Genomic DNA, 1,102,577 nt, shown 5'->3' with positions numbered 1-1,102,577 from the left:
CAAGGGGACCATCTCTCTCTCTCTCTCTCTCTCTCTCTCTCTCTCTCTCTCTCTCTCTCTCTCTCACACACACACACACACACACACACACACACACACACACACACTTCTGTTTATCATTCAGAGCCCTTTATAACCTGGCCCTACCTTTCCATTCTTCTTATATCTTACCCTTAGCCCACATATACTTTGATCCAGTAACACTGGCCTCGCTGGCCTCCTTGCTGCTCCTGGCACAGGACTCTTCCTCTCCCAAACCTGTATGTTTTCATTGGTTGTCCTCCATGCCTAGAATTCTCTGTCCTCACCTCTGCCTCCCCTGGCTTCCTTGGCATTCAGATGCTGAGAACCTCTCATGCCCAAAAAGCTGAGCCTTTTGCTTGTCCTTAGGGCGTCACCTGGCCTATGTGATTTATCACTAATAAACTTTTCCTCTGGCTGGAAGATTTGAGTTGAATTCTTTCAGACAGGGCCTGGTGTCACAATCTTGGGGTTCCCAGCACCCCAAAACCTCTAGACTTCTTCGGTGTAAGTAGAGCCTATATCAGATTGCCCGCCATCTTAGAGGGGAGGGAGGGAGAGAAAATTTGAACATCAAAATCTTATGGAAGTGAATGCTGAAAACTAAAAATTAATAAATAAATTGTTTAATAAAAAAAAAAGCTTTTTCCAGCACTCCCCTCAACGCTAGAGCCTTCTTCTCTCAATGGATCATCTCCAATTTGTGAGAGATGATCTCTCAGAAGTGAAACCTCCTCAGGGGATCAACGGTTCTTGTTAATAGTTCTTGATTGTTGCTTTCAAAACCCTCCCCCATCAGACCCTGTTTTTAAATACTTAGCAGAAAGAATAGCCCTGCCCCCGACCTGAACTGCTTGCCCTTTGAAAAGCTTCCCAGAGGCAGAGCCAAGATGGCGGCATAAAAGCAGTGACTTGCTTGAACTCTCCCCAAAACCCCTCCAAATACCCATAAAAAAAGGCTCTAAACAAATTCTAAAGCAGCAGAACCCACAAAAAGACAGAGCAAAACAAATTTCCAGCCCAAGACAGCCTGGATGGTTGATCAGAAAGGCATATCGAGCAGGGTGGGGAGAGAAACGCAGTTCAATGTGGGCGCGCAGGCCACAGTGAACCTGGAGCAGATCTCAGAGGACTGAATCTCGGGCAGCTGTGGCAACTTCCAGAGTCCTAAATCCATGAATGCCAAAGACAACTTAGAAGGTCATTGGGAAAAGTCTGTTTTTTCGGTGAGAAAAGAGCTAGGTCAGAGCCAGTTCCAGAGCGCAGAGTGCGGGTGCCGGGGCCGTGGCTGTGTCCTGAGCTTCCGGCCCACAGACTGAGGAGGAATCAAGTGGCTGATCACAGGGGGACAGCAGGGATCTCTTTGCTGGTGCTGAGGCAGGAATCTCTTGCTTTGCCTGTGTTTGGATCTGGGTCACAGTTCTGGGTGGCGGTCCTGGGGTAAGGAGGAGTACTGGTGCTGTGGAGCTTGTAGTGGCGGAGAAGAGGAAACCCTCCTCATAGTTCCAAGAGAGAAAAGACTGCTTGTGGCAGTCAAAGACCAGAGCACAGGCCAGGAAAGGAGTAAACACCTTGCCCCTTATCATACCACCTTGGAAGAACTAAAAATTTACAGGTCTCTAGAAGTATCTCAGAAAACAGCTGTACAAACCCCCCAAAGCTTGGAACAGTACATTCTCCACATTGGAAGCAGACTTTTACCTGAACAAAGAGTTAAAACTCAAGTAGTTGGCTGGGATCATGAGCAAACCTTGCAAAAAGAGTCAGACTATATTATCTTACTTTGGTGAAAAAGAAGATCAAAACATACAACCAGAAGAAGACAACAAAGTCAAAGCTCCCACATCCAAAGCCTCCAAGAAAAATATGAATCTGTTCCAGGCCTTGGAAGAGCTCAAAAGGGATTTTGAGAAGCAAGTAAGAGAAGTAGAGGAAAAACTGGGAAGAGAAATGAGAGTGATGCAAGAAAATCATGAAAAACAAGTCAACAGCTTGCTAAAGGAGACCCAAAAAAATACTGAAGAAAATAACACCTTAAAAAATAGCCTAACCCAAATGGCAAAAGAGGTCCAAAAAGCCAATGAGGAGAAGAATGCCCTAAAAAGCAAAATTGGCCAAATGGAAAAGGAAGTCCAAAAGATACTGAAGAAAATACTTCCTTAAAAATTAGAATAGAGCAATTGGAAGATAGTGACTTTATGAGAAATCAAGACACAGTAGAACAAATCCAAAAGAATGAAAAATTAGAAAACAATGTGAAATATCTCATTGGAAAAACAACTGACCTGGAAAATAGATCCAGGAGAGAGAATTTAAAAATTATTGGACTATCTGAAAGCCATGATCAAAAAAAGAGCCTAGACATCATCTTTCAAGAAATTATCAAGGAAAACTGCCCTGATATTTTAGAACCAGAGGGCAAAATAGAAATTGAAAGAATCCACTGATCTCCCCTTGAAAGAGATCCCCAAAGGAAAACTCCTAGGAATATTGTAGCCAAATTCCAGAGTTCCCAGGTCAAGGAGAAAATATTACAAGCAGCCAGAAAGAAACAATTCAAGTATGTGGAAACACAATCAGGATAACACAAGATTTAGCAGCTTCTACATTAAGGGACCAGAGGGCATGGAATATAATATTCCGGAGGGCAAAGGAGATAGGATTACAACCAAGAATCACCTACCCAGCAAAACTGAGTATAATCCTTCAGGGGAAAAAATGGTCATTCAGTGAAATAGAGGACTTTCAAGCATTCTTGATGAAAAGACCAGAGCTGAATAGAAAATTTGACTTTCAAATACAAGACTCAAGTGGAACATGAAGAGGTAAACAGGAAAGAGAAATCATAAGAGACTTATTAAGGCTGAACTGTTTACATTCCTGCATGGAAAGATGATATTTATAACTCATGAGACCTTTGTCAGTATTAGGGTAGTGGGAGGGGAAAAATTATATGTATGTATGGATAGATAGATAGATAGATAGATAGATAGATAGATAGATAGATAGATAGATAGATAGATAGATAGAGGGCACAGGGTGAGTTGAAGATGAAGGGGTGATATCTGGAGAATAAAATTAAGGGGTGAGAGAGGATTAATAGGAGAAGGAGAAAGAAAGAGTAGAATGGGGTACATTATCTGCACAAAACAGACAAGAAAAGGTTCTTACAGTGGAGGAGAAACAGTGGAAGGTGAGAGGAAATAAGGGAATCTTATTCTCATAGGATTTGGCTTAAGGAGGGAATAACATACACATTCAATTGGGTATGGAAATCTGTCTTACCCTACAGGAAAATAGGGGAGGAAGGGACAAGAGAGCAGGGGATGATAGAGAGAAGGGCAGATTGGGAAAGGGGTAATCAGAAGGAAGTACTTCTGAGGAGGGACAGGGTCAAAAGAAAGAATAGAATAAATGGGGGGGGCAGGATAGGATTAAGGGAAATAGAGTTAGTTTTCCACAACAGGTCTACTATGGAAGTGTTTTGCATACCTGCACATATTTGGCCTGTGTTGACTTGCTTGCCTTTTCAATGAGGGTGGTTGGGGTGGAGGAAGGGAGAAAATTTGGAACCCAAAGTTTTAAAAACACATGTTTAAAAAAAAATGTTTCCACATGCAACTGGGAAATAAGAAATACAGGAAATGGGGTACAGTAATCTATCCTTCCCTACAGGAAAATAGAAGGGGGGGAGAGATAGAAGGGAGGGCAGACTAGGGGAAGGGGTATTCAGAATGCATGCCATCTTGGGGTGGGGGAGGGGCAAGATGGGGTGAAAATTTGGAATTCAAAATCTTGTGGAAGTAAATGTTGAAAAACTAAAAATAAATAAATTTATATATATATATATGTGTGTGTATATATGTGTGTGTGTGTGTGTGTGTGTGTGTGTATATACAAAAAGAAAAGAAAAGCTTCCCACCTTTTCTTGTCTCTGGGATAAGGAGAAGGGGGTTAGGGAGGGGAAATTGCAGCAAGTTTCCATTTGCTAGAAATTACCTAAACCTATAGGAATTCAGCCCTAAACCCCCTCCTGATTACCACACCACTGTCACATCAGCATTAGGTTTACTAAATAAGGACATGTATGTTTGGATTGGTTATGCCCTGTTTCCTTGTTCTTTGTCTTGCTCGCCTCCCAACCAATGGGAGTAAGGGATAATGGTGGGTGGAGGTTTGTTTGCGTTAGGGTGTGTAATCTCATTTTGCTTTCTGCGCCTGGCCTCTCTCCTCCTGGAAGTGTACCAGGGGAGCAGATGCCCCTTCTCGAGAGATTGTAATAAAAAGTAACTTTTGCTTCTACCTTGAGAAGTCTCTGAGTTTAATTGATTCAGAACCGCTGTCCCACACAGCTTCATCCTGTCTATAGCGTGTCTGTACTTGCTTGTTTGCTTTTTGTCTTCCCCATTATATCGTGACCTCCTTGAGTACAGGGACTTGTTTGTCCCTTTCTTTGTATCCCTAGTACTTAGCTTCCTTCTTGGAATGTAGTAAACACTTATTCTGTATTTACTGACTTGCTTAATGACTGACTAAGAAAGTCAAGGACAGAAACAAAGGTCCAAAACACACAAAAATATTCATCACAGCATCTTTGAGGTAGAAAATAACTAGAAACAAAGGAGGTGTCCATCAACTAAGGAATGGCTGAGAAACTGGTATATGAATGCAATGGAATATTATTGGGCAGCAGAAAATGACTATGATAGATTCAGAGAAACGTGAAAAGATTTGCATGCACTGACCCACTAAAAAACAGGCAGAGCCAAGAGAACAATATAAACAATAACTACAATAACATAAAGTGAAAAGTTAGATGAAAGGAAGCTGAACAATGAATAATGGAAAAACTAAATAAAGTCCTGAATAAAAGAAATGAACAGTGAAACATAAGGACACATGAATTTTCTTATCATTTTTACTAAAGCCAATAAGCCAGAATGAATCAGCAGAGAGGTTTTCTTATACTCACAGTGTGGCATTCTCCATCAGCAGTTAATGGGAGATTATGAGTCATCCACAGTGCAGCAAGCAATATTTGCACATTATATGAAACAAAGAAGGAAGAAAGATAGCTGCTCATTAAAATACAGATGCCCATACAAAGAAAAATAACATACTTATTAAAGGAAAAAGTATATAATTTGCTACTGGAGACAGATAAAGGAGTTATTCTCTTAATATGGTTTCAATAAATCAAAGAGAACTGCTCGCCGGGCCAGAGGAGGGAGGAGTATATTTCAAGGACTCTGGAATCCTCTATCTTCCACAACTAAGTCTTTTTGTACCAATAAAAGGAAGAATCAATCAATCAAGAAACATTAAGTGCCAACGACGTGTCAGGCATAAAGAAGACACTGAAGGACACCAGCTGCTGCAGGTAGTTTTGCAGCTCATGTAGGTTCATATACAGCCAAATGGCTGATGCAGAACAAGATTTCTCCCCCCAAAATTCACTTTCAATAATACTTCGTCACTCACATTAGAGAGGTGGGGGGGTCTACTAGGACAGAATGTTGTATGCATTGTCATACAAGGTTTTCTGTACTGGATATTTTTGCTTAGTTGGGTGTTTGTTACAAAGAAAGATTCCATCTGGGGGAGGTGGGGTAGTGACTAAAATTTAAAGACATTTTGTAAAATGTATTTATTTTAAAACTGCTTTTGAAGCACTTCTCCCCTCTTCCCTTCCCCCAGGAACTGTTTCTTCTGGTAATATTGGTTAGAATAGCTATTCCTTCTGCTATATCTGCATGAGCCACCAGGTGGTAGGCTACACTTGACTACAAGTTCACACCCATTATCCCACCTCCAAACTGAGGAAGGGAACCCGCATTTATTAAACACCTACTGTGTGCTAAGCACTTTACAAATATCTATTGGATCCTCACAACAACTCTCTGAGGTAGATGTTATTATTATCTTCATTTTACAGTTGAGGAAACTGAGGCAGAAAGAGGGCAAGTGACTTGTCTAGGGTTAGACATGTGTGAAGCTAGAATTAAACTCAAGTCTTCCTGACTACAGGCTTAGGTCTCTAGGTCACTGTACCACCTAGCTGTCCAGCTTTGGGCCTAGGGGTAAGACTATTCCAATAACATCACTTGCTTAATTATTTTGTCCAAATTTTCACTAAATTCTCAATCTTGCTTTCCCTCCTTAGCATGACTCCCAAATGATTGGCTAAAATCATTTACTAAAGCAAAAGCAAAACAATAAATAGAGTGTAGTTTTAAAACTCCAGCATAGCTGGGCCATTCCTGCTCTGTAAAAATAAAAAAAAAATTGTTCCTAGAAAGAGCATGTTATAGTAGCTCTTTTTGTGGTGGCAAAGAATTGGAAATTGGGAGGATGCCCATCAATTGGGGAATGGCTGAGCAAGTTGTGGTATATGAATGTAATGGAATACTGTTGTGCTATAAGAAATGATGAACAGGCTAACTTCAGAAAAACCTGGGAAGACTTTTATGGTCTGATGCTGAGTGAACATTGTACACAATAACAGCCACGTTGTGCGATGACCAATATTGATAAACTTAACCCTTCCCAGCAATACAAGGATCTAAGACATCTCCAAAGGCCTCATGATGGAAAATGCTGTCCACATCCAAAGAAAGAACTATGAAATTTGAATGCAGATGGAAGCATACTATTTGCTGTTTTTTTCCCCTCTTCTGTTGAGTTTTGTTTCCTCTTTCTGGTGGTTCCTCCTATTGGTTCTAATTCTTACTTACAACATCACTAATGTGAAAATATGCTTAACAGGAATGTATATGTATAGCCTATATCAGGTTGTGCACCATCTTGGGGAGGGTGGTGGGGAAGAAGGGAGAGAAAAACTTTAAACTCAAAAGCCTATGGAAGTGATTGTTGATAAATCAAAATAAATTAATAATAAAAAAAGAGCATGTTAACTGATTGCCCTAAAGATCAACTCACCATCCCAGTCATTTCTCTGACTTTCCATTCCCTAGCCACAGCTTGTGTGTGTGTGTGTGTGTGTGTGTGTGTGTGTGTGTGTGTGTGTCCTCCCTTTTAGAATGTAACCTCCTTGAAGGCAGGGACTGTGTCCTCTTTGTATTTGTGTCCCCATGGCTTAGCATAGGATATGCCCTTAATAAATGCTTTTTCATATATTCCTGGTAAGCTTGGAATTTTCACTTCCACCCATCCTATCTTCTGTATCTTTAAAAACAACAAATAGATGCACCCAAAGGTCCCAAAGTCACAAGCGGACAGGGAACACACCATAGTCTTCTTAAACAAGGAAAGGACAATGACTAACACTTTGTATTAGAAATGTTAGCCACAGCAATAAGACAAGAAACAGAAATTAAAGGAATTTGAACAGGCAACAGGGAAACAGAACTATCACTCTTTGCAGACAATATGATGGCATACTTAGAGAATCCTAGAAAATCAACTAAAAAACTAGTTGAAATAATTAACAACTTCAGCAAAGTTGCAGGATATAAAATAAACTCACATAAATCATCAGCATTTCTATATATTAACAAGCCAAAGTCCAGCACTGAGACATAGAAAGAAATCCCATTTAAAATAACTGTAGACAATATAAAATACCTGGGAGTCTACCTGCCAAGACAAACCTAGGAACTATATGAACACAATTACAAAACACTTTTCACATAGAGTCAGATTTAAACAATGGAGAAATATTAATTGATCATGGGTAGGCTGAGCCAATATAACAAAAATGACAATCCTACCTAAATCAATTTACTTATTCAGTGCCATACTAATAAAATTACCAAATCATTATTTTATAGAGCAAAAAAAAAATCATAGCAAAATTCACCTGGAAGAACAAAAGGTCAAAAGTATCGAGGGAATCAATGGAAAAAAAACTGTGAAGGTGGCTTAGCTGTACCAGATCTCAAATTGTATTAAAGCAGTACTCATCAAAACAATCAAGTACTGTCTAAGAAATAGAGGGTGGGTCAATGGAATAGATTAGTTACAAAATACACAGTATTAAATGACCATAGTGATCTAGTGTTTGATAAATGTGAAGATCCAATCTTTTGGGAGAAGAACTCACTATTTGACAAAAATTTCTGGGAAAACTGAAAAACTAGGCATAGACCAACACCTTATACCATATACCAAGATAAGGTCAAAATGGGTACATGATTTAGACATAAAGGGTGATATCATAAACAAATTAGGGGAGCATGGAAAATTTTACCAGTCAGATTTGTGGATTAAGGGAAGAATTTATGACCAAACAAGAGAGAGGACATTACAAAATATAAAATGGATAATTTTTATTACATCAAATTAATAAGTTTTATACAAACAAAAGAAATGCAGCCAATATTAGAAAAAATGTTTATAGGAAGTTTCTCTGATAAAGGTCTCATTTCTCAAATATATAGACAGCTGAGTCAAACTTGTAAGAATATGAGTCATTCCCCCAACTGATAAATGGTCAAAAGATATGAACAGGCAGTTTTCAGAAGAAGAAATCAAAGCTATCTATAGTCATTTGGAAAAATGTTCTACATTACTATTGATTAGAGAATGCAAATTAAAATGATTAGCTAACATGACAAAAAGGAAAATGATAAATGTTGGGGTTATGGAAAAATAGGGACACTAATGCATTGTTAATGGAGTTGTGAACTAATCTAGCCATTATGGAGAGCAATTTGGAACTATGCCCAAAGGGCTATAAAACTGTGCATACCCTTTGATCCAGCAATACTACGACTAAGTCTACATCCCAAAGAGATTTTAAAAAAAAAGGAAAAGGAAAAGGACTTATATATACAAAAATATTTATAGCAACTCTTTTTATGGTGGCAAAGTATTGGAAATTGAGGAGATGCCCATCAATTGAGGAATGGCTGAATAAGTTGTGGTATATGATTGTTCTGGAATACTACTGTGCTATGAGAAATAACAAGTAGGATGCTTTCAGAAAAACCTAGAAATACTTACATGAACTGCTGCAAAGTGAAATGAGCAGAACCAGGAGAACATTGTAAACGATAATAGCAATATTATATGGTGATCAACTGTAACTTATTTAGCTGTCCTCAGCAATACAACACTCTAAGACAATTCTGAAGGCAATATGATGAAAAATGCTCTCCAGCTCTAAAGAAAGAACTGATGAAGTCTGAATGCAGATTGAAGCATAAATTTCCCTTATTATTCTTATTTTTTTAGTCTTCATTTTCTTTTGCAACATGGCTAATATGGAAATGTTTTGCATGACTGCATATGTATAATCTATATCAAATTGCATGCCTTTTCAAGAAGAGGAGAGGGTGGGAGAGAATTTGGAATTCAAAGTTAAAAAAAAAGTTAAAAATATTTGTTCACATGCAATTGCAAAATAAAATCAAACAAAAATTGCATGTTCAAAAAAAAAACAAGGAAAGAACAAGATTAGAGCTGAGTTTTAAGAATATCAGTTAAATAGCTACGTGGAAAATAGATGAGAGAGGGAAAACGTGGGAAGAAAGGAGACCAGTTGGAGACTATTTCAATGGTCCAGGCAGGAGGTAGAAAGAGTCTGAACTAGTATAGAGACTATGAGAGTACAGAGAAGAGAAGAGTTAAGGTAAAAGAACAATCAATTTATTATTTACATTAATAGTAAGCAACAAATTGAGAAAATGGCCTCTCTTGGTGACCAAAAACCCTGAGTGAGGGCTGACAGGGTCTTTGAAAATAATTAGCCAGACAGAACAAAATCTTGAGCAACACAGATTTGTCTTCTTCTAATTGGCCATCAGTAACATAATCAGAATTAAGATTACATCGTTTGGACCTCCCTTTCTGAAACCCCCTTACACACAGCCAAGACACGTGACTCAAGTCACAAGACAAAGGGTCCCAGGCAATGGGAGCAGTCTTCATGTGATGGGAGTTGCTACAATAGTTTAAATTGATGAGATTCGACCTTTAGGTTAACTAAGTTTCTCTGGAAAGTGGGTGATGGCTAGGGGTACAAAGGTGGAGGTAACTACAAGACAGAAGCTTGACCTTTAGGCAAGTTTCTCCATGGAGAGTGAAGTTTACGAGAGGAAGGAACTGTGGAAGGCAATTGTCAAAATATTTTGGAGACCCTGTTTCCCAGAACTAAGACCCAGCAAGCAGGCTGTGCCCTCAGCACAACAATCCTTTGTGCTCTGGATGATCTCACCCCCTGGCAAAATGGATTGCTTTAACCAGCATCAGGTGTTCACTGAAGGATTTATGATTTTCATTCCCCTTATTTCCCAGGCACCTGAGAGCCAACATTCATCATGTCTCTGACAATGCTCACAATTCCTGTTCCTTGTACTCCTGTTCCTATCACAGAAATCTGGTTCTGTACCCAAGATAAGCCCTCCTTCTGGGCAGGGGAGAGGGGGGAGCCTTCCACCTGCCAGGGTTCTTTTCCTCACTTTGACATTATCTTGGGGTCTGTTTGATCCCTGGCTCTCCTGTCCCGAGCCTGTTCTGCTCAGTGCTGGCTACTCACAGATTATTTAGACCATTAGAGGCTGGTTCCAGGCCAGCTGACATTAATTGGTGTCAGATGTGGGATCTGACATGGAACAGAACCAAGTGGACCTTCTGGCACCAATGGGGGTGGACTAGGCACCACAGGAGATTTCTTCGGCGTCCAATCCTCCCTTGTCTGGTGAGTCCACCACCCTTTCCTGCTCAAATCCTCCAGGCTCACCCATGATTGACCTCACCTTTCTTTGTGAGGAAAATTCTAGGACTCGTCCCTTGGCCCGGTTCGAAGGTTAGAGGCTGGTTCCAGTCAGGTTGATAGAATATTAAGTCTAGCTTGATGAAGTCTTAGCAAAGATAGAATTAAAATCAATTTTCATTTTTACAATTCCTCCTTTTTATTCTTGTAAGGCCATACCTCCCTTGAATCACTTAGCCCCATTAAAGTTACAAATCAAGGTATAATAAAAATCATGTATGTCTATTAGTCCATAACATTTAGTAAAGCTAAAGCAATGATTCCAGAAAAAATGCTGTGAAAAAGTATTTCTGCTTATAGCAGTGCTGCAACCCTAATATATGAGAATAGGGACTAAAGAAATTTTATCCCAGAGAATCTACTTTAGTAAGACAAATTTTAGAGAAGATGGCTCCAAAACCATCAGGCTTAATCTTACAACAATTCATCCCTTGGTCTTTGAGACCACCAGTGACTGATACATTGACAAACTCTGTCAGGGGCAGTTCTCTTAGGTAAGAAGGCCTTATAGAGATAGCAGTGCATGGGGAAGGAAAGAAACAGAAGGGCGAACATTCAGTCTCTTTCTTAGTAAGCCATTCCCAACGTCCATTTCATCAACACATCATATCTTAGAGCTCAGAATTTCTCATGCAGTCATCTGGTTTCTGAAAACTCCTCTTGGGTATTCTGGAATGGGCCTACTCTCAGAGCATCTTTGAAGGGAGGGTTTTCTCCTAAAAAACATGCTTCTCTGTTTCAGGTGGCTTGTAGAGATTCTTTTATGTTTCTGCTAAGATCTACCAATAAACAGACTCAATGCAATTTAGTACAACCTCTAAAATTTTGCTTTTTCAGTAACTAGTTCATGTGGTGAAAAACAACTCAAACCTGATGGTTCTGAAACTATCAACAACAACGCTAGAAGAACATCAAATTAGGAACCCATAGTTCAATGGAAACTTCAGAGAATTTAAGTTTTTATATTCCTTTTGCTGTTTTTATCTTTATCTAAACCCTGTACCTTATATAGACACTGCCAACAAAAGGTTGAAAGAGAAATATTAAAAAAGAACCCATGAGGAGCTGACTTGTATAATAAGATTTAATATTTACCAAAGTAAACATGTAAGCTAGGGCAAATTATCATGTTGATGTGTTTAAGAAATTCAGATAGCAAAGAATTAAATATAAACGAATATACAAGAGTAGGTTGTCTGATTTCTAATTGGAGAAAAGGTTAAGGGCTTTCTGATTAGGGAGGGGGAGAGCAAATAGGTGTAATTCCTTAAAATCAGAAAGTGTCCCACTCCGCCCCCCCCCCAACAAGTGTCTGTATTCAATCAAAGGATTGTGAAAACAATAACTAATTGGCTACTATGGGGCCAATTTTCAGATAAGACGTGTGAGTTGCTTGAGATGTATAATTGTGAGAAAACTCCATACATCAATCTTTGGATATGAGTGAATTTCTGGTCAGCAAAACCTAGGTCCTTAGTTAAGCGTCTCTAACCAGCGGGTAGAGGTGGTCAGCTTCCCAGCCAGGGCAGAGCTAGGTTCAAACAATGCAATAAAATTTTCTCACAAGACAGAGGTTAGACTAGACTCATAATTGAAAAGAAAGGGAACTTAGATGCAAAATTGAATCACAAGATGGAGTCAGTGTGGTTCACTCAATTCCCTCAATTCCCTTAATTCCTCCTTTTGATTCTTGGGGGAGGGGCAGTTGTTCATATATTCATAACTAGAATTATGTAAGTCAGGCTGCATATTAAATTACTTAACTCACAATGGATTAATTTGAGAGGGGAGATTTACATGTCACCAAGGTAACCAAGAAAATTTAAACATAAATATTATGGAACAGAAAGTCTAAGTAATAAAAAAAATGATCATCAATATTAACTAACATCAAGTCTCCTTGTATCCTAGTAAACCACTCCCAATGTCTATTTAATCATTTCATCTTGTCTTGAGTCCTAGATGTCATATTTCTGGAAATATCTTCTCTTGGACAGTCTGGAATAGGTCTCATCCTCAGGGCAGCTTGAAGAGGGCTCTGCTTCTTTGGTTCCAAATCACTTGTAGAGATTCCTAGATAATTCCGCTAAAAATCTGCCAGCAACAAGACTCAATATAATTTAGTCCAATCTTTTTCATTTGGTTTTCCAATAACGAATTCATGTGGTGAAAACCAGTGCAAATCTGATGGTTGTGAAACTGTTAACGACAAAGCTAAAAGAACATCAAATTAGGAAGCCATAATTCACCTGAGACTTCAGAAAATTCCCATTTGTATATACCACTTAATGTTTTTAACTTGACCTAAACCTTGTACCTGATATGAGAATCTAAAAAAAAAATTCATCAGCGTCTAACTAAAATGAACCCTTTTATCTTTTAAAATTGTTAAAATTATGGGGCAGCTAGGTGGCACAGTGGATACAGCACCAGCCCTAGAGTCAGGAGGACCTGAGTTCAAATCCAGCCTTGGACACATGATACTCACTAGCTGTGTGACTCTGGGCAAATCACTTAACCCCATTACCTAGCCCCCCCAAAAAAATTGTGACAGATACTTTAAAGTGTGAAAAAAAATTTCACTTTCTTTGTAATTATCAATGCAATTTATTTTTATTTATTTAATTTATTTTTATTTTAGTCTACTGCCTATTCTTAAACTCAACGTTCCACCTCCTGCACTCACTCTTTTTCTCTCTCTCTCTCCCTTCTTCCCTCCATCTCATCTCATCTCATCTCTCTCTCTCTCTCTCCCCCTCTCCCTTTCAATGTCATTGTATAACCTTCTTTATATACTTTTTGGTTTATATACGATATTTTTGAGGGTAATGCCTGTTCCCTTTATAAAAGGGATGTATATCCCCAGTGCCTGATGCACGGTAGGAATTTATTAAATTGAATCATCTTCAAATGCCATCTCCTCCATTAAGACTTCCTGATTTCCCACAGGCTTATTAACAACTTTTCCCCAGACCTAGCATTGCACCTAGACTCTGCTTGTACCTCTCCAAAACACTTAATAGTACAAATCTCTGTGTTTGTGTCTTTTGCTGCTTCTAGATTCTAAGTTCCATGAGGCAGGGGCTGTGTATTTCTTTCAGCACACAGTAGGCATAAATGAAAATATGGTATCATGAGACAGACTTCAGAAAAGAGAGAGACGAATGTTTTTGTGAACTAGTAGATCAGAGAGGGAAGGCTTTCTCTAAGAGTGGAGACTTGAAAGAGAAGATGTAGAGAGGTGGGAGGAAGGGCATGGGGAGGGGGTGTTTGGGAGGGGCACTCCAGGTGGGAGGAGCAAAGACATGGAGACAGGAGCCCACAAGGCATATTCAGTGAAAAGACAAGAGAACAGCCTAGACAGGTAGTTTGAGATCAAGTCATGGAGAGCCCTGAATACAGGGCTGAGGTGCATGAATTTTCTCCAGAGGAAATGTGGTATATGTAATAGGAGAAATTTACGTGAGGAAGAAACTATGAAAGGGAATATTAAATCTAGCTTGATTAAGTCTTAGCAAAATAGAATAAAAATACATTTTCGACTTTATAGTTGCAAGATGTGCTATGGAGGTATCACTGATATAAGACTTGGCAAATGACTAGATATAGAAGGTGGAAGTGAGGGGAGGAGTTAAAGGAAAGGGGAGAAATAAGAATTTTTAAAAATTTCTTATTTTCAAATTCAGTCTAGCACCTGTTTTCAATTTTTTTTCATTTTCCATAGTAGATCAATCCATGATAACCTTCTTCTTCTCCTTCTTCTCCTTCTCCTCCTCCTCCTCTTCCTCCTCTTCCTCCTCCTCCTCCTCCTTCTTCTTCTTTTTGACCTGATTTTATTGACGGACTTCTGCAATGACTCATCTCTCCCCATTCCATTCCATTCTCCATTCAGCCACTAAAATGATTTTATTAAAGCACAGATCTGATCATCTCACGCCCATACCAGATAAACTCCAGTGGCTTGCTATCACCTCCAAGAGCAAATACAAAATGCTCTACTTGTCATTCGAAGTCCTTCATAACTTAAGCCCTTCCTACCTCACCTGTCCTCTTACACCTTACTCCCTGCCATGCACTCGTCAATTCAGTGAAGCTGGCCTCTTGGCTGTTCCACAAACAAGATATTCTATTTCTTGGTTCCAGGCATTTTCTCTGGCTATCCCCAATGCCTGGAATGTTCTCCCTCCTCCACTCTGCCTACTGACTTCTCTGGCTTTTACGGGAAGTCTTTCCCAACCCCTCTTAATTCTAGTACCTTTTCTCTGTTAATTATTTCCCATTTATCCTGTATATAGCTTGCCTTGTATATATTTATTTGTGTGTTGTCTCCTGCAAACTCCCCAAGGGTCAGAACTGTCTCTGACCTCTTTTTCTATCCCCAGCACTCCCCACAGTGACTGGCTTATAAGGCAGGTAGTAGTAGGTGCTTAATAAATGTTTACTGATTGATTGATCCTTCTCTTTTTTATATCACTCTATTTTGAGTGTGAATGCCTTATTTGTCTCATAAAAGGGGTTTGGGTAGAGTGCCTTCTCTATTTTTCTTTTTTTTTAGCATTCATAAAATACTTACTATGTACTAGCTACTCTGCAAAGCTCTGGGGATACAAAAACAAGATAAAAAAAATACAATTGGGGCAGTTAGGTGGAGCAGTTAGGTGGCACAGTGGATAGAGCTCCAGCCTCGGAGTCATGAGGACCTGAGTTCAAATGTGGCCTCAAACACTTGACACTTACTAGCTATGTGACCCTGGGCAAGTCACTTAACCCCTATTGCCTCACCAAAAAGCAAAATAAAAATAAAAATACAGTCTTTGATCTCAGGGCACTCACAGTCCAATGGGGGAGACAACGTGCAAACAATTGTGTACAAACATGATGAATTGAGGGTAGTTTTTTTTTGGAAAGTAAAAAAAGTATGCTTCAGTCTGTATTCAGACATCATCAGTTCATTCTCTGGGGATGGATAGCATTTTTCTTCATAAGTCATTCAGAGTCATCTTGGATACTTGTACTGCTGAGGATAGCAAAGTCATTCACAGCTGATCATCTTACAATATTGCTGTTACTTTGTAAACAGTACATTTCATCAGTTCATGCAAGTCTTTCCAGGTTTTTCTAAGAGGATCCTGCTCATCTTTTCTTATAGTACAATAGTATTCCATCGTAATCACATACCACAACTTGTTCAACCATTCCTCAATTGATGGGCATCCTCTCAATTTTCAATTTTTTGCACCCAGAAAAGAACTGCTACAAATATTTTGTACATATAGGTCCTTTTCCTTTTTGTTGTTTTCTCTCTTTTGGGATACAGACCTAGTAGTGGTATTGCTAGCTAAAAGGGTAAACATTGGCAAAGATACTGGCATCTTTAGTTTGCCATTTCTTTCTGAAGGCCTTTCCTCTGATTGGATGGCTCCTCCCAAAACCCCAGACATCTCTTCATTTCCCACCAAGCTGAGCTTCTCCGTCATGCCTCACTCCCTCCTCTCTTCCTTCTTAGCTTCCTCTTATGCATTGTCTTCCTCCTCCCTTAGAATATTGGCTCCTTCAGGTCAGGGACAGTCTTTTTGCTCGTATTTGTATTCCCAGGGTTTAATATGGTGCCTGGCACATAGTAAACACTTAATAAATGCTTGTCAACTTAGTGTCACCTGAGAAGGGGACATGGACAAGCAGTACAATTTTGGGACTGCCACTATTAAATTGAAATGTACAAAAACCCAAAATGCAGGTGTTGGAGGTCATGGCTTCATTGGCAACCTTCCTTTCCTATTCTTTGTCTAGGGAAATGTTCGTATCTGTTGATGCCAGTCAAGTATGTATTTAAATAGAAAAAAAAAAGCCAGAGGCAAGAGGGACTGATAAAATGTCACCAGCATGACATGGAGCATTTTCTACAGACAAGGAGCTAGAAGCCTCTCCTCACAGAGCTGCCACCTACACTGGCTGTCCCCTAAAGGACTGAGTGACTGTACATATACTCTTCCATAAATAAACTTTTCTAGGGTACATAAACTGTATTTGAGTTGTCTTTTCATTTCCCTAGAAAAGCCAGGGACTTATTGCATGACTGCTCACTACTAAATGATGGAGAATGGACAGGGGACACAAATAACCTGCCCAGCTCTGAAAATTATCACTTCTAACCCAGAACTCATAGTCTGGTGGGAAATAGAATGTTAAGACTTCTTCTTAATGAGTATTGTTCTCCGAGTTCAACTGTCATGGGAAATGGAGTTCTGGGACCTTTTCCCCCTCAACACTCCCTACTGTCAAAGGTATCAGTGTACCATGGGCAGTTAAGTGGCACAGTGGATAAAGCACTGGACTTGGAATCAGGAAGACTCATCTTCATGCATTCAAATCCAGCTTCAGACACTGTGTGACCCTGGGCAAGTCACTTAACCCTGTTTGCCTCAGTTTCCTCACCTATGAAATGAACTGCAGAAGGAAATGGCAAACTGCTTTGCCAAGAAAACCTCAAAATGTGGTCATGCAGAGTTGGACACAACTGAACAACGTCAGTGTACCTGTCCGCTCATCTTCATTAGAGGTTTAGGTCTTTAAGGTCTTTTATCATTGACTATATGGTTTTTCATCTTTATATTTCTTATAATGTAACACAAGAACCTGCATATGAGAGTCACATAATAAACATTTCTTAACTTGAATAAATGTCCTGAAGAATAGTTTTGCTATTGTTTCAGATTTCAGGAAAATTGGGTCAAAACTGCACTTACTCTGCCACTTCCTCTTTATCTAGGCATCCAAGGACCTCTGAAGTCTCCAACCTGCTTTTTCAGCCTCAATTTACTTTATTTCCCTTTAATATTCTTGCCAAACTAGATTTTTAGTCACTCTCCAAACTCTATAATCCATTTTTTTTTGCCTACTCGCCTTCATATCTAGTACTTTATTGGCTACAATCATAGGGAAGTCATTTCACTTCTCTGTTTCTTAATAATTGGGGATGATAGGAGTAGTCCCTACTTCTCAGGGTTGTAAGGCTCCAATGAGATAATGCAAAACACCAGGCAAACTTGAAAGTATTACACTAGGTGTCCCGATAGTCTTAAACTATTAAAGCTGCAAACAGCAGTCAGACTTTTGGGACAACCTGTACCAATGTCACTTATTATTTCTTGCATCTACCTCTAAGAATCTTTATCTTTATGACAGTTTTGGTTCAGGTGTTCTTTCAGTCATTAATGCTATATTCCTCCTCAAATTACCTTAGATGGCTGGAGAAAAATTTGGGATTTGGCAGTTATTCCCAGTCAGGGAACCATATGATGAGGTCTAGAGGTTTAGGGGTGAGGGGACCCCAAGATCACGACACATGGGCCCTGTCTGAATGAATTCAACCCAAATCTTCTTTCAGTCAGAGAAAAAGTTTATTAGAGACAAACCACATAGGCTAGACTCTTAAGGAATCTGAACATTAGTAACGCCCATAGGGACAAGGTGTCATGAGTTTTTTAATGAGTGTTTAAATGGGGGCCTGGGTGGATCTTATATACACCCAAATATTTTGGGTGACCAGAGGAGGGGCTGGGAAAAGGGTCTAGGTGAGAATTCTGATTTGGAATGTCTGGAGAGATTGAATAGACAATGGGAATAGATAATGAAGGGAACTGGAAGGAAGAAGTTTGAAAGGCATCTGAATAAGATCAGAAGGTGGGGTTAGGGTTTTCAAAGGGAGATAAGGGAGTCCATAAAGAACCATTTGAGACAGTTAAGAGTAAGAAAAGTATAAGGGTTTTCTGGAGCCTGTAGACAAATGGGAGCCAAATTCTTTGTGGGGCAAGGGGCAAAGGTCTCGGCTTGGGCCCACACCCCATCACTCCCACTCTGTGCGGTCATTGGGCATCTGTCCACCACTCCATCCTGCTCCCCCTTCCTCACTGGGCTCCCTCCATCCTTTCATTCTCTCCCTCCTCCTTCCCATTGAAGGGCAGGAGACCAAAGCAGCCCAAAAAAGGAAAAAACAGGTTTATAAGGGTTACATGAAGTGGAGGCAGGGGCCCCCTCTGGAACTCTCCCTGTTCCCCTGTGTCTAGCACAAAGGGTGTAGCAGGAATTCCCAGAGGCCTGAGGGACTGAGGACCAGGGACAAAAAGCTGATGTGTGGGATCTTGAGGTCACTGGAGGTTAGAAAGCAGTGAGGGGCAGGGAACAGTGAACCCCTCCTCACCCATCAGGGGGAAGGTATGTATGCATTTTAGGATATGTCAAAATAATTTTGTAGAAATTTTCTCTGAGGCGCTAATGAATGGATCCTGAAAGATCTGGAGAGTGATGGGGGTGAAGAGGGAACCTGGGGGCACCTCAACTCAGGAATCATCAAAGAGCATCCCAGAAAAGTGTCTAGTGCATTGTACAAGGTGACAGAAGGGGTCAGAGGTCAGAGGCCAGAGGGCCACGCTGGGTCCAGTTCAGAGTTAGAGAGTAGTAGAGGGCAGAGGGTGGGCAGTGAAGGGTCAGGTGTCAGGAAGGCTGCCAATCAGAAGGTGATGTTCTCCTCATACAAGGATAGTACCAGCAGGATGGCCCAGCCACTCAGGAGCCCCAGATTGTGCAGGAAGAAGAGCAGCCAGGGCCTCTTGTCCCTCACACTCATCATTGACGGCAGCTAACAGAGAGAAAAGAGGCAGGGTCAACGCATGGCGTGTCTCCGCTCTCCCCAGCACCAGCCACCCATTTCTCTGCCCCAGCACTGACCATGTCACAGAGTGCCACGTAGAGGAAGAGCCCAATGGCAACTGCGAGGATCCATATCTCACTTTGCTCACTGGACCCAATCCCCAGAGCCACGTAGAGCCCAGCAAAGGCCGTCAAGCTCGACAGCAAGTTCAGCAGTAGGGCACGACTCACGGACAGCCCTGCATGGAGTAGGGCACCAAAGTCCCCTGGGGAGAGGAAGGAGATCAGTACAGGGCATCCGATGCTTCTCTTCCCCTGGCGTCACCCACCTCCTGGGACTCTGGGCCAGCCCCCATGAGTCTGGGCCCGCTTGTTCCCTCAGATCAAGAAGTTTGGGGATAGGAGCCTCACCAAGTTCATGGGGCACCTCATGGCACAGAACAGCCAGGGACGTAGCCAGACCTGTCTTCCATGAAGCAGTAAAGGCAGCACCCACAGTCAACCCATCTGCAAAATTGTGAAGGGCATCTCCAAGAGTAATCATGTAGGGGAGAAGCTGCAGCTCTGGAGGCAGGGGAGAGAGAGGCCAGGGGTCACAAGGCGGTCTGGGGAGGGGAGTCTCAGGGAATCTTCAAGGGGTTCATATAGAGGGAGAAGGGCAGCTCTTCCAGGCACTTTCCAAGTATTCTATTTTGGAGAGACTTCATTCAGGATACCCCTTTCCCTTCCCCCAGGAAGGTCACTTTCTCTTCTGCAAAATGGAGGTTTTGGATTAAATGATATCTAAGGTCCCTACAGGAGCAGCCAAGTAGCTAAGTAGGGCCTGGACCTAAAGTCAGGAAGACCTGAGTTCAAATCCAGCCTCAGACACTTGCTCGCTGTGTGACTCTGGGCAAGTCACTTAACTCCAATTGCTTCCCCTCCCCCAAAAAAGTGATCTAGACCAAACCCCTCCATTTATAGAGGAAGAAACTGAGGCCCAGAGAGGGACAGTAATTTGCTCAATGTCCTACAAGTAACAGAGCTGGGATCTAAGTCCTCTAATTCCACATTCAGTTCTCTTTCCACTACACCAAGCCCTCTGTGGTAGGGCTCCCACCGACCTCTTCATTATTATTTCATAGTATTCCTTTTCACTTACTCTCTGTTCAGTCAAACTAACTGACTACTACCGCTGAATATGTAGACAGTCTCAGGAAACCGTCTGAAAGAGGCTAAATGATTTGCCCAGGAACATATAGTTAACAAGTGGGATTTGAACTCAAATCTTCCTGGCTTGAAGTCAAATACTTTATTCCAGGCAAGTCTAGTCTACTGCCTATTCCTAAACTCAACATTCCACCTCCTGCATCAGCTATTAGTACTCACTTTCTCTTTCTCTCTCTCCCCTTCCCTCCATCTCCTCTTCTCTCCTCTTCTCTTCTCTCTCTCTCTCTCCCCTTCTGTCCCTCCCTCCATCTCTCTCACCCTCCCTCCCTTGGTCTGTCTACCTCTCTCTCCTTCTGGCTCCCTTCTCTCTCTCTCCCTCCATTCTTCTCTCTCTCTCTCTGTCATTGTATAACTTTATATATACTTTTTGGTTTATATATGATATCTTTGAGGGTAATGCCTGTTTCCTTTATAAAAGGGATGTATATCTGCAACGCCTGACACACAGTAGGAATCTATTAAATTGAATCATCTTCAAATGCCATCTCCTCCATTAAGTCTTCCTGATTCCCCACAGGCTTATTAACAACTTTTCTCCCAGACCTAGCATTGCACTTATACTCTGCAGGTACCTCTGGAAAGCACTTAATTAACATTACAAATCTCTGTGTTTGTGTCTTTTGCTGCTTCTAGATTCTAAGTTCCATGAGGCAGGGGCTGTGTATTTCTTTCAGCACACAGTAGGCAAAAATGAAAAGATGGTACCATGGGACAGACTTCAGAAAAGAGAGAGACCAACTAGTGGATCAGACAGGGAAGGCTTTCTCTGAGCATGGAGACTTGAAAGAGAGGAAAGATGTAGAGAGGTGGGAGGAAGGGCATGGGGAGGGGGTGTTTGGGAGGGGCACTCCAGGTGGGGGGAGCAAAGACATGGATACAGGAGCCCACAAGGCACATTCAGTGAAAAGACAATAGACCAGCATAGACCAGTAGCTTGAGATCAGGTCATGGTGAGCCCTGAATACAGGGCTGAGGTGTATGAATTTTCTCCAGAGGAAATGTGGTATGTGGAAAAAGAGTGCCCTGATTTGGTGTCAGATTATTAGGGTTCAAACTCCGGCTATGTGACCTCAGGTAAATCCCTTCCTCTCTCAGAGCCTGACCCATCCTTAGAAATGTGATGTAGTGAAAAGGACGCAGTAGGTTTTAGCCATAGGAGACCTGAGTTAGAATCCTGGCTTTGTCATTTACTAGTCATTTGACCTTGGCCAAGTCACTTTCTATCTGGGCCTCTCTTTTCCCATCTGTAAGATGGGGGTGATGTTCACATTGTCTGCCTTACTGGAGTGTGGAGGAAGAAATATTTCATAAACATTAAGGGGCTACAAGGGTCCTTCCAGCTTTAAAGCTCACGATCCCACTGGTAAAGGAGAACTGAGGGAGAAACCCAGCTTTAGGATGTGGAGGAGGTAGCAGTGGTAAAGGAAGGGAGATTATTGCAATGACCCTGGAAGGGATGAGATGGAGAATGAGGACAGTGCTTGGAAATGAAGAGGAAAAGACAGAGGAAGGGACACTCAAGGCTGGGGGACAGCAGAACCCAGGCAGAGAGGACTGCTCAGTGCCTGGCTTACCTCGGTTCACTTTTTCGTGATCCTCACCAGAAAGCTCTGGATTCCCATCTGACACCTGGGGAGAAAGAGGGGGGAGACAGAGGCTCAGGGAGGTTGTTCTGAGGTCAGGCCTCACAGGGGCTCCTGCCATGACCCAACCAATCCAGGTTCATAGAGGTGGTTTGGTGGAGCCTGGTGACCCTTCTTCCTGGAGGTCCTCCTGCCTGTAGGCAGGGAAGCTCAAGCAACCTCTTTGGGCTCCCTGGAGCCTAGAACATTCCCTGCTATTGTCCTCCTCCCCACTGTACAGGAAAGGGGCTCAGAAAGTAAGGGGGAGTGGGGAGGAGAGAATGGTGGGCTTGGGAAACTAGAATTTGTGCAGGAGAGGGGCTGGGGCTGGGACTGGAAGCAGGGACAGAGGCTCAGGCTGGGCTGCTGCTACACATGCATGCTGTAGCATCCTCCAGGGAATGCTTCCTTTATTTCCTTTAACCCCAGCCTCTAGCACTGTCTTGACCAGAATTTTGACCAGTCTTAACAAATGCTGGCTGAGTGGTCTGGAGGCCCTACTCATAGCCATTACCAGGTCCGTCCTCGAGCCTTCCTGCTGCTGTTGCTGCATCTGGTGTGACAGTTCATCTGTCACCAGCTGCAGGGACATTCCGTGGCTGTGGTTGCAGGTGCTGTTGTCCTCTCTATCCTGCAGGGACAGTGGATGTCCATCCCCAAAGTCCAAGGGACACTCTGCCTCCTCTCTGTCCCCCAGACACTGACTCTCGGTCAGCCCTCCCCACCCCCAGCCCTAAACACTCTCCCTCCCCTTTTCCCACCACCTCTTCAACTGCTGGGGTGTTCTCACCTCTGAATTCCGGGACATCAGGATGTTGAAGAGGTTCTCAAAGAGGAAGAAGGCATAGAAGCCACCCAATGCACCCAAGAGCCGCCACACAAGCTCAGGACTTTCTTGCTCACTTTCCTCCCCATGGGAATGTTGGCCTAGCACCTGGAGGGAGAGAGCCAGGGAGACATAAGGGTGCATGTTTTTCGCCTTTCTTTTTCTTTTTCCTTTTTTTTTTAAGTGACTTGCCCAGGGTCAAACAGCTAGTAAGTGTCCAGTGTTTGGTCTGAGGTCAAATTTGAACTCGGGTCCTCCTGACTTCAGGGCTGCGCCACCTAGCTGCCCCCTTGCCTTTCTTTCTGTCTCCAGTACTTAGCGCAATGCCTGGAATGCAGCAGGCACTTAATAAGGGTTCACTGATTGGTTGACTGATTCTAGGGCATAGCAGCTGGAACATGATAGTCATCAGAGAGTGGAGAGGGAGAGGTACATTTTACTCATCCCTGGGGGGATTGCAAACTAAGGTGTTGGGGCAGCTAGATGGTACAGTGGGTAGAGCACTGGCCCTGGAGTCAGGAGGACCTGAGTTCAAATACGTCCTCAGATGCATGATACTCACTAGCCGTGTGACCCTGGGCAAGTCACTTAACCCCATTGCCTAGCCCTGACCACCCCCCCAAAAAAAAGAAAAGAAAAGAAAACTAAGGTGTTGAGCCAGACCCTAGATCAAGGTAAGCACTGGCAAAGGGGAGACCTCACCTGGGTCCCTACCTTTTAAACTGTCCTAAGACTCAGGGGGCAGTTGTGGGGGGAGGGGTTGTAGGAGGGGTCATGGCCTGAATTGGGGACAGTTCAAGGGGCACTTTGGGAGGACCTACCTTAGGGATGAGATGAAGCACGGCATCCCCAGTGAGGGAACCCACGGCCATGCCCAGGAAGGTTTGGATGACATAGTGGGAGACATTTTTGCAGGAGGCACAGAACACAAGCACCAGGCCAAAGACAGAGGCGAGGCAGATGACCAGTGTGGCTAGGGAGCTATATAGGTATTCTGTGGGTACAGGTAGGGGAGAAGTTAGGGCTGAGGACAGGTCACCTGTGGTCCCTTCCTCTTCTAGGGCAGAGGCACATGAGAATTGTGGCTAGAGAGCTATCCTGTGGGCACAGGTAGATGAGAAGAAGGTAGGAGTGGGCACAGACAAGTCACTCACTGCCCTCTTTTCCCTATGCATGGGGAACCTTGGGCTCTTTTCCCTCTATGCTGGAAATGATGGAGATAGGAGAGAGGTAGAGAGAGGAAGGGTTAGGACAAAACAAGGATGCTTGATTTGGGAATCCCACTGTGATGCAAACACCCTGTGCCCTCCCCCCAAAAAATGATCTTTAAAAAGGGAGGAAATGAGGAAGGTGTTGAAACAGGAAGAACAGGGAGAGCCAAGCTCAGGGAGAAAGGATGGGAAGGAATGGTCCAGATTTTAAGGTGGAAACTTTTTTTAAGATATATTTTAATTTTCAGTTTCAAATTATCTCCTTCCCTCTACTTCTCCCCCACCTATTAAAAACCCAATACAATACCTATTCTATATAGGAAGTCATGCAAAATCTATTTAAAGTGGAAAGGGATTGAGTGCCTGTGCGCCACAGAACACTCTTTCCTGGTAAGTCATGCATTCCAGAACTGGAAGGACCCTCAAAAGGCATCTAGTCCAACCTTAACCTGAGGTGAAATGTCCTCTGCAACATTCCACACAAGTGGCCACTCAGTCCTTCTCTGTGAAGACTTCCAGGGACAGGGAGCTGACTACTTTTCAAGGCAACCCATTCCGTTTTGGCTAGGCTCTAATTATTGGGAAGCTTTTTCTTGGAGGAGAGAGGAGATGTAGCATTAGTGCAGGGGTGCCCGTGGCCTTTTTTGACTGGCCGCACTTGGGGATCTAAAAGGCCACATGTGGCCTCAAGGCTGCAGGTTCCCCACCCCTTGCATAGTGCATGGTGTGCCGAATTTGGAGGTCAGGAGAACCTGGGATCAGTCCTGCCTCTTGAACGGTCACTCACGGAGCCGTTCTCTCCCAGGGGATAGATTCTCTGTGGCTGCCTGTTCCCACAACCTTTGTTGCTATGGCCAGGTGATATTCTAGTAGGACTGGACGGTGGTTGAGGCTGGGCAGTGAATGGACTAAGAGACTACCTGCCCTCTCACCCAGCTCCCCTCAGGTGGCAAGAGAAGGACAAAAGGAAGGCCAAGCCGGGTGAATGTGGACTGAGAGGGATGAGGTCTCTGTGGTCTCAGCACCGGAGGCCAGCCTCTAGTGGGTGACACTCACTTTTGGAGACACTGAGGTCCCCTTCGGTGGAGGAGTGGACAGATACGCAGGCCCCACTGAGCTGCTGCTGGAGTAGGGCTGGGCTGAGCTGGGCCCAGGCATCTGGGGACACGCCTTCCTTTTCTGATATCCCATACACCTCCAGGACATCAGAGGCACTCAGGCATACCTAGGGGCAGAGACGGGAATGGAGTTAGGAAGTAGGGGAAAAGTACTTCTCCACTGCTTTCCTCTCTTCTCCTACTCCTCTTCTTCCTGACTTACCGTGTCCCATACGCTGTCAGAGTCCCCCACTTCGGCCTTTTGAGAAGCCCTTGGCTGGTAGCTGGCCCTCCCTTCCAGGCTGTGCTCTCTGTGACTGCGCTGGTGCTCTTCATCACTGTCATGGGGATGGACCTCAGCCTCCTTCCCCACATGCAGCTGGCTCATCAGAGCCTGCAGCTCTGGGTAGGGAAAGGAGGGTGCTGCTGTTAGCCTCAGCTCCTTCTCTTCTTCTATACCCCCAACATCCCCCTCAACTGCCTCTGCCTTCAGGAAGCTTTCCAGGACTGCCCCACTTCTCCAGGAATATCTGGACTGAGCGCAGTGATCTTTTCATGCTGTGGGTGCTTAATAAATGCTGGGCTAAGTTGAATCAAGGATTGGGAAGGAGGGAAAGAGAGAGGTGGAGAGATGTGTGGATAACAGGCACTGAAAGGTACATTACCCTCTCTTCATGCTGACTGGGATGGGTTGGATACTTTAGCCCCCAAGGGCCTATTCCTAAACCTGTTATTCCATTCCTACCCCTCTAGGGCCTTTCTCCCATAAGTCTTCTTTCTTCCTGAATCCAAACCCTTCTACACCCAGAGGTCAAACAAAGCTTTCCCTAAGGATCCCATCTGGAGACCCCCCCTACCCTGAGGTCCATATTTGTTTTCAATCCCTCCCTTTCATCTCATACTCCTTACCAGATAGAGTGAGGTTCTGTGACTCATTGCCATGATGCCGGAAGACGAAATCAATGAAGTACTGGGGACTGGGCAGGACCTGGAAGCTGGACCCAGCTAGGGCATGGTCCAGGAGGACAGCCAGAGCCAGGCTTGGATCTTGGCTTTCAGTCCCCTGGGCTCCTGCTGCTTCCTCCAAAATCTGGTGTATGTCCACACAACTCTGTGGATTAGAGACCAGAGCTCAGGCCCCTCCCCACCCTAGCCCACTTACTTCTTCTCCCCACCGTGCTGGGGGGGGGGGCGGCCGGGGAACAGGGTTGTTTGCTTATGGAGAAGTAGAGGGTGAGAATTAGGGAATGCAGATAGCCCCAAAGTATGCATTTCAAGCCCTGATCTCTTTCTCAAACTCCAGCCCCACATGTCTAGTGACCTAAGATTATCTCCACCAGCATATCCAACTTCATATGTATGTCCCTAACTCAACTTGTTTCTTACCTTTCCCCCTGAAACTGTTCCTCTGGTACCATGTGCCTAGTCACCCAGGTTTGAAACTCAGCCACCTTCTCTCTGAGCTTCAGTTCTGAAGACCTTTTGATACTGTCTCTACACTTTTCAAATCCATCTTCTTGATTCACACTGCTACTGGCTTACTTCAGGCCCTCGACCTCTGGCCTCGACTGTTGTTGTAGCCTCTCTGCCAGCCTCCAGGGCCTCCCCTCTCTAAATCAACTTTTGAAAAGTTTGAAGAACAATCTTCCCACTCCACACGGTATTAGGATTTAGAGCTGCTAGCACCTTAGAGATCATGTTGTCCCACGTCACTTCCTCCTATAAAACTTTCAGTGGTTCCCCACTGCCTACAAGATAGTCCAAGCACCTTAGCTCAGAGTCCAAACCCTGCCCCCCCCATTTTAAAGATGGTTGAAACAGGTCCAGAAAGAAGGACAGAGATACTCCCAAGGTCACACACAGCTGGGGCTCAAGCGCAGGGCTCTTCCCTTTCACATGCCTTGTGCTTTTCTCCTGATACGACCACGTCCTCACCTTGCCTGGCTCTCCATGGTAGCGCCCTTGGATCTGCTGAAGAAGTCGGTTCAGGATGTTGGGGTAATTGGCCCCGGCAGAAGCCAACGAAGCCAGGAGGCTCTCTGCGTGGGAGCCCCAGCTGCCAACCTGAATAGCAGCACAAGTGCCCTCTGGATCCCTCAGGTAGAGAGCGATCCCGGCACAGAACTGGGTCACATTCTGGGAACTCAGAATCCAACCCTGCCCCGCCAGGGCCAGGGCATTCTCCACAGTCATGCACTGCAGGTGGGAAAAGACAGTCCTAGAAGTCAGGGTAGTAATCAAGGTAGTTTGGGGAAGAAGCATTTAAAAAGCAATTTTTGCAAATATTATCTCATTTGATCTTTACAGCAACCCTGTGAGGTAAGTACTATTATTATCCCCATTATACAGTTGAGAAAACTGAGGCAGACAGAGGTTCAGTGACCTGCCCAGGGTCAGGCAGCTAGCAATTGTCTGAGGTGGAATTTGAACTCCTGACTCTTGGCCCAGCTCTCTATCCACTGCCCCACCTCAGGAGAAGAAAAGGCTAGGATTCCTCGTCTTCGGTCCTCCCCTTGGCTGGCCCCATCTTTCCTCTGAGTCCCTGTCTTCCCCCCACCCCATATCCTGCCTCTACCATTCCCTGACTCTAAGCTACACATAGGTCTCCCAGGATGAGGCCATGGCATGTGCCAGACACACCTCCAGGCATCGAGTCAGGCAGCTGGGGAACGTGGGCTCCTGTGCTCTCCAACTAAGAGCAGTAGAAAGGAAGGGAGGACCTCACAGGTGGGAAGGCCTACTGTAGACCTAGATACACGTGACTCTGTGAGCCGCTGTCCCCTCTGCCTCCATCTTTCTCCTTCACACAGACATAAAGTACTCTCTCACACAAAGGGCTTGGAGCTTTGTCGCCCTCCCCCGTATGAAGGTGCCATGTCTTCCTCTTACACACGTAAAGCTTCCGTCACAGAAAAAGATGTCAGGGTGTCTCTCTCACCCCCCCATTCACACACATACACAGAGAACTCACGTGGGAAGCCTCTCTCACACCCAAGGAAGCCACATCCCATAGTTGTCTAACACACATATAAGACTGCTGTTGATAATTTTTCTTCAATCCAAGCTCCATCTTTCTCATACATGGAAGAACTTCTCTCTCCTTCTCCCACCCATATATACAAGTTCTTTCTCACTCACACACACACATACATATACACACACACACATACGGGATTCCTTTCATTCACATATACATGGACTTCCTTTCATTCACACACACATACACACACACACACACACACACACACACACACACACACACACACACACAGGGCCAGCTGTCCCATTTGCTCATGAATGCAGATGGGAGACTCACTGCAGCCTCTTGCTCAGAGGAGAGGGCAAGAGAATATACAAATCAGTGGCCCCTAGGCACCATCCACACCTCTGCCAACAGGGTGACTTTGAGGCTCTCAGCTAAGAATCTGAGGGAGAGGATTGGGCCCTGTGGGTAAGTCTGAAGTTTCAACGCAAAAAGGGAAACGAGGGGGAAGGAAAAAAAGGGGGAATCAAGGACACTAGTCTGTTTTAGAGCCCCAGGCTTCCCTTCCTTAGTATGGCACAAGCTCCTCTCTTCTTCCCATGGAAATTTCTTCTCCCATAAAGAAAGTCAACCCAACTCTGCCCACCCGTCCCCAGGACAGGCTGCTAGTCTCTCTTCCCACCCCCATTTCCTAAGGTAGCACTGGATGGCAAGGGTCTGGCTCGGGCCCTCTCCCCCCTTTCTGGTTCCCATCCCAGGCTAAGGCCCCTCTCAGTCCCTTCTGTCTCCTGGAGCATTCTTCCTTAACTGTCTCCTGACTGCCGAGACACCCATGTCTCATCCTCTCCTATCTTCTCCCCTTCCTTCCTCTCTGCCTCCTTTCCTCCCTCCCTTCCTCTTGGAATTTGTCCCCTTTGCTCCCGGCCCTAGTTAGGGGTGGGGTAAGGCAGAGGGAGGTTAAGGCCTTATCCTTGCTGTCTCTTACCTTTCCACACGGCTCATCTAGGCAGTGCACACGGGCCGCCAGTCTATTTAACAAGGAGCCCAGGGCATTCTGGTCCATAGAACTTTGGTTGGAGGTGAGGATGGTCAGTAAGCTGGTAGGTGTTGGGGTTGTCCCCAGGGCTATCCCCAGCCATGCCCCCAGCCAGAGACAGACCACACTCCGCATAGCTCAGGTTTCCAGAAGACTCTTGACAAAGATCAGGGTAGGTTTCAGGGAAGAGGGGTGCTAAAGATTTCCTGGAGGTGAAGGTGGGGTTTTGGGGGGCTAGACTATGGATCTTTGGGGGCCTGGTTGAAGAGGGGAATGGGGGCCTCCCGGTGCAGATCTTGGTCTCAGGAAGAGGAGAAAGAAGACGACTGTACTGCAGCTGGCCACAAGAAGTCTTGGGCCAGGGCAGGGCTGGGTTGTAGGATTCTTGGGGAATCTCCCAAGCAGGTATTTCCTGCCAGGCACTGTGATTGGCTGCTGCTCAGATGGCCCCAGGTTAACCATTCCAGCAGTTGACCCTCCCTAGATAGAACAGTCAGAACTATCCAGCCCCTCATCTCCTCATTCCCTCTCCCAGCACCCGGCTTTCACTCCCCTCTTTTTTGGGGAGCCTCAACTTTCAATGTGTTTGTCCCTACCCTTTCCCCTCTGTTTCACGGACCTGAAGGATTATTTCCCAAGACCATGACCTCATGCAAAATCTCTCCCTTTCCTTCCTTCCTTCCTTCCTTCCTTCCTTCCTTCCTTCCTTCCTTCCTTCCTTCCTTCCTTCCTTCCTTCCTTCCTTCCTTCCTTCCTTCCTTCCTTCCTTCCTTCCTTCCTTCCTTCCTTCCTTCCTTCCTTCCCCTCTGGCTTCTTCTTGTTATGCAGCCCTTTGTCCTGTGAGATCTGTTCCTCTCATCTATGTTAACTGAGAACCATGAAAGCCTGAATTTCCCCACCAAGCTGGGGACAGCTCAGGGTCTCCTCCCAGGACTACCCAGGAGCTCATTCAACTCTGAGAAGGGAGAGGGGCTAGAGGAAAGGAGGTTTTGCTGCCCAGGAACCAGAGCACACAATTCCCTGGGGTCTCCCAGCACTGGGCAGGGAGCATCCATTCTCTCCTTTCCCCACTTCCCCCCTCCCCAAACCCTTTCTAGGACATGAGTAGAAGCAGTCTAGGAGAGGCAACTAGAATTCCTGAATTTTGCCATTTCATTTCCATTCTTTCACAATTCTATTTGTTGTTGTTGTTGTTGTTTGGCTAGGCAATGGGGTTAAGTGACTTGCCCAGGGTCACACAGCTAGTAAGTGTTATATGTCTGAGTCCGGATTTGAACTCGGGTCCTCCTGAATCCAGGGCCGGTGCTCTATCCATTGTGCCACCTAGCTGCCCCTCTTTCACAATTCTAAATACCACAGCCTAGGGGGCAGGGAAGGGTGGACAGGAATGTGGGTTGGGGTGCAGGAAGTTGACCTGGTTGTTAGGAACTGAGTACAATTGGGGAAGGGTCAGAAGTGGGAGGGACCTCACAGACCTTGTAACCCAATGAATACCTGAAAAGAATTCCCTCTATTGCACACCCAAGTGGACATTCAATCTTCTCTTAAAGACTTACTGGTAGGAGAAAATGCATTATCTCCTTTCCAGATTTAGAGGAAGTTTATCCTGCTATCAAGCTTTGCGACTCTTTACAAGGCCCACCTTTTGTCTTTTGTTTTGCTGTCTTGGGTCTAACAGAAAAGTCTTATCCTTCTTTCCAAGATTACCATCTTGTCTTGTAATATTTGTCCTTCTCCAGTATATTTGAGGAGAGGAGGTGGGTAGGAATCTTGGGCTGGTTAATAGTGAAGGGACTCTCAGGGTCTCTGGCTAGTTGATGGGGTAGAAGTTTTGGGTCAAGGGCCTTAGAATGGTCAGTTAGGGGGAGATCACCAGAATCCTGAGCAAGGTGTTGCTCAGACATCCTGAGAGCCAGCTCCACAAAGAAGAGTCAAGGACCTTGAGCTAATCTGAGGGGGAATTCAGGGACATTGGTTAGGGGTTCCAAGTGTATTGCTCTCACTCAGGGAAGGCAGAAACTGCTTCTGCTGCTGCTGTTCCCAGAGTGCTGTTCTCAGAGCCAGAGATAGAGATCTGGGGCATGATTAGGGAAGACAAGAAATTCATTGCTGGCTGTTAGTTACTGTCCACATGCTCTAATTGGGAGCCTGTGTCCCATGGATGAGGTCTCAGTACAGCCATACTTTTTATGGGCGTGTATATGGGAACACTGGGAAATCAAGGATATGAGGGATAAGGTATCCTAGGGGAGGGGGGTTTGGGGAGGGGTGCTAAGAAACCACTGCTTCCAGCTCCCACATACATGGACATGAGCATGGTGGTAGATCTCAGGGGAGGGGGGAACAGAAGACAGCCTTTATTTTACCAGAATAATGACAATTCCTTCTCTAGAGTGTCTGAGGCTGCAGTGGTAATCATTGTCTGTGGCTGCCTCGAAGCTGGGCTTACTGAGGACAAAGGTCCAAGGAAATGTCCAAAGGCGGGGGAAGGTGGGCTAGGAAGCGAAGGGTCGAATCTAGGGTATTTCTTGCCAAGCCCTCTTGCTGTATCGGCCTCTCCCTGCCACTTGCTTTTGTGGCCTTTGCCCGCCTGGTTTTATCGGGCACTATTTAGCCAGCTCAGCATGTCGGGGCACCAGAGGAAGGGGCAAGTCATCAGTCATCAGATGGGGTCAGTCTCTCCTTAGGAGTGTCTGGCTCCAAGAATTCAAATAAGCCAGCCAACTAGACACCCAAAACTTCCAGATGGAGGGGCATACCTTGTTGCAATGATATCATTATTCACCCCATTCCCTCTCCAAACACATCCTGACCAGGTCCTGGGATATCGTCTTGTTCTAAGTCAAGTAGAACAGCCTACAAGAAGCTTCTTGCCATCGTTTTTGGGGTCATGGTAGAATAATGGTACTGAGTAGTTGCATGCAGATGATTTATTTAGCAATGAATGCAACTGCAGAAACACAATCCAGTCCAAGACTCTTGGTCTGCATAAGGACAAGGACCATTGGTTTCTACAGTCATTACATCTGGGCAGCAGGATAAACCTAGGCAAACTTCCCCTCACTCTTTAGCGTTATGCCTAACTCTTCTTGTAGGAAATGGGTAGAGTGACCTATGTACCACAAGACCTTCAGAAAGAAGCATCCCCCTGATAATCAAAGTCACAGGGGGAAAGGGAAGCACTCTCATCATACATCAGCTTCCCCCATCTTGTGTGGGACAGCATAATCACATCTTTCTGGCCCATAGCTTGGTGAACATTAATTCTAGAAAAGGGCACTCACCTCCTAGCCATTCAATACTTTAGTTTGGGTTCCCAAAATTCCAGTCATTAAGAGCAAACTCCCAAAGAAGCCCAAGGGTGCTAGAAAGTGTTAGAAGTGGCAGATGCCTTTTATGGTAACCCTGAGTCTTTTCCATCTTTCTTTGGTGCCTAAAGATACAAAAAATTGCTGAGGAAAACTGCAGGTATTACATTCAAAAGCTTAACCTCTATTTGGAAACAGATATCTATGAGAGTAATAAATAACCTGCTCAAATTCCTTAACAATTAGAGAAATGCCAACCAAGACAACTTAAACCTAAACCTTACCTGCACAAGAAGGGTAACACAATGCATACCCTTTGATCCAGCAATACCACTACTAGCTCTGTATTTCAAAGAGATCATAAAAAAGGAAAAAGGATCCACATGTACAAAAATATTTATAGCAGCTCCTTTTGTGGTGGCAAAGAATTAGAAATTGAGAGGATGTGCATCAATTGGGGAATGGCTGAACAAGTTGTGTATACAAATGTAATGGAATACTATTGTATAAGAAATGAGCACCAGGCAGATTTTAGAAAAACCTGAAAAGAATTACATGAACTGATGCTGAGTGAAGTGAGCAGAATCAGGAGAACATTGTACACAATAACAGCAATGATCAACTTTGATAGATTTAGCTCTTCTTAGCAATACAATGATCTAAGACAATTCTGAAAGATTCGTGATGGAAAATGCCATCCCCACCCAGAGAAAGAACTACGGAGTCTGAATGCAGATCGAAGAATACTATTTTATTTTTTTTCTTTCTCATGGTTTTTCCCTTTTGTTCTTATTCTTCCTTCACAATATGAATAATGTGGAAATATGTTTAATATGATTATGCATGTATAGTTTATATCAGACTGCTTGCTGTCTTGGAGGGGGAGAAAAAAATTTGGAATTCAAAATTTGAAAACTATCTTTATATGTAACTGGAAAAAATAAAATACTATTAAGTTAAAAAAAAAGAATAAAATTTGGAATGGCAAAAAAAAATAAAGGTAACAAAAGCAAAACACAAGATTCAACATTGGTGGGTCTAGGGAGAAAGAAAGAGTTCCATTAGGTTGTCAGTGGGAATGCAGAGTCCTACTCTTTTTTTAAAAATTTTTTTATTAATTTATTTTATCAACAATCACTTCCATATGCTTTTGAGTTTAAAGTTTTTCTCCCCCTCCCTCCTCACCTCCTTCCCCAAGATAGTGCACAATCTGATATAGGCCATACATACACATTCCCTATTAAACATATTTTCACATTAGTGATGTTGTAAGTAAGAATTCAAACCCAATAGAAGGAACCACCAGAAAGAGAAAACAAAACTCAACAGAAGAGGGAAAAAAAATATAATATTCCGGAGGGCAAAGGAGATAGGATTACAACCAAGAATCACCTACCCAGCAAAACTGAGTATAATCCAGGCGAAAAAATGGTCATTCAGTGAAATAGAGGACTTTCAAGAATTCCTGATGAAAAGACCAGAGCTGAATAGAAAATTTGACTTTCAAATACAGGACTCAAGTGGAACATGAAGAGGTAAACAGGAAAGAGAAATCATAAGAGACTTATTAAGATTGAACTGTTTACATTCCTGCATGGAAAGATGATATTTATAACTCATGAGGCCTTTGTCAGTATTAGGGTAGTTGGAGGAAAAAATTATATGATTATATAGATAGATAGATAGATAGATAGATAGATAGATAGATAGATAGAGGGCACAGGGTGAGTTGAAGATTAAGGGGTCATATCTGGAGAATAAAATTAAGGGATGAGGGAGGATTATACTCAGAGAAGAAGAAAGGGAGAGGTAGAATGGGGTAAATTATCTCACAAAAAAAAACAGAAAAAAAGTCTCTTACAGTGGAGGGGAAGCAGGGGAAGGTGAGAGGGAGTGAGTAAATCTTATTCTCATAGGATTTGGCTTAAGGAGGGAATAACATACACGTTCAATTGGGTATGGAATTGTCTTACCCTACAAGAAAATAGGGGAGAAGGGGACAAGAGAGCAGGGGATGATAGAGAGGAGGGCAGATTGGAAAAGGGTGTAATCAGAAGTAAATACTTCTGAGGAGGAACAGGGTCAAAAGAAAGAATAGAATAAATGGGAGGGCAGGATAGGATTAAGGGAAATAGAGTTAGTTTTTCACAACATGTCTACTATGGAAGTGTTTTGCATAACTGCACATGTACAACCTATATTGAGTTGCTTGCCTTTTCAATGAGGGTGGGTGGGGAGGGAGGAAGAGAGAAAATTTGAAACCTAAAGTTTTAAAAACATATGTTTAAAAAAAAGTTTTCACATGCTATCAGGAAATAAGAAATACAGGAAATGGGGTACAGAAGTCTATCCTGCCCTACAGGAAAATAGAAGGGGAAGGGGATAAGAGAAGGGGGAGAGAAAGAAAAGAGGACAGACTAGGGGAAGGGATATTCAGAATGCATGCCATCTTGGGGTGGGGGAGGGTGAGACAGGGTGAGAATTTGAAACTCAAAAACTTGCGGAAATGAATGTTGAAAACTACAAATAAATTTATATTAAAAAAATAGCTAGAAAAAATAGCAAATAGTACGCTTCGATCTGCATTCAAATTCCATAGTTCTTTCTTTGGATGCGGATAGCATTTTCCATTACAAAGCCTTTGGAGATGTCTCAGATCCTTGTATTGCAGAGTCCCACTCTTTAGAGGGTAAAGTGGCAATATAAAATAGATATACTTTGATTCAATTATTTCATTGCCAGAACTTTTTCCTTAATATATCACAAAAAAGTACCCACATACAAATACTAATTGCTCTTTATTTGTAACACTGAGAAACTGGAAACAACCTCTGTTCAATGGCTGAATTCTGGTATACAGTGGCACTACAAAACATAAATATGAAGGATAAAAGGAAACATGGAAAGACCTGAATGAAATGATGCAAAGTAAGATTAACAGGAGCAGAACAATATATACATTAACTACAATAGGAAAACAAAGCCAAGTGTTAGACATGAGGAGAACAAATTTGTCAATTTGTTAAAGTATCTAATATACTATGCTAAGGATTTTATGGAACATTCCATTTTTTATTTTACATGTTTCATTAGTCCTACTGATGACTGTTTATAATAACTTGGCAAAAAGTATCAGTGAATATATAGGTGAAGAAAAGAGAAAGAAGTAACTTATAAACTCTAAGGATAACTTAAACATCAGTACAGGTCTGACCAAATAATTTCCTTGCTCAAAAACCCTAGGAAGCTTCCTGTTGCCTTTGGGGCAAATATAAATTCCTCTGTCTGGCATTTAAAGCCTTTTACAAACTGACTCCAACTTATTTAGAATGGTTCCACATAGCTTCCTTTCCTATTCCCAGGACTGTTTCTCATAAAGAACATTCATTTCCTGCCTCCACACCTTTATCAGGGCTACCCTCAAAACCTGGAATGCTTAGCCTTCGGGAAACACCTGGATTTACTTCAGGTACCAACCCCCACTTGCTGTGTGTGTGTGTGTGTGTGTGTGTGTGTGTGCCTGTCTTTACACACACACAGGTTTCACTTTACCTACATGAGACATTCTGCAGACCTCTTAGTAAAATGATTTTTACTTAATGCAAATTTGCCCATGGACTTTGGGAAGGTAGAGAGGCAAGTAGGAACAGGCAGAGGTTATGGCACATAGTTGGAAGCCAGACACACAGGCAGGTGGGCTTACTTGATGTTTTAATCTTTCCTTGCAAAGTGCCCTGCACACATAACTAAACAATCATTTACTAAGTGCCTCAAATATGTAAAAACTCCAAAGCAAAACAGTTTCTGCCCTCAAAGAGCTTACAGTCTTCCAGGGGACATATAAATGTATACGGATACATAAACACAAAATAATTTCAGGAGGGAGTGGGCATTAACAAATATGGGAGGCTTCCTGAAGGTGGCACTTTTCCTGAGCGCACAGGAAGCATTTAAAAAGTGTTAAAATGAATGACACTAGGAGACCAGACAAAGTGACGGAGAAGCAGGAAGAAATATAGCTCAGCTACTCCAAGACAACTCCACCAAGATCTAAGAAATGCATCAGCCTGAATCTTGATTGGGAAAGCCAAGGAAAAAAAGTCACTTTTCCAGTCCAAGTTAACACAGGGAGGCAGAGAGGTCTGCGGACATTAGAAATGTGGTCTGGCCAGCAGCATGTCGAGGAGCATTCTAGCTGCATTCTGACCACTTTGAGAACACCGAAAGCTTGCAGATCATCAGTCTGTTCCCGAGATCCTAGAATGAACCAACACTCCATTAAAGCAGCAACAAACCCAGCTAGACCCTTCCTCCATTAGTGCTGTAAAGCCCAGACCTAACCTAAAATCCAAAGTCAGGAAGGCATCTAGAAGAATGGGCCAACAAAAAAGTAACCCCACCATAATGGGCTATTATGTAGGCAGGGCTGCTTTGTGACACAAAGGCAGAAAAAGAGAATGACTCTGACAGATCAGAAGCAAGGCCCCCAAGAAAAACACAGATTGAGCCCAAACCCAACTAGAATTCTTGGAAGAGATGAGGCAAGAGTTAAAAGTTTTAATAAATGGAATGAAATGATGATAAAAAGCTATCCACCTCCAGAGAGAGGAGAAAACTACCAAAGGATTACTTTATAGAGCTAGAAAAAAATAACAAAATTCATCTTGAAGAAGAAAAGATCAGGGGCAGCTAGGTGGCACAGTGGATACAGCACTGGCCCTGAAGTCAGGAGGACCTGAGTTCCAATCCCATCTCAGACCAAACACTTGACACTTACTAGCTGTGTGACCCTGGGCAAGTCACTTAACCCCAATTGCCTAAAATAAAAAAAAAAAGAGAAGAAAAGATCAAGAATGTCAAGTGAATTAATGAAAAAAAGGGGGAAGGAAAGAGGCCTAGGCAGGCCTTAAATTACACTTCAAAGCAGTAATCACCCAAATAACTGGGTGCTGGCTAAGAAACAGAGGCTGAATAGTGGAAAGGATTAGGCACACAACACACAGAAGCAAATGAGTACAGTAACTTGGTGTGCGACAAATCCAAATATCCTAGCTACTGCAGCGAGAAGTACTGGGAAAAAAGAAAGCAGTATGGCAGAAACTAGGTATAAACCAAAAGCTCATATTCAATACCAAAAGCATCCAGATTGGAATATGACTTAGACAGGAAGCTGGGCATCAACAAAATCAGAGGAGCAAAGAAGGTAAAATGGAGAATTTTGATTACATAAGACTATGAAATTTTTGTACAAAATTTTTGCTAAAATCAGAATGGTGAGTAAATGGGGGGAAAAATCCCTGCAGCAAATTTCTTTGATAAAGGTCTCATTTAGTAATCATAATGATGATGATGATGATAGCTAGCATTTATACAGTGCTTTAAGGCTTGCAAAGTCTGTTTTGATCTTCATGACAACCCTGGGAGGTAGGTGCTATTATTATCCTCATTTTATAGATGAGGAAATTGAGGCTCACAGAGGTCAAATGACTTGTCCAGGATCACACAGCTAGTGACTGAGGACTGGATTTGATCTCAAATCCAAACTGAGCTCCTGACTCTAGTCCCAGCACTCTGTCCACTGCACCACCTGGCTGAGATAATACAAGGCAAAGGCGTCAAACTCCTGCACCCTCAAAATTGCCCTTTGTAGCCTGAACCAGATTAAAATCGAATTGGAAAATGTTTAACAAAATACAAAATAAAAATACAACATAGATAATAATGTTAATCTGTGGTTTCCTAAATCATTACACAGCTGGCAAGGATCCATTTCTATAGAAAACTGATTCAAATTTATAAGAATAAAAGCCACTCCCCATCTGATAAGTACTCAAATGATAGGACTATGAAATGAATTTTCAAAGGAAGAAACCCAAGCTAACGATAACCACATGAAAATATACTGTAGTTTGCTAATAATTAAAGAAATGCACATTTAAACCATTTATGTTGTAAAGCTGACAAAAAATGGAAAATGACAAATGCTGAAAGGGCTTTGGGAAAACAAGTACATCAATGCACCACTGGTGGTCCAGCTATTCCAAAAAGCAATTTGGAATCATGCCCCAAAAGTGATTCAAAAGTGATACGCTTTTTGACCCAGCTATACCTACATCTACACCCCAGAGAGATCAAAGAAAGAGGAAAAAGACCCATATGTACAAAAATAACTACAACAGCTCTTTTTTGGTGGCAAAGAATTGGAAATCGAGGGTATGCCCATCAACTGGGGAATGGCTGAACAAGTTATAGTATAGGAAATATAATGTAATAGTACTGTGCTGTAAGAAATGATGCAGGGGATGATTTCAGAGAAATCTGGAAAGACTTGTGGGACCCGAAACAGAGGCAAGTGAGCAATCAGGTGAATAATTTATGTAACAGCAATATCATAAAGACCATTTTCGAAGACTTTGGAACTCTGATAAGCATAATGACCATCCACAATACAGAGAACACAAGATGGGACACGTTATCAACCTCCTGAGAGAGAGAGGTGATAAACTCAGACTAGAGAGCGAGACTCTTTTTTTTTTTATGGCCACTGGGGGAGGAGGGGGTAGAGAAGAGGGGGAATTTGTTTTGCTCGACTATGTATGTTTGTAACAGAGGTTTTGTTCGGCTTACCATCTCAACTGAGGAGTGGGAGAGAATGCTCATCAGAAAATAATAAATTTTTTAAAATGTGACCAAAAGCTCCTTGAAGAATAGACCATGTATTTATATTTCTACTTTCAGTTCCTCTTAATACCTAGGCTGGGGGGAATAAATGCTTGTTGACCCCTGAGAGGTCTGAGAGAAGAGGAAAAATGCAATGAGAAAAAGAAAGAGGGGTAAAGATAGATTGGAAAGATTTTCTAAACTCTTATCTGTTGATGGACGTGTGGTGAACAAGAGATAAAAAGTGATATGGAGGTCACAGAAAGGTCAACCAACTTTTGCAGACAAATCTAGTCCCTCATCCCTCCACGTGGGGAATCTGCCCATAGTGAGGCTGGGATTGGCCACTCTGAAAATATTTAACATTCAAAAAATTAGTCTCATTTAGGTCTGGCCTTAGTTTTTTCACCCCCTACTTAGGACTAGAAGGACCAGAATTTAAGAGTATCTCAAAAGACTAAAGCTGCATGGATTGACACAGAGCATTTTTTTTAAATCCATAAGGCAGAAGAAATAAGATAGAATAAACATTTTTATTTCAAAATAAAATTGTAATAACAAATTTTGTCAACTGATGAACCTGGTCCTTCTAATGTTAATAACCTAGTGATCTCTACCGTGTCTAGCTGTTCAGTCATCATCAAGGTTTCTTGTGTGAAGGGGCTCATGTTCACCTCAAATTCAAGAACACAAGCATTGCAGGCCACAGTCTAACATTCACAGATCAGAGCTGGAAAGAGATCTTAGAGGGGTCACCCAATCTGATCACCCATCCAGTGCAGAACTCCCTACTAAAGTGGTCTAACCAATCTACCCTCTCTGCTAGAGAAAACACCAGCACCAAGAATGATCCTGTTTCCCTCTCTGGGGGTTGGGATACATAGCAGCTTAGGATCAAGGCCAACTGCCCAAGGAGAACAGGAGTCGGAGCTCCTAGATAGAGCCTTTTCTGCTCACAAAGGGAGGACTATGCATTGCCCTAAATACTGACAGAGGTCAGAACCACAGGCAGATAGTAGAAACTTAGGTTGAATGGGAACCACATCAGAGTCAGATTTCCCTTGGAATGGAAGATCTTGGAGGTTATCAGACTGGGTACAGTGATGTAGACTCTTAATTCACATCAGCTAATATTTTTATGCCTAGACTCTGCTCTTATGGATGGGGCAGGGGCAGCCTTGGAGTACCAAGTGAACTTCCTCTAGGCTCCAGACTGTACCGAGTCCAGGAGGATCAAGACAAAAAGACAAGCATCTGACTTTGTGAATGCTTTAGGGAAGTGGAGTTGACTTGGTTCAGCAGACCCTTCCCTGTCAGTGTACAGAAAAGGGTAGAGAATTTTAAAAGTCTCAAGAAGTCTAATGTGTATGAATTAAGTTCTAGCACTTCATTCCAGTGCATTAGGAGATTTAAAGGGGAGGGGAATAAGTATTTATATGGTACTTACTATATGCCAAGTATTGTGCTAAGCTCTTTACAATCATCATCTCAGTCGATCTGTATAAGAACCCTGTGAGGTGGATGCTATTATCCCTATTTTACAGCTGAGGAAACTGAGACTGAGAGGTTAAGTGACTTATTCAGGGATCACGCACTCGTGTCTGAGGCTGCATTTGAACCCAGGTCATCTTGACTCCAGATAGAGGGTACAGTCTTTATTCTGGGAGACCAGTGGGACAAGATAGGATACTACTTACTTAGCCCCACACACATTTCCCCCCCACCCCCACCCCCTTCCAAGGAAGAGAGATTAGATGTGGGTTATGTGGACTTGGAAAGAAGAGGAAGAGAAAGCACTTTCCAAGGAACCTAAGAGCCCTTGCTGACTTGGCTCATACACTATCTGTGAGCTAGAGTGACTGTGTTAATGCACCCTGGGTTATAAGGGCTGGGGCCAGTTCAAGCAGAATGCTCTGGTGTGAATGAACCCTAGGTCACCACTTACAATTATTTCTCAAGGAAGTGGTGAAGGAAAAGCATTCTCATGTAACCCTGAGACAGGTCCCCTCCCAATCCCTACCCCACCAAGCTGGAAGAAAGGGGGGGGAAATGAGCAGTTTATTCTAGGGTCCTACCCCACAATTCAGGGATCCTAGCCCTGTAAACCATGGTCCCAGCCCTGGGTCTCAAACTATAGCGGAGTGGGACGGACCAAGAGTTCTGGGTTTAGGCGTGCAGAAAGCGGTTGAAGGCATTGTAGGCAGACTCCAGATCAAACAGCATCTGTCGGACCTGAGAATCGTCCAGCTCATCTGCAGCTGACATGCCACTCAAGGTCTGTAGCCTGTGGGAAGAGAGAAGGGTCACTGGGAGGAGCTATTCCCACAAGGGCTCAGAAACTAGACTTTCCCCTCTGAAGCTCTTAACGGCACGGAGGTGTTAAAAACTGGCCAGTTGTTCTGCTCTTCAGGATGCTGCCACTTGGGAGATTCTCAGGTGACTCTCCCACAGACAGTTCAGCCCGCTTTCCCAGTAACCCACCACTTCCAGGCCATCTCTCAGGGGACACTCACCACTGGCTGACTTTCTGTCGACCCTCAAAGTCAGGAGGCAAGTGGCTCATGCGGTTCATGGTCTCCATTAATTCTCGAAGATCAGGCTGGATCTGCAGTCCGTATTTCAGATTCAGGGAGGATTACCCGTCCTTTCCATTCCCACCCAACCGCTGAAGCTTCTTCTAACATGTACAGCACTCAGCTCACAGCCTGTCTTGCAGAAGACAGAGCGCCCTACAGAGCCAGGCCCTCCCTAAATAAGAGCATTCCCTTCTACCACTTTCACTCTCAATGTCCCCTTATAGACATCTCACCTCATCCATGGCACGGATTTCCAAACGCAGTTTATCCATCACAGTGATAAAGAGCTGGGGAGAGAACACAAACTTCAGGCACAGGCCTTCCAGCCCTAACTCTTGACACAGACTTCAGGGTATTTGAGGGAGGGCAGAGCAGTCTTCCCTCATATTAAAAACAAAGGGGTGAGACAATGCCCCAAAACATCTTGCTTCCTTCAAAAGCTCATTTTGACTTTGCCATCTGTTAACTTACTTTTTCCCAACTTGTTAACATTTTCAGCCAATATTTCTTTTTGTTGGCATCTAAATTTGTTTCTTTCAAGTTTCAAGGGATGCCTCCTTGTTATATATTTAGCATGGTGCCTCTGCACAACTTTCATAAGCAGAGCTTGATTTGCTCCCCTTTGTATTCCCAGATCGAGCCCTTGTCTTTTTAGTCTGTCCTTCTGGAGCGCCCTCTCACGCTGGTCCCCAGTGCCCTTCTCGGGGCACTGGCCAGTTCTGATACTAGGTCTTGTGAAGTAGAAGGACGGTAAGACTTTGAACTTGGAAGAAACCTTAGAGATGATCTAGTTCAACCTTTCTTATTTTAATTCACACTGGGAAACTGTGGCCCCAAAATGCTAGAAGACTTGACCAAGTCTCTAATACAGGGAGTTACGTGGCAAAGCAAAGACTGGAACTGGAAGTCTCCTTTCAATTTACGGCTATTTCTTGCCGGCAGGGACATGCCAAGCTTCCCACATCTACCACTTTTCTGCTCAATGGTTTTCATGAGGCAAAGAAATTTTGTTTTATTTCCACATCCCTATTGATGTTCAGCTCCCTGCAGAGCTATCTGGCCATACCTACACATTCAGTTGTTGTCTGGGAGCTCTCTAGTGACACCTGGGCCCCTTTTCTTGCTATGTAACCAATGGTTGCAACCATCACCTTATAAATATTGGATGTCCCCAAAACACATTAGGTTCACTTCCTTTCCAAACTAGCCATTTGGAAACTAAACAGAGGTCTCCTATAGAAATTATGTCAGGGACTACATTGTGGCTGAATTTCCAGTAGTTGTGATGTCTTTCTTTTTCCTTTTCAGTCATGTCTGGCCCTTTGTGACCCCATTTAGGGTTTTCTTGACAAAGATACTAGAGTAGTTTGCCATTTTCTTCTTCAGCTCATTTTACAGATGAGACAACTGAGGCAAACAGGGTTAAGTGACCTGCCCAGGTGTTACCCAGATAGTAAATGTCCGAGGCCAGATTTGAACTCAGAAAGATGCATCTTCCTGACTCCAGGCCCCGAATTCTATCCACTGTGCCACCTAGCTGCCCCACAGAAGCCTGGTTATACACAAAAGGAAGCTACTCCTCAAATTTATCCACTTAAGCTTTAGGCCTCTGCCCCTGGGAGTGAGCTAATCTGAATGGTGACAAAGGGCCTGAAAATTCACCTCATCCCAAGCCATCCAGCACGTGCCAGGTGATGCTTCTTCATGTGCTGCCCAGCTGGGCTGGATTTCAGGACCTGCCCAGATTGTGCTTCTTCCTAATATGTCCTGCAGCATGTGTACCTTTTCCCCACTTCCAATTCCCCATTCTACTCCCACAATATTGCTTACGCGTCCCCTTCACGGTATGTACATCATCACTGCCCTGACAGGTCTTTCTGCCTCTATAATTCCTGCTTCAACCTGTCTTTCATATGCGGCTAGGCTCATCGTCTTTATGAAGAGATCTGGTCATGTCAGCCTTTTGATCAAACATCTCTAGGGCTTTCTGACCACCTCTAGAGTGTAGTTCTAACTCTTGACTTTTCATGATCTCTTGGTCATCTAGCTCAATCTCCTTTTATAGATGATGAAATTGAAGCCTGGCGAGATCAAATAACCTGCCCAAGATAACTTGCCAGCGCTGGCATTTGAACCCAATCCTCAGATTCTAGAGGCAGTCCTCTTGCCACTGCCAGACACAACTATCCTTACAGAAGTAAAGGATTTCACCCCAAAAGGGCTTCACTATCCAGTGACATTGTAGTTTTCCTCACCCGGGTTCAGGAGCATGAGCATCGTCTAGCTTACAGAATTACTGAATTGGAAGGTACCTGAGAGGCCATCCAGTCCAGCCATTCATGACCTTACAATTCTGGAGTGAGGGAGAATTCGTTACCTTCTGAAGCCGCCCATCTAATTTCATATAGCTCTAATTGTTATTTTTTCTTAATCCAGCCTAACTTCAACTCTTTGTTACTTCTATATACTGTTCAGAGCATAGCCCTCTGAAACCAAATAGTACAAGTCTAATTCTGCTTCCTTCAACAGTGGGAAGACAGCTACCATGCCCTTACTAAGTCTTCTCTACAGGTCAAACATTCCCAGGGCTTTCAATCAAAGGCCTCTCCTTACTTATTCTGAAGGCCCTCCTTTGGAAGAAGGGCCGATCAACACCCTTTCTAAAAAGCAGCACCTAGCACTGAACGAAGTGCTGACCATGTCTCCTGACCTGAGCAGAATAGGAGAGGGACTCTGCCCGCCACATCTTGGGGCTTAGTCTCTGCACTGTTTTGGCTGCCAGATCAATCACTGATGCTTACTGTGCTTGCACAAAAAACAGGCATCGAGGGGATACACTGGGCCTGGAGTCAGAAAGACCTAAGATCAACTTTGGTCTCAGACTCCAACTAGCAAACTAGCTGTGTGACTTTGGGCAAATTATCTAACCTCTGCCTGCCAGAGTGGCTTCAGCTTCAGTGACTGGGGTCCCTACAACAACATCACAGTGAGAACTATCTATCTATTATATTAAAAACAACCTGAACCTATTGGACTAAGCCAAAATCAGGCCTAGCTCACAATACAACACATTAGACTCTTGCTTTCCTCTTTTTGTTTTCAAATGCCCATTCTAAGGTGAAGTAGCCACCTCTTTCCAGGGACTGTTTTTCCACCTTTTGAAGGATGAAATCATCATTAAAGAAAATTGAGAAATCAGCTACTCTGCTTTGGGAAGAAAGAGAATTCCAACAGATATCTGGACAAATAAAGAACCTCAACATGACTGAACCTCAAGCCTCCACGTCATGCTGTTTCCTACACTCCTCCTCTATTTCTTCTTTCTGTACGGATGGTCCATATTATCCTTGACTGACAGTACTGCTTCTGTTTGTACCTCCATTAATCTTCACTTAAATGCTCCACTAAACTTTCTTCTTGGATTTCTGCATTTCCTCCCAAGAACTTTTCATTGCTTACAACACAGTTCAGCAGTTAGTACCATTCCCCTTTTACCTATACTTCAATTCATACCAAATAAAGTGGTACTCTTCCACAGCATTATTTTAGTCTTGAGTCTCACTCAATCATGTCGCAGTGAGCCCTGGGTGGTCAAATTAATTTCCTTAGATTCCTATCTCTAGGCCTTCTTCCTTTGTGAATTCACCCTTAATGCCTCTGTAAACAGATATGAGGCCACAGGCCTTATTACTGGCTCCTTTCCTGGAATGTCTCCCTTGGATCTGAAGGAGGTACTGCTATTTGTTATTCTTCTTTCTACATTGTAGTCATTCCCTCTGGGCTCTAGTTGGTGGATACATGTAGCAAGTTTTCCACCTCCCCCTTTCTTCTACAAGATACCAAGCAAATAATATTATTCTCAGCCCTAGTAAGGTCCACTCCATTCCTGGGCAGGAGCCTGTTATTCCTTATATTTGTCCAGAAATCTAAATCCCTCTTTCAGACACCATCATCTTAAACAAATGTCTACTTCCTAAATCTCCTTTTTCTCCTTTCCATTTATTGGTGACTACTATGGAAAACAAAATGTCTTCAGTTTCTTGCACATGACTTTAGTTATAGCTTGACATGTCTTAAAAGGTTCGTCATGTCTTGGACATACGAGACCTTTTGAGTTTTGTTATCAAGTCAACAAATAGTTATTTCAATCCCTCTCACTAGGAAATCAGCAACGGCCACTATTTATCTTTTCCTTCTTGGATCCTTACTGGAATATCTCTTACCTGGCAGCCTGCTTGGATCCAGTCCTCACTCCTCAAAAGGACAAACAGCTGCTTCCTCCTTTGAGGAACCAGTGTTCTCCTCTTTCGGAAAAGTTCTGTATCTATTACTTAGATACAAATGATTCGTCTTCCCTTTTTCTTCTGTCATCGTCTTCTACCCTCCAATTTCCCTCTTCAGATCCCCTTTAGTTTTCCTATTGAAGTCCTTCTATTTTTTAAGAACACTTCCTTCTCCATGACAGCCTGAAGAATGGAGAAGAGCTCTTCCAGTTTCTTCACTTCCCCTTTTAGAAGAAAGATCAACCTGCACTTTGAATAGAGGTCACTTGGCCATGGTTTACAAATACAGCTACTGCATAGGCTAAGTGGGGCACTGAAAAATTCTTCCTGCTCTCTATGGTAACTGGAAGTTAGAACCTCAATCTTTTGTTGGTCTTGCTAATGTTTCTCCCACCAGTGCTAAAGTACAATTCCTCTTGCCTCATTTTGATGCAGGGACATAAATGGGACAGAGGAGCTAGATCCAGACCGACCTTTCTGAGGGGGTCAGACTTACCGAGACAATGTCAGCAATACATCGGTTGAGGTTGCCCTTGTCATCCTTGATAGTGATTGGTCGGTCCTCCTTGATCCTCTCCATTGCTAGCGGGCAATCAAGCTGCCAGGGGAGTAAGGAGAGGTGCAGTTACATAACATATCTGAAGATAGCCCTAATACCTAGGGGGGAAAGTCCATCCACTTGGAAAGAAAGATCAGAGTAGGGGAAAGGGTCAAAGCACCCCGGGTACTCTCATCAGGTTGGCTGACTCACACGGAACTTTCGGCAGAACTCATCAATGGAACTGATTTCTGAGCCTTGCACCTGCTTGAAGGCGGCCTTGTACTGGACCAGGAGTCGGGAACAGGCTGCTGTGTACCTGTGGAGAAGTAAGCCTCAGCACTGGCCATGACCTAAACCTTCAGTTAAGACAAAGACATACGCCTGGCTCTCTAGGATCAGAGTCCAACCCAGAGTAGGGAGGGGCTTGGCTCTTAAAGGTCAAGTAGGAACCTGGAACTCTAGGAGATTAAGGGAAAAAGAACTTATGCCAAGGGAAGATCCACATGAGAGAAATGCCTGGTTCACAGATGAAATGAACCTTAGCATCCATCTAGTCTAACTCTCTCATGTCACAAAGGAAAAAGCTAAGCTTCAGATAAGTGATTTGCCCAAGGTTATACAACCAGGACCACCCAGTAGGTAGCAGAGCCAGGATTTAAACCCAGATTTCACATCTTTAAGTCTCCAGTGCCTATACTCCCTTATTAAGCCCACAAGCACTTTCATATTTCACATTCACATTATCACATACTGCTTTGTAATGTCATTACTTATATGGCAGGAAGAACATCAGATCTGGAGTCATAATATGTGTTCAAATTCTGACTTTGCTACTTAACTGTATGATACTGAACAAGTTGTTTAGCTCTGGGCCTCGCTCTCCTTGTTTATAAGAGGGGGATCAAAAGAACTGTCTATTTCACAGACTATCTATTTCATGGAATTGTTGTGAAGATCAAATGAAACAAAGCACGTAAAACACTACATAAATGCCAGCCATCATTACTGCTACCCCCTACTAGACTATAATCCCCACTGAAGAAAGGGATCAAGTCATTCACCCATTCAATCAGCAATAAGTACAGATGATGCAAAGAAATAAGACACGATCCCTCCCCTTATGAAGCTTTTGGTCTAACAGTGCTAACTGTAACAGATAAACCTACATGGTAACATAATTAGCGTGCTACAAAAAGAAGTGCTGTGTGAGATCTGAAGGGAAAGTTCATTACTGACCGGGAGAATCAAAGATGATTTCAAGAAAGAGGTAGTACTTGAATTGAGCTTTAAAGGATCAGTATTCTTCACAGGCTCATAGATTTAGAACTGAAAAGCACTTTACAAGCCATCTAGTCTAACCCTCAAATTTTATTTTATTTTATTTTTTGTTTTTTTGGCTAAGCAATGGGATTAAGTGACTTGCCCAGGGTCACACAGCTAGTGAGTGTTTTGTGTCTGAGGTCGGATTTGAACTCAGGTCCTCCTGAGTCCAGTGCCGATGCTCTATCCACTGCGCCACCTAGCTTCCCCTAACCCTCAAATTTTATAGAGAAAACTAAGGCTCAAAGGACTTACATAACTATGGTTATACAGGTATTAAATGACAACGTTGGAATTTGAACCTAGAACCTCCAATAATGTTTCCACGGTAGCACATTGCCTGAAACTTGTATTCTTTGTATTCTCTTCAACATAGGCTAGCAATAGGTCCAGCCTCATGATAGAAGCTCAAAAATCATGTAACTTGGAAACTTAAAGAGTTGGAAAGAAACTTAAAGGTCCAACCTTTCAGCACGTGCAGCAAACATCAATGTTTGTTGACAAACAGATGAAAGCATATACCTTGCACATAGCAGAATCTTAACAACTGTTTATAAAATTAGAATGTAACTAAAAGAACACTGAACCAAGAGTTAGGAGCTCTGAGCTCTACTCCCTGCTTTGCCACTGACTTGGTGTCTGACTTTGGCCAGGCCCTCTCGGGGTCTTAGTTTCCCCCACCTATGGCAATGAGGAAGATGGGACTAAGTGACCATTAAGGTCCCTTCCTTCCTAAATGTTTTAGAATTATATGAATCTAATGGAAACAAATTAATAAAAATTAAAAGTGGACAAGTTTTGGAATTTATTTGGAAAATCAGACTCTAACCCTGGGATAGTTTGGAGTTAGCAACATTTCCACAGCTTAAGGTTTCTTTCTAGTCACTGCTTTCTAGCTCTACCTTATGTCTGTGTATATATATGGATATGGATATGTATGTATATGTATATGTGGAGAGAGAGAGAGAGATCGTGTGTGTGTGTGTGTGTGTGTGTGTGTGTGTGTGTGTGTGTGTGTGTGTGTGTACTGGAAAGCAGAAGTCAGGTGTTGTATCACAGAACTTCTGAGCATCCAGAAAATTGGAAAGAATATCTAGAAACCAACTGAGATGTCGAAGGGCCTTTCTTCCTTCCCTTCTCTTCCTTTCCTCCCCTCAATGGTATCCCTTCCTTAAGGACACTCACTCATTAGGGGTGACACAGTCCTTGATGTATGCCTTCTCCAGGGCTTGCATTGTCTTCACCACAGCAAACAGTTCTGCCATGTTGTCATACCTGAAGGCATGGGCCTGGTTAGTCAAGCTGGAAGTTCCCTGGTATAGCAGAAAGGACCCCACCCTTCCCCCAGGGGCAGCCATGGCTCTGGCTCCAGCCACCCTCTACTCACTGTCCTCTATGAGTTACCCTTGACAGCAGTGCTGAATATGTCAGAAATGCTCATAGATCTGGCAGCAATGGCAAGCACAGAGAATCAAGTGAACAAGGGTACCGTCAGGGGATGGGTGATTTTCTGGACATTTCAATACTACCCAACTCAAGGAACAGAGCTCAGCCAATTACAGGCAGATCCACCCAGAGCCTAGCTAGCCCTAGGCTACAATGGCCTCAAGGCTGTAACTATGCATGCCAAGACTCCCAGCAATTATGTTGGAGGTGACCAGTAGAAGGGAAGGCTGTAGTGTAGAGGCCTACCAGATGGCCTGGGACCCTCTCCAACCCCACCCTCATTCACAGAGGGAAAAAGGCCCTCCTCTTTCTCCCCATCCTCTTTGGGACTCACTTCTCTCTTTCCCGGGCATTCTTGTACAGCTTTACTTCCTGCAAGAGAAAAAAGAGAACCTTCCTAATGTCAGGTATGTACAAAGAGGCAAACCCTGGGCCCCATATCATCTTGGCCTTCTAGGAAACTTGTAAACTGCAGGCAATAAGAATCACTGCCAGGCTTTTTCATGTCTTCCTCCCCAAAAATGGGGATGATGGAACTGAGGAGAAGGGAGCCGAGAAAGAATCCCACCAACACGAAGGTAGACCTCACCTCATACAGCTCTGGTTTATTCCCAGGGGCTGAAAACAAAGAAAAAGATTCTGGATCAAGACTTTAGTGGGGGGCAGGTACCTGGTCTTCCCTAAACTTACAGTCTCTGCCCGCCCCCTGACCATTCTCTTTAAGTAGGTGCCCCTTAGATAAATTAATAGGAGACTCTGGCTGGTCATCTCTCATAACAGCTCTCTCGATCTAGGGGCTCTCCTGGGACCCCTGGACAGCAGAGGAGGCTCGGGGACAGACCCTCCCTCATCCCCGGCCCGCCCCCTCCTTCGGCCTGGGCTCCCGGCGCCCCCTGCCGGCGGTGGCCGTGTTTCCTTCCAACTCCCTCGGCCTCTCTCCGAGGGCTCCCCGGCCTGCCCTCCGCGTTAGAACGGCAAAGCGGGGCGGGGACACTCACCTCCCATCCCGGGGGTGGCTGGGATCCCATGAAACATGCTCGACGGCGGCGCCCGGATTCTCTTCTGTGGTCGCAAAGCTGAAACCGGGCGGGGCGAAGGAGAGGGGGAGAGCCGCGGCTGCCGCCAGACCTTCTCTTGGGAGAGGTCTCAGGGGAGGCCGAGACCCTAGATCCTGGGGCTCGCCTTGGGGACTGGGGAGGAGGGGTCGGTCTCCCGCTGGGATCTACTCTCGGTACCTGGGGATCGTTCTTTTCCGGGTGGCCCGATCCAAGATGGCGCCAGCCAAGGCTCTCTCGGACGATCGATGTCTCGGCGTTCGTCCGCATACGCCGGGCATCTTGCGCTTGCGCAGATCCTCAAGGTGCTCGGGGCAAGACTAGCCCCCCCCAAGCCCCGCCCCTCAGACCTGTCTAAGCTTTCTTAGGCTCACCAGATTAAGTCCTAGATCCCTGGCGAAACTGAAAGGGGCCAAGGGTGGCGACCAGTTGCATTAACGGCTGTCTGGGGTCCACCATTTTTGTTTCCAAGCACAGATCTGAGTCAGCCCCGGTCCTGTAACTGGGTTTCTCTCCCGCATTTAACTCTGGGCTAATTCTACGGGGCAGGGCGTTAGTTTCCTGCAAAAAAAAACTCCACCTCTGGCCTCGACCGTCATGCCCACAGCAAATGAAAAAGGAAATCAGGCCTTTTGATTCAGTGTAAAACGGGGCTTTGGGCAAATTCCTTCTAACACTACATCTAGTCTCCTCAAAACCATTTCGAAAGCTTTACAGGGTCTCGAGCAACTCAAGAACAGGAGCCGAGTAACAACTGTCTTTCTGTGTAGTAGGGGAGTGTGAATTTTACTTTGGTCTGGTCTAGGAAGTAAACGATGGAGAAGCCATGATAAAGGGGAAGATAACGGTTTTGTTGTTATAGCTGTCTTAATGGTTATTTTGTGATGAAACATGGAGTCGCCTATGAAGAGCTTATTTTTCCTGAAGGCAGGGGAATACGGTGAGAAAAAGAAGAGAACACCTTTTTATTCAACTATTGTAATCCTTCTTGCCCAAAGAAGATTCTTGCCTGAAGCCTGACATCCTGAACAGACTAAAGCCGGCAACCGTGTTCTCATGTTGTCATGCACGGTTACGATGAGGGCTGAGGGAATATATAAATAATTACACCTATTATTGATTTCATTGTTAGCAAACTATATATTGTAACTTTAATATTTACTAAAACCCAGGAGATCAAGGGATTTGATATATAAAGAAATGAGTACCTACTAGTAGGAAAGGTTTCTCAGGTGTATTAAATAATATTTGGTGAACTGGGATGGGGAACTCTGAGCTTAAATGGATTTAGAGATGTTGAAATTTTATTAATGAGGAAATATATAAACAAACCTAGAATTACCCTACAAGCCCAGGATGAGATTAAATATGGAAACAAGTCAAGTAGCAGGCTGAAGGGTCATTTCCCTAATCCTATTACAATCCTATAAACTACTTGGGCAAGCAAAGCTTTTCTATCCCTCTCCTAAGTAATCAGACAGATTTGGGTCCTAGAAATACACCAATTTCCCAGTAGGCCTTCACTATGATTCCCTCAAACAGGGCAGTGAGATGGGGAAAGGCAATGAACAGCTCAGACAGAGAACATCATTGAGGGGGTGATGTAGATAAATAAAACAAGAAGCAGTGATTTATTGAGGATTTTATAAGTCTAAATCCATGGAGTTTGTAAGGTACCTAAATGGAAGTAGAGGAAAGAAAAAGAAGGGTTGCTGCTGCTCAGTGACATCCAAAGAAAAGTTTGTGGTGGTGGCTCAGTATGAAGGAGGCAGGACCCTTCTTGCAGGCCAGCTGCTGGCCTAAGGCTTGATGGTCAGTAGGTCTCAGTTTGCTGCTGCACAGCTGTAACTCTTGAAGCTGTGAGGTGATTTTCTCCCATGTGCACCTGTCCAAGGGCCCTTCAATGGAGCATCCTATAAAGAGGCAAAGATATAGTAAAAGCTTTGTGGAGAATATCTCTAAGACACTAACAACTATGGGTCTATAGAATAGGAAGCCCGGGTACCATATGATTAAATAAAAATACAAATTCATAATATTTTTTCCCATGGCCTCCGTGTTCCCTGTAGCTATAAAATGACAGCACAGCTGGAGAGCTGAAAGGGAACTTGGAAGCCATTTAGTCTAACCTCCTCATTTCATAGATGAGAAAACAGGTCCAGATGTCCTAAGGTCTCTTCTAGCTTTAAATCCTATGACATTCTGTGACCTACGGCATTTAACCTGTTTCCTCAACTGTGAAGTGAGGGTACCATCACCAGCTGCCCTGTCCCCCAAAGGATAGCTGGGAGGATGAGGTGGCTATATAAATCACTATAGAAATGTAAATGACTGCTATTAGCTCTGGTTATGGACTCAGGTGGTTAAAGCACAATGTTAATGAGGCTAATGAAGGATTTCCCCAGAGAGCAATTAGCTTTGGGGAAAAGCAGCATGGTATGGTAAAAAAAGCACTGTACTTGAATCAGGAGAATCTTGGGTTTGAATTCCAGCCTCTAGCATGTCATGTGCCTGCTTAATCTCCCTAAGCCTGTTATCTCATCAGAAACATAGGGATACTGCCTACCTCATAGCCCTTTGGTAGGGAAAACTCTTTCTAACTTTAAAATGTTATACTGAGCAGTAGAATACTTTTTTTTGGGGGGGGGGTAGGCAGTGGGGTTAAATGACTTGCCCAGGGTCACACAGCTAATAAATGTTATGTGTCTGAGACTGGATTTGAACTCAGGTCCTCCTGAATCCAGGGCCGGTGCTCTATCCACTGGGCCACCTAGCTGCCCTTAGCAGTAGAATACTAAGAATACTTTTGGCCCAAGTCCTGGGCCCTAGACCTTTGCCAATGGTCTAACAAAAAGATGCCCTTGTTCATGGGGTGGAGAAAGAGAATGCATATAGATGGCTCAAAGGAAGACCATCTCTGGAAAGAAAAGTAGATATGTTACTAGGAGTGGCTCAAACTGGAACAGATTAGTTCTGGTATGGAGAGGGCAGCTTCTGAATGCCACTGCTAGTCAGTTTCCTACAAAAGCCCAGAGTAGAGAGGCTAGTAAATGTTAGTTAAAAAATAAACAAATGGGGCAGCTAGGTGGCGCAGTGGATAGAGCACCGGCCCTGAAGTCAGGAGGACCTGAGTTCAAAGACGGCATCAGACCAAACATCTGACACTTACTAGCTGTGTGACTCTGGGCAAGTCACTTAAGCCCAACTGCCTTAAAAAAAAGGGCAAAAAACAAAACAAAACAACAATAAACAACCAATCAGTGCTGGCCTTCAGAGCATGGAGTTCAGAGGATCAAATTAGAGATGGAAGGGCCTTTAGAGGATATCTAGTCCAACCTTCTCATTTTACAGATGAGTAAATTGAGGTCGGTAGAGGTTAAGTGATACCCAAGGGTCAAACAGTCTGTAAATTTATCCAAAACAATATCCAGTCCCCATTGCAATGTGAGGGAGTGCCTAGAAGGTCCACTGATCTAAAAATCAATGCCTTCAGATTAATAGAGAGGACTTGAAAGTTTAGAAGTGCTCTTCTTTCAATATTCCTGAAAGGTAGTTAGTGCAAGGATTTCGTCCCTGCTTCACAAATGAGGACATTGAATAGGAAAGGGACTTTACCTAGTTTAATAATGACTAATAAGTGGTAGATCCAGAATTCCAACCCAGTTTTTCTTATTTCAATTTCAGTGTTCTTTCCACTACATCACACTGTCTAAGGCACTGGATGTGTCTGGCTACAATGTAAATAGTAGCCATTAAACTTAGTCATTAAAAACAAATACACATGAACCTCCTTGATAGGGCCACTTTGATACAGATTGCTTGTTGTGAGCCAACTGTTGGAGAGGGAGAATCCAAGCCCGGAGGATTACCCAGAATGGGTAGGCTAGGGTCAAGGACTGAGAAAAGAAGTCCGAGTAGCCAAGGGAACACAGGAGCACCCCAAGGGGGTGGTGGTACAAAAAGGGAGGGAAACAATCTTAGGATGACTTTACAGTTTTGCCAAGAACTGAAGCTCAGCAGGCAAGCCCTGCTTAAGACAGAACATATGGGGTGGCAAGGACTAAGCCTGCTTAATTTGGCTTTTCACAGCAATTGTTATTTCTGTTACTTCAACGGTAACTTCAATTTCCTACTCTATTTGGATTCATAGTTTAGCAGTAGACTAGAATGGGCAAACTCAGAAAACCACGATGCAAATAGCTTCTCAGAAGCTATGTCAATTGTCCATTCAATGAAGTTCTCTACATACACTTGAAAATCATCTGCTGGCTGGATGAGAACTTTAGAGAAACACACAGGTAAGGTGTGTTTTCAAATGCAGCTGAAAAGGACTACCACAGGAAGGCAACAGGGAAACAAAAGAAACAGGATCAAAGCAAGAAAGCTTTGGGCCGGCCAACAAGTACAAATTCTGACAAAAAACCTTCAGTGATTTTGTGGAAGTCCTGATGGTTCCATATGCAAAGACCAGATGAAAAGGATGCAATGGAGACATGGGAAAGATTGTATAAAGAGAGTCACACCGGAAGGACAAAGGAAAATTAAACATTATTTAGCACTTATTATGTGCAAGGCCCAGCTTTTCTCTCTGTTCAGAGGACAAGAGGTAGAGAGCAGGAAACAAGACCATTAATTAATCCATTGCAAATTAATTATAAATTAATCCATTACAAAAAATCCATTACACCTAGTTAAGCTGTCTGGAGCCAAGAACAAGTCATCATTCATTGGCTTCAATGTGAAAGTCCCGATATTACCTGAAGACATATACACTGTTCCCTCACTATCTTCTCTCCAAGCTAAACATTCCTACTTACTTCAAATGATCCTCAAAAGAATGATCTTGAGGCCCTTCACTATCCTGGTTTTCCTACTTTCCAATGTGGTACTCAGAACTTAACATTAATATTCCAGATATGGTCTGATCAAAGCAGAGTACAGTGGGACTGTTGCCCGCCTGGTTTTGCACACTTTTTTTTTCTTAAGGCAATTGGGGTTATGTGACTTGCCCCGGGTCACACAGCTAGTAAATTTTCAAGTGTTTGGTCTGAGGTCAGATTTGAACTCAGGTCCTCCTGACTTCAGGGCCAGTGCTCTATTCACTGCACCACCTAGCTGCCCCAAAATACTGTTGTTAGTATTTTTCCATGAACATGTTCTATGAGCTTATAGCCTCTTTTTTTTTCGTGAGGCAATCGAGGTTAAGTGACTTGCCTAGGGTCACACAGCTAATAAGTGTCATGTGTCTGAGGTCACATTTGAACTCAGGTCTTCCTGACTCCAAGGCTGGAGCTCTATCTACTGCTCTGCCTAGCTACCCCTGGACACCTTTCTTAATGCATTAAGATTGTCTTGTCTTATCTTTTCTGGCTGCCATTTAACATATTATTGACTCATACTAGATTTGCAGTGAGATCTTTTATTTCAGAACTTCTTCATAGCCATGCCTTCCTCATTTTTTGTGAGGATGATTTTTTAACCCACTTGGGATACACTTGTAAGATTTTACATTTATCCCAATTAAATTCCATCTTATTATATTCAGTCCAGCGTTCTAGCCTATCACTATCTTTTTGGATCCTGATTCTGTCAACCAACCTGTTAGTCATTTCTCCCAGATTTGAAAAGGAAAGAATAAGATGGATCCTGAACACAGTTGTGCAAATTGCAGGGGCTTATCTTCTTAGTCACCTCATTTTTTGTTTTGTTTTGTTTTTGCTTAGTCAGGTGGGGTTAAGTGACTTCCCAGGGTCACAAAGCTAGTAAGTGTAAAGTCTGAGGCCAGTTCCCCCCCCCCCCTTAAGTGAGGTCCTGTGGCTGGGATGAGATCACAGATCTCCAATTAACCCTGGGCTAATTGCCTTAGTTCACATATAATTTTAATACTTCTTAAAACAAAAGCTGCTAATGGATCAATTATAAGTATCACAAGTGGCTAAGGAATCCAAACTTGGTGAGGCAATGATTAGTAGGTATCTCAGGAATTAATGGCAGAGATTCCTAACCAGGAACATTTCCCTCCCTAACTAGGCTTCACAGGAAGAGTACAATGCCAGGGCTTTTTAATGCTATCTATAGTTGATATGATAATTTCTAAGGACAATGGAACCACTCAGTAGGAAGCTGGCAGATTAAAAGAGGGCCATGAATGGTTACCAGGTGACCTACTTGGACAGTCAATAACTGGCTGAATGAGCCTAAGGAGGCAATTTCCCAAAGTTTGGTTCCCTATCCTAAGTCCCTTCTCCCAGGACAGGAAGACGATAAGGAAGAATTTGCTAAAGCAAGGAGCTTAGAAACTTTGAAGATCAGTGCTCTCAGAATCAAAGTCAGGGTATGAATCATTCCAGATGGGCCTAGTCAAATAGAAGTGCTGCTTCTTCCCCACAAAGGTCATAAGAAGGGATGCTAGATCCTACATTTCAGATTCAACAAGAGGCCAAGTTCCAAAAGCTAAAAAATAGGGATTATACCCCCATCCACCCACCCACCCAGATACCAAGTATTTCCTTCCTCTGAATCTTTCCACAACTCTCAGAACAGGTTTTCCACACATTAAGTACTTAATATATGACATTTTCCTCACTTTTCTGATAGGCTGCATCTTATTTCATCATAAAATGGCATTATGTCCACATTTCTGTCCAGCTGAGAGTTGAGACATAAAATAGTTCAATAGAATTGACTTGAGTTTAGGGGTGAAAAGTCAGGATGACCAAAATTCTCACCTGAAAGACCAAGGAAGTCAAGGCCAGAATTTCTTTCCTGAAGAGCTGACAAGATCTCTTCCAGGCTGGCACAGCTAACGTTAGGGTTGGCAGTCAAATCCAGTGAGATTAATGAGGGACAGATAGGAAGACATCTAGAAGGATAAGACAAAAGGAAACTGGGGGATAGGTCCAGAAGGAAAGGGATAAGGAAGAAATCGGTACCCAACAAACATGTGCCCCTCATGGTCACCCCCACTACTAGGGATAGTCTTTTCCCATTCAATTCAACAAACATTAAGTATACTGTGGCACAACGACCTTAAGATAAAATGATAAAAATAATACCCAGGCAAAAAAATTAGTTTTAGGTCACTTCTTGGAAAGCCCCATCACACCAAATACATTTGAAATTCAAGATGATAAAGGAAGTTTCACTTTGTCCCCTTCAAATGACCTCAAAGAGAGGTGGGGTGGGAGTCTGCCCAATACACCCTAAAGAGAAAAGCTACTGGCTCCTAAAAGTAACTGTTGAGTCACATAGCTGTTCAAGTGACCATAAAGAGGAAAGCTTTCCCTAGTCCTAGTCTCTATGCCTCTTTGAACCTCTGTGCTGTAACTAAAGTGTTCTGTTATGTGACCTGTGTAAATAGAAGTGTTTACAGGTGTTAATGTGTGATGACTAACAGGAGAGTGGACCAAAAATAGAGTGGCAAGACTGCAAGGCACTAGGCCTCAGGTAAACAGATGAAAGAAATGAAGGTGGGGCTTAGGAGTCTAATCAAAGAGGAGAGAAAAGAACGAAACAGGGTTTGGACTGAGGATGAAAAGCAAGGTAAAACAAAGAAGAGAACCTGGGATAGTCAAGTAAAATAGGGGACAGTATGGGCTAGGAATAGGTTAGACTTGGGTGACAAGACCAAGGCATCTAGAACCATGAAATCATTAACCATCCTAAACCAGACAAGGCTGGACTGACCCTGTGACTGCCGCCCTGGATTACCTCTTATCTTCATGTTTGTGGTAAAGGACTTTTTGTGTAGTCAAGATGCCTGGTGTGAGAAACGGTTTGCTGTTAATGTTTGAATGCTGAGAGGGACACTGTAGAGAGCAAATAAGTTGAACTATGTTTTCTGAACTATCCCCTTGCCTTGTGTGGTGTGATACTGAAAACAGGCAGCTGAATGTTTGTCCCGGGCATGGCAGAGGTCTTGGATCCCATGTTACCTGCTCAGATTTCTTACAGCTTCATCACTCAGGTAGTTGCCAGACAGGGTCAGATGTGTCAGAGCACAGCCTTCCTAGATACAAACAGCAGGGACTCAAGAGAGCACAAAGGAAGGGAGAGGAACACCAAAAGGTTTGTAACACACGCCCTAGAGTCAAAGTCAGATGAGGACTGATTAAATTAGCACGCCTGGACAAGAGAGGTTAAGTCCATGAAGTTTAAAAACTTATGGCCTAGGGAGCTTGAATGAGCCCTTTTCCCTAACCACCACTTAGCACTGCACTACCACCTCAGGAGCGGACAGGATATGGAACTCTAGGCCCCTCAGACAAAGCCACCTCTGGGGGTGGATTTGCCATGTAGAATTCTGAAAGACCACTGAACTCAGGAGTCATAGAAGAACATTAGGAAAAAGGAATCAGCACAGTTTGATACAGTTGTGTCAGCAAGAGTCTCAGCCTTGGAAACCTGGAAGAACAAGGAGAAGAAAACGTGGGAGGGTTTTCAGATTCATGTACATGTTTATGGAGCCCCTTTGAGCTTAAGCCTTTCGTTATACCGTCAAATGAGGTAATATTTGTAAAGTGTTTAGCACAGTGTCTGGCACATCATAGGTGCTTAATAAATACTTATCTTCCCCCCATCCCTTTTTACTTAGCTGTCCCTCCTCTCAGGAGGGCCTAAACCCCTTGGAAGAAGATGGAGAACATGACTACTCATTTTTGTACTGAGATTTGACAAATTGTTTGGTGAAGTTTGGATTCAGTCAAAGAGCCGCCCTCGAGGACCTAGAGGGCCACACGTGGCCTTGGGGTCAGATTCCCCGCCCCTGTTCAAAGCCTACAAAAATATGACAAATGTAAGCTGCAGTAATACTGTTCTTTCCTTTTCAAACTCAGATAGAGGAAGCCTTAGTACTGTGAACCCTCTTTTTTCTCTTCTGTCCTAGTAAATCAACGAGTCAAAAAGTATTAAGTAACTGGAGATAACAAAAAAAGGTACTCATCAAAAAAAACAAAACCAAAAATTATCCAGTACTTCGCTAGTCCCTATCCTGCCTGTTTTCTCCTTCCCCCACCCCACGGGGCTTTACTGCATACCTGTGTCAGATATCTGATCATAGGCTCCATGAATCCTGAGCTGTTCCTGTTGGCCACCACTGAGCCAAGCTCCAGCTGAGCTAGGATACGGTAAGGCACACACTGAAGAATCCGAGCAAGGGCTGGGACACCCAGTGTGTTATAGGACAGAGATAATATCTTCAGGTGCCGGGCACCTGTACTTCAAGGAAGACATATTCAAAGAGTGGTGTTAGAAACTATACTCAGAGCAAGAGATTTAAAGTTTTGTACAAGGTGGTACTCCTTGGGATACCAAGGGGTAACTAAACTGATTCTACTATCTTCCCAATCTTAAAAGCCACACTATCTGCTACTCTTGAAATGGCTCCCCAACCTGTTCCAACCTGTGTATCTCCCACTCCAAAATTCCATGGGGAATTCTCAAGTTAGTTCCTCCAGTTCTGCCTTACCTCCTCTAGGAAGCTTTTCTGTTTTATCTTTTTTTTTTCCTAGGAAGCTTTTCTGAAGAAATTGTATACCACAACCAAAGTACTGGTTCCTTCTCAAAATTTATAATCATATGCAAGTGTGCTCTGCTTTTAAGCAAACCTGATATATGAAAATGGTAATTTAGTCCAACCTCATGTGCAGGGTTCTCAACATACCTTATCTAGATTATGTTATGGGAGAGGGAAAGACACACACGGTACAGTCAGCTAAACCACTGGTGTCAAATAAAACATATTAACATTATCTATGTTCTATTGTATTTTTATTTATTTTGTCAACTATTTTCCAATCATATATTAATGTAGCACTGGGTAATGTTGCCTGCCATGTATTTGGCACCTCTGAGCTAAACAATGGATTTGAAATCAAAGGACCTGGGTCTGAATCCCAGTTTTGCTACTATCTGTGTGACCTTGAGCAACTGATCTAAAACTGCTTCTTTCTCTGGGTGTGCACTAGAAGGCCAATAATGTTCCTCACAGATCGATATGCAATAATACTATGTCGTCAAACAATCTCTGAGTGAACTACTCTACAGAGAACCTCTCAAGGTAGCCCTCTCTACTTCTGGAAAGCAATAATTATCTAAAAATTGTTAGATAGCCTATGCCCTGGGTGCCTCCCTCAACTAGAATCCATTCATTCTTTAGCTCTGCTGCATAAAATCCCTCCCCTCAAGCACCACCTTCTACGTGAACTCTTGATACTTCCAACTGCTCATGTCCTCCCTCTCCTACTTTCCATTTCTTCTACTTTTCTTCTGTACCTATTTATATATGTACTTGTTCTCTCCCTGTTCATACGTAAGTTCCTTGAGAGTGGGGATTGTTCATTTATTTGTATTGATATACGCAGTGCCTCACACAATGCCTGGCACACAGTAGGAGTTTAGTAAATGCTTGCTGATGGAAAGATTCACATGGGTCTTGGAGCTGCCAGCTCACCCTGCATGGCGCTGTCCATGGTGTGCTGATGGTTCCGCAGGAAGTTCGAGCTGAAACCACAAGACTGCAGGCGCAGAGTGCTGAGAGCAGGGCAGGCCCGCAGGAGGGAAGCCAGAGCCTGAGCACACCCATCTCCCAAAGGATTCATGCTCAAATTTAGTTCTTCTAGATTCTACAAGACAAGTGGATAGGAAAGAGGAGAGATAGGAGCTAAGAGAAGAGCTTTCTTAGAATGAGGTCCCTTGTAAGCCATAGGCTTGCTTTTTCTGGTCTGGTGCAAAGGGCAGGACAGGTGGGGTATGGGAGCCAAAATGGCTTCTTCTCCTACAAGACCTAGGACTTCTAAGGGTCAGGGTCCTGTTTACTACATTAGATAAGGGGTTCTTTTAGGAAGGAGGCTCTTAAACTGAATGCCATATGAAAGCAGTAAAACCCATTAGACTCCCCCAGCCTTCTGGAGTTGGGCCCATGTCTTTCCTAACAAACTGAAGGTTGCCAGGAAACAGGGATTATGTCTCTTCTCCTCTTGGGGTCTGACCAGGGTATAACCTGGTATTCTCTTTCCTCCAATTTCCAGTAAGTGTTCAAAAGGAGGCTAAGTACCCAACAGTCACTGTATGATCACGACTTCCATTGGCAAAAGAGGCAACATGATGCAGTAGCATGATGGCTGGGTTTGGAGTCAGGAGATCTGGGTTCAAATCTCAGCTTTAACACTTACTAGCTGTGCAACACTGGGCATGTTTCACTTTCCTTCTCTATGCCTCAGTTTCCACATCTGTAAAACAGGACAATAAAATATGCACTACACCTACGTCATACAGTTGTCATGTGAAGAGTGTGCTGTAGAAATATGACCTATGCTTGTTACTTATCCCCACTGACTAAACACTATTGCGGATGCTGATGGATACCATAACTGGCTTTCAAAGGCTTTCATTTCAAGATGACCGGGGCAGACCATTAGAATACCAACTTTAGCTCCCTTCCTCAATAGGAAAGCCTTACCTGGAAGGTGTTGTGGTTTGGGAGGCCAGTAGCAAGATGGTGTAGGCCATCAGTACCCAGGTGGTTAGATGAGAGATCAAGGAGGGTCAAGCCAGGCATGGTGCTAATAGTAGCTAGTAACTCCACAGCTGTATTGTCCTCAAGCCGATTCCCTACCAGGTGTAGCTCCCGGAGTGATGTGTGCAGCTTTAGGGTACGAAGCAATGGCTTAAGCTGGGCTGGACGCAGGGCAAGGGAGCAGGCACTAAATGAGGAGCCTGAGCCCTGCTGTTCCAGAGCCTGGAGAACTAGCTGGTTCTCAGCTAAGGGAGAAGGGGAGGAGATTCACATCACCACATCTGGGGTGGAGTAGGGGAGAAGAGAACAGACTCCTACTGCTGCGTGGTTGGCACTTACCATCTCAGTTTATAATAGCCATAGTTTATATCCATTTTTTATAAAATCCCAGGACTTCTCTGGAGTCTTTAAGAAACAGAAGAACCAGAGTAAACCAGATAAGGCCAAGTCCAAGCTGAGTTGTGTGTTTCCTATCCTTCTCACTCTCACTCTCAAGCACCAACTTTCTCTGCTACGTCTCTAGCTAAGAATCTGAGAGTCAATATGATATAATGGGAAGAATTTCATAGATATCAGTTCCCTCATTTGTAAAATGAGATGATTAGAATACATGACCTCTAAGAGCCCTTCTAGCTTTAAATCTGATTCTATAATCCCTTCCAGATATATTTCCCCCTTTAGGTTCATACCTATGAGACTATAAATTCATAAACAACATTCTCAACTTCCATATCCTGTACCCAAGGCAGGTAGTGAGACTCTATCAGAGAATCAAAATGGAAATATCTTGCAGTTTGAAATAACTTCAGAAGTAATCTAGTATAATTTAGTCCTTAAGAGAAAGCCCCTCTAAAACATACCAAAAGCAAGAATCTAGCTAATACTTGAAGAATTACAGATATCAGAGTTGGGACTTCAGAGGCCATGTCATCCAACCAATATCTGAAGGAGAAATCCCTCTACAATAAACACCTGTTAGTAAGCACAAAAAATACAAAATAATTACTATAGAATGATAAGGGCAGCAATTTTACATATTTGCCTCAGGAACAAAATTAGCTAGTTCAGCCTCTGTACCCCTCCAAAGAGGGCATTCAATCTTTGCTCTAAGACCTGCTATGATGGAGAAGCCATTACCTCCCAATGCAATACATTCCACTTTGGGATAACTCTAATATGTTAGGAAATTTTTACTCACATTAGTTCTAAATTTGTCTCTTCGTCACTTTTACTTATCATTCTAGCTCTGCCCTCTGGGAACAAGACCATTTCTTTTTCCATTCTCCAAAAGCCAAGACAAGATTTCCCCTCTTCAAAATCTCCAAATCCTTTTGGTTTGTTACATTAACTATGTAAAGAGACAACAGGTTCTCTCTTCTGTTTGTTCAGCTACCTATCCATCCTCATCCTCACTGACTACTAACGCTACTGCCTCTCACATATTCCTGGGAGGCAGCTTTGTAGAGTAGAAAAGACTCTAAGTCATTAACACTTAGCTTCTTGGTTCACAGTGCAGTTGGCTTATTTGAGATGAAAACCAATTTAATTTCTTATGCCAACCTATAATATATTGAAACCATGATGGGGAAAATCATGATGTGGAAGGGATAACTGCAGTCAGTTTGGGCCAACTTAGAATATAAGTCCCTTTTTGGTAGTTTTGGGAAAGGGAGCTCAGACTGACATTCCAGGAATAACGGCCAACACAGACATGAGGCTAGTCCAGGAGAACTGCCCAAAGGGGTTTGGATGGCCTCACAGTAAATCTAAAGTAAAGGTGTCTCTGCCCATTTGGTTAAAAGGCATATTTTGCTCTCTCTCCTTTCCTACACATTCCTATAGGGAATACTCAAAATCTACAAAAAGGGTCCTTAACTCCCTATTCTATAAAGTTAAATTCCTTGGCCTGGCATTTAAGGTCTCCTGTATTCTGGCCTTAACCTACTGTTCTAGCCTTATCTGCTATTATCCCTCAATATGCCTCTCTTGCCCCCAGTTCAATCAGGCTGGTTTCTAATACACGATATTTACTCTTCCCAGCCTAGCAGCTTTACTTCCCTTACTTCTGCTTTTCAGTTCTTTTTTATGGGTTGTCTTCCCCATGTTAGAATGTAAACTGCTTCAGAGCAGGGACTGTCATTCTGCCTGTAACTGGGATTGGTACAAACATTTGGTGACTTGATTTGTTGACTGGTTGCTCACCACCCTCCACCCTCCAACCTGTCCAAATCCTATGGACCCTTCAAGGTCTGCCCCCTAATGGAAGCCTCCCCACCCTGCCCGTACCTTGAGCATGCGTGCACCCCCCCTACACCCCCTCCCCTGAACATTTGTTACACTTAAGAGTTGGCACTGTACCACTGAACATCTGGTCAGATCTTGTGTTGTTCTCTTTTTCATCTGTGGCTCTTTTCTTCCCAAGCTGAGTTTCCTGAGAAGCTATGGAGGGGTGGGGAACTTGCATTCTTGAGGCCACATATAGCCCTCTAGGACCTCAAGTGCGGCCCTTTGACCGAATCCAAACTTCACAGAACAAATCTCTTTAATAAAAGGATTTGTTCTGTAAAACTTAGATTCTATCAAAAGACCAAACCCAAGGACCTATAAGGCCACAGGTTCCCCACCCCTATGCTATAGCTTTCCCTTTTCTATCCCCTCCACCCCCTTGCTAAGTTCAGACCAACTACTACAACAGGTGCAGTAGAAGTGGGCTGGGTCTCTAGAAATAGGACCCTTATGGGGATCCCCATTCCCACTGGACTACCTGAGTGGTATTGACAAATCATTTCTCTTCTCTGATTTTTCTCATGTGTATTATGAGGGGGCTGAAATAGATAAGTCTTTAAAGTTCTTTCCAGTTCTAAATTGGAACTATATAATTTGTTGCCTGAGGGATCCCCATACCTCCTCTCCACACCCCCTTCACCTCCCAACACTTGTATAAAGGGTTTCTAGGGAGCAAACAGCCAAGGAATTGAATCTGCCTGCTCTCAGTAATAAGTCAGAAAAGGTACCCCCTTCACACCCTAGGGCTGACTTGCCTCCTCTGAACAGAAGCCAGGGATCTCCACGAGGAATGGGTGGAGAAATGAGGTGAGGTATAAATGATATTGATAAAGTGATAATAGGAAACTACAGCTTAAGCAATAGTCAAATGCTTGAGCCTCCACAGCAGTGGCCAGAGCCTCTGCTCCTGCCCTGTCTTCCACAAATCAGGGAGGCCTCACTAAATAGCTCCCACTGGCTAACTTTCCACCACCTTCCTCACTCCCTGCCCCTAGCAGTAAACGGAGCTGAGGAGACTCCACCATCTCTGCCATTAAACAGGAGTCCTAGGTACTCCTGGTTGGCCTCCTGCTGACTCCTTACCTTCCCTCAGGCTTTGACAAACCTTTTGGTACCGGTCAGTCAAGGATGTTAGGTCACAGGAGATCACTTCAGCCAGCACCTGGAACAGAGGTGATTTGTTAGTTCGTGGGCCCTATTCTGCTAGGGGAACTCCTTCTAGGTATCTGTGCAGAGAGAAAAGAATGGTCCAAGTCATTTGAAGAATAAGCAGACTTTTCCAACCTCTCTTACCTCCTCATTGCTCTGCAGGACATCAGTGATGAGGTCTTCAGGGGCTAGCAGGGCTCCCTCCTTTTTCAAGGTAAGCCAGGTTAGCAGCCCACATGTCTGGTAGTATCTCTGAGATGCCTGTTCTGCCAGCCATGACACAGGGCGCCTTTCACTGCCACCAGGGAAGAATAGATAAGGCGTCTATGGAATCACTGTCCCTCCCCTCCCCGTGATCCATACTTCCCTCTGAGGTGGGAAGAATATAAATTCTTCAATAGGGGATCTTCAGAAACTGCAGTTTTCAACAAATCTACTGAATTATGTGCTCAAAACAAGGGAATGAGGACCCTTTAGTCTATGCTCCTTCAACACTTACAAATCCTACTTCTCTATTCTGCCAAAATTCACATACAGAAACTAGAAGTGATTCCCCCCATACTAGCCTGCTTCCCCCCAAAATGGAAAGGACAGTGCTGACAGTTTGTAGAATGAAGTTCAACTGGGAGCCAGAAGACTTGGGTTCTCTTCTTTATTTTCAGCTACATATGATGTTAGGCAAGACACCTCATCTTTATCACCTTAGGCCTATCTCCTTCTCCATTAAAGGAGGAGACAGATCCTGCATCTGGCCCCTGAAGACATTTTCTGTCATAGTTTCTCTTTATCTTCTCAGGACTCCTAGACATTCTTCCTCTTTTCAGGGATTCCCAAGTGCCAAATACCTCAGCATGGCACCTGATCCCTTCATAGGCTTCTCTACCTAGTCAACCATACTTCCTATCATCCCAGCAAAAACCTATCTGCTCCAGCCAGGCTGGCTTCTTCATTGTCCCACCCCAGGTTCACTCCAGCCCAATCTCCTCATTTCCAATTCTAAATGCCAGCCCACATCCCGCCTCCTCCAAAACTGCTTCCTAATGAGAGAGGAAGCTCCCCAAAGACAAGGACCATTTCTGTTATTCCTTTGGTACCTCCAAGAAAGACCTGAGCACAGAGTGGGTGGCCAGTAAATAGCTGACCTGAAATGAATGACAAGAAGCTTAGGGGAAAAGCAGACGGGGGGCTGACTCCTTACCTCTGGGGAACTGGAATAAGGAAAACATTATCTTGTACCCGAACCCGGACCCGGATGGGTGGGGGTGCAGCTGAACACTGTAGGAAGGAGGGAAAGGAAAATAAGGGTAAATGAGGTTTTGGGTTAACACCTCCCAAGTCTGTCCGGGAGAAAGGATCCTAATGCTCCCAGAATATAGACTCAGAACATGCAGTTACCTTGAGGGTGGCGTCTTGTTTGGCCTATACCTGAACAATAATCCCTTTTATAAAACTGCTAGTGAGCAATCATCTAGCTTCCGCTGGAGGACCATCAGTGACAAGAAACTAACTCCCAAGGTGACTCATTTTACTTTTGGATAGCCCTAATTGTTAGGAAGTTTTTATTTAGCATCCCTCGGTATAGTGTTTGTCTTGCCTCCTCCCAAGGTCAGGGGATGTTCCCAAGGTCAGAGATTATCTACCCCAATCTCTCCCCAAGAGTTCCTGGCTCACTCACTGGCAGGTATCCTGCTGAGGGGCTCTCTTCACTGGCACCTGAAACCCTGGAGACAGAGGGGTTTTCTTCTGTTAAGTTACTGCTCCCACTGGTTCTGCCCAGCACTGTCCTGTCCACAACGTGAGTGAGTCGGCTCTGTCGGGAACGGGGTTTAGAATTTGGGCAGATAGTTTCACCATCACTATCTGGGCCAGATGGGCAATCTGATTCATGGTCTGGGACACAGTGGCTCCTCTTGCGACGGACACAGCGGGACTCTATATCATCCTCCAGCCAGTCTCCATCCAAATATTCTTCCTCAGGAATGAGGGCTGCCTGGACCACAGGTGTCTCACTTGGCCCTTTGGCTGTGGTCTTGAACGGACACCGGACCTGGGCACTGCCTACGCCACGGACAGCTGCCTGATACACAGCCCGGCTGGCAGATGCCACAGCTGCATCTGTCCTCTCAGGGGAGCACAGTGTTGCTCCTCCTCCCCGCTGCCCCAAGTTGAGGAGTCTTGGCCTCTTCTTAGCTGGCTGGAATGGGACCAAATCATCGTCCCCTTCAGAGATATTGGCCTTATCTCCAACCTGATAATTCTGTGGCCTGGTGATATCCAGTCCTTGTTCTGGGGAGGTTAAGGGCTTGTAAAGAGACCTGTTCTGGAGAAGGGGATGCTGGGCCTCTGATATGGTCAGGAAATGGGAAGACCGGGGGGGGCTGGAAGAGGGGGAAGTCTCAGGGTCAAACAGAGGATTGGTCTGGATGGTTTGGGGAGTAGGAGAGCCTTGGGATGCTGCAGGAGGAAAGGAAAATAGTTGTGAGAAGTCAAAGCTGGCCTCCCACACAACCTATCCCATGGGCCTATAAAAGGTATAGGAATAGATTTGTATTTATGTATTTATGATTTCACTGATAAAGAGAACTCTCAGATAAAGAAACCTTTTCTACCAATGCAAGTTGGCATCTTCTCTGCAATTTATACTCTTAAAGAACTGTTTAGAACACTGAGAAATTAAGCAACTTGCTCAGGATCACACACATAGTGGGTATCAGAGCGAAAGCTTGAAACAGTTTCACCTTTCTGGCGCTGGGAACTGCTCTCTATTCATTATACCCTAAATATCAAGCAGAACCTACGCAGGGACCCAGTTGTATTCAGGATCTATCTATGACGGAGGTGATGAAGTTCCCTGAGCTAAGAGTCCCTAGCTCCATGGGAGTGAGTTGTCATGCTGAAATAAGGGACAGAGAGAACCTCCAGGAAATCCCCTGGGGGAGGGCTACTCTGCTCACTTTGGCCTACTGAAGCTTTCCGATGCAGTTTTTCCATAGCCGTTTGCTGCAGCAACTTTTCCGTAGATTGGGCTTTCTGACGTGTTTCCTGATCCAGGTCCCTGCCATAGAGTTTCAACCACTGCCGGAGGGTCTCTCGGGGGCTGTGACCCTACAGAGGTGATAAAAGCAAATATCAGTCCTTTGTCTTGAATATCATAGTTGCTCGAACCCTGGAGTCCCAGAGAAGAACCCTCAGTTCTTACTCTTCCACCACCTTGCTCACAGATACCCTCATTTCCAAATCATGAGTGACCTCCCTATTTGTAAAGGAGAGCTGCACTCTGGATTCCTCTCCCCATAACACTATATCCCACAATAGAAACAAAGGAGCCTACCCTCCCCACCCCAACCCCCCTTACCTTGCTGTTTTTTGCAGTGACTGATGCTCCCCTCTCTATTAGCAGCTCAGCCACCTCAAAATGGCCACAGTTGAGGGCATCATGAAGAGGAGTGATGCCCTCACAGCCTGGGCCCCCAGGATCATCCACTGCAGCACCATGGTCCAGCAGGAATCGAACAATCTCTAAGGGCCCCAAAGCACCCAGACAACTATAGTCACTAGCTGATCAGAAGCTTCACTAAGTCCCCAGTTCAGATCCTCATTTTGAGTTCCAGGTTCCCCTCCTCTCAGCTCACTCCCTCCCATCCATCTTGATTCTTTATTCACAGTTTCCTGCACTTCCCCTAGCCCAGCCCTGTTTCCTCTCACTCCATCTTGTGCTCACCCAAACCCTTCCCCCCTCACCTAAATGGCCATGGTTGCAGGCTTCATGTAATGGGGTCCAGCCACAGTAGTCTCGGGGATTCAGAGGATGACCCTATGATGAAAGAAACAGAAGACCCAGAGTACGACTCTGGAATCAGAACCCAGACCACACCCCAAGAGCCAAAAGCAAGCACCCTAGCTCTTTAGCTCTTTAACAAGTTACCTACTCAACACACAAAGGAGCTTCCTGACCCTTGAAAGTATTCTAAATTCTACAATAATTTCAGACAGATAGAGTAGGAAACTTTAGGAATCAAGGGCCAGGGGGCCTAATGTTAGTCACTTCACTGCTGACCCACAGGCCTTTGTTGTCTGTCTAAACAGTGAAAATTACCAAAAGGAAAACAATTACTGCAGGCATGGGAGCATCACCTATCAGCAACATACCTGGATCCTGTCCCTTTAAGCACCCAGGCTAACACCACCTGCCTGAGAAAAACTACTTAGGGTATCAATAATAGGGAGCTAAACTTCTCCTCAGCTCATTGGAGTTCAATGATGTGAATGTAGTTCTATTAGCTTTAAGAGAAGAACCTTAATTCCATTTACACATGTGGTCATTTTGATCACGTACAGAACATAACTCCAGTCAAAACTCTCCCCCTGTCCCAGCCACTGATCCTACCGAAGCCCTAGCCATAGACTTATCTCTGACTGACTCCCCAAACCTGGCCTAACCACTGTGCACACTGCTAGTTTAAAAAGGCAATCGGGGTGTGTGTGGGTAGATGGTTCTATACAGATCACGCTGCCCTTAGATTCCATGTCCTACTAACAGGGTACTGGATCACAGCACAGCTTTCACCAACAAAAGGGTCGTGTCTCATACCTCCATTACAGAGCCCTACCCCCCTGCGGGACCCAGGAATTATGGTATACATGAACTGGACCAAATCTATGGCTCCCAAGATGGACAACGGGACAAGGATGGTAAGGAAAGTTCTATCTAAATCTCCGTGGGAATACTGCTGTATCTGATTCTACCCCTGGTTCTTCCTTCTAAAGGGCCTGAGTCATACCTGCTCCACAAGGTCACGGACTCGGCGCTGCTGCCCATCAATACAAGCTCGATGCAGCATTGTCTCCCCCATATCGTTTCGTCGATTCCACTGTGGAGAATCCACCAAATGGGGGGAGCAATGGAGAGAGAATGTACACATGTCAGAGGTGGAGAGGGGAGAAAAGGAGGAAGGAAACTTGGGCTACAATACAATGAGGGCACAGGGAATGTGATGTCTGAAAGTTGGCGGCTACCCCTATCCTTTCACTAGACCTACCTTATTTACTTTTCGGCGACCAGGGCCAGTCTGTCCGTAGCTCTCCATTTCTTCCTCTCCCAACTGTCGACTGCCACCATCTTCATTCTCTGGAACAATCAAAATGGGTAACTCATCCACCTTGGGCTGGCAGCTACCTGGACACATGGTCCTAGATTATAAGCCTAGATTGTGCCCAATAGCCTCTCCCACATTCCCAAAATGCCTTTTCCACTTGTTTGACACTGTGTGCAGATGCTACAAGCTCATGACTAGCTAGACAACTTCTGAGGATCTTTCTAACTCTAATCTTGTGATCCTATGGCTAAACAAGTCTCTCGTGTTTTCTCAGATCTAGTTACTGTGTCCTGTCTCATGCATCAAATCAACAAACATTTATTGAGCCTCTACTAGGTTCTTTACAAGGTGCTAAGTGAAATACAAGATGAATGAGATACAGGTCCTGCCACTATGGAGTCTTGTAAAGGAAAGAGAAAGGTACACAAAAAAGAGGAAAAAACAAAAAGAAAAACATAAATCTTCGGAAGGCAAGATATACAAAGGGCCATAAAAGAGGTACAGATAAAAGTGCTATAGAAATGAAGAGAAGAGATCCCTTACAGCTGGGGGAAGATGAAGGAAAGCTTCATGGATAAGTTGGTATTGGAGCTAAGTCTTTAAGGATAGGGAATGATTTCTGACCAGCAGAAAAGGATGGAAGGGCAGGCTAGGCACAGGTATAGTGCATAAGAGCAGATTCAGAGACTAGCACATAGTCTAACTTGGCAAGAGCACAGGGAGTATATGAGGGAGCAATGGAATCTAAGGCTGGAAAGACAAAATGAGACCAAATAATTCAAAGAAAATGGGAAGTCACCGAAGATTTATGAGAAAATGGGGTAGTTAGATTAGATGGCCTCAGAGGTCTCTCCCAACTTCAGATCTACAATTTTCTGAGTCTATGACTGTAAGAAGGGTGATATGAAGCTGTACTTTCAGAAGATTAATCTGGCAGAGTGGAAAAATTGAAAAGGAAAATAATGGAGACAAAGAGACTGGTTAAGAGGGCTTAGCAATTCCTAACAAGGGCTAAAGAAAGTGGACTTCTGACTTCTTCCCCTTTAATGTCCTCTCTCTGAGATTACTTCCAATTTATCCTGTATTTATCTTGTTTGTAGGTAGCTGTTTACAGCTTTTCTCCCCCATTAGAATGTGAGCTCCATGAGAGCAGGGACTGTTTTTTCTTTTCTTTGTATCCCTAGGGCTTAGTGTAGCACCTGGCAACAGTAAGTGCTTAGTAAATGCTTGACTGCCTAAATAAACTAGGTGAGAGGGGTGGGAATGAAAAGGAAGAGAAGGAAGCCAAAGACATTTCAAAGGTAAAGATTTGGTAATTAGTTGGATGGAGGCGGCAAAAGAGATGAAGTGAGAGAAAACTGGAAGCCTGAATACAAAGATATTAATATCATTCATCAAATGGAGAAGTCAAGCAACAGAGTAAGTTCTGGATGAAGAGTTACATTTTGTACATGTTGAAATAGAAATTCAGGTCTCAAGCTAGAGAAAGAGATCAAAGCTGGAGCTTAAGTATGGCAGCTGAAAACCTAGACAGTGGATAAGATCACCAAGAAAGAGCAGAGAGAAGAGGGCCAGAGGAAGAGGAAGCCTAAAGGAAATAAGCCACACGCTCGCTAATCCTTACAAGAAGAACAAAGCCATCTACATCCCTTGTTCCAAAAACGGCCCAGAAAGGAAGCCTATACCAGTGGGCACTTAATCAAGAACGTGATAAGAACTCACCAACCGATGCACTATGCATTTTTAAGCACTTTCTTTGTGCCTCGCCTTGTACTAGGCAGGCCTGAGTACAAAGGAAGGCAACAGTACCTGTCACTAGTTTTAAGCTGAGCTGTGTTGACAGTAAGAAGGCTGACCAGAGCAACAGAAAGAGCTGGAATTCTACAGCAGCCTGTGGCCAAGGTTTCCTAAGGCTTTCTGACTGAATTCCTGATAACCTTGGGCATTCACTCACCACTTTCTGAGAGTTCCACCTCACTGTCCTCCAAGGCCTCACTGTTTTCTAGCTCCTCTTCCTCCTCTTCTTCAGTGATATCATTGGATGGGCTCCAGCCTTCTGTACGGCTCAGCTCCTGCAGCTTGGAACTGGTGTTGGGGGCTTCCAGGGGTTGGTGTTTCAGCTGTACAGTGTGGAGGTGCTGCAAGACCTGCCGCTGGAGAATGTAATTGGGATCAGAGACCATGACTCACACACTCTGAGAAAAATCCATGACAATTAGGGAGGTGAGGATTGGGAGGGTCAGGACTTCCTAACAAAATCTGTCTGGAAAAGCATGACGGGTAAGAATCTTAAGGAAGGACCCCAAAAGTAAAATTGGAAAGTATTGTCAAGTGAAAAAGGAACTCCACAGAGTCCAGGGAGGTGGGGCTGTATGCAGATCTCACCTGTAGCCAAGGCTTCTTGGCCTCCTGCGAACAGCAGAGGGCACTCTGGAAACATGGTTCCAGCTTCTCATAGGGCTCACCAGCCTCTTCCTTGGATAGGGCAATGTTCAACCAGGTCTTTGCCTCCTAGGAACATGGAAGAGAGAAAAAGAGATGGGTCCCAGCAAACTCACCACCAGCTATGCCCACACAACTCCCAAGACAAGAACTGGCTTATGACCCCAAGTAACTTTTTATATCTTCCTTTCTGTTACCTACATTGAGGAAAGGCATCCCTAAGATAGTCATCATTTATACCAGTGGCTGTATGCTACCCATGTTATAATTTCTCCCCTCTCTATCCATCTAAATGATATTCCTAAAGCACAGATCTGACAATGTCACTCACCTATAGCTTCCTTTAGGATAATTAGTTAATAAACATATATTAAGTGCCTGCTCTGTGCCAACCACTGTGCTAAGTGCTGGGGATACAAAGAAAGGCAAAAGATAGTCCCTACTCTCAAGGAACTCACAGTCTCATGGAAGAAACAGCATGAAAACTACGTACAAACAAGATATACATAGGATAAAATGGAAATAATCAACAGAGAAGGTACTAGAATTAAGGGGGATTAGGAAAGGCTTCTTGTAGAAGATGGGATTTTAGCTGCGACTACAAGGAAACCAAGGAGGCAAGAAGGCAGAGGTGAAGAGAGATAGAATTCCAATCATGGGAGAAAGTCAGAGAAAATGCCTGGAGTTGGGAGATGGGAATATTTTGTTAAGGAATAGCAAGGAGGCCAGTATTACTGGATCAAAGAGTACATTGGGGGCCAGGGGTGGATATGAAACTGAAAAGGTAGTGGGAAGACCAGGTTATGAAGAGTTCTGAATACCAAACAGAAAATTTTATTTTTGATCCTGGAGGTAATAGGGAGCCACTGGAGTTTACTGAACAGGGGGAGGGGATGACATGGTCACCTGCACTTTAAGAAGAGAGCACTTTGATGGCTAAGTGCATCTGGAGTGAGGAGAAACTTGTGGCAAGCTGACCAACCAACAGACTACTACAATAATCCAAGTGTAAGATGAAATCAAAAGGTCTTGACAACAACTTGGATGTAGGGGATGAGAGAGAGAGGTGTCGTGGATGATGCCTAGGTTTCAAGCCTGGGTGACTAGGACAAGGTAGTACCCTCAATAGTACTAAAGAAGTTAGAAAGAAAAGAGGGTTTTTTGGGGGAAAAGTGAGTTTAGTTTTGGACGTGTTGAGTTTAAGATATCTACAGGACATCCAGTTCAAGATGTCTATTTAGGCAGTTAAAGATGTGAGACTGGAGGTCAGCAAAGAGGTTAGGGTTAGACAAATAGATTTGAAAACTATCAGCATAGGAGAGGATGTGGAAAAACTGGGACACTGATGAACGATTGGTGTAGTTGTGAACTGGTTCGATCATTCTGGAGAACAATTTGGAACTATGCCTAAAGGGTTAGAAACCTATGTATACCCTTTGACCCAGCAACAACACTACTAGGTCTGTCTCCCAAAGAGATCAAAGAAAAGAGAAAAGGACTTATCTATAAAAAAAATATTTACAGCAGCCGTTTTTGTGGTGACAAAAAATTGGAAACTGAGGGGATGCCCATCAATTGGTGAATGGCTGGACAAATTGTGCTGTAAGAAATGATGAATAGGATGGTTTCAGAAAAACCTGGGAAGACTTAAATGAACTGATAAAGAGTAAAGTGAACAGAACCAGGAGAACATTATACACAGTACAATCAATATTGTAAGAATGATCCAATTGTGAAAGACTTAGCTACTCTGATCAAGATAATGATCCAAAAAAAAAAATCCAAAGAAAAAATGCCATCCACCTCAAGAAAGAGAACTGATGAACTCTGAGGGCACACTGAAGCATAGTATTTTTTTACTTTATTATTCTTGGGGATTTTTTTGTGCTTTTTTTTTGCAACACAGCTAATATGGAAATATGTCTTATATGACTTTACATGTATAATTGACATCATATTGCTTGCCTTCTCAATAGGTGAGAGAGGGGAAGCAGGAAGAGAATTTGGAATTCAAAATTTTAAAAAATGAATGTTAGAAAATTATTAGCATAGAGATGATAAGTGAATTCATGGGACCAGATGACATCAATCAAAATAGAATAGAGGGAGAAGGAATAGGACAGAACCCCATGGGACACCCACAGTTAGTGGATGTAACCTGCTTGAATCAGATCCAGCAAAGGAGACTGAGAAGGAGCTGTGGAGAAGGTGATCAGCAGTTTCAAAGGTGGAAAAGAGGTCAAGAAAGATGAACACTAAGAAAAGGTCATTAAATTTGGCAATTAAGTGATCATTAGTAACTTTAGAGAGAATAACTCTGGTTGAATGATACAAGTTTGAAGCCAGACAGTAGAAAGTTACAGAAAGCTAGAGGATAGGAAGTGGAAGTGTCTTCTGTTTTCTCAAGGAGTTTAGCCACAAAAAGGAGGATAGATATGGGAGAATAACTACCAGAGATAGATGATCAAGTGGGGGATTTTTGAGGATGCGGAAGACATGGGCATGTTTGTAGGCAACAGGGAAAAACAGCTGGTAAACTGGAAGAGATTAAAGATAAGAGTGAAGATGATAGAAGGGGCAATTTGCTGAAGAAAGAGGGATGGAATGGGATCACTTGTATACATAGAAGAATTTATTTATATATAAGCTCACATATATGTATTCATACACACACACACACACACACACACATATACACATCTTATATGCACACATGTGTGTTCTCCCATTAGAATACAAACTCACTGAGGGCAGGGAAGTTTTTGTTTTCCTCTTTATACCCCTAGAACCTGTATAAAAATTATTGATACAAGAAAACAAAAGACTCTGCCTCTACCCTGAAATACCTTCTGGTGTAATGAGAGAGACAAACTTATCATAGTATTAGGTATATTATAAATATGGAACATAGTGTTAACAAATGTTTTTTGACTTGTTTTGGAGGGCTCCTCGGTCTCAAGAGAGTTATGGCCTTGTTTAGGAAAAAAATATACAAAAGAACATGTAGCCAAGTGTAAGACCAACTACAAGTGGACCAAGTGTTGGAGAGATGGGGCTCAATGGAATCAGTCAGGGTCAATAAAACAAGGAGGTTCCTTGGAGAAGTGGGGGAAGAGACTCAAGTCTGAAGAAGAGAGAGGGGTAGTTTACCTCTAGAGGGTTGCCTTTCCGTAACCTCAACTCCTCCTCATAGTGCTCCACGGCCTGACTGTAGTTCTTCAGGTCACCAAAGGTGGCAGCCAGTGAGACATGAATGACAGCCAACTCCTGCTTTGGTATCTTCAAAGATTTGGCAAACTGCAACTGGAAGGGAGCAGCCCCAGTAAGGAGAAGTCTTCTCTGATCCCTCATCCATAGTTTTCCAACTCCCTCCTGATTTTTCTTAGCCTTGGACCATTCTTCAACTCAACTGGGTTCACCCTCCCACATGGTACATCCTGGAAGGCTTCTTGAAGAAAGCCCATCCCTAAAAAGGAATGTGCCCTGATACAATGGAAAGGTGAACTCCACCCCCTCAACTCCAGCTTGCAGGGGGCACTCCCTTACCTGTTTCTGGTAGGCCTCAGCAGCCTTCGGGAAGTCTCCAGATTTAGAGAACAGGTCCCCAAGCTGTTCACAGATGCCCAAGGCTTCATGCAGGTCACTGTGCTCAGCCTCCTCCAGCTTTTGCTGCAGACTCACCACTTTTAGCACTGCTTGGATATGTGGTAGATGGAGAACCCAGAAAGTGAGATGTTATAATAAAGGCTCATATTTTTCAAAATTTTCTTACATGATACTTCAATAACCCTATGAAGTTGCTTGTGCAGGTATTATTGCTCCTATTTTACAGATGGAAAAAAAGTTAGCACTGATGTAGTTCATTAAGCATTTCTGTCACAAGAGCCCTGTGAAGTAGGCAGTGGAGGTATTATTGCCCCCATTTTGTAGACGTTAACAGACTCAGAAAGAAAATGACACAGCCAAGTCCACATAGACGGTGGCAGAGTCAAGACTCAAAGTCAAATTAAATCAGGAGCTCATTCCACTGCACAATACTGCCCCCTTAAGAAAGGGCAACACATCATCATCATCATCATCATCTATCCACTAATCATTTGCCTGTCTTGGAAGTAGCCAAAGCATCTATTACCACACTGATTTTACCTGCCCAAGGCCACATATGTATTAAATGTCAGAGACAGACTCAGAACCATGGCCTTTTGATTCCTCATACAGTGCACTTTCCACTACACTATGAGGCTTCTCTAGCAAGTGAGAACTAGGACTAGGATCTAGGTTTCTTGTTTTCCAAAGTACTCTAATATATTGTGTTACCAGGTCAGAAATCTGAAGGGGAAGGAAGGAGCCCCGCCCAGTACCCCTGGAAGCAATCCAATTCAAGCCTCACCATACTTGAGGCTTCTGCAGATTGTATGCCGCTGCCGGGCTGCTGGGACCCTAGCCTATAGGCCTTCTTTAGGGCCCTCTTGGCGGCCACAAAATCCCCCAAGTCCTGGAGGATCTGAAGAATAAAGGAAGAAAATGTTCAAATCCTTATCCCGGTTAGTACCTCACCCTTCCCTAAGGTATCCCTAAGAAAGACCATGGGGACAGAGCAACTAAACTGTCCTATGGTCTCCGAAAGACATGACGCCCACAGGCATCAGACCATGGACTAGGGCAGAAATGGGACCTAACACAGTGTTGATTACCTGGGCGACAACAACACAACACTCGCTTTCCATGAACTTCCTCTTCATGACTCGGGCACATTCCCGTGCTCCCTCCAAGCAACGCATGGCCTTTGAGTGCTGCCCACCCCGCCAGTGAATAGTGCCCAGGTTGTACCGAGCACGAAAAAGGTCCTCATGTAGGTGATTTTGCCTGTAATCAGGAAGAAAGGAAGATTCAGAGGCATTAAAAAAATCTTCCTACTCTGCTCAACCCTCCACAGCTCAAACCACACAAGATAGCTGCTGTTTGGCCATACTCTATACTCCATACAACCTGGACTACTCTGTCCCGATGCACCTTGTGCTTTCCTGCCTCTAGGACTCTGCTCATGCTATTTCCTCTCCCATATAAAAATTTCCTTTTTAAATTATGGACTTGCCAAACACTGAACAAACCTCTCAGGATACAAAGAACAGAAAATGAGGACTGTATATGAAACTATGAACTTCTATTATGTACAGATTTTTTTTTAAGATTATGAGCTCCTCAAAAGCAGGAGCTTTCATTTGCTTTTCTATCTAGAGCTCATAGCACAGTGAGAAGCACATAGTTGGCACTTAATAAATGCTTGTTGAGGGGCAGCTAGGTGGCACAGTGGACAGAACACTGGCCCTGGATTCAGGAGAACCTGAGTTCAAATCCAACCTTGGACATATAACACTTACTAGCTGTGTGACCCTGCCTAAGTCACTTAACCCCATTGCCTAGACCAAAAAAAAAATAAATGCTTATTGAATGACAAATGTATATTAAATTTAACATGGCTGATAGTAACAAAATTGTTCTGTTTGCCTGTGTCCCTTTCCAAACATCCTCCTTCTGTTCTTTTTTGTGTATTTTTTGTTTTTCATTGCTGTTTTTTTCATCTCTCTCTCTCTCTCTCTTTTGGCCACTCTTCACCTCCCTAAATAGAAGCCATCCCTTGTAATAAATAAGTATAGTCAAACAAAACTAATTCAGGTATTGGCCATATCTGAAAACTTACATCTTGTTCTATACCTCTAGTCCTCCACTTCTTCACTCACTGAATTACTATCTTTCCTTTAAAGCCCAGCCAAATGCTACCTCTTCTAGTAAGCTGACACCTGGACATCAATAACAATCTTCCCCATTAGACCTCACATCATACTTTGCTCTATACCTTCCTAATACACTTATCGTGTAATATAGTGTAATACACTTCTCGGTGTTTGTACTTTATTCCCCTAATTTAAAAATCTTACCTAAACCCTGTCATCCTAATGCCTAGCACAATGCTCTGAAGGCAATAATGTTTATTGAAATAAACTGCTTCACAAAAGGTGTTTTTTTGGTATGTGTGTATATATCCTTATTCCTTCTTTAAGGCAGAGCCCCCATGAGCCAGGTTTATCTTCACCAAACTGGAGTTTCTTTAGGGCAAGGGCTATGTCAAGAGAATGCTCAGTCAGAGCTGTTTCACTGACCAGTCTCAAATCCTGAGGCAGGGAGTGCAACCCTTTGTTAAGACTCAACAAGTCCACTTCTGAGGTGGGACAGGGTCAAAAGAGGGAATAGAATAAACAGAGGGCAGGACAGCACGAAGGGAAATACAGTTAGTTTTTTACAACATGACTACTGTGGAAATTTTTGCATGACGACACATGCATAACCTGTATGGAGTTGCTTGCCATATCAAGAAGGGTAGGTGAGAAGGGAGGAAGTGAGAGAATTTGGAACCCAAAGTTTTAAAAACAAATGTTACAAATTATTTTTTACATGCAACTGGGAAATAAGATATACAGGTAATGGGATATAGAAATCTATCCTGCCCTACAGGAAAATAGAAGAAGGGGATAAGAGAAGGGAGGGGTGATAGAAGGGAGGATAGATTAGGGGAAGGGGTATTCAGAATGCACCTCATCTTGGGGTGGGGGGAGGGGAGAAAATTTGGAACTCAAAATGTTGTGGAAGTGAATGTAGAAAACTAAAAATAAATAAATTAATAAAATTTTTTAAAAAATAGATGACCTTTTAAAGAAATTTAGAAGAAACAAGAATCAACAAGTCCCCTCTTAAAGGAATGATTCCCCAACTGTCCCAATCTCTGGAGAGTCTACTTTTAAGTACCCAATTCACAGGATTGGGCTGGCAGAAGGGACCCTAGGAATAAGAGACTTACTCAGAAAGAAAGATGCTCTTCTTGATATAGTCACTACACAGGGCTGGCTGCTTCAGACTATCAAAGGTAAGGCCCAAGTTGAGGTAGAGACGAGTCCTCATCTCACTCAATTCCTGCTGGGTCAGGACTCCTAAAAGAAATCCCCCAACCCAGGCCTTCAGTGGCTCTGTCCATTCTCCTCCCAAGGTCTCCAATTTACTCTGCCCATTTTTCAAACACCCAGTATGATCTCTACTTCCTTTCCTCAACACACTTTTACCACTGATCTCTTTGGGATCACCCCTGCAAGAAAAAAAAATGAGGCACTGGAAAACTTTAAATTTCATTTGCATTTGGTGATGGAAAGTAGGGCTATGTTTCCCTTCTTAGAAGAGAGGCTCAAAAAACTTTAAAAAAGAAAAAAGAAGAAGAGAGGCTCCACAAGTCTCCCCCATCAGACCAGGGACTCTTCAAGAGCAGGGGCTAGATCTTTTCTCTAAGGTCAGGAGTTTTAACAAGCATGGAGACTATTTCTCCACCTCAAATGAAGGGTTCACTGAGGGCAGAGGCAATATATATATACTTCATTATAATTTTCAAGGGCTTTGTACAAGGCTCTCAATTCCCACTTGGGAAATAGAAATTTCTTTCTGCCTGACTCAAGGGACAATGAAACCAGTGAGTCTCTTCTAATAGCTACCTTTCCAAGGTCAAGTATCTAGAGGCTGAGGTAGGTCATTCTTACAGACCCAGGAAGCTGAAGAATGTTACCAAACTAGGGAGACTGATGTCACCCTGGTTCATAGCTAGAGAACAGGTCAGGATCCTAAAGCATTTCCTCTGCCCTACATCTTACAAAGCTGGATGATGGATAAACAGGTGCTCTTTCTGTCTCGATCTCTACCTTGGAACAGAAGGTAGCCCTCCCCTCTCTTTGCTATTCTCAGGGGAACTCACTCTCTAACTTCTCATCCACTATTGCCAAGCTCTTCTCAAAGGCAGTCTGGGCCTGCAGGAGCGCATCAACTGATTGGCTGTGGTCATAGCTGGCCAGATAAGTTCTGCCAATGGTTGCCCAGGCCCTCTGCTGCTCAATGTAGCTGGACAAGGACTCTGCTAGCTCCAGATGACGATGCTGGTGCTAAGGATAAATTGAGACAATCAATTGTAAGTTGTCACATACATATACACACAGAGCCATCACTCAAATGTTCACCTCCCCAAACAAAAAATGTATAGCAATAAAAGGCCAGAAATTCTTCAGTTCCCACAACTTCCTCCTCCCTTCTAGAAACCTTATTCAAGTCAACAAGTATTTGAGTACCTGCTATGTGCAAGGACCTATGCTAGGATAAGTTCAGCTTATCCTGATAGCCTTGATCACTCTAGCAACTGAATGGGGATAAAAAAAGGGCCCTATGTTAATATCTCATCAACTATATAACATATGTGAAAAAGAAAAAAAGGGCCAAGGTTAGAAAGGTTTCTTCATTGCCTAGTATAGGCGAAGATGTGTTGGACCAAGGAGTTCCAATTCTAATAACTTACTTTGTAAACTTGAGCAAGTCCCTTCCTTTCTCTAGATCTCAAATTGGACTGAATGACTGAGGGCCCTTCTGGTTTTGAATATATAACTTTAATATCATAGTCAGTTCCAATGCTTAGTACATATTACATGCCAATCAGCAACTGGTGATTACGCCCCAACTCAACAGGTTATAGACTAGCTAATCATTTCCTCATTGTAGGGGAAGGCATAGTCACTTCCCAAAAGAAAAGTGATGTCTCTTTGTCTCATCCCAAGCACTCTCCAAGGTGAGGAGTGGCTACTGGTATGACACTTCAAGCATAGGTTAAGTACTTGCTGAGAGCTCTATGTTGAAGTGGTGGGGGGAGCAGAAGTAGGGACAGGGGATCACTTTATGCTTTCCACCTATCGGCCTCTCAAAGAGGGGCTCCCACCATACCTTCAGGGCAGCTGTGTAATCCTCCAGCTCTGCCAGCCGCTCACCAATTTTTCGATGGGCCACAGCACATCCCAGCACATCCCCAGTGATTTCCAGAAGATGAAGCTCCTGTTGGTGTTCAGCCAATGCTTCCCTGTAGCTGCCTGGATCAGCCCAGGGAAAAGGAGAGCCACTGTCAAGCTGGGGTGAGGGAAAGGAAGCAGGATCCACAAAAGGACAGATGATGCTTATAGTCAAGGGTGCAGCCCCATCCATCTGACACCACAATACTCAGGAAGCAAGACAAGATCTCATATGGGTTCACTTCACCTTAGATCTGGCCCATCACCTTCTCTAGTTCTCCCCAGCTTCCAAAAGGCTCAATAGAGAACAGGGAGAATCATTGCCTACTTACAGCACTCTTCATAGTCATGATGGCCCTTTCAGGCTTTGGGCCAAATACAAACTGACAAAAACCCCTGGCTGGTCTGTTCTGCTGAGTTCCTCCCTCAAACTATCTAGGGGCTCCCCCTTATTCTCTTACTTCAAGCCTCTGCTCATTGGCCAAGATGCCTACAGATGCCCACTTCCTCTTGTTCCTTATTCCCAGTCCTTCCTTTCTTCTACATCACTGCCACGTCCTCCAGGAAGCACTCACCAAGCCATCAGCCTAATACCTGGTCTTTTCCTTGTTCAGTACTCCATTATGATTACTGTATGAAATAGTTACTGATTCTGTTTATTATATACTGATTCTATTTACTTAGACCATGGAACCTCTAAAGGTGGGGCTGTCTTCTTCAAGGAACACCCCAAATTCATGGGATAACTTCCCCATTAGACCCATAGCTCTATAAGGGTATGGCTATGTTTTTCCACCATTCATGGAATCAATCTTCCTTCCTTCCTTAATAATTAAACCTGTCCAAAAGTGGCACACGCTGCTTCAGGATGTAGTGGGTTTCTCATCACTGAAGGTATTTAAGCAGAGGCTGAATGTCTACTTGTCTAGGATGTTGTAGAGCAAATTCCTGTCTCGGTAAGGGTTGCCCTGAATCACCTCCAAGTCACCTTCTAACATTGTGATTCTATCCATCATTGTATCCCAAGACTCCAAATCAAACTTGGTTCTGAGTCCACTAGGAAAGTCATCCCTGACTCCCTGACTCTCGACTTGCACCAAAACTGTCAGCCTGAAACTCCAAGGAAAGGCCAGAAAGAAAGATGTGTCTATTTTCCCTCATATACCCAGGATTGTCTGTAGGAGGAACTTAGCTGTGAAAAGAGGTTATCTATTTCTGCCTCTCCATTTGGCAGGAAGGGATAGTCTGAGAACCCAAACTATCATGTTCCACCCCCTCCCTTAAGGGTGGTGACTTGACTGTCTAAAGCAATACTTACCATGGCTAGCCAAAATCTCCCCCAGCTGATTGCAGAGCACAGCCTCCTCCTTCAGCTGTCCACTCTTCTGGGCCTTGGCCTTGGCCTTCTTTAATTCTAGGGGAGATGACTGAAAGCCTCAAAGATGGCCCCCACCACCCATCCCTAAGGGAGCTAGGTGGCTCAGTGGACTGAGGACTGGACTGAGTCAGGAAGATCTAAGTTCAAATTCAGTCTCAGACTTCTCAGACCATCTCCCTAGTGAGCACTGAGAAGACACTGTACCTCTCTGAGCCTCAACTTCTCCATTTGTTAAATGGGTATAACAATACTTGTTTTTACCTAATAAAAAGGATTGTTACGAGTACAAAATGAGAAAATATACATGTGACACTTTGTAAACTTTAAAGTACATAAATGGTAGTCATTACTATTATTTTCAATATCCATTGTATTTTGTTTTTATGCCCCTACATTTCTCAATATATCCCTTCACCAGTCCTCTATTATAGAGGCATCTCTTATAGCAAAGACATTGAATAGCTATGTGAGTCTGGGGAAGTCACTTAACCTATGTTTGCCTCAGTTTGATCACCTGTAAAATAGAGAAAATAATAGCACCTACATCCTAGGTTTATTGTGAGGATAAAACGAGAGAGTATTTGTAAAGCATTTTGTAAACTTTAAAGCACTGTGTAAATACTAGCTATTATTACTATGAAGTGTTGGAGGAGTTAAACCCAGGTTTCTGGAAGGACTATTTACATTATATAACATTGTCTCATGCAATGCTTCCTACTTCTATTGCACTTCTTATGCAATATCATGTATTGTATTGACCTGGGTTGGTCCGAAGGAACCCTGACACAGGGGATCTGTCCTACTGGAAGGGTGGACAGGACAAAAAGGAGATGATTTGGAGAATCACTAGGGAAGTGGTCTGAGAAGACTTGGGCTGGTCAGGAATGCTCCAGGCAGACATAAGAAGGACGATGACCTGAGGGAGAGGATGGTGCTGGTCTGTGAGGAGCATGAGGAGCCATAAGAGGTTATGTTTGATATTCTAAGGAAACATGAAGGATGAGGTTCTGAAGGTCATGAACAGGGAGAGGAGGGGAAAGTGTCAGGGAAATGCCGACCCGCCACCCATGGCATGACAGAGAGGACAAGAGGGGAAAGATCTAAGTGGATATAGGGGTATGGCTAGAAGGGAAATGGGGAAGACAGGTCAGAGGGAACTAAGTCGGAGAGGACATAGAGAAAGTGAATGAGAAAGTAGAGAAGGTTAGTAGGGAGGACAAGTTAAAAGGAAGAAAGTGGGTGTAGGGGACAGAGAAGTGAGGGGCAGGAGACAGTGAATAGGTTGGAACAATGGGGAAATGAGTAGGGGGAGGGGCAAGAGGGTGGAAGTGAGGGGGGCGCAGGGGGAAGTGAATGGGGGGGGACATGGAGAAGGTGAGTGAGGGGGCTCGGGGGAAGTGGGGGGGGACACAGGAGAAGCGAGTGGCCGGGACATGGAGAAGGTGAGTGGGGGTGTTCGGGGGGAGTGAAGGGGGGGGACTCGAGGGAAGTGAGTGGGGGGCCTCGGGAAGTGAGGGCACAGTGAAGAAGTGATATTGAGACAGAAGGAGGGTCTGAGGTGGTATGGGTGGGGGGCAGGTGGGAAAGAGAGTGAGGTGACAGAGGAGGAAGGTACGAGGGCCAGGAAACGACCTGGACGGGAAGATGATGTCTCGCAGGCCTACGACCCCGCCCTTGCCCACTCCCCTTCACTCACGGCGAACCTCCCGTTCCTCGCTCATGTCCCAGCCACCCCGTCAGCGAGTCAAGGTTGCTGCCTCACCGGCGGCGGCGGCGGCGGCGGCGGCGGCAGCAGCAGCAGCAGCAGCAGCAATATACTAGACCGGCTTCCGCCGCTGCCTTGGCTTCCCGCGCTCTGGCGGCGGCCCCGCCTCCGTGCGCGCGCAGCTCCGCCATTGGTTCGCAGGCTCCCTCCCCCCGCCCCCCAACGGAACTTCACGGAGCCTGGAGGGCGTGGTCACTCCCCAACAGCCCGGGCCTGTCCGCTTTGAGCTCTGCCTCCTGCGACCCAAAGTTCTAGCGAATAAGGCCCCTAGGCATTCTGGGAATGACAACGGGCCCCAGGAGAACCGCAAGGTGTGCCGGGAATCGTCCGAACCCGTGGACGAGTCACAATGCATTCTGGAGATTGTAGTCCGAAATGAGAGAATCGAAAGCCAAGGTGGAAATTGTATTTTGAACAGGGAGAAATGAAGAAAGCACGCTGGGGATTGTAGGTATCAGTTTTCTAGGAAAATAATTCTGAGCTTCGCCTCAAACGGGCCAACCCTCAGTCTCCTAGGGAAGTTCATAGTGACAGGGAGGTATACTCCTCATTAGAATAAAAGGGGATAGGGGCATCTAGATGGCGCAGTAGATAGAACACCGGCCCTGGAGTCAAGGGGACCTGAGTTCAAATTGTCCTCAGATTTGATACTCACTATCTATGTGACCTGGGCAAGTCACTTAACACCGATTGCATCGCAAAAAAAAAAAAAGAGACAGCTCAGAGAGGGTAATTAACCTTCCTAAGGTCACAGAGCAAAACTGAAAGATTCAGCAGGAAGCTGGTTCCCCAAGCTTGGACCCAAGGAGGAATTAATTAGAAGAATGGCCATTCTCCTTATTTGCAAAGGTGGAGGACCAGGACCGTAGGTGTGTAAAGTCGCATATCGTGCCAGACTTGGTTACTATGTTTTCACTTTGATTGATTTTTCTTACATTCTTTGTTATAAGTTAGGGCTGTCAGGTGGTGGTGGGGGGAATGTATTGAGAAATAAAGATGATATAAAACCAAAAGAAATGAATAACGATTTTTATTAAAAGAACCTGGGTCTCCTGACCCCCTCAAAGCAGCTAGAAGCATAGCGGATAGAGCAGGCCTGGAGTCAGTAAGACACGTGTTCAAATCCAGTCTCAGACACTAGCTGTGATCCTGATAAAGTCACTTAAATGCTCTGCCTCAGTTTCCTCACCTCTAAAATGAGGATAATAATATCCCCTACCTCTCAGAGTTTTCATGAGGCTCAAATGAGTTAATAATTGTACAGCACTTAGCACAGTGCCTGGCACATAGGGTTGTTCAGTTGTGTCTGACTTTGGGGTTTTCTTGGCAAAAGATACTGGAGTGGTTCGCTATTTCCTTCTCCAGCTCATTTTACAGATGAGGAAACAAGAAAACAGGGTGAAGTGACTTGCCCACGGTTACACAGCTTGTTAAGTGTCTGAGGCCACATTTGAAGGCAGGGTGATGAGCCTTCCTGATTCCAGGCCTGGCACTCTATGCACTGCAGCGCCACCTAGCTGCCCTCTGGCACACAGCAGGTGCATAATAAATGTTAGCTATTCTTATTAAGATGGCCCATGGTCTAAGCGAATCCTAGACTTAGAATCAGAGGGATCTAAGTTCAAATCCTATCTCAGACACTAGCTGTACGACCCTAGGCGAATCACTGAACCTCCTTCAGCTTGGGTTTCCCCAGTTATAAAATGGAGATAACAGCACCTATCTCAACAGCATGGTTGTGAATAACAGCCATAAAGCACTTTGAAAGCCTCAAAACACTATATAAATGCTAGCTGGCTACTGAGGCTCCCCTAACCCAACTGAAAAAAGAGCTAAGCTCCCTATTCCTCTTCTGTTTTTTGTTGAAAGGGGAGATGAAGAGATACTCCACTGGGAGAGCAGGGATGGAGGCAACTTACTCCAGGGATCTTCCTTTGAGTCACTACCTCACTCTTAGGCTCTTAAAACTCTGCCCGGAAGAATCCTTTCCATAAGACTCTGAGCCTCCTTTAGGGCCACAAATGGGAATTTACTCAGCAAATACTCAGGTCTCCCTTGGACATGGTATGTAATGGAGCTCCCTAAAAGTAGAAAGTAGCCATATATACCATCCCATTGATTAATTCCCTCTTTAGATGCCCTCGCAGCTAATGGATATACATACTCATTGGACTACCTTGGGTAAGCCTCTGGGTCTCCCTCAGCTATCCTGTAAAATGGAAATTTAAGGGGCAAGTAGGTGGCATAGTGGATAGAACACCGGCTGCGGATTCAGGAGGCCCTGAGTTCAAATTCGACCTCAGACACATAACACAGCTAATGTGACCCTGGGCAAGTCACTTAACCCCACTGCCTAGACCAAAAAAATAAAAAGGAAATTTAAAAAGGCTTTGTTGACATAAAGGTCCAAAATGAGATGGAAGTAGAGTCAGAGTATAGGTAGCTGACCCTCTTTCTTTACTTTCCAGAGCAGGGCAGTAGCTTCGAAGAGGTAAGGGACCCTGGGAAGGTTTACTCTTAAAATTCTCTTTGCCTTCTCTTTCAGCCCCCAACTTTTCACCAATTAGAAACTGACTTGGGTGAACCAGCTCTTCTTTCAAAATACAAATGAAAGAGAGGAATGAATCCATTAGTTATTTTGCTTATTATTCAACTGCTGCCAATATTGAGACTTCAAAGTTTACCACTGAACTCACTAAAATTCAAGTCCCTTCATCAAAGACTGCTTAACACCCTCTCTACATGCAACTCTAACTGGTTTGGTATTTTAGAAGTGAAGTCAAGTACTGCTAACAGCCAAGATGCTCTTCACAGCACATGGAAGAGTAGGTGGACAGCAAAGAGAAAAAAAAAATCTTACAAAGCCCAAACTTTCAGGGCCAATTAGTGTCCAAGCTCCATAGATGTCAATCTTTGCCAAGTATGACCTGATAATACCCAGCCCAGAAAAAAAATACTCAATGATGACCTTTGATCAAATGAGGGTTAATATTATATTGGTGTGTTCTGAGGCAGGAAGGGGAGGAGCCTTGAAAGGGAGGGATGAAGAAGAGTGGGAGAAGTGGGGTGGTAATAGAACTGAGTTCAAATTCCACCTTAGACACTAACTGTAGATGCCAACATGGTATAAAGAGAATTTTGGATTTGGAGTAAGAAGTCTGAGTTCAAATCACAGCTCTTATGTATATTGCCTATGTGACCTCAGGCAAGTCATTTCCTCTGTCTAGAGAGGCCTCAGTTTTCTCATCTGCAACACAGAGTAGGAGAACAGCTGACCTCCAAGTCTCCTCTAGCTATAAATCTGTGACCATAGCCAAAATTATTTAATCTTCTATTAATCAGTGTTTAACAGCCTACTATATGCTAAGCACTGGATATACAGAGCCAAAAATTAAAGTAGCTGCCCTCAAACAGCTTACATTCTACCAGTCAATCAACTAACATTTATAATCCCTTACCAAGCGCCAAGCATGGTGTTAACTGCTGGGGATACAAAAAAAGGGGGGGAAATAGACCATCCCTTCAATGAGCATACATTCCATTGAGGAAGACAACATATTTTTATTTATATGTGTGTCCAGTCAGAAAGTAAGCTCCGGGAGCAGGGAGGTACTTAAATAAATGCTCGATTGCTCTACACATACCAGTATGTGTGCTTATGTGTGTGTATGTACATATATATATACAAGCACGTAAAACAAAGCCAAGGGAATTTCTTGGAAGAAGCATTAGCAGCTGTGGAATTAGGAAAACTCTCATGCAGGAAGGGGCTTATTATTCTGGATTGATGGAAACTCACAGCCTGAACTTCTTAGCCAATGTAATACTGAACATAACCTTTTCTTTAATGATCCTCACTGTTTCAAACAGGGAGTGCTGCTATGACACAGTGAGGTCCAGTTTGCCTCAACACTGAATTGGCTAGGCTTTGTGAATTCCTGATCTGACTTCTTCTCTCTCATCTTACTACTAGTATGGTCCTCTTTCCTTGGAGGTAGGAACCCACCAAATAAGCTGATTAACACAGTCTGAGATAAAATGTTAAAATTCTCAAACATTCTTAAAGGGACAATTTATGATCATTTAGAGAGGGAGGACATGGTCACTAGGAGCCAGCATAGGCTCAATATAGTATTACAGACCTAGAAATGAAGAGAACCTTAGAGGTCTCATCTAAGTCAACTTGGTGATTAATCAAGAAAAGGTTAGTACACTTGAAAGAGCAGTGGCTCTGGAACTGGAGGCCCTGAATTCCAATATTATTCCTGAAGCTTATTACCTATTGGGCGAATCACCTATCCTTGAGTTTTCTCATCTGTAAAATAAAGAGGCTGGGCTAGATAGCTTCTAAAAGGATTTAAGATCCTATGTCTAGGTCAGGCTAGCTAGAGTAACTTGATTTTTTAAAAATGGGCTTATTATTAGATCAGAAGGATGTTCTATTCCTGGATGTTAGAAAGCCATTTGACTCCCAATACGCTTTTGGACAAGATAAGAGAGGTGGGCTAGACACAGGATGATAATGGCAGGTTGGCTGCATTTAATTAACATGCTAAAGTCTCTAAGAAAAAGTTTTCCTTACAACTAGACCATGAGGTAAGTGGTGAGAAAGTATTGTGTTACAGTTAGGTGGGTATAGAACTGGTTAGCCAACATGATCCAAAGAATGTTTGTTGATGGGTTGATGTTGGTATGAATGAGTGTAATAAGCTACTGCTTAATGGTACTTTAATACATTTATCTCAGGGGCAGCTAGGCGGTGCAGTGGATAGAGCACCGGCCCTGGATTCAGGAGGACCTGAGTTCAAATCTGGCCTCAGACACATAACACTTACTAGCTGTGTGACTCTGGGCAAAGTCACTTAACCCATTGCCTAACAAAAAAAAAAAACCAACAACAAAAAAATACATTTATCTCATCTAATCCTTTCTCTGTTGGAGAGTTTCAGGATTCCATTCTTGGTTCTGTTCCTCTCTGTAAATTTAAGGAGACAAGCTGGAAGGAGGGTTTTGACATGGAGGAAAGTGCATAGGCTCCATTTCATAACTGTTGCTACAAGTATCAAGACTCCAATTTACAGTTCACAGCTATTCTCTGAGGGAACCTGAAATTGCCAGAAGTCAGGTATCTGTATAAGGGTGTCACTAAGTCATAAGTATAAGGGGTTAGAACAGCAGGAGTGGGTATAGTGACAAATTGAACAGAGCACAAGCTCCTAGAGAGCAAACTGACTTTTGGTCTCCAAGAGCTTGACATGAATTACTATTTCCTTTGGATCTGGGAAAAAGGGATGTCTCTCAAAACCCAACAACTTTCCATCCTTCATGATTTCTCAGCCGGCTGACTATGGTCATGTTTAGGGATAGCTGTTCTGGATTATACACTCTAGACTTCTTAGTTAGGTTTCAATCATAGCAAGGTATAGTTGTTTATAGCTAGACTGTTTAAAGTGAATACCACTATTTGCTTTTATATGCCTATAGCTTCAGACCCACTGAGCCCCATGTCTACACTGTTCACTGAGAGCTGCAATACTTCTGTCCCTTAGCAAAAATTGTACTGGAGTGATAGGCCAATGTGTAGAAGAATGGATAAAGCCTTTTATCTGAGTTAGGTCTCTAGTGGAAGGTCCAGGGTTCAGTTCTCATTCTTTCTCGTTTAGTATTTTTTATCACTGACTTAAGTGAAGTCACTGAAATGCTTTCATCACAATTATGGATGACCTGAAGCTGAGAAGTGTGATGGTCTGGATCTGGCATAGGTTTTCATGCTTATTTCAAATTCACGCGCATTTCTAAATGGGCCTACTTCCCTGTGCTTTCGCATATATATAGGCTGTCCCACAGGCTTAGAATATACCTCTCAATATACCTTTTAGCTCAGGTACCAGCTTCTACACAGTCCTCTTTGATCCCCCCTATTTCTTAAGTGTTCTCTTTCCTCTTAAAATTATATTTTACTTATCTGTTTGGAGAGCCAGCCTGGTGTACTGTATAGAGGTCTCTAAGTCACACTGACCTTGGTACAAAAACCCCGGGTCATATAACCAAGGCAAGTTGCAGAAGAGATGCATATTTGTATTAATGGGGCTTTCTTTGGCAAGGAATTCCTACATTAATAAAATCACAGGTCCTGCCCAATTCCCTCTTCCCCCCCAAAACCCCCAGCACTTTACAATGTAGGCTTGATGACAGGGACTTCTTTTTTCTTTATATCCCCAGTCCTTTATAGTAGGCACATAATGTTACTGACTATAATTGAATAATAATATATTTGACAGCAAAACTAGAACCTGAAAAAGGTCTTTAACTGCCACAACAGAAAGTCTGAGGATTTCACTTTGGTTAAGAACTAAAATGTTCAACACAAGACTGGGAAGGTTTGAATGCACTGGAAGTTCAATATGAACAAATTGTGTAACGTGGCTGCTGATATGATATGAAGCTGAATTGCCAGCACTACCGTGTACGGACGGGAAGGAGGGAAGTTAATATATTATGCTTTGCCCTTTTCAAACCAATCACCTCTAAGGATTTTAGTGTTTCAATTCTAGGATCCAGATTTTAGAAAGATCATTGAGTAAGCTGGAGCACATGCATGCAGGCATCTATAATGGAAAGGAGACTCATTGTTATTTAGGAAACATTTAAGGAAAGTGGAGCTTTTTAATCTGGAGGGGAAAGAAAAAAGATTTAGAGAAGCAAACAGATAACCTCTTTTCCACATATAAGAGTGACTTAAGTTTGACCTAAGTTATTCCAGAAGACAAAATGGGTAGAAAATAAAGAGGCAGAGTTCAGTTCAATAAAAGAATTTCCTAATGAATGTTGCCGTCCAAAAAATAGAATCAGGTAGTTTAAGAAGTAAAGTGAGATCCCATTATTCAAGGCATTCAAATGGTATAGAAGACTACTGTCAGGGACATTGTAGATGGGGTTCCTTTATGGGATGGGAGATTAAAAGGTCCTTTCCAACTGAGATTCTATCATTTTGATTTGGGTTCTAGTCCTAACTCCACTAACCAGCTGACCACAGTCAATCTACTTAATCTTTGTAGGTTTGTTTTCTTATCTGCAAAATAGATATTATATCTGTCCTATCTCAAAAAAATTAAAAGAGATAAAAGGTATTTTAATGTGAGAAATGTCTGTGTTACTATGAAGATTAGGAGAAACCAGACCAAAATTAGTATATTCTCAGTTTTTGTGGGGTCCCAGCCAAATGAGGGTATCAAATTGATACTCAACCCAGGCAAGGCTGGATCATTTCCTGGGTGAAGTGAAGATGTTGGTAAGAACAAGCAGAGACCCAATCCTAGGAGGGCAATCCCTCCCTCCCCCCCTTCCCCACTTCTGCCCCCTTTAAGGAAACACAGACAAAGCATAGTTTGGCAATTTTTTTTTAAACTACAGTTACATACAGAAAATATCCAAACAGAACGCAGACCACAAAAGTAACATAATGAATCATTCCCAACAGCGTTAAAAACACTTTTCTCTTGCTTTTGTTTAAAAATTATTATTTTTGTAAATTTCTTATTTTAAGTGAATCAAAGGATGTAGTGCTTGTGGAAGGGGAAGAAGGGAGAAGGGAAGAAGAAAGGAGAGAGAGGAGGGGAAGGGAGAGGGAAGAGATGGATGGCTGAGCCCCTAGTAAAACCCCAGCCCCAAGCCTCCTCCCTCACCTCTGGAGTCACTGGAGTACAGTACTAAGTACTTGTCTCCTAAAGATTCACCCTGCCCTTCCATCTGGACTTAAGGCCTCCAGAGTTTTCTCAGTCAGTTCTTGTCCCCCTGTATTCACTCTGCCAACACTATCCCTGATCCCCTCCCCCATACCAATGGCTCTCTACTGGGCCCTCAGAAGAGAGCCTCAAAAGAACAAGACGACAAATTAAAAATCAGGTTAGGATACAAGAAGGACATATGATCCCGCAGACAAAGCATTAGTTTCTCTTCGTTTTAATTACTTTAATCTACATTCACTAGTTAAATAAATTACCCACAGTGAATACTGCAAGGAGGTTTGTGATCTGCCCGTCTCCCAGTGGGGCACGAGACACTTGCTACAATCTTTCAAGATGCCCAGCTCAGAACCAGGCAGTAAGGCTCAGCTGCTGTGTATGAACATTATAGGGGCCATGGGGGCCTAGGGAAACCAGAAGAGAAGACTGGGGAGTGGAAGAGGGAAGGGGTGGGAGCAGGGACTGTTTGGTGACTATGGGAAAAAGGCTATGTAAAAACATCATGATTTATTTACAATTCTCTTTTGGACCATCACTGACAGACAGGTGTGCACACTCACACTCATACACATACCTTCCAATAGAAGGGGCCTTAGCTGTCTGGAGACTAGAAAAATACTTTCTGTCAGCAGTACCAGTTTGGCAAAGCATTAGAAAACAAAACTAACCAGATAAGTCTCCTGGAAATCACCAACTTTCCTCCTGAGATGACATTTTCCTGATTTTCTCACCCTGAGCTCACTTCCCAGTCTCAGTTCTCTATCCTTTGCCCTTCTCCAGCTCAAACAAATCTAGGATCCTGCCCTCATCCTCAACAGGAGGTACTAGGCAACATACTCAAGAGTTTTCTGTGGGAAGGAAGGTTGTGTTGCGCAAGAGCTGGGGTGGGGATTAGAGGGGGAGAGGCAGCGAAGAACAGGGAACACTGGTGGTCCCCCCCTTTATCACATACAGCGGGGCCTTCTGGAAGCTAAAACGCATAGACACACACACACACACACACACTCACACACACACACACACACACACACAGAGATACAAACAGAGCTGTCGCTGTTCCCATGACAGGATATTATGAGACACCACAAAGCCCACCTTGTTGAAGGTGGGAGGAGATAGTGATGCCTTCATCATGCTATTGGGGATGCCACCCTGTCCAGTCTAACTGGCCATCTTCCTTGCCCACTTGCTAGAATTCTGGTGGACTGTCAAGGCACATGGTAAGAAATACCTACAATGTGGAAGGTCAGGGATGGGGGCACCATTTATCACCTAGGTTCATGTGATAAGACTCAGCATTTCTTGGTTCAATGAAGGGACCAGGTGAAGGTAACTAACTAGCTTTCCTCTGGATTATCAACTTCACTGTCCCTACACAAGAGCCACCCATTTGACCACTCTGACCATCCTCCCTTGATCCATACTGTATTTTATCAGCTCCTGGTGATGACAATGACAATATTGGGGTCACAGGTTGGTTTCACCATTATTCTCTCACCTGCCACTCTCATGCACACATACATTAACAGTAATAACAACAGCACTGAAGATATGTCTCGTTATCACATGAAAATGTTATGTGTCCCCAGTTTTTCCAAGACAGAGCTTCTTAATCCTCAAAAAACAGAGGACATAACAGCTCTCAAGAGAATCTGCCAAAATACCAAGAGGACAAATCTTTCTCCCATCAGGTATTTTGAAATACATATAAAAGTTACTCAAGAAACAAGAGAAACAGTGCCATCATGAAAGAAGCCAGTGCTTCATTCCTAGAGAGATACTACAGTGAGGCTACACCTTTCCCTACTCTTCCAATTCCTAGTTCCATCCATTACTAGTTCCCTACCCACCCACTATTCTCTTTTTGCCCCTCACAAGATTTAAACTATAAAGATGACCTGGTACAAAGTCTGACAAGTGGCAACCCTGAAAAATCAACAAGAATTCACTAACTCACCCAGTGATGTCCACCTGTACTACACAGGAACTGAGTCAGTCATACCTGAAGAGGTCAGGGTGGAGGGAAGGGTAGAGACAACAAAAAAGAACAGTGAAAGGACTGCTCCTCAACAAAGGATGACTGCTCCCCGTATGGAAACCCAAACCAAGAATTCTGTCCTCTCCCTACTCCCTTTTAAGGTGAAACAGGTGGCTAATAGTCAACAGATAGCACTTTTCAGGATGTCAGCTTGTGAGAATGGCCTCCCCATCATTGACAACACACACACCCTCCTATATCCACACCCACACACCCACCTTTATGCCACCTGAAATTAGCCCATTTGAATTAGCAGCTGGGTTAACACTGGATTTTACCTGAGTATCTGATGGTATAGGAGGACAATGCTGAAGGTGTGGGGAATTCCTTCTTTGAAGAAGGAAGAAGGGAAGCAGAGAAGGGTGGGGGAGAGAGGTTGAGGGGTGTTACTGGCAAAATGAGAAACTTGCCTAAACAGAATTTTTTCCTTTAAAAGCTAATAGCCTGGGCTTGCAACTCTCTTCCCCTACAGTATCTCAACCTCACTTCCTCTGGTATTTCCTAAGGGTGAACGAGGTTGAGGTAGGGAGCACAGCCCCAGAAAAATTGTCTTCTCTCTGCCCTTCCTCAGCCCCATAGGATAAGCTATGTCTATCTGACCTCTTCTGAATTTTGTCTTGTGTTTTACACAGCAGAAGGCCTGTCACTTACATGTCAATCACATTCCTTCATACCTAGTGGAAGCTCCTCTGACCTATGCTTCCTCCTGGAGATGCTTAGAACTAAATAAAACCTTAATATTCATTACTAAGAAGTCCCACTGGGGCCTGAGGATGCAGATACAAGAGATTAGATTTCTTTCCTAACAGCACAGGGGAGATGGAGGGAAGAGCAGGAGGAAATGAGCAGTTCAGGACCCTGGGGTGCTGAGGGTAGAGGAATTTCCTCAGCTGGGGCCCTAGAAAAGCCCTGACCCAGATGGCAGAAAATACTGATCAATTTCATCACAGATGACCCAGGCAAATTGCAGAAATGAAGGATGAATCTTAGGTAAAAAATAATTGAGCCTGACAGTATACAGAGTGTTTAACATCAGATTCCCACTGCCAAGAAGGGGGCAGGAAATTATATCCATGTTTGGGGGAGAGGCAGAAGGACCTTGGCACTTGGTATAGCCTGACCATCATTCTTTGAGAAGGTCTAGGCTCTTGCCATGTAGCCTCCTAACCTCATCATCTTCAAATCTAAGAAAGACCTGCTGCTTTTCGTCCACACTCTCTGAACAGAATAAATGATCCTTGAGATCAGCAGTTCTCAAATGGCACCCTATAAGCTGGCGAGGTCCTGAGAGGTCCCACACATATCTAACTCCCTGTCTAGCCTTTGAAAGGACTTAAACCAAAAGCAAGCAGAGTGCAGGAAGTTGACCTCAAGATCCCAATCTAAGAGGATAGCTGCCATATCACTCCAAAGGACCCATGCTCTAGTTAATTTGGTACCACCTTGGTCACTCCTTACCAAGTGGGTAAGTGGGGTAGAATCTGGTTTAATTCTACAAAGTACATGATGATGAAAGAGTTGGCCTAATATGAAGAAGAATTTGAGAAGAGAAGAAAGAAGACTGAAGGAAATGTGTTTCTTTGGTATTCGATCAACACAAAAGCTATAATGGGTAACATTCTTTCAGAGCAAGGGGTAGGGGGCAGGAGGAAGGAGAAAAAGTTATTGGTATGCAGTCTCCAGGCAGCTTTCATGGGGTACTGAGAGCAAGGACTGGGATCAAGAGAGTAGAAAGCAAAGAGAGGCTCTCCCCATACTTGCCCTTTCAACCTTCACTTTACCACAGACAACAAAAAAGCTTTGTCAGGAAAACATTGTACCTCTCTCCTCTTACACCCCTCCCCCCATACCCATATATTCATTCACACACACACACACACACACACACACACACACACACCACACACACTCTCTCTCTCTCTCTCTCTCTCTCTCTCTCTCTCTCTCTCCTCTCTCTCTCTCTCTCTCTCTCACACCCATCTCTAGGAAAAGCTAAAACCCACCTATGGGTCAACAAGACAATTTTTGGAAACCACTTATAAATCACCCTAGGGCTCACTCTAAAAGACTATATTGCCTTTCCCTCCTGAGGGTCACTGAGTTACTGACACACGCACTTCACCGGTTTACCACTGCTCACAACAGGAGAAAATGTAATCACGCCAGGCTAGGAAGTTAACCTAAATCCAGGAAAAACCCAAAGCAGAGAAGCCACAAGCATCGAAGTCTTGTAGTGGATTTTACATGATGTACAATTGGATTGATCCAGTTATTCCACAGACACAGTACAAAACTATGCCCCAAAGTGGCCAATATGATGGGAGTAAGCTGACCTTAGACACCATCTACTAGCCACAATTCCATAGGACAGGTTCCCTCCACAACTAAGTCACATACTTCACTTTGCTAAATAGCGTTAAGCAAATATCCCTGTAGAACTCTTCACAGTTTGGTGAATGGCTCTCCTGTCCACAAACATGCCAGAGACTTAATCTATAAAATATATATTCTTTCTCACACTGGAAAATTGCCTAATTGCTAGAAGAGCCTGTAAAGAAGTTAATGTCTTTTTTTCTGGGAAGAGACAGAATTTCACCCTGCATTCCGAAAATGTCTGCTGAGCCCCAAAGGCATCATCCTGTCTCGGTGAGAACTGCAGCCTGGGCTATATTTGGCAAGTGGGTAGGGACCAGAGTGGGGGGCAGGGTAAGGAACATGAAAATACATTGTGGCCCATGGTATTCCTTTTTTTCATGATTCAATGTAATATAAAAACAAATGAGAACTCCATTATTTTGAGTGCAGGTTTCTGGGGACCCTGAAGGAGTTAGAGTGGGGCTGGGAGAGAAGCGAAAGAGAGAAGCAAACAGCTTATTCCCATGTGCCATAAATATTAACCTGAAGATAATGCCCTGGGAACCCAGTCAAAAGCGTGAGGATTCCGTGCTAGGAATTAACAAAAACTCACCCCAGGGATCTAGGCCTAGAAGTCACATCATACTCTCAACAATCCTTAGTCTGAAGTTAGCTCCCTTGACCCTTAAGCTAGTCTCTCCCAAAGGCCTCAGGCCATCTTGGAGAGGGGAGAAAAGGGGGGGATGCACACATGGGGAGAGGAAGAGGAGAAGATAAGGAGGGCCCAGCTTCACACATCAGACAGCTTAAAGCAGCCCTTCTATCTCTGTCTACTTCCCAGATACCTGAGAGGTGGATGGCATGGGATGGTGCATTCCTTGTATGAGGATTTCCCTCATTCCCCATCATCCAGCCCCTATTCCCAGAAACTTGGGCTTCACCTTGTTAGGTTTCTCAAAGATACCATAACATTCCCATTGGTCTTTCCTGTGGATAAGTAGATTTTAAAAAGGGGAAAGGAAATTAGAGAGCTTTCTTCCCTTTCCAGTTTCCCATCTGACTGCATAAAATCAAAGAAAATAGTATTCTCAAATGTTAAACCAGAGCTAGACTTCTCCACCCAAACAAAAGGAAAAAGATAGGAAATAATGTCGCCTTTTTAATTTCAATCACATATGCTGTCTAAAGCCAGCCAGGATCCCGAGCCCCCATGCATCTGTAAATTGTGCACTTAACCAACGAACAAGCCACCGGTGCTCTGCCACAATGTAACAGAGTAACAGGGTACGACTCCCCGTTTTCTCACACGCTCCCTGGCAGATGAGGGTGACACTGCAGAGGTCTCCACCGCCGTCTAGCTCCCCACTGACCTGGCCTGCGGGGGCAGCTGGGCAGGCTGTTGGTTGGGGAAGGCCCTGGCCCAGGGTATCTAGGAGAGGGGAAGAGAGAAGGCAGGCTGTGGCTGCTTACACTGTTGCATACGCATGCAGACTTTGTTCCAATTGGTTTGGGTTTTTTGTTTTTGTTTCCTCCCTCCTTTTTCTAAAATGATCTGATTATATTGTGAAATCACAACAGGTGCAGGCTGCCCGGACGAGGTAAGTACGGTTCAGTGGTGCTTTCTTTCTCCTTGAGCTCGCCAGCATGACCCCGGCCCGGCCTATTTCTGTATCTGGAATATAAAGAGCCGCAGATTGATGTTCTTGGCGGCCAGCAGTTTGTTGCACTCCACGGAGTCTATGATGGGGAGCGGCACGTAGTCGGTCTCGTTGTTCTCATTGGTAAAGACAAAGTGGTAGATCACAGGGTTGATTTTCACATCGTCGTAGGGCCCCTTGAGCAGGAGGAAGGAGCACTCCATGGGGGAGCTGATCTTGCTCTTCAGGATGAGCTGAAAGGAAAGGGTGCGCTTACAGGACAGATTGGGGTTCCTCTCAGAGTCGTTCACCCGCGCCTTCAGGACCCACGTCTGGCTCAGCACGGTGAACCTCGGCGTCTCGTAGTAGAGGCGTGTGATGAAGTCATCGGTACGGTACGGGCGGAACTGAACTTCTGCAATGGCACAGAGAGGGACAGGGAAGAAAGACCAGGAAGTTATTGAGGGCCATCGGCAGGGTGGACAACTAGCTCATATTACCTGGGGCTCCCGTGTGGAGCCTTCCTCAGAACGGATGAAGACCGAAGGGGTCCAACCGCTCGAAGCTGGGTTAGTCTCAGGAAGAATGTGACTTACCGAGAAGAAACTCAATGCACTTTAATTTTTAAATGACAAGTTAACTACAGGAAGATTTTCAGATGCATAAGCTTTGGGGGGGAAATAAGATAAAATACAAACATGGTTAATTAAAATCAGCTGAAGAGAGACAATAGGTTGCAAGAGGTAAACAGCAAACCACTTTGTGCTATATACCAGGAGCTAGATAATGACATAACACATACCCCAAATAGTCACTCCTTAGCAGGTCCAACCTGTCCTATTATTATACTTGAATTGGGCTGCCATCTAGAAGCATCTTGCAATTCTAAAGTTTTGAGCAAAAATTCTTCTGATCTACAGGGCACTGCCAGGCACTGGGTGGGTGGAGGGGAGCTCCTAGAGTTGGCAACTGGCACCAATTATGGCTTTGGGAGACTAGCTCATGGTGTGTGTGCCCACAATGGAGTAGGGGCGGAGAACAAGCAGAACACACAGACAGGATACGGTTCTGAGAACAATGTGCATTTTATTTGGATTTGGATACACAGCCGTCAACAAGGTAAGGCACAGACTTGGCATCGCCGCAGAGCAAACCAGAGGGCAGGGCAAGGGAAATACAGACTGTCCATTTTCAGCAGGGTACAGAGAATGCCAGATGAGATACATGTATAGATTATGTATAAAGAAAACAATACATTGGGTTGAGCTGCTCTGGGCTCAGATTTGCAAATAGGCTAGTAAATCAAATACAACTAACCAAACCTTTCCAGACATAGTCCTCTTGGCTCAGTCCAGGAAACCCTTAGCCAGCCAGGTCCACCAGAGGGCATAGCCAATGTTCTCAAGCTATCACCCTGGATCAAGCAGGTAGTTTCCATGTGTTAAGTCTTTACTTTACAAACCAAGAAATCTCAAAGCACAGCTACATATACAGCCTTATTGTGCAATTCATACAGAGGTACACATTTTCCAACATTTTCTATGAGAGAATTAAGCGAGCACAACATATCTGTGTAGTAAGGTTGACCAGTTATTTCAAGCTACACACAATTTATGGTATTAGCCTAGGACCAACATCATCATTTTCCTGGAATCAATCATAACCCAAATGCTTCTCTGGCATCTGTCTCATCACAAAGTGTATACGTCCACTGGGGGCAGGAGAACGTTCCTAATCTGGCCTCCAGCCCCACCGACTGCATAGGACATGGTTAACAGCCCTGGCTCATTCCCACCCCACAACTCCCCAAAGATGGCTAGTGATGGAGAACATGGTCCTTAACTGGAGATTCCACCACAGAGCACAGCCCAAGCCAGCCCCCAACACCTTGGCAAACAAGTCTTCTCTCAAGTGCATCCCTGCACTTGGTGCCAAGACAGGGACTCTTGTGTGAGGCCAGAGTTTGGGATTCCCACAATGGCACCAGCTGCCCCAGCACGTTCAGACCCCATGTAGTATGGCACTGCTGCATGTTAAAGTCCCACTCTTAGGCCAAAGATCCAAGGAGATCCAGCCAGCTAGTATTTAACAGGTCTGTCTGTTATGGTTCTGTCTCAGCAGCGCCTAGGACAGATGAACTGTTTTCACAGCTCAATCTGTTGTCTGAATCTTCTAAAAGAGAGACATTCTTTGACAGCTTTTTACAATGCATTGCTGATTGACTGCCCGAGAACAAGGATGCCCTGCTGTTCTTCTCCAGAGGGCAAGAGACTTCAGGACCCCCAAGGAACTTCTCATCTCAGCCCCAAGCGTCAGTCATTTCTGAGCAACAAAAAATTAGGTGCCCTATCCCATCTCAACTCAGACCCACACCCATACATTTTTTAGTTCAGATCCACATTATCTAACCTAATACACTGACCAGAGATCTACAAAAGTTGTGAAAGATTATCAGTGAGACGGGCAACAGCCAACTTACCTGGGTCAACAACACATCCTTGTCTGTCCAGGATAAGGCATGTGGAGTAATGCTGTTTGCCAATTTCTTTTAATCACTCTTCCCCAATCCTCCCATCACTCCATACCCCAAGGCTTTTGCCCCTTAATTCTCTGCCCTTGAGGTTAATCAAAACCTAAGCCAGAGTTCCTAGGTACCTAAGGAAGGAGAGAACAGGCTCAAGGTTGGGCTAACCTGAAGATGAACCTTACTAATGGTTCGTCCCTAACCTTTCAACACCAGGGAGAAAACTCACATGAGATGAATTTAGAAGAGACCTATCACATGCTTTCCCCTCCCAGGGCCAAGCCACGGCAATGAGAGGACTTGTAACACCCACTTGGGTCAGGGAATTCTCCTGAAGCACAGAATCCTAGCCAGGAAGGCAGACAAGGAGTGTCTGTCAGTAAGCACACTGTCAGATGTCAGATGACTTTCAAGAAGACAGAAAGGGTCACAGCAATAGTTTCCTGGATTTCAGATCCTGCGTTCTCCCTGGTCTTATGTACTTTGCAAGTGGTTATAACTACCGTCTTACCTCCATCCAACAAGGGAATAACCACACCACATCACAGCTTAGCTCAGCCCAGCCCAGCCCAGCCCAGCCCAGCACACCACACATAAATCCTGTTCTCCAAGGAGCCTGAGCAGCTTCAGCATCCCCAGCAACCCTGGCCATATGTCCCTATTCACCCCTCCTCCCCTTACATGCCATTCTATCCAATGCTTCTAGACTACCCCTCTATATACATCTAAATCCCCATTCTTCATTAAGAAGAGATGGGATACACACACAGCTGAACTACATTCCTATGTCAAAATGGACTAAAAGCACACACACAGTACAATGACTGGAGACAGTCACTGTGCAGCTTTTTTATGAAAAGAGGGGCCATGGGTTAAATATATGACAAACACACTTAAGGAAACGTTCAGAGGAAGAGGAGTTCCCAGGGCCCCTCACAGCCTCTCAGATGATTACCTGTGTAGCCGATCTTCTCAAAGCTGAGCAGGCTGAAGATGCTGTTATATAGCTGCATCTCTTTCTTGTGGGTTTGGTCCATCTCATCCAAAATCTCCATTAGCTCATTGCCAGTCTTGGTGGGATGTGTGCACTCTGCTTCATGCACAGTCAGCTCATGGAAGGGGCCCTGCCACGGGCAACCGATACGTTTGTATTTGCACTGCGTGACCCTGCCAGAAAGATGACACACATGCACATGTGCATCACTGGAGACTCTGGACATAAAGCATGCACATAGAGGGCACAGCCAAAGATGCTGCAAGGCCCTAGGGCAGAGCGCAGGACTGTGCCCTACCCCAGCAGTGTCATCTGGGACCCATGGACATGTACCATGAAGGACCCTGAACTTGTGCTGTCCTACAAGTCAGCACCAGCCTCAAATCTTGACCCTACATTTTAGTGCACGTAGAGCCCTAGATTCATAGCACACACAAATGATCCCGTTTTTTCCTACATCCTTCCACCTTCATGCACTACTACAACATTACACAAGCATATTATGCTAGTATTATTTCACTTCTGCACTCCAGAACATTAATAAACGCTTTTTTGGTTAAGAAAAACTACCTAGCACTACTTGAAATCTCAAGTTCAATTCAATTCAACAAGTGATTTAAGTCCTACTATGTACACACAGCCCTATGCCTCCCAATCAGTGTTCTCAGTTTCACAGTCCTTGAAGGCAATGAGGAGTTTGCTGATGATGAACTAGGCAAAGAGGTGCCAGAAGTCTTGTAATTGGGCTGTCAACGTCCCATCTAGGAAACTTCTGGTATTGCACAAGCCCAAGCCCTAAATGATCTCTAACCATGGCTAGGGCTGGGGCCACAGTCCTGTTTTCTACAAGAAAATTTGACAGACTACCCTCTACTAACAGCTTTAAACTAAGGTCCTGAAACTGTTAAATTAGATCAGGGAAGGGGGAAGGAAGAAAGCATGGAGTGAAGCCAAACCAGATCATCAGGACCATTAACCCTACACAATGAAATTGGGCCTCTCTCCAAGGTGCTTCAGGCTGGGAAGGACCCTGACCTGGATCGGTCAAGACTATTCCAGGAAAAGGCCCACGTCCCTAAGGCTGAACGGGAATCAAACTGGTTAGAGGAAGGAATAAGAATGGGTAGGGTAGCAAAAGAGAAGCATTTTCATTCAGCCAGTAGGGCACGCATGATTTCCTAAATCCTATTTGTCAGCTATACTGTTGAAAAGAGAACCAGAAAGGACATCAAACAGGGCATATGGGCTGGCCTTGAAAATAGGCTTTTTTCTATGTGTGTCTTGTAAGGACACTTCAGCCAAAGCCCACAAAAGTGTCTTCTTGACTTCTGATGTAGGAAAGGTAATAACAGAGTTTGTGACAAGGTAGCTAGCTTCTATCCCAGACCCAGCATACAGTTGGTCATGACCTGACTATAGGCTTACTGCTTTGCAGCAGGGGATCAGCAATAGCCACCCCAGAATCAGAATCCCATCTAATCAAAAGCCTAGATTTCTTGCCGGCTCCAGGTCCCCCTAGGTCTCGTGAAATCCTCTTTTCCCAGCCCAAATGCTTAGGTTTGGTTCAGAAGTAGAGCCTTTGGGCCACTTCCCTATTGGAAGTCTTCTTCCTCCAAGGGAAAGATAGGCTGGAGACCCAGGCAGGATGTATCAAGAATACAGAAGGACACCCAGAGGATAATTCAATAACTGAAAACTAAAGCTTACTGTAATGATCAAGGGCTTGCTTAGCAGAGGCCGGACACATTAGGATGAAGGAAACGGGTAGATGAAAAGATTTATTTCAGCTATGACACAAGAAAGGGCTGGGACAAGTATAGCTATAAGATTGTTCTACCAATTTCTGAATTAGAACATTTCACAATCTTCACTCTGAAGGCAGGATTCAGGATTTCTAGCTAGCTACTCTCAGAAGATTCACTAAGTCACCAAGTTTCTTCTGGAGTTTCTAAATTCCTTTGGGAGGTCCCAGCTGCAACAATTTTTGTTCTGCTTTTGGGTCTTAAACTCTGATTAAAGAATTAGAGATGTGGCTACAGGCCCCAGGCCTATCTTATCCCCAGAGCAGGATCGAAGGATGTTGGCTTCTGTCTGCTTCCTCAGAAATATTACTTTGCTCCTTTCAGAAATGTCATTCTGGAACCATTAAGCCAGAAGGCCATGGGGAGAGCAAGGAATTAAAATCATTCACATTTTTCACCAACTTAGAAATAACAAAGCTCTCCCTACCCTTCTCTTTTTACCTAATGCTAAGCATGGTACAATGGCTCCAGGGAAGCCAGGCTGATTTCCATCACAAAAGACCTATGTTGATACCAAAATCTTGACAAGAGGACACTGCTTCAGTCCATCCAAGAAACTCTCTCAGAAGATCTCAAAACTTCTCCCTCACCTGGGAGGGGAAAAAAAACAACACAAAAAACGCCAAAGTACTCTAGTAACCAGGGGAACCGAGGCCAAATACCTCAAAACAGCCAGAATTCAAGAAGGATGAATGTCAGTAGGAATCCAGCAAGATTTGTGTCATGCCACTTGGGTGAAATGCAGTAGCCTCCTCTTCTCCATCCTTACTCTGAGACTGGGTTGGCTAATAATGGACGAGCGGCACATGGTCTTAAGTCTCTCTTTCTACTCAGTCTCTAGCATCATATCCTGAGGAACACTACAGGAACTTAAGCCAACCTTTGGGTACTAAGCCAATGGCATTTAATCCAGGATACATGGATTCCATTTTTTCTGACAAGAATTTGATGCCATTACACAGAGGTTCCCCAACTAGTATCCACTCAGAAAAAAGTGCCCTCATGAGTGCAAGAATGAACGTAGGAAGATCAGGGTTCAAGTTTCCCAAAGGACTACATCAATCATTGGGAAGAATTTTGGGCAGATCTGGACCCTTTTGGAAATGCTTTACTTGGTTAAATCAGGCCTGGTCTAGTACTCCAGGGAAGACAATGCTAATGAGGAGTCTTGTGTGAAGAAGTCTCTCTCCAATTCCAGGTAGAAAAGGCAATTCTCAGTATCTCAAACTCACTGTCAACTCTCTCATCTGGGAAGGCAAGCTGACCAATGGCTGGATTCCAGAAGTGACTCAATTAACAGCCTCTTGGCTGCCAGGGCCCAGGACTCTAGTCCCCTCACTACTGCTATAAGGCCAACTACCAGACTTCAGAGCCAAACTTGTCCAAATAGCATCACCCATCCTAAATAAAAAACAAAAAAAACATAGCAACACTGAGCAGAGATCAAGTTAGACTCTCCAGGAGAGCAATAGGGCCTAAGCCCAAGGGTGAAAAGCCTGCCCTATGGGGCTCCTTCCTGGAGATATGAGGGAAAAGAAACAAAGGCCTGCATCCTAACTTTCACAGGGTGCCCAGTCAACGTTGCCAGAGTTCACCACTGCAGAGGAACGACAAAAATAATTCTAACACCTTAAGGTTACAAAGTCTTTCCTTACAACAGCTCTGGGAAGTGGAATGTGTAAGTTCATCTCCATTTTATAGGTGAAAAGACTGAGAATCTGAAGTAGAGTGACTTTCCCAAGGTCAGACAGCTAATAAGTGGCAAAGCCAGGGAACGAGAGAGCCCATCTCCAATAGGGCTATGACTTCCTGCGAAGGGGAAGGAAGGTAGGAAGGGAGGGGCAGAGAGCAGCCACAGGGGGCGCTTTACCTGTCCTGGCACTCCTCTTTCTGATGCCTCTCCAGGAGGGAGCGGGGGAACTGGCGCATGCAGAAGCCGCACTCTGACGGCAGCTCACTCACTGCTTTTTCCACAGCCAGGTTTCGGCAGCAGAGGCTCTTACTGATCTCACAACGACAATTGGGGCATGTGGCCTGTTCCTCCTTCAGCCGGGCATCTGCTAGTAGGTGGATAAAACAGCCAGCGCACATCAAGTGACCATTAGTACACTGTGAAGAAGGAAAGGGAAATGGAGCTTCATAGACCTGGTGGGTACCCATACACAAATGCATGCGCGCAGGCGCTTCCTCCAACTCCTCCCACGAAGCCCCCGTGTGCGCACAGGAACCAACACAGTACAAAACCAGCATCATGGCCTGATTCAGGCTGGCGTGGGCTCAGAGGGCACTACTGTGGATAGGGCAGTCTCCAAAGACAGGTACAAAATGACTGTCTTCACTCAGTAAAGTGACTCCAGAGGAAGTTTACTTCCTCTTACACTATCTGCCAGCAATTAAGGAAGCAGCCATCAGCAGGGTCCATGGTCCCCAGGTATGAATGGGCAGGCTTTAGGAAATTGGCATGGCTTCTTTATGCATTTTCTCCAAAACAAAAATAGTACTATTCTTTAGTAAAGTAAGCAAAAAGATTCCATTAACCATTAGACCTTCTCAACTTGATTCCCTTGTTAGAATGTAAACTCCTTGGGAGGGACTGTTTCAGTCTTTCTGTTTGTATTTGTATATGCTATATGTTGGGCATCTAGCACAGTTCCTGACATACAGCAGACACTTAAATTAATACTTGTTGATTCCTTATGAAGAGAGAATTTTCCACCCAAAATTATGCTGACTGCCTGGGAAATAGAACAGAGGTTGAAATAAAACTTCACCCAAACTGCTATGCTTCTGGCAGTCCAGTTTCTTCCAAGGCATATGTACTGGCTAAGCTTTACACAAAAGGTAGACCATCTCCCCACAAGGACCCCCTTCTTTTAGCCATTTGGTACCTCAAAAGAGAGGTAACCATACCATTTCTCAAGGAAGATCCCCTCAACAACGCCAATAAACTCTGCTGAGCCATGTGGGGTCAAACGACAGAATTTGGGAGGCAGAAGGGACTTAGGAGGCAAAGTAGTCTAACTTGTAACTGGAAAATTATCCCCTTTACAACATAACCAACAAACAGTTATCCAGTCTTTGCCTGAAGAGCTTTAGGGTAAGGAGGAACCTACCACCCCTGAAGTAGCCTCTTCTACTTTGAGAAAGTTCTAAAAGTTAAGAAGTTTTTCCTTATGTCAAAAGCCAAAGTCTGCTTCTTTGTAACTTCTATCCATTGCTACTACTTTTGTCCTCTGGAGTCCTGTAATAGAAATATACAACTCTTTTTCTCCACAAGAGGCCTTTGAAGACCTAAAGACAATTACCATGTCACCTGGGTCTATTCTTCTTCAAATTAAGCATCTCCAGTTTCTTCAATTGATCCTTATATAATACTCACTAGCTGTTAGACCACGGGCAAGTAACTTAGTCTCTCAGTGTCTCAATTTCCTTACCAATTTCCTTAAATGGGGATAATGCCCACCACCCAGCTCAGAGAATTGTTGTGAGGAAAATTCTCTGGAAACTTAAGAATTACTAAATACATGTAACTATTATTAAACAACAGAGTACAATATCCCGAACACAAAGTAAAGAAGACAGCTTCAGAAAAAAACTGTGGTCGGCACTGTTAGGTACTTCAGTGGTAAAGGACTCTTTAAAAAAAAAAAAAGTCTTATATTTGGTGGTCGTGTCATTGATGACTTCTAAGAAAGCAATTCCAAAAGAGTAACTGGAACAGAAATATGTTGCCAAGTTACAGTATATGGTATTCTATTCCTGAACTAGATTTTTCTATAGGTACTATACAGGATTTGAATTGGGCCTTTTACTATTGAAAGGACATTTTGTGATAGTTTTGTAAAAAGACAACTTATAATACATGAAAGGCATTTCATTTCATTAGATTTCAACCTAACATACATATGAGCTAAACAATGAAGACTAAAACAAAGGCAACCCAAGTTGGCTATCAAGTCTGCATTCCACCTTTCTCCAACAATGTTTCCACTTCCATTCCTCCTTCCCTTTTGTCTCCCCAACAACAGGTATCATAGGGAAGGAAGGATCTCCAACATCCCTTCAACTCAAAAGGAATAGACAGGAATAGCCCGGTTCACTGGTATCCATGGCTAATCCAAAGGCTCCAGTTTCTTCAGCAGGAAAAGCTGATTAGCCTGATAACTTCTTTCCTGTGCAACTTTCCATTGCCTCATTATTGGCCAGAAAACTTGTTAGGCAGCTGAGGAAACCTAAAATTGTTCAGTGACAGCCAACAGATGGGAAAAAGCAAGAGCCAGCTAAGGGGCAGCTACAGTTCAAATTAATCTGACTTTTAAAGCCCAAATGACTACAGAGGTTTTATTTTGTTTTTATTTATATATTAAATGCTCCTTTTAATTGTAGTAAGTTCACTCACATCCCTACCCCCCCCAACTCCTCACCCCTGTAAAAAAACAAAACAAAACAAAACAAAACCAGTCTTTCCTTTCTAACAAAATCCCTTCTAACATCTGGTTCCTCCTAGAGCAGGGCCGCATAGAGAAGTATCATGAGGACAGAGGATGTCAGCAAAAGAACTCCCCATCAAGAATTACACAGTCCTAATGAAATAAACAGAACTAAACACCTCTGAAATTGAGAAGCCCCTGGCTGGAGAAGGGAGAGGTACCTAAGATCTGGCCTAGGTCAGCAGGCTATCAATACTGCCACCTTTCTTTTGCTTCTGGCACTTTGACAGATCCATCTAACTATGCAGGTTTCCACTTTTCTTACAGAAAACTTCCCCTGAGTTCTGGGGCATTCTCTTTGCCACCACCTTGAATTATGTATCTGCAAATATGCCATCCCCTCCCCATACTTATTTCTTAAAAGAGCCTTTTGCTACCTCACAATACACAATACTAGGAACACATGTGTCAGTGAAAAATGCTTCAAAGCTACCTTATGTTACTTATCTGTGTAACAGATATACAGTGTCAGGAGAGGATAAGAAGAAATGCAGAGGTGGTGGGGACCCCCATACGAGGTTCAGAGACCACTTAATTAAGGTCAAAAAGGGCTGAGAGGCACCTAAAAATTACCATGGGTCAAGACAGATGGAATAGTGTGCCCTCTGGTATAAATCTCCACTCATTAAATTAGAGGGCAATGGTATTATTCCCTTATGCACTACTGCACTACTAACTGTAAGAGTGATAGAACAGGAAACCCATTACAGGGAAGGAGATGTTGTAAAAGCATTAGTACACAGGTAAAGGACTCCCATTCCAAGATTTTTAATTAACTTGAAAATCTTTCTCATCATCAACCTGATCTGATTTGAGAATACTATCACAAAATGCCTCCAAAGTATTTTTGAATTCCAGGGAGAATTATTACCTTTGGACCTTCCAGTGAGATAGTAGTATATATTTGCTTTCCGCCCAGAATTGCTACTAATATTAACCACACAACAAAAAATACTGGCTGCTGGTTTTTATGTGGAAGGGTATGAAAACAAATGAAATTACAGAGCACACAAGGAGTGGTAAAGCTCATGCACATGTGTAACCATTCTTCACACCTGCCAAACTCTCATATTCCTAAAGCAGTTTGTAACAAACCACTCCTGCTCAAGAAGCTGCAGTGCCTCCCAAGCATTTTTAGAATAAAATACAAACCAACCCCTATGTCTGAAAGTTAAAGCCCTTCACTGTCTGGTTCCAGTCTATCTTTCTAGGCTGATTATTATGTTAATACCTTTTACTCATGCTAAGCTCTAGAAAAATGGGCCTATTTACTCCCCATAACTAATCTCCCATGTGCGATACTCTCCCTTCTCACCTCTGCCTACTAGAACTCTTGAAGCGCCACTTCCTTCAAAAGACTTTTCCTGATTCCTCCATTTGTTGAGTTTCCCTCTCCACTACACCCAGTCACAGTAGAAAACCTACATTTACTATATATGTTTCAACAGCCTATAGAAAGCAAGCTCCTTGAAGGCAAGATCTGTATTTGTAACCATAGTACCCAGCACAGTGCTCTGCACATAGCAGACAATGAATGCTTGTTATTATAGATGTCACCAGAGAATCTTGCTTTTCATAAAGGAAGGATGTTGAATTACTAGACCTGGTCTCCTTGAATGTTTGAGGTTCATTTCTATAAGTACTTTAAAGGATATGTGCCTTCTGGAATCTGAATTCCACTCCCAACTTTGGTAATAGTGTCTGCCTTTCCTCAGACTAGCTTATCTTTGATCTGTAAAGAAGGTTGGTGCAGAAGTGAATTGCTCTGGCCCCTTTGCTAACTGTTCTTGATTCTCATCTGTGTAGCTCCCAGATCTGTCCAAAGCTTGGCCTTCTTGGACCTGTTGTCTTCTAGGGCTCTGGCCAGCCATGGGCCAAGAACCACCTAGGATCTTAGCTGGAAAAGAACGTACAATTCATCTAGATTCTTATTCCACAACTGGAAATCCTGGCTTCAATTCAATTACTACCTAACAGGTACCTCGCTGGCCAGCAGGGATACAAAACCAAAAACGAAACCACTCCTGCTCACAAGAAGGTTTGTATAGGAGCTGCTTGGGCTCTCAGTGAGGGCTCAAGATAGCTGCAGATCTGTATTGGCAGATGTAGTCTCTCACCAGCAGCTCTCAAGATTACATCACAGTCAGCTTTCCCAATCCCTGCTCCAATCCCCATGTATAAATCCTTATGCTGAACAAGCTTACTTTTCACTGGAGAAGCGATCGAATGTGGTGGGGAGGGGTGCTAGAAAGAAGAGCTGATAATGACTCTGGTTCTGAATCTGAGGGATTGGAAAAATGGTGGTGCCCTCAACAGAATTAGGGAATCTGGGAGAAGGTAAGAAGTTGTTTTGGACATTTTGAATTTGAGATGCCTGTGGAACAATCCAAGTAGAGATCAATCAATCAACAGACATTTATTAAGCAAGATAGCTATCCAGGAAGCCACTGGAGATACAGTACTGGAGGTCAGGATAAAGTTAAGGGCTGGGATTTGGGAGTCTTCAGTATAGAGATTGTAGCTGAATCCATAAGAGATGATGACTAAGAATGATAGCTGAATCTAAGGAGCTGATGAGATCACCTAGAGGGTTTCAAATAGAGCAGGGGAGTACACCGACACATGGGAGCAGGACAAGGTTGATGACTCTAAAAAGGAGATCATGAAGAACTGGTCCTGACAAGTAGGAAGAGAAAGAAGGAAGAAAACAAGCATTTATTAGGCACCTACTATGTGACAGGCATTGGGCTAAAGCTTTGTAGATATTATCTCATTTGACCCTCACAACCACCCTGGGAGGCAGGTGCTGATATTATCCCCATTTTACAGTTGACTTGCCCAAGGTTACATGGCTAGTGTCTATTGTCATACTGAAACTCAGGTTTTCCTGACTCTAGCCCCTAGCTGCCTAGGTGAGAACCACAGCAAAGCAGTGCGGAAAACAAACAAACAAACAAACAAACAAACAAAAAAAACCCCAAACCCAGGGAAGAGAGAGTCTCCAGGAAGAGGATATGGTCAACAATGCCAAAAGCTTGAGAGAAATCAAGATGTATGAGAGCTGAGAAAATGGTGGATTTAACAATAATAAAAAGCTCATCAGTAACCTTGGAGAGAGTGGTTAAGTGGCAGGGATCATAAGTCAAATTATAAGTAGGTAAGAAACTGAAGGCAAATGAATACTGATAGCTTTTTCTAGAATCTTAGCTGCGAAAGGAGGAGTGATACAGGAGGACAGCTTGAAGGGACAGTAAGGTCAAGTGAAGATTGTTTTATTTAAGGATGGGGAAGATCCAAAAAGATCTATAGGTAGCAAGGAGCAATGCAGTGCAAAAGGAGAGTGAAAATTGGGGAGAAAAAGCAAGCTCCTGTAGGGGATACCAAAAAAATGGCAAGTACAGGGCATTTCCAGGGAATTGGGACACCTTATCTTCTGAGTTTGGAGCAAAGGAAAATATTGGAGATGCTGCTGAGATTGTTTTAAGTATGGAATTGCAAAAGAAAAGAAGCTCTTGGCAGAAGGCCTTGATTTTTTCTTGTAAAGTGTAAGATGAGCTCTTCTGCTTGGGATGGGGGACAAGGGAAGAATGGAGGCTTAAGAGAAAGTTTGGAACAGCCCAGAAATACAGTGCATTAGGGTGTAACTATACAGATGAAGACTAAATAACAACTTTGTAGCAAATCCAGTCAACACAGTTGTGTGATTTCTCCCCTAAGCAGACAAGTAGGAGTAAGCAGAAAATGCAATAAGATGGTAGCAGTAATCTAAGGTTAGACTCTGGAAAGAGATGGGATAGCCATGGGTCCATGGAGTAAGAGATTCAAGGATTAGGCAGTGTAAAATTGAACTGGTTAAGTAAAGGGTTGAGATTTTAAAGGGAAGTGAGGCCAGAGCAAGGGTGGTAGCCTGGGAATGTAGGGAAGAGTGGAGTGACAGGAAGTTGCCAGAGAAAGGGCACAACAAGCTTGAAGAACAAGGGGTTTGGGTCAGATAAAAGGGATTTCAGAGTTATGAATTGTGGAGGTTGAATGCTTGTGAGTGATAAGATCAAGCACATGACCACCCCCTTGGGGTGGCTAGGGTAAAGTAAAGATACAGATCATCAGAAGCTGAGGAGAGATGAACAGGGAAGCAAGAGCATTTGAGGGGACAACAACATGGAAGTTAAAGTCACCAACCATAAAGGCTGCATTTGAGGTACAGGGGAAAATCCTGAGATAAGAAGGGGAAGGGAGAAGAAATAAAGAATTGAGTGCCTATTATGTGCCAGGCACTATGCTAACCACTTTACAAATAACTCATTTGGCAAAGATGAGAGAATGACGTGTGGAACTCAACAGATAAGATGCACTAGGATCTGGAGAAGATGACATTTAAATCAAATGGACCTTAAAGGAGGAGAGGTAAATGAATAAAAGTGGTAGAGAGAGATCTGAAGGACTTGGAAGTGTATAAGAAGTAAACAACATGCCTAATCTCCCTCCTGTTCATTCACGTCAGAAAGAGGAATGAGAACATACTATCTCCAGGTGGAAAACTAGACTTCTGTGACTACAAGGAGAAAGAAGGGAGAAGAGAATGAGTTCTAATATGAGGGGTGTTTTAGTAATATGAAAAGAAAATTAGCAATTTATGTATGCCCTGCAGTCATTTCCACTACAACTAAAGTTTTTTTAAAAGAAATTTATGACTACCTTTATTGAAAGTAATGATTAAATCGATACAGTATCTTGTTTATTCAAGTACTGAATTATGCTTTTGCTTAAAAATTTGTTCCCAAGGTGTATAAGAGAGGGTAAAAATACCCCCTCCCTGGATTTCCATGACACAAGCAAGCAAAGTGCAAGGCTCATCTACTGGGCTTAGATGGCATTCTCCATAAAAATCCTCTCCAATGACTGAATAATACATGAAAACAAAGCTTCAGGTGAAGAAGAAAAATATCAAAGACAAACTAATATGTTAATGTCTAGAAACCATGGCACAGTTGATCAACCTGCAAGTAATATAGCTTATACAGACAGAGAATCAGCTCAATACTACTAGCTCCTCCCAAGATGCCTTGTACAAATCTACACAGGTACCTGGAATCTAAGTAAACACATGCCTCATGTAGGTTTGCCTTTCCTGACCTAGATTTTAAATTATCTTCCCTTGGTTAACCCAGCATCCTGGCTGCACCTGTTCCAAAGAACTGAAGGTGTGTATAAATACCAAGCCCATTATACAAGATGAGCTCAGTGGAGTCTGACTGTCTCCTGGCCGTTCAAACACCATGCCCTAGATCCGAGCACCCCAACCTGTTTATTCTGTGATTCCCATTAGTCTCCAATTAGCTTCACACTTCATAATTCCTTCCTTTCCCACTAAAACAAATGAACAATTCAGCATTTTTCCCCATCTTCAGATCTGATGCAACGAAGTCTGGAAGGGGCTTGAGGAAAAACACATGGAGAAGCCTAGTTTCCCTCAATTCTATGGAGCTCAACGCTACTCATTCTATAATAGGCCTATTCAGGGTTCTGGAGATCTGATTTATAAGAACCTCATTAGAAGAAAGAATGCTCAAAACCAAAGTAAACACAAACTACTCACAGATGTATAGATATGAAATACTTAAGGTCACAATTGGAAAGGATCCAAGAAAACGTGCCATGCATTTTGGCAGTCATACCAGACCAATGTACACTTAAACCACATAAATGTGAAGATGCCCTGCCAAGGAGACTTCCTCACCTTCTTATGGAGTTCATGGCAGAAATGGAAAGAAGACTGAACAGCTTGGGTCTCTTCTGCATTAGTCAGTTTCCCCAGCAGAAAGCAGAAAGATTTGGGGGATAACTTATTATTTGGCAACCGTTGCCAAAGTTTTCATTTTCCTTGTGTCTCAGTTCATAGGATATATGGTAAAAATGTCTTAGACCAAACTTTCTGGGAGCCAAATACCCTTTCAATTCATCAAACATGCTAAAAGTACCTGTCACTGTGCTTTCTTCTCCCTTCCCCTTCTTATCTCAGGATTTTCCTCTAAGTTTTGTGGACAGGACTCCAACTTCATACGCATGCAACCAACCTCAACGGCACGCCTACTATGTGCCCAGTGTGTGCCAAGGGAAACATGAAAGGTCTCCTGCCCTCAAGGAGCTGAGTGTCTATGATGAGTCCAGACAAATATATAGAACCCAGAGGTCCTCTAACAGGTCTTTCCATACTTCTTCAGTTGGTAATGCTGAAAGCACTTTGGATTTATTTTGTGTGCTTTTTGTAGTTCCTAATCTATGTATCTGCTGTCATCCACTACCAGCTATCCTCCTACCCCAAGCAGAATGTAAACTCTTTGAGGGCAGGAGCTGCTTTCATTTTTGTCTTTTATGTCTCCAGCATAGTAACCAGGGTATGGCAGGCACTTAACACTTATTGAGTTGAATGTCTACTCTATTCAGAATGGTAGCCTCACAACAGAGAAAAATGACAATCTGGCAGTCCGCTGTGATAGTTTGCAAACTTAAGGTTTGCAAAGAGCTTTACAAATAGCATCTCATTTTATTCTCATAATAACCTCTTGGAGATAGATTCCATTTCTCCTTATGAGGAAACTGAGGCAGGTATATTCGAATACATTCCCCCTTCTCTCCTCTGATACTGCTACCACTATGGTGGCAGGCTCTCATCAACTCATGCCTAGACTATTACAATAGTCTACTGGTGGGTCTGCCTGCCTCAAGTCTCTACCCAATACAATCCCATCCTCCATTTATCTACCAAAGTGATTTTCCTAAAGAGCAGGAGAGACTAAGTGTCCTCAAAAAACTCTAGTGGCTCCCTATTACCTCCTGGATCAAACGCAAAATCCTGTTTGGTATTCAAAGCCCTTCATAACCTAGCACCCTTCTACTTTTCCAGTCTCCTTACACCCTACTCCGAAACATGTGATCCAGTGACGTTGGCTTCCTTGTTGTTCCACAAACAAAACATTCCATCTCTTGGCTATGGGCATTTTCTCTGGCTGTCTCTCATTCCTGGAATGCTCTCCCTTCCTGATTTCCTTTAAGTCCCAACTAAAATCTTGTACTTTACAAGAAGCTTTTGCCAACCCCTCTTAATTCTAGTGCCTTCCCTCTGCTAATTACTTCCTATTTATATAATGCATGTACTTTTCAAATATTTGTTTGCATGCTGAATCCCCCATTAGATCATGAGCCCCTTAAAGACTGTCGTTCTCCTTTTTGGATCCCTGGCTCTTAGTACAGTGCCTGACACACAGCAAATTTTTTTTTAATGTTTACTGATTGAGGTAGAAATTAAGTGAGCTGCCCAAGATCACACTGTCACTGTAAGTATGGATTTGGATATGTGATATGTCCATTCTCCTAATATGGATTTTAAATCAGGTCTGATTCTAGGTACTGAGCTCTAACCATTGTACCACCAATCTCTACTGGGAATTCAGCTATGAAACAGCTTCCCTTATCCAGGATGCAGCAGGACATGAGAAACTAAAAGGAAAAGAATGCTGAATAGCTCCCCTCCCCAAATGGAAATAAATATTCCAAGTTCTTAAAGTCCAGCTGGAGAACATGAACTGTCCTAAGAGTCAGCAGACTCTATAGTTTTGGCCTGGGCACTATCAGTATGACCTTGAGCAAATTACAGAAGTGAAAGAAAACTGGATGTCATCTAGTTTGACTCCCATCTGAAGAATTCTGTATACTAATATCTCCAACAAGTAGCTACCTAACCTCTACATAAAAAAACTGAATATGAGCCCTCTATACCCAAAGGCAGCCATAATTCTTGGGAGCTTTTTTCTTTATAAGGAGCCTAAAATCTACCAATCTTTGCAACTTCTACCTAACATCCCTAATCGTGCCCTTGCTGGGGCCAAGGAGAACAAAGAAACCCTATAGGAAACACACAGGTTAAGTGCAGAGCAGGTGGTTCTAAATTCCAGATGTTCCACTGAGTAGGTTGAGGTCACTCCCAAAATATAGGCATCATTACATTAGCTCGTGTTTAAATTCTTGAGAGTCCTGAGGTCACTTCACTTCTGAGCTTCAGTTTCCCCATGTGTAAAATAAAGAGGTTGAACTATACCATCTCTTAAGGCAGATGCCCAGGCCCTCACTCAGGAGTCAAGTTTTACATACAATCCTAACAAGCTTGTTTAGGCAGATTAAAAGCAACTAATCAAGAAAGGAAAGAGGCAGGTATACTAACAGGAAGAAGCCAGAAGAAGCTGATGACTAAAAAAAGAAAATTCTAATAAGGCAGGGAAGTATGTAATGTGTTTGAGAAAAGCCCAACCACAATAATAGTAGCTAGAATAATGAAACTAAAATGAGTAAACTCTCTGATGTCTAGAAAATTGAGCCGTAAAAGGCTCAATTCTCCCTAGATGCTGAAAGTATTTGTGGTGCTGTTGGATATGAGAGTTCAGACTGTGGTACTCTGAGAAAAGGCTCACAAACTAGGCAGGACTCTGAAATGCCAGAAAAGCCTCTGAACAAAACCACTTCATGTCACCTGGCTTCTCTACAGTTCCTGAAAAAAATTCTTTTTTGGTGCTGCTCACAACTACAACCAAAAACCTAAAGCATATTTGCCAAGACATCAGTAGCTCCAAAAACATGCAAGACTGCATCTCAGGCAGAATGAACGCTGCCTCTGGGTACTTTAAAACACTCATACCTACGTTCTTTCCTTCCCTCCCCCCAAACAACCAATCTGCTTTAAGCTCACCCTAGCCAATCACGACAGAGCTTGTGGCTCACATGATTTCTGTCGCTATGAATGGAATTGTGTAAGCAAGTGACCTCACTACTCTAATACTCTGGGAATCTTACTAGGCAGCCTACAGAACAGCAACAGAAAACAGCAGAGCCCTCTCTCCCAGCTCACCTTACATAAGCTTCCCACAGTAGCGTTAAAGTTCATTGTCTAGACTTGCGCTCAGCACTTAAAGGACTTCCACCTCCAAGAAATTTCACAGGGCTTTTCTGCACACGTTAGCCATCATTACCACAACCATCTTTCTGTCATGCACTATACACCATGGATATGGCCCGTGCCCTGGAGGAGCTGAGCCACTTGATTTGGGAACTCTTGAGCCGTTGGCTCATCTGTCCAATTTCTACCTCCAGTTTGGGGAGCAATAATCAAATCCATTCCACCACCACTTTAGGAAAATGCTGGTCAATGACCTCATGATTTCACACACCACTCCAGTGCTTCCAGGGACCAAAACAGCCTTCCTAACTCACCACTCCCCAATATAAAACTAATCTCCTAGAGGACAGGGAATGTCTTCCTTTGTATTTGCATTCCCAGTGCTCAGCAAAATGCACTTAACAAATGCTTTTCAGAAGCACTGAACACAAAAGCACTTAAATGCTTTTCACTCAACCTCCCAAGAAGTGACATCTTTTTCATCAGAACCTGAAGGTGCCTTCCTCAAAATTACTTCCACAGTGTCTAAAGTATCCTTATCCCCTCTAGGGGACACAAATTAAATTCACTTTGCTCCTTTTCCCAGGTCCTAAACAATTCCTAAATCCTAAGGACCTAAAGGAGCCCACTGGGGGGTGGGGGTGGGGCAGGGAGAGATGAGAACAGGGAGGAAAGGGCCAGGCAAGGCAACCTGCATCACTGTGGTGTATGTATTCTTCCTTCAGCCTACCATGAGTGCCTACCATGTAGAAGGTGGCCCTGTACTTTGAGGCTCATTGTTACATGAGCCTTGTGCTGCGGACATCTACTAAATATGAGGGAAACCTTGTTCTGGAAACATCTATGTATACGGCTCTGTGCTCAGAGTACTTATGCATAACAGAGGCTTTGTGTGCTAAGCATCTACCAAATGTGGAGAGACCCTATGTTCCAAGCATTCATTAAGTACAGCTCCTAGTATCCCAGATAGAACTCCAGCAGGCCAATGAAAAGTACTCTGAAATTATTTCTGCTATTCCACTCACCCAGAGGATCCTATAAGACACTGGCAATACCTTTTCAAGACAGAAATAATTCATTTAATAATAACTGATATTAAATAATAACTAACATTTCTATAATACTTTACAAAGTCCTTACATGCTATCTTAATCCTCATAATTAATTACCCTATGAAAGAAAAGAGTATCAAAGAGAGGTAGATGAATTATCTTCATGTATCAGAACTGCTATCTAACATAAGACTCAGATTTATCTGCTTAGCCCCAGAGAAAAGAACTAGCAGTTCTGGATACAAGTTATAGGGAGGCAGATTTAGGCTCAATATCATTATTGTTATTATTATTAAGAGCCAGCCTCTGGCAAGAAAGGTGTTCAAGTCCCAGCTCTGACATATACTGGCTGTCTGATCCTGAGCACGTCACTTAGTGTCTCAGTATCCATATTTTGTTTTTATAAAGCCTAAACTTGTCCCTGTATCCCTCCTTACACCTGTCCCAGAAAAGTCCATATAAAAAGATCTCATCTAAAAAAAATTTTTTTTTAAAGAAGGGGGGGGGGAATCAGCAAAACCTAGGTAATTTTCTAAGACTACTTTGCAGAACAGTTGCTGATCTAGATTGAGAGTTTCCCTCCTGGAAAGTTGCCTACCCAATACAATCATGGACACAGACATACATACACATTCAAATAAATGATATTTATGTTGGGGCATAAGGATTGCAAAGTGTCTTATGTATAGGATTTTCTCCTCAACAGTTCTCATAAATAGATCTTACTCCCATTTAAAAGGTGCGGAAACAGATTAAGGGCTATTAAGTCACTTGCCCCTAGTCACATCTAGTAATTGTGGAAGGTGGTACTTGAACCCAGATCTCTCCTGACTCCAAATTCTGTGTTCTTTCCAATATACTATGTTCTCTAAAGCCATATTTACCTATTAGAGCTGTCCAGAAATTACACAATCTGCTTCAAAAGGTAATTTCTGGCTTAGTCAGTTTTAGGTTAGGCTAGAGATAAACCATCTCTTAAGATCCTTTTCAGCTATGAAATTCTGGGATTTTAATAGAGATCAATACTGTCCAACTAGGGAGGATAAGGAAAGGCTTCACACAGAAGTTGGTGCTTGAACTGTATCTTAAATGAAGAGAGAGATTCTGAGACAAAGGTGAAATAATGTATTCAAGGTATAAGGGCCAGCCAGTGCAAAAACATGCAGATAGGAATGCCATCAAAGAGGAAGAGAAGGCCAGTTTGGCTTGAGGCTGGGAGGGAAAGTAATCTCTAAGGAGTTTGGAAAGATAAATTGGACCTGGTAATATAGGCCTTTTAAAGCCAAACAGGAGTTTATATGTAGTCCTGGAGGTGATAAGACATTTCAATTGATTGTGGTCAGATCCACACTTAAAAATCACTTTGGCAGTTATATGAAGGATGGATTTGAAGCAGAAAGATCATTTAGGAGGCTGCTACAATAATCTAGGTGACAGCTAAATTGGTACCTATATGACTGCAGAGAAGAGATTTGATGCAAGTAATGTGAGGGTGGAAATAGCAATATTTGGCAATTGACTGGATATGCCAGGAGAAAGAAGAATGAGAAGTCCAGTATAATAACCAGGTTATGGTCTTGGGAGACTAAAAAGATGGTGGTGACTTTGAAAGAATTAGGAAAGTCTGGAAGGGGAGAGGTTTGTGGAGGGAGAAGATAATGAAGATAACAAAGTTTTAGACATATGGAGTTAGAGATATCTCCAGGATATCCAGCATGAAATGAACAATAGGTAACTGGCGATATGAGATGGAAGCTCAGCAAATAGACAGGGACTGCACATACAGATCCTCAAGTCACCCATACAGATAAATTTATCTGCCATGCACTATTCTAAACACTAGAGATATAAAGAGGGAAAAAAATGGTCTCTGTCTACAAACAGCTCACAATAAAGGAGACAATATGTAAATAACTATGTACATACTAGATAGATCAATCAATATTTATTAAGTGCCAGGCACTGTGCTAAGTGCTGCCAAAAACAGTCCCTGCCTTCAGACATTACAATCTAATGGTGGAGACAACAAGCAAACACACACACATACACAGAGCAAGATATATAATGGATAGATAACAAATAATTAACAGAGGGAAGGCGCTGTAATCAAGGGGGGTTAGGGAAAGCTTCCTGTTGAAGAAGGTATTTTTGCTGGGACTTAAAAAGAGAAAAAGCCCAGAGTCAAGAGATGGAATATCTTATTCCTACAATCGTCAGGAGGCCAGTGTTATTGGTTCAAAGAAGTATTTTGCAAGCAAGGAAGGTGCAAGATTAGAAAGGTAAGAGGCTTTAAATACCACAGTATTTTGTATTTGATCCTGCAGGCAACAGGAAACCACTAGTGTTTACTGGGGGTGAGCATATCCATGACATGATTGGATTTGAGATTTAGGAAAATCACCTTAATGGACAGAAGATGGACTGGAGTGGGGAGAGACTTGAAACAGGCAGACCCACCAGCAGGCTATCGTAAAAATCAAGGTGTGAGGGTGTAGGATTATCTCATGCTTCTCCCAGTGGTATGGTGTCTGTTGGGCCAGGAAACCAGAGGAACTGAATGTTCCTCTCCTCTTCTTCCTTCACTTTTTCCTCCTCTTCCTCTCCCTCTCTACCTCCTCCTCACTGATAACAGCCTACCCCCTCAAGATTTGCAGACAGCCACCTTCTCACTGTAACTTCACCCCCCCAGGAAATAGGTGCTCTTATCATCTCCATTTCGCAGGAGATGAAGTAAGACTCCTCTTGAAATGCTGCCTACAACATGGATTGTGGGGACTATGTTCACGCAGTGGAATTTAGTCCCTTTAAGAACGGTAATACAGCAACCTAAACCGCATATGGTGGCAATAATTATGTAGTTGTTGGACTTATACATTTCAGGAAGAGGCAGAAGTGGATGGGACTCAGTATAGAACACTGAGAATGTTTCACCATGGATTCAGAGTAGATGCCATCACTTGGAGCCCAGGGACCATGCTTTGCCTCCAGAGGTCAGTTTTTGTACTGCAGTTGCTGATTGGAAGTTGAGACTATTCACTTCAGATCTTAAGGATAAAAAGGAATACAAGGTTTTAGCAACTCATTTAAATTACACAAATGATTTGGTGTTTACCCCCAAATAAGTCCAAGAAATTCCAAGTGTGAAAGATGATCATACATGCAGAGTTCTGGGACTTAAAAGGGAATCAGAAAGCTCATTTTGTTCTCCATTCTCCTGGAAGGAGTGTCTGCTGGCATCCTGAGGAAGCTTGTAAATTGATGGTTTCAGAGAAGAACAGAATAATCAGGTTCTATGATCTCACTACTCAGAAGGCTATCCTGTCTCTTGATCTGAACAGATGCCCTTAAGGTCAGCACACTGATGTTTAAGAAACACCTTCAAAGTTGGAGCTGTTTCAGGAAATAACTGATTAATCTGGGATATTACTCGGTCCAGCAGGATAAGAGACTTGTCTATGTGGATTGAGCCCACTTATTTAGGTGGTCAACAGTTAATGAAAACCTATTTGTAACCACTGGATACCCTGGCAAAATGACCACTCAACTTCTAATTCATCATTTGGGGCACCCTCAGCCCATCCTCATTGGTTCTGCAGCTATGTTATCTGGCCTGTCCTGGCACAGGACTCTCCCTCTTCGTGTAACGGGAGGTGACCATGAGTTATTGTCCTTGTACACTAATTCTCAAACTATATTTTTAATCAATACTTGTCAGATTCTTATTTTTTTATATTTCAAAAATACCTTAGTCAAATGTTTTTAATATGAATGTCTAAGTGTTTAATCTTATTATTTAATTATTTTTTTCTTTAAAAAAATAATCAATGTGTGAGATGATGAGGGCCCACACTACAGTCGGGGCAGTGTCAGAGGAGAGAAGAGGGGCGTATTCGAGAGATGTGGACTCCTAAGTTCCAAGCCTGAGGAAACAGGAAGATGCCTGGTATAGAAGGCAACAAAAGGGAAGGCAGGAAGGGGGCACGGTTTAAGGAGAAAGATAAGTTTTGAACACAATGAATTTAAGATGTCTGCTAGATATCCAGTTCCAACAATTGTTTTCGGTTTTTTGTTTTGGCTAGACAATGGGGTTAAGTGACTTGCCCAGGGTCACACAGCTAGTAAGTGTTATGTGTCTGAGGCCAGATTTGAACTCAGGTCCTCCTGAATCCAGGGCCGGTGCTCTATCCACTGCGCCACCTAGCTGCCCCAGTTCAAGCAACTGGAGATGTGAGAGAGGAGATCAGAAGAGAGACTGGGGAAGGAGAGATAGATTTGAGAATCATTAACACAGGTATAAACTAAGAAGTTCCTCAGAAGGAAGGGAAGAGGGTGGGGATGGGATCTGAAGCCCTAAAAGGAAGAGACCATGCCTTTGGGATCTGGACCCCAAAAAGGAAAAACTCTGGACTTTCCCACCTGGTCAAATCTCTGGTGTATCACCTGAGGCTATAATTCTATCAAATAGCCTTTCATTGCGGCTATGCCCCATCTCCCAATTCTGTTCTGTTACCTCCCAACTGCCCCTGGCCACTTCCCATCCTTAATCCAATCCAGACTCTATCGTCCCTTGGCCCAGCGGTCCAAGGTCCCTGGCATTCTGTTCACCCCAGCTTTTCCCATCGAGATCCTCCTTAGGCTCCTCCTCCAGTCACCCCACACTACTTGGCCACTTCTGGATCCCACCCAAAGTCTTTTTGTATATAAGGTCCATCTTGTCTCCATTAAGGTGCTCAGATTCTTTAAGAGTCTAGCCAAGGCTCAGATTCTTAAAATCTAGCCATGAGCTCAGAATCTTTGAGAGTATGCCCAATATGACAGATGTTCTAATAAACCTTGTCTTTGGCTGAAAGAAGGCTTGGGTCGAATTCTTTCAGACAGGACTCATGTGTCATGATTTTGGGGTCTAAACTCCTAAATCTCAACAATACCACTACTAGGTCTATATCCCAAAGAAATCATTAAAAAAAGGGGAAAAGCCTGATGGGGTTGGGATCTGGACCTCAGAAAAGAAAAACCCTAGACTTTCCTACATGGCCAAATCTCTGGTGTTCCCCTGAGGCTATAGTTCTATCAACTGGCCTTTCCTACTGGCTATACCCAATCTCCTAATTCGGTTACCCTTAACCTAACCTAGCCCTCCATTGTCTTACCTCCCTATAGCCCCCACGCCATTTCCCACCCTTAATCCTAGCTAGGCTCCATTCTCCCTTGGCCATGTGGTCCATGTTCCAGGAGTTCTGTTCACGCCAGTTTACTGGCCACTCCCATTCAGATCTTCCTTAGACCTCTCCTCCAGTCACCCCAAACTACCTGGCCACTCCTAGATCCCTCCCATAGTCTTTATTCTTATAATCTAGCCAAAGGCTAGATTCTTATACTGTAGCTCAGATTTTTACAATCTAGCCAATAGCTCACAGATGCTCACATTCCTTAAGAGTCTGGCTAACATAATGGATCTTTAATAAACCTTTTTTTGGCTGAAAGAAGGCTTGGGTCAAATTCTTTTGGGCAGGACCCACATGTGGTGATGTTGGGGTCCCAGCACCCCTAAACCTCAACAGACCAGCACATACAAAAATATTTATAGCAGCTCATTCTGTGGTGGCAAAGAATTGGAAATTGAGGGGATGCCATTCAATTGGGTAATGGCTAAACAAGTTGTAGTATATGAATGTAAAGGAATACTATTGTTCTATAAGAAATGATGAGGAAGCAGATTTCTATAAAACCTAGGAAAACTTACATGAACTGATGCTGAGTGAAGTGAGCAGAACCAGGAGAACATTGTACACAGCAACAGCAACATTGTGCGATGATTAACCATGATACACTTAGCTCTTCTCAGCAATACAACAATCCAAGACAATTCCAAAAAGACCTGTCTTTCAGAGAAAGAACTATGGAGTCTGAATAAACAGTTCAGATAAATCAAATAACTTGTTTTTTGTTTTTTCTTTCTTGTGGTTTTTCCCTTTTGTTCTGATTCTTCTTTCACAACATGACTAATGTGGAAATGTTAAACATGATTGGACATGCATGGCTTACATCAGATTGCTTGCTATCTTGGGAAAGGGGGAGGGAAGGGAAGGAGAGAGAAAATTTTGGAACTCTAAATTTTACAAAAATGAATGTTGAAAACTATCTTTACGTGTAATTGAAAAAAATATATATCATTAAGGGGGAAAAAAAGTAAGGTAAGATTTGAGCTGTTTTGAGAGAAGCCAAGGAAGCTAAGAGTTAGACATAAAGAGAAGAAGCATTCCAAGCATGGGAGCAGCCAGTGCTGAGACACAAAATTAGTAGATGGAATGCTGTGTCCCAAGAATAGCAAATAAGCCAGTACAGCTGGATTTTACAGTGTATTTGGAGGGAAGTAAAGTGTTAAAAAACTGGAGAGGTAGAAAGGGTGTTGCCCAAGGTCATATATAAGAAGTAAAACTGATGGAGACAGGACCAGAATTCAGGTCTTTTCAACTGAACCTAAGTATTCCTTCCATTATACCACCTTCAATACTTTTAAAAATTAATAATTCCATTAGTGTATATACAGGTTCTAGTTCCTCAACAGACAGCTCCAATTCCCCTCCCTCCTTCCCCACACAAAAGAAATGTATTAGCTCAAATTACAAGCAACAATGTCCAGCATGTTTGTTATGTCTAAGTCTCCTACCTCTACAAAGGGCACCCCCTCCTCACACAGGAGCTGCTTAGGATAAGGACTTCTGTATTCACTCACTCATGGTATATACATAATGGCCTAGGTGCCCTTGGAAAGCCCCAAACTCAGGATGCTCTAGAACAGCCCAGACAGTCAAGTACACTTACCTGGGCACTGCCCACCTTCCCATTTCCCCTCTCTTAGGCAAAATAAACAAAGGGTCCTATAGAAGTTTTAGAAGTGTTAAACTGGAAGAAAGGGTGCCACACCTACTTTAAGAATCCACTAAAGGCAAAAAAGCCTAAGAACTGGTGAAACTCAGGCCACTAGGGAGATTAAGTAGGCCTCAGGAGTAGACCAGACAGGGCTAGGCTTATAGAACTCCTCACTCTGATTCAGAGAGAGTGCTAATGAGTGTAGTATACTCCTATTTGTATTCAAGACCCCATAACACAGAAAAGGGGCAACACATCTCAGATAAATCAAATAAATGTGTTCTTTGGACCAAAGATCCAAGTGCAACCCAGTCTGTCTCAGAAGCTACATAAAGACTATAGAAACCATTTGGCCAACCCAAGAACAACTAGGACACTAAGGCCAGATGAATGTCAGTGCAAAACTGACCTGTCAGTAGCAACAAGGGTGCCAGGTTTCTTCCCCACACTGAGTGCATCAGGCTGGGTTGTTACCCAGGGAACTTCAACAAACATTCCCTCCTAAAAATAGCCCATTTCTTCCTGGCAATGAACCGCCAAAGACAACGGCTTTCTTTTTGCCTGGGAACATAAAGCAGAAAAAAGACCTCTCTGTTCCTTGTTTGGCCTTCCTGGACAGAGAACTTGGGACCAGTATGGATGAATGGTAGGAAGACAGTCACTTCAGAACATCAGCAGAAGGAAATTAGCAGAACACAAGCCCAGTCTGATTACTGCCTTTCTCTTGTTACTGTCTGAAGGTAAATACCGCAGAGGTCCATGGCTTGCCTCATCAATACTATGGAAGAATGCTATCAAAGTTGCTGCAGCACACAAACTTTCTGCATTTCTGCAAGACAGAGCCATGATTCTAACTCAGGGACCCCAAACAGAATCTGGTTTAATTCCAGGGCTTAGAGTTGAAAGGACATCTTGTAACACCCATCATGCCAATTCACCAACCCAACACCAGCAGAGTAACCTGTTAGGTCTAGATCACCAGCCATATGAAAAACTTTGAAAGAAAAAGAAGGAACAGGTGGCTATGTAGGACAGAGACTGCAGTGGGACTCTCACAACTTGATAGCTAAATTCTGTTGCTATAAGGAGTCAGTTTCAACCTGCCATGTTCTGCTTCCTGTGCCAAGACACTGTGTGTTGTGCTGGAACTAACTGTACCCTAACGTGGAGTCAGCAGTAGCCTGTGGGTCAAGCAGGGCCTGTAGAAGATATATAATGTCACAGCCCAACCCTCCCCCCAACTAGACTCTCTTCCTAAACTCCAAGTAAATGTTTCTCTTGGTCCAAAGCAACAAAGCTTTTCCTGCCTTATATTTTTTTTAAATTCTGAGTTTAATACCAAACAAAATGAGCATTTATTTCTATATATGCAGTATATGGAAGGACAGCCTTGATATGAAATTGCAAATATGTACTAGAGTTTGCTTTTCCTTTCAAGTACATAATAAATTTAATACGTAACTTTCAAAGCTGTCAAGCTGATCAATAATTCTTTCTCTGTTGAAAATACTTCCTAGGAGATGAATCATAGTAAAGTGGAAGATGACTGGCTCTGGCATCAGAGGACCTGGGTTTAAATCTTGCCTCAGTTAGGCACTGACCCTCTCGAGGCCAGTTTCCTTACCTGTAATGAGGGGACTAGGCTGGATGGTCTTTAAGATCTGTTCCAGCTCTCAGTCAAAACCATCGTCAAAAGCCAAAGAGTACGGGCCTATAATGGAAAGTAATTTGGAACCATTACACCACTCCACCCCACCAAATCACTAAACCATGCCTATTCTTTGACTCAGTGATGTCACCACAAGACCTACTGCCCAAAAGAGATCAAAGAGGAAACTTCAGTCCTTTTTTAGTGGCAAAAAACTAGAAAGAGGGTCTGCCCATTAAGTGGGGAATGGCTGAAGAAATCATAGTATACAAATGTAATGAAATACTAGTGTACAGTAAGAAATGATGAAAGGAACAGTTCAGACAAACCTGGAATGACATATAAAAACTTAAGCAGAGTAAAGTAAGCAGAACCAAGAGAGTATTTTATAGAATAACAATACAAGACTAGAAACTGACCAATGCAATGACCAAAAACAATTCCAGAGGGCTGTTCATGAAACATGGTTCCCACTTCCTGACAGAGAGATGATGAACTCAGGTGCAGAATGATACATATTTTTTTTTGGACCTAGTCAACAGCTGAATTTGTATTGTTTGATTATGCACATCTGACACAAGGATTCTATATTTCTTTCAGTGATGGATATGTGTGTGTGGAAACAATGGGGTTATCAAAATGAAAGAAAAGGAAAAAATAAGGTAATATGTTAAAGTTGACATATTTTTGGAGGGAAGGGCAAAATCGTACATGGTGGAAATTCCTAGCTTTATGTTTTACCTTATATATGGAGATTAAATTCTCAATTTAAAAAGTGAATAGGGTTGCAGCTAGGTAGAGCAGCGGATAGAGCACCAGCCCTGAAGTCAGGAATACCTGAGTTCAAATCCGGCCTCAGACCAAACACTTCACACGTACTAGCTGTGTGACCCTGGGCAAGTCACTTAACCCCAAATGCCTATAAAAAAAAAAAGAAAGAAAAAAAGAAAAAGTGAATAGGGTCTTACTTTCCTAAGCAGTTTCTGGGGATTACTTGGGGAACATAAGCATTGTTGGAAAAATAAATGCAACTGATACATAACTTACAGTAGGTGATCCTCAGGAAAGATGGAGAGGGAGGAAGGAGAATCTTGAAGAACTGCTGAATTGGTAGTCAAGGGGAAAAACAGCAGTTGAGAAAGCCTATAGTTTTACTATGCCATACCCAGCCCTGAGGGCTGGAGGATTGGAATCTACTTGCTCTTTTCAACAAAGGCACTGTGTTACATGCGTATAGGTGTATGTATGTGTGTGTAGAAAGATGTGTGTATGTACACTTATGCACATACAAAATTTATTTTAAAAATAAAAATGCTAACAAAAAAATTCCTGTTTTTTCATCAGAAATTCACAAAACTTCTACCTTTCTTGTCTTGGGGTTTTTAAATGTTGGGATAAATATCTACAAAGAGATCTTTGGGGCTTTTTTTAAATATTAAAAGAATTGCTTCTTCCTTCTTCCTCTTTCTTCTTTTTCCCATCCTCATAAAAGGGGGGGGGGCCCTTGAAACAAATGAGCATAATCAGGTAAAACAAATCCATACATTTGCCATGTCCAAAAACATGTATTTTATTCTGTTCCTTGGGTCCATCACTCCTCTAACAAAAGATCCCTGGATCTGGAGTCAACTGACCTGACTATTATGCCTCAAACTGGCTGGGTGCATACGCCTGCTGTACCTCTCTGTGCCTCGGTTTCCTCTTCTGTAAAGTAAAAAGGATATCTCCAAGGTCCTACTTTGGTGTGTCTATTCTATCCAACGGCTTGCCTATTAATGAATATTTGATCTGCCTTATTGACAAATCGAATCAACTACAAAAGGCTTTCATTGGATGACTAAGTGCATTTTTACAAACTTCAAATTGCAGAGAAGAAAGGAGACTAGATCGATGCTTATGAGATGAAACCAGTGTTCAAGAGGCCATCAAGGGAGGCTTAACAGCAGGTAAACAAAAGGCTTGGAGAAAGATTAAATTATGGCATAAATATTTCTTAGTAACTCACTTAGACTCAAGAATAATTGCCAATTAGAAAAAGCCAATTAGAAGTTAAACAAAAGCATAATCACCCTATATATTTGTATCAAATTATCATGTGGAATGTCATTGACCATCCCCAATGCCTGGAATGATGTCCCTCCTCCCTTCTACTTCCCAGGATGTCTCTCTTCCTACAAGACTCAACTCAAGCATCATCTCTTGCATGAAGCCTTTACTGATTCCCCCAACTGCCAGTACCTCCCAAACTACCTTGCATTTAATTAACTACATTACATGTATTTATACTTATTGTCTTCATAGTTTTTCTGCATACATTTATATATTTACTTTCACCTGTAAGACAAACTTTTCAGTTGGGATTATTCAGTTGGGATCATTCTTTGTATTTGCATACCATTAAATTGTAAGCTTCCTGAAGGCAGGTACTATCTTTTGCCTCTTTTTGTATCCCCAGTAGTTATCACAGTGCCTGGCACATAAGTGCTTAATAATTGTTTATTGACTATTGACTGACTAAAAAAAATATTAAAAGAATCTATACTGCACACATTTCATGATGATCTTATTTATTAAAATGTATCTTCTCCCAAAGACCTCTCTGTCCTATGCTTCTGAATCCTCTCTAAAAATGGCAATCCAAACTATTTTCATGAGCCTAGCTCAGGCCTCAGCTCTACTGCCCAAAAGTCTGGCTGCTTGAATGCAAAGCAAAGGTTCCCGAAGGATCTGTAATATGCTATTTTGCACAGTTATATGCAGCAAAATTAAACCTGTGCAAGGAAACAAGGTGCAGCTGCCATAGGAACCAGAAGTGAATTCCTTGAACATTACGATTAAAACTTTAAGCACAACATTAACAGGAGAAAAACCAATTGACCAGCTGTGTGATGCTCTTCTGCACTCTTCACCCCCACACATAAAGGAACTTTCCTACAGAGCCACAGCACAGGCATGAGGAAGCCAAATAAAGGCTTTGATGAATTCCCTTAATACAAAGAAGTTAGGGGCTGTTTTAAGTCTCCACTGCCCTAGGGGAAAGGTAGGACCCTTAATGTGTGCTTAGACTTCTTCAGGTGGTTCCCCAGAGAAGCTCACTGAGAGCTCTTAAAACACAAGTGCTGGGGCTGATGCTGTCTAGGGGTGCTGGGAACCTCAAAATGCAAGGGTACTGGGTTGGTCTGCCTCAAAAGAATTCGACCACTCAAGCCTTCTTTCAGTCAGAGTAGTGAGGTTTTATTATACACTGATTGAGTGGGCAAGATTTCTAGTAAATCTGCAGTATTTGTGACAACAATACATTAAGTGGACCAGCTTCTAAGAATCTCCACAATTTAAAGGGGGTAAGATTGATATTTTTATACAGAAAGACTTTTAGGATCTAGGAGTGGTAAGTAGCCTGGGTGGGCCAGCTGCAGACAATGGAAGGAGTTAAGTGGTAGGGCCACAATGAAAAGACAGTTAAAAGGATTATACTGGGATGGGCCAGATGCATCAGGGATGAAATGTGTGAGAAAGTTTAAGGACTGAGGGTCTTTTCCTTTTAGTGGTTCAAGTTCCATAACCCCATCAGGGCCACAGTGACCCCTGGACTTGGCCAACTGAACTAAGAGAGAATGACCTAGTACAGTGCTTCTAGACACTATGGAGAAAGTGCCCAGCTGGAAAATCTGTCAAAATTCAGAAACTTAAAATACTGACCTTTGGAGTTTTCCTTAAAAGCCATTTGTGTCCAGTACACAGAACCAGGAAGAGCCCACTGGCTCACAGAGGCCAGGCACAGCTCTTTTCAAAGCCCAAGTTAAATTCGAAAGAACAAATTTTACCTGCAGAGGACAAACCGTCTGTATACCATACTGCTCACACTTTAGTACCCTGATGTTCTGGGAAGATTGCTAAGTACAAAGAGCTATCTCCTTTACCTAAAACACAGGCCCAGCCCATTTAGATTCCTGTAACTACCTGAGAAGGGCAGAGTCTAAATATTCTATGCCCATCTCTGGCCAGAAGAGAACCCTAGACAGAATGAGCTTTCTAAGTCTAGGAACTGTATCTCATAGTATGGTGCATTCCAGGGAGTTTAACCTAGCCAGCATCTTCCATAAGAAGAGCGCACAGTAAACAGGTACTGAATGAAGTAGGTTTATCAAAGCTGCAAGCACTGGATTCAAATTCAGTTTCTGCCACTGTGTGTCACCATGGGCAATCTCTTTACCTTAAAAGGATAAAGAGGCCTCAATTCTCATCCAGAAAATGAAAGAAGACTAGATAACCTTCTCAAGTCCTTTACAGCTCTAGATTCTATGGATGACTCAAGAGGAGAGACTGTCAAGTATGCCACTAATCACCAGATATGGGTTGGACCAAGCAAATATCATTCTACTTTCCTGCAAACAGTGGGAAAGGTTACAGTTCCATTTGGGGAGGGGAGGGGAGAGAATAAGAATTAACTATGTCTACAACAATAACATTCAACAATACTACAGAAAGTGGCATTGACTTCCGGAGGGAGGTCTGGCTAGGTGTCTCCAGTTAGTATAATTTCTCTAAGGTAACTCAGGATGGGGTCCTACCCATCTTCAGATTTCCTTATTTTTGGTAAAAACAAACTCATTTTCAACCTTTGTCTCCTGATTAAACAAAAAAAAACCAAACTAGTCAATTTACACTGTGCTTATCTGCTATCTCCAAAAAGATAGCATACTTAAGCCTAACCTTCCAGTTTCCACATCATTGTGTACAAATAGACATGGATCAACTAGTAGGTGGACAACAGTACAGTGAAAAACACCCACATGGCATGAATTGATGCTGAGTGAAGCAAGCAGAACCAGAAGAACATCGTACACAGTAACTGCAACATTATGCTACGACTAACTTTGATAGACTTGGCTCATCTCAGCAATGCAAAGATCTAAGGTAACTCCAAAAGGCTCATGATGGAAAATGCTATCCACATCTAGAAAAATAACTATGGAGTCTGAATGTAGATGGAAGCATACTATTTGCTCTCTTTTTTTTTTTGTTTCTTCTTTCTTGTGGTGTCTCCCATTGGTTCTAATTCCTCTTTACAACATGACTAATGTGAAAATGTTTAATATGAATGTACATGTACAGCCTATTATCAGATTGCATGCCATTTTGGGGAGAGCAGGGGGAGAAAATTTATAACTCAAAGTCTTATAGAAGTGAACTGAAAACCAAAAATAAGTAAACAAATAATCTTTTAAAAATTAAAAAAATTCAAACCAAGTCATTCAAGAGTCATTAACAAAAAACAAAACAAACAAACAAAAAACATCTACATGGAAACCGCCAAAGCAGAATACCCTCACTGGGTCTTCTATCATTTCTGACAATGATTTAATAGAAGCAAATGTGATTAAAGATGATGCTTTGTGGAAAGTCCCAAGCTGAAGTTTTAATTTTTTTATGTGAATTTTACATGAATAAATTTTATGTTAATTTATGTGAAATCATGTAGACATATGTATTTGGGAAGTAGACCAAACAAACAGAAGAAGGCAAACTATGGGGCAGCTAGGTGGCTCAGTAGATACAGCACTGGCTGTAGAGTCAGCAGGACCTGAGTTCAAATATGGCCTCAGTCACATGATACTAGCGGTGTGGTCCTGAGCAAGTCACTTAACCCTGACTGCTTCACAAAAAAAAAACCCAAAAAAGCACACATACACAAAAAAAGATGATGAAGAAGGCAACCTAGTAATTCCTCAGGAACCATAAAGAGTGCATTTTTTCTTGGGAAGATGGTGTGATGAGACTATTTTCACCTTGCAAGGCAGAATGGCAGCTTTGCATCTGCCTAATCTTGCACTCGCTTTTTAAAAAAATAAATTTGTCAATAATCCTTGATTCAACTCCATTTAAAGCTTCCCTTGAAGAGTGTGGAGGGGAATTCCAAACGACTAGCATTCCAGATTAATACCAGGAAGGTCTGAATGGTGAGAGAATTTAACCTAACCATTCTAAATGGCTTAATCAGTTTGCAGTAGATCTAACAATCCCATTCTCATTTCTCTAGATAAGGTGAAGTCTCTGGCAACAATGACTCAATGTAAAAGATTAGGCACACACAAATACCCAAACTTGCATTGCCAGAGATGGGCACATCATCTCAAGAGTGCTAGGACTATCTTTTAGTGGAAAGGTCTGTGGCTTTGTGGAAATCTTGCTTCTACTCTTCCCTCTTCTGGTCTACCTTTCACATGCTGCCAAACTAATCTTCCTTATGCATACTTGTTCATGCCAGTCCTCTGCTCAAAACCTTTAAATGGCTCAACACTGCTTAGGTAATAAAATTTTAAAAGTCTCAACCTGGAATTCAAGGCCCTCCATTATATGGCAATACACTGTCTTTCTAGCCTATTATGTACTCTGTGCTGTAGTAAAGCTGAACTACTTTCTACTCCCTACTAATGTACTATACTTTCTTACCTCCAAGCCTTTGCTCACACTGTTCTATGCCTGGAATTTCATCCTTCCACCTGTGGAAATCTTACCTATCCTTTCAAGTCCAGGTCAAATGCTACCTACTTTATGAAGTCTTCTCAGGTTCCTACCAACTCAGTAACAACATTCTCACCTTCACAGGATACATTTACCTCTCTTACATTACTGGATTTTATAGTTATATCTAGTACATGTCATATACAAAATGACAAATTCCATGAGGACCAAGAACCCAGTATGTGTCATCTCTTCCAGCACCCAGCACCACCTCTGTATAAAGTAGGCCCTTAATAAATGTTTGTTGAAGGAGTTTTGTTTTTCCTTTTTCTTCCCAAGGGCAGCTAGGTGATTCAGTAGACAGAGCCCTGGATCTAGAGTAAGAAAGACCCGAGTTTAAATCCAGCCTCAGATACTTACTAGTTGTGTGACCTCAGGCAAATCACTTAACCTGTTTACCTCAAGTTTCCTCAACTAAAAAATAGCATAATAGCATCTACTTCACAGGATTATTGTGATAAAGAGATATCTGTAAAGGGTTTTGCAAATTTTAAAGCACTATAGCTATTATTGTGTTACCTATTATTTTATTATTATACGTTAGCTATAATTATTATTTTCCTCAATGGAAGAAATTGGTAAAGGGGGGAGGTGGGCTGGATAGCAATAGGGTTTCAAAAAGCAACAGAAAAGAAGATCATTGAATCTCTTCTTAAAAATGTAGAAGGTAACACAAACAGGACAGCTTTGAAAGTTCCATTTTGAATTTATCACATGATTATATGATGCCCCTTGAGCAGTTAAGGCCTATTTCCCTCCACTCCTAACAGATCATCTGAGTTTGCTAAAAAAAAATACACTAGCCTCTTTCCTTCGTTCACCAAGTGTTTGACACTTGGGCTGTCCCTGAATAAGATTGTTCACTTCAGACCAGAGGCAAACAGAAGTCATGTCAATTTAGTTTGGTATGTCCAAGGCACAGTATATATTACCCCAAATCACTGGGTCTCCTGTCAGCTGAAGATGTGGATCTAGTAACCCCCTAAAACAAATCCTCCACCAGCTACCCAGAGGACACTCATGCCAATCCAGTGCCATCATCCAACCAGTTTACAACTCACACTTCCCACTATTCTGAGCTCTGGCAGGACTTGCTGCCTTCCAAGGGAGGCCCAATTCATGAGGTACTGCTATTCACAGGGCTGGCTTACCACCTGATTTGGGACTACACAACATTTCTGTGTACAAAAAAGAACATATGCAAACTAAGACGCACCACAATACAATCTCTTGAAATTATACAGAAGTCACATTTCTTGCTTATTCCCAAATCTTCTCCAGTGACTTCTGAAGGCAGTCTTTCTTATGAGTAAATGAGATTTCCAAAATTTGGCACATTCAATAATGGGCTTCTAGTCATCCTAAACCTCTAAGTTGCACAAATACAGAAAGGATAGCTTTGGAGCTCCTCTAAGGCCTTGAAATGGTGGGCCTTCTATTTCATGCTGTGGAAGTGGCCCCAACACTAAGAAACAGAGGAGAGGATCAGGATCATCCTTATATATCAATGTTAAATCCTTATATATCAATGTTAAGGTAAGAAACCTCAACAGCCAAAATCTACCTTACAACAAGAATATGGATCGCTTTGGAAGGTAAGGGACTACCATACCATACATCATGGATAAAATGACACTAATGTTAATGGAGGCACAAAAAAAGCAAACAGCAGTGCCTCAACTCTGCCATACACTTCTAGAGAAGAACCTTATTGGCATTTAGGCTGGCATAGCCTAACTTTTTAATTTTCCTAACTAGGCTGGCCAGTTAAGTGCTTACTAATAAATGGGAATACCACAACTACAGAAAACATGCCAGACTGGTTTTAACCAGTCTGACCAAGAGGGCCAAGACCCCTTCTCAATCTGCCTACTTGTCAAGGACCCAGCTTGAGGTCTATAGGGAGAGACCACTGCCCTGGAGCCCTAAGGCTGCCCCCTCAGCCTTAAAAGCAAGAAGCTGGCCACATGATGGCTGCAGGACTTTTTCCTATTTTATCTTATCCTTAAGGTCAAAGTCAGGTCTAAGCTAGAGACCTCCCAGTCTAGGAGCTTCAGAGTACCTTGTCAGTGAACAGGCATATGGCATGATGAGTTACAGCCCATGTTTAGCTGTTGTACAAACTTGACAGTCTCCCTGGAAATTCTACACAATATCTTTTGCAGAAAGGTATTGCAGAATTACTTATGGCTCCAGTCCCACTTTATGGACTGAGAGTGGGCTTCATGGAGAAGGAAGTATCAGTAAGAGAAGGCTGGTAGACCTTATTTTCAGAATTAGCAGCCATTTTAAGAGCAGTCACAACTTGCCTACGTCTGGACAACTTGTCAACACAAATTATGCTTTTCCCCATGAAGGCTGCTGTGAAAAGCTAGCATGACCTTCCCTCCTGGGGAAAGAGGAAGCTGCCCAGACTTGTTCTCACCCCAAACAGAGCAATCAGAAGGATCCTCTTAAAACACCAGGAGGATATTTTTAGGGCCAGCTCAGCAAAGTGTAACGTCATTGCAGCAATGACCTTTGCATTTTGATGGCTGGCTCAGCCCCACAGAGGTAATCCCCAAACCCCTTCTGTGGAATTCTCCCTTCTCAAAACAACCCTCCCAAATCACCCCCACAACTTGAATTACAATATTTTTTAAACAAGGTTCCAACTCAAATTCTAATGTCAGCCCCTGAGGCTGGGGGGAACACTGCTGGCACAATGAAGGCCTGTAACATTCAGGAAGAATCACACATAGGTTTATTTATATCAAAGCCTGGATGGGAGAAGTAACATGTTGATAATCACAGAAAGGTTCAAGAACTATTTCAGACCCCAAAAACTCTCAGCATGATCCAGCACTAAGACTGGAGAAATGCTTGCCTTAGCCTCCTGTCTCCAAGCTTCAATCTCAAAAAACAGGCCCTCCACCCCATTGTCAGAAAAGAAAAACGGCAAGACTTGACTAGGTGTGTGGCGACTCTGAAGAAGCCCACACTATTTACAGTATCTGCCCATACCGAGTTCTGGAGACCTGCCAAGACATTCCCACCTGTCTCAGTCTCCTGCCAGGTAGAAGGGCAAAGAAGAAAGGGTTCGGAGAAGAGAAAAGGAGTATCTCCCCTCTTCTTTCAATTACCAATCTCACTTCCACCAGGTGCAAGCCAAGCCTTCACAAGAAGCCTCATAGACTTCAAAGCCAAAATACTGTTCACTGTTCTCAGGTTACAATCCTGATTCCTACAGATCCAACCAGAGCTTTTCAAATGGAGGGGAAAGAGAATTAGAAAAGGGGAGTGGAGTGGAGAATGAATGCTGTATTCCCTAAGTAAGATCTCAGGAGAGCCAATCAACAGTCTATTTCCTAAGGAACTAAAGAGTACACATTAATACATGAGTATCTTTCCATCCAGAAAAGATATGTGTTCAAATTCCCCTAACTCCCACCAAAAGTCCTTTTATCTACATATGAGGCTCAAGGCTTGATATCACTATCTCCCCCAAATGGGGGTGGATAAATTGGCCATGAGGGTGGTGAGAAGGCACCAAGCTTAGCCTATGTATGAGAGGGAAAAGAGTAGGTACAGAGAAGATATACTTATGAGAGTCATACTTAAATCTGGCTGGTTTTGTTTTGTTCAAGGACGGTAGAGGATGAAACCAAATTAGAAGAATTAACAACAGGAGGGAGAAAGGAGAGGGGAAAAGTTATCATTCCTCAGTCCAGGAGAAAGGAAGCAGAAGGCTGGGAATACAGTTGGGGTTGGAAGAGAAGTGAATTAGGTTACAGATTTGGGGAAGGGATAGCCTCAGATAGGACACGCTGGGTTTGGCTAGAAGAGAAAAGGGGCCTATAAACCAAGAACCAATCAGGTGTTATGACGGAGCCTTTGACTTTGTGACTTGAGGTAATAAGTCTGGCAAGTAAAATGGGGTCAAGAGAACATCTAACAAATTCTGGGTAAAAGGACTCTGAAGCCACATTGAGGACAGGGGGAAGAATCAGGCAGGGAAAAACATGGAGGGAAAAGACATTCCTGTTCCCAAGGGTGGAGAGCAGCATGAATAAGCTACATTATTTCTCCCTGTAGGGTCACACAGGGAATGTTTGGCACAATAACAGGAACACAAGGATACAGATGACCCTGGATAAGGAGAGAAGGATAATCTCATCTGCCTTAAGGGGGAAGAAGGACCCCAGTAGATGCTTTTCTGCCCTGCTCGCTCTCCAGCCTCACCAGTAAGAAATGAAACATTCACAGAGCCCCACCCCACCTCCAAGAGATTGGGGGTGGGGGGGGAGCATCAACCAGGTGTGAAGGAGGGAGCATCTCCCCCATCTGAAAAAAGATCAACAGGAGTGATATTAAAGAACAAGTGGGGAGAATAAGGAAAGGAAGGCTGGATTACATAGTGGGGTTTAAGAGAGAGAGCCAAGTGGGAGCGTTGGGAAAAAAGCAATGATATGAGTACAAGTCAGCAGGGTTTGGAGGGAGGAAGGGATGCTGCTTTACTGAGGAAGTAGCTACAAAGAGAGAGTAAGGAATGGGGTATAGAGGGAGTGTTTAAAATCAGGGAGGTTGGAGTAGGAATTGTAGTATCAGGCTAGATTCAGGGAATAAACTGATACTGGGGTGGCGTGAGGTGACCAAAATCGATAAAGTGGACATTGCTGAAATTACTTTATATTTACTAATCTTTATTTTACATTCTCCCCTTACCCCGGTTTTCTTTGTATCACCAGGAATGTTTGTGGGGGTGAACAAAAGGCAAAATACAGACAGATGAAGTAGTAGAGTGGTAAGGACCAGGGAAGGAAGGGATAGGTGGAAGGACTGCAGGGAATCCGATTAGGTGATAGAAGGGAATCACAGTCCCAACGGGTGGAGGTAGGACAGTCTATGGGGGAAATAAGGTTATTATAAGATTCCTAAAGATGATGTGAAGATGAGATAGGGTTGTCAAAAATGGTAGGAGGTCAGGTGGTAAGCCTGTAAGGGGACAACAGAAGGAAGATAAGACTACTAAGAAAAGGAGAGAATTATCGGGATGAGGGGGGCCAAATGGAGGAAAGAATTTTTAAAAAAAACAAGGGGGGAAGAGAAATGAGAAAATCATAAGAGATCCAGGCTGAGGGAGCTCCCCTCAGGAAGAATGGGGGGAGGAGAGGACGATGGAAGGGAAAAGAGAAGATGAAGTTGCCTAAGGTGAAATGGAGGTGTGTATGTGGGGGGGAGCTAGGGAAGAGAATACGGGGAGGACGGCGCAGAAGACACGATGGGGAAAGGTTGGGCCCAGCCTGGGGAGACTAAGGAAGGGGATAAAGAAAAACTAGATCGAAGGAGAAAGGGAGGGGAAGGAGTTCCCCATGACAATGCCTGAGGGTAGGGATGTCGAGTACATGGGTGGTACTGGTACTTCCAGACAGGTAAGAGGGTATAGAAATCCCTCAAAGCAGACTAAGAGATTGGCTAGGAAACAATAAGGGGGGGGCCGGGCAAAGGACGGTGTTAGGGTTCAGGTGTGCCCAGATTCCCGAGGGAAGTAAGGGGGACAGCCGGGGTGAGGGGGCTTCTAAGGATCCCGGCCGTACCTGGTAGACTGAGGCCTTGGGCAGGTCCAGGCAGACTGTACAGCAAAGAACGGAGTACAGGCGCTCCTCCAGCTTGCCGCTCCCCGCGGACGCCGAAGCCGAAGCCGTCGCTGCCGAGGCCGCCGCTGCCGCCGCCGCCTCCGCCTCGGCCGCCCGCAGCCGCTTCTTGGGCGGCGCATCTGGGTCGCCGCCGGCCTCGGGTAGGGGCAGCTGGCGGCCCGCGGGCAGGCCCGCCTCATCTGGAAGCCCGGGCCCCGCCGCCTCTCCCAGCACGGACACGGCCATAGCGGAGGCGCCCTGGGGCCCGGCCCCGGAACCCGCGGGTCCCCCCGCTGCCGCCGCTGGGCCCCCGGCCTCCTCAGCCCCGGACATCCCACCGCGGCTGCCGGGCAGAGCCGGGCGCGCTCCCGCCGCTGCTGCCGCTGCCGCCGCCGCCGCCGCCCGAGGGGGAGGGGGTTAGGGGCACCGCGCGCTCCTGCCGCTGCCGCCGCTCACGCCGCTTCGCCGCCTCCTCGCCGCCGCCTCAGAGGGACCGGCCGCCCGCGCGTCTTCTCGAAACTACTGCCGCCGTCGCCGCCGCGTCAGTCGCTGACTTAGACCCAGATGCAGACACCAAACCCGGCGGCGCCGCCATCTTTGTTTTCACTGCCCGCTCCGTCGCTCGCCCCCCCACCCCCCGCGGAGGCAGTGGCGGCGACGCCCATCACGTGACCCTATAACCTCCACCAATCAGCCTGCCGCTTGAGAGGGGGAGGGGAGAGAGGGAGGGGTTTGGGGGGGAAATCGAGGCCTAGAGCTGGAGCTCCAGTAGTGACCAATCGGCGAGAGGAGGCGGGAACCTCATAGACCCCGCCCCCTCACCGCCTTTCTCCCAGGCCCCTGCCCCGCCCTACCTCAGAGGACAGGAAGAGGCAGGGCTCGAGGGGGTGGGGCTAATGAAGACTCGAGGGCGAGACTAGGAGAGTCCGAGAAAGGGCCGGAAGGCGGAGGGCTGCAAAGTTCTTCCTCCCGTAGTCTAAGCCTCCGGGTGTAAGGAGTCGTTGGCTTCCCAGTTTTCCACTCCCTGCCCCTCTGGTCTGTTTAAGACGAAAGGGATTGTGCCGACTTTCCAGACGCTGGAGGTGAGGCTCCCAGCCAGCCCGGGCCCTTTCCTCAGCGATCTCCCAGGCCGGTAGCATAGCATGCTTTTCCCTCATTCGAGGGAGGTCAGGGAGTCAGCACGTTTGGGTCTCCCCCGAGCCTTGCGGAGGGGGTGGGGCTGGTCCTCCTTTGACCTTACGGGAAAATGAGTGTTTGCCTCTTCCTCCCTTCCCAAACTTACGGCCCCAGGGAAACCCTTTCCAGACCACCTGGGGAAAGAAGGCCACTGCTTGGGAACCCCTGGCTTGGAGTGGAAGACAGAAGCTCAGAATCCCGGGGCAATTTTGAAGTTCAGCTAAGGCTATCTGGCCTGAGCCACGCCTTCTTAGGGCCCACGCCTCTCCTGCTGATTCCCACTGGTGGACTGTTAGTGGTTGGGGCGAGGGCATCCTTTATCCACCCAATGACAGGCGGGGGGCGGGGCCTGAACACTTTCCTTCGGAAATAATATTCCCTCATCCCAAACGTGCTTACCTTAAGCCTCTTTAGAGGAGCTCACCTCATTCCTGAGCCCTTTCTAGCTCAGGATTGGGGGCCGCCTTCGAGATGCAGTTTCCTGATTTCTCAGGGTGGCAGAGCTCCAGACTAGGCTTAGCAGATGTGACTGAGGGCCTGCGTTAATCAAAGACCCTTTGAAGGGAGATAAATTAAGTTCCCTTTAAAATTTTAGGTACCACCGTGCCTGGAGTAGAGGATGTAACTTCAGAGGGGAGTGCCAACCCAGGAAAGGATTGTGTCTTTGACGAACACTAATTGTACAGACACGAGGGAAAACGACTGAACAACAAAAACCTTTTCCCCTCCCCCAAGTTGGCTGGCTAATAGATATCAGCATGAGTGGTGGGGGTCCCAGGGCATAAGGATCTCAAATATGATGGATGGGGACTAGGCCAGGGTAGCTTCTTTTCTTCCAGTGCAACAAATGAAATATATACTAAGTGCCTATATGCTGAGCACTGTGATGGGGGAGGGGGGAAGATACAAAATATAGATAAGGTCCCTCCCCTTATGAAGTTCAGTCTTGTAGGAGCAAAAGATATATCTAGGAATCAGGAAAAGATTTGTGATTTCATTATTATTGAGAGCTCCCAAGTGACTCCCAACCTGTCAGCACCTCTGCAATTTATAATCCTAATGAATTACCTAGAACACTAAGAGGCTGAGGGACTTGGCAACCATGTGTCAGAAGTAGGATGTTGATTCAAGCTTTCCTGGTCCCAAGGCTGGCTATGTATCCACCATGCCACATTGCCCCCACAAGCATACTTATAATTGTAATATACAAAGTAGAGCCTATATCAGATTATACCCCATCTTGGGAAGGGGGAGGAGAGGAAGGGGGAGAAAATTTAAAACTCAAAATCTTATGGAAGTGAATGTTGAAAACTAGAAATAAATAAATTATTTTAAAAATAATTGTAATATACAGTATTACAGAAGTACATTGAAAAGGTGCAAGATAAAGTGCTGTGTGAACTCTGACAGGATGAGAAACCTGCTGTAGGAAGTGGTGGGGGCCTACTTCTCCATTAAGGTCTCCAGTTCCTGAACAGGACTTAGATCCTGCCTGAGCTATTTCAAAGTCCACCACAATCTTGTCCCAATTACTAGTCATCCCAATCTACCTTCCACCCAAACTAGCTTACAAATCACTCCTCAGATCTCTACTTAGGCTTTCCTTGTCTTTCTCGTTGCCATTCCTTCTATCTGAAATCATCTAGTGAAATCCTACCCATTCTTCAAGGCCCAGCTCACATGCCTACTTCTTAATGTAGCCTTCTCTAGATACTTCAAACTATAAGAATTTCTCCCTTCTCTGAATTCCTATGGAATTTCCTGTCTATACCACTTTTCTAGCCCTTAATTTTATTTTTTTTTTAAATGTATTATGTGCCTATTATCTGCTTGGCACTGAAGGTACAAAAATAAATGTGGGGGAAAAAGTTTGCCCTCAAAAAGCTTAAGCTCTACTAGAGAGAATGTGGCATATACATAAATAAGTGTGATGCCAAGTAGAATTTGAAAGAGGCAAAAGAGAGGTCCAGATAAAGTGTCTAAGAAAATTTGAGGTGCAAGACTTCATGAGGGAGGTGGTATATGATCTGGGCTTCAACAGGGAGAGAGGAGGAGACTTTTCTGACATGAGATGCACTTTGTGGGAATGTAATAAGAATGGGAATTGGGGTCTAATTTGGCTTGAATGTAGAATCCATGAAGAGATATAGTGTGAAATAAGGTCAGAAATGTAGCTTTGAGGCAGACTAAGGAGTTTGTATTTTATCCCATAGGCAGTCTTTACCCACTGAATATTCTCAAACAGAGGGATGACATAGTTAGGTCTTAATTACAAGCCAACATCCATGAGCAAAGTAACTTCAGAGAGGAGTGCTAACCCAGGGAGGGATTGTTCTTATATCCAGTTTTAGACTATAAGCTGGGGGTGGGGAGACTTGGGGGAAGGAATAGAGCAGGGAGGCAGAACCAGTGTCTACAATCTCTCTCTCTCTCTCTCTCTCTCTCTCTCTCTCTCTCTCTCTCTCTCTCTCTCTCTCTCTCTCTCTCTCTCCCCTCTGCCTCCCCCATCTCCTTCTAAACGAGGTCCCTTTCACAGAGTAGGTACCTAGTGGGTCTATTGAATAAATGAATACATGAATCCTGCTCCATAGCTGGAGTGGGAAGAAAGAGGGACAAAACATAGATCCCAATACTGGGAACTTGGAATACTGTATTTATTTAACTCCAAGTGGTTAAATGGTAACTGCTGGGAAATATGGGACCTCAGGCCACCAAAGGAAAGATTTCTTCATTGAAAGAGATTGGGCACCCTAAATCCAATATTCCTCCTTTTCCCCCACCCCAGGGCCACCCTGCTGGGTAGTTTGAGACTAGAGCCTATTCTGCCCCTGAGCTCAGGTATGGAGTTAGCCTTGGCCATATGGGGATTGAGTACATGGAACAGAAATGGCCAGGTTACCTTCAGGAACAGGCAGACTCACATTTCCCTAATAATCCATAATATTTATTAAAATGTCACTGAAAGGCAGAAGGCAGATTCCTCTCCTGTCTCATATACAAGTTCAGCCAAAAACAGTGCCCTTTGGATAAAACTCATATGTCCCTCGATGTTCCATCCTTGGTAAGAGGAAAATGAGAAGGTAGGTCCCAAGGGTTGCAACATTCCCTCCTCACTCCACCCCCCAACCAAATGGAGTACTAATCCCTGGGTGTAGGGAAATACTGAAGTCTTGGGGCCCTAGGAAGGAACTATGAGGGTGATGGTTCTAGAAAACCCACTCTGGGCAGAGCCCCTCACTAGCAGGACACCTACTCTATCTCCACAGGATCCTTTCTTGCCTAGGGTGTGCCAATCCCCTTGCCATATTCCAGCAATCATTGGGGTTGTATTTCTTCAACAAAGAAAAAACTTGGGCAGCTAACCCATAGGAAGGTCCTAGCCAATGAGGGATGGAGCAGGAAAGTACAGGAGGAAGGAGGCAGCCAGAAGGTAATGACAACAGAGAGAAAACTTAGCCCGAGTTTCTGATCATACAAGCCCCCAGAGATGTGGATGACAGCACAGTACAAGAAAGAGTTAACCATAATAAGTAGCCCCCAGCACACACACCTGCCTTGCCTTTTCCTCCAGCACAAGTCCCACAGGATCCAGCACCTGCCCAGGTAGCCTCACTGGCATCCTCAGAATGGAGTTAGTACCCATAGGAATCATCTGCTCCTGAAGGGGTCTTGCTTGCATCTGCCCCAGGCAGTGGTCAATCCAATTCCAAGTGCTGAGTGTGAAGAGCCCAACGATAAGCCCAATTCCCCACAGCCAGGGCCCATCTGCATGCATCTTCCTTTTGGAGGAACAGCAGTAGAGTCTCCTTCTCCAGTCGACTCATGAGACTGGCTGCACCTAATGCCACACCACCACCCATTCCATAAGTGTTGACAGTGAAGACAGACACAATGAGGATAGTTACTGCAGCCACCAGGGCCACAGCTTGACCAGCCACAGCCCGGGTCTCTGTGCCCAGATAGTCCCCAGCCATGCCCAGGACCATACCACCCCCTAGAAGCAGATTGGCCGTAGATCGGTCTCCATTCACCCAATGGAAATCAAAGGCCAAGAGAGGAAGGCCGATGACTGTGGCCACCCAGGTTCCCATCTGGTTATCGGTATCTGTCTGGGGACCAGGAACCAATGCAGCAGCGGCAGCTAGGGCTTGAAGTAGGAAGCCTGCTGCAGCCCCTCGATTCACCTGGCAACATGGGGAAAGGGAGAATTAGGTCATTGGGACAAGAAGGGACCATTATAATACCACCCTCTGAGCAGCCCAGAGCCAGAAGTTGTTCCTCTAACTTTATACTCAACTTTCTGTCCATTCCCATCCACCAACATTTACAGTAATTTTCTCCGCTTGAATCTACATGCATCACATACCCTCTTCACACTCTTACATTGGCCAGACTAAAATGGAGCTGATTAACCTACACATGGTCCAAAAACAATCTCTGTAGCCTGGAAGGTCAAAAGAAACAGTGCTTGGCCCTCCCACCACCCAGCCTATAGTATCCAAAGATTCCCACTGAGGTATTCTATGACTTCTGATGATGTAAAAGAACATAACTTTTCAAAATTCCACCCCCAGATACTGGGCCACTCACCCTGGCAGTGTGCACAGCAGAATGTAGAGAGACTACTCCTAGAACAAGGTAGGAGATTTGGGTGCTCCATTCCTCAGGCTTGTTTGCCATGGAGCCAGAGAAAGGGAAGGTGAGGAAGGGGCCTTCTGCCCAACCTTCAAAGGAAAGGAAGGAAACAAGCTCCTCAGCAGCTACCTTATCCCCCCAAGACTAAGGACCTTCCGGGTCCCAGAGCAATCAGAGGGAAGTTCTGTGATCTGAGCAAGGTGTAATAGTAGAGAAGAGAGCATGAGCTAAGCTGAGAGAAGCCACAGCTGGGCAGGAACTGGGGTTTTTACAGGAATGAGGAATGGGTAAAACTAGGAGGATGCAGAGGGTAGTTGGCCAAAGGTGGGTATACAGGAAGCAGGGTGGGGATGGTGATGAAAAGCAAAAAGCTTAGCTCTGTTACATGGGGAGCAGGTGGGTAGGACCAGGGTTTGGAAAAGGTGGAGCAAGAGCCCAGAATTACCTTTGGTGAAGCTCAAGGGAGAAGGATGGATGGGCAGGTGGTGGGGCTTGGAGGATGCTGGACACGACGTCAGCTCGAGCTGCGGGGAGAGAGGGAGGAAGGGTGCCAAGAGGACCAGGAGTGGAGGAGGGGGTGGTTTTGGCAAAGGCCACCAGCAGGGGTCCGTGGGGTGGGTGTTGGGAAAAGCCAGGCCCAGGCTGAAGCGAGCTGCCCAGGAGGCAAAGGACTGGCGCTGTCCAGCTGCTGGGGTAGGCGGTCCAAGGAGCACTGCCGGGTTGGCGTAGCCGCTCTGGGACAGAGCCTGGAGGAACAGGAGATGCGGACTGAGCACAGGGAGGAGCTCAGGCTGCCGGAAGAGAAAGGGAGCAGCACAGGAATCCGGCCCAGCTAGGAGCACCTGCAGGCCTAGGCCCAGTCCAAAGGACAACTGGGGCCGGGGCGGGGCAGCGCAGCTCCTCCTCCTTTGTTACCATAGCAGCGCCTGGAAGCAGGGGTGGTGGCCAGGAAAAAATGAAGGAAAAGAGGGCTAAAAGGAACCATAGACTCAGCTCCGACTCATCAGCGCCGCCCCGTGCCTGGAGGAGGAGGAGGAGTCTCTGTGAAGACAGGCAGGAGCATTTGGGGAGAAGTGGGGTGTCCTGGGGGAGGAACTCGTCCAAGGGATTCAAGATTGCATTGAGGTGGGAAAAGCTAATTCAGGTGCAAGACTGAGGCTTGCATGGCAGACATTAGAATTTTTCTCAGCTCTCTTGCATTTTTAAAAAATTTCCAAGGGGCAGCTAGGTGGCACAGTGGATAGAGCTCCGGCTTTGGAGTCAGGAGGACCTGAGTTCAAATGCAGCTTCAGACACTTGACACTGTGTGACCCTGAACAAGTCATTTAACCCCGATTGCCTCACCAAAAAAAAAAATTCCAGTAAAATCACCTTTCTGCTTTCCTTTAATTGCCCTCCGATGTTATAACAGATCCACCCCCACCCAATCTCTGTCTACTGAAATTATTGAAAATTCAGCATATCCAATATATAATTTAAACCAAACCCTTCCTTTCTCCATACACCGCTATTTATATTGAGGACACTACAATACTCTGCCAGTGTCTCAGTGTCCCAAGTCTGGATTCATCCTTTCCTCTTCCTTCAAACCCTTTACCCTAGTATTTGCAAAGTTACCTCCCTCCAGTTACCTAGCTGATATCCTAGTTTAGGACTTCATCATTTCTCACTGGCGCTGTGCAAGCTCTTCAAAACTGGCCCCTCCTGATCTCTCTAATCTTCCTAGCCTCCATCTTCTTCCTTCTCAATCCATCCTTCACACAGCATCCAAAGTGATATTCTTAAAATGTCTCTGACCAGATCATTCCCCTATTAAAAAAAAAAATTCCAAGTGATAAAATATGGAGGGGGACAGAGCCAAGAAAGTGGATTACAGGCAGCAACCCAGCTGAACTTTTTCAACATTCCCCTCCAAACAACTTTAAAATAACAAATCAAATTTTGAAGCAGCAGAACCAACAGAAGGTTGAGGTGAGACTTTTTTTTAGACTAACACAACTTAGGAGATTGACAGAAAACATCTGTGACACTGGGGTGGAGGCCTGTCCACAGCCCATGAACAATGACTGCAGCACTAACAGCAATTTTTGGAGGTGGGGAGGTGGTAGCAGCAGCAGATGCTTTAGGAACTTTTAGCTCAGAGATGGTAAGGGAGTCAGAGGACCAATCGGAAAGAGATTACAAAGGTCCTTTTGCTGTCACTAGTTGCAAGTGCTCCTTATTGGCAGCTCTATTGCCAATAAGCAGTTCTGGATCACAGTTCCTGGGCAGAGATGAGCACTTCTGAGCAGTCACAAGGGAGCAGTGACCCTGGTTGCAGTTCCAAGGCAGAAAGGAGCACTAGCACTTGCAGCTTCAAAGAAGTAGGGGCCCTTCCTGTGTACAGATCAAAGTACAGACCAGGAAAGCAGTGACTACAACTCTCACTACATCACACCACTTTGGAAGCACCAAAAACTTTTAAACCCTGAGAACTAGCTCTGAAAACAGCAACATGAAAAAACCTAAAGCTTGACACAGTGCCTCCCCACTCTAGGCAAGCAGAGCCCAACCAACTTTTACATAATGTTCAAAGTCAGGAAATAGTCTGGAAAAATGAGAAAACAGCAAAAAATAAAATAAAATAAAATAAAATAAAATAAAATAAAAAATAAAAAGAATAATGATAAAAAGCTACTATGGTGGAAGGGAAGACCAAGACACAAACTCAGAAGGCAACAACATGAAAACAGCTACAACTAAAGTCTCAAACAAAAATGCTAATTGGACACAAGCTCAACAAGAATGTCTGGTAGAATTAAAGAGCTAAGAGTGGTAGAGGACAAATGGGACAGATGGTGGAGTAGAGAAAGCATTTAACTGAATTCTTCCAAAATTCCCCCTGAAGCATTAAAATAATGCCTCAAATTTAATTCTGAAGTGGCAAGACCAACAAAAGTTCAGATTGAGACATTTTTCCAGGGCAAGACAACAGAGGAAGTCAGAAAGATGATCTGTGACACAGGTGGAAGCTGGCTGGAACCCATATGGACAAAACACTAGTAGCAAGACTAGGACTCAGATTCCTCATCCCTGAACTAGGTGGTAGTGACAGAAGCTGCAGCAGCTTTGGGAGCCCTAAGGCCAAGGATTGTAAGAGGACCTGGTAATTAATCAGAAAAAGATTACAGGGAAACCCTATATTAACACTGGATGCAGGTCTGAACAATGTTTGGCAACTCTATTCCCTATACGTACTTCTGAGTCAGAGTTTAAGGGCAGAGAAGAGTACTTTCAGTCAAAAGGGAATGGAAGTGCTAAGGAGAAGTATTACCTAAAGACTCTGAAGAATAGTATTATTTCTGGACCCAAGGGAAGAGGGACCTTGAGGATCAGTACCAATTGCAATACCACGGGATCAAGTGCCCTTCTTGGTGAAAACAAGAGTGCAGAACAAGAGAACAGTAACTATATTTCTTCCCAGATCACACCAGTCTACAAGCTTCCAAAACTTCCAAACCCTCAGAACTAGCTCTGAAAAGAGCAGTATGAAAAAGCCTGAAACTTGAGAGAGTACCCAACATTAACATAGAGTTCCAAATCAAGAAATAGAATGGAAAATGAGCAAACAACAACAAAGAATCTGGCCGTAAAAAGCTACTGTGCTGACAGGGAAGTTCAAGACACAAACTCAGAAGAAGACAATGAAGTCAAAACAGCTACAAGCAAAGCCTCAAAATAAAAATGTTAATTGGACACAAGTCCAACAAGAATTCCTGGATAGAGGCCAAAAATGATTTTCAAAATCAAATAAGAGGGGTAGAGGAAAAGTTGGGTAAAGAAATGAGAACAAAAGAAGAAAATTATGAAAAGACAACTACCAGTTTGGTAAAAGAGGAATAAAAACATTCTGAAGAAAGTAACACTTTAAAAAGTAGAATTATCCAAATGGAAAAAGAAGTACAAAAGCTCACTGAAGAAAATAATTTCTTAAAAATTGGAATCAGGCAACTGGAATAAATATATATGACTCCATGAGACAACAAGAACAAATAAAACAAAGTCAAAAGACTGTAAAAAATAGAAGAATATGTGAAATATCTCCTGGGGAAAAAAAAACTGACCTGGAAAATAGATCAAAGAGAGATAATTTAATAATTGTTGGATTACCTGAAAACAATGATCTAAGAACCTAGACATCATATTTCAAAAAATTATGAAGGAAAATTGTTCCAATATCCTAGAACCAGAGGGTAAAATAAAAATTGGAAGAATCCACCAATCACCACCTACAGGGGATCCCAAAATGAAAACCCTGAGGAATATTATAGCCAAATTCCAGATAGTCTAGGTCAAAGAAAAAGAAGCCAGGAATAGCCACAGAAAGGATTACACAAGATGTAGCAGCTACCACATTAAAGGAGCAGAAGGCTTAGAATATGATGTTCTGGGGTCAGCTAGGTGGCACAGTGGATAGAGCACCAGCCCTGGATGCAGGAGGACCTGAGTTCAAATCCGGCCTCAGACACATAACACTTACTAGCTATGTGACCCTGGGCAAGTCACTTAACCCCATTGCCTAGCCATCTCCCCCCAAAAAAAATACAGTTGGCCAAATGGAAAAAAAAAGTACACTGGAGCTCAAGAAGGATTTTAAAAGTCAAATGAGAGAGGTAGAAGAATCCTTAAAAAATAAAATTGGCCAATTGGAAAAAAGTACACTGAAGAAAACAACTCCCTAAAAAACATAATTGACCAATTGAAGAAGGAAGTGCAAAGACTAACAGAAGAAAACAATCTGTTAAAACTAGACTTGGACAAATGGAAACTAATGACTCTATGAGAGAGCAAAAATCAGTCAAACAGAAACAAAAAAATGAAAAAATAGATGAAAACATAAAATACCTCATCGGTAAAACAACCGACCTAGAAAATCGATTCAGGAGAGACAATTTAAAAATTATTGGACTACCTGAAAATCATGATGAAAAAAAGAGCCTAGACAGTATCTTTCAGTAAATCATAAAGGAAAACTACCTTGAAGTCCTAGAACCAGAAGGCAAAATAACCATAGAAAGAATACACCTCTCACCACCTGAAAGAGATCCCAAATTGAAAACGCCAAGGAATATAATAGCAAAATTCCAAAATTACCAGATGAAAGAGAAGGTGCTGCAAGCAGCCAGAAAGAAACAATTTAAATATCATGGAACCGCAGTCAGGATTGCACAGGACCTTGCAGCTTCTACCTTAAAAGACCACAGGGCATGGAACATGATATTCCCTAAGGCAAAGGAGCTTGGATTGCAGCCAAGGATCAACTACCCAGCAAAAATGAGCATGATTTTTCAAGGGAGGAGATGGATATTCAACAAAATAGTGGACTTCCAAACCTTCCTCATAAAAAGACCAGAGCTCAACAAAAAATTTGATCTTCAACTACAAGATTCAAGAAAGACATAAAAAGGTAAATGGGACAGAAAGATACAATATGTTGTTAATAAGAGCGGACTGTTTACATCCCTACAAGGGAAGATGACACTTGCAACTCTTGAGAACTGTATTGTTAAAGGAGTATACATAAAGGGGATTGATATTAGGTGACTTAGATGTAATGATTAAAAAAAATCTAGTCAACTGGGTTAAATGGATCCAAATAAGTGGATTAATCTGATCATAGAAAATGTACTAAGAAAGGAGGAGGCAGACAAGGGTAAATTACATTACAGGAAAAGACACAAAATTCTATTACAGCAGAGGGAAAGAAGGGAGGGGGGTGAGCATTGTTTGAACCTTACTCTCATCAGATTTGGCTCAAGGGCATAAATAATCAGTTAGGTATAGAAATCTAACTTGCCCTATAGGCAGTAGGAGGGAAAAGGGGAAAGAAAAGGGAGGGGGGAAAGAAGGGAGGGAAGAAGCAGTAAGGGTAAAGGGGAAGAAAAGGGAAAGGAATAATAGAAGGGAGGAGGGACTGAAGGAGGCGGTGGTCAAAAGCAAAACACTAGTGGGGGGAAAGGAGAAAGGAGAAAGAAAAGCATAAAGGGGGAAAAGGATGGAGAAAAAGACACAAATAATAATCATAACTGTGAATGTGAATGGGATGAACTCTCCCATAAAACAGAAATGGACAGCAGAATGGATTAAAAACCATAATTCTACAATATGTTGTTTACAGGAAACACATTTGAAAAAGAGTGACACATACAGGGTAAAGGTAAAAGGCTGGAGCAGAATATATTATGTCAGCTGAAGTAAAAAAAGCAGGGGTAGCAATCCTGATCTCAGACAAAGCAAAAGCAAAAATAGATCTAATCAAAAGAGATAAGGAAGGAAACTACATCCTGCTAAAAGGCACCATAGACAATGAAGTAATATCATTACTAAACATATATGCACCAAATGGTATAGCATCCAAATTCTTACAGGAGAAGTTCAGGGAGTTACAGGAAGAAATAGACAGCAAAACTATACTAGTGGGGGACCTGAACCTCCCCTCTGCACTAGATAATCTAACCACAAAATAAACAAGAAAGAAGTTAAGGAGGTGAATAGAACATTAGAAAAGTTAGGTATGATAGACCTCTGGAGAAAACTGAATGGGGATAGAAAGGAATATACTTTTTTCTCAGCAGTACATGGCACATACACAAAAATTGACCATGTACTAGGGCATAAAAACCTCACAATCCAATGCAGAAAGGCAGAAATATTAAATGCATCCTTTTCAGATCATGATGCAATAAAAATTATATGTAATAAAGGGCCATGGAAAGATAGACTAAAAAATAATTGGAAACTAAATAATCTAATCCTAAAAAATGATTGGGTCAAACAACAAATCATAGAAACAATCAATAATTTCATTCAAGAGAATGACAATAATGAGACAACATACCAAAACTTATGGGATGCAGCAAAAGCAGTTCTTAGGGGAAGTTTTATATCTCTAAATGATAAATAAAATAGAAAAAGAGGAGATCAATGAATTGGACATACAACTAAAAAAAACAGGAAAAGAACAAATTAAAAATCTTCAACTAAACACTAAATTAGAAATATTGAAAACCAAAGGAAAAATTAATAAAATTGAAATTAAGAAAACTATTGAACTAATAAATAAAACTAAGAGCTGGTTTTATGAAAAAACCAATAAAATAGAAACCTTTGGTTAATTTAATTAAAATAAAAAAAGAAGAAAACCAAATTACTAGTATCAAGAATGAAAAGGGTGAAGCTACCACCAAGGAAGAGGAAATTAAAACAATAATTAGGAATTATTTTGCCCAACTATATGCCAACAAATTTGACAATCTTAGTGAAATGGATACAAATTAACAAAAATATAAATTGCCCAGATTAACATAATAGGAAGTAAAATACTTAAATAACCCCATCTCAGAAAAAGAAATTGAACAAACCATTGATGAACTCCCTAGGAAAAAATCTCCAGGGCCAGATGGATTTACAAGCAAATTCTATCAAACATTTAAAGAACAATTAATTCCAATACTATATAGACTATTTGGGAAAATAGGTGAAGAAGGAGTCTTACCAAATTCTTTTTATGATACAAATATGGTGTTGATACCTAAACCAGGAAGAGTCAAAAAGAGAAAGAAAATTATAGACCAATTTCTCTAATGAATATAGATGCAAAAATTTTAAAAAAATACTAGCAAATAGATTGCAGCAACTTATCACAAGAATAATACACTATGACCAGGTAGGATTTATACCAGGAATGCAGGGTTGGTTCAATATTAGGAAAACTATCAGCATCATTGAGCATATCAACACAAAACCAACAGAAACCACATGATCATCTCAATAGATGCAGAAAAAGCTTTTGAAAAATACAACACCCATTCCTATTAAAAACACTAGAAAGCATAGGTATAAATGGAGTCTTCCTTAAAATAATAAATAGCATCTATCTAAAACCTTCAGCAAGCATTATATGTAATGGGGACAGGCTAGAAGCATTTCCAATAAGATCGGGGTGAAACAAGGATGTCCATTATCACCACTGTTATTCAATATTGTACTGGAAACTTAGCTTTAGCAATAAGAGAAGAAAAAGAAATTGAAGGCATTAGAATAGGCAAAGAAGAAACAAAGCTATCACTCTTTGCAGATGACCATGATGATATACTTAGAGAATCCTAGAGAAATCAAAAAAAAAACTACTTAAATAAATAAACAACTTTAGCAAAAGTTGCAGGCTATAAAATAAACCCACATAAATCATCAGCTTTTCATATATTACCAACAAAAAGCCCAACAGCAAAGAGATAAAGAGAAATTCCCATTTAAACTGTACTGTGATCATTAATAAAATATTTAGAGTCTACCTCCTGAAACAAAAAACCCAGGAACTCTATGAACACAATTACAAAACACTTTTTCACACAAATAAAATCAGATCTAAATAATTGGAAAAACATCAGTTGCTCATAAGGTAGGGCCGAGCTAATATAATAAAATACAATCCTACCTAAGCTAATTTACTTTTCAGTGCCATACCAATCAAACTACCAAAAAATTATTTTATAGAGTTAGAAAAATAATAACAAGATTCATTTGGAAAAACAAAAGGTCCAGAATATCAAAGGAACTAATGAAAAGAAATGCAGGGGAAGGTGGCCTAGCAATTCCAGATCTTAAATTGTATTATAAAGCAGCAATCATCAAAACTGCTTGGTACTGGCTAAGAAATAGGGAGGTGGATCAGTGGAATAGGTTAAATATGCAAGACACAGTAGTCAATGACTATAGTAATCTATTATTTGATAAACCCAAAGACCCCAGCTTCTGGGATAAGAACCCACTCTTTGAAAAAAACTGCTGGGAAAACTGGAAAAGAGTATGGCAGAAACTAGGCATAGACCCAAATCTCACACCATATACCAAAATAAAGTCAAAATGGGTTCATGACTTAGATATAAAGGCTGATACCATAAGTAAACTGGGAGAACAAGGAATAGTTTACCTATCAGATCTATGGAGAACAGAAGAATTCATGACCAAACAGGAGATAGAGAACATTATGAAAAGCAAAATGGATAATTTTGATTACATTAAATTGAAAAGTTTTTGCACAAACAAAGCCAATGCAACTAAGATTAGAAGGAAGGTAGAAAATTGGGAAAGAATTTTTACAACCAGTCTCTCTGATAAAGGCCTCATTTCTAAAATATATAGAGAATTAAGACAAATTTATAAGAACAAAGCCATTCCCCAATTGATAAATGGTCAAAGGATATGAACAGACAGTTCTCAGATGAAGAAATTAAAGCTATCTATATGAAAAAGCTGTCATATGAAAAAATGCTCTAAATCATTATTGATTAGAGGAATGCAAATCAAAACAACTCTGAGGTACCACATCACACCTATCAGATTGGACAACATGACAAAACAGGAAAATGATAAATGTTGGAGATGTGGAAAAATTGGAACACTAACGCATTGTTGGTGGAGTTTTGAAATGATCCAACCATTTTGGAGAACAATTTGGAACTATACCCAAAGGGCTATAAAAATGTGCATACCCTTTGATCCAGCAATAGCACTTCTAGGGCTATATTCCAAAGAGATCATACAAATGGGAAAAGAACCCACATGTACAAAAATATTCATAGCAGCTCTTTTTGTGGTGGCAAAGAATTGGAAATTGAGAGGATGCCCATCAATTGGGGAATGGCTGAGCAAATTGTGGTATATGAATGTAATGGAATACTATTGTGCTATAAGGAATGATGAACAGGCAGACTTCAGAAAAACCTGGAAAGACTTGTATGGCCTGATGCTGAGTGAAGTGAGCAGAACCAAGAGAATGTTGTACACAGTAACAGCTATGTTGTGTGATGAATAACCCTGATAGACTTAGCTCTTCTCAGCAATGCAAGGATCTAAGACAACTCCAAGTCTCATGTTGGAAAATGCTGTCCACATCCAGAGAAAGAACTCGGAGTCTGAATGCAGATGGAAGCATGCTATTTGCTTTGTTTTTTGTTGTTGTTCTTTTGTTTCTTCTTTCTTGTGGTTCCTTCCCATTGGTTCTACTTCTTTACAAGATGACTAATGTGAAAATGTTTAATATGAATGTATATGTAGAGCCTATATCAGATTGCATGCTGTCTTGGGGAGGACAGAGAGAAAGGAGTGAAAAAAAAATTTTAAATTCAAAATTTTATGGAAGTGAATGCGGAAAACTAAAAATCAGTAAATTAATTTTAAAAATTATTGAACTCTCTGATAGCCATGATTTTTTAAAAAAAGTCTAGATATCATCTTTCAAGAAATTATCAAGCAAAGCTACCATGATATTCTAGAACCAGAGGATAAAATAGGAATTAAAAGAATCCACCGATCACTTTCTGAAAGAGATCCCAAAATGAAAACTCCCAGGAATTACAGCCAAATTCCAGAACTTCCAGGTTAAGGAGAAAATATTGCAAGCAGCCAGAAAGAAACAATTCAAGTATTCTGGCACCACTGTCACGATAACACAGGATTTAGAAGCTTCTACATTAAAGGATCAGAAGACTTGGAATATGATATTGCAGAGAGCAAAAAGGCTAGGATTACAACCAAGAATTGGCTACCCAGAAAAACTAAGTATAATTCTTCAGGGGAAAAAAATGGATATTCAGTGAAATGGAGTATTTTTAAGCATTCCTGATGAAAAGACCAGAGTTGAATAGAAAATCTGACTTTCAAATATAAGACTCAAGAGAAGCATAAAAAATAAACAGGAAAAGGAAATCATAAGGGACTCAATAAGGTTAAGCTGTTTACTTTCCTATATGGGAAGATGATACTTTTAACTCATGAGAACTTTCTCCTTATTGGTTGGTTGGTTCATTATTTTCCTTCATTCTTGAAGAGGACCAAAATGACTTCACTGTTAGAGTCAAGTTATAATGTGTCCAACTGTGATTGATGAAACCAGTACAAGCTCAGAAGGCTCTACCACGGGTTAAGCACCAATAGTCCATATGAACATTTGCAGCAGATTCTCTAAATTTGCACCTCTTGAGTTTCTTTTGAGCTACTGCAATTCTGCTTTGCTCATAGAACACAGCACCTTCTGTGATGAGGGCATACAATGACGAGTGCTCCTGTGCCCCTGCCTCCCATGTCACACAGTCAATTCCAAAGTTTTTCAAAAAGATCTTGAGAGTGTCCTTATAGTGATTCTTCTGACCACCATGTGAAAGTTGGCTTTGTATGAGTTCTCCACAAAATAGTCTTTAAGGCAAGCTTACATTTGGCAATTGAACCATGTGTCTAACCCTTTGGAGTTGCACTCTCTGCAATAGAGTTTGAATGCTTGGCAGTTCATTTAGAGAAAAGATCCCAGTGTCTTGCCAGGTGATCTTCAGAATCTTCCAATACAATTCAAATGGAAGTGATTCAGTTTCCTGGCATGGCACTTGTATACTGTCCAGGTTTCGCAGGCATACAACAGTGAAGTCAGCACAGTGGCTCTGTAGACCTACAGTTTGGTAGTCAGTCTAATACAAGGGTGGGGAACTTGGGGCTTCAAGGCCACATGTGGCCCTCTAGTTCTGCAAGCTTGGCGTTTTAACTGAATCCAAACTTCACAGAACAAATCCCCGTAATAAAAGGATTTGTTTTGTAAAACTTAGACTCAGTCAAAAGGCAGTACCTGAGGACCTAGAAGGCCACATGTGGCCTTGAGGCCACAGGTTCCCCATCCCTGGTCTAATACCTTTTCTCTCCCAGTCCTTCCTTTGGAGCTTCCTAAACATTGAGCTAGCTCTGGAAATGTGTGCATCAAACTCATTATTGGAAAGCATATTGTCAAGGTAAGTGAACTTATCCACCGTATTCAAAACTTCTCCATTTCCTGTAACCAGTGGTTCCACATATGGATGGTGTGGTCTTGGCTAGTGGAGCACCTATGTTTTCTTGGTGGTCTGGAACTGAACCTGCAATATCTTCAAGACATGCCTGTACTTAAAAAGTAGAATTGGCCAAATGGAAAGAGGTATAAAAAGGTCACTGAAGAAAATCATTCCTTCCCACATGTACAAAAATATTCATAGCAGCTCTTTTTGTGGTGGCAAAGAATTGGAAATTGAGAGGATGCCCATCAATTGGGGAATGGCTGAGCAAGTTGTGGCATATGAATGTAATGGAATACTATTGTGCTATAAGAAATGATGAACAGGCTGACTTCAGAAAAACCTGGAAATGGTCTGATGCTGAGTGAAGCGAGCAGAACCAAGAGAATGTTGTACACAATAACATCCACATTGCACAATGACTAATATTGATAAACTTAACCCTTCTCAGCAATACAAGGATCTAAGACATCTCCAGAGGCCTTGTGATGGAAAATGCTATCCACGTCCAAAGAAAGAACTATGGAAGTTGAATTGCTATCTTTTTTTCCTCTTCTATTGAGTTTTGTTTCCTCTTTCTGATGGTTCCTCCTATTGGTTTTAATTTTTACTTACAACATCACTAATGTGAAATATGTTTAATAGGAATATAAATGTATAGCCTATATCAGATTGTGTGCCATCTCAGGGAGGGTGGTGGGGAGGAAGGGGAGAAAAATTTTAAACTCAAAACATATGGAAGTGATTGTTGATAAATCAAAATAAAATAAAATAAATTTGAAAAAAATAATTCTTCCCCTAAAAAAAAATTCCTTAAAAATTAAAAGTTGGACACCTGGAAGCTAATGACTCTATGAGGTATCAAGAAACAATAAAAATGAAATTAAAAGAAGAAAAAAGAAGAAGAAAATATGAAATATCTCATTGGAAAACCAACTGATCTGGAAAACAGATTGATGAGAGATAATTTAAGAATTGTTGGACTATTGGAAATCTTAAAAGATCAAAAGAAGATGCTGGCATCATAGTTCAACAAATTATCAAGGAAAACTTCCCTGATATCTTAGATCCAGAGGCTAAAATAGAAATTAAAAGAACCCACCAATCACTACCTGAAGGAAATCCCAAAATGAAAACTCCCAGGAATATTATAGCCAAATTCCCAAACTTTCAGTTCAGAGAGAAAATATTCCAAGCAGCCAGAAAATAAACCATCAAACATTATGGAGGAGCATTCAGGATCACACAAGATTTATCAGCTACCACATTAAAGGAGTAGAAGGCTTGGAGTATGATTTTTCTGGAAGACAAAGGAACTAGAATTACAATCAAGAATACTCTATCTAGCAAAACATTATAATCCTTAAGGGGGGGAAATGGATTTTTAACAAAATAGAGGACTTCCAATCATTCCTGATGAAAAGAAAAACAGTTGAATATAAAATTTGACTTTCTCAAATACAAACCCAAGAGAAGCACAAAAAGGTAAACATGAAAGAGAAATCATAAGGGACTTAATATGTTTAAACTATTTATATTCCTATATGGGAATACGATACATTCAACTCCTAAGAACTTTAGCATTATTAGGGGTCTGCATAGACAGAAGGCATGAATGTGAGTTGATCATGTTGAAATGATCCCTTCTGCCCAAAATAAATGAAACAGTGAGAAAAAGGGATATATGAGGAGAAGGATGAAGGGAGAGATAAAATGGGGAAATTTTCTCACGTAAGAGAGGAATGCAAGGAAGAGCTTTTGCAATAGAGGGGAAAATGGAGGATGCAAATCTCAAACTCACTCTCATCAGAATTCGTTTAAAGGGAGATTATCTATCACACTCAGGTATGGAAATCTATCTGACTCAATAGGGAAATAGGAGGGGTATAGGGTGTATTCAGGGATGACTAGTACCACTGGTGTGAGGGCTGCTAAACACTTTTCGAGCCGTGTTCCACCTTTTGTATCCACCTGATTCATTCAACTCTCACCTGTGGTTCCAAGAAGCCATGTGCAGCATGTGCAGCAGCCACACCCCAATAAACCATTTTTACATTTGGGCTAAACCAGGTTGAGAGGAATTGAGGGGTATCAAACCCTTTGCTAAGTGAGGGGGTGTTTACTCCAAGATTATAAAGACTGCCCTGGCTGAATGAGCAGATGAGAACAATTTGTTCCAACAGCCCAGAAAGCAGCTAAAAGAGGCACTGTGGAGTGCTTGGAGCTTGATTAGACTTTGAAGACGCCAAGATCATCTACAGCATCCTCAGCCATCACCAGTTGTCTTAACTTTGTCTTGCTACTGGACTCAGAATGAGGCTGATGACTTTGTGCAACTCTTTCTCACTTAAATACAATTTATCCATGAGTCAAAAGACATCGCCCATACTATTTTACCATTTTTACCTGCCTCCAAGTCCTGCAGCAAGAAGCTAGTGACAAAGCAGCAAGTGTTGATACACTGGGAGCTAAAGCCACAACCCTGCACACAGGTAGCCCAGGCTATAGGGTCATCTTCTCACTGGACTGAAGCAGCAGTGAGATTCAGAAGCCCCATGCTGATTCTATTCCAGCTGAGATTTACCAGGCAGGGGATCTACTGCACATACGAAAACTGACTGAAATTTTCCAGGCTATACAGCAAGAGCAGATTATGCCTCCAGGAGTTCAAGGACACCTCCATTGACCATCTCTATGAAGGTAAAAGAAATAGATTATCCTGTGACAATCATAGTGGGGTGTGTGTGTGTGTGTGTGCGTGTGTGTGTTTTAGTCATTGCTGGCAAAATTCTTGCTTCAGTCCTACTTAATAGGCTGATCCTTCACCTGGAAGATGGTCATCTACCCAAAAGCCTCAGGAAAGGGTAAGAAATGGTCAATATAGTGTTTGCTGCCTGACCACTCCAGGAGAAATGCTAGGAGCAGAACAGAGGTTTGTACACAACATTCTTCAATCTGAACTTTGATACTGTTCATCATGAGGGCTTGTAGAAAATTATGGCAAAATTTGGTTGCCTGGAGAAGTTTATCAGTATTATATATCACTTTCATGATGGCATGCTTGCACAGGTTCTGCACAATGGATGATGTTCTCACACTTTCCCAGTAACCAATAGAGTGAAGCAGGGTTTTGTGCTTGCTCCCATGCTTTTTAGCATGATGTTTTCAGAAATATTGTTAGACCTTCAAAGAGGATGAAAATGGCATCAAGGTCAGCTACTACACTAATGGTAAATTATTTAACTTGAAAAGGCTACAAGCCAAGATTAAAGTGGAGGGAGACTTGGTGCATATCTTTTTATTTGCAGATGATTGTGCACTCAGTGTGGCCTCTGAGGCCTAGATGCCTCAGTATGGATCAATTCTCTGCCACCTGAGCTTATTTTGGCCTAACAATTAACATCAAGAAAACAATTTCTCCACCAACCAGACATCACTACAACATTCATACATGGAAGCATTGGTTACAGCACATGGAAAAATATTGAATGCTGTGGATTAATTCACTTGCTTTGGCAGTATACATTCAGGGATATATACATAAATAATAAGGTTGATGCACACATTGCCAGAGCTAGCTTGTATTTGGAAGGCTGCAAAGGAAAGTGTGGGAGAGAAGAGGTATTAGACTGACTACCAAACTAACAATCTACAGAGCCATTGTAGTGACCTCATTGTTAAATGCCTGTGAAACCTGGACGGTATACCAGTGCCATGCCAGGAAACTGAATCACTCCCGTTTGAATTGTCTTAGGAAGATTCTGAAGATCACCTGCCAAGATAAGGTACCAGATACTGAGGTCCTCTCTGTAGCTGAACTGCCAAGCATTCAAACTCTGCTTCAGAGAGTACAACGCTGACGGGCTGTCCCCATTGTTCGAATGCCAAACATACACTTGCCAAAAAAGACTATTTTATGGAGAATACACAAGGCAAGCACTCAAATGGAAGTCAGAAGAAATTCAAGGACACTCTCAAGGTCTCTCTGGAATTGATTGTGTGACATGGGAGACACTGGCACAGCACCACTCAGCATGGCATGTCCATATCAAATAAGGCACTGTTCTCTATGAGTGAAGCAGAATTGCAGTAGCTCAAAATAAACATGAGAAGCAGAAATTTAGAGACATTTCCACTTCAAAAGTTCTTTTGGACTATTTTGTGCCAGACCTGTAGTAGATATTTCTGAGCTCATGTTCATCTGATCAGCCACAGACACACTATTACCTTGATTCCAACATAGTGATGTCATTTTGGTCCTCTTTGAGAATGAAGGAAAACAATCAACCAATAAAAACGGTAGAAGGATAAGAGTTATTGAGGGGAGGGGGCTGGAATAAAATAGAGGGCTGATAAAAGAGAGGGCAATTAAGAGAGGTGAAAGTCGAAAGCAAAACAAACTTTTGAGGAGGGACAGTACAAAGAGAGAATGATAAACATAAGAAAATAAGATGGAGGGAAATACCCAGTAATCATTACTGTGAATGTGAATGGGATGAGCTCACTCATAAAAGTGAAGCAGCTAACAGAACAGATTAGAAATCAGAACCCAACATTATGTTGTTTACAAGGGACACACTTGAAATAGACACACACATAGCTCAAATAAAGGGCTAGAGCAGAATCTATAATGCTCCAGCTGAAATAAAAAAGGCACGGGTAGTAATCATGATCTCAGACAAAACAAAAGCAAAAATAGACGTAATTAAAAGAGATAATCAGGGAAACTACATTTTGCTACAAGCTACCATAGACAGTGAAGTAACATCCAAAATGTTTTCAGCAAGTGTCTCTGATAAAGGCCTCATTTCTCAAACATATAGGGAACTGAGTCAAATTTATAAAAATAAGTGCCACTCCCCAATTGATAAATGGTCAAAGGATATAAACAGGAAGTTTTTAGAAGAAGAAATCAAAGCTATTTATAATTATATGGGGAAAAAATGCTCTAAATCACTACTGATAAGAAAAATGCAAATTAAAACAACTCTAAGGTACCACCTCAAAAATGACAAATGCTGGAGGAGTTGAGGGAAAATAGGTATACTAATAAACTGTTAGTTGATTTATGAATTAGAAATTTGGGTTGCTATCTCCCTTAAGGAGAAGAGCCTGGTGTGTCACCCTGAATAAATGCCCTTGTTTGATTTGGAGATAATCTGAGTCTGAATTCTTTTGAGACAACACCATGACACATGCCTTGCATCCCAACAAGGTGACATCCCTATTTTTGATGAAATGAGGTGAGGTAACCAAAACTTCTTCAGAGGAGGACAGTAAAGAAGAATCCAAGAAATGGAGGGCTACCAATAAGAATTCTCAAACATGTGATTGGGGTAATCTCCATCAAGGATATTATTCTACAAATATTTAAATATTTACCCCTTGACTGGGCTCATGCATCACAAAACTGGAATCAGGTATTTCATATTTCTGACTTGTGGAAGTGTTTTGAGTTTGAACTTAACCAACCAGCTATATCTTATTTGACAGCTACACATCCAGAGCTGATAAAGCAGATTATTAAAAATATATTCAAACCACCTACAAGATGTCAGTTTCAAGATGGACAGCAGCAAGGAATAAGCTGAAACAACTTGTGACATTTTATCTCAACTTCTAAATTGTTCTTTAAAAACACTTGGACTTATTTCTACAGCTTGACCAAACTTTATGGATTTGCCAAAGTCTCATTTTATCTCTGCACTGACCATTACGTTTGTAAACTCCAAATTATTGTCTTCACTTAAGATTGATGATCCACCTGCAGATGATCCATCCCTCAAGACACTAGTGGCTAACAAAAGTGATATACTCAAATTGTTAAAAGTGTGCAGTTATCCTCATATCTCTCCAGCAGGTATCCTTTGCATAGCTGACCAATGTGATGGCTTACCCAAACTAGCCTTGAACTACCACCTCTTAAGTGATAAGCTTCCTCTCGCTTTGTCTTCTGAGAAACACGTCAGGTTAGAACACTTGCGTATTAATGTAGTCAGTGAAAATCCAGGACAGACACACTTTCATACAATTCAGAAGAGCAGCTGGGATGCTTTTTGTCAGACATTCGCCTAAAGTAAATTTAGTGATTTTTTTTTGTATGAAGGAGAATTTGACCCATTCTTTCATTATGAAATTCCTGCCACCCATCTTTACTTTGGCAGATGAGTAAGTAAAGATGTGCTTGGCCATGTTGGAATGACATGCCCTCATTTAGTTGAATTAGTAGTGTGTGCTAATGGATTAAGACCATTAAGATGAGGAATTATTTCCCATTGCAGAACTGCAAAAATTTGTCAGCTATTGGACTAGGTGAACATGAAATCTCTTGTAGTGCCTTTGTTGAGTTTGTGAAGTTGTGTGATGGCCATCTGTCTCAACTATCCATTATGGAAGAAGTACTAATTCTTTAACAGAAGTATAGTTTGGAGCAGATTCACTGGGAATTATCAAAGCATCTTGGTAGAGTTTAGTTTCCAGACATGATGCCCACTTGCTAAAGATGTTATGCCAAAAGGCAATTTTTAATAGCACCTTAAATTTGAGCATACCATATTGTAGAAAAGAAAAAAGCTTATTTGGCATAGTTTTAATATAATTATATGACCTTGTGCATAGAAATTTGACATTTGTAGTCAGTGACTAATAAACTGGCTTAAATATTGATTGTAATGTGGAAGACCCATTGGCCAGGTTTGGTCAAAAAAAAAATCTGTTTCTCTAGGCCAGTAGCAATCAGATATAAGTAGAAAAATCAGTTAGTAGAAAAATTCAGTTAGAATAATCAACAGTTGTAAAGTTTAAACATGTTAAGTCTAAGAAATGTGTTTACTACAAATCATAAAATCCAAAAAGTAGCAATAGATTTTCAAAAATATTTTGTTCCCTGTGCAGTTTTTTAAAACGTAAATTTGACAATTTCTAGGGTCTTCATACATCTATGTGAAGTGTCATATATAGCTCAGAAAGATGAGGTTTATGGGAGATGGGTGTAGGTATGTTTTGCTCATGAAGATTGGCCAAATTTTCACAGCTTTTACACAGCCCTGTTTTTTCATACTGTTTATGTTTCTCAGGGGAAAATACATATACGTTTATTAGGTAAATGGTAAATTTAACAAAATGGCTGTTATATAAGAACACAAATTAGACCCAAGATCAAACTACCACAGGGCAAATGCAGAAGGAGTATAAGGAAAAGCATTTGATTTACATTTTGAAAATTGCTTTGTAATCTACTAGCCTTATAAAGTCTATCCTGTAATATGTTATTCTATAAATTGCACTTGAGGCATTTGTATGTGAAGTAAGGAATGTTAGCCAATTTTCTTTGGTTTTTATATATTGTTTAAACTAATTTTGAGGTGATAATGCAACTGAAATTCATAATGGCAAACTATTTAAAAAGCCAATCAAAATTGTAATTAAAAGTAAACTCTAAAATGTTTATAAATTATATGAAAGATTATCAGATTGTAGTGAGTTTTAATGGTGACTTGTTTTTCTTTTAGGGACTGTGCAGCTAAATTATGTAAGATATTTTGGTTTTTATTAATCATACATGGAGCTCCAAATACATATATTTTAGGGTGAGCTATAATAAATTTGAAAGGCATATTTAAGTTTATAATTATATTTTTGAGTGAATATTGCTAAATGGATAGATCAATTTGAACAGAAAAAAGTTTCAGTAGGTTCTTATAATTAGCAATCACATTAGTTAAATCAGTATTTTCTAAATTAACTTTGTTACTTTAAAGTTGTGTCATTTTAAGTTGCCTCCATCTTTACAAAGGTAATGGTATATTGTATAATCTGTAAAATTATTTTCAGGAGGACCTGAGTTCAACTCTGACCTCAGACATATAACACTTACTAGCTGTGTGACCCTGGGCAAGTCATTTAACCCCATTGCCTAGCCAAAGTAATTTATTCTTCATAGTATAAATTGATGCTTGAAATTACTTCATCAGTGTTTTAGAAACAGTTTATCTCAGCAGTTGCGGGTATTGTTTATAAATTTTATCTATTTCAAAATAGGATTGCATATTGAATAGAACATTTTATGGTCTTCTAAATAATTTTAATTTGCCTTAGGATTTTGAAGTGATAAGAACTTAATCTTCAGCCATATGTAAATAAGCAGAAACAACATAATAGCCCAAATTTAAAGATTAATAACAAGGGGCAGCTAGATGGCGCAGTGGATAGAGCACCGGGCCTGTGTTCAGGAGGACCTGAGTTCAAATCCTGCCTCAGACACATAACACTTACTAGCTGTGTGACCCTGGGCAAGTCACTTAACCCCAATTGCCTTGCCAAAAAAAAAATACAACATATAAAAGATTAATAACAAGTGAGCTCTAGTGGTTATTTTGCATGCACATGTGATCATGTGCACACAAACATACACATAGTTTCATAAGCTTGACTTTAACAGAAATGAGTGTTAAGTACTTGAGGTATTTTAGTAGAGGGATAGATCTCCCTGAACATCTTTAGTAAATGGATTTGACAAAACATAAGTTCTAATAATCAAAGCTTTACTTGGAAGTTTATATTTTGTAAAAGTTGATTTATATAATGCTTGAAATACTTAATTTCAATTTATAAAAATATGTATAACATTTAATTTTTACTTATACTTTGTATGCTCAATACTTTTCTCTATTTGAAAATAAAGATAGTTTAAAAAAAGAATTGGAAATTGAAGGGATCCTCATCAATTGGAGAATGGCTAAACAAGTTGGGACATATGACTGTAATGGAGTACTATTCAGCTATAAGATATGCAATATTGTAATGATGATCATCTGTGAAAGACTTGGCCACTGTGATCAGTACAATGATCCAAAATAATTCCAAAGGATTCATGATGAAAAAATGCTATCCATCTCCAGAGAGAGAACTGATGAATTTTGAGTGCAAGTCGAAGTATAACTTTCTCATTTTGTTATTGCTTGTTTTTGGAGATACAGCTCACATGCAAATATGTTTTGCATGATTTCACATGTATAATTGATATCATTTTGCTTGCCTTTTCAGTGCTAGGGAAGGGGTGGGAGGGAGAGAGAGAATTTGGAACTCAAAATTTAAAAAGAAAAGAATGTTAAAAATAAATAAATAATGGATTTATTTAAGAACAAAAAGAAAGAAAAGGATATCTTAAGTGGTTTCTTATTGCCTGTAGGCACAATATTATTCCATCCCACTTTTCTAATCTAGTTTTATACTACTCTACTTAGCCTAGTTTCATATTACTCTACTTCAAGAGCTCTATTCCTATGAAACTAGATTGCTGGCTTCTCATTCATGACATTCCATACCCCATGTCCTGTGACTGCACTGGTGGTCCCCTGTATCTGTAATGCACTTCCTCCTCACCTTCCCTTCCTAGGATCCCTAGCTTCCTTCAAAGTGCAGCTCAGATGACACTTCCTAGATGAGGTTTTTCCCAGTTAATATAGTTGTAATCACACCTTCCTTCTTGAAATTAGTTTGTATTACTTTGTATATGACACTGGTATGAGCTATGGACACTTAAGACACTGTAGCAATACAAATAATACAGTTTGTGTGCTACCTTCCTTAAGTCCACAGGAAAGCAGAGTGTCACATAGCAGTAAGTTGGTTAGTTAATAATGATTTATTAAAAATAGAAAAAATATATAATTTTGTAACATTTCAAGACATAAAAGAAGGTGGATTTTTTAAGGAGATACTCATTATATCCCTAGAAATTAATAATTTCTTAATACCTCAATAAATATAAAAACACATATTTTATGGGAAAAATAATTTGTTAAGCAATTCCTCTATGTCAGAGGAATTTTATGTAAGATACACAGAAAAGGCAAAAAGGGTCCCTGCCCACAAGGGGCTTCTATTCTAATAGGGGAGACAGTGTTGAGATAAATAGGCACAGGTAAGATAGAAAGGAGATAGGGAAAGGACTTCTACAGAATGGAATATAAGCTGAGTTTTGAGGGTAGCTAGGAAAACTAAGAGGCAGAGGTAAGGAGAGAGAGGTGCAGCTAGGTGGCACAGTGGACAGAGTGACAGCCCTGGAGTCGGCAAGACTCATCTTCCTGTGTTTAAATCTGGCCTCAGACATTAGCTGTATGAGTGACCCTGAGCAAGTGACTTAATCCTGTTTGCCTCTATTTCCTCATCTGTCAAATGGGCTGGAGAAGGAAATAGCAAACCTCTCCAGTATCTTTGCCAAGAAAACTCCAAATGGGGTCACAAAGAGTCAGACATGACTGAAAACAGAGAGAGAACATTCCAGACATGCAGGACAGCCATTGCAAAAGTATGGAGATGGGAGATAAAGTGCAAGGAACAGTAAATAGGCCAATGTAGCTGGATCATAGAGTGTGCAGGGAGTAAAGTGTAAGAAGATGAGAAAGATCAGGAAGGGCCAGGTTGTGAAGGGCTTTGAATGCCAAACAAAGGGTCTTTATATTTGATCCTGGAGGTACTAGGGAGCCCCTGGAGTTACTAAGTAGAAAAAGTCACGTAGTCAGACCCACACTTTAAGAAAATATCTTTAGTGATTAAGTGAGGATGAGTGGAGTTAGAAGAGACGAGGCAGGACGAACAATTAGATGACTATTATTACGTGTCTTAGGCTCACAAAAATCTGAGGTCTTTCTGAGTGAATGCAACTCAGGCCTCTATCCACTTCTCTACCTAGCTACCTAAGATACATGTAGCCTTCAGAGGCAGTCAGAAAAGTTACTGGGAAGGGAATTTATTATTCCTCATAGTTGGGGGTGTTTGAGAATCCAAACATGAAAGAATGAAGGGACTGAACTCAGATGAAATTCACATCTGAAACAGAAAAGGTGTACTGAATGCACACACACACACACACACACACACAGAGTTTGGTGAAGAAACACATCAAATTGGGTGGGAGGAGCCAAGATGGCAGAGTAAAGGCAGGGATTCCCCTGAGCTGTCCCTCAAACCCCTCCAAATACTTTTAAAAATGACTCTAAGCATTTTTATGGGGCAGCTAGGTGGCGCAGTGGATAGAGCACCGGCCCTAGATTCAGGAGGTCCTGAGTTCAAATCCGGCCTCAGACACATAACACTTACTAGCTGTGTGACCCTGGGCAAGTCACTTAACCCCATTGCCTAGCCAAAAAAAAAAAAGAAAGAAAGAAAAAAATGACTCTAAGCAAATTCTAGAGCAGCAGAACCCACAAAAAGATGGAGTGAAACAAATTTCCAGCCCAAGACAACTTGGAAGGTCAGCAGGAAAGGTCCATTGCATCAGGGTGAGAGAGGAGCAGGCACAAACAAATCTGATAACTTTATTTCAATACATTTGGTTTCCTTTGTAATCTTAGGATTCAAAAATATTGAAAATCCTGGAATTACTAGCTTTAAAATGTTATGAAAACATAAGGATTCAGTAGACAGGTTCAAAGATGGAGCTGGAAGCATTTTATAATGCCAAAGACTATATGCTAAAGTGGGAAGAGCATTGGCTTTGAATTTATAGGCCTTCTGGTCTCGAGCCTCAGCAAACTCAGAGCAGGCCTCAGAGTGACTGAATCACTGGTAGCAATGGCAGTTTCCAGGCCTCTCAGCCCACAAATGCTAAAGGCAACTTAGAAGGTCAGCAGGACTGGGTAGGCCAAGCTAATATAATAAAAATGACAATTCTACATAAGCTAATTTACTTATTGAGTGCCATACCAACCAAACTACCAAAAAATTATTTTATAGAGCTGGAAAAAATAATAAGATTTATTTGGAAGAACAAAAGGTCCAGAATGTCAAGGGAACTAATGAAAAGAAATGCAGGGGAAGGTGGCCTAGCCATTTCAGAGCTAAAATTGTATCATAAAGCAGCAGTCATCAAAACTACTTGGTACTGGCTAAGAAATAGAGTGGTAAATCACTGGAATAGGTTAGGTATGCAAGATATAATAGTGACTATAGTAATCTACTGTTTGATAAACCCAGAGACCTCAGCTTCTGGGATAAAAACACTATTTGACAAAAACTGCTGGGAAAACTGGAAAAGAGTATGGCAGAAACTAGGCATAGACCAAAATCTCACACCATATACCAAAATAAAGTCAAAATGGGTTCATGGTTTAGATATAAAGGCTGATACTATAAGCAAACTGGGAGAGTAAGGAGTAGTTCACCTGTCAGATTTATGGAGAACAGAAGAATTTATGACCAAACAGGAAATAAAGAACATTATGAAATGAAAAATGGATAATTTTGACTATATCTAATTGAAAAGTTTTTGCACAAGCCAATGCAACCAAGATTAAGAGGGAAGCAGAAACTGGGAAAGGATTTTTACAACCAGTGTCTCTGATAAGGGCCTCATTTCTAAAATACATAGAGAACTAAGAAAAATTTATAAGAATACAAGTCATTCCCCAATTGAGAAATGGTCAAAGGATATGAACAGGCAGTTTATAGTCATATGAAAAAATGCTCTAAATCACTCTTGATTAGAGAAATGCAAATCAAAACAACTCTGAGGTACCACATCACACCTATCAGATTGGCCAACATGACAAAACTGGAAAATGATAAATGTTGGAGATGTGGGAAAATTAATGCATTGTTGGTGGAGTTGCAAAATGATCCAAACATTCTGTAGAGCAATTTGGAGCTATGCCCAAAGGGCTACAAAAATGTGCATACCCTTTGACCAACAATAGCACTTCTAGGGCTATATCCCAAAGAGATCATAAAAATGGGAAAAGGACCCACATGAACAAAAATATTTATAGCAACTCTTTATGTGGTGGCAAAGAATTGGAAATTGAAGGGATGTCCATCAATTAGGGAATGGCCTAACAAGTTGTGGTATATGGATGTAATGGAATAGTATTGTGCTATAAGAAATGATGAGCAGGCAGATTTCAGAAAAACCTGCAAAGACTTGTATGGATTGATGCTGAGTGAAGTGCGCAGAGCCAGAACATTGCACACAGTAACAGCCATGCTGTATGATGAGTAACTTTGATAGACTTAGACCTTCTCAGCAATGCAAGGATCTCCAAAAGTCTCATGATGGAAAATGCTATCCACATCCAGTGAAAGAACTATGGAGTTTGAATGCAGATCAGGGCATACTATTTGCTTTTTTTTTCCTTCTGTTTAGTTTTGTTTCCTCTTTCTTGTGGTTCCTCCTATTGGTTCTAATTTTTCCTTATAATATGACTAATGTGAAAATATGTTTAATAGGAAGTATATGTAGAGCCTATATCAGAATGCACACTGTCTTGGGGAGGGAGGTGGGGGAGGGAGGGGGAGAAAGATCTAAAACTCAAAAGTGTATGGAAGTGATTGTTGAAAACTAAAAATAAATTAATAAAAAAATTTTAATATTAAAAAAAATTAGCAGGAAAGGTCTATTGGACCTGGGTGAGAGAGGAGCGCAGACTAACATAGGCCCCACCATCACAGCCCCAGACCCAACAAACCAGGAGCAGACCTTGGGAGTCACTGAATCAGCAGTGGCAGTGGCAGTGGCTGCTTCCAAACTTTCAGCCCACAGATGGTAAGGGAGTCAAACAATTGGTCAGAAGGAGATTACAGGGATCTCTTTGCTAGCACTAAGGCAGGATTCTGTTGCTTTGCCCATACTCCGATCTTGGTCACAGTCCTGGTATAAGGAGGAGCATTAGTATAGCAGAGCTTGTGGAGCAGTAGAGGAGGAACCCTCCTCACAATTCCAGGACAGAAAATAGTGCTTGGTGGTAGCTCACAGATCAGAGCACAGACCAGGAAAGGAGTAAACACTTCTCCTTAGATCATACCACCTCGGAAGAACTGAAAATGTACAAGTCCCTAGAAGTATCTCTGAAAATAGCTGAATAAAACGCATGAAGCTTGGGATAGTTCACCCTCCACTCTGTAAGCAGAGCCCTACCTTAATAAAGAGTTAAAAAGTCAAATAACAGGCTAGGAAAATGAGCAACCAATGGGAAAAAAACCTCTGACTACAGAAGTTACTTTGGTGATGAGGAAGATCAAAACACACCCTCAGAAGACAATAAAGTCATAGCTCCTATATCCAAAGCCTCCAAGAAAAAGAGAGCAATTTTTTTTCAATGCAAAGAAGGGGACACAAGAAAGCAAAAAAAAAAAAAATTAAAAAGCAGGATAATTTTGAAAGCAAAGTATGGAATTTGCTACAAAAAAATCTTTTTAAAGCAAATGGAGTGAAATGGAGACTTTACAATGTCATATAAAATCCACTTTTAGAGTTCTGCTGTGCATAAGAAAATGTTTCTTTTTTGGAGTTTAAGTTCAAAATAAAAATAATTTTTAAAAAATAAAGCACCCTATTCAGCATGACATTTTGCAACCTCCTGCCATAGTTTTAGTTCTGGGAACTTCTCAGCTCTCCCACTGTGGAGCTTAAAGTTCTGAACAAAATCAGAAAAAAATGTAAAAGGAAGGTTCCACCTATCTACACAGTGGCTGTTTACTTATCTATGTACATAACATATTCTCCACCTACCCACCCATAGAATGTAAGCTCCTGGAGAGAAGGGACAATTTCATGATTATATCCCCAATACCCCAAAGGTATTTATATTTAATTCTGGTTGTTGTCCTTCCTATTCTATTCAAAGAGGACCAAAAGGATATCACTATCTTGGGGTCACTGTACTGTGTCCAACTGTGGCTAATCAGGCTAATACAGGTTCAGAAGGCTCTACCACAGGTCTTGCACAAATAGCTTGTATTTTCTTTTGGGAAGGAGATGTGTCTAAATTTGCACATCTCATGTTTCCTTTGAACTACCACCCCTTCTTTGATGTTGGGCATGCCCTGCTGGATGGTCCTGTGCCAGTGTCTCCCATGTGTCACAATCCATTCCAAAGTTCTTCAGAGGGACCTAGAGAGTGTCTTTGAATCATTTCTTCTGACCTTCCTGTAAGTGCTTGCCTTGTGTGTGAGCTCTCCATTAAATAGTCTTTTAGGCAAAAGTACATTTGGCATTCAAACAACGTGGCCAGTCCATCAGAGTTGTGGTCTCTACAGCAGAGTTTAAATGCTTGGCAGTTCAGTTAGAGAAAAGACCTCAGGGTCTGATACTGTGTCTTGCCAGGTGATCTTCAGAATTTTCCTAAGATAATTCAAATGGAAGCAATTCAGTTTCCTGTCATGGTGCTTTTAGACTGCAGGTGTCACAGGCATGCAGCAATGAGATAAACACAGTGGCTCTGTAGATCTTCAATTTAGTAGGCAGCCTACTACTTCTTTCCCACACCTTTCTTCAGAGCTTCACAAACACTGAGCTAGCTCTGGCAATGTGTGTATCAACCTCATCACTGACATGTACTTCCCTAGAAATCTGCTCTTAAACTTTCCCTGTCACTAATGGAGTGAAGCAAGGCTATGTGCTTGTTCCCATGCTTTTTAGCATGATGTTTTCAGCAATGTTGTCAAGCCCCTTCAATGAGGGCAAAAACAGCATCAACATCAAAATCAGTTACCACAGTAATTAAATTATTTAATTTGAAAGGGCTACAAGCCAAGACTAAAGTAGAAGGACAGTCAGTGCATGATTTTTGTTCACAGATGACTGTTACTCAATGCAGCTTCTGAGGCTGAGATGCAACAGAATATGAATCGATTCTATGACACTTGTGCTAATTTTGGTCTGAAAATTAACGCCAAGAAAACGGAGGTTCTCCACCAGCCAATACTACACCCTCCATACATGAAACCATCTGTTACAGCAAATGGAGAAATATTTAATCCTAGAGACAACAGGAACCCACTAGAATTTATTGAAGGGAAAGAAGGGACTTAAGGTTTAAGAACATCACTTTGGTAGCTAAATGGAACATGGCAGTTCCATGACTGGGAAGAGACTTGAGGCAAGGAGACCCAATTCAAGATGTAAATAGTCCACGTGAGATAGCCTGAATTGAAAAGGTGGATAGAGAGAAGAGGATGTATAGGAGAGATGTAGAGAAAGAAATTACAAGATCTGCAACTTGATTGGATATGTGGAGGGAGGAAGAAGAGTCAAGATACTAAGATGTCAAGCCCATATGACCTGACAGATGGTGCTGTCAACAGTAACAGAAAAATGTACTGTCTTAAGTGGAATAGAGAACTGATAGGGAGGAATGGAATGATTGCTTTGCAGCTATGAAGGCCCAGTTGACATTAGGTAACAGAATTGTAGTGAATTCAGCACAGTTTCATGACTCCCTCCAGCCCCAATCCAGAGCAGCCACTAAATTAACAGCCATTTTCACCTTGTTGTCTGTCATAGAAGAGGCTAGAAAGGGTAGGGTGGCACCAGTTGATGTAGGGACTTGAATACTAGATAAAATACTAGTATTAGAGTAGTTCAAGCACATAGTAACAAGGTCTTCATGTAATTAATCATAGAAGAATTAGCGTGACCCTGGGGCAGTCCCATTTATGGGAGAATGGTCCTTACTCCACTGTTAACTACATCAGGCCCTTGTTACTATCTGCTTGAGCTACTCTAATACTAGTATTTTATCTAGTATTCAAGTCCCTACATCAACTGGTGCCACCCTACCTTTTCTAGCCTTATAATACTCTTTTTCATATACTTTATACTTTGGCTAAACTGGACAATTCTTCACCTTCCACCGTGGAGTTTCTTGCCTTCATATCTTTTTGCTCATGCAGTTCCCTGTTTCTATAATGTTCTCTTTCCCCATGTTTCAAAGCTCAAATCAAATACCACCTCCTCCAAGAAGCTTTCCAGGATCCTTCCTGGTGATAATAGCCTTCTACCTTTCACCACACTAAAACTTGTACCTCCCTGTAACTCTCTAATATAGCTATGTAATATTATGTGTAGTGTTTTTGTTTTTGTTTTTTAAAGCCTAAACCTGTCATTACACTTACATAGAGAAATTCCAGAACAGAAATTCCCTCCCTCTAATGCAGATCAGTAAATCTTGAAATTTATACTATTAGAGAGTTACTTGAGGAGAATTGCTTAGCATGGTGCCTGACACACTGTAAGCATTTAAATTCTCTTTGTTCCTTTTTTTAAATGTATGAATGAAAAACATTTATTAAGTGAGCAAAGCACTGGGAATACAAAGAGAAAAGCAAGACAGACCTGGCTCTCACAAAGTTCACATTTTGGTAGCAGGAGAATACATAGAGGTTCATTCATGAAGCTCTGAAAGTCACATGGAATGACTCCATGCTTCTGAGAGTACAGCTGTAAAGTAAGTGGTAATGCATCTTCTTTACCATCATTTCCATTAATAAAATCATATTGGTTTGTGATATTGAACCATTTGAGAGTGCCAAGGACTTGAGTGGGGAGAAGTTTCTTTTCTCAGCCTTGAGTAGATATGGCTGCTGAGGAAGTAGAGCCCACAGCACCTCCTCCTCAGGGCTTCCTCTTCCCTGGGTCTTTTGATGGCATGCCAGCCTCTTTCCCACTCCCTTCTGTAAATAGTGACACTTCTCCACGAACTGAGTAAGGTCCTAGCGATATCTTCCCTCCTAAGTGCTATGTTGGAGTGCTGTCTCCTTTGGAGTTTTAGTAGACTCCTGCTGGGCTCAGCCGCTATCTGGTTCTGAGTAACAGAACTGCAGCCTGCCCATTGGTATGACATTTCTGCCTGGTAATTCCTCAGTAGGCTTCACACTAGACTGGAGCTGAGCCCCTACTCTGTAGCTGAGCTCCAAACCACACATCTGCTGCTTGCTTCTGAACTTGCTCTTGGCTATGTACACAGCCTATAGCTGATGAGGTCTAGAGGTTTAGGGGCACTGGGACCGCGAGATCATGACACGTGGGTCCTTTCTATCTGACTCAAAAGGTAAATGATTTGCCCACAACTATTAACTGGGAGCTGTTGAGAACTATACTGTGGGTGGTAGAATTTGAACCCAAGCCTTCCTGACAATGCAGGTCTTCCATTTACTACCACATGCAGCTCTGTAGCATCATATATTACATGGCTCTTGACAAAAATTTCTTGAAAGAGGCAAAGGCATTTTTTGTGATTTGGGGGTTTTTTTGTTGGATTTTTTTTTTGGCTAGGCAATGGGATTAAGTGACTTACTTGCCCAGGGTCACACAGCTAGTAAGTGTCAAGTATCTGAGGCTGGATTTGAACTCAGGTCCTCCTGACTCTAGGGCCAGTGCTCTATCCACTGTGCCACTTAGCTGCCCTGTTTTTTGTGATTTGTAAGATTTGTAGATTGACCCTCCTTGAGGACAGGGTCTGTCTTTTACCTCTTTTTGTATCCCCAGCACTAAACACTGTGCCTGGCACATAGTAGGTAATTAATAAATATTGATTGATTTGTATACAAAGAGCATCAGATTTAGAGCCAGAAGACTTGGCTCTACAATTTACCATCTGTGTGACCTTTGCCAAGTGCCCACTTCTCTGGCCCTCAATTTCCTATGTGTTAAAGAATGATGTGATACCAGATCAGTGGCTCTTCAAAAACATATTTTGATAAATGCTTTTCAGCATACTTGGTTTCCTTCGTAATCCCAAGTATTTTATTTTATGCACTTTAAAACATTATCTTGTGTAGGATCAGCCCTATAGGGCATCACCAGCCCACCAAGGAGATTTAGGACACAAAAAGGATAAGAATGTCTTACCAGATGATCACTGGTTCCTTCCAGAATTAAATTCTATGATCCAATAAGAGGTTTGTTTGCTCTCATCTCAGAGGATAAAGCTGTCCCTTCTCCCTGACGACAACATCACCTCCCTCTACCGGTGTCCTTAATCCCACCCCGTCTCACCTCCTCTAATCAGCCTATTTAATCCAGTTAATCTTCCCCACCCACTCTAATTTTCTACCTCTTCTTAACAGGCTCCTCAACTGCTTGTCTACAAATTAATGCAGGTCTCCCAGACCTTAGAAAACTTTCACTTGACTCTACCATTCCCCAAGGCCATCCTCCTATATCTCCCTTTCCTTTCTCAGCCAAACTCCTAGAAAAAGCTGTCTATAGGCATTCCCTCTTTTTCTCACCTACCATTCACTTCTTAACTCCTAGCTCTAGCTGAAACTATTCTCTCTTATGTAGATTATACCTGAAAGGCACCTCTTTTCTTCTAGTCACTCAGGTTCTAAACCTAGATTGGCTCTTCAGTCAGTCAGACAGAAGCATTTAATAAGCACCTACTATGTGCTAATCTGGACTATACTAGGTGGTTGGGGATACAAAGACAAAAACCGAAACTGAAACACTCCCTGCCCTTGAAGAGTTTACTTTCTTTCAAGGGAGCCGACGTGTCCATACACGTGTGGCGGTATTGCTGTTGCTGTTTGCGAAGAGGGCCAATGACGTCACAGGTGAACTGGATTTAAGTGAGGGTGTGCTGCACAAAGTCATCAGCTTCATTCTCTCTTCCAGAGTCACTAGAATCCAGCGGGAAGACGAAAGTCATGTCCCGGGTCGCGGTGGATGACTTTGTGGTCTTCAATGTCTAACCACAGCACTTGCTTCAGCCACCTTCATGGCCGTTGGAACAAATTGTTCTCATCTGCCCATTCCCCCCAGGGGAAGTCTTCACCGTGCTTGGGGTCGACATCCCTCTAACCCTTTCAAGGGTTTATAGCCCATTGATTACACTCAACCTGGTTTAGCTTGGCTGCCGATTATTTGGCAATGCCTGTGCTACACAGCTTCTTGTAGCTATAAGTGAGAACTGAATGCCACGAACAGGCGAGAATGGATTGAATGGATGAAGAGGGCTCGGCAAACTCCCATACTCATGCTAGTCCTCCTTGATCACCCATGGAGAGAGCAAAGACTGGAGTTAGGAAGACCTGAGTTCAATTCCAGCCACAGACTAGCAGGATTTACTAGTTATGTGTCCCTGGACAAGTCACTTCTGCTTGCCTGTTTCCTCATCCATAAAATGGGAATAATAATAGCACCTACCTTCCTTGTAAGGATGAAATGAGATAATCATTGTAAAGCACTTTGTATAGTGTCTGCCACATAGTAAGCACTGCATAAATTTTAGCTATCATTGTTATTAATTACCCTGAAGGTCTCTGGGCCTTCAAACAGAGGGCGTTTGCACGGTTCCATGTCTGGAGCCAACTCACTCTGCACAGCCCTTGGAGTCGTTTTGTAAACTGCTGTCTCTGTGTGGCGCTAGTGCTCTTCATTGGAAGTCTCTGCACTAGGCCTCAGGGAATCCATTTTCTGTAGGTTCCAACCCATCCTCCATAGCTCAACCAAATTGATATTCCTAAACCACAGTCTTAATCACGTTATTCCTCTGCTCAAGAAATTGTAGCAGCAAAAATTTAGGTTACAATATACAATCTGTCTCCAATCTATTTTTCCAGACTTGATGGCACTTTACTTTCTCTACTTCATTTGATACTCCAGACAAACTGACCTTCCGTGATGTTTCCTGTAAACAGCACTCAATCTCCCACCTCCATGCTTTGTACAGTACATGCTCATTCCTGGGATGTGTTCTCTCCTCACCTCCACCTCTTTGAAACCCCAGCTACCTGTAAAGCTCAGTTTAAGTGCTACCTTTCCCAAAAAATCTTTCCTAATCCCCTCAACTGTTAGTGTCCTTTCATCCCCAATCACTCAGTGCATGACTTTTGGGTGTGCATCCTTCATTTACTTACCTGTGATGTATTGTATCAATGTAGTAGAAGGTAAGATCCTTGGGGGCAGGCATTTATTTTTGTAATTGCATCTCCAGAACCTAGCATATTGCCTGGCACATGGATAGTACACGCTTAATAAATGTTAGGGGATTGGTGATTGACTGATTGATTAAAGAAGCCGGGAAAGGGAGTGAGGGTTGACACAGGAGGAAGACTCTGTGAGAAGATGGGTCAACGTGTGTGTGTGTGTGGGGTGTCAGTGTAAGGAGGCGGAGTCTGCATGATGAGTGGAATGGCAGGGGAGGGTCTGTGGAGAAAGAAGGAGGGTATTACAAAATATTAGAAGAAAAGGAGGGAGGAGGGAATGTGTGGGAAGGTGGAGAAGCGGGTGAGTTGTGCAAGGAGGGGATCCAGGAGAGGAAGCAGTCTCTGTTCACTCAGGGGCTAGGGTATTCAAATTCAGGGGGCGTGCTCCATCTATTCCCCGCCCCACTCCCTCTCCAGCCCCAGGTCCCCTTTTCCTTAGCCCTTTCTCACTGACACCCCTGGATCCCCATTCTTACCGCCGCCTACCCTAACCCTTCCCTTCCCAGGGATGTGGCCGAGGGAGCGCTCCCCTCCGCTGCAGCGAAGCTGGGGAGGCTATAGACCAGCAACAGCAGCAGCGGGGGTGGCCTGTCTTGGGCATGCGCAACCGCACTGCGGCAGCGGGCCGGGAGGCGGTGGTGGGCCGGGGGCAGACCTCGGAAGACCCCCCCCCTCCTCTATGTATGCCTTCTACTCACTCCTGGTCTATATCTTTTATACCCTCTTTCGAAGGGATGGGGAGGGAGCGGCTGCAGCAGCTCACAGCCGGGACCCCTCGCAGGTGAGCGACAGAGTGGGGAAGAGGATGGATGGGGATGGTGAGGGTTTGCCTGACCTCTTCTGCCCTTGGGAAGAGTCCACTTGACCTCCTACCAATCTATGTCCCCAAACCCATTTCTCTTAATCTGGGCTCCTGTACCCATCTTTGGGAGAGGGTTTTTTGCTGGAGCCTATACCAACCTGTTCCCCCTTCTGTGGGGGGGGAGGGGTCTGTTCTTGAGGCCCCCTTAACCAGTGCTTGCTGTCTGGGCCCACCCTAACCTGTGCTTGCTGCCTGAGTCTACCACTTGTGAAAGCAGAGCAGTTGAGCCTCCCCCACCCTATTTGCAGAAGCATACAGCATCACTGCCTGGCTCAGGTTTGCACAGCCCCATTCCCCTGCACAAGCCTGGGAGGTTGGCATGGCTTACAACTAAAAGCTCAGGTAACAGAGGAATGGTTCCTAAAGCCCCCTTCCCATCTCTGTTCTGATCCCCAACCTAACTATATAATAGCTTTTCACTTCCTCTTCCCCTCCCTGGGAAAAGCAGCCTGGTAGAAGAGGACGACCTAAGATATCCATCACATCCACCTTAGGAAGCAGGTAGTGACCCCACTTTGCCTTTTCTCCCATTCCTTTTCTTTTTTAGGGTGCTGGCTCCCTCCCCAGAAGTAGCCGCAGCAGCCGCCGCCGCCACCGACCACAACAAGATCTCTGGACTGAGCTAAATGGCCTAGACAGTATGTGACCTACTAAGTCAGGGCTGTGGGAAAATTGGGCAGTCCAGAAAAATGAGGGCAACCTTCCCACTCTACCGTCATTGATTCCTCTGTGAGCTCAGCATGTCCATTTTGTAATAGCCCTGGCCTTATTCTTCTTTGCCTTCTCACTTTTCTTCTAATACCCTGTAGGTTCCTCAGACCCAGACTCTGAGAATGACAGGGATGGGAAGGAGGCACCAGCTGAGGGAGCTGCAGGCAGCTCCCCAGAGGTCTCTCTGGAAGAAGCTATCACCCACCTGGCTGAATTCCTGTCTCTCCAGTTGGGGACAGGTGAAGGCTGGACAAGGTCTCTGGACCCAGACAAGGTGAGTAAGCCTGGTTCTTCCCTTATCGCTCTTTCATGCCCTGCTTAGATTCATATAATGTCAGAGTTGAAAAAACCTCTTTCAAAGATCTAGTCCAACCACCTCCCTTTACACAGAGAAAAACTGAGGACTTTACTAGGGTGAGTATCAGGACTGATACTAGAAGCCAGGTCTCCTGATTCCTAACTTGGTGGGCCTTCCATGCAGCCCATGATTCAGTCTGACAGAGGAGAGGGTCTCGAAGGTATTCTTTCCTTCTTTAGTCTTATCCCTTATCCCCAGGTCTCTTTTCCTAACTTTCTGCCAGTCAGCACATCTCTGTCTTCTTTGAGGAAACTGTGGTACAGTAGAAAGAGCCAGAGAATCTAAGTTTGAATTTTAAATTTTCTTATTAGCTGAGACCTCAGACCTCATTTTCCTTATATGTAAAATGGGGGGGGGGGCGCGCTAGCTAATCCCTAAGATAGCTTCTAGTTCTAAATCCTATGAGCCAGCTCCACAACTGCCTATATAGCCTTAGTACTTATGACCCGGCTTGTTGTGACTGCTATCCCTTCTCTCTAACCATCCCTATTTACTCACAACCACCGCAGACCCCTGCTCTAATCCTTCCCCAAATTCCCCACTGACCCCTATCCCCAAATTCCCAGGCTCCCCTGCTGCTGACACTGACTGGACAGCTCCTGGCAGTGGTAGCCTGGCTGCAAGGGCCAGGTGAGAACCGACCCCCAAGGCTCCAGCATGGCCCCCAGCATCAGCTTTCTGGATCCCAGCAGACCAGGGCCCCAGCCCCTGCTACAACTCCAACTTCATCTTCAGGAGGGCAGCCCTTAGCCCCAGATGGTATATGGGGTAAAATGGAGTGGGGGAGGATGATATTTGATCTTGGAGGGAGGTAAAGATCCTACTGGGATCAGGATCACTGGGGAAACTAGGGTTTGGAGAATGGATACAGGGCTGGGGGCCAAGACTCCAAGACACTCTTTCCAGCTGTTTTTCCTTGGGTAGTCCCTGTTTGGGGTTAAGAGTGCTTCTTAGGCCTGACAGAGCCCCACCTCCTGTTCCAATGTAATAATTCTCCATTCTCCTTGCACCCCTCCTCATCTCCCCCCACAGGCCTAAGGGTAGCCATGAGGGGTGAGCCTAAGGGGCAACCTCAGCAGAGGGAAGAGGAACATAGAGACTGGCAATGGCTGGAAGGGACCACCCTGACACAGGTAAGAGGGCCTGGAGTTGAGGAAGAGGCCACCCTAGAGCAGAAAAGGATTCCATGAGGATGGTTAGGGAAGAAAGGGAGCTAAGCAAGGTTTTATGAGGAAGAGTTGGGAGGCAGAGGGGGGGCCCATAGGATAAGCAAAAAGTGGGGATGCCTAGATAGGTAAAGAGATGGGGGGGGTGAGTCCTGGAGTTAAGGAGCTGACTGCCTTATCTCCAAGCAGGAGGTCATAGGGGTTGGGGAGAGGGAAGCTTGTTTGCTCTGCAGAGATGGATGGAGGGTGAAGAGCACTGTCTACCCCCCATGGGATAGGTGAATAGAAGTGTTTTGTGACTATAGGGAGGAGGGGTTGGGGGAATAAGGAGCTAGCAGATGGGGAGGAGGTTACTGAGGGGACAACATAGCCTTCCTGATGAGGTCAGTGGGCAGGGAAAGAATTCAGTTCACATCAATCAAAATATTGGTTGCATTCATGAGTATCAATGCAAGGCCCTGGTGGGAAACACTAGTCTTTGGGACAGGACAGAATCTAGGAATCACTAGGACAGGGATACCCTTCCCCCAACCCTGCCACATGCCAGACTCCCCCAAACCATTTACTCTAGATAGAGGAATTGAAGCAACAGCTAGAACACCAGGAGGAGGAACTGAGCCGACTTCGGCTGGGAGTGGTGAGGCCTATGCTCTGGGGTCCCTGGAAGGCAGAGAGAGACCCTGTGAAGTGAGGGGAGGATGTGGGGTACTGGGCACCTGAATGAATCCAGAGAAGCAATCCCACCTGACACATGAACCTGGGGGGAGAAAAAGAGTCATGCTTCTAAAGTAATGGAGTGGGAAGCAGGAAGGGGTTGCAGATTTCCGGCTTCCAAGAGGATACATTCCCTCCCAGGGGGTAACAGACTCTGAGAAACGGATTCAGCACCTGACACTGGAAAATGAAGCCCTGAAACAGAGCCTGAGCCTTACCAGGGACCTGCTGCTCCAGTGGGGGCCTGGGCCCCTTGTCCGGACTCCCTCTCCTGCCCAGGTAACACCCTCCTCCAACATCTCCCTCCTGAAGGTGACTCTTCTTCCAGGTGACTTCACACTGCTACCTTTCCTCTTTTCAGTTGAGAGAGATACCAATCTAGAAAGGCCACTGGAAAGAGTGTTAAAGGACCTCCCTAGGATCAGATCCTTGCTCCGTTACTATGTGATACTGCAGAAATTACTTCACTGCTCTGGACCTTGGTTTCTTATTGTCAAAATGAAAGCTACCTAAAATCCTTTCTAGCCCTAATCTATGAGCCTATGACCCCCAGGCACTCATCCTAGACTCTATCCATTTTCCCAGCCTGTTCACTTGGATATATGTATGGATTTGGTTTTGTTCTTCTCGATTAGGCATGTCTGACTCTCCAAGACCCCATTTGGCATTTTCTTGGCAAAGATACTGGAGTGGTTTTCCATATCCTTCAGCTCATTTTATAGATGAGGAAACTGAGGCAAACAAGGTTAAGTGAATTGCCCAGGGTCACACAGCTAGGAAGTATCTGAGGCTGGATTTGAACTCAGGTCATCCTGACTCCAGGGCCCAGTACTTGGATATACCACTTCATCACTTACCTGCCCATGCATGGGCTGGGGTGGGGATAAGCCCTTTCCCCCAATTCTTCATTTCCCACATTGCCAGGAAAGTAGGCTTCTGTAGGTGTTCTGACTTCCAATCCCGTTCACCCAAGACCTAGTCCTATGTATTGGGTATGTAAATGGGCTGCTGGGGCTTTTTGGGGGGAAGAGGGGCACAGATAGAATTTGATGATCTCTAAGGTTTCTTCTAGTTCTGACACTCTATGAGTCACTCTCCCCAAACCTACCATCACCACTTTGCTCTCTGCCCCTCACCAGGCCTGCTTCTATGCCTCTCTACAATCCCCACTCCCCAGCTGGAGGGAGCTGAGGCCGTAGGGCCTAGGCTGCCTTCCAAAATTGGTACCACTTCACCCTCTGCCCCCGTCAACTCCTGACTCCCAAGTGTCCCTCCCACAAACAGGAGGAGGCAGAGGTCCTGGTGGAGCTTAGGAGTCGGCTGAGAGAAACTGAAGAGTCAACAGAGACCCTCAGGGCCCAGGTGAGGACCTGACCAGACTGGGGAAGGGGAAGGGAATAAGCATTTATATAGGTGCTGTTACTATCCCCATTTAACAGTTGAGGAAACTGAGGCCAACAGAGGTAAAATGACTTGCCCAGGGTCATATAGCTAGTAAATGTCTAAGGTCAGATTTGAACTCGGGCCTTCCTAACTCCAGGCCCAGTGCTATAGCTACTGTGCAACCTAGCTGCCCTCTGACTAGGGGGTATGGGGTGAGTTACAAGAACAGCTGGGAAGGCAGCTGGGGAAGGACAGGGCCCTAGCCTTCTCCCCACCTCATGACAGCCTGTCTGGGGGGGGCAGCTGGGGGTACAGGAAGGGCAGCTGTGGGAGCTTCAGGGGGCCCTCCGAGAGCTGCAGCTCGAGGCAGCTGCCCAGGAGTCTGAGCGAAGGAACAAGAGGGAGCTGAGGCAGATCCTGAGCCAACTGGCAGGTATGGTGGAACGAGGGATTCAGAGCGGCGGAAGCAGCTTCCAACGAGGGGTGGGAGGGAGCCGAGTCTGGGGAGACACCCCAGTGTCCTCTCCCACCAAGAACCTCCTTCCTCCCCCCCACCACCCCCAGGACTTCGAGGGCACATAGTTGCCTTGCGCCAGGGCTGTGGGGACCTTCGTGGGCTGGTCATTGCCTTCACCCAGAACTACCAGGGTGCTCTGAAGGAGGCCCAAGGACAGGTCAGTGGCTGTCTTCCCAAGCTGCCTTTCCCCCTCTCCGGTCCCACCCCAGGAAAGCTACTACTAAAGCACTTCCCACCTGCCTATTCTAGGGACAGAGCACTATGATAAATAACAGGTAAACTACACTATACTAGGTAACAACATTATATTACCCTATATCACATGATAAGTGTATTCAAGAGGTACAAAACAAAGTCCTATGTGAGGTCAGGGGGAAAGGCTGTTTGTTACCAAAAGAGGGAATCAGGGAAGGCTTCCTAGAGGTGTCATTTAAGATTGACTTTGGGGGCAGCTAGGTGGTGCAGTGGATAGAGCACCAGCCCTGGAGTCAGGAGGAGCTGAGTTCAAATATGGCCTCAGACACTTAATAGCTCTGTGACCCTGGGCAAGTCACTTAACCCTGATTGCCTCACCAAAAAGCGAAAAAGAAAAGGTTATTCTTACACAACACTTGGGAGAGAAGAAAGTAGAGGCAGTTACACCTCTCAGGAGGCTATTGTAATAGTTGAAGGTTAAAGGTGGTGGCAGTAGGAATGAAGGGAGAGGATGGATGCTAGAGAATATGTAGAAATTCAATCAACAAATAGTTAAGTCAGAAGGTGAAGCAGAGGTCTGGGTGGAAAAGATAATAAGCTTGGTTTTAGACTTGTTGAATTTAAGATATTCATCCAGGTGGAAATCCCTGGAGGTAGCTGGAAATATAGGGCAGGTCTGTCCCTGAGGCAGGTTCTATTTCTAGGCTTTCACCAAGTGTCCCTGAGATTAATCCAGTCCCAGCCCCAACCTCTTAATCCTCATTTTCTGCCCCAATTTCCCAGTGCTGTCTCATGGAATCTTAGAGCTCCCAAAGACCTCAGAGGGCATTAGAATGTAGTGAAAAGAGCACTAGATTTGAGGTCATGCTGGGAACCTGGGTTTGACTCAGGACTGAGATTTTTCTACTTCTGTGACCTTGGGAAAGTACCTTTCTCTCTGACCCTCAGTGTCCTCATCTATAAAATGAGAAATTGGACTAGCTGAGTCTAAGGGCCCTTCCAGATCCCAATCTGGGATCCTAAAAGGCCACCTGAACAGGAATTCCCATGCTCTACTGTGTCTGTCTCCCAGGTGTGCTGGGCCTTGGGGGAGCTGTCAGGCAGTCAGTGGGGAAGGAGAGTCCCTGAAGAGCGTAAGAAACCCAGAAGAGCCTATCAGGGACGACTGCTGGAGCTCAGAGGTGTGGATGGGCTGGGGAGTTATCCTCACTCTGCAAGTGAAAATATACTGGCCTTCAACCCCTTTGCCCATTTTATCTCTTTTGGTGGGGTTGATGGTGGGAAACAAGCACTGTGGGGTTGCTGCATAGATACAGGATAGAATGGATGACCTCTGAGTTCTCTCCACACTCTCAGATTTTACAGAGGATGGGACCATAAGGAGGCTGAAGTATAGGGAATGGGTTAAAGGGTGACCATAGCACTCAGTCCTCTGCTCCTGCCTTCCCACAGGGAACATCAAAGTGCTGTGCAGGCTGAAGCCAGGGAGCCCTGGGAACCTGCTGAATGTGAATCCCGGTCCTGGGGGCACAATCACGGCTACCTACCGAGGACGCCAGCGTCACTTCCGCCTGGACCGCGTATTCCCACCTGATGCCACCCAAGAGGAGGTGATCACTTGATATCTCTCTCTTTTTCTCTCTCTCTCTATATATAGATAGACAGTATATTAATATATAATATGAATATACATATACTCATATTATTATATCCCTCTTCCATAGGGATAAGTGAGGCAGTGAGGTGGTGCAGTAGATAGTCAGGCCTTTAATCAGGAAGACTCATCTTCCCAAGTTCAAATCTGTCCTTAGACACTATTACTAGCTTTGTGACCCTACGTAAGTCACTTAATCCTGTTTGCCTCAGCTTGCTCATTTGTAAAATGATTTGGAGAAGGAAATGGCAGACTGCTTCTGTATCTTTGCTAAGAAAACCCCAGATAGGGTCACAAAGAGTCTGATTCAGCTGAAATGACTTAAGGACAACAACAACTTCAAGGTAGAGAAAGCTTTCCAGAGGGATAAAAGAGATCTTAGATAGTAAGTCTGACACTGTTCTCCCCCACACCCCCAACCCATTGCTCAGATGGAGAAATTGAGGCCTAAAGAGAAGGTGATTGTATCCAAGGTTACTTAAATCAGTCTGGTGCAGTCAGGAATCAAATACAGATCTCACAAAGCCCTCTACTCCATCAAGCAACTCCTCAACTCCCCAGGTACCTAGAGGTGACCTGTCTCTCTCCACTTCCCACTGCCCATCTACTTTTCTCTTTCCTGTTCCATTTTCCTTAACTTCCCTCTTCCCCCAGAGTTCCTACATTTAGATATGTGGAGGCCTGGACACTACATGATTCATGCAAACACTCTCTCTTTCACACTTTACCTCATCCAGTATCTTTACTGTCATCTCCTAGGTGTTTAGGGAGCTAGAACCTGCTGTGCTGTCTTGTCTCCAAGGTTACAGTGTCTGCATTTTCACCTATGGCCAAACTGGGACGGGCAAGACCTACAGCATGGAGGTGGGGGCAGGGATCTCACAGCTGGGGAATGAGGAGGGGAAGGGAGCCCTCTCATTGGAATGGGAGGCTAAGGGGAAATGGAATGGGAAGGCCCAGTAGCCAAGGGCTGAAATCTAAGCCTGATGCTTTCCTATTCTCATCCCTCATCACCACTCAGGGTCCTCCGGAGGACCCAGGCATTGCCCCAAGAGCCCTGCAGTCACTCTTCCGGGAGATGGGGGCACAGGGAGAGTCAGCACAGCCCCGTGTGACAGTCAGCATGGTAGAGATCTACAATGAGGCTGTGAGGTCAGTGTCCAAACATGCTCTCTTAACCTCACCCACCCCACCCTCAGTCTCCCTACCCAAGATATTGCCTTGCCCTATCCCTCTAAAAGGATCATCCCTCACTCCCCATCCAGGCTGGTCCCTCTCCTGTACTATTTTGTCTTCCCTCAGGGATCTCCTGGCCTCGGGACCCCCTGAGCGCCTAACAGTGCGTCAGGGACCAGAGGGCTGTGGAGGAATCCATGTGCCTGGCCTCACCTGCTGGGATGTGTCTGATTTAAGGGCTCTGCACAAGGTAACCCCTAACCCTTGATGCTCAACATCAGGTAACCTCTTGACCTCACGGTATTGACCTGCTGTATAATATAAATAAACTATGACCTCCCAGATCTAATCCCTCAACTTGGGGGAGCTGCCCAAGGTAACCACGGACTTCACCCCCATTTCCCCATGCAAAGAACCCCCTCTGCCCCTTGGTGTTCTTACCACCTAAAGGACAGATTATTGTGCCGTGTAGATGCTGAATCTGGGGAGGCGAAACCGAGCCACAGCTGCCACCCACATGAATGAGCGCAGCTCTCGTTCCCATGCCTTGGTCACCCTGACGCTGACCACTGCCCCCCCTCCTCATGGTCCAGGAACTGCAGGTACCAGCCCCAGCCCCGCCAATGCCTGTACTTCGAGCCCAGGACACCTCAACTGCACAATCACTACTGATCCCTACATCCTGTCTCATAGACGACACGGTGACCCCCCAACACTGACCCTCCCCACCCGTAGGGACGTTACACCTGGTGGACCTGGCAGGCTCTGAGCGGGTGTGGAAGGCAGTGATGACGGAGTCCAGTGGCAGGGCTGGGGTCCGGGGCCGGAGGCTGCGGGAAGCGCAGACCATCAACCGCTCGCTGCTGGCCCTGGGGGGCGTGATGGCGGCCCTCCGGGCACGCCAGCCCCACGTCCCCTTTCGAGACTCCCAGCTCACCAGGCTGCTGCAGCCCGCGCTGGGGCCGGGAGCCACAGCTGTAATGCTGGTGCAGGTGGGCAGACTGGGGGGTGGGGGCGGGGCCTGGCCAGTAGGGGAGGGCCCTTCTCAGAAAGTTGGAGCCACGCCTCATTAGCATATTCGGTTTCTCAGCCAGTCCACTGACTCTGGCCAATAACTGAAAGCTGGTGACCGAATCATTTGCATAACGTGTCTCACCTTTGTTGAGAGGACAGAGCGGGTGGGAAGTTACACCCCCCTCCCCACACTGCTTCTTTTCCCCCTGTCCTAGATCTCACCTCGACCAGAGGATGTGGGGGAGACGGTGTGCTCCCTGAAGTTCGCTGAACGTGTGAGCCAAGTGGAGCTGGGACCAGCCCGGCGCCACAGGACCCCACCCTCGGGGACCCCGACGTCACCTAGCACAGGGGGCACTCCTTCCTTGGGGACCCCTACTACACCTGGTCCTGAGGGGACCTCCCCACAAGCAGAGCAGTCCTCTCCTGGGGTACTCCCTCCTCTGTAACCCCATCCTGTGTCCTGACAGCCCATGCTCAGGGCTGGGGGAGACCCTTAGCGGTCTGGGGCTGAAGGTTGTACATTTCCCAAGATACTGAAATTAAGAAAGGTTTGTCCTCAAATGCAGAGGTAGACTTGGCCCCTCCTTGGAGGCTAGGGACTCCCTAACTTCAAGCTCTCTCTTCTTCAAGCTTCTCTTTGGTTGGGGGCGAACCTCCCATGGATCCCAACCCTGCCATCTTCCATCTTCCTTCTCCCCCCACCCCTTATCAAACTCTTGCTCTTATCAGCAGAGGACAGCAGGGTGTCCAGACCCCACAGGAAGGGGGGAGGGGAGACCTCAGCTGTGACCACCCGCCCCCAATCACAGACGTTTTTTAAAGTGTCTCAGTCCTTTATTGCCTCTATCCCTGTGTGCCCTGACCCCCCCGACAAGCCCTGAGGCTCTGGAGCAACCAGCTCACATCCCTTTTCTCTACCCCTGCCCCCCACAACAAAGGTGCTAGTTCCTCCCCTCCCCAAGCCCAAGGGAGGGGGCATAGGGCAGCGTCCCAGCCTCTTCTTTCAGCCCAGAGGTAGTATAAACTGGAGAACAGACAGGACCTGATGGATGGAGGGGGAAAACATGATAGGAAAGAGTATAATGGAGATGTTGGGGGGCGGGGATAGTAGAATTCTAGGTCCTGTCAGGAAAACTGGGTTGAGGGTCTCAGTTTTGGCTCTCACTCATTGGATGACCTTGGGTAATTCCTTTCCCTCAATGAATTTGTTTTTTTCTCTCTGCAAAATTAGGGGGTTAAACTCTTGTGATCTCAAAATCCTTCCCAGTTCTAAGATTCTGTGACAAATGGACTGTCCCCAGGGCTCCAACCAGGATCCAACCATAAAGTGAGTCTCTTCCTCACTGTCTCTCTCCCTCTGGGAAGCCATGGCAATATCATTCCACAAGGGAAGTGGTTCTAATAAAATTTTCAAGAGACTCGGTTTGATCTAGTTTTTTTTCTTCTGCTTTTAAATCCTGGAAATGATTAGAAAAGGGAATAGACAAATCACTGGGCAGTCCTCGAGGAGGGGAACAACTGGTTTGTAATTGTGGACCTGGGACTTGGGTCTGAGGATGTTTGGGAACCCCCAAGGTGAAGCCTTATCTCCTTGCTTTCCTTATGTGGACTCAAGTTGGGGTGGAGGTTGGGGAAGACGATAAGGAATGGATGGGAGAGAGAGCTTGGTCCAACTTCTTCACACATTGTACCAGGTGAATAGTGCACCTGGAGTAGACCCCCTGGGGTTAGGAGATACCAGGTCCAAGGGGTGAGTGACCAACACATCATAGATGCTCTTGTTAGGCGGCACCACCTGGAAGAGCGCATCCAAGTCCCCTACAGAGCCAGAGGGACCCGTGGCTTTAGGTGCTAGCCCCCAGTAGGAAGGGCCCGGTGAGGGCAGACAGTGAGGGCAAGGTGGAGGTGCTAGGGGCATCACCACATTTGGGGTGTATATGGGGGAGTATGATGTGGGCAGCTGTCCCCAAAGCGGGACCCTGCTACCTCCTGATAGCTGTACCTGGCTTGAGGTATCCTGAATTACAGGGAGGGGCAGGAGAGGCCAGGAACCTTGCTCAGATGAGAGAGAAGGAGGGAGCTGAGACCCCCCCGGGGGTCCCAACAGCCCTGCCTGGGTTGAGGTACCCTGCAGGAGAGGGATGGGCCAGAGGGGCCAGAGTCCTCCCTCTGAGGGAGAGGAGGAAGAGGACAGGGGAGAAGTAGGTGCCCCATGGCTCCCCAAAGGCCCCTCTTGCAACTTGGAGAAGGATCCCAGGGGCCAGGACACTGGCTCTGAAGTAGAAGAGGAGGAAGAAGAGGAGGAGGATGGCCGTGGAGGCTGGGGCCCTTCTGGAATATCCCCAAGCAAGGAATCAATACTGAAGGAGTCGCTGGCTAGGTTGGGGCTAGGGGGCCGGTAGGGCCAGCCATGGAGGACATAGGGGGTCAGGTCCTTGGCAAAGGCTTTGCCCTGGCCACCCCTCTCCCCTCGACGGGCTACAGCTGTGTTTTGCAACCGAAGGGCCTCAGCAGGGATCTGGCTCACGTCCACTGCCCAAAAATTCCCCTTGGCCTGTGGCTTTTCCGGGTCCTTGGGCACCTAGAGAGAGAGCCAAGGGGTTTGGGGGAACTTCTGGTACTTGATGTGATCTGGCCCAGCCCTAGCCAGAGGACTGGCCTCTTACCCTCCTCCCCTTAAGTTCTCCAAATGGCAGGCTTCCCCACCTCAGCATGGCACCGCCTCCCACCCCACCCCCTAGGCTTTCCCACCAGTTGTCCTAACCTTGTAGAAGCATCGGTTGGAGGAGAGGTTGTGCCGGATGGAATCCTTCCACCCTTCATAGTCATCCTTGAAGAAGGGGAACAGAGCTTGAACCTGGTGAATGATCTGAAACCAGATCCAGAGTATGGGGTGAGACCTCTGGGACCCAGTCTGGGTCTGAGAGGGAGACATGGCCCCTGACCTCAGAGAGCTCCTAGTCTGAAGGAGAGAACTGAGAATGAGATGGATTTAATGGACACGTGTTCAAATGAGTTGAATGGGATCCTTGGGGGGAAAACAGGGACTCGTGGGATGTGATAGAAAGAGTACCAGATTCAGATTTAGTGGTTCAAGTCTTGGACAAGCTATTTGGCTTCCTCTTCTGGTAAATGTGTTTGGGATGTGTTTCATTCTAGTTCTAAATCTTATGACCAATAATAATGCAGAAGTAGAGAGCTCTTATCCTGAGGCTTTGGTGAAAATGACATCACCCAACTGCTCCAGGGACCTCCATCCTGTCCCTTATAGGGAGAAGATCCGAACTCAATCCTAATCTGTAGTCATTAGACTGTAGCTGTGTCAGTCTTCCTTTTCTCCCTCCCATTTCCTCGAATTCCACTATTATTGATTCACCTTAGGGATGAGGGATTATTAATCTCTATCTCCATCTCCAGGGACTGAGGGCAAATTCTGCATTATTACAAAACTTAATTTCACCAAAAGAACAGTTACCCAAAATGCACACAATGCACTTGGAGTGCAGAATAGCTAGTGATAATCTTCAGTCCAGCTGCTGAGGACACCCCGAGCACTGGGGGCTGGTAGAGTGTGACACAACACAGGGGCAGGGGATGTGTCTTGGAGGCTGGAAAGGGAGTGACAGATCAGCTAGGAGTGAAAGAGGAAGAGCTGTCTGTCATGTTTACAGGACACTGTCTGGAGAAAGACACTCAGCTCGCTCTGCTGCTCGGTCCTAGAGGATAAAACTAGGACCCACCAGGAGGGTAAAGCTTCAGAGACAGATGGAGATTCCATGTAAAGGAAAAGTAGCTAAAAACTCTTCATAAAGGGAGGTCGTCAAGTGAAGCTTGTAAAATCACTTGACCGGAATATTGCAGAAAGGAACCCTGACCAAGTATATGTTGGCCTGGTGTCCAGAGGCTCCTTCTAGCTCTTAAGATTTTGAGCTCCCGAGAGTAGAGTCTGGGGAGTGAGCCTGAGAATGGAAGGCATAGTAAAGAATTGGGGGGGTTGGGATCGTAGCAAAACCGAACAACTAGCGAAGCTGAGCTAAGCTCAGGGAATTAATGTGCCAGGCACTATCTTACAAACTATTATTGGATGCTGACTCTGGGAGTGAGGTCTTCTGGTAAAATGGGTGTCTGGATAGATCTAAGGACAGGGCCAGAGCCGAGTGTAAAGTATCTAGGATAGGTGAGCGTAGTGTTCAGGGGAAGGAAGGCTTGGGGAATGTGTAGGGAGGGTAGGTCTGTCAGCCAGGATTAGGGATAGGTTTGGGGGAGGGGATCGTCTTAAGTTTTTCTGAGTTTGGGGAGTGAGGCGAGGAGAGCTGAATATGGAGTCCCAGTATCCTGGGGAGATTCTGGAAAAAAGAAGTCAAGAGAACATTGAGTAGGTTGAGTCTAGGAATAGGAGGGTCTGGGAAGTGAGGTTAGGAAATGGGGATCCAATGTTAGGGAATGATCCTGAGGTTTGGGGATTAGAAGATCTAGGAAATGAGTCTCAAGGCAAAGGATAGGTGATAAGGACTGGGTAAATCTGGGGGTGAGAGCAGCAAAGCTGGGTGGTCTGGGAAATGGAGTCAGGCTCACCGAAGGGGCCAAGAGTCAGAGAAGGGGAGTAAGGACTATGGGCCCACACAGGGAAGTCTGGGAGTGGGGGATCAGGGAGGGTATTAAGGTTAAGGTTGAACTGAAGACTGGAGATAGAGCTAAATGGAGAATGTCCAGGCAGGGATGAGGCTCTCAGGAAGTGAGCCAGAGTTAGTCAGGGGAGAAGAGAGAGGAGAAAGTTATAAGTTGGCATGAAGGGTCTGTGTTTGGGGGGGGCAGAGGAGGAAGGAAGGGGCTATGAACTCAGATTTGGGTAGATTAGAAGCTAAGAGAAGAGTGGGGAGCCCAGGCAGGGGAATATTTATAGTAGGAGACAGATTAGGTCAGGGAAGGAAGGAAGGGTCTTAGAGTGGGCACAATTGATGAGAGAGAAGGAGTAAAGGATGAAGGGACAGGAGGGGCTTATTTGGGGAAAAGGGGGGTCTTTACCTCTGCCTCTCACCTGGGCCAGCTTGAGCCTCCGTGCCGGGGCAGCCTGGATCACCAGGGCTATCATGGCCAGGTAGGTGTAGGGAGGCTTGTCATGCCGAAGGTATTTCTTCTTTCTTTTCTTCTTGGGGGGCTCTGGCTCCAGTTCTGGCTCCGGCCCTGGCTGTGGGGGGCCAGGGCTTGAGCCCCCTCGGGGCACCGTGGAAGGGAAGGACCCAGCACTGGGCATGGAGTTCCTTAGTCGGTGTTGATCTAGGAAATTGGGACCTAGGATCAGGGGGTTGGGGCCTGGGTGTATGGCAGCAGGCAGGCGGGGCCCTGGGCCCTTTATCATTCGGATGGAGGGGGGAGGGAGAGAAGGAAGGGAGGAGGGAGTCTAGGGTGGGGGAGGGGGCAGCCACAATTAGCAGGTTTCTGTTAATCTCAGAGGAAAAGGGAGGGTTGGGGGAAGGGACAGAACTCCTTCCCAGGGATTGGGGGTGCTGAGAGCCTAAAGGCTGGGGGAGCAGTTAGCCTTTTCCCCTTGTACAATTACACCGTAGCACGCATCCCCCCCATCCATGCTGTCCCCTGGATCCCAAGAAGAAGGAAGGCTCCACCCAAGCCCTCCCCAGACCTTGCCCTCCCCCCATCTGAGGTCCTTTGCCGTCCCCTTAGGGCCTGGCTCTGGATTGATTAGTTGAATTTAATCGCTCTTCTATCTAGAAGAAGCTTCCAGTCGGTCAGTGCCCTGCCCCCAAACTTTCCTAGACTCCCCACAGAACTAGGGCTGTTATTTTTCATTCCAGGATTTGAAGCCATTCCACAACTTTCCCCTTCTGGTCATTTTAAAGGACCCTTCCAGCTCTAAATCAATTAATAAGCACGTATTAAGTGCCTACCATGTGGCCCCCAGCACTGAAATAGCCACTGGATATACAAAGACAAAACCAAAGAATCTCCTGCCCTCAGGGAGCTTACATTCTAGCCCGGGAAACGATTGTAAATGACTGAGTAGTTTATAATATACACAAAGTAAATGCTATACTACTGAGGAAGGCAGTGGTGGGGATTAGGAAAGGTCTGGAAAGGGAGCTGGCCCTGGAGTCCAGCCTTGTAGGAGGCTTGGGTTCCCTAAACGCTGAAGTGGAGAAAGATTTCGTTCCACCATGGCTGTTTGTGCAAAGATGGCCAATCAATAAACACTTATTAAGCACCTACTATATGCCTATTTAAGCAAGCCAAGTGCTAAACCTGGGGATACAAAGAAAGGCAAAAGACAATCCTTTCCCTCCAGGGGACAATGTCTTGAGTGAGAGCCGGCTGAGGGGCCAGTTTGTTGAGAATGTCAAGTATGTGCCTGGGATTAATTCTTAATAAATCAGAAAAAGTAGGCTGGAGTTTGTTCGAAAAAAGGTTTAAATGCTGGAGGAACTTCTATTTTATCCTAGAGGTAATAGGGAGCCACTGAAGCTTCTTGAGTAGAAGAGTGACATGATCAAACTTATTGATCTCACAGCATCATAGATTTATATCTGGAAGGGACCCTAGAAACCATCTAGTCTGACCCTCTCATTTTACAGATTAGGAATGAAGACCCAGAGAGGTTGAGAAATTTGTGCAATGCCACACAGATAGTAAGGGAGTTAGAGTCAGGTCCTCTAACTAACTGCTGTACTGTACTGTCTCATTTATCTATCAAATTCCTATCCTTATAATATAATATGAAATCTTAAGATTCCTATAAGACTTTCATCTATATCCTCCTGACCAACAGGATGCCTTCTTACTGCGTGTTCAGAGAAGGGACTGATATAGGCTGCTTAGTGGTAAAGGCTTCATGGAAAGGGTCTTAAAAATGGGTAGAATTTGAGAGGAGGAAGAAAGCCAAGAGAAAGAGGAAGTGGGGGAAGGGAACAAGCATTTTTTTTAAAGCACTTACTATGTGCCAGGACTGTCCTAAGTGGTTTACAATATTATCTTACTTAAGTAGGAGGATATGGGTGGAGACCTTCTAGGGATCCTTGATATCAGAGCCTGAAGAGGCCTTCAAATCTAGGTCAATCCACTTATTTTACAGATAAGAAAACTGAGGGCTAGAGAGGGGAAGAAACTTTCTCAAGGTCATAAGGGACTTCTCTAATGAAGAGTCTTTATTTCAAGTTCCCTGGCAGGTGACCATCCAACTTCTACATTAATGCTTGCAATGACAACATAAATGGACAAATACTCATCGTTTCTTTGTGGTAGAATGGAAAAGGTACTGGCCATTTGAAATCTGAGTCTGACTCCTGGGGCCAAATTAAATCAGACACTAGCTGCTCGACCACACTCACAACCTCTCTGCCTCAGATTCCTCATTTGTAAAATAGGGAGAAAAAAAATACCTGTACTGTGTATCTGCCAATGTTTTTAGAAATAATTTTTAAAAATATCTTGAGGGTTTTTTTTTAAATCACTCTAATTTCCCCCAGCTAGTCGGGCAGCTAGTTGGCACAATGGATAGAGTGAGTGCTAGGCCTGGAGTCAAGAATACTTGAGTTCAAATCTGGCCTCAGATACTTACTAGCTTGTGTGACCCTGGGCAAGTCACTTAATCCTGTTTGCCTCAGTTTTCTTATCTGTAAAATGATCTAGTGAAGGAAATGGCAAACCACATCTTTACCCCAAAGAAAACCCCAAATGGGGTCATGAAGAGTCCAACAAGACTGAACAAAACAAACAATTTCCCCCAATAACCTTCCCCTTCCCCTTCCCCTTCCCCTTCACAGAAAGCAATCGCATATATTAAAAAAAATTTTTTTTAAGGTGGGAAAAAAAGAAGGAAACAAAAGAGGGGAAAAAATCATTATAACTGGTCAATACGTCAAAAAATGTCTGAAAATATGTGCAACGCACAACACTTGCAGACCTCCCATCTCAGCAAAAGGGTTGGAGTGTCTTCTTAGATTTCTTTTTTTCAAGACTTGCTTGTTTGATTTTGTAGTAGTCATTTTTTTTAGTGATTCTTTCAATTTACATCATTGCAATTATTATGTATATCATTTTCTTGACTTTAATTACTTCCCTCTGCATCACTTCATGTAGATCATTCCATGCTTCTATTCATCACATTCTTCTTTTCCTACAGAACAGTAATATTCCATTGCATTCGTGTGTCATAATTTGTTTAGACATTCCCTTAAACTATGAGCATCTACTTTGTTCCCAATTCTTTTCTCTCACAAAAAGTGCTTCTATAAATATTTTGGTGTGTATGGAGATGTTCTGCTTAACAGTGGCCTCCTTGGGATGTAAGCCTCGCAGTGGAATTTCTGGGTTAAAGGGTATGGACGTTTTAGTCACCCCATTTGCATAGTTCCAAATTGCTTTCCATAATGTTTGTACAGATTCACAGCTCCAGCAACAATGTACTAGTGTGCTTATCTTCCCACAACCCCTACAACATTGACTTTTGTCAATTTTACCTATTTGCAGGGTGTGAGGTGAAACCTCAAGGTTGTTTTAATTTGCATTTCTCTTGTTATTAGTGATTTGGATCATTCATTCATATGATTATTAATAGTTTAAATTCATCTTTTGAGAACTGTTTGTTCATATCCTTCAACCATTTACCTATTGAGGAATGATATTTTGTCATATATTTCTGTTGTTTGTCCTGGATGCCAAACCCTTACCAGAGAAATTTGATAGAAAGATTTTATTTCCCCATTTGACCACTTCCCTTCTTATCCTAGGTTTATTAATTTTGTTTGTGCAGAAGCCTTTCAGTTTCATATAATCAGTTCTCTGTTATTTTATCATCTGCCTCTTATTTTATCATTGCCTCTATCCCTTGTTTGGTCAAGAATACATCTTCTATCCCTAGTTATGAGAGGGACAAGATCTGTTTCTCTCCTAATGTTTTGGTACTATGATCTTTAATATGTAATTCATGTGTCTACTTGGAATGTGTTATAGAATATGGTATAAGGTGTTAGTTTCAGATGAATCTCTTCCAGATTGCTTTCCAGTTTTCCCAGGAGTATTTCTCAAACAGGGAATTTTTTCCTAAGTAATTCACATTTTATGGTTTATTAAATACTGTGTTATCTGAGTTCCATTGTTTCAGATTCTCCCTTGTCTAATCTGTTCCATTGATCTATCTCTCTGTTTTTTAATCAGGACCAGTTAGTTTTGATAACTGTTGCTTTATAATATAGTTTGAGGTTTAGAAGTGCTACCTCTTTTCATTTCACTTGAGGTTCTAGAGCTCTTATTTTTCCCAGTGAATTTTGTTGTTTGATCAAGTTCTATAAAGTTATCCCTAGTGTTAAAAAATATAACTTAATTTGGGTAGTACTGTCATTTCTATTATATTGGAACAATCTAGCCATCAACACTGAATATTCCTCTAGCTATTTAAATTCTTCTTTATTTCTTCTCCTCCTTCTCCTCCTCCTCCTGTTTCTCCTCCTCCTCCTTTTCCTCTTTCTCCTTCTCTTTGGTATCAGGAAAGCAAATACTTTAAAATACCTTTTTTTTTTCCAATTACATGTAAAAGCAATTTTCAACATTCATTTTTTTTAAATTTTGAGGTCCAGAAGAACATCGTATATAGTATCAGCAACATTATGCAATGATCAACTATGACTTAGTTCTTCTCAGCAATACTGAGACAATCTCTAAGACAGTTCCAAAAGACTCATGATGGAAAATGCTATCCACATCCAGAGAAAGAGTTGATGGAGTCTGAATATGAATCAAAGCATGCTATTTTTATTTTCTTTTTTTGTGTATGTTTTTTTTTCTTTTCTTCTATTTCTTCTTTTGTAACATGACTAATATAGATATATGTTTTACATGGTTGCACATATATAACCTATATCAAATTGCTTACTTCCCCTAGGGAGGGAGAGGGAAAGGAAGGGAGGGAGAAATAAATGTTAAAAATTGTCTTTACGTGTAATTGAGAAAAAATACTATCTAGTAAATAATAAAAAAAAGATAAAATTTTGAAAACCAAATTCTCTCCTTCCCTCCTTCCGCTCCCTCCCTCATTGAGAAGGCAAGCAATTTGATATAGGTTGTACATGTGGAATCATGTAAAATATATTTCCATATTAGCCATGTTGTGAAAGAAAACACAGACAAAAAAAACCCAAGAAAAATAAAGAAAGTAAAGAAAAAGTATGCTTCAATCTGCATTCAGACTTCATCAGTTCTTTCTCTGGAGGCAGATAGCATTGTTCATTATAAGTCCTTCAGAATTGTTTTGGAACATTGTATTGCTGAGAACAGCTAAGACATTCATGGTTGATCATCCTATGATACTACTGTTACTGTGCACAATGTTCTCCTGATTCAGCTCACTTCATTTTGCATCAATTCATGTAAATCTGTCTAGGTTTTTCTGAAAGCATCCTTCTCATCATTTCTTATAGCATAATAGTATTCTATCACAATCATATACAACTTGTTCAGCCATTCCCCAACTGATGGACATTCCCTCAATTTCCATTTTTTTGCCACCACTAAAAGAGCTGCCATAAATATTTTTGTACATATCATTCCTTTTCCTTTTTGTTTTCTATATCTTTGGGATATAGAACTAGTAATGGTATTGTTGGGTCAAAGGGTATGCAAAGTTTTATAGCTCTTTGGTCGTAGTTCCAAATTGTTCTCAAGAATGGTTGAATCAGCTTACAACTCTACCAACAGTGGTTTAGTGTCCCAATTTTCCCACATCTCCTCCAACATTTTTCATTTTTCCTTTCATCATATTAGCCAATCTGATAGGTGTGAGGTGATACCTCAGAGTTGTTTTAATTTGCATTTCTCTAATTAATAGTAATTCACAGTAGTTTGTCATATGACTATAGATGGCTGATTTCTCCATCCAAACACTGACTGTTCATATCTTTTGCTATTGTTGTTAAGTGTCCAGTTCTATGACTGAATGAACCATAGTTGTCCATAAGGTTTTCTTTTTTTTCTTTTCTTTTCTTTTCTTTTTTTTTGGTGAGGCAATTGGGGTTCAGTGACTGACTTGCCCAGGGCCACACAGCTAGTAAGTCTTATGTGTCTAAGGCTGGATTTGAACTCAAGTCCTCCTGACTCCAGGGCCAGTGCTCTATCCACTGTGCCACCTAGCTGCCCCTCCATGGGGTTTTCTTGGCAAAGATACTGGAATGGTTTGTCATTTCCTCCTGTAGTAGATCCAATGGATCCTTTTGTCAAGCAATTAAAGGTTAAGTGACTTGCCCTGTGTCACACAGCTAGCAAGTGTCTGAGGTTGTATTTGAAGTCAGGTGTTCCTGACTCCAGGCCCAATGCTCTAATCACTCACTAAGCCACGAGCTGCCTCTCATAGCCTTTGACCATTTATCAATTGGGAAATGACTTGTATTCTTAAAAATTTGATTCAGTTCTCTATTTATTTGAGAAATGAAACCTTTATCAGAGAAATTTGCTATAAAAATTTTTCCACAGTTATGATTATTAACTGTGTATTTCCTCCATCCTATTTTCTTCTCTGTTTCTCTCTCTCTCTCTCTCTCTCTCTCTCTCTCTCTCTCTCTCTCTCTCTCTCTCTCTCTCTCTCTCTCTCTCTCTCTCTCTCTCTCTCTCTCTCTCTCTCTCTCTCTCTCTCTCTCTCCCCTTTGACCTGGTCCCTCCTAAAAGTGCTTTGCTTCTGACTACTACCTCCTCCCATCCTCTCTGCCTTCTATCAGCCCCACCCCACCCCTTCTCTTAGACCATTCTCCTCCTACTTCCCTGTAGGGTAAGACATTTCTATACCCAAATGACTGTGTATGCTATTCTCTCTTTGAGCTGCTCTCCCTACCCCATCTTCCCCTCTAGTATAAAAACTCTTTCTCACCTCTTTTACATGATATAATTTACCCCATTCTGCCTCTCTTTTCCCCCTTCTTCCAGTGGATTCCTTTTTCTTATCCTTTAATTTTATTTTTTAGATATCATCCCATCATAGTCAACTCACACCCATGCGCTCTGTCTATGTATACTCTTTCTAACTGCCCCAATAATGATGATAAAGTACTCAGGAGTTACAAGTATCATCTTCCCAAGTAGGTATTGAATCCCTTATAATTTCTCTTTCCTGTTTATACTTCTCTCGAGTCTTGTATTTCAGTGTCAAATCTTCTATTCAGCTTTGGTCTTTTCATCAAGAATGCTTGAAAGTTCTCTATTTCGTTAAATATCCATTTTCCCCCAGTGGATTATACTTAGTTTTGCTGGGTAGGTGATTCTTGCTTGTAATCCTAGCCCTTCTGGAATATCCTATTCTAAGCCCTTCTGATCCTTTAACGTAGAAACTGCTAGGTCTTGTCCTTTTCCTGACTGTGGCTCCATGATGTTTGGATTGTTTCTGGATGCTTGCTATCTTTTCTCCTTAATTTGGGAGTTCTGGAATTTGGCTATAATATTTCTGGAGTTTTCATTTTGCAATCAGTGGATTCTTTCAATTTCTATTTTACCCTTTGTTTCTAAGATATTAGGGTAGTTTTCCTTAATATTTCTTGAAAGATGATATCTAGATTTTTTTTTTTTACCATGGCTTTCAGGCAGTGCAATAATTCTTAAACTATCTTTCCTCAATCTATTTTCCAGGTCAGTTGTTTTTCCAATGAGATATTTCATATTTTCTTCATTTTTTCATTCTTTTGATTTTGTGTTATTGTTTCTTGATAATCATGGAATTGTTAAGCTTCTATTTGCCCAATTCTACTTTTTTTTATTTGTAAGCGAGACAATTGGGGTTAAGTGACTTGCCCAGAGTCAAACAGCTAGGAAGTATTATATTATGTGTCTGAGGCCAGATTTGAACTTAGGTCCTCCTGACTCCCGGGCTGGTGCTCTCTCCACTGTGCCACCTACCTGCCCCTCCCCAAGCCTACTTTTTAAGGAGTTCTTTTATTTAGTGAATTTTTGTACATCTTTTTTTCCATTTATCCAATTCTACTTGTTACTGAATTCTTCTCTTCAGTGAATTTTTTATATCCTTTTATTTGACCAATTCTGCTTTTTAAGGAGTTCTTCTCTGCATTGGATTTTTGTACTTCTTTTATGATTTGACCTATTCTGTTTTCTTAAGGTATTATTTTCTTCAGTATTTTTTGTACCTCCTTTACCAAGATGTTGACTCTTTTTTCACAGTTTTCTTGTATCACTCTTATTTCTTTTCCAAATTTTTCCTCTACCTCTCTTATTTGATTTTTAAAATCCTTTTTGAGTTCTTTCAGGAATTCTTTTCTGGAATTCTCTCAGGAAATTTTTTGGACCTGAGATCAATTTACATTTTTCTTTGAGATTTTGGATGTAGCTGTTTTGACTTTGTTTTGTTCTGAGTTTGTGTTTTGATCTTCCCTGTCACCATGGTAACTTTCTATGATCAGGTTGTTTTTGTTGTTTGCTTATTTTTCCAGCCTATTTCTTCTTGACTTTGAACTTTATGCTAAAGTTGGGCTCTGCTGAGGGGTTGGGGGTAGGGACTGTCACAAGCTTCAGGGTTTTTATGCTGCTTTTTTCACAGCTAGTTCTAGAGGGCTGTAAGTTTTCAGTTCTTTCAAAGTGGTGCGCTCTAAGGAGAGGTGTGTTTACTAACTCTCTTGGCCTGTGCTCTGGATTGGGAGGGACCAGAAGCACTTTTCTCTGCCTTGGACTATGCCCCCGAACCCCTACAACGACACACTGGGTGTGCTAGTGTCCCTCCTCCTCACTTTGGGACTGGAACCTGGAACCATGTATGCACAATGTAACAGAATGCTGCAACCAGTGCCAGCAAAGGGTTCCTTGTAATCTCCTTCTGACCATTTGTTTGATCCTCTTACCATCTGTGGGCTGAGAGCTCCAGAAGCTGCTCCTGTCAATTCAGTTGCCCCCCAAGGCCTGCTGCTGGCTTGCTGGGGTACAATCTTCACTGTTCCGTACTCTACTCTCACCCTTGTGAGACAAAACTTTCCGGCCAACCTCGTAAGTTGTCTTGGGCTAGAGAACTGCTTCACTGCATTCACATTCATTTTGAGGTATTATTTTAAATTTGTTTGGAGAGGAATTTTGCAGGGATCAGGTGAGTTCCTGCCTTTACTCTACCATCTTGACTCAGTCCTAAATGTTCTTTATTTCTTTAAGGAATATTTTATAATTATCTATACCTACACCCATCTATCTATTTATCTGTCTATTTGTCTATCTATCCATCTATTTATGCTTTGGTAGATTAATCCCCAGACATTCTATGCATTTTGTAGTTATTTAGAATGAGATTTCCCCTTTTTATTATTGCCTCTTGGATTTTGTGATTATTATTTAGAAATGCTATTGATTTTTGAGGGCTTATTTTGTAGTCTGCAACTTAGCTGAAGCTATTAATTAGTATCTTTGCTGCTTCTCTAGGATTTTCCAAAAAACTATAATATCATCAGCAAATAGCAATATTTTTATCCCCTTTTTACCTGTCTTAAAGTCTTTAATTTCTTTTTCTTGTCTTATTTTTTTTTACTAGCATTTCTAATATTTATTGGAAAAGGTTCTAATATATCTTTCCTGTATATGATAGCTTCTTCGATTTTAGATAGTTTTTTTTTATAATTTAAAAAAGGGCTCCTCTATGTTTCTATTGATGGAATTTTTTCATATAAATGAATACTGTACTTTATCAAAAAATTTTCTGCATCTATTAAGATAATCATGTAGCCTTGGATTTTTTAAAAAATATGATTATGTTGTTTTCCTAATGTTATACTATCCTTACATCCCTGGTATAAATCCAACCTGGTCATGATAAATAATATCTTGGATGAATCCTTAAAGTTTGTTTGACAGAATTGTCTCTAAAATTGCTACTCATTAATGTTATTGATCTACAATTCTCGTTCTGTGCTTTATTAGTCCTTCCCTGGTTTAGGTATTAGAATTATATTTGTCTCATAAAAGGAAACTGGTAAAGTACTTCCTTTACTAATTTTTGAGAGCAATTTGTGTTGTACAGATACTAATTGTTCTTAAATGTTTGATAGATAGAATTGTCTTGGACCTGTAATTTTTTTCTTTGGTAGTTCATTTATAGATAGTCCTAGTTCCTTTTCTATTTTTAATTTCTGTTAGCTTGCTTATTTTTTATTTTGAAGATATTCTACTATATCTCTTATCTTCTTAGTTTTGTTAGCATATATTGTGCATCATAGGATCTGATAATTCTTTTATTTGTTCGGGTTCATTGTGATTTTACTTTGTTCATTTATTATTTTATTGATTTTACTTTCTACTTTCATTATGATTTTACTTTGTTCATTTCTTATTTTAAATTAGATTGACTAAATGGTTATCAATTTCATTAGTTCTTTCTAAGAACTAACTTTTAGTTTAATTTATCATTTGCATAAATTTTTGATTTCCAGTTTATTTTTCTTATAATTCTTAATATCTCTTCTTTTGTGCTTATTTTAGGTTTGTTTGTTGGCTTTCTAATTTTTTAAAATGCAAATTCAGTTCATCAATCCTCTGTTTTTCTATTTTGTTAATATATATTTGTAGGGATATGATTTTTCCTGAAGACTGCTTTAGCTACATTCCAGAAATTTTGGCATGTTGTTTCACCATTAGAATTTTCTTTCACATAATTATTGTTTCTATGATTTGTTCTTTGACTTACTCATTATTTAGGATTTTATTGTTAATTCTCCATTTAGGTGTGTGTCTTGTTTGTGTTCCCTGAATTGATTCCTATTTTTATTATGTCACAATCTACACTATAAAGGATGTGTTTATTATTTGCGTCTTTTATAGTAGTTTACAGTATATAATACGTGGTCAATTTTTGTAAAAATTCTATGTGGTGCTCAGAAATATTCTTTAGTAATCCCATTTAAAAGGCATGACATATCTTTTAGTTCTAGTTTCTCCAGCCATCATTGAGTCGATAATTTTTTTTTTAGGCAATTGGGGTTAAGTGACTTGCCCAGGGTCACACAGCTAGTAAGTGTCAAGTGTTTGGTCTGAGGCCAGATCTGAACTCAGGTACTCCTGACTTCAGGGCAGGTACTCTATCCACTGCACCACCTAGCTGCCCCATCAATGAATATGTTTAAAGTGCCTACCACATGTCAGGCATTGTGCTAAACACTAGGGATATAAAGAAGGGCAAAAGACAGTCCCTGCTCTCACAGTCTAATGGGGAGACAACATATAAATGACAATGTACAAAAATGTGCTGGATAAAAAGGGAAAATAATCCACAGAAGGAAAGCTCTAGAATTAAGGGATAGTAGGAAAGTCTTCCTGTGGAATGTGGAATTTTAACTGGGATTTGAAGGAAGCCAGGGAAGCCTGGTAGGTGGAAATGAGGAGAGAGACTATTTTAGGCACCAGGGAAAGCCTAGAGTTGGAGTGTCTTGTTGGAGGAATAGCAAGGAGGCCAGTGTCACTGGCTTGCCGAGTACATGGGGGGATACAAGGTATAAAAAGACTGGAAAGATAAAGGGGGGAGCATGTTATGAAGGACTTTGAAGGTCAAACAGAAGATTTTATATTTGATCCTGGAGGTAATCAGAGTTTATTGAGAAGAAAGGGAAGGTGAGATGTTCAGAGTTGAGCTTTGGGAAGATCACTTTGACATCTGAGTGGAGGATGGACTGGGGGGAAGAGACTTAAAGCAGGCAGACTCACCAGCAGGTTATTGCAATAGTTCAGACTTGAGGTGATGAGGGCCTGCACAAGGGTGGTGGTAGTGTAAGAACAGAGAAAGGAATTTATACAAGAGATGTCATGAAGGCAAAATTGACAGGCTTTGGCAACAGATTGGATATGAGGGGTAAGAGACAGTGAGGAGTCAAGGATGACACTAAGGGTGTAAGCATGGGTGACTGGGAGGATGGTGGGAGTCAAGTTAGGAAAAGGGAGAGCTTTAAAGGGAAAGATAATAAGTTCAGTTTTAAATATGATGAGTTTAAGATGTCTATGGTACATTCAGTTTGAGATGTCTAATAGGGAGTTGGAAATTGAGAATGTAGTTCAGCAGACAGGTTAGAGCTGGATAAGTAGATTTGAGACTCATCAATGTAGAGATGATAATTGAATCCATGAGAGTTGATGAGATCACCAAGTGAAATAGTATAGAGGGAGAAGAGAAGAGGTCCCAGGACACAGCCCCATGGGAATCCACACTTAGTAGGTATGAATTGGATGAAAATTCAGCAGAGGAGAAGAACCAGTCAAATAAGTGGGAGGAGAACCAGAAGAGAGTAGTGTAGTATACCAAAAACTTAGAGAGAAGAGAATATCAAGCAGAAGAGGGTGATGAATTGTATTAAAGATTGCAGAGAGGTCAAGAGGGATAAGGATTGAGAAAAAGCCATTTGATTTGGCAATTAATAGATCATTACCAGTTTTGGAAAGAGCAGTTGCTGTTCAATGATGAGGTTAGAAGCCAGACTATAGAGAGTTAAGAGAGTGAGAGGAAAGAAAATGGTGACATTTTCTCAAGGATTGTAGCCATAAAATCAAGGAGAGATATGAGATAAAAGCTAGCAAGGATAGATGCATCAAGTAAGGGTTTTTTGAGAATTGGGAGGACATGGGCATATTTGCAGGCAGTAGGTAAGCAGCCAGTAAACTTAAAAGAGATAGAAGACAAGTGAGGGAGTGGGGATGATAGAAGGGGCAATCTGCTGGAGAAGATGGGATGGAATGGGATCAGTTGTGCAATGTAGAAGGGTTTGCCTTAGCAAGGTGAAGAGCCACTTCTTCATCTGAGACAGGGGTGAATGAGGAAATAGTGGCAGAAGGCATCTGAGTGAGATGAGATAAGGAGGAGAGAAGAAGGAGCTCTCATCAAATGGCCCCAATCTTTTCAGCAAAGCATGAGGAGAGGTTTTTAGTTAAGGGGATAGGGGAAGAGGGAAAACAGAATTTGTAATTCTGTATTTTTCCTTTTGTTTACCTTTCTTTTAGATAATCCAAAATTGAAAAAGGAATATTGAAATCTCCTGCCACTATTATATTACTATCTATGCCTTCTTGTAGTTCAGTTAATTTTTCCTTTATGAAATTAGAGACTAAGGCATTTGAAGCATATTTAGCTTAATATTGATACTGGTTTGTTTTCAGTATAATGTAGTTTCCTTGTTATCCCTTTTTAGGTTGTGAATGTTGGTTTTTACTTTGTCTGATAGCATGATTACAACTCCTGCTTTTTTGTAACTCTTCCATAATAAAAATTTTCCCCAACCCTTCATTTTTATTCTATTTATCTGTTTTTCAGGTGTGCTTGTTGTAAGCAAGATTTTGTAGTTTTGTTTTCTTATCCAATCTGTCACTTATTTTCATTTTATTGGATTGTTTAATCCATTCAAATTTAAATTTGAGTTAAGTTTTTATTTTCTTCCATATGCCTCTAATATTGTTCATTTTTTCCGAATTAGGATTCCCCTCCCCCTTTTTTCCTGTAAACACAGTACTTTGTCTCCAGTTATGTTAACTCAATCTACCTTAAGGCAGTTCTATTCCAACTGACTCTCTTCCTTACCCTCAAGCCTGACCTACCTCCTACTTACTACCCTTTTCCTTAGTTTTGAATTTGCTTAACTTGGTAATTTCTTTTTATTTCTTAATGTTACTTAGTTATTTAATTCTTCCCCTCATTTTTCCCCTCTCAGTTAAGTAGTGAAGTAAAATATCCTTTACTCTTCTCCTCTTGAACTTATTTTAGTTTTTAGAGTTTTTAAAAAATTTCTTTTTCTGCATCTTTTTTTTTGAAAAAGCATTTCTTTCCTTTATTCCCTTCATTATTTCTCTTCCTTTTCTGTCTGTTCTAGAGTTTTAGTCTTTGATTCATAATGCTATACTTACTTAGTTTTTCTTTAGTCTTTGTATTCCACATGGAATTAAAGCATCTAACATGCTTATTTTGGGTTCCCTTTCCCAAACATTTTATATATATTGCCTATTAGATCTTACCCCCAGCCCTAACACCAATTTCTACAAGTGATAGAGATGATAATACCCCAAGACAGGAATTCTGTGCAGTTTCCTATTAACTTTTGCCCCCCCCCCATGACCATCTTTTTCCCTATTTGCCATGCAATTTCTTCTCTAGGTCCCTCCCACTCTCCTGGCTGCCAGTTGTCCCAAGGAGCTCTGATTCCCCTTCTCCTGAGATAGAATGATTGATCTCTCTGAACACCAGATTCCTGCAGATTATATTGACTGTAAGGTCCCCATCTCTTTTTATAGAACATCTGTTTTCCCATGGGCACTTTCTTCAGTGGTACCCCCTCCCACCACTGAAACAAGATTTCCTCCTTCCTTTCAGTCCCTTCCCATTTCAATCCCTCCCTTTGCATCCTCAGCCATTCTCACAGGCTCTCTTCCTACCAAGAGATTACAGAAATTATTTTCCCTTGATTGTTAATATTTGACTTGATTAAAGTGCCTTCTATCTTCTTCCCCTCCTTTCTCCTTTTAAATGCCCTCCCCTTCTGAAATTTAGCTTTACAAAAGCATCGCTTCACCAGTAGGCGGATGTTGTGACATTTAGTACAGTTTCAAGCCTGTTTCTTCTGTTTACGTTCCTCTTTCACTCTTGTCCCCTTACATATTTTTTGAAAGATAGCCCTCTGTTGTTATTTTGTTGTTGTCTTTGGTCTATGTATTTGTTTACTTTTCTTGTATTTCTGTTTTCTGTGGTGTTTGAGAAGCAAATAATCTGTTTGGAATGAGTTTTCTTTCTAGGAATATTTTGAATGTTTCTTTTTTATTGAATGTCCATCTTTTATCATTGATGATTAGGCTCAGGATGGCAGGGTATGTTATCTTGGATTGTATCTTGATCTCCTTTACTCTTGGAATACATTTCATTTATTCTCACATTCACTTGTGCAAAATAGTCTTGCCTTATTCACATTTCCTTTCTTTTATATTTGAAGACCTTTTTTCCTGGTCACTTACAGAATTTATTGTTTGTCTCTGGATTTGTTCAATTTAATCACTGTGTCTTATCATTTTTTTCTGAAGGTGACTTGTGTATTCTTTCTCCTGTCACTTTGTTTTCTGTGTTCGCAGTTTTCTTCTATTATTTTGGCATTGTGGCGTTCAGGTTTTTTACTTGTCATGTCCTTTTGGGAGACCTATAATCTTTAAATTGTCTCTACCCATCCTGTCTTCAACATCGGTATGTTTTGTTTGTGTGGAGATCATGTTTTCCTTCAACATTCTTGCTTTTTGCTTCTCTTCTTCACTTCTGAGTATTTGCATTTCCAACCAGTTATCTTCTCATTTGTTTCTTTGGTGAGGCTTGCCATCACTCCAAATGGAAGAGTCGGCCAGGACTGAAATAACTGAACAACAATAACCTCTACAAGATTATAGAACTCAAACACAATATTGCAGTCACAAGGAATACCCATTCAGATGACTGATGATTAAACCCAGAGGCAACCCCATTTTACCCTGTTCTAGGAGAGGGAACGGAGTACACCCATAAGGACTATAGACAGCTCACCTGAGCTGTCCACCAGCTCAGAGTTACTAAACATGATATTAGTAATTAACCACTTAAAAATTTAGGAAGTCAGGAGAAGAATGACAGAGGTAATCAATCAGCAATTAGACTTAACAAACAATGCACCAGGAAAAACAGAAGGGATTACTCCTATCACCAAACAATTCTTTAACGGGAAATATATGAGTGCTTTATACAACTCCATTTTCTTTTGTATATTGTTGTCCTGTTTGTTGGTCAGTTCTTTCAGTCGTGTCCAACTCTTCATGATCCCATTTGGGGTTTTCTTGACAGAGATACAGGAGTAGTTTGCCATTTCCTTTTCCAGCTCATTTGACAGATAAGGAAACTGAGGCAAACAGGGTTAAGTGACTTGCCCAGGGTCACACAGCTACTAAGTGTCTGAGGCCAGATTTGAAGTCAGGAAGATGAGTCTTCCTGACACCAGGCCTGGTGCTCTGTACACTATGGTGCCACCTAGCTGTCCTGTTGCTCTGTATATATTGTTTATATACATATATTTGGTAATACATATTATTGCTGGGGGTTTTGTTGCACATTTTTGCACAATGAAGATTGTTACATGTGAATTATGCATGTGATTGCATAATTGTATGTATGTTTATATATGTGTATGTGCACATGTATATACACAACAACATAGATGCAGATTGTCACGAATAAGAACATTTTTAACTTATATTGAACAGTATACACATGTTGATAATGTAAAATGACACAAAAGACACATAAGTATGCAATAGAGAATACCTAAAACATAAAAACAACAGCCCTTCCTCACCATCATGTGCTTTTTGAAAAGTAAAAGCACTTTACAGGACTGCTAAGCAGACACTTTACATTCACCAATGCATATGATCACTGTTGATAATTTTCTTGATTTCTTTTCATTTTTATTGTGATTTTGACTGAAGGCAAAGAGCATAAGTTCCAATTCTTCTGCTGCTGCTGATTACTATTTACCCCTCTTTGAGCGTCAGAGCTCTGAGCTTCTGCTAGGTGGCTCAGTGGATAGAGGGCTGGGCCTGGAGTCAGTGTCCTAGCTGTGTGACCCTGGGCAAGTCACTTAACTCTGTTTGTCTCAGTTTGCTTCATCTGTCAAATGATCTGGAGAAAGAAATGGTAAAACACTCTGATGTCTTTATCAATAAAACTCCAAATGAGGTTACAAAGAGTCAGACACAATTAAACAGCAATGAAAGCTTCAGTTTCCTCGTCTGTAAAAGAAAGAAGTTGGACTAAATAGTTTCTGGGGTCTCTTTTAGCTCTAAATCTATGGTCCTGTGATTCAGAGCTTTGAACTGTTGGAGCAGCTCATACTAAGATCTATACCTCCTGGCCAGCCAGGCATGACATCTTAATCTTTTCAGGTGTAGGATGATTCCGTCAGTAGGCATCTTCTCAGATAAGAAATTTAGCTGCAGGAATTACTTCCCAACGGACAGCAAACACTAACTTGGGAACTCTTAAACTCATGAAATAGCTACTGAGGTTTGAAACCTGGAAACCAGAATAACTGATTACTACTTACAGACCTGTGCTCAGGTTATACATGCACACACACACACACACACACACACCCCAGCAAACGGCTAGCATTTCAGATTCACCAAGGCAAGAACACATTCCCACTGCCTCATGCTTGAGCTGTTCGACCTCCCTTTGGGCAAGTGCTCAAGCAAACCATACTCACTCGTTGTCCAGCTAATTTTCTGACTCTCAGGACTTCCTTCACCTTGCACCCTCAGAGCAGCTGCTGACTCTTCTTGCTTTATTACTCTATTTCTTCAAAGATTATTTGCCTTGGCTTTACATTCTGTTTCTGGTCATTGATTCCAGCCTCAAAATGGGGCATCCTGGTGTGAAAAAAATTATCTCCACCTTAAAGTGATAAACTAAAAATGTATACTTCTGTCATATACACCACATATAGGCAATATGCAATTGTCCCATAGTTACCCCAAAGTTCTAGTTGTCATAATTTTCCAGGTATCACCCTTAAAGTCTGCACAAGTTGTATGTAAATGACACAATCATGTTTGTCTTCAGTAATCTCTTTTTTTTTTCTCTGAGAGGCTGCTTTTTCTTGGACCTTCATTTCTGCCCAAGTGTTGAGGAGCTACTTCTGTCCCTTTTTTTGGTGAGGCAATTAGGGTTAAGTGATTTGCCTAGAGTCACACAGCTAGTAAGTGTCAAGTGTCTGTGGCCGAATCTGAACTCAGGTCTTCCTGACTCCAAGGCCGGAAGTGTATCCGTTGTACCACCTAGCTGCCCCCCTTTCTTTAAAAAAAAAATTATTTATTTTATTCTGAACTTAATAAAACAAGCATTTTTATAATACAGTATAACAGAAAAAAAATTGTACATGAAGCTGCAAATCTATTATGTATAACTTGCCATTCCTTTTAAATACATAATAAAGTTATTATGTAACTTTCTTTTTTTCCCCCTTTTTTTCCTCTCTCCTCCTTTCTTCCTCCCTGCCAAGATGGATACTGTTAGGCACAAATATTTGTATATATGTAAAACCATTCTATATATACTTCTATTTATCAGTTCTTTCTCTGGATGCAGATAGCACCTTCCTTCATATGTCCTTTGTAATTAATTTGGGTATTTATAATAGTCAAAATGACTTATTCATTCAAAGTTGTTCTTAAGACAATATTTTTGTTACTGTACACCAGGTCCTCTTGGTTCTACTCATTTCACTCTTCATTATTTCTTGAAAATCTATCCATGTTTTTCTAAGATTATTGAGCTCATCATTTTTTATAGCACAAGTAGTATTCCATCACAACCATATACCACAACTTATTCAGCTATTCCCCAATTGACAAGCATTTGTCCCATTCAATAAATAAAAATGTCCAAATAAGAAAAGGGTACCATATTACTGAAGCGTCCCTTTTGTGGTAAAATGAATAGATAGCTATCCTATATTTGGTAACTATTTTGTACATTGAGATCTTTTCTCGAAGCACAGACATAAACTATACCTAAGCTTTGTTTAGAAATTTTCTCAGGAGTCCATCTTCAGGGTTGGGGCGTAATAATAATAATAGTTTATTTAGAATATTATATAAATATTTATATGTAATATAATACATAATAGTTGTATGTAATACATAATATAACAAAATAGATATAATTACATATTATATCATAGACTATTTTCTAATATATAATATAATATATATTATAAATTGTATATTTACATAGTGCTTTAAGATTGGCAATGCATTTTACATATATTATCTCTCATTTGTTCCTAACCCCTTGAAGTGCATAATGAAAAAGTCAGAAAAACCTGAACACTTCTCTTTGAAGTTAGTCTACCTCCAGGACAAATCTAGCTTTATGTGAATTCAGAGCAGGAATTCCTTATGAAAAGGGCCTCCCTGGCCTGTAGGTCATAGCTGTATACTCATTTACTGGATTCTCTACCTCTCCAACCCTCTTGCAAATTCCATTACCCACAATGAGTCCATGCTCAAATCTCACTGCCTCTTTCCCCATCATCTTGCATTACTCCCATGAGAGTAAGTGGAGAGAGTAGTGGACAATGGGACTCCTTATAGTGGTGGGATGGATAATCCTTAAGACTCATATCACCACTTGTTCTCTTCATATCATTGCTGTTTTCTTCCATCCCCAGGAGGAAAAGGCAATAAGTTAAATAACTAAGAGACAACTTATAGGCCCAAAGTAGCCATATTTAAATTATTATTTTTCTCTAGGCTTGGGGAGTCGTGATAATGATATAGTTATCCCTTCCACTTCGCCGAGGTTAGGGGGATGGTGCCCCTGTGATCTAGAAAATCTGGGTAAAAATTTTTGGCCCTCTTTTTGTATTAGAGAAGTCTGAATTATTATTGGTATTAAAAGATAAAATATGTTGATATTACATAATACTATACATATATTTTACACATTTCTGAGTTTCTAAACTTTTTCTCTATCTTCTACTGGGCTTCCACAAAACTCCCTCAAAATTCTCATTTCATTTCTTATGCCGACCTGTGATATATCAAGGATAACTGTAATTCAGAAAGAGAAGGAATGATTTCTGATAATCACCTTCACCCTTCACTGACAGTTCAGCTTCTAATGGTCTCATTTTCTCCTTCGTGGGAGTCTGGAAGAGCCTTCACTCACAAAGTTGTATGAAAAGATGGGGAGTGGATACAGCACCGACCCTGGAGTCAGGAAGATCTGAGTTCAAATCCAGCCTCAGACCCTTGGCACTTACTAGCTATGTGACCTGGGCAAGTCACTTAACCCCATTGCCTGCCCCCTCCCCCCGAAAAAAAAAACGGGGAAAGCCAGGATCTGCATGCTGATGCACACAAGCCTTAAGTTCCCTATTTCCTTGTTCTTTGCCATTGAGAGAAGCTTTCTGCTAACCATACATCATGCAGGGAACAGGGGCCCATTGTGGTCTGGATGGGGCTCTCTCTCTACTATATGTTCAAACACCCATTAACTTTGAGACTCAGACTCTTGGATTCCAGTGATAGAACCACTTCCAGTCAGCCATTGTATGAACACAGACTGTGGGACTGAGACCTGTCTGATATGTGGTGTTAATGGCAATGGACCTTAGGGGTCATTCCCCTCTGTTGCCTTCTGCTATAATCTATGCTTCTATATGCTGTCAGTAGGATCTCCAGTAGGAAAGCTGAAAGTAGATCAGAATATGTACTAAAATTGACACAGAAGAGAGAGACCTTTGGAAAGGAGATGATTAGAGATCAGTGCTGCACAGCAGTTGTAGAAAATCCTATTTTCAGTAAACCAGGGTGAAGATGGTCCTTTCTTCCCTTCCTTTGAACTATGAATCTTTTTTCTTCCTCCCCTCCCAATCTCGATGTGGATTCCCAGATATACAAACCCTTCCATTCGTCTTTCCCATAGTCTATGGAGAACTGAAAACCCGAATATTGCTCGTTGGGCACTCCAGGGAAAAAAACCTAGGAAGGAAAGTTGAGGGTGGTTTCTGAAAGGCATTTGGATGGAGGCTTCTCAAATGGGGAATATTTAACAATTTTCTGTACATTTTTGATATGTCAGGTATAATAATGATGATTATAACATTTATGTGGTGCTTACTATGTGTCAGGTACTGTGCTAATCCTTTATAAATATTATCTTATTTGATCACAAATTGGGTATCTTGGGAGGTATGGGGTGTTCAGGAGAACTAGCACTTCTGGTGTGAGGGCTTGCCAAGCTCTTTTCAGGGCTGCCTATTCACCTTTAGTTCCACCTGATTCCCCCAACTCTCACCTATGGCTCCAAGAAGCTGTAGCACGCGCAGTGGCCAAGTCCAGGTAACACTGTCTTGGCCGAAGGGTTAAACCAAATTGAGGGTAACTCCCAACAGGCCTCAAACTGGACAGCGAGTGAGGGGGATGCCTATTCCAAGTAGGTGAAGACTTACCCCAGAATGGGTAGATGAGAACAAGGTATTCCAGTGCCTATATAGGCAGCTGAAGCAGGTACTGTGGAGGGCCTAGAGTTGTCACACATGGAAGACATCACTGGACTTTGATGACTCTAGAAGAGTGAGGCTGACAACTTTGTGCAACTCTGCCTCACTTAAATACAATTCACAAGCAAGTCAAGGCATCACCCTGTGATGTCATTGGTCCTCTTCAAAAATGAAGGGGAAACATATACAGTTATCCCTTCTACATCATGGTTTCGATATATCCCGAGTCGGCATAAGAAATTAAATGGCAATTTGGGGGGAGTTTTGCGGAAGCTACAGATGACACGTGAAGGCCAGCAGACAATACAGAAAAAGTTTAGAAACTAAGAAGTACATAAACTATGTGTGTAGTATTATATAATATCAACATATTTTATCTTTTAATACCATAACAATTCAGACTTCTTTTCTGGTACGAAGGGAGGGCTGAAAAAATTTTACTTGGATTTTCCAGATCATGGGGGTGTTGTGCCCCTATCCCCCTTGATGTGGAAGGGATAACTGTATCTAGTCACACATGAATGACTGTATCCTATAAATTTGTAGAATCTTAGATTAAAATGGAAAACTACAGCTGTAGGGTGGGTATATAGTTATATGTTTTCCTGTATTTTGATAATCCAAAATAATGGCTAATATTATTCTCTAGATTAGATTCAGAATTTGGCCAGCCTCAGTTTTAACTTGCCCCCTAGTGCCTAGAAGCTTGTGAGATAGACACCAGAGTGGAAGCATTCACACAAGCATCAGAAAGACTTTCATAAAATCACTTGACTGGTGGCTTAAGCATAGCACCACCTAGTGGACAAATCAATTTTTATACCCCGTGGTGTAACCGTAAGTAACACCATATAAGTTGCACGTGGGCTCTTGCTATAGTACCCCGAGTACCTATGAAGCACAAATGCAGCCTATGCCTTTGAAACAGATGTGACTAGGAATGTCTGTGTTGGGATTGGAGGAGGGACAAGATATAGAGCCCTGGGACAATTTGAGATTTCTATATTGCTAAAGGCCTGACCCCTTCTGGGGAGGTAGAAGGTGAGGGGGAAGGAAACAAAAGCCAGGTTTGTGGCTGTATTTCTGTCCTTCTAGCTCTGTGTGGCTTTTTTCAGTTTCCTGCTAGCTGACTATAGCATTAGTTTTCCTTCAGAATCAGCCACAATCTTCAACAGGGGAATATCACTAGTCTTTCAGAAATAATAGGGGTCCTTACCTTAGAACTAACAGAAGCCTTCATAGGCCTGTTACCTTGGAATTTTGACTCAAAGGCTGGCTACCACTTAGATAAGAAGTAAACTTTGGCCTCTTAACAATTCTTAGTACAGGGCTGGGTCTTCTTGACAAGAAAACTCACCTTGAATTACAACGACTATCCCCAAATCTTCCTCTCTGTAAGGAAAGCTGTTTGCCCAGTAGTTACCAAACAAGTCTGGGATTCAGGGTTCCCTGGTTTGGTTTTTTTTTGGGGGGGGTTGTTTGTTTTATTTTTGTCCTTGAAAGTGAATGGGTGGGGCAAAGGTTCAGAGACAATCTATGCCCTGGGGCAAGTTCATTGTTTCTGCTGGATGCTCCACTGCCATCTTGGCCTTTCCATATGCAAATCAGTTACTTATATAGTCTTTGTTAGGTGCAAATGAGCCTAGTCAAAGTTTTATAACCTTTCCTGGGTACAAAGTGATCTACTCAAATCTGGAAAGGGGCTCACCCTTAACCTTCATATCTTGCAAATGCCTCTTGACTGACTCACTCAAACCCTCTCCTTAGTTAAACATTTGCTGTCCCCAATACATAATGAGGGTACTGTGGGGCAGACTACAGGTCTAGGGTATATGCCATTTGACCTCATAATTGACAGATCTGATGACTGATGATGAGAAATCGCAGATTTCTCAGTCCGGATCTTCCCCCACCCATTTGTTCCATTTCACACTGCTGACCATCCCCTCCTGAATTCTCTCTAGAATTTCCTGACATTACTCTTTCCTGGTTTTCCTGCTACTTGTCTTACTGCTTGTTTGTTTGCCTTTTTTTTTCCAGTCTCTTTTGCTGGCTCCTCAACCACATTACACCCTTTAACTATGAATATTCCTCAACTTTCTGGCCTTCTTCTGTTCTCTCTTACATTCTCTCTCTTGGTAAACCCATTAAATCCCACGGGTTTAACTATCTCCATGCCAATGACTCCCAGGGCTATATATTCATTTCCAGACTCTCCCCATATTGCCACTTACCTAATGGACATTTCAAACCCGATGTGCTAGAAGCAAGCAGGCAGATAATAAGCTTTATTAAGAGTACATTATGTGTTAGGCTCCATGGATACTATGCTAAGATCTGTAGATACAAATATAAGCAAAAAGGAAAAAAAACCCTATTCTTCTCTCTCTCTCTCTCTCTCTCTCTCTCTCTCTCTCTCTCTCTCTCTCTCTCTCCTCTCTCTCTCTCTCCCTCTCTCTCTCTCTCTCTCTCTCTGAAGGCAGAGTTAAATGACTTGTCCAGGGTGCCACAACTAGTAAATGTCTGAGGTCAAATTTGAACTCAAGTCTCCTGACTGCAGGATCAGTGCTCTATCCACCGTGCCCACCTGGCTGCCACTAATACCCACTCTCCAAGAGTCTGCATTCTGATGAGAGAAGACAGCTCATAAAAGGGAGCAGAAAGGTGTGTACCTGTGTTGGTAATAAAGTCTGGAAGGAGTCAGCACAGCCAGGTGGTGAATGAAGCATGGTGACCTTGGCCCATTCCCAAAATAAGGACCAAGAAAGAATTCACCAGGCACTGAGAAAAGTTCCATGGTGGGGAGCTAGGTTGCACAGTGGATAGAGCACCAGCCCTGAAGTCAGGAGTACCTGAGTTCAAATCTGCCCTCAGACCAAACACTTGACACTAGCTGTGTGACCCTAGGCAAGTCACTTAACCCCAATTGCCTTAAAAAGAAAAGAAAAGAAAAGAAAAATTCCATGGTGAAAATGCAGCTAAGTGTCATGATGGCAAAGTCCAGAGACAGAAGTACAACAGAGAGGGTAATACCACAGACATCTCTGACTCAACATGTCCAAAACTGAAAACGTTATCGTTTCCCTAAAATCCTCCTCACTTCAAAACTTCCTTAGGTCAGAAGAAGTGATACAAAGACACTCTCAAGGTTTCTCTGTAGAACTTTGGAATCCATTGTGAGACACGGGACTCACTGTCACAGTGCCTAGGACGTGCCTCTATCAAAGAAAGTGCTTTGCTGTATGGGCAAAGCAGAAATGCAACAGCTCAAAAGAAACATGAGATGCATACATTTAGGGATATCTCCATTCCAAATGTTCATACAGACTATTTGTGCCAACCTAGGATAGAGCGTTGAGAGCTCATATTTGGCTGACTGGCCAGTTGGACACATTGCACATTGACCTGACATAGTGATGTTATTTTGGTCCTCTTTGATTACAAAGGACAACAACCAATAACTAAATATTTAAATCTCAAGTTTGGCTCACATCCTGGGTATCGCCAAAGGATGGAATAGAAAAGTGCTCAACACATAATATGAATCAAGTATGGGCTAGATATTGATTTCTTACACGTAAAAGAAATGTTTAACCTGAAAAGCTCTTACAGGCATGCATTGGCAAAAACTTAAGTAGCAATAATAATTACTGTTGGACTCTGCTGGGATGTTGAGAATTAAACCTTAGAACATGAAGCAGTTTACAGGATTTCTGACTAGGCATTTTGAATTTTACCTCAGCTTTGCATTGTGCAAACAATTCTCTCCAAGGCCATGTTTTCTAGGAAGGCAGGCCAGTGCTTGGGGCTCTACCACCCAGTGGTCATCTTCTCTAAGAAGCACTGAAGTAATTCCCAAGGACTCCTCCCAAGGTGTAACCAGGACCAACTGAGGACCCAGGATCTCCAGACCTCTCAAATGCACAAGATTTATATATGTCCAAGCCTACATGTCTTTCTCAAGATCAATGTTCAGACACCTATGATCAGGCAAAGCAACTAAATTTAAGAGGTTAAGCTAGATGCCCAAACCTGAGCTCATCAAATTGAGGCCCCTGGTTCTACCTGCCACATGGAAGCAGTCACCAAACTGCCAGAATGAAGAGTCAATCCTTCCATACCCCTCTTAGGAAACCCCTAAAATTATATCATGCCACATGGAGAGTTAAAGGAAGAGGACAGATAGGGATGAAGTTACTCCCTTTTAAATTTTGTATTTTATTTTATATAAAATTTTAAAAATTTATTTGTAACACTCATTTTCAAAAAATCAAGTTCCAAATTCTCTCCCTCCCTCCCACTTCTCCCCCACCCATTGAGAAGTCAAGGAATATAATATCAATTATATATGTGTCATGCAAAACATATTTCATATTAGCCATGTTGTAAAAAAAATAAAAATAAAAAGCAAGAAACATAAAGAAAGTGAAAAAAGTATGATTCAAGCTGTACTCAGAGTTCATAGTTCTCACCCTGGAAGTGGATTGCATTTTTCATCATGGGTCCTTTGGAATTGTCTTGGATAATTGTGTTGATCAGAGTAGCTAAGTCTTTCACAGTTGATCATTCTTACAATATTGCTGTTATTGTATACAGTGTTCTCTGGTTTTGCTCACTTCACTTTGCATCAGTTCATACAAGTCTTCCCAGGTTTTTCTGAAACCATCTTGCACATAATTTCTTCTAGCACAATATTCCATCACAATCATAATCACATCTTGTTCAGCCATTCCCCAATTGGTGAGCATCTCCTCAATTTTCAGTTCTTTGCCACTACAGAAAAGAGCTGTTATAAATATTTTTGTACCTATAGATTCTTTTCCCTTTTCTTTGATCTCTTTGGGATACAGATCTAGTGGCATTGCTGGTTCAAAGGGTATGCATAGTCATATAGCTCTTTGGGCATAGTTCCAAATCGTTCTCCAGAATGGTTAGACCAGTTCACAATTCCACCAATAGTACACTAGTGTATTTATTTTGCCACATCCCCTCCAGCATTTATCATTTTCCTTTTCTGTCATGTTGGCCAATCTGATAGGTGTGAAGTGGTACCAATTTTGACAATAATAAGAAATTTTGGAAGAGAAGATTTAGGGGAAAAGATAATGTGCTCTGTTTTGGACATTTTGGATTTAAGATGTCTATGGGACATCAAGTTCTAGAGATTAGAACTCAGGAGAGAGATTAGGGCTGGATATATAGATCCAGGAATCACCTGCATAGAGATGAAAAGTGAATCCACAGGAACTGATGAGATCACTAAGCAAGATAGCATAAAAGTACAAGAGCAAAGGGCCCAGGACAGCCTCATGATCATTGGGTGTGGCCTGCATGAGGATTCGGCTAAGGAGACTAAGAAGGAGTGGTTAGACAGATAGAAAGAAAACCAGGAAAGAGCAGTATCACAAAAACGTAGACAGGAGAAATTATACAGGAGGAGAATACAATCAAAAGTGTCAAAGGCTGAATCAAAGAGTACGTATAATTTAGTGGCTTTGACAGCATATTTTCAAGTTGTTTCATATTATACCAATAATGCATTAGTATGTCTGTTTTCCCACTTCTTCTACAACAATAATTTTCTTTTTTTTTCTCATCCTTGCCAATCTGATGAATATGAAGTGGGACTCAGTTGTTTTAATTCCCATTTCTCTTATTGTTAGTAAACATTTTTCCATGTAATTAAAAAAAACTTAATTTAGTTTAATTTTGAACTTAAGAAATAAAACAAGCATTTCATGACAAAGTAGAATAGAAAAAAAGGGGATTGCATGTGAAACTGAAAATCTATTATGTACAACTTGTTTTTCCTTTTAAATATATAATAATCACGTAATTTCTTTCCCCCCCCCATGGCTATCATTAGATATAAATATATGTGTGTGTGTGTGTATACATATACATATACATATACATATATATATATATATATATATGTAAAACCATAGCATACATACTTTTATTTATCAGTTTTTTCTCTGCATGCAGATAGCATCTTCTTTCATAGGTCCTTTATAGTTTATTTGGGTATTTATAATAGTCAAAATGACTTAGACACTTGAAGTTGTTCTTAAAACAATATTGTTTTTACTGGATACAATATTCTCTTGGTTCTGCTCATTTTGCTCTTCATTATTTCATGCAAGTCTTTCCATGTTTATCTAAAATCATCAAGCTCATCATTTCTTATAGCATAGTAGTATTCCTTCATGATCATATACCACAACTTGTTTAGCCATTCACCAATTGTCAGGCATCCCCACAATTTCCAGTTCTTTGCCACCACAAAGAAAGCTGCTATAAACATTTTAGAACATATAGGTTCTTTTCTTTTTTTTCTAATCATCTTGGGAAACAGACCTAATAGTGGTATTGCTGGGTCAAAGAGTATAGGCAGTTTAATAACTCTTTGGGCATAATTCCAGATTGCTCTCCAAAATGGCTGGACTTGTTCACAGTTCCACCAAAGGTAAATTAATGTCTCAATTTTTCCATATCCCCACCAACATTTGTCATTTTCTTCTTCTATCATTTTAGCCAATCTGATAGGTATAAAATGATGTCTCAGGGTTGTTTTAATTTGCATTTCTCTAAACAATAATGATTTAGAGCATTTTTTCATATGATCATCTGTTTTGATTTCTTCATCAGAAAACTGCCTGTTTATATCGTTTGACCATTTATCAATTGGAGAATGACTCAGATTCTCATAGATTTGACAAAGTTCTTTCTATATTTGAGATATGAGACATTTATGTTAAGAAACTATCTATAAAAATTTTCCCCCAGTCTTCTGCTTTCCTTCTGATCTTTGCTACATTGGTTTTATTTGTACAAAACCTTTCTAGTTTAATGTAATCAAAATTATCCATTTTATATCTCACAATGCTCCCTATCTCTTGTTTATTCATAAATTGTTTGCCAATTCATAAGTGTGATTAAGTAATAGGTTCCGTGTTCTTCAAATTTTCTTGTAATATCTCCCTTTATATCTAGGTCATGTATCTACTTTGACCTTATCTTGGTAAATGGTATAAGATATTGGTCTATGTACGCCCACTTTCTGACAGACTGCTTTCCAGCTTTCCCAACAATTTTTACCAAATAATGAATTCTTATCCCCAAAACTTAAATCTTTACACTTGTCACACAGAAGGTTACTATAGTCATTTGCTGCTGTAAATTGTATGTCTACTCTGTTCTACTGATCTGCCTTTCTATTTCTTAACCAGTACCAGATAGTTTTGATAATTACTGCCTCATAATATAGTTTAAGATCTAGTACTGCTAAACCTCCTACCTTTACATTTTTTTCATTAGTTCTTTTGATATTCTTAACCTTTTGTTTTTCCAAATGAATTTTATTTTTTTCTAGCTCAATAAAACAATTTTTTGGTAGTTTGATTGGTATGGCATTGAATAAGTAAATTAACTTAGGTAGAACTCTCATTTTCATTATATTGGCCTTGTCTACTCATGAATAATTAATATGTCTCCAATTATTTAAATCTGATTTTATTTATATAAAAAATTTTTTAATTTTGTTCACATAGTTTCTGGGTCTCTTTCGGCAGGTGAACATCCAGGTATTTTATATTGTCTAAAGTTATTTTAAATGGGGTTTCTCTTTCTATCTCTTTTTGCATGATTTTTTGTTAGTGATATGTAGGAATGCTAATGATTTTTGTGGGTTTACTTTATATTCTGGTACTTTGCTAAAATTATTGTTTCAATTGACTTTTTAGTTGAATCTTTAGGATTTTCCAAGTATATCATCCTATCATCTGAAAAAAGGAGATAGTTTTATTACCTCATTGCCCTGATTCCTTTGATTTCTTTTTCTTCTCCTATTTCTACTACTAGGATTTCCAATACAATATTGAATAATATTGGTGACAGTGGGCATCCTTGTTTCATACCTGATCTTACTGAGAAGGCTTCTAGCTTATTATCCCCATTACAAATAATGCTTGCTGCTGATTTTAGGTAAATGTTTCTTATCAACTTAAGGAAAAATCCGTTTATACCTCTACTTTCAGGTTTGTTGTTGGTTTTTTTAATAGGAATGTGTTGTAATTTATCAAAAGTCTTTTCTGCATCTATTGATATAATCATATGATTTTTGTTACTTTTATTATTGATATAGCCAATTACATTAATAGTTTTCCTTATGTTAAGCCATCCCTGCATTCCTGGTATAAATTCCACTTGGTCACAATGTACAATCTTTGTAATATATTGTTGTAAAATCCAGAATTTTATTCAGGATTTTTCCAGCTATATTCAATAAAGAAATTGGTCTATAATTTTCTTTCTCTCTTTTTACTCTTCCTGGCTTAGTTATCAATATCATATTTGTTCCATAAAAGGAATTTGGTAGGACCCCTTCTTTACCTATTATTCCAAATAATTTATTTAATATTGGAATTAGTTGGTTTTTAAATGTTTGTAAATCCATCTGGTCCTGGTGGTTTTTTTTCTTAGGAAGCTCATTTATGGCCTATTCAATTTCTTTTTCTAAAACAGGTCTATTTAGATATTCTATTTCCTCTTCTCTAATCTAGGCAGTTAAATTTTTTGCAAATATTCATCCATTTCACTTAAATTGCTAAATTTATTGCCATATAATTGGGCAAAATAACTCCCTACAATTGCTTTGATTTCCTCTTTGTTAGTGGTATATTTACTTTATTCATTTTTAATAGCAATGCTTTGGTTTTCTTCTCTTTTAAAATCATATTAACTAATGATTTATCTATTTTTTTCATAAAATAATCTCCTGGTTTTATTTATTAATTCAATGATTTTCTTAAACTCAATTTTATTAATCTCACCTTTAATTTTTAGGATTTCCAATTTAATGTTTAATTTGGGGATTTTTAGTTTTTCTTTTTCTAGTTTTTTAAATTGCATACCCAATTCATTGGTCTGCTCTTTCACTATTTTATTGATGTAAGCATTTAGAGATATAAATATTCCTCTGATTACTGATTTTGCTGTGTCCCATAGGTTTTGATATGTTGTCTCATTATCATCATTCTATTTAATGAAATTATTGATTGTTTCTATGATTTCTTCTTTAACCCACTCATTCTATAAAATTAGGTTGTTTAGTCTCCAATTAGTTTTTATCCTACATTTCCATAGTTCCATGTTAAATGTAATTTTTATGATATTGCAATTTGAAAAGGATGCATTTAATATTTCTGCTTTTAACTATAAAAATTTTATGCCCTAACATATGGTCAATTTTTGCAAAGGTACTATGTACCACTGAGAAAAAGGTGTATTCCTTTCTATTCCCATTCAATTCTCTCCAGATATCAATCACATCTAGCTTATTTAAAATTCTATTCACTTCTTTCTTATTTAATTTTTGGTTTGAATTATCTAGTTCTGAGAGGGGAAGATTAAAGTCCCCTGCTATTATAGTACTACTGTCTATTTCCACCTGTAATTCATTAAATTTTTCTTTTAAAAATTTAGATGCTATAGTATATGGTGCATATAGGTTCAGTATTGATATTGCTTCATTGTCTATGGTACCTTTTATCATAATGTAGTTTCAGTTTATCTCTTTTAATTAAATGTATTTTAGCTTTAACTTTGTCTGAGATCATGACTGCTACTCCTGCTTTTTTTTTTACATCAGCTGAAGCATAAAAGATTCTTCTTCAGTCCTTTATTTTTTAACTCTGTGTGTATCTCTTATTTTTAAATGTGTTTCTTGTAAACAACATATTGTCAGATTCTGATTTTTAAACCATTCTGCTACCAGTTTCCTTTTTATGGGTGAGTTCTTCCCATTCACATTCAAAGTTATAATTACTATTTGTGTATTTCCCTCCATCCAATTTTTCATTATTGTCCTTCTCAGCCTCTCTTTTTACCCTATCCCTCTTCATGCACCTAATTTACTCCTAACCACTACCTCCCTAATCCACACCCTTTAAAAAAATCCCTTCCTTATCCCCTCCCTTTACTCTCCTATTCCTTATTCTATCCACCCCTCTGTGTTCCTCCCTAATCCTCTTCCTCCACTCTCCTAAATCTTAATCTACACACCCTTTTCAAAGTCCCTCCATTATCCTGTCCCCTTGCACTCATTTCTTTATAAATTTTATACCCTTCTAATGTACATGTTGTTTCCTCTTTCACTCAGATCAGATGAAATAAGGTTTCAGCACTACCAACACTTCACTCCCACCTTTTTCCTCTGTATCAGTTAGTCCTTTCCACGCCTCATTTGTATGAGATAATTACTCCTTTTTACCTTTTGCTACCCAGTTTTGTTTTTTTAGAAACACCTCATCATACTCAACTCAGCCCCAACCTTTCTTTCAAACTACCCAAGCAATAATGACAGTCTTAAGAATTCTGATAACATTGTCACATATAAGAAGTTAACAGTTTGACCTTATTGAGTCTCTTATAATAGGTTGCTAATGTTTACCTCATATTTCTCCTGGATATTATATGACAAATTTTCCACTGCGCTCTGGTGTTTTTGTTACAAATACCTGAAATTCTTTCAGTTTGTTAAATGTCCATTTTGTTGGTTGCTGCTCAGGATTACACTCAACTTTTCTGGGTAAGTTATTTTTGGTCACAACCCTAGCTCTTTTGCTCCTTGAAATACAATGTTTCAAGACCTATGGTCTTTCACTGTAGAAGCTATTAGGTCTTGTGTAATTCTGATTGTAGCTCTGAAATATTTAAATCGTTTTTTTTTACCTGTTGCTTGTAATATTTTCCCCTTAACCTGGCAGCTTTGAAACTGATATTCCTAAAAGTTTTCACATTAGGATCTCTTTCAGGTGGTGATCAGTGGATTTTTTTCTATTTCTACTTTCCACTCTTGTTCTAGAACTTCAGGACAATTTTCCTTAATAATTTCTTGTAATATTGTATCGAGATTTTTTTTATTGTAACTTTCAGGTAGTCCAACAATTCTTATATTGTCTCTCCTCAATCTGTTCTCCAGATCAATTATTTTTCTAATGACATGTTTCACATTCTCTTTTTTTTTTATTCTTTTGATTTGCTTTCTTATTTTGTGGTATCTTATAAAGTCATTCACTTCCCCTTGCCCAATTCTAGTTTTCAAGGAGTTATTTTCTTCCTTAAGTTCTTGGATTTCTTTTTCCAATTGATTGACTCTCTTTTCATAATTTTCTTGATTTTCTTGGATTGCTCTTATTTTTTTCCCACTGATTTCCCCTCAATCTTTCTTATTTGATTTTTGAAGTCCTTTTTAAGTTCTTACAAGAACTCTTTTTGGGCTTCTGACCATTTGACATTTCTCTTTGGGGTAGAAGTGGCTTTTTTTAACTTCATTATCTTCCTATGAATATGAACCCAGATCTTCTCTATCCCATAGTAGCTATCTATGGTTAGGTTCTTCCTCCTCTGCTTACTCATTTTTTAATTTTTGTTTTGTTTTATTTTTAGCAGCTTATTATTGTAATCAGGTTCTGATCCCAGGGTGTAGGGAATGGTACCCCAGGCCTCAGGTCCTTCTTACTGTTATTTTTTGAACTCTGTCCAGGGGCCCAAACCTCTGGCACTCCTCTTCACCCCCTAAGCCATAGCTAGGGCCCCCAGCCATGCTATCCTGCAAATACTCTTGCTCCCTGCCATCCTCCTGCTTCTGAAAAGTTCAGCTCTCTCCTCTGCCCTGGAACCAAAATCTGAGACTCTGCTCTTCTGCAAGGGCCAACAACCCACAGGGTCCCTGTCCTTCTGCTACCATATTCATGAGGTGTGTGCTCACTCCTTCTTGCTGCTGGCTGCAGCCAGGATCCTGTCTGGTCAGCATAGCTGTACCCGGCATTCTGAGATAGAAGAGGGTCCTTCAGTCTTCCCCTACTCAGCCATGGGACCCCCATACAGTCCATGAGATGAAAGTTCCTGAGGTGGAGGTTTCCCCCAGGGCTTGTTGTTTGTTGATTCAGCAGAGTCAGCCTGGAGGTGTTCGCACTTCAATCAGTCCAAACCTCTACCTCTAGAGGCCAAGTCTTTCCTGAGGTCCTCTCAAGTTATCTTAGGAGGACAACTGCTTTATCCCATTTTTGTTTATTTTTGCCTCTACTTTGAGACATTGTTCTGTTTTGTTTGTGGAGGAAATCTGGAGAGTCTGGAACCTTCTAACCTACTCTGCCTTTTTCCCAAAATACTCCCTCAGCTTCTTTTTATAAGTGTTTTCATGTAGTTGTTGATAATTCCTGCTTCTTCATTTGAGCATTGCAGCATTGCATAATCATATCATTTGACTATTCATCTATTACAGAATTGTTCTTTTTCTTATATATTTGAGTAAATTATTTATATTTTCTAGATATTCAACCTTTATCAGAGAAATCTGCTGTGAAAATTTTTCTCCATTATTTCCCTTCTCATCCCAATTGCATTTATTTTGCTTATACAAAATCTCTCCAATTTTGTCCAATCAAAATTGTTCATTTTATCTTCTATGATCACTTCTATCCCTTACTTAGTTAAGACTTCTCCTCTGGCCATAGATTTCCTCCTCCAATTAAAAAAAATAATGATACCTTTTATTTTGGTGACTTATCTATTTGGAATTGGCTGTGTTATATAAGATGTCACCTATTTCTGCTAGATTGCTTTCTGGTTTTTCCAGCAGTTTTTGTCAAAAAGAGGAATATTTATACTAATAGTTTGTGTCTTTGGTATTACTGAATACTATCCTTGTATGTTTGATTGAGTCTTTTCTGAGGCCTGGGTTTTCCTAATTCGAGGCACAGCACTCTTTCCACCATACCAACTACTTGATATTAATCAGGTTTTCTATTTTTTAACCAGTACTAAATTGTTCTGATGATTACTGCTTTATAGCATAGTTAAAAAACTGCTACTATTAGACCATTCGTTCCTACTTTTTCATTGTTTCTTTTGAAATTCTTTTTTTTTTTTTTGCTTTGCAATCAGGGTTAAGTGACTTGGCCAAGGTCACACAGCTAGTAAGTGTCATGTATTGTGTGTCTGAGACTGGATTTGAACTCAGGTCCTCCTGACTCCAAGGCCAGAGCTCTATCCACTGCACCACCTAGCTGCCCCATTTGAAATTCTTGATTTCTTCTTCCCCTATATAATTTTTTGTTGCGACCTTGTCTAGGTCTATGAAGCAATGTTTGGAAATTTAGTATGGCATTAAATCTGAAAATTTACTTACTTAGTACCATTATTTTTATCATATTGGCATGGCCCAACCATGGGCAGTTAATAGTTCTCCAGTTATTTATGTCTTCTTTTACTTCTGTAAAATCAGTCAAATCAACAAGCATTAAGTGCCACTATGTACCAGCAAATGTGTTAAGTGCTAGAGCATTTTGTAGTTTTATTCATATAAGTCCTGAATATATCTTGGTATATCAGAATTGGATAGAGCACTGTACTTAAGAGTCAGGAAGACCTGAGTTTAAATCCTGTCTCGGATACTAACTCGCTATGAGACCCTGGGCAACTCGCTTAACCTCTTTCAGTTTCAGTTTCCTCATCTGTAAAATAGGGACCTCCCAGAGTTGTTGTGAGGATAAAATGAGATAACATTTGTAAAGCACTTAGCAAACCTTAAAATCGTGTGTGTGTGTGTGTGTGTGTGTGTGTATACACATATGCATATATATATGTATATATGTATGTATGCTGACTGCTATTAAGTGGACTCCCTGATATTTTATGTATTTTATATATTATATACATATTATAAATGGAATTTCTCTATCCCCTTTTGTTGGTTTTTGTTAATAACATATAGAAAAGATGGTGATTTTGTGAGTTCATTTTATAGCCTATTTTACTGAAATTATCAATTGTTTCAATTGATTTGATGAATCATTAGACTTCTCTAAGTAAACTATCATATTACCTGAAAATAGTGATATATTTCTTTCCTGCTTGTCTTTGGTCCTATTCCTCATCCATGAGTCCCCTGCGTATATAGTTGGGAATTCTCCCCTCTGTGGCTGAAGATTTGGGAGACCAACCAGGAGGGGAGCAAAAGGATGGTTAAAGGGATATGCTTCTGTACATTAATCATTTATTTTTCCTTTTCATTTTATTCTATGTACGATAAACATCATGATGACAGTATGCTGTCTCTGTATCTATTAATATAATTGAACAAATCTGGGTGAACTAGGCATAGACAGCACTTTTCATATTTTAATTGTAGGAAAAGAAGACCCAATGTATAGCAAGGCCCACTTGTGGTGAGGGCTGTTGTTGCATGGCTCCAAGGGAGGCAGAATAGACATCTCTAGTCCTCTTCTCCTTCCATCTTTCTCCGAGGAAAATCTTCATTTCTGCTAGGAGGGGAAGGGGAAAGTTGGAGCCAGAGGCCACCACTCTGTTCTCAGAGGGAGGGGATACTGGGCTAGAATTATATCTACCTGTTCCCTTAAATATTATTAGTGTAGGGGATGTGATCACATTCAATCTAACTTCTGATTGCCTTTTCCTTTTGGGAAGGAAAGGGAACTCCTACCTCTATAGCCAAGGCTTGACCCCTTGCCCTAAAACCAATTTCACAAAGAACACATATAGCAAATAGCAAAGAAACCCATTTTTCGAATCATAGTGAGAAAGAAATCACAGAAATTATACATAGGAGAAAGTATACCCAACAAAACAGAGTGAACTGGGAGTGAGTTAATGCAGCTCAACTAGAAGAGAGAGTTCTAGATCTCACCCAAGGGAAAAACTCCCCAAAGCCTTTAGTGTGACAAGGTGGGGATGCAGACATGATGGAGGCTGCCAGCTCCTCTCACATTTTCCTAAAGTCTTTCCCTTCAGCAATGAGTAGAGTGGCCTCTTCTACCTTCTCTTTCAAAGCTAGAAGCTTAGAAGCATCCAAAGTAACTCACCTTTTGAAAAGTCCTGAAGATGATTTGAAGCTTGAAGAATCCCAAAGAGGACCGAGAAAGGCTGGAGCTCTTCCTATCAGTAGCCAACTCTTCCCTGACCTTCACACAGGACAGGGCTTTCATCTACCAATAAGGGCTCTATCAATGGGCTTCGAGTCAGGCATTACATTCCTGACCTTGGCTGAAAGACTTTGCAGTCCCTTTTAAATATCAGATGAGGCAAGTCCAAAACCTGTAAGTAAACAGCAGAAATACAAACATCAGTGCTTTAAAACAACAAGGGGAGCAGCTAGGTGGCACAGTGGATAGAGCACTGGCCCTGGAGTCAGGAGGACCTGAGTTCAAATCCAGCCTGAGACACATGATACTCATTAGCTGTGTGACCCTGGGCAAGTCACTTAACCCTGATTGCCTCACCAAAAACAAAACAAACAAACAAAAAAAACCAAGCCAAAAAAAAAAAGGAAGATTTTCCTGGCATCCCAGATAACCAATCTTAAGTACTCATTGAAACTAAAATAAAATAAATGCATACTAACAGTACTTGCAGACTATAGACATGGCACTATACAGAATATAATCCTCTGTGAGGATACTACAGTGACAACATGCCTAACTACATATAGCACATAACACATGCACATTTCAAAAGTACATGTATGTCCATAATACTTAGCAATCAATTAAAAGTAGTAAGCATGGTTAACTAACAAAGCAAAGCTAGCTAGCTGAAACTATATATATACACATACATATATATATATATATACACATACATATATATATATAATATATATATGTGTGTATATATATATATATAAATATATATATGTGTGTGTGTGTGTGTATATATATATATATATAATATATATATGTATGGGTTTTTTTAGGTAATTGGGGTTAAGTGACTTGCCCAGGGTCACACAGCTAGTAAGGGTCAAGTGTTTGATCTGAGGCCAGATTTGAACTCAGGTCCTCCTGACTTTAGGGCTGGTGTTCTATCCACTGTGTCCTCTAGCTGCCCCTAGCTGAAACAATATTAATAGGCCTATGTGTAAAATACAACTTAACTATAAGATGTAGCATCTACATATAATATTTAACTGACATTGCTATAGTATAAACAATATAAAACATAGTAAAATGAACATAACAGCAAAATAAAAACAAGCATACTTAAACATGCAGCAATTTACATGCAAAATATATGCAATTACAGGTAAGGCGCATTTCACTTGGGCAATCTCTAGCATTGTCACCTAGAGACATGTGTAACTACATCTTCGGGTTTACTTGTGACACCATAACTTAGCTTAGTGACTGGCCTAGTAGGCCTAGTTCTTCTGTCATTGACTGATTTTCTTCCTTCTGTACCTGAGCTAGTAGTTTACGTGAGCTGAGCATCAGCATCATTATAGACTTGTGCATCTACGCTTGAGTTGGCAGCCATGCCAGGTTGGCTATCAGTATTTTTTTACCTCTGTGAGTTGAATCTGTACCCTATGAGTCTCTGCAGTAATTTTGGGCCAGAAGGGAACTGCCTCTGGGTTTAGGTCTCCTGCTCTGTAATAATACACACATTTTCCTTCACCTTATGGATCACTTTCAGTGCCCATATGTGCATCAGAAGGTCTTTGTAAAGCTCATGGAAGTCCCTTTTCTCAGTCTTTTTCTAGGTGAGTAGCCATCAGTTCTCTCCTCTTGCTCATTAGAAAGTCCAACTAATTCTCCTATTAGCAATAAGTAGATACTGTGAATAGTCCTGATAGAGTCCCATCCATTCTTAGGGATTATTTTGTAGACCGGCAAGTTGCCCAGTCTCTCAGTTACTTTGCAAGGGTTAGCTCTCCATTGGTTGGCTAAACTGTGAGTACTTTGAATGATGACAGAAGTCTTTTCCTTGTCTTCCTCAGGCATAGAAATCTGGTAGTATTCACTACACAAGTCTAGACTAAAAACATCTAGCTGCCTAGCAAACAATTCAGGGCATCTTGTACCTGCAGCATAGTGTATTGTCCACTCTAGTCCTTTTGTTCAAAGTTAGGCAATCAAGACATCTTTCCATTTTTATTAGTCACTAGTACTATGAGTAATGCATAAGGGCTGCTAGATTCTACGATGATGCCATTAATCAACGTTTCTTTGAGATGATTTCAGGGGTCTTCAATCTTAGACAAAGAAATCCTCCTACATCTTTCTCTGAATGGTCAGAAATCAGTGAGCTAGACTCTGTGGGATGAACCTTAGTCACATCTCACATCCCACTCATGCAATGAGAATACACCTGTCCTCTTACTTAATTCTAGCCTCAACTTTCCACTCTTGTTGTACTGGGGAGTTCCCAAAGTAAAATACCTAGGATTCAGTGCAGATGATAAACAGTTGGGGTTTCTATATGTGGTGTTCATTGGAACTTCTTGCTTTTATCCTTTTGTAAGCCCCTGCACAGTCTGAAGTGAGCAGGTATTATATCCCAAGCTTGTCACTTTATGTATCCTGATCATCTTAGGTTACGTGACTGCAGCTCAGCACTGACGGTGCTATTATCCTGCTTTGCTTCTATGGCCCACACTTGAGAGGGCTTGGAACCTGCTGAGACTGAGCCCTGTGGATTATATTGATACTTGAAGCACAGGAGTACCTGTCTCAACTCAGACTTTGCGCATTTATTTCCATCAATAAAGAGAGAGTCCCATACTAATGGACTTTGGGACAGGGGTTATATAATATTTTGAGCAATATTCCATTACATTCTCTAACCTAGATCAGTATCAACCAGTGAGGAGTTAATCCAAGCTGTTTAGCAGTACAAAATTGTGGGGTGTGGGGGAGAAGCCCCATTAAAGTTTCATGCAGGCTGAGCACCTTCTGGTGAACAATGTGACAGCCTCTTAGGAAAGGACCATCTTGGACATGTACAGGAGAAAGTACTTTTCAAGGTCTGTGAGCTGGTGGCTCAAGTTAAGAGTGCCTCTTGGTGGGCCAATCAGATATGGAACATCCCTGATGGATAACACTCTCGCATTACATCTGCCTCTTGGAAACTCTGGTTTCCTGCAACTCAGCTCAAGCTCCACCTTCCACAAGAGACCTTCTTTCCACCTCCCCCCAGCTCTGGATCAGTAATATGTTCAAGTTCTAAAGAGAAAAAAAAAAAGAAAAATGGGAGGGGGAAAAAAAAGAAAAATTTTGGCAATGTGAGCCTTCCAATTAAATATATATTTAAATATATATAATAGAGAAAGAGACAGAGACAGAGAAACAGAGAGAGACAGACAGACAGAAACAGACAGACACAGAGAAAGAGACAGAGAGCACAAATATGATTTCATTTGATACTCACAACACCTCTGTAAGTTACATTTTGTTATCATCCCCATTTCACAGTTGAGAAAACTGAGTCAAACAGAAGTTAAGTGACTAGGTTCATATAACTAGTAAGAGTCTGAGGCTGGGTTTGAACCCAGGTCTCCCTGATTCCAGGCCTAGCACTCTATTCAATGTGCCACTTAGCTTGCCTCCTCCTCCCATTAGGAGGCAAACCTGAAAAAAAAAATCTTCAGATTCCCAAATAGCTCCAATATGTAAGGTGCAGGGAGCTAGGAAAGCTGAGGAATCAATCATCCACTAGCCAGAGTACCAGTATTCCTGAAAGAGTCCTAAATATATGCTCAGCTTTATCAAGGGGCCTGACCCTGGATCCTCTCAAAAGTGGCCAGTGCCCATGCTCGGACCCATCTCCCTTACTAAATTTATACATTTAAAAAATATATTCAGAATAATAGCGTTCATTAGACTGGTGGGCTTGCTTCTCATCACAAACATTCTCATTGGTGGTATCACTGAAGATATCATTCTTCATAATTCTTTTTTAACTACTAACCAAGATCAATATTTTATAACAGCTACAACAGAACAACCCCACTTCACATAAATGAAAGCTTACAAATGGGAGCAAATTCTGTATCATTTTGTTCGATGATTCAGAGAACTCTTCATTCACCTACAGGCAGAACATCAGATTTTTAGATGCAAACGCTTATTTCAATGTATAGTCTATTTACTACTGCTGTTCAGATGGAGCAAGCCTAAAGGGATCACATTTATATGCAACAATAGTGCTCCTTAACCATTTCTAACCATGAACTATGGTGATGTCATCACAAGGGTTGGGGGATACTGTCTCCACTTCCTGTTCAATACCCAGGCATGTGATTTGGAACCAGTTCAGGCCTGGAGAGGTTGGCCTCTAATGAGAAGATATTCCCTTTTCTCACACTCTTTGGTTCATTAAGTCCCCAACCCTGCCATTCAAAGGACAATTTTACTTAGGGCTAATGTCTAGGGTCTGCTTAAAAAGGAGGAAGTTGAAAAGGTATTCAATGTATAATATGAATCAGGGATAGGACAGATAATGTGTTTCTACACATACATGGAATGCTAAACACAGAACACTAGACAAGCACACATTCAAAAAAAACCAACAACTTAAACCAGGATTCATTAACAACTTAAAATTACAGTTACTATTTGTGGGGAGAATAATATTTAAACTTCATCAGGAAGTAATGTAGTTTGTGGGATTCTTGATTAAGCATTTTATACTTCATCTTGGCTCTGCATCATGATTCTATTTTACAAACTTAAATTGTCTTTGAACTTTGTACTCAGCCACTTTTTCCTTCAAGAGCTCCTGGGGCTACAACCAACAGTTCTTATGAGATTCATGATCTTTGGACCTGTTGAACTCACAAAATTCCATCTAAATCTGGACACATCTGCTACAACAACCTTGCTGGATAGTCTAATCAAGAAAGAACAGAAAGCACAAAAGATAGATGAGAACCCAGGGGCAAATTAATTGATTAGTTGAGGCCACATGCCAACTGGGGAGTAATGGTAGGGTGGAAGAATGTACTGCCTTGCCGCTCCCCGCTTTTACACAAGTCTGGACAGAGAATGCGTTACTTCCCACATGGAAGAATTAGAGCCAAGACTAAGGTGAGAGGGAGGGTTGCTCCCTTTTGTACATGCAGAGTTATCATCTCTTCTTGCTCTGCAGCTAAGGGACTCATCTCACAGCACAAGCTCTTAAACAATGAGTCATATAGGCCCTGTAGCAGGCCCTCAAAGCTTCCAAGTGTATACGGGAAAGGCAGCTCTGAGCGTATCCATCATTACACAATCATATTTAGAAATATATAGGTCTTTAAAATAAAATGAGAATTGTTTCTGTAGTCAGGTTACATGATTAATAAATAGTTCTTTACTTTCTTATATTTCACTTGCAGGGCAAATATTTTTAAGCTGGGAAAATGTCAAAACATTATTTAGTACATTATTCAATGTTATTTTTTTCATAAACACAGTCACTATATTTTTGAGTCAGAGTATGAATTTGAAGACTGAGTTAATTTATTTAGATTACTAAGTTTAAAAGAATCCACCAAATCATTTTTTAGGAGGAAATTTTTGTTACAAATGAATTTGCTTTATCTTCATTATTGTCATTAAGAAAGATGTTAATTTCTTCTTTTAGCTTAAATGCCCTTTGAAGTACTTTGGTGTGAGAGAGCCAACATGTTTCACAATGACATAAACACACTCTATTCTTTGTCCTCAGAAAGTCACCATTTTTGTAAAGAGTTCCTTTTAGAGGTATCTGATGGTACAGTACATAGAGCACTGGGCTTGAAGTCAGGAAGATATGATATTTCCCGACACTGGCCTTAGACACTTAATAGCTATGTGATTCTGGGCAAGTCATTTAAACTCTAGTTATCTCATGTTCCTCAACTGTAAAATCGAGATAATAACAGCGCTTACCTTGTGGGGATGTTATGAAGATCACATAATATAATAACTGTGAAAAGCACTTAGCACAGTGTGCGGCACATAGAAGGTGCTATATAAATGCTTATTCTTTTCCCTAGTAGACTGTTTTGTACAAAGTTGATTAGTATTGTAACAACCTAAAAAACTGTATGTAATTATTATCTCATATTTCTTAATACAAGTATGTAAAATATTCCAAATTCCCAAAATTTTTAAGCTAGTGTACATAAACCTGTGTAGCACTAGTGGGTGGTGCTGTGGAAGGTATGCAGTCTTTTCTGCTCTTTCCTCCCTTTTGGAAAGGACAGAGTTGAATTTCACATAGGTCTTGCCAGTTTCTACCATGCCCCTCTTTTCTTTTTTAAGATAGAGGTTAGACATTTAAATAGCCTCAAACTATTATAACAGTTAAATTATGTTTAGCCTAGGGGAAATATAATTGCTGCCAGATTCACAAGATTCCTTTTTCTAACATTTTATGGAGTTTATGTCAGACAAAAATCTATTAATGTAATCACAATAGCTCAGAGTCCCCAGTTAGAAAATGGCTAACATTCAGACAGAGGTTTCACACTCTGTTCTCATTTAAATTTTTTGTTATTTCCAGCTAACCCTGTCTTTTTAATATTTAAGGCAAAATTAGGATATAAGAAATATTTAGATAAAAGAAGCAAGGAGAATATATTATAGTATCTGTAACCAGATAAGCACAGGAAGAGGAAAATGGGAAAATGATAGATTTTAGATAACTTTCCTTAGTCTTTGAATAACAATTACAACCAGTGGCAGTCTAAATTCTTTGATCCAAGATGCCAACAGGGGTTCAATGTCCCACCTTTATTTCTCTCTTTTCTTCAGTGGCTCAACTCCTATTTCAATTTCTCTTTTTGGGGCGGCTAGGTGGCACAGTGGATACAGCTCCAGCGTTGGAGTCAGTAGGACCCGAGTTCAAATCCAGCCTCAGACATTTGACACTTACTTAGCTGTGTGACCTGGGCAAGTCACTTAACCCCAATTGCCTCATCAAAAAGCAAAAAAAAAAATTCTCTTTTTGTCTGTTGCTCCTGTGCCACTGATTCTTTCCAATGCAACTCAGCATATTCTAGATGGGGCTAGGGATGCCATCTCCCCGACTGCTGCTGCTGCTTAGCTTTTGTAAGCTCTGCTCCTTCCCATCAGTCTGCTCTCTTGAAGACTATATGTGTCCCCCTAAAAGCTCCTGGGCATAACCCAAGTACATCTTCCAACTCAGAGATGGCTATAGTCCAAATCATTCTCAGAGTGGAAAGAGAACGCCTGTTCCTCCAAACTACAAATCTCAGGATGCCAGTCACTTCTTAGATCCCTATTATACCTGCATTTCATCCTGTCATCCATTAAACTCAGTCAGGGCAGAGTCCAATATAACTCCCCTACACTATATAATTGTCATTTAAAATGTTAATTAGATGGAAAATATTTCTTTGACATCAATAGGTACATAAAGTAATGTGACCAGTGGTGGGGTTTAGGTGTAAACTTTGGAGTTCTAGAGAAGAAATAGTACCCTACACCTGACTTGCTTCCCTGCTTTCTGCAGCCTACAGAAAAATAGTCTGTCAATTAACTGTTGAACAATGGAACCTCAAATATAATTAGACTACCATGTGTCATTACCCCAAACCATCAGCAAAATAATTATGTTGGAAGATCTTCAGTGCATATGCCCAAACTCTCCCAAAGGCTAATATATCCCCACTCCTCGCTAGAGCAAGTATTAACATCTTAAACTACTTTTCCTCTCCCACTACATCAAGTTCATAGTGCTTTGATTCAATGTTGATCTAGGGGAATTAAACTGGAATATCATTCTGAAATGTTGAAATTATGGCAATTTTGTTGTGGCTTCCTCAATGACTCTTTCTTCATCCTGTGTCAGGGAAATTTCTTCCAATTTGATTGACTCTATACTGTATGTTATACAGACAAGTCTGGTCTCTATTTTACACACATTTTATCAGATTTACTACAAAACTACTGTAAGGAGATCTTCCCTTTTCCCCACACCTCTTCTCAAGTAAATGTGGGGGGAAAAAATAAGACAAGAGATTGCGTGTTTGGAATTTACCACAATCAGTTCAGAAAAAAAAAAGTTAGAGAAAACCAGGAGGAAGTGCTGTAGTTAAGACTGGTCTTCCAGAGGGGCAGTTAGGTGGCACAGTGGATAGAGCACTGGTCCTGAAGTCAGGAAGACCTGAGTTCAAATCCAGCCTCAGACCAAACACTTGACACTTACTAGCTGTGTGAGCCTGGGCAAGTCACTTAACTCCAATTGCCTAATGAAAAAATAATAACAAAAAGAATAGTCTTCCAGAACAACCTCACCAGCAGCTAACATTTCATAGCAACACTGGTTTGTCTCCTGTTCCCATCCTGCTCATCTCACACTGCTCCTAACTGCCACAACACCTTGATTCTGTCTCTGCTCCAGGTCTCTGCCTTCACCACATAGGCCTCCAGGTTTTGTTCCTGCTCATCTTTGCTCTGCCTAACTAGGGCTGGAGGGGAAGTGCTAATAAGCAACAAATGGGTTACAGGAGTTGGTCAAGCAGTGGCCTGTCCTGCTAGTAGCAAGGAAAGAATGGCATGAAATGGTGGACCAGAAATCTCTCCAAAGGTAAAAGAAAGAGAAAGTTGAGGACGTTGGGAAATGTACTTCTACACACATCTTTTACTTTCCCTGTTGTCTTACTGATTTATTTCTCCCACTTGACTTTTGGGAGACATTAGAAACACCATTTGCTATATTAAACCTTTCCTACCATCAGTTTCAACAACATATTGTGCACATAATAAAATTAGCATCTATAACTATATCTGTTGCTTTATCCACTTGCAATGAAAGGTAAGATTTTAGTTTCTCAATTAAAGTGCAAAGGTCTTCCAACATATGGGAAATTCTTTGCACAGTACCATTTATAACCTTCCTCTGATCTCACCATCTTCTTCTTCTTTTTTTTTTTTAGGCAATTAGGGTTAAGTGACTTGCCCAGGGTCACACAGCTAGTAAGTGTCAAGTGTTTGGTCTGAGACCGGATTTGAACTAAGGTACTCCTGACTTCAGGGCCGGTGTCTATCCACTGCGCCACCTAGCTGCCCCCTCACCATCTTCTTAATGAATCATTCTCTATCTTTCTTTCCTTTCACAAACTCCTAAAAATACGCTATCTTGATTGCTTCTATTTTCTCACTTCTCAGCCCCTTGCAATCTGGTTTCTGATTCAACTGAAATTGCACTATCCAAGGTTAACAGTGACCTATTATTTGCCAAATCTGATAACTTTTTCTCAGTTTTTATCTTCTTGAATTCTCTGTAGCATTTGCTATTGTTTACCAGCCCACTCTCTCCACCCCATTGGTTTCTAAACATTGTTATCTTTGGCTTCTCTTCCTACCTATCTAGTCATTCCCTTTCAATACCTTTTGCAGAATCATCATCTTTGTGTGAGTATACCTCTCAGGATGTGTCCTGAGCCCAATTCTCTCTCTTCCAGTTTCTGTGATCTCAATCTGATCTTATGGATTCAACTATCACCTTTATGCAGAGATCTATGTAAGCAACATCAATCTCCAGGATTTCATTACTGTAACACCAACTGCCTATCTACTGTATATCCCTAAATGAATGTCTTGTAACTATCTCAAATTCAAAATGTTAGAAATAGAACTCATTGTTTTCTCCCTCCCACACACCCCTAAACCTTACCTTTTCCTAATTCCCCTATGTCTGTTGAGGGTGCCACCATGTTCCCAATCACAGAGATTCTCAATCCTGGAGTCATCCTTGAGTCTTAACTCTCCCTCACTCTTCACTTCACAAGCAGTTAATTGTCAAGCCTTATCAGTTCTACCTCCAAAAATCTCTTTTATATATCCCCTTCACTACACTAACACAGATACCACGTTAGCTTATCTAATTTTCTTTGGAAAAATTATCTTGTTTTCCCAACTTGTTTACTTTTTAAAAAAACATTTATTGCTATCTTTTGTTTTATATCACCTTCATTTCCAAACGTATCTCTTATACCTTCCTTCTCTAGAAAGCCACCACACTTTGTAACAAAGAATTAAAAAGAACCAGAAAAATAAAAGCAATTTAGGAAAACGTACTATCATATCAACTAAGTCTGACAGCATATTTCATATACACTTACAAGCTGTCCTTTCAATTTATTATGTTTTATACTATCTTCAGTGAAAATATGCAATGATATCCTTTGACATAGCAATGCCACTACTAGATCTGTATCCCAAAAGAGATAAAAAAAAAAAAGGAAAAGGTGTACAAAAATATTTATAGCAGATCTTTTCTGGGGGTAAAGAATTAGAAACTAAGGGGATACACATCAATTGGGGAATGGCTGAGTAAGTTGTGGTATGAAATTATGATGGAATACTATTGTACTATAAGAAATGATGAGCAGAATGCTCTCAAAAAAAACCTAGAAAGACTTCCATGGGTTGATGCAAAGTGAAATGTACTGGGTACAAAGTAACAGCACTATTGTAAGATGATCAGTTGTGAATGACTTAGGTACTCTCAATAATACAATGATCCATGATCACTCTGAATGACTTAGAATGAAAAATGTTATCCACCCCTAGAGAAAGAAGTGATGGTGTCTGAACACAGATTGAAGCAGTTTGTTGTTGTTTTTTCACTTTCTTTATTTTTCTTGAGGGTTTTTTTTTGTTGTTGTTTATGTTTTCTTTCACAACATGACTATTATGGATATGTTCTGCATGACTACACATATACAACCTATAGGGAGTGTGGAAAGGGAGAAAGGGAAAGAATTTGGAACTCAATGTTTTAAAACCAAATGTTAAAAAAATTTAAAAAAAAAGAAAGTATGCAATGGATACTTAGGTCTTTCCATTAATAATAGTATTGGTGAATCACAATGATTAGTATAGTGGATGACATATGATGGATTTGGGCTTTTTTAGTTTGTATTTCTGTATTTCTGCTACTAAAACTATCTCTATTGTCTCTTATTCTTGTTTCAGCTGCTCCAATGGATTTTCTTTTCAAACTGCTTATGTATTTATCTATCTAAAAAGCATATTATTTCACTTTTAAAAAATGAGAGACAATAAGAATTTAAAATAAAATTAAATCTAAGTATTGAAAAATTCCAAATGTTTATTCCCATGTTACTTCAACTTTTTATAAAGTTGCAGATTTTTGGGAAACCAGCTTATTATGTAGTACATAAAAAAATTAATGATGCTAAGAAATATAGCAGATAATATGGCACTTTTAATTTCCAAACAAAGATTAACTTTGAGTTTACACACTTTATTTTCAAATGCAGCAAGCAGCACATCAACACAATTTATTTATGAGTCTGAGAGCCTACCCTGACTAATGGTGACAGTGGCAGATTATTCCCAAGATGTGTACTGACTTGAATTTGATCTTGGTTTGACGTATAATACTAAATAATTGCTTGGTTCCTTACATTGTCATCTTGAATAAATTCATCATGATGGATAGTCTTTGTTGACTTTGTCTGGGACTTTCTCTCCATTTTAAAAAAGTGGATGTTATTATGTGGGAGTTGTACTTAAAAATATCTAATCATTTTGGACATTGCTTCATTCCTTCTCACCGACAGTTTTTGTGCCTTTCCCCTTGCTTGTAAAGTAGTAAACCTTAAGGGCTACAAAGATGTTAGCATTATACAAAAGAGATGCCAAAAGGAATTTGCAAAGAAACCATTATACTGAATCAGCAACCCAAGAATGCTGAAGCTTAGATTGTTTCCCATTCAGGAAAAAGAATTGAAAAACACATTTCTAGGAGTAAAGCAGTCACAACCTTATAAAACTCAAAACTGTGCTTAGAACAGAGAAGAATCCCAATATGGATGCAGATATCCTGTCGTATGGGTCTCATGACATTTCAATTATGTTGGTACCCACAGAAGGAGTGAGAACTATCTGTGAGTCCCAGGGAACTAATTTGTAATCAAACATAAGTTCAACTGAGAGCTTGGGACTTCCACCTGAAGGTAGAAGCATACTAGAATTTCATTGTCCCTATAGCAAATCTTCTATACTTCCATTTTCCTTAGCTGACTTGTCCATGAGAAAAAAAAGGATGATGATGGAATATGAGAACTAGTATAAACCATAAAATGAGGTGTTCTTCCTTGCCCCCATCCCTCCAAATCAAATTTCATAATCTGGAAGTTCCCTTAATGTTAAGATGATAAAGGAAGTGGAACTGTCCGATGGAGTATCATATTGGACTGTGACTGATCTTACATATGGTACCAGGAAGCAGTTGATGCTGCCCCATAAATCTCCATAAAGGTCTTGCATAGTAATTTTAGATATCTAGGTTAAACAACTGAAAGATAGATTTTACTGGCCCCAAATGTCAAAAGCTATATATAATGAACATTTTATTGTTGTTGAGTTGTTTTAGTTGTGTCCAACTTTTCATGACTCCATTTTATTTTATTTATTTATTTTTTTGGCAAACATACTGGAGTGGTTTGCAATTCCCTTCTCCAGCTCATTTTACAGATGAGGACTTAAGACAAACAAAGTTAAGTGACTTGCCCAGGGTTATACAGCTAGTAAGTATGTGAGCCTGGATATAGCTTCTACTCAATGTTTCCAAAGAAAAAATTTTGCCAACTTTTACTACATACTCAGAAAATATAAGCACCAGCAAACTATTGGAGCCTTTGTGTATCAACTTTTTTATTTTTGGAAGGTAACTAATAGCAGTGACTACTGAAACCAGATTTTTGGAAGGATACAACTGACTCCTCTTTGTTCTGTATTCATTTTGCTGTGTATGACTCCTGTATGAACTGCGGGTTCAGCTACATGAGCTGGTTCCCTTCATTGTCTGATTTCCTCTCCCAACTGGTACAAAAAAAAAAAGGAGCGTTCCCCTCTTCTATTTAGCCTGATAGGTGATGTCTGATTTGGTGTAACTAGCTATACTAACAAGGACAAACCCTTTCTCAGTCTCCTGTAGCTAAGGATATACATTCTCCTTAACGAGCATACTTTTTTTCTTTGCATAACTAGCCACACTATAACCAGTAGTAATCTTTTTTCTTTGTCTCATGTAATGTATAAATACTACCAGCTGAATTGTGAATGACACATATTTCCATCAATTATTAGTGGAGTGTGACACTTATATGTGAATAAGCTGCAGTAAAATCTATTTCTGATTCATGCTGGCTTATTAGCATTGGCTAGTCAACCAATTCATTCAACAGACTGATAATTTTGCCAGGTATACTCAATGAGAAATCAGAAAATTACTACTGTAACAAAGTGCTGTGGGAAGAATTTTTCTCAGTCAATGACTTCCCCATCTGATTCACTCTGATCAAGGCTTTGAAAGCAAATTACTCAAGAAGATGTTGGTCTTTGTGGGAATCATGTCTTACTACCTGAAGGTGGTAAGATTTCCTGACCTGCCAACACAAATTCAGGTGTGGGTGAACCAACCAGCCTAGAGAGAAAAGAAAGAAGAGTTATTTCTTAATTCCCTACTAGACTCTAAATTCCTCATGAGCAGGGAGCATGTTTTATCAAAACTTCATATCTGCATACCATAGACACTTAATAAATGGTTGTTGAATTGAACTTGTTGCAAGGTCAAGCAAAGGATAATCGATTCAACAAACATTAAGCACCTACTGTATGCAAAGTCCAGTGGTCTTGAGGGTCTTAACAAACACTTTGTTCTTAAGGACTTTTAAATTCTTTGAGCCTCCATAATGTGCCCCTTCTTTCCCAAAATCTGGAACTTCCTACCTTTTAAAGCATAAGAAAGGTACAAACATGCTATAGTCGGTTGGTTGGTTGTAATCCTTTGAAATCAAAGAGGACCAAAATGACAGCACTATGTTTGAGTCGAATTACAGTGTGCCTAACTGTGGCTGATCAGACCAATACAAGCTCAGAAGGCTCTATCACAGGTTGGTCACAAATAATCCAGGTGAACATGTGGGGTGGATTCTCTAAATTAGTGCATCTTGAGTTCCTTTTGAGCTACTTCAATTCTGCTTTGCTCATAGATCACAGCATCTTCTTTGATGCAGGCACACCATGCTGGGTGATTCTGTGCCAGTGTCTCTGATTTCAAAGTTCTTCAGAGAGACCTTTACAGTGTCCTTGTAGCACTTCTTCTGACCACCATTCGAGTGTTTGCCTCATGTGAGTTCTCCATAAAATCGTCTTTTTGGCAAGCATATGTTTGGCATCTGAACAGCATGGCTAGCCCATTGGAGTTGAGCTCTCATGCAGTGGAGTTCGAATGCTTGGCAGTTTAGTTTGAGAAAGGACTTCAGTGTCTGGTACCCTATCCTTCAGAATCTTCCTAAGACAATTCAAATGGAAGAGATTCAGTTTCCTGGCATGGCACTGGTATACCGTCCAGGTTTCACAGGCATACCGCAATGAGGTCAGTACAATGGCTCTGTAGACTGTCAGTTTGGTAATCAGTCAAATACCTTTTCTCTCCCACATTTTCCTTTGGAGCCTCCCAAACACTGAGCTAGCTCTGGCAATGGGTGCATCAACCTCATTATCAATGTGTACATCCCTGGAAAGTATACTGCCAAGGTAAGTGAACTTATCCACAGTATTCAAAACTGTTTGCTGTAATTGATGGTTCCACGTATGGGTGGTGTGGTGGTGGTTGGTTGGACCACTTCTTTTCTTGGTGTTGTTAGGCCAAAATGAGCACAAAGAACAGAGAATCAATCCATACTCTGTTGCATCTGAGTTTCAGAGGCTGCACTGAATCATCTGCAAACCAAAAATCATGTACCAACTCTCCCTCCATTTTAGTCTTGGCATCTTGGGACATAGAGGAAGTAGAAACTGCATGTGTCTCCTAAAGTGTACTTACCTTTATGTCCATACCTGTGCCCATCCCATAGATGAGAGGGTGCCTTTCTTCTAATTATGGGAGAGAAGAGAGAGAACTTTTGGCTGGGGTAGGGGAGGCACACGGGGAGCACAAACCTTGAAATAGGGATTCAACAATGCTTTGAGAGAGCATCTGAATACTTAGGATACTAGTTCTTCTCTGTTACAAAAGTCTTAACTCCTCCAGCTTCCTTTCTGGGGTCTGTTGCTGGCAGGTGCTTCATCTCCTCTTATTTCTTTAAGCTATTTCTATTACCTAGCTTTGTTTCATATAAAAATGATATATCTTAACTTCTTTGTGATTCATACCTTTGTATTAATTGTATGTAAGGAGGAGGGTAATTGAAAATGCCAGTGGCTAGCTTGGTATATCATAGAACAAAATTAGGTCAGAGAATTAGAGCTCTGTCCATAATGCTAGGATTTCCTGGCTTGGCGTGGAGCTGACTGTAAAATAATTTTATGGCGTTTGATGTTGATTAATAATTTTTCATAGGAAGAGGTACTAGATCTATAATTTTATTGGCACAGGGAACTCTCAGTTGAAGAAACTCCTTCTACCAATGCAGATCAACACCTCTTCTGCAGGTTATCTCTCTAGAATTGCCCTAGAGCATTGAGAGGTTAGATGATTTGCCTAGGGTCACTCAGTCAGTATGTGCCAGAGGCAGGTCTAGAAGCCTAGGACTTCCTGGCTTTGAGGTCAGCTCTCAATTCATCATGCCACACTGCCCCTAGTAGCTTTTAGTAAGTTTCTGAATATCAGAGTAGAGACAGTCCATGTGAATCAGGACCATGTCTCACATAGGCTAATAAAGTTATCATGGAATTATCAGATAGCTAGAGGTGGGGTCATGATAAAGATCCAATCTCCACAGCAGAGGCCAGGGTAGAAGTGTGGACTAAGGGAAGATCAGTCCTCCTGGGACTACCTCATCAGAGGTAAAAAATGTGGACTGGAAAAAAGAGGCCCTGTCTCTCTCCCAGGAGAGGGCCTTTTTTACTTTTAGTTTTTACTTATCATCCCAAACTTCTATCTTTGCCATTCTCGAATCACAACTCCATCCATAACTTCTTGCATACCTTTCAGACCACGCCATTCATGTAGTTCCGTGTGACCTCTCCAATCCCTCTGATCCCTCCAGTCCCAAATTTACCATCCTTTCATCTTCTCCGAAACCATCCCTACTCTAATATGTGGGTGTGGTCCCACTTAACTCTTTTGCTTTCCCAGGTTCAGGGCAGGGGTCTTTTGGGTAATCATGATTATGGCTTCCCCCACCTACTCACCCCTTCAATGCATTTACAGAACCATAGACTATCAGAGTTGAAAGGGCTATCTAGCCCAATTCATAGCAGAGAAAATAATTCCTTATGTAACATTATTTTTTTGGGGGGGGGAGTGGTGAGGCAATCGGGGTTAAGTGGCTAATGTCAAGTGTCTGAGGCTGGATTTGAACTCAGGTCCTTCTGACTTCAGGGCTTTATTTACTGCACCACCTAGCTGCCCCTATAACATTCTTTAAGTGGACAAATAGCCTTTGTTTGAAGACATCTAGGGACATGGATAGAGCAGCAGACCTGGAGTCAGGAAGACCTGAATTTGAATCTTGTCCCTGTTGCTTACTAGCTGGTGACTTTAGGAAAGTCACTTTGATTCTCAGTTTCTTAATCTATTAAAATTAGGGGATTGGGTTTGATGGCGTCTAAGAACCTTTCTAGCTCTTTGAGTCTATGATCCTGTCAGATAACTTTTGCATGGTTGAATAGTTACGTATTGATATTTTTGTATTTATAATACAACTTTGCAATATGTAACATTATATTGTATACTTTGTGATACACATTACATACTCAGAGGTTGATATGAGCAATATGGATATTGCATCTCTAGAACACTGGTGCCTAATAGTACCCCTACAGACACACAGAGAATTCCTGGTCTTGGCACATAGAAGGATTTAATAAATACTTGTTGACATGACAAAGATAATGATAATAGCCAACATTTATATAGTGCTTTAAGGTTTGTAAAATTCCTTATGCCATAGACAATGGGAAGAAGCGACATAGTCACAAAATGACATGAACAGAAAGTTCTGTGATTCTACTGTGGGGCAGGAAGTCCTGGCTCAACAGCAAGTATTGAGAAGCATTTAGCCTATCAGCTTCTATAGCTATTCCTACCCTTCCAGATGGCTTTTTACTTCTAGGTAAATTCTGATAATCTGGCTCCAGATATTACTTTATTCCTTCATAAAGTTTTAACTCTATATAGTATACTTTCATTCTTTGTGAGTAGCCTGGTAATTCAAATACAGTGTAATAGCACTGTAATGCAAATACTTTCTGAAACTCCTATCTTAGCAAGGAATTTTAGGAGGATACATATGTTTAGGTAATTTACAGAAAACAGATTTAGCTCAATGTTTCATGCTACTAGGATTTTAGGATTCTGAGTAGGTCATCCAGTATGTACAAATTTGACAAATATGACTTCTATGTCTTTTTCCAAATCATTAATAAAAATTTTGAACAGCTCAGGGCCAAGGACAGGCCCTTGAGCCAACTTCATTAGAAAATTCCTTCCAAGCTGATAAGAGCCATTAATGGCCACTCTAGGTGATTCAACAGAATATAAATGCACCTAATGGTAACATAACCAGGCTCACATTTCTTCACTTTATCAATAAGATTAACATGGGAGATGTTGTCAAATAGGTAGACATCTTAAACTCCCAAATGTCCAAAAGTCCCCAACCCCCACCCCCACCTCTCCTTTTCTTAATTTCCCTATTACTCTGAGAGTACCACCATCCTTCAGCCACTTGGCCTCACAACCTAGGTGTCATCCTCCACTCCTGGTTCTCTTTCATCTCCCATATCTAATCAGTTGTCAAATCCTGTTATTTCTATCTTTGTAACAACACTGCAACCACCCTGGTACACCCTGGTGATGATGGTTCCTTATCATTTCACATATGGTGTATTGCAGTAGTCTTCTGTTTGACCTCCTTGCCCCAACTCTCTTCCCACTCTAAATCCATCCTCCACTTAGTTGTTGAATTGATCTTCCCAAATTGAATATCTGACCATCTCACCTCCCCCACTCCTTTCCATTCAATAAACTCCATTGGCCCTCTGTTACTTCCAGAATCAAATACAACATCCTCTATTTGGCTTTTGATGCCCTTCTTAACCTGGCCCCTTCTTGCCTTCCCAGTCTTACATCTCTTTACTACAAGCATTTTAATTGGCTGTCTCCTATTCCTGAAACACACACTCTCTCTCCCTCCTCATTTCAGCTTTCTAGCTTCCCTGGTTTCCTCCAAGTCTCAACTAATGTCTCATCTTCAAGAAAACTTTCCCAGTTCTCCATACCCGTTTGCACGTTTCTCTCCCCGCCCCCCCCATTAGACTGTGAGCTCCTTTAGGGCAGGGACTTTTTCTTTTTCTGCCTTTCTTTGTATCTCTGATGCTTGGCACAGTGCCTGGCACACAGTAATTGCTTAACAAATGTTAGTTGGTTGACTGGATTTGAACTCTTTAAAGAAAATAAAAGCTGCTCCAGGGGCAGCTAGGTGGTGCAGTGGATAGAGCACTGGACCTGGAGTGAGGGGAACCTGAGTTCAAATTCGACCTCTGACGCTTACTAGCAGTGTGACCCTGGGCAAGTCACTTAACCCCGATTGCTCCAGCGCCCTCCCCCAAAAACAAAACAAAATAAAACCTGCTCCATGGTTTTGCCCGGAATAGAAGATAAGTTTAGATGACTATAGCGGACAGCTTCTAGGAGCATAGGACTTTTCCATCTAACTTGCAGCTGAGACCTTTTGTATGTGCTGTTTCTGGAAGACCCTGCCTCAGACCCTTAAGACCTGTTCAACCTGGAGCTTATTCTTTAACTCTTTGGGCCTCAGCTTCCCTATCCGTAAAACGAGAGGGTTGGACTCCATTACCACCAATGTGCCTCGCATCTCTCAATCTTCTGCAAAGCCTATGATGAGGATCTTACCAACTCCAGACACCTCCCAGCCTCCCTCCTCCTCCCTCCTCTTTCCCTCCTACCCTCTCTCTTGGCCCCGCCCCCGCCCCGCCCCCGCCCCGCCCCATCCCTTCACGCGTTGGATGACCCCGCCCCTCGTGCTCCTGGCCCCGCCCCCTACCTGGAGGAGCTGCCTGCTGCGAGTTCCGGACAGTGGCTGCCCGGACCGGAAGTGTGGTGTTGCCATGGCGAGGACCGAGCGCCGGGCCCGCCCCCATGGTGGCGGTGGCAGCGGCCGGGCGGACAGACGGACGGACACACTGCACGAGTTGATGTCAGGCCAGGCGAGGGCGCGGTATGTTAGGGTGACCTGGGGAAGAGAGCTGAGCAGGAGAGGCCATCGGGAGCGGAAGTAGGGCCAGAGGGAGAGGAGCTGAGGTAGGGGAGAGGCCAGTGGGAGTAGGTCCGGATGGGGAAAGGGCCCGAGCCCCTGAGTAGGGGCTGGAGGCGGAGGCCGGAGGAGGACGGGAAGAGGCGTGGAGGAAGTGGAGGAGGAGGGCAGAAGAGGAGGCCTGGGGGAGGGGCAGGAGGAGAATTGGAGGGGGAGGAGGGAGAAGCTGGGGTGGCCTGGTTGGGGAGGGAGGTGAGTGAAGGGAGGGGTCAGGCGGAAACCTGAGGAGGTAGGTATCTAAGTGGAGGCAGGGGACTGGAGGACGCTGGAAAGGGGAGGGGGGAAGACTTGAGGAGGAAACCTGATAGTGGAGGAGGCCAAGAGGGAGGCAGAGGGCGGATAGAGTCCCCCATAGGGGAAAGGTGTGTGTTTGAGGAGTAAAGGAGGCAGTCAGTAAACATTTATTAAGCACATATTCTGTGCCAGGCACTGTGCTAAGTGCTGGGGATACAAAGAAAGGCAAAAGACAATCAATCTTTGTCCTCCAAGAGCTTGGTCTAAAGGGGTAGACAGCATGCTATATATAAGATAAATTGGAAATAATCAATAGAAGGGAAGCACTAGAATTAAAGGGGATTGGGAAAGGCTATCTATAGAAGGTGGGTTTTGGATGGAGGAGGGGGCTGAAATGTCAGAGAAGAAAGGATTGGGTGGCTGTTATGTAAATGAGACTAGCCTGTTGCCCATGGTCCTAGTTTGGTGTATTGATCTGCAGTGGTCAGAGGTCATGGTGACCTGGTTTCTGGTTGCTCAGAGAAGGAGGTGTTTAAATCACCAGGCCCAAGGAGGTAGGGCATCTTTTTCATCTTGATCCCTGTGTTTGAAAGAATGAAGACTGAATGAGCAGTATCTTCAACTTGGGTTCTGGTACACCCTTAGACCCTTGATCCTCTACCCTTCTTGGAATTGTAGAAGCTGCTGTGTCTGAAAAATATCCTGCTCTTTTGCCCTTAAGGGATGAGAGAGCTGCCTGAGGTCCTGTCAGTTAGAGGAAGCCTTGTCTCCAGACACCTCTGCCAGCTCAGAATGTAACCCAAACCCTGAGCTCCCATTCGTTCCAGCCTCATGCTGGCAGCTGCAGGCCTTGGGGGCTGGACTCAGCAGACTTCTGGGTTTTCATGCCCCTTTCCTACCACAGGGTCTTCAGACTTCTGGGTGCTGTCACTCTGAAAGTGAAGAACTCTTTCCATCTTTAAGGAAACAGCCTTCTACCTCCTGTGAAGCGGGGGTAGATAACCTAAATGAATGTGGATCCCTTCTGGGCTTCAGTTATGTCAAGAGGCTAGCCTGGATTTATCAAATGTTTTTTTTTTTTCTTACTTGAGTAGGCCTGTGCTCTTCATGAGCCCGTCATTTCTCTTTCCATCTGACTACCAGATGTGGGGAAAAGTCCTCAGAAAGAGAGGGAAATTAATAATTTTATCCAACTGAAGGCATACCTCCTTGTTCCAGTTCACATCTTATCCAAGGAAACACATACCCTCTCTGCTGCAATCCAGCTATGTTCTGATGGCCCTGAAATCCCTTATCCATCTGAGTAGGACAGCAAGGGAAGAACAAAGGGAAAGCAGGCTTAAAGATGAGAGCCATTGCTGCAGGAGAGAAAGCTCTTTTTAAAGGAGGCTAGGTGGGGAGTGATCCTGTCCCTAGCTACCTATATTTATTTCCTTTGTGCTAGCCCATTGAAAAATTTCAGTGACTTGGAAAAAGTAAGTTGGTTGGGCTGCTGAGTGTGGACAAAAGGGTGGCACAGATGGGGTAAGACTGATGATGGTATTTGAGAATGTTGGGAGGGGGAGTTGACAGATTGAGTTGTTGGCAGTATATTGCCCCATTATATGGCCCATCCCAATACACTCATACCTAATTCTCTAGCATTGTGACCTTACACAGGCCATCCCTCATGCTTGGAGTGTATTTCCTCCTCAATTTTTAACAATCTCTAGTTTTTTTCAAAGCTCAACTCAAACCTATATAAGACATTTCCTGATTTCCCCAATTGCTAGTGTCTCCAGTTCCCAGATTACTTGGTATTTATTTAATATATACTCATACTAGAGGCAGTGGTACCTAGTGGATAGAGTATTCTTTGGAATCAGGATAATCTAGGTTCAAGTTATGTTTCTGATACTAACTGGCTCTGTGACATAGGGCAAAAAACTTCTCAGTGCAGTTCTCTAAAATTGTAAGTTGCAAAGAAGATGCCAGCCTGCATTGGGAGCAGAAGTTTCCTCTATCTGGGAATTCCCTGTGCCAGTGAAATCACAATTTATACGTGTACATGTTTCCCTTTAAATAATGTAAGCTTCTTGAGAAGGGGTCTTTCGTTTTTGCCTTTGTATTCCTAGTACACAGCTCAGTGCCTGGCACATAGTAGGCCTTTAATAAATGCTTTTGATTGATGTAGGCTTTAAATGTTGCAGAATGCTTTATATATATTATTTCATTTGGTCATCATAAAAATCCTATGAGATTTATGGTGCAGTATAATCAAGATAGGGATAGGGCCTGAGATTTCCCTGGTATAGGGAGCTTTCAGGACTGTCAACAAGCATTTAGTGAGGAAATGTGAACAATAATAATAATAATAATAATAATAATAATACATGTCAGATTTTTATAGATATTTAAGGTTTACAGAGGGCTTGCTCACGACAACTCTGTGAAGTAGGTAACAAATTGCTTACCCCTATTTTGCAGATGAAGAAACTGAGACTCAGAAAGATGATGTGATTTGTAAGAATCAGTAGAGTATGCTGTCTCTGAAGTCATGGCAGAAGAGTATGTGGTAGGAGGGGGTGGTAAACAGTGTCAAGAGATAGCAGAGAGGTTAAGAGAGATGAGAACTGAGGAAAAAAATTTATTTGGTATTTAGCAGGTTATTGGTGACCTTTGATAGAGCGATTTTGCTGTTACAATAGTGGGGATAGAATACGGATTAGAAGAGTTTGAAGAGAGAATTAATGAATAAAAAACTGAGAAAGCATTTTTTAAGCTCTTAATGTGTGCCAGGCACTCTGTTGAGCGGGGGTGGGGAGGAGAGGGTATAAACATAAGTAAATAAGACATTTTCTGTTCTCTAGGAGCTTATACTCTAATAGAGGGATAGGTGGCACAATGGATAGAGCACTGGACCAGGAATCAGGAAGATCTGACTTCAAATCTAACCTCAGATACTTAATAACCATGTGACCTTCTGCAACTCACTTAACCTCTGTCTGCCTCAGTTTCATCATCTATAAAATAGGCATAATAATAGTATCTGCCCCACAGTCTCCTTATGAAGATAAAAAATAAGATAATATTTGTAAAACTCTTTGCAAACCTTAAAGTACTACAAGAACACTAGCTATTATTGTGGGGGAGGATTAGACATATATGAGTGGTGGTCAGGGAAAGGTGTTTTGGATGAGGAAGTCAGAGTGAATGGTGATAGGAATTATAGAGCAATTTATTGACACATTTTTTCCAGCATGTTGATATGATTACTGTTCTCAGAAAATAGGTAGTAAGAAAATAGAGGTCTTAGTTGCAAACAACTTTTTAAGGATGATTAACAGTGAAATTGTAGAGATAGGATTGTAGCTAGTTGGTGTACAAGGGTCAAGGGAAAGCTTTTTTAGGTTTAGGGGACCTGAGCATGTTTGTTGGCAGTAGCAGGGGAGAGATTAAAAATACATGAGAGAAAGGGGATGACTATTGGAACAAGGTTTTGGAGGAGGCAGGAGGGAATCAACCTTGGTGAGGGTAAGGATACCTTTTCTTCTGTGATAAGTGGAAAGGAGGAAAGATAGTGGTCAGAATGGATGAACTGGGCCTAGGTGGTTTTTATCTCTGTGAAGCTTGTAGGTTATCTGCTCTAAATGTGAGTGTGTGGTTGTTGAAGGTAAGAGAGGAAAGGTTTGAGATAGTTGCTGTGGGAAATTGGGAATGAAGAGTAGAGCAGAAAGGTTGTCAAGCTCGAGTAAGGACCCCAGCAAGATTATTCACCCTAAATATATAACGAGTGAAATTAACTTAGTTTTGTCATTTTCTCCAACAAAACAACACAACCTTGGGTGAAGAGCTGAGAAATTTGGTGGTAAAGATGACAAGTCTTAAGTTGAAAATAGGGGAAAGTCAAGCAGTCAGAGGATTCTAGAGTAGTTGGTGGTGTGACATGAAAGTGGCAGACCATGTGGTCAGGACTGCCAAGTGAGGCAAATGGAAGCAGAATAGGAGAGATGGACTGAGAGAGCAGGGATGACTAAAGGGATTAAAGGGATATAGGTCAAGACTAAGGTTATTTTGAATGAGAGTGGGAGATGTAGAAGGAGAGATGTTTATGTTGAGGTAGTACAGAATTTCAAAGTTCTGGATTTTGGAGGTGACCATGTTGGGTGGTATGTGGGTGAAATGGGAGAGATACAGAAAAGTCTTTGGAATAATATGGTCAGCTTATTAATGGGGTCTCATCAGCATAAACATTGAAGTCCTCGATTCTTCTGCCTTTCCTTTCCCTTCTCTCCCTACCCCACCTTCCACCGCTCTTGGGAACAGTAGGAAGAGGGTAGGAAGTGGAGAGGAAGACTGTGAACCATGAACTAAAGTTATGATATTCCTAAAGCAGTCAGTCAATAAGCATTTATCTCGGGCTTACTGTGTATTAGGCACTGTGCTTTGGGGATATAAAAAAGATAAAAACACAGTCCCTGACCTCAATAAGCTTACATTCTAATGAGGGGGACAAGATGGTAAAAAAAAATGTACTTATATATACAGTATAAATAGAAGGTAATCTCAGAAGGAAGGCACTAGAAGTGAGGAGAGTGATATGAGGGAAGGGGGCAGAGAATGGGAAAGGCTGCCTGTAAAAAGTGGAATTTGAGCTGTGTCTTGAAAGAAGCCTGGAAAGCCAGAAGGTAGAAGTGAGGAAGGAGAGTCTTCCAGGCATGGAAGATAGCTAGTGAAAAGATACTAAGTAAAGAGATTGAGTGTTATGTTCAAGGAACAAGAAAGCCAAGGTAGCTGCATTGTATTATACATGGAAATGAGTAAAGTATAAGAAGACTGGAAAGATTGGAAGGAGCAAAGTTGTGAAGGACTTTAAAAATCAAACAGAAGATTTTCAGGCCTGAGCTTTAGAAAGATCACTTTGGCAGCTCAGTGATGGATCGGTATGAGGAGATACGTGAGGCAGGAGACCAACCAGAGGCTGTTGCTACAGTCCAAGACAGAGGTGATGAGGGCCTCTGCTAGTGTTGGGGCTGTTCAAGTGGAGAGAAGGGGACATACATGAATGATGTAGAAATGGTAGATATGATGAGACTTGGCAACATATTAGATATGAGGTAAACGTGAGTGAAAAGTCAAGGATGGGGCCTAGGTCACAAGCTTAGATAATTGAGAGAATGGTAATATCCTTGATAGTAATAGAGAAGCCCAGAAGAAGGGAGGATTTGGGGGGCAAGATAATGAGTTCTGTTCTGGATATATTGAGTTTGAGATGTTTCTGGAACATCAGGCTATTCAAAGGCTGCTGCTTCCCTAGACTTTCCCAGTAATTGTCTGTTGCCAAGTGTTTTGGGCTACTGGGTCTCATTCCTTCTCTTCTTTTGCTATGTTCCATAAAAGTTTGGTTTGGAGCAGCCTAATTTTGAAGTAGTCTAGAATACTACTTTCAATTTTGGGCACCACATTTTAGGAAGGACATTAACAAATTGGAGATTGTCCATTGAAGGGTGACTAGAAATGGTAAGACTGGTGATAATTGGAAGAATTGAGAATGTGTAGCTTGGAGAAAAGGTAGGAAATATTAATAGCTATGTGCAAAGATTAGAAGGGCTGTCATATAAATAAGGGATCAGACTTGTTCTTCTTGGACCCAGAGAGCATAACTAAGAATAATGATGGAAGCTGAAGAGAGGAATATTTCGGCTTGATGTAAGGAAGAACTCTGTAACAATTACACTTATCCAAAAGTAGAATTAGGCACGTCGGGAGGTAGCGAGTCCCCTTTCATTTGACATCTGTTTGGCATCTTCAAGGTGAGGCTGGCTGTTGATTTGTTAGGGACATTGTAGAGACCGTTCTTGTTCATGTGAAAGTTAAACTGGATGCTCTCTGAAGTCCCTTTCAATTCTGAGATCTTGTGAGTTCTTAAAAAATTATTTTTCTATTTCAGGAGAGACCATGTCCCTGCCCTGCACAACAAATTCCATAGGCTTACTTTTTGCCTCTAATATAAATATAAATTCCTCTGTTTGGCTTTGATAACCCTTCACAACCTGTGCCTAACCTACCTTTCTAGCCTCTTTATATGCTGCTCCCCTTCCCATACCATTTTTGACTAGCCAAAAAAGTTTTCTTGTTGTTCTTCATACACAGACTTTTATCTCCTGTCTTCATGGTTTCCCAAGCCTAAAATATTCTCCCTTCTCACCACCACCTCATAGAATCCCTAACTTCCTTCAAGACTCACTTCAACCATTCCCCAATTGCTGAATGGTCAAATGATATGAATAGGTAGTTTACAGAGGAAGAAATCCAAGCTATTAATATGAAAAAAATTGCTCTAAGTCAGAAGTGTCAAATACTGGGAGTAAGCCTAACCAGATTAAAATGTAATTGGGAAATCTTTAACAAAGTAAATAAAAATACAATAAAATAATGTCAATGTATGGTTTTCTAAGTCAATCTTGGGCCAGCAGGGATCCTTATCCTATTTGAATTTGACATCATTGCTGTAAATCACTAATGATTAAACAAATGAAAACGAAAACAACTCTGAAGTGCCTTTTTACACCCATCAGATTGGCTAAGTTGACAAAAAAAGGAAAACAACAAATGCTGGAGGGGTTGTGGGAAAACATGTGCTTTTTAAAAAATTCAGTTTTATTTTCAGCACCAAATTCTCTCCCTTCTCCTTTTGTACCCACTGAGAAGGCAAGAAAAAAGTCATTGCAAATATGTGTAGTCATGCAGAACAGATTTCTGTATTAGTTATGTTCCTTCTTCCTCCCCTCCCCCCCAAAAAAGAAGGAAAGAAAAAATATGCTTCAGTCTGTACTCTGAACCCATTAGTTCTATATCTGAAGGTGGCTCACATGTTTTATCATGAGTCCTTTGGGATTGTGGTTGGTCATTGTGTTGATCAGAGTCTTTCAGAGTTCATTATCTTATCCTCAGTTAAACAGCAAATTGGAAATTCTGAAAATCAAAGGAAAGATTAATAAATTTAAAAGTAAGAAAACTATTGAGTTAATAAACCTAAGAGCTGGTTTTATTAAAAAATCAATAAAATAGATAAATGATTGGTTAATTTGATTAAAAAAAGAAAGAAGAAAGCCAAATTACCAGTGTCAGAAGTCAAAAGGGTGAATTCACCGTCAATGAAGAGGAAATTAAAACAATGTGTTATTTTGCCCAATTGTATGCCAATAAATCTGACAACCTAAGTGAAATAGATGAAAATTAACCAAAAAAAATGACTTATCAAAGTTGATTATCTTTGCAATGTTATATATACTATTCTCTTAGTTCTGCTCACTTTGTTTTCCATCAGTTCATGCATGTCTTCTCAGGTTTTTCCAAAACCATCCCCTTCATCATTTCTTACAGCACAATTGTATTCTATCATATTCATATGCCATAACTTGTTCAGTCATTCCCTAATTGATGGTCATTCCCTCAGTTTCCAATTCTTTGCCATCACAAAAAGAACTGCTATAAATAATTTTGTACATATGGATCCTTTTCTTCTTTCTTTTATCCCTTTAAGTATAGACCTAGTCGTGGCATTAGAAGTATCACTGGGTCAAATTGGGTATGCACAGTTTAATAGTTTTTCAGGCATAGTTCCAGATAGCATTCCAAAATGATTAGGCTAGTTCATAACTCCACTAGCAGTACGTTCACTGTTTTCTCGCATCCCTTCCAACATTTGTCATTTTCCTTGTTTTGTATCTTAGCCAATCTGAACCATGTGAGGTGGTACCTCAGAGTTGGAAACAGGTACTTCATGAAACATGCTATCCAAGACTCAGCTTAAGCCTTACCTTCTACATGAAGCCTTTCCTGATCCCACCTGCTAGTGTCCTCTCTTGTATTTATTTTCTTTTTATTCTGTATATAGTTATACACATTATGTATTGTCAGCTTCTTCAGAGCAAGGACTGTTTTGTTTTTGTTTACATAACCTTAGCACCTAGTATCGTGCCTGGCACATAATATGTGTTTAATAAGTGTACTTTCTACCCTTTCCTTTTCCTATGGCTCCCTTTCCTTCCATGTTTTGGGCTGTGTATAGGATGGACTGAGAGGAATGGTAGATAGGGATACCAATTAAGAGGCTTATTATACCAATTCAGATGTGATTAAGGTGATTAAGACCTGAACTAGGGTGGTGGCCATGTGATTTTGAAGAAGGGGACAGACACTAGAGGTGCTGTGGAGGTAGAATTGGCAAGCTTTGGCAATTGTATGTGGAGGGGTGAGGGAGAAGGAAAAGTCAAGGCTGACTCTGAGGTTACATCCCTAGGTAATTGGAGGGATGGTCATACCCTTGACAGAAACAGGGAAGAGGACTAGATTTTTTGGGGAAAATATTATGAGGTCATGTTGAATTTGAGATTCCTGTCATAAATTTGGAAATGTTTTATAGTCAGTTGTTGATTCAAGGAGTCTCAGGAGAGAAACTAGGGCTGATCCCTTTCAGTTGATTGCAGGGGTAGGGGAGGGTTAGACCTTGCTGGGAGCAGTGCAAAAGGGTGAGGTCCTGAGGTGGAAGTGATTCGTTCAGGGTCAAAAGTGTTAAAGCTGAGGCTTAAAACCCATATATTCTGACTGCCAGAGTTATTTTCCTAATGCGTGGTGATGATCTCATCATATACCTTCTTTTGTTCCCTTCAACTGTGGATGAATTCCATCTTTCTTTCTACTATATCCTAAGATCCCTCAGACCTTGTGATCTACCCTGCCTCTTCCTCCTAAAGATCCCTGGCACTGTCATACTGACCTACTGATGGCCCAAGGACCCTTGGGCCTGCAGTCCACATTTCTACTTCACCCTTAGGATTTTTAGTTTTTTCCATCTACTCTGAAAATGAATTTTCTTTTATATGTTGTCTTCCCAATTAAAATGTGAGCCCCTTGAGGGTAGAGACTCTCTTGCTTATTATATTTGTATTGTTGAAAATACCCATGGCTTAGCACTTTATATATAGTAAGTGCTTAATATATGCTTTTTCATTTATTTTTCATTCATTTGTCCCTGTTTCAAGGACCTTCACAATGTGGTCTCTATCTCCATTTCCACCCTTCTCATATTACTATTTCACTATACTATAATTCTAGCCAAATTGGACTACTCTTCCAAACTTTCTACTTTCATGCCTTTCTTTACTTGATTTCCAATGTAGGAATGCCTCTGCTCTGATTTCATCTCTGCTTTTTGAAATGGTGCATGTCATACTGGAAAGGGCAATAGATTTAGAGTCAGAAGACCCAGTTTTGAATCATAGCTCTGATACTATAGTAAGAATCCTTGCTCAAGTTGCTGAATCTTTCTGAGCTTCCATTTTCCTCATCCTTAAAATAGTGATGATAATACTTATATATGACCTTCCTCTATGTTCTGTGATTACTGTGATTGTGCATCCTGCCAGGGCCAGCTCAAACGCACTTTTCCTGATCAGCCCTCTGAAAAATAATCTTTACTTTCTGTACACCCAAACAGTACTTTGTTTATACCCCCTCGTGAAATTTGTCATATCCTTCCTTGGATTATAGTCATATGTCCCTTCCAGATTGTGAGCTTTGTAATCCAATTCAATTTAACAAGTGTTTCTTAAGTGCCCCCCAAGTTCCAAGCTGGGGGTACAAAGACAAAAAACAAAATAGTCTTTTGCCCTCAAGAAGCCTACCTTCTCTTGAGGGGAACAATCCTTATACAGATAAATAAATACTAAATATATACAAAATGATTTTGTTAGAGGGGGGCATGTGGGGAAGCACTTTGAGCTGGGGAGAGAGGATGGTGGTTCAGGAAAGACCTTATCTAGGAGGTGGCATTTGAGCTGAGCCGTTACAGCAGGTAGGGATTCTGAGATGTGGAGGTAAAGAAGGAGAGCATGTTGGACATGTCATGGGGACTTAGTGTAAAACCCTTAAGTCTCTCCTCTCTTTCTTCTATTACTGTCTCAGGCAGGTTGTTTCACTGCTGTGGCTCTTAGTTTCCTTATTTTTAAGTGAGAGGACTTTTCTAGATGACTTCTAGGGTTCCTTCCAGCTCTAAATTAATAAGCCTGTGATTTCTCTTTGTTATCTCATCTACAGCCAGCAGACAGTTGGAAAGGCAAAGCAAGAATTCAGGTAAGAGATGAAGGCTATGTATGTAGTTTTGGGATATATCTGTCTGCTGGACATGATATAGTAGATAGAGTAATGGTCTTGGGAATCAGGAAGACGTAAAATAATACCCTGCTTCAGACAACTCAGGGTTGTGTAATTCTGGGCAAATCACTTACTGTCTCCTGGCCTTAGTTTCTTCATCTGCAAAATGGGGATTAAGATATTTTCCATTACAGGCCAAGTCTGTGATGCTACTTCCACAATATCTCTTGCATCTTTCCTGTTTTCTTCACTCACTTTGTCAGTACCTTAGTTCAGGCTCTGTTCACCAGTGATTTGGACTATTGTAAAAGCCTCCTAACTAGTGCGTCCCTGCCTCTGTTCTCTCCCAACTAAATATTGTTACAATTAAGTGCCATAAGGATCAAGTGAGGTAATATACATGAAGAGCTTTGCAAACCTTTAGTGCTATATAAATGTTAGTGTTGTTATTATATTCTATGGCTTCTCAAACTTATCATGGCCTAAACATCACTCATTATCTTTTACCCTACCCCTTCTTCCTCTGAACTTCCCTATTTTGGTTGAGGTCATTGCCGTCCTCTGAGCTGCTCTGATTCATAACCTCAATCATCTTTGACTATTCCCTCTTCTTCACATGAACCCTCATATTCAATTCCTGGCCAAGTCCTGTGATACTGCTTCTAAGTATCTCTCTCATCCTTTCTTTCATCACACACTTTGTCAGTACCCTAGTTTAGATTCTTTTTAACACTCATTTGAACTATGATATTAACTTCCTAACTGGTTTCCCTACCTCTAGTCTCTTCCCCCTCCAATCTGTCCTTCCCATAGCTGCCAAAATAATTCTATTAGTGGACAAGTCTGACTATGCTGCTTAAAATGCCTATAGGAGAAAATACAAATACCTTAGCCAGGTATCTGAGGCTCTTTACAGTCTGGCTCCAGCCTCTTTTTCCAAACTTACTTCACATTTCTCTCCTTTTTACATTCTGTGTTCTAGCCAAACTCTTCCTTGAATTCCTCATGTCTTCTCTCATCTTCATCTCTCCATATTAGCTGTCCTTGAGTTTGGAATGCCCTCCTTCTTCCTATCTGTCTTGCAAATTCCATATTTTCCTTTAAGTCTCAGCTCAGATACTCCTCATGCCTTCACTGATGCCCTTGCTGATAGGGCTTTTTTCCTTCCTTAAACATTCTTATAATATTTTATCTGCCCTTTCCTTTGCCTTTTTTACTTCCTGCCTTGTATTATACTTACCATGTACATGCCATATATCCCCAGCATAATTTAAGCTCTTTGAGTGCAAGAAAGGCTTTGTATCCCTACTATTGAATGTAGTGTCTTGCATTCAGCAGGAGATCAATATGTGTTTGCAGAATTTAATTCAGTTAGGTGCTGTCTTATATCTCCTTATTTAGCATGGGCTTCAACTCTCTATGACTCATAGGAGTCACAGGACTTGATAATTACAAATGACCTTGAAAATCATCCAGCTCCCTCATTTTACAGGTAAGTAAACTGAATTCAAGAGAAGTTAAATGACTTGTCCAAGATTACATAGATAGAAAGCATCAGAAATGAGATTTGAACTCAGGTCCTTTGAATCCAAGGCCTCTGACTTCCACTGTACCATGCTGCTTCTGTAAGTCCCTCTTGACCATTTTTGTTTTGTCATTTCAATCAGTCAGTCAATTAATAATTATTTATTTGGCACTTACTATATTCCAGGCATTGTTCTAAGTGCAAGGGATACATAGAAAAAGTAAAAATAGCCCTCAATAAACTTGCATTCTAATGGAGAAGACAGCCTGTATGCAAGTAAGTACATACAGGATGTATCTAAAATAGGTGAAGGCAACCTTAGAGGGGAAGACACTAGTTGGGGGGGGGAGTCAGCACAGAAATGCCTCTTTACATAAGGTAGCATTTGCACTGTGTATGAGTTGCTATGTGATCTTTCTTTTTATCTTTGGTCTCCTTAGGGTATGTTCTTGTTAGCAGAATCTCTGTATCAACAGTATAGATAGTTTAGTAACTTCTCTACATAATTCCATGCTGTTTTCCAGAGGTCCCTTTTCTCTGTTTAATATAGTCTACAGGGGTAGGGAACCTGTGGCCTCAAGGTCACATGTAGCCCTCTAGGTCCTCAAGTGTAGCCCTTTGACTGAATCCAAACTTCACAGAACAAACAGTTTAGATTCAGTCAAAGGGCCTCACTTGAGGACCTAGAGGGCCACATGTCGCCTCAAGGCCTGCAGGTTCCCCATTTCTGGTCTAGAACAGGGGTTCTTAACATGGGTCCTTGGACCTCAAAGGTATCTGCAGATAGATTTTGAGGAGGTCTGTGAATTTGGATAGGAAAAAATTACATCTTTATTTTCACTAACCTATAACTGAAATTTAGCATCTTTTAAAAAAATCTAATTTATTATTTATTTTAAACTTTCTTTTCTTTTTAAATTTTGAGTTCCAAATTCTTTCCCTTCCTCCAACCCCTCCCCCACTCACTGAGAAAGTAAGCAATATGATATCAGTTGTACATGGGAAACTATAGCATCCTCTTTGATTATTAATTAAAAAAAAATTACTCTGAGTAGAGTTCAACTCACCATCCTACTCTCCACAGTAGCTCTTCCTTTTCATCTCTCCTCAAACCTCCTTTTCTCCCCACCCTCTCAGCTGAGAAACTTTGCTTCATGTTTTACAGAAAAAAATTGAGGCCATTTGTTGTGAGTTCCCTCTTCTCCCTTCTTCCCCATCTCACATCATTTATATACCTTCTGTCAATATCTCCTCCTTTACCTCTGTCCTACATGTTGAGGTGATTTTACTCCTTACCAAAGCTGATCCCTCTACCTACTCAAGTGATCCCATTTCATTCTGTTTCCTTCAACAGATTGCCGGTCCCCAATCTATCACTTATTTTCAATCTTTTTCTGGCTACTGACTCATTCTCTGCTACCTACAAATATGCCCGTGTCTCCCCCATCCTGAAAAAAAGCCTAACTTGATTCTTCCATCCCATAGCTATATCTCTTCTGCCCTTTGTGGCTAAACTCCTTGAAAAGGCCAACTACAATAGGTCCTTTCAGTTCCTTTCTTCTCACTCTCTTCTTGACTCCTTACAATCTGGCTTGCAATCTTATTCCACTGAAACCACTCTAGCCAAAGTTACCAGTAATCTCTTAGTTGCCAAATCAATGGCCTTTTCTCAATTCTCATTCTCCTTGATCTCTCTGTAGCCTTTGACACTGTTGATCACCCTTTCCCTGTTGATGCTCTCTTCTCTCTAATTTTCAGGATACCACTGTTTCCTGGTTCTTCTCAATCTCCTTTGCTGGATCTTCTTCCAGATCACTTCCTTTAACCATAAGTGTCCCACAGGGTTCAGTCTTGGGCCCTCTTCTCCCTCTATATTACATCATTTGGCGATCTCCACATTATCTCTCATGGTTTTAATTACCGTATCTATGCTAGAGATTCTCAGATCTGCTTATCTTGCCCCAACCTTTCTAGTGACTTCCAAGCTTTCATCTCCAACTGCCCTTCAGGTATCTTGAACTGACATCTTAAACAAACTCAGCATGTCCAAAACTGAGCTCCCACTAAACTCTCTGCCTCTCCTAACTTTCCAGTTACCATAGAGGCAACACCATCCTCCCAGTCCCTCAGACACTTAGCTGTCATTCTCCACTCCTCACCATCTCTCACCTTCATATCCAGTTTGTTGTCAGGGCCTGTCAATTTCACCTTTGTACCTTCTCTTGAATATGCCCTCTTCTCCCCTCTGACGCTGCTGTCATCTTGGTGCATGCTTTTATCACCTCACACCTAGATTATTGCAATAGCTGCTGGTGGCTCTACCTGCCTCAGATTTCTCCCCACTCTAATCCATCCTCTATTCAGCCACTAAAGCGATCTTCCCAAAGCACAGGTCTGATTATGTTGTGTATTCCACCCCCCCCCCCAATGAACTCCAGTAGCTTCCTATTACCTCCAGGAACAAATACAGACTCCTCCATTTGACATTCAAAGCCCTTCATAACCTTGCCCCCTCTTACCTTTCCTGTCTTCTTAGACCTTACCTCCTACCATCCAGTAACACTGGCCTCCTGGTTGTTCTCATGAACAAGACACTATCTTTAGGATCTGAGAATTTTCTCTGGCTGCCCTCCATGCTTGAAACACTTTTCCCTTTTTTGATTATTGCCTTCTTTTCTTCCTTCAAGTCCTGTCTAAAATCTCATTTTCTACAGGAAGCCTTTCCCAACCTTTAATACTGTTGCCTTGCCACTGTTAATTATTTCCTATTTCTCCTTTATACAACTTGTTTGTACAGCTTTGTTTGCTTGTTGTATCCTCCATTAGATTGTAAACTCCTTGAGGTCAGGGACTATCTTTTGCCTCTTTTTATATTCCTAGCAGTTAGCATAGGGCAGCTAGGTATTGGAAGTGGATTGAGTGCCTGGCCTGAAGTTAGGAGGACTCATCTTCCTGACTTCAGATCTGACCTCGGACAATAACTTGCTGGGTAAACCTAGGCGAGTCACTTAACCCTGTTTGCCTCAGTTCCTCATCTGTAAAGTGAGCTGAACAAGGAAATGGCAAACCACTCCAGTATCTTTGCCAAGAAAACCCCAAGTGCGGTCAGAACGAGTCAGACACAACCGAAATGACTGAGCAGCAAAGTGCTTAGTGCAGTGCCTGGCCCATAGGAGGTGCTTAATAGATACTTATTGACTGATTGACTGACAGGCCAATAGGCTTCACCAGATGGCCATAAGGGTCCATGACACAAAAAAGGATTAAGCATCTCTGGTCTAGAGTTTTGTCAGGAAATGAAAGCAGACTCACCAAACCAAGTTTGAGGAATCCACCTTCTTTCCCTTTTTGAAAATCAGGACCATGTTTGTTTGGACTTGCATCCTGCAGCGCTTCTCCCATTCTTCATGATAACAGCAGCTTAACAATCATGCTGCGGTTTTTTTTCAGTACTTAGCGTTTGGTGACTTGGACTAGATGAGAGCCACTGAGTATTCTCTAAGTGTCTCTTCATTTATCGTAAGTTATGTTTCTGTTACTATTTTTCTTCCACACTTCTTATGCTAAAAATTATTGTCTTGGCAGAAAGATTTCAGAACTCAACAGTTCTGCCTTCACTTTGTTATCTTATTGTCCCCACTATGCCCAGCAGTGGGTCTCTCCTTTCTTTGATCTTCTTGTCCCCAGCACAGCTGAAGAAGCCCTTCTTGTCCTTGGTATCTGTTGAAATCTCAGCTTCTTCTAAACATTGGCATCCTTAAGGTACTCTGCCACAATTTTGTGTTTAGTTAACTGCCCTTCTCTCTTTCTTTTAGATATGTCTTTTCAAAATAAAAATTGGTCAATGAATTCCTTCTGTAGCCACATTAGTTTCTTTGGACTTTTTTTTCTTCATTGGAATAATTTTTACTTCTGTTAATATTTAATTTTTGAGAATATCCTATCCATCTTGAGTCAGTACTTTCTTTGAAGAATATTAGGCATTTGGATCCTTTTCTTCCTCCCTTTCTCTCTCCCTTCTCTCCTCTTTCTCTCTCTCCTTTTCCTACCTCCCTTTTCTCTCTCTCTCTCTCTCTTCCCTAGGCAGCTAGGTGGTACCGTGGTTAGAGTGCTGGACCTGGAGTCGGGAAGACTTGAGTTCAAATGTGGCCTTGAGACACTTTCTAGCTATGTTATTTTAAGTCATTTAACTGTTTTTGCCTGTTTCCTCAACTGTAAAATTAGGATAATAATAGTACCTATGAAGGGTTGTTGTGAGGATCAAACGAGATAATAATTGTAAAGCACTTAACACAGTATCTGGCACATAGTATAATCCACATAAATGCTTATTCTCCCTATTCCCCTTCCCCTTCCACCCTCTGTTCTCTCTCATACCACCACCTCACTTAGCTCTTGGTGTCAGGAAGTTCTCTGTTTCCCAGCTTCAGATTTCTCTTCTTGGGTTTCACTCCTTTATTTCTCGTTAATCCCCACCTTGTCTTGCCCACAAGACATCTGTGGGTAAATAAATGCCCTGGGAACAGCTTCTCAGTTGCATCCCAAAGCCCTTGTTCCAAGGAATTTCTTCCTTCCCTCTATTATTGCCATCAGTCTTTACGAGGCCCCTGGGTAGAGGAATTTCCCCCTGACTCTCTGGGGTACTGTCAGGAAACCCTTCTTCCTTTAATTCAGTGCATACACCATTGAGATTAGAAAGCTTTATTGGGGAAAATAGAATAAGATAAGAGAAAGGAAATGTGAAATAAAACAAAGAAAAGACACTGCCGCCTAAGCTTGTCAATTGTAGAATAGACATAGAGATAGATCTTTGTTGACCCTGTCATGAGGAGTATCTAGGTCCCTAATAACATTATCACCATAAATAAGATATTACGCTTCCCCCCTTACGTAAGTTTCTGTAAAGGCTTAGCTCAGTGCCTGGCACATAGTAGGCACTTAATAAATGTTTATTGATTAATTCTTTATCTCTAACTAGTGTCTTAACATAATCTTTAACATAGTCTATCCTTAGGGGATTCTATCCAGGACTCAAGGATCAGGACCCATTGGTCTGGATTTCAGGGCTTTTGTGAGAGCCTCTCTTTACTCTGTGCCCCCTAGGTTCTGGTTCCTATTCTCAGGCCTGTTCAGTCCATTAGTTGAATTGAAAAACTGAAATAACTGTCAGTTTCTGGGGCCATAGAACATAATTATCATGACCATTGAGATGTGTCTGTGTGTGTGTGTATGTGTGTGTGTGTGTGCGCACGCGTGCAAGGACATATATATTGCAAACTACTATATGTAGATATGCATGTGAATGGTTATATGTGTGTATGGAAATGTATATCTATAGATCTCTACATATATATATATACACACATTATCCCCTTTGAGTCTTACATTAGATGAGAAAACTCACATTCATTAAGGTTAAAGTGAATTCCTCAAGGTCATACAGTTAGTAAATAGCAGATTCTGAATCTGAACAGGTACTGTGACTCCAAGTAGAGTTCCAGGTCTTGACACAGATGTTTCTGCCTACAGTAAGAAAAGGTTCATTCTCTCTTGTTTTCTTTCTTCAGTATTTTGACTTTGTTTTATTTCTTGATGATTTGTGGAGTCATTAGCTTCCACCTGACTAATTTTAATTTTTGTTGTTGTTTTTTTATTTTGTTTTTGCTTTTTGGTGAGGCAATCGGGGTTAAGTGACTTGCCCAGGGTCACACAGCTAGTAAGTGTCAAGTGTCTGAGACCAGATTTGAACTCAGGTCCTCCTGACTCCAAGGCTGGAGCTCTATCCACTGAGCCACTTAGCTGCCCCTAATTCTAATTTTTAAGGAGTTATTTTCCTCAGTGATGTTTTGTGCCTCTTTTGTTGTTCAGTCATTTCAATTATGTCCCACTTGACTCCATAGTGAAGATACTGGGGTGGTTTGCTATTTCCTTCTCCAGTTCATTTTACAGATGAGGAAACTGAGGCAAACAGGATTAAATGACTTGCCCAGGGTCACCCAGTTTGTAAATATCTGAGGCCAGATTTGAATTTAGGTCTTCCTGACTCCAGGCCCGGCATTCTAGCCATTGCACTGCCTTGCTGCCCTCTTATATGTTATAGGAGGATATAAAAGATGTGAGGGAATGGAAGCCAAAGAAGAGAGGAAGCCAGAGAAGGGAGTTTGGGAGTTTTGATCTAGGAGCAGAGCCATAGAGTCAGCTAGCAAGATATCTGTGCTGTGTAGGCCCTGGTTTTCTGGGGGTGACTGGATGGGATATTAAGTGTTATCTGGAGCAAGCCAAATATAGTAGAGAAGGTGAGTTTTCACTTACCTGCAAATCAGGATAAGTCCACCCTGAGTCTGAGTGCTGAAGCGAGTAGATTTGTACTACTCTTTCCCCACCTCCACCCCCTTCTTTTGGGTGTGAGGTTTAGTCTCTGGAAGTCCAGAGAATAACTATTCCTGGTGAGCAGAAGGGAAATAGAGTTCATCCAAGTCATTGCTAGAAAGTGTATTTAATAGTATGAATCTCTGGATTCAGTCATTTCACCTGTTCAGAATCCTTGAGAATTGTAGTGTAATGAGGGTTGTTTGATTGGTTGTTGTCCCTTGTTCTCGGAGAGGACCAAAATGACATCACTCTTAGAGTTAAGTTACAGTGTGTCTAACTATGGCTGATCAGACCAATATGGGCTCAGAAGGCTCTACAACAGGTTGGGCACAAATAGTCTATGTGAACGTTTGGGGTGGATTCTCTAAATTTGTGTCTCTCCTGTTTCTTTTGAATTACTTCAATTCTCCTTTGCTCGTAGAACACAGAACCTCTTCTGATGAGGGTATGCCATGCTGGGCAGTCCTGTGCCAGTGTCTCCCATGTCACACAATCAATTCCAGAGTTCTTAAGAGAGACTTGCATTGCCTTTTTTGACCACCGTGTGAGTGCTTGCCCTGTTTGAGTTCTCCATAAAATAATCTTTTTGACAAGCATATGTTTGGCATTCCAACAATGTGGCCAGCCCATTGGAGTTGTGCCTCTGCAATAGAGTTTGAACGCTTGGCAGTTTAGTTTGAGAAAGGACCTCAGTGTCTGGTGTCTTACCTGCCAGGTAAGATACCACAATCTTCTTAAGACATTTCAAATGGAAGAGATTCAGTTTCCTGGCATAGCACTGGTATGCTGTCCAGGTTTCACAGGCATACAACAATGAGGTCAGCACAACAGCTCTGTAGACCTTCTGTTTGGTAGTCAGTCTAATACCTCCTCTTTCCCACACTTTCCTTTGGAGCCTCCCAAACATTGATCTGGCTCTGGGAATGTGTGTGTCAACCTCATTATCAATGTGTACATCCCTGGAAAGTATACTGCTAAGGTAAGTGAACTTGTTCACAATGTTCAGAAGTTTTCCATTTGCTATAAATGATGGTTGCCCATATGGATGGCATCGTGCTTGTTGATGGAGTGCCTGTGTTTTCTTGGTGTTAATTTTTAGGCCAGTATTAGCACAAGCATCAGTGAATCAGTCCATACTTCATTGCATCTCAGTTTCAGAGGCTGTATTGAGTGCATAGTCATCTGCAAACAAAAAATCACGCACCAACACTCCCTCCACTTTAGTCTTGGCTTGTAGCCTTTTCTAGTTGAAGAATTTACCATCAGTGTGGTAGCTGACCTTGATACCATCTTCGTCCTCTTTGAAGGTCTGACAGCATTTCTGAAAACATCATGCTAAAAAGCATGGGAGCAAGCACATAACCCTGCTTCACTCCATTGGTTACTGGGAAAGTATCAGAGCATCATCCATTGTGCAGAACCTGTGCAAGCATGCTGCCATGAAAGTGATGTATAATACTGATAAACTTTTCCAGGCAACCAAATTTTGCCATAATTTTCCGCAAGCCCTTGTGATGAACAGTATCAAAGGTCAGATTTTCAAATGTTGTGTACAAACCCCTGTTCTGCTCCTAGCACTTTTCCTGAAGATGTCAGGCAGCAAGCACTATCTTGACCATTTCTTAGCCTTTCCTGAAGCCACACTGGCTTTTGGGTAGATGACCATCTTCCAGGTGAAGGATCAGCCTATTAAGTAGGACTCAAGCAAGAATTTTGCCAGCAATGACTAAAACACACACACGCGCGCGTGCACATGCGTGCACACACACACACACACACACACACACACAGTGATTGTCACAGGATAATCTGTTTCTTTCACCTTCATAGAGATGGTCAGTGGAGGTGTCCTTGAACTCCTGGGGGATAACCTCCTCTTGCTATATAACCTGGAAAATTTCAGTCAGCTTTTGTATGAGCAATGGACCTCTGCCCCCACACCCTTGTAAATCTCAGCTGGTAGTTTGCCACATGAAAGGAGCCTAATGACATTCAAAATCTCTTCTTCAGTTGGAACTTCAGCTAGGGAGAGATTAACTTTAACCTGAGGTAAACGGTCAGTGGCTTCAGCATTGATTAATGACAGTCTGTTGAGAACACTATGGAAGTGTTCAGCCCTTTTCTCTAGGATCTTGTTTTTATCACTAAACAATGTGGCTCCATCAGCACTGACTAGTTTAGATGCACCATAGGTCTTTGGCCGATAAATAGACTTCAGGGCATCATAAAAATGCTCTGGATTGTTACTATCAGCATAAAACTGAATTTCATCTGTCTTCTTACTGAGCTAAGAATCCGGCATCTCTCTAAGCTTTGCTTATACTTTACTTTTGATGGAATTAAATGCTGCATTCTTTGAGATGGATGAATTATCCTGTTGGTAAATTCTATTGAGTTCTCATTTTTCATTTAGTGGCTTCTGAATTTCCCCATCATTTTCATCAAACCAGTCTTGATATTTGCAGTTGTTCTGACCCAGATGAGCAAATGCAGTGTTGTACACCAGATCTCTGAAAGCTGCCTACTCCTTTTCTGCTCCACTGTTGCTAACTGTGTGTTGGCTCAGTTTTCCTTCCAAGTTAGCAACAAATTGTTCCTGCTCAGAGAAGCACTCTAGTCTGTTGGCATTGATACTTCTGGCACTCATTTTACCTTGGGGCCACTGCTTTTGTTGAGTGAATATTTAGCTTAGAGAGGTTAAGTCTGTTATCAGTCCAGCACTCTGCACCATGGGTCATTCTCACAGCCTGTATTTCTCTTTTCCTTGGACAGTCACAGTCTATTAAATGCCAATGTTTGCTATGAGGGTGCCTCCACAAAGTTTTATTGTGTTTAGGTAAACAGAAGACAGTGTTGGTGATGAGAAGGTCATGAGATGCATAAATCTTCAGTAGTAAGTGACCATTGCTGTTGCTATTCCCAACTCCATTTCTCCCAAGGACTCCCTGCCATGTCTGGTAGTCTGAGCCTACTCTAGCATTAAAGTCACCCAGAATTATAAGCTTGACCTCTTTTGGCATATTGATGATAAGGTCCCCCAGGTTTTCATAAAATTTTTCTTTGACCTCATCAGGGTCCGTCATGGTGGGAGCATAGGCACTGATGATGGTGGTGTGGTGTTTTCCTGCAAGTGGCAATGAAATTGTCCTGAGTCTGTTGTTCACCTCTTTTGGTAGGCATACAAGCTTGTTGACTAGATTAGTTTTGATTGCAAAACCTATACCAGCTTCACAGTGCTCCATTTCACTTTGGCCACTCCAGAAAAAATTTGTATCTGACTTTACTAAGCTGGTATTCATTTGCCAGCTTTGTTTCACTCAGGACTGCTATTTGAATGTGATACCTTCTGAGTTCTTTCAAAACACAAGAGCTGTTTGTCTTTCAGGTCTACTGGATTTTGTGTTGTCTGTAAGTGTAAGCACATTCCATGTACCAATGGTGAGTTGAATCTATCTTTGCAGAAGTTTTTGTGCATTTTTTTTTGTATTTTGACCACAGAGTGGGATCTCTACCTTCTGTGGTAATCCGGCCAGGGTTTGATAAGTAGATGATTTTGGGGGCACCTTTTCCAGATCTGTCCTCACACCAGGAGGTGAGCAATGTGATCCTTAAAAGGCTGCTGAGACATCCAAGGCACTGCCAAATCCCACTGCAGCTTCCAGTGAGAAGACAACCCTAGGGCCCGGGTCACATGTGCGCAGCTGTGACTGCAGCTCCCAGTGTATCCGAACATGCTGCTTCGTCACTTGCCTGTCGCATTAGGACTTTGAGATAGGCAAAAATGGTAAAATGTATGGGTGGCGTCTTTTGCATTGTGTATAAATTGGATTTAAGTGAGACAAAGTTGCATGAGGTTGTTGGCCTCACTGTCTCTTCCAGAATCGTCGTAGTTCAGTGGCAGTCCAGAGTCAAGATGACTGGTGATGGCTCAAGATGCAGTGGATGACCTTGATGTCTTCATGTCTAACCAAGTTTTAAGTGCTCCAGTACCTGCTTTAGCCGCTTTCTTGGCCATTGGAACAAATTGTTTTCATCTACCCATTCCACCAGGGGAAGTCTTCACATGCTGTAGGTAGACATCCCCTAACTCACCAACAGGTTTGAGGCCCCTTGGTTACCCTCAACCTGGTTTAGCTTGTCTGTTGAGATGGTTTTCCTGGGTGTGGCTGCTGCATGTGCTTAAGCTTCTTCGAGCCACACTTTAGGTGGATCAGGTGGACACTAAAGGTGGAAAGCAGCCCTGAAGAGGGCTCCAAAGCACTCACACCAGAGGTACTAGTGCCCCTTGAGCATACCTTATGCCACAGGTTTCTTACAGTAAAAACAGACTCGCAAACTTCATGTTCTGCTTCTAATATAGCCTTCCTGTCCATTTCATTGCCTGTGCTCTCTTCCTACCCAATGAAGACTCAGTTCTAGAAATATACACATTTGGTGAGCTTGCTTTTAGAAGTGCCTAATGGCATGGAATGAAGGGCCTGCTCTCCACAGTTGTTCAGACACTGCTTCTTGTTCAGGAGAAAAGGCTTTTTGGTTGGATTCTGAGTTGAAATTGAGCATGTACCCAAAGGACCCCAATGAGTAGACCTTGTTAACTTTCTTACCTGGGTTTGTTAGGGGGATGAGGCAAGAGCTACCATGAGTCTCTGGGTGGGACTTTTTCAGAGAGGAATATGTAGTAAATGTTTAATAACTGGCCTGGAGGTGCAGGGTGGAAGTGCAAAATGTACGTACACACTTTTAGCTGAATCTACATTATTTATTTATTTTTTGAGTTTTAGGCAATTGGGGTTAAGTGACTTGCCCAGGGTCACACAGCTAGTAAGTGTTACGTGTTTGGTCTGAGGCCGGATTTGAACTCAGGTCCTCCTGACTTCAGGGCCGGTGCTTATTCCACTGTGCCACCTAGCTGCCCACTGAATCTACATTTATTAAAGTCTGCTATCATCCAAACAATGAATCAATACCTGAGTTGAAACGTTTGTTGATTTCCATGATAAAAATAGACTGAAAATTGAACACTTAAGAGCCTTTTTGAACTGCCTCAAGCATATCCCTGGGCCTTTTGTTTGGTGGTGTTCAGTTGTTTCAGTTATGTCTCACTCTTCATGATCCCGTTTGGGGTTTTCTTGGTAAAGATGTAGGAGCAGTTTGCTTCTCCAACTCATTTTACAGATGAGAAACTAAGGCAAATAGGGTTAAATGACTTGCCCAGGGTTACCCAGCCAATAAGTGTCTGGGGCCAGATTTGAACTCAGGAAGATGAGTCTTCCTGACTCCAGGCCCAGCAGTCTATGGTCCAGGCCTTTGGTATCCATGCTCACTTTTTTGGCTCAAAAAAGCCAGTGAAAGAACCTTTCCTTCACCATTCAGTGAGTAAACAAAAAACAGTCATGGAATAACCATGCATGTTCAGGCACTTCCAGAAGCAGGCTAATAGCCAAACACACATACTCCTAAGTCTGTGAACACTTTTTCCTATTTTATACCTTACTTGAAATTAGTGTTCAATGGACAGTTGAACAGTTGTCTTTGTAGTCTCAACTGTCATAGGCTTGTTGGCAGCTAGGTGGTGCAGTGGATAGAGTGCTGGGCCTAGAGTCATGAAGCCCTGAATTCAAATGTGGCCTCAGACACTCATTAGCTCTGTGACCCTGAGCAAGTCACTTCATCTCTGTTTACCTCAAGTTTCCTCAGCTGTGAAACGGGCATAATAATAACCTTACCTGCAGGGTTTTTATGAAGATCAAATAAGGTAATATATGTTAATTGATTAACATACTGCTTTGGCACATAATAGGTGCTATATACATGTTTGTTCCCTTCTCTCTCATATGATATTAATATCTGCCTTGCAAATCCTTTGCTTTCAGAAAGTCTTTACTTTTGTTCTACAAAGTTAAAAAAATTATTATCAACAAAGCCAGCAGGAATTTATAGTCTCTAGATCTCTCAGTTGTATGACAAGTGTGGAAAATCCTTTACAAAAGCCTGCTTATTCCCTTACTCATGGTTTTATAAATATAAGTCAGTGTGTACAGAGATCATTCTTAAGTTTTTATAGAGATGAAAAAGTACTCATGTTGATGGTTATTTTTAGTTAAAGTGGATTTTTCCCAATGCCTCTTACAATGCCTTTGGTGAATATATAGAATGCAGATTTAGAGTCAGGAAGACCTGACTTTGAATACAACTACTTACTAGCTATGGGATCTCAGGAAAGTTACTTAACCTTTGTGAATCTTACTTTCCTCATCTGCAAAATGGGAATGATAATCGCATCTACCCTACAGAGTTGTTAAGGGGATTAGATGAGGTAATATATGTAATTATTATCATTATCAAATTATCTTGAATCAAATCTGTGATCTTTTCCATTCTTTGAGATAATTTGAAAATTGATCCCTGAGTGCCTTTTACATTATAACATCCAATATGGATTTCTTCTACAGAAGAAATTTGGGCAGCTCCAATTGCTTGTCCTAATTTATCATTTTAAATGCTATTGCCATTTAGTCACACAGTACATAAATGATCTATGGATTTTTTCTCTAAATTTTATTTTACTTTCCAATTAATCAACCAATTTGTTAAATGATTTCTGTGTGCCAGGCACTTGTGTTAAGTGCCTGGGATACAGAGAAAAAGCAAAAAAACAAACTAGCCTCTGCCCTCAGGATCTTTTTTGGCCACTGATAAGTACAAGTATTCAAATATATGAGTAAGAACAAAATACAAGAGAATTAAGAAAAACAAAAAAATGTTTTTAGCAATTTATATGTAAACTTCAATTACACATTATTTATTAAACAAATAAAAGGGAATTTATTAAACAAATAAAAGGGAATTTATTAAACAAATAAAATATGAACTTCAGCTACTGTGACAATAAAATCATCCTGTTTGTTTTCACAAACCTTTCCAAATGTCTTTTGTATGCATTTAGCTATGTTTTCTTTCTGTTGCTAATGTCTTTGCTGTCCTGGGTTTGCTTACTCTATGTGCGTGCGCGCACACACGCACACACACACACACACACACACACACACACACAGAATCAATCTTCGATTTTTGTGGGGGTAACGATCCTAGAAAAGTGCCCTGAAGTGAAAAATGCAAATGTAATTGAACCCATGGGAAACCGGCTGTTCGGTTCCTGTGACCGCTAAAAACTCATCCTTTGCTAGAGATTGCTGAAATTGCACAGAATTCTTTATAACAAAACATGAATTCTGATAATATGCACTTTTCCTAACACAGTAAACATGCAATAACCCTTAAAATGCAGGGGAGAGGGATGCCAGACTGGCCAGGGAGGGGCAAGAACCCTGCAATTAAAAAAAGGGGAGGCAGGAACCTGCCGGCTCTAACCTTCTTTTTCTCTCAGTGGCCAAGACTGTTCCTCCAGTGAAAAGTGTGTTCGTAGTGGGGTGACCACCGTCTCCTTATACCCACAAACTCAACCTCTTTTTCATGTTTTCAGTTCTCTTGTGACGCACTTGGAAGGTTGCTTTAAGACTTTCTGGAGCAGATTCATGAATACTTTTACTTATTTTACTTTTGCTTTCCTCTTTTTTGTGTGGATATAAACTTGCTTCATTGCACCTCTCCTTTTTTTTCTCTACTGTGCATATCCTCAGATGTATGGGATTGCCAACTCAAAAGTGAAGATGAGGTTACTAATAAAATCACATGAGTAATGTTGAGGATTGACTATATATACATATTCTCATATCTTTAGTTTGCATTACTTTAAGTCACCCATTATTTCTTTGGATTCATTATATTCATTATTGATTATGTTGTGATAATTACATTTGTATACTTTCATTTGTTGAACTATCCCCCATCATTGAATTCATACTTCATTTTAAGTTTTTTGCCATGCCAGTAGTGCTGCTTTGAATGTTTTTGTACAGATGGGTCTCTTTCCTGCCTATACCTCAGTTATAGTAGTGGGATCATTGGATTAACATATATGAATATTTTTATAACTTTTATAGCATATTCCGTATTCCTTTCCAGAAATATGTATCTGCCTTCCCAGTCACTCAGACATGAGCTGTTTCAGTCAGGTGTTCAAAGATGATGAATAATTTTCAAAAGAAGATTTCAGTCTCCAAATCACTAATGAGAACAATGCTCATCAAAACCACTCTGAGGTTTTACTTCAAAGTTCCAAAAATAATTTTTTAAATTGAACTAGAAGTTAGGCCATAACACTGGGCTGTAGCAGTTGCAGCTAGGTGGCTCAGTGGATAGCATGCTGGGCATAGAGTCAGGAAGACGTGAGTTCAAATCCTGCCTCAGACAGTAGCTGTGTGCCCCTGGGCAAGTCACTTAACCTATTTGCCTGTGTTTCCTTATCTGTAAAATGATTTGGAGAAGGAAATAACAAACCACTTCAGTATCTTTGCCAAGAAAACTGCAGCTAGGTGATGCAGTGGATAATGCACCAGCCCTGGAGTCAAGAGGACCTGAGTTCAAATGTGGTCTCAGACAGACACTTGACACTTAACTAACTGTGTGACCCCTAGGCAAGTCACTTAATCCCAATTGCCTTGCTAGAAAAAAAAGGAAAACTCTGTATGAATTACAAAAAGTTGGATGTGATTTAAACAACTGAGCAACAAAAGGTTAGGTGTGTCAGTATATATTGGTAGAACTATAAATTGATACAGTGTTGTTGTTATTGTTGTTATTCATGTGTTAAACTAAAGTTTATAGTCCATAGTATAGGTTCATTTTTCTGTCATAAACCCTTTTGGCAGTGGTGAACCCGTGGACCCCTTCTCAGGATCATGTTTTTTAAATGCATAAAATAAAATACACAGGATTACAGAGGAAACCAATTATATTGATACAGTCACCAAACTATTAGAAAAGCAAGTTCACAGACTCCTTGCCAGTTAAGAACCTTTCTTACCTTAGACTAAGCTCATATCTTTTCTGTATCATCGGTCAACTTTTCTATATTTTTCTCTAATTATTATAGTAATTGCTTCTTATAGTATATTACGAAACCCCTGAGAGCAAATTGCTTTCCACCAGCCCTCTTCTTAGTAGCGCTCTGTTTTTTCTTGCGTATTTACTCCCCCATAGGAATTTTGTCATGATTTTATCAAACCCTGTTGAGTAGCTAGTCATTTATTCCTGTTTACAGTTTGTCAGTTTGACAAGAATTGGTATTTTTTTGTATTGACATAACCTAACAAGGAGATAAGACTTCATTTATTTAGTTTTCTTAATTTTTGTCGAAATCATTTTTTAGTTGTTTTCATGTAGATCTCTTCTTTGTCTAACTAATGTCCAAATAGTTGATACATTTTGACATAATTATAAAGGTGTATTTTTATTTCTCTTGATTCTTATTGCAGTTATATTAAAGAGTCAGTGAATTTTTTTTTATATTATACCCTAGCTGTATTAATTTATTACTGTAAGCTTTTTGTTTACTTAGGTTCTTTTTTTTTTTAGCTAGATAACTTTGCTATTCACAATTATATTTTAAATTCCTTGTGGCCAGTGCTTTTTCCTTTAACTTCTTTATCGTGTTTTAGTACTGTTGTTAAATTTTCTAAGGCAATGACAAATAGGTATAGCAAGCAATTACTAAGCTCTATTAAGTGCCTATAATGTGCTAAGTACTGGAGATTCAAAAAAAAGAGACAACAGACAGTCCCTGTAAGAGGGTATATCTTAATACTTGTTTTTACTGAAAATGGGTCTGTTGTTCTGCACTGAACATTAGCTCATGGCTTTGAATATATACTTTGTGTCACAGATTTGAACCTGGAAGAGACTTTAGGGGTCATCTAATCCAACCCCTCATTTAAATATTTTTGTTCCTTTTCAAAGTTATGAACTTGACAAACATCAAGAAACATAAACATTTCCATATGTAAAAAACAGGGGAAAAAGGTATATGTGAAACCATGAAATCTGTATTATACCTATTATATCTATTATATTTTTTTAGAGCATATTAAATTTAATACAGTAATATCAGCATTACCCTGCTTTGTCTTGTGTCTCCTCTGAACTTCTGAAGAACTTACACAATTGTTTTTGTGTTGTCCCTTCCATTACCTGTATATCCCCAGCCAGTCCGTAATGTGTGGGCCCTTACTTTATTTCCAGTTTGTTTGCTATCACAAAGAGTTGTGCTGTGAATAATTTGGTGCATAGTAGACATTTGTTTCTGTCCTTCTTTGTGGTATATTCCTGGTATTGGTGGTTGGGTCAATGAATATATAGATAGTTTAGTGACTTTTCTTCTGCCGTTCCAAATAGATATCCGGAATAGTCATACCAATTCCACCAAGAGTATATTAGTGTAGGGAACAGCTAGGTGCCCAGTGGATAGAGTACCTGCCCTGGAGTCAGGAGGCCTTGAGTTCAAATCCAGTCTCAACACTTGACACTTACTAGCTGTGTGACCCTGGGCAAGTCACTTAACCCCAACTGCCTAGCCAAAAAAAAAAAAAAGAAAGAGTACATTAGTGTGCTTGTCTTTCTTTAGCTATGCCAACATTGTCTATTAACTTTTTGGTCATCTTTGCCAATTTGTAGGGTGTGTGAGAGATGTCAGAGTTGTTTTATGGGTATCTGAAAAGAATGTATATTCTTTGTTTTTCCTATTTTCTCCATTTTTTGATTTAAACTATATGTAATATACTTATATATATGTATATACATATAGTTTGTTTAGGAGCCTATTTAGCTCTGCATTTGCTTTCTCATTAACTCTTTGGTGGATTTTATTCTGAGAGTGAGACTGTAAAATCTATTAAATTTTCTGTTTAATTCAATTATTTCTGTTGTTTACTCAACCAAACAAAACTATTCTAAACAAAATTCCTCTGTTTTGCACTAATACTTTATATGTAGGTTCTTTTATCTTATTCTCTTTGTCAAAAACAGGAAATTAATTTTGATATTACTGTAGCACCACCTTTTTTCCCATTATTTTTTCCCTTCTTTATATGAAACTTTTAGGGGTTTAGCCAATATAATAATCATAGAGATCTCATATTTTGTTAGCAACTGGTTTATCTTGGTTTGCAAAAGTGTGAGGTTTTTTTTTTTAAATGCTTTTCTTTTTGGCTTAAAAGCTGAAGAATTTGGCTCAAAGGCTGAAGAATTTGGCTCAGAGTGAACTTGTTTAAGGACCTCCTTGAAGTACTTAAGTCCTTCTGCAAAGTTTTCAGAGTCCAAAAGTCCATCTCTTGTCTTTGCCAGTCAATAATCAAGCATTTATTAAAAGTCTGAGAACTATATCACAGAGACAGTGGTTAAAAACCACTTTGTATCAGAGATACAGAAGTTAAAGAATTGAAAGTGTTATAAATTTTTTAGGGGGGAGAGAAGCACTAATATGTGAGTAAGAGTGGAGGTGGATGATAATAATAGCTAATGTTATTATGTAGGGCTTAAAGGCTTTAAATATGTTGTCTCATTTCATCCTAGTGCCTGGGGCTGCAAGGGGGTAAGTGACTTGTCCAGGGTTGTGTGTCAGAGGTAAAGCTGAACCCTGGTCTTCCTGATTCCAAGGCTAGCTTGGTATTTACTACACTATACTGCTCTTATTTATAAAACAACATATCTTAATGTCAGTCAGTCAACAAGCATTTATTAAGCCTTACCATTACTGTTTGCCAGGCACCTTGCAAAGTGCTGAGAATGTAAATACAAGTAGAAAGACAGTCACTGGCCTCAAGGCGGGAAGTACTCTGCTTGGGGCTTGGCAGAGGAATTCTTGAATGCAGCCTGAAGAGGAATGAGACTTGGCTGGCTTCGGTGCCCTCCTTAAATGGAGTTTCTGGAAGGGTCCATCCAATTGGGGGAGAGGCCAAAGGCACAGGGGATACTCACTTCCCACGTATGAATTCCAGTGAAGGGTTGGGGCTTGGCAGAAGTCTGCCTTGCCCTGCCCTTCCCCCTCATGGTGGTGGTGGAGGGAAAGGAATTACTGAAGTCTTGGGTCTCCACAAAAGAGATCAGAAAGAGACTCAATGGCAACTGTAAGTGGGCTATGGGACAACTGTCTCTTTTCTCTACAAAAAAGAAGTGTTTAAAATACTGAGATTTTGTAAGCACACATTGACAAAGCCTTAACGTATGATATATAGTAACCTATAACTCATTATATTCTCCTGGAAGGTTGGTACTTAATACATTAAAAAGTGAAACAATTTGTGGGCCTGTTAAACAGCATTTCACCTTTGGTCTCTAAGGAAGCTTCAGCTCAAATCCCACTTAGTGTAGGAGTTCTTTCCTGATCCCCTCATGTCTGGTGCTTTCCCTTTGACATCACCTTCCATCTACTCTGTCTTTATTTTCTGTGTCTATAGTTGTTTGCATATTGTCTTCCTGACTAGAATTGGAAATCTTTGTATCTCCAATGCCTGACACATACCAAACACTTAATGCTTGTTGATTGACTGACTGACCAAGACCTAAGTCTCCAAACAAGTCCATTGAGGGCTCTGTTATATGGCAAATGAGGACATGGCTTGTACTGATCTTCCTGTTGGTACTCATCTTCTCATATGGGAAGATGAGTTGTAGCTCCAGAGAGTACCGTTTGTGATGTGGGACTGATAGGAGGGAACTCTCCATCTTTCAGATTCACAAGGCTGCCCTCAATGCTGAAAATGGCCTCTGGATTTCTGTTATGTCACCTCTGTCCAAAGAAAGAAGTGGCAGAAGGAGCAGCCAGCACTTGATGTGGGGACTCAGTACATGCTCTGTGAAATGCCCCCTGGAGGCATCTCTTCACATGGTTCATGGGATGTGCTCAACTCCTAATTAATTTATTTATAACAACATTATTTATAATAGTGGTAAGAAAACAACACTCAAACTTCAGAATGGGTTTGATAGAAATAATGTAATTCAATTCAACAAGCATTTATTAAGTACCTTTTATTGTCAGGCACCATGCTGAAGATACACAACTAAAATAGAAACAAATTGAACAGTTGGAGAGCTTTATCTCTTCTCTAAGGGTAGGAGGAAAGATAATAAAAATGCTGATACTTTACAAATTGGATAATAGATTTTCTGTAGGGCCAGCAGATCATTTTATAGAAGTAAATGAACACTAAAACTCATTACTTTACTAGAGTAATTTATTACTTTGATTTTTTGTTGCATATTTCTGAATTTTCTAGATATACAGTCATACCGCTTATAAATAGAATTGTTTTAATCTCTTCATTATTAATACTTCTTTAGTTTCCTTGCATGGCTATTGCCATAGCTGTTATTTCTAAAACAGTGTCAAATTGAAGTGATGAAAGTGAGTAACCTTATTTTGGGCTTTTTTTTTTTTAGAGGAAATGCTTGAAATGTTTCTCCAACATGTATAAGATTAACTTGTGGTTTTAAACATGCCTTAAAAAAACTGCTTTAGAGAAAAATCTTGTTAATGATAAATGGATTCTGTATTTCATTAAAGACCCTTTTCTATATTGATATAATGTTTATGAGGCTTTTGGGGTATAATTTATTGCATTCAGTATTTTCTTATACATAATTCATTGAATTACCCTTGAATTCTTAGTATAAATCCTAATTGGTCATAGTGAATAATTTTTTGATGTATTGGTATTTAAGATATTTGATTCTATTTGTTAATATTTTTGCGGTAATATTAATTAGATCAGTATTTTTCTTTTTCATCCTTGTCTTTGCCATGTTTGGCAAACCTGTTTTACTTAATAGAAAGATTTTGATAGTATGCTATCTTCTTCTATATTAAGATATGGTGGATTTAATAGAGATTACTTATTCTTTGAGAGTTTGAAAAAATTCACTTATGACAATGTTTCTGATGCCTTTTTTACGTGGTTTATCTGATTTTTTTTTAACCTCTGAGATTCGACTGTTTAGGTTCTTTTTTTCCTGCTTTTTCAGTTTGGATATTCTATATTTTGGGAGATTTTCATGGATTTCCTTCAAGTTTTCCTGTGTGTTTTAGCATACTACTTTCTAATAAGCTTAAACATTTCTTTTGTATTTGCAGTGACCTTTCCTTCCAAACTTCTAATTTTTGTAATGTTTTCTTTCTCCTTTTCTGATTAAATTTGCTGTATTTCTTGATCTTTAATATTTCTCTGCCTTTTTTGTCTGTGATTTTTTTTTAGGCAGTTGGGGTTAAGTGACTTGCCCAGGGTCACACAGCTAGTAAATGTCAAGCGTTTGGTCTGAGGCCGGATTTAAACTCAGATACTCCTGACTTCAGGGCTGGTGCTCTATCCACTGCACCACCTAACTGCCCGATCTTTAATATTTCTAACTAATATTTGTATACCACTTCAAGGTTTGTAAAGTACTTTACATATATGGTTTGATTTGACTTACCTATGGAAGTAGGTGCTATTATTATCCCCATTTTACAAAAGAAGAAATTGTGGCTGAGCAATTCTGAGCAAGAAATGACTTGTCCAGGTCACACTACTAGTAAGTGTCAGAGATCTTCCTGACTCCAAGTCCAGCCCTCTCTTAGCTTTACTTAGTATCATTATTATGTATTTACTTAGCATAATACTTAGTATCATGGTGGAAGCCAGTTGTTAAAAACAATATGCTATTTTGCATGAGAGGACTTGAGTTTGAATCCTGGCTTGTAATGTGATCTGTGTACAGTACAGGCTGTGATATAGTAGTACAAGAAAATACAAGCTACTTTACCTTTTTCCTCATTTGTAAAATGAGAACTTTAGACTAGATAACTTCTGAACTGCCTGGTAAGGCTTCTTGGTGAATATACAATTGGAATCCGGCCTTTCCACCTGTGAGAATGAGGGTGGGGTACTCCAGGCATGGGAAATGATGTGAGCAGAGGCACCGAGAGCGCCATGTTGGGGATAACTAACACAAGGAATCAAATTGTATTCAGAACGCTGCAGTGCCCACTGGTATTTTAGAGCTAAAGGCATGGCGGTGGAAAAGCCATGGCCATGAGGCCGGAATCAGGAGTTTGAACTTTTTAGTCTGTAGTCTATGGGTAACCTTTGAAAGTTTTTGAAGGAGAGAAATGAAAGGATCTGAGCAATAGCTAAGAAGACTGACCTGGATGTTTGTGAAGAGTGAATTGGAGAGGAGAGAAAGCTTTGCATGTGTTAGTCATTTGAATCTCCTAACATCTCTACAAGGTAGGTAGTACAATTGTTGTTGTTGTTGTTGTTGTTGTTGTTATATAGATGAGGAAATTGAAACCCGGATAGGTGAAGTCATTTACCCAAGGTAACATAGGATTTAAAGCTAGAAAGGAGTTAGTGATGTTTTAATCTGACCCACTCATTTTGTAGATGAGGAAACTGAGGCCCAAAGACTGTTAAACTCTTTATATGCATTACATGTATTATCATAGGACCACAGTCCTATGAGGTAGGTAGTATTATTATCTTTTTTACAGATGAGGAAACTGAGGCTGAGAGAAGTTAAATGATTTGTCCAGCATCACACAGCTAGTAAATGTCTAAAGCAGAATTCAGACTCAGGTCTTCCTGACTTTACAAGTCTCAAATTAATAGATAATAGAATTTTCTGCAAAAATCCAAGTTATGAAGACTTCAATCTGACCTGACGTAGTAGCAGCTACTGAAATGTAATAGGTATTTAGTAATGCCTGTTCTGTGAACAGCCCTGTGCCAGGCACTGAATGGAGTGGATGACGGATCTCAGAGGCATGATTCATGGGGAAAAGATTACAATGCTAGGAGCCTGAATGTGGTCAGCCTAGATGGAAACCTCTAGGCACTGATTTATAGGATCATATATTTAGAGCTAGAAGAGAGCTCAGAGGTTATCTAGTCAAAGATTATCTCAGAGGTTATCTAGTCCTCATTTTGTAAATGAGGAAACCGAGGACAAGAAAAATTAAATGACTCACCTAGATCACACCAGAGAACAAGGAGAAACATGATTCCAACCTAGGGCCTCTGATTGCAGATTTATTGCCTTTTTCTATATGATGTGGTAGAGATATCAGATATCCAGGACTTCATACAGGCAAAGCATGGGTTGTTCCACTGAGGGTTAGAGCTGGGTACCATACAGAGCCCAAGAGCCTGGGAAACTGAGGTCCAGAGATAGGAAGGTACTTGTTCAGAATCATAGAGTAAGTTGGAGCAGAGCCAGACCTGGAACCCAGGTCTTCTGACTCCCCATCCATTGCCCATCCATTGATGGTTAGTTGGTGCAGTGGATAGAGTGCCAGGCCTGTCGTTAGGAAGACTCGTCTTCCTGAGTACACATCTGCCCTCAGACATTTACCAGTTGTGTGACTTTGGGCAAGTCACTTAACCCTGTCTGCCTCAGCTTCCTCATCTGTAAAATGAGCTGGAGAAGGAAATGGTCGACCACTGCAGTGTCTTTGCCAAGAAGACTCCAAATGGAGTCACAGAGAGTTGTACGTGACTGAACAACAAATCTGTTTTTTCCTATGTTCTGTGCTGTGTCAGCTTCAGTGTGGTACGGTGGAATGGGCACTAGACTAAGAGTTAGAAAACTCTAGTTGGAGTTTTGACTGTGTTCAAACTGGGTGACTTTAGGTATGTCACAACTTCTCAGCCTCAGTTTGTTCATCAGTAAAATGGGAACGGTAGTATTTGTACTGCTTCCTTTCTAGCATTCTGAGCATCAGTGAGATATATGTGAAGCACTTTTGTAAGCATAACAGTTATGTAAACGTGAACTATTAATAATTACATTGTATTGAGTACCTAGCACCAGTGAGAACACAGCCACTCACCTTAAAGAGTTGCTCTTCTATAGTCCAACTAGCATCAAGGATGGTAGAGTTATAGCTTGAAGGAACCAGGTCATCTAACCCCACCCCCCTCATTTTTCAGATGAGGAAACTGAGGCCCAGGGAGATCAAGGTACTTGCCCGTGGTCACACAGATAGCAGTTGTTGTGGGCAGTATTGGAACTCAGGTCCAGAGCCAGTGCTCTTTCCACTGTACTATGCTGCTGTCTCAATTAAATTCAGTAAATAATTATTATGCAGGGTCCAGAACCTCATCAGTTGACCTCTGTTCCTTTGGTCTTTCTAGTCTACAGGCCACATTTTTACTTCAGTCCTCTCTTGGACTCCTGGCACTTCTTTCTAATGGGAGGACTTTCTTCTGTTTTCCACCTGGGGCCCAGCTTAATCTTTGTTCGTCTTTTCCCCCACCCCAATGTCAAGCTTGTCCGTATTGGCACTGTGTCTCCTGGTTGGGTTCTGATAATCAGGTTATCCAGTGCCTGCCTGAGGCAGCTCCCAGCAAGTCAGTGAAGTGCCCCATGGCTGGCTAACCAAGCCTTTCTTAGTGAGTAGGACAGAAGCTTAAGGTTGAGTCCTTGAGACCAGTAGTTGAAATCTCATCTACTTGGATCTACTTTTTGGGTCCCCTTTGCAAGCACTGTTTCCAGAATCTCTTGGATTCAATTCTCCCTGGGGGATTTTCTAGATGGTGCTGAGAGCTGATGTCAGGCTTGGCTGAATCACCTGTTCCCTCTCTTGTCCCTTCTTGGCCATGAGTAATAAATTTAAAAAATAACATTTTGTAGCAGTTTAGTTTGCAAAGTGCTTTATATATATTACCTTATTGGAGCTTTGTTGCTGTTCAGTTGTGTCTGACTCTTCATGACCCCATTTTGGGATTTTTTTGGCAAAGATTCCTTTTCCACCTAATTTTACTGATGAGGAAACTGAGGCAAACAGGATTAAGCAATTTGCCCAGTGTCACACAGATAGTAAATTCCTGAGGCTGGATTTGAGCTCATGAAGATGAGTCTTCCTGATTCTAAGCCCAGTTCTGTATCCACTGTGCCACCTAACTGTCCCCTTATTGAAGCTTTACAACTACCCTGGCTACTGTAGGTATTGTCATTCCTATTTTTAGACGTGGACAGCTAGGTGGAGCAGTGGATAGAGCACTGGACTTAGAATCAGGAAGACTCACCCTCATGAGTTCACATCCAGCCTCAGACACTTAATAGCTGTGTGACCCTGGGCAAGTCACTTAATCCTGTTTGCTTCCTCATCTGTAAAATGAGCTGGAGAAGGAAATGGCAAACCACTCCAGTGTCTTTGCCAAGAAAACCCCAAATGGCATCACAGAGAGTTGGGCACTACTGAAACAACTGAACAACATTTCATAGATGAGGAAACTGACGCTTAGAGAAGTCAAATGTCAGGGACAGGATTTTGATCCAGGTTTTCCTGACTCCAAGTCCAGAATTTCATTCACTACAATGCACTGCCTCTAATCATATTAGCTTCCCAGTCTTTGTTCATGTGTGAGTGTGCCATTTGAATGAAGGGTTCTCAGGGTATGTTGCTGACTGATTCTTAAACTGTCCTGTGGTCTGATTCAGTAGTTTGGTAGGTCTTTGGTAGTTGAAGAGCAGAGGTTGCATAGACTGTGGGGAAGAGGGGAAGTGACAACTATCGGGAGACGTCTGGCCGGTGATGCCAAGTCTCCACATGCTAGGTTTTAGTGGACTTTAAGCTTAATGTGAGTCAGCAGTGGCCGCCAAAAACAGAATGGGACTGATGTCCCCCTGCTCTCTGACCAAGTCACATCATATCCGGTGCATTGTGTGCAGCTGTAGGTGCTGCATTTTAGGAGGGACGTGGACAAACTGGAAAGGGTCCAGAAGAAGATGACCACGACGGCTGAGGGGATGGAATGGAAAAGCACTTATTCATATGGCTAGCCTTTATATAGTACTTTAAGGTTTGCAAAGTTTTTTTTTAAACAAATGTTATCTTATTTCATCCTTGCAAACCTAGGAAGTAGGTGCTATTATTATCTGCATTTTACAGATAAGGAAACTGAGGCAGAGGTTAATGACTTGTTCAGGGTCACAAAACCAGTAAATAGCTGAGATTGGACTTGAACTTAGGTCTTCCTGACTCCTGGTCTGGTGACCTATCCACTCCACCATATTAAGCATTTAAGTATTGTTCTAAGTGTAGGAGGTACAAAAAGAAAAGCAAGATAATCACTACTCAGTAGGAGATTCTGATTCTTACTCTAATTAGGGTTGCTGTTGTTCAGTGGTTTCAGTTGTGACTGCCTCTTCCTGACCCACTCTTTGTTTGGGGTTTTCTTAGCAAAGATATTGGAATGGTTTGCTATTTCCTTCTCCAGCTCATTTTACTTATGAGGAAACGAGGCAAACAGGTTTAAGTGACTTGCCCGGGGTCACACAGCTAATGAGGATCTGAGGCTGGGTTTGAACTCCAGTCTTCCTGACTCCAGGCTGCACTGCCTAGCTTTCTCTAATTAGGATAGGTGGTACTTATTGGAGGGTTAGCTCTAGGGAAGATAGAAAGGCCAAGTGGACTTTAGGAAGCAGTGACTGGAAACAGTAAGATTCAGTAGCCCACCATATTACTTAGAAAGATTGGAGCTGGTGACTTTCAAGCAATGTGAGTAGTCATGTTATTTTATGAAGTAAGGAAGAAAGGAAAGAAACAAGCATTATTAAGTGCTTATTTTGTGCCAGGTTGTGTGCTACATAATATCATCTCTTTTGATCCTCACAACAATTCTGGTTAAGTGCTATTATTATCCCCATTTATAGTTGAGGAAGCTTAGCTAGACAGTGGTTAAGTCACTTGCCTAAGGTCACACAACTATTAATTGTCTGAGGTTGGATTTAAATTCAGGTCTTCCTGATTCTAGGCCCAGCACAGTATCTACTGTGCCACCTAGCTGATGAGGGACTGTTGAGAAGGTGGTAGTAGGTTACCTCTGCTGGAATTGGGGATGGTTGGAGTCAGCATCCAGCTGGGAAGGGTGTATTCAGTACCTGGTAGGAACGGGGAAATAAGGGCTGGGGTTGGGGGAGGTGAAGGGCTCCCTTCGATCTGTTTAGGCTGAGCCCTTGGGAATTCACTGGGATCCGGGAAGTTAGTCAATAAGCACTTTATTGAGCACCTGGAATGTGTGTGTGTGTGTGTGTGTGTGTGTGTGTGTGTGTGTGTGTTGGGGTGGTATAGGGAGTTGGGACCCTTGGTAAAGTGGGGCTGGGGAGAAGGGCTAGGAGCCTTAGGAAACAAGACTGGGAACTAAAAGTCCTAGTGAGGGATGCCACACCCAAAGTTGAATATGAGCAGTTATGAGTGTTAGATTCCTGGTCCCTGAGCCTGGCCAGCTCTTAGGTTATTTGAGGAAGGGCTCTCAGTCCTCTGGCTGGTGGCCTCTCTGGGAATGTATAGTAGTGAGTTTTGAGAGTGGAGCCATTCTGGGCAGGCAGACTGGTTCCTTTCTGTCTTTCTTATTTCCACGAGGTCTGGTCCATGCCCAGAACAAGGGGTCATTATGGCTGCAGCATTGGAATGCCTTTCCCATCAGTGAGTTAAGGAGATTATCTTTGTTTGAAATTCCAGGGATCCTGGGAGGAGGATTTGTTAGGCTTGCCTTCTCTCTCTCCTGTCTAGGCAGTGAGGCAGGCCTGGGCTGGATTGGGCTGGCTGGAGGCTCTTTGCCATGGTAAGTGTGGAATTTTCAGTGCTTTCTTGAGCAATGTGTGGCCGTAGCACTAGGGACTGGAATTAGGCAGAGGGCTGGTGCCTGGCAAGGAGGTTTGGGGGGACCAGCTGGAAGGGGAGCTGACAAACGAAGGCTAGGTAGGGGTGAGCATGGCTAGAATAGAGCTGATCAGTCAAGAGACCTGATGAGCAGCCACACTCAAAAGAAGGGAGCATCACCTTCTTTCCTTTGCTCACCCTGGGAAGGAAGCCAGGTCCAAAGTTTTATGTGACAAGTCTAAAGGACTGGTTTGTGGTGGCAGGGGATGGGTAGGTAGGCTCTTCTGCATGATAATGTTGTTTTGGTCCTAGGTCCTAGGTCCTAGAGTCTTTGTCTGTGGTGTGTGATTGGTAACCTTTCTTAGGGACAGGAAGGGTGCTGTTTGGTTTTTTTTTTAATCATTTTTCTTTTTTTTCTTTATTCCTTTAATATTTTATTTTTCTTCTGTTACATGTAAACACAATTTTTAACATTTGTTTTTAAAACTTTGAGTTCCAAATTCTCTCCCTTCCCCCCCAACCCCTCATTGAGAAGGCAAGCAATTCTATATAGGTTATATATGTGTAATCATGCAAAACATTTCCATAGTAGTCATGTTGTGAAAGAAAACATAGACAAGAAAAAAAACTCGACAAAAATAAAGAAAGTTAAAAAAAGTATGCTTCAATCTGTATTCAGATACCATCAGTTCTTATTCTGGGGATGGATAGCATTTTTCATCATCAGTCCTTCAGAGTTGTCTTTGATTGTTATATTGCTGAGAATAGCTAAGTCATTCACAGCTGATCATCTTACAATATTGCTGTTACTTTGTACACAGTATATTTCACTTTTATCAGCTCATGCAAGTGTTTCCAGGTTTTTCTGAGAGCATTCTGCTCATCATTTCTTATAGTACAATAGTATTCCCTCAATCACATACCACAGCTTGTTCAGCCATTCCCCAATTGATGGGCATCCCCTTAACTTCTAATTCTTTACCCCCAGAAAAGAGCTGTTATAAATTTTTTTGTATGTATAAGTCGTCTTCCTTTTTGTTTTTTGTTGTTTTTTTTATCTCTTTTGGGATACTGGAAGGGTGCTGTTTATTTGTTTTGTTGATGTCCCTAAAACCTTCCTGTTTATCATCACTGATCCAGGTGGCATAAATTACTAAACTTTGATCTGGGGTGAGGAAGAGAGGATGGGTGAAGCAATGAAATGGATAGGAAGGTTACACTGGAGTCAGAACCCAAGGTTTAGGAGCTCCTGAGAGGAAAGATATAGAATATTAGATTTATAGAATAAACATTTTATAATAACAGACAAGGGAGAAAATCTGGGTAGTTGGGAGGCAGCAAGCCTATCTTGGACAGGAGCTGGAAATGTCTTGTGGGCTCTTGGGCTCCCAAAGGCAGATGGGAGGGGTTGTAGGCAACAGGCCTGGCCTAAGGGGAGGCAGGAGGCCTGGGCCTTAGTCCTACCTCTATTTCTTGGTGGTCCTCCTCTTCTTTCCTTCAGACACTCCCAGTTCTCTTTTATCCCTTGCTCAATGGGTTTCTGTTTTCCCATTTTGTGAAGTAAAGCAGTTAGACTAGAGTCTAGATTCTAGTCACTAGATGATCTCTAAGGCCTTTTGCAATTCAATTCAGCAAACATTTATTAAGTACCTACTGTGAATGTAGGGCTCTGGACCATGGACAAAGGATACAAAGTTGAAAAAGCCAAGGCTTTGCCCTCAAGGAGCTTGAAATCTTGTAAAGGGAGGAGATATTTGCACAATCTTCATCATATGCCCACTATGTGCCAGGCACTGATCCAGGCACTGGGATACAAAGACAAAGGGAAAGTAGTCCCTATCCTCAAGGAACTTTCATTCTCTTAGGGAGGTGCTACCAATAAACAGATAAGTATGTGGTTGGTACCTCGAGGAAGCAGAGAACACTTACATCTAGGGGAATCAGATGGCACATGCTGAACCTTGAAGGAGGCACTGATTCTAAGAAGTGGAAATGAGAGGATTATGCATTCCAGACTGTGTAAAGGCTTGGAGATGGGAAATGGAATGTCAAGCTCTTGGAACAATAAGTTGGTCAGTCTGACTGGTTTGAGTTAGGTTTGTTTTGAGGAAAAACCTGACAGCTGTCTAAAAGTAGAATGGACTTTTGGTGGAGGTAGTGAGTTAGTATGTTCCCCTTCTACCTCCCACTGCTTGTTATTGTTCAGTTGTGTCCCAGTCTTCTTGACCATCTATAGGGTTTTCTTGGCAAAGGCACTGGAGTGGTTTACCATTTCCTTCTCTAGTGGATTAGGCAAACAGGTTAAATGACTTGCCCAGAGTCATACACTGAGGAAGATAAATACGGAAGTTTGGAAGATAGATCTGGGACTCAAATCCAACAAGAAATCTAGTGTTCTTTCTACTGTACCAAACTGCTTCACATTCCTGGCAAATCCTCTCCTGAGTGGGAAACAATAAGCCATGCTTATTGTTGCTTCAGTGCATTAGAGTAAAGCAGTTTGGGTAACCAGCTAGGGTTGGCTAATTAGAGACCTGGTCTAGTGAACATTCCTTCTCTAGTGTTCTCAGCCCTTTCATCCTAAATTTTGCATCCCTTTCTATCTTCTTGACCCAAACTGACTCCTCTGCTCTGACCCAGACAGTAGGGCTCTCTCTGGTCTGACCCTGGCCAGTAGAACTCTAATCTGAACATGGAAATCCATTTTCCTGAAATAAAGAAAGACTTAGATAATTGGAGAGCTTTTCACTGTTTGTGGTTCACCAGTACAAGTGTAGTAAAAAATGATGATACTCTCTAAATTAATTTACAGATTTAGTTCTCTCCTAATCAGACTGTCAGGGCCAGACTTTATAGGACTAGATAAAATAACAAAATTTAGTTGGAAGGATAAAAGGTCTAGGCACTTAAGAGAAAAGATTAAAAAGGTAAGAATGAAGGGAGTCTAGCATTAGCATATACCAAACTAATTATGAAGGCATAATCATCAAAACTGTTTCATAATTGTTACAAAATAGAAAAGTAGATCATTTGAACAGACTAGCCAAGCAAAACTAGTCCTTTCTTTGATCTTCCATTTCCTTTAACCATAGGTAATGAAGCCCTGTTAAATGTATATAAAGTGATCTGCAAACCTTAGTCAGATGTAGAGGTTGTTAATAATAACATTGTCATTAATATTTTTCACAAGCTTCAACTCAACTGGGCTTTAGTTTCCCTAGCACTCTAACTATAGGATCATGGTCCTCTTTGGTATTAAACCACAGTTACCTTCTCTTGTTCTTATCTCTCCTGTGGCATGGTGGATAGAGTGGCTTAGAGTCAGGATCTGAATTCAGATCCAACCTCAGACATTTAATAGCTGTGTAACCCTGGGCAAGTCACTTAACCACTGTCTGCCTCAGTTTCCTCAACTGTAAAATGGAGATCATATATAGCACCTACCTTGTAGGGTTATTGTGATGATCAAATGAGATAATATTTGTAAAGCACTTAGCATGTTAGATGCTGAATAAAGGTTTTTTTCTTTCCTTCCTGCATGTCCTTTACAAAAATATATTTTCCCCCCAATTACATGTAAAAACAGTTTTAACATTTTTTTAAAAAGTTTGAGTTCCAAAGTCTATCTTTCCTCTACTCCCTCAAGGTGATAAGTAATCTGACATAGGTTATACATGTGCAATCATGTAAAACATTTCCATATTAGTCATTTTGTGCAAGAAGATATGAAAAGAAAGAAAGGAAGATAGTATGCAGAATACAGACAACATCAGTTCTTTCTCTGGAGGCAGATAACATTTTTTATCATGAGTCCTTTGGGATTGTCTTGGATAATTGTATTGCTGAGAATAGCTAAGTCATTCACAGTTTTTCATTGTACAGTATTGCCATTACTGTGTATAATGTTCTTCTGGTTCTGCTCACTTCACTTTGTATCAGTTCATGTAAGTTTGAAGGCATGTAAGACCGTCTGAGCAAATACATGGAGGCAGAAAGTTGAAATTGGGTTCAATCCAGCTCTGCTGCTGTGTCACCATGGGTAAATCACATAAACTCTGTGAGCCTCAGTGTCTTTATCTGTAAAGTGGAATGAATAATGTGTACACTGCCAACTTTATAGCATATTATGAGACTCAAGGGAAGTAATCTGTGTAAAGTGCATTATGGACTTTTAACTACTACATGAGCTCTTAGTATTTTTAGTATCACAGACAAGACCCAACATCAACTGCAAAAATTGGGAGTTAACTGTCCACATTTAGGCCCACTTCCTCTTGGCATTGCTTTTCTCTAGAGTATCTATTTTTCTGCATAGGGAAGCAATCATGAGACTGATAGAAAGATTGACAGATGAGGAATCCTGAAATCCTGGGCTTATTTCCAGGCTAGTGTGTGGTGGCTGCATGGTGTAGTGCAAAGAATATATATTTGGGAGCCTGAGACCTGAGTTCAAGTCCCAGCACCAATTTGTGATAGCTGTTGGACAAATCACTTTACCTGTCTAAGCCTCAGTTTCCTCATCTGTAAAATGGGGATAATTTCTGCACTACATATCTCATTGCTGTTTCTAACATGTAGTACTTTTCTAGCCTTCAACCTCTGGGATTAGAGCAGGGTTGGGGAACACCTGTGACCTCGAGGCCACGGCTTTCCCACCCCTGCATTAGACCGTTTGTCTGGCAGAGATACCGAAGTTAAGCCTATCTAGGTATGGGAGAAGTACCAAGGTTTCTTCCAACCTGAGATTTTGTGATTTGGTGAGTAGAGACTGAATTTGGAGTGTTTTCAAGGCATGGAAGATGGCTTACACAAGTTCATGAAAGTGGGAGAGGGTAGTACAAGACTAAGGAACAGCAGCTGAACAGTCCAGTTTAGCTAGAATGTAGAGTTTTTGTTGTTCTTCAGTCATTATAGTCGTGATCCCATTTGGGGTTTTCTGGGCAAAGATACTGGAGTACCATTTCCTTCTGCAGCTCATTTTACAGATGAGGAAACTGAGGCAAACAGGGTTAAGTGTCAGGGTCACCCAGCTAACAAGTGTCTGAGGCCAGATCTGAATTCAGGTCTTCCTGACTCCAGGTCTGGCACTCCTGTACCACCTAGCTGCCCTTAAAGGGAAGCAGTGTTAAATAAATAAATTTGGAGTCAGATTGCTAAAGGACTGTCAGTGTTAGGCAAATTAGTTTGTACTTTATTCTGGAAGCAATAGTAAGCCAATAAAATTTCTTGAACACAGAAGAAACATGGTAAGAGTTCTTGAGTTGACTTCCCTTCTAGAATTTCAGGCCATAGGATCCTACCTATTTCTATCTTTGAACTCTGAAATTTACTCAGCTGAAGGCTGGGCTATACCTCAAACTATACACACTGCTGTAACCTTATTTCTCACCAAGTTTAAGATGGCGAGGTCACTTCCTCTCATGAATTCATTCATTTCTTTTTTAAGGTGATTTTTATTTATAAGTATATTTTTGATGGTAGCTAGGTGGCACAGTGGATGGAGGGCTGGGCATGGAATCTGGAAAACCTGAGTTCCGATCAGGCTGTAAATACCTTCTAGTTGTCCCTTGCAAGTCATTTGCCCTCTGTATACCTTTCCTCATCTGTAAAATGGGGATAATAATAGTATCTACCTCACTGGGTTATTGTGATGATCAAATGAGATCTTTTGTATTTACATCACCGAGGCTTCATTCAATTTTTTTTTCTTTTATTCTGGATTTAAACAACAAAAAAGAGCATTTTCATACCCACAGCAGAACACAAAAGGGAGATTCAGTTTCATATAAAATCCCATTTTATACTACTTGCTTTTCAAAAGGTATTATATACATACATGTAGTAATTTCTATATGTTGCTTTCACAGTGGTCTCGCTCATCAGTGTTTCCTTCTAAACTTGCTATTCTCTGTGCATTTTTAAAATTCAAAATTTTATTTTTTCCCAATTACATGTAAAAACAATTTTTAACGTTCATTTTTTAAAATTTCGAGTTCCTGTAGTGGGAGAAGAGGAAAAGATGAAGCAGAAAAGGATAAATTACATCACATGAAGAGGCACAAAGACATATTACAGTAGAGAGAAAGAAGGGAGGGAGATAAGCATTATTTGGAACTTTACTCTCATAGAATTTGGCTCAAGGAGGGAATAACATACTCAGTTAGGTATAGAAATTTAACTTGCCATATAGGCAGTAGGAGGGGAAAGGGGAAAGAAAAGGAAGTAGGGATAGAAGGGAGGGAAGAAGTAGTAAGGGAAAAGGGAAAGAAAAGGGAGAGGACTAGTAGAAGGGAGGGCAGATTGGGAGAGGTGGTGGTCAAAAGCAAAACTCCAGTGAGGAGGGAAAGGGAGAAAAGGAGACAGGAAAGCATAAACGGGGGGAGGGGAGATAGGAGGGAGAGTAAGACACAGATTGTAATCATAACTATAAATGTGAATGGGATGAACTCTCCCATAAAATGGAAATGGATAGCAGAATGGATTAAAAACCCTAATCCTACAATACATTGTTTACAAGAAACACATTTGAAACAGAGGGATACACACAGAGTAAAGGTAAAAGGCTGGAGCAGAATATATATATTATGCTTCAGCTGAAATAAAAAAAAGCAGGGGTAGCAATCCTGGTCTCAGACAAAGCAAAAGCAAAAATAGATCTTATTAAAAGAGATAAGGAGGGAAACTACATCCTACTAAAAGGCACCATAGACAATGAAGTAATATCATTACTAAACATATATACACCAAGTGGTACAGGATCCAGATTCTTAGAGAAGTTCAGGGAGTTACAGGAAGAAATAGAAAGCAAAACTATACTAGTGGGGGACCTCAACCTCTCCTTCTCTGAACTAGATAAATCTAACCACAAAATAAACAAGAAAGAAGTTAAGGAGGTGAATAGAATTTTAGAAAAGTTAGATATGGTAGACCTCTGGAGAAATTTGAATGGGGATAGAAAGGAATGTACTTTTTTCTCAGCGGTACATGGCACTTACACAAAAAATGACCACGTACTAGGGCATAAAAACCTCACAATCCAATGCAGAAAGACAGAAATGTTAAATGCATCCCTTTCAGATCATGATGTAATAAAAAATTATATGTAATAAAGGGCTAAAATTTATTTGGAAACTAATCTAATCTTAAAGAATAAGTGGGTCAAACAACAAATCATAGAAACAATCAATAACTTCATCCAAGAGAATGACAATAATGAGACAATATACCAAAACTTATGGGACTCAGCGAAAGTAGTTCTTAGGGGGAGTTTTATATTTCTAAATGAATAAAATAGAAAAAGAGGAGATCAGTGAATTGGGCACGCAACTGAAAAAACTAGAAGAAGAATGAATTAAAAATCCCCCAATTAAATACTAAATTAGAAATACTGAAAACCAAAGGAGAGATTAATAAAATTGGAATTAAGAAAACTACTGAACTAATAAATAAAACTAAGAGCTGATTTTATGAAAAAACCAATAAAATAGATAAACCTTTAGTTAATTTAATTTAAAAAAAGAAAGAAGAAAACCAAATTACCATTGTCAAAAATGAAAAGGGTAAATTCACCACCAGTGAAGAGGAAATTAAAACAATAATTAGGAACTATTTTGCCCAATAAATTTATTACCAATAAATTTGACAATCTTAATGAAATGGATGAATATTTACAAAAATATAAGTTGTCCAGATTAGCAGAAGAGGAAATAACATACTTAAATAACCCCATCTCAGAAAAAGAAATTGAATAAAATTTTGAGTTCCAAATTCTCTTGCTCCCTCCTTGCCCATTTCCCTTCTTGAGAAGGCAAGCAGTTTGATATAGGTTATACATGTGTAGTCATACAAAACATATTTCCATGTTAGCTATGGTTGTGAAAGAAAACACAAACAAAAAACCCCAAGAAAAATAAAGGGTTTTTTTGGGTGAAGCAGTCGGGGTTAAGTGACTTACCTAGGGTCACATAGCTAATGAGTATTATGTGTCCGAGGTCAAATTTGAACTCAGGTCCTCTTGACTTCAGGGCCAGTGCTCTATCCACTGCGCTGCCTAGCTGCGCTGAAAAATAGTTTTTAAAAGTGTGCTTCAAACTGCATTCAGGCTCCATCAGTTCTTTTCTCTGGAGGTGGATAGCATTTTTTATCATAAGTCCTTCAGCATTTTCCTGGATTACTGTATTGTTGAGAATAGCTAAGTCATTCACAGTAGATCATTGCACAGTATTGCTGTTATTGTGTACACTGTTCTCTTGGTTCTGCTCACTTCACTTGGCATCAGGTCATGTAAGTCCAGATTTTTCTGAGAGCATCTTGCTGAGTTTTTTTTTTTAGTTTTTTTGAGAGCATTTCTTATAACACAATAGCATTTCATCACAATCATATACCACAATTTTTTCAGCCATTTCCCAATTGATGGGTATCCCCTCAATTTCCAATTCTTTGCCACCACAAAAAAAGAGCTGCTATAAATATTTTTGCACATATAGGTCCTTTTTCTTTTCTTTTTTTAACCTCTTTGGGATACAGATCTAGTAGTGGTATTGTTGGGTTAAAGGGTATGCATGGTTTTATAGCCCATTGGGCATAGAGCCAAATTGCTCACTAGAATGGTTGATTTACCATTTACAGCTTCACCAACAGTGCATCAGTTTTCCCACATCCCCTCCAACATCTGTCATTTTCCTTTTCTGACATATTGTCCTATCTAATAGGTGTGGAATGATACCTCCAAGTTGTTTTAATTTGAATTTCTCTAATCAATAATGATTTAGAGCATTTTTTCACATGACTATAGATAGCTTTGATTATTTTGTTTGAAAACTGCCTATTTATATCCTTTGCTGTTTAGCATTTGGGGAATGACTTGTATTGTTATAAATTTGACTCAGCTTTCTATGTATTTGAGAAATGAGGTCTTTACCAGAGAAACTTGTAAAAAAATTTTCAGTTAACAATTACTGTGTATTTCCCTCCATTCTGTTTTCCCCATTTATTGTACTTTCTTCTTTCACCCTGTCCATCCTTAAAAGTGTTCTACTTATGACTACTGCCTCCCCCAATCTGCCCTCACTTCTATCAGTTCTCCCTCCCTTCTCTTACTCTTTTATCTTCTTCTTCTCCTACTTTCTTGTAGGACAAGATAGATTTCTGTACCCAACTGAGTATGTATGTTATTTGTTCTTTGAGCCAATTCCAATGAGAGTAAGGTTCAAGTGCTCCCCACCCCTGACTTTCCCCATCTTCTCCTCCAGTGTAAAAGTTTTCACATCTCCTTTATGTAAGGTAATTTACCCCATTCTACCCCTCCCTTCCCCCTTGTCCCAGTGCATCTCTCTTTCTCATCCCTTAATTTTATTTTTTTTAAGTAATCCTATCATATTCACTCACACTCATGCCCTTTGTCTATGTATATTCCTAACTGCCCTAATAATGATAAAGTTCTTAGGAGTTACAAGTGTCATCTTCTCATGTAGGAATATTGCCAATTTAACTTTATTGAATCCCTTATGATATCTCTTCCCTAGTTATCTTTTTATGCATCTCTTAAGTTTTGTATTTGAAAGTAAGATTTTCTTTTCAGCTCTGGTATCTTCATTAGGAATGTTTGAAACTCCTCTATTTAACTGAATATCCATTTTTCCCCTGAAGGATTATACTCAGTTTTGCTGTGTAGGTGATTTTTTGTTGTAATCTTAGCTCCTTTGCTTTCTGGAATATCATATTCCAAGCCCTCTGATCCTTTAACATAGAAATGCTAAATCTTGTGTTATCCTGACTGTGGCTCCATGATTTTTCAATTGTTTCTTTCTGGCTGCTTTGCAGTATTTTCTCCTTGACATAGAAACTCTGGAATTTAGTATAATATTCCTGGGAGTTTTCATTTTGGATCTTTTTCAGGAAGTGATCAATGCATTCGTTCAATTTTTATTTTACTCGCTAGTTCTAGAATATCAGGGCAGTTTTCCTTGACAATTTCTTGAAAGCTTTCAGGTAGTCCAGTAATTCTAAACTTATCTCTCCTTGATCTGTTTTCCAGATCAGGTTTTCCAATCAGATATTTCATATTTTCTTCTATTTTTTCATTCTTTTGATTTTGTTTGATTGTTTCTTGATATTTCATGGAGTCATTAGCTTCCACTTGCTCAATTCTAGTTTTTAAAGAGTTATTTTCTTCGGTGAACTTTTGTGTCTCCTTTTCCATTTGTTCAATTCTGCTTTTTAAGGAGTTCTTCCCTTCAGTGGGATTTTTGTGCCTCCTTTACCATTTGGCCAGTTCTGTTTTTTAAGATATTATTTTCTTTTTTTTTCTTATGCATTTTTTTATTTTTTGTTTTGAATTATCAACAATCACTTCCATAAGCTTTTGAGTTTTAAATTTTTCTCCTCCTCCCTCCCCACCTTCTCTCCTCAAGATAGTGCACAATCTGATATAGGCTATGTGTATATATATATATGTGTATATATATATATATATATATATACACACACACGCACACACACACATACATACACACATTCTTCTTAAACATATTTTCACATTAGTGATGTTGTAAGTAAGAATTAGAACCAATAGGAGGAACCACCAAAAAGAGGAAACAAAACACAACAGAAGAAAAAAAATAGCAAATGGTATGCTTCGATCTGCATTCAAACTCCATAGGTCTTTCTTTCGATGTGGATAGCATTTTCCATCATGAGGCCTTTGGAGATATCTAAAATCTTTGCATTGCTGATTAAGTCTATCTCATCGCACAGCATGGCTATTACTGTGTACAACGTTTTCCTGGTTCTGCTCATTTCTGTCAGCATCAGACCATACAAGTCTTTCCAGGTTTTTCTGAAGTCAGCCTATTCATCATTTCTTATAGTACAATAGTATTCCATTACATTCATATACCACAGCTTGTTCAGCCATTCCCCAATTGATGGACATCCTCTCAATTTCCAGTTCTTTGTCACCACAAAAAGAGCTGCTATAAATATTTTGGGTCCTTTTCCCATTTGTGTGATCTCTTTGGGATATAGCCCTAGAAGTGCTATTGCTGGGTCAAAGGGATGCACATTTTTATAGCCCAAGATGTTATTTTCTTCAATGTTGTTGTTTTTTTTAATGCATCCTTTACCAAGCTGTTGACTCTTTTTTCATGATTTTCTTGTATCACTCTTGTTTCTTTTTCCAATTTCCCTCCTAACTCTTTTACTTGAGTTTTCAAATCCTTATTGAGCTCTTCCAGGAATTCTTTTTATGGGCCTGAGACCAATTTACATTTTTCTTTGAGGCTTTGGTTGTACCTGTTTTGATTGTGATGTCTTCTTCTGATTTTGTGTTTTGCTTTTCCCTGTCACCAAAGTAACTTTCTAAGGTCAGGTCTTTTTTTTTTTTTGGTTGTTTGCTTATTTTTCCAGGAGCCACTAGGTGGTGCAGTGACTAAAGTTCCAGGCCTGGAATCAGGAAGAATTGAATTCAAATGTGACCTCAGACACTCGCTGGCCGTGTGACCCTGGGCATGTCGCTTAAATTTGTTTCCCTCAGTTTCTTCATGTATAAAATGAGCTGGAAATGGAAATGGCAAACCACTCCAATATCTCTGCAAAGAAAACCCCAATGGGTCACAAAGAGTCAGACATGAAATAGCTGAAGAATGATTAAATATTTTTAGAGCCTATTTCTTGACTTTTGACTTTATGTTAAAGTTGGGCTCTACTTCTGAGGTGGAGGGGTCACTGTCTAATGCTTACGGTTTTTTTGCATCTATTCTCAGAGGCTAGTTCTGGGAATCTGTAAGTTTTCAGTTCTTTCAAAATGGTATAATCTAAGGAGAGGTGTGTTTAGTATTCTCCTGGCTTATGTTCTGTGAGTGATCTCATACTCTCTTTTCTGCCCTGGAACTGTGACCAGGATCCCCACTCCCCTGCAGTTACATGCTCTGTGTGCTAGTGTTCCTCGTGGCCCTAGGACTAGGACCCCAGGACTGCAACCCAGATCCATGTAGGGGCAATGCAACAGAGTTCTACACCCCATGCCAGCAAAAGGACTTTTGTAATCTCCTCCTGACAGTTGCCTGACCCCTTTACCATTTGTGGGCTAACAGTTCAGGAGCTACTGCTGCCAATTCAGTTGCCCCCAAAGCCTGCTGAGGCGCTGCATACTGCTGGCTTTCTGGGGAGGTACCTTCACTGCACCGTGCTACACTCTCACTCCAGTGCAACACACTGTTCCTACCCAGGACCTTGGGCTAGAACAGTGTTTCACCCTGTCCTTTTTTGGGGTTCTGCCACTCCAGAATTCATTTTGAGGTATTATTTTAAAGTTGTTTGGAAGGGAATTTGGGAGAGCTCAGGAGAGTCCCTGCCTTTTCTTTGCCATCTTGGCCCACCTTCTCACTTGTGTACATTTAAAAAAATGTTGCAGTGACCCTCTTTTTGGACATCACTATTGCTACCTACCCAACATCCTTCTCTCCTTCCTTCCAATAACCAAGACAAAAGGAAAACAAACAAAGCTTGTAACAAATAAGCACAGCCAATCAAAATTTACCCAAACAGTAGCCATGTCCAGAAATGTTTATCTCCTTCTCCCCGTTGTATCCCTCACCTTTCTGTCAAGAGGTGTGTATACATGTGTCATCATAGTTTGTCTGGACATGTGGTTGGTTATTGCTTTGATAAGAGTTCTTTCAAAGTTATTTTTATTTACATTGTTGTTTTCCTTATATAAATTGTTCACCTGGTTGTGCTCACTTCACTCTAAATCAGTTCATATTTGCTATGGTCCAGTAATATTCCATTACATTCATTTACCACAATTTGTTCATCCATTCCCTTGGATTCTAGTTCTTTTCAATTCTTGCCTCTTTAATTCCTCCCTGTAAGACTGGGAAGTTTGCTTTGCTTTTGCCTAGTCTCTCCCTGATATTGTCCTCCGTTTTTAATTCCCCTCTTTCCTATCCAAACTTGTTTCCCTGTTGAGTTTTATGTATTTTCACACCAGACTCTTGTGTATGTCTGTGTTAACTCACCTTTGTCCATTTCAGCTGAGTGAGGTTCAGCTGATGCCCACTCTCCCTGCCCATTCTTCCATGTCTGCATATTCTTCTCCTTACACACCCCATTTGTAAGATAATGATGGTGATGATAGAGATAATAGTTATATAGCCTTTGTCATGTGCCAAGCACAGTGCTAAGCACTTTACAAGTATTATGTCATCTGATCCTCACAACAACCCTGAGAGGTAAATATTATCCCCTTTTTACAGATGAGGGAAAGGGTCACACAGCTATTACATGTCCAAGACCATATCTGAACTCAGGTCTTCCTCACTCAAGGCCTGGACCTTTATCCATACCACCATCTAGCTGCCAATAGCAAGGTCAACATCCTTGTTTTTCCTTTCTACACTATTGTATTCCTCCTTTTGCCTTCCTTCTCTTTCACCCCATCATATTCTCAGAACAGAACCAGTCTACCCTAGGACCTCTTTTTCTTTTTCTTTTTCTTTTTTAAAATTTTTTATTTTTTTTATATAAACTTATTTTTAGCCTTCAACACTCACTTCCACAAGCTCCTGAGTTCCAAATTTCCCCCATCTCCCCCTCCCCCACCCCAAGATGGCATGCATCCTGAATATCACTTCCCCTAGTCTGTCCTCTCTTCTCTCTGCCCTTCTCTTATCCCCTTCCCCTTCTATTTTCCTGTAGGGCAGGATAGACTTCTCTACCCCATTTCCTGTATTTCTTATTTCCCAGTAGCATGTGAAAACATTTTTTTTAAACATATGTTTTTAAAACTTTTAGGTTTCAAATTTTCTCTCTTCCTCCCTCCCCACCCACCCTCATTGAAAAGGCAAGCAACTCAATACAGGTTGTACATGTGCAGTTATGCAAAACACTTCCATAGTACACATGTTATAAAAAACTAACTCTATTTCCCTTAATCCTATCCTGCCCTCCCATTTATTCTATTCTTTCCTTTGACCCTGTCCCTCCTCAGAAGTATTTAACTTCTGATTATCCCCTTTCCCAATCTGCCCTCCTTTCTATCATCCCCCTGCTCCCTTGTCCCCTTCTCCCCCTATTTTCCTGTAGGGTAAGACAGATCCATACCAATGAATGTGTATTATTCCCTCCTTAAGCCAAATCCTATGAGAAAAGATTCACTCATTCCCTCTCACCTTCCCCTGTTTCCCCTCCACTGTAAGAGACTTTCTTTTCTGTTTTTTTTTTTGTGAAATAATTTACCCCAATCCACCTCTCCCCTTCTTCCTCTCCGAGTACAATCCTCCCTCATCCCTCAACTCCATTCTTCAGATATGACCCCTTAATCTTCAACTCACCCGTGCCCTCTATCTATCTATCTATACATACATGTAATTTTTTTCCTTCCAACTACCCTAATACTGACAAAGGTCTCATGAGTTATAAATATCATCTTTCCATGCAGGAATGTAAACAGTTCAATCTTAATAAGTCTCTTATGATTTCTCTTTCCTGTTTACCTCTTCATGTTCCACTTGAGTCCTGTATTTGAAAGTCAAATTTTCTATTCTCTGGTCTTTTCATCAGGAATGTTTGAAAGTCCTCTATTTCACTGAATGACCATTTTTTCCCCTGAAGGATTATACTCAGTTTTGCTGGGTAGGTGATTCTTGGTTGTAATCCTATCTCCTTTGCCCTCCAGAATATTATATTCCATGCCCTGTGGTCCTTTAATGTAGAAGCTGCTAAATCTTGTGTTATCCTGATTGTGTTTCCACAGTACTTGAATTGTTTCCTTCTGGCAGCTTGTAATATTTTCTCCTTGACCTGGGAACTCTGGAATTTGGCTATAATATTCCTAGGAGTTTTCCTTTGGGGATCTCTTTCAGGAGGAGATCTGTGGATTCTTTCAATTTCTATTTTGCCCTCTGGTTCTAAATATCAGGGCAGTTTTCCTTGATAATTTCTTGAAAGATGATGTCTAGGCTCTTTTTTTGATCATGGCTTTCAGATAGTCCAATAATTTTTAAATTCTCTCTCCTGGATCTATTTTCCAGGTCAGTTGTTTTTCCAATGAGATATTTCACATTGTTTTCTAATTTTTCATTCTTTTGGATTTGTTTTATAGTGTCTTGATTTCTCATAAAGTCACTATCTTCCAATTGCTCTATTCTAATTTTTAAGGAAGTATTTTCTTCAGTAATCTTTTGGACTTCCTTTTCCATTTGGCCAATTTTTCTTTTTAGGGCATTTTTCTCCTCATTGGCTTTTTGGACCTCTTTTGCCATTTGGGTTAGGCTATTTTTTAAGGTGTTATTTTCTTCAGTATTTTTTTGGGTCTCCTTTAGCAAGCTGTTGACTTGTTTTTCATGATTTTCTTGCATCACTCTCATTTCTCTTCCCAGTTTTTCTCTGCTTCTCTTACTTGCTTCTCAAAATCCCTTTTGAGCTCTTCCAAGGCCTGGGACTGATTCATATTTTTCTTGGAGGCTTTGGATGTAGGAGCTTTGACTTTGTTGTCTTCTTCTGGTTGTATATTTTGATCTTCTTTTTCACCAAAGTGAGATAATATAGTCTGACTCTTTTTGCGCTGCTTGCTCATGATCTTGGCCAATTACTTGAGTTTTAAACTCTTTGTTAAGGTAAGAGTCTGCTTCCAATGTAGAGAATGTACTGTCCCAAGCTTCAGGGGTTTGTACAGCTGTTTTTAGAGATACTTGTAGGGACTTGGAAATTTTCAGTTCTTCCAAGGTGGTATGATAAGGGGCGAAGTGTTTACTCCTTTCCTGGCCTGTGACCACAAGTACTCCTTTCTGTCCCGTAACTGTGAGGAGGGGTTCCTCTCTACAGCCAGTACAAGCTCCACCATGCCAGCGCTCCTCCTCACCCCAGCACTGCCGCTCAGAACTGTGACCCAGATCCAAACACGGGCAAAGCAAGAGATTCCTGCTTCAACACTGGCCAAGAGATCCGTGCAATCCCTCTCTGATCAGCCACTGGATTCCCCCTCAGTCTGTGGGCCGGAAGCTTGGGAAGCAGCTGCCCCCCCCCACGCCATGCTCTTGGGGAATGGAGCTGAGACCCCGCCTTCCTCTCTTAGCACTGCAGAAAGAGACTTTTCCCACTGACCTTCTAAGTTGTCTTTGGCATTTGTGGATTGAGGAGTCTGGAAAGCTTCACAGCTGCCCGTGATTCACTCCTCTGAGGCCTGCTCCAGGTTTGCTGCGGGCGCTGCGCTCCCAGCCCTGTGTGATACACCTTTCTGATCAATCATCCAGGTTGTCTTGGGCTGGAAATTTGTTTCACTCTGTCTTTTTGTGGGTTCTGCTGCTTCAGAATTTGTTTAGAGCCATTTTTGATGAGTGTTTGGAGGGGTTTGGGGGAGAGCTCAAGCAAGTCACTGCTTTCACTCGGCCATCTTGGCTCCGCCCCCTAGCACCTCTTTTTCTAACTAAACTCCCTCAGTACCCCATGAAGTCATTAAAATTTCAAAGGACTACTTGTTTCTTTTCCCCCATTAGAACATTAGTGCCATAGCATCATGTAGCTCTTCCCAAATGCTCAAATAAATGTACCTTTTTAGGTTTCTCCAGACCCTTATGTTTGTGTTTCAGCATTTTTACTCAGCTATGGTCTTTTCATCAGAAATACTTTAAAGTCCTCAATTCCATTAAAAATCCATTTTTTTCCCAGTAGGATTACATTTAGTTTTGCAGAGTAAGTTTTTCTTGATTATAAGCTCATATCTTTTGCCTTTTGGAACAAAGCTACTAGGTACTATGTAAACTGGCCTGTAGCATCTTGGCTCTTGAACTGTCTTTTTGGATACTTGCAATTTTTTTTCTTTGATGTAAGAGTTTAGATTTTAGCTTTGACATTCCTGGGACTATTCCTTTTGGGGTTCCTTTCAGCACAATGGGTAAATTCATTCTGTCATTACTTTGTCCTCTGGTTCTGATAGATTTGAGTAATCTTCATCTGTGATTCCTTGTAAAAGAGTGCCTAGTGCTTTTAAAAATCATGGCATATAAGGAGTCCATTCTTAAATTTTTTTTTTTTGATGAGGCAGTCAGGGTTAGGTGACTTGCCCAGGGTCACACAGCTAGTAAGTGTCAAGTGTCTTAAGGCCAGATTTGAACTGAAATCCTCCCGACTCCAAGGCCAAAGCTCTATCCACTGTACCATCTAGCTGCCCCTTGCTTCTTAAATTTTCTCTTGACTTGTTTCCAGATAAGTTGTTTTTTTATCTCAATTATCTTAAATTTTCTTCCATTTTTTTCCAATCTTTTTATTTTCTTCTAATATATCTTATTATTTCATGGAACCATTTATTTCTGCGTGGCCTGTTCTGGTTTTCAGAGATTTTCTTTCTTGGGTAAAGTTTACCACTTGTCTTTTAATCTACCTATTCATCTTCCAGTTATTTCCTTCAGGGCTTTTATTTCATTTTTATATCTCTTGCTGTACGGGGGCAGCTAGGTGGTGCAATGGATAGAGCGCCGGCCCTGAAGTCGGGAGGACCTGAGTTCAAATCCGGCCTCAGACCAAACACTTGACACTTACTAACCGTGTGACTCCGGGCAAGTCATTTAACCCCAATGGCCTAAAAATAAAAAAATAAATATCTCTTGCTCTATTTTTTCTAGGTATGTTCATAGAATCCTTATGAAATCCATTTTTCCTATGCTTGTGTTTGTTAAGGGTTCAGACATGTAATAATTATTGATACTTATGGGTGTGTTCTTTTATGTATTTATCTCTCTAGCTTCATTACCTGGATTCCATCGTTGTGGCAGATCCAGGGTTTATCCCTTGCTGCACTTTTGAGTGGAATGATTAGCCCTGCTTGGTCTTACCTTGGGTCCCCAGAGTGCTAGGGATGACCCCTACTTCTTGGGTTTAGGCTCCTCTGGATCTTTGGGGTTCAAAGCACTGGATCTTTAGGGCCCCTTCTGATATCTCAGGACAGAGCATTAAGTAATATAATAGCCCTTACTGTCCCAGTCTGTTTGCACTGTGTTCGTCAGCACTTGGCTGGTTACTGCCTGGTACTGCTCCCTGAGGCTTTCAGGGTCCCCAGTGTGGGGCTTTTTGACCATCTTAGGGCTTTCTAAGGGGAACCCTCTGATTTTGCTGCCTCTCAACTTAACGTCTTATAGGCTACATTTGTCCTATCTCTGGTCACATGACAATCTCTTTGCTTAAAGTAGAAGGGAACCCCTTTTCCTTTTTCCCTTACGCTTTTGATAGTTTTGAGGTGGAAGATGCTTCTGGATCCCTTTTGGTGTAGTATGAATTTCAGGGTTTTGTTGGAGTAGTTATGTGTAAGCTGGGTGGCTTACTCTCTTGTTTAGGTAGCCATCTTTGCCAGAATTTGGCTCAACTGATTTCTGCTGCAGTACCCATTTGTTGTTTGTCAGAATCAAGTCTGGTGTTCCAGTCTCCTTTTCAGCTTCTTTCCTTTTCTGAAATGCAGCCTTAGGCCTCTCTGAGAGACACCGGGACTAAGAAGGTAATTGTCCCTCTGCACTCTGCCCTGCTCAGATTCCCATCTGGAGCATTGTGTTCGGGACTGTGTGCCACAGTATAGAAAGAACATTGATAAGCTGGAGAGTGTCCAAGGAGCGTGATCAGAGTGGTTGTGACTGTGCCATCTGCGTTTTGAGAACATGCCACGTGAAGATTCTCAGAAGGAACTGAATATGGTTAGTATGTAGAAAACTTTGGGGGAACACTGTAATTGTTTTCAAGTATTTGAACTAGCATGTGAAAAAGGGCTTAGATTTGTTTTATTTAAATCCTAATTCCACACCGTAAGGGATGGCAGAAAGATAGATTTCGGCTCCATGCCAAAAACGAAACAAAACAAAACCCTTCTGACAGAGCTGTGTAAAAGTGGAATGAGCTGCTGTGGGAGGTAGTGAGTTTCTCCTCACCAAAGTTTCTTCAAGGAAAGATTGGATGCTTATTTGTCGAGTATATGGTAAAGTGGATTGAATGTTCATGAAGATTGAACTAGATGACCTTTGAAGTTCCTTCCAACTTTGAGATGTTCAATTCTAGGCTAGATAAGAACAATAACTCATATTTATATAGTACTTTAGGATTTACGAATCACTTTCTTCACAGTAATCCTATGGGGTTAAGTAGTGCAAATACTTTTATCCCCATTTTACAGATGAAGAAACTGAGACTTTGAGAAGTTGAGTAATTTGTAGTCACACAATTTTGTATGAGGGGATATTTGAAACTTATTTCAATTTGTTTATTTGTTTACTCATTTATTTAATAAACATTAAGTACCTACTAAGTCCCTTACTCTTAGCTGTCTAGTAGGGTAGATAGCATGTGGACAGAAATAGCTAAAATACAGAGAGCGGTATATATAAGATGTCGTAAGAATTTTGATGAAGTGGAGATGACTTTCATCAAAGGGAATCAGGGAAGGCTTCATGAAGGAGGTGGCACTGGAGTTTGATCTTAAAGAATAGGATTTCAGCCCATGGATGGCAGAGTGGTAGAGAGGTGAAAGCAGGCCAACATTCCAGGAGGGGAAACAGTTGGCAAAAGTTCCATGTAGGGAAGCATGGGTTACATAAAGAGGCAATCAGTACTGTCATTCAGCTGAAGATGTACTTGAAGTGGGTAGATTGGATCCAGATTGTGGGAAGTCTTGACTGTTGGGAGTGAGGAGTTTGACCTTCATTCAACAGGCAATTGGGTTTTAAGGACATTAAAACATTTTAAGCAGTGGCTTTGCATTTGCCCCACCCCAGGAAAACAGAGCCTAGGTTCCTACTGAATGAGAGCCCTCTCCATTCTGTTGAGGGTGGGTAGAGAGGGAGGGAAGGTATGCTGTAATGAGAGGATAGGAATGTAGATGGATGGAGGGACAGGGGAAACTTTGGGGCTGTATTGTATGGAAGTAAGATCTTACACTACTGTCTAAACTGTGTCTTTCAGTAGGTATTGGCCTGGCCACCTCTCAGTCGATTTGAGAGAGCTGATGCCTTCTCCCCCCTTCCCTCCCCTGTCCCCTTCATGCCTTCTTTGATGTTTCCCCTTGTTCTTTCCTCTTCAGGTCCCTGGTCGCCGCCTGCCTGTCTGTCTTTGTGAGTGGAGTGGCAGGGCAGTGCAAGGTGGTGTGTACCCAGGCATGCTGTACTGAGGAGGAGCCAGGTACTCTCCCAGCACTGACCTGCCTGCCTGCCTGCCTGCCCATCTGCCTGCTTGCCCACCCTCCACTGCATTTGGGCTGGAGAGGCCCACTCCTGTGCTGGACAGGAGCCAGAGAACTTGGGCAAATCAACTTACTATGAAGAAGGGAGCTAGCTGGACAGCCTAACTCCAGCAAGGCCTTGGTAGATCAGGTACCAGTCTTGAGTCTTGGAAAGAAGAAACTTCTAGAGCTTGGCAGAGAAAGACCCCAACCTCCTTCAACAACAACTTGACAACCTGACAAGCTCCTTCCCTTCCTCCATTAATAGCTGATCTCCTGTTCCCTCCCTTTGGGGAGGAGCTGCCCCACTGGTGCTCCATCCGTTTATGATGGTAATGGGGGCTATAAACTGACACTGGGAAGCTCAACATTCTGACTAAGCTGGGAGGGGCAGAAGGAAAAAGGAGTGGAAGATTGGAGAGGGTCTGATGATGGGGAGCTCTCTGGTTGGACCTGTTGATTCTCTGACTTGGAAGGAGGAGGTCAGGAATACTGCCAGTACCCTTGGAGGGACCATCACTTACTGGTGATTGTTCTCCCTTACCCTGCCCTTCAGGGGCTTGGGAAGCTGGAGCCTCCTTATCAGGGTAATTAGCAGCAGACCCTGGACTGAGACTGGCTTCTGTCTCATTGACTGCTTCTCTGCTGAGTGGATCCTGCCTGCTGTACACCACACATACTAGCTGTGCACCCTGACCCTGTGGGGGGAGGCGACGGGAGAAGGGGTGAGGGTAGGCATAGATCTTCAGTGCCTTGGGCACTGAACTTAATCAGCACAGTGACAGCCCAGAGGGTCAGGGGACACTGAGGGGATTGCTTGCCTAGCTTTTCCTTCTACCTATTCTCCAGTTGTCACAGGAAAGGTACTTGGGCCCCAATCTCTGGACACTGAGGTCTAGGGCTTCAGGAACCAGAACTGGGGAGCTTTGGGGCGGGGAGGCAGATAGTGACAGTTCCCAGGCTAGGATTGAATCGTTTGGATATACTGCTGCCTGGACACAGACTTGTCTAGGTAGCACTATTGAGAGCCAGGCTCAGCACTATGGAGCAGTTTCTTGCCTTTGGGGTCAAAGGCTCGGATTATGGAGCAGCTAACTGAACAATAGCTACAGTGCAATCCCAAGGAGGAGTAGGTGTTGGGCAGGGGATGCCCTCGGAGATCTTGGATCAGGCCACCATCCTCATCCCTTGGGTCCAGGCCCAGACTAGCCTGTTCCCTCCCCTCCCTTACTCTAACTTATCCCATCCTACCTGGAGGCAGCCCTTCACCATGGCTGAACATCTGGAGCTCCTGGCAGAAATGCCCATGGTGGGCAGGATGGGTACCCAAGAACGGCTTAAGCATGCACAGAAGAGGCGGGCCCAACAACTGAAGAAGTGGGCCCAGGCTGAGAAAGAGGCCCAGGGCAAGAAGGGCCACTTGGAAAAGAAGCGTAAAACCTCTGCTGTAATCAAGGAGAAACGCGTGCTCTTCCCCCCAAGTATCACCTTGCTGGAAGCAGCGGCACGCAATGACCTGGAAGAAGGTAAGGGTCTTGGGAATGGTGCCTCTAGCCACCTCTACAAGGTTCTGGCCTCCAGAACATCACATATGGGAATGCAACTCGTTTTCCTGGGCTCCTGCTATGGGGCAGTCACCTTTTCTTCATTCAGCTTGCCAGATTATGGAAAAACAGATGTCTGGTGAAAAGAACATTGATCTTCAACCCAAATCCTTGTTCTGCCATGTACTAGGTGTATGACCCCAAGAAAGCGGCATAGTGAATGTTGGCTCTGGAGGCAAAGGCTTTGGGTTCAGTTCTAATCTCTGAAATTTGCCACCTGGCTGACCTTGAGCCTTAGGCCTCAGTTTCCTTATTTGCAAAATGTGAGGATTGGATTAGATGGTCTTTGAGGTCCCTTTTAGTTCTTGATTTATGATCCTTGGAGCCTTAGTTACTTAACCGCTCTGTTTCTCAGATTTCTAATATGCAAATTGGGCATGATAATCTTTTGCTAACCTTCCATGGGGTAGTTGTGAGCACTTTGTAAACTGTATTTAAGTATGGTCACTCTTTGTGCAATGAAAAAGGGAGGAAAAGGCTCAGAGGGCTTACAGAGGATAAGGGAGCAGGACAGCTGCTGTTCTCCCTAGGCCATCCTCCTCAGAGACAGGAGCACATCCACTGACACTTCAGTCCTCCTATGCATCAGAGGGTTGTCTAAAATGGGAGTGGGGCTGGAGAAAAGCATTGCTCTAGGCAGTCTGGTTCTAGCCGTGTCTTCTGCTTTTCCCAGGCTGGTACCCCTGGAGCTATACCAATAGGGTTTAATTCATCAAGCATAGATTCATGGGCTTGAGAGCTGAGAGACCCAAGAGATCATCTGATCCAACTCTCTGTTTTTATAAATAAGAAAACTGAGGCCCCAGGAGGTGAAGGGGGTTTGTTTTAAGGTTATACAGCTCTATTAAGTGGCATCATGACTGTTTCCAATATGCCGTTCTACTACAAGTGTTCCTCGAGTGCTTTACTCTCTGTCCAGCCCCATCCAAAGTGATACTAGGATAGTAACTTAGGATTTTAGACTCATCGTGATGTTAGAGCAGAAAGGCAACATGAAAATCAAGTTCATCCCTTTCAATTTACAGAGGGAGAAATGACTTGCCTAAGGTCCTGCACTAAGTTTTGGTCTGGTATTCTTTTTATTATGCTATACCTTATATAGAGCAGGGCTTCTCAAACTTTTCCCACTCGAGACCCCTTTAGCCCTTCTTAAACTGTGGGTCTCGCTGAATAGAGTAAGTACACAAATCACAGGATCATTGATCTAGATCTGGAAGGGGCCTTAGAGGCCACTGAGTCTAACCCTCTCATTTTGCAGATAAGGAAGCTGAGGTACAGATATGTAGAGTGACATGTCTAGGGTCACACAGCTAGTAAGTGTCTAAAGCAGGATTTTGAACCCAGGCCTTCCTAACCCAACCTGATATCCTAACCGAAGAGCCTATTGGAAAGGAAACATTAATATCCATGAAATAATTAGAAAACAACTGTTGGTTGTTAGTCTGTTCTAGAGTCTTTGTGGGGTAGGAGAAGACCAACTCCCCTAGACCAACCCATATGAGGCAGTAACCAGCACTGTGTAATTTAAACTGGAAGTAATCATTCAGCATTGTTGACACATGGGGAAGTCAGAAGTGGTGAGCATGGGCTGGGGCTGTCCACAAGGCCTCATAAAGGAGGTGAGATGAGCTGGGTGAGCCATGAGAATGCAGAAAATCACTTTCAAAGTAAATCTGTATCTTAAGATACCTTACCTTAAGGTAATGCTTTCTCTCCATATTAAATAATTGAGATGGGGGAGGGCATGAATGACTGTAGCTTGGATTCAGTTAGCTGTGAGGAAAAGATTGACCTGGCTGGAGTGGAGAGTGTGTTGGAAAGCCTGGAGAGATAAGGTTGGTGTAGTTGGGTGGGGTCACTCTGTGGAAAGCCTTGAATGGGAGGTTGAGGAGTTTGAACTGCCGGGGTTAGCAACCTATAACCTGTGGCACAGAGGTGCTGTGGTATGTGGCACTCTCAAATTACTGATCTACTTCACAGCTTGAAAAAGTTACAGAAATACTCCACTTAGGGTATACGCTATGTCTAGGTTATAAAGGATATCCTAAGCAGAAAAGGAACTGCACCCAGATTTTACTCCTGCTGAACTTTTTGGCCAGGTTTTTATCTTTACCACCCTACTACTTAGGGAACTGAGGATACTGCTGCCACTATTTATGACGAAAGGTTCCCAGGCATGAAGAGCTTTTGTTACTGATGAGCCAGACACTCCCCTGCAGGATTGCCTTCTCTCACAAATATACTTTTCCATCAGTCCAGTATAGAACTCCCTCCTTAGTCTGTGTATCCTTGGAGCTCATGTGCAGAGTAGCAGCCTGAATTCTGGTTTGAGCAGGGAAGAAGGTCATTGTGGGCAGGGCCAGACTGTGAAGACAGGAGAGAAAGGACTGGTGGCAGTCAGTATGTCATGCCAGAAAGAGCAAGTATCAGAGCATGAGTTCATGTATCAGCTTTTCCACTTACTATCCATATAGTAAACAACTAGGTGGTGAATTAGATAGCAAACTGGACCTGGAGTTGGGAAGACCTGAGTTCAAATCCTGCCTCAGATACTTATTGCACAGCTCTAGAAGTCACTTAATCTCTATATGACTCAGTTTCATCATCTGCAAAATGATAATTAATGGCAGGATTGTTGTAAGGATAAAATGAAACATTTGTGGTGTTTTACAAATCTTTAGGTGCTATATAAATGCTAGTTGTTATTACTATTACTACTACTACTACTGTTAACTACTACTACTACTACTACTACTACTGCTGCTGCTACTGCCACCACTACCATCAGCACCACCACCGTCACCTTTGTAACTCTAGGCCATTCATTTCCTTTTTTCTAAGCCTCAATTTCCTTATATGTAAAATTACATTTGTACAGTAAAGTCAGTCAGCTAGCATTTATTAAAGACTTACTATGTGCCAAGCACTGTGCTAAGGTTCTAGAATACAAATATAACTTGCCTTCAAGGAGTTCACATTCTTTTTTTTCCCCCCTTTTTCCTTTTTGGTGAGGCATTTGGGGTTAAGTGACTTACCCAAGGTCACACAGCTAGTAAGGGTTAAGTGTCTGAAGCCAAATTTGAACTCAGGTCCTCCTGACTCCAAGGTCGAAGTTCTATCCACTGTGCCACCTAGCTGCCCTAGCTGCCCCCTAGGAGGTTACATTCTTTTTTTCCCCTTATCTACACACTCCTTTTATTTTTTAATTTTTCCATTGTCTCTTTTTTATTTATTAATTTATTTTGGTTTATCAACAATCACTTCCATAAGCTCTTGAGTTTTAAATTTTTCTCCGCCTCCCTCCCCACCTCCCTCCCCAAGATGGCACTCAATCTGATATAGGCTATATATATACATTCCTCTTAAACATATTTTCACATTAGTGATGTTGTAAGTAGGAATTAGAACCAATAGGAGGAACCACTAGAAAGAGGAAACAAAATACAACAGAAGAAAAAAATAGCAAATAGTATGCTTCGATCTGCATTCAAACTCCATAGTTCTTTCTTTGGATGTGGATAGCATTTTCCATCATGAGGCCTTTGGAGATGTCTTAGATCCTTGCATTGCTGAGAAGGGATAAGTCTATCAATATTAGTCATCGAACAACATGGCTGTTACAGTGTACACATTCTCCTGGTCCTGCTCACTTCACTCAGCGTCAGACCACACAAGCCTTTTCAAGTTTTTCTGAAGTCTGCCTGCTCATCATTTCTTATAGCACAATAGTATTCCATTACATTCATATACCACAACTTGTTCAGCCATTCCCCAATTGATGGGCATCCTCTAAATTTAGAAGCTTACATTCTAATGGAGGAAGACTACACCTAAGAGGAAATTTAAAGGGGAACAAGGATAAAAGTATCCAAGTTAGGGCTTGGTGGAGGAAGTCCAGAGTGCAGCCTGGAGAGGTTATTGTGAGGCAGGTACCTTGTAAACCTTAAAGCACTATAGAAATGTAATCTCCTAAGGGAAGTCGTATTTCTCTTCACTGGGCAGGCTTAGCTCTGCCTAACTATAGCTGCTTTTCACAAACTCTTTTACACTTCCTGTATTTCTGACCTTACAGATTCAACCGAAACTCCAAGGGTTTGCTCAGCTCTCTCCTTACTAAGTCCCAGGCCACAATTCCCAGGTCCCTCTGTTCTTCATGACAAGCTTGAGAAGAGGCAGTAGAGGACAGTTTCACTGCCATTTCTTTACTCAGTAATTCTAATCCTGGAGATTCCTCAAGTCCAGGACATGAGTTGAGCATCCTAGGTATGGGGATCCTAATGTTAGAGATATTCCTAAAGCCTTCACAGGACACTTCTGAACAGTGTGTAACCTACTGTTCCATAGGATTTAATAGTCATGATGATGAGGAGGAAGAGGAAGAAGATAGCTGAGGGTGTGTGTGTGTGTGTGTTCACACACAGATATATACATACACACACATATATACATCTATGTATCTATCTATATCCCTTTAAGATTTGCAAAGCATATGGCATATAGTATGTAATTTGAGGCAGGCACCATGAGGCAGGAAGTCCAAGAATCATCATCATTCATATTATTCCAGATAAGGAAGTAAAGCTAGGAGGAGTAAAATCACACAGCTGCTAAGTATGGGGATGGTGTTTGAGCCCAGCACTGTATCCACCATGCTGTGCCGTCTCAGCATTACAAGGCCCGGGCCCCATCCTCTTTGAGAGGAAACACAGAGGGTGAGAGGGACTAGGAGGAGATAGGAAGAAGGGAAATTTGAGAATACCAGAAGAGAATTTATATATACAGGGCCTTTGTCCTAAATGGGCATTAAAAGAAGCATTTGTCGATTTGGAAAGGGGCAGTGACAGAAAAGATGCTGGAAGAAAGGACGGGCAGAGTGTGCTCTATACTGGAAGCTGTTCCCTACTCTGGGCAGTGTAGTAGGTAATGTGGAGAAGAACGTGGACCCACAGAGCTGCTGTCTGTCTTTTGCTCTTAAGGAAGAATCTTAGAAAGGTCCTACTGTTTTAAGCTCGTTGGCAGACGTAAGTGGGAAGGTAAAAGAAAATGGCTAACTACCCTTGATCAGTTCAAATCACAAAGCTCAGATGAAGTAATCATGATGGAAGGGAGTTTAGCAACCATCTAGTTCATTCCATACCAATCTAAGCTGGGTTTATTTTTATTTTTTTGCTTTTTGGTGAGGAAGTTGGGGTCAAGTAACTTGCCCACGGTCACACAGCTAGTAAATGTCAAGTATCTGAGGCCACATTTGAACTCGGGTCCTCCTGGCTCCAAGACCAGAGCTCTATCCACTGTACGACCTAGCTGCCCCTCCTAAGCTGTTTTAAGCTCAGTGTCAGGCTTGTTCCAGAAGCAAGGAAAAGAGAAGAGTCCCTGCCTTTGGGATCTTACAGGCTATTTGGGTTTTTTTGGGTTTTGTTTTTAATTAATTAATTAATTAATTTATTTAGGCATTTGGGGTTAAGTGATTTGCCCAGGGTTACACAGCTAGTAAGTGTCAAGTGTTTGGTCTGAAGCTGGATTTGAACTCAAGTCCTCTTGACTTCAGGGCCGGTGCTGTATCCACTGCACCATCTAGCTGCCCCCTTTTACAGGCTATTTGGAGAAACAACTCACATACATCAAACAGAAGAGAAAGTAAAACAGTTTTTCCATCCATAAAATGAAAGTGTTGAACTAAGTCACAGAATCACAGAATCCCAGTAGTCATTGTTTAATCAAATGCACCCCAGAAAAGTTTTAAATCCCTTCTACAATATATCTAGCAAGTGATCATCCAGCCTTCACTTTAAGACCTCTAGTGATGGGCAGCCCTTCCTGAGATAATTCTTACTAGAAAGTTTTTCCTTATAGCAAATATAAATCTGCTTCTGTATCTATCACTACTAGTTCTTTATCTATCACTAGTAGCTCTGAGTTCTGCTATCTAGGGCCAAACAGAAAAATGTCTAATCCCTTTTCCCAAATAGAGTTCTTCCAAAACAGTGCACATGAGCATTTTTTGATTTGCCTTAATGATTATCTCATCCTTCAAAAAGCAGAGGAACCAGAGGGGACTTATTTTCCTGGATTGATTCTCACCACCAACAAGGAAGGAATCGGTTGTTGAGGATAGATAGACAACTCCATCTTAGAATTTGTGATAGAGGAAAGCCAAGCAGAGTCTGACATGCATCTTAAATTTTCAAAGGTTTCAGAGAAAGGGTAAATAGGATCCCATGACCTAAAATTATGTGGGAGTAATAGTCATCTCAAGAATGAATTGCTAAAGTTATAGCGAGAAACAGTTCCAGTGAGGAGAACAAGAGAATTATCTAAGGATATTACATATAAACCAACTTTGATTTTTAAAAGATGGTAACAGTAACAATAATAATAATTCAGGCAGCTAGGTGGCGCAGTAGATAGAGCATTGGGCTTGGAATTAGGAAGAATTTTTTTAGGCAATTGGCGGGGGTTAAGAGGCTTGCCCAGGGTCACACAGCTAGTAAGTGTCAAGTGTTTGGTCTGAGGCCAGATTTGAACTCATGTCCTCCTGACTTCAGGGCCAGTGCTCTATCCACTGTGCCACCTAGCTGCCCCCAATAGATGCTATTATTATCTCTCTTTTATAGATGAAAACCTGAGGCCCAGAGAGATGACTTGTCCAGGGTCACAAAGTTAGTAAGTGGTAAAAGTGGGATTTGAACCCAGGTCTTCCTAACTCCATATTCGACCCTGACCTCTGATATGCTGCCTTCTTATGTGCGGAAGATGGAAGCAAGGGTAGGTAAGGGAAGATGAATACAAACGTTTGGCATACCCCTGGAGGATAGTGTTAGGAGTATGAAATCCCAGAATGGGCTGGGACTAGGGAAGAAAACTACGGACAACAAAAAGTTATTTGTTTTTTAAGCTGTGTTGGGGAAAACAGGAGAATCAGAGAAAAGGGATAGTACCATTACTTGTGGATAGATTACATCAGAGTTGTCAAACACTCAGTCTAGGCATTGTACTCCCCAGTGCAGGTGCAACCAGATTAAAATGTAATTGAAAACATTTAACAAAATTATATGGTAGAATATAGATAATGTTAATATGTGGTTTTATAAGTCAATATGTGGCTACAGGGATCCATATGTATGATTTAATGTGTCCCACACCTTTTTCTATTTGAGTTTGACTAATTTAGATAATATCAGAAAACACTTTGCTTCTTTTTATCTCTGTCAAGAAGAACAATCTGTCTTTTGATTGGAAATGACAGAAAAAAATGATATTCAAGATAAGTGGGAAGATAAAAGAAAATGCCTCACTACCCTTGATCAGTTCAAATCACAAAGCTCAGGTGAACTAACCAAGAAAAATGGAATTTCCAAGTTGGAAGGGAGTTTAGCAACCATCTCGTTCATTCCATACCAACAAAAGATTAATCCCCACTAGGATGTACCCAACGAGTATTGATCTTATCTGTACTTGAAAATCATCAAGGCGGGGAAACCTACTACCCTCCTGAGGCAACCCATTCCACTTTGGAATAGCTCTGGTTCTTAGAAAATTCCTCTTGACATCAAGCCTAAAGTTGCTTCTTTATAACTTCCTCTCATTGTTCCTTGTTCTGCCTTCTGGAATCATACCAAAGAAATATAATCTGTTTTCCATCTGATGGTATTTGAATGTGATAGAATTCTATTGTGCCATAAGAAGTAATGAAAGGGATGATTTTGGAGAAATGTAGGAAGCCTTAATGTACTGATGCAGAGTGAAGTAAGCAGAACCAGGAGAACAATTTATATAATCACACCAACATTGTAAAGACAAACAATTTTGTAAGGTGTGGGAACTCTTATTAATTCAATGACCAGCCATAATTTTAAAGGACCAATGACGAAGCATGCTACCACACTCCTTACAGGTGATGAACTTGATGCAGAATGAGACATTTTAGAATGTAGCTAATGAGGGAATTTATTTTGTTATGAATATGGGGATTTGTTTGGTTGTGAATATCTGTTATATGTTTCAGTGGATTTTTCTTTTTTCTTTTTTTCAATTGAGGAGGTGTGGGACAGAAAATAAATACCTGTTAAATGAAAGAAAAAATTAAAAAGGAAAAAGAGAAAGAAATTGCAAAGCTCTTTTACTGACCCCAGACTTCTCATGAAAAAAATCTTTTTTTCAATATCACATTTTACTGGTGGTGTTATATGGCATTGAGACATGGAATACCGCTGCTTCTGAAGAACTAAAAACAAGTGTTACACAGGAGGTAATAGATGTGTATATGGTGAGTGTGAGCAGGTTACAACATAGAAGCAGAGATGAGCCCTGAAGAAGTAAAGGATATCATCAAAAAATTGTATGATAGGAAGAGAAGATGAAGTGCTCGTGTGGCAGTAGTGTGGGATGACAAGTGAATAGCCAGAACATTCCAATGTCAAGAGAAAGTGAAGAAAACCTCTAGCACAGGAGTTTTTAAGCTTTTTTATGTCACAGACCCTCTTGGTAAAGTCTTTGCATCCATTTCCAGAATAATGTTTTTAAATGAATAAAATAAAACACATAGAATTACAAAGGAAACCGAGTAAAATGAGATACAGTTATTAAAATATTTTAAAAACAAGGTCACTGACTCCAGGTTAAGAACCCTTGCTGTATTGCATTGGGTAGAGTCCCTGTGGCAGACTTTTGGGAGGACGTGAATAAGAGTCACGTAGGATTGGCAGGCATGAATGAATTTTAGTCTTCAGCAATGCAGGCAACTCTCAATTGGTGCAGTCACAGGTACAGTTGAGAATTAGAGTATATGTGCTAGGCATTGTGCCAAGTTCTGGGGATACAAGAACAGAAATGAAATGGTCTCTGGCATCAAGGAGCTTAAAATCTATCAGGAGAGATAACCTGTACATATATATAAGTAATACTATATACAAAATAAATGGAAGGTAATTCAAGGGTGGAAGGGTAGGAGGCAGTAGTAACTCATTGGAATCAGAAAGGGCCTCACGTACTTGGCCAGGTGTGGTGGTGCACACCTGAAATCCCTACTACTTAGGGAGGCTGAGGCTGGAGAACCTCTTAAGCTCAGCAGTTCTGATCTGCAGTGGGCTCAGAAAATCAGGTGTCCCTCAGACCCAGGTTAGAAACGAACTTGTCAAAGCTCCCATGATGATCAGAGTGGGACTGGACCTGTGAGTAGCCCATGCCTTTCCAGTCTAAGTGAGATAGGGAGACACAGTTTTAAAAATACAAAAAAAAAAAAGAAGAGGTTGGGACTTGAGCTCAGCTTTTAAGGAAACTAGGGTGGTGATGATGATGACGATGACAATGATGATGACAGTGATGGTGGTGTTGTAGTAGAGGGGGTAAGGAAGGAGAGCATCCCAGGCTTGGAGAAAAGCTACTGCAAGGGCATGGAGATAAGAAATGGAGGGTCTTGTGTGAGGAACAGAGGTTGGGTCATTTCCCTCTGTTATAAAGAATAAGATTCTAAGGTTTAGGCTTACTCTATTACAAGGGCCCCTTGACTTTTCTCTTCATATTTCAACCCTAGCCCTCCATCCCCACCCCAACTAGACTATCCACCAAGCTTCTGTTTCCCTGTGAGGAAGGCCTTCTGTGTCTCTTTCCCTATGAGGAAGGCCTTCTGTGTCTCCCTGGCCACTGTTAGAGCTAAAATGAAAGATATATGTTGAGGTAATTTTAAGAAGCCCCCACTTCTTGAGTGAGCTTTTGATTATACTTCCCACATCCCCTGGACAATTCAGAATCCCCATTACACTTTTATAAGATAACAGACATTCCTGTGCAAACAATATCCACCCATCATAAGAGAATGGCTGTTTTGCTGCAAGTAGGTTAGGGCCCAATGTTGGAGGGCCTTGAATAGCAGACTAAGATGTATGCTATGGGAATCATTGAGTGGGACAGACTTATGCAAAGTGGTTTGATAGGAAGATGAATCTAGGCCTATATCAGGTGGAGAGGATGAAATCACAGATTCTTCATGTATTTGCATATTGGAGTTTATCAAGTGCTCTCTTACAATAACCTTATAAGGTAGTACAAATATTAGCAGTGTTTGACATCAAAGGAGACTGAGTTTAAGTGATCAGAAAGTCTTAAGTGATTTTCCCTGAGACACAGTTGGTGTCAGCCAGGGTTTAGTCAGGTTTCCTGTCTCCAGTTCAGTGATACCTCTTCTACCTGACCCTGCCCATTTTGGTGAGACTGAGAAAGAACACAGGTCTCTGAAGTTCTCCATGGGGAGAGCTCCTACCCACAGCCTCCTACCTGCACTCCTCTGTTTTGGCTGAAGCTCTCATTCATCCTTTTCTCTAAGTAGTGTGGATTCTGGGGCCAGAACAGGCAGGCTGCCCTGGGCTAACCTGGGGTTGGGGTCTTCTTTCTGTCGTCTTCTGACTTTCATTTCAGTGGCATAGTAGGAAGGACCCTGACCATGAAATCAGGAAATCCTAAGTTCAGATCCTGGCTTAGATATTTACTAGTTGTATAACCCTGGGCAAGTCATTTCACCTCTGTTTGCCTCAGTTTATATATTTTTAAAGTGGAGATAAGAAAATCACCTCTCCTGAAAGAGCTATATAAATGTTAGTTATTGTTACTGTTATTATTACTCTTATTTTTCATCTTTGTGCCCTAAGGTGACTACCTCAGCCACCTAGGAGAATCCCAAACAAGTCCCTGGCAAAGCATTAATAGAAGGATACTGTCCAAAACATTCTTTGCCTTATTAGACCACATCCAGAGTATTGAGTTTAATTCTGGACCCACATTTTAGGAGTGACACTGGCTAATCCAGAGGAGAGTGGCTAAGATTGCCGTGTGAGGCCTGGAGACCATGTCATCTTTGGATTGGCTGAAGGAGCTAGGGATATTTAGCTTAGCAAAGAGAAAACTTAGTGGGGACATGATAACTGTCTTTGTATTTACAGGCTATTCGGTTTGGAAGAGGGATTCAACTTTTTCTCCTTGCCCTCTGGAGGTAGAACTGGGAGCAAGGAGTGGAAGTTATAGGAAGACAGATTTCTGCTCCTTGGGAGATAGCAGATACTTCATTTCTGTAGGTCTGGAGGTAGAGCGGGATGAAGACTTGGGAATGGTATAGAAGGGATCTCTGCTTATGTGTGTGTTCAACTACATGACCTCTAAAGTCCTTCCAGCTGAGAGTCTGTCATAGCCTGAGGCAGTGTTTATCCTCCTGCTCTTGTCCATCACAGGAATCTTGCCTTGCCCTGTGTCATAGTTCTGCCCTTTGCCTGATGCTGACATCTTCCTGGGCAAAGCTGCTGCTTTAGAGGGGACAGGGAGGTGGTCTTGATTTCATCTCCATCATTGGTGTCAAGAAATATAGTTTTCCCTGCCCCAGAATCTGACCTGATTGAGCTGTAGAAAGAGTCTGGTATATTCCAGTTATTGTCTCTGCTCTCCTCTTTCTTCTTGGCCTTTTCCATATAATTCTCCCTTCCTGCTGCCAGAAGCCTAGGAGGCTGTCCAGTGAGGTTGGCAAGGTCTTTCCACCTCTGTAATATCCTTATTTGCTAGCTCTGGCAGTAGCTAAGTTTATGGTCTGTCCTTGGTGTGCCACAGAGCCATGTCTGCTCAATGGTGCTGCTCAGTGCCAGGCCTTGTGATAAATCTCCTCACTTCCCTAGGCATATGAACTGAACTGAGAAAGCCAGGATACAGCCTCAGGTTACTTCACTGCATAAAGTCAGTGAAGTCCGTGTCTACGAAGTGCCCAGTGCCACTCCACTGTGAATTTAGGCAGCTATTCCCAAAGAGTACCAGTCCCCAATCTAGTCTCTTGGGACTCCTGTGTAAAATTCCTAACAAAGATTCATGGTCTGCTCTTAAAATAATTGGGTAGCACCTTCCCCCACCTTCCATCAAACTCCTAGACTTGGCTTTCCTCCAGAATGGGGCACCAGGGCCGTTAAAGGGTAGGGGAGGACTTTCCCTAGGGCAAAAAAGTATGGGTTGAATTAGCCTTGCCAGATGACTTCTCTTCCCCACATTCATGGGCCAGAGGACACTGAGAGATGGGGACTCTGGACAGAGTTCACTGAATCTCAAAGTTGAGAGGGTCCCCAGATGTAATCTATGGGAGGTGGTGTAGAACAGTGTAAATAGTGTTGGATTTAGAATCAAAGGACCTGATTGCCACTTACTGCCTGTGTGACCCAGGGCAAGGGAACCCCTCTGGGTCCTCAGTTTCTTCATCTGTAAAATGAGAGGATAGGATTAAATAATTTCTAAGGTCCCTTCCAGCTCTAAATCTATGATCCTATGATTCTCGTCTAACCTCACCTTAACAGGAATTCCCCTCTTACTGAATCCTGGACAAGTGATCATTCAGCCTCTGCTTGAAAAGACCTCCAGTTTCCCTGCTACCTCACCAGGAGGCTCATTCTGCTTTTGGACAGCTCTAAATTGCAAGGAAGTTTTTCATTTCATTGAGCTAACGTTTAACTTCAACTGATTGATCCAAAGCAGACCAAACCTGATCACATTTGCACATGACAGCTGCAGAGGTAATCCTCCTTTCCATCAGAACTGCACACACCAAAGAGCTTCCCCACATCATGGCCATAGCTTGTAGAGCTCCTCCTGTTCTAGGGCTTGGGCCTCTTCTCTTTAGGGCATAGCAGAACGGTCCTAATCACTCTTGCACATGACAGCTCTTCAAATACTTGAAGGCAGCAACAATTTTCTTCCTGAGTTTTCTCTTCTCTAGGCTAAACATCTCTAGTCCTTTGATCCAGGCCTCCTGTACATGGTCTTGGGGCCCCTTGCCAGTCGCTTTCTGGATGCTCTCCAGTTGATCAGTGTCCTTCTAAAACGTGGCTCCTGGAACTGAACACAGTATTCCGGAGGTGTTCGGACCAAGGCAGAGGACAATAGGACTGCCTTATTAGTGAGCCCCAAGCAAGATCAGATTAACTTTTTTGACTGCCTTGTCACATGGCTGACATTTAGAAGCTCTAATTCTGTGTGACCTTGACCATATGCTTTCTACTTCCTGTGCCTTGGTATCTTCCTCTAGACATCTAGGGAGTTAGATTTGGTAGCACATAAGGGCACTTCCAGTTCTGTCATCCTTTGATTGTGATCTTGAGAGCTAGAGCATACGCTAGTGTCAAGTAACTAATTGTAAAACAATGGTCTCTGGAATCTGGGGCTGTGCACTCCTGGGGAGGTCATGGCATGACCCCAGGTGATGTGTAATCAGCTAATTGGAGGATGGAAAGATGGTTCTAATCCCACTCTTCTCAAAAATGGCCAGACATAAGCTTGTCTCCAACACTACACCATCTCTTTCACCAATTATCATGCAACACTCCCCCGCTACACCCTCTTTCACCTCTGACCTCCCAAAGTTGGCTGGGCACAGGCATTGGCCCTGCAGGACAGTTATAATCTAAGCACAGTGCACCTGCAGCAGTTGCCCAGGCATAACTCTGCTTTCCACCCCAGCATCTCCACACTTTGCTCCCAATTATTTCCTGGCTACAGCAGGCGCCTCCTTTCAGTGGATGAGCTCTGTGTTCTAACATACTGTTTGGTAAGAATCTCCTCTGCCTCTTCCTTTTTTAAAATTTTTAAATTTTTTTTATTGGGCGAGAGACAGGGTGAATCACAGAGAATAAGCAGACATGGCTGGGTTGTGATTGATCTGCATTGCAGATCTTAATATGTTATCTTTTTCCTCCAAATCCAGGTCTCCTCCAAATTTCCCTGTTATTGGAAAGAGCAACCATGGTCCTTCTGGTTGCCTAAGTTTACAATCTCTGTATAATTTTAGACTTATGACTCATCACTCTCCTTCACCTCACAGTTCGGTTGCCAAATCTTGTTGGTTCTATTTCCAGAATCTCTGTCCTCCGTCTCCTTCTCTCTAGTCACATAGTCACCACACTGGTTCAGGCTCTCATCACCTCTAACCCAGCTGGATTATTGCAGTAGCCTCCTGATGCATCTCCCTGTCTCAAGTTTCTCACTTCTCTATCCATCCTACACATTGCTGCTAAAGTAATTTTCCTAAAGACCATGTTACTCTCCTGTTCAGTAGAGTATTGAATCTAAGGTTAAATGTAGTTTCATCTTTATTTCATCTTTCTTATTTTTATTTTTTAATGTTTTACAGTAGACATAATTATTAGTACAGGTACATAATAAGTAAATATGGACATATTGAGGTTGTTCAACAATGTTTTATTAGTAGAGGCTCATAATTTTAAAAGTTTGTTCTAAACGACCAGAAATGGGAGGTAATTGTTGCCTAAAGCATATCTGGGCCTTAAAGATGGAAGCTAGGTGGAGCAGTGGATAGAGTGCTGGGCCTGGAGCTAGGAAGACTCATCTTCCTGAGTTTAAATCTGGCTTCAGATACTTACTAGCTGTGTAACTCTAGGCTGGTCACATAACCCAGTTTGCCTCAGTTTCCTCATCTGAGCTGGAGGAGGAAATAGCAAACTGCTCCAGTATTTTTGCCAAGAAAACCCCAAGTGGGATCACGAAGAGTTAGACATGACTGAAATAACTGAACAACAACAAAAAAAAAATGGAAGAGAATTTAAAAAGTGGAGGGGGAAGTCAAGATGGAGGAGACAGTTTAAGCCAAAGGGAAAAATGAGACAGCAAGGTGGCACAATGGATAGAATACTGGAAGACTCCAGAAAGACCTGAGTTTGAATCATTCCGTAGACATTTAATAGCTGATGACCCTGGGCAAGTCACTTAACTTATGTCTGCCTCAGTTTACTTATCTGCAAAATGAGGATAATAATAGCACCTGCCTCTCAGGACTGTTGTGATGATCAAATAAGTTAACACTTTGCAAACTTTAAAGTGCTTTATAAATGCTAGCCATCATTATTATTAAAAGAGTAAATAAATACAGAATGTGGGACAAGAGGAGACAATAGGAAATGGCCCCTGGCATTGGGCAGTGCCTAGGAGCAGATGTGAGGCTGCTCAGATGATAATCCCTCCTTCCCTTTCAGGAGGATACCCTTAACCCTAGTTGGGGGGAGGGGGAGAAGCTATCCCTTGCCATGTTTCTCTACTGTTCAGGGAGTGTGAAGTTTGAGGGGTGCAGGTCAAAATGATGGATCCCTTATGCTTCCCAGCTCTCTTTAGTTCTGGCCTGCTTTGCTCCTCCTTGTTCTCTCTCTCTCCTACCCTACTCAGACCAACCTGGTACACAAGAGACTTGGGTGTTAGATGGCTGTTCCTCAAGCTCCTTCTGGCATCAGCTCCAGGATCTCCCTTTTGAGAAGTTTCCTCTCTATGTTCTGCTGCAGCCTCAGCCCATCTCTTTAAAGGAGATATAGAGTAAGCTGGTCCTCAGTATACCCCACATACCATGCCAACACCCTACCAAGATGTTTAGGGGCGATACAGGGTCAGTGTTTTGCTGGCTGGGAGGGGTGAGAGCCCTGGCTAAGCAGGCTTTTTGGAAGGTTAGGGACCTTTCTCTGTCTTCCCATCTTAAGCAGAAGATCAGCCCAAGGTAACTTGCCCAGGGTTTATCATTTGAATAGGCAAATGTAAGTGGGAAAGAAATCAAGCTTGTCAGGCCCTACTAAACTGTCATTTATTTAACCCACATGAACCCAAGAGATATGGTAGGAAAAGGCCTGGAAAGAAATGTCCCTCCTTTTCTTGCTTCATGCCACTGCCCAGTCTTTCTCTTAATCTGACTTCCTCATCTGCCTCAGAGAAATAGGGAGTTTGGGGCTTTAGGGAAGGGACTGTACTCCTGACATGTCCTCAGGGCTCACCTGGGATGTCTCTTAGGTAATGGCATAGTAGTTCTCCTCTAACCTCCCCCGTCACTGGTCCCCTCATAAACACACTGATATAGGCACATGTGCAGCTGCTACCAACAGTCCTGGCCTCTAACTCTGTCCTGGTTTCTCCTGGCAGTCCGACAGTTCCTTCAGAATGGTGTGAGCCCCAATTTGTGCAACGAGGATGGCCTTACTGCCCTGCACCAGGTTAGTGTCTTGAGAACTTTTTTCAAGCCAGTGGGGATGCTGAGCAAGGGCATGAAGTAACGGATTTCTGGGGGTGATGTGGGGTCACTAATGCCCATGGGGGCACTGTAGCAGTGAGTGATTTATGCCTTCAGCAGATAAGGTAAACACAAGTCTGTCTGGGCTCGGGGCGGGGGGAGTTGGGAGTTAGAGGGTTTTCTGATAGGAGGAATGCTCTGTGGCTTGCAGTGCTGTATCGATGACTACGGGGAGATGGTGCAGCAGCTTCTCGAGGCTGGGGCTGATGTGAACGCCTGTGACAGCGAACTTTGGACGCCCCTGCATGCTGCTGCCACTTGTGGCCACCTCCACCTCGTGGAGCTGCTTATTTCCAAGTATGTAGATGCTCGTGAGGCCAGGCCTCTAGCAGTGCTGTACACACAGCAGGCACTTCAAAGATTTTTGAATTAAGTTGAAGGAATGGTCCAAGGGTGAGACTCAGCTGTGGGTCTGGAAAATGTGACTGCAGCTGGCTGGGGCTGTAAGGAATCTTGATCTTGCCACAGGGGAAAGAGCATACAGCTCTGAGTGTTCTCTGGATAGAATTGGCTGCCTGTATAACCAGCCATGTTCAAGACCACTTTCCAGAGACTGAGCAAAGAGCCCAGGCAGCAGGATCCACTCTTTAAGAATGGCTGATGTTTCTTAGTGCTTTAAGGTTTATGAAATGTTTTGTTATTTGATCCTTCCAGCAACCCAGTGAGGACTAATAGCTCAAAGTTCCTATATATAAGGAAACTTTTAATCATGGCCTAGTATTTTAAACATATTCTTAGGGTTAAAATGGACTTCAGAGGTCATCTAGTTAAATCCTACCTAATTCAAACCATGAATTCCTGAACCTAGGAAAGGTGAATCAACATCCTCTACCTAATAAAGGAAGCTGGGGAAGGCAAGTCTGCTTTCCGAGACTTGTGCCCAGGTCTTCTGACTCCAAATCTGTTGCTTTTTCTACTGCACTGTGATTACCTGGAATCGTGCATGATAATCCAAAGTGCAAGCAGGGAAGAGCTTGACAGAGCACAATCTTAAAACTAAGACAGTAGTTCTTCACCTGGCATCCATGGACTTCAGGGGGTCAGTGAATAGCTTTCAGGGAGTTCATCGTTATCATTAGCATCATAATCATCATCATGGCTAACATTTATCTAGTACTTTAAGGTTTGTAAAGTGCTGTACAGATATTATCTCTTTTATTAGCTCATTTATGAACTTGGATGGTGTAAAAATTACATTTTATTTTGCTAGCTTTTTGTGAAATTGTGTTTACTTTGTAACCCTATGTATTTTATTTAATGCTTTTTATTTTTAAATTTTATTTTTTTCCAAATTACATGTAAAAATAATTTTTAACCTTTGTTTTTTACAATTTTGAGTTCCAAATTCTTTCCCTCATTCCTTTCCTCTCCCCTCCTTGACGAGGCAAGCATTTTATTTAGATTATGTATATGCAGTCATGCAAAACATATTTCCACATTGGCTACATTGAGAAAGAAAACACAGATCACCACCCCAGAAAAAAAAGACAACACAAGAAAAATAAAGAAAGTAAAAAATGTATATTTTGATCTATATTCAGACTGCATCAGTTCTTTCTCTGCAGGTGGATGGCATTTTTCATCATAAGTCCTTTGGAATTATCTTAGATCGTCATATTGTTAAGAATAGCCAAGTCATTCACAGTTGGTCTTCTGGTTCTGCTTACTTCACTTTGCATCAATTCATATAAGTCTTCTCAGGTTTTTCTGAAAGCGTCTTGCTCATCTCTTTTTTTTTTTTTTTGGTGAGGCAATTGAGGTTAAGTGATTTGCCCAGAGTCACGCAGCTAGTGAGTGTTATGTGTCTGAGGCCAAACTCAGGTCCTCCTGATTCCAGGGCTGGTACTCTGTCCACTGTGCCACTAGCTGCCCCATGCTCATCATTTTTTATAGCACAGTAGTGTTTAATCACAATCATATACCACAACTTGTTCAGTCATTCCCCGGTTGACGGACATCAATACCAGATTGTTTTGATGATTGCCACTTTGTAATACAGTTTGAGATCTGGTATTGCTAGGCTGCCTTCCTTCACATTTTTTTCATTGATTCCCTTGATATTCTTAACCTTCCAGATGAATTTTATATTATTTTTTGTAGCTCTATAAAATAATTTTTGGTAGTTTTATTGGTATGGCACTGAATTAGTAAATTAATTTAGGTAGAATTGTCATTTTGATTATATTGGCTTAGTCTACTCATGAGCAATTAATATTTCTCCAGTTGTTTAGCTCTGACTTTATTTGTGTGAAAAGTGTTTTGTAATTATGTTCATATAGTTCCTGGGTTCGTTTTGGCGGGTAGACTCCTAAGTATTTTATATTGTCTGCAGTTATTGTAAATGAAATTTTTCTATCTCTTCCTCCTGGACTTTGTTGGTGATATATAGAAATGCTGATGATTTATGTGGGTTTGTTTATATCCTGTAACTTTGCCGAAGTTATGTTGGTGATATATAGAAATGCTGATGATTTATGTGGGTTTGTTTATATCCTGTAACTTCGCCGAAGTTATTAATGATTTCAACCAGTTTTTTAGTTGATTTCCTAGGATTCTCTAAGTATATCATCATATTGTCTGTAAAGAGTGATAGTTTTGTTCCTCGTTGCCTCTTCTTATTCCTTCACCTCTGATCTCATTGGAAAGGCTTCTAGCTTATCCTCATTACAGATAATGTTTGCTGATTGTTTTAGATCAGGGGTGGGGAACCTGTGGCCTGGAGGCCACATGTAATCCTCTAGGTCCTCAAGTGTGGCTCTTTGAATCCAAACTTCACAGAGCAAATTCCCTTTATAAAAGGATTTGTTCTATAAAACTTGGACTTAGTCAAAAGGCCACACCTGAAGACCTAGAGGGCCATATGTGGCCTCAAGGCTACAGGTTCCCCACCCCTGTAGATAGGTACTAGTTATCATTTGAAGGAAATCTCCATTTATTCATATGCTTTCTTGTGTTTTTAATGGGAATGAGTGTTGTAGTTTGTTGAAAGCTTTTTCTGCATCTATTGAAATAATCAGATGATATTTGTTATTAATATGGTCGGTTATGCTAATAATTACTGTTAGAACGGCCCTGAATTCCTGGTATAAATCCCACCTGGTCGTAGTGTATGATCCTAGTGACATATTGCTATAATTTTATTTAAATTTTTTGCATAAGTATTCATTAGGGAAATTGATCTATAGTTTTCTTTCTCTGTTCTTGCTCTTCCTGGTTTAGGTATCAGCCCCATGTTTGTGCTGTAAAAGGAATTTGGTAGCACTACTTCTTTGCCTATTTTTCCAAATAGTTTTTATAGTATTAGAATTAATTGTTCTTTAAATGTTTGGTAGAATTCACTTGTGAATCCATCTGGTACTGAGGATTTTTTTCTTCGGGAGCTCATTGATGGCTTGTTCAATGTCTTTTTCTAAGATGGGGTTATTTAAATATTCTGTTTCTTCCGTTAATCTGGCTAATTTATATTTTTGTAAATATTCATCCATTTCACTTAGATTGTTAGGTTTAATGACATATGATTGGGCAAAATAGCTCCTAATAATGGCTTTAATTTCTTCACCATTGGTGGTGAATTCACCCTTTTCATTTTTGATACTGGCAATTTGGTTTTCTTTTTTTTTTTTTCATAAAATTAAACAATGGTTTGTCTATTTTATTGTGTTTTTCTTTTCATAAAAACCTAGCTCCTAGTTTTATTTATTACTTCAATGGTTTTCTTACTTTCAGTTTTATTAATCTGTCCTTTGATTTTCAGGATTTCCAGTTTGGTGTTTAATTGGAAGTTTTTAATTTGTTCTTTTTGTAAGTTTCTTTTTTTAGTTGCATGCCCAATTCATTGATCTGCTCTTTCTCTCTTTTATTGATGTAAGTGTTTAGAAATAGAAATTTTCCCCTAAGTACTGCTTTGGTTCCCTTTGGTTTTCTTGCCTCTTTTATGTGAGATAATTTACCCCATTCTACCTCTCCCTTCTCCCAGTGCATTCCTCTTTCTCATTCCTTAATTTTACTTTTTTCAAATTAAACCATCATAGTCAACTCACGCCCATGTCCTCTGTCTATGTAAAATCCTTCTAACTGCCCTAATAATGATAAAGTTATTAGGAGTTACAAATTTTGGTATGTTGTCTCATTTTTGTCATTCTCTTTTATGAAATTATTGATTGTCTCTATGATTTGTTCTTTGACCCAGTCATTCCTTAGGATTAGATTACTTAGTTTCCAGTTAATTTTAAATCTGTGTTTCCATGGCCCTTTATTGAATGTAATTCTTTTTGCATTATGATCTGAAAAGGATGTGTTTAATATTTCTGCTTTTCTATGAAGTTTTTAAGCCCTAATACTTGGTCAATTTTTGTAGGTGCCATATACCACTGAGAAAAAGGTATATTCCTTTCTATTCCCATTCAGTTTTCTCCAGAGGTTTATCTCATGTAACTTTTCTAAAATTCTGATCATGTCCTTAACTTCTTTCAACTTCTTTCTTGTTTATTTTGTGGTTAGATTTATCTAGTTCTAAGAGGGAATAGTTGAGGTCCCCTGCAGGTATAGTTTTATTGTCTATTTCCTAGTGTAACTCAATTTAACTTTTCCTTTAAGAATTTGGATTCTATACCATTTGGTGCATATATGTTTAGTACTAATATTATTTCATTGTCTTTTAGCAAGGTGTAGTTTCCTTACTTATCTCTTTTTAATTAGATCTGTTTTTGCTTTGTCTGAGATCATGATTGCTATCCCTGCTCTTTTTACTTCATCTGAAGCATAATAAATTCTGCTCTGCCCCTTACTTTTACTCTGTGTGTCCCTCTCTGCTTTAAGTGTGTTTCTTGTAAATAACATATTGTAGGATTCTGATTTTTAATCCACTGTGCTATCTGCTTCCACTTTATGGGTAAGTTCATCCAATTCACATTCACAGTTATGATTACTTACTGTATTTCCCATCGTATTTTTCCCCTTGTTTATCCTTCTCTCTCTTTCTCTCTCCTTTCATTCTGTCCCTCCTCAAAATTCTGTTTTGCTTCTGAGTACCACCTCTCCCCGTCTGCCCTCCCTTCTATCAGCACCACCACCACTTCTCATTCCCCTCCTTTTCTACTACCCTATAGGACAAGATAGATTTCTATACCCAACTGAGTGTGTATGTTATTCCCTCTTTGATCCAATTCCAGTGAGAGTTAGGTTCAAGCGTTGCACACCACACTATCATCTTTCCTTCCACTGTAAAAGCTCTTCCTTTCTTACCTCTTTTATGTGAGATAATTTACCCCGTTCTACCTCACCCTTCTCCCTTGTCCCAGTACATTTCTCTTTCTCATCTCTTAATTTTCCTTCTTTGAAATTATCACATCATAGTCAACTCACACTCATGCCCTCTGTCTATATATACTCCTAACTGCCCTAATAATGATAAAGTTATTAGGAGTTACAAGTATCATCTTCTCATGTAGGAATGCAGACAATTTAACCTTACTGAATCCCTTATGATTTCTCTTTCCTGTTTACCTTTTTATGCTTCTCTTGAGTCTTATATTTGAAAGTCAAATTTTCTATTCATCTCTGGTCTTTTCATCAGGAATGCTTAAAAGTCCTCGATTTCATTAATATCCATTTTTCCCCTGAAAGAATTATGCTGTTATGCTGGATAGATGATTCTTGGTTGTAATCCTAGCTCCTTTGCCTTCTGGCATAACACATTCCAAGACCTCTGATCTTTTAATGTAGAAGCTGCTAAATCTTGTGTTATCCTGGCTGCTTGCAGTATTTTCTCTTTGACCTTAGAGCTCTGGAATTTGGCAGTTATATTCCTGGAAGTTTTCATTTTGGGATCTCTTTCAGGAGGTGATCGGTGGATTCTTTCAATTTCTATTTTACCCTCTGGTTCTAGAATATCAGGGCAGTTTCCCTTGATAATTTCTGATGATGTCTAGCCTTTTTTTGATAATAATTTTGAGGTAGTCCAATAATTCCAAATTTATCCCTCCTTGATCTATTTTCCAGGCCAGTTGTTTTTCCAATGAGATATTTCACATTTTCTTCTATTTTTCATTCCTTTGATTTTGTTTGTTTTTTAATGTTTCATGGAGTCATTAGCTTCCACTTGCCCAATTCTGTTTTTGGTTTTTTTTTTTTGGCTTTTTTGGTGAGGCACTAGGGGTTAAGTGACTTGCCCAGGGTCACACAACTAGTAAGTGTCAGGTGTCTAAGGCCAGATTTGAACTCAGGTCCTCCTGACTCCAAAGCCAGAGCTGTATCCACTGTGCCACCTAGCTGTACCCAGTTCTAATTTTTAAGGACTTATTTCCTTAAGTGAGCTTTTGTATCTCCTTTTCCACTTGGCCAGTTCTGCTTTTCAAGGAGTTCTTCTCTTCATTGGAATTTTTGTGCCTTTTTTACCATTTGGCCAATTTTTTTTAAGATGTTATTTTCTTCAGTGTTTTCCTTTTTTCATCATTTTCTTACATTACTCATTTCTTTTCTCAATTTTTCCTCTACCTCTCTTACTTGATTTTTCAAATCCTTTTATTTATTTAACTTTTTTTTTTTTGCCCTGTAACTGTTTCACATTTTTCTTTGAAGCTTTACGTGTGGGTGTTTTGACTTTGCTGTCCTCTTTTGAGTTTGTGTCTTGCTCTTCCCTGTCACTATAGTAACTTTTGGTGGTTAGATTCTCTTATTATTGTTTGCTTATTTTCTCAGCCTATTTCTTGACTTTGAAGTTTATGTTAAAATTGGACTCTGCTGTGGGGTTAAGGACACTGTCTTAAGTTTCAGTCTTTCCATGCTGCAGACTTCAGAGCTAGTTCTGTGGGAATGTAAGTTTTTGGTTTTTCCAAGGTGGTGTGATCTAAGGAGAGGTGGGGTCACTGCTGTCCTGGCCTGTGCTCTGGTCTGTGCGTGACCACATATACTCTTTTCAACCCTGTAACTGTGTCCAGCATCCCTGCTCCCCTGTGGCTGCATATTTGTGTACTAGTGCTGCTTCTTGCCCTGGGACTGTGACCCAGAACCATGTATGGGTAATGCAACAGAGTCTTGCACCCAGTGCCTACAAAGAGTCCCCTGTAATCTCCTTCTAACTAGCTGTCTGATGCCCTTACCATCTGAGGGCTGAGTTCCCAAAGGTACACCTGCCCTCAAGGCCCACTGCTGGCTTTCTGGGGCACAGCCTGCTTTGCACTGTGCTCCAGACCTGATCACCACCCCAGTGAGACAACTTTCCTGCCTACCTCCTAAGTTACCTTGGGCTGGAAAATTGTTTCACCCTGACCTTTTGTTGGCTCTGTCTCTAGAATTTGATTTGAGGCAACATTTTAAATTTATTCAGAGGGGAATTTGGGATAGCTCAGGAGAGTCCCTGCCTCTACTCTGTCATCTTGGCTCTACCCCCTTAATGCTTCTTAAAATATTATTTTAGAAGGAGTCCATAGGCTTCACCAGCCTGGCAAATGGGTCCATCACACCCAAAAGGTTAAGAACCTGTGTATTAAGATAAGGAAGTTCTTGTTTGATTCTGCCCCCTCCTTGTTCCTTATCTCTTCTCTGATTGGGTGACGTTCTAAGTCAGTTTGCTGACGTTCTAGTCTTAAGAAGTGCAGCTCCACTGCTAAAAGTCTTAGTGTCTTCCTCAACCCTACTTCATCTGTCTAGGGAGGAGACCTCGAGTTGTCTGGCCCCTGACTGGGGAATCCATCTACTTTAGAGCCCCCCCTAGTGAGCAAGGAAAGAAGAGAAGGCAAGGAAGTATTGTGTGGCTGCAAGGACCTCACCCCAAAGTGAGTCACTTCATCTCTGTGAGTCCCCGTACACTCCTCTGTCAAAGAAGAGTGTTAGAATAGATAATTGTTGCAGTCTCTTGCAGCTCTACCATTCTGAGGGAGTTATTAAGTATAAATCCAATTATTTCAACTGTCTCTGGACATTTTGGTTTCTTTTTGCCTTTCTGGAGGTTCCCATGGCTATGAACTGTAGACACCCTAACTTTTACATCTATCCATGGTTTGCCTCAACTATTCATCAGTGATCCTGAGCTCTCATCTTCACCTAGTCTCTCAGTAAGCTAGCAGTTTTTGATGGTGGGCACCATCTTTTGATGGAGTCCTGTTTATCTTGCCACTAGCACTTTCCAATCATTGCTTCATCTATTTTCAGTTTATCCCCCTTATTGGCCTAAATACTGTGTTTCTGTTTCTGGTCTGAGAGGTGACCTTAATTTCTTAGTTCCTTTTAGAACCCAGATGACTGATAGGTCCAGAGATCGATCGATGACTGCTTTAGAACAGAAGGGTAAAATAGCCGTATTCTATGGGGACATCTGGTCCCAGAAAAGACTAGGAAGCAGATTTTAGAAAGATTCTGAAATTGTTAAGAGACCTAGCAGTAATGTCAGCCTAGATTTACCTAGTATTAGAGTCTGAACATTTTGGCCTAGCATTTAAACTAGAGGAGAAAGTTGAGGGAAATGAAGTAAGGATGAGTCAGTTAACTCTTCAGTCAGACTTTCCTTACCTTAGGGCTAGGTTTCTGTTCAAGCTGCAGCATGGGGTATTAATGGAAAGGGACAGGAGATCTGTCTGCCATTTAGTAGCTATGTGACCTTGGGCAAATTACTTCTCCTTTCTGATCCTTGGTTTCCTCATCTATAAAATTAGCATAATACTACTTGCACTAAACCTTGTTTACTTACAGAAGCCTATATGAATGAGTTATATTAAGGTTACCAGCTGTAAGGTATACCAGGTGCTCTGAAGATTTACTCAGGTACCTCCCTTTCACTTGCCCAGCAGAATTGTTTTCTAAAATCCAGTCTCTACCATGTTAAAATTTCTTCACACATAACAGCAGTAACAAGTCATCTTTTTAAAAAAATTTCTAAATGATTTCTCTGAAATCCTTTCCAGTTCTAGCATTTGGTTATCTTAATTTCCACCCAGAGATGAAGCTCATTCTCTGGCCTTGTCTTTTGGGAATATGCTGAGCTGCCTGGACAACCAGAAAAAAGGTAGTCCTAGAAGCCCAGGGAGGAAGGACTTAAGTTAGCTAGCAGATGGGCAGATAAAGCATTTATTAAGCAATGCTTATTAGCCAGGCACTGTGGGGAGAGAGATGGAAATGATGGCCAAAATGTAGGCAGCATGGTGTGGAAGTGGCCAAGAAGGAAGATTAATGGTATCCAAGGTTGCAGAAAAGCTAAGGAGAACAAAAAAGAGGTTGTTACAGAGTCTCAACATTGGAAGGGACTCCAATGGCCTGCTAGTCTCATCCCATGCCTGAACAAGAATCCCTTCTACAGTACACTTGCTGAGTGGTCCTTCAGTAGTGAGGAACTTGCTACCTCTTGGGTAGCTTTAATTGTAAGGAAGTTTTTATTTATTGCAAGTCTAAATTTGCCTCTTTTGCTACGTTTATCCATTAGGTAATAAGGAGATTTCTAATGATCTTATAAAGAACAGGAATTGAAATGTTAGACTTGTTTGGCTTGGCCCCAGAAGAGAAGACACTAGCAGAAGCTGCAGAGAGGCAAATTTCAATGTGAGAGAAAAACTTCCTAATAATTAAAGCTACCCCCAGTCAGAAAAGACTGACTTGTGAAGTGATGAGTTCCCCATCACTGGAGGTCTTCAAGTCATGACCGGATAAATGCTTCTTTGGGAATATTATAGAGGGAGATCCTTCTTAAGTATTGATGGAACTAGGTGGCTTCTGAGATTCTCTGATTCTATTTGACAGAAACCAGATTAGATTCCAGTGGGTTAGGGAAGGAATGTATAATTAGGAAGTGGAGCCAGCTGGTGAGAAACATTGAATCATAGGAACCTTAAGAAGTTATCAAATCTAACTCCAGAGAAGTGAACTAATTTTCCTAAAATCATACATCTAGTGAATGGGGCCAGCCTGAACTAAAGTCCAGGCATTTTGGCTCCCAATCAAGTCCTGGTTGGTGGTGCAAGGGAAAAAAAATTTGTGTAGGCACTGATGCCCATTGGAGGGTGTTTTTTTAGGATGGGCATGTGGAGGGAGGGAGTCAGGGGATGGAGAGGGTGAAGATTCTGGATAAAAAGAAAAACAGTAGGAATGAGGTTGATCCAGGGGGAGAGGCTAGGATCTATTTCCTGGGCAGTTCCAGAATGGGTAGGGCATATATGAGGTTATTAAGAGGCATCGCATCTAAACTGGTTCAGCTGATACTTCAGTTATCAGCATAACCTTAACTGGAATGCATGAAGAAAACTGACCTTGATATAGGATAAGATAAAGCCTATTGTCACAGTTCTCACTCCCTTCTCCTACATGGGTCACTAATAGGCAGTCAAGTGTAACAGTAATAATAGCTGCAGAGTACATGTATTAGAGATAAAGCATTTATTAAGCATTTGCTGTGGGTCAGACACAGTGTTAAGCACTAAGAATATAAATACAAGCAACAGTCCCTGTCCTCAGGAGCCTTATTATTCTACTGGACCATAAAGGAGAGCTGAAAAACAGTGGGTGGAGAGAGATGGCATGGTGCGGGGTTGGCCAGAAAGGAAGATTAATATTATCCAAGTTTGCAGAAAGGCCAAGGAGGACAACAGCAAAAAAGGTTGTCACAGAATCTTAGCACTGGAAGAGACCTCACAGGTCAGTTCAGTCCATACCTGAATAAGAATCCCCTGTACAAAAGAAAGATTAAACTCATGGCCTGAGGGCTGTTGAAGCCCCAAACCGGATTAAAATGGAATTGGGAAGTGTTTAACAAAATAAATAAAAAACCCAAATAAAATAAGACATAGTGTTAATTTCTGCTTTTCTGAGTCAGTGTGCAGCTGGCAGTGATCCATTTGTATTTGAGTTTGACACCACTGCTCTATAATATACCTGCCAGATGGTCGTACACATTGTCATAACAATCCTAAGGAGACAGGTACAGGATTCATCCCTATTTTACAGATAAATTTGTAGGGAACAGAGAAGCAGAGAGTGGAGGTAGCTTAGTATTGAAGCTTTGCGCATCAGGCTTCAAAGAAGTATTAAGGCACAATGGTGGTTGTCCTTTGTGCTCAAAGAGGACCAAAATGACATGTTGGGGTTAAGGTACAGTGTGTCTGACTGTGGCTGATCAGACTATATGAGCTCAGAAGGCTCTACCACAGATTGGGCTCAAATTGTCTACGTGGATATTTGGGGTGGAGATATCTCTAAATTTTCGTATCTCACGTTTCTTTTGATTTATTTTCATAAAGCACGACACGTTCTTTGATGCAGGCATGCCATAATGGGTGGTCCTGTACCAGTGTCTCCCATGTCTCACAATCGATTTTAAAGTTCTTCAGAGAGAACTTGAGAGTATCCTTTTAGCACTTCTTCTGACTTCCATGTAAGTGCTTGCCTTGTGTGAGTTCTCCGTAATTAATCTTTTAGGCAAATGTGTGCTCGGCATTTGAACAACGTGGCCAGCCCCTTGAAGCTGTGCTCTCTTCAGTAGAGTTTGAACGCTTGGCAGTTTAGTTCAAGAAAGGACTTCGGTATCTGGTACCTTATCCTGCCAGGTGATCTTCTGAATCTTCCTAAAGCAGTTCAGTTTCCTGGCATGTGCTGGTATACTGTCCAGGTTTCACAGGCATACAACAATGAGGTCAGTACAACAGCTCTGTAGACCTTCAGTTTGGTAGGCAGCCTAATACCTCTTCAGAGGTATTCAGAATTTCTCCATTTGCTGTAATCCGCTTATGGATGGTACAGTGCTCACTGGTGGATGTCCTCTGTGTTTTTTTGGTGTTTATTGTCAGGCCACAGTTAGTACAGGCAGCAGAGGATCAATCCATACTTTGTTGCATCTCTGCCTCAGAGGCTGCATTGAGTCCACAATCATCTGGGAGCACAAAGTTAGGCACCGTCTATCCCTCCACTTTAGTCTTGGCTTGCAGCCTTTTCAAGTTAAATAATTTACCATCAGTGTGATAGCTGGTCTTGATGCCATTTTTGTCCTCATTGAATGCATCTGATAACATCGAAAAAAACATAGTGCTAAAAAGCATGGGAGCAAGCACATAGCCTTGCTGCACTCCAGTGGTGACTGGGAAAGTGAGAGAGCATTGTTCATTGTCTAGAATCTGTGCACGCATGCTGTCATGAAACTGACATGTGATACTGATGAATTTCTCCAGGCAACCAAATTTTGCCATGATCTCCCACAAGCCCTCATGACTGACAGTATCAAAGGTCTTGGTCCGCTCTACAGACACGTGTGCAGACCTCTGTTCTGTTCCTGGCATTTCTCTTGGCATTGTCAGGCAGAAAACACCATATTTATCTTTCCCTGACTTTTTCTGAAGCCACACTGGCCCTTAGGTAAATGACCATCTTCCAGTTGAAGGATCAGCTTATTAAGTAGCACTTTGCAAGAACCTTGCCAGCAGTGACTGAGAGACCTTCCACTGTGATTGTCACAGGACAACCTATTTCATTTTCCTTTATGGAGATGGGCAGTGGAGGCATCCTTGAACACCTGGGTTGTTGTTGTTGTTCAGTCATTTTCAGGTGTGTCTGACTCTTTGTAACCCTGTTTGGGGTTTTCTTGGCAAAGATACTGGAATGTTTTGCCATTTCCTTCTCCCTTCATTGTACAGATGAGGAAACTAAGGCAAATAGGGTTAAGTGACTTGCCTGGGGTCACACGGGGCCAGTAAGTAGTATCTGAGACTGGATTTGAATTCAAGAAGATGAGTCTTTCAGATTCCAAGCCTGCCCTACCTACCTGTCCAATATCAACCAACAATAACACAATAGCCTACAAAGCTAATGTTATCTTAAGTTGCATTAATAGCAGCCTAGTATCTACAAGGGAAATTATATTCCTGCTATTCTCTGCACTAGATAAGCCACCTAAGCAGTATTGTCTTTAATTCTGTGTACCACATTTGTGGACTTGGATAATTATATCCAGGGGAGACAGCCAACTCTCCCTGTTGAGGGAGTTGATGTCTGAGGATCAGTTTGAAGGAAATGAAGGTGTTTAACCTGAAGAAGGAAAGCTCTAGAGGATCTTTGTGCCCAGCACAGGCACTTAGTAGAGGTTTGGTGAAATGAATAGTAGCTACCTTTGGACAGCATGGGAGAGTGGAAGGAGTCCTGGATTTGGAATGAGGGTGCCTGAATTTATATTTCTTCTCTATTACTCTTGAGGCTTTAGTTTCCTCATTTATAAAATGAGAGAGTTGTACAAGATGATATTTAAAAATCCTTTTCAGAACAGAATACTGTGATCCTAATAAATACCTGGAGGGCTATCCAAAGAAGGAAGGAATAGAAATAGCTGCATAGTTCCAGGAGGAGTAGGACTAAATCAGTGGACTTCCAGGTAGAGTAGGCAACATTCGTGGAAGGAAAGGGAGTGAACTTTTACTAGCTGTATTAGCAGTAAGTTCCCCTAAAATTGACTTAGAAGGCAAGTGTTAAGAGAATAAATTCTTCACTTAGAAGGACTAAACACAAACCTTATAAGACTCCAGAGCTGAAAAGATCTCCAGAATAACTTCGAGGGATGTGTTGTTATTCAGTCGTTTTCAGTCATGTCCAGCTCTTCATGATCCTATTTGGGGTTTTCTTGGCAAAGATATTGCAGTGTTTTGTCATTTCCTTCTCCAGCTCATTTTACAGATGAGGAAACTGAGGCAAACAGGATTGAGTGACCTTCCAAAGATCACAAAGCTAGTAAGTACTGTCTGAGGCCAGATTTGAACTTAGGAAGAGGAGTCTTCCTGACTCCAGACTGGCAGGACTCTGTCCACTGAGCCACCAAGCTGCCCCTTTGAGGGATGTGATATGTGTATAAATGCAAGGTGTAGGTCAATTTTTCAGCTTTCTTTAAAAAGAATGTGTATTCACTAAGGGAAAATTGTTGTAATACAGTCAATAACAGCCTGTTTTCCTAGAAACCTATCACTACTCTTAAAAACAGCTAGTATCACTTGGTGGTGAAAGTTTAGGAGAACAGCACGTGTAAGTTTCAGAATCAGAATATCAGGCCTCAGATTATCTATTCCAACCCATACTTAAATAGAAATATCCTCTACAACAATGATGCCAAACTCAAATAAAAATAGAGGCTCCTAATCCATTCATAAGGATCCCTGCAAGCCACATATTTACTTTGTTTTAAATATAATGTTATCTGTTTTATTGTATTTTTATTTATTTTGTTAAATATTTCCCAATTACATTTGAATCTGGTTTGGGTCATACTCAGGAGTGTTGTGGGCTGCATGTGACCATGGGCTGTGTGTTTGACACCTCTGCTTTACAACATCCTTGACAAAATCTCAGTCTAGCCTTTTGTTGAGGACCTTTAGTGATGAGATCTTTTTGTCCTAAGTCAGTTCATTCCACTCTTGGACAGCTCTAATTGTTTGGAAGTTTTTATCCAGCCAAAATTAGTGTCTGTCAATAATCTTTAAGAGGTCATGAAGAACAGTATACTAGATGGCCTTATTTTCAAAAAAAGAAAAGAGAATGGAATGCAAACTATAAGCCAGTGAACTTGTTTTAATTCCTGGCAGAATTCTAGAATATGTTATTATTAAGGAAATAGTTGGTGGACATCTAGAAAAGAAATAGTGAACTCAAGGTCTTGGCAGGCTAGCATATTGGGCTCAATCAAATAAGATGAGATTTAATGGTCATGAATGGAAGGCCTTACATTACTCAGTTACTCCAGTGGACCCATGATTTCATCAGTGCAAATCCCAGCCTGTGTATACTTGCCCTTTCCATGTAATTTTTGGCCATATCTTCCCATAGATTCACCACATCATTCCACCTAGTGTACTATGGGCCCTCCTCTTGACCTCACAGGAGTACCAATGGAGCACATGGGCTAATTATCAGTCATTTCTCCTCATTGTGTGACAGATCAGCCTTTTTTTAGGATCATATATTTCTTGATCAATACAGCAAGCAAGCAAACATTTACTAAGGTTCTACTATGTGCCAAACACTGGAAATACAGAGACAAAATTGAGACAGACCTTGCTTTCGAAAAGCTTACACTCTTTAAAAAAAAAATTTTTTTAATTCTGAACTTAACAAACACCAAAAAACAATTAAATTTCCATATACAAAGTAGAAGAGGAAAAAGAGTAATATATATGTGCAACTATGAATCTCTATTGTGTGTACAACTTGCCTTTTTTAAAATAATAAATTCAGAGTGGTACTTTCAAGTTGTCCTACTGGTCTGTGTTTCCTTCTGAACTTCTATACATTTTTAAAAACTTCTTTTTTTTATTTATAGTTTTTTGAAAACTTTTTTTCCCCATTTAAACAATCTGAATTATGCATGTTTTTACTACAACATTACAAATCTCAATCATTACAAAATCTTTCACATAATTAAGGGGCAACTCAAAGAAAACACCTGATAAGATTTAGCTGTGACAATTAGTAAAGCTACAAAATGTACTTTTATTTTTCTTTCTTTTAATTTAATATTTTTTCCCCAATTACATGTAAAAAAACAATGTTAACATTCTTTTTTCCAATTTTGAGTTCCATATTCTGTCCTTCCCCTCTCCACCTTGTTGAGAAGGCAAGCAATTTGACATAGGCACGCAAAACAGATTTCCATGTAAGTCATGCTGTGAAAGAAAACACAGACCAAAAAACCAAAAGAACCAAAACTAAGAAAAATAAAGAAAGTTAAGAAAAAGTATCTTCATTCTGCATTCAGGTTCCACCATTTCTTACTCTGGTGATGGACAGCACCTTTCATCATAAGTGCTTCAGAATTGTCTTGGATCATTGTATTGCTGAGGATAGTTAAGTTATTCACAGTAGTTCATCATACAATATTGCTGTTAAAGTGTACAGTGTTCCCCTGGTTCTGCTCATTTTACCTTGCATCAGTTCATGTAGGTGTTTACAAGGGTTTTTTTTTTCCTTTTTTGGCTAGGCAATGGGGTTAAATGACTTGCCCAGGGTCACAGAGGTAGTGAGTATTATGTGAGTGAGGCCAGATTTGAACTCAGGTCTTACCAGGGCCGGTACTCTAGCTGCCCCTCCAAGTTTTTCTGAGAGTGTCCTGCTCGTCATTTCTTATAGCATAATAGTATTCCATCACAATCATATACAACAACTTGGTCAGCCATTCCCCAATTGGTTTTTATTTCTTTCTAAATGCACTTTTAAATCAAATCCAAGCTGCATAATACTCTGGTATTACTAGAATGGATTTCCAAATTGTTTACCATTTTTCAACCTTTTTTCTCCATTACAAACAAGCCATGAGGTTCTGCAGCATCTAGGAGTAAAACTGCCAAATAAGCTGGGGTTTCAGCTCCTCCTTCTGGATTTTTGGTATCTTCCATGTCAGTTCTCACCCATGCTAGGCAGCAGGCATTTAGAAGCATCTTATCATCTTTCCTTTGCTCATTCAGCTGCCTGGCATGGATTCTGGACAAGACAGTGACTCTGTCTTGGTCACTCTATAAGCACCATTAAGCCAGCCTTCCTTCTCATGCATTCCCTTCTTTGTAGCTTCCAGAGACTTTCTCGGGAACCCCACTGGCTCTTCTCCTGTGATTCTGTCACTCCAAAACTTCTGCTGTAGTTCTGGGCTGCAGCTTTTAAGGGAATATAAACTCACCATGCCAAAGATTTCACCACTCTACCTTGGGGTTTTATTAGAGGCAGTAATTCTGTAGCTATAGCTCTGGTGCCAGAAAAGTTGGTTTGTATTGTCACTTCACCTTGAATAGGAAAAGGTATGGTATCAGCAACTTTGAAGGTGATTCCAGGATTGCTGAACAGCACATCCACACCCCCCATACCACTGCTCCTTGAGAAAATCCCACAAGGTCTAATCCCCTGTAGATCATTGATGTCCAGCTGGTGGAAAAGAGGGCTTAGTCCCTCCTCCTACAGGTTCTTCACAGCCTCACACCCTAATGGGAGAGACTACATACAAACAACTTTGCACATACAAGGCATTCACATTGTGAATGGAAAGTAATTTTAGAAGGAATGATGGGAGAACTAGGCAATCATAGCACATGTAGGGAAATCGGGACCAAGAGAAGGAGTTTTAGTCTAGGGGTAGTCACAGAGGTTGTGGAAATACAGGGCAGTAGATTGTCATTCCAGTGACAATGGTAACATTGATTTGATTATTATTCCCAGAGTGATAGCAAGAGATGGAAAGCTGTCGTGGGAAGGATTCACACAGTATCAGGCAAATGGCAAGGTGCCCATATCAGGACCTGGTATCCTGGTAGATGGCTAGGTAGGATATGAAACATTGTCTGGGACTACTTAGATTTAATGAGTTAGATTGATGACACCCTTTATTCCAATACTTTATTTTTCCTTACTTGTCAAATTTTGAGCCTATTCATATCCTTTCTGTGCTTGTCCATTTTTCTCCGAGTGACATAATTCTTCAAAAACTGTATTGTTCCATGACTTATAGCTATATAATATCATCAGTAGGATATTGGTATTAAAGACAGGGGCTGTTTTTATTACATTTGTATTTTAAAAACCCTCAAATTTATGATTCATCTGAAAAAAGTTGGGCATTTCAGTGGACTGCAACGTCAGTATGAGTCCCCAGTGTAATATGGCAGCCAAAAAGCTAATGCAGTCCTGGGCGGCATTAAGAGTGGCAAAGTGTCCAGCACCAGGCAGATGATAGTATTTCTGCCCTTCACCCTGTTCAGACCACATGTGTAACATTGTACTCAGTTTGGGTATCACAGCGTAGGATGAACATTGATAATGCTGGAGAGCTTCCTGGTAGAGTAACAAAGATGATAAAGGGCCTACAAATAATGCCATATGAGGACTGGTTGATGAAACTGGCAATGTTTAGCTAGCAAAGATGCAGGTATCTTAAGGCCTGTCAAGTGGAAGATGGACTAGGCTTGGTGGAGAAACAACTCCCTTCCAATAAGATCTATACAATCTGAAGAGCAGTTTTGTTCCTCAGCATCATGAGTCAGTCCCTTAAAACTCCTCCAACTGCAGGGCTTACTTCTCTTTTCTCTAGAAGGCTTGGTTCAGGAATTCAGCGCCAAGAGGTATGGATATAGACCTAATGGTAACAACATTTAGGAGGTGGTCTGTCTTTATAGGGTGTGTAGTTGGGTGGTAACCAAGAATTTGCCAAAAAGACTCATCAGCCTAACCACTTGTGATAATTTGTGTGAGCATGAATGATGTGGCTAGGGGGAAAAAAAAAACCCTAAAAAATTATGTAGGGATTGTGAAATTTTGGGTCAGAAATGGTAGGCTTTGGGGCCACAGGTGGTAGTTACATCACTGGATTAGAAGTTCACATGAGAAAGGAAGATATGGGAAGTGAACAGATGATGACAGAGAATAGGATGAGATTTTCTAGACCATGGTTTAAGATGAATGAAATATGTGCTGTTTGCTAGAGATGAAGACTTTGTCACCAGGATTAGGAAGAATGGATTTGTTAAGAAAGCTTTAAACTAAAAATGGCTGTTAAGAGAGAGGGGTTGAGGAATGCCCAGATTAAACATGGTTATTGTGTAGAGGTATGATGTGGAAGATTAGCAGTGGAGGAAGTACACATTAATTACTGTTCTCAGGAAAAAATAACTGGAAAGTTGAAAATGACATTAATGACTGTTCTATATGTGTGTGAACACAAGAGATGATCTTGGCTTCATAGAAATCAACAGCATATAGCAATGGGAAAGAAACACACCTTGTTTAAAATAAACCAGTATAGAAAGGGAGCCAAGATGATGCAATACCAGGAAACAGTTCAGTGAACTGTCATTCCACCCCAAAACAAAACAAAAAAGCACAAAAGACACAAAACAACTCCAAACAGGCCTAGCAAATTCTGTAGGTCTAATCCAAGAAAAAGTTATAGTGAGTCATTTTTCCAGCTTGGGTCACCACAGGGAGACAGAGAGAAAGGTGTGTGGATGCTGGGGAAGGGGTCTGGCCAGGAGCACTCCGGCGCCCAGGGAAAGGCTATATACCAGTGAAGAAAAGGTCCCAGACTCATAGATTGGTACCCCTAGGCCTCTGCCAAGGCACTGAGACAGGAATAGGCACCACCTGGCAGTTGTTGCCCATTATCCAATTTTGGATCACAGATCCAGGGCAGCCTGAAGAGGGGATGTGCACCCAGAGTGGTGTTCTGGCAGGAAGTGGTGGAAGGCCCTGGACAGTGTATTGAGAAGGAGCAAGTTTAAAAGCAAGCAACAGAAAAGTGACTTAGATCATAGGAACAGAGTAGATCTCAGTTCCAACTTTGAGCTTAGTCTGCAGCCTTCAGAGGAATAGCCAGTGCAGGAGCCTTCAGTTCTATCACTTTGAACCAGTAGAGTTTCCCAGCAGTCTGACATTGTTCAGGTACAAACTCAAGTCAGGAACTTGCAGAGCTCAGACTTGGGCCTTGGAGGGGTAGAGAGGATGTTCAGATTTTGTCCTGGATCAGATCACTCTGGGACCACTAAAAGCTGTAAGGTCTCCATCCTGAGAGCTGTCCCTGAGATCCTATACACCACTCAAAAAAGCAGCAGCAGGACCATCCCAGATCTTCCCTCCATTCAAGACCCAAGTCAAGAAGTCGGTGAGAAGGTAGCCAGGTGGCTCAACACATAGAGCTCCAGCCTTAGAGTCAGGAGGGCCTGAGTTCAAATGTGAACTCAGACACTTGACACTTACTAGCTGTGTGACCCTGGGCAGGTCACTTAACCCTAGTTGCCTCACCAGAAAGCAAAAAAAAAAAAGTATGCAGAATACCATATTCCTTAAAAAAAAAAAAGTAGGTGAGAAAACTGACCAAAATAAAAAAAAAAAGGAATCCCACCTCTAAACTTAATATGGTGACAGGGAAGCTAAACACACAAACCCAGAAGAAGAATGATGCCAAAACATCTACAAGCAGAGCTTCAGAGAAAAACACAGATTCAGGTAGAATTACTAGGAGAGATGATGGAACAATTTTAAAAAGAGTTTTAAAATGTTTTTATCAGTGCAATGAGACTTCTAGAGGAAAAAACTGGACAAGAAATACGAGCCAAGAGAATTAACAGTTTAGAACAAGAAGTACAAAACTTTGACCAAGCAACAAAGTCCCTGAAAATTAGAATGAACCAAATGGAAGCCATGACTCCATGAGACAATAAGAAATATTAAAACATAGGTGCAGCTGGATAGAGCACCAGCCCTGAAGTCAGGAGGACCTGAGTTCAAGTTCAGCTTCAGACCAAACACTTGACACTTACTAGCTGTGTGATCCTGGGCAAGTCACTTAACCCCAATTGCCTAAAAAAGAAAAAAAAATATTAAAACAAAGTCAAAAGATTGAAAAAGAGCAGAAGAAAATTTAAGGCATCTCATAGCAAAAACAATTGACAGGGAAAACAAATCAAAGAGAAAAATTTAAGAATCATTGGACTGTCTGAACACCATGACCAAAACAAGAGCCTTGACATCAACTTTCAAGAAATCTTAAAAGAAAATTTCCCAGATCTCTTAGAACCAGAGGGCAAAATAGGAAAGAATCTACTAGTCATTTCCTGAAAGAAAGCTCAAAACAGAAACTCTCTAAAAAATCATAGCCAAAATCTGTAGATTCCTGGTCAAAAAAAAAAAGTACTGCAAACAGCCAGAAAGTTTTCAAGGAGTGAGGTGCCAAGTCAGGATCACATATAACTTAACAGCCACCACTCTGAAAGAGCAGATTGGAATACATTATTCACAAAAGGAAATTATAATATAGGCTTACTGCCAAGAATAACTTATCTTGCAAAACTGAGTATCATCCTACAGAGGAAAAATTGATTTTTAATGAAATATAAAATCTCCATGCATTCCTGATAAAAAGACCAGAGCTGTGTAGAAACTTTGAAGTTCTAGCACAGGAGTTAAAAACAAAACAAAACATAAAAAGATAAAAGAAAACAGTCAGTCATAAAAGGACTAAACAAGTATAAACAGGTCACATTATAATATGAGGAGATGCTGTGTGCAAATTTGCCTCGTTCTGTTTAAAGCACAAGGATAAATTCCTGACTTACCTTGTTAGACTTTTCCCAAGAGCTAAAGAAAGTGATCAACAGAATGGTTACTGAGAGCTTAATTCTGACCAACAAAAAGGAGAATAGGTTAAAGTAGAAGTGACAGAAATCTTGAAAAAATATATGCTGGTGTAATTCTAGAATTCATAAGATGGAGGATGTGAAAATAGGATGTTCACATGACCCTATTTTTTTTTAAGAGGGAAGCTCAAGAAAGATGGGATACATTCAAGAATAAAATTCTGATGAGGAAAAAAGGAAATACAGATAAAAAGGATTTATTAGAACTTCACAACCTAATACTTGTCAAATTCAGATCGAAAAGGACTTGTGTATGCAGAGCACGTAACTTGAGAAAGAATACAAGAATGGAACAGTATTGTAAAGAAAACTAAAGTTTGTGAAAATGCTAAGTAAAACAGGGATTTAAAATCTATGTCTGGAGCATAAAGTAGAAGAAAGGAAAATGTTGTTTTAGCTCTTATTGGACTGCTGAAAGAAAGTAAAACTGCCCTACTATTTTGTTTCAGTCAGGACTGGGAAGGATAGAATAAATGAAGATAGGAGAAAATTGGAACTGATTATAGTTGAGGAGCTAGTAAGAGAATATCTACTGACTTTAAATGAGTTGGAGTCTACTAAATTGGATCAGTTACAACTCAGGATGCCACAGGAAGTTGTAGATGTGATTGACAAACCACTCTCAATGATTTTTGAGTAATCATGAATAATTTCAGAGGTGCTGAAAGGCCAGAAAAAGAAAAAATGTCCTAATTTTTTTTTTAATGAGAAGGAAGTGAATTCTAGAAAGTGTATACTGGTGAGCTTGATTTTGAGCTCACACAAAATTCTATCCTCAGGAATACTAATAGCATCATTGAGTCAGCATAAGTTCATAAAATCATCCCAGATGAACACTTGTTCTTTTATTTATTGCTTGATAGAGTTACTAGACCTTTATTACAGAGATTAATGCTGTAGATATAATGTGCCCAGATTTCAACAATGGCAAAGTCTCTCACTTCTTAACAAAATGGTGAAATGTACAGATGGGATGTTAGTACAGACAGTTGGATTCAGAACTAGTTAAACATCTATATCCAAGGAATATTAGTCAACACACACTTGTTAATCACCTAGTACGTGCCAGGCACTATACTGGAGATACAATGAAAGACACCTCCCCACTCCCACCCCCAACTCTCTGTTCTCAGGGACTCAACAAGCTATTGGAGGAGCCAGCATGCAAATGACTACATACATCTACTATATATAAAGGATTGATTGGAGAGGATTAGAAGGGAAGGTATTAAGGGGGACCAGGAAAGGCTTCCAATGGAAGCTTGGATTTTAGCTGGAACTTGAAGGAAGCCAAGGAAGCAGGGAGGACATGAGGATGGAGAGTATTCCAGGCATAGGAAACAGCCAGAGAAAATGCTCAGAGTCGGGTGATGGAGTGTCTTATTTTAGGAATAGCAAGGAGGCTGGCATCACTGGATTGCAGAGGGAGGGAGCAAGGGTTTTGTTTTTCAGTCGTTTCAGTCATGTCCAACTCTTCATAACCCCATTTCAAGTAGAAGCTGCCAAGTCTTTTGGGAACTTGATTGTAATTCCTTGGTACTTGAGCTGCTTCTTTCTGGATGCCTGCTGTATTTTTTTTTTCTTTGATGTGGGAATTGTAGATTTTGGCTGTGACATTCTTGGGGCGATTCCTTTTGGTGTGCTTATCAGAAGGTAAAATTGGTGGATTCTTTCTTTACTTTGTTCTTTGATTCTAGTAGCTCTAGGAAGTTTTTAATTACGGTTTCTTAAAACGTAGACAGACTTTTTAAAATCACCTTTTTCAGGAAGTCTGGTGATCCTTAAATCTCTCTCCTTGACTTGTTTTGTGATCTATTATTTTTGCTATCAGATACTTAAATTTTTTTTCCATTTTTTTTCCCAACCTTTTGATTTTGTTCCAATATTTCTTATTGTCTCATGAAGTCGCTGATTTCTGTTTGTATTATTCTAGTTTTTAGGGATTCCCTTTCTTGGATGAGGTTTACCACAATTTCTACCAATTATATTCTCCAGAGCTTTTATTTTATTTTTTATCCCTCGGTTCATTTCATATAGGTATTCATATAATCCTTGTGGAAACTATTTTTCCTTTGTAGTTGTTACGGAATCAGATTTACAATAATTATTGATACTTGTGGGTCTTTTCTTTGACTTATTGTTCCAGTTTCAGTTCCTTAATTTCAGCATTGCCCGGCTCTACCTTCTGCTGTACTTTTGAGTCATGGCAGACCTCTGCCTTCCAAGTTTAAACCTCCTTGGATCATTGAGGTCAAGCTCTGGATCTGCAGGGTCCTCTCTGGAATCTCAGACAAAGTGTTAGGGACCTCGGAGATCTTGGGTCAAGGCTGTCCCAGTGTGAGCACTGCTGCATCACACTGGGTAACACTTCACTGATTTATGTCTGCTGAGACTCCCTGGGAATTTCTGAGTGTTGTGGGACTTCTTTGGGGAAGGCGAGTAGGTCTCTTCTTGCTGCCTCAAAACACAGAGATTTGCAGGCTCCACATGAACTGTCTCTGCTTGTACTGAAAGGCACTGGCTTTTTTTTGGGGGGGGTTAGGAGGGAGGTATAGTAGGGAGGAAGAGAGCAGGCTCTTGTTTCTGGACTGCTATCTGAGCTTTTGCGCAGCTCTGGAGATGTAGGTGTCGTTTACCACAGTTGCTCATTGGTTTTCTTTATCATTATTTGGACTGGTGCAAACTTTAGGGTTTTGCTAGGTATGTAGGACCTAGGCAGCTTACCTTCCTTTCAGGTGGACATCTTGGCTGGAAATCCTCTTAGTACCCTTTAGAAACATTAAGCATCTCAAGGGGCACATATCTTCTCCTACACATCATCATACTTCATCTTCCAGTTGCTCAAATAAATGTACCTTTCTAGCTTTCGCTGGACTTTTGTATTTCTAAATTCCTACTTCAGCTCTGTTTTGTTTTGTTTCTATCAGAATATATAAGTCCTTTGTTCCATTAATGATACATTTTTTCCCTTATAGGATTATACTCAGCTTTTGCAGGACAAGTTATTCTTCATTTTAAGTGTATATCTTTTTCTTTTAGAACATTGTACACCAAGATCTCTGATTTTTAGGAAAAGCTTCCTTGTGTGACCCTGAGTTCCTTAGTACTTGAATTGACTCTTTTGGAATAATTGTTGAATTTTTTCTTTGTTGTGGTTTCCTTATAGATTTTGTCTGTGACAGTCTTTTGATTTGATTTACAAAAGTCTAGGTGTATACATTCTTTAAAAAAAAATTGGGGGGGGAATAGATCAGAGTTTTCACTTAGCTCTTTATTCTGTTGGTTTCAGGTTTGGGGTTTTTTGTTTTGTTTTGTTTTGTTTTGTTTTTTGGTGAAGCAATTGGGGTTAAATGACTTGCCCAGAATCACACAGCTAGTGAGTGTTATGTGTCTGAGGTCGGATTTGAACTCAGGTCCTCCTGACTCTAGGGCCAGTACTCTATCCACTGCACCACCTAACTGCCCCAGTTTCAGATTTTTTAAAAAATTTATTTTCACTTCCAAATTCCAAATTCCAAATTCTCTCTCCCTCCACTGCCCCACCCACCCATTGAGAAAACAAGAAATATGATACTCTTTATACTTATGAAGTCATGGAAAACATATTTTCATGTTATAGACATATATATTCTTACCAGCCCTTGCTAGATAACACTACATCCCTAGGCGAGAGAGTGTCATTCCCGCCTTTATTTAAGCTGTGGTCCAGCTCTCTAAATCCTTTTTTTAGATATCATCTTTGGAGCTAGCTGTTCACTTCCCAAATCTGCCTTTCTCTTCCAAAGCCTTTGCCATAGTGTGTAGCAGTGATGGAAATATTCCCTGTATCCACAAAGCCTTCCATTTTTTGCTCCCACACTTCAATCATATTAAGAATCATAAGAACGGTCAGTGCTTATAAGGAGTTTACATTGTAGTGGTGGATATGTACTCCAATAAAGATGTTATGATTTGGGACAAAAGTGAAAGGGACAAAGAAAGTGCAGAGTGTTTCAGGATTATTTGAGAAGGGTGACTATTGACTGCACAAATATAGAATGAAGGGGATGTGTCTGTGGAGCTCTTTACATGCATGGGAAGTCTTCAAAGAGAGGTTGGATTACAGATTCTTGGGTATGTTTTAATAGGGATTCCTTACAGGCTGTGTCTTGTCTGGATGTCCTTCTAGCCTGGAAATTCTGTGATTCTGTGGAAAAGATCTTGAGAGCTTCTGAGTGAGCAAACTCAATGTCAGCCAACAATGTGAAGTGGCTACCAATCCATTAGATGGCATTAACAGAATTTCCAGCGCAGAGGAGTCTGCTCCACCCTGCCCAGGTTAGACAGCGGGAGCATTGGGTCCAGAAAGGACATTAATAAGCTGAAGTATTCAGAGGAGAGAAATCACCATGGTAAGAGGACTTGAAACTCAATGGACCTGGTTATGTTTAGCTTAGAGAAGGAAAGATTTAAGGGGAACATACTTACCTTCTATCTGAAGGACTATCATATGGTAAGACTAAACTTATTCTCCTTGACCTCAGAAAGCAGAACTAGGAGTAAGAAGTGAAACTTACAAGGAGACATATTTCAATCCAATATAAGGAAGAAATTCCTTACACTTAGAGCTGTCAAAAAAGTGGAAGGTTCTATCTCGTGATAATCCAGGAGTTCTCCATCACTGGAAATGTTTAAACAGAAATTAACAGTGACCAATAGTTGGAGATGTTATAGAGAAGGTACATGGTTCAAGTAAGGGTGTGGTTATTTACCCTCTGCAGTCCCTTATAGCTCTTATATTCTATGAGAGTGTTATCCTACACAGGAATGTCTTGTGTGGGTAGTTGTCCTGGGTTCTTGTCACTCACCAGTCTGCCCTGGAGATGAGCAGTCTGCTTCTGTTTGTTGCTTTTTAGTGGTCTTCCTTATTGGGTTATTGTCCAGAGACTAGTGTCTTTGGTCTGCTACCTTCCTTTGGAATGTGTTGCCTTTAGGGTTAGGACATCAGTCTCCAGTGTTTACAAAAAAATTCAGAGCTGGCTCCAGCCCCTGGTCTCACCAGGCTGGCCTTGTCTGTTTCTTGAACTGCTTACCCCTGCCCTGCCCCCAGGAATCAACAAACAGCTGCTCCTCCTGGGGCAGGTGGAGGCAGGCGGGCCTGATATAAATGTTTAACGAGTAGATAGTCCACAGGTAGGCTGAGCCCCAGGTTTCTGGCTTGCAGATCTGCCAGCCAAATGCAACTAAGGAATGTTTGTGGCTAAGCCTCTGTTGTTTTGATGTCTAGTCACTAATTCGGACCTAAGGTCAATGGGAATCAGACCCTGGCAGGGTACACAGCGAGCACAGTCAGTACAAAGGCTGTAGGGAGCTGGGTTAAGGAGGTTGTCATGTGGGTAGGACAGACATTGAGTGGGCTCCACTTTCAGGAGCCACAGGCTCCCCAGCGGGTCTCAATAGAAACTCATGCTACAAGGCCAAGACCTGGCCCAGCAGCTGCAGCCCCTCCCCACGGAACAGCCCACCTTCCGTGGGAACAGCAGCAGGCAGAATGCTACAGGGCTTCCTTGGAAAACAGCCATGGCTAATGGTTCTCAGGCAGCAACCTTGCTTCTGGCAAGTACTGCTTCAGCATGAGAGAAAACCAGCATCCTCCCTTCTGGGAATAATAATAGCATCTTATATGACACTTTAAGGTTTGGAAAGCACTTAGCAAGTATCTCATTTGATTCTCACAATAGCCCTGTGAAGTAGATACTTATTATGCCCATTTCACAATTGGAGAAACCAAGGGAAACAGGAGTTAAGTGACTTGCCCAAAGATCACATAGCTGGTAATTGTTTGAAGGAGGATTTAAACTCATGTCTTCCTGATTCCAAATCCAGTACTCTATCAACTTTGCCACCTACCTGTATTCTCTTCCCCGGCCTCACCTTGCTGTGGGACCCAAAGCCAACCTGAACTGGCCTCTCATTGGCTCCATCCTGAAACTCATAATGAGGATGAAATGGTGGAGCTTGTGCTAGACCAGGTCCCAGATATCCTGCCACTACAGCTGTTGCAAGGTCAACCAACTCTCTTGCGAGGGATCCACTGATGGGTCTGAGGACCAATCAGAGAATGCTGTTCTCTCAAATCAGTATCTCTCTGGGGAAGACTACAGCCAGATCTGAGTGGACCCCCTACAGTGTGGATCTGGGAAGTGTGACCAGGAGAGACCCCCATGTGGTAGGAATAGGTTAATTGACTGCTCACCACCTCCCCAACCTGTAAGCATTACAACATTGAGGTTGTCTCACTGTCTTTTGATTGAGAATGGGTGTAGGGTAGTTGAAAAGCAGCTGGATGGTGAGGTAGTCAGGAGAGTCAGGCTTGGAATCCATGAGGTTGGCTAGGATCCCCCACACCTGAAAACAAGCTGGGTACAGTGATCTCCAGAGCAGTTTGTGTAAAAGAGCTATAGGGCTCTTCCTTCCTGGCTCCTTAGGAGAGAGAACTCGGGATTAGAGGGACACATAGGAGAGCTCTCCCCTTCCCTTGCAGTGGTGCCAACCTTTTGGCCATCAACACGGATGGGAATATGCCTTATGACCTGTGTGAGGATGAGTTGACTTTGGACTCCATTGAGACAGCTATGGCTGAGCAAGGTGGGTGGAAACTCTTATCTAGGGTAGTCAAGGCTGGTATTAAACAAAAGTCCCCTCACTTTAGGAATCATTGATGGTCGGACATGAGCATAGGAATAATTAGGGGTGGTGGAGCTGGTGGGGATGGTAGGTTCTGAAGCAACCTTGAGCTCAATACTCCCTAGGCATCACTCAGGAGAGTATCGAGGAGGCACGGAGAGTGCCAGAGCTACACATGGTGGAAGATATCCGGAGCCTGCTCCAGGCTGGGGCTGACATCAATGCTCCCCAGGATCATGGGGCCACACTGGTAAGGGCCAAGGCCGGGGCCGTGGGCCCATACTGATCACACCCCATAAGGGGCTGGTAAGGACAAAGCAGGTGAAGAGGGAAGAAGCCATGTTACATATATCTCTGGCTGGTTAGAGGACCACTTGGAAGTGGACTTAGGGTATTTGAACACTCTGGGCCCCTGACGAGAGGAGACCTCTGTGTCTCCCACCTTCATGCCTCTCAGGCTTCCTTCACTCTTCAGGGCAGTGATGTTGGGGGCTGGGTTGGGAAGGGGAAGAAATGGATACACTGGAAAGGGGGAGTGTGTCCCTCCCTGGGCTGATGGGACTTGCTCAGCCCAGGCTCCCACCCCTAGTTGCACATTGCCTCAGCCAGTGGCTACCTGGAGGCAGCTGAGCTGTTGCTGGAACACAAGGCCAACTTGAACGCCAGGGACCAAGATGGTTGGGAGCCATTGCATGCAGCAGCCTGCTGGGGCCAGGTGAGTAGGGAGAGGAGGTCAGGGCAGGAGGCTGGTGAGCCCTCATTCTAGGTGGGAGAGCAGAACTGGGCCTCCTGGGCTCCAGGGCAGGACACCACCATGGTTTCCAGCTCCCACTTCCCACTCACTCAGCCCTTTACATATCTGCAGAATATTTCCATTGCCCCAAGCCCCCCACTCTCCCTGCCCCTTGCCCCTACCTTGTTTAGGTGTCAAACCCCAGCTGCATCAGGGCAGTGTCAGGGGCAGCTTGGCTTGTGCTCACAGGTGCATCTAGTGGAGCTGCTGGTGGCCCATGGAGCTGATCTGAATGGGAAGTCACTGCTGGATGAGACCCCCCTGGGTGAGTGAGCTCCCCCAGGAGTTGAGTAGGGCACCAGGGGCATTGCCAAGGAAAGGGTGCAAGATCGATCAGGGCCCTTCCTTTTGCTGTTCCCTCAGATGTGTGTGGGGATGAAGAGATGCGGGCCAAGCTGCTGGAGCTTAAGCACAAGCATGAAGCCATCATGCGCTCCCATGACCGCCACAGGGGCTCAGGCTCCCTGTTGCAAAGGCGAACCTCCAGTGCAGGCAGCCGAGGGTGAGGCCTTCCCCTTGGATCCATAGCCACAGCCCAGCCTGCCTATCCCAGGGCCTGCCACTGGGGGGAGCCCACACCTGGGGCTACTCAGTCATTTCCTCTCCCCCAAACTTCCACTACCACCAACCCCTCTGATGCCTAGTTCTACCTTTGCCATCCCCCCCCTCCTCCTATTGGGTCCCCTTATCTCCCCATTTCCTGTCTCCCAGCATCCAGCCTCCTTTCTCTCCTTCTTCTAGTTCTCTTAGTTTATTCATTTCCTTTCCCCCTTCTTCCCACATTCTCATGGAAGGCACCATGCACCTTCTATCAAGAACTCTGCTCCTTGCCTTCAGGACCTAAGTGGTCCAGAATTCCTTGGAGTGGTTGACTGGCCCAGACTCCTGAACTGACATGAGAGCTATTCTAGGGCTCTGCCATCCAGCCCTATCCCTTCTTTTCCATCCTTCTCATCCCCCTAGAGGCAACTAGGTAGCACAATGGATAGGGTTCTGGACCTGGAGTCAGGAAGACTTGAGTTCAAATCTAGCCTCAGGCACTTACTAGCTTTGTGTTCCTGGGCAAATCACTTAACCTCTGCTGCTTCAGTTTCCTCAAATGTAAAATGTATATCATAATTGCACTTACCTCCCAGTATTCCTTAGAGAATTAAATGAGATATTTGTAAAGAGTTTAGCACAGTGCCTGGCACATAGTTTCCTTCCCTTTCTCCCTTCCCCAACCTGCCATCCAGCCGCTGCTTCTCCCCCTTTTCATCCCCTTCTTTCCCCTCTTCAGTTTTCAATCTTTGCGCTGAAGAGGCTCATGTTCCTTCCTATCTAGGTTTGAAACCCTGCCCCTAATGCCCATAGCCTTTGTCACTCAGAGAATAGTTTCCCATCCCCAGCCTTTCCAAGAACCCCTTGTACTGATACGAGGGAGCTGTGCTGACGTCAGAGGTGTTTCAGAGGTGTTCCGGGGTTGTGTACTCTTGCCCCCATTCTTGCCCCTGAGGCACTTCCCCCAGCTCAGCTGCAGGCTCTAGGGCAGAGTCCAGAGGGAGGAGGTCCTAGGTAGGTGTTCCTTGGGGTGGGGTGGGGGGTAGGTGGAGTTTCTCCTATCCTGGGCCCTGGGCCAGTGCCTGACTCTGACCTGACTCAGCTGGGAAAGCTGACTGGGGGAAGGTGACGTATCAGGTATACAAACTCTGACTTCTAGGGACCAGAGGGATCCCAGAGCAGGCAGAGACCTCAAGGGGATGTCCTTGTGTCCCCCACTTCAGGAAGGTTGTACGAAGAGTGAGTGTGACAGAGCGCACCCACCTGTACCGTAAAGAACATGCACGTGAGGCCATAGTGTGGCAACAGCAGCCATCCGCTGCCGCTGAACCCCCAGAAGAGGATGAGGATAAGCAGACAGATGCTGAGCTCCAGCCACAGGCTGTGGTGAGGGGCCCAGGCCCTAAGGCCCAACCTCTTTCTTTACCTCATCTTTTTTATCACTCCCATTTTCTGACCTCCCTGCCCCATCTTCTTCATATATCTCCATTTACCATCACCCATCCTTCAGTTACATCACCCAGGCCCTTTTTTCATGTCCTTTGCCCATCTCCAGCCCTAGGTCCCATTCCCTGTTTGACCCTCCTAACTCCTACCTGGACTCCTTTTTTGCCTGTAGGAGATAGACCCTGAGGCACTGAGACATCGAAATGGCGTTGCGGGGGCAGCCCCAGGGCCCCCCGGCAGGCACCTGTATTCCAAGAGGCTGGACCGAAGTGTCTCCTACCAGCTGTCCACACAGGAGCCACCTGTGCCTGGACCCCTCACTCGGGACAAGGCACACCATACGCTGGCTGACCTCAAGCGTCAGCGGGCTGCTGCCAAGTTGCAGCGTCCTGTGGCTGAGGACCTTGGGGAATCAGGGGGGGAGGAGGGCCCACCCTGTGCTGAAACCCAGCACTCTGGACTCCCTCGAACACCAGTCTACTACACCTCAGCAAGTGGGGACCCTCCCCTGTTGAAGCTGACTGCCCCTGCTGAGGAGGCCCCAGCTGAGAAGAGGCCCTGCTGTGGGATCATGTGAGGTGGACAGGAGTCATCCGGTGTTAGAGGCCAGCTGACCTGTTTCCCCTCTCTCCCTCTATCTCCCAGGGAAAGGGAATGGACTTATTCCCCCCACACTTCTCCAGTGGGGGTCTGAGGCACAAGGGCACTGTTGGGCAGTGGCCTGGCTTACTTCAGCCCAGTTCACTCTTTCCTCCCGCTTGGTAATGGTTGGACTTCTGGCAGTGAGTGAGACTGGCCAAGGAGTGAGGCTTGGGGCCCCAACCTACAGTTAGCCTTATATCTCTTGGGCCTGAAAGTCCTATATTTAGGCCACTTCACTTCCCCAGCTTTGGGTCCTAGAGTAGGGGTGGGCTGAAGCCCAGCTCATCTCCTCATTTCTGTCCTGGGGGAGCCAGGGGAATCCTCTCGCTTCAGGTTCACCCTTGCCTTATCCTTGCCAACCCACTTCCTGGCAGCTTCAGAACAGAGTATCCAGAGTGGGGGGGGAGTGGCACTGGGGCCTTGGTAGGAGAAGCCCTCGCTGAGGCTCCTTTGGGGACAGATGCCCTGGGTTTGGGGCAAGGGAGTGGGGGAGTCCATATTTTATTCTGTGAAACTTGATAAAGGAATTTTCTGCCATTGGTGTTGCTGTCTTTTTGTATGTCCATGAGAGATAATGTCTCTGCTTGTCACACCCCTATTCTCTGTAGGTCTCCAGAAAGTTTCATGGGCCCAGTGGGCTATACTAGTGGAGGGCTTACTTGTCCCCACCACTACCATCACTACCACCACCACAGATCGCATCTCTAAAGGGGGAATATTAGCACAGTGTGGTGGAAAGTATACTAGACTTTCATACAGGACACTTGGTTCAACTCCTACCACTTATCCAAGCTGTGTGACTTTGAGCAAGTAGTTTTTCTCTTCTGCAAAATGAGAGTGTTGAAACAGATTGTCTCTAAGATATCTTGTATCTCTAACCTATGATTCTTTGTCTATGTGTCTCTGTGTGTACAGGTGAGACAAATGAAAAACTCAAGAGACAGAGTTTCTGGATAATTAATGATCAATTCATTAATTAGGCTAGCTGATAATAAATTGATGGTCAGTGGTTTCTATTGGTAGTCAAAGCCCCCTAATGAAGGTACTGAATTCCTCAATATACTTTTAGAAAAGGAGGTGACCCTGACAGGTAAAAAAGCAACTCTGATGGGTGAACATTTAATGAAGAGGTGGGCTAAGAGTCTTCAGCTCCTACTGGAAACGTGGCTTGATCATGAGACTCAGCAGCCTCCAGCGATCTGAACAAAGTAATCCATCTCTACCGGGACCACTCTGGTTGATTTTCTCCTTCATGAGCTGGGTAGTCCTAAACTCCAACAGAGGGGTGCTAAATGCTCTGGGGCTGGAATTCACCTAGATTAGATTTTGTTTACATTCTAGGCAGAAATAAGATCTCCTAGTTGGGTGGGGTCCCACCCAAAACCTCCTAGCATATGCCTTGAGGATTAGGCCAATCTCCTCTGTCAGCCTCTTCCTTCAAAGACTGGCTGACTGACTTAAAGGGGCTGGTCCCTGAATGAGGAAATAAAGAGGAAAAAACCTTAATCCCAACTTAATTATTGGTAATTAGTATAATAGAAAATAATCATTTCTCTCATAGGTATATGAGGGGGAGGACCCAGCCCCTGTTTGAGAATAAGGCCCTGCTGGGCTAAATATCTGCTGTGGTTCCTCTCTCGTTTTCCCTGCCGTGGCACCCAGCCTGAGCTCTTTTAAACCCTATCCCTCTTGAAGCAAGTATGGGTTGGTTAAGAGCATGGTAGACGCAGGTGGAGCCAAGAGAAGTCCAGCTGGATTGAAGGGAAAAATGGGGAGAAGGGATTTCGTGGCCTGGAGGCTGGATGAACCAGGGGCAAGGTTACCTGGCCAGGGCTGCAGTGAGAAGGAAACGACCCAGTGCCTGGCCTCCTTCCATAGGGGGTGGATCTCACCTAGACCCTGGCCTCTTGCCTAGAACATGGGCCTCATGGTGGGGGAAGAAGGGGGAGTGAGGAGCAGGCTGCCAGCTTCCTCTTGAGCTGTCATTGGAGAAGAGGTTGGCATAGCCCAGGCCCTTCCCTCCCTCCTCCCCCCTCAACAAGCTGGCTAGGGCCCAGTGTATATCAGGATGAAGGCACCTTGGGGACCAGGATAAGGACTCAGCATTACCAAGGCAGGGCCACAGCCTCATCTAGGAAAACACCCTTGACTGGTCTTCATCTCAGCCCTCTGAGTGTCAGGGCCTATACCAGTTCTTTCTCTCCTCTTCATCCTTCTTAATCTATTTCAGACCAAGACCCCATGGGCCCAGGAGGTCTTCAGGTAGATCACATTCGTCCCTTGGCTTTAAGGAGCACAGTTGGCCTGCTGTCATCTCCATACCCATTTGCATTGGACCTGGCCCGGATTAGGTTCCCTGATGGCCTTGTCTCCATATACCTGTGACCTCTGCCTGTCTACCTTTTTTCCTGACTTCCTCTTCTTCAAGAGGCTAGGAGGACGTGCATACGAAGGGCATAGCACAGGGAGCCCACGATTGGGCTTGGGTGGTGGGGAGGGAGGGCCAGATGGGCGGGCTGGGGTTAAATTTAGTGTGGGATAGTGCAGCTGCTGCTGGAAAGGTCATTAGGGGGAGGGGAGCTATCTGGCCCCGCCCGGGGTCCAAACCCATATTAGCCTTGTGCACTGGGAGAGGGAAGGGCTAGAGTAGAGAGAAGCCTGCTGCCCACTTCATTCCAAGAGGTGAGACCTCTGGGAGGAAAGATGCACTTCACTCAGCCTTCAAGCAAAGGCAGATTCAAAGCCAGCTTTGGTGCCCTGGGCTATCTCTGTTAGTTGGCCCAGAGCAGGATTTGGGGGGGATGGGCAAAGGTAACTAGGCAGGGCAGAGTAGTGGTCGGCCTTAGGGCTGAGAACATGCCAAGCACAGCTGGGTTCAGCTATATGCAGTTATCTGGAAGCACAGCAAAACTTGGTTGGAGCTGCCTGAGGCTGGGCTGGGCCACTTACAGGTGGCCCCTAAAGGAAGGGAAAGGGAGGGGTGGGGCTAGATGAGGATAAGGGACTCCTAACTCCTCCTCCTGCCCACTGGTGGGGCCCTCTGACCATCTGCCTTCCTGCCAGGGGTAGGGAACTCGGAGAGAGGACCTGGGAAACCCGGACATTACTCACAAGGTGAGTGTGGGCTAAGGGGAGAAGGCTGGACTATGATCACACCCCAGACAGGTGTGTTAGGTAGAGGTGGTTGGAAGTTCACAAGAGTCGCTCAGGACTGGGAACAAAATGAACCCACACATCCTGATCTGTAACTTCAGGTTCAGTGACCTCTGAGTGGGTTCCCCTCCAGGCCTGGGGCTAGAGGATGGCTACATTGACATCCATCGTCCTTCAGACTACTTCCCTCCCCCAGATTAATCCCTCTAGAAAGTGTAGTTTTACCCTGTGTTCTCTTCCCCTCTCCCTAAACTCCTCGGTGCCAAGAAACCTGGAGGAGTTATAGTCTGGCAGATTAGAGAGAGGAGGTGGGGCCCTGAGAGCCTATCAATAGCTCCTTTCCAACTTCTCCCACCAATCAAGGGCCTAGAAGATTGGGGAACTAAGGATATCTCCAGATAGCCACACACCTAAGGTGTCCTCTTGGGGACGGATCTGAGCCCTTCCCAGGACACCTGCCCTCTCTGTCGTTCCTGCCCCAATTCTAGCCCAGTCCCTCTCCTCCCTAATTCAGTACTTAGTGTAAGGCTTGGGATCCGACTCTGCAGAAGCTCAGTAACTCCCTATTATTTCTCTTCCTGACCACCCTCCTGGTTTTTTCACCTGTGCCCATCCTTTCCCTTGAAGTTGTTCCCATCCCTGTTTCTGCCCTCTTCCTTTCCCTGTCTGTGTTCTCCTGAGTCCATGATCCTGATCCCTTCTCTGCTTCTATCTGTTCTCCTTTTCTTGACCTTGTATCCCCTATCCTGGTATATTTTCTGCCCCCATATGTGCCCTTGTCTGCATCTCTGCCCCTGTATCTACCATCCCGGTTATTCTAGCTGTCTCTGGACCAAAAGCTGTAATTACCTGAAACCAAGTTCATTTGGGGCAGGAAGTACAGAGGATGGTCCCAGTGAGGATGCAGTTGTATCAGTAGAGGCCCATCAGTTCCGCAGAACATAAGTGGTGGTTTTTGTGGACAGGAAAGAAATCCCTTTCCTCACCCCCTGCACTGTCCCATGTTGGCATCCAAGGAGCAAAGTCCCCATTCCACTTACGTTCTGACTAGCTCCCTTCTTGCCCTGTATTTTTCATCCTAGTCCTTCCTACTACGCTATCTCTGGGAACATTCCCACTTCCACCCCCCAGGGGGTGGGAACTCCAAGCAGGTGAGGTAGAAAGAGGCCTCCAGATCCATGGTCTGGACAGGCAACTACTTCCAGGCCTAGCTGGTTAATCAGACTCCTATCCCTGCTGTGCAGATCACCCTTTCTCTCCATCTCTCTGTCCTTGGTATCTGAAAAGTCTCTGTGCCCTTCAACCAAAGTCTAGAAACCAAGCATTTAGGGAAACGGAGCTCCCCTTCCAGGACTCTTCCAGGGTCTTTTCCCAAGAACAGGGCAAGCACAGCCTTGGGGTAAGGGCTCTGAATTGCCACCACCTCCAGGTCTGCATGGGGATGGGAGGAGGAAGGGAGCAGAGCCTGGGAGGTTGGAAGAGGGTTCCCTCCCCCCCCAACATATATCAATCTCAGGTGCTCATGTCAGCAGAGTAGGTATAGAATGACGGCACTAGAGTTCCCCAACCTCAACCATGATTCCTGGGGCCTTGCCCAGTTGCCACGGAAACAGAGGCCTGATCAGACAGAAAGATGAAGGGGCTGAACCTCCCCAGAACCCTGATGGGGTAACAGCCCAAATTCTCAGGGAAACAGCAGCTGTAGCACCACGTCCTCACATACACACTCTCTCCTGATGTGCTCAGGGACTTCCTCATCCCCAAGTCTCTGCTGTTTGGTCCCTCAGCTCTCTCATCTTTCTCTTCCCCATCTCTCTGTCTCTCCTGTGGTTGTCTGGGTTTCTCTCTCCCCTTCTTGCCTCAGCTATGTGACTGTCTCCCTGCTCCTGGCAGTGACAGGAGTCCTCCCCTAAGCCCCGCCTCTACCTTCCCTCCCTCCCCTCCCTACCCCTTCCAGGGGCAGAGCTATGCCAGGGCTGCTGGGGCGGGGCAGGGGGCCTGGGGCCTCAGCTCCCTTCTCACTCACTCCATTCTCTGTGGGACAATCCCGGATCTCAAGGCTCTGAGCAGGAGAGGGGACTCACCCTCTCCAGCACAGGTTTCCCACCCTCCCGCTCCTCCTCCAATTCCTTTGCCTGATTCCCAGGGACTACTTCCTTCCCTCACCACCTTTCTATTCCCTTCCCAGATGTCTCACTTCTTTTCCTTCTGACCCCTCCTCATAATCTCTTCTCTTTCTCCCCCTTCATTCCCTTCCCTTTCTTCATCCCCTCTTCTCCTAACCCTTTTCTCCCACATGTCCTGTTCTTCCCTTGTCTCTGATCTATTCTCCTTATGTCACTTCACCTACCACCCTCTCTAACCCCCTCCTTCCCTGTCTGCTCTCCCTTCTTGGGCCCTAAACTCTTTTTTTCCTACTTCCTCTTTGACTTTCTCCTATACTTTCTCCTCTCTCCTTCCTGCCTTTCCTGCTTGCCTAATACTCTTATGTGGTACCCTCCTGTACCCCTTCCTCCTCCTTTTCTCCCTCCTGCTCCCCTTTCCTGCCCTTCCCCCTTCAGTGTTCTTCCTCTGTCCCTCCCTCCCTCTCTTTGGACCCTCCCAGAACCAAGCTGCCTTATGCTGTCCTGAGGGGGTGCTGTATGGGATGCTAGCATGGCGTGGGGAGCTCTGAGTAGGCTTCATATGTTCCCCCCATGTAGGACCATGGCAAATAAGAACATGAAGCAACAGGTCATGAATGGGATTCGGGACAAGGTGCTGACTTTGGACACCATGAACCAATCTGTGAAAAACATCGAGTATGCTGTCCGAGGGCCCATCTTGCTTCGGGCTATGGAGCTGGAGAGAGAGCTTCAGCAGGTACTGTGCTGGGTTCCTCTCACCCCTTCACCCCCTTCCCAGACACCTGCTCAGTCCAAACCTGTCATCTCTCCTCAGGGTAAGCACTCACTCTCCCAAAGACCTTACCAACTTCCTTCCTTCCACCTAACTCCCTCCAGCCCCCTGAATGGATTGGTGAAGCACCTACTATGTGCTTAGCCCTGCCCAACCTCTTATTCCCAATCCAACTTCTCTTAGCCCTGGCCATACCTATTTCTTAAGGTTCTCTGTCCCCAGGGACAGAGTGCCCCCTGTCACTCTACCTATCCCACGGTTACATACCCTCCATGCCAACCTTTGCATATGCCCTGGGTCAGGGGCTCCATGTTCCCATGCTTGAGATTTTTCTTTCTGGAATTGAGATTACTCCAGGAACAAAAGGCCTTGAGTAATAGGATTAGAAAAGACACATAATAGAGGGGTAAGGAGGGTTCAGCCAGCATTGCCCTAGGTGTCCTGTCCAGGCAACTCTGGACTGTGGACAGGAAGAGAAGGTGGGCCAAAACTGTCTCAGTACCCTTCCCAATTGTGGGTTTCAGCTGGGAGGGGCACCTCTCTCAGACCCTCCTGCTCATTGCCTTCTCTAGTCCCCTTACCCTCACCCTCACCTCCCTCAGTACAGCTGTGGGGCTGTAGGGGAGAGGCTGAATGAGTAAGGAATTCATCCTGTGCTGTCCCACCCCTTGCCAGGGGCTCTATAGCTTGTCTAGGCAGAATGGGGCAGTCACTGGGTGAGGCCAGCCCCCTCACCCCTCAGGGTTATTTGGTTCTGGGAGCCCGGACAGCTGGGAAAGGAGAAGAGTGAGGAGTAGAGGGGGGGCTCTCATCCTCTCTCTCTCTCTCTGCAGGGTGTGAAGAAGCCCTTCACAGAGATTATCCGGGCCAACATAGGAGATGCCCAAGCTATGGGTCAGAAGCCAATCACTTTTATGCGCCAGGTGAGAGGACTTGCCCCTCCCCCAGTCCAGTTTAATACTTGTTCTTTCTTTCCCTCGGGTGACCCCATGGGCCCTCACTTTGTGCCATTCCCTCCTCTCACACATACACACAACTCTCAGGTCTTGGCCCTCTGCCAGTACCCAGATCTCCTGAGCAGCCCATCCTTCCCAGAAGATGCCAAGAAACGGGCAATGAGAATCTTGCAGGCCTGTGGGGGCCACAGCTCAGGTAAGTCCCTTCCCTGCCTGTTCCCATACTTGTCCCTTCAAGCAGCCTATCACTGGATTTGTAGCAGAGGAACCTGGTTTTGAATCTTAGCTCTGCTGGTTCTTACCTGTGTGACCTGGGACAAATCACTTCACCTCTCTGAGCCTGAGTGTCTTCATCTGTAAAATGAGGGAGTTGGATGGGATGACTTCTGAGGCCCCTTGCAGCTTTGACACTAAGACCTCTGGTTCTGAAGGGGAGACATGGTCCTGCCCTCAGAGAAGCTATGATCCAAAAGGGAGTGTGGCTCTGCCCACAGTCCCCATGCCCTTCTTTCTGACCCATATCCATCTTAACTCCCCATCCCTACCCTGGTTTAGGGTCTTACAGCGCCAGTGCTGGTATCCAGACGATTCGAGAAAATGTGGCAAGGTACATTGAGCATCGGGACAGGGGCATTGCTTCTGACCCTGAGAACATCTTCCTGTCCACAGGGGCCAGCAGTGCCATCATGGTACACCTCCTTCTTTCTTTGTCTCTTCCCTCCTCCATCTGATTTCCTTAGACCCCTCCCCACTCCACCCCCTGCTCAGCCCTTCCTCTAGCATAGGCACAGAGGACCCCATTGTACCCGAGCCTGGCACAGCTTCTGCTCAGTTGGCAAGGAAAGGGGGAGGAAGTAGGGTGGGTAGGATTCCTAATCAGGGCCAGTGGGTCCATGGCTTCAGAAATTCAATGGAAGTCAGGGGGAGGAGATAAAGGGTGTTGGCAAAAGGGAGCCCCTGTCCCCTGACCCCTGACTCAGCTTTTACCTCTCTTCTTCAGGCAGTGCTGAATCTGTTGGTGTCAGGTAAAGGAAAGAATCGGACAGGGGTCATGATTCCTATTCCCCAGTACCCATTATATTCAGCCACCCTGGCTGAATTTGATGCTGTCCAGATCAACTACTGCTTGAATGAGGAGCATCAGTGGGGACTAGATGTGGCTGAGTTGCAGCGGGCCTTAGGTCAGGCCAAAGCTCACTGCCAACCTCGGGTCCTGTGTGTCATCAATCCTGGCAACCCCACAGTAGATTTCCCTCACCCTTGCCTCATCTACTCCCCTGCCAGTCTGGCCCCATTGTCTACCCCATCCTCAGGCCCAGGTTCCCTTGGGCATCACCCTTCCCAAGTCTTGGATTGGGAATCTGTTCATGCATCTCATCCCCTGCCCCACCCTAGCCTTAGCACCAGGACAACTGCAATCCACCTCTTCCTCCTGTCCCCTTTTGTATCCTATAACCTAAAACCCAGGGCAGGTCCTGAGCCGTGAGAACATCGAAGCTGTCATTCGATTTGCCTATGAGGAGCATCTCTTCCTGATGGCTGATGAGGTGTCTAAGCAGGGCCCTGCCAGGGGGCATTAGGGCTGGGGGAGGGGAGGCCTCAGGGGTGTTTTTGACTGTGAATGTGACCTCCCTTCTACCTGGACCCTCAGGTTTACCAGGACAATATATATGCTGAGGCGTCCCAGTTTCACTCATTCAAGAAGGTGCTGATGGAGATGGGCCCACCCTATGCCCAGCAGCTAGAGCTTGCTTCCTTCCATTCCTGCTCTAAGGGCTACATGGGCGAGTAAGACACACGAGCATCGGTGCTCCCCTTTCTTGGCCAGGGAGACACAGGAATCCTCCCTATCCCTTCAAGCCAGGGAGATATGGGAATCCCCCTCCCTAATTAACAAGAAACCCTTATCCCCAGATTATAAGCCTTTCCTATCCCTCAGTACTGCTCAGACATGCCCCAGGCCCTAAGTCCTCCTGGGAACCCTCCCCCAATTCCTTAGTCCTTCTGATCCTCTGATACTCTTCCTAGATGTGGGTTCCGGGGGGGCTACACAGAAGTAGTGAATATGGATCCTGCAGTAAAGCAGCAGATGTTAAAGTTCCAGTCAGTTCGGCTGTGTCCACCAGTACCAGGGCAAATTCTCATCGACATAGTGACGAATCCCCCCCAACCCGGGGAGCCCTCTTATCAGCAATTCCAACAGGTGAGTAGGACCAGGGCCAAGGTAGATGGTGGGATGGGATGGGGCACCCTACAGGCTGGGAACCTTCCAGTAACAATTCCAGGGGTAAGTGGTGCCAGGGATCACAGACAGAGTCCTAGATTTAAGTGACCTCTGACATCATCTGGTCTTAACCCCTTCATTTTGGAGGTGAGGAAACTAAAGCCTGGAAAAGTGTGTGGACTTGCGTAAAGCCACACACCTAAAAAAATAGGAGAGCTGGGACTTGAGCCAGGTTCTTACTCCAAATCCAATCCAGCAAAAACAGAGAGCCCTAGGGGTTCTGGGTGCCAGGGATGATCAGACCTGGTTTGAATCCAACATGAGCCTTGTCCTCGTGGAGTTCACAGTCTGATGGGGGAACGAGGGACAATATTACACAAGTGCATGAGAAAAGAGCAAACAAGGTGCTTCATGAGTCTGGGGGGGAGGTTGTAACCAAACCAGAGGTGGTGCCCTAGGAGTTGGGCCTTAAAGGATGAGTCAGAGTCCAACCCGTGGCATGGCTGCCAAGAACATAGGCAGACCTTTATTCCACAATGAAGCATTTGAGGGAAGATTTACTGAAAGCTGTTTGAAATATTGAGGAAAGAATTCAGCAAACCAAGAGTACAAGAGAGGGCATCCCAGGCCCAAGGAAGAGTATGGCAGAGGTATGGATTCCAGAGAGCACAGTCCATTCTCAGGGTGCAGAGAGCAATCCAGTATGTGGCTATAGCATACAGCATGGGGAGAGGAGTAACAAATGTTGGGAAAGTTAGGGTGCCAGGTCATGGAGGGCCTTGACTGCCAGGCCAAAGGCAAAGGGAGACAGGAGAAGAGCCTCTAGTGAAGGCAGGTGGCTGTGAGGGCACGTACTTGAATGATGGTAGTGGGAGTAGTGAGGAAGAGATGGATGAGAGAGATGTTGAGGAGATGAAACCAACAGGATCTGGTAACTGGATAGGAGAAGTGAGGGGACGAGGAGGAGGAGGAGGGCCAGATAACAGGTTCTCAAACACAGGGGCTGGGTGCCCTGGAGAGGCAGTGCAGTCAGAAAGAGGAGGCAGCTTGGTTAGGGGGAAACACTGGCTGGTAGACATTCTGGATTGGAGGTGCCAGTGACACCCCAAGAGGAGGTGTCTGCTTGGTTCTTGGGGTTGTGATTCTATGACATCCTCAGAAGAGAGACACAAACTCGGGAGTCATCTGCAAAGATGGGATGTCAGTAAATCGGCAGATGTTACACACCTGCCCTGCTCTACAGCTACAAGGGATTAAACAATCCCTATTGGTCAGAAATTTATGTTAGATCTAGTGAGGGAGATATGAGGATGAATGGGATTATTAAGGGAGAAAGTGTCAATAGAGGTGGAAAGGGGCCAGGGGCCGACCCACACTGGGCCAGAAGGAGGTTGAGGACACGGTGGAGACAGAGGACTGGACAGAGAGATAGAAGAATCTGGGGCGATGTATGCTGCCTCTGCCCCAGGAGGAGGAGGAAGAAAGTAGTCCATCAGTCACAGTGTTTAAAACTACAGAAAGGATGAGGGTAGAGAAATCACTCTGGGATCTGGCAGTTAGGACATTGGTGACCTCAGAGTTTCAGCAGAGTATTGTAGGGATCTAGCAAGCTGTCTATTCCATGAGACTGTCTCTCTGAAGTTGTGGGGTGAGGGGTGGCCAGCAAACTGGCCAAGCCCTGACTCTTCTTCCAACCCCAGGAGAAGAAGGCTGTACTGGCAGGGCTGGCAGAGAAGGCCCAACTCACGGAGAAGATTTTAAACAAGCAACCTGGCATCCAGTGTAACCCAGTGCAAGGGGCTATGTACTCTTTCCCTCGCATCCAGTTACCCCCCAAAGCACTGCAGCGTGCAAAGGTGTGAGGCAATCCCCCCTTGGGGTGGGGAGTGGGGAAGGGCTATGAAGGGCTGGGGTGGGTTGAACTTAAGGGGCTTGATCCCTGATGTGTGTGTGTGTGTGTGTGTGTGTGTGTGTGTGTGTGTGTGCACGTGCGTGTGTGCATGTGTCCGTGTCCATGTTTCTGTCTCCTCTCTGTTGCTGCCCAGGAGCTGGGCCAGCCTGCTGATATGTTCTTCTGCAAACAACTCCTGGAGGAGACTGGTATCTGCGTGGTGCCTGGCAGTGGCTTTGGCCAGAAGGAAGGCACCTACCACTTCAGGTAGAGGGTGGGGGGTTCCACTGAGAGCTTCAAGCCACTGACTGAAGGGCCCCTTCCAGAGCACTGAGGGGAGATGCTAACCACTGACTTTTCCTCCCCTTCCCTTCCACCCCCAGGATGACCATTCTTCCCCCTTTGGAGAAGCTGAAGATCCTTCTAGAGAAACTGAGCCAATTTTATGCCAAGTTTACTCAGGAATATTCCTAATGGACAGAGACTGCAGGGGAAAGAGGGGAGGAGACCTACTTCTACCTGTCCGTTATCCAGCTCTTCTCTGCAAATAGCTCTTGGGACCCTGCCTGTTTATGTTTCCCTCCTTTCCCTGTGACTCCCTCTCCCTTCCCTGGGGGCTGTTGGGGAGAGGGTGAGAAATACAGGGTGGTGGACAGTGCCCAGAGGTGTGCACAGACTTGGAGAGAGGCGTGGTCCCTGGCATCTCTCTGAGGACCCCAAGTGAGAGCCTTAGGGATCCTTGGGAGATACTGGGGTGGAGGGTATGAACCCCTGGGCCCTTCTTACAGGGCATCCTAATAAAGATATTGAAGAGGTTCTAGTGCCCCTACTTCTTAGGAAGAGCAATAAAGGGGCACGTGACTTTGTGACTCCTGAGGGTCACCTGGGCCTGGGACACATGGCTAATGTGGCAAAGCCATAGAGAGCCAACCCAGCAGCCTGACCTCCTCTCCCCTACGTTCCTCTTCACTCAGCCTGAGAGTCATTAACCCTCCCTCCCCACCAACTCCTTAGAGGTTGGCTCTCTCTTAGGCTTCCACTGTTCCTACCAACTGTTTCTGGGCTTCTGTCAGGCTGATTGGTGCAGCTTCAGAAATCCTCTCCCCCCAGACTCCTTGCATTCCCACAACTGTAGCTAGAGTCTCCACTGGATAGACACAGGGACAGCCTCGCACTATCCTTCAGGGTGAGGAACAAGCCAGTTTAAAAATCTAATAGTCTCTTATGGGGGGAGCCTGGTGATTAACCCTCAGGAGGCAAAGATTACACAAGACACCCCCACTCACAGTCTACTAGAAAAATGAAATGTCTGCTAAGAAACAAAGGCATGATAGGACAGTCTCAAGGGCTAGCTGGAAAAGAGAATGTCAGGTAGAAGTGACTTCCTGATGACAAACAAGAGGTAGTGTGAAGTATGAAAAGGAGGGAGTGGCTTTGGCCAACCTGGGCTCCAATCCTGGCTCTAACGCTTAGTACCTGTGGGAACTCTGGCTTCCTTGGACCTTGCCTTGTTCACCTATAAAATGAGGGAATGGTGCTAGATCATCTAAGATTCCTTCAAGTACCACCTCCTGTAATCCTGAGTCAGCCTTCCCTGGATCTGCTCCTCCTGGGGCACCTTTGCCCTTTGGTTTCAGGGCTTTCACCTTTTACTGCTTTGGGTGCCTTCTTTTATCATGGAACCACACCCTGAGACCTCTGAGCATCTTCCACACCTCCTCTCACCCACCCACCTCCAGCCTACTTGGTGCCCTGGGTTCTGATCAGATACAACAACACTAAATTCCCCCTACTGCAGGCTCTATAGTCTAGCTCTTCTTTCCCTTGAGTCACTAGCTCGTTTCTCACCCCAAAGCACAAATTGTGTCTTCTAGAGTTTGTTCACCAGGATACAGAATCAAACATAATTCACTAGATCATTATGCTTCTGGACAAAAAGAAAATGTCCTTGTCCCAGGCTGGGGCCTTTGAAAGTTCGATAGTTCCTAGGCTCTAATGGACTCTTGATTCCCATACATTCCTTCGGGGCCCTGTAGCATCTTCCACTGTCTCCAGCCATAAAATGCCCACCTGCCAATTTGAGATTTGTCTATCTACATTGGCTCAGGTGAGCTCATTGATCTAGGCTATAGTCCCCAGCTCTACAGCCAATATGGAAACCTCCCCTTTGGGTTTTGCTTCTCTACCAATTGTATCAAGGACTCTCTGAGCCAGATTCCTCCTTCCATGCCCTTTTCCCTGTAGCCTAGACAAGAACAGGAAATGTAACAAGTACAGAAAGAGTTCTCATCATCTCAAAAACAGGAGTTCTTACCTGGAAGATCTCTGGATTCACATCTCACCTTATATTTCTTTCTCTCAGCACCAACCCTTCCCCCCCCAGCCCAAATTTCAGTATTTTTAATTGAAAAGTCAACACAAGGAAGCAAGCAAGTGAATTATTTCTTAATAACTTAACAAGGATCATTTATTTGATGTCTTCTGAGAAGTCATCGAATCATACCCAGAGGCAGTCACTAATGTTCTAAGAAAAAGCCAATCATAGATCTTGGCCAGGGTTAACCTATTCGGGTTACCACTTAATTTCCCCCAAAAGCAGGGGAATCCATATACTTGGAACTTTTGATTAAAAAATGGAAGTCCGTGGGGTGTTACAGAATTTCAAATTTGGAAGGGACCTCAGTGACTTTTATAATTCAGCCCATAGTTGAAAGAAACAAACAAAAACCATCTACAACATGCCTGACAAGTGGTTGTCCAACACATGCTTAACAATTTCCAAAGCGGGGGGAAAGAACTTCCCGCTACAGTGGCAGTCCCTTGCTGCCTACCCCTGTGGGCTACTTGTGGTTAAAGAAGTACAAAACCAACTGGTCTATCACCTTACAGTTGTAAAGGGAATAGTAGATTTGTCTGAGACCTTTAGAGACCATCTGGTCCAATCCATATTTAAACAAGAATCCTCTACTATCCTCCTGCGCTCTGTTATAGAGACTTCCAGTTTAAGAAACTCACTACCTTCTGGGGCATTCCATTCCACTTTGTTGTTAAGTCATTTTTCAGTTGTCTGACTCTCTGTGACCCCATTTGGCGTTTTCTTAGCAGAGATGCTGGAGTGTTTTGCCATTCCCTTCTCTAGTTCATTTTACAGGTGGAGAAACTGAGGCAAATAGGGTTAAGTGACTTGCCCAGAGTCATGCAGCTAGTAAGTGGGGCCAGATTTGAATTCAGGAAGATGAGTCTTCCCGATTCCAGGCCCAGCATTCTATCCACTTTGGGACAGCATTAATTGTTAGCAAGTTTGGCTTAACATCACACCAGTTTCCATCTCCACTTTCTACCTGTTGCTCCCTCTAGTTCTCCCCTTTGATGACAAAACAAATCTGATCTCTCTTCTATGGGACAGACCTTAAAATACTTGAAGGCCACAATCACATTTGCCCTAAGTCTTCTCTACCCCAGGCCAAACATCACCAATCCTTGCATTTGGTCCTTATAGGGCATGTTTTCCAGTTACCATCTGATGCCCAGTGCAGTTGGCCCCTATGGCATGGGATGGGTTGCCCTCCTCCTCTGCTGTCCTTAGACAGCACCCTTGATCTGGCATTTAGGATAGAAATGGGTTTTCTGGGTAGAAAGATGCCTTCTTACTGCCTCCAGTCTCCCTTTGCTGTCTCCTCTATCTCCCCCTCTGTCCCTTAGATGGGAAGTGACAGCCCCCAGAAAGGCCTGGTCTGACCTCTTTGAGTCTGGTTTCAGGCATAATAAAGCTGGGTTATCTCCTTTGCTAGTGCCAAATCAGTAAATACATATTTAGGGCTTATTGTGCAGCTTCTGGACTTGACTTTCTTGTGACTTTGACCTCGTCAGCACTAGCACAATGCCTGGTGACTTGGAACATGCACACTGAGTGCCTGCCCTAGACCTCCTTCCTGGTGGATGCAAGCTTGGAGGACTTCCATTACCCGGCTTCCACAGCTCCCTTTCGTCTGCCCACTGGCAAGCCTGATTCTGCCCTACCTTCTTGCTTCCCACTGGAATTAGCAGCCCTTCCTCCTCCTCTAGGTTCTTAGCTGTGAGTCATCAGCCCCATGTCCCCGGGTAAGGCCATCCCCAAATCTCATCACGTTTTTTGGCCATCAAACTGTCAAACAGATATTTTCTGGCTAGCAGTTCTGTAGTAGGGAGGAGCTATAGCCAGAATTGTATAGGACTCTAGGAAGAGAAGCCCTGCTTGAGAGAGGTAATTTAAGGAAAAGGAGCCAACCCATATGGAGCTAAAGTTTCAGAGGATGTGTGTGTGTGCAAGGAAAGAGATGATAAGACAGGTGTAGGAAGGAGACAAGAGGGGAATAAGTAGTGGGCTTACTCATAGAAGGGACCCAGTTAACTGATAGATAAGAGAGTGGGTAAGACCAGGTGAGAGGGGCCAACCTGATCATCCCATCTTATTGCAGCATGCCCATCCTAATTTCACTTTTCACATTCTTTTCTATTCTAATCACCCCTCTTCTTCAGGGTCCCTGGTTGGCAGGGGTCCACTCAGCACCTGGTCTCTTCTGCTGTGCCCTTTAGAACCTCCCCTTTATGATTAACAAGTGGCTATATCATCAAGCTTTTCAACCTACACACTGTTGCCTTGCAACTTTTACCACCAGTGTCCATTCCTTCTCCAATTCCTTCTGACCCAAAGCTCCAAAAAGAGGGATTAACACCATCCTGGTTCCCCACCAAAGCCCTTATTGGGAATTATTGTGCCTGGGGCAAATTCAGTTGTCTGGCTTTGGGATAAAAATAGAAAGGATAGTCTAATGGGTGATGGCAGAAAGGGCTGTCCCAACAAGAGGGAAGTTACCTGGGGAGAGGGCTTGACTCATCCCTCAGGGACTCTGGCATTGGTGGGATGAGGAACATGGGCTGTAGGACTGGGACCCAATTACTATGTGACAGTCAGTAAATATTAAGCATCTGCTATGTGCCAAGCACTGTGGTGAACACTGTGGAGACAAAGAAAGGCAAAAGACAAGCCCTGCCCTCAAGGAGCTCACAATCTAATGGTGGAGACAACATGCAGACAACTATGTACAAACAGTTAGTTACATGCATACAAGGCACTAGAATTAAGAGCAACTGAGAAGGGCTTCCTGTAGAAAGTGGAACATGGGGGCAGCTAGGTAGCACAGTGGATAAAGCTCCAGCCTTGGAGTCAGGAAGACCTGAGTTCAAATCCAGCCTCAGACACTTGACACTAACTGTGTGACCTTGGGCAAGTCACTTAACCCCAATTGCCTTACTTTAAAAAAAAAGATACAGACAATAGAAAGTGGAACATAACCCTGGAGGGGTTGCTTCCGGTGCCAATGTAGGACTTTTACAGGAAGGGTAAGGATAGATTCCTCCATAGGGAGGAATAGTGCCTCTGTTTCTTCCCCTGGGTGTTGGTGCCCTGGGAAAAAGCCCCATTTGCCCTTTGCTAGTGACACCTACACTCTCTACTTCTCTACTGTTGTTTCCAATTCAGTTTTCTACTATCAACCCCCAGTGACCTTTCATCTTTCAAAGTACATTCAGTCTCCTTCTACTCCCCTCTGCCCATCCTTATCTACAGACCAAGATATCCAAGTCATCTATGCAGCTTTTTCAGCAATAAATAGAAAGATGAGCTATTATTATTTGCCAAGTGGAAACATGGAGAGGACAGGGAGACAAAGGATTCAAAGATGAAGCGTGTAGAAGTGGTTGAATTCAGTGTTTCTGCCTGGGTAAGACATGTTTCCATTATGTTTTCAGGTTTGCAATTCATTTTCTTCAGGACAGCCCATATAAGGAAGGCTAGGGCAAGAAATACTAGCCCCATTTTGCAGATGAGAAAAATTGAGGTGCAGAGCAGTGAAATGACTTGCCCAAGATCACAAGCTAGTAAATATCAGAGTCCAGATCTAAATCCAGGTCACCCAGTTCCAGGTCTTCCACTATTCCATAGACATGATTGAAGAAAGTGATAAAATCCTGCTGACCAGACCCATGGCAGTTTTGTGCTATCTAACCTCAGCTCAGGGGCAGTCTTTTTAATCTTCACATTTCTCACAGCCTTTTTCCTTCCAAGCCTGAACCCTGTTCCCATCCCCCTACTTCTCTGCAGGCTCTCTTGTCTCTTTTACTGAGACAATGATTAAGTCCACTGATCATGAGTCCCTTCATCTCCCTACAAATAATAACAACCTTTTTTATAGTACTTTAAGGTTTGCAAAGGGCTTTACAAACATGATTTTATTTTTGATCCTCACAACAACCCTTTGAGGTAGGTTCTATTATTTTCTTTTTGCAAGTGAGTCAGACAAAGGTTGAGTGACTTCCCCAGGGTCACACGGCTACTAAACTAGATTTGAACTTGGGACTTCTTCATACCCCATAAGCTTTCTACACATTCACTAGTTCTCTCATCTTCTGCTTTAGTCTCAAAGGATAAAGTAGCCCTTTTCCTTGCCAAGGCCAAAACTCCATCTGTGCCTGTGATTCCATATGGCCTCCTGTCTCCCTCAAAGCCTTGCCCTGTCTGCCTCTCCATAACTACTGCTTGCTTCCCCATAGCCTACTAAGGTATATAGAAAGGATAGGGTTCTCCTCTCCTTGAAAAACCTCCATTTGACCTTGCCGGTCCCTCAAACTATCGTCCCTCTTATCCTTCACCATCAGAATTATCTGCATTTGTTGTCTAACTCTGATCCCTGGCAACTTGACTTGTGACCCCAAATTACATGGAAACTGCTCCCTCCAAGGTCTCCAATGACCTTCAGATAATTTTAAAAAATGATCAATTGAAGAAACAACAACAAAAGCCAGCATAGAATCTTCTCCAGCTCACCACAATCCTATGCCAGGTTAGAATAGCATGAGAATCTGAGAGGGGAGAGCTAAATATTTGCTACTGCTGTAAATTAGCTAGATCTGTGAGAATAAATACATGAGAGGAATATGAACCTGACATACCAAAGCTGACCCCTCACTTCTCTCATCCTCCATATCTAATCTGTTGCCAAGACCAGTTGGTTTCACCTTTGCAGTGTCTCTTGAATAGGCCCCCTTCTCTCCTCTGACCCTTCCACCCTCTGGTGCAGGTCTTCCTCATTGCACATCTGGACTGTTGAAATAACCTGCTTCAAGTCTCTTTCCTCTCCGACCCGTCCTTCATTCAGCTTTTGGACTGATTTTGCTAATGTCTCACGTCTGACCATGTCAGCCTCCCAATTCAATAAAGCCTGGTCCCCTCATACCATTCCAGGCCTGTTATACCTTACTGTCTGATATGTACTCTGCATTCCAGTGACACTGACTTCCATGCTGTTCCTTGAACACAACGTTCCATCTCCCAATCCTGGGCATTTTCACTGACTGTCCCCTCATGCCTGGAATTCTCTTCTTCCTCATCTCTACTCCCTAACTTCTTCCCTCACATCCCAGCTGAAATCCCACGTTCTACAAGAAGCCCTCCTCACCCAATACTTGTACCTTCCCTCCATTGATTATCTCCAATTTATCCTGTATCTAGTTTGTATATAGTAGTTTTCATGTCGTTTCCCCTTTTAGACTGTGATCTCCTTGAGGGCAGGGACTATCTTTTGCCTTTCTTTGTCTCCACAGTGTTTAGCACAGTGCCTGGCACGTAGCAAGAGCTTAAGAAATACTTGTTGACTGATTTGCTGACTAATAATAATAAAGATAGAGTGTTTTGTGCTGGACAGAGGAGCAGTTGTATTACAGTTGTTGTCTGAAGGACCCTTACAATATGTACTTCTATAGCCTTTGTGGGCTGAGTAAGAAGTACTACCCATATTTGGGTTGTACCAGCCTAAGTTTGACCATTCCCAGGGAAGTTGTGTCAACAAGGAAGTAAACATGCCTCTGTATCCATATACCTATGGATGGACATGTGTCTTCAGTTAGAATGTAAGCTCCTTGAGGACAGGGACCATTTCACTTTTGCCTTTGTATCATCAGTTCCTGGCAAATAGTACATACTTAATAAATCCTTATAGATTGTTGACTGAGTGACATCATTTTTTTTTACTTTAATAATAATTTACTCATTGATTTAACAGATTTCTTGATATCTTTAGCATTTTTTTTAAAAAACTATTTCTGTATTTTATTTTTTTCCCCAATTACATATAAAAACAACTTTTAACCATCATCTTTTACAATTCTGAGTTCCAAATTCTCTCCCTTCCTCCCTCCCATTCCTCCTTCTTGAGAAGGCAAGCCATTTGATATAGATTAACATGTGTAGTCATGCAAAACATTTCCCTGTTAGCCATGTCTCAAAAGAAAACACAGACCAAAAAAAGCCAAAAAGAAAAAGTTTAAAAAAAGGATGCTTCAAATCTGCATTCAGACCCTAACTCTAACCCTAAATCTGATTCTATCATTTTTCATAGTAAATCCTTTAAAATCGACATCATTTAAAAAAAAAAAAAGACTAGGTCTCCCTATCTCCCCCTGTTTGGAAGTGCAGGTACCACTCATGATCCAGGTCCCACTCTGATCAGCATGACAGCTTTGACTTGTTCCATTTCTGACTTGGGTCCATTCTCTCCTTTTCCAACAATATGGTGGACCCCCACTCCCAGGGGCTAGTTGAATTGATGCCAAAAATAGTGCAGACTCCTGACTGGCTTAATCCACTGCAGCTTAAAACTCCTGAGTTCCAGAGATCAGCTAGGCCCGGAAGTGAGCATTTGGAGCGCTGTAGGCCCTTGAAGAACCTTGATTTTGAGTTGGAGCTGAATGAAGCCAGAGAATCCAGACTTCCTTTTGGGAAGCTCTAAAATTGTTCAGAGGAAGAAAAATTTGAACTCAAAATCTCAGACTTTCTCTTCCATTTCCATGAGTGGAGTAGTCTTTTAAGCCATATGATGCCTGCAGCCTTGGGGTCTTCAATCCCTACATCTCCATTGATGAAAGCTAGAGGAGTATTCTTTTTCTGGACATGATTTTGCCCTGAGAGGGGACAACCCTGAGACAGCTCGACAACACTTCAGGCAGTTTCACTACCAGTTGATGTCTGGGCCCCATGAGACTATGCGGCCCAGCTCAGGAGGAGATTCACTCAAAGGAGCAGATCTTGGAAATGCTGATGCTGGAACAGTTCCTAACCATCTTACCTGGGGAGATCCCAACCTTGGGTGCGGAAGCAGTGTCCAGAGAGTGGAGAAGAAGCAGTGACATTGGTAGAGGGCTTACAGAAAGACCCTGGGAGATTGTGCGTTGGATCAAAGTCCAAATACTCCAACAAGAAGCTCATTCAGAGGAAGTGGAATCCTCAGATGTCCCTGTGGAGCCTAACGCTAAGGTGATTCTTCAGGAAGAAGGCACACAGAATTCACACTCAGCACAGGAGGAACGGCTAAACCACAGCATCAAAGGGGAGTCTGAAAACTCACTGGAGTTTGGTTTGCTGATTTCCCAGCATCCTACCCTTCCAGAAGGAAAGCATGCCAGAGACAAGGATGAGGCAGCTTCACGTCCTGCATCTGGATCTCAGGAGCAGTGGCAATGCCTGAATCACACTCAGAAAGAGCTTTACTGGGATGCTATGCTGGAAGATTATGGGAAAGTGGTTTCATTAGCAATTCCCATTTCTAAACCAAACCCAACTAACCTGGTAGATGGAAAGGAAGAGCCTAATGGATCACATTCTCATGCAGATGAAGCAATACCAAGAAGCATTTGCATAGGAGACAGAGGGGAAAATGACAAAGAGAATCTTCACTTGGAAAATACTAGGGGCCAGGAATCTCAAAAGATCTGTTACCAGAAATGGCAAGCCTCAGAAAAGGTATCTTCACAGGCCCCCTTGAATGAATTCATTGAGGATGATCCAAGAAGTGTGGGAATAAGAAAATATTTTATTATCCAGGAGTAAAGGCAGGGAAAGGAGTTCCTTCCTCTGGAAAGGAGTTTAGGGAAATTCCTAGGTCAACATTTGTCCAGTGGAACAAGACTCCTCATGGAGAGAAGAGAAGAAAGAGTTCTGCCAGAAAGGCCAGCTACAAACCCTTGCAGGACAGAAGTATAATGTTACAAATAGATATAGACTGCGGGAAAAGCTTTGTTCGGAAATCTCAACTTATAATCCACCAAAGCATTCACACTGGAGAGAGACACTACCAGTGTTCCACCTGTGGAAAAAGCTTCAGTCAGAGCTCAGACCTTAGAAAACCTCAAAGAATCCACACAGGGGAGAAACCCTATAAATGTGATTATTGTGGCAAAGGTTTTAGTGACTTCTCAGGATTACAGCATCATCGAAGAACCCATACAGGAGAGAAACCATACAAATGTTCTATCTGTGGGAAGAGTTTTATTCAGAGGTCAAACTTTAAGAGACATCAGAGAGTTTGCACAGGAGAGACACCTTTTAACTGCTCTTGCTGTGGGAAATGCTTCAGTTGGAGCTCAAGTCTTGATAAACATCAAAGATCTCACACAGAAGAAAAGTCTTTTAAATAACCTAAGAGATACTAGGTATCAGTAGAAAAATCCCATTTCCAGTCCATGAAAAAAATTCCTTACCATAGAGAAATACTTCAAAAGGAATTATACCCATTAATGGATATTCTTATTCTTGGAAATCATTTCTTTCCGACTGGATTAAAGAGGAGGGGCTAGAATATGTTTTATCAGCCTAAGCATGGATAATGTGGCTCAAGACATAGGTGTCAGGCTTTGCCTAGATTGTTTTCCATAATGGGAAAAAGACTATGGGCTTCATCCCCCAACTCATTTCCCTGTGCTGCTTCCATCTGTTAAGTCACGCAGTTAACTAAGATCATTTGATGTGGGTTTAGCTACCACTTTATACCCTCATTCTCTGTTTCATTCCTGAGATGGCAGGAATGGTGGTGACACCCAGAAGGTCATCTTCGGGCATGTAGGTGGGCCTACAAACTAACATATGGAGTTTGAAGTGGTGAAAGGGTGTATAGGTGGTCTGCTTTACCAAGGCAAAGGTCGGAAGAGTTAAAGAGATGCAGGGCTGAGGAATGCCCTGTATTCAAGTGAGAGTAGATCATTCAGCATAAGGAAAAACTTGTCTATGAATGGAGCATGAGGCGAGGAACTGGGCATCGGCGGGTAGGGAGGGGAGGGAATAAGTAAATACAGTCAGTTCAGCAGAATTTATAGAAGATTTGAAATACCCTTTAAGTAGTTTTTTTACAGGCAAGTAGGAGGTGAAAATTTATTTTTTTTCATCCTGCTTTAAGTAGTAAATCCATAAGGAAAATTGCTTTTTTTACAGGCTGGTCTCCCTCTCAAAAGACATTTTCTCTTCATGTTCCAATTTAATTGTGAGCATAGAGATCCGTTTTTTGTAAATTTCCCTTGTATCCACTACAGCACTAAGGACAGTGCTTGCTCAATAAACAGTCACTATTAAAAAAAATAGATCAGCTAACCTTGACAGTGTTTGCCACTACACCAAGCTTGGATTGACATATGACTCTAGCATATTGAGATCTGGTGGACATCTCTGAAATGTCAGAAATGATCAGGGTCAACTCCAGCCTGTTCAGAATCCTAGCACAGTACTACAGGCAGAGGGCTGGGGCTCATTACCTGGACACCCTAGCAACAACGCATGCTTCTAGTACAAAGACTTACAGGAGGAGTACAGCCAACAGTGAAGGAGAACATCAAAGAATTACACTTCCCTCTCTCCAACACTGTGGTAGGCCTAGAAGTCTGACTTTGGTGGCTCCCCAGTGCACAAGGAATGGAAGGATTGTCTGAGGAAAGAACACTCACCATGAGGACTGGTGTTTTCTCACTGAATGAGTGGGATGTGGAGTGCTCCTGGGGAACGGGACACAGTCTACCTTAGTGACTCCCACTCTTTTTGAGGGCAGTCATAGAAAATTGCCCTCTTTGAGACGGAAAACCTCAGGAACCACCCAAAGTTCATGACATCATGTAGTCCCTCATTCAGTAGGTTTTACCCCAAGTGGCAATACAGAAGACTAAAAGAGTCTCAATATGTGAGTATTTTCAGACTAAACATGCGAACAAAGGAGGATCCAAACACCATGCCATGAGTTGAAGGTGCCCTGAATTGTTTGTGAGGAAGCTAGGGTTTTTGGTTTTTTTTCCACTGGGCTTGTGTATTCTGTACTATGCGCTTGATGAAGATAAAAAGAACTGACTTCACTATTTTGCAGATGAAAAAACTGAGCCGCAGGAAGTTAAATGATGTGCCCTAAGTCACCCAGGTGAAGAGGTCTAGGGGTTGTGGGGTGCTGAGACCCCAGGATCGTGGTACTGGGCCCTGCCTGAAAAAATTCAACTCAAATCTTCAGCCAGAGGAAAAGTTTATTAGTGGTAAAACATATAGGCCAGGTGACACCCGTAAGGACGAGCGGGCATGAGAGATTCTCAGCCTTGTGGGCCAGGGTAGATCTTATATACTTTGGGTGACCAGGGTAGGGTCTGGGAAAAGGGTCTGGGTGAGAATTCCCAGAGACTGGAATGTCTAAGAGATTGAATAGACAATGGGAATAGATAATTAAGGAACTGAAAGGTATCTGAATGAAATTAAAAGGTAAGCTAAGGCTTTCAAAGGGAGATGAGGGGCTGGGGCCTGTAGACAAAAGGGGAGCCAGATTCCCTTTAGGGCAAGGGGCAAAGACCTTGGCTTGGGCCACACCCCCATCATTCCCCCCTCAAACAAATTTGATCCAAATTCTTTTGGGGAAAGGGGTGAAGGTCTGGACTTCTGAAACTGCTTCCTGCTGGCAAGGGGCGTAGAGCTGTCCCTGCCTCTCTGGGCCCTGTTTGAAGGGTAAAACTTCAAAAACCCGGCTGATGCCAGGGTCAGCGGGGCAGAATCCTCGGGTTGGTGTACAGCCTGAACAGTCATCTGAAAGTTGATGGCTCCAGCCCTAGAAGAAAGGAATCTGGCAAGGATATTTAGTAAACATGGATGAAACAAACACAAAAATATGATCAATAGTGGAATGAGAATAGGAACCAGTATAGAAAGAAGCCAGGACTCCCATGAAAAAGATTTTGGAGCACTAAAGTTATTGTGAATTTCTTGCATCCAACTAGCTTTCTCCAAAATATGAGCAGTGCAGAACTCTGTCTGTCCAGGGTTGTTATATGTGCAACAAAATGTGTTTGCTAAAGCACATACACCGCCACTGGAGGCAAGCAAGTAGTTCAGGGCTATTCTGTTGTCTAGAATTACTTTTGCTAAGGAATCCAGAGAATGCTGGATTTCCGGGGGACCATAAGCTGTCACATTTGCCAACTGGCGAATAGTCTCTGAAAGGTTAAAGAGAATATGTTCATGCTGTTAAGTTATACCAGGACAAAAGATACTGTGCTCCCTTTTTAAGGGACCAGAGGACATTTCCCCAAAATCCATGTTTTGCCTTTAAGTTAGAGACTGTGGGATGCTTGACATCGAAAATGGAGAAGGGAGGTGCTAAAAATCTGAGGGTGCACACCCCGAAGTCTTTGTAGGGTGTCAAACATTGAATGACTGAAACAGTAGTTCTGGGGTCTTGCCATCTGTTGGCACTTAGTTTCACCTCTTCCCCAAAATTCTTGTCACTAGTGGTGTCTGCACAGGTAGTGCAGGTCAAAATATTAGCAGAAACTCTTTCAAGCCCTCCCTCCACAGGGGTGTTAACTTGTCTAGTGGCCTTGGAGCTTGTCTCCCAAGTATGGGAATATTCCCCTGTGGAAAAGCAAGGTGTTGATACAGAGAGAGTGGCCCATAGAGAAGTGGCAAGCATAAATGGAGTGGCATAAACTTCTGAGAAAGTCATATTGGGAAGGGGGGCTTTGTGGAGATGAGAGTTACCGCGTGGTGTGAGTGTTCTAAAGAGCTTCCCAGTTTAACTAGGGAAATATTTCCCCACTTTTGGAGGCCAAATGCAAACTTAGAGGCTTCCTCAATTAGAATGACTGTAGCAGCCAACGCCAGGAAGCTTGCAGGCTTTCCAGTGGCTCCTAAGGACTGAGTTAGGGGTGTGGAGGTCAATTTCAATTTAGATTTTAAAATCACAAAAGCCTAGTCTGGGCCCCACTCTTGAGGGAGTGAGTCAGGACCCAGAGGACAGTCATAAAGGGGCTTAACAATCAAACTATTATCAGAGATGCAGATTCTACAAAATCTATCCATGCCTAGAAAAGTTTGAAATTGTTTCTTAGTGGCTGGGACCTGGAGTTGGTGGCCCAGAAACTTTACAGACTGGCATACCATCTGGACTTTGTTCAAAGAGACCCTATAGCCTTGAGTTCCCAAGAAATTAAGCACTCCTGAGGCAGTGGACAAAGAAGCCTCTTGGGTGGGGCTACAAATACTGGGAAGGGAAAATACTTTAGGGTCTTGGAGGAGAACAACAGCTGGGGTGGCAAAAGTATCCCAAATTGTCTCCCGTACTTCCAGGGGAACATGGGGAGGTCTGGCAGAGGGAAAAGGGAGATGGGAGGCTTAACTAGAGAAAATTGGCTCCCCAACTTCACCATCAAGTTCCTTCCCAACGAGGGGGCAGGGCAAGAGGAGAGCATAAGGGAGGAGTGTTTAAACAACAGATTCTCAAATAGGCAGAGGGAGGGGTATCTCTGGAGACATCCCTCAGTTACCTCTGGAATGCCCATGACCAGATGGGTCAAGGAGCGAATAGCACCAGAGTAATTGGTTAAAGCAAAGAACTTAGCCATGATAAAGTGGGTAACCTTACCTTCAGCCTCGATTTCTGCCCAGGGCTTGGCGAGAGAGATGGAGGAAGTGGGAGCTTTGCCCGCACCCAGGCTCCCTTGTCCTCCCCAGTCTTGAGAAGACTGGAGGACAGGGTACTGGGGGGCTGCTCTATCACTTCTCCTACCTCGGGGACAATCCTTCCTCCAATGTCCCTCCTGGGCACATCTTGGGCAACGTCGTGGAGGCCTCCGTCTTGGGAGCTTCCTCCAAGAGGGTGCCCTGGAGGGGCACTCCTTGGACCAGTGAGCCTCCCAGTGGCCTCCCCTGCCCAAATCGCTGGGCTTCCTCCGAGAGGGCGCCCTGGAGGTAAACTCCTTGGACCAGTGACCCTCATGGTGGTATCGAAAGCAGGTTTTCCCACTGCCCAAGTTGCCAGGAACACCCTTGGGTCTTTCCCTGACCATGGCAGCAGCCAGGAATCGAGCATGTTCTTTGTCTCTAGCCCTCTGCCTGTGTTCTTTCTCCTCTGCTGCAACTAGGTTAAAGACTCCAAAGGCAATGTCCAATAACTGAGCCTGAGGTGTTTGGGGTCCCATTGCCAATTTCTGTAGTTTCCTCCTAATATCTGGGGCAGATTGGTTAATGAAATACATGCTAAGGATTGCTGCCCCTTCTGTAGAGTCAGGATCTAAATTTGTATACTTTTTAATGCCTTCTACTAGCCTATCTTGGAAAAGGGCAGGGTTTTCCTTTTCTTCCTGAGTAATTCCCTTAATCTTTTGAAAGTTTACCTGCTTTTGAAATGCTGTTTTCAGGACTTCTAACAGGCAAATTATCATGTAGTCTCTTTCCCCTATCCTCCCTCTTCTGATAATCCCACCCGGGATCACTAGCAGGAACAGCAGCTGTTTCTGGGGGGTATTTTGTGGGGTCATTGCTAGCCAAACGATCCCCAAAATTTTGGGCTTGTTACCAGATTCTCTTCCTCTCCTCAGGGGTACAACAGGTGGAGAAGAGGACATGCAAATCATCCCAAGAAAGTTCAAATTGTAGGGACACATCCCTGAAGCCCTCAGTAAATTTAGTTGGATCTTCAGAGCATCGACCCAGCCTTTCCTTAATCTGGGTGAGGTCTGAAATGGAGAATGGAACATGCACCCTAAGTGTCCCATTAGGAGAGGCAGGTACTTCCCTTAAAGGAAAAAGCCCTGGGAGAGCAGGGGCTTGTGGGGGAGGGAGGAAGTCCTACTTCTTGTGAGTGAGGGACTGGAAAGTGCCAGCTGAACTGGCAAGGCTGAGGAATCTGGCTGGCAAGGGGGAAGATTACCTGTCACCAGAGGAGGGGGAGGGATCAGGGGAGAAGATGCCATGGCGATACCCTTGTCTGGAGCCTGAGGAGGGGTCCCATCTGAAGGAGAGGTCTGGGGAGGAGGCACCGAGTTGAAAACCTCGTCCGGAGCTTGAGCTGGGGTCTCTCTGGAAGTAGACACTGGGGCGAGGCCCGTGCTCAAGGCCTGAGTAGAAGTAGCCTCTACAGCAGGGGCCTGGGGAGGAAATGGAGGGACCAGAGGAGCAGAAGGGAGGGTCTGGGGAGAATGAGGAACAGCTGGAGAGGCCAGAGGACAATGGGGTGGAGATAGGTGCTGGGGAGGTGGTGCCGACTGAGGTTGGGAAGAGGGGGATGCCATAACCCTAGGAGCCATAAGAGGATTGTCCAAAGGGGTCCATTTGGTCCCCACTCACCGGTAGTGGGGTGGCTCTAGCTATGAGCATCTTACAATCCTTTCTGAGAATGGGATCTCTAGAAAGCTCAACAAAAGCCATTAAGAAATCTCCACCCATTTTCTTTCTCTGCAACAATATTTTTCTAACTCTGAGAGGGTCTTTACCCGTAATGTCCCAAAAAGGGGCCATGCCTCACAATTTTCCAGGTGATACTGAGGCCAAACGCTGTTACAAAAATGCACCAGCTTTTTCTTTAAGTTCTTTACAGAAGCTAAGATTTTTCCAATTTAGTAAAAGACAACCCAAAGGTGAATTCTTGGGAAATGAAAAGGATTGACCTATTGTGGGCTTAGGGAAAAGGAAAAAAAGCAAAAAGAAAAAAATATATACATCCAACAATTTCCCAATTCCCTAGCCAGAAGAATTGAGAAGTTTGAACCTAGCATTCCTGATAGGAAGTCCATCCTCTATGCTAAGGAAGGTATATACCCAGGTCCAAGTGCTCAAGCAGAGGCACTGGACCGAAAAGCCTGAGAACCGTCAGGTGGAGTCTGAGACAGCCTCGTAACTGTCTGACCTAAGGGAACCTGAGAGGTCAGGCCCGAAAAAAACTTCCAAGACAAGCCTGGCTAGCTGCTTGGAAAATCCAGGTCCAAGTGCTCAAGCAGAAGCACTGGACTGAAAAGCCTGAGAACATCAGGCAGAATTGGAGAGGGGGAGGCTTACCAGTTGTGGCTGAAGAAGCATTTGAGATTGGCAGTTATTTCCTGGCCAGGGAACCATATGAAGAGGTCTAGAGGTTTTGGGGTGCTGAGACCCCAAGACCGCAGTACCGGGCCCTGTCTGAAAGAATTCAACTCAAATCTTCTTCAGCCAGAGGAAAAGTTTATTAGTGGTAAAACATATAGGCCGGGTGACACCCGTAAGGACAAGCAGGCATGAGAAAGGCCCAGCCTTGTGGGCCTGAGATTCTCAGCCCCAAATGAGGGCCAGGGTAGATCTTATATACTTTGGGTGACCAGGGAAGGGTCTGGGAAAAGGGTCTGGGAAAAGGGTCTGGGAAAAAGGTCTGGGTGAGAATTCCCAGAGACTGGAATGTCTAAGAGATTGAATAGACAATGGGAATAGATAATGAAGGAACTGAAAGGTATCTGAATGAAATTAAAAGGTAGGCTAAGGCTTTCAAAGGGAAATGAGGGGCTGGGGCCTGTAGACAAAAGGGGAGCCAGATTCCTTTTAGGGCATGGGGCAAAGACCTCAGCTTGGGCCACACCCCATCACAGGTAGTAAGCCTCACAAGTGGAATTTGGTATTTGTAGGTAGATCAGAAGCAAGTGGTGAGGGAGAGACAGAAGATATGTGTAAGAGACGGAGGATAACTATGGGGGGAGATGTCACATCTGATACTTGGTTTCAACTTTGGAAGTATGGTCAGATAACAGTTTTTCTGGAAAAAAAAGATGTGGGGTTTTTAACATACCGCAGCTCAATATGTGTTGGCAGTGTGATATGGCAGCCAGCAAAGCTAATAGGATTTAGGCTGCAATAAGAGAAGCTAGGGCTCATCCCCCTGTACTCTGTCCTGGGCAGATGCCATTGAGAGCATTATTTTCAGTTCTGGGAATTACATTTTAAGAAGGATGTTGATAAGAGGAAAAATGTCCAATGGATAGAAACCCAGATGGCACAGAGGACTTCGATTCCATGCCATGCCAGAATCAGTTGAAGAAACTAGAGATGTTTAGCCTGGGGGAAAGAAGGCTTGGGAGAATGTTGAGAGTTAATCATCTGAAAGTATCTGAAGGGCTGCCACATGGAAGAATTAGACTCATTTTGCCCAGAGGGTAGAAGTGATGGGTGGAACTTTCAGAAAGGCAGATTTAGACTTGATGTAAAGAAAAACTTCCCGACAGAGCCATCCAAAAGTGGAATGGGTTGCCTCAGAACATAGGAAGCTCCCCTTGCTACATGTCTTCAAGCAAAAGCTTGGTAACTATTTTTCTGATATATTGTAGAATAGATTCCTGCTTAAGTATTGGTTGGACTCAGTGGCTGCTGACTTCCCTTCTAACACAGGGATTCTGTTTGTGTGTTGTGTGTGTGTGTGTGTGTGTCTGTGTGTCTGTGTGTGTTTATGTAATTCTGGAGCAAGGCCCTAGAGAATGGGAGGGATCAAGAGTTCCAGTAAAGGGATTAGTTTATGTCAGCAGAAGTAAGCCCAGTGCCAATGGCCTGAGGGAAATAATGCTGAGAAGGGCGGAGGAATGGAGTAAGGTAGGGCTGAGGAAGATCTCCTTGAATAACCTATATCTTCTCAGTGAGTCATTTGGTCTTAATGTTGAAGGAGGGAAGGGGGAGGAGTGGGAAGAGCAGGTATGTGGTTGGCAATGAGAGGAGACAAGAAAAGGTCTGGAATGGTTCTTGTGGGGTAGGAGGGTTGTTGAGTAGAAGTCAGAGGAACCAGATGACATTACACACCATGAATTTGTCATCAGAGGAATTAGCTTGATTTTTTAACATTCTTCAGTGATATTCAAGTAGCCTTAGAGCAGGAGCTGGGAAAATTGAGTAGGAGGGTTTCTACCTGAGGCAAAGATTCATTTATAAATTGGGATGGGAGAATGCCTGGGGAGGGGAGTTGGGAGTGATATTCTGATATTCCAGATATTCTGGAGGTGGGGCTAGTGAAGAGTTAAAGGGGCTAGACCTGGGACAAACAACTCTATCCCATGAGACCCTCTAACTTTTGTACCTTTTTTTGATAATCATGTTTGCCCCTTAATTACCAAGGAGACATTGATTTTTGAGCCTGTGGAGCAAAAGGAAAGGAGATATTCATCCTCTTTTCTAGATGAGAAAAACTGAAGGCACAAGTTGTTAAAGAGGAAGTAAGCTCTTCTGGAGAGGGACTGGCCTCACCTGGGACAGCTGGCCCTCCTGTACCCATCAAGGTCACTGAGGTCAATCCTCTCCATCCTTTAGCCCAAGTCAAACTCTCCTACCTCCAGAACAGTCCCTGTGGGAATGCCTATCACTCAAGGCCACTGTCTTATAGGACAAGCTTGAGTGAGAATAAAGTGGGAAGAGATAATGCTGTGAAGGGGTGATCCTTTAGGAGCAGAGGCTAGGAAGAATAGCAACAGTACCTTCTATAGCTCCCTACTGAATAAAAATAACCTTCTCAACCTCAGCATTAAGACACCCACACAATCTGATCCTGTCAAAGGGGGACCACTCTCTATTCCTCATACATACCCTCTACTTTCTGCTCAAGCTTTCTCCTGTATTTGGAATCCACTCTCTTCACCCCTAAACTCTTGTTCAACATTCAAGAAATATTTCATCCAAGAGGATTCTGGGATGATGGCAGAGTAGGTCAGAAAAGTTCCGGCTCTCCAAATCTCTGCAAAAATAGACAGAACATTACCTCAAAGCAGCAGAAGTAAACATGGGGTAAAGCATTTGTCCCCCTGAGACAATGTGAGAAGACCCCAGGAAAAGACCTGACCTCCAGGGACAGAGGTTTGGCCTGAGTGAGGTGGAAACACCTCTAGGCTGACTCTGCAGATCAACAAACGATAAGCCCTGGGGGCAGCTGGGTCAAGAGGCAGCCTCAGCCTTAGAAACTTTCATCTTGCAGACAGGGTCAAGGTCTGATGGCTGAGGAGGAGAAGATTGAAGGACCTTCCACTGTTGAGGGATGCCAAGCACAGCTGTGCTGACCGGACACATCCAGGGCTGTAGCTTCGGGGAGATGGAGCTATGGGGCAAGGACCCTGCTGGCTGAGGGCACTTGCAGGAGAACAGAGTCTCTGGTTTCAGTTCCAGAGCAAAGAGGACAGTTGTAGTTTGCAGCCATTGTAGGGACCACAGGGAGCAAGAGCATTTGTGGGACAGCATGGCTGGGGGCCCTGGCTTAGGAGTAAAGAGGAGATCCCAAGGTTGGGTCCCAGACAGACCTCGGAAAATAACAGTCAGAAAGAGTTGAGGCATGAGGCATCATTCCCGATACCGCACGACTAGAACTTTATTATGCTAATAGTTGCTAAAAACAAAATAAAACAAAAAACAAACAAATAAATAAATAAAAATGAGTAAGCAAAGGAGAAAGAACCCAATCATAGATAGTTATAACGGGGATAGAGAAGATCTGGGTTCCTATTCAGAAGAAGATAATGGAGCCCAAAAAATCCACTGTTTTTTCAATGAGAAACATCAAATGATCCCAAGCACAAAAAGAGTTCTTGGATGAACTTAAAAAGGACTTTAAAAATCAAATAAGAGAGATCAAGGAAAAATCAGAAAAAAAGAAAAAAGAGCAATCCAAGAAAATCAAGAAAATTATGAAAAGAAAGTCAACCAACTGGAAATAGAGAATCAAAAACTTCAGGAAGAAAATAATTCCTTGAAAACTAGAACTGGGCAAGGGGAAGCTAATGACATTCTAAGACACCAAGAAATCATAAAACAAAATCAAAAGAATGGAAAACTAGAAGAGAAAGTGAAACATCTCATCAGAAAAACAACTGATCTGGAGAACAGATCAAGGAGAAATAATATTAGTTGGACTACCTGAAAATTACAATAAGAAAAGAATCTTGATATGATATTACAAGAAATTATCAAGGAAAATTTCCTTGAAGTTCTAGAACAAAAAAGCAAAGTAGAAATAGAAAAAAAAAATCTACCAATCATTATTCTGAAAGAGATACCAGGAGGAAAACTTACAGGAATATCATAGCCAAGTTTCAAAGCTCAGGTTAAGGAGAAAATACTGGAAGCAACAAGAAAAAAATAATTTAAATATCATGGAGCTATAATGAGGATTACACAAGACCCAGCAACTACTACATTGAAGGACCATAGGTCTTAGAATACTATATTCCACAGAGTAAAAGAGCTAGGGTTACAACCAAGGGTAACTTATCCAGCAAAGTTAAGTATAATCCTGAATGGAAAAAAAAATGGACATTTAGTCAGTGTAAAGACTTACAGGTTTTTGTGAGAAAAACCTAGAACTTAAGGGAAAATTCAACATATAACATCCAGAAGAAATATGAGGTAAACATTAAAGACCAATTATAAGGGACTCAATAAGGTCAAATTGCTTACTTTGTATATGTGAAAATGTTATCAGTACTCTTATGATTGTCATCATTATTTAGGTAGTTAGAAAGAAAGACATGGGCTGAGCTGTGTATGATGGGGTGATTCTTTAAAAAAAATAAAACTTTGTAGGGAGAGATAAAAAGGAATAATTATACAAATGAGGCATAAAAGGAAAAACTGATACAGAAGAAGCTAATGGGGAGAGGGCAGGTAGTACTGGAACCTTACTCTCATTGGGAATGTGTTAAAGAGGGAACAACATATATATCTAGAAAGGCATAAAAGTCTTCTAAGTTCAAAAGAAATAAGAGGGCAAGGGGATAGAGTCAGGGTAGAGGATAAGAAGGGACTCATAGAGGGGTGAATAGGTTAAGAAATGGGTAGGCAAGGTAGTGGGTAGATGTAAAGCAGAGGAGTGAGGAGAGATAGGGCAAATAGGGTGAGAAGGATAGTGAGGAAAAAATTGGAAAGAGGAAAATACACAAGTAATTGTAGCTTAGAATGTAAATGGGACAAATTTACCCATAAGATGGAAACAACAGATTAAAAATTTGAATTCAACAATATGTTGCTTTCAGGAAACATTGTAAAAATGAGAGATATATACAAAGATAAAATAAAGGGCAGGAGTAGAATTTAGCATGTATAAAAAGCAAGGATAGTAATCCTGATCTCAGACAAAGTTAAAGTTAAAACAGATTTAATCAAAAGTAAAAAATAGAGAAACTACACTGTGTCAGCAATATTATTCAATATTGTTTTAGATCATTTAAAATACCTAGACAGTATAAAATACCTGAGTGTATACCTGCCAAAATATACACAGGAACTATATGAACATAAGCACAAAACACTTTTTATACAAATAAACTCAGATACAAATAATTGAAGTAATATTTATTGGGTAGGTAAAGCCAATATAATTTTTTAAATGACAATTTCACCTAATGAATCTATTTATTCAATGTCATCCAATTAAATTACTAGAAAATTATCTTGCTGAGTTAGAAAAAATAATAACAAAAATTCATTTGGAAGAACAAGAGGTCAGGAACTTCAAAGAAACCAGGGGGAAAAGATGTAAAGGAAGTAAATTCAGCAGTATCAGACCTTTATATTATGGAGTAAGAGCACTGTTGAACTGTAAAAAGGATAATTTTGGTTGTTTTAAATTAAAATTTTCTTGTATAAATAAAACCTATGCAGCCAAGAATAGAAGGAATACAGAAAATTGGGAGGGGGGGGAACTTTCATAAACAATCTCTCAGGATGTGATTGGATTGGAATATTGCTTTAGGAAAAATTGGTGTAGGAAATGATGAGCTGGTTGATGAAGAAAAACATGGAAAGACTTGGACTTAGGAAGGAAGATGCTGTCCTCCTTCAGAGAAACAGGTAATAGGGGGAAAAAACCATAGTGGTCTTACGTCTATGTGTATTTGTATAAGTGTGTGTGTGTGTGTGTGTGTGTGTGTGTGTGTGTGTGTGTGTATGTTTATAGATATCTATGTATATGTTTATATATCCACACTTAATTGTAGCCGCCTTTGGGGAGGGAGGAGGGAGGGGGAAAAATAAAGTAAAAAATGCATAGCAGAGAACAAAAACTAACCAAGGAAACAAAGAAAAGCTGGGCAGCTTTGAAAACAATGTGTAGTATTCATTATATAGGTTTTCTTGAAATGGAAATTTATTGTTTTATATTGAATCCTCTCTTATGGTCTACTGTGCACATGGCAATTTTTTTTCTTTTCTCATTTTGTATCTAAGTTTAAAATATAAAAATTTACAAAAAACATATTTAATCCTATTTCTCCTGCCCATGGTCCCGCTCAAGCGCTACCTCCTCCAGGAAGCATTCCCTGATTTCCCCAGCTGGATGTGATCATGGTCGTCTCCTGCCCCTAGCTCTTTGTATTTATTTTATGCTTTTCAGGCTTCAGTCTCCTTATCTGTCAAATGAGGAGGTTGGACTCATAGCTTCTGAGATACGGCAGCTAGGTAGTGCAGTGGATAGAGTGCTGAATCTGGAGCCAAAAGAGCCTGAGTTCAAATCCTGCCTCACACTGCTTATTAGCCGTGTGATCTTGAGCAGATCACTTAACCTCTGGAAGCCTCAGTTTTCTCATCTGTAAAATGAGAAGGATAATAATATCACCTACCTCCCAGTGTTCTTGTGAAGATAAAGTGAAATGATATTTGTAAGGCATTTTGTAAACCTTAAAGTGCTATATAAATATAAAATGTGATTATTACATCCATGATCTTGTCTGTATGTACAATATTCTAATTTGTGTTATATTTATTCCTTGACAAAAGCCCTCCTCTGGGGTTTCCGTACCTCCTGTTATACCATGTTTTATTGTGGAGTGAGTTCAGTGGCTATATATAAGCTTGAGCAGGTTGTACCAAGCTGCTAAGACTCAGCCTGAGGCTGCAGCTCATCTGTATCTCCTGTCTAAGGCCCCGCTTTGTTCACTGTTCACTAAGCATGGAGGGGAGCTAAGCATCTTCGTTTGAGCAAAGAACAACTCAGCCCTCAGTTACCCCTGAGAGCCCAGGTAGGCAGCGGGAAAGCGGTGGCACTGATGCTGTTCTCCAAGGAGGAGTTGGAATCCACTCCCCCTTGTGCCTTGTTCCTGTCTGATAAAATGCCTCGGCCTTCTGTAACTGTTGTACTTGGGGGCCCCTGATGCACCAAGGCCTCTGTCCTAGCCTTGACCCTTCCCTTTGCCATTACTGGACCTAGGCGGGGTGGGGTGCCAGCCCTGGCAACTCTGAGGGACCGTACATGGAGGCCTTCCTCCCTTGAGACTGGCTGCCACTTGTGGGGTCTGGGCTGTTCCTCACTCTTTGTCACAGAACCGTCTGAGAAAACAGTAAACACAAAGCCTTCTGCCCAAAGGACCCTGTCTATGGCTAAAATGAACGAATGAAAAAGCATTTAAGGGCTTACTGTATGTCAAGTATTACAGAGTCCCGGCTCTTATGGGGCTCGCACTAATTAGGGTATACAACAGCTCGAGTTCAGCTGAAGGACAGATGGCAAAGCCCAGATCTGGGTCACTAGGTTATGTAAGTAGTTAAGATGAAAGTGCCAGGACATAGAGGCTGGAGGATCTCAGGAGGAAGTGCCAGAAGGTAAGACCTGGTGGGCCTCCATCTGCCTCATTGGAAGCAATGGACTTATTGACTTCCATGTCATTCAAATGAGAACCTAGGGTATCCCAGTTCTTGCCTGGCTATCAGCCAGCTGGGTGAGGAACGACAGCAAGGGAGGCACAGCACTCATTCTCGGTGGTGCCCGGTTATCCAGGAGGGGCTCAGGGACACCAGGCCTGTGGAACAGAGTCTCTTCTGGGTGTGTGACCCAGATGAGGCAGTAGAACAGCGGACTAGAGTGAGTTCAGTCATGCCCCAGGGAGCTTTAATGACCCAGTCTCCTTGCTGCCTCCACCCCCCTGATAGCATAGTCACCGCCCTCACCTGCATCACAGGATCCTGAAGGGTGGAGGTCCCAATCAAATAGTACTCCTCCCATCCTACAGCTGAGTGATAAGCTCCCTGCTCTCTCCTTATCCAGCTCAACTCTGCCTCATGCATCTCTTTTTCTCCTTTGCCCTTTCCTCCCATTGTGTCCTCAGAGACCTCCCTTTCATCCCAGACCTTTCCTTCTCACCTTCTTTCATTATGACTCTGCATTCCCAGCTGCCCTCTCCCAAACTGGGCAGTTCTCTCTTGCCTCCTGACCTACTAGACTCAAAGGAAGAATAGGCATATTCATGCTAGCCTACTACTTTTTCTAGACTGTCTTGGTCATCATCCCACAGCAACCTTTCCTCCTTTGAAGCTCACTCCATTCGTCAATGTCACCAAATCCAAGACCTTATCATAGTCTCATATCAACCTCCTTTTTCTAGACTGCCTCAAGAGGTCATGGGTTCACCCTCTTTGGAGGCCTACACGCAGAGGCTGGGTGATCATTGGTCCAGTATATTAGAGTGGGGATTGTTTTCAGGCATGGGTTGGACCACAAGGCTACCAAAGTCTCTTCCACCTCTGAAATTGTCCAGGATTTTAGTGCCTGGCTCGTAGTCTTCTTCTTCAGCCCACCCCCTGTTCTCCTACTTAAGGAATTCAAGATAAACATTCCTGACTCCTCAAACATCCAGCTCCTCAGCTGCTATCATTTACATCTTCATTCTTCCTCAGACACCCTCAGGGATGGTATTACTTTACTTAGAATCATGGATCTAGAGCTGAAAGAGAGCTCAGTGAATGCTAAAAAAAAAAAAGTCCATTTTACAGATAACGCCCAAGGAGGTTAAATGCCCAAGGCCCAAGGTCACACAGGCAGTGATTATCACAGGGAAGATTTGAAACCAAATCTCTTGATTCCACAGCACATCTTGCTTTTGAGGTTTAGGGGTTCTGGGACCCCAAAATAGCGACCCACAGGTCCTGCCCAAATGAATTTGACCCAAGCCTTCTTTCAAACAAAGACAAGGTTTATTAGAACACTGGGGTGAGTGAGATTCCTAGTGAGTCTGCGCTATTGGCTAGATTTTAAGAATCTGAGCACCTTAATGGAGGTGAAGATGGATCTTATATACAGAAAGGCTGTGGGAGGGATCTAAGAGTGGCCAAGTAGTCTGAGGTGACCATGCAGTAACAGAGAAGGACCTGCAAGGGTCCTAAGGCAAAGGAGGAAGGGAGTCTAGATGGAATTAAGATCACCTGGCAGGATAAGATACCAGACACTGAGGTCCTTTCTTGAACTGAAGTGCCAAGCATGCAAACTCTGCTTCAGAGAGTGCAACTCCGATGGGCTGGCCATGTTGTTCGGCTGCAAAACGTACGCTTCCCAAAAAGACTGTTTTATAGAGAACGCACACAGGGCAAGAGTTCTCATGGTGGTCAGAAGAAGCGATACAAGGACACTCTCATAGTCTCTCTTAAGAACTTTGGAATTGATTGTGTGACGTGGGAGACACTGGCACAGGACTGCCCTGCATGGCATGCCCTCATCAGAGAAGGTGCTGTGCTCCATGAGCCAAGTAGAATTGAAGTAGCTCAAAAGAAATGCGAGATGTGCAAATTTAAAGAACTCCCCCTGAATGTTCACATGGACTATTTGTGCCCAACCTGTTGGTAGAACCTTCAGAGCTCATATGGGTCTGATCAGCCACAGTGGGACACACTGAAACATGACCCTAGCATAGTGATATCATTTTGGTCCTCTTTTAGAAGGACCACAACCAAGGGTGGGGAATGGCTGGGGGCAACTGGGAGGTAACAGAACAGAATTGGGAGATTGGGCATAGCCACATTGAAAGGCCAGTTGAGAGGATTACTGGGCTGGGTCGATGCCTCAGGCGAATGCCAGAGACTTGACCACTTGGGAAAAGGAGAAAACCCAAGGAGAGTTTGGGGGGGGCAGGGCAGGTTTCCCAGGGCCCATACTCCATCATTGCCATTACCCTCTTGCCTTCCTAATCCTGAACTCTGAAACTCCCCTCTGTGATCGTAACCTCCAAACCTCCCATCTCTCCCTTGCTTCATTCCTTCTAAGCCTATTCTTTGTCCTTACCAAGAACTCTAGCATCCCCAGTCCTCCTCATTCTCCCAGTCTGTCACCCCTACTCTGGCCTTACTCTCCTCAATTCACTGTCTTGACCCTGTGGTTGGCCAGTTCAACTCTATTAATATTTTCTTCTCCCAGGGATGTGTTGGTAAATGTTTAACAATCAACTCTGCAGGACACACTTTTAAGTTTATGTCATTACTATTTTCTCCATCACTTGCCCAAGTCTAAACAATCAATCAAGTCCTGGTTTGTGCCAAATTTTGAGGTTTAAATGCTCATGCTGAAAATTTAACTATTTTCTCTCATGAGCAGTGGAAACTGCTCACTAATTATTCATTAGTTCACTAATGTTCAGACTCCTTACGAGTCTGGCTTATATGGCAGATCTTTAATAAACCCTTGTCTTCGACTGAAAGAAGTCTTGGGTCAAATTCTTTTGGCAAGGACCTGGGTGTTGTGATCTTGGGGTTCCAGCACCCCTACAACTCTAGACCTCATCATTGCCACCTCCCTCCATTTGTACCAAGTACTCCCCATAGTTCCTTCCCCTCTGGGAAGTTTTGACTGAGGGAAATAGATCAGCGAAACAATGAGAAAGGATAGTAAAATACATGCCATCATCCATTTCCCCAAATCTCTGAGTCCTCTCTTCCTTTGTCCTAGGAGATATTTCTGCCAGGAGATCACAGAGTACAAAAGAAAGCAGGAGAGAGAAAGGGAGTGGAGATGCATCAGCCATACAGGCAAAATTGGGGGAGGAGGATCACCACTGTCAGACTGACACTGTTGCTTTACCTGGCTCTATAAGAGTTGCTAGTCTCTATTTTTGGAGACTGGGAATCAGGTCTTTGAGACCTGGGACCCAAACCTAGGGCAGAGATGCAAGCTGCCTACCAGGATGGCGAGCGTCAACACTGTCGAGCTGGAATCAGCTTTGCAACAGGGGCAGATTCCGGGGCACCTGGAACCAATAGCTTAAGAGAACTGAATAAGCTGGGGAGATAGAGGGAGGACAGGCTCCCCTCCCACATTTCCTCGCTCTTTGATATAGGTGCCTGACCCTGGAAATTGAGTCCCAAACTCCTTTCCCCAATCTTTTCACCAACTGGAGTTCTCCTTTCAGGAAGTCGTCACAGACAGCTTTCCTATTCTTTTGTCCAGCACAATAAAATGTCAGCAGACAGTCAACAAGCATTTTTAAAAATTTTTATTTTGGGGGAGTTGAGTCATTTATATTTTGCATGCAGAAAATTGGGAGGAGACAGGAATGAAGTGAATCCAGCTTTATAGAATTGTCCCCCTTCAGGTCTGGTTGGGGCAAGCTGATTTGGGGACATACAGGAGACAGAGGGAAATTCCATAATTTTAAACATAAACCTCCTGACAGTGATCCAGCCATTTCAACTGGATTCGTAACATTTTACCGAAGCACCATTTTCTCTAAGTAATATCCCCAGTTTTAAGGTTATGTTATGATGTGCCAGCTACTGAGCTGTGCTGGGGCTACAAAGGCAAAAACAGTTCCTGGCCTAAAAGAGGACATTCTACTTTGGGTGACAACATGCAAACATCTATAAAAACAGAGTATATTATATACAGGGCAAATTGAAGGTAATCTCAGAGGGAAGGCATGAAGTTTGAGAAACAAAGGGAAAGATTGCTTGCACAAGGCATTTTAGCTAAGCCCTGAAGGAATCCAGGGAAGTCAGGAGGCAAAGGTGAGGAGGGACAGCATTCTAGTCATGGTGGACAGCCAGAGAAAATGTGTGGAGTGGGGAGATGGGCAGTCTTGTGCAAGGAACAACACAGACGTGAATGTAGCAACAGGGTCGATTTCCTTAATGATGATGATGATGATGATGACGATGATAGTAATTGTAATAAAATTAGAGGACTATGAATGGAAAGGGGAGACGCCCCCCAAAAATGGAGATGGAGGTGGGAGTTGAAGAGAAAAGAGATTTAAAAGATTTTTTTTAAAAAACATTTTAAAGTGTTTGAAGCATATTCCATATCATGGCCTAGGATTCAGAATCCAATCCAGGGTAGGCTTTCTTCTTTCCCAGATCTTTCAAGCCCAAAGCTTAGCAGGTTTAGGCTACTTTTGAATGAGCATACAGACTACTGTCACCATGCAATTAGTGTGACACTAATTATTGAACCTTCCTCCATTTGGGGGAAATATCTAAGACCAGTCGTGCCTGATTCTCTGGATTTCACCTCAGTTGCTTCCTAACTCAGCTCCTGTGGGTTTCATCTTCTGTTGGAATGCTTGGGTGCTTGTACTTGGACCCCAATTTCTCCCTAGCCTCAGAAACACTATCCTTGACAGTTTCTCCCCAGCCCAAGGACCCTGTGCCTAGCAATTACTCATGAGTGGGCCCCAGCAAGACCCTTATCTCTCTCCCTGGTGCAGTTCCAAACAGCACCTGAAGGATTTATTAGTTTGAACTGGCTTTGCACTGGGTTGTAAAGACATTTTTACCCACTGGACTATCTCCTACCACCCTACCTTATTATCTACATCCTGGGCTCCTCATTAACTGTATTCTAGACTTAAGACATATGTATAACTCCCTACATCTATCTTGTCAAACAAGACATTGATTGGTGGCAGACTGGACAACTCTCAGTTACTCTGAACTCTAGTTGACTTAGTGACATAGCAGGCCTAAAACCACACCTCCATGTGGCCCCCTTTGTGGGCTTTTCCTAATGAACTCTGGGTAAAACGCCTGCACAGTAGGTACGAGAAGTGCATGTTCTTTTAAGAACTGATCACTCCTTAACCACTCCCTAATCCCACCCTGAATCCCCTAGTTAGCATATTTGGCACATGTTTTATTGTATTTTATCCTATATAAACTTTAACTGTACCTCTCTAAGGTTGCAGGAATCCTTAAGAATCCTTGCCCTCTGAAAAGCGTAACAATAAACTGCCACCTTGGCTTAAAGAATTCTTGAGTCAGTGAATTCATTCCAGATGACTCATGTACTTCAGTCTTTGAGGGGTCACAACCTCTCAACCTCTCAGCCCGCAACACTTCCATTGGTGAATTCTGCCAGGAACCTCCATTTTGGGGAAGGCCCAACTCAGCTATTCCTCATTCTCTGGAATTAGCCACCATGCTCCTATGAGGGGATAGGATGTAAGCTCCTGGAGGGCAGGGACTATCTTCTTTTTTGCTCATATTTGAGTCCCCAGTGTTTATAGCACCATGCCAGGCACATTGTTGGCATGAAATTAATGCTTGTTGAGATGTTGACTGATACTCTGTTTCTTCTTGGCTTGCAAAAATTCCGGTTCAGCCTGCTGAGGGCTGCCGTGGCTTCTGTAGCCTCTCAAATGTCACCTGTGTCATAACAACCAAATGCTCCCCTGTCTGTGCCACGGGCAGCCCTGTGGAACTCCACTCCTCCCCTGAGCTTCTAGATCTTGCTGGGGGACCAATAGAAGCCATTGCAAATTTACATTCTCTTAGTTCTACTGAGTTCTGCTGCTGCCTTGACAATCCTTTTAACTTTTTCACTCAAATAGCTTAACTCTTTTAGTGGCTTGCAACCAAGCTTGTAAACAAGGTATAAGGAAAATGTACAAAGGAGCAGACATCAGAAAAACCCGGAAATACCTGTATGGACGGATGCTGAGTGAAGTGAGCAGAACCAGGAGAACGTTGTGCATAGCAATAGCCATGTTCTGTGATGACTAACTTTGATAGACTTAGCTCTTCTTAGCAATATAAGGATCTAAGACATCTCCAAAGGTATCATGATGGAAAATGCTGTCCACATCCAGAGAAAGAACTATGGAGTTTGAATGCAGATGGAAGCATACTATTTGCTCTTTTTTTTAAAACTTCTGTTTTGTTTTGTTTTTTCTTTCTTGTGCTTCCTCCTATTGGTTCTAGTTGTTCTTTACAACATGACTAATGTGAAAATATGTTTAATAGGAATGTATATGTAGAGCTTATATCAGATTGAATGCTGTCTTAGGGAAGGAAGGAAGGAGGGAGGGAGAGAAAATTTAAAACTCAAAAGCTTATGGAAGTGATTGTTGAAAACTAAAAATAAATTAATTAAAAAAAAGAAAATGTACAAGGGTTAACACCGTAGTTTTTTAAAATTAGATTTACGGCAAAGATATTACATAAATAGGCATCTACAAATATGGATTATTCCAAAAGGTTTCTCTATGCTTTCCTGGTTAAGAACAATTGCCTTTTGATACAATCTTCTCCGGAAGGCATAGCCATACATAAGAATTAAATCCAGCACTTTCTTTCCTGATTAACCCTTGCTAGAACTATTCCAAACCTCCTCTCTTTGCCCCTCTCCCTCCCTCTCAGCAAAAGGCCTACTGCATTAAGAAAGGTGCCATTTGGTTTCTCCCCAATTCCACACCTCAACTCTTCTTCAGATTGTCTCTGGTTCTCTTCCCTTTTGCTTCCCTAGGAAGAAATGTCCTATGTCCTTTACCAGGTAAAACCTTGATCCCATGGCCTACTGCTTCTGCTGGGAACTTGCCCCTTCAATCATTCCCTTTCTCTCACCTTTTATCTTTCCATGTCTACTAACCAGCTCCTTCAATCTCCTGCACAAATGAGACAGAGGTACATTTTAAATGTTGCCATCCCCCATGAGAGTGTAAGCTCCCTGCTTTTATTTGCATGCTTTCCACAGTGACTGACACATAGCAATCACATAACAAATGTTTTATCTATTTACAGGGAAAATCATCATCATAATAGCTGACCTTTATAGAATACTTTAAGGTTTGCAAAGCACTTTACATAATATATTATGAGGTCTCATGCTCGTCCTAGGAGATTGACGCTACAGAGGAAGCCCTGCAGGAATGGATAGAGCATCAGCTCAGGAAGGCCGTGGTTCAGATCCATCCACCCTTGGATACTTACTAGCTATGTGACCTTGGATAGGTCACGATCTCTAACATCAGTTTCCTCATCTATAAAATGGGAATAATAATAGCACTTACCTTACAGAGTGAGGATCCAATGTGATTATGTGTATAAAGCATGTAGCAAACCTGAACATGCTCTTTCTTTTTCTGTTTCCCTCTCTGTCTCTTTTTTTCCTCCTCATTGTGTCTCTCTCTATATGTATACACATATACATACATACATTATATATTTATACATACATTTTACACACACACACAAATGTATTATAAATCCTGTTTTAGAGATGAAGAGAGAGACTATGACTTACAAAGGGTCATTAACAACTAGTAAATATTAGAGATAGGATTCGAACCCTATGTCATTCGAACCCCTGGCTCCAGCCCAGCGCTCTATCCACTACATCACACAGATTTCTAACCTATCAGCATTTCCCAATAGCAGCAAACTTTGATAGCTGAGAAATTTAAACAAGCGATGGCCATGCCTTCCAGCTGTAGACTTTGCTACAGCTGGATTCAGATGCACTGCAAGTCATTTTCAGGACCCTGGGAAACTCCCAGGTTTCAGCAAACAGGTTTTCCCATTCCATCTTGAGCTCCAAGTAGTAGAGGCCAAGGCCCCTTAAGCACGCTTTCCCTTCTCCCTCACATGCATACACAAAACAGAGCTTCCATACAATAGTCCTCAGAATTCTTTTAGTCCCTGGACTCCCTTTACAAAGTACACACAGCCCGCCCTGAAATGTCTTTTGGGAATTCAACTGTTCAATAGAAGTGCCTGGGATTAAGAGGACAGAATGTTATACCAAACAACTAAGTAGGAAATATAAACTTTCTGTTTTCTTCCCCTGCTAGCCATCAGAATTCAAGTCCATACTAAGGTATGTTAAAAAATAACAACAACAAAAAACAACCTTAAAAACAAGTGTAATTTTTACCCAGGATTTTTTTTTCTTTTAAATATAATGGTTGAAAAGCAGAGGCTCCAAAATATCTCCATGTCTTTCTCTGCCAGCATCCCAGGGCAACTATACAAACTCTTTAAACAAAGGACTTTCTTGAATGGGGCTGGAATGATGTCATAGAAAGTTCTTTCTCTCCTTTCTCCATCCATGAACAAAGCACTTGGGTGCCCCTGTCACAGGACGCAATAAGTCACTTTGTTCCCTTCTCATTAACTCTGCTGTGACTGGAGGCCCACTAAATTGCAGGGATTTCTTCTGGCAAATTCAGGAAGCGAGCCCTTCTTTTAGGGGGAGGCAAACGTGCATGAGAAAAAATGCAGGGGGAGGTACAGAGCTGGTAAGGGGGTGATGGGGTGGAGACTGCTAATGTGGCTAGGTCTGAGTCACAGAGAACTCATTTCAAATAAGGTACATCTGTCTTCCCTGTGTTTTGTTGTCTGTCCTTCATTTTTGAAGAGGACCGGTGACATTACAGAGTGATGTGTTGACTCATGAGTGAATTGGACTTAAGTGAGGCAGAGTTGTACAAAGCTGTCATCCTCATTCTCTTTTCAAGAGTCATTGGAGTACAATGGCAAGACAGAAGTCAGGATGACTGGCAAGGGCCCCTGCTGCAACGGATGACCTTGGTGTCTTCCTGTTAATGACACCACAAAGACTGTATGCAGCTGCCATGATCCTAGGGGAGGGGAGGGAAGAAGAGGGGATCAGCTTCATCGCACCTTCAGCCCCCTGACCCATCGTTTCTCGTGAAGCCACGGGCCTGATGCCCTCAAATCAGCACTTCTAGATTATCTCAACCTCTTTCAGACTAAAGGAGAACTGTAGTCCAGAGTTTATAGCTTGACAGCTTACATTGGACTAGCCAATAATGGGAGAGTTTGTCACATCTTTGTAGATGAGATTTACCACTTTCTAACTTCATCATTGGGTCTGGATCTATGATTTCACTGAGGGAGGAAATTCCTGGTGAAGAAACTTCCTCTTACCAACATGGATCAGTCAGCAACTGCTCTGCAATACATAGCCTTACCTTTATAAACTGATAGGTTAAGTATTTTGCCTAGGTTCTGAGCTAGTATGCATCAGAGGTGGGATTTGAATCCACAGCTTCTGGACTCTGAATCTGGTTCTCAATCCATTCTGCCACATTGCCTGTCTTCACACTGTATAAGTAAAAAGCGATAAAAGCCTGTGCAGGACATTATTTTGTATAGAAACCTGTCAGCATATCTAGCTTTCAGTCATTCAAGAGTCTATGATTTCATCTGTGTGGACATGCTCGTTCCACAGATACGGATCACAGCCCTGTCACCATTTAGAAGACTGTTCAGCTAAGAAATTCATCATCACTCTGGTGATAAGTCACCTATTTTGCTAGGCTGGTCCTTAGACAGCACCAGCGCCACCATCTTCATGCCAAAAGACATCAGAAGGGAATTTTAGTGATGGTAGTCTATCCACATGTCTTCTAAAGCTAAGTAGAAACCAACTTTATTTACTGCTCACCATCATGCCCAATACTGAAGGGATCATATATAAAAATCTGCATTTAATTGGGTTTTCAAAAAAGGCCACCCACAACGTTTCACCCTGAAAATTCATTTTCTTCCTTCCTTTCTCCTTCCCTCCTTCCCTATTCTTTCTCCCCTCTTTGTTTCTTTCCTTCTTCCCTTTCTTTCCCTTCCCCTTTTCCTTCTTTCTTGCTTTCTTTTTTCTTTTCATCCTTCTCTTTCTTCTTTCTTTCTTTCTTTCTTCTTCTTCCTTCCTTTCTTTCTTTCTTTCTTTCTTTCTTTCTTTCTTTCTTCTTTCTTTTTTCTTTCTTTCTTTCTTTCTTTTTTTCTTTCTTTCTTTCTTCCTTTCTTTCTTTCTCTATTTCCTTCTCCTGCAGGTGCTACAACCACAGATACTGAAGAACCAGAAAAGAACCGGAAAATTAAGTTCTTTCCACCAAAGTCCTTGACACTCAAATAGTTCAACCTCAGAAACTAGTATGATTTTATCAGTGGAAATGACAATAAAGAATAATCTTTAACATCTTCTTTGAGGCCGCACCTGTTATCTTCCCCCCTTAGATAGTGAACTTCTTGAGATCAGGGACTGTCTTGCTTTTCTATTTGTATTCCCAGCCATGTACTGTGATTTTTGTTTCTGGCAAATGCTTAATAAGTGTTTTTCTCTTCTTCCTTTCTTTTTTTCTCTCTCTTTTTCTTTCTCTCTCTTTTTTTCTTTCCTTCCTCTCTATCTCTGTCTCTCCACCTTGAGAAAGACAAACAAAACCCCTATTACAAACATAACAAAAGACAATTTGAAGTATAATTTATAGGCACAAAGAAAAGGTCACAATGCCATAAGATAGTTTGGGTTTAATACAGTCACTTAATATTTTCCTAAAACTGGGACAGCTAGGTGGCACACTGGATAGAGCTCTGGCCTTGGAGTCAGGAAGACCTGAGTTCAAATCCCACCTCAGACACTTGAAACTTACTAGCTGTGTGACCCTGGGCAAGTCACTTAACCCCAATTGCCTCACCAAGCAAAAAAAAAAAATATATATATATATATATATATATACATATTTTTTTTTCCTAAACCTAGCAATTCCATCTTTGTCTACTCCCCTCAAGACTGCTCTGTAAATCACAGAATGAGAACACTGCACTTAGCAAGAGCAATGTTGTAGGATGCTGGACTGTGAATGACTTCGCTATTCTGAGCAATACAAAGATCCAAGACAATTCTGAAGGACTCATGATGAAAAATGCTATCAGCCTTTAGAGAAAAAACTTATGAAATCTGAATGCAGATTGAAGCATTTTTTAAACTTTATTTTAGGGGCAGCTAGATGGTGCAGCGGATAGAGCACTGGCCCTGAAATCAGGAGGACCTGAGTTCAAATTTGACCTCAGACACTTGACGTTACTAACTGTGTGACCCTGGGCAAGTCACTTAACCCCATTGCCTAGCCGGAAAGAAAAGAAACTTTATTTTTATTGATTTTTTTTGTTCTGTGTTTTCTTTTACAACATGATTAATATGGAAATATATTTTGCATGACTAGTCGTGTATAACCTACATCAAATTGTTTGACTTCTTAATGAGGGGGCAGGGGATGGAGAGAATTTGGAACTAAAAGTTAAAAAAACCCAAATGTTAAAATCATTTTTACATGTAAATGGGAAAAGAATTTAAAAATCACTCTAAATCAAAGGTATATCCCCTCTGACTAATATCTGAAGGCCTTCAGGATGGAATAAAGGGGTACAAACCTCATGAAGGTCATGATGCTCAAGTGTCTTCTAGTTGTACTTGTTTCAAGTTCAGAAGTTTAGTTACCACCTTCAATTCATACCCTGTCCCTTATCTTGTTCTTTACTTTTTATACAATTTCCTAAACAAAAAGTGTTAGAATATAAGAGAAGAAAAAGTCTAAAAGGGACTTTAGAATGGAAAAAATATTTTTTCCTAAATATTTTCAGTTGACTTGGAAAATGAAGTTTTTAAAGTGATTCCGCATATGTGGAAGCCTCGTGTCCCAATAGAGCATTAGACCTGGAGTCAGAAAAAGCGGGGTTCAAATCCAGCTTCAGACACTCACTAACTGTGTGATCCTGGGCAAGTCCCTTAACTGCTATTTGTCTGAGTTTCCCCATTTCTAAAATGGAGAAAATAGCAGCACCTACCTCCCAGGACTGCTGTGATGATCAAATAAGAGAATATTTATAAAGCACTTTGCAAATTTTTTTTAATTAGTTAATTTATTTTTAGTTTTCGTCATTGACTTCCACAAAACTCTGCCATTCTCCTGATGTGACTTTCTCCCCACAGCCTGGCTAACAACTGTCACTTTCCTTTTCTGTCATCTTTGCCACTCTCACAGGTGTGAGGTGGAAGCTCAGAGTTCTCTAATTATTAGTGATTTGGAGCATTTTTTTCCTACGTCTGTTGATAATTTATATTTCTTCCTTATACCTTTTGAACATTATCTCTCGAGGAATAGCTGTCACTCTTATACGTGTGAATCAGTTCCTTATTTTGGATACCAGACTTTAATCAGAGAAACTTGCTATGAAAATATTTTCCCCAGGTAACTATCTTTTAATTTTAGTTGCATTGATTTGGTTTATGCAAAAACTTTCCAATGTTAAACAATCAAAATTGTCCATTTACCTTCTACGATCTTCTCACTGGCATGCTCATCCATACCTGGCATGCTCTTCCTCCTTCTCTATGCCTCCTCATTTCCTTCAAGTACCAGCTAAAATCTTTCATTCTAGAGCCTTTCCTATATGATGATCTCCAACTTATCCTGTATCTATCTTGTTTGCTTTCATGTTGTCTGTTAGACGGTGAGCACTGTGAGGGTAGGGAGTGTCTTTTGTTTTGGTTCATCCACAGAGCCTAGCAGATAGTAGGTCCTTAATACAAGCTTATTGACTGACTATGCCCATCATTTCATCATTAGCTCTTCCAGCTCTAATTCCCTTGATTGTAGGACACAGCCTAGTGAGACTAGTTATCATTGCAACAAGTATTTTTTAAGTATGCACCTATCATGCCAGGCACTCTGTTAGGTCTTGTGAATACAAAGACAAAAATCAAACTGTCCCTGCCCTCATGAAATATCCATTCTATTAGGGGAGACAACACATACACAAATAATTACATACTAGTTATATACAGAATGTACATAAGATCACCAGTCTGGAGCTGGAAAATACCTCAGTAGCTCTCTAGTCCAATGTCCTCATTTTACAGATGAAGAAACTGAGGCCCAGAAAAGTTAAGTGACTAGGTAAAGGTCACTCAGGCAACAACAGAGGTGACATTTGAATTCATATCCTCTGAATACAAAGCTAGTGTTTCCCCATCATACCATGTTACCTAGCAACATAAATTTATACAAGATACATACAAAATAAATACAAGGTAATTTTTGGGGGGATGGATGAGGGACACTAATAGTTGGGGTATGGGTGGAATCAGGAAACGTTTCACATAGAAAGTGTTAATTGAGCAATTTTGAAAGAAACAAAGGATCCCAGGAAATGGAGGTGAAATGAGGTGAGGTTAGAATGTATTCTAGGGATAGCAGGGAAGCGCTAGGGAGGGCAAAGGTATGCAGGACAATAGAGTGTCACATGCAAGGAACAGCAAGAAAGGTAGTTTGGTTGGCTACAGCTTAGAAGAAGGGGAGGTACATATACATACACATACACATACCTGTTATATGTATATATGTGTGCATATACACATATGTGTGTGCATACACATACACATTATATTGAGTCTGGTGGAGTTAGGAAGACTCAACTTCCTGAGTTCAAATCTGGCCTCAGACACTTACTAGTTGTGTGACCCTGGGCAAGTCACTTAACCCTGTTTGCCTCAGTTTCCTTATCTGTAGAATGAGCTGGAGAAGGAAATGACAAACTGATGGGGTGCTTGGGTGCTTGTGCTTGTACTTGGACCCCAATTTCTCCCAACTCTCAGAAACACTGTCTCTGACAACCACTCCCCAGCCCAAGGACACTGTGCCTAGCAGTTATTCATGCTTGGGCCCCAGCATGACCCTTATCTCTCTCCCTGATGCAGCTACACAAAGCTGGGTGAGAGAGTGCTGGGCTGCTCAGGCCCAGGCCTCAGATCATGTCTCTGGAAGCCTCTCAATTCCTTAGTAAGTTCCTGTCTTGTAAGAAAGCTTTCCCTTGTTGCAGAGCATTCTCTCATCAAGACAGAGGGAGAGGGGTGCTTTGCCCAGCCCAAGGAGTTTTGTCCTTGGCCAGCCCAAAGATCCATACTTCTGTCATCTCCCTTCCTGACTGGTATACTCCCTGTACTTTCCAATCCATAGCTCCCACAGACACCTGGACCTTTAGATTACCTCATCCCTGGCATTTCCTTTCCCATGCCCTTTTCCATATAAATATTAGTTCCATCCTCAGTCTCTTCCAGGTTCCTTAAGAATCCTTGCCTATTGAAAAGCGTAATAACAAACTTGCATCTTGACTTAAAGATTGTTTGAGTTTGTGAATTCATTCCAGACAACCCCGTCTTGTATTTGGGTCTTTGAGGGGTCTCAACCTCTTAGACCTCAACAAAACCACTCCAGTATCTCTGCCAAGAAAACCCTAAATGGGGTCACAAAGAGGCAGACACGACTCAAAACAACTCAACAACCATTTATTTGAGGAGTTTCTACTTGATTCAGAAGGCAGTAGGGAAACCATAGAGTCCAAGCAGGGCAGTGACCTCAGCAGACTGGTGCTTTTGGAAAATCACTTTGCCAGCTCTTGGGAGGACAGTTTGGCTGGGGAAGACTTGAGTCAGGGAGAACAATCAATTTATTAATCCTCACGTGCTAAGAACACAAAAGGGAAAGTGAAGCAGTCCCTGCCCTCAGGAAGCTTCCATTCCAATAGGGCTCACAACACTTGCACACGTGTAATACTTATGACACAGGCATTAAGGTATGCAAAGTGACTAACAGGAGGTACTCTGGAAAGGGGTTGCACCTGCATCTGGTGGGGTGGGGGAGGGCACAGAAGGTGGCACTCGCGCTGAGTCTTGAAGGAAATCAGGAATTCCAAGAGGCGAAAACGAGAAGGGAGTAATCAGGCCTCCAGAGCCGCAAAAGTTGCGCCTACAAAAGAGCCAGCTGCCCTCCGGAAATCCGTTCAGCGGCTCTTCCGGCCGGCCGGAAGTCCATGGGGACCTTCTAGCCCGCCCCCGTACTCTATGGCCTTGGAGGACCGCGAAGGCGGAAAGTCCCATGGAGCTCGTCCTGACCCGGTGAAGGGCAGAGGTGTCCCTTCCACTGGTCCCGGCTCCTGTTTCCGTCTCTGCAGAACGCCTGGCCACGGTAGCCCCCGGCGGGCACCGGCATGGCGGGAGTCCTAGCGTCAGCCTTTCCTCATAGAAGCCCCGTCCACCCCCCAACGGGCTCCCCTTGGGGCAGACCCTGACCGTGACCGTGACCCCTGACCCGCGGTGGCCTCCGATGGGGGGCAAGCTGGCGCTGCTGGGCTTGCTGTACCTGGTGCAGGGCCTGCCCCACGGGCTGCAGGCGGGGCTGCTGCCCCTGCTGCTGCGCTCGCACGGGCTGTCGCTGACCCGCGTGGGGCTGACCCGCGCCCTGCACGCGCCCTGGCTGCTCAAGGTGGCCTGGGCCCCGCTGGTGGACCGGTGCGGCTCCCCGCGGGCCTGGCTGGCCCTGAGCACCGCGACGCTGGGGTTGCTGTGCTCGCTGCTGGCGGCGCTGCCCCCCGGGTCGGGGCTGCCCGCCGGGGCCGTGGCGCTGCTGCTGCTGTTGAACGCAGGGGCCGCGGTGCAGGACGTGGCGCTAGACGGGCTGGCCGTTCGGCTGCTGGCCCCTGCCGAGCTGGGCCCGGGCAACAGCGTGCAGGTGGTGGCCTACAAGCTGGGGGCCGCCCTGGCCGGCGGGGGGGCTCCTGGCCGTCACCCCCGACCTCACGTGGGGGCCCCTCTTTGTGGGGCTGGCGGCGGCCTATGGGCTGGCCGCCGCCCTGGCCTGGGGGGCCCCTGCCCTGCAGCTCCCACCCCCGCGGGCCCAGGAGAGCCACGGCCACCCCCAGCTTGGGTGGCGAGCCCTCCTGGCCGTGCCGGGGACCCCGTGGACCGCCGGATTTGTCCTTCTCTACAAGTTAGGTGAGTGTCAGGCTCTCGGTCCTGGCCTGGGCAACTCCTGTGGGCCTCAGTTTCCCCATTCATAAAAGGGGCAGTTTGGTTGGGGAAAAGCCTCGTTCAGCCCCTCATTTGCTATGTGACCAGGCAGTTCCCTTCCTGTCTGTGAACCTTGGTTTCCCTCTGCAATGGGGCTATGACTGAGTGGTCTTTAAAAGCTTTTCCAGGCCTGACTGGACTACCAGTTTTGAGATCCCCCTTCTCCAGAGAGAGGCGTGATGTGATGAAGAGCACTGGATTTGGTATCAGGGGCCCAGAGTTTGGACCCTGGCCCTGCCACTAAGCAGCTGTGGGCCCCTGGACCACTCACTTCCCTGGGTCTCCTTTGTAAGATCAGGGGATTGACTTCTGGTCTTTTGCAATCCCAACTCCTGTGAGATCCTGTAGCAGTGAGGGAAAGGTTCCTGGAGGAGGGTGGAGGCCTGAGAGCCCTTGCTCAGCTGTGCCATCATGTCCTACATCTGTCTCACGCGCAGGTGAACAGGGTGCCATCAGCCTGTTCCCTCTCTTTCTGCTGGACCAGGGTGTGTCAGCTGCAGAAGTGGGGCTGTGGAATGGGATGGTGGCTGTGGGCTTCTCCATCGCTGGTTCTTCCCTGGGTGGTGTTCTTCTTGCCAGGCACAGGTGAGAAAAGCAGGATAGAGGTGAGGGATGAAGGGGAGGTTGGGTCAAGGCCGACCTCACTGAGCCCCTCCTCTACCTCTGCCTAGGCAGCCCCTGCCTCTCCTGAAGCCCCTCCTGCAGCTTCGCATTGGGGCCCTGGCCTTGCAGATAGCTCTGCTCTCCTGCTTGCCTAGCTCCAGCCTGGGGGACCTCTTGAAAGGTAAGGAAGAACACAGGGATTGAACACAGGCAGAGATGCTGTAGAAAGGGACTGGGCTATGGATGGTGGGAATCATTCAGGGCAGACTTTGGGGAGACACTGAAGGATGGAAGGGGACTGTTAGCTGGCACTGACCCTTCATCCTCCTCAGGAGCTGCTTTGGTGAGCCTTGTCCCCCAGCACTTTCTGAGTGGCACTGTGACCACCCTCACCTTTGCTCTTATGATGCACTGCAGCCAGCGAGCACATGGCTCCATCCAGGTACTGGGTGTGTGTGGGAGGTGATATTCTTGGGTCCCCTGGACTGACCTGGCTTTTTAAGGTACAGGCTCCTTTAAATGGAGATGAGGCTGCTCCTTGCCAAAGATGACAAAGGCCTCAAATAAAGGCACCACTACTCCCCCCAAATGGCAGAAGAACTCATATATTCTGAGAGCCTTGCAGTGCCCAAGGGAGCCCTGCTGCTGTGGGAAGGGGAGGTGCCTGTTAGGAATGGTGGTAGGGGAGATAGTGGTGCATTGTGGGCCTTGGGGTCCCTTTAGGCTCTGTCCTCTGCTCTCCCCAGTCCACTCACTACAGCTTTCTGGCCACACTGGAGCTGCTGGGGAAGTTGCTGCTGACCACAGGGGCTGGAGCCCTGGCAGATGGGCTGGGTCTGGGGCTGTGCTTCACACTCTTCCTTGCCCTCTCCCTGGCAGCCCTGCTCTATCTGGACTTAGCTCCCAGTAACCTGGGTTGAACAAGGAAAGGAAATGAAGGGAACACTCCCTCATCCCCTGCTTCTCACACCCCAAACTGGGGCTGGGCCCTGGGACCTATTTTCAGCATCAATAAAAACAAATCCATGGGCTTTTTATTTCTGGCTTCGACGATTGTCCTTTCTCCTCTTAGACAGTGAATGGTAGTTGGGGCATGTTTCCAGTCCAGTACCACATGCCTCTTTCCTGGCAGATGGGCCAACAGTTTTCCTCGATGAGGATGGCAGCAACTGTCTGATGGGAGTGATGGGATGAGGCCCTTTCAGGCTTGCTTCCAGGCAAGAATCTCTCTTGTGGCTAGGCAGAGGAGGCTGGGGAAGCTCACATGCAGGTATTTCCTCCAGAATCGCCGGTCCTGCCCATACACCTCTGCTGGGTAACAGGGGCTTCCTGTGGGCATGAGATGGGGCACAGTGGCATAAGACCCGGGACCAAGGAGCTTATCACCACCCTGTCACATTGGGAATGGAAATGGTCCCATCCAGGCTGATGTCCCCTGTGGACCCAGAGAAAGTGAGAATTCCTCTCAGGGGAGCTGGTGCTAAGAACAGCCCCTGGGACATTGGGTTGGGTCCTAGAGAAGGGGAATGACAAGAAGGCAAACAGGCATTATGAGTGCAGGAGGCCCAGCTCTCACCAATGCCATGAAAGATCCTGGCAACAGCTCTGCCTGAGAACTTTTCCTCCTGCCGGATGGATAGCAAATGGCGAATGTCAGAGCATATGGAACTCTCCCAGTTCTGGCGCTAAGTGCACAGGAGGGTAAATAGAGAGAAGGAGTTAGGCCAGGCTGACTTGGCTTCACAATCCGCTCCCACTGGACAGCCAGAAGACTCAGGGCTTTAGGAGTTTGGGCCAGACAATTCAATGTGTCATTTTACAGTCATTTCAGTCGTGTCTGACTATTATCTAATTTGGGGTTTTCTTGGGAAAGAGACTAAAGTGGTTTACCATTTCCTTCTCCAGCTATGAGGAACTGAGGCAAATAGGGTTAAGTGACTGAGATGAGTCTTTCTGACATCAGGCCTGGCACTCTATCCACTGCGCCACCTACCTGCCAACATATATGCCTCTGCCACAGCTTCTGGCAGCCGTCCTGCAAAAAAGAACAAAGACACTGGGAGGCTGGTTTATTAATAACATCACATGTAGAAAGAATTGCGATGATGAGTGATCACAGTATTTACACAGCACTTTAGTACAAATAGTGTTATTTACATTTGACACAGGAGGACACATACTTGGAGAGAATCTTGGAATCTCAGAATTTGGAGACCATCTAGTAGAGACTCCTCATTTAACAAAGGTAGAAGCTGGTGACAGAAGTGAGGGGGCGCCTCTACAGTCACACAGCTGGTAGTTTTCAGAGCTGGAATTCAAACTCTGGTCTTCTGGTTCCAGGGTCAAGGCTCCTTACAAGGTCACACATGTCCTGTGCTGAAACTCAGACTCGGGTGCTTTGGTGCCTTTTTCCACTACATTACAGTGCCTAGAGGCCAGACCAGGGAAGGAGGATTCCTAGGGGAGCAGAAGCAGGATCAGAATCCCTGCTTTGTGGCAAAAGCAACTTTGGGAACGGAGCTCCCCTTCCCCAACAGGCGTGTGTTTGGGCTTTGGCCTAAAGCTCTGGCTCTAACCTAGGGAAGCATGCTTTGGGGGTCCAGGGGTCAGACCAGGACATGGTGAACTAGGGCCTTGGGACTCTCCTTACCTTGGCTGAGCCTGTATACTTGGCTTCTTCTCTTGGGGGAAGGGCTAGGACTAAGACAAGAATCAACCAAGACTGGTGGGAATAGAGTATTTTCCCCATTCTTGACCTTATTAGGCAAGTTATCTCACTTCTCTGGCTTTTGTGGGGGAGAGAGAGCACAGAGGCTGTTGGGAAGACCCAAGTTTGAATCCTGCTTCAGACATTAACTTGCTGTGTGACATTGGACAAGTCACTTAACCTCTTTCTGCCTCAGTTTCCTAGACTATAAAATGGGGATAATAAAAGCACCCACCTCCCAGGGTTGTTGTAAGGACCAAATGAAATTTGTTAAGTGCTTTGCAAACTTTGTGGCGCTGACCTATCATTGGTTCATCAGGCCCCACTTCCCTCGAGGCTTTACCTCTGGATCTTAGAACATTCTAGGTGCTGAGACTCCTGAAGACAAGTCCGGATCAGTGTAGCCACACATACTGTCTCAACCCTCTGGTTGCAATACACAAAGATGGAGCCTAGAACTCTAAATGGTTCTCCCTATAGCAGGGTCACAAGGGCCTGTGTAAAGAAAGGGCCTTTCTCTTAGGGCTGAACAGAATCAGACTTGGGTGTAACCTGGGGAAGCACATTTAATGTTTTTCATTTCTCTAGAAATATTATAAAATTATACTTCTCCAGCCTAAAATCCTTTCTAGACTTTTTCTTCTTGAGCCAACGTGTAGAACAAAAGTTGTGGAGTTTTTTGGGTTTTTTTTAGAACTGGATTAAGGATGAGAGCTAATCTTGACTCTAAGATCATTGCTTTTTCCCACCCCTGAGGGGATGAGGGTTTGGACCCAACCAGGGAATTGCCCTCTGCCACTGAAAGTCAGGCTGCTCTTCTCAAACTCCAATTTAGATTTTCAGTTTATCTTTGGGAAGGGCCCCATTGATTCTTTCAGGGGAGTGGTTCAAGAGGAATGAGATAGGGACTTGATTTCTTAGCTCTTCTTGAATTCTTACTCACATTCTATTTTAACATATTTTTCCCTTGTTCAATATTCCTGTAAATATTACCTAAAATCATCTTGGGGCAGAGGGTCATGTTGGCAGTCATGGGGCACCATACCTTTCTGGATATTTCTCTCTCCAAACTAGAAATGGCTTGGATGTGGAGTTAAGCATAATTAAATACATTCATTTCTGACAGACTTGAGCCTTAGAATGCAAAATGCAGTCTCAGTAGTAATATATCTGGCTCTAGGTCCACAGTTCCAACTATCTGCTTGACATCTCCTACGGTCCCTCCAACTCAGCAGTTCTCAAATAGAATTTACCAACTTCCCTCAAAACCCAAGCTGGCTTCTATCATTGGTACCACCATCCTCCACGTCACCTAGGCTTGCAACCTTGGAATAGATTCTAAGAGGCAGAGGAGTGAGGATGGAGTGCATTCTAGATATGGGAGTAGCCTGTCTTGTCTTAAGGGCTTACTAAGTGTGATTGTAGGCAAGCTACAACCTCTCAGAGTCCCAGTCTCCTCTGGAAAATGAGAATGATACCTGCACCACACACCTCACAGGGCTGTTGTGAGGACAGCACCATAGACATCTGACTTAAGATTATGCAGAAGGAATATTTGTCTGGCAGAGTGTGAAGGATGGATGGGAAGAGGAAGGTACAGCCAGAATCCAGGCGAGTGAGTGGTTCTAAGGTGAGTGGTCCAGTTTGGCTGAAGCACAGAGTACTGGTGGTAAGTAGTAGGAAATAAGTTTACAAAGTCTTTTGGAGGATATAGACATTAGCCAGAGATGAGGAAATTGGCTTTAGGAAGTCAAATAGGGGAGGGAGAGTAGCATAGACATATGTTTTGCTAGTAGAAGACAGAGCCAACTGGCAGATGCTTCCTCTGTCCCTAAAGGAGCTCTTGTCTTTTCTGAACTGGAGGTTCTGAAGGCTGAGACCACAGCTGCACCAATGGAAGAGGGTGAGGGAACACCCTAAAACAGTTAGGATCCCGAGATTAGCAGGGTACTGGCCAACAGATAGGAAGGAAATACACCAGCTGTAGAAGAGGTCATGGTAACTCTTGAGGAGTAAGAAGCAATGGCGGCTGGGTACAGCATCAGGTATCCTGTGTTCTCTTAAGCAGAACAGCTCATATTCACAGGATGCTTTGGAGTCTGCAAAACACTTGCCTCCCCACCACCCAGTTTGGTAGCTAGTGTAAGTACTGTTACCTCAGCTTTATAGACAAGAAAGCCAGAGTTTGGAAGAATGAAGTTGTAGTCACAGAACAGAGCCCCAAACCTAGGCTTCCTCACTTCAATAAAAAAACGTTACAAAGATTCTACAGAGAATGATACCAGAAATTCTTACACTCAGGAGGCTTCTCCCTTAACTCTTTCTTAGAAAGACTGGCACAAACTAAGTAAAGCTAGGATGGGAGGCTCTGATTGTAAACTGAAGGAAATTCAATCCCATAAGCCAAAGAGAATATGCCAAATGGGGTCATAAGGCTGCTACTGTTGGTGGAGGCTGAAAAAGTGGAGGAGCCATCAGGTAGGGATGGGTGACCCGCATGGATAGTGAGCCACTGGTGGGGAGGGAGTATGGGGGCATCTAAAGGTGGGAAAGTGCTCCTGGGTGATGGAGGCCAGACTTAGGAAGAACACATGCACCCAAGATCCTGGAAGAGAGAAAGAGAGAGTACAGATCATTCCCTGGATATTTCCCAATCTAAGAATGAAAGGAATTTTCAGCCGGTTAACCAATAATCATTGTCCAAATAAAGTGGGCCCCTTTCCCAAAGCTGTGGTTAACATGAAGCCCCAAGGAGTACACTTTGGTCAAATTTTTGGACCTTAAGACCTCCTTCTTAGAAGAGCCTTTCTATCCTAAGATGAAGAAAGTATTCATGGTAAGTCCCACTCATTCTTGCAGCCTAATTTTATTAAGTTCATCCTGTGTGTAGGACACTTTGGTAAGTAAGTCCTGGGAATACAAAGGCAGATACAATACAGACCTTGTTCAAGAAGATTACAATCTAGTAGGAGGAAGGACTAGCACACAAATCATGATGCAAGGAATAAAGTGCCATCAAGAATTTAATGAGACCCACATGTACAAAAATATTCATAGCAGCTCTTTTTGTGGTGGCAATGAATTGGAAATTGAGAGGATGCCCATTGAGGGGAATGGCTGAGCAAGTTGTGGTGTATGAATGTAATGGAATACTATTGTGCTATAAGAAATGATGAACAGGCTGACTTCAGAAAAACCTGGAAAGACTTATATGGTCTGATGCTGAGTGAAGTGAGCAGAACCAAGAGGACTTTGTACACAATAACAGTCATGTTATGCATTGACGAAAATTGTTAAACTGAACCCTTCTCAGCATTAGGAGGATCTAAGACATCTACAGAGGTCTCAGGATGGAAAATGCTGCCCACATCCAAAGAAAGAACTATGGAACTCAAATCGCTATCACTCATTTTTACCTTCTGTTGAGTTTTGTTTAATCTTTCTGATGGTTCCTGCTATTGGTTTTAATTTTTACTTACAACTTCACTAATATGAAAACATGTTTAATGGGTATGTAAATGTAAAACCTATATGAGATTGTGTGCCGTCTTGGGGTGGGGGGAGAAAAATTTTCAACTCAAAAGCATATGGAAGTGATTGTTGATAAATCAAAATAAATTAATAAAATTAGAAAAAAAAGAATCTGGGACTGCAGAATCTTAAGCAGAAGGGGACCTTAGAAATCATTTAATCTGATCTCATTTTTACAGAGAAGGAAATTGAGTCCCAGCAGTGTGAAATAACATGGCCAGGGGGAAAGTCTGATTCCCTACCACCCAATCGAGGGTTTTTTTACACCAAACCACATTTGACAGCTTCTCTCAGTGAATGTCCTTCGAAAGCAGCACAGGTCTGCAGTTTAAATGGCAAACACAGAGTAGAACAGCTGCAATACACCATAAATGTCCACAAATGCACCGTATATCAGAGGGGAAAAATTACTGAAGTTTCAATCCTTTGAATTCTTTTTCACATGGTTGAATTGAAATGCTTGGTTCTCCTGCCTTGCATCTACAATCCGGCACAGAGGATGGACTCAAAATTAAGTAAATGCATCAGGTTCATGGAGAAGGTGTGGAAGTGAGAACTAAGTTGACTTATGCTGGATTTTAGGCCAGTGGTGAAATATCAGTATTTCAGTAGTGCAAACACCAGGACCCAAAAAAAAGTTTGGCCAATCTTCAAAGAATGCCTGGAGCTTTGAAGGCTTATTAGCATCCTTGAAGGCCAGAGTTGGAAGGGAAATTAGAGGTCATTGAGTCCAGTCTCTACCTGATGCATGGATCTCTTCCACAATTAGTGATCATCTAGCCATAGCTTGAAAAGTATTGGAAGAACCATGTACTGATGGAAGATGGTGAGAGCTCTGCAATTCAGAATAATTTAAGACTACAAGGGAACAAATCCATTATTGGCAAAGGGAATAGGTTAGATCTCAGAGGTTCTTTATGCCTCACAGTCATATCCATCCATTGACTTTGCATGGCTTTGGGAGATTAATGGAAATCTTTAAGAAATAAATAAATATCCTCTGGCAAATTTAAAAAAAAAAATTTAATGAGGACTCTGGGAATCTCACTACCAAGGAAATAAAAAACAGAAAGGTCTCATGTACTGAAAAGAATAACTTTCTATGGTAGCAAAGGCCTGAAAACAAGGAACACTTAATGACAAGGAACAGCTGAACATCTGGATGTATGAATGTAATGAGGGAGACACTTAGAAAATTAGAACTTTTCCCAGGGTATGGAGAAAGCATTGGGGAGTTTGAGGGAAGGCTCAGCAGAAGTGAATATTTATTATATTATTATCCCTGCTGAAATTTTACTTTCCTCCCTTACCCATCTCAACCATATAATTAACCCAATATTCTCTCCTGCTGGTGAATCCCTTGCTGTCTTGTCCCATCACTGCTCATCCGTTTTCAAGCCCTAACCTTGGATTACTCCCATCATGTGCTGTTGGATGGAGCTGGAGGAATCACAATTGAGTTGCCTGGGTACACCATAAATTTCTGTTTTCCAGCTTTAAGTAGGCCCTCCCTGCAAGGCAATCCTTTTATTGTTCTGGAAGAGATTTCCTATCTCACTCTCCATAGAAGTTATTCCAAACCTCTCTTCAAACCTCCCACACCTTTCCCTCCCTCCCACACTCTCACTTGAGCTGGCCTCTTACTTTACTGTGAAAAGTCAGGCCATCTGAGAGGGAGCTCCTCCTATCAAGAGCCCTTGACATCCATCAACCCCGACTCCTCACTCTACATGTACCCTTCACTTCATCTCATTTCTTCTCCAATAAGCTGTCCCCTCCATCACTCTTACCTCTAATGTTCAATTTCTATCTACTAGTTCCTTCCCCACTACCTTCAAACATGCCTGACTCCCCACCTCAAAAAAACTTTCATTAGATCCTATCATCCCCTTAAGCTAGTTCCCTGCATCTGGTCTCCTTTTCTCAGCCAAGCTCCTAAAGAAAGCTATCTATACCCATTGCTTCCTGCTGCTCTCACTCTCTCCCTAACTGCAATCTGATTTCCAACCTCATCACCCAAGTGGAACTGCTCCCCAAAGTCATCAGGAATCTCTTAATTGCCAAAGCTGAGGATTTGTTCCCAGTCTTCATACTTCTATATCTCTGTTCATTTGATATTGTTAACAGCCGTCTCTTCCTGGATATCCTCTTTGGGTGCCACTGTTCTCCAGTTTCTCATCTAACCTGTCAGACCACTCTATCCTCATCTTCTCTGCTGGCTCATCATCTATATGACACCCCAAGCTCTATGGTGGATTATCTAATCCTCTCTCAAAATTCTCTCTTCACCATCTCATTTCAACCAGAACTTTACAAAAATTAATTTTTAGTTTTCAACATTCACTTCCATAAGATTTTGAGTTCCAAATTTTCTCCCCATCTCTGCCTTTCTCCTACCTCAAGATGGTGTGCAGTTTGATATAGGTTCTACATATACATTCATATTGAACTTATTTTCACATTAGTCATGTTGGAAAGAAGAATTAGAACCAATAGGATAAACCATGAGAAAAGAAACAAACAAAACAGAGATATCAAATAATGTGCTTTGATCTGCATTCAGACTCCATAATTCTTTTTCTGGATGTGGATGGCATATTCCATCATGAGACCTTTGGAGTTGTCTTGGATCCTTGCATTGCTGAGAGGAGATGACTCTGTCAAAGTTAGTGTTTGCACATTGTGGCTGTTACTTCAGCCAGACCTCTCATGGATTTAACTCCCATCCCTATACAGATGACTCCCAGAACCCTCTTTCTAGAGTCCCAGGCCTGCATCAACAACTGCCTGTTAGATATTTCACACCGGCCATCCCATGGGCATCTTAAATTCAATATATTCAAAATAAACTCATTTTCTTTCCCCGTAAACAACCATCTTGCAAATTTCTCTTAAGGGCTCCACCAAGCTTCCATCATCCCAGTCTTGTAACTTTGTTATCAATCTCAAATTCTACCTTTCCTTTATCCAAAATACCAGGTGGTTCTCAAATCTTACTATTTCTATCTCCACACCATTTCTTGCATCCAACCATTTCTCTTATTCACATAGCCACCACCTTAGTTCAGGCCCTCATCCCTTTTCCACCACTGCAATGGTCTCCTAATTGATCTCTTTGCCTCCAGCCTCTTCCCACTCCAATCCATCCTCCACAGCTGCCAAAGAGATTTTTACTTAAACACAGACCTAACCATGTTAATCTCCTAATTCAATAAACTCATTGCCTTCAGCATGAAATAGAAATTCCTCTGCTTTTCATTTAAAGTCCTTTACAACCTGGCCCCAACCCATTTTTTGAGCTTCACACATTCACACTTCTACATTCTGAGATCTAGTCAAATTGTTTTTCTCTCTTCACACATGACATCCCATCTCCCATCTCCCTTCTCCATGCCTTTGTGCTAGCCATCCCACACTCCCAGAATGCCACTCCTTCCCATCTCTATTTCAGAGAATTTCTCAGTTCCTTCAGACTTGACTCAAGTAGCAGTCAACATGAAGCCTTGGATATGTATATGTTGCCTTCTCAGAATATAAGCTCCCTGAGAGAAGACAATGCTTAATTTTTGAACCTTATATACCAGCATCTAGCACATTTTTGTCCCTGTTACCTGTAGTGTTTATCATGATACATGGCACATTGTAAGTGCTTAATAAGTGCTTGTTAGTTGACCAATTAGTGGATCATCCCCAACCAGGAAGAGCATCCATCAAGGAACATGACCTAGGACCTGCCTGGAGAAGGAGGGGCTCCCTCACTCAAGCAGAACACTCCATCCCCCACTTAATCCACCCCAGTCAGTACACAGTGTTACACTTCAGGGAGGTTGGTAGGCTACCCAAGATTTGGAAGCATTTGCCAGAAGTGGAGAAACTGGATGGAGCCTGTGAAAAGCTGAAGACGGAAGAGTGGTTTCAAAAGGATGCCTGCCAAGTTGTTTCTCCTGTCCAGAAACAAGCAGGGGAAGCCAGGAATATGCCTTGAACAGTGCTTCCTTGTGAATGACAGAGATGCCTGTGGATGAGTGGATTGTAGCTCATGGCCAATCTGTTCTTTGGACAAATATAAGAATGCAGTAGCTGTGAGTGCTTGGATTTCTAATTCTTGTGATCACTGTTTTGGGAGCTGGATTTGAAAAATTCCTGACCGTGGGCAAGGCAGAGAAATGTCATTTGCTGGAAAAATGGCCAGTCTTAAAAGTTTCATTTGCCAGTACCAGAAGCAATAGGGATAAGATTCTAGAGGTATTTTGATCACAAAACTGATCATGCCTAATCAATAACCAGAGAAGCTCTTTCTCAGTGAAGGCAGGGAGCTGAGCTCCACAGATTAGGTTTAGTAAGAACAAAGGATCATTATGGAGAGCTAGTGTGCTGCATGGTTAAAAAAAAAAAAGGTTCTGGAGTCAAGATACTAGTCATGTGACATTGGGGAGGTTAGTTCCTCTCTGAGCGTCTATATCCCTTTTTTTCTATATCATTTTTGAAATGGGGATGGTTCCACTGCTAAGCATACACCCCAAGGAGGTCCCACATATATCAAAAAATTCACAGCAGCCTTTTTTGTGGTAGCAAAGAGTTGGAAATAAAGTAGGTGGCCACTGGGGAATGAATGGCTAAACAAACAAAATGTATGTTATTGCTGTGTCCTAAGAAATGAATATGAACAATTTAGGGAAGCAAGGAGGACTTAGGTGAACTGGTGCAAAGTGAAATAAGAAAAAAAGAAAAAGAAAAAAAGTGAAATAAGAAATAAGCAGACAATATGCACAATGATGACAGTGGTGCAAATAGAAAGAAAAATAGACAGAAAAAGACAGAACACTGTGGAATTAGAACAATCAGCCTTGGCCCTGGAAGACAATTGAGAAAAATGCATTTCCCTCCTGTAATTGCACAAGTGGGGGGACTATGGGTCCAGAACATTGCACACAGGGCTGATGTACTGGCTAGTTTTGCTGAACTGTGTTTTCTCTTTCTTTTAAAATCTCTGATACAAGGGGTGACTTGCTGTATAGGGAAGGAGGAGAAATATGTTTTGAAACAAATGTGATATAAAAACAAAAGACATCAATAAAAATAAGACAAAAATAAAAGAACAAAAATTTTTTTATTTTAAAAACATAGGATAAGATGGTGATAACACTACTTGACTGGCGGGCTTGCTGTGAGGAAAGAGCTCTTTAAACTGTAAAGCATTGCAGGAATGATAGTTATTGTGTGGGGTTGAGCAACTCCCTTGGTTTTTAGAGGAGAAATAAATGAAGAGATAACCCATCATTCACAGATGTTAGGAATTTTATGTTGGCACAAAGCGCAGAGAGTGTTAGAGCTGGAAGGGGCCTCCCACAACCAGCTTTTGGGATGTTGTCAAGATGAGTTAGAACTAAAAGCAACTTTTTGTGGTGGCAAAGAACTGGAAATGGAGGGGATGCCCATCAATTAGAGAATGGCAGAACAGGCTGTGGCATATGAATGTAATGGAATACTACTGTGCTATAAGAAACGATGAGGAAGCAGAATTCAGAAAAACCTGGACTTACATGAACTGATTAAGTGAAGTGAGCAGAACCAGGAGAACAGTAACAGTAACACTGTGATGATCAGCTATGATAGACTTAGCTCTTCTCAGCAATATAATGATCCAACACAATTCCATGATGGAAAATGCTCTCCACATCCAGAGAAAGAGCTATGGAGTCTGAATGCAGATAGAAGCGTACCGTTTTTACTTTTTTTTGTTTTGTTTTTTCTTTCTTGTGGTTTTGCCCTTTTGTTCTGATTCTTCTTTACAACATGATTCATGTGGAAATATTTTTAATGTGATTGTACATGATAACCTGTATCATATTGCATGCTGTCTTGGGATGGGGAAGAGGGAGAAAGGTACAGAAATTTGGAACTCAAAATGTTGCAAAAATGAATGTTGAACACAGTCTTTACATGTAATTAGAAAAAATACTATTATATGCAAAAACCAAAAGAACTAAAAAACTCTAGTCAGGTGCTGGGATTCCTGTTCAGGCTCCTTTCCCGGTGGAGCAGCAGGTTTCCTCACAGGCTAGATTAGGGAACCAACTCTAGCCAGGCTAACCCTGTCTGAGAGCTTCCTGGCAGAACAACCAAGATGATGAGGGGCCTGCACATAAGGCCATATGAGGCCTGGGTGATGAACCTGGGGATGTTTAGCTAGCAAAGATGCAGATATTTTAAGGGCTGTCAAGTGGATGATGGACCAGGCTTGGTAGAGAGACAACCCCCTTCCAATAAGACCTATATAATCTGAATAGCAGGGTTTTTTTGTTTTGTTGGCCAGGCAATGGGGTTAAGTGACTTGCCCAGGATCACGCAGCTAGTAAGTGTTATGTGTCTGAGGCCGCATTTGAACTCAGGTCCTTCTGAATTCAGGGCCGGTGCTCTATCCACTGCGCCACCCGGCTGCCCCTGAATAGCAGTTTTGTTCCTCAACATCATGACTCAGATGAAAGGACTGGAGCTGTTGAGAAACTTTGAAGTTCTAGCACAGGAGTTAAAAGAAACATAAAAAGACAAAACAAAAGAGTCAATGATAAAGAACCAATCAAGTATAAACCGTTTACATTACAATATGGGGAGATGCCGCATATGTCCCCTCTGAACCCTATCATCATCATGGATCACCGAGGGAGTCTAATTATAGTTAAATCCTGTGAGTGGTTCAGTATGGTAAACCAAAGACAAACAACTTTGAAAGAATTAGGAACTTTGATCAGTATGAGGACCAACCAGGACTCCAGAGGACCATGATGAAACATGCTGCCCTCCTCCTGACAGAGAAATGAAGGACTCAGAGTACAGCATGAGACAAATATTTTTGGAATGGCCAGTGTGAAATTCTTTATTTATTTATTTATTATTTTTATTTAAGTTTGTAACAGGGATTTTGTTTTTCTTTAATTCATAATTATGAGGGGTGGGGAGGGAAATTTTGCTGATTGAAAAATAATCCATTTAATAGCAGTTATGGCAGCGCAATACTTTGTGTCAAGAAGATAAACCTATGTGGAAATCCATATACATTAGCAAAGGAGGCATAGTGGAATGCAGTGGGTTAGGGATAAAGGGAGAAACAGAACTGATACTTTTGAGGGAATACGCTATATGCCATCCCAAGAGTCAGAGCACATGGACAATAAGGTTATAATATGGATCACAAAACTTAACACAAAGATGAGAGAGGTCACAAGGGGACATCTGCTATAGTGCAAGCCTCATTCTGTTTTAAGCACAAAGATAAATTTCTGACTTACCTTACAGACTTTTCCCAAGAGTTAAAGGAAGTGATCATCAGAACAGTTACTGAGAGCTTATTTCTGACCAACAAAAAGGTTAAAGTGAAAATGACAGAAATCTTGGGAAAATATATGATGGTATAATTCTAGAATTCATGAGATGGAGAAGGATGTGAAAATAGGATGTTCTTGTGACCCAATTTGTTGTTTAAGAGGGAAGCTCGAGAAAGATGAGATACATTCAAGAATAAAATTCTGATGAGGAAAAAAGGAAATACAGATAAAAAAATACTGTTAGAACTTTACAACCCAATACCTGTCAAGTTCAGATCGAAAAGAACTTGTGTTTGCAGGGCATGTAACTAAGAAAGAATACAAGAATGGACAGCATTGTAAAGAGAATACAACATGTTGCTGTCCTGCCCTGGAGCCCATGGTTCAAGTAAGGGTGTGGTTATTTACCCTCTGCAGTCCCTTATAGCTCTTATATTCTATGAGAGTGTTATCCTACACAGGAATGTCTTGTGTGGGTAGTTGTCCTGGGTTCTTGTCACTCACCAGTCTGCCCTGGAGATGAGCAGTCTGCTTCTGTTTGTTGCTTTTTAGTGGTCTTCCTTATTGGGTTATTGTCCAGAGACTAGTGTCTTTGGTCTGCTACCTTCCTTTGGAATGTGTTGCCTTTAGGGTTAGGACATCAGTCTCCAGTGTTTACAAAAAAATTCAGAGCTGGCTCCAGCCCCTGGTCTCACCAGGCTGGCCTTGTCTGTTTCTTGAACTGCTTACCCCTGCCCTGCCCCCAGGAATCAACAAACAGCTGCTCCTCCTGGGGCAGGTGGAGGCAGGCGGGCCTGATATAAATGTTTAACGGGTAGATAGTCCACAGGTAACCTGAGCCCCAAGTTTCTGGCTTGCAGATCTGCCAGCCAAATGCAACTAAGGAATGTTTGTGGCTAAGCCTCTGTTGTTTTGATGTCTAGTCACTAATTCGGACCTAAGGTCAATGGGAACCAGACCCTGGCAGGGTACACAGCGAGCACAGTCAGTACAAAGGCTGTAGGGAGCTGGGTTAAGGAGGTTGTCATGTGGGTAGGACAGACATTGAGTGGGCTCCACTTTCAGGAGCCACAGGCTCCCCAGCGGGTCTCAATAGAAACTCATGCTACAAGGCCAAGACCTGGCCCAAGAGGACAGAGAAACTGAGCCGGGCCCTGGCCCAGCAGCTGCAGCCCCTCCCCACGGAGCAGCCCACCTTCCCGTGGGAACAGCAGCAGGCAGAATCCTACAGGGCTTCCTTGGAAAACAGCCATGGCTAATGGTTCTCAGGCAGCAACCTTGCTTCTGGCAAGTACTGCTTCAGCATGAGAGAAAACCAGCATCCTCCCTTCTGGGAATAATAATAGCATCTTATATGACACTTTAAGGTTTGAAAAGCACTTAGCAAGTATCTCATTTGATTCTCACAATAGCCCTGTGAAGTAGATACTTATTATGCCCATTTCACAGTTGGAGAAACCAAGGGAAACAGGAGTTAAGTGACTTGCCCAAAGATCATATATTGTCTGAAGCAGGATTTGAACTCATGTCTTCATGATTCCAAGTCCAATACCAGTCTATCCATGGATACATTGGAAAGGGGAAGTGTGTCCCTCCCTGGGCTGATGGGACTTGCTCAGCCCAGGCTCCCACCCCTAGTTGCACATTGTCTCAGCCAGTGGCTACCTGGAGGCAGCTGAGCTGTTGCTGGAACACAAGGCCAACTTGAACGCCAAGGACCAAGATGGTTGGGAGCCATTGCATGCAGCAGCCTGCTGGGGCCAGGTGAGTAGGGAGAGGAGGTCAGGGCAGGAGGCTGGTGAGCCCTCATTCTAGGTGGGAGAGCAGAACTGGGCCTCCTGGGCTCCAGGGCAGGACACCACCATGGTTTCCAGCTCCCACTTCCCACTCACTCAGCCCTTTACATATCTGCAGAATATTTCCATTGCCCCAAGCCCCCCACTCTCCCTGCCCCTTGCCCCTACCTTGTTTAGGTGTCAAACCCCAGCTGCATCAGGGCAGTGTCAGGGGCAGCTTGGCTTGTGCTCACAGGTGCATCTAGTGGAGCTGCTGGTGGCCCATGGAGCTGATCTGAATGGGAAGTCACTGCTGGATGAGACGCCCCTGGGTGAGTGAGCTCCCCCAGGAGTTGAGTAGGGCACCAGGGGCATTGCCAAGGAAAGGGTGCAAGATCGATCAGGGCCCTTCCTTTTGCTGTTCCCTCAGATGTGTGTGGGGATGAAGAGATGCGGGCCAAGCTGCTGGAGCTTAAGCACAAGCATGAAGCCATCATGCGCTCCCATGACCGCCACAGGGGCTCAGGCTCCCTGTTGCAAAGGCGAACCTCCAGTGCAGGCAGCCGAGGGTGAGGCCTTCCCCTTGGATCCATAGCCACAGCCCAGCCTGCCTATCCCAGGGCCTGCCACTGGGGGGAGCCCACACCTGGGGCTACTCAGTCATTTCCTCTCCCCCAAACTTCCACTACCACCAACCCCTCTGATGCCTAGTTCTACCTTTGCCATCCCCCCCTCCTCCTGTTGGGTCCCCTTATCTCCCCATTTCCTGTCTCCCAGCATCCAGCCTCCTTTCTCTCCTTCTTCTAGTTCTCTTAGTTTATTCATTTCCTTTCCCCCTTCTTCCCACATTCTCATGGAAGGCACCATGCACCTTCTATCAAGAACTCTGCTCCTTGCCTTCAGGACCTAAGTGGTCCAGAATTCCTTGGAGTGGTTGACTGGCCCAGACTCCTGAACTGACATGAGAGCTATTCTAGGGCTCTGCCATCCAGCCCTATCCCTTCTTTTCCATCCTTCTCATCCCCCTAGAGGCAACTAGGTAGCACAATGGATAGGGTTCTGGACCTGGAGTCAGGAAGATTTGAGTTCAAATCTAGCCTCAGACACTTACTAACTTTGTATTCCTGGGCAAATCACTTAACCTCTGCTGCCTCAGTTTCCTCAAATGTAAAATGTGTATCATAATTGTACTTAACTCTCAGGATTTTTGAGAAAATTAAATATTTGTAAAGAGTTTAGCACAGTGCCTGGCACATAGTTTCCTTCCCTTTCTCCTTTCACCAGCCTGCCACCCAGCCGCTGCTTCTCCCCTTTTTCATCCCCTTCTTTCCCCTCTTCAGTTTTCAATCTTTGCTCTGAAGAGCAAACCATCAAGGTTTGAAACCCTGCCCCTAGTGCCCATACCCTTTGCCCCTCAGAGAATGGTTTCCCATCCCCAGCCTTTTGCATAATGCCTTGTACTGTCAACTGTTTACCAAAGGTTTGTTCCAAAGAAACAAACAGAATTAGTTTCCACCTTTATGAAAGGCTTGCTCAATAAACAAACAGAATGGGGTTCACCTTAAACAAAGGTTTAATTAAGGAACAAACAGAATCAGGTTGTACAGGTGTTTCTATGAGCTTATTTATTCTCATTGAGCCAAAGAATTGTGCATGCATGGGAGTCAGAAAATAATTCTGAACTCCCTGAAGGCTTAGTTGGAGAAGTTTTTATAATCATAGAGTAAGCCCCACCCCCCATCCTAACCCATTCATTCTCCCGTATATTTTTTGGGGGTGTACAATTCTTAATCTAACATCTAAGTTATAAGAGGAATTGATTTTTCAACAACATAGCTGATACAATTGTTTACCAAATTACACAATTCAGAAACATAACAATACCCCAAATAATATTATGTGTTTAAAACTTGGACCAAACCCATTATCACTTTAGGTGAACACATTTCCAAATTACCTTGCACAGAAAATCATTCATCTCATCATTAATATGGTTAAAACTACATCTTTTAGGATTTTTTTTTTTGGCTAGGCAGTGGGGTCAAGTGACTTGCCCAGGGTCACACAGCTAGTAAGTGTTATGTGTCTGAGGCTGGATTTGAACTCAGGTCCTCCTGAATCCAGGGCCAGTGATCTATCCACTGTGCCACCTAGCTGCCCCTGAAACTATACCTTTAAATCATGTTATGTTTCCATAATAACCAAGATTTCCAAATGAAAATTTGCTATTGTAGTAAATGTCATTTTTATTTTTACCTGTTTATAACTAAATATTCCTTAGCAAATATTTCACAGTTTCAATTACCAAAATTTTCTTAATCACATCCTTTTAAAGGCCCAATCCTTATGCAACAAGATTCTTCCAGATTAAAAAGTGCTTTGTCTAGCACCATTTCTTTTTTTTCTCCCCAATTTATTTATTTATTTATGTTTGGTTTTCAACATTCGCTTTCACAAGATTTTAAGTTCCAAATTTTCTCCCCATCACTCCCCTCCCCCATCCCATGATGGCCTGTATTCTGATTGCCCCTTCATCCAATCTGTTCTCCGTTCTATTCCCCCCCATTCCCCTTCTATTTTCTTGTAGAGTAAGATAGATCTCTATACCCCTCTGCTGTGTATCTTATTTCTCAGTTGCATGCAGAAACAATTTGTAACATTTGTTTCTAAAACTTTGAGTTCCAAATCCTCTCCTCTTCTCCCTCCCCACCCACCCTCATTGAGAAAGGAGCCAATTTGACATAGGCCATATGTGTGTAGTCATGCAAAACTCTTCCATAATAGTCGTGTTGTGAAAGAGTGTATTTCCCTCCATCCTATCCTGGTTCCCATTTATTCTATTCTCTCATTTCTCCTTGTCCCTCCTCAAAAGTGTTTACTTCTGATTACCCCCTCCCCCAATCTTCCCTCCCTTCAGTCACCCCTCCCTTTTATCCCCTTCCCCCCTGTTTTCCTGTAGGGTAAAATAGTGCAGTTCACTCACTCCTTCTCACCTCCCCCCTCTTCCCCTCCACTGTAAAAGCTTTTTCTTGCCTCTTTTATGTGAGATAATTTACTCCATTCTACCTCTCCCTTTCTTCTTCTCCCAGTACATTCCTCTCCCACCCCTTAATTTTCTTTTTTAGATTTCATCCCTCCATATTGAACTCACCCTGTACCCTCTGTCTATATATATTTCCTCTAACTATTCTAATAATGAGAAAGGTCTCATGAGTTACAAATATTATCTTTCCATGTAGGAATGTAAATAGTTCAATTTTAATAAATCCCTTATGATTTCTTTTTCCTGTTTACATTTTCATGTTTCTTTTGAATTTTGTATTTGAAAGTCAAATTTTCTATTCAACTCTGTTCTTTAATCAAGAATGCTTGAAAGTCCTCTATTTCATTGAATTTCCATTTTTCCCCCTGAAGGATTGGGGTAGGTGATTCTTGGTTTTAATCCTAGCTCCTTTCACCTCCAAGCCCTCTTATCCCTTAATGTAGAAGCTGCTAATTCTTTGTTATCCTGATTTTGTTTCCACAATACTTGAATTGTTTCTTTCTGGTTGCTTGCAGTATTTTCTACTTGACCTGGCAACTCTGGAATTTGGCTATAATATTCCTGACAGTTGTGCTTTTGGAATTCATTCAATTTCTACTTTACCCTCTGGTTCAAGAATATTAGGGCAGTTTTCCTTGATAATTTATTTTTTTTTGGCTAGGCAATGGAGTTCAGTGACTTGCCCAGGGTCACAGTGTTATGTTTCTGAGGCTGGCTTTGAACTCAGGTCCTCCTAAATCCAGGGCCAGTGCTCTATCCACTGTGCCACCTAGCTGCCCTATTTTTTTTCTTTAAAGTGAGGAAATCAGAGTTAAGTGACTTGCCCAGGGTCACACAGCTAGTAGTATCAAGTGTCAGAGGCCAAATTTGAACTCAGGTCCTCCTGACTCCAAAGCTGGAGTTGTATCCACTGTGCCACCTAGCTGTCCCTGATAATTTCTTAAAGGTGATGTCTAGGCTCTTTTTTTGATCATGGCTTTCAGATAGTCCAATAATTTTTAAATTATCTCTCCTGGATCTATTTTCCAGGTCAGTTGTTTTTCCAATGAGATATTTCACATTGTCTTCTATTTTTTCATTCTTTTGGTTTTGTTTTATAATTTCTTGATTTCTCATAGAGTCATTAGCTTTCATTTTAAGTTTTAAAGAATTATTTTCCTCAGTGAGCTTTTGGACCTCCTTTCCCATTTGGCCAATTCTGCCTTTCTTTTTTCTTTTTTTTTTTGCTTTCAGTCGGGGTCAAGTGACTTGCCCAGGGTCACATAGCTTGTAAGCATCAAGTGTCTGTTGGTGGATTTGAACTCAGGTCCTTCTAACTCCAAAGCTGGAATTCTATCCACTGTGCCACCTAGCTGCCGCTGCCAATTCTGCTTTTTAAGGCATTCTTCTCTTCACTGACCTTTTGGACTTCTTTTGCCAGTTGGTCTAGTCTATTTTTTAAGGTATTATTTTCTTTAGCATTTTTTGGGTCTCCTTTAGCAAGCTGTTGACTCATTTTTCATGATTTTCTTGCATCACTCTCATTTCTCTTCCCAGTTTTCCCTCTACTTCTCTTACTTGATTTTCAAAATCCTTTTTGAGCTCTTCCATGGTCTGAGACCAATTCATATTTTTCTTGTGGGCTCTGGATATAGGAGCTTTGACTTTGCTCTCTTCTTCTGGTTGTATGTTTTGATCTTCCTTGTCACCAAAGTAAGTTTCTATAGTCTGAATTTTTCCCTCTGTTTGCTCATCTTCCCAGACAGTTCCTTGACTTTTTAACTCTTTGTTAAGGCAGGCTCTGCTTCCAGTATGGAGGGTGTACTGTCCCAAGCTTAGGGGTTTTGTGCAGCTGTTTTCAGAGATACTTCTAGGGATCTGTAAGTTTTCAGTTCTTCCAAGGTGGCATGATCTAAGGAGAAGTGTTTACTACTGTCCTGGCCTGTGCTTTGGTCTATGAGTGACCACAAGCACTCTTTTCTGCCCTGGAAGTGAGAGGAGGATTCTCTCTGTACTGCTGCCACAAGCTCCACCACTCCAGCGCTCCTCCTTGCCCCAGGACAGCCACCCAGGACTGGACCCAGATCCAAGCGCGGGCAAAGCAAGGGATTCCTGCCTCAGCACCAGCAGAGATTCCTGCAATCCCCCTCTGATTGATCCCCCTACTGTCTGTGGGCTGAAAGCTCTGGAAGCAACTGTAACTGTGGCCACTGCCCCAGGGCTGCGCGAGGGCCCAGGCTGGACCATGCTCCTCTCTCATCCAGGTCCTACAGACCTTTCCCACTGACCTTCTAAGTTGTCTTTGGCGTTTGTGTGTTGAGAAGTCTGGAAACTGCCACATCTCCCCATGATTCAGTCCTCTGAGGCCTGCTTCAGGTTCACTGAGGCCTGGTCTTTGCGTGCATGCCTGCACTGAACTGAGCTCCTTTCTCAGCCCAGCACCACAGACCTTTCCCATTGACTGTCCAGGTTGTCTTGGGCTGGAAATTTGTTTCACTCTGTCTTTTTGTGGGTTCTGCTGCTCTAGAATTTGTTTAGAGTCATTTTTTACAGGTATTTGGAGGGGTTTGGGGGAGAGCTCAAGCAAGTCCCTGGTTTTACTCTGCCATCTTGGCTCTGCCCCCCTCTAGTGCCATTTCTACCTCACAGTGGTGTCTCAAATTTTACAGTATGAGAGAATTTTAGAAATATACAATTCAGAAATACAATAATAACACAATAAACTTCAGATGACATCAATTTCATTTCCAGATTATCACATATAGAAATTGTTGATCTTATTACTTTTGGTATTTGATAACTCAAAGCTATCAGATATGGAACAATTACATTAAATTAGAGAGATCATGGTAATGTTGTGTCTACCATATGCCAGTCATTGACTTAAGCACTTTACAATCATTATATCATTTTGATCCCACAACCACAACCAGTATTTTTCCCTTTACAAATCAGGAAATGGGGCAAACAGGGATAAAAAAGCTTGCCATAAACTACAAAGCTGGTGCATTTCTGTAACTGGAACAGAGAAGAGTGGGCTTACCAAGGCCCTGGGCTGGCTGGCTTCTCCACCTCATAATGCCATGCCAGGCATTGTCTAGGGGCTGGGGTGGCTGATGCCAGGGCCTTTCCAGTAGGGATAATTCTTGGTGGCAGGGCTCAGAGAATGCTCTCCCACACACTCCTAACCCCAGGTGAGGGAGTGGGAGATGCTGAGTGATCAGGATTGTGAGAAGGAGTTTTAGCAGGGGATGAATTCGTGGAATTAGCCCCAAATCTCAGGAGTTTTTTCCTGCAATCCCAAAATGAACAGTTTCCAAACTCCTTGTTAATCTCAAAACCTCCGGAATCTAAGATGTTTTTAGCTGTACCTAACTTTTCACTGTAGCTCCAGCCTGGACATAGTTGAGACCACAATGAAAAAGTGTTACAGGCTTGTCTGTTTGTTTGTTTTCCTAGCTACAGCCCTCAGAAGTTTCTCACTGACTTCATTTTAATCTTTTGAGGAAAAAGACTCTCTCATAGCACACGAGATATAGACACAGAGACACTTACTTCACAAATACAAACAGAGTGAACAAAATCTAATCGTGGAATGACAGGGAGAAGTTTGTTAGAAATCCCCATCATGAATTTGCAGATCCAAGACTGGACAGTGTGAGAGAGGGGCAAAGAGTGAGAATGGGAACTGGATCTTACACCCCTTCTTCAGAGCAGCCCTAACATTGTAGATTTAAAGGGGTAGGTCCTGATAAAGTTAAGTTCGGGGATCTGAGTCCCTGTCAGGACTGTAGCCTTTAAGGTAGAGAGGAGGAGGGAAGAGATGGCTGAGCAGAATTATCCTCCCCAGGACCCGAGCCCTCAAAGGAAAGGGAGGGGGAAGGAGGTGACAGATAGTAGAGCTGGTGGAGGAGGAGCAATGGCCACAGGAGAGGGACAGGTTGGCACCATTGGGTGGGAGGGGAAGATGGGGCAGAGGAAATTAGCACAGGGGAAAGTGGTGCTGAAGCAGTTTTGCAATTTTTTTTTTTTTTTAAGGCAGTTGGGATTAAGTGATTTGCCCAGGGTCACACAGCTAGTAAGTGTCAAGTGTTTGGTCTGAGGTCAGATTTGAACTCAGGTACTCCTGACTTCAGGGCCGGTGCTCTATCCACTACGCCACCTAGCTGTCCCCAAGTTTTGCAGTTTTTACAGGAAGAGGCTTCTGCCTTTCCTTCTCACTCCACCATCTCAGCACATCAATGATGAAAACATTCTCATTCCTGATTAGATGTCTTGTTTTTTAAGCTTAATTTAGTTTTAAGATAAAGTAACTTAGACTGGTCAAAAGAGCCCCAACATGGCCAACATAATTCAGGGCTATCTTTAGTTAACTGAGACCAACATTTTGGGGGTTTTTTTGGTTAGGCAATGGGGTTAAGTGACTTGCCCAGGGTCACACAGCTAGTAAGTGTTATGTGTCTGAGGCTGGATTTGAACTCAGGTCCTCCTGAATCCAGGGCCAGTGCTCTATCCACTGCACCACCTAGCTGCCCCAATTGAGACCAACATTGATAGTATTTTTTGTCATCAGACTTATAATGCTTTGACTTACAAAAGGCAGCAGTCTTGTGAGGCAGATCTCTAATTTTAGTTTCTGATCGACCCATTGCCCTATTATTTTAAGATCCTTTACTGGAGGGGATCAAGAAAATAAAAACCAAAATGATCCTTGTGCCCAAAGTTGGTTCAAAGAGAATTGCTGACTTTGAACAAACCCATGGAAGTCTGAGAATGAGAGCTGGGAGGACAAAGAAAAACTCACCCACACCCGGCAATGTTGAGACTTCAGGAGAAACCTCACCCTATGGCTCCGAATCACTAAACTTGTCAGGGTGTGGGTCCTCTCACCGTCTCACCCCCGCATCAGTCCGATCTAAGTCACAGCACCAAACATTGTACCAAAGGTTTGGTCGGAAGAAGTAAACAGAATCAGTTTCCCACTTTACCAAAGGCTTGCTCAATAAACAAACAGAATGGAGTTCACCTTAAAAAGATCAAAGAATCAAGGAACAAACAGAATCAGGCTGTACATGTGCTTATATGAGCTTATTTATTCTCATTGAGCCAGAGAATTGTGCGTGCCTGGGAGTCAGAAAATAATTCTGGACTCTTTGAAGGCTTAGTTCAAGAAGTTTTTATAACCATAGAGTAAGCCCCTACCCCCAACCCCCACTCAGGATCCCAGTGTCCTTCATTAGCCACAAAACAAATAGGGTCACCCTAGGATGTCTGGCTTTCTACCAACAGTAAACGTAGGATGTTGCAAAATGGAGGGATATCAAGGTAGTGCCTCTAACAAGTATGTTATTCTAGGGTCCATTGTGCAGCAGGCTATGGAGCTGGAGAGAGAGCTTCAGCAGGTACTGTGCTGGGTTCCTCTCACCCCTTCACCCCCTTCCCAGACACCTGCTCAGTCCAAACCTGTTATCTCTTCTTGGGGTAAGCACTCACTCTCCCAAAGACCTTACCAACTTCCTTCCTTCCACCTAACTCCCTGCAGCCCCCTGAATGGATTGGTGAAGCACCTACTATGTGCTTAGCCCTGCCCAACCTCTTATTCCCAATTCAACTTTTCTCAGCCCTGGCCATTCCTATTTCTTAAGGTTCTCTGTCCCCAGGGACAGAGTGCCCCCTGTCACTCTCCCTGTCCCACGGTTACATACCCTCCATGCCAACCTTTGCACATGCCCTGGGTCAGGGGGTCCATGTTCCCATGCCTGAGATTTTTCTTTCTGCGCTTGAGATTACTCCAGGAATACAAGGCCTTGAGTAATAGGATTAGAGAAGACACACAATAGAAGGGTAAGGAGGGTTCAGCAATCATTGCCCTAGGTGTCCTGTCCCCTACAAGATGAGGGCTTTCTCTCCAGGCAGTTCTGGACTGTCGGCAAGAAGAGAAGGTGGACCCAAATTGTCTCAGTACCCTTCCCAATAGTGGGTTTCAGTCATGAGGGCCACCTCTCTTAGTCCCTCCTGCCCGTTGCCTTCTCTAGTCCCCTTACCCTCACCCTCACCTCCCTCAGTACAGCTGTGGGGCTGTAGGGGAGAGGCTGAATGAGTAAGGAATTCATCCTGTGCTGTCCCACCCCTTGCCAGGGGCTCTATAGCTTGTCTAGGCAGAATGGGGCAGTCACTGGATGAGGCCAGACCCCTCCCCCCTCAGGGTCATTTGGTTCTGGGAGCCCAGACAGCTGGGAAAGGAGAAGAATGGGGGGGGGGCTCTCATCCTCTCTCTCTTTTTTTTTTTTTGGCTAGGCAATGGGGTTAAGTGACTTGCCCAAGGTCACATAGATAGTAAGGTCACACAGCTAGTGAGTGATATGTGTCTGAGGCCGGATTTGAAATCAGGTCCTCCTGAATCCAGGGCCTATGCTCTATCCACTGTGCCACCTACTGCCCCCATCCTCTCTCTCTCTCTACAGAGTTTGAAGAAGCCCTTCACAGAGATTACCCATGCCTATAAAGGAGATGCCCAAGCTATGGGTCAGAAGCCAATCACTTTTATGTGCCAGGTGAGAAGCCTTACCCCACCCCCCAAGTCCAGTATAGTACCTGTTCCTTCTTTCCCTTGGGGGACCCCATGGGCCCTCACTTTGTGCCATTCCCTCCTCACACACACACACACACACACACACACACACACACACACACACACTACTCTCAGGTCTTGGCCCTCTGCCAGTACCCAGATCTCCTGAGCAGCCCATCCTTCCCAGAAGATGCCAAGAAACGGGCAATGAGAATCTTGCAGGCCTGTGGGGGCCACAGCTCAGGTAAGTCCCTTCCCTGCCTGTTCCCATACTTGTCCCTTCAAGCAGCCTATCACTGGATTTGTAGCAGAGGAACCTGGTTTTGAATCTTAGCTCTGCTGGTTCTTACCTGTGTGACCTGGGACAAATCACTTCACCTCTCTGAGCCTGAGTGTCTTCATCTGTAAAATGAGGGAGTTGGATGGGATGACTTCTGAGGCCCCTTGCAGCTTTGACACTAAGACCTCTGGTTCTGAAGGGGAGACATGGTCCTGCCCTCAGAGAAGCTATGATCCAAAAGGGAGTGTGGCTCTGCCCACAGTCCCCATGCCCTTCTTTCTGACCCATATCCATCTTAACTCCCCATCCCTACCCTGGTTTAGGGTCTTACAGCGCCAGTGCTGGTATCCAGACGATTCGAGAAAATGTGGCAAGGTACATTGAGCATCGGGACAGGGGCATTGCTTCTGACCCTGAGAACATCTTCCTGTCCACAGGGGCCAGCAGTGCCATCATGGTACACCTCCCTCTTTCTTTGTCTCTTCCCTCCTCCATCTGATTTCCTTAGACCCCTCCCCACTCCACCCCCTGCTCAGCCCTTCCTCTAGCATAGGCACAGAGGACCCCATTGTACCCGAGCCTGGCACAGCTTCTGCTCAGTTGGCAAGGAAAGGGGGAGGAAGTAGGGTGGGTAGGATTCCTAATCAGGGCCAGTGGGTCCATGGCTTCAGAAATTCAATGGAAGTCAGGGGGAGGAGATAAAGGGTGTTGGCAAAAGGGAGCCCCTGTCCCCTGACCCCTGACTCAGCTTTTACCTCTCTTCTTCAGGCAGTGCTGAATCTGTTGGTGTCAGGTAAAGGAAAGAATCGGACAGGGGTCATGATTCCTATTCCCCAGTACCCATTATATTCAGCCACCCTGGCTGAATTTGATGCTGTCCAGATCAACTACTGCTTGAATGAGGAGCATCAGTGGGGACTAGATGTGGCTGAGTTGCAGCGGGCCTTAGGTCAGGCCAAAGCTCACTGCCAACCTCGGGTCCTGTGTGTCATCAATCCTGGCAACCCCACAGATAGATTTCCCTCACCCTTGCCTCATCTACTCCCCTGCCAGTCTGGCCCCATTGTCTACCCCATCCTCAGGCCCAGGTTCCCTTGGGCATCACCCTTCCCAAGTCTTGGATTGGGAATCTGTTCATGCATCTCATCCCCTGCCCCACCCTAGCCTTAGCACCAGGACAACTGCAATCCACCTCTTCCTCCTGTCCCCTTTTGTATCCTATAACCTAAAACCCAGGGCAGGTCCTGAGCCGTGAGAACATCGAAGCTGTCATTCGATTTGCCTATGAGGAGCATCTCTTCCTGATGGCTGATGAGGTGTCTAAGCAGGGCCCTGCCAGGGGGCATTAGGGCTGGGGGAGGGGAGGCCTCAGGGGTGTTTTTGACTGTGAATGTGACCTCCCTTCTACCTGGACCCTCAGGTTTACCAGGACAATATATATGCTGAGGGATCCCAGTTTCACTCATTCAAGAAGGTGCTGATGGAGATGGGTCCACCCTATGCCCAGCAGCTAGAGCTCTAAGGGCTACATGGGCGAGTAAGACACACGAGCATCAGTGCTCCCCTTTCTTGGCCAGGGAGACAGAGGAATCCTCCCTATCCCTCCAAGCCAGGGAGATATGGGAATCCCCCTCCCTAATTAACAAGAAACCCTTATCCCCAGATTATAAGCCTTTCCTATCCCTCAGTACTGCTCAGACATGCCCCAGGCCCTAAGTCCTTCTGGGAACCCTCCCCCAATTCCTTAGTCCTTCTGATTCTCTGACACTCTTCTTAGGTGTGGGTTGGGGGGGGCTACACAGAAGTAGTGAATATGGACCCTGCAGTAAAGCAGCACATGTTAAAGTTGCTGTCAGTTTGGCTGTGCCCACCAGTGCCAGGGCAAATTATCATGGATGTAGTGATGAATCCCCCCCAACCCGGGGAGCCCTCTTATCAGCAATTCCAACAGGTGAGTAGGACCAGGGCCAAGGTAGATGGTGGGATGGGATGGGGCACCCTACAGGCTGGGAACCTTCCAGTAACAGTTCCAGGGGTAAGTGGTGCCAGGGATCACAAACAGAGTCCTAGATTTAGAGCTGGAAGTGACCTCTGACACCATCTGGTCCAACCCCTTCATTTTGGAGGTGAGGAAACTAAAGCCTGGAAAAGTGTGTGGACTTGCGTAAAGCCACACACCTAAAAAAATAGGAGAGCTGGGACTTGAGCCAGGTTCTTACTCCAAATCCAATCCAGCAAAAACAGAGAGCCCTAGGGGTTCTGGGTGCCAGGGATGATCAGACCTGGTTTGAATCCAACATGAGCCTTGTCCTCGTGGAGTTCACAGTCTGATGGGGGAACGAGGGACAATATTACACAAGTGCATGAGAAAAGAGCAAACAAGGTGCTTCATGAGTCTGGGGGGGAGGTTGTAACCAAACTAGAGGTGGTGCCCTAGGAGTTGGGCCTTAAAGGATGAGTCAGAGTCCAACCTGTGGCATGGCTGCCAAGAACATAGGCAGACCTCTATTCCACAATGAAGCATTTGGGGAAGGATTTACTGAAAGCTGTTTGAAATATTGAGGAAAGAATTCAGCAAACCAAGAGTACAAGAGAGGGCATCCCAGGCCCAAGGAAGAGTATGGACAGAGGTATGGATTCCAGAGAGCACAGTCCATTCTCAGGGTGCAGAGAGCAATCCAGTATGTGGCTATAGCATACAGCATGGGGAGAGGAGTAACAAATGTTGGGAAAGTTAGGGTGCCAGGTCATGGAGGGCCTTGACTGCCAGGCCAAAGGCAAAGGGAGACAGGAGAAGAGCCTCTAGGGAAGGCAGGTGGCTGTGAGGGCACGTACTTGAATGATGGTAGTGGGAGTAGTGAGGAAGAGATGGATGAGAGAGATGTTGAGGAGATGAAACCAACAGGATCTGGTAACTGGATAGGAGAAGTGAGGTACGAGGAGGAGGAGGAGGGCCAGATAACAGGTTCCCAAACACAGGGGCTGGGTGCCCTGGAGAGGCAGTGCAGTCAGAAAGAGGAGGCAGCTTGGTTAGGGGGAAACACTGGCTGGTAGACATTCTGGATTGGAGGTGCCAGTGACACCCCAAGAGGAGGTGTCTGCTTGGTTCTTGGGGTTGTGATTCTATGACATCCTCAGAAGAGAGACACAAACTCGGGAGTCATCTGCAAAGATGGGATGTCAGTAATTCAGCAGATGTTGCATACTTCCTCTGCTCTATAAAGGATGAAACAATCCCTACTGGAAAGGAATTTACATTAGAATGAGGGAGTTATAAGGATGAATGGGACTGTTAAGGGAGAAAGTATAAATAGAAGTGCAAAGGTGATAGGGGCAGACTCACACTGGGGCCAGAAGGACGTTGAGGACACAGTGGAGACAGAAAAGGAAAGGACAGTGTCAACCGGACCAGAACCAGTCTCTGAGCTGTAGGTGGCTGAAGTAGGCTGAACAAGTAGGCTAGAGACAGGAGAGTCATGAATCAGAGAGAAATTTAATTACTTACTCAGTGAGAAAAAGAGGATTGGAAACTGAAGTCCTTTTGAGGAGGGCTTGGGCTTGTGGCAGGGGCAGGGCTTTTATTCCTGAAAAACAAAAAAAGGTGGGACCTAACACAATAATTGTTAGGTCTTGAACAAATAATTCCCATAGTAGTCCCACATGTGCAGACATCTTTGGGACAATACAGGCATTCCTGGGTCCTGTGGGTACAGTGTCTAAGTTAATTGTCTCAAGTCATGAGTCTTGTGACTGTTCAGTGGGGTACAAAACCAGAGTCAGCATGGCCGCAACAGGACTGCAGCACCTGGTTCAGTTCATTTAGCAGTTACAAGAAACAGGGATTGTGAGCATGTCAGGAAAGGTTGATTGATCACTTTCTGCGGTAGCATGTCAGTTGCTTCTGACTCTCTGGTCCCTGGGAAATAGGGAATGCCCCAGAGAACACCTGGTGCTGGTCAAAGCAACACATTTTGCCAGAGAGTGAGATCATCCAGAGGGTAACCACAAAGGATTGCTGTTATACCAAGCTCAGGACATAGCTTGTCTGCTGGGCCTTAGCTCTGGAAAACAGGGTATCTCAATATCTTTATATAAGCCAAGATGCCAGTTCTGCCAGGATGAGATGTTGCCTGGGAGTTAGTTTCTTGAGGGGACCTATTGGGGAAGTGTGTCCTAGGGGTCACTATATGTATTGTTTGTTTGTATGCAGAAAAGAGAGGGGTGCCAAGAACATAGGGGGAGAAAATGCCAATACACACTTGAATTACAGTCTTAGTGGTTGGGCACATAAAAAAAGGGAAGAGGAAACAAAAAAAGTAGGACAGTATACTTAGCCTTCATCAGGAATCTTGGGTGTCTGGTTGTTTGCTGCTTCTGGGTCCATACTAGATGAACCTGGAGCTTCCTGGAGGGTTCTGTTGTCCATTCAGTAGCAGGGGCTTTCTTTAGAAAATCCACAAGTTTGGCAGCTGTGGGAGTACTCAGAAGGACCTGGTAGGGTCCCTTAGAGAAAAGTCCTTGCATCAACCTTTGAATCTGAGTTTCTGGTCAACATAACAGAGGTCCTTAGTTAAGAGTCTCTCAACAACATACAAAGATGATCCAGTTTCTCAGGCACACAGTACTAGTATTGTATTCAAATAATACAATAAAGTTTTCCTCACAATTCTCATAATTGCATAATTACATTAAGTCAGGTATGGATCAAACTACTTAGAGATCTCACAATAGACTAGTTCTGAGAAGAGAGATTTATCTGTCACCAAGGTAACCAAGAAAACTTAAACATGAACATCTTTTAAAAAAGACCAAAGCAATACAATAATTATCATAAATATTAATTAGCGTCGAGCCTCCTGGTATCCTAGTAACCATTCTCAATATCTAACCAACACATTTTGAGTCCCAGATGTCTCCTGTGTCTGGTCTATGGATATCTTTTCTTAGACAATAGGATTATTCTCAGGACAGCTCTAAAAGGGGCTCTGCTTCTCTGGTTCCAAATCTAGAGGTGTCTAGATAATTCTGACTTAGTATAATTTAGTATAATCACTTAAATCTGGTTCTCCAACTTTGAAACTTCAGAGAATTTCAGTTTATATACCATTTGCTGTTTCTATCCTTACCTAAATCCTTTACTTGTTATAAAAATCCCTTTTTTTTTTTGGTGAAGCAATTGGGGTTAAGTGACTTGCCCAGAGTCACACAGCTAGTAAGTGTTATATGTTTGAGGCTGATTTGAACTCAGGTCCTCCTGACTCCAGGGCCAGTGCTCTATCCACTGTGCCACCTAGCTGCCCCCAGAATCCTTTTTTCAAAAATCTATGAGCTACTTCTCTATTTCTTAGCCAGCACCAGATTGTTTTGGTAATTACTGCCTTATAATATTGTTTAAGATCTGATACTGCTAAACCTCCTTCTTTTACACTTTTTTATTAGTTCCTTATTTATTTCATAAAAGGAGTTTGGTAGGATCCCTTCTTTGCCTATTATTCCAAATAATTTATTTAATATTGGAATTAGTTGATCTTTAAATGTTTGACAGAATTCACTTCTACCTAGTGATTTTTTCTTAGGAAGCCCATTTATGGCCTGTTCTTCTGCCTTTTAAAATTACCAGACAGGTACTTTTTAAATGGTAAAATAATTTCACTTTCTTTACCATTATCAATACAATTTATGTATAAAATCTTTAATCCAATTTTGAGAACTTATTAGTAAAACATACTCAAAGCCTGAATTTCCATGATAAAGAAATTTTGGAAGCCATTCATATACATTTGTATATAGTTCTTAGAGAAAAGTCTAATCCTATTGCTTTTCTCAAAATTTACTTTTCCATTTAATTAGGAAACATTCACATTACATCTTTGTCTTATTACTTTGTTTAATCATTTCTGCTTAGGAGGATATCATCTCTATATTATGATTTGTCCACAAATTTAGGTTAAAATTCTAAGGAGTTCATACTTGCATCCTATTATAGTAACTCAGAGATGTCCCAGTATCAATTTATTATTTAACAGATTTAGTATTGTACTTACAAAACTTATTGATTATAGGTTGCTATAAAAGGAAAAAAAGGATATAATTATAACAATGTCATATATCATAACAAAGGGGATAACTCCCTTAGCTCCATTTGATTCCAGGCAGGAGTCATATCTGACAGCTGTAGTCACAATGTATCAAAAGCGAGGCTCAGGATTAACCAGGTGGGAATTTTCCCTTTCAGAAAGGAAACAGCACAAAGAGGAAATACAATCAGGAGGATCTATCCCTAACATGGGGACTAAGTCATTCCCAAAACTTTTCCCAGGCATAGGCATCCTTCTTTAGCAGTTTCCAGACTGCAGCACATGCCATTTTCTATTATTGGCTTCATGACAATCCAGACAACTATCTCTGTAAATCAAAACTCAAAACAATAATAAATTACAGTCCCAGGAATTTTTACCTTAAATAGCAAAACCTAACCACTTAGGGCTTGAATAGCTTTCCTGATATTTCCCTAATAGTTAATATTTCATTTATCCTTTACTTATAAATTGAAACTACCCATATTCTGGGGCTTCAGATATACAGCAAATACCTGATAGTTGACTCACCATTAATATGTTGAAGTTACATCTGTAAACCACCATATATGCTTTTATAATAGCCAAGAATTTAAAATGAAAATCCACGATTACAGTAAACTTATTATAGTATTATAATAAGCATTATTATTATGTTTCATAACAAAATATACCTCATGAATTATTTAGCAATTTTTAAATATCTATTTTTATCACATCCTTTTAAAAGCCTGATTCATTTGTAACAGCATCAAGATTAAAAAGTTACTTTGTCTAACAGCATTTCTGTTACAGTGGGTCTCTCGAATGTCACAATATAAGAGAATTTAGAAACATAATAATAACATAGACCATATCATGTATTTAAAACATGAAACAAAACTTCAGATGACATCAATTCAGTGAATTGCATTTCCAAATTATCACATATAAAAATCATTAATCTTATTGCCTTTGAAATTTTAAAACCACTTTAGAGTTATCAGGTATGGAACAATTACATTCAATTAAAGAAATAATAATGTAGTGCTTAGCATATTCTAGTCACTGTGTTAAGTACTTTACAATCATTATATTATTTTGATCTCATAACAACCCTGGGAGGTGGGTACCATTATTCTTTTTCTCTTTACAGATCAGGAAACTGGGGCAAACAGAGATAACTTTTTTTTTCTTTTTGGTGAGGCAATTGGGGCTAAGTGACTTGCCCAGGGTCACACAGCTGATAAGTGTAAAGTGTCTGAGGCCACATTTGAACTCAGGTCCTCCTGACTTCAAGGCCAGAGCTCTATCCACTGCACCACCTAGCTGCCCTGAGATAAGATAACTTGCACAAGATTACACAGTTAATAAGTTTCTGCATCTAGAACAGAGAAAAGTGGGCTCATCAAGGGCAGAGGCTGGCCGCTCACCCCCCCCAACTCATACTGCCATGCTAGGTGCTGCCAGGGGCACCAGGATCTTCCTAGGCAGCAGCTGAGCAGGGCCTGCAGAGGGCTTTGGGTGGGGCAGTGCAGTAGAATCCCAGGGGTTAGGGTGGATGGTGCCAGGGCCTTCCCATTGATGGCAGTTTGTGGTGGCAGGGCAGGGAAGGTGGGTGCTGGCCATGGGGCCTGACCCACCTTCCCAATGGCTGCAGCTTCAGGGGCAGGCGCTGCTGGGACTGGAGCCACTTGCGGCTGATTGGGCAGGGTGGGCAGGATGTACTGTGCCTGAGTGATGCCCCTAGACTTGCCTGGAGGGGCAGGCTGCAGGATGCTCAGAGGCACAGGGCCACTGGGGCCACTGCCAGTGGAGGGTGGAGGGACCTGCTGCAGCTGCTGCTCCCCCTCCACTAAGTGGACACAGCTGGAAAGGCAGAACATAATTCAAGTTTCCCTACATTTTTCCAGCAATTTTTCCCCCCAACACCTGTATTTGTGAATCTGATCTGAAATGGGAGGGGTTCACAGGAAGAGAGAAGGTTTCTGCCCTGAAGGAGTTTCAGAAGAGACATGGGCTATAATGGTCTTGTTAGCAGTCCCCACAATGGAGATACACTCACCACTCGACTCTGGGTTAGAAGAGTGGGGAAGGCAGAGGGGTTTAAAACTGATGGTGTGGCACCAGTATTATCAAGGGTGGATACTTCTTGTCCCTGAATGATCAAGGAGACATCTCCAAGAGGAGTCAAATCCTCTGGGTTGGGGGATTACAGGCCTGGTCTGAACATGCCCCTCCTTGTGGCCCCTCTCCTCTTGTCATCCCTCCTGGAGTCTCGATATGCTGAGTGATTGGGGTTGTGTGGAGGATCCCTCAGTACTTTTTGGGTTTTTTCCTCCTTTTGTCGGTATCCAGCCTTCATTCTATAGTCTGTAGTTTGCATCTCTTGTTTAAATTACTTTCCTTTCTTAATGGTGCAGAAGGGACATGGGGAGAGCTGGGCTATTGCAATTGCAGAGGAGTTGCAAGGAAAAATTTCTTTTTAGCATCTCTAAGTTTTTATTTCTAATTTCTAAAATTATTTCTAATTAAGCACCTCTAAGTTCTTTCTAATTTCTTCTAATTTCATCCTCCTCCACCAGAGTAACTGCCAGTTGTGCTGTAGTCTTGAGGAGGAACCCAATATCAGAACTTTGTCAATCAGCTTAATTTGTTTAGACATTGGCAGGTGAAGATTATTTTTTTTTTGATTTGTTTTTTTTGTGTTTGGGTTTTTTTTAGGCAATTGGGGTTAAGTGACTTGCCCAGGGTCACACAGCTAGTAAGTGTCAAGTGTTTGGTTGGAGGCTGGATTTGAACTCAGGTCTTCCTGACTTCAGGGCTGGTGCTCTATCCACTGCGCCACCTAGCTGCCCCTGTGGGTGAAGATTATTAATAAAATAGGATAAAAACTGAAATGTCAAGGAAGGGTTAACAAGAGGTTGCTATAAAGTACAAACCATTTGCCTATTTTTTTTCTTTTTTCACTCTGGGGTTACTTCCAAACTAGCTGCCTTCTTTCATTTCCCTAGAACAATGAAGCTATTAATCTTGTCGTTGACTTTGAAAAACTTTTATAAAATTTAATCCTTATTTTTCTTTAAAACATTTTATAGAGTGCTAAGATATTTCAGAAGGGAGTGAATTTCTAGAATTACCCGAAAGTCTCAGGAATTCTCTCCTGCAATCTTAAAATGATTAATCTTCAAACCTTCAAAATCTGCTAAGATCTTTTTAGTGGTTCTACGACTTTGATTATCTGACTTTTTTTTCTGTAATTCCAGCATAGCCAAAGCCAAAATGACAGAAAAAAAAGTGTCTTACACATTTTTCCTCTTTTCTTATAACCTAAACTCCCACAGAATGCCTAAAGTGGGGGTTAGTTCTGCTTATTGGGACAATCACTTCAACAGTGAAAGTTCATTAATCTTTCTTAGTGTTCTAAACTCTCTACAACCCTTAGAAGCATGAGCCTGGAGGATTGGAGCAGGAACAAGGGTAGCTGACTACCCAGATGGGGGAAGAGGGGAAGGTGCTGGACTCTAGAGAAATCTCCAGTGATGCCTAGTCTGTTCTCACTGGTACCAGAAAGTCAAATGACCTGGTTCTGAGTCCAATCCAACTTCTGACACCAATTTAAATATCAACCAGACCGGAACCAGTCTCTAAATTGTGGGTGGCTGGAGCTCAGCAAAGCAGGCTGGAGACAAGACAGTCAGGAATCAAACAAAAATTTAACTCATTTCAGAGTGAGGAAAGCAGGTTTGCAAACTGAAGTCCTCCTGAGGAGGGCTTATAGCTTGTGGCAGGGGTAGGGCTTTTATTCCTGAAAACCACAAAAAGATGGGACCTAACACAATCATTCTTAGGTCTTGAATAAACAGTTCCCAATACAGGACCACACATGCAGGCATCTTTGGGACAATACAGGCGTTCCTGGGTCTTGTAGGCACAGTCTCTAAGTTTACTGTTTCAAGTAATAAGGGTCATTGAGCCTTGTGATCATTCAGTGGCATACAGAATCAGAGGTAGTGTGGCAGGAACAAGAGTTCAGCACCTGGTTCAGTTCACTTAGCAGTTACAAAAAATAGGAATTGTGAGCATGTCAGGTGACGCTAAGTGATCCCTTTCTGCTGAAGCATATTGGCTGCTTCCAGCCCTCAGGTCACTGGAAAATAGGGAATCCCTCAGAAAACACCTGGTGCTGGTCAAAGCAATACATTTTGCCAGAGGGGGAGATCATCCAGAGGGTGGCCACGAAGGATTGTTATTATGCCAAGCTCAGGACACAGCTTGCTCTAGAAAATAGGATGTCTCCAAATATCTTTACAACAGAGAGGTAGAAGAACCTAGGGACAAGGTATGTTGTCTCTGCCCCAGGAGGAGGAGCAAGAAAGTAGTCCATCAGCCACAGTGTTTAAAACTACAGAAAGGATGAGGATGGAGAAATCACTATGGGATCTGGCAGTTAGGACATTGGTGACCTCAGAGTTTCAGCAGAGTATTGTAGGGATCTAGCAAGCTGTCTATTCCATGAGACTGCCTCTCTGAAGTTGTGGGATGAGGGGTGGCCAGCAAACTGGCCAAGCCCTGACTCTTCTTCCAACCCCAGGAGAAGAAGGCTGTACTGGCAAGGCTGGCAGAGAAGGCCCAACTCATGAAGATTTTAAACAAGCAACCTGGCATCCAGTGTAACCCAGTGCAAGGGGCTATGTACTCTTTCCCTCACATCCAGTTACCCCCCAAAGCACTGCAGCGTGCAAAGGTGTGAGGCAATCCCCCCTTGGGGTGGGGAGTGGGGAAGGGCTATGAAGGGCTGGGGTGGGTTGAACTTAAGGGTCTTGATCCCTGATGTGTGTGTGTGTGTGTGTGTGTGTGTGTGTGTGTGTGTGTGCACGTGTGTGTGCATGTGTCCGTGTCCATGTTTCTGTCTCCTCTCTGTTGCTGCCCAGGAGCTGGGCCAGCCTGCTGATATGTTCTTCTGCAAACAACTCCTGGAGGAGACTGGTATCTGCGTGGTGCCTGGCAGTGGCTTTGGCCAGAAGGAAGGCACCTACCACTTCAGGTAGAGGGTGGGGGGGTTCCATTGAGAGCTTCAAGCCACTGACTGAAGGGCCCCTTCCAGAGCACTGAGGGGAGATCTAACCACTCACCTTTCCCCCCCTTCCCTTCCACCCCCAGGATGACCATTTTCCCCTTCGGAGAAGCTGAAGATCTTCTAAAGAAACTGAACCAATTTTATGCCAAGTTTACTCAGGAATATTCCTAATGGACAGAGACTGAAGGGGAAAGAGGGGTGGGGACCTACTTCTGCCTGTCCCTTATCCAGCTCTTCTCTGCAAATAGCTCTTGGGACCCTGCCTGTTTATGTTTCCTTCCTTTCCCTGTGACTCCCTCTCCCTTCCCTGGGGGCTGTTGGGGAGAGGGTGAGAAATACAGGGTGGTGGACAGTGCCCAGAGGTGTGCACAGACTTGGAGAGAGGCGTGGTCCCTGGCATCTCTCTGAGGATCCTAAGTGAGAGCCACAGTGATCCTTGGGAGATACTGGGTGGAGGGACTGAACCCCCAAGCCCTTTTTACAGGGCATCCTAATAAAGATATTGAAGAGGTTCTGGTGCCCCTACTTCTTTGGAAGAGCAATAAAGGGGCACGTGACTTTGTGACTCCTGAGGAACAGCAAGAAAGCCAGTTTGGTTGTCTATAGAGTGGAAGAAAGGTATGTACACACACATATACATATACTTATGTGTGTGTCTGTGTGTGTGTGTGAGCATACACATATACATATCTGTTGGGCCTAGAGTCAAGAAGACCTTTCCTGAGTTAAAATCCAGCCTCAGACACTTATAGCTTTGTGACCCTGGACAAGTCACTTAACCCTGTTTGCCTCAGTTTCCTCATCTGTAGAATGAGCTGGAGAAGGAAATGACAAACCACTCCAGTATCTCTGCCAAGAAAACCCTAAATGGGGTCACAAAGAGGCAGACACGACTCAAAACAACTCAACAACCATTTATTTGAGGAGTTTCTACTTGATTCAGAAGGCAGTAGGGAAACCATAGAGTCCAAGCAGGCAGTGACCTCAGCAGACTGGTGCTTTTGGAAAATCACTTTGCCAGCTCTTGGGAGGACAGTTTGGCTGGGGAAGACTTGAGTCAGGGAGAACAATCAATTTATTAATCCTCACGTGCTAAGAACACAAAAGGGAAAGTGAAGCAGTCCCTGCCCTCAGGAAGCTTCCATTCCAATAGGGCTCACAACACTTGCACACGTGTAATACTTATGACACAGGCATTAAGGTATGCAAAGTGACTAACAGGAGGTACTCTGGAAAGGGGTTGCACCTGCATCTGGTGGGGTGGGGGAGGGGCACAGAAGGTGGCACTCGCGCTGAGTCTTGAAGGAAATCAGGAATTCCAAGAGGCGAAAACGAGAAGGGAGTAATCAGGCCTCCAGAGCCGCAAAAGTTGCGCCTACAAAAGAGCCAGCTGCCCTCCGGAAATCCGTTCAGCGGCTCTTCCGGCCGGCCGGAAGTCCATGGGGACCTTCTAGCCCGCCCCCGTACTCTATGGCCTTGGAGGACCGCGAAGGCGGAAAGTCCCATGGAGCTCGTCCTGACCCGGTGAAGGGCAGAGGTGTCCCTTCCACTGGTCCCGGCTCCTGTTTCCGTCTCTGCAGAACGCCTGGCCACGGTAGCCCCCGGCGGGCACCGGCATGGCGGGAGTCCTAGCGTCAGCCTTTCCTCATAGAAGCCCCGTCCACCCCCACAACGGGCTCCCCTTGGGGCAGACCCTGACCGTGACCGTGACCCCTGACCCGCGGTGGCCTCCGATGGGGGGCAAGCTGGCGCTGCTGGGCTTGCTGTACCTGGTGCAGGGCCTGCCCACGGGCTGCAGGCGGGGCTGCTGCCCCTGCTGCTGCGCTCGCACGGGCTGTCGCTGACCCGCGTGGGGCTGACCCGCGCCCTGCACGCGCCCTGGCTGCTCAAGGTGGCCTGGGCCCGCTGGTGGACCGGTGCGGCTCCCGCGGGCCTGGCTGGCCCTGAGCACCGCGACTGGGGTTGCTGTGCTCGCTGCTGGCGGCGCTGCCCCCGGGTCGGGGCTGCCCGCCGGGGCCGTGGCGCTGCTGCTGCTGTTGAACGCAGGGCCGCGGTGCAGGACGTGGCGCTAGACGGGCTGGCCGTTCGGCTGCTGGCCCCTGCCGAGCTGGGCCCGGGCAACAGCGTGCAGGTGGTGGCCTACAAGCTGGGGCCGCCCTGGCCGGCGGGGGGCTCCTGGCCGTCACCCCCGACCTCACGTGGGGGCCCCTCTTTGTGGGGCTGGCGGCGGCCTATGGGCTGGCCGCCCTGGCCTGGGGGGCCCCTGCCCTGCAGCTCCCACCCCCGCGGGCCCAGGAGAGCCACGGCCACCCCCAGCTTGGGTGGCGAGCCCTCCTGGCCGTGCCGGGGACCCCGTGGACCGCCGGATTTGTCCTTCTCTACAAGTTAGGTGAGTGTCAGGCTCTCGGTCCTGGCCTGGGCAACTCCTGTGGGCCTCAGTTTCCCATTCATAAAAGGGGCAGTTTGGTTGGGGAAAAGCCTCGTTCAGCCCCTCATTTGCTATGTGACCAGGCAGTTCCCTTCCTGTCTGTGAACCTTGGTTTCCCTCTGCAATGGGGCTATGACTGAGTGGTCTTTAAAAGCTTTTCCAGGCCTGACTGGACTACCAGTTTTGAGATCCCCCTTCTCCAGAGAGCGGCGTGATGTGATGAAGAGCACTGGATTTGGTATCAGGGGCCCAGAGTTTGGACCCTGGCCCTGCCACTAAGCAGCTGTGGGCCCCTGGACCACTCACTTCCCTGGGCCTCCTTTTGTAAGATCAGGGGATTGACTTCTGGTCTTTTGCAATCCCAACTCCTGTGAGATCCTGTAGCAGTGAGGGAAAGGTTCCTGGAGGAGGGTGGAGGCCTGAGAGCCCTTGCTCAGCTGTGCCATCATGTCCTACATCTGTCTCACGCGCAGGTGAACAGGGTGCCATCAGCCTGTTCCCTCTCTTTCTGCTGGACCAGGGTGTGTCAGCTGCAGAAGTGGGGCTGTGGAATGGGATGGTGGCTGTGGGCTTCTCCATCGCTGGTTCTTCCCTGGGTGGTGTTCTTCTTGCCAGGCACAGGTGAGAAAAGCAGGATAGAGGTGAGGGATGAAGGGGAGGTTGGGTCAAGGCCGACCTCACTGAGCCCCTCCTCTACCTCTGCCTAGGCAGCCCCTGCCTCTCCTGAAGCCCCTCCTGCAGCTTCGCATTGGGGCCCTGGCCTTGCAGATAGCTCTGCTCTCCTGCTTGCCTAGCTCCAGCCTGGGGGGCCTCTTGAAAGGTAAGGAAGAACACAGGGATTGAATACAGGTAGAGATGCTGTAGAAAGGGACTGGGCTATGGATGGTGGGAATCATTCAGGGCAGACTTTGGGGAGACACTGAAGGATGGAAGGGGACTGTTAGCTGGCACTGACCCTTCATCCTCCTCAGGAGCTGCTTTGGTGAGCCTTGTCCCCAGCACTTTCTGAGTGGCACTGTGACCATCACCTTTGCTCTTATGATGCACTGCAGCCAGCGAGCACATGGCTCCATCCAGGTACTGGGTGTGTGTGGGAGGTGATATTCTTGGGTCCCCTGGACTGACCTGGCTTTTTAAGGTACAGGCTCCTTTAAATGGAGATGAGGCTGCTCCTTGCCAAAGATGACAAAGGCCTCAAATAAAGGCACCACTACTCCCCCCAAATGGCAGAAGAACTCATATATTCTGAGAGCCTTGCAGTGCCCAAGGGAGCCCTGCTGCTGTGGGAAGGGGAGGTGCCTGTTAGGAATGGTGGTAGGGGAGATAGTGGTGCATTGTGGGCCTTGGGGTCCCTTTAGGCTCTGTCCTCTGCTCTCCCCAGTCCACTCACTACAGCTTTCTGGCCACACTGGAGCTGCTGGGGAAGTTGCTGCTGACCACAGGGGCTGGAGCCCTGGCAGATGGGCTGGGTCTGGGGCTGTGCTTCACACTCTTCCTTGCCCTCTCCCTGGCAGCCTGCTCTATCTGGACTTAGCTCCCAGTAACCTGGGTTGAACAAGGAAAGGAAATGAAGGGAACACTCCCTCATCCCCTGCTTCTCACACCCCAAACTGGGGCTGGGCCCTGGGACCTATTTTCAGCATCAATAAAAAAAATCCATGGGCTTTTTATTTCTGGCTTCGACGATTGTCCTTTCTCCTCTTAGACAGTGAATGGTAGTTGGGGCATGTTTCCAGTCCAGTACCACATGCCTCTTTCCTGGCAGATGGGCCAACAGTTTTCCTCGATGAGGATGGCAGCAACTGTCTGATGGGAGTGATGGGATGAGGCCCTTTCAGGCTTGCTTCCAGGCAAGAATCTCTCTTGTGGCTAGGCAGAGGAGGCTGGGGAAGCTCACATGCAGGTATTTCCTCCAGAATCGCCGGTCCTGCCCATACACCTCTGCTGGGTAACAGGGGCTTCCTGTGGGCATGAGATGGGGCACAGTGGCATAAGACCCGGGACCAAGGAGCTTATCACCACCCTGTCACATTGGGAATGGAAATGGTCCCATCCAGGCTGATGTCCCCTGTGGACCCAGAGAAAGTGAGAATTCCTCTCAGGGGAGCTGGTGCTAAGAACAGCCCCTGGGACATTGGGTTGGGTCCTAGAGAAGGGGAATGACAAGAAGGCAAACAGGCATTATGAGTGCAGGAGGCCCAGCTCTCACCAATGCCATGAAAGATCCTGGCAACAGCTCTGCCTGAGAACTTTTCCTCCTGCCGGATGGATAGCAAATGGCGAATGTCAGAGCATATGGAACTCTCCCAGTCCTGGAGCTAAGTGCACAGGAGGGTAAATAGAGAGGAGTTAGGCCAGGCTGACCTTCACATCCCCTCCCACCAGACAGCCAGAAGACTTAGGGCTCTAGGCAAGTGTGCCAGACCAAATAATGGATAGAATCTTTTCTTTTTCTTTTTTGGTTAGGCAGTGGGGTAAGTGACTTGCCCAGGGTGACAAGCTAGTGACTGTTATGTGTCTGAGGCCAGATTTGAACTCAGGTCCTCCTGACTCCAGGGCTCACTGCACCACCTAGCTGCCACTAATGGATAGAATCTTAAAGAGCAATTTCCAGCTTAATTATGTTGTTGTTTAGTCATTTCAGCCACGGCAAATAGGGTTAAGTGACTTGCCCAAGTTCTCACAGCTAGGAAGTATCTGAGGCCAAATTTGAACTGGGAGATGAATCTTTCTGACTTCAGGCCTGGCACTCTATCCACTGTATCACCTACCTGCCCGCTTACTGCCCCTTCCCCCTTCCCAATTTACTGATTCTCAGTAGGCCTTCTCTGATCAGACTGGTCTCATGGTCACCTCCCACTTACAAATCAGGCTTATTCCTGCTTCTGCACCTTCTAAGATTCTTGCCTTTCTTCCATAAAGACCCTCTGACCACCTTTATTCCAGTAATACACACATTTCAAACTGAGTAAGTGGGTAAATCATGTGTTTCCCACTGGCCTGGGGCCTCCCTGAGAAGGCCCATCATTTTCTGTCTCCCACAGTGCAGCCAAGTTTACGTTCTTTTCCAAGGGAGTGGCCATAGAATTTGGAGATTGGTAATACTCACTCTGGCCTGACCAAAGTCATGGTCCTGCTCACTGTCTTCCCTGAATGGACCCTCAAAAAGTGCTGCTGTCCCCTCCTCAAAGTAACGGCTGAGCAGGATCTTCAGTTGTTCACTCCTTCCTTCATCTGCACACTCCATGCAGGGCCCACAGTTGGGGAACGCTACCCTAAGAAGCAGGGCAGGACACATGCTAAATAAAACAGTCACAGGGCTTCTAAGTGATGGGCACAGATGTTCCACCTGCCAGTATGTGGTTCTAACCCTACCCAGTTGAAGCCCAGCTACTGTATAGTGCATTGAAGAGGTAGGACTCTGACACTCTTTCCAGCCTCCAGGGAGGAGAGAAGGCTTTCAGAAGAGGTGGAGGGCCAACACTGCCTTCAGTCCCTGGCGCCTAATTTCTCCTCACCTTTGGAAGGCTTGGAAAGTGGCCCGTAACTGGGCCAGAGCCTCCCTTTCTCGGGCTTGGATACGTTGGTGCAAAAAGTCACAGATTTCATCCTGCTCAGTGGCTGTCAGGTCCCCTGAGGATTGCATGTGGAATGACAGGTCCTTAAACTCCACCAGGACCCCTGTACGACGAGGAGCTCCTACATCAAGGGAAGGCACAGGGCTTACTCAGGTCACCTGGGAATGGTCTGCTCTTAATCCTAACTGCCCAAAGGTCCTGTCCCAGACATAGCCTATTCCTCCTGTTCCCATTCCCCCCAAGAGGCCCCTATCACAAAGTCTTTTTCCATGTGGAATGTAACTATCTAGAGAAAAGGGAGCTTCACCCCAACAAAGGTTGAACAGAGAAGAGGACAAGCTACAGGAGGGGAGGCAGGGTACATATAGGGGAAGAGCTCACATATATCCCTTACCCTTTCCAGGAGCCGCCTCCCATTGCAGCTGGTTTAGTGTCTGCCGCACAAGGGCTGCTTTGCAGCCCATGGAGTCAGCCAGCTCCACCACGTTGAAGTCTAGGGAGCTCCTGCCTTTGGCAGCTGCCTGCTGTTGAGCAAGGCCCACAGCCACTGGGGGGCACCTGCCATGGGGCAAGAGGGAGAAGGGGGCTTGCCTTGGTCTTTGGCCCCTAAAATAACCATTCTTTTCTTTTTCTTTTTTTGGGGGGGCTAGGCAATGGGGTTAAGTGACTTATCCAGGGTCCCACAGCTAGTAAGTGTTACGTATTTGAGGCCAAATTTGAACTCAGGTCCTCCTGACTCCAGGGCTGGTGCTCTATCCACTTTGCCACCCAGCTGCCCCTAAAATAACCATTACCACCAAAAAAAAAAAAAAGACACCTGCCCTGGTCCTCTAGGTGATGCCAGACATGCCACCTACCTTTATTCAATGGCATCCTCCCACCCAAAGCCAACAGTATGAGGCTGAATCTCAAGCCAGAGGCAGCTGTAATTCAGAGCCATCCAGCTCTTGTAGGATATTGGCCACATGATCTCCTTACCTCTTGGCCAAGGCCTGGAGCTGCGGGGGCCCACCGTAGCATTTCAAATGGCAAGTGGCAAAGGTCGGGGCCAGCAGCTTCAGCCAATTTCTAGGGTGCAGCTCCAGATAGCAGAGCAGCGTCTCAATGGCTGGCAAAGTGCAAAAAGGGAGCAGCTGTGAGAGGAATGAGACCTCGAGCCCAGGTCTTGCCCTTTCCCATAGGCTACTGACAGATAAGGGCTGCTTCCGGTTCTTCTGTCTCTGACTAGGGGCCGGTTTCATAGGCAGGAAGGAGGAGGCAGCAGAGAAAGGTTGATCAATGTGGATGCTACTTGCATCACTGGAGTCAAATCCCCTACCTCTCTGGGCCAATTTCCTCAATTCTTTTATTCTCATGTGCAAAATGAGGGGTTAGATTTCCTGTCTCCTCTCTTAGATCTCCCTCCAGATCATGCCTACTAACTGTGGGTACCCTCAAGACTCCTCTTATACTTATTTTCCTTGGTGATCTCATCAGCCCCCACAGATTCAATTATCTCTACGCAGATGACTCTCTGATCTACATATCTGGCCATCTTCAGTGCCATCAGATGCCTCATGCATACCTTAAACTCCACATGGCCAAAACAACCCCTTTATCTTTCCTCCCAAACACCTCCCTCTTCCTACTGTTCCTATCTTAGTGGCACTATCCAGGGCACCAGCATCTTCCCAGTCACCCTGCCTTACAACCTGGGTTCCTCCTCCACTGTTCCCTCTTGCTTTCCCTATGCAACCTGTTGCCAGATCCTGTCAGTTCCACCCTTATAACATCTCTCGTTCCTGCTCTGACACGCCACCACCCAGATGCAAGGCCTCATCGCCTCACGTCTGGACTCTTGCTGGCTGGCCTCCCTGCCTCAAGTCTCTCATCTTCCTCCATTCTGCCGTCGGGCTGCCACAAGTCTGACCTTGTCACCTTCCCTATTCGGCAGAATCCAGTGGCTCCTCTTACTTCTGGGATCAAATATAAAATCTTCTGTCTTCATAACCTGGCCTTACCCCCCCCATGCAGTGGGGTGATGCAGTGACACTGGCCTCCTCGCAGCTCTTCACACATGACACTTCACCTTCTCCACGTCCACTTTCTTTTTTTTTTTTTTTGGTTAGGCAGTGGGGTTAAGTGACTTGCCCAGGGTCACACAGCTAGTCAGTGTTGTGTCTGAGGCCAGATTTGAACTCGGATCCTCCTGAATCCAGGGCCAGTGCTCTATCCGCTGCGCCACCTAGCTGCCCTCCATGTCCACGTTCACTGCCTATCCCCCACGCCTGGAATTCTCTCCCTTTCCCTCCCTGGCTTCCTTCACAGCCCAGATTAAATCTCACTTTCTATGAGAAATCTTCCATGATTCCCCTTAATAGTAGTGCCTTCTTTCTGTTGATTATCTCTAATTTATCCAAAATATATCTTGTTGGCACAGTTGTTTGTATACTGGCTCCCCCATTAGTCTGTTGAGTTTCCTGACAGTGGAGATATATGTATTTTTGCCTTTGGTTGTGTCCCCAGTGCTTAGCACAGGGCCTGACACACACAGTAAGTACTTAATTGATGCTTGTTGACTTGACTGGATGGCCTTTTAAAGTCTTTTCCAGGTCTACATTCTATAATCCTCTGAAATGAGTGATGTAATAGGGAGAAGAAGACTGTTCTCCGAGGACAGGATGCTGGGGCATTTGAGTCCTGTTTCTGACAGTAACCATGGGCTAGTCACTTCACTTTCCCAAGCTTCCATATTCTCATCTATAACACTTGTATTACTTTTAATAGGGTTGAAAGAACCACAGAAATAGGAGATCATTATTCATAATAACTAAGGGAAACCAGGCTTGTCTATCCAGGAGACAAAATTTCAGGGTCTTACCCTCTTCACGCATGTCCAGAGCCTCCACCATTTGCTGAACAGAGAGGGCACGCTCATGGCCTGGGCAGGCTCTCTGCACATTGGCAGGAACCTCACTTTCTTCCTGGGGACCAGCATTCTGCATTCCCTCTCGTCCTGAGTTGGGCACTTCCTGCATCTCTTGCCTGTAGTGAGTAGAGCTCTTTTCCGGGGCCTCCAGCATCTCCCCACTGCTCACCTCAGCATCTACAGGAAGACACCTCCCCACCCCAACAAAGTCAGGAGGCCTCCCCAAGTGAAGATCCTTACCCATAGGATTGCAGGACACCAAGGGACTGAAGAAGCACCTGTGTTGACCCCCTGGTCCCCATCCCACAGGGATCCCTCTTGCTCCCAAAGGCTCAGCTTGGAAAGAGGTGGGACGTGGACTGCTGTACTGATCGTCTTCCCGTCCTCAAACCCACCAGCACTTGCAGCTTTTGGAGAAGCTTTGAACAGATGCATGGGGCAAACACCCTGTGCACCAGTTTCTTGAGGGTCAGGTAGTCTACAGTGTCAGCATAGATGTGCCTGCGCAGTTCTCGAAGGTCTTCTCCCTGTAGTGAGGAGGAAAGTGGGTCAGGCAACCTTCTTCCCAGATGTTCTTACTGAAGAGGAGCCAAGGAATGCCCAACATCGTGAATCCTAAAGTAGTGCAAGTGGGTCATGGGGCAGGGCCCAGGTACAGGGACTTCAGAGGTGGGGCTCATCACCACCATGCCTCCCAAGGCCTACGTGGAACTGAGGGGAAGTACTGAAGGACATAAACAAAGCCAGGCACTGGGGACTGACCTGGGGCTGCAGGAAGAGGTGGCAGTGGGCAGGCAGCCCATCCCGCCCAGCCCGCCCAATCTCCTGCACGTAGCTCTCAATGCTTCCAGGGAGCCCATGGTGCAGCACAGCTCGTACATCTGGCCGGTCCAGCCCCATCCCAAATGCCACTGTGGCTACCACCACCCGCAGCCGGCCCTGCATGAATGCCCGCTGTATCCTCCGACGCTCCGACGCTGACAGGCCTGCGTGATATGCCTCTGCCACAGCCTCTGGCAGCCGCCCTGCAAAAAGGAACAGGGACACTGGGAGGCTGGTTTATTAATAACAAATCACATGCACAAAGAATTGCGATGATAGTGATCACAGTATTTACACAGCACTTTAGTACAGAGAGCATTATTTCCATTTGACACAGGAGGACACATGCTTGGAGAGAATCCTGGAATCTCAGAATTTGGAGACCATCTAGTAGAGACTCCTCTTTTAACAAAGGTGGTGACAGAGAAGTGAGGGGGCTCCTCTACAGTCACACAGCTGGTAGTTTTCAGAGCTGGAATTCAGACTCTGATCTTCTGGTTCCAGGCTCAAGGCTCCTTACAAGGTGCTGAAACTCAGACTCGGGTGCTTTGGTGCCTTTTTCCGCTACATTACAGTGCCTAGAGGCCAGACCAGGGAAGGAGGATTCCTAGGGGAGCAGAAGCAGGATCAGAATCCCTGCTTTGTGGCAAAGGCAACTTTGGGAACAGAGCTCCCCTTCCCCAACAGGCGTGTGTTTGGGCTTTGGCCTAAAGCTCTGGCTCTGACCTAGGGAAGAATGCTTTGGGGGTCCAGGGGTCAGACCAGGACATGGGAAGCTAGGGCCTTGGGACTCTCCTCACCTTGGCTGAGCCTGTATACTTGGCTTCTTCTCTTGGGGGAAGGGCGAAGACTAGGACTAGAACCAACCAAGTGACTGATAAATCTTATCAGGAAAGATCATCCGTGTCCCCTGTATGACTCTAAACATTGGGCTATAAGCCAGAGTGTGGTCATCTATGTTGACCTGAGAATTTAGCCAGTTCTCAGGAAAAGATGGGCTCTGGGAACCTGGCCAGTTCATCAGAACATACCAAGTTAATTAATATTCTAAGATGTTTTGCTTGCTCCAGGAACTCGGCCAGTCCCTGGAGCAAGTAAAAACATCTACTAGAATCATGGACACCTCTTTGTTACAGGCCCTATTTAAACCGTAATTGGGAAAGCCATCTTTGGACTCTCACCCATGGAGAGGAGCTCTGCCTGGGACTTTCCCAACTGGGACCCTGAAACTTGTACCCTGGGAATCCCCAGCGTGGACTTCAGGTGTTGGTAATTCCCCAAATTGGTGATGTTTTCTTATATTATTGCTATTGTTTGTATTCTTAGCCTAACTATAGTTGTATTGTTAATTGTATGTTGCTGTAAATCCAGCTTTCCTATACCTGTTATTATGATTTTAATTAAAGCTACCTTTACTTCTCTCTCAACCAGTATGTCTTACTGTAGGAGCAAATCTGAACCATTTCTCTTCCTTAATCACACACCAAGGCTGGTGGGAATAGAGTATTTTCCCCATTCTTAACCTTATTAGGCAAGTTATCTCACTTCTCTGGGCTTTGGTTAACTGATGTGTCAAATGAGGGGGTTAGACCGGATGATGCAGGGGAGAGCCACAGGGCCTGTTGGGAAGACCTGAGTTTGAATCCTGCTTCAGACACTAACTGGCTGTGTGACATTGGGCAAGTCACTTAAGCTTTCTGCCTCAGTTTCCTAGACTATAAAGTAGGGATAAAAACAACACCCACCTCCCAGGATTGTTGTAAGGACCAAATGAGATTAAAGTGCTTTGCAAGCTTTGTGGTACCATCATCATCAGTGCTTCAGTTTAGCTCTCAATGCTATCATCTGGTGCTGAGGCAATACCAAACTCAGGACCCATTTCCCTCAAGGCCTTACCTCTGGATCCTGAGGAATCCTCAGGACTTTCTAGGTTCTGAGACTCCTGGAGACAAGTCCGGATCAGTGCAGCTACACGTGCTGTCTCTTCTCTGCGGTTGCAGTATACAATGATGGAGCCTAGAGCTCTAAACCGTTCTCCCTGTAGCAGGGTCACAAGGGCCTATGTAAAGAAAGGACCTTTCTCTTAGGGCTGAACGGAATCAGACTTGGGTGTAACCTGGGGAAGCACATTTAATGTTTTTCATTTCTCTAGAAATATTATGAAATTATACTTCTCCAGCCTAAAATCCTTTCTAGACTTTTTCTTCTTGAGCCAACGTGTAGAACAAAAGTTGTGGAGTTTTTTGGGTTTTTTTTAGAACTGGATTAAGGATGAGAGCTAATCTTGACTCTAAGATCATTGCTTTTTCCCACCCCTGAGGGGATGAGGGTTTGGACCCAACCAGGGAATTGCCCTCTGCCACTGAAAGTCAGGCTGATCCTCTCAAACTCCTATTCAATTTAGATTTTCAATTTATCTTTGGGAAGGGCCCCATTGATTCTTTGAGGGGAGTGGTTCAAGAGGAATGAGATAGGGACTTGATTTCTTAGCTCTTCTTAAATTCTTACCCACATTCTGTTTTAACATATTTTTCCCTTGTTCAATATTCCTGTAAATATTACCTAAAATCATCTTGGGGCAGAGGGTCATGTTGGCAGTCATATTTCTCTCTCCAAACTAGAAATGGCTTGGATGTGGAGTTAAGCATAATTAAATACATTCATTTCTGACAGACTTGAGCCTTAGAATGCAAAATGCAGTCTCAGTAGTAATATATCTGGCTCTAGGTCCACAGTTCCAACTATCTGCTTGACATCTCCTACGGTCCCTCCAACTCAGCAGTTCTCAAATAGAATTTACCAACTTCCCTCAAAACCCAAGCTGGCTTCTATCATTGGTACCACCATCCTCCACGTCACCTAGGCTTGCAACCTTGGAATAGATTCTAAGAGGCAGAGGAGTGAGGATGGAGTGCATTCTAGATATGGGAGTAGCCTGTCTTGTCTTAAGGGCTTACTAAGTGTGATTGTAGGCAAGCTACAACCTCTCAGAGTCCCAGTCTCCTCTGGAAAATGAGAATGATACCTGCACCACACACCTCACAGGGCTGTTGTGAGGACAGCACCATAGACATCTGACTTAAGATTATGCAGAAGGAATATTTGTCTGGCAGAGTGTGAAGGATGGATGGGAAGAGGAAGCTACAGCCAGAATCCAGGCGAGTGAGTGGTTCTAAGGTGAGTGGTCCAGTTTGGCTGAAGCACAGAGTACTGGTGGTAAGTAGTAGGAAATAAGTTTACAAAGTCTTTTGGAGGATATAGACATTAGCCAGAGATGAGGAAATTGGCTTTAGGAAGTCAAATAGGGGAGGGAGAGTAGCATAGACATATGTTTTGCTAGTAGAAGACAGAGCCAACTGGCAGATGCTTCCTCTGTCCCTAAAGGAGCTCTTGTCTTTTCTGAACTGGAGGTTCTGAAGGCTGAGACCACAGCTGCACCAATGGAAGAGGGTGAGGGAACACCCTAAAACAGTTAGGATCCCGAGATTAGCAGGGTACTGGCCAACAGATAGGAAGGAAATACACCAGCTGTAGAAGAGGTCATGGTAACTCTTGAGGAGTAAGAAGCAATGGCGGCTGGGTACAGCATCAGGTATCCTGTGTTCTCTTAAGCAGAACAGCTCATATTCACAGGATGCTTTGGAGTCTGCAAAACACTTGCCTCCCCACCACCCAGTTTGGTAGCTAGTGTAAGTACTGTTACCTCAGCTTTATAGACAAGAAAGCCAGAGTTTGGAAGAATGAAGTTGTAGTCACAGAACAGAGCCCCAAACCTAGGCTTCCTCACTTCAATAAAAAAACGTTACAAAGATTCTACAGAGAATGATACCAGAAATTCTTACACTCAGGAGGCTTCTCCCTTAACTCTTTCTTAGAAAGACTGGCACAAACTAAGTAAAGCTAGGATGGGAGGCTCTGATTGTAAACTGAAGGAAATTCAATCCCATAAGCCAAAGAGAATATGCCAAATGGGGTCATAAGGCTGCTACTGTTGGTGGAGGCTGAAAAAGTGGAGGAGCCATCAGGTAGGGATGGGTGACCCGCATGGATAGTGAGCCACTGGTGGGGAGGGAGTATGGGGGCATCTAAAGGTGGGAAAGTGCTCCTGGGTGATGGAGGCCAGACTTAGGAAGAACACATGCACCCAAGATCCTGGAAGAGAGAAAGAGAGAGTACAGATCATTCCCTGGATATTTCCCAATCTAAGAATGAAAGGAATTTTCAGCCGGTTAACCAATAATCATTGTCCAAATAAAGTGGGCCCCTTTCCCAAAGCTGTGGTTAACATGAAGCCCCAAGGAGTACACTTTGGTCAAATTTTTGGACCTTAAGACCTCCTTCTTAGAAGAGCCTTTCTATCCTAAGATGAAGAAAGTATTCATGGTAAGTCCCACTCATTCTTGCAGCCTAATTTTATTAAGTTCATCCTGTGTGTAGGACACTTTGGTAAGTAAGTCCTGGGAATACAAAGGCAGATACAATACAGACCTTGTTCAAGAAGATTACAATCTAATAGGAGGAAGGACTAGCACACAAATCATGATGCAAGGAACAAAGTGCCATTAAGAATTTAATGAGGAACCTGGGAATCTCACTACCACGGAAATAAAAAACAGAACGGTCTCATGTACTGAAAAGAATAACGGCACTTTCTATGGTAGCCAAGGCCTGAAAACAAGAACACTTAATGACAAGGAACAGCTGAACATCTGGATGTACGAAGGTAATGAGGGAGACACTTAGAAAATTAGAACTTTTCCCAGGGTATAGAGAAAGCACTGGGGACTTTCAGGGAAGGCTCAGCAAAAGTTAATATTTATTATGCTATTATCCCTGCTGAAATTTTACTTTCCTCCCTTGCCCATCTCAACCATTAACCCAATACTCTCTTCATCGGCTTTTTGGAACTCTTCCACCATTTGGCCTAGTATGTTTTTTAAGGTGTTATTTTCTTTAGCATTTTTTAGGTCTCCTTTACCAAGCTGCTGACTCATTTTTCATGATTTTCTTGCATCACTCTCATATCTCTTCCCAATTTTTCCTTTACCTGTCTTATTTGACTTTCAAAATCCTTTTTGAGCTCTTCCATGACCTGAGACCAATTCCTATTTTTCTTGGAGGCTCTGGATATAGGAGCTTTGACTTTGTTGAGTTCTGAGTATGTGTTTTGATCTTCCTTGTCACCAAAGTAAGTTTCTGTAGTCAGAGTTTTTTTCTGTTGTTTGCTCATTTTCCCAGCCTATTACTTAACTTGGAATTCTTTGTTAAAGTAGGGCTCTGTCTTCTACGGTGGAGGGCACACTGTTTCAAGCTTCAGGGGTTTTTGTGTAACTCATTTTCAGAGATCTTCTACGATCTGTAAGTTTTCAGTTCTTCCAAGGTGGTATGATCTAAGGAGAGGTGTTTGTTCTTCTCCTGGCCTGTGCTCTGATCTGTGAGCAGCCACAAGCACTCTTTTCTGCCCTGGGACTGAGAAGAGGGTACTGGAGGGTCACCCATTCCAAGGCAGTGGGACCCTCTGCTATGCTAGTGCTCCCCCTCACCCCGAGACTGCCACCCAGGACTGGGAGCTGGATCCGTGTATGGGCAAAGCAACAGAGTCCTGCCTCAGGGCTAGCAAAGAGACCCCTGTAATCTCTTTCTGAGCAGTTGTTTGACCCCTTTACTGTCTGTGGCCTGAGAGCCCCTAAAGTACCTACTGCCACTGCCACTTCAATCACTCCCAAGGACTGCTCCTGGTGGGGCCGGGGCTGTGCTGGTGCGGCCTGTACTGGACTGAGCTCCTCTCTCAACCTGGTAGAACAGACCTTTCCTGCTGACCTTCCAAGTTGTCTTGGGTTGGAAATCTGTTTCATTCCATCTTTTTGTGGGTTCTGCTGCTCTAGAATTTGTTTAGAGTTCATTTTTAAAGGTATTTGGAGGGGATTGAGGGAGAGCTCAGGCAAGTCCCTGCATTAACTCCGCCATCTTGGCTCCATCTCTCCTCTCACTCTTCTCCTTATCCCTTTGCAATATGACTTCCAACCTCATCACTGGAATGAAACTGCTCTCTCCAAAGCCACCAGGCATCTCTTAATTGCCAAAGCAGAGGATTTGGTCCCAGTTTTCATACTTCTATATCTTTATTTATTTGATATTGTTAACAGCCATCTCCTCCTGGATATCCTCTTTGGGTGCCACTGTTCTCCTGTTTCTCATCTAACCTGTCTGACCATTCTATCCTCATCTCCTCTGCTGGCTCATCATCTATATCACACCCCAAGCTCTGTCCTGGATTATCTACTCCTCTCTCTCTAGATTCTCTCTTCACTATCTCATCTCAACCAGAACTCTCATGGGTTTAACTCCCATCCCTACACAGATGACTTCCAGTACTCTCTCCAGAGTCCCAGGCCTGCATCAATAACTGCCTGTTAGACATTTCGTACTGGCCATCCTATAGGCATCTTAAACTTAACATGTTCAAAATAAACTCATTTTCTTTCCCCCTAAAACCAATCCTCTTGCAAACTTCTCTTAAGGGCTCCACCAAGCTCCCATCATCCCAGCCTTGTAACTTTGGTTCTCAGATCTTACTATTTCTATCTCCACACCATCTCTTGCATCCAACCATTTCTCTTATTCACATAGCCACCACCTTAGTTCAGGCCCTCATCCCTTTTCCACCACTGCAATGGTCTCCTAATTGATCTCTTTGCCTCCAGCCTCTTCCCACTCCAATCCATCCTCCACAGCTGCCAAAGAGATTTTTACTTAAACACAGACCTAACCATGTTAATCTCCTAATTCAATAAACTCATTGCCTTCAGCATGAAATAGAAATTCCTCTGCTTTTCATTTAAAGTCCTTTACAACCTGGCCCCAACCCATTTTTTGAGCTTCACACATTCACACTTCTACATTCTGAGATCTAGTCAAATTGTTTTTCTCTCTTCACACATGACATCCCATCTCCCATCTCCCTTCTCCATGCCTTTGTGCTAGCCATCCCACACTCCCAGAATGCCACTCCTTCCCATCTCTATTTCAGAGAATGTCTCAGTTCCTTCAGACTTGACTCAAGTAGCAGTCAACATGAAGCCTTGGATATGTATATGTTGCCTCCTCAGAATATAAGCTCCCTGAGAGAAGACAATGCTTAATTTTTTGATCCTTATATACCAGCATCTAGCACATTTTTGTCCCTGTTACCTGTAGTGTTTATCATGGTGCATGGCACATTGTAAGTGCTTAATAAGTGCTGGTTAGTTGACCAATTAGTGGATCATCCCCAACCAGGAAGAGCATCCATCAAGGAACATGACCTAGGACCTGCCTGGAGGAGGGGCTTCCTCACTCAAGCAGAACACTCCATCCCCCACTTAATCCACCCCAGTCAGTACACAGTGTTACACTTCAGGGAGGTTGGTAGGCTACCCAAGATTTGGAAGCATTTGCCAGAAGTGGAGAAACTGGATGGAGCCTGTGAAAAGCTGAAGACGGAAGAGTGGTTTCAAAAGGATGCCTGCCAAGTTGTTTCTCCTGTCCAGAAACAAGCAGGGGAAGCCAGGAATATGCCTTGAACAGTGCTTCCTTGTGAATGACAGAGATGCCTGTGGATGAGTGGATTGTAGCTCATGGCCAATCTGTTCTTTGGACAAATATAAGAATGCAGTAGCTGTGAGTGCTTGGATTTCTAATTCTTGTGATCACTGTTTTGGGAGCTGGATTTGAAAAATTCCTGACCGTGGGCAAGGCAGAGAAATGTCATTTGCTGGAAAAATGGCCAGTCTTAAAAGTTTCATTTGCCAGTACCAGAAGCAATAGGGATAAGATTCTAGAGGTATTTTGATCACAAAACTGATCATGCCTAATCAATAACCAGAGAAGCTCTTTCTCAGTGAAGGCAGGGAGCTGAGCTCCACAGATTAGGTTTAGTAAGAACAAAGGATCATTATGGAGAGCTAGTGTGCTGCATGGTTAAAAAAAAAAAAAGGTTCTGGAGTCAAGATACTAGTCATGTGACATTGGGGAGGTTAGTTCCTCTCTGAGCGTCTATATCCCTTTTTTTCTATATCATTTTTGAAATGGGGATGGTTCCACTGCTAAGCATACACCCCAAGGAGGTCCCACATATATCAAAAAATTCACAGCAGCCTTTTTTGTGGTAGCAAAGAGTTGGAAATAAAGTAGGTGGCCACTGGGGAATGAATGGCTAAACAAACAAAATGTATGTTATTGCTGTGTCCTAAGAAATGAATATGAACAATTTAGGGAAGCAAGGAGGACTTAGGTGAACTGGTGCAAAGTGAAATAAGAAAAAAAGAAAAAGAAAAAAAGTGAAATAAGAAATAAGCAGACAATATGCACAATGATGACAGTGGTGCAAATAGAAAGAAAAATAGACAGAAAAAGACAGAACACTGTGGAATTAGAACAATCAGCCTTGGCCCTGGAAGACAATTGAGAAAAATGCATTTCCCTCCTGTAATTGCACAAGTGGGGGGACTATGGGTCCAGAACATTGCACACAGGGCTGATGTACTGGCTAGTTTTGCTGAACTGTGTTTTCTCTTTCTTTTAAAATCTCTGATACAAGGGGTGACTTGCTGTGTAGGGAAGGAGGAGAAATATGTTTTGAAACAAATGTGATATAAAAACAAAAGACATCAATAAAAATAAGACAAAAATAAAAGAACAAAAATTTTTTTATTTTAAAAACATAGGATAAGATGGTGATAACACTACTTGACTGGCGGGCTTGCTGTGAGGAAAGAGCTCTTTAAACTGTAAAGCATTGCAGGAATGATAGTTATTGTGTGGGGTTGAGCAACTCCCTTGGTTTTTAGAGGAGAAATAAATGAAGAGATAACCCATCATTCACAGATGTTAGGAATTTTATGTTGGCACAAGTGCAGAGAGTGTTAGAGCTGGAAGGGGCCTCCCACAACCAGCTTTTGGGATGTTGTCAAGATGAGTTAGAACTAAAAGCAACTTTTTGTGGTAGCAAAGAACTGGAAATGGAGGGGATGCCCATCAATTGGAGAATGGCAGAACAGGCTGTGGTATATGAATGTAATGGAATACTACTGTGCTATAAGAAACAATGAGGAAGCAGAATTCAGAAAAACCTGGAAAGACTTATATGAACTGATTAAGTGAAGTGAGCAGAACCAGGAGAACACTGCACACAGTAACAGCAACACTGAATGGTGATCAACTATGATAGACTTAGCTCTTGTCAGCAATGCAATGATCCAAGACAATTCCATAAGACTTATGATGGAAAATGCTAACCACATTCAGAGAAAGAACAATGGAGTCTGAATACAGATCGAAGCATATTATTTTCTCTCTCTTTTTTCTTTCTCATGGTTTTTCCTTTTTGTTGTGACTCTTCTTTCACAACATGATTGATGTGGAAATATGTTTAACGTGATTGTACATGTATAACCTATATCAGATTACTTGCTGTCGGGATGGGGAGAAGGGAGGGAGGGAGAAAAACTTGGAACTTAAAATCTTATAAAAATGAATGTTGAAAACTGCCTTTACATGTAACTGGAAAAAATAAAATACTATTAAGTGTAAAAAAAAAAAAGTAATAGCAAACTCTAGTCAGGCCCTGGGATTTCTGTTCCAGCTCCTTTCCCACTGGAACAACAGGTTTCCTCACAGCCTGGATTAGGGAACCAACTCTAGCCAGGCTAACCCTGTCTTTTGCCTTCACGAGAGGTAGGGTAGGATCCTACCTGGTCCTTGTCTCTATCCAGGGAGACTGAGAGGTGTAGATTCGGGGGGATGGTGGCCAAGTGTGTCCCAAAGATGGCTTCCTCTGGGATTCCCAGGTGCTGGCCCACATCCTTGGCAGTGGTGCGGGTGGCAGTGGCTGTGAGGCCCAGGAAACAATGCACACCCAAACGCTCTCGCAACACCTGACAAAGGAAAGTTGGCCAAGATCCGGAGGTAAGCTGAATAATTCTAACCCTATCTTCAAAGAGCCCAACCATGGGTTGTAGGGTCATGTCTCTGTATTAGCTTCTCAGGGGGAAACCTCGATTTTTCCTTGTAATTCCACACCCCCTCCCTTCTAGTTGTCTCTTTCACCCTCCACCCACTACTGCACAGGGCCTCACCTTACAAAGCCGGAGATAGCAGGGCCGGAAATTGTGGGACCACTGGGAGAGGCAGTGAGCCTCATCAATGCAGGCAAAGGCCACGGGGGGCAGCTGGCTGCAGGTGGGAGGCAGCTGAAGCCTCCGGCCCCAGCCCCAACCACTGCCTCCGGGGACAACAGCAGCACCTGCACTTTGCCAGTCATCACCTGCAAGGGGCCCCATCCTGGTCAGTCAATCAGACAGACAGACAGACAGACATTTACTGCATGCTTTTTCTCCCACAGTACTCCCCCAATAAGGCCAGCCTTCCCAGGTAGGACTTTAGAGCCTGAGTGGGGCAGAGGCTGCACAGTCTGCAGGGTTTAGGGACCTGGATGCGAGCTGTGGAGCCAACAACTCCCAGGGCTTCCATCTTTGGCCAGGTTTGGTCTGGGGCCACCTGGGAAGGTAGGCAGCAGCCTGCGAAGAGCCTCAGGCAAGGTCTCCTTGGGGTGGAAGGCTGAAACACCTTCTTTTTCCACCTCCCAGATTACTGACCTTCTCCATGGCTGTCTCCCTTTGCTTCCTGGTCATGTTGGAGTGCACACAGACAGCTTTCAGCCCCCTGGGGAGTCCTGATACCTGTTGGTTTCACAAGCTCTCACTGGCATAGAGTCCAGTGAGGAGCCTGCTTCACTCCTACCCTAGGGAAACCCAGAGAAGCAGGGGCAGAGCCAAAAGTTCCTGGTCTTGTACAGTTCAGTGCTTTGCTCAGAACTCCTGGCCAAGACTTAGGCCACGGATGCTAACATAAGATGCCCAAAGACTCCGGATGGTGAAACACTTCAGTGACTTGATGCTTCCCAGCCTTGTTCTGGGCCATGATGGGGAAGGAAAGGAAATAAAGGCACATTCCCTGCCCAAGAAGCTTGCTATCTGGTGAGGCAGACAGGAGGGTATGTGCATACACATGCTTACACACAGAGAAATGTGTGGACGTGAGTGATGAAAAAATGACAAGTGGAGGCCCTCCGCACTAGGGGTACACAGATAGAGAAGCAGGAGTCAGGAGAGGCTTCTTGTAAAGGATGGGCCTTGAGCTAGCTTTTAAAGCCAGTGAGGGACATAGACTGGCCAGATCCGGGGAACCGTGGGAATAGCACCAACTCCTTGAGATGTGCTCCCCAGAAGGGAGGACCTATGGTTGAATCCTCTGTGACATCCACAGTTAATGGACAGCATGTAAAAGAAGAGCTGCACAAGAGGTTGTCAGACAGAGGAGAACCCCGGCACGGCGTCTAGGGACAAAGGAGGAAGATTCCAAGAAGTAGGTGGTTTGTCGGCCAAGTGGAGAGACTGCTAGTCTCTTTGGAGACTACCTTTGTTCAGTGGCAGCTCTGCAGGGTGCCTGCAGCCAGAGCTTCCAGGAGTAAGAGCTTTGGGGGCCACAAGAATCAGGACTGGGCAGGGAGCAGAGAGAAGTACCAGGAGTTAAAGAACAAAGAAGCTTCTTGGGCCCTGAAGCCCTCTGGGCGACCCCTTAAGGACACAAATACAAGCGTGAGTGTGTGTGTGTGTGTGTGTGTGTGTGTGTGTGTGTCTGTAGTGTCTGGCTCTGGGGTCCTCCCACCCCAGGGATGAACAATTTAGTGCTTGTGGCTCACCTGATCATCCATGAGCGACACGAGGGGCGACACAACCAGTGTAATGCAGCAGCTGTGTTGGGCATAGAGGAAGGCTGGGAGCTGATAGCACAGGGACTTCCCCATGCCAGTGGGCAGCACTACCAGGGTGGACAGGCCTGGGAGACACCACAAGAACCCATCTCCTGAGAGAAAGGGAAGCAGCAGACCCAGGCACCTCTCCCACTGAGCAGCCACACCCAATTATCTCTAATGCCCCACCACAAATAAGTCACGGCTGAGACCATGTCTTGTTTTTAGGGTCCCTCGGTGCCAGCTTGGGGCATGGCCCTTTTCAGATTCATAAACTGGACAAGCCAGCTAGGCCTAGGGAGCTTCCTTGAGGGTTCACGGCTGCCTCATCCCAATTCATCCCTCAGGCCTCTGTGTTTGTGGAGAAAGCAGCAGAATGAGGGATCAGGGATAGGACCCAGTCCCAATGCCCTCCTTGGTCAGTAAAACTGAAGGATATGTTTCTAGAGGGATAGGAGCCTGTGGGCCTGTCTCAGCTCTGGAGCTCTCTGGTTCCAAGGAAGGGGTTGCCTGGTGCCACGGAGACTGTCCTGTTGAGAAGTGCTCACCAGAGAGAATCCGCATGATGGCAGCCTCTTGGCCAGGGCGGAAGGCGCGGTGACCAAACTGGGTCAGAGTCTTGAACACCTCTGATGGGGTCTCTGCAAGAAATGCAATATCAGCAGAGCTCAGAGATTTAAACCTGGCAAAGCACCCTTGCCCTCTAGGGGAAGAAGAGATTTACACAACCCCCACTATGTGCCAGGCACTGTGCTAAGTGCTTTACAAATATTATCTCATTTGATCCTCACGACAGTCCTGTGAGATACCTGCTGCTGTTATCCCCTTTTTATAGTAGAGAAAACTAAGGCAAATGAGGTTAAGTGACTTGGCCAGGGTGACACAATTAGAAAGTGTCTGAGGCTGGATTTGAACTCATGTCTTCTGGACTCTAGGCCTAGCCCTCTATCCACCATGCCACCTAGCTGCCTCTGCATACAAGAAGGCAAAACCAGGTCAGGTCCATGCATGGCCTTCAGAGTAGTTCAGTCAACAAACATTTATTAAGTCCTTACTATAGGGGAGGCCCTGCGCCAGGTGTTGAGAATATAAAGAGAGAAGAAAAAGAGTTCCTGCCCTCAGAAGCTTACATTCTAGAAAGGTCGACAATGCACACACACAGATAAACAAAAAGAGCACTGAACAGACACCTAGTACCCTTTGAGGGGAAAGCACTAGCTGCTGGGTCCCAGGAAGGGCTTCTGGCAGAAGGGGCCACTTGAGTTGAGCCTCTTATAGGAAATAGATTCAAAGACACAAGGGGAGGGTGAAAGTGTTCCTGGTGTGGGGGCAGTACACAGGCATGGAGACATGAGATGGAATGTTGTGGGGGAGGGGGGGAGAACAAGGCCAGCGTGGCTGGACAAGAGGGCAATGGAGGGCAATCATGTGTAAGAAGGCTGGAAAGGTAGGCTGGGACTAGTTTGTGAGAAGCTTTTAAATCCAGACAATTTTCTATTTGATCTAGTGGTAATTAAGCCTAGAGTCACAGAGCTACAAAGTGTCTACATTTGAATGTAGAGCACGCAATCCATGGCACCACCTAGTGGCCTCTTGTAAGTGTACAATGCTAGCCAGAGGCCCTAGATGGAATGCAGCCCGCTATCCCAGGCTTGTGGCCCCACGGCCCCTGCAGATGCACAGAAAACATCACATCTGTTCTACTCTGTGTCCCAGGAGCTCTACACATCTCACCTGCCACTTGCCCGGAGGGCCCCAAGCCATACAGTGGCTCCACAGCAGGGGGAAGAATGGGAGGTTCGTACACTGGCCACCTTGGAGGTACCAGCTGTTCAGGCTGAGACTGCTTGCTCCACTCATCACTCCCTGGGATAAAGGAAAGGACGAGAAAGACCCCTTCAAACACCGAAAAAGCCATCTTTGGGCTGCAAGCTGACACCAAAAGCCACGGTTATCCTTTTAAGGAAAGAGCACAGACACAGAGCAGACCCTGCCTACAATCCCCAGAGCCCAGTATATCCCATGGAGGGAGGGATCATTAAGAGAGGACACCCTCTCCCACTCCCCCCCTTAGGCTGAGAGCCCTCATAGCTTGGAATGTCCCCTTAGAGAAAGGCCAGGTCAAAGGGCAGGGAATGAGCACAGAAGTTCCCACCTCTGGCCAATGGATCCCCACAACCCTGGATCCCTCACAGAGTAGGGAGGAAGGAGGCACAGGCCTCTCTGCTCACCATGTGAATGTTGCTTTTGAAGCCTCTTCCGTTCTGTCTCCACCCCCACCCCTGCCCTGCCCGCCCAGCTCCAGGTACCACAAACAGCTCACCAGGGACCTTGCAGGAGGTAGTACTGACTCTCTGTGCCACCTCCTCCAGTGTGGGAAGGGGAAGCTCTTCCTCATTCTCCTCCTGCTTTTCAGCGGCCTTACTGTCCCCCTCCTTGGGAGGCTGGTGAGAGGTGAGAGCTGGGGGGGAAGGAACTATCTGCAGCATTTCCCTCACCTTCCCTCAGGCTCCCTCCCACCCCCACCCTCATCCTCTAACACTATAACCTCCAAACTTTTTTGATTGTGCACCCCTATCAATAAGAAATATTTTGAGCAGAAACCCTCAATATGCTTATATTTACAAATGAGACACATGTATATTGTACAATTTACTCTGTTCTGCCCAAAACAGAAATGGGGGCAGAAGGGCACGGGGCCTTTACTCACGGTCACTGTCCCCAAAGGCAAAGCCTGCCCTCTTGAGGCACCTGCCACAGCCACGAGGTGAGGTGGGAGAGAAGGTGGGCAGGCAGGATGGCATGAGGGCAGAAATGATCCTAGTGTGCCCATGCAGCTGCTATTATGAGGGCCTGGACGAGCAGGTAGGTTGTAACTGCCCAGGCAGGTATGGGAAGGATTTAGAAGATGTGCGTGTGTGTGTGTGTGTGTGTGTGTGTGTGTGTGTGTGTGTGTACGTGTGTGCACATATAACAGGTGAAGGACAGGTGTGACTGTATGAGAAACGCTGACTGCGGCAGCGAGGGCAAGATTCAGTTCATCTTCCCACCTTCTCATTAATCATACACCGTGGGGTCAGGCCACTGATACCATTTTGAAGACAACTGATCTTATGACTCCAAACCAAGGCCTGTGCCTCCTCCTGAAAATTTCCCCAGGTAGGAAGAGGTCAGGATAGGCCACAGGGGCAGGGGTTCCTATCACGGAGGCACTGCCAGAGGAAGAGGGAGGTGGTCTACTTTCTGCCTTCTCTTTGGTACAAGGTCTGCATACCAAGACTAGTGTATAGTCGTGCTAATCCTTAGTCTTTCATGTTCCCTGAATGAACTAGACTGTAAAGCCCCTAAGGGAAGGAATCATGTCTGACGCTTGTTGTCCTTGTCCCTTTTACCCCAGTAACTAACACAATAAGAAGGCAACATGGCAACCAAAGTAAAATGGACCCGGAAATAGGAGGCCTGGGTTTAAGTCCTGTGTTCCTCATTTACTAGCTGTGCAAGCCATCTCTCTGAACCTCAGGTCGCTTTATTTGTAAAACGGAAAAATAATCCTGGCACTATCTGCCTCACAGGCTAATGTTAAGAAAAGCAGAGTCTCAATGTGAAAATATGTTTAATATAAATGCGTAAGTAGAGCCTCTATCAGACTGCACGCTGTCTTGGGGAGGGGGGAGGAAAGGGAAGGGGAGAAAATTTAAAACTCAAAATCTTATGAAAGTGAATGTTGAAAACTAAAAATAAATACATTAAAAAAAGAAAAGAAAAGAAAAGAAAAGCAGACTCTACCCACAGAAATGGGAATTATTACCATTATAGAACAGGCATTCGACAAGCACTTGTTAAGTGGACCTTAAATTATACGGTCCTGCCCCTGCCCAGCCTCAGCGGGGCCAGAACATGGGCTTCCTTCACAAAGGGCTTCTGCCCTTGGACTTCCCCAAAGGGGTGGGTAATACAGCTATTCTAGAATAGAATTTAACCAGGCCTGGCAGAGGTACCCCCTGTTAGCATGTGAGGCCTTACCTCTTCCAGGGCACTGTGAAGCCCAGTGCCCAGCACCCCCACACCTGAAGCAGGAGTCTTTCCCCCGATCTCTGGGCCAGCCGCCCCCAAACTGCTCGCCTTTCATCTGCCACTTCTTCTTCCACATCTGTCAGCGAGGAGACACAAGGGAGGTAAATCTGAGGCTCAGGCCTGTCATCAGGCCAATGCCTCTGGAGCATAATTATTCTTGGGGCATACTAGGTTCTTGATCTCCCATGAGATGGTCTGGTACCCTTTTTATCTCCAGCCTCTGTGGGAAATCTGCTTCTCTATGTGGGCCTGAGCTGAGGTCGGTGGCTTACACAGGGTCAGACAGAGAGGTCAGGGGCCACTTACCTGCTTACGGAGGAGGTTACCCCGCAGACCAAAGCCCCTAACATAACATTTCTTCTTTAAGTTGAGACGTACAAAGTTACCGTTGGCCTTGGAGAATGTCCTGAAAGAGATCCAAAGGGGAGGGACCCAGAGGCCCCGCCGCCTGTGTGACACAGGTTCTACACCACTCTTAGCAAACCCTGCTGTCTGTTGAACCCTGGGCCCTGAGACAGTGACACCAGTCTGAAGTCTGTCTTCCCACCCTGCCCCGGGGGCAGTACCTGGGGGCTCTGGCCCCGATGACAGTTTTGGCCATCTTCTCCACAACCATTTCTCCCAGAAGGTCTTCCTCAGGGGCCTCCAGAGCCACCACTCTTCCAGACTCCTTGCTGTGCTCCCCATCAGACTTGGGTACAGGCTCAGCCCTGGGCTTCGTCTTCTCAGTGCCAGTTTTCCGATGCTTTGAGGTTCTATCTCGGCTCCCATCCCTTTGTCTCTTCCGAGAGGGATTTCTTTGCAATGTCCTGACCTTACTCAAAGAAGGAGCCTTTTCTTTCCCAGGGAGGTTGTCACAGAGTAGCCTTGTTTCTGGCATCTCAGACAGAGGAGAATCACTGAAACTGTCACCCTTAGGGACTGATTTCGGGTCGGTCTCAGCAGGGTGCTGGGACTCTATGTTGTTTTCCTGTTCTGGCCAGGGGTTTTGGGTCTCCGCTGGTGGGCTCAGAGGACTGGAAGGCAAGCTGGAGTGTTCTATCTTTCCTAGCTTGTCTCTCGCCTCAACCTGGCACCTTTGCAACCAGCCAGGATCCAGGGAGCTCAGCCTCTGGCCCAGGGTGTGTTGTAATTGCTTCATTTTTCCAGGCTGGGGAATGGGCCTTGGTCCACAGCCCCAGGGAGGTATGGAGGGCTTGAGCATGGCAGTGTCTCCCTCACAGGGACTAGGTATGACTTCTGTTGGGGCAGAGGGAACTGACAAATGAGACTTGGGCGAGGGGCACTTCTTTGGCTGCTGTCCGCGTGGAAGCCGAGGTATCCGGCCTGAGGATGGTCCTGCCTGTGAAGGGGAGCACTTACCTAAGTTTCCCTCCCATATCCAAAAAGGAACAGCCCTTTGATTTCATAATCACACCAACACCAACCCTTTCAGCCATCTGCATGACCTAGGCCATGATCACCCCTACCATCCTGAGAAGATTCAGAGAGACCCACCCAGGAACAGAGAGATGCATTAAGAAAGAAACCAGGCCAGATACACCAGTGTATTAATTGTGTACTACAGGGGAGAACAACCCTGTCTCAACTTGGTGGGTGAAAAGTTTGGAGTATGCTGCAGAGACACAGTTCCTGAAAAATAGCATAGCTTCCTTCTCCCTGACCTGGTATTTTGGCCAATGATTGCCCCTCACTCCCACTTTCTATGAACTCTTAAGTCACAGTAGGCTGTTCTAAGACTCTTTCCTTCCTGGGGCCCTGAAAACATACCTGCAAGGTGGCTTTCAGGTTAGACTTGAGCGTCCTCCCATAGCACTGCAAAGGTTGCTGGAGGGTGGCTCTCTGGGTGGGCAGTGGTGGCTTCGTCACATTCCTGTTGAGATGTGCACCCCAGCTGTCCACCCCTGGTGCCTGCCAAGAGGAGACAGAAGAATGCAGGGCTGAAACCAAGGCAAGGTGGACAGAGAAAGAGTCGGTGAGGTGGAACTGCAGAGGAGGCTCTCATCCCAAAAGAGAATAAGTACAGTGTGGAATGGCCCCCGGGGATAGTGGAGAGTACAGAGTCAGAAAAGACCTGGGTTCAGGTCCCGCCTCTGTCACTCATTAGCTCTGTGTCCCTGGGGAAATACTGAGCCTTCTCTCTGGGCCTCAGTTTCTCCATATGTAAAACAAGGTGGTTGGATGCAATCAACACTGTCTTTTCCAGCTCTAACATCCTGTGAGTCTATTCTGAAAAGAGGGATCTTTACATTTGGGAAGCAAGGTCTATGCCCCACATGACGACAAAGAATGCCTTAAAACCTCACCAAAGATTACCACCCCTCTTTCCCCACCTCTGAGCAGTCACAAAACCCTTCCCTGGGACCAGAGTTACAGAGGGGAAAAGGCACGTAAACAGCAGATTTGGGCACTCGTCTCACCCTCCCTATTGACATACTTAAGGATGAGACTGCCTCTAAGGCTTCTTCCCACTCTGAGATTCTGCAATTCTATTATTCCTCATGTGGAATTCAGATATAGCAAAAAACACAAGAAAAGAGAAAGCAAGGGATCATATTTGAAGGTCCCCTTTTACCTTTCTGGGCTTCAGGTTCCTTGTTAGTAAAGTTCAATTCAATCAACACATTTAAAATAGGCAAACTATTTTAAGATCCCTCAGTTGTGAGCTGCATGCAATGCTGCTTGGATGGAGGCTGGTGGTAACCTGTCACCAACGGTGACCTGCATAGTAGTGAGTGCACAAAAGGACAGGTGAGAGTGTGAATACAGATCAGCTGGAAACAGATGGACAGCCTGACCTGCCCTATCTTGTATCTGCAAAATACTGAAAGCCCTAGAGAGAAACTTCCCACCGATTAGGTAAATTCTTTACGGCAGATTTATAGAAGGGTAGACAAAAACATATTTCATGAAAAGGCACAGATAGATTGCAATCTGTGCCAAAGGAAAGTGTGCCCACAATGAGACTGTAGTGCACTCTATTAAAGTATCAGTGATAACCCTCCCTATTTATACCTCAAAGTGGTGTGAGAAGGAGCAAATGAGATCCTGAATGGAAAGGTGCTTTGTGAAATAGAAAGGTCTATAGCAATGTCAAGAAGATTGAGGTTAATTACGGGGGTCAGCAGGAGAGGAAAATGGAACCCCAGGTTAGCTAGGAGATTGCACTGGAATGGGTAGAGGAGGAAGCTACTGGAAGGCTGTTCAGCCCAGGACAAACCTGGGCCCCTGCTAAAGCATCAAGACTGCACTAAAGGCCACAGACTTCTGGGACTCGGGCACAGACAGGGCAGAAAATGAATAAGTTTGTTACTCACCTTGCCCCTACCAGCTCAGCACTCACACCTTTTCTAAAGCTGAAGGCTTATTTACCTGTGTCACCTAGGTGCCTAAATACAAGGTGAGCACACACCTTAAAGTCACCAGCTGGGCCTCCTAACTCATTCAAACACAGCCCTCACTCCCAAACCAGCACAGAGCTCAGGGAGGGAAGGAAGGAAGGAGGGAAAGAAGGAAGGAAGAGGGGAAAGAAGGAGGGGAGGAAGAAAACAAGCATTTATTAAGCACCTATGATGTAGTATCAGGCATTATGATAAATGCTTTGCTAATATCTCATTTGATCCTCATAACAACCCTAGGAGGGAGGTGATATTATGACCCCCATTTTATAGTTAAGGCAGATAGAGGTTAAGTGACTTGCCCAGGGCCATACAGCTAGTAAGGGTCTGAGGTCCTATTTGAACTCAGGTCTTCCTGACCTCAGGCCCAGTGCTCTATCTACTTGTGCCACGGAGCTGACCGGATGAGGAGTTCAACAGAAGGAAGAGATATCTGGCAAGAGCTAAATGGAAAAGGAGAAATACATTTTCCTCCCTAGTGAGTACACATGAATCTTTCACAAACAAATGATCCCATACTCAGTGAACTGTACAAATCCCAGTTTTGGGGACTATAGGGCAAAAAGAAAAAAATACCTTCTTAATTTAAATGGTTAGGGCAGGGAGTAAATTCAGAAAATAGACTATTTATTAGACAAGGAAAAAAAAATTACTTCATATCAAACCTAATGAGGAACAGTAACCTTTGGGAATACTCAGAGGTAAATTTATATCAATCAAAGGAATAAAAATAAAAAGACCTAAGAACTTAAAAGGAAGCAAACAACCGACCTGAAAAATAAGTGAAATGAAGAATGTTGATGAACCACTAACAACATAATAAAGAAAGAAATGAGAAAGGAAAAGATGACAAGAGAAATTTTTATCATTTTTATTCTCTACTAATTCATTAGAGAGCTAAAGTTAAATTGATAGTAATTTACAAAAATATAGAATGCCCAAACTGACAACTTCAATAAATCAATTTCAGAAAAAGATATAAGGAAAATTATCAACAAAATATTAGCTCTCATATAATGCTTGAAGGACTTTATGAACATCATATCTAATTGGAATGATATATTTTGCTGAACTTGGAGTCAAAACAGGAAAGACCTGGGTTTCTATGAAACAATCTGATTTTAAAACCACAATACTGAAGACTAGAGACTCCTTTGATAAATGTTGATGGAAAAAAAATCTTTAAAAAAGTTTTAGGGGTGCAGCTAGGTGGCACAGTGGATAGAGCACCAGCCCTGGAGTCAGGAGGACCTGAATTCAAATCCAGCCTCAGACACTTGATACTTACTAGCTGTGTGACCCTGGGCAAGTCACTTAACACCAACTGCCTCACCAAAAAAAAAAAAAAAAGAAAGAAAAAGAAAAGAAATTTTAGGAACAGATCAAAGGAATGCATCAAAAAAGTTACTTGTAGTGTTTACCCTAAAATTGCTAGGATGGTTCATTATTAAAAAAAAAATTAACCTAATTCTTGGGATCAACAGAGGCAGAGAAGGCCTTTAATAAAAATTAGCATTCACTCATGCATTCATAATCAAAATTTTAAAAAAAGAATAAAAGAATTTTTTCTTAATCTAATGAAAAGTTATAGCTTGAACCGAAGGGCCAATGATATTCTCAATGGAGAAACATTAGCTGCAAACCTATAAAAAAAACCAGGGGCCAAACAAAGCTGTCACCACTTCTATTCTACATAGAAACGTCAACAATTGCAGTGTCACAAAAAAGATATCAGAGATGATTACTGGAAAGAGGTAAAAATACTGCTATTTGTAAACAACACGGCTGCAGAAATTTTAAAAATCCATATTTAGTATAAGTGGATAAATTGCTGGAGATTTTATGGGAGAAGTGCACCAAAGGGAGTTCTTGGGGAAAAATACAAATAGCTAGCTAGCATTTACATAGTGCTTTGAAGTTTGCAACATGCTCTCCATGTTATTTCTTTTTGACTAGGCATTGGGGTTAAGTGACTTGCCCAGGATCACACAGCTACTAAGTGTTATGTGTCTGAGGCTGGATTTGAACTCCGGTCCTTGTGAATCCAGGGCCAGTGCTCTATCCACTGCGCCACCTAGCTGCCCCTCTCCATGTTATTTCATTTGATCCTCATAATAATCCTATGAGGTAGGTGCTATTATGTTCCCCATTTTACACATTAGAAAACTGACACATAGAAAGGTTAAGTGACTTGTTCAGTGTCATACTGCTATTGGGCATCTGAGGCAGAATTTGAACTCAGGTTTTCTCGACTCCAACTGCAGCACTGCTAAACCACCTAATCGCCTAAAAGGAAGGAGACTAGTCCTTCTGGACTCAAAAGTTGCTATATAACTCAAATGTAATTTTATATTTGTATTTATCTAATGTAACATATATTTTATAATTTAAATAAAATTCTACGTCAACATTATTTATGTGATTATGTAAAACATGCCCTGACAACAGACCGAGTTAGCTTCCCACTGGCGTTAGGGTAGTCTTCAGGAAGCAGACTCTGTCTGACAAAGACACTAAGAAAACTAAGAAAGGAGCCAGAATCCCGGTCCAGAGTTCACTTTAGATTCTCTCAAGGTTACAGTCTAGACATTTTTTCTCGACCATGTCTCAGAAACTTCTTCATTCTGGTTGTTCACTCTGTCCCTGAAGTTTACACTTTGCCATGTGTGCCCCTCGGGCCTCCCCCTCTGATCGGATGGTTCCTCCCATAATCTCCACTTAATGGTAATGATAATAATAATTAGACTTATATAGCATGTACTGTGTGCCAGACACTGGGCTAAGCATTTCACAAATGCTATTTTCATTTGATCCTCACAAAAACTCTAACAAGTAGACGCTATTAGGACCCCCATTTTACAGTTGAGGAAACTGAGGCAGAGAGATGTTAAGGTCATACACCTAGTAAGTGCCTGAGCCCAGATTTGAATTCTTCTTGACTCCAGAATCAGCACTCTATTCATAGTACCACCAATCTGCCTATAAGGTCATCTCCTAAATCAGCTATGTCTTCATTCCTTCCCAGGCCACACTCCAGACTTTCCACATCCCAGTACCAGGTACTTGCAGGGAGAACCCCTTCCCCCATTTTTCAGCTTATATGTTTAATGTGTTACATTCAAATGTAACACAAATGTAACCCTCAATTCCTTGAGGGTAGGGACTGTCTGTCTTTCTCCTTGTATTTGTATTCCCAGCACCTGGCACACAGTAAGTGCTTAATTAATGCATGTTTTCTGACTGTGACAGTGGCAGCACGCTAAGAATCGCAATTTTCAGATAAGCTTCAACACTGTCATTCTAAATGTAAAATCCTTGTCCCAGCACCAAAGAGTGGATTCAGCTGGAGGAGCTGAGTCATCAATCTCAATATTCTTACCATGATCAAGTTAGAAGAAGGACGCTGCAGCTAAATGGAAGGAGGGGTCCAGAGTAGTCAGTAGAAAAGCAAAGAAAGGAACTAGTGGAGAAAGATTTAACCTATGTCCAAAGGCAACAAGAAACACCATTTCATAGGATAGTTGGCCATATTAGGTGATAATAACAAAGAGTATTTGCAAAAAGACAGCCATGAAAATAATTACAACTTATGTGCCAACATGGGCGCTGGGGATTAAGCAGGTTGATCTACGTGCCTCCTGCCTCTGCCCACTCCAATCCATCCTCCACTCCACTGCCAAAGTGATCGCTTGGAAGTGCAGGTCTGATCACGTCACTTGTTTGTTTTCAAAGCTTTTCATAACCTGGCCCTTTCCATTCTCATACCTTAACTTCTCTCCATCTAGTCTGCAATCCCGTGACACTGGCCCCCTTGCCCAAAACTTGCCCAGACTCCCAAGTGTTTTCACTGGCTGCCCCACTCACTACCCCCCGGCCTAGAATCCTCTCCCTTGTGGCTTCTTGGCTTTTCTTCAAGTTTTAGCTAAAGTCCTTCTTTCTGCAAGAAGCCTTTCCCAGTCGTCCTTAACTTTAGTGCTTTTCCTATGGCACTGTCCTTAATTTATACCATACATATCTTGTTTGTAGATAGTTGTTTGCATGGTGCTTCCCCTATTTGACTGTGAGCTCTCAAAGTCCAGCACCAAGAGACAAAAAGAGAAATTCCATTTAAAATAACTGTAGACAATATAAAATACTTGGGAGTCTGCCTACCAAGACAAACCCACAAACTATATGAACACAATTACAAAACACTTTTCAAACAAATAAAGTCAGATCTAAATGGAAAAATGTCAATTGCCCATGGGTAGGCTGAGCCAATATAATAAAAATTATATTCTGCCTAAACTAATTTACTTATTCAGTGCCGTACCAAACTACCAAAAATTATTTTATAAAACTAGAAAAAGTAATAACAAGATTCATCTGGAAGAATAAAAGGTCAAGATATCAAGGGAATTAACGGGAAAAAAAATGTGAAGGAGGAGCCAGGAGGTGGCTCAAGCTGTATTACAGAGCAGTAATCATCAAAAGAATCTGGTACTGGCTAAAACATAGAGTAGTGGATTAGTGGAACAGATTAGGTACACAACACACAGTAGTAAATGACCACAGTAATCTTGTTTGATAAACACAAAGATCCAGACTTTTGAGATAACAACTTGCTATTTGACAAAAACTGCTGGGAAAACTGGAAAGCAGTTTGGCAAAAACTAGGTATAGATCAACCCTTCATACCATACATCAAAATAAGGTCAAAATGGGTATGTGATTTAGATATAAAGGGTGATGCCATAAGGAAATCAGAAAAGCAAGGAATAGTGTACCTGTCAGAGCTATGGATAAGGGAAGGATTTATTACCAAACAAGAAATAGAGAGCATACAGCATGTAAAATGGGTAATTTTAATTACATTAATTAAAATTTTTTTTTGCACAAACAAGACCTATGTCACTAAGATTAGAAAGAAAGCAGAAAACTGGGGAAATTTTTTTTATAGCAAGTATCTCTGATAAAGACCTCATTTCTCAAATACATAGAGAAATGAGTCAAATTTATAAGAATGCAAGTCATTCCACAATTGATAAATCATCAATGGATATAAACAGGCAGTTTTCAGAAGAAGAAACCAAAGCTATCTATACTCATATGAAAAAATGCTCAAAATCACTATTGATTAAAGAAATGCAGATTAAAACAACCCTGAGGTACCACAGTATACCTATCAGGTTGGCTAATATGACAACAAAGGAAAACGATAAACATTGAAGAGGATGTGGGAAAATTGGAACACTAATGCATTGTTGGTGGAGTTGTGAAACGATCCAACCATTTTGAAGAGCAATTTGGAACTATGCCCAAAGAGCTATAAAACTGTGCATACCCTTTGACCCAGCAATACCACTTCGAGGTCTGTATCCTAAAGAGATCATAAAAATGGGGAAAAGGACCCACATGTACAAAAATATTTATAGCAGCTCTTTTTGTGGCAGCAAAGAATTGGAAATTGAAGGGATGCCCAACAATTGGGGAATGGCTGAACAAGTTGTGGTATATGAATGGAATGGAATACTATTGTGCTATAAGAAATGACGAGCAGGTGACTTCAGAAAAACCTGGAAAGACTTATATGAACTGATGCTGAGTGAAATGGCTGAACCAGCTGTGGTACATAAATGTAATGGAATACTATTGTTCCACAGGAAATGATGAGCAGGTGGATTTCAGAAAAACCTGGAGTCAGAAAAGCTGCCTAGCTAAGTTCATTCATGCAGAACACCAGGTTGTTTGCAATGACAAATATTTTGGCAAGAAACCTCACAAAAGACCAGCAATTAGGTTATAGAGGGTTTTAATCTGTGTGTGAAGTACTCACATTCACCAAATTATGGAACCCTGAAGTATTCAAGTATAAATCATATATGATTCGAGTATCTAGGAGCAATTAGGTAGCACAGCGAATAGAGTGCCAGGCCTGGAGTCTGGAAGAGTTGAATTCAAATCTGCCCTCAGAAACTTTTTAGATGTGTAACCCTTGGCAAATCACTCAACCTGTGTTTGCCTTAGTTTCCTCATCTGTAAAACAGAGATAACAATAGCCCCTTCCACCAGGGTTGTTATAAGGATTAGATGAAATAATGATTGTAAAGCAGTTAGCACAGTGGCACACTGTAAGAGCTCTGTAAGTGTTAGCTATCTTCATCATCATCATTATTTTATTATTGTTGTTGTTAAATTACCTTATAATTAACCAAAATGTAACTTAATTCCATTAAATTTTTTTAAAAGGTTTGAAAAAATTCTCACATTGAGTATGTTAGACAAAAGCATAAGATGCAGTATTTAAGGGGAAAGATTTTAATTTATGAGCAAAAGACCCTGGTTTTTAAAGCTCAAATGACATGAACATAGTTCACAAAGGAGGAGACAAACATGGAAATAACCACTTGAGAAAACCTTCAGTTTCCCAGTAATCAAAGAAAAGCAAATGAAAACTCTGGGGCACCACCTCACATCCAGCCATTTGGCAAAAATTAATAAAAATAATAAAGCCCAGCCTCAGTGGGCTCTAGAAAAATAGGCACGCTCATACGATGCTGGGGATTTGCAACCTGGTACAGTCTCTTTGGAGAGCAAGCTGGTAATACACCCTAAGAGGTTGTGAACCTGACTATTTCTTTTGTTAGAGTAATCTCATTGTCAGAAATGTACCCTAAGGAAGTGAAAGAGAAAGAACTATTTGTACAATGGTATGGATTTTTTTTGTAGCCGTACTCTCTATGACAACAAAAACCTGTTAACCTAAAAGCAGAACTAGGAATATGGTACACCCAGCAATAATGACTACTATTAATAGTTTTTATTATTAACAGTTTTAAACAACATTAATAATTTCTACTATGGTAGAAATAAACAAACATGCATACACACTATACACATGATATGTATATTTGCACATAAACATTCATCACTTTAAGGTTTATAAAGTGATTTATATATGCTGTCTTATTTGACTGATAAAGAACCCCAACATGCCAACCTCCCAAAAAGCACCTTGGTCAGATGGGTTCATAGGTACAATTAGCAAAAATCAAAACATGAGACACAACCCCAAACTTGGTCATAACTTCAAAAAGACTGCCCCCACATTATATTATTAAATACTGGTCAGGCTGCTCAAACTGACCCTCTTCACAGGTAAAAATTTTCTAACATTCAAAGAACAAACAGCAATTAAACTATTACAAAAATTGGCTCTAAGTAAACATATAAATACGCCATACAGTTATAGGGACTATAAATTGGGATTTTGAAAGAGTTACTGATAAAACAAAATTGTTATTTGTCCATTGAAGCATATTTCTAATTATAGTTTTATATTTTATAGATATAAATAAATTAAAATAGATTTAATATTCATTAGGTTCATTTTTCCTGTGAAGTTATATAAGCCTGTAACATTCTTACTTCAAGGATCTATAGTTCCATGAGTGTGGTTTCTCTTTTCCTATAAATGGTCTTTGACAGTTGCTGTGGTCCTGTGGCCAACCTGGGGATAAGCCCTTCTTGAACTTAACTAGGGCTAGCCTTTGAGTGACAGACATATAGTCATCACTGGGTCTATACCTGAAGACTCTTTAGCTTGGTCAGACCTATGGTCAAAACCTACACTTTTTTGAGAGCCTTTAAAATCCCAGCATCACTTCTATGTCATGAAGAGGCATCAAAGCAGCATTTTGTTAGAGGAAATTCATAACTTAAAAAGAAACAGAACAGATCATTAGAACTAGAAGGCTTATCAGTCTAGAGCCGGAAGGGACCTCAGACCCATTTAACTCCCTTATTTTACAGATGAGGAAACTGAACCCTAGGAAGTTCACTCGAGGGCCTTAAAGATCATCTGAGCCAAACCACTCACTTGACAGAAGATACTCATCCATAGTCACTAATGATGGAGCCTGGACTAGAACCCTTATCTACTGACTTCCTATTCAATACTCTTTCTGCTGTCTATAATGAGGAGTTTCCCCTAAAAGCATCCCATTTCCCCTTTAATCAGTGTTAATTTAACCCTTTCTTTGGGAATAGCAAGCTTGAGCAAGTTTCTGTGAGAAAATCAAAGGCTTATTCACTGCAGCTCTGGGCCCCTTCCATTTACCTGTTCTGCAGGTGCACCCTTCTGGCCTGAGTTGGTGGGCTGTGGAAGGCCTGCTGACTCCTGGCCTCTCCTTAGGGCTCGGTATTCTCGGTAGAGTTCTGGTTGGGAGGAAAGGGGAAGTCAGGGTCTTGGCACAAAAGGAAGGAGAGACTAAGAAGCACAATAAAGGCCAGATCTATTCGGCGCCCCAAAGGACCTTCCAGCTGTCAAATACGACTTGGTATCTGGCTGTCCCAGATTTTGTCCGCTCCATCAGGGTTGTAGCTAATCATGTCCGATCATATAGCTTGTGGCATCATTCCTGTCATATATGCTGGTCCTATCTAGCTTAACACAGCCTCTTCCCCATCCCCTAAAACAAGCTATTCTTGGTTGATGTTGCTTCCCAAGAAACCAAGGTCTTCTGATCCAAAGCCAGGAGTCACCTAAAATGAGAATTTTTGCTTCCTCCTCTCCCTTCCTCTCCAGCTCCCTTTGAGTCGGCTATCTAAAGTACACAATGTTACTGGAGTAAGAGAACCTTGGCACAAAAGCACCACATGAACAGAAGGAGCAGTCTTGCTTTGGGAAGACAAATCTAGCATAAGATGTTGGCTTACCTACAATCAATGGCTCTGCCTCCCAGGCAGATTGTGGTTATGCTCACTCCACACACAATTGTTGGAGGATTTTTTTTTTTTAAAGATGAAGGTCTAGGAGCAGCTAGGTGGCACAGTGAATAGAGCACTGAGCCTGAAGTCAGGAGGACCTGAGTTCAAATCAGGCTATGGGAGCCATGTGACCATAGGCAAGTCACTTAACCCCAATTGCCTCTCCCCAACCCCCAATAAAAAGGCTGGATTCTCCCTATCTTGCCCAGCCTGAAAGTGCAGTGGCTATCCATGGGGCCAGTCCATACTCCTGATCAGCAGAGAAGTTTTGACCCACTCCATTTCTGACCCAGGCTGGTTCACCTTGGAAGATGTTTTTTGCCACATACTCACCTTTCATTTCCTCTGGTGCTGACTCCACATCATTCTGCAAGAGACAGTTCTCGGTTAGTTCAAGACCATGTAATACAATAAAATCAATAATTTATTAAATGCCTGGGGAGAGACAAAGAGACGGTCTGTGTCTTCAGGAAGCTTATAGTTATTGGTAGGGGTATGATAAGATATCAACAGAAATAACCATAATGGAGAACTATACTTAGTTATTAATAACTGTGTGTAATGTACTGTTGTGGGCCCCCTGTAGATAAGGGTTCTGGGGACAAGTGCTGCTTATAGGCCAATGCCTCTAGTAAAAACTTACTGAAATCTCTTTCACGTACACACTGCAGTCTTTTTACTTAATAGGGCATTTATTTGTTCACTCATTTATTGAGTTGAACTTAATTGAATTTCTAATTACTATACTTAGAATGTATTCTGTGAAGCTGGGTTAGAAAGGCTGTTATGTGGGGTCTAGGAGAGTTTCACAGAGAGAAGGTGGCATGACACAGGTTTTAAAGACTAGATTGGAATTCAACAGATGAAGAGAAGAAGAACAATGTGTTCTTCAGTGTAGGACTGAGAGCTGAAAGACACCTTAAAGTCTCCCTAGTCCATTTTACAGATATGGAAACAAAGGCCCAGTATGAGGAAAGCACTGGTTATAGAGTTGGAGATCTCCTTTCCAATTCCAAATCTCAGCTCTTGCCATTTGCAATGGGATCTTAGATATGAAGCTTAAGTGAGATAAAGGGTCAAAAATAATCTCAAGATTAAAAACATGATGAGTGGCACCACAGTGAAGTCAGAAGGATGACACGATTTACAGAGGGAAGATAATGAGCTTGCTTTTGGAGATCAGTGTTTCAGGAAAGAGGTCAGGATTTAAGATGGTATTGTTTCTCCCACAGCAGAAGTAATGGTTGAAGCTCTGAGAATGGCTGAGGTTCTCTAAAGGGCAGAATATAATGAAAAGAGGGCCAAACACTGCTCCTTGAGAAACATATACATTAATATAGAGATTATAAAGAGCATGAAGGACACAGAAAGGTACTCCTCACATTCCTATCAGAATATGGTGGCTCTGAAGTCAAAAGAAGGAAAAAAATATCCAGAAAGATGGGGTGATAGTGTCAAAAGCTATAGGGAGGCTAAGAAGGATAAGGCCTTCATTTAAAAAAAAATGACCCTTAGGTTTAGCAATGAAGAGGCCATCAGTGACCTTAAAGAGAAGTTTCAGGACAGTGGCAAAAGGAGAAGCCAAGAGTAACTACAAAATGGAGGCATCAGTCTAGAGTGCTTTTTCAAAAAACTTTAACAGGCAGGGACTGATTAGACAGTACCTGCAGGAACTAGAAGAGTCAAGGAAAAGCTTTAAGATTAGGGAGGTGGAAGCAGCTCTGGAGGCAGATGGGATGAAGCATCATTTCTTTTTGAATAATATTTTCCTCAGCACTTTATCTGCGCCCAGGCACAGCCTTGGTCCCTGTGGTAGTTCAAGGTTCCTATTCTCTAGACCACCCTAAGAAACTCACCAGGAAAGGGTATGGGGGTAAAGGTCAAACTCATGCTGTTCATTTCATTTCATCATCAGCCGATGCTTTGGGCTCCCACTGCATGTGGTGAACTTGTAGGCCCCTTGAGGAAAAGGGTTCTGGGGACTACAAGTCCTGCTCATAGGCCAATGCCCCTAATAAAAATGGGTGGATAATCTCTTTCATATCCATAGTTCAGCCCATCTATCTAACAAGACATTTTTTTTTATTAATTTCTTGAGCTAATTATCCTATCAGTTATATTGCCATCTTCTCCTCAAAGGTTCACATGCAATAGGGGAGGCCTTTTTTTTTTAATTAAAAAAATTACTTAATCCAAGAAACATAAACATTTCAGTATATAAGTAACAAAAAGGGGCCATATATGAAACCACAAACCTCTGTTATGTTTTTTAAAAAAGGATACATTAAATTTGATCCAGGGGTGATATAATTGCCCAGTGTATCCCTTTCTGAATTTCTTTTGTCTTCTACCTTTTAAATGTTTTATTGATGCTTATCTTATTCTTGCATTTCTATCACTATAAGGAAGACTTTCTTAGCCTATAACCCTTGGGAAGGCTAAAACCTGGCTAAATTGAGCTATACAGAATGACTGGCACAACACCACATGCAATTCAATTGAATATTTATTAAATTTAATATATTATTATATTTATTAAACCTCTTAAGCTAGGGCAGCTAGGTGATGCAGCGGATAGAGCACAAGGCCCTGGAGTCAGGATGACCTGATTTCAAATCCGGCCTCAGACACTTGACACTTACTAGCTATGTGACCCTGGGCAAGTCACTTAACCCCATTGCCTAGCCAAAACAAAACAAAACAAAAAATTAAAAAACACTATTAAGCTAAATTTGGCCTAACAATTAACACCAGGAAAACACAGGTTCTCCACCAGCCAGCACCACACCATCCATGTATAGAACCGTTGGTTACAGCAAATGGCAAGTTTTGAATGCTGTGGATAAATTCATTTACCTTGGCAATATACTTTCCAGGGATGTACATACTGATAATGAGTTTGATATCTGCACTGCCAGAGCTACCTCAGTGTTTGGGAGGCTCCAAAGGAAAGTGTGAGAGAGAAGAGGTATCAGACTGCCTACCAAACTGAAGGTCTACAGAGTCACTGTGCTGACTTTAACATTGCATGCCCATGACATCTAGACAGTACACCAGCATCATGCCAGGAAACTCATGGGTCTTAGGAAGATTCTGAAGATCACCTGGCAGGATAAGGTACTGGACACTAAAATTCTTTTTCAAACTAAAACTGCCAAGCACTCAAGCTCTATCGCAGAAAGCACACAATGCCAGTGGGCTGGCCATGTTGTTCCAAATGCCAAACATACCCTTGCCTAAAACACTATTTTATAGAGAACTCACACAAGACAAGCACTCACATGGTGGTCAGAAGAATCGATACAAGGACACTCTCTAGGTCTCTCTAAAGAACTTTGGAAATAACTATGGGACATGGGAAACACTGGCACAGGACCCCCTCATCAAAGAGGGGGCAAAGCAGAATTGAAGTAGTTCAAAAGAAACACAAGATGCAAAAACTTAGCAAATCCACCCCAAATGTTCACGAGGACTACTTGTGCCCAACCTATGATAAAGCACCAACAGTCTATTAATCTAATGGGGGCATATGGCAAGTGATATAAATTAAGTATACTCTACGTAGAGTATGATAGGAGCAAGTGAAATCTGAAGAGGGAATGAACATTTCCAGTTGGTCCTGTGCCAGAGAACACAAACACAGACATTCAAACTGCTGAAAGTGGCATCAGGTCTAAAGGTACCCTTCCAACCCTGCCGCTATAGGTGAGAAAACTCCCATACCTTGTTGGGTTTCCTTTTGTGTTCTTGAAGGAATGCCATCTCCCAGGCCTTCAGAAGGGCCCTCACCGTCTGGCACCGCTCCATGGCTAGCCTAGAAGCTGAGGAAGAAGAGGAAAAACCACCCAAAGATCACGCTAGGCCCATCAGATATTACCAACCATAAAAACAACAAATATTTATATAGTACTTTAAGAGACATCACTATCTTTACAAAACTCGGTGGGGAAAGGAGTGTAAATAAATTCCTGTTGTACAGATGGGGAAACTGAGGTTCAGACAAGTGAAGCCAGTTGCCTAGGGTTACCCGAGCTAACTCAAAACCAGGTTGTCTTGCAGATTAGCAAGGCCAGCCCTCCATTCAAGACCAGAGGTTGCTAAGTGGCTCAGTAAATCACAGCTGATGGGCCTGGATTTAGGAAGATGAGTTCAAATTCAGCCTCAGATATTTCCTAACTGTAAGACTCTGGGCAAGTCTGCCTCAGCTAGGGAGTAACTGCGAAATGAGGATAAAATAGCACCCACCTCCCAGGGTTGTTGTGAGGATCAAATAAAATAATATTTGTAAAAGCACTTAGTACAGTGCCTGGCACACAGTAGGAGCTTAATAGACGATTGTTCCCTTCTTCCTTCCTTCCCTTTCTTTGGGCGCCTTAGGCAGGGCTTGCTTAGGTTGCCAGATCCCAAGTGGCTCTCCAAGGAGCTCCCAGGGTGCATGGGACACTGAGGATGCTTGCAGCCACAGGCCACATGCTGCTCCATCTCTAGACAGCACCAGAGTGGGTTAGGGTCGTGGGGGTCCGAGCCAAGCCTCCAGAGGCTGCCAAGCGCAGAGCCCCTCAGGACAAATCGAGGGGTAGGGGGTGGGGTGGGGCTCCTGGTGCAACCGATGTCAGAAAGGGTCTGACCTGGCGCCTCTGAAGATCTCCAAGCATTTTTTTAATACAGGGACCCTCAGGATCCTTCCCCCCATCCCAAGAGCCTGAGGTTGGACGGTCTGCCCCGCTTCGGATAAGGAAGAAGGGGTAAGGCGAGGCAGGAGCGCAAAGGCTATGCTTTCTCCCCCAACCCCTCTCCCCGGGTCGTCTCAAGCTGCCCTGCGGCCCCCCCCCCCGCAGCCCCAGACACTCACGGAAGGACCTCACGCTGGTCGCACAGCCGCAGCAACGCGGGAACTCTCCCCCGACTAGCCTAGTAAATCTCCCGCTCTAGGCGAAGGGGCTCTGCGATCTCAGCCAATCCTTGAACGCACCACGACAGCAGGGGCGGGGCGATGTGTACGTAATCTGTAGAGAAGCAGAATCAACCAATCCCAGAGGACTGAAGGGGTTTGGCCAATGGGAGCTTCCTGCGTCGCCAACCCCGCCCCGCGGTCCGTACAGAGCCGGATCTATTTTTCGCGGCGGAGGGAGGTAGTCGGTGTGTCAGGGACAGCAAGTGCATCAACGGTGGAAGATCACGGCGGCCACGACGACGGCGGCGAGGGCGACGGCCGCGCCCGTGCCCGGGGTTGTGGCGCGGCTTGGCCCCGGGGCTCCAGGGTGACCAGGTCGGACTCACTGGGTTGCGAACCGAGGGTGGGGGGAGGAGAGCCGCGAAGGCCTGGGGTTGGCGGGCATTGACCATTTAGGCCTAGGCCCAGGAGGGACGGATTGGCCTCCTTGGACGGACGAGCTCTGGTGAGTGGGAGTGGCGGACTTGGGCACAGGAGGAGGGGGAGGGGAACAAAGAGCGGACAGACTGACAAGACAGACTGACGTGCGCGCGCGGACACACACACACACACACACACACACACACACACACACACACACACACGGGGGGGGGCGGTCTAGATTGGGAGAAGCGCAGATGGGCGGGGGGAGCTGGAGAGCAGATTGATTTTGGGTGTATCCGAAAGCTGGACTGGAGGCTGCGTGAGTGGAAAGGAGATATTTGGGAGGGGGGCTCAGGCCGGGAGGAATATGCTTGGAACAGATGGGGGAGGGTAAGTAAGGACTAAGTCAGGATGGCGGGGAGGGCACAAGAATGGAGGCTGCATGGGGAGAGAGGGCGGTGCGGGAATAAAAACTGTGTTTGGGAGGGGAAAGCCTCAAGCCTGAGGAAGTGGATTTGGAACAGATGCTGGAGTAGAGAGAAGCCAAAACCATCAGTGATGGGCAAGCAGGAATGGAGACTGCATTGCATTAATGGAGATTGCATTCAAATTGTGACGGAGGTATCAGGCTAGTAGGAATAGACTTGAAGAGCAGATAACTTGAGGTAGGAGTGAAGATTGATTGCATGAAGAGAGGAGGGAGCTGACTTTAGAGAAAGTGGGGGGAGATGGGGACTTCAGACCAGGGGAAGTAGACAAAGAGCAGGTGAGTGGGAGACTTTCTGGATAGGAGGGAGTGGCAGATACAACAGCCTATGATTATACTGGCCATAGGAGGAGGGTGCATAAAGAGAGTAGGGCCTGCATAGCAAATCGTTTGAGGTTTGGTGGTTGCTGGGTAACCATGAGGAGACCCATTTGCTCAGGTGATGGTGGAGCAGAAGCTACTGGGGGAATTGGGATCTGAGGGAGGAAGTGTGTGGAAGAGTTGGAGAGGGTGCCAAAATGGGTTACTTTAGGGTTGTGGGGGAAGGTGAAAGTACAGAAGAAATTTTCTGGACTCTTTTATATTTTTAAAAATTATAGAGGAGTTCCCCAAAGAGCATTTGTTTAAGTGGATTATATTTATCCATATTTGCTATGCTAGAAATTAAAACATTTCAGTTTTATTATGGAAACGTCTCAGGGACCATACTTTGACAGCCCTGTTCTAGGGAAAAAATGGAAATGAAATGTTGTCTGGAAGAGAGGGGTGGGGATTGAATTTCCTGGGGGCCCTCGAAGGGCGAGTGGGTCTCAGGGATCAGTTATAGTTATATGAGCTTACTTGGCATATACAACAACAGAAGTAAGGATGTGGCTTCCCTTTTTCCTCCTTTCTTCCTTCCTTTCCAATAACTGTTGTTCCTGAGCCCAAATGGCAGCTTGAGCAGTTTTTCTGCCACTTAGCTGATGGTGGTAGTAGGACCATTGTTCCTCTGCTTTCTAAACCCTTGGAGTACTTGGACTTCCCATCTCCCTCCTAGTCATCTGGGAAAATGTTTATTTTATGTTGAGCTGGGAGCTAATTCCTACTCCACCACTAATTCCATATGACCTTGGGTAAAACACCTTCCTGGACTAATTTCCCTTATATTAAATGAGAGAGTTAGAAGAGAGTAGGGGTTCTTAACCTGGAATCTTATCTATGGATCGATTTTTAGGGAGTTCATGAACTTGGGGAAATTTTTTACCTTTATTTTCACTAACCTCTGATTGAAATATAGTATTTCCTTCACTTAAAAACATTATTCTGACGAGTAGTCCATAGGTTTCACCAGATGCCAAAGGGGTCCATGACACAGAAAGGTTAAGAACATCATGACTAGAGGATTTCTAAACTATCTGCCAGCGCTGACTCTACAAAAGTTTTGGGGAAAAGTTGGGACAGTTGTCAGAGATGATTTGAGACTGGGTGACTGGGAAGAAAGATAGTATGTAATGAATGAAATACGGAAGAGGGTGTAAGTAAATGTGAGTATAGTCACAAGGGCTGTAAGGAGAGTGCAACAATCAGTTTTGCTCTAACATGACATTTGTTGATCTGTCATTTCAGTTGTGTCTGACTCTTTGTGACGCCACTTGGAGTTTTCTTGGCAAAGATACTGGAGTGATTTGCCATTTCCTTCTCCAGCTCATTTTATAGATGTGGAACTGAGGCAGACAAGGTTCAGTGACTTGCCCAGGATCATACAACTGCATTAAGTGTCTGAGGCCAGATTTGAATTTAGGAGAATGAGTCTTCCTGACTTAGGCCTAGCACTTTCTATCCACTGCACCACCTAGTTGCCATTACATGAAATAACGTGTTTCTAAAAATCACTGTGCTATACAAAATCAAGCAGTTAAAACCATAGGTCTTATGGGAAACATGGTGTTGTAGCACAACATTCAAAAATTTTATCAGTGATACGTAAAAAGAGATGAACCAAGTAAAAACAGTAGCATAGTTTTACACATGTTAAATGACTAAAAAAGAAATATGTGCTACAACAAATAGTGGTGGTATCCAGCTTACTACAGCTGGCAAGGTTGATTGCTACAAGCCAGGAGGCACCCTCAGTGGACTGCAGTTCCAGAACCTGGAGACCCTTTACCTTGAAAAAGACCTGAAGTTTTCTTGTAGAAGAGGGTATTGGAAGGGTTGCAGGTTGGAATTTATTGTAAAGTGATGCTGTTTTCTGCATTCTCAATGTTGATGACAAAGTCAAAAATGAACAAATACAAAATTAAGTTATTCCCGAATTATTCCCTAGTACTTCAGTTGTCTCAGAACATTTCAAAACAAATGTTATGTAACTGACTTTATTCTTTTTTTTTTTTTTGGGCTAGGCGGTGGGGTTAAGTGACTTGCCCAGTGTCAAGTGTTTGGTCTGAGGCCGGATTTGAACTCAGGTCCTCCTGACTTCAGGGCTGGTGCTCTATCCACTGCGCCACCTAGTTGCCCCTCTGACTTTATTCTACTTGACATAGTGCCTCTAATAGCAAGAAAACTGCTAGGATTGTTATTGTCTCTTGAATATACAGAGTACGGTACAGAGTGTAGTACTCTTCCACAGATGAGACAGCAGGCATTCCTGGTGCACTTGAACAGGTTTATCGTTGACACTAATTTTCTAGCTCTGATTCCATATGTTCTCTCAGTACCTTTATTTTCTTGTTCTGAAGGGACTTGCCTGCCGGAAGATCATTGTTCAATTTAATCCAGCTAGCATTTATTAAGTGCTTGCTTTATGTTAGGCACTTAGGTATCTCATGTTAATGAGTATGGTTTTCTACACAAACTCAGGTCAATATAAACCCATTGTCATAGTTCCTTCTCAGAATACTTGGGCCATTGAGCCTCTATATATGTTGAGCTAAGACCCAAACCTAGAACTCTTTTTGGCTTTCTTTAATGTATTTCTCTATGTTCGTTCCTCTTGGTGAGTTCATTTCCTGTCATGGTTTCATCTACCACATCTTCATGGATGCATTCCATGTTCCAAGCCCTGACCTCTCTTCTGAGCCCTTGCCCATACCGCTGGTGACCTGTAGAAGCCATTCTCCCTTAATTTGTTTCCGGCTAAACATCCCTATTTCTTTCAACAGCCCCTTGTATGGCATGGTTTCACATTTCCTATACCATCCTAGTTCCGTTCTCCTGAAGGTGTCTTGGGGTTGGTTGCCAGTGGCTTTCCTAAAATGACATATTCAGACCTAAACACCATTCCAGAGTGAACCACCTAGGGCTATCACTCTCCAGGTACTGGCTACTAGTATTTATGTCTCCAAAGGCTGCATTAGCTTTATTGGTTTTTATATTGGTTTTGGTTGTTCAAGGACTAAGGAATGGCAACTGTATGTGGCCCAGTTAGGTGGCTGTTAATGGTGACCTGGAGCTTGCAGGCCTGTAAGACTGATTTTAAGTGTTGAATGTCTTTTCTCTTGGCAGGTAATTCCCCATCTGTGTCTCCTGGGCATCCAGTGTACATTGCTTGCAGCGATGCATTCCCTCGTGTTCCTGTGTGCCCGTCAGGTGATCCAGGATCAGGTCTTTGCATGCCAGGCCCTGGCATTCCTGCCCCAGGAGCTATATGCAGTCCTGTTCAAGGCAGCCTTCTTAGACAGAAAAACATTGGTGCTGCAGAAGCTGGTACAGATGTGGCCTTTCCCTCTCCTTAGCTTCCAGCAGCTACTGCGTGAGCATTCAGATTGCCGCCGGATTCCACTACAGGAAAGGCCAACAAAGGAGAGTGTACAGGCTGTGATCTTGGGGCTCTCTGCACGACTAAGGGAGCCACCCCCTCGCAGGTAACTTGGGCCTGGGGAAGTTGATGTGTATGGTTCCCAGCAAAAAACTCATATGAAACATCTTCCTAGGGCTAAAGGATGAATGGCAGAAGCCACTTAGAATTTTTTTCTTTTTAAAATGAGTAACTTATTTAAGAACTTAACTTCAATAAAATAACCACATTTTAAAATTCCAGCTAAACAATTTAGCAATTACTTTTCCTGTCTCTTTCCTTCATCTTTGTCCATTTTACCCTATATTTGTGCATATATTTTTCTTTGCTGTAGTTTTCGTCGTTATATGTATTGATCCTCCAACTTTGCTTTCTTCACTTTGCATATTTTTGTATCTTTCTGTTTTTCTTTATAATCCTTATTATATTATCCAGTTCTTTGATTTACCAGAGTTTGATCAGCTATTACCCAATTATTGGATGGTAGTGTGATTTTCAACTTTTCACAGTTACAAAAAATGCTTTTAGAAATATCTTTGATAAAGAAAACTTTATATCAGGTAGTACTTTTTAAAATTTTATTTTATTTATCAGCCGTTATTTAAGCACCTGCTATGTATTAGGTACTATGGTAGGCACAGAAGATACAAAACAGCCCCTCATTCAAAGAGTTTACATTCTGGGGAGAAGGGGGAATAGCATAAAAATGCAAGGTGGCCTTTGAGACTGTAAGATCTCTACTTCATAATGATGGCAGTGTCAGAAAAGGGCAGGATATGCTAAGGATCCACAGTTTTTAGAAATCCCCACAAACATTTATTGGTACCCCCTACCCATCATCTTTGTCTCAAGACTAATGAGCTGAGTAAATGCAGGAACTGATCCATATCCATATTGACAGTTTTTCTGTAAATGAAATCAAGATATGAAAACTTGGAGATAAATGGAAGAAGAGCTCATAGACTTACTTCAGAGAAGCAAATTAAATGGCAGAGTTACTTTTCTGTGCAGTTGTAGGCAATATAAAACATAATTTCAGAATACTTGGTCATCTTGCCTAAGAGTGTTTACAAAGGGTATATGCAAACAGATTACTGTTGTAACCTGTGAACTGCAGCTGATCAACACAGTAGCCCAAACCACTATAGTCATTAAAGCAGAGACAGATACCAAACTTGAGTAGTGAGTTTAAGATGTTGTTGGTCATCCTCACGCCAACCATAGCCTTGACTAATGTCAAAATTCCTCCTCTGCTCATTCTGGCTAGCCCATGAAAACAGAGGTAGAAACTAAATCCAAAGTAGATGCCAAAATAGTTTGCAGTTCCTTTCTAAGCTCTCCTTTTCTGTTATGACACACAGCTATCATACCATCCCACTTTCCTATTGCCAAAAGCCCCCTGTCCACAGACCACACCCCTCTCCACTTTCTTGTGTTGTAGTCTTACAGTTCGTAGGACTTGAATCAAACTCCTTGGCATGGCCTTTAAGGCCTTATGTAATACAGCTCTAATCTATGCTTCCAGCTTTATTTTACATTGTTCATTGTTCACTCCAGCTTCCATCCAGACTATCCTAATGGATACTTTGTAGATTTCACATGCTGTTTCTTGCCTCTGTGCATTTGAGTGAAAACTCTCCATGTTACTTCAGAATCCTTAACTACTTTCAAGGTTTGGTCCAGGTGCCACCTCCTCTATCCATCCTTTCCTGATTTATCCAGCTGAAAGTGTTTTTCTCCCTCAGATTTTCCTACAGTACTTTGGATTTTTCTTTGACATTATCATGGCCAAATTGTGTAAGACTTATATGTATCATCTACACACAGCTCCCCACTTAATTATTCTCTCTTCCCTATGGTGTAAGCTCTTTGATGGTAGATTTGAATTATTTTTAGATTTGTTTCCCCAGTACCTATTAATAGTTCATTTAATAAATATTTGTTAAATAAATGAAATTTATTGTAATGAATTTGAGATCTACTTACCTCATTCTTGTGGCCAACTTCCCCCTCTTCCTCAGCAGCCATGTGGTACTGTGGTTAGAATTCCAGACTTGGAGTTAGGAAGACCTGGGTTCAAATCTTGACTCAGATATGTCTTAGCTGTGTGAACTTGGGCAAGTTACTTAACCTTTATCTGACTCTGTTTCCTTATCTGAAAAATGAAGTAATAATGCTACCTGCTTTCCAGGGTTGCGATAAAATGGATGTTTGTAAAACACTTTGCAAACCTTAAAGCACTATATAAATACTATCTTCATTCTTGTCATGTTGTTGCTGTTGTCATGCAATGAGAACTTTTTTTGAAAATTAATTTATTTTTAGTTTTCAACAGTCACTTCCATAAGCTTTTGAGTTTAAAATTTTTCTCCCCCCTCCCTCCCCCCCACCCTCCGCAAGACAGCATGCAATCTGATATAGGCCATACGTGCACATTCCTATTAAACACATTTTCACATTAGTGTTGTAAGGAAGAACTAGAACCAATAGGAGGAACCACAAGAAAGAGAAAACAAAACAAAACAGAAGAAAAAAATAGCAAATAGTATGCTTCGATCTGCATTCAGACCCATATCTCTTTCTTTGGATGTGTTCAGGATTTTCCATCATGAGACCTTTGGAGATGTCTTAGATCCTTGCATTTCTGAGAAGGGCTAAGTCTATCAAAGTTAGTCATCACACAACATGGCTATTACTGTGTACAATGTTCTCTTGGTTCTGCTCACTTCACTCAGCATCAGTCCATACAAGTCTTTCCAGGATTTTCTGAAGTCCACCTACTCCTCATTTCTTGTAGCACAATAGTATTCCATTACATTCATATGCCGCACCTTCTTCAGCCATTCCCCAATTGATGGGCCATCCTTTCAATTTCCAATTCTTTGCCACCACAAAAAGAGCTGCTATAAATATTTTTGTACATGTGTGTGCTTTTCCCATTTGTATGATATCTTTGGGATACAGCCCTGGAGAACTTTTTTTTTCAATCTTTTTTTTTTAACTAAATACTGCACATGATATTTTATTTAGTTTTTTAAGATTCTTTTTTCTTTGGAGGGGGGGAGTTCCAAAAACAAGATAAATTAAGTGGAGGGGATAAAAAGCTTCAATTTGTACTCAGATTGCATCGGTTTTCTCTCTCTGTGGAAGGGGATAGGCTTTTTCTTTCTGGCTGCTTGCAGCACCTTCTCTTTCATCTGGTAATTTTGGAATTTTGCTATTATATTTCTTGGCATTGTCAATTTGGGATCTCTTTGAGGTGGTGATCCGTGGATTCTTTCTATGGTTATTTTCCCTTCTGGTTCTAGGACTTCTGGGCAGTTTTCCTTTATGATTTCCTGAAAGATACTGTCCAGGCTCTTTTTTTCATCATGATTTTCAGGTAGTCCAATAATTTTTAAATTGTCTCTCCTGAGTCGATTTTCCAGGTCAGTTGTTTTACTGATGAGGTATTTTACATTTTCATCGATTTTTTCATTTTCTTGTTTCTGTTTGACTGAGTCTTGCTCTCTCATAGAGACATTAGTTTCCATTTGTCCAGTTCTAGTTTTTAACAGATTGTTTTCTTCTGTTAGTTTTTGTACTTCCTTCTTCAACTGGCCAGTTGTGTTTTTTAGGGACTTGTTTCCTTCAGCATACTCTTCTGTTAGATTTCGTACTTCCTTCTTCAACTGGCCAATTGTGTTTTTTAGGGACTTGTTTTCTTCAGTGTACTTTTCTGTTAGTTTTTGTCCTTCCTTCTTCAGTTGGCCAATTGTGTTTTTTAGGGACTTGTTTTCTTCAGTGTATTTTTTTTCCAACTGGCCAATTGTATTTTTGAAGGACTCTTTTACCTCTCTCATTTGACTATTAAAATCCTTCTTGAGCTCTTCTAAGAAGGCTTTTTGGGCTTCAGACCAGTTCATATTCCCTTTTGTTGTTGCAGATGTGGGTTTGTTGACAATGTTGTCCTCTTCCGAATTTCTGTCTTGATCTTCACTCTTCTCATAATATGAATCTATGGTACGTTTCTTTTTACTCATGGTGTTTCTTTATTCCCTGGGCTTTAAAGAGATTGAGCTCTCCTGCTGGGGCACAGAGGGTACTGACCCAAGCTTCTTGTGTTGGGAGCCTAGGTCTTGGTCACTGGCTTTGCGTTCTGGGGCCTCTTATGCTGGGAATTGGAGGCTGTAGGTTTCTGGCAGCTTACCTTGTGTTGGGCTGGAATCAGCAAGGCTGGAACTTTCAGGCAATTCTAGGTTGCCTGCTTTTCCTTTCCTTTAGCTTTCTTCTGCTCCTTTTAGATGGCTGCTGCAGGATGTTTATCTGCTTGGGGCCCCCTGCAGTGTTGTCTCCCTTGTTTCTGCTAATGCACTGGGAGATTCCTTTGCATTGCCGAGACTCCTGGTGGTTTTCTGAGCTGGTTTCCACCGGTTCCCCCCTTCCCCCCCAGGCACTCGGAGGTCCAGGTGTTGGTGTTTGCCTGCTCTACTACCTGGGCTTCAGGATCTCTTCACAATTGGGGGCTTCAGGGCTCCTGCAGCAACCCTGGTGTTGGGTTGGAATCAGCAAGGTCGGGTCTTTAGGAAGCCTTTAGGTTGTTTTCTTCACCTCCTTTCAGATGAATGCAGGGTACTTATCCGCCTGGGGCCCCTTGTTTTTGCTGAGGCACTGGGAGACCCGTTTGCTGGGCTACTGCACTGCTGCTCCTTGTCTTTCTTCTAGTTTAGGTGTTCCAGGGTTTTTTTTTTTCTGGGGTGATATTTTCTGGGTTTTCAGAGGTTGATAGGGGAGAGTGAGAGAGGCTACCTTTTCACTCTGCCATCTTGGCTCCCGGAAGTGGAAGACCCCAGGGATAGGCTTTTTCAGCATGAGTCCTTTGGAATTTTCATGGATCATTGTATTGATCAGAATAGCTAAGTCTTTCACATTTGATTATTTTTCTCCTGGTTCTGTTCACTTCTCTTTGCATCAGTTCATATAAATCTTTCCAGGTTTTTCCTGAAACCATCCCCTTTGTCATTTCCTACAGCCATTCTCCGATTGAAGGGCATCCCTTCAATTTCTAATTCTTTGCCACCTCGAAAAGAGCTGCTATATTTTTTTTACATATATGTCCTTTTCCTTTTCCTTTGATCTCTTTGGGATACAAACCTGGTAGTGTCAAAGGATATGCATAGTTTGCCTTTCAGCATAGTTCTAAATTATTCTCCAGAATGGCTGGACCAGTTCATTCCGGCAATGGTGAATTAGTGTCCCTGTTTTTCCACATTACCTCCAGAATTTGTCATTTTGGTCAATGTGATAGGTGTGAGGTGGTACCTTAGAGTTGTCTTAATTTGCATTTTTCTGATTATTAGTGATTTATACCATCATTTCATTTGACTATTGATAACTTTGATTTCTTCTGAAAACTGCCTGTTTGTATTCTTTGACCATTTATCAATTGAGGAATGGCTCTTATTTTTATACATTTTACTCCATTGTCTGTATTTTTGGAGAATGAAGCCTTTATCAGTGAAACTTTGATCATATTTTTCCAAGGCCCCTTCATCAGGGTTAGGGAGGGAATGGGAGAATTGTCCTGACAGCTTCTCTCAGGCCATCAAGGTATTAGTCTCTAGATCTTTGGATCCAGATTTGTTATTGCCTAGGCCTGCTCCTCTTTCCCCTGCACTCTAGCCATTAGTCATTGTAACAGACGCCATGAAAATAATTGTAACTCATGTGCCCCTACAGTTTCTGAGAATGAAAAATACAAAAATTCCATAAAGGGAAAAAAATTCCCAACAGTTAGAGCCATCCAAAAGTATAATGGGGAGGTTTAGCTTCATTGGTGGCATTCCAGCAAAAGACACTTGTTAGGATTTTGTAGCAGATTCCTGCTTAGATAAGACTTTGTACTCAGAGGTCTCTTCTGGAATTTGTGAGAATGAGAGAGTCAGAGGTAGAATTAGAGTTAGTACTATTAAAAGAATCAGAGAAAGGCCTCTAGTGGAGAACTTATGGAAAGACATGGATAAGAATAATGCAAAAGGAGAATTTGTGGAAAGGTTACAATTAGGCCTAACAATGATGAATCATGCTACCCACCTCCTGACGTAGAAGTGATGGACTCTGTGCAGAATGAGACATGTATTTTTTGACATGGCCAGTATGGGAATTTGTTTTGCTTGAGTATGTGTATTTGTTATAGGAATTTTCTTTTTTTCCCATTAGGGAATGGGAAGGAGAGAAAATAAATGACTTAGTTTAAATGATTTTTTAAAAATTTGTGATCTGTTACTGATGGAGTACAATATCTGTACTTGTAAGGAGGTGCTTAGTGGTGAGGAGGAAGAATATTCCAGGCATTTGCAGAGACTGGTGATGTGGTGCCGTGTGTGAGGAGCAACAGGTAGTTTAGTATGTAGCTTGGTGGTATAGTGTGTGGAGGATTGTAAAGTATAAGACTGGAAAGGTATAAAGGGGCTAGTTTGTGAAGAGCTTTAAATGCCAAAGAGAATTCTATATTTGATCTTGGAAGTATTAGGGAGCCACTGGAATTTATAGGGTAGGGAGCTGACATGGTCAGATATGCACTTGAGGAAAATGACTGGCCACTGAATGGAGGATGCATAAGTAGAAATGATGCAGGGACACCAATTAGAAGGCTATTACAGTAATATAGGTGAGAGATGATTAAGGCCTATATTCAAATTGTGGTGATGTGAGTAGAAAGAAGAGGTCAAGACATACCAGAGCAACTTGGGGTTACTTACTCAATAGATTGGGTGAATGTTGTAGATGTAGTTTACATAGATTTTAGCAAAGTATTTGATAATATTGTTCATGCTGTTCTTATAAAGAAGCTAGAATGCAAACTAGATAGACTAGCAGACTATAAAAATTAGTCATTAGTGTTTTAATGTCAAGGTGGCCAGTAGAATGCGCCAGGGATCTGTGCTTGGTTTCAGTGCTATCGAACATTTTTATTAACAACTTGAATAAAGGCATATGTAGCATTCTCACAAAATTTGCAAATGGTACCAAGCTCAGAGGGATAGCTAACATTGGATGGCAAAATCAGGATCCAAAAAGACCTTGCTAGGCTAGAGCATTGGGCTGAATCTAATAAGATGTAGTTCAGTAGGGATAAATGTATAAAGCCTTATACTTGGGTTCAAAAAATATCACCTTCATAAGTGCGAGATATCAGAGTGATGGTTAGATCCCATTTTGTCTGAAAAAGATATAGGAGTTTTAGTGGATTGTAAGCCCAACAAGTCAAGAGTGTGATATGTCAGCCAAAAGAGTTAATGTAATCTCAACCTTTATTGAGAGCATCATTTCTAGGAACTAGATTATAGTTCTTCTGTACTCTTCCCTAATCAGACCATATCTGGAGTAATGGGCTCAGTTCTTAGCTCCAGAGTTTAGGGGAGACATTGATAAGCTGGGAGGCAGTGAGGATGATAAGAGGACCTTGGGGCCTTGTCATATGAGGAGCAGTTGAAGGAACCGAACTGGTCGTGTTGACTCATTGACCTAATGTGTTGAGTTTGGTTAAAAGAAAACTTATTGGGGACATGACAACTGTCTTCTAATATTTGAAGAGCTGTCATGTGGAAGATGAATTAGACTTATTTGTCATCATTTGATAGAATGGGTAAAAGTTGCATTTAGATTTGATGTTGGGAAAAGTAACAATTAGAGTTGTCTAAAAGTAAAATGGACTACCTTGAGATGTATTGGGATTCCCCTTCACCCCCTCATTGGAAGTCTTTAGGTAGAGTATAGTGGAGGTTCTTGTTGTGTATAACTTGGACTGGATTGATGCCAGAGTCTCTTCGAACTCTCAGTTCTGTGAAGTCACACGTGTAACAGAATATAAATAGTAAAAATGCTAACAGTTCTGAAAGGAAAAAAATAAAGAACTTAATATTGGAAATTAAAGTCAAAATATTATTTGTAGATGACGTGATTGTTGGCGGCTAGGTTGTGCAGTGTATGGAATGCCGGGTCTGGAGTCAGGCAGACCTGAGTTCAGATACAGCCTCAGACACTTACCAGCTATGTGACCCTGGGCAGGTCATTTAATCTCTGCTTGCCTCAAGTTTCTTCATGTATAAAATGAGGATGATAATAATAGCACCTGCCTCCCAGAATTATTGTGAGAATGAAATGAGATAATAATTGCAAAGTACTTAGCACAATGCCTAGCACATAGTAAACACTGTATAAATGTTAACTGTAATTATTATAGAAAATCCAAAGACTTCAACAAGAAAACAAATTGATTTGACTACAGGAATTATTTCTGTTCTTAGGTTATTACCAAAAAAGACCAAGGATACATAAAAAAGACATTTTGTTTCTGACAAGAAGTTATCAGATATTTAGGAATTAATTGACCTAGACACTCATTTGATCTCTTATAAAGATAGTTATAAAATGCTATTGACAGAAATAAAAACCATAGAAAATTAGAGAGACAGTTATTATTTACATTTGAATAAGATCAACATGGTTCTGAAGTTAATTTATAAATTTAATTCAGTGCTAGTCAAAATATCAGCATCAGTTTATATGAAAAAATAAGAGGGCAAGAATATTTAGCTTGGATGTGGGAGAAGATGATAGAAATGGGCCTATTATAAGGCAGTTAACATCAAAACTACCTAATGTTTAACTTTTAAAATGCTTTAAGGATTCTTGATTTCATCATTGTATGTGCTCCTTATCTCTCTCAATTTGTGATGAGGATCACAGCTTCTTGCTGTCTTATTAACCAGCTTTTTTGTGAATTTTAGCCAAAAAAAAATCCATAGTCACCTTTTTCTTTTTGTTTTTTTAATCCAGTTTTATTTTGTATTTAGTTTTGAATTCCTTCTCACTCCCTTCTCTATCCATTGAGAAAGCAAGAAAAACAAAACTCATTAAAAATATTCCCACATTTTAGCCATATACAAAAAATAAGCATAATTCAGTTTGCACTCTGAGTCTGTTACTCCTCTATCTAGAGGTGGGTAGCATGTTTCATCATGAGCCCTCTGGAACTGTGGTTGGTTCCACTGTGTTGATCAGAGTTCCTTTACAATTTCTGTTGTATTAATAAATTGTTCTGGTTCTGCTCACTTCATTTTGCATCTGTTCATACAAGTCTTTACAGGCTTTTCTAAAACAGTCCCCTTTATAATTTCTTACAGAACAGTAGCCTGGCATCACGTACATATACCATAATTTGTTTAGCCATCCTCCTATTAATGGGAACCTCTCAGTTTCCATTTCTTTGCTTCCATGAAAAAAAAGCTATAGCCATTTCCAAACTTAGCCAGGCTGGCCCTTGGAAAACAAACAAAATCTGTTTATTAGACTGTATTTATATTCTTTTTACTCAGCAGTCAGGGCTGGTACCACATCATAATGAGGCATCAAAGTAGACCTTAAGGGCAGGAAAACTAATACCGGGTGAAAGAGGGCTCCTAGAAATAAAACCAAATGTATACAAAAGATTAATGTTTGATAAATATATAGAAAATAAAAGCCAGGGAATGGAGTCACTAGTTAATCAAATAAGGGGAAATCCAGGTAATATTTTCAGTCTTTTCGAGGCCACTAAAACACCTTAGTTTAGCAAGCAGAGCCAGGAGACTGTACAGCCTTAAAATAGCAATGAGAATGTATGTACTCCCTGAGCCCATTCGGATTGAGCCATTCAGCATGTGAATATTGATCTAGGAGGTTGTCTTTACCATAAGTGCTTTTACACTGACCTAGGACCCAGGAATTCAACCCAAAAGCCTTTATATTTCACTAGTTCCATAGATGGCAAGATCCTTCCTAGGGCATTCCTTTCTTCTTATTGACATTAAGGAAATAAGTAAGCCTGAGATCTAATAGTTATGGTTTCAAGCACAATCAAGGCCAATTATTTTTTTGTTTCCACAGGTACCGAATGAGATTTTGTTGGAATGTCTGTATACCATTCCCTTCATAACTTTTTCTTTCCTGACTATTACAGTCCTATTTTTTCGCCACAGTAAATCAAGTACACACTGGATGAACTCTGCCTTTTGGGGTAGAGTAAACTATGTAGTAGTGATTTCTAGGATAGGGTCTCAAAATGTTATCTCCTTTCTTTAGGAAGCTGCAGTTGCAGTTGTTGGACATGACAGGAATTCTGGATTCTGGCTATGAGGAAGACCTCACAACCATGACCATGTGGTCCCGCACTGTGTCTGTGATACAGACCTGCATCATGGGTCAGCTAAACAAATCTTTAAGACAGAGACGTCGGCGGGCCAAGCGCAGAAAGGCAGTACCACCCATCTATACTCCTACCCCTATAGAGGTTCGAGTAGATCTCCGGGTAACCCACAGCTCCTATGGGTTTCTAAAGGATACATTACAGACAAGTGCTTTTAGCCCTCTGCGCCTTTGCTGTCGAGATTTCCGGGCTGAAGAACTCCCCCTGAATAGCACTGTAGATATGTTGGAGTTACTGGATCCCATGCACTTGCGCCGAGTGGACCTGTGCTTCAATAGCCTGGAGTTATCTGGCCTTTGTGAACTCATGGCTTCTATTGTGAAGTTCACCAGCTTGCTGAGCCTAAAACTACAGTACAGCTACGTGGACCTATGGCAGCTCTCATCTGAGGCAGAAGACAGCTTCCGTATATTTCTCTCTGAGCTTACTAAGTTGATCCGCCTCAGAGAGCTCAATATGGGTTCCTCTTGCCTTTCTGGTCGGCTGAATCAGGTGCTTAGGTAAGTGAGCCTGGGAGTCCCCCTCATGCTGCTTCTGTTTTCTGTTTGTACTCATTTGTACTCATAGCAGTTGTTGTCAGTGAGTGGCACCTATTTCCATAGCACAGGCTGATTTCACCAGCTCAGTTCTTGGTTGCTTCCATGAGAAAGTGTTCCAAGATTCATTCATTGTAACCATTTAGGTTGCTAGAAATCTGTTTTGATATCAAAGTAACCTTATCTAAGTCTTCCTACTCTTAGCTTCTTAAAACCATGCCAATTCTTTGTTCTTGGTAAAAGGTTCATAATGTTAATGATCATTAAAAAGAGAACTTTATAACATAAGGATTTTTGTCCTTATTAACCTGTGTTTTTTTCCTGTATTCTCTTCCATTCCTTCAATGTACCTGTGGTCAGAACCTATAGTTCCCAACAGTGTGGCAAAGCTATTTAGCAGAACCATCATCTTTCTTGTCCCTCTGGTGGTAAGAGTGAATCTCTGGATTTTGATGGCAAATAATACCATGTCTTTGTCTATTTGCAGCACCCTACCGAATCCCCTGGAAAGCCTGGAGGTGGCCTTCTGTTATCTCCTCCCTACAGACTTGAGGTACTTGGCCCAGAGCCCGCATGCCAGCCACCTTAAGAAGTTGGACCTCAGCGGCAACAACCTTTCAGGTGCCCTGCTGGGCCCTTTTCAGGCTGTGCTGAAGGCAGTCTCCACCACTTTGAAGCTCCTGAATGTGACTGAGTGTGAGCTCATGGACACCCATCTTATTTCCTCCTTACCAAGCCTGTGCCGCTGTGTCCAGCTCCGCTACCTTGGTCTCTATGGCAATCCCCTCTCTACCTCTGGACTCAAAACCCTGTTGCTTCGGTCAGAGGTACTGCCTGAGCTCCAGCTGGTGGTGTATCCATTTCCTGTGGACTGCTATGAGATTTTGCCCTGGCCACCTCCGGCTGCTATCCTCCTGGATGAGGAGAAGTTTGCCCATGTTCAGGCTGAATTACGCCAGATGTTACTGTCAGCTGACCGAGCTAATGTGCTGTGGACCACTGATGTCTATGGTCCTAATATGCCTGACTACTTTAGCTTATAACTGGTGGGCTACCTGCCAGGGATGGAGAGACCTCATTGTCATCCATTCTTCCTGGACTCGAGAGGAGATTGCCAGTAGTTCCTGTGTTGACTCTTAATGGAGCATACAAGGAGTCTTGAGGCCTTGTCTCCTGCTGCTTGTCATCTTTAAATACTAGGAATTCTAGCTTGTCTAGCAGAGGCATGTAGCTAACTTTATAGTTTGGGGATGGGAGGGATTGGGGAGGGTATGTCTGTAGGAGTAATGTTTATGAGAACCTAGGAGAGCTAGGTTACCTTCTAGTATATCATATATCAAAAGTGGGTCAGAGGGACTTATAGGGTCCTGTCAATGATACCAGATAAACCAGGTCAGATGTTCAGAAAAGGTTGTCCTTACATGTGTCTGGTTTACTCTCTATATCAATCCCAAGGGGGTGGAGACAGCCTTCATGTCTCTCTACCTCATAAAGCTTATTCTTATGTCCTCAGGACGTACTGGGCTGATTTAGCCCAGATGGGCACTTAAAGTCTTGTTATAGTGCTCAGTTGATGGTTGAGTATACCAAGGAGACTCATGAGTTTTCCCTGGCCAGTATGAAATGCTGGCGTTGGGGTTTGGTTTCAGAGTCCCTAAGGGACTAGCTCCAGCCATCCAGTGAGCTCAATATGCCTACTTAGTTCTGACCCATAGTGATGTTTTTTGTGGACAAATTACTAATATAAACAAGTAGCATGAACTTGCTTAGCGTTGCCCATTAAATTCTGTGGTTGAACATTTGGGTGTTGGGGATATTTGAACTGACCAATCGACCATGAGTGTAGACCCAGAGTAGACATCTCTTTGTCTTCTTTGATAATATGGTCTTTAGATTGAGTGAGGTCCCCCTGGTTTTGTTGATGTCTTCTTTTTGATATATATTTCCTATTGTATCTTCCAGGTGATTGTGTAGGAGCTGGAAAGTTCTCCAAATGGGCTCCCTGTTGTCTTTTCCCAGGTTATTGTCTGAGTTCTTGTTCATTTTAGGGGAGAATGTCTTAAGTAGTGGCCCATATTTAAGGTTGGCTCCCCAAGGGGGGAACTTCGCATAGTGCAGGAACTAGATGTGAGTCCCCCTTCTTGGCTGACGTTATCCTTAAATGTGTGCCCCCTTTTCATTTAAGAGGGGTTCTATTCTACCAAGGTGGAATAGGGGCCTACTATAGTGAGAGTTAGGTTCTCTGGTTTCTTTGTATTCTTCATATGACATCCTTTGATGCATTACATACCACAGCATTATACCTTTCCAAATTACAAAGCTTAATTCCAATAAAATCCAAACAAATTTCTTCTTGTTTGGGCTTGATTCTGCAGAGCAGTAGCTTGGCCACCATTTGGTACAGATCCAGAAGCCTTTGTTTCAATGGAAGCACTACTTTGGTTGCTATAGGGAATGTCCTGTTTCTTGAAGGAACATTAATGCTTGACAAGTAAAGTTAGATAAGACTTGCATCTCCTGCTGTTCTTTCAAGGGGTGTACTTATATTGCTTATGCCTTCTACATTTGTGTACATGTTGTATACCCCTTGCCAATTACAGCAGGTTCCCTGGGTGAAAGTAAGTTGATAATGATAATAATAAAAAATAAGCCAGCTTGGATTTCATATCTAGAAAGCAGTTCAGTGATTAACAATAAAAATCTATTTATATGTACATATACACCTTTTCTTACTCTAGCATGGTTCACATTTCATGTAAGTTCCTTTTTTCATCTCAAAAGCATACTTTTTAACTCTAGACAAGTGAAGTCTTGAATGATTTTACAGCCAAATTCATTTCCAAGTTATTCCACTTCTAGTGTAACAGCGCACAGTCCACATAAGTAGCAGATAATATCAGTCAGCAGAGTATTTTCTTGTCCTTTAAACTCTCACCTTGCATATAAAACTCTATTTTCATACCTTTGGACACATGTACACACTTAAAATTTACTTAAATAATAGATTATTTTTTAAGGCATTCAAACTACTAATTTGCCTGAAGGGAGGAGTTACAAATATGACTATATTTGGTTCCTATGCACAGTTATTTTTAATTCTTCCAAATGCTTAAAGTTCTCTCAGTACCTATAAAATGAATTCAAACATTATCAGGAAGTGAATGCTTCTTCAGTTAAAAAGTTAAAAAAAACTAATTTTCCTAACTTACTCTTTCATACAGCCAGGTGTAATGGTTGGATTTCTAGCATGTCCTTGTTCATCTGTTTGCTTCTTTTGTGCTGGGGTTAATTTCTGAACTAAAGGTTGTAAGCACTAACATTCTTAAGATTATATCTTTACCCTTATAATCTATGGCTATTATGGTACATATAGTCCTTCTGTTAGTTCATTTTTAGTATTTTTAGCTGGTATTGTTTTTCTCATTCTAAATGTCTTACTCTCTTTGAAGCCTAATTTCAGGGGAACTGACATGAATGATTCTGCTAGAACTAAGACCCTCTGTTATCCAAGTAGTAGACCGGGGGTAGGGGTTCTTAACATTTTGTGTCATGGACCCTCTTAGTACTAATTAAGCCAGTGGATCCCTTCACAGAATAATGTTTTTAAATGCAGAGTAAAATACATAGAATTACAAAGGAAAGCAGTTATATTGAAATTCAGTTTTTAAATTTTTTAAAACAAATTCACAGATTTCCAGGTTAAGATGTAAGTTAAAGGGGATATTGGGCAACCAACTTATGGAGGGTAGGAGTAACAAAGTGTCTGCCATGGTAACCGAGGAAATCATGTGCCTAAATTCATTGTAGCTTTTCTACCCCAAGAGGTACGTACCTTTTTGATAGATTTAATTGAGTTAGAAACATATATGTCATGACGCAGAGTTATTATGGGAGCTTTGAATTTTTTTAGGATCCACATAGAAGGAATTTTTTTTACGCTGACAAGACTTGTCTATAATTTTTAAGGGGTCTTGCTTCAGAAGACTACTAGCCCAAGCTTGTGAAAGGCAAATCAGTAGGAAAGGTCAGTTCTTCATACCTCTCTTGAAATATGCTAACCTACGAATAGCGTAGGAACAGAGTCTCAAATACCTTTTGGACTAAGAGTCAAACATAAAATTTAGAGTGGGAACCTTAGAAATTGTCTAGCCCAGGGGTGGAGAACATGTGGTCGCGAGGGCGGCTCTTTGACTGAATCCAAAATTCACAAAACAAATCCCTTTAGTAAAAGGTTTTGTTCTATAAAACTTGAGACTCAGCCAAAAGGCTACACCCAAAGACCTAAAAGGCCACATGTGGCCTCAAGAGCATAGGTTCTCCACCTCTGGTCTAGTCCAACCTCCTGATATTACAAGTTAGGAAACTAAAACCCAGAGAAGTTGCAGAGCTGGAGTTCAAAGCTCTATTTTCTGATCCCCAATTCATACATTTCCTGTGATATTATGCAGTCTGTTTTTCCTGTTGAGCCATAATAGTGATTTTATCTCTTAGATAGTTCTTGGTGTAGCTCTGGGGCCTTGAAATGAGTATGTGACTTTTGTAGAGCATTATTAATACAATTGCTGGGAGTTCGGAGTAGGGTTTGGTGGGAAAAGTGATCATGCTCACTGGATAATAGGATGCAGTGTCCTAGTCCTAGTGGCAGTGAAGAATTTCTTGGGGTTTTTTTGCTTTCTTTTAAATTAAGGGACTTCCAGGGAGTAAATGGGGATAAAGAACTGCTATTTTCACCTCATAGGGTAGTAAAAGGGACTAGATGTTAATTTTCTGTTCTTCTGAAGATTTCAGGGAAGATGGTAAGACAAAAAGTAATGTGGAGTGTCTAGCCTAGACGAAATCCGCAATGAGAAATGAAAATGTTGGAAACAAACATAGCCAGAATATTTGAAATCAACTTGAATATAAAAAAAGAAAATGTAGTGGTTGGTCAGGGCACAATTTAAAAGGAAGACTGTCAAAGCTCCAAGAGCATGATGGAGGAAATGCTATGAAGACTAGAACAGAACTCACTTGATAAATGTTGAAGGACAAGAGAGATCAGATATATGGTTGGGTTTTTTTTTTCAGATATATGTTTTTAAAGAAATGAAAGAAGACAAGAATTTTTAAAAAGACGTAAAAGGAGAAAGAGGACAAATTCAAGAAATTTTACTGGGTAGTTCTGAATCTTTAGCAATAAAGATTAGGATAATAGGGGATCAAATTTGGCATTGAGAATATGAAGGATTATTCAGGATTAAAGGTTGATAAAAGCCAGGTCCAGTGCTTGGAACAAGTATTTCCAAGATTAAAGCGAGGTTAAATGGACTTTGAACTTGTTTTTTTAGGGCTTCTAGGTTCTAACTGGGCCTGGCTTAGGATCGTCTATGCTACAAATGTAGGAGCAGGGCGATATAGAAAATTAACCTTGAGATGGTTTTCAGAGAATTGAGAAAATTTTTCTGTATCTGAAAACAAAACCAGCTTTAGAAATTGAAAGAATTCATTAGCTCCTATTTAGGAAGAACCCTCACCAAAAGACTCCATGGCACATAGAGGTGAAATTCTCAAACTCAGATAAAGGGAGATTTCTCCAAGCAACAAAAAAAAGTATATACAGAGTGTTTCAGAAGTCTTTAGTGAAGTTTAAAGCTGTAATAACACAAAGCTTTAGTGCTTTAACAATACTTTTAAAACCTTGGGCACACCGTGTATAAAAGTTTTCATTAGGTTACAACCTCTAATTTTATATAACTGTTATATGAGATGAGAGAAAAAGTCCTCAAACCTCATGAAACCAAAACATGGGATAAGATCTGAGGATAAATCGAGTGCCAAAGAGCTAAAATATCCTTTTCTGAAGTCAGAATAACATTCAGTAATTAATAAGTCATATAGAAATCATTATGAGAAACCCATATTCATTCACATGGATCTCTGAAATGTCTTGGGGCAACATCGACACATTTAAAAGCATACCATGTTAAACTATTAAGGGCAGAGAAGCTCTTTATGTTCAATTATTAGATTAGAGAATAGATTACCCAAGTTCCCATATGATAAATACAATCAAATGAGCAATATAATGTTTAATATTAAGGTTTTATTTTTAAAAAGGAGATATCGGTGAATTGTTTTGTGAATTTAAAACAATAACACAAAAAGGGTATGGAGGAGAAACAAGTGAACAAACTCCAAAGCACAGCCCTGGTTTCCAATAGAAGATGGGTCTAAGGTCATAGAAATGTATACTACTAGTTAAGAATACAATATATAATATAGTTTGGTTTAGATAGGTACAAGGAATAGTTGTAAAAGAGATAAACTCCTTCTGATTATAAAAGCCCTCCCTCCAAAAAATTCTAGTGTTCAACAGAAATAGATTTTTAAAAGGATAGGAGATAGGTCAAATGTAATAGTTACAACAATACATAGAAATAGACTAAAATTCTGTAAAAGTTATATATGGCCTGGTTAAAAATTAAATGTCAATAACATATCTTCATGAAACACTTAAAAATGGAACAGATAATAGTAATAACTCATTTCCAAAGTGTTTTAAGACTTAAAGGGTTCTGCCTTTTCGGCAACCTCATTTTACGTATGAATACATTGAAGCCCAGAGAGTGTAAGTAACTCAGACTGCCCAGAGTCACATTATGAGTGTTCTGATGTGTTTATATATTTATGTATAGAGTTATTTGTGTAATGACTACATAGCTAGCTCTGGCTAGTACTTGAACTCATGCCTCCTGACTCCAAGACCAGTGTGCTTTTCATGATACCATACCACTTTCTAAAAATCTATAATCTAGATAGTAACACAAAAAAAGCAGGACTATTCATTAAAGTAACATTTATTTTTTCTGACTTGAACTTTGTTTTGAAAGAGGTGAGAATGTTATATGTGAAAGGCATAACAAATAACAAAAGTAGAATGAAGGTGAATAGATATGCCTCAGTCATACACTGTGGAAGAAAAAGTAACAGCAGCACAAGAAGAGAGAGCTAATATTTATGAGGTCTTTCATCATCCGAAACTTGACCCACCAAATCAGCAGAGAAATCACCTACCTAACAATGTAAAGAAAACACTATTGTGTACTCTTCAATACTGAATCTGTTCATTCCATTTTAAGTTCACCACCCCATTTTATAGATGAAACTGAGGGGGAAAAAAGTATAGAACTCTTTAAAACATCAGATAATACAATATATAGCTATAATGTCAGAGAAGTAAATGAAAAAAAGGACAAATACTTAACGTATCCAGATTGACCCAGCAAGACAAAAAAAGGTTGAAGAGATCAATTCATGAGTAAATACCTGGCAATTATGATAGAACTCTGCTCACTATCTTGCAAAGAAAGACCTTGTAGTTTTTTAAACCAACAAAGAACAAATAATACCAATCACAATTTTTTTTCTAAACATGTCAGTTTCCACTGCTCAATTGTTTTTCTGAGGTAGATGTAATCTTGATCTTTTAACAGCCTGCATGAAATAGTGGATGACCTACCCCAGAACTAAGAAGTCTAGGGTTCAAGTCCTGCTTTTGACATAATGTGGTGTTTGACATTGGGCAGGTATTTAACTTCTTTAGCCAACTCTCTAAGACTATGAGTTACAGTGAAAGTGCTAACCTACCCTATTGGGAGAAGTTTCTTCACTAGGGAATTCCCTGTACTGGTGAAATCAGAGGTCCAGTTCTTATCTCTATGATTTTAGTCTCAAAATAAAACAATTATTCACTGTCATGAAGTAAGATTTATCCAAAGTTTAGAGAGATGTTCTTAATTTAAAAGGTAAGGAATAAAACAAAGTCACTTTATGTTTGTAATTTTCCTGATACTGAACCAGCCCTGCGTTCCTGGTATAAATCCTACCTGGTTATAGTGGATGATCTTTGTGATATATTGCTGTGGTTTCCTGCTAGTATTTTATTTAAAATTTTTGTGTCAGTATCCATAGAAAAGCCATTCCCACTAAAAACTGGAAACAAATGCCTACTAGACATTACTGTGTGACAAAGTACTAGAAAAACTAGCAATTGAAATATAATATGAAAGAGAAATTGGAGGGGCTAACATTGAAAAGGAAAAGACATCACTGATATCATGAGCCTAGAAAAGCTAAGGGATTTTATTAATGACTGATTAGTAGAGCAAATTAATAGGTAATAGGATAAAATGTTCAAATATTGTTCATGTTATATGGCAACAAGAGAAGAGTCAATGATCCCATTTAGAATACTGACAAATATTAAATATTTGGACAGTCACAATGATGAACAAATGAAAGTTTTGTGTAGGAAACTATAAAGCAATGACTAAGGAAGACTTGAAAAATAGGAATCTTCCTTGTCTTGGGTGGGGGGGGCGGAGAGTGATGCAACTGACCCAGTTGATTTGAGGACAGTGTGATACTGATAACAATACTGCTAATTTGTGTAGAACTGGTTAGTGTGCTTTACTTGGAAAACAACAGGGCAAGTAAATACACCCGCCAGAAGTTGTATTTGAGGCAAGGTGGAGAGAAATTCACTGAAAGAGCCCTTGTAGGCATTAAAAAAAAAACAGTCCAAAATTATTAAAGCTTGTACTGTGCAAGCAAGAAAATGGTATAGAATATACACAAAAGGTTAATATAGAATGAACTTACTGATTTTAATAGGGAAAGGAATAATTCAACAGTTGCTTTTGAGGAAAGTAATAAATATGGAAGAAAATAACCTTGGATCCTTCTCTCACATGATATATAGTGATAAGTTCAAGCTAAATTGGTGAGTTGTATTTTTAATAATCTCAGTTTTTAAGAAGTTGAAAAGTACATAAGCATACTTGTCCTAAATGTGGAAGACAGATTCTTGGTTCTTCTTGAAATAAAGTTATCAGGCTGGACCGGATATAAATAAAACATGTATGAGCATAGAACTAAGAAGGGCGACATCAAGAAAAATTTTCACCTTGGGGTATGCCATGGATTTATAAGCGCAACATCAAGCTCCTGATCAGCAAATGGCCAAAAGATAATGTACGGATGATTCGCAAGACAGGGATCCAACATGGCGAATATGTGAAAAAAAGGTAAAGACACCTATGATCATCGTTTCAACATTTGAAGGACTGTGGGTTAAGAAGATTGTTCTTTGGTCGCAGAGTTGAAGTTGTATAGAGGCAGATTCAAATTTGATATGAGGGAAAAACTCAATAGAATTGTCATGTAGTAGAAAGGATTATCCTGGGAGGTAGTGAGTTTCCCAGCGCTGGAGATCTTCAGGCTTGATGGTCACAATTGGGCATGCTCTGTCTAGATGTGCTTCGACAAGATACTCTCCAAAGTTCCTTCTGACTATAGCACTACATCATCTCTACCAGTTTGGGGGAAACTATTAAAAATTTATGAAAACCAAATGGTGGCATGGTGAGAAAAAAGCGTTGCTGGCATTACAAATGGATTGTTCTTTCTGAAGTGCAAATTGACAGTGCCCAGCAAGGATTATAAACTTGGCCACAGTCTGTGACCCAGTGATCCTAGTGATTCCCCCTCCCCCATTAAAAGAAAAAAACCCTTTTGTTTAAAGTTTTATTATTTGTAGTAGTGGGAGAACTGGAAGTAGTCTAAATGTTCAGCTGTTGAAGAATGGATGGATTGGGGTTAGGGTTTACGTGGGATTACGTGGCGCACCAACGTGGAGGTGACTCTCCATGCAATGTGACAAATGCTAAGAATATGTGGAAGTAAGAGAAGTGCAAAATGGAGCAATGCCATGTGAAAAAGTCAGAACTGAAGTGCCACGTTTTTAACAAAATGTGTTGGTGAAATGCCACACACGTGGAAGGAGTATGTAGTATATGTACGAGTATGTATAGATATGTTAATGTAGAGAATCCTAAGGATCGGAAGGAGAAGGTTGATAAGTTGCCGTTGCTATGTGCATGTTTAAATATACTTTTTGTTGTAAAATTGAGTAGACACCAAATAAAATTTTTGGGAAAATCCTACGTGAGCCCTTTTCTTGAGCCCTTAAGGAAAGCACTTTTAACCATTTTACTGGGTTTGTCAGTTCTGTGATTATGTAGAAGCCATGGTCAGGACTGAATCTTGAATATTCACCATTCCAAGATTCCCCCCTTTGGTAAAGGGAAGGTGCTGGAAATACAGAGGGTCTATAGATAAGGGGTTATACTTCTACCCTTTGTTGTCTTTTATGGTGAAGATCTTTGGATGCTGACTATAATAGATGACAGGGAGTTCCCTCATCAATTTGATGCAGAACTTTCCTCCATACTTGTCATAGAGATTGTGGATATGCCCATAGACACCTTGTTAGAAGCACAGCAGACAACTGCCAGCGGCTGGAGCTGTTCTAGGATGAATGCATCCTAAGGAGGATGAGCACTTTAGGAAGGAAATTGCTCAATTTACTCTTTGCTGTGCCATCTCCAAAAGAAAGAGGAAAAAAAAGTGACATAAATAACATCATTCTATGGGAATCAGTAGTTATGTGCTGTCACATAGAATCAAAGAAGTCATGGCATATTGGAAGGGGTATATATACAGCTGTAATAATTTTACTGAATAACCGTCTTCTAAGAAATAATATTTATATAGCACTTTAAGGTTTTCAAAGCTCTTTTGATTTCATTTGATCCTCAGGTCCTATTATTTCCATTTTACAAATGGCAGTTGTAGCCACTGAGGGATACTTCATATATATATACACACACACACACACACACACACATATGTATATATATATATATATATACATATATATATATGTATATGTGTATATATGTGTGTATATATTCATATGTAGATATACACACATATATACACACACATATATATATACATATATATATATACTGCCTTGAAATTTTGTCCACATAAATATGAATCACTCCTCCATGTTTGTTACATTCTTTGATCACATTGTTTTAATCTCTATATCCTAGTCAAGTTCATCTTCTTGAGGGTTAAACATATTGGAAAACTAGAGACCTCCAAGAACCTGTCATAAGGTACTGCTTCTTGGAAGAGAGAGGAGGAGGAAAATATTGGGAAATGGAGGTGATATAAAACAAGACAGCCATTTTTTAATTAAAAAACTTTTTTTTTAAAGAAGAAGGTGTCTAAGAATGGGATTTGGATTTTTCAACCACACCTTAAAATATAGGAATGACAGAGTGCTGACAGAGTGTTCCTAGTTAGGTCTGTTAAGAATGTACTTTTGCAATACACCAAGTATTGCAAATCTAACAAAAAAGACTTCAAACTGAAAAATAAGAAGAGGAAGGAGAGAAGTTATTTATGTAGGTACTTCTGGCTTCTGTTGAAGAAGTCGAGCAGAATAAGAAGAAAGTCGTGGAGATGGCTTGGAGGGAGTTTAGGCTAGTAAAAGGTTGACTGTGGGGAGGAGAAATTTGGCAAACTTTGAGGGAAAGTGAGAAGAATTGAAAAACAACAATCTCAAGGGCCAGAAGCTGATCCAGATTTTGCTTTGGGGTTATAAGAGAAGCAAGATCAAGAACAATTAAGGAAAATATAAAAGGTTTGAAAAAGGATTAAAGAGTAAAATTGGAGGTGTATTCAAGAAGATATTGAAAAAGGTTGTTGGAAAGGTAAGTGAGGTAAATAGAACAAGTAGAGGATTAGTAAATTGATAGAGTCAATTGGTAGGGCAAATTACTAATAAGTGGTTTTAGCTTTTTAATAGGCTGTAAAAAGTTTTAACTCTGGGTATTTGATATTGAGGTGTAAATGCACACAGATCATTTCAAGAAACTATAAAAATTTCAACCATTGTGAATGACAGGGAAAATTGTGTAGTAACTTGCATGGAGTATGTAAAGTTTGTATTTCTGCTACAATTAAATGTTTTCTATTCATACCTCCTTCCTAGAGATGGGTGAAGGAATTAGAGAGACACCTCTTTACATTCCTTATTTGGGAGGATGAATGACTCCCAAAAGAAAGGAGCAAGGCTCGAAGGGAGGATCAAAAGGGTTCTCAGTGGACATGACCCTCGTCAGAAGGATAGAGAATAGAAGAGTGTTGCATAGAGGTGAAAAGGAAAGAAAAGAGGACCTTTATGGACAATTAGAGATTAAAACCAGATTTAACTTGGGGCTTTTCCTAAAGATAGAGCTAGATTCTTGAGGAAGAAGAAGCTAATTGCTCTTCTAAGAATACCATAGATGGGAGGTCATCCAATAAGGTGCAAAAAAAAGAGAAATATTGATTGGTGATTTTCTGCCCAGTGATACTGAGAGAGCCATTTGCTGATTTGTTAACAATAATAGAGATGTCCATTGTCCTTCTGGAGCATGTATCCAAGACAACACAGTACTTCCAAGACTTATCAAAATGGGTAACAACTATGTACTTCTGATGATGATTCACAAGCTACAATGTCAATTCCAGAAGGAACCCAAAAAGTATTGCTAGTGATTATGAAATCTTAGTCAAGAACATGAATACCGTGGGAATGTTACAGAATGCTATAATGGATTGTATTTTCCTCATTTTTGCCCTTTGAAAGCAGAACACACACACACACACACACACACACACACAAATTAATTTGGGAAAGGAATAGCTAGATAAGAAGGTAGTGTCTGAAAATGGGATTTGGACTTCTGGATTACAATTTAGGGTTGACACATTCCTGGCCAGAGATGAAGTACACCTATTGAAAGCTGCTAAGAATATATTTACTAAATAAGGTCACATAAATTATGGGCATTTCTGTATATTACCAATAAAACATAAGGAAGAGAAATTCCATTTAACTATAGAATGTGTAAAATACTTAAAATCCCCCTACCTAGATACAACTACAAAACACTAAATACAGACCTATATGTCTGGAGAAATATTCATTTCTCATGGGTAAGGCAAATAAATATAATATTGATTACCACCTAAATTATTTACTTATTCAGTGCCTTACCAATCCAGCTACCACAGGATTACTTTATAGAAGTAGAAAAAATAACGAAAGTCATCTGGAGGAGCAAAACGCAAGAATCTCAAGGGAAATGATGAAAAAAAGGTGGAGAAGAAGGAGGTTTAGCAGTAATTGAAGCTATTTGGTACTGGTTAAAAAACAGTTTGTTGGTAGAACAGTTTAAGTACATAACCTCTGGAAAACAAATGAACCCTTCTAGTCTAGTGTTTGATAAACTCAAGGATTTCCAGCTACTGGGATGAGACCACACTATTTGAGAAAAACTGCTAAGAAAACTGAACAGTAGTCTACAGAAATTTGGTTTATTTAGACCAATACTTCACACTGTACACCAAGGTAAACACCAAATGAATACGTGACTTAAACATAACAGATCACATCATAAACTAATTAGAACAAGGAAGAAATTACCTTTCAGATCTATGGTTAGAGGAAGAGTTCATGATTGATAAAGAGGGATTCAGAAGATAAAATGAAAAATTTTGCTTACATAGAATTTTAAGGTTTTGCACACCAAAAAGTCCAATGCAGTTCAGATTAGAAGGGAAACAGTTAACGAAGGAGAGAGGAGGTGGGAAACCCTCCGCAGGAATCTTTGCAAATTTCTTTGCTAAGGATATATAAGGATAAGATATCTAAAAAACTGATTCAAATTTATAAGAGCTATTCCCCAACTAATAAATGTTCATAGGATACAGACAAGCGATTCTCAAGGGAAGAAATCGAAGCTATCTGGAATAATATAAGTGCTACAAAAACTAATAATACAGAGAAATGCAAATTAAAGCAACTCTTGAGATTTCACCTCATATCTATCAGACTGGTGAAGTTTGAAAAAAATGAAAATGCCAAATGTTGTAAGGGCTGCAGGAAAACAGACACATTGATGCTGTCCTGTGGATTAGTTTAACCATTCTGGCAGGTAATTTGGAACCATACCCCAGAAGTTATTAAAACATGCAAGCCCTCTAACCCAGTAATGTCACCACTAGTCCTGTACTCTGAAGAGATAAAAAAGAAAGGAAAGTCTTATGTGTACAAAAATATTTAGAGGAGTGGCAAAGTATTTTTGTAGTGGCAAGGAACTGGAAGCCTGCCCATTAGTTAGGAAGTGGCTGAACAAATTATGGGATGTGAATGTCATAAAATACTATGGTGCTATAGGAAAGGAAGAGAGAGCTTTAGAGAGATCCCAGGAAGACTTGTATGAACTAATGCAGAGTGCAGTGAGCAGAAGCTGGAGAATAATTCATATACTATAACCTGAATACTGTAAAAACAAATAATTCTGAAGAACCTAAGAACTCTGATCAATGAAATGATCAACCATGATTCCAAAGGACCAGCACTGAAGAATGCTATCCACTTCATGACAGAGAGCTAATGGACCTGAGACATACATTTTTGAACATGCCAATGTAGGGATTTGTTTTGCTTGATTGTTTGTTACAAATGGGTTTTTGGTTTTTTTTCCAGTGCAGGGTGGGGGGAGGGGAGGGGAGGGAATTGGAGAGGGCAGGGAGGGAAAAAATCAATACTTGATAACTGAAAAAAATACATAGAAGAGAATAAAAGGAAGTTCAGAAGAAGACCTCAAAAGCAAGGCAGTGTGGGTACTGCCATGTTAAATTTCATATACACACATATATACATACACACATACATATATATGTTTGCTTTTTTTTTTCCAAGAGCTGGTTGTCAAACATATACCAGTACAGTCTTGACTAAAGCCCTCCCTTGTAACAAAGTATATTTAAGTAAAGCAAACCAGCCCTCTGACCATATCTGATAGCATCTAATTCACTGCTCACCTATATAGCCTATCACTTTTGTACTGAGCAGATGAAGATATGTTACATCATAAGTCCTTTGAAGTCAAGATGGGTTATTATATTAGTATAAGTTATGATGTCCTAGTGATATCTTCCTTTACATGATTGTATATATTGTTCGCTTGGTTCTAATTATTTCACTCTGCATTCATTCATACCAGTCTTTCCCAGTTTCTCTGAATTCATTTTCAACTTACTGAGCAATTTTATTCCATTACAGTATAGTCCTATACTACAACTGGTTCAGCCATTCTCCCAATCAATGCACACATGTTTTAGTTCTGGATTTTTGCCTCCACAAAGAGTGCTGTTATGAACATTTTGTTATATATAGGACCTTTCTTCTAAGCACAAAAAGAAGAAAGCAAAATCAAATCACCAAATCATCACAGAAATCAGACAGGATATCACAACAGGGGCAAAAGAAATCAAGAAAATCACAAGATCATAGATTTAGAGACAGAAGGGACCTTAGAGATCATCTAGTTTCCCTCATTTTACAGATGAGAAAACTGAGGCTTAGAGAGTTTATTTAAGTGATTTGCCCAGGGTTAGACTAGTAAGTAAGTAGTAGTAGAGACAAGATTTTAACACAGTTCTTTTGACTTCAAATTTAGCTCTCTTTTGACTATATGATGCTTTCAGTATCAGAAATTACTACACAGATCTCTATGCTAATAAATTTGAGAATTTAAAAGAAATAGATGTGTTTTATTTATAAAAAAAAACCCAAAATATGTTGACAGAAAATCTACCATAATTATTTACAAAAATACAAAATAAAAAATAGGAAATGAATAACCTAAATAGACCAAGCTCAGAAGGAGAAATAAGACAAGCCCTAAAGATTTGGCTTACAAACAGGCACTGGGCCTGGATGGATTCACAAAGGAATTCTACAAAACATTTAGAGAACAAGTAACTCTTGTAATTCTGCTTCAGAATCTGGCCTGGTGTCAGGGTAACCATGGAGATAAGGATGCTTTCCCAGGATCCCATTGGTCACTGATATTGTGAATTGTGTGAAGGTTGTTAAGGTTGTTTATGGAGTGCTCTGAGAGAAAACCATTGGAATGAAAGGGAGGAAGTAGGGTTTGAGTGTTCTCATCTTGGGAACATGTCAGGAGACGTTTGTACTCGGGCTTGTTCTTTCTTTTTCATTCAGAGTAGATGGAGGGCCAGCTTTAGAGTCAAAAAGACCTGGGTTCAAGTACTTTCTGTGATGCATAGAAGTGGTGTGACCATGAGCAAATCACCTAATATCTCAGTATCCCCAGGAAATTCTCTAGGACTATAAGTTACAGACAAGTTGCTGTTCCTATACCAGGAGAGGATGTTTTTGTACCTGGAGCTTCTCATGCAGATGAATTCACGGATCTGTACCACCCCCCCCAAAAAAAAAGTGTTAAAAAAACTACAAGGATTTTTCCACAATGTAATAAAAACGTATTTTCAAATACATTGATTACTAGAATAATATTACTAGTATATTATTATACTTATAGTTAATACTTCATATATATAAAGGAGAAGTACTTGAAGGATTCCCACTGAATACAGGCATAAAACAGATCTATCTACTCTTGATACTCCTGTTTTACATAGTCTTAGAGATGTTAGCAATAGCAACAAAGCCTTAATTAAAGTTAAAGAAATAAGCATCAGAAATGAAGTTTAAATATATTCATTTGCATATGATAAGGATGAAAATCTTTAATTAAGATAACAGATAAGATAAGATAACAAGATGACTTGAAGGCAGCCCATTGAGTTCATCCAGAAATGGTTGGTTGGTTGGTTGCTGTCCTTCATTCTTTTTTTGTTGTTTTGTTTTGTTTTTTGGCTAGGCAATGGGGTTAAGTGACTTGGCCAGGGTCACACAGCTAGTAAGTGTCAAGTATCTGAGGGCAGATTTGAACTCAAGTCCTCCTGACTCCAGGACTCTATCCGCTGCACCACCTAGCTGCCCCTCTTGTCTTACTTCTTGAAGAGGACCAAAATGACATTACTATGCTAGAGTCAAGTTACCTTGTGTCTAACTGTAGCTGCTCAGACCAATACAAGCTCAGAATGTTCTACCACAGGTCGGACACAGATAGTCCATGTGAACATTCAGGGTGGATTCTCTAGATTTGCACATCTCACGTTTCTTTTGAGCTACTTCAATTCTACTTTGCTCATAGAGCACAGTACTTTCTCTGATGTGGCCATACCATGCTGTGTGGTCCAGTGCCAGTGTCTCCCATGCCACACAATTTTTTTTTTTGGCTAGGCAATGGGGTTAAGTGACTCGCCCAAGGTCACACAGCTAGAAGTGTTATGTGTCTGAGGCTAGATATCTACTCAGGTCCTCATGAAGCCAGGGCCGGTGCTCTGTCCACTGTGCCACCTAGCTGCCCCCCACACAATCAATTCCAGATTCTTAAGAGGTACCTTGAGAGTACTTGTATCGCTTCTTCTGACCACCATGTGAACGCATGGGGTCTAGGGTGTGTTCAGGGAAGACTAGTACCTCATCCAGAAATATATTTATGTTGGACAATTGCTGCAGATTAGCCATGAGTCAGCCTCAGAATTGAAGCCTTGATGTCAAGGAATTAAATGAAACTAGAGAAAATCGGCAAAGTGAAATAAAATGATAGCTTTCATTAGATAATTGGAGTTCATCTTGTGTCCTTGTGTCTTGTCTGTTAAATTAAGCTTCAAAGCTTCTGGTAAGATGGCAGAGTGAAGGGTCTCATCGCCACGTAACTCTTGTCTCCACCACCCTAAAACGGCAAGAAATGCACCAAAATAATTAAAATCACGTACAAAAGAAGAGAAGATAGGTAACATCTGCACAAAATATAAAGCCTTCTGAAAAATAAAACAAAACAAAACAAAAAAATCTCAAAATACTGCATGATGGTACTTCTTCCCTATCCCTCACTACTCCACCCAACACAGTCAACCCAATAGGCTGACATCTTAATCTTTGATTATAGTCATGTCTGTCCTTGCTCAGTAGTCACCCTATATTTACCACCTGAACCCTTTAATTGGAGTAAAAGTATTGAACTTGTCTAGCTCTATAACAGAGAAAACAGGGAACTATGGAGAGGAGGTGAAGTGACTCAAGAGGACTAACTCAGCAATATGGTATGGGGTTTCCCCAAGGGAAAGTGAAGGTATAAAACTAGCCACACTCATCTCTCCATGGAGTTTTTATGTGGCAAGGACATATCAGACTTGACCTCACCTCAATATGAGTAGCTGTCTGAAGACATCCAGTGTTAGTGGTATTAATAGCCCTGTAGCATCAGAGGTGTAAATTACCCTTCCTTATCTGTGCCTTGGCCTTACGTGTTCCATATATGTATGCTTCTCCACTATAAATGTCTACTCTTTCCACTGATGTGCATGTTTGTGGGAGACATTTTGTGGCTATTGATCTTATTATGACAGTTCTGTACATATCTTTGCTTTGAGCTAATTGTGTTCTCTTACTGACTAAAGTTAAAGTAAACACTCTAGTGGGGGCTTGATAGCTATGGTTTTAGGAGTGCAGACCCAAAGAAAACCTTAAACCTAGGGTAATCATCCCCTGGAGTACCCAAACAGTGAGTATAAGTTGGAGAAGGGTAGCCTAGAGGGCTTCTAAATATATACTGATAGACAAGTTTTATAAGTTATCTATATAACTGCATGTCACGATTTGGACAATAGACATTCTTTATCCACTTTGGTTTTTCCTATGTGGATCATAGGATCATAGATTTAGAGTTATAAAGGACTCTGGAGCCATCTAGTCTAATCTATTCATTTTATGGTTGAGAAAACTGAGGCCCACAAGAGTAAGTGACCTGCCTGAGGTTACAAAGTGGCAGAGCCAAGATTCAAACTGAGGTCTTTCGTCTCCAAATCCAGTAGTCTTTCCACTGAGCCACTCTTATAAACTATTTGACGGTTACGTATCTTGTCTACAACTAGCATAATACCATCTGCAAACAGGAGCACCTGAAAGACCTCACTGGATCTCCTGAATGACATTGACAAGCACTGTTGGTGGGCATACATCTCCCTTTTACCTTATGTTTATATTTATGATCAGAGCATTTGCAAATAATGTCACGTCTTTCAAGGAATCTTGCAGAATTGCAGTGTACACGTGGAAGATACCTGGTTGGAAGAAAGCCTTTTGGGGCTGCTAGGTGGCACAGTTGATAGAGCACCGGCCCTGAAGTCAGGAGGACCTGACTTCAAATTCAACCTCAGACCAGACACTTGACACTTACTAGCTGTGTGACCCTGGGCAAATCACTTAACTCCAATTGCCTAAAAATAAAAAAAAAATAGAAGAAATCCTTTAAAGCAACATTACCCTCTACTGAATTAAATGTTTATTTATTGTCCCCAAAAAATAAACATAGCACAATCTTGCATTTTGTATATCTTTCAGTTACTTGTTTGATGGTAAAGATGTGTTGTCCTGTGGGACATTACTGGCAAAAGCCTGCCTGTTCCCTACTAAGGCACTCATTAGGTATACCTGCCCTCAAACATGTGTAAATATGTGTGATATAAAATTGTAATAAAATAAATATAAACAAATAAAACAAGTAAAAAATGATAAAAATAAATTAAAATAACTGTAATAAATATAAATAAATAAAATAGAAGTTAAAATAATTAAAATAAATTAAAATAAAATAATTGTAATAAAATTTTGTATAGTAGAGAGAGAAGACATGTAGATTGGTAGGTGTAGATGCTCTCTTGATTGCCTTTTTTGTTAGTAATAAGATCCAAGTTTTTTTTTTCATGGTTTTAATAGTTTTCAGATACCTTGTGAATGTTATTCTTTAAATGCCTTCACAGCTGTGTTACTTCCAGCATGAATGTCCCATATGTACAGTTGCTCTATCTTTGTTCTCTTTATTGCCATTTCTACATCATCAGTAAGCACATCTAGTACTGAGAATTCAGAGTCCAAGTATGATGGTTCCATTCTGCATGTGGTGAAAAGAGTTTTTTATAAAAGTCTTTGCAGGTTTTTTTTCTATCTTGCTTTTTGTTTGATGTCCTTCCAGCTTTATCCTTAATTGCCCTCAGAATGATGTTATTTAAATGGGACTTTCAATAAGCTTTTTTTAAACTAGTTTTCCCTCTACTTCTTTTTGTTTTCTGAAGCAGTATTTCTCGTGATCTGCTATCACCCATCTATGTAAGATTTTACAAATGAATTTGTATGCTAAACTCATGTTACTATTGCCTGTTATAGCTCTTTGTTTAGCAAGTAAATCGTTTGCTGTCTTTAAGGTAGAGATGATAAAAATCACATATTGGAGGGGTGAAGGAAGCAGACATACTAATACACTGCTGATAGAGCTGTGAATTGCTTCAGCCATTTTGGAAAACAATTTGGAATTATACAAGAAAAGTTACTAAACTGTACATATTCTTTGATCCAGTTAACCCACTACTGGGCACATACCCCAAAGAAGTTACTGACAAAAAAAAAAAGGTTAGGTTTCATATATAACTGGGAGCCCACATTAGGTAGTGGATGGGGTCCTGGACTTGAAATCATGAAGAAGACCTGAGTCCAGATTCTGACTCAGACACTAGCCATGCTGTCCTGGACAAATTACTTAACTACTCAGTCTCCATTTCCTCATCTGTAAAATTATGTGGTTAAACTTGATGGTTTCTAAAGTCTCTGTGAGCTCTAAAAACATAGTGATCCCATAAATAATCATATCAGTGCTTTTTGTAGTAGAAAAAAACTGGAGACGAATTGAGTACCTGTCAGTTGGAGAAAGGATAAACAAATTACAGCATGTAAATGTAAAGGAACATTAGCTTGCTGTAAGAAATAATGAATATAAGAGTGACTCTGTTACTACCCGATATGTAATAGAAGCACCCAGGGAAAGGCAAATACTTGCAATATGGCATTCACTTGGAATATTGACTCCTGGAATGTGTGGTTTCACAGGTAGAAATCCAGCCAAGAGTTTTAAATTAACTCCGCATGTCATATCTGAATTAGACTCTAGGTGACACTCTACTCAATCCGTTCCTCTAGGTCTGCCAAGCATGCTCTTTGTCTCCTCTTTTCAGCAGAGCTGACTGCTTGCAGCATCTTGCCTCAAGTGGCATTTCCCTCATCTCCCAGGTTCCAGTCTAGCCTAGGAGCTAGATCATTGCTCAATTATGTAAAAATAGAAGCTATTATTTATATCTAAGCTTGTTGCCACCAACCCTTAAGAACATTTCACTCCCTCGAGCTCTTTCCTTGGCAGACATAGATACAGATACATAGTATATTGTGAACATAACAATTTTTAATAACGAAATTAAATACAAATGGCGATATAAAGTCATCCTGTCATACCTGTACTCTTCCAGCTCTCTAGTGAAGACGGAAATAGTTCCTAAGTTAGTATACCTGCAAATCTTAAAGGAAAGGAGGAGGGTTCTCCCTCCACTTTATCAAGCTCATGGATTAATGGAAAGTGGGGGAAATGATGTTTCTTCCAGCTCATCAGCTGCAAAATGAATGCATAGAAGCTATTGGTCTTCAGTGATCTTGAGTGACGTTGGCCATGGCATGGAACCTGCCCATCAGTAACTGATGCCTCAGACTGGCTTCCAGCTAGGCTAGCATCTTTGGTCAAGATTGCTGTGCAAGTGGTGGTTCTATTCATTTCTCAGTCCCTGAAACTGCTGTCTCCCACCAGAAGTCCTAATTGGAAGAACTGGAAGAACTGCATGACTTGTTGTAGCAATAGCTCCAGACTGACTCTTTCAGAGCTTGACTGGCTACATCTCCCTCTCAGAGTTCTAGGAGGGCCCCAAAAGACTGGGAGTATCCATCTCATTTGGGAGTTTCTTTCAAGAGGTGGATTCTTTCAATTCCTACTTTGTCCTCTGGTTATAAGACATCTGGGCAGTTTTCTTTTATAATGTCTTGAAATATGACGTCTAGGCTCTTTTTGTTGTTGTTGTTCATGGCTTTCAATGATTCTTAAATTGTTTCCCATGGGGCAGCAAGATGCCACAGTAGATAGAGTACCAGCCCTAGAGTCAGGAGGACCTGAGTTCAAATGCGGCCTCACACACATGATACACACTAGCTTATTGAAAGTCCCATTTAAATAACATCATTCTGAGGGCAATTAAGAATAAAACTGGAAGGAGACATCAAACAAAAAGCAAGATAGAAAAACCTGGGCAAGTCACTTAACCCTGATTGCCTTGCAAAAAAAAATTTTTTTTTAATTAAAAAAAAAATTGCTTCTCCTTGATCTGTTTTCCAGGTCAGTTATTTTGCCTATTTCACATTTTCTTCTATTTTTTTTCCAGGCTTTTAACTTTGTTTTTATTATTTCTTGTTGTATCATAAGTCATTAGCTTCTACTCTTTTTGTATTTCCAGTTCTTAGCATAGTGCTTGGAACATAGTAAGCACTTAATAAATGTTGATTGATTTGATCAATACTAACTTTTAATTCTTTTCTTCAGGAAGGTTTTGTACCTCTTTTTGTTCAGGCTATTAATCCTGTTTTCATATTTTCCTGGTTTTCTTTTCTTTACCTATTTCTTCCTCTATTATTCTCATTTGGCTTTAAAAATAATTTTTACACTCTTTTAAAAACTCTTGCTTTAACCTGCCAGGAATTCTTGTTGGACTTGTGTTCAAGTTGCATTTTATTTTAAAACTCTGCTTGTAGATGTTTTCAAGCCATTCTCTTCTCTGATTGTGTCACAAGCTTCCCTATTGCCATAATAGCTCTTTATGGTAAGATTTATTTGTTGTTTTTATTTGTGCCTTCCTCCAGCCTACTTCTTGGCCTTGGACTACATGTCAGTGATGGGCCCTGAGCACTTCTAGGCAGGATGTCTGGTCAGAGCTTATATCCTCTTATATCCTGCTCCTTTCACAACTCAAGATAGAGGCCTGCAAGCTTTCAGTACTCCCAAAGTGGTGTGATAGTAACAAGGTCTGTTCACTGCCTTCCTGATCTGAGTTTTGCAAATTTCTGACCTAGGTTTGTGTCTGTTGGCTTGTCCTTGGTTGAGAGTTTCAGTAGATTCTTAGTGGACTCAGTTCTCTATTAGCCCTCTGAGAGGCTCTGCAGATTCAGAATGACTGAACTCCCAGTTCTACTTTGGCCTGGGGCCTCTGCCCTGGTTATTCCACTTAGATGGGCTAATATCAGAGCCACATAACTACATTTTCAGAACTTGTTCCTTGCTAAGTATACATTTAAGGTGCATTTAAGGCCGTTTCTCTCCACCTTGGATCTGTGACCTGGAATGTGTAGAGGGTGACAGAGCTGCCAGATGGCACTCCTTCCTGTACCCCAGCAGTAATTTAGGGTCCTTCTGGGATCTCTTCCTGCCTTGGTGCCCTGCTCTCTTTCAGTCCTTGGGTGCTGGAAGGCTCTGTGTTGCATGCATCTCTGTGTCCTCAGTATCCAAAGCCATCTCTGCTTCCCTAAGCCACCCTGGGCTAGGAAAATGACTCACTGTGACTTTTTCCTAGCTTTCCCATTCAGAATTCTATCTGGTGAATTTTCTAGATCATTATGGAGAAGAGTTAGTTGGGAGCTAGGTTTTACTGCTTCCTTTCACTCTCACATCTTGACTCCATCCTCTGGAGGTGTATTTCTCTAATGCTAGTAGCCTGAACCATCCCGGTGTGTTCCCTCCCCCCCCCACCCCCCACCCCTGTTAACCTCCAGTGATTAATGCCCCTGTTCCATTTAAAGAAATAATACCAATTCACTTTTACAAAGGAGTGTTTACTTTTAAGATATAAAAAGAACAGAAGTAGAAATATTTTGTCTCGGCATCTGGAGGGCACAATCTTCTCTATCCTCTCTTGATCTCTAGGGAGAGAGGGGTCAGACAATTCAATTTCTACATAACATTTGCCCCACTGATTTCTCTTCCAAACACAGCATAGCCACTGGTTAAGAATGTGTCTCAGCTTCTGTTGGGATAGGTCCTAAAGATTGCTCAGGGCCTTGGTGGCTCGATTGATTGGCGTTCTGCAAAACCTGGCAAAGACTCTATGCTTAGACCTTCCAATGGCTGACTCCCCCGACTTTTAGAAGTTCACAAGGTATTAGTTCTCATTTCCTTCTTGAAGATGTAGAAAGGAACAGAGAAAACTGAGACTGAAGCAACGTCAAAGTTATACGCTCTCAGCTTCATGTTGGCCCCGGGGGTAAGAGAGGGTCCAAGGCTCCTCCCCTGCCAAGACACCTTCTGCAGCTCATCCTCCTTCTCCAACTTTAGAAAGTCTTGAAAGAGCCCTTCATTAAAGCCTCAGGCTATTTGGAATACTGTTCCTCCAAGGAGAGACTCTTGTCTCTTGACTCTCCCATGCTTAGTACATCCTCTTTCCTCATCTCTACCTCCTGGCTTCCCTGACTTCCTTCAGGTCTCTGTAAGAAGCCTTTCCCATTCCTCCTTCATCTTAGTGCCTTCCCTCTGAGACCACCCCTAATTTATCCTATATCAATCGTGTTTGTATAAAGTTGTTTGCATGTTGTCTTCCCGATTAGACTGCGAGCTCCTTGAGGGCGGGAACTTGTTTTCTGCCTTTACTTATGTCTCCAGCATTTAGTTCAGTCTCTGGCACTTAGTAGGCACTTAATAAATGCTGGTTGACTGACTGACTGACTGACCCCAGTGGTGGCTCCATTAGCCAATCAAATGATCAAGGATGTTCATCATTATGTGGCTAATAGACAAGAACCAGTTACTGAACGTTAGAACATGCTCTAAATAAGGAGCAAGGCACTTCCATCACAGGAAGAGAAATCCTTTTTCTATGTCTTTTCTATCCTTTTTCTGTTTCTTCTTTTTTTACTCTCTGGGAATCATTGCCTTGGGCCCAAAAGGTCTCCACCAAATGAGAAAAAGCAAGATACTCTTGAGCTCCCTGAGGAATAGAGAGAAACATGGGAAGACTTGTGTGAACTGGTGCAAAGCAAAGGGTGACTGAAAGAACCAAGAGAACAGTATATACCATGCCTACAATAATAGAAATGAAAACAGCATTAAAGTGCTGTGTGATAAAATGCCTGCAGTGCCCGTACCCTCTGGCCCAGAGATTCCACTGCTAGATGTAACCTCCCTGGGATTTGATAAGCCAGATGTGGCCTTGTATTATTTGGTTCTAGGTTTCCACATTCACTCCCAGACATATCCAGTCTTGCTTTCTCTACTCAGGCCCATCACCTTCTCTCCCTTCCCAATGGAAAATTAGACTCTGCCTCTGGAAGCTCCTTGGGCTTTGATAGGCTAGCTTTGGCTCAGATTCGGACCTTCGTGGCGCTCCCTGGCTATCTCCTGCCATGCCACTGTGATGTATCCCACGCCCTTACCTGAAGTTTTCCAGCTCCACTTTAGGAATTGTCTTTTCCCATTAAAAGCAAGCTCCCATAATCAGGGACTGGCTACAGTGCTTTATTTGTATAGCTAGCACTTAACACAGTGATTAACACAGCACATACAGTAAGCACTCAATAAATGTGTGCTCTGTCTGTTTCTCTCTGTGTGTGTCTTTCTCTCTCTCCATCTCTCTGTATGTTCTGTTTCTGTCTATCTCTGTCTTTCTCTATCTCTCTCTATCTTTGATTCTCTGTCTTTCTCTGTCTTTCGGTCTGTCTTTGTCTCGCTCTCTTTCTCTTTCTGTCTGTCTCTCTCTGTCTCTGTCTCTTTCTCTGTCTCTCCGTCTCTCTCTGTTTTTCTCTGTCTCTGTCTCTGTCTCTGTCTCTCTCACCCTCCACCAAGCTGACAAAGTAATTTTCCTGGAGTTTAACTCTGAACCATGCCACCTATTACTTGTAATATCAAATGTAAACCCCTTTGTTGGACATTTAAAGCCCTTCACAATCCTCTTTCTGTCTTTCCAGCCTTCTTACACCCTGTTCTCTTTCACAGACTTTAAAACCCAGCCATATTGGCATTCTTGCTGTTCCTTGCACACAACATTGCAAAAGTCTTCACCTTTGCACTGGATGTCTCTTATGCCTGGCACACTCGATCTTCGTTTCCAGTTCTGTCCTCTGATGTTACCTTCAGTCAACATCTACATCCATATCTTTCTTGTTTGAAAAGTAATTATTTACACATTGTCTTTCCCACTTGAACATAAGCTTCACGACCTGTTTTTGCCTTTCTTTTTATCCCTGGCGTTTAGCAAACTACATAACATGCTTTATTGTTATTACTCAGTCATCTGAGTCGTGTCCAACTCTTCCGTGAACCCATTTAGAGTTTTCTTGGCACAGATACTGGAGCGGTTTGCCATTTCCTTCTCCAGCTTATTTTACAAATGAGGAAACTGAGGTAAACAGGGTTAAGTGAATTGCCCAGGGTTACACAGGTAGTTTCTGAAGCCCGATTTGAATTCGGGTCCCTCTGACTCAAGGCTCAGCACCCTATCCACTGCACCATCTCCCTGCCCTGATGTGTATTAATTATATATTTGCTGAATTAATTCTAAGCGAAAGATACACATGGCATTAGAAATCTGGAAGAGCATGGTTACTCCTGGGGAAAGTCTGAAATCTCAACTCCCTTGGACTCTTTATTAGGCATAGGGATCATGCTAATCAAATTTGGAGATGGCACAAAGCTGGGAGGCATAGCTAATACATTGGATAACGATAACGATGGTGGCCAGCATTTATTTATTACTTTAAGGTTTGCAAAGCACTTTGAAAACATTATCTCATGTTATTCTCTCAACAACCGTAGGAAACAGGTACTAAAGTTACCCTCATTTTACAGTTGTGGGAACTGATGCAGACTCAGGCAGTTAGGTGGCACAGTAGACAGAGCACTGGATCCATTCAGCTCTGCTCTTTTTATCAGGAATGCTTAAAAGTCCTCTATTTCATTAAATGTTTATTTTCCCCTGCGTGATTATACTTAGTTTTTCTGGGTAGGTAATCTTGAGTTGTAATCCCAGCTCCTTTGTCTTTCTGAATATCACCTTCTAAGCCCTCCGTTCCTTTAACATGGAAGCTGCTAAATTTTGTGTCATCCTGACTGTAGTTCCATGATGTTAGAATTGTTTCTTTCTAGATGCTTCTAATATTTTCTCCTGAACCTGGAAGCTCTGGAATTTGACTATAATATTCCCAGGAGTTTTCATTTTGGGATCTCTTTCAGGAGATGATTGGTGGATTCTTTTTGTTTTGATTTTACCTCTAATTCTAGTATATTGGGACAGTTTTCCTTGATAATTTCTTGAAATATGATGTATAGGATCTTTCTTTGCTCATGGCTTTAAGGTTGTCCAATAATTCTAAAATTATGTCTCCTGGATATATTTTCAAAGTCAGTTGTTTGTCCAATAAGATATTTCACATTTTCTTCTATTTTTTTCATTCTTTTGACTTTGTTTTATTGTTCCTTGATGTATCATGAAGTCATTAGCTTCTACTTGCCCAATTCTGATTTTTAGAGAATTATTTTCTTCAGTGAGATTTTGTCCCTCTTTTTTTCATTTGTCCAATTCTGCTTTTTTTAAAAAGTTCTTTTCTTCGTTGAATTTTTGTGCCTCTTTTACCATTTGGCCAATTTTAATTTTAAGATCTTATTTTCTTCAGTATTTTTTTTGTGCCTCTTTTACCAACCTGTTAATTCTCTTTTCATGATTTCCTTGCATCACTCTCATTTTCCCCCAATTTTTCCCTTTTTCTTTAACTGTTCCAAGAATTCTTGTCAGGCTTGTTAAAATGCTAAAAATGCTAAGAATTGGCATTTTTCTTTGGGGCTTTTTTGTAGCTGTTTTCATGTTGTTGTCTCCTGAGTTAATGTCTTGGTCTTCCCTGCCGCCATAGTAGCTTTTATAGTCAAATTTGTCGCTGTTGTTGCTTACTCATTTTTCTAGCCTGCTTTTCGATTTTGAACTTTATGTTAAAGCTGGGCTCTGCTTAACTGGGGTGGGAGGCACTGTCCAAACTTTAGGCTTTTTCTGTGCTGTTGTTTTCAGAGCTAGTTCTGGGAATCTGCAAGTTTTGGTGCTTCCAAGGAGGTGTGATCTTGGGAAGAGATGTGGTCATTGCTCTTCTGGTCTGCGCTCTGGTCTTTATCCAGGAAGGGCCCCTGGTCCCTTGCAGCTGCATGAGATAGCGATTCTCTCTGCTAGTTCTGCGTACCCTTGCCCCCTTGTGATGGATTACCAGTGCTCCTCTCCACCCTGGAATTGTGACTTAGAACTGCATATGGGCAATAGAGTTGCCAATCAGGGCTAGCTGTACCCGTGGCCAGCAAAGGATCCCCTTTAATCTCCTTCTGACCAGTTGTCTGACCCCCTCATCATCTCTCAGCTGACAGCTCCAGAAGTTGCTGCTGCTGAAGCCACCACAGTTACTACCACCTCGTGTTTAGGCACCAGACAGACCTCCACCAGACCTCTACCTGGTGTTATAGACTTCTCCTGCCTACATCCCTCACCCCAACTTTTTGTTGTTTCTGCTGCTCCAAAATTTGATTTGAGGTGTTATTTTAAAGGTGTTTGGAAAGGAATGTTGGGAAAGTTCAAAGCTGAGTGACTGTCCCTAGTGTGCCATCTTGGTGGAGCACTGGACCTAGAGTCAGGAAGACCTGAGTTCAAATCCAGCCTCAAAATGCTTACTAGTTCTGTGACCCTGGTTAAGTCACTTAAATTTACAAGTCTGTAAAATGAGGATGATAATAGCAACTATGTTCAATATTGTAAGGACAAAATGTGATGTTTGTAAAATGCTTTGAAAAACCTTTAACCTTAAGGTTGAAAACCTTACAGTGATATAAATACTAACTAGAGCTTTCTGATTCCAGGTCCAAAGCTCTGCTATCCTCTGTGTCACCTACTTCTGGGGCAGGTACTGAAAAGACCTTGCCTGGCCAGAGCTTTGGGCTAAATCTAATAATATGGAATTCAATAGGGATAAATGGAAAGCCTTACACTTGGGAGGAAGGAAAAAAAAACTTCACAATTACAAGATAGGAGATAATTCTGAAAAAGATCCGGGGGTTTCAGTGGACTGCAAACTCAACATGAGATTGCAGTGTGACGTAGCAGCCAGTCAGTTGGTCAGTCAGCCAATAAGCCTTTAGTAAACACCTATCATGTGCCAGGGACTGTGCTAAAACAAATAATCTAACATAATCATGGGTTAAATATAAAGGGATAGCTTCTAGGAATAAGGAGGTAATGATAGTTCCATTGCATTTTGCTCCAGTCACCTCTGGTCAGCAACCTCCTCTGGATATTGTGTTCATGTCTGGGCACCACAGTTTAAGAAGTACAGCATATTAATAGTCCTCCACCCAAGATGGCAGCTTAAATGGGAGGCAGACTAGCCAATTTCCATATAGCTAATCCAGCAAAATCTTGAAGTTTGTACCAAATTTAATAATGATCAAGAAGTCCAATATGAAACTATAGCAAGTTACTTTTTCTACCCTCGAACTGCACAAACAGTCAGCTAGAGGGCAGCTAGGTGGTGCACTGGCCCTGAAGTCAGGAGGACCTGGTTCAAATCCTGCCTTAGACCAAACACTTGACACTTACTAGCTATGTGACTCTGGGCAAGTCACTTAACCCCAATTGCCTAAAAAGTCAGCTAGAAGCCCTATGGCTATGGAATGTCAATGCACAGGAACCTTTCAGTTCCAGCAGAGATGGCCAGGAATACGTATAGTCTGTGAGGTCATAGAAGCAGCAAAAGCAGCAAAAGAAGATGGCTCCCATGAAAAAGCCCCAAGGTGAAAATGCCTAAGAGTGGTAGCAAGAGGCAGTGGCCAGCATGGCAGCTCAGTGTTCAGACCCTGGTACAATGTTCAAATTCAGGAACTAAAGCTGGAGAGATAAGTATAACAAAGAAAATACTAAATAGTATTAAAAACCATCGCAAACCTAGAAATTTCCAAAAAGAAGGAGCAAGTAATTTCTTAACAATGGTAAGCAGAGACTCCAGGGGGAGGGATAGATTTTCCCAAGAACTACACGAATATTTAGAAGAAATGAATCAAGAGATAAAAAATGAAATAAAAGCTCCAAAGGAAAGAATTGGAAGGAAAATAAATAGCTTAGAAGATAAAGTAAAAAGCATTATCCAAAAATGGAATTCTTGATTATTATGATAAACCATTGCCATTTTTTCAAGTCAATTCAGCAAACATTTATTAAGCATCTATTATATGCCAGATACTGTGCTAAGCACTGGGATACAAAAAGAGGCAAAAGACAGTCCCTGCCTTCAAGGACCTTGCAATTTAATGGAAGAGACACAGCCAGCTATATATAGGACAGATAGGAAATAATTCACAAAGGGAAGACATTGGAATTAAGAGGGGTTAAGGAAGACTTCCTATAGTATCAAAAATATTAGAATGAAATCAAAGGATTGAAAATATAACTTATCAAAAACAATTGACCTGTAAAACAGATCAAGGACAGGTAATTTAGGAATCAATTAACTCCACCTGATTTTTTTTAAAAGCTCAGATATTCTATTTCAAGAAATGCTAAATAAAAACTGCCCAGATCAATTAGAACTAGAGGACAAAGCAAAGATAGAAAAAATTCAACAATCACCTCCTGAAAGAAACCCCAGAAGGAAAAGTTCCAGGGATATCATAGCCAAAATTCACATCACATAAAATTGCTATATGCATCCAGAAAGGAACAGTTTAAGGCACCAAAGAACTAGTCAGGATCATATAAGACCTGACAACTTCTACTAAAAATGAGAGGGATCTTGGAATATAGTATTCCAAAAGGCAAAAGATAAGGCTTAAAATCAAGGATGCTTGACCTGCAAACCTGACTGTAATCCTACAGGGGGAAAATGGATCTTTAATGGAACAGAGGACCTTCAAGCATTTCTGATGAAAAGACCAGAGTAAGAAGGAACTTTCAGATGCAAACACATGTCCAGAGAAACCTGGAAAGATTTATTTGAAAATTTTAAGGAGCTATATGGTAGTTTTAATAGAAAAAATGTCTAATAAAGGGAAAAGAAACAGGTGTTATTTTAGAACCTTAATAGTCTTAAAGGATATAGAGGGAATTCAATAAGAAAACCAGAGGTCTTGGGGTGGACTAATTCTGTTCTGAGAGTCTGATCAGGAGAAAGAGAAGGGAAGTTAAAAGGAAGGATACACTTGTGTGTGAAGGAGGAAGAAGATGGAACTTGCTACTTCTTATAATTGGGAAGCATGAGAAGAAGCCTATACAAGCATGGAGGAAGGGGTGGGGGATGTGACCATCAAATGAACTTCACTCACACCCTCTCCACTCCTTCTCTCCCCCCTCACTGCCCCCCACATTTTGGTTTAGAAATAAATAGAATAGGGAAACAAGACAGGATAGATAGTAGACAGTTTTAAAAGGAAGATAACAGGCAGGAAATAGCCCCAAGCAAAACAGCCTTTCTGATCTTGAAGATCACCCTGAAAGGGAGGGGGAAAAAAATTAAAAACGAAAAGCAAAGAACTAGACTCTGAGAAAAGTATCTTAGAAAGCCTCTTAGACAAGTGGAAATGATTGAGCAAATTGTGGCATGAGTGTAATGGAATATTATCATGCCAAAAGAGATAATGAAATGAACAATTTCTGAGGCAGCTTGTGAAGAACTCTATGAACTGATGCAATTCAATTGCATACACACTTGTTAAGTGCCTACTATGTGTCAGGCACTGTGCTAAGCACTACAGAACAAGGTGAACAGAACCAAGACAAAAATGTATACAATGAAAACTTTTGAAAGAAAAAGATCTTTGAAAGACTTTGGAACTCTGATCAACACAATAATAAACCACAAATACAAAGCAAGGAAGATGAGAGGTGACTAACTTGAAATGCAGATAAAAATATGTATTTTTAAGGCATGATTAATGTGGGAATTTGTTTTGCTAGACTATGAAATTATGTATTAAAGGTTTTATTTGAGGGATTAAAAAATTTTGCCTGATAGAGAGTTGTGAGAGGGACAGATTAATTAAAAATAAAGGATATTTATGCTGATACACCACATTTATTTCAATATAATTTATTATTTTGCAGTGGTATTGCTTTGAACCACACTTTCAAAGAGGAATGATGAAAATATAATGCATTATATTGCACCAAAAAAAGTAATTAAATTCATTACCTTAACAAGGTAGGATTGCTATTGATATTATTGTTATTGGGAATAAATGGGGACTATTAATTGGAAAAATATGTTGCATACATGATTTAAAGTGGTCACCACTTGTATTTTTAAATCATTTTATTTCTAAGAAACATATGCTGTGTAATTTAAAAAAAAACCCTCCTAGCAGCAGCTTACCATGCCTATTAAATTCTGGAATCTCAGCTCTTTATGGTCTCATAGTCTTTCATGGGTTCAGTTGCTGCCACTAAACAGATGAATTCCAGAGGTATATATCCAGTCCTAGTCTCTCTCCTGAGTTCAACTTCTTCATCACCAACTGCCTTTTGGATCTTTAGAACTGTATGTCCTATAGGCATCTCAAACTGAACCCATTGAAAATAGTTGTCATTATCTCTTCCCCCCACAAAAAAAAAAATCCCCTTTCCTAAACTTCCCTGTTACCGTGGAAGGCACCATCATCCACCCAGTTACCCAGGTTTGCAATTTGGTGCCATTTTCAATCTCATTGTCACAACTCATATATCCAGTTGCCAAATATTGTTCCTACCTTTATTTACATGTCCCCTTCTCTCTACTCATTGAGCCACCCCCCTATTTCAGGCCCTCATCACTTCTCACTTGGGCTGTTGCAATGACCTCCTGTTTGGTCTCCCTACTCCAAGCCTCTTCCTACTCCAACCAATTCATCCTCCATTCAGGTGACACCCAGAACTTTCCTAAAGCACAGGTCTGATCACGTCAACCTCCCATGCAACAAACTCCAGTGGCTCCCTATTACCTCTAGAACCAAAAATAAACTCCTTTGTTCATGTGGCATTTAAAGATCTTTGCAGTCTGGTTTCATCTTAACTTTCTAATCTTACACATCACTCCCTCCATTCACTGTACATCCTGCCATACTGGCCTACCTGTGTGTGTTTACACCCATGACACACCATCGTCTATCTCTGTACCTTTGTGTTAACTGTCTCCCATACCTAGAGTACACTGAATTAATCAAGAAGCCTTTATTAGGTACAGAAGCTAAAAGGAATGAAATGATCCCTACTCTCAATGAGCTTGCATTCTATATTAGGCAGACAGATGTATGTGTGTATGATATATATAATATAATACAATATAATATAACATAATATATAAATAATATGCATGTGTGCATATATGTATGTGTGCCTATATATGTGTCTATATATGTGTGTGTATACATAGATAAGCAGGGGTGTGCTGGAGGTGAGAGATAATTGTTAAATATTCAGTGTGAGCATTTACATTTCAAAAATTGGCCAATGCTACAAATCAGGGCTTGATTTACTGTTTTGCAGATTGTTCATCCCGAAGAAAGTGATGGATAAAATGTTAATAATTCGGGTTAAACTCAAAAATGTGTGCTGCATAAATTTTGTTTTCTTGGAGAGCCAATTGTTAAACATTTACCAGCACACCACTTAAAAGTATACACAGAATAAATAAAAAGAGAATAAATACAAGGTAGTTAGGGAGGGAGGGAATGCACACAGCTGAGACATTAGAAGGCTTCCTGTTTTAAGTGGTACAAGGGCAGCTAGGAGATGAAGTAGATAGGGTACCAGGGCCTGGAATCAGGAAAATTCATCTTCCTAAAATAAAATCTGGCCTCAGACACTTCCTAGCTATGTAACCCTGGGCAAATCACTTAACCCTGCTTGCCTCAGTTTCCTTATCTATAAAATGAACGAGAGAAGGAAATGACACACCACTCCAGTATTTTTGCCAAGAAAACCCCAAATGGGGTCATGAAGAGTCAGAGATGACTGAAAAACAACTGAACAAAAATAACAAAATTAAGTGGTACTTGTGTGATGTCTTGAAGGAAAAGAGGAACTCTGAGGCAGAGGTGAGCAGAGTGTGTATTCCAGGCATGGGGAACCACCAGAGAAAAGTTAGAGAGTTAGAAGATGGAGCGCCATGTGTGAGAAACAGAGAGAAGGACCAATTAACTGGATTATAGATAACTCCTTCATCATTTTAGCCTCTTTAGAATCCTTGATTTCCTTCAAAACTCTGATAACTTGCCGCCTTATACATGAAGCCTTCCCTGATTGCTGCAGCTGCTATTGTTCTCTCTACTGAAGCTTTCTTTGCTAAAGTGTTCCTTTTGCATATCTAGCAGTGCCTATGGTGTGGCTATGATGTGCTGGGAGCAGGGTTATCGGTTCCTTCTATTAACCTCCTCATGTAAACAGAGCTTACTCCTTCTCACACTCTCTCAGCCTCTCTGCCGTAGGAGGGGATTTTCCTTTCAAAGCAAGCAGCACAATAATAATGGGAAGAAAAGTGGAACATTTAGCTAGGCAGTTAGTTACAGCTTCCCCCTAGATAAACTACTAACTCATTCATTGCCTAGACCCTAGAGATAGATCCTGGAAAAATTCTTCTCTTTCTACTCTGGGAAGCTGCTGTGGTGAAGAATATTGCAATGGTAAAATTTATTTGTCTCCTTGCCCAGGCACTCCCCAATTGTTTCCCTCTGCTACATTTGCTCAATGACACCTATAGGTTAGCAATGCGATAGTCACTCCCCCCATCTCCCCATAATAATGGGCTTAAAAGAAAAAAACTAAGCAGAAAGGTTTAGCCCATCTTCTGGGACTATTCACCCAATTTGCATTTTTGCTTATAGTTTGGGGTCACCCGAGGATGGTTGATGGGGAAGAAAGTAAGACAGTGAGCCAGATGCTGAACTAAAGAAGGCTTGTAGGCTTACAGGTAACAGCCACCGTGATCTGGGTTAGGTGAAAAATTTTGGTAAAGTGAATTTCAAAGGAGGAGAGGTTGTGAGTGGTGGTGGTAAAGGGAGAGTCTGAAAATGGTGGTGGGGAATAAGTATTCCAACTCCCTCTTCAGGAGCATGCTGTGTGACAAGGGATTGAGAGGAGGAAAAGCCCCTGCTCTATCTAGAGCATGGCTTGGGATTTGGTGTCATCTGGGGGAAGCCAGCTCTGTATGAGCGCAAGCTGATAGAAACAATATAAGAATAAGAGGTCCAGAACGAAGGAAAATTTGTTCATTGTGGAATAGGAATTCCAGAGTTTACAAAGTTGAAGGGGAAGATTGAGGAGGATGGGGATAAGAGAATGAGAGTCTAAGGTTGGGAGTAATTTACACCTAGGCAGCCGGCAATTAAGTAACTAACAGAAGAGAGAAAGAGTAACAGAAGCTTGGAATTTGCTAGCCCGTAGGGGAAGCAGATGAACCAGAACACAGCATCAGGCTCTGCTTTGTGATTTGACGGTTCTACCCATCAGGTAGGACAGGGGTGTGGCCAAGGTTGTCTGCAGCACACCAGCCTAGGGTTGCAAAGACAGTTCAACACAGGTGGTAGGGCACCAGGCCACGGGCCAGGTCTTGCTGCCTCCTCCTCGGGGGTATTCTTTCATCGCTGTTATTTTCATCTTCATGTCACAATTACAATAAAATATGAATAGGAAATTTCTTGGTGTCAGATTGGTGAGGGGGGAGGCAGCAGTTGTGACCCGCTCTATTGGCCAGAATCTCTCTCCAACAAAATGTTTGAACAAATTAATAAATTTGTAAATTAAAAATAAAATTGTAAATAAAAAATAATGCTTATAAAATAAATTTGTAAATTAACAATACATTTGTAATAAATTTTAAAAATTGCTGGAAAATTTTAGCTAAAATGCAGAGTGAAGATTGTTTTTCTTCCACAGTTCTTAATGCCGCTTACTCAGATTCCAATGCCTGAAGAAGTCAAAAAGACTCTAAATGACTCCTTTATGAAAACTTCAGCACCAAACTAAGGGTAGGAGACCTTTTGAAATCTCCAAAATGGATTTTTCAGAGTCAACTATTGGTGACACTGGCTTCTCATTTAGGCTCATACAATCCATTAAAAAAAAACCAAACAAACCTCAGGTCAGTCAGATTCACAAAGGGGTATTTTTAATATAATTCTATGTGTGTCCATAGCTACTTTTTATGTTGGATTCTGTCGGCCCTACGCCATGCTGGTACAAATTTTCCCTACAGTACCTATGTGGACAACTTCTTCCAGCCTTTCCCATTTGGCTGTCTCTCTTACTAGATGATGGTAACAATCACATACTAAGGCAAACCAGTCATGTTATGCTTTACCACAATAACAAATAAGACAAGGGCAGTGGACATGGCCATGTGAGTTGTGTGGTGTTGAAGATTAGAAAGAGAATGGCTGGAAATTCCCAGGCATATTTGAAAATGAGAGAGATTAGCCCAGCCCTGGAATCCTTTTCCTTATTTTTTATTTTATTTATTTATTTGGTTTTTTGGTGAGGCAATTGGGGTTAAGTGACTTGCCCAGGGCCGCACTACTAGTAAGTGTCAAGTGTCTGAGGCTGAATTTGAACTCAAGTCCTCCTGACTCCAGATCTGGTGCTGTATTCACTACACCTGCCCCTCCTTACCTTTAACTTAGCAGGAAACATTAGCAGCCTTCTTTTGGTTAAATTATTTCCTATATATTCAGTATATAGCTTGTTTGTACATTATTTGATGCTTGTTATCTCCTTCATTAGATTGTAAGCTACTCGAGGGCAGGGACTGTTTTTTTTTGTTTGTTTGTTTTGCCATTTTTGTATCCTCAGGGTCTGGAGTAGGTACTTAATGTTTATTGATTGATGAATGAAAAGAGATCAGGAAAAAAAATTCATATAGAAAGCAACATCTGAGCTAAGCTTTGAAGGAAATTTGGCATTATAAAAGTTAGAGGTAAGAAAGGAGTGAGTTTTAGGCAGAGTCCAGTCTACAAAGGCATTGAAATGGAAGGTGGAATGTTATGTGTAACAGTAAGAAGGCCAATCTAGCTGAGCCAAAGGGTACATAGAGGAAAGTAACGTATAAGAAGCCTGAAAAAGATTGGAGATAGGATGGGAAAGACTTTAAATACCCAACGGAGATTTATGATTTTGGACTGAATAGGACTTAAATATATAAAAATGGCTGCTGATCATAAACAATGCTATGGGCCAACGAAACAATTTGATGTTAACCTGAGGACAATAATAAATATTTAGAAGTATAATCGTCTTCAGTCAACAAGCATTTCTATTTGCCAGGCTCTATACTAAGTCCTGAGGAAACAAAGTAAGGCAAAAACAGTACCTACCCTCAAGGAGCTCGCAATCTATCAGGGAGACAACATAAAGACAACATGTACAAACAAGATAGATACAAGAGAAATTAGAGATCATGTCAGGTGATCTAAGAGGATGTTATCAAATTTATGTTTTAAGAGTCGAAAATGTCACCCAGGAATCCACTCGCCCTTAGAATTTATATAAGAATAAAGGGAATCAACCCCTAAGAACACTGGAATCATCTTAACAGGCTACAACACAGAGGCTCTGAAGCAGCTGCATTTATCCCGTGCATAAGAACCTCACTTTGTGAGTGTTGCCCTTTTAACAGTTTTTCCTTCTATTTGATGTGGAAGCGATTTTTTAACCCTTAGAAAATAGTCTCAGGGAAACAAGGTGCCTCGGGAAAAGGCAAAGTTTCATCCTTTGAAGAAATATTGGGGGAAAAAGGAAATATTTTTTAAGTAGGATGATTTTGATTTACTTAACCATAAGTACTGATCTGGATTGCTTGGCAAATTATAGCAGAGTACATCCAGACACTTGGGGGAGTGCTTAAGCAAAGCCAGGAGACCTTTAGGGCCCAGACAAGAATAGTTGCTCAGTTGCAGTCTCCCCAAAGCTCACACTAGGCAGTCCCTGCACCTCCCCCCCACCCCCCCAACCCCCCCCCCCCCCCCGCCAGGTCAGGATATCAGGTTTGGCAGCCAAAAACCCCAGAAGATGACCTCAGTTAAAAAGCAGCTGTTTCCCCACAGCAGGGAGGCTCTTTGGCTTGTCCCTATTTTTCATGAAGATTTTTAAAGGAAATAAGCCTAAGGGTATAATGGGAACTCAGTGCTCTCCTCAAGGTTATGAAAATAGATTCTTTCATTGGCCTCTACTTCAAATGAAGTACAGAGGTAAAACAAATAAAGTCCCTTCCTCCCAGTCGGGCTTCCTTCTCAAGCCACTGGCCTTGGCTTTCCCCTCTTTCTGAATCCTGTTCTATACATAGGATCTAGGAAGGGACTTTACAGGTCAGTTAGTCTAACAACCACTTTTTACAAGTGGGGAAACTGAGGCCTATAGAAGTTAAATAACTTCACACAGGTAATGAGCCACAAAGGTAGGATGTAAATAAAGGTCCCTTTGCTCCTGAAATAGTTCTTTTTCTGTGGTCCATGTAGCTACTCCTGACACCATTCATAAACCAACAGATCCGTGGCATATGATGATCTAGTTTCTTTTCTAATGGGTTAAATAGCATAGATGTAAAAGTAAGCCAGCTACTTTGGTTGGCAGCTGAGAAGCGAAGCCCTTCTTTCTCTCATGCTTCCCTTTGGATTGGAGGGGAAAATAGGAAGTGAATGATTGACTGGCAAATAGGAAAACACCTTTCCCACTATAGGAATGGAGATGGGGAGATGGGAAAGGGTGTTGCTCTCTTTGGCCTATCTATGATGAGAATGAAGAGCATCCTCAGTAACTAGAATGTTGACATCCTATAGAATGTTGACATGTTTCTGAAGGGCAGGACAGTGTAGCAACACTTTGGCACCCCCATAGGCACATGCTCATTTGGCATTCTAGGAAAGTACATGGAAGTTTCCATGGGCTTGCTTCCAGGTATTCCTACTGGAGGAGCCCTTCCTCCTACTTCAGAGAATACACAATATTTCCCATTTGGTTCTAATCCAACATATGGCAACTTAGAGAGCCTTCTTCTGGCCATGAGTGAGTGAGGGGGTGGTACTACAGAGTGACAAAGAGTCTTCTGGTTGGCCAGAAGGAGGAGTTAGAAGGACTGGTAACACCAGAGACTGAGCGCGCATAGAAAAGACTCAAGTGGACAATCTCTCCCTCTCTTCACTTGTGACATTTGATCAAGGAATACTTCTATGATTTGCCTGGTGGGAGAGGTGTCACAACAAGCTGCCTTTGCTCCTGCCAGCCTCCATGAACACATGACGCCTCATTTCTTTTGTTTCTTTCATGTTTGTTCTTTCTGATTTTAGGTGAATATCTGGAGACAGAACTGACATCATGAGTTTCCAAGGGTCAGAAGAGCCACTGAAGGTCCCCTCAGCAATTGGAAATGATGGCAGAGACCACTAGAGCTGGTAGGTACAGCTATAGGTGAACCTAGTGAGGAGCCAGCCCTCAGTGGATTGATCTGGTAGCTGAGGCATCATACCTGAAAGAAGCCAGCCCAGCTGAGCAAGGGGGTGACTTGTCTATCATGATCCTATGCCCTCAAGTGAAGGAGATGCTGTGAAGAGAGAAGGGCCAGGAGTAGGCCTACATGTTCCCTACGTGTGCCTCACTACCTTAGTGTTTTATATTTGTGCCCATTCCCTCCAGAGACCTTGTGTGTAAGCAAGGGGAGAGTGTGTTCCAGGTTTGAGGTATGTTTTTGTAACTTCTAGCTTTGTAATACCTTCTCAGTAAATATCCTATTGATATATTGATACTGAGTAGCATTCCAGACAGCGGCTTATTTGGAAGAATACTAGAATTGCCAATTCCTCAAGGCTAACCTTAGAACACTGTTAGGAGAAATGGTCAGCCACCCTCTGAGGACACAACCTGCCAAGATATGTAAGGGTTGAAAAAAATGAGCTCAAAGTAAGTGTTGTAATAGTTATTATGAAAGACCCCAGGGGAATCTCAGCTATATCAACATTATATTCATTCTGCCTCGAAAAAAGGGAGAAGAGCTCTGGGGTAACAAGTGGTGAGGAAATCAAACACTTCCTACAATCTGTCGTCGGTGTTGTTCAGTTGACTCATATCTGAGTCTTCATGAGGCCATAGACTATGGCACACTAGGCCCTTCTCTCCTCTACTCTCATGTGTACAACATGCTCAAAGGTTTCCAGTACAAGATGAGGTCTATGCTTGCTTATCCCGTTAATGTTGTTATTCAAGAGAATGGCTCACTTGTTGAAATAAAAAATTTCTAGGAAAAAAGTATATGCGAATAGTGCACATAACATCAGATGTAACTTGCACCATATATCAGGCCTCCCAAGCTAAGTGAATTCTTTTTATTTTATTTTATTTTTTAAATTTTATTAATTTATTTTGATTTATCAACAATCACTTCCATATGCTTTTGAGTTGAAAATTTTGCCCCCTCTTCCTCTCCCCCACCCTCCCCAAGACGGTGCACAATCTGATATAGGCTTTACATTTACGTTCCTATTAGACATATTTTCACATTAGTGAAGTTGTAAGTAAAAATTAAAACCAATAGGAGGAACCATCCGAAAGATGAAACAAAACTCAACAGAAGGTAAAAATAAGTGATCGTGATTCGACTTCCATAATTCTTTCTTTGGATGGGGACAGCATTTTCCAACACGAGGCCTCTGGAGATGTCTTAGATCCTTGAAATGCTGAGAAGGGTTCAGTTTAACAATCTTAGTCATCGCATAATGTGGCTGCTATTGTATACAAAATCCTCTGGGTTCTGCTCACTTCACTCAGCATCAGACCATATAAGTCTTTCCAGGTTTTTCTGAAGTCAGCCTGTTCACCATTTCTTATAGCACAATAGTATTCCATTACATTCACATACCACAACTTGCTCAGCCATTCCCCAATGGATGGGCATCCTCTCAATTTCCAATTCTTTGCCACCACAACAGGAGCTGCTATGAATATTTTTGTACATGTGGGTCCTTTTCCCATTTGTATGACCTCTTTGGGATATAGCCCTAGAAGTGCTATTGCTGGATCAAAGGGTATGCACATTTTTGTAGCCCTTTGGGCATAGTTCCAAATTGTTCTCCAAAATGGTTGGATCATTTCACAACTCCACCAACAATGTATTAGTGTTCCAATTTTCCCACATCTCTCCAACATTTAATTTTCCTGTTTTGTCATGTTGGCCAATCTAATAGGTGTGATGTGGTACCTCAGAGTTGTTTTGATTCGCATTTCTCTAATCAATAACGATTTAGAGCATTTTTTCATATGACCATAGATGGCTTTAATTTCTTCATCTGAGAACTGTCTGTTCATATCCTTTGACCATTTATCAATTGGGGAATGGCTTGTATTCTTATAAATTTGTCTTAATTCTCTATATATTTTAGAAATGAGGCCTTTATCAGAGAGACTGGTTGTAAAAATTCTTTCCCAATTTTCTACCTTCCTTCTAATCTTAGTTGCATTGGCTTTGTTTGTGCAAAAACTTTTCAATTTAATGTAATCAAAATTATCCATTTTGCTTTTCATAATGTTCTCTACCTCCTGTTTGGTCATGAATTCTTCTGTTCTCCATAGATCTAATAGGTAAACTATTCCTTGTTCTCCCAGTTTACTTATAGTATCAGCCTTTATATCTAAGTCATGAACCAATTTTGACTTTATTTTGGTATATGGTGTGAGATTTGGGTCTATGCCTAGTTTCTGTCATACTCTTTTCCAGTTTTCCCAGCAGTTTTTTTCAAAGAGTGGGTTCTTATCCCAGAACCCAGCTAAGTTAATTCTTGAAGGAATTGAACTTGTATCAAATTCAGCTCCTCTGATCCAAGAGGCCACAATAAAAAAAAAATATGGATATCACACATTTTTGGATGATATTTGTGTTTCTGAGAAAGGCATATTATACCAGTTCAAATAATTGTACAGATGGTGAAGACAGTATCCAGAGAAACCAACACTTAGACTCAGATGTTACAGCAAAATACTTTTGGTAAAGAAAGAAATAAAAATAAAGAGAAGAGAAAGAAAAGGAAAAGGAAAAAAGAAAAAGGAAGGGAGGGAAGGAGGAAGGAAGGAAGGAAGGAAGGAAGAAGGAAGGAAGGAAGAAAGGAAAGAAGGAAGGAAGGAAGACATTGTTAATGGAATAGTGCTTCTCAGCAACCTTGGAATCTGGTCCTCTCAGCTTATGTTTAGTTATTTTCTCACTCCACACAACTTGCACCTGGTCACCTCTACTTGCTTTGGGATCATCAGTTAGTCAGTCAGTCAGAAAGCATTTATTAAGCACCTACCATGTGCCTGTCATGCAAAGTAATAATAATAGTAATATGACTAACAATTATATAGCACCTACCATGTACCTACGCTGTACTAAGCACTTTACAATTATTATTTCATTTGATCCTTACAACAACCCTGGAAGGTAGTTGCTATTATTAACCTAATTTTTCAGATGAGGAAACTGAGGCAAATAGTGGTTAAGTGACTTGCCCAGGGTGACACAATTATGGTTTCTGAAGCCAGATTTGAACTCAGGTCTTCCTGACTCCAAGTCATATGCTCTACCCATTATGCCACCTACCTGCCCATCTCCAAAAAACATATGTCTTATTCCACACCCTCAATCCATCATTTCTCTGTCAGGAGGAGGGTAGCACATTTTATCACTGATCCTCTGGAAATATGGTTGGTGATTGCATTGATCAGAATTCCTTAAGTCTTCCAAAGTTGCTTGTTTTACAGTGTTGTTATTGTATAAATTGTTTTCCTTGCTCTGGTCACTGAACTCTGTATCAGTATATACATGTCTGTAAGTTTACTGAAACCACCCTTTTCCTCATTTCTTATAGAACAATGAGATCAGTCATATATCACAACTGATGTATCCATTCCCCAACTGATGGGCATCCCCTTGGTTTCCAGTTCTCTGCTACTACAAAAAGCCTGCTTATACATACATACACGTATGTATACATATATATGATTTATACACACACACACACACACACACACACACATATATATATATACATACATACATTAATATGAATCTTTTTCCTCTTGTGGGGCATCGTTCCAAATTACTTTCCAGAATGGCTGGACCAAGTCACAGTTCCACCAAGAGTACACTAGAGTACCTGTTTTCCCTCAGCCCTTTTAATATTTGGCATTTTCATTTAAAAATTTTTGCCAGTCTGATAAGGATGAGGAGAACCTTAGAGGTGATTAATTTGCATTTCTCTAATTATGAGTGATTTGGAACTTTTTATCTTTCTCATATGGCCATTGACAGCTTGTATTTCTTCCTTAGAAAACTGCCTGTTCATATTCTTTGATCATTTGTGAACTGGAGAATGGAGAGATGAATTCTCATATCTGTTCTTCAGGGCAAAGCTTGATCATTAAGATAAAACAGTGTTCAACTGTGATTTTGTGTGTGGTTGTTCTTTCCAACTACATTGTTGTCACTGTATACATTGTTGTACTGCTCTCCTTACCTTGCTTTGCATCAGTTCACATCAATCTCCCTATGCTTCTCTGTATTTTTTTATTCATCCTTTTTTATGCCATAGTTACATTGCATTATTCATGTACCACAGTTTGCTTAGCAATTCCACAATCAATGGGCAACTACTTTTTTTTTGTTTTTGTTTTTTTCTTGGCTAGACAATGGGGTTAAGTGACTTGCCCAGAGTCACACAGCCAGATTTGAACTCGAGTCCTGAATTCAGGGCCAGTGCTCTATCCACTGAGCCATCTAGCTGCCCCGCAACTACTTTGTTTACAATTCTTTATGACTCTACAAAAATGCTGCTATAAATATTTTGGCATATATTGGACCTTTATTTTTTCTTTGACCTTTTCAGAATTTTATGCCTAATGGTGGGATCTCTGGGCCAAGGTGTATGGGCATTGTAGCATGATTGCATATTGTTTTCCAGAATAGCTGGACCAATTCATGGCTCTATCAACAGCATATCTATCTTTCTCTGACCCTTCCAACATTGGCTATTCTTATCTTTTGTCATCTTTGCCAATTTTCTGGGTATGAGGTAAAACCTTAGAGATATTTTGATTCACATTTCTCTTATTATTAGTGATTTATAACAATATTTTATATGAAAAAGCAGTTATTAAGTACTTCCTATGTCTCAAGTATTGTGCTAAGTGTGCGGGATACAAACACAGAAGCAAAGAGGGACTTCTGGTCAAAAATGCTCTCTGAAGGGAAGGCAGACTGCTTGCCTACCATATACCTGTTCTCACAAAATCCTGAAATTTGAATCAGACTGAATAATGATCAGTGAATCCAATAAATACAGTAAGTGATTTCTTTCACTCTAGAACTACACAAAAAGTTAGCCAGAAGCTGGACAATGATAGGAAAGGGGGTCACCAACATAGCCAGCACCAGCATAAGTTAGCTTGCCAATATGATGAAATGGGCCCAGGACACTTAGAGTTGTATCCAAAAACAGTAAGAATAGACAGTTCCCTGGGTGGTGAACTTAGAGGCTGGGGGAGCAGTAGTAGACAGCAATCATCAATTGGTATTATACTTCAGTGCTCAAACCAGGACAGCCCAGGCCTAGAGGCTCTAAGGTCCCCAGCACTCTATCCTGAGACAGCAGAAAGGGCCCTGAGGATCCAGGGCTCTAAACCTCAAAGATCTAGGGGGAAGGCCTACTCCAGAGGATGGAAGAAAGTGCAAGAACCCAGAACAAAATTAAGCAGGCCAACCACCCCACCCAAAAGTACAGCAGGGGTGGAGCCTACCCCTGACACAATTGGCACAATTAAGGCACAAAGCCTCAATTTGGGAACTAACCTGGAGAAATGAGTAAATCAAAGAAAATTCTGACCAGTATAAAAAATTACTGCAAATTTAGAGATTCCCCAAAAAGAAGGCTCAAGTAACTCCATAACAATTGTGATCAGAGACCTACAGGGGGGAAAAAATGAATTTTTCATAAGGAGGGACTACATGGATACATAGAAGAAATGAAGCAAGAGATTAAAAAAAAGATAAATAAAGGCTGTGGAGGAAAAAAAAATCAGAAAGAAAATAAGCAGCTAAAAGAGAAAATGGCAAACTTTACCCAAGAAATAGAATCTTTGGGGGCAGCTAGGACACTTACTAGGTGCGTGATCCTGGCCAAGTCACTTAACCCCAATTGCCTCACCAAAAAAACAAAACAAAGAAAAAAAAAGAAATAGAATCCTTGGAGATTAGAGTATATCAAAGAGAAAGCAATGACTCTATGAGGTAGCAAGAAATATTAGAATAAAATTAAAAGATAAAAAATAGAAGAAAATATAAGATATCAAAAACTACTGACATGGGGAACAAGTCAAGGAGAGATAATTTAAGAGTCACTGGACCCTCTGAAAAGTATTATTAAAAAAAAACTTGGACACTGTGTTTCAAGAAATCATAAATGAAAAGTGCTCAGATCTATTAGAACCTGGGAGCAAAATAAAGAATCAACTGATCACATCTTCAATGTAACCTTAAAAAAAGTCCCAGAAATGTCATAGCCAAAAACTAAAATGTTGATGTTAAAGAAAAAATGCTGCAAGAATCCATAAAGAAGGAATCTAAGTACCAAAGAACTATAGTTAGGATTACACAAGACCTGATAGCTTCTACTAAAAACCAGAGGAGATCTTGGAATACAATACTTCAGCAGGCAAAAGATACTGGTTTAAAACCAAGAATAATTTATCCTGCGAAGCTGAATGCAATTCTACAGGTGGAAAATGGACCATTAATGGAAGAGAAGACTTTCAAACCCTTTTGATGAAATTACCAGAGCTGAGTAAGACCTTCGAAATGCCCATACCAGACTTAAGAGAAGCCTAGAAAGGTAAATGTATTTGAGCAATTTGAAGGAGCTATATTATGATGCAGTGTTAACATTTTAATAGAGGGAAAAGAAAGGAGTGTCCCTTCAGAATTTTAATGTCTTCAATAGCATTTAGAGAGTTAAATAAGAAAAAAGGAGATCTTGGGTGGTGTATTTTCCCTGTCCTTAAGGTTTGAAGAGGGAGAAGAGAAAAGTAAAAGAATACATTAATATAGAAAGAAGGAATAAAGAGAATAGAACTTACTATTTTTCCTAACTGGGGTGTGTGAGAAAACTATGCAAACATGGAACAAGGGGCAGGGGAAGTGAGCATCAGATGAAACTCACTCTTATGTGAAACAAAGGGAGGTTGAAAACATACACACACACACACACACACACACACACACACACACACACAACACAATTTGGTGTAAATACATCAAACTCACCAGGGAAACAAGTAGGGATAGGAAAAGGGGTTAAGAAAGAAGAGAATACTAGAAAGGGACTATTCACAAGCAAAACAACTTCTCTGATCTCAAAAGAGGGAGACAATAAAAAGGAGGGAGAAAAAAAGAAAATCAAAGACCTAGAATCTAAGAGAGTGCCTTAGATTGCCTCTTAGACAATTAGGGGATGACTGAACAAATTGTGGCATTCGAATATAATAGAATAATTGAGCTGTAAGAATTGACATAAAAGTTGATTTCAAAGAATCCTGAATAATACGAAATGACACAAAGTTAAGCTAGTAGAATCAGGGGAATAATTTGTACAAGGACAGTAACAACGTAAAGAAAAACAACTTTGAAAGATTTTAAGAACTCTGATCAATATAACGACCAACTGACCAAACGTGCCTCATGAAGTACATTACCTTCTAACAGAGGTGATGGCTTCAAGACGCAGAAACATATGTTTTTGGACATGGCTGTTATGTGGATTTTTTTTTCTTTTTGACTATGCACATTTTTTTTTACAGTTTTTTTCTTTCTTTCTCTTGGTTTTGGAAAAGGTTAGCAAGTGAAGCTCTTCCCCCCTGCCCCTAAGAGGGCCATTGTAACATTTTTTTTTAATGCTCAAAAATGAATAGAAGGAAATCCACACAAGCAGAATAGTTTTGAAAATAATGTATAGGGCTTATTTTATGTTTTTTAAAGCAAACCATACATGTAATGAGGTACTAACCAATAAGTCTAGTGCTTATGAACTTGTCCAGAGTGCATCTGCTTGAAGGATGTTGGGGGCTAAGACCTTTCAAATTTCAAAAGGGCAAGAGAGCAGCCATCTGGGAGTCTAGGAGTCTAGAAGGCAAATCCATGGCCACTCTTCCCAGAATCAGTCAGCCAGTCACTCAACTAGCATTTGTTGAGTGCAGAAGACATGTCAGGTACTGTGCTAAGCACTGGGGATACAAAGAAAAGCAAAAACAAGTCCCTGCTCTCAAGGAGCTCATGGTCTAATAGGAGAGACAACATGCAAACAATTATATACAATTAAGATATATATGTATATATATGTATGTATATAAATACACATACATATTAAACTGGGGGTCCTCTCACAGGGAAGGAGCTCGCCTTAAGGTGGATCTAGGAAGGCTTTTTGCAGAAGCTGGGACTTCAGCTGAGACCTGAAGAAAGCCAGGAAAGCTGGGAGAGGGAGATGAGCAGGGGCCTTTTTGAAATTGTATGCCAGATAGGGCAGTCATGAGCCAGGGCCCCATTTTGGAAGTTCTGAAGATGAAAGGGCAAAAACATACATGACATGGTCTCTGGTCTCTGGGCTGATGAGAAGATAACCAATGAACCAGGAGTGATTCGTAATAGTTTTCAATTCTTCCTTTGACAATCATTCATATCCTCTGATCATATCCATTAGGGAATGATTTTTGGTGTTAGCTCTCTACATATCTTGGATATCAGACCCTGATCAGAGATATTTTATGTAAAGATGTTTTTTGACTACTCATCATAGTTGCATTGGTTTTCTTTGAGGAAAAACTTTCCAGTTTCATTTAATGGAATCTTTTGTGATCATTACTACCCAGAAGTTTACTTATTAATGTTTAATAGTGGTTCTCTGGGGGGAAAATGTCATGCACAACATACTTTTGAGGTTTAATTTGCATTGTTAACATTTTCTCCATCACTTTATTAAGTCTAGACAACAAGAAAAACAAGGCTTGATTTGCAGGGTTTGCCAGTTTTCTAGATGTGGATGATTACACTGAAAGTTTAACAGTCAGCTCTCACAAGCCAGTTTGAGCTGGCTCCAGTACACCTCCAGCCTCCCTGTCTTTCTCCTTTTTTTGTTTTGAAATTCTTGCCTTAATCATAATTGTGAAATATACCTGATTTAATTATCATTTTTATAGTACAATCCTTACTATACAGATTACACATCCATTTTGATCTTATTGTGGTACAACATGATCTCTAGTTTCTGTCAAGTTTATTTTTAGGTTTTTTTAGACATCCTTGTCAAATAGAGTGTTCTTCCTCAAGTAACTTATGTTCTCGAGTTTGTTAAACATGGAGTTGTTGGTTCAATTGTTTTTGAGTCATTCTTATTTCGTTTGTACCACTGAGCTACTTTTCTATTTTCTAACCAATAACAAATATTTATTATGAACTTCTAATACTTTTCAAGCTTAACTTCATATATGCTAGTATCTTGGCTTGGATTTAGAAGAGGCAATGTGAATCATAAAGCAACCTGTAGGACTGTGCAGTTTAGCTTCAACAGAGTGCCTAGCATGTGGTAGGTATTTAGTTAATATTTGTTAATTGACTAATTGGTTTATATTGGGTTTGATAGATTATGGGATAATTATTACCCATTACATAGTTGATCTATGTTGTAGATAATAATCAATAGAAACAGTGCCACACCTTTGTAGCTGTGACATTACTATTGACAACAATTATGCTGGCTTCTAAATGCCACCAACATGGAATATCCAAATTGAGAGACATATACGGAATATTTTTTCCATGTAGTCATTCAAAAATGTGTTTAACTGGACTAACATTATATAATTGAAAGCACTGAATTTTGCTTTATGTTTTATATTTTAACTGCTAATAAGATTGTTCTATACTAGTGCTATGTCATTTTCTTAACCATAATTTCGGAAACTTATAAAGTTGCATTTTTAATACTTGGGAATTATAGGGTAGAACATTGGGAACTGGAGGAATATTTTAGGTAGAAAGACAAGATGGCCAGGCAAAGCGGCCCATGACTATAGTCCCTGCCACTGAGGAAGCTGGGGCTGGTATGGATCACTTGAGCTTGGGAGTTCTGAGTTGTAGTGGGGCTTAAGCCCATCAGGTCTGCACTAAGTTGCATACTACATATTTTGAGTCCAGGAGAGCAGAGGGCCACTGGGCTTCCTAAGGAGGCATCAACTACTGTGGATGAGTAAAACCATACAGGTTAAAGCTTCTTTTAAGACTTTTATTGGGATCAGGACTGTGAGTGGCTACTACATGTCTAGTTTGGAAAAATAGGGAGACCCAGTCTCAAAAAAAGGCAGGGTGAACTCTCAGCTTTAGCTGTAGTAGTGATCAAGATTTGAACCCAGCCAGAGGAACACCTGCTCAGGTAGTGACATTCTCAACTCCTTTTTATGAGTTGTCTTTAAATTTGACTATAAGCTTTTTGAGAACAATTATTATTGTATCATTATTACATTGAGCTCCCATATGTAAGGTAAATATGGAACTGGGCTATACATATGTGTGAATTGGTTCCCATTTGTCAAAGACACTTATGATGGGTCTTATTTGTAATATCCCTATACATGTGAAAGGAATGCTCATATATAATAATGATGGTAGTCCCAAGAATAATGATAATAATACATATTTAGCCTTAATGGTTTCTCCTACTAATCTTGGGGATGATTCTGACTTATATGAGCTTTCTGCCTTCCCAATAGGAATCTAGGGGCTTCCTCCCCCCTCCCTCCCCATCTCCTACCCTGATCTCACCTCAGCTCCCATTGGAGGCTAAAAATGTCTCCTGTTGCTTTGAGGGCAAATGCTCTTCCAAATCTTGCCTTGAGCCACTTGTCATTGAATTATGTCAGTCAGGCTTTTAGTGGCCACCAGCTTTTCTTTTTATATCAAATAAACGAAATAGCATCTGAACTGAAAGGATTAATAGTCAAGGTAACAGAAGTATAAACACCTTCCACTTTTGGGTGGTAGCCCAGGAGGGACAAATCATCTGTCTCTCGCCCCCTCTCCCCTGTCCCTTCATTGGGCAGAGAGAAGATAGGAAGTGATCATCCCTCCCCCTTCCCACCCGTTCAGCTGTCATTTGGGGACTTTAAGCTAAACTCTTTTAGTAGACAGAAGAAAACAAATCTCCCTGAGAGCTCCCTGCATCTCAGTCTCGCCAGTATGTCTATAAGCTCCCAGCAGACTTGGACCATCATCACTTAAGCCGCTGCTATCCAATGTCCACACCTGCCAATTAAGACTGGGGTGGTAGAGAAGAATGAAGAGGGTGGGGAGGGGAGAGACATGTACCAGTCTGACATCTACCCACCAACTCTGCTCCTGCTCCTCCTCCGTGTAGATTAGCAGGATGGATTTTCTCTGTAGCGTTCTCCTTTTTCTTCTTGCAAAGCCATTTAAGGTTAAGTTCTGGGGCACTCTGAGTATTCTTACGCCAAGCCACCGGATCTTGGGAATATTGGAAAAACTGCCTGTCCTGCAGATCAGCTCCCTCCTCCAAGGCTTTGCCTGAAGTGTCATGGCCACAGGCATACAACAGGACCCGTGATTGATCCTAAACTGATTCTCCTTTACCACGCGCTCGTGTTTCCCACCATGGCCCACTTGAGCAAAGGTGTGGGCTATGGGGTGAGGAGGTGGTCCTTTTGCTGAGGCCCAAATTGATTTAAGGGGATCATAGGGATATTAGAGGTCATCTTGTTCAACCCCCTTATTTGGTACAGACCTAATTATTCTTCAGTAATTCAAAAATAACCCCATAGTTATCCCATCTACCAGATACATAGCATTGAGAAACCAATCAAAACAAAAAGAGTAATGTCCCTCTTATGGGGTCCTTGTTAACATGCAGCTTAATTTTATTTAATTGATTACATGCTATAATTATGAATATGAATCTGTATATTTGGGGCATGGTTGGCATCTCCACCCTATTCCTCCTCCCCTTGAGCCTTCTTCAAAGCAGTTAGAAAGAAACTGCTGAAAGACTTTGTAACCAGATCCTGTTAACCTCTGATATGGCCACTAAATAGCAGGGTTGTCAAGGCTCAATTCATACTTCTCTTGGTCAAATAACTTCTGACTCTTTAGATTTTAATGCAAAGAGGGCAGGGTGACTGTGCCAGTAACCTCTCCCCTACCCACAAAGAAGAGAATTTGCCAAACAGTAAGGTCCATCACCTCCAAGGCAGAAAGACCTTAAATGAAGCCTTTCTGACTAATCCTTTCTAAAGGGAATTCCAAAAGGCTCAGCTGGGAATGTGGGATCTATTACCCAGGCTTTGGAACAGCTGACTGTCCCCTACAATTCTTTAAGAAGGGATTTGACAGGTGTATGCTCTGTTATACAAATAAATCTGCAATGATTGATGTGCAAATCGCCGCCACTGATGACCCTCCCGTTGTTTATAAGGATATAACTGCATTTTCTAAGGGAATGAATATAGTTGTGATTCCTGGTACTGGCGATATGAGCAGGGTGGGACCATATTACTATCTCATTGCAAAATCTAAAAATAGGAGAGAAGAGGTGGATGGCTATAAATGCTATGCTAGGATTTATAAAATTACCCTTTATTTAACCACCTTACATGTTGGTCTTCGATGCTCTCATTGTTCCAAGGGGCCAGCTTCCCAAGTGGCACAATCCAAAGCCCTGGCTAGCACTGTGAGCTCTTATTGATTGGAAGAAGTAAAAGAGTTTTCATTGGACACCTATGAGATGAGGCCAACACTACAGTCTCAGCCTAAGGTAGAAAAGGGAAGCTTAGAAAGATACAACCAGTTGAAGCAATTAGAGTTCATTACTGGCCTTATGACAAGGACCCTAAGTGAATTAGCTCCAGGTGGATCTGGGAGAGCTTCATATCGTTTTTGTACTAGGTAACCACCTAAGAACTCCCAAATAAAATAATATTTGGGTTTTTTCTTTAAGTATTTTTTATTAATTTATTTGATTTATCAACAATCACTTCCATAAGCTTTTGAGTTTTAAATTTTTCTCTCCCTCCCTCCCTAAGACAGCATGCAATCTGATATAGGCTATACATACACATTACTATTAAACATATTTTCACATTAGTGATGTTGTAAGGAAGAATTAGAACCAATAGGAGGAACCACCAGAAAGAGGAAACAAAACAAAACAGAAGGGGAAAAATAGCAAATAGTATGTTTCGGTCTGCATTCAAACTTCATAGTTCTTTCTTTGGCTGTGGATAGCATTTTCCATCATGAGACTTTTGGAGATGTCTTAGATCCTTGCATTGTTGAGAAGGGCTAAATCTATCAACGTTAGTCGTCGTACAACATGGCTCTTACTGTGTACAACTTTCTCCTGGTTCTGCTCCCTTCACTCAGCATCAGTCCATGCAAGTCTTTCCAGGTTTTTTTGAAGTCCGCCTTCTCATCATTTCTTATAGCACAATAACATTCCATTACATTCATATACCACAACTTGTTCAGCCATTCCCCAATTGATGGGCATTCCCTCAATTTCCAATTAAGATAATATTTGTAAAGCTCTTAGCACAGTACCTCAAAGCTGCTCCATAAATTGCATGTTTTCTTTTTTCCTAACAGGTAAAATTGTTGACTATTCCATGGCAGGTCAATGAGACAGAGGGTTAGGTTTTTCTTGAATAACCAGATGAATAATATTTATTGGCCCCACTTATCAACATTGTCCTGACAATTAAGATAACAATTCAGGAATCCCTTCCAACCTATAATCATGAAATTCTTCCTGTAGGTTCAGAGGTTGGGAGTAAAGCCACTTTCAAACCTATGGCCCCAATAAGATAATATGGGTCCCAACTTACAGGACCTTCCTGGGATTATAGGAGAGATGCATGTGTTATTTATTAATCCTCGGTTCTTTGATATGAGAGGTCAAGCCTTCAAGGGAGCTTAACAAAGTCATAGTAATTACTCCCGGAATAACACCAAATATTCGGTATGGAACTTCAGTGTGTATAGTAGAGGTAGGAAAGCTATTATAGAACATAATCAGTTCTATTGGGTTGGACAAGGAATAAAAAGTCATTTGGTGTTGATGATAGCTATATTGCCAAAACTGGTGTTAGAACTCAGAATATCCATTTTATAATGAATATAACTAAGGCGAAGTAAGTCTACCAACTGGCCGGTCAACCAGCAGAATAGTGTTACTCTTAAGTTACAAATACCCTTTAATTGGACTACCATGATCCCACACAGTGGATAGAGTTCTGGACCCAAAGTCAGAAAGAAATGAGTTCAAATCTGGCGTCAGACACTTGCTAGCTATGTGAACCTGGGCGAGTCACTTCACCTCTGCTTGCCTCAGTTTCCTCATCTATAAAGTAGGTATGATAATAATAGCACCTACCTCCCAGTACTGTTGTGAGGATAAAACAGATAATATATGTAAAGCTCTTTTCAAACCTTACAGAAACATATAATAATAATTATTATTATCATTATCCCTTTAGCTATTGTTCAAGGTATTAAAGAACTGGAATCTCAAATTCATGTTTTATAGAATGTGTTCAACATAGGACAGTGGACCTTTCTACCTACCATAATTTTTTTTCTGTAACTCCATGTTGTAACTTGCCATATGGTCAAGTCAATGCTTCAATCCTATTGTGCCATTTGGTATAGTATTCTAGGACCTGGGATAGTTCTCTTCACCTCATTGTTTTGATACATGCAGTTGTATTCAGGCCACTCTATATTTATTCTGAACCAACTAGAAAACTGTATCTTACTGCTTATTGCTGATTATTAACAGCCTAAAGAAGAAGAGCAAATGCAAAATTGAGACCCTAGAACTAATGAACACAGATCGTCATTGATGCCCAAAAACAGATCATGGGGAGGGGGTGGGGGGAATATCGAAGTCTGTAGCACTAAGGTCACCTTTGTGTTACAAAAAACTTAAGGATTAATGACATAAGAGCATACTTGGTTTAGTGAACTTGGTTTCTCATGAATCACAGGCCAAATGAAGGGAAGGAATGTTGACAAAAATAAACTGAAACTTTGCTTAGTAACCAGATCTATCGTAAAAAAAAAAAAAGTTGTATCAAGCAGCTGTTTGAAGGATGCACAGAGATAGGACATGGAGATCTGTCTATAAACCAAGCATCTTCATTTGGCCCTAGAAGTCAGGGGTTCAAATACCCTTCCAAAGACTTCCAAAGAATTCCAAGCAATTATCTTGGGTTAAATAATTTTCATTAAAGTTATGAATAAAGCACAAGGTGTTTCTCTTACAGTGTAGCATCACCTCTGGGCAAATCGCCCAACTTGCACTGACACTTGCAGATTGGGTCCCCAGAAGGCATCTGTTACTTTGTATTCTAACTCTTTAGGTCTGTACTTCTAACACTTTAGCTCATGAGCCCACACTGGTGTGTTTTCTATTACTAATCAGCCATAGAAACAACTAATTCTTAGCAAAGGCATGTCCTAAGGTGATACAGTAAAAAGAGTAGCTACAAAATATTCTTTCCCAATCTGCCCCCTCCACGACCTGGAGCACACACTTCCATAAATGACACAGTGACCATGAATAGACTGGGCACAGAGTACAATGATAGCAAGGTACATGTGTAGGACACATATGTAGCAAAGGCAACTCATGGCACCTGGTACTACAGGACCAGAAAGTGTTTTCTTTCTTTCTTTATAGAATCTTTGTGTAGCCCCCCTTCAGTGTAATGTCTCTGCTGTCTGCTCAGCAGATTGTTTGCCTCAATTCCTAGGGTCTTCTCTCTTTCCCTCCCCCTCCTCTGTCACACACACACACACACACACACACACACACACACACACACACACACACAGAGCTTTGATTCTAGATTGTCTATAAACTCTCTTGAGTCCATAGCTAACTCTCTTCTCTGCTTCCAGAACCCCAATCCTCAAAACTAATTCTTTCCTCAAGTGACTTGCCTTTTTGACTTTTGGGCATATTTGTCCCTGCTTCTTCAATTGTGCCTTAAACTCTCTCAAGCAGATGAACTCTTGAATTGCGGGATAAGGTATCTCCCTTGGGACAAGTTGCTGCTGGGTGTTGTGGTCAGTGAGAGGGAGGTAGAGATAGAAATCTCATCCTCTCCCTACCTCACTGCTGATTTCTCTTCCACAAAGTGTTTCAGTGCCTGTCCTGCCTTGAACTCCCATAGGTCTTACCTAAAATTCCTGAAGGAATGACTGATTTGTTTATTCATCCAATCATTTGTTCCCTTCTGAGTCACTTAAGGGATTTTTTCGTAACTCACAAAGGCATAGTGACAATTGAATAGTCAATTTAATGCCTTGTTACCACATCAAAATCACAACCTTATCTATGATTATATCAGCTGAATTAGGGAGGGAATCATATCCTACTTCCGTCACACAAGAAAAAGATATATTTTATGAGGTAAGATCATGACAGTCAGCAACATATAGCTTCAAAGACTCTAGGGTGAGATGAAAGTATTATAAATTACAAGGATTCAAACAATAGTAAATTATGGGACCAAGTCCAATTGCATGAAGTAATATAAACTCATTGTTACTATCTTCTGATACCTTACAAACATATGACAGTATTAGCATGTAGGTAATTAATCTTAATCCATAGTTAGCAGTTTGGTTTGTTTAAACTAGAGGCCTACTAAATTCAACTAAGTATTAGATTTTTCTTAAATTTTCATTTATTTGAGAGCAAATTTGAGAGCAAACTTCTGTTCATATAATCTACCATTTTGTTCCTCTTTGGCCGAATGAAGAAGTCTCAAATTTCAATCTGAATGAGATCTATAGCCATTTAATTTTTGGAGGACCATTGTCCTAATAGCCAACATTATTTCTTTAATTGTCTTAAGAGAAAAATCATTATCATTGCATACTTGTTTTAGGAATCTAGTGTAACACCTTCCTGTAAGGTTTGAGCTGGCCTTATTGAAAGGGAGCCCAATTTGCAAAAGACCCTAGAAGTTGTGTTTCTTCCCAGCATGGGAAGAGAAGAAGCTAATGGAAGATCGGGACCAGAGGGTAGGGTTTTCTCCTTATGGTGGGAGTTTTGAGCATCTCTCCAGAGAGAGGAGAGCAGACACTTGTTGAAGACAGCATGAATTTCTAAAGAGCAGGGACTGTCTTTTGCCTTTCTGTGTATCTGTGATGCTTCACACAGTGCCTGCCACATAATAAAACATCTAATAAATTTTTGCTGACTGAGGGCTTTCCCCTAACATATAGAACAGTAACACAACTATACGTGTGACAGTGATATCTTCAGTTCCCTTCCTCAAATTTGTTGTTGAGGGGTAGCTAGGTGGAGCAGCGGATAGAGCTCCGGCCTTGCAGTCAGAAGGACCTGAGTTCAAATCTGGCCTCAGACACATGACACTTACTAGCTGTGTGACCCTGGGCAAGTCACTTAACCCAGATTGCCTCACCAAAAAAAAAATTTGCTGTTGTTTATCCTGTTCTCAGAGACAACCAATGACATCATGAGGGTGATGACTTGCATGTGAATTGGATTCAAGTGAGGCAGAGCTACTCAAAGTCTTCAGCCTCACTCTCTCCTCCAGGGTCATTGAAGTCCTATGGCAAAACAAAAGTCAAGAGGACTAGTGATGGTCCAGGATGCAGTGGGTGACCTTGACCTTTCTAAATTAAGGGCTCTCAGGGCAGCAAGGTGGTGCAGTGGATAAAGCACTAGTCCTGAAGTCAGGAGGACCTGAGTTCAAATGTGGCCTCAGACCAAACACACCACTAACTAGCTTGTTACCCTGGGCAAGTCACTTGACCCCAATTGCCTAAAAATTAAATAAATAAATAAGTTAATTAAGGGCTTTCCCAGGTCTCAGTTTGTCTGTGGCAATGCTCATTCAATAGCTAAGGGCTAGGTAAGAACTGAGACAAAAGATAGCCTAATTTACCATCACAAAAATATCAATCTGGGAGGGGAAAACCCTCAAAGTTTCTGGCCAGAGTAGAAAGAATTGCTATTTACATTCATTCCAAGCCATCAAAAGCTAAAAAATCTCAAATTTAAGCCTCTAAGGAAAACCATAAGGTGAAAGCTAAGAGGACAAGTGGAGAAGTGGAGTTTTTTGTATATTTTATTTTTATCCCAGGCACTTATTCAAATGGCTAGAACTCTAAGGAAAAAAAAAAAATTCAGAGAAACCGGTGATCCTTACTCCTACCCTCAAGTTACTTTGGATACGTACCACTGTGTGACTTTCTAAGTATGACTTTTTATTCTATTCAAGACCACATCTGCCTGATCAAATTTTATTCCTCCTAAACACCTGTGGCTGACCCTGTCTTTTGAATCTCTTCATGTTCCTTTGTTAGCAATTCCAGGGCACAGGACAGCTTTAGAGGCTGCACAGGAGAGAATGAGTTTACCTAGAACAGAGCTGGCCATTGTTAAAGAGTGTTCATTCTCTATGGAATCCTCATCATGAGCCATTCATGATCACATGATGACCACACTTCCAAGGGTGACATTTCTATAAACTTGAGGCCTTTTTGTGTTAGGGGAGAGCCCTCACAACCTTCCTCTTTTCTTCTCTCCTCTCTCGGGGAGAGATTCTCAGTACACTCACTGCAGGGAGAAAACCCCACCTTCTATTCCTGATCTTCTATTATCTTCCTCTGGGAAGAAATTCAAGTCCCAGTTTGCTAAAGATATGAGCGTTTTTAGTGATTGAGACCCCTTGAGGTTAAGCCCACGCCCTACTAGAAGAGCTGTTATACTAGATAAAAGTTTTATTACTTTAAAAGCTCTAACATTTCCAAAAAATAGAAGTAATATGCTACCAAGTTTATTTCCCTTAAAAATTACTCTTTTATTTGAAACACTAATGCATCATTGGTGGAGCTGTGAACTGATCCAACCATTCTGGAGAGCAATTTGGAACTATGCCCAAAGGGCTATAAAACTGTGCATACCCTTTGATCCAGCAATACCACTTCTATGTCTATATCTCAAAGAGATCATAGAACAAGGAAAAGGACCCACATGTACAAAAATATTTATAGCAGCTCTTTTTGTGGCAGCAAAGAATTGGAAATTGAGGGGAATGGCTAAACAAACTGTACTATAAAACTGTAATGGAATACTATCCTTCCATAAGAAATGATGAGCACGCAGATTTCAGAAAAACCTGGAAAGACTTATATGAACTGATGCTGAGTGAAGTGAGCAGAACCAGGAGAACATTGTACACAGTAACAGCCACGTTGTTCCATGCCCAACTTTGATAGACTCAGCTCTTCTCAACAATGCAATGATCTAAGAAACTGAGGCAAACAGGATTAAGTGACTTGCCCAGGGTCACACAGTTGCATAAATGTCAGAGGCCAGATTTGAACTCAAAAGGATGAGTCTTCCTGACTTCAGGACTCTACCCATTGTGCCACCTAGCTGTCTCAATAGCATCTTTACTTAGGGTTAATTTCTGTTTATTTATTTATTTATCTATCTATCTATCTATCTATCTATCTATCTATCTATCTATTTATTTATTTATTTATTTATTTGTTTATTTATTTATTAGGCAATTAGGGTTAAGTGATTTGCCCAGGGTCACATAGCTAGTAAGTGTCAAGTGTTTGGTCTGAGGCTGGATTTGAACTCAAGTACTCCTGACTTCAGGACTGGTGCTCTATCCACCGCTCCACCTACCTGCCCCCTTATTTATTTATTTATTTATTTTTATATTTAATTAATTTCTTACAGTAAGCAAAGGCACATACAGTCTGGAAGTATCAAAAGTATACTATCAATGGGATACCATGTCCATATAGTTAAGAACGTAAGACTACACTCAGTGTTTAGAAACATTCATATCTTTAGCAAACTGGGAAGAAGATAGAGGAGGACACTGTTACAGTCACTTATAAAAAGGTGAAGATCTTCTTGTCCAGGAAAATCAGTTGTACTTATTCTGACAATTCTGATCAGTTTCTGATTTCAATGAGTATCAAACAATAATAATAATCCAAAATAGTCCATTCAGAAACAGCCATTGGAAAATTAGCCATGTCCGCTTCAGAAACCAGGAGCTGGGTGGTGACCTTGTCTTTGTCTAGATGGCATAGCAGAAATGCTATGGCAAATCCTCTTTACCAGTAGGTATTTGGCCGACCACTAGGCTTATATTACCCTGCTGGCTAGCATGAGGCTTGTTGCCAGTTGACAGGGATTATTCCAATGAAACAGGTGAGAGCTATCCAATGTCCCTTGGAACGGATGTCTTCTTACAGGGTGAAATGTGAACCCAAGTAAAGAGATCTTAATACTTTCCTGCAGTGTTGGTAGAGAGAAAATCATGGTGTGGGTTTTTCTAGTGAGTCTCCAGGCAGAATTTCTATTGATGTGCCTTCATGTGAACTCAATCCCCAGGCTGAATGGAGAGACCACTCCTTCTGGTTCTCTGGGCAAGACAAGCTGTACATGTGGATGAAAAATCTTTGAGACCTTTCAGTAATGCATTACAATAATTCAAAGCAATATCATTAACCAATTATAAAGGAAATCATTAGGATATGGTCAGTAACATTTCATGTAAAGTAAATCCAGTCTTCCTGTCCTATTGATAGTTGATGGTACAGTTAAACTTATCAGGGCTAAAGGCAAAGTACCTGGCTGCTTCAACCCAGAATCAGTATACATTTTAGCCCTAAGATTCTTAAGAATTCCATTTCATTGTTCTATTGCCTCCTATAGACTTGGGGTCATGTGAGCAGTGAAAATATAATTGAATTCACAAAGTCTGATTTCCTTTTACAATCCTTCCTATAAAGTGGATACTTTACTGTTACTGTGTTACTATGGATAAACTCTCTGAATAAATTATTTTAAATGTATTTCACTAAGAATAACAGTATCTGCCTTCTTACAAGGGAATCTTGCATATAAATCCATCATCAATATATCAATCCATCCTGAATATAAACAAATCATTACAAATACATTATTCAAAAGAACATGCAGGCATCTGTAGGCAGGAAGACCCAAGTTCAAATTCTTTTGCCACAGATACTTGTGACCATTATGACTCTGGACAAGTCACTTAGACTTTCTCAGCTTGTCTCCTCCTCTGTAAAAGGGGCTAATAATAGTACCTACCCCATGGGGTTATTGTGAGGATCAAATGAGATATTATTTGTAAAGTGCCTGGTGCATGGTAGGTTCCTAATTAAGTGATTACTTCCTTCCCAGAAAAAAACCTTAGGGAGTACCTGCAGCTAATGGTGTGACCTGGATGAAGCTCCAGCAAAGGAGACTGAGAAGGAGCAGTCCAACAGATAGAAGAACCAAGGGAGAGAATATCATCACAAAAAGCCTTGGGAAAGGGGAATATCAAGGAGAAGAGGGTGATTGATGGTGTCATTGACTGCAGAAAGGTTAAGGATGAGGATTATAGAACAATTAAGAAAAGTGACTGATTTTTTACAAAAAAATTTTCCAATCCTATCATTATGGATTTGTTTGTTTGTGTTTATTTTTAAGACTAGGTCTCCCTTTCCTTGCCCAGGCTAGAAGTGCAGGGGACTACTCTGGACAGACACTAGTGCTGATCGACTCCAAAGCTTCAACATACCCTTTTAAGCCCTGGACCAGTTCGTACCTCCTTAGTTAATCGGGCAGCCCCTTTTCTGGGGGCTCATCGTATTGGTGCCAGACTCTGTATAGACATCGAATTGGTTTCTACTCTACTTAAACTCAGAACTCTGGATTTAAGTGATCCGCCAGCCTTAGTCTCCCCAGTAATGAGGATTATAGGCACATACCACCATGCCTGATATCGTGTAAGTAGCTAGGTGGTGAAGTAGAGAGAGTGCTGGACATGGAGTTAGGACCAACCTGAGTTAAAATCTGGCCTCAGACATTTATGAGTCATGTGACTTTGGGCAAGTCATTTAACCTCTGTTTGCCTAGGTTTTCTCAACTGTAAAATGGGGATAATAATAGCGCCAACCTCCCAGGCTTGTTGTAAAGGTAAAATGAGATAAAATTTTGTCACATGCTTTATAAATACTATTATTGTTATTGTGGATTTAGGTATACATAGCAAAATTGAATATATCATAAGGCATTTGAGGTATTTCCTGTAATACCAGAATAATACTACATAAAGGAAATAAGGCATTGTTTTAATAATATTAAACTGCATTATTGGGTCTGGATCTAAAAGGTTTAGACTCACCTAACATCAGCATGCTAGAATAAGACTTTTTCAGTTCTGTTTGATTCTAGATCAGAAAATTTCCTTGGAATAATCAGTCTGAGCATCGAAACATGACTCAAGGTATAATAGCCAGGCTAGTGGTCAAACAGATGAAAGATTCAAAGGAAAGAAGTAGGATAGCAGGAAATGGGTTGGCGAATACTGCCATGGCTGTTACAAAATCATCTCTCTAACCTCTCAGCAATCCAGTATATCCACCCCAATCTAGGTTAAAACTTCCATGTTTCAGAAGAGGCCTGAATTGGTCTTAGAATTGGTTTATATTTGTGGCATAATACATGGTATTCATTAAATACCCATCTTTTGTGCCTGTTAATTCACAAGAGCCTTTCTAAAAGCTACCAGCTCACTTTTTTCCTTAGCCTTCTAAGTTTCTAACTTCCATTTCTCTTTATATGACATGTTGTACTCCTTTCTATTATATTTTTCAAATCAAACACTGATGATACAAATTACAAAAGTAAAATAGTGATGTGGAATTTTACATAGAAAATGATGGGGAAAATAACTATTTTAAACAAGCTACAACAAAGAGGTATGTCACAAATTCATCATAATTTATATTTCATTTTCATGTTTTATAACATTGTCTAATCTGGTAAAGAAAACATTTCAAACAAAGCAGCAATTGATTGCTGTCCTTTGTGCTTGAAGGGGACCAAAACAACATCACTGTGTTGGGGGTCAAGGCACAGTGTGTCCACCTGTGGCTAAAAAGACCAATATGAACTCGGGAGGCTCTATCACAGGTCGGGCACAAATAGTCTATATGAACATTTGGAGAGGAGATGTCTCTAAATCTGCACATCTCACGTTTCTTTTGAGTTACTGCAATTCTGCTTTGCTCAAAGAGCACAGCGCCTTCTTTGATGTGGGCATGCCATGCTGGAAGACCCTGTGGTCCCATGTCCCACAAATGATTCCAAAGTTCTTCAGAGACACCTTGAGAGTGTCCTTGTATTGCTTCTTTTGACCATCATGTGAACACTCGCCTTGTGTGAGTTCTCAGTAAAATAGTCTTTTAGGCAAATGCAAGCTCGGCATTCGAACACGGCCAGTTTAGGGCAGCTAGACGGTGCAGCAGATGGAGTACTAGCTCTACAGTCAGGAGGACCTGAGTTCAAATCCAGCCTCAGATACATGGTATTCACTAACCGTGTGACCCTGGGCAAGTCATTTAGCTCCAATTGCCTCACCAAAAAAAAAAAAATTCTAAATTGAACATGGCCAGCTTATCAAAGTTGTTCTCTTTGCAGTAGAGTTTGAATGCTTGGCAATTCGGCAAAACTAATACTATAGAAGTATATTGGTTGTTGTTCAGTCATGTTCATTTCCTTTCCAGTAGATTAAGGCAAACAGAAGCTAAGTGACTTGCCCAGGGTCACACAACTAGTAGCCAGATTTGAATCCAGGTCTTCCTAACTCCAGGCCCAGAGCTCTATCCACTGAGCTATCTAGCTGCATCTAAATAACAATAATAACTAGCATTTTTTAGTGCTATAAGATTTGCGATGCAATTTTTTTTAACAAATATCTCATTTTATCCTCACAACCTAGTAGGTAGGCAATGTACTATTACCCCCATCTTATAGTTGAGGAAACTGAGGCAGACAGAGGTGAAATGACATTCTCAGAGTCACACAGCTAGTAAGTAACCAAGGCTGGATCTGAATTTAGAATTTTCTGGCTCTAAGGCCAACATTCTACCCATTATACCATCTAGCTGTCTCTATTGTACAAAACCCTCCTGTTATCTCATACTGAGTTTTGGGAAAGGATGATTGGAGTAGCAAAGACAACAAGGAAAAAGGTAGTAGTGCTCTCATATCTAAATTTATAATATCCTTGCAGCCTTTAATTATAATTCATCTGAAATTTTGAAATCCAAGAACCATTTTCTTTATCATCATATGAGGATTACTGAATATTTGTAAAGGTCCATTAAATATAGAGGGCATTTCTGACTTCGGTGAAATGTTAAATCAGAAAAGATTTTCAATTTGTATGGAAACTACTCCTCAGAACTAGAAATTGGTTAAGATTTCTCTTCAGAGAAAACATCATGTTCCCAAATAGATACATATGCATTATTTTAAGAGACCAAACTCTTGATGTCAGAATTTTATCTCCTAAGACTTTCAAAATGTTTGTATTACAACAACTTTTCCATTAAAAAAATTTCCAAATCTATAATAGAGATACGTACTTGCCTTTCATTTTGAAATTCTACCTGAAGCATTTCAAATCCTAACATTTAAAATGTTTGTCTGAGTCACATCTGCAGTTTACATTCTTTCCAGGTATATCCCAGTAAGTGCTTAATAAATAGTTTATCTAAAAAGCACACATTTTCAGAAACAAAATACACTTTGGTCATATCAGGAAATCCCCACCCACAGAGGACTATTAAAATCATTTTACAGCAAAAAAAAAAGAAAGAAAGAAAATTAACTCAATGAATAGCTATTCATAGCGAACTTAATCTGAACAGTTCCTGATTATATATAACACACTCCACAGTTTCTGCTCTGAATTACATCCATTAAAAATACTTTTACCATTCTGGGGAAATAACAATTAAGATCTGAGTACATGTCTGTTATAAAAGAGGCCAATAAAGTTGGTACAAGGTTTTGGGGTGGGGGAGGTTTCTGTAATCCATATCCCCACTTCTGTAATAGTGAGACTTGACATTATCAATCAAGAGATAGTTCATAATGCCATAACAAAGCTCCCATAAGGCTGGGGGGAAATATTTGAATTTTTAATATCCAAATTAATCTTAGTAAAATGCTACACACACACACACACACACACACACACACACACACGCACGCACTTCCCTAAACCAAGTCCCTTAGGCCAATAAAAGAAGTCAACTACCCTTGTTTTTTTTTTTTTTTGCACTTAATAGTATTTTATTTTTTCCCCAATTACATGGATAGTACAATATAGTTTTCAACATTATTTTCATAAGATATTGAGTTCCAAACCTTCCCTCTTGTTGTTCAGTCTCTTCACGACCGCATTTGGGGTTTTCTTGGCAGACATTGGAGCGGTTTGCCATTTCCTTCTCCAGCTCACTTTACAAATGAGGAGACTGAACCAAACAGGGTTAAGTGATTTGCCCAGGGTCACACAGCTAGTAAGTGTCTGAGGTCAAATTTGAACTCAGGTCTTCTTGAGTCCAGGCCTGGCGCTCTCTATCCACTGCGCCACCTAGCCTGCTATGGAATAAGTTAAGTGATGAGCTCTGACAGCAGATAAGAGAGGCAGATCTGAAAAAAGGGCTTAGCTATTAAGGACTTTCTGTTTTTTCCCTTTCACCTCTTGGAAAGTACAAAAAGAAGAGAGGGAATTTTTATCTCTTCTTCCCTCCCTCCTACAGTATCTCCAACAGAGAATGGAGAATGCTCTGTTTTCACTTTTCTTGCTTTGCTATCTCAGTAAAGGCTTTGGCATTGAGCTAATTGTGTAAACTGTCTAATTGTGGTGAATGAAGAGGTCAGTGCTTATGAGCTACAATTTTAGGAATACTGATAGAGTACCTGAAACCTGGGGTAATGATCCCCTGGAAGATCCAATTTAGTCTGAGTTGGGAGGGGGAGCTCAGAGAATGGGGCGCTCCATAGATTTTATTTGTCTATGGGGTCATAAATTCAATGATCTTTCTCTACAGCTGGCCATATCTTAGAAAAGTAAATATCTCTATTCAAATTGAGATCCAAAACAAATCAGATAGTTTCCCCTTTCTTATCTGAGGGTTAACTATCTATTTATCTATCTACCTATCTCTCTCTCTCTCTCTCTCTCTCTCTCTCTCTCTCTCTCTATCTATCTATCTATGTCTGTCTGTCTGTCGATCTATCTATCTATCTATCTATCTATCTATCTATCTAGGTAAGAATGGATTTAGTTGAATTCAATGAGATTATTACAGATGAGCTGTTACTGTATTAACAAAGGTTACCATGGTAATCCCCTTAAGAAATGTGAACATCTTTGAGTAAATTGGAGAGGGTAATCTCACTGGCTAGATTTGTCCCTGGAAGATCCTTAAAAAACAGCATAAGAATTCTACAGTCCAAGAGAATAGGCCAAGAGAAGCCTATGGAAGAAAGCCCTGCAAAGAATTTCTCCCTTCTCACCCCTATTAGCTATAACATCTATTCACTCAGAGGCAGGCACCCCAGGATTCAAGGCACAGTTAGGGGAACAAAGTCACCCACTCCAGACAGAACATGGACATAGAGAAGCAGAGACTTGAGGTAGGAAGAAACCTCAAAGGGAATGACCCCTGGCATCTGAGAAGAAAGCCAGTTTTGGACTCAAGAGAGCAGGCCCTGGCTACTGAGAGTTGAATTGTAGAGAGCAGCAGACCCCGGGAGCCCAGATGTGCAATCTGCCTAGTAGAGTTGCTGCACTCAAGGGAGAAAACTGTGTGGGCTCAACAGGAAAGAAAGGACTTTGAGGCCTGGCAATACCAGAGTACTGTAGTGAGTTGTCTTGGCCATCTGTATACTCTACACATGTCTCTGTCACTAACATTATACATTTGATTTGTGTGTATTTTTACCTTGGACACTGTGTATAGTACTGAGTGTTTTTACTAAGAGCTAATTGTACTGGCTTATTGTTCACTGGAACCATACCAGTCAGGGTTTGTGGGCTATAGTGTTAGGAAAGGGCACCTAGAACCTATTGGGAGTAGTAGCTGCTCTCTAGGAAGGTATCCTAGAAAGGATGCGATATCTATCTATCTATCTATTACATTCCCATGCGTATGTGCAATACATATATATGTATAATATACACATGTGAATATTATACGTATGTGAGAAAATACAGACAAACACTTGGATTTTTTTTCATTCACATAAAATACATACTTAAAGTTATCTTAATTTTCTGGTATACATGCCAATTCATACAACATTTTTTATTGTTTCTTTTTCCTTGTCAAATCCTTAGCAATAAACAAAGTTGTTTAAGCTATTCTGAAAACATTATATTCTATTTTTTAAAATAGTGTTTTTTCCCCAATTACAGGTCAAGACAATTTTTAGCATTCTTTTTTTTTTGGTTTTTTTAAGCATAACTATTTACTTATCAATAAAGCAAAAGAAATAACACTACAACTATTCATACAAAAATTATCGAAAAATAAAAGATTTCACAATCCATGCCTACACCTAGGTTATATACTTTAATCAATTCAATGTATAAGTATCTAGGGAAGAGAATGAGCACATACCTACATGAGACAGAAACTCACGCTCAGGGTAGCTCACAAGGGTAGAATTCAGACTTTAGCGTCATTGGTTAATTAAGTAACATCTGCACCACGTGACACCATTGCTAGTCCCTTGGTCCTCACTGTTCTCCAAATGAGAAAATCCTATTCTTGATTATATTCTAGCTAATATAATATTTATAAGCCCTTTCAATTTACAATCACTCTTAAAAACACATTAGACAAATGTCACACTCTTCATTTAAATAGTAATTTCTGTTAAGCTAGAGAACCACAAAGCTGATTCAAACTGGTAAGTCCTTGGATGATAAAGCCCAGTCAGCTCTATATTTACCAAAATGCTACATTGACTCTTTGGAAGAGAGCTCATAGCAATCAGCTCAAGTTGACTTTTTGGACAAGACAAATTATCTTCCTTAGTTTTAAATGGAGTTCTAGACTTGGGGTCAGGATGAGCTAAATTGGAGCCTTACTGCTGCTGCTGCTACTATTACTATTGCTGCTACTACTGCTACTACTGCTATTACTACTACTGCTGCTGCTGCTGCTGCTACTACTACTGCTACTGTTATTACTACTGCTATTGCTCCTAATACTACTACTGCTGCTGCTGATACTACTACTACTGCTACTGCTGTTTAGCATTCATTTTTACAAGATTTTGAGTTCCAAATTTTTCTTCCTCTTTCCCTCCCCTGCCCTCTTCCTAAAATGGTAGGCAATTTGATCTAGGTTATACATATGCTATTGTGCAAAGTGTATTTCCATATTAGTCACAGTTGTGAAAGAAGAATCAGATTAAAAGGGGAAAATCCACAAAAAAGAATAGAGTAAGTGAAAAAAACAGAGTCCATCAGTACTTTATCTTGATGTGGATAGCATTTTCCTTCATGAGTCCTTTGTACTTGTCCTAGATCATTGTGTTGCTGAGAAGAGCTGAGTCATTCATAGTTGATATGTAATGTTTTCTTGGTTCTGCTCATTTCACTTTGCATCAATTCATACAAGTCTTTCTAGGTTTTTCTGAAATCTGCCTGTTCATCATTTCTTATTGCACAATAGTATTTCATTACAGTCATATACCACAGCTTGTTCAGCCATTCCCCAATTGATGGGCATCTCCTCAGTTCCCAATATTTTGCCACCACGAAAAGGGTTGCTATTAGTATTTTTGCACATGTAGGTCCTTTTCCCTTTTTTATGATCTCTTTGATATACAGATGCATTCTATTTTAAACAGGCTAGGGAACATATATATTTATATTTATATGTATGTATTTATCCATTTTCTTTGGCTGTGGCTTGGGTTTTTTTTTCTTTCAGATTCTGCAAAAAAGAAAAAAAATGTGGGGCACTCAAGGAGATGGGCCTGAAGATTAAGATCAGTGTTTCTCAAATTTGTTGGTGTCAGGACTCTTTTAAAAATTATTGAGGCTACCAAAGAGCTTTTATTAATGTAGGTGTATCTATCTATATTTACCATATTAGAAGTTAAAACATCTTAGTATTGTTGTGAAAACAGTTTTGACCTCATTGACCCCCTGAAAGGGTGAAGACCCTAAGAGGTCCCTGGAACACAATTTGAGAACGACCACTCTATAGGGTGGTTGGGGATCTAATGATAAGGAAGTGGGGATCATCTCAGAAGTGTCTATTTTGGTCAACTTAAATAGGTTGCTTACAAATGGGTAGCAGTCTGGCTAAAATACGAAAAAAAAATTCATGTCTCCAACTGTTTTCCCTGCTTGGGTTTTGCATGTTTTAACAACTGAGGATATAATGACACCATTTTTTTTGCATACAATTTCTTTTTTTAAATGAATTTTTATTGATGTCATTTGTTTTTATATGTCACTATAATTTCCTGTAGTTCTCCTTCCCCTCCCCTCCCAGACAGCAATCCCATATAGCAATATTTTCCAAAGACAAAAAAGGAAGAGGGGAAAAATCATCATAACTGATTAATACATCAAAAAAGTCTGAGGATATGTTCAATATACTACACTCATGGACCTCTTACCTCTGAAGGGGTGGGGATAGAAATGGTTTTTCATATCTCTTCTTTCAAGCCATGCTTGTTCACTGTAATTTTACCATATTCATTTGTGTTTTGCTTTTTTTTGGTGAGACAATTGGGGTTAAGTGACTTACCCAGAGTCACACAGCTAGTAAGCATCATGTGTCCAAGGTCAGATTTGAACTCAGGTCTTTCTTATTCCAAGGTCAGAGCTCTAGCCACTGCACCACCTAGCTGCCCCTATTTTTGTTGATTTTTAAAAAATGATTCTGTTTACATTTCTATTGTCATTGTGTATTTCTTGGCTGTGCTTATTCTAGGTTGGTCCGTATAGATTTTTCCATGCATCTCTACAATCATCACATTCATCATTTCCTCCAGCATGGTAGTACTCTATTACATTTATGTACTACAATTTATTTAGCTATTCCCCAATAAGCATCAACTTTATTTATAACTCTTTACTGTAACGAAAAGTGCTGCTCTAAGTATTTTAGTGTATCTGGAGACTTTCTTCTTATCAATGGCTTCCTTCATGTATCACTATTATTAATATATAAGTCTGATTGTCAGTATTTTGTTTTGAAGTTTTTAATTTGTCCATTAATTTACACTGTAAGTTTTAAAAATCATGAATTTGAGATTCCTCTCTTTTAGTAATTTTCTAATGTCAACATCTGTCTCAGGTTTTAGAACCTCAGGACTCAAGTGACTTTTAGAAAGAGTAATTTTATCTAGCCAAAGCTATACTGTTGTGCCCCTTTTAGAATGATCACAAGCAAGAGAATTTCATTTAGTGCAAATCTCCATATCCCAGAATAATAATGAATATTCATGAATGAGGCTGAAATGCCTTTTCTCTAGGATCCACAAAACCTCAAAACCCCTGGTACCCTAACTCAAAATTCATGCAGGCTTACATATTGGATGCACTAAGGATTTTTTTTTAAAGGTAACTACTTATATTGCCTTAAGTAATTTGAGATGAAAGGTTGAAAGATTCAGTGCTGCAAAAGGAAAGTGGAGCAGAGCTGCTCTTTACCTTTAACCTAGAAACACATAGTCCTAGACTGGGTTCCCTTCTCTCAAAATTAAGAGGGTTATCCTGGCCAAGCAGATCATAAGATTTCACTATTACTCCTTATGCTGTAGCAAAAGGGCCATGGTATCAAACTCACAGTCACATGTAACTAGTAATGGTTAAAGCTTAGATCTTGTCCACAGGCTGATTTTGATAAAGGAAGGAATATCACAGGCATGGCTTCAGGGAAAACCTATTCATTTTCTCACTGGACAGGGAAAGAAATATACAATCTGAATACACACACACAATGTATAGAAACACACATATATAATGTATACACACCTATATCCATCCATACACACCCACATATACACACATCATTATATATACATATACACACATCACTTTATATATATGTATATATATGTATATATGTATATATATATATATATATGTATATATATACACACACACACACACACACATATGTCTCTGTGTATGTGTCTGAGGTCATAGAGCAAAACATAGAATCACAGGCTCTTAGAGCTAGAAAGGACCTTAGAAACCATCAAGTCCAGCCCCTTCAATTTTACAGAAGAGGAAAATGAGGTTGAAACAGATTAAGTGATTTGCCCAGAGTTATACATGCTTCATATTGGGGTAGAAAACACCTGAGAAATCTCTTGTCCCAATTTGATCCACTCAAGATTGATAATAGGAAATATGGGAGGGACACATACATTCCAGATAATCTCTCACTTTACCCATGAGATAAAAACCCAGTTTCCTCAGGGAAAAATTCACTGACTCCAACTAGAAAAACAAAACAAACAAACAAACAAAAACCAACTCTAGATCTAATTTTAATACTTGCTATAGCAAAAACCTATTATTTAATTATTCTAACATATATATTGGTACATATAGAAAGCTAGTCTGTGTATATGTATATATGTGTGTGTATATATATATACACATATATACATGCACATACACACATATGTGTATATACATAGAGAGAGCTATTCTGGGTTTTATGTATAGACACATGTATATATGTATACATACATATATACACTTTCTATATACATCTATGCTTATATACATATATATATACAAAACCCAGAATAGCTCTCTATGTGTATATACATGTGCATGTGTATACATATATGTCCATGTGCACAAGTGTATATGTATATGTGTGTGGTGGCTTAGATAAAATTACTCTTTCTAAAAGTACACTTGAGTCCTGAGGTTCTAAAACCTGAGACAGATGTTGACAGTAGAAAATTACTAAAAGAGAGGAATCTCAAATTCATGATTTTTAAAACTCATAGTGTAAATTAATGGACAAATTAAAAGCTTCAAAACAAAATACTGACAATCAGATTTATATATGGGGGACTGGACTGGAATACAGCTCATGAAGAACATTTTCCCCCAGCATCTGGGGACAGGTGCTCAATGCTAAAGGATTTGGTGCTTTGGGATACTCACCATTCCCTTGTTCTCCCTCAGCTTAGGAGGGGAAGAATTGACCATTGAAGCAGGAAGCACTGGCCCACTCATTAGACTGTAAAGGAAAGGAGACCTTTCACTCTCTACTTCTTCTCCCTCATTCTAGGATTTCCATTCTAGGGTAAAGGAGGAACTTCTCTCCTCCCTTTTGGTAATGGCAACTGCTCTCACATGGTATCAAGCACATGTGTTGGCTGGGTGAGCTTGAGACTAAATCTCAAGGTCCTGGGCTGTCTCTGCTGCTTTGTGTTTCTTTTGCTGGGCATAGGTGACCAAAAAGCAATACTGAGATGGATGTTTCTACCCTGGGAAGCTAACTCATAAGCTGGAGAGATAAGGAGCTCCTGGGTCCCTTAGTCAGTGCCTACTGTACTTCCAGAGATACCCATTGCAGGGACTACAATGCTTCTTGGAGGATATGATCACTAACTGAAAGATTAACCCTGGCCTGGCCTGGCCTTACTTGCCAGAAGACACAGATCTTGAGGGAATTATTTGCATAGAGTAGAGTCAAGTGAGAGATTTCTATTCAATAGTCTCATCATTTTCCATGTTTTAAGCATCAATCCTTCAGAGAAGAGGAAGGAACTATGATTACTTCATCTTGTTTCAAATTTTTGTCAATATGTGCTTCTAAATTTTATGTTTTAAGCATTTCAGTTGTATGGAGTAAATAAATAGGTGCCATATACCTTACCTATGTTATACCTTGAGTATCTTTCTACTCCCTTTTGGGGATACCTTAGACATGAGCCAAGTTTAAGTTTTATGTAGTTTTCCTTGGGACTTCAGGGTGGGATATAAAGAACTAGAAAATGTAAGAAAGAGCCTGACTCTTCTCTTTAAAGATCGGGCTTCCTTACAACTAAACCCCAGGCCTACCATGACTCCAGAGCTGGGGACCCCAGGGCATCTCAAGCTGGTCAGTTATTATTAAAAACACAACACACACACACACACACACACACACACACACACTCATAAAACTGACTTGACATAGACCCAAGCAAATTCTAGCAAATACCAGCAATTTCCTCACTGAAAACTTCATGGAGATTTTAAAAATTAGTCTCTCTTACCTCTGGTAACTGGGCCTATAAGATTCAGTGATGAAGCTGATACCAAGTACCAGCCTCTATCAGAAATCAGTCTGAGTCCTAATACCATACTGCTGAAGCAAATAAACTGAATCATTCAGCATCGTGTTCAGGGATCAGGTATGTTAGAAACAATATTTATTAGTTACATCAGTCATCTGCTTGGATTGTTGTCTGACATGGAGTCCTCTATCTCTATCAACCAAGTGTCCTGTTTGGCACAAGATGTTTGGGCTTTAAATACCCTTCCAGAGGCTTTCAGAGTATTTGTGAGCCATTTTCAGAATATAAAGCCCTCATTAAAGTTACAAATTAAGAACAGGGTTGTCTCAAACAGAAAAGAAAAACAAGTCAAACATATTTTGTGGAGTAAGAACATGATAGTCAGTAATATATACCTCAACAATTCTAAAATGAAATAAAAATCTTCCAGATTACAAAGATTTAAACCGCAATAAACAATGAGAACAAATTCAATTGTATCTGGTCATACACCAAATATTGTTATTATGCTCTGATACCTTACAGCACATGGTGGTATTGACAAACAGGCCATTAATTTTGATCAACAACTGGTATCCTTTAAAACTAGAGAGACCTATACCCAAAGAGCTATAAAACTGTGTGTACCTTTTGATCCAGCAATAGCACTACTAGGGCTATATCCCAAAGAGATCAAACAAATGGGAAAAGGACCCACATGTACAAAAATATTCATAGCAGCTCTTTTTGTGGTGGCAAAGAATTGGAAATTGAGAGGATGCCCATTAATTGGGGAATGGCTGAACAAGTCGTGGTATACGAATGTAATGGAATACTATTGTGCTATAAGAAATGATGAGCAGGTGGACTTCAGAAAAACCTGGAAAGACTTGTATGGACTGATGCTGAGTGAAGTGAGTGGAACCAAGAGAACATTGTACACAGTAACAACAACATTGTGTGCTGACCAACTTTGATAGACTTAGCTCTTCCCAGCAATACAATTATCTAAGAAAATTACAAAAGATTCATGATGGAAAATGCTATCCACATCCAGAGAAAGTACTATGGAGTCTGAATGCAGATGGAAGCAGACTATTTGCTCTTTTTTTCTTGTTGTTGTTTTGCTTTATTGCTTCATCCTTGTGGTTCCTCCCATTAGTTCTAATTGTTCTTTACTTCATGACTAATGGGAAAATATGCTTAATATGAACGTATAAGTAGGGTTTATATCAGATTGCACGCCATCTTGGGGAGGGGAGAAGAAAGAGGGGAGGAGAAAATTTAGAACTCAAAATTTTGTGGAAATGACTGTTGAAAACTAAAAATAAATTAACTGTTTTAAGAAAATAAATAAATAAATAATGTTCTTAATAACCCCAGAGGTCTCAGGAAGGTAGGAGACAGGGCAATAGGGCTGTGGACTCTCAGGTTTGCATCTTGACTTGGGTCTGTATCAGCTATCTGGCCGTCACAGGGGCCTACCGTCTTAGGCCAGTTCATGGGATGGGAGATGGTAGATCCATCCCCATGTGATTCATGTAGACTACAATCCCACAGATGACTGATGGGGTTAGGAGCACCCCAGTTTCAGAGGTAACACTAAGGAAGACTCCCTACCTTTCCTTTTTATACAGAAAAGGTTGTAACTAACATAATTCAGTAATGTTTCAGTTCTATAGTTCTCAGAGCTTATAGTGCGGTGATTATCTAAATGGGATAACAGACAGGATCATTTATGAAATTTTAATTTGAGGAAACAGGAAAATTCTATCAGCAGTTTAGGAATATAAATAAAAATGTAGAAAATCCATAAACTGTATGGGTGAGTAGAAAAACAGTAAGAATTCTAGTATCTTAATGGAATTCACTTTATCTCTACATAACTGGACCATGGCCTTGGTGATAGCCTTGGAAATGGCCTTGAGGCATTCTATTTTGGTGAAGAGGCAACAAGGGCCTTTATTTAAGAAGTGTACAGCTTTCCCTTGATACATTTTCTAGCAATCAATGTCAATTCATTCACAAAGAAGAAAACCTCCACAGTTTTCAAAAATCTGAAGTAACAAACATATTCTTATGTACATTATGAAAAGAGGCAGAGCAATTACTAACCAGGCATGCAATAACACATTGTGTATTCACAATTTAACTGGTCCTGCCATAGCGTGTAAGCAAATAACAAGAAACCATTAAAAAGAGAGAAAAGAGGTAAACATTCCATGATGACATTGGAATCAGCACATACGAACATATGCAGTTATAGCCAAAGTATATATTAGACACATAGACACTGGCAGAGTTCTCTTGAGATGCATACTCAATTCTACTTCTTCTGCAACATTCTAAGTTAGTTTGTTCACTTGCCAGATAATTCCGGCCCTATGGTGACCTGCTGCTCACCTTCTGTCACTAATACCTGAGTTAGTTGACGGCCTACACTGATCATCAGTATCTTCAGACTTGTAGGCTTTGCATTCTCAAACCTGTGTTGATGGATGGTCCAGGCTAGCTAGAAGCGTTCTCAGACACCACAGATTGTTTCTCTGTAATCTATGAGTCGCCATAGTTGAAGCGCTTGTCAGAAAACTAGACGTCTCAGTATTCATTCTTCCCCTCTCCCTTGGGGAGAGGGAGATGGGAAGGAAAACAAGTAAATGATTGTTAATTGAAAAAAGTACATAATTTAAGAAATGTCATATATGTTGGCTCTATTACGTATTCTGGTCAGGATTCCTAGCACATTCAGCAAGATATAATTAAACATTCAGGCTGCAGGTCTCCGTAGGTCTGGTAAGGCACAGTTCTAGACTTCATGATTTCTCTCCAAACTAATATTTCCTGGAGCGGCGATCAAGCAACAAGAATTGATAAATGCCCATATGCCAGATGCCACATGTGCTAAGCAGCACTGGGGATACAGAGGCCAAATTGAATAGCCCTCATCCTTAAGGAATTTGCATGTTAATTGACAAGATGGCATGTACATATTAGCATAAACGTACAATATATGTAACACGAACCATTTATGTACATAAACGATGCATACGAATACTGTTTGTATTGTACACATGTATGTCTACGCATGTGTGACATATGCACGCGTATTTTATAAAAATGCAATTCCAAAATATACATGTGTATATGATATATACAATACAATAATATATCTGTATACACACAGAACATATATATGTATATGTATATATATATGCATATGTATATGTATATATATTATATATATATATATATATACATAAAATGAATAGAAAGTCATTTGGAGAGAGAGGAAGCTTGAGGGATCTAGAAAGACTTCATGTTTTCAAGTTTATTTGTTTTTTTAAAATAAGCTCTATGTAGCTTGTTAATATGTATTAAAAATAACTTTACAGGATCTCTACCACTGTGGAAAAGTTTGAGAATCACTAAGATAGAAGGTGGGTACTTCAGCAGGGATTCCAAGAGGCTGAGGGGAGGAGGGAGAGCATTCCAGGCATGGGGGCAGCTAGCGCCAAGGCATAGATAGAGACAGGAGACAGGAGACAGGGGATCCTTTGTGAGGAACAACGAATAAGCCAGGGTGATTTTGTCGCTGATTTTGGGAAAAGAGTAATGTGTAGGAAGACTAAAAGGTAGAAAGGGGCCAGGTTATGAAGAGATTTACATACCCCACAGAGTAGTTTATATTTAATCTTGGAGGTAGAGAGTCACTGGAGTTTATGGAGCGCATGGGTGGTGGGGCAACATGATCAGACCTGCACTTTAGGAAAAACACTTTGGCAGTTTTGTGGAGGATGGATTGGAATAGGGAGAAAGTTGAGGGCACAAGACCAAATTGGAGCATATTGAAAAAGTCTAGGTGAGAGGCCCTCTGGCAGGGAATTTACAGGCAGAAAAACATTTCTCAAATAATAATTCAACAACTGTGGCAGTTCAGTGGTTTCGGATTGGGCATGCTTGTTCATATCAGGTAAAAGTGTCTGTTGCACCTAAGATGTCGTTTATAAGCTGCCTCTCTCTTTATTTTCTTTCTTTCTTTCTTTCTTTCTTTCTTTCTTTCTTCTTTCTTTCTTTCTTTCTTTCTTTCTTTCTTTCTTTCTTTCTTTCTTAAACAACACACTTCTTTTGACTGCTGACATCCTGGTCTAGTAAAAAATATATATATTTCTTTGACCATCTTGAATTCAATTCTGATTAACAATCCAATCAATAAGAATTTACTAGGGGAAATGGGAAGGGAACAAGCATTTATTAATTGGCTACTATGTCCCAGGGCATGTGATAAATAAGCACCTTACAAATATCTCATTTGATCCTCAAAACAGCCCTGTGAAGAAAGCATTTGCTTGTGGGAGGTAGCAGGGAGAGGAGAGAGAACAAGCATTTACTAAGCACCTACTGTGTGCTGGGTACCATGGAAGGCACTGGGATTACAAAGACAAACAAAATAATGCTTCAATTTGTGGAAAATAATACATACCTAGAAAATTAAACACAAAATACATTCAAAGTTATTTCTAGGGCAAGGGCACTAGCAACTGGAGGAATCAGGCTGACTTCCTATAGGAGGTGGTATTTGAGCCAAGTGAAGGAAGTTAGGAATAAAAGTCAGGAGAAAGTATATTCCAGGCAGTGGGGACAGCCTTGGCTAAGGCATGGAGACAGGAGATGGGATATTATGTACAGAAAATAACAGGCAAGCCAGTCTAGCTTAAAGATATAATGTGTGAGGGAAAGTAATAGAGAATATGCTTTTAAAGGAAGAATGGGGCCAGACTGTGAAGGACTTTAAAAGTCAAACAGAAGAATTTGTATTTGATCCTAGAGGAAAGAGGGAGCCACTAGAGATTCATGAGCAGGGGAGTGACATGGTCAGACCTGAGCTTTAGTAATATCATTTTAGTAGTCACATGGATAGATTCTAGGGTCAAGACCCAAATGTCCAAAATCCCTTGGATGGTATCACCTGCTTTCTTTCTTGTTAATAAAAAGAAAATATTTACGTTAAGTATGTCAGATAAAGGTCTGACACCTGGAATTTATAAGGAAAGACATAAGGTCCATAAGGGAGTTTGGCTCTGAACTCACATAATCTAGATTCAACCCTTAAAAAGAAGAGGGCCAAGATTCTCTCATTCTTTCTGGCTCATTGCCCCTACCTCAGAATAACTCTAGATACATCTAAAACAAAGCTTAGATGTGGCTTCTGTCTAGGATGTCCTCTAAAAGTGGATAATAGGGTCCACTCTAGGAAAAGCACCCAATGGTTCTCAATTTAGCAGTACATATATATTAAAGTTAGAAAGCCATAGAAAAGATTAGCATGGCCACTGCACAAGGATGACATGAAAGGTATTTATGATAGTGGTGGTCCTTTGTTCCTGAAGAGGACCAAAATGGTATCACTATATTACAGTCAAGTTACAGTATGTCCTGCTGTGGCTGATCAGACCAACACAAGCTTGGAATGCTCAACCACAGGTCAGGCACAAACAGTTCATGTGAACATTGGGGTGGGTTCTTTAAATTTGTGCATCTCACATTTCTTTTAAGCTACTTCAATTCTGCTTTGCTCATACAGCCCAGCACCTTCTCTGACGAGGGCACACTATGCTGGGCGGTCCTGTGCTAGTGTCTTCCACATCCCACAATCAATTCCAAAGTTCCTAAGACAGACTTGAGAGTGTCCTTGTATTGCTTCTTATGACCACCATGTGAGCTATATAATAAAAGTATCAGGTATAGGACAGTAGTTTATTTTTTCTACTATGGAAAAGCTTAAAACACAAAAAAACCTCATAAACTTTTATTAACAAATGCAGAATCATAAAACAATAACCCATCACATATACTATACTCTCCCCAAAGATAAAGACAATTTTGTAGGGCTCCTGAAACAGATATTCCACTTTTGTCTCAGGCGTGCACTGTCTAAGCAAATCACATCATCCAGATGGCCTGACCACCCCAGGCAGACCTCGAACTTTCTCTGTCTTTTCTCCTGCTACATTTTGTTGGAGGAAGGACTTCTCTACTGTTACAGGGGTCAGAGGGGGCCATTGGCACCTGACTTGGAAATTTCTCAATGACTGGAAATCAGGAAATGTCTAGTTTTCATGCTCATTGGTCATAGGTCTGTGCCCAGGTAAGAAACTGGGAAACAGAAAGATGCTACAAGGACTCAGGCTTGCCTAGACAAGCATATAATCTTCTGGTCATTGCTGCAGAAGATGGGCAAAGGAATACCTTCCTCTCCCTTTTCTGGAAGTCCTGCCAAATACAGGAGGCGGTCCTTTTCTAGCCCAAGTGGTTGGCTTTTCCAGATCTTGTGGCCAATCATCCTGTGACTTCCCCCTACCTACTAACAGAACCACCAAAAAGTAGTAACTGTATCTTGTCGGCAAGGGGCACATTGGTTAGCAAAGAGGCAGAGTAGTATCCCATTCCAGGGCTCAGACCTGTTATCTCTGCCCCTAACCCTGTTCTTCCTCCTCGTGGGAACCATCACCCCTGCACTGGCTACAGTTTCCTCACCTTCCCCATCTTGACCTGTGGTTAAACCAATTCTTCTATCCTTGATTCTTGTGCTCCCTTATCCTATTGATGATCTTGTTCTGCTGAACCTCAACCCTGGACAGTGCCCACCATCCACTACCTTCACTCCTGCTCATGTGGGGCTGATGAAAGCTGGAGAAAATCACAGAACAGTGATGACTGGGAGTCCATTATAAATTTTTGCTGCATAATCTCAACTGGGTCCTCATCGGCAGCGAGGCAATCCTTTTCCACCTACCTGACTCATCATCCCATTCCCATAGCATATTTTCCAAACCTTTTCACCCCTCTTCAAATCTCCCATGGCTCCCCTTCCCCCATTCAGTCAGCTGAGAAGCTGACCTCATATTTCACTGGAAAAAAAAAATCAAGGCCATTCCCTGACAGCTCCCTCTATCACTTCCTCCTCACACTACATCACCCAGATACTTTCTGCCAATGTCTCTTCCTGCAGCCGTGTCTCACATGAACAGGTAGTCCTTTTCTTTGCCAAGGAAAACTCCTCTCCACGCAGAAGTGACCCCATTCCAACCCATCTTCTCTAGCAGAGTGTCCCATCCCTACTGTCCCTAATCTTCAGTCTCTCCCTGACTGCTGGCTACTTTCCTGCTGCCTACAAACATGCCCATGTCTTTCCCTCATCCTCAAATAAACCTCTTAATCTATCCATCCCCATTTGCTATTATAAAGCTGTCTACAACAGATGCCTCTACTTACTTTCCTCTCACTCTTCCTCACTTTCTGAAATCTGGCTTCTGATCTATCATTCCACTGGAACTGCTCTCTCCAGTTACCAATGATCTCTTAATGACCAAATCTAATTGCCTTTTCTCAATCCTCATCCTTTTTACCTCTCTGCAGCCCTTTACACTGTCAGTCACTCTTTTTTTCCCTGATATTCTCTTCTTTTTAGGTTTTTGTGACCCTGCTTTCTCTTGGTTTTCCTCCTATCTGTCTGATTACGCAGTCTCCTTTGCTGCATCCAGGTCACACCCACTAACAGGATATTCCCTAAGGCTCTGTCCTGGGCTTTCTCTTCTTCTCCTATACTATTTCATTTGATGACCTCATCAGCTCCCATGGATTTAATGATCATCTCTAGAAAGATGTTTCCTAGATCTGTATATCCAGCCCTCAATCTTTCCTGACCTCTAGTCTGACGACTCCAACTGCCCACTGGATATCTCAGAATGGAATCCTTAGACATCTTAAACTAAAATATGTCCAAAAGGAAACTAATTCCCTTTCCACCTCTGCCCTCCTCTCTTTCCAACGTTCCTATTTACTGACAAGCACACCACTGTCCTCCCAGTCACCCAGGAGTGTCGTTTGTCCTTCGTTTTGAAGAGGACCAATGACCTCATGGGGTAATGTCTTGACTTTGGGGTGAACTGGATTTAAGGGAGGCTGAGTTGCACAGGGTTGTCGACCTCACTCTCTCCTCCAGTCATCAAAATCCAGTCACAGGACAAAAGGCAGGACAACTGGAGATGGCTGGGGATCTTGGCATCTCCGATAGCTGACCAAGCTTTAAACACCCCACAGCACCTGCTTCGTGGCCTTTAGAACAGATTGTTCTCATCTGCCCATTCCACCAGTGGAAGTCTTCACATGCTTGAGGCAGACATCCTCCTGACTCACTCATGGGTTGGAGACCCATTGGTTACCCTCAACCTGGTTTAGCTTCTTTGCCAAGATGGTTTTATTGGGGTATGACCACTGCACAAATGCTATAGCTTCTTGGAGCCACAGGTGAGAGTTGGGTGAAGGGTGGTCACCAAAGGTGGATGAGCAGCCCTGAAAAGGGCTCAACGAGCCCTCATGTCAAAGTGCTAGCCCTCCCTGAACACCCCATAGACCTTACAACCTAGGTATTATCCTCAACTCCTTACTCCCTCACCCCCTCATACCCAATTTGTTGCTAAGTTCTGTTCCTTATGTCTTCCCAACATCTCTCATACATACTCTCTTCTCTCTAATACTACTACCACCCCGGTGCAAGCCCTCATCACCTCAAGCCTGGACAGCCATAGTCTCCCTGCCTCAGGTTTCTCCCTAACTCAGTCTATCTTCTACTCAGCTGTCAAGATGATCTTCCTAAAGCACAGGTGTGACCTGTCACTTTCCTATTCAATAAACTCCAATACCTTTCTGTTACCTTTAGGATCAAGTATAAAAATCTTTAATTTGGCTTTGAAAGCCCTTCATAACCTGATCCCTTTCTACCTTTCCAATATTCTCACACCATAGTCCCCTCCACATACTCTGTGATCCAACAACAATGGTCTCTCCACGATGCTCCTGAAGCATAACACTCCATCTCCTGAATGGGCCTTTTCGCTGGCTGTCTCTTACGCCTGTAATTCTCTCCCTCCACGTCTCTATCTCCTGGCCTCCAGCTAAAATCTCACCTTCTACAAAAAACAGGCTAGTACCTTCACTCTATTGATGATCTCTAATTTATCTTGTTTGTACATAGCTGTTTTGTATGCTGTCTCTCTTTTTAGACTGTGAGCAAACTTGAATTATTTCTTGACTTTCTTTGTATCTTCAGAGCTTATAAGGTGTCCAGCACATAGTAGGTACTTAATAATTGCTTCCTGACTTGACTAAGAGGTCTGTAAGGCAGAGGTTCTTAACCTTTTCTGAGGCACAGACCCCTCTGACATTCTGTTAAAGCCTATGTATCCCTTCTCAGAAAATTTTTTAATTAAAATTTTTAATTTATAATTGAAGTGTACATTTCAGTTAGAAGTTAATGAAAATAAAGATGTAAATTTTTTTTTTCTATCCAAGTTCCGAGGCTCCCTTGAAACCTGTCCACAGTTCCCCAAGGAGACCTGTAAACCTGCTTGAAAGAAATAGACTCTCCTCAATGAAGAAATGGTCACATGGAAATATACAATCTTTGAAGGATGAAATGATGTAAGTCACAAGCATCTCTTATGGGACTACTACTGTTTCAGGTGCTGCTGTGCTAAGCTCTATGGAGAGAGAAGGTACAACCAGTCTGCCTTCAAAGAGTTTACAATCAAATACAGATCGCTCATTTTTTTTTTTATTAGTCCTTACTATGATTTCGGAGGTGTGGGTAACTTGCACTCTGGCAGGACTGAACATCAAGTTTTAGGGAACTGCTTGGGGCACAGAGGGATTTGTTCAAGGTCACTCAGAAACACCGAAACACCACTCGAACTTGTCAGTCTTTCCAGACTGGAGGACCAGCCCATCAGCCCCGAAAAAGGCAGTCAGTCCCCGAGGCAAGCTAAGCTCTTCGGGATCAGCTACCACCCCTCTGGAAGGGAAGGAGGATAATCCAGGACGGTGGAGGAGGGGCGGCCAGACCAAGTGCCGGAGGGGCACGCGCCCTGGTCCCGAGCCTCTATTCCGGTCCCCCAGCCCCCGCTTTCTGGCAAGAGGAGCCGGAGGCGGAGGCTCCAGCGCAGCAGCTAATCCCCCTAAAGCGCCTGGGGCCTAGGTGGAGGGAGGGGAAGAGGCCGGAGAGGAGGAACGGAGCCAACCAATCCCCGGGGGAGCTTTCGCTGAGCAGCCAATGGGGACCGCGGAGCCTCTCCAGCTCGCGCCTCCGGGCCAGGGGCGGGGCAGGATTCATTGTGACGCCAGTGACAGCCGCGCCCTCAGAGCGCGGGGAGGCGGCGGTGGGAGCGGCCGGCTGCGGCGGGGGTGCGGGAGAGCTCGGGTGGGTGCAGGCTTTGGGGCGGCAGCGGCAGGAGCGGCAGCGGCGACGGTGGAGAGCGCTCGGGGCCGGTGCTCGTTCGCTGGCCTGCTTCGCAGAGCTCAGGGGCGGGCGGTCCCTCGCTCTCCGGCGGTGCGGCGGAGAATTGGGGGCGGGCGTTCTCTCGCTCGCTGGGCAGCTGCGGCGGCCAAGGTGGTGAGGGGCGAGGGCTGCGTTGGCGGCTACTACCACAGCGGTCAAGACGGCGTCGACCGGGAGAAGAGCGAAGATCAGGCCGAGGGCTAGGTGAGGGCTGCTGGGCCAGGGGCGGGGGCGAGGGTCCGCAAGGCCTGAGGCCTGGCGCTCCCTGAGCTGCGCCTCGGGCCTGCCCGCCCCGGAGTGGGGAAGGCGGGGGAAGTGGGGCGCTGAGGCCTGCTTTGGGGAGGAACCTGAGGAGGCACCGACCTGGGGGAGGAGAGGCCCAGCTGGAGCCCTCAGCGGGGGAGATTCCAGGGGGAGGGGCAGGAAGGCCTCTGGTGGGAGGGGGTGTGTGAGAGGGGAAGCAAGAATGGCCTTTGGTGATAGGGGGTGGGGGAGGGGGAGGAGCAGAAGGACCTTTGGGGGGAGGGGAGGGGGAGGGGGCGGGGCAGAAAACTTCTAGTGGGAGGGGGATGTATGGAGGAGGGGCAGAAAGGCCCCGATGGGAGGGGGGCCTAAGGAGGAGGGGGCAATGAGGAGGAGGGGCAGAAAGGCCGCTGGTGGGGAGGGGGATATCTGGGGAGGAGACGGAAGCTGAAGGTCCTACCTAACTAAGAGTAAGAGTGACCTCTAGTAGATGTGGTGGTAGAAGAGGGAGCTTCAAAGTAGCTTGATGATACCTTATATTTTGCCCCCAAAAGTGGTTCTTAACAAAAAGATGTTAACCATAATGATTAAAAATAGATCACATTTATATAATACTTTTAAGACTTACTGTTTACTTCCTTTAACATATTCCGGAGAGGTAGTGTAACAGTTATCACTAATACTTGGATTTATATGTTTTAATAGTTTCTAAGCATTTCCTAACAACTGCATGAAGTAATGTTAAGAACTATTGCCAAGAATATTGTATTCCTATAGTGCTTTCAGTTTTTCAAAATTAATTATTACAACCCCCATGCCCTTGAGGGAGATGTCACAAATATCCTCATTTTATAGGCGAGAAAACTCAAACTTAGAAATGAAATGACTTGTCCAGGTTACAGAACTAGTAAATATTGGGCAAAGTTTTGAAAACAGGTATCTCCTGACTCCGTACATTTTTCTACATCATATTGCCAATGTATCCTCTGGCCTGGGGACAACTCCAGTAGTTGACTGCCTGTGGTCAGGTGAGACCAGCTGGAGGTTTCACAGAGCAATTTTTTTCTCCTTATAGCTTATTGTTCAGTTGCCACTGAGACCAAAGAGCTATATCACTCGTGCTGAGAGGCTAAACTTTCTGTTTCTCTTGCTTGGCGTTTGGGCACTGTGGCATTTTGGGCACCTTGACACATTGTAACATCAAAGAAGTAAGCTAACAGATACACTTGTGAGGGGAGTAGAATGAGAAAAGACTCATAAGGTAAGGTGGTATCAGATTGTAGTGTTAGGCTGAGTTTGAAGTTTATTTGGTAGGTAGGATTCTTTTATTGCAGAGTTGACATGGCCATCTAGTCATCTCTAAAGATTAGCGTGGTAGCAATTTGAAGGATACATTAATATTATTTGAGGTTGCTGGTTAGATGTCTTATTTGACCTTTGCATCTCCTCCAGTGCCTGGCTCAGTGCTCTTTAAGTAGTAGGCCCTCATTTGAAGTGGTTGGAAATATAAGGGCAGAGCTTGGAAGAGAGATCAGAACTGGAGACAGATTTCAGAGCCATTGGTATAAAAGTGATAATTGAAGGAACAGGAGTGAATGGGATTGTTGAGGAAGAGAAGATACGGTGGGCTGAGAATTGAACCTTGAGAAATAACCGTCTTAAGGTGCTTCAAGAAGATGAGAGGACAGAAAAAGATTATTGATATTGTACCATTCATGTAGAATCTTTAGCATTCATGTCTTTGTTCTGTAGCAATTATAGAAACTTGGTGTTGGAAGAGAACTCAGGGTATATGAAGTCCAACAGGTATCTGAACAGAATAGTTTTCTATATTCACTAATAAGTGGCCACTTGAAAATCTTTTCTTGAGATATCTTCTGAAGTAGCCCATTCTGTAGTTAGATAGCTCTGATGATATAAGTTTTGCAAAATCTGCCTCTGTAAGTTCTACCCATTTTTCCTAATTTTGTCCCTAGAACAAAATTAATTTAATGCTGCTTTCACACAGTAGGCTTTTAAATAAATGAATACTGTTATATGTTCCTCTTTTCTCTCTTCCGCCCCACTCAAGGTGTTCTGCTGAAGTGCCTCTGTTATTTCGCCTGATCCTTATATAGGTCTGGCTTTTGGTCTCTCAATGTCCTCCTTAAATGTAACTGAGCTGAAGAACATATTTCAGATGCAGTTTGTCCAGTGCAAATCACAGTGGGACTGTAAAGTCCCTTGATTTTTACACCGTGCTTATGCTTCTGTTATTGCAATCTAAGATTGCAGTTGCTCTTTTGGCCATCATCATATTTTGACTCACTGAACTTTCAGTCCACTGACATTCTCAGGCCTTTTTCAGATAGTAAGTATTATCTAGCCATGTGTCCCTCAAACTGTAGTTATGTGTTTTTTTTAACCCAAATGAAAGTTACTTGGTAGTCATCCTGATTACATTTCATCTTTTTGGATTTGATTCATTGTTCTAGTCTCTTCTTTTTGGATCATGGTAATATTGCCTTAAATGGTACTTATTTGTCTAAGCTTCCTGACACCCAATACAAATTAGAAAAGTATGCTAATGATACTGTCATCCAAGTAATTTTCAATTCCAACATTTATTTAACACCTACTATTTGTTAGGCACTGTCATTTGTAAAGGTGTTGGATTATCCAGAGGTAAGATTAGATCATTTAGACATTCCATGAGACCATCTTCATATTGATATATCCCAGTCTACTAATTACCACTGCTTTTGGAACTGTGTACCAGTTCTCAGTTCACTAGCACTCATCTTGACCACCAGATAATCTTGAGGAGCTTTGCTGAAATCAATGTATACTGTACTGTGACATCTAATTTATTAAGTATCTCAAAAAAAAGGGGGGGGGATATAAGGTTAATTTGGCATGACCTGTTCTGGACAAACCTATTCTTAGTCTTGGTGATCACCACTTCTTTTAGTATTTACAAATCACCCTTTTCAGAATTCATTCTAGAGTTTCAACAGGAATTACATAGTAGATAAACAGTGTGCTATAGTATCTGAGATACAATTTAAACCCAGGTCTTCCCTGACTCCCAAATCCAATACTGTATCTACTGTAACATAGACATATGCCTATCTGTTATGAGCTTGCTATGGGCCAAGTACTATTAGGTATCACCTCTGCCTTTTACTTATTAAATACCCCTAATCAGTCAACTTGAAGTTTTTCTACAGAAAACATACAAGCCGATATTTCATGCACTCTTGCTTGCAGAATGGAGCTCGTCAGTTCATGGGGCAGGGACTTTGTAACAAAACGTTTTGCTTTATTATGCATATTTGTTACTTAACATTTTTCAATGCTTTTCCCTCCAACCAAGGTAATGTAAACAGGGAGCATGTCACCATCACCTCAGCAAGATCAGAATTTAACTTTACGCTTGTTACCCCTAAGTTCATCAAAAGACAACCTGGTTCTTCACATCTTCCTGAAGTACAGTAGGTGTCATTCTACCTAATTGCCTTTGCTAATGCTATTCCCTAAGCTTCACATGTGCTGTCCTTCCAACACTCACTGGTAGTTAAGTGAAAAAGACTTAGGGGTTTTGGTTTAATTTAATTTAATTCAACAAACATTTTATTGAAAATGCCTACTATGTGTAGAGGATTGTTCTAGGCTTGAAGGACTCCTGTAGTCCTCTAGGAGAATTAAATATAAACAACTAATCTTATACAAGATAGAATGTATACAAAAGTTATACAATTTAAATTTAACTGCTGACACCCTTGAAATTTGGAGCTTTTTATCCTTTTGCCAGTGAAGAGGTTGTCTCCTATGACTAGAAATGAACTATATCAAGTATTGACATTTTTGCTTTAAGGTATGCCAGAAATTAAAGAAAATGTGGTGAATATAAAGTTGTCCAGGAGAAACAAGCTAGTGGTGTTAGTGTTATCCAGTGGGATATAACCTCTGCGAGGAATGGGGATGTTGATGTTGCTTTTGTCTTTGTATCCTTAATTTCTTATATGGTATAGACAATTAAGTGTTTGCTGAAGGGGAATTATACCCTCAGGCAACAAAAATAAAATCAGCTTTTTATGGGACACTCGGTCATGGATCACCATCATTATTTGTTGTAAGTATAAACAGAACGTTATGAAGCTAATTACAGCTTATGTACCAACATCTGTTACATGAAAAACTTGACAACATTTTCTAGACCAAGTCAACATGTATTTAGGGTAACTTCAGTATGAAGGTGGGCACAGGGAGGAGTAGTGGAAAAAGTTGGAAATTTTGGTTCAGGCTTAAGAAATGAGAGATTAAAGGCATGAGGCTTTTGAGTACTGTGTATCATGAATGGGTTTTGTTTGTTTTGTTTTGCCCCCAAGAAAAGTCAGAAGATGCTCGATGTAGTAAAACCTGAACACCACCACAAAAAATTTCTTTAGTACCTTTGGCTCCTACTCAAGGGCCATAGAGGTTTTGGAATTATTTGGAGGTGTTTGTTTCATTGAATGACCCAGTCCACTAAATAAATAGTCTTGTAGACTTGATAAATGTCTAGTATGTGTGTCCTACAATTTTTCAAATGTCTGTAAATGCTGTTCTGGCTAATAAAATTCATTTTGAGACGTAACTGGATTTACATTTCTGTCATTTTCTCTGAAGAGACATGGTGTAATCAATAGAGAGTAGGATTTGGAGTCAGGAACCCCTGGGTTCAATCCAGCCTCTAACAGACTTTCTGTGTTACCATGGGCAAATCACTTAACTTCTCAGTACCATAAGCAGTTCTCTAAGACTATAAGTTAGAAATATATGAGCAGTTTACATCAGTGAAAGGAGTATGAAAAACAGCAGCACCCCACACTAATGAAATCCCAGGTAAGAGACCCAGAAAAACTTCCACTAACAATGCAGCTACAATACGTGAAGGTCTGTGACATTTTTTGACATACAGAAGGGACATGGGTGATATTGTACTCCAAGGCTGGGAATTACTGATTTGGCCATCTGTTTGGTTAGATCAGCACTTTACAGCAGAGGCCAACAAGCACCAGCATGAAAAACTAATGAAGAGAAGACTACATGAGGTTATAGCAGCTCCAACCTAATTTCCTTAAACAAACTATTTGCTGTGGGAAATGGATAAAAGTGAAGATGCTTATTCTGCTTATCACCACTTCTTAGAGAAGTTTAACAAATATAAAACATCTGCTACCTCCAGGCAGCTAGAAGAGTCCACAAACCACTTCATCCAGCAAGTATCTGTTTAGTCTCAGTGAACTGGGAGTCTTGACAGCCAAGAGTAACACTTATTCAGAGGCCAGTCTTGTTTGCAAAACATCAGAGAAGAGGAAAGAAAATTCAGAGCAGTGTGAAAGAGTGAAAAGGTAGTAGATGGGGAAATAAGCCTGCTGAAAACCTGGAGTGAAACCTAACTAAACCAGATCATTCTGAGGGCAACTGCGGATAAAATGGAAGGATGATGACATGTCAAATGGAAAGGATTTGCCATGTTTATATAGCAGTCTCTTCCCACCAATGATGACTGCAGATAAAGTAGAAGTGGTGCTTAGGAAGAAAGATGACCTGACCGCAGATATACAGATGAAACTGGTACTGGAGGTGACCACCTCAGAAGGGGATAAGGACTGATTTCTTCAACATGTTTTAGTGTCCAAAATCAAAAATTAGTGCCTAAAAAAGTGTCCGGGAAGATAGCAGCTATGCACTCAGGTCTCTACTTACTCCAGGTAAAATCGTTGGATTTCAAAAATATGAGAAACTTATAAAAACTAATGTAAGTTATAAAATTTATAAAAGGTTATGTAGTTAGAGGGTATCATTGATGAAAACATGAAAAAGGGACAGGCAGGATTTTGTACACAGCTGAGCACACATCACTTACAGTTGGCTGAGATAAGAGTCTGTTGCTCCTATTGTTGCTGATTACTTGGCTTAGTTGAGCAAGATACAGACTTAAAATATTCATCCAGGAAGGATTCTCCTATTCATATATTAACATTTTGTAAGATTCCTTTATATATATAGTTGTGGAGAACTTCAGTGATCCTGAGCATTGATATTAGGCAAAACACAAAACCAAGGAGGCACACTCACCAAAGATGTTACTATTATGGTGTATTGTCTTTGTAAAGTCCAAGTGGAAAAAGGCTTCTGTGTAGAAGTAGTAGAGATGTTTTTATTTGTAGATTAAATTGTACTGATTGCATTGATCCCCAAGAATCTCGAGGGCTTCCTCAATGAGATCTATATCCGTGTGAACCTCAGGGTCATACTTAACTCCTGAGTCTCACCCCTTGTAGCCAATTACTTGCCATGTATTATTGTTTCTGCTTTTACGATAGTGCTCTCCAAGCTTGATCACACACCCTTAATGACAAAAAAAAAATTCTTTTTGAGCATGTAACCCTAATAGGTGTATATTTACTGATTTGTAAATTTACAGCTATACCTAATAATTGTGTATATTTCGACATATGAAAATAGAAATTAAAAAGGATGAAATAAAGCTGAAATGTTTGATCCTAGTGACAGTAGGGAGACAGTGAAGTTTATTGAGTAGCAGAGTGATGGTTAGACAAGGAATGGGGAACCTGCAGCCTTGAGGCCACATGTGGCCTTCTAGGTCCTTAGGTGCAGTCCTTTGACTGAGTCCAAGTTTGACAGACAAATCCTTTTATTAAGGGGATTTGTTCTTTGAAGTTTGGATTCAGTCAAAGGTCCATACTTGAGGACCTAGAGGGCTACATGTGGCCTCGATGCTTCAGATTCCCTGCCCCTAAGTTAGACCCTTGCTATGGAAAAGGTACTTTGGCAACTGTGAAAGATGGATTTGAGTGGAAAAGAGACTCAAGGTAGAGAGCAATTGGGCTATTACAATATTACAGGCGAAAGGTAATGAAGGCAAGAAGTAGGATGCTAGCCATGTAAGAAAAGAGATGTGAGAGGTGTTGTGGAGGTAGATAGGACAAATTTTGGCGATTGGTTGGAAAATGCAGAGTATGGGAAAGTCCAAAATGATGCTGAAGTTGTAACCCTGGATGACTGTACGGATGTGGTGTCCTTGAAAATAAAGAGAAAGGAAGAGGGATAGGTTTGGAGGGAAAGTAATGTAATGAGATGTATGATGAAGAGTACAACCTATCCAGTCCTGCTCTTCTGGTATGACTCATTCTGTTTCACCTAAAATGTAAAGGGTATGGAACTGAAGGGCACTTGTCACAGCCATGAAGTGACCTGGTGTGTGTAGGGCAGTGGTTTGTATTTTCTCAGCTGATGTTGTATGGCTGTTGGGTTGTAACTGCCCTGAGGGACTGACAGGATCCTTGAAAAGGGAAACTGGAGAGTTTGCACATCCTAGGGAGGAGGCAAAGCTGAGGAGGATTGGGGGATAAGAGTAGCTGTGGTTATATTGGAAACAAACTCTGTGATTGGCTGTTGCAGGGAGGGTGAGATTTGATCATCTTTCTACCCTCCTCTTCTGGTCAGACCTTGGCATTGTTTCACAGCCTTTTAAATCAGTCTCCTCTTCACTAATGTGGCCACCATCCTAAGTAAGACCTTCTAAACCCCTTCCCAATCTTTTACTCAGTTACCAAAGTAATACTCCTAAAGTACTATATTCAAACTCCAGTAGTTTTCTGTTGCCTCTAGAATTAAATACAAATTTATTTGTGTTATATTCAAAGCCTTTCACAATCTGGCCTCCACTTATTTTTCCTTTACTCAAGTGATGATCCAATGAAATAATACTCCATCTCCCATCTTGGTTGCCTTTACATTAGCATTTCCCCATGCCTGGAATTTACTCTTACCTCACCACTGCCTTTTAGAATTCCTGTAGTTCAGTTTTTGTTTTTGTTTTTAAGGCAATTGGGGTTAAGTGTTTGGTCTGAGGCCGGATTTGAACGCAGGTACTCCTGACTTCAGGGCCGGTGCTCTATCCACTGTGCCACCTCGCTGCCCTGTCCTGTTATTCAGTTGTGTATGACTCTTCATGACCCCATTTTGGGGTTTTCTTGGCAAAGATACTGGAGTGCATTTTACCAGCTTATTTTACAGATGCGAAACTGAGTCAGACAGGGTTAAGTGACTTGCCCAGGGTCACACAGTAAATGTCTGAGGCTGGATTTGAATTCTTAAAGATGAGTCTTCCTAATTCCAACCCAGTGCTCTATCCACTGAACCACCTAGCTGCCCCTAATTTGCAACAGCTCAAATGCTGTGTTATACATGAAGCATTCACTAATCCCCCTTTCCCAAATTACCTTTTATTTTGTATGTGCTTTGATGTGTTCATGTTGTCTCCTCCTATAGAATGTAAGCTCTTTGAGGGCAAAGATTTTTATTTTCATGTTTGTGTCCCCAGTGCTTAGCACGGTGCCTGGCACATAATTAACATTTAACAAATGCTTTCAGAAAGATACTGTAGTCCATTCAGGAAAAAATCAATCGTCAGCCCTGTTGACTGGTTTCTTTCTGGGTTTGGGGGAAAACTACTTTACACACACAATGAAAGAATTGAATCATTTAGAAATTACCAAAAAAAAGTTATATGGGTATTTGAGCAGCATCAGTTAATAGCAATTATGAGTCTCAATTTTGTGGTACATAGTTGACTCATTCAGGACAGTGAGTGAATCTTACTGATCCAGCTCCTTTTTCTTAGAATTTCTGTAGGGTGGTCTGGTGAAGCTATATGACTATTGTGGAGTAGTTTGTATAGTGTTTGCTGGAGCATGCATTTAGAGAGCCTTCATGGGCCAATATGTGTGTATATGTAAAAATCTTGGGGTATATCTATTGCAGATGGAAATTTAGCATCAAGGCTAATGTTACTTGACTCTGGATGTATCAATTTCGTTGGCTCATGGGTATGCCTATGTGAGTTTTGAGCCGTGTTCTCAGACCATCATACAATATTTAATTGCCATGATATGTAAGAATACATTTGACTCTTGCTTTATGTGGGCATCAAGAGAGGTGGGACCTTGTAAGGATAGGAAAAACTCAAGATAAGTACAGGAAATGGCAAGAAATTTAGCCATTTTGGCTTTGAAGTATGGAGTACATGGTGATGGTTGGGGAATAATGATAAAATGGACAACAAGAAGATCAGTGTCCAGAGTGAGGGTAGTGAGCTTTGTGTGCCTTATGGTGGTTATTATTGTGATTGGTTCCTGGTGTACCACAACATATGTCTTGTGATGAGTTGAAGCATATCTAGATGAGCCAGCATGGCATAAAGGGAGTTAAACAATGTCATGAGAAACAGACTGGGAATACTTAGTATGAGGAAGAAAGGGGGGTGGAGTGGGGTAGGTGGGTGGTTATGATGGTCTCCTTCAGGTAGCTAGCAGGGGTTGGTTGTTATACAGAATAATGATTAGACTTGTTCTGCTTGGTCCTAAAGGGTAGGACTTAAATCACTGGTTAGAAGTTAGAGATGCAGATTTTAGCTTGGTAGGAAAAAAAGCTTTGTAGGAATTAGACCTGTCCCCAAAAAATTATTAGGGAATTAATTTGCCTGATCTCTGTTAATTGTTAGAAACAAGTGAACCACTTATTCGAGATGATGCAGAAGGAAATTTGTTCATAATCTGGAAGGTTGGACTACCCACATAGAATTAGACAGGACCTGAATTGTCATCTAGTTCAAATTCTACACAAGTCATGATTTCATTCCTTGACTTTGTTTGATGACCTCTAGTGAGAGCTCTTAGCTCACTAGCCATAAGGTAGCCTTTTCTAGCATGTAGCCTCCTGTAGTCTACATATGCTTTCTAGTGTCAATTAGAACAGTTCTAATCATACATTTGAAGATGGTGATGATAATTGTGTGGTGCAAAGCACTTTCCTCGCAAAAATTCTGTAAAGTAATTAATGGAAGTGGTTTTCCCCCCTCCATTTTACTCTCCACTAGTGGTTTTGCCTCATATGTCCTTGTGTGTTCTGTTCAACATTCTTATTAGTGACTTGCAGAAAGGCATGCAAATCACCTATCCAACAGTGGTGACTTCAGAATCAATATGAGTCAACAGTATGACATGGCAGTTAAAAGTGCTAATTTGGTCTTTGGATATATGAACTCATTGCTGTGCTGCATTCTGTCTACCAGACTGCAACCTAGCTCTACCTTGCTTGTTTTCCATTTTTCCCATAAATCTTCTATAGGAGGATGGAGCAGGAAAAAGGATAAAAGATTTCTGGTGATGTGACAGCTGTCTTCAGGTGTTAAAAGTGCTGTCATGTGAAAGGAGGGATTCGATTTGTTCTCCCTTTGTCTTAGATAGCTGAACTAGGAGCAAGGGATGGAAGTTTCAGAAGCCCGTTTAGGCATATAAAGAAAAACCGTACAATTTGAGCTGTCCAAAAGTGTTATGAACTGCCTCAGTGGATGAATGGATTCCTCATCATTCAAGGTCTTTAAGTGGTAGCATCATGAACAGTTGATGAGAGTTCCTTCTCAAGTATGGGTTGGACTAGATGACCTCTGAATTTCTGTCCCTCTCTGAGATTCTGTGTAACAAACAAAGCTAGTAAGTATTGCTGCTCTCCTTTTTACCAAAGCTCTTCTAGTCTAACCAACTCCATTTCACAGTATCTTCTCCAGCCTAAATATCCCCACTTTTGCCCATCTTACCTATTAAGGTATTTTCTGGCTCTGTCACCATCCTTGCTGGTAAGAGATGTGGTCTGGATATGATCCCGAGTTGTCAGTGTGCTTTCTAAAATGTGCCTAGAACTAATCATGGTAATCCAGATATGGGGATCTTTACTAGGGAAGGAGTATAGTAAGCCTATCAACTTCATTTTCAAAAAGTATGGAACAGAACGGGCTCAAGGACAGATCCCTGGGGCAAACTACCAGACACTTCCCTTCAAGTTGACATTGTTTTATCTGTATCTCTCCATTTACTGATGTAGACATCATGAGTTTTTTTAATCACATACCTTGCTGACATCAAGATACGCTTAAACAGCTCATTCTAGCTTTTAGCGAATAATTTTTCTGAAAGCTCATAAACAATGTCTCAAGTAATACATGTGAGAATTTAGCTAGGTTATTAGTCGAGATTACTGGTCTGTAGTTTAAAGATTGTGCCTTATTTCTTTAAAAAGAATCAGACTTTTCCTATCATCACCTCAGACATAATAAAGTGGTCTAGTCCAACTATACCAAGATAAGAAGCCCGTCTATTACAGCATGTTATCTTTCAGTCTTTGCTTGAAAATGTGTGATGAGAAGGAGGAACAATATGTCCTGAAGGAATACATTCCGTTGCTGGATAAAAATTAAAAATAATTTTTAGGAAGTTTTTTTTTCTTACATATCAAGCCAGTAGACTTCTCTATAACTTGCGTTGTTTTTGGTTTTATCCTTTAAAGTCAAACCTAATTCTTCTTCCATGTGACCGCACTTCATGTACTTAAAGATAGCTATTATTCCCTAACCCATATCTTTTCTCTTTCCTTCAGCTGATTCAGGGTGTGCTCCCAAGGCCCGTCTTCATCCTGGTCACAATAATGGACTGGCTCTAGCTTATCAATATCCTTCCTAAAAATACAGTACCTAGAACTGAACATATAGTACTAAGATTTCTGACCAAGGTAGAGTACAGTGGTATTGTTGCCTCAGTGCATTAGCCTTAGCACAGTGCCTGCACCTAGTAGGCCCTTAATAAATGCTTGTTGATTTGATTGGGAGATTACATTAGCTTTTTTTTTTGTTACTGTAATCACACTGCTGGTCTTAAATTGAGATTATAATACATTTAAACCTCAGGTCTTGTTAACATGAATTGCTGTGTAGCCTATCTTTTATTTAAGTTGATTTTTAAAAATTTAATTATAAGCATACATTTGTAATAATGACTGACATTTTTATAGCACTTTATGGTTTCAAAGTATTTTATATAGATTATCTCATTTGTACCTCACAACAAACCCTGTAAGGTCGGTACTACAGGTATTATCTCTATTTTGCAGACGAGGAAACTGGGGCTCAGAGAGCTTAATTGACTTGTCCATGGTCACACAGTTGGTAAGTGTCAGAGGAAGGATTTGAACCTAGGTCTTTCGGGAGTCAGGCTCTAGTCCTGTATCTGCTACTTTCTCTAATTCGTTCTCATTAAATTTCAATTTAATTTTGACCCAGTATTCTAACCTGTTGAGATTATTTTTCAGTCCTGACTTACATGTTATGTACTTATGTGTTAGCTGTCCCTGTTTTATGATTTACAAATTTGATAAGTATGCCAATCTACCTTTATTAAAATCATTGTGTAAGGTTCTGTGTGTGAGAGAATGATTTTTTTATCAATGGAAGTGGAGGGAAATTCCAGTATGGAAACTCCTTCTACCAATGCAGATTGACAATTCATCTGTAGTTTATATTTTTAGAGAATAAGTATCCTGGGTTGCTGAGAAGTTAACTGGCTTGCCTCATGTCACACAGTCAGTGTGTCGAGGTAGGATTTAGGAAGACCTAGGTTCAAGAATAGTCCTCTGCCTACTGTGGCCTGGTGCCTCATTACATCATTGATAAATATTACATAGCCTAGGGCCAAGGATACATCTATGGTATTCTCTGCTAGAGACTTTCTTATTCTAAGGTGACATTGAATCATTAACTACTCTTTGGTTTGGTTGTGGTCATAACATGTCATCTCGAAGGAGTGCTAGAGTTCCATCTTGTTCAGTTATATTTTGTAGCTGTAAAAACTGGAGCATTGTAGAAGGGAGGAGACTTGTTCCAAGATCACATGACTGACTAAGAAGTGTGATTTGAACCCAGGTATTCTGTCCCTTGCTAGCCCAGAGCTTTTCTTTTCCTCCATTTTCAGTTCCCTTTATCCCAGTTTCCTCTCTTTTTTAGCTGTCTCTTTTTACTCATCCTGCCTTTATTCCTTCTCTATGAGATTTTTTTCTCTAGTCTCATCTGTCCGTGCCTCGTTCTGTTGTTCCCACTTTCCTTTCACTCTTGCTACCTTTCTTTCCTTTTCCTCACCAACCCGGGTGCCTTCTGATGTTGCTTCCCCTTCACAATGCTGAGATGCAGCCACTTGAGCTCCAGGGGCAGCCTTTCCTGCTCAGGTCTGATATGGTGACTGCTCACCAGCAGCGCTGTCACTACTTTGGAAATAAGGTTGACATTGATTTTACAGCTATGTTGATCAATGATTCACTTAAAATTTCTTGCCAGTGGGATGATGTTTGCACTATCTAACTTAAATGGCTTCAGATATCACTTGTATGCAGATGACTCTTACCTATCCCCAGTCTCTCCCACCACACATTACTAGCTGACTTCTTGGTGTGTCTGTCTTGATGCCCCCTAACATGTCAGACTTGACAGGATGAAAATAAAACTCAGTGGTGGTACCACTAAGCTTGAATCATAATCACTATAATCTTCTCATTTCCTATATCAAATCAGTTTCCTAGTTCTAGCAATTCTAACTCCCTTTTCCTCTCTCACTTCATCACTGTTTCAAACCATCATTTCTCTCTTAGACTATTACTAGCTTCCTAACTGTTCTCCATGCTTTAAACCTCTCACCCTCCTTCACAAAGCTGCCAAAATAATCTACAATTCTGACCACTAAAAATAAAGAAGCTGAAACCTAGTGAGGTCAAGGGACTTGAACAAGGTCACATAACTTGTAATTGATGGAGTTGGGATCAGAACCCAGTCTATTCCATTATGTACCTCACTGCCTATCATTGACCACTACTGTGTCCCCATGGTGCCTAGCCCTTGACCTCATCTCCTTGCTTCAGGGGGCAACAGTGGCGGCCATGACCCCAAAGCCTTCATACCATACATAGCCTTTGTGTCCTAGAATTTTATTGTTGGAAAGGACCTTAAAAAGCAATCATTCAGGTCATTCCCTGGCATGTAGATGGAAGAACCTGAAAGTATGAACCTCAAGGGCAGGAGGTTGTAGCAATTCAAATGTAGGTCAGCTGCTGAACAACAATCTTGTAGGGTGGGAATGGTAAGGATAGGGCATGGCCCAGTACGTAATAGGCATTCAGATATTTGATTTGGATTTTCATAACTACTAGAAAAGCAGAGAGAAGTCTGTGATAGAATTAGGTACAGGGTGATATTGTCACTTGGAACCCAAGGTATGGCATTTGGGTGGGGAAGAGCACACGGAGCTATCAGGCCCAGCTCTTTAGTCTGATTCCCAAATAACCATTCTCAGTGTTAAATGCTTTTCCTCCTGGCAGGTACTACCTGTCCTGTGTCATAGGTGGCAGTTGCCCACCATATTCAGCCATGCGTCCGTTGGTGTTCCTGTGTGCCCAGCAGGTGATCAAGGATGAGGAATCTGCGTGCCAGGCCTTGGAGCTTCTGCCACAGGACCTGTACCCAGTCCTATTCAAGGCAGCCTTCATGCATGGGAAGACGCTGTTGCTCCAGGCTTTGGTGCATACATGGCCTTACCCCATCCTCAGTTTTAAGCAATTACTGCAGGATCGGCCACACTGCCGCAGGGCTCTGAGGCAGGACTGGCCACACTGTCTCCGGGCCCTCCTCCAGGAGTGTCCAAACTGCCCCCGTGCCCTGCTTCAGGACCGGCCTGCAGAGGAGCTGGTACAGGCAATGATCATGGGAGTCAAGGCTCGTCTGGAAGAGGCAACAGATAATGGAACCCAGCAGTCCCTCTACAGGTAAATGCTTAGCTGCTGCTCACCTGAGGAAGGGGGTAGATATGACTGGGGAGGCAGTCAGGACCTCAGCTTACAGGAGGGAATCTCTAGAACCCATAGTAGCCTTGGAAACAGCAGCAGAAGGGAAGAATCCTGGCAACACCATTTATTATTGAGTACTAGCTCTTCAGAGACCAGGGCCAGGGCCTTGTTAAAGGACACAGCCAAACACATTTGCTAAAGTAGCAGATGTTCTAAGCCAGGAAAAAGATAGAGGCTACCTGGAGTCTTTGTTACACCACTATGATCCATGGGCCTTGGGCAAGGAGTTTGAGGACGAGTTCCTTTAAGACCTGCCTGGGGTTTGTTAGAAAGTGCCTCCTAGGAGAATCATCATTGAGAAGTAGATACCCTGTATCTATTTTTAGGCTAACCTGTGACCCTGGAACCACACCAGTGATACCTAAAGACCCAGCCCAGGCTATAACTTGTGCTGTGCTAGCCAAGCACTGTGGCCCATTATTATGGGCTGCATTGATGGAACATCTTAGTGTCTTTCTTGTGAGATACAAGAGAGGGGCGGCATTGATGGGCAGAGCATCTACTCTGGTCAGACTCCATTATGTTAATGTCCTGGCCGAGGGCATTGACAAACTGGAACTTAGCCAGAGCAAGTACAGGTGTGACAGGGTGGATGCCACTCCTTACGAGATTTACTGAGAGTATCCAAGATGTGTAGCCAGAAGAGAAGACCTGAAGACTCTTCTTCAAATATTTAAGGGGCTGTTGGGTGAAAGAGGAATGAGACTTGTTCTAGATTTAACCAGAACAGTGGATGTTAGTTGCAGAGAAACAGACTTTAGCTTGATGGATGGGTTACTTAATGGTTGGCTCTCTAAAACTGGACTAATGGCTGCTCCTTCACTGGAAGTTTTGTCCTTACCTCAGTAGTTGGGTGGCTTTGATTTTAGCAGACACTTGGCATTATTATGGATTCCGTTGCTTCTGGTCTTGGCTTATATCATCTGTTCTGTTTCTATTTTTTAACCAAATTTTGATGGTTCCTACTTTATTAGTAAATTTAAGATCTGGCAATTCTAGGCCCCACAGATAGTCTTTGAGCATTGACTGGATTAATCACTTTTTGGGTATATTGTTGAGATGGTTTAGGCACAGGTTGGACTATATATATAGACTTCTGAGATTCCTTTGAATTGTGGCATTCTGTGATCCTATTTTAAGCTTTCCATTCCCTTTTTCTTCTCTACTTTATCACAGCTTCATTTAGTTCTTACATTTATTTCAGGTATACGTTGAGTAAGTTGGGATGAGATTGGCAAGATATGGGGTGCATTCTAGCTCAGGATCTCACCTTCTCTGTCCTTCCCTCAGGAGGCATCCACTGCAGTTGTTAGACATGACTGGACTCTTGGATTATGGCTATGAAGAAGACCTAAAAACTATGAAAATGTGGGCCCGTACCATGACCATGGCCCAAACTGGCATTTGCCATCTCTTGGACAAAGTTGAGCAGCCAAATGAAAGCCCCAATAAATGTAGGAAGGTCGAGGACCTGCCATGCACACTTCTCCCTGTGGAGGTGCGTGTAGATCTCTGGGTGACCCCCTCCTCCAGTGGCTTTCTGAAGCAGGCCCTGCAGAATAATGCTGTCAGCCCCCTGCGGCTGTGCTGCCGGGATTTCCGAGCTGAAGACCTCCCACCAGACATCACTGTGGATCTCCTGGGGCTGTTGGACCACTCAAGCTTACGCCGGCTAGATCTGTCCTTCTTTACTCTAGAAGCAGGGGGTGTGTGGGAGATCGTAGCTTCCATCATGAAGTTCACTAATCTGCTGAGCTTGAAACTTCAGTACAGCAACATGGATGTGTGGCGGCTCTGGGCCATGTTGGAAGGCACCTTCAGCTTCTTGGCTTCAGAGATGAGTAAGCTGAAACGCCTCAAGGAGCTTAATCTGGGTACATCGTGGCTCTCGGGCCAGCTTCGGCAGCTGCTCAGGTGAGCGAGCCCTCTTGTTCATGTACCGGCCTGAAAGGCCGCTCCAGGCTTACCACTTGAGAGAAATATACTCTCAAATATTTGTCTCAGGGCCCCCTTCCTTTTCTTTCCTTAAATCTAAATTTCTTGGTTGTTTTTATAAACATGTTAAAGTGAAAGGACTGCTGGAGACCTGCTTTCAAATCCTTGTCCTGGAACTTCTGGCTGTTCAACTTTGGGCAACTGGTAACCTTAGAGCCCCAGTTTCCTGGGTAAAGTGGAGATCATGATCCTTGCTACTCTTAACTCCCCCCCTGAGCCAGTGTGAGAAAAGCTCTCAGTAAACAGTGAAAATACTGGTAGAATGGGAGTTGTTGATTGTCATTATGCAGAGAACTGTATGCCTTAAAGCTTTGTAGCTTCTCTCTTGTATGTACTTTTCCAAATCACCATGACCTTGGGCAAAATTTGCCCTTCTCACCTTGAGGAAAAAGCTGCCTGGCCAGCTGGTGCCTAGGAACAAGCCCCAGGAAGTTGAAGCACCATCCCAGCTTCCTCATGTTTGTTCTGTTTTCCCTGGGAAGTAATAGCATTTCTGTGTCTCTCTTTGCAGTGGCCTACAGTGTCCGCTGGAAAGCCTGGAACTTCCTGTCTGCTACCTGCTCCCTGTGGACTTGAGCTACTTGTCCCAGAGCCCCCATGCTCCCCACCTCAAGAAGCTAGACCTCAGTGGCAACAACCTGTCAGGTGACCTCTTGCCCCCCTTCCAGGCTCTTTTGGGGGAGGCCTCAGCCTCCTTGCTGTGTCTGAAGGTGACAGAGTGCCAGCTCATGGATGTTCACCTTATTAGTACCCTGCCACTTCTGTCCCGCTGTACCCGCCTACGCTATCTTGGTCTCTATGACAATCCCCTTTCTAGCATTGGGCTGAAGGCCTTGCTGTCTCGCTCTGAGGTAATGCCTGACCTCCAGCTGGTAGTGTACCCATTTCCTGTGGACTGCTACAAGGACCTGCCTGGTGTGCCCCTTTCTGCAAACCTCTTGGAGGACTATATTGATGAGGAGAAATTTGCTCAGGTTCAGGGAGAGATGCATCAGATGCTAATAGCAGCAGGTAGGGCTGATGTGCTGTGGACCACGGATGTCTATGGCCCAAACATGCCCGACTACTTTAGCTTGTGACAGGAAGGCTGCCTGCCAGGGACAGGGAGGTCCTTGCAGTCATCCATTCCCCCTGGCCCTGGCAGGAGAGCCTCCTCATCTTCTGGGCTGCATGTCTTGGGGATAGGTAGGGAGCCACAAAACCTTTGCTCTCATTGCCTGCCATCTTCAGACAGGGGAATGGGTTTAACTAACAGGGAAGCTCCAACCTGTGCCTCACCTGAAGGGTCCTTGATAAGGATAACTAGTGTGAATGAGGAACTCCCAGCCAGGGGGGTAGGCCCAGTATTCTGGAACCCCATTCAGTCAGTGAATTGTTCCTGTGGGAAGGGCATAGTTCTTTCTATCTCCCCCAGTGAGTGAAGGGAATTGGCATTCGTTACTGAGGAATGGGAGGTCATATGCCAGGCTTAGGCCCCAGAGCTTATGAGTTATAGATCACTGATCTGGAGTCTTGAAAGGTCTCAAGATTAAGCCGTAGCCTTTCCCTTTCCATCCCACCCTTTGGAATGCGCAGCTACTGCTGTGAACTTCTCTTCTGCCAGGTTAAGGATGCCCACTTAGTTTCTCATGTCTTCTCCTAGGTTCCTGGTTTCTTTTCTCCAAGAGTCTCCCTCCAATTTCTTTTTTTTTTCTTTTAAATTTACCTCATCCTGGGAAGGGTTTGAGCTTAGGCAGGTGCTAGCCCCATTCTCAGCTACATCAGCCTTAGCTATTCCTTGGTCTCACCCTTCAGTGGCATGAAGAAAGAGGCAGTGGAAAAGGGCAGCCTGTGGGATCCTTCCCTGGACCTTAGGCCTGGTTTTTCTTCAGCTTCCCCAGGGTTCAAGTTCCTCTTTGAACTTTATTTAAAGCCCCAGGTCTTTAATTTTTCACTACCTTCTAAGTCTCACTAATTTTTAACCCTTTGGCTTGAGACACCAAGCACCACTGGGTCCCTGGGCCTGCTTGTTCCTGAGCTCAGATCTACTGACCCTTCTTCCACTGTATCTTGGTGTACCTAGTTTTGCTTCACTGGTCCCTTTTTTTTCCCTTTTTAACCCTGTTTCTCCATGCTCCACACAAATATTGTCTAGGATTTATTCCCAAGTTAAAGGAGAAGGATATTGATACAGAAATAATATAACAAATAAGATACTTACAATCAGTTATAACAAAAATTAATTCCAGGATAGACTTGATTATATTTAACTTTCTGAAATGTTCTCTGGGCTTAACTTGGTCCCTGTGTACTTCTCTCCTCTGTGAACCTACCCCACACCCTCTAGGGCCCCAGAAAAGAGGATGACAACACTTGTCTCAGAACCCTATTGCCTATTTGGAATTTTCTTCCGGCAGCAGACCCCAATTGTAATCAGGATGCTTTCTGATGATGGCTCAGTGATCATCCACGTTATAATCAGGCCACTAAATATCTCCCCTGTTACTGCCCAAAGTGGGGGGAAGAGGTGATAAAGAACTACCTGTCACTGAAGTGTTTTTCATTTTTCCATTACTCAGAAACAAGACTAATTCATCATTTCTTTAATATCATCTTACCCTGGCCAAATTTCACAAAAGACAATCCCTTTCATTCCCAGGGTCCCAGAAGTATATGGTGCTTGAGTGGGGTTGGTGCTCATCCTACTGAGAGAAGGCATAGTAATAGCCAGCTATTTCCTCCCCAGTCCCTCACCCCGGAGGAAAAAGCTGTCTGGCAGAGCTAGTGCCTGTCCCCTCCCCTAGCCCTAGCTTCCTCATCCCTACCTTTTTAGGCATTAGAGAAGGAAAGTCTGTATCTGTCTGTGTGTAGACTTTGTTGTTTCCTGACTCCTGAGAGAAGCAGTTATGGCTAACATATGCACAGGGACCTGCTGATGTTTTGCCTATCCAGGCTGACACGTCATAAATTGAATTGCTTCACAGATGATTCATGACTGCCTGCCTGGCAAACACAGGTAGTGGACCTTCTGTCTTTCTCTGGAGCCCTAATGCTGACCTGAGCTTATCCGGATTCCAGGGTAAAAGGAAGGTGAAAGGGACCCTCTACTGCTCACTTGGTGTGGCCTACTTGCTTGGCCATCTCGCTAATGGTGGGAAAGTAAAGGAGCAGAATCTCGAGCTGTGAATAGGGTGGCTGGATTTTACTCCACATGAACTGTTTGCTGACTTCCCAGCCAATGCTGATGGAATTGGTCCTGAATGAAGGGCTTGACATTCATTCCTGTTAAATTTAACCTTGCTTCTTGGTCCACTTTGTTGGAATCTTTGTGAATCTCAGCTCTGTTGTTCATGGGTAGCTATGTGCCACCCAGTTTTCTGCCAAGAATTCACATGTTGAAGTGACAGGTCCTCAGATTGCTCTCTGTGGACTGGCTGTTGGAACTGTTATCTTTTAGTCTTCATCATTCCCCTTCAGTACCCACATTGCCCTGCATTGGGGGGTGGGGGGTGGGAGGTGGGGTTGCACACCAGCATATAAGCCTGTGATATCCATGCTCAGGCATGTCAAACTCTTGGGTGCTGAGGAACATTCAAAAGGTTGCTTTTACTGCAAGGGGTGAGGGGAGAGCCAAACCTAGTCTTTTCCTCTAGTGTTTCCTCCTTTCCTGGGGCAGACAGAAATATAGGTCCTTGGTGGCCCTCTTAGCGATGAGTGATGTCCCAGAATTAGACCCCTAGAAACGTCCAAGCCTCCCAGACTAGGACTTGTGTACCTGGTTCTGACCCTAGGATGTTCTCAGGCTCAAATCTGACCTGTCGGGCCATGTCATTTGTTTTCCCTACTCCCAGCCTCCCTTTCACCATCCCCACCAAGAACCCTTAGAGGAAACAGTCCAAAATGGCTATGGCCCCTAGACCTGAGTGGGGGTGGGGTCAGGGTAACTGAGGTAGTCTGTAGGTGAACTGCTACAGTGTTATGCAGCCAATATTTAGGGAACTGATTTGCTTTTCAGACTAAATGAAGGCCTTCACATTTATCCCTGATAAATTTCATTGTATTTTATTTTTTGATCCATCATTCCAGTCTGAGTTCTTTGGGAAACTTACCTTTGTGGTCCATTGCTACTTTGTTATTCAGCTTCCATTTAACAAACATTAAATGCAGGGCAGGACCAAGGCACAATGATTTGGGGAGAGGGGTATTGAAAATTAAAAAAATACACAGGCCCTGCCCTCAAGAAGTTATGATTTAATAGAGGAAATAAGATGGATACAATTCTAAAAGGAGAGATTTAAGGAGGGGAGAAGTCACTTTCTGCTAGGGGAAATAAAAGGCTTTTTTATGGCACCTTAGTTGAATCCTGAGAGTTTTTAACTGGGAATTTTTGTTCTAAGCATGAGAAATGATGTGAGCAAAGGCGTAGAGAGAGGAAAAGAAGAGATAAAAACAGGGAATGAATAGTCTGTCTTAGCTGACAAAGTAGATTATATAAAAGGGGATAGTATGAGATAAGGCCAAGAAAGTATGTAGAAACCAGATTATGGAGGGTGTTAAGGACAGGATCAGAGTGTTATACTTCATTAAATAGGAGAGCAAAAATTGATGAAGCCATTTTTAAACACAAAAGGTCTCTATAATCAAAGGATGGTTGGGGGAGGGGCAAGATTGGACACAGAAGATAAATTGTGTTTGAGGTGTCCATGGGGAACACAGGCCTGGAATCATGGAGATAGAGGTAGAAATTAGGGAAACATACGAGTAGCAGATGATGGATGGGCATTAAGGCCCCCAGGAAAGAAGGAAAGACTGCCATGGGGGACACTCCTGAGGTTACTGCTTTAGGTGTTCAGATAATTTAGATTAATATTCCTACTGGGTGAGCCACGGTGCAGTGTCTTGGGCCCCAAGAAAAAGTTATAAATGAACTCTCATCCATAGTCATTGATGCTGTTCATGCTGTTGAAAAGCTGTATGGACCCTGCAGGGAACAGCTGCAGATCAAGATATTTGAGTGAGTTTGTACAAGTTAACTTCAGTGTCGCCTCTCAGCAGTTCACATAACTCCAATTTTGCTTGTTTTTCCTAAGAAGGAAAATGCTTTTCACATACAGGAGGTTGAAATATGATTGGATCAAAGGGAATGGGGACCTAGGAATCTGATACTTTCAGCCTTTCTCACCCCACACTGCTGTTCAGCTTCTTAGCCTGGCATTCAAGACTCCATGCGATCACTTTCACACTTATTGTGCAGTCTTGTTAGATGACCACAGATGGTATGCTCAGTGCTTCAGACAATCTGGACTACTTGCCATTCTTCCCTCAACCCTCGTCCAGCTTTGTCTTGCTTCTGTGGTTTTGCTTATGTCATTTCCTGTTCTCTGTCCCAGTCCCCAATCATCTCTGTTTAAAGCTTATGTAGCCCTTTAAAGTCCAACTCCAATGCTGTCTCCCTTCCCCCTTCCCATCCCCCCAGGCCACAAAGCTTCTGCTCCCTTGCTCCCTAAGCCCATTGCTTGCACCACCTGTCATGCACTTATGAACACAGAATGTTTAGTCTTATAGTTATTTATGTGCGATGCATCCCCTTGCTAGATTGTGAGCTCCATGAGGGCAGAAATTATATCTTACCTAATCTTTTGTGTCTCCCCTCAACCCAGGCACAGTGTTTTGCTTATAGAGGGCCCTTGTTAAATGTTTGTTAGAAGCTTATTATTAAGTAAGGAGGTAGTGGAGGAACACCTAACCGTAAAAAGAGTTTAAATGCTGCTGAGACTGTGAGGGTGGCAAAGTCAGCTAGAGCTGCCAACTGAAGAAAATACAGAGGAGCTTGGAGAAGGTGGCTGCCCAGAAGCAGCAAGATAAGAAAATACCGAGGCCAGCAGAACATCTGGACTTGACAAGAACTGTTTGTTTAGCTCCACAACTTGTTTATCTCAGTACCAAACTCCTCACGTTCTGCTCATCCCCTGCCTATTGTACTACTTCCTCTTCAGCTGTGCCTTCCCTTCAGCTCCCCAGCCTGGATTCCCAGTTACTGAATTTCTTCAGTGGAGGAGGCTGTCCTCCCCCTTCCCCTGTCTGCTTGGGAACTTCCCCCTGGCTCTGGGGCCTCTGGACTGAGATGACTCCAGTTTTCACCATGGAGCCTGTTTCATCATGTGCCAAGACACTTGAAAGAACTTGGTTTTTTTATGGGGGAATAGCTGTCAGTGGCTGGGGGGATCCTGGTGAGTGGGAGAGGGGCCCTGGATCTGCAGATGAGTGTGTGCTGTCCCCATATCTCCTTGTGTTCTCTCAGGCCTTGGAGAGGGAGGGCCAGGGCTACTTGGTAGTGTTGTCTAGATGGTGTGACCTCCAGAAGAGCAGTGACTGTGTCTTATCCAACCTATGTATCTCCCTCAGCGCTGAACCCTGTGCTCTGCGCTTAATAAATGTTTGTTAAAGTTGAAGTTTGCCAAAGAGTCATGCTAGTACCTGCCCAGGGAGGCCAGGACTAGGTTCCATTTTTTTTTTTTAATGGCTGAATTTGGAGTCCTGTGACCTGCATTTGATTTCATCTCTGCCAGTGACTAGTTAACACCTTGAAAGAGGCTCTCCCCCTTTCCAGTCTTCCTTTGCCTATATACAATGAGGGGTTTGGGCTAACCGTGGTCTATATGGTCCTGACTTACAAGCTATATGGTATTCTTTTGTCCACTCTGACTGATGAGATGTCCCACAGAGTGCCTAGGACAGAGGAACCTGAACAGGTGTTGGGGAAGATTTTCTTTTTCCTCATAGCCCAGGTGCTCCTTGGGCCTCTGGCTCTGGGCTGTGCTTGGCACTTGTATACACTGAAGCAGTACTTGGGCACATAGATCTAGGGCTGGAACAAATCAATCTAATCTCATTTTCCAGTTAAGGAAATTGTGGCCCAGAGGTGGCAACTTGCCGAAGGTCACACAGTGACCACTAGAATTTTAACCCAGGTCCCCCGACTACAAGTCTAGCTCTCCTTTCATTGCACCACACTGTCCCCTAAAAGGTCTGGAATGAGGAGTTCGTGGAGATTTCCTTTGATGTCAGTCATAGCTATTGGGAGAGGTGTGGGGTGGGGGGGTGGGCAAGGCTCCTTTTATTGTTGGAGAGGGATAGATTTCCCAAGAACAGTCACCATCTCTGCTGAAACCTGAGCTGTATCCTTGGGTTCCTATTATAGCAAGAGCCATGTCTGTGAACCCCCAGAGGGAAGGGAGTATATCATCTGAAGAATCTCCAATTTACCCTAAATACCCCCACAAACCTCTAGCCACATGGAAGGTGGACAGAAGGGCAGAGGCTGAATATTTCTGAGATGGCTCCTAACCACGTCTCCTACAGGCAGGCTTCCTTGGTTAGGCATGTAGAGATGTTTCAACCCCAGCAGTGCAGGGCAGGGACAGCAGCCAATGTGTTCTCTGTGGAACAAGAAACTGGCCCACAGACTTAAAAAGATGTAGACCCCAGCATGAATAATCAGGACCAGGAGAGGTCTACGCAGCTGTGATATGCCCTCAGGAATGAGACTCCTTGGGCCAGCCTATGATTTATCTTTCAGTGTGTCCATTAGCATTGAATTCCATCTCACAAGATCTTGGTTGAAATTCTCGTTCTATTTACTTTGTGTGATCTTGGGCTAATCATTTCTCTCAGGGCATCTCCTAAAATGGGTCCATTTAAATTTTTAAAAATAATTTTAATATAATTGTTTTCCTTTTGTAAATCTTAGGTGTTTTTTATTCTTAAAAAGAAAAAAAAACATTCTTGGAACAGGTCCATAGGTTTCACCAGACTAACAAAGAGGGGCCTCGATCCAGGGTTAAGAACTCCTACAGAGAAATGAGGTGGGCGGGCTATATAATCCCTTCGGGCCCTTTAAACTTGAAATATCATGACCCTTCAGTCTCGGAAGCAGTCCTTGCTGTGTGTACATGTTAGGCTGATCTAGGCAACTAGAACCAGGGGGCTGTGCAAGGTCCTGTAGTTCATTCAGTGAGAGGCCTATGAATGAGATCCTTGAACATTCCTATTTCTCTGTAGAGGTTAAAAATACTGGGGCTGCAGTAATACAGACTGTCCCGAGGAATGGAAATTACAGAATCTCTAATTTAGAATCTCTCATCTACAACACCCCCATGTCAACACCCAGCGGGACCTACCAGGTCCATATGCAGCCCATTCCACTTTTGTATCAATTTAATATGTGGTGAAGTATTCCAGTCTACAGGGCATGTGCATCTTTCAGTGATTGCTTCTAGTGCTACTTTTGGGGATCAAGCAGAGTAAGTCAAATACCTCTTCCACATAGCCCCCTGTACTTGAAGACAGCTATTGTGAGTCTCCTTTGGTTTAAATATCCCTTAATCAGGGGCAGCTAGGTGGTGCAGTGGATAGAGCACCGGCCCTTAAGTCAGGAGGTCCTGGGTTCAAATCCAGCCTCAGACCAAACACTTGACACTTACTAGCTGTGTGACCCTGGGCAAGTCACTTAACCCCAATTGCCTAAAAATAAAATAAATAAATATCCCTTAATCACATGGCATGGATCCTGATGCTCTTCACCATTTGCTCTTCACTCCTTTGAACACTTTAGGTTTAACAGTTTTCCTAAAATGTGGCATCTAAAACCCAACACAGTACTTCAAATGCAATCTGACTAAGCCCAAGTACAGGACTAGCCTTCCTTGTTCTAGGCACTATTCCTCTTAATGTATGTATATCCATCTAAAGAGTCAATGATGAAAACGGTGGACTGATCTAGGACACTAGAAACAATGGGGTTGGAACAATGCATAATTGGGCCATAAGCACACTATCAAAAACAATTCCATGGGGCACTCCAATGGAGCTCTTCCAAGTTGACAGAACCCTTAATGATTATTCTTTGGGTTCAGTTGGTCTGAATCCACCATATTGTGTAACATGCTAGTGCACATATCTCCACCCTCCTGGGGCTCAGACCACCTTGCCTACCCAGACCACGAGGTTGCCACTGCTGCTGCTGGCATACCCATCTCTACCAACCTCAGGGTTACTACAGCAGGCAACCAGAAGACTGTGATGCAAAGCCCTGTGGAGGACATATTGCTCACCTCCATCAATGGATCTCTTATCCTCTGATGTTTTGGTTTCATTATTCAGTAGCCAATTCTCATCCCCTTTTGCTGTCTCAGTGCTTTTGTTACTGAATCCCAGACTACCAGTGAAAGAGTAACACTACCTCACCCATCTTCCGCCTGCTTTCTCATCTTCATCCACCTCATTTCTACACCCCCAGTGGCCATATTGCTTGTTGTTAGAAACTCCTCATTCCCTGTCATCATTTCCACACACTCCCTCTGCCGCTATCACTTAGTTATTAACCTCTCCTCCTTAGAGGTTCCCCCTTGATAAAAATTGTTCACACAATTCAAATACTGCTGATTGACCTATAGATCCCCAGGACATTCTCCCTCCTTTCTCAATGAGTTCTATTCCTGGCTCACATTCTCCTTCATCTCTTATTCTAGGGAATTTCCCTAAAACACCCTGACTTCTCAGTTATTCAGCCTACTCGATTCTCATGATCTGTGCTCCTCCATTCTACAAACCGATAGCTGTACCTTTGATCTTGCCATCACCCATAAGTTCATTCCGTGATCCCGAGCTCTGAAATTCCTTTATCTGATCATAACCTCCTGTCATTCCCTCATTCCCAATGCTTTAATCAAATCCGTCCTTCATCCTCACCATGATCTGTAATCTTTCCACACTTCTGTACTTTGCCAAGCCATCACTTCTTCTCTGGCTACCCCTTTCCAGCCCTTTAGGGAACCATTCCAACTCTATACTGCCCTCTGCTCTCAAATTCTTAGCTCCTTTGTTCTATCCTTTCATCTCTTGCTAAATTACCCCAACCCCTATATTACTCCCACCCACCTGCTTCTTTCACTCTTACCTGTTGCTGAATAGAGCTAGAGGAAGTCACATATTCATGCCGACTGGGTCCACTGCAGATGAATCTAATCTCAGATAAGCTCTTGCTGGAGCAAAGCAGTTCTTTTGCTCCTTAATTATCTCATTCCACAACAGTTCATCCAAACCTCTTATCTCTTCTAGCTTCCCTCGTCACTCCCCTTGTCTTCTCAGATGAGATTCTTGCCCCTTAACTTACTGAAAAAAAGAAAGAAAATGCTTGGCTGAGATCTCTTCTGTCTGCCTCCTTATCTCAACCACTTGACATAATTCCCCAACGTTTCCTATTTTCTTATGTGATACTCCTTCTCAAGGCCAATCCTACACATACCTTTGACCTCATCCCTTCCTCTCCTTCTACATATACCCTGGACCTCATCCCTTCTTGTCTTCATGAAATTGTCCCTATTATTCTCTCTCTAATCTTCAGTTTCTCCCTAGTTTGTTTCCTTCCCTGATCCCTAAAAACATGCCCAAGTTTCCCCTAGTCTTTAAAAAAATACCTTGACCATACTATTCCTATCCTTTATCTTTCCTCCCTTTCTCAGCCAAACTGCTTGAAAAGGCTATCTACAAAGCTCTGAAGCCAATGTGTTGAATGTATTATATTACTTTAAAAAAAAATCGACAAGCATTTATTAATGAGCCAGGCAGAGTGCTAGATTATGGAGAAGAAAAAAAAATCAAGCATTTATCAAGAGCTCAGATTGTGCCAAGATCTCACATTGTACTATACAATACTAGATTCTGGGGATACAAATATAAAATTGAGACAGTCTAACTCCATGCCCTTGAAAAGCTCATTATATACTTAAAAAAAAACAAGCTGTGCATATTAGAGATTTGTGGCATCATATACAATCTTCTTCTGTTCTTATATAAAAATGTGTTTGTTGGTATTTGCCAAATTCAGACTAACAAAAAATATTTTTAAGAAAAAAGATGCTGTATGCTAAGTGCCTCCACTTTTCTTCTCATGCTTTTCATAATCCTCTGAAATATGGCTTCTGATCTTATCACTAATCTGAAACTGCTCTCCAAAGTTAGCAGTGATCTTCTAATTGCCAAATATAATGTCCTGTTCTCCATCCTTGACCTTGCTGTAGCATTTGATATTATTAACAATCTTTTCTTCATTCCCCTTTGTCTCTGGGTTTTCATGACATTACTCTCTCCTGGTTCTTCTCTTACCTAACAGCTCTTTCTTAGTATCTTTTGCTGGGTCATTATCCATGTCACATCCTACTGTGGGTGTACTCCAAGGCTTTGTCCTGGCCCTCTTATCTTTTCTACCATCTCTTACTTGGTAACTTCATCAGTTCTCATGGGTTCAATTATCTCTATATAGGTGACTCATACTATAATAACCAGCTCTAGTTTCCCGCCTAAGCTCTAATCCAGTATCATCCACTGCCTTTTGGATATTTCAAATTCAACATGTCCAAGGTAGAACTCATTATATTTTCTCCAAAATCCACTCTTCCTCTGAACTTCCTATTTCTAATAAGAGTACTGCCATCCTTCTAATCATCCAGCTTTTAAACCTTCATATCATCCTTGATTCCTTATTCTCACTCCTCGTATCCATTCCCTTACCAAATCTCGATATTTCCACCTCTACAACATCTCCCACACATATCCCTTCCTCTCCATTCACCACCCTAGTACAGGTCTTCATCATCTTGTGTCTACTCTATTGAAATAGCCTCCTAATCAGTCTCTCTGTCTTGTCTTTCTCCATTCCACTCCACCCCATCCTCTACAAAGCTACCAAAGTGATTTTCCTAAAGCACAGATCTAACCATGTCACCCCCTTACTCAATAAACTCCAAATGCCCCCTATAATCTGATCCTCAGGATCAATATACACCTGTGTTTGGTATTTTAGAAGTTCTGCACACCCTAAACTGGTCCTCCCTTTCCAGCATTATTGTACATCACTTGCTTCTACAAAATTTATGGTCCAGCCATATTGGCTGCTATTGACACATGACCCTACTTCCCACCACCTTTGTACTACTTATCCCCCATTCTTGGAATGCTATCCTTTCTCCCCTCTGCCTCTTAAAATCTTTGGTTCCCTTTTAAGCCTGGAATATGCCCTCCCTCAAATGCACACAACGTCAGTGCAAATAGCGGGTATACAGAATACACTGGTTGTAAGGCATACACATAGGGAACACATTCTGCCAGCCTAGCTCTTGCCTCTGGCCCCGCAGAGACCCCACGGCCATTCTCTTGGGCCCATCTTTAGGCAGCCAATGGTAAGCTGCTTTCTAATTCCATTGTTTGCTTGGAAGAACTTCACTCCTCCTAAAGGATTATCAAAGAGTATAGAATCTTAACCCTGATTGTCTCTCTTCCCCTTTCCTTTCTGTAATCATATCACTTGAGCTTGGGAGAAATCAATTAATCCAGGATTTCTTGATCAACTCTCATAACATCTATATAAACACCTATTTCCTCCATTAGAATCTAAGTTATTTGAAGGCAAGGACTTTCAATTTTATCTTTGTATCCTTACTGCCTAGCACAGTACCTGACATGCAGTTTTGGCACTTAATAAATGTTGATTGAAGAATACCTATTGTCCATCCTATGGTTTTCAATTGGATAGATAGCCCATTTTTCGGGTACATCTGTACATTTATCTTGGACAGACACTGCAGATGGGCATGAACAGGACACAGAATTCAAGAGAAGGAAGTAGTTGGAATTGTTCTCGTACTTCTCAACCTTCTGAGCCATTAGGGACTGCCAGGCTTCCACGAAGTAGCCAGAGCAGCCACAGCCATGGCTAGTGTTACTGTAGCGTTAGACTCTATCAGCCAGGGACTGTGGCTGTCAGAGATTAGCCTACAGAGGTGACACGATCCTGGAGCAGAGATGAGGACTGGAGAGTGAGGAGTCTTAAACTAGTCTTAAAACTAGTAGCTATTGAGAATCTTCTTGGTCCGTGAGGGAGGGAGGACTACTTTCTTTCACCAATCTACTTTCTCTTAGAATAGTCCTTGATCCAGACTAGGCATCCCAGACCATCCCCTCACTCTCTCCCCACTTACACACACACACACACACACACACACACACACACACACACACACACACACACACACACACACACACACACACACACAGCTGTTCTAATCCCTTTCCTTGGTCTGCAGGCATGTGTGGTTCCAGAATTCTCTGATCGCACCCAAGGAACTGAAAGGGTATGAAGGAGGAAGTTTGGGGAGATAGCTGAATGGGTAGGTCTTATATAGGATAGATTAATACCTTTTCACCTTCACCATATTCAATAACCTATGTGGTTACAGTTTGTGAAGTGTCTGATCCCTGTAAATGTGTGGGGTCATGACTATAATCTAAGTATAGGTGGGGTTGGAGGTTCCGGATTTCATGTTCATGTTTTTGAGGAATATTCCGTATCAGTTAAATTTAGATTCAATTCAGCCACTAGAAGCCACAAACCATGGTGCTAGGTGATGAGCCTGTGTTTGCAGGATGAGTATCCTCTGGTGGTCAGAGAGAATAATGTAGCCTTTTGGGAGGTTATCCCAAACGTGAGTCAGAGAATAACTGAGATGGCTACAGAGTTGATGGCCGCAGAGATATTATGCCCCCGAGCTGAATTTAAATATACAATTACATGTTATTATCCTGTAGGTTTAAAAGATTCAGCTCACAAGCCAACTTGGACTGCTGCCACCATTGGTATTATATATAATGCTATTCTATTGCCCTTTTAAAATCTGTTCTATTCCTTTTTCAGAAATAGCTTTCTGAGATTTTTCTCATCATGAATCTCATCTTACCAAATGTCAGTGATAGCTTCAATTTACTTAATTTGAGCCATAGCTCAAATTTACTTCCTTATATTGAGGTATCTAGTTTAGCTTCTTTATAGCTCACTTTGTGAGCTATATTATACACTTTGTGTATCTGAATATAGATATGTAACGAGCTTTACTGCTGCTTCTCTTCTTAGATACTGTCTACTGTTGATTATTGTTTTCTCTCTTATGCTATTCTCCTTATACTGTACTTGCTGCTTTCAATGGTAGCAAGCTTCTCAGCTCTATGAGGGTAACTTTCTTCCCATGACCACTTTTCAGTTTAAGATTTTTTTTTGTCTCCTGGTGAATATATTTACTGGTCCTCAGGTGTACTCCATCTTTGGCCAGAAGCCCATTATTCCTATATTTTAATCTATGGTCCAAAAATTCAAATCCAATTTTCCTATGCCATCTTTTTAACTAGCTATTCACTTCCTAAATCTGCCTTTCTCTTCTGAAACCCTACCTTCAGTTGATAGTTGAAAAATACTACAGGTGTTCCTAAAGTCTTTAGTATTTTGCCTAAGACCACACAATAACTAGTGTAGCAATAAATCTGCCTTTCTCTTCTGAAACCCTACCTTCAGTTGATAGTTGAAAAATACTACAGGTGTTCCTAAAGTCTTTAGTATTTTGCCTAGGACCACACAATAACTAGTGTAGCAATTCCTCTGACCTCAACCTCCAGGTACATATCTTTTTTTTTTTTTAAGTGGGGCATTATGGGTTAAGTGACTTGCCCATGGTCATACAACTACACAGCTAGTAAGTGTTAAGTGTCTGGTCTGCGACCACATTTGAACTCAGGTCCTCCTGACTCCAGGGCTGGTGCTCTATCCACTGTGCCATCTAGCTGCCCCTACATAGCCTTCTTGAGGAGTTGGAGTATCTTTTTCTAATGCTACTGGCCTACAGCCCCCATTCCCATGGGTTCCCTCTCTTTTAGATGTCTGTGATTAACACCCAGTACCATTTAATCAATTAACATTAATTGAAAGAGATATTTCCTTCTAAAATCATCTTATCTATCTATGTATCTAGCAGTGCCAACATTTCGCCCAACACCTGGGGGGCACCCTCAACCATCATCTTGGTCTCTCTGGGAATGGGCCCAGATTTTTCTCAGTATTGGTCTCACTAAGTTCAAATCCAAATGTAGCATTGTTGCTGGATGATTTCATATCTGAATCACTACTGGGCTGAGTCCCAAAGGTCACTCTTTTCCTTGCTCCTTGGGGCCTCAGTGCTGGACTGCCTGGCTGCAAAACCAAGCATAAATTATACTCCTGCACCTCCTCTGGCCCTCCTTCCTGGCCTTTTGGAGGTATGTTCCCAGAGCCTCTGAGAAATCTCACCTGTCAAATGAGCCGGAGAAGGAAGTGGTAAACCACTCCAGTGTCGTTGCCAAGAAAACCCCAAAAGGGGTCACCAGGAGTTGGACACAACTGAAAAAACCTGAACGTCTCAAAGCATCTCCTCAACCCTTTTAGACTGCTTTTATTTTATTCCACTCTTTATAAAAGAAAAACATTGGTGTGATTAATTCTGGCGTGGGCAGAGGTTAGGGAAGAGGTTTGGATCTCTGTAGGATAGGAGACAGCTGTTTCAGCAAGACTGAGGTGTGTATGTGTGTGGAGGGGGGAGGTGAGGAAAGGCAGACACTGACGGAACACAACGGAGGCATATTTACACCATACCCTCAGCTCCAGTATGTTTCCATAAAGCAGAGAATGTGTGTGTGTGTGTGTATATATACACATACACATGTATGCCTGTATATATGTATGTATATGTATACACATATACATAGAATCATTCTCTGCTTTATGGGAATTACACTAAATAACTTTATAGATGTATGGATTTCTATAGAAGTATATGTAAAATATATACTGTATGTATGTATGAATGTATTATATACATGTGCCTATATATACATATATAGGCTTCTACACAGAGATCCAAACCTCTCCCTTAACCTTTGACCCACACCAGAAATATGTGTGTATATGTGTATGTGTATGAGTATGTGTATGTATATGAGCATGTATATGTGCATGTATATGATTATGTGCATATATATGTGTATGTATATGAATATGTATCTGTATCTGTATATGTACATGAACACATATTGGTTGGTTGTTGTCCTTCATTCTCCACGAGGACCAAAATGACATCACTGTGTTACAGTCTGACTGTTACTGATCAGACCAATACGGGCTGGAGCTGGGCATGTTCTACCACAGATTGTCTACAAATAATCTATGTGAACATTTGAGGTGGATTCTCTACATTTTCACATCTTGTGTTTCTTTTGAACTACTTCAGTTCTGCTTTGCTCATAGAGACAGCACCTTCTCTCAGGTGGGCACACCATGCTGGGTGGTGCTGTGCCACCGTTTCCCATGTCACACAATCAATTCTAAAGTTCTTAAGGGAGACATTGGGAGTGTCCTTGTATCACTTCTTCTGACCACCATGAGAACGCTTGCCCCTTGTGAGTTCTCCATAACTTCTCCCTTAACCTTTGCCCACATCAGAAATACACACACACACACACACACACAGAGTACATATACATGGATACACACATATGTATATACATGTAAATATATACTATGTGTGTTGTGTATTAGTAATTTAAGCCCTTAGGCAAAAAACTAAAAAAAAAACAAGCCCTGACCGCTTGGAGTCCCTTGGTAGGAGGAAGCAGTCAGCACCCCCTGAGCTTACTGCTTGCAAGTAGTATACCATGCCAGGTGGGGACCACACAATTTCCATGTCTTCTTTATTAAGTGGGAGCCTCTCTGTTACCTCTGAACAGCAGCAAGAAAAAGATCACTGGAATGAATGAGAAGTGATCGGGTGAATATCAGTAAAGGTAAGAGGGCCCCTTTCTATGAATCTGGCTGAGAAAGGGAGGATCGATTTAAGATAGTGGCTTGCAGGAATGGTCGGGTCAAATGAAGAAGTTTTTAAGGGAGGGCATGTTCATGTCTCTAGGCAGCCGGGAAGGAGCCAGTGGCTGGGGGGAGGGGGAGGGAAGATCTGAGACAAGGCGATGAAATGCACGAGTCGAAAATCGCCCGGTGCAGAACGCAATACTTTGGCCGGCTTTGCACAGGGCTGAGAAAGGCGCTGGATCCAGACAGAGAGGAAGTGACCCTTTATACGGCACTGAATGCCCATCACACGTAGCCCCCAGGGGGAGAGACGAGCAGCTCAGACAGGCCTGGAGCAGCCTGAGAACCAGGGCGCGCGGCTCGCAGCCTGAACCCAAGTCAGCCAACCACGAAGGGCGGTGCAACAATGGGGCACCTGACAGCCAATCCTCGGCGAGCTCTCGGCCCCGGCTAGTCTCCGTCCAATGAAGTGCCAAAACGCCATCATTCTGCGCGATCGTCGCCTGCCTAGATTCCTGGCTGTGTTTTTGGCAGTTGGCTGTTGGTTTTTCCCGCAAAGGGTTTGAGAGTGGGGTCGAGGGGAGGGCTTCAGGAGCGGCCCTATAAAGGCTGGGGCTGGCCTCCCTCAATTCCTGCCCGCCCGCCTTTCTCCAGCTTTGGCCTCTGGACCCAAACCTGCGCAGAGTCCCTTTTCCGATCACGCCTGCGCAGAGTGGGAGGACATTTGGCGGGGTGTGTGGAGGCGTGCCGGTAGACTCCCTTCCGGAGGGCCCTGCCGAGCCGCGCCTGCGCACAGGTGCCTGATCGGTTCCGCAGAAATGCAGTCCCTACTGTCCCTGTGCGCTGTGCAGGTGACCCGACACCAGGCTCTGGCGTGCCGGGCTCTGGCCTCCCTGCCTCGGGAGCTGTACCCGGCCTTATTCCAGGCCGCCTTCATGTATGGCAGAACGCTGGTGCTGCAGGCACTGGTGCAGACGTGGCCCTACCCATGCCTCAGCTTCCGGCAGCTGCTGCCCCAGCCCAAGCAGCTGGGCTGGCCCGAGCGGCCCCGTAAGGAGAGTGTGCAAGCCGTGATCCTGGCGCTGCTCGCAGCGCCGCGCAGGTAAGCCAAGCCGAGGCAAGGCGCTGGCATGGGGAAAGGGGATGCGGTCTTGGGGCCCCTCCGATTTCGAGATGCTGTTCAAAGAGCCCTGTAAATTCCTGTCTAGTAGAGAGGGGTGGCATGCATGCACATAAACACACCAGGAAGCCTGCTCTCTAGGATCGGAAAGACCAGATCAGTGGGCTCTGTAAACAAAAAATATTTAATAAATGATAGTTGAATGAATGAACGAGTGGGGCAAGAGGGATGCAGTTTTGAAATTGCCTGGCACAGACGTTTTGTGCTAGCCCCTGGAGCCTTCCGTTTCAGACTCTGAAGGGCCAGGGTGTGATTTTGGGCTGCCCAATGGGACATCACGTTTGCCAGGTATTTGTTGGTTGGGAAGCTTTTTACAAGCCTCTAATAAGCTGTCTGTGGGGAAACTGAGGTATTTCTGAGCAAACTGTTTAAGAAGCTTGTCATTCCTGAGGCTGGGCTCATTCTTAACACATCTATTTGTGCTTTCCCAGCAGGGAATCTAGCAGCAGGTAGGTCCCTGGCCACATCCCTTTATCATGGGGTAGGCAAAGAAAAGGAGCCTGACCTGGAACTGCCAAACTAGGGACTGAACCAAGGCAGTTGGAGCCTGGAGCCTCAACCTGGAACCTCAACATCTTCCTCAAGGGCATCCATTCATCTCTTTTATTTGTCAAGGTCTTCTGGTTTGGAGAGGAAGTGAGGAAGATCTGAACTTCCGTTCCTTCCAGCTCTATAAGTATAATAATTAGCATTTTATGGAGCTTTAAGGTTTGAAAAGCACTTTACATATGTTAACTCATTTGATCCTCACAACCACCCTGTAAAGTGGGTGTTATTATTATCCCCATTTTTACAGATGAGGAAACTTAGGCAGATAGAAATTAAGTTGACTGGAACAAGGTCACAAGGCTAGTTAGTATCTGAGGCATAATTAAAACTCAGATCTTCCAGATTCCAAGTTCTGGGTTCTGTTTTTTGTGCCATCTAACTATGGATCTATGAATCCTTGATGTCATTGCACCAAAGACATAACAATCCATATATAACTTAACATATAATGTGAAGGATTAATTTTAGATGACAGCCTGGAAACAGGGTCCAGTTAAGTTGTAAGAGTCCATGGAGGCCTAGACTTGGGTGGTAGCAGTGGTTGTGGAGAAGAGGGGATAGAATTTTTCAGAAATAGAAACACTTAGGACCTGACAACTAATTATATGAGGAGTTGGGGAACTGGAGGGCAACACCATGGATTCACTGACAAAGGAATTTATTGGTTATTTATACTGCCCTTGGGATGACTGAGGAGTGTCCATATCCCTTATTTGGTTAGACTTTGTCTTTACATCTGAGGCTTGGCTGGTTTTCACCATACCTTCTTGGGATCTGCGTGTCAGGGTGGGGATGGAGAAAACTTTAAGGAAAGGAAGGAGGTAGGACTAAAACAGGGGAGGGGAATCTGTGGCCTCAAGGCCACATGTAGCCCTCTAGGTCCTCGAGCGTGGCCCTTTGATTGAATCCAGACTTCACAGAACAAATCCCCTCAATAAAAGGATGTGTTCTGTAAAATTCGGACTCAGCCAAAAGGCCCCAGCCAAGGACCTAGAAGGCCACATGTGGCCTTGAGGCCAAAGGTTCCCCACCCCTGGACTAGAATCTTGAATGCAACAAAAGGCAGGCAAGATGTGACTGGAAGATTGGGTCTGTGACTGACCAGGTATCTACACACCTAGACTGTGGTGGGAAAGAGTTTTGAGTACTAGGAGCAGGACCCTGAGCTAGAGATGTTTGGGGAGGAGGGCTAATTAGGTCTGGGGCCCCGAAGTCCTCATCTTCCTTTGGGACATCTGCTGGCCCTGTTTCCCTGACCAGAGTGAGCTGTGCAGGTCATGGTCTCAGCCTTTCTCACCTTTCTCTCCTTGCAGGAGGCCTCAGCTTCGAGTGTTGGACATGACTGGCTTCCTGGATGCCAGCTGTGGGCAGGACCCCACGACCATGAGCATGTGGGCTCGCTCAGTGGCTGTGGCAAGGACTTGTCTCAGTGCCCAGACTCAGGCCAGAGCAGCGCAACGCTTAGCCAAGCGCCGCAAGCTGGAGCCGCAGGTCCCTGTCACTAATCCTGTGGAAGTGCACACTGACCTGCTGGTGAACCGAACTTCTTACAGCGTCCTGAAGGAGGCTCTCCAGACCAGTACTTGTGGCCCCCTTCGCCTTCGCTGCAGGGACCTTTGGGCTGAGGAACTCTCAGGTCCTAGCACTGTAGCTCTCTTGGAGCTGCTAGACCCAGTGTGCTTGCGCCAGGTAGACCTTCGCTTCAGTAACCTGGGACTTTCAGGCCTGTGTACTGTCGTGCCCCACATGGCCAAGTTCACCCACCTGTTGAGCCTGAAGCTACAATACAGCAATGTGGATGTGCGGAGGCTCACAGCTGAAGCAGAAAGCAGCTTCCAACACTTTGTTTCAGCAATTGGCCAGCTGAGGTGCCTCAAGGAACTCAACATGGGTTCCTCTAGACTCTCAGGCCGCCTTCATCAGCTCCTTAGGTGAGTGGGCCTAGGCCCCAAGCACTAGCCTTTTTTTCAAGTGGGAGAGGCAGGTAAGAGACCTACGCCTCAGCCTTACAGTAGTTTCTCATCAGGTATACTTTCTAGGACACAGGTAGGTAGTTGGCTTGGAGGCAGCTAGCTGGCTCAGTGGAAAAAGTGCTGGGCCTGGAGTCAGGAAGACCAGAGTTCAAAGACAGCCTCAGACACTTACTAGCTGTGTGACCTGGGGCAAGTCACTTAGCCTCTGTTTGCCTTAATCCCCTGGAGAAGGAAATGACAAACCACTCTAGTACTTTTGCCAGGAAAAACCCATGGACAGTGTAGTCCCATAGGGTCATGAAGAGTTGGATACAACTGAACAACAAATATTTTCTAGGTCTTTCTTGGAAAGGGGAAAAGCAGGATGCCTCCAAAGGGTCACAGGATGGGGGCTTAAATATTTTTGCCTCCTCGACCCCTGAATTGGAAGCAAAACAAGTTGGAGCTCAGAAAGTAGGGTGTTGAGTAAGTGAAGGTAGCAGCTGCTATTTGATGGTGCCTGTGTTGCTTGGACTTTACTTGGCACTCCTCATGAGCACTCAGGCTCTTGTAGGATTAAAAACAACCCCAAGCAGAAGTTTTGGTGTTTGGAGGAGGGAGGAGGATGGTTAACACAGTAGGAAAGGGGCATCCCCAGGGTGGTATGGCTTGGGGAGATTGGCTAGGAACAGAATAGATCCAGGTACGTATGGTCTAGAACTTGAGGGTTCAGCACAGCAGGAGGGGTTAAAATCATTAAGAAGAATGTTGGGATGGCACAGGCCCTTTCCTCCTAAAGCTGTATTTCCCTAGGACCAGTACCTGCTCTGGGGGCTCTAATCATGGCTAGTGTGAGTATGAGAGTAGAAGGATTTAAGCCTGACCTAGCCATGGGTGTCTATGTATCTCAGCTTCTGTACTAGAGCTCTCCATTGAAATGACCAGGGCCTGTATCTCTTCTCTGCAGCAGCCTACAGGGCCCTCTGGAAAGCCTGGAACTTCCCTTCTGTGCCCTTCTCCCTGGGGACTTGAGTTACTTGGCCCAGAGCCCCCATGCCACCCATCTCAAGAAGCTGGACCTCAGTGGCAACAAACTATCTGGTGACTTCCTGGGCCCCTTCCAGAGACTCCTGAGAGAAGCCTCAGCGTCCCTGCTGTGTCTGGATGTCACAGAGTGCCAGCTCATGGACGTCCACCTCGTCAGCACCTTGCCTACCCTCCGCTGCTGTACCCACCTCCGCTACCTTGGTCTCTATGGGAACCCTCTTGCTAGTGCTGGAATGAAGACCTTGATTGAACACTCCCAGGCGTTTCGTGAGCTCCAGCTGGTTGTATACCCAGTCCCTGTGGATTGCTATAAGGACCTGCCATGGCCACCCTCTTCAGCCAACCTCCTAGAGGGTACTGTGGATGAAGAGAAGCTGGCCAGTGTGCAAGCTGAGCTGCAGCAGTTGATACGGGCCACACAGCACCATGATGTGCTGTGGACTGTGGACATCTATGGCCACAGCAGTTTTGACTACTTTAGCCTGTAGTATATGTGTATTTATGGGGTGGAGGGAAGGGGAGGAGTGGGGAGGGGAGGGAAAGTGTGGGGAGAAACACTATTCTTCTGCTTTGCTGTTTAGATGCAGGATCATCCCAAGGCAGTGAGTGCCTCCTCTGAGCTTTGGCAGAACCAGTATGTGCTCCTGTATGGGTTGTGTTAAGGGGGTTATAGATTTTCTATGCCCTGTCCATGCTGGACATAATGGCAGAATTGTTCTAGGGCCTTTCTGGCTTTCAAGGAGGAGTGTTTTTTTTTTCCCCTCTGCTTTCCTGGAGATATTTATTGTAATAAACTCCAGGACCCATGAGCACAAAACCTGAACTTTCAGTCACTCCCCTAGTGTTCTTCCCCACTCCCCTCCCCCCACCTGTCATAGATGATTACAGACCACACCACCAAAAATAAAGGCAATACCAATGTAAAGGTCTCCTCTGTTACAAACGGTCCCACCGAACCCAACCTCCCCTGTTCAGCGTTCCCTCAGCCCTAACCCCACTTCCCTCACTTCCAACCCAGTGCGTCTGAGGGGCAGGGTAACTGATTTCCCTACTACTGCTTGGTGGGCCCATACCCTGAGAGCTAAGGACAATAAGGGAAGGGGGGAGGAACCTTCCCTGACCACCCTCATAGGAGCCAGGTGTCCGAGTGGCGGGTACAATAGCAGGCCTGAAGCAATAAGGCATGCAGTTCCTTATAGGCCTGCTCCCGCCAGTGAGGCAGCAAGGTCTGGTTATTGAGGACTCGAAGATTGGGGGTCCCACGGCACAGAAGTGTATAGAGGCAGGCCCAGCGACTTTGCAGAGCCAGGCGTGTGCGGCAGTTGAGGATAATTCCCCGGACTGTCTTCTTTACCCGAAGAGCTTTAAGTGCTGGCAGGTCAAGGTGACGGAAAACTAGGCCTCGGCTCTGGGACACATCGAGAGTTTCCAGGGATCGGGACTCAAGTGCATAGGATACACCCAGGTCCTTGACAGGCACAAGCACGTGCAGGACTAGGGTCTTAAGGTTGGGCAGAGCCTTAGTCAGTTCCTGCATGGTATCCGGACACACACCCTTGAAGCTCCAGAAGTATTTGAGCTCCAGGGTGCGGAGCTGCTGGAAGCGGGTGAGCAGCGCCACTGATCGGGCAGACCAGTCAAAAGGTAGCTTGGCCCGGCTGAGGCGGGGTGCCCGCACGAGCAGCCTCTCCAGCAGCACCTGGAAGTTGTGGATCTGGTCCAGCTTGGTGAGGCTCACCTGGGTCATGCTGCACGTGCCTGGCGGGTAGAAGTCCGGCGGCTCCAGGTGCGTCAGGGTCCAGTTGAGCTCCAGGTCCCGCAGATCCCCGCAGTGGACGCCCTCCAGGAAGCCGGTGAGGAAGTCGGCCCAGCGGGCGCCCTGGTCAGCCAGGTCGAAGCTGGCTCGGAGCCGCAGCAGGCTGGCCCCGCGGGCCATGAGGTGGTAGGCGTACTGGTGCACCCAGTCCTTCCAGCGCTCAAACTCCCGCGCCGACACCAGCACCACCTCCAGGCCCGACTGGAAGGCTCCGAGCCGCATGAAGTCGGCCGTGCGCCACAGGCGGGGCGTGCGCATCAGCTGGCTCCAGGCGCGGCACACCTCGGCCGCCGTGCACTTCTCCGCCTCCGTCAGGAACGAGAAGACGTGCAGCTGGCAGTCCACGGGCAGCAGGCCGAAGGGGAAGACGCTGCGCCCGCCGGCCCGGCCCACCTCCCGGGGAGAACGCCGCCTCGCCGCCGCCGCTTCCGCGGCATCGCTGCGGCCGAGGCTCCCCGCGGCTCGGCGGGCTCCTGGGGTTGGGAATGGCGGGGGTGAGCGCAGCCCGGGGAGCCCAACGGCCCGCGGCCCCGCCCCCGCGCTTCCCCTTCTCAGACCCCGCCCCCAAGAGGCCCCGCCCCCCGAGGCCTGGGCCCACCGCCCCACCTCCAGCCCAGCCCACCTCCGAGGGAGTCGACCCCACCCCTCAGCCCGGGCCCGCCTCACCATGGGAACACCGCGGCCGGCCCCTCCCTCCGGCCAGCAGGCCGGCCCTCCATCCCAGCCACCCCCTACCTGGCAGTTCCGGGCACGAGCGATGCTTTTTCTCTGTCGCGGCGCCAGCCTAGCGCGTCTCAGAAACCGCCAGAAGAGGGAGGAAGGAGCCAGGTTGGATCTCCTCAGGAGTCACCAGTCGGCGCGCGCACTCCTCTCTCACTTCGGAGCAGACGAGTTCGCAGCCTAGAGCGACACCTCCCGCCCTCTTCTGACGGAAGTGACGTCAGCCGCAGACTAGGGAGTCTCCGAGGCTGACGGGTTACAACGAAGGGCCCCCTGGCGGGGTGGGGGGGGGGAGACTCGGGAAAGCTACTGTGGAGGTTATTCCCGCCCACCTGCCCACTTGGGCGCTCTCGGCGAGTCTTTCGCTGGCTCCGGCTCAGAGCCGAGGCCGCTAGGGGGCGCTGTGGATAGAGCGCTGAGTCAGAAAGACCAGAGTTCAAATGCAGCCTCAGACGCTTGCATGACCTTATGCAAAACACACCTCTGTCGGCTTGGGGATATTAATCCTACCTCGCAGGGTGGTTGGGAGGATAAAACATTTGTAAAGCGCTTGGCACAAGGCCTGGCACGTAGTAGATGCTAGATAACTACTTATTCCCTTCACACCCCCTCCCCCCAATTTAGAGCTCATCTAGTCCAGTGAGGGGGCTGCTTCCTTTAAGAGGGACCCTTACTGAAGACATCTCTAGTCCACGGAACCCAGCACCTCCCTAGACGGCTCCCATTGCTCTACTGAACGTGGCTGCAGCTTGCTTGGTCAGGAAGCTTCTCTTTATGATAGGCCACAGTCTGCTGCTGCTGCTGCTGCCCCCTCCCCCAACTACGCGTTGTAAGTGCAGTTAGTCCCTAGGGTCCAGGGCAGCCTGCCCAGCCTGGGGATCCCACAGCCTCTGCACACGCTGTCTCCGCCCCGCCCCCGCCCGTCTGGTCTCTGCACTCAAGGTCTCTGCACGCCCAGTCTGGTCTCTGCACACGCTGTCTCTGCACCCCCCACCCCTGGTCTGGTCTCTGCACACACTGTCTCTGCAGCCCCACCCCCCCACCCCTGGTCTGGTCTTTGCACACAGGGTCTCTGCACACGCTGTCTCTGCACCCCCCAACCCCTGGTCTGGTCTCTGCACGCCCAGTCTGGCCTCTGCATACCCCTCGTCCCTGCCAGCCCCTGGGCTGCCCCCTCCCCACCCTCCCCTCCCCCCCGGTCCAGCCCAGGTTCTCAGCAGTGGATTTCATAAGCAATCTGTGGCTGGAACAAGAGGCCCTGGTCTTGGAGGGGCTCGGAGCTGGGGACCAGGCCCGGCCGGCCTGCGGCCGGCCCCTCCCCGGAATCCTCGTAGGTGGGGAAGAGGGGCTTGTTTCGGTTGATGACGAACATCTCATGGCCCCGCTCGTCCCGGTACTCCTCCAGCTGGGCGAAGGTTGTGGGGCCGTCCGAGTAGTCATTGACGTACAGGACGCTCTCCTCTTGTTTGGCTTTTTTCCTTTTTCGGTGCTTTCTGCAGATCATGATGGTCAAGAGCAGGGCCGTGAGGGCCAGCAGGGAGATGCCAGCAGCTATGGCCGTTTGCGTGGCCGTGCCCAGGGCGTGGAAGTCCATGCTGCCTGCCTCATACAGGGGCTCCCGGCTCACAGCTCCCGAAGCCGGGGCCGGGGGCCGGGGCGGCTGCTGCTGGGACAGGTTCACAAACAGGTGGAAGGGCACTCGGGTACTCCCTCCTGGATTGGTGGCCTCACATTCGTATTTTCCAGCATGGGCCATGGTGATGTTGGTGAGGGAAAGCATCCCGCTCCCTGTGTCTGAGGCCAAGTGCTCCCCCAAACTTCCCTCATTCAACCCAATAGCCCCACCCACCAACCGGACACTGGCCCTAGGCAGCCCCGTTCGGGACTGGGCCACCTTCCTCCAAGTGACCAGAGGCTGGGGGTACCCGGAGGCCTGACAGGAAACTCGCAAGTCATCCCCAAGCCGGGCCATCACCTCCACTGGATCCACGTGCACTGTGGGGGGAATGCAGATTAGGCTGTTGCCAGAGATGTCCAGGAGGCTCTGGTGGGCCAGGCGTGGGGGCTCAGAGCACACAATCTTCTTGTCTAGGGAGCTGAGGAGTCTCTGACCCCCTTCCTTGATCCAGGTCCTGAGCCAGTGCAGAGCACAGTCACAGCGCCAGGGATTCTCTGAAGAGAAAGGAGGGAAGTCAGTGAAGTTGACTCCCCCACCCCTATATCCCCACACATACATAGGGTCCTCCCCCTGTGTCTCACTGCCACAAATTCATGTCCCCCAAAAGCCTCTCCTGAGTCACCGTCCTCCTCCTCCTCCAAGACAAGTGTAAACCTCTCACCATTGACAAAAACAACAAAGCCAGACTAGACCTGGGCCCTCCCCTACTCCTTGCCTCCAACTCCCGGACCACCCCGGACCACCTTCACCCTTATCCCAGCCCCACATCACTCTCTCAGGGATTGTCCTCACTTTTTCCCCCTCTTGAAATACTCTTCTTTCCTTCTGTCTTCTCCCAATCCCTTCCCTGCCCTAGGACTGCCTTTAGACTCACCCTGGCTGCACAAAACCCTCTCTCAGATTGTCCTCATTATCCTTCTCTGTCCCACATGAAGTAGGACACCCTGATCATGGGATGAGGATCAGATTTACTGTGGAGGTTCCAAATGAAAGCCTGGGTCCGAACAGAGGCGGGCAGGGCAGGCACCCCAATCCATGAGAGCTGAGGCTCACGTCACTGCTGGGTCCAGCACATCCCCAGGGGCCTTGAAGGGAGGCAGGGGACTAGGCTGAGCCCTCCTTGGAAATCCCAACATATGTATATATGTATGACTGAGTCACATCTTAGCAAAGGAATAGATAGCATGGGAGAATTCAGTTGTTTATGAAAGGATAAAGAGTATTCATGAATTTGTTCTTTCATGGTAGACCAGAGGCAGTTCTGCAGGCCCCTACCATCCTTTTAGTTTTCAGGGGACATTTGGTGTCAAAGCTGTAATTTAGGTCCAATAAAGGTCGGTGAATCTCAGTTTCCCTTTGGGGGACCCAGCTCTGCCATCCCCAACAAAAAAGTGATACGTTGGATCTGGTCTGAGAAGCTGGGCTTGAGTCTGAGCTCTTAGCTACCTGTTTAACCTTGGCTGAATCATATAACCTGGGTTTTGTCATTGGTAAAAATGGGGATATCGGGGCAGCTAGAAGGCAGTGGATAGAGCCCTGGCCCTGCAGTCAGGAGGACCTGAGTTCAAATCTGGCCTCAGACACATAACATTCACTACCTATGTGACCCTGGGCAAGTCACTTGCCTAGCAAAATACCCCCAAAATAGAGATATCACTTCAAAGGCTTAGTTTCTCCCTCTGTAAAAAGAGGGGCATGAACTAGCTTATGGCTAAGGCTCCTTCCAGCTCTAAATTTAATATTCTATAACTTGCAGTGACTTCCTTCCCAGCGCTGTTGGGAGCACCGTCTTCACTTTTCCCCTGAGTTACTATCATGAGCCAGTTCAGACTTGACTCCTTTATGTATGTGTGTGTAATGTGATGGTCTTTCAGATGTGTGGATGCTTTTTGTGACTTGTGACCTCTGTGCTAGGAACTCTCGATGTGTGGGAGGAAGGGCTGGGAGGGTGGTTGGGCCCTGCTTTGTCCTCCTCTGCAGCTCTGCTCCTCCTGCCCTTAATACAGTACCTGTGAGACGCAGGACCTGCAGACTGGCCAGAGGGACCAGGGCATCCTGGCTGATGGTGCTCAGCTGATTCTTGCTGAGGTCAAGCAGAGCAAGAGAGGAGAGGCCAGCCAGGGCCTGGTCTTCCAGCAGCTCAATACTGTTTTCCTGCAGATGCAGCTCCTGCAGTCTCTGAAATGGAGGGGAGGGAACCACGGAAGGAGGGAAGATCAGCCAGGAAGATCATCCCCCGTGATGGATAGTCTTTGCCAGCTCCACATTGCTTCCCCTGCTCCTCTTTCCAAAGACTACATGGGGGTCACTGGCAGTCAGGGGGCTTGGGAAAGAGTTGGAGTTTCCCCCCTGTCACATCTGGTGACTGAGAAGGGCCTTTTTAGCTGCTCAGGACTGTGTGGCCTGAGGACTTGGACAGCAGGGTTTGGAGTCAGAGGATTGTGGTTTTAACCCTGGCACTGCCATTATGATCAGTGTGGCCTTGAGTAAGTTACTTCACCTCTCTAGGTTTCAGTTGCCTAATCTTTAAAGTGAGGAAGTTGACAAGATGGCCTCAGAGGTGGCTGTGTGCACCTGAACATCAGGGGTCTCCTCCCAGCACCCTCTAATCTTCAGGGGCTCCTTTTGCCACCAGGTAAAAATCAAGCTTCCTCCTAATGCTTTCTCACAGCTCGGTAGAGAAGACTGCAAGGACAAAAATTTGAGTTCAAATCCTGCCCCAGACTGGTGATAGTGGCAAGGCATTTGACCTCAGCCTGTTTCATCATCCGTAGAATGTGTTTAGTATTGTAACCTACCTCCCAGGGTTATAATAAAAATCAAATGAAACCATAACGTAAAGAGCTATCCCAGTGCTAGCGAACGGTTAAGCATTTATCTGTTTGTGTGTCGTATCCCTTCCAGAAGCCCAGGGGCTTTTCTGGTTTTATGTCCCCATTGCCTAGCGCCACTGTGGCTGGTACGCCATCAGCCCTGGTCAGCAGGCTTGTTGGATTGGATAGGGAGGGCACTCTGGCACTGTGTGGCACCGCCCTCCTTCCCAGCCTGGCCACACGCTCCCCCAGCGCTGCCCGTCTCCAGCTTCATTCCTCCCTCATCCTCCCCTCTTGTGTTTCTGCTCATTTTTTATCAGCTTAACTCCAGTACCACTTTCCTCCTCAGTCAATAACAATTTTGCCCTTAGGCCTGACCTCGAGCTTTGTTTCCTGCCTCTCTGGCTCACTTTTCCTGTGCTAATATATTATGCTTATCTGAGTCTTATTTCCTTATTAGACTGTGAGTCCCATGAGGGCGGAGACGCTATCTTATTTTGACATTGGAACTCCTCTAGAAATTAGTGGGCACTTAATAAAGCTGTGTAGAGATGGACTGAGTTGAATTCCTCTGGCTCTGGTTGGAGCAATGACTCACTACGTCCCCAAAGCCCTCCCCCTCATGGCCATCCTCTTCCAAGTTGGGTTGGGCGCCCGCCGAAGCTGCTCTACCTCTCTGCTGCCCTCTAGCAGAGCAGGGATGACGGGCGGACAGGAGGACCGGAGCGGGGCAGGCCTCCAGCCTCTTCCTAAAAGGACTGTGGGGAGAGAACCCTTTCAGGGCTGGGCCTGGCTGGAAAAGCACGGGAGGCTCACCGTCAGATAGCAGAAGGTGAAGTCAAAGAGCCGCGTGATCTGGTTCCCTGCCAGGTAGAGCACCCGCAGGTGGTCCAGGCCCTTGAAGATGCTGCTGTTGAGTAGGTGGAGGCGGTTTCGATTGAGGGCTAACTCCAATAGTTGCTGCTGGCCGAGGAAGGCGCCTGGCTCTAAGGCCCACAGGCTGTTGTTCTGCATGTAGAGATACTGCAGGCCTGAGAGTGGGGCCAGGTCTGCCTGGTGAATCTGAGTAATGCTGTTGTCCTGCAGGAACACTGTCTGGGGAGGACACACACACACACCAGAGTCAGGTGTGGGATTCCTGCTCAGGCTGGCAGGCATTCAGTGTGAGGGAAGGCAGAGTGAGTCACACCCCGCCCCCCTCCGAGCCACTCTCCAGACCTCATCAGTGAAAGGACAATTTCTGCATGATACAGCTCACAGGACTGATGTGAGGAAAGCACTTTGTAACAGTCCTTTGGGAATGGGAATTCTTGTAATAGACAGTTACTGCCCGGGGTATTCCTGGGCTGGGTCCCACTTATTCTCCAGAGATCTCTGGGCCCAGCCCAGCCCAGCCTTCCCTGGGGAGAGGAGCCTCTGGCGCTCCCATCCCGTACCTGGGTGATGGGTGGAATCCCCGGTGGGACCTTCTGTAGGTTCAGCGAGCCGCACTCCACAGTCATACTGTAGCAGCGACAGGCGGTGGGGCAGCCCTGGCCCCTGAGCAGCAGGAGGCTCAGGATGGGGGAGGAGGCTGGACAGCATGGACTCCCCCAAGGCCATCTTAGAGGAGCTGCCAAAGAGAACAGAGAGGCTGTCCCCTCCCATCCCCTGGCAGCACCCTCACACACATATACAAGCCACCCCCATCCCCCAGGGCGCCAGCTCTGGTTCTTCCACCCCAGGTGAATCTGGGAGGGACAGGAGAAGCCAGCAGTCACGGATCTCATAACCCGCCCCCCCTAAGCTGTTCTCTTTCACACACTGCCAAAACCGCCTTCCTTATACTGAAATCTGGTGGTTTACTCCTTGGCCTGAAAGCCTTTGGTGCCTCACTGCTGCATGGTGAGCATGCAGGGCCTTCCCCAATTGGGCCCATGCTGACTCGCTAGGCCTCTGCACAATCAACACCCTTGCCCAACTGGACTACTCCATCCCCTAAATATACACTGCAGTCTCACGGCTGCACCTGCAGCTTCCCATGGGTGGCTCTCCCTCTGTCTGCTGACCCTAGCCTTTAAAGCCTGGCTCTGCCTCCTCCATGAGAGATCCCTAATGCATGGACTCCATTATGACCCTCCCTCTTGGACCTCACATGCCCTTCCTCTTGAAGCTCTGTAATGCATTTAGGATATAATAGTGTATAGTGTAGTTGTCCGTATGTCCCTCCCCCAGCCTCAGCAGCAGGAGGGCAGGGTCTGTATCTTATCTCAGCATTCTGTTCATAATAAATAATTAACCAATGTTTGTTGAGTAGATTCTGGCAAGTTAGATGGTCACCAGCCCATCATCCCCGTTGCCCTAATCTAGGGATGAGGTCAGGAGTGGCCTTGTTCAAGGTCGGGATCTCGTACCCCAGAGCCTGAGTTGATGCCCATTAAGTCTTCAGACTAGCTGTGTGACCGTGACAAATCACTTCTCTTGTTTGCCTCGATTTCCTCATCTGGTGTAGATATGAATAACTCTCACAGTTGTGGTGAGGATCAAATGAGACCATCATCATAAAGCACTTAGCCCAGTGCCTTGCACCTAGCAAACGCTAAACAAATGTGGACTGCTGTGATGATGATTATGGTTATTTCTGCACCCTGGGTCCCCAGGGCGGTCAGGGCCGCTGCTGACAGGGACGATGGCAGCAGGCTCTGAAGCTTCACCAGCTCCAACCCCAAGCTGTGTCCCACAGTCAAACATGGTAAGAGTTTGGCCATGAGACCAGGAGACCAGAGTAGGTACTTAATCTGGACCTGTGGCTTCCATCAGGGCCTGATGTGAGAGCCTTTGCTTCCCACCCCAGCTTTGGCCAATGGTGGTCTGGGCAGAGGGCAGGGAGGGAGTGAAGGCAGGACGAGTAAGTCTGGGGCTACTTTCCATCACAGTAGTGAGGTAGTGGGGCTGCTGCAGGAGAGGGGATAGGGGGCGGGGAGAATCCTGGGCCCTTCTCCCTTGCCACACCCCTTTGCCTCCCACGGAGTGCCGAGCTTTCGGGGCCTGCAGGTGGCGGTACATAGAGCATGAGCCTGGAGTCAGGAATTTAAACTTGAGATCCAGTCTAGCCTCTGACCCTTCCTAGCTTTGTGACCCTGGGCAAGTCACTTAACTTTGGTTTTCACCTCTGTAAAATGGGCCTAATAACAGCGTCTTCTGCTTAGGGTTATCGTGAGTCTCCAGTGAGATAATATTTGTAAAGTGCTTAGCACAGTGTTGGGCACATAGTAGGTGCTTAATAAATGCTTGGGTTTTTTTTTAAGGCAGTTGGGGTTAAGTGACTTGCCCAGGGTCACACAGCTAGGAAGTGTCAAGTGTTTGGTCTGAGGTCGGATTTGAACTCAGGTCCTCCTGACTTCAGGGCCGGTGCTCTATCCACTGTGCCACCTAGCTGCCCCTCTTAATAAATGCTTGTTCCCTTCCCCCTTCTGCTTCTCTTCTCACCCCCCAGCCCAGGGCAATTTCCCCTTTGGCTGCAGGCTGAACCCCACAGGTAAGGAGATATCCTCCCTGTCAGGGAATAAGAGTAATATTTGTAGGCTCTCCTAGCTAAAAGAGGTGTCACAGCACCTTGTACAACTCACATAAAGTAAGAATCTTTATAATCTGACAAGTGACTCGTGCATGTTGACTTGGCCATTCCAGGTCCTGCTGAAGAGCTGGGATTCTTCAAGATCCCGATAGGAACTCAAGGGTCTGGGCGGCCTGGGCAATCAGGACAAGTGGGACTTGGCTCCAGGACTCGAGAAGTCCCTTATTCCCTGGTCTTCCTTCTCCCCTTGGCCACGGCCAGTGTTGCTGTGATTCCGTCCCTGTCTCTAGCGCTATCGAGTCCAGATCTGCCTCGTCCCATACCTTTTTTTTTTTTTGGCTAGGCAATGGGGTTAAGTGACTTGCCCACGGTCACACAGCTAGTAAGTGTTACGTGTCTGAGGCCGGATTTGAACTCAGGTTCTCCTGACTCCAGGGCCAGTGCTCTACCCACTGTGCCACCTAGCTGCCCCTCCCCTTATTTTGAGGCAGCAACCTTTTCCCCAACCCCCATCCTTCTCTCTTAAGGTCAGAAAGCTTCTAGAGAAACAGATGACTTCCTTAGCTGCTGGAGATGCCTATATTCAGTGACTAGTGGGGCGGTAAAGAGGGCGAACGTGGATAGAATTTGCCAGATTCCAGCAGGAGGCTCCTCAAGCCGCTGGGAGACTGGCCCCCATGATGAGAACACTTTCAAAAGGAAACTTGTAAGAAATGGGGAGTGAAGGAGGTAATAAAGGCACCTCCCTGAGGCACAAAAGATTAGTGCTGAGATGATTTCCGGCCTCCTCTACTCACTGGGTGACTCGGGTCACAGCAGCTGGGGCTTGCCCCAGCTCCCACCACCATTTTTATAGTGCACTTCTTAACTCCTTAGCCATATTTACAACCTGTGGGAGGGCAGGAGAGGAGAGACACAGAGAGACACAGAGAGAGCAGTGTGTGAGAGAGGAGAAAGAGAAGAAGCAAGAGGAGAGAGCGATGATAATGATAACATTTATTTAACCCCTACTATGTGCTAGGTGCCGTGCTAAGTGTTTTACAATTGTTATCTTATCTGAGCCTCACAACAGCCCTGGGGAGTGGGTGCTATTATTATTATTTCCATTTTACAAATGAGGAAACTGGGGCAGAGCAGAGATCGAGTTTCTGAGGCTGGATTTGAACTCAGGTACTCCTAACTTGAGGAACTTCCTGGCACTCTACTCACTGTACCACTTAGCTGCCCCTACAACCATGCTCTCCACCCCTTTCCCCTCTGGCTCTAGAGTGATTGGCAAATAGGATTGATAAGCTGATGGCCATGGTCATACATAAACTGAGGAATGGGAGCAGTACTGTAGGGTTAGAGAAGGACAAATATCCTTACCTACAAAAACCAGGGCCTAGCATAGAGGGTTAAGGAAAGGGACTGAACCTGGATTTCACTGGTATAAGGAACTTCCAGGTGAGGAAACTCCCTCCACTAATGCAGGTTCCTGACCTTCTTTGTAGCTTAAAGAAGTGCCTAGAACACTGAGGCTAAGGACTTGTCCAAGGTCACACAGTGTAAGAAGGGAGACTTGAACCCAGGTCTTTCTGTTTTTGAGAATGGCTCTCTATCCAGTATGCCATGTTGCCTGCCAAATAATACATAATGAATACATGCAAGTTGATTTTTTAAAAAGGGAATTGAATCAGTCTGCAAACTTCAGGTCAGTGAACTTGGTTTTGATTTGACACAATTGTAGAACGTATTATTAAAGGAGTAGTTAGTAAACATCTAGAAAAAGAAATGGTGATCATAGACACTGAGCACAGCTTTACCTGGTCAGGCCAAATTAACATTCCTTCTTCATACAGGATGTCCCAAAATTCTTAGTGCAGTTTCCACTTAAATGGCTTAGCCATCAAAGGGTTATTAGATTGCTAGGTTAAAGGAACACTGTAGACAAGATTTATCTATTTATTCTATAGAAGAAATCTGGTCTCTAATCACATTTCCGTTTGGTTTAAGTGAAATCCATGCATAGATACAAAAAAATTAGGAGAAGAAACAAATTGGAGAAGAGGAAGAAATAAAATGCAGTTAAAAGATCATCGTTTTGGAGCTGGACAGGATCTTAAAGTTCATCTAGTCTAATCCCCCTTGTTTTTATAAACAAGGAAATGGAGGGCTTAAGGCCCCATAGGTAGTAAGTAGCAGAGGCAGAATCTGAACCCAGGTCCTCTGGCTCCAAGTCCTGAGGTCTTTCCACTGAACCTTGCTGCCTCATCGGTCATCTTGCCCCTATCCACAGATCAAGAGAAGTGTGTCTTCTACTTCTTCTGTGCCTAGTACATATGCATGTCTTAGATACTCAGTAAATATTCTGTGAAGCAAATGACCCACTCTCTGGACTATGTATAACAAATGCTCAATCTCAGGCTTGTTTTCCTAGGCCAGGATGAGGTCTGACCATTCAGTAGCTACGTGGCCTGTGACGTATCACCTCATCGCTATGCAGCAGTCTGTAACGTGGGCTTACCTAGATTTTAGTTGAGAATTTCAAAGAATCACAGAATTGGGAGTTAGAAGAGATCTTAGCAGCCCTCTGCTCCAACTCCAGCCTGGAAGGAATTGCAACTATCATACAACCTCTGGCTGAAAGAACTCCAAGGAGGCCAAACACATGACCTCTGGGGGCACCTCGTTTCACTTTTGCCCAGATCCAGGCATTAGGGAGCTGGCCCTGACATCAAGTCTGTATCTCTCACTTTGTCATTTCCACCCAATGCTGTTGCTTCCCCCTTCTTAGTGGCAGCCAGGCAAATACTCAAAGGCAGCAGTCCTGTCTTCTCCTTCCCCCCTCCCCGCATCTTGCCTTTTCTAGGCTGGGCTTTCTGTGACAAGGACGTGAGGCCCTTTCTTATCCTGGCTGCCCTCCTCTGGATATTCTCCAGCTTATCAAGGTCCTTCTTAAACCCCAGCGCCCACAACAGAACACACCATTCCAGCTGCAGTCTGACCAGAGCAGAGGCCCCTGGGATCATCAGCAGCCTGGCCCCGTATATTGTGCCTCCTTCATGGGCCCAACACACTGCTGACTCATTGACTGCTTGCAGTCTATGGAGATCCCCTGCTCATTTAAAGAATAGCTCCTATTTCACCAGGCCACCCCATTCCATCTTGTACTTTCAAGACGATTTTGTAAGGGGGGGCACTTAAATAGAAGACTTTACATCAAGACTAAATTTTCCTTTTTGCAACTTTCATTTGGGACTCTATTGTCCAGTGTGTTAGCCAAGCTGTGTGTCATCTACACATTTTATGAGCATGCCATCTATCCCTTTATCCAAATTAGTGATTAAAATGTTAAATGAAGCCAAGCACAGATCCCTGGGGTGTTCCACTGACACTTCTGCCACCATGATATCGAATCATTAATAAGGCTGAGACTGGCTATCCAACCTGATCTGAAGCCGTCGAATTGTGTGATTGTCTAGTGCCCATCTCTCTATCTGCTCCGCAAAAATATCGAGTCACTTTATAGAAAGCTTTGTTAAAAATTCAGATAAACTATACCCAGAGCATTCCCTTCATCTCCTAGTTTAGTACTATGTCAATAAAGGAAGTGAGGTTAGTCCGGCATGACCCAGATTCCTGCCCATCTTCCTTCCCCACAGTATCCAGGCTGTATTTTCCCTCTCCCTCTATGCCAGAGCCTTGTCAAGAGGTTAAATGACATGTGATTTGGGCCAGTAAGGAGCTGCAGCTGTCCAATTAGGCTAAGAAGAGCCAGCCTGTCAGCAGGGAAGGGAGACCCTTCACAAACTCCTCCCATCTCCTCTTGACATTCCATTTTCTTTGCTATCTCAGGCCTCCCACTTACTTCTCTCTAATCCCCAAGCCTAGGCCCTAGAGCTTGCTTTCCTTGTTTCCTTCTTTCCTTGTTTTCCAGTCTTGAATGGCTGAGGAGGCCCCACAGAATACATAAACTCAATTCAAAGGTTCATGGAATGGTCCTTCACTCTATGTTGTTACTAGACTGACGCATCTTTAAGAAGGGGATTGGAAGCCACAGAAAAACTCCCAACGCATTGCACTAAACCAGAGCAGGTTTAGACTATGGGAAAGTCTCAGACTGAAAAACAGGTTGTTTTCCATCCAAGGTGGAGAAAATCCTGAGCAGAGCAACTCAAATGTTTATGGTATAAAGGGTAGTTACTTGAGGATAGATTCAAAGGATATTTCATCTACAGCCTGGAAATGGGATGGGATGGGATGGGCCTCTGTAAAGTCTGAGTGCAAACCAGGAGGACACACCAGGCTTCTTACCATTTAGCCTCCAGCCCTGGCCTGTGATGGATTCCACTCTCCCTTCTGTGCAGATGACTCCCAGATCCACATCTGTCTCCCCAGCTCCTCTTCTGAATCCTTAGCTCCAATCCTATGCCAACTGCTGTACGATCTACACCTGCTGTACATCTACACCTGGATGGCCCATTAGCATCTCTAATTCAATGCCTCCAGACAGGAGCTCTTATCTTTTACTCTTTCTTCTTTGGGTTTTTTGCGACACTGTTCTTAGTCTTGCACCTGTCTGACCACTCCTCAGTCTCCTTTGCTGGTGCACCATCCAAAAATACTTTGTAATGACGGGGGGGGGGGGGGGGGGCACAGCAAGACTGTCTGTTTCCTTGTCTCTTTCGCTCTCCCTTGATTCCCATGGATTTAATAATCACCTCTATATAGAACACTCCCAAATCTATATATCCAACCCTAGTCTGTCTCATGTTTTTGTTTTGTTGGTGAGGCAATTGGGGTTAAGTGACTTGTCCAGGGTCACACAGTTAGTGAGTATCATGTATCTGAGGCTGGATTTAAACTCAGATCCTCCTGGCTCCAGGGCCAGTGCTCTATCTATTGCACCACCTAGCTGCCCCCCTAGTCTCTCTCTCTTGGGCGACAGTAACCCACCTCCACCTTCCTATTGGACATTTCAAACTGGATGTCCTATAGGCATTTCAAACATATTATGTCCCAAATTCTCTGGTCCAGGTTAACCTTGCTGTTCCTCACACATGACAGACACTGTGTCCTTTCTCTGTGCCTCTGTGTGGGCTGTGCTCATCTCATTCGTTCTCTCCTCACCTTCGATGCCTTCAAAGCTCACCTCCAAAGCTACCTTCTACATGAAGCCTTTCCTTACTGCCCTGCCCCTCCCACTCCCGGCCCAAATTATTTCATACGCTAAGCTAAAACCTCCCGGTCTACACCTTTCTCCTCCCACTGGGCTTCTGCTGTCCACCCCCCTCTTCTTTGGTCAGAAAGCTAGGATGGGGTGGGCTGGGGGGAGGGAGCCGGCTGGGTATAACAGTAAGCTCCTTTTAGCTGAGGGGTAAAAAGAAAAAGCCCTCATAGTCCATTCTCTGCTTGGTTAGAGGGCTTACATAAAGATAAAAAGTCATTAATGAAATCATCGCAGCTTGGAGACCCCGAGGTAATTAATCCCTGACAGGCGGGCAGAGAGTCCGTGGTATTTTCACTTTCGTCATTTCACTTTTTCTCGTGTCTATGGATATATGCGGGCACACAGCACACCTTGACAACGATTGCTTTTAAAGTGAGGGAAAAGCATTTTCACAGAAACAAAGTACGGATTATAATAGACCTAAAAGAAATAGGGATTGGGGAGTAAAATTACCGCCATTTGTCGGTACAGAGAAAACGGAGGAGAAACGAAGGGTAGAAGTACGTCACCAGCTTCATCAGCCTAGGAGCTGGGGGAGGGGTAGCAGGGGAAGGTAGGGTGGGGGCAGGGGGAGGTAAGGTGGGGGGGCGGGGGCGGGGAGGTTGGTAGGATGGGGGCGGGGAGAGATAGAGTGGGCAGTGATGGGGGCAAGAGTGCAGGCCCGCTTTCTCTGCACATCCCTCTAGCTGCTGCAGGTGCTACAGCCTCGGGCTCCTCTCTTTCCCGACCCTCCCAATGGCCTCGGGCTCCAGCCCTCTTGTCTTTTTTTTTTTTTAATTTTTGTTCTCTTGAACTCTTTTCTTTTTTAATTTTGATTTTTTAAGATTAATTAATTTTTGGTTTTCAACATTCACTTGTATAAGATTTTGGGCTCTACATTTCTCCCCTTCCCTTCCCTTTCCTCCCCCTCCCCCAAAACAGGGTACAATCTGATATAGGCTATACATGTATAATCATATTAAACATTTCCACGTTCGTCATGTTGTGAAAGATGAATCAGAACAAAAGGGAAAAACCACGAGAAAGAAAAAACAAGCAAACAAATAAAAGAGAAAATAGTATGCTTCGATCTGCATTCAGACTCCATCCAGCCAGCCCTCTTGTCTTGAGTGCCTTGCTTTTCAAAACTCCCATATGTGGCTGGGGTCTGATCAAAAACTGTGACAGGTCCCTTTCTTATTTCTATGCCGAGCATTCAGTAACCTGAATCACCTCCATCACCAGTCTATGGCCCAAGTCTTGTCAATTCCGTCTCCATAGTATGCCTTCTCTTCCCTCACACCACTGCCCCAGTTCAGGCTCTATTCACCTCATGCCTACTAATTCCCCAATTTGACTCCTTGCTCCAGTCTGCTTCTACACAACTTCCAAACTGATAGACCTAAAACATAGGTCTGGTCACATCACTCTTCTGCTCAAGAGCTGTCAGCATCCCTCCTTGCTTCTGGTTAAAATAGAAACTCCTCTGTTCATAACTTAAAGCCTTTCAAAATCCGACTCCATAAAATAAACCCACACAAATCATTAGCATTTCTATATATTACTAACAAAGCCCAACTGTAAGAGGTAGAAAGAGAAATTCCATTTAAAGTTACCTATATCAAGATAAAAGTCAAAATAGATATATGATTTAGATATAAAGACTGATAGTATAAGCAGACTAGGAGAGCAAGGAATAGTTTAGTTATCAGATCTATGGAGATGGGAAGAATTTATAACCAAACAAAAGATAGAGAACATTATGAAATGCAAAATGGATGACTTTGATTACATTAAATTGAAAAGGTTTCGCACAAACAAAGCCAATACAACCAAGAGTAGGAGGGAAGCTAGAGAACAATTTATAGCCAATGTCTCTGATAAAGGCCTTATTTCTAAAATATATAAAGAACTGAGTCAAATTTATAAGAATATAAGTGATTCCCCAATTGATAAATGGTCAAAGGATATGAACAGGCAGTTTTCAGAGGAAGAAATTAAAGCTATCTATAGTCATATGAAAACATGCTCTAAATCACTATTGATTAGAGAAATGCAAGTCAAAACAACTCTGAGGTACCACATCACACCTATCAGATTGGCTAACATGACAAAATAGGACCATGATAAATGTTGGAGAAGATGTAGGAAAATTGGAACACTAATGCATTGTTAGTGGAGTTGTGAACTGATTCAACCATTTCGGAGAGCAATTTGGAACTATGTCCAAAGGGCTATAAAACTGTGCATACCCTTTGACCACTTCTAGGGCTGTATCCCAAAGAGATCATAAAAATGGGAAAAGGATCCACATGTACAAAAATATTTATAGCAACTCTGTTTGTGGTGGCAAAGAATTGGAAATTGAGGGGATGCCCATCAATTGGGAAATGGCTGAATAAGTTGTGGTATATGAATGTAATGGAATACTTTTGTGCTACAAGAAATGATGAGCAGGTGGACTTCAGAAAAACCTGGAGAGTCTTACGTGAACTGATGCTGAGTGAAATGAGCAGAACCAGAACATTGTACACAGTAACAGCCACACTGTGCAATGACTGACTTTGATAGACTTAGTTCTTCTTAGTAATGCAAGGATCTAAGATCACTCCAAAATATTCACGATGGAAAGTGCTATCTACATATAGAGAAAGGTCTATGGAGTCTGAATGCAGATGGAAGCATACTATTTGCTCTCCTTTTCTTTTGTTGTTTTGCTTTGTTTTTTCTTTCTTATGATTCCTCCCATTAGTTCTAATACTTCTTTACATCATGACAAATGTGAAAATATGCTCAATATGAATATGTAAATAGAGCCTATATCAGTTTGCATACCATCTTTGGGAGGGGGGAGGAGAAGGAGAGGGCAAAAATTAAAAACTCAAAATCTTATGGAAGTGAATGTTGCAAACTAAAAATAAATTAATTATTTTAAAAAAATCTGACTCCAACCTATCTTTCCAAACTCACATTACACTGTTCCCAGTCATACACTCCATGTTCCTTCTAAAGGAGTCATTTGCAACAGTCCATTTCCCGCATTTGCCTCTTCTGACAGACTATTCCTGAGGCCTGGTACATGCTCTCTTTGCCCTTAGCTCCCTTCAAGATTCTGACTGAGTTGTTATTTTATATAAGAAGCCTTTCCGGACTCCCCCAGTTATTAATACTCCCCCTCCCAAAATGACTTTATTTTATACATATATGGTGTTTACTTTTCTGTGTACATGTTGTTCCTGTCCAATTAAGTATTATAGAATGAAGTTTAATGGGGATGAATGTCAAGTACCACAGCTAGGTTCACAAACCATCAACTGCACAAATACAGGATGGATGGATGACCAGATGAGAGCTCCTATGGAAAGGATCTGAGGGTTTTAGTGGACAAGATCAATGAGTCAGCAGTGTGACATGGCAGCTGAAAAAGGTGCAGTATGTGGTGTCCAGAATAAGAGGAGCATGGCAGATCCTCTCTAGGGGACTGTGTCCCCTTCACTAGTGACATGTCACTTTCTAGGAAGGATATGGACGAACTGGAGCACATCAAGGGTGGGAAGCTAGAATGGGGAGCAGGCTGAAGACCTTACTTCCTCAGAGGATCAGTTGAAGGATGTGGACATGTTCAGATTGAAAGGTTGGTCTCTCCCTTGGGAGATTCATTCTGTTCTGCCCCAGAGGGCAAGGTTGGCACCGGGTGATTGGCAAAGCAGATGTCAGTTCCATTTAAAACAAAACTTCCTAACAGTGAAGAGCTGTCCAAAAATGGAATGGGTGGATTCCTGAAGTTGTGGGCAGTGTATAGTGCAGAGAGAGCGTTGGACTTCAAAGCAGAAAGACCTGAATTCAAATACTGCCTCAGACACTGCCATTCACAAGACATAACTTCTAAGAGCCTCAGTTTCTTCATCTGTAGAATGAGGATAACAGTAAAACCCACCACATACTTGTAAGGATTAAATGAGATCCGACACACACATACACATGTTTGTATACGTGCGTGTCATACACATAAAATACTTGCAGACCTTGAAACATCCTATAATGTGAGCTAATATTATCATTATCACCGAGGGCTTTGGATGGAGCCTGGATTTTTGGACAAGGATGTTGTGCCACCAGGCGGTACAAGCCAGAAACATTGTCACACACAAAAGGGACCTCTGTGCCTCAAAGTCCAAGCTGTGCTTTGATGGCCTCCCTTAGTTATGGGCTGAGAGGCTGATGGCACTGAGGCAGCTGGGGGCACAGTGGAGAGAACTCTGGGCCTCAAGTCAGGAAGACCTGAGTTCAAATCCAGCCTTAGATACTAGCTGTGTGATCCTGGACTAGCCACTTAGCCTCAGTTTCCTCAACTGTAAAATGGGAGATAATAACAGCACCTAGCTCCCAGGGTTGTTGTGAGGATCAAATAAGATAATATTGTAAAGTGTTTAGCACAGTGCCTGGCACCTAGTAGGTGCTTAATATGCTTATTCCTTTCCTTCCAACCAATTCTTTTGTTCTAACATTCCTCAGATAAAGGACCAAGGGAAGAAAATGCTTTCTGATTTTGAGGAGCTTTTAGAGAAGGAAATCTGAAGCTAATTTTCCAGAGCAGCTCATCCCTAACTGCAGCCAGCACTGTGGAAAGCTGGGCTAGAGTTGCTGAAAGACCTTGTTTCAGAGAGGGAACAGGTGAACATAAGTGGGATTATGGAGTTTTGTTATTGAATTAGATTTAAGTGAGGCAGAGCTGTGCAAAGTCAGCAGCCTCACTCTCTCTTCCAGAACCATCTGGGTCCAATGGCAAGACATAGGTCAGATGGCCCCGGAATCAGTAGAAGGTTCTGGCCTTTTCAAGCTAAGGTCTTTCCCAGGTCTCAGTTTGTCTGAAACAACACCCATTCAGTGATTAAAAGCCAGGTTAGAATTGAGGCAAAAGGTGGCCTAGTGTGACTTCCCAAGAGAATCAGTCTGGAAGGGGGAGGCCCTCAGAGTTTCTGGCCAGAACAGAAACAATTTAATTTCGGAGTGAGGGCAGTCAGGAAGAGCAAAGGTCTGTATGGTTGGAAGGCACTGAGGTAATAATAAGCCAGAACTGTTCTGGAGCCAGCTTTTATAGCCTCCTAATGGTTACATTTTCAGTGATAGCATTTAGACCTGGGGAATCGACAAATGCTACAAATCAGAACTTGATTTATTGCTTTGTTCAGACTTAAGTGATGGAGAAAATGTTAATAATGCAGATTAAACTTAAGAGTGTGTCTGGCAAAAAACCAAAACTCCATTTTTTGGAGCTGATTGTTAAACATTTACCAGCATATCCTATTTCCATAGTGCTTTAAGATTTGCAAAGCACTTTACATATATCTCAAGAGCCCCTGAGCATGAAGCTTTTGGCCACAGAGTTCTTGAACTGGCAACTCTCATTCTCCAGACACACTCTTTCCTCCATACTTTGTCTTTTCCACCTGATGCTTTTCTTTCTGTCTCTTTGGTCCCTACACAGGAGGATTCAGGGACAAAGTTTCACAGTCCTTCCTTCCTTTCATGGCTGTGTGCACCATACACATAGGCTTGTTTTCCCCCCAGATTTTTAATTCTTTTTTTTTTTTGCTCTGGACTTAACAAATACCAAGTAAAAGCACATTTCTGTATATGTGGTAGAACAGAAGAAACTTATACATGAAATTGGGAATCTTATGTACAACTTGCTTTTCTTTGAATATTTAGAATAAATCTAAAACGAAACTTTCAAAGCTCTCTTACTTGTCTGTGATTCTTTCTGGTCTTTCTTCTGTTCTTTTCTGTGCATTCTTTAAAAAAGGCAAACAGGTTTTCACGGGCCCTGGTTATGAGCTTCTGACTTTATCTGGACAGCCCAGAATAACTGCCTTTGTCTCTTCACTCTAACAATTTTGATCTCCTCTAGAGGAAGTCCTCAAGAGTTGGTTTCCACGGCAGAACCTGCTTTCTCATTACCCATACTATCTGAGAGAAAGAGAAGGGGCCAAAGCCCTGAGAGCAGCTCCCTAAAACTCAAGGAAAGGGCACAGCCAGTAGTGGGGGAAGCTAAGAACCTGAGCCAGCTGCACCGTGAAGGGAAGGTCTTTGGGCCCTGCTTAGCCTCCATGGGCTATGGAGGGAGTGGGAACCCCAATGCATTTGATAGAGGAAGCATCCCTGTGCTTTGAGTAACCCTCCATGGGATCAGGTGGCATCAGTCTTCTATTTCCTTCTCACCACCCATGGCTTAGCCTGTTGCCTATATTCTTGAGGGCAGAAGAGCTCTCCCGGGGCAGGGTCCTAGTGCTGAAGTGGATTCGTAGGAGTAGACAGCTGATTCCATTTTGTTTTGTAGTCAACAATTTACCATTGAAGTGTAGAACCAGCTGCAGCAGTTGATTTCCTTCTTTGTCCTCTTTACTCCCCTAATTGGTACAAAAAGGCTTAATTGCTACAAAAGGAAGACTTCAACAATCCAAGGAATTTTCCCCTCCTATACCGTGCCTGACAGGTGCTGTATAGTTAGTTCCTTTTAATTTAAGGCAACTATCTCTACTGATAATGACATATCCCTTCTCTATCTCCTATAGCAAGTGATAGAGCTTAATGAGAACATTTTTTTAAATAACCTAGTATAAGCAGCCATCTTTTTTGCTTTGTCACATGTAACATATAAATATTGCTAGCTAAATTGTGAGTGACACACATTTCTATCAATTGCTGTGGTGGAGTTTGTCACACTCTGAGTGAGTAAACTGTAATAAAAGCTGTCTCTGGCTCATGCTGGCTTATTGGCAGTGGCTGGTCAGTGAATTCATGCAAAAAAGTTTTCTCACAAATAGATCCCATGGAGGAAACTTTCAATTTCTTCATTAAAAAAAACCCTACTGTATTCCATTTAAATGTATTATAAATAAAAATTTGTTGTAAAATAAAACTCTAGCAGCCTTTAACATAGGTTAGGGTTGGTTAGAAGCAGCTAGATGGCTTAGTGGATAGGGCACTAGGCCTGAAGTCAGGAAAACCTAAGTTCAAATCCAGCCTCAAACACTTAACTGTGTGACCTTGGGCTAGATACTTCCTTTTTCTTTGCCTAGCAGCTAGATGGCTCAGTGGATAGAGGGCTGGGCCTGGAGTCAAGATAGACCTCAGTTCAAGTCCAACCTCAGATAGTTGCTAACTGTATGATCCTGGACAAGTCATTCAACATTTGTTTGCCTTAATGCCCTAGAGAAGGAGATTCCAGTATTTTTGTCAAGAAAGCGCCATGGACAGTATGGTCCAGAGGGTCACGAAGAGTTGGAAACAACCAAACAACTGAGCAACAGGGTCTAATTAGGGTTCTTGGGATTTTAGAGAATTGTTCTGGAACTGCTTGCCTTCTCAATGCAGGAGAGGGGGTAGGGACGGAGGAAGGGAGAGAATTTGGAACTCAGGTTTTAAAACGAATGTTAAAAAAAATAAAATGAATGTTAAAAATTGTTTTTACATGTAACTGGGGAAAATAAAAATAAAATACAAAAAGGGAACTTTAGAGAATCTCCATGAAAGCCCTGAAAATTTTTATGGTGAGTGCTATTCAAACTCAGAGATAGACACAGAGCTAGTTAACTAATAAGAATTAGCAAAAAAAAAAAAAGGGGGGTACTAAACAGTAGCTAGGTGTTTGTTATTTCTTTAAATCTTGCTCTAAACTGAATATCACTTTATAGGATTTAGAGAATACTTATTACATTGAGCAGTTTCACTAGTTTCACTTTTATAAAAAAAAAATCAGTTTTGAGTGGGAAATGTGCGGTACTGAGATGCCTTATTGGGAAACTTGTCCCCCTAGTAGCAGCTATGCAAACTCCAGGAATAGAACCTTGGAGACTTAGGGGCCATACCATGAGGGAAAATAGCACAAGGCCTAAGGAGGAGAAAAGGTTTGGGTCTCTGAAAAGTTTGGTGAGAGTTTGTCAGGTTGAAGGAGGGCAGGCAGCTCTTATAGTGGGCTCTCAGCCCAGGGGGTCTGGGAAAGAGAGCAGAGATGGAGTGCTGTCCAGGTAGAGGTGTGTACACTCCAGTCTGGGGGCCTGTCTATAGGCGTGTGCAATCTCACAAGAATGACAATCACCTGGTCCTCTCTTCTTATTGGTCAGGATTGTTCCCACAAAAGGAGACAGCTGGCTTGTACAGATAAATACAACAGACTGTCTGCCAGTGAATTGCTTTCACAGACCCAATATTCTCTCATATGAGGAGGGATCCAGTAATACCTGGCCATTGCCTGGATCCTGGTTCTCTCCTTGAGCAACTGGTGTGGAGCTGCATCAAAGCACTGGCCCTTCCTCTATCATAGTTTCAGGCTTTCAGATTAAAGCGACAGAACAATTTTCTTTGGTTCTAATCTATTACTCATCAGAAAGCACCTCACAGCTCAGTGCAGTTCAGGAGAAGAGAGTGGGAGAGGATGGAAGGAGAGGAGGATGAATTGGGGCAGAGCTGCTGACCATTAGCACCCTGCGGACAGGACAACTTTCCAAGGGGTAAGCCAGACAAGGTTATGGGGAATAGACACATGTAAGCTGAGTTCTTTCTGCAGCTTGGGTTTCTGTCCTCTCTACTAATACTCTCTTCTCTGCCAGACAGGCAGCCCCATGAACTCTTCCAAAGAGGTCACTCCTTCTACAACAAGAAGCCCAAGGGAACAGTACAGCTGCTAGGTCAAAACCCTTCTGGGCCTGCCAGAGGCCAATCTCTGGGGCTGTCACTCAAACTTCTTTCCCTAGCAGGGAATCCACTAATCTTGACTTCTGAGACTGTAAGCTCAGATACTGTCAGGAGCCTCATAATGTCATCTGCTTTGCTGACATGATTTCTGTACAAGGGACCTTTCTGGCTAGATCAGAAAGGACAAAAAAAAAATTTTTTTTTAAATTAAAAAAAAAAAGTACAGCACAGCCTTGGAGTTAAGAACCACACAAAGTAATGAGAAAAAATACAGTAGGGTAAGCAAGCCTGCAGGGCTCAGAGGTAAGGTTTCTACCTCACAATACATCTGCTGAGTACTCCTTAGCTCTAGACTGCATTTTATAGAGCATCCCACAGAATTTGAGCATTTAACACTGTCTGATTGATTACGGCTCTGTGTATGTTGGTTCTATCTCACTAACCGCATTGTTGGCTGGTTGAGAGCTGGGATTATCTTATGTTCTGCCTTTCCAGGATAGTTATATGGTCATATGGATGGTTATGATTTCCAGGATAGGTGGCTTATATGGCCAGAAATGCTGGAAGGGCCCAGTGCAGTCCTACAGATTCCTGCTATAAAGGAATTCCTGGCTGAGGTCTCCATCTGACAAAAATGAACATATCTATTCTACCTTGGCTTCCTGAGGGATCATTATAACCATGATTCTCCTCTTCTCTAACTTCAGATGCATCACACAAACCCTTGTAACTCTCACTAAACCACCCCAGATGCTTCTTCTTGACCTCCCAAACCCTGCCCCCTAAAAATATTTCCTCAGAACTCCATAGATCACAGCCTGAGCAGAAAAGGAGCTGCTATGCACCACAGAGAGGCAGATGGGTTCTAGTCTCATTAGTTATGGGCAGGTAGGTCACTTTTCTCTGGGCCTCAGTTTCCCCATGATGGGATTGGAGTAAACTCTTCCAGCTCTAAAATAAATCCTAGGTTACTAAATAAAATGCAATTCTTGGCCAGCCTGGGAAGGCCTGGAAAAAGAAAGGCTAGACATCTGGGTTGTCCTTAGAGCCAAGGGCTTTTATATGGTGATCTGAATACTGGCCTTCAGATTCCCCCATGGGACTCTGGGTGAGAGCCTCCAAAGACACAGCAAATTCCCATTACTGAAGAACTCAGGGGAACAGGTAAGGCTACATTATAGTGCCTGCTGACCGTCTGGCTGACAGCCTGCTTTGAAGGAGGCTATTTGCCTAGCACTAGCTATTCCTGTAAATCCAGGCTACCTCACTTAACATGTTCCGGTTGAGCCTTAGCATCTGAAGGGAACCAGCCTCTGGCACTCTGACTCCTCCTACCTTTTCTGAACCAACCATATTTAATTAGTTCCTTGAAGTCCCTAGAACCTTGTGGGTAATTTACTATCCTTTCTCCAGAAACACCTTCAGTCCCAGACCCTTTGTTTGCTAGCCTAGGATATTTGGCATATCCAAACTTCTGGATGGCCCCTGAGTGGAATACAGGAAGAGACTTCTTGTGTTTGGCTCCTGAAACCAGAACCAAACACAATAGAAATTGCAAAGAGGAAAATTTAGGCTTGGTATACTGAAAGCCTAATAAGAGCCACCTAAAAGTGGACTGTGCTGCCTGGGGAGGTAGTGGATTCCTCCTCATTGGAGGTATTCAAGCAAAGGTTAAGTGACCACTTATTGGCTATGACGTAGAGGGAATTCTTGTTCAGATACAGGTTGGAGTAAATGGCCTCTGGGATCCTTCCAATTCTTAGATTTTTAAAGGAGACACAAAAGGGGCCACTGGCCAAAAGCCCCACCTCTCTTAGTAGCACATCTACTAAAAGCTGCTTGGACACAAAATTCAGGGCATATGTATAGTAGCAGCCCATCAGGACACTTAATGGACTCCTGAGATAATCCCTGGGGATCAAAGCCTGCTGCCTGACCATCCTGCAGGGCTGGGAAGATGAAGAAGCCATTGAACACTAAGCACATGAAGCCTGGTGTTACTGACTACTCATTCATTCACTCACTCGTTCATTCATTCATTCAGCATTTCTTAAGAACCTACTACGGGTCACCCACTGTGCTGGGAAGGGGTAGGGAGGGCTGCTTGTGCCCAGATTACAAGCATAGCTCTCTTCTCTAACGGGCTTGAAGGGTAACTGGGAGGTGGCTTTGCCTGAGTGGCTTCCTGCCCCTGATTCTTGTGCCAGGGGCAGCCATCCCTTCTTGCCTACATTTAGCTTTATTAAGGATAGACTCAGCTAGGGAAAAGCTGCCCAAAGTATAGAGGTTGAGTAGGGGTAGAACAGCTAGGAAATAGACCCGGGATGGATGGCTTGCCCAGGGGACCAGGGTCAGATTATCAGGAGCAGGAGGGAGGGTAGTCAGAGGACAAGTGTTTAGATCAGAGGTAACAGCCCAGCAGGGAGTTGGGGAACACAGGGGGATGGGAAACTGGGCAGGTGCCCAGGGAACCAGGACCAGGCAAGAGAGCTTGAGTCGTTCCTAGAGGTAGGGGTGTGAGAATCTGACTGCCGGCAGACTGACCTTGGGCTGGTCTTCCTGGGCGCTGCCCTGAAGCCTAGCGGTCCTCGCAGGGAGAGAAAGGGCCTGGGGAATGCTGAGACCCCTCCCCCCCAGCTCACCCTTGAGGTGCACTGCTTTCCCCTCCCTAGAGCCCTCCCGACCCCCGACCCCTCACCTGACGGGTCCCCCGGCGAGCGCCTCCCGCCATGGTCCCGCGGCACCTCGGCCCGGGCGGGCGGGGTGGGCAGAACCGGACCAGACAGGACTGAACGGGACAGAAGAGGGAGGACGTGGACCCGGCAGACCACACGCAGACCGGTCCAGGGGGAGCGGGTCGGGCCACGCGCCCAAAGGCCCGAGCCGTTGCGCGTGTCTGCGCGTGTCGTGCGTGTGAATTGCTACAGAGGGGAGGGCGCCCAACGTTCGGAGCGCGTGCGGGTAGAAGGAGGCCAGCGCGCTTTTCCAGGCTCGTCCACCCCTCCTTCTTTCTTATCCTCGCCCCAAGCTCCCCCTTCCCCCCACCTCTGGTCCAGTCTTTTCAAGTCTTGAGCCCTCGGTGGGCCGCATCATGGGTTCGACAGGCCAATCGCAAGCCCGCCTCGTGATGTCAGGACCACGGGGGTGGGGGTGGGGGCCCTCTCTCTTTAACTCTTCCCACACTCCGTTGGGGTGAGGGGAGTCACTAGAGGGATCCCGATCTCTCTCCCTTTCCCTTTCCCCACTAGGGAGCTTTCCTCCAGGCATGTGACTAGGGTGCCCAGACAGATCCCGGGGAGGTGGGGAGGAAGGCGAAAGGAGGTTTTCTGCGTGTGAGGAGTCTCTGAGGAGGAGAGCTATCTCTCATGGCCACATCCGAGAAGGCCAGGATAGCCACAGCTACAGCTTCTCCAACAGATCACTCAGTAAACTGCAAATTCCTTTAGAAATTAGAGCCACTGCCACACTCACAATAATATTGGGGCCCCGGTTGGCAGGGAGACTAGGTCAGGGGCTTTGAGAGCCACCTCAGAACTAGGCTTCCCCAAAGGCAAGGTGTTCAAGTCTTGCATTTCAGGCCTAATACTTACTGACTGGGAGGTCATCAGCACCACGGACAGCACCACGGCTGTTGCGTGAAATGTGACAACCACTACTAAAGTATGTGAAGTTGAATTGAGTGTTGGGGAGAAACGAGTGTCTAAGGGAAAGGGACCGATGGGCCTTGGATTTTTGGGGCCTCCCTTCTCTGTAGATCTCACTGCCAAAGCTTGACAAGAAATTCAGAGGGAGGAGGAAAAAGAGAGGAAACATGCACAGGCTACCTCCATAGATGTGCAGATCCAACTAATGTAAAAGATATGTAGAAAAACACTTACGCGGCTACATAAAGCAGTGTATACATGTTTGGATACATGCATTTACACAGATGTGCAGATACAAAAATAAGGATACAAATGTGCTCATAATGCATACACTGTCTCCTGCAAAGATTGTTGTGAAGAATAAAAGCAAGTAGAACAAATATTATTTTTTCACATTTTACAGATGAGGGAACTGAGGCTTAGAGATGGCAAGTCACTTGCCCCAAGGTCATATAGTTAGTGACAGAACTGAGACTAGAATCCAGGTCATAGGAATATAGATTTAGAGCTGGAAGACACCTTGGAGATTATTAGGTCTAACTTTTTTATTTTAAAGATTGGAAACTCAGACCCAAAGAGGTTGAATAACTTGTCCAATGTCACAGAGACAGGAAATAACAGAGCCAGGATTTGAAACCAGATCTTCTGATTTCACATCCAGTCCTCTTTCTACTGAATCAGCAGATGTTCAAAATACAATTTACTTTTTTCTGTTAACAAAAAATCTATCTTTCCCACTTCTTCCTCCCATTAGAAAAAAGAACCCTTGTGATTACTATTCAGTAAAAAAAAAATTCCCACATTGACCACATTTAAAAAAAAACAACAAAAAACCTGTCTCATTCTGTATCCCGAGTCCATTACCTCTCAGTCAGGAGATTGGTAGCAAGCTTTGGAATAATGGCTGGTCATTGCATTGACTAGAGTTCTTAAATCTTTCAAAGTTGTTTCATTTTACAGTTATTGTGTAAACTGTTCATTCTGCTCACTCTGCATCAGATCATACAAGTTGTCCTAGGTTTCACTGAAACTATTATCCCTTTCATAATTTCTTTTTGTGCAATTCTATCACATTCATATACCATAATTTATTGAGCCATTTCTCAATTGATGGGCACCCCCTTAGTCTCCAGTTGCCACTACAAAAAGAACTACTAAGTTTTTTGAACACAAAGGTCCTTTTCTTCTTTCTTTGATCTCTTTGGGGTATTGGACCTAGTACTGGTATTTCTGGGTCAAGGGGTATTCGGTTTAGTGACTTTTCAAGCATAGTTGCAAATTGCTTTCTAAAGTAGTTAAGCTATTTCATAGCTTCACCCCAGTTACCTGCTTCCTTTTTAATTTTGGGTGCAATAGGGTTGCACAAAAACTTCTTAACTGTCAATCTTATTTTCTCCAATCCTTTCTACCCCTTGTTTGGTCAGTTAACTTCCTATTCATAGATCCTTGCTCCACTAATTTATGTCGCCCTTTATGTCTAAGTCACATACCCATTTTGAGCTTATCTTGTGAAATGTTGGTCTATCTTAGTTCCTGCCAGACTGTACTTCAGTTTTTCCAGCAGTTTTTTGTTGAATAATGAACCCTTGGCTCAGTAATTGGGGGGTCCTTAGGTTTATGAAACCCTATGGACTGCATTCATTTGCTTCCCTTTCTTGTGAATCTAATCACCTTCACTGATTAATTTGTTAGTGAATACCAAATCATTTTGAGGATTATTGGTGTATAGTATATTTTGGGATCTGGTACAGCTAGCTTCCTTCCCACTTTCTTTTCTTCCATAACTTCCCTTGAAATTCTGTTGATTTTTTCCTAGCTCTATAATGAAGTAGCCTTTGACAGCTTGATTGATGGCATTAAGTAAATTAATTTAGGTATTATCATTTTTATTATAACTACTCATGAACAATTAATATTTCTCCAATTATTTACTATTTATTTCTACAAATAGTACTTTGTAATTGTATTTATATAGTTTTTATGTGTCTTGGTAGGTAGACTCCCAGTAGTTATCTTAAATGGAATTTATTTCTTCTTGCTGGGTTTCCTTGGTAATATACACACATCAGTTGATTGTAAGGTCTACAAAGCCATGAGCTGGTTTTCATATTCGTATCCCTAGCACCTAGTCTTGCCCCTAGCAGATATTTAGTTTGCTGGATTGAAAAAGAAATTGTACCATCTTCTTGTCCTTCTGTATGGGGTTCTACCTCTGTTTCTGAGGCTTTCCCCCCACTAAACTAGTGCTTTGTAAACTGTAAAGTGCTATATAAATTAGTATTTTAAGAGGCACTCTGGTGTGGTGAAAAGAACAATGGACTTGGGAGTCAAGCCCTTACGAGTTATAAGGCTGTAAGTTACTTTCCTCTGAGATTCTTCATTTCCTCATCTGTAAAATGAGGAAAATATTTTCACACTTCCATTAAAGCCCTCTTCCTATGACTCCTCATGGCATGAAGGTGACCAGATTCTCAGACTGAAAGAGGTGTACAAATTCTGGAAAGTTTTGCTAAGCTAGAAAGACTCTGTGTAGAGTTGTGGTGATGAACTACGTGCCTGCTCTTTGAGCACCAGTCTGTGTGCTGAAGTTCATTAGATAGTTGGCCACTGAGGGATGAAGTTTTTGATCTTGGCAACTTATGAAGAACCATTTACTGAGAAGTAGAAATGAATGTAATCTCTATCGGTGATAGGACCAACCAGATGATTGACTCTAGCAGTCTGAATATTCCAATAGCCATAGTTCTCTCCCCAAAAATCTCTCATTAATTAAACAAGCATTAGTGAATAGGTCCTTGAAATACTGGAGCAACTAATATTTGTACTTCCTCCCACCAGGGCTTATTGATTGTGAGGAAAATGCTAAATAAGCAAGAGCTGTTGTTCTCATATGCTGATAGAAAGTGTACAGAGGGATATGCATGTGTATATTCTGATAGAACTCACAGCCCTGAAAGGAGCTATATTGATATTGATTTCAATTGATATGCATATGGGTGAATGAGGTTCTGCTAGACTAGCTCTGGGCTTAGGTATGTATACAACCAGCTAAATTCTCAAATCCTGTCACACACCCAGATAAACCCCAACTGTGGATTACTTCCATCATAGACAACTTTTGTTATTTAATCTCAACTGATCTCATACATAACAAGGCAAACTATCACTCCTGCCCAATTCACTACCCCACTCTCCATAACAAGTGTCCTAAACCTCTTATCTATTTCCCTCATTTCCCATACCATATCATTCCTCCACCTTCTCAGCTGAAGTCTTCACCTTAGAATTTACACTCCTTCCCTTCTAAAAAAACAGCTGTTTGTCTCAAGCACCCTATTCTCACAACCACTTGGCATCACCTGCTGATATTTCTTGCTTTACTTCAATCTCTGATGAAGAGCTGGTCCTTTTTCATATTAAGACCAACACTTCTACAGGTACCATTGACACCATTCCTTCCTGTTTTCTTCAGAAAATTGCCCCCCACTTTCATCTCCCCCATCTTCGATCACTCCCTATTAGTTCCTTATTTATAAATATTTATAAAAATTTATAAATAAACCCAGTCCCCATTCTCAAAAATCCCTCACTAGATCCCACCATCCCTGCTGCACTCCTCTCCTTTTCTTAACCAAACTCTTCAAAAATACCATAATTTGTTTCCTCAATTTCTTCTCCTGTCTCTTCTAAACCATAACACAATTAAAACTGTTCTCCAAAGTTACCATACTTTCTTAAACCAGAGTCAAACCTAAGAGTCTCCTCTTAATCCTCACCTTTTATCGACCTTTGTTACATTTGACAGTTGACTACTTATCTCTTCTTCATGGATACTCTCTTCTCTCTGGGTTTTTGGGACAGTGCCCTCTCCTGGTTCTCCTGCCTAACAACTCTTTTTCAGTCTTTGCTGGACAATCATCATTTATGTCAAAGCCACTGTGGATGTACCACATAACTGTCCTGGGCCTTCTCTTTTCTCTCTATGCTTTCACTTGGTGTCCTCATCCGATCAAATGAGATAATATATGCAAAACTTCAAAGTACTATGTAGATGCTATTATATTAGGTTCATGGGTTCAAGTATTATCTCGGGGCAGCTAGGTGGCACAGTGGATAGAGCTCCAGCCTTGGAGTCAGGAGAAACTGAGTTCAAATGTGACCTCAGACCCATGATACTCACTAGCTGTGTGACACTGGGCAAGTCACTTAACCCTGATTGCTTCAGGAAAAGAAAAAAAAGAAAGTATCATCTCTACAAAGATATATCCAGCCCTAGTCTCTCCATTCCTTTTCCTCATTTCTGACTTCTATCAATGGCACCAACCATTCTTCCAATTACTGAGGTATGCAACCTCAAGCTACGTACTCAATTGGCTGCCAAATCTTTTAATTTCTAGCTCCACAACATATCTTGGATACGATATCTTCCTTCTACTCACACAACCATTCCTCCCAAAACTACTTTGCATTTATTTCATATGTATTCTGACTATATTTACATATGTATATACATGTCTTTTCCACTGCTCCTTGAGGGCAGTATTGTCTTTGCATCCCTAGCACCTGACAAAAATGCCTGGCACAGCAATCAGTGTTTTGGGGAAGGAGGGAGGGCATTGGGGTAATCAGGAGAGACTTAATGTTGATTGTAAGCTCCATGACAACAAAGCTGTCATTCTTTTCAATGTTTGCATCTTTAGTGCTCAGAACAGGACTTAGCATGTAGTAGTCACAATGTTTCTTGATTAGACAGAATTCAAGTGTCCAAAGTGTGGAGCCTGAGCCGCCACCACCCTCAGGAAGCTGTGGGAGAGGCCTAAGGTGATCACATGAGGACAGGTGGGGAAGAAGGCACTTTCCTTTAAGGCCCTGCCATTCAATCCTTCTCTTGGTTCCCTGGCATAGTGCAGCAGCAGCAGGACTCTTCATCCTTATATCCCACAACTCCCCAATGCCATTCCACAATCCCTAATGTTGGGAGAATTCCCTTGTTCTAACTCTTCTACTCTACCCTGCCCCCTTTCCCTTGTTTATTAGTGAACTTTACCAGCCTCAGTCACAAAAAGGCAGTAAGCATATCATAAGAAGGTCTCTCTCTCTTAATCCTTGTTAAGGAACCTTGAGCTCCAGAACCTATCTTTGCTAAGGCTCTCCTCTCACTGTCCTTCCCAGCACCACCAACCTCCAGGCCTTAAGGAGGGTCATATCCCGAGGGTTACTATCTGCTATAGTTTGAATCGACATCTTCTTGATGTCCACATCCCTGGGGCAGAGCAAGCAAAGGCAGACAACAGGTGAAGAAAGGGGGACAATGATTCAGGGCTCACAGGATTCAGGAAATAGGGATGCAAGGTCCATGGTTAGAGGGTATTTCTGGCCTTGCCACAAGATATGGGTGGGCAGTACGGCCCCTCCTGGTGGATACTGGAAGCAGGTGCTGAGCTCAAAGGCCAGGGAAGAGCAGATCAGCCCCACACCACCAGTCAGTTTGGGCGCCGGATGATAGAGTCGTCCGTTGGAGAGGAGGGGCAGCAGTCGAGCAGGTTCAAAAGGTACAACCAGGGCCTCACCCCCTCCACTATAGGAGAGGCGAGCTGGCCCTAGGCCATCTGCCAGCAGATGTGTGAACACCACAGGCAGGTCATCACAGCGTACAAAGTTGCGTTCACGGCCACAAACTGAGACAAAGGGAAAAGTATCTTCATATCGACCACTTTGGTTCTTCCTCAGGCGGGAGAAGAAGAAGACCAGGAACTGCCGGTCTGCAGGGTAGAGGATGTAGGGATTAGAAAGCCCCCAAATGGCAAAAAGAGTCACAAAATCAAAGAATACTGGAGTTTGAAGATGATCTAGTCCTACCCCCTTATCTTACGTTTCTTGAAACTAAAGCCCAGGGTGGGGAAGAGACACATCTGAGACCATATGGCTGAGTCTTGGGGGTGGGATAGAGATGGAGGAAAGGGAGGAACAAGGAGACTGGGGAAAAAGAGTCAGGAAGGCTTTTGGATACTGGGAGAGACCACTATTATTACTAAAGCCTGTGCTGCCCAAAGGACAGCCTGTGTGCTATAGAGGAAATCTGGATGTTAGAGGACCTGGATTTGAATCCTGTAACCCTTCAGAACCTCAATTTTCTCCTCTGTAAAATGAGGTATTTGGACTACATCAGCCAACGTTCCTTAAAGCTCTAAAACCTATCATGGTCAGTCATGCATGGTCCTTTCCCTGTACAATTCCTCCTCAGGCAGGGGATGCTCTCAGGTAGCCAATGTAATTAATTCTCCCATTTCAGGCAGACACTAGGGTGGGGAGAATGAGGGAGGCAAGTTTCCTGAGATTCATCTCCCTTGGAAGAGACCCTGAGAAGACTAGGTCTAGCATTTATTAATGCTGATAGTTGGGGAGCTCACTACTCATCAGGAGAAAAGGAGCAGGGTAGGGAGCAGGAGTCCCCAGAAGGGACCTGGGCTCATTTATGGGCTAGTTGGGTCTCAGTGTCCTGATGGATAAGCTTGGGCTCAGGGAGGGCTGGGAGCAGCTAGGTAGTACCTTTGAAGCAGGTGATAAAATTCTTCACTTTAGCATCATCCAGGAAAAGCTGCAGGGCATGACCAGGGGAGAAAAACAAAGAGAGGGATAAGAGCTGGACACCCCCATCCTAGGGAGACAGGGTGGTGGTGATCCAGGAGGGTGTGCACTGTGCATGCATGAGCATGATTTAGCCAAGCACATATGCATGTCCCAGTATTTGTGTGTAAATGTTCCTGTATCCTCTCGGTTTTTGCAATACTATTTTATTGCCTTTTCAGGCCTTGCTGCTCATGCCCCATGGAGGCAGGATAGCATTTTTATCTTTGCATCTCCAGTGCCTATCAGAATATTTCAAGGAGTTCCATGATCACGTGATGTGGTTTCTGTCCCCTGATGCAGATTATAACATATCTGCACCTTCTCATCCACACATTTTGTGTGTGTGTGTGTGTGTGTGTATGTGTGTATACTGAGAGATCCTTCATTGGGGAGCCATCCTATAGATCTTTTGAGATTTTATGGGTACTGTGTGTTATCTCTCATTATTGCAACATGATTATCCTATCTCCTTTTGCTGATGACATTTCCCTTTTCTTGGATGTCATCCCTTCACACTATTTCTTGTACATAGATCCTGTTGGGAATATTCTGAAGCCTACTTACATGTGTCATATGCTACTCTATGTCAATTAATCTCATTGCTCTTTGATTCTTCAGAAATTTTGGTGTTCCTGGATTCTCAGTCATACGGAGAACCCTGGTGTTAAAAAGATGGTTTTATGTGTGGGAAGAAGCAACTTGAAACCATTACAAGCTCCATATGCAATTTCCCAAATGCAATTCAATCCATTCTCATACTAGTATGCAATTCTGGATCTAGCTCTGTAGCACCTGTCCAAGATATATGGAATGATGGGCTAATTCAGTGCTAACTGCAGGTCATAGTCTGAACAACAGTCATTTTATTACCATTTGCTGATTCTAGATAGGTTGTTAGGCTGATCTCTTTCTCATGGGTCTCCTTGAGGAGGCCCTGTCATATTCTGGAGGACTGACCCTGCCAGCGACAACCTTGCAGACAGAGAAGGCACTTGGTAAGCACAGGTCTCAGGTGCTTGATAAGCGTGGGTTAAACTGAACTGTATGAGCAACTGGTTTACGTGCATCTGCAGGGGGCTGTAATACATACATCTGTGTAACTAATTCCCTCCAGGACACACGGGAATGGGTGTCTTGCAAGTGTGTGTACATACCGACTGACAGACAGACACAGACACCCCCCCACGCGCGCGTGCGCGCGCGGCTCGCGGCACCTGGCCCGGCCCCTCCCCCTTAGCTCCTCCCTCTTTCCCTCCCACTTCGCCACCATCCCCTTTCCTCTTTCCCCCCTCTCTCCCTTTCTCCCCTCTCCCCTCCTTCGCCCGCTCACCTGGCCTTGATGGTTAATGTAGTAGAAATACTCGCGTGTCTTCGGCTCGGGGCTCTGGCCCTGGGTGTAGGAGGGGCCCTCGCCGCTGGCCGCCCGAGCCCCAACCCCGCGAGAGAGGGCCAAGGGCAAGGCCAACGGAAAGGTCCCCGCTCGGAGCCTGAGGCGGGCGCTCACCGCCAACATCCTCCCTTGTGCCTGCCCCGAGTCCGATCAGGCTCGTCCTCCCGAGCCGGAAGTTACCGCCGGTCACGGATGGGTGCGGGGGGCGGTGCTATGGGAACACTGGTCTCCCGGCAGCTGACACCGTTAGTCTGGGGTTCCGAGGAGGAGGAGGGAAGGAGGGGACAAGGGACGTGGAACACGGTGCAGGGGAGGGAAGTCTTTGTTGCTCTTACTTGAAGCCCAAGGAGCTTAATTTGCACCGTGACTTGGGAATATTCTGAAGCCTGTTTACACCTGTCATGTGTCACTCAACTAATCTCATTGCTCTTTAATTTAGTTCTTTAGAAATTAATGTTATTTCAATATTTTGCTCTCTGGGCCTGAATTTCCTCATTTATAAAATGGAGGGGGGGGAAATATAGTCATTTGGCATTTATTAAATGTGGCAGGCAGAGTAGAGGACCTCAGAGGTGCCTTCTAGCTGCAAATCTACGATCCTCTGTTTATGACCGGACTCTTCTTCCCTCCCTGGGGAAGTGGTGATTTCTGGGTCCTGGGGTCCCAGGCTCCTGATACGTTCCACCATGGCACCACGGGCCCCTGGTCTCCTGGAATATCTATTGTAGCCCTCCTCCTTTTAGCCTCCTCCCCCTCCCTGCCCCCCCCCCACATCACAGATAACAAAATGCAAGTCTTAACTAGCAGAGACCAGTTATTTAGTCCATAAGCCTCAATGAGGTGTTTGAACTAGACACTCTTTTAGGTGTCAGTCTATGATCACATGATCTTTTACAGATGAAGAAACTGAGGCCCAGAGGAGAAGAAACTTTGTGCATGGTTATACAGCTAATGGCAGAGCTGGGACTCCAGGTTTTCTGATCCCTTATCTTGATCTCTTTACATTCTATCATTTTCTTCTTTGCGACAGTTTCTAATAAGAAACTTCTCTTCTTGTCAAGGCCGACTCTTTTATAAGCATCCTTAATAACATTTTCTCCCTTCTCCAGTAATCACTTCCACTATATCCTCATCTCTAATCTTCAATTTCTTGTCTACTAGTTCCTTCTCTGCTCTCTCTGTGTGTGTGTGTGTGTGTGTGTGTGTGTGTGTGTGTGTGTAGAGCACTAGGCCTAGGGTCAGAAAGACCTGAGTTCAAATCCAGCCTGATACTTACAAGCTGTGTGACTGATGGCAAGTCACTTAATTTCTGTTTGATTTAATCCCCTGGAGAAGGAAATGGCAAACCATTATAGTATCTTTGCCAAAAAAAAACCCCCCAAAAAACCAACAACAAACAAACCATGAAAAGTATGGCCCACAGGGTCACTAGGAGTTGGACATGACTGACTCAACTGGACAACAAAGATCACATCATCTCCTACTATTATATCTCTTCTTGCTTTTTCAACCAAAATCCTTGCAAAAGCTGCCTACATTTGGTGCCTCCACCCCTTTCTAATGTGGCTTCTAACCTCAACACTTAACTGAAGCTGCTCTCCACAAAGTGAATAAGGATCTCTAAATGCCAGATCTCAGAATTCATCCTGCTTGACCTCTCAGCTGTATCTGACACTTTTTACTGCCCTCTCTTCATGGATACTCTCTCCTCTATGGCTTTTTTGGATACTCCTCCCTCCTGGTTCGTCTCTTACCTGTCTGACTACGCCTCCTCCTCATTCTCCTGTCTTCTGGGCCTGGAATATACTCCCTCCTCATTTTTGTTTCTAGGAAATAAAGTGATTTCCTTCAAGATTCAGTTCAAGGGCCACCTCTTTATGAAGTCTTTCCTGTCTACTTTTGTATCCCCAGTGCTGAGCACAGTAAGCACTCAATAAATGCTTACTGATTGGGACGGACCCAAGACGGCGGTGTGAAAGCAGTGACTTGCTTGAGCTCTCCTCCAAACCCCTCCAAATACCCATAAAAAATGGCTCTAAACAAATTCTAAAGCAGCAGAACCCACAAAAAGACTGAGTAAAACAAATTTCCAGCCCAAGACAGCCTGGAAGATTGATCAGAAAGGCATATCGTGCCCAGCTGGGAGCTGAGTACAGCACGGCGTGGGCGCGCAGGCCTCAGCGAATCTAGGGCAGGCCTCAGAGGACTGAATCACAGGCAGTTGTGGCGGCTTCCAGACTCCTCAATCCACTAATGTCAAAGACATCTTAGAAGGTCAGTGGGAAAAGTCTGTTTTTGCAGTGAGATAAGAGCTAGGTCAGAGCCAGTTCCAGAGCACAGAGCGCTGATGCCAGGGCGGTGGCTGTGTCCTGAGCTTCCGGCCCACAGACTGAGGGGGAATCAAGTGGCTGATCACAGGGGCACTGCAGGGATCTCTTTGCTGGTGCTGAGGCAGGAATCTCTTGCTTTGCCCGTGTTTGGATCTGGGTCACAGTTCTGGGTGGCGGTCCTGGGGTGAGGAGGAACACTGGTACCGTGGAGCTTGTAGTGGCCTTGGAGAGGAAACCCTTCTCACAGTTCCAGGAGAGAAAAGACTGCTTGTGGCCGGTCACTCAAAGACCAGAGCTCAGGCCAGGAAAACAGTAAACACCTCGACCCTTATCATAGCACCTTGGAAGAACTGAAAATTTACAGGTGCCTAGAAGTATCCCTGAAAACAGCTATACAGACCCCCAAAGCTTGGGACAGTATATTCTCCACACTGGAAGCAGACTTCTACCTTAACAAAGAGTTTAAAACTCAAGTAGTTGGCTGGGATCATGAGCAAACCTCGCAAAAAGAGTCAGACTATATTATCTGATGTTGGTGAAAAAGAAGATCAAAACATACAACCAGAAGAAGACAACAAAGTCAAAGCTCTCATATCCAAAGCCTCCAAGAAAAATATGAATCCGTCTCAGGTCTTGGAAGAGCTCAAAAGGGATTTTGAGAAGCAAGTAAGAGAAGTAGAGGAAAAACTGGGAAGAGAAATGAAAGTGATGCAAGAAAATCATGAAAAAACAAGTCAACAGCTTGCTAAAGGAGACCCAAAAATACTGAAGAAAATAACACCTTAAAAAATAGCCTAACCCAAATGGCAAAAGAGGTCCAAAAAGCCAATGAGGAGAAGAATGCCCTAAAAAGCAAAATTGGCCAAATGGAAAAGGAAGTCCAAAAGCTTACTGAAGAAAATACTTCCTTAAAAATTAGAATAGAGCAATTGGAAGATAGTGACTTTATGAGAAATCATGACACAGTAGAACAAATCCAAAAGAATGAAAAATTAGAAAACAATGTGAAATATCTCATTGGAAAAACAACTGACCTGGAAAATAGATCCAGGAGAGAGAATGTAGAAATTATTGGACTATCTGAAAGCCATGATCAAAAAAAGAGCCTAGACATCATCTTTCAAGAAATTATCAAGGAAAACTGCCCTGATATTTTAGAACCAGAGGGCAAAATAGAAATTGAAAGAATCCACGATCTCCCCTGAAAGAGATCCCCAAAGGAAAACTCCTAGGAATATTGTAGCCAAATTCCAGAGTTCCCAGGTCAAGGAGAAAATATTACAAGCAGCCAGAAAGAAACAATTCAAGTACTGTGGAAACACAATCAGGATAACACAAGATTTAGCAGCTTCTACATTAAAGGACCGCAGGGCATGGAATATATTCTGGAGGGCAAAGGAGATAGGATTACAACCAAGAATCACCTAGCCAGCAAAACTGAGTATAATCCTTCAGGGGAAAAAATGGTCATTCAGTGAAATAGAGGACTTTCAAGCATTTTGATGAAAAGACCAGAGCTGAATAGAAAATTTGACTTTCAGATACAAGACTCAAGTGGAACATGAAGAGGTAAACAGGAAAGAGAAATCATAAGAGACTTACTAAGGCTGAACTGTTTACATTCCTGCATGGAAAGATGATATTTATAACTCATGAGACCTTTGTCAGTATTAGGGTAGTAGGAGGGGAAAAATTATATGTATGTATAGATAGATAGATAGAGGGCACAGGGTGAGTTGAAGATGAAGGGGTGATATCTGGAGAATAAAATTAAGGGTGAGAGGATTATACTAGAAGGAGAAAGGGAGAGGTAGAATGGGGTACATTATCTTGCACAAAACACAAGAAAAGGTTCTTACAGTGGAGGGGAAACAAGGGAAGGTGAGAGGAAATGAGGGAATCTTATTCTCATAGGATTTGGCTTAAGGAGGAATAACATACACACTCAATTGGGTATGGAAATCTGTCTTAACCTACAGGAAAATAGGGAGGAAGGGGACAAGAGAGCAGGGGGATGACTGAGAGAAGGGCAGATTGGGAAAGGGGTAATCAGAAGGAAGTACTTCTGAGGAGGGACAGGGTCAAAAGAAAGAACAGAATAAATGGGGGGGCAGGACAGGATTAAGGGAAATAGAGTTAGTTTTTCACAACATGTCTACTATGGAAGTGTTTTGCATAACTGCACATGTATGGCCTGTATTGACTTGCTTGCCTTTTCAATGAGGGTGGGTGGGGTGGGAGGAAGGGAGAAAATTTGGAACCCAAAGTTTTAAAAATACATGTTTTTAAAAAAATGTGTTTCCACATGCAACTGGGAAATAAGAAATATAGGAAATGAGGTACAGAAATCTATCCTGCCCCACAAGAAAATAGAAGGGGAAGGGGATAAGAGAATGGGGCGGGGGGGGGGAGATAGAAGGGAGGGCAAACTAGGGGAAGAGGTATTCAGAATGCGTGCCATTTTGGGGTGGGGGAGGGGCAAGATGGGGTGAAAATGTGGAATTCAAAATCTTGTGGAAGTAAACATTGAAAACTAAAAATAAATAAATTTGTTTAAAAAAATGCTTACTGATTGACTGATATCCCACCCCCCTTACACCCTTTATCCCATCACTTCTCCCTGCCTCCACAACCTTCTTTCTGAGGCCAGGCTCTCTTCTAGTGTCACTGCCCTTGGCTAAGGCTTTGGCTGGCTGCCTAGAAGGGGACCCAAGGCATTCCCAATCCTGGTAGTTGGTATTTCTTGGGAAGAGAGGGAGCTAATGGGAGAACAAGAATGGAGAGTGGTTTTTTTCCCCATTCTTACAGAGGGAGCTTTTAAAGTTTTCCAGAGAGGAGGGGTGGAGTCTTCCCTTGAGAGGTGAAACTGGGGTGCAAACATGTCAGCCTTTGGTAGTGACATTAGTAGTTACCTTCTTTAAATTCAAGACTCCAAGAGAGATAGGTGAACTCTATAAGGACAAGAGGAGAGTTTTGGCTCTGTGTTTTTTAATTTGGGGTTTTCACTTTGGTTGCCACAAGGTTGAGGGAAAAGAGGAACTGGTGGTCTCTATCTCCCTTTCCTTGCTTTTCTTCAGCTGTGTGAGACTGGACTGTGTTTAAATCGTGTCCTTTTATTTTGCTAAAAACTGAGTCTGATGGAATAATCTTATTTCTCATTAACACCTATGGTTGACCCTGCCTTTACTTTTCCTGGCGTCTCCTTTGTTTGGGGCATGAGGGAACAGAAATGCTCTAGAAGCTATAGAGACCTTTACAAACTCAGGGCTTGGATTTCAGCCCATTGTTGGAGGGTTTTTTTGGTTTTGTTTTTGCTAACTGGTGGCATAATCACAAACCATTTCATAAATACCCTTCTAAGGGCAGAATTACTATAAACCAGAGCCCTCTGAAAATCTGTCTCATCAGACATAACCCAATCCATTTCCTAAGGCCTGTAATTTTTTGTATCATGACATACCACAGTATAGTCTACTAGTAGAAAGAGTATTTGACTGGAGGTCAGAAAACCTGATTTTGAATCATCATTTTTTGTTACTAGCTCTTTGAACTTGGGCCTCAGTTTACTCATCTGTTAAAAAGCAGGCTGGATTTAATATTTAAAATTATTTCAGTCTTTAAGATAACTTAGGACCTATGAACCTTTGACTTGTGCATAGTACATTCCTGGCACTCTATAGAGTTTCCCTGACTTTGCCTCTAATGATGGCTCTTTCGAGCTTCCTGTCTTTGTTATGACTGAGGGGAACATCTTCCAATTGGAAATCCCACAGGAGCCCCACTTGGAGAGCCACTCTTTCCCCAACACTCCTCTTTCTGATGCTGTGACTAAAGACACACTTGGAATGCTGCTCTTAAAAGGTGGCCACCCTCTATTGCCCATTAGCTCTCAAGAGTTTAAATATTTCTATGCAGATGACACAAATCTACACATCTAGTCCCACACTCTTCTGAGTTTCCGTTCTGCATCACACATTAGGTATTAGACATTTCAAAATAATGCCCCTGCGACAGCTTAAACTCAACAAGTTCAGCCCTGAACTCATTACCTTTCCCTGCAAATTCTCCTGTCTTCCAAACTTTCCAATTTCTGTCCAAGGTATCACTATCCTTTCAGTCTTCCAGGTTCACCACAGCATTTTCTAGGACTCTACATTTCTCATCTCACACATCCGTGTTGTCAAATCTTGCTGTTTCTACCTTCACATCTTTCCTATCTGACCCCAATCACAGTTACCACTGTAGTTCAGACTCGCATCAACTCTTGCACAAAATGACTACAATAGCCTCCTAATGGTTCTCCTTGCCTCAAGTCTCTTGACTTGCTAGTGCTCCTGTTTATCCTACACATTGCTGCCAAGATCATCTTCCTTAAGCTCATTTTTGACTGTCATCCCCTTAGTCAATCATCTCTAGAAGACTCCTATTGCCTCTAGGATAAAATACACATCCTTGTTTAGCTTTGAAAGCCCTAGACAATCTGGGCCCAATTCATTTTTTTTTAAGTTTTGCCTCTTTTATTCAATGCTAAAAATTGGTGCCTGAGAGAATCAAGTTCCCATGTCTTTAAATAAACTTAGAAGTGAGAGGCAGTGGAGAGGGGAGGAAATAACAACCCTCAGGTGGGTTTGTGAAGGTTTTTTGTTTTGTTTTGTTTTGTTTAATACATCTAAAAAGAATGCACATACAAAGAATTGAGACATGAGAAAAGCATAGGTTCAACACTAACGAATCTACAAGAATTAGGATTTTGGGAAGATGAATGAGAGTCCCTAGATATTTAAAAAATTGGAAAATGCAAACCAGTAGGCTTCTGATAAAATCCCTATTAACACTGGAGTCTTCAATAAGACTTCTTCCCATGATTTTTATTATATTAGAGCCCCACCCTCTGGCTCTGGGGTTTCTCATGTGCAAAACACAGATAAAGGGGATTCCCCAACTGGTCCCTATAGTATCATGACTCCCTCCCACCAAGCTTCTTAATAAAGCTGGCTGTCCATCCCAAGCTTTCTTGAAAATGATCAGAATCATTTTGTAAACCTTCGTCTGCCACCACCACTCCTGTTAACCTTCCTTCTCAACACACTAGGTTCACTAGCTGTGTTCCATGAACCACGATCAACTGCACATCTTGGCTCTGTAGATTAGACCAGGAGTGGCAGAAAAACAAAATAAGATTTTCTTTTAAAAATTCTAATTTAAACCCATCTGGTGTGGTTCCAAAGATACAGGATTTTCTTCCCTTATTGATGAATAAAGTTTGAACCTTAACCTCAAAAGCAGCAACTGGCAAATCTCCTCAATATTGTAGTCAAGAATACAGCGCAACCCATAATAGGGGACGGGCCAATTCATTTGTCCAGTCTCATTAGATATGACTTGCTTGCACACTCTTGATCCAGCCAAACTGGCCAAGAACGCTCCCCCCCCCCCCCCAGTTCTCTACCTTCTTACTGGCAATCCCCCATGCCAGGAATGCACTTTTCCTTTCCCCTGCCTGGTAGAATTCACCTCTTTTTTAAAGATAGAAGTCAAGGATCTTCTGCACGAAGACTTTCCCGATTCCCTAAATGCTGGTGCCCTCCCCACCAAACTACTTGGTATATTACATTTCTCACCCTGGACCATACACCTCTTCCATTCCAGACCTTTCTTCCCCACTGGTGAATTCCTCCCTGTGCTTCTGTTTGGAGTAGGAACCCAGATTTGCTGACCTCTACTGCTCTCCCACATTGAGGTGCAGGGAAAGTGAGGAGTCAACACTCTACGGACTTTGAGTTCTTTTACTGATGGGAGGAGCCCCCAACCCTAGGATACTGCTACTGATCTGGAACATATAAGTCTCTAAGCTAAGTAGGGAGTTACCACAGGTGAGGGGTGCTTGGCTCTTAACAACCATGAATACTGTTCCTTGAGGGAAGGCAGGAACGCAGGCCCCTTCTAGTAACCACGAGTTCTTCCCTTTGTGTGTCTGTCACCTCTGGTAGTACTCTAAGTTGGGAGAACTATATGGCTCTTCGGAGAAGGGTGGAGGCAAAGTAGTTGTCTTGACTCTTTATGGGATCTGGTGCAAGTCTGAATTTTTTATTTTTGTTGGATTAAACCAGATCTGTGTCCTCTTTATGATGTATTGTTAGCCTGAGGGTCATGAACGCCTTTTCATTTTTTTTTTTTGTGGAGACCTTGACAAGAGCCAAATTCTGGGTGTGTGCAAAGCTGTTAAGATATACTTATTGATAAACCACCAAGAATGAATCTGGTTCATCTGAATAAACCATATTTATATAGCTTATGAAGATTTACGAAGTATCACAGTGGAAAGACTGCTGGAATTAAAGCACTGTGTTCAAATTCTGGCTCCAGCACTTGGTAGTTATGTGACCTTGAGCAAGTCCCTTCCTTTTCTGAGCCTTAATCTCCCCTTTTAAAAAAGAACTAACACCTGTATTCACCCAGCTCACAGAACTATGAGTTGTTATTGTAAAAGTGATGAATTTGTAGTCAAAGGGCCTCTGCCAGAAACCTGGCCTTGCCACGGACCACCCGTGTGTGACGTACAGCCAGATCATTTTTCTGCATCTTGGTTTCCTTATTTGTAGAAGGATGGTTAGGACTAGACCTCCCATGAGCCTGTGCAATCTTGGAGTGCTACAGCAATGAGTGATTGTTTTCTCACTCTGGTCATCGTAGTGGCAGTGAGGGTGACAAGACTCTGGGGACTCCTTGGATGTGTTACAGCCCAGTTCAGCCGCTACCAGATGAGTACTAAGGGAGGCCTTCCAGGGAAGGCAAAAAAGGTGGAAGAGACAAGTAGACAGACGAGTGAGAACAACAGTGGAGAGTGTCCATATGTATTTTATTCACACGACATGGAGCCGCCTCTACATGTCCATGCGTCATAATTACAGAGTTAGTCAGACAATGGGGCTGTTGCCCTGCCCCCCTCCCCTCCCAGGAAGTACCCTACCTCCCACCCACCTCATTGGAAGGCTGCATTCCTCCCCCTCCCCAGCATGGCTGGCCCAGTTCCTGAGATGGCTATCTGAGGAGGACTTTGGGCGGCTATGCCAACCCCACCAACTGGGAGGCTATGCCAACCCCACCAACCTGGAGACCTGCCTACAACAGCCTCCAGTTCTTGGTGAGGAGAGACTGGTGCCGAAGGCCATGGAAGGGCTGGGGATCCTGCTGGGCTTGGTTAGCAGTTTGGGGACTTGTGGCTGGAGTCCCACAGGGGCTTGAGGCCAGAACCAGTGTGGCCCTCCTCCCTCTCCATCTTCCCCCCCAACCCAATCCCAGGGTTGAGGCAGGAGGGGGAGTGGGGCTATTTTTTTTGTTTTTGTTTTTTTTTTTTAATAATAAATAAAAACAATTCTAAAAAAAATAGATATATAAAAACAGGAAAACAAATGAAGTTTTACAACAACCAGAACAACCAAAAAACTCCACCATGGAAAATGTACAAACTGGGAGGGGGCCCCACCACACTGGACAGAGCAGGCCCTGCTTGTTCCCCTCACACCCAGGCCCCTTACCCCAAGCAGGCTATGAACAAATGGTGCACAGGTGGCTCTTTTCCACATGGACACTGCCCCAGCACTGGGATCCAGAGCTCTGCAGGGCGCTCTTCCCCAAGTAGCCTCATTCCTAGGGCCCTGCTTTCGCACAGGCAAATGTGCCCCCATCCACATTCCATGAACATGTAGGCCTGGCTGAGATGGATATGAAATGGGGATGCCTGGATTTTCTGGCATTTATTGCAAAGGTCAAAGGACCATCTTGGGCCCCCAGAAGGTATCGATCAGTGTGGGCTTGCTCTCTCCCTTCTTCCCTGGGTGTTGCCTGTGGAGGGCAGATGACTAGTCTTACCAGGAAGCTGCCTTCTCCTTCGTTTATCTCCTTTGGTGTCGGGCTGAGAGGGAAACCCTGCTGGACTTCCCTCCTATCCATATTCCTTCACATTTGCCATGGGGCCAGGTATAGGGCAGGGAGGTAGGGATGGGGTTGGGTTGCTTTTTGGTCACAAGCCAAGAAAAGATGCAGAAGAAAACTATGATACCAACTTGCTCTGGGCTGAGGCTGGGTGATGACTGGGGAGATAAATAGCATTTGGATTAAAATGATTTAATTAGCAAATTTAGTCCTTATATCTCTCACTCTGTCTCTATTTATATCTCTATACAAAGGCTCCGCTGCCGCAATGAGGATGCGGGATAAATTCTGAATTTATAGTTACACTAAGAAAAAATACTCTTGCCCCATCCCCCCTCCCTACCCCCCTGGCTCCCAGGCTACCCTGTGCACTGCCCTGCCATGGTCCCTTGGCCCCTTCTGCCCCTCTTCTGCCCCCCAACACCAACTTGGGTTTGAGGGGATGAAGATATCTCACTGAGCCAGTCCTTGAGCAGCTTCTGAGGAAGGCCCAGGGAAACCTCTACTCCACTGGGCTCCCCTACAGTCAGTGCTGACCCAAAGGGGCCCTGAAGCCCTCAAGCTCAGTGAGTAGAGGATTGTTCTGGGAGAGGCCCCCAGAGGAGTGGGGGAAGGGCACTTGAGGCAGAAGGTCAGGGGCAGGGCTAGGGATGGGGACACGGCAGCTGGTGGCATCTAAGGCTTGGGTCAAAGGGTTTGAAGCCTCAGGAACTTCCCCCCTCTCCTTTATTCTAGGGGTCTGCTTTGAACACAAGGGGCAACCACTTGTCTACCTCACTCCTGCCTGGAGTCAGGGCTGGGGCCAGCATCAGACAAGCAAGGGCAGTCTGGGTGGAATGAAGAAGACAAACTCATGCTACCACCGTGGCCTGGGTAAAAGATACTGCTTCCTTAGGCCTAGGTTTAGAAGTTCCCAGGGAATGTCTCCCACAGCAAGAGCTGCCCCACTGACCGTGGAAGACAGTGAGAACAGGTAAGCTTGAGTCTTTGGGGTTGGGATCTCCAAAGACTGGATCTGCCTGAAGGGTGGGAGTATGTTCCCCATCTGCCTAGAGAAAAGGGAGCAGGGATTTGGGGAGAGAGCATAGTTGGAAATGTCCTGGGGACGGGGCAGAATGGAAGTAGGGAAGGAGAGGCTGGAGGAAGGCCCCAGAGTTGTGCCCCTCGTCCCTCAAATCAATCCCCTCCCTAGTCCTCAGGGGCCAGCCCTGAACAGAGAGGAGGAGGAGGACTGGCTTGGGTGGTGGTGGTAATTCTCTATCCTCACATGGTGGGAGAGTGTCGGGACAGGAAGGGGCAGTGTCAGCTTGGCTCTGGGGAGCAGAAGGCACTTTCTTGGGGCACCCTGCTGGGAATGGGGGAAGGGGATTCTGCCAGTCCTGCCCCTTGTTGTGCCCAAGGTTCCCTGGGCGGGAGGTGATGTGACTGATTGGACCCAGTGGATCCCTGTCCCTGCCCATGGTGGACCCTGGGTACCTGACAGTGAGTCTGAGGGAATGGGCTGGTTTGGGGCAACTATGGTTAGTGGAAGGAGCCCTGGACTTGGAGTAAGAACTGGGCTCAAATCACAGCTCTGCTTACTACCTGGGTGACTTTGGGCAAATCTCTTCTCTTTGGGCCTCAGTTTCCTCATCTGTAAAATAAGGGGTGGGACAGACTAGATAATATCTAAGATTCTTTCAGCCCTGAAGTTCTGCAGTTCTAGGAGGCCATGGCCAATAGGAAAGCTGGTGGAGAAAAGGGAGGAACCCAGCAGTGACTAGAGCTGTCAGTTCTTGAGTCCCTCAATCACATCTGGTCCCTTAGCTCCTTCAGGGTGTTTTGGGAGAGGCATCAGGCTCTTCCACTGTGCCAGGTCCTATGTTAGGGAAGGGGGTGGGAAGTCACAGGGACGAGAAGGTAGGGGGAGCCAGCGGGAAGTAGGAGCGAGAATAAGACGGAAATTGTGGGGACCCAAGCCCCAGCCTGAAGTTGGGACAGGGGCAGGGGAATGGTACAAGAGAGGCAAGGTCAGAAATGGGTGGAAGAAAAGTGAGAGGCGGGCAAAGTGGGTGGTAAAGGTGTGGGCCTGGGCCTGATTCTGGAGCCAGGGATGGACAGAGGAAAGTCAGATAACAAAGTGCTTTTAACAATGCTCTCCCAAGGAAATTTCTAACTTCTAAGGGCTGAGGTATGGGAATGGGAATAGGTCAGGACACACATGGGACCCTTAGCAGCCAGTCCCCCATGTCCTGGCTAGATGGGACATGGGGGATAGGTGGTAACCAGCTGTGTAAATGCAACATGGACAAACGTAAAACCAAACCCCAGGGCTGGTGAGCTGTGCTCAGGTCCAGCCCTTCTCTGTGCAGCCCAGCCTGGCCCTGGTCTGGGCTTTGGCTAGGGCCATTGTGGGCTAATAACCAGTCATGCTTATTTCAGGGGCCAATACATTCCCTCCCCTCCCTTTCCCTCCCTTCCCTATCCCCTTCCCTCCCTCCCCCCCTCCCCCCTCCCAGGCTGCAGATATGCAGCTAGGGCTGGGTCCCCCACCCCGCTGTTTTCTCCACACACCTAACTGTGTCTTCCCCACAGGGTGCCTGTCTGCCCGTTCCACTGCTGGTGGGCTCTGGGCCCACTGCTGCCTCACTCCTCTTCCCATGCTAACAGGAATAGCCAGGTGGCCGACAGTGCATTTGGGATCGGCCACAGGACTGGGATCAGCTTGGCTCAGCTCAGCTCAGCTCCCCATCCCCTTCAGGTTCCCCTCTACCTTCAGTGTTATTTCTTTAGTTAGCAGTGGGCCAGATCCACCACGCCCAGAAGAAAGAGTACAGGAAGGGGCAGGGGCTGGGCATCATTTGGCCCCCACTGAATTCCTGGAGAAATCTCCCTCACCTGGGGTTATGCAGATGGACCACTGTGGGGCAGGTGGGAGCCCTGGCCAGCAGGCAGTCCCCGTGTGTATCTTGTGTCTCTGTGCAGGGTGGGGGAGCTGCAGGTGGGTGGGCAGGCATGTGGGCCAACCCCCGGAGCACTATAGCACTCCCTCCATGAAGCTGGTATCCAGGTGCTGGATGAGGGCACGGAGGAAGGACATTTCCTTGCGCGTGTTTTCGAAGATGATACGTGGGTCGTCTGACTGGCAGCGCAGGCAGTTGGGCGCCATCACCATGGCCAGGTTGCTGACATCCATCTTAGTGACAGCCACATTGGCAGGCTGCACAAACACCTGTGCGGGCAGAGGGATTATTAAGAAATCTGCAAAAATACCTGTTCACAGCCCTGTTCACAATCCATGTCCTGCAAACGTGTTTATGGGGGAAATTCCATAAGGCTGCCTGACTGAGTCACATGGAGGAAAGACATCCTTCCAGCTCCAGACCCTGCAGAATCTCTCCTCCATTCTAGGGCCGGGCCTTTCTGTCCCAGCCCACTGCTCTGAGGAGGGTGAGGATGGAGCATCTGCTGACCGGCTTATAGGAGAGTGGGATTTCTGTCAAGACAGCACTCCCTCCTAGTGGGTCCTGTGCTTGTCTCCATCCACTGAATCTCACTTGGAATGCTGACCCTGCCTTCCCAGTATTTCCTCTGTATTCTCTTTTCTTCTCTATCACTTCTGCTATCTCCTGAGACTTAGGACCATGTGAGGAAAAGTGCTCAAAACTGAAATTTAAGGATCTGGGTTAGAAGGTAACATGGTACAGCAGAAAGAGCAGTTGGTTTAGAACAAGAGGACCCAAGTTCTAATTCTGGCTGTGCTGCTAACTAGCTGTATGACTGTAAAAAGTCATTTGATCTATCCAGGGATGAGACACCTCTTCCCTAAAATGAGGGGACTGGACCAGGCAATTCTACACCCTGTGAAAAAGTCCCACTTCATTAGATCATCGGATAGATGATGCTGACACAATCTAGTTCAGAGATGGCCAGGAACTTTGCATTTAGTCAAACCCCTTTATCTTCTACATAAGAAAGGTGAAGCTTGGAGCATGGACAGGTCTGGCTCAAAGTTCATGGCAGAGCTGGGCCGATCCCCTGACTTGCTTACCGAGTCACTGCTTTCTGCCTCCCAGTCTCTCCTCACACCCTCCTGCCCCCAAGCAAGGCTGTTTACTGCTTCTGCAGCCTACTTAAAACACAGCTAGTAACAGGTCTCTCTTCTGCCCTATGGCTCCTGGCTCTAGGCCCAAGCAGAAATCTATTCCTGCTTCTATGTGAGAGTTATGAGTTATATATTCTGGCATTTCAAGTTGGAACCACAATCTCTAGCCCTCGATTCCTTACTGTCCTCTAAGTTTGGTCTCTCCTGAAGCCAGAGACTGGGTCTTCTACTCCTCTATCCCCATTCCACAGGAATCAAGAGAAAAAAATACCTAGGACACAATAAATGAGGAGAAGTACTTGGTAACAAAACTTTTTAGAAAGGCACATATGGTACTTAATAATAGATCTCTGCTCTCTCTTTTTTTTTTTGAGGCAATCAGAGTTAAGTGATTGGCTCAGGGTCATATAGCTAAGTGTCTGAGATCACATTTGAACTCAGGTCCTCCAGACTCCAGGGCTGGTGCTTTATCCACTAAGCCACCTAGCTGCCCCAATAGCTCTCATTTCTAGAGTACCTTAATGTTTATAAAATGCTTATCTCCGCAAGATTCAAGTATTACTTCCTTCATTTTACTGATGATAAAACAGACTGAGAGTCTTCTTTGTAAAAGCAGAAAGGAAAGAGAGTGGAAAGCACAATGATCAGTTCGATCCCACACTAGTACTCTGATCTGGGATTCTAGCCTCGGTCTCTGATGGCTCTAGCTCCAGGGATCTTTCTACCACATGACATTCCCCTTTATTAAAAAGCACATACTGGTTATGCCAGAAACCCCTACTTGCTCCAAGGGACTTGAGGGACTGCTACTGCGGTGAACTGGGGCTCATATTCTCAGGCAGGAGAAACAGAGAAGGAGCCCAATTCCCAAGCCTTGTGGAGCACTCTGAGACAGCTAGGCTCAGGGCCCATTACCTGGAGGAAGCGGATGAGGTAGCACAGCACCATTCTGTTGATCCGGGGCAGGGAGTGGACGACAGCGATGGCAGCCTCAGGGTTTTCATAGTGCGTGATGCACTGCTCATAAAATTCATGGGGGATAAGGGGCTCCTCTAGCTCTCGATACCAGAGTTTTAGCAGTGATGCTGTGTGTGGAAGAAGACAGAGAAAAAGAAGAATGAGAGAGCGAGCGCCATCAGCACTTGCATGGAGAGGTTGGTGGAGGTTTCAGCAGGGGGTGGTCAATGGCTACAATGACTTAGTTCCTTAAGATTTAGGGGTAATAAGTTGAGGCTGAAGCAGGTGGGAGAGGCAGGAGCTCAGAGATTCAGGTTAGCTTGGCATCCCATCAAAGAACAGAGGTGTGGATCTGGAAAGAACTACTAGATAAGCATCTGTTCCAGGCTCAGCCAGGACTGAGAGGCTAAGGGAGAAAGGGGAAGAACAGCCAATAGGCCCTAGACATAGCAACAATAACTGACAGCCAGATAACATTTTAAGATAGTCAAAGTGCTTTACCTATTTTATTTCATTTGATACTCAGAACAGCTCTGAGAGGGAGGTGGCTATCATTACCCCATTTTACAGATGAGGGAACTGGTGCTCTGAGAGTTGAAAGCGATTTGGCCAGTGTTACACAGCCAGAAAGTATCGGTTAAAACCTAGCGCTCTATCCCCTCCACCTTCCAGGTCTTCTCAGAAGGGGTCTGCTTGCCTCCATCTCACTAGGCTGAGAGCCTGGAGAAAAATGCTCTTTCCTAAACAAGGGACAGAGGTCACCACAGAACATGAAACGGCTCATTCTGCCCCGATTCACTGGGTGAGGAGAAGCAGGCTATTTTTTGATCCTCACTCTTTACCTCCAGATCATCTCTCTGCTGTCATCACTCAGTCAACCTCCCCTACTCTGAGGTTCACTTCATTCATGTATATCACCCTGTCTAGATGCTTGCTCCATGCACCGCTCAGCCTCGAGGCCAGAAGTGGGGACCCTTGGGCTTCTAGGCCACACGTGGCCCTCTAGGTCCTCAACTAGGGCCCTCTGACTGAATCCAAACTTCACAGAACAAATCCTTTTATTAAGGGCTGCACTTGAGGACCTAGTGGGCTACATGTGGCCTCGAGGCTGCAGGTTCCCCATCCCTGCCTAGGCCATTCATTCTTCCCTTTGCAGCTAAGTCACAGTCTTATTACACAGTCTTATTCTCTACTCCAAATGCTCTTAAACTCGAGGATTTCAGTATACACACTGATGTCCACTTAAATACCCTGATCTTCTAGGTCATCATCCTTCTAAACTCTCACAACCTAAATCCTCATTAGACTTTAACCAATCACAGAAATGGTCAACCTTAGATCTCACCATCACAACTGTGTCACCTCTATGATCCTGAAATTCCTCATTTGTCATAAACCGCCCTTCCATTTTTCCTGGGCTTTGCTTATTCTTCATCCTTAAAGTAAGCATCAGTCCTTTATCCCTCTCTATTCTCCCAATCCATCACTCTTACCTTGACTTTGTTTTCCTCTTTTAACTCTACAGTTGACCAGTTCAACCCCACACTATCTTCTGCTTTAATTCCTTTGTCCTCTGATCTATTGCCAATAATGCCTCGACCTCAAAACTAACCCCCCTCAAAAACAAAACAAAACAAAACAAAATATAATCCGGGGCAGCTAGGTGGTGCAGTGGCTAGAGCACTGGGCCTGGAGTCAGGAGGACATGCTTTCAAATCCGGTCTCAGACCAGACACTTGACACTTACTAGCTTTGTGACCCTGGGCAAGTCACTTAATCCCGAATGCCTCACCAAAAAACTCCCAAAAAACCAAAACCAAACAAAACAAATTAACCCCTCCACCAAGTGTTTCCATTCCTACTCCCATACTGCTAAATGCCACTGGAGAAACTGATACAACTGTGCCAAATGGATCTCCTAGAAATTCATGTTATCGAATCTCAATTGGGCCCTCACTGCTGCACGGAAATCCTTTTACTCCTCTCTGGCTGACTCCTCACAGTGGCTATTTCAAACCTTCTCTGTTCTCTTCAAGACTTCTACAACCTCTTAGTAGAGAACCCCTTTCATTACTGAGAGAACTGAGGCCATCACAGGCTCTCTCATTTCCCCTACTCAATAGAGCAAAGCCTCTTTACATCTTCACTGGTCTCTTCCTCCTTGGCTCGATTATCTGAAGAAAAGGTGGCCCTTTTTGTCAAGGCCAAGCCCTCTACTTCTTCTCTTGGTTCTATGTCCTTTAAGAGTTTGCCCATTTGATTATTTCTGCATGTTCTTGCTCTTACTTCAAGCTCTCTTTATCTCTCTAATAGAATGTAATTAACTCCTTAAGGGCAAGGACTGTATTTCTGCCTTCCATTCCTATTGTTGTGCCTAGCACCAAGTAAGTGCCCAAGAAACGCTTAATGAATTAAACTTATTAGGTCCTTCCTGCTTGCCTCTAAACATGCCCAGCTTTCTTGAATCTTCAAAAACCTTCACTTGACCCTGCCATCCTCCATGAAGTTATCAATCTGGAGCCCTTCTCCCTTTCATAGCTAAAACCCTAGAAATAACTGCCAACATTTGCAATCTCCCCTCCACTCCCTCAATATCCTTTTATTTATCAATCCTTTTGAAATCCAACTTCCAACACTATTACTCTACTGATACTACTCACTTAAAGATAACTTGAAATCTCTTAATTTCTAAATATAATGGTGTTCTCTCTGTCACCAGCATCCTTGCCCCACCTTCAACTTTTGACACTGTTGATCACATTCTCTTTGTATACAAGTTCTCCTTCCCTGGTTTCTGTGACAATATTCCCTTCTTCTTCTGCCTAAAAGATGTTTCTTGGTGTCCCTGGCAAGATTAACCATCTTCTGCCCCCTAAGTGTGTCTTCTAAAGCTCTTTAGGACCCCCTCTTCATCTCTCTTTATACTCTTGGTAATCTTATCAGCTTGCTTGGGTTTAATTATTATCTTTAAACAAATGACTCCCAAAACTATGTATCTGGCTTAGTTTCTCTATAACACTCCAGTCCTATGTCACAAACTGCTTCCTGAATATCTCCACCTGGACACAGGCATCTCTATTTCAACATATCCAAAATGGAACTCCTCATCTAGCCTCCTAAATTACCCTGCCTATTTCTGTTGAGGGCACTACCAGACTCCCAGTCACTCAGATTCACAAATTCAAAATCATCTTTAACTCTTAAAAAAAATCTTTGTTCATCTTTTTTTGGTTTTATGTTATCTACACCTCCTTCTCCACCCCAGAGCCATTTCTTATAACAAAGAATAAAAAAGAGAGGAATAATAGTTCAGTAAATTTGTTGTTGTTCAGTCACGTCAAACTCTTTAAGACTCTGTGGACTATACTGTCCACGGGGTTTTCCTGGCCAAGATGGATGTTATAACATGTGACCATCCTCCCTTCAGGGGTGAGTGAGGCGGAGGAGAGGTAGTAATGGACACCTACTCTAGGTCACATAATTCTGTAGGAAATGAGGACACAGAGCTGGAAGGTTTGGCTCCCTGGCAAGCCTGGAGGCACCTGGGTCTCCTCTACAGTCTTCCTCAATGTTATACCTCTAGCACCATGGAAGGGATGTGTGTGTGTGTGTGTGTGTGTGTGTGTGTGTGTGTATATAAAATCTCAGTACTCCTCTCTAGTTCCTAGTATCAGTCTGTGCCCCATCTCTTACCAGGGACATGGGGGGTCCTCCAGCCCTGTGGGGATCTTCCACTGATCCACCTGCAGCTTCAGAGCATTCACCTCATCAATGTCCCCAGGGACCCTGTGAGAGAGAGAAAGAGAGAGAGAGTGTGTGTGAGAGAGAGAGAAACAGAAAACTTGAGATGAATTTCCCTAAGGACATTTCCTACCACCAATGAGCTATCCTAGAAAGGGAAGGAATAATCATTTATATGGCACCTACTATGTGCCAGGCAACTCTACTAAGTGCTTTATAAAACAGGAGATAGGTACTGTTATTACCCCCATTTTACAGCTGATGAAATTGAGGCAAACAGAGGTTAAGTGACTTGCCCAGGGTCACACAGCTAGTATATTACCAAGGCTGGATTTGAACTCAGGTCTTCCTGACTCCAAGCCCAGCACTCTAACCACTGTGCAATCTAGCACCCAGTCTGCCTCTATTTCCATATAGTCTTTCAGTCTTTGATACTTCTGTGGTTGAGACTGTTAAATTGGGAGTTGAGGGCAATAGTATGATATCCTCCATCCTTTGTCATGGGACACACACGCATTGTGCATGACACACATACTGAATTCCTTCCCCTCTTTATTCATCTCTCAAATGACCAAGTTGGACTGGAAGGCCTCTGGGTTCCCTGTCAGCTCTAGACCTAGATCTGGTGACTCTGTAGCTCCCATTTCTATGGCAGTTTATAACAGGCAGAGCACTTTTCTTCTACAGGCCTGAGAAAAATCAGAGAGAGGAGGGCAGACACGTGAGGGAGCAGAGGTTCAACAGAGCTGACTTTCCTAAGGTCACACAGCTATAATGCAGTAGAGCCGTGACTCTAACCTGGTTCCCCTGACTCCAGGTCTAGGCCTCATTCCTCTACATGATTTCTAAGGCTCTAGGGCTAGAAATTCTTTTGAGAAACCATAAAAGCACAGGATTTAGAGACAAAAGGAACTGTAGAAATCATCACCATCAAGCATTTATTAAGTGTTTACTATGCCAGGCACTGTGCTGAATGCTAGGATAGAATGCAAGGAAAAACACAGTCCCTGTCCTCAAGGACCTCACATTCTAATGGGGGAGACACCATGTAAACAACTATGCATAGAGCAGGCAGGGCAGCCAGAGAAAAAGCATGGAATGAGGAGTGTCTGTGCAAGGAACAGCAAGGCCAGTGCAGCTGGCCAGGTTACACAGCTAGTATATGACTGAGGCTGGATTTGAACTCTGGTCTTTCTGACCTGAGGGGTGACAAGCAGGGGACAGAAGACAGGCAGTGACCTGGTTATGCTCCAAGGCTGGGCCTCTGCTGCAGGCTGTCCTGGCTCTTTACTGCTTTGAAGGCCCCATCTAGACTCTTGTCTGATGTTTGAGTGGGGAATAAAGGGTAAGGTGAAGGCTTAACAGCTGGTAATGAAGGGGGTTAGACAGGGAGGGGATGGTAGAAAAGAAGTCAGTGCAGGACACAGAAGCTAGCTGTTGATGATGCAGGCCCCATGCAAGGCTCCTCAGAAGGCCTGCCTCACCTGGAACCAATCCTGGCCTCCAGGATCCAAGGGCAAACCCTGCAGCAGTGCCCCATTCTCTAGAGGTCAGACAAACTACTCGGTTCTTTTTGAGGGCTCCCAGAGCCAGACCCTGGATGAGAACCGCAGAACTAGCCTGGCCACCTTTCCTCTCTGAACCTGTGAGGACTCTGTCAAGAACACAGGATCACGGACATAGAGTGGGAAAGGACCCTCAGATGACTGGCTCTGCTTCCAGCCTGGCCACCAGACTTACTGGCCAGCAGATAGTCTTGCTGGAGAAGAGACTAGCTACCACTGAAACCAGCTGCTAACCAACTGCCACCAAGTGGGCAGGCAAGCTTGAGAGAGAGAATTCTATACAATTGGTGACCAACTTGCGATGTCAGGAAGGGGAATCCCAAAGTCCTAGGAGTATCAGTGTCCTCAGGCCATTGTTTCTGGCATTATCCAAGGCAGCAGTAATTATGGAGATATGACCTAGCAACTTACTCTGAAGGAAGTCTCTTCTACCCGGTCAGCAGTCACAGCTATTAAAGACCCAGACAGGAAAGGTTTTACCACCCAAATCCTTAGCACTACCATTTCGCTTAACAACAGAAACAGATACAGTTAGGTCAATGGAAATGTCATTCAAGAAGACGCATTATCTATCACCTGTTTTGGCAATGCACCCCAAGGACCACGGAGCCTTTCCATCTGGCTTGCGTTTGTCTCCACCTATTAGAATGTGAGCTCCATGGGACTGTCTTGCTTTTCTATTTGTATTCTCAATGATTAGCACAATCATATGCATATAGTAAGCACTTAATATGTGCTTTTTCATTCATTTATTCATTCAGAGACCATCTAATCCACTCCTCCCAATTTACAAATGAAGAAACTATGACCCAAGAAAAGTTAAATGATTTGCCCAAGGCAACCTAGGTAGTATCACGAACCTTGTTTCCTCAGTCACTTCACCTTTCACTTGCCACAGTGGCAGAGCTGAAATCTGGACCCAGGTCCTCTGACTTTAAATCCAGCACTTTTTCAAATGTATTGAAACTGGCTCCCAATCTTATGATCCTATGGAGAGTAGGACACTCATCACAGGATTGGGTCTGCAGCCCTGCTTCCCTGATCCCTATCCCAAGGTACCTGAATATGCCCTCAGTCTGGTCCCCGTTGAGTGCCAGCACCTCCTCGGAAAGTCGTGTCTGTACCCAGGGCAGCTGCCGGTCAGGGTAGCGCTCCTTCTGCATGGCCAGGATATCTTGAAGCGCACTGCCAAACATGGATGGACTGAATACAGCATTCTTTGCATGTCGGATTTCCTCCATGTTAGGCTTCTTCAGGCCCTAGGAAGGTATATGTGTTGAGAGACACAGTGAATAGGATTTCACAACTTGATGCCAGGGAACTTGGAGAAAGCAATATGGAGGTCTGGGAGACAGATACAACAAAGGGAATGGGGAATCATTATGATCATGGTGCCCAACGAAATTTGAAGGGTCCAGAGATCATAAGGGTGGGATGAAGTCTTCCCATATCACAGGGTTAGAGAAAAAAAAAGCCTGGTGTGTACATGCATGAATGTGTGCAGGTGTGTGTGTGTGTGTGTGTGTGTGTATATACACACACACACACACACACACACACACACACACATACATATATATATGTTTTGGAACAAGTAGGAATTCAAGCTCACAGGAGGCAAAAAAACACCCTTTTGGTCTTAAACATATACATAAACACATAACCTCAGAGTCACAGAGGGGACCTGAGAGATGATGTAGTCCGATTCCTATTTTAATAAGAATCACCTCTGTAACACAACCAAATAGTCATCTAACCTTTGTGTGAAGATCTCTAGTGAAGGTGAACCTACCGACTCCAGCAGCATTCCATGCCACTTCTGGGTGGCTCGAACTGTTGCCCAACACTACTAATTTGGTCCTCTAGGTAGTGGACCAAGACCAATCCCTTTTACATGACAGCCATGCCAATATCTGAAGACTATTATTGTGTGTGCTGCTCCTCTTTTTTTCAGGCTTAACATCCCAAGTTCTAATTTGCTATGGTTTTGAGGAACCTCACCATCTTGGTCACAACATGGTGCCCATAACTGAACAGAACAGTTGGGCTGTGGTCTAATCAGAAAGTACTGTTGCTCTCCGTGTTTTGGGCACTATGCCTCACCTATGTAGTCTGAGTTGTGTGAGTTTTTCCGGCTGTTACATCACATCACTCACTCAACTATGTTGACTTTTCACAAGTCTACTAAAACTCCTAATACTTTTTTTTCAGATGAAATGAGGGAATTAGTACTGGATACATGTATTTGAGAGTCATCTATCTGTATAATAATTGAACAATCAGGAGTTGATGAGATCACCAAGGGACAGAGTACACAGAAGACAGACAAGAGGGGAAAGGGACAGAGGGTACAGCCTTGTGGAATGCTCTTGCTGAATAGCCAGGGAATGGCTGATGATCCAGCAATGAACCCTGAGAAGGAATTTGTTAGACAGGCAGAAGAAGAACCAGGAGAGAGCAGTGTCACAGAATTTAAGAAAAACAGAATATCGAGCAGGAAGATGTGGGTGACAGAACGTCAAAAGGGGAACGAATATAGATTAATGAGGATGAGAACAAACAAGAAGCCATCAGATCTAGCTGTTAAAAGATTGCTGATAATGTTTGAGATAACAATTGCAATAGGATGGTACTGTTGGAAGCCAGAACGCAAAGGAGTTAAGTGCATGGATACTGAGTTTAGAGTTAGCAAGTATTGACAATTCTCTTTTAAGTGCTTGGCTTTGAAAAGTTTAAGATCACACACCCACACACACATACGTATGAATACACAACACACAAATATACATATATATGTATACTTACATACTATATATTTATATACACACATATATGTTTGTAATTTGAGTAGGGATAGCAAAGTCAGGTAAAGGTTTTCTTGGGCTTTAAGAAACCTAGGTATGTTTGTAGAAAACAGAAGAAGAACTGGAGAAAAATTAAAGATGAGAGAGAAAATGATTAATGGAATGAGGAAGATAAAGAGTGGGGATGGGATCAGGAGTACAAGTAGAAGGGTAGGCTTTGACAAGATATGTCATCTCTTCCTTAAATACTAGAGCAAAGGATGGAAGAACAGAGGATGATACAGAAAGATTTTGAGACGAGTAAGAGAGAAGGAAGATTGCTTGACAGATGTCTTTGAATTTCTCAATAAAGTAGGACGCGCAGTCATCTACTGGTGGGCAAAGTAGAATCCTGGGAGTCTGAGGAGAAAGGAGAAGGTCTGGAAGGGAGTATGCTCCAGAGTCAACCAGGAGGGAATAAAAGGAAGGTCCAGATGAGATCACATAACATGAATCTGTAGCAGGTGTTGGTCAGCAGCACAGGGGTAGGGAGAGTAGGAAGAAAGAAGGCTGATTGTGAGGGTGATCTAGAGTTAAGGATGAGTAGGTAGGTTAGAGTGGTAATTAAGAAGATAAGGGATTCAAGGACAGAGGGCAGTGTCAAAAAGAGAACTCTCCCCTCCCCCAGGCTCAAAAGCTCAGTGTCATGTCCCACTCCTCCCTCTAACTCATTCCACACATCCTATCAATTGCCAAATCTTGTGAACTTTTATCTCCACATCTCTCTCTCCCTCTTTTTTTTTTTGGTGAGGCAATTGGGGTTAAGTGACTTGCCTATGGTCACATAGCTAGTGTCTAGTGTCTGAAGCTGGATTTGAACTCAGGTCCTCCTGACTCCAGAGCCAGGGCTCTACCCACTGTGCCACCTAGCTGCCCCATCTCTTGCATACAATCCTCCTCTCCACTCACATAGCCACTATCACATATATCTTACCTAGAATATCAATATACCCTTCTAATTGGTCTCTTTCCAATCTATTTAGCTGTGAAAGTAACCTTCCTAAGCTCAGGTTTGACTATGTAATCCTCTCCTTTCTCCTCCCAATAAACTTCAGTGGTTTCCTATTACTTCTAGGATCAAACACAAACTCCTTTTCTGTCATTTAAAAGTCTTGCTGATCTGGTTCTTTCCTAACTTCCCAGTCTTCTTACACCTTCCCTCCCTTTTCTGGCTGTTCTGAATACGATATTTTGCACCTGCGGTGGCCTTTGCACTGGCTGTCCCCCATGCCTGGAATGCTTGCCCACTACCTCATTTCTGCAGCTCTGAATCTCTGGTTTTCTTTGAAGCTTATCTCAGGAGCCACCTTCTACAGGAGGCCTTTCCCTCTCAGGCTTCTCTCCATCTTCTCTGAATGCATTATTTATGTATCTGTCTGTATTCCTGCTGTCTCCCCCTTTAGAAGGTGAGCACCTTCAGCACAAAAACCATTTTGCTTTTGTGTCCCCACTGCTTAGCACAGTGCCTGGCACACAGTAAAAGCTTAATTAAGGCTTGTTGGTTGACTGAAACTGAAGCCCAGAAGAAGAAGTGATATGCTCAAACTGATACCCCTCGTGCGTGATGAAACCCAAAGGAGTTAAACCAAGGTGTTCAAAGAGTAGCACTCTTTCCAAGATCCAAGAGCCAGGACCCACCTGAGACACAATATCCTGCTCATGAAATGGGGATTACACCTGATTTCAAGTGTGCCCCTCACGTGGAGGGGGAGAAATTAGCCACCAGTGATAGTGGCAGCAATCATCTGTACCAGAGAATTAGAGAAATGACTGAGAACTCAGGCCAGGGAGACCAGGTACCAAATATGACTCCTTCCTGGCTGGCAATGTGGTCTAATGTGCTTGAAAAAACACTGGTCTTGCAACTCCAAAAGACTCACGATGGAAAAAAAACATCCAGAGAAAGAACTATGGAGTCTGAATGAAGACGGAAGCATACTACTTGCTCTCCTTTTCTTTTGTTGTTTTGTTTTTTCTTTCTCAGGGTTCTTCCTATTAGTTCTGATTCTTTTTTACATCATGACTAATGTGAAGATATGCTTAATATGAATGTGTAAGTAGAGCCTATATCAAATTTCACGCCATCTTGTGGAGGGGGAGAAAATTTAAAACTCAAAATCTTATGGAAGTGAATGTTGAAAACTAAAAATAAATAAATTACCCCCCCCAAAAAAACCACTGGTCTTGGAGTCAGAATATTTAGGCTTGAGTCTTGGCTTTCATACTTACTAGCTGTATGATCTGGGACAAAGAAAGGAACAAAGGAAATGAACATTTATTAGTGCTAGAAACACAAATACAAGCAAAAAGAAAGATAGTCCTTGCTTTCAAGGAGATTATATTCTATGTTAAAGAATCATAGGATTCAGAACTAGAAAGGAAGGGGGAAGGGAATAAGCATTTATTAAATGCCTACTGTATGTCACACACTGTGCTGTTTTACAAATATCATCTCTTTTGATCCTCCAACAGCTCTGTGAAGTAGGTGCTGTAATTATCCCCATTTTATAGTTGGAGACTTGCCTCAGGGTCAGCTGCTAGTGTCTGAGGACAGAGCTGAATTCAAGTCTTCCTGATGCCAGTGCTTTATCCATGGTGAAACCCAGTTGCCAAAGATATTTCAGTTGAACCACCTCATCACCTATGAAGAAACTGAAGCTAAGAGAGACTGAGTGTCTTGCCTAAGGTCAGAGTAAGAATTCAAACTTGGGGCCATGGTCAGGCAATGTGAGGAAGAAAATCTTTGTCTATCTCTTTCCCCACTTTCTATACCCGAAAAGGTGAGAGTGAAAGAGGGATGACAGGAGAGGGGAAAAAAGAAACCTTTTATGACCTTTTGAGCTGAATTGGGCATTGGTCTGAATTATTCCTTTGCTGAGTGATCGGGCACAAAAGGTAATGATTTTCCCCCTTACGTCTATGGGTGGAGTTTGTTCAGCTAGCCGGCAATTAAGCAAGAATGTGTCTTAAGAATCAGAAAGATTCTTAGATATTTAGATATCTGAAATCTGATACTAGGTTTGGGACTCCAAATCCAGTTTTTCACTCTACGCCACTGATCCTACCCCAAATGACGTATAAAGGCGACCTAAGTTTACTATGACAGTAAGACACAGCGTGAGTTTTGGCAGATCCTACCCAAGATGGAAAGGGTGTGAGTATGGGCCTGCAAATGGACTGGGCCCTGGAATTTTAGCCTTTGCCTAGAGAAATGAGGGTAGCTTCATTAGGGAATGATTTTTCTTTCCATTCACGTTTCATGAAAAGCATCTACTAAGGCAAGGAAGAACTGAGATTTGTATACCTAGTTATCATGACCTATTATCCCCTCCTATTGATTCATGTAGAGACAAATATTACTGTTAGAAAGAATTAAGAAAGCATTGCAAAATACTAGGAAGTCTTGGGAAAGACACGCAAGATCTTAGGTACACAAATGGTTTCCTTCATCGCTGCTGCCTATTAAGGGCAAGGAATTCAGAAGGAAAAGGCAGATTTGGGAAATGACAAGATGCTTAAGAAGATGGTTATCTGAGAACAGAATGAGGATTTCTGGCCTATGGCTTAAAATACAGGAAATACAATCTCCTGCCCAGGATATGGAATAGATCTAAAAACACCCACTAAGAATGTATTTGCCTTGAGTTGTATAAATCTCTTTCTCTGTATATACATATACATACATACATACATACATATACACACACACATATACATATGTATGCACACACATACATATGTATGTATAGGCTTTAAACTGAAAAGGAAGGGACAAAGACAAAATTGCTCATTAATTCTAGAATCTGGCCGGGAAACAAAATCAAGATCACTGGTCTTCACCAAGGGTAGCTACATACCATAGAGGGTAGCTACAATGTAGGAACAATAACACTGGAGCTATCAGGATAAAAAAATCTAGGAAAGGAGAAAGTAATAAAACCCTATGGCTGAAGATGTCTACATACAAATATACAAAGTATGAATAATAAGGATTAAAGAAGGAACAGGACTGGCCTGAAGGAGGACAGGTGGATTATCATCAACACTTACTTTGCTCCTGTTTTCTCTGCCAAGGTAAATGATCTTTGGACTAGAAAGGACAAAACAAAAATTGCTGCGAAGGAGATGATACTCAAGATAAGAAGGCAGATGGTAAAAGATCATTTAGCTCATTTATCATTATTCAGATGAGTTTAAATCACCTAGTCCACATGAACTACATTCAAAAGGACTAAAAGAAATGGCTGATTGCTGAGGGAGCCACTGTTAGTATTCTCTGAAAAATCATGGAGAATTAGAAGGTACCACAAGATGCAGAAAGGCAAAAGTCCAGATTTTCAAAAAAGGGAAGAGAATGGGGTTTGTAAACTGCAAACGAGTGATTCTGATTTTGCTTCTTGGCCAAATTCTAGGATGGATTATCATAAATCAGACCACATCTGGAGTTCTAGGTGCCACATTTTAGAAAGCACACTGGTAAGCTGGGGGAAGCTCTCTACAGAAGGATAACCTGCAATAGGAGGATTAGTTGAAAGAACCAGGGATGTTTCACTTGGAGAAGAGAGATTGTATTTGTTCTGCCTAACCTCAGGGGACAGAATTGGGAATAGTAGGTGGAAGTCGCAGGCAAACACACACACACACACACACACACACGCTTGGTGTAAAGAAAACCTTCCTAACTATCAGAGATATTTTAAAAGTGGAATGGAATAGCTCCAGAGGCAGTAGAACTACCCCTCCCTGGAGGTCTTACCAGAGGCTATATGGCCACTTGTCAGAAATACTGTGAAGGTGTTCTTGTTTAGGTATGAGTTGGACTGGATGGCCTCTGAGCTCCTTTTGAGATTCTGTGATGCTGTCCTGGATGAACCTGCTATGCACCATGTGTGTGCAGGGAGAAGGAGGCTTTCCCTGAAGGTGTGCTGAAGATGCTCTCACACAACACTCCTCCTTCCCAGGTATTTGCCCAAATGGTGGCAGGGACTATTAATGAGGTCAGAATGGGAAGAACAGGGAGAGCACAAACTTGTCAAATGGCAAATCCTGAATTGGGGATACATGTACAGATAGTTCTCACTTTACATAAGTGAACATTTCCACAGACCTCTACGTAAAGCAATTTTTTTGTAATATGAATTTGTCCATGGACATGGAGAAGAGAGGGAAGGGAGGCAGGAAGGTGGCTGTGGAAAGGGGGCTGGCACATGGTTCAAGGGCACATGGAGGCTGGGGATAGAGAAGTGAGAGCAGGAGAAGGAACACATGGGGGCTGGGGCTAACCACGTGGGGGCCTGGCCAGAATTAAGAGGAAAAACACGTAAGGGGCTGGACATGGATACAAACAACAGACGATGGGTGACTCTCAGGGGTCAGGGACAGACACTAGGCACTGGTCTGCAGAGGGACAGAAAACAGACATTCAGGGACCAGACACACAGGCAGGTGGCAGGAGCAGGGCAAAGATCTCCTCTCTCAGTACAGGAGGTCTCAAGTTAACCCCAAGATCTAGTGGTAGTGGTAGTCTCTTCAAGTCAGTTTTGCTTTCACTTGGAGGGCTTTATTTATTTACTTTTGGTAGGAGGCTAGGAGACCACAGAGTGCAGAGCCAAAGGGCAGGAACAGAGAGAGTGAGCATGTGAGTGCACAGTACTATACAGTAAAGTTAACATAACTATTTTTTTGGAATGTACATTTTTCAGAATTCATAGTCAAATATGCTTAATATGAATTTATATAAAGTGACAATTGTCTGTATAGAGTCTCATGGCTCCACTAACCATGAAAATGTGGGGCTGTGTTCGCAGCAACACTTTTTAATGTAGCTGAGAATTGAAAGAGAAATAGATGCACAACAATTAGAGAATGTCTAAATAAGTTGTGGCCCATGGATAGAATGAGGCATGATTGTACCAATAAACATGAAAGATTCAGACAAATATGGGAAGACACACAAAATGAAACAGAATTAAGCAGAACCAGAAAAATAATAAACATAATGACAGCAGTGCAAATGGAAGAGAATACTACAAAGAAAGTGAACATAGTATATAGTTATAATCACCAGGCTTGGCTATAGAGATCAAAGAGCTGGGAAAATTACCTCTGTGCTTTCATCCAAGAGGTGGGAGACTATGGATATGGAATGGTATACATGCTGTCATACCCAGTGAATACATTGATTAGTTTTTGCCGAACTGTTTCCCCCTCCTTTTTTTTTTTTTTGAAATCTTTGTTAGAAGGGAAATTTCACTGGTGGGGGGGGGTTAGATTATTTTTATACAAGATATTGTAAAGCAGATTCCTAATTACTTATTGGATGGATGAGACCTTTGAGATCCTTTTGTCAGCTCTAAAATTATATGGTTATGTGACTGTTAATGTGAAGGAATTCAGAGCGGGGGAGGGAGGAGGAGATAGCTGCAGATAGGCAAATTTTGGTTTAAGCAGTCAGTCACCCAATAAGCATTTATTAAGTGCCTACTATGTGCTAGGCACTGTGTTAAGTGCTAGGGATACACAGAGAGGCAAAAGACAGTCCCTGCTCTCAAAGCTCACAGTCTAATGGGGGAATCAATAAGCAAACAACTATACACAGACAAAAAATGTACAGGATAAACTGGAGATAATAGAAGGAGGGCACTAGCATTAAGAGGGATCAGGAAGAGCTTTTAGGAGATGGAATTTTAGCTTGCAGACTTAGCTTGAGACTAGGAGGAAGCCAGAGAAACTGGGAGGTGGAGATGAGGAGGGAGAGAGCTCCAGGCACAGCAGACTGCCAGTGAAAAACAGCAAAGTCAGAAGAGACTGGAGTGTCTTGTGCAAGGAGCAGTAAGGAAGCCAGTGTCACTGGATTACAGAGTATGTCAGGGAGACAAAGCCAGAAAGGTAAGAGGAAGTCAAGCTGTAAAGGGCTCTGAATGCTAAACAGGATTTTACATTTGATCCTGGAGGTGACAGGGTCCCACTGCAATGTACAGAATGGAGTTTAGGGGTTTGACTTGGTCATGCCTTGGTCATTTGATAGCCGTGTGGACCGTAATGAGGAGAGGCTTGTGGCCAGGAGACTAACCATCAAGCTATTTTAACAGTCTAGGAGAGAAATAATCCTGTGCCAGAGCGGCGGCACTGTCAGAGGCGAGAAATGGGCGTAGACAAGAGAGGTTATGAAGGTAAAACTGACAGGACTCGGTGACAGACTGGATGTAGGGTGAGAGAGGATAAGGAGTTGAGGATAACACCTAGGTTGTGAACCTGGGTGACTGGGAGGATAATGGTACTCTCAACAATAACAAGGAAGTTTGAAAGGGGACAGGAAAAGCTAATGAGTTCAGTTTTGGACGTGCTGAATTTAAGATGTTTATGGAACATCCAGTTTCAGATGTCTAACAGGCAGCTGGAAGTGTGAATCTGGATATTAGGGGAGAGGTTAGCAGATCTGACAATCATCAGCATAGATATGGTAACTGAAATCATGGGAGCTGATGAGATCAACAAGTGAAATAGCACTGAAAGAGAAGCGGGTCCGGGACAACTCCTTGAGGCTGAAGATTCAGCAAAGGAAGCACAAGAAAGAGTAGTCACACAGGTAGGAGGTGAAAGAGAACAGCCTCGTGTCACAGAAACCTAGAGAGAAGCGAAGAGGGTGATCAACAGTGTCAAAGGCTGCAGAGACATCAAGAAGGATGAGGATTGGAAAAAAGGTTATTACATCGGTCACTTTGGAGATAGCAGTTTTAGTGGGGTGATGAGGTCAGAAGTCAGGCTGTAAAGAGTTAAAAAGAGAGTGAGGGGAGAGGAAGTTGAAGCATTAATTACAGAAGGCTTTCTCAAGGAGTTCAGCTTCACTAGGCGGGAGAGACATAGGACAACAGCCAGTGGGGAGGGTTTTTGGGAATGGAGGAGCAAGCAAAAACTTCCCAACAATTCTGGCTGTGCAAAAATGGAATGGGCTGCCTCACGATGTGCTGAGTTTGTCATCATTTGGAGGTCTTCAAGCAGAAGCTCAGTGACTTATCAGAGAAGTCTAGAGAGGGTTCCTGTTCGGGGAGATGTGACCTCTGGAATCTCTTTCAAAGCTGAATTCTAACTATTTGGGAAAGGGTTACCCTGTAGAGCTCTCCCTACTCCAGGCCCAGAAGATCCAGGTAGACTTTGAGGCCCTTCAGCTTCCTGGCCACCAAAGCAGTACTCTAACTGAAGAAAGGGAGCCTGGCATTCAACAACACGGTAGCTTTAATGGGACATGTGGCCTGCTGGGCTTCCTGAATGAATAGGCTGGTGCTACCACAGTCCCAGGGTTGCCCTGAATGAAAGCACTAAACAGAGATCTGCTACAGGAACTTTAGTCACATACTACTGCTGAGCATGGGAAGGGCCCTGGGAATTATCAGGAGAGGTTTATTTTACAGGTAAGAGGCAGTGTGATAAAACTAGACAAAAGGTCAGATTTAGGAGAATTTGAATCCTGCCTCTGACAGTAATCCAGTTTAAAATCAGATGATAATAGATTTAGAGCTTGAAGGGATCATAAAAATTACCTAATGCAACTCTACCATTTTACAGACAAGGAAATTGAGGCCCAAAGAGGTTAAGTGATTTGCCTAAAGTTGTTTGCCTAAGGCAATTTATTAATTCCCCAGGCAATCAAGAAATCAATCAACCAGCATTTATTAAATGCTGAATCTGGAGTCTTAGGATCATAGTTTTGGAACTGAAAGGTACTTCAGAGACCACTGAGGGGCTTACTACAGTTCCAGGCATTGGAAAAAGTAAGTCAAAACATGAAAGCAGTTCCTACACTCAAGGAGTTTACATACAAGCTAATGGGAGGTTACAACACAGAAATAAATGGGTACATCCATGCTAGGCACTGAGTATAGGGAAGGTAACATTGGAGAGGAAAGCTCTAGTGACTTCGGGCCCCAGCTTCTCGTAGAAGGTGCACATCTTTTCTCTGGAGCTTGTTTTTTTATCTGTAGAATGTGGATAATGATATAGTACTTTTGTGAAGAAAGCACTTGTAAAATGCTACAAAATTGCAAGCTATTAGTGTTAACTATGATGAAACTCAGTCCCAAAGAGAAATGGACTTTTATAAGGTCACACAATTAGTTAGCCTCCTGACTAAAAAAAGCACCAGTTTTGAACTAGAAGGATAGGTATAAAATAGTATGTCCTCAGGGAAAGAGGTGGAGTCTGAGTCATTTCTAGGCCACCTTCGAGACCATCTCAGGCCACAGTGGTTGTGCTTTCCCCATTCTGCTACTGTCTGTCCAGCTGGAGGCCTCTCTTAAGGTAAGGACGTAAAAGGGACCTCAGGAGGCAGAAGTAGGCAACATGACTCCGCTGCCCCCTGGATAGGGCTATGTACAAACAAGCTACATACAGGATAAACAGGACATAATCAACAGAGAGAAGACATTAGAGCTAAGAGGTTTAGAGAAAACCTTCCTGTAGAAGGTAGGATTTTAGCTGGGACTTGAAGGAAGCCAAGGAAGCCTGGAGACAGATGTAAATATATTTCACAACCGACGAAAATGCCAAGAACCAAGAGATGGAATGTCTTGTTCAACAGACAGGAGGCCAGTATAACTGGATCAAAAAGTACCTGGAGGGTAAGGGTGAGGATGAGAGGATGTGTGTGTGTGTGTGTGTGTGTGTGTGTGTGTGTGTGTGTGTGTGTGTGTGTGTGTGTGTGTGTGAGAGAGAGAGAGAGAGAGAGAGAGAGAGAGAGAGAGAGAGAGAGAGAGAGTAACCAAACAGCAGATTTTATATTTATTCATGGTGGTGACGGGCAGTTTCTGCTACAGATGGAGGGTAGGGGACATAGGAGATTCCAGATACAGAGGTGTGCTACTTCTGAGCTGACTATTAAATTTTTCATGTGAGCATTTACACTTTGAAAATGGGCAAACTATAAATCAGGGTTCGTTATTGTTTTGTTAACTGAGAAAATTAAGAATGCATTAATAATGCAGATTGTATGTTGTATACACCCTTCCACCTGTGGAGAGTTGGCTTTTAAACAGTTATCAGCACACTGTGTAAATCTCCTCTAATTCTAAATCCTTTCTGGAGACCCTGCTGGGGAACACGGCTGCCACCATGTGGTCAAAGTGGACAGTGCTGTTATTCACTAAAAACCAGATCCCGGAATCCTTCCCTCAGAGGCTGAAAGGGGTGGGGTGGGGGAGTGGGGAGGTGCAACGGTATCTCTGAAGGAGTCCAGTAGCAGAGGTGTTCATAGGGCTTCTGCATCTGCCCTTGTGCCCAGGGATCCTCTTTAAAAGCCCGTTTCTGGGTAGGTCTCTGGGTACGGTCTTATCTCTTTTAGCCTCTCAGGTCTCTTGGCCTAGCAGTGGAAAGAGCTCTTTGTAGAATGCTTAGAGTCTATGTGAAGGTAACAGCTCTTACCCTGCCCTGACTGCTTCAGTGAGCACTCTGTCAGGCTCCAAATCCCTTAAGCATAATTATTATCAATGTTATCTGGGAAGGAGGTATGCGGAAGGCTAGAGCCAGGGTCACTGTGACTTGAGGCCGGGGTACTAGGTGCCTGCCATTCTTTTGCTTGAACCACTTCAGAACACCCTGTAGCTTATAGGACAAAATTCGCATTACTTAGCTTAGTATCCCAGGCTGTCCTAATTTGATACCAGGTTCTCTCCAGGAACCCTCTGATCCAACCAGGCCAGCTCCTTATGGTATCCCGAACGTGCTTCACACTCATCCCCCTGCCTTTGGATGCAGCAGGCTCTTGTCTAAAATGCCCTCCCTTCTTCTCTCTACCTAGCAGAATTCTCCTTGTTCTTTAAGGCTTAACTCAAATAATATCTCATCTATGAAAACTGTCCTGACCACCCCAAGCTCACAAGAATCCCTCTTTGCCTTGCTCTGGCCTTAGCCTGTCTTGTCTGTGCTACTCATAAAGCTTAGTTTTTCACGTCTAGAGCCTGTCTTTCCAAAATGGTTATAGAGTTGGACCTTTCACAAGACTGTCTTGGAAGGCACTAGGATGGTTATCTGTTAGAGTCAAGAGGAGAGGCTGGGTGGTCATCTGAAGGAAGATGAAACACACACATACATATATATGAACACTCATCAGGGCCTCAGGGCTGTCCAAGTACGCTCACACTGATGAGGCTATGTGCTACCATGTACAATTTCTGTCACTCTCCTTCCCCGTGAAATTAAGAAGAGTGAAGAAGGCTTCTTGGAGAGGTTTTTCCTGGGGTATCCTTTTCCAAGCCAGGTGGCCCAGGCCCATTCTACCAGCCCCGGGAGAGGAGCCAGAGTAAAATGAAGGAAAGAGACCAATACCTTTTTGGCTCCTGTCAAGGCAGCCTTCTGGAGCTTGTTGTAACAATACTTGGCATATGTGCTTATCGCCACCCCTGAAAAGAAAAAAAAACACAGTTAAGCCTCTATGCCTCACGAAGCTGGAGCCTAGTTCAACCTAGCTCCAGTAGGCAGAAGGAAGAATAAAGGAAAGGAAGAGTAAAACCACCCCAAACCCCAGCCCATGATTTTGAGCCCCAAGGCAGAGTTTCTGTAGTTCTGAAGGTAGTACCCTTCAGGAAATAGAACTGGGTCCTCCAGCCATTGGAGGAGGTAGGTGGGAAATGGGTGACAGTATTGCTGTGTCACTGTGATGTGGTTGTCAGTGTAAAGGCGGGAAGCGTTGGTGTCTGTGTTTGAGAGTTAGTTCCTGTATATGTGGGTATAAGAACACGGCTATGTTAGTTTGTAGGTGTGTCTACATGGTTTGGAGTCTATGAATATTAGAATATGAGTATACTGGTGTCAGTCCCTGGGCGGTGTGGGTGTATGTACATGGATATGTCTCACTGACACTGTGAATGTGGCTTTCAGAGAAAGAGCCACAGACACACCGATAACTCCCAATCACTTTTTTGCAGGGGAGGGAGGATGTCTTCTCATAGAGGACCAGGTGAAGGCCAGGTACCACTTCTGTCTGCTGGCAAGACTAAAGATTCAGTGGGGTGCAATGGAAAGAATGCTGGATTGGGAGGCAGAAGCCCAGGGTTTGAGGCTACTTCCAGTGTTACCAATTGTATGACCCTAGTCAAGTCATTTCACTTGCCTGAGCCTTAGTTTCCTCATCTACAGAAAAGAGATAATACTGCTAGGATGACCTACCCTGGAGAGATGTTGTAAGGAAAATGCTTGGTAAATCTTAGAGACACAAGATTTGTGGTTATTATTTTTGTTTGTTTGGTATTTTTTGCGAGGCAATTGGGGTTAAACAACCTGCCCAGAGCCACATAGCTAGTAAGTGGTTATTACTTTTGGTTCTGTTTTTCTTCCCCCTGGGTCTGCCAGGACATCTTGTTGCCTTTAGTAAGATTATCTCTCTGATGCTGCCGGTCTAAAGGCTGGAAACTGCCCTAATTATTGGCCAGGCCCTTAGTGGGTTATGTCTAGACATCTCTGGGATCAGTCATACTAAGGCAGCTGGTAGCCCAGTGGATAGAAACCTGGGTTTGCAGTCAGGAAAACTCAAGTTCAAATCCAGCCCCAGGTACTTCCTAACTGTGTGACTGTGGGCAAGTCACTTCACCTGTGTGTCTAAGTTTCCTCAACTGCAAAATGGGGATAGCAACAACACTTACCTCATAGGGCTGTTGGGAGGAACAAGTGAAATAATGTTCGTAAAGCTCTTTGCAAACCTTAAAGTGCCATATAAATGCTGTCACTGTTCTCATCCTTGGCCCGGCCCAACTGCCAACAGAAGCTTGGTTCTGACAGCATCATCTGATTTTGCTAACCTGATTCTAGTCTTGAAAGTAAAATGGATCAGTTCAGGAGACAGTGGGATCCCTATAACTAGAGGTCTTCAAGCATTGGTTGGATGGCCACTTACTGCGGATGTGGTTAGAGGGAATTTCTGCTTAGGTAATGTCGGACTAGAATGTCGCTGAGTTATCTTCAACTTTTTCCCTCTCCATCAATAGCCCTTTCTTACAAATGATGCGTTTGCATCATGCCATGGCTATGGCAGCCAGTAGTTGTAAATTGATTAACTTACGGGACTGAATTAAAATGAATGCTCTGTAGCAATCTTAAGCCTATTACTTGAGCAGACATGTCAAGCAAGGGGATTTTCAGTGAAGCATAATTTCACCAATTTCAAGGAGTCAGAGGTCCCCCTAGGGAGGGGATACATGGGGAAAGTAGGAGGTAGGATTAGGGATGTCTTTAGACCCGATCTCTGCCATTTAAATAATTCACTGAGGCAGCTGCTTTGATTCTGAAACCAGTTTTCTTTTTCCAAACAGAGGAAAGTATGAAAAATAACAAGTGCTACAGTGAAAGGCCATGCTGGGGATTTGGACCTGGGCAGAGACCTCGCAAGAAGAGAGGAAGCTGAGAGAGACATCTTTAGAGGTCGTATTCAACATGGGCTTGGAGAAAGAGCAGAAGGCTAGAATGCTATGGAGGTGATAATCCTGCTATATTCTGCCTTAGTCTGGCCACACCTAGAATATTTTGTTTGGTTCTGGACACCACATTTTAGGAAGTTTATTGAAAAGCTGGAAAGAATCCAGAGGAAGGGAACCCGGATGAGGAGAGGGCAGGAAACCATCCCACATGAGAAGGAACTGGGGATGTTTATCCTGGAAAACAGAAGGGACATGATAGCTATTTTCAAGTATTTGAAGGACTGTCATGTGAAAGAGGAATTAGAGAGTTACTGTTTGGCTCCAGAGGGACAGAAACAATGGGTGGAAGTGACAAAGAGACATACTGATTTGACATGAGGAAAATCTAATAGTCTAAGCCACTCTGCCAGGTAGTGAAGACCTTTGAAGGTCTCCAAGTTGTGGCTCATCGAGCACCTGTCAGTTTTTAAATCTGTTCAAATAAGGGTCGGATTAGATTTCCTCCAAGCTCCCTTCCAATTCTGAGGTCCTGGATCCCATGACGAGGGGGTGTCCTTAAGGGCCTGAGTAGAGAGAAGGGAGAGGGAGGTTTCAAGGCCATTTCAGGGTCAAGCTGCAAAGCTGCAGAGCTTACGTGTCTGCTTCTCCCTTACTTTCCTTTTTCCAGAAGGCAAAGTGAATCAGAGGATCTTAGGGTCAAGAAGAGAGCATCATATTCTCTAGGTCCTGTGTTTCACAGAGAAGGAAATGGAGGCCCGAAGAGGGAAAATACCTTGTCCAAGGTCTCTTAGGCACTATGTAGTGGAGCCAAGATTCAAACCCAGGTCTTCTGATCCTAAACCTAAGACTCTTTCCACTATGTTGGTACTTACTAACATATAATGTTAGCTGCTATTATTTTTTATGACTTCCTCGATGACCTCTTCACAGGAGGGTTGAAACAGTTTACAAAGATTCTTAGTGAGACTTACTGGGGATGGTCATGGGAAGAAAGATGTCTCCCATACTTGTACTGTAGGGATACGGCTCTCAATGGCCTGAAGTCTGCTATGGGATTCCCCGAAGGACACTGAGGTCACTGCCCTAGCTGTGTGTTTGTACAACTCTGCAGGGGACATTTTCAAGGGACATTTCTCCTGGCTTTGTCAATGAGGGACAGAACCTCCACTACTACCTCAGTAGAAGTCCAACAAAACTCCTAAACTGTATAAATGCTGGAGACTTTCCAGATGCTGTAGGATTTCATAAGGGCTAATTCTCAGGATGCACCCCCCACTTCTTCCTGTTAGAGAAGCATTAATTCTTTGGAGTGCCAGACTTTTCAGCATGGCACACTAGAAAGCACTCTGTCCCAAAATGTAGTCACAGACTATCAGAGCTGAAAGGGGCATGAGAGCTTGGCTAGAATTCACAAGCTCAGCTGAAGTGCTACCTCCTACAGGACTGCCTCAGATACTAATGCCCTCCCTTAATTAATCAATCAAATAACAAGCATTTATGAGGTGCCTATGTGCCAGACACTGTTAGGCACAGAGGATGTCAAGACAAAAATGAAACAGTTCTTCCATTCTTCTGTGCGAGATGTGTGTGCATCTAGGTATATAAAAACACATACAAAGTAAAGACAAAGTAATTTCAGGGGAGGGAGGGTACTAGCAGCTGGGGGGATCAGGAAAGGCCACATATGAAGTGAGCTTTGGAAGAAAGTCAGAGTTCCACAAGTGCAAACAGGAAGGGAGGGCATTGCAAGCATGAGGAAGCCTGAGCAAAAGCAAAGGAGAAGGGAAACAAGAGGTTGTACATGAAAAACAGCAAGGCCAGTGAGGGTGGAATGCAGAATATGTGAAGGGAAGAAATGAAAGATAAGTCTGGAAAGGTATACTTTGTACGTATTTTTATTTATCTATCTGGGCATATCATGTTCCCTCCCACAAACTGTGAGATCCTTGAGGGCAGGAATCATTTAGTGTTCTTCTCTGAATTCTTTGCACCTAGCACAGTGAGGGGCACATAAGAGGGGCACTAATAAATGCTTGTTAAATAAACAATTCCAACCATACCTGAACAGGTACAGCTGTTACAATAATCCTGGACAAGTGGTCACTTAGTTTTTCCTTAAAGACTTTCAGTGATAGGAAACTGATTACCACCCAAAGAAGCCCACTGCCCTTTTAGATCGCTCTTAATTGTTAGGAAGTTTTTCTTTATAGAGAGCTAAAATCTGCTGTTCTACAATCTATTCACTCCCTTAGCTCTGCCTCTGTGGCCAAGGATACCAAATCTAATGCCTCTTCTACATGCTGGCCCTTTCAATACTTGAAGGCAGCTATCCTGACCCCCTAACTCTTCTCTTCTACTAAAATATCTCCAGTTCCCTCAAGTGACCCTTATACAAGTTGGTGTCCAGTCCTCTTACTATTCTGGTGCCCCTGTTGGCACATAACACCAGTTTGTTAATGCCCTTGGTAATATGTGGTGTTCAGAACTATATACAGAAATCCAGATGCAGTCTGACCAAGGGAGAGAATAGTGGAGTAACTGATACCTTTTCTGGACACCATGTTTCGATGAATGCAGTCCAAGATTTTGGCTGCCATGTCATAATGCTAATTCATATTGAACTTTCTGGATCTTAATTCATAGGCATTGCTACCCCTCCCCTATCTTGTGAACTGTGAACTTTATATTATCCTTACTAAGTTTCAGTCCACCACTCCGGACTGCTGGGATCTTTGGAGACCCTCCTGATTCTGTCACCCAATGTTTTAGCTCTCTCTGTCCCAATTTTCTGCATCTTCTTGGTGACTAGCATTTTTCCCATATACTTTACTGATTCAAGTATGGCTTATGTGGGCTCACTGAGCCTGTAAGGAGTGGGGTCACATCCTCCAATTTTTCCATTGCCCTGAACCTCACAACAGAGTATATACAGTAAAGCATTATACCCTGTAAATTTTTACTGACTGAATGACAGAAAGTAGGAAGACAATCTATGGGGAAATCCTCTCTGCAGAGACTGGCCAAAGAACCTGGGAAGAAAGTCAGGGACTCTGGTACATTTGCCTCAGAAAGACCAAGTCTGAGCTGTAGTAAAAGGGGCAGTGTGTTTTGAGAAGGTACTCCCCTGCAAACGGGAGCTTAGGAGAACAGGGAAACTCTGGGGGCTTCCTAGCCCAGTCATTCCCCAGCAGCCAAGGCTGTGGAACAGGAGCTCATTACTGGCCTCCAGTCAGGAAAAACTGAGTCTACATCACCTAAAGAGAAGACCTGCTCAAGACAATTCACAGTGGCTGGCCCTGGGCATCCTTGAGGAGGTACCCAGTGATACATACTTACCTGTCTGGACTGACATTTTGGAATGAAACACACAGTGCCCCCTGCTCCCATTCCCACCCACATATCCTCATTCAGAAAGCAGAGATTTTAGTGATGAAAATGCCCTCAAGCAACAAGATGTAAGAAGCCATCAGAGGCACAGTTAGCCAGGCAGGGCTGGGCCCACAGCCTCCAGACACCAAAAATGTCCCTCTCCGTGGTCAGTTCCTAATCCTACCAAATCTAAGGGAAAAAAATATGAGAGAAAAAAAGAAAATTTTAAAATGTAATCTCTGGTTCAAAAATTTTAATTTAACTAACTGGCTCTATTCTGCCAATTCATATCCTTCTCCCTCCCCCCAAAAAAAGCTTGGAAAAAAAAAGAATCCCATGGGAATAAGTGAGAGGCATGGACTCCTTTATGCTATCCCCTGAAAATGGTTTAACTAAATGATGACATTATGACCTCTCTTTCCCAGCAGGTTAGGGCTTCTTCCCTTGTGGTCCCTTCCCCTCATTCCTCTTCCCTAGCCCACTACGCAAGGAGAGGCTAGTGCCCAAGCCCAGGAGGAGCATTAAGAGAAGGAGGGCAAAACAGAGACTGGAGAAAAGCAGGTTTGCTATGGTGAAGATCTAGAGAGGAAGCTGCTAAGAGAAGAGGTGGTAGATGGCCCCTACCATCGTGCTCTTCAAAATAGGGCTTGGGTTTCTTTCTCAATTTGGATTTCTTCTTAGTGTTCCTTTCCAGCAGCTCTTTTATGTGCTGAGTCACTGGGGAGCAAACAAAACGATGAGGACAACAGAACGTGTGCATGTACATACACGCACACGTGTACATGCGCGCGCGCGCACACACACACTCATACACACACACTCTTTCTGCCATGACAAAAAAAGACACCTTGTTTTCAGAGCTAGTGAGTTAGCAGCCATATTATAAAGACACCTGTTATCTCATCTTTCCCCTCAAAAAAAAATGCAATTGGAGGAAGCAGCCTGAGCCAAGGAGGCCAATGTGCTGGGTGGCATTGCTTGCCAAGGAAGAAATCACTGCTTTGGTCATCTCATCCTACCAACAGGCTATAACATAATAGAGCTCTAAGAAGCAACTAGCTTATATAATAAAACTGCGGTCACATTTGCTATTTGGTAACCTTAAAGGCTGCCTAGGGAAGCAAGTTTTCCATTGTCTTCCAAAGGGGCTTTCTAGGTCCACTGTAGAAGGCTCCTCTGCTTAGCACTATCTAAAAGATGAAGGGATATGAATGTGGTTCACTTCAAGGGATCCTTGGTAGAAGTGGGTTTAATCTCTAGTCCTAGGAGAGGAGGACCAGGTTGCTATTGCTAGGGGAACTCATATAGGGCTGAATTTCAGGGAATGATAACACACATAAGAGTGCATGTGTGGGCATGAATGTATGTGTTGTGTGTGTGTGTGTGTGTGTGTGTGTGTGTGTGTGTGTGTGTATCTGGTCTATCATACTGTGCAGGTATGAAGCATTGGGATAGGGAAAAAAAAGGAAAGGCCATTGTAGAATTTTCTCATTGTTGGATTTCCATGATGATTTTGGATTTTTCTTGCAGGGGATGAAGGAATGACCTGTTCGTTCTCTCTCTCAAACTTCATGTAGCCATTTTTTTGATATTCCAATTCAACAAACAAACATTTCTTAAGTGTCTGTTACATACAGAGCTCTGTGTATGCTGGGTTATGTTAGTAATATAAAGCTGAAAAATGACAAATTCTTGTCCTCACGGCATTAACAATCCAAATGTGCAGACCTTCCCTTTGCATTCACCTTATTTTGCACCCTAGTTCCATATGATGCCTCCATAATCAGACCCCTGCAGGCTAGAGTTATCTTTTAGCGATTGGTTCTATTGCCAATACATATAATAGATGCTTGGCAAATACTTGCTGAATTGATTCCAATTGTGTGAGAGGATTTAGGAAGGAAGAGTTCAGTTGATAGTGAAGAGCCTGGACCTTCTCTTTGTCCCAAATGCCACCCCACCAGTGCCTCTACCAAAGGGTAGCAGGAGACAGGGAACATATTATTTCAGCCCCACTCTAGGAACAAAACAGAGTGGGTGAGTTTGGTCTGGTTCTGGACTCTGGACCTCCCACATCCTTCCAGGACAGGATGAGGGAAAATGCATAGTCCCAGGATGGCCAGTAGCTCAATTTGGCCCAAAGCTGATCACTGGGTCTGAAAACAAGGTTTCTGCAAATGGAAAACGACACTGGGGAAAAAAAAATAAGGTATAGAATAAGAGAAACCAATAAGAAAAGAGCAGGTATAAAATCAGCTTTCATTGCTGGCCTCTGAGGTAAAAGCATGGATGAAACACTGGCTTTTCATTGCTGGGCAACCTGGGGTGTCAGCCTTCCATGTGATCTTCAGGGATGCCACTTCACAGGCCTCTTGCACAAAGGCCAGAGAAGCATTTCATATGGCTAAAGAGCACTTACCTTTCAGTTCCATTTTCAGGCAAAACCAAATAATAATAATGACAAACAGCATAGGTTTATCTCTGCAGCTGTATGCAGCTAGAAGTGGTTTGGAGTAGCAGCGAGAGTCAGGATATGGGGGAAGACGGGGCACCTGGCACTTGTAAGCTGAGGGGACCTTGGGTAGTCACTTCTTTTCTCTGAACTTCAGTCCCCTCATCTGTAAAACAGGATGATGATATACTACCTGGCTTTTCTTTTTTCTTTTTTGGGGGTGGTTATGAAGAAAGTGCTTTGTAAATCTTAAAGAACTATGGAAATTACTACTGCTACATGATTTGTTTAGAAAGGTGAAGTCACTTGTTCAAGGTTACAGAGTCAGTAAATGTGAGGTCAGAGGTCTGTCAAGCTGAAGTCTAGGGCTCTTTCCATTACACTATATAACCATAAGCAAATCTTGTCAGTACCAAGTATTCTTCATGGTTGATCTAAGATTCCCACTCTTCAGGTTCAGATCTGGCTACTTCCTCTTTTACTTAGTAATTCCTCTACTCTTCAAAGTCTGCCTCCCCTTCAAGAGAAGAGTAAGACTGTTTACTGCTGAACCACCTGCTTCCTCCTAACTCTCTATGTAGCAGGAAGCAAGTAAGTGTCCAATCCAAGTGAGCCAGGGAGATTCCAACAGAGCCACAGGGTTAGAAGTTTTCTCCCCCATCTCTGGGTATCATTTATGCACAGTCCCAATGCCATTTTGCAGCCATCACTCTGCAAACAAACATTCAAAGGATTATAGGATTTTATAGCTAGAAGGGACCTTAGAGATCATCTAGTTCAACTCCATAATTTTAAAACCGAGACCCAGAGAAGTTAAATAACTGGCCAAGGTTACACAAGTGGTAAGTGGCAGAGCTAGGATGTGAACCAGGGCCTCTGATGCCAAATCCACTGCTGTTCTTTTCACTACTCCAAACTGACCATTGTTCACCTGTGTTACCTGCTCTAGTCTCTTCTGTCCATACTGTTTCTGTTAAAGACCAAGACCCATTTTCTGACTCTAGTTTCTAATTAAAATCTAAGTTACTTCCTGCTATATTCTCATTTCACAAGGTTGTTTTGGAGTAATTCTTAGCCCCCAGTGGTATTCAGACCAGCAAAACCATCATTAGATTTCATTTGCATTTATTCCTCTAGACACTAGCCAAGGAGCAAGGAGGACTCAAAGCCAGACGCAGTGAAGGAAGTCTCTAACTCCCAATGTTCCAGTAATTTCATGTCTTGGTCACAGGCCCTGTCACTAGTCATACCTCTCAAGATAAGTTCCTGGGTTCAGGTATATATAATGTCTGTCTCTATTCCTTCCAACCATACACCGATTGTGTGTACAAGTAAGCTTCCTGAGATCATGAATACCTTTCACAAAGTAGGTGCTTAATAACTATTTGTTGAAGGGTGACCATTAGCACTGATACTGAGAATGAGGTGGATAGTCGAGTGTGGATAAGGAACAACATATCAAGCTGGTTCCTTAAATCCACCTGATGTCTAAAGTGAAGTATCTTTCCACCCCAAACACAGAATCACAGAAGAGGTAGAAGGGACTTCAGAATTTATCTAGTCCAATGTGTACCTGATCAGAAATCCTCTCTGCAACATACCTGACAATATCCAGTCCTCGTCTTCAATACTTCTGAATGGAAAATAATTTTCTCCAGATGAAATCCGTTCCATTTTGGTCAGTTGTTGTGGACTTTTTTTTTTTAAGCTTTAAAGATACACTGATTTTAATACCATAATCATTTCCCAGTATATTCTTTTCTTCATTGAGTCCTCTCATAACAAAGAAAAAGTTAAGCAAAACTTAAATGATAGTGACTACTTTTGACAGGTACACAACATTTTGCTCCTGTGGCCCCTTGATATTTTTACTGAAAGTATGTTTTATCATGTGGATAGGTTAAACTGTTAAGAAGCTTTTATTTATTCCCCAATTGATAAATGGTCAAAGGATGTGAACAGGCAGTTCTCAGATGAAGAAATTAAAACCATCTATGGTCACATAAAAAATGCTTTAAATCACTATTGATTAGAGAAATGCGAATCAAAACAACTCTGAGGTACCACATCACACCTATCAGATTGGCCAACATGACAAAACAGGAAAATGATAAATGTTGGAGAAGATGTAGGAAAATTAGAACACTAATGCATTGCTGGTGGAGTTGTGAAATGATCCAACCATTTTGGAGAGCAATTTGGAACTATGTCCAAAGGGCTATCAAAATGTGCACACCCTTTGACCCAGCAATAGCACTTCTAGGGCTATATCCCCAAGAGATCATACAAATGGGAAAAGGACCCACGTGTGCAAAAATATTTATAGCAGCTCTTTCTGTGGTGGCAAAGAATTGGAAACTGAGGAGATGCCCATCAATTGAGGAATGGCTGAACAAGTTGTGGAATACTATTGTGCTATAAGAAATGATGAACAGGCAGATTTCAGAAAAACCTGGAAAGACTTGTATGGTCTGATGCTGAGTGAAGTGAGCAGAACCAGGAGAACATTGTACACAGTAACAGCCACATTGTGTGATGACTAATATTGATAGACTTAACCTTTTTCAACAACACAAGGATCTAAGACATCTCCAAAGGCCTAATGACAGAAAATGCTATCCACATCCAAAGAAAGAACTATAGAGTTTGAATGCAGATCGAAGCATGCTATTTGCTATTTTTATTCTTCTGTTGTGTTCCTCCTACTGGTTCTAATTCTTCCTTACAACATCACTAATGTGAAGATGTTTAATAGGAATGTATATGTACAGCCTTTATCAGATTGCATGCTGTCTCGGGGAGTGAGAGAAAAACTTATAACTCAAAAGCTTATGGAAGTGATTATTGATAAACCAAAATAAATTATTTTTTTAAAAAAAGTTTTTATTTACATCCAGTTGAAATCTGACTCTCCTAGTCCTATCATCTGGAGTCAATTAGAATATTAAGAACAGGGGCAGGTAATGGAAGGTAGATAAAAAAGTGTGGCATATTTTACTCCCAGTTATGTCTGGTAAGAAGAATGAGGACAGAAAGCTAGGAAGGAACCAAGGCCAATAAGGTCAGGATTACAAAAAGAGTTTTTTGTGCTCTATGCAGGAAAAGAGAAACTCAAAGAAAGAATAAGACCACTGATCACTGTGGATGGGTAGCGCAAAGTACAGGGGGAGAGAGGAGTATAATAATGTGTGACCCTGACCAGAAGAAACCAGATTAAGTTAGTTCTTCCACCTTTGGTTAGTTTTCTGTCAAATGGATGCTGGATTTGGTACCATACATGTGAGTTTCAAATTCTGTGGTTATTAAGAATGGATATCACTTCAAGGAAAATGTGTCAAAAGTGTAACTCTTAAAGAGCACACTTTAATGACTGTTACAGATATTGTAGTGGCTACTGTTGTGGGGAAGTCAAACAATTCAAAGTTCATTCAAGCCCATAATGAAATAACACCAGTAGCATCAAACCACAAAGGAATGTGAGGCTGAAAATGAAACACAATGCCAAGACAAAATAGTGTTGTGCAACAGTTTAATTAATTCTCAGAAAACAAGCAAAGACCTGCAGAGAAGCCTAGCAGCTAGGGGAGTTACTGATTCCTCTACACTTCAGCATAGGTTTCTCGAAGTTGGAAGAACACATGCATAGAGCTAACCATTATTTTGAAGAAAAATACACATATCATGGACAAGACAGTCTTTCTTAAGGACTAAAGACTGGAGTATGTTCAGGCAGATAGGTTGGGGCCAGGTTATAAAGGGCTTTAAAAACTAAACAGAGTTTATTTTTATCCTAGAGAAAAAGGGAAATCTTAGAGTTGAATAAATAGGAGAGTGACATGGCCAGACCTACATTTAAATGAAATTACTTTGGCAGTAGTGTGTAGGATGGGCTGGTGGTGTAAAAGCTGTAAGGTTTGTTGTGTAAGTCAATAAATTATTTTTGTATTATTCAATAAATTATTTTACTTATCTGTTAATTTGAATATAAGTACAGCTAATAAGAAAGCACCTACTTTCCTTTGATGGGTTCAAGTCCAGAATAAATAAAACCTAAGGTAATGAAAGAACAAGTAGGTATAATTGCTGAACTAGTATCAGTGATGTATGAAAGATTGTAGTGAATGGAAAAGGTGTTATAGGGCTGGTAAATGCTCTCCCAATATTTTAAAAATGGGAAGAGATTAGAATTTGCAAACTTAACGTAATGTTGTAGACCTAGTTTGCTAACACATTTGACAAAGTCTCCCATGCTGTCCTTGTGGATAAGATGGTCAGAAGTGGGCTAGAGAATAGTAAACACTAAATAATAATAAAAATAGTAAAAGCTGAGAAGGAGAGCTAAGTTGTTGGATGACAGACTCAGGATCCAAAAAGATCTTGACAGGTTGGGCTATTTTAGCTGAGAATTGGGAATTTCCCAAGGGAATATCCTAGGAACTCAGAAAATTGTAAGATTATGGATTGGAGTAGCGTTTTACCAGCCCAATCTTCCTCTTCTGGATTATCTTCAGCTTTAAGTCAGTAAACATTTATTTGTTATTAAATTTGTACCATACGGTAGACATCTTGCTATGTGCTGGGGATATAAAGACAGTAACCAAATAGTCCCTGCCCTCAAGTATTTTACATTTTCCCACCAGAAATAATTTGTACACCAATAAGCAAATACAATAATTCAAAGCAATTCTGGGATGATCATGAAAAGCAGCTTATGAATAACTTTCCTAAAATGTAATGCCCAGAATTAAATACAGAATTCTAAATGTTGTTCAACCATTGCATGGGACAGCATGACACTAAGCTCTTCTCAGTTGCTCTCTTGCTTTGGGTACTGTGTCCCGTACCCTGGGGGATCTACCATGAAGATGAGGACAGAAGGTGATCTGTCCCTTCTTCTCACCGGGGACTCTTTCAACATTCTTTTTACATGTGGCTGATGGTCTGAATTCTCTGGGGAGCCCCAGGCATGATTACACTGCCGCCAGCCTGCTCAGATCTCAGTCATCTAAGATGGGCCTAAGATGGCCCTAACAGATGAGCTTGGCTCCATGTAATCCCTGGCTGTCACACTGGTGACCTTTCAGTCTCAACAACCAGTTAAAGTGGTGCTAGGGTGAAATACTGGTTTCCTTCTGGGAAACACATGAGTGGCACAGTTTGGTCTTTCAGGGACAGAGGCAGCTTCCATAGAAAAGGAGATGAACTCATTACTTTGCGGAGAAGACAGACCCTGACTAAGAGCCAGAAACCTCTTGGCAGAGTGAGTTAATCCATATAGTACTTATGAAGAAAAACAAAAAATAAGCCTTTAATTTTGCGAGGTTGACACTGTTGCCATAATTTTTCATGGAAGCTGCTGGGGACAAGAGTAGGTGGTGTAAGGCGGGGGGTAGATAAAGGCTACAGTCTCATTGGGAAGTTGCCACAGCAGCTGCAATCTTTCTGCTCCTTTTGTGGCTTGTACAAGGAGACTGATAAAAAGGAACATAAGCGTTCTATTACAGGCACTGTTGCCCAAATCTCCAGCAGGAACCATGCCCAGCAGGGAGACCAGAAGCAAGAACACAGAAGAGGCTAAAAGAACATGACGTCAACCAATGGAAGCCGTGTAAAGCAGTTGAACTTTCTGGGCCTCTGAACCTAGGGGAGAACAGACCTTGCTCTGTGTCGCACCCTATTTCTCCCTGTTGCTTACTCACACATGAACTCCAGGAGCCTGCACTGAGGCCGAGAGCTGGGCATGAGAACAAAAGGAGAGCTTTGTTTTTGCAGAAAGGAAGCTTTACCCCCATAGGGCAAATACTCCAAATGAGTTGCTCCCCAAAACTGCTTGTCATACAGAATGGCTCTACATAGGCTCAGGCCACATATTTTTCTTATAAGGCTGGGAGATAGCACATGTCTCCTAGGCATCAATGGGTGCTAATGCTACCAATAGGCAGAGACTTCAGCCTAATACTCCTTCTATACACAGAGTGGAACATAGAAGCCATTTTGACCTACTGTCAGGTAGCCAAACACCCTAGCTATATGGGATGTTTTTGTATTTCAGATTATTGGCCTTAGTTTTAGCTATGTTAGGACAAAATGGCTCTGTACTTGGGTCTAGTCAATGATGCTTACACTAGCACATTATCACTTCCTCTTCCTCCTTCCTTTCAAAATCTCAGAACTGGCAGGAAACTCTAAAATCGGGCAGCAGCAGAGCACTGGACTTGGAAGACAGGAAGACCTGAGTTTGAATCCTGTCTCTGACACTAGCTGTGTGACTTGGGTCACTTGACCTTTCTTAGTTTTAGTTTCCTCATTTGTAAAATGAGGATAAGATAGCATCAACTTTTAATAGGTTTGCTGTCAGGACCAAATGAAATAACATATGTAAAGCATGCTGCAAATCATAAAGTGCTACATAAATCTGAGCGATGATGATGATGTCAACTAGTCCAATCTGTTCTCTTCTACAACATCCCAGACAGGTGATCATCCAGTTTCTACCTGAAGACCTCTGGTGATGAGAAATCCACTATTTCTAGAGGCAGTCCACTTCATTTCTAGATAACTTTAACTGACATGCAAATTTCCCCTTATACTGAGTAGAAGTCTGCTTCTCTGAAGTTACTATCAGTTTCCCCTGGTTTTAACCAACTCTGGAGGCCAACTAAAACAACTTTATCTCTCTTCCTTAAATACTTTTTCAAATACTTGAAAATGGCTATCATGTCTCCCTTGAGTCTTCAATACTCCAGACTAAACATTTACTATTCCCTCAGCAAATTTCCAAATGGAACGGCATCCTATTCCCCCACTAGTCTGACTGGTCATACCTCTGTTTGTTTATATCCTTCCTAAAATGTGGCACCCAGAACATTCTTGACAAGTTGTCATCCAGCCCCTGTTTGAAGACCTTCCATGAGAAGTGGAATTTAATTACCTTTTCGGGCAGCCTATGTAATACAGTGGAGAACTTGGTTCAAATTCTACCTTTTATACTTACTACTTTTGTGACCTTGGATAAATCTGTCAATTTCTTTATCTGCAAAAGGAGGAGTTTGGACTATATGGATTAAGTGGTCTCTTTTAACTCTAAATCTATGATCCATGGATGCCTTTTGGACAGCCTTTGAAAGTTTTCCTTATATGATGATGAAATCCCGCCTCCTGGCATGAACTGTTGTTGCCCACTGCTTCTAATGCTTTTCTGAGCCCAAGTAGATAAAATACATTAAATTCAAATCTGATAGCTCTACCTGGATAAATTTCATTGACCAGCTCTGGAATGACCCATGGCTGGAGTGTTCATAATGCTCCATGTTTGAAATGGTTTGAGCCACAAATGATGTCATATTGAAGTATCTTTCTGAATGGTGTTCTGCTGAAGATTGAATAAGCAATTCAAGGTATGGGCTATGATTGGGTTTTTTTTTAAAGAAATTTTAAACTTTGTAACATCAAAGACATGGTTAACAGTTTCTAAATCATTTTACAGAAAAGGCATAGGAGGGATTTAAAGTCATAGTGAACAGATTACTAATATTTTATCACTCTCAAAAAAAGTAAAGAAGTAGGATTCTGGTTAATCATAGATAACAGTACTATTGTACATAGCCTCTGCATGATGGATAAAGAGTACCTACTGGAGAGTTATGGGGAGAAGGGTGGACTAGGAACCTTGCTTTGTTTCCTTTAAAAACTCATTTATTATAAAATTAATGTTATAACATATAGGTATAAGTTATTTCATTGTACTTCACGTTATTGTGCTTTGCATATTTTGTGTTTTTTATAAATTGAAGGTTTATGGCAACCTTGCATGAGCGAGTCTATTAGCATCATTTTTCTAACAGCATGTGCTCACATCGTATCTGTGTCATATTCTGGTAATGCTCACAATATTTCAAACTTTTTCATCATTACTATATCTGTTATGATGATCTGCGATCAGTAATCTTTGATGTTACTATAGTAACTGTTTTGGGGAGTCATAAACCATGCCCATGTAAAGACTGCAAACTTAAATGATAAACGTGTGTTTTGGCTGCTTTACTAAGTGACTCTTCCTGTCTCTCCCTCTCTCCTCTGGCCTCCTTATTTCTTGAGACAAAACAACATTGAAATTAGGTTAATTAATAACCCTACAATGGTCTGTAAGTGTTCAAGTGAAAGGAACAGTCAATCTATGTGGTGACCTTCGTTACTGTCTTATTTTAAGAAATTATCACAACCATCCCAACGTTCAGCAACGAGCACCCTGATCAGTCAGAAGCCATCAACACTGAGGTAAGTAAGACCGTCCACAAGAAAGAAGATTACTCTTTGCTGAAGGTTCAGATGGTGGCTAGCATTTTTTAGCAATAAAGTATTTGTTAATTAAGGTATGTACATTTTTTTAGCAGAATACTATTGCATACTTAAAAGACTACAATATAATATAAACATAATTCTTATATGCACTGGAAAACTGAAACATTTGTGACTCACTTTATTGTGATATTCACTTTATTGCAGTAGTCTGGAACTGAACGTGCAGTACCTCTGAGGTATGTCTGTACATTATTATGAATAATTAAAATTTAGCAATGAATTTCATTTAAATTAATTTTGATGCATACATAACATATAATAAAATAATTAAAAATTCATTCTAAGTTTTCAAAAGGATTCTTCATTCTCATTAACTTTGTATATGGTTGTACTTATACATCAGAGCTCTGCTTCTTTTAACTTTCCATTGTTTAATAAAGATCTTTCCAGATTTCTTTACATTCCTAATACTTTTTTGTTCTTAATTGCATTATAGTATTCCATTACATTAATGAACTGCAACTGATTTAACCATTCCCCTATTGTTGGACATTTAATTTGTTTCCCAATTTCTGTGGCAATGAAAACCTTTTAGAGAGCATTTATTTTTATGACACTTTTAGGGTACAATTTCAGCAATGAAATTACTGGGTCAAAGAATATGATTGTTTTTGTAACTTATTGACTATTGTCATACTGCTCTCCAAAGATTCTACAAGCTTGCAATTCTACCATCAATGAATATGCATAACTGTTTCTCCATAATCTCACCGACAGTAGGATTCATGTTTTTAATTATTTCTACAAATCTGACTGGTATGAGACAGTATGTACATACGTACACACACACACACACACACACACACACACACAGAGTAAGTGGAAGGCAGTCACAGTGAAGAAGGCCTGGGGATTGCGGGGAAATGGGGAAACGGACCAGAAGGTGGGGTTTGAGGTGAGTCTTGAGGGAAGCCAGAGAAACTAAGAGGCAGAGGTGAGTAGGGAGAGTGTTCCAGATCTGGTAGACAGCCAACGAAATGGCATGGTTATAGGAGATGTAATAGTGGATGTAAGAAACAGTAAGGAGGCCAGTATAGCTGGATTAGAGTGTGTGGAAGGGAGCCACATTCAAGAAGACTAGAAAGGTAGAAAAGTATCAATTTGTGAAGAGCTCTAAATGTCAAAGAAGAAGACTTCATGTTTGATCCTGGGGTAAAAGAGAGTAACTGAATTTTACTAAGTAGGATGGTGACATGGTCAGACATGTATCTAATTTGGTTGGGTATCTGTGGTTTCTCATTCTAGTCCACGCATTGACTGCTCTACTTTTTGCCCAGTACCAAAGAGAAAGTAAAATGTAGTGGCTAAGTCCTGCTTCTGATACTTAACAGCTTATGTGATCAGGTTATTTAACCTCAATCAATTCTCTATGTCTCTAAATTATAGGATGGCAATCTTTCCAGAGGAAGGAGCTCCCATACTAACAAAAATCACAGGTCTTTGATATACTGAACAGTCATGCTAATAATTATTTTTTAATGTTTTAAAGCATAGGAGTACAAGACTAACTTCATAAACTATTTTTGTTGTCCAGAATGCCTCTTGGTATTCTTGCCTGTTTGTTTTTCTATATAAATTTCATTATGATTTTGTTCGGTTCTATAAATAACTTGTCCTTTTGGTTGGTGGTATATTAAAAGTATAAATTAACTTTGGGAGCATTGTTATTTTACTATATTAATCTGACTCATCAATAGGCTGAATGTCTCCTTAATTATTTAGGTCTTCGTTTATCAGTGATTATAGTTTTTAAACAATTGTCCTAATGTAGGTTTTGTGAATTTCAATGCATGTTAATTCTCAAATATTTCAATGGTTTTATTTATTGTAAAAGGGATTACTTTTATGACATTTACTAGATTTTTATTGAAAGTAAATAAGAATGCAAATGACTTTTTTTTGGTTAACATAGTTGTATACTGTGACTTTGTTGCACTCATTTGTTTTTATTAATTTTTTGGTTGTGACAACTAGCAACACTATCATATTATTTACAAAAACCATACTTTCACCTTTTCATTTCTAGTGTTTAGTGGGAATGCCGCTATTGTTTTTATATTGCCTATTAGCCTGGCTTTCTTAAAATAGGTACTTTTTATTGTGCTGAGGAAAAATACACCTATGCCTATTATTTTTTGTTTTTTCAAAAAAAAATCAAGAATGTTAGATTTTAATCAAAAGCCTTTTGTCTTGATACAGTCACATTTTTTAATTTCTGAGTTTACATATTTATTATATTAACAGCATTTTAGATGCTAGACCAGCCTTAGATGCAAGGTATAAATTTTTTTAGCATAATGAATAATTTTTTTTAATATTAATTTACTTATTTTTAGTTTTCAACATTCACTTCCACAAGTTTTTGAGTTCCAAATTTTCATCCCATCTCCCTCCTCCCCCTACCCCAAGATGGCATGCATCCTGAATATCACTTCCCCTAGTCTGTCCTCTCTTCTCTCTCCCCTTCTCTTATCCCCTTCCCCTTCTATTTTCCTGTAGGGCAGGATAGACTTCTGTACCCCATTTCCTGTATTTGTTATTTCCCAGTAGCATGTGAAAACATTTTTTTAAAACATGTTTTTAAACCTTTTAGGTTTCAAATTTTCTCTCTTCCTCCCTCCCCACCCACCCACCCTCATTGAAAAGGCAAGCAACTCAATATAGGTTATCATGTGCAGTTATGCAAAACACTTCCAAGTAGACATGTTTGAAAAACTAACTCTATTTCCCTTAATCCTATCCTGCCCTCCCATTTATTCTATTCTTTCTTTTGACCCTGTCCCTCCTCAGAAGTATTTACTTCTGATTACCCCTTTTCCCAATCTGCCCTCCTCTCTATCATCCCCCTGGCTCTCTTGACCCCTTCTCCCACTATTTTCCTGTAGGGTAAGACAGATTTCCATACCCAATTGAATGTATGTGTTATTCCCTCCTTAAGCCAAATCCTATGAGAATAAGATTCACTCATTCCCTCTCACCTTCCCCGTTTCCCCTCCACTGTAAGAGACTTTTCTTTTCTGTTTTTTTTTGTGAGATAATTTACCCCATTCTACCTCTCCCTTTCTTCTTCTCTGAGTATAATCCTCTCTCATCCCTTAATTTTATTCTCCAGATATGACCCCTTAATCTTCAACTCACCCTGTGCCCTCTATCTATCTACATATACATACATATAATTTTTTTCCTCCAACTACCCTAATACTGACAAAGGTCTCATGAGTTATAAATATCATCTTTCCATGCAGGAATGTAAACAGTTCAATCTTAATAAGTCTCTTATGATTTCTCTTTCCTGTTTACCTCTTCATGTTCCACTTGAGTCCTGTATTTGAAAGTCAAATTTTCTATTCAGCTCTGGTCTTTTCATCAGGAATGCTTGAAAGTCCTCTATTTCACTGAATGACCATTTTTTCCCCTGAAGGATTATACTCAGTTTTGCTGGGTAGGTGATTCTTGGTTGTAATCCTATCTCCTTTGCCCTCTGGAATATTATATTCCATGCCCTGTGGTCCTTTAATGTAGAAGCTGCTAAATCTTGTGTTATCCTGATTGTGTTTCCACAGTACTTGAATTGTTTCCTTCTGGCAGCTTGTAATATTTTCTCCTTGACCTGGGAACTCTGGAATTTGGCTATAATATTCCTAGGAGTTTTCCTTTGGGGATCTCTTTCAGGAGGAGATTCTTTCAATTTCTATTTTGCCCTCTGGTTCTAAATATCAGGGCAGTTTTCCTTGATAATTTCTTGAAAGATGATGTCTAGGCTCTTTTTTTGATCATGGCTTTCAGATAGTCCAATAATTTTTAAATTCTCTCTCCTGGATCTATTTTCCAGGTCAGTTGTTTTTCCAATGAGATATTTCACATTGTTTTCTAATTTTTCATTCTTTTGGATTTGTTCTACTGTGTCTTGATTTCTCATAAAGTCACTATCTTCCAATTGCTCTATTCTAATTTTTAAGGAAGTATTTTCTTCAGTAATCTTTTGGACTTCCTTTTCCATTTGGCCAATTTTCTTTTTAGGGCATTTTCTCCTCATTGGCTTTTTGGACCTCTTTTGCCATTTGGGTTAGGCTATTTTTTAAGGTGTTATTTTCTTCAGTATTTTTTTGGGTCTCCTTTAGCAAGCTGTTGACTTGTTTTTCATGATTTTCTTGCATCCTCTCAGTTTTTCCTCTACTTCCCTTACTTGCTTCTCAAAATCCCTTTTGAGCTCTTCCAAGGCCTGGGACTGATTCATATTTTTCTTGGAGGCTTTGGATGTAGGAGCTTTGACTTTGTTGTCTTCTTCTGGTTGTATATTTTGATCTTCTTTTTCACCAAAGTAAGATCTATGGTCTGACTCTTTTTGCGCTGCTTGCTCATGATCCCGGCCAATTACTTGAGTTTTAAACTCTTTGTTAAGGTAAGAGTCTGCTTCCAATGTGGAGAACGTACTGTTCCAAGCTTCAGGGGTTTGTATAGCTGTTTTCAGAGATACTTGTAGGGACCTGTAAATTTTCAGTTCTTCCAAGGTGGTATGATAAGGGGCGAGGTGTTTACTCCTTTCCTGGCCTGCGACTACAAGTACTCCTTTCTGTCCTGTAACTGTGAGGAGGGGTTCCTCTCTACAGCCACTACAAGTTCCACCAAGCCAGCGTTCCTCCTCACACCAGCACCACCGCCCAGAACTGTGGCCCAGATCCAAACACAGGCAAAGAGAGAGATTCCTGCCTCAGCACTGGCAAAGAGATCCCTGTAATCCCTCTCTGATCAGCCACTGGATTCCCCCTCAGTTTGTGGGCCGGAAGCTTGGGAAGCAGCTGCCCCCCCCCCCACGCCATGCTCTTGGGGAATGGAGCTGAAACCCCACCTTCCTTTCTCAGCACCGACAGAAACAGACTTTTCCCACTGACCCTCTAAGTTGTCTTTGGCATTGGTGGATTGAGGAGTCTGGAAACCTCCACAGCCGCCTGAGATTCAGTCCTCTGAGGCCTGCTCCAAGGTTGTTGCGGCTGGCGTGCCCACGCAGCGCTGTGCTCCCAGCCTGGCGCAATACACCTTTCTAATCAATCATCCAGGTTGTCTTGGGCTGGAAATTTGTTTCACTCTGTCTTTTTGTGGGTTCTGCTGCTTCAGAATTTGCTTAGAGCCATTTGTTATGAGTATTTTGAGGGGTGTGGAGGAGAGCTCAAGCAAGTCACTGCTTTCACTCTGCCATCTTGGCTCCGCCCCCAATAATGAATAATTTTTAAAAATTGTTTTGCTATACTCAATTTGACATGACTGAATGTATTATTTTTCCTCCAAAATGTCCCTTCCTTATTTCTGTCAATAGTATCATTATCCCATTAGTAACTCAGGTTGGGCAATTAATTAGCGTATTCTTTGACTCTTCCTGTTTTCAACGTATGTATTATTTAATCCCTCCTCCATATTGTGGTCTTCTTATTAAAATCCTTGATTATGATACTCCTTCACTTAAAAACTGTCAATGGCTCCTCATTGCTTACTAAAGATAGTATAAATTTTTGATCTGGCATTCGAGGACCTCCACAATCTGGCATTTTCCATAGGCTTATTTCATAGATTCATTACTGTAACAGAGTGTTATATACCAGTCAAAGTGGACTAGCCTCTCTGCTCCTGTTTTAGTTCATGCTTACCAATTCCCCATGCCTGGAATGGGCTTTCCCTCACATTAGTATAGTGGTGCTTCCCATGCCCTGCCCACCACCCTTCAGGTGCCACTTTCTCTATGAAGCCTCCTCTCCAGCCTCCTCTCCCCTCTTTCCAGTTGAAGTGTTCTCTCCTTCCTCAAATGACTTTATTTGGACCTCTCCTTTCCTTATTTTATCTTTAGATCAAATAGAAAGACATGAGATTCCATACTGCATAATGGACAAAGAACGGGCCTAGGAATCAGAGTGTTCAGGTTCTAGTTGGATACACAAAAGCTGCGTAACCCCGGGCAAGTTACAGAACCTCTCAGGGCTCCAGGCCACTTTCTAAGACTTTAAGTCTTAGAGATTTAATCCAAAACAGCTGCCAATCAGCTTCACTAATGGAACAGCAGGTGTGGGCAAAACAAACAGAAGAAAACCTTGATCCAAACACAGTACACTGCACATAGTAGGTACTTAATAAACATTTGTTAAATTGAAATGGAGTGTTTCCAGTTACTCCTTTGGCTCCCTCATGCCTGTTCTAGCCTTGAATTATGAAGTAGCGTTTGGTTTGGCTGGAATCAAATTGAGTCGACCCTAGAACCATCCTATCTCTATAATCATTAGGTGGGTTTGAAGCTGGTTGAAATACTGACCCTACAGAATCGTGATTAATGGACTAATATAGAGGGAAGTCTCTAGCAACAGCCTCTGTCCTCAGTGTGCTCTGCCCTCTTCTATACAATATTTTCATCAATGTCTTGGATAAAGGCATAAATGACATACTTATCAAATTTGGAGAGGACACAAACACAAAAGAGAGCACTAATGCATGTGACAAGAGAAAAGGTTAGAGAGTAGTTCATGTGAAAAAGACACAGGTGTTTAGTAGCCTGCATGCTCAATATGAGTCAGCAGTGTTACCTGGCAGCCAAAAAAGCTAATACAATCTTAGGTGACATTAACAGAGCACAATGTCCATTCCCCTCAGGCCCCTCACCCCCCCTTCCCCATAAGGGAGGTGGCAGTTCTGTTCTCCTCCTCCCCAGCCAGAGCCTATCTAGAATACTATGTCCAGCTGTGGTTGCTACATTTTAAAAAGGGCAATGATAAACTGAAGTGCACACAGATGAGAGTGAGCTGGAGCTGTGAGAATGCTGGAAACCACGATATTTAAACTGGATGAAGAGTTTCACGAGATATCAACAATTCAGCTCTGATAAGTATGCCATCTATGCTTTCATCAAGTCACTTATAAAAATATTGTGCACATGTCCTAAAGATTTCGACCTAGGATGAGAGGTTAGACTGTATCTCCTCTAAGGGTCCTTCCAAACCTGAGATTTTAAAATCACAGATAACCTTCAGCTTCAAAAGGGATAATTGTATTAAGGTAAGGCCCAGAAAGCAGAAATGGGGAGTAATAAGAGAAAGAACCTAGTTTATTCTTAAATTTGTGCTTCAGCCCATATGAAAAAAATCAGCTCATCTTTACATAAATTGGCCCATGTGCAAATTTGCAGGCAGGAACTGCACACAAATACAGAAAACATCTGCTTCTTGGCTTAAGAAAACTGAAACATAATTCGTATTTGAAGATGGTTAACAAGTTTCATAGCTCTTAGTAGGAAAGTGAGTTTAAAAATAATAATTTCATTGCTTTAATTCTCACCTCCAATTTACTCAGTAAATGTTACATCTCTATGCTTTTATGTTATGTATGTATATGCTTAATGATCTCCACTGTTAAAATCCTGAATCAAGGTTTTCCCTGAATTCCCTTGTCTGTCAATTGCAAAATGTGGTAGTTCCCATAGATACATTGCAATGATAGAGCAGATTCTGGGCAAGGAATCATACCATGAAATCACTAGTGTTTCTTATACCCCTTGGCCCTAGTGCATTATGGGTATTCAATAAATAATAGGAAATGATCTGGTTTAGGAGCTTAGAAAGGCATTAGAGCAATGACTGAAAGTCTCAGTTCTTTTGGTGTTACAGAATTCTCTAACTAGGTGCACCATGACTTTATATAGCAGAGGAGCTACTTATAGGCTGGCCAGTGACATCATTCTTGTCGAGAGACAAAGACTGTCACAGAACCACTGGATTTTAGAGTATCGGCCCTCAGCAGCTATTTGGTCCAACCTATGCTCAGAATGTCACCCAAATTACACAAACCAAACAGTCATCTAACCTCTGCTTGAAGGGAACCCATTCAGGCCACTGGAGAGCTCTCATTGTTAGGAAGTTTTTCTCTGCATTAAGCCTAAATTTGCCTCCCACTGTTAGTAGTCGTGCCCCTAAGACTAGGTAGAACAGTTCTAAATCTCACTGCATGACAACTATTTGAAGATAGCTATCATTTCCATGCAATGCGCTCTTCTCTAGACTAAATACTCCAGTTTCTTCAGCTGATCCTCAAACAGCATGAACTCAAGGCCCTTCACCATCCTGCTTGCCTTGGGCCATGTGATTAGCAGATATCTGTTCCTAATAGACAGCTGTTCCTAGAACTCAGGTTTCCAGTAACTTTTTACTAAGTGCCTCTTATAAGTAAAGGCACTGTATAAGAAAAGGATGGAGAACAATAGAGACTTTGCTTTCCAGATTATTACAATCTAATGATGAGATAAAAATGTCTGTCATTCAGTTATTTTTTAGTCATGACCCCATTTGGGGTTTTCTTGGCAAAGATACTATTGTAGTTTGCCATTTCCTTCTCCCGCTCACTTGACAGATGAGGAAACTAAGGTAAACAGGTTTAAGGGATTTGCCCAGGGTCACACAGCTAGTAAGTGCCTGAGGCTGGATTTGAATTCAGGAAGACTCCTCTTCCTAACTCCAGGCATGGCATTCTATCCAACGTGCCACCTTAACTGCCCATTCATCATCTGCTCATATCTTTAAAAAAATAAACTGGTCAACAAGCTCTCTAGACATCCGCATTAGATAGCTCCCCCTCCTTTCTTTTCTTACTGGAATTGTTTTGGTTTGTGTCTTTGGAATCTCATTCATAAGCTTCTTTCCTTCTGGGATGAACTCCTTTGCAGATTTCAGTCCATGGAATCCTATCTGTCTTTTCTGTAAATCCCTTTGACACCTCTTCTGCCAAAATTTTAGTTAATATATCTGACTATACTTACCTATTCTTTTCTCTTTTATCATTAATTCCAAAATGGAGTGGTCATTTTTCTCAGAAAGTTCCTATCATTTCTACTTTGACAACTAGTTCCTTAAGAGGTCCAGGATAATCAGCCATTTCCCCTTTTGCTTCCCCTACCTTATGAAGTATGTAATTATGATTAAAGCAAGTTAAAGTTTATAATTGCTTAGAGCTCCTACCCAGGAAGCCAAAGCTAAGTTGGGGGTGCCAGAAAAATCAGGTAGAAATCAGTTAAAGGGAGACATCATACCTAGAGATAGAGGACTAACCAGGGTAAAAAAATGGCCAACTGTTTCTGAGATACAGCTGGCCTCAGAGGAGTCTGAGGGTTAACTAAAGCACTATTAAGAATCACCCAGGAAGCTTGCACAAGTAAGTCTCAAGCAACACTTGGTCTGATTACAGGAAAAAGAAAAGGTGACAGCATGTGCTAGTGAAGTCACAGCAGCGAGCTTGCAGGAGAAGAGGCTCCAGCTGCCACCACTGCCTATTCTTGTGGGAAAGGCAGGGTGCAAATGCTGGAGGTGGGAGGAGGGAAATGGCAACAATGATAAATGAAATGACTTGGCTTATGCCAAGTACAAATAGAGAGGGCTGGTCTAGATAATCTCTAAGGTCCCACTCCAGACTTCAGAGTATGTTTTCTGTCCTAAAGACTCCATCCAACTTTGGCTTTATGTTCTAAGGTCCCTTCCAGATCTAACATAATTTTATGACCTCTTCTAGTTTTAAAGGCCTATGTTCTGGGTTTTCTAATCACTTCTAGTTCTGATAATCAATCAGTCACCAGTATTTATTTATAAGTGTCTACTCTGTGCCAGGCATTATACTAGGTAATGGGAATATACGTACAAAGAATGAAACAGCCGCTACCTGCAAGGAGCTCACATTCTAATGAGGGAGACAACAAGTACATGTGAGACGAGTTCTAAAGTAGTCCAGTACAAGGTAGCTTGGGAGGGAGGGCACTAGTAGTTGGGGTGTGAAGAATGGCTTCAGGAGTAATAGGCAGTGAGGCTGGAAAGAAGGCTGGGGCCGTATAAGTAAGGCTGTAAAAATGAAACAGAGAAATTCTATTTTATCCTAGAAGCTTTAGGAAGTCAATGGTGTTGAGACAGTAATATGATTGTTTCTAAGATTAAAGAAAATTACTCTGGCAGCAATGTACAGGATGGATAAGAGTGATGAGAAAGAGCCTGTTTCAATAAATGAGGAGAGGCAATAAGGTCCTGAACTAAGGTGGTAGTTATATGATGTTTTTAAAGGTAGAAATGGCAAGATTTGGTAACCCTTTGGTTATGTGGGGTAAGGGAGAGTAAGGAACCCAAAATAACAAAGAGGTTATAAAACTGGAAGGATGATAATGCCTTCAACAGGAATAGGGAAGTTTGGAAGATATTCTATGTCCTAAGGCAAGGGTGGGGGGCCCAGGGAGGCCACATGTGGCCCTGTGGGTCCTCAAGTATGGCCCTTTGACTGAATCCAAACTTCACAGAACAAATCCCCTTAATATGGAGGGCCACATGTGGCCTCGAGGCTGCAGGTTTCCCACTCTTTATGTTCTATGTCCTAAGCCTTAACAGTTTATATTCTATGCTCTGAAGTCCCTTCAAATTCTAATATTCTGTGATTCTGTGACTACTCTTTAAGACTAAGGAAAAAACCCAGGGCCTTACCGAAGTGAGGTGGTAAATATTAACCAAAACCAAAGTTATGCCTTCTTTATTATCAGCTACTTCAGGTTCTTGTAAAGAACTTTGTAAATTTAAAAGCACTATAGAAAGAGAGTTATTATTACTATTATATTTACTGGAACACAAAGCCCTCCCCCTCTAATACCCAAGATTCTACCCCCCAACCCCTGCCACTTTTCTTTTTAAAATACTTTATTCATGCTTTTATTTTTTGAATCACTCTTTTTTTTTTAACACTTGGCCCCCCCCTCCTCCCCCCAAGTATATGCCTCATTTCGCATCTACAGCTGATCATCCCTCTGCCTAGAGGCAGGAAGCATGTTTCACTGTCAATCCTCTGAAGTTCCCCATTGGTCGCTTCATTAATCAGAGTTCTGAAGCATTTCAATGTTGTTGTTTTTGTGGTTTCCAGATCCTCCACTGAAGAACAGTTTGGTCAACCCTTGGGTTATTGCTGGGTCTAACAGTTTGCACTGATGGCTGCACTTTGGATTTAGAACATAACTGCCTTATGCTGCTATCCACGCTGGTATCTCTGGTTCCTTTTAGAAATTGGGGCTAGGGGGAGCTAGGTGGATCAGTGGATAAAGCTCCAGCTCTGGATTCAGGAGGACCTGAGTTCAAATCTGGCCTCAGACACATACTTACTAGTTGCATGACCCTGGGCAAGTTACTTAACCCCACTGCCTTAAAAAAAAAAAAAAAGGAAAAAGGAAAAAAAAAGAAAAAAATGGGGTTAAAGGCAAGGTTCTGCCTTCAGACAAACCTGGAGGCAGGACCCCAGCATTCATCAGTCATAAATTAGTTGGCAGAGAGCATATTAGGACAATAGTAAACCTTACTTGAGGCAAGCACAAAGGTAAAACCTCAAGGATCCCTTAGGGATGACGTCAATAGAGAAGACCCAAGGACCATTTTTTCCCTCCATAATAAGGCTCTGAAATCAGACCCTGATGTGTGAGAGTTCCCTCAGGAACAATTTAAACAAGAACCAACAGGCCCATTGCAGGCTTCTTCAGGAGGGGATAGTTCATAGACTGTTCTGGTCTCAGGTACATTACTGTAACATTTCTACCCATCACACGAAGGACATAGGTTTAAGTCCTATACTTAGTAGCTTTGTGACCATGGACAAGTTACTTCACCTTAAGATTATTTCCTCATCTATAAAATGGGACTAAAACTACTTATACTGTCTGTTCAATAGCATCACTGTGAGAAAATCTTAAAGTGTTACAGAAATATGAGTTACTACGGTAAGCAGAAGCAACTTCATGCTCCTATACATACGTGAAGTTTCAGTTACTCAGGAAGCTCTGCTCCTGCTCCCAAGCAGGGCACCAGTAATGAAATGCCAGCCTTGAATACCTGAGGGTTCAGGGCTACTCTATATGAGGGATGGCATGAGGTCTGTTCTGAGGAGGTGGGGACTACAGCAGTATGAGGATGTCAGCTCCACTTTCTGCATGGGTAGCACTGAGGAAAGAAAAAAACCCAGCAAAGGTCAGTTAGCAGTGGACAATACCTACCTTTGGTGTCATTTACTGGATCCATGTGCCGATATATGTAACCTTCCAGATAGGAGTGAAACTTGGGGGTAGGTGGGAAGAAAGCCAAGCAGATAGCCATGAGCTCCCAGCCTCGTGCCAGGCTCTCATAACGGAAATTTTCTGTAGTCTGTCGGCAGAGTTGAATATAAAGCTCATCCCGTAGGCCCTGCATACTCCAGCCTTTGGTGGCCACTCCAGCGCCACACTGAGCTGATCCCCCTTGGCCCGCCGATCACCCATGTACATCTGGATCAACTTGAAGATCTCACAGGCTTCCTTTTTCACATTGCGGTCACTGGTCATAATCATAGGCTTCTTGATAGACTCACTGCTCCACGCCAGCATGTTGGCAATAGACACCTTCCGCCGGAAGAGGCCTTGAGTGTGCTTATTGAAGTGCTTTGACGCCCAGTTTTCAATGTCTGTCTCAGAAGACGGCTTGCGTAATGTGAAGGTGGGAAAGACACAGCTTGCGCTTGGCATCATGTTCCGGTTCTGTCTGCTGCTCTCAAACTGCGCACAGGCACCGAGATCCTCAGACTGAGTGAGAAACAACAGGCAGAACAATGTGTCAGTTAATACTTTTAGCAGGTATGTGGACACCATCAAAGGAATTCCATTCTCCCAGGCTGCAATCAACATGCTACTACTAGGTAGCGCACAGGTCCCAAAATAAGCACAATATGTTCAAGCCTAGAGAGACAACAACTTAAAACCAAGATGAGCAATGTGAACATAGTGAAAACCACGGCACTTGTTTTCAGTCTATCCAACAGGGAGAAGAAAGAATCATTATCATCATCATGAGTCAATCAACAAGCATTTATAAACTACTTACTAGCTAACGTATGCTAGGAATTGTGCTAGGCTCTGGTAATAATTTTTAGGCTGGATCTGTAATTTTACTGATGTAAAGAACTCTCAATGATGAAATTCCTTCTACTGATGCATAGTAGTATCTGCCCTGGAAACTTAAGAGTCTTAGAGAGTTTCTGAGGCACTGAGAAGTTAAGTAACTTGCCCAGGGTCATGCAGCCAGTGTATATCAGAAAATGGACTTGAACCCAGGTCATCTTATCTCTAGCACCAGCAACTTATTGACTATGCTTTGCAGCTTCTCTCTGCCGGGCATGAGGGGGCACAAAGACAAAAATGAAATACTCCTTTCCCTTCAAGGAGGTTACCTTCTTTTGGAAGAAAGTAACATGTAAAACTATATAAATACAAAATATGCACAATGTAAATGGACAAGATCTATTTCAAAGAATTTGGCTTAACCATGCACACAATAAAAACAAGGTGGACGACTAATTTGTCCAACAGAGACAAAACTAGAGATAAAGAGAGGGAGCATACATGCACATATGTGTGTATGTCTGTATGTTTTAGAAGGATAATGTAGATGGATTAAGTTAGGTCCATAATTAAACAGGAGGAGGACAGAAGACTGCATTGCCTTAAGGAAACTGAAAAGTCCCTTTAATGATCCCAAATGTCTTCCTGAAAAAAAAAAGCCTATTTTCTTCATACTAACATTGTTATATGCAAGTCATGGAACACTATTAGAATTAAAAATAAGAATCACTTAGAGGGCAACACAAATGTGCATGGTAGGTGCAAGCAGGCTGTAACATATAACAAAATGGAGACCCTGAAAAAGAAGCAACTTAAAGGATGTGATAAAAACAAGGCATGATTGAAAAGAGTGGTTGATCACATGTAGAGAATAAGACAGAATAGACGGACAGCCTTTATATTCTACTGGTATTCCTGAGATGTGAAGGGAAATAGAGAAACCTCCCCAGCACTCTGAGTGGACAAGACTTACACAGACATAGTAAGCAGACATGGATGGGTGTCATTAATTCATATCAATTAGAACACAGATCCATCTGAGCATCTGAATATTGCCCCTTAAGTCTTTCCCCTTGTGCCACTGCATTCATTAAGCTTTTTCCAATTCTTCCAGATCAAAGTATTCTCTCCCTTCTTATACTTTCCTAGATAAATTTTGCCTCCATCACACTCTATACTTATCTGTGAATATTTTGTATCTCTCCTCTTCTCCTTTTCCTATCATTCATAAAATGTTTGCTCCTTGAATGCAAAGACTATGCACTATCTTTGTATCTCCAGTGTCTAATACAATGCCTTACATAAAGTAACAAATTAATGTTTGTTGAATCAATGTTGAAAACTTGAAACAAGTCTTCTGATTCAGTCTAGCATACTGCCAGTATTAGAAGACATGGTGGCTGAATCACAGTACCACAAACAGTGCATTGACATACCTGGTTCCCCAGTCTGATTCTACGCTTTCTTACCGGCTATCCCTAATGAATAGCTCTCCCCTCTCATCTTTACCACCAGGCTTCTCTGGCTTAAAACTCAATTTAAATCTGACCTTCTGTAGGAGGCTTTGCCAAGGCCTCCCATATTAAATGCCTTTCCCTTGAGATTGCCTTCCATTTGCACTCTATATATCTCTGTGTGTGTGTGTACACACACACACACACACACACACACACATACACACACACACATGCTTATAGTCTCTTCCATTGGAATGTAAATTTCTTGAGGGCAGAGAATTATATTTTTGCCTTTCTTTGTATGTTCAACACTCAGCATAGTGCCTAGTCAGTGCATGGTAAGTGCTTAATGAATACTTGACTCAATTCCTAAGGCCAACAACATTAACAACTACCCTTTCAAAGCCAATTCCATGGTTCATGTTGTGAGGGAGTGGGACAACCGTAAAGTAAGGGAATGACAATCAGGAGGACCCTCTGTCCTGAGATCACTATACTAGTTGTGTAGGCCTGACAGGAACCATGAAATTCTGGCCAACTGGGCTTTGGCAATACCAATAATTGGCTGTACGCCTGGGCCAGCATAAGGAAACTGATGAGCTGGCCTAGGGCTGTAGCCTGGCCCTGCCTGAAGCTGTCATGATGGTCGGTTTCACATGGATGACAGAGGAATGCATGGCTCTCTTTCGTAGTTTGGTACTCCAGGAAGGCAAGGCATATAAGAACAAATCAGAAATAGCAGCAGTAACTTAACTGCTAGAAACACTGAAGACTTGGATCTTTTCATTATGTACCAGTAATGTATTATAACAAAACTAGAAATTTCACTAGTAGGTAAAGGTTTCATACTGCTCTTTGTAATGGAACTCTCAACTCCAAGTCACTTAACAATGTGCTGTGGATCTGTAAAGTTGCTTTTTTGTTTAAGAGCATTGTTTTCCTACAGTTAGGGCCCAGTTTAGATTTTGAGATTAGTTGAAATAAGAGATGAAAACTAAGGAGCTACTAACATATGAAAGGGCAAGTAGGTGGGGCAGTGTCTACAGCATTGGGCCTGGAGTCAGGAAGACTTCCTGAGTTCAATGTGGTCTCAGATACTTGCAAGCTATGTGACCTTGGACAAGTCACTTAACCTTGTTTACCTCAGTTTCCTCATCTGTAAAATAAGCTAGAAAAAGAAATGCCAAACCACTCCATTATCTTTACCAAGAAAATCCCAAATGGGATCATGAAGAGCCAGACACGACTGAAAACTGAACAACAATATATGAAGAGAAAAAAATAGAAAACTAAGGTCATTGAAAATCTTCAGTCCTTCTGCTTCCCTGAGCTAAGATGGCAGAGTAAAAAGGCAGTCGTTCTCACCCTCCCCTATCAACCTTTGAAAACCCAGAAAATATCACCCCGGAAAAAACCCTGGAACAGCTGAACCACAAGAAAGATGGGGAGCAGCAGAGCAGTAGCCTAGCCTCACTTTCGCACACCAGAAGGAGATCCTGGTGACTCGGCATTCTACAGTAAATCAGTCTCCCAGTGTCTCAGCAAAAATAAGAGAAGCAGCAATACAAAGGGCCCCAGGCTGATAAGCACCCTGAAGCATTCATCTGAAAGGAGATGAAGAAAGCAACCTAGAGTCCTACTAAAGTTCCAGCCTTGCTGATTTCAGCCCAACACCAGGTAAGCTGTCAGAACCCTACAGCCTCCGACTGTCAACCAGGAAGAGATCCTGAAGCCCAGGTGGTAGAGCAGGCAAACACCAACACCTGGACCTCTGAGTGCCTCAATGAGGGTGGGGGAACTGCTGGAAACCAGCTCAGAAAACCACCAGGTGCCTCAGTATTCTACAGCAAAGGAGCCTCCCAGTGCCTCAGCAGATATAAGAGAGGCAGCACTGCAAGGGGCCCCAGGCAGATAAACATCCTGCAGCACCATCTAAAAGGAGCTGAAGAAAGCTAAAGGAAAGGAAAAGCAGGCAACCTAGAATTGCCTGAAAGTTCCAGCCTCGCTGATTCCAGCCCAACACCAGGTAAGCTGCCATAACCCTACAGCCTCCAACTGCCAACATAAGAGGCCCCAGCACACAAAGCCAGTGACCAAGACCTAGGTTCCCAACACAAGAAGCTTGGGTCAGTGCCCTCTGTTCCCCAGCAGGAGAGCTCAATCTCTTTAAAGGCCAGGGAATAAAGAAACACTATGAGTAAAAAGAAACATACCATAGATTCATATTATGAGAAGAGTGAAGATCAAGATAGAAATTCTGAAGAGGACAACACTGTCAACAAACCCACATCTGCAATGTCAAGAGGAAATATGAACTGGTCTGAAGCCCAAAAAGCCTTCTTAGAAGAGCTCAAGAAGGATTTTAACAGTCTAATGAGAGAGGCAGAAGAGTCCTTAAAAAATACAATTGGCCAATTGGAAAAAAAGCGCATTGAAGAAAACAAGTCCCTAAAAAACACAACTGGCAAACTGGAAAAAAAGTACACTAAAGAAAACAAATCCCTTAAAAATATAATTGGCCAACAGAAGAAGGAAGTACAAAAACTAACAGAAGAAAACAATCTGTTAAAAACTAGAATTGGTTTGTTTTTTTTTTTGGCAGTTGGGGTTAAGTGACTTGCCCAGGGTCACATAGCTAGTAAGTGTCAAGTGTTTGTGGTCTGAGGCCAGATTTGAACTCAGGTACTCCTGACTTCAGGGCCGGTGCTCTATCCACTGTGTCACCTAGCTGCCCTAAAAATTAGAATTGGACAAACGGAAATTAATCACGCTATGAGAGAGCAAGAATCAGTCAAACAGAAACAAAAAAATGAAAAAATGGATGAAAATGTAAAATACCTCATGAGTAAAACAACCGACCTGGAAAATCGATCCAGGAGAAACAATTTAAAAATCATGGACTATCCGAAAATCATAATGAAAAAAAGAGCCTGGACAGTATCTTTCAGGAAATCATGAAGGAAAATTGCCCTAAAGTCCTAGAACCAGAAGGTAAAATAACCATAGAGAGAATCCACCACTTACCACCTGAAAGAGATCCCAAATGGACAACGCCAAGAAAAACAGCAAAATTCCAAAATTAGAAGATGAAAGAGAAGGTGCTGCAAGCAGCCAGAAAGAAACAATTTAAATATCATGCAACCACAGTCAGGATTATACAGGACCTTGCAGCTTCTACATTAAAAGACCGCAGGGTGTGGAACATAATATTCTGTAAGGCAAAGGAGCTTGGACTGCAGCCAAGGATCAACTACCCTGCAAAAATGAGCATGATTTTTCAAGGGAGAAGATGGATATTCAACAAAATAGGGGAATTCCAAACATTCCTCATAAAAAGACCAGAGTTCAACAAAAAATCTGATCTTCAAGTATAAGATTGGAGACATAAAAAGGTAAATGGGACAGAAAGATACAATATGCTGTTAATAAGGGCGGACTGTTTACATCCCTACAAGAGAAGGTGACACTTGCAACTCTTGAGAACTGTATTGTTATTACACCACGTTAAAGGAGTATACATAAAGGGGGAGGATATTAGTTGACTTTGATGTAATGATAAAAAAAAATCTAATCAAGTGGGTTAAATGGATCCAAGTAAGTGGATTAGTCCGATCTTAGAAAATGTACTGAGAAAGGAGAAGGTAGACAAGGACAAATTACATTACAGGAAAAGACAGAAAATCCTATTACAGCAGAAGGAAAGAAGGGAGGGGGATGAGCATTGTTTGAACCTTACTCTCATCAGATTTGGCTCAAGAAGGGAATAACATAATCAGTTAGGTATAGAAATCCAACTTGCCTTATAGGCAGTAGGAGGGAAAAGGGGAAAGAAAAGGGAGGGGGGATAGAAGGGAGGGAAGAAGCAGTAAGGGCAAAGGGGAAGAAAAGGTAAAGGGCTAATAGAAGGGAGGAGGGACTGAAGGAGGCGGTGGTCAAAAGCAAAACACCTGTGAGGGGGGGGAAAGGAGAAAGAAAAGCATAAACGGGGAAAAAAGGATGGAGAAGAAGACACAGATAGTAGTCATAACTGTGAAAGTTGAATCGCTACCTTTTTTTTCCCTCTTCTGTTGAGTTTTGTTTCCTTTCTGATGGTTCCTCCTATTAGTATTAATTTTTACTTACAACACCACTAATGTGAAAATATGTTTAACAGGAATGTAAATGTATAGCCTATGTCAGATTGTGCGCTGTCTTGGGGAGGGTGGCGGGGAGGAAGGGGGAGAAAAATTTTAAACTCAAAACCATATGGAAGTGATTGCTGATAAATCAAAATAAATTAATAAAATCAAAAAAAGAAAATCTTCAGTTAATGAAATGGATATAGACTAGAATTTCTTTTTAGTTATGTGTTTTAATAAGCACTCATTTTCCCTCCCCAAACTCACACTGGAAAAAAAATAAAGAAAAACTTGACTTTGTAAGAAATATGCATAGTCAAGCAAAACAAACTGTCACAATGACAATATAAAAAATATATGTCTCATTACGCACCTTGAGTACATCATCTCTGTCCAGGGGTATGCTGGCAAATATTTAACAATGGGCTCTAAAACCATGCATGCACAACACACTTTTAAGTTTAATCTGCCTTGTTAACATTTTCTCCACCACTTTTCTTAGGGCTAGACAACTGAATAAAACAATAATTCAAACGGTGGTTTGTATCATTGGCTGATTTTTGAGGTGTAGATGCTCACATTAAAAACTGAATAAGCAGCTCTTGAGAACTGGTATGAGCTTGCTTCAGCAGCCCCTTGTGTCTCAACAGGGTAGATGGCATTAACTGATTTTCTGGAATTGGGCTTTGTCATTGCATTGATCCAAGCTAAGTCTTTTAAAGTTCACCTTTACAATGCTGTGGGCATACTAAAGTGTTCTCCCAGTTCTGCTCACTTCACTATGCAACAGTTCATACAAGTATTCCCAGGTTACTTTGAAACCGTTCTTTCTTGCAGTGCGATGATGTTCCAGTTATACTCACATAACAAAATTTGTTCAGCCATTCCCCAGCTGATGACCCCTCTTAGTTTACAGCACTATAAAAAGAGCTGCTACAAATATTATTTATTTTTGTTACAATTACTAATAATGTTAACTCATTTATAAAGCATTTGTTATGTATGTAGTATAAGTTTGATCTCCATTTTACATTTGGAAACTGAGGCTTAAAAAGGTAACTTGTCCCTGATATTACAAGTAATATCAAAGCCAAGATATCAAGTTCTTTCTTCTTCTTACTACACTATGCTACTTCTCATTTCTAAGAGTGACTACATTTATATATGAATTCAGACAATGTTCAACTTTCTGGCTTTTATATGTGTATTGTGGGTAGGGAAGGGGTGGGGGTGGAAGACAGAAGGATATTAACTTGTCTGTGAATTATCCAGGTCTCTTGTCTTTCCCCCTACTGAAATACTCACCTTTGATATTTTTTTCTATTGGGTATCAGGCAGAGAGGGCACAATTCCATGCCAGTCTACAATGACTTTATTACTTTCTGAATTCTTTAGAGCACTGAACATCAGTGTCATTCATATGGCCTGTAACCTTACCATGAATAACTATTTTGTGACAAACATGTTCAGAGAAGGGCCACTAAGAGTGTGGAGTTGATGTCCTGTTCACAAAAAGACTGAAGGTCCTGGAAATGTGTAAACTGGAGAAGACTTAGGGGGCTTGACCACCACCTTCAGGTCTTCCAGGAGGGCTGTCAAGTGGAAAAGGAACCATACTCATTCTGCTTAGAAGAACTAGGGTGCAGCCGCTGAGAGATAAGACTTTGCAGCATCTCCTACTCATCTTGTTCAACCTATATCCTGATAAGAACTTACTTGGCAGCATCCCTAACAAAGGGCCTTACAAGCTCTATTTAAGATATCCAGAGATGAGGAACTCATTACCTAATGAGGCAACCCACTCTCATTTTGGACTGCTCTAATGATTAGGAAGTTTCTCTTTACGTGGATGCCTTCCTGCAGCACTGTCCCCATTGTTTCCAGAGCTGTCCTCTGGGGCCAAGTACAAATCAAATGCCTCTTTCACATCATGACCCTTTCCATATGACAAGACTATGTCCCCACACCTTTTTTTTCCCTCTCTCTAGACAAAACCATCCTTAGGTTTTTTTTTTTTAATTTTTAAAATTAATTTTGATTTATCAACAATCACTTCCATATGCTTTTGAATTGAAAATGTTTCTCCCCCTTCCTCCCACCCACCCTCCCTAGGACGGCGCACAATCTGATATAGGCTTTACATTTACATTGCTATTAAACATATTTCAACATTAGTGAACTTGTAAGTAAAAATTAAAACCAACAGGGGGAACCATCAGAAAGATGAAACAAAACTCAACAGAAGGTAAAAATAAGCGATAGCGATCTGACTTCCATAGTTCCTTTCTTTGGATGTGGACAGCATTTTCCATACTGAAGCCTCTGGAGATATCTTAGATCCTTGTAATGCTGAGAAGGGTTCAGTTTAACAATATTAGTCATCGCATAATGTGGCTGTTATTGTGTACAAAGTCCTCTTGGTTCTGCTTACTTCACTCAGCATCAGACCATATAAGTCTTCCCAGGTTTTTCTGAAGTCAGCCTGTTCATCATTTCTTATAGCACAATAGTATTCCATTACATTCATATACCACAACTTGCTCAGCCATTCCCCAACTGATAAATGGTCAAAGGATATGAACAGACAGTTCTCAGATGAAGAAATTAAAGCCATCTATAGTCATATGAAAAAATGCTCTAAATCATTACTGATTAGAGAAATGCAAATCAAAACAACTCTGAGGTACCACATCACACCTATCAGATTGGCCAACATGACAAAACAGGAAAATGATAAATGCTGGAGAAGATGTGGGAAAATTGGAAAACTAATACATTGTTGGTGGAGCTGTGAAATGATCCAAACATTTTGGAGAGCAATTTGGAACTATGCCCAAAGTGCTACATAAATGTGCATACCCTTTGATCCAGCAATAGCACTTCTAGGGCTGTATCCCAAAGAGATCAAACAAATGGGAAAAGGACCCACATGTACAAAAATATTCATAGCAGCTCTTTTTGTGGTGGCAAAGAATTGGAAATTGAGCGGATGCCCATCCTTAGGTTTCTTTAGCAGATATATGTAAGGCAGAATAGGATCACTGATTTAGAGTCGGAAGGGACCTCAAGAGACCATCTAGCTCACTCCCTTCATTACAGAGACAAGTAACTGAGATCTCAGGATTTTAAGTGCCCCCCCCATGATGATTAATTAATTTATTTTTAGTTTTCAACATTCACTTCCATAAGATTGTGAGTTTTAAATTTTCTCCCCCCCTCCCGGGCGTACAATCTGATATAGGCTCTACATATACATTCATGTAAATATACTTTCCCATTAGTCCTGATATAAAGAACAATTAGAACTAATGGCAGGAACCACAAGATGAAGCAATAAAACAAAACAACAAAGGAAAAGGAGAGCAAATAGTATACTTCCACCTGCATTCAGACTACATATTTCTTTCTCTGGCTATGGACAGCAATTTCCATTGTGAGTCTTTTGGAGTTGTCTTAGATTCTTGCATTGCTGTGAAGAGTCAAGTCAATCAGAGTCAGTCATCCCATAATGTAGTTGTTACTGTGTACAGTGTTTCTTGGTTCTGCTCATTTACTTTGCATCAATTCATGTAAGTCTTTCCAGGTTTTTCTGAAGTCCTCTTGCTTATCATTTCTTACAGCACAGTAGTATTCCATTACATTCATATACCACAACTTCTTTAGCCATTCCCCAATTGATTGGCATCCCCTCAATTTCCAATTCTTTGCCACCACAAAAAGAGCTGCCATAAATATTTCTGTACATGTGGGTCCTTTTCCCATTTGTTTGATCTCTTTGGGATACAGCCCTAGAAGTGTTATTGCTGAGTCAAAGGGTATGCACAATTTTATAACCCTTTGGGCATAGTTCCAAATTGTTCTCCAAAATGGTTGTATCATTTCACAACTCTACCAACAATGTATTAGTTTTCCAATTTTCCCACATATTCTCCAGCATTTATCATTGTCCTGTTTTGTCATGTTGGCCAATCTGATAGGTGTGATGTGGTACCTCAGAGTTGTTTTGATTTGCATTTCTCTAATCAATAATGATTTAGAGCATTTTTTCATAGACTATAGAGAGCTTTAGTTTCTTTCTCTGAAAACTGCCTGCTCATATTCTTTGACCATTTATCAACTGGGGAATGACTTGTATTCTTATAAATTTGACTTAGTTCCCTATATATTTTAGAAATGAGGCCTTTATCAGACACACTGGTTGTAAAAATTGTTTCCCAGTTTTCTGCTTCCCTCCTAATCTTGGATGCATTGGCTTTATTTGTGCAAAAACTTTTCAATTTAATGTAATCAAAATTGTCCCATTTTGCATTTCATAATGATCTCTACCCCTTATTTGGTCATAAATTCTTCCCTTCTCCATAGATCTGAAAAGTAAACTATTCCTTGCTCTTCTAGTTTGCTTATACTATCAGTCTTTATATCTAAATCATATTATTTATTTTGACTTTATCTTGGTATAGGGTATGAGATGCTGGTTTATGCCCAGTTTCTGCCATACATTTTTTCAGTTTTCCCAGCAGTTTTTGCTAAATAGTGATTTCTTATCCCAGAAGCTAGAGTCTTTGGATTTATCAAATACTAAATTAGTACAGTCATTGACTGTTGTGTCTTGAGTACTTAACCTATCCCACTGATCCACCACTCTATTTCTTAGTCACTACCAAGTAGTTTTGACAACTGCTACTTTATAATACAATTTAAGATCTGGTACAGCTAGTCCAGCTTCCCTTGCATGTCTTTTCATTAGTTCCCTTGATATTCTGGACTTTTTGTTCTCCAGATGAATTTTGTTATTGCTTTTTCTAGCTCTATAAAATAATTTTTGGTAGTCTGATATATGGTATTGAATAAGTAAATTAATTTAAGTAGAATTGTCATTTTTATTATATTAGCTTGGCCTACCCATGAGCAACTGATATTTTTTCAGTTATTTAGACCTGACTTTAACTGTGTGAAAAGTGTTTTGTAATTGTGTTTATATTATAGTTCCTGGCTTTGTTTTGGCAGGCAGACTTTCAAATATTTTGTCGTGTCTACTGTAGTTTTATTGTTTGTTTTTTGGTGAGGCAATTGGGGTTACGTGACTTGCCCAGGGTCACACAGTTAGTATGTGTCAAGTGTCTGAGGCTGGATTTGCCCTCTTGCCCTCCTGACTCCAAGGCTGGAGCTGTATCCACTGAGCCACCTAGCTGCCCCTGTAATTTTAAATGGAATTTGTCCATGTCTTGCTGCTGGGCTTTGTTAGTAATAAATAGAAATGCTGATGATTTGTGTGGTTAAATGCCTTTTCTAAGGTCACTGTTAGAGGTTAGATTTGACCTTGGGTCTTCTGACTCCACAACCAGTGATCGTTCCAACATAACACCACTTTTCAGTCCCTTCACCATGCCAGTTGTGAGTCTTTGGATCTACTCTGGTTTGTCAATTTCTTCCTTAACATGTGGTACACTGAACTGAACCCAATATTCCACAACATGTTACTATTAGACTTTACCTTGATATAAGAAAAATCTTTCTAATAATAGACTGCTCAGGGACATAGTGAGCCCCAGTACTGGGGATGCCCAAGCAGAGGCTGGATGCTGAATAAGGGATTACTGATGAGGCAGGCAGGGACTTTGATTAGATTCCTGTGAAAAAGTATTCCTTTTAGGGGAACTATATGTGGATTTAACTGTATTGCTGTATAACTGTTGACTGTAAATTCTAATGGGGTTCTTGGTGAACACTATTGTGGTGGAAGAAGAAGCAATGACTCAATCAATCTGAACCCAAGGGAGTGCATACGAACCTTCGCTAACTGGACAGCTGAAGGAAGTCAGAAGGAATGAACTTGCAAGAATATAAGAGCAATCAACCACAGGTGCCTATTTTAAAGGGAAAGAAAGATGAGCCTAGACTTTTTCTTCCCAAGGCAGCAAGTTGGTGTGCTGAATGGTAATACTAAGAATGGTATTCTTGGGGACTGGCAAGGAAAAAGCTAGTTTGGAATAGAGTAAAAGACTTGAGGGTCATAGTGCCCAGGTGGATCAGGGTCTGGTCAATCTCCTTTACTTTGTGTCTGTTTTCTCATGATATTCTCTAAGATCTTGACAACGTGAAGATTTTATGTGGATAGGCCTTATCACCCCACTCTCAGCTGTTAGAATTCTGAAGGCAGGGACAAAGTCTTCTATTTGAAAAATTCCTGACAGAATGGCATTAGAAATAAAAGTGAAATGTTTTAACTTCAGATCATATCAATCACTCTTCTTGAGTGGATGATTAATCTGGGAATGTTTGACAAATCGCCCTGTTGCCTAACAGACCAACGACTGTGACTAAGCTGGGCTGCTCCAATGTCCACAGTTTAAGAAGTACTGAAAGGGTCTTGAGTGGAAAAAGTTTAAGAAGCCCTGACTAAGAGATAGAAGGGACTACAAAAACCATTTGATTCAATTCCCATTTAAAGCAGAATCCTCTTGACAGTGTACCTAGTTCCATAAAAAGACCTCCAGTGATAGGGAATTCTCTGCCTATCAAGAAAGCCCATTCCTTACTTTTGTAGAGCTCTAATGATCAGAAAGTCTTTCCTCAGAGTGAGCCAAAATCTTCCTCTCTTCGACTTCCACCCACTGATCTATGCTCTACTTCCTCTATAGCTGGGCAGAACAAATCCAATTCCATTAGTATGTTAGAAAAAAACAAATACAGTGAGAACTGTAGAATTAGGAGGCTGATGTGTGACCATAAGTAAGTCATTTGACCTCTCTGGATCTCATTTCCCTCATCTGTAAAATGGGGATAGTAATGCTTTCACTGTCTAATTTCCTAGGTTTTTGTGAGGAAAACTGTAAATCCTAAGGTGAAATTGAAATGTGTACTATTAATATGATTAAATAATAGTTAGAATTTACATAATGCTTTGAGGTTTGCAAAGAGCTTGACATGCTATTTATTATGAAGTATGCAAACATTTTCTTCTCCAGTTATTAGTGTTCTTGCTATTAGTATTAGTATTGTATTAGTGTTAAAATTACTTTGGATTAGTTTGTATACGCTATATATTTACTTAACTATGTATATGTTGTATTCCCCCTGGTAGCATGTAAATAATGTGTGAGGGGAAATGATCAGCACATCTCATAGAGGATATAATCTTGTCATCAGTCTGCCTAGATTATAGAGTTATGTAAAGGGAAACAATGTCTAATCAGCCTGGAAAAGTAGGTAGGAGCCAAGTTGTAAAGGTCTTTAAATGTCAAACACAGAAGTCTGAATTTGATCCTAGAGGCAAGAGGGAAGCCCTGGAACTTCTTGAGCAGGGGACCGACATGCGCTAGAAGAATATATCACTTTGGCAGTTCGGTGGAAAGTGCACTGGAGAAGAGAGCCTGGAGGCTAGGGGACCCTTAGAGGTGAAGTGATGAGCATCTGAACTAGAGTGATGATTGTGGGAGTGGAGAAAGTAGGGCAGATGCAAGAGATTTTTTGAAGGTAGACAAAACAGCAATTGACCGGATATGTGGAGGTGAGGAGAATGAGGAACTGAGTTGGAGTTTGCAGCTCCAAAGTTGGGAACCTGGAAGACTAGAAAGACAGTAGTGCACATGACAGAAATGGGGAAGTTAGGAAGAAGGCTTTTTTCTTTTTTTTAAAAAGACAATGAGTTCTCTTTTGGAAATGTATTTTCAATGTCAATGGGACATCTAGTTGGAAATACCTAAAGCAGTTAGTGATGTGAGACAGGAATACAAGAGAGAGACTAGGGATATCTATATGCAAACATATATATATATATATGTATATATATATATATATATAAAATATAAATATACATATATATGTGGTGTATGTGTATGTATACATGTGTGTATGAGTGTATATATATGTATGTATATAAAAATAAGATTCAACTGCATAGAAATAACTGAACCCACGGAAATTAATGAGCTCATCAAGTGGAAGAGGATAGAGGAAAGAAGGGTGTTCAGGATAAGAGTCTGGGTGTATATCTACAATTAGGGGCATAATTTGGATGATGATTCCCATAAAGAAGCCTGAGAACGAGTGGTCAGATAGGAAGAAGGAAAACCAGGACCATTTCTGTCTTTGTATAACTAATACCTATATGCCTTGCATATAGCAGGTGCCTGACAAAAGTTTCTTTTCCTTTTTAAAAAGTTGCACCTATACCTTTTATTCAATATCACATTCATTTTGGAATATACTTATCTCCCCTCTCCCATCCAGCGAGTCTATCCTTGTAACAAGATTAAAACAAAAAACCACCACCCACCACCAAAAAACCAAAACAGTGGTTCAGCAAAACCAAACAACACTGTGTCTGACAGCAGATGCAACATTTCACATCTGTCTTTCTCCTCCTCTCCACCTCTTCAACGTTTTTAATCCCTTTCTCAAGGCCAAGTTTGGTCATTATAATCACACAATGTTAAATTTAGATTTTATTATTTGCTGAATTTAATTTATCCTTATGAAATATTATTTTACTACATGTAGCCGATCACCCATAGTGTGTATATATGTACACAGGGATTCTAACTCATAACCCATATCATATAGGTAAACAGTATGAAGTACAATACAGAAGGTGCAAAGGAGTGAGAACTATTACTCAATAGTTTCCTACATTTTATCTTGCTTTCTTAACTAAACCATGAAGCTCCATAAAGGCAAAAAGCCTATCTGCAGGTTCTTTTGTATCCCACTCCCTAACATAATACTGTAACACACAGGGACAAGGGGCTAGATCTGTGCTTTCACTGATACACACAGGTGAACAAACTGGTTTCCCTGAAGCAACATGTAGTTTAGAGCATTCCCCAGAGTTGTGAAGTGACTTATTCAGGCTTCCATTAACTACTACAGGTCCAGGGCAGGCCTTGAGCCTGTGCTCTGAAGCCACATCTGTATTCACTCTACCACACCGGGCTCTCATGTGCACATAGGGGTAGCTACAAATACAACAGAGCAGATTACCCAAGAATCAAACAAATCTGCATTCCTGACATGTACTAGCTGACTTCAAAGCCATCCATCCACAGGTTTTACTCATAATATTTGTGTAGCCTGTTGTGCAACCATGGTGGGTGTATGGATGCGTATGTGAGATACGCATCTTGAATGGGTGTGCAGTAACTGGTTAGTCTGGAGCTGATCTTGGCTCATCTGGAGGCTGGTGGTGTGTGGGCTGGGAGGTGTGTGTGTGTGTGTGTGTGTGTGTGTGTGTAGACATGTTTATTAGAGGGAGACCACTAAGTGGTTTTGAACCTTTGATCCCATGACTTACAACTTCCCTATTTTAGAATCTGAAGACCTGGGCTCAAAATTAGCTCTGCTCTCTAAACCGTGTGTCCTTGGGCAAGGTTCATCACCATTCTGTCTGTTCCTCATCTGCTTCCTGCCTGCTTCCTCATAAAATGAGGGGGTTGGGCTAGATAATCTCTAAAGTTCTTTCTGGCTCTTTATCATATTACCTTATGAACGAAAGAATGAAGGTCCATCTTTTTTCCCCAGTCATAAACAAATCAAACTCCTGTCATCATTAATTACTTTTCAAAGTTCCTACTCAGTTCTAGCCTTTTCATTATAAATTCTTGAAAATTTCCTATTTTATTAAAGATCTCTTTTTTTTTTCCTGGTAGGATTATACTCAGTTTTGCTGAATAGGTTACTTTTGGCTATAAGCCTTTGTCTTTTGGAATATTGTATTCAAAGCTTTCCTGTGTCCTGTACAGTGGAAGCTGCCAAGTTTTGTGTGATCCTGAGTATGGCTCCTTGGATTTTGAATTCTCTCTCTGGCTGCCTGAAGTATTTTTTGTTAGACATGGAAGCTTTAGACTTTAGCTATAATGTTTCTGGGAACTTTGTTTTTGGGGTTTCTTTCAGGAGGCAACCAATAGATTCTTTCTATTCCCTCTTGGTCCTCGGTTCTAATAGATCTGAACATTTCTTGTTTATGATTTCTTGAAATATGGCATTCAGGCTTTTTTTTGGGGGGGTGTAATGATTCTTAGGTAGTTTGACGATTCTAAGATTATTTCTCCTTTACCTGTTTTCTAGGTCACTTGTTGACGAAATATACCTTATGTTTTCTTCTGTTTTTGCAATTATTTTATTTTGTTTTAATATTTCTTGATGCCTCATGAAAGTCATTGCTTTCTTTTTAGTCCATTCTGATTCTGAGGGTGTTCAATGCTTGGGTCATGAGTGCTATCTTAGAAGCCGCTGGTAAGACTATAAAAAAAGAAGCTCCAACCACAACTGCTAGGCCATTAATAATTAACACCACATGGATCCTCCTGCCATCCAAATGTTGACTTCCTGCTTTCCACCTGACAGTTGTACTTACATTTGCTTTTATCAGTTGCTGTCATGGGACCAAAGGACTCATTCAGAACAGAGGTAGAGCAAAGCAGTGGAGTGGGACATTTCCGGCTTGCCAGAGGCAAGCATGAGCCTAATACTCGGTACCACCTAAGAAGGGGAAAAATGAAACTTGAGGGGAAGCAGGGCAGACAGACCTTTGACAAGGGCTTCTGTCAGCAATCCAGGGCTTCTGGGAAAGTTTTCTTCTCAAATAACATGGATAATAAGCAGTAAGAGCTCAATTCAAATCACAAGGTTTAGAACTGAAAGGGACTTTAGAGTTAATCTAGTCCAGGAGTTTTTGTTTGTTTGTTTTTTACCAGGGAACTGGGGTTAAGTGACTTGCCTAGAGTCACACAGCTAGTAAGTGTTATATGTGTCAGAGGCCAAATTTGAACTCAGGACCTCCTGACTCCAGGGCCGGTGTTCTATCCACTGAACCACCTAGCTGCCCCCTAGTCTAGGAGTTCTTAAGCTGAGGTCCATGAACTTCTAAAAAATATATATATTTTGATAGCTGTTGTTTCAATATAATTGCTTTCCTTTGTAATCTTATATATTTTACACTATGCATTTAAAAACATTATGGTGAGACCAAAGGCTTTGCCAGACTGCTAAAGGGGTCCATGACAAAAAAAGGTGAAGAAGCTCTGATCCAGTCCAACTGTTTCATTTTATAGATGAGGAACATGAAGCCTAGAGAAGGAAAGTGATTTGTCCAGTGTCACAGAGCTATTATTTTGTGGAGTTAAGATTAAAATTCAGGTGTTAGGACTCTCTGACACTATGACCTATACCTTTCTTTATCTGAATGAGTGTGTGTGTGTGTGTGTGTGTGTGTGTGTGTGTGTGTAAGCCTACAAGGAATCCCACCTTAAAATTGTCTGTTCCCCTTCCTCCTCTTATCCCCAGAACAGAATGACCTTAGGATCATTTTATGTCTAGCTCTGGGCAGTGAAGCATTAATTTTTAATCAAATTCTTCTTATGCTGGTATAGTTGAGAAAGGGTATCTTGATTCATTTGGAGACTGGGACAATTTCTGGCTCCTGATATGGAGGGCCAATGTCAAGGACTAGACATGCTACCCAATGAAATCTAATGAAGCATGAAATCAGGAAACTGCTTTGGTCCTGTGTGGGGAGTAGTCTGGGCTACCCAAAGGCTATGGATAGTCTGTGGCAGGGAAACTGCAAAAGGGAAATGAAGGGGAGCTGAAGAAGGGCAAGGAGGATGCCCCCAATAAGAGAGATCTACTATTCTTGAGTGCTTACTCTGTGCTCAGCACCACCAACTGGCAGGCTACTGGGCAGTCCAGAAAAAGCTCATTCCACCCTTTCTCACTAGGAAGCAAATTAAAGAGTAGGGGGATTAACCTATATCTCTCATGAGACACAGTGACTTCATCAGCAGCTGGGCCTGGAATTCAAGGCTACAGAAAGAGATCAATTACCCACCTTTGCTCCCTGACCCCCCCAAAACTAAATTCTCACCTTGGAAGAAGCAGGTCCTAATGAACAATAAGGTATGCCTGAACCAGAGAATGCAGAAATGCAGAGTATCCATATTGCACAGACCTTACTTTCAGGCTGGGCTAGCTGACGTTGCAGAAGATTCTTCAGCGTTGCACAATACAGAGCATTCATATCCTTACATCCTTGTAGGGTCCACTCCCAGAAGGCTCCCCAGGGAGGCAGAGTGTTCACAATGGCACAGGCCCAATTGCCAGAAAGCTCTGGGGGCTACACAATGCAGTGTGTTCATACTGGTGAAAGCCTCACTCCCTGAGGGCTTTACAATGCAGGGCATTCACACTGGTACAGGCCTTGCTCCTGGAAGTGTTTCTCAGATCTAGAGAACAAAGTGTCCCTACCAGCATGGGCCATACTCCAGGAGGCTCCTCAGGGTGGGGAAATAATCTTCTACCAACCTCCCCCCTTTATGCCCGCCCCTTTCCCTTCAAGAGTCCAGACCAGAGTTCACAAAAACCATGAGGGCTGAACCGCCTAATCTAGAAATGTTTTCATCTGCAGAAAACCCCTGTGATATCTGGCAGGAGGAAGCTCCAGGTTTGAACACACTTGGTTTGTTTACCTCTTGGGTCCTACCCACGGACTTTAGGCCCACACTTCCTTAGCTCTGTAAGCCAGAGGTGTTTGCATTTCCTCATATAAACATTGCGCTTGGAATTTCAAACATTTTTTTTCTACTCTTCTATCAAAAAGTTCTATATAATCTATTTAACTCCTTTTCAAACAGTAGGTACTCAAAAATACCTGCTAAACTACAATAATTTCTTGAGGAGCCCTGAAAAGTAGTGTTGTGGATGGAGAAATAGCTTTGCTGCCAGGAAGACCTGGGTCTAATTCCCTCTGGCACATACTGCATGTGTAATCCTGGGCAAGTCTCCTCAGTGTTCTGGCCAGCTCTCTGAGACTGGAAGTTGCAGAGAAGGTACTTTCCTTACCTGAGAGTTCCTTATATTAATGAAATCATGGATCTAGAACTATATAGCACTGAGTTTACAGAACATTTTTTTTCTCATCATATCTTTATAAAGCAGATAATAAAAGCATTATTCTCATTTTATAGATGAAGAAAAGGAGCCTCAGCGAGGGTAAGAGCTTTCACCCAGATCACGTAGTTGGTAAGTGTCAGAGCTGGGACTCTAAGCTGGGTTGTCCTGACTCTAGGTACAGTGCTCTTTTCACTACAAAATCCCAGGTTCAGTCTTTCTTGCTATGATCATAGACTGTCAGAACTAGAAGAGATGGCTACCAAGTTCACATAGCAAACCGGTATCTAAGCTATGATTTGAACTCAATTCTTCTGACTTGTAGTCTATTATTTTTTTTCCATTGCACCACGCTACTCTGGTAACGAGAGCCAATGCTGCCCACACCGAGCAGGCAGAAAGCAAATGGTTTCTCTCCTAAGACCTGCTTACCTTCTGAAATTTAAGACCAGCTTCTCCCTAGATTGGATATTTTACCTTCCTAGACCGGGACTCTCTGCCTGACTGCTCTGGCATGAGTGGGCTCTGGATCCAGCCCTCTCCAGTCCACCAGTGTCCATGGTCAAAGGTGACCCCAATCAATACAGCAACATTACCAAATTCTGTCAGTTTTCTGCTACCTTGATTGTTAGTCCAGTTAGCTGAGTAGTATGAGAGTACCTACAGGGAAGGATGAAAGTAACAAGACTAAAATCCTTCCTGTTCCTAGCTGACCTTGGAGACAGATGGAGAGCCTAGGAGGCTGACAAACACCAAAATGGCTAGAGCTTGCTTAAGCAAAGAGCTGCATTAGGCCAACATAAATGCCTTTTAGGACAAAGATCACAGATTTACAGCTGGAAGGGACTTAGAGACTATCTAACTTCCTAATTTTATAAACAAAGATGCTGAAACTCTGGGATGTTAGGTAACTCACCCAAGGAAGCATCAGAGAATGAGCTCTGATTCCAAAGCCAGTGTTCTTCCATTGTAATACCATAGAGACCAGATTAAGTTCTAGTGATTCATTCAATAAACACTTATTAAGCACCCACTGTATGCACATCACTGTACTCTATAGTAGGGAAGACATAAAGTTTAGATAAGATTGCATCCCAGCCCTAATACAGGGGGGTAGAGAGATAAAAGAAGACTACAGATAGAGGTAATGCACAATACTACATGATAAGTACATCAGAGAGGTGAAAAAAATGCTTTGTAAAATCTGAAAGGGAAGGATGTTATGAATGAGAATACTAGGGAGGGCTTTGTGGAAGAGGGAGCATTTTAGTCTATCTTTCAAGGATGGGTAGGCATTCAAACAAGTAAAGAGGAGGAAGTACATTATAGGTACAGGGAACAGTGTGAGCAAAGGCTCTGATATGGGAAACACAAGGCACGTTAGAGAATTGTCTACGTAGGCTGGTGTATAAGAGAATGGAAAGGATTTGTATATGTTAAGGCCGTGTTCATGCCAGAGGAAGACAAATAACTTAGATAAAATATACATTCCTGCCCTTAAACTGATTACAGTCCGAGGACTGCAGCCATGCAACTCTTGCTAGAAAGCTGTGGGGAAAGTGAATACAGATGGGTATGATGCAAGAAAGGCTCATCCTTCTGGGCTGGGCTTGGGCCAAGAGAAGAAGAACTTGATAGATTCAGCCTGTTCCCTCAGAAGACCGACCCACAATTCCCTAAGGCAGAGGGGTAGCAGTGATGGCTGCTGGCCAGAGCTGGTACAATGCTTTGCCTTTCATCTAAAGGGCTTGCACACAATAGCTTAAAAAGGTCAGAGAAGACTGTGGGGGTAGAGATTCAATGCTAAAAGGTTAAATGACTCAACTTAAGTCAGAGGGCAGCTCTTGTCTATGGCTGAGCAAGCAGCTGAGGCCAGCCTTCTTCACTTTTCTGCTCATGTCTGAAACACAAAGCTAGTCTCTCTGTCAGAAGCAGGCAGACTCTTCATGTTAAAGAAATAGCTTTCTGTTCCCTTGTGAAGGAGGGCTTTCCCCTGGGGATCTTAGGAAGGAAGGAAATAAGCATTTATTAAACACCTAGCATATACCAGGCATTGTGCTAAGTGCTTTACAAATATCTCATCTGACCTGCAAAACAATCATGGGAGATTGGTGCTATCATTATCCCCATTTTACAGCTGAGAAAAATGAGGAAGGCAGAGGTCTTAGCTCCTGACTCCCCAGACTATTTTCTGCCTCCACCCTACTGGCCTTCTGTGGCCTCTTCCTCTAACTGGTGATTCCTCTTTGCAACCTCAGTTTGAAGAAGTCCCCATGTCAGCTATGCTCCCCTCTAACTCAGCTCAGCTCCTGACTCTCAACACCACTATTCCACATCAATGCTCTTCGCCTTCTCGTTTTCTGTGTTTTCTTAGAAAACACAAAGAGATTCTTGAGGGAAGGGACTGTCTTTTTTCTTGCTTGTATTTGTATTACCAGCACTTAGTACAGTGCCTGGAACATAAGTAAGGGTTTAATAAATACTTTATTTAATGTTTAATTTAAAGCTGAGTAGTTACTAGTTTATCCAAAGGCAAGATGTAGCCACAAAAAGTTTTTGAGTAGAGGAGCAATAATATCATGGTCAGAACCATGCCTCAGGAAGATTTTGTTAGCCATGTGGAAGAGAGATGAAAGAGAGGAGACCATATTCAGGGAGACCAATAAAAAGGTTACTACAACAGTATAGGAAAGAAGTGATGAGACTCTGAACTAAGGGAGTGGCAGTGTCACAAGGCCAAGGACAGATCCATGAGATCCTCCACTAGAAGTGAGAAAGCACGAAAACCTTGGCTTTTTTACTCACTAGCTATGAGAGCGTGGGCAAGTAATTTTTCTTCTTCGAATGTCATTTGAACATAAAATGGGAATAGTAATCTTTGTACCACCTCCAAAAGGTTCCTTCTCAGTCTCTTTTGCTGTATATTATTACCTCATACCCCCCAACTCACTTGGTGACCTTATTAGCCTCCAAAGATTTATTATATCTATGTTAATGACTCCCAGTCTCCCTCTCAATAACTAGGCTCACATCACCAAATGCCTATTAAACATTTCCAACTGAAAATTCCACTAGCACCTCAAACTCATATATTCCAAACAGAACTCACTACCTTTCTCCTCAAAACTATACCTCTTCAGAACCTATTTCTGTTGAAAGCACCACCTGTTTTCAAGTCATCCAGGTATGTATCCTCAGTAGTATCCTTGACTATTCAGACTCCCCCTCACTCCACTTACCCAATCAGTTGTTAAATCTTGTTTCTACCTACTAAGTGATTTTCCACAAATCAGGTCTAACCATGTTATTCCTCTGACTGTGTTTCTCTCCTATTCCATAAACTTGAGTGGCTTCCTATTACTTCTAGGAGCAAATATAAACTTCTGTCGGGCATTTAAAAGTCCTTTATGATCTGGGCCCAACCTACTTTTTAAGTCTAATTACACATAATTCCTCTTGATGAACATTGTGATCCAGTTAAAACTAATCTTACAATTCCTCATACAAAAAGCATTCTATTTCCTGTCTTTATACCTCAGCCCTGGCTGTCCCCTTTCTCCCCAGCGCTTTTTAGAATCTTTGGTTTCAGGGGCAGCTAGGTGGCTCAGTGGATAGAAGTCAGGAGGACCCGAGTTCAAATCCAGCCTCAGACATATAACACTTACTAGCTGTGTGACTCTGGGCAAGTCACTTGACCCCAATTGCCTCACCAAAAAAAAAAAAAAAACAAAAAAACCCCCACAAAAAAACCTTTAGTTTTTCCATTATGATTCAGTTCAAATATCATCTTCTACACAGAGCCTTTCCTAATATTCTGGGATGTTAGTTTCCACTCTGCTAATTACCCAGTAACTATTGTGTGTGTGTGTGTGTGTGTGTGTGTGTGTGTGTGTGTGTGTATGTGTATGTTCATGTATACATGTATAGGCAGCTAGGTGGTATAATGGACAAAGATCCAGGTCTGGAGTCAGGAAGACCTGAGTTCAAATCCATCCTCAAATACTAACTGTATGACTCTAGGCAAGTCACTTAACCCTGTCTGCCTCAGTTTCCTCATCTGTAAAATGAGCTGAAGAAGGAAATGACAAACCACTTCAGGGTCTCCGTCAAGAAAATCCCAACTGGCGTCACGAAGAGTCAGACATGACTGAAAGAACAAAACAACAAACAGGTAGGTAGCTGTTGTTTCCCTCGAGAGAATATAAGCTTCTTGAGAGAAAGGTCTTTTTTGATTTTCTCCGTATCTCCAGCACCTAGATGTCTGCTAGCTTCACACAGTGTCTGGCACACAAAAGACACTCAAAAATGCTTGCTGACTGACTGATCGGAAGTACTTCGTAAAACTATAAAGCACAGTATGCACTGAAAGACAAATATTATTCTCTTGTTCCATAAAGCCTTTACTCTGAGCTAGTAATAATCCTCATTCTCTCAGGTGACTGCTATTAGAAGCTGCAGGCACCCAGTGGCACTGGCTTCCTTGTTCTTCCTCACACAAGACACTCCCCCCTCCCGATTCTGTGCCTTTTCCCTGGCGGTTCCCCATGCTTCATATCCATTTCCTGGCTTTCCTAGTTTCTTTAAGGTCCCAGTTAAAATCTCACTTCTGCAAGTTCTCCTGATCCCCTTTAACACTAGTGCCTTCCCTTTGAGATCATCTCGAAGTTACCCTGTAGACTCCCTTTTAGACTGTGAGCTCCTTGAGAGCAGGAACTGTCTTTTGCCATTCTTTGTATTCCTTCTACTAGGCAGGCACTTAACAAATGTTTTGTACACTGAACTTGACTCTAAATACCAAGCAGATGGTTTTAATATTTGACCCTAGAGGTATTTGGGCGGGTGTAGGGGCTGGGGGGAAAAAGCTAGGTGACACAGTTGATAGAGCTCTGGGCCTGGAGTCAGGAAGAATCATCTTCCTGACTTCCAATCTTGCCTCAGGCACTTACTAGCCACTTGCTAACCTTAGGCAAATCACTTAGCCGTGTTTGTTTCAGTTTCCTCATTTGTAAAATGAACTGGAGAAGGAAATGGAAAACTACTCCAGTATCTTCTCAGAGAAAACCCCAAATGGGGTCAGGAAGAGTCAGATATAATTGAAATGATTAAGCAACAAAAACAAAAAGGTATTTGTGATCCTGAGGAGTTTTTTAAGTAGAGAGATGACAGGATCAAACCTGTACTTTAGAAAAATTGCTATGGCAGTTGAGTGGAGAACTCATTCAAGTGGGGAGAGAGTTAAGTCAAGGAGACCAAATAAATGACTAATATAATAGTCCAGGCTAGGGGTCAGCAAACTGTGGCTCTGAGGGTACTGCCTACTTTGTAAGGTTCAACAAGCTAAGAATGGTTTTTACATTTTAAAATATAAATATAATTAAATTTATTAACATATTATCAAATGACATATAATTGAATCATGTAATATATAATTTAATATAAATGTAATAAAACTTTAAAAATGTTGAAACCATTCTTAGCTTGTTGAACCTTACAAAAACTGATGGAAGCTAATTTTGGGGCCAGCTGTTGCCTATCTGGCCCGTAGTCCTGCAGATTGGTGTTGAGGGCCTTTACTTGGGTGGTTGTGGATTGAGTGGAAAGAAGGGGATGCATGTGAGAAATGCGATGATGTGAGAGAGGCTCACTGGGATCCCAAGTTTAAAGTCTACACCAGGGACCTGAAGAACATAATGATAATAAGAACTCATATTTTCATAATGCTGTAAGGTTACAAGTAATTTACCTCAAAACTAATCTAAAGAGGTGATATAGGCATCATGCCCTGAGCTGCAGGGAGATCACAGGATCCCAGATTTAGAGCTGGAAGGGGCCTCCAACACCCTCATTTTACAGATAAAAACTGAAGCCCTGAGATGGTGGATGACTTGCCAATGCAGTAAGTGACAAAAGGAAGATTTGAACTCAAGTTCTCTGACTCAAGTGAGAGCTCTTCCTAGCATACCAAAATGATATAAACTGTCTACAATGACACAGCTCATGCAAGTCTCCTGACTCCAAGTCCAGCACTTTTCCTTCCAAACCAGCCTGCCTAAGCACAAATGGCCCATAAAGAGCAGAGGAGAAAACCTTCAGCTGAGCTAAAATCTGAACCGGTCATTTAACGGGCTTGCTCCCTGCTGCCAGGCCTGGCCTGCCCCCCAGGGGACTTCATCTCTATCATGAATCATTCTGATTGATTGTTTTACTTCTCTGCTTAGAAACCTTCCATGGTTCCCTATAAATGAAGTCCAGAAGGACAAGGAGGCGGGAAGGAGAAAATTTGAAACTCAAAAGTTTAAAAAATGTTAAAAATTTTTTTACATGTAACTGGGAAATATTTAATGAAACACACACACACACACACACACACACACACATACACACATTAAAAAGGGGCTTTCTGTCATATGGAAGAGGAATTAGATTTATCCAGCTTGGCTCTCCAGAAGGCAAAACCAGAAGCAATGGATGGAAATCAAAGAGGCAAATTTTGACTCAATATAAAGAAAAAATTTCTAAGAGCTGTTAAAAAGTAGAAGAGACTGGGAACTAGTAGGTTCCTTTCACTAGGAAAGAGAAGGCTGAATGGCCCCTTGTGAGGGATGCTGAAGGGCAGAATCTTGGTTGGGAAGTAGTTGGAATAGATACCTCTGAGCTCCCAACTATGATTTCTTGTGATTTTATAAGCTCTCTGAGCCTCTGTCTCATTATTTGTAAAACGGAGATAATAACATTTGTACTATAAACCTTAAATGGCTGTTGTGAGGAAGGGGTTTTGTAAATCTTGAATCCATAATTATTAGTTATCATTAATACTCTCTCTACAAGTGTAGACTAATATCTTAGTAACTTAATGAGTTACAGTAGACAAAAATAGTCTTATTCTAGTGATAAGCCTCTTTATACTTAGCTACTCCAATGCACATATTGCTGGGGCCATACTGAAGCTATGAAGACACAGACAGAATAACAACTCACATTTCCATAATGCTTAAATTTTACCAAGTGCTTTTTCCCTTATAGCAATCACAAAATTGGGAGCTGCTTCAAAGATTGTGCTATCATGAATCATTCTGATTGATTGTTTTACTTCTCTGCTTAGAAACCTTCCATGGTTCCCTATAAATGAAGTCCAGAAGGACAAGGAGGCGGGAAGGAGAAAATTTGAAACTCAAAAGTTTAAAAAATGTTAAAAATTTTTTTACATGTAACTGGGAAATATTTAATGAAACACACACACACACACACACACACACACATACACACATTAAAAAGGGGCTTTCTGTCATATGGAAGAGGAATTAGATTTATCCAGCTTGTAAATTGTACCTTAAAAGGAATTGTCTCTTTAGCACCTCTGGTAAGTGGCTTTCTGGTCTTTGGAGAACTCTTATAATGGAAATCCATGTAAGAATTGAAACTGAAATCTGCCTCTCTATAACTCTGTAACCAAGTGCTCTTGGTTCTCCTGAGGTACCTCAGCCATGCTAGCTTCATTCCTGATTCAACTTCCCCTATGGACTTTTCTACATCCTCACCAGCTGTCTTGGTAGAGATACCTGATAATGACTTTTATTGAGATTGTATACTTCTAAAAGCTCTAGATCTTTTTTTCACATGAAGTGTTGTTTAGCCATACTTCTCCCATTTTGAATTTGTGAAGCTAATTTGACTATAGATTCATCTCTATTAAATTTCATTGTATGAGCCTAATGTCCTAGCCTGTCAAGATCTTTTTGAATAATATCATTTAGCGTGTGAAGCCTCCCAGCATGGTATCATCTTCAAATCTGATAAGTATGCTATCTGTGCCTTTAGCCAAGTCAGACAATGCTAAACAGACAAGGGCCAAGGACAGATCCTTGAGAGACCTCCTTCCAAGATGAATGGCAATGACAAAATAGGTTCAGAAGTTACATAACTTGATTAAGGTCACACACCTTGGAAGTGTTGGGGGATGGTTTTCTGTCTCAAAGGCTCCAAATAATTTCCCTTCAGTGTGCCAGTAAACTTTGTATACAAGTTTATCTAAAATTCGCTGTTAGGTATTTCAGAACTGTTATTCACCACACTCAAGGGCCACAAATGAAGGCATTTGATAACCAGTACTATTCAGTTCAACAATTATTTCTTTCTCCCCCTAGTATGAAGGCCATATTTTCCTGGGACTCTTCCTTCCCATACCTCTAGTGCTTGTGGTAGGGTTAATAAGGGGATATACATAATCTTGAAAAAGGAGCATCCCTTGGCTGTATGCCCAGCTATGACAATGTGAGAAAAGAGGCCTCATGTAACCAGAAACTCATGTTCAAAGGCTTTTTTTTTTAACCCCTGAGACTCCTCTTTCTAGAACTTTTAAGCTGATGAAGTTAAAAAAAAATTCACGGATTGTGGGAAACTAGGGGAAAGGGTACAATTTAAAGGCTATCTCTATGGCCCACCAAGGCCTCAGCTGCAGCCTTGGAGTATGCTCAATCAAGTATGACTCACAGTCACATTTCTTAGCCCAAGGCTGAAAAGCAGTTCAACAGGCAATAGACTGAGGGTCTTCCCTGAGCTCAGGTTCCCAACTCCCTAAACCGGTCCAGTTCATTTACTGGCCTTATCTCCTGCATGTAGCTCACTGGTTCCCACCTCTAGGCCCTGGGAAGCCCTTTACATTGTGTTTCATGTTTGTTATGACTAAAAAATGCACCACCTATTGGCTCCTATTACCAGAGAGATCGTGTGAACTGCCTGCTGTCAGGGGCAGGGATTGTCTCAGGACTCAAGAGTCTTCCTGTTCATAGTGCCTGTGATTCTACATACCACTGTCTCCAACTGTTGTGCATTCTCTGACTCTTCTTGTCTCCTATCTAAATCAATGACATGTCTCCTGGTATCTGTGATCTCTGTGACTGCCAGTTTAATACAGGATCATTAGGATGAAAGGGACCTTAGAGGGCCCAGACTGGTTCACTGACTTGCCCAATGTCACAGAAGTAGAGACAGTGACAGGATTCGAACCCAGGTCCTCTGACAAGGTCCAAGTCAAGTGCTCTTTTCACTGTGCTGCTGTGTACACCAAGTTCTGGCTCAGTGCCACATCTCTCAGGAGTGTCTATTTGCCTGGTTTCCTTCCACAGCCCATGAGCACCCTGATGCACCCTCCGTGGTTATGGCCTTCATGCCAAGCCCTCTCAAGGCTTCCCGACTCACCACTTGCAGCTGTCTTGGAGCATTACTTTCTTGGCTGAGTGGGCTCGAATACTCCACCCCAATGTTTCTTTTCTTGCCATACCTTGCTGCTTCTAGTACTAACTTCCTAGCTTGACTCAATTAATATTATTTTCCCCTGGCAGAGTATGTCAGCTCTACCTTTGGTGCAACCTACTGGACTCTTGACAGTCAGATTATATATCCTTTACTACAATAATAAGAAATCTCTGAATCACAAACTCATGGACTCTCAAGTTATCTAGCCTAACCTAGTCATACCTGAAAAATAATATTCCTTATGGCAGCTTACAGAGAAGGAAATAAGCTATAGAATGTCACGCTTTTTAAAGCCCCAGGACTTTTCTCAAATACCAGCAGGGCTATCACATTACTTTCAGCACTGTCACCCTTCTATTTGACATTACCACAGATGTAAGGATCATAGATCTGAGCTGGAAGGAACCCTAGAGATGAAGAAGCTGAGGCCTATACAGGTTAATTGACTTGGCAAAGGCCACTTAAATTGTTCAGCAGAAGAGTCAATATTCAAACTGAGGTGCCTGGACATCAAATACAGTGCTTTTTCCACTTTTCCACATTGAAAAAGGGGGCCCATGAGTGCCCACCATGGTCAGTGCCATGGTTAAAGCAGCAGATAAATGTTTGAGAGGGTCACTTCTCTGCAGTGTGGTACTGGACACACTGATGATTAGCAGATGCTAAAACTTTTTGTTAGGCTGAGGCTGGGGTTTTTGCTACTCTTTCCTGGCACTCAGGAAGGCTAACAGACAACAAAACTTAGTGTACAACTCCAAGAGTCTGTGGTTATACGTGTGGATATTCTATTTGACAACACAGATCATAGTGTCTCTTTGTCCCAGGAGATGGTTATTGTGAATTGCTGTGGATTTAAAAAAAAAATCAATCCCTCTGTAACAAACTCCCTGTTGGTGATGAGCCTCTTCAGCTTTAGGCTGGTCCTCAGATAACAGTCTATTGCCAGGGCCTTACTAAGATGACTTTCTAATTTGGTGGCAACTGCCAGAACTTACCTTCCTTTGGCATAGCTTTGGAGAATGCAAGGTGGCATTCAGACAGTGATTAAGCATCTGAGCAGTGAGAACACAACACTGAATAGAAAATACACAGGAAGCTCTGATAGCAAACCATGGCTTTTGGGACCTCTTTCCCAGTGTTTGCTCAGCTTAGGTAGAAAGTACCCCTTGAAAGTTTGGGCAGCTTGCCCGCTCAGGGTGGCATGGTTTCCCTGGGACCTATTTTCCTTTTCCCTCCCCTGCCCTGGTCTTGTTTGGAGGATTACCTGAGATGGATGTAAGTACGGCTCTGGAGAGGCCAGGTTGGTCTGAACAGAGACACTTTTCTCTAACAGAATCTGTGGAAACCCCAACTTTTCAAAAGTGTTTCTCTTCCAGTGCTTGTTTTCTTGCTGTGCCAAAGCCTCATCTTCGCTGAATGCACGCACTACGGGTCCAGGCATTGGGAGGGGCAGGGCTCCATCACTCTCATAGCCAGAACCATCTTTCTGGGAATCCCAGCTGCTACGCTGTTTCATATGGTAGTGTGCCTGCTGGGCCTCCCAGGCCAGCCTGGCCTGTGCCAAGAATGGCTCAGGGAAGCCCCGCACCATGTCTGCCTCCATCGACTTGCTCTCTGTGCGACTCATCTGGGGGCGGCTAGGGCCCGACATAGATCGGTCTTCACTCCCAAGCTGCTCACTTAGGAGGTCCCGATCACCCGAGCCATCAGTTGAAGAAGTGTTTGGGTCTTGCGATAGAGAAGGCTTCCTGCTTTTTCTCTTCCTAGTACCAGGGGAGTAGCCTGTTGAAGACATAGTATCCTGTTGGCTGGACCAGGACATGGAGTCCTCCCCATGAGGAAGCTGGGAAATGGGCTGTCCATGCCTGAAGTCAGACCCCTCCATGCTGCTGTAGTCTCCTGACTTAATCTCTAGGCGCTGATCCCTTACAAGGCAGGGGCTATGCTGTAGGGAGTAGGAGCCCCCAATGGGGTTGGGGGAGTACTTGTGGTGCAAGCCTGCTTTGAGCTTGGGGCTGGAGCCAGACTGCTCCACGTAGACCAGCTGCCGTACATACTCTTTGCCTGCAGGGCTATACTCCAGGCTCATGAAGCGGTCAGTACATTTCTGTTTGGTGAGCACCAGCTGCTGGTAGGGCGAGTTGGATGTCTGCTTGGGTGACTGCAGGAAGGGGTGGGGCTTACGGATGGGTGATTTCTGTGGGGAACCTGCCTTGTAGCTGCCACTCGCTTCATACTGCATATCAATGGGGGGCTCATCATAGATGGGGGCTTGGTATTCCACGGGGGGCTCCTCATAGAGGGGCGGCTCATAGGCATAGCGGGGTGAAGATGGCTGTGATTCACTTGAGTGCTTTCGGTGTTGGGATTGGAGAGGGGAGCAGAATGAGTCACGGTCCCCACGGCCCAGCAAAGGGGAGCAACTACCAATATGCTCAGCCCTCTTCAAGAAAGGTGATGGCTTCCTCTCAGGAAAGAAGACAGAGTTGTCAGGCTCTGGTGCAAAGGTCTGTAGGTTGGGGGACTGCTGACCACCCGAGGGCCTCCGGGAGCGGGGCCCTGGCTGGTTGTCTGTGGGGTAGTCATTGCCCTGGTGCATAAGGAAGCTTGGCTCCCTATCTGTCACCTTAATGAGCATCCGTTCTTTGGTCCCCGTGTTCCAGCGCAAGGATGAGGTCCTAGGTAAGAGAAAGAGAAATACAGAGTTAGCCGCTAGGGTGAATAAGCAGGCAGATAGGTAAGTGGTCGATCCACTGCTTCTCAGCATTTGTTCTACCTTTGCACCCCTGTGTTTCCTTTTGTGAATAATAGCTACAAATAGGACCCAAATGTAAACAATGAATAAGGCAGCCTCCCTTCCTAGCCCCAATTTCAACCTTGGAACTCAAATATAAAACAATCTGCATTTATTTATTAGGTGCCTGCTATGTGCAATACACCATACTCAAGGCTACAATGATGAAATAAGATGTAGTCTTTGCCTCCAAGGAGCTTATAACCTAATAGGAAGTCTAAGACAGGTGCACAAACACATGGTAGCAGGCAGAATGTCAAAAAAGTCCAGATACAGTGCTCTGAAAAACGTGCAGAGGGAAAGATCACTCGGTGAAGGCCCACCTAGCACAGTCTCTGCTCTAGGATTTACCCTGATCATCTCGCCATTGATTCTGCAGCTCCTTTCAGAGACCATGCACTACAGAAGCGGAGCTGCCTGGGTGTGGCACTCTGGCCCTGGGTCATGCTGTCTTCTGAACCCTTTACACGGAGTCACTTCAGATTACACCATCCCTTCTTACCAATCGCCTGGCCTCAACAGGTGAGCCCTTTCCCCACCTCTCTTTCTACCTCTTGCTCTAGAACAATAATAAAATCAATGTTACCACTGTTTCTGGTAAATGTATATCAACTCAGCTCAGCCTCTCTGTGACTTTCCAGATGCAAACATCCTTCCTTGGCTACAACTCTCCTCTAAGTGTGGTCTTCCCATATTAAAAAGCCAACTCCTGAAGACGAAGGGCTGTCTCACTTTTATGTTTGTTTTCCCACTGCTTAGCACAGTGCCTGTCACAGAGTAAACACTTAACACATGCTTCATTCATTAATTCATTCTTCATTCATTCATCCAGGATGCCCCTTGTCTAGCTCTTTCCCCACAGAGTGATTACTTTTCCACATACAGAATTAATCTTTTCTGATACTGACATCTGGATAGGGCTTCCTATGTGAACTACAGGTTCACTTAATTCTGTCAGCTGCAAGATTTGGATACAAAATCTTGGCTCTTGGGCTGGAGGGGACAGAACACTGGGAGAGCTGAGGTGATGGATTTCTAAGTCACTACTGGCCTGCAAAGATCCTTTCTATTCGAGTTTGACACTCCTGCTCCATGCCAGTCTTGGGCTGAGGAGAAAGGGGCAGGGGACGAGTATTTATTTAGACAGAGTCCATTCTGTGCCAGGCCTTGTGCTAAGGCCCTTACAAATATCTCACTGATCATGAGAGAGGAGAAGAGGGCAGGATGAGAACTTTTGTTAAATGTTTTGTTTCAGCTTTAGGAAACCAGTTCTAGGTTCCATTTTACATTTAACATTCTTATCACGGACCACAGTTTCTCTGGGGACTAGTCTGTAACATGTTGGTACAGATAGCCTCAGACATGGATTCTGCATGACAAAAAGCCTTACACTCCCAGTCAGACAATGTAAATTTTGGATCTAAACTTGATTAGAGGCTTCCTCCTTAAAAATAACATTCCAAATGTGACACAGAGAACATTAGCTGAAATAGGAAAAACCAGCTTCCAAATTGGATCCCCTCTTCTCCCCCTTTAAGCCTAACCCAGCCCGCAGAATATCAGGTAACTAAGAAAGTCAAAGCAGGTACCCTGCAAAGCCTGCTTCTGTCTGCCCTAAGGTTGGATTTCCTTTAGCCTCTAAGGCTGGAAGGGCCCTTTAAGACAGCCTGGCGGGTAGCCTAGGCACTGGCCTAGAAGTTCAGGAGACCTGGCTCCACATCCTGGCTTTGTTACTAACTAGGTAATCTTGGGTAAGTCACAACCTCCCTGGGTCTGCATTTCCTCAAGCGCAAAATGAAGGCACTGAATTAGATGGTCTCTAATGTTCTTTGCCTCTAAATCTATGAAAAGGGATCACCTGGATCTACTGTATTATGGAAGAACTATTACAACAATACTGCTGGCGGTGTTTCAGCCTTCTCGCCCCCTACTCCCACTCCTCACTCTCTGATTCAGTTATATCGACATCCTGACCATTCCCACAGGGAACAGTCTTTCTTCTGATTTTGACTGTTTTCACCAGCTGTCCCCCTGGACTGCCTGGAATGTTTTCCCTCCTCACCTGTACTTCTCAATTTCCCTTATTTCTCAGCCAATGTCCTACCTTCTACCAGAAGCCATTTACAATTCTCTTTAATCTTAGTACCTTATCATTGAGACTACCCCTAATTTATCCTGTCTACATCTTGTTTGTACACAGTTGTGTTCGTATTGTGTACTCCATTTGACTGGGAGCTCCTTGAGAACAGGGATTGAACTTTTGAGAAGGTGGGGGTTTCTTTGTATCACCAGAATTTAGCACAGTCTTGGCACACAGTAGGCACCAATACATCCTAGCTGACTGACTGACTGGCATAAAGGACATCATCAAGGACATGTTCATTACTCCTGTGTAGCCTTTGACGTGAACTGTGCCACATTTGAAGCTCCTCTATGAGGAGCCCCCCGTGGAATACCAAGCAAGAAAACTAACAGCAGATGATTATTAATTGGTCTTCAATATAAGAGAGGTGTGGAGCCTATCCAGCAGGTGTGTACTGGAAACATCTCTCACAGGCTTGGGCCTACTGTTAAAATTACAATGTAAGCACTGACACCCTGGAAATGGATAAATCCTACAAATCAGGGCTTGATTTATTGTGTGGTTGATTGTCTAGACTTAAGGAAGTGATGAAGAAAATGTCAATAATGCAGATTAAACTTAAAAATGTCAGGGGCACATTTCCCCCCAAAAAAACCAATTGTTAAACATTTACCAGCACAGCTCTATATATATTCCAGTTACTCTTGTGACCTTAAAGATGATCTTAGAGATGATCTTAGCCTTAGAGATGATCTAGCCAGAATCTTTTATTTTACAGATGAGACAACTGAGGCCTAAAGAGCTTCAATGACTTGTCAAGGTCACAAAGGGAGTAAAAGGTAGAGCTGGAATTCAAATCTAGGTCACCTGACTCCAAACAAATCCAGTGCACTTTCTACAATGTTTCTCTGTTGACAAATGCCTTGTCAGTTGCATAATGCCTTTAAAGCAGCTAGCTAAGGAGTAAGAGAAGTTTCAAATGCTAATTATCACAGAGCACAGCAAGTGCTATTGCAGAACCATCATGATGTAGTGAAAAGAAGGCTGGATTTGGAGCTAGAGGACCTAGGTATGAAACCCCATGCCACTCCCTATTGTCTGTGCCTATAACATTTCCTTGAAGGCAGATTACTGGAAAACATGAGCTGTGTATAGGGTTATTTTTATACATCACAAAGTGTGTGGCTTTGATCAAGCCACTTCACAGAGTCACAGAATTTGAGATATGGAAGGGACCTCAGGGCTATCTACTCTACGATGACAAAGGAATTCTTACTATGTGTCTTGCAAATGCTCATCCAGCATCTGTTTGAATTCCTTCAAGGAGGGAGCTATCATGGCATTCCACTTCTGAAAAGCTCTGTGAGGAAGTTTTGCTTGATCTCAAGCTTAAATTTGCCTCTCTTGTAACTTTGGCTCCTATTATTTTTTTACCTCTGGAGCCAAACAGAACAAATCTAATCCCTTTTAGAAGTGATGCTTCAAATATTTGAAGGCAGGTCACACTTTAGATTTCTCCAGTCTGAATGGCCCCACTTCCTTCAATAAATCTTAATGTCATGGTCTCATCCTGGATGCTTCTGTGGGCACTCTCAAACTTAGAGTACCCTCTGAAAGTTTTGAATCAGAAACTTCTGAAACATGCTGGAGACAGAGCCCAGAACATGGAGTTGCAGGAAGAGGTACACCAAGGTCCCTGCCTCTCAAACTCCTCCAAACAGATTTAGAAAATACGCTAGACTGACTCCTGATGGGAAAATCCAAGAAAAAGTCACAGTGAGTCATTTTCCAGCACAGGTTGGCATACAAAGATAGGTTTGTGGACACTGGGGACTCCAGTGCAGGAAGAGGTTACAAACAGATGTCAACTGGAAGCTTTGTCATTCATTACCCGGGTCACAGATTCAGGGTGGATTGAGGAGGGAACCTGCACCCGAGATGGGGTGTTCTGGGGTAAGGAATGGTTGCGGGCCATAGGCTGTGAGAGAGAAGCAAGGTCAGAAACAAGGAGCAGCAATGTGGTTGGGACCCCAGGAGTGGGGTCTCAGGTCTAACTTCTGGTCTAGTCTGAAGCCTACAGAGTAGTAACCAGGGAAGAAATCCCAGATCAAAGGAAAAATTATAATTCTGTCACTCTCAACCAGCAGAGCTTCCCAGTTGGTTGATAATAGCTGAGTCCAGCACCCATCTATTCTTTCTCAGAATTAAATCTATGTCAGAAACTTGTAGAGCTCAGACACGGGAGGCAGCAATTAGGTTTTGCCTAAATATGACATTTCAAGAAATATTAAAAGAAAATTGCCCAAGGGGCAGCTAGGTGGCACAGTGGATAAAGCACTGGCCCTAGAGTCAGGAGGACCTGAATTCAAATCCAGCCTCAGACTCTGCTTAGCTGTGTGACCATGGGAAAGTCATTTAACCCTGACAGCCTTAAAAACCCAAACCAAACAACTGCCCAGATCTCTTAGAACCAGAGGCAGAGTAGAAACAGAAAGAATCCACAGATTACCTACTGAAAGAAACCAAAAATGAAAACTCCCAGGAACATGACAGCCAAAATCCAGAGCTTCCAGGTCAAAGAAAAAACACTACCAGCAGCCAGGCATAAAGAATTCAAGGACCAAGGAGCCACAGGCAGGATTACACATGATTATAGCCACTATTATAAAGGAACAGAGAACTTGGAATATAATATTCCAGAGGGCAAAGGATATAGTTTTACAATAAAAATAAATTACCCAGAAAAACTGAGTGTAATCCTATAGGGAAAAAAAATGATTTTAATGAAATAGAGTACTTCTAAGTATTTCTGGTTAAATGAGCAGAGCTGCATAGAAACTGTGTAGTTTAAATATAGGCGTTAAGAGAAACATAAAAAGGCAAACGTGAATGACCAATCATGAAGGAGTACCCAAGGTTAAACTGCTTACATTCAAATATAAGGAGATTATAAATGTGTTTCCTCTGAATTCTATCATCATCAGAGGTTGCAGAGTCTAATTATAAGAAGACCTGACAGTGGTTCTGTTATGTCCTGATGATCTTAATAGAAAGAGAGGGAGAAAGGGAATACACTGGAGGGAGAGAGCGACGAAAGAAAGGAAGATGAGAAAAAATTATCACACAAAATTTGGTTGTACAAGTAGCAAGCTATACAAACAAATGGGAAGGAGGGGAGCAGGTGACACCAGAAGCTGATGACAGTGAATCTGAACTGGCCAAAGGAAGGGAAAAGACACATGTACATACACAGAGTCAGGTACAGAAGTACATTTCACTTCACAGGGAAAAAAGGGGATTACTGGGAAGGTAAATTAAGGGAGGGATTAGTCCTAAGCAAAACAAATTCTATGGAAGTACAGAAATATTTATAGAAGCTCCTTTTGGGGGTGGCAAAGAATTGCAAATGGAGGGGACATCAATTATGGGAACAGCTAGGTGGTACAGTGGATAGAGCACTGGGCTTGAAATCAGGAAGACTCACCTTTATGAGTTCAAATCCAGCCTCAGGCACTTACTAGCTGTGTGACCCTGGGCAAGTAACTTCACCCTGTTTGCCTCAGTTTTGCATCTGTAAAATGAGCTGGAGAAGGAAATGGCAAACCATTCTAATATCTTCGACAAGAAAACCCCAAAATGGGGTCACAGAGTCAGACATGATTGAAATGACTGAACAACAATGAATCCATCAAGTGAAGAATGGCTGAACATGTCATGATATACAAATATGATGGCATATTATTGTGCTGTAAGAAATAATAAGAAAGAGTTTTAGAGAAACCTGGGAAGACTTGTATGAACTGATAAAGAATGAGGTGAACAGAATCAGAACAATTTATATAATGACTCTGAATGACTTAGAGACTCTGAGCATTGTGATGAGTAACCATGATTGTAGAGAACTAGTGATGAAACATACTACTTATCTCCTGATACAGAGGTGAAAGGCTCAAGAGTGCAGAATTTTATACACACACACATGTATACATTGCACCTATTATTTTGGACAGGGCCAATGTGGGAATTTGTTTTGACCATACATGTTTGTAATTACGGATTTTGTTTTTCTTTAGTTCTCAATTGAGGTGGTATAGGAAGGAGAGAAGGTATATTTTTGCTGATTGAAAAATATAAAATTTAATTAAAAAACTGAAATTAGGAGCCCAGAACTGAGCACAATGTTTCAGATTTAGCTTAGTGAGAGTAAAGTACAGTGGAAATATTATCTGTCCCCCCGATTCCTGGAAGCTATTCCCTTTTTAATTCATGCCAAGATTGTTGAACTAGCCCTCTACCTCACTTAGCCATTTCTATTACATTTAAGTTATCCTTCCCACTGGAACTGCCTCTGGAACAACCCTGCATTCTGATTGCTGAGCTATCACTTAATTTTGCCAGGATCCCGGCTTTTGCTTCACTTCTTAGCCACTGCCATGCTGCTGGATCCCTTGCTGCCCCCTAACTTTCTAGCCTTGCTTTTATGTGTTATCTTATACTTTTCAATGTAAGTTCCTTGAGGAAAAGGGCAATCTTGTTTGCTTATTTTTGACTTTTCAGCATTTGGTACAATGCCTGGAACACAGTAAGCACTTAATAAATGCTTTATTTACTGATCCATAGCTTTTTTGGCTGCCACTATCACACTGTTGATTCAAATTGAGCCTGCAGACCACTAAACTCTAGAAATCCCTTTCAGAACTAATGTTTCATTCCTCCTCTATCTCATACCTCATGAAGATGTTTTTGTTTTTTTGGACCTAAGTGTAAAACTTTATATTTATTCCTAATGGATTTCATCTTATTAGATTCAATCTGTCATGATATTTTTAGGATCCTGACTTTGTCACCCAGGTTGGTTATCCCTCCCAGCTCTCTGTCATCTTTATATCTGACCTCATCTACATCATTAATAAAATGGAAACAATAAAGTTAAAAAATGATTAAAAAACAGTACATGGCCAAGTATAGATCTGTGGGCTAATCCACAGGGGTTGTCCTTCATTCTAAAAGAGGATCAATAACATCAAGACAGTGATGTCTTGACTTGCAAGTGAACTGGATTTAAGGGAGGCAGCGGCTGTGCAAAATCATCAGCCTCACTATCTCCTCCAGAGTCATCAGAGTCCAGTGGCAAGCCATAGGTCAAGACGACCAGCAATGGCCCCTGATACTTTATCAAAACCTTGGCTAAAATCTAGGCAAATGGCATTCCACATGGCTCCTAGAGGGGCTTCCCTTCCCCTCCTCTAGCCCAACAATGAACGGCAAGAAGAAAGGAGACAGTAGTGGGGTAAGTGAGGGGAGAGATGCCAAGGGCATTTCTCTTCCCCAACCAACCCTCTGTCTCACTGCCCAGTTCCCATTAAGTGTAAGACACCCACTGTCAGGTTGATAATGAGCCCCACATCCTTACCTCGGCTAGAGATGTCCCATAGCCCCACAATACTTAAACACTTGAACCTACTCTCCCCTCTAGCAGTGGACTATCTGCCCTGCCATTATTCCCCAAGGATCTTGCTGTGCATATGGCTACTCTTCCTGTCTAAGCACTTCTTAGCCTTTCAATTGTCATGAACTTAACATGACCCCTCCTTGACGTGTTGTCTCCTCCAATAAGAATATGAGCTCCTTGTCAGCAGGGACTGTCTGTACCCAATGTTTAGCACAGTGCTTTGAACAGAGTAAGATTATTAAATGTTTTCCCCATTCTATTCCATTTTCATTTACAAATTTAGTGACCCCGTTTTGGGGGGGGGGGAGAAGCACTTTCAGGACCTAAGGATGGAGTAGTTCATTTAGGTCAGGTGAGTTTATCAAGGGCTAGTAGATGTTCTCTTACTGTGGGTCATTTTTGTTCTGTCATTTCTAATGACCAATAAGATCATTCTCCTTGGCACAGAAAACAAACAAATTAAGACTTGAATAGTTCTGCCTTTCCTATGCTGTCAGTTATCAATATCTCACTCTCTATCAGCAAAGATCCTAATATTTCTTTGATTCTTTTTCTCCCAGTGGAGCCTCAAAAGTCTTCTTACTTGGGCAGGTAGGTGACACAGTGGATAGAACACCTGCCCTGGAGTCAGGAAGACCTGAGTTCAAATTCAGCTTCAGATACTTACTAGTTTTGTGACCCTGGGCAAATCATTTAACTCCAACTGCCTCCCTCCCTGCCCCACCCCACCAATTCTCCTTACTGTTGTCTGTAGGCTTCCTCACCAGCTTCAGTCCATTCTGACCTCTAGCATTCCTGAAGCTATTTTTACAAAACCAGACAACACTCATATTTATTGTTATTTGGCCCTTGCTTCCATCTTCCGTAATTTCTTTTTTTTTTTTAAGGCCATTGGGGTTAAGTGACTTGCCCAGGGTCACACAGCTAGTAAGTGAAAAGTGTTTTGTATGAGGTTGCATTTGAACTCAGGTCCTCCTGACTTCAGGGCTGGTGCTCTATTCACTGCACCACCTAGCTGCCCCTTTGTTTGTTTGTTTGCTTTTAGGAATTTCTTTTTAAAATTTAAATTGGTTGATGAACTCCCTATGCAACCACATTTTTAGACAACTACTACTTTCCCCTCTTAACTGGAATTGTTTTCCTCTATGTCTTCAGGATTTCATTTGGAGCAACTGACTTCTCCTGAAGCATTTTAGTCCATGGGATCCTATCTATTTTCCCTCTGAAATCTGCTTTCCCCAAATCTAAGGTGTATGTTAGACTGTGCCCGGATTTCATGTCCTTTTCTATCACAAATTCTAGGATGGAGCGGTTGCTTCCACTAAGGTTTTCATTCTTTCCATCCCAGCCCCAGTCACTCCCTGTAAGTGAGAACCAGATCCAGAGTGCACCCTCCCCTTATTGGTTTCTCCGCCTCTGGAGGATGAAACCAACACTAAGTCAAGCCAACAAGTTATTAGGGCTCTGCTTCTAGCTGACAGAAGGCTGCTCTCCCTATGAAATGTTTCTATAACTGCAAAATGGGGTTGGCTTAGAAGATTTCTAAGGTAGCTACCAACCTATAACAAAGATTAGGTTATCATTCAAGGAGCAGGCAAGCGAACTCAGTACCATACTATGTAGAAGCAAAGTCAAAAGCTTCACCACTTAACCTGCCATTAATAAGTCAAATTATGTATAGATAAGGTAGTTTTTCTGTAGGATGTAATTAGTAGAGGATGACTTCTGATGACAAAAGGAAATTCACAAAAAAGAAAACACTTGTTATTCCAACGACTTTTTCCTTCCCTATCAATACTATCCACATTATGAGGGAAAGAAATTCTGGTGTTGCTGACACACTCAGAGCCCAACATTCTAAGATAATACTGTAATAATAGTTAACAACAACTTGCATTCATATAGCATTTTAAAGTTTACAAAATAATTTAACATACATTATAACTCATTAGCTCCTCACCACAACCCTGTGACCTCACAAAGTGCTCTTATGACCCCCTTTTTACAGCTCAGAAAACCATGGCTCACTGAGGTTAAGTGACTTGCTCAGAATTACACAGCTAGTTAAGTATGCTAGGACTTCCCTTACTTCAAGTTCAGTGCTCCATCCACTATACTATGATGATTCTATCTTTAGGGTCCATTCCAGGGAGAGAGATGCCTTTGGACTGGCTGGAGCATTTCTTTCCAAGGCCATCAGAAATATCACATAATAACAAGTACCTTACATTTAAACTCTACAAAGTACTTTCTTTATGATCACAGCCCAGTGAGATGGGCAGCAGAGGTATCACTACCTTCATCCAATAAATGAAGATATTTATGTTGCTGAAGATTAGATTCCCCAAGATCCACAATTCACTATGAGGTTGAGAATGTGAGTCTAAGTATACTGGCTCCAAGCACAGAAAGCTTTTCTAGGCATTATTACTGTTTTCTGAACCGAAATATGGGAGATTTTCTTATCTTCTTTTTCTCAAAATCCAAAGCATTCCCTGACTTCACACAAAGGGTATGAATCAGGCTTCCACTAAGCCCAGGATTCTGTCTCTAATAAGGGCATCAAGAAAGCAGTTTGGAAGATGTGACTGCTGTCTTCCCTGATTTAAGCTCAAAAGGTCAGCAGATGTAAACAGGATGTGACCATGTCCACCTAAATAGCAGAAGCCACAATGAAGTCCCAGCTATGTACACTGGATCTGTGTGATGGTGTCTATGATATACTGAGCTAACACCAGGTGACAACATGGCGAGGTGGAAGCCATGAGTACCTGGGCTTAAATTCTGGGCTCTGCTAGTTTACCACCTGAGGGGTGATGCTTTGAAAGTCATATCACCTCCATGGGCCTCAGTTTTTCCTTTCTCTACAAAAAGAGAAGTTTAGGTTAGATATTCCCTTAAGATCCCTTTTATCTCTAAACTATACGATTTTATGATCAGATTTTGACTTTGCTCTGTACTGTATCCACAAGTGACAAGGATATGAGCACTAAATAAAAATGTCTAGATGACTGTGACCTATGGTCATTTACCCTCTGCTGACTGCTGGCCCCGCTGTGAAGCTAGGCATTTTTTTTTTTAAGTTTTTACATAGTCTATTTATACTCTGATGAAAAATTATCTTCACGGATAAACATCATCCATAGTGCCTTCTATTCCTCCTTTTTGCCAGCACCAACATTTGCCTCTGCAGTACCCCTGACTTTCTTTATTCTGTTCTTGCGTTCCTTTCACTGTTTTCTTGACGTCTTTTTCTTCTCATATAGGCCAAGCCTTACAAGTGTGTGCTTTGGTTCATTTTTCTTCACTTAGTCAAGGGAATCATAAACCATGCCAAAGCTTCTTGTTTTGCCACTACCAAAATGGGTTCTGAATCCAAAGACAAAAACAATGTCTGGAGTTTTCTTGTACATCTTGGCCAGTTTTCCTTGAATTTCAGTCTTGGATACAGTGGCTTTTCCTGAATGAAGGACGTCTATAACCACCTGTTTATGCTGACGACGTCTGTTTCTCATGATCTTCCCAGTTCTGATGGTTAGTGTTATTCATGGTGGTGGCCGGCTCCTTGAGCAGCAGGAAAGGGAAGCCAGGTATTTCTATGAAATAATTGGTGATACCTTTCCAATCAGAATACTCTACTATGTGCTGTGAACCAGTAGCTGCCTGTCCTCTTCACTTCTCTTTTTTCAATGTCCTCTTGACTTGCTGTTCCTAGGGACATGAATCCTTTAAAACATTTTTTCTTTTTTATTATGGGGCCCTAAAATCCTTAGATCTCTATCTGCAGTGACCAACAAAGTACAGTTGCAGCATCTACTTCTGGAAACTGAACATTTTCTGTCCAACTAGATATCAATGAGCCTAGTGATAAACTTCCTGCTCCCCTCCTAACCAGCTTTCCTCTTCATAGTAATGCCCCTACATTCAATGGATATGAACAAAGGAGGCTCTGAACCCACATGGACCCTGGAAGTGGGTGGTAAAAATGCTGGCCACTGACAGTTAACTCTCTTCTGCTGGCAGAAAAACACTACACGGAAGCCTGTGGGAGTCCATCCCAATCATCAGTGGCCGGATATGCCAACAAAAACAGCAAAACCCAGGGCTGCTACTAGGGGATGCCAACTACCAACTGGACTTAGCTCACTCAAAGAAAGGCTTATTTTTGCTAGCTGAGCAACAATTAGCCTGTCTTGGATTTGGGGAAATCAGTTTTCTCCTTGATCTTTCCTTAAGGGTGCGGATGCTTTTCATAGTAAAATTCAATTGACCAAAACTTTGATGAGTTTTACTGTTTTACAGCATAAGTGCAATATATGTGCACTGGGTATGACACAAAACTTAGCTAAAAATGGCCCTCCCTTTCCATATTTATTATCTTACCCCTAAAGGAGGAGAATAGAGGAGTGATGTGGGGATGGGGCTCAGAGAGAGACAAAGACAGACTTCAGGTTGTTATTTGCACAATGTGGCCAGTTCAGACTTTTCAGAATCATTCCGTCACTGAATTTCTCCCCATTTCCAATAAAATTGGGAAGCAAGGGGTCCATTTAGCATCTTCCATGTTCCTGGCACTCAATATCTAATTGTAAACGCATATTTCATGCTGGGTGGAAGCTACTGCTAAACTGGATACTGCCATGTCAACCTGACCAAGCTGTTGAAAAGAAAAATCCTAAAAAGCAAATAAGTGGCTAAATCCAGGTCTAATCTCCAAAGGTTCAGTACTTGGAGGAAAGCTACAGGAGAGGGTAGTCTTACTGGATTTGTAGAGGGTCAGCTTGAGTTCTAGGACAAGCAGGTCTGAAGGCTTCAGTCTGAGTACAGTGAGGCAAAACTGGACACAGCTCTCCATTTACCTCCCTGATCAGGACATGCCTTACAGAAGCCAATGAAGCTAAAAAAAGAATTTCTAGAATTTTTGGCAAAGAAAGAGCACCAAAGCCTATGGATATCTGGAGAAGTGAATTATTGGGAGCCTTGAAGAATGGGACAATCAGTCCCACTCTTTCTTGGGAACTTCATTAGCTTATATGGGTTTTGTTATCTTTACACAAATGACTTCCAGATCTATAGAGTCAGCCTTGGTCTCTCTCTTGAGTTCCAGTCCCACATGACCAACCGTCTATGAGATATTTACAAATAGATGTACCCTGGCACCTCAAATTCAAGTTGTCCAAAGCAGAAATTATTCTTTCCCCTCAAATCCATCTCTCTTCCTAACATTCTTATTTCTGTCAAGGGTAACGCTATTCTTTTTTTCCCCCCCAAAATATGTTTATTTTTTGTTATTCTGAAATGAACTTGACAAACACCAACATGACATTTCTATATATAAATAGAAAATGACTCCATACGAAACCATGCATCCTTGCTAAGTCCAACTTGTTTCTCTTATAAAGTATATAATACATTCAACAACTTAGTTTCCAAGTTATTCTACTTGGCTGTGCGTCCCTCTAAACATTCTTCTGTTCTTTGCTGTGCATTCTTTTAAATGTTTCATTGATGCCTTTTTCTTTCTTTCTTTTTTTTAAAATGGTATCACTATCACTATCCCCTTTCCCTCCAAATCCCCACCCCTTATGGAAAAAAATTCTTTCTTTTAATAAGCAAGTATATTCAAGCAAAAACATGTCTGAAAATGGATGCTTCATTTTTGCATCTCTAGTCCATCACATCTCTGTCAGGAAAGAAAAGCATGCTTCATCATTAGTTCTCTAACATAGTTGATCATTGCATTAGTCAGAGTTCTCTAGCCTTTCAAAGTTTTTGTTTTGTTTCTGTTTTTTTTTTTTTGTTTTTACAATGTTGTAGTCATTGCATAAATTGTTCTTCTGGTTCTGCTCAAATGGCTTTCCAGAATGGCTGGACCAATTCTTGGCTCCAATAATACATAAAGGGCAGAACCATTCTTCTAGTAATCCAGGCTGACAGCCTTAGAGTCATCTTTAATTCCACATTTTCATTCACCTCATATATCAATCAGTTGCCAATCTTGTTGATTTTACCATCACAACAATTCTCACATCTGTCCTCTTCTCTTCATTCCAAAAACTACCACTCTATTTAAGCCCTTTCAACTGTACTATTACAACAGCCAGCCAACTGGTCCTCCTGCCTCACATTTCTCCCTTCTCTAATCCATTTTACACAAAGCTATCAAAATGTCTTTCCTGAAATACAGGTCTGTCAAATACGCAGCCACTACACATGGTCCATTACACTCCAAAGCTTAGCTTGAATTACATCAACATATAATTGGGAAAATGTTAACAAAACAAAAATACAATAAAACAAAGACAATGTTAATTTGTGGTTTTCTAACTCAGCAGGGATCCATTTCTATTCGAGTTTGATACCACTGACATTCAAGTTATTTTTAAGTTCTTTGAGGGCAGCAATTGTTTCATATTTGTCTTTGTATGCATAGCACCTATCTGGGTGCCTGGCTTAATAAATGTTTGTTGATTGATTTATACCTCATGTAGTATTTCTTGTGCTCTAAAAGACAGGCTAAAGTGGCTTTAGGGGGTCCTGAAAGTCACGTTTAGGAGAAGAAAAATAAGAAAGAGAAGATCCATTAGAAAATTTTGAAGGGGCAAATGAGATGGTGAATACTGTGAACCTATGAGTTGCTGTGGTGGAAGCATTTAGGAGTAGAATAACAGAAAAAAAATGCAAGAGTTGGAAAGGTCTTTAGCTATGATCTAATCCAATTCCCCCATTTTATAGACAAAGAAACTGATGCCAAGATAAGTTAATGATTTGCCCAAGGTTACACAGTAAGTGCCTGAGCCGGGGTGTGAAACCAGGTGTTCAAGCTGTCTGAAAAGGAGCCTGGCTGGGCCAATGAGACCACAGAGGAGGAAACTATAGCTATCTTAGGAGAGCTGAGCAGGGTTTGTGCAAAAGAGCTGTAGTACAATCACTGAAGAAGGTTATAAAGTTCCTCAAGGCTTGAAAATTTTGTGTTTCTCTGGGAATGCTCAGGAACTAGCAGTCAGTTACCTACCTTCTTTTCTGGTGAGAAAAATCTTAAATCTGTCTTGCCACAGGCAACTCCCGGAAGGCTTGAGGCAAATGTAGTGGGCATGTGTTGGGCCATGTAACCAATGAGTTAACTGTCAGAGGAGCATGCCAGTTTCTCTTTGCTTTTATGAAGGAGAATGAGTGACTACTGATGATTCTGACTCAAGAAGGACTGGTTCTCCTCCTACAGGGAAACCACTCCTTTGCAATAGCTTTTGACTCTTTGCCACATCTATTTGTTGTTTTAAGTTCTGCCTTCTTCGGTTAAGCAAAACAATTCCAATCCCTCTTCCAAACAATAATCCTTCAAATACTTAAAAGACAGTTATAATGGCCTAACTGTTCTCTTCTTCACGTTAAACATTCCTAGCTCCTTCACTTTCATATGGAATGATATCAATGCCCTTTACCATTCAGGCTGCCCATCTCTAGACAATCTGTACTTTATTTATGTCCTTTCAGAAACAAGGAATTCAGAATTCAACACAATATTCTACATGTGTTCTGACCAGGGCATAGTAGAGTAAGACTATCACCCTCATTATTCACTTTGATGGATCTGTGATTTCATTAATGTGAGTATTCTCTCTGAAGATGAAACCTATTCATGTTCCCTCAACTCTTGTCCTTGTCTTCCAAAGGGAGTACATAGGCTGACCACATTTTACACTTCTCACATGAGCAACTCACCTTCTTTTCAGGTCATGAATCTCAGTAAAGAAATACTTTATGTTATTTCTTTTGTCCTTAACACTGTACCTTTCTTAAATGCAGTTTCTCCACCCTCATCCCCTGCCACCTCAAACCTACAGCCAGCCAGCCCCTTGTGTTCATGTAACTAGATCCTTCTGAGAGCATTACTTTTGGAACCAGTAGACCCAGGTTCAAGTACCTAACACTTACAAGCCGTGTGACCCTGGGGATAAGTCATTACATTTCTCTCATTATAAAAATGGGGATATCCTTGCACTACCTACCTCACGGTATTGCTATGCACAATGTGCTTTTTAACTCTTAAATTGCTACAGAAATATAAGCTATTATTATACTGGAGAACAGTAGCACTAAATTCTGTTAGTTAATCTCCTACAACAAAGTTTACAATGCTAATTATAGCAAAGCTCTCTGTGGCTGACATGCTGGGACAAGGTGAGAGTTGTTTCCCAAATCAGGCCCCAAGAGGATTATGGGAAGAAGGGTTTTTATAATTAAATCATTAGAACTAAAAGAGAACCTAAAGATCGTCTGTACAACCCTTCTCATTTTTTCATAAAGGGGAAAGGGCTCCACATTTTTATTCTTTATGTAAGAGCAGCAAAGGGTGCTGGGATAAAACTTTAGATAATCCTGAGTCCAAGCAGGCAGGGCTAATTGCATCTACTACAGAGAAGATGCCTTCCCAGCAGATTTGGGGTACAGTTCTGTCAGAGAAAAGGATCCTTTCCTTGCCAAGAAGTTGGGGCTCAACTAAGGGTCCTGGACTGTTCTGCCTGGGGCAGCTCTATTTGGGCTTCTCTTCCTACCATGACAGCATAAGATACTAGCACCAAATTAAGAATGACTAAAGCCTGAGAAGCCACAGACCTCAGGGTTAAGTTGTGTGGTTTGGGGTTTCTTACTTCTGGCGTGGCTGGATGTGCATCTTGGCAGTTTAACACAGGTTTTCCTCAAGAGGCTGAAGCTGTTTGCCGGCAGAGCTCTTGCTTGCCTGATGTCCAATGAAGGAACGATAGCTTTACATTACAGCATAGAGAACAAGCCAGGGCCAGAAGTAGGGAAGACAAATGTGTCAAATGTAATATAATTGAGAGACAACAAGGTGTAGTGCTTAATGTTGGAAATGGAGTCAGAAAGAACTGAGTTCAAATCCTGCTTCTGATATTTACTAGTTTTGTGACCATGAACAAATCATTTAAGCCTCAGCTTCCTTATCTACAAAATGAAAAGACTGGACTGGATGACCTTTAAGGTCTCTTTTGGCTATAAATCTATGATTGTATGAGTCACATTGGAAATTTGCTCACTAAAATTACAGAATTACAGGATTCTAGGGCTGGAAGAGACTGCAGAGGTCAGCTATACTCTTATTCATTCATTCATTTATTTATTTTTATTCTATGCTCTTATTTAAACAGGAGTCCCTTCTACAACACCCCCAACAAGCAGTCATTCAGCCTCTAATTGAAATCTACCATTAATGGGGAGCTCACTATCTCTTGAGGAAGTTCATTCTACTTTGAGACATATCTAATTAAACTGGAAGCTTTTCTCTATATTGGACTCAAATTTGCCTCCCTTGTAACATTCACCCACTGGTCCTAGGTCTGCTCTCTCAAAAAGACCATACCAAATTCTTTTTTCTTATGACCCTCCTGAAAACACTTGAAGATGTCTTCCCTGAAGTCTGCTCTTCTTAAATCTAAACATCCTCAACTACTTCAGTTAATCCTCTTTTTGGATAGTTTTTATTCTCCTACCCAATCTGGTAACTTTCCTCTGTAACCACTTTATCCAGCTGTGTGGTCTCACTAGGACGGGAAGGCATAAGGATCACTACTAAAGTGATGTCACATAAAGAATGCTGGGCTCAAAGTCTGAAAGATCTGGGTTCAAGTCAAAGTTTTGCCATCACGTATGGCTATGGGCAAGCCACTTAACCTTTATGTGCCTTGGCGGCTTCAACTGTAAAGTGGAATGATGTTATTTTTACTATAAACCTTATCAGGTATTATGAGAATAAAATCAGATTACAGAAGTAAAAGCACTTCTCACAAAGCCTCAGATTGAATTAGATTTCTTCTGGTCATCATACAACACTGCTGACTCATTCTGAGTTTGCAGTGTGGTAAATACCCCAGATCTTTTTTCACATGAATGTGTCTAGCCCCGCCTTCTTCATGCTACATCTGTGCATTTGATTCTTTTGAATCTAAAAGAAACACTTTTCATTTGTTCTTATTCAATCTAATCTTTTTAGCTATGGCTCATCACACTAGCCTGTCCCAGGCCTTTTCTGCATCCTGACTCCCATATCCAGTATAGCAGCTCCAACCCTTCCCACCCAGCTAGATGTAATTTGCAAACTTGATAAGCGTATCATCTATCCTTTTATCCAAGACGCTGATATGGTAAGCATGCTGGCAGGGCCTACCACATAGCCCCAGGGTACTCTACTTAAAAATCTCTCAGAAGTGTGATATCCATACATTAAACAATGTGTGAAATCATCCAACAAGTTCAGAATGTAACTGTACTATCATTTCTTCATCTACTCTGAAATTAAATTGAACACAGACACCTATCATTGCTGTTGCTATGGAATCTCCTTTGTACCTGGAAGGAATTTTAGCTTTTGGAGCAGGGTGTGTGTGTGTGTGGGTGTGTGTGTGTACACTTGTGGCAAAAGTAAGGTCCTTCAAGAAAATCACAATTCTTCACTACTTCCTGCTTTATTCTAGGCTAGGTTGGATTTAAGAAAGGCAGAACCACTTAGCTCCTTCTAAATGAAGATGTAATCCAGGGGATTATAAAGACCAAAATCATCAGGAGGAAATGATTACTGGGGTGGAAATAGTGGGAACTTTGGAGGGAGGTAATCATTACACCACAGAATTTGTGATAAAGAAGGGAAGAAAAGGCAGACACAGTTGGGCAAGCAAGCATTCTAGATTTTGGGAAAGCAAATGTCAAAGGGTTCATAAAAGGATAGGTGGGATAGAGTAAGTTTTACAGGTTAAGTCATTCCTAGAAGAATGGAACGCTATCAAGAATGAAATTCTTAAGTCTTAAAGAGGAATGATTTCAAAAATGAAGAAAAACAGTTATCTGAAGAGACCAAAGTGGACGCTTGCAAAACTCACTAAGTGACTTAGATTTTAAAAAGACATTTTAAAAATGGAAGTCAAGTTATATAAATCAAAGTATCATAACGTCTTATAAGAAAAGTAGGAGGAACATTAAAGTTCAGGAATGAGCTAAGGCTTATGGGAAAAACCAGTTTTAAAAGCTTTGTTGGGTAAAAGATGAAGATCAAAGAAAGATCACAATCATTGCTTGGGATGAATATAATGATGACAACTTCTGAAAAGGCAGAACATTTCAATGCAGACTTCACTTCTGCTTTTTAAACCACAGAGAGTGACTTTGGATTGCAACAGGTAGGACAAAAATTATTAATAAAGACTTGATGCCCAAAGAAATAATAAGGGAAAAGAGAAACTAGTTATTTTACAAGAATCTGTAGGAAACCTTGCTAGTAATTGATTTGTTTACTCTCCAAACTATAAGCCTGTGAGTTAGACTTGATTCCCTGGCAAAATTCTAGAATATATTATTAAGGGACAGCGAATACCTAGAGGAAAAAAGGGTTATATATTTTAAAAAAAAGTGTGACCACTGGCAAGCCACTTAACTTCTTTGTGCCTCAGTTTCATCATCTGCAAAATGAAGGGGTTGCACTATCTGGCTTTTAAGGTCCTTTACAGGTCTAAATTTGTGATCCTATAAATGAACAGGTCCTGCAAGATTAACCTTATTTCCTTTCCTGACAGAGGAAAAATGGTATAGTAAACAGAGCGATGGGCTTGGAGTCAGGAGGACCTGAGTTCAATTAATGTCAAAATGCTTACCATCTATGTGACTCTAGGCAAGTCACTTTTGCGCTGTTTACCTTAGTTTCCTGAACTGTAAAATGGGGATAATAACAGCACCAATGTCCCAGGGGTGTTGCGAGGATCAAATGAGATAATAATTTGTAAAGCATATAAAACAGTACTAGTACCCAGTAGGTGCTACATAAATGCTTATTCCCTCTTCCCCTCTCTAATCCACTGTGCAAACCTTAAATGCTTATTCCCTCCTCACTTACTACCAGGCTAAGGAATGATAAAGATATGAGGCTGACAAACTGCAGCTTGTGGCCCACTGCTTGTTTCTGTATGGCCTGTGAAAGACCATTCCTAGTTAATTGGCCTTACAAAAACAGAAGATACCAGATTTAACCCTTGGGCCACAGTTTGAGACCCCTGCTATAGATTATTGTTTGCCTAGATTTTAGCAAAGTATTTGACCATCATGTTAGTCTTGTGAAAAAAGTTGGAGTCATTTTGGCTGAAAGATAGTACAGAACCATTTGGTGGAATGTAAACGGCTTAAATAGGGCAGCTAGATGGCAGAGTGGCTTGAATGCCCAGCCTACGAGTCAGGAAGACATCCTCCTGAGTTCAAATCTGGTTTCAGACACTTACTAGCTGTATGACCGTGGACAAGTCACTTAACCCTGTTTGCCTCAGTTTCCTCATCTATAAAATAAGCTGGAGAAGGAAATGGTAAACCACTCCAGTATCCTTGCCAAGAAAACCCCAATGCAGTCATGAAGAGCCAGACACAACTGAAAAACTGCTGAATAACAACAGCTTAAATAGCCAGACATACAAAAACACCAAAGGTTGCAGTCTCCCAGGGATGTTATTTAATGACTTGGATAAAAGCATGGATGGCATGCTTATTAAATGTACAGATGACAAAAACACAGGGGAAACTCTAGATGACTGGCTCAGGATTCAAAATGATTCTGACAGGCTACAACACTGAGCCAAATATAACAGGATGTAATTTAAATGAGATAAGTGAAAAGTATTTTATTTGGGTTCAAAATATCAACTAGTGAACCTCAAGGCCAATATTAGGAAATAGTACAATATGGCAGCTGAGAAAGCTAATGTGATGTTAGGCTACATTAGTAGAGGCATGGTGTACCGGATTAGGGAGATGAAAGTTCCATTATACTCTGCACAGGTCAGACCACACCTGCAGTATAGTGTAAATTTCTTGGTGCCACATTTTAAGAAGGAAACTGATATCCATTTTCTCTGGCTGTCCCCTATGCCTAGAATGCTCTTCCTTCCTTATCTCTCTGCTTACGGGCTTCCCTGGTTTCCTTCAAGTCCCAACTAAAATCCTATCCTTTTCAGGAAGCCTTTCCCAACCCCTCTTAATTCTAGTACCTTTGCTCTGTTCCTTATTTCCTATTTATCCTGTCTACAACTTGTCTTTATATATTTGTTTGTTGTCTCCCCCATTAAACTGTGAGCTCCTTCAGGGCAGGGACTGTCTTGCTTCATTTTGTATCCCCAGTACTTAGTACAATGCTTGGCACATAATAGACACTTAAAAAATGTTTACTGATTATATGACTGACTGAGATGCATGGACAGTGCTCAAAGGGAAACCAATAGGGTGAAGGACCTTAAAACAATCTATATACATATCTATATCTATATTATCTCATGACACGTACTTGAAGGAACTGGGAACAGAGAAGAGATGACTTGGGATCATGGAATCACACATTTAAAGGTAAAGAGGGAGTGAGATATGAGAGCTTCATTCAAATATTTGACAGGCTGTCATGTAGAAGAGAAATTATACTTGGCCTGGAAGTTACTGAGGCAAATTGAAGCTTGATATAAGTAAAAAGTTCCTAACAATTAGAGTTGCACAAAAGTAGAATGGGCTGCTTCTGAAGGTAGCAGGTTACTTGAGTTCTTTAAACAAAGGCTCTATGACTACTTGCAGCATATGCTGTAAGAGGTAACCTTTTTTCAGGTAGAGGCTGGACTGGAGAGTCACTGGATCCCACTCGATTCTGAAATGTTTTGATACTTAGTACAGGTCTGGTGACAGACTATACCCAAGAACTAGCTTAGTTAATAGTAGAGAGATTCACCTTTAGAGGACTGGTGATGATTAATTGTTCTGGTCACAGAAATGCATAAAACTAGTAAGGCATAGAGTGATTAGCCTTCATGGAGGAAGCCCCCATACAGAACTATTTATATTTGTACTTGTCTCCTTATTAGAACTTAAGCTCCTTGAGAGCTTAAATTGAAAGTAGATATGATTTCATTCTTTTTAAGTGCCTGAAACATGGTATGTAATAAATGCTCATCAATTTATAAGAATGAAGTCATGGATCTTTGAAGAACTGAAGTATATTCAGTATGAGGTCCAGGTTCAAATACCATTTAAAAGAGATATGATGGTCTCAAAAATATAAATATAATTAAAATATTCTTCAAATATTTAGTAAGCACCAAATGTTTTAAGTGCTTGAAGAAGATGGAGAAAGAAGGATAAAAATCTAAGTTATTAATTAGTATTAACAGATTTTATTTCTATAGCACTTTAAGGTTTACAAAGTACTTTCCTCACAGGATCTATATCTCAGATAGTTAGAGAAGGAACTACTACGCTCATTTTACAGCTGAAGAAACAGAAGTCCAGAGAGAGTAAATGATTAGATTGGTCATCGCTAATGTGGGGATATGTTTAATGGGAATGTATGTGTATAGTCTATATCAGATTGTGTGCTGTCTTGGGGAGGGAAGTGAGGAGGGAGGAGGAGAAAAATTTAGAACTCAAGAGCTTATTGAAGTGATAGTTGATAAATCAAAATAATTAATAAAAAAGAGAGAAAATAAAATGATTAGGTTGGTAACAGTGTTTGAATAAGGACTCAAATCCATGCCTTCTGACTCCAGTACTAGACCTCTTTCTACTGTATCACACAGCCTCTGCCATCTCTTCTGTGTATGATGAAGAACTTCTTCATAAACCAATATAGGAGGCAGAGAACAAAAGCCTTCACTCTTCTGAAGGCAACCAGCAGCCTGTCTTTCTCTATTTGATTAGACAGCCTCCCTTTTGGAGCACAGAAGTCATAAACATCTTCTTGATAAGAATCCCACCTACTTTATTAGAAATATTTTCCCATAGAGCCCTAATTCTGGGCAGGCCAGAGCAAGTAGACTTCCTGGGTTTCCAGGTGGGCAGTTCTGCCAAAGATTCAAGGTAGTCTGTGTGGGGCAAAGCCTGCTGAGGTCTGGGAATAGCAAGCATGTCTTTTCTGAACCTCAAAAATCCTGGCAGGCTCTAGTAACCTGATCTATATAGATGTAGATAGTTAACTGGTTTCCCAAAGAGCAAACTGCCTATTTTTATGAGTACTTCCAAATTTGGCTGATCCCTCTATATCTATCATCACTCCAGCCAAACTGAAATGATCTGTGTAACCTGGAAAATAAGAATGTCCAAATTAAAAGATACCATTTAAAGACTTTCTGTGTTAGGAGGCTCATTATCTGTTGAAGAAGCTCACTTCACTTCTAGATAGCTCTACTTAACGACATGTTCCCTTACGTTGATCTGAAATTTACCTCACAGTAAATTTCAACCATTGCTTCTGATCAGAAAAAAAAGTTTTATAACCACCCTTCAGATTCTTGAAGATAATGACTCAGTTCAAGAGAATAATTATTAAACATTTACTCTGTGCTGGAGAGTCAGCAGGGTAAGGTGGACAGACAGTCTTCAAGCCAAAAAGAGCTAGATTCAGGTCCTGCCTCTGATATATACTCTACGACCCTGGGCAACTCATTAAATCTCTAGGCATCTCTCTGAGACTAAAAGTTACAGAGGAGGCGCTGATCTGCACAAGTAGAGGAAGTTTCCTCACTCTAGGGGTGCCTAGACCAATGAAATCACAGGCCCAGTTACCAATCTCTGTTCCCTTACTAAGTGCTAGGCACTGGGGATACAATGACCAAAAAAAAAAAAAAAAAAGACCCTTCCACCAAGGAGCTTATATTCCATTGGAGAAGTGTGCCATTATCACTCCCATCCTTAAAAAAAGTCCAACTGGTCAAATGAAAAAGGAGGTACAAAAGCTAACTGAAGAAAATAATTTCTTAAAAATTAGAATTGGTAAGTGGAAGCTAATGACTCCATGAGACATCAAGAATCAATCAAACAGAATTAAAAGAATGAAAAAATAGAAGAAAACTTCAAATATCGCACCGGAAAAACAACTGACCTAGAAAATACATCCAGGAGAGAAAATTTAAGAATTACTGGATTACCTGAAAGCCACGAGCCAAAAAAAAGAAAAAAAGAAAAAAAAAGAGCCTGGATAGCATCTTTCAAGGAAAACTGCCCTGATATTCTAGAACCAGAGGGTAAAAGATAGTAATTGAAAGAATCCACCGGTTACCTTCTGAAAGAGATTCCAAAATGAAAACTCTAAGGAATATTATGGTCAAATTCCAGAACTCTTAGGTCAAGGAGAAAATATTACAAGCAGCCAGAAAGAAACAATTCAAATGCTGGGGTGCCACAGTAAGATTACACAGGATTTGGCAGCTTCTATGTCAAAGGATCAGAGGTTATGAAATATGATATTCCAGAAGGCAAAGGAACTAGGATTACAACCAAGAATCATCTATCCACCAAAACTGAGCATAATCTTTCAGGGAGAAAATGGACATCTAATGAAAGAGTGGACTTTTTTTTTTTTAAAGAGTGGACTTTCAAACATTCCTGATGAAAAAACCAGACCTAAACAGAAAATTTTATTTTCGAATACAAGATTCAAGGAAAGCTTAAAAAAGGTAAACAGGAAAGAGAAGATATAAGTTAATCAATAAGGTTAAACTGTTAATCTTCCTACACGGGAAGATTAATTTAAGAGTTACAAGAACTGTATTAGGGAGGTTAAAAGGAGTGTACCCAGACAGAGGGTGTGGGTATAAGTTTATTTTGACAGGATGACATAAAAAAAATTAAGGGATGAGAAAAAGGACTGCACTAGGAGAAGGGAGAAGGGAGAGACAGAATGAGGTAAATTATCCTACATGAAGCGGTGCAAAAAACCTATTACAGTGGAGGGAAAAATGGGAGGGAGGGAGCATTGCTTGAACCTTACTCTCATCAGAATTGGCTCAAGGAAGGAATAACATTACACATTCAATTGAGTACAGAAATCTATCTTACCTTATAGGAAAAGAGGGGGGATAAGAAAAGGGGTGGGGCTGAGAGAAGGGAAGTGGTGGTCAGAAGCAAAGCAATAGAGAAGAGATACAGGGTGAAAGGAGAGAGAGAGAAGTATAAACAGGGGGAAAATAGGATGGAGGGAAATACACAGCTGGTAATTGTAACTGTGAATGTGAATGGGATAAACTCACCCATAAAACAGAAATGGATAACAGAGTAAATTAAAAAGCAGAATCCTATAATATATTGTTTACAAAAAACACATATGAAGCAGTGAGACACACAGAGTAAAGACAACAGGCTGGAACAGAATCTATTATGCTTCAGCTGATGTAAAGAAGAAGGGGTAGCAATCATGATCTCAGATGAACCAAAGGAAAAATAGATCTAATTAAGAGATAAGCAAGAAAGCTACATTTTGCCAAAAGGCACCACAGACGATGAAGTAATATCAATATTAAACATATATGCACCAAATGTATAGCATCCAAATTTCTACAGAAGTTAATACAGGAGGAAATAGACAGTGAAACTATACTAGTGGGGGACCTCAACTTCCCCCTCTCAGAACTAGATAAATCTAACCACAAAATTTCAAAGAAGAAAGAATTTAAGGAGGTGTGGGGCAGCTAGGCAGCACAGTGGAAAGAGTTACCAGCCCCCAAATCAGGAGGACCTGAGTTCAAATACAGCCTCAGACACTAGCTATGTGATCCTGGTCAAGTTACTTAACCCCAATTTGCCTCCAAAAAAAAAAATTAAGGAAGTGAACAGAATTTTAGAAAAGTTAGATATGATAGACCTCTAGACAAAACTGAATGGGGATAGAAAGGAATATACCTTTTCTTCAGTGGTACATAGCCCTGACACAAAATTGACCATGTATTACAACATTAAAATGCCACAATGAAATGCAAAAAGGCATAAATATTGAATGCATCCTTTTTAGATCATGATGCAATAGAAATTACATTTAATAAAGACCCATAGAAAGAGATATTAAAAATTAACTGGAAACTAATCTAATCCTAAAGAACAAGTGGATCAAAGAACAAATCACAGAAACAATCAATAATTTCATTGAAGAGAATGGTAACAATGATACAACATAATAAAATTTATGGGATGCAGTCAAAGCAGTACTTAAGGGAAAATTTATATCTCTACACATATCAATAAGATAGAGAAAAACCAGATCAGTGAATTGGCATATAACTTTAAACAAATTAAAAATCTCCAGTTAAACACCAAATTGGAAATCCTGAAAATCAAAGGAGAGATTAATAAAATTGAAAGTAAGAAAATCACTGAAGTAATAAAGAAAACTAAGAGCTAGTTTTATGAAGAAAAAAAACCCCAATAAAATAGATAAACCACTGGTTAATCTGATTTAAAAAAAAAGAAAGAAAACCAAATTGCCAGTATCAAAAACTAAAAGAGTGAATTCACCACCAATGAAGAGGAAATTAAAGCAACTATTAGGAGCTATTTTGCCTAGTTGTACGCCAATAAATTTGACAATCTAAGTGAAGTGGATGAATGTTTAGAAAAGTATGAACTGCTCAGATCAATCGACTCTGAATATAGATCAAAACATACTATTTTAACTTCATTTTTTTTGTATTTTTTTTCTTTTGGTCTGTTTCTTCGTTTACAACTGTGACTAATTTGGAAATATGTTTTACATGATTGCACATATATAACCTATATCAAATTGCTTACCATTTTAAAAAGGAAGAGGAAATGGGAGGGAGAAAAATGTGGAACTCAAAATCTTGTAAAACTGAATGCTAAAAATTGTTTTTACATAGAATTGGAAAAATACCATTAAAAAAAGAAAAAACAGCTTTTGACAAAATACAACACCCATCCCTATTAAAACACTAGAGAGCATAGGAATAAATGGAGCTTTCCTTAAAATAATTAAGTAGCATCTATCTAAATCCATCAGCAAGCATTATCTGTAATGGGGATAAGCTAAAAACCTTCCTAATAAGATCAGGAATGAAGCAAGGATGTCCATTATCACCATTATTATTCAAAAGTGTACCAGAAATGATGGCTACAGCAATAAGAAAAAGAAATTGAGGGAATCAGAATGGGCAATGAGGAAACAAAACTATCACTCTTTGCAGATGATATGATGATATACTTAGAGAATCCTAAAGCATTACTCAAAAGTAGTTGAAATAATTAACAACTTTAGCAAAGTTGAAGGATATAAAACAAACCCATACAAATGATCAGCATTTCTATATATTACCAACAAAACTCAGCAGCAAGAGACAGAAAGAAAATTCCATTTAAAATGACTGTAGACAATATAAAATATTGGATGTCTACCTACACCAAGACAAACCCAGGAACTATAAGTGAACACAATTACAAAACACTTCACACAAATAAAGTCAGATCTAAACAACTGGAAAATATCAACTGCTCATGGACAGGCCAAGCATAATAAAGATGACAATTCTACTTAAATTAATTTACTTATTCAGTGCCATACCAAACAACCAAAAAATTACTTGATAGAGCTAGAAAAAAATTACAAATTCATCCAGAAGAACAAAAAGTCAAGAATATCAAGAAAATTAATGAAAACAAATGTGAAAGAAGGTGCTAGATATACCAGACCTCAAACTGTATTTCTAAAGGAGAAACTAGGTACAGAAAGTACATCTTACACTGTTTACCAAAATAAGATCAAAATGGGTTCATGATTTAAATAAAATGGTGATACCATCAGCAAATTAAGAGAGCTAGGAATAGTTTACCTGTGAGATCTATGGAGAAGGGAAGAATTTATGATCAAATAAGATAGAAAGCATTATTAAATATAAAATGGATAATTTTGATTATATTAAATCAAAAAGGTTTTACAACAAAAACAATACAACCATGATTAGAAGGAAAGCTGAAAAACTGGGGGAAAATGTTTACAGCAAGTATACTCTGAAAGCCTCATTTTTCAAATATATAGAGAACTGAGTCAAATTTGGAAAAATACAAGTCATTCCCCAATTGATAAGTGGGCAAAGGACATGAATAGGCAGTTTTCAGACAAAGAAATCAAAGCTATCTATGGTCACATGAAAAAATGCTCTAAATCATTATTGATGAGAAAAATACAAATTAAAACAACTCTGAGGTGCCACCTCACACTTATCAGATTGGCTAATATGAAAGAAAAGGAAAATGAGAAAAGTTGAAGGGGATAAGGAAAATTAGGACACTAATGCAATATTGGTGGAGTTGTGAACCGATCCAACCATTCTGGAGAGCAATTTGGAACTATGCGCAAAGGGAAATCAAACTATGCACACCCTTTGATCCAGCAATACCACTACTAGGTCTGTATCATAAAGAGATTAAAAAGGTGGAGGGAAGGACCTATATGTACAAAAATATTTATAGCACTCTTTTTTTTTTGTAGTGGCAATGGGGATGCCCATCAACCGGGGTATGGCTGAACAAGTTGTAATATGATTGTAATGGAATTTTACTATGAAATAAGAAATGATGAGCAGGTAGATTTCAGAAAAACCTGGAAAAACTTATATGAACTGATGCAGAGTAAAGTAAGCAAAACCAGGAGAACATTGTACAAAGTAATAGCAATACTATATGATGATAAACTGTGAATAACTTAGCTATTCTCAGGAATACAATGATCCAAGATAATTCCAAAGGACTCATGCTGAAAAATGCTATCCACCTCCAGAGAAAGAACTGATGCAGTTTGAATACACTATTTTGAACGTACTATTTTTCACTTTCTGTATTTTTTTTTCCTGTGGGTCTGTGTCTTCTTTTACAACATGACTAATATGACAACATGTTTTACATGATTGAACATGTATAACCTGTATCAAATTGCTTACTTTCACAGGAAAGGGAGGAGGTAAGGGAGGGAGAGAAAAAATTTGGAACTCAAAAAATTTTAAAAATAAATGTTAAATATTATCTTTACATGTAACTGGGGGAAATAAAATATAATTAAAATAAAATAAAAATAAAGTTTTTTCAATTTTGTTAATTTCTTTTCTGATTGTCAGAATTTCTATTTAGCATTTAAATTGGGTAGACTAGACTTAAGAGTTGTTACAAAGACCTGGGTTCAAATTTTGCCTTAGATAATTTCTTTGTGACTCTGAGCAAGTCACTTAACCTCTTTCAGTCTCATTTTTCTTATCAGCAAAAAGAGGAGGTTGTACTGAGTGACCTTTAAGGTATCTTCCAGTTCTAAATTTATGATGTGTTGTTTTTCTAGATTTTTTTAGTTGCATACCCAATTCATTGATCTATTCTTTCTCTCTTTTATTGATAAGAGTATTTAGAGACAGAAATTTTACTTTAAGAACTACTTTGGCCACATCCTAGATGTTTTGATTTGTTGTTTCAATGCTGTAATTTTCTTTCATGAGATTATTTTTATGGTTTATTCTCTGATTCATCAAAACAATACCAAGTGTTTAGTTTCTATTTAAGTTTGAATCTTTTTGCCAAAGGCTTTTTGTTAATTATATTTTTTCATTCCCATTTTCATTCCATTGTGGCAATTGATATGTTTAATATTTTTACTTTCCCTCAATTTTGGTAAAGGTTTCATAAATAACTGAGAAATAGGTATGATTCTTTCTATTCCCATTAAGTCATATCTATTTTTTCTAAAATTTTATTCAAGTTTTTAGCTTTTCTTTTTATTACAACTGTCTGAAAGGAGTACATTGAAATCTCCAAAACTGTTATAGCTTTGTTGTCTATTCCCCTCTGTAATTAATTTTTCCTTTACATACTTAAATGCCATCTTATTTGGTACTTATATATTAAGTAATAACATATGATTGTCTGTGTTCTTTAAGAATAATGTCATTTCCCTGTTTAATCTCTTTTAAAAACACTTATTTTTTACTGTAGCCCTGTCTGAGATCAGGATTGATATGACTGACTTTTAAAAATTCATCTGAACAATAATAAATTCTGCTCCAACCCCTTATTTTAACTCTTAGCGAATTTTTGTTTCAAGTGTGTTTCTTGTAAACAATTAATTGTTAGAGTTTGATTCCCAATCTAGTCTGCTGTCCTCTTCCATTTTTTTGAGAAGAATCCCATTCATATTCTGAACATGAATTTTGAATTTCTCTGTATTATGTATTTATATTTTCCCCCTCTATCCTCCTCCTCCTTTATTTACAAAAGTGAAGAGGTGATGAAAGACAGATGTGATCAACATTAGTGATCTATGACTGAATCAATATGCTTCCATTCCATTGCCCCTTTTCTCTTCCCCACATCTTTACCCTATCACTTGTCTTTACTCCTTTTTCTTTTTTAGGCTCCACAATTCACTGTCTCTCTTAAACCCCCTTCTCCCATTCCCCAGCTGGTTCTCTTTTGAGTTTAATATATTCCTACACCAAACTCTGTGTGTGTGTGTGTGTGTGTGTGTGTGTGTGTGTATTCAATCCTTCTTTGTCCAGTTGTAGTGAATTCAAGTGATGTATGTATCCCTCCCCATCTTCCCTCCATGTTTGTACTGTCTTCTGAAGAACCCTGATTATGAGATGACAACAAGGTCCACCCCCACCTTCCTCTTTTCTTCCCTCATGTACTCCTTTCTCTTCCCTTTCCCCCCCCTCTTTTAAGACCATCGTAACAGAACAAAACAACCCCTAAGCCTTCTCTCTTAGTTAACTATCTTGGTGACACTTGAAGACACTAAGGTTCTAAAGGAAGCTGGTTTCTTTTTCCTTATATCAGAATACATCATTGTATGTAGCCCCAATTGATCAAATGTATTTGCCTTTCCAAGCTTCTCTTGACTCCTCTGTTTATATTTCAAAATTTATATTTGACAGTAGTCTCTTTTTCAGAAATACTTCTAAGTCCTCTATGTTGTTAAAGATAAGGTTTTGTTTTTCTAATTTTTTAAATTTTTAACCCTGTAGGATTATACTCAGTTTTGCTAGGTAATTTATTTATGGTTATAAGCTTTTATCTTTTGCCTTTGGGCATATCATACACAAAGATTTCTGCTCCTTTGTTGTAGTAGCTGCCAAGTCTCATGTAATCTTGACAGTAGTTACTGGTATTTGAATTTTCATTCTGGTTGTTTGTGGTATTTTTTGCTTTGATCTAGAAGTTTTGGATTTTAGCTATGACATTTCTGTTAGTTTTTATTTTAGGTTACTTTCAGGAGGTAATTGGTGGATTTCTTCTATTTTTACTTTGCTCTCAGATCTAAGAGATTTAAGCAGTTTTCATTTATTACCTCTTGAACAATATATTCGGTCTCTCTCTTTTTTTCTTTTCCCTTGGTCATGTCTTCCAGGTTTTAGTAATTCTCAAATTATCTCCCTCCAACCTGTTTTCCAGGTCATTTGTTTATGATACTGGTTTATCCTTCTGGCTTCCATTTCCCCTAGGGGCTGTACTCAGAGCTCTGGTAGGTTTCAGCATTCCCTAGGTCATCCAGATTAAGATCACTGTAGTTTTCAGGACCTTCGGAAGCATCTCAGGTCAGAGTATGGCAAAATTCTGGTGCCCCTGAAGTACACCAGTATGAACACTACAAGCTCTAGGGCCCTGCATCTGTGCTAAGGGAGCTGTAGGTTTCTAAACATTCAGGAACTTTCTTGTCTGAGCATTCTAACCTTCATGACCTTAAGAATTCATCCAGTAGACTTCTCAAACACATCACGTCCAAAACAGAACGCTTTATCTTTCTCCTCCAATCCTTCCCTCTTCTAAACTTCCCCAACACTGTCAAGGAACACCGCCATCCTCTCAAGTCTCTCATACTCACAACTTTAGTGTTACGCTTGATTTCTCACTTGTACCCACACCACATATCTACTGTCAAATGATATCTCACAAAGATGTCCCCTTCTCTGTACTCACACAGCCGCCCCCCCCGCCAACATAACCCTTCATCACCTCAAACCTAGACTATTGCCACAGTCTTTTGGTTGGTCTTTCTGCTTCGAGTCTCCCCCTACTGCAATTTCTCTTCCACTCAGCTGCCAAAGTGACCTCCTTAAAATGCAGTTCTGAACATGTCACTACCCCCAACTCTGACACAAAAACTTTTAGTGGCTACCTATTATCTATGGGATCAAGTATGCTTTTTGGTTTTTATATCCCTTCACAGCCTGGGCCCTTTCTACCTTTCCAGTCTTCTTACACTTTCCTCCCCTCCACGTGCTCTGTCATCCAGCCACACTGAGACTCATGTTGTTCCTCACATATGATGCCCCATTTCTTGACTCTGTTCCTTTTCACTGGATGTCTAACATGCCTGGAATGTACTCTTTCCTCATCTCTACCTCCTGGCTTCCCTAAGACTCAGCTCCAATGACGCCTTCTACAAGAAGCCTTTTCTGGTGTTCCCCATTGCTAGTGCCTTCTCTTTAAAATTACCTCTCATTTATATTAGACAAATTTGGCGTATATATAGTTATTGCATGTTGTTCCCCTCCCCATTAGAAAGTGAGCTCACTGAGAGAAGAGAAACTTTCCCTTTTCTTTTTATCTTCAGCTCCTTAACACAGTACCAAGCACATAGTAAGTACCTGATAAATGCTACTTCTGATGATGATACAGAAGACCGCAGGCTTTTGGCTTTTTTATTTGCACTTGTGCTGGCTTGGGGGGGGACTCCTTTCCTGGTGCTTGCAGGTTTTGAGCTGTCTTCTTGTACAGCTCTGGGCTAGATGAAAGTGCTTATTAAGAGTTATTCTTGGATTTCTTGATCACTATTTGGTCTGATGCTCTTTTTAGATCTTTGGTGGAGTACATGTGTCAGAACTGGGTTCTTTTGTGATGTTCACTCAAGTCATCTTAACTGGAAGTCACAAAGTATTTCTGACTATACCTCTTTCTCTCCCTCTTACCTAGAGGACTTTTCCTTGTAACAAATTAGGAAAAAATAACAAATAAGCAAAACTAACCAATGCATTGACTATATCTGTCAATTCTACAACATAGAAACATTCCATAAGACAAAAATTTTTCTATAAAAATACTTGTCTAAAGAACAAGCTTCACTCCTCTTGTTATAGGAGTCTAGTTTACTTACACGATCACCAAGGTCTTCCCACTCAGGCTTTTGGAAACATATAGATTATGAAGACAAACAAGAAATTCCCCTCTGCTTAAATTCTTTTTATCTTGGGATTTCTAGAATAAGTAGAGCTTTACATAGTTATCCCCCTTGCCTGTCATCTGCAATCTTGCAGACAATTTGCAGTCTGAAACCAATAATGATTTCAGGCAGGATAGTGTAAATAAATACTGATTTTATTTTCTACAAAACCCTAAAAGCTTTGATTACAATAAGTTCCCAATTCACATTTAGATTTTCTCCTTTATAGGCGGTATCCCTGCTAATTATTGTCCTCTATCTCTTTTCTGCCCTTTGTAACTAAACTCTTTGAAAAGGCCATCTAAAATAGGTGCTTACATTTTTCTTTTCTCACTCTCTTCTTAACCCCTTACAACCTGGCTTCTGACCTCACCACCAACTATCAAAAATTTTCTCTCCAAAGTTACTAATGATCCCTTGGTTGCCAAATCCAAACGGCCTTTTCTCAATCTTCATTTTTCTTGACCTCTCTTTTCAGGCTCCAAAAACTGTTGTTTACCCTGTACTTATTTCTTTCTTCTCCTCAGGTTTCTGGGACACTACTTTCTCCTGGTTCCCTTCTTACCTATCTGATTGCCCCATCTCTGTCTCCTTTACTTGATCCTCATCCAAATTAAACCCTCTAACTGTAAGTGTCCCTCTGTCTGGGGCCCTCTTCTCTTCTCCCTTTATACTGCTTCACTTGATGATCTCATTGGCTCCTCCCATGGATTTAATTACCATCTCCATGCTGACAATTCTCAAACTATCTTTTCTTGCCCCAATGTCTCTGCTGACCGCTCACATCTTCAACTGCCATTCACACATCTCAAACTGAATGTCCAATAGACATCTTAAACTCAAGATGTCTAAAATAGCACTTATTATCTCTCCCCATAAACCTTCCCCTCCTATCTTCCCTGTTAACTAAAGAGGGCAATTGCATTTCCCCAGTCCCTCAGGCTTAAAACCTTGGAGTTATCCTCAACTCCTCACTACTTCACACTCACCAGTTTTCTTACACCTAAAAAGCAGAGCCACTACTTTGCCACCACAGGTCCATATAGTCAAAGCTATGGTTTTTCCAGCAGCAATGAATGATCCGTGAGATTTGTACTATAAGGAAAGCTGAGTGCTGCAAAAATGACATTTTTGAATTGTGATGCTGGAGAAGACTTTTGAGAGTTCCTTGGACAGGAAAGAGATCAAATCAGTCAATACTTACAGAAATTAACTCAGACTATTTATTGGAAGGACAAATATTAAGCTGAAATTTAAGTACTTTGGCCAGCCAGCCAGCCAGAACTCGTGGAAAAGACCCTGATGCTGGGAAAGATTGAAGGCAAAAGAAGGGGATGGCAGAGGATGAGATGGATAGTGTCATTGAAGTAATGAATATGAACCTGGACAGACTTCAGGAGATAGTGGAGGACAGAAGAACCTGGTGGGCTATGGTTCATGAGGTCATGAAGAGTCAGACACAACTGAACAACTAAACAACAACAACATTCCCTCCACTGGTACAGAATACAACTCATCCATATCTTTGTCATCTTGTCTGTGTTCTACTACAGATTTTCTAGAGAGGAACTACATAACATGAAGGGGACTTTTTTCCAGGTTGTCATTGTCGTGTTGTTTTTTTTAAAATATGTTGAAGGAAACAGAGCAGCACTTGGACTGTCCATCTGTTATTTTTTACTCTCAACAAATAACTGGTTCACCTTTTTCAACTATACATTTTTCTGATAATATTCCAAATCTTGCAAGATTCCCAATATGCTGCAACCTACTTACATCTTCCATTCATCTCTTAATTGCCTATCGGGTCACTTTCAAGTAGGATTCTTCAGAGATCATGATAATTCACAACCATTACATCATCACCATGGAAACACTGATGTTAAAAAAATAATAATTAAATAGAACTGAAAAATCCTAACAGTAACTGAGAAACATTTCATTTCTTCTGAATGTTGGTATTAAAGAACAGCTGATTTAATTACGAATAGGGGAGGCAATAGGTGAAAATTTATCATAAAGATTCTGGAGAGAATATCTAGGCTTTAAACTTTTAAAATTTAATTTGTGTTTTACATCAAAACATTTTTTTAAAGTTTCATCCTTTTCTTTTCTCTTTATATAAAAGGCAGTACCCTTTAATCTCATTCCCAGAATTGAACCCTCCTAATAACAAAGAAAAAATATGCAAAACTGATATACAGTGACCACATCTGACTGCATATGCCACATTTCTCATCTATACCACCACCACTCACATAAATCTTTACTGAGAGGAAGGAGAAGTATTTCATAATCACTTCTCTGGGACTGAGATTGCTCACCACAATTAAACTGTCTGGGTATTTTCAAGGGCTTTTTAGGTAAATGGTTTTGGTTTCTTCTCAGGTATGACTCATTTAAAAATGATACCTATATTGAAGAAAAGATGTTTGTATCTCCCCCACTGTACAATTTGTAACTGGGGTCTTTATTTGGCACACAAATAAGACAAAGAGAAGGTAAGAGAACACACAGGGAAAGAACTTAAAGATGTAGATGTCAACAAGTGATAGATTCCTAATGTAGAATTAATTGAGCTGTGAAAGAAGAGTAGGGAGTAGGGTTGGTATACAAACATTTTGACAGAAAGAATACTGGTCAGATAAATCTCCATACTAGATTGCAGGTGTTACCATCAACACAAAATTGGGAGGTTGTTATTTGAAGCAGCTCCTCAGGGAACAACCAGTCATTTCTAAGCTACTAGTCACTCATGAGAAGATCTTTCTAAGTCACGTGTTTGTAATTTAGGAAAAGCTTGAAAAATATTCTCCACAATTTAAAAGGCAGTATAGTGTAATGATCAGAGGACTGATGTCGGAGCCAGGAAAACCTAGAATCAAAGCTCATCTCACAAACTAGATGCTCAGCAAGTCTCTTCACCTTTCTGGGCCTCAGTTTCCTCATTTGTTAAGTGAGGGGGTTAGATTTTTAAGGTTCTTTCCCTCTAAATCTATGATCCTATGACCTGTTATGACCACTGTCAAAAGGTAACAACTTTAAGATTTCTTGAAGATAACCAAATCAGTCATGGGTGGAAGTTCAGCTGTTTCTCTGAGGCAGGCAAGTGGCACAGTAGATAAAGCACTGGATCTGGAAGCAAGGAAGACTTGAGTTCAAATTAAACCTCAGACACACTTATTAGCTGCATGAACGTGAGCAAGTCACTTAACTTGTTTGCTTCCAATTATTCATCTGTAAAATGAGGATAATAGCACCTATGTCTCAGAGTTGTTGTAAGGATCAAATGAGATAATATTCATCAAGTACTTAGCACGGAACAGGCACTATATAAATGCAAGCTATATCACCACCACCACTATCACCATCATCATCATCTACAGGGGGACATTCCCCAATGGTGAAGGGGCTACTTTAGCCATGCCACAATGGACCAGAGCATTCTACCATTCTACATCACTTTCCAATATAAAATCCCATCACCTGTTGTTATTCTACCCTGTTGCAGCTCTCCTATCATTCCCTCCTCTGATTCCTCTGCTCCTACTTCCCTGCTAAATCTCCTTGCTTCTGCAACAGATCTCAAAGCCCTTCCTTTCTGTCCTGGTACATACTGTATCTTCATGTAGCTCTCCTTCCTTTGTAGACTTTATCCTCTTTATTCCATAACAGCAGACATGATTGTCCCTTTTAATTCAAAAGTGTTCTGAGACAACCAAGTCTCATTGATCTTCAATAGTGACAAGATGAGTCAAGGCTACCCTGGACAGGGGAGGGAAGAGATTAGTCAGAGGACCTCTGGGCTCAGCCAGAAGGTTTGCTCACTGTTGATTTACACATTTGTTGTTGTTAATAGAGATGTGTCAATAGTGAGCCAACGTAATAGGAGGGAGCAGAAAGTTCAGTTTCTCCTGTTTCATTTTTCCTTACCTGATCAGAAAAAGGTATATGTGAATATTTAAAAAGCTCATTCATGAGTTACATATAACTCTGAGGAGTCAACTCTTAATAATGCCACTGTTTCAGCTCTGAGACACCCCATGAAGGCCTGTTTTCCACTGCAGTATTTGGAATAATGTCAAACAGCCCATCCCATAATGCCTCAGCAAAGCTAAAGAACTGTGGAAACTTCTTTATTCCAATGTCCACAAACCATGTCTTTTTGTCAGCTGTCATAATTTATGAAATGGCCATTTGAAAAACAACTTTCAGGGTAACCAAGACGGTGGAGTGGTAGGAAAAATAGAGCCAAGCTCCTTTCCACAAAACTTCTCTAAACAAATCTAGAAAATGCACCAGAATGAATCCTGATGGGGAAGTCCAGAAAAAGTTAATAGTGAATAAGAGCCAGAAAGGCCAAAAACTTTAAAGATCATAAAGCATTATGTAAGTGTAAGTTATTACTATTATATTACTGAGAAACAGATATACGTGAATTGCTTCTTTTGGCAATACTTGAAGGAACAAAATGCAGAAGACAAAAAATTGTCTTTTTTTTGTTTTATTTTATTGGGCAATGCCCAGGGTCACACAGCTAGTAAGTGTTATGTGTCTGAGGCCAGATTTGAAGTCAGGTCCTCCTGAATCTAGGGCTGGTGCTCTATCCTCTGCCCCCAGAAACTGTCTTTTGATGAAGTCTTAAGAATTACATTTTTCCACTATGTTGGGAGTAAAAAAATGAACAATGAAGGCATGGCTTATGGTACACAGAAGATGGTATGAAGTGAATAGAGTAGGCAAAACTACGCAATTCTTATCTGAATGGGCCGTCTCATCCCTTGGAGGTATTCAAGCAGAGTCTGGAGAGCTATAGTAGTAACAATGTCCTGGATAAGGCACTGAGGACACGCTTATCAAATTTGCATAAAGACAAAATTGGGAAGAAAAGTTAATGCACTCAATAACATAACTAGAACCTAAAAAGGTGTTGACAACTAGAACAGGGGTGGGGAACCTACAGCCTCGAGGCCACATGTGGCCTTCTAGGTCCTCAAGTGCAGCCCTTTGACTGAATCCAAACTTCACAGAACATACCCAAGGTGATTCTAGCCCACTTTTGGATTAGAACAATGGACTAGATCTGCTAAGATGAAATGCAAAAACAGAAAATACTGCACTTCTGTTTAAAAAAAAACTGTACAGGTATAGGAGAGGTGAAGCATGACTAGAAAATGGTTTGTGTGAAAAAAGGTCTGGAAGTTTTAGTGAACTACAAGTTTAGGATGACTCAACAATGTCACATGGAAGGAAACAGCAAGGAGACGGATTTTGTCCTCATGAGGAGAAACTCACCAACAATGACAGCTACCTAAAAGTGAAATGGGCAGCCTTGGTAGGGTTTTAAACAGAGGCTGGATAACTATTTTTTTAAGGTTGTTTTAAGTGGGATTCCTGTTCCAGTATAGGTTAGATGAGATGATTTTCCATCTCAGAAGAAGGATTTTAGTAATGTATATATTATAATCTGTCTCTAGTTCTGTCCTGCTCAACACTTTAATCAACAACTTGTATGAAGGCAGAAATGGCTTACAAGTAGTGCAGTAGAAAAGAGCTAGATTTGGGTCTGCATCCCACCTCTAACACTTACTAAATGTGTGTCTGTGGGAGTCTACCTCAACAAATACATTTTCTGATCTGTAATTCTGGGACAATAATACTTCTATTCCCTACATCACAAGGTCATTGTGAGGAAAATGTTTTATAAACCTTAAAGCACTTCAGAAACATGAGTTATTGTCATTAATATAAGAGTCTGAGGATGACAAAATCTGATAAAAAAGTGCACTGAATGACCGAATAAGAATCAAAACATAAATTCTCTTAAGGGACTGGAAGAATGGGAAAAAGCCAACAAGAAGACACCGACCAGTTAAAAATGTAGTCTATCGTCTGTAGATTAAAAAACCAACTAGAAAAGCACAGGATGGGAGAGAATTAGCTTACCTCATCATAGCTATAGACACAGGCCAGTGTTGACATGCACATGTCTATCTCTGGTTCTGAAAAATGCCAACCTGGTCCCACAAAATATAAAAAAGGATAGTTATCTTGGAGCCAAAAGACCTGAGTCTGATTTCCCTCCTCAGATACTTATTAATGTGTGACCCTGGATAAATCATTGAGCCTCGGTTTTCTCCTCTGTGATAATAGTATCTACACAACCTACCTCAAAGACTTGCTGAGAGAAAAATGTTATATAGATGTGAACTATTATTATGAATACATGCATCATTTACTCTTTTGTTATCCTAATTTATTTGTAGCATAAGCAAGTCCATGGTACAGATAAGAAAGCCAATGAGCTATGGGACAGTCATACATTGAGTCAACAGTATAGTCAACTGTAGTATGCTTCATCACACTTTAGAAAGAACACTGACAAACTGCTACATTATCAAGAGGAACAAAGATGGTGAGAGGACTGGAAGTCATGCCATATGAAGATAGGCTAAAAGAACTGGAGGTTTTTAGCATGAAAAAGAAAAAAGCTTAGAGGGGACGTGATTGCTGTTTATCTAAAGAACTATCAAGTGGAAAAGGATTTACCCTGGCTTTGCTTGGTCCAAGAGACAAAAGCTAGGAATAATGGGTGGAAGTTGCAGATTTCAGTTTGAAGAAAAACTTCCCCACAGTGAGAGCTGTGCCAGTGTGGAAGTGATGGCTATCAGCAGCAGTGATGTCTTCATCACTGGAGGTTGTTCAGCAGAGGTTCAACAGCGATTCATCAGTGACGAATCCAAGAGAGGAGATTCTTATTCAGATATGGGTTAGACGAGATCACCTCTAAGGTACCTTTCTGATTTGACAGTCTTGGATTCAATAAACTGAGGATGGACTATAGCGAGATTAGTCATCCATTACAGTAAATAAAAATAATTTCTGGAGGGAACTGACATTCTGAGAGCTCTGGGGAGGATGTCACAGGCAAAGAAATAATTTGAGAACCTCAAAGTTGGAAAACAGGATAGACACTAAGAAAGAAAGGTGTAGAAAATAAAGCTTTGAGGCAGCTAGGTGGTGCAATGGATAGAGCACCGGCCCTGGAGTCAGGAAGACCTGAGTTCAAAGCTGGCCTCAGACACATAACACTTACTAGCTGGGTGACTCTGAGCAAGTTACTTAACCCAACTGCCTAACCAAAAAAACCAAAACAACAACAACAACAACAACAAAAATCTCCTTTCCTAAGACAATGGGCTACTACCACACTGGAAAATACTAATGTCTGGACAAGAGAGGAGCTTGAGGATTACTACTGTCCTCACACTGGGACAGTAAGCTGATGATTCTATATACATTGTTGTATAAACAAGAAAGTGTATCAGACAACAAACAAACCCATCATCTCTGGCACCTCTGCCTCAGAGGCAGAGGCAAATGAGTCACTGGAGCTAAAAGGTGTTGTTGATAAGGTGGGTAGACAGGAAACCAAAAGAGATGAAAAGGACAATTTTCAATTACACTAATTAGGAGGAAGCAGTTGAGTTTTAGGTTGGGAAGATGGGTGAACTATTATTATTATTATAATGGATGTGTCATTTAGCTTTCTAAATTTAATTTTAAATTATTATTTAAATTTAAATGTAGCTTCCTAGCAAGTGTCTGAGGACAGATTTGTACTCAGGTCTTCCTGACTCTAGGACGGGAGCTCTAGCCACTATGTCCTAGGAAGTAAGGTTACTTCAAAGAGACCCTTGACAACAGCATGAGATGCATGTCCAATTGCCAACAGCACAGTAACACACAGATTCCCCTCCTCCCTCACAGCAATTATACTTGCCTCCTTGAGCATCATTGTTGGCATATAATAGCAAGGAAAGAGGGCAGCTAGATGGCGAAGTGGATGGCTTAGAGGCAAGAAGACTTTCCTTCCTGAGTTCAAATGTGGTCTCAGACACTGACTAGCTGTGTGACCCTGGGCAAGTCACTTAACCTTGTTTGCCTCAGTTTCCTTATCTTAAAATGAGCTGGAGCAGGAAATGGCAAACCACTTTAGTATCTCTGCCAACAAAACCCCAAATGGGGTCACAAAGAGTTGGACATGACTGAAATGACTGAAAAACAACAACAAAAGTAAGAAAAGAATATTAGCTCTGAGGCCCTGGTACACAACTAACCAGTTTTCTAACACAAAAATGTCAATGCTCACCATAAACAATTTCCTGTAGTACAGGCCTGCACAACAACAAAGCACGCCTAAAGATTTCCTCTACATTTTTCACAGACCATCAGAAATCCTTTGGTGTACTGTACAGGCCTGCTGTAGTATTATCACCTTGCCTTTCAACCTTGAATCCATGAGTATGTGTGTATGTGTATATGTGTGTATGTGTATATGTATGTATATTTGTATGTTTGACTAAAAGGAGGTAGAAAATTCAATCCTTTCTATGAGAGGTGAGGCTTATCTGGGAAAGATAAGAACTGTAGGGATGAGGCTGTGAAGACTACCAGCTCCTTCTTTGAAGAAAGAGATTACATAAAAGGTAGAGATAAGAATTAGGGCCAACCAAAAGAAGGACTAAAGGAATTCATCAGAGATTAAAAAGTGAATATACTAAAAAACAGGAAAGAAAGAAACATCAATAGGATGTGGTTGGTTATGTATAAGATTAGGGTACTGGATAAGGAAGGGAAAAATCTGTTGTAACTAATGAGATTAATAGATCTAGGCTAAATCTTAGTGTGCTTTAAAAAAAAAAAGATGCTACATAGTTTGCTAACACAAAGACAAACATCTTTGAGAGGAGATCTCTTAATATACGTCCAGCAGTCACTTGGTGAAAGATGGACAACTTTGTTAATCTTGGATGTTTCCGGTTGCAGGAGTCTCCCTGTGCTCCATCCCTTCACCTCCCCCTTCCCCTACAACTACATCTCAAAATACACTGAAGAGAATTCCTTTCTTTCTTAGTAAAAGACAGTTACCAAAAACATGGAAGTAAATATTCACTACCTGTAATGAAGAAGCTGGCCTTCTGCATTGTAATCACGATAAATCTCATAGTCCTTCTCAAGGAATACTCCTGATGGGGAAGAACTGAAACAAAGCAAGAGCAAAATGGCACATTAGATTGAGCAAAAGCAATTTCAACATATGACAAATCATGGTATCTTTGAGATACACATTTCTTTGATTTAAGAGTACTAACATACACACGAGTATGTGTTGGCAGCTCTAACACATTGCTCACTGGGACCACAAGTTAGAAGGGACCTCAATGGCCATCTAGTTCAACCCATACTTGAACAAGAATCTTCTCTCCACAACATTCTAGAAAAGTGATCATTCAATCTCTACTTGACTTCTAGTTGGGAGAAAATCATCACTTCCTGAGACAACTCTAACCAGGAAGCTTTAGGAAGTTTTGCCTTATTGAGCTGTAGGTATGTGCTTGTTTTATTCCTTCCACTCCATCCCCGAAGTTTGAGAGCAGAGACTCAAGAGTGGATGGACAAATGCTATAGGACAAGGCACTAGACTTGAAGCAAAAAGAAATGGGTTCAAAGTACTACCTCTGCCACTTACTAGCCATGTATTTTTAATAAAATCACTAAATCTCTCTTCCAGTTTCCTCATTTCTGAAACGGGATAATAACACCTGTACCAAGTAGCTTTTCCAGTCTGTCTCAGTTGTCATGGAACTTTAGGGGAAGTTTCATAAAAGAAACAGGCATGCATAAATAAATACATAGAATAACAGGTCTTTTCTTATGCCACGTTTCATTCTATAAGGGAAGGTTTCAAGGCTGTCTGAAACACCCAGGGGACAGAGGCATGAGTTACAGGCAATGAGGGAGAGGTAGCATCCTTTTGTGAAAGGATACTGCTAGGTCTCAGCTAATATAGATACAAGGTTTAAAATGCACTTTACAAATATTATCCAATTTGATGCTTACAACAACCCAGGAGGTTCATAACTACAAGTATTATTATTATTATTATATCATTATTATTTTCCCCATCTGAAGGTGAGGAAACAGATCCAGTGAGACTGACTTGCCCATGATCACTAGAGTAATCAGCCCCTGCAACCCCTGGTGGGCTGCTCTTCAGGACAGGAGGAAGAAAGCCACCTTTAGACTCAAGCAATCCAGTTCCACCAAACTTTCACATTCTCATGCAAATCAACACATGGAGGCATCAGGGTTTCTGTTAGAACAGGGCAGTTCCGGGGCAGCTAGGTGGCACAGTAGATAGAGCACTAGCCCTGCAGTCAGGAAGACCCAAGTTCAAATCCAACCCTACACACATAACATTCACTAGCTATGTGACTCCGGGAAAGTCAATTAACCCCAACTGCCTCACCAACCAACCAAACAAAAAAAACCCCAAAATAAGAAAAACAGGGCAATTCTAAAAAAAGTCAAATTAAGGGATGAGAGAGAGGACTGTAACAGGAAAAAGGGAAAAGGAGAGGTAGAATGGGGTAAACTATCTCACATAAAAGAGGCAAGAAAAAGCTTTTACAGTAGAGGGGAAGGGGGGAAGTGAGGGCAAGAGAAAAAAATCTTACTCTCACCAGAATTGGCTCAAAGAGGTAATAAATAACATACACAAATCAATTAGGTACTGAAATCTATCTTACCCTACAGGAAAGTAGGGCAGGAAGGAGATAAAAGAAGGGGGGGAAGGTGATAGAAAGGAGGGCAGATTAGGGGAGGAAGTAGACAGAAACAAAACACTTTTGAGGATGAATAGGGTGAAAGGAGAGAGAGAACAGAATAAACGGGGGAAATAGGATGGAGGGAAATACAGTAAAATTTTAAAGCAAGTTTTTCTGATAAAGGCCTCATTGCTCAAACACACAGAAAACTGAATCACATTTATAAAAATAAGAGCCATTCCCCAATTGATAAATGATCAAAAGATATGAACAGTTTTCAGATGAAGTAATCAAAGGTATCTATAGCCACACGAAAAAATGTTCTACTTCACTACCGACTGGCCAAAGCCAAATTAAAACAATTCTGAGGTACTATTTCATACTATTAGGATCAGCTAATAGGACAGAAAAGGAAAATGACAAATGGTAGAAGGGATGTAGGGGAAAAAATGAGACATTAAAGCACTGTTGGTAGAGTTGTGAACTGATCCAACCATTCTGTAGAGCAATTTGGAACTATGCCCAAAGGGCTATAAAACCATGCGTACTTTTTGACCTACCACTAACAGGTCTGTATTCCAAAAGAGACAAAAAGCAAAAAAGAAAAGGACTTACATGTGCAAAAATATTTATAGCAGCTCTTTTCTGGGGGCAAAGAATTGGAAACTGAGGGGATACCCATCAACTGGTAGATGGCTGAACACATTATAGTATGTGATTATGAAAGAATACTATTGTGCTACAAGAAATGATGAGCAGGATACTCTCAGAAAAATCTGGAAAGACTTCATGAGCTGATGCAAAGTGAAATGTACTGTGTACAAGGTAACAGCAATATTGTAAGATGATCAGCTATGAATGACTTAGCTATTCTCTGCAATACAATGGCCCAAGACAACTCTGAAGCACTTATGATGAAAAATGCTATCTATCCTCAGAGAAAGAACTGAATGGTGTCTGAATATAGATTGAAGCATACTTTTTTAAACTTTCTTTATTCTATTGTGGACAATCACTAGGATATAGTAAAGGCTTCATTTAGAATACGACTGTTAAGCACACTAAGTATTTTTTTTTAGTATTCTATTTTCCCCAGTTACATGTAAAAACAATTTTTAATATTGGTTTTGAAAAATCTGAGTTCAAATTCTCTTCTTTCCTCCCTCTCCACCCCCCTTTCATTAAGAAGGCAAGCAATTTGATATAGGTTATACACGTGTAATCATGCAAAACATTTCTATGTTAGTCATGCTGTAAAAGAAAACACAGACTAACAAAACCCTCAAAAACCTCAAGAAAAATAAAGAAAGTGGCAGATGTAGTACCTTTAAACCCATTTTAGGTACACAAGACACAGTAGTCAATGACTATAGTAATCAACTGATAAATCCAAAGACTCCAGCTTCTGGGATAAGAATTCACTGTTTAACAAAAACTACTGGGAAAACTGGAAAATAGTATGGCAGAAACTAGGCATAGACCAACATCTTATATCCTATATTAAGGTAAAGTCAAAATAGATACATGATTTAGCTATAAAGACTAATACTACAAGCAAACTAGGAGAGCAAAGGAATAGTTTACCTATCAGATCTATGAAGAAGGGAAGAATTTATGACCAAACAATAGAGAACATTATACAATGCAAAATGGATGATTTTGATTACATTAAATTGAAAAGTTTTTTGCACAAAGCCAATGCAACCAAGGTTAGAAGGGATGCAGAAAGCTGGGAAACAATTTTTACAACCAGTGTCTCTGATGAAGGCCTCATTTCTAAGATATATAGAGAAATAAGTCAAATTTATAAGAATACTAGTCATTCTCCAACTGATAAATGGTCAAAGGATATAAACAGGAAGTCTCCAGAGAAAGAAATTAAAGCTATGAATTTAACTATTTGGTATTTATTTATATTTATTCTCTACATAGATATAGAAGAAGCTAGGTAACGCAGTGGATAGAGCACAGTGTTTGCAATCAGAAAGACCCGAGTTCTAATTTAGCCTCAAACAATTACTAGCTATATAACTCCTGGGCAAATCACTTATCCTCTGTTTGCCTCAGTTTCCTTGTCTGTAAAATGGGGACAATAATAACACCAACCTCCCAAGGTTGTTGTAAGGATAAAATGAAATAATAGTTGTAAAGTATTTAACACAGTACCTGTCACAAAGTATTATGTAAATGTTAGCTGGTGGTAGTGGTGTTATATATGTACCTGGCTCCACAGGGGGCTTGTGAAAATGGCTTGTTTTGTTCTTTAAATCATGTTCTAAATGCCTAACATAGTACCTGACACATAATAGGTGCTTTTAAAATCTTTGATGACTGATTGATAATCAGTAGTTCTCCTCTCCTTAGAGGGGAATAATTGAAGATGACAAGGCTCCAGGGAGATAGCTGAATGGGAGCTGAGAATGGAGGAAGCCTTTATAGGTATCTGTCCATTGGGTTTGAGTATCTGAGAATCCAAGAGAATGCATCCAGTTTGGGCTGTGAAATTCATAACACAGTCTGCTGCTTAAGGGCAAGCTCTCCTTTTTGGGAGGGGCTTTCCCATATTTCCCATTAGTGAACAAGAGAGTTTTAGATTCAGGGGATTTTATTGTTAATGTTTCTAGTACATACTCTCTCTGTGTGCATATAGATACACACCTATATACACATACATCTATATCTACACACACATATGTAAATGCAAGATAGTTTTGGTGGGGGAAGTATACGTTTGTAGGTGTGCATTGCACATATACAAACATTCTTAAAACAAAATGAGTTTTAATTTACATAAATTTAACTCTAGGAAGAGTAGCACCTGAACCATTAAACCATATGATTATTTGCCACAATTCTTAACTGCTAGAAGGCATTCTGTGCTTGAGCATTTCATAGATACCCCAGTCAGCAAGGAGAAAAGGTTAAATATTCTGCTAGTCAATTCAATAAAATATTTATTAAGGGCTTGCTGTGTGTGGGGGGGGCGGGGATGGAGGGGTAAGCTAACAAAGATTTGCCAGTATCAATATCAAAGCTTCTCTGGTCCTCATCTGTTGCAAAATCAACAGCAAATCTAAAGATACTCTTAAAATACGAAATATCATCAAACTGTGAGTACAAAAAGTCAAATTCATGGGTGCGGAAATTGAGGCCCGGTAAGGGGATGAGACTTGTATATAATCTCACAAAGATTTTATTCAGTCTGCAAAAATGCAGGAAGGTGGCTCACAGGCCTAAACATCAGAACCTTAAAGTAAGTTCCTTTAGTACTTGGCCTGAGTTTCCTCCTCAGCAAAATAAAGGTGCTGGATGAAATGATCTCTAAGGTCCTTTTTAGATCTAACTTTCAAAGATTTGGGGAAATTCTGCTTCTGTTGTTTTAATTGATATAGAAAACACCAGTCATATCCTCAATATCTGAGTTTCTGCTCTCATGCTCCAACTGCTAAAGAATTTTATAAGAAAGGGTTATAAGAAAGTAGAAGACACTAACTCATAGTAATACAGAAAGTTCTAAGGAGAGGCAGGGAGGCCAGAGCAACCATTATCTTATTTTCCTCAGGCAGAAGACATGCTTTGAAGGAAAAGAGAATAAGTGCTGACCACATACCATGCCAAGAAGACAAATGGGCACAGCTGCAATGTACATTAACTAGAGCTGTGGAAATACACAGAAGGTCTGGGTAGTATCTGTCCTGTCAGCTACTCCATGTGGTAGAGGGAATTTCCCTTGCCAATCTCAGCACAGTATAGTTACATACTCACACCTACTCCAGGACATATAGGCCCAAGGAGTTTCTAGCCAATAGATCTAATGGCTAGGTCCTTAAGGAAAACCTTATGACCAGAAGGATTTTTGTTGGAACCCTGTAGGCTAAGGACCCTCTCACTTATCTCGGCTAAGCACAGTTAACAGAGACAGATATATCAGGAGGAGGCAAATTTGCTTCGCCACAAGAATTCCTCCATCCCCACCCATTTCCACATTGCTACTAAAGTGATGTTTCTAAAACAAAGGTCTGAGCATGCTATTCCCTGCTTTAAAAGCTTCCATTTGGCATTTAATTATACACATGAGCATACAGAGCCCTAAATAGATTAACTGGCTTGCCCAAGTTCAAAACAAGTAGCAAGCAAACAACACCAGGATTTGAACCCAAATCCTCTTATGAGAAATACAAAACTTCTTCTACTGCATCAAAGTTCTTTTAGAACTGGAAGGGACCTTAAAGATAATTTAGTCCAACTCTCCTGTTTTATAGTTAAGGAAACAGGGTCAAAGAAATTAAGAAATTAACTCAAGTTTACACAGCTAATCAGCAACAGAGTTGTGACTTGATCTCATGTCTCATGACCACTATACTCTTTCTAATGGTGCCTCTGTGGAGTGTTGTAAAAACCCATGGCTTTAAAGAGAGACTCCAGACTGTCTCGTGTTCAGCTGGCTTAAAAATACTGTAGTCCTAGGCCAGGCCATGGTAGTTCACAATTCACCTCCATGAAAGATCCCAATTAAATAGGTCCAGGCTTAATTGGGGCTGTTCCCTCTTACAGGGCTGCAACCTGCAATGCAATGCAATGCAGCCCCAGAGATCCAGAAGCACAGGTAATGAGCTTTTGCCCCAGAGATCATTTTGCAAATAGGCCTCAAGTCAGAGGCAGGGAAAGGGTTGAAGAAGCATCTGCCATGTGTTTGGCATGCAGCATATAGCAAGCCAGACAAACTGCATTAATCTTCAATCATGCCTATGTGTCATGCCCATCACTTCAGCAGCACAGGAAGCATCCTACTGTGCCAACAAATGGTAACAAATGGTCCCATCTAATTCACAGCCTCTCCCTCTCTCTTCCCAGGAGCCTCATGAAAAACAAGTGTTCGGGAGAGGCTGTTGGCATGTGGGGATAATTTGGGCACAAATTCCTCATGACAGCCATCTCACTGTAGAGATATGAATACTCTCTGCAAGGTTTGGTGCCTCACTCTTGAGAGGAAGCCCCTACCCTGCCTCCAGAGGCACCTGTTGATTCTCAGCAGCAGGGTAGCATGAGGAGAAGAAGCTCTGTACTTAGGAGTCAGGAGACTTGAGCCTGACCTCTGGCTAGAAGCACTTTCTGTGACTACTGGAAAGTCATTCATCCTTTTTGGTATCCCGTTCCCTCTTCTGCAAAATAAGATCATGGTATTTATAACCACTACTTCACAGGGGAGTCTTTATAGCACATTATTTATAATATAATTCTAAATGCATTTTATTTAATTGTGTATATGAAGCCCCCTTGCACGCCCCAGAGAAACATAAGCTCATTTAGGACAGGGACTGTTTCCTTTCTGTCTTTGTGTCTCCCACACTTTGGCATTCAGTACCTTGCACATAACCAGTGTTTGCTGACTTGTACTGCTGAGCCTCACGACCTTCTGACTAACCAGAGGACATTTCCTTGTAAGAGCCACATGTTGGAGATGGAAGTTATGATCAGAGCCAAAGGGAACATGGAAAATGTTTACCTATTTGTCTTAAGACTTGCTGCAATGATTCCTTACTTTCTATTTTAAGTAAATATGTTTTTAAAAGCTTATTCTTCAAAGTTCATAATGGTAAATCAGCTGAGTCATCTTATGATAATAAAATCATTCCTCATTTGTTGGATGGAAGTTACCTGACAGCCTTATTCTCACTAACACTCTCTGGCACACATAAAGGCAGGTGAGGTAACCACAGCAAGAAGGCACACTGGCCAGAGCTCAACAAAGAAGAGATCCTAGGTCTCTGCTTCTGTGCTGTTCACAGGTTTCCCTTCCTTCCTCCCTCCACCTCTCCCCCTTCTATTCTACCAACCAGCAACAAAAAAAACAACATCAAGGTTGCAGGACGATGCCACCACTTTCCCTGCTTACATTCTTTATCTGAAAATCAGGCTTTCTGCCCAAATATCTATTCCACAGAGCAAAACACATGGCAAATACCTCCAAAGGGCAAGCCTATCATAATCCACCTCTGAGGACTGTAAGGAGTACTTGGCAAAAGCTTGATAATACAACTGCAATAAGCTCTAACCCTTTCCAACCTATAACTCTGGTCCCCAAAAATCAAAGTATACAGAATGAGCTATCAAGAAACACTTCTATTGCTATTAACAGTAGCTTCCCTACTACTATTTTTAAAAATAAGTTTTTGTTGATATTTTCTGTTTCTTACATTGCCATAATTATCCCAAGTGTCCCTTTCCCTCCCCAAGAGCCATCCCATATAACAAACAGTATGTTTTTAGAGTTAAAAAAACCATCAGCACAACTGACTGATACGCTGGAAAGTCTGAAAACGTGCAATGTGAGACAACTGTGGACCTCCCACCTCCATAAAGGGGTGGGTTGGAGGTGTCTGCTCAGAATTCTTCATTTGAGTCTTGCTTAATCTTTATAATTTTGTTACATGTAGTTTTGATTTTTTTGGTATGCTGCTCTTTCCATTTACATTGTTGTAGTGGCTGTGTATATTGCTTTCTTGACTCTGCTTACCTTACTTTGCATCAGTTCATATAGCTCTTTCCATGCTTCTTTGTAATCATCAAATACATCATTTCTTACAGTACAGTAATATTCCAGTACCTTCATGTATCACAATTTGTTTAACCATTTCCCAAATGATAGGGATCTAATTTGTTTCCAATTCTTAGCTATCACAAAAAATGTGGCTATAAACATTTTGGAGTATATGTTGATTTTCTTCTTATGGATGGCTTCTTGGGATATAAGCTGTTCAAAGGGTATGGTCATTTTAGTCACTTTATTTGCATAATTCCAAATTGCTTTCCAAAATGTTTGTACCATTTCATAGCTCCACTAACAATATATTAGTGTGCCTAACCTCTCACAATCTTTCCAATATTGATTACTGCCATTTTTTTTGGTTATCTTTGCAAATTTGCAGGGTGTGAGGTAAAACTTTTAAGTTGTTTTGATCTATATTTCTCTTATTAATGATTTTAAGCATTCTTTCATATGGTTGTGAATACGTGGCAATTCTTCCTTTGAGAACTGTTTGTTCAAATCCTTTGACCACTCATCTATTAGGGAATGTTTACTGGTGATATAGCCATACATTCTCACATATATATCATATATATATCATATATATCAATATACACATACACCAATAAATGCATGTGTGCATATTTATTAATTGTTCATATATCTTGTATACCAGACCCTTATCAGAGAAATTTGAAACAAAGATCTTTTTCCTATTCAATCACTTTCCTTCTTATCCAAGATGCATTAATTGTCAGTGCAGAAGCTTTTCAGTTTCAAATAAACAAAGTTATTTATTTTATCTTTTGCAGTTGCCTCTGTCTCTTGTTATCCATAGCTCCTACCCATAGCTGTGAGAGGTATCTGATCTGTAACTTATTTTTTTTCTGTACTACAATCTTTCATGTTAAGGTTGCATATTCATTTAGATTGTATTGCAGAATATGGTGTAAAGTGTTGGTTTAAGCCTGATTTCTGTAAAGATTCCTTTTCTGTTTCCCCATCAAATTTATCAAAAGAGTTTTTCCTCCCTATATAATTTATAGTTACTGAGTTCTATTTTTTCCTGAATCTCCCTTTCCTAATCTGTTCCATATAAAATGATTTAGATGACTCAGTTGCTTTATAATATAGTTTGAGGCTTGGAAATGCTATTCTCCCTTTATCCCTGCTTCTTTTCATTACTTCCCATGATTTTCTGGAGCTTTTGTTTTTCCAAGCGAATTATATTATTATTTTATCAAGGCCTATATAAAGTATTCTTTTGGTAATTTGATCGGCATAGCATTAAAAGTGTAAATTTATTTTGGTAGGTGCACAGACGTCACACACTGCACATGTTTTCAGACTTTTCCAGTGTATCAATCAGTTTTCTCCTTTGCTAAGTCTTTTATAGCTAAATCTATTTCCTTTCCTGAGACTGGATTACTTAAAGTCTCTATATGGTCTTCTTACACTTCGGGTATTTTATATTTCTTTGTGTTCTGTTGCTTTTACCTTGCTCATTTGCAATTTTTATTGATTTTTCTGTTCTCTTTTTTAATCACATTAGTTATGGGCTTATCAATTTTATTAGTCTTTTCAAAGAACCAGCTTTTAGTTTTATTTATCTTTTCTATTTTTTTTGTTTCCAATTTATCTAATTTCCCTCTAAGTTTTAATATTTCCTCTTTTGTGCTGATTTTAGGTTTATTTGACTTTATAATTTAAAAAATGCATATTCAGTTCATTAATCCTCTCTTTTTCTATTTAGTTAATGTAGATTTGTAAGGATATGATTCTCTCACTGTGGGTTGCTTTACCTGCATCCCCAACATTCTGGCACGTTGTTTCATCATTATCATTTTATTTTACATACTTACTATTTCTAACATGTGTACTTTAACTCACTCATTATTTAGGATTTCATTGTTAAGTCTCCATTTGGGTCACTATCTTTTGTTTGTTATCTCTGAACCAACTACTTTTTAAAAAAAATTAAATTATGTTCTGTAAAGGATGTATTAACTCTTTCTGCCTTTTTACATTTGTTTGCAATATCTCTGTGCCCCTAGTACACGGTCAGTTTTTGTAAAAGTTTCATGTGATGCTGAAAAATACGTATATTCTTTTACTATCCCATTTTCAGGTGGCAGAGGGGTACTAAGGGTGCTCAGGGTCTGTAACTGTTCATGGGTTTTGTTTTGAACCATTTACATTCTCAATGTCCTTGACCATAGAGACAGCTGAAGTTGTTCTACCTTTGGCATATAATTTCTATTTAGGAGTGGTTTAAGAGATCATGGAGATCAGAGAAAATGACTAGCTCTGCATCTTGTTCCTCACATGACCTGGAAGTCCTTCCTTCTCTGTTACTTTTGAGGCTACAATCACCTTCCCAGTCACCTTGGCTCACAACCTAGTTATTATCCTTGACTCCTCACTCATACTCACACCACATATCTAATCTGTTGCCAAAGCCCGTTGATTCTACTTCATTACATCTCTCCTACAGGGCTCCCTCTGTTCCTCTTACATTGCTATCACCCTGGTTCAGGTCCTTATCACCTCCATACCTGGACTACTGTTATTCTGAGGTAAAGTGTGACATAAAGGCTATAGGGAGACCAAAGAGAGTTGTATGTGTAGGTTAAACACTTTAGTCAACTATTTTGTGGGAATGTGATATTTAACAGGATTTGATAGATCAAGTTAGAATGCCCTTCCCCACCTTCAACACCCCCATCATACCATTCTGGCACATAAAGATTCCTTGTGGGCAATACAGAAGGGCCTGTGGTAAAGGGTTATCAGGGAAACAAACTGCTCTCCACAAATGGCATGACTCTCACACAGCAGTTCTTATCATCTGACTGCAAATGACTACATTCACACCTGCCTACATGGTTGTACTAAGTGATGCACTTGGGAGAGTTCAATTTCACTTTGAAATCTATTGGTAGAAAACACGCAGTGCTAGTCATCATTATCCAGAATAGTAGTTTTTTAAGCCCCATGAATATATGTACTATTATTTACATTTGAATGCTATATACTGGTTGAGACATACAAATTTCCTCATTCTGTATTCTTAGAATAGATTCTGCTGTGTTTAGTCTCTCTACATTTCTTATAGTTGCTTTAGCCAGTTTGAAATAAAAGGCTGGGCCTCTAAATCCAAAGCTATTTTTCCTACAGCCACATCCATTGACACAGGGCCATCCAATCTGAATGCAAAGAAAGCTTGTTGTTTTTTGTTTGTTAGTTTTTTAACTTTTGGACACATGCAATATTTCTTTTTGAATCCTGGTTTACTGAAAAGCAGACAGCTATGGTATTCACAGTAACCTTTGAGCTCATTCACTCTCTGCCTTTAACCATAAACAATCCTCCTAATATGACTTAATGATTGTGTCACCCTCTTGGCTCAAGAACCTTCAAGGGCTCCCTACTGTTTTCAGAATAAAACTCAAACTCCTTAGTCTAGCCTTTAAGCCTTCCACATTATGGCTCAAACCTATCTTTCCAGGCTCCACTTCCCCTTGTAGTATTCCAGGTTTCAATCATACTCTCGTTCTGCCCTCTTCATGCTTCCCTGCATTCACCAGTGCCATCTCTGCTTCAGTGTTTCTATGCTTATAATACAGTTCTTCCTCATATCTGCCTTTTGAAATCTTTCTTTTCTTCCAACGTACAGTGGAGTGATCACTTCCCTCCTTGAAGCCCTCCCTCCATCCCTAATTGCTCCCTCCTCAAACTTTCTTTGATCTGTCCTTTATCCCCATCACATTCTACCTTCTGTCACCACCAGTTATGTCTTTGTCCTATGCCTCCTTGAGGGAAAGGGCTACTATTTTTCATCTTTGCACCCCAACAGCTGGGCACCAGGTCCAGCACGTAACAGGTGCTTGACAAATGTTAAATCGATGAAACATGGCTACCAGATGCCACTGCTGGGTAGGAGGCTCATTTCCAGGACAGAATCAATGGGGCCGCATTAGGTGCAGCACTACATGAATTACCTGAGTGCTAAATAAGAGCAAACAGTCTCATGGCTGACATGAGACTCCACCTCTCATTGGCACAGCTTAAGAGACAAGACCAAAATTTCCACACAAGAGGCAGCCTGAAGCTATACAGAATCAGAACAGATATTACTTACGCTTTCTTTACCTAAAACCATTCATTTTGTAACGAATATACTTAAAACACAGACATAATGGTTCTGACTGAACACTCTTCATCTTGAAAAGTGGGAGTATATGGGAGGGGTAGGGGAGACTGGAGATGAGAACTTCTGGGCAGATTGGGGATTGGAATAGCAGTAAGAACAAGTCATTGAGCCTTCATCTGAATATATCATTGTAATGATCAAAAAAGTTTAACCTTATAGAAGTATGGGATAAAAATGCATCTCCCTCCGTCTTTTCAGAACTGAGAAACTATTAGGTATAGGATACTGCATATATTGTCAGACTCAGATGATGTGTTACTTGGTTTTGCTGAACTTTTTTCCTTTTTTCTCCTTTTCATTCTTTGTTAAAAGAACAAAAATAAATAAAAATAAAATCTCTCTCGACAGAGAGAGATGTGGGTAGGGATATATTCAGAAGTGAAAGTGATGTTAAAAACACATATTATCAATAGAATTTTTAAAAAAGACATGTTTTGTGATGGAATACTATTTTGCTATAAAAAGTGACGAAAAGGATGGTTTCAGAGAAATCTTGGAAGACGGGTATGAACTGCTGCAGAGGGAAGCAAGCAGAACCAAGAGAACAACTTATACAATGACGAGAATATGGTAAAGACAAGTCACTCTGCAAGAAATGGGACATCTAAACAGCATGATTACCACCTCTAGAGAGGAGGAAGCTGCTACCTTCTGAGATAGCCATGCCTCCTTTTTCATTATCAAACTCCTAGAAGGAATCCTGTACTCTTTAAATCTTATCATCCTCATTACTCATTCCTTTTTTTATTTTAATTTTGCTAAATTCTACTAAATAAGAGCACAGTCAAACAGCCTCTCCATCCCCTTACCACCTCCCCAACCCTTCAGAAGAAAAGAAATACAATACCTATTAAATACATGAAGTCACGTACAACATTTCCACATTGGCCACGCTGGGGAGAAAAAAAGGTAAGAAAAATAAAGAAAAAAATTGCTCAATCTGTACTGAGAGCCCATCATTCTCTCTCTCATTCACTTCTAAACCTCTAGCAATCTGGCTATTCCTCTCATTCAAATTAAACAGCTTTCCCAAAGTAATCAACAATCCCAGTAGATAAATCCGCTAGCCTTTCCTCTGACCTCACATTGGGATCCCAGATCTATGGCTGGAAGGGACCTTAAAAGCCATTTAGTTGAAGCCCCCAGATCTAAGGAGGTGACTGCTTTGCCTAAGATCACACAGGAAGGGTCAGACCAGAAATTTTAGCCCAGGTCCTCTGACCCTAGAGTAAGGGTTTGTTCCATTGTAGCTCACAGCCACTCTGGCTTTTCTGCAGCTTACAATTTTGTTTTGTATTATAAACCTAATAATCCTATCAACTAAAGCTATCAAATAAACAAAAATTAATGAGTAAAGTCTTATATAAAGACCCTAGCATTTAATAAGCTAGAACCAAACAAATTAACAAACACAGATGAAGCAAAAAATGGTTCTGTTCTCTGTTAAAGACTATTTGAAGGCAGCTAGGTGGCACAGTGACTAGAGCTCTGGCCTTGGAGTCAGGAGGACCCGAGTTCAAATCCAGCCTCAGACACATAACACTTACTAACTGTGTAACCCTGGGCAAGTCACTTAACCCCAATTGCCTCACAAGAAAAAAAAAAAAGAAGGGGAAAAAAAAGACTATTTAAGTGCCCCTAATCCTGATTCTACTTGATATCACTCCATATAGGTCTTTATCCGAAAATGAAATGGGATGCCTCAGAAGGTAGTATGTTTCCCCTCACTGGAGATCTTTAAAGAAGGTTGGATGACTACTTGTCAGTCACATTGCACATATTGTGAATTATGTTCAAGGTATGAAATGGCTTCAACAATCACCAATATAAATTCTAACTCTGAAGTTATCTGATTTTTCCAGACCTTACTGTCTACTTCATATGGATAACTTTTACAACACTATATTCCATTATATTAACATAACTTAACTTACTAACCATACTTCAATTACTGGTCATATGTGCTGACTTCTATTTTTTGCTATTACAAACACAGCCTATAAAATTATTTTTTATACAAGTAGAGTCTCTTTTCTCCTTGTGATATTTCTGTGACAAAGTCCTAGGAAAAGAATTACAGAACAAAAGATATAATCAACTTTGTAACTATAATTGATTACTGCTTCCAAAAACATCTGCATAAAAGAATGACCAAGTTGAAGGGAACCAGTTAAATCTTATATGCCATAAAAAAGAAGGCTCTGACACAAAAGAAATGGCTAAAAACACACAAGAAAATAAAAACAAATCAAACTAAAAAAGAAGGCTCTAACAGAAGAGAAATGGCTGTTTTTACACAAGAAAATAAAAACAAGGAGGCAGCTAGGTGGCACAGTGGATAGAGCACCAGCTGGGAGGCAGGAGGACCTGAGTTCAAATCCGGCCGCAGACATATAACACTCACTAGCTAGGTAACTTTGGGCAAGTCACTTAACCTCAATTGTCTCACCAAAAAGAAAAAAAGAAAAAGAAAAGGGAAAAAAAAACACAGCTCAAACTAAAAAATGGGCGAAGTGGAATGTTATAAAGCAACTGAATTAGATAAGAGTACCAGAAGCAAAGGAGATAGAAAAACAGCCATGCAAGATATTCTCATCAACATTCACAAAATGGATAAATAACATATCTGAAGAAAGTGAACAAAAATTGGCTTATACGGATATTCTGCAGGATCTGCGATATCCTCAAAGGTTAGATGATATAAATACTAATCAAACTAAATCAAATTGAATCGGTATGGGGTACAGACTGCCAGCCACCCATAACTTTTTATCCTACGTGATTCTTGTCCAACCAGGGGGTTCCACCAAACAAACTGAAGGGCTTTCCTTACAGTTTTCCTAAAGAAAGCAAATAGCTAACAATGAAGCATTTGATATTTTCATGGGTTATTCCCTCACTTTTCTATTTCTTTTGCTTTTACATTCATACTTTTCATAGATAATATCTTTTATGCCACATCTTGGAGGCAATTCTTTGTTGCTATTGATGCTGTGGGCCTACTCATGCCCACCTTGTCTCTCTCCAATGCATTTGGGGTCATACAAAATTTGAATTATTCAGAGATAGTGGCATTCCATATTTCAAAAACAGCATCACTAGAATAAAATTGTTTAAAAGATGGGCCTTTGTTTCAGAAAGCAGCTTAGGTCATCAAAAGCAACTGGCAATTTCCCAAATACAATCTAGCCCACTCTCTGACTCCAATTAAATTAAGCCTATTCAGATTCAGCTGTCCTCTCATCCTGGAACTTCCCTCCTGGGGCCTTCTCATCCTGTAGTAACCGTCTGCCACGATGTCCCCATCTTCCCACTGGTGGGTTCTTTTTGAGGTCTTCATTTTGAGTTCTATAATTTTTTTAAATAGTACTTTATTACCCCCCCCAAATTACATGTAAAAACAATTTTTTAACTTCAGTATTTTTTTGGGGGGAGGGTAAGGAAATTGGGGTTAAGTGACTTGCCTAGGGTCACACAGCTAGTAAAGTGTGAAGTGTTTGGTCGGAGGCTGAATTTGAACTCAGGTCCTCCTGACTCTAGGGCCAGTGCCCTATCCACTGTACCACCTAGCTTCCCCTTAACTTCAGTATTTTAAAAGTTTTGAGTTCCAAATTCTATCCCTCCATTCCTCCAAGACAATAAACAATCTGATGTAAGTTATGATTTTTTCTATCTCTATAAAATATTTTTGATAGTTTGACTGGTATGGCTCTGAATAAGTAAATTAATTCAGAGGGAATTGTCATTTTTATTATATAGGCTCAGTGTACTCATGAGCAACTGATATTTTTTCAATTGTTTAGATCTGAATTTATTTGTGTGAAAAGCGTTTTATAATTGTGTTTATATATTTCTTGGGTTTGTCTTGGCAGGTAGACTCCCAAGTATTTTATATTATCTATGGTAATTTTAAACAGAATTTCTCTTTCTATCTCTTGCTACTGGGCTATCTATTAATATATAGCAATGCTGATGATTTGTGTGGCTTTATTTTATATCCTTGCTAAATTTGTTAATTTTTTTTGTCGATGCTCTAGGATTCTCTAAGTATACCATCATATCATCTGCAAAGAATGATAGCTTTGTTTCCTCATTGCCTATTCTAATTCCTTCAATTTAACTAACATTTTTAGTATAATATTGAATGATAGTGGTGATAATGGGCATCTTTGCTTCACCCCTGATCTTAATGGGAAGGTTTCTAGCTTATTCCCATTACAGAGGTTTGCTGATGGTTTTTTGATAGATACTACTTATCATTTTAAGGAAAATTCCATTTATTCCTATGTTCTCTAATGTTTTTAATAAGAATGGGTGCTGTATTTTGTTAAAAGCTTTCTCTGCATCTATTGTGATAATATGATATCTGCTGCTTTTGTTACTGATATGATCAGTTATGCTATTAGTTTCCTTAATACTGAACCAGCCCTGAATTCCTGGTATGACTCTCACTGGTCATAGCGTATGATCCTGGTGATATATTGCTATAATCTCCTTGCTAGTATTTTATTAAATTTTTGCATCAATATTCATTAGGGAAATTGGTCTACAGTTTTCTTTCTCTGTTTTAGCTCTTCTTGGTTTAGGTAATCAGCACCATATTTGTGCCAGAAAAGGAATTTGTTAGAACTCCTTCTTTGCCTATTTGCCTGAATAGTTTATAAAGTACTGGAATTAATTGTTCTTTAAATGTTTGATAGAATTCACTTATGAATCTATCTGGCCCTTGGGATTTTTTCTTAGGGAGTTCATTGATGGCTTGTTCAAATTTCTTTTTCTAAGATGGGGTTATTTAAGTATTCTGTTTCCTCCTCTGTTAAATATGGCCAATTTCTACTTTTGTAAACACTGATCGATTTTGCTTAGATTGTCAGATTTAGTGGCAGATAATTGGGCAAAATAGTTCCTATTTATTGCTTTAATTTCCTCTTCATTGGTGATGAATTCATCCTTTTCATTTTTGGTACTGATAATTTGATTATTTTTCTTTTTTTCTTAAATGAAATTAATCAATGATTTCCCTATCTTATTAGTTTTTTTCATAAAATTAGCTCCTAGTTTTATTACCTCAATAGTTTTTTACTTTCAATTTTATTGATCTCACCTCTGGTTTTCAGAATTTCCAATTTGGTATTTAATTGGGGATTTTAGATTTGTTCTTTTTCTAGTTTTTTAGTTATACACCCAATTCACTGTTCTGTTCTTTCTCTATTTTACTGATGTAACAGTTCAGAGATACAAATTCTCCCATAAGGACTACTTTGGCTGCATACCATAAATTTTGGTATGTTGTCTCATTGTTATCACTCTCTTTAATGAAATTATTGATGGTTTCTATGATTTCTTCTTTAACCCAGTCATTCTTTTAATTTTTTTAAAATTTTACACTTAAATACAAATGGGGGGGGCGGAGCATTTTTACATACATAGCAGACCATAAGAGAGGATTCAATATAAAATAATAAATTGCCAATTCAAGAAAACCTATATAATAAATACTACACGTTGTTTTCAAAGCTGACCAGCTTCTCTCTTTGCTTCCTTGTTAGTTTTCTTTTGCTCTGTGCTGTGTATGTTTTACTTCATTTTTTTCCCTCCCTCCCTCTCTGATCTTAAAGAAGGCTATAATTAAGTGTGGAGACTATATATGTGTGTGTGTGTGTGTGTGTGTGTGTGTGTGTGTGTGTGTGTGTGTGTGTGTGTGTGTGTGTGTGTATATAGAGAGAGAGACAGACAGATACATATACACTCATACACATATATGTAAGACTGTACTATGCTTATTTCCTACTATCATCTGTTTCTCAGAAGGCAGATAGCATCTTCCTTTTTAAGTCCAAGTCTTTCCATTTTTTGTGAATCAACCAGCTCATCATTTCCTATGCTACAACAATATTCCTTTCTGGATTCAAACAGTACCTTCCTTCATAGGATCTTTGAGGTTAATTTGGGTATTTTTAACAGTCAGAATGACTTAGTTGCTCAAAGTTGTTCTCAAAAAAATAGCGCTGTTACTGTACACAGTGCTCTCTTGGTTCTGATGATCCATTCATTCTTTAGGATTAGATCATTTAGTTTCCAATTAATTTTTAATCTATCTTTCCACTGCCCTTTATTAAATGTAATTTTTATTGCATTATGATCTGAAAAGAATGCATTTAATGTTTCTGCCTTTCTACATTTGATTCTGAGCTTTTTAATGCCCTAGCACATGTCAATTTTTGTGTAGGTGACATGTACCACTGAGAAAAAGGTATCTGCCTTTCAATTCTCATTCAATTTTCACCGAATGTCTACTATATCCAACTTTTCTAAAATTCTATTCATCTCCTTAAATTCTTTCTTCTTTATTTTGTGGTTAGATATATCTACTTCTGCAATAAAACTTTGTGGATACACCTTCACAGCAAACATTAGCATTTAATATGTCATTGTAAGGAGAAGAGGCAGACAAGATGTGAGAGTGACAAAAGCAGTATGTGGCACAGAGTGCTGGATTGACCATAGACTTATCCTATCCAAGACAAATATTCACATTCAACAAAAGCAGCGGCCCCAAGGGAAGACAACTGCCAGAAGACAATGTCAACAGGTTAGAGTGCTTCTCTAAGTGGAACTGTTAGTTGCTAACTTGGAGAGAAAGCTGAGCCAACACACAGTGGCAACAGTGGAACAGAAAAGGAGTGGGCAGCTTTCAGAGATCTGGTGTGCAGCACTGTATTTACTCATCTGAGCCAGAACTCTCGCAAATGTCAAGATTAATTTGATGAAAATGATGCAGAAATTCAGAAGCTGCTAAACAAAAAATGAGGACTCCACAGGATTTACCAGCAAGATAGTTCATCCATCTCTAAGAAGGCAGCATTTAATTCCATCAAAAGTAAAGTGCAAGCAAAGCTTAGAGAGATGTAAGACTCTTGAGTCAGTAGGAAGGCTGATGAAATTCAGTTTTACACTGAATAACAATAACACTAACCATCCAAAGCACTTTTATAGGCCAAAGACCCATGATGCATCTCAATACTCAGTGCTGATAGAGCCAAATTGATTAGGAATAAGGACATAATCCTAGAGAGATGGGCTGAACACTTCCATAGTGTCTAAAGAGATCAACATCAGTCAATGCTGAAGCTACTGACTGTATACCTCAGGTAGAAGTCAACCCATCACTAGCTGAATTTCCAACTGAAGAAAAGGTTTTGAATACCAGTAGGCTCCTCCCATGTGGCAAAATGCCTGGTACTGATTCTATTTCAGCTGAGAATTATAAGGCAGGGTGTCCACTGCTCATACAAAAGTGGAATGAAATCTTCTAGGAGGAGGTTACCCCCAGTAGTTCACGGATGCCTCCACTGTCCATCTCTATAAATGTAAAGGAAATAAATTGTCCTGTGACAATCACAGGAAGTCACTGCTGGAAAGATTCTTGCCAGAGTCCTCCTTAATAAGTGGATCTTTCACTTGGAAGATGGTAATCTACCCAAGGGCCTCTGCCTGCCCCTCCTTACCTCTCTCCTTCCGTCCCTCTCATCCCCTCTCTCCACTCCCTCTCTCTCTTGTCACCCTGTCCCTCTTCACCAGTGTTTTACTTCTGACCACTACCTCCCTCAATCTTTCTTCCCTTCTATCAGCCTCACCTCCTTTCTCTCCCTCCCCTCCTACTTTCCTATAGGCTAAGATAGATTTCTATATCCAATTAAGTGTGTATGTTATTCCCTCTTTGAGCCACTTCTAGTGAGAATAAGGTTCAAGCGATGCTCACTCACTCTCTTCTTTCTCTCTACTATAACAGGTCTTTCCCACCTCTTCATGCAGGATAATTTACCCCATTCTACCTCTCTCATCCCACTTCTTCAAGTGCAACCCTTTTTCTCACCCCTTAATTTTTTTTATATCATCCCATCAAAGTCAACTTATAACCACACCCTCTGTCTATGTATACTCCTTTTAACTACCTTAATAATGATAAAATTCTTAAAAGTCATTAAGTATCATCTTCCCATGTAGGGATGTAAACAGTTTAATCTTATTGAATAACATATCTTCTCTTTCCTGTTTACCTTTTTATGCTTCTCTTGAGTCTTATATGTGAAAATCAAACTTGCTGTTTAGGTCTGGTCTTTTCATCAGGAATGTTTGAAAGCCCTCTGTTTCATTAGATGTACATTTTTTCCCCTGACGGATTATGCTCAGTTTTGGTGGGTAGGTGATTCTTGCTTGTACTCCTGTCTCCTGTGTCTTCTGAAATATCATATTCCATGCCTTCCGATCCTTTAACATAGAAGCTGACAAATTCTGTGTAATCCTGACTGTGGGTCCTGAATATCTGAACTGTTTTTTGGCTGCTTGCAATATTTTCTCCTTGACCTGAGAATCCTCACAGCCATCATGTGGGAAAGTTATTCCTATGGAGAAGGGACCAGACATTCCTACCATCTGAAACCAACAGCTACAAAAAGGCAGGCAAGCCAGTCTAGCTAGAGCAGTATGTGCCAGACAAGTCAAACCACCACCACCTTGACCACTACCTCTCCTCAGCTACCTGATGGAGACAACTTAGTATCCTGAACCCAAGAGCCTTGGGAATAGCAGCAATGCTTCCAGCCCAATACCCTTAACCATCATCCTGGAAAGCAACTGGAAATGCAGCCTAGCAACTGCTTCTGCAGTAGTTACAGACTACTGAAGACTCAGAAAAGAGTTCTTGCCAACAAAGCCCTTGTTGCTTTCAAAATGGTTCAATATCAGAAACTGGTATTATTTTATTAGGGAAATGATATTAAAGTAGAACAGTAATATTACAGTCAAACATTAACATCTTCTTAGCCATTGCACTGTAAGGACCATGGAACACAACCATCTGATTCGCAGCTTAATTCTTCCAGGTGCTGCCTCTCTCACTAGAATGTGAGAGCAGAGACTGTCTTACTTTTCCATTTCTGTCTCCATCACTTAGCATAGTGCTTTGCACCCAGGAAGCACTTAATAAATGCTTGATTCACTCATTCACCGAAGAATTTAATATGATCTCATACTCATGAGAGATCTTATATTTGACCAGAGCCTTTAAACGCCAGTTTTCTCTGAGTCACATTTGAAAAGGTCAGGCTAAATGATCTTTGAGGCCCCTTCAAGCTCTAAGTCTGAGCCTTTGGGGACAAGAACTATGTTTACTCAAAATTGTTCTGCACATAGTATGCAGTTAAGAAATATCTGAAGAATGGATGAACATACAATTTCTACCCAGATTAATGGGAATCTCATCTCTTTATAGACCTACCTGCCCTACACTCAGATCTAAGGATGCTTTTTTCCCCCTATGTCTGAGCTATATGGAAATATATATTTTTTGGGCCTCTAAATTTTCTGTTGCACCTTTCCCCCTCAATGACTCTGTGAGCACATGTGGATGTGGGGGTACAGAAAGGTGATGAGAGTTTGGGGCATTATGACTCCAGAATCCAAGGGGCCAAAAGTAGGTCAGTGAATACTTTCCAGAGAATTTCATTTCCCACAGGCCTTTGATCCTTTTTTCCAAAATTAGAACAACTTGTATATTTTCACACTTTGACTGATGTTTTAACATTTTCACAGGATCACAGATATAGAGCTAGAGTGGTTCTGAGAGGTCATCTAGACTGACCTCATTTTACCGTGAGGAAACTTTCCCAAATTTCTTTTATTTAAAACATAAATACTTTCACTAAGTTTCCACAGTAGTGGTTTCATCAAAAACCCTCATTAAGACTTTAATTCAAAAGGGTTAGTAACATTGATATTCATTATAAATCCAAGTAATAAAACCCCACACTCATATGTCACTGGCATTTTTGGCTGAACACATCCATGAAAGAAGCACTTCCTCATAAAAATGCTGAAAGAGAAATCACCTCCTTATCAATTAGGGACACACCTAGGATGGTTGTTAAAAAGTAGAGTAGATAGAGTGCTACAGCTGCAAGGAGGACTGAATTTAAATCCTACCTCTAATACTCTCTAGTTACTTCTTTCAGCCTCAATTTTCTCACCTAGAAATGGGGATAATAATCACATCTCCCTCATGGAGTTGCTGTGAGGATAAAATGAGGTAATATAGGAAAAGTGCTTCAGAAAACTTGAAGTACTACATAAACTAAAAAATGCTTGTATTAACTCAATGATCTCATCAGCTCTCCTATCATAATGAGGCTTGAAAATTCATGCCTGTGAAGAATGGCTTCCATTTCCTGTCTGTACATTTAGTGCTCTACTGAGTAAATTCTCCTGCTCCATATGCTGACACTACCCATGGGTTCTGTTTGACTAAGGTTAGTGAGCAATACTGAGACTATCCAACAAAGTGTAGGGGAAGAGAGAGACATGCCCAGATCTAGCATTACTGAACATGTTTCATAGTTCAAATCACTGTAGATTCCTTTTCTCCCCATCTCCCCAAAGGTATGCAGAAGTATCATGCTCTTCCAGGTCATAAGTTTTATTAAAACTGGGAGGCAGTTAGGTGGTGCAATGGATAAAGTGAGCTGGGCCTGGAGATACCTACTAGCAGTATGACCCTGGGCAAGTTACTCAGCCTGTCTGCCTCAGTATCCCCATCTGTAAAATGGGGATAATAATAGCACCTACTTTGCAGGGTAGTTGTGAAGATCAAATAAAATAATATTTATAAAGCACTTATGTGCCTGGCACATAATAGGTACTTCATAAATCCCTGTTTCCTTCCTTACTAGATCTATTATCCTATGATGACAAAACCATCACCTTCAGTATTATATCCTATGACTACTGCTTTTCTTTGTCAACCACAGTTCAAATGAGTTAAGTGTGAGAAGATTTTGCACCAGAGAACTATCTACAAAGTACTGAATTGTACTAGCTGCAATAACTCAAGAAAAGGGTGTACTAAACTCCTTACCAGTCTTCTGAAAGTTCACTGTCCAAAAACAGAGACACCCAAATTTATGCCTGCTAAAAAGCAGGCCCTAATCCTGCTAGTACCTGCCATGAAGCTGGGTGTTGAGACTTTAAGGGATGATTTTGAACCTTCTAATCACTTAGTTTTATCAGTACACCTTCTTCCATCTGATACTCTGCCTTGACTCATTCCCCAATGATTAGAACACTCTTATCCCTTCTCCTTCTCTCCATCCCAGTGATACTGGAGTTCAGAACTTCTGCATGCCAACGAACAAATTCTCTTTTTCCACCTCAACTGCCTGCTTCCTCGTTCCCACCAACTTCAAACGTACTTTACCAATGCTGCACTCCAGGCCTGCCTTCCCCTTCCACTGTGCCCTTTGAAAGTCTGGATCTGTAATTAACTAACTTCCTTTCATTTTAAATCTCTTCCACTGATGATATGATCCTTTTGTCTCCCCCAAGGAAAACTTGAACAATGTTGCTAGGTTCCCCAGCTCTGGCAGGTGGATTTTTGCTTTCTCTCTCCTGGAACTAGGTCTCCAGACCACTCCCTTCTCCTTGGCATGCTACCTACAGTATGGCCAACACCCCTATTACCATCACTGCCATCATATGTATCCTTCCCCCAACTCTGAATGACAGCCCTAGTCCCCAGGTTCTGATAGGTGAAGTTTCACTTTATCATGGCCAAAACCAAAACTCCTTCTTGGACATCTCTACACCACAACACACACCCACACGCCCTATTTGCCAGCTTCCCTTTAGCTGTCTTTCCCCATTAGAATGTAAGCTCCTTGAGGCAAGGGATAACTTACTCATTTGTATTTGTATCCTTAGCACTTAACTCAGTGCTTGGCATAAAGTGCTTAATAAATGTACTGTCTATCCATCCATTGTACTTTGCTTTACTGTGCTTTGGAGATATTGTGGGGTATTGTGTGTGTTCTGACTGCTCCACCACCTGGCTGTTCTCCCACCTCTCTCACTCTCTTCAGACCTCCCTACTCCTTGAGACACAACAATATTGAAGAATATCGTATAAACTTAGTCGATAAAGCAGCAGCAAGTTTTAAGAGGATTGACTAATTTTGAAAGAAGATCTACTGGCATTGTATGCTACAGAAAAATCTTTTGTGAAAGGAAGAGTCAATCAATGGAGCAAAATTCATTGCTGTCTTATTTTAAGAAACAGCCACAACCACCCCAACCTTTAGCAACCACCACACTGACCAGACAGCAGCCACTAACTCTAAGGCAAGACCCTCCACCAGCAAAAAGACTATGACTCACTAATGGCTTAGATTATGGTTTGCATTTTTTTTGGCAAATAAAATAATTTTTAAAAATTTTTACACATCATACTATTGCAAACTTAACAGACTACAGTATAATGTAAATGTAACTTTTACATGCACAGGGAAACAAAAAAAAACCTGTGTAACTCACTTTATTGCGATATTCGCTTTATTGTGGTGGTCTGGAACTGAATTGGCAATATGTCTGAGTGCTTTTTCCCTCATGGCCATCTGACTCATGGCCTACTCTTAGTGGTAAAACCAGAAAAGTCTTTGCTCTCCCCTAACCCCTACTGCTGCTCTAAACTCTTCCTTTATTACTATCACTCAGCAACTTCTCCTTCTTTGAGGATCATACTACCCAAACTTATCATCCAATACAGATTCTCCAGGACATTCACTCTATTGAATGAGTTCAGTGCTTAGCTCATAGTCAAGTTCTCCATCACTAGTGCTTGCTCTCCACACTAGAGCACTGGAATATGCATATTCTTGTTCTCTCAAACACACAAACTAGTCATTTCCTCTAACTGCTCAACTCCCAAAACCTATCACTTCACTCCATATCAGTGCAGTTAGGTGGCACAGTGGGTAGAATGCTGGATTTGAAATCAGAAGACCTGATTACAAATCCCACCTTAGATAATTACTTAGCAAAGAGTCTCTTAACTGCTCTGTTTCAGTTTCCTCATCCATTAAGTAGAGATAATAATAGTACCTATGTAACAGATGTGAGGATCAAAGGAGATAACAAACTTTAAAGCTCTAGATAAATGCTGGCTATTATTATTAGCTATTACCTTGATGTTCAAGAACTCCAAAATTCTGATCATAATCATTTATCATTCTCTCTCTCCCCTATGCCTTATTCTTCCCAAATGCAGTCCTCTTCCTTACAGTGATCTCTACCCTTTCACCTCAGGCAATCACTCTTCCCTTCCCAATCTCAACTCCTTGATAAACTGGGTAAGCTACACTTCTGAATCCTTCAGCCTCTCGTCTCATCTGAGTTCAGTCTTGCCAAACACTGGATTATTCCCACAATCAACCTCTTCTGATCTTTTGCAAGTGCTGCTGAATGGAATTGGAATAAGTCCCAGAATCTTAATGACCCAGTCATCATAATTTCAAATTGACCCTCATTGAGCAGGCAATCATTCTACTCATTAATCCATTCACCACAGTGGCTCTTCCAAACTAGCCTTAAGTCTTCCACCACACCATATTAATTCCCTATTCAATCAACTCCAATGGCCCCCTATAACATCCAGGATTAAATATAAAATCTTTTGTTTGGCATTTAAAGCCTTCATAATCTGGTCCCATCCTACCTTTCCAGTCTTATTACACCTCACTCCTCTACATGTACTTTGAGTCTAATGCCATTGGACCACTTGCAATTCCTTGAAAAAGATACTTCATCTCCCAACTAACTCTATGAATTTTCAATGACCATCCCTCTATCTGGAATGCTTTCCCCTCTCATCTTCTCCTTTGTTGCTGTTGAGTTGCTTCAGTCATGTCTATTTAAGCTGTTTGTTGTTATTCAATAGTTTTTTCATTGTGTCTCTCATTGATCCCATTTGGGGTTTTCTTAGTAAAGACACTGGAGTGGTTTGCAATCTCCTCTCATTTTATAAATAAGGAAACTGAGGCAAATAGGGTTAAGTGACTTGCTCAGGGTCACACAGTTATTAGTAAGTATCTGAAGCCAGATTTGAAGTCAGTTAAATGAGTCTTCCTGACTTCAGGCAAGGCATCTAGCTGCTCTATCTCCTGGCTTCCTTCAAATCCCAGCCAAACTCCTGTCTTATACAAGAACCCCAATCCCCCTTAATGCTAACCCTTTCACTCTGCTGATCATCTCCAATTTTCCTTGTCTATATCTTGTGCGTACACAGTCTTTGCATGTCCTCCCCCAACTCCCATTTAACTGTATTACCTTTCTTTTGAATCTATACCCAGCGCTTAACACAGTGATTGTTTAATAAATGCCTTTTGACTTGATTGTGTGCCTTTGCCTTGGCTGTCTCTCATGCCTCAAATGCTCTCCTCCTTCCTCACCTTTACCTCTTAAAATTCCTAGCTTCCTTCAAGACTCAGCTCAAATCCCATCTAATGCAAAATGTCTTTTCTGATCTTTCAAGATGCTAGAGCCCTCGTCTCTGAGATTACTTTCCAGCTAGTCTGTATATTTACATGTTGCCCTCAATAGAAAGTAAGCACTGTGAGGACATTTTTTAAAAGGGGTGGGGGGGGGAATATCCCTAGCACTTAGTACAGTGTTTGACACATAGTAAGCATTTAATAAATGTTCACTGATTAAAAGTGAAGGAGAGAATGGTCCTTTTTCATGGCACTTGAGACTCTTGACTAGAGCAGGAATGGAGTAAACAAGTAATCAGCATTTGTTTCTGATGCTATAGCAGAGCAGTGACACTAAGGAGGTAATATATATTGTGTCATGACAATTAAATGATACAGGGAGAAAAAGGATCAGTTTCAAAACATTAACAGAACTTTTTTTAGACCAAAGACTATCAGAAACATTAGCTCTCTGTGGGGAAGCAGCACAGGTCAGAGGACCAACTCTTCTTCATTCATCTGCTAGTCTCCAAGCCACAAAATATTTTAGTACTTACTCTATTAAGAAGCCTGTGAAGAATACAGAGATGTATAAATGATATTTTATACCTTCTAAGTGCTTATAATTTTACTGAGAAGGTAAAATACACATGCATAAAAACATATTCGACAACAATACATGGTAGTATGTGACAAAATCTCACCTTTCTCCTCCCCCAAGCCATAACTCTGTCAGAATAAACTTTCTCACACATAAATCTAGCTGTCAGTTGTTTGCTTAAAAAATATTTTTTTTACTGGTTCCCTATTGCTTCTAGAGGAAATTTTAAACTCTTGTGCCTGAATTTCAAGGCCCTAAACAAAATGGCAACACCTGATCTTTCAAATGTTATTTTATATTACTTTTCTCCCTGTGTTTTAATCTCCAACCAAATACAAATCTCTGTCCAACCTTTAGTCACTTCACCTCTCCCTGCTTTCCTAGCTCATAACCCCTACTCTGGCTTCATTTTTTTTTCCTTCACAATTTTCACAATGTGTTTAACCAGTGTAACCATACAGTATCATCACTATTTATTTCTTTATAAACTCCTCTTGAATTACCTACACTATAGCTTTTTCCACCCCTATTTTTCCACTGTCGAACCCAAGGAGGTCCGGAAAATGGAACTATGTAAGGAAGGAATTCCAGGCATGAAGCAAGTCAGTGAAAATGTATAGAGTCAGGAGTGTTTTTGTGTGAGGCAAAGAGGTCAGTGGCACTAAACCGCAAAGTACATACAGGTGAGTAAGATTTAAGAAGATTAAAAAGGTAGAAGGTAGCTAGGTTATGAAGGACTTTAGAAGCCAAACAGGATTTTATATTTGATGCTGGAGAGAACCAATGGAGATTATTGATTGGAAAGGGGAAGGAGGCCAGGAAGCAGCTAACATATGACAATAAAAAACCACCACCACAATTTAAAATGAATGTTGCAAAATAACAAAGAACGAGCTTGTTGCCACCTCCCCCACACTTCAATTGTTTACTCTATAGGATGGTTCCCTGGGAGAGGGGAGGAGGCCAGGGATAGTTGGGTGGGGTAGGGGAGGAGCAAGTGGAATTTAGGTGATGTAAAAAACAAAAATTTTTTATGTACATGCCCATATCTCATCCCTAGGTGAATGTAAGATAAATAAATGCTTGTTGAGTGAATAATTAGCTGGCAGAAATCTATGTAATTTAATTTTGGAGAAAAAAGACAGCTGAGTCAAGTCAACAAGCGTTTATTAAGTGCCTATGTACTAACGTTAGAAAAAAATGCAAAAAAATGTTCCTGCTTTAAGGAACTTACAGTCTATTGGGGGAGATGATATACAAATAACTATGAACAAACAAGCCACAGATAGGATTAACTGGAGATATCAAAGGAGGAAAGAACTAGAGAAGAGGGACTGAGAGAGGCTTTTTTTCCTGCTTAAACATTTTTTAAAATTTACTTACTGTTTTATTTTTAACGTTTGTTTTTAAAACTTTGAGTTCCAAATCTGATCCCTTTCTCTCCCCACTCCCCCAGTCGAGAAGGGAAGCAATTTGACATAGGTTATACTTGTGTAGTCATGCAAAACATTTCCATAATAGTCACGTTGTAAAAGAAAACACAAACATACACACACAACTCAAGAAAAATAAAGACAGTTAAAAAAAGTATGCTTCCATCTATATTCAGACGCCATCAATTCTTTGGGGATGGATAGCATTCTTCATCAGTTCTTCAGAGTTGTCTCGGATCGTCGTATTGCTGAGAATAGCTAAGTCCTTCCCAGGTGATCACTCCATATATTACTGTTACTTTGTACACTGCACATTTCACTTTGCATCAACTCATCTAAGTCTTTCCAGGTTTTTCTGAGAGCATCCTGATCATCATTTCTTATAGTACAATAATATTCCATCACAATGACATACCACAATTTGTTCAGCCATTCTCCAATTGATGGGCACCCCCTCAATTTCCAATTCTTTGCCCCCAGAAAAGAGGTGCTATAACTATTTTTTGCACATATAGATTCTTTTCCTTTTTGTTTTTTATCTCTTTTGCGATACAGACCTAGTAGTGGTACTGCTAGGTTAAAGGGTGTGCATGGTTTTATAGTCCTTTGGCATAGTTCAAAATTGCTCTACAGAATGGGTAAATAAGTTCACAATTCTACCAACAGTGCATTAATGTCTCATTTTTCCCATATCCCCTCCAACATTTGTCATTTACCTTTTCTGTCCGATTAGCCAATCTAATAGGTATGAGGTGGTACCTCAGACTTGCTTTAATGTGCAATTCTCCAGTAAACAGTGAGTTAGAGTATTTTTTCATATGACTGTATATAGCTTTGATTACTTCTTTGAAAACTGTTCATATCTTTTACCAATTGGGGAATGGCTCTTATTTTTATAAATCTGACTCAGTTCTCTATATGTTTGAGAAATGAGGCCCTTCTCAGAGAAACCTGCTTCAAAATTTTTTTTTCACAGTTACTATTGCTAACTGTGTTTCTCTCCATCTTATTTTCCCCGTTTATTCCATTGTCTCTCCTTTCAGCCTATTCATCCTAGAAAATGTTTTGCTTCTGACTATCTCCTCCCCCAATCTGCCTTCCTTTGTACTACCTTCCCCCCTTCCTTCCTGGGGGGTAAGACAGATTTCTATACTCAATTGAGTGTGCATTTCTTTGAGCCAATTCTGATGAGAGTAAGATTCACTCACTCACTCTCAATCCTTCCCCTCTACTGTAAAAGCTTTTTCTTGCCCCTTTTATGTGAGATAATTCATCCCATTCTACTTCTCCCTTCTGAGAAAAGTTTTCTCGCAGAAGATTGAATTTTAGCTGAGACTTGAAGGAAGCCAGAGAAGCACGGAAATAGAGATGAAGGAGACAGCCAGCAAAAATGCCTAGAATCAGGAGATGAAGTATGGGATAAGTAGACTGGAAAGGTAGGATGGGGCTGGGATAAGAAACTTTTTAAAAGCAAAACAGAGGATTTTATATTTGATACTGGAGATAACAGAGAACCAATAGAGTTTACTGAATAGTAGGATGACATGGTCAGACCTATGTTTTAGGAAAATCAATTTCACAGTTATAAAGAGAATGGATTGTAGTGGGCAGAGACCAGGAAGGCAGGGAGATCAACCAGAAGCTATTATAACCGTCTAGGTGTAAAGGGATGAGGGCCTGTATCAGGGTGCTGGTAGTGTCAGAGGAGAGAAGGGGGTATATGTAAGAGACGTCATGAAGGTAGAATTGACAGGACCTGGCCACAGATATGAAGGGTGACAGAGTGAGAAATCAAGGATGACATCTAAGTTTTAAGTCTGGGTGGCTGGGAAGATGGTGGTGCCCTTGATGGCAATAGGAAAATAAGGAAGAGGCAAAGTCTGGAGGGAAAGATAATGAGCTCTGCTTTGGACATTTTAAGTTCAAGATGTCCAATTGGCATTGGAAATGTGAAACTGTGTAAATCAGAAGAAAGGTTAGGGATGGCTAAACAAACCTGAAAATCATTAGCACAGATATGATAATTGAATATGCAGAAACCGATGAAATCACCAAGTTAAACAGGATAGAGAGGAAAGAGAAGAGGGTCCAAACTACAGACTTGGGAGACACCAATGGTTAGTGGGCACAAACTGTATGAAGATCCAGCAAAGGAGACTTAAAAGGATTGGTCAGACAAGGAAGAAGAGAATCAGGGAAGAGTAGTGTCATAAAAACCTAGAGAGAAGAAAGTATCAAGAGAAAGAAGGTGATTGACACTTGAAGGTGCCTGGATTTTAGGCAAGACTTAAAGGAAGCCAGGGAAGCAGAAGGAGGAAATGAGGAAGGACAGTGGAACAACAAAGAGGCCAGTATTACAAGATCAAAGAGTTTATGGGAGGGAGTAAGGTATAAAACACTAGAAAGGTCAGAGGGGGCTAAATAATGAAAGGCTTTGCACACCAAAGAGGACTTTATATTTGATCCTGGAAGCAATAGGGAGGGGGTAGATGATGTGGTCAGTCATGTACTTTAGGAAAATCACTTTGGTGGCTTAATGTAGGTTGGATTGGAATAGAGACAGATTTGAGGCAGGTAGACCCATCAGGCTATAAGGTAATGAAGGCCTACATGAGAGTGGTTATAATGTCTGCTCTTTCTCCTTCCTTCTGGAAGAGAACCATGACAACAGGGAGGTGATGCCATGACATGCAAGTGAATTGGATTTAAATGAGGGAAGGCTGCGCAAAGTCACCAGCCTCATTTTCTCCTCCACAGCCATCTGGGTCCAGTGGCCAGATATGATCAGGATGACTGGAGATTGCCTAGGACGTAGTGGGGGACCTTAGCTTTTTCAAGTGAAGGTCTGTAACAGAGCTCAGTTTGACAGAGGCAGTACCCATTCCATGATTAAGGCTTAATAAGAAATGGCCTCTTTATTTAACAGACAGAAACAATTGTTATTTACAAATTTACATTCATTTTAAGCCAATGAGGGCCCAAACAATGACCAAGCAGGGCTCGGCCTGGGAGCTACTGCTAGCCAATCAATAACAGCCAGAGTGGTTTGGGGTTAAGGCTGGTCTTTAAGAGAAAAAACAAAACAAAAAAAAGTGTCAGATTTTCGCAGAGCACCCTGTAATACCCTATGTGGAGAGGGAGGGAGGAAGTGAGGAAGAGAGAAAGGAAGAAAGGGAGGAAGGAAGGCAGGCAGGCAGGCTGTGCTGCCCAACTGGAAGTGTAGAGTCTGAGGAGAGAAGGGAGTGTGTATTAGAGATGTTTCAAAGTTGAAATTAATAGATTAGACATGGGGGGTAAGAGATAGTGAGAAGTCCAGAACGACTCCTGAGGGACTAGAAAAATGCTATTCCTACTTAGCAGGAAGGGAAGGATCAAGTAAGTTTTTTGAGTATGGAGGAGAAAAGAGTATGTTTATAGGCAATAGGGCAGCAGCCAATAGACAGAGGGAAAGACTGAAAATAGGTACAGCGGGGATGATAATCTGCTGGATGAGAAGGGATGGAATGGGACCACGTGAACAGGCAGAGGGGTTAGCCTTGGTAAGGAATAAGGCTGCTTCATCATGTGAGACAGAGGTGAAGGAGGAGAGTGTGGTAGAAGGCACCTGAGTGTAGGAGATGAGGATGAGGAGAGAAGAGGGAGTTGAGTTCACAGTGAATAGCCTCAATTTTTTCTTTTTGTAAAATATGAGACAAAGTTTTCAGCTGAGAGGGTGGGGAGAGGGGGAGTCACGGAAGAACTTTGGAGGGATGAAAAAGTTTGGAAGAGTTGCTGTGGAGAGTAAGATGGTGAACTGAAAAGGGAGGTATAGTAGCATTGCCTAACAGCAGTGAGAGAGCCCAGCTGAGTATAACAAATTTGTAATAGACCCTAAGTTAGAATGGTTGTGTGATTTTCTCCCCTATTCATTCAGCATCATGTGTTCAGTGAAAGTAGATGGTGGGAGTAATCCAAGACTGAGGCTTGGATGAGTGCAACTGGCAATATAAGGGGACAAGGGACTCAAGAAAAGAGTATAGTGTAGAGATGGCCTGAGGGAGAACTGAGGGGTCAAGATATTGAAGGTTATGGTGTGGACACAAAGAATAGAGTTTGGTAAAGAAAGGCAAAGGGAGAGGTAGAGAATAAATATAGTTGGATAACGGGATTTCAGAATTCTTAAACATGAAGGTGGTACATGTAGATGACTTTAAAATCTACATATTTAGCCCTGGTCTTTCTCCTGCACTCCAATCTCATCTGTGAATGTCTAATTCCATCTGTATGGTGGAATGAGAGACATCTAGACTCCATGTCCCAAACTGAACTCATCTTTCCCCTTAAACCCACCTCTCCTAATTTCTCTAATTCTGATAAGGGCACCAGCATTTTCTGGTCACTCACCCAGACCTAGGAGGCATTCTTGATTCTTTATTCTCCATCAACTTCCATACGCAATTAGTTGCCAAGTTTGATGGATTCTATTTCAATACCTCTCACTTCTGTCCCTTTCTCTACTTTCTTACCCATACCACAAACAACAAAATATAAGAACTCATCATCTCTTACCTATATTACTGCAACTGCTTCCTATTTGGTCTCTCTGCTTTGTTTCTACACTCCTGAAACCCATCTGCCACAAAGTGATATCACTAAAGTGCAGGTCTGACTACACTCTGCTCTGCTCAATAAGCTTAACTGGCTCCCTAATATCTCTAGGACAAAATATAAACTACAATCTTGGTCATCTAAAGCCTTTCACAATCCAGTCCTAGCCTACTATTTCATGCTTATTACATATTACTACCCATCATTTACTTTTATGACCCAGCAAAACTGACCTTCTTGCTGTTCTTCATAAATGACATTCCATCTCCCATCTATGTACTTTCACAAAATGTCCTCCAAATCTAGACTGCTTTCTTTTCACATTCATCTCTCAGAAGCCAAAGACCCCTCCCCTTGAAGACTCAGCTCAAGCGCCACCACCTTCAAGAAACCATTCCTGATTCTATCAGTTGTCAAGCGTCTCAAACCTACTCTCAGTGTCTATTTATTTTGTATAGACACTGTATGTATTTATCTGTGCACATACATAAGTCGCATTCTCTTATTAGAATTGAAGTTCTTTAGGGGCAAGGAGAGTCTCACTTTTTGTATTTGTATCTCTAGCACCTAGCACAGAACCTGTCACATAAGAGCCACGCAAATGCTTGCTGGTTGACTGAGACAGTGGAGAAGCCCAGCAATTTCTCTGGGCAAAACAAACCACAGAGAGACATTCAGTGATGAAAGGTGTCCTGGAGCTATTTCTGATATGTGACTTTCAGTATTTATGTTACTTTCCCAAGCTAGTGCCTTGGTTTAGGTTATTCACCAACGAAGGATGAAATATCCCTCAAAACCTGCCTCCCACCCCCTGTCTAACTTTCCAATTGTGCCAGGTGCTTTAAAAATATTACTTCATAAGTGTCTGAGGTCAGATTTGAACTTTAAGTCTTTTTGATTCTAGGTCCAATGTTCTACCCATTGTACCACTTAGACACCTATGGTTAATACATCTGCAAAAAATAAATTTCAAGTTCATAAAAAGTTATCTACCCCCTTTCCCCAAAACACAGTAGAAGCAATATGGTGCAATGGGAAAACAATAGCACAAAAGACTGAATCACAGGCAGCTGTGGCAGTTTCCAGACCTCTCAACCCATGTACACCAAAGACAACTTAGAAGGTCAGTGGGAAAAGTCTGTTTCTGCAGTGAGAGAGAGAAGCTAGGTCTCAGCCCCAGTTCCCGAGCTTGGCCGCGGGGTGGTGGCTGCTTCCTGAGCTTCCAGCCCATAGACTGAGGGGGAAGTGAGTGGCTGATCAGAGGGGGATTGCAGGGATCTCTTTGCCGGTGTAGGATTCTTTTGCTTTGCCTGTTCTTGGATCTGGGTCATAGTTCTGGGTGGCAGTCCTGGGGCGACGAGGAATGCCGGCATGGTGGAGCATTTAGTGGTGGTGGAAATCCTCCTCACAGTTCCAAGCCAGAAAAGAGTGCTTGTGGTCACTCATAGATCAAAGTACAGGCCAGGAAAGGAGTAACACCTCGCCCCTAAAATTTACAGGTGCCTAGAAGTATCTCTGAAAACAGCTGTAAAAACCCCCAAAGCTTGGGACAGTACATTCTCCATATTGGAAGCACATTTCTACCTTAACAAAGAGTTTATAACTCAAGTAATTGTCTGGGATCATGAGCAAACCTCGCAAAAATCGTCAGACCATAGAACATGGTAACAAAGAAGATCAAAACATACAACCAGAAGAAGACAACAAAGTCAAAGCTCTCATATCCAAAGCCTCCAAGAAAAATATGAATCCATCTCAGGTCTTGGAAGAGCTCAAAAGGGATTTTGAGAGGCAAGAGAAGTAGAGGAAAAACTGGGAAGAAAAATGAGAGTGATGAAAGAAAATCACGAAAAACAAGTCAACAGCTTGCTAATAAAGGTGACCCAAAAAATACTGAAGAAAATAACACCTTAAAAAAAAAAGCCTAACCCAAAAGGCAAAAGAGGTCAAAAAAGCCAATGAGGAGAAGAATGCTCTTAAAAGCAAAATTGGCCAAATGGAAAAGGAAGTCCAAAAGCTTACTGAAGAAAATATTTCCTTAAAAATTAGAATAGAGTAATTGGAAGCTAGTGACTTTATAAGAAATCAAGACACTGTAAAACAAATCCAAAAGAATGAAAAATAGACAATGTGAAATATCTCATTGGAAAAACAACTGACCTGGAAAATAGATCCAGGAGAGAATTTAAAAATTATTGGACTATCTGAAAGCCATGATCAAAAAAAGAGCCTAGACATCATCTTTCAAGAAATTATCAAGGAAAACTGCCCTGATATTTTAGAACCAGAGGGCAAAATAGAAATGAAAGAATCCACGATCTCCTCCTGAAAGAGATCCCCAAAGGAAAACTCCTAGGAATATTGTAGCCAAATTCCAGAGTTTCCAGGTCAAGGAGAAAATATTACAAGCTGCCAGAAGGAAACAATTCAAGTACTGTGGAAACACAATCAGGATAACACAAGATGTAGCGGCTTCTACATTAAAGGACCGCAGGGCATGGAATATAATATTCTGGAGAGCAAAGGAGATAGGATTACAACCAAGAATCACCTACCCAGCAAAACTGAGTATAATCCTTCAGGGGGAAAAATGGTCATTCAGTGAAATAGAGGACTTTCAAGCATTCTTGATGAAAAGACCAGAGCTGAATAGAAAATTTGACTTTCAAATACAAGACTCAAGTGGAACATAAAGAGGTAAACAGGAAAGAGAAATCATAAGAGACTTATTAAGGCTGAACTGTTTACATTCCTGCATGGAAAGATGATATTTATAACTCATGAGACCTTTGTCAGTATTAGAGTAGTTGGAGGGAAAAAATTATATGTATGTATGTATGTATATAGATAGATAGATAGATAGATAGATAGATAGATAGATAGAGGGCACAGGGTGAGTTGAAGATGAAGGGGTGATATCTGGAGAATAAAATTTAAGTGGTGAGAGAGAATTATACCGGTAGAAGGAGAAAGGAAGAGGCAGAATGGGGTAAATTATCTTACAAAAAAACAGAAAAGAAAATATCATCTTCTTTGTTTAGCATTTAAAGCTCTTTACCACCTGGCCTTAGCATATGTTACCTTTTTCACTGGATATTACTACTTTTCTCACACTTTGCAATCCAGCCAAACTGGCTTTTCTCTCATTCTTCATACATGATATTGCATTTCTGTGCCTTTGCTCTGGCTGTCCCCCCAATGCCTGGAATCTATTTCCTCCTCATATCTACCTCATAGACTCCCTCTCTTCCTAGTTTGAGCATCAACTGTTGGTGCCTTCACTCCCAAACTACCTTATATTTAACTTTTGTTGTTTTTGTTTAGTCATTCCAATCATATCTGACTCTCCATGACCCATTTGGGGTTTTCTTGGCAAAGATACTGGAGTGGTTTGCCATTTTCTTCTCCAGATCATTTTACAGATGAGAACACTGAGGCAAACAGGGTTGGGTGATCTGCCCAGGGTCAGATAGCTAAGAAGTATATAAGACCGGATTTGAACTCAGGTCTCCCTAGCTCTAGGCCCAGTACTCTGTCCACTGCGCAACCTAGATGCCCCTTGTATTTAGCTACTTTGGATTTATTGTCTTAATTTTAATTCTGTATATACTTATATATGTATTTGTTGTTTTCCCCAATAGAATGTAAAGCTCTTGCAAAAAAAAAAAAGTGGCATCAAAGAGAAACCATATACCATACACTATCAAAGAGATATATGAATAGAAATGTAGACAGGAATGAAGAATAAACAAATGTATAGTCTGTGCGCCCTATTAATACCATGAAATGTTAAGCTACCAGTGGAATTCTCACAGCATGTCAAGGGGACCCCTCCATGGAGGACTTATGAGAAGACAATTATAAGAGTCACAAAGGATGAAGAAATGTAAATAGGTTGCAATCTGTACCTTGGGATGGTGTACCTACATAAACGGGATCACATGTTCATTCAAATATCAAAGTAGTATTGAAAATCAAGGGGCAGCTACGTGGTGCAGTGGATAGAGCACTGGCCCTGGATTCAGTTGGACCCGAGTTCAAATCCGGCCTCAGACACATAACACCTACTAGCTGTGTGACCCTGGGCAAGTCACTTAACCCCATTGCCTAAACCCCCCCAAAATAAATAAATCAAAGTGATCCTGTTAAAAAAAAAAAGAAAAAAAAAGAAAATCAAGCAAGATGAGTCATCATGAATACTCTAAATACAGAATATGAGTTTTGTAATTGGCGGCTACTTTCTTTTCTTTTTTCTTTAACTTAGATCAATTTTTACCTAGCACCTTTTCTACAGCGTTTAATATTAAAAAATGATTACTATGGGCACTGTAATACAGTTAGCTTACGCTCAGATGTTTAAATGGGGCTTTGATCTCATCATTTTTGATGGTTTTTTTCCAACAATACTGATTGTGATCCATCCACGTATGCCTATGTATACCGTGCAACTCTGGACAATGTCTTGCTATAAGACTGTTACAATGGATCTCTCTGATGTTTGAAGCCTTCTAATTTCTCTTGACATTATGAGAATATCAGTGGATCACTCAGGCTATCGTCTATCATCCTTCATGTTCACTACATGTCTTTCCCATCTACTCTTCTTATCATATATTTCCCGAATACACCTTTTATTCATGATCTTCTGTGAATTTTCTCTTGTTTTAAATCTCATAGCTTATTCACAGTCACCATATGCCTTTCCATTACCCTCTATGTGATATTATTTTCAATTCTTCAGACTCTGAGCATTGTGTTCCAAGTATCGTAGCTGTACAAAAATAAAGGTAAGATGTTGGTATTGAAAAGATGGACCTTTGTTTCTAAGAGAACCTTGTATTCTTTAAAGGAACTTTGCAATTCCCTTAAAATTATCTAGACCACTCTCCTCCTCCTATTCAATTCTGGACCCAATCTGAATGAATTAATAAAGCGCTTACTAAGTGTTAAAAAAAACAACAGCAATGTCATACAGTTGGAGGTGCTGGGTGTGAGTCCCAGCGCAGACCACAACAACTTGAACTTGGCTAAATCACTTAATCTCTCTAAGCCACCGTTTCTCCATCTGTAAAATGAGGGTAATACTTGCGAATATGCAGCTCATATCGTAGAGAAGCACTACCACATAAATATGAATGATTACTGTTCTGCACTGATGAGTGTACTACTCATTTGTTTATCTTATTTTTACAGATATCTATTGGTTTTAGATCACCATCATTTTAAATATATTTCTTCCCTCTCCTGTACCCAAGCCATCCTTTTAAACAAAAATTTAAAAAGAGGCAAAACAATCATTTTAGCAAAACTAATCAACACATCAACTGTGACTGACAGTATTTGCAATATTCCACCCAAGATGTAGATTCTTCTTACACTTCTGCCAAAGAAGGAAGAGAAGTGCATTTTCTCAACTCTTCTTCAGAGACAAATTTGGTCCCTACTGATGCACTTAAATAATATCTATTATAATTATCTGTTTATATTTAACAACACTGGATTTGGAAGTAGAAGACCTTAGTTCAAGTGAATTGTAATATTTACTATGTTTAATATGACTGCAGGTAAGGAAGTTACTCAACCTCAGTCTCAGTTTTCTAATGTGGAAAATGAGGGTGTTAGATTTAGTGACTTTCAAGGTTTCTTCCAGCTCTAATTCTATGATACTTTTCTTTCTTTTGAATGTCTCTTTTTAAGTCCTCCTAGTCAAACGGGAACTGATAAACAATGTTATCCTTAGATTTCTTCAAGGCTCATCTTATGTGGCCCTGAAAGTCCTCCTATAGGAAACTTTTCCTGATTCCCTAGATGTTAATTATCTCTCCCTCCTTAACCATAATGTGTTAACTTGTGCAAATGTTACATCCTTCCTTAAAAGCAGGGGCTAGTTTGGAGATTCCCAAACTTATTTGGCCTACTGCCCCCTTAAAAAAAAAATTACTCAGCACTCCCACAGAAATCTACTTTCTTTAGCCCTTTGACTTTTTAAAAAATCTGCATAATTTCAAAAAATATAAAATACATTTTTTTAAAATGACACATTAATTTAATAATTTATTGTAAATTCGTGGTTTTTGCCTGCATGGAGATTTTGATGATGCAATATTGCATCACATAACCATATAATACTGTATTTTAAATAAGACACATTCCTGCTGATACATGCTGGATTTCCCAACTATGCGTGACACTCACCTGCCAATACTTGCTTGTTAAGATCTGTTGGCTGACTTGACCACTGACTGGTTGTAACTTGCATTTTGTGCATTTATTTGGAAAATAATGTAATCATTAGGACTTTAACTCTGTTACACAATATATGAAACATGTACAGTTTTTCAAAATTTTATTATCTTCTTTCCTTATGCTTCCACCACCCCCTTATTTTTATTTAACGCTTCCTAATTGCACCAGAGGCTACTATCGCCCCCCCACCCCCACCGTTCCGGCATTCTCCAGGGGGCAGTATCACCCACTTTGGGAACCTCTGGGCTAGTGTTCTGGGTTGTTTTATTTTTTAAAGGGGAGAGTGAGGGGAGGTGGGTAATGTCCTCAGCACTCAATCTTTTATACTCAGTAGGCATGTTCTAAGTATTTTACTTATTTTTTATTTATTTATTTTACTCATATAAATTTAAGAGGCTTTATAATAAGAACAGCTAGCATTTACATACAGTTTTAAAGACTGCAATGTACTTTAGATGCTTTCACATTTCATCCTAACAATCCTGTGAGGTAGGTGCTATTATTATCTTCATTTTACAGATAAGGAAACTGAGGCTGAGAAAGGTTAAGTAAGGGTCATATAGCTAATTAAGAGTCCAAGACAGGATTTGAACTCAGATCTCCATGGCTCTGGCAGCTAGGTGGCACAATGGAGTGCCAGGCCCGGAGTCAGGAAGACTCACCCTCCTGAGTTCAAACCTGGCCCCAGACAATTAGTAGCATGTGACTCTGGACAAGTCACTTAACCCTGTTTGCCTCAATTTCCTTACCTGCAAAATGAGCTGGAGAAGGAAATGGCATACCAACCTCAATATCTTTGCCAAGAAAACCCCAACTGGGGCCACAAAGTGTCGGAAATGATTGAACAACAAATGTTATCTACTGTGACACTGTAGTTATACACAGGCAGTTTTTTTCTACCCTCAATTCTTTTCATTTTAAAGCTTTTTAATAAGATTAGCAAGACATGAGCAAATATATTTTTTAACAGACTTTCTAACACAAACTCCATCCCTGGCCAAAATCCCATCATTTCTATATTTTAAGCCACACTTCGGATACCACCTTCTTAATCAGCTATTTACTTCTCAAATCTGCCTCTTTCTTCTGTAATCCTTGTCTTTAAAAGACAGCAGTGATGACAGTCTGTGCCCACACGGTCTTTGTTTTCTTTCTTCAGATTATAATCCTTAGCCATGTTCGCGCCCTCCTTTCTGGTTGCATCATCTGCCCCCAAGCGAACTGTCAGAAGTTTAGAAGAACTGGGTAGTAGTGGGTGGATAGCAGTCATCTACTCTGACATATGTTAGAAGTACATATGCTTTGGGAAAGATAGATGGCTACTCTGTAGATCATGTCTGGTGGACAAATTGCTCCCTCAGTACTCAGTACTCCTGTCACTAAACCATGGCACCTTTTATCAGGGTGTTCCCTGACACTCATTACGTTTGGACCTACTGCACCTTCCTTTGAAAGACAAGCAATTATTTCTTCCTCAGAAGGTCCAACTCCTTCCTTTTGAGGACAGATCTCATATTTATTACTTATTGCTGAGTGTTCAGTGACCCTTTTTCTCTTTGTTCCCTATCTTCTTGTACCCTCTAACACCTTAATACAAGTCACTGCTTTCCTTTGCCTGTTTAGTTCTTTTATCTTTACATTGGAGACCTTCCATTTTTTAAAGCAAAATTTCATTTCTCTCTGATAACCAGTGGAAAGGGCACTAGCTTTGAAGTCAAAAGGCATGAGTTCAAATCCTGCTTATGGTGCTTTCTATCTGGGTGACCTCAGAGAATTCACTTAACTTCTTGGGCTCTCAACTTCCAAAGGCATCCCTTCCCAATCCCCTCCCCAGCTAAAAGTGCCCTGTCCTCTCAAATTAACCTCTGACTATTCTGCTAATACTGTGAGTTTACCTGGTTATTTCTATCTTGCCCTTGAGGGCAGGATGGTTTTTTTGCTATTCTTTGTATCCCCAGTGCTTACACAGTGTCCAGCTACTAAGTACTTAAGAAATAAATGCTTGTTAGTTGATTGGCTTCAAGATCCCATCTAGCTCTAGACAGACACATAACAAGCATTTAAGTGCCTACTCTAGGCACTGCAGTGCTTATTTGTATAGTAAGCTATATAAATCTTTATTCTCTTCCCCACCCTTCTCTTAATATGTGTCAGGCACTGTGCTAAATGCTTTACAATTATTATCTCATTTTATCCTCACAACAACCCTGGGAAGTAGATGCTATTATCTTCATTTTAGAAATGAGTAAACTCAGGCAGAAGTTAAGTGACTTGTCCAGGGTTATAAGACAGTAAGTGTCTGAGCCCAGAGCTGAGCTCGGGTGTTCCTTGTCCGAGTCTAGGGTTCTATCCACTGCACCAGTCAGCTGCTTCTACACCTACTGTCTTTTTCTTTCTCTTCTATGAGGCTGTCTGGCCTGCATTTTGTGCATAGATAACAGTCACCTGGCTATGGCAGAAAGTTAAGTATGCACAGAAAATGTTTTTCAAATAAATTTGATCCTTCCACCTTCACAACTGGGAAACTGAGGCCTGTATTTAATTTTTTCATACCAGCTAAAGATAGTGAACTGTTTCAGAAAAGCAGTTGTAAACCCAGTTTCCATTCTGTTTATAAAGTAAATGGCACAGGTATAATGAGGCTGTTTGTAAACTACAGCACAAGCATTAATTTCATTCCCAAGAAATATCTCAAATGACAAATAGTTCCAATATAAGATAGAGTCATAATGCCTTACTATTAATGATGAATTATTTTAAATTCTTTGGGCCAAATTTAGTCTTCTGAACAGCAAGAATGCCTTATTCTAATCCAGGTTCCAATAAAGTCAATATGAGATATTCTCTGATGTGAATAAAAACTAGGGTGGGAATGAATGTACTTATTTGAATATACTTACTGGTAGTTCTTCAAAGGACCAAGCTGAGTCTGTCAGCTTTTAATAAAAAGCAGATGCTGAGCATTAAATAAGAATTCACAAGTGCTTGGCAGGTGAGAAGCTGTCTAGAACTGAGGGGTCCCTGCCCATAAAAAGTAGCTATGATGCCAATACTTCCAGAGGCAGTGTTAAGCTCTAACAGAAGCCACAGACTAAACAGAAGAAGCCTGGAATGAATGAGCATTTATTAATGTTCTAGACACTGTGTTCAATAATGCCAAACCAGTCAAGGCTCCTCTTATTCCCCCCACTTTGCTACATGAATTCCCTTCCCCCGACTCCCAGAGTCCACAGTGAAATTCTAAGATACTCTCCCTGGAAGGACAGGTTGTTTTCATGTCTGCTTTCATTTACTCAGTCCATATGTTAATGCTGTTCTTATTTCTAGGTTCTCTCTAATTTATTCTCAAGATCAAAGCTAAAAACAGAGACATAAGCACAAAGCAATTCATTAAACAGCCACCTTTGTTCTTTGTGAGAACACAACAGCATGCATGCCTGGCCTCAGTTTCTGAGCTTCAACTGGTAAACAAAAGCTATTTGGCACATCAACACGTTGAAGAGAAGCTCCTTAAAATGTCAGGAAAACAGTCTGGAAAATAATTTCTAGAGAAGCCACCAACCACTAGGAGTCAAAAGAAACTCTGGCTTCTAGCACAAAGTTAAATGGCAAAGGAAAAAAGGACTCTTTTTTTTTTTAAAGCACACGAATGGAAATTAGACAGTCAAATTAATACAAACCAGCTCTCTAGGTCAGTATTATATACAAAAGCAAGTACTCAATGAACACTTCCTATAGGAATTCAAAGCCCCTCAGATGACCTCTTGGGGTCAGAGAAGAGAGGCTCTAGGAAAAAGGTATCCCAATGACACTTTCCATGCAGAGGGAAGGGTTTTAAGTGAAAATTGAATGGTCGTGGCTGATTCCTTACTAGAATGTAAAATCTAAACTCTACATGACTTCTCTGTTCTTCTCTTTTTCCATGTCTGTGCCATATTTATAATTAGCAGGGCAAAGCCCTTTCTAAGATTTAGGATTTAACTAAACAGGACCAGACAGAGCTATCTGCAAAGCCCTTTTTAAACCGCTGACTGGGATAAAAGAGAGAAGTCAAGTGCTCTTGAATGGTCTCTGTACAACCTATTTGTGTGGAAAAAACAGGTGTGAGTGAGCTCTTCTCCCCCAATAAGTACTGAGATGCCTTACAGAAACTAAATCAAGGGTAATTACCCACAGCTGATAAAGAGGACAAGGACTGTCTGGATTAGTGAACCCACAGCAACCACCCAATGGACATTTAGGAAAACCTCTGTTAATTGCTAAAGTCTGGCCAGTCACATATTCCATATAATCAGGTGCCATGATGTTAGCCTGAAACCAGCTATGAGGTACCATCCCTGTTCTAAAAGCAAGGCACACTGCTTATATATACCCCAGTGCTGAGCACAGCTAGGCACTAAAGTAGGTAATGAGGCAGCACAGTATAGTACAAACATAACTAGATTCATAGCCAGAACACTTGGTTTTTATCCTGGTTCTCTGCCTGAATATCTTGGGCAAACCAGTCACTTCCTCTCTTTAGACCTCAATTTCCTTATCTGCAAAATGAAGAGACTGGATTTACTGACTTAGAAGGTTCCTTCAGCTCTAGAGACAACGAAATTTTTTAAATTCTAAAAGCTGATTAGTCTCCTCTAGTCCCAGAAGATTAGCTGTTTTTTTTCCCCCCAGAATGACATTAGGAACTAGGAAGTATTAGCAAGCAATCCCCAGGTGACTTGTCTCTGCATTTCTTTTAAAAATTTTGAGTGATCAGGAAAAAATCTCTTATCCTCTAACGTTGGTTTCTTTTGCCCCCCAAATGGGAAACAGTGGGAAGGTATAAGAATTTTAATCAACCTTCGAATGACAGCCACCTTGACCATTAGCCATTATTTTCTGAGAGCAAAAAAGAACAACTAGTCTTAAAAGAGCTAACCCCCACTAATACCCCCCCAAAAAACAAAGCAAAAAAAAAGTTAAGGGTACCACTTAATTCCTGGGGAACTTATACAGAAGATGCCAGAGAGCAGATATTTGTCTAAAGAGACAGGAAAAATGTCCAGGGCCCTTATTCTAGGGTTCAGGGAGGCTCTGCAATTCACCCTGACAAAGTGGGAAAAGTGACCAAGGCTGACTTTGGAGTTAACTGTGTAATACAGGTCACCAAGACAAATATGGTAGTTCTATTATTATTAATTATTATTATTACTACTACTGCTACTACCACTATTAGTAGCTAGCATTTCTAAAGTTCTTTAAGGTTTGTAAAGTGCTTTACAAATATTACCTCATTTTATCCTCAGAACAATCCTGAGAGGCAGGTACTATTATTATGCCTATTTTAACAGATAGGGAAACAGGGCAGTCAGAAGTTTAGTGACTTGACCAAAGTCTCATATCTAATAAGTATCTGAGGCCAGATTTGAACAGGTCTTCCTGACTCCAGTTATAGCCCTCTAGCCACTGGGCCTCCAAAACATGGTCCCTAGTCCGCAGGGTGTTGGAGACAGCAGCTTGAATGGTAAGTTTCTAAATCCTATGTTATGATCTTATGAACCTCACTTCCACTGAACCAGACCTTAACAGGTTTTCTTGTCTCTGTAAGAGACTAGTCTAGGATTTAGGAGAATGGGGGAAAGGAAGGAGAAGGATGTGTATTTTGTTTTGTAATATGTTTGACTTGTGATTGTAATTATAATAGCCACTTATAGGAATATCTCTTATCCAGCAGACAGAACCCATCCTTGTAACAAACAAAATCAACTAAGTAAAAAACCCAATATAGTGATAGTGATAACACACTGAGTATTGTATCCACAGTGGCAGAGAGAATTCTATCATAGTAGTTCTTTACCTCTCTTTCTTGAGGAGAGAGTATATTTCATTATCTGTTCTCTAGGATCAGCCCTGATTTTTCAATTAGTTCAACTTCCTTTTAGACTCTTCCATTTGTACTGTTGTAATCACTGTGCATACTATTCTTTTGTTTCTGCATACTGCACTCTGCATCATTCCATACAAACCTTCCCATGTCTTTATGAATTTTGTATATTCATAATTTATTGCTGCGCAATAACATTCCATTACACATATATCAATTTTTTCAGCTATTCCTCAATTGATGGGTATCCGCTTTATTTCTAGTTCTCCACTACCACAAAAAGTACAGCTGTGAATATTTTGGAATATAATGGACATTTGTTTCTGTGTTAGACCTCCTTAAGTTACATGTTTAGTGGTGGGGATCACATGGGAATACCTCTTATATTTAAGGGATTTAGCCACCTGCATTCAGGAGATACCTAGGTGTATAACTACCTTTCCATAACTGGCCAAATCAAACTACATGGCAAGAATCTCCCTTGACTCCTGGTTCACCTTAGGTATGGTGACTTCCAGGTACTATAAGAGATTAAAAAGTTTTAATACTTCCATGGGTTCAGTCTCTTAGATTCTTCATACTCATAATTTATTGCTGCACAATAACATTCCATTATACATATATCTATTTCTTCAGCTATTCCTCAATTAATTGGTATCCACTTTGTTTCTAGTTCTCTGCTACCACAAAGAGTACAGCTTTGAACATTTTTGAATATACTGGACATTTCTGTGTTTGATTTCCTTTTCTTATCACTTTATTACTTAATAGAATACAATCTGTCATCTTTTCTCATCCCCATTTCTCTCAACTTTGTCCTACTCATGTCCCAATTCAACCCTTCCCACTATTTCCACTGTGCCCTCTGGATTTCCTGTTCCATAGTGAACAAATTCCCCTTCATTCTGCACTGTCTCACAAGCTTTCCACCTCTTACACCTCAATGAGTCCTTGCTCTCGTCTGATGACACTGAATCCCCAGCTATTTTCTCCACTACTGACTGTACCATATTTCAATTCCCCCCTTCCAAGCCCATCTACCTTGGGGAGGTGGAGGTGAGGAGTCAGGAATACTCCTTGCTTCCCTTTGCACTTCCAGACTCTCTCTTCTTCACTCAGTAACCTTTCTTCCTTTGAAGTTTATCCAATCAAAATTATGATAGCTGTAGAGTATCAAGCCTAGGTCATCCTCCTCCCTGTCTCAAGGAGTTCAACATATAGCTCACCATCTTCTCTCCTCTCCCATTTCTGTCCTCACACTAGAGGACTTAAATATCCATGGAGATGCTTCCAGACTCCTTAACTTCCCATTTCTCCAACCCCCTTAAATCCTATCACTTATTCCATCACAACACAGTCACAAATAGGAATGGTCACACACTAGATCTTACCATTATCCACAAGTGTTCCAGTTCCCTAATCAGAAACTCTGGTATTTCCCTGCCTAACCATAACCTCCTGCCATTTACCTCTCTCTATGCATCACTTCTCTAATACTCTTTTCTTTGCCCTCATTGAGACCTCTAATTCCTCTACCACTCAGTACTTTCTCAAGTTATTACCCCTGCTCTGACTTCACTTTCCTCCCTCTCCAACCTCAATCCAATAGTTCAGTTTTCCACTGTCCTCTGTCTTGAATACCTTGCTTTCTCTTCTAATTGCTGCTCTTCTTTTGCCAAATCTTCAACCCCAGATTACACTCCACAATCCATTCTCACTCAATCCCGGCCTCCCTCCCCAGTTATGAGTTGATGGAAGCTGGAGGTAGTCTTCCAACTGGGAAGACTAGGAACATTACAAATTCATAATATAATACCTCACCATAGCAAGGCAGTCCTTTTGTTCTTTCCTAACTTAAATGTTTTCCTATCTCACTCATCATAAATACTATTCTAAATCTCTTTCTTCTTCAAGGCCTCCACTATATCTCCCTCCCATCTTTAGTTGAAGATTGTGCTTCTTACTTTACTGAAAAAAAAACTAATGCCATTCAACAAGAGTTCCATCTTTTCTAGTCCTTTTTACCTTAAAAACACTTGACATCATGTCCCACTATCTCCTCTTTTCCTCAGTCTCTTACAAAGGGGTGGTCCTTCTTCTTACTAAACTCAAAGATAGAAACACCTAGATAAATGTGCTTGTTCCTATCCCCTCTTGTCTTCTCCAGCAGATCGCATCTTCAATCATCTCCCCTCTCATGAGTCTTGATCTTATTCCTATCAATTGTTTCTTTCACCCCTAATTTCAAACATGGCCTGTCTCCCCTATCCATAAAAGAAAAAAAATCTTCACTAGAACCCACTCTCCCCTCAATCTATTCCTTCCTTTTTCAGTCAAATTCCTTTAAAAAAAAATTGCCTACACTTGCTGCCTTCACTTCCTCTCCTCTTGCTCACTCCTCAACCCTTTGCAGTATGGCTTCTGATTGTATCACTCAGGTGAAATTGCTCTCTCCAAAGTTACTAAGGATTTCTTAATTGCCAATTTTGATGATTTTTTTTTCAGTTTTATAGATTAGGAGTTTTTTATCCTAGTGTCTGTGAATTGGTTTTTAAATATATTTTTACTTCACTATTATGTGTAAAATTTTTTAACATTCTTTTTTAAAATTTTGAGTGAGAGATCAGAAAAAAAAAAACAACCCCATCTTCTAACATTGGTATCTTTCTGCCCCACCCATTCACCCAAATGGTGGGAAGCAGTGAGAATCTCCATCATCTTTTAACTGGGAACCACCCTGACCATCAGCCATTATTTTCTGAGCAAGAAGAATAAACAGTATTAAAAGAGCTGACCTTAGCATATACCCTGCAAAAAAAGAAAAAAAAGATCTATGGACTAGGTGGAGTACCAGTTAATCCCTGGGGAGCCAATGGAGAAGTTGAATGGCCTGTATTTTTAGAAATTTGGTTCGCTTCTCTATATATTTGAGAAGAGGCCTTTACCAGAGAAATTTGCTGTAAAAAATTTTCTGTTTCCTGTTTTGATTCTAATTTTGGCTGCACTTAGTTTTGTTTGTGTAAAATCTTTTTAATTTCATATAGTCAAAATCCATTTGGCTTCTCATGATGCTCTGTATCTCTTGTTTGGTCATGAACTCTTCCCTTATCCACAGATCTGACAGGTATGTTTTCCCATACTCCCCTAATTTAATTATATCATCCTTTATATCTAAACCATTTTTCTATTTTGACTGTATCTTGGTATATCGTATGAGATGTTGGTCTATGCCAAGTTTCTTCCAAACTGCTTTCCAGTTTTCCCAGCAATTTTTGTCAAATGGTGAGCTTTTACCCCAAAATCTTGGATCTTTGGTTTTATCAAACACTAGATTACTAAGGTCATTTCCTACTGTGTTTCATGTACTTAATCTATTCCACCAATCCATCACTCTGTTTCTCAGCCAATACCAGACTGTCTCCATAACTTTTTTATAGTTTTAAATCTGCTACTGCTAGGCCACCTTCCTTCACATTTTTTTCACTGATTCCTTGATATTCCTGACCTTTTGTTCTTCCAGATGAATTTTGTTATTTTTTTCCAACTCTATAAAATGATTATTTGGTAGTTTGGCATGGCACTGAATAAACAAATTAACCTAGGGAGAATTGTCATTTTTATTATAATGGCCTGGCCTACCCACAAGCAATTTATATTCCTCCGATTATTTAGATGTCTTTATCTGTGCAAAAAATGTTTTCTAATTGTGTTCATACAGTACCCGGATTTGTCTTGGCAGGCAGACTCCCAAGTATTTTATACTGTCTGCAGTTATTCCAAATGGAAGTTCTCTATCTCTTCCTGCTTGATTTTGTTGGTAGTATGTAGAAATGCGGATGATTTATATAGGTTTACATATGTCCTGTAACTTTGTTAAGTTGTTCATCTGGGGATGAACTAGCTTTTAAAAAATACTTTAATAACTATATTTCAATATAAGTGGTTTCCTTTGTAACCCTATGTATTTTAGTTTATTCATTTAAAAACATTATTTTGAGGAGTCAATAGGCATCACCAGACTGCTGAATGGGTTCATGACACAAAAAAGGTTACCAGTTTCTTTTCTAGATCTACCACATCTGACAGAGTTGACTACCTCCTCTCTCTTCCTTGGATACTCTTTCCTCTTTGGGTTTTAGTGACATTGCTCTCTCTTAATTCTCTTTCTATCTGACTGATTCTTCTCATTCTCCTTTGCTGACTCAGTCTGATAGTAGATGCAATATTTGACAACCACAGTCATCTACCTCCTCAAAGAAGCGAAGGATATGCATTTCTAAAAATCTTCAGGACCAAGCTTGACCATTATAATTATACAGCATTCATTTTCATTTATTTTGTTACTGTTTCTATTTATGCAGTTGTAAACTTCAGTGGGTTATGCCCATTTATCTACCTTGTAATCATTTGCTATACTGGTTTCCTGGTTCTGCTTACTTCTATTTGCAACAGCTAAATTAAGTCTTCTTGTACTCTGAATTCTTCATATTCAACATTTCTTATGATATAAAAATATTCCATTAGTGTGTGCTTAAGCTGGATCATATCAGCTCATAAAAGCTGATTTTTCTATTTTAAAGTGTAAGTATATACACAATGAAACAGGCAAATGCTGTTTTGTGGATTGTCTAGACTTAAGAAAGTGATGGAGAAATGTTAATAATGCAGATTAAACTTAAAAATATGTCACGCATATGCTATTTTTTTCTCCCAGAGAGCCAGTTGTTAAACATTTCCCAGAACATCTCTGATTGCATTCATATATTGTACCATCATTTGTTTAACTATTATCAGTCAATGGAAATCTACATTTTTTCTAGTTCTTTGCTACTACCAAAGTGCTGTTTAAGGTATTTTTGTATATATGGGAGCCTTTCTTTATATCTTTTGACCTCCTTAATGTAAATGCCTAACAACAGGATACCTGGGTCAAAAGGTATGGGAACTGTAGTCACTTTCTTAGCTTTCCAAATTGCTTTTCAGAATGCCGGGACCAATTCATATCTCCATCAACTATGTATTAATATTCACGAGGCCTTTCCTGATCCCTTTAGGTGTCAATGTCATCTCCCTCTTGAAATTACTTTACATATATATGAACTGGTCCCCAAATAGGAGATGAGAAAATGAACTTCTGGGGGCAGCTAAGTGATGCAGTGGATAGAGTACTGACCCTGGAGTCAGGAGGCCCTGAGTTCAAATCCGGCATCAGACACTTGACACTTACTAGCTGTGTGACCCTGGGCAAGTCACTTAACTCCACTGCCTAGCAAAAAACAAAGAAACAAAAAAAAAGAAAGAAAGAAAATGAACTTCCCTTCCTTCTTTCAAAAGGTAGAGGGCTATGGTTGTGGAACACTGCATATGCTGTTAAACCTGGTCAATGTTGTTAGTTGGTATTGCTGAGTTCATCTCCCCTCTTCCCCCTATCCTTCTTTTTAATTCTGTAATAAGGGCAGCCTTCTCTGGTTTGGGGGAGAAGAAGGCTTATATGGAAATTCTAGTTAAAGAAAAAATATCAATAATTTTTAAAAATTATTTTCTACTACTTTATGCTTACTTAGTACTTATCAACATACATGTTGGAGCCCTCTAATCCCCCAGAAAATGTAAGCTCCTTGAGGACATGGATTGCTTCATTTTCCTTTATAGGCACAGCATCTAGAACAGTGTCTTACAGATAGTAGGCATCTAACAAAATATTTACTGAATCAAACTGAAGCAGTATTTTTTTATAGATAAGGAAACTAAGGTGGAAATTCCCTTAGGCAGGAGTTAGGAAACCTAGGTTTTTCTAGCCTACATTAAAAATTGGTGTGACCTGGAGGAAATCCTTCTCTCTCTCCAATCTGGGCCTCAGTTTTCTCACCTGTAAAATGTAGGAGAGAGGATTAACTGGATGGTATCTAAGGCTATTTCAGTTCACATCTCCCAGGTCTCTTGATTCCTAGTCTACTGTTCCCTCTACTATATACCACACTGCTTCCCCTCCCCTAACAAAATATCAAAATGGACAGCTGCCCCTGGCCACTTGTCACATTATATTTCAGATATAAGACCTAAAGGAATGCAGCCACTGATATGACTGGGAGGGGCTGGTTAGCTACATCAACAGCAGACCAAGAGTGCAGCCTGCCAGCTGAAAGTTCAGAGAGTAGTGTCAACTACAAAACCAACAGCTCTCCAGCTGGGTGCAAAGCCAGGGTTTCTCAGATGGAATTTCCATCTAAGGAGAGAGAGAGAGAAAGAGGCAGCTGACGGGGGCCAGTCTTCTCATGCTGACTCTCATTTGTTTTTTGTTGCCTTTTGGCCTTTCTCGAGAGTCACATGAGTAACAACCCACAATGAGCAGTCACTGATCTTCTCAGCAAGTGGGTGCCAGCTGCACATATGGAGAATGTAGCTTAATCAGAGCTTCTTGGGCTTTCCAAGATCTTTGACAAGGTTCTGGAAATAGCCCTTGCTGAATGAGAACAGGTCAAAGATCAAAACACTGTGACTTCTGAAGCAGCTACTTGGAGACACTTTCACTTCTGGTCTCCGAGCTTTTCAGGGACTATTTGGGCATCAGAGGCACTTAAGCCATGCCTGAAGATAAGGCTGGTAGGCAGGTTATGCATAAGTAGGTCCACATAACACTAGTACCCAGTTTGAGTATGGGAGGAGAGGGTCCTCATTCTTGTTCTTTGTTGGGACCTCCCTGTCCCCAAGTTATATACCTACAGTCTCCCCTCAGACTTAATTTCTAGCTTCTTCAGCTTTCTATGGAAACCTAGAAAAAGTAGTCACAACAAAGGTCAGTCTATAGTTCTTACTCTAAAAATGTAAGCCTCTGGAGGTTTCTATAAGCAAAGTCAGGCTGAGGCCAGCAGAATTTAACTTAATACTTAAGAACATCTTACAGACTTTTTATCTTTATATTACATACACCTCTGTGACTCCAGGATCACTACTATCCAGTTTACAGCCGAGAAGCCAAGCACAGAAAGACAAAAAGTTTCTGGGGAAGACAGGAGAAAGCTGAACGCTATGAAAACAATGCCCAGCTTCTCAAGCTCAATAACTCTCAAGGCTTGAAAGAACCTCAGAGGACATCTAAGCTAACCCACACTTACATATTTCTTACAAGGAGGTTGTCAATTTTTTTAAGGGAGGTGGAGTATGGATGTTTTGGACAACTTTTAATACAGTCTTTCCTCACATTGAGATAAAATGTGACTCTGCATTTTCCACCTATTGTTTTTATTTATGTCCTCAGAGGCCATCATCTGTCTAACCTATGAAAGCCCTTCAAATAACTGAAAACAGTTAACCATCATCTCCCTCTTCGGCCCAAAATTTTTTACATGGAAACATACTTGCAGGTAGGGAAATCATATCAAGAATGAAGAACAAGTAATATGGATATGTTTTGTATAACTCTGAATGTATAATCAACATTATGTTGCTTGCCCTCAAATGAGGCAGATGAGAGGCAGGAGGGAGGGAGAGAATTCAGAACTCAAAATTTTAAAAAATGAATGTTAAGGTTTTTTTTACATGTAATTGGGAAATATTTAATGAAATAAATTAAAAAACATTTTTAAGTGAAGAAAACCAAAAAGAAACAAGACAAGCATAAAAGTGGCCCAGGAGAAATGCTGCACTTCCCTTAACACAAGTGCCTTATATCAAATAGGAGCAAAGGGGGAAATGGCTTGGAGGCATTCTATGAGCAGTCATCAGAGGCTGTCTCTTTCTCTGCCAACACAAAAGCAAGAAAACCCTCCTAGAAAGGTCTCCTAACTAGGGAAGAAGACAGACTCCTGCCACCTTCCAATAGCCAACATTTGGTTCGTGTCGGCTCTCACCACCTTACCTCTCATTCTCTTCTTTCGCTGCAGTAAATTGTGTTGACTGTCGATTGGCTCGGGCCTGTTGCTCCTGAGCCTTCTCACTGGCTTCTAGCTCTTGTTCCAAGGAAGAGCTGGTGCTTCCCTCTCGACTGACATTGCTACTGCGTCCAGGGCTATTCTCTGTTGAGGCCCTCGGGGATTCTGTATTCTGCTTCAAGGTCTGAAGCTTGGCAAGGGGGATGATGTCACAGTTTTGCGGCCGGTGCCATACAGTTCTCTGAGTGGTGGCATTATAATAATAGAAACGAGAGGTGTTTGGGTCAAAGAGTTCCCACCACTGGTTCTCATTGGTACGCTTAATCCGTACACCAGCAGGTGGGTCCCATACACACTCGCCTGTGATAAGATTGGCATACATGCGCTCTCGTGTTCGAGGCTCGATGATTTCCACCCATTCTAGCCTGGAAAAGGAAACACAAAGAAGAGAATATCTATTAGGTAATAAGAAGAGAAAGGCTGCCTGAGGAAAAAAGAGGAGGTGGCATGTGCCAGGGAAGTCAAACCACTCATCAGACCCCAATGGAGATGAGTCTCCAAACCCAAGAGCTCTGGGAAGAAAAGATCACTGGACCTGCAGCCACCAGTGAGGGGAAAAATCATTATGGAGAAAAGGCTTACTTTCTTCCCCAACACCGATACCGATACCACCTGCTAACCAATGGTGACCAAAGGGGAGGTAAACCCAAAAGCTCTGGGACAGCAGTACAATCCTGCCTCCAGCCCAGCCCTGCAGCCATCATCCTGAGAAACACCTCCTCCACTTCCACTTCCACCCACATCACCCAAACGGATGATGGCAATTGCCTTCTTCAGGTGTTGCAGTTAAAGCCACCGAATACCCAAAGAAGAAAGTTCTAACCTCCAAAATGAAATGATCCAACATCAGAAACTGATAAACTTTAACTTAATTTCAAAGTGAACAGAACTTAATTTCTCTCTTTAGCTCCCAAGCCCTGACTCTATCCCAATAATGCCCAGCAGCTCCCATTACTGCTATTATTAAATATAAAAGCCTCCATTTGACATTTAAAGCCTTTTTCAACCTGGACCCTATCTTCCCAATCTTCTTACAATTTATTCACCTCTATGAATTCTATGATCCAACTACACTGACTTACTTGTTATGCCTTGCACTCAATACTCCATATGCCATCTCTGTCTACTTGCAGTGGCTGTACGTATCCCATGCCTGCAATCCATTCCTTCCTCACTTCTGATTCCTAGCTGACTGACTCACTCTTGACTCCTAGCTTTCCAGGCTTCTACCCTCAAATCTGACCTTCTGCAAGAGGTCTTTCCTGCCCGCCTTCCCCCCAATTCTTTATCTTGTATGTGAAGTTATTTGCATGTTGTCTCCCTCATTAGAATGGCAGCTCCTTGTGAGCAAGGCCCATGTTTTTGCCTTTCTTTTTATCTATAGCACTCTTAGCACAAAGCTTTGTACATGGCAAGTACTTATTACTGACAATGACAAAATGAAAAACAATCTGTGTCCTCAAGGAGGCTACATATGAATAAGAGAAGAAAAATTTTATGATGTATAGATAGCCATTTTCAATTTTTTGACGGTTTATCATTTGAAAGAATGAGGAGACTTCCTTTTTTTGGTTTCAGGAAACAAGCATACTGGATGAAAATTACAGAGACAAAAATTTTGGCTCAATATAAAGAACATTTTCCTAAAAAGTAGAGCTCATTTAAAATTGAATAGGTTGCTTCTAAGTTAATTATCACTAGAGGTCTTCAAATGCAAACTGAATGACTCACTCACTCTTTCCTAGAAGCCTTTTCCCCTACTAAGATACCTCTATGCTTGTGGCTCTTTCATCTGAGTGGTCAGTTTCTCCTGAAATCTCATTTTCAGCAAGAGTCCAGTCCAGCCACGTTAACTCCATTCCTCTCTGGGCTTCACTCACTTCTTTCTCCAACATGCTCTCAACACCTTCACTCTCACCCCCACCTTTACTCCTTGATTTTCAGCTTCCTTTTATGTTCTCTCTTGCCCCTCACTAGAATGTAAACTCATCGAGGGTAAGTACTATCTTTTGGCTTACAGCTGTATCCTCAGCATTTAGCATAATGCCTGGTACATAGTTTTTCATGACTTTCTTCAATCAGTCTCATTTCTCTCCCCAGTTTTTCCTCTACTTCTCTTACTTGCTTCTCAAAATCCCTTTTGAGCTCTTCCAAGGCCTGGGACTGATTCATATTTTTCTTGGAGGCTTTGGATGTAGGAGCTTTGACTTTGTTGTCTTCCTCTGGTTGTATGTTTTGACCTTTGTCACCAAAGTAAGATAATATAGTTTGACTCTTTTTGCACTGCATGCTCATGATCCAGGCCAATTACTTGAATTTTAAATTCTTTGTTAAGGTAAGAGTCTGCTTCCAATGTGGAGAATGTACTGTCTCAAGCTTTGGGGGTTTGTACAGCTGTTTCCAGAGATATCTGTAGGGACCTGTACATTTTCAGTTCTTACAAGGTGGTATGTTAAGGGGCAAGGTGTTTACTCCTTTCCTGGCCTGTACTCTGGTCTATGAGTGACCACAAACACTCCTTTCTGTCCTGGAACTGTGAGGAAGGTTTTCTCTCCACAGCCACTACAAGCTCCACCACGCCAATATTCCTCCTCTCCCTAGGACCACCACACAGAACTGTGACTCAGATCCAAGCACGGGCAAAACAAGAGATTCCTGCCTCAGCAATGAATGCCTGGTACATAGTAAGCACTTAATAAATGCTTACTGACTTTCTGACTTGACCTGATAAAGGGTTAAGTTTGGCTTGAACCTGATGATCCTGAAGAGTCCTTCTAACTGTGAAACCAATTGAAGCATTTTTGTTGTTGCTGTTGTTTCCCTAATTGACACTCTACTGGACTCCCCACAGTGGCTATGTCAAACTTTCTCTTCTTTTTACTAGCCTCCTACACTACCTCCTCCCCAGTCTCTGAAAAATTGGAGGCCATTTATCATGAGTTGCCCCTTCTCCCCTGGAGTTCCATTCTCTTTATCTGCTGTTGAAATTCTACTTGTCCTTTATGGCTCAGCTTAAATGCTATCTCTTCCATTCCAATTAATAATACTTTCTCCCTCTTTGGTTCTCTCATGTATTTATTGGTATCATACAGTTATCAAAACATTAAACAGGTAAATTCACAAACCCCAGGACTAATTAATCCCTAAGGTCCCTTTTAGCTCATTCTTGGTATCTATACATGGATCCTTGTGGGGAGAATAGAGCATTACTAATTGGAGGGAGTTACCATGCCATGGGCCAATAGCACATGATAGGTCTTCTCATCCTGGAAAATCTCTCCCCCTCTGCAGCCTACTCCTCCTACTGATGAGTTCCTCCCAGGGCTACCACTTTGAGGAAGGGCCCAGGCCTGCTACCTTTCACTTCTCTCCTGATTCCATTTCTGATTCTCTGTACTTCACCATCATGATGTTGAGGGCAGGGGCTATCTTTTTTTTTTTTGGCTTATACTTGTATTTCCAGTGCTTAGGACAGTGGCTGGCACTATAAACATTAAGTATGCACATAATGAATAGCTGCTGACGACTCACAGTATAACACTTCTCTATACTGAGAAGGCATTGACTATGTCTTGTTTAATCTTTGTATTTTTCCCAGGTCATATAACAATGTCTGATAAATGCTGATGAAGGTAAAGCCCTAAGAAATAGGAAGAGGACACTGTTCTACCTCCAAGCTTTTGATTAGTCTAATTATTTGAAAAAAACTAGGCCTACAAGGTCTGAATTTTGTAATGAGGACCAGACACCCAAATCATCATTTATTACAAATTAAGTGATCTTCAAAAGAGTTCTGAGATACTGCCTGTACATCACAAGCAGCATATACAATTGTGTAGACGATTCTCTCTAGCTTGATTTCCCAAAATGCCTTTAATAGCTACAGCTCCTCCCTATTTTGTTGCTTTTTCACTTGGAAGATGGTCATCTACTTGAGAGCCAGTGTGGCTTCAAAAAGAGCTGAGAAATGGTCGATATAGTGTTTGCTGCCCAATAACTCCAGGAGAAATGCCAGGAGCAGAACAGAGGTCTGTACACAATGATCCCTGATATGGCCAAGGTCTTTGACACTGTAAGTCATAAGGGCTTATGGAAAATTTTGTTAAAATTTGGTTGTTCATCAGTATTGTATGTCAGTTTCATGACAGCATGCTTGTATAGGTTCTGGATAATGGCTGATGCTCTTGCACTTATCCCACTCACCAATAGAGTGAAATAAGGTTGTGTGCTTGCTCCTGTGCTTTTTTTTTTTTAAGCATGATGTTTTCAGCAATATTGTCAGATACCTTCCATGGGGATGAACATGGCAATTAAGATCAGCTACCACACTGATGGTAAATTCTTTAACCCAAAAAGGCTACAAGCCAAGACTAAAGTGGAGGAAGAGTTGGTGAATGATGTTTTTGTTTGCAGATGATTGTGCACTCAATGCAGCCTCTGAAGGGGAGATGCCACAAATTATGGATCGATTCAGGGGCAGCTTGGTGATGCAGTGGATAGAGCACTGGCCCTGGATTCAGGAGGACCTGAGTTCAAATCTGGCCTCAGATACTTGACACTTACTAGATGTGTGACCCTGGGCAAGTCACTTAACCCCACTGCCTAGCCAAAAAAAGTATGGATCGATTCTCTGTTACTTGTGCTAATTTTGGTCTAACAATTAACACCAAGAAAACAAAGGTTCTCCACCAGCCAGCACCACATCATCCATACATGGAACCATCAGTTATAGCAAATGGAAACCTGGACAATATACCAGCACATGCCAGGAAACTGAATCGATTCCATTTGAACTGTCTTAGGAAGAATCTGAAGATCATCTGGCAGGATAAGGTAGCAGACACTGAGGCCCTTTCTTGACCTAAACTGCAAAGTGTTCAAACTCTACTGCAGACAGCACACCTCCAGTGGGCTGGCCACATCGTTCAAATGCCAAACATATGCTTGCCTAAAAGACTATTTTATAGAGAACTCACAAAGGTCAAGCGTTTGCATGGGGGTCAGAAGAAGGGATACAAGGACACTCTCAAGGTTTCTCTAATGAACTTGGGAACTGACTGCATGACATGAAAGACATGGGAACAGGACCACCCAGCATGCTGGGCCCTCATCAAAGAAGGTGCTGTGCTCTATACGCAAAACAGCACTGAAGTAGTTCACAAGAACTTGAGACGCACAAATTGAGAGAATCCATCTCAAATATTCGCACTGATGATTTGGGCCTAATTTGTGCCAGAGCATTCTGAACTCAAACAATGCAACTTAACTCTAACACAGTGATGTCATTTTGGTCCTCTTTGACAACAAAGGACAACAACCACCACTCTGTTAACTTTCTTCTCCTGTGAATTTGAGGTACGTCTCACTGAGTGACCTTAGCATCTGGTCTCTGCAAAATGAGGCCCAAATAAATTGTTTTAAAGGTTTAATCCTGGAAAATCTACCTCTAGATAGATAGAAAGGCGTAATTAGGTAAGACAGTGAATAAAGCAGTAGGCCTGAAGTAAGGAAGACTTCAGTTCAAATCCAGCCTCAGACACTTACTATCTATGTGACCCTTGGCACATTACTTAATCTCAGTTCGCCACAGTTGCCTTATGTGTAAAATGCAGATAATAGTAGCACCTACCTCTCTAACAGTTGTTGTGAGGATCATGTGAAATACCTGTGAAGTGTTTAGCATAGTGCCTTTAAGTTGTATATAACTGTTAGTTATTATTATTACCACCATCATCTTTATGCGCAGGTCTGCTTTATCATCTGCACCAGATGATATCTGGTCTTATCCTCCTCCAAATTATCCCATTAATTCCTATTTTTTGTTTCAGAACTATGATTTCATTGCTATAGGGAACTCAATCTACCAATATAGATAAGCACTGATGTCCATACAGATAGATAAGTTGCTGGGGATGCCAATAGGCTAAGTGATTTGCTCAAGATCACACCATATGTGTCAGATGGATCTGAACTTAAGTTTACTGACTCCAAAGCTGGTTCTCAACCCACTAAACCATACTGCTTCTGTCTGCTGTAAGGGACAGAAAAGTAGGGTAAGGGGGCTGCCTAGGCCAAAGAGGTAAACCAAGACGATCATGCTTGGGAAGATCAGGCAGCTTGCTACTGTTTATCCTTCCTTCTCAAAGAGGACCATGATATCAGGGAGGTGATGCCATGACATGCAAGTGAACTGGATTTGAGTGAGGGAGGGCTGTACAAACTTGCCAGCCTCACTTTCACCTCCAGAGCCATCTGAGTACAGTGGCCAGATACACATCAACACAATTGGAGATGGCCCAGGATGCAGTGGGGAATCTTGGTCTTTTCAAGCTAAGGCCTTTAACAGCTCTCAGTCAGAAGCAATGCCTATTCGCTATTAAGACGACTTAATGAGAAATGAGGAAAAGAATGGTCTCTTTTTAAAAAAAAAAGATCTGGGAGAATAATACCCTCCAGGTTTCTGGTCAGAGCAGAAACAACTGATACTTACATTCATTCTGAGCCAATCATGGCCCAAATAATGGCCAAGTAAGACTTGGCCTAGGACCTATTATTAGCCAATCAAAGAGAGTTAGAGTGATTTGGAGAGCCAGAGTGATTTGGGGTTAAGGCTGGTCTTTAAGAGAAAAGAGGAAAAAAAGTTTAAAAGATTAAAATTTATATTCCCTTTGGGCAGAGCACCCAAAGCATGTGATACCCTATGTGGACAGCTTACACTTTTTAGTAGGAGGAGAAGTGGAGATTCTGGCTGTCAGTAACACAGAGCCTTCCTAAGCCACAAATTAAACTCTGTCCCTATGGGTTCAGATTTTAGAGTTACTGAAGTCTTCATCAGCTCATCTAACATGGTTACTGGCTTTCAATGTAACAAAAATAGAAGGAAACCGTGAAAAGAGAAGATAATAAAAGGTGAAGTAGGTACTCAAGCAATGGTGTTGCCTAGAGGGTAGATACATTCATACAGTCACTGCTCTGCCTGCATGGATCTGCTCTGAGCTTTAGTGACTTCTGCTGTTTAGCTTTGAGCCTTCTTAAGCACTAACATTTCCCCTTCTACATGCTCTGGCATTTCCTGATTGGTTTATTTACTGCCAATCTAGACATACCTTAAACAAGGGACAACTGACAACCAACAGCTGCCAAAATAACCCCACAGGGCAGCTGGAGCTTACAGAAGGAACCAGCTGCACAAAGGAATATATAAAATCACAACGCGTGTCAATCTGGCTCCTCAGTAGGAAATATAAATACAATTTAATTCAACAAACATTTGTTATGTATGATCCCGAAGGTAAAGGAAACTGACTAATCTCAGTCTCTGGCTGAAAGAACATTTGTAAGACATTTATGTCATAAAATGATGATGCTCTTGTAAAAATATATTAAATAATACTCTGATTTTCATCTGATCTCAAAGTACTATGTAAGTCTTTATTCTTCATAAAGTAATGTTTTACATTCTTTTAAAGGCTTTGTTCTTAGGCACTGAAACCCCCTTACAACTCTTTAACTCATTCATCCTTCATCATCCTTGTAAAGCAGCAAATACTATTACCATTATATAAAAATTGAATTTACATTATTCATTTGCTACAACTAACACAAAGTAGCAAGAACCTAAACTCAGATCATGTGAGTTCACACTACTGATCACTGCAAGACTATGAAGATATCCCAAGGCTCCACACTACTGTCTTAAGCTATGACAGTGATATAATTTTTAAGAGTAGAAAAGGATCATAATCAACAACAAACAGTGAGCATCCACCTTGTATAAGACATTGTATGAAGTATTAGGGTTATTATATATATATATATATATATATATATATATATATATATATATATATATATATAACACCTCTGCCTTCAACGACTTTCTGATTTAGTTTGGGATATAGAATATATATTATCATTTCTATGCAGAAGACTCTATCTTTCTCCCTCTATCTTTATATTTATCTAGCTAGGGACTCTCTCTCCAGATCCCTACTGCCACATCATCAACAGACTTGGATATTCAGAATTGGATATCCCATAGGCATCTAAATGTCCAAAACAGAAATCACTATCTTTCTCCTGCCAAACTCTCTCCTCTTCTGAACTTCCCTCTTACTGTTAAGGGCATCAACAGCTTTCTAGTCACATAGTCTGCAATCTTATTATTATCCTTGACACCTCACTCTTCATCTATTTAATCAATTGCCAAATCCCATTTCTAAGTCCACAGTCTCCCACCACCCTAGTTCAGGCTCTCAATACCTCTTGCTTAGACTATTTCAATAGCTTCCTAATTGGTTTCTCTCTCTCATGCCTTTCCCCTCTCAAATTCATACTCCACAGAGGTTCCAAAATGTTAGACTAAATACATCACTCCACCTTGAAAACACACACACACACCCCCAAATGGTTTTATATTATCTCTAGGCTAAATATGAACTCTTCTTTTTGGTATTTAAAGCTCTTCATAACCTGGTCCCTTTCTACCTTTCTAATTTTCCTCTGTCTACCCATCCTATAGTCGAATCATAAGGTTCTCCTTGATGTTACTCACACATAACACTAGATAACACATCTCCATGCCTTTGCATTGGCTCTTCCCCAAAGCCTAGAGTGCTCTCCCTCCTCACTTCCATCTCTGGAATTCCTTATTTCCTTCAAGATTCAGCTCAAGTACCAGTTTCTGGAAGAGGTCTTTCCCAGTCCCCCTGGCTGATAGTGTCTTCCCCTTCGCAGTTACCATGTATATGCCTTATATGTGTGCACTTACATATGTTTGGCTTACTTTATATACACACAAACACCCCATGCTATCTTCCCTTTTAGAACATAAGGTCCTTGATGGCAAGGACTGCTTTGTTTTTGTCTTTGTATCCCCAGCACCTGGCACGTAGTATATCTATTATTTAATAGACACTTGCTTGCTTGCTTGTTTACTTGATTGTGATTTTCAACAGTGTAGGGAACTCTCAGGCCACCAGTGCAGTTAGGTGATCTCTTCAATCCTTGGGGCATCCTGTTCTCACTTGATCCCATTAAAAAATGACCTCCTCGGGCAACTAGGTGGCTCAGTGGATAGAGCTCTGGCCTTGGAGTCATGAGCACCTGAGTTCAAATCCAGACTCAGACACTTGACACTTACTAGCTGTGTGACAATGGGCAAGTCACTGAACTCCAATTGCCTCACAAAAAAGAAAAAAAAAGTGGCATGAAAATAATTTTTGGGGGCAGGTAGGTGGCTCAGTGGATAGAGCTCTGGCAACGGAGTCAGGAGGACCTGAGTTCAAATCCAGATGCAGACACTTGACACTTACTAGCTGTGCAACCCAGGAAGAAGCATTTAACCCCATTGCCTGGCCAAAATAAAAAAAAAAGATCTCCTGTATTCCAGAATACACCTCAGTGATATGTTACTAGTGCATTTGAGTGTGTCAAGTCAAACATTTTTAAAATTTATTTTATCATATTACAGGCGTAATCTCAGCCAAGCATAAAAGGTCTTGATTGCCACTGACCTTGTGTGTTCTATCCACATATTAGTCTAAAATCACTATCTCCTCAGCCTCCTTAAACAACTTCTTTCTCCTGCCCAAGGAGAAAAGAGAAGATACCATAAATAATATTATCTTCTTTTCTTTCATTCAGAAAACCCACTCGGAATAATTTCACCTGACCTCCAGACCACCTAAGTTCACATAGAAGGTAAGGAACACTCTGTGTCCCATTTTAGGAAGGACACTGACAAACTAATGTGGTTCAGGATCAGGGTGTGCAGGACAAGGAAGAAGCTGAAAGAGTGGGGATGCGTAGCCTGAAAAAGACAAGCCCCACTGAAGTATGCTCAGCTCTCCAACTCTTTAAGTTTTTCCACCCACTGCTCTGAGTCATGAAGTTTGGCCTCAAGGAAACCCAAATTCCTCCTCAAGTTATCTGGAAGGCTGATTCATTCATCTCTCCACTCACAAGCATATACTGGGTATCTCCTCTATACATGTCCCTGTATCAAGCCATGTGATAAGATAATATCGGGTGGCAAGTTCATCTTGACAGAATAATTGTATCTGACACTTATATTATGCTGGAAGGTTTATAAAGTGTTTTACATATATTATCTCACTTGATTGTCACAAAGAGCCCTAGGAGATAAGTAGCACAAGTTATTACTAACCCATCATAGGGACAAGGAAACGAAGGCTGTTAGGGTAGAGCGCAACTTTATCCAGATGATATGGCTAATTAGTGACAGAGCTAAGATTTGAAACCACTGTCTTCTAAGTCCAAGTCCATGGTTTTTCTACTCTATCATGTGGTTTCTTATGTTTGCCTTCTGTGGTGATAAAAGGGTCAGAATATACAGCAGATATAATGTATTCATTTAACAAGCCATTTAATACCTCATATGTACCAAGAGATTATGGCACTCTTCAATGGTTAAGATACAAAGTTTAGATAAGAAAGTCAGATGTACAATCATATTAGAATGAAAATCTTTAGCTGAATAACAATCACAATGAAAATACAGATATATAATTACTGTCTAATATATGCCCCCCAAAAGTGATAATTCATTTAGTATCTTAGATTCAAGGCAGAAAGGTTTTTGCAAAGTTAAGGAAAAGAAAGAGAGGTGGCAAAACTAAAAAAATGAAGATAAGTACAGTGATGATCTCTGTCTGAGAGAAAGGATTTTTATAACCCTATATGAGAAAATCCACTGTCCAAACAAACCAGACAACAAAGAAAATTGGCTAGGTGATGAAGCCAGCTCCTGGAAGACAGGCCTCCCCTGCGTAGAGAAATGATAACTTGGAGGACCGTGAAATCCTTATGCTATAGGACATGAAGTACATACAAGCAAAATCATAACTGAAAAAGATAAGACAAGAATTCAATTTAACACTGCTGGTAGGACATTCTTTAAAGTCCAATTAGAAGAAATATAAAGGTGCCAGTAGTGAAGCCCTTGCTTGGAGCTCCTAACACCCCTAGGTCTGCCCCTCAAGGGAGAGTGAACAGGCTGACTTCTCTACAATTTCCCAGCCCCATTCTAGCCTTTTTACCTGATTCTATTTTCAAGATACTAAATACAATTCTGAGAATTTGGACTGACTGATCTTAGTATCAAATAATACTTGAAAACGATGCCTTGTACTCATTGCTTTTAAACCCAGTTGGGATCTGGCTTTTGAACCTCACAACAAAAATGGAAGAAATCCTAATTTGAGTGCAATCTTAGTTTATGTGTTTAACGTGTTTTATGTTACGTGAGTGACATAATCTCACCTGCACTATGTATCGCAAACCAAAAGGCCCCAAATCAGTCCAAGCTAGACACAATTCTAGAGTTGAGTTGGGTTGGGCATGGTATGACCATCCTGGGCTACAACCTATGGGCCCACTCAAAATACAGCAGCAGAGAATATCTAGACTTGATTTCAAATTATTTTTCCAGTTCCTTAACTACTGTAGGTCGAGCTCTATCAAATAACTCTAGAGACAGGATACTCCTTTTATCCCAACAAAGAACTCTAACAAGAACAGTTATAAGAGTAGCTCCAAAACAGTGCACAAAGAATAATCCAGGCATCTCTGAGTATCACAAAGTTATTTATTTTTATGTTGGGATTTCTGAGGAAAGGTAGATTCTTTATATTTCCACTTTCCCCCGTGGTTTAAGATACATGCTATTTTCTTTTAAGTTTTCTTGAAATACAATGTCTAGGCTTTCAGGTAGTACAATGATTCTTAAATTATCTCTCCTCAATTTGTTTCTTAGGTTAGTCGTTTTTTGTATGAGAAAAAAAATTTAATTTTTTCTCAATTACATATAAAAATTTTAAACATTTATTTTCTAAAATTTTAAGTTCCAAATTCACTCCCTCCCTCCTTGAGAAAGCAAACAATTTGATTATACATAGTGAAGACATATAAAACATTTTCATATTAGCCATGTTGCAAAAGAAGTATTGGTCCACCTTCCTATTTCCTACCCAGTACCAGACAGTTTGAATTACTGACTAATAATATAGTTTAAGATCTGGTACTACTACACTTCCTTCTTTTACATTTTTTTTCATTAGTTCCTCTGATATTCTTGACTTTTTGTTCTTCCAAGTGAATTTTTTTTTCTAATTCAGTGAAATAACTTTTGGTATTTTAATTGGGAAGGCCTTCAATATATAAATTAATTTAGGTAAAACTGTCATTTTTATATCAGCCCTGCCTACCCATAAACAATTAACATTTCTCCAATTATTTAAATCTGATTTTATTTGTATAAAATGTTTTTTATAATTTTGTTTATATAGTTCCTGAGTTTGTTTTGGCAGGTATACTCCAAGGTATTTTATACTATCTTTTCTTGCAGGGTTCTGTTTGTGATATATAAGTATACTGATGATTCATATGGATTTACTTATATCCTGCTACTTTACTAAAACTATTGTTTCAACTAACTTTTTAGTTGAGTCTTTGGGATTTTCCAAATATATAATCATATCATCTATAAAAAGAGATCATTTTATGCCTCATTCCCTATTCTTATTCTATTTCTTTCTTCTTTTCTTATTGCTATTGCTAGGATTTTCAATGCAACACTGAATAGTATTGGTGACAGTGGGCATCCTAGTTTCACACCTAATCTTACTGAAAAGGCTTCTAAATTATTCCCATCAGAAATAATGCTTGCTGATGGTTTTAGATAAATGTTTTCTATCAATTTAAGGAAAAATCCATATATACCAATACTTTCAAGTACATAATTTACATGAAATAATGAAGACTGAAATGAGCAGAACTAAGAGAACATTGTATACAGCAACAGCAATATTATTTTAAGAATGACATTAAGCAAATAGGTCATTTTGACTATTATAAATATCTAGAATAACTATAAAGGACATATGAAGAAAGACACTATCTGCATCCAGAGAAAGAAGTGATAAATAGAAGTTTGTATAGAATAATTTACACACACACACACACACACACACACAAACATTTGTGTCTACCAGTAGATACCTCTAGGAAGGAGGAGGGAAGGGGAAAAAAGAAATTTACATAATAACTTTATTATGTATTTAAAGGATAGCAAGCTGTACAACAAATTTGCAGTTTCGTGTGCAATCTTTTTTTTTATTATATTAAGGAACCACTTGTTTTATTCCATAAATTAAAAATAAAATATGAAAAAAAACAGTCCCAAAAAAGAAAAAAGGAAAAAATAAGAAAACATTTAAATGTAAAAAAAGTATGCTTCAGTCTGCATTCAGACTTCATCAGTTCTTTCACTTGAGGTGGATAGCACTTTTCATCATAAATCCTTCAAAATTATCTTGGATCATTGTATTACTAAGAATAGCTGTCACTCACAGTTGATCACGGTAAAATATTGCTGTTACTGTGTACAATATTCTCCTAATTCTGCACACTTCACTTTGCATCAGTTTATGTAAGACTTGGCAGATTTTTGTGAAAGCATCTTTGCTCGTCATTTCTTATATCACAATAGTATTCCATCACCACCATATACCACAACTTGTTCAGGCATTCCGCAGCTGATGAGCAGGTTTCCTTAATTTCCAATTCTGTGCCACTACAAAGACAGCTGTTATAAATATTATTGTACATTTGTACCCTTTTCTTTTATCTCTTTGGGTTACAGACCTAGTAGTGCTATTGATGGGTCAAAAGGTATAGTTCCAAATTGCTCTTCAGAATGGTTGGAGCAGTTTACCACTCCATCAACAATGCATTAGTGTCCCAATTTTTCCACATCACCTCCAACATTTGTCAAATATATATTAGCCAATCTGAAGTGGTACCTCAGAATTTTTAAAATTTGCAATTGTTTAATCAATAGTGACTTAGGGCATTTTTTCATATGACTATAAATGGCTTTGATTTCTTCTGCAAAAAACTGCTTGTTCATATCCTTTAACCATTTATCAACTGGGGAAAGATTCATATTCTTATAAATTTGACTCAGTTTTCTTTATATTTGAAAAATGAAGCCTTTATCTGAGAAACTTTGATAAGATTTTTTCCCAAGTTCCCTACTTTCCTTTCAATCTTAGCTGCACTGGTTTTGTCTGTGCAAAATCTTTAAAATTCAATGTAATAAAAACCATCCATTATACATCCCAGAATGCTCTCTACCAATTGTTTGGTCATAAATTCTTCCATTATCCATAGATCTGACAGGTAAAACTTTCCATACTCCCCTAATTTGCTTATGATATCACCCTTTATGTCTAAATCATAAAGCCATTTTGACCTAATCTTGGTATACAGTGTGAAATGTTGGTCTATACCAAGCTTCTGCTAAACTGTTTTCTAGTTTTCCCAGCAATTTTTGTCAAATAGTGATTCCCTGTCCCAAAATCTTGGATCTTTGAGTTTGTCAAACACTAGATTACTAAGGTCACTTCATACTATGTATTGAGTATCCAATCTATTCCACCATTCTATTTCTTAGCCAATACCAGATTGTTTTAATGATTACTGCCTTTTAATACAATTTGAGATCAGGTACTACTAGGCTACCTTCCTTCATATTTTTTTTCATTGATTCCCTTGATATTCTTGACCTTTTGCTCTTCCAGATGAATTTTATTATTCTTTTCTAGCTCTACAAAATAATTTTGGGGGCAGCTTGGTGGTGCAGGGGATAGAGCACCAGTTCTGGAGTCAGGAGGACCTGAGTTCAAATCTGTGCTCAGATACACTTAAAAAAACCTCACTAGCCGTATGACTCTGGGCAAGTCACTTGACCCCAACTGCCACACACACATGATGATGATGATGATAATGATGATGATGATAATTTCTGGTAGTTTAATTGGCATGGCACTGAATAAATTTAGGTAGAATTTTTCATTTTTATTATATTGGCTCTGTTGGCTGTAAGTAATTCATCTTTCTTCATTCTTGTGTTATGTGTCTGAGGATGGATTTGAACTCAGATCCTCCTGATTCCAGGGCCGGTGCTCTGTCCACTCCCCACTTGTTTAGATCTTTTTTGGTGTGAAAAGTGTTTTGTAATTGTGTTCATATAGTTCCTAGGTTTGTCTCAGCAGGAAGACTCCTGAGTATTTTATATTAATATTTCTTATTGTCTGCAATTATTTTAAATGGAATTTCTCTTTCTATCTCTTGCTGCTGGGCTTTTCTGGTAATATCTAGAAATGCTGATGATTTGTGTGGGTTTATTTTATATCCTGCAACTTTGCTAAAGTTAATTATTTCCACCAGCTTTTTAGTTGATTCTCTAGGATTGATTTTTATAGAAATTTCTGCTAAGATTACTTCCAGTATAGAAGCATTCATTAATACAGAGAAATAAATTCATGAAAAAATACAAGTTTCTAACATTAATAATAAGGCAAATGGTATTGAAACTGGTCCTCAGCATGCTAACATTAATGCCCCCCCCAACACACCCATTGGGGGGACAAGCTGGTGGAGGCTGCTATCTTATTTTTTACTTTCTAGCTCCCTGAATGAGGTCTAGGAACATGTTCTTTCACCTTACCTTCTACCACTCAGCTGAGACATGAAACTGTTGTGAAATGGTTTTATGTTGCAGAACACTTTGTCCTTCAAATTCTTGCATATTTCTGAATAAATGGTTAATATTCACTTAACAGGAAGATTTTAGAGACTATATTCATACATATTTGCATTGGATTTCTAAGTCAATTGATATGATTATTTGTGTTACATGTTATCGTGACCTTGTCTATAAACTGAATTACATTAAACACTACTAAAGTCATTAAAGTATTTTAAATCAGTTTGTACAGTTAGATCTACCAAGCACCCATGCCCACATAATGTTTAATATTATAGAAACTATATTAGTGTAAGGAGATATTTCAACACAGGTGAGTGTCAGGGGAACTATTACTCTCATATTTCTCATGGGAAAAGTTTATTCTGTATTTTTTGATCACATTCTCCAAATCATTTTTTGTTAATTTGCTAGAAATATAGGTCTATAAAATACAACATCCCCATGGCTCATGGCACATCACTCTTTTAGATGAGAATGTTGCTTTACATTTCACTAAAAAAACTGAGACCATTTGCTAAGAGCTCCCTTTTGTCCCCTCCTCCTCATCTTACATAACTTAGATGCCTTCTGCCACTATCTCCTCCTACACATCTTTCTCATATAAAGAAATACCCTTCTACTTGCCAAAGCAAACCCCTCCACATGTAAATGCTGTCCCATTCCACCTTGTCTTCTCCAGCAGACTGTCCCTTCTATCATCCCTAATCTTTCACTAGTGTTCAATCTCTCCCTACCTACTGGATGCTTTGCTATTGCTTAAAAACATGCTCAGGACTCCCCTATCCTCAAAAAATACCGCTTAACCTGTGTATCCCTACTATCTATCATCCTGTATCTCTCCTCCCATTTGTGCTTAAACTCTTTGAGAAGGCAACTACAATAGGTGCCCTACTTCCTTTCCGCTGAATGTCATTAATTCTTTGCAGTATGATTTCTGACCTCATCATTCTACTGAAACTGCTCTCTCCAAAATTACCAATGATCTCTTAAATCACCAAATTTAATGGCCTTTTTCTCAGTCCTTATTCTTTTTTTTTTTTAAACTTCTCTATAGCCTCTGGCAATATAGATCACCCTCTTACTGATATTCTCTTCTTTCTAGCTTTGAATGACTGTTCTCTCCTGGTTCTCCTCCTACTAGTCTAACTTCTCCTCAATCTTCTTAACTGGATCTTCATCCAGGTCATGCCACTAACCATCGGTGTTCCACAGGGTTCAGTCTTGGGCCCTCTTCTCTTCTCTATCTATAATTTTACTTGGTGATTTCATCAGCATCCATGGATTCAATTATCATCCTTATGCTAATAATTCTCACATTTACTTATCCAGCTGTGATCTCTAATCTCACATCTCCAACTGTCTACTGCGTACCTTGAACTGGATGGATATACCATAGACATCTTAAACATGTCCAAAATGGAACTCATTATCTTTCCCTCCAAGCTTTCTCCTCCTTCTAATTCTGCTACTACTGTCCAGGCCACTACCATCTTCCCAGTATCTCCCTTACTAGGTTCACAATCTAGGTGTCATTCTTGACTCCTCACTGTTGCCAGTCAATTCTAACTTATTAACATCTCTTATATACAACTTTTTCTTCTGACACTGCTACCACTCTGGCACAAGTCCTCATTGGTTCATGCCTAGACAACCGCAATAGTATTCTGGTTGGTCTCCTTGTATCTCCTCACTATATTTTCCACTCACCTGTCAAACTGATCTTTCTTACCCCCTCCTCCATTCAATAAACACCAGTGACTCCCTATCATCCCCAGGAACAAACATAAAATCCTCCAATTGACTTTTAAAGGCCTTCATAACCTGGCCCCTTCCTACCTTTCCAGTCTTGTACCTTACTTCTGTCTACATACTCTGCAATCTAGTGACACTGGCCTCCCTGTTGTTCCTTCCACAACACAATCTGTTATCTCCTGAATTTGCATTTTTATTGACTGTTCTATCTATCTCTCGGATTCCCAGATTTCTTTCAAGTACCAGCTAAAGTCCCCTCTAGATTCTATGAGAGTTTTGTAATCCCCCTTACTCCTAATGCCTTCCTTCTGTGATTATTTCCACTTTATCCTGTATATATCTTGCTCGTACATGGCTAACTGTGAACCTGGCCAAATCACTCCAACTCTCTCAGTCTCAGTTTCCTCATCTGTAAAATGGGGTGATAATGGCACCCTTTTCTCAGAGTTGTTCTAAGTATCAAAGGAAATAAAATATGTAAAGCACTCTGAAAATCTTAAAATGTGATCTAGCTGTTGGTTATTGTTGTTATGTCTAGGTCACCCTAAATACCCCTTTGACTGCCTAGACTCTAGGACCTAGGGCTTGGCTATTCTTTCCCTCTCTCCCTTAGCCTCTCAGCCCTGGCTGAGCCTGGACTTATCTAGTAATTCTTTTCTGATCTACACCTCTGTTCTTTGATGGGATGCCAAGTGTTAGGGGCTGTTAAGAGGATCCCTGAACTTGTCTTTTTGAGTTGCCATATTTTCTTTTTTTTGTAAATTTTAAAACTTTAAACAAATACAAAATAAGAAGAGAAAAAAGCATTGCCATATGCACAGCAGAACATGAGAAAGGATTCCAAATACACAGCAATAAACTTCCATTTCAAGGAAGCCTATATAATAAATACTACACTGTTCAGAGCTCTACATCTTTTCTTTGCTTCCTTGTAAGTTTTCTTTTGTTCTCTGGTGCATTTTTTACTTTGTTCATTCTTCCCCTTCCCCTCCAAGAAGCCTACAATTAAGTACACACACACATACACACACACAAACACAACATATAGACATACACACAAAGATATACATAAACCACGTACATCTTACACTTACACATACATATACTTAGATATCGACAATCATAGTCATATACAGACATACACATTCACATGCACCTATATGAGACCAAACTATACTTATTTGTCCTCTGTTTCTCTGAGGGTAGATAACCTCTTCCTTCATAAGTCTTTTCATATTTTTCCAAGTCCACCAACTTGTCATTTCCTACACCACAGCAATATTCCCACCTTATACTATCTAGTTATTTTAAATAGTCTAAAACAACATTGATAAATATGGCTGACACACAGTGTAGTTTCCTTATGAGTTGCCATATTTTCCAGAAACACTGGGTACAGAGCATGCAGGAAGCCCTGTATGTATCAAGGACAAAGCCTCACCAACTGACATAATTTGTTGTTTGCATCCCAAAACGGATTCCCTGTGTGTCCTTGGAAGTCAAGACCAGCATTAGCCAGTCTGTGCCAGGCCTGGAAATCTGCTTGTGCAGCTGGAACTCTGTGGATATGCAGACCATCCTATCTTCATAGTAAAGCAGTTCCCAAGGGAAAAGAATGGAGCTTTTGCTAAGGGCTTGCTCCTTCGCTCCTGGAAGGGTTTTGTCCTTTGCCCACTTTTACAGCACCTCCCCCCCCACTCATGCCACACCCTTTCCTGGAATGCCTCCTTCCTTTGTCCTGCTGTCATAAATATGCAAACTTTTGTATGAATTGTGAACTCTTTGGGTTCCACATGCACGTTCATTTCTCTTCTAATAAACCTGGTTTTCACTTAAGTTTCATGACATTATGATTGCCTGTAGATACAAACTAACCTGGATTTCTGAGCTCCTACCTCTCCTACCTACCTCAGTCTCAAGTTACATCCCCTAACTTCTAAAGGACCAGGGCTATACTAACCACCCTCTGCGGAGACCTCCACTGATCATGCCATATCAGTCCTGATGGGTTGGTTCTCTCTGTCTCTGTCTCTGTGTGTGTGTGTGTGTGTGTGTGTGTGTGTGTGTGTGTCTCTCTCTGTCTCTCTCTCTCTCTCTCTCTCTCACACACACACACACACACACACACACACATGCCCCCTTTTGTGTGTTCCCTTCCCTCAGTAGACCGTGAGTACCTTGAAAGCTTTTCTTTGTATCCCCAGTCCCTGGCACATAGCAGATGCTTAATAAATGACCAGACTAATGCATGAGAGAATTTTACAACACTGTGGCAGCAGAGCACTTGATTTAGGGTCAGGAGAGAGCCCCGTCTAGACAAATTTGAGCTGCCTGACCTTGAGAGAGTTACATTAGCCATTTGAGCCTTAATTTCTGAGGTCAGAAAATGGGAATAATATTTCCATCCTCTTTCTTATAAAACTTTTATGAATTAAGTTCCCTGAAATCTGAAATTGATATGTTTAATACTTGGTTAAGCAAAATGATACTCATTTTAATGATTTAGGGGGCTATCATTATTAACAATTTCCATTTCTATAATAGTTTAAAGGTTTTGCTCACATTGTGTCAGAGAGAGGAAGTGCAAGTATTGTTATTTCCATTTTGCAGATAAAGTAACTGAAGCTCAAAGAAGGGGAAAGAAGTATAAATCAGGTAAGTGGGAACACCAGATTCAAAGCCATATTTTGTAATTCCAAGTATAGAGAATGTTCTTTTCGCCATATGGTGCTTTCTCCAACAAAATATTTCTACATAACAAGAGCCTCAAGTCCTAGACCCACAGAACAAAAGTTTGATATCCTTTTGGTATTCCTCAATCTACTTGTGTGTTACTGGCCAGATGGCCAATCTTCAAAACTTTTCTCATGCTAAGTCTCTATAACCTTACTTATTCAATATGATACACAAACTATTACCTTATGATATGTCACGTTGTGCTTATGGTTAAATTTAAAACAAGAAATTAAATATCTATGTATATTTCATATATATTATACCACATTGAATACATATGTATATACATACCAAACTATATCTGTGTGTATACATACTAAACCAGGTCATTTAAAAATGCCTATTCTCTACATATTTATGTGTATTTTGTTGCTGTTGTTGCGTCTGACTCTTCATGATCCCATTTGGGGTTTTCTTGGCAAAGTAATGCAGTAGCTTGCCATTTTCTTCTCCAGCTCCTCTTACAAATGAAGAACTCAGGCAAACAGGGTTAAGTGGCTTGCCCAGGGTCACACAGCTAGCGTCAGAGGCCAGATTTGAACTCAGGAAGATGCATCTTCCTGACTCCAGGCACGGAATTCTATACACTATTCTACCTAGCTGCCCCTCTATACAGCCAAAAGAGTTCATAAAATAAATGTTAGGAGTTAGAACAAAACACCAAAGCATAAGAAAGCAAAATAAAGGACATAGAACATTACAGTGAGAAAAAATTTTTCCTTACTGCCCTTCACTTCTTTCAACAGCTCAATCCAAAGCTATATTCTTCATGTTCTGCTAGTGGCTCTGTGGAAAGCTCCAGTCCACTGCTATACAGATGTCATTTGGTACCAGAGAGCTTAACAGGCACAAATATTGCAAGGTGCCCTTTCCTCACCACTTACATTCCTCCTGGAGTAAAAAAAGGGCCAAAACAGATACTGTAGGTACTCTTTCTCCCTGCAGAAGAACCTTTCTACATGTAACATTTCCCCTAATTAGAATGTGAGCTCTCTTTTTTTTAACATCTTATTTTTCTCCCAGTTACATGTAAAAACAAATTTTATCATCCATTTTAACATTTAATTGCTTTCCAAATTCTTTCCTTCCATCTTTTCCCCCTCCCTGAGATAAAAAGCAATTTGATATAGGTTATCCATGTGCAATCATGCAAAACATTATTTCCATGTTAGTTATGATGTAAAAGAAAAGAGACACTCCCCCCAAAAAAACATGAAAAAAATAAAGTGAAAAAGTATCCTTCAATCTGCATTCAGACTCCATCAGTTCTTTTACTGAAGAAGGATAGCATTTTTCATCATGAGTCCTTTAGAATTGTCTTGCATCACTGTATCACTGAGAATAGCTAAGTCATTCACAGTTGGTCACTATACAATATTGCTATTAAGCGTGAGCTCTTGAGAGCAAGGAATATCTGCATTTTCTACCTGTATCTCTAAATCTAATAATAATAATGACAATATTTATATAGCACCTACTGTGTGCCAGGCACTGTGCCAAGCATTTTACAAAATGTTATCTTATTTGATCCTCACAACAACCCTGAGGTGAGTTCTATTATTAGCCCCATTTTACAGAAGAGGAAACTGAGGCAAACTGAGGTGAAGTAAATTGCCAAGGGTCACACAGCTAGTGTGTCTGAGGCCAGATTTGAATTCAAATCTTCTTGACTTCAGGCCCTGTACTCTATCTACTCTGCCAACTAGCCGCAGTACAGTTCAGCAACAGTGGTTGGTACATAGATACTTAATAAATGATTTTTTCATTCATTCACAAATTCATTCAATCATCCATTGATCTCTGCCAGCAGAATCATCACAGTTTATGAGCAAGCATAATTGTAACTCCACTTATATCTAGAGACTAAGACTATTTCCATTGCAACAAAGAAGTCTAGAGAAGAGAACACTCAGAAGGTAGACATAATAGTTGTTTTTTAAGTATTTGAAAGGTTTTTATGTGGAAATAGGATTAGACACATTTGTTTAACCTTAGAAAACAGAACTACAAGTAACGGAAAGAAAGTGGCTAAGAGGCAAATTTAATCTTGACATAAAGAAAAACTTCCTAATAATTAAATCGGTCCCAAAGTGGCACATTGTGGGTTCCACTTCCCTGAAAGTCTTTCATGAGAAGCTGGATGATGACTTGATGGCATTGTTATAGAGAGAGGTTGGACTAGCATATCTGTGAAGTTTTTTCCAATTCTGAGATATCCAGAAGAGAAAAATACAGTTAAGTATAAGGAATTTCACCTTACAGGGAAAGAGATGTTCTTTGATTATACTGAAGAGTATTTGTAAATAATCTTTTCCAACTAGCTAGAAGGCCATGGCCTCAAATAATTTTTTTTTCCATTTTCTTTTTAATTTTGAAATCAATACACTATAAAACTCTGTTACTTTTTTTAAGAGGCATCATGGTGTGAGAGATGATCTCTCAGAAGTGAAGCCTCCTCAAAAGGGTCATTAGTTCTTGTTAATGGTTCTGGTATTGTTGCTTTTGAGTGGTACCAACACTAAGTGAAGACCCCTCAAAATACAAGACCCCCTCCCCTGGCCTTCTCCCTCCCCTACTCTTAGATAGTGTTAGCAGAGATTCCTGAGCCATAAGAGCATTCTGTCTATCTCATCCTCTAGCTAGTTATATGACCTTGGGTAAAAGGCCACCGAAACTGCAAGGCCCTGAAAAAGGGAACATGCTAACATAATTTCTATACCTCTTTGTTCTCTCTGTTACTGGGGTTGGTTTTACATGAATAGATTGTACACCTGAGGCTCAGCCAATGAGCCGATGGGAAGGGAGTCAGGGTGGGCTGCTGAGTTAGGGTCTCCATAATCTTGCCTTAAAACGCACTCTCGGGGCAGCTTAGGCCACACAGGGGTGCCTTTTCTCGAGAAAGTCAATAGGTTTCTCCTTTTTGCAAACTTTTATCAAGACTCTGGTTTTAATTTGGGTAGGTGGTCTCTGTCCCACACAATGGTATAAGTGGATGTGGTGCTGGATGCAAGAGTCAGGAAGACTTGGACTCAAATCCTACCTCAGACACTTAGGACCTGTGTTGACCATGAGCAAGTCACTAAACTTCTTAGGCTTAGAAAATGAGTAGATTGAAATTTGTCTATCTTGAGGTTCCTTCAAGCTCTAACACTATGATCATACAAAGGGGATGTGTATGTGTACATACACACACACTGCAACTTTTTTGTTTTCTTCTTTAAATAATTTAAATTATTCTGGACTTGCTAAACATTTCTATATAAAATGAATAGAAAAGAAGATTTAAAAAAATAAATATACCACCTTTGTTTCAAAGCTGTCCTATTTGTGTCTCCTTCTGAATTTCTGTTCTCTTCAGTATATTTTTGTGGTTCAGTGATTTTCTTTTCTTTTTTCTATCATTATCACTAGCCTGCTTACTCTGCCACCCAATTTCAAAATACCTCCCTTTTCCTTTTTTTTTTTAAAACAAATAAATAAAATGAAGTAAAACAAATCCACGCATTTACCATGACTGAAAATGTGTGTCTCATTCTGGACTTTGAACACATTTCCTCTCTGTCAAGGGATAGGTAGCATGCTTCATTATGGTTCCTCTGACACGACTGATCATTGTATTGTTAATTCCTCAAATATGTTTTATCTTTAAAATGTTTTTGTTATTGTACAAATTGTTCTCCTGGTTCATTCTAAATCAATTCATGTGTCTTTCCCAGGTTTGAATCCATAACTTTAATAATTTCTTACAATGCAAAAATAAATGTTGCTGTTGGATTCATATGTCATAATTTGTTCATCTATTTCCAACTGATAGGTAACCTTGTAATTTTTAATTTTTTTTTCCCACTACAAAAATTAACTGCTATAAATGCTTTTGTACACAAAGGTCCTTTTGTGTCTTCTTTGATCTCTTTGGGGTTTATGCTTAATATGAGTATCACTGGTCAAAGGGTATACGTACAATTAGTGAGAACTGGCATTTCCCGTTTTTGTCATCTCTGCCAATCTTATGGGTATAGGAGTTGTTTTAATTTGTATTTCATTTAGATCTGGTGATTTGCAGGAGTTTTTCGTATGGTTTTTGACAACGCGGATTTCTATCCTTGAGAACTGCCTGTTTCTATCCTCTGCCCATTTATCAACTGGGGAAAGGATTTTATTCTATGAATTTTAAAAAATGACTTATGTATGCTTTTTTAAAAAAGCAAATTGATTAGTTCCTACTAGACTAACTTCCCAAAAAGCCCTTTTTTGTAATATATTGCAATTATCCTTTACTGTCACTTATTTCTAATTTTTGTAGGATGTTCTAGAATCTTTAGTTTTCGCTCGATTTAGATCCTTTAATCTTGCCTCAAAGGTCAACCGAGATTCCCTCTAATCATTTCCATTGCTCTTCTTTACTACTTGTATAAAGAAGGCCCAGCCATGTAACATTCTATTTCCTGTGAACTTTACTTGTTTCTCTATCACCTTCATGACCCCTTTGTTCTCTCAAGCACCACTGTCATGCAGTCGGTACCTGCAAGAACCATTACTTCTCTTTTCTAGACTTGATGTCCCCACCAACTGACATACCTAACTTGATCTGAACAGCTTTGGAGTAGGGAACAGAGATCCTCTGGTTCCACTTAGAGCTCCTAGGACACAGCCAGTTCCCCTAACCTAAACACAGTTATAGGACTTTAAGGGAAGAAAAGAATAAGGAAGATATCTTTTGGATCCTCCCAGTTATTAGGAGGATCCAAAATAATGTGGTGATGAGAGAAGCTACTGTGTATCTCTTATAGTAACATTACTCAAAAGTATTCAAATTATCTAAAAACACCACAAGGATACAGCACTTTTAAAATGTGAGTTAAGAAAACAGTTGTCTACAAGATGTCTGAGCAAGCTCTTGGGATATCAGCCAAATCAACATTCCAACCAACAAATCAATATATTTATATAGCACTTTAAAGTTCTGCAAAGTTCTTTCCTCACAAGAACCATGTAATAGTACCTTATTATTACAAATGAAGAACTGAAGCAATGGTTTAGTGGCTTGCTCTGGTAATACAGCTAGTAAGTATAACTTCTCGTTAACATTCCACCAAAATTTATGAATGTCATATACTTGGACCATGAGCTAATGATTAACACAACTTCTAGACATGCTTTTTAAAACACAGATGCCACTGGTCAGACTAAAACTCAGGAAGCTGATGCGATCAAGAATAAGGAGACTGGAAAGAGCAGAATGAAGCAGGGCTAGCCTTTCATTGACTCCTAGGCTCTTCTTGAGATTTCAACAAGAGGAGAAAGCAGAAAATGAGAATCCATGGACTCTTTGCTGGCCTTGATACTGCTGCCCAATATGAGAAGATGTTAGTGGCAGAAGACAAAACATAAGCCTACGATTTGTGGTGATAAGGACAATGAAAAATTGACTTTAGACTAAAGAGTTGATGAAAATGTGGGTGACAAATAAGATACTGTTATATAATTCAGTGGTACTAGGTTTTACTAGAAACCTAGTTGAAAGTAGGAAGATGGGGGGAGAGAGAGAGAGAGAGAGAGAGAGAGAGAGAGAGAGAGAGAGAGAGAGAGAGAGAGAGAGAGAGAGGAAGAGGGAGAGACAGAGAGAAAGAGGCAAGGTGAGGGTAGAGGAAGAGGGAGGAAGGGGGAGATGGCCATGTGTTTCAGAATCATTTGACAATACAGCCAAATAATTTTAGCTGATTTAGCTTCTCAGTGACTCTTTTTGGAATGGAAAAAAAAAATTTCCATTTCACGGAAGCAGCCTGCACACCAAGATACTAATTCTTAAAAGAATGGATTCTTTGAGCTGATCTGATTTTTAGTACCTTATGCAGTAAAACACTGCTCCCTCAATAACAAGGCTCATACCAATAGGCAACAGACCTCAATACAGTATGTGGGGACAGAGAACATTATTCACACCCCAATATAACATTCTCCCAAAGAGGACATCTGAAAGGAGAAAACCTTTTTGTCCTCAGAAAGAAGACTGCACTGGGATCTGAAAATTAAAACAGCAAGATCAATGCAAATGCTTTTTCCCTAGCTGACTGTGAGTTCCTTTGTAGTTCAATTTCATATATGACATGTAACTGAAAACCTCCATAACAGAATACTCTCATATGCCGCTTGAAAAGTGGGCAAAAAATCTTTTTGTCTAAAAGATTATCATTGAGCTCCAATACTCACTCAACTAATCTCTACCTGATTCTACTCAAGCAATATTCCTCAGAGTACGATTTCATTATCCCTCACGGAACAAAAATTCCATGGTCCACTAGTTTCCCTTTATACTGGAGAGGATTTCTTACCTCTTTACCTTAACAGAAAGAAACCGGCTGCCTCCAGACATCACTCCATCCTCCCACGTCATTTTGCTTAGAACTTTCCCTCCTTTATACCCATTTCCCATGATTTAATGGGACAAAATAAGGGATAATCTGATTACCCACATCTAAATCACTCACCCAACTTACTTTTTTCTTTATTCCCTATCTTTTTATGGCCATTCTCTCTAAAAGCACACCACTATATTTTCATTTTTACTTTTCTCAATTGTTTTTAGCTTCTGGCTCATATTTTCTCTTTCCATCCTTAACAACCTCAATTCCAATGCTGATGAACTTCCAATTCACTGTAGTCAGTTTTTCCTGATCCGAAACTACATTCTACATTAACCACCTGCATAGCCATACCTAGAAACACATCATATGGCTTCACCTCCAAGATCAAAAACTTGATGTTTCCTCCTCTCAAGTGTCACACTGCCACATACTTTAATTCACTGAAATTAGTTCCTTGCCCTATGTAGTTCCTCAAATATTTCTGGTCCCTTTTCAGCCAGTTACCTATAACTCTTCTGGCTATACCTGATGCTTTGGCCAGCAACTTCAAAGCTTTCCTCAAGATACCATAGATTCTGTCATCCCCTCATCTTTGGCTGTGCTAATCCCCAACACTATATCATATTCCCAATGTGACTAAAAATTCTGCAAGGGCAATCACTGACTTACATTTCTTTGTATTCTTACGAGTACTAGGCAACAAGAATATGCTTAATATTCTTATCTTATAATAGTTACACTCAACAAAAATTTCCCAAACTAACTTTCACTCCTCAAAACTTGTTAGAGAACTTCATCTTACCCAAGGGAAGAAGGAGGGGAAGGGATTAAGATACACTTACATGACAGGAGGTGAGAACTCAAGGCCACATATGGCCTTCTAGGTCCTTGAATGTGGCCTTTTGACTGAGTCCAAGTTTTATAGGACAAATCCCCTTATTGAGGAGATTTGTTCTGTGAAGTCTGGATTCAGTCAAAGGGCTGCACTTGAGGACCTAGAGGGCCACATTTGGCCTCAAGGCCACATGTTCCCCACCCCTGGACTAAAAGAATGGTAAAGAGGAAGGGGATAACAGAGAGGGTAGAGTAAGGTAGGCAGTGGTCAGAAGCAAACAGACTTTTGAGGATGGAACAGGGAAAAAAAGAGTAGAATAAATAGATAGAAGAGAATAGATTTGAGGAAAATACACAGTTAGCAATCATACCTGTGAATGTGAATGGGAAGAACTCACCCATAAAATGGAAGAGGATAGCAGAACAGATTAGAAACAAGAATCAAACAATATATTATTTATAAGACACACCTGAAACAGAAAAATACACAGAGTTAAGATAAAGAGCTGGAGCAGAATCTATTATGCTTCAGCTGAAGTAAAAAAAAAAGGCAAGGGTGGCAATAATGATGGCAGACAAAGCAAAACCAAAACCCAATGTAATAAAAAGAGATAATGAGGGAAAACTACACTTTGCTAAAAGGAACCATTGACAATGAAGTAATATCAATCCTGAACATATAGGCACCAAATGGCAAAACATCTAAATTCTTGAAATTCAAATCTAGCAGAAACCTCAACATACCCCTATATACCCAACATGCCTACATAAGCATAAACATAAAATAAACAAGAAGGAAGTTAAGGAGATATACAGAATTTTGGAGAAGTCACATATGATAAGCATGTAGGGAATACTGAATGGGAACAGAATGGAGTATACTTTTTTCTCAGATGTCAATGGCACCTTCACAAAAACTGACCATATCGTGACATCACAAACAAATGTAGAAAAATAGAACTATTAAATGCACCCTTTTGAGATCTGAATGAAATCAAAATTCCATTCAATAAAGGGCCTTAGAAGTAGAGATTAAACATGAATTAGAAATGAAATAATACAAACCTAAAGAATGAGTGGGTCAAAGACAAATCACAGAAATAATAATTTCATTAGATAATGACAAAAATGAGATAACATACCAGGATTGTAGGATGCAGCCCAACCAGTACTTAGGGGGAAATTTATATCTTTAAATATTTACATCAATTAAAAAATGAAAAAACATCAACCAATTGGGCATGCAACTAAAAAATTAGGAAAAGAACAAATTTAAAACCCTCATTTAAAGACCAAAATATAAATCTTGAAAATCAAAGAAGAAATTAATAAAATGGAAAACAGAAAAACAGTAAGTAAAAGATAAACCACTGGTAAATTTGATTAAAAAATAAAGAAAACCAAATCATCTGTATGAAAAATGAAAACAAGTCAATGCACAACCAATGAAGAAGAAATTAAAACAATTATTAGAAGCCATTTTGCCCAACTAAATGCAAATATAACTGACAATCTAAATGAAATGGACAAATATTTACAAAATTATGAATTGCTAAGATGAGAAGAGGAAACAGAAGACTTAAATAACTCTACCTCAAAAAAGAAAATAGAACAAATTGTAAATGAACTCCCTAAGACGGGGGGAAAAAACCCAGAAAAAGAATGGATTTATAAGGAAATTCTACGAAACATTTAAGGAATGATTAATTCCAGTATTTTATAAACTATTTGGGAAAACAGTTAAAGAATGAATCCTGCCAAAATGCTCATAAGTCAAAACTATGGCTTTGATACCTAAACAAAGGACAGCATAAACAGAGAAAGGAAACTCGAGACCTATTTTTCCTAACAAATACTGAGGCAAATTTTTTAATTAAAATACTAGCAAGGAGATTACAAAAATATCACAGAGATCATATGACCAGGCAGGATTTATATGACCAAGAAGGATTATAACAGGAATGTAGGACTGGTTCAGTATTCAGAAAACTGTAAGTATAACACCATTATCAATAACAAAACAACAAAAATCATATGATCATATCAATAAATGCAAAAAATGCTTTTGACAGAATACAACATCCATTTCCTATTAAAACACTAGAAAACATAGGAATAAATGCAGCTTTTCTTAAAATGACAATTAGTATCTATCTAAAACAAAGAGGAAGTATTATCTGTAATGGGGATAAATTAAAAACCTATCAAACAAGATCAGGAGTAAAGCATGTCCATTATCACCATTATTATTCAATAGTATACTAGAAATGCTAGCTATAATAGCAAGAAAAAGAAATTGAAGGAATAAGCACAGGGGAAAACAAAACTATCACTTTTTGCAGATTTTTTTCAATGTGTTGACTGGTTTTGCTAATTATTATTTTCTCTACCTCCTTTTTCTTTTTTTAATGAATGAATTTTTAGTTTTCAACATTCACTTTTATAAAATTTTGATTTCTAAATTTCCCCCCCTCCCCAAGACTGTACGCAGGCTATACATATATGATCATATTAGACACATTTCCACATTAGTCATGTTGCAAAAGAAGAATCACAACAAAGAGAAAAACCATGAGAAAGAAAACACAATAAACAACAACAACAACAAAAAAAAAACAAATAGTATGCTTTCACCTGTATTCAGACTCCATAGTTCTTTTTCTGGATGTGGATAACATTTTCCATCATGAGTCTTTCAGAATTGTCTTAGATCACTGCACTGCTCAGAAGAGCTAGGTCTAAAAAAGTCAGTCATCACACAACATTGCTATTCCTGTGTACGGTGTTCTCCTAGTTCTGCTCACTTCACTCAGCATCAGACCATACAAGTCTTTCCGGGTTTTACTGCTCATCATTTCTTACAGCACAATAGTATTCCATTACATTCATATACCACAACTTATTCAGCCATTCCCCAATTGATAGGCATCCCTTTAATTTCCAATTCTTTACCACCACAGAAAGAGCTGCTATAAATATTTTTGTACATGTGGATCCTTTTCCCATGTTTATGACCTCCTTGGGATACAGGGATACTAGCAGTGGTGTTGCTAGATCACAGGTATACAGTTTTATAGCCCTTTGAGTATAATTCCAAATTGTTCTCCAGAATGGTTGAATAGGGGCAGCTAGGTAGCACAGCGGATAGAGCACTGGCATCAGACATTGACACATACTAGCTGTGTGATCCTGGGCAAGTCACTTAACCCCACTGCCTAGCCAAAAAACAAAACAAAACAAAAAAGAGCAGAATGGTTGGATCAGTTCACGACTCCACCAACAATGCATTAGCGTTCCAATTTTCCCACATCATTTTCCTTTGCTGTCATATTAGCCAACCTAATAGTTGTGATGTGGTAGCCCAGAGTCATTTTGATTTACATTTCTCTAATCAATAGTGATTTAGAGCATTTTTTTCATATTGACTATAGATAGCTTTACTTTCTTCTTCTGAAAACTACCTGTTCATATCCTTTGACCATTTATCAACTGGGGAATGACTTGTATTCTTATAAATTTGACTCAATCCTCCACATATTTTAGAAATGAGGCCTTTATCAGAGACACTGGCTGTAAAAATTGTTTCCCAGTTTTCTGCTTCCCTTCTACTCTTGGTTGCATTGGCTTTGTTGTGGAAAATGTTTTTAATTTAATGCAATCAAAATCATCCATTTTGCATTCCATAATGTTCTCTATCTCTTGTTTGGTCATAAATTCTTCTGTTCTCCATAAATCTGACAGGTAAACTATTCTTTGCTCTCCTAATTCACTTACAGTTTCACCCTTCATGTCTAAACTGCGTACCCATTTTGATCTTATCTTAGTGTACAGTGACAAGATGTTGGTTTATGTCTAGTTTCTGCCACACTCTTTTCCAGTTTTCCCAGTTTTTGTCAAATAGTGAGTTCTTATCCCAGAAGCTGGAGTCTTTCAGTTTATCGAACAGTAGATTACTATACTCATTGACTGCTGTGTCTTGTGTACCTAACCTATTCCACTGATCCACCACTTTATTTTTTAGCCAGCACCAAGTAATTTTGATGACTGCTGCTTTATAATACAGTTTTAGATCTGGTACAGCTAGGCCACCTTCCCTTGCATTTCTTTTCATTAGTTCCCTGGATGTTCTGGACCTTTTATTCTTCTAGATGAATTTTTAAATTATTTTTTCTAGCTCTGTAAAATAATTTTTGGTAGTTTGGTATAGCACTGAATAAGTAAATTAATTTAGGTAGAATTGTTATTTTTACATTATCTTGGCCTACCCCTAAGCAACTGTTATTTTTTTCATTTAGATCTGACTTTATCTGTGTGAAAAGTGTTTTGTAATTGTGTTCATATAGTTCCTGGGTTTGTTTAGGGAGGTAGACTCCCAAATATTTTATACTGTCTACAGTTTCTTTAAATGGAATTTTTCGATCTCTTGCTGCTGGGCTTTGTTAGTAATATACAGAAATGCCAATGATTTATGTGGGTTTATTTTATATCTTGCAACTCTGCTAAAATTGTTTATGATTTCAAGTAGTTTTTTACTTGATTCTTTAGGATTCCCTAAATACATCACCATATCATCTGCAAAGAATGATAAGTTTTGTTTCCTCATTGCCTATTCTAATTCCTTCAATTTCTTTTTCTTCTCTTATAGCTAAAGCTAACATTTCTAGTACAGCAGTGAATAACAATGGTGATAATGTACAGCCTGTTTCACCCCTGATATTACTGGAAATGCTTCTAGATTATCCCCATTACATATAATGCTTCCTTGATGGTTTTAGATAGATTCTATTTATCATTTTAAGAAAAACTCCATTAATTCCTATGTTTTCCAGTGTTTTTAATAGCAATGGGTGTTTTGTCAAAAGCTTTTTATGCATCTACTGAGATAATCATACTATTTCTGTTAATTTTGTTACTGATAAGGTCAATTATGCTGATAGTGTTCCTAATATTGAACCAACCCTGCATTCCTGGTATAAATCCCACCTGATGATAGTGTATTATTCTTGCCCCTTTTTCTTTTTAAAATAAGTTCTTTGATACTGATGTTGGGCAACTCACTAAACCATTTTGGGAATCAGTTTCCTCATCTGTAAAAAGGGGAGGCTAGACCAGCTGGTCTCCGAGATTAATTTCAGTTCTAGATTTATGATCCTGTTATTCTATCACCTATATGACCCTTCTAATTCTAAATCTTAAGAATCACATAAAAAGTATTTGAGTGAAGTTGTATATAGCAAACTATAGCTTCTAAGTCATTAAATAGGTTCAGGGATGCTTTCATCAGGGAATATATTTCCCTAGGACAAAATGGGAATGTGAGAAGTGGTAAGAAAGGACTCAAATGCCTTCATTTTCAAAGTAGTTGGTATCTGAAATCAAGAAAAAAAGTTGCCGAGGACCCCAATTTTCTTCAGGGGCCTACAAACTTCTAGGACGACCTCCACATCAGAAGTTATTGTTTGCTGAAATAACTAGCTCTAAGAGCCACAGTTCTAAAGGAGACTAACAATACTCCCAAGGAACAGCATTTGATAAGAGAGAGCAACAGAGTCAAATGACATGCACACAAACATGAATGAATGGGAACAAAATAAGCTAATAACTAGGTGAATCTAATCTAATTTTCATAGATAAAATTATTCCCAATCTCCCTTCACACAGTAACTAAAAGTTTCTTACTGTTAATCGAACTTCAAGAGTTGTAAGGAAAAAGTATTTGTATATTTGTAGTTGTGTAGCAGGGAAAGACAGGCAAAAATCACCAAGCAAATAGTTATAATAGCTTTGTAGAAGCATTATTTTAAATTCTACAATTTCCAGCTATAGCACAAAGATATTCTGTTGAGAGTAACAGATCAATCAACTGCTATAAATCTTTAGAATAAAGGGCAGAACATGTCACATGGACAGCTTCTAAAAATCTGTGGTTATTATCAAGGTACACACTGGTTATTTCCATGAGCCTTTAAATAGGGTGGGATGCTTTACCAAACACTGTGTGTGTGTGTGTGTGTGTGTGTGTGTGTGTGTGTGTGTGTGTGTGTGTGTGTAATACATGTCCATCTCAGTCTTACTACCCAGAACTTATCTAATTATCCTTTAGCATTTATTAAACACTTCCCAAATGGGCAGTATTCACATAGTCAGCCAAATTCCTAGAATACCTGAGTTCCAGGACAGCATTTGATAAAATTTCTCAAGATGTCCTAGTAGAAAAGATGCAGAAATACAGACCAGATGATCAAGAAGTATGTTTATTACAGACTGAACATCTGTAGACAAAAAGTGGCAATTAAGGGACTCATACTTACCATATCTGATGATGCTCCTCATTATAAATTCTGTATTTCAGCCAAACTTGAAAACTTAACTTCTCAGTTCAGAGGTGGGGAGATGGGATGTTAAGGAAGGGTAAAAGAGAATAAGAACTTATATAATCCATAGTACGTCTTTTTTTTTAAGGCAACTGGGGTTAAGTGACTTGCCCAGGGTCACATAGCTAGTAAGTGTCAAGTGTTTGGTCTGAGCCCGCATATGAACTCAAGTCCTGCTGACATCAGGGCTGGTGCTCTATCCACTGCGCCACCTAGCTGCCCTTATGAATAGTATGTCTTAACTGCTTTTACAAATACAACCTCAATTGATCCTCACAACAGCCATGGGAGGTAGTTGCTATAATTATCCTCATTTTTACAGTTAAAGAAACTGAGGCAAAAAAGGTTAAGGGACTTGCCCAGGGTAACGTAGCCAGTAAGTGAGAATGAATTTGAACTCAGGTCTTCCAGATGTCAAGCCCAGCACTTCATTTACTGCATCACCAGTTGGTTCTATTCATGACCTGAATTTTTCCCTCATTTTTGTTTATACTGTTTTCCATGACTGGAGGAGTATTCTGAATGCCCTGGGCCCACTAAGCCACCTCCATGTAAAATACTTTCATGCAGAATTTGCAGCATTTTTCAAGGAGAGTTCAAGTACAATCTCCTGCAAGAAGCCTATCTTAATCACTCTAGTTGTCAGTAATTTCTTTTGCATGTTTTCCTTCTGCTAGACACAACATAAGTGCTGAATGCAAGGACTATCTCCTTTTACCTTTGCATATTCCAGCAACAGGAATGAAGAACTGAAGTAGCGTTGTGGTTGAATAATTAGCAACAAAGAGACATATCCTAAAAACGTTGTGAAGGTAGAAATAACAAAAATTTGTTGATGGATTCACTATATGGGATGAGTGAAAGTGAAGAGTCAAGGATGAAACCAAGGTCGCAGGCCCAGGTGACTGGGAAACAGTGGTACCCTTTCATTTCCCACCAGCACTATTCCTTGGACTATATTATACCAGAGCCCTAGGAAATTTCATCATCAGAAAACACATCATCCCGAGAATATTGCATCAGCTCTGGTACTCACTTATCACCAATATCCTCACAGTATCTTTTGTCCCTCTTATTGAAGGGCCAGAGGTACAGTTAAAAATTCTTCCTACAGCCTCCATTTAAAAAGGGCTTCAAAGCCAACTATGTCTTCATTTCCCTGTATTCTTTTAAACTGGACTCTATCATGCCCCCATGTTGGGTACCTTCCATCCTATACCCTCCCTTTTCAGCTTCCTTTTGTGTGCTGTCTTAAATTGTAATTCCACTGGATTGTAAGCTCCTTGAGGGTAAGGACTGCCTTTCTTCCTCATATTTGTATCCCTGGCATGTGGGATGTTTAATAAATGTTTAACTGCATAATCTCTGTAATACATTGTTGTATTCTTTTAGCTAGTATTTTATTTAAGATTTTCATATTCATATTCATTAATGAAATTGGTCTATAATTTTCTTTCTCTGTTTTTATTCTTCCTGGTTTAGGTATCAGTTGCACATGTGTTTCATAAAAAGAATTTGGTAGGATCCCTTCTTTGCCTATCATTCCAAATAATTTATTTAATATTGAAATCAGCTGATCATTAAATATTTGATAGAAATCACTTGTAAATCTGTCTGGTCCTGGTGCTTTTTTCTTAGGTAGCTCATTTATGGCCTGTTGCAATTTCTTTTTCTAAAATAGATCTATTTAGATACTGTATTTCCTCTTTTGCTAATCTAGGCAATTTATATTTTTGAAGGTATTCTTCCCCTTCACTTAACTTGTTTATTGTATTTTTAAAAGGAATAATAAGTTGTACATAACAGATTTGCAGTTTCATGTACAATCATCTTTTTTTCTATTCTACTATATTATGGAAATGCTTGTTGTACTTCTTAAGTTCAGAACAAAATAAATAAATGTTTAACTCACTGACTTACTAGTAGTAATAGGGAAGTTCAAAAGAGAGGAGAATTTGGGGAGAAAAATGAGTTCTGTTTTGGATATGGTGCCAGCTGAAGTGGTGCCATGGAAAAAAACAAAGTATATCTATCCTCCTGGCCATCTGGTTTCATGACTTTCTAAAGTCTCATTTAGCCTCATTCCTGAATTTTGGTACTTCCCCTATGTCACATTTAGTATCAAAATGAAGATAAACTGGGTAGAGAAGGTAATTAGTGTAGGGTACATAATCTTCTTGGAGAGGTTAATCGACTTGTCCAGGATTGCACAGCCTGTATGTAGGATTTAGACACTGGTCCTGAGGTCAGTTCACAATCTACAACACAGAAAGCCAAAATGTTCTAGATCAGGAATTATCTAATTATAAGGTTGGAAGGGTCCTAATTTTAGATATCAGGAATTAAGTGGCCAAGGACAGGAAAGTGCCATGCCTTAGATGATCACAACAACAACAAACAAAATTTATATAGTGCTTACCATGTGGCAAGCACTGTGTTAAGCACTTTAATCAATCAAACATTTATTAATTGTCTACTAGGTGTCAGACACTAGGTTAAGTGCTAGGGATTCAAAAGGAGACAAGAAATAGTCCCTGCCCTCAAGGAGCTTATAATCTAAATATTATCTCATTTGATTCTCACAACAATCCTGTAAGGTAGGTGGTACTATAATGCCTGTTTTGCAGTTTAGGAAACTGAGGCAGACGGAGGTTGTGACAAAATTAAAGACATGAGCAACAACCACTGAGGGTACCACCAGCCTCCTGCTGACTCAAGCTGGTCTAGGTATCACATCTCTCACGCCTTGCTGCCAAGGTCTATCAATTTAACTTCTGTAACATTTCTCAAATATAACACCTCTCTCTCCTCTGATAATACCACCACTCTGGTGTAGGCCCCCCCCCTTTTACACCTGGAGTACTGTAATGGACTCTTAGCTGATCTGACTGCCACAAGTATTGCCGGGTAACCATCTGAGTTGTCTTCCTAAAGTGTAGATCTGACCGTGTTTTTCCTCTCCCGAATAAACTCCAATGGCTTTGTAGCATCTCCAGGATCAAATATAAAAATCTTCTCTTTCACATTCAAAGCCTTTCATAAACTACCTCTCCCTACCATATACCTGGCTTCCTTCAAGTCCCAGCTAAAATCTACATTCTACAGGAAAGTTTTTCTAATCCCTTTTAATTCTTGTGCCTTCCCTCTGTTAATTATTTCCAATTATCTTATATATAAAGTTGTCGCTCTCATTAGATTGTGAGTTCCTCAAGGATACGGACTGGCTTTTTGCCTTTCTCTGTATTCCTAGAATTTAGTGCAGTGCCTGGCATATAGGAGATGCTTAATAAATACTTGACTAATTGCAGACACACCCCACCATGTTAAAACAAAGTAATTAATCAAGTTCTACTCATTATACTACAAGGTAACAAGAAGTCCATTGGTGGTTAACAGGTATGGATACAACATTGCTTTCTGTCATTTTCAGTCATGTCCAATTCTGTGAGATCCCATTTAGGGTTCTCTTTGCAAAGATACTGCAGTAGTTTGCCATTTTCTTCTTCTGCTCATTTTACAGATGAGGAAATTGAGGCAAGTATGAGTTGAGTGACTTGCCCAGGACCACATAGCTTAAAGTATCTGAGGTCAGATTTAAATTCATGAAGACAGGTCTTCCTGACTCCAGGCCCAAATATAACATACAGTTATTGAAAGTGTTCCACTTTAAAGAAGACAGTCAAACAGTCACAAATGTACCTCAAAACTACTTTAAAATACAAATTATGTGTTTTCCACAATATTTAGGATTTTGAATCTCTTATTTCTGAACATTCGCTAAATCTTTTAGTCTGTGCAATACTATAAATGCCATGAGAAATTAAGTTGTCCATTTGACCCAGCTGTGGCACAGAGATTCCCAGGAAAAATGACAAGATTAGCAATCCCCATGATCAGTCCAAAAGGCTTATCTACATAATCCCTCATTCTGGTTTTAAAGCCATCACTCTAAACATTTACCCAGGACAGAATTATTTCATGAATGTTAATGTTTAAAATGAGATTCAATGGGTCACTCAAGAATTGCACCATCAAGAATAAACTTACTCTTAGTGTGAGGCACAGATATAAAAGCCTAAAACTGACGAAGTCCTATTTTTTATATGGTATTTTTAGTTTTATAATTGAAAGGGCTTTAGCCGAATGGTTTTATTCATGCAACATTGTCTATGATGCTGAAGATGATGTTTTAATTTCCATTTATAGATCTTTTCTCCTAACAACAAATATAGCCCCATAAAACTAATGCTAAGTGAACCCACCAAAGTCAAGGAAAATGGCCACAATATGATATACAAGAAGAATCAAGATGCTGACAGATTTTACTGTAAGGCTTTCTGCAGTGTTATAAGGCTCTGTGATATAAGGTTTAGAAAATACTTTTTAAGTCTTACTTAGCCTAACTTCTGGCTTCCACACAGTATTTTCTTCCAGGATAAGCCATAAGCCAATAAAGCTAAACATTTACATTCTGATTAAAGTTAAAAGCAGATTTACCTGCTTCATGGTTTAATAACACTGAGTTCTAAACCTATTCAAACTGTCCAAAAGACAGCAACAAAAATAATTTAATTAGGTTAGGAGAGAGGGTATTAGGAAAAGCCATGCAAATTTAGGATGGATCACTTTCAAGATGAGAAATCTGGGAAGGGGCTTCATACAAACAAGTAAGAGATCATTCTCAATTCTGCTAACAGCAGAAAAGTTTAAATAGCAAGAGTATAAATATTTAAGTTAGACATTAAGAAAGAATGGGAGATACTGGAACAAATTTTCCTTTGTTCTCTGTTCAAAAAGGTTTTATGAACAACCTAAGAAAGAAATTATACATGCAGGAAACGTTGCATAAACTACAGCTTTACACATTTTAAATAACAAGATTAAAAAAAACTGTAGTGAAATGCTTTAAAAGAAGAACTATCTAGAGGCAGGGAGCCTGGAAGGCTTTGAGGTCTCATTAGTATAATTAATTCTGTGCCTTCAAGGAGTGTGACATATATTAGCAGAGGGCTAAGAAAAAACAGACGCAACCAGATAAGTCTTGTAAGCATAACAGAAAGAATAAAATAGGACACCTTAAAGTAAGAAGGAGTCTCAGAAAGCATCTAGTTCCAAGACCCATTTGAAGTAGGAATACAGTCTACAATAGCCCAAACAAGTACTAAACCTACCTCTACATGAATACTTTCAATGACAGCAAGCTCACTATATCTCTTGTTTTTTTTGGTGAGGCAATTGGGATTAAATGACTAGCCTAGGGTTACACAGCTAGAGTCAAGTGTCTGAGGCTGGATTTGAACTCAGGTCTTCCTGACTCCAGGGCTGGTGATCTATCAACTGCACCACCCAGTTGCCCTACTACATCTCTTAGAACAGCCCATTCAATGGTTTTTGTTCATCTATAGGTTCCTAAGACAGAAAGAACCTTACCTGCTCATTTTATAGATGATGAAACTGAGGCCCAGGTTTTTGAAGTAATTTTCCTAATGTCACACAAATACTAAGTAGCAGAGTCAGGGTTCAACTCCAGTACTTCTAACTGAAAATACAGTATTCTTTTCACTACAGCCTTTTAATTACTTGCTTATGTTGAACCAAAATCTACTTCCCTGTAATTTGTCCCGGTTCTCTATTCTGCCCTCTGGGGCCATGCAAAACAATTACAATTTCTTTTCCACAGGGTATTCTTTCAAATACTATTGTCTTCCATAATTTTTTTTCTTATTCAGAGTAAACATCCCCAGTTTATTTAACCAGAAAGTCCCTCTTTTTGAGTAATGGTTTCAGACCAACTGTGGGAAGTCATCAGAGTCAAAATAAGATCCCTCCAGGAGGAGCAACTGCAAACCAGAAAACAAATGGTATGTGCGTGGTGTGAAAAGGTCTTTTGGTCACCCCACAAATCATCATCACCATCAAAAGAGTAAACTTCTGGAACGAAGAACAGCTGTGTGTATGTCAGTCTCTGCAACACATGAGTAGCAAGCAATTGGCTTTCCCTTTATGCTGCATGCATTCCCAGGGCCCAGATGCCCACCTTCATTCCAAGGCGTCAAGAGCAAAATCAAAAGTAATGTTAATAGCCATGGTCCCAAACATAACTACAAGGAAAACAGTATTAATACCTCGTATTTATTTAAGACTGAAGTTCATGAAGAATTTTTCACGTATCTACATCACAGAGATGGTAGTCCAAGTACTATTACACCAGTTTTGGAGATGAGGAAACTAAGGCTTGGAGTAGTGGCCTTGACAAGGTCACAAAGTTAGTGACACAGCTGACACCTGAAACTAGCTCTTCTGAGTTCATGTCTACTATACTTTCCATTACAACTACATTTCTACTTATCATGGTTTAGCTCAATCTGTGATCTGATATGGCTACACATCTTAGACACCCCAGCTTGTTATAAACTGAGCCCAATCTACTTTTCCCAACTAGATATCATCATTCACCAAAAAAGGCCAAGAACTCTTCCATCTCTCCATATAGGCTTATGATATTCTCTCTGATTGAAATAATAGACATCCAAACTTTCATTCAGTTTATTCAACAAGTACTTACTAAGAACATGAACATACTAGAGAAACTGTGAGAAGAAAAGAAAAACTTTTATTTTTTGTAACTAACAAAAACAATCCCTGTCATACTGAGGGGAAAATAAAATGTGCATAGAAAATTAAATACAATATATACACATCGTAATTTCTATTAACAATCAATGTGATCCAAGGTAAACTACATAAAAGACATGAGCTAAGCTTTGAAGGAAGCTAGGGAATTTGTAAGTGAGGGATGAAAAGGAAGTACATATTAGCTACTAGGATAGGCCTGTGCAAAGACACAGAAATGATGTTGGAACATCATGTATGGGGGATAGCAGGAAGGCTAGTTTGGCTGCAACATAAAATACATGGAAGAGAAGAAAGGATAAAAAGCTTGAAAAACTGGGTTATGGGAAAGGCAGGCTACACTAGATTTTGAAGCATTTTAAAGAACAAAAGAATTTGTACTTTATCCAAACAAGAAATAGTCACTCAACATTTGAGCAGTGGAGTGGGTAACAGAGTCAGATTTGTGCTTTAGGAAAATAAATTTGGCAAGAGGATAGTTTTAAGATGACGGTAGAAAACCAATTAAAAGACTATTGAAAGACTCTAGGACATGAACTTGGGTAATAGCTGTATGACTGGTGTCAGGGCAACAATGTAAAGAATACTGTAGTTGAGAAAATTACTGTGAATGAATGAATGAATGAATGAATGAATGAATGAATGAATGAATGAATGAAGCACTTATCAAATGCTTACTATATGCCAAGCAGGAAGACCCAACAAGATCTAGCAATTGATTGGATGTGAGGAGTAAGAAAACTTCCAGGTAGTGGACTTGGTTAACTAGAAAGATGGTGGTACCCTCAAAAACAGGAGTAAGTTAGAAATGGAAAAGTTTTGAGGGAAGATAATAAGTTATACTTTAGACGTGCTGAGATTGAGAAAACTATGAGACCTTGAGCTGAATATATCTAATAGCCAGCTGGAGATGCAAGACTAGAGTTCAAGACATAAAGTGGCAATGGATATAAAAGCTAGGAGATATCACAGGCAGGTGGGTTACACAGTGGGTAGAGCACCAGGCCTGCAGTCAGGAAGACCTGAATTCAAATCCACACTTAGACACTTATAGTTGTGTGACCCTGGGCAAGCAGTTGCTCAGTTTGCTCTACTGTAAAAATGGGAAGAATAATAAATAGCACCTAACTTACAGGGTTTTTATGAGGATGAAATTAGATATTACTTGTAAAAGCATTTAATACGGAGCCTGGCACAAAAGGGCACTCTATAAATATCTGTTTCTTTCCCCGTTATCAACATAAAGGTGATAACTGAACTCTGAAACTGATGAGAGAAAGAAGAGAAGAAAAGGGAAGCGAAGAGGAGGAAAGGGAAGTGGAGGGGAAGAGAGGAGCAGGGCCCAGAGAAAACTGGAAAACACTATGGTAGAAACTATGTATAGACTAACATCTCACACTGTGTACCAAGAAAAGGTCAAAATGGGTACATGATTGACACATAAAGGGTGAAACCATAAGCAAATCAGGAGAGCACAGAAGAGTTTATCTGTCAGATCTATGGATAAGACTATAGGACCAAAGAAAATATAGAGAGCATTACAGAATGTAAAACAGATAATTTTGATTTTTACAATTAAAAAGTTTTTGCACAAACAAAACCAACGCAACCAAAGTTAAAAGGAAAAGCAGAAAACTGAGACAAATTTTTTTTGGCAACAATTATCTCTGATAAAGGCCTCATTTCCCAAATATGTAGAAAACGGAGTCAAATTTATAAAAATACAAGTCATTCTCCAATTGATAAATGGTCAAAAGATATGAGCAGGCAGTTTTCAGAAGAAGAAATCAAAGCTATCTATAGTCATGTGAAAAAAAATACCCTATATCACTACTGACTAGAGAAATGCAAATTAAAATAACTCTTTTAAGTACCACCTTACACCTATCAAGTTGGCTAATATGACAAAAATGAAAATGACAAATGTTGGAGGAAATGTGGGAAAATTGAGATACAAATGCACTGTTGGTTGAGTTGTGAACTGATTCTGAACCATTCTGGAGAGCAATTTGGAACTATGCTCAAACACCTATAAAACTGTGCATATCCTTTGATCCATCAATACCACTGCTAGGTCTATATCTCAAAGATACTCTGAAAAAAGGACCTATTTGTACAAAAAATATTTACAGCAGCTCTTTTTGTGGTTGCTAAGAATTGAAAATTGAAGGGATGCCCATCAATTAGGGAATGGCTAGGCAAACTGTGGTATATGATTGTGATGGAATATTAACGTGCTATAAGAAATGATAAGCAGGATGATTTCAGAAAAACCTAGCAAGACCAACATGAACTGAGGCAAAATGAAGTAAGCAGAATCAAGAAACACAGTACACATTAACAGCAATACTGTACAATGAAGAACTGTGAATGACTTAGCTATTCTCATACAAAGACCCAAGATAATCCCAAAGGACTAAAGATGAAGTATACTGTCTGCCTCCAGAGAAAGAACTGATATTGTTTGAATACAGACTGAAGCATGCTATTTTTCATTTTCATTTTTTCTTTTATTTGAGACTTCTTGTACAAAATTACTAACATGGAAATGTTTTACATGAATGCACATGTATAACCCATATCTGACTGTTTACCATCTCAAGGAAGGGTAAGGGAGAGGAGAGAATTTGGAACTCAAAACTTAAAAAAAAAATGTTTAAAAAACTGTTTCAACAAGTAATTGGTAAAATATATTAAAAATGAAAAAAAAAAGAAAAGGTCCCAGGACAAAGCTCTGGAGTATACCCACAAATGGAGCTCGGATACAAACAGTGGGTGATCTAACAAAAAAAATAGTCAAGAACTACCCCAAAGGTAGAAGGCAAACTAGGCGAGATAAATGTTTAAGAGTAAGAGACGGCAAAAAGTATCAAATGGGAGTAGTCAAGCGAACAAGCTTTTATTAAGCATTTAGTAGGTAACGAGACACTATGTTAAGAACTAGGAAGAGGGAAGGAAGGAAAAGCAGAAACAGAAAAGAAAAATCAGTTAATCATCTCCTAAAAGGATCCTCAAAATGAAAACTCCTAGTAATACTGTAGTCAAAATGCAGAACTTCCAGGTCAAAGAAAAAAAGAATAAAAGTACCAACGAGCCACAGTCAGTATAGCACAAAATTTATCAGCCAACAACGCAGGAGGGGAGAACTTGGAATGTGATATTCCAGAAGGCAAAAGATCTGGGATCAAAACCAAAAATAATTTTCCCACAAAAAGTGAGTAGAATCCTGTAGAGAGAAAAAATGGACTTTTAATGAAAGAGAACACTTCCATGCATTTCTGGTGAAAAGTTCAGAGAGATGAAAATACGACATTCATACACAGAAGGGTATAGAAATACATTTCACCCAACAAAAACAAAGGAGAAAAGGGGGTTAAGGAAAAGAGAGTGAGTTATAAGGAGGAGGACAGTTTAAGAAAAGCATCAGTAAGAAACAAAACAAAGGGAGTGGTGGGGAAAAAAGACAAGGAAGCATAACAAAATATGATAAAGGGAAAGAAGCAACTAGAAATTATAACTGTGAATGTGAATGAGATTAACTCACCCATAAAACAGAAGATAGAAGAATGAATTAGAAATCAAAATCCAATCATTTGTTGTTTAAAAGAAACGTTTGAAATAGAGAAAAATAAACACAGAATTTTAAAAGGGGCTGGAACAGAAATCTATTATGCTTCAGACAAAGTAAAAAGGGTATAGTGATCACGATTTCAGACAAAGTAACAGCAAAAATAGACCTGATTAAAACAGATAAACAGAAAAAGTACAATTTGCTAACAGGTGTCTAAAAGATGAATTAATATCAACACCAAACACATTAACAAATATGACAAATGATGTGGCATACAAATTCTTCAATGAAAAGTTAAATAGGTTACAGGAGAAATAAATAGCAAAGAGGCAGCAAGGTGGCACAGTGTTTAGAGCACCAGCCCTGGAGTCAGAAGGACCTGAGTTCAAATCTGGCCACAGAAACTTACTAGCTATGTGACCCTGGGCAAATCACTTAACCCTGTTTGTCTCAGTTTCCTCATCTGTAAAATGAGCTTGAGAAAAAAATGACAAACCACTCCAGTATCTTTGCCAAGAAAACCCCAAATGGAGTTACAAAGAGCTGGACATGACTGAAAAATGATTTAACAACAACATTAGATGGGGAAGGGACATGAAAAAATCTTAACTATGAACTATGAACAACATACAAGTCACAGACCCAAAGCTCAGTAGGGAAGTGACCATTCCATTATCATCATGTCAATACAAAGCAATTTCTATGATAACCATTATCAGTCAAGCAAGCAGAACTTCAGATTTAATAAGACTTTTAGGTTCACTGTTTTGTATATAATGTTATAACAAACGTCATGGCTAAAGTGGTCCAAGTCTTAAAATGCTAATTTTATACCCATATTAGTTTTATAATCAGAAAAATCTGGTGAAACTCACAGCCAGTAAGTACAATAATGTTGATCTGTTCCTGGCTGGGCACCATAGCTTGAAAGAGGGTACAGCAAGAACTGGGGAAGGAGATTGATCCTAGACTGGCTAAGGAACAAGTAAAAGCCTTGCAAATTGTTTCTCAAAACAGCACAGACTGCTTAGGATTTCCAAAAATGGGAGATGGGAGAAAATCCGCTTTGTTTACTTACCGGTAAGTAGAAGAGGAACTCTGATTAGATTCCTAGTGACTTGCACTTAAGAGATACTTGACTCTGTCCTCAAGGGAATGAGCATTTACTCAAGGCCTCAGACTTAACATAAAGGGAGCAACTCCAAGGCAGAGGATTTGCATTTGAATCTCTGGGTTGTGAAGAAAACACTTTGTGAACCTTACAGGCATAATAAATGAATTATTTTTTTAAATCACTAACAATGTTTCTTTACCTCTCTGAGTCTTCCTTTATTTTCTCAACTACAAAATTAGAAAGGTGAAACAGATGGTCTCAAAATCCGACAATCTATGATCCTAAGAGCTTTATACTTCAAGAAGTACAGACCTCCAGACTACAAAAGTTAATTAAACACACTGGCATAAGGTTGTCTATAAATAATACTGATGATGACAGTAATAGTAAAATACTCCATATTTATATAAGTGCTTTCAATTTCACAAACCCCTTTCCTTATAGTACCTTTATCAGGTATAGAACACAAGTATTATTTTTCCTTTTTCATAGATGAGAAAATTCAGGTTCAGAGGTGAAGGGGCTTACCATGGTCACATAGCTAATAAATGTTAAGGCCATGATTCAAATCCAGGTTTCCCAATTTCAAACTGCCTTTCATAAACGTGAAGTAATTGAATTTCCAGGGATGCTGTGCAACCCTCTATTTAGGAAGTGTTAAAGAAAGGTTGGAATTGACCCCTTTGCAGTGAGTTAGAAGGCAGCTGACTCACACTTGATGGAAAAATGGATAATCACCCTGGGAATCCACACAAGAAAGTCAAAAAGAAGTTTATCATCTCCTGAGGAAGTCAATAGTGATCTCCAAACCTGATGTCTTAGCTACCAGAAATCAGGCATAGAACATTTAGGGAAGGTTGGAGGCCTGGAAATAATTAACACAGGACATGTTAAAGAAAAACTATCTGTCCAAAAAATAGAGAAAACAGCTCTGTTGGTTAAAAAAAAAATTTAATTAAAAAAAAATCCACCTACTCAAATTTGGTATTATAAGCCCAGATCTTCATGGGATTTCCCCCTCCCCCCCCCAATCTTCTGCCACAACAGGTGGCAGGATGTGGGGAAAAGTAGAGTCCTCAAACAAATACAAATGGGTGCCAAAGAAGAAGTTGTGCTAATGGAACAACTGGTAGCCTCCATAAAACCTTCCCATATATTCCGCTTTCTCTGCCACTTAAAAGAAAATTGGTACTGTGCAGAACACACCAACCATGCAGCTTCTGAAGGCCTAAGTGACACTATCATTTCTCAAGCTACAATTTCCCTTGAAGGATCTTCAAACCAACCTTTTGTGATTACCTATTCCAGTTAATAAAAAACTTACAAGTACATGTCATAGAAACAGAAAGATATAAACACACATATGCACAGTGTATATATGGATGGATACACACACACACACACACACACACACACACGGAAACTCCTTCTACCAACACAGGTTGGCGCCTTCTCTTGGAGAGTTACTATACCAAATGTATCAGATGCTGATTGTGAACCTAAATGTTTGTGGCACTAAGGCCGGCTCTCTCACTATGACATGTTGTATAGATATTATACTATAGACATATTAGGTCTAAGTAATTCTAACTAAATAAGTAAGTAAATTCTAAGTAAAATAACAAGATAATACAACATTAACATTAATAATTATAATATTAAAAATAATTTTGTTAAAGTCACGTTTAAATTTAAATGATTAAATACACTTCATTAGTTTTAAAAACCTTAATCCATGATACAGCAACTCAAGATCCAGTTCTAAGTTCAATTAATTTCAATAACTGGTTTTAACAGGTGTCATGGCTGAAATCATGAGGATATATACACTATAACTGCCAGAACTCACAAAATATCATTTTAAAGGCAATAACAGGAGAATCAGTGGATGAAAAATATTTTATTCTCCATCTCATTAGTTTTCTTCCCTAACCCTGGAAAAACCTGCAACTCAAAAAAAAAAAAGTCCTTGGTTTCTGAAAGAGGGTCCTACAAGAGATGTACCTGGACATACCTAGTTGTAGGTACTCTACCTTAAGTCTTCCTTGCAGGCCCTACCAAATGATTTATTTATCTGTGTATATTTTGTCTGACCCACCTTCTCCACTTCTCCACCCCACCCTTCCTCAAAGATTATAAGCTCCTTGAGGTTGTTTTGCTTTCCTGCTCCAGAACACAGAATTGACTAGAGGTATCTATCTTAGTAATTCTCTCTATTATGCAAAACTCTACATTGGGGCAAAGGATACAATATATATCTATCCTGGAGTAAAGAAATCAGATCAAATGAGGGACAAATCAGCAAAAACACTTTTGAGTCTGCATTCTTCTCCACACAACTACCATTTCTGAATTTTACACCTTTCAGTTCACCAAAGTTAATGACCATTCCACTACCATTCCCCATACCCTAAATACACTCCTTCACTTCCCACTAAGAATACAGAACAACTGCATTTTGAAGGTCCTCTAAGGTACTTCCTGGCTGCTCAGGTGGGCACAGATGACTGGGTTAGCAGTTCTCAAAGAGTGGTCTGGCCCTTTAAGGGTCTCCAAAGTCAAAGTTATTTTCATAATAAATATAAGATGTTTAAATTTCTACTACAGTAAATACTGACAAATATTATTCCCATAAATAGAAGTTCTTTGCGGGGGGGAGGGGGGAGATAGAAAAAATGTTCAAAGACCAAAAATTTTGAGAATTGTCAGTCTGAGTAGTCAGTCAATAAGCAATTATTAAGTGCCATCTATGATAAGGTAGACACTGTGGTAAGAGTGGAGGATACAAAGAAAGGCAAAAGAGTCCACTGATCTTAAGGAGCTCATAATCTAATAGGGGAGAAAACATGTAAACAGATATGTACAAACAAGCTCGCTCTCTCATAATACATACACACACACATACACACACACACACACAATGGATAAATAGGTAGATAGATAGATGATAAATAGGAAATAATCAACAGGAAAGGCACTATAATTAAAAGAAATTCAGAAAGATGGGATTTTAGCTAAGATTTGAAGGAAGCAAGGGAAGCCAGGATGCTGAAATAGGGAGACCATTCAAGGGCAAATAAGACAGTCAAAGAAAAGCCTGGAGTTGAAAGATAGGGTGTCTTCTCTGAAAACTGCAAGGAGGTGAGTATCACTAGATCAAAGAATACATTGGAAGGAAAGGGGAAACGGGGAAGACAACTGGCAAGATGGGATGAGGGAGGTAGGTTATGAAGGGCTCTGAATGTGAAAAAGAGGATTTTTGTATTTCATCCTGGAGATAATGGGGAGCCATAGCAATATTGTGAGTACAGAGGTAACATGGTTGGACTTGTGTTTTAGAAAGATCACTTTGATGACTGAAGAGAGGATGAAGTGCCTTGAGTCAGATAGACCCATCAGCAGGCTACTGCAATATTCCAGGCATGAGATGATGATCTCTGTATTAGAGTGGTGGTAGTATCAGAGGAAAGAAGTGGATGAATTTGAAAGATGTTGTAAAGGTGAAATTAACAGGTCTTGGCAATAGACTGAAAACTGTTGGTGAGGATACTGAGGAGTTCAGGATAGCACTTGGTCTGCAAGCCTGAAGGACTAGAAAGATGCCACAGTTTTCAATAGTAATAGGGAAGCTGTGGGTGGGGCACTTGGATAACAAGTTCAATTTTGGTCATGCTGAATTTAAAATGTCTAATGAAGATCTAGTTTGAGATATCTGAAAGGCAGTTAGAGATGAGAAGTCAGTAGAGAGATTATAGATAAGCAAATTTGAGAACCATCAGCATAGAAATAGTAATTAAATAGAGGGGAACTGAAGAGATCAAAAAGTAAAGTAGCACAGAGAGAGAAGAGAAGAGGTCCCAGGACATAACCCTGTGGTATACCCATGGTAAGCTGTTGTTCATTCTTTGTTTTCAAAGAGGAGCAATGACATGACAGGGTGATGTCTTCACCCATGCATGAATTGGATTTAAGTAAAGCAGAGTTGCACAAAGTCTTCAGCCTCATTCTCTCCTCTAGAGTCAATGAAGTCCAGTGGCGAGACAAAAGTCAAGATGATAGGCGATGGCTCGGGATGCAGTGAATGACGTTGGTGTCTTCCACATCTGACAAAGCTCTAAGTGCTCCACAGTGCCTGCTTTAGTCACCTTCGTGGCTGTTGGAACAGTAGACATTCCCCTTACTCACCAACAGGTTTGAGGCCTGCTGAGTACCCTCGACCTCGTTTAGCTCCTGTGCCTGGAGGTTGCCACTGCATATGTTAAAGCTTCTTGGAGCCACAGGTGACAGTTGTGCAAAAAGAGAAGACACCAAAAATGGATAAGCAGCCCTGGAAAAGGCCAGGCAAGACTGTACACCAGAGGTGCTAGTCCTCCTTAAACACTCCATGAAAGGAAGGAAAGAAGAAAGGAAGGAAGGGAGAGAATGAGGGAGGGAGGAAAAAAGAAGCATAATTAAGCACTGTTGTTCAGTTGTGTTCAACTCTTTGTGACCCCATTTGGGGTCTTCTTGGCAAAGATACTGGAACACTCCACTATTTCCTTCTCCAGTTCATTTTACAGATGAGGAAACTGAAGCAAACATGATTAAGTGACTTGCCCAGGATCACACACCTAGGAAGTGTCTCAAGGCCAGATTTGAACTCACAAAGGGCAGTCTTCCTGACTACAGGCCTGGCACTCTATCCACTAAGCCACTTACTTGCCATGGATTAGTTCTATACATAGTTGGGGATGTGACTGGTAAGGGACATGTCTGATCAGAATATGAAAGAAATAAAACAGATGTAGTTTTGAAGGGCTTTAATCTAAGTTTAAGGAAATTAGGGAGAAGAGAAAATGAGTCAAAAGTTAAGGAAAAGTTATAGTCTGAACAGAGGGTTTGAGAGATTTGCAAATGGAAAAGTGAGGAAAGGTTTTGATTTCATTCAGATAAGAAAGATGAGAAACCTCATCTGGTTATTCAACATTATATGGAAAATATACAAATATATTTGTAGCACTGAATTACTTGAGTATAGCATACCAAGAGTCTGTCCTTAAAGGGAGTACATATCAGAAGTTATATCTGCATTTGTTTCAAAAAAGTTCCATGGATCCTAAAAGAGCGGTGAAAACATAAGACCATCACATTTAAATCTTAATAACTGGCCTATAATTTGAATAACTAGCAGTAAATGGCCTTGGATAAACTAAAATCTAAATGTAGCATTAGCAATAAGTCCAGATTTTATTTTGTCCTGAAACTAAATCATACTGTGGTCTCATTAACAATGAAATGTATTCTCCTATTAAGATGATTGTGGTAAACCAGAACTTGATGCAAAAATAATTTGTTATTGGCATTAAGGCAGAGGAAAACAATAATGCCAAAAAATGCATGATCTGAAAAACTTGAGTCAAACACTTTGGTCTCAGAAATGTTTTACCTGTGAGACTTCATCTGTTTACCTCAGATTCTGGATCTGTAAGGGGAAAATGAAATAAAAGCATCCACTTCCTAGGGTTGTAGTGAGGATCACATGACTGTCAAGTGCTTAACACAGTACTTGGCACTTGGCTAGCACTATATAAAAGTTAATGTAATTACTCTACGCTGAATAACTCTATACTGGATTTTTAGATGTGATTAGTACAAAATGGCAAAGGTGATAAAATGCATGATTTTCTATGTAAAATATTTTAGAAATATGTTCAACTGACTCATGGTCACCTGACTGGAAGCAGGTTTTGTTTCATGTTTCAAATTTATAATATTGGATATGTTGTTACTATGTTTCTAAATTTCCTTATATTGGAAAATTACTTAGATATACTGTTAGAAAAGCAATTATTCTTTTAATCTGATTGTTGTTAGCTTATGAATTGGGCTGTTAAAAGAAGGTGACAAAAATATTGGAAAACTGTTATCTTATCAGTCCTGCTGACCACGTGTTGTAATATTCTTAAGTACTTTATTTTAACAAACCAGAAACTTCAGGTATGCCTATACTACAGAGGAAGTTTCAGATAAAATTATTTGGCTATTACTTATGAAGATTATGAAATTATTATACGTTATTGTCATAATATTAAAACCTATCAAGTATTTATTTGGGTGTATTTTAAAAGGGAAAACTGATCATTAATTACTGTGTGGTTTTGGAAAAGTACAATGAAAAAACCTTGTAAAATCTCCTTATTTGTAAACTTAGAAGGTTGAGACCATCTGCTTGGGCACGGTCACAAACCTTATCAGTTTTGCTTTAACAGCTTACTAGCATTGTGAAATTCCTAAACACTGAATTGGTTTACTAAGAAAAAGAGATCCCCTCTTCTACTTCTTGAAAAACAGGGGTGAAATTTTAAAGTCTACCTATAGTAGAGTGAGTTTTCTCTAAGATTATTTGCCTATCATGTGTGAAGCTTATTAAATTATACCTAGAATAGTATATATTGAAGTTATATCCTGAGCCAACTTAGTTTCAACAAACTCCAACTTTAAAGATTTATTTTTGTTTTAAGGGATAAATACACGGTAACTTAAGAGACAGATATTTGTTAGTCTAAAGGTTTACAGCATTAACTAGGATTTTTCTAGGTTTTTGAGTTAAGTGCAATGTATTTTATATCTATGTTGAACTACATACATAATTATTTTCTTGATTTCAAATGACTAATTTTACACCAGGATGAGTTTAACCAAGAGAAGAAAAGGAAGGGAAAATGTTGAGTAAATTTGTAAAGGCCTGGTAAATTTTTATTAGTGCAACACTATGAGAACAATAACAACAACTATTACATAAGTTACTTAAACTATTACATAAATATAACAATAATAATAACCCTAAGCTGCGATTAATGAAACTTGCTATTTGAGGTAAAATCTAGGAGGTCTGCAATCCAATATTGTAAATTCTGATTTCAGGTATGATTTTCTGCATTGTCATGAGGCCAACAGTTCACCATTCTAGGTGGATGCCATATGTTGCCCAGAGGAAGTGCAGCCTGGGAACTGCTACAAGTGGATGTCTGCGTCTGTATGGGTTGAGGGGATGGGATCATCTTGATGTGGCTTCCCTATTGTTATTTCCTTTTGAAGAGGAATGTTTCCCACCTGGATAACTCCGAGCCTGGCTATGGTACTGTGTATATGAAATGGAAGTTTGCTGTATGATTAGCTGTACCTAAAACTTAACTATGACTCTTACCCCAAATCAAATAGAGCTAAGAATGCTTTATCCTGGTGTACCTATGTTGAGTCATTCTGTGTCATTAGGCTTAGGTTTAAAGGACCAGTTTTAATGCTGTTATAACTATGTCCCTCCTTATTTCTCTCATACAAATTTCTATTATCAAGGCAGGTGAACAGGGGAAGTTTGTCACTGAAATACTACATCTATTAATTATTAATGCTAAGACACTGATTTACTATAATAAGCTGCAAATGGGAAAAAGCTTACTGTTTTCTATCTGAATTTGTAGTAATTCCATAACCTAAGCAAGAGTAAATTAGTGTTGGAACTTGTCATATGTACAAATTAAGTCCCTGATTTATCTTATTCTTCCAGAATGATACAGGACTAATTGGAGAAAGATAAAGAAGCTTATGAAACAAAAATATAAATCTAGTAATTTGTGAGGTTAAAGTCAAGAACTTCTTCAATTTTTGCTTTTCATTGCAATCAGTTATCTTAGTGGACAGTAACTCATGTTACTTGTAACATCTTATGACCCCTAAATGGGAAATCCAGTTTTACTTAGATTTGCTGTTTAATCTGGGATTAAAACCTGTGCACAGTACATATCCTAAAGTACATGTAGATTACTCAAGAGTTACCTAACAGATGTCACTAAGTTTGTGTAATACGTATTCCATTTAAGCATGGTTAACAACTGAAACTACTGAACCCTAGAGATAGAATGCATCTATTTACAATGAGTGCTTATGGCAAGGTATTCACGTACAGGATTAGACCTTTAGTGTATCTCCTCTTCCAAAGGGAGAAATTAGCAGGAGTGAAAAACCTTTGAGAAAGCAACAAGGTCAAATCATTATATGTACAGGCCTTGAATACGTTATGATAATAAGTTCTAGAAAGTAGGCTCAAGATTTTACATATAAAAATGCATTGATGATTGTAAAGAAAGATAGAAACAGCAAGTGGTATATAATAACTGAAATTTTTTGAAGTTTCAAGTTTACCACATGGCCTACTTATTGGGAAAAGCAAACTTAAGGTTATACTAAATTGCATTAAGTCTTGTTAGTCACAGATTTCAGTAGAATTACTCAGGAATCTCTGCAAGTGACTTGAACCAAGCAAGAAAATCCCCTGGAAAGAAAAAAACCACTTCAGAGTCGCCTCAGCAGGAAGCCTAGTTCGGAATGTCCAAGGGAAGATGTTTCCAAGGACCAGACAACTACATGGGACACTTGGGACTCAAGGTGAAATGTGCTGATTAACTGAACATTGGGAGTGGGTTACCAGGTTACAAGGCGGATTGATGTTATTTAATACTGACAATCATTATTGTACTGCTTTGCTCTTTTGTTTCATGGTGTTTATGTTCACTGAGTTTTCTTGTTGACTTTGCTCATACGTACATCTCTCGTCTAAAAATTAGTACACGGTGTGCCCTAAGTGGCTTGATCTGTAAGATGCCTTAGTTTACATATGGAGCCTATTTAACAAGGTTTATCTCCTTGAGGGATACATGAGATTTTAACTCTGTGTATCTAAGTTTATTTGAATTTATGACATTGATGGAAACATGAGTTAATGATCTGTGACATGTCTGGTCACAATACTCTTATTTTCTGTGGTGAGTTTAAGTTTCCTAGCTTATATTCACTAATTTGGGACAAGCAACAGAGATTAGGATGATGCAACTGAGGATAAATGAGCAATACAAGACCAAATGTGGTGCTACACATTTGTGTTGTTGTTCAGTCATTTCCATATATATATGGTTAGCACCAAATTGTTTAATATGTACAAACAGGTAGGGAGCGACTTCCTACAAGATAATAGCAAGTAATAAAAATGCTTCAGACTGGGTAAAATCTCCCCTAATAATGACTGACAAGCAGGTCTAGGAACAGTGGGTCACTGAGTTAACATAACTTCCAATAATTCCCCAATTTGATGCTAACCAAATGTCTATATCCCCTGGTATACAGGCCACTGGGGAGGAACTGAGATGCAATGACACATTCCCTTTTGCTGACCTGGACCTATCCAAATTTTCTATCTCCTTACAAAAGTTATCAATAAAAGCTGGTTCCATCTTGAATCCCTGGCTGATCTCCAGTGATCAGCCCCTGAATGTATTGCTCCCTTGATGTACTTTTAATAAACTCCTTTTAATTCTCTTTGTCCTGAGTTTTGCGACATTAATCAGGTCAAAAGCCCAAAGAAAGAATTTTCTTTTAACACTATCCTGTATACAGTCTGCTTGGATAAAACTGCTGACATGTTGTATCCCCATTTAGACTGTGAGCTTCTTGAGGGTAGGCACTATTTTTCCTTCCTTTGCATCCATGGAAGCATTGAACAGTGCCTGGCATAGAGCAGCCACTTTCTAAATGCTTACTGACTTGACCTAAGATATAGATTTGCATAACCTGAGGCAGAAGGAAATGAGCTGCACCAGGAGAACAATTTCTGCTCTGATGACAACACAGTAAAGGACATGATCTGAGGAAGCCTTCAGGGTTCTGCTCCAGGCCTGTCCAGATGAAACTCAAGTGTGAAGGGTTTTCTTAGACCTTCAGTTGCTACAAAAGAGAGCTTCGCCAAAAGATACAAAGAAGAGGGGGTAGAAGTTGTGCATAGAGGATGATGGGCAGTGCTAGACATGAAGAAGAGAGCAAAAATATTTCTTACGGAATAGAGACTAAATGAGTGAAGTGGTATTCCTTGTCAGTTAGCTGTAATGAGGGAGAACTTAAAAATTGGCATCCTCTGAATTTGTCTTCTTGAAATGCCGCATTTTCCAGAAACACAGGACCCAGAGTACGCAGGAGGTCCTGAAGAAGCAAGAACGAAGCCTGCTCCCCTCCTCAGCTGACATAATTTGTTACTTGCACCCCAAGCTGGACTCCCTGTGCGTCCTTGGGAATCAAGACAAGTGCCAGTCAGTCTGCATCAGATGAGAAACTGTACAATTGGTACCCTTGTAGAGAAGCAGACCATCATATCTTCATACTCTAGCATTTCCCAAGGGAAAAAAAATGCTGCTTTTTGCATTTTACATATTCATGACATCTCCTCTGCTCTGGGAGGGAATTAGTCCTTTCCCCACCCCTTCTGCTCCTTCCCTCCTCTCATGATACTCTCCTTTAGGAGGAGATTGCTGTTCCTCTTCCTCTCCTTGCTACAATTTCATAAATATGCAAGTTTCTATTTGGACTGTGAACTCTTTGCATCTGGAGTTCCACATACATGTGCATTTCTCTTGTAATAAATCCAATTTGAAGTTATGCAAAGAAAGTGATTAAAATGTCCCTAACTTTAAACATAGGGATTTCACTGCTAGACATATTTGTGCAAGGAGGTCAGTGACAAAAAGAAAGGTCCCAAATACACAAATACATTTACAACAGCACTTTTTGTAGTAGCAAAGAACTAGACAAAGTAGATATCTACTGACTGGATATGGCTAAACAAACTGTGTTACATGAATGTAATGGGCTATTATTATTGTATGAAACAATTACTACGATGAACACAGGTAAGAATGGGAAGACTTATCTGTATGGATGTAAAGTAAGCAACAGCAAAGCAATAAAAACAATGGCAACAATGTAAATGGAAAGAATAACAAAACAACTGAAAACAGAATGCTACAAAATTATAATGTTCAAGCCTGGAGCCAAAGGAGCTATTAAAAAAAACACCTCCCTATGCTTCAGGGGCACCCAAAGAAATGGGAACTATGAATATGTTTCAGAACACTACAAACCTCAAAGACTCTTTCAGTATGTTCCTTCTTTTTTATTGTTATGTGGAATGGATGTCTGGGAAGGTGAAAATAAAGGGATTCAGTGGGAAATGTAGGTGATATAAAAAACAAAAGATATCTAAGGAAATACATGCTTTTAAAGACCCTCTACCTTCCAGATTAAACTCTTAATACCCAGAAAAATACTCACATGGTTCTGTGATGTCATCAATCTGGATGTTCTCCCCAAAAGGCATCTAAACCATTCATAACCTACTTAATCATGGGCAACTCTCACCTATGATTTCTCAGATGCATGACATGGGATCCATCCACTATGTTAGAGGCCTGTCCCACTTGCTCCTGATATCATAAGGATACTCAAACAAAAATCCTGGACTGTCTATTTGCCATCCTTCGCTCTTGCCACATGGTTACCCATTTTCTCTTCCTAGCATATATTTCCATGTTGGAATCCTCTATTCCTCTTCAAAGTTCCTCGTCAGCCATACAGTGAAGGCTGTTCACATCTAGCATATGTCTCTCCCCTGTCCTAGGATACCCATTTTCATGTAATTGTGTCCATGTCTTGCAGCCATAAAAAACCCACCAATTGAATGATGGCATTACACAGATGATCTTCCGTTTTGTGAAGAATCTTGGACTCATTAAACAACCTTTTTAACTTCTTGAAGGCAATTCAGTCCACTATCTTATTTGACTCATCATGCATTTGTAATTGTTTGGTCCCATACTGATAGCCAAGCTCTATAGGTATCCATTCACCTATACGCCATAATGTGGAACAGACCCAGTACAAGGAAATGACAGTAAAGAGGACATTATCATCAAAAACACACACACTGAACCTATTGCAATAGGATCACAACAAGAAAAGTCAGCTAGTTTGGTATTATGTTTTGAACAAATTCTGTACAGAGATCAGGAACTCATGAGATCTAGTCTTTTCAGCCTAGGGTAGAAATGTATGTGGTATTTTGCATACTAATGATACAATAAAATCAGCAGAAAATTGAGGGAAGAAGGGGTAGAAGGATTCAAAATTGGAAGAGACTCTAAAAATCATATAATCCAACTTGTACATTATACAGATGAGGAAAGCGAAGTCCAGAGAGGTTAAAGGAGTAATTTAATGTCATAAAAGTATTCTGGCAGCACCAGAATTGAAACCCCAATCCTCTCAAAGGGGTGCTTCCACTATACCACTGCTTTCTGGGTAGAAGAAATGTAACGAATTAAAAAGCACTAAGGCAAGACAAGTGCTCAGTCAGGGAATAGTAATCAAGCATATGAAAGTGATTTCTGGGAGCAAGGTAGATAGCAGTAGAAGTGAAGACATAATTGACATCTTCATACTGAAGAGCTACTGGAATTTTTCTACTTGATCCAAGGGGACAAAATAAGGACTGGTAAGTGAAAGATAAAGGGAAGACTAGAACTAAATAACAGGGAAAAGTTTTGTTTGTTCATATTTTTAAAAATTTAATTTTGTTTTATTTTCAGATCTGCATTCTCTTTTTCCAATTTCCCCTTTACCCCACTGAAAAAGAAAAACAAAACCCATCACAGACATATAATGTTACACAAAACAAATTCCTATGCTGATCATATCCAAAAGCAAAATCCAAAAACCTAATCAATCTATACTTTGAGTCCATCACCTCTCTACTTGGATGTGGATAGCATAGTTTCCTCTAGAATTGTGATTGAGCAGCTAAGCTAGGTGGCACAGTGGATAGAGCACTGGGCTTGGAATCAGGAAGACTCATCTGCATGAGTTCAAACCCAACCTCAGACACTTACTAGCTGTGTGATCCTGGGCAAGTCACTGTTTGCCTCAGTTCCTCATCTGTAAAATGAACTGAAGAAAGAAATGGAAAACCACTCAAACCTCTTTGCTAAGAAAACCTCAAATGGGGTCACGAAGAATCAGACATGACTAAAACGACTAACAACAACAACATGTCGATCAGAGTTCCTAAGTCTTTCAAAGTTGTTTGTTTTCACAGTATTGTTATTGTATAAATTGTCCTTCTCAGTTCACTTTGTATTAATTCATACAAGTCTTCCCAGGTTTCCCTGAAGCTGTCCTTTTCAAAATTTCTTATACCACAACAGTATTCCAACATATGCATATACCATAACTTGTTTAGCTGTTCCCAAAATGATGCCTCCCCCCTTCAGTCTCCAAATAATAGGAAAAACTTTCTTAACAAACTGAACTGTCCACAAGTATTCAATAAATATTATATTCTCTGCAATGCTTTGGGCACTATGCTAGGAACTGAGGAAACACAGATTAAAAACAAAACAATTTTAGAATACAATAGACATGGCAGACAGAAATCTGTTCATGACTGGAAGTCTTCAGAGTCAAGGCTGAATGACTTTTATTCAAGGATCTTGTACACGGAATTTTTGCCTTCAATACAAATTGGATAAGGTCACTGCTAACCATGAAATTCTATGATTAGATGAAATGTATCACATTAGGAGTGGAGGAACATAACCTATTATCTCACAATTGGAAAAAGCTATAATAGCCAGAAGAAAAAGAAACCACTGGAGGAACCTTAGTATAGCACAAAAAGTGAATTAAAATCAGAAAATCTGGATTCAAGTTGTAGTTTTATCAATGACTTGCTATGTAACCTTGAACACGTCACATAATTTCTTGAAACAGCACTAGTTTCTCTTAAAAACATTTAGAAGTTTGTAATCATAATATTAAAGTATGAATTATTATTTATATATAGAACAAGACAGTGGAAATTATGTAAATTAATTTTGTGATAACCAATCATCCTTCAATGCCTCATCCTAACATGAAAGTGAGCAAGGTTCTCAAAACCTATGTCATCTGAATACAAACTCTAAAATAATAACAACAACATTTCTATAGACTCTATTATGTGCCAGGCACTATGCTAAGTACTTTAAAAATATAATCTTGTGTGATCTTCACAACAATCCTGGGAGGTAGGTGCTATTATTATCCCCATTTTACAGATGAGGAAACTGGGGCAAACAGAGGTTAAATGATTCACCCAGGGTCACATAGCTATAAGTTTCTGAGGCTAGTTTTGAACTTATGTTGACTGCGAGGCCCAGCACTCTAACCACTGTGCCACTTATGTGTCTCTAGAAAGCCCTACCAGGTTAGAAAACCATTAAGTTTTGTGTTGTGTACTTCTCATTTCTGGGCCAATCTAGAATAAGTGTAGAAAGTGCCCTTCTCATAGGGCTGGTGGGGATTTTTTTTTCTTTCTTCTTTTTTTGTTTTTGTTTTGGACACAGCAAATCAAAAGAGTAGTATGCTGAGGTATAGAAAAGTTTTGGTCTATGTCAATGCAAAGAGTTAACAAACCAATAAATTCACAAATCCTTTACCTATCGAAATAAAGAAAATATGATTTAGAAACATGGTTTTAAAAATCATTGCCTGATTTATCACTTTTTAACTACAGATTTTCATGTATTTTGAGTTTCTTCAAATGGGGATATGCAAGAAAAACTGTCCTTTTCCTCTGAGCTGATTACTATTTAAAAAGTTAAAGCCAGGCCAGAGAAATCAATCTAAAAACCTTTATGGGGAGAATTTATACACTTGATAAATTTATGTATTTGTTGTTCAGTCATATTTCATTTGTGTTTGACTCTTCATGACTCCATTTGAGATTTTCTTGGCAAAGGTGGTTTGCCATTTCCTCCTCCAGTTTGTTTTACAGATGAGGAAACTGAAGCAAACAGAGTTAAGTGACTTCCTCAGGGTCACACAACTAGTAAGTGTCTGAGGCCAAATCTGAATTCATAAAGATGAGTCTTCTTGATTCCAGGCCTGGCACTCTATCCATTGTGCCACCCAGCTGCCCAAATGTATGTTTATATACTGTATGAATGTACATTTAAAAAAGTATTTATATATTTTATAAGAGTGTGTGTGTGTGTGTGTGTGCACATGCGCACACACGCGCATTAGATAGTACGTGTTTACTTGGTTGATATCTACCTTCCCCTCTAAAATCCCATAGAAAATTTATTTTACACTAAATACATGCATTATTTATGTTCTCCATTACAATCATTTGTGAACATGGTCTGGTTTAAATGTTCTAGTTCCTCCAAAGCTAAGCACAGTGCTGTATAAAGAGAAAGATTTTAAGAAATGCTCAATGAATGAATGGTATCTAGGACAGAATGTTCTAGAAGCACAGCATTTCTCACCCACTACCCCCTACACCCCAATCACCCACACTGGAAGCGACCTGTAGATTCTTTTGATTGGTGCTCAGTTCTCTGTATTCAGAAGCTCTGGGCAGATTTTCATTAGTTCCATCTATGTTATTCAGGATTTTTTTTTCCTAGAATATATAAGATCCTTAAGTTGCTTCTGTGCATCTTATCTTCAGAATGATTTGGTGTGTATGGAGATCAATACTCTTAATATTGTTGTCTTTTCCTGTGCCAAAATTTCCTTTAGTATTTCTGTATTTCAAATCTGTTAAATCTCTATTATGCTTCTTTGGATATACTGTACATTGTATGTTGTTGTTGTTTTTTTAAAGGCTGCTGAGTTTTTTTATTGCATTGAGAGCTATAATTTATGACAGATACTCATTCCAAATTTCTTCTCTTAGGCATTTCACTTGTGAACCATTCAGGAATTTCTTATTTTTTGTTCCTCATTCTCTTGGTATTCCACAGGATTCTACATGTCTTCACAACTGGTTCACTTTCCAAAGGAGTAGCAGTAATGTTCACAGAAACAGGTTATATGGCAAGGAGGTGGCTGGTCAGATGAAAATGAAGCATGGTCTGGGGTCCACTAAATATAAAATGTTATGTACATCTGAACTAACTGATTCAAAAATCAGAACAGCACAGACCCAGGATAGTGATTTGAATGCCAAATTGTTACAAACTAACAATTTATCAGTTTAAAGATATGGAAGACATAATTCAAACAACATGTGGAAGGTCCAAGAGTACAGTATCTACAGAATCCTAAGAGAAAGCACAGGAGTAGGTGCCATGTTTACTTTTATGTGACAGAGAAACATCCTTGAGGAGAAGAAGCTTGAAGCTACTGAATCCTGCACTCTCATTTTACAAGTAGTAATTGATAGGGCTACAATTTGAACCCAGGCCCTCTAGCTCCAAATCAGTAATCATTCCATTACATCTTGTTCCATCTCATGGGATGTGTTAAAAAGAAGAAAATGGAAGCAATAGGTATCCCTGAGTGCTTTCAACAAATTCAACAAATACTAATTAAATGCCCTATAATATATGTTCAAGAACCAGAACTGAATGCAAGAGACATAGAGATGAAAACTGACATAGTTCCTATAATCAAGGGTGAATAGATGGAATGTCTGCAAATGGGATCATAAACTTTCAGCTTCAGCAGAACTTAAGAGTTCATTTAGTTCAACTGCTTCATTTTATGAATGAGGAAATAATATCAAAAGAAGGTTAGTGATCTGGCCACTGTAGATAGAGATGACATTTGAGGGAAACTATAAACAGACATTCCAGTAAGGGCTGGGGAGCACCTGCAGTGCAGAGGGTATATACCAGGAACAGGGAACATACAGGTAGATGAGATAAATTAAATACAATAAAGGTGAGATAAGGTATATTATAACATCTAGACAGGAATTGCATGAGATCAGGCTGGAAATGTAAGACGATACTACATTTTGAATGGTGATGAATTTCAGTTTAAGGAATTAAAGCAATTCAGTAGATGATAAGTCACTGAAATGATCTGAAGACAGGAGTGACACACCAGATGCAGGAATAAAGAAAATGAGCTTGGCAGGGTGAGAAGGAAACATTGGGGGAGGGGGAGGAACATGGAACATAAGGGAATTGGGAAGACTAATTACTAGGCTACTGTCATAATTCAAGCAGGTGGAGGAAGTGGGAATAGAGAAAAAAGGAGAGATAGGAAAGATTCCAGAGGCAGAATCAATAAAACTTGATTGGATATGAGGAATGAAGTAGAAGCAAAAGTTAATGATAACATTTTAATTTCTGAAACGGGAAACTTAAAGAATGATAGCTGTCATTAGGGAAATACAGATTTTGGAGTCAACCACATAAAAGTGAGAACTAACGAACCCCACCTCCTCCCCGGAAAAGTTTTTAACCACAAAAGACAGAAGAGATATAGTATGATAGCTTGTAAAGAGAGATACACCAAGTGAGGATTTCTGAGGAAAAGAGGACTTTGACAAATACGCACTTGAAGGCAGTATGGAGGCAGCCAGTAGACAGTGAGAGACATAAACAACTGTCAAACTGGGAATGAAAGATAAGGTGAATAGGAGAAGATAGGATGGAATGAGATCACTTGTATCTACAGAGAGGTTTGCCTTGGCAAGGAAAACGAGCACACCTCTTCCTGTGACATAGTAGTAAAGGAGGACATAGTGGCAGAAGGCATCTAAGTGATACAAAATGAGGAGGAAGAATTAAGAGAGAGCTTTAGGTAAATGGTCTCAATTTTTTCAGGGAAATATGAGGCAAGATTCTTAGCTGAAAGGGTAAAAAGAGGTAAAGACCTGGAAAGTTTGAGGAGAGATAAAAAGATTTGGAAAAGTTGCTGCAGAGAGTGGGACAGTAAGTCATTTAGGGAAATACAAAAGAACTGCCTAGATGCAATGAGGGCCTAGCTGAAATAATGTAACATAAATTTGCAGTTACTCAACAAGATTTCATGATTTTCTCCAGGTTCATTCAGCAGGAGATAAGTAGAAACAAAGGCAGATGAGGGTAGGAGTAATCTAAAATTAAGGCTTAGAAGGACAAGATCAGCAACAGAATAAGGGGGCAACAGAATAGAGAAGACAGTGTTGAATTGAAATGGTTCACCAAGTGATCAAGAGGGTAAAGGAAGAAGAGTATAGCTAATAAAGGCCTGGGAAAGAACTGAAGGGTTGAAGACTGTTGGTCATAGAAGGATGAATAACAGGGTCTGAGATTGCAAGGCAGGGGGAAAGGTGGAATAACAACAGCCTATGATCAGATAAAGTGGAATTTCAGAGTTCATGAACATGGAGGTGATTCATTTTTGGGTCGTGGCAAGACCAAAGGCATGGCTATCTCTAGACAGAGCTGAACAAGGGTGGAAGAATATGTTAAGAATGATTAAGAGAACATCTATTTGTATGCTGAAGTTTCCTAGCATGAGGGTAGGAGTTGGGGAGGAATGAAAGTTATTGAGCTAGGCACTATACTCTTTGTAGAAAAAAGGAGAGTTCCCTGTAGGTAGAAAGAAAACAACTCCCAGAATCCTGATTGGGTAATAAATATGAATTGATTGAACCAGAAAGGAGAGGTTACTAAATAATGGAGATAAAGGAATCTTGGAAATAGCAATGGAGAACAAGTAGTATTCTAATTCTCCACCACATCTAGTAAGCCAGAGGGCGTTAAGTAAATGTCTGACAGTGTTGCAAAGGGTAGTCAGAGAAGGTCTGTTATCAGAAGGTATATCCCTAAATCCAATTCACACATGAGTAAACACATTACTCTATGATGTCGTTGATTCTCTTCAAAAACGAAGGACAAATAGCCAGTTCTCAAAGTTAAAATATGGAAGAAATGAGAAAGGAAAAGACATAAAATGAAATCCAAGTTTTACATCTACGTAACAGACATTCCAGAGAGCACAGTGGAAAGCTCTGGGTAGTTTTAGAATAGAACACTAAGAAAGGGAAGCTAAAGGAATGGAGGAACAAGAACTATCTTATCACACCTTATTGTCATTCTCTTTCACAACTTCTGTGGTCTAGTCAAATAGGTGTTTTTACCTTCTGTCATATGCAGCATTTCATTTCATAGATCAATGAATTTATGAATTCTAAATTGAGTGCTGGAACAAATCTTAAAGGTTATCTAATCCAGTCTCTTTATTTTACACGTTGGAGAGCTGAGGCCCAGAGTTGTTAAGCAGTCTGCCCAAGGTCACCTATATAGCAAGCAGCAGAGACAAGATTTGTACTCATTATCTGATTCCAAAGCCAGTTCTGTTTCCCATCTTTGACTTTGCATTGACTGTCTTCCATACATGAAATAAATATACTGACTTACTTGCTTCTTAGAATCTCTGATTTTTTTGATCTCTGATCATTTGCCACCTTCTTTGTGAAGCTTTTCCTACTCCCCATTTGCTAGTGCCATTCTTGTCAAAAATCACCATGTATCTATTATATACATGCTAACTCATATCTGTGTATGTTTCTCCTTGGATAGAATGTAAGTTTCACGAAAGCAAAGACTATTCGGCTTTTTTCTTTGTTTCTCCAATACTAAGCATATTAACTAGTACATAGTAGGTTCTTAATATGTTTTTATTCTGCTCTTACCTGTCTGAATTCTCCTCATTCTCCTTTACTGGGTCTTCATCCAGTCTGTACCTATTTAGTGTGGGTATCCCCTATGATTCTGTCATAGGTCCGCTTCTCTTTTCACTCAATACTATTTCTCTTGGCAAACTCATCAACTTCCACAGATTCAGTTATCATCTCTATGCTGATTATTCTCAGATCCACTTATCCTACCCTAACTTCTGAGCAAAAATTTCTCCCAAATCCTTCTGTCTTCAAAAATTCCCTCTTACTGTTGATATCACCTTTACTTTATTATTACCCAGACTTAAATCTAAGTACTATCTTTAACTTTTCATTCTTTTTTTTGTCCATTTTGAGTATGAAGTGCTTATGGGACAATGGGTTTGAAATGTCCATTAGGCGGACAAGGCTAGATACTTAGATCAAGGAATTGTCTGCATAAGGCTGATAACTAAAACCATAGGAGCTGTTGGCAATGGAAATACAGAAGAGATGAACAGAAGTTATTATATATATGTAATCATATGGAAGCAAGAAGTCAAAAATAAACAGAATTTTAGAACGAAATACATACATAGTGACATCAATATAAAAATATCAATAAAGTCAACATTAAGAAATAACAAAACTTGTCAAACTCAACAGTCAATATTAGTGCCATACTATAAATGTTAAAGGACATATCCCATCTGTTAAATGATCAATTGTTTTTTCAGGCAATATACTTGCCAAGGAATTTGTTAGGGTTTGGGACATGGATGTTATTTAAACAAAGTATATTAATACGTTTAAAAATTAAAAACAAATAATATAATTGATTTTGAGCCAGAAGAGGACTTAAAATAACAACAACAACCGTGTAGTCCAATACCCTCATTTTACAGATGAGTATACTGAGGACCAGAAGTTTAAATGATTTGTATATTATGACATGGTAAGCAGACAGATGATCTGGGATTTTAATCTACTTCCAATAACTACAAAACCAGCATTCTTAGTGCTACATCACGCAAAGTTGGGAACCTGGTTGAAGAGTAATTTAAATGATAAAAATAGAGTATCTAAGAAAAGTAGATCCCAAGGCAATTCTCAGGACTCTTCTTTTTCTCTATAACAAGAATTCTTAACCTGGGATCTATGAACATTTTAAAAATGTTGATAACTACATTTTAAAATAACTGATTAAAATAACTACATACTTTATTTTTTGCATTTAAAAACATCGTTTTGAAAAGGAATCACTTGGCTTCATCAGACTGACAAAAGGATCAGTGACACAAAAGAAGTTAAAAGCCACTATTCTATACTCTCTCAATTGGTAATGTCATCAGGTTCTATGGGTTCAATGATAATTTCTATGCAGATGATTCAAGATTTAGATATCTATTCCTAATTTCTCTCCTCAGCTCTAGTCCTACATCATCAACTCCTTCCTGTACATTTTGAACTAGAAGTACTGAAGATATCTCTAACCTAACGTGTCCAAAATAGAATTCATGATATTTCCCCCAAAACCCTTCTTTATCTGAACTTCCTTGATATTACCAAGGGTACCACCAACCTTCCAGTTACCTAACTCCCAAACTCAGTGTGATCCTTAATTCCTTTCTCTTAAGCTCCATATCCCAATCTAGATACAAATCTCATCGTTTCTTTCTCTAAAATAACTCCCTTATGTCTTCTTCTCTCCACTCATCTAGCCACCACCCTAGTCCAGGCCCTTATCAACTGTCACCTAGGCTATTAAAAAAGGTTACAGTAGCTTTTCACTTGGTCCTGCTGGTGTCAGGTCTCTCATCAATTCAAACTAATCTTCACTTAGCTGCCAAAGCGATTTTTCTAAAGTGTCCATAAAGCCATGTGATGTCCATATTCAATAAACTGTACTATAAATACAGGATCAAACATAAAAATTCTGTTTGGCATTTAAAGTTCCTTACAACTTGACTTCTTCCTACCTCTCCAATCTTCTTACATTCTCTTACTTTTCCATGTACTCTACAAAGAAATAATGAGTTATCTGCTGTATCTTGCACGTGACACTATATCTTCCATGCTTTGTGCTCTATTCCCCATAACTAGAATGCTCTTCTACTTAACCTTTGGCTTTGAGAATTCTCATCATTCCAGAAGACTGAGCTTAAGTGCTACCTCATTCAGAAAGCCTTTCCAACTCTTTCCATCCCCACCCCCTAGCTGTTTAATGCCTTCTTCTCAGAGATTATCCCTATCTATTCTGTCTTATTGTTGTATATACAGATTCAGGTATGTTGTCCCCTCCATCAGAAAATAAGCTACCTAAGGGTAGCTTTTTCTTTTTCTTTGTATGCTTATTGCTTAATACAGTACCTGATGCACAGCAAGTGCTTCATGTTTATGGATTGATTACTTGCTGATTGGTCTATGTACTATGTACCATGGCCAAAATAAGAAAATTTTATTATTTCCCAATCTTGCCCTGTCCTCTCCTGTCTCCATGTATTTGTACATTATTCATCTTTTCTAGACATCATCCTATCTTCTTCCGCCTGCATCCCTCCATCCTTATTCCTGGAATGCACTTATCTCCATCACCCTCATCTTCACTTATTGAAACATTTCCCATTCTCATGGCCCAGTTCAGGTAGTTATCTCATTAATGATCCATCAAGCCAAAAAGTAACCTCTCCCTCCTCAGAGTTTTCAAAGAACTTTGGAGATATTCAATGTACTCATCATAATGTATTTTCTTATACTTAATTATGGGTATATTTTGTCCCACCAATCAGATAACATTCTAATAGTCAAGTATAAGGGGCTAACAGACTATGGTCCATGGGCCAATTCTAGCCCACCATTTGTTTTTGTATAGTCTGCAAGCTAAGAATGGTTTTTATATTTTTAAATGATTTTTTTTTAAAAAGAACATTTCATGACATGAAGATTTTATAAAATTCAAAATCTAGTGTCAATAAACAAAGTTTTGGGGTTCTTTTTGGAACTCATCAATGTTCATTGATTTACATTTTTGTCTGTGACTGCTTTCATGCTACAAGTGAGCTGCAAAAGAGATTATGTGGCTCTTACCACTTCCCAGTTGCATGCTGTACTACAAATCATAGTGACACAGTTTTAACTCAACAGAATTTCCAGTGCAACCTGTATTGCTGTACCTTGATTTTTTTTTTATTACCAACAGAAACCCATCACATCAAAACAAGAAAAGTGGACTTCAAATGCTGTGCTTTTAAGGCATGGCGAAATGTGAATTATTTTGCTATTGAATTAGATGGCAAAGAATTATGTTTATTATGCTATGATTCTATACCTGTGCTAAAAGAATATAAAATGTTACCATTACCAAACTAAGCATACTAATCACAATATTCCCAACTCACAATAAAGCTACAGTACAAAAATTAAAAAGATAAAAAAAGGAAAATTTAAAAGATGATTTCTTCACAACACAATGCCTTGACAAAATTAAAAAAAAAAATGAAAATGAGACTATCACCAAAGCAAGCTTCTGACTGGTTAACTGGCTAGTCAAGCACAAAAGGCTATTTACCGATGAATTTAATAAATCATGTTTCACTGCAGGAGCCCAAAAACATGTCTAGAAAAAATAAACTTGTTTAAGACTGTTAGCCTTTTGGATCACTTATAATCACATGCTCATTGATTGGTATCAGTATTTTGTAGTACCTTTTTGTGTAAAAAGACATTTTCAAAGATAAAATAAATAAAATTTCATTACAGATCATCAACATGAATATTTGCAATGAATTTTGATAAGGAATACTAACTTTGAACCCCAATTAAACAAACTGTTATCTCCCCCCAAAAATTTCATTCTTCTCATTAGTAATCATTAGTACTTCTATATTTCAAAAAGTTTTATTCAATTGTAGTTATATTTTGAAATTCATCCATAAAAACTTGTGGAAATATATTTTCTCTTTTGTTATACAAGTACTTAGACAATATTCTCACTTTTGTCTCTTGGTCTGTAAAGCCTAAAATATTTACTATTTGGCCTTTTGCAGAAAAAATTTGCTAATACTGTTATAGTAGGATAAGACATAAAACAGGCAACTATGATGCATAATATTACAAAAGTATATGTCACATTCATCTTTATATACTCCAGTGTGCAGAACAAGGCCTTACACACAGAAGACACTTAACAAATGTTCAAACGGACTGAAACAATTATTTAAGGAAAACAATAAATTAATAAGAAATTGAAATATTAAAACAGTAAAATAAAAAATATTCATAATAAATAGAGTAAGCAATATTCAATTTATTTTCCTGGTAATAAGCATAAAAAAAGATGAAAAAGTTTCAACATTTATTAAGTACTTACTATATAAGCACTGAGGATTCAAAGAAAGGCAAAAATACAGTCTCTATCTCAAGAAGCTCATATTCTAATGGAGGAAACAACACGTAAACAATTAAGCAGGGAGGACAGCCTATATAAAGGCATAGAGCCAGAAGATTGAATGTCCTGTAAAAGATACAGCCAGAAGTATATATGTCTAATGTGATATCAGTCAGGAAAGATAGGCTAGAGCCAGCCTGTGATGGGCTTTAAATGCCAAAAGAGGGAGCACAGTTTTTATCCTGGTGACAACAAACAGAAAAAATGAAGTTACAAGTGTGATGCAGTAGACACAAGTGCTGGACTCGGAGGCCAAGGCAGGTCACTTAACTTCTTGAAGAGACATCTACAAAACAAAGGGTGTAATGAGACGAAACCTAATATCCTTACCAGCCTATATCTATGATCTTATGTATTTAAAGAATGTACTTAGTTAGAAATGTACTAACTGCCTCCATTTATGCTGTCTAAATTCCTGCCCATGTCAATCTAAGCTTGATCTCATCTCTTTTTGCTCTGTAACTTCTTTTCTTCCAAGGAAACAACATCTTATTTTCCACTTATTTGGCCAATGATATCTGCTACCTCTAACTCAGAATCTTTCACAACCCTTTCCAAAATGAAATGCTTAATTTCACCACCCACCTTACCCAAGTATAATACTTTACACCACCAAGCAACTGGTACATTCCACAGGAAATGAACCTGAGAAAAGCCACCACCAAGGTCATTTTCACTGCATGTGATCCAGGCCTACGATGAAAGCTCTCAAAGGGCAGGTACCATAGATTTTGTAAAATCAATGTAACACCACAGTAAAGAGAGTGAACAATAAGAGACAATTTACTAATCACTTTGTATACTTACGGAATGGAAACAGACCCTGACCAGCTCTGGACTGAGCAAGCATATTCTGGCCAACAGAAATGAGTTATAATGAGATATTTATTATCCTACTTCTTCAAACACAAAATCTTCTGGTGACTCCAAAAGAACGTGGAAGCCTGAGGAAGTTTTAAATTATATATTTACATGAGATTTCTGAATCCTATACAGAAAAAATTATTTATAGGAAAACATTCTTACAATTGGTATCTGTGAAAAGATGTATCCCCCCCCAAAAAAATTCTCCACTATTTTCAATCAGTTTTTCACGGCATATTTCAAGAGCCCTCATGGCTACTCTTCTCTGTACAAACTTTAGTATTTGTCAATATCCTTTCTAAATTCAGAACTAAATACAATATTATTTGATTAGGGGAGAGTACTCTAGACCTGTGATTCAACTGGTCTAGAAAATTAATAGCAAAGAAAATACATCCAACAATGTAGATCAGAAACTGTTTTTCAAATTACAAGCTTACAAGGGGCAGCTAGGTGGCACAGTGGATAAAGTACCGGCCCTGAAGTCAGGAGGACCTGAGTTCAAATCCGGACTCAGACACACTTACTAGCTGTGTGACCCTGTGCAAGTCACTTAACCCACTGCCTAATAAAAAAAAAATTACAAGCTTACATACATGATGACCAGGTGTGATTTACACCAGAAATGCAGGGTTGGTTCAATATTAGTAAAACTATCAACATAACTGACCATATAAATGACAAAAACAACAAAAAATCACATGATTACTTTAACATATGAAGAAAAAGCTTTTGACAAAAGATCAGGGTTAAAGCAAGGATGCCTACTGTCATCATTATTCAATGGTGTACTAGAAATGCTAGCTATAACAACAAGAAAAGAAAAAGAAATTCGAAGTAATTAGAATAGGCAACAAGGAAACAAAACTATTACTCTTCAGAGGCAATATGATGATATACTTAGAAAATCAACTAAATAACTAATGGAAATTATCAAAAACTTTAGCAAAGTTATAGAATACAAAATAAGCCCACATAAATCATCAGCATTTCTATATATTACAAAATACAGCAGCAAGATATAGAAAGAGAAATTCCATTTAAAATAACTGTACGCTGGGATATTTTAAAATATTTTATATATAATATATATAAATATAAAATATATTTTAAATATATTTTAAAATAAAGTACTGGGAGTCTACCTGCCAAAACAAGTCCAGAAACTGTATGAACACAATTACAAAACACTTTTCACACAAATAAAGTCAGATCTAAACAACTAGAAAAGTATTAACTGCTCCTGGGTAAGCTGAGCCAAATAATAAAAATAACAATTCTACCTAAATTAATTAACTTATTCAGAATTATACCAATCAAATTACCAAAAAATTATTTAATAGAGCTAGAAAAGATAGTAACAAAATTCATCTGGAAGAAAAATTTTAAAAAATCAAAGGAATCAATGAAAAAAATGGTAAGGAAGGTAGTCTACCTGTACCAGATCTCAAACTGTATTATAAAGCATCAAAAGAATGTGTTATAAATCATCAAAACAATCTGGTGCTGGCTAAGAAATAGAGGGGTCGATCGATCAGCAGAATACATGGACTATACAAGCCACAGTAGTAAATGAACATAGTAATTTAGCGTTTGACAAACCCAAAGATCTAAGTTTTGGGGACAAGAACTCAGTATTTGACAAAAATTGCTGGGGAAAGTGGGAAGCAGTTTGGCAGAAACTAGGTATAGACCAACATCTCACACCATATACCAATATGAGGTCGAAATAGGTACATGATTTAGACATAAAAGGTGATACTATAAGCAAATTAAGTGAGCATGGATAATAGTTTACCTTTCAGATCTATGGAGAAGGGATGAATTTATAACCAAACAATAGATAGAGAACATTATAAGAGGTAAAATGGGTAATTTTGATTACACATATTTTTTATTACACTTTTGATTACAAATTTTGATTACAAAGATTTTTCACAAACAAAACCACTGCAGCCAAGATTAGAAGGAAAACAGAAAACTAGGGGGAAATTTTACAGCAAGTTTCTCTGATAAAGTTCTTATTTCTCAAATATATAAAGAACTGAGTCAAATTTATAAGAATACAAGTCATTCCCCAATTGATAAATGGTTAAAGGATATGAACAGGCAGTTTTCAGAAAAAGAAATCAAACCTATCTACAGTCATTTGAAAAAATTCTCTAAATCACTACTAATTAGAAAAAGGCAAATTAAAACAACTCTGAGGTACCACCTCACACTATCAGGATGGTTAAGATGACAGAAAAAGAAAATGACAAACACTGGAAAGGATGTGGGAAAACTGGGACACTAATACATTGTTGGTGGAGTTGTAAACTAATCTAACCATTCTGGAGAGCATTTGCAACTATGCCCAAAGAGCTATAAAACTATGCATACCCTTTTTTGACCTAGCAATAACACTACTAAGTCTGTATCCCAAAGAGATTTTTTGAAAAAGGACCTATAGGTAAAAAATATTCATAGCAGCCTTTTTTGTGGTGGCAATGAAACAAAAATTGAGGGGCTGCCCACCAATTACAAAGTGAAGTCAGGAGAACATTGTACTAAGTAATAGCAATATTGTATGATGATCAACTGTGAATGACTTAGCTATTCTCAGCAATACAATGATCTAAGACATTGTAAAACATCTGAAGGACTTACTTATGATGAAAAATGTTATCCCACCTTCAGAGAAAGAACTGATAAGAGTCAGAATGCAGATTGAAGCATACTTTTTTACCTTTATTTTCTTGCAGTTTTTTGGTTTGTGTTTTCTTTCACAGCACAACTAATATGGAAATGTGTTTCGCAAGATTTCACACATACAACTATAATGTATATCAAATTGCTTGGCTTCTCATTGAAGGCGGAGCGGGGAAGGAGGGCAGGAAAGAATTTGCAACTCAAAATTTTAAAAATGAATGTTAAAAGATTTTACATGCAACTGAAAAATAAAAGAAAATATTTTAATAAAGAAATTACGAGTTTAGAGAGTTTCCTGGGGCCCTAAGAGGTTAAGTGATACACCCAGGCTCATTAAGCCAATACATGTCAGGAATGGGAGAAAGTATAGCAGGAATACTTCCTCCCTCATTTGGACACCAGACCTCTATTAATAAAGCTGAGATCACATTTGCTTTTTTTGCCTACATTGTCATACTTTTAATTTATATTTACATTGCATCTAACTAAACCCTTAAGACTGCAGTATCATCTCCCTGGCCCTGAGCCTGTGAAGCTCTTTTTAATTCAAGTAATTCCCCTTTCTTACTGAAGTATATAAGGCTGAGAAATATGTATCAGGGAAAATATGCATTAAGATCATTCCTGATGCCTCAATTTGTGCTTTCAAAAACCCCTAGGTTTTTTTCATGTTATCTAGCCATATCTCCTCCATCCTAGATATATACAACTGTTGGATTGATTGAACCCAAATTCGGTACTTTACATTTATTGCTATTAAAATTTCATTCTATTAGCTTTTTAAAAAATATATCTCATTCTGCACCTAAAAGCTCACGATGTTTCCTCAAAGAGGTGGAAAGTATGTTTCACCATTAGTGTTCTGAAGCTGTATATGGTCATTAAAATGATTAAAGCTATTAAGTCTTTCAAAGTTATTTTCTATTTACAATGTTGTTGTTACTACATCAGCTGTTCTCTAGAGGTTCTGCTCACTTTACTCTGTATCAGTTCATATAATTCTATTACTACAGCCTTAAATTTGTCCATATATATGGAATAATAAAGCATGTTGGACTAGGAATAAAGAAACATGAGTTTGTATCTCAATTCTACCAATAACAAGCTATGTAAACTAAGCTAAATCATTCTGGCTTCCTCACACTGATATTACACTAGAAGTTTCTAGAAACTCATTATATAGAATTCTATAACAGAAAGAAATATCTTTCTGATATTTAGGGCAGTAGCTGAAGCTAGACATTATTGCTTTTCCCTGACCACTCCAAATACAACTGTGATGTTATTTCTCATTTGGAATACAGCAATTATATTTTTTGACAGAGTACTAATGTCTCTCATTTTCTTGCCAGAAGCTTGCGGATATATGGTTTACATGTTGATAATTTCAATTCTATTTTTCCACATTCACTGATTTGGAGTCAGAAGATTTAGGTTCATGGCTGGGTTTCCCACTTACCAGCCATGAGACCCTGGTCAAATCAGTGAACTTCTCTAAGCCTCAGTTTCCAGTTTCTGTTTTTCATTTGAGAGAGCTCTTGTTCAGAGACAGAGTGGATCAGATGCTGTTTGAGGTCCCTCTCAGCTCAGAGATTCTGAGATTTTTAAGTTATCTTAGAGTTCTGTCCATTCACACAGGTCTACTATAACTCAACTCACCTTTCTAGCTTCATCTTGTTCACAGGGATACGAAAGACTGTCAAATTCCTTGATAAAACCCAAGCATATGATAGATACACAGCAGTCCAAACTATTCATCCTAATCAATATTAATTGAAGCACCATCTGGAACAGGAAGCTTGAAGTGATAGTCAAAACATACGTGCCCTGGTCACAACACAGTTGAAGTACCATATTCCATTTTGGCCACCATATTTTAAGAAAGTTATCAACAAACTGAATTATGTCTGAAGAATGGTAAACAAGATGGTGAAGGAATTTAATACTATTCTATATAAGGGTCAGCTGAAGAAATTAATGATGTTTTTTAATGTTGAGAAGAAAAGACTTAAGATTACTATAAAGTCACAGAATGTAGAACTGGAAGGGAAGTTAAAGATGATGCAGTCCAACTCCTTCACTTTTACAGAAGAAGAAAACAAGGCTCAGAAAAATTATGTGAGGTCACAAGTCATAAAGATAAGAAAGTAGCTGAGCAGGAATCCAAACCCAGATCCTCTACTTCCCAATCCAGTATTCTTTCCACATCACATTGCCTGTAAAAAATAGCTGAACTAAGTATTTTAAGGGCTGTCAATCATATTGAAGAAGAATTAAATATGTTTTGTGTGGTCTCAGAGGGCAGAGCTCAGAGCACCAGGTAGAAGGTGTAGAGGAAGACCATTTCAATATGAGAAAAAAAATCAAAAAAACAGAAACATTTAGAACTGTTGGAAAAGTGGAATTGACTGCCAAGAGACGTGATCAAATTTTCTTCAAGCAGGGATTTAAAAACGTTCTATAAGGGATATTACAAAGATATAAACTAGACCTCAAGGCAGTGTTGCATAGTGAAAAGTGCTGAATCTGGAGTCAAAAGACTTGGATTCAAATCTTGCCTCAGACAATTACTTATTCCGACTCTGCGCAAGTTGCAATGTTAATCTCTCTGAAATGAAAATTTCCCAATCTCTAAAATGAGGAAGTTGGAACTGATGACTGTTAAAGTCCCTTCCAGCTCTGAAACAATGAACCTATGATCCAGATAATAGCTGAGGTGCCTTCCAACTCTGAGATTCAATATTTGCATGATTTATCAGTTTAGTAATAATAACCCCGTCAGGGAAAAAAAAAACTGGAATTATTTTTTCTGTCTCATGTTGTCTCCTAGTGATCATCTTATCCCTTTTCAATTGTTCCAAAACCATCTGTTTATCATCTGTTCTACAATTTTGCTAGAGACTTATGTTCAAAGTTTTCAGAAAATTCTCTGTCCTGCTGTCTCATTCCTTAACAGAACTTCAATACTTACAACTGCAAATTCTTTTAATACACTTTATCCAGCACACTCAACGAAGACAGGTAAGGTTTCTCTTACTATCCCCACCTTCATTCTGGCTTTCAACTTCCTTTTAATAATTTTTTTCCTTTTACCCTTTTCACATTAAAGATTGTCTCCTTGATGGAAAAAAAAACCAGAAACAATAACTCTGACTCTCAATAGTTTAAGTGTTTATATGCAAAAAATATAAACTGATTTCTAAGTAGTTTATCAAAGCTCTATATTCTCTTATTTTATTACATCATTGATTTCCACCAGAAATATTAAAAGAATTATCAAAAATTAAATAATTTACTTCATCCCATATTTTCCAATCCTTCCAGAAGAACTAGGTCTGGATTTCTCCCTCTCCTTACCTTGCACTTGATCCAGAACTCCTAGGATCTTGTATGTCAGTATTATGACTCCGGCAATCGTAATCCTGAGTCTGGGACATTGCAGTCTGTTGCCACAGCAATCAGTGGGATTTCACTGACTCATCCTTAGGCCTCCACCATCAAATAGAGGAGGGTGATGAGCTATAAAAAGAAGAAAAAATCTTTAAGCAACTCTTCAGATCTCTAACCCTAAGCTACAAAGAGAAGACAAAAGGGAAGAGGGAAAATCATTTTTATTTTGTGTTTTAGGAATCAAATGGTAGCTCACTTTTCATTCAGCAAACAAAGAACACCTAATCTTAGCAGGTAAAGCAGGCTCAAAGGTAAGGAAAGGCTTTCCAATATACAAAACTTGGATTTTCTCAATAATAGACTCTGGCAGAACATGATACAGTAGGCATCCAAAAAGAAAGATCTTTGTATTGAGAAATTTAATTCTAACAAACTAAACAGAAACTAGTCATTCTAACATTTCACCACTATACTAAACAAGGTACTATAGAGATGACCAATGACACCTGATATGTTGGCAATCTCTTCCTCTTTGTTAAGAGGAGAGAATTTTGTACCCTTAAAAAAGGTCAAATTTAATCCAGATCCCATAAAATAAAGTGGCAGTGTCCTCTTGAGCCTCTCTTCCTTTAATTCTTAAGTTTGCTTAAAACAAGTCCTCTTCTTTTCACATGTTCTTCATAGTGTCCAAATACATACAGTGAACAGGAGGTTTGTGGATGGAGATTAAAAGGAAAATCCTTGATTCAGGGCCAAGAAATGGCTTTGCTACTTTAGGTGAAAATACTAACAGGCCATTTAGACATTTACATTGTATTATGTCATCTTTAGTTATAAAGACAGTGTGATTTAATGTTAAGAGCCAGGGTTTAGATACAGGAGCCTGGGATTTTACTGACAGCAATTCCACTTACTAGCTATGACTATTGTAAAAAAAAAAATCAGTTAACTTCTCTGAGTCAGTTTCTTCATCTATAAAACAGAGGTAATGATACTTTCACTACTTGCCACAAAGGGTCATTGTTAGGAAAGCCCTTTGTAAACCTTAAAGCCCTACCAAAGTGGGAGCTGTTTGACTCCCTACACTTGTTCGAGCTAATCTCTGTCTAAAAACTTGTTCTTTAAAATACTTCCAAAGCTTCTATCTTCCCACTCTTAGATCACTCTCATCTTTTTCCCTTTAAATACTTTTCACATACTGACATTTCTTTCACAATAAATGAAACTTAAATACTTCCTAATCATTGGTTACTCTAAAAAAAACTGGATTGTGATCTCCGTCTTAAACTCAGGTCTCCTAGATGAAGACATGAGGAGTTATGAAAACAATGACAGTAGCAGAAATAACATACACAGACTAGTTGCCAAATCTAGTCCATATTTTAGGATCATTTGGAAAACCAGTCTGAGCACAAGTGCCATGAGATTGTCAGATTTCTAAAATTCAGATTTTAACATTTTAGAACCTCTGTCTTATGCAGCAGGTACAAAAATCAAATTTCAAGTACAAAACCAAAAGCAAATCTATATCCCTTGAAGCTATATTCCTATGCTCAATGTCATTTAATAAGCATTTCTAGGAATACTTATTCACATAAAAGCACACTTTTTAGTTAAGGAAATACAAAGATGGCATAAAAATGCAAATTGTGAGAAAGTATTAGCAGCAAAATCAAACGACAAACTGATTTATATGTCTGGGGCGGTGAAACTCTCTTCTCCTATGAGCGGGGTTAACAAAGATAATCTTCAAACTCTGTCCCCCATCTGGCAAAAGGAAGGAGGGAGGAGGGGCAGCAGCTACAGCTTGGAGCCCACTAGCAATGGCTTTGGGTCGTGGGGGCAACCTTTGCCTGGAAGCATCACCCAGGTCTAACACATCTTGCTCACTCCCTACCCCCACCTCAACCCCCAGCAGCCATGGGGCGAGAGGGAAGGGGGATAGGTCAAGGTAAAGAAGCTAGCCAGCCTCCTAACTTGGGTAAGCACACTCTTTTTAAATTGTAGTTTTAAAATGTTAAATGATGAGATGCAGATTCTAAAGTAATCTGGAAATGCATTTTACAAAACTGAAGTCACCTGATTGACAATGGGTTTGTTTCAAGTTTCAAATCGGTAAACTTTTTGTATCAGTTATGTCAAATAACTTTTCATAATTTGGTTATAGCTAAAACAATTTGGCTATTGTTGGTTATTGTTTTAATGTGTAAACTTGCCAAAAAGCTTGTTTGGGTTATGGCTTGCTGAGAATTTGCAAGTATATGGAAATCTCTAACAATTGGCTTTTTATACCAGGACAAATTTAAATTTGAGATGTAAATCCAAGAAAAGTTTTTCCTGAGCTGTGATTAATGAAACTTGCGCTCATGGGACCGTAAATGATTTTATTTTGAGTTGTTTGATGGATCATAATAATCCATCAATAATCAATAATCCACCATCTCTGAGAGAAATGCCACAAGCTACTCAGAGAGAATGTGATACAGGTAGGAAGTCTACATTGGGAAAAGCTGAGAGGACAATTTTAGCTTCAGTCTAAGATGGGATCCTCCTGGCTCAGTTTCCCCATTATAGTCCTTTGAAAAGGAATGTTACCCACATAGCTATTCCTGAGTCTAGCTAGGATTTGATACTGCATGGTTGGGAAATGTTAATTATCTGAATCGAAACAGAGCTAAGGATATGTTATCCTGTCAAATCTGGGCTCTAAATCTTGTCCCTGCTTTGTCCTTTTTATAGCAAATTTCTATAATCAGAGCAAATGGTCAGTAAAAGATCAATGCAAGTGTGTGAGATCTGGCTGTTCTGACCTGAATGTGTAGTCATTCAACACCCCCAAACAACTAAAATTAAATCTTCAGTTTGGTTTGGGGAGGAGAATTTCAGTGATAATTGGAATAAAAGTCAGTCTCTAGGAAAATTCATTTGTGTAACTATTGAACCCAGGGGTGGAAAACTTCTATATGCTAAAGTGTTACTTAAACTTTTGAAAAAGTGAAAAGATCAGATAATCCTGCAGATCAAATGTAAATGATTTTAATGGGGCTTTTACACTTTTACTTCTCCCTGTATCTGGGCCCTGCAATCTTTTCTGTCAGATCTGTGTCTTCCAGACTACAGGCCATTCACCCGCAGTTGGTAGCAAACAGCTGGTACCAACCAATGCCCCTCCCCAACCCATTATCCTCTCAATGCAACCTGTGCTATGTTCTAGTCAACCTCCTCTTTGGGACCCTCTCAAGGCAGGGACAGATCTACTGCCTCTTGCCAGCAGGAAGCAGTTTCAGAAGTCAAGACCTTTGCCCTTTTACCTCAAAAGAATTTGGGTCCCATTTGTTTGAAGGGGGAATGATGGGGATAAGATCTGAAACTTTAAAAGGAAAGGACCATGTCTTTGGGATATGGACCCCAAAAAAGAAAGTCCTTGGACTTTTCCTAAACCTCTGGCATTTGCCTGAGGCTGTAATTCACTCAAATGGCCACTATGGCTATGCCCAATCTCCCAATTCTGTTTTGTTACCACCTGATTGCCCCTGGCCACTTAATCATATCTAGACTCCACTCTTCCTTGGCCATGTGGTCCAGGTCCCAGGTATTCTGTTCACTCCAGCTTACTGGCCACTCCCATCCATATCTTCCTCAGACCCCGTCCTCCAGTCACTCCAAACTACTTGGCCTCCCACAATCTTTCTGCATACAAGATTCATCTTGTCCCCATTAAGGTGTTCAGATTCTTTAAGAGTCTAGCCAAAGGCTCAGATTCTTAAGATCTGGCTCTCGATACAAATGCTTAGATTCCTTAAGAGTCTGGCCAATGGCTGATGTTCTAATAAACCCTGTCTTTGGCTGAAAGAAGGCTTAGGTCGAATTCATTTGGGCAGGACCCACATGTTCTGATTTTGGAGCTACAGCATCCCTAAACCTCTAAACCTCAACAGGAAGCTGGACCACCACTACCTGTTGCTTAGAGTTCCTTAACTCTAACCAGAAACCCAGTCAGATGTCAAAATAAGTGTTTTCTCACAATTATACATCTCAAGCAACCCTTATCTTTATCTGAAAACTGGCTCTGTACTAGTCAATCAGTTACTGTTCTATCTATGGTCAGACACTCGAGGGGAGGGGGATGGCTCTTTTTCTGATTTCAGGGAATTGCACCTACTTCCTCTTCCCCTTCCGACTCAAAAAGCCCCTAATCTTTCCTCCAATTAGAAATCTGATTTCCTAATTTTGTCTCCTTATTGTTTTCTTAATTAATTGGTCTTTTTTATTAATTGTTTTTAATTCACAAAAAATCTGTCTACCCCTATATTGGCAGTGCAATGTCAAGCTGAGGACGCCTGGCCCCAATCTGACATGCGATTAACATGCATTGTTTAATAAAGAAATAAGCTCAGAATCAAAACAAAGAATTTTTTAATCATCTTAATAGTAAAGAATTGATAGGTTAAAAAATAAATCATAGAAGCAACCAATAATTTCATTAAAGACTATGACATAGAGCTCCGGCCTTGGAGTCAGTAGGACCTGAGTTCAAATCTGGCCTCAGGCACATAACACTTACTAGCTGTGTGACCCTGGGCAAGTCGCTTAACCCCACTGCCTAACAAAAACAAAAAAACAAAAAAGCAAAAAAGATTATGACAGCAATGAAACAACATACCAAATCTTTTGGGATGCAGCAAAGCAGTCCTTATGAAAAAATTCATATGTGTAAACCTTTTCATTAACAGAGGACAAAGTTAAAATTATCAACAGATTGGTCATTCAGTAACAATGACAACAACAAAAACACAACTAGAAAACAATTTTAAAACCACAATTAAAATAGTAGAAATCCCCAAAATCAAGGGAGAAATGAAGTAAAATGAAAGCCATTAAAAACTGGTTTAATAAATGAAAGTAGATGGTTTTTAAAAAAGAATAAAATAGATAAACCATTATCTAATTTGACTAATAAGACAAAAATCAAATCACAAATATCAAAAATTAAAAAGATAATATACCCAAAAAATGTGCAGAAAAAAGGATAGTTTTGTCCAAATATATGGCAATAAACTTGACAACTTAAACAACACGGACAAATATTTGCAAAAATATAAACACTGAGAGTAATAGAATAAGCAATAGAGAATATAAACAACCCAATCCCAATAAAGGAAACTGAACAATCCAGAAATCAATACCAAAAAGCGAGGGTGGGGTGGGGGTGGGGGGCCGCAACCTTGAAACAGGTAGATTTACAAACAAAATCTATCAAGAATCCAAAGAATGATTAATCCCAATATTAAACAAACTGATCATAAAAATACAAAAAAAAAAGGAATCATACCAAATTTCTTCGATGACACAAATACAATTTTACTAGTTAAACTAGGGATAATTTATAAAGTAGGGAAATTTATTATATAAAAATTTATGTTAGCAAAAAGGGCACAGATAAAGATTACGTACTGCGAAAAGTGTGGACTTACACCAGGAATACAAGTTTGCTTTAATATCAGGAATACTATAAATATATTGAAAATATTAAGAATGACAAAAATCATGACTATCAAAAAATATCCCCCCAAAAAACGCTTTTGAAAAGATAACAAATGATTTCAGTTTAAAATACTAGAAAACATAGCAATAAACAGACCTTTCCTTAACATGGTAAATAGTGATTCAGGGTGGTTGTGGGTGTGGATGTGGGTGTCAGTGTAGGTGGGTATATTTTTTCAATTCAAATTCTATGATTTGGGGAGATGGGGGGGGAAGAAATTCCATTTTGGATTACCCCTCTCTTGAGCTCCAGAGGCATAACTTCGGCAGCCTATCTTTATCTGGATGTCTGACCGGGATGTTAAGACCAACATACCTCCAATTTAATTTATTAATCGTTCATTCCAAACTTACTAATTAGTTTAAGTTCCTTATTTCTGCCACTGATATCTTTATTTTCCCCTATCTTCCATGGTTGAAATGTTGTAAATCTTTATGACTTAAATGAAATTAAATTTTCATTTTCCTTGCTTCCCATGTCATTCACAGACACACAGACACACACAGACACATGCACACACCCCACCACACACACCCCATTACCCAGTAATGGAAATAAGGACAGGAATGAAACAATAATGTCTGTTGTCAGCACTTCTTGACATAATGGTAGAGATTCTAGCTATAGCAATAATATAAGAAAAAGAAATTATGGAAAACAATACGCATAGCCAAAGAGGATACAAAATCATCCCATTTTACAGATGATACGATAGTGTATTTAGAGAACCCTATAGAGTCAAGCCACACAATTCAAACAATAACTTCGGCAAAATTTCAGATTATAAAATAATTCCACATAAATCACAAGAACTTCTATATATAATCCAATGTAATCAAGCAAAAAGAGACAGAAAGATAAATTTCATTTAAAATAGCTACAGAATCTAGAAAATATTTGGGAGTTTACCTACCAAGATCCACACAGGAACTATATGAACTACAAAGTATTCTTTATGGAAATAAAGGCAGACCTGAACACCTGGAGAAATATTAAGTGTTCATGTGTAGACCCAGCCAATATAATAATAACAATATTAGTTAAATGAATTTACTTACTCAATATCATATCAATTAAACTATCAAAGGATTACTTTATAAAAATTTATCTGGAGCAACAAGCCAATTATCTCAAGGGAAACAATGCAACAACAACAACAAAAAGGTAAAAAGGAAGGGGCCCAGCAATACCAGATATCAAAGTATATTACAAAGTAGTAATCACTAAAACAATGTGATACTGGTTAAAAAATAGAAAGGGTGATCAACAGAACAGGCTACACAATACATAAAAACAAGTGAACCTAGTAGTCTAGCATTCAATAAACCTGAAAATCATAGATACTGGGGTAAGGGCTGATTTTGATAAAAACTGTTGGGTAACCTGAATGGTAATTTGTCATATACTGGGCTTAGGCCAATGCTTCACATGATATATTAAGATAAAGTTCTAATGCATACATAACCTAGATGGAAAAGTTCATATTACAAACAAATTAAATGAGGGAACAAGAAATTACCTTTTAGAACTATAGAGAAGAGAAGAATTCATGACCAAACAAACCGTGGATAGAGAAAATTATAAAACATAAAACAGAAAATTTTGGTTACATAAAACTTTTTGTACAAACAAATCCAATGCAGCTAAGTTTAGGAGAGAAACAGTTAACTCGGAAAAAAATTATTTGCAGCAAATTTCTCCAATTTAGATTTCATTTCCAAATACTTCTACTTCTAAGTGATTCAAATTTGTAAGAATAAGAGTCATTCCCAATTGGTAAACTGTCAAAGGATATAACAAGCACTTTTTAAGGGAAAAAAATCCAAACAATATATAGCCACCTGAAAAAATGCTCCAAATTACTAATCATTAATGAAATGTAAATTAAAGTAACTTTGAGATTATTCAACACAGCACAATCTATCAGATTTGCATAGTTAACAAAAATGAAAATGACAAATGTTGGTGAGGTTGTGGAAAAATGGGTACCTTGATGCGCTGCTCATGGATCTGAGATAGACAACACAGAAACGTCTAGAATTACATAGCAAGAAAATACTATGGATTGCCTTTAGGAAACTGCCAAGCTCCTTTAATGATCTCAAGTTTGTCTTAGAAACAAAGGACCAGCTTTCAAATACTTGAATACTATTTTTTTATTGTTCAGTCATTTCTGTCATATCTAACCCTTCGTGAGCCTATTTAGAGATTTCTTGGCAAAGATACTGGAGTGATTTGCCATTTCCTTCGCCAGTGGATCTATTTTGTCAGGCAATCAGAGGTTAAGTTACTTGCCCAGGGTCACATAGCGAGGAAGTGTCTGAGGCTGGATTTGAATTCAGGTCTTCCTGAGTCCAGGCCCAGTGCTCTACCCACTATGCCACCAGCTGTTCCTTTATTAAATAGCAATTAGGGAACTTCATTTTTTTTAATATACCAATCAGTACACATTTATTAATACCCTGACATGTGCCAGGCAGTATGCTAAGTCGTGGTAACATAAACACAAAATGATAGTCTTTGCTCCCAAGGAACGTACATTCTATTGGGAAGGAACAACATGTGTAAATATAAAATATACACAAAGTAAATACAAGCTAATTTATGATAATGCAGAGAAGGAAGTGAAATTTTCAACACTTTCATATCTTCTAATACTGACAGACAAGCTCTAGGCTGTCCATTCAATTATAATTAAGAAACAGAGAATCGGATATTCTTTACCCACTTAGTCTTTTTCAATATTTGTTACAAAGAGAGTTTCACTAGAAAGCAGACAGATATGTCTGGAATTTAAATGATGCTAAAATAAAAGGACTCAAAAAAATGATAAAGAAATTTAGAAAAGGAAAATAATATATCCATTAAAGATGGCTTTATGGAAGAGGAGGTCCTTGAGACATGTCTCAATGGATAAATATAATTTTACTGGCAAAAACAGATTGGAAGAGTTGAGCAACTTTTACTTCACACTTCTTTATTATTCACAACTCTTCCAATGCTGATTCAGGGTGCCTATCTTCCCACAGCTCCCGTGACTTTGACTATTAATGTTTTAGCATTTATACCACTTTGATGAGCATGAGCTGATACTTCAGAGTTGCTTTAATTTGTCTTTTTCTTATTATTAGTGATCCAGAGTATTTTTTCATATGAACATTTTTCTATTTTGAAAATAGTTTGTTCATACTTTTTGACTCTAAGATTCCACTACCGAACATATAAAGGAAAGAGGTAAAATATACAAAGGTCCCATGAATACCAAAATATTCACTCTAACACTACTGGTAATAGCAAAAACCTAGAAATAAGAAAAGAATGGCTTAATTGTAGTATATGGATTTAATAAATACTTGCTGAATGAATAATCTTATTGTTCTAACAGAAGGAATTCAGAAGATCATGGGAAGGTCTGTAACTAATCAAAAGTAAAGAAAGAAGAAACAGGCAAATAATATATGTGCATATAATAAATATAATAACAGTCAAAAACAACACTAAAAGACATTTAAGATCAAATGTAATCTCCAATGTTTGTTCTTGATGAATGATGGTGGAACGCAGTTCCCTTCCTCTAAGAGCCCACGAATATGGAATGTTACATTCTCAGTCAAAGCTGTTGTATTTAACACTTCTGCTAAGTTGTTTTTGTTGAAGTTTTTCTTTTGGCAAGGAATGGCACTATGAGATACTGAACAGTGATTGTGGTGCAAAAACAAAACGCAACAATAAAACTTTTTTAAAGAGAGTCATAAAACATTTTAGTTGGACAAAATGTGAACAAACATACAGAAGTGTGAAGTCATAAAGTGACAGTTTCATTCAAATGTAGCTTCATATAGAAAATGAATAGAATGTAAGGCTAGAAAGAGAAGTATGGAGTACAGACTATAAAACAGTATCCAACATGAAAGATTATTGATTTTAAAATTTTTACTGAATATGGAGTAGATTAGAATCAAGTCTTATCAACTCAAGACCAAAGCCACGAGACTTCTGAGAAACAGAAGGTATTCTTTCTTATGAAATATGATCCTATGTAGTCACTTAATGATAAAGAAAGAACCTGACCACCTGAATTATAGTAAAGGATCTCAGGTATCCTATCAGTTAAAGTCTCAATTGAGATTAGACTATTACAGTGATAACCTCCATTAAACTCCCCTGGGAAATAAAGTCTCTTTAAAGGAACTGTCCTTGAAGCAGAAATGGTTTAGACTTCATTGCAATATTCTAAATTCCAGGTGGGGGTACCAGAAACCACATAATCCAAACTCCTGAGACAGAAAAACACTGTCTAAGCATCCACTGCTGTGAATGTACCCAAAGCAGCCACTTTGTTATTTAGCAAAATACCACCTGGGAAGCATAACTGTCATTCACACAGGCCTCTGTATCTGTGGTGAAGGGAGGGAATTCCTGAAATATATCTCTATGCCTTATATAATATTCATACCTCAGCAGAAGTTTCTAGAAATAAAGTGTTGTTACTGGAAATTCATCTTAATTAAAAAGTAAAAATGTGGGACCAGGGCTAGAGCAAGGAGAAGAGTTGGAATATAGCTAAAACAAGACATTTCATTTATACATGACAAATGTCACGTGAAATCCCTCTCTTTTACCACCTTTTTATTTATAAAGGGGAAGGAGATATATACATATACATATATATATGCATATATATATAAAGAAAGGAAAAAGGATATGTAAGAAAAACTATAAAAGGGCAGGACAGTGGGAAATGAACATTTAACAATCAAAACTCTCCATAGAAAGGGATTAACTTACCCATAAAACAGAAGAGGACAGCAGAATCAATTAGAAAACAATCCAGTAATATATTGTTCACAAGAAACCCATTGGAGACACAATGATGAATAAAGAATTCAAATGAAAGGCTGGAACATAATCTATTATGCTTCAGCAGAGCTTAACAAAATAGAGGTAATAATCATGGTTTCATATAATGCTACAGTAAATACAGACAAGATAAAAATAGATAAGCAGGGAAATTAAATTATCCTTAAAAACACTGTAGATCAAAAACAAAATTTAATATATACAAACCAAACAGCATTGCCTCTAAATACTTAAATGAAAAGTTAACTGAATTGGAGGGAGAAATACATAGTAAAACTATGAATACTGTAGAACCATAACACGCCCCCTTTCTAACCTGGATAAATCTGACCAAAAGACAAAGAAAGCAGCTCTAGACCTGAATAGAATTTCACAAAAACTGGAAAAATAGCTACCTAATTCATAATTAATAGAAATAGAATGTAATTTACATACTTCTCAGTTGTATAGTCCTTGGGGCATAAAGACCTCACCAAAAAAAATGCAAAAGAACAGAAGTACTAAATATATCACTTACTGATCACGATTTAATAAAAATCGTGCTCAATAACTATGCCCTAAAAAAGAAATACAAAGTAATTGGATGCTACCACAATTGCAAACAAATTATAGACACAAAAGAAAATTAAAGAAAATCATAATAACGAGACAACACACAAAAACTTATGGGACGCAGCAAAAACAGTTCTTCCTGCAAAATATCTATCTCTAAATGTTTTCATCAACAGAAGAAATGCCAAATCAACTAACTGGGTAAGAGCCTGAACAACAAAAAAATCAGAACTCTCTAACTAAATAATAAAGTAGAAATTCAGAAAGTTAAAATAGAAAATTCAACTGAATTGACAAAACTTAGTATATATTATAAAAAAGCTCATGTGATTCTTAAAAGAAAGAGATGAAAACCAAATTGTTTTTGACAAAATTCAGCATCTGCTTTTTTTCTTTTAAATACTAAAAGGCAAAAGAATAAATAGACCTTTTCTGTTTATGTAGATCCAAGAACAAACATTACATTTAATAGAAAAAAGTTAGAGGACTTTCCAATAAGATCAGATGTAAAGCAAACATTCCCATTACCACTACTACTCTAAAGTGTAGCTCTGGAAATGCTAACTGCAGCAAGATAAAAAAGAGAAATCAAAAGGATAAGCAAATGCAAAGCAGAAATAAAAAGTATTACTTTTACAGAAGATGATAATTTACTTGGAAAATCATAACGAGAAATTAAAAATTTAAACAATTGAGCAAAGTTGCAGAGTATAAAACAAATCTACATAAATCATTACCATTCCTCACTGTTACCAACAAAACCCAGCTGGAAGAGCTAGAAAGAAAATTTGTTTTAAAAAATAACTACTGAACATAAATATTTGGGAGTATATCTACCAAGATGCACCCAGGAACTATATGACTCTAACTATAAAACGCTCTTTGAAAAAATAAAGAAATGCCTACAAAATTAGAAAAACATCAACTGCTCAAGGGAAAATCACGCCAAAATAAAAAATAATACTAATTTAATTTATTCAATGTTGTACCAGTCGAGGTACCAAATAAATATTTTATAGAGCTAAAAAAAAAATAATGAAAGTCATATAGAGAAACATTAATGATCAAGAATCATGAATAAAAGGTAGGAAGGGAGTTTATCAATACCAGATACTAAAGTAAACAAACAGTGGCACAGTATTCAATAAACCCAAAGACTCCAATTACTACAGGAAGCACTTGATAAAAACTGCTGAAAAAACTGTACAACTGTCTGGAAGAAATTAGGTATAGACTAATATCTCATACTGTATACCAAAATAAGCTCCAAATAAGTACATAACATAGACATAAAAGGTGATACCATCAACAAATTAGAGGAGTTATAAAGGGAAGAGTTCACAACCAAAGGATAGAACCACCAGAGATCTTGCTCTGGCGGAGCTAAGCTTTGGAACTCCTGTCCTAAATTTGTGCCATTCAGATTGACTTTGCTTACAACCGGGCTGGCAGTCATTGTCCATGGGATAACCATTATGGAGATATGACCTGGCAACTGCCTCTGAGGGCACTACAGCCTCCACCTCTTTAACCAGCACTTCTACTGAAGACCCCAAGAAAGTTCTCACCACCAAAATCCTTGACATTGTCATATGACTCAACATCAGAAAGGACTGTGTTTTATCCATGCAAATGACACTACAAAAAGAATTTACTGCCACCTCTTTTGCCACTGCCTGCTACAGATTGACCACTGGGCCTTTTTGTCTGACTTGAAGTTTCAAGAAATTTCCTATTATGTGTTGTTTCTTCGATTAGAATATGAGTTTCTAGAGAGGAGAAATCGTCTTCCTTTTCTATTTGTAAAGCGTTATATGCACAGTGCTAAGCACATAATAAGTTATTAAGTTATGGATAAATGCTTTTTCATTCATTCATTCATTCAAGGCAATGACTTATAGTGTATAAAAAAGTGTAAAAGCCAAAATGAAAGTGCTATTAAGTTTGTATACTATAACAATAAACATAATAAAATATTAGATCCAAATATTATCTCAATTAACAAGCTCTTCTGCTATTAGCACTCTTTCAAATCGATAAAGGGAGAACTTGTCAATGCTGATAGGCTATGCACTGGGCTCCAAAGGCCCAAGATTCTGACTCTTTTGGTTTACCCAGGAAATGAATTCCATAAAACAGAGCTCTTCCCATTAAGAGCTCTATTCTCTTTCTGGCAACAGTTATTTTCTGTAAGTTCTCAAGTGTATCAATTCCAAAACAATATAGACTGAAGTGAATTTAGTCTAATGGTCCAAATGACTACCTTCCTTTTCTTTATTTTATCTTCCTTGCTTTGGCTAATGGGCACTCTGAAAGGCAGGGAAAACATCATTTGGATAGGGTAAGCTAATACTCTGGGGAAATTCTTTGCATCATATATCTGCTAAAAGTATGATATTCTTTTGTATTAAATTTCTCATAGAACTGTCTCTTGAACATCTTAAAGTAGATGTCCCAAAGACATCTTAAACTCAACATGCCCAAAAATGAATTTATTTTCTCTCCCTTAAACTGTACCCCCTTCCTAACTCTTTCATTGCTTTTCAAAAGTACCCCCATTCTCCCATTTACAACTTAGTAGTACACTCAACTCCTCACTTTCTCATGCTTCATATCCAATCTATTGCCAAGGCCTGTTGATTCCACCTTCACATCTGCTACATAGCGCCCCTTCTCCCCTTTTCTATTCTGACCCTGCATACACACTAGTACAGGCCCTTACCACCTCATATGTGGACTATTTCAATAGCTTCTGGATTGGTCTCCCTCCCTCAAGTCTCTCCCTACTCTAGTCCATTCTCTTCTCAGGTGTCAAACCAATCTTCCTAAAGCAGAGGTCTGTTCATATCACTCCTCTTTTTCAGTAAAGTCCAGTGGTTCCCGGTAACTTTCAAGATCAAATATACAAAATCTTTTGTTTGACTTTTAAAGTCCTTCTTAACCTGGCTCCTTCCTAGTTTTCAAGTCTTCTTACACCTTACTCTCTATGATCCAATGAAACTGGTCTCCTTGCTGTTCTCTGAACAAGACTTTACCTCCAGAAAGCTGGAATTTTGCTGGCTAGAATGCTTTGTCTCCTTAACTCTGCCTCCTGGCTTCTCTAATTTTTTCAAGTACCAGCTAAAATCTACCTTCTACAAGAAGTTTTTCCCAATCACCTTCAATGCTAGTGCCTTCTCTCTGAGATTACCTCCAACTAATCTTACATAAATTTTGTTCAAAAATAGTTGTTGGCAGATGGTTTCTTCCAGCAGACTGTGAGCTCCTTGAGGTCGAGAACTGTTTTTGTCTTTATATTTTCAGAGCTTAGCCTAGTACTTGACACATAGTCAGCACTTAAATCCTTGCTGATTTGACTTGATTTCACTTATCATGGGCTTCATATCCAAGACAGATAGACAACTAACAAATATGTATGTAGGAACAAAAAACATCCCCCAATACAAAAGTAATCAAAGGATATGAACAAATAGTTCTCAAAGGAAGAGTTGTGAACTATTAACAACTACGTGAAAGAATATTCCAAATCCCTAATAATGAGAGAAATGAAAATCAAAATAACACAGAGGTTTCACCTCATAACAAGCAAATAGGCAAAGATGACAAAAGATAGCAACAATCAATGTTGAAGAGAATGTGGGAAAATGAAAGGAAAAAAGATGGAAGAGAAGGGAGGGAGGAAGAGAAGGAAGCTTTATTAAACACCTAATATGTGCCAGGCACTATACTAAGTAATTACAAACATCTCATTTCATCCTCAGAACCTAGGAAGTAGTTGTGATCATTATTCCACTTTTACAGATGAGGAAACTGAGGCAGAAAGAAGTTTAAGAGTCTGGGGCTGGATTTGAACTCAGGTCTTCCTGACTCCAGGATCAGCACTCTATGTGCCTTAGGTGCCTTAGATAAGCACACTAATGCGATAAGGATCAGTATACATATTTTGGGGAGAAAAATTGGAATTATGGAAAGAAAGAGGCTGAAATGTCCATATTTTTTATGCTCATTTCAAACTAGAAACGGCTAAAAAACAATTGTGGTACATGAATGTAAAAGAATATTAGTACATTGTAAAAAAAAATGTGATGATTACAGAGAAGCATGGAAAGATTTACATGAACTGATGCACAGTGAAACAAGCAGAACCAAGAAACCAAGAAACATGACTACAATATAAATATGTAAATGGAAAGAACTACCACTATCAATATTAGAAAGTACTGCAAAATTACAAAGAACATCATGGACTCAAACAAGAGATGTGAGAAGATACCCTACTTCACTCCTTTGCAGAGGTGGGAAGTCCATGGATGTGGAACATTGCATATATTCAGACTTTTTGACATATTCATCAGTTTTACATATTTTTTGCCCCTTCTTCCTCTTTTTGTTTTTTTTCTCCTTAAAAAAAATTCTTTGTTATGTGAGATAGTTGTCTGGAAGGGGGAACAGAGAAACTGGGAAAAATATTGGTGATATAAAAACAAAAGAGCAAAAGTTTATTTTGTACATCTGTATCTGACATCAAGATTATAAAAGGAATAAAAAGAATCAACACAAATATAATATATTAAGAGCCAACCCCAAACAGCAAAATGGTCAAAAGATATGAATAATCTTCAAAAGAAGAACAGCAAACCATCAAGAATCTCATGAAAAAATGTTCCAAACTACTAATAACCAAAGAAATTCCAAAGAAAACAATTTTGGTCTTTTACCTCACACCAACCAATTGGGGAAAAATGATAAAAGCTGAAAGCCAGTCTTGGAAGAGTTGTGAGAAGATAGTCATGCCATTAATTAGTTCAACTGTTGTAGAAAAGATTTTGGTCTACTGTCAGAAAAGATACTCAATCTCATTGCCTTTGACCCATGGATCTCTCTAATGGACACATAGCCTCTATAAAGAGGTAGAAATAAAATAAAGGTCCCACGTTTACCAAAATACTCATGGCTGTGTTTTTTTGGGGTAGGAAAAAACTAGAAACAAAGTAAATTAGCACCAATTGAACACATTTTGACATATGAATATCACGGTATATTGGTTCAGAAGAAACAAAGATTACAAAGAATTTAGAGAAACATGGGGGAAAATATAATTTAATACAATGAAGAAACCAAGGAAGAAACGTATACAATTACAATACAAATTAAAAGAACACTAAAAAGGCAGCTGAAATGAGTAAAAGCATCAATCATCCCATAAGCAATGAACATGGTTACTGAAAATAGATAATGAAACATACCTGCCTTCTTCTCAGTTACAAGGTGAGACTATAGGTGTCGGATGTTATGTATACTGTCAGGATCATCTGATGTCTCGACTGATATTGTTTGACTGTTTTTCTTTCTGACAAAGGAAGGCTGTAAAAGATGAAAGAACAGCAGGAGATGTCTATGGCATTTTTAAAAAGGTATCAAAAAATAAAGTTAAAATACAACTAACCTCTTAGAATTAAGAGATCACTGAAAATTCTTTAAAAAGGAAGTTTTAATATGGAGAGCAGATCACAGAAGCTGAAGAGGGAACGAATGGTAAGGGCACAGAGACAGAGAATAAAAAGCATTTTCTATAAGCATACAGGGAAAAATAAAAATAGGTCTGTATCATACTACACATCCAACAAATAATGAACAGCTTTTGCATGAAGATCTCCAATAAGGAGGGGGAACCACTATTTCCCCAAGGCAATCCATTCTACTTTTGTTTAAACTCTAATGAAGTTTTCCTTTCATTAAGCCTTGGTTGTAACTTCCACCTACTGCTCCTAATTCTGCTCTCTGAGGTTAAATAGAACAATTCTAATCTCTATTTCACATGACATAATTTTCCAATACCTGAAGCTAGCTATCTTGTCTACTCTAAGTGTATTCTTCTCCTCCATGCTAAACATTCCCAGTTTCTTCAATCAATCTTCAAACAGCATGACATGGAGTCCTGGTTCCCTACTCTGGATTCTCTCAAGTTTATCACTGCCTTTAATAAAAGATGGTACCCAAAATAATGCGCACAGCCTAGAACAGAGAACCTATCACCTCCTTAATCCTGGAAGTTATATGGCTCTCAGTACAATCAAAATTTTCTTGGATATCTAACAAGTATGTCTAATGTTGAGCTTTCAGTCAAATAAAACTGCCTCTATCTTTTTCAGAAAAACTGCTGTCTGGCCATGCCTCTTCCTATGTACAAAGCTGATTTTTTAACCTAAATGTAAGGCTTTCCATTAATCCTGAATAAATTTAATCTTATTCCATTCAGTCCAATGTTCTAAGACTGTGTCAGAAACTTTCTGAAACCTAACACTTGCCATCCAGTGAATTAGCCTCCTAGCTTGATGTATGATGCAAATTTGTATATGTATGTATGTATAAGTATGGCACCTATGCCTTTAGCCAGATCACTGATTAAAAAAAAAAAATGTTTAAAAGCAAAGCACCAAGCACAGATCCCTAAGGCACTCCATTAGAGATGGCTCAAAAAAATGTCAGATTTTAGAGTCCAGTCATTCAACTAATTCTGAATCTAACCAACTGTACTGTTGTCTAGTCAATGACTCTCCACTTTTCCCTTTAAAAAAACAACAACAGCAAAACCCATGACAGACTTCCAAGAGCCAAGATAGCATGGTGCAGTAAGCAGCAAACTATCTTAACTCTCCCATATTCACAAAATACTGTCCAAAAACAAATCCTAGAACAGCAGAACCAGCAAAAAAAAAAAAAACTTGGAAGACAGGCAGAAAAGGTCCGTCTCACTTGGGAAAAAGGGGAATGCAGTCTGGAACAGGAAGTGTCCCAGCAAGCCAGCAGCAAGCCCAGCCTCAGCAAACCAGTGGGAGAGTCTGAGCCCCAGTGTGATGGAGCAAGCAAACACCAACACCAGAACTCCACCATCTGCCTCAGCATAGCCTGAGGAAGATGCAGATTCTAGTTTAGAGAACCCTCACTTGCTTCAGTGTATCCCCAGGCAAACAGGTAGCCTCCAACTCTACAGATGCCTAAGCAAACAGGCAGCCTCCAGTCCTGGGCCCCCACCACATGCTTCAACGTAGCCCGGCGAAATGCACAAACACCCCACCAGCCTCAGCACATGCAAGATACCACCACTGGGACTCCGGCCTAGCACCAGGAAAGCTGCCAGATCCCTATGGCCTCCAGCAACAACACCCTGCCTGACCCCATGGGCCTCAAGGCAACTATCAGTGCAGCAACAAGTAAACAGCCAGAGCCTGCAACCTCTGGCACAAGAAGCCAGTGCCCTTTAACCCCGGGAGCAGAGCTCAAATTTAAAAGAATGGAAAAAGTCCAAAAAAGATGAGCAAAAAAGAACAAAAAAAAGAATCTGAACATAGAAAGTTATTATGGTGACAGGGTACATTAAGACACAAACTCAGAAAAGAACAACAATGTCAAAAAACCTATGGGTAAAACCCTCAAAATGAGAAGTAGTCTCAAGCCCAGAGAGAACTCAAGGAAGAGCTCAAAAAGAGCAATCTCTCTGTTTAAAGGTTCATTTTATTTGTTAATATCAGTCTATCCAAATCCTTGTCCTAGCCATTTGCCGGTCTCCAGATAACTCTCAATTCTTCCTCAACTTCAGCATCTTGTTCAGCACCAGCTTCCTCTCCATACAAATTTATGCTTTCTTCTTCAGAGATCTGAATATACCCACTGATTACAGGCTCAATGGATCATGGATTTAGAGCTTAACTGTATCCTGAGATCATCTAGTCAAATCCTTTCCATTTAAAGAAGAGGAAAACTAGAAGAGCATTTTTAGATGTGAAATCAGAGGACCTTGGTTCAAATTTAGCTCTGCCACCTCTACGAACCTGGACAAGTCATTTAAACTAGTGGTGTCAAACTCAAACAGAAACTGATCCCTATGGGCTTTATTATGACTTGGTTGCATTTTTATTTATTTTGTTAAGCATTTCCTAATTACATTTTAATTTGGTACCCACCTCTGATTTAAACTCTCTGGACCTGCTGCCTCTTCATGATGTGAGTTTCCCAGGTCATCAATACCCTCAACTTTCATGACCTAAATCTTCATTTCATTTCAGTCATCCATGGGCATGGTCATATCTTATTTATAACCATCACCCATAAGCATGCCCCATAACCAAGAGTTCAAATACACCATTCTCAGGGTATTAAAACAACATCATATGATGACTGCAACTTATAATACTGGAGGTAAGGGTAGGGGGAAAACAAGCATTTATATATAGTGCTTGTTATGTGCTAAGCACTATGCTAAGCACTTTACAAAAATTATCTCATTGGATCCTCACAATAATCCTGGGAAGTAGGTGCTAGTATTATCTCTATTTTACAGTTGAAGTAACTGGGGCATAGAAAGGTTAAATGACTTGAAGTAAATGTCTAAGGCTGGATTTTGAACTCGGGTTTCTTCTTGACTCCCAGTCCAATACTCTAACAACTGTGTCACCCAGCTCACTCTTCTAAGAAAGTAAAAAGCTAACAAATCTCAACACATCTAGAAATCTATAAATTTGAAAGGAAGAGATATCAGACAATAACCGGTTTTAGACAAGAGAGAAGGGAACAGATCTCAAATTTGCCAAAGGTTAAGATGTGAATTAGAAGTAAGAAAGTGGAGTAGATGAAACTGTCTAAGAGTTTGACTTTGAAAGATAGGTAAGGTCTGTAGGATTGTGCCTGAAGAAGGACCATAAAATAGGAATTAGTATCCTTTACTAACATGAAAGCATCAGGTGCTTGTAAGTTTTTCAAATAGCTGAAAGGATGACCAATCTGAATTGAGATTTTACTTGTTCTGCCCGAACAATGAAATCAAAACCAGGACAAAATGGGAAAATGAAGAGTCCCTAAGAATTGGCTAGGCTATTCTTGCACTCCCCATCCAATAAACATAGCAGTTACTAAAAGCAGTTACTTGCACTCATACAAAGTTTGTTTACTCTGTCTCCTTGTCTTTGCTCAAGGATTTTGCCCTCTTTGTTTCCACCTTTCTCCAATCCAATATAATCCAATAAACACATTTATTAAGTGCCTATTGTGTGCCAGGCACTGTGCTATGTGCTGGGGATAAAATTAATACAGTCCCTACTCTCAAGGCGCTTGCAATCTAATGAGGAGAGACAACCCAAAAAAGAAGTCAGGAAAGGGGAATCTGGCATTCTATACTTCAATGAGAGAGGTGAGAAGGCTAAGGGAGGTGTTGTAGAATAGATCCAGACTTGAGTTAGCAACATGGTAGTAAGTTTAGAAGTGATGAGCTTCTCATTAATTAATTGAAATTAAGAAAACTATTGAACTAATAAATAAAACTAAGAGCTGATTTTATGGGGGGAAAAAAAATAAAATAGACAAACCTTTGGTTAATTTAATTTAAAAAAAAGAAAGAAGAAAACCAAATTGCCAGCATCAAAAATGAAAAGGGTGAATCCATCACCAAGGAAGAGGAAATTAAAACAATAATTAGGAACTATTTTGCCCAACTGTATACCAATAAATTTGACAATCTTAGTGAAATGGATGAATATCTACAAGAATATAAATTGTTCAGGTTAACAAAAGAGGAAGTAAAATACTTAAATAACCCTATCTCAGAAAAACACAATTATAAAACATTTTTCACACAAATAAAATCAGATGTAAATAATTGGAAAAACATCAGTTGCTCATGGGTAGACCAAGCTAATATAATAAAAATGACAATTCTACCTAAGCTAATTTATTTATTCAGTGCCATACCAACCAAACTACCAAAAAATTATTTTATAGAGCTAGAAAAAATAATAACAAGATTCATTTGGAGGGACAGCTAGGTGGCACAGTAGATAGAGCACCGGCCCTGAAGTCAGGAGGACCTGAGTTCAAATCCAGCCTCAGACCAAACACTTGAAACTTACTAGCTGTGTAACCCTGGTCAAGTCACTTAACCCCCGATCGCCTGGCAAAAAAAAAAAAAAAAGATTCATTTGGAATAACAAAAGGTGCAGAATATCAAGGCAACTAATGAAAAGAAATGCAAGGGAAGGTGGCCTAGCCATTCCATATCTTAAATTTTAAATAAAGCAGCAATCATCAAAACTGCTTGGTATGGTTAAGAAATAGAGTGGTGGATCAGTGGAACAAGTGAGGTATGCAAGACACAGTACTTAATGACTAGTAATCTACTATTTGACAAACCCAAAGACCTCAGCTCCTGGGATGAGAACTCACTATTCGACAAAAACTGCTGGGAAAACTGGAAAAGAGTATGGCAGAAACTAGGCATAGACCAAAATCTCATACCATACCCCAAAATAAAGTCAAAATGGGTTCATGATTTAGATATAAATGCTGATACTGTAAAAAAAAAACTGAGAGAGCAAGGAATAGTTTATCCGTCAGATTTATGGATAACAGAAGAATTCATAACCAAACAGGAAATAGAGAACATCACAAAATGCAAAATGGATAATTATGATTACACTGAATTGAAAAGGTTTTGCATAAACAAAGCCAATGCAACCAAGATTAGGAGGGAAGTAGAAAACTGGGAAAGAATTTTTACAGTGTCTCTGATAAGGGCCTCATTTCTAAAATATATAGAGAATTAAGTCAAATTTGTAAGAATACAAGTCATTCCCCAATGGATAAATGGTCAAAGGATATGAACAGGCAGTTCTCAGATGAAGAAATTAAAGCCGTCTATAGTCATATGAAAAAATGCTCTAAATCACTATTATTGATTAGAGAAATGCAAATCAAAACATCTCTGAGGTGCCACGTCACACCTATCAGATTGGCCAAGATGACAAACAATAAAATAATAAATGCTGAAGAAGAGATGGGAAAATTGGAACTCTAATGCATTGTTGGTAGAGTTGCAAACTGATCCAACCATTCGGGAGAGCAATTTGGAACTATGGCCAAAGGGCTATAAAAATGTGCATACCCTTTGACCCAGCAATAGCACTTCTAGGGCTATACCCCAGAGAGATCATACAAATGGGAAAAGGACCCATATATACAAAAATATTCATAGCAGCTCTTTCTGTGGTGGCAAAGAATTGGAAATTGAGGTGATACCCATCAACTGGGGAATGGCTGAACAAGTTGTGGTATATGAATGTAATGGAATACTATTGTGCTGTAAGAAATGATAAGCTGGTGGACTTCAGAAAAACCTGGAAAGGCTTGTATGGACTGATGCTGAGTAAAGTGAGCAGAACCAGGAGAATGCTGTACACGGTAACAGGTTGTACAATGACTAACACTGATAGATTTAGCCCTTCTAAGTAATGAAAGGACCTAAGAGGTCTCAAAAGATCTCATGACGGAAAATGCTATCCACTTCCAAAGAACAAACTATAGAGTTTGAATGCAGATCGAAGCATACTATTTGCTACTTTTTTTTCTTCTGTTTTGTTTTGCTTCCCCTTTCTGGTGGTTCCTCAGAAAAACCTGAAAAGACTTGTATGGTCTGATGCTGACTGAAATGAGCAGAACCAAGAGAACATTGTACACAGTAACAGCCACGTTGTGTGATGACTAATATTGACAGACTTAACCCTTCCCAGCAATACAAGGATCTAAGACATCTCCAAAGGCCTCATGATGGAAAATGCTATCCACATCCAAAGAAAGAATTATGGAGTTTGAATGCAGATCGAAGCATACTATGTGCTAATTTTTTTCTTCTGTTGAATTTTGTTTCCTCTTTCTGGTGGTTCCTCCTATTGGTTCTAATTCTTCCTTACAACATCACTAATGTGAAAATATGTTTAATAGGAATGTATATGTATAGCCTACACCAGATTGTGCATCATCTTGGGGAGGTGGTGGAGAGGAAGGGGGAGAAAAATTTTAAACTCAAAAGCATATGGAAGTGATTGTTGATAAATGAAAATAAATTAATTAATTTTTAAAAATGAAGCTCAGAGAAATTATGTCCATGGTCACATGGCTACTAAGTGGTAGAGACAAGACTAACACTCAAGCCTTTTAATACCTAGTTTAGTGTTCTTTCCATGAAATATCAGATAAGCATCTTCAAGTGGGGGAATATGAAAGATTCTTAACCAGAAAAGATAATGGGTTCCCCCCCCCAACTTGCTGATTGGAGAGTAACAGACTGATTAAATTATGGTACAGGAATTTAATAAAATATCACTGAGACGGGGAGGGAATAAGCATATGTATGTATGTATGTATGTATGTATATATGTATGTATGTATGTATAATTGAAGGTTTGTGGCAACCCTGTGTCAATCAAATCCATTAGTGCCAGTTTTCCAACAGCATGTGTTCACACTGTGTCTGTCACATTTTGGTGATTCTTGCAATATTTCATATGTTTTCATTATTATTCTATATGTTATGATGATCTGTGATTAGTGATATTAGATGTTACTATTATAATTGTTTTGGCGCATCACAAACTGTGCCCGTATAAGATTACAAACTCAATCCATAGATATGTGTGTTCTGACTGCTCCACCAGCCGTTCCTTGTCTCTCTCCCTCTCTCCTAAGGCCTCCCTATTCTCTGAGACACAACAGTATTGAAATCAGGCCAATTAATAACCCCACAGTGGCCTTTAAGAATTCAAATGAAAGGAAGAGTCAATCTATGTGATAACATTCACTGTTGTCTCATTTTAAGAAATTATTACAGCCACCGCAACCTTCAGCAAACACCATCCTGATCAGTCAGCAGCTACCAACATCAAGGCAAAACCCTCCAACAGCAAAAAGATTATGATTCATTGAAGGCTCAGGTGATGGCTAATATTTTTTAATTATGGTATGTACATTGTTCTTTTTTAGACATAACACTATTGCACACTTAATAGACTACAGTATAGTGGTAAATACAACTTTTGTATGAGCTGGGAAACCAAAAGAATTCCTATGACTTGCTTGATTGTGGTGGTCTGGAACAGAACCCACAATATCTCTAAGGTATGTCTGTAATCAAATTACTTTTAACAAAATCTCATACTGTGTGCACAAGTAAGGAACTGCATGGTCTCTTGGCATAGTTACTTTTGATATTGTAACTTTTGATATTAAATTTATAATTACACTATAAATCAGCATTACAATTGAACGTGGCACTCAGCTAAAAGGATAGTATCTTGACAAGAAATAGCATTTATAGTTCAGAAAGAATTTCAATCAAGGTATCTTATGGATTATTTATGTACTATCAAATACACAGCATGAGACAAAATCTGCCAAGTTTGGCAACCATCCTGGGGCCAAGGACAATCTTTGGGAATTTAAAATGAGTCACATTTTTCAATTGGAAAAAGGTCAGAAAAATTAGGCTCAAGAAATGACGCACTTGGATTGTGAACAATGCAGCAAAGCAAGTACTAATCATTTTTAATACTCTTCTACTGACCTATTAATAAGCACTGAATTTCTTAAGAGACCATATATCACCATTTAATTCAATTTAACAAACATTCATGCAATGCCCCAAGCTAGGGAATCATCTAAAAGGAAAGCAAGAAAAAAAAATACAAGAAAATGGGAGAAAGAAAAAATGGTGCTCCTCAATTTCAAAAAGGGAGGAAAGGTAGCTTTATATAATAAAAGCAAGCAAGCAAGCAGCATGAAATAAAGTGTCAAGGTTACACACAGAATCCTCTTTGCTTTCTGCTGTGTATATAAGAATAGGCTTTTTTTGCATTTAAGTTCAAAATTTTAAACTTTAAACATTTAAAAAGGAAAAAAAAAGGATTCTAAAGGTGGAGGTGAGGAAGAAATACATTCCAGACACAGGGAAAACCAGTACAAAGGCAGATTTGGGAGATGGAATGTTGTATATGAGAGAAAGCAAGTCGACACTTTGGCCATCTAGACCCCAGAGTACACAAAGAAGAGTGATGTGCATTAAATCTCAAAAAGGTAAGCTGGAGCCTGGTTGTAAATGTCCTTAAATACTAAAGCAGTAGAGTTTATATTTTATCCTAGAGACAAAAGGGAGCCAATATAGGTTCTAGAACAAGAGGAAGGCAATCAGAAGTATGCTTCAGGGCTATCAATTAGGCAGCTTGTGAAGTATAGATTGAAAAGCTGAGAGAGACTGGAGGCTGAAAGATGAATTAGGAGGCGAATACAAAAGCTTGGCACTAATTTGATAGGGGATTGAGGGTCTGTAGGAACAGGGTTTGAGAGTGAAAAGTCAAGGATGACCCTGAGGCTGATGACTCTAGTTAACTAGATGGATGCTGGTAACCCAGGCAGAAACACAAACACTATGAAAAGGAGTGGATCTGGAAAGCGAAATAATGAGTTCCACTGAGTTTGAGATGCCTAAGGGATATCAAGTTAGAAACTTCCAACAGGCTTATGTGCTTACTAAATAATTACCAATTTAAAATAGAGTTGGAACAAACTTTATATATGCACTAGGTTGTAATCTCCTTTAGTTCTGGGACTTTGTCCTAAAAACCACTCGTTTGCTGACCTTTCCCCCCAAGATTCCCAAGCTTTGGACACCTGCTCTGAGCAGAATTTCATAACTTCTGCCTAAACTCTGTACTTTTTTTTGGCTAGTCAACTCTTTGGTTAGTTCTAGCAATAGCAATCTAATTAACTTTTCACTTCACATCTTGCACTAAAGTCTTTCCCCACTGCCAGCTGTCCCAATAATAGCCATGTCTCCACACCAAACAATACAATAAAATACCACAAGCGTTAAGTGCCTTCTAGGTGTAAAACACTGTGTCAGGCACTGAAGGAGATAAAAAGTTGAGATAAGATTTCCATTGGTGATTTCAAGAAGCATAGTCTAGCAGAAAGAATAATACACCGAGACAGACAGCTGTAATAAATAGCATTACAAAATATGCTCATTTTAAGAGTTTTTAAGGCTTCTAACAAAAATACAGCACCTATTCCTTTTAAAAACACTAGAGAGCCTAGGAATAAAGGAATTTTCCTTAAAATGATAAGTAGTATCTATCTAAAACCATCATCAAGCATTATCTGTAATGGGAATCAGCTAGAAACTTTCCCATTAAGATCAGGGGTGTAATAAGGAGGTCCACTATACTGCTATTATTCAATAGTGTAGTAAAAATGTTAGCTTTAGCAATAAGAGAAGAAAAAGAAATGGAAGGAATTAGAATAGGCAATAAGGAAACAAAACTATCATTCTTTGCAGATGATATGATAGTATACTTAAAGAATCAACTAAATAACTAATGCGAATAATTAACAACTTTAGCAATGTCCTGGGATATACAATAAACCCACATAAATCATCAACATTTCTATATATTACCAACAAAGCTCAGCAGCAAAAGAGAGAAAAGAAATTCCATTTAAAATAATTATAGACAATCTAAAATATTTGGGAATCTACCTGCCAAGGCAAACCCATGAACTATATTATAAAACACTTTTCACACAAATAAAGTCAGATCTACTAAACAACTGGAAAAATATCAATTGCTTATGGCTAGGCCCAGCTAATATAACAATAATGACAATTCTCTCTAAATCACAGTGCCATACCAATCAAACTACCAAAAATTATTTTATAGAACTAAAAAATAATAACAAAATTCATCTGGAAAGACAACAGGTCAAGAATATCAAGGGAATTAATGATGAAAAATGCAAAGGAAGGTGGCCTTGCCATATCAGACCTAAAACTATGTTATAAAGCAGCAATCATCAAAGCTATTTGGCACTAGCTAAGTATACAGCTGCATCAGTGGAATATGTTAGGTATACAAGACACAGTAGTAAATGACTGTAGGCCTGCACAGCCAGCAGCCTATGAAAGGATTTCGGAAGGCCTGCAAATAACATAAATTTAACGTAAATCTAACTGTAAAAAACAAGGCTGCACAACATGCTGCCGGTGGACTGCTTGGCAGGCCACAAGTGGCCTGCGGGCCATATGCTGTGCAGGCTGGGACTATAGTAACCCACAATTTGATAAACCCAGAGACTCCAGCTTCTGGGATAAGAAGTCACTATTTGACAAAAACTGCTGGGAAAATTGGAAAAATAATATGGCAGAAACCGAGTATAAACTAACATCTCACAGTGTATACTGTATAAGTCAAATAAGTAACACTGTATAAGTCAAAATGGATACATGATTTAGATGTACCAGGTGATACTACAAGCAAATTAAGTGAGCATGGAATAGTTTACTAGTCAGAACTATGGAAAATAGATAAATTTATAACCAAAGAACAGATAGAGAGCATTATAAAATGCAAAATGGATAATTTTTACTACATTAAATAAAAAGGGTTTTGCACAAACAAAATCAATGCAACCAAGATCAGAAGGAAAGCAGAAAGCTGGGAAGCCAGTATTTCTGATCAAGGCCCCATTTCTCAAACATATAGAGAACTGAGTCAATTTGTAAGATTACAAATCATTCTCCAATTGATAAATGGTCAAAGGATATGAACAAGAAGTTTTCAGACAAATCAAAGCTATCTATAATCAAACAAAAAAATGCTCTAAATCATTATTGATTAGAGAAATGCAAATTAAAACAACTGTGAGGTACTACCTCACACCTGTCAGACTGGCTAATATGACAAAAAAAGGTAAATGATAAATGTTGGAAGGAGATGTGGGAAAATTTGGACACTAATGCATTGTTGGTGGAGTTGTGAACTGATCCAATCATTCTGGAGAGCAATTTGGAATTATGCCCAAAGGGCAATTAAACTGTTCATACCCTTTGATCCAGCAATATCAGTGTCTGTATCTCAAAGAGATTATAAAAAAGGGAAAAGGACCTACATGTACAAAAATATTTATAGCACTCCTTTTTGTGGTTGTAAAGAAATGGAAATTGAGGAAATCCCTATCAATTGGGGAATGGCTGAACAAGCTGTGGTATATAAATGTAATGCAATGCAACTATATTATTAGAAATGATGGGCAGACGGATGTCAGAGAAACCTGGAAAGACTTACACGAACTGATGCTGAGTAAAGTGAGCAGAACCAGGAGAACACTGTACACAGTAACAACAACATTTTGTCATGATCAACTATGACAGACTTAGCTCTTCTCAGCAATACAATGATTCAAGATAGTTCCAAAACGCTCATCATGTAAAATGCTATCTACATCCAGAGAAAGAAGTGATGTGGTCTGAATGCAGATTGAAACATACTATCTTCATTGTGGGTTCTTTTGCGTGTGTGATTTTTTTCTTTTTCTTATGCTTCTTCTTTTACAACATAACTAAAGTGGAAACATGTTTAACATGACTATACATGTATAACCTATATCAGATTACTTGCCATCTTGGAGAGTGGGGAGAGAAAGAAAAAAAAATAGAACTCCAAATCTAAAAATGAATGTTGAAAAGTATCTTTACATGTAACTAGAGAATGCTATTTACATTTAAAAAAGAATGTTGAAAACTATCTAAACATAATTGGAAAAAATATAATACTATTTACAAGTTTTTAAAAACAGTTGTTTTTTTAAAGTATTATATGAGATCTAAGGAAGATCTAACCAGCCAGGGTGATCTAGAAAGGCATTCTGGAAGAAACAGTATTTGCTTTTTGTTTTTTGTTGTTTTTTTTAATATAAATTTATTTATTTTTAGTTTTCAACATTCCCTTCCACAAGTTTTTGAGTTCCAAATTTTCACCCCATCTCCCCCTCCCCCCACCCCAAGATGTCATGCATTCTGAGTATCCCTTCCCCTACTCTGTCCTCTCTTCTCTCTCCCCTTCTCTTATCCCCTTCCCCTTCTATTTTCCTGTAGGGCAGGATAGACTTCTGTACCCCATTTCCTATATTTATTTCCCAGTAGCATGTGAAAACATTTTTTTTAAACATATGTTTTTAAAACTTTAGGTTTCAAATTTTCTGTCTTCTTCCCTCCCCACCCACCCTCATTGAAAAGGCAAGCAACTCAATATAAGTTGTACATGTGCAGTTATGCAAAACATGTCCATAGTAGACATGTTGTGAAAAACTAACTCTATTTCCCTTAATCCTATCCTGCCCTCCCATTTATTCTATTCTTTCTTTTGACCCTGTCCCTCCTCAGAAGTTATTTACTTCTGATTAACTCCTTTCCCAATCTGCCCTCCTCTCTATCATCCCCCTGCTCTCTTGTCCCCTTTCCCCCCTATTTTCCTGTAGGGTAAGACAGATTTCCATACCCAATTGAATGTGTATGTTATTCCCTCCTTAAGCCAAATCCTATGAGAATAAGATTCACTCATTCCCTCTCACCTTCCCCTGTTTCCCCTTCCACTGTAAGAGACTTTTCTGGTTTTTTTTTTTGTGAGATAATTTACCCCATTCTACCTCTCCCTTTCTTCTTCTCTGAGTATAATCCTCTCTCATCCCTTAATTTTATTCTCCAGATATGACCCCTTAATCTTCAGCTCACCCTGTGCCCTCTATCTATCTATCTACATATACATACATATAATTTTTTTCCTCCAACTACCCTGATACTGACAAAGGTCTCATGAGTTATAAATATCATCTTTCCATGCAGGAATGTAAACAGTTCAATCTTAATAAGTCTCTTATGATTTCTCTTTCCTGTTTACCTCTTCATGTTCCACTTGAGTCCTGTATTTGAAAGTCAAATTTTCTATTCAGCTCTGGTCTTTTCATCAGAATGCTTGAAAGTCCTCTATTTCACTGAATGACCATTTTTTCCCCTGAAGGATTATACTCAGTTTTGTTGGGTAGGTGATTCTTGGTTGTAATCCTATCTCCTTTGCCCTCCGGAATATTATATTCCATGCCCTGCGGTCCTTTAATGTAGAAGCTGCTAAATCTTGTGTTATCCTGATTGTGTTTCCACAGTACTTGAACTGTTTCCTTCTGGCAGCTTGTAATATTTTCTCCTTGACCTGGGAACTCTGGAATTTGGCTACAATATTCCTAGGAGTTTTCCTTTGGGGATCTCTTTCAGGAGGAGATCTGTGGATTCTTTCAATTTCTATTTTGCCCTCTGGTTCTATATCAGGGCAGTTTTCCTTGATAATTTCTTGAAAGATGATGTCTAGGCTCTTTTTTTGATCATGGCTTTCAGATAGTCCAATAATTTTTAAATTCTCTCTCCTGGATCTATTTTCCAGGTCAGTTGTTTTTCCAATGAGATATTTCACATTGTTTTCTAATTTTTCATTCTTTTGGATTTGTTCTACTGTGTCGTGATTTCTCATAAAGTCACTATCTTCCAATTGCTCTATTCTAATTTTTAAGGAAGTATTTTCTTCAGTAAGCTTTTGGACTTCCTTTTCCATTTGGCCAATTTTGCTTTTTAGGGCATTTTTCTCCTCATTGGCTTTTTGGACCTCTTTTGCCATTTGGGTTAGGCTATTTTTTAAGGTGTTATTTTCTTCAGTATTTTTTTGGGTCTCCTTTAGCATCACTCTCAGTTTTTCCTCTACTTCTCTAACTTGCTTCTCAAAATCGTTTTTGAGCTCTTCCATGGCCTGGGACCAATTCATATTTTTCTTGGAGGCTTTGGATGTAGGGGCTTTGACTTTGTTGTCTTCTTCTGGTTGTATATTTTGGTCTTCTTTTTCACCAAAGTAAGATAATATAGTCTGACTTTTTGTGCTGCTTGCTCATGATCCCCCAATTACTTGAGTTTTAAACTCTTTGTTAAGGTACGAATCTGCTTCCAATGTGGAGAATGTACTGTCCCAAGCTTCGGGGTTTGTACAGCTGTTTTCAGAGATACTTGTAGGGACCTGTAAATTTTCAGTTCTTCCAAGGTGGTATGATAAGGGGGAGGTGTTTACTCCTTTCCTGGCCTGCAACTACAAGTACTCCTTGCTGTCTTGTAACTGTGATGAGGGGCTCCTCTCCACAACCACTAGAAGCTCCACCAAGCCAGCGCTCCTCCTCACACCAGCACTGCCGCCCAGAACTGTGGCCCAGATCCAAACATGGGCAAAGCAAGAGATTCCTGCCTCAGCACTGGCAAAGAGATCCCTGCAATCCCTCTCTGATCAGCCACTGGATTCCCCCTCAGTCTGTGGGCTGGAAGTTCAGGAAGCAGCTGCCCCGCCACAGGGCCACGCTCTTGGGGAAGGGAGCTGAAATCCCGCCTTCCTTTCTCAGCACCGACAGAAACAGACTTTTTCCACTGACCTTCTAATTTGTCTTTGGCATTGGTGGATTGAGGAGTCTGGAAACCTCCACAGCTGCCCGAGATTCAGTCCTCTGAGGCCTGCTCCAGGTTTGCTGCAGCCTGCGTGCCCATGCTGCGGCCTGTGCACCCACGCCACGCTGCCCTGCGCTCCCAGCCCAGCACGATACTCCATTCTGATCAATCATCCAGGTTGTCTTGGGCTGGAAATTTGTTTCACTCTGTCTTTTTGTGGGTTCTGCTGCTTCAGAATTTGTTTAGAGCCATTTTTTATGAGTATTTGGAGGGGTTTGGAGGAGAGCTCAAGCAAGTCAATGCTTTCACTCACCATCTTGGCTCCGCCCCACCAAGAAACAGTACTTGAACTGAGCTTTAAAGTATGCACAGGAATTGAATATCCAATCCTAATCTCTCCCCCTCAACTACAGGTTCATATCATCACCTGTTTGCCAGTCCTCATAGCCTGTGTTGTCCCCAGAGCTATTTCAAACTTCACTTTTCCTAAGCAAAGCTTATTATCTTCTGAATCCAACAAGTGGTTTCTGTCTTTTCCCTCTTTTTGTATCCCCAGAACTTAGAATAGTGCTTAAGCCCCTTGTAGTTGCTTAGTAAATGTTTATTGAGTTGAATTCTGGCAAAAAAGATAGAGATTTGCCCCTCCAGACACAAAGAGCATTATTGAAAAAAAAAAAACAGGGCAGCTAGATGGTGCAATGGATAGAGCACCAGCCCTGAAGTCAGGAGGACCTGAGCTCAAATCCAGGCTCAGACCAAACACTTGCCTCTTACTAGCTGTGTGACCCCGGGCAAGTCACTTAACCCCAACTGCCAAAAAGAAAAAAGAAGAAAAAAACCACAGAGGTGAGAAAGTGCAGGGTGGAGGGCCTCAACATTCTATTTCACAGTACACATTCAAAAAGGGCAAACTTTAGACTGGTAAACAGCAGTGTCCGCTTGGACAGTGAGTTTAGCATTTCTACAAAACGTGGCAAATTCTTCTTCACTCTCTGAACCTTTCCTCCGCCCAGACAACAGCCCCTTGACATTGTAGGCAGTAAAAAAGTGAGGACAAGGAACAAGTATCAGCCCAACATTTACTTTTTTTCCTTTCACACTTATTCGATCAGAACCCCAAAGGTCTCCATCACTACCAACCCTGTATTTCCATTTGTTTCCTCATGAATGATTTAAAAAGACAACCAACAAAATTGAGACTATAATACTAAATTTGTTACTTGTAGACCAGATGTACATATTTTTCATAACATGAACTACAATGTAATGTTTTTATTGTAGTTTTTCAAAATGAACTGACACTATAAGCCTCTCTATGTACTTCTGACTTTTAGGACAGATATTTCATAATCCTGGTTTTTTTGTTATTTTTTTACATTCCACTTTAACAGGGGGTTAAGCCAGGTGGTGCAGTAGATACAGCACCAGGCCTGGAGTCAAGAAGACCTGAGTTCAAATACTGCCTTGAATAGCATCTAGCTATTTGACCCTGGGCAAATCATTTAACCCTGTTTACCTCAGTTTTCTCATCTGTAAAATGAGCTGGAGAAGTAAATGGTAAATCACTCTAGTACCTTTTCGAAGAAAACTCCAAATGGGGTCATGAAGAGTAGGACACAACTGAAATGGCTGAACAACAACAAACTTTAATAGGAGAGTTAATTTTTCACAAAATCACCCATTCAACCAATTAGTATTTACTGAAGGCCTTTATCCTACAGCTACATTCCTTAATTAGCTAGATGAATTAATACTTTTTTTTTTAATTTATAGGAGGCAAAAAAATCCTCATCTCTCAGAAACAGTATAATACTATGGAGCCAAGGGAATTCATGTGATACACGGGTTAGAGCTATAACTTTTAATAAATTCAAGGGGTATTTGTGTACTATATGTTGTGTGAGCTTCTAAGGATATAAAGACAAACAAAAGACGCTCCTTGCCCTTAAAGAACTTACATTGTACTGTGGAGATACAACACATACAAAGATAAGGAAGGAAGGAAGAGGTAGCTAAGTGCAGTAATTAAGTGTTCAATTTAGAGCTCAGGGAAGGCTGCTGTTGGGTTCAATCCCTGCTTCTACTACTTTCTCCTATGTGACTTTAGGTGAGTCATGTAATCTGGCCTTCCCTACTCTATGAACAGATGAGATTGGACTACATGGCCTCTAAGTTTCCTTTTAGGTAAAATTCTACAACTATAAAATAAAAGAATTTGAGGCAGAGTGAGTCCTAACCATTAGGGGAACCAAGAAAATTTTTATGTGGGGAGTGGCATAAGATCTGGGAATTGGAAGTGTTAACAATTCTAAGAGATTTGAGGGGGCAGGCGTATATCCCAGGAACAGGAGATGGAAGATTGAGTTTGAGGAAACTGCAGAAAGGCCAGCTGGGCTGGGCCACTGAGTACACAGAAGGAAGTAATGTGAAATAAATCTGGGAAGGCAAGGTAAGGTAATAATTGTGAGGAACAGTAAATGCCCACCCAAAAAATTTACATTATCTTAGAGGCAATACAGAACCATTGAGAATTCTTGAACAAAAGGGGACGAGGTCAAATCTGCACTTCAGGAAATAGTGTGGAGAATGGAATGGAGAAAGCAAAGACTGGAGAACTAATGAGAAAGCTATGCAAAAGGCTGCCAAGAAGAGATAAAGGACTGGAATAGGATAGTACCATACAACTCAGAGTATTACAGTAAAAAACCGACAAGTGATTAAATATGGAAGACTTGGGAAAGGTCAAAAGTGATGCTAAGGTTATAAACCTTGAAAGACTGGGTAAGCCAGGTGGTACAGTGGATAGTGGCAGGCCTGGAGTCAGGAAGACTCATGTTCCTGAGTTCAAATCTAGCCTCAGACACTTATTAGCCCTGTGACCCTGGGTAAGTCACTTAACCCTTTTCACCTCAATTCCCTCATCTGTAAAAATGAGCTGGAGAAGTAAATGGCAAACCACTCTAGTATCTTTGCCAAGAAAACCCCAAATGAGGTCACAAAGAGTTAGACATGAATGAAACAACTGAACAACAACAAAAGAGAAAGGGGGAGTTCTGTTTTGAACATGAGATGCATCCAGGTATAGGGATGTCCACCACGTAGTTGTTGATGCTAGACTAGAGCTCAGGAAAGGGGTGAGGCTGAATATATGGATTTAGAAGTCATGTGAAGGGGCAGGTAAGTAGCACAGAGGATAGAGCACCAAGCCCCAAAGTCAGGAGGACCTGAGCTCAAATTTGGACTCAGACCAAACACCTGACACTTACTAGCGGTGTGACCCTGGGCAAGTCACTTAACCCCAATTGCCTTATTAAAAAAAAAAAGTCATGAGAAAAGAGCTGACAACCGAGCCTATAGCTGATGAGATCATTTAGCAATGGTATGAAGATACAGAGTAAAGTGAGCAGAACTAGAATTAACTAGAACAGTTTATACAGTGATAACTACATTATAGAGAAAAACAATTTTGAAGGACTAAAGATGAAAGCACAGTATTCATCTCCTGACAAAAAGGTGAAATACAGAATGAGATATAAGTTTAACATGGCCAATAAGGGGTTTTTTTTTTAATTGTTCAAGGGGTATAGTAAGGATTGAAAGGAAAGAGAATAAAGGCTTGTAAAATATGCACATATATATTTTTTAAATGAAAAGGGGAAATGTTCCTCAAAAAAATGAGGGTACATGGAAGAGAGACCTGAACAGAAACATGAAGAATACCAACACACAGAGGACAAGATGTGACAAAATGATAAAAAAACAAAAGAGATGGAACACTAATCAGACAAAGAAGAAAATCAGAAGACAATGTTTAAAAAAAAGAGAGAGAGAAGGGAGAATACGTCAAAAGCTAAAGAGGTCACAAAAAATAAGGAAAGAGAAAAATCCATTAGATTTAGCAAGTAGGAGCCTGCGTATAACCCTTGGATAGGGCAATTTCTTTTTTTTTTTTCTCCAGCTAAAGACAAGGTTTATTAGAATATCATATTGGGCAGACTCTTAAGAAGTCTGAATACTAGTGAACTATTGGCTAGATTATAAGAATCTGAGCACCTTAATGGAGACAAGATGGACCTTATATACAGAAAGACTGTGGGAGGGATCTAGGAGTGGCCAAAGTAGTCTGGGGTGACTGAAGAAAGGGTTTAAGGAAGATCTGAATGGGAGTGGTCAGTAAACCAGGGTGAACAGAACACCTGGGACCTGGACCACGTGGCCAAGGGAGAACGGAGCCTAGCTAGGATTACTAGTGGGAAATGGTTGGGGACCACAGGGAGGTAAGACAATGGAAGCCTAAACTAGGTTAAGGGGTAACAGAATTGGGAAATTAGGTATAGCCACAATGAAAGGCCAGTTGATGGGATTGGCAAATGCCAGAGATTTGGCCATGTGGGAAAGCGCAGGGTTTTTCCTTTTTGGGGTCTAGCTCCCATTCTCATCATTCCCCCCTCAAACAAATGGGACCCAAATTCTTTTGGGGTAAGGGGCGAAGGTCTCAACTTCTGGAACTGCTTCCTGCTGTCAAGGGGCATAGAGTGGTCCCTGCCTCAAGGGGGTCCCAAAGAGGAGGTTGACTGGAACTGAGCACAGGCTGCTGGATAGAGCAATTTCAATTAAATGGTGGGAAATAAGAGAGGCAAGGAGAAGAGATGGCTTTTTTTAGGATTATGGCTGTAAAAAGAGGTACAGTAGAGAAAAGTAACATGAAGGCATGGCAGGTTCGAGTGAAAATGTTTTAATGATGGAGACCTCAGGATGTTTTCCTTGGGATCTAGAGGGAAGGAGTCCATAGATAAGTAAAAACTGAAGATAAGATAGAGGGCTCAATAGAACGAATAAGCCTCATAAGGAACAGAAAGGGGAGGGGTTCAAGGACCTCATTGGAGAGGTTGTCTTTTATGTCATGACTGGAATTCTCTATCTTCATCTCCACTTCCTGAAAACCCTACCTTCAAGACAGCTCAAGAGCTTTATCCCATAGGAAGCCTTTCCTAATTTGACCAGCTGTTGGTACTTCCTTTCCACAATGCTCCTCTCCCCATTCCTTGTATTTATATCTGCATACAGGTTTCCCTCCTTCTCCTCCCTCCCTCCACCATCTTTCTGATTGTAGAAGAGGCTTCATTTTTGTCTTTATATCCTCAGTTTCTAGCCTAGTGGCTGCCACATGGTAAGCATCTAATATATGTCCGTTGAATTGAAATGGTCATAACAAAGAGAAAGCCTAATTCTTTGTCAGAGACTGAAAGAAAAGAAAGTAAAAGGGAATGATGTGTAAGCATTATGAGATGCAAGAATGAGGAGAAGAGGAAGTTTACTATGGATGGTCTCAATTTTCTAGGTAGTTAGGAGGTACAGTGGATAGCACTGGACTGGGAGTCAGGAAGATCTGATTTCAAATTTGATCTCAGACAAGCTGTGTGACCCCAGGCAAGTCATTTAACCTCTAGTAGCCTCAGTTTCTTCATCTATAAAATGGGAATAATAATAATAGTACCTACCTCTCAAAATTGTTGTAAGGATCAAACGAGTTACCTCTAAAGTGCTTTGAAAACCATAAAGTACCACATAAATGCCAGAAGTAGGAGGACGAGGAATAATAGTAGTAATATTTGTTCTTGTTGTCGTCTCAGTAAATTGTATGGAGAGATCTTCTGTAAAAGAGGGACGGGGAAGACGAAGTATAGAGGGTCCAGATGAAATTAAATAATAAATGTGTAGTGGATCCTACAGATACAGCTATTCCACTTACTCTGGAATATGAACAGGAGTGAGGAATACTGATGGTGGAGGAAACCCTGGATTGGGATTTGGAAGACATTAATAGTGACAAGACATTAACAATGACAGGACATGGGGAGAGCAATGTATAGCTGAACTGGTTACCTATAAAATTCTAGAAAAAGACAGTTCCCTTTCAAGGGAAAGGCAGGGAAGGATTCCACCAACTCTTATGGGTTCAATTATCTCTATGAAGACAAGTGTAGTATAGTGGAAAGAACACAGATTTGGAGGTCAGAGGACATCGGTTTGAATTCTAGCTCTGCTGTTTACTATCTATGACCCATGGGCCAGTCATGGACCCTCTTGGGCCTCATTTTACTTATCTGAAAATGAAACGGATGGAGACTAATGGATGAGATGGCATGACAGATACTTTCCAGTTTTAAATCTATGGTCTATATAGATTTAGGAGACATAAGATAATAGATTTAGATCTAGAAGAGATTTTAGAGATCATTTAGTCTAATGTCTTTATTTTATAGATGAGGGAACTGAGATTAAGTGATCTGTTCAGGGTCACACAAGTGACAGGGGGAAGAGTTTGAACCTAGGTCTTCTGATTACAAATCTAGTGCTCTTTTCTACCTCTAATCTGCCCCTGAATTTCAGTCCCACATTGTCTATTGCTAACTAAACATCTCCAATTTGATGTCCTATAAATCATGGCCAAAAGAGAATTTCTTATAATTTTTCAAAAACCTACCCCTCTTTGAAATTTCCCCATTTCTGATGAATGCACTCTTACTTTATATCTGCTTTGCATCAACTTTTATATATATATAAAATGTTATATCTCACCTTCCCCCCAACCCCCACCTTTTCAAATGAAACTGACTTCTGAAGGAAAGCTAAGTGGGCAGTGATAAAAGTAGGTGGCAGGGGAAAAGGGGTTTTCAAAGGCAGCCCAGGACTCATACTCATAAGAATTAGGAGTTTACTAGCCATAGGGCTGGGAAGCATGATTTGAACAGCATTCCTATCCTAGAAGATTCAATGGCAGTATATTCTCTCTCAAACACTAGGAAAAAAGATATGATCAATCCTTTTTATGCAACTGTTTACAAGAAATGCTCACAATGCTTCTGTTTGCAAATCTTAACTCGTGGAAAATGTATTTGAATATTTTTACCACTACTATTTGTGCAGCAAATTTTAGCCTTTTATAAAAGTCATCAAGATTTAAAAAACAGCTTACCAAATTCTTTCTATGATACAAATATGGTGTTGATACCTAAACCAGGAAGAGTCAAAATAGAGAAAGAAAATTATAAACCAATTTCTCTAATAAATATAGATGCAAAAATTTTAAACAAAATATTAGCAAGTAGATTACAGCAACTTATCACAAGAATAATACACTACGACCAGGTAGGATTTATGCCAGGAATGCAGGGTTGGTTCAGTATTAGGAAAACTATCAGCATCATTGAGCATATCAACAACAAAACCAACAGAAACCACATGATCATCTCAATAGATGCAGAAAAAGCTTTTGATAAAATACAACACCCATTCCTATTAAAAACACTAGAAAGCATAGGTATAAATGGAGTCTTCCTTAAAATAATAAATAGCACATATCTAAAACCTTCAGCAAGCGTTATATGTAATGGGGACAGACTAGAAGCATTTCCAATAAGATCGGGGGTGAAACAAGGATGTCCATTATCACCACTGTTATTCAATATTGTACTGGGAACGTTAGCTTTAGCAATAAGAGAAGAAAAACAAATTGAAGGCATTAGAATAGGCAAAGAAGAAATAAAGCTATCACTCTTTGCAGATGACATGATGATATACTTAGAGAATCCTAGAGAATCAAGTAAAAAACTACTTGAACTAATAAACAACTTTAGCAGAGTTGCAGGCTATAAAATAAACCCACACAAATCATCAGCATTCCTATATATTTCCAACAAAGCCCAACAGCAAGAGATAGAGAAATCCCATTTAAACTTACTGTAGACATTATAAAATATTTAGGAGTCTACCTCTCGAAACAAACCCAGGAACTCTATGAACACAATTACAAAACACTTTTCACACAAATAAAATCAGATCTAAATATTTGGAAAAACATCAGTTGCTCATGGGTAGGCCGAGCTAATATAATAAAAATGACAATCCTACCTAAGCTAATTTACTTATTCAGTGCCATACCAATCAAACTACCAAAAATTATTTATAGTTAGAAAAAAATAATAACAAGATTCATTTGGAAAAACAAAAGGTCCAGAATATCAAAGGAACTAATGAAAAGAAATGCAGGGGAAGGTGGCCTAGCAATTCCAGATCTTAAATTGTATTATAAAGCAGCATCATCAAAACTGCTTGGTACTGGCTAAGAAATAGAGGTGGATCAGTGGAATAGGTTAAATATGCAAGACACAGTAGTCAATGACTATAGTAATCTATTATTTGATAAACCAAAGACCCCAGCTTCTGGGATAAGAACCCACTCTTTGAAAAAAACTGCTGGGAAAACTGGAAAAGAGTATGGCAGAAACTAGGCATAGACCCAAATCTCACACCATATACCAAAATAAAGTCAAAATGGGTTCTTAGATATAAAGGCTGATACCATAAGTAAACTGGGAGAACAAGGAATAGTTTACCTATCAGATCTATGGAGAACAGAAGAATTCATGACCAAACACAGGAGAGAGAACATTATGAAAAGCAAAATGGATAATTTTGATTACATTAAATTGAAAAGTTTTTGCACAAACAAAGCCAATGCAACTAAGATTAGAAGGAAGGTAGAAAATTGGGAAAGAATTTTTACAACCAGTCTTTCTGATAAAGGCCTCATTTCTAAAATATATAGAGAATTAAGACAAATTTATAAGAACACAAGCCATTCCCCAATTGATAAATGGTCAAAGGATATGAACAGCAGTTCTCAGATGAAGAAATTAAAGCCATCTAGTCATATGAAAAAATGCTCTAAATCATTATTGATTAGAGAAATGCAAATCAAAACAACTCTGAGGTACCACATCACACCTATCAGATTGGCCAACATGACAAAACAGGAAAATATAAATGTTGAGAGGATGTGGGAAAATTGGCACTAATACATTGTTGGTGGAGTTGTGAAATGATCCAACCATTTTGGAGAACAATTTGGAACTATGCCCAAAGGGCTACAAAAATGTGCATACCCTTTGATCCAGCAATAGCACTTCTAGGGCTATATCCCAAAGAGATCAAACAAATGGGAAAAGGACCCACATGTACAAAAATATTCATAGCAGCTCTTTTTGTGGTGGCAAAGAATTGGAAATTGAGAGGATGCCCATCATTGGGGAATGGCTGAGCAAGTTTGGTATATGAATGTAATGGAATACTATTGTTCTATAAGAAATGATGAACAGGTTGACTTCAGAAAAACCTGGGAAGACTTATATAGTCTGATGCTGAGTGAAGTGAGCAGAACCAAGAGGACTTTGTATACAATAGCAGCCACGTTATGCAATGACTAAGAATGTTAAACTGAACCCTTCTCAGCATTACGAGGATCTAAGACATCTCCAGAGGCCTCAGGATGGAAAATGCTGTCCACATCCAAAGAAAGAACTATGGAAGTCGAATCGCTCTCACTTATTTTTACCTTCAGTTGAGTTTTGTTTCATCTTTCTGATGGTTCCTCCTATTGGTTTTAATTTTTACTTACAACTTCACTAATGTGAAAATATGTTTAATGGGTATGTAAATGTAAAGCCTATGTCAGATTGTGTGCCGTCTTGGGGAGGGTGGGGGGGGGAGAAAAAGGGAGAAAAAATTTTCAACTCAAAAGCATATGGAAAAAAAATTTAAAATAAAAATAAAAAAAAAGTTTAAAAAAAAGATTTAAAAAACAGCTCTAAAGTAATTCATAGGAAAAACAAATCTCTATTTAATCTTTAAGTCAAACTAGAAAATACTAGAAAATTTTTTGGACACAAGAGCTCAAGTTTCAGTAATTTCATCCTTATTTCCTTATTGTTAATCACCAACATCGATCACGTGTGAATTTTTAGAGGTCAAAATAATCCTATTTGCCTAATATTAACACTGACAAGACATTAACAGTGACAGGACACGTGGGGAGCAATATATAGCTGAACTGGTTGCCTATAGAGTTCCAGAAATAGTGAAAAGGAAGGGCAGAGAAGGATTGCAACCACTATCTTAGGTCCAATTATCATCTCTATGGAGACAAGTAAGGTATAGTGAAAAAAGCACTGAATTTTGAGACGCCTGTTCGAAAGTGCATGTTGAAGTCAATGAGTAAGTTTCCTTCATATTTCTCTTCAATGACCCCATATGTGAGGGGTAAGATTTGGTATGTAATTATGACTCAACTTCATTCCACAACATTTGGTAATACATAAGAGTTCTCAAACAATGCTAAGTTCATATTTTTAAAATATTTTCAAGACTTCCACTTCCAGGAGCCAAGATGGCAGAGTGAAAAAGTAGTCGCTCTCACCCTCTCCTATCAACCTCTGAAAACCCAGAATATATCACCCTAGAACAGCTGAACTAGAAGAAAGACAGGGAACAGCAGTGCAACCGGGTCTCCCAGTGCCTCAGCAAAAATACGGGAAGCAGCACTACAAAGGGCCCCAGGCGGATAAGCACCCTGCAGAATTCATCTGAAAGGAGCTGAAGAAAACAAACTAGAGTCTTCCTAAAGTTCCAGCCTTGCTAATTCCAACCCAACAACTCCAACTGTCAACCAGAAGGAGATCCTGAAGCCCAGGTGGTAGAACAGGCAAACACCAACACCTGGACCTCCAAATGCCTCAGTGAGGGCAGGGGAATCGGTGGAAACCAGCTCAGAAAACCACCAGTTGCTTCGGCACTCTACCACAAAGGAATCTCCCAGTGCATTAGCAGAAACGAGGGAGGCAGCATTGTAAGGGGCCCCAGGCAGAGAAACACCCTGCTGCACCCATCTAAAAGGAGCTAAAGAAAGCTAAAGGAAAGGAAAAGCAGAAAATTCCAGCCTTGCTGATTCCAGCCCAACACCAGGTAAGCTGCCAGGTAAGCCTGCAGCCTCCAATTGTCAACATAAGAGGGCCAAGCACACAAAGCCAGTGAACAAGACCTAGGCTCCCAACACAACAAGCTTGGGTCAGTGCCCTCTGTTCCCCAGCAGAAGAGCTCAATCTCTTGAAAGGCCTGGGAATAAAGAAACACCATGAGTAAAAAGAAACATACCACAGATTCATATTATGAAAAGAGTGGAGATCAAGATAGAAATTCTGAAGAGGACAACATTGTCAACAAACCCACATCTGCAACACCAAAAGTGAATATGAACTGGTCTGAAGCCCAAAAAGCCTTCTTAGATGAGCTGAAGAAGGATTTTAAAAGTCTAATGAGAGAGGTGTAAGAGTCCTTAAAAAATACAATTGGCCAATTGGAAAAAAAAGTACACTGAAGAAAACAAATCCCTTAAAAATACAATTGGCCAATTGAAAAAGGAAGTACAAAAACTAACAGAAGAAAACAATCTGTTAAAAATTAGAATTAGATAAATGGAAACTAATGACTCTATGAGAGAGCAAGAATAGGTCAAACAGAAACAAAAAAAATGGATGAAAACTTAAAATACCTCAGTGGCAAAACAACCGACCTGAAAAATCAATCCAGGAGAGACAATTTAAAAGCCACTGGACTACCTGAAAAACATGATGAAAAAAAGAGCCTGGACAGTATCTTTCAGGAAATCATGAAGGGAAATTGCCCTAAAGTCCTAGAAGCAGAAGGTAAAATGACCATAGAAAGAATCCACCAGTCACCACCTCAAAGAGATCCCAAATTGACAATGCCAAGGAATATAATAGCAAAATTCCAAAATTACCAGATGAAAGAGAAGGTGCTGCAAGCAGCCAGAAAGAAACAATTTAAATATCATGCAACCACAGTCAGCATTACACAGGACCTTGCAGCTTCTACATTAAAAGACCGCAGGGTGTGGAACATGATATTGCTTAAGGCAAAGGAGCTTGGACTGCAGCCAAGGATCAACTACCCTGCAAAAATGAGCATGATTTTTCAAGGGAGAAGATGGATATTCAAGGAAATAGGGGACTTCCAAACCTTCCTCACAAAAAGATCAGAGCTCAACAAAAAATATGATCTTCAAGTCCAAGATTCAAGAAAGACATAAAAAGGTAAATAGGACAGAAAGATATAAAATGTTGTTAATAAGGGCGGACTGTTTACATCCCTACAATTGCAGGGAAGATGACACTTGAAACTCTTGAGAACTGTACTGTTATTACACCATGTTAAAGAAGTATACATAAAGGGGGTGGATATTAGTTGACTCTGATGTAATGATAAAAAAAAAATCTAATCAAGTGGGTTAAATGGATCCAAGTAAGTGGATTAGTCTGATCTTAGAAAATGTACTGAGAAAGGAGGAGGCAGACAAGTGTAAATTACATTACAGGAAAAGTCAGAAAATTCTATTACAGCAGAGGGAAAAGGGGGGGTGGGATGAGCATTGTTTGAACCTTGCTCTCATCAGATTTGGCTCAAGAAGAGAATAACATAATCAGTTAGGTACAGAAATCTAACTTGCCCTATGGGCAGTAGGAGGGAAAAGGCTAAAGAAAAGGGAAGAGGGGATGGAAGTGAGGGAAGAAGCTGTGGGGGCAAGGGAAAGAGGGGAGAGAGACTGAAGGACGCAGTGGTCAAAAGCAAAGTACTGGTGAGGGGGGATGGGAGAGAGGAGAAAGAAAAGCATAAACAGGAAGAAAAAAGTATGGAGAAGAAGACACAGATAGTAATCATAACTCTGAAAGTTGAATCGCTATCTTTTTTTTCCTCTTCTGTTGAGTTTTGTTTCCTCTTTCTGATGGTTCCTCCTATTGGTTTTAATTTTTACTTACAACTTCACTAATGTGAAATTATGTTTAACAGGAATGTAAATGTATAGCCTATATCAGATTGTGCACCATTTTGGAGAGGGTGGTGGGGAGGAAGGGGGTGAAAAATTTTAAACTCAAAAGCATGTGCAAGTGATTGTTGATAAATCAAAATAAATTAATAAAATATGCAAAATAAAATAAAATAAAATATTTTCCACACAATAACCTGTGAGGTATATGATGTTAATAATGTTGTTGATGATGATAATTGCTAAAATTTATGTTATACTTTACAACATTTTTAGTATATATTATTTCATATGATCTTTAAAAGTACTCTGGTGAGGCATACAGCATGTATGTCTGATCTAAACAAGGCTGTGAAATAGGTACTCTAAGCTGTATGATCAACATTTTACAGATGACAAGACTGAGGCTTAAGGAGTTAGGTAGCCTGCCCATGGTCACACAGCTGGTAAATGTCAAACAGAAACTGAAGTATTCTTGACTCCATTTCCTCAGCTTTCTCTATCCTCTCAGCCAGTTGCTTCGGCTTAAATAAATACATTACACATATATGCAACTAGGTTTAAACACATGTGTTCCCTAGGAAAATATAACTAAATTACTCAATTCAAGAATCTTTGACACAACAGCTTCAAGTGTTGCTGTCAAAGTTGTTGCTATCAAAAAGCTTCCAAAATTCCTTTCCCCTAAAATGTTTAACAACAAAACTGAGCAGCATGAAATTGGAAATAGAAAAATCTAATGGAGAAAAGAAAGGCAGGAAGGAGCTGAAACAATGGTGGAGGGAGGAGGTAGAAAGACTGAAATGATAAAAGAGAACAGAAAACAACTTCCATCCAATAGTCCACAGGGCATCATCAGCTAAATGGAACATAAGGGACATCACAAAGAAATCTGACAGGCCAGGTAGTTCGAAGTAGCTTTTCAAGCTACCATGATAATGTTATTTTTTAAAAAAAAAATGTGCCACCATTTCACCATATCTCTTCTAGGCTCAAAAACAGGTAATTGCTCCCTTGCTGGCTTGGTTTCTCTGCTTTAAGTCTCTCCTCATTCCAGCCCATCCTCACTCTGGTCTTCCTTAAAACAAAGGTCTGAACATGTCATCCCCTATTTAAATTCCAGTGACTCTCTACTACCTTCAGAACCAAATATAAAATCTTATTTGGCTTTTAAAGCTTTTCATAACCTGGACCCTTCCTATCCTTTCGTTGTTAATTATACATTACTCTTCAGAGTATGGTAATGGAAAGGGTGCTGGGCTCAGAATCAGGAAGATCTGGGTTCACACAGGGCCTCAGACACTTACTAGCTGTGTTACTATGGGCACCTAGTCTTAGCCTCTCTTTGTCTTAGGCCTTAGACTTAGCCTCTCTTTGTCTCAGTTTCCTCAACTGTGAAATGGGGATAACAAGAACATCAATGTCATAAGGCTGTTGTGAGGATCAAATGGGATATTTGTAAAAGCACTTACTTAGCACCGTGCCTAGCACATAACAGCTGCTATACACATGCTTATTTCCCCTTTCCCCTTTCTCTCCCTATATTCCACACATCAGTTACCCAGGCCTTCTTACTGCTCCTTCACACATAAGACGCTAATGACCAGACTCTGTGCTTTTTCACTGGCTGTCCTCCAAGTCAGGAATGCTCTACCCTCCTCACTTCTGACTCCTAGCTTCCTTGGCTCACTTTATGATTCATTTCCCTCTGCCCCCACTTCCACACTGTTAGTGATTCCCCTGAGGCTGCTTTCTGTTTACATTATAACAGTCTTCTACTCACAATTTCTGCCATGTTGACTGCCCCACTAAAATGTGACCTCCTTAAGGGAAGGGACAACTTTTGCTTTTCTTTGTTATCTGCAGCACCTATCACGCTGCCTGGCCCTTTAGTAAATACTTAATAAATGCTGGTTGATATTGCTACCTGAACTTCTTTTTTAACCACTAATAAAGATAGATATTTTGTCACTGTAACAAAGCACAGCAGAAAATCCTGGTTTCACACAAATAAAATGTTACAAAGAGCAGAAAATATGTATTGCTTTGTTTGAATAACCAAAAAACTCTTCAGTCACCCACCACCAAAACATTTATTGTCAAAATCAAACGCCTCTAAAATTATGCTATCCCTTCTTGTTCAGCGGGTGGAAGACCAAAGGTAGTCTTCAGCCATAATGACATGATATTAAGATCAGAAATAGCTTAGAATTTAGAATAAAATGAGAACTGCTTCTTCAACCAACATGTTAAACAACTAGGTTCTTACTTTCTTTCACTTCGATGATGTCATGGTCCTCTTCCAGAACAAAAGACAAACAACAACAACAAGACTCATTATGAAAGATGCTCTCCACCTCCTGAGAGAGGTGATGGACTCAGGGTACAAATTAAGGCACATATTTTTTTGACATGGCCAATGCAGGGAACTTGACTGTGCATATTTGTTCTTTTGCAATTGGAGAAAGCGGGGGTGGATTTTTATAAATTAAAAAAAAATTTTTTTTAAAGTGTCTGAAATTTCAAACATGTGATATACTCAAATTGCACTAGGGTCTCCATTTTTAACTATTGTTTGTGGTCATGTTTGCCCTAACTTTAACTGAGCTCCATTAGTACAAAGTCCAATATAATTCTCTATAAGATAATTTTTATTTTTAAAAAATCTGTCAATTATATTTACATTTTCTCTTGATACGGCATTATTATAAAAAAATCTACAGAACAAAAAATTCCTAACATCAATTTCAACAATATATCATTAATATATAATCAAATAAGCATCTTTGTATTTATTCCTTTATTTACTTGCAGTGCAAAAAAGAAAGATTCTAATTTCTCAACTGATCTTCATTCCTCTCCATGATGCACTCCTGACTCATCTCCAGAGGATTTTGTCTACCAGAGTACCTTATCCTCCAGCCTCAATGCCAACCTTTTTCAACTGCGTCTTTTTGTAGGTTTCCCTCATTTGAATTTTTCTTTTAGGAAAGGGGCTGTCTAGTGCCAGGCATTAATTGACCACAAAGGTCTTCAGGCATATGGGTAACTCTCCTTCCTATTCTATAAGAGGAACCATTCAAATTTCTTTCAACGATTCACTAAGCATCCTTATCATCATATTAAGAACTGAAAGTAGCATCAACATTTCTTCTATCATAGGAGGCTTAATATCCTCATCAAATTCTTTAAACTGTCTTACATAATGCAAGTATTCCTTCAAAGGTCACACAGATGATTTTGAAAAAGTTTATTTTTGCTTATTAAATGCATCTGATTTTCTCTGGAAAAATCTCTAGCATTAAAATGTATTATCCATATACATTAAAAAATTTCAATTTATGTTTCAAGCTATCTGTAGCTAAAATATCCATTAAAAGAAGTCTTTTATTTCCATCAGTAGCGATATTTCCATGATAAATATAGATGATGATATTTTCTAGACTTAAGATTTTTATTTTGTTTCTGCATTTCCATTACTTAAACTGTCTTTACTGCCTTTGCGTAAAGAGTTTCAGCTAATCCAGTAGATTTTCAAATGTAATGTATCTTCAAACCAGTTATGCATTTATATACCACAAAGGCTTATTATGGCATTAAAAAATAGAGGCATTAAAATTATGCCAATTAAACCTAACTATAAACATTTAAAATTACAAATGATTATTTGTAGCCATTTTTTGACATTTCAATTTTTTATGGGTTGCAGTATTTTGAGGAAAACTTATCTCACTGAATTATACTTTCCAAAATGATTATGGTAAGGATAACAGATACTATACTACTTTAAAATGGAATACAAAATACTGTTTAACTCTGACTCCATACCCTTCAGCACTACTATATAACTCATGTTATAAGCCTACAATTGCCAGGGATAGTGGCAGATCACAGCCCATTCACCTTGAGATTCTACACACCCACTCACTTTTAACCTTATCTACATACATCAAATTAAACAATCATTGCACTAAATTCTCTGTCAGTTACAGGATATTTCACCATGTTAGTTTCACTTTTGCTGACTTTTCATTGAAAAAAAAAATGGATATAGACATCCTGACAGAAAGGTGATGGACTCAAAAGGGCAGACTGAGATATATTTTTTTGGACACTGACAATTCAGCAATTTGTTTTGCTTGTCTATATGTGTTTGTAAGAAGGTTTTTCCCCCTTACTTTCTCAGCGGGGGAGAGAAAAGAGAAAAGTTATTTCAAAAATTAAAAAAATTATTAAATTCTCTTATTCACAAAAAAAAAGGAAAAAGAAAAAAGTGGGTGTATTTATGCAATAGTTATATTGAAAAGTATCCAATAATTCTGGCTACTGCTTGCATAAAGAATTTATACCGAAGATTTCATCTAAAAGTCAAATGAAAAGGCCTAGTGGTCCTTAGGGCAAAACAAATGGTAATACATTTTCTTTAATGTCATTTCCACTGATAAAAATTATAATTTATTTCTAATTAACTCTCTTTTATGGGTTTTCAGTTGGGTGGATAGGGATGTTGCAGCATCTGTAGGGACAGCTGTTAGGTCATATCTCAACAACAGTTACTCCCCTAGACCATATTCATAGGAATCAGGGTAGTGTGAGGTGGGGGCAGTGCTAAGGCTAGCAGTCAGTCAATAAGCATTTATTAATTACTTACTATGTGCCAAGCACTGTGCTCAGTCCCAGAGATATAAAGAAAGGTAAAAATATGGTCTTTCCTCTTGGGAATTTCACATTCAAAAGGGCAGGAGAAGGGAAGGGAAAAGGGGAGTTACTAAAAATGTATTATGTATGTATGTATGTATGTATGTACAAGATACATATGTCCTACCTCATAGCTGTCCCTGTTTAGCCATTTCTTATCTATTCTGTACTTAAATAACTGATTTGTTATTGTCAGTTTTTACCCAAGTGTATGCCTTTACATTTATGCCTAGTGCTCTCCTCAAGAGCAAAACCTGCTTCATTTTTGTATCTGTATCCATAGCATCTGGCATGGAGATTGTGGGCATATACTTGGCACATAATAAATTCTTACTGATTGAATGATTTGAAGATCAATCCTAAGAAAAAAGAAAATTAAATAAGAGTTACATAGTTTAGCCTTCTTGGTGTTGTTCACATTACTATTTTTCAAGCCACCCCTATGGGCACAACCCCTTCTGTGATTTTTCCTTTTGTCATTGACATTTAAAAAATTTTTTGTCCTTAGCATTTATCATAAACCTGCTTGTTCTGAGATTTAGCCCACTCTGGAGCCATAGGGCTTTGCTAATCTTTTGAATTAAACATTTATCATTTATATGTTTCCATCTCATATTTATGTCCATTTAAAATCTGAGCTCAATGTGTTAGTTACCTGTGCTGCCACATCAATCTCTTCAGAGGCTTATTCCTACTTTCCTCCTCCTCATTCATTAGAATAATTTTCAGCTCCATCATCAGAATTTTGTTCTTGAAAATGCCTTGTCCCTCATGAGCATGGTATAGTGAAAAAGGTATCTGGATTGTGAGACTGAAGACTTGTTTATTAAGTCCCAGTACAACTTTTTATTAACTGTTACTTCCAGAATTCAAAAAGCTATGCCAGTGGAATGAAACAACAAACACCTCTTAAACCTTTACCATATGCTAGAGACACCATGCCAAATGCTGGGGATACCAAGAAAAGCAAAAACAGTCTCCGCATACAAGGACAGGTTCCATTTCAAAGGGGTAGATGACAAGAGAAGAATTTATGACTAAACAAGAGAGAGAGAGGTTTTCAGAGGTAAAATGGAAAATTATGATTACATTAAAATTAAAATGGTTTGGGGGCAGCTAGGTGGCACAGTGGATAGAGCACTGGCCCTGAAGTCAGGAGGACCTGAGTTTCAAATCTGACCTCAGACCAAACACTTGACACTTAACTAGCTGTGTGACCCTGGGCAAGTCACTTAACCCCAACTGCCTTTAAAAAAAAATTAAAAAGGTTTTATAAAAACAAAATCAATGCAACTAAAATTAGAAGAAAAAAAGCTAGAGGCGAAAATCTGTAGAAGTTTCTCTGATAAAAGCCTCATTTCTCAAATACATATGGAACTGAGCCAAATTTATAAGAATAAGAGCTATTCCCCACCTGACAAATGGTCAAAAGATATGAACAGGCAGTTTTCAGACAAAAAAATCAAAGGCATCTAGAGTCATATTTTAAAAAGCTCTAAATCACTACTGATTAGAAAAAAGGAAAATTAAAACAACTTTGAGGTACTAAGGAAAAACAATATGTATACAGACAACAAAATGCAAAATCTATTATTAAATAAATACAAAGTAATCTCTCCTGAACTTCTGTAATCACCTAACTCATCTCCCTGCCTCAACTCTCTCCCTACTCCAATCCATCCTCCACTTAGTTCCCAAGGTGATTTTTATGAACTACAGGTCTGACCATGCCAACTCCCCTCTTGGGGAGCTCCAGTTACTTTCAGGATCAAATATAAACTCCTCTCTTTGGCATTTAAAGCTCTTCAACACCTTATCCCTTTCCACCTTCCCAATCTTCACCCTTCCCTATACTCTACAATCCAGACACACTGGCTTACTTAAAATTCCCTGAACAGCACACTTCCTCTTCCTTCTTCTTGCCTCTTTGCCTGGGCTGGCTGTTCCCCACACCTGGAATACTTTGCCATCTCACTTCCACCTGCAACCCCACACTGCCTCCCAATTTCCTTCAACTCATAAGTCCCACCTTCTGCAGGAGGCCAACGCTCCAATATTACCTGCCACCTATTCTGTACATATCTTGTACGTTCCTAGCTATTTATACATTTTTCTCCACCATTAGAATATCTGCTTCTGCAGAGAAGAGACTGTTTTTGCCTTTCTTTGTATCTCAGGGGCTTAGCACATAACAAATGCTTAGTAAATACCTCCTGACTGACAAACACAAAAAACTTTCTCTAGGAAGTGGCACCTGAGCTCCGTGTAGAAGGAAGCTAAGGATTCTGTGAGATGTGAGAGGGCAGGAGAGAATTCAGGACAATGGGAAAAGCTTATACAAAAACACAAAGCCAAGATACACATTGCCCAATATAAGGAATAATAAGTAGGCCAGTTTGATTGAAACCCAGAATAAGGGGAAGTAATATTATATCAGTGTGGAAGAGATCCAATCCAAGCCAATCATTTTACAAAGAAAATTAACTCCCAGAAAGGTGAGAAATCACAGTACTATACAATTAGGAGTCCAATCAGGCTAAAGGCCAGAATAGAGAAGGGATTGTTTTAAGAAAAGGCTAAAAAAGTTGGGTAACATCAGACTGCAGAGGAAGTTTAAAAAAAAAAAGGTTAAGGAAGTTGGATTTTACTTGAGAAGCAATATGATCTAGGACCATAAATATAAAAGATGGATGAGACCTCAGACTGCCACAGGAAGCCATTCAAGGGTCTGAAGCAGAGGAATGACATGATCAGACCTGTACATATGGAAGATTAGTCTAGCAACAATGTGAAGTATGAATTGGAGGTGGGAAAACCGGTATAGCAGATTGTTTCCTGCCTCCTGGATCTCCCTCTTCCTGCTTTGCCAAGGGAATTGATAAGTGGAGATTTATGGAGTATAGGATGTAAGTAAAGGCAGAAGCAACTACACAAAGGAAAACTAATTTTAGGAGCATTATTAGAACTATTTCTGCCTTAAGTAGGAGTTAAAGAGGGGAGAATAACAATAATGATGATGATACATTTATCTAAATAAGACAAAATAAGAGATGAAATCAAGAAGCTACTAAAATCTTAAGAAACATTAGATTCTGAGGTCACTGAAAAATCTTTTACTTAATAAAGCAAAACTGAAATTATACCTAATATCAAAAGAGATGGCAAAAATGGCATCAATCTCAAATTATTTTGAAAGGGAGATGGACATACTGAGGCTAGAATTCCAAAATGCCTTTTTTTTTTAGTTTGATACATGAATCCCAAATAATAGACCAATTACACAAAAACAGAGTAATTCAAACAGCTGATAGTCTTCTATGACCATCACAAACAAACATAATCTCCAACAGCATCTGACAATACAACTAAAGACATTTCAGGACCTTCAAACAGCAATATGTATGTGGCAGCCACTCTTATGCTAAATAACAACCACAGGAGGAAAAGTGGCACTATCAATGAATATCCCCAAGGACAAGAATCAAATGCAACCAAGGCAGAAGACACTTGAGAGAATTAATGAAGATCTGTGGAAAAGTACTGGTAGATGAGTTGATAGCTATCTGGTCCACTTGCATGCAGTAAAAAGCTTTAACACTATATTACCCACTTAAAATAAGGTAAACAAAAAGAAACATGTAGAACAGAATCTGGAAAACAAAAAGATACCAGGAAGTTCTACATTTCCTTAATAAAACAAATGAAGACAAAATTCAAAAACTTAAGATAATACAAAGAGAAAAATCAACACAAAGGTCAAAATAAACAATTAAACAACAATAGAAAACAACTACAGAGACTTAAAAAGTAAAGAAATAAGAAGCAAGACAGAATCTCTGAAGTACAAGGATATAGAAAATGTCTGGTTGTCTTGTATATTTACTTAGGAATTATGCACTTACTACTATACTAATTATTATGTACAGTATAATTATTTCCATAATTATAATTATGGGGGTTTGAACTAAGTGGTGAGGGAAGCCAGGAGGTAGAGATGTGGAAGGAGAGGAATGCGGGCTAGCCAATGAGAAGGAATGGAGTTAGGAGATGGTACTCCATGTGCAAGGAACAGCAAGAGAGACAGTGTTGTTGGATCATAAGGTACATGGAAGGAAATAAAGTGTAAGAAGGTAGGAAGGGTCCAGGTGGTGAAGGGTTTAAAAAGCCAAACTGAGAGTTTTCTATTTGATCCTGCAGGTAATGCAGCTGATGGGGTTTATTGAATAGAGGAGTGACAGGATCAGATCTGTACCTAAGGAAAATCATTTTTGCAACTGAGCAGATGAGAAATTATGAGTGGAAAGAAACCTGAGGCCCAGAAAACAATCATAAAGTTATTGTAATAGTCCAGATAAAAGGAGGTGAGGGCTGGCACCAGGGTGACAGCTATGTGAGAGGAGATAAAGGGCATATGCAAGATATGTTATGAAGGTAGAAACAAGAAAATATAGCAAGAGATTAGATATGTGGGGTGAGAGTAGTCAGAGATGACATCAAGGCTACAAGCCAAGGTGACTGGGAGGATATGCTGATGCCCTCAACTATGGTAGAGAAGTTGGGATTTACTTAGTACACACATACTTGTGCACAAGCTCCTTAAGAACAGGGATTATTCCATTTTTGTCTTTCTATATTAAGGAGCCTGGCATATGGAGATTCAATAAATGTATGTTAATTGATTGATAAGAATCAGACCTAGAATAGTATCTTCCCTTATTAGGTCTCCACGAAGGAAAAAATTATTAGCAGCCACAAGGTGATGTGGAGGGCAGAGAGTGAGTATAGAATGAGGAAAAAAGAGAGGGCAGGGATTTCCCTACTGGCACTTCCACAGCTATTGCACTGGGTATCCAGGTAGCAATTAGGTTAGAATTGCCCTCAGAAGCTGACACCTAGCTCAGAAAGGGGGAAGTTATGAGTTTGCAAGGCAAAAGGAAACACAGCAGGAGATTACTAGGGGATACTGGTACATGTGGATTTATTGCAGAAAAGCCCCACTATTAGCTCTCACAGGGAGAGTAAGATACAACCTATCCTCCCACCCTCCATTTGGCTGATCACACACCCCCTTATGGTCATGCCACTGTTCTCCCCATTTCACCCCTGCACCCCCAATCTATGACACATCTTAGAGATCACTAGTGTATATGTTTATAAGAAGTCCAATGTAACAAAAATACAAGTTGTACCAAATGAGAAACAGAAATCTTGGGCACCATTAATGAAAGGAAGAACAGTTACATCAAGAGAGATGTCAAACTCTAGCCTCTGTGCAAAACTGGAAAGCAGCAAGGCTGGATAAGATACATAATTATTGGCTCAAACATTTCCCAGTTGTGCATAAATTATTAGTGAGGCACTTCACAAGCTTCCCCTTAGAGGTAAACTTGATCTCACCTTTCTGAAAGAATATATCACATGTATATTAACAAAGGATTAAGAACACCAGTGACAGGGGCGCAGCGGATAGAGCTCCAGCCTTAGAGTCAGGAGGACCTGAGTTCAAATGTGACCTCAAACACTGAACACTTACTAGCTGTGTGACCCTGCACAAGTCATTTAACCCCCAATTGCCTCACCAAAAAAGCAAAACAACACAAAAAAAAACGCCAGTGATGACTACTATACAAATAAAAGCCAATTTCACATACTTTATACAAAGGATTCATGATTATATGGAAAAAAATCCATAAACATAAAGAAAACAAATATTGACGGAAGAGCAAAAAAAGGTAAGCCAAAAAGATTCAGAGGTGTAAAGAGCAAGCTGCTATCAATTTTGTAATTACTAAACAAGTATATCATCCCTTTTTTCAGTATTACTGGACTTGTCCTGAAGATGCTTTCAGAGAGTCTACATCAGATAAGCTACAACACAATATACAATCAACTACAAAAAGTAGTCTTTTTTCCAACTTGTAATAATCTGTAGAATATTAAATATAAAACAATAATAGCTGGATACCAACTCGCCCTTGGATCATTTTTATTTGAATTCAATCAACAGAGATGAGAAAGAGAAAAAAATGATGATGATACTCTTGTATTTACATAGTTACAAATCACATTACATCTGAGTAAGGGAGAAGATGAATCAAATGCTGAAGGTCACACAGACAGCATAAAAGACTGGATCCAAACTCAGGTCCATTGACTCCAAGCCCAGACCAAGTCCAGAACCGTTTCCTCTTTAAGAAATTAAGTGACTTCACAGAATCTAAGAGTTGGAAGGGATCTCAAAGGCAATTTAATAGAACTCTTGGTAGAATAAGCATTTGTTCTACCATACATTTGACAAGTGGTCATCCAGTCTTTGCATGAAGAACTCACTATGTCCTACAGCAGCAATCCATTCCACTTGTAAAGCACACTTATTGTTAGGAAGCTCTTCTTTACATTGAACCACAATCTTCTCCTATTCACCCAATCAATCAAGTATTCATTAAGGACCTACTCTGGTTCCAGGTTCTAGGGAAATACATGCAGAACTAAGGCAGTCCCTCCCTGAGCACAAAAAGCTTACATCCCCCAGGCATTCCCACAACTGCTTGTAGTTAGTTTTGCACTCTGGAGTGAAAGGGAACATTTATTTCCCCTCTATACAATCGCCCCTTTAATACTTGAAGACAACACTGTGTCTATCACAGAGTAAACACTTAATAAATTACTCATCTATAATGTCTCCATTATGTCTTCTCTCCTTCAACCTGAACAGCACCAGCTCCTTTCATCAATCCTCACATGGAAAGATCTCAAGGCCTTCTGCCATCCTGGTCACTGTGCTCTGGCACCTTTCCAATAATCAATTTCATCCCTAAAATGGGGTGCTCAGAACTAAACACAATACTCCAAGTTCGGTCTGATAAGAATGGAGAGTAAGACTCTCATCTCCTTAATAAGAATACCATGCCTCTATGAGTACAGACTCATATTACATTAGCTGTTCTGCCATATTACAATGCTTACTGACGTTGACCTTATAATCCAAAGATCCTTTTCAGGATATCTGATATCTAGACACATGCCTCCTCTATTTTGTGATTGTGAAACTAATTTAATCCAAATATGAGACAATATTTATCACTTAATTTTAATCTTAATAGATTCAACCTAATATTCTAGACTTAAATCCTTTTGCCCTATATGCACACCTAGCAAACATCTCAACTCAGAGCTTTTTTCATTCCATCATGCCTCCGTGTTAAAGAATTCATTTCACAAACATTTACAAACTACCTGTTTAAGTGCATGGTCCTAAGCAAAACATTTATTCTCTAGGAGCCTTAGTTTCTTTAATGGTAATATGGAGGGAAATAACAATTGCCCTATCAACTTCACAGGGTTGCTATAAATAAACCTTTAAAGAACTATATAAATGGGTGCTATCATATGATTTTTCTCCCCCACCTTTTTTTGGGTGGGACTCATACAGAAATAGGTCTGAGACAAGTCAACACCTCATGATTATTCTTTTATATTTAATGTTCTACAGACTACTGCAGAGGTGAATAAAATAACTTCTTTCTTGTAGTTGAATAAAAGTATGAGGATGTAAGCTCAAGCTCAGCTGGTTCTATGAAAGAATCTTCAATGCAATTGCAGTAGCAGGGAGAACAATACATCACCCTGCTCCTACACGGTTTTGATCTCGGCTGGGTCTCTGTATTTCAAAATCTTTTTGTTCCACATAGCTTGAAGATTATTACATTGGTATTTGGGGTGGAGACATCTATTATGAGACTAAAGGCAAAAGTTCATGTCATGATAATGGTCCTGTTCCAATACAATTTCTTGGTCCAGTTCTACAGCATGTTTTTAAGTCTCTGTAGTATAGGACTTTGTTGTGTCAGTTCACGCAGGACAGTGAGCTTCTAATGTATAGTTCTGGCCCTAAGATCAGGTCTTGCTAGGCATTTATTAGGTGCTATAACCTCTTTGTATAATTTACATTGATTATTAAATCGAGTCTCCTTCTGCAGTTTCTGGTGGCACTCACCTGGGCCTAATTTGTGATCATCAACCCTTCTGTTTCCAAAAGCAAAACTGATTGAATCAGCTATCTATTCAACATTTCTTTGTCCATATATGATAAACTGAGCTCACAAATATATTATCCACACTTTTCATTCCAATCTTGAATCTTAGTAATTTCACAGGCTCCAAAAGGAGGCAAACCACTTCTGGTTATATCTTCTTCCTCTTGTCTCCACCTCCTGGCTTCCCCGGCTTCCTTCAGGTCACAGCGAAAATCCCACTTTCTACAGAAAGTATTTCCCAATCTCCCTCCCCACATTGTTAGTGCCTTCCCAATTTATCCTGAACATAGTTTGTTTGTACGTAGTTGTTTGCATATTCTCTCCCCCATCAGACTGTGAGCACCTTTTTCTGTATCCCTAGTACTGAGCACAGTGCCTAGCACACAACAGTATTTAATAAATGCTCCTTGACCTACAACAAATCCAATGGCATGTACTTATTATGAGCCTTTACTATGCCTCAGTGAACTGATGAATGCTTGTTCCAAAAATATTTCTGTAGGTTTATCATATGCTCTAGGAATATCTGTCTATCCTCTTCCTCCTTTTTGGTGAGGAAATGCTAATCTTTCTATAGTTATCTTAGATGACAAGCCTTGTATCTCATCTATATCGGATGAAGTTTTTGAAGATACTTTGCACATCTCTTACAATCCATCTAAAATCTCTGAAAGTGTACACTAAGGCTAGTGTTGCATACCTATTAATTGCTTTAAATGTGTTCTTCCCATTCAACTTTGATTTGAGGATGCCAGTAAGTTACTTAATTTGGCCAGCCACAGTCTTCTTGATGTCTTTTTGCTCAATGTGTATTGCCTGGAGGAGACCAAGTATCAACTTCATCCATTGGTTCAGTGTGACCTCTGGCTTCAGCCCTGAAGCCTTCAGTCTTTGTATTTCCTTGGTGTACATTAAGAATTTTACATTTACTAAGCCAAAATTATATTATCTCATCATTGGATAAAGATTCTGTAAGACAAAGGAAATGTTAAACTTATTTTTCAGTGAGGCCATAAAGTTTAATGAAATCTGTGTACATCAAGTGATTAATGAGAAGTTTTGGCTCCCTTCAAGGGTGCCTGGCATAAAGAAAGTATTTATTAAGTGCTTATTGATTATTTGGAAGCCAAACTTAGTTCTACTAAGGAAAAAAAATAGATTTAAAGTTAGAAGCATAATAGTCAAACTATCTCTGAAAAATGCTATGTTTTAAATCAATCTTTCTTGAAATTATTGTACTGGTGATTTGCATGAGAGAAGCAGTTTTCCACGTGGATATGATATATGTTAGTATTCTCACTATACATGGGTCTACTGTACATATTTGCAGTATACAAATAAGCCATGAATGCAGAAATGAGTCATGGGCTTTATAATAATCAACAAAGGCAGCATAAATGTTACAGCATTTGGGGGTAGCTTGTTCAATAATTACTGAATCAGTTCTCAGAGGAAGAAATCAAAACTATCAGTAGTCATAAAAATGCTGTAAATCACTAATAATTACAGAAATACAAATTGGTTGCTGTTCTTCATGCTTGAAAACGACCAAAATGACATCACTATGTTGGGATCAAGGTACAGTGTGTCTGACTGTGGTTGATCAGACCAATATGAGTTCAGAAGGCTCTACTACGGGTCGGGCACAAATAGTCCACATGAACATCTGGAATGGAGATGGCTCTAAATTTGTCCATCTCATGTTTCTTTTGAGTTACTGCAACTCTGCTTTGCTCACAGACCACAGTGCCTTCTTTGATGTGGGCATGCCATGCTGGGAAGTCCTGTGCCAGTATCTTTCATTTCTCATAATCAATTCCAAAGTTCTTCAGAGAGACCTTGAGAATGTCCTTGTATCCCTTCTTCTGACCTCCCTCTGACTACTGCCTTGCATGAGTTCTCCACAAAATAGCCTTTCAGGCAAACATACCTTTGGCATTTGAACAATGTGGCCAGCTCGTTGGAGTTGTGCTCTCTGCAACAGGGCCTGAATGCTTGGCAGTTCAGCTCAAGAAAGGACCTCAGTGTCTGATATCTTATCTTGCCAAGTGATCTTCAGAATCTTCCTAAAATGGAAGCAATTCAATTTGCTGGTATGGAGCTTGTATGCTGTCCAGGTTTTACAGGCATACGACAGTGTGATCAGCAAAATGGCTCTGTGGACCTTCAGTCTGGTGGGCAGCCTAATACCTCTTCTCTACCACACCTTCCTTTGGAACCTACCAAACACTGAGAAAGGCTATGATGACAGAAAAGGAAAATAACAAATGTTGGCGGAAGAGCTGTGAACTAGTCTAACCATTCTGGAAAACAATTTGGACTTATGCCTGAAGGGCTATAAAACCTTGCATACTCTCTGACCCAGTAATACCACTACTAGGACTATACCTGAAGGAGATCAAAGAAAAGGGGGAAGAACCCATATATATAAAAATATTTATAGCCTCTCTTTTTATTGTAGCAAAGAATTGGAAACTCAGGATGCCCATCAACTGGGGAATGGCTAAACAAGTTATGGTATAAGAATGTGATGGAATACTATTGTGCTATATAAAATGGATGAAAGAGCTGGTTTCAGAAAAACCTAGAAAGACTTCTATGAACTTATGTAAAAGCAAAGTGAGCTGAACTAGGAGAACAATGTATACAGTAACAGCAGTATTGTAAGGAAAATCAACTGGGAAAGACTTATTAATTCTGATCAATACAAGGATCTACCATGATCCATAACAACTCCAAAGGACTCATGATATAAAATGCTATCCACTTCCAGACAGAGAATTGATGGTCTAATATTTTTTTCCTTTTTTATTTTTTTTACCTTTGGGGGAAGGAAGGGTGTAGAACATGGCTAATGCAGAAATATGTTATACATGACTAGATACTGGAGTTGTTTCCCATTTCCTTCTCTAGCTCATTTATGATGAGGAAACTGAGGCAGACAGGGTAAAGTGACTTGCCCAGGGTAACACACCTGGAAGTGTATGAGGTCAGGTTTCAACTCAGGAAGATGAGTCTTCTGGCACGCTATCCACAGCACCTCCTAGCTGCCATATAATAAACATGTATAATTATATACCAAAAAAGTCAGTTATTTCTTGGTTTCTCAATGAGTGGAGAACGGGGAGAGGGAGAGGGAATGTGGAACTCAAAATTAAAATTAGATTAAGATAAAAAAAATGATGACCATTCATAATTCCAGAATATTGACAATGAGACATGCTAGCCACTACAGAGAAGTAATGGATTTATGATACAGAATTATATGTGTATATGAATGTATGCTTTATGTATCTACATATACACATACAGCCAATGAGGGAAGTTATTTGCTGGCCTTTGCATATTTATTATATAAAATGTTTCTTTTTTTAGGAGGAAGAGAAAATAGATTTCTGTTAATTTTTTTTTTAAGAAGTGGGATCCTAGGGGCAGCTAGGTGGTGCAGTGGATAGAGCACTGGCCCTGAAGACTGGAGTTCAAATCTGGCCTCAGACATGTAACACACTCTGGGGGGGAGAAGAAGAAGAAGAAGAAGAAGAAGAAGAAGAAGAAGAAGAAGAAGAAGAAGAAGAAGAAGAAGAAGAAGAAGAAGAAGAGAAGAAGAAGAAGAGGGATTCTATAAATGTGAAGTATTGAGTATACTTTCAGATGAGGTCACTATTATTAGTCTTACTCAAAGGTTTTACTTTGTTACAACAGACCTCCTCCAAAGCGGAAATAATCTGTAATTATCTATAATGTAACAAGAAAACATATCAATAAAATGTTTTTAAATAAATTAATAATAATAATAATAGGTGAATCAACAATAAGTTGCTTTTTACACTCCTAGGACTTTCTGGTATGAACTTTTTGTTTCTCAAGTGTATTATTTTCCTCTGTGCTTATAGGTTATTTAAATATTATTATTATGACTATTACAGGTGGCAAAATTTGAGGTGAGTTGTAAAGGGAGACAGAGATTCTAAGTGGCAAAGATGAGGGAAAAGCACTTTGGGCATGGAGGCCAGATAGTGCAAAAGCTTGGAGATGGAAAATAAAGCATTATATATAAGAGCAAGTAAGCCAGTATTGTTGGACTCAAGAATACATGGAAGGGAATAAAGGATGGAAAAGCAGGAAAGCCCAAATTCTGAGAAATTTTAAATACCAAAGAAAGGATTTTATACTATGATTCTATACTCTTATTTATCTTCAATTTCTCCCTGTCTATATTGCTTCCTTAGTGCCTACAAAGGTATCCATGTCTGCCCCATTCTCAAAAAAAAAAAAAAACTTGCTTGATCCATCCACTCCTTCTACGTATTGTCTTATAACTCTTCTCCCTTTTCTGACTAAACTCCTAGAGAAGGCTGACTACAGACTGATGTCTCCACTTCTTTCCTCTCACTTCTTCCTAATATGGCTTCCAATCTCATCACTCAACCAAAATTATTCTCTCCAAAGTTACCAAGGATCTGTGAATTGGCAAATCTAATGGCCTTTCCTCAATCTTCATCTTTCTCGAATCCTCAGCAGCCTTTCATACTTTACTTTCCATTACCCTTTTCTTGACACTCTAGATTTTTTGTTACACTAGTCTCTTTCTCATCCAAGTGTCTGTCTGTCTCACACACACACACACACACACACACACACACACACACACACACACACACACAGAGATGTCTTCCAAGGCTCTATCCTGGGCTTTCTTCTCTTCTCCCTCCATTTTCTTTCACTTGGTGATCTCATTACTTCCATGGTTTCAATTATCAACCCCATATTGGCAAGTCTCAAGTTTATCCATCTACCCCTAACCTCTCTGCTGAACTCTAGATTTGCATCTCCATCTTCCTACTGAACATCTGTAATGGGAGGTCCCATAGACATCTTAAACTTAGTGTGTACAAACCAAAGTTACTATCTTTCCCCCTAAGCCCTCTCCACCTCTGAAGTTTCCTATTACTTTCATGGGTACCACCATCCTCCCAGTTACCTAAGTTCATAACCTAGTGTCACCCTTAACTTCTCACTGTCTCTCACACACACCCGATATTTAATCAGTTGTCAAGTCCTACTGTTTTTATCTTTGTTACATCTGTCATATATTCCCTATTCTCTCCTCTGACACTGCTACCACCCTGATACAGGCCTCATCACCTCATGCTTGAACTATTTCAATAGCCTTTTGGTTGGTCACTCTTCTTCAGCTCTCTTTCCCATTCCAGTCCATCCTCCAGTCAGCTGTCAAACTGATCTTCCTAAAGCATAGGTCTCATCATGTCAATCCTCTACTTATTAAACTCCAGAGGCTCACTAAATATAAAATCCTGTTTGGTTTTTAAACCCCTCCATAGCCTGGTCCCTTCTTATCTTTCCAGTCTTCTTACACCTTTCTCCACATCATATACTCTGAGATCCAGTGACACTGGCCTCTCTTTGCAGTTCCTCATGCAAAACACTCCATCTTGCAACTCAGTATATTTTGACAGGGTTTCCCACGTGACTGGAATGCTCTCTTCATCCTAGCTTCTCTGGCTCCTTTTGAGTCTCAGCTAAAGTACCATCTTCTTCAAGATGCCTCCAGTCCTCCTTAATCTTAATGTCTTCCCATTGAGATTACCCCCCCCAATTTTTCCTCTATAATTCTGGTCTACATGTTGTATCTCCCATTACATTGTGAGCTCTATTTTTTGCTTTTCTGTGTATATTCAGGGTTTAGCAGAGTGCCTACCACATAATAGGTATGTAATAAATACTAGCTGACTAACTGCTGAATCTGAATATGTATGACCAAGATATACTTTCATACAAAAAGCAATGAATTTCTGACAATTTCAGAGGAAATTCAAGAATAGGGAGACTAGAAGGGAGAAGGAAGGAAAATGAAACTTCTATGGAGAAAATGCCTTCCTAATATAGATAGATGGATGGATGGATGGATGGATGGATGGATGGATAGATAGATGGATGCAGGGGCAGCTAGGTGGCGCACTGGATAGAGCACTCACTGGCCCTAGAGTCGGGAGGACCTGAGTTCAAATCCTGTCTCAGACACATAACACTAGCTGTGTGACCCTGGGGCAAGTCACTTAACCCCATTTCCTAGCCAAAAATAAAATAAAATAAAATATATGCAGTTTTATTATCACATGGAAAACTATTTTGTAAGTCATACATGAACAACCATTCATCTCACTGTTTTATGGTCATGTCACACACAGTATAAAGGTAGTAACACCCACAAAAAAGGTAAATTGCTTTTGTACTGTAGATGTGTCTTGATTATTCCTGAAAAATTAAACTTAAATTTCCTTAAAATTGCATTCTAATGCTACACAAATGACTAAAACTTACATAAACATTAAACTATCATTCAATTTACATTACAGAAAATTTCTAAATCTTAAGAGGCAGTCAGTCAATCAATAAACATTAAGTTCTTACTATGTGCCTGGCACTGGCTAAGTGTTGGGGATACAAAAGGAGACAAAAGACAATCCTTGCCCTTGAAGAGTTCACAGTCAACTGGGGGAAACAACAAGCACACTTACGTACAAACAAAATAGACACAAGATATATAGTAAATAATTAACAAAAGGAAAAGGGATTTGGGAAGGCTGCCTGTAGAAGATGGGATTTTAAAGAAGCTGGAGAAGCCAGGAGGCCTTCCAGACATGGGGGGCAGCCAGAGAAAATGCCTGGAGCCATGAGATGGTGTGTCTTGTTTATGGAACAGCAAGGAAGCCAGTGTCAGTACTCAAGTCAGCACTCCAGGAAGAATAAATGGGAGTATATGGGAATAGGGGATACTCAAGGGGAATAAGAAGCAGGGAGTAAAGTGTAACAAGACTGTAAAGATAGGCGGGGTTAGGTTATGAAGTGCTTTAAATGACAAATAGAGCAATCTATATTTAATCTTATAAGCAACAGGGAGCCACTGAAGTTTACTGAGCAGGCGTGGGTGATGGAAAATAGGGTGGGGAGAGAATTTAAGCAGGCAGACAGACCCACCAACAGCCAATTACAACTGTCAAAGAGTGAGGTGATCAGGGTTTGCACAAGGTGAGGCGGTAGCATCAGAGGACAGAAGGAGGCCTATTTGAGATATGCTGCAAAGGTTAAAATCGGCAGGCCTAGATAACAGATTGGATATGGTGGGTGAGAAAGATTGAGGAGTCCAAGATGACACCTAGGTTTCGAGCCTGAGGGACTGGGAGGATGGTAATTGCCCTCTACAGTAATATAGAAGTTAAGAGAGGGAGAAAGCTTAGGGGAAAAGATAATAAGTTCTGTTTTGGACATACTGAGGTTTCAACGTCTACTGGACATCTAGTTACAGATGTCGGAAAGGTAGTACAAGACATGAGACCGGAGAATAGCAAGCAGAAAGTTTGGGGCAAGAAAGACAGATTTGAGAATCATCAGCATAGAGATGGTAATTAAATCCACAGGAGCTAAAAAGAGATCACTGAGTGAAGTAGTATGGAGCAAGAGAAGAGGACAGAGGACAGAATTCTATGGAACACAGGATTAGAAAGCATGACGTGGTGAGTATTCAACAAAGGAGACTAAGAAGGAAACGTAGAAAGAGAACCATGAGAGTGGTGTCTTGAAAACCCACAGACAATATCTATGGGAAGAAGATGATCAAATCTGGCCTCAGACACTAATGCTGTGTGACTCTGGGCAAGTTATTTAATGATGTTTGCTTCAGTTTCCTCATCTGTAAAATGAGCTGGAAAAGAAAATGGAAAACCACTGCAATATTTCTGCCAAGAAAACCCCATATGGGGTCACAAAGAGTCAGACATGACTGAAACAACTAAACAACAACAAGAAATGGACCCCTTTGACAGTCTGGCAAAATCTATGGACTCCTCAGAATAATATTTTTTCAGAATAATATTTTTAAATGCATAAAATACATAAGGTTACAAAGGAAACCAACTATATTAAAATTCAGTTAGCAAAATAAATTTTTAAAGTTTCTAGGTTAAGAAGAATTGTAGACTACAATTCCTCTACAATCCCTTCCAAGGCCTTAACATTCCATGGTTCTATACTGAATATTTCTGCAGTACAATGAACCCTGAGAAAAGATATAATAAAGGTTACAATAAACAAACGGATATAATGTGATCTAAACACTGCACTAAGTTTAGAAATGACCTACACTGCAGTCTATACAGTCATTACTCCTCTTGCCTATGCACATTCAGAGTCAAGAGTCAAAGTTAGATCTATCTCTAGGAAGTGATTGAATCAGTTATACTGTTAAAGGATATACTGATATATTCCAGTTCTTTATACCCCTCCAAGACAAAGGATATTTCTAGAAGATAATAATTACAGTATTTTTATAAAATAAAGATCTCTTGAAAGTCTTCCTCGCACCAAGGCTAGTGACAGGAAAATCCTCAGTGTGGGCCCATTTCTGAGAAAGAAAAGAATGCCATTTTGACATCTAATACATCTAAATCCCCAAGGCTATTAGCCAAAGATTTTATAGAATAAAACAATAAAGGTATGTTTTCTGAGATAAAAAAGTTCAAACCCATATGAATTTTACTTAATTTAAAAGGCATCATAGCTTTCAATCTTAAGTCAAGCAAACGGATAAATGTTCAATAAGTATATGTTCCACACTTAAATTTACACTTTAATTCCATGTTTTCAATGAACTTGAATATATATTCAACACAAGATTTAAATGTTTAAAGATCTCTATTTAGTTTGACATTTAAATTTATAAACGAAAAAATGAAAGAAATTTCCCCCCTCCCTTCCCTCCCCTCCCTAAGATGGCATGCAATCTGATAGAGGCTATACATGCACAATCATGTTAAACATATTTCCGCATTAGTCATATTATAAAGAATCAGAACCAGGGGCAGCTAGGTGGTGCAGCAGATAGAGCTCCAGCCTTGGAGTCAGAAGGATCTGAGTTCAAATCTGGTCTCAGACATTTAACACTAGCTGTGTGACCCTGGGCGAGTCACTTAACACCAACTGCCTCACCAAAAAAAAAAAAAAAGAATCAGAACCAAAGAGAAAAACTACAAGAAAGAAAAAAAGGGAGAGAGCAAATAGTATGCCTCAATCTGCATTCAGACTCCTTAGTTCTTTCTCTGGATGTAGATAGCATTTTCCATCTTTAGTCTTTTGTAACTGTCTTAGATCATTGCATTGCTGAGAAGAGCTAAGTCTATCAAAGTTGGTCATCACACAATGTTGCTGTTACTGTGTACAATGTTCTCCTGGTTCTGCTCACTTCACTCAGCATCAGTTCATGTAAGTGTTTCCAGGTTTTTCTGAAATCTGCCTGCTCATCATTTCTTATGGAACAATAGTATTCCATTACATTCATACACCACAACTTGTTCAGCCATTCCTCAATTGATGGGCATCCCTTCAATTTCCAATTCTTTGCTATCATGGTATGATTTTGAGTCATCACTCCAATAATCTCAACTGATCATTTAATCAACATTCTTTGGGTCTTTCACTGAATCAGTTCCAACTATACCATACTACCAGTACACAAAAAAAGTAAGCAATTTTGTTAAACACATTGCTGAAATCCAGACAGATTATGAATACAACATTCCTCTAATCTACTGGTCTAGAAATCTTGTCAGAAGATAAAAACTGTCTCATTTGATGTTATTAAATTAAACACGATGACTTAGAGTGACTTCCCCTTTGTTCTCCTAAATATTCACAAATTAACCCTTTAGTAATATGTTCTAAAATTTTACCAAGAATTGATTAGCATCACAGCTTGTCTATAGTTTCACATATTCTTGCTTCCCCTTTCTGAAAACTGGGATGCCCCATATTCAATTCAAATGAATCTTTACCATTCATCATCATTTTGTAAAGATCAGCAATACTAGTTCAACAATTACATAACAATAATAACTAATACATATAGTTTCTTTCTCTTTGCTTATATTTATATCCACAAGATTTAACACAGTACTTAGATTACAGTAAGCACTTAATAAATGCTCAGTGGCTTGACGTGACCAGTGTTTCTCAAAATGCTTTATACATTATCTCACTTGAACCATATAACAAACCCAGTGAGGAAAGTACAAAAGAGAGAGAGAGTGAGAGAGTGAGAGAGAGAGAGAGAGAGAGAGAGAGAGAGAGAGTGGTGTGTTGTGTGTGTGTGTGTGTGTGTGTGTATGTGTGTGAGAGTGAGTGAGAGAGAGAGAGAGAGAGAGAGAGAGAGAGAGAGAGAGAGAATTTTTAAATGAATGGGGGGTGGGAGAAAAAGAGGGATCCCTCACCCCACCCCAGAGAAGCTTGGAGTCATGGAAGGTACTTTGCAATTTCCTAAAGGCATTCTAGCCCACTGTGCTATATGTCTCTTCAACTCCAGCCCCAACTTGTTGTCAACCTAAATGCATGTCATAATCTGGGCAACAGACATTCTTCATCTACTTGGTCTTTCCTATGTAGATGATTAGGCCAATCACTTTTGACTTCTTCCTGGAGATTCTGCAATAATCCTTGAGATTGTAAAAATACAGGTGATGAGAACTGAGTAGTCTGAGAAGCTAGGAAGTTAAGGTACTTGGGAAAGCAACAATGTGCACATTGAAATCCCTTAGTTTGAGGACTTCAGTTGGTGTGGAAGGACTGTGAACCAGCTATTGAACTCACTGAGCAAACAGATAACAGCCACCAGTAACAGACTACGGAACTTTGGATAATTTGAACCTCAAAGGAGCAGATGGTGAATCTGGAAGAGATTCTGGAAATAGAAATTGGAAGCAAAGAGTATTATATCTCTGTCACCATGATCAACTGAGTATAAGGCTACAAATGAAAGCAGGCCAGAGATGCAGTATCATCAAGAGAGGCAGATGATGGAAAGAGTGAGAAAGGAAAAATTTTAGGATGAGAACATGTTTATTAATTATAGAAGAAGCATTCAAGAGATCACAGTGGATGTAGAAAAAAGAGAAGACTTGAGTGGACTAAAGGTAGGGTGTCTGAATGAACCCACCTTCAAGTAGGTCTGAATTGTGCCTGTTTGCCTGAGAGGGCAGGACTCTAAATCAAGTCTGACACTGGGCAGGTCATTTAACCCGAGGGACACTGGATCTCAGTGTCCTCATTCCAAGGAGACTGGTTAGATGGGCTTGGGGGCCCCTTTTAGTTCTAGATCTAAGAACCTATTTACCAAGTACCATACACCAAGAAACAAGTCAGATGCTGGGGATACAAAGACAAAAACAAAAAGTACCTGCTCCCAGGGTTTTACATTCTAACTAACCACAATATGCAACATGTAATTTGTGGACTGAAGGTCTTTCCTATGGTGCAATAATCTTAGAATTCATTCAGAATAATAACAGCAGCTGACATATTTTGCTTTAAGCTTTACAAATCACTTTACCTATGCTAAATCATTTAGTCTTCACAACAGTCTGAGATATATACTATAGGAATAGTTAGGATTAAAGCTGAAGAGAGATAAGTTTACACTTCCCCAATATAAAGAAAACTTCCTAACAATAATAATGTTCCTAATAATGAGTGAAAATGGAATTGGCTGCTTCAGGAGGTAACACTTTCTTTCCCCTAGAGGTTCATAGGTCTTGGCTAGATGAACACTTGTTAGGAATGTGGCAGAAGGAATTCTCAGTCAAATACAGGTTGGACTAGATGAGCTCTGGGATCTCTTCCAACTGAGATTCTGTGATTCCTTGAAATATCTGTTAAATTGATTATACTCTAGAAAGTCTTTAAATTACTTCTTTATTCTCATCTTCTCTAGCACATTCTCTTTTTATACTTGGGACATTCATTAGCTTCCCTGGTTTTTAAAAATTTGCTTCTAATTATAAGTAAAATAATTTAAAAGTCTAGAGATATCTTAATGAGTCATATCTTGTTTCAACATATTCTGGCAGCTAAGTATTGCAACAGATAGAGCACCAGGCCTGGAGTTAAGGAAGATATAAGTTCAAATCTAGCATATGAAAGTGATTATTAATAAATCAAAATAAATTAATAAAATTTTTCTAAAAACCACGATGAGTATGACCTCTGTAATTTGAATACTAATGGTCCTTCCTTTAGCTCTATTATTTTGTAATGCACTCAAAATAATAAGAGTAGCTAACATACAGTGGTATAACGATTACAAAGTCTTCTACTTATTTTAAATCATTTGGTCCTCACAACCCTCAAAGGTGGGTACTACAGGAATTAGCTCCATTTTCATATGAGAAAGATAAAATTCCAATAGTTCTCCTCTGGAACTTGCCTAAGGTAAATGTTAGGATCAGGACTTGAGCACTCTGGATCCAAATTCAGTATCCAAATTCAGCGTACTTTCTATTAAGTGCTGCTGTCATGTGAAAGAGGTATCAGACTTTTTCTGCTTGGCCCCAGAAGGCAGAATAAAGGATAATAACAAGTAGAAATTGCAGAAATTCGAATTTAGATATGATGTCAAGGAAAAAACTTTCTTATCACTTGAAGCTATACAAAAATGTAATGGGCTTTCATTGTTGGATTTGGGGGAGGCAGTTTTTTTGCAATTACATGTAAAAACAACTTTTTACAATCATTTTTTAAATTCTGAATTCCAAATTCTCTCCCTTCCTCCCACTCCACCCCCATTAAGAAGGCAAGCAATTTTATATAAGTTATGTATGTGCAGTCATGCAATACATATTTCCATATTAGTCATGTTGTGAAAGAAAACACAAATTCCCCCCCCCAAAAAAAGAAGAAAAATAAAGTTGTTTGGGTTTTTTTTTAAAGTATGCTTCGATCTGCATTCATATTCCATCAGTTCTTTCTCTGGAAATGGATAACATTTTTCATCCTAAGTCCTTCAGAATTGTCTTAGATCATCATATTGCTGAGAATAGCTAAGTCATTCACAGTTGATCATCATTCAATATTGCTGCTACTTTGTACAACGTTCTCCTGGTTCTACTCACTTTACTTTGCATCAGTTCATGTAAGTCTTTCCAAATTTTTTCTAAAAGCATCCTGTTCATCATTTCTTACAGCATTCCATCAAAATCATATACCATAACTTCTTCAGCTATTCCCCAATTGATGGGCATCCCCTCAATTTCCAATTCATTGCCACCACAAAAGAACTATAAATATTTTTTTAATACATATGTCCTTTTCTTTTTTTTTTTTATATCTCTTTGGGCTACAGACCTAGTAGTGGTACTGCTGGGTCTAAAAAGGGTATGCAGGGGCAGCTATGGGACACAATACATAGAGCTCCGGCCTTGGAGTCAGGAGGACCAGAGTTCAAATCCAGCCTCAGACACTTGACACTTACTAGCTGTGTGACTCTGAGCAAGTAACCTAATCCCGATTGCCTCACCAAAAAAAAAAAAAAAGGGGGGTATGCACAGTTTTATAGCCCTGTGACATAGTACCAAATTGCTCTCAAGAATGGTTGGATCAGTTCACAACTCCACCCACAGTATATTAGTGTACCAATTTTCCCATACCCCCTCCAATATTTGTCATTTTCCTTTTCTGTCATATTAAACAATTGTAATGGGCTTTCTTGAGAGCAAGTAGGTTCCCCTTCATTGTGAGTCTTCAAGCTGAGCCTAAATGACCACTTCTCAAATATGTTGTTAGTGGAATAGATAAGATAGTAACTGAAGTCCCTTTTCAAGTCAAATTCTCTGATACTCTAAAAACAACATATTGATTCCAAAGTGGAATTTTAATAAAATGTTTTCACAATATTTAACTCATACTGACGTGCCTCACTTTACACAACAGACTGCTCCTACAGAGAACAAAAACAAAAAACTGGATGTTTGTAATCATAATGACCAAGCTCAGCCCTAAAGAAGAAATAAGAGAATGAACCTCCCTCCCTTCTCTAAAGGTCAAAGACTATAGTTACAGAACCCTGTAAATGTAGGACCTGGCTGATATATTGATTAGTTTTGCTCAACTGCCTTTTCACACTTACTTTTCTATTCTTTTTTTTTTTTAACGAAGGACAGGTAGAGGAAACAAATACTAGGAAATGCAGTTGATGTAAAAACCAAAGATGTCATATATGTGGGGCTTTTTAAAAGACTGTAACCAATAATATATGTGAGATATGTAGAATTTGCTTGAAGCAAAATACACTTGTTTAATTAAAACATACTACTATAGAAGGAAATCTGGTTTGGTGTACAGGCAACTAAAAACAGAAATTCTAATTCTGCTTTTAATAGTATAGCCTCTCTCTCTCTCTCTCTCACACACACATATACATACATATATACTCTCTCTCTCTCTCACTCTCTCTCTCTCTCTCTCTCTCCCCCTCCCTCCCCCCTCCCAAAATGTTGCTAAATAAGAAGATCAACACATTTGGCATTGTGAAGATTAAAGAGTTAATGACAGTCAGATGGATTTGCTGTGAACAATGAGGTCCTCCATATATCCTGTTTTTGAGAACATTCCAAGACCTCCTAGAAGAAATACCCCTTAAAATGTTAGCCTGACCATCAACACAGAAAAGACCAAGTACATGAAGAATGTCCACAGCCTAGATTATAATATGCATTTGCATGAAGAACCTGTAGAATCTATCACTATGTATACCTAGAATAAACAATACAAATCCAACAACAAATTGGGCCCAGAGTGGAAGAGGACAGTATGCCTTTAGAAAATTTCAAAGGTATTTTAATGACCCCAAGTTTGCATCCCCAAGATGAGTTCCATCTTTTTAATTTTAACATTCTATCAACATTGCCATATGGCAGCAAGACATTCAATACAACAGTGTCCAATGAATTAAAAACAAATATCACATAGAGAAGACAATGAAGAGGAACATGGTGGTTGTGAATAGACTTTAACAAATAAACAAAGAAGAAAAAGAATGGAAGCAAAAGAAAACACAGAAGGAGCTTTCCAGTAGCATATCCTAGGGAATACGTGCTTGACCCTGTGCTGTTTAAAATTTTAAAATTTTTATCAATTTAGATAAAAACACAGATGGCATGCTTATCAAATTTACATTTAACAAAACCAGGAGAAATAGTTAAAACACTGAACAACAAAATAAGTATTCAAAAAAGACCTTACAAGCGAGACAGAACTAAATCTAATAAGATGAAATTTAGTAAGGACAGATGGAAAGTTTTACACTTGGGGAAAAAAATATCAACACACAAGCACAAATTGGAGGAATTTTGCGAGGACAGCAATTTGTCTAAAAAGAACCTAAGTTTTTCTAATTGAAGAGCAAGTTCAATATGAATCAACCATGTTGAGAGGCCAGCCTAAAACGTAATAAAAATCTAAGGCTACATACAGAGGGAAATAGTGCGCACAGCTAAGGATGTGTATTCTGTACACTGTACTGCGTCCAAGCAGACTACGTTGGGGGTACCGTCTTCATGTCTGCATGTAGTTTAAAAAAGACACTGATAAGCTAAACTACATCCAGAGCAAGGCAACCAGGATGATGAAAGATCATGCCATATTTGGCTTGGTTGAAAGAACAAGAGTTATTTAGCCTGGCAGACAGATGACTTAGTGGGGCATGATGGCTATATTAAAATAACTGAAGGACACTCACACAGAAAGAGATATTAGCCTTGTTCACGGCTCCAGAGGACAGAACTAGGAGGGCTGGGTAAAGGCTGAAAAGAGACAAAGTAGAGCTCGATGTAAGGGGAAAATTCAAAACAAAATACTCAAAAATTAAAATGGGCTGCTTTGGGAAATTAACTGATCCCAGAGAGGAAATCAGAATACTCTATGCCATTTCCTAATTTGCCATTATTTACTCCCATCACAAAGCAGCTTCTGCTTCTTCAGGGGTCACTTTGGCCAAAGTATATCACCTAATCCACATTCTGGTAGCTGTTAAACCCCTAGGATGTTCTCATTCCTTTCTCAGTGAGGTCAGTGGTTGACTCAATCTTTCTCTCCACTCCCAACTCCTTAGCTTATACCAGGAAATTTCAATTTTACATGTTGATGGAAAACAAGTTCTTGCTAAATTTAAAAAAAAATATTAACTTAAAAAATACATACATGTTGAAGTTACCTCAAAGGCACCAAAATCTCAGTTCTTCAATCTTTTCAACTAGTATAATCTAGTTCACTACTACTTCAGCTACACAAAGACAAGGTCATATCTTTGATCTTGCCATTAAAAGAAGACAGTGTAGCTCTGGCTACACTGTTCTCCAATCTCTTGCTCCCTTGTCCTATTGATACTCCCACCCTGCCAAACTCCAATCCTGAACTGCTCCCATCATCTGCCTCTTTCACACTTACTCACATATTCCTGAAAGGAAAACATGTCTCAAACCCCAGATGAGTGGATCCATTATAAATTCATGTATTCTCTTTTTGCTTGTTTATTTTTAATTCACATATTCTAATCTCAACTGGACCTACACTGCAAAAAGGCAGTCCTTTTACTCCTCCATAATCAATTCTCTCTCCTACTCACCACAATGGTTGTTCCAAACCTTTTCTTCTCAAATCTTTCTCGAAGAAACTCCCCCCTGACACTCCCAACACAGGATTTCACCTGATTCTTCAAAAACAAATCAGGGCCATTCACCTCAGCTCCCTCTTCTCCCCATATCCTCATCTTAATATAAGCCTCAACTATTTTTTCCTTTACTCCTTTACTCTCTGAATAGATAGCTTTTCTTCTACCAAGACTAATTCCCTGACACATATACCCTTGTATCTTTTCCCACCTCCACCAGGTTTTTCCAGCAAAAAAAACTGTATATGATCACACCTTCGTATGCAGTGATTTTTTTCCCTAGTCTTCTTTGTACAGCTATGTGTTTGTAGTTGTCAAGTTTGTAATTTTACAGAAAAAGGAAATTTGTTTTTAATTAAATAAATCTGTTCTCCTAAAACTTAAGGTATACATTAGACTATGCCCAGTTTTTGTCTTTTTTTTTTTTTAATCCCAAATTCGAGGAAATGAAGACATTTTCTTCCAAGGCTCCCATCAAACAAAAATATTGACTCCAGAGCTTAGAAAATACTGTAAAACTAGTAGTTTCTTCTTGTTGTTGAGAATCAGGTTTAGAACAGAATCCCTTGTTGATTCCTCTATCTTTTAAAGGATGAAATTATCACTAAGACAAGTAGTTCTTACCTGCTAGTCTAAGAGAAAGAGACAGATAGGCAGAAAGACTTAGCAGACATTTGGATAATTAAGATTCTCATCCCTATTATATTAAATCTCCAGGACAGGCCTGTGACATTTCTTGAACTACTCATTCTTCTTTAAGTTTAAGTGTTCTGTAGTGTATTGCAAATAGTAAAACTGTTTGTCCATCCATTGATCTCCCTCCAAATGTTCTCCACTCTCCACTAAGAGCATTGAACATGGAGTTAAGAAGATCTAAGTTCAAATATGACCTCCCAACACTTACTACTTGTGTGACCGTGGGCAGGTCACGTAACTCTTGGTGCCTCAGTTTCTTTATCTGTAAAACAGAAATAACAATGTCACCAACTTCCCAGGGTAGCTATAAGGATAAGAGAATATTTGTAAAGGACTATATAAGTGTGATTATTATTGCTAGTGTTATTATAATCCTTTCAGTCACTCAGGTTCTCACATTCAGTTACCCTAGTCTCCTCCCACCATACTTCTAATCAGTTGACAGAATCTTGTTGATTCTACCTGTGCAGTGTATCTTCCATCGTTCTACTCCCCACTTACACAGTCACCATCCTAATTGAAATCCTTATTATTTCTCTCCCCGACTATTGCAATAACCTCCTAATTGAACTTTCTCCCACTAGTTTTTTTGTTTTTGTTGTTTTGGTTTTTGGTGATGCAATTAGGGTTAAGTGACTTGCCCAGGGTCACACAGCTAGTAAGTGTCAAATATCTGGTCTGAGGCCAGATTTGAACTCAGGTCCTACTGACTCCAGGGCCAGTGCTCTATCCACTGCACCACCTAGCTGCCCCCTTTCTCTCATTAGTTTAATTCCTCTCTAATCTCTCCCCCACTCAGCTACCAAAATGATGAGTTATATCGGGGCGTTAGGGAAGACTGGTACCTCTGGGGTGAAGGCTTGCTGAGCCCTTTACAGGACTACTCATGCACCTTTGGCATCTACTTGCCACCCAAGGAGACAAAATTCAGTTTTTCACTGATATCAACAATCCAAAGACCTTTTATATTGCCCTATATTGCCCTGAAGGCTATTTATGGGCCAAAGACCTATGGTGCATCTCAACTTCTCAGTGCCAATATGACCTCGATTAGTGATAAGGACATGATCCTGGAGAGATGGGCCAAACACTTCCCTAGCATTCTCAACAGATAGTCATCAACCAATGCTGAAATCATTGACTGCATACCTCAGGATGAAATCAATCCCTCTCTAGCTGAACTTCCAACTGAAAAAGATGTTTTGAATGCCACTAGGCTCCTCTTGTGTGGCAAAGCTCCTAGTACTAATTACATTCCAGATGAGATTTAAGGCAGGGGGGTGTGCTGCTCACGCAAAAGCTGACTGAAATCTTCTGAGTTATATGGCAAAAGTAGGTTATCCCTCAGGAGTTCAAGAATGCTTCCACTGTCCATCTCTATAAGGGAAAAGGAAACAGGTTGTCTTGTAACAATCAAGGGGGAGGAGGCCCTCTCTCTTAGTCACTGCCAGTAAGATTCTTTCCAGGGTCCTTCTTAATAGGCTGATCTTTTACCAACAAGATTGTCATCTAGCCGAGAGCCAGTGCAGCTTCAGAAATGGCTGAGGAATGTCAATATGGTGTTGGCTTCCCAACAACTCCAGGAGAAATGCCAGGAGCAGAACTGTACACAACATTACCAATCTGACCAAGGCCTTTGATACTATCAGTCATGAGAGCCTCTGGAAAATTATGGCAAAATTTGGTTGCCCAGAGTTCATCAGTATTATGTGTCAGTTTCATGACGGCATGCTTGCACAGGTTCTGGATAATGTACAATGTTCTTGCATTTTCCCAGTCACTAATGGAATGAAATAGGGCTATGTGCTTGCTCAGATGCTTTTTAGCATGTTTTCAGCAATGTTGTCAGATGCTCTCAGTGAGGACAAAAATGGCATCAACATCAGCTACTACACTGACTGTAAATTATTTAACATGAAAAGGCTACAAGCCAAAACTAAAGTGAAAGGAGAGCTTGTATGTGACTTTTTGTTTGCAGATGATTGTGCACTCAATGCAGCATCTGAGGTTGGAATATAACAGAATGTGGATCAATTCTCTGCTGCTCATACTAATTTTGGCCTGAATTAACACCAACAAAATGAAGGTTCTCTACCAGTCATCACCATACTATCCATACGTGCAACCATCAATTACAGCAAATGCAGACAGTTTGAATGCTGTGGATAACTTCACTTATCTTAGCAGTATACTTTCCAGGTATGTACACATAAATGATAAAGTTGAAGAAAGCATTGCCTGAACTAGCTCAATGTTTGAGAGGCTCCAAAGGAAAAGTGTGGGAGATAAGAGGGATTAGGCTGCCTATCAAAGTGAAGGTCTACAGAGACATTTTGCTGATCACACTGTTGTATGCCTGTGAAACCTGGCCAGTATACCAGCTCCATGCCAGCAAATTGAATTGCTTCCATTTGAATTGTCTTAGGAAGATTCTGAAAATCACTTGGCAAGATATCAGACACTGAGGTCCTTTCTTGAGCTGAACTGCCAAGCATATTCAGGCTCTACTGCAGAAAGCACAACTCCAACGGACTGGCCACATTGTTCAAATGCCAAATGTACGTCTGCCTGAAAGATTATTTTGTGGAGAACTCATGCAAGGCAAGTACTCACAGTGAGGTCAGAAGTGATACAAAGATACTCTCAAGGTCTCTCTGAAGAACTTTGGAATCAATTATAAGAAATGGAAGATACTGGCACAGGAGTTTCCAGCATGGCATGTCTGTATCAAAGAAGGCACTATGCTCTATGAGCAAAGCAGAATTGCAGCAGCTCAAAAGAAATATGAGATGGACAAATTTAGAGCCATCTCCATTCCAAATGTTCACATGGATTATTTGTGCCTGACCCATGGTGGAGCCTACTGAACTCATACTGGTCTGATCTGCCACAATTGGACACACTGTACCTGTTGACTCCAACACAGTGATGTCATTTTTGTCCTCTTCAAGCACAAAGGACAACACCCAACAACCAAAATGATATTTCTAAAGCAGATATGATCATGTTACTCCTCTGCCCAAAATACTCCAATGGTTCCCTATTACCTCTAGGATAAAAACTCCTCTGGTTTGGCATTTACAACTTTGCTCCAACACACCTTCCTGGGTTTTTATTATATATGCTTTCTATACCCCAGTCAAACTGTCCTTCTCACTGTTTCTCATAAATGACATCCATTCTCCCTTTTCCATGTCTTTACAAGGGGTTTGTCTTACATCCCTAGAATATCTCTACCTCTTAGAATTTCTAGTTTACTTCTAAGCTCAGTTCAATCTCCCCAAATTCTATTTTCAAACATCAACTTTTTGGGTTTTGTTTTGTTTTTTTGGTTAGGCAACGGGGTTAAGTGACTTGCCCAGGGTCATATGGCTAGTAAGTGTTATCCTGAACCCAGGGCTGGTGCTCTATCCACTGTGCCACCTAGCTGCCCCAAAAGCTGCTGGTTTTTGTTGTTGTTGTTGTTGTTGTTTTTTTATTTTTAGGCAACTGGGGTTAAGAGACTTACTTGCCCAGGGTCACACAGCTAGTAAGTGTCAAGTATTTGGTCTGAGGTTGGGTTTGAACTCAGGTCCTCCTGACTTCAGGGCCAGTGCTCTATCCACTGTGCCACCTAGCTGCCCCCAGGCACCAACTTCTTTAGCCAGCTATTCACTTCCTGAATGATCAATTCTTCCCTTTTGCAACCCCTGCCTTCAATGGATAGTAATGTCCTGCTATGCCCTCTCTTGCTTCTGAGCAAGATTTCCAGCCTCTGAAGGGAAAAGGAGAGGTAAGGCTAGGGGCAGGGGGCCCATTTGACCATGCATCTTCTAGCTTTATGAAAGACAGCAGGCACAAAAGGGAGCAGGCACAACTTCATTTCTTGCTCCATGGTTTCCAGTAGTCTTCAAACTCCAGAAGGAAGAGGAGAAGTAAGATAGGGATCTTTCATGTGACCATGCACATTCTACCACTTACTGTACATGACTCCTACAAGAAGAGGAAAAAGAAAAGAAACCCAAGGGGCAGCTAGGTGGCACAGTGGATAGAGTACCGGCTCTGAAGTCAGGAGGACCCGAGTTCAAATCCAGCCTCCGACCAAACACTTAACATCTACTAGCTGTGTGACCCTGGGCAAGTCACTTAACCTCAAATGCCTAAAAATTTTTTTAAAAAATTTTTTTTAATTTAAAAAATTTTAAAAAAAGAAAAGAAACCCAGTCCAACTTCTGACTCCCACTGCCTGGTTATGAATCCTTCATCCAGAGTATATCTGCTAAGGCTGGTTCCCTCAGGGTTCTGTCCTGGGCCCTCTTTTCTCTCTATACTATTTCACCTGGTGATCTCATCAGCTCCCAGGGATTTAATTGCCATCTCTATGCTAATGATTCTCAAATCTACCTTTCCTGCCTCAATCTCCCTGCTGACTTCCAATCCTTTATCTTCAAATACCCTTTATATATCTCAAGCTAGATGTCTAATAAACATCTTAAACTCAATATATCCAAAACAGAACTTATTATCTTTCCCCAAAACCTCCCCATCACTTACCCTCCTTACTACTGTCAAGAGCAACACCATCCTCCCAGGCACCGAGGCTTATACCCTTAGGTGTCATCCTGGATTCCTCAATATCTTTCACCACTCCCACACTCCCACATCCAAGCTGTTGCCAAGGCCTGCCAATTTCACCTTTGTAATATCTCCCAAATACATCTCTTTTTCTCCTCTGACACTGCCACTATTTTGGTGCAGGTCCTTATCAACTCACACTTAGTCTATTGCAATAGTCTGCTGCTGGTTCTGCCTGCCTCAAGTTTCTCCCACTCCAGTCCATCCTCCATTCAGCCTCCTACTGGTACTAGAGTACCCACGCCAATCCTCAATAACATCTTGTGGCTCCCTATCACTTTCAGGATCAAACACAAAATTCTCTGTTTGGCATTCAAAGCTTTTCATAACCTAGTTCCCTGTCTTCCTTTCCTGTCTTCTGACACTGTATACAGCTTTGCCCTGCACTGACTCGTACTGCCATTTTCTGTTCTTCTAAGATCATTAACCCCTATCAGAACTACTCCCAGGATCTGTCTAATCAGACTTCCTCCATGACCCCTGATGATGATAGGTTTCAAGGGAAACACATCGATCATCTTTACATATTAGAATAAAAGCAGTTTATTCTTGTTTAGTCCATTATCACTGTTCATTTGTATTTACCTTTTTATGTTTTTTAACTCCTGCGTTGGAACTTTAAAGTTTCTACACGGCTCTAGTCTTTCCATCAAGAATGCTCGGAAGTCCTCTATTTCATTAAAGATTCATTCTTTTCTGTAGGATTATATTCAGTTTTTCTGAGTAAGTTATCCTTGGCTGTAAACTTATATTCTTTTGCCCCACAATATCATATTCCAAGATCTCTACTTCCCTAGAGCGGTAGCTTCTAAATTATGTGTGATCCTGACTGTGCCTCCTCAGTACTTGAATTCTTTCTCTCTGGCTGTTTGCAGTATTTTTTCTTTGACCTGGAAGCTCTGGATTTTGGCTATAATATTCCTGGGAATCTCTGTTTTAGGGTTACTGGTAGGTTCTTTCTATTTCTACTTCACCTTCTGGTTCAAAGAGATGTGGGCAGCTTTCTATTATTCCTTAAAATATGATATCTATGCTCTTGTTTTATTTCCCCCACAACTTAGCACAGTCTCTGGCACATAGTAGGTGATCTGGTCATGTCATTCAGGAAGTCTGATACTTCTTAAATTTTTTCCTCCTCAATCTATGTTTTATGTCAGTTTTGTTCTGTTTTGCTATGAGATACCTTACCTTTCCTTTTCTTTTTTCAGTCTTCTGACATTGTTTTGATATTTCTTTTTGTCTCTTGTAGTCATTGCCTTATATTTGATTCATTCTAATTTTCGGAAAATCTGTTGCTTGGACAAGGTTCTGTACTTCTTATGCTGAGCTGTTTCCTTCATTTCTTAATATTCTTTGGCAATACTTTCTAGGTCTCTTCTTGCAATACAATTTGTGCCCACATGAATCACCAGAAGTGGGTATAGTGATCTGTTTTAACAAGCCTTGGGAAGTCCTCTGATTTGTCTGGGAAACATGTCCCAGGAAGACAATAGACTACTGTTATCAGGTCCATCAATGGCTGCCCCTGAAGAGAATGACCAATCCCCACTACCTGTCTCTCTTTTTTCTGACCCATACTACATGATCTTTCATCTGCCAGCAACTATGGTGTTTTTTTCTTTTCATGGCAGGCAAACATTGTTTCCTCCTTAAAGCATCCAACTCCATCCTTTTCAGAAAAACAAGACAATTTGCTTTTAACTCTAAGTATATAATTGTCCTATTTCTTCCTCTATGTGACATTTTTCTACTATCCAAACTCCAAACAAAAATCAACTTTCCCTTCTTGAGCTTAAGACTCACTGAAGCTTTGCTTTTTGAATTTTTTAAAAGGAATATCTCATTGTTCTTGATAACGTGGAGTACAATCATATTCTGACACAGTGATGGCCAAAGTTTGAAGACAGATAAAGTGAACCAATGCTTGTACAAATATTTTAATTCCATAAAGCAGAGAAAGGCTTTGTAACTTTCAGGGTATACAAAAAGAAATGATGTTCAAATCTCTTCAATTCATTAGCTGATTGTATGTAATATTCCTAAGTTGTAAACTCCCAAGTAGAAAGCCAACATAAAAAAATCTGCATTCTAGGAATATCCAGAGTAAAACTCAGATCAAGAAAAAGACAATGAAGCAAAGTGAGAAATATCATATTCACAGTAAAGGCATAAAATAAAAATCTGGCAATGGCCAAAAAAGGGCCATATGATACATATAACACATTTTTAAATTTAATTTGCATTACAAACATTTTCCCCCTCACTTTCTTAAGTATAAACAATCAACAAAACAATAAATCAAGCCCTGATTTGTTTATCAATGTCTGAGATATAAATGTCCATATATGCTGCCCAGTCATATCAATTAATGGCAGACATGTAGCAGAAGCAGAATGAATAAATAAATGAATGAATGAATGAAAAAGATGAGCCAGCAAGCATTTATTAAGAACTTATACTTTGGAATACTATTGTGCTATAAGAAATGATGAACAGGCTGACTTCAGAAAAACCTGGAAAGACTTATATGGTCTGATGCTGAGTGAAGTGAGCAGAACCAGGAGGACTTTGTACACAACAGCAGCCACGTTATGCAATGACTAAGATTGTTAAACTGAACCTTTCTCAGCATTATGAGGATCTAAGACATTTCCAGAGGCCTCGGGATGGATAATGCTGTTCACATCCAAAGAAAGAACTATGGAAGTCGAATCGCTATCACTTATTTTTACCTTCTGTTGAGTTTTGTTTCATCTTTCTGATGGTTCCTCGTATTGGTTTTAATTTTTACTTACAACTTCACTAATGTGAAAATATGTTTAATGGGTATGTAAATGTAAAGCCTATATCAGATTGTGTGCCATCTTGGGGAAGGTGGGGGGAGGAAAAGGGAGAAAAATTTTCAACTCAAAACATATGGAAAAAATAAAAAAAAATTTAAAAATAAAAAAGGAACTTATACTTGACATGTAGTGTGCTAAGGGCTGGGCAAACAAAAAAAGGCAAAAATACCATCCCTACTGTCAAGGAGTTCACATTCTAATGAAGGAGATAAATGTAAATTAACTAGGTACAGTCAGTTCTATTATGATGGCTGTTTGAAAACGTGAATTCATTCCAATACAACTGATATATCGGGGGAAATCTGAATATAACTTGAATTTCAGTTTGCTTGATTTTGCAACAAGAGGACAACAATCACTTACAACTGATGTTACAATTTTCCTTCAAATTTCACTTCACAATTATTCAAAGGCTGTAACTCTTCTAGCGCTGCCTGTGAACTGCACTTCAGCAAGCAAACTTCAAGTCTTTTTCAAGATAAAGCCCCATATTCACAACATGACCAATATGAAAATATGTATTGCATGACTGCACATGTATAGCCTATAGCAAACTGCTTGTCTTCTCAATGAAGGGGGAGGAGGAAAAGGAAGGAAGGAAGAGGAGGAAGAAAATCTGTATACCCTGCAAGTTACAAAGCCTCCCTCTGCTTTATGGAATTAAAATATTGGCATTGCTAGGTCAAAGGGTATGCACTGTTCTATAACACAGTTTTTGGGAATAGTTCCAAATTGCTCTCCAGAATGGTTAGATCAGTTCACAACTCCACCAACGCCGCATTAGTTTACCAATTTTCCCATATCCTCTGCAATGCTGTCATTTTCCTTTGCTGTCATATTAACCAATCTGATAGGTGTAAGGTGGTACCTCAGAGTTGTTTTAATTTGCCTTTCTCTAATCAATACTGATTTGGAGGATTTTTTCCATATGACAATATATAGCTTTGATTTCTTTGTCTGAAAACTGCCTGTTCATAGCCTTTGACCATTTATCAAGCGGAGAATGACTTATATTCTTTTAAATTAGACTCAGCTCTCTAAATATTTGAGAAATGAGGCCTTTATCAAAGAAACTTACTGTAAATATTCTTCCCCAGTTTTCTGCTTTCCTTCTAATTTTAGCTGTACTGGTTTTGTTTGTACAAAACCTTTTTAAATTAATGTAATCAAAATCATCCATTTTATATCCTATAATGCTCTCTAACTCTTGTTGGGTCATAAATTCTTCTCTTTATCCATAGTTATGGCAGGAAAACTATTCCCTGCTCTCCTAATTTGCTTATAGTATCATCCTTTATGTCTAAATCATGGACCCATTTTGACTTTATATTGGTATATGGCATGAGATGTTGGTCTATACCTAGTTTCTGCCAAACTGCTTTCTAACTTTCCCAGCAATTTTTGTCAAACAGTGAACTCCTATTCCCAAAGCTGGGATCTTTGCGTTTGTCAAACATTAGATTACTATGTTCATTTACTACTGTGGCTTGTGTACCCAATCTATTCCAATGATCCACCACTCTATCTCTTAAGCAGTACCAAACTGTTCTGATGATTATCACTATATAATACAGTTTGAGATCTGGTACGGCTAGACCACCTTCCTTCACATTCTTTTTTTTTCATTTCCTTGATATTCTTGACCTTTTGCTTTTCCAGATTAATTTTGTAATAATCTTTCCTAGCTCTTTAAAATAATTTTTGGTAGTTACATTGGCATGGCACTGAATAAGTAAATTAATTTAGGTAGAACTGTCATTTTTATTACATTGGCCCAGCCTACCCTTGGAGCAATTAATATTTTTCCAATTGTTCAAACCTGACTTTATTAATGTGAAAAGTATTTCATAACTGTGTTCACATAGTTCCTGTTTTCTTGACAGGTAGACCCCCAATAATTTTATCTAGCTTACATTCTAAAGGCAGAAAACAACATGAAAAAGGAAACCGGGAAGAAGCGAGAAGAAGCCCATAGATTTAGAATAAAGTCAGGACCTAGTCCCAGAGAAGGATAAAGGAACACACTGGTTTTTGCCTTTCATAATATCCCTAGCACTTAGAACAGTGCTTGGCATACAGCAAGTGTTTAACTGCTGGTTCTGTCCTTTGGAGCCAATCAAGAGCAAATGCTCATCATCTTTTATGCCAACCATTACAAGATCCTGCTAACTGGTCTTTTTCTTTGGAGAGTTTCTTCCTAAAGCACAAATCTGACCATGTCAATCCCCATGTCAATGAAGATAGGAATCTGCAACAAAAAATTCAAATTCCTCATTTTAACACTTTAAATATTCTACAATATGGCTCTAGTCAACTTTTTCCAACTTATTTCACATTACTCTTTTTCATGCACTCTATGTTCAAGCAAACGGACATATCTGTTGTCCCTCAAACTCAGCATTTCACTGTCTTCCTCCTTTAAAGTGCACAAGTTATCCTGAATGCCTGAAATATACTTCCCTTTACACTTACACCTCTCAGAATCCATTTAATCTCAGGTGCCAGAGAATACTTCAAAGTAAGATGATTCTAACACAAGATGGCAATTGGACCAGGTTTAGACCCAGGGCTGTCAGACAAACCTAAAAAAAAAGTGCATGAACTGAAGCAGAGTAAAATAAGCAAAACCAGAACAACTTATAGAAGTGTAATGTTATAAAGTAAGGCAATTAAGAAAGATTTAAGAACTCTGATCAGTGACTAACCATGATTCCAGAGGACTAGTGCTAAACATACTACCCACCTCCTAAAAGTGAGATGATGGGGGACAGTGCCAAGATGGCAAAGTGAAGGCCATGACTTGCTTGAGCTCTCCCCCAAAGCCTTCCAAATACCTGTAAAAATGGCTCTAAACAAATTCTAGAGCAGCAGAACCCACAAAAAGACAGTGAAACAAATTTCCAGCCTAAAACAACCTTGGTAGATTGGAAAGGTCTATTGCCTCAGGCTGGAAGTAGAATGCAGTCAGTGTGGTACACACAGACAAAGACCAGGCCTCAGCGAACCTGGAGCAGGCCTCAGAAGACTGAAATCACAGGCAGCTGTGGCAGTTTCCAGACTTCTCCACCCACAAACGCCAAAGACAACTTAGAAGATCAGCAGTAGGAAAGGTCTCTCAGACCTTTATGAGAGAGGAGCTCAGTCTGGCCCCAGTCCTGGCACAGCCCCCAAGCGGCAGCTGCTTCCAGAGCACTCGGCCCACAGACTGAGGGGGACTTGAGTGGCTGATCAGAGGGGGATTGCAGGGATCTTTTTGTTGGTGCTGAGGTAAGATTCTCTTGCTTTACCTTTGCTTGGATCTGGGTCACAGTTCTGGGTGGCAGTCCTGAGGCAAGGAGGAATGCTAGCATGGTGGAGTTTGTAGTGGCAGTGAAGACAAAATCCTACTCACAGTTTCAAGACATAAAAGTGTGCTTGTGGTTACTCACTGACTAGAGTGCAGGCCAGGAAAGGAGTAAACACCTTGCCCTTAATCTTACCACCTTGGAAGAACTGAAAATTTACAGGTCCCTAGAAGTATCTCTGAAAACAGCTGCACAAAACCCCTGAAGCTTAGGACAGTATATTCTCCACACTGGAAGCAGACTGCTACCTTAACAAAGAGTTTACAACTCAACTAACTGGCTGGGATCATGACCAAACCTCGCAAAAAAAGTCAGACCACAGAATCGTTCTTTGGTGACAAAGAAGATCAAAATATAGGACCAGAAGAACACAGCAAAGTCAAAGCTCCTATATCCAAAGCCTCCAAGAAAAATATCAATCAGTCCAAGGCCATGGAAGAATTCAAAAAGGATTCTGAGAAGCAAGTAAGAGAAGTAGAGGAAAAACTGGGAAGACAAATGAGAGTGATGCAAGAAAATCATGAAAAACAAATCAAAAGCTTGCTGAAGAAAATAACACCTTAAAACACAGCCTAACCCAAATGGCAAAAGAGGTCCAAAAAGTCAATGAGGAGAAGAATGCCCTAAAAAGCAGAACTGGCTAAGGGGCAGCTAGGCAGCACAGTGAATAGAGCTCTAGCCTTGGAGTCAGAAGGATCTGAGTTCAAATCCAGCCTTAGACACATAACACTCACTAGCTGTATGACTGGGCAAGTCATTTAACCCCAATTGTCTCATCAAAAAAAAAATTCTTCCTTAAAAATTAGAATAGAGCAAATGGAAGCTAGTGACTTTATGAGAAATCAAGACATTATAAAACAAAAACAAAAGAATGAAAAAATAAAAGACAATGTGAAATATCTCACTGGAAAAACAACTGACCTGGAAAATAGATCCAGGAGAGATAATTCAAAAATTATTGGATTATCTAAAAGCCATGATCAAAAAAAAAGCCTAGACATCATCTTTCAATAAATTATCAAGGAAAACTGCCCCTGATATTCTAGAACCAGAGGGTAAAATAGAAATTGAAAGAATTCACCAATAAACTCCTGAAAGAGATACCAAAATCAAAACAAGAAGGAATATTGCAGCCAAGTTACAGAATTATCAGGTCAAGGAGAAAATACTGCAAGCAGCCAGAAAGAAACAATTCAAGTATTGTGGAAACACAATCAGGATAACACAAGATTTAGAAGCTTCTACATTAAGAGACCGCAGGACTTGGGATATAATATTCCAGAGGTCAAAGGAGATAGGATTACAGCCAAGAATCACCCACCCATCAAAACTGAGTATAATCCTTCAGAGGAAAAAATGGACATTCAGTGAAATAGAGGACTTTCAAGCATTCCTGATGAAAAGACCAGAGCTGAATAGAAAATCTGACTTTCAGATACAAGACTCAAGCGGAACATGAAGAGGTAAACAGGAAAGAGAAATCATAAGGGACTTATTAAGGTTGAACTGTTTACATTTCTACATGGAAAGGTGATATTTGTAACTCATGAGACCTTTGTCAGCATGAGGGTAATTAGAGTGAAAAAAATTAGATATTTAGATAGATAGACAGAGGGCACAGGATGAGTTGAAGGTGAAGGGGTAATATCTGAAAAATAAAATTAAGGGGTGAGAGAGGATTATGCTTGGAGAAAGAAATGGAGAGGTAGAATAGGGTATATTATCTCATATATAACAGACAAGAAAAGGTTTTTACAGTACAGGGGAACTGGGGGAAGGTGAGAGGGAATGAGTGAATCTTATTCTCTTGGATTTGGTTTGAGGAGGGAATAACATACACACTCAATAGAGTACGGAAATCTATCTTACTCTACAGGAACACAGGGGGGAAGGGGATAAGTATGTGGGGGGGGTAATGATATAGGGGAGAGCAGATGGGGGGGTAATCAGAAACAAACACCTCTGAGGAGGGACAAGGTCAAAAGAGAGAATGGAGTGAATGGGGGGGGTGAGAGCATCAAGGGAAATATAGTTAAATTTTCCACAACATGACTACTATGGAAGTGTTTTGCATGACTACACATACATAACCTCTACTAAGTTGCTTGCCTTTTCAATGGGGGTAGATGGGGAAGGAGGAAGGGAGAAAACTTGGAACCCAAAGTTTTAAAAACAAATGTTAAAAATTGTTTTCACATCCAACTGGGAAATAAGATATACAAGCAAAGAGGTACAGAAATCTATCCTGCCCTACAGGAAAATAGAAGGGGAAGGGGATAAGAGAAGGATGGGGGAGGAGATAGAAGGGAGGGCAGATTAAGGGAAGGGGTATTCAGAATGCATGCCATCTTGGGCTGGAGGGAGGGATGAGACGGGGAGAAAATTTTGGAACTCAAAATCTTGTGGAAGTGAATGTTGAAAACGAAAAAAAATTAATAAATAGAATTAAAATATTTAAAAATGAGAGGAATCTTGAGAAAATAGATGAGTGAATGAATGAATGAATGAACAAATAAATAAATAAGAGATGATGAATTAAAGGTACAAAAGGAGACATTTTCAAACAATGTCAATAAAGGAATTTGCTCTGCCTGACTATGCATAAGTGATATTAGGATGTTATTTTTCTTTCTTTCAATTCTAAAGGACCACTAGTAGGTTTACCAAGTGAGGGAAAAAGTGAAAAAAAAAGTCATTTACACATTTTAAAAATGAAGAGGAATATCAGAAACACAGGTGAGCAGGACAGTTTGAAAATAAAATGTTGAATTTGTTGTATTCTTGAAGGCAGAAGCAAGCTATCTGTGATACAGAGTCATGACTCCAAATGCAATCCTTCTTTTCTGTTTTGCTTTGTATGGAATGCTCATTTAAGTTCAACACTGTTAAAATGGCTCTGTCCATTCAAAAGAAACAGCACAGGTAAAAGGGGAGTGAGTGAGTGGTAAAGTAGCATTGTACTTTAAGAAAACAGAAATCATGTGAGGCAAGGCAAGAACCAAGAGCTGGTTCAGCAATGACATCTGTTCAGTTCTTTCAATACAAAAGGATATGGTTCATCTGGGCCAAATCTCCCTATTTATCTTCGATATCAAATCCATATTAGCCATTTTTGCTCTTTCCTTTTCAGTCCAAAGATCATTCTCCTTAACAAAGAAAACAAAAGAAAGACCTGAGAAGTTCTGTCTTCCCTTCATTCCCTGTCATCACTATCCAATCCACCCCAAGCAGAAGACATACTTCTCCTTTGATTGATTCTCCATTTCTCAACAATTTAAAAAATCCAAACTTCTTTAGTTGTCCTTCAGTTTCCCCCACCAGCCTCAGTGCGCTGTCAGCTATTCTTTGATTCTATTCATTTTTATTTGTTGTTGTTGTTTTTTAAGGCAATTGGGGTTACATGACTTGCCCAGAGTCACACAGCTAGTAAGTGTCTAAAGCCAGATTTGAACTCGGGTCCTCCTGCCTCCAGGGCCACTGCTCAATACATTGCACCACCTAACTGCCCCTTTCGTTCTAGTCTTACTGGACTATACAAAGACTGTGTACTCATCCACCATTACTTGCCCTTGTTTCCACCTTCTGTACACATCTTGTAAATTAATGACATCCCTCTGCATCCATATCTCTTTAGAAAGCTCTTCCTGGTGGTGGATCAATGGAATAGGTTAAATATGCAAGACATAATAGTCAATGACTATTGGTAATCCATTATTTGATAAACCCAAAGACCCCAGCTTCTGGGATAAGAACCCACTCTTTGAAAAAAAACTGCTGGGAAAACTGGAAAAGAATATGGCAGAAACTAGGCATAGACCAAAATCTCATACCATATACCAAAATAAAGTCAAAATGAGTTCACGATTTAGATATAAAGGCTGTACTATAAGCAAACTGAGAGAGCAAGCAATAGTTTACCTTATCAGATCTAGGGGTAACAGAAGAATTCATGACCAAACAGGAGATAGAAAACATTACGAAAAGCAAAATGGATAATTTTGATTACATTAAATTGAAAACTTTCTGCACAAACAAAGCCAATGCAACCAAGATTAGGAGGGAAGTAGAAAACTGGGAAAGAATTTCTACAACCAGTCTCTCTGATAAGGTCCTCATTTCTAAAATATACAGAGAATTAAGTCAAATTTACAAGAATACAAGCCATTCTCCAATTGATAAATGGCCAAAGGCTATGAACAGACAGTTCTCAGATGAAGAAATTAAAGCCATCTATAGTCATATGAAAAAATGCTCTAAATCATTATTGATTAGAGAAATGCAAATCAAAACAACTCTGAGGTACCATATCACACCTATCAGACAACATGACAAAATAGGAAAATGATAAATGTTGGAGATGTTGGAAAATTGGAACACTAATACATTGTTGGTGGAGTTGTGAAATCCAACCATTTTGGAGAACAATTTGGAACTATGTCCAAAGGGCTACAAAAATGGGCATACCCTTTGACCCAGCAATAGCACTTCTAGGGCTATATTCCAAAGAGTTCATACAAATGGGAAAAGGACCCACATGTACAAAAATATTCATAGTAGCTCTTTTTGTGGTGGCAAAGAGTTGGAAACTGAGAGGATGCCCATCAACTAGGGAATGGCTGAGCAAGTTGTGGTATATGAATGTGATGAAATCCTACTGTGCTATAAGAAATGATGAACAGGCTGACTTCAGAAAAACCTGGAAACACTTGTATGATCTGATACTGAGTGAAGTGAGCAGAACCAAGAGAATGTGTTACACAATAACAGCCATGTTGTGCGATGACTAACATTGATAAACTTAACCCTTCCCAGCAAACACAAGGATCTAAGTTATCTCCAAAGGCCTCGTGATGAAAATGATATCCATATCCAAAGAAAGAACTATAGAAGTTGAATTGCTATTTTTTTTCTCTTCTGTTGAGTTTTGTTTCCTCCTCCTGGTGGTTCCTCCTATTGGTTCTAATTTTTACTTACAACATCACTAATGTGAAAATATGTTTAATAGGAATGTAAATGTATAGCCTATATCAGATTGTGCGCCATCTTGGGGAGGAAGGAGGAGAAAAATTTTAAACTCAAAAGCTTATGGAAATGATTGTTGATAAATCAAAATAAATTTAAAAAATGGAAAAAAAAAAAAGAAAGCTCCTCCTCTTCCTCCTCACTAGAATTATCTCCATGTCTTCAGAATGTCTTTTTTTTTAAGGCAATTGGGGTTAAGTGACTTGCCCAGGGCCTCACAGCTAGTACGTGTCTGAGATTTTAACTCAGGTCTTCCTGACTCCAGGGCTGGTGCTCTATACACTGCACCATCTAGCTGCCCCACAGAATGTCATTTCTGAGAGCTTTCCAAGTCTCCTGGAGTATACAATTTCCCCTGCAGAAGTTCAGTCCAAGAGAGCTTATCTTTCTCTAAACCCTTTGAAATTTGGTCTTCTAGTCTTTCCCATTCCTCTGTACCACAAAATCTAAGGTGGTTTGTCATTTCCCCACAGGTTTCCATCATTTCTATCCAAACAACCAGTTTTTTCTTGTTAGTAATAATAGAATACAAAGCAGAATTTCCCCTCATTTAACTTTCAACTTTTGAGCCAAAAATTTATCATTAAGGAAAGTCAAGAAATGATTAGTTGCTGTGCTTTTGATAGATTTGTCCAGGAAATATCCAGATAAATAAAGAACCCCTCCACCCACCATTGCTATATATCATCCCATCACATGGCTTGTTATTTCTTTGTAGATAACCTCATATATTTCCGCTTTCTGTCTAGAGGGTACATAATAGCCACTTCAAAGTGTGCTCCACAGACCCCTGGATACCCGTGGAGACTTTTTCAGAGAATCTAAAAGGTCAAAATTATTTTCATAATACTAAAACATTATTTGCCTACTAAAATACTACTGCCATTTTCAACTACACATCTATATAAGACCAGATTTTCTTCATATGCTTCAAACAAAATGACATCTAACATATCAAATGTAGGAAAAGATATGAGAACCCAGCTGTCTTCTACTAAGTCAGACATTAAAGAGGTTTGCAAAACCATGTAAAACAATCCCACTCTTCTCACTAGTTTTTTTTTGTTTTGGAAAAGTTATTTTTCATTAAAAAATGTTATATATGTTAATATATAATGGATTTACTGTTACTTTAAATGAATCAACAAATGAAATTTTAAAACATTAATTTTTATTTCTAATATGATTACTATCAATATGTTTATATAGCTCATATAAACAAAAGCTCTTTGGGATCCTCAATAATTTTTAAGAGTGTAAGGGTCTTGAGATCAAAAAGTTTGGAAATTCTTGGTCTCTAATATACCCTGACGGAACTATGACTTCTGTCTTAACCTCCATTGATCTGTACCCAAATGTTCTCCAACCTGCTTCCATCATCTGGTTTCTGCATTTCTATGGATATGTAATTGTGAAGATAAAAATATGTGAACATATTATGTTCCTAATGTACAATGTTTCTCCATCCACTTACTCAATCCCCTTTTTCCTGTACTTTCACTTTTAAGTAAAATATACCCTTGTGGAACTGTTTTCCCAGTCATGGTCTTCACCCAACAAGTCTGAAGAAAACCTAGAAGATAAAATTGTATCTCTGTATTAGTATCTGTTTCTTCTGCTTTTTAGACATATCTTGAGTACTTATATATTTGAGGCTACAGGTCTTGTTCATGTTCTAGGATTTTGTCTCCTGTGAATTTCTCAGCATCTCTGCTACTATTTTTCAGATATTCTTGCTATGCGGTGTAGCTGAAGTTCTTAATCTGGAGTCCATGGATAAATTTCAGGAAGTCTATGCACTTGGATGGGAAAAACAGTAACCTCCTTATTTTCAATAATCTTTAGCTTCCTTTGCAATCCTTTGTATTTTATTTTATACATTATTACGAGGCAGACTTACAAAGGTTACTATAACACAAAAAGATTAAGAACCCTTGCTCTATAGTATCTGGCTTGGTGGATTAAAAAGTAGTTTTCTCCTTCACTCTTCCTTTTTAATTTAAAACCTTTAGCTGTATTGACATATAAGTTTGTTTTTGTAAGTCTTTGCTATATGCACTCAATCCCTGACCAAGAGCCTGTCTTTCCTATATTAAAAACTATCATCCAGAAATATAAATTCTATTCTCAGATATCATCTTCTTAAGCAGCTGTTCATTTCCCAAATCTGCCTCTCTTTTCTGTAGTCCTTGCCTTCAGTTGTTCCCAATGATAAGACAACCTGTGTCTACCAGGTCTTCAATTATTTATCTAAGGCATCAGTCTTCAGCTATCCTTTCTGGATTTCTTCTGGAAGTATCACTTGTACACTCGGAAGAATCACCAGATTACTCATTCTTGCTAATGGCTCCCCTGAAGTTAACGTTAGAGTGCCTGTAACTCAGAATTCTCTTTTTTTTTCTCTTTGCCTATTATTATTTTTCAACAGCTCCTTTGCCTTGTCTTACTTATCTTATTTCCATCTTGCTTACTTACTACAGAAGCAAGATAAACAAGGCAGACAGGTGGTACAATAGATAAAATGCTAGGCCTGGAGTCAGGAAAACTTGAATTCAAATTCAGCTTCAGATACTTACTAGCTATGCAACCCTGGGAAAATCATCTGACCTCTGTTACCCTGCTTCCTCAACTGTAAAATGAATGATAACAGCACCTACTTCCCTGGGTTGTTGTGAAGACCAAATGAGATAGTATTTGTAAAGCACTTAGTAGAGTGCCTGATACTTAGTAGGAAGTTTCCACTAGCTCTATTAAACAGCTCTAACAGCTCCAGCTCCTTTCCTTTTCCTTCTTCAGATCCTCAAATTCTCCCAAATTTCTTTTCCCCCAATTTCAAGCTGAGGTGTATCACTCAAAATTTTAAAACCCTTCAAACTATCTCTATCCTCCTCTTCTTTTCTCTTGATCCTCCAGCTCAAGCACTCCCCCTCCTCCTGCTTCTTCCACTTCAGCCCTCCCCTTTCTGCTCCCAAACAAGTCACAAGTAGACTTAGGGTATCACAAAACAAATCATCAATATCAGTAACATCAACTAAAAAGACTTCTTTCCAATGCTCCAATTGTTTGATCCCAAGTCAAAAGAAAGAGTTCGGTAATCTTTCTCCCTACTCCATTTCCCACAAAAATCTAAAATAGTCTGAAAAATACAGAAAATATATCTTATGTATTCCCTGTGATCAGGGAATTTCCTTACTTTTTAATATTTCCACAGTATTTGAGCACAGTCCTTCTCCTCTGCACATTGCAAGACCTCTAAAAACCCTCACTGAGTAATTGCTGCCATTCTTACATTTCACTTCTGATTTCATAAAATGTTAATCTAGAAGCAAAATATCTAAACCGTTCATGACTAAAATTTAATTCATCCTTTTTAAAAACTAACATGGGATTAGTTAAAATAGTTGGAAGTAAATGATTAAATGTTAGCAGACAGAATGTCTTTGTAATCAGCAGTAGACAGTCCTCTAGAAAAAAGCACAAGAAAACACTAAAATGTGCAACACTCCCTTCAGTTTATAAGTTAATAATTACAACAACCAAAATCAGAGGAAAAAGAAGAATTCTAAAAGGAAAAGCAAATTTTGTTTTAAATGCTTCAACAGAAACAACTGAAACGCTCTTTCCACATCATGGTTCTGAATAAGTACTGAAGACCTTGAAGCATCCCATTTGGCTGGTAATTCCTCTCATTGGACTTGTGAGCTCAATTTGTCCTATGTTAATTTCACCTATTGGGTTGAATATAAAAAGCATTCTTTATTGTTTCTTATGTGTTCTTGCTCCTCAACTTGATTGTAAACTTTCTGAGGACAGAAACCAAGCTATTTCTTTTGTGCTTCCCCTCAAGTGCCCTACAAATAAAAGGTATTTATATTCAAGTAGTAAGAGGCATCTTAACCTTGTGGACAGAGAAATGGCCTCTGAGAAAGATGATGAGACAGATTCCTGCCTCTGACACAAATGTTATGCGCCACTAGCAAAGTCATCTAACCTCTCAGTGACCCAGGGAACTCTCTGATTATAATCTGCGGAGCAGTTGAAAATCTACATTAGTAGAGGAGGTTTCCTCACCAGGAAATTGCTACACCATTGAAATAAGTATAGATTATTCAAGAGGTAGCTTGCTGATTTAAAATGGACGAATGAACTTCAAGAATCTCAAGAAATATCTCTAAATGTGGAAATTCCAAATACTAGGAGGCTATAGCACTAGAAGCACCAAAATTAAGACTATCTTGAAGGACCAAATTGCATCAATTTATACAACACAATTTAAACGATGCATTTTTTTATTGCTAAGGCAAATGAAATATGGGAGGAGGAAAATTTTTATTTCAAAATAAAATTATATCTGCTTGTAATTATTTGTATTTAAAGTGAATTTGTACAGATGGGAGAAAGAAAACATTTATTAACAAATAAACTTCCTTGGAATCAGTTACGCAGGAATCACATTTTGCATTCTTTTTTGTCACACATTTGCCATAAACAGGTTTTGTACAAATAAAGTATACATCTGTGAAGTAGTTTACATCATTTACACTGTGACAAGAAAAGTACAGCTGCGTCTTTAACCGTGGTTCCTCTAACTTCTGATTTGCCACTTAGACAAACGCCTAATACACTCTTCACTCACTTTCTAGTCTTAGCAATTAAAGTTTGAATTACATACTTTATAAATTATATAGCTGTTGACAAGAGCCTCCACACCTTCATTACTTCTGGAAATTCTCCACAATTTTCACGAATTGTCTCAACTATGCAATACAGTCAGTGAATAAACAATTTTTAAGCACCTATCACGTGCCAGACACTGTGCTAAGACCTGGGGATACAAAGAAAAGCAAACGACTATCCCCACTCTCAAAGAGCTCACAGTCCAATGGAGGCAACAACCTGCAAAACACTATGTACAAACGAGAAAAATACAGGTCAAATTGATAATAATCAATCCAAAGAAAGAAAGCACTAAAATCAAGAGGGATCAGGAAAGGCTTCCTGTGGAAGGTGGGATTCTGGCAGAGACCTGAAGGAAGCCAGGAGGCAGAGATGAGGAAGGAGAACATTTCAGGAATAGAGAACAGTCAGTGAGAAAGACCAGTCAGGAGATGGAGCATCTTATTCCAGGAAGAGCAAGGGGCCAGTGTCCTTGGATCACATGAGGGGAGTGAAAAGGGAGGTTAGGTGTTAGAAAACTGGGAAGATGGGAAGAGAAGCAGGCTATGAGGGGCTCTGAACACCTTCCTAAGGATTTTATATTTTGTCCTGAAGGTGATAGGGAGTCACTGGAATTTATTGAGTAGAGGGAAGGTGACGTGGTTAGACCTGAGCTTCAGGAAGATTACTTTGACGGCTGAATAAAGGACAGACTACCTACCACAGGGAGAGGCCTGTGGCCAAGAGATCAACTAACTAGCAGATGACTGCAGTAGACTAGGCATGAAGAGGTAAGGACCTGCACCAGGGTCCTAGCAGTGTCAAAACAGAGAAGGGGACACATATAAAGGAGAGGTGTTACAAAGGTAAAACTGACAGGCCTTGGTAACAGATTGGATGTGGGAAACAAAAAAGAAGAGTTGAGGATGACGCCTAGGCTTGAAGCTTGGGTGATTGGGAGGACAGAGTGCCCTCTACAGTAATAGGACATCCAGTTCAAGATATCTGAAAGGCAGTTTGAAATAAAAGAGTGGAAATCAGGAGAGAGTTAGAGCTGGATAAGTATATTTGAAAATTATCAGCATAGAGATGATAACTGAATCCATGGCAGCTGATGAGATCATCAAGTAAAACAGTATGGAGGGAGAGAAGACGGCCAAGGACAGGGTGCTGGGAGATACCCACAGTTAGCAGGCAGGACCTGGATGAATATCCAGCAAAGGAGAATGAGAAAGAGCAGTTAGATAGGTAGGAGAACCAGGAAAGAGGAGTGTCCCAAAAACCTAGAGATAAGAAAGCATCAAGGAGAAAAAGGTAATAGTGTCAAAGGCTGCAGAGAAATCAAGAAAGATGAGAAAAGGTCACTGTATCTGGAAATTAAGAAATCACTAGGAACTTTGGAGAAAGTAATTTTAGTTGAATGATGAGGTCTGAAGTAAGACTCAAGGAAAAATCAAGGGATGTAAAAGAAAAAAGCCACAAGTTACATCGTGGCCTTTGTTGAATAGTGGTTTCATGAGCTTCAACCCTACATCTGTAGGTATATTAGTTTCAGTGTTTCAAGTAGCCTCTTTTCCCAAGTTAAGGTACCTGTTAAAGAAGTATTTGTTTTCCTTGTCTACTGCCAACCAAAATGTCAGGCCAAAACTGTCTGGCTGGTTTAACATATAGTGAATAAATCTACAGCATGCCTTACAAAGCAGCAATTGCTCATCAACCATTATATATACATCAGAAATAAATGCTTTCAATGATTCCACAATGAGGATGCCAGACAAAACTTGTCCTGAGACAGATTTTGCTTCAAGGTTTCAGGTCGAAGTGAAGATGTCTCATTATAACTAGAAACTGATTATGTTGCATAGTTTTATTGAACAAAAAATACCCTGAAAAGCCATTCCACATACTTTTCATTGGGAGGTTTGCTCTACCGATAATGCCACAAGCAACAATAGGCCCAATGAACTTTTCTAATTAAACTAATATAATGGATCAGTTAGCATTTCCTGTTACTTGTTGGCCCTCAGCATTTATATGTTCATAATGTTTCTAAGCATTGGCACACTACATAAAATTTGAAAAGAAGTCAATGACACAGGTTGTAGAACATGCATACGATTGGGTCAGATCAAAGGTCTAATAAGTATCCTCACACTGCTTGAGAAACAGCACCATTGCTAAGAACAATCATCTTTACCTTCATAAATTGTGGCTCTTCATTTCTTTGTGGTTAACTTGGGTCCAAGAAGAACCATACTGCACATTACCTTTTAGATTATCGGCTGTAGAAGGAATTTCAGTGATCAATTAATCATTATCATTGGATTCAGATGAGGAATACTCTTTCTCTGTTTCACACATTTGAAACTGTAGCATTTATGTCATCAAATCCACTGTCATAAAGTTCACTCTTGGATAAGTTGTATGGGATATTTTTTATTTAGTTTTAAACTCTCTTCATCAACGTCTTTTAGACATTTTATCAATAAGGATGCAACAAAGCTGTATTATTTATGACACACCAAGGTGTAAGTTTCTTAAAATGTAAAACACCAGAATAAAATTAGCAAAATAATGAAAATTACATACTAAGGTTAATATTTATTTTATTCCATTATTCACAAGGTTTTATAAACATTTGATGAATTCTGCTGATCCTCCAAAAAGAAAAGATTAATATGGTCAAAGAACTATGTCAATAAAAATAAACGTAGGAACACTGCCTCTTAGTTAAAACAAAAGTGTTCAAGTAGAGTAGATGAATCATATGATACTCCTGGTCCTTATCGGTAGAAACACATTTTACTTCTTTCAGTATTTGAAAAGTTTTTGGAATGCTAAGGAATACTGATAACAAAAATCCAGAAAAAAATGTAGTACAAAGTAGAAATACCTTCAAATTAAGTATCTAAAAAAACTGCATCAATTGATACACCTGGTTCCTTCCAGCATTAATTCCACTCAATAGGCATCTTTTAAGAGCATACTACTTGCAAAGTATTTCCTGTTGAGCATCTTCATGGTGAAATTCCAAGAGAAAAAAGCTATATCCTTCCATAATTCATGGAGCTTTTAACAGTCCATTTCCTTTAAGAAGGCCTTCATAATCAGAAATGGGGTAATAATACTCCTTCTTGCATGAGCCACACTTTTCTAAGTGACTTACTATTTCACTCTTCACCACAAAAAAAAAGTTATATAGCTTATCTACTGTTCACACCTAATGGAAATCCACAGATCCCTAGAATACTCCTCCCCAGAGCAATCTGGCCATGCTACCTCTTCTCAAAAATCTTCAGTGGCTCTCTTAAAGTCCTCCAGAACCTGACTCCAACTTATACTAATTCTCTCCTCTACATGCCAAACCCTTCACTGCACCAAAATTATAAACTGCAAACAGTTCCCCAAATTAAATTTCAAGTCTCCCATCTCTACACCTTTGAATACTGTTCCCCGTGCCTGAAAACATACTGCCTGCCTCATTTCTAACTCTTAAAATGCTAAGCTTCTTTTAAAGGCTCAGTTCAGTTGCCACCTACTAATTACTCAGTTTTTATTGATCTCCCATAGTTCCTTTCTCCGTTCTTCAATACAGGTTTTATCTGCCACCTTCCCAGTAGAAGTTATGCTCCCTGGTGGCAAAGAACTCTTTCATTTTTGCCTCTGTTCTCCCAATACTAGGAGAGTTCCTTCCAAACACAGGGTACTTAATAAATATTTGTTAAGTTATTCACCATGTATCAAATATTATGCAATGAAATCTAAACCATTTGAACATGTTAATATAGTTTAATTATGATGGGAATTGCAATCTAGCAATACATAATGAAAATAATTAAATAATCACACCCTTTGACCCAAATAATCCCATTTCCAGAAACAGACCCTGAAAATGTTGGGGTCTTAAACCTCCTTTATGGACAACAAGATAGTCTAGTGGATAGAACACTGGTCAGGAAGACCTGAATTCAAATCCTGCCCACTTCCCTTCTAATAAGTTGCCATAGCCGCTTACTAGGTAAATGACCCTGGCTAAGTCTCAACCTCTCAAAGCTCTCTGTTTCAGTTTCCTCATCTAAAAATGAGGATAGTAACAGCAACTACTTCACAGGGTTGTTGGGAGGATCAAATAAGAGTGTATGAGTAAAGCACATTGCAAACCTTAAAATGCTATCTGTCCAAAGATATTCATATATGCATTACACATAACTGCAAAAAACTAGAACTTAATCATCCAATGGTTAAACAAAATTGCAGCACCTTAATGTGATAGAAAGTTATAATACAATTAAAAAGGACAAGTAGGAGGAATACAAAGGAATATAGAAAGACATTTATGAAATAATGCATTGGAAAAATAAGAGAATTGGAAAGCCTGTGATAGCAGCAAGCAAGAATGAAGATAAAGGGACAACAAAAAAATTGATGAGGACATAGAAGGACTGACAGAAAAGTGGTTATGGTACTTTATACATGAAAATTAAACACTTACCAATCAAGTTTGGTATTTTGCATTGGTATGTAATATTAAGTCAAGGACATCTCCAGTCATCCTGATCTATATCTTGCCACTGGACCCAGATGGCTACAGAGAAGAAAGTGACGCTGGTGACTTTGCACAGCCTCTCTCACTTAAACCCAATTCACTTGCAAGCCATGGCATTATCTTTCTGATGTCATGGTCCTCTTTGAGAATGAAGGACAAACTACAACAACATAGTATTCAGTTCATAATAAAACTTTTTTAAGCCTATGAGCTTTGAAACTCATCCAGACTAATAAAAGCTCAAGAATCTCAAAAAGAATAAGGGTTTTATTCGTAAGCCTAGCACTTGATGTTGTTGTTCAATCGTTTTAGTCATATCCGACTCTCTGTGACCCCATTTGGGGTGTTCTTGGCAAAGAGTGATTTGCCATTTCCTTCTCCAGCTTATCTTACATATGAGGAAACTGAGGCAAACAGGGTTAAGTGATTTGTCCAGGGTCACACAGCTAGTTAAGTGTCTGAGGCCAGATTTGTACTCAGGAAGACGAGTCTTCCTAACTCTGGGACCTATCCATTGCACAACCTATTTGCCCACTGTTACTCATAATTGTATATTAACATCTCGGGCCATATGTTTTCTTACTAGCTTTTTTTCTTGGATTTGATCTCCTAGGAACTTCTAGGTGTCTCAACTGCCTTTGTTCTTAATGGTTGATACTCATTATGATATCTGTCATAGTAAATACATATACACGTATATGGAGGGAGAGAAAGATAAAGAGAGACAGAGCTGGAGTTATCTCCATCATCCTTCCTTTTTGTTTTTAAGTCTTATCCCTTTATACTTTAAAGGTCTTAAAGCCAAACTTACCTCCCTAGCTCCCAGAATTCAAACTGGCTCCCAATTCCTGACAATATCCATCAATCTCCCAATCATTCAGGCTTGAAACCTCATATCTAGTTACCAAAACTTGTCAAGTCCTTCATCAAAAAAAGTGGGGGGAAAAAATCTATTAGGCAACTACTGTGTACTAGGCACTGTAAATGCTAGAGATACAAAGACAGGAAATAAAATAATTCCTGCCCTTAAAGGGTTTACATTCTATCAGGGAGAATAACATGGACACATATAAAAGTACATACAAAGTAAAAATAAGGTAATTTGTGGAGATGGGGGTTGTTACTAAGCACATGGAGAGCAGGAAAGGCCTTATGTAGGAGGCAGTATTTGATGTGAGCTTTGAAGGAAGTTTGGAGTTCAAAGAGGTAGAGGTGAGGTTTGAGTACATTCAACCTTTGAAAAGGCACAGTGATGGGAGACAACGTTTCAAAATGGAAAAAAAAAAAAACCCAAACATTACATTTGATCCTGGAGATAACAGGATGCCACTAGAATTTACTGAGCAGGATTTATGACATGGTCACATCTGTTCTTTTGGACTATCACTTTGGCAACTGTGTGGAGGATTGATTAAAGAAAGTGAGACCTGAGGCAGGGAGACCATTTGAGAGGCTACTGCAATAGTACAGGTGAGATGTAATGACAACCTCAACTAGGCCATGTGAGTTGAGAAAAGGGCACAGATACAAGAGATACTGTCAAGGTATTATCAACAAGAAACTTATTGGCTGTGTGGAGTAAGGGTGATATATCAAGGATGACTCTGAGGTTATGAATCTGGATAACTGGAAGGATGATGGTATCCTCTACAGAAACAGGAAAGTCTGTAAGAAGGATAGGCTTGGAGAAAAAAACAATATATCTCAAGTTTGAGATGACTATGAGACATTCAGTTCACAATGGCCAATAGGCATTTGGCAAAGAGGGTCAGGAGTTCAAAAGGATTAGGGCTACATAGATCTGGGAGGCATCTCTGTAGAGACTATAACTGAACCTATGGAAGCTGATGACATCACAGAGCTAGTATAATGCAATAGTTCTTAACCTGGGGTCCAGAGATTCCAACATTCCAAGGGAAGGATGATCCAGCAAAGGAGACTGAAAAGGAGAAGTCAGGTAGGTGGGAGAGGATGGCCAACAGTTATATGTGTTGCAAAAAGTTCAAAAAGGATGAGAACTCAGAAAAGGTCAATTCAGAAAAGGTCACCAGATTTGGAAATTACAGGACCACTGGCAACTTTGGAGAGAACAGTTTCAGTTGTTAAAAGCCAGATTCCAAGGCACTGAGCAGTGAGTAAGATGAGAGTAAGCAGAATCAAAGAGTATAGACCGCATTTTCGGGAACTTTGGTTATGAAATCAAGGAGGGATATAGTATGATAGCTTGAAAAGAAATCAAAAGTGAAAGTTTTTTTAAGGATGCAGGAGACCTGGGAGCATTTGTAAGCAGCAAGTAAGGAGCCAACAGATAGGAAAATACTGAAGAATATGTTTAAGTGCTCAAACTACCCCAACAAAAGGCTATTTAAACATCTAACTCCTATCAGAACTAGAATATATAGGGTAGGATAGTAGTTACTATTATACCTAAACCATATCAAACAGGCTTTCGAAAGGAAGTTAGGGTAGTGTCAGGAACACCTGAGTTCATCATTGTTTTATAGGAAAATGAGTTACAATGTCCAAATAATCAAACCTCCCCATATGACTGATTCATACCTTATACCACTGTCAGATTAATGTTCATGCAACACTATTTTCAACTACAACACTCGAATGGATCTATAATCTCATCAACGTGCATAATTCCCTCTAACAATGCAGAGTGCAAACCATGCATCCATTCCTGCCTCTGTTGTGTGAATCTTGTCCATGTCCTCTCTATAAAATTGGCAGAGGGACAATCAATGTGCTGGGGGCCTTCTTTGAATTCTCTTGACACTCTGTGACTACCAATGGAAAACATGTGCAGTGTGACCAAACTATCCACCACCCCCAATATACTTCTCTGATTACATCCTCTACACCACTCTACCTGAGAAATTAATACCTCCTAACATATTAAAATCTATTCACACCCACAATATGCTCTCTTTTGCCCTTCAAATGATACTCAACTTCAATTCTTCAGAAACTGAAGTATCCCACGTGGTGAGGGTCTCTAATGTCACCCTCCTGCTCAAAAATTCACCACTAGCCATAGGACAAAAATCTATATTCCTTAGCCAACACTGAAGGTGTTCCCACATCCGGGCCCCAACCAATCTTTCCAACTTTCTTTCATGCATTTATTCATGCAAGTCTCTAGCAAGCACCTACCATGCTCGAGGCACTTTAAATGAGAGGCAGTGTCAAGTGGTCAGAAGAACGTTGCATGTGCAATCAGGAGACTCCAAGGGTTACTCCCTTCCACGTTGCTGGTTAGGGGCAAGGCACCTCCCCCATTTCCAATCTAGAAAACCCACTTTTTTGGCCTTCCCTTCACACCAAAGAAGTCTGAATTTTTTTTCTTTTTCTTTTATGGAGTGTTTACAGTATATTACTGTAAAATCTGGGTTAAGTATTTGGTCATAGGCTCTGTGTCATCTGCAGGCCTTTGCATGTTTTCTGCAGCTTCCACAAAACTCCCAAAAAAATTCCCATTCAATTTATTATGCTGACTCTCGATACAAAGAAACCATGATGAGGAAAGTCACGATGAGGAAGGGATAAACTGTAAAGTCCCAGCTTTAGAACTTAAAGTCATTCTTACTATACTGTGTGACCTTGAAAGAGAGCACAGTGGAGTGGAAAGAGAACTGGGTGAACCTGGCCAAGTCCCCTCATGCAAGGTAACTTTCCTTATCTGTAAAAGGGAGACAATGACAATACATACCTCACCAAGTAGCTTTCTTCATACCATACCTGTGATTTCATTGGGAAAAAGAACTCCCAGTGGGGCAATTCTTCATTCACTAATTTCTAGTCTTAGAGAGGTACCTGGGGTACTGAGCGGTTAAACAACTTGCCCAGGGTTATACAGCCAGTATGTGTCAGAAGTGAGACTGAGCCCACACCCGATTTTAAGGCCAGCTCTCAATCCACCAGGATACACTGCCTCTCAAGGCACTTGTGGGTATTAAATAAGAAAATACATGAAATAGTATTTTGCAAACCCTTAAGAACCGCACAAATGTGAGTGACTATAATTACTGGACGTGAACTTCACTTTTCTAGGTTTCAGTTTCCTGATCTGCAAAATGGTGGAACATACCCCGTGCTAGGTACTGCAAAGGACACAAAGTTCTTCAGTGGGCTTACAATCTCGCTGCGGGACAACACCAGTCAAAACATAATATGCCATTAATGCTAAGCCAGAGAATCAGGAAGATGGGGGTTTAAACGCTGCTGCAGATGGACAAGTCACAACCTCTCTGAGTCTTACTTAACTCATCTATAAAACTGGAATAATTAACAGTGCCTACCTAGACTGTGATGAGGACCAGGTGAGATAATACATGTAAAGCACTTTCAAACCTTTAAGTCCAGTCCAACTGACTCTAGCCCAATGCACAATGAGCATTCTCACTTTCTACTTTGGCTCATAGTAATGCCACGATCTGAAATGACCTCCTCTTCCTCAGGTATCTGAATCCTATCTCCATCCTTACAACTCTAGCTTAAGTCCCTCTTCCTCCACAAAGCCTTTCCTAAATAATCTAATGCACAAGAACCTCTTTCCTTCTCTGAACTCCCACAATCCATCTCATACTGCCTGGCGCTATTAATTATCTTTGTACGTCTATGTACTCTCTTTCCCCCAATTTCAAGATTTAAAGATATAGGAGCACAGAAATCAATGTTTCATGTTTCTTTCCCACTACACTGAGCTCATTAAAAGACTGCTGAACTAAAAGTTGGAAAACAGAAACAAAGCAAAGCACTAGAGATAAATAGATGTCTAATATTTAAAGTCTCTTACTATGCCAAAGGAAAAACCCTACAAAGATACCACTGACACCTCATTTTTAAATATTTAAAAGAAAGGTGGGATAAAGCAACAACAAATACAGAACCAAGAACAATCCTTAAGCATGGAATGGGTATAATAAAGAAAAAATAAAACAAGATCCAATGTTGTTTCATAAAAACATAAATCATTCTGAAGCAGATTATTTGCTTTTACAAGGTGTGTACCAAGATTACTGACAAGGAGAAATAATCCTTGTCATAATTTACAGAGGGCATATGAGCAGACTGAGCACTTTAGACCTTTGACTTCGAAGACGGAAATAATAAAATTGTCAACCTACAATTCAGTAATGCTAAAGCACAGTAAGTAAAGAGGTAGATTCATAGAAAGGAAGTAATTAGCAAAAACTTTTTTTTCTTATAGCACCAAAGAACCAACTGGAATCCTGGTTTATATCAAGGGGGTTAATTCAATGAAAGTGGTTATTAAACTGTCCAAGTGAATGCAGAGAACTCCATGAGGAACACTGCTTCCAATTTAAGACTTCCTCCATAGCTAGGAGAAAAGGTTAATACATTTAAAAATAACTTTCTAAAATGTTATTTTAAAATATACTATAGTTTTTTTCCCCTTTTTTGAAATAGTGAAACTTCTCAACTTCAAACCTTAGATTACTAACATATCCATCTTATTTAGGTTGAAACATTTCCCCATAAACAGTAAATACCAGTGTCATAAGGTATAAATAGGATTAGATGTGGTTTTCTATGATGATTCTGAGACACAGAAGAAACAGATAACCCAAACTGAAAAAGGATCATTTCCATCAATTTAGAAGGATTTTCCACCCTTCTCAGAAGCACAGGTCTTAGCAATCCAATTTCTTGTGATAGCACAGTGGAACAGAGATAAGGGTACTACTGATAGGACCCAAACACCTACTTTCTCTTACTTATTTCCTCATTGTAATTTAAAATTAGCCATACAAAAGTCTTTGTTTTAATATTATGAGCAATATCCTATTCAGAAGTATCATATACAATATATTCCATTTTTTGATAGCTATTCAGCTTTAGTTCAACTTAACAGACACACCCAGGAACTAGTTTAAATTTCATTTATCACTTACTTAACATTTATTGTCTACAGTATGCAATGTACTGTATTAATCACATAACAGAAACTACGAATGTTCAGGGCTGAAAGGGATTTCTGAGGCCATCCAGGGCAACCCAAACCTCCTTCTACAACATACACCCAAGTGATCCTCATCCGGCCTTCTGAGGGAGAAAGGTAGAAAACACCATTTGTTACAGTACCATGGAGATACTGTGAACTGATCTTATTTCACTATAAAGTAAGACTAACAAAGTATTTCTATATTAATTTTAAATTAGGCAAATTAGGTAACTAAGAATTGAGGTTTACTTCAATGCTGAGTAAAGATTCTTATAAAAGAACTAGGAAAAAAGATTTTTAAAAAAGATGACCCATCCACACAGACTGATTAGAAGTCAATGTATCTGTACTTTGTACAAGTATGGGAAGCAAAGAAAAAGGCCTCAAGGACACAATGAATTAAGACACAAAATGAATTCAACATTACTATCACACTGTTCGATGTTACTGGGCTCTTGAAGGACTAGTACATCCAAGACCAGCATGCCATTTTACAGATCTGTACCACAAATAAAAGCAAAATACCTTATTAGCAAGTACAGTAAAAACAAGGAGTGAGCCTAATTCTAAAAGCCACACTGGAAAATATCTTACTTTATAGTCACACCTCACAGCATATCTTCTTTCCATTCCTCCACTCCCACCCGCATGACGAAAAGGTAGGCATGGCTCACCAGCAAGCCACCTGCTGTTTACCAAAGTTACCCTGGACATACAGTGTTAAATTTCCTTCAATGGCTTAAAAAGACAGATCACCATATTGCCTGTGCCAGGTAAGATACAGAAGCTTTGCAATTGTAGATTTTTCTGCAGAGGTCACTGGAGGGTTGATCAAACTAGTATCACAGAGAGAGAGAAAAAAATCTACTCTGCAGTTTCTGCAGCTGAAGGCTGCAGAACTTCCAAAGCAGCTGCATGGTGAGTAACAGTACCTAACACACCCACAGCTACCAAGGACACAAAATATGCCACACATTTTAAAATGCAAGGCATTCTAAAGGCCAATAATCTTAAAACCTACATCACAACCAACTCATGGAGCTCAAATCACGTGGATTCCTCACTGTCCAACAAGCACACCCTTTTGACCATTCAGAATCGAGAGGGAACTGCTTTGACATGCCAGACAAAATGGGGAAGAGGGAATGCTCAATCTCCAAAGCTTCCTGCAGATGAACTAGCAGTAATAATCACAGATCTCTTCTCTCCTTCACTTCCCCAAATATAGTCTAACCCCCAATCTAAATCCATGACAAATATTTCCCCTTACTTATTTCCTCCACAAGAGGTCAAAAACCCTAACCCAGAAACCAAAACGTTAACAACAATCAGGAGAGCCACCCTGGGATGTACTTGTCTGCCCTCACCAGCAACCGGAGGTATTAAAATCCCAAATCAATGAAGCTCTTATTAGGTAATAAACTCCCCAAATTCCCCTCTTTTGGAAACCAGGACTCCCCCAATCTACTCAAGAACCAGGTGTCATTACCTGCCCATCCCACACTCCCTAAGAAAACATCTTTCAGGCCACACACATAACTGACTCAAGACCTTGGTCGATACTCCCATCCCACCCACATGATAACCCTCCTCTACCCACCCCCCAAAAACCTAGGCTTACACCACACGCCAATAGTCCTCTACCCCACTTCCTACTGTCCCTTGAAACAAAGGTTAACTCTTCTTTTTTCCCCACCCCATGGAGCTGAGACTCATACACCATCCACTGTGGAACAACACCTTACCAGGCACCCGGCCCTCACCTCTTTTTCCCACCCCCACCCCCCAGACTAGTATAAGTACACGTGTACGCACACACACACACCCTCTCTCTTAACCTCAGGAAAGCCAAGCCTCCTCCCCCAACACACTCTCTTGGGCATCAAGGCCTTCATCCCTTGTGAGGAGGCCACACAATCCCACACATACACACTCTGAACCAAAGAGTTACACACCTTCAGAACCAAGGCACACCCCACTGGAGAAGCAGACCACCTCTGCAACCATAAGCAGAAGGGCCATATCTCACACCTCCAGAAACACAGAGCCCTGGGGCCACCCTTACACAGAGTCCAGATCCAGGGAGGCCCACACCTTCCCCACCCCATCCCCGCTCAAGCCACAGGGGTCAAATCTCCTCAACCACATATTCCACGACCAGAAGGAGACTCCTACCAAAACCTGAGGGGCCTATTCCCTCCCAAAACAGACAAACAGACCCCAGAACCAAGACCCCTCACTCACCCAGAGGGGGCCAGCCCAAACACACATACACCCCACAACCAGAACCCCCACCAGACCCAGATAGGCCCAGCCCCCCACACATACACGCCAGAACCCGGACCACCACCACCCGAACCAAAGCGACTCCCCACATTCAACCTAGAATCAGAACATCCTTCACCAGACCCACAGGGGCCCAGCCCTCGCACAGACCCTAGAACCACGACCCTTCACCACAGCCAGAGAGTCCCCACCCCCCCAAAAGCAGGGCCTCCCACCAGACCCAGACGATTCCTGCCTACCCCCACACAAACCTTACACCCAGAACCCCCCTATCAGAACCAGAGAGACCCAGCCCTCCCACATTCGCCCTTAAACCAGGACCCTCCACGAAAACCAGAAAGCTCACACACCCCTAGAACCAGGGGCCCCCCCACACCCTAAAACCACGGCGCCCCACCAGAAGCAGAAAGGCCCAACCCCCCCCATACACCTCAGAACCAGAGCAAATCCCGTCCCCGGATCTCCCCCCGAACCCCCGCCCCCAATGCCGAGGCCAGGGGTCGTCCCCGCTGCAGCGCAGCGGCCGCCGGCGCGGGGCTCCTACCTCTCCGCCATCTTCCTCCCCGGGCGCTCGCTCTCACAGGGCCGGCGGGGCGCGAGCCGCGGGGGCGGCGGCGGCGGCGGCGGCGCGGACGGAGTCCCTCATCTCGGCCCGGCCCGGCTCGGCTCGTCCAGGCCCGGCCCAGTCCGCGCCGCACAAGGCTCCTGCGGCTGCGGCGGTTGCGGCTCGGGCTGCTGCTGCACGCTGCCTGACGACCCTACCCCCGCCGCTGCCGCTGCCGCTGCCGCTGCGCCACTGCCGCCGCCGCCGCCGCCACCGCCGCTGCTGCCTCCAGATCCTGCGCGGAGCACGGAGCCCGCGCGCGTCCTCCCGTCACCAAGCGCAACCCCCCGCCCTCCTACTCCGCCTCTTGCTCACGCCTCACGCCTCCTCCCCGCAGCCTATTCTCTCCACCGCCAGCCACCGGGCGGCGCCAGGAAAAAGTGGACAGTGGAGGAGCAAGGAGAAAGCGCGACGGCGTGAGCCCTCCCTGCTGGGGATGATGGGAAATGTAGTTCCAGCCTTTCTGACTGCGAAGGGACTGCAGAGGTCATTTGAGATGGAAGAACTTGAACTTTAGATATCATCATTTAGTCCCAAGGGTTTTTAAACTGGGGTGCACGGGTCCATGAGGATATTTGTAAATGCATAAAATAACTAATCTCTAGTTTCCTTGGTAATTTCTATATATTTTACGCATTTACAAATATCCTGAGAAGGGATCCCTAGGTTTCAGGACACAAAAATGGTTTCAGGTCTTTGGACTAGGACGAATCCTATCATTGGAGAGATGAGGAAACTTAGGTCTTGGAAGAGAAAAGCACTTGCCCAAGGCCTAACAGCTAGTTAGGGGCAGAGCAGTCAGTGGAAGAGGAGAAGGGAGACCGCAACATGATATAAAAGAGCACTGACTCTGAGGCCTAAGACATATGGTGCAGGGGATAGAGTTCTGGACCTAGAATCTGGAAGACCTGAGTCTGAGTCACTTACCCTCTCTGAGCCTCAGTTTCTTACTTTGTCAGCCTCAGTTTCCTAAAATGAGCATAATAATAGCACCTACCTTGCAGGGTGCATCACCACCTGCATCACCTTGACCTAGTCGATTAACCTTTTTGAGACTCCAGTGGAGTCATTTATAAAATGAGGGGATTAGATTTGGTGACCTCCAATGCCCTTCTAGCTCTATATCTTTGACCCTAAGACCCTCCATAGTACACAACTGTCTATTTAGCCCCAACTTGAATGATCACCATCTCGCTTGGGATAGTTCTGATTATTAGGAAGCTTTTCCTTACGATAAAATCCGTTTCTCTGTAATATCCATCCCTTGCTCCTACATCTGCTTTCTGAAGCCAAGAAAAATTAATAAAATCTCCCTTCCACGAGACAACTTTTAAAATCAATAACCAAGAAAAAGGTTTTATTAATTACTCACCACTTGCCAAGCTCTAAGGATACAAATACAAAAGAGACAGATCCTGCCCACAGGGAGATTATATTCTTTATTATAATTTAATTTATAAATTATATTAAATTATAATTTAATTTTTAATATCTTTTGGTTTAGGGGGCAGCTAGGTGGCGTAGTGGATAGAGTACTGGCCCTGGATTCAGGAGGACCTGAGTTCAGGTCCAGCCTCAGACACATAACACTTACTAGCTGTGTGACCCTGGGTAAGTCACTTAACCCCATTGCCTAGCAAAAAAAACAAACAAACAAACAAAATATCTTTTGGTTTGTATATATCCCATGTATATCACTTTTGAGGTAGTAAAGAATCGGAAAATAAAACAAGTGCCCATCAACTGGGGAATGGCTAAGCAAACTGTGGTATACTAAGGTTATGAAATATTCCTGAGTCACTGCAAACAACAAATATGCAAAGAATTCAGAATCATGGAATTCAAAGAAACTTGGGAAGACTTGTGTAAAAAGATGCAAAGTGAAGTTAAGAGCCAGAAAAACAACAGACACAATGACTACAACAAAGTAAATGAAGAAAACAATAAATGGAAATAGAATGCTATGCAATTATAATAATTAATCTTGGCCCAAGAGAAGAAATGAGAAAATTCACCCCCATCCCTTCACTAGCAAAGCAGGGAACTAAGGAAATGAAATATTGCATATGTTGTTGGTTAGAGGTGATTTGTCTTTGGGTTTTGCTTGACTATTTTTTCTCTGCTCACTAGGAGAAGGAAGGAAGGAAAATAATTATGACATTAAAAAGCATTAACCAAACTTTTAAAAATATTAAAAAATAGATATCATGTTCCCCATCCCCCTACCCCCCCCAAGCTTCACTCCCTTGCCAAGTCTTCTCCAGGTTCTAGGCCTAACCATCTTGGAAAAGAAGCAGGAGGTGGAACAGATATTTAGTTTGTCAGGCAAGCTACTCTAGTTTGGCAGTACCCCCCAAACCATCAAACCTGCTTCCAGCCCAGCCTTTGTAGCCACCAATGAAGGAAGAAACCATTGTGGAGAAGGGACCTACTTTACTCATCCCCACCACCATCAACTTGATCAACTTCCACTGACAGGCAGCTTTGGACCTGAGCCCTGGGACTGGCAGCACCCCAAAACCACCAATATTGCTTCCAGCCCAGCCTTCATATCCATTATCCAGGGAGGCAGTTTCTGTGGAGAACAGTCTAACCAACCCCACAAACCATCACCCACATAACAGGCAAGCCAATCTAGCAAAACAGGAATGTATCCTAAAGGAGAGAGAGGAAGCAGCAAGTTCCAGGTAAGTCAAGCCACCACCACCACCTTGACTACCATCACCCCTCAGACCCTGATAGAGATATCCTAGGACCCTAAAACCACAAGCCTTGGAAATACCAATGCTTCTCCCCTGTGTCCTCAGCCATTACACTAGGAAACAACCCAATGCTGCCACTACCCCGCAGGGGCTGCAGCCAACAGCTACTAAAGACCCAGAAAGGTGGAGTTCTTGCCACCAAAGTCCTTAGTGATGTCATATGGTTCAACAGAAACTGGTATGATTTTATCAGTGGAAATGACATTCAATAAGAGGCATTGCCATCTCCTTTGACACTGTACCCTAAGGACCATAAGACCTTTCCATCTGACTTGTAGCTGAAACTTTCCATTTATGTTGACTCCTCCATTAAAATGTGAGCTCCTTGACAGCAGGGAAGCTCACTTTCTATATGCATCACCAGCATTTAGCACAATGTTTTGCACACAGTAAGCACTTAATAAATGCTTTTTTTCATTCATTTATTCATTCATTCACATAGCAGGCAAGGGAAGGAACTCTAGTTTTTGTTGCCTAGCACTCCCAACCATTCAAAGATAGGGCTTAGAATTATGGGATCATGGGATTTAGAGGTAAAGAACTCAGTTGACAGGCAGGGACTATATCCTGGTATTCAGAACACCTAACAGTGCTTTGCACATAGAAGGCCTTTAATAAATGTTTGTTGAATCCAAGTAAGTGAAGTAAAGACATAGAGATAGGCAAGTTCTTTTCCTTTTTTTCTGCTGACCTCTTTATTTTCCTCAAATTCATATTTAATTCAACAAATATTTCGGCATCTATTTTGTACAGAGCCTTGTGCTTGTTGAAAACATGTTTCTGTCCCTTATAGGGCTCATAATCTAGGAAGGAGAATAAGATATAAATACAATCAATTACAAACTCTTATGTTAGAGGCTTCCTCCCAACACCAAAGGCCCAAGGATACTTTAGGGACTTCTAACTTCTGTGGCATGTTGCCGTCATCCAGGTTAAAGCTAAGAAATTCCATATTTACAAGGGCAACCACAATCTCCCCTTATAAGTATCCTGATTCACAAGGCTTCAAAATGCAAAACAAGGTTTGGTTTTGATTTTTAACACAGTAAAAATCCTGCATATGAATTCATAGAAAGTCAAGATTAGGATTATGGAATACATCCCATTGATTAGATTAAATATAGACCAAGGGGTTACTCAAAAGACCTTTAATACCACCAAGGTAGCATGGTCTTGGCTGTGGGGGTGCAGCCTAGACATTTGCAGGCCTAATGCCCTCTTGTGGCCAAAAGGGATATCTCAACCTTTAGGAAAGGGCTAAATACGCTGGAATAGTTTAACACCACCTGGACCCGAGGCTCAAGTAGATCAATTTGTGGTGAGCAATTCAGATATTGCACTAAGTTAATTAGCCTACTGGATAACTGATATAGTAATTCGTCTTTCCAGGGGCTTAAGGAAGCCACTGAAGCTATATAACAAAGGGACCAATGTTACAAATGTGATGACCTTTTTTAGTTTTTCTTTGGATCTGGTCTGTCTTTCCTTATCACCCTTGATCACCAAGTCTTCGTGCCTAAGTTGGGTAAATTAAGGAAACATGTTTGTAATATTCACTGTTCATCACACAGATTCAGCTCTTGCTATGCTTAGAGCATTCAAATATTTAATTTGAAGCAGAGCATACACTGTGTCAACAAATGTGTATGCCATAATATTTGAAAAGACCAGTTAAGTATTGCTACTGCCTTTGGGAAGACCATAAGAATTTAATTCCTCAAAGATATAACATGGTAAAGCAGTTCAACCAGGCCTGTGTGACACCTGGCCTTGAAATCCAACCAATCTAAAGCTAACAATTATTTCAAAAACAAGTAAATAGGAATCTGGGGTGGCTATGAAGGAAGCCCAGCTGAGGTTCACATAAGGGGCCACTAGCCCAGATGAGCAAGCCCCTTGAATGCTATTGTTTCAATGCCACATAAGCTTTTCAACACTTTATGAATGATACTCATATTCAAGAATGCCTAATTCAGAATGAGAGCTCTGGATTTGACACTTAGAGGATCTGGTTTGGGATCCCAGTTCTGCCACTAAAGGATGAAGGATGCTTAAAGCCTTTTTAGCGCATAGTTGAAGGCTACCACACCCAGCCAACAATCAGTAGAAAAGCCCAGGTTTAAAAAGGCTAGGTGTAAATTCCTTTCTTTGATTGCCTTCCTCCTGGTGTTAATACGTGGCCTCTGGCCCCAGAAGAATCAGGATTAGAAAATTTCTTTATCTCCTGTAAAATCTCAGATCATCTTTCTATGGCCCTAAAAACCTATTATTTCTAGAAACTTACTCAATGCACAATCCAGTTAGGTAGTGCACTGGGCCTAGAGTCAGGAAGACTGGTATTCAAAACCAACCTCAGACACTTACTAGCTATGTGACCCTAGGCAAGTCACTTAACCTCTGTCTGCCTCAGTTTCTTCATCTGTACAATGAAGATAATGATAGCACTTACCTAATAGGGTTGTTGTGAGAAGCAAATGAGATAAAATTTGTAAAGCACTTAGCACAATGCCTGGCACACAGTAGGCTCTTAATAAACACGTATTTCCTTCTTTCCATCCTTTCAAAACCTAACAGGCACTGTGTATTATCTGGGGTAGTAAAGCCTGAATGATGTGCCAGGTGAAAACTGCAAAATCATCAGTCTTTATCCCTGTTCCACATTCCTGCTTTTACCATTCTTATCTGCCAGCAACAAAATCATTAGTTTTGGGGCAGCATTCTGGTGGGCACAAAACCCTCTGGTCTCTGTATATGAGTAGTATAAACACATATACAATATATAGGTACATATGCACTTTTTCAAGTCACTAATAAATGCTTTGAGATTTGAAGGTGAAAAGTGAACAAAAAAGTTTAAAAAATGGTGTATGAGGATGGAATTTAGATTTCTGAACCACAGCTTAAAGTATAAGAATTATAAGCCTATGGCCACAAACAAAGGGCTTGGAATCTTATAGATCTAATCAAAAGGAATTTTAACTGAAAAGGAAGATATAGGGAGAAAAATCCACATGTGTACCCACTAAGCTAAATGCATTGAGTACGATTATGTATTTATATCCTTGTGCCCCTCCCCAGTAGCAGCAGAGTTGCCAAGAAATTTACAGAAGACATAATCTAGGAAAGAAGTCAGCAATAAAACCCAAAGTCTTTGATGTCTATATACAAATGTATAAAGTATGTGTAACAATGAAGATGAACTAGAGCCCCTAATTCATAGACATTAAAATTTTACTTTATAGATATCACTAAGATTTGGTGGGATGGGATCCATGACTGGAATATGGTTTTGGAAGTTTTTGTCTTATTCAAAATGAAGATGATAAGTAGAGTGGGGCAGGGGAAGAATAAGTTTATGTTAAAAAGAGAAAGCTCTATGAGAAATGAAGGAATAGAGCAAGCATGGGGCGAGGGAGAGCATTTGGGAGAAGATCAGTAGAGGCAGAGACAGAAACAAAAGGAATATGATCATTTGTGCATAGTCCAGACCATCTAAACAGAAAGGAAATAATTAAGTTCAAGAATCATATCAAAAGCCTGTCAGAAAGGCATGAGAGTAGTGATCAGGAGCTTCAATTATCCAACATATGTTGTAGGACTCTCTGCTAAAAGCAAAGAAGCTAATAATTTCTTGACTTACTTTAAGGATAAGTCCATACTCCAAAAGATGAAGGAAACAATGAAGGGAATTTCTATTTTGAACCTGATTCTCTTTAATAAAGAGAACTTGTTGTTGGGGTGAAAACGATGAAAATGTGAGGGGGAACAGGGGGAAGCAACTATTATAGTCTAGAATTTATAATGGAGAAGGAAAAAAAAGGTTTAATCTAACATGCAACCTAAATTGGGCAAAAAAAGATAAAGCTTACCAAATATTGTTTTTTGTCAGTCCTTCATTTTTTAAGAGAACCAATGATATCAGGGGTGATTTCTTGACTTTCAAGTGAATTGGATTTAAGTGAGGCAGGATTGCATAAAGTCATCGGCCTCACTTTCTCTTCCTGAAATCCAATGGCATGACAAAAGTCAAGATGACTGAGGATGGCCTGGAATGCAGTGGATGATCTTGGCATCTCTGATGCCTAATCAAGCTCTACACACCCCACAGCACCTAACAATGTCAGTGAGTAAGCTTCTTCTCTGGGTGGAAATTAGATCACAGATGTTTTTTACAGATGACTTGTTATTGCTGTATCTGTGAAGAAATTTTGACATGGTGGAGATAGGATTTTAGAGAACCATTCTGCTGGGGAAGTAAATGGGAGGCACCTGGACAAATCTTCAGAACGCCTGGTATAGTGTATAGAGCTGGTAACCTCAAAACAATTTATTCACCTAGAGCTTCAAGGTTTAATGTAAGTATTATTATCCTGATTTTATAGATGAAGACACTGAGGATCAGAAAACAGAAATAATTTGCCCAAGGTCACACAACTAGTAAATGGCAGACAAATCTCTTGTCTCTTTGCATTAACATCCTATATTGTAGCATGAACACAGAATCCTAGTCTTAATGTAAGGAAGATGTCTGACAGTACCTTCAGAATGGTGTGAGCCCCAATCAGATGAAGATCTGTGCACACAAATGAATATGCCTATACCTGAACAAGCTGAGGTGTCATCTGGGGAGTGACTGACTCCCTCTACTAATATAGATTTCAGCCCTTCTTGAGTTGCTTTGGCTGAAAAAAAAAATCGTTCCCTCTGGAAAGCCTTACGTTTAAGACCCTTTTGATATTTATCTAAACAAGTCCCCAGATGACAGCATCCATAGCTTGTTCCAAGCTTGTTCAGCTCAACAGAACCTAAGATAGCTTTTGCTCTCCTAGGGTAACTTTTGATAACCCAAGATACTGAAGTTTAAGATATGTATACAAGTAAACATAAAAATAAGAGCTAGTATTTATATCATGCTTTAAGTTTTACAAAGCATAGTACATATTTTATCAATTTGATCCTCACAACAAACCTAGGAGCTAGGAACTATTATTTTTTTCCTTTTTACACATGAGGAAACTGAGATAGATAGAGGTTAAGCTAGGGGTGGGGAACCTTCAGCCTGGAGGCCACTTGTGGCCCTCTAGGTCCTCAAGTGAGGCCCCTTAACTGAATCCAAACTTCATAGAACAAATCCCTTTAATAAGAGGATTTGTTCTGTAAAACTTGGACTCAGTCAAAAGGCGAAAGGTTCCCCACTCCTGTTAAGCTATTGGGCTAGGAATACAGCTAAGTGAGTATCTGAGAAGGGATTTTAACTCAGGTTTCAAGCACTTTTAGCCACTAAGATGAGTGTATAAGAAAAGTACAAGGTGCTATGAGATCAAATGGGGATGTCACCTCCATCTGTACACATTCAAAAAGGATGCTGGCATTGGAACTGGCCTCCAGTTCCAGTTATCTACATCCACCTCTTATTCCTCTATTGGACAGTAATTTAATTCAACAAACATTTATTAAGGACCTGTTTTGGCCAAACCTTTGTGCAAGATGCTAAAGATACAACGACAAATGCCCCTGCTCTCAAGGTGTTCACATTCTACTGGGGAAACAACAGATAAGAAAATACAAACAGATAAGAAAACACAGAAGTAACATAAGAAAATACAAAATCTATACAAAGGAAATTTAAAGTAATTTTGGGGCAGGAGGGTAGCACTGATTGGATACAGAGGATAAGGGAAAATGAAGAGGTAAAGATGACAGATCACAAATTCAGGTAACTAGGAAGAATTGTGGTGCTCTCAAAAGAAATATGGAAGTTAGGGAAGAGGGGCAGATTTAGGATAAAAGATAATGAATTCTGGTTTGAACATGTTGATTTTGAGATGGCAATGGGACATCTAGGTAGAGATATCCAATAGGCTGGTGGAAATTCAGGAGTATAGCTTAGAAGAGAAATGAGAGTGGTATATGTAGGTTTGTCCCTTATCTACTTAAAAACGATAATAGGTTCCCACTGAAGCTGAGGAGATCATCAGGAGAGTGTAAAAGAGAAAAAAGCAGACGTAACAAAATTGAACCCAGGAGTCCAGGGAGCAGGACAGATGATTCAATAAAGGAAACTAGGAATTGGTTAAACAGAAGAATCAAGGTACAGCAGTGTAAAAACTTTTAAAAACAAAAAACAGGAAATAGAGTGTATCCAGAGGAGAGGTTGTCCACAGTCTCAAATGCTACAGGGGTCAAAAAGGATGAAGATGAGGGGGAAAAAAACCCAACAACCACCTTTGGACCGAACAATTAGGAGATCCTTGGTAACCTTGGAGTCATTTCAGTTTCAGTAGAGTGACGGTATTAGAAGCCAGATTAGAGGGAATGAGAAGTAACCAAGCAAAGAGGAGCTAGAGGCAAATAGTGTAGACAGCTTCCCTTCTAAGTTTTTGATCGTGAACGGGAAAGGGATATAGAATGACTGCTAGGCAGCATTGTGGCCGGAGTGTTGGATTTGTAGTCAGGGAGACCGGAGTGCACATCCAGGGTCAGACCCTTACTATTTGGGTGATCCTAGGCAAGTTATTTAACCTTTCTCAGCCTGTTTCCTCACCTGTAAAACGAGCCGGATGAATAGCACTACCTGCCATGGTTGCTGGGGATCAGATGAGCTAATGTACTCAAAGCACTTCGCAAACCTTAAAGTGCTATACGAAAGTTGAGCAGTTATCATTATTAGCTGAGGGCATGACAGGACCACGCTCTTTTAAGGGTAGGGTAGAGCCAGTACGTCTGTAGGTGGCAGGGAAAGTACTACGGCAAGAAGAGAGCCTGGAGAGGAAAGGAGAGATCTTTGCCAGGTGGCTTCCCCTTGATTCCTAGCCAGAGCTCCCCGCTCCCGACGCTGCAGTAAAGGAGTGTCAAGTCAAAGAATGAGGAGTGGCTCTTGGTATTCGGGGTCACTAAGAGGCCGGGGAAGAGGGCAGGGTCCTGGGGAGGGACGGCCCGACAAGCGGAGAGAGGAGCAACGAGCTCTAGTTCCCAACGCTGCGGGAGTCTTTGCAGCCGCTCCAGGAAAGGGCTTAGGCTTTAGCGCCGGAGAAAGAAGCGTACGGTCCTCCAGGAGGCCTAGAGCGTCCTCGCGATGGACCCAAGGGGGACCGGATTGGGCAGCGCACCAGGAGAGTGCTTCCGGTCGTTGGCCGGGACCAGGGTCTGAGAGGCTGCGACGCGTCCTCCGCCGCCAGAGGCCCCGGGGGACCCCGAGCTCAGGGTGAGTTTGGGTCCCAGTTGCTTTTAAATCCCCTTCAGCCAGCCAGCCCCGGGTCCCAGAAACCTGGCGTCGCGTGCACGTGAGTGTGTGCTTGTGCGCGTGCGATCGGGCCTGTGTGTTGGAAGGGGGGGGGTCCGCGTTCGGAGCGGAACTAGTTATCTTTGCCCTTCAAACTCGTCTCTCTCCCAAACTTCTCTCCGCTCCCTCCCCCCTTCTCTCTTTCTCTCTGTCTCTCCCCACGAAGGTCCCTGACCCGCCTTCTCCCTCCCGTCCCCCGAGTCCGTTGCAGTATATTGCCCATTTCTCTCTTCCTCCGTCTTACGCTGACCCAGCTACCCCCTTCATCACCTGCCCCATTGCAGGAGCCTCCCGGTGGGTCTCCCTATCTCCAGAATCTCCCTTCGGCCGTCCATCCTCCACGCAGCTGCCCAATGGACGTTACTCAGTGATGAGTCTCAGCCACATCACTCGCCTGCTTTGCGAGCTCCACGGCCTCCCTGCTGGGATCTAATGCACACTCCTCCGGAGTTTAAAGCGCCTCGTGTTTTGGCTCCGACTTACCCTTCCAGACCACTTACACGTTACTTCCCTTCAAGCGTTCCAAGTGCTTGTCGGACTGTTACTTCTTGCAGTTTCATTTCCCATCTCCATACCTTTGCACGTATTCCTTGAATGCTTTCTTTTCTCCCTTCTTCATCTTAGAATCCTTTGCTCCATTCAAGGTTCACATCCAGAGCCAACTCTAAAAGGAGGCTTTTCTTGATCCACCCAGTTGTTACTGAGAAAAATTACCTCCCTCTCCCCTGCCCCATGTTTTTATTTTGTGTTTACTTTGAATAGTTTCCATTTTTCTCGTCTATGTGTATGTTATTCTCTCTAGTAGAATGTAAGCTGCTTGAGTGTGGAGAATTTTTTTTGTCTTTTTTTTCCCTAGCACTAGCATAATGTTTGATACGTAGTAGATATTTAATAAATGCTTCTTGAATTAAATTTCATTGTGTCGGAGTTACATATGTTTGTACCGATTGGGAATATATGTATGGGAAGTGTTTATCTCTGTTGGCTGTGTTGGGTGTCTATCTCTTAGATGGCCTGTGTTGGAAATGTGTTCCTATCTGTTGAGTATATGTGTATATCTGCAGATTTCTTTGCGGGTGCCTCGAGCACACTTGTCCTCCTTGAATTATTGTTCTCTCACGTCCAACTCTTCATGACCCTGTTTGGTGTTTTCTTGGCAAAAATACTAGAGTGGTTTGCTACTTTCCTTTCCAGATCATTTTACATATGAGGAAACTGAAGCACAGGTTGGCTTGCCCAGGGTCACAAAGCTACAAAGTGTCTACAAAGTGTCATTTCAACTCAGCCTCCAGGGCTCTATCCACAATGTCACCTAGCTGCCTCTATTGATTGAAGGTAATAACTTTTCTATAGTGGTTTAAGATTATTTTACATGCCTTATTTCATTTATTTCTCTTAACAACCTTGTGTGAAGAGGCAATTGGACATATTTCTGGTTGCATGAGTCTGAATCAAAAGCAACTGTGTGTAACAGGTAGTAAAAATAAATAAAGAACCTGTGATTTTAAAACTGTGGAAACCTTAGCAAATTCCCTGAGGTGAAAAGAGATGAAGGTATTTACCTGTGGTCAAGCAGCTGCTAAGTGTCAGAGAAGGGGTTTGAATCTAGGCCTTCCTGATTCTGAGGTGATCTGACCCTAATTTTTATTCTGAAGTTTGGAACCAGTTTCCTAAAATAATGATACCAGGGGGTGAGAAAGGGAAGAGGAAGAAAGATGGAAATAGAGTTAGAAGAGAGCATGTCCACCTACTATGAAATGTGAGAACAGTGAGGCCTTTTCTTTCTTCAAAGACTTGTATGGATCAGTGAGCTCATCAACATAGGTATTCCCTCTTGTGATAAAGATCAGAAGCCATCTATGCCTGCCTGTCCTGTGTAATTCTCATCCATGCCCTTCTCAAAGTTTGCTATAGTTGATCCCCCCCACATACTTTCTGGGGGCCTTTTTCAATTTTCTTTGATATAAGTGAGATAACATTGGAGATTTTGGATATTCTGTTGTTCTTACCATCTGACCAACCTATCTTTTTTATTCACACATTTCTTTGAAGATATACTTTACCTCTCTTCTCCTTCATTCTTCCTTGTTTATAATTTGTTACAGGGTGGTGCAGTGGATAGAGCACTAGGACTGAAGTCCCAGCCTTATACACCTAGCTTTGTGACCCAGGGCAAGTCACTTAACCTTTGCCTCAGTTTCTTCAACAAAAAAATAGGGAGAATAATATCACCTATATCCCAGGGTTGTTGTGAGGATCAAATGAGAAAATATTTGTAAAGCGTTTAGCATAGTGCCCAGCACATAGTAGGCACTTAACAAAGGCGTACTCTCCATCTCTCTTCTCATGCCTTTCTTCTCCTCTCCAGTACCCTCTGGAAGATACTTACCCTCGCTTCTTTGGAGACCAGAGTGTACCATGACGCACAGTTATGCAACACTGGTAGAGTATTAGTATTAAAATTATAGGCCTTCGTTTCAGGAAGAAATTTGGGGTCATTTAAAGAACTTTGAAATTTCCAAAGAGCAATCAGTCCTACTCTTCTACTCCTGTTCAATATACATGTACACAGATACATGTTTATAAATACATATTTGTATATCAACCATCCTGTAAACTCATCTTTCAGAAGATATATCTCAATCATCAAACTCATCTAGATGATATCTAGATATCTACTGATCAATCAATTTATAGTTGTTTATCTGACTACATATAAAGGTCTAGATAATAGGTATTCTTTATCCATTTTTTTTCCTTGGGCAGATATTTAACTCAAAATCTTTCAAGTCATTGTGAACCTCATACAGGAGACTGCAGTGTTCCAAGTCTTGATGCACTCAGCATGATATAATCTCCAAGCAGGAGTACCTGGAAGATCTTACTCTCTACAAAGCATTCTTCTCACTAGACTCTGTAACAGTGATAAGCACCTTTTGTGAGCATACATGTTTTATTCCCTTGCCTGATCTTAATGATCAGAGGGTTGCTGAACAAAGTAATTTGCTCAACATCATATCCTTCAAGCAGTCTTGTATAATTTTAACGTATGTATGGGAGACATCTTGTTGAAACACAGCCTTTAAGGCAATGTTAACAACGTTTTGTTCTACTGAATAAAATTTTTTAAAGTCAACAAGCAATAAACATGTTAGTGTCTTTTTTTTGTCAATTCTGTGATGGTACAGATGTGGTCTGCTATTAAATAGTGTTTATCAAAGCCTACTAATACCTTCATTTAAGTGTGTCCTAGTTGCCAGCTAGCTATAGATTATTCTCTTAAAGAGGCATGGATTTATATGAACTGAAGCACAGCAAAATGAAGTAAGCAGAATTTGGAAAATAATGTATGCAAGGTAAATGGAAAAGGCAACAACATAACAATTGAAAAGGTAATGCTGCAAAATTATAATAACCAAATGTGGCCACAAAAAAGATGATAGAAGATACCTCCCCCTCTTATTTGCAGAGGTGGGAACCATAGTTGTAGCATACTGAATATTCCATCAGACTTTTTTTGACGTATTGGTTAATTTTGTGGAAGTTTTTAAACTTTCTCTTTTTAAATTCGTTATTATGGGGGATGGCCTTCTGAGAGTTGGTAGAGAGAGGGATACAGTGCGAAATATAGGCTATATTGGTGATGATAATGGGATCCATTTGGAATCAAGCCAAAAAATGGCAATAACATTTTTAAAAGATTTTCTGTATGATTTCATATAGCTGGAAAAGTAGGCATATGAGTTGGTAGTTATAGACGTTCTCTTGGTGACCCTTTCTTTGGTAGTAATAAGGTTTGAGGTTTTCTCTGTGCCTTTGGCATCTTCCCCTCCTTTAGTCCCCTTGAGACTCAGTCCCTCAGCATGCTCATAATTGGGTCCTCACCTGCACAGATCTCTTCTATGTCTCCTGGACCAGTCCACTGCCTTTTTCATCTTTGGTCTCTTCAGGGCCTATTTCATCTCCTCTATCAGCACATCCAGGACTATGATGTTAGAGTTGAGTGTGACGATTCCACTGTCTACAGAGAATTTGTTATAACAATCTTTGCTGATCTTTTCCCATTTCTTTCTTCTGTTTATTTTACACTTTTCAATTGCATCCTTAAATTCCCTTGGGATGAGTTTGAAATTGCTGTATGAAATTTTTTAATTGTTGCTAATGTCCTTTCCTCCATACATAGCCCATTTTTTTCAGCATTAATAGCTCATTTAAACACATATGGTTAGTATTATTTTAATTGTACATCCTACCTTTTTTGGATTTTTATTCTCCTAGCTTTCTGTTAATTTTTACTTTTGCCTTAATAAAAAGGAAATAATCATTTATATAGTGTGCCAGGCACTAAGCACTTTATAAATATTACCTCATTTGGTTCTCACAGCAGACCTGGGAGGTAAGTATCTTTATTATCCCCATTTTATATTTCAGGAAATCGAGTCAAACAGAGGCGAAGTGACTTGCCCAAAGTCACACAGCTAGTAAGCACCTGAGGTCAAATTTGAATTCAGATCTTTCTGACTCCAGGCCCAATGCTCTATCTACTATGCACCTAGCAGCAGTTGTCTGACTGTACACACAGTGCTGATTCAGGAATGACTCTTCCATCAGTAATGAATCTTTCCTGACTTAAGATAATTATGTTTCAATTTTTTGTGGCACTATTAATGCTTGCCATATCCAGTACCTTCCAATGCTTCCAGTCTTTGGCCTTTCTCATTCTTTACTCTTGAATCATATTTTGCAATATATTTTTACCATCCTCACTTATTCCCATCTTTGTATTCATTGATATCACTGATTATCAGTGTATGTGTTGATTTAATTTGGATGGTTTTATTCAGCATAGAATGTCTCTATGTCTTCATCCTCTGCAAGAGATTTCAAGTCCACAAGCAATTATTAAGTGCCTACTATGTTCCAGGCATTAAGCTACAATTATTTTCATTTTTATCTTTTTGCAAATGCTTATCACAAACACCATATAAGACAAGATAAATATACATCCCATTCAATAATATTGTTACCTTTGGATACAGAATAAAACACATTTTACCAGCTACCTTATTTATTTCTCTAAGAGAACCTCTATGCTATTCCTCCTCCATTTAGATGTAACTTCATTCTGTCTTCTGATTTCATTTATAGCAAGATGTCAGGATTAGTACAATTCAGTTCTTTCAATAATATGTCTATTCTTTATTGGCTGGACCAAGTACCAACAGCTAAGCGAATGTTTATAAACAGTCTAAAAACTGCGATTCCTCTAATGTCTTAGTGTTGCTCATATATACCTTTCTCTCCACTCAGACACCTGCTACCCTGGTACAAGTTCTCACTACCTCTTGCATGGACTATTGCAGCAGCCCTCTGGTTTAGTAAATGTGGGAACTTTCTGCATATCCTTGAACATATACAGAGCAATGAGATATCTGGGTCAGAGGATATGTGACTTTCTTCATAGAATTCCAGGTTTCCTGAGAAGTTGGACCACTTCACAGCTTCATCAGCAGTGTGTTAATGTGCTTGTTTTCCCACATTTCCTTCAATATTTACTTTTTACAACATTTATTATCTTTGCCAAGTTTCTGGGCATGAGATGAAAACTCAGAATTGTTTTAATTGCATTTCTTGGGGCACTAGGTGGCACAGTGGATAGAGCACTGGCCCTGAAGTCAGGAGGACCTGAGTTTAAATCCGGCCTCAGACCAAACACTTGATACTTACTAGCCGTGTGACCCTGGGCAAGTCACTTACCCCCAATTGCCTAAAAATAAAAAAAATTAATTTTTTTTCATTTCTTTTATTATTAGCAATTTGGAGCAATCTCTCATGTGGTTAATGATAGTTTGCAATTCTTTTTATATCCCTTGACCACTTAAGTATTGAGGAATACTGCTCTTCTCACATATTCGTATTAATTCTTATCTATTTGGGCTATAAAAATTTTATCAGAGATATTTGCTGCAAAGATTTTTTTCCCCCCTCTTTAACTCAGCTATCCCATTGTTGGGCATACGCTTAAGGATAGTATCCCTTCTTATCCTAATTGCACTGATTTATTTATATAAAAGTTTTTAAATTTTATGTACTTTCAACTGTGTATTTTATTTCTTTTTTAGCATTTCCTCTAATCCTTGTTTAAGAATGATCCTTTTAGCGATAGTTGTGAAAGGTATTGCCTTCTATCTTTCTGTAATTTTTAAAAATGATGTGACTGTCTATATTTGGATTGCGTATACATTTGGAACTTATTATAATAGATAGTGTAAAGTGCTCGAGTGAACCAGTTTTCTGCCAAACTGCTTTCTAACTTTCACAGCAATTCTCAGTGAATAGGCAGACTTTCCCCAAGTAGTTTGTGATCTTGATTTTATTGAATTTGTGATTTTGGTTTTATTAACACTGAGTTCCTGAATTCAATTGTTTCTGATTTTAAGATTAGCTAGACTCATTTCACCAATCTACTTGTCTATTTTTTAACCAATACCAAATAGTTTTGATAATTATTGCTTGATAGTATAATTTGAGGTCTAGAAGTGTTATTTCCCTTCATTCATACTGCTCCCCCCCATTATTTCCCTTGAGAATCTAGACTTTTTTGTTCCTTCAAATGAATTTTGTGCTATTTTGCTTAGATGTTTTGCAGTGAGCAAGTCCCCTCACCTCTCTGGGCTTCCATGAAGTGAGGCGGTTGGATTAAATGACTTCTAATCCTCCTTTCCAGTTTTAACGCTATGGCCCTATGATCTCATGAACCCCTTGATGTTTGGATTGATATAACACTAAATATGTAAAGTAATTAGGTTGTGTCATCACTTTTATCATATTAGCATAGCCCAAGTATAAACTATGAATATTCTTCCAATTATTTGTCTTTCATAATTTCTGCAGTGTTTTTTGCAGTGTGTTTTATTTATTTTAAAATCTTCATTTATTTTTAATTTTCAACATTCAAATTTATAAGATTTTGAGATCTAAATTTTTGCCCCTCCCCCTTCCCCAAGATGGCAAGCAATCTAGTATAGGCTATAGATGTACAATCATATTAAATATATTTCTACATTAGTCATGTTGTGAAAGAATAATCAGAACAAAAAGGAAAAACTATGAGAAAAGAAAAAAAAGAGAGAAAACAGTATGCTTTCATCTGCATTCAGACTCCATAGTTCTTTCTCTGGATGTAGATAGCATTTTCCATCATGAATCTTTTAAAATTGTCTTAGATCCTTGCATTGCTAAGAAGAACTAAGTCTATCAAAGTTGGCAATCGCACAATGTTGCTGTTACTACGTACAATGTTCTCCGGTTCTGCTCACTTCATTCAGCATCACTTCATTAAGTCTTTCCAGGTTTTTCCTGAAACCTGCTTGCTCATCAGTTCTTGTGGAACAATAGTATTCCATTACATTCATATACTACAGCTTGTTTAGCCATTCCCCAATTGATGAGCATCCCCTCAATTTCTAATTTATTATCACCACAAAAAGATCTCTATAAATATTTTTGTACATGTGAGTCTTTTCTCCTTTTTATGATATCTTTGGATACAGACCTAATAGTGGTATTGCTGGATCAAAGGATACACACAGTTTTATAGCCCTTTGGGCATAGTTCCAGATTGCTCTCCAGAATGATTGGATCAGTTCACAACTCCACCAACGGTGCATTGGTGTTCCAATTTTCCCACATCTTCTCCAACATTTATCATTTTCCTGTTTTGTCTTTGCAACACATATTTGTGTTGTTGTTGTTGTTGTTGTTGTTATTTTAGGCAGTGGGGTTAAGTGACTTGCCCAGGGTCACACAGCTAGTAAGTGTTATGTGTCTGAGGCTGGATTTGAACTCAGGTCCTCCTGAATCCAGGGCCGGTGCTTTATCCACTGCACCAGCTAGCTGCCCCTAAGCATATTTTATAATAGTATTTATGTCTTCAGTGTGAATTGGTAAATTAACTTCCAGATACATTTTTCAAGACAACAAGCATTTATTAAGTGCTTACTGTATGCAGCTCTTCTAGCTCTTTTCCTCCCAAGAGGGAGGCCTAAGTGCTTGAGATATGAACACAAGCAGTAACTACCTTCAAGGAGCTTACATTCTAATGGGGAAATATAAAACACAAAAGGGAGATGAAAAGTAAGATACCCTAGTTGGGCCATGGTGTTGAAGTTCAAAAAGACAAAAACACAGTCAGGAGGATAATGAAACTTGGTCATTTTGAGCCCCTCCCCAAAATAGAGTGCCCCTGGGAGATACTTACCTAATGGGAGAAGTAGAAGAACATTCCAGCGTGAGAAGACCATAGATATAGACACTGAAGGGTGAGGGGGCCCTAGGTGCTGATCGAAGTTCCATAGTGAGATTGCAGCTTAGCCATGGTATTAAAGTCTAGAAAGTTAGGAGTACAGACAGGAGGGGAATGAATTATGTAGTTATTTTGAATATGAATTTTCTTTAATTTTCTTTCTATTATTTGCTCCTGATTTTTGTTATTGTTGTATAGAAATGCCATTGATTTTTTGTGGATTTATTCTGCATCCTGTTGCTTTACTGATACTTTTAGTCATCTCAGTATCTTTGCTGATTCTTTGGAATTTTCTAAATAAACTCATGTTTTCTGCAAATAGGGTTAATTTTATCTCTTCTGATCTTTGTGCCTTTAATTTTCTCTGGTGACTTATTGTGATTGCTAGCATTTCTAAAACTATGTTAAATAATAGTAGGAAGAGGGGGCTTCAGGTAGATAGAATTTTTACAATTCTTTGTTAAATGTGCTTCATCCCTGTCCAGGAGTCTGTGATTCATACATTTTAAACTATGGTCCAGAAATCCAAATCTTATTCTCAGATACCACCTTCTTAGCCAGCTGCTTAATTCCCAAATCAGCTTTTATTTTCATTTGCCTTCAGAAAACAGCTGTGATGGGGGAAAAAGAAACAAAAAAAACACCTTGTGTCCCTTTGGTTTTCACTTTCTTGCCCAAGACTTTGTCATCTCCGGCAGTGTTTCTGGGTTCCTTCCTGTAATATTTGTGGCCTCGTGAATCACCAGACATTGTAGCCATCTATTTGACAAGTCTTCAGAGGTTCTCTGTTAAGTATTGAGTATATGCTGTAGGAAGATAGTAGTCCTCTCTGTTGTTATCAGGTCAACCAATACCCACCTCAATAGCCCTGAACAGAGAGTCACCAACTACCACCACTCTTCTTCATTTGATCCCTCCTGGATAAATCCTCACTTGCCGGCACCTGGACCACCTACTTTATCCTTCTTAAAGGACAAGTCTTCCAGGGACAAGTAGGTGTTTCCTCTTTGTAAGACCCAGCTCTCTCCTCTTCAGGAAGAACCCCCCAATTTGTTTTTGCTCCAGTAGTAAAGTGGTCATTCTTTTTTCTTCCTCTATGTGACATTTTTCTGTTCTCCAATATCCTGACCTAGGTCAGGTTTTCCCATCTTTCAGATCTTTTTCCTACTTTTCATTTCTACATTAAAACCTACTTCTAGTTTTTTGGAAACATTTCGTTGTCCCTGAAGTCATTTCTCATCTCTGAATCTGTTTCCTTACCTGTTAAATGGGTATTTAAAGCGTGTCATCTACCTGTTAACAAAACAAAACAAAATCACAAGTCCATGAGACATACGTTACAACTGGATTGATTACAAGAGACATGAACATGCATGGAGAACTCCAGGTGCGAGGATTTCATAGTCCTAATAGAAGTCTGCCTATATATGAAATTGCAACAAAGGGAGGAGGAGGAACAGCAATCTCCTGCAAATGGGAGTGGCCTAGGAGGAGGGAAAGAGCAGTAGAGGGGGGGAAAGGACCCCTCCCAAAGGGGAAGAGATGGCAAAACCAACATTCTTTTCTCTTGGGCCCTGCTAGAGGGTCCCAGCTGCACAAACAATTTCTCAGCCTGGGGGCAGACTGACTGGCGCTTGTCTTGATTCCCAAGGACACACAAAGTGTCCAGCTTGGAGTGCAAATAACAAATTAGGTCAGTTCAGGGGGGCTTCATCCTAGATATGTTTGGGACCTCCTGCATACTCTGGGTCTAGTGTTTCTAGAAAATAGAGCAACTCAAGAAGACAAGTTCAGGGGCCCCTTTGCAAGTCCTTAGGGTTGTTGTGATGAATGCACTTCTACTATAAAGCAGAACAGAAATGTGACACGCATGAATGGCTGACGGTGCAGTGGGCAGGAGTATGTAATAAATAGAAGAAATGAGGATCTTAGGACGAGAGAAGTCGGTATCTCTAAAGAGATGTTGTATTGAACTGAATTGAATTAAAGCCCCAAAGCAGAATGAGCTGATTTGAGGAAATGGTCAGTTTCCTATTATTAGAAGTCTTCAAGCTAGGGCTGTAGAGGGAATTGCTGTTCAGGTACAAGTTGTATTAAATTACCTAAGACCTCATGAAAATATGAGATTCGGAAGATTCTTTCTCTTCACTAGTGAGTACACTGCATGGGTTTGGGGTGGGGACTAGGCTAGGGTAAAAAGAGGGGGAATAGATACTGTGGGGAAATCACAGAAATACATTTTATCATTAAATTAAAAATATTATGAGGATTATTTGTAGCATGAGACCCTCAACAAGGACATGGGAATTGAAGCCTTGGAGGAGAATTTCACAGTAATACGAGCTCACATTTATGCAGTGTTTTACATTTTTACAAATACTTTACTACACGATAGGTCTTTTATATAGGTAGTGCAAAGATTATTACCCCCATATTACAGATGCGGAAACTGAGGATAGGAGAGGTGAAGTAACTTGTCCAAGGTTTCACTGCTGATCATCAAGCCTAGGTCTTCTAACTCTGAGTCCAGGGCTCTCTACACCATATAAGTTATGTTATCGAGGAGTCTACAACCTGGGTAGAAATTACTTACTTACTGATGGTTGAACTCCATTAGACTGTAAGCTTTTTGAGGTCAGGGACTGTCTTTTGCCTTGTTTTATATCCTCAACATTTTGCATGGTTCTTGGCACATAGTAGGGTACTTCATGAATGTTTATTGAATGGAACACAGTAATCCTCCCGTGAGTTCCGAAGGTGGATTATGTGATGCCATATTGGAAGAGGATGACTTCAGAGCCTGGGTCATGTTTCAGTGGGAGAATTCCCAGTAGTAAGGTAGGCAGAGCTCTACATGGAAGGCTGACTAACTGACTGGAAATTTCAAGAGAATGTGGTGGAGGTGATATATAAGCCTCTCTAAGATACAGGATGGGAAGAGCTCCCACAAAACTCAACCGCTTTCTTTAGGCTTTAAATCCTGAAAGGCTGACAAAATTTAAAAAAAATCAGTGTCTGGTGTGTCCCTTTTTCTTTGGATGCTTTTTCTTTGTCCCTATGGGCCATGTCTTCTCTGAACTTCCAGTCTTCTCCCAGCATTAAGTGCAAGGCTCTGAGTCGAGTGGGTATTAAGTGCATAAATTGAAATGAGGGAGAAATGGGTTTAGAGTTGGCCTAGGTTGCTCTTGAGTGAAGAGTTTCATCGATGTTGTTGTTCAGTTGTTTTTCAGTCCTGTCTAACTCTTCATGAGCCCGTTTGGGGTTTTCTCAGCTAGGTAGTGGAGTGGTTTGCCATTTCCTTCTCCAGATCATTTTATAGATGAGGAAACTGAGGCAAACAGGGTTAAGTGACTTGCCCAGGATCACACAGCTAGTAAGTGTCTGAGGCTAGATTTGACCTTATTTTTCTGAGTTCAGGCCTCTGTCCACTGTGCCAGCTAGCCGCTGATAGTTTTTCTTTAAAGTACATTTTGAAATCTGTTCCCTTTGTCATAATTCTTCTTGATATTTTTACCCATCTGCTCTTCTATAAGAATTTGTTATGCCTTTAGTTCTACAAATTAGGGGAAGGATTTTGGTAGGCTTTTTTTAAGCATTTCATCTGTGAATTAATTTGAGAAATAGTAACATCTTTACTATATTTGGTCTTAGCTTTCTTCAGCGCTCAATTCAGATAGAAACTATATCATCCCTGTGAGCTAAAGGAATGAACACAAGAAAGCTGTTCCAGGAACAGCTCACTGTGCCCAGTCAGCATACACCCAACATTATTCCCCTTCCATATAGCTATAGGCATATGTGTGTACTTATATGTGTATATACACACATACACACTGTATATATGTGTGTGAATATATCTCAAACATTCGTATATATATGTATATGTATATATACATAAATGTTGTCAAGGAAATCGATGTCTTGATTAAAATATCTCTCTCTGCCCTTATTTCTCCTTGATTCTCACCTTAGGTTGACTGAAGGCCAATTCAAGTTGTTTTGTCCTTGTCCTTCAACCTATATCTATCTAGCTATCTATATTCATTTATTCATTTTTGGTGAGGCAATTGGGGTTAAGTGACTTGCCCAGGGTCACACAGCTGGTAAGTACCATGTGTCTGAAGCTGGATTTGAACTCAGGTCCTCCTGACTCCAGGGCCTGTGCTCTAGCCACTGTGTTACCTAGCTGCCCCTAGCCGTTATACATTATAAGCTTCTTGAGAGGAGCATCTGTGTTATTTATCTTTGTATTTCCAATGTTGAGCACTGGACCTTGCATGCAGTGAGGGCTTAAGAAATAATGGTTGATTTGAATGTGCAATGACTCGTATCAGGAATTGTGGGAGCTATAATAATGAGTAAGACAAAGACCTAGCCCCCTAGGAGTTTGCAATTTAGCATATTGTTTTAGATACTGTCTGTACTCCTAAAACGATCTCTTTGAATAGAAAAATTATTCTTATACCTTATACCTATCCTCCCCCTGTACTCTGTGATTCAGTGACACTGGCCTCTTTGCTGTTCCTCAAACAAGATACTCCATCTCCCAAGCTACTCTAACTCCTGATTCTGGTATTTTCACTGGCTGTTCCTTGTACCTACAATACTGTCTTTCCTCACTTCTGCCTCCTCGTTTCACTAGCTTTCTTCAAGTCCCAGCTAAAATCTCACCTTTTACAGGAAGATTTTCCCAATCCCCCTTCTTACCTATCCAGTCTTCTTACGTGTCAGTCCCTTCTAAACACACTACTATCCCACTACACAGACCCACTTGGTGTTCCTTAGACACATTACTCCATCTCCCATGCATTTTTACTGCTGTTCCCCCCAGACCTGGAAGGTTCTCCCTTTTCTTCCTCTTAGCTTCTTTGGCTTCTTCTGAGGCTCAGCTCAAGTCCCACATTCTGAAGGAAGCTTTCTTCATCTCTCCCCATCTGCTCCCCAGAATCTCCTGCTAGTGCCTTCCCTCAGATCTTACCTACCATTTATATTGTATGTATCTTTTATGTTCATTGTTATTTATATGTTGTTTTCCCCATTAAGATGTGAGCTTCTTGAGGCCAAGGGTCAGTTCTGCCTTTCTTTGTATCTCCTTCACTTAAAACTGTGGCATATAATAAGTGCTTCATAAATTCTTGTTAACTGACTCAATGAACTTCTTCCCCTCCATTTTAATTATAAGGAATGGCTCTCTGAGAGGGGGAGGGAAGTGAGATACATTGGAAAATATATATGATGTAAAAAAATCAATAAAATTTTATTTTAAAATGTTTGTAAGAATTCATTGATAACTTTGGAGAAAGTAGTTTCAGTTCATTGTTGAGTTTAGAAGAAGGACTTCAGACTATTGATGGAAATGCAAAAGGAGAGGAAGTGTCTACAATGAACATAGACAGCTTTTTGCAGGAGTTCAACTAAGAAAGGAAAGAGAGATATGAGGATAGCTAGAAGAGATGGTAGGTTTTATGGAAGTTTTTTAAAGAGTGAAGTAGATTTGATCATATTTGAAGGCAGCAGAGAAAGAATAATCAGGTTGAATATTAGAGTCAGGGATGATTGAGGGAGCAGTCTTTTTGGAGAAAATGGGAGGGAATGGGATCAAGGACATATATAAAGGAGTTGGCCTTGGAAAGGAAAAGGGACACTTTGTTATTCAAAACTAGAAGAAAGAGTAAGATATGATGTCATAGGATTTTGAGGTGAGAGTTGGAGAAGAGAAAGTTCAGTGTAGATTCAGTGTAGCTCAGTGTAGATCAATTTTCTTAGTTAAGTCAGAGACTAGGGACTCAGATGAGGCCTGAGAGGGTAGGAGAAAAGGGATAATAGAACTTTAGAAGGCTTGAGGAAAGAAGAGAAGGTTTGTATCCTAAAGAGATCATAAGAAGATGGCAGAGTGAAAGCCGTGACTTGCTTGAGCTCTCCCCCAAACCCCTTCAAATACCTGTAAAAAAATGGCTCTAAACAAATTCTAAAGCAGCAGAACCCGCAAAAAGACAAAGCGAAACAAATATCCAGCCCAAGACAACCTTGGTAGATTGGAAAGGTATATCACGCCAGGCTGGGAGAGGAACGCAGTTCGGCATGGGAACTGGAACAGGCCTCAGAGGACTGAAAAGTGGGCAGCTGTGGCACTTTCCAGACTTCTCAACCCACAAACACTGAAGACAACTTAGAAGGTCAGTGGGAAAAGTCTACTTCTGGCAGTGAGAGAGAAGCTATGTCTCAGCCCCCAGCGGCTGCTTCCTGAGCTTCCAGCCCACAGACTGAGGGAGAATCAGGTGGCTGATCAGAGGGGGATTGCAAGGATCTCTCTGCTGGAGCAGAATTCTCTTGCTTTGCCCACACTTGGATCTGGGTCACAGTTCTGGGTGGCAATCCTGGGGTGAGAAGGAGCGCTGGCATAGTGAACTAGTAGTGGCTGTGGAGAGGAAACCCTCCTCACAGTTGCAAGACAGAAGAGACTGCTTGTGATCACTTATACACCAGAGCACAGACCAGGAAAGCAGTAAACACCTCGCCCCTTATCATACCACCTTTCAAGAACTGAAAATTTACGGGTCCCTACAAGTATCTCTGAAAACAGCTGTACAAACCCTTGAAGCTTGGGACAGTACATTCTCCACATTGGAAGCAGACTCTTACCTTAACAAAGAGTTTAAAACTCAAGTAATTGGTCCGGATCATGAGCAAGCAGCGCAAAAAGAGTCAGACTACATTATCTTACTTTGGTGACAAAGAAGATCAAAATATACAACCAGAAGAAGACAACAAAGTCAAAGCTCCTACATCCAAAGCCTCCAAGAAAAATATGAATCAGTCCCAGGCCTTGGAAGAGCTCAAAAGGGATTCTGAGAAGCAAGTAAGAGAAGTAAGGAAAAACTGGGAAGAGAAATGAGAGTGATGCAAGAAAATCATGAAAAACAAGTCAACAGCTTGCTAAAGGAGACCCAAAAAATACTGAAGAAAATAACACCTTAAAAAATAGCCTAACCCAAATGGCAAAAGAGGTCCAAAAAGCCAATGAGGAGAAGAATGCCCTAAAAAGCAAAATTGGCCAAATGGAAAAGGAAGTCCAAAAGATTACTGAAGAAAATACTTCCTTAAAAATTAGAATAGAGCAATTGGAAGCTAGTGACTTTATGAGAAATCAAGACACTGTAAAACAAATCCAAAAGAATGAAAAATTAGAAAACAATGTGAAATATCTCATTGGAAAAACAACTGACCTGGAAAATAGATCCAGGAGAGAGAATTTAAAAATTATTGGACTATCTGAAAGCCATGATCAAAAAAAGAGCCTAGACATCATCTTTCAAGAAATTATCAAGGAAAACTGCCCTGATATTAGAACCAGAGGGCAAAATAGAAATTGAAAGAATCCACAGATCTCCTCCTGAAAGAGATCCCCAAAGGAAAACTCCTAGGAATATTGTAGCCAAATTCCAGAGTTCCCAGGTCAAGGAGAAAATATTACAAGCTGCCAAAGAAACAATTCAAGTATGTGGAAACACAATCAGGATAACACAAGATTTAGCAGCTTCTACATTAAAGGACGCAGGGCATGGAATATAATATTCCAGAGGGCAAAGGAGATAGGATTACAACCAAGAATCACCTACCCAGCAAAACTGAGTATAATCCTTCAGGGGAAAAAATGGTCATTCAGTGAAATAGAGGACTTTCAAGCATTCTTGATGAAAAGACCAGAGCTAAATAGAAAATTTGACTTTCAAATACAAGACTCAAGAGGAGCATGAAGAGGTAAACAGGAAAGAGAAACCATAAGAGACTTACTAAGGTTGAACTGTTTACATTCCTGCATGGAAAGATGATATTTATAGCTCATGAAACCTTTGTCAGTATTAGGGTAGTTGGAGGGAAAAAATTATATGTATAGATAGATATAGATAGATAGATAGATAGATAGGCACAGGGTGAGTTGAAGATAAGGGTCATATCTGGAGAATAAAATTAAGAGGTGAGAGGGGATTATACTAGGAGAAGGAGAAAGGGAGAGGTAGAACAGGGTAATTTATCTCACAAAAAAACAAAAAAGAAAAGGGGAAACGGGGGAAGGTGAGAGGGAATGAGTGAATCTTATTTTCATAAGATTTGGCTTATGGAGGGAATAATGCACACACTCAATTGGTTATGGAAATCTGTCTTACCCTACAGGAAAATAGGGGGGAAGGGACAAGAGAGCAGGGGATGATAGAGAGGAGGGCAGATTGGGAAAGGGGTAATCAGAAGCAAATACTTCTGAGGAGGGACAGGGTCAAAAGAAAGACTATAATAAATGGGGGGAGCAGGTTAGGTTTAAGGGAAATAGAGTTAGTTTTTCACAATATGTCTACTATGAAAGTGTTTTGCATAACTGCACATTATAACCTATATTGAGTTGCTTGCCTTTTCAATGAGGGTGGATGGGGAGGGAGGAAGGGAGAAAATTTGGAGACCAAAGTTTTAAAAATACATTTAAAAAAAGTGTTTTCACATGCAACTGGGAAATAAGAAATACAGGAAATGGGGTACAGAAATCTATCCTGCTCTACAGGAAAATAGAAGGGGAGAGAGAGAAGGGAGGACAGACTAGGGGAAGGGGTATTCAGAATGCATGCCATCTTGGGGTGGGGAGAGGGAGAAGATGGGGTGAAAATTTGGAACTCAAAATCTTGTAGAAGTAAATAAATAAATAAATTTATTTTTTAAAAAAGAAAGATTATAAAAATGGGAAAAGGACCCACCTGTACAAAAATATTTATAGCAGCTCTTTTTATGATGGCCAAGAATTGGAAATTGAGGGGATCCCAATCAGTTGGGGAATGGCTGAACAAGTTGTAGTATATGAATGTAATGGAATACTATTGTGCTATAAGAAATGATAAGCAGACAGACTTCAGAAAAACCTGGAAAGACTTATATGAACTGATGCTGAGTGAAGTGAGCAGAACCTGGAGAATATTGTACACAGTATCAGCCACATTGTGAGATGACTAACTTTCATAGACTTTGCTCTTCTCAGCAATGCAAGGATCTAAGATCTAAGACAACTCGAAAAGATTCATGATGGAAAATGTTGTCCATATCCAGAGAATGAACTATGGAGTCTGAATGCAGATTGAAGCATACTATTTGCTCTCTTTTGTTATTGTTGTTATTTTGTTTTGTTTCTTCTTTCTCCTGGTTCCTCCCATTGGTTCTAATTCTTCTTTACAACATGACTAATATGAAAATTTAAAAAAAAATAGCTGCCATTTTTTGATGCCCCAGGTGCTAGATTTAGAAGATGTTCTTTCCTAGGCATTTAAAATTCTATAGCACAGCAAATCCATCAAAGATGTATTTTTTTTTTTGCTTGGTATAGGTACATCCTTACAGTGGCTTGGAGATTGTTTTGTTTCTTGAAGCTTAGGCCAGCAAAGAAAAGTTCTGGCAACATCATTAAACTAAAAAGGCTTTGAGTTCAGGCCCAGAGATGGGCAGTATGATTATCATTCAAAGACAAGTCTAAGTGAAGAGAGGCACATTACCAGAAGACTGGATACCCAGCGAAGAATTTTTTGGGCCATAGTAACACAGGAATCTACTTAAGGTGTTGATGAGTGGCAAACTTTGCCAGTAGGGGGATCCGCACAAGCCAAATCACAGATCCTTGCAGTGTTAAATAAGTGGGGTCATAGTCTTCTAACCAAAAACTGTTTGACAAAGTAATAAGAGTATTATTAGAAGCCACACTCAGATTATATATACTGTAAAAGCCACATATAGGATGGTAAATGCAGCCAGTATCTTCTAGACCAATGTTGAAAAGGCTACATTGTCCAATCATGAAAAAAAGTGGGAAGCCTTCACTAATAAAATCAAACCTCTTTCTAGAGACCCCCCTGTTTCAGCTCTCTAAGTGGTGAACGGGCATGGTAAGCATTTGATTTCTCATAATGGTCAGCCCTGCGGGTGAGTCAGGAAGGCTACCAAAAAGATGAAGGAATGAGGTTTTGTCCTTTAGCAATATGGAGGGCAAGGAGAAATTTCCAGTGCCACGTGGAGACTTTGTTATATTTGACCATGTGTGTGCACAAAATGTGAGTTGGTGTTTATCCTGAAATAAAGAAGCCTAGAGAAATATATCTCTTTGATTCTTCAAGTTACCTTGGAGAATGAATCATTCCCTGAAAGAATGGAAGAAATATTTTAAGGAGGAAACAAGAATGAAGAGGATTTAAAGAGAGCAAAGACCAAAAAAAAGTATGTCCCAGAAGAGAAAGAAAGAGCGAAAGAGCACTGAATATTTGGATCTGAGTAATAAGAACGAGGCTTTCCCTGTTGATGGGAAAGATGCTCCAACAAAAGATGACATAAACACAAGTGACCTTGGTTGAGAGAAATGATAAAAGAAAGTTTTTTCACTGAAGTCTTTGGCACTGTCAAATGGATCAACATCAGAAACTTATGGGATTTTGTCAATGGAAATTATGTTTGAGAAGCGTGACCATCTGCATGGCCACCACAACCCAAGGACCATGAGACTTTTCCATCTGATTTGCAGCTGAAATCTTCCCTATGTGTTGTCTCCTCGATATATTGTGAGCTCCTTGAGAGCAGTGACTGTCGTACTGTTCTATTTGTATCCCCAGTGCTTTGTACCCAGGAAGCACTTAATAAATGTTATTCATTCATCCACTGAAAGAAGAAGAGAGAAGTAATGCTATCTTCTGAATTGCAGCTACCTCCCAGGGTTATTGTGAGAATAAAATGAGATAATATTTGTAAAGTGCTTTGTAAATCTTAAAGCATTATATAAGTGCTAGCTATATTATTATTAATAATAATAAATCCCTTCTGAGCAATATTGTTGACCTAACATGGAGAGATTTTCTGTCCTCCTGGGATTGCTAAGAATTATAAAATCCTGGGCAAAATCTGAAGACCAGGGACGTATAGGTGTTATTTTCATTATTATTGCCAACTGAAGGTATGGGATTCAGAACAGAAAGGAATATTTGGGAAGGGAACATAAATCACATGTTAAAAACTGGATGAACTAGAAATCCTGACGTAGAAAAGGCAATATTATTGAGTAGATCATGCACTAGACTTGGAAACAGGGTTCAAATTCTGCCTTTGACACCATGGATAAGTCACTTAACCTCTCCAAGCCTCAGTTTCCTCATCTGCAAAATGAAAGGGTTCAGATCTGATGAACTTTAAGGCCTTTCTAGCCCTAAGTCTATGATCCTGTGAGGCAAATGGGAAACTACACATGACAGGACTATAGCTCTAAAAGGGTATAGATCTTAGTCAAAAGGAATGAAATATAGGGAGCAATAAAGCAGCATTTATATTAAGATAAGCACACATGAGAAAATTTGAGTTCTCAGGGGTGAAATCAGGATAGAGAGCATTTAGATACAAGTCAGTGGAGATAGGAACATAAATGATACTGTCTTAGAATATACTATAGACCACCTGAAGGAGTTAAATGAAGAGTTTAGAAAATTATAGGAATGTGACATTCCTGGAATGAGACTTCTGCCTGATTCTGCAATTTAGAATCTGCTCCCTCTAATACCCAGGTCTCCTGCTGTGGGACTTATGCAGTGCTTTGCTGGTTTGTGACTTATGAACCAAGATTTCCTCATCTCTTTTTGACCCAGAGATAGTAACACACTTGCTCCCTGGCCTCAGCCATGGTGAAATTGGACAGTTTCTTTGAGCTATCCTAGAGACCGTTTCTCTCAACACCCCAGTGTCAGTGTCCCTAAAGTTTTCTTACTGGCAGGGAGAGACCTAAATAGCTAGTAATTTAGAATCTATCCTTTATACCTAGATGTCTCCCCTATAACCTACCTCCCTTCATCCATTCCTTCCTGCTCTTCCATCAGAGAGCTTATCCACTCCCTCACAGCTAGACCTCTAGAGCTTTTTAACTCCACCTGTTCCTTTAGACTGAAGACTAGAACTGAGCTGTGATACAGCACCGGGTTTCCAGCATAAACCAACACATCTTTTGTCCTTCAATTTAATTCAGCAAAAATGTATTTCACATATACTATGTAAAAAGCAATCTCTATGCTCAGTACCCAGGAATGCAAATCTAGCCTTGAGGCACTGATGCGGGGCACATAGGGCATGGGGTTCTGCAGCACTTCCACTTTTGTAGACTATGTAGTTTGGACATTCCATGAAGCACACTCTCAGTACCCCTGAACATTTCCAGGGATATAGTTTGGACCAGGTTCCGTCCTGGGGAACTTGACCTTTGGTGAGAAGGGGCTCTTTTTTCCCACACTTATTGTCTCCTTAAGCCCTCCTCCCCAAGGACAATTTTAATTGTAGCAAATTAAATTATGGATCATAAGTCTGGGATTTCCTTAAAGGGGAGAAAAAGAAATACTCAATATACAATATAAATCAAGTTTGGAATAGATAATTTATTCCTGTTCACATAAGAAAAACTAAAAAACAGAGTAGGATTTAGTAATTTGACATGTAACTACTATTACAATCTGCTAGGAGGTTAATGTTTTAACCTCATAAATATACGAAACAGTTTTTTAAGGCTGTTCGTGAGGCATTTTATATCTCACCCCAGCTCAGCACTATCACTTCATTCCAAACCCAACCTCAGCTGCTTCCACAATCCACTGCTCTGCCACTACCAATGGTTCCGGCAGACATAGCCCTCCAGCCCTTTCAAACTCTTAAGGTCTGTTCCAAGGCTAGACATTTCCAAGCCTCCATCTTGGGAAATAAGATCAAGAAAGAACAAATACCAAAGGGGCAAAGGCAGCCAAGACCCTTGGTACAAGCCCTTCTAATTTTAAATCCATGTTCCATGTGAAGAGCAGTAGCAGGATAGCCATGATACCTATCCTTCTCTACTTCTTTGTTGTTCAGTTATTTCACTCATGTCCTACTCTTAATGACCCCGTTGGGACTTTTCCTGGCAAAGATACTGAAGTAGTTTGCCATTTCCTTCTCCAGCTCATTTTACGGATGAGGAAACTGAGGCAAACAGGGTTAAGTGACTTGTCCAGGGTCAGACAGCTAGTAAGTGTCTGAGGCTGGATTTGAATCAGGTCTTCCTGACTCCTGGCCCAGTGCTCTATCCACTGCATCACCTAACTGCCCTTCTCTACTTCTGTGGGCCAAGCCAGAAGCTACTTTTTTTTTTTAACAGATGCAGCACCCTGTTCCCCTATTTCAGTCATGGGGAGTAGTTTACATCCTTCTAAAATGGCAAAGTCCTTTCAGTTGGTCCATCACATGACTAGAAGCAGCCAGGGAGTTCAACATCCCCAGTAGGCTCAAATGATGAGTCACCACGCCCTTGGAATTCCTGGATATGTTTAGGGGTACTGAGAGTGTACTCCATGGAATGGCCCAGAGACAGTTACAACATGGACCTTGCTTTCAAGGAGCTTACAAGCTAATGGATGGGGACAACACAAGTGTGTTAATAATTGAGACAAAGAAGAGTGATATAAGTGCAAATGAGATTTCTGAGAAATGAGAGATCACTTTTACTTGGTGAGGGTATCCTTCTTGGATGAGATGGCACCTGCATTGGACCTTGAAGGCAGGAAAGAGCTACAACAGATAATGGTATCCATTCCACGGATGGAGGTGGTATGATTAAAGTGGTTAGAGTGGTAGACCTGGAGTCAGGAAGACTTGAGTTCAAGTCTGTCCTTAGACACTTGTTAGATGTGTGACCCTCAGCAAGTCACTTAACCCCTGTTTGCCTCATCTGCAAAACAGGCATAATAATAGCACCTACCTCCCAAGGTTGTTGTGAAAATCAAATGAGATAATTGTAAATCATTTAGCGTAGTGCCTAAAACATAGTAAGCTCATTCTCTCTCTCTCTCTTCATATACGTACACACACATACATACACAAATATATATATATATATATACATATATGTAAGCTATGATTATTATAGGAGAAGGCAGGACAAGACAGGGAAATGGAGAATATGAAATACACAAAGAACAATATTAATTAGTACCGGGAAAGACTTGAAGGCCAAAACTAAGAATTTATATGGAAGAGTGGGTTTTAAACCACCCCACCCCATTTTGTATTTTTTGTTTTCTTTTTTAATATAAATTTATTTATTTTCAGTTTTCAATATTTACTTCCACAAGATTTTGAGTTCTAAATTTTCACCCCATCTCATCCCTCCCCCCACCACAAGATGGCATGCATTTTGAATATACCTTCCCCTAGTCTGTCCTCTCTTCTATCTCTTCCCCCCTTCTCTTATCCCCTTCCCCTTCTATTTTCCTATAGGGCAGGACAGACTTCTGTACCCCATTTCCTGTATTTCTTATTTCCCAGTAGCAAGTGAAAACATTTTTTTTAAACATATGTTTTTAAAAAACTTTAGGTTTCAATTCTTCTCCCTTCCTCCCTCCCCAACCACCCTCATTGAAAAGGCAAGCAACTTAATATAGGGTATACATGTGTAGTTATGCAAAACACTTCCACAGTAGACATGTTGTGAAAAACTAACTCTATTTCCCTTAATCCTATCCTCCCCTCCCATTTATTCTGTTCTTTCCTTTGACCCTGTCCCTCTTGAGAAGTATTTGCTTCTGATTACCCTCTTTCCCAATCTGTCCTCCTCTCTATCATCCCCCTGCTCTCTTTTCCCGTAGGGTAAGACAGATTTCCTTACCCAATTGAATGTGTATGTTATTCCCTCCATGAGCCAAATCCTATGAGAATAAGATTCACTCATTCCTTCTCACCTTCCCCCATTTCCCCTCCATTGTAAGAGCATTTTCTTTTCTGTTTTTTTTTTTGTGAGATAATTTACTCCATTCTACGTCTCCCTTTCTTCTTCTCCAAATATAATCCTCTCTCATCCCTTAATTTTATTCTCCAGATATGACCCCTTAATCTTCAACTTGCCCTGTGCCATCTATCTATCTATCTATCTATCTAATCTATCTGCCTATACATACATATAATTTTTTTCCTCCAACTACCCTAATACTGACAAAGGTCTCATGAGTTATAAACATCATCTTTCCATGCACGAATGTAAACAGTTCACTTAATAAGTCTCTTATGATTTCTCTTTCCTGTTTACCTCTTCATGTTCCACTTGAGTCTTGTATTTGAAAGTCAAATTTTCTATTTCAGCTCTGGTCTTTTCATCAAAATGCTTGAAAGTCCTCTATTTCACTGAATGACCGTTTTTTCCCCTGAAGGGTTATACTCAGTTTTGCTGGGTAGGTGATTCTTGTTTGTAATCCTATCTCCTTTGCCCTCTGGAATATTATATTCCATGCCCTGCGGTCCTTTAATGTAGAAGCTGCTAAATCTTGTTTATCCTGATTGTGTTTCCACATACTTGAATTGTTTCTTTCTGGCAGCTTGTAATATTTTCTCCTTGACCTGGGAACTCTGGAATTTGGCTACAATATTCCTAGGAGTTTTCCTTTGGGGATCTCTTTCAGGAGGAGATCGTGGATTCTTTCAATTTCTATTTTGCCCTTGGTTCTAATATCAGGGCAGTTTTCCTTGATAATTTCTTGAAAGATGATGTCTAGGCTCTTTTTTTGATCATGGCTTTCAGATAGTCCAATAATTTTTAAATTCTCTCTCCTGGATCTATTTTCCAGGTCAGTTGTTTTTCCAATGAGATATTTCACATTGTTTTCTAATTTTTCATTCTTTTGGATTTGTTTTACAGTGTCTTGATTTCTCATAAAGTCACTAGTTTCCAATTGCTCTATTCTAATTTTTAAGGAAATATTTTCTTCAGTAATCTTTTGGACTTCCTTTTCCATTTGGCCAATTTTCTTTTTAGGGCATTCTTCTCCTCATTGGCTTTTTGGACCTCTTTTGCCATTTGGGTTAGGCTATTTTTTAAGGTGTTATTTTTTCAGTATTTTTTTGGGTCTCCTTTAGCAAGCTGTTGACTTGTTTTTCATGATTTTCTTGCATCACTCTCATTTCTCTTCCCAGTTTTTCACTTACTTCTCTTACTTGCTTCTCAGAATCCCTTTTGAGCTCTTCCAAGGCCTGGGACTGATTCATATTTTTCTTGGAGGCTTTGGATGTAGGAGCTCTGACTTTGTTGTCTTCTTCTGGTTGTATATTTTGATCTTCTTTGTCACCAAAGTAAGATAATGTAGTCTGACTCTTTTTGTGCTGCTTGCTCATGATCCTGACCAATTACTTGAATTTTAAACTCTTTGTTAAGGTAAGAGTCTGCTTCCAATGTGGAGAATGTACTGTCCCAAGCTTCGGGGGTTTATATAGCTGTTTTCAGAGATACTTGTAGGGACCCGTAAATTTTCAGTTCTTGAAAGGTGGTATGATAAGGGGCGAGGTTTTTGCTCCTTTCCTGGCCTGTGCTGCGGTCTGTTAGTGACCACAAGTATTCCTTTCTGTCCCATAATTGTGAGGAGGGGTTTCTCTCCACAGCCACTACAAGCTCCACCACGCCAGCGCTCCTCCTCACCCCAGCACCACCACCCAGAACTGTGACCCAGATCCACACACGGGCAAAGCAAGAGATTCCTGCCTCAGCACTGGCAAAGAGATCCCTGCAATCCCCCTCTGATCAGCCACCTGATTGCCCCTCAGTCTGTGGGCCAGAAGCTCAGGAAGCAGCTGCCCACCCCAGGGCCACTATCTTGGGGAACTGGATCTGAGACCTCACCTTCCTCTCTCAGCACCGCAGAAACACACTTTTCCCACTGACCTTCTAAGTTGTCTTTGGCATTCGTGGATTGAGGAGTCTGGAAACCACTACAGCTGCCCATGATTCAGTCCTCTGAGGCCTGCTCCAGGTTTGGTGCAGCCTGCGTGCCCACGCCATACTGCGCTCTGCTCCCAGTCATTCACGATATACCTTTCTGATCAATCATCCAGGTTTTCTTGGGCTGGAAATTTGTTTCACTCTGTCTTTTTATGGGTTCTGCTGCCTTAGAATTTGTTTAGAGCCATTTTTTATAGGTATTTGGAGGGGTTTTTCCCCACCCCATATTGTTGTTGTTGTTGAGTTGTTTTACTTGTGTCTAACTCTTTGTGACCTCATTTGTGGTCATAAAGGCTTGACACGGTTGTCTGCAGCAGTGATTGTGATTCCAAGGTGTGAAACAAAACCATGTCACAAATTGATGGTAGGAGTCCATAATCCTTAAAAGACTCAGTAGGGACAGGTCCTTCTAATTAGCCAAGTGCTGATCAGCCATGACTGATGGACTCTTTATCCATAGCCCATGCAGGGCCAGCTGCATTGTCAGAGAAAGGAGAAACTAGATTGAAAGAGATGGGTCTACTTTGTTTGATCTAGAACTATTCCTTTTGCAATAAGGTGAAAATGAGGCTCTTCAACTTACCCAAAGTATTTTTTTCTCCACCTTCTAGCTTTTGCTTTGGGTACCTACTTCTTGATAATTGTTCTTTTGATCTATTCTGGACTTTTTAAGAAAAATAAATATGAAAAGAAAAAAAGTTTAGAGTCAGTCAAATAGCCACACTTGAGATCCTAGAGGGCCACATGTGGCCTCAAGGCCACAGGTTCCCCACCCCTGGTAAGGTCACACAGAAAATCAATGACAGAAGTGAGACTGGAACTAAATTGTTTGACTCTCAGAGCTCCTTCCACTGTGCTGTCTCCTTAAGCAACCCAAGGGACTTGTATCACCTAGGCCAGGAAGAATCAAGACTGAGCCAGAGAAACCACTTCAGTCCCCTGTTGACTTTTCCTCCTTTCATTTCTGACTGTTCCACACCTATTCTGCAGATATCAAAGCTATATACTTCTTTTAAATAACTATTACTCCCCTAACCCCATCATTTTTGTTGATAATAGCTACTTCCCTTGCTATTAACAACAACAAAAAAGATGTTAACAAAACCAACTGACACAGGTACTGTGTGACAACATATAAAATATTTTGCTTCCATAGTCCCCATTTCTGTACCAAAAAGAGGAAAATGTATTTCATCATGTTTTCTTTTTTTAAATTTTATTTTTAGCTTTCAGAATTCACTTTCATAAGATTTTGAGTTCAAAATTTTCTCCCCATCTCTCCTCTCCTCCCACCCCAACATGGCATGCAATTTGACATAGGCTCTACATATACATTCATATTGAACCTATTTTTATATTAGTCATGTTGTAAAGAAGAATTACAACCAATGGGAGAAACCACAAGGAAGAATAAACAAAAGAAAAAAGAGAGAGAGCAAATAATATGCTTTGAACTGCTTTCAGACTCCATGGTTTTTTTTTTCTGGATGTGGACAGTATTTTCCATCATGAGTCCTTTGGAGTTGTCTTAGATCTTTGCATTGCTAAGAAGAGATGAATCTATCAAAGTTAGTTATCTCACATTATGGCTGTTACTGTGTACAATGTTCTCCTGGTTCTGCACACATCACTCATCATCAGTTCATTCAAGTCTTTCTAGGTGTTTCTGAAGTCTGCCTGCTCATCATTTTTTATAGCACAATAGTATTCAATTACATTCATATATCACAATTTGCTCAGCCATTCCCCAACTGATGGGCATCCCCTCAATTTCCAGTTCTTTACCACCACAAAAAGAGTTGCTATAAATATTTTTGTATATGTGGGTCCTTTCCTCATTTGTATGATCTCTTTGGGATATAGACTTAGAATTGCTATTGCTAGGTCAAAAGGTATGCACATTTTTATAGCTCTTTAGGCATAGTTCCAAATTGCTCCCCCAAAATGGTTGAACCATTTCACAACTCCAACAACAATGTATTAGTGTTCCAATTTTCCCACATCTTCTCCAACATTTATCATTTTCCTGTTTTGTCATGTTAGCCAATCTGATAGGTGTGATGTGGTTGGTACCTCAGAGTTGCTTTGATTTGCATTTCTCTAATCAATAGTGATTTAGAGCAATTTTTCCTGTGACTATAGATAACTTTAATTTCTTCATCTGAAAACTGCCTGTTCATATCCTTTGACCATTTATCAATTGGGTAATGACTTGTATTCTTATAACTTTGATTCAGTTCTCTATATATTTTAGAAATGAGGCCTTTATCAGAGACACTGGTTGTAAAAATTCTTTCCCAGTTTTCTGCTTCCCCCCTAATCTTGGTCGCATTGGCTTTGTGCAAAAACTTTTCAATGTAATGTAATCAAAATTATCCATTTTGCATTTCATAATGTTCTCTATCTCTTGTTTGGTCATAAATTCTTCACTTCTTCATAAATCTGACAGGCAAACTATTCCTTGCTCTCCCATTTTGCTTATAGTATCAGCCTTTACATCTAACTCATGTACCCATTTTGATTTTATTTTGGTATGCAGTGTAAAATGTTTCTGCCAGATTTTTTTCCAGTTTTCCCAGCAGTTTTTGTCAAATAGTGAGTTCTTATCCCAGAAGCCAGAGTCTTTGAGTTTATCAAACAGTAGATTACTATAGTCATTGACTATTATGTCTTGTGTACCTAACCTATTCCACTGATCCACCACTTTATTTCTTATCCAGTACCTAGTAGTTTTGATGACTACTTCTTTATAATACAACTTAAGATCTGGTATGGCCAGGCCACCTCATCACGTTTTCTGAGACCTATATTAGTCACTGCAATTAATCTGAGTCCAACTGCCTTTTAGTGTTCCGTGTGGCTAAATTATTATAGTTATTTTGTATATCATACTGGTTTTTCTCATTTCACTCTATATCAGTTCATATAAGTCTTCTCATGGTTTCCTGAATTCCTTGTATTTGTCATTTTTTATGGGGCAATAATATTCTATCACATTCATATACTGCAGTTTGTTCAACCATTCACTAATCAATGGGAATGCCACTTTGTGCCAGTTTGTTTGGTACCATAAAAAAAATGCTGCTACAAATATTTTAGCATATATGAGACCTTCCTGTCTTTGATTTTTTTTAGGATTTATGCACAGTGGTAAAGGCTGCTAGGTCAGAGGATATGAATTGGTTAATGACTTTCCTTGTATAATTCCAAATTATTAACCACTACTTTTTATGGTGATTTTTTTCCCACTTCAACAACTTCTTTTATTCTATCATAGGAATCACATAAAAGTTTACAATTTCTTTTTATCTTTGCAGATTCTGAAGTAATTGCTGAAAATAAGCAGCCTGCTCCAAAGTGGGAATTTTATGAAGAAATAGGACCTCAGGGGATGATATCAATAAGACACTGAAGAGGTGATCCCATGGCATATAAGTTTGGGGATCCTTGTGCACATGAAGGCAGATTAAAGAGAAAGCAAGAAGATCCACCTGGGCAGAAACTGAGGAAATTCCTTTCTCAGGATGTAGATTTCACAGAAATAACCATTGTCCACAGGAAAAACTCCTTGGTAGAGAGAGTCAAAGAATGTAATGAATTTTGTAGGAACTTAAAGCTGAACTCAAACTTCATAACACATCAGAAAAAAACTATAGAAGAGAAAGTCCATAAGTGTGACATTTGTGGCAAAAATTTCAAATATAATTCAGATTTAATTGTACATAAAAGAATTCATGCTGGAGAGAAACCTTATGAATGTGATAAATGTGGGAAAACATTTAGCCAGAGCTCACATCTTAGTAGACATAATCAAATTCATACTGGTGAGGAAGCCCATAAGTGTGATACATGTGAAAGAAATTTCAAGTACAATTCAGACTTAATTATCCATAAGAGAATTCATACGGGGGAGAAACCTTATAAATGTGATGAATGTGGGAAAACCTTTCGCCAGAGCTCACACCTTAATAGACATCGTCGAATTCACACTGGAGAGAAACCCTATGAGTGTGATGAATGTGGAGAAGCTTTTGGACTCAAATCACACCTTTTTTTACACAAGAGAATTCACACTGGAGAGAAACCTTATAAATGTAATGAATGTGGAAAGACGTTTAGCCGAAGCTCCACCCTTATTCAACATCAACAAATTCATACTGGAGAGAAACCTAACCAGTGTAAGGAATGTGGAAAAGCTTTTGGATTAAAATCACATCTTATTTTGCATCAGAGAATTCACACTGGGGAAAAACCTTATAAATGCAATGAATGTGGGAGAGCTTTTAGTAGGGCCTCAACACTTATTCAACATCAAATAATCCATACAGGAGAGAAGCCTTATAAATGTAATGAATGTGGGAAAGCCTTCAGTCAAAGCTCACCATTAACTCAACATCAAAAAATTCATATAGGAGAGAAGCTCCATGAATTTTTTCGATGTGACAAAGCCTTCAGTCTAAGTTCAAACCTTTTTCAACATCAGTGAGTTCACACTGGAGAAAAAAAAAACATGAATATAAAATGTGAAAAAACTGTAATCAGAGCTCTAGCCTTATTCTACATCAGAGAGTTTACACTGGAGATAAACCATACAAATGTGCTGAAGTTGGCAAAGCTTTTGGTTTCAACTCTTACCTTACTTAACATCAGAAATTCCTATCCAATAAACAACTTAACGTATTGTAAATGGGGGAAATCCTTGAACTGGAGCTCAACCTTTACTTAACATCAATCAATTTATATAGGAGAGAAATCCCAGTATAATTAATGGAGTTAAGCTTTTAATCAGAACTTACAATTTAGCCTACATCAAAGAATTTATATTGGGGAGAAAACTCATGAATGTAATGCATGTGGGAAAATCTTTTAATCAATTATTCAGAAAGCTTTATTAATTGCCTGCCATGTTCCAGGCACCTTGCTGGATGCTGGCAGTACAAACAGAAAAGTGAGACAGTCTTTACCTTCCAGGAGATCTTCATACAGCATCGTAAAATTTACACTGGAGAGAATCCTCTTAAGTGCAATAAATGTTGTTCACAGCTCAAGCCTTATTATAGACTAGCAAGTTCACAATGGAGAGATACCTTGTGTATAGTGAATATGTAAAAGCTTTTAGTTATAATCCAAATATTCTCCATTGGAGAATTTACACTGGAGAGAAATTTTATGAACATAATGAGTGTAGGAAGGCCTCAAGCTTCTTCCTCACCATACTGAAGACCATAAAATTCATAGTGGAGAAAACCCTATAAAATGTAATAAATTTTCAGAAAGCCTTCATTTAGGTTTCAGATAAATATGTTGGAGAAAAGTTCTGTCATTGTAAAGAATATTTTAAAAAAAGCCTTTAGTCAAAGCTCACAACTTATATTCCATCAGAAAATTCATACTGGATAGAATTCCCATAAATATAATCTGAAAAAATATTTCATTTGGACATTGTTTTATTTGATAACATGAAGTTTATATTGAATGAAATGAAAAGGCATTTAAGTACTTACTATGTGACCAGCTACTGTGATGTAAGCACTGATGATACAAAAGCAAAGACAATCCATGTCCTCAAGGAACTTACACTCTAAAAGGGGAGGACAATACACATTGGGGAGTAGAGGTTAAGATGGAGCACTTTGGCTCTCAATGTGTGTGCAAGGGGAGGGGGGGTATTAGGGAGTAGATTGGCACACACACCTCTTCCAGTATCAAGGGCAGAGTTGATTTGACTGTGATTCCAGAAATGGAGCAAAGGTAGAGTACATGTAGGGTGTCAAGGGTGCTGAAGGCTGTTGAAAAGATGGCTGGAGAATAAGGAAAGAAGTGAAGCATGGCTGGGGTTTTCCTGGACTACTGAAGAGACTATGAACATAATGAATGTAAGAAAGCTTTCAGTGGTACAAGTAGTCTCTGATTTACATACACCAGACTCAAGAATGTGCTTTACATATAGATGGCCACCTAGGAATCCTACTTCAGCCCTATCTTTCCTCACCTTCCCTAAGGAAGTCTAGGATAGGTGGCAGAATCAGTATTGAGGAAAGTGAACCCTGCTGCATTTTACCTTTCTTCCCAACATTGGTAGAATCAGTTCAATTCCACAAATATTTATTATGTGACTACTATGTGCATTATGTTAGTTTCTGGTGATTCGAAGTTGAAAAATGACATGGGCTCTGACTATAGTCTCATGGTTGACAGTTATGATATGTACACAGATAAGTAAGTATGATGCAATGTAGAATATGTTAAGGACAAAGGAGACATCTAAAGTTCCATAAGAGATTTGAAGAACAAGAAACAGTTTTCAACTATGATGAAATAAGAAAGGCTTTGTGAAAAGCCTGGGGATTGAATAATTAGTGCCCCCAGTTTCATCTGCTAATCCTGCCCTGGTCCCCATTGTGCTCTCTTCTTCAGAGCTTTACCCCTTTATAAAGTTCCCAAGATCACCTGAGTCTGACTTTTCCTTTGAAATATAAATGAATCATCAGTCCTTCCTCCCGTTATAGATTGAGAGTTTGTAGGGAAAAAAAATTAGAAAAGCAGGTTTGGGAGTGGCCTGAGGCAGACTTTTCCTCTGTATCTATTTTTATTCATTATTCACAGTAAAAAAAAAAAGTTCATAAACTTTAATTGGGCTGTATGTTTGCTTCAAGGACAGAAGAGCAAGGTTTGAGTTAGAGGACTCTTCTGTAGTGAATAAAGGAAGAAAACAACTGTAGATAGAAGCTATATAGGTGAAAGCAGTAGAAGAGGAAATATGCAGACAAATCTGTTGGGACCCACAAATAAAAAGAAAAAAGTCAATAGGAACTGGAAATGGCAAGAAATTTCCTTGGGACTAGGGGAGTTCCACCAAAAGTAATATCTGGTTCCCACATCTCTTTCCCCTTAAAACTGTCCCAAGTCATTCCCTACCTCACCCTCTGGTTCCAATACTTTTTCTACCCCTTACCTTCACCAGGGCTGCAGTCCCTACTCTGGGCCACAGGAGCTATCACCAGTGACTTCAAGTTTGGTGAATTCCATTGAAACAAGGTTAACCATTATGATTATGTTCTGAAGAAGTGGAAAAGTTTCCAGTCCCATTGTAGTGGATGAAAATGTGCTTCTGATGTTCAACTTGGGACTCGACACATTATTCATTAAACACATGATTATGTGTCAATTAAACTCCATGGAACCATCAATACTATACTTCAGGAGCTTTATAAGCATTGGAGCATCTATGAACTTAACTACCATTAATAGTGTTAATTTAATGGGAAAATACATTCTGAGTTCCAAAGACTCAAATTTCTATTTGAGGTTTACAAAGTATTTTTTACTAGCTTCATTTTACAGATGACAAAAAAGGCTCAGAGGTATTAAATAATTTACTTAGGCTTATACAGCTAGTAAGTATCAAAGTCGGGATTCAAACCTAGACCTCCAGACCACTTTCTACTATATTGCTTTACCTTTCAACTGAAATAGTTCTGACTTTCTGTTCTAATTCAATGAAATGTAGAATATGTGAAAGGGAATACTGCACAATATACCTGGAAAGGTAGGCTGGAGCCAGATTGTGAATGGATTGAAATGCAGAGCAGTGGAATTTGTCATTTATCCCAGAGGCAATAGAGAATTGAGGCAGCTAGCTGGCACAGTGGATAGAGTGCCAGGTCTGGAGTCAAGAAGACTCATCTTCCTGAGCTCAAATCCAGCCTCAGCCACTTACTAACTATGTAACCCTGAGCAAGTCACTTAACACTGTTGGCCTTAGTTTTCTCCTCTATAAAATGAGCTAGAGAAGGAAATGGCAAACTACTCTGGTATCTTTGCAAAAAAAAAAAACCAAAAACCCAAAAACTCTAAATGGGTTCACAAACAGTCTGAAATGACTGAACAACAATAGTTACTAAGGTTCTTGATCAGGGGATTTTGCTATATATTTAAAGTAAATAGCATTTTGTAAAAGCTAATTGATAGGTAGTTTAGTGGAACTAGGGCTCTAGCCCTTTGCCTCACCATTTATTTTTTTAGGAGATTATTCTGGAGGCTTCTGCTTTCCTCTGTACTTTTTTTTTTTAATGTTTCATTTTTGCTGTTTTCTTTTAGGGCAGGTACTGCTATTGCTAATCCCCCCATAACTCCTATTCTCCCCTCCAAAAAAGATGGAGAGATGTTTGACTGTTGTGCTCTAGGGTTCACTGCAACAAGTACCATCCTACATTTACCCTGGCCAAGTCTTGCTACTGACAGGGAATTTTTTTTTTTGATAGCTTCGATAATACTGGCAAACTACTGAACACATATGTCCCGGTGGGAACCAAAATCAATTTAACAGACATTTATTGTTGTTTAACAGCTAGCTTAATGTTAATACTCAGTAGACTGTCAAAGTTATTTCTGTAGTTGCATATGTCAGAGTCTTGTCTGATTTTGAAGTATACATTGAGAACAATTTGTCTGAGAAGAGCCTTTAAGCCTTCAATTTTGCAGCCCAAAAGCTCTTAAGGCTGGCTGTACCAATACTTATTAATACTAAGCCTCAATTTCCTCAGGCTCAAATAAGAGATCCAATCCTCCCCATCACATCATAGACCTTTTTTTAAGCTCACTTTACCTTATGGGTCTCTCTTTTCATGTCTAGGGCAAGGGTTCTTAACCTGAGTTCCATAGATACCCATAGATTTTAGGGGATCCATGAACTTAGAACTTCTAATATTTTGGTAACTATAATTCAATATAATTGTTTTCCTTTGTAATCCTATGTATTTTATTTTATGCCCTTGAAAACATTATTCTAGAAAGGGTCCATCCACAGGTTTCACCAAACTGCTAAAGGAGTCCATGACACAAAAACTGTTAAGGACCTCTGGTCTATGAGATATAAACAGTATGGGATTCTTTTGTTGGGTCTGGCTCCTGTTCCCTCCCTTCTCCCCCAAAATGTCTTACATTCCGTTAAAGGAATGGAATTCCCCATTTTTCCCCCTCACAAATCACTATTCAATAACCAAGCCAGTTCAGGTTACTGGTCATTCAAGTGTTTTTATAACAAATTTAAATAACAGAACTAGCAAAAATAACCAATTAGGAATCAATTCATCTAAAAGCTGGCTACATGGTGCTGTAACTTAAAGTGAAAAAAAACTTGGCCTCATCTCTTCTTTCAGTCCAATTATTCCACCAACTGATGTGGGTAGAAGTGATAGAGATGAGTTCAGACTGGTGAACAGCAGGTGGCTTTTCTGGTTAGAATCGGAAGGGGGAAAAGGTGTTAGTGACCAGTTATGTCCATCTCCCCAGCCCCTCCATGATCTGATAACACTACTTAAACCTAATCTCATCTTGACTGCACCTTTCTCCAATCTTGTGCTTCAGACTCTCTGCCATCCATGAGTGTTGGGCAGTGGCCATTGGCTATAACTCAGCTCTCTGCTCCTACAGTCTAGGATGCAGTCCTAGCCTGGTATGTATCCAGATCCCCAGTCTCTCCAAAATGGTTGTTCTTCTTCTTGGAAATATCTGCTTCAAACACATGAGAACATGTAGAACTGAGTAAATGTCTGCCTGACTGTAGGCAACTATTTTGAGTGCCTCAAATTTCCACCATAATGTTTCTGGAATAAGGCAAGCCTAGAGTTACAGAAGACAAAAGATTGCTAGCTGTTCTGCTAATACCAAAGATAAATAAGAAGATAGTAAGAAAGAACTCTGGAAGACCAGGTTACTAGGCCTACAAGTACAGCATGGCATGGTGGATAGAATGTTGCATTCAGAGTCAGAAGACTCACTGACTGATTTAGATTCAAATCCCGCTTCTGATTATTCTGGAAAAAATATAGCAGATGACTATACATACATATTTCAGGTGAGTTTTTTTGGAGGAGAAGAAGAGGAGTTATGGGGCGATTAGTGATAGCAGTACCCCCAAAAAAAGAAAAGAAAGAAAGTAGCAATAATGAAATGTTAAAAAAAAAATACAGAGGAAAGCAGAAGCGTCCAGAATAATCCCACTGGGACCAGAAGCAAGTCACTAAATCTCTCTAAGCATCAATTTCCTCATCTGTAAAACAACAGCACCTAGCTTACTGGGTTTTAAGGATCAAGTGAGATAAACTTTTATAAATCTTAAAGGACTATGCTAATGTTGGATATTATTATTATTACTATTGTCATTATCATTGTTAAGCAGATGAACTACATTTTAGGATACTGGAATACTGGATACTACATTTTAGGACTGGGAGATGTAATTGCTGAGTCACTGATTTCTCAATGATTTGTAGAGAATAGGAGAGGTAATAGAGTACTGAAGGAAGTCAAATTCCTAATTTCAAAAAGGAAAGATGATGCAGTCTGCAAATTGTAGGGCAGTGAACTTCATTTAAATCTACTGCAAAATTCTGGAACTATTAAAGGGATGGTTAATATCTAGAAAAGACAGTGAAAATCACAAAGAGCCAGCATGTCTTCATCAAAAGTAGGTCATTCCAAACTAATCTTATTTCCTTTTTTTTTTTTGCTAGAGTTATTAGATTGGTAGATCAGAGGAATCCTCTAGACATAGGTGACAAATTTTAGTGTCTCATTCTGTTCTTGTAGGAAGTATAGAAAGGTATGACCTGGACAATGGCTAAATGGCTGAATACAAAAATTTAAGTTTAGCATGGAGAAAGTTCTCCAATTGGGGGGGGGGAGTGTCCCAGGTATTTGTATTCCTATACTACTTACATTTTCCTTTCAGTGATCTGAATAAAGACATAAAAAGCTTATTTATTAAATTTGCAAATGATACAAAGCTAGGAAGGATGGCTAATGTATTGAATAATAGGATTTTAAAAGATATTCACTGGTTAGAACGATGAGCTGAAGCAAGTAAGATCAAATGAAATAGGAATAAATATAAAGTCTTACACTTGATTTCAAAAAATTGACTTCATATGTTCAAGGAAGGAGTGTGAAAGTACAGTTTAACAGTTCATCTGAAAAAGACCTAGTGGGTATATGATTTAACACTGCTAGAGTAATGTATACATTAAAAGGCACAGTGTCCGGAACCAAGAAGATAAAAATTCCTCCCTGACCAGATCACATCTATGGTATTATGTTCTGGAAACCATATTTTAAGGACATTGGTAAGTTGGAGAGTATCCAGAGGAGGGCAACTGAGATGATGAAGGCCCTTGAGTTCATGTCATATGTAAAACAGTTAAAGGAACTGGGGATGCTTAGCCTGGAAAAGAGAAGGGTGGGTGGTGCATGTCCATGATAATTATATTCAAATATCTGGACTGTCACATGGAAAAGGAAGAAAAGCTTGTTCTGGTTGGCTCTAGGAAAAAAAAAGTGAAAGTTGCAAAAAGACTGGTTTAGGCTTAATTTGAGGAATATCTTTCTAACCACCAGAGCTATTCACAAATGGAATAGGCTTCCTCAGCTAGCAGTGTCCTCCTTACCGGAGGACTTCAAGCAAAAGGCGGATGACCACTTTGGAAATGTAGGTTGTAGAGGGAATTTGTTTTCTGGAATGTGTAGGCTTATAGTGTCTTCCTATGTTCAAATCTATCCTCAGATACTTATTACCTGTGTGACCTTGGGCAAGTCACTTAACCTGGTTTGCCTCAGTTTCCTCATCTGTAAAATGAGCTCGAGAAGGAAATGGCAAAACACTCCAGTATCTGTTAAGAAAACCTCAAATGGGATCCTAAAGAGTCAGACACAATGGACTGAACAAATAGGATTGGGCTACAGGCAGTGAGAGTAGTTTGCAGCAGCTTTGATTGGATTAACTTGAATTTGAATTAAGTGGATGGTGGGTAAGGTTCCTGCATGAGGAAATTCCCTCAACCAATGCAGACTGGCACCTTTTCTGCAAGGAACAATGGTAGCTGGGTGGCGCAGTGTGTATCACATTGGTCCTGGAGTCAGGAAAACCTGAATTCAAATTCAGCCTCAGATACTTGCTAGAAATGGAACTGGAACTAACTGGAAGTAGTTCTAGTTCCAGTTGGGAAATGCTATTTCCTCCTCTTCATTCTGTCCAAAGGAATATAAATTTTGATCACATACTTCACAAGGTATCTTGGGGTCTGAGCGCTAAATTTTTTTTCTTCCCTACTTATTTATTCTATCATTGGTTTTTTTTGGGGTGGGGTTTCCCCCAGAAAACTGGGACAATTCTTTTGTTTTATATAGTTTTCATTCATAATTTCTTAAAATATAGCTCTGGAAAACCAAGTTTTGATAAAGCCCATTAGAATTCAAATGAAGCTACTTGATTATGTCTTTTAACTCAAATTACTCTGCTCTCACAGATTGACCAATAAGTTCAAGCCTAAGCCTCATTTGCTCACAGTTTGGGTTTTGATGGCTCAGAGTGAGTGTAAATAGCAATTGTTTCTGTTCTGCCAGAAGCTCTGAGGATCTTCTCCCAGACTGATTCTTTTGTGAAAGGCTAACTAGGCAATCTTTTGCCTCAATTCTTACCTAGTCTTAAATTACACTTCAAACTGAGACCTGGGAAAGACCTTAGCTTAAAAAGACCAAGGTCTCCTATTACATCCAGGGCTCTCACCAGTCATCCTGTCCTATGTCTTGCAACTTGACCAGATGACTCTGGAGGAGAGAATGAGGCTGATGACTTTGCACAGCTCTGCCTCACTTAAAACCAATTCACTTGCAAGTCAAATGCTACCTCCTGATGTCATTGGTATTCTTTGAGAACAAAGGTGAACCATAACAAAGCAGAAGCCCATACTTCAGCCAGTCAAACAGATCCCTGTCACATAAATTTTTCTAACTTATACCAAATATTCTTGACATGAATCAACCATATATCACCATGGGTATAGAAAAGAAAAATAAGTCTTTTTAATGCCCTGTACCAAGTTTCCCCAGTCAACTTTTAATAGAGAAAATACTTACAAACTTTTGTTACCAATTTCACAATTTTTCAAGAAGTTTACTAAAACAAGCAAAATATTTCATCTAAGCAGAAACACAAGACAATCACTGACAGGGAAAAAGAATTTGGGATAAACAGTCGAATTAACCCATTTGCAGCAAAATAGGTGGAAGACTCCCATATTCAGATTTAAAGTTTCCTTCCAGTGTGTTTACTAATGCTTTAAAAAGTTTAAGTTCTAACTGAAGGTGCCTCATAATCATAATATTAATGAAGTTTCTCTTCATTGTGAATTTCCTGATGCTCAATAAATTTCAATAAATTTGCGACTAAAGGCTTTCCCACACTCATTACATTTACAGGATTTCTCTCCAGTGTGGACTATCTGATGTTGAACAAGATTGGAGTTTTAACTAAAGGTTTTCCCACAATAATTACATTCATAATATTTCTCTCCAATGTGAATTCTCTGGTGTTGAATAAAACAAGAACTCTAAATATAGGCTTTCCAACAGTAATTACATTCAAAGGGTCTCTCTCCAGTATGAATACTTTGATGGAGAATAAGTTGTGAGCTCCAACTGAAGGCTTTCCCACATTCATTACACTGATAGGGCCTGTCTTCACTATGAATTCTCTGATGTAAAAATAAGTTCTGTGTTCAAACTAAAGCCTTTTCCATACTCATTGCACTCATATGGTTTTTCTCCAGTGTGAGTTCTCTGATGTTAAATAAGGTGTAAGTTCCAACTGAAGGCTTTCCCACATTCATTACATTCATATGCTTTTTCTCCAGTGTGAATTATCTGATGTTTTATAAGACTTGAGCTCTGAGTGAAGGCTTTCCCACGTCCATGACATTCATTGGGTTTTTCCTCAGTATGAATTCTCTGATGGGGAGTAAGATTTGTGCTCTTACTAAATGCTTTACCATACACATTACATGCATGAGGTTTCTTTCCAGTGTGAATTCTCTGGGACTGAATAAGATGTGCATCATGACTAACCACTTTCCCACATTCATCACACTCATAAGGTTTCTCACCAGTGTCTCTGGTGCTTAATAAGGTTTGAGCTCCTACCAAAGATTTTGCCACATTCATTACATGCATACGGTTACTCTCCAGTATGACCTCTTTGATGCAGAACAAAGTCTGAATTATATTTAAAGTTCTTGCCATGTTTCACATTTATGGGCTTCCTTATCTATCAGACCTCTTGGATTTGTAACCAGGTTTGCATTCACACTTGAGCTTCTTCTCAATTTAACATGTTACTTACCTTTGTCTGGTATAGGAGTTTCCATGTGAGATGAAGTCACTTCCCTAAAATGTCTTACTAGAGTTAAGGATTTCTTCAACATCTCCTACAAAAACTTTTCCTGATAACTCCTGCAATTTCTTATAGGTTCCAAAAAAATCTATAAACTTTGGTCCAAATGTTAATCCCTGTAATTCTATTTCTTCAAAAATGTCTTGATATAGAGTTGGTGGCTTGCTATCCTTTGCTATCTTGGAATCTGAAACAATAAAATCAACTAATTTGAGCACTTGAAATTTATAAACCACCTTCCTCCTTTCCTCATAACAATTCTTTGACGTAGGTAGTACAAATATTATTATACTCATTTTACATATGAGGAAACTGAGGCTTAGGAAAGTTAAGTGAGTTGCCCAAGGCCATAAAGCCTATGAGTTGAGGAACTGGAATTTGATTTCAGGGTTATTTTTGCAAACTCCAAGTTCAGTATTCTTTTTGCCACATGATTCTGCCTCTCCGAAAGTCCAATTTCTATTTATTTATTTACTTTAGTGAAATTTTTATTTTTATTATTTTTGAAAGCATCAATAAAACGTGTGTGTATTTGTTTCAAACCCTACTATATTACTTTCTTTTTTTTAAGTTAAGCACTTTTTATTTTTAGGCATTCCTGGAAATTGTGCCAAAATGAAGACTGTGATAAAATAGATCTTATGTTCTCTTAGCAGCAGTGTTATATTCTTTTTAAAAATATATATATCTATATTTATTTACTTATTTTTAGTTTTCAATATTTACTTCCACAAGATTTTGAGTTCCAAATTTTCACCCCATCTCACCCTCCCCCCACCCCAAGATGGCAGGCATTCTGAATATCACTTCCCCTAGTCTGTCCTCTCTTCTATCTTTCTCCCCTTTCTCTTATCCCCTTCCCCTTCTATTTTCCTGTAGGGCAGGACAGACTTCTGTACCCCATTTCCTGTATTTTTTATTTCCCAGTAGCATGTGAAAACATTTTTTTTAAACATATGTTTTTAAAACTTTAGGTTTCAAATTTTCTGTCTTCTTCCCTCCCCACCCACTCTCACTGAAAAGGCAAGCAACTCAATATAAGTCGTACATCTGCAGTTATGCAAAACATGTCCATAGTAGACATGTTGCGAAAAACTAACTCTATTTCCCTTAATCCTATCCTGCCTTCCCATTTATTCTATTCTGCCTTCCCATTTATTCTATTCTTTCTTTTGACCCCATCCCTCCTCAGAAGTATTTGCTTCTGATTACCCCCTTTCCCAATCTGACCTCCTCTCTATCATCCCCCTGCTCTCTTGTCCCCTTCTCCCCCTATTTTCCTGTAGGGTAAGACAGATTTCCATACCCAATTGAATGTGTATGTTATTCCCTCCATAAGCCAAATCCTATGAGAATAAGATTCCCTTTCACCTTCCCCCGTTTCCCCTCCACTGTAAGAGACTTTTCTGTTTTTTTTTTGAGCTAATTTACCCCATTCTACCTCTCCCTTTTTTCTTCTCTGAGTATAATCCCCTCTCATCCCTTAATTTTATTCTCCAGATATGGCCCTTAATCTTCAACTCACCCTGTGCCCTCTATCTATCTATCCATCTATCTATCTATCTATCTATCTATCTATCTATCTATACATACATACATACATACATATAATTTCCTCCAACTTCCCTAATACTGACAAAGGTCTCATGAGTTATAAATATTATCTTTCCATGCAGGAATGTAAACAGTTCAACCTTAATAAGTCTCTTATGATTTCTCTTTATTGTTCACCTCTTCATGTTCCACTTGAGCCTTGTATTTGAAACTCAAATTTTATATTCAGCTCTGGTCTTTTCATCAAGAATGCTTGAAACTCCTCTATTTCACTGAATGACCATTTTTCCCCCTGAAGGATTATACTCAGTTTTGCTGAGTAGGTGATTCTTGGTTGTAATCCTATCTCCTTTGCCCTCTGGAATATTATATTCCATGCCCTGCGGCCCTTTAATGTAGAAGCTGCTAAATCTTGCTTTATCCTGATTGTGTTTCTACAGTACTTGAATTGCTTCTTTCTGGCAGCTTGTAATATTTTCTCCTTGACTTGGGAACTCTGGAATTTGGCTATAATATTCCTAGGAGTTTTCCTTTGGGGATCTCTTTCAGGAGGAGATCAGTGGATTCTTTCAATTTCTATTTTGCCCTCTGGTTCTACTATATCAGGATAGGTTTTCTTGATAATTTCTTGAAAGATGATGTCTAGGCTCTTTTTTTGATCATGGCTTTCAGATAGTCCAATAATTTTTAAATTCTTTCTCCTGGATCTATTTTCCAGGTCAGTTGTTTTTTCAATGAAATATTTCACATTGTCTTCTAATTTTTCATTCTTTTGGATTTATTTTACAGTGTCTTGATTTCTCATAAAGTCACTAGCTTCTAATTGCTCTATTCTAATTTTTAAGGAAGTATTTTCTTCAGTCATCTTTTGGACTTCCTTTTCTATTTGGCCAATTTTGCTTTTTAGGGCATTCTTCTCCTCATTGGCTTTTTGGACCTCTTTTGCCATTTGGGTTGGGCTATTTTTTAAGGTGTTATTTTCTTCAGTATTTTTTTGGGTCTCCTTTAGCAAGCTGTTGACTTGTTTTTCATGATTTTCTTGCATCACTCTCATTTGTCTTCCCAGTTTTTCCTCTGCTTCTTTTACGTGCTTCTCAAAATCCCTTTTGAGCTCTTCCAAGGCCTGGACCTGATTCATATTTTTCTTGGAGGCTTTGGATGTAGGAGCTCTGACTTTGTTGTCTTCTTCTGGTTGTATATTTTGATCTTCTTTATCACCAAAGTAAGATAATGTAGTCTGACTCTTTGTGCTGCTTGTTCATGATCCTGGCCAATTACTTGAGTTTTAAACTCTTTGTTAAGGCAAGAGTCTGCAGGGACCTATAAATTTTCAGTTCTTCCAACGTGGTATGATAACGGGTAAGGTGTTTACTCCTTTCCTGGCCTGTGCTCTGGTCTGTTAGTGACCACAAGTACTCCTTTCTGTCCTGTAACTGTGAGGAGGGTTCACTCTCCACAGCCACTGCAAGCTGCACTGTGCCAGCGCTCCTCCTCACCCCAGGACCACCACCTAGAACCGTGACCCAGATCCAAGCATGGGTAAAGAAATAGATTCCTCCCTCAGCACTGGCAAAGAGACTCCTGCAATCCCTCTCTGATCAGCCACTGGATTCCCCCTCAGTCTGTGGGCCAGAAGCTCAGGAGGCAGCTGCCCCCCCAGGGCCACACTCTTCGGGACCTGGAGCTGAGACCCCGAGTTCCTCTCTTAGCACCGCAGAAATAGACTTTTCCCACTGACCTTCTAAGTTTTCTTTGGCATTTGTGGATTGAGGAGTCTGGAAACCGCCACAGCTGCCCGTGATTCAGTCCTCTGAGGCCTGCTCCAGGTTCCCTGTGGCCCGCGGCGCCCATGACAAACTGAGCTTCTTTCCCAGCCCAGCGTGATATACCTTTCTAGTCAATCATCCACATTGTCTTGGCCTGGAAATTTGTTTCACTCTACCTTTTTGTGGGTTCTGCTGCTTTAGAATTTATTTAGAGCCATTTTTATGGGTATTTGGAGGGGTTTGGGGGAGAGCTGAAGCAAGTCACTGCTTTTACTCTGCCATCTTGGCTCTGCCCCCTCCAATTTTTATTTTACTACAAAGGATGAAAACTCCTGCTGTAGAAAAAAGGATCACCATGAAATCATGGAAGGCACAATGAGCAAATGTTCAGGACATCTGAGTTCTAAACCCACCTCTGCCACCATCTCAGGGGATCATAGATTTAGATTTGGAAGGAATGCCATCAGGGCAGCTAGTGGGTGCAGTGGAGTGTATTAGGCCTGGAGTGAGGAAGACCTATGTTCAAATAGATCCTCAGATACCTCCTCATCATGTGACCCAGGGAAAGTTACTTATCCTCTGTTTGCCTCAGTTTCCTCATCTATAAAGTAGGGATAATAATAGCAGCTATTTCCCAGGATTGTTGTGAAGATCTAATGAGACGATATTTGTAAAGCACTTAGACAGGTGGCATGGTGGATAGAGTGCTAGGCCTGGAGTCAGGAAGACTTCCTGAGCTCAAATCTGGTCTCACTTATTAGCTGTGGGACCCTTGGCAAGTCGCTTAACCCTCTTTGCCTCAGTTTCCTTATCTATAAAAAGAGTTGGAAAAGGAAAGGGCAAACCACTTCAATGTCTTTGCCAAGAAAACCTTACACGGGGTCACAGCGTCAGACGTGAGTAAAAATGACTGAACAAAAAATTGTTATTATTATTTTACAAATGAGGAAATTGAAGCTAAGAGGTTAAATGGCTTGCCTAAGGCTGTACACATAGTAAAGTACAGAGCTGAGATTTGAATCCAGGGCCTCTGATCCTAAATTCAGTGCTCTTTCCACTGTACTAGATTGTTTGGAGTATAGCACATCAACTCTCAGGACCTCAAGTTTTCCCATGAAGATACTGAACTAGGTGACTTTTAAGCTTTTTTCCAACTCAGAGAATCTGTGATTCTGTAATATCTAGGGAGATTCCTCATGTTTTGTAGCTCTCAACATTTGGGCAAGGGTAAGAAAGGGAGGTAAGCAGAGGCATGAAGAGCTACATAAAATTGTAGAACCGTTAGCTAAAATGCATAATCTCTCAGTATAAATGGCCCTCAACCTAGAAAATGGTCAAGTTACCAACATGACCCTCATCCATAAGAAGAGTTCTAAAATGGTCCTAGTTTATCAAAGCAAACACCTACCTTTTCCAAAGTCTCTTCCAATGACTCCCAATAAAGACAAACATACCTTCCTTTATAAAGGCTCTCAGGCTTTTAAAAAAATAAGCATTCCCTATACTTAGGTTATTAAAAAAAAAAAAAGACCTGGAGATTTTAGTATATTCCCCAAATGGGTCAAAGGTGTGACAAGGAAATTAAAAAAGCGAATGTGATCTTAGGCAAACTAATAGATGCATACTGCTCGGAACAAGGAATGTGATAGTCTGCTTTACACTGACCACATCTGGAACCTTGAATTCATTTGTGGATGTGACATTTTGAGAAGGGTCCTGACATACTGGAGTGCTTTCAGAGGAGGTCAACCAAGACGGTGAGGGGACTTGAGACTATGAAACAGAAATCAACCTGAAGAACTGCATACATCTGGAGAAGAAAAGACTCCACAGGGATATGAGAGCTATTATGGAAAGCAAGAAGGATTAGATTTGTTCTGCTTGCTTCAAGATGGCAGAACTAAGAACACTGGAATGGAAGTTGAAGAATGACAGGTTTTAGCTCAATATAAAGAAAACATCTTTAAGAATTAGAACTGTACAACAATACAATCAGCTTCCTTATGAGGTAATAATTTGCCCATCATTGGAAGTCTTCAAGTACTTCAAGTCTATAAGCATTTATAAAGGATGGAGTAGAGAGGATTCATTTTCAGGTATACCTTATAGTAAATAAATTTTGAGAGCTCTGCCAACTCAAAGACTATGATTATTTTTAATTTTGGTTTTGGTTCATATTGTCACTAAGATTACCATAAATTTTGTTAAGTGGGTAATTAAGTTAAAAGAATGATAATAGATGACATTTTTATAGAGCTCTTTAAGATTTACAGAGTTCTTTGTAAAGAAAATCTTATTTGATCTTCATAACAACCCTAGGTACTACAGGTATTATCATTTCCCATTTATCAACTGAGAAAACTGTGGGTAAGAGAAATCAAATGACTTGCCCAAAGTCACAAAAAATGGAAGAGCCAGGTTCAGACCCAAATCCTCTGTTTCTGAATCCATCCAGTAGACCACACTCTTGAAACTGAAAACCAGGTATCTCTAATTCCAAATCCAGTGTTATTTCTACTGTTTATATGAGAGAGGTTGTAGAAAAAAATCCTTGAATGAAATATAGAGGACCATTAAAAAGTACAGGAGTACAAGAATTTTCTGTAATCATAGAAAGTACTTGCTTGAAACCTATATTCTAACATCCTATGCTTTGGAGAAACATTAAAAACATTCCCATTAAAAACATACAAAACAAAGTTATTCGTTTTTCAATACTTCTTTTACTTGGTTTTAGAAATGCTAATTATTATCAATATGGTATAAAAAGAAAATAAATATTGGTATAATTATTGGTAATGAGGAGGTTAAACTATCCCTACTTGTAGATGGTATGACTGTGTAGCTAGAAAAATCTGAGGTATTTAACACATTTTCCCCTAGCAGAATGTAAGCAACTTGAAGAGCAGGACTGCTTTTTGTTTATGTATCTCTAGTACCTAATAGAGACACTCAATAAATGCACATAGTAGGTACTCAATTAAGTGACTGGACTGAATTAATAAAAAATGAACTGAGATACTAAACACACACACACATACACACACACATACAATCAATGAAACAGAACAGAGATTCCAGAAATAGTAATACATACATACATATATATATGTATATATATATATATTTGCATTTGCTAAACCCAAAAATGTCCCTTATACTGAAGAAAGGAATCAAAATTCAAATCTTGTCAAATTTGAGTAGCAATATGGTAGAATATAAAACCATAACTTATACATACCATATTTAGAGTATCCGTATCCATACCATAATTAGAGCAAATTTACAACTAGATCAATTAATTAAATATGCATTTTTAGAAAGGAATTATGTACTTAACTGTGTAGAGAAAACACATTTTTGTTTACAGAACAAAAAATGTAATTAAGGATAAAGTAAATAGATTAAATTATATAAAAACGATATAGCTAAAATGAAAAGTAAACTAGAGGAAGAATTTGTGATTTTTTAAAATGATAAGCCTCATAAAGCTTTGACTCCATAATTTATAAGAAACTGATAAAATTTATAAGGGCAACATCCAATTTTTATTGGAAAGTCAAAGCACCTAAGCATGTACAAAAGAGGAAGTATAACTTGTAAGGTTCGTGAACGTAGTCTCCAACAGCATCCCTTCATGCCCTTAGCTCCAGGTTATCTTCTGAGACCTCCTTCTTTCCTCCTCCTCCTTTTATAATCCCTTACATCATCCCCCCCATTTCCTCCTTTACTCCTCTTTGATAAAGAGGTGGCCTTCTTATCAAGGCCCACTTCCATACATTCACATTTGATCCTACCCCTTGCTCTCTTCTACGGTAGATTATCCCCACACTTGTCCTTCCCTCTTTAATCTTTCCCTATTTACTGATTTCTTCCCTGCTACCTACAAACATCCCAGTATCCCCACACTTAAAAATGCTCTCCTACCATGCCTGCTGTGGGTTGTCCTGAATCTCTCCTCCCTTTCTCAGCTAACTTTCTAGAAAAAGCTATCTACATTTGTTTCCTCCACTTCCTCTACTCTTTCCCAGCCCTTTCCAATCTGGTTTCCAACCTCACCAGTCAATTGAAACTGATCTCTCCACAGTCCCCAGTGATTTTTCAATTGGTAAATATGATGGTCTTTTGTTAATCCTGATTCTTCTTGATCTCTGTTGCATCTGACACTCTCTACCCTCTTCTACACACTTTCTTCTTTATGGCTTTTGGCCTTTGGGTTCTTGTGACACCTCTCTCCATACATATGACTGCTATGTATCTAGCCCTAATCTCTCTCCTGAGCTCCAGTCCTGTATCATCAGTTATTTAGTGGTCATTTACACCTGGACTTTCCATAGGCATCTCAAGCTCATGCCAAAACAGAATTCATTATCTTTTCCCAAATTTCACTATTACCATCAAGGGCACAACCATCCCTCCAGACATATAGGTTGACAACCTAGGCATCAACCTACCCTTCTCACTTTCAATCAGCTCACATATCCAATCAATTACCAAATATTGTCATTCTTATCTCTGTGACATTTCTTCAATATGTCCTCTCCTCTCTACTCACATAGCCATCACAGTACTTCAGGTCTGCATTACTTCTTGTCTAAACTACTGTAAGAGCCTGCTATTTGGTCCCTGTACATCAAGTCTCTCCCCACTTCAATATCTCTTCTACACAGCTGCTAAATCGATTTTCCTAAAGTGCAGGTCTAATCATGTTATCCACCATTCAGCAAACTCCAGGGGCTCTCCTTCCCTCTTCCCTCCATTTTTTTTAAATGAGGGGAAATTTTTAAAAATATTTTGTTTTTTTAAAATTACATATAAAATTTTTTTTATCATTCTTTCTAAAATTTTTTGAGTTCCAAATTCTCTTCTTCCCTCCATCCCTCCTCTTCCCACTCATTGAAAAGGCAAGCAATTTGATATAGGTTATATATGTATAATCATGCAAAACATATTTCCATATTAGTCATATTGTGAAAGAAAACAGACAAAAAAGAAAACTCAAGAAAAATAAAGTTAAAAAAAGCATGCTTCGATCTGCATTCAGACTCTATCGATTCTTTCTCTGGAGGTGGATAGCATTTTTTCATCATGAATATTAGGGAAAGGTTTTATAAACCTTTGTTTCAAATTTTAATCCCAGTTCCTTCAGTGTAGTAAGGCTGCAAAAAATGAATTGTGTAGAAACAAATTAAAAAGGCTATGATGTTTTAGGGGTTTAAAAATATTAAGAATCTAATTCTTCAGATCCAGAGAGAGAGAGACAGACAGAGAGAGAGAGAGAGAGAGAGAGAGAGAGAGAGAGAGAGAGAGAGAGAGAGAGAGATGATAAATAGGGGAAACAGGATAGAGGGAAATATACAGTGAGTAATCATAACTGTGAAAAAAATTTTACAGCAAATTTCTCTGATAAAGACCTTATATCTCAAAATATATAGAGAGCTGAGTCAAATTTTTAAAAATAAGAGCCATTACCGAAATGATAAATGGTCAAAAGATATGAACAGGCAGTTTTCAGATGAAGTAATCAAAGCAATCTAGAGTCATGAAAAATGCTCTAAATCACTGTTTTTGTAATATATATTTTATTCCCCCCCATTACATGTTACAAGAATTTTTTGACATTTGTTTTTTCTAAAAGTTATGAGTTCCAAATTCCACCCTTCCCTTCCTCCCTATTCCTCCTCCCTCCCTGAGACAGTAAGCAATCAGATATAGGTTATACATGTGCAATCATGTAAAACATTTCCATATTAGTCATTTTGTACAAGAAGACTCAAATAAAAGAAAAAGAATGAAAGAAAGAAAGTGAAAAATAGCATGCTTCAGTCTGTATTCAAACAATATCAGTTCTTTCTCTGGAGGCAGATAGTATGCTTCATCATTAGTCCTTTGGGATTTTCTTGGATCACTGTACTGCTGAGAATTGCTAAGTCATTCATAGTCCTGCATTGTACAATATTACTGTTACTGTATATAACATTCTCCTGGTTCTGCTCATTTCACTTTTCATCAGTTCATATAAATCTTTCTAGGTTTTTCTGACATATCCTACTTGTTGCTTCTTATAGCATAATACTATTCTATCATAATCATATATACCACAGCTTGTTTAGCCATTCTCCAACTGATGGGCATCCCTTCAATTTCCAATTTTTAGCCACCACAAAAAGAGCTGTAAGTATTTTTGTACAAAAAGGGCCTTTTCCCTCTTTTTCTAAATCACTATTGATTAGAGAAATACAAATTAAAAACTCTTGAGACACTACCCCACACCTATCAGATTGATTAATATGACAGAAAAGAAAAATGAAAAATGTTGGAGGGGATGTGGGAAAATTGGTAGAGTTGGGTAGAGAAATTTATCTTACCCAAGGGAAAGAGGGGAGAGGACTACACAGAGGTGGGGAACCTGCAGCCTTGAGGCCACATGTGGCCTTCTACGTCCTTGGGTGCGGCCTTTTGACTGAGTCCAAGTTTTACAGAATAAATCCTTTTATTAAGGGAATTTGTTATATGAAGTTTGGATTCAGTCAAAGGGCTGCACTTGAGGACCTAGAGGGCCACATGTGGCGTTGAGCCCAGGAGTTCCTTGTCCCTGCCCTAGACCTTCTGCCACTTCCACCCTCTACTTCCTAACCCTAGGTCACAGTCACAAACCATTTTCTCTGACACTGGCCCAAAGATTTTGAATTGCTGGCGAAGGTCATAAAACCCAATTATTTTGCCCATTAGGTTTATGCTTCAGCTGAACCCTCATGGCTGCTTAGCAATTCTTTTAGATGACATCAATTTGCTATCACATCATCGAGTCTATTCCAGACCTTCCCTGCAGGCTCCCAATCATACTTCCATGATTCTTATACCTTCAGCAGATTACCCTACTATCTCCAAACTTCTGAATAACTAGCCATCCTCATCTTTATCTTCCATCTCAAAAGAAAAGGTGTTTCTGAGGCTGGCTAACCCAACCACTCTTAAACCCATCTCCTACAGAAACTTAATTCCTCAATCATCCCTATTCTTTGTCATCTTTAGCCTCTCCCTCTCCATTGACTCCTTCTCTTTCCTTAGGGTTTCCCTTATTCTTAAAAGACAAATACTTCTCCCAACTTTAATACAGCACCAAGCTACTTTCCCTCTCTTCTCATTCAAACTTCTCAACTATACTTATTGCCACCACCTCCACACTATCCACTCATTCTTCAGCCCCCTGCAATCTGGTGCTTATAACAGATGGGCAAAACAAGGGAAGCCCTAAAGAAACTAATCTCTACAATTAAATTTTCAGTCCCATCTGGAAGAAAATCCTCATCTTCAAGTTGCTAGTAGTCAGCTCCTACTCTATAATCGGGCTGCTTCAGTGCATTTTGTTTACACATCAACATCCATTATTTACTTTATGGGCACAAAAGGCAGACGAAACCTAAACACTGAACAATCCAGTCAGCTCCAGGTCATGGCTGGCATTCATTAAAGGGCAATGCCCCAACTATAAGTCTGAAAAAAGTCTATTTCCAAAACAGAGTTGACCAGAATAGAAGCTAGGTGGAGGAAAGAGTGGAGTAATGGGGACGCTTTCCAGTGATTCAGGCCTTCAACATGTGGCTCCAGTGTTTTCGTTTTATTATTATTAATAACATTTTCTATTGCCCCTTAAGATTGACCAAGTGTTTTCCTCACAAGAATGCTGGGACAAAGGCAGTACAAGTATTAATTATCCTCACTTTACATATGGATAATAGGATCATGGCTCTGGAGCTAGAAGGAACCTCAGAGGCTACTTAGTCCAACCCCCTTCTCTTTACAGGTGACAACACTGAGGCCCAGGGTGCCAAATGTCCGAGACATTTATACAGGTGGTAGACAACAGAGGTAGGACTTGAACCCAGTCAAGAGGTTGAGTGACTTACTCAAGATCACCCAGCTAATAAGTGCAGAAGCAAGGATGCAAATTCAAGTCCCTTGCTTCCAAATCGCGGGCTCTTTCTAGTCATATTCAAAGATAGATACAGAAACAATTCCAAAGCCAAACAGATATGAGTACTGGATGATTCCATGCTCTGAATTTCCTATGCTGAGACCTCACTCTAACCAATATGCCAGAAAAGCAAATAAAACTACATTGTACTTGTACAGAATGATCCACTTTTCAAATCAGGATCACAGAATTTCTTATACAACCTCTGAGCTCCCACTATTATTTATTTTTTTAGTTTATTTTGAATTATCAACAATCACTTCCATAAGCATTTGAGTTTTAAATATTTCTCCCCCTTTCTCCCCACTTCTCTCCCTAAGATGATGCACAATCTGATATAGGCTTTACATATACATTCCTCTTAAACATATGTTCACATTAGTGATGTTGTAAGGAAGAATTAGAACTAATAGAAGGAACCACCAGAAAGAGGAAACAAAACACAACAGTAGAAAAAAAATAGCAAATAGCATGCTTCAATCTACATTCAAACTCCATTTTTCTTTCTTTGGATGTGCATAGCATTTTCCATCATGAGGCCTTTGGCGATGTCTCAGATCCTTGTATTGCTGAGAAAGGTTAAGTCTATCAATATTAGTCATTGCATAACGTGGCTGTTATTGTGTACAACATTCTCCTGGTTCTACTCACTTCACTCAGCATCAGACCATACAAGTCTTTCCAGGTTTTTCTGAAGTCTGCCTGTTCATCATTCCTTATAGCACAATAGTATTCCATTACATTCATACACCACAACTTGTTCAGCCATTCCCCAATTGATGGGCATCCTCTCAATTTCCAATTCTTTGCCACTACAAAAAGAGCTGCTATAAATATTTTTGTACATGTGGGTCCTTTTCCCATTTGTATGATCTCTTTGGGATATAGCCCTGGAAGTTGAGCTCCCACAATTAGAGCCTGAACACTCTCTCATTTCTTTTCACTGCCTTCAAACACACTTGAGTACTGATTTGGGGAGAAGAGTTAGGGAGAGACAGGACTTCATCACAATGTGACCATACACTTTAAAAATAAAATTTGAGCACATCACCTTCAGGCCAACACAGCCTCATTAAATGTTCACTTTCTTCTCCAGGCCGCAGGACTGTCCTGGAAAATCCAGGGTATTTGTCAAACTAGACCTAATTTATCAAATTTGTCAAATACTGTCAAATTAGAAGGCTGAAAAGAAGGCGATTCTGAAAGAATTGAGGGTTGGGTCCAAGAGAGCTCAGGCAATTACTAAGAAGACCCAGATCCTAGCTTTAATGTGCAGCCTTGTGTAGTGAAGAAAGCATTGTAGTCAAAGCCAGTCCTGGCTCCCTCACTTAGTAGTACTATGCAACCCTGGGCAAGACACATAGCTCTTCAAGGGCCCTGACAATATCTGTTAAGAATTCTGTTTCCCTCAATATCTGGCACAAGGCTTTGCACACAGTAAATATTTAGTAAATAGACATTTTGTTTGTCACTTCATTTCTCAGGCCTGTTTTCTCATCCACCAAAGGGAGTTCTAGGATAACATCAGCCCCACTTAGCTCCAAGGGCTTTGGTGAGGATCACATGACACAGGATGTGGATTATCTTTATAAACTAATTCTCATATAAGTGAAGGATTAGTGTTGTGCCTCATTGGAAATATTCATTTCCTTTAAAGGGGATGGAACTGCTGTCTTCAAATAAATGTGAAGCTGTCAAGAGGAAAGTGGATTCTGTTCAGACCTAATGGCAAATTTTGATTCAATATAAAGAAAAAAAATTCCTACAATTTAAAATTGCCCCAAAGTGAAATAGACTACTTTGTGAGGCAGTGAGTGGCTCATAACTTGAGGCAGGGACTGTATGATCATGTATTGTGGATGTTGTAAAGGGAATTTCTGTTCAGGTATGAGTTGGCTTAGATACCCCCAACAACAGCTCTTCAACTCTGAGATTCTGTGAAATCGGTTTTGGGAGGTCTCACAAGGCTGTGAGGCATAAAAAGCTAAATTTCAATACTTGGACACCCAGAGTCAGGGCTGAATAGTGGAACAGTACCAGGACAACACACATCACAGAATTTAAGGATTGGGAGGACCCTCAGAAGTCATCGAGTTTTACTCCTTCCTGAATAAAAGTCCCTTCTATAATTTCCCTGAGAAGTGGTCACCTTTCCATCACTGTTTGATGCCCTGTGATGCAGAACCCATTAACATCAAAGACAGCCTGTTCCATTTTTGCTCCCATCATTCCATTTGTTTTCACCTTTCCTAGAAACTTCTTCCCAAAGACTCATCTGAAGAGTAGGAGAGAAAAAGATGAGCTGCAGGGGAAGAATAATGAAGAGTAGAATTAACAGGCAAACGCTGGGATAGCTGGGAATGAGAAAGAGAAGGATTGTGGAGGAGAAAAAGATAAATGGCTTGGGGAAAGGAGCAATGAAAGGGGAAAGGGAAGGAAAAGCAGGAAAAAATGAAAAGAAACATGAGGGAATAAAGAAGGGGAAGAAGAAAGATGGCACAGATGGATACATAAAAGGCAGAGGAGGAAGAGGGTTGAAACTATAAGAATCTGAGACAGGAATGAGCGAGGGGAGGGAAGGAGTGGATAAGAGGAGGACAACGAAGATGAGGAAGGGACATTCCTTAGGGAGGGACAATTTCCAGGGACAGAGGAAGGAAAGGAAAGGCATGACGGAGACAGAGGCAGATGAGGAATAGGGGACAGATATCCGGGAGGAGGGAGGTGGGGCACGAGGAAGAGGGAGGGGGAGGACGAGGAAGAGGGAGGCGGTGACCAGGAAGAGGAGCACTAAAAAGGAGAAAGAAGTCTGAGAGGAAGGCCGTCAGGAAGAGGGATAAAAGAGATAGGGATGGGTCGGTGGTCTCGCACTCTTCCTTCTTCCCGCCAGGTCCGAGACACACTGGCAGCTGGGGCCGGGGTCTCCTGGACAGGCCGGGGACCGGCTGCTGGGAACCAGCCGAGGCAAACAGGAGACCCGAGCCCCACGTACGGGAAAGGAAACCAAGGCCAGAAACAAGTTCCCAGAATCCCACTGCCTAGAGAAGCGCTAAGCCACGCTGCCAGAGCACTTCCGGGACGTTCTAGGCAAACGGGAGGACCCGCTATCTCTCTAGCTCTTTCACTCCCTGCCAGGCGGGGGTTGGGAAGGCGGGACACTGACTGGGAGGGGAAGTAGAGGAACTTCTAAGGCTTAGAAAATTCAGACTCAAACTATCTGCAACCCAAGTAATGGCATTTATTAAGGGGGAAAAGATGCAATTGCATCATTACGGAATATATAAATATTAAAATATGGGGGGGGTTGTTAAGGGATTAGGCAATAGGGGAGGGGTACCAACCTTGGTGGAACTGTGCACGCGATTACCCATGATGTATAGAGGAAAAACCCACTAGAGGGGTATGTATGTATGTATGATAATGATATAATAAGCCTTTCTACATCATAAGTTCACCTAAAGGACAGCTTTTGCTATTACTGAGTAGGCGCTACTTAGGGAAAGTTCCTTCTATTGTTTTGGTGTCCACATCCTGCTTGCCTGGCTATTGTGGTCCTGGCTTAAGACCAGATGGATGTGGTTGACACACCTGCTGTTTTAGTGAGGCATGAGTTCATGGATACACCTGCAGTTTCTGTGAGGCAGTGAGGCATATGAGGAAGGGTTTCCCACTTTCAATACATTTATAAAGTTCTTCTTCAGTATGCGTTCTCTGATGGTTAATCAAAATGTGAGGTCTGACTGAAGCCTTTTCCATAATCATTACATTTATATGGTTTCTCTCCAGTATGGAGCCTCTGATATTTAATAAGATTTGAACTCTGAGTGAATGTTTTCCTACATTGATAACATTCATAGGATTTCTCTTTATTGTGAATTAATTAATGTCTTATAATGTTTGAGCTCAAACTGAAGGTTTTTCCACAACCATTACACCAATAAGAGTTCTTTCCTGAATGAATTCTCTGATGTTTAATAAGGTTAATTGTGTGTCTGAAAGTCTTTTCACATTCGTGACACCCATAGGGTTTTTCTCCATTATGAATTCTCCGGTGTTGAATCAGTTGTGAACTTTGATTGAAGACTTTCCTACTTTCTTTACATTTATAACTTCTAGTGTGAATTCTCTGATGTCGTGTGAGATATGAGTTCCAACAAAAAGATTTCCTACATTTGTTACATTTATAGGGTTTTGAGTCATTGTGAATTTTCTTGTGTTTCTTTAATATTAAATTAGATTTAAAGCTTTTCCCACATATATTACATTTAGAGGCCCTCTCTCATGTCATACTGTTTTCATATATAATAAGACTTGAGTTCAAACTGAATGTTCTGCCCAATTTATTACATTCTTAAGTTCTTTCTTCTATTAAGAATTTCATCACTTGTCTGAAACTTCTCTCTTGGAAGGGGAATTTTCCCCCAAATCTTCGCTGTGAAGTTTTCCAAATGCTTCTCAAAACTATTCTCAGCTTCTCCAAACACATTCCTGGTGACTGTTACTTGGGAATATTTCTGATGTTGATCTTTGCAATTCTACTTCAGAAATTTCCTCCTTGGGAGTTGACTGGTTGGCCTCAGTCCCTAACTTAAAAGCTGAACCAATAAATAGAAAATGCAGATATTATTTATTCTCTATGATGGGAACATAGGATGATAAATTTTGAATTAGAAAGTATCTTAGAAGCCATCTAGTATACCCTCTTCATTTTAGAGGTGATGAAACTGAAACCTAGTAAGGTTGATTACTTAATATCACACAGGTATTAAGTAGTAGAGAGAAAGGAAAGTATTGCAGTGCCGTATTTATTGAGTGATTAATTAATGGAGTGGGAACAGAGTATCAGATAATAATTCTTCATGTGGTAAGGAATAATTCCTCATATGGTGCTTTATGATTTTCAGAACATTTTCCCTAGAAGAACTCCATGAGGTCATACAAATTTTACCTACCCCAGTTTTGTGGATGAGGAAATTCAGAGAGAGGAAATAACCTGTTAGTGGCTAGAGACTAAGTAGGGGAGCTTGAATTTGAAGGCAGGTCTTCTGACTCCAAATTTAATCTGCCAAAACACACCAAGGATTATCTAGGAGTATTAGTGACACTGATACATAAAAAAAATTGGCCTTTAATTCTAGGTAGAGGAGCAAAAGTATGTAGGACACTAACATGGAATAATAACGCTCCCAAACTGGGGAAGGTAAGCACAGTAAATGAGATCAAGGAGGGTGGGTCCTGTCTCTATTATCTTATTCATTCCCATATTTTATTATGGATTCCCTTTCTCAACTTCCTTCTCCCATTTTAAAAGTCATTCTCTTAGTCTTCCCTTTCCTCAGCCTCCAAAGACACCCACAATATATCACATCTTTCCCTGGGAAAACAAAATCCTACCTACTAGGTTCTTCCTCATTCACTGACATAGATACCGCATTTATGGATGTTTTCTTGGCACCTGATATATCCAGAGCTCATTGTTCTTCTCTTCTGGGGGACTTGAAATTGAAAAACCTACTTGTGGTTTGTGTCTGGGGCAAGATTTGCACTCAGATCTCTCTACCTTGACATCCAGCACTCTATCCACTGCACAACCTACATGCTGCATCATCATCCAAGTGCTTGGAGGGTCTACGTAGAGTAGAGTACGGTTTCCTACCAGAAACTCAGGATGTTAGGAAAGATGGATAGGACACAGAATGTCAAAGTACTTAGAAGCTCGTGTGATTGAATTAATTTTAGATGATAAAACTGAGACTTAAAGAGGAGAAATCCAAAAAATGATTTAAATGATACAGCTGGAGTTTGAGCCCAGATTTTCTGACTCTAAAGCCAGTGATCTGTCTCAACATTACTTTCTTGTAGAGAGCCTTCTGGTCTGGTTCCAAATCTTAGTCTTCAAGTGAGGAAGAGAGCCACTTCTTGAAACATCACTTACTCTTGAAACAACATGCTTCTGTTGGTCCAGTCTGCCTATATGGATCGGCAGATTCTGTAGTCAGGAAGATGTACAACACTTCAGGGAAGAGTCTGCCAGGTCTATGTCTGAGATGCAAAAAATCCTGAGAAGTGAGCACAGGATGGTATGGGCCATAAAATTCCAATCTGTAAAAAAAGTCACTGAGAACTCCAAGCAATCAATTTATTAGGGAGTCCTGGGGTTCCTAATTAATTGAATACAAGATCTTCCTCATGATCAAGGAGCCCTCCCTTGGATGCTAGCTGCTTTTATACATTTGGGAGAGCACTAAAAAGAGAAGGAGGCATTACAATTCACTGATTGGTCAGTTCTAGAACTGGGAAAATCTTATGATGGGCTAAGGGAAGTGTCCATCCATCATAACCACTTTGTCAACAGACCTTTCACAGGTCATGAGACCTTTCCCACAGGTTGTCAACTCTAGGTCACCCCAGTAGGGACTTTTTAAAGGTCAAACGACCCTTTCAGAGCCTTCCATAAGTCATAAGACCCTAGTGTTTAACCAATAATATCCTAGGGTCTAAGGAAGTTGCGGGTTTGAAGCAAAGGTGACAAGACAGTGGACAGTAATGATTCATAGGGGTGAGGAGTATTGCATCAGCAAATGAACTTTATTAGAGTATGTTACGGAATGCGAGTGGGGGGTGGTAGTGCAGCAATTACATTCTTATTATATTTCTACCTAACAATATTAATCTAACTGATAAATGTAAGTAATGTAATCATCAATACATGGTGGGTTAATTATTCACAGCTCTAACAACATTAACATATATAACTAGCTTAAACTTAATATTATTCTGCTTAATTCACTAATACAATCACTGATATCCATCAAATCACAATAAATTGAGTAAATAAACACTGGTTAATTTGAGTAGGGGGTATCAAAATTATGGTCACAATTTCCCCCATTGTCTAAAGGTCTCATGATGGAAAAATGCTATCCACATCCAGAGAAAGAACTGATGGAGTCTGAATGTAGATCAAAGCATACTATTTTCATTTTCTTTATCTTTTTCATGTTTTTTTTTCCTTTTGGTGTGTTTCTTATTTCACAATACGACTAATAGGGAAATATTTTTACATGATTGCACATGTATAATCTATTTAAAGTTCTTATCTTTTTTGGGGGGGAGGGAGGAAGAAAATTTAGAACTCAATTTTTAAAAAATAAATGTTAAAACATTTTCTTTATATGTAATTAGAAAAAATAAAATTGTTATTTTAAAAAAGTGAATCAGAATGATACTCAGACCAAAAAAAAATGCTACTGAATGATTAGAGACAAAGAGAAACAATGAAGTGAAGACAGCAGAAAGAGAAGACTGAGCTGATAAAGTGATTGATTAGTCTCATTAAATCTCAGCCTCCTAGACACATAGGTGGCTGTGTTAGATTTATATTGAATAAAAATACAAACACATAAAACAATTCCCCTTTTGATCCCAAAAAGACTTGAGGGCTTCTATGGATGCTAAGATGCATAGAGGCAATCCTCTACGGGCGATGCAAAATACCAGGCCAGGGCAGTCGCCTACTGAGACATAAGGGTGACAAAAATCCATTAAGAGCAGTCCCTTTTGGTCCAGGTAACACAATGATCACTTTGTATCCTAGTAACCCACTCCCAACGTCCATTTAACATTTAGTTGAGCTTCAGATTTCAGAGGTCTCAGGTAGTTGTATGGTCATTGGAAACAACTTCTCAAGGAGTGCCTCTTAGTTGATGGCAGCTGTAAAGGCAGGTCTTCACAGAAGGGCTGGCCACCTGCAAAGGTTCTTTTAGGTATTTCTGCTATAACTCTTTTACAAAACAAGTGTTAGGGGCAGCTAGGTGATGCAGTGGATAAAGCACTGGCCCTGGAGTCAGGAAGACCCGAGTTCCAATGCGGCTTCAGGCACATAACACTCACTAGCTGTGTGACTCAGAGCAAGTCACTTAACCTCAAGTGCCTCACCAAACAAAACAAACCTTAATACAACTTAGTATATATTCATCTGGCTTTGTTATTTTTCTCAACAAATCATCTCAAGTATTCATTCTAATTTAGTTATTTATTGTAGCTGCCCATACTATGAGGGAGCTAATGAGCACATAAGTAACAACACTGAGTAGGTGACTTATTTGCCTAAGTTTAATGGCTACACATATGAATTTACCTTAGAGATTCTTATCTAACCACCTGCAAGAAAAGAATAATTAACCTAAGTAGTATCTGGATGTCATGAGATAGACCATAAGTTACTCTCCTCCGAGATAACTGATTGTACTAAAATTTTCTTCTTTAATAGAAAATGCTTCTGATTTAACCTCACTAGACAATAGATTTGTACCTTGGTCCCACAAACTGCTGAAATATTGTCTAGTTGTTCTGATAACATTCTGAAATATTTTGAGGACTGTATAACGAGCCCAAATACTCATTTATTTTGTAGTTAGGATGTGGAAATAACTATAATTAATTTCATGTTGAATAGTTTAGATCATATACACCTGTATCTTATAGTAACTAAGATGTATTCTAGCATTAGCCTATAAAGATGTAATCTACTGACCACCTGTCATGCTTACATAAATTTGCCATAGAAAGAGAAAAGAGGGACATAGCTATAGTTAGGGCAAAATGCTTCCCTACCTTAATGTCAATTCCAGGTAAGAGTCACACAGGCAGCCCAGTTGTACTGACAGAATATCACAGAATATCTTAGCCAGGCTTAGCATTTCAGTCAGGCAGGAAATTTTTCCATTCAATACAAAGTCAGACTGGGGAAATCAGGTCAGGAGAGTCCTATCTCAGCCCATGTCAAAAGTCACTCTCTACACCTTTCCTTGAGACAAAATTCTACTTGAAGTATTTTGCAGATATCATTCTCTTCTTTTTCACAAATTTGTTTTGTAATTACTTTTTTGTAGCTTAGTTTCTAATTAATTTCTGTATGTGTCTTTCATCTTGGCAATGTCCAACACAGCCAATGTTGGAAACAGAAAAGAGAGATTTGTCTTCTCTTAAGACTTTTGAAACTTCACTTTTTGCAGCCTATTTCCATTGGTTGATCAGGCCAAAAGAAAAGGCATGGGTAAAATACCTGCCGGCTGTCAGCACAATGCACAGACAATATAGCATAGATAAATCAGACACTTATGCAAGCAGGCCCCTTAAGGAGCAGTGGACGTGTCCCATATTTCTATGGCTATTCTCAGTTTCTGCAATGTGAAAAGAAAAGAGAAGTTACAGCTGCCAAGCTGACCTGTATGCTAGTGTTAAAATTTGACTAAAAAATCTACTGTGCACAATCAATTTTAAGATCCACACAAATTAGGTGTGCTTTAGCAAAATCTTCTTCCCTAGTTTTCACTTAAAGAAACCCTAAAATGAGGGGGCTGAACTGCCTGGTCTTCTAGCTCTAAATCTCATTATTCATAGATTTACTAACAAGCTATCATATGGATAATTATGTGCTGGGAAAGAAAATGGCCTACAGAAAAATTATGGGGAAATGGTAATACCTTGAATATTCTGTATACAGTGGGTCCTTAATAAATTCTTGGGTGCATGAATGTATGAATAATATGTGGAAGAATATGCACAATTCAAAAACACATGCTTCCTTGGCCAAAAAAAGGGGGGGGCCTGTTTTTCTTGAAAGAGAGCTAAAAACAAGAAATGCAAGCCTAATTGAATGCTTATAAATAGTAGCAAAAGTTGTAATGTAACGAAACAATCAAGTACCTAGTACAAGGTTATATCAGAGAAAGCTAAAAGTGCTTCTAGGATACCTCCTAGAAGGTAACATTGTACAATTGATGCACAATTGATGTGATGTGATAGTCATGTAAAGTTACTCTCACCACACACCTTGTGCCTTCCATCTCCTATTGGGTGTAGCATTTCCCTGAAGGAAGGTAGCAAGGGCCAGGCTCAGCATCTTCCATTTGACCCAAAGGATTTCTCTCTGCCCCAAAGCAATGATTTCTCTCTGTGTCAGCACAACGCAACTTCCACCTCCTTCTACCATCCCAATATGTGAATTGAGATGTGGAGAACCCCCAGTGCAAAGAGGAACAATCTGCCCTTTTACCTTAGGTCATCCGTCACCTGTCCCTTGAGGGAAGAGGGAGAGGAAAGTT

At 41.2% G+C, this 1,102,577-nt stretch overlaps 20 protein-coding genes, 4 long non-coding RNA genes, 1 other non-coding gene and 6 pseudogenes across 40 annotated transcripts; 16 read left to right on the top strand and 15 right to left on the bottom strand.

The window, feature by feature from the left end:
• Positions 1 to 18,156: 18,156 nt before the first annotated feature.
• Positions 18,157 to 29,998, bottom strand: SLC39A4 (solute carrier family 39 member 4). The gene is made up of 13 exons (XM_078151958.1): positions 29,339 to 29,998; positions 27,306 to 27,566; positions 26,757 to 26,764; positions 26,280 to 26,479; positions 25,594 to 25,772; positions 25,330 to 25,498; positions 23,884 to 24,056; positions 23,027 to 23,170; positions 22,751 to 22,867; positions 22,189 to 22,243; positions 19,817 to 19,969; positions 19,484 to 19,671; positions 18,157 to 19,394 (listed from the first exon to the last, which is right to left on the bottom strand). Exons 1-13 carry the CDS (start codon positions 29,522 to 29,524, stop codon positions 19,266 to 19,268), a joined length of 1,962 nt encoding a protein of 653 aa, XP_078008084.1. The 5' UTR covers positions 29,525 to 29,998; the 3' UTR covers positions 18,157 to 19,265.
• A 5,478-nt stretch (positions 29,999 to 35,476) lies between these two features.
• VPS28 (VPS28 subunit of ESCRT-I) lies at positions 35,477 to 50,876 on the bottom strand. Of its 2 annotated transcripts, XM_020995039.2 has the most exons (10): positions 50,522 to 50,876; positions 50,113 to 50,141; positions 49,858 to 49,895; positions 49,263 to 49,352; positions 46,968 to 47,073; positions 46,713 to 46,814; positions 42,167 to 42,220; positions 41,871 to 41,962; positions 41,510 to 41,641; positions 35,477 to 36,954 (listed from the first exon to the last, which is right to left on the bottom strand). In XM_020995039.2, exons 1-9 carry the CDS (start codon positions 50,556 to 50,558, stop codon positions 41,524 to 41,526), a joined length of 666 nt encoding a protein of 221 aa, XP_020850698.1. In that variant the 5' UTR covers positions 50,559 to 50,876; the 3' UTR covers positions 35,477 to 36,954; positions 41,510 to 41,523. The 2 variants fall into 2 exon arrangements, with proteins under 2 accessions (XP_020850698.1, XP_020850697.1); XM_020995038.2 differs by lacking the exon at positions 35,477 to 36,954 and having other exon boundaries at positions 39,872 to 41,641; positions 50,522 to 50,875.
• A 1,329-nt stretch (positions 50,877 to 52,205) lies between these two features.
• Positions 52,206 to 85,321, bottom strand: TONSL (tonsoku like, DNA repair protein). The gene is given in 27 exon segments (XM_020995170.2): positions 52,206 to 52,491; positions 57,307 to 57,440; positions 58,513 to 58,586; positions 59,614 to 59,789; positions 61,029 to 61,200; positions 62,037 to 62,338; positions 65,463 to 65,541; positions 65,673 to 65,823; positions 66,727 to 66,803; positions 67,204 to 67,982; positions 68,483 to 68,633; positions 68,884 to 69,047; positions 69,270 to 69,342; positions 70,310 to 70,399; positions 70,568 to 70,656; positions 72,579 to 72,777; positions 73,010 to 73,135; positions 76,217 to 76,369; positions 76,613 to 76,758; positions 77,457 to 77,492; positions 77,495 to 77,570; positions 77,761 to 77,932; positions 79,923 to 80,052; positions 80,859 to 81,042; positions 81,869 to 82,011; positions 83,249 to 83,344; positions 85,005 to 85,321. Coding segments are annotated over 27 exon segments (4,191 nt in total). The 5' UTR covers positions 85,030 to 85,321; the 3' UTR covers positions 52,206 to 52,297.
• Positions 85,322 to 98,357: 13,036 nt separating this feature from the next.
• ZFTRAF1 (zinc finger TRAF-type and ring finger containing 1) lies at positions 98,358 to 139,973 on the bottom strand. Its single transcript, XM_020995427.2, has 4 exons — positions 139,280 to 139,973; positions 106,039 to 106,277; positions 102,328 to 102,539; positions 98,358 to 99,263 (listed from the first exon to the last, which is right to left on the bottom strand). The coding sequence occupies exons 1-4, from the start codon at positions 139,649 to 139,651 to the stop codon at positions 98,872 to 98,874; spliced, it is 1,215 nt and encodes a 404-aa protein (XP_020851086.1). The 5' UTR covers positions 139,652 to 139,973; the 3' UTR covers positions 98,358 to 98,871.
• LOC110214100 (nucleoporin Nup37 pseudogene) lies at positions 121,383 to 123,842 on the top strand (annotated as a pseudogene).
• A 261-nt stretch (positions 139,974 to 140,234) lies between the features above and the next one.
• LOC144457055 (uncharacterized) lies at positions 140,235 to 141,835 on the top strand. Its single transcript, XR_013486369.1, has 2 exons — positions 140,235 to 140,400; positions 141,090 to 141,835. It is a non-coding gene; the product is annotated as an uncharacterized LOC144457055 (long non-coding RNA).
• A 1,279-nt stretch (positions 141,836 to 143,114) lies between these two features.
• Positions 143,115 to 146,923, bottom strand: TMEM276 (transmembrane protein 276). 2 transcript variants are annotated; one of them, XM_078153832.1, is made up of 5 exons: positions 146,761 to 146,923; positions 145,575 to 145,875; positions 145,085 to 145,218; positions 144,045 to 144,678; positions 143,115 to 143,551 (listed from the first exon to the last, which is right to left on the bottom strand). In XM_078153832.1, exons 3-4 carry the CDS (start codon positions 145,172 to 145,174, stop codon positions 144,190 to 144,192), a joined length of 579 nt encoding a protein of 192 aa, XP_078009958.1. In that variant the 5' UTR covers positions 145,175 to 145,218; positions 145,575 to 145,875; positions 146,761 to 146,923; the 3' UTR covers positions 143,115 to 143,551; positions 144,045 to 144,189. The 2 variants fall into 2 exon arrangements, with proteins under 2 accessions (XP_078009958.1, XP_078009957.1); XM_078153831.1 differs by lacking the exon at positions 146,761 to 146,923 and having other exon boundaries at positions 145,575 to 146,157.
• A 15,294-nt stretch (positions 146,924 to 162,217) lies between these two features.
• LOC110214248 (F-box/LRR-repeat protein 3 pseudogene) lies at positions 162,218 to 163,484 on the top strand (annotated as a pseudogene).
• Positions 163,485 to 178,053: 14,569 nt separating this feature from the next.
• KIFC2 (kinesin family member C2) lies at positions 178,054 to 188,585 on the top strand. Of its 3 annotated transcripts, XM_078153828.1 has the most exons (18): positions 178,056 to 178,471; positions 179,100 to 179,190; positions 179,362 to 179,537; positions 180,188 to 180,380; positions 180,654 to 180,754; positions 181,359 to 181,424; positions 181,643 to 181,780; positions 182,786 to 182,863; positions 183,188 to 183,317; positions 183,449 to 183,558; positions 184,669 to 184,777; positions 185,049 to 185,206; positions 186,010 to 186,114; positions 186,272 to 186,402; positions 186,553 to 186,676; positions 186,899 to 187,028; positions 187,162 to 187,418; positions 187,656 to 188,585. In XM_078153828.1, the coding sequence occupies exons 1-18, from the start codon at positions 178,199 to 178,201 to the stop codon at positions 187,887 to 187,889; spliced, it is 2,604 nt and encodes an 867-aa protein (XP_078009954.1). In that variant the 5' UTR covers positions 178,056 to 178,198; the 3' UTR covers positions 187,890 to 188,585. The 3 variants fall into 3 exon arrangements, with proteins under 3 accessions (XP_078009955.1, XP_078009954.1, XP_078009956.1); XM_078153830.1 differs by lacking the exon at positions 187,162 to 187,418 and having other exon boundaries at positions 187,656 to 187,798; XM_078153829.1 differs by lacking the exons at positions 183,188 to 183,317; positions 183,449 to 183,558 and having other exon boundaries at positions 178,054 to 178,471.
• A 374-nt stretch (positions 188,586 to 188,959) lies between these two features.
• FOXH1 (forkhead box H1) lies at positions 188,960 to 192,697 on the bottom strand. Its single transcript, XM_020995101.2, has 3 exons — positions 192,482 to 192,697; positions 190,208 to 190,312; positions 188,960 to 190,024 (listed from the first exon to the last, which is right to left on the bottom strand). Exons 1-3 carry the CDS (start codon positions 192,695 to 192,697, stop codon positions 189,122 to 189,124), a joined length of 1,224 nt encoding a protein of 407 aa, XP_020850760.2. The 3' UTR covers positions 188,960 to 189,121.
• Positions 192,698 to 217,777: 25,080 nt separating this feature from the next.
• On the bottom strand, positions 217,778 to 247,394 carry LOC110214221 (uncharacterized). Of its 3 annotated transcripts, none has more exons than XR_013486368.1 (4): positions 247,306 to 247,394; positions 241,654 to 241,715; positions 228,353 to 228,584; positions 217,778 to 218,237 (listed from the first exon to the last, which is right to left on the bottom strand). It is a non-coding gene; the product is annotated as an uncharacterized LOC110214221 (long non-coding RNA). The 3 variants fall into 3 exon arrangements; XR_002326230.2 differs by lacking the exon at positions 217,778 to 218,237 and adding an exon at positions 227,526 to 227,794; XR_002326231.2 differs by lacking the exon at positions 217,778 to 218,237 and adding an exon at positions 227,526 to 227,791.
• PPP1R16A (protein phosphatase 1 regulatory subunit 16A) lies at positions 247,364 to 356,004 on the top strand. Of its 3 annotated transcripts, none has more exons than XM_020995007.2 (12): positions 247,364 to 247,479; positions 304,902 to 305,062; positions 306,439 to 308,102; positions 324,111 to 324,181; positions 324,410 to 324,555; positions 351,904 to 352,007; positions 352,172 to 352,296; positions 352,636 to 352,761; positions 353,029 to 353,104; positions 353,203 to 353,341; positions 354,603 to 354,765; positions 354,998 to 356,004. In XM_020995007.2, exons 3-12 carry the CDS (start codon positions 307,724 to 307,726, stop codon positions 355,400 to 355,402), a joined length of 1,734 nt encoding a protein of 577 aa, XP_020850666.1. In that variant the 5' UTR covers positions 247,364 to 247,479; positions 304,902 to 305,062; positions 306,439 to 307,723; the 3' UTR covers positions 355,403 to 356,004. The 3 variants fall into 3 exon arrangements, with proteins under 3 accessions (XP_020850666.1, XP_020850664.1, XP_020850667.1); XM_020995005.2 differs by having other exon boundaries at positions 304,834 to 305,062; XM_020995008.2 differs by lacking the exon at positions 304,902 to 305,062.
• LOC110214249 (carbonyl reductase [NADPH] 1 pseudogene) lies at positions 340,480 to 351,743 on the bottom strand (annotated as a pseudogene).
• A 2,471-nt stretch (positions 356,005 to 358,475) lies between the features above and the next one.
• LOC110214363 (alanine aminotransferase 1) lies at positions 358,476 to 367,405 on the top strand. The gene is made up of 12 exons (XM_078153827.1): positions 358,476 to 358,581; positions 361,323 to 361,482; positions 362,352 to 362,441; positions 362,562 to 362,670; positions 363,030 to 363,163; positions 363,475 to 363,718; positions 363,942 to 364,021; positions 364,126 to 364,262; positions 364,503 to 364,677; positions 366,399 to 366,554; positions 366,744 to 366,856; positions 366,973 to 367,405. Exons 2-12 carry the CDS (start codon positions 361,327 to 361,329, stop codon positions 367,061 to 367,063), a joined length of 1,485 nt encoding a protein of 494 aa, XP_078009953.1. The 5' UTR covers positions 358,476 to 358,581; positions 361,323 to 361,326; the 3' UTR covers positions 367,064 to 367,405.
• Positions 367,406 to 374,814: 7,409 nt separating this feature from the next.
• LOC110214281 (zinc finger protein 18 pseudogene) lies at positions 374,815 to 377,723 on the top strand (annotated as a pseudogene).
• A 28,608-nt stretch (positions 377,724 to 406,331) lies between these two features.
• LOC110214328 (major facilitator superfamily domain-containing protein 3-like) lies at positions 406,332 to 408,986 on the top strand. The gene is given in 6 exon segments (XM_020995167.2): positions 406,332 to 407,044; positions 407,046 to 407,271; positions 407,784 to 407,931; positions 408,018 to 408,130; positions 408,282 to 408,391; positions 408,696 to 408,986. Coding segments are annotated over 6 exon segments (1,212 nt in total). The 5' UTR covers positions 406,332 to 406,603; the 3' UTR covers positions 408,870 to 408,986.
• LOC144457053 (uncharacterized) lies at positions 408,962 to 409,620 on the bottom strand. The gene is made up of 2 exons (XR_013486367.1): positions 409,526 to 409,620; positions 408,962 to 409,278 (listed from the first exon to the last, which is right to left on the bottom strand). It is a non-coding gene; the product is annotated as an uncharacterized LOC144457053 (long non-coding RNA).
• Positions 409,621 to 416,868: 7,248 nt separating this feature from the next.
• LOC144457051 (uncharacterized) lies at positions 416,869 to 425,513 on the top strand. The gene is made up of 3 exons (XR_013486364.1): positions 416,869 to 423,276; positions 423,544 to 423,619; positions 423,718 to 425,513. It is a non-coding gene; the product is annotated as an uncharacterized LOC144457051 (long non-coding RNA).
• A 7,270-nt stretch (positions 425,514 to 432,783) lies between these two features.
• LOC110214330 (alanine aminotransferase 1-like) lies at positions 432,784 to 444,809 on the top strand. Its single transcript, XM_078153823.1, has 7 exons — positions 432,784 to 432,863; positions 433,016 to 433,124; positions 433,484 to 433,617; positions 433,929 to 434,172; positions 434,397 to 434,476; positions 443,811 to 443,963; positions 444,151 to 444,809. The coding sequence occupies exons 1-7, from the start codon at positions 432,831 to 432,833 to the stop codon at positions 444,265 to 444,267; spliced, it is 870 nt and encodes a 289-aa protein (XP_078009949.1). The 5' UTR covers positions 432,784 to 432,830; the 3' UTR covers positions 444,268 to 444,809.
• A 782-nt stretch (positions 444,810 to 445,591) lies between these two features.
• Positions 445,592 to 448,373, top strand: LOC110214327 (major facilitator superfamily domain-containing protein 3-like; annotated as a pseudogene). The gene is made up of 5 exons (XR_013486362.1): positions 445,592 to 446,685; positions 447,198 to 447,345; positions 447,432 to 447,544; positions 447,696 to 447,801; positions 448,106 to 448,373. The product of XR_013486362.1 is annotated as a major facilitator superfamily domain-containing protein 3-like (transcript).
• Positions 448,374 to 448,383: 10 nt separating this feature from the next.
• Positions 448,384 to 486,994, bottom strand: RECQL4 (RecQ like helicase 4). The gene is given in 26 exon segments (XM_020995168.2): positions 448,384 to 448,686; positions 448,934 to 449,042; positions 449,834 to 449,999; positions 450,243 to 450,423; positions 450,697 to 450,860; positions 451,281 to 451,410; positions 453,163 to 453,387; positions 453,602 to 453,737; positions 453,973 to 454,235; positions 455,929 to 456,091; positions 463,764 to 463,946; positions 464,148 to 464,242; positions 464,245 to 464,335; positions 464,667 to 464,750; positions 465,773 to 465,909; positions 466,372 to 466,464; positions 467,558 to 467,689; positions 468,147 to 468,284; positions 469,847 to 469,973; positions 470,204 to 470,303; positions 470,464 to 471,239; positions 471,668 to 471,808; positions 481,394 to 481,491; positions 482,377 to 482,410; positions 485,767 to 485,864; positions 486,896 to 486,994. Coding segments are annotated over 25 exon segments (3,978 nt in total). The 5' UTR covers positions 485,851 to 485,864; positions 486,896 to 486,994; the 3' UTR covers positions 448,384 to 448,558.
• Positions 486,995 to 487,146: 152 nt separating this feature from the next.
• On the top strand, positions 487,147 to 512,372 carry LOC110214357 (leucine-rich repeat-containing protein 14-like). Its single transcript, XM_020995244.2, has 4 exons — positions 487,147 to 487,312; positions 491,334 to 491,692; positions 501,730 to 502,353; positions 502,877 to 512,372. Exons 2-4 carry the CDS (start codon positions 491,385 to 491,387, stop codon positions 503,430 to 503,432), a joined length of 1,488 nt encoding a protein of 495 aa, XP_020850903.1. The 5' UTR covers positions 487,147 to 487,312; positions 491,334 to 491,384; the 3' UTR covers positions 503,433 to 512,372.
• A 67,280-nt stretch (positions 512,373 to 579,652) lies between these two features.
• On the top strand, positions 579,653 to 579,759 carry LOC144457283 (U6 spliceosomal RNA). Its single transcript, XR_013486601.1, has one exon. It is a non-coding gene; the product is annotated as a U6 spliceosomal RNA (small nuclear RNA).
• Positions 579,760 to 584,833: 5,074 nt separating this feature from the next.
• LOC110214099 (leucine-rich repeat-containing protein 14-like) lies at positions 584,834 to 608,153 on the top strand. Of its 5 annotated transcripts, none has more exons than XM_078153822.1 (6): positions 588,338 to 588,428; positions 596,953 to 597,007; positions 599,203 to 599,646; positions 601,018 to 601,641; positions 602,234 to 602,733; positions 604,049 to 608,153. In XM_078153822.1, the coding sequence occupies exons 3-6, from the start codon at positions 599,252 to 599,254 to the stop codon at positions 604,066 to 604,068; spliced, it is 1,539 nt and encodes a 512-aa protein (XP_078009948.1). In that variant the 5' UTR covers positions 588,338 to 588,428; positions 596,953 to 597,007; positions 599,203 to 599,251; the 3' UTR covers positions 604,069 to 608,153. The 5 variants fall into 5 exon arrangements, with proteins under 5 accessions (XP_020850442.1, XP_020850444.1, XP_078009948.1 ...); XM_078153821.1 differs by adding an exon at positions 596,443 to 596,574 and having other exon boundaries at positions 588,411 to 588,428; positions 602,234 to 608,153; XM_020994785.2 differs by lacking the exon at positions 596,953 to 597,007 and adding an exon at positions 584,835 to 584,916 and having other exon boundaries at positions 588,311 to 588,428; positions 602,234 to 608,153.
• A 10,695-nt stretch (positions 608,154 to 618,848) lies between these two features.
• Positions 618,849 to 624,074, top strand: LOC110214344 (leucine-rich repeat-containing protein 14-like). 3 transcript variants are annotated; one of them, XM_020995204.2, is made up of 4 exons: positions 618,849 to 619,523; positions 620,036 to 620,050; positions 621,464 to 622,081; positions 623,070 to 624,074. In XM_020995204.2, the coding sequence occupies exons 1-4, from the start codon at positions 619,240 to 619,242 to the stop codon at positions 623,635 to 623,637; spliced, it is 1,485 nt and encodes a 494-aa protein (XP_020850863.1). In that variant the 5' UTR covers positions 618,849 to 619,239; the 3' UTR covers positions 623,638 to 624,074. The 3 variants fall into 3 exon arrangements, with proteins under 3 accessions (XP_020850863.1, XP_020850862.1, XP_020850864.1); XM_020995203.2 differs by having other exon boundaries at positions 618,850 to 619,523; positions 620,033 to 620,050; XM_020995205.2 differs by lacking the exon at positions 620,036 to 620,050 and having other exon boundaries at positions 618,851 to 619,523.
• LOC110214282 (uncharacterized) lies at positions 624,054 to 625,437 on the bottom strand. Its single transcript, XM_020995102.2, is given in 2 exon segments — positions 624,054 to 625,369; positions 625,372 to 625,437. Coding segments are annotated over 2 exon segments (1,125 nt in total). The 5' UTR covers positions 625,403 to 625,437; the 3' UTR covers positions 624,054 to 624,275.
• A 1,359-nt stretch (positions 625,438 to 626,796) lies between these two features.
• Positions 626,797 to 650,713, bottom strand: LRRC24 (leucine rich repeat containing 24). Its single transcript, XM_020995103.2, has 6 exons — positions 650,666 to 650,713; positions 650,319 to 650,541; positions 631,613 to 631,788; positions 630,993 to 631,271; positions 629,373 to 629,541; positions 626,797 to 627,857 (listed from the first exon to the last, which is right to left on the bottom strand). The coding sequence occupies exons 1-6, from the start codon at positions 650,711 to 650,713 to the stop codon at positions 626,899 to 626,901; spliced, it is 1,854 nt and encodes a 617-aa protein (XP_020850762.2). The 3' UTR covers positions 626,797 to 626,898.
• A 5,226-nt stretch (positions 650,714 to 655,939) lies between these two features.
• Positions 655,940 to 659,483, bottom strand: CUNH8orf82 (chromosome unknown C8orf82 homolog). Its single transcript, XM_020995385.2, has 3 exons — positions 659,225 to 659,483; positions 657,814 to 657,862; positions 655,940 to 657,026 (listed from the first exon to the last, which is right to left on the bottom strand). The coding sequence occupies exons 1-3, from the start codon at positions 659,405 to 659,407 to the stop codon at positions 656,581 to 656,583; spliced, it is 678 nt and encodes a 225-aa protein (XP_020851044.1). The 5' UTR covers positions 659,408 to 659,483; the 3' UTR covers positions 655,940 to 656,580.
• A 12,571-nt stretch (positions 659,484 to 672,054) lies between these two features.
• On the bottom strand, positions 672,055 to 1,032,093 carry ARHGAP39 (Rho GTPase activating protein 39). Its single transcript, XM_020995146.2, is given in 14 exon segments — positions 672,055 to 672,760; positions 674,549 to 674,718; positions 678,291 to 678,376; positions 680,956 to 681,155; positions 694,059 to 694,132; positions 700,136 to 700,228; positions 722,356 to 722,568; positions 722,571 to 722,916; positions 752,211 to 753,624; positions 795,241 to 795,324; positions 848,519 to 848,956; positions 924,186 to 924,347; positions 940,422 to 940,539; positions 1,031,752 to 1,032,093. Coding segments are annotated over 12 exon segments (3,393 nt in total). The 5' UTR covers positions 924,266 to 924,347; positions 940,422 to 940,539; positions 1,031,752 to 1,032,093; the 3' UTR covers positions 672,055 to 672,565.
• Positions 1,032,094 to 1,041,673: 9,580 nt separating this feature from the next.
• LOC110214414 (uncharacterized) lies at positions 1,041,674 to 1,073,392 on the top strand. The gene is made up of 2 exons (XM_020995332.2): positions 1,041,674 to 1,041,777; positions 1,070,261 to 1,073,392. The coding sequence occupies exon 2, from the start codon at positions 1,070,368 to 1,070,370 to the stop codon at positions 1,071,427 to 1,071,429; it is 1,062 nt and encodes a 353-aa protein (XP_020850991.1). The 5' UTR covers positions 1,041,674 to 1,041,777; positions 1,070,261 to 1,070,367; the 3' UTR covers positions 1,071,430 to 1,073,392.
• A 6,750-nt stretch (positions 1,073,393 to 1,080,142) lies between these two features.
• Positions 1,080,143 to 1,081,019, bottom strand: LOC110214284 (uncharacterized; annotated as a pseudogene).
• Between the last annotated feature and the right edge of the window lie 21,558 nt (positions 1,081,020 to 1,102,577).

Source organism: Phascolarctos cinereus, unplaced genomic scaffold (assembly GCF_003287225.1).
Source record: "Phascolarctos cinereus isolate Bilbo 61053 unplaced genomic scaffold, phaCin_HiC Scaffold_4;HRSCAF=312, whole genome shotgun sequence".
Taxonomy (NCBI): Eukaryota; Metazoa; Chordata; class Mammalia; order Diprotodontia; family Phascolarctidae; genus Phascolarctos; species Phascolarctos cinereus.
This window is presented reverse-complemented; position numbering and strand designations above follow the sequence as displayed.

Coding starts and splice junctions, on each gene's coding strand:
- SLC39A4 (XM_078151958.1), bottom strand. CDS start 29,524: ATGCGGAGTGTGGTCTGTCTCTGGCTGGGGGCATGGCTGGGGATAGCC. Junction 27,567..29,338: donor TAGATGAGCCGTGTGGAAAG/GTAAGAGACAGC, acceptor TCCCACCTGCAG/TGCATGACTGTGGAGAATGC. Junction 22,244..22,750: donor AAGGCTCGAGGACGGACCTG/GTAATGGCTATG, acceptor CTTTCTCCCCAG/GTGTCAGATGGGAATCCAGA.
- VPS28 (XM_020995039.2), bottom strand. CDS start 50,558: ATGTTTCATGGGATCCCAGCCACCCCCGGGATGGGAG. Junction 46,815..46,967: donor AGTTCTGCCGAAAGTTCCGT/GTGAGTCAGCCA, acceptor CTCCCCTGGCAG/CTTGATTGCCCGCTAGCAAT. Junction 41,963..42,166: donor AAATCCGTGCCATGGATGAG/GTGAGATGTCTA, acceptor TACGGACTGCAG/ATCCAGCCTGATCTTCGAGA.
- ZFTRAF1 (XM_020995427.2), bottom strand. CDS start 139,651: ATGTCCGGGGCTGAGGAGGCCGGGGGCCCAGCGGCGGCAGCGGGGGGA. Junction 102,540..106,038: donor AAAGAGGAGTGCCAGGACAG/GTAAAGCGCCCC, acceptor TCTTTCTGGCAG/GGTCACGCAGTGCAAATACA. Junction 99,264..102,327: donor TGAGAAGATCGGCTACACAG/GTAATCATCTGA, acceptor GTGCCATTGCAG/AAGTTCAGTTCCGCCCGTAC.
- TMEM276 (XM_078153832.1), bottom strand. CDS start 145,174: ATGGCAAACAAGCCTGAGGAATGGAGCACCCAAATCTCCTACCTTGTT. Junction 144,679..145,084: donor CTGCTGTGCACACTGCCAGG/GTGAGTGGCCCA, acceptor CCATGTTGCCAG/GTGAATCGAGGGGCTGCAGC.
- KIFC2 (XM_078153828.1), top strand. CDS start 178,199: ATGTGGCCGAGGGAGCGCTCCCCTCCGCTGCAGCGAAGCTGGGGAGGC. Junction 184,778..185,048: donor ACGACTGCTGGAGCTCAGAG/GTGTGGATGGGC, acceptor GCCTTCCCACAG/GGAACATCAAAGTGCTGTGC. Junction 187,419..187,655: donor CAGCTGTAATGCTGGTGCAG/GTGGGCAGACTG, acceptor CCCCTGTCCTAG/ATCTCACCTCGACCAGAGGA.
- FOXH1 (XM_020995101.2), bottom strand. CDS start 192,697: ATGCCCAGTGCTGGGTCCTTCCCTTCCACGGTGCCCCGAGGGGGCTCA. Junction 190,313..192,481: donor GGAGGCTCAAGCTGGCCCAG/GTGAGAGGCAGA, acceptor ATCTGGTTTCAG/ATCATTCACCAGGTTCAAGC. Junction 190,025..190,207: donor CCAACCGATGCTTCTACAAG/GTTAGGACAACT, acceptor CTCTCTCTCTAG/GTGCCCAAGGACCCGGAAAA.
- PPP1R16A (XM_020995008.2), top strand. CDS start 307,724: ATGCCCTCGGAGATCTTGGATCAGGCCACCATCCTCATCCCTTGGGTC. Junction 352,762..353,028: donor CAGCAGCCTGCTGGGGCCAG/GTGAGTAGGGAG, acceptor TTGTGCTCACAG/GTGCATCTAGTGGAGCTGCT. Junction 353,342..354,602: donor TCCAGTGCAGGCAGCCGAGG/GTGAGGCCTTCC, acceptor CCCCCACTTCAG/GAAGGTTGTACGAAGAGTGA.
- LOC110214363 (XM_078153827.1), top strand. CDS start 361,327: ATGGCAAATAAGAACATGAAGCAACAGGTCATGAATGGGATTCGGGAC. Junction 361,483..362,351: donor TGGAGAGAGAGCTTCAGCAG/GTACTGTGCTGG, acceptor CTCTCTCTGCAG/GGTGTGAAGAAGCCCTTCAC. Junction 363,164..363,474: donor GGGCCAGCAGTGCCATCATG/GTACACCTCCTT, acceptor TCTCTTCTTCAG/GCAGTGCTGAATCTGTTGGT.
- LOC110214330 (XM_078153823.1), top strand. CDS start 432,831: ATGGGTCAGAAGCCAATCACTTTTATGTGCCAG. Junction 433,125..433,483: donor CTGTGGGGGCCACAGCTCAG/GTAAGTCCCTTC, acceptor ACCCTGGTTTAG/GGTCTTACAGCGCCAGTGCT. Junction 434,173..434,396: donor CAATCCTGGCAACCCCACAG/ATAGATTTCCCT, acceptor CCTAAAACCCAG/GGCAGGTCCTGAGCCGTGAG.
- LOC110214357 (XM_020995244.2), top strand. CDS start 491,385: ATGCATTCCCTCGTGTTCCTGTGTGCCCGTCAGGTGATCCAGGATCAG. Junction 491,693..501,729: donor AGGGAGCCACCCCCTCGCAG/GTAACTTGGGCC, acceptor TCCTTTCTTTAG/GAAGCTGCAGTTGCAGTTGT. Junction 502,354..502,876: donor CGGCTGAATCAGGTGCTTAG/GTAAGTGAGCCT, acceptor GTCTATTTGCAG/CACCCTACCGAATCCCCTGG.
- LOC110214099 (XM_020994783.2), top strand. CDS start 599,252: ATGCGTCCGTTGGTGTTCCTGTGTGCCCAGCAGGTGATCAAGGATGAG. Junction 599,647..601,017: donor ACCCAGCAGTCCCTCTACAG/GTAAATGCTTAG, acceptor TCCTTCCCTCAG/GAGGCATCCACTGCAGTTGT. Junction 601,642..602,233: donor CAGCTTCGGCAGCTGCTCAG/GTGAGCGAGCCC, acceptor CTCTCTTTGCAG/TGGCCTACAGTGTCCGCTGG.
- LOC110214344 (XM_020995203.2), top strand. CDS start 619,240: ATGCAGTCCCTACTGTCCCTGTGCGCTGTGCAGGTGACCCGACACCAG. Junction 622,082..623,069: donor CGCCTTCATCAGCTCCTTAG/GTGAGTGGGCCT, acceptor TCTTCTCTGCAG/CAGCCTACAGGGCCCTCTGG.
- LRRC24 (XM_020995103.2), bottom strand. CDS start 650,713: ATGATGCGGCCCACCGAGGGCTCAAGACTTGAAAAGACTGGACCAGAG. Junction 650,542..650,665: donor TTGAAAAGACTGGACCAGAG/GTGGGGGGAAGG, acceptor TCCCCTCTGTAG/CAATTCACACGCACGACACG. Junction 631,272..631,612: donor GGATTCCACCCATCACCCAG/GTACGGGATGGG, acceptor TGTCCTCCCCAG/ACAGTGTTCCTGCAGGACAA.
- CUNH8orf82 (XM_020995385.2), bottom strand. CDS start 659,407: ATGTTGGCGGTGAGCGCCCGCCTCAGGCTCCGAGCGGGGACCTTTCCG. Junction 657,863..659,224: donor ACATTAACCATCAAGGCCAG/GTGAGCGGGCGA, acceptor CATGCCCTGCAG/CTTTTCCTGGATGATGCTAA. Junction 657,027..657,813: donor TTTTATCACCTGCTTCAAAG/GTACTACCTAGC, acceptor TCTACCCTGCAG/ACCGGCAGTTCCTGGTCTTC.
- LOC110214414 (XM_020995332.2), top strand. CDS start 1,070,368: ATGGCATATAAGTTTGGGGATCCTTGTGCACATGAAGGCAGATTAAAG.